Source organism: Buteo buteo, chromosome 26, assembly GCF_964188355.1.
Source record: "Buteo buteo chromosome 26, bButBut1.hap1.1, whole genome shotgun sequence".
Classification (NCBI taxonomy): Eukaryota; Metazoa; Chordata; class Aves; order Accipitriformes; family Accipitridae; genus Buteo; species Buteo buteo.
Window position 1 is genome coordinate 2,048,295 of NC_134196.1, and position 1,153,433 is coordinate 3,201,727.

General features: G+C 39.7%; 12 protein-coding genes, 1 long non-coding RNA gene and 4 other non-coding genes across 60 annotated transcripts; 6 read left to right on the forward strand and 11 right to left on the reverse strand.

The window, feature by feature from the left end:
- Positions 1-10,017: 10,017 nt before the first annotated feature.
- On the reverse strand, positions 10,018-29,213 carry GAS2L3 (growth arrest specific 2 like 3). Of its 10 annotated transcripts, none has more exons than XM_075057953.1 (11): positions 29,166-29,213; positions 26,465-26,614; positions 25,578-25,706; positions 24,237-24,284; positions 23,078-23,246; positions 22,548-22,666; positions 21,026-21,167; positions 17,499-17,562; positions 16,659-16,797; positions 15,283-15,390; positions 10,018-14,572 (listed from the first exon to the last, which is right to left on the reverse strand). In XM_075057953.1, exons 4-11 carry the CDS (start codon positions 24,264-24,266, stop codon positions 13,184-13,186), a joined length of 2,160 nt encoding a protein of 719 aa, XP_074914054.1. In that variant the 5' UTR covers positions 24,267-24,284; positions 25,578-25,706; positions 26,465-26,614; positions 29,166-29,213; the 3' UTR covers positions 10,018-13,183. The 10 variants fall into 10 exon arrangements, with proteins under 10 accessions (XP_074914054.1, XP_074914057.1, XP_074914049.1 ...); XM_075057956.1 differs by having other exon boundaries at positions 26,465-26,508; positions 29,166-29,197; XM_075057948.1 differs by having other exon boundaries at positions 26,393-26,508; positions 29,166-29,197.
- A 678-nt stretch (positions 29,214-29,891) lies between these two features.
- Positions 29,892-63,605, reverse strand: NR1H4 (nuclear receptor subfamily 1 group H member 4). Of its 3 annotated transcripts, none has more exons than XM_075057862.1 (9): positions 63,471-63,605; positions 54,195-54,557; positions 48,568-48,708; positions 44,776-44,909; positions 44,152-44,250; positions 42,958-43,057; positions 41,283-41,429; positions 31,967-32,080; positions 29,892-30,648 (listed from the first exon to the last, which is right to left on the reverse strand). In XM_075057862.1, exons 1-9 carry the CDS (start codon positions 63,553-63,555, stop codon positions 30,410-30,412), a joined length of 1,422 nt encoding a protein of 473 aa, XP_074913963.1. In that variant the 5' UTR covers positions 63,556-63,605; the 3' UTR covers positions 29,892-30,409. The 3 variants fall into 3 exon arrangements, with proteins under 3 accessions (XP_074913963.1, XP_074913962.1, XP_074913964.1); XM_075057861.1 differs by having other exon boundaries at positions 48,556-48,708; XM_075057863.1 differs by lacking the exon at positions 48,568-48,708.
- Positions 63,606-86,472: 22,867 nt separating this feature from the next.
- On the reverse strand, positions 86,473-109,763 carry SLC17A8 (solute carrier family 17 member 8). Of its 2 annotated transcripts, XM_075057795.1 has the most exons (12): positions 109,040-109,763; positions 101,818-102,070; positions 100,496-100,614; positions 97,801-97,915; positions 97,243-97,330; positions 94,388-94,474; positions 93,434-93,573; positions 91,712-91,861; positions 89,973-90,105; positions 89,232-89,342; positions 87,753-87,880; positions 86,473-87,131 (listed from the first exon to the last, which is right to left on the reverse strand). In XM_075057795.1, exons 1-12 carry the CDS (start codon positions 109,180-109,182, stop codon positions 86,793-86,795), a joined length of 1,806 nt encoding a protein of 601 aa, XP_074913896.1. In that variant the 5' UTR covers positions 109,183-109,763; the 3' UTR covers positions 86,473-86,792. The 2 variants fall into 2 exon arrangements, with proteins under 2 accessions (XP_074913896.1, XP_074913897.1); XM_075057796.1 differs by lacking the exon at positions 91,712-91,861.
- A 9,763-nt stretch (positions 109,764-119,526) lies between these two features.
- Positions 119,527-158,320, reverse strand: SCYL2 (SCY1 like pseudokinase 2). 4 transcript variants are annotated; one of them, XM_075058186.1, is made up of 19 exons: positions 158,129-158,305; positions 157,525-157,631; positions 154,337-154,535; positions 146,770-146,927; positions 142,791-142,935; positions 142,048-142,197; positions 141,227-141,448; positions 140,234-140,350; positions 137,902-138,027; positions 136,257-136,433; positions 132,401-132,523; positions 130,998-131,111; positions 130,388-130,520; positions 129,165-129,283; positions 128,418-128,518; positions 127,592-127,658; positions 127,375-127,464; positions 126,147-126,266; positions 119,527-125,559 (listed from the first exon to the last, which is right to left on the reverse strand). In XM_075058186.1, the coding sequence occupies exons 3-19, from the start codon at positions 154,511-154,513 to the stop codon at positions 124,909-124,911; spliced, it is 2,790 nt and encodes a 929-aa protein (XP_074914287.1). In that variant the 5' UTR covers positions 154,514-154,535; positions 157,525-157,631; positions 158,129-158,305; the 3' UTR covers positions 119,527-124,908. The 4 variants fall into 4 exon arrangements, with proteins under 4 accessions (XP_074914287.1, XP_074914288.1, XP_074914285.1 ...); XM_075058187.1 differs by lacking the exon at positions 157,525-157,631 and having other exon boundaries at positions 158,232-158,320; XM_075058184.1 differs by lacking the exon at positions 157,525-157,631.
- A 53-nt stretch (positions 158,321-158,373) lies between these two features.
- On the forward strand, positions 158,374-171,519 carry DEPDC4 (DEP domain containing 4). Its single transcript, XM_075057921.1, has 9 exons — positions 158,374-158,482; positions 159,274-159,700; positions 160,245-160,396; positions 160,938-161,124; positions 163,447-163,673; positions 165,437-165,579; positions 165,799-165,924; positions 167,355-167,433; positions 169,860-171,519. The coding sequence occupies exons 1-9, from the start codon at positions 158,404-158,406 to the stop codon at positions 170,075-170,077; spliced, it is 1,638 nt and encodes a 545-aa protein (XP_074914022.1). The 5' UTR covers positions 158,374-158,403; the 3' UTR covers positions 170,078-171,519.
- A 147-nt stretch (positions 171,520-171,666) lies between these two features.
- ACTR6 (actin related protein 6) lies at positions 171,667-180,902 on the reverse strand. The gene is made up of 11 exons (XM_075057922.1): positions 180,693-180,902; positions 180,103-180,220; positions 178,282-178,350; positions 176,797-176,920; positions 175,856-175,991; positions 175,709-175,765; positions 174,926-175,024; positions 174,664-174,742; positions 173,750-173,921; positions 172,702-172,840; positions 171,667-171,975 (listed from the first exon to the last, which is right to left on the reverse strand). Exons 1-11 carry the CDS (start codon positions 180,758-180,760, stop codon positions 171,846-171,848), a joined length of 1,191 nt encoding a protein of 396 aa, XP_074914023.1. The 5' UTR covers positions 180,761-180,902; the 3' UTR covers positions 171,667-171,845.
- An 8,085-nt stretch (positions 180,903-188,987) lies between these two features.
- On the forward strand, positions 188,988-250,538 carry BLTP3B (bridge-like lipid transfer protein family member 3B). Of its 3 annotated transcripts, XM_075057876.1 has the most exons (21): positions 188,988-189,189; positions 206,537-206,699; positions 207,790-207,828; positions 210,909-211,000; positions 212,536-212,725; positions 215,060-215,200; positions 215,771-215,941; positions 217,294-217,474; positions 218,855-218,938; positions 224,851-225,033; positions 225,136-225,254; positions 227,094-227,235; positions 228,012-228,205; positions 230,183-231,672; positions 232,088-232,263; positions 233,690-233,826; positions 235,426-235,576; positions 241,636-241,892; positions 244,060-244,168; positions 246,264-246,433; positions 247,168-250,538. In XM_075057876.1, exons 1-21 carry the CDS (start codon positions 189,146-189,148, stop codon positions 247,291-247,293), a joined length of 4,359 nt encoding a protein of 1,452 aa, XP_074913977.1. In that variant the 5' UTR covers positions 188,988-189,145; the 3' UTR covers positions 247,294-250,538. The 3 variants fall into 3 exon arrangements, 2 of the variants coding, with proteins under 2 accessions (XP_074913977.1, XP_074913978.1); XR_012654449.1 differs by lacking the exons at positions 233,690-233,826; positions 244,060-244,168; positions 246,264-246,433; positions 247,168-250,538 and having other exon boundaries at positions 241,636-241,846; XM_075057877.1 differs by lacking the exons at positions 188,988-189,189; positions 206,537-206,699; positions 207,790-207,828; positions 212,536-212,725 and having other exon boundaries at positions 210,908-211,000.
- A 14,869-nt stretch (positions 250,539-265,407) lies between these two features.
- On the forward strand, positions 265,408-688,132 carry ANKS1B (ankyrin repeat and sterile alpha motif domain containing 1B). 4 transcript variants are annotated; one of them, XM_075058028.1, is made up of 26 exons: positions 265,408-265,612; positions 311,185-311,265; positions 315,459-315,615; positions 325,400-325,696; positions 333,479-333,554; positions 335,652-335,753; positions 344,202-344,312; positions 347,344-347,519; positions 368,352-368,492; positions 389,350-389,515; positions 416,575-416,711; positions 427,015-427,195; positions 468,779-469,362; positions 471,038-471,110; positions 495,124-495,230; positions 521,396-521,494; positions 532,737-532,889; positions 636,620-636,727; positions 642,012-642,191; positions 653,908-653,982; positions 659,315-659,443; positions 663,461-663,532; positions 673,458-673,544; positions 678,136-678,273; positions 684,794-684,961; positions 686,136-688,132. In XM_075058028.1, the coding sequence occupies exons 1-26, from the start codon at positions 265,479-265,481 to the stop codon at positions 686,244-686,246; spliced, it is 3,843 nt and encodes a 1,280-aa protein (XP_074914129.1). In that variant the 5' UTR covers positions 265,408-265,478; the 3' UTR covers positions 686,247-688,132. The 4 variants fall into 4 exon arrangements, with proteins under 4 accessions (XP_074914129.1, XP_074914131.1, XP_074914132.1 ...); XM_075058030.1 differs by having other exon boundaries at positions 653,911-653,982; XM_075058031.1 differs by lacking the exons at positions 265,408-265,612; positions 311,185-311,265; positions 315,459-315,615; ... (10 more) ...; positions 471,038-471,110; positions 653,908-653,982 and having other exon boundaries at positions 495,030-495,230.
- APAF1 (apoptotic peptidase activating factor 1) lies at positions 678,231-738,649 on the reverse strand. Of its 15 annotated transcripts, XM_075058027.1 has the most exons (36): positions 738,153-738,452; positions 737,864-737,971; positions 736,771-736,912; positions 736,307-736,496; positions 734,837-735,034; positions 733,782-733,965; positions 729,763-729,875; positions 729,058-729,189; positions 728,415-728,653; positions 727,690-727,857; positions 726,717-726,848; positions 723,225-723,338; positions 722,465-722,643; positions 720,440-720,566; positions 718,200-718,325; positions 717,438-717,569; positions 715,395-715,520; positions 714,156-714,317; positions 713,753-713,881; positions 712,855-712,980; positions 711,904-712,023; positions 709,278-709,403; positions 708,788-708,913; positions 706,990-707,109; positions 706,614-706,739; positions 705,732-705,857; positions 705,144-705,290; positions 701,863-701,954; positions 698,360-698,506; positions 691,664-691,763; positions 691,140-691,213; positions 685,052-685,325; positions 684,142-684,431; positions 681,325-682,095; positions 680,346-680,743; positions 678,231-680,167 (listed from the first exon to the last, which is right to left on the reverse strand). In XM_075058027.1, exons 3-30 carry the CDS (start codon positions 736,906-736,908, stop codon positions 691,700-691,702), a joined length of 3,909 nt encoding a protein of 1,302 aa, XP_074914128.1. In that variant the 5' UTR covers positions 736,909-736,912; positions 737,864-737,971; positions 738,153-738,452; the 3' UTR covers positions 678,231-680,167; positions 680,346-680,743; positions 681,325-682,095; positions 684,142-684,431; positions 685,052-685,325; positions 691,140-691,213; positions 691,664-691,699. The 15 variants fall into 15 exon arrangements, with proteins under 15 accessions (XP_074914128.1, XP_074914119.1, XP_074914121.1 ...); XM_075058018.1 differs by lacking the exons at positions 691,664-691,763; positions 698,360-698,506; positions 738,153-738,452 and adding an exon at positions 738,484-738,649; XM_075058020.1 differs by lacking the exons at positions 678,231-680,167; positions 680,346-680,743; positions 681,325-682,095; ... (3 more) ...; positions 691,664-691,763; positions 738,153-738,452 and adding exons at positions 699,859-700,122; positions 738,484-738,649 and having other exon boundaries at positions 698,426-698,506.
- A 27-nt stretch (positions 738,650-738,676) lies between these two features.
- Positions 738,677-747,165, forward strand: IKBIP (IKBKB interacting protein). Of its 2 annotated transcripts, none has more exons than XM_075058044.1 (4): positions 738,677-738,815; positions 740,226-740,454; positions 741,426-741,543; positions 746,106-747,165. In XM_075058044.1, exons 2-4 carry the CDS (start codon positions 740,261-740,263, stop codon positions 746,859-746,861), a joined length of 1,068 nt encoding a protein of 355 aa, XP_074914145.1. In that variant the 5' UTR covers positions 738,677-738,815; positions 740,226-740,260; the 3' UTR covers positions 746,862-747,165. The 2 variants fall into 2 exon arrangements, with proteins under 2 accessions (XP_074914145.1, XP_074914146.1); XM_075058045.1 differs by lacking the exon at positions 746,106-747,165 and adding an exon at positions 742,483-743,467.
- A 5,822-nt stretch (positions 747,166-752,987) lies between these two features.
- Positions 752,988-762,676, reverse strand: SLC25A3 (solute carrier family 25 member 3). 2 transcript variants are annotated; one of them, XM_075058043.1, is made up of 8 exons: positions 762,542-762,676; positions 762,222-762,375; positions 758,132-758,253; positions 755,309-755,488; positions 755,010-755,191; positions 754,104-754,276; positions 753,437-753,547; positions 752,988-753,322 (listed from the first exon to the last, which is right to left on the reverse strand). In XM_075058043.1, the coding sequence occupies exons 2-8, from the start codon at positions 762,367-762,369 to the stop codon at positions 753,162-753,164; spliced, it is 1,077 nt and encodes a 358-aa protein (XP_074914144.1). In that variant the 5' UTR covers positions 762,370-762,375; positions 762,542-762,676; the 3' UTR covers positions 752,988-753,161. The 2 variants fall into 2 exon arrangements, with proteins under 2 accessions (XP_074914144.1, XP_074914143.1); XM_075058042.1 differs by lacking the exon at positions 758,132-758,253 and adding an exon at positions 758,418-758,539.
- LOC142045097 (small nucleolar RNA SNORA53) lies at positions 754,592-754,831 on the reverse strand. Its single transcript, XR_012654530.1, has one exon. It is a non-coding gene; the product is annotated as a small nucleolar RNA SNORA53 (small nucleolar RNA).
- A 5,174-nt stretch (positions 762,677-767,850) lies between the features above and the next one.
- Positions 767,851-791,447, reverse strand: TMPO (thymopoietin). 8 transcript variants are annotated; one of them, XM_075058033.1, is made up of 11 exons: positions 790,956-791,445; positions 781,647-781,773; positions 779,833-779,991; positions 778,177-778,277; positions 773,221-773,340; positions 773,021-773,116; positions 772,347-772,457; positions 771,345-771,434; positions 771,197-771,262; positions 770,943-771,037; positions 767,851-769,689 (listed from the first exon to the last, which is right to left on the reverse strand). In XM_075058033.1, exons 1-11 carry the CDS (start codon positions 791,196-791,198, stop codon positions 769,398-769,400), a joined length of 1,500 nt encoding a protein of 499 aa, XP_074914134.1. In that variant the 5' UTR covers positions 791,199-791,445; the 3' UTR covers positions 767,851-769,397. The 8 variants fall into 8 exon arrangements, with proteins under 8 accessions (XP_074914134.1, XP_074914136.1, XP_074914135.1 ...); XM_075058035.1 differs by lacking the exon at positions 773,221-773,340 and having other exon boundaries at positions 790,956-791,447; XM_075058034.1 differs by lacking the exon at positions 771,197-771,262 and having other exon boundaries at positions 790,956-791,444.
- Positions 790,811-799,353, forward strand: LOC142044984 (uncharacterized). The gene is made up of 3 exons (XR_012654474.1): positions 790,811-790,825; positions 797,532-797,684; positions 799,297-799,353. It is a non-coding gene; the product is annotated as an uncharacterized LOC142044984 (long non-coding RNA).
- Positions 799,354-799,439: 86 nt separating this feature from the next.
- TRNAW-CCA (transfer RNA tryptophan (anticodon CCA)) lies at positions 799,440-799,511 on the reverse strand. The gene has a single exon. It is a non-coding gene; the product is annotated as a tRNA-Trp (tRNA).
- A 423-nt stretch (positions 799,512-799,934) lies between these two features.
- TRNAD-GUC (transfer RNA aspartic acid (anticodon GUC)) lies at positions 799,935-800,006 on the forward strand. The gene has a single exon. It is a non-coding gene; the product is annotated as a tRNA-Asp (tRNA).
- A 142-nt stretch (positions 800,007-800,148) lies between these two features.
- On the reverse strand, positions 800,149-800,220 carry TRNAD-GUC (transfer RNA aspartic acid (anticodon GUC)). Its single transcript has one exon. It is a non-coding gene; the product is annotated as a tRNA-Asp (tRNA).
- Positions 800,221-1,153,433: the final 353,213 nt, after the last annotated feature.

Below are 1,153,433 nucleotides of genomic sequence, written 5' to 3' on the forward strand. Positions count from 1 at the left end.
AAGCCCTCCCTGAGGGACGGTGGGAGAGGATAAACGGACACAGCCGCCTCACGCGGGGACACGAGGCCGCCGCGGGGCGGGCCGAACGCGCCTGCGCAAAAGATTGTACGTTAAAGAGGAGCGTATAGACGGGGAGAAAGCCCCCGCCCGTAGTACGTACTACAACGAAACGGAGTCCGAGAGACTCGGGTGACAAGTCCCACCGCTACGTTACCACCCGAGGGGCTCTCCCGCCTTGCCGGCCCCTGTTCATGGCGGGAGGCAGAGCGCCCAGCCGACGACCTGGGCCTGGTCTGTAGTCAGCGCAGGGCCCAGCCAGCTCCTCTCCTCCCCGCAGGCCACGGGAGAGGGACTGCGGCCGCCGAGTCCCACACTCTGCCGCTTTCCTCCAAAAGCTTAAGCCCAGCTGTGGGTGCCCAGCTTGCTGGAAAACCCTGAAACCCCTTCACAGACCATCTGTCTCCCTGAACCTCTCTGACAGAGTAACCTTCTGGAAGGCCTCAGAGTGCCGGGGAGGACCTGCCATGGCTGGACCGGGCAAGGCAGGACTCCCCTTGTCTCCTGAGGTAAAACTGCCCCAGTAACAGCTCTGGCTTTGTCCCGGGAGGTTAATTAAAAGCTCTGCAATGCAGGGAGGGAGGGCCGAGCAGGAGGACGGCCATGCCTGGGAGCAGAGCTTGCCTTGCTGCCCGCTCAGCTTGCTTCAAACCTGAACCTAAATACTTCCTGGGGTACCTACTCTGGAAAACGTTCTCTATGTTCTCTGACCCTTCTAAGCAGTTAAAGGAGTTTAGACACCTCATTTCCAAATTTAGCTTCCTTCCTCAAAATAATTTGTTCTGAATAAACCTTTGCACTTCTTTCCACTGGAAGGATACATTTTGGAATAGGTGACATATAGGTAGCAGGGCAACAACAGTCACAATAACAGACCAACAGTACTGGGCTTTAAATAAAAAAATCCTCAGAAGTCCATATCAGCACTTTTTAGTCTTGCATATTTCTGGTACGTATATAGATATATTTAGCCAAATGGGATGACAATAATTACTTTCAAGAAATTCTGTTCCAGCTAAGCATATTTGACATTTGCACACAGCATAAAACTGAAAGTGCATACGTGGGACTTTTTCAGTTTGGGTTAAGCAGAAAAGCAGCTTTTAGCCTTAAACGATCTATATATGCCCCAGTTCAAGCTTTTAGGCTTAACATCTCCTTGCCCAGCTTTCAAATACTGGTGTTAACTGGGGGACTGTTTAACACCTAACCAGATACAAAGAACAACTTGGCTATGTTTTGTTAACAGGGATTTGAAATGGCTAATATCTTTTCCATCTTGGCAATCACTCTATCCTTTCCCCTTTATGGAACAGGAAACGTCCTTTAGGTGCCTCTCATTTGGATCCATGCTCAGGGGAAAGCCAGATTTCCCATGGTCATTATTAATTGCTTCACATCTAGACTGGACAAGAACTAAAATTTATGCAAACTTTTGGTAAAAAAATAAATGCAACAATTTACATTTGCTCTACTAAATATCTAAATATCGTTTATGCATATATTTAAGAAACAAACAGAAAAGTATTATTATTATTATTATTGCATACCCTGGCCACATTGCACCTGCTGACACACAAGTAATTTCCTATGGTTCTCATCAGACTACACCCGCAGATCCAAGGAGAGAGTTTGGGGTTCCATCACAGAAGAGACACAGAGCAGACCGTATGGCATACGGCAGAAGGGCATATTCTCATTGCCTCACTTCAGTTAGCAGAGTTAGATGGCTGGTCTCCATAAGTTTCTCTAATAAATGGAGAGAGCAAGGACCAACTCAAGAGTAATTTGTAGCAAGATCGAAACTGTGGTCTGTGAATCATTCTTGATAAGAGCTTTTCTCTGTCTCCATTAAGTACAGATACAGCACAAAGGAAATAGCTACCTAATTTAGCTGGATACATTAGTTTCCTGAAGATGGGAAGTGTAAACAATGACCCCAAGTATCAATTTTGTGATTCAGCCTCCTTCCAATTTTTGCTGGATTCAAGAAGCACTGAAGAGCTTATTACAGAGAGATGATTCCACAAGTGCATTTCCCAGTTCTGTGCAACAGAGCAGCACAAGCCTCCACTATCACAGCTTGTCCTTCTCTGCACAGGGAATGCACCAAGATCAGAACAGAGTACAAATCATAAGCAGATGATGGAGATCACATTGGCCATCTATACAGCTCAAGGCAAAATATGATATCAAGAACAAGGTGTTGTTTCCACAGGTCTCACTGCAGAGCAGTGGGCAGAACACCCAGCAGAGCCAGAACAGCCAAAGGGTTCCAAAACTGCAAAATAGTTCCTTGTCTTCTTACCTAAAGATTTTGAAACTGCTTCCTGTGAAAGCAGAGTGTAAATAGTAGTTTTGGAAACATCTAAAAGAAAACAACACAAAAAGCTTTTGCTCTGCTTACACACAGAAGGATCTATGTCAGTAACAAAAGCCCAATCAGCTCAGACTGTTTATCTGTCAGATGACTTCAACTTGATTGAGAGCCCTTGGTGAGTCTTTTCATGTTTGTGCAATAGAGTAGACTGTTATGGATGTCCACTATATCAGTGGTGGGACTGACATGATAGATTTTTTTGATAGTCTGTTTAGCTACACAAGATGCAGTAGGAGCACTGCATATCACTGCTATAGACATACCATAGTGACTGGGGAAAGTTTGAGCATACTGCATGGGAGAAAGATTTAATTTACAACAACAATTTATATCTACACTAGGGACTGCAACTTCATTAAAAATCCTCACTGCAGAAAAAGCCCAGGAGAACAATCGTTACAAACATCTTCCCTGAAAATGCTTAATGCACAGCCTAATGGAGTGTTATTACTGACTTGCACCTGTTGAATTTAACGGCAAGCCTAAGTTTTCACTACATTTTATTGCACAGGCATCACTCCTAGGAAAAAAGATGAAAGGAGGAGCTGAGTCGCTTGGCAGATTCCTCATTAAGGTACATTTTTGCAACCTCTTGAGCATGAGTTTAGCTTTATGCGCAAAAGGATCCCATTGGCCTGAGCACAGCTGGAGAATTCCTGCTGTACAGGAATAAAGCATGCAGGTAAAAAGCCTGAGCCTTGTCTCCAAAGAACCTATCAAACCACCACTACATATCCCGCTCCTGTTAAAACACTGCATTGACCTAGCATCAAGAGACATCATTACATCTCAGGTTTGTCTTACACTTTATGAATTGCAGAAATCTCTGAAAACTCAGGCAGTGTAACAGCACATGCCCTTGAATTTTCATTAGTCTGTCTCTGCAGAATCGGATTTTACAGAGGGCAGTACTTGTTCAGCTGAAACCAAATGCTTTATTGTCACAATACTGCTTAATTTGTTTTTGCAGAGATTGCAATATTTTCCAAAACTCAGATTTCCACTTTGTTTTCAAAAATTCTTTTGTGTTTACCTGTGTGTCAAGTGAAAGGCAAGCTAAGCCAAATGCTACCTTAATTCATTACCTGCTAGAACATTTGGTGATGAGTATTTCCAAAGAAGAGTCTTCCCAGAGAATTAAAAAGCTGAGAACAGGCACAAGCTCACCTGCAAACTCCGTGCCTTTGCTTTACAGAGATCTTAGTCATCCAGCACCACAAAGGCAACATCCCTCTAATCCAACCCATTGGCAGTCACCAGGTTGTTCTTGGTCAAAATTTCTCTAGTTTATTATTTTTGCTTTTTGAGAGTTGCTATAGAGATACAGCTTTTTAATTGCAACTGTGGTTCTAGGGGCGAAGAGGGAGAAGGCAAGGTCTGAACAATGTTGTTACAGAAACTTCGACATAGCATTTTGAAACCATGGGTGTGAATCTGTGACTGATTAATATAATTGCCTTATTGGGGAAGGGGAGGGAGGAAAGCAGTAAAAGACCTAAAAGAATTTTACATGCTTTTTAGCTTTATAAATCACTCTAAAACCCAGTTCTTGGAGAACAAATTATGCAATGCCCTTTTTCACAGGCACAGTTAAGAGCAATATTCTCTTGCTAATTACAGTTCTCCAGGTACCCATTTCCCTTAGAATGTTCACAAGAAGTTTGATGACTAAGTGGTAATCACTGGCTAAGAAGATAAATAATCCAAAAAAGGTAAATAATTAAACATCAGCTCTATTTTGTATGCAGTTACTCTTCCTTAATTATTTTCTTTCTTTCACCTTTGGCACAGGGACTGTACTGTCCCCTTATAGTCCAAGCCCAACTAAAGAACTCAAACCCTGTCTGAATCTAGCTGAATCTTTCACAAACACAGGCACCTACTTTTGCTTGATTAGAAGAGGAACACTTGTGGCAGTAACATATGGAGTAGAATAGCTCAGTTAGAAGGGATCTACAACATTTAGTCCAACAATATTTACAGTGTGATCCAGAGCTTGTGGAACACCAAGAGATACTTCAGGTTTCATTCTACAGAGCAACATACAAAACCATATTAAAAAAACCAAATAACATTGAGCACTCAAACATTATAAGTTTAGGAAATAACAAAACTAAATTGGTCAGAATTGCTTGTAGCTCCTGAATGCAGATCTCTCACGTGCATTTTAGATGTGATGAGCTGTAACTTCCTGAAGACTGGTTCCACTTCCATGGGATTGATAGATGGGGATGAACACACTTAGATAATACAGGAAAGCTGGACGATTCTCTCACCTCTTGTTTTAGGCAACCAACTTCAGCCTCTAGGAACAAGATTTAGATGTTCTTTTCTTTCTTTCTTTCTCTCCCTGCATCATACCAGACAAATAAATTAAGCTCACCCTTTCACAAGGAGCCATTACCCTTTCTCATTATACAAGTGTCTGACTTAAGCCCATTAGTCAAATTTGCAATGCTGCTAAACACTCCCAGCTGCAAGTAAAGTCACCTGAAGTTTTAAGTTATTCAGTCCTGTATCACACTAACTACTTTGAACCCTGAAGTGCAAGACAAATCGAGTTAATTAACTCAGCTGAGTGGATGCTTTAATCTCAGTGACTTTCAGCCTTGATTTTCCTTCTGTTTAGGGAGATAAGCCTGTTTGACTTTACACCTCAAGAAACACTCGGGTGCTGTTGATGAGCTCCTGGAAGGACTCATATGACAATGAATCACTATCTTCAATACAGGGAGAAAATTCAGCAAGGGGCCACATGCTGAAGTACAGGGAGAATCCCAAATGCTGAAGAGTTGCTCGTGCAGTCAGAGCTGTTTCTTCTGCATCCTGATTGAAACAGCATCCTGATGAACAAAGAGAGCATAACTTAAAATGAAAGCGTGTGTCAAAATGCATGCTTGCATGCATGCAAGTGAAACAGTTGTACTGACTGAATTATGACATTTTCTAAACTGCTATTGTTTGACTTCACAGTCCTTACGTTACTTTTACATTCCAATGTTAATGGACTGTGACTTAAGGACCCAAGTCTTAGAGGAAAATAGTGGGGTTTAAAGCAGGAAATCACAACCCCCTTTTTTTCTTTACACAGTCAAAACCAGGCATAATCTAGCATAGATGTTCCTATGACCATTTTCATATAGATCACTGGATACCAAAAATGCTTCTTCATGTATGTAATTGTAAATAATTTGACATAGCTGAATATCCTATTATAGCTGAGGATGTATTAAAATCCAGATAATACAACTCTGTGTTCACAAAAATCTCCCAAATCTAAAGTAATGTATAGGAGCCTAATTCCAGGACTATAGACCCAAAGAATATCTATTTAGTTTGATTTTTAAATAAACTCATTCTGCTGCTCTTTTCTTTGGATGCAGCAATAAATATCTTCAAGGTACTGCAAGGGTCAATGCTGCAGTGTGTACACAATAAAAGTAATTTATTATGGTCTTGTTTCACAGGTGTCTATAGAATAGTATACTCAGCAAAAAAAAAAAAAAAAAAAGCTGTGAAGAAGCATACTGTTCATCAAAATGACACACCATGGTAATTATTTATGTTCTTCTGGGAATATAGGTTCCAGTACAAGGAACTCTCTGTTACAGCAGCCTCACTTCAGAAAAGTAAAAAATAATAATACTTATATAAAAGATCAGCAAATTACAAGATTCTAAACCTGAATTTCAACAATTACTTTTATTTTGAAATGCAAGAGAGGTAAAGCATATGCTTTCACACTATAAATACACATGTAACTGATCTTAATATAGTTCTTATGAGGTGCCATGTCTGAGTACTTTGACAAACACTAATGCATGCTACTTTTCCTGTGTGAATATCCAAACATAGCCCTTTTTTGAGGAAACATGCAAGTTTGGCTTTGTTTTGTAGGACTTCGGCTTTGCATAATACTTTGTGACTCAGCACTACAGGCCAATTTAGTATCTAAGTTCTATGTTGCAATCCGACCTCCTAAAAACTCTTAGCACAACTAATCTGTCAATATTTTCTGCCTAGCTACATTCCTCAGACAAATGGCCAGCTGCTCCTGTCCTGTAAGGTTTTTCTTCCATCTGGAATGCAATACTTTGCACAAAGTGCCGTAACAGCATTGTTTCAGACAGCATCACTTCCCCTCCCCAACTAGAAAGCCATCCACTGCTGCCATTCACGCTGGTCACACACCTGAAAGTTCATTTCTGAGTTTATAGGGTTTTCTGGCTAGCGAGATCTGTATTGTGAGCAGATCTCACCTCTCAAATATTTTAATGTTTTTCTTTTTCTTAAGATGTCTGAAACGTATAAATGCATTGAGCTTATTTACATTTCACACAATTTATTTTTCAAAACTTTTAGTAAGGAAGTGATCTTCAATCTTGGCTCTTAAAAAAAGAAAATAATGAGAAGGAGGTTTTCAAAAATGTATTTGCATGAAATGAAAGGGTCTTACAAAATTAAACGTCTCTTGCATTATTTATTGCATGCCACGTCTGGATTTTGCTAGTTAAAGGTTTAATTTGAATCAAAGAGAAAGGTTTTGCCTGTGCATTTTAGAAGTTAAAGGTCTTACATTGCCAGAGTAGCCTCTATTAAATGCATAGACACCAGATGGCCCCATAGCACTCCCTGATCTAACAAAGAGATTCCTGTTTCCCTGTAGGGAAATTGAGGAGAAGCTGTATAGCATGATATTCGAAGCTATGGCTGCTTGAAGTTTTAGAAGGAAAACTGCCTTGAATTGTATCAGATTTCTATACGTGTGTGTGTGTGTATATTATATACACAAAATTGCTGAGCCGTAACTGAAGTTCTTTGAATTGCTTACATATTTCACTGTGTACTTCACCAGTCCAAACTCAGTAGTTTTCCGAATGTTACTAGGTGTACAGTGCTCATGTTTTGGAGTTGCCCCTGAGTCAGATACTGGCATAGAAAGGAAAATGAAGTTTTGAGGAGTCACAGAGCAGCCCAGCTCTGCAGGGCCCTTGTATCAGCCCCATGCAAACAAAGCTTTCAGGGGCCTATGTGTATGTCTAAGAGGGTTACAGTTTTCAGTGACTTTCCTGCTGTTACTTGAGCTTTTTGTTGTCTGTCCTAGGTGAGGTACATTTTAGCCATCTTCCTCTGGGGTCCAAAGGCCTTTACCTTTTCCCGATTCCATTCTGAACAGAATTTGCCTACAGGATGGTCCAGCTGGCTTTGTCTATTGTAAGTAAAACACCCATTAGTAGCACAGCCAGATTTCACTATGTGAAATACGTAGGGCTTTGGGAAAAAACCAGAGAGATTGATCTGTAGCTTCACATGAACTCTTTTTGCATGCTTCAGTATGGCTCTGGAATATGTCCTCAGGGTACTTGATCCAGTTCATACATTTGTAACAGGTGATAAACCATTGGCTACCAATGGACTTTGACAGCAATGGCATCAAAGAAAGCAATTCTGCTGGTTCAAATTGGAGAACTACCCAAGCTGAAAGAACTAGACTGAGGTGACTAGATGGGAAACTTTAGCACAAGTATGCTTAGACTCCCTCAAGTTTTAGTACAGTAAAAATCACTGCTAGCTACACTTTGATCAACATGAAGAACAGGATCTAATCCAGCTTGTCATTCCAGGGGCAAATATTAACAGAGTATTGCAAGGATTTCTCCTTGTACCAAAGGGAATCTGTTCTAACTGAAGCATACCATAAGCTTTATTTACCTAACTCACACTATCATGAAGTAGTGACAAGCAGTATCACTCTATGCAGCACTTCTCCAGCTTAAACGCTAGCAAGTGTCCTTCCTTACTTCTCTTCAGAACAGAGATTTAAGGGCTGCAGTTAGATGTTCAAAACCGATAGGGCATACAGGATCCAGACTTGTTTAGACAGAGGGATCATGATGAGAACAAGAGGGAGAAAAGAAAGGTGTTCTGTTGACTAAGCAGCTGAACTTTTGTTGAGTACATACAGTAAATTGTCACAATACAATAAATGGTGCTTTTCTGACAGCCAGACTTACAGTATCTTAATGAGGAATAGAGCATTTTGGTGACTACTGTAGGAAATCTGTTAAGTACAAGACAATGTAACAGCCAAACAATTACTAGAAAAGTATGGATAACTTTGTGAGGAGCATGACAGTTGCACTGAGCAATCTACTTCTAGCAAAGGAAATGGAAATGTGGTTACAGGACATTTTGTTGGGGAGTTGCACACAGTCAGCATGAAGTAGAGAGCAGAAAAGCCTGACTTCCCCAGATTAGGAACTCCACGTGGGAGTAGGAGCCAGAGCCCTAAGTTAAAATGCACCAGAGAGGATATTCTGATTTTGATGCACCTATAGAGTTAGTGAGGAACTAGCATTTCCCATTGCCTAGCTGTCAGCAGGACCACAACATGAAATTACACTCTTCAATGGAGTTGGAGAAGCAAGAGCTTAAGGCTTCAGGAATGCTTCTCCACTGAGTTAGAAGAATGGCTTTGGACTGTGGATATTGAACCCTTTTTTCAAAAAAAGCTAATACCAATCCTGTATATCTACCTGTAAAAAGTGTGAATGATCCCATCTTTTCTGTTAAGGTCTAAAGGCTAGAAAGCTAACCCAGGAAGGAAGAGACATCACTTTACCCACATTCAGAATAAAACATGCGATTTCACCAGAACGTGCAATACTTACCAACAGTGAAGGCAGTTTTGGAGTAGGAGGAAAAAAACATCTTCCATATCTCCCTTTAAAGCTTTGCTGGTGGACAGTAAGTGATTTAAGATGCCCTGGAACAAGGAGGCATGACGTTGTAGTTCGATGGTTAGGATACTTATCTGAGAGAGTCTTGGCCTGCCTTTGTGTTTTATTGGCCAGCTGCAACACCACTATCTCTTAAAAGCAAGCTGTAACTTAACATCTCTGCAGAGCTTGGTCCTGTAGGACCGAGTATGGTAGATGCCGTAAGAACGCACTTTCTAGGCAAAGCTGAAGTGGAAGGGTAAGTATATCTACATGATTAGGCACCAGCATCAGACTGGCAGGAACTGAATCCACTCTGGAATAGGCAGAGAACTGCAGGTATCAAAACTTTTTTTTTTAATCAAATAGGGACACCCCCCCCCCCCAACCTTAATTAGGTGACTCCAGTGAGAAGAGCCAATTGTCCTCTCAATAAAGCCAATTAAGTTTCTGTTATTGATGGTAACAGATGCAGAGGGAGGTCTGAAGTTTGTTGACAAAATACAAGCATGGAAAATATTGCCACACAAGTGCTTTATATTTCAAGTACATCTGCAAAGAATAAAACTCTCAGAGGTATATCTGAAACTACTCAGGCACATTGTCAGCTAGGAAAGAGTAGGAACTCCCTTCTACTCAATTAGTCATACTGAAACCAGGATCAGAGTGAAGAGGTCTTGAGCTCCAAACAAAGCAATGGATTAGAAGCAGCTATTTATGTCTTTATAATAGCCTGAGATGGAAGCTGCTATTTATGTGGTGGTGCAGCAAAAACAAAAGCATTCTGATAAACATCCTCTTTCCCTCCCCGCAAAAAAACCCAACAAACCAACCAGTAGAAAAAAAAGTGTGCATGTAAAAAAGGTGCAGTATATGTTTATTTAAAATAAGTACTCATACAGAAGGAAATCGATAACACATGGGAATTCAGTCAGATTCTTGCTCCAAGTTATCTTTCCCTCACAAAAAGTAATACAAGCTGAAGATTAGTCTTGCTATTTGGCAATGTAAACGTTGCAAAAAAGAGTAGGTATTTCCATTAGGAGGTACTTTGTTACATCTTATTCTTGGCTCACCTCATGTTACATGACACCCATAGTTAGAATATGACCATGAAGTTGGAGACTGCAATATTCACAGAAGTTGGACCATGCTCAAATACACTATTTTTGTAATAAAACCAAACCAAGCCTACCCATGTGTAACAGGTGAACCATCTTTAGATTAGCTGTTAAGGTTTCAACTGTAAAAGCTTGCACTTTTTATTTCATTTTGAACCATAAAATTCAGTCCATTACGTGAGATAATGGGTCACAAAGATGAAGCAATCTGCTTCATTTTCTCTGAAGTTACAGTTCAAAAAGGTAGATATCAAGATAGCTTTACACTGAGATCCAAGAGTCTCAGTGTTTAAATTACTACTAAAAACTGTGTAAACGGTTCAAAAGGTGTTGTGCACTGACCCCTGCCAGCAGCCAAGCACCCACACAGCTGCTCACTCGCTCTCTCCCCTCCTTCCCCAGCAAGACAAGGGAGAGAAGAGGAACAGCAAAGGCAAGAAAACTCACAGGTTGAGATAAAGACAGTTTAATAAGTGAAGGAAAGAGGAAAAAACCCAAACCACCAAGTGATACAAAGGCAATCACTCACTATCTCCCACAGCCCAACCAGGCTGCAAACGACGGCCACCTTGGAAGCCAACCCCTCACACCTTCTGCCTCTGCCCCGTTTGTGCTGCGGAGGGTGACTCGATACGATACGGAATAGCCCTTCGGCCGGTTCGGGCTGGCTGTCCCAGCTTCATCCCTCCCAATTTCTTGCCCACCCCCAGCCTACTCGCTGTGGGGCAGAGCAGGAAAAAGAGAAAGCCTTGACCCTGTGCAAGGACTTTCCAGCAACAGCTAAAACATCGGTGTGTTATCAACACTGTTTTCGTCACAAATCTAAAACACAGCACCATATGGGCTGCTATGAAGAAAGTTAACTCCATCTCAGTCAGACCCAGTACAGAAAGAAACCCCAAGAATTCAGCTATTAATCTGCATGAGATATATCACATTGTAGCTCATTATTTGGAAGCCTGAAATCAAAAGCAAGTCATGTACTGTAAAATGCTTTCAGCATATGAAACTGTGTGCCAAATTTATCAAACCTGAAAGCAGTCCACTACAGTCAATACTATTCTTAACACTTCCAGTAGTGGCTTTGACCAGTGTATGTATAAAACAAGTAAGACTAAGGCCCTCCCCAGACATACAACTTTGTATTGGAGCTTGTGGGACTTGTGTCCATGTTATTAAAACTGATCTGTTTTCCTCCTACAGTTTGCATATTGGTATTTACTGTTTACTCCCAGCAGGTTGTAAGCAGTATTGTACAGTAGATATGCATAAATAGAATCATAAATTAAAAAAAAAAGCTAACAAGGTGCTCAGAAAGGCAGCTCAATGACTTTGCCACTGCACACGAGAACTCAGTTTATGATGCTTGCTTACTCTAGTTCCAGGGGAAAAAAAAATATTAAATATATAACATTGGAAGCTGCAGTTTCCATGCATCTCTCTCTTCTCCTGCCCATAAGTAAACATCCTGGGAATGGAGAGCAGAAGTGATGGTCTGTGGAAGTCAGCAGTGTCTCTTCACAGACCTCAAGAGTGTGAAACTCCTCAGTGTTTGTAGAAACTGTTCATTAAATCCAAAGTAACCCAAACAACAGTACTCCCAAAGACGGTAGTTTTTATTAATCTACCATGAAACTCACTTCTGTTAAGGGTAAAGGTGTTGAGCAGCACGAATGTTTAACCCACTGAAAGCCTTCAGGAGCTGAGAACATAAACAGTGCATAGCCTTTAAACATCTGAAAGTGCCAGAAAGCAAACGCAGTCCCTCGTTACCCCTTTGGGAAACTATTCCTCACCTCCAGAAAGTAGGTAAGTAAGATGGTCTCCATAAATAAAACAAAAAAAGGCCACTGCAGACTAAGACTGCCCACAAAAATTAACCCGTAGCACTGAAAGAAGTATTTAGCAATTTTTACATGCAAAGGCCACTCCTGCCGAGCAGGACAGCCTGCCAGCGCAGGTCAGTGCTCGCAGCTCCGCGTTGCCGGAGCTGGGGCTGCTTTGGGGCTCCAGCCCTGGGAAAGCACCTTCCCAGCAGCTCAGGAGCTCCCCTCCGTGCAGCAAGAGCTTTCTAGGAAAAACTGGGCTCACTTACAGTCAGATGTGAGCACGAACTAAGCCAGGTTATCTGCCCAGGGATTTAAAAGTAGCATTGCTCACCGAAGGGATCTGTCATGAGCTTGAGAAGGCTAAGGCACGAGAGCGAGCGAGCGACGCCAGGATTTTCCATGTCCAACACCACAGACCAAGGAGACTCCACTTCCCAGTGAGCTGAAGCCACATTAAGGCACATGGGGGGCACAGTGAACACTGATAACGGCAGCTGTTGAATCTAAACATGACTAGAGATCTCTTTCTAATACATGCAGGTGACCCAAGTTTGGGTTCTGGGACACAGATGAACTAAAAAAAACCAAACACAACCCCACAGTTTTGTTTGAGGTATTAGAAATTTTACAGCTTGTGCACAGCTCTATCGCTTGCCACGGGCCTCGATGCAGATGTGCCAGAACCACCAGAATCGCTCAGGCTCTGCCCTGGGTAGGTGTTTCTTGGGCAGGCTTCAATCCCTTGAAAATAAACCGCAGCAAAAGCAGCAGCCCTCGCTCCCCTTTCCTCGCTCACACCTTCCCCCCAGCAGGTCAGGCTAGCAGCAAACAGGCATAGTCTCTATTCCACAGTGCTACACAGCAAGCAAGCTCACTTCTAAATATATCCAAATAGAAGTTTCTAAACTGCAAAATAAATACAGTTCTTACTGTAAGTTATGCAGCAAAATGTAGGTTATACCTAATATTTCACGGTAAATGTAGTGTTATTTAACTTTTTTCCTTATCCTCAGTGTAGCAGATACAAGAGGCCCATTCAAACAAAATTAAGACTTCCACAGAAAGTAACAAATAAGTTTACTTTCTGGGTTTTTTACTCCCCGTCATAACGAAGTAGTGATCATCTTGCCTGCTCTTCATAGGAGGACCTTTCGACACGGCAGGCGTTCCTTTGTTACACGCCGTTGCCGATTTTCCCTCAGGGAGAGGCTTCTTGGCCGCTGGGGCCAAGCTTTCATTTGCCGGCAAGTTTTTGGTCGAAGGCTGACCTTTTGTGGAAGGCTGCGCTGGCTTTTTGGTCACTGCCGCTTTGGCTGAAGTTTGAGGAAGCCGTACAACAGATAAGGGAGTGCGTTCGGGGGGTTTGGATGAAGTGGGTCCAACCTGAGGGGGTTTACTGACATTTGGCTGCTTATTGACAACCGATGATACGGTTTTGCTTGTGGATACCAGCGTAGGTGGCGACTTCGATGCTTTGCTAACTGCAAGGGAAGGTGCAGAAGCTGAGTGTTTTAGGACTGAAGCACTTTTCAGGTTCCTTGCCAGGTCAGAAGCTGTTTGTGGAGCTTTTGGAGGATGCCGAGACCCAGCTCCCGAGGTCTGAATAGCGTTTTCAGAAAGAGGTTTTGCAAGGAGCTGCTGAGAATGTGCAAACTTGGCAACAGCACGCAGGTTTGTACCGGGCGGCCGAGCAGCCCTCGGAGCAACGGAATTCGCTTTGGTTTTAGGGACAGATACAGCTTTACAGTTAGCAGGGACACGCTTCTGCTTCGAAGCCATCGTTTCAGCTGTCCCAGGCAAGTCAGACGGCTGTTTTTTAGAGGACGAGAGGGCAGGATGCAGCGCTGGCGCCGGGGAGCCCTGAGGCAGGGCGAATTTCACCTTGGGAGCATCGGGGGACCGAATACGTTTGCGCAACGTTTCGGAGTGAACAAGAGCCGTTCTCGCTCCTGCGGGCGAAGATCTTTTGTTTACAGGCTGCGAAGGAGCAGAAGCTGGCGAGTTGTGTGCAGGAGACTCCAGTTTCTTGGCGGTACCAGTTAACGGTTTGAAAGGAGATTGCACGCCCGCCGCTGAAGACCCTTGTAATTTGGATCTGACCGTCAACAACTTGGCTGTGGAGGACGGAGGCACTGGCGCTTTTGGTGATGTCAGGGCAGGGGACTGAGGACGTTTAGATAAAGCCTTCTTGGCACTGGCCCCCAGAGCTGAAACAGGAGTAGGGGGTTTCGATGGCTGCTTTTGAAACATATTGACGGCTGACATGGGATTCATAACAGGAGGCTCCTGAACTCTAGCTGACGAGCTGGGGACGCTGTCACTGGTGATCCCTTTCTGAAACGCCAGGATTTTTTGTTCCAGAGTTGCAAACTGAAGCACTCGGCACGGATCATATTTAAGCAGAAAACCCTGGAGAGTGTCCCAGCCTCCACCAACACGTACCATCACGTGCTTGCCATGTAGCATCTGAGAATGGAGGAAGAGGGGGTGGGAGCAGGAGAAGAACAAGAGAAATTTCTGGTTTGTTTTATGCAGCATTACATCTTCATCTGACATTAACATCTATTGAAAGTGACTAAAAATAGGACCTCCTTTCGCTTAAAAAAAAAAAAGAGAAATTACGTGATAAATAGCATTTATACTTCCCAATTCTTTTAATAGATAGTTTCCCCTGCAGAGACAGTCATTACGTGTCAGGAAGTAATGAAAGCATACATACAGAAGACATTTTTACCATTCTGTCAACATCTTTATTTACTATACAGAGTTTTGGACACAGGTTTTGTTCAAATTATGGATGTCCTTGTAACACAAACTCTTATGCCTGCTGAAGAGAGTGCTCAACTATCATGCAAATTATAAACCCCAAGTGTCCAGATTTTGAACAAGCAACGTTCTCAGGATACTCTAGGATCATCCTTATTTATATTGCAACTCGTTACTGAAATTTTGGAAACGCCACAGGAAAGCGTTAACTTAGTTTGGTGTGGTTGTAGAATCAATGGTTGTAAGTTCTAAGTAGCTACACCTACTTTGAATAGGGGATTGGGTGACATGGTGCCCCAATATAAATCATTCTGTCATTCTAAAACCATACCATAAAAATGAGGTATTCTACTTAAAAGCCTTTCTCTCCCCATTATGAATATAAATTGGAATTCTGAGAAACTACTTACTCTTATGAACAGTATTTTATCTCCCAGCCTGTAACGTCCCTCTGATAAGTATTCAATTGAAAATCGATGGGAACAACTGCAGGGAGGATCTTCTGCTATATGTTTAACCTAGTTATTAAAATTGAAAGCATTTCTTAGTATTTTGACAGAGGCATGTATTTAACAGTTTATTGAGATATTTAGTACAAGAACAGATACTGATATATTCATCCCATAATCTAAGGAAAAACTAGAATTCTATTCCCTCCCAAGAAAATATCAGCTACATAGGGCTTCAAAATGTAGGATAAAAGATTAAAAGAGAGAACAAACAGTATATACAAATATTTTGATTTGTTCTAATCCAATTTTCATGATTTCTTCATTTTTAAATTATTTCTACTTTCGTTTTTAAGCTTTGTCCATAACACTATGCACAGTAGCATCAATTCCAACCACAACCGTGTAAAGACACTGTTATGGTCTCCAGAAATTGAAACAAGTGCCTGGGTCTCTCCTGTGACCAAATCCATTGCCACACCTGACCCAGGGCTACTTTAGCATTCTCCTTAACCTTTTGTAAGGCTTTTAAGTTAACCTTCTATGTGACACCCAAGAAGGAAACCACTGAAAAAAGGAGAAAGGTAGTCCCCAAATAAGTCCAGGGTTAGAGAAGGTGTGCATCTTACAGACACTTAGAAATTTAACAAATTGGAAAGTCAAAACTATTGTCAAGCAGGGAAAATAGTGAGAGTTTTCAGAGAGGGTGAGGATGTGGTGGCTGACGTTCCCAAAGAAGTAGTAGTTTCACATTACAACACAGAGGACCTTTAAAATACATGAATTTTAAGGTCTCACCATGCATTTTTGAGCAAAATAGGAAAGTTGTTCATCATCCCTTTTGGATCAATTCACAAGATGTACAAACCATTTCCTTTTCTGCATACATATTCATTTCCAAGTGGTACAGCTACAGAGGTTTTATTTAAAGTCTTTTCCAAAAGAGTTTCATCAAAGCTTACTTTAACATTTGATGAAGTTTTATGAAAACATCAAATCAAAGAGAAGCATATGTTACAGTCGTAGAATATTGACACACCAGAAAAACTGAATGAGAGTATTTCTTAGACTCAAAGAAGAAATGAAGGGCCAGGGGGGTAGTCAAGGCAAGTTATATGCACTGAAGCATTAACTCCAAAACATATAGGACAGCGTTTTGCTTACATTTTCAGAAAAAAACAGTTGTTCAAAAGAGGTGCATACCCTTCTGTTTTCTATTTAAGGAGGCTCACAAACATTAAATGAAAACCAGCCTATGCTTACTGAGCCAGATCATACAAGTACTAAACTTAAGAGTTTGATGTAGAGCCCACATCACCATAAAAAGTAGTACTTACTGCCTCATCTAGCTCCCCATGGTGACAACATGACTTTGCTGTGCTAATAGGTGATGGTGGTCCAGAGGTCATCAGCAGTGTTTCTTCTAGCTCAATTTCCTTCTCTAGTTTTACTAGTACAGGAGGTTCAACTCCATACCTCAAATACAAAAGTAGAGAGTTTAATTGCTAATTTCCTAAAGAAAACAAGAAGAAACAGATGATGATAAACATGCAAAATTCTGAGCGGCTTGACTGACAGGGAACAGCACTAAATCAGTTGTAGGAATAACTGCCTTGATAATCCAAAGAGAAGGAGCAGCTCTGAGTTTCTAGTAGAAACCCTCCCTAAGGTGGTCTTAGAACTACCATTCTCTAGTACATTACTGCCTTCTCAGCAGTAAAAATATTGTCAAAACTACACAATTTAGGTCACATCCAATTTAGATAAGCTATCTTAAAGCTTCCTGCTCTGCACTAGAAATAAATTAAAAGTCTAAATTCAGAGAATGATAGATACCTGCTAAAAAGCTTAAAAAATAAAGACCTTAAAACTGTATTTAATGTTCAGTGAGTTCTTCCAAGATGCACACATACCTATAAGCTGAATGTAGCATTTAAACATACAGCTATAAAAAGCAGTGTGGATCAGCACCTCTCCATGAAAAGAGTCTGATAAATATTTGAAAAAATACTCCTATTGTACAATGGTCCTAGAAAAGCTACTCATTACTTTCTGTGTGGAATTAACATCTACTGTGTTGCACTTAATGACTGCAGATTGTCTTAACTTTGTCTTAGTTTTTACTTAACAGAATGTGTTCTTCAACTTCTTGTTAGGAGCATGTGCGGATCACATACCTGGATACAATGCGCCCAATTTCCAACAGACAAAGATAGACTTGTCTTGGATCCTTGTGCAACACTAAATGGGAAGAGAATAAGAGGGAATTACAGCTCATACTCTACTGTGGGGAGGCCTGTGCAATTAGGTACAGAGACAAGGAAGAGAGGACTATAACTTTGCCATCATTCTACCCAGAGGCAAGCTACATTATCATGAATAAAACTCTATATGCTTTCCAAATCTAATTTTCCATTCCATAAAGTGTTTAAACCCATCCTGGCACTCCTGAAATCATACTCTTCTCTATCTCTTAAGAGAAATACACATTATTTGGTTTTATGCTGTTCCTTCTCGATATGAACCGGAAAGAAAGAGATCTGAGAGTTTTCCCGTCCCTATCTCCAAATACATTATTGCAGTCTTAAAGATGAAAAGCATTTAACAACTGCAAATAGGAGAATATACTCCATCTGTTCATGCTCGTGCATGCAGACACAGATAGGCACACACACTCTGCAGGTGAAAAACCGTAGGAAAAAACGCTGCAAGGGAACTAGGTGACAAGTGGATTGCTATGCAGCCAGTCAGCACAAGTGGTTTACACCCTTGGCTGCCAAAGAATAATCCGGGTGATTGTTACCATTTCAGCAAGCAACAGATCTTTTTTCTTCTCACTGTAAAAGTTCCGGGTGCCAGCAGGGTCCATCCATATGGCAGATTCACCCAGTTCCACGAGACGACACCACTTCGCCAGTGGCAGCTGCCCTACCCCATGCTATACCTCTCCCTCTCAGCCCCCCCTCCTGCCCCATCCACCCAGAGCTTTTCTGCAGAACTGGCTATCTTTGTGAGGCCGTATCTGAGAAGGATCGTCAAAACCCCTGACCGAAAGGAGGTGGTGAGAATGACGTTGGTTTAAGAGACAAACACTCTGATAGCCAAACAGCGTGAAGATGACTGTCACAAGTCTTCTGGGTTTGCTTGACAACTTTGAAATGAAAACATTCAATTATTTCTACTGCCGCAATGAAGAATGGAAGAGGCAGAAGGAAAACAATGTCTGTTTTGGCTTCTTGAAACTTCCATCTTTAGGTGTGCAAGGAAAAGGAAAAAGAAACAAGGCCATGAACAGAGAAAGAAAATAGTGTAAAATCTCACGCATAAGCAACTACTTCCTCCTCTGTCCCCACACAAGCCTCAAAATTGAAATGCTTTCAACACGTTCTAAGAACAGTTGTATGAAAGTTTTAGAAAACAAGCCATACCTGTGCTTTCTTAGCCAACTAGGAATACTGCCTAATAACTCAGAAACCGAAGGCTGGGAGAAAGGTCATTCATCTCCCCTCAACCCACACACAAGACACTGTTCTTTCCCCCACCACCATCAAGTATAAGAAATAGGAAAAGCTGTAGATAGAATTTTCATATGATGTAACATTTATATGAACAAGTCTGGCTTTCTTCACACCCTGCAGTAACAACATTCAGTAGAAACTGGAAATTCACTCTGAAGAGAAACCTAATGAGCCAGCTCTATGTTTAGAGATGAAATCTAACATCCTTCTGATGTTCAATTTGATATTTAAAACGACTTTGCTTTAAATAAGACTGAAGTGTTTCCTAAAGTATAAGCTGAGTATGAAGTCAGATGTTCTTGTTTACATCATCTACTCCAGTTTGTAAGTCTATTTTTTAAAAGATCTGATTATGAAGGGTAAATCTAGAATAGAAAGTCGACACAGCCATAATCTAAAAGGTACTAGACGTCATTTAATCCCTTTTTTGTGCGTGTGTTTGTCACCTGTAACAGAAGGGGTATAATTTGCCTGAATCCAGAAGAGAAAAATCCAAATATACCCCTAGCAGAGACCAAGACATTTGTTTTGGCTTGATGTCAAAGGGCATCCCATGATGGCTACTCTCCCTTTCTGCTGTCTCAGGAGCCACTTTATTTCCTTCACAGCCATCCACACTTTTCAGGTGTTGCTATATGTATCTGATAGGGAAAAGACAATTGTCGAATTGTCTTTCCCTTATTTCATTCATAAAGAATGGCTTGAAAGTTTGATGGAGAACATCAGTGGAAAGAATGTTTCATCAAGGAGGCTGCAAGTCTGCTCATTTCAACTGCCAAAAAGGCTCACAGAAGATATTTATGCCATAAAGCAAGCTTGTGTCAAGAGTTACAATCAGACTTCAAAACACTTCTTTGGCTACGAGCAAAAGCCACAGCATTAGGAAATCCTGTCTGCTTATCTCAGGGAAGCTAAACAGGTTCTAGTTACCCATCCACTCACAGGAACAAAGATGTTTAAGCAATGCAATTCATACAAGTTGAACTGAAAAAAATACTAAAACTAATTTTCTTATAGCTCAGTTCTCTTACTTATCTGTATTTCATGGCACTGAAAAAAGATACACTCACTAGTTTAATCAGAATGAGACAGATGCAAATAAGGATGTTTTCTCAATTATTTTAAAAGATGACTTATCCAGTAGAGAAAGCATGGGCAGTCCAACTAGCAGGAAGAAGAGCTTGAAAGTAAAGCAGTTAATGAAAACAGTGCCTCCCATGTAAATAGCATTAAATGGCACAAAGACTTCAAGAAAATCTAGTAGATATTGCGATGAATTCATTTGATTATGGAAAACAAAGGTACTTCGCAATTTTTTTGCTATTCTGCTGACAGGCAGATATTTTGCCTTTTTTTTTTAAAAAAAAACCAAAACAAAACAGTATTTGGCTTGCCACAGAAAGGTTTGCATTAATTATTTTTTACTGACATAATAGCTGGTAGAAGAGCATTTCATTATTTACCACGCGATGAAAGCACAATTCCTCTTAATTAGCCATCAAAAAAATTTTATTCCATCTGGAAGTATCAGTCTAGAAGCTGTTTGTTATGAAGGACAGACTGTGCACTGGGGCAGGCATACACACAGTTGGCAATATTTATTTTTATAACTATCTTATTAAATGGGAAAACACAAATGGTTTAGAGTCATGTCAAGTAGGTCCTGAAGTAAATGTTAATTACCAACAGACTGTTGCCACTTCAGGCACAACGCCCTGATGTAGTGACCAAATTTAGCAGTCATGAATGCATTATTCTGAGGGCTTTCTGCAACAAGAATGAGCTCTAATACCAAATAAAGGATCTTATTGTGAGTTGACTCCATGGCCCTGTGGTCTTCCCGCACAGGGAAAGCAAAACCACGCTTTTCTCCTCTGTTTCTCAGCAGGCCTTTTTACTGAAGGAAAAACTTGTGAGTTTGCTGCCCAGCTGTCACTCCCCTCTTCATCCCGCATGGCAACTTTTAGAAGTTTGGAAAAGCATCACGCAAGGTAGAGAAGTCACTGAACTGATTTGTCAAGGCTTTTACTTGAACGCTGCCTTAAAATAAATAAAAGCATTAATAGCTTGGAAGAGACAGGCATAGTCGTGACAAAGGTTTCAAAAGACTAAACACGAGAGATCTCCCTGACCGGGTAGTTAGCCACATACAGATCAAAGCAAAGCTTACAAAAAGCTAGATTTACCTAAACCTTCAGATTCAAAGAGGTAAGTCTCATCAACTCCAATGGCCCTACACCAGTTAAGAAAGTTGGCTGTATTATCTCTGGCAAAAAAAGATCCTGATGGAGCATCCTTCTTACACGGAACTTTTCTCATAGGAAAATTCTGGCAAGGGAAGAAAACAAAAAGTACATTGTGCACATCAACATTGCCAACAGATTTCAAAGCATATTTGCAAAGGAAAATAAACTGTGAATTCAGAGCACAGAAACAGTGGTTAGTAACTATTTTGTGTCACTGAGTGAATAATCCTTAGCTCTGTGGCCTCTCCCAAAGCTGCTATGGACAGTTGCTTCCCCATTTCCCCATATGCTGGGCTAAAAGTCTTAGTGGTGGTTTCAGAGGTCTACACAGTTATTCCTCGCTCCCAAGCTCTGTTCACAGCAGTAGAATAAGCGCAGAGAGAGAACCTCAAATCAACTAAATTGTACTTGGCTGCCAGATTTCAACATTTTAGAGCCCATTCTAGAAAGCAGAGGGAATCAAAAGGAAGCAAAAGGCAGTTTCCTTTAAAACAATTCAGTACTTTCTTTGTTTTTAAACTGGTATCTTCAAAACTAAACAAACAGTCCAAAGGTACACAAGTTGGGCATCTTGTCCTCCTTAAAAAAACCCCTAAGGATCTGCAGCATTTATATAAATACCATTTGGCATCCTAACACTGCTGTCTTGTCCCACCCTCAGTTAATAATAATTCTAATATTAGTTATTGTATTACTTACCAGTAAATATCCATTATTTAAAACTACTGGTTTACTAGATAAAACAGTAGAAGGTAAACACACACACACAAAAAAAAAGGTCTGGATATGGTGAAACAGTTCCTCCTGCCCCCAAGGGAAGCACTACCAATTAAGGCACATTAGCTGGTGATCTACTATTTGACAAATCCAAGTGTTGCTGTAGCTGTACTGGGTACCTGCGCATTGAACACATGCTACCTGCACCAGCCTTACATGGTTTTATACTCCAAAGTGACACATCACTATTTTTCATTGTACAAACACAGATTGCAAGTTGCTTGAGATTCATGTTTCAGCTCAGCCTTGGTTCCTAAAACACTGAAGCCCATCTCCAGGTACATCTCAATATGGGTATTTTCATGGCTAACCTATATACTAGAGTTTAGCCACCAGTTGCTGGAACAAAACATTCCACCAAGTGCCCAAGGATGTCTTGTCCAACCCACACTGACATTATCAGGGGAATAAACTCCAGACTTGGACTAGATCTTCCTCTGGCAAGACTTCTACTGAAATCAAACTAAAAAACTAGTAAGGACATTAGGATTTGACTAACAAAGTGCATAAGTCATTTGTTGCGAAAGGACAGTTTATCCACCTATAACGCCAGACTTGTTAATCCGTCTCTGGATACACAGCACACGGAATGCCGCTTCGGGAAGCCTCACTCACCTGCCTTCCTTTTACTACTACTTACCATTAAAGACTTTATATATGTATTAAAAATCACAATATGACTCACCCTTAAGTTATTTGAGCTACAACATTTTTTAATTGTGTTTTGAAGAACACCAACCAATTGGCAGAGTAATACCCCATTATCGAGTTCTTCTAGCAGTTGTTCTGCTTTGATTTCTATTCCTAAAAAAAGAAGGTCAGTATTAGAGTTACTCCACAGCAGGTAAAGAAGTTTCATGTGAACTTAGAGGCAACTCAATCAGCATTCTATTCATCACGTAATTTACTACAGTGTTAAAGACTGAAAATTAGTAGAAATATAAGTAAATAAAATCAAATATCCCCTTAATTAGATTTTAATTAGACTAACAAGATTCAGAAATATAAATTAGACCGATTAATCATCCCACCTCTAAGAGGTGGCAGCTAATAAAAACCTGAAACCAAAGCACGCATTTTAATGCGATTCTCCTAGTCATTCAGGCTCAAATACACCAGATCTTAATAGTATTATAGATATTCAGTGTCAGTACTGACTGGAATATTGGAAAGCGCCTTGAAATTTATTAGGCAGTGATCTATTTTTAACCTCACCCAGCAAGCCAGACAGCCAGATGGACAGATCTTCTTGCATCGGCACCAGAGTTGCTTCATGCCGCACAGATATCCACTGGTCGTACAGGCACACGTCCGCCAAACCCGGCCCGTGCCTGGGCGTCAGGGGACTCCGGGGACTTACGGGAAGGTCGTCTCCAAACCACACCTGCAGAAGATTCCAGAACGCCGAAGAGGGCGAGCTCTAATATTTGCAGTCAGATGACGAAAACCTGCCGTGCTGAACTGTGCTAAAGATCTATTATTCAAAGGGTAAGTGTTTGTTCCTCTTCAGATACACCAAACCAACACAACGGTCATCACCAACGGGGCAGCTCTCGGTAGTAACTCCCGTATCAGAAGTACTACTACTTTCGTTTTCCTGACTTCTTTGGATTTAAAACTACCTATTTTCCTGAATATTAAATACAGAAAAAAATGCATTAAATGTGTGGGGTTTTCTTCCTCAGCACGTTTTAAGTAACAAAATCTGCAGTTTATCATATAAATTACTACAGACTACTGATTTCTCTGATCAAACATTTCACAAGCATTTTGTGTTTAAATCATTAAAATGATGCTGTTAAAAGGGGAAACATATTCCCATGCAACAACATAACACACTTCATGAACATGAATCCTTAGCATTTCTCTTAAGGATTGCTTATTTTGAAACTGAGAGGTACCGTTACATTTCAAGAAAAGGACCACACTGAAATTTCATTTACAAAATCCCCAAAGAGAATGAGTCCCTCTGGTATTCTTAACTACTTGCTTTCAGATCAGGAAGTATGTCTGCTTGTAAAGTACATTTATTTATATTTAAGTGATTAACTAGAACATAGGGGTTTTAAAAACACCTTTTAATCATCAAGCAAGTTTTTAAATAATCTCAGCCTTTGACTTCAAAACCTTCTTAGGTAATAGTGCTTAGAAAGAGAAAGGATAACCTGCCTGGTCTAACACTGGGTTATCTATCTTGTCACATTGCTCCATTTGTAAAATGAGAAAACTATTACTTTTTTTTTTTTTTTTAACTAGAGGGGGATTTTAACTCTGGGGATTCTAGCATATCATCTGCTTCAGGGTAGATTTTTGTATTAAAAAAAAAAAAAAAAAAAGTATTACAGAGCAATCAAACATTACCAAAGGCATTTACCTGAACTGCATTCTGCATGGTCACCTGCATTTACATTAGTTTCTCCCCCTGGGGAAAGAGAAGAGAATTATTAATACCATCCCTCCTGCTTTCATGAAAATCCCAAGAAAAACCCACCAGTGCTGTTCTGGAAAAATAAGAACAAGTTGAATTGGGAATGGAGGGGGAAAGAGGGAAGTACCGTAGCAGCTCAGGTTTTGATCCAGTATTCAGTCAACTTCAGTTCTCTGCCCTTAAGTAAAGCAGCAGTTATTACAGCACAAAGTAGCAACTAACTTCGTATGCATAAATAATACTCAAAGGTTTGCATGATTTTAAGGAGCTGCAAGGCATTTACTTTGCCAAAGAGAAATATATATACTTCAAAACATTCTTGGATTTAACAATGTTGGCATTCACCCTTTCCTTCTAAGCTATCACAAGTGTATCTTGTACATGCATGCATACAGACATATGCATCCTGAGTTTACATTAAATACTTTGAGGATTATGAAAATCTTAAAGCAAGGAAATAATTTTGAAGAATGAGATTTCTTCTTGCATAGATACATGACAGAAATCAATGTTTTTATTAATTTCTGTTGGGATTTTGACTTGCCAGGCAGCTAGCACACACCTATGGCTTCAAGAGAATGCTGCAAACTATTCCAGCAATATGGTTATCAGGACAATTCCCTGGCAAAACAATCCTTAAGGAAAGTTTTAGTGGAAACCTGGTCAACCCTTTCTCTCCTGAAGCCAACACAGTATTTTCCTGCAATGCTTTCAATTATGGGAAAAACCAGCACAAACTCTACACGCGGCTGGGCATCACTACGTCTCTCCATGCAGGCTCCAGGTCTAGAGATGCGCAGTTATTACCAGGTTAGCTGCGTACACGTACCAGAAGGAATTTTCTTAGCATAAGTCTCCACAGTGATAGTGGAGGGCATTACAACCTAAAATGTATCTATCTGTGTCTTAAAGCCAATCAAAAACAACTTTCTTGCTCCGTTACTTAATAACTGCAATAAAACTTCATCTGATTAAGCTGGAAACCAGATTGCAGACATTGTCAGACAGTTTTAACTCATCTGTTTTCCTTTAAAAATAAATAACTTCCCTCTCCTGTCCCAGATGTTTAAGCTTTATACGTAGATGGCATTCTTCTCTCCTCCTCCATCTGTTGCACAACCTGGCCTTCCTACACAAAAGGCCAAACAGCCCATCACAGAAGACCCAGTTCTCATAAAAATTCTCCCCCTTCCTCTTACCCAGAAAGCAGAACGGTGCCGTTTCCTCCCCATTTTTCCCTCCCACACTACATAGGGCCACACATGTCAGGCATTTCAACCAACTTACCTCTATGACCAGCAAATAAGCAACCAGTTTGTTTTTGGGCTGAAGCCACTTCCTTGTACCAGGACTGCTAGCACTTCTCAAACGTTACCAGAGACACTCCAAGTGATATCTTTCCCCCTCCTTTTATTTCTAGGGGAAAAAAAAAAAAAAGAAAGAGGAGGCATCGTCTCCTTGATGTCATTTTTCCTTCTATGAATGAACAAGGGAAGGGCAGTGTATATACCAAGCATTACTAATGAGTATGTTATGCTTCCCACAGCTTTGTCCAGGGGAATACATTTTCCTTTAGCATAAGAAAGCTATTGTCTCAAGAGAGTTGCAGTAAGAGGCTTCATTGATTAAAAAAAAATAAATAAAACAGCAGAACAGCCAGTAGAGAAGTTGGTCTCATTAAAATAAGGAGCTCCATATAGGCTAACAAGAGCTCTAGCATACTAACTGCCAAGGGAAAACAAAAGGCAGCCTAATTCACAGGGAGGACTCAAAACACGAACAAAGCAAAATATTCACACAACAGCTATCACAAGAATGCTCAGCATCTGCAGTTTTGTGGCATGCCTAACAAAAACTAGTCTTAAAAAAAAGGAAAAATAAAAATAAAAAAAAATTGGGGAAAATTGTGGCATTTGAACTTGAAGGGCCTGCTCTTCTAAAACAAGTTATTTTGTAAGCTCATATGCCAAAGAGCTCTCTAGAAAGTCAAACAGCTTCGCTCACTGCCAGGGCATCTAAATAACACTTAACAAAAACCCCTCTGACGATACAGACTACCCTGCATGAGTTTTGAGTTGAGAAATTAATATAGTAACAATTACCCATTTTCAGATCCCAAACAGTCCAGCTTTGAGATCGCAGGGAATACAGATTAATGTAGCCTTATCACTTACAGGGAGAGGCGCGGGATGAAGTCTGGCACCTTCAAGTCGTCAGCCTGCAAAGGTGCAGAAGGTGCTGTGGTGAGGCAGATACGGCAGTACCAGGTAGAGTCATAACCAAATCTGACTTCTAAAACCAGCTGGGTTCCCTGCATCAAAAAGCTGTACATAATGAAGCAAGTATTTGATACTGAATTCAGGCAGCTCCAGCTAGAACCGAATCAGTTTCTACACCTGCCAGTTTTATCAACTCACCTTCATTCAACAGGTATTTGGTGTTCAGGGATCAGTCGTGAAAGAAAAGACCCCGGAATGAAAATGGACAGTATCGTGTCCCGTGCACAGCCTCAGGCCATGCCATTCCCATCTCCAGGCCAGCTGATATCCCCAAGGTCCCTGGGAGGGCTCTCTACCCGCTTCTACCCCCTAAAACAGGGGAAGCACCAGAAAGCAGACACCGATTTACTGCCAGACGGGCGGTCAGCCTCAAATGATGTATTGGGGAAGGCAGGAGCTGCCTTCGGCTGGCCAACTGTCCAACCTCCCATAAAGGACCAGAGCTATGGATCAATGTCAGGAAAGAGGCGAGAAAAACGTACCTATCTACCGACACGTGGTGTAGGGACAAGCATGTCTCAGGAAAGGGGGTGCAGACACATCCCACACCTCACCCGCACAGGACAGCCTCGCGAGACCATAGTCTGCCTCTGCTCTCCGGAGAGATGCCCGCCACCGTGCCCCCAGGCATCTGAGAAACAGCAAAGTCAGCAAATACTAAAGCACTTTACGCAAATACTTCAGGGTGCCAAGCACACGCTCTTAGATGCTACACGAGATAGCCTGCTTACTATCAGTTGTATTGGGGTTTACAGATCATTCACTGGGGCCCAACCAGCAAGACACGCTACACTAATTACAAGCCGTACTGTAGCACGAGATGAACCGAGTCCAAGACCCATTTTACTTGACTGCACAGTTTACAAAGCAACAAACAAACAAACAAGATCCACAACTCCACAGATACCTAAAACATAGATGAAGTGGCCATTAACCTGGCTTAAGTAGAACCTAAAGGGATTCACAGACTCATTAAAAAGCCTTGGGTTCACAGACTCATTAAAGAAACCTTGGGTAGAAACACTTTTACATCTTCACCCTGTATTTAAGATATATAACACATCATCTTCTATTCCATCAACACCCAAAGGCAGTCACAACAGACTAACCCAGAACAGCTGGAAACTGTAGATTAGTCTTGACAGTACCTACCGAGACCGACGGTTTTGAGCACTCCGAAATGAAAGAAGCTGTCAAGTCAGTATCTGTTGAAACCTACCACAGTATAGCCAAGATTTTTTTTGGTACACATATCCTAACACGCAGAAGAGAAGAGGTAGGCACAAGAAGAGACATCCACAGGGCGCTGCTGTCTCCGTCACTACAGCAATTACAGAGCCCTTTTGTTGCATTACTGAGTCAGCAGGTGCTCTGCTTCCCTGGGGAGGCCTCAGAGGCACAAAAGAGAAAGAACCAGACTGGTCAGTCCAAGGTGATGGGCTTCAAGGTGGCAACCAACTCCTTACATCAAGGCTCGCCGACCGCTCTCCTCGGGGACTGCCTTTCTGCACCTCTCGCGAGCCCGCGAGCCCCTTCCAAAGGGCGGCAAAGGTTCCCCTGTCGGGCAGAAAAACCCACCCGAAATCAGGGAGGAGCACTCCATCCCAAGAGCTGGCATCTCCGCAGGAGACGTGCCGACAGCTCCTTTACCACAGGAGCATCCAGTCTGGGGAGAGGCCGGTTAACACCGCACGCGTTAGCCCGGCGGCTCGCTCACGTTCACAAACTCTGCCCTCCCGTTGCCACCCCACGCTTCTTCCAGCAACGCCGCGCTGAGGGGAGCATCGCTCGGCGCTCAGGCAGCAGGCCGGCCACAGGCGGGAGGAGTTTGTTATGACTTGAATATAAACCCCTGTCCTATTGTGAAAGATCCACCCAGTGCATTTAGAATTACGAATGCACGGGCCAGCTATGCCTTACAGGTCCTAAAGGTATACATGTACTTTTTCCCATGTCTTGATCTGATACTATGCCAAAGGTGACACACAGCATCCCTGGAATACAGCCAGCTTTCGGGCAAAGAAAGGAGCCAGACGTTTTTTCGGCTTACTGAGCAATACGAACGAGTATTTTAGCCGAGAGCACTAGGGCAAATCTCCTACAAAAACAGCACCGCATCCTCAAACGCTTGCGTGAGGCACAGGAGAGACTGGTTTGAAGGCTGTTATGCAAAAAACCCTTCCCCTCTCCCTTCCCCAGGGGGAGTTTCCCGGCACTTCGCTTCCAACACCCGTACCAGAGAGGCTAAACCGCGCCGGGTGGGAGCTGCCGCCCCCCGAAACGGGCACCCAGCCGGTCCCAGGAACGCGCTTAAACCCCAGACCGGCCTTTATCCCCGCGACCTGCGAGGCTCAAACCCGTTTTACAGCGCTCGCCCCTACAGACGAGCGTAACCGACCGAACGCCGCGACTCCGCACCGACCCTTACAGCCGCGCCCGCGCTTCTCCACGGCTCGGGCGCCCCTCATCTTCCCCGCGGGCCGGCTCCCGGCCCGGGTCCGGGGTACCAGCACACCGCCCCCGGTGCGGGGGAAGCCCCGCGGCACTCACTCACCGCGCCCCGCCGCACTCACCGCGCCCCGCCGTACTCACTCACCGCCCGCCGCCGCTGCGCGCCGCGCTCCACCCGGCGCCGAGCACCAGGGCGCCCCCACTCGCCCCGCGCCGGCCGCTCCGTTCGAAAGGACCAATCAGCGCCCGAGGGGCGGGGCCGCCCCCTCCGTCCTCTCTTCCCGCCGCGATCGCCCGGGTTGTGTGGAGAGGAGCCGCCCGCCCGGGCTTCCCTCAGGGATGTTCCCCCTCAGTGGGACACTGAGCGCTTTGGAAAGCCGTTCTGCTTCCCTGGGGCGGTGGGAGCAGGGTGCTGGGAGGACGGGGAAGCGGCTGTCGCACCGAGGGGGCTCAGGGGCCGAAGAGAGGCCTTTTAGCAGCAGGGCCAAGAGCCATGTCTGCGCCCGATGCCTTTCCCCGGCTGGGCCGCTGTTGGGAGGTGAAGCACCCGGGGCACAGCGGTGTCCCGGTCCTGTCTGGTTTCACCTTGCTGGGAGCGGACCCCGGGCAGAAGGAAAGCACCCAGCCTGCCCTGCAGCCCCTCGTGGCGTCAGGGAGCCCACCCCAGCCCACCCCGGACAGACCGCCTTGCCTGTCTCGGGGACGGTGGCGGTGGTCTCCGAGAGCCGCCGAGCACCGGCGAGGTCGTAAAGCGAAATGACCCGGGATACGCTTCCACAGAGTGTAGATACTGTATAGTTTTTACTTCGAAATAATAACGCAAATGAAGTTACATGTCTGTATCACGAGAAGTGGTCATGTGTGCGTGTGGCTGTTCTCCATTACGTAATTTTTCGCCTTCTGAAGAAACATCTTGCTCTTACGTGAACGCGTTTCACAGTTGAACAGAAAATGACTGTGGTGGCGTGACCATCTCAGCTGGTTTATTACCGTAAATATCTGGAATATATTCCTTCATGGAGGCCAAGCAGGAAAATGCTGCAGTGAAAAAATACAAATGGAAACCTGCATTTCCCCATTTCTTCAAGAGGAACTGTAGCTGCAATCAGCTTTGTTGCAGCAGGAATTAACAGGGTTCCTCTGAGGAGCGGGTGGACTCTTTCTGATCAGAGAACATAAATACAGAGAAAGTTATACTCGTGTGAAGATCTGATAGCTATACAATATTCTGTGTATAGTGAACAAAATGACTTTTATGAACCCATGGCATGTTCCTATAAAAATGCAGTAAAGAAAATTTAATGTACTGTGGGATATTTTTCTATGAAAATAAATGCTATGTGGTCCTTTAAAAAGATATTTCTCCTAAAATAAAATAAAACGTATCCATCACTGCACATCCCAGATCTCACAGAGAAGAGGTGTGAATTTGTGATCATTCACTCTCCATGACATCAGCATCTCTGCGTGATGATGGTTAAATGTCCGTAATTCTGTAAGGCGGCCCAGAAGACATGCAAAGTGTTGAGGGTTATCTGGGTGGTGAAGTTTGCAGATTTTTTGTAGAATATCCAGCAGGGGTTCTTGAAGCCTTTCCACGGACTCTCTGTCCTTTATGTATTGTCGATCTGGTTATGGTTTTAAAAGAAAAGTAGTAATTAGCAATATACAAAGTAAATATTTACACTGATAAATTATTATAAAAATATTCAAATATTTACACTGGGCACTGATGTTCACACCTACCAAGAATATTTATTTTCAGATTAAGAGGGAATAAAAATGCTTAACATTGTGGTTTTGGTTTGGGGTTTTCATGTAAGCTTCCCACTTCTAGCTAGGGAAAACTTTCAACTTTTTAAAAAACTGAAGAGTTTTAACTTGAAAATGTTTCTCTGGGTTTGTATCGTCATGTTGCAGTGCAGTTCTGCACCTGAGTACATCCTGCGATGCATTGCAACAACTGAGCAGCATGGCACGAGTACCTGGAGGTGTACTATGACTGGGGAATTTGGCCAGTAGAGAAGAGCGTACATGCAGGTCACCAGGGAGAAATCAAACATCTTCACCCTCAGATGAAATTTCTTTGCTAGAAAATACTTGTCTTTTTACTCTGTTCATATGGAAGTATGTGTTTGGGTGTTTGGAGAGGGAGGAAAAGAGGAGGATGGGGTTTTTTGTCACTGAAATTTTTGGTGTAAAAAAATTTCCTGAGCCACACTGTTTCAAAGAGCAATGGAATTGCTTCACCTTCCATTAAACCTGATTTGGAAACCTCAGTGTCTGTCTTTTGTCCTGAAGCATCAGGCTTCTCCCATTCCTATGATAGTCTGTTTGTTTGAGGTGCCATACAATTTCTCTGTATTTTGTTAGGTAGAGCTGGTTAGTTTTGTGTTGTTAAAGAATTAGTTTTTACAGCAAAGCTGAGCTCTCAGGGCTGAGACGCTATTGTGCCGATCCTTCTGAAAGGGCAGTTTCCAACACTTCATAGTTGAGAGAGCAACTTGCTGCTTACTGTCCTTCTGCTCTTGGCAGCTGGTGTTTGTTCAATAAAGGCTGAAAACTTTCATTCCCATTCTCTATTCTAAGTTAGCAGTGTTCCTCTAAAAAATGTGACATTCCACAAAAGTCTGTAGTGATGTGCATGTAACCACATCTGGGATTTTCTGAAGAAGCCTGTCATGCTGAGCAGTGAAGACACACCAGTAGTTTTTTTAAGCAGGGTATTTAGGCATTTTTTTTCCTTGTATGCAAAACCAGACAGCGTAGCAGGACATTTGGAGTTTGGATTTGTGTGCTTGTTTTCTGGTTTAACAACTGAATATACTGAATAAGCATATATGCACACTTACTCTTTGTAGAATGTAAGTTTTTACAAGTCTTTGGTCACACTCCTCACACTTTCTTTCCAAAACCACTAATATTGAATTCTGGATTAGAAGTTACCTGGAGACAGGATAACTATGGCTGTGAGCAGCGCATATTCTTCCTGTGTCATCTTCAGCTCTCCAATGCTTTTATAAAAATTAAACATGGGAGTTATGAATTCATCTGAGATACCTGTGAGAGAAAAAAAAGTTACAATATTTTTTAATTATTGAAATAAACTGGTTTGTTGCCACAGAGCAGTTATTTAGGATTTGAAGCCTTGACTGTCGTGGTGGGAGAAGTGTACTACACAAATCAGGCCTGATCCAAGATAATTAGTTACAAAAGTGCAAGCACATCCTTGTTTTCCAGATCAGAGTAGAAACAGGCAAGTGCTGGCAATTTCTTTTCACACGGTTTCAAAGTCTTTCTTTCAAGCAATTCCTTTTTCTCTACAGGTTTGTCTGTCTAGCCCTTCAGGACAAGTCTCATACGTGTTTTTCTCACTGTCTGCTGATATTCTAGCTGTCTCCTGTTTCCAGGATGCAGTCTGCGAAACAGTCCCCATGTTCCCAATCTTTACATTAGTTATATGGAAACCTCTCAGGATGTGTGGTTTAATTCTAGCCCTACTCTACTCTACAGCCAGCTGCCTTGGGCAGTTACTTCCCTTGTCTCCATAAAGAGACTTAATTGCTCCCTTTGTGTAGCCTGAAACTTTAGCTAGGTCTAGGCCTACCTGTAGTCCAAGATCAACTTGCTTGCAACTACTACTACCTTAAAGCACAAACTAGTGTATTATAAAGTACAGAGCCATAAACAATTAAAATCCACCCCAATTTTAGGATGGGATCATGCGATTCTCTCGCCATCAGCAAAACCCTTTGGGGTTACCGAACTGGGGCACGCCGATGGGGCTTCCTCTTACTGACTTTGTCATCAGGTCACAATGTTCTTACTTAGCCTTAAATTACAGATGTACTCCATTCTGCTTTTTGGTGTAAAAGAGAAGTAGGTCCTGTGACATCAAATTTATTTTTTTTTTTTTATTTTTTTTTTCACATGGTGTGTGAGTCACTCAGAGCAGCCACTAGACTGTTGACAACGGCTGCTCGCAGCTCTGAAGCGGTGGCATCGACGAGGTGTAGACATCCTAAGTAATGGCTCTGCAGCAAGAGCCTCTTGGACTTCCTTGGCCGAAAGGATGGAAATCTCTGTTCCCACAGAGGAGGGCCATAGGATTTCTTGTCATTTTCCTCTTAATTTTGAGCTGTTCTGGGAGAAGCCTTTATAACCGCATGAAATAATGCGGTTTTGGGTGTTGTATACGAGACAAAACTGAAGTCCAGGACTGGTGAGGTTTGGAGTGCCTCCAATAGGGGAAATTCAAAATGAAACTCAGCAGGTGGAACTCACAGAAAGGAAACATGAAGTCACTTAACTACAGAACAGTCACATTTTGCTGTGACAGTGAGAACTTACTTCAATCAGTGGAATAGTTTTGTGTCCCAACAGTGAAAGTATGGTCTTGCAGGGTGTGGTTTATTTTGTGGCTGAATGATGTGTTTAAACATGTGACACGAGCAAGCTATGTTCACTTCAGATTACAAACCACAAATCTGGTTTTTGTAACAAGTTCAATAAATACTATTGAGAAGAGTCTGTGTCAAGTAAGCAGATATATATGATGTGGGTCAGCCTCTCCTGTGAAAGTTAGTAACACAGCTGGAGCTTTATACAGAGCAAACAATAGTCATAGCATCTAATGTTCTGTGAGGTTTATGTCGTTAGTCATGAGTGTTAACTATTTAAAATTTTGAACACTTGTTATTGCTAACTGTTGGGGAACCGCCTGTCTCTCTTGTGCAGTTTTAAGTGCCAAAGTTCCTTACAATATGACGCACGTAAGGAACACATACATATGACACACCAAAGCCTTAAAGTTCACGTGAATCTGGAAACAGGGAAAAAAAAGTCTAGCTGAGTCCTAAAGCAGAGCAAACGAATTCCTTTCGCGGAAGTGAATAGCTCAGCAATGACATGAGAGAAGTCCAAGACAAGCTGGATATTTTTAGAAGTCTCTGTGCAAGGTATCACGCCGCTGGGCACGATCGTCTTGGCAGCAGATAAGAAATGGGAGGAAGTGGGCTGTGACTAAGAGTCCCATCATTTGTTTCTCATATTCATAATTTGATTTTTTTTTTCTCTTTTTTTGGGAGGTCAGGTTAGTTTTCAGCTGGATGAATTCATTGATTTGCTGACCACAAAGCTCCTCGAGTCCTACTGTCAATACAGCAGAAGTGGGATGAAAATGATGCTGGTGAACAGGGTGTGAAATAACTAATTCAGGTCCTCACTGGTCCAGGCACTGTATAAGTGTGCAGTAAAACAATCCTTGCCCCAGAAAGCTTATAATCTAACATTAAGAAACTAAAGCATGGGTGGGTGAAAATGAGTATGGATGTGGAAGCAAATGAAATTACGGCAGAGAGCTTCTCTGCATTACTGTACTTCCAAACAGAGAAATCAAACAGAAGAGGTGAATGGGAGTAAAAAGGGATGTTTCAGCAATGCAACTGATTTACTGCTTTCACTAAAGAGAACAGAACTTTGAAATCTTTAAAAATATCTATGTCACAAGACAGTTATGAATGAAACCATGCAAAATGAGCAATTTTGAGAATAGTATAATGGAATTTTTTGATTGGGTACTAGTTTTGCCCTCACTCCATCTGTGCTGGAGTTTCCCTGTTATTTCATCATCCTGTACGCACGTTACACAAACCGCTTTTCCATCACAAGAGGGGGCTGTTTTCTAATGTGATTGAAAACGCTTCAGTTTGGATTTAATAAGCTCCACCAGAAAGCAAAAAAGCAGGAAACAGATGTTTATAGTTCTGTGGTTTTTTTTCTTATCTACTATACAAGATGTTGTCACTTCAATTCAGGTTATCAGAAAAAGAATTAAAGACGATTTGGTGCTCGTAACTGGAAAGGCTAGAGGAGAAACGAATTATGTGACTTTTCAAATGTCGTTGTTACAAATCGCACTCCAAAAGTGAAAAAAATCAAATCGATAAAGTTATATTTCTGGCCTCACTGAGAACAGAAAAGTTAGCTCCATCTAACCCTTGTTATTTGGATCAGACAAGAGCCCTGCACTCTACCGTGTCAGACAGCAGAGCTTCCCGGTCCGTGTTGATGGTGCTTCCTCCGTAACTTTTTTTCAAGAAGGTTTCAAAAGCTTTGTTTCATGCAGCATTATGGCAACAAGAACATGCCCCTCCTTCACGTTGCATTGTGCGTCATTCTGAATTACACAGATTTCTACCTAACCACCAGCCCAACTCTTACCATCTGCAGAAGATACTGCAATTAATTTGATTGATTTCGCGATGTTAACGCATGACTGGCTGTCAACCCCAGCATAGTCAATGGGAAACACTAGCTTTACTGAGTACGGCCTTGCGGCATTAGCCTGGAGCAGATTTAAACCCATGAGCATTATTCATTCAGCACCCCTTCTTGCACAATTTCACTCCTATCTGTAGCTTAAGACAGATCATTGTTTTAGACCTTGCCTTTTTTAGGGTTTTGTTCCTATGGTTTCTCTCTGAAGGTAAGATGACTGCTGCTTTCATAAGGTTTGCAGTGTCAGGCCATAAATAATCATCCAGTTAACGTAATCCTGGAATAGATGTTTTTACTGTGAAATCAAGTCAGTATTGCTAGCTTTTTGAGACTATTCTCTCTTCTCTTTTGGCTGAATAGATTAATCTATTGCAAGAAGAAAGCTTGAGAGTAAGTACTAATTAACCATAACTGGCACTGTGTGATTAATATGGATAAAGAGATCTTTTTTTCTTGATAAACACAGAGGTGCCAGTGGATATGAAACCAGGGGTATATTAGTAGCTGTTTTATGAAAATAAAATATATAAATTACTTGCAAAATTACATCTTATCTTTCACAGTGTTTCATTTACTAGAACTGCTTTCCACACTGCTTGTGAGCTCTCTCTTCTAAGCTATTTAAATGCACCCGTGGCCATTTAAACACTGACCAAATTCACCAAAAAGGGGAAAATCTAGTCAGTAGAGAAGATACACCAGATCATGTGCACGTGACATCTCCTCTGTCATCATCTTGTAGGGATTAAATGGGCAACTTAAATGAGAGGTTAGCACATGCCAGGGAGAACTCACGATCAGGGTAGCAAAAACCCATCTTCTCAAAAGCAATCAACAGGATCACTGTGAAGCCATCATTGCAAGTGAGCAAAGGAACCTTAGTTAAAAAAAAAAATCAAACAACAAAAACCAAACAACAAACAAGCCAAACCTGCAAGGAGGATGCGAATGACATTGCCACATAGCATCCCTTGGCAGTGGCCTGAGTGCCTGCAGTCAGGAGAGGAGTGCGGTCTGGTACACAGCAGCAGCATCTGCACTGCCTTGAGCTAGTCTTCACAGGTCGAGTCTAAATAAGTTTTTGGCCTGGAGAAGCACACTTATGCAGAAGAAAAGAGATTGGGTCCCCTGACATCTGTTCTTGTTTTCATGGGTATAAATTAACTCTGTAGATACGATTTAAACACTTCTAGCAACTTCATTTGTTGTTTAGGAACATGGCACTGGCTAACTCGGTGTGGTAGATTGTGCAGGACCGTATATGAACAGAAAAGGTCTTTCCTATACTCTGCAATTTAAAGTGGTCCTAATTTCTAAATGTTTTGGCCAGTGTGCCATTTTTGGGTAAGTGTCTCCTTCCACATGGATGCACATGACCATTGGGAGGGTTCGACATTTTGGACTTGGCAGTGAAGATCATTTCATTTGGTTTCTCTGCACGAACCCCAGCACAATGGGGTTTTGAAGTGCCACCATTACGCAGTACTAATAATCAAATAATAAAAGCCAAAGGCAACGGAAGTGATTAGGTATCCATTATCCTGCTGCCAAATTTTGCCTTTGGTTGCAGGAGTCCCTCGTCCAAATCAGTGGGAACTTTGTATCCCACATTCAAGGGCAAAAGGTGGCCTCTTGCCAATGCTTTGAAATTGTGGCTATTTCTTTTTTTTTCCCTTGGATCCCACTGTACTTCAGCACCTGTAACCCATCCAGGAAGACAACAGTACATTTCACAATGTCAGGTGTCCTGCTGCCAAGTGAAAATTTGGGTCTGGATTCTTCCATTTCTGTCCAGATCAGATACTATCTTATTCCCCAATACTGCAATTTGTAGAACTGCCCTGCAGAATAAAATGATGACATAAAAATCTGTGTCTCTTTCTGACCGCAGAAAGCCGGTGTCCTTAGGAAAACAAGCTATAAATGCTCACTGAGAAAACATTCAGTATCTCAGCACTGGTTTTGAAAAATATTGTACTGCTCAATAATGGGGAGAATTTGCTTTCAAAACAACAGAAAGAAACTAAGCATTAAATTACTAGGATGTCAGCCTCTCACAGAATGAGTTAGTCAGTCAGTCACAACGTGGTGTATGCGTAGTGACGCATCAAATAGGATGAGTAAGTCGCACAAGCTCTCATTAACATTAAATAAAATATCTGTATTCTCATTAAGTCTCAATATTAGAGTGAGTAGGAGAGGATTTCAGTCTCAGGAGCAGCTAATGAAAGAATTTCCATAGCACCTTATGGCGAAAGACCATCAGGACACAAAGAAAGACAGTCACTGAGATGCACCAGGACTTGAGCAATATGCTCAAGCAAAGAAATAATACACCTCATCAGCATGAGAATAAAAATGAAAGCTGCTAATGCTCAAAGGTCATCACCACCAGATCTCTGGCTTCTTTATCAGAAAAAAAAAATAAATCCGTTCCATACAATCAGACTGGGGAAGGCATAAATATTAATAGATGAGAGCAGCTTCAAAGTGGACATGGTGGCAGGTGACAGAAGTCTGGACAGCTTGTGACTTTTAGGCAGGATCCCCACCGCCCTCCCTGATTTTATGGATACAGACGTCAAGGCTTGACAATAGGACTTACGTGACATTCAGACATTTGTCTGCACATAAAAATATGTGGACAGAAGTTCTGACTAACAGCAATAATTTATGGCCAATGGCCTGACAGTGTTTAGGACCTCACTGGGAGCCATGAATAATCCTGATGCTGCTTCTTCATTCATTACCTATAAATTTCATTTCTAAACTCTCACTCAACTATCACTGCATTTCCTCTGCTGCTCTCTATTGTCTTTGCAGGGTGTTTCAGTTAGTCTTTTTTGTCAGTGAGGTGTATGTAAAAAAAAAAAAAAAAAGTCCCTATCTCCAAATTTATGTGTTATTCTCTTGGGTTTTCTTCTTTGACTTGGGTTTAAACTCTTCTGGCCAGTCTTATCTCTTGGACCAGTCTATAATGGCCAGCTGCCACTTTTAGTAGCATTTGTCCTTACTGGTTAAGGCTGGAAGAGACTGCTTAAGTTTCTACCTTAATATCACATCTGGTACAGGCTACTATTCAACTTAGAGCCCTGGTGTTGAGTCCTATGATGTGCAGGTGTGTGAACTGCATATGTAATATTTTTGAAAGCTGTATGCGTAAGCAATGATAACAGAAGAATTTGGTTGCCTTTCTTTCATTTTGTTTAAACTCAGGATACCTGAAAACGACCAGGATTTAAACCACAAAAATAAGCTGTTTCAGTATCAGATATTTTTAAACAACTGGAAATTATTCAATTTGCCTAAATGTGTCATTCTGGAATTTATCCTAAACTAAGACAAAATATGCAGAAAAATTGCACCAATGCGGGCTCTTAAAGTCAAAACAAAAAAAAAACTCTGATAGCTTGTGTGACTATGAATAGGATTCCTATGAAAATTCAGTGAACACTAAGAAATGCACTTGGGAAGCATAAGAGAGTCAGACCTACCTAGTAAAAATCCTTCCTCTTATAAACCAATTTGTTTGTATTTTTGGTGCAAAGGAAGTGATGCCACTAAGTGACAGGCAGTTGCCAGTACTGAAAACATAGGCAGAGGGGCATTTAAAAAACACATTTAAGCCTTTTCGTGAAAGAGACATTGTCAGGTTGACAGATAAGCTCTAGCATGCACCAATGTCAGCCCAAAAGGAGAGACACTGGAAATTTTGAGTCACTTCTAGGTCTGTGCAGTAGCACTAACAGTTAAATAGCATCCGTAGCAGCAGTTAAGTTAACACTGCTACAAATGCAAAGGTTTAGAAGCCACTTTTGTTGTTTGCTCTCACAGCCCCTTTAAGTGCAGCCAAGGAAAATGTTTTTAAGTAGGCTTGAATTTGCACAGAGTAGAGAAATAAAATACATAGAAAAGGGTATTTTGTTCTGTATTCTGGCTATTAATAGAAGGAAAGAATGCAGCCAACAGCAAGTAAGCTGGATAATATATTATTCGCCTGTAATATAGGGAGGGAGAAATTCTAGCAGCAGTACTTCCTCTTATGTCCCCAACTTGATCCTAGCTTGAGGGAAGATGTTTTAGAGAGCCTTTTCCAAGAGCAATAAGACATATATATGTATATATACACACTAAAAAAGTTACTGCGTTTCATTTCTTTCTTGGGAACTCTTCAGCCCAGGTTTTGTTCTGATCCAGAACTCATTTTTAATTTACCTTGGGGGTTTTCCCCACACCCAGAAAAGAAGAACTGCAGGAAATCTTCCTTTGGAATAAATAATACCACATTTGAAATCGTTACTTGTCTTGAAATTTTCTTCTACACAAAATGCTATTTTTTTAACCTGCTTCATGACAGGTAAATAATATTACTGCAGGATAAAATGTCATATTCCAGCTAGTCATGTTACAATATGAAATGCTATTTTTAAGTCTAGTACAAACTTGCAAAAAATAATATTGCACCTCATCTGGACTCAATCCTTGCAGAGAATTAATGGGCTATTTTAAAATTATCAGTAGGGAAAAAATTATTGGTATGACATAATGGCTTATGTAATGTTCTGGATCAAAGTATTTCCTGCTTCTATTTTTTATGAACAGGTGACACCTCAGACAAGAAAGTTGATACTCACTCCATAGATCAGAGGAGAGAAGCTTTCAGTAATCATGTATTCATATGGATTCATTTCTCTAAGACCTATTTTTATCAAAAAATTTGGTTATAATCCAATAGAAAAATCTCTTAATGAAGACATTTGGATCCATGACAACTCATTACAGTTTCCAGGAAATATCTCTGGCCTTCTTGGCATACTTCTCTGCCTGCAGAACCTGGACCAGAAGCCATTCATATCACTCTGGAAGTCACCATTTCCAGTCCATCAAACAATAGCCTCTTATAATAAATCAAAATGGAAGAAATACAAAAAACTACAAAATATAAGCCCAGAAATGAGTGTGCTAAGCCAAACTAACTATATACTTTCAGCAAGTGAGTTATTCTCTAGTTTCCTAACTCCTTTTCAGGGTTTCAAATATATAAGTATTGGCCTAATTTTGCATACAGCAGTAGTACCTTCAAGTTACTGATTTTAAGAGTTTCAGAACTGAGTTCAAGCCCATTTCTATGACTAGTATTGAGGTTAAATGGCCTCCTGTCTTTTCTCCTTCTGACCATTAAAAAGGAAGCCAGAAGCCAGAATCCATAGACAGACTCTCTGATTCAGAATTGTTGTTACATTTGAATTTTGAATGATAGGGAGCTGAGGGTTGGATAAAGTTTGCTGGTCAATACAAAAAAAGGCAAAACATTCAGTATTGCATCAGTGGAGCACAAAGAACACATAACAATGCAAAACATGACTTTGCTTGCTTTAAGGAACAAACAATATCCAGCTCTCTTTGGCTTTTTGTAATTATTAAGACTTATGTCCAGAACCAGTAGAATAGATCATAGCCACTGAGCCTTTGATGGACCTTAAGAAGCAGAAAACATACTGAGAACATGCTGTGTTTACAGTTCTTCTATGCACCTTGTGCAGTGTGATTCAATTTTACCAAACTGACCCTATGAATAGGTGGTTCCCTTCAGTCATCTCCAGTAATATCCTAAAATCTTTTTTTCTTTCCTTCTTGTAGTGATTGCATTTGAAGGCATAAATATTGGTATTTTATGTGAATAGTTTGAAATGGTGATATTTCTTTTTCAACATTCTTTCATGCTTATCATTGGAGACTTGCACTGGGTTTATTTGATATAGGGTTATTCATAGTACTTGCAGTGTTTTTATAAATAAACCTTTACCTTATGACCTTTAGACTCAAGGCCGAGTTAGATTTGTTCTAGTTAATATAAAGAACAATATTCAGATAAACCTGTTTCAGTGCTAATAAACAATTTTACTAGCTTTCCAAGGGCAAACTACTGACACAGAAGTGCAATGGTGTGGTTTGCTGTTTCCTCGTTAAACAAGATACTTACCACTATTGCGAATTCTTTCTTCTAGAAGGACAGTATGTCCTGTAGGAAGTTTCCTACTGAAGATCTCCGCTGAACGGAGGAACATGGCTTCTACTGCTGAGCCCTTCAGCAAAGCAATCTGGTCTTCGTGATCAAGGGTTTGGAAGCCTGGGGAGACATGAGATGTAGGTGAGGCAGCAACAGAAAAGTCCCTGCTACTTTCATGTCCTGAAGTTCTTGCACATGAGGTGTTACCCATGTGTGTAACCTTGGTGTTGATGTCAGTAGGGTTGCCAAGTGCTGCGGAAACTGAAATCCAGATTCCAGAAAACGACACAGATTTGGACCTCGCCGAATTTTATGAGAATTAGACTTGTGTTTCAGTGTTCATGCTACTTTAAGAGGAACACGATAAGCAAAATCTAGTAGCATAGTGTAACCAACGGTGGGGGGTTTTCTCTAGCCTGATGCTGCTCCCCAATATCTTCTGCCGTGTTTCCACCAGAGCTCTCTGTATGACTCTCCCACTGCCATGCTGCTTTCAGCCCTTTCCATGCTCTGATGGCAAAAATCAGCATTTGAAGCATCGAATTTTAAATATTTCATCTTGCCTTTGGACTAATATACTATTTTATATAGAGGCTTCCAGCTGTGTTTTAAATATGCATTTCTCTTTCTGGAGGGGAAAGGCTCTAAAACCCACTGAAGAAACAAGGAGAAATTTGGTAACTTGTGTGACTACACAGCTGCTCCTCTAAAGAAGAACGGGGAGCTGAAGATCCTGGGAAACTCTCTTCATATTTGCCAAAGCAGGTACCCACCTTATACCCACCCCCTGATTCTGTGAGGAAGCATGGAAGAAGATAGAGAATGAAACAAAAAGGTGACAAATCCTGCCAGATGTGCTCTAAGTCAACACTGAAGATAGTAGATTATTCAGTTACAAAGCTTCTCCCTTCTTCATTTCCTGCGAGCCAGTATCCCAGTTAGCATAAAAAAATATAGTTACAGCTGCAGTGCTAGGCTTTGAAGCAAGCCTGTAACACACAGAGGAAATGTCAATATGATGGGAGAACCAGGAAAATAATGTTTTCATGCAGCTAAGTGTTACAGTGCACCTTCTTTAATTACAAGGAACCTGTACCATGCCCAGTGTTCACTCTTGAGGTAATATCAACTTGGGAGTTAAAAAAATACTAACGATAAACTCAGGTTTTCAGTGCTTGTCCATAACACGCCATGCAAGGGACCATGCGTGCCACCAACTAGGGAAAGTTCTTGTTTAGGACTCACAATTCAGGGGATGCCAGGACCTAGAGGCTTTGCTAGAAAGGCAGCAAAGTGAGTGAAGCAGAGTCTGGCAAGCGTTAGTGGTAATTTAGAGGCAGACGGTTTGGCATTGCAGTGATATATGAAAATAAAATCTCCCTAGAGACACAAGCCATTCTCTGAGCATTCCGTTTGTCAACAGGTAAAGAGTGCCGTATCTCAGAGTGGCAGAGTTGGATTTATTCAACCTACTATTCCTCCGAGCACAAAGCTCCTTTTCTTTAGACAGTATCTGAAGAATGCATATGTGTCAGAGGAGGAAGCATTTTTATATAGTCTTCAAAATATACACAACAATCACCAAATGGCACCTGAAAGGCATGTAAACTTTGCAATAACAAAATCTGCCCCAACGCAGTGGATATACCTGGTAGTTTTTTAGTGAATTCCACAAGAACCTGCACATGACTGGTAGCCATTTCTGTTAAAATCAGAAAATTTCCTTCAGCACTGAATTCCTCGTGTAACTGTTGAAAATCAAACCAAACAAAATCTGTTAATATTCGTTGTCACTTCACATTTAAGAGCATAAAATACAAGAATCATTAGGCTGGATCAGGCAAGAGGTCCATCTAACACTGTAATTTGTCTCCAATGATTGTCAAAACCAGGTATTTTGGGAGGCAAATCTAAAAAGTAAAAGAAGTAGCCATCATCCTTTCCTCTGAAACATGTCTCACTTTCAGTGTCATCTCTAGGAAGCGATGATTTAGGCACTGCCTGAGCTAGAAGTTCTGTGTGTACCATAATATTTAACCAAAAGCCTTGTTATACATGAATTTGTCTATTTTTTTTTCTAATATATTTTTGGTTTTGACCCCCTCGACCTCCCATGGAAATAAGTTGCACGAGTTAGTTATGGGTTATTCAGCTCTCACCCTGCAAGTGTCTTCCTTTTAGTTTTCAAAGTTGATGCCTTAGGAAATCATTTTCTACAGTGATTTTGGGTTGGTTTAGTTTGTTTTTTTTTAAGATTGAACATGACAGTTTTGTAAAAAAAATAAATCTCTCTTAAGCTCTTTTTTCCTCTTCTCCCTCTTTCCCAACGTTTTTCCACTCTACCATGAAAACTGGGAGCTCTTAAAGGGAAAATGGAATTTCTAGAAGGTAGAGAGGAAAAGGGAAGAAGAGGGGATGAAACAAAAATCCAAACCTGGAAAATGCTGGGAATTTGGGTTAAAAAAAATGAAATATTTTTAAGCTTCCAGGCTGGTGTCTTTATAGAAAGGAAGCTTGCAAGTTGAACTCAAATCACTGCCTGTACTGACAATGCAAATAACAAAGCTCCCATCAGCAAAGGTTAGATTTGAGCATAAAAGTGTATTTCCAGAGTTGAAAGCTTTTTCTTAACATTTAAGTTTGATAAACAAAGATGTGGTCTAACTGTGGACTGAATGGGAGAGATTCTGCCACACTTGCAGCATGTTTTAACTGTAAGCTTTTACCCATAGTTTGCTCTACCACTTACTACACCTGCTTAGGCTGAGTACAAGTATTTTCTGCTGTGTAATCCTCAGCTTCATTACCTGCACCTCAAAAATGACTTAATCAATGTACTTACTAGTTTTTTTGACACCTCCTGTGGTATTTGTTGTTTGCTGTATGAATCCATGATGTAATCAAGAAGGTTCTGCTGTTCTGGGGCAAATTCTACTTTCTCCTATACTGGCAAAAAAAAAAAAGCCCATCATGAAATGCGATCATAAAAATGATCTAGCATCTCTTGCTTTAGGCACAAGCTATACATCTATTTCTCATACTTGGAGACAAGCAGACAAGAGGTTTGCTTGTCACTGAGATTTCTGTAGAAGTGTACAGAAGAGAGATGTATAATGCTTCCAAACTGCATGAGTTTGTGTGGGTTATTATTAGAAATAAGGAAATGTTTAACAAATAACTAGGTACGGTCAAACTTAATACCACACCTCATTGTATATGATATATACCTGACATATGTATCGCAGAAAAAATACTTTATGGATTTTATAGATGCTTTATTGAGTTTTGACTAAAAATATCAGAGCTACTTCTATACTCCAAGTATTTCCTTGACTTGGTGGGCGTTGGAGTTTTAATTAATACAGACAGCTCCAGAGAGTTTGCAAGTGCTCTATATTCACTGTACTAGCCACATTTAGCTCAAACATCACCACTACTGTACGAACTACTACAAGAATTTTCTTACCCTATATATTTTAGTTGTAGACGTCACTTGTTTCATGTCATGGCCTTCGTTATCTTCATTGACTGTCTGATCTGGGGGCTGTTTCACATTTTTCCGTAGCCTTTTTGACTTGCATTGTATTTCTGTTAACAGACCTAGAACACATAATACAACGGATGGCAATTGGATTTATATATATGCCTCAGGCACTGAATAGGTACATAAACATGCCCATGAATGCCCTTTACACTAACAAACCCACTTACCCGTGCAGATCGTTTCCTGAACGTGTCGTTATCTTTGGATGCGACTCTAACGAGACACACTAAGTACACCCTCACGAGCAGTCTAGCCCAACGGGAGCCCATCCACAGAGCAAAGCCGCTGGTCCTGGTGACCCGGCACCCACACAGCGCGTGTCAGGGGTCCTGCTTTGGACCACCTCGAATCTGGTCTTACAGACAGAAAACCCGTTAGTGGTGGGAGCGCGCTGAAGCCTGTCTTTGGTTCCATTTCATCCAAAAGAAAACCCCTTCACCTGCTCCAAGACGCGAACCAAAGCGCGATAAATGGGAACAACTGGAGGACTGTCATCAAACGTGTGCTCCTCCTCATCCCATCCAAAACAGGAATCAAGGTGCCGCTGTTCTTGCACAAAGGGCACTGGATGTTTTCAATAATCTTTAAGCGATATTATGGCTGTAGTGCAAAATCTTCGCACAGAGAGCCCGCTCAGAAGAGAGGACGCCAGGGCTTTAGCCATTGCAGTGTCACTATAGAGAGACACCAACAGCCGAAAATGGAGGTTCAGAAGTAACTCAGGCTGGCAAATGTACCTTTAAAATGTATTTATTTAAAATGTTACCGGGTTGGTCTTTCTATTTGGTATTTCATTGTATTAGAGGACTGAATAAAGCCCTGGGTTTACTACAGAGTTTCACTTGCCCTCATGAAATGATTTTTGCATTTGTGGGGATTTTTTTTGTTCTAGACTACATTTCAGTGCCTTGAACCAGGGAGCTTCCTTGTGTGGATGTCATAAAAACTAGCAATCTGCTTGTGCTAACAAAAGAAAGGGACAATAGGTACTCTACACAACCTGTGGAACACAGCCAGAAAGCACAAATGAAAAAGTAAACAGCTAAGTATTCATCTAAAAATAAATCTATCAGCACAGGTTTTCTTTCTTTCTTTCTTTGGTTTTTTGGTGGGTTTTTTTTGAGCTTCTCTCAAGTATCCTTCCCATTCTTCACTGTCAAAAACGCAGAGCAGGAAAAGAGGCTCATTCAGTGAGTATATGATGGTGGAGGAAGATACCATGAAAACAGTGAATTTTGTTGTGAATGTTTTTAATTTCCTGTTTAAGCACTATATAAAATAACCTACCTGAACCGCTGAGAGAAGAGGAAATTTACATGATTAAAATAAGACCTGCAAATAATACCTTGAAAGGGAGGAATAGGAACGATGGAGATAATAATTGGTATCGAGCCATGTAATTTGTGCTGCAGCACAGCATCATAGATTTCTTTTTCTAAATTATTCAGTGCCTCCTTTGGTGGTGTTAATGGGCTTGTGCTGTTTTCTACCAGCTGAGGATCTGGTCTACTACCTTCCTTCCTAGGGGAAATTTGGTTTACATTTGCCTTAGGCAGTAAGAGAGATTTTTCTCATGCTTCCTGCTACTGAGTAGTACCTTGATATCCTATTCTGGCTCCATTTAAGTTAGCTGGAAAACTCATGTGAGAGACAGGACTTTACTTTTTACCTCAGCGATAGCTAGGTTTCAATGGGTATTAAATGGTTATCACCTTCCAGGAAGAGTGGCAGAACCTGGGTCTTCCCTAGGTAGATATTTCACCCAAGAAACTTGCAGTTTATATCAAAATGACGGCAAATAACTGAAATTGATGGTTAGTAATTTTGATCTGTCTGTGGTTTGTGTATAAAGGGCAGGAGTAGGACTGTTGAGTAGCCGTGCCATAAATATTTATAAGACTTTACCTCCTTGTTCAGAGGGGAGAAAAGAATCCAAGGAGCTTGCAATTACAATCCTACAAAATGAGTAAGTGAAACAAAGTTCAAGGTACCCTTTTATTTCCTAGTCTTTTTTTTCTTTTTTTTCTCCCCCAAATAAATGCTCTATACTACTAGAAGCTTCATGTTTTACTGTCCTGGATTGCCTTGAACTAAAAGCAATTATACAGCACACTCCTGCTTAAAAGCCATTAAATACTACCTTGCCAAACATCCTCATTGCAGTGCATTAGAGCATGCTTATGGTTAAGTCATGAGCAACACAAGACGCCCAGTGTTTCCATTGCAGAGAGAGAGTCAGATGGCAGTCGCACTCGCTGGCTTTTATTTCACATATGCCAGTTTGTGAAAACGATAGGCCAGTTTAAAAGTTTCATGTGTGCCCAGCCAGTATTATTTACGCTGACCTGGGTTGGGTTTTTTTTTTGGTGATGGGTGGGTTTCTTTTGTTGTACTGAGTCACTCGGGCTATTTTGAACCCTCAAAATTTTGGAACAATGGATGTGGGATCAGCACCACAGGGGAGTTCTTTTCCTCCGACACTCAGGGACACATTGAGTGCTGTCATCGCAGTGGTGGTGTCTGCTCATATATTCACATATTGCACGAGAATATGTCGTATCTCAGGATCTTTGTAGCCTGTTCAATTTGCAGAATGAAAGATTAATTACATTATGCTGGCAATGCATTCCAAATATTGATGGAGCTTATTGTTTCTCACAAAACCAACAGTTAATATAGCATCCTCTGATCAGATTGAGGGATAGAAGTATATTAAAAATTCCAAGTAGATTAATTTCCTGTATGAACCTAAATTGGTTTCACACATACGGGTATGCTAAAATGGTTGGAGCCATCAAGAAAAATAAATTGTAGCCCTGTTCATGGAAGGCAGAAGAGCAGATGTTTACAGAGTTTTTTCAGGAGCAAGCTTGCAAAAATAATAGATTGGCCAACATTTGACTCAAAATGGAGTTTTAAACATGTTTAAAATTGCACTCTAATATCCCTGTTGTTCTAAGTTATCCGATGTGAAGCTCAATAAAGTTTATAAGCTCTCAGTCTGAATAGAATATTCTCTTTAATATGAAACATTATTAAAGTCCATCAGTTTCATTTCTGGAGATGGTTCTACCTATGTGCCTATACGCAAGGCAGGAAAATCTGTAGTGCCACAGGGAGAGTTATTGAGACTATAAAAAAGGGCAAGCCCTTAGCAGGCTTTGCCTGATTGCTGCGTGAGGTCTGGGAACATACACTTGGCAAGTCTGCCGAAACTCCCTGCTAGTGGCAGTCCTTTTCTTTGCTTGAAAATGGCATTGTCTGAAGGCCAAAATTTGGCCTTGGCTAGCACGAGCTTGACAAGGAGAGACCCAGAAAGAGCAGCAAAGGGAAGCGCCAGGACTTTCCTGCTCTGGCTTCCCCAGCACTGCAAACTCCTCGCTCCTGGGGACTCTCCTGGAGACTCCCTTCCCCTGACTGCTTTTCCTTCCCCCTCAAGCCGACTACAGGCTGTCACCTAGTGCAGGACAGCCCTTCCTTCACCGCTTGCTCAGCTCTTACACCCTTGTGTCCCTGACCACTAACTAAATCCCATTGCTTAGCAGTACATTTGTCTTTTTCAACAGGATTTGATGCACAGGCATGACATCATCTTCAAAGCACCTTCTACCTGCCAGATGACATGTTTTATAGCTTTACTATTAAAACCAGCCTAATTAAATACAGTATTTGACGCGCACTCTGACTACGTGATGCAAATACCTGTATACATACATTCAGCCAACATGCCCATTTGCTTGCATTTCCTTAGACGGCACTCCTGGCACTTTCTCCTCATGTACATGTCCATCTCGCAGTTGCCTCCATTTTTACACTTGTATACTGCGTTCTTTGTGATGCTTCTTCTGAAGAACCCTGCACAACACAGCAGTGGCATAGGTAAAAGAAAACACTCAAAGCAGCAAAGTAATCAAGTTGAAGAGCACCTGGGTTTTCTGAATGACACACGTTCTGCTGCACCGTGAGTTTCCTTCAGTGCCTGGATGACTATATTCTTGATATTTGTATTGAAAACAGTATCAAGGTCATATAATTTAACAAATTAACATGATAAATCACAGGCCCAAACATTAAATATTAGCCCAAAGTAAGGTCCTGGAAGTATGAATGTTGGGAAAATCCAGAGCCAAACCTGAAACCTGCCAGGAGCAGGTTGAGCACCAGCACTAGGGCTGTAGGGTGATACCATACAAATAGCCAGTGAAAAAAATACGAGGCTTTTAAGTCTCTTGAGGTGCAGGATGTGCAGACAGAGGGTTGAGTAACTCACCACAGCTCCTGGGAGCCGTGGAAGCTCCACATACTGCTCTGCTTGCCCATCCCCAGGTTTAATACGGAAGCTGCCCCGTATCTGCCTATTGTACATGTGGCCTCTTCCCCCGTTTACAAGATACTCCAGACTCATTTGCTAAATATTATCCACCTGATGAGTTAAGCAGTCACCTCGTTTCACCTGCACAGGCAGTTCTACTGGTATCCTCACTGGATTCACTCCCAAATTGCACAGTGGTAACTGCAAACAGCAACTGATCCAAGAAATTGGGGGGACCTTTCCTCAGCCTGTCCAAATCTCCTGTTAGGCTGCTGCCTGCACACCGCGGGGAGCGGCACTGTGGGCGAAGCGTGGGGTGCCCAAGGTATTAAATGTAATTGAATAAAGGAGTCATCACAGAACAACAGAGTCTTTGCTGCCAACGATGACATGAACGTTTCCTGAATTTTTAGCGTGACTCACTGTGTCATCGTAATCTTTTTAGATTGTCCTTCCTATGGCACAGGCTATTTAGCATCAGCTACAGGGGGAACCAGGTCTCCTCCCCATCTGAGGGCGGGTTTCTGAAATAGACTCCTGGGATCTTCTGCTGGCACATCGCTGATTTATAGTGTACTTCAAACTAGAGCTCTGCGTAAATTTACATTAACCAGAGCTATTCACAAAGCTTTTGCTTTCTTATCGCCACTGGCTGGCACAATAAAACCACCATCATTTTCCAACCTGGCACTTTGATGCACTAAGACAGGCACCAGATAAGACCCAGTCTCCCATACTCAAATTGTAGGGTAAATTCAGATGTGAATCTGAATTTTTGTCCATTGCAGAATTTGTCTGTGTGTTTTCAGAATGCGTCCAGCACTGTCCCGCTGAATGTAGGAGAGATAACAGAAGACGTGATGATTTTGCCATTGTGAGATGACAATTTCCAAACTTTGGCCCATGTTTTTGTGGTTGCATAATCTCTTCCAAGCACCAATGTATAGCTACCAGTAAAACAATTCCACTATCTGGTCACAAAAAATCTGACATTTCTCTGAATCTGCTGTAACTCCTTCTTGAAATCTCTTCCATGCTGTCTGTTTTATTGGCTGCTTTTCAGACAAATACAGTTGACTGGCATCAGTCTCTTTTGAAATGCAGATTGCTTAGAACCTCCAGCAGCCCCAGGCATTATTTTTATTCATCATTCCCGTGGTGTTTAATACATTACCATTTACTGGGAAAGGAAGGGAGAAAAAGGCCTGGATTTAAGCTGTAGGTTTTCAGTGTTGGTTAAAGGCAACTGTATCTGCTTTACATAATTTATGAATTTTATTTGTTAAATTTAAATCCTGTAATTTATGACACATTAATTATTAGTAAATGTTGAAAAGCTCTGCACAAATATTTATGACATTGTAAGTCCAATTGATGACTTTATTGCTCACCCTACCCACAAGGTGTGCATTTGCTTTTTCATGGAAGAGGAAGGAAAAAGAACTTTAGTAAGTGAATTTTTTAAAGTATGTAAGAATGTGAAAGAAGAATGAAAAATACAGATGCAAAAGCTAGGAACCAACAAGATTCAAGCAGTTAAATATTTTCCCTTGAAAATAAAGTTTTTGAAAAAGTGAAATGATGTGAAGTGAAAAGTGAAATAATTTTTTGGCAAAAAGTAGTTTTAACCTTACTCTTGCTTCAGTTTTATCATAAAGTGATTATTGAATCACTGTTGTCTTGAACAGACTTCTTAATAATTAATTTTGAAATTAGCTTTTTGATATGAACAGAATTTCTAGATATATTATTGACTGATAATTCAAAATTAACTTAAACTGCCTGAAATGTTTTATGTGTGACCTTCTATACCAGAAAGAGTTTTACAAAAATTCAGAGGTAAATCAGAAATGGCAGCTGTTAAACTAATGAAGGGGTAGCCCCCAAAGTTGAAGGTTTTTCTGGCACAGTCTAACTTTTACCTGATCTTGCCAAATTACAAAAGGCTCATGTTGGCTGGAAATGTTGAATTTGCTTTATTCTCTTAGCTAGTCACGAATATGATTAATTATGGCTAGAGCTGCTCTGATGTTACTGATGCTGATTTTCCTTACGGAAATTATGACAGTTGAAGGAGGACAGCTGTTAAAAGTGTAGATGAAAGCTTTGTAAATATCTCTGTTCGCCATCCTGATGGCCAACTGCTTTGGGTTTCTCAATTTAAAAGTTTTTGAAGATCACAGTTGCTAACAAAGCACCTGCTCCGCTCTCTCGGACTACCAGGACGTGTCCGGCGTTCCTTCCCCCCATGCCCACGTGGTGGGTGTTAGCGCGAGGAGAAGACTGAAGTGGGACCCTGCTTGGCAGGAGGTCTTCTCAGTCTGGCGTGAGAGCCACCAAGCGTTATATCAGAGTGGTTTGAAGATTGCAAAAACTCATAGCGGCAGCCTTTCACAACTAGCTTTTCTCTCAGCTGAGCTTACTCTGTGGCTGTATTGAACAAGCGCGATACTATGGCACACTTATTCTGTAACATCTGAAAAAGGCTTAAAACCCAGTATCGCTGCGCAGGCTGAGGCTATACCAAAAAGTCTTCCATGTCTGCCTGCAGAGGTTGTCTCAGAAATGCCCTCGACAGCAGCAGGCTTTAAAGCACAGTATATTGCTCCCTATACTGTAACAGTGCCTGAACTGCCTCATTCTTTATGAACCACAACAGCGATGCTATTATTGTTAACCAAGGCAGCATTTTCTAAAGTGATATATTAGAGGTGAGAGAAACCTCAAGGAAGCCTTTTCTGTTTTTGTATAGTACCACAGGAAAATGCTGTATGAAAGCAAATGTTCTGTTTAATCTGCTTTTGCATAATATGTAAAATATTAATGAAATAGTTCATACTTATTTGTTAATGGATGGTAATCTGTTAAAAAATATATATAGAAGTGTATACTCCTGCCCATATCTTTAGATTAATATTATCATGAGGGACGATAAATAAGATCTTACTATTGTTCCTTCTGCCCAAGGAAGAAAAACAAAAAGAATGGAGCTTGTTGCTGAATGCATTATCCAAGAAAGAAATGAAAACAATTTTAACATATTCATCACAGAGGATTGAATCCCATAAAAATATGTGCAAAGCCTCCCCCTTTGAATAAGAATGTCCACAGCATCAATGGAGCAGGGGTGCTGCAAGGTGAGCACTAGTCCTGCAGAAAGGGATCTGCGTATTATTTTGGACACACATTGAGTATGAATTAGCAGTTTTGTTGCCGAAAAGAAGGGCTAAGCTCACACTTGGATGTGAGACACGTGAGGTAGTTCTTCTACTGCACTAAGAGTAGAACTGAAGTACCGAGCCCAATTCTGGTCTCCATACATCGAGGGTAATGTATACCCATGTGAAAAATTCCATAGATGCACAAGAATGATCAGAGGTGTAGAAAACATAGTATTCCCTTCACCTTGTCAAATGGAATTACTATCCTCAGCACATCTTTTTACTGAATCAGCTGGTACTTTAATCACCTCTAAAGTTTATTGTAGAAGCAGAATGCATTATCTTTAAATAATTCAACTTTTACTATGTTTGATCAAGGGTACTATTCTTTGTAATTGATGTTGCAGTCATGAAGCCAAGCGAAAACAGAAAATAAATTATCCCAGTAAAGCAGTAAAATTATGGTTACACAGAGTGATTCAAACTGAATCAGTAGAGAGATGAACTCATATTTCCTTTCACTACGGGTTTTAGTCTGAGTACATACCTGGTGGTTTTAACCTTTCTCCTAAGAACATTCCATAGTTTGTAATTGTAAGTCTCTGAAAAATTGCTAAGACATTTAATAATGAAGTTAATAAACAGTAGGAATAGCTTACTAACAGAGTAAGAGTATCATTACTTGGAATCTTCACATTAAAATTGAGTTTAATCTGGTTTATGATGACAGCATTCATATGAGTTAATTCATATTTTTTGGCTTTGAGACTATTCACACGGACAGCAGAAAGAAATGAATCTCCTATTTATTGGAATTCTTGAGGTAAACTATATGACCCTTGACTGTATCCATGTTTTAGAGTGGTTGGCCAGTGGGGTCTGTTGTGCCCTCAGAAATAAATTTGTAATAGATAAAGCAAAACCCCCCAATTAGTTCAAAGTCCACTCTCAGTGACAGTGAGCTCCACATTAAGATATTTTAGTGCTCCAGTAATGTCCATGCTTTAGCCTTTATCCATAGAACAGAAATGATAATGAAATACTTATTCACAGAGTAGAATGAAAAACTGGGGCATTATTTTTCTTTCTATAATGTACCTCAGCCCTCTCACAGAGTAATCGTCTTTAGGTATAATTGCTATTCTATCTGTATAACCTTTTGCCCCTCTCTGCTAAAATATCTGGCAATCGTGTTTCCAGTAATGGTAATGATTTTTGGTATGCCATTTATCATGACACCAACTTGTGAATACTGTTCTCCTAAGCAGCAAGATATTTATCCTAAAGATACCGCCTGTTTCCTGAAGAAGCTCCCTCCGTAGGGATAGGGGCTATCCCTTGAAGAAAATCTCGAATTAGCAATCCTTTCATTTCACAAACCCGAAGACACCCACCATATTCTTTGGGAACTGAGGGAAAGAGATACTCTGGGAACAGGCTGCAGGTGGGCGCTGATGGCTTTCAGTTCCTTTCAACGCACACTGCAGGAGGCATTTGGGCTGGGTTTGCAGCTGATTTCTAGGGCAGCCTAGCACTGAACTCCCAGTGGGTTTGGTTCCTTCCACAGCCTCCAAGACAGCAGAGCCAGGCTGCCAGGTCCCCCCACGGAAGCTATTCTTCAGTTACCAAGAGCTAATGATGGCTCAAGAGCCGTGGGTTGGCCAGTGGTGCTCTATGGTCACAGGACAATGGTGGAAGATGCTGCCAATCTGCCTTGGGGAAAATACAGAATAGCGTACACCGGATCCAAACGTAAATCTCTAAAATGCTTAATGACTCGGATAAAAGTAACAAGACATTAAAAAAAAATATTCAGAAACTGCTGTGCTTATTAGCTGAATGGTATTCTGTAATTGATGTCATCCTACCTTTGCATCCTTCACAAGTAAGAGCATTGTAGTGGTAGCCAGAGGCTTTGTCACCGCAGACCACACAGAGCTCTTCTCCTTTCACCCTCCCCGTGGAGTGACCCAGTCTAGGCTTTTTGGCTGCAGGCATATCCATGATCTCCGTCTCCCTGGTGAACAAGGTCTCTGAGGGTATTCTCCTGAGCTCGTACATCCCGGGGGAATACCATTCCTCATGCTGCGGAGGGTAAAAGCCGAGGTTGGAGTAATAAGGTGGTGATGAAATCTGAGGCTGAACTTGGGGAAATGGCACGCCGTTGTACTGTGCGTAAGGTGACACATCGGCCTCTTGCACTGGAGAACTCATTGGCTCTGAAAGGACACCTGAAAAATCATAATGCAAACCCAATTTCTATTACTACCGTGAAACTGCATTTATCAGAGAAGTTTCCACTTCCAGACATCCATTTCAAAAACAAGGCATAATCATAAAGACTGCATTATCTGGGCTCAGATTTGCTGTGGCCCCGGTTCTACACAAATACGTTGCAAGATATTTTAAAAGTAACTTAGCCGTTCTCAGCCACTCCTTTATTATTGGTGGAAATGTCTGGCACTGGTACTTAAGTTAAAAAATCTTGGAAGTTACCATGCAGCTAATTGTATAAATGTTCAAGAATGAGCAATCCACACCACAGAGAAGCTAGCAACCTGAATTAGGTCTCACAGCAGGATAAAAGAAATCCGAACAAAAGCCAAAAACCCTATGGCGTTGGTGAAAGCTAGAAGAAGACTCAAACATCATGTTAATTTCTATTTAATTCTGAATGAATACATCATGACAGGGAACAACTGCACTGGATGACAAGAGTGAGGCTTAATTAGAAAGCCAAGAACCTGAAATAAACCTTCCACTAGAGCCTGAAAGGGGAAAGTGAGGTTACCACGAAGGAACAGGGAAGATACTCCTAATGTAAGTGGTGAAACGCGACCTTCTCGCCATGCCACGTCCAGTGGCTCCCAGCCTGGCCCCAGCCCCGCCGCTCCGCGCAGTTGTGCGGTTCTGATGGGAAGCATCTCCGTAATCCAGCACCGTTCCCCTCTGAGCCAACGACAAACTGGCAGTGGTGCAAGGAATGGCAACCTTTCCTGTTGGGATCGACACAGTATCTGGAGACTACCTTAACTTTGCCCATTAAATAACAGGTTCAAAAATGCAAACAACTTAAGTCTCCTGTTTTGCTGTACTACAAGGACACCACCACCTAGCAGTCCCTGGATGGTGTAATTAAAATCAAGCCCATGTCAAACAGCTGAAAACAGTAATTTAAAAGTTATTTGCAAACTACTTCCTATCTTGTGTTAGAGAAAGCCACATCTTGCCGTTTCATGAACACAATTCCTTCATTCGCTCCAAGAAGAGAATCTGAGAAAAATAGTGCATATTTCCAGGAAGATGCTGAGTCCCATTTTATTGGAGACAATAGTAGTACAAAGAAATCATAGACTACTGTTTATTGGTGACCATTACTTAACAGCGCTTTAGAAGCATTCCAAAAACATTTTTGCTGACATCAGATCGGTTCCCTGGCAAGTGTCCTTCACTTCTGAGGAATCAGAAACAATGAAGAAGTGCTAACAGTTGCGAAGAGGGAACACCTGTAATGACAACAATAATTCAAATCTGTGACAAGGAAGGATTCTTCCTTCTCCTTTCTCTCACTTCAGTTAGTGCCAGAAAATAACCTTTTTCGTTTCAGCTACTTTTTCACTTTCAAGGTCTCATGCTCTTGCTCTGCAGCCTTCTGCCCTTCCTACTTTACCGTGCTGCAGAAGCCATGCAAGTGGTTTGCATTTTGTGATCGCTGTATTGTCCACAGCACACCTTTGCCGATAGCAAATGTTGAGGTCCCACTTCAAGAGTAAGCAGCAAGATGTATGTCTGGAAAAATGTGACACAAAACCAAATGAGAATAATGGTGTCATTTATTATTAACAATAAGTTTAATTATGGTTGCATTTAGTTGCTCCAGAAGAGGCCAGAGCCCTGAGAACTACACTAGCAGAAGCAGAATAGCAGAAGGCACTCCCCAAACCCAAGTTTATGCCCTTTAAATAAACAATGTAGACATACAGAGACCCGAGACAAAATACAGGCACCTGGGGACTCTACGGAAGAGCCTGGAGGTGAATTTACAGCTTCATTCATCAAATGCAAACTGTCACTGGTCCCTGCCAGCTGCAGCGGTGACAAAACACGTAAAGGGTGAGGACAGCAAGGGTTTGATGCTGACCTTTATTGTTCGGCATAGGTTTAATGAGCGGGTGGTCTTTCTTTAATTACATTTACCGTTTGTGGAGACTGCTACTCATAAAGACTGGTCAAGGTACTACAGGTACAAAAACTGGTGTTAACTGTGAGACACACAATCATTATACAAATCATTCGGTCTCTCTTTGGAAAGGAATCTGTTCACCATGGAAACCTAAGTTGTCGTTTGCTAGTTAGTAATTACTTGGTTGATTGAGTTTTCTAAAAGATAGTGGGACAATCCCAAAATGAAAAGGAAGAGGCTAGTGATTTTTAACTTTATGCCATCCACAGGGAATGCCACAAAAGCTCTATGCCAGCCTCCTGCACTGCTTGGGCCTCTGAAAGAGCAAGAAGAGAAGGCAACACTCCTTCAACAGTAAAAAAAATAATCTCAGGGCTTGTTAAAAAACTGCTCTGTCCCACGCCACATTTGAAAACCACACTGATTTTTGGAATTCTGCTTTGCAAAGTACATATGAGTCTAGACCAAAGAGTTTCTTATCGGAAAAGAAAACTAATCTTATCTTCCCAACCGGAATGTACATATGCCTTCCTCCAGGTATATATTAGTGGAAGTCTGAGATGGGCTGGTCTGATGCCACTGTAAAGCATGAGCCAGCCCACTGGAGTCACTGGAGTGGCAGTAGTATAAACAGTGAAAGTGAAATCAGAAATAAGCTCCCTGGAATACAGCGATGTTTTACGTTTGTGTGGTCTTCACTATTTTGAAACCATTTATCCGTTTTTCCTTTCAGAAGCATATCTTTTACATTTTTAAAGAGAGACTGCTTAAGCACACACAAATGTGATGTTACTTATAGCTGTACATCTTTTAGACTGTGTTTTGCAAATAAATATTTTCAAGTGAAAAACGTTTTACAGAAATCTGGAAAGCTTACTAATATCAAAGTGAAACCTTCACATAGATGTGGTCATCATTTTACAAATATTTTTCCACAATAGCACTTGCAACTGAAACTCATCGGAGAGTTGTGCTTTTGTTCCTTTAAATTTTACACAGAATATTTTACATGAGACTTGAAAAATTATTTGATGTAGGCTTAACCACTTGTACAAATGAAAGGGAATATTCCTTGTAAGAACTAAAGAGAGCCTTTTCAGTTTGCAGAATTATATCGATGTTATATGCAGACTGAAGGTGGTTTTATCCATAATATTACAGAAATTACAAGATCACATTTTAATGTAAAAGTTATTGTTCCACTAATATAAAGCTAATTGGAGAGAAAAAAATTCTAAGAACATTGAAAATATGAACCTCTGACTCTCCATAGGGTATTCATGAAGGAACTTAAAGAAATAAGAACAAGATTCAGGATTACACTAATTTGGAAACCATAGCATAACCATTAATGAAATCCTGATTTAATTCCAAACAAATTATTTGCTGCAGATCTTTAAAGATCGCTTGGTTTAAACAACCTTCTAGCATCCTACAGTTTCAAGGAAGAATGCAAGAATAGATGGCAAACACGTCCAAGTGAGAACATGACAATATCCTACCTTAGGCTGTCTTCAGTCTGACCATTTCTTGAAGAAAAATACTCTCCTTGAGGTGCCCAGTCCTCCTTTCCCTCTCTTTCTTTTTTTTCCCCCCTAAAGACTATGTATAAATAAAACTTCTTAATTCTGCTTTGTCTGTATCCTGTTGCCTTCTTTACTGTGAGAACTTTCTTTAAGATTAGCAAAGGAGTGACACAGGCCAGAGGTTACATAGTTTACTGATTAACTTCATTACAGAGAAACTTGTTTGTAAATGTCTGAAACAATAGCAATGTCCGTTCCCGGCGTGGATTTACCTGGATAAAATTTGGTTACCGTTTAAGGGGATGCCTCCAAGTAGCCTAGCCATTGTAATTTGTACCTGTTGTGGTTTATTTACAACAAAATTTTTATCAGTAAATATGTAGTAGTGTCAGGTGATTCTGTGCAATAGATTAACCACTTCAATATCAGAAGCAGCTCGTTTTAGCTGACTGGATTTATGCACAGAAATCTATTCTCAAAAAAAGGCCAACGTGCCCCGAGGCCAAACGCCAAGGATCACTTCTCATCCACCTAGCTTAGGGGTAACTCCAACTCCCTCCGGGGTGGGCAGGGTGCATCTGCACTGCGCGGTCTTTGCTGCTGACCTCGCTCTCCTGGGCCCCCGTAGCTGTTAGTGTTTCATATATGTCATTTCAGTTCAAAGCCTCTGTAACGTTGCGAGGGCTGTGTTGGATGCCACCACAGCACTACTGGGACAGCTTGAAGTCAAGATCGTGTGGCGCGCCTTGGTTTGATGGCAGCTGAAGTACGAAGGTACAAACCCCACCGAGACAGGGTCAGAGGAGAGTGTGGGGTAAAAGGACCCAAACCTACTGCAGTCTTGGCCATGCTGCCTTTTGGGAAGCAGTCCCTGGAGTAAGCCCATGTCTTAAAGACACCTACTAAAGCAATCCAAAAGAGCCCCAGAGCAAGGTAAGAGTAGAGTAGCGTCAAGTTGGACAGTCAAGGATGCTGTGCCCCTGTCAGTCTTCAGCCTCTTTCCTTTAGCACTGTGGATGAGCCCACTAAGACCCATCACATCGTGACCAGAAGTAGGTCTGAGGATCACGCCTGGAAGTAAATAGGCAGAGAATCAAGCCCCAGACTGCAAGATTCCCCTTATTTCACAAAACGGTCTCCTTTCCAGGCCAAGATCCACAAATGGCTCACACGTGCACAACAGAAAGCATCGCACAAATGCATTTTGGGTTTGCCTCGCTCGGCCGTGCAACCTTCACCCTCAGAGCCCCGTTCACCTGCATTCCTTCTCGTTAATTTTTTTTTCTCAGATTGCTACTCTGTTTGGTTTGGTGCTCTTCATAATTATTATACATACATGATACTCTGTTTTGTGTTGGTTTGTTTCCTTGTGATTTGGGGGTCTGTTACGGGGCTAATTATCTTCTCTGCAGGGATGAAGCCAGATGTTGCATCATCTGCCAGGTGGTGCTAAAGGTAAGTAGTTATTTAACATATCTTATGATCTTGAAGCTGTTTAATCAGTTTCGACACTTGATCCTACTATCTTTTTTATTTTAAAAAAGCATAACCAGAACAAATATAAATTTAAAGGGAGTCAGCCTTTTAAGCTCGTCTTAGGCACAACAATTAGGCCTACGACAATTTTCAATGGCATTTTGTTGTTTTTACATTGTCAAATATTTAAGACAAGTTTAGATGTATTGCTTTCTTTTCCCTCTTGTTACGTGTCATTTTTTGTTTAATCTTCCTTGTTTGTTTCAATACAGCTTTTAAAAGCACTCATTCAGCCCCAAAACTTCTATCTCAGCTAGGGATATGGACAATGAGGGTGGCGTTTCTTGTCTTGTTATATTTTGAAGTCACATTACAAGACGACATTATCAGGCCATCAAAAAATACTTAAAATAGGTCTTTTTTCATTTTAAGCATATAATAGTACTGACTTATTTTTCCAGGATCTTAGAAATAATTCCATCTCTGATAGCTGAAGTTTCACACTTAGTATCTTGCATATTAATAACTCCTGTATAAGGTGCTCTCACAGAAAATAGAATGGGACTATTACTTTAAAGGCCTGCTTCTTACTTATATAAACGACAGTTTGAGTCAACTGCTGTATATATTTCAGATGCCATACAAATATATAAGTTTACCCTCCACATTTAAAATATGAAGGAGATATTTTTGGTGTCTGAAAATTAGTTCAGTCCCTTGTAAAAAAGGGCAAGTGATAACCACTGGAAAAAATAAGATAATGGAGATATAGGTATTTAACACATGTATTGGCCCTAATATGAAAAACTTTCAAAGGCAATTGGAAGATGTTGTCAAATACCTTTTTGCAACAGTCTTCCTGTCCCAGCAGAACTGCCAAGCCTTGGAGGAAGGCTTGTCAGCTTCAGCTAACGCGCCTCAGCATCTTCTAGGTCACAGCCTGTGTCCAGTCAATTTGGAGCGAAGCGGAGGAGCTCAGAGCAGTCTATGTCTATCAAGGTATAAATTCATGGCTCTAAAGTGAACTACAAAGCTCCCAAAGGTTTTAAAGGAGACCAGGGTTTCAGTCCTAAATTACAGGGGTTCAAAAAAGCGGATCGGTAGGTGTGTCACTCTCTTAGTTCAGTATATGAAACTGGACCAGCCTTCACAGAGCCGGCCCCGTTCAATTCAATGGGGCTTGTGAAATAAAAACAGGGTTTGACTGAGGAAGAGCAGCATCTCAACAGGATAGGTCCCATCGAGACGCATGCACCCCCGGGATTTCTTGTCATCCAGAGTCCCATCCCCTCACTGGGAAAACCAGAGCTGCAAGGAAGAAAAAGTTGATCTCGCAGGCAGATGCTATAGAGGATGTATCATTTTATTTTGGCCACTTCTTCAAAAAGATATTTTCCATAAAGAGATCTAGGATGTTTCTAAATCTCCTCAGTAGTGAGGCAGAAAAATAGAAGCAGTTTTCCAAGAAGGCAGGATGGAAGGGAAGGACCCTCACTTCTGCTGGGTTAAAGATCCTTCTTCGTTTGCATTTTGAGCCCCCTTTTCCAGGGACTCATAGCTACAGAAGTGAAAAACTACAGTTAAAACACACTAACTCCAAAGACATAAAGAGATACTTCATCTTAGACATACACTGTTAAAATAGCAACATAAAATTTCCAACTACTGAAAGGTAGAAAACCTTTTTTTTTTTTTTCCTTTAAGCTCTTCTGAAACCTGCTGCAACTAGGAATCTTGAGGGTGAGTACATTAGAAGAGTCCTGGAATTACCATGGTGATGAGTCTCACAGCACAAGCAACTCACTACTGACAACATTTCTTTTGAGAAACCTGGAGCTAATGTTTGGGGATGCACTTAGATTTGGTTTTGAAGGTCTAAGAACACTCTCCCTGTAGACTGAGTGAAGCATAAAGAAAAGATAATATATTTCCAGGGCTTTTTAGAGAATGCGAGTATGCATCTTTGAAAAAGGAGACTTTTGGATAAAGGCTGATGTTTGTAAGCCAGCAGTTTCTCACTTTTATTACATCAGAGCTGTAATATGAGAGAAGTCCTGGGAGAAATGTGTATTCTAAGGCTCATTTAAAAGAAAAGCTTGCTTCCTGTTTCTTTGGGTTCAAAAGTCTCTACCTACCAAAACTGAATGTCAAAAAAAATGCAAATAGTTTACAAATATAAAATTGAGAGGCAAAATAATTTCTTATAAGCATTTTGAAGAGATGGAATCATGTTTTCACAATGAGTAATTTTCTCTGTGGACTCAGTTGCATGTTATTTCTGATGGGTTTTTTCCAGCTATAAAAGCAAAAGACACTAAATTCGTAAAGAATTCACTTCTGAGACTTGAGTGACATCCCACAAAACCGAACCAAGTGGCCGTACAAAACAGAAGTCAGCTTAAGTGAAACACAGCAGGAGTGCTAAGTCTCTTTCCTAATGGGACCCCTGATTCAACCCCTTAATACATTATTTCTTTCTGTTACAGAAGTGTCAGTTTGAATTAAATCTCCATTGTGCTAAGCTCTGAATACCTATAATGGGAGACACAATCTCTCTTCTGAAGATCTCACGATTTCTGAGTAAGATTTCAGTGTGGAGGGACAGTATTTTACATTAACATGCTTCCTTGTATTTTGAAGCTACCTGATCGTTACTCTTTAAAAATAATGAAATAATTAGTGAAAAAGTAGACATCAGGGGGGAAATCTTCTTGACAAAAATCTGAAGTAGTTCAGTTATGTGGGACTTTTAAAGGGATGACTGGATGTAAAATTTGGCACCCTAGATTTGAACATCATTCTCCTCTTTGTATATCATGGCCTGACACTGGAATTAACAGGTAGCAAGGAAGTGGTTTCGCTATTTACACATACTTTTTTAAACAACTGCAAAAACATTTCTCCCACCAAAACCCAACATATTTAGGGAAAAAACCAATAATACACAGTAATGCAATGTGGTTTGGTTATCATTAGTGATAGTGCCTTAGTTTAGCTGTACGGAGCCAGAACACTGGAAGTGGTCTGATCTGGGGAGATGTTCCTGACTTCTAAGGGCTCTGCAGCAGGGATGGCTCCACACGTCAGAGTTCCTCCATGCCCAAGCCACTATTCTTGTTTCAGATAGATGAAACTGAAATGTTCTCAATTTTTCCAGCGCTCAAAAAGACAGAATTCTGCTCTTATTTGGACTGGAAACTTCTGAAGTGTTGCAGCTTTCTGTGGGGGTCTGTATTGTGTGGGAGGCTCTGAATGTATCATGTTACTCAATGAAGGTCCCCCTCTGCTGCCAAAAAAAAGGCTAAAAAATGTATTATTCTCGCTCTTTTTTTTTTCCTTAGCAGTGCATATAACAGAAGACAGCTTCCCCATGCTTATAAAATATTGACAAAGAATTCTTCATTCATTAACAAACACATGCTTAGCCTTAAAAAATTCAGTGGAACTGGAGCAAGGAGAATTTTCCAGCCTGCATTACAAATTTTTTTGTGCATTGAAGTTAATAGCATAAGTTTTTAATCGTCTCAATAAGACAATGGTTTTAATTTAGGTGAAATTACTTTCATAAATTTGCATAACATGGCAACGCAAATACATTGCAGTATAACTTTATTACAAATTAACTGAAAATATACCTGCTCAGCTTGATTTAAAAGACTCACATGAAGAAAACATCCAGCCTACATGCAAAGGTCTGTCTTTGTGGAATGGTTTCAGGTATTAGAATAGTGTTATAAAAACAACTACAAGCTCTGCTATGAGCAGTGACGAGAGCAATAGTGTGCAGGATTACATTAACACCACAGACCCGTTATTTGTCTTTTCTTCCATAGGTAGTGAAGATTCAAGAAGGTTGGCACGTGTCAACCACACATCTGTGACTTGATATTTCAGTGCGTTTTCTTCTAGGTTTCTGAGTAAAGGATAGCTTGCTATTTTAACCTAATTTGGTGACTTACCAAACAAATGAGGACCTTCAGCAAGAGAAAATCCATCAGCAGCAGCTAGCTGGTGATGTCCTATTAAATTCATTTCAGATCCCATTTTTTCTTTGGTTCAGGAAGAATACGGCAATTAAGAAATAGGTTGAAAGGAGACCCTGAAAGATATAAAGCAAAAATAATATTTAAAACAAGATAACTATTTTTTGTGTACCTATTATAAGGCAGGATTCAGGAGGTTGTTTCAATATTTACTGTGACAAACACCGGCTTGAAGTTACAATCCCTAATTCAGCCTTTAAATAAAAGGCTGCATCTAGTTTGTTTGTTTTTTCCTTGCTGTGGTGTATTTTATTTGCCATCCTTCTGTTGTTCATTTAAAACTAATGGCAGTTTATGCTCAACCTTATTCAAATATTCACAGACTGAAGCACTGGCCTGACCCGCTGAGGGCACGCTGCTCAGCCCCCCTTCCAGGGAATACCAGTTGTTTGCATTACTTTTTCATCAGCCTTTCATCATCGCACGGTTTTCGCTTACTGAAAAAGTGTAAGTTGATGGTTAGGTCAGAAGAACCAAGCCAGGAGACTTGAGTTTAATTTCCAGTGACTGGCTCTTTATCTTGCCTTCAGTAATTACCGTCTGAGCAAGATCAACGGTGGCAAAAACAGAAAGCAGAGCCTTGGTCTAATAACCGGGCTCGCCCACCCGCTTCCTTTGCGGTCCCAAGCCGCCGTATAACTCCCGCTTGGGAAGGTTGGTGGATGCTTGTGCCCGCTCACCAGCCTGCTTTCCTAGCAGGTCCGATGGAGAACCTTTCATCTCCTGGGGCTGACAGTGGCACCCTACCCAGGTCGTCGTCTTCCCGCTCCGACCGCCGGGCTATTAAATAAGAGGGAAGAGACCTGCCGTTGCCTCCTACAGCGAGAGCGGTGCTTTGCCCAGGAGGAAGGTGGGCAAGAGGGTCCCTCGCCCAGGTTGGGCTCATGTGGGTGGGATGGGGCAACGCAGGATTGCATTTGAGGCAAGACCGTCAGCAACAGAACGTACAGCTCCAACAAGGAGACGTCTCAAGGGTTTATGCAGACACCAAGGGGATTCTGCATCAAGTTGACAGGAATCTTGTTTTTCTTTGTTTTAGACTCTTGATTCTTTATTCGGTTTTATTCCCGTGGGACTGTCCCTGGGACTGCGTTTCCACTCACGGAAGGGATTTGAGAGTTATAGCCCAGCCTGCTTCCCAGTGAGGGCTCAGCCTGTTTCTCGAGCAGAAGTGAAGTCATCTGACAAAAACGTGAAGGCGGCCCGAGGCCCCAGTGCTGCGCAGACTGGGAAGTAGCTTGTGAGAGTGGCAAGCACACTGTGTAATTATATTCAGATTTGTCCGTAAGGATTCATTAACTTCTTTCCTAACATAAACAAAGGCCCTCTAATTAGACAGATGCATTTTTAAATGTCCACCCACAGATAATTTAAACAGTTTACTCAGAAATGTCAAAAGCTACTTGTATCGCAGACCAGAGAGGGTTCTTGTGGCGAATAACATGTAAACACACAGTCTCGAATCTAGCGCAGAAACACAGTTTTGCAACAGCAAAAAAACCTCCCCGGTATCTTGGGATGGGGGTTGACAACCAGCCCAGCCACCCCAGTAGGCACACGTCTACTTCCAACCACGATATGGCCTCGCCACCACGTTTGCTGGGGAAGGTTTCTGCTGGACTGGAGAGATGGGGCTGCTCACGTGGCTGCAAAGGTCCTACAGTTCCTGACAGCCAGTTTTCTCATGAACTGCCCATGAGAGACCCTTGGGAGGGGGTTCCTCTTACAGCCCGTTTCAAGGGTTCTGCGATGGCAGAAGACAGCAGCACAGCCAAGACCCTAACAGTGGTCGGTAAGAGAAACATCAAAATGGGACATCTTCAGAGGGCTCCTGAAGGTTTCTCTGGATTTTCTTGCTGAAGACCAGAGGAGAGTGGCCATCTCCAGCCTCTCCTCATGTCCCAGCCCTTCGATAGCTTTCTTACAGCTCACAGGCCTGCAACCCTTGCAGTTCCTTGCAGGATTAGCTCTCCTTGCAGCCAGACTTGAATATTGTGTTCTGTCACTACTACGGCTTCTCACGTTTCCTCCTCAGACCCTATATAAGGAGCTAACACTGCAACAGCTAACATCTTGGCGTTGGGATTCTGATTTTCTATACTTTCATACAGAGACTAGAACTTATCTGCTTAGGTAATGTTGGATGTTATATCAAAATACTTTAAGGACAGTCCCAAGATGACAGCCATTTTACAGTATTTTGTTAGACGGTCAGTATACGGTCAGACTTTCAATGCATAGCTTATTAGCTTGTAAGGTATATATCCTGCATCTGTCTAGTCTGTGCTGCAAATAAAGGACAAAGCAAGCAAGCTGTATTTTTAAATGCTAATATAGTGTCTGTGTTTTTATGGTCTCTTTGAAATGTCTACAAACTTCTTTCTTGTTTCTTTGAGGCTATTCCATTTTTTAACACGTCATTAGATAATGTCACTCTTTAACCTCAAGACAGACTTCTCAGAATCTATTATTCTTTACATACACACAAACCCACCCTTGGTGCTATTAATACTGCCTTGTTTATAGTAGAAACTTGAGGATATATTTGTCATGACCATCCAGTATGCTAGGACATTACAGGTTTTGTAACTCTACCCCTCCTGCCACATTAATTTTGATCTAGCTAGATTCAGTTTGAGTCAAATGTTCATTACAATTTTACAGTCCCTACCTTTTTTAATACTTCATTTTCTTTAATATATTCAGCTGATGTAGACCATTTACTGGATTTCATGGAAGAAATTAATCCTGTCTTCTGGGGATTTCTGCAAGGCACAAGACATGATCACCATTAAAAAGGCTGGAAATATATTTTCCGGTACATGTAGCTTTGCTACTGTAAATTTGCCTGAACTCCAAACTCTTCATTAAATACTGGCAGACATGTTGCTTTGGTTTGTCCCTGAATCCAGCCTGTTGTGAGCCATCTATCCTATATTAGATTTATCCAATTAATTTCACCGGTATTTAAAAGCAGCAGCTACTGATTTCCAGCTTTCAGACCTACACCAGGTACACACTACAGAGCATTCAAGCACCACTTATTCCACACCTTGTTCCGTTCTGAGAAATAGTATAGGTCACCCTAGGTCGGTATCGCAGGGCATCACAGAGGTGGATTCCACGTTCAACGAGCCGGTTCCAGACCGCGCGCCCCGTCACGTTCAACGAGCCGGTTCCAGATCGCGCGCCCCGTCACGTTCAACGAGCAGGTTCCAGGTCGCGCGCCCCGTCACGTTCAACGAGCAGGTTCCAGATCGCGCGCCCCATCACATTCAACGAGCCGGTTCCAGATCGCGCGCCCCGTCACGTTCAACGAGCCGGTTCCAGATCGCGCGCCCCGTCACGTTCAATGAGCCGGTTCCAGATCGCGCGCCTCGTCATCAGCCTCTTCTCAGCCCAACCCTCCTGGGCTGGTGCTGCAGTCAAACAACTGTGGTCCCAACCGGCTGCAGCTCCCGTGGAGCAGGAGCATCGCTCCAGCTGGTGGGATATTCGCAGCCAGCAGACATACAGAGGCACCCAAATTGCTAGCAACATGGCCGGGTGACAAAGGGTGCCACGTGCAGCACCGATGCACAGAACCTGTTGGCAAAAGTATACCTGCCAAAGATAGAGGGTCTGACGCGTTTTTTTGGCTGGTGACAAAGTTATGTCATCTCAGCTTCCAGAACACGTTCACCTACGTGACCTGGGATCAGAAAGCACTCTCAAATCAGATTTCTTTAGCCACCAAAACCACATAACAGTGGAAAGCTTCTTGATACTCACAGGCATCTTTGGCATGACTAAACATTCATAGGTATTTCTACCTCATGAAGTGTATCTTTTAGCTACTGCTATCAAGATGAATCTAGACTGCCTTTGCCTACTTGACCGATACTCCATCCTGAGATGTAACAAAAAAAGAATGCATCAGATGATGGGTAAAAGCTGAAATAAAGGCAATAGGTGCACAGGAACTCAATATTGCTCCCCAAAGTAAGAGCCCCTCAAGAGAAATTAAGAGGCATGGGATAAGTTACAAAGCTTTTTTTTTTTCCCCCCAAATAATTATTTTAGTTAACTTGTTAATAAAGCTATTTACTCCAGCACCTTTTGAGATTATTTTCATAGGCCAAAAATATACAGCAAAGAAAAACAGAGATCAGTATGTAAAGTAAAATATATGCCCAATTGCTTGAGATTATTTTCATGAATTGCATATTAAGAGCTCTGAATTACATAAAATTTTATCACATGCATCCTTTAGCATACTTCAGAACAGTCAATCAATGCATGTTTATGTATTCTACATGTAACTGAGAAAACCGAAATGTATGTTTTTACATACGTGGTTTGTTCTTTCACCATATGTATCTGCATGCATGTTTATTCAGCTTTCTTTCAGGATATTTGTTCATGGGAGTGTAGAAATATTTATGTATACACATATGCATGTGGGTGTAGGTTTCAGATTTATTGTGGACTCTTATCAGGGGACTACCTCTGACCTACTATGGTCAATAGCAAAACTTCCCCTGGCTTCTGTGTAAGCAAAGCCAAGCCTCTTAATGAAATAATTAAAGTTAAAATTAGCTGGGCTCACTGAAAGACAAAAGCATCATAGCCCCATACTTTCAGGTAAAGTAAAAATATGTTTGATCATCAGGAAATCTCCATGATAGTCTAATTACGTTTTACCTTTGGAAGAAGAATGATTGAATCTATTTAAATTACTCAGTAAAGGAAGATATATCAAAGCACTGGCAAAATTTTTCACGAATATTAGTGAGGTACATTTCCCTCCTGTGCCGTAATATTGTCCTATTCTTTACACATCTGGCTGCCAATTGCTCAAAGAGAAATTTCAGTAACATCATTAATTTATGGCCCGATCCAAACACTGTTAACTTCAATAGGAAAATTCCCATCTAGTTCACAGGCTTTTGATCTGGCCTCCTAGCCTTTTTGTAGAATATTTAATGCAGTGCCTCGCTTATTTGAGAGGCTTTTTTATTTGCTTGTTTGTTTGTTTCAAAGCATATCAAAGAGACATGAAAGCATTAGGAAGATTTGTGCTCCTTGTTCCTAGCCTTTTGCTGCCAGATCATTTTGGCATGCGTGGCACCACGGGCAGCTACACAGCAACTGATGCAAAATATAAGCAACAACATGAGCAAGTCTGAGAACCAGAGGCAGGACTGGTGTTACTGTGTTGGTCTGAAATTTAACGTTTAGATTTTTTAATATGACGTTTAAAATCAGAGCAGCACAGAGACATAGGACACAGCAAAAAAAAAAAAAAAAAGATATTCTTACAGCTTAATCCTGAAGCAAAAATAAATATCTTTAGGTCAGTCACAACTAGAACTGAAAACTCTACCAGACATCTCAGTGACAATTCTGTAAGTAGGCAAGTAACTTCAAAGAGTGGGGCCAGCTTGTGACTGTCCCTGGGGTGACCTGCTGAACACCATTTCTCTGCATCTTCCTTTCCCCAGCTCCTTTTTCACTTCTCACCGGATAAAAAAGCAAACCCTCCTTTCTTAACGTGTTTTTGGACTCCTGTCTAGCCTAGTGGGGTCCCAATCTAGTTTGGGATCTCTAGATTCTCTGTAATACAAGCAATAGCAGTAAAAATAACAAAAGCCAAATGTGTCCCACCATGATTTTAGTTTTCTGAAGACAAATGGCTAGCAGGAATTCTCAGAATAAACGGATGTTTTAAAAACTGGCAGTGGATTCAAATAGTAATCACTGGAAATGTGAAACCCCCTTTTGCTTGTGCTAGTTATGTGAAATAAGTGCTAAAGTCCTGGACTTCGGAAGATGCACCTGGAATCTGTACCCAAAACTGTCAAACAAAGAAATTGCATAAAACAAATAGAACTATTCCCTTTCTGGACTGTTGTCTGTTCTCCCATTAATCACATTTAAAACATTTTCTCTTCCTAAAAGGAAAAGAAATTAACAAACCAGTACAATTTTAAAGCTGATGCACATAATTAACTAGATAGTGTTAATGCAGGAAAGACTCAGTATCAAAGTTATGCTTTCTTTTCCAGTGACACACAGACACAGAAGGCAGCTTTCTAAAGACAAATTCCAACACCGTCATTATTTTTCATGACCTTAACATTTTTCCCAAGGGGAATTCCTGCTGTTGCGCCAGTTTTGTACATGAAATGACTTCTTCTATTTTTCTTCAATAAAATACTAGCTTTAAAAATCTTTTTTTTTTCTGGTCAAAAATCCATTAACATCCACTAAATAATTCAGGTGAGAAAATTGCTTTTATACTATACAACAGCAAGAGCTATCAGTTTAAGGAATTATTACTTACTGTTCTTTTCTGGAAGACTGCAGATGGCAGGATGTAAGACAGTTCTGCGCTCAGTTCAGTATCCTAACGATTCTTACACAGGAACATTTTTGTTTTGGTTTTTTTTTTTTTTTTTGGTTTAGCAGAAGCCTGTAGTGATAACACAATGAATCAAAGCTTGGGCTCATTGTCTCAGTGCCCTAATGGACAAGGATTACTCATTAACAATTCTTTCTTTGCGAAACTCTCCAAACACAGGCTGTATTAAAACATTGTGTATCCCGGCTTGTCCATCATCAGAGACTCGAGATGCTCATTATTACTCTGGCTGGGTGCAGGGGGGAGTTGGCTCAAAGAGTGGGGCGATAGTACCTTGCTGCTGATTATAACACTTTTCTTGCACGTGCACATTTTTATGACACTTGCAGCCTCCTTGTCTTTGCCACCCAAGGAGCCCAGGTGTCATTCCAGCACATATACTTGATTTCTAAGTATTTCTGTTACTCTTTACACTTTTTAGGGGAACTGAGCATCACACTGAGTACTGAAGAAGCAGAAAGAGCTATAAATTAAAGGATCTGGGGACATTAAAGTTCAGTTCCCAGATCTGCCACACTCTCTAACAAACTGCATCATTTTGATTTGGGCTCGTCCCGTAAAGCTTTAGGCATGAAACCGAGACCCATAGCTTTAAACCTAGTAGTCTGACGCAACTTTTGTGCACAAGGGGAAGAAATTGGTACCTGTAGGTGGTGAATCACAACCCGGGTGGGCTGCACTTCATCTGAAAACGCTGATCTCTTGCCACTGACAAAAAGGGGACCTCGAACTGCTACGTCCCCACTTACCCAGCAGAGGAATTTAAAGTGGAATGAATCCAGGCTGTTCTGTTTCAACATCCCACCTACACAGCAGGGTAATAATGCCCTGTTTTGCATTGCTAAACACATCCAGTGGGGGGGAGTTGATCTGGCAGTGGTATTGAGGCAGATTTCAGCTGGAAGAAACAGCCGGCAGCATCCCTCATGATAAATGAGTTCATGTCTGCTCCATGGTATATGCTCTCCATCCTTCTCTACATATTTGCACTGTCTGATAAAGAGTGAATACACAGCGACACAAGCTGTCCCTCCTACTCCAGAAGAGAGAGGCACTGGGCAGCAAACACAGTCTTCTCTAGGAGAAAGGTGACAGTTGCTGGCCCTGACACTATCAAGAGTAAAATTCCCTTGCTTTCCCCCAGCTTCAGAGAAAAAAAAAAAATTTAAAAGGTATATTAATCCTTAAGCTTATATCAAGGAAACTGAAACTCTCTATCCTTCTCTTTTAAATGTAATAACAAAGGGTCTTTCTCATCTGTTGTCTCCCTTGCAAATACACCTGGTAGGCAGCCAAACACACGTGGTGTGACAGGTTTCTGAAGAGATCAATGGGAGAATGATGCCATAAGGCTGTCACTGGACACTAGCACTCCCAAGGGGGTACTGCTCTCAGGGATTTATGCCTACAGTTCGTTCCAGCAGGCACTGGCCATGTAATAAGTACATTTAAGTCTCTCAGTCTTCATTTCTGACTTCCTGAAAGCCCTCACTCCTGTAAAACAGAAATCTCATCGTTTACAAATTCACGTTTAGCAAAATTGACAAAGCACTTTCAAATAAGAGAATTATTTTCAAAACAACCCTGCCCACAGGAGACAGGCGGTCTCCACAACTCCAAACATGCCACCATCCCGTCTTTACATTCCAGTAAACGTCCACTCCAGTGGTGCCTAGGAAACACATGCCAAAACCCCTCTGTCTTTGGTCTTCCTGAGGCCAGTGATGGGATTTGTCCCTTACCAGCTGAAGCAGCAGAGGCTGAGACAAGAAGTCCAACAAATGTCATATTATGCCTCATGAAGCTTTCCGTGTCTCAGCTAGTTCTGAAGACTTTAAATCTCTTTTTCAGCTTTCAGCCTCCTGCAGCATTGGTCCTAGAGAGCTGGTGGCACAGAGCAATTGCTATTTAGAAGTCCCTGGAGACCAACTTTCAATAGAGGTTCTTCCCCAAAAAGCATTTTCCTCTGTGTGGATGCTGTTTGTCAGACAGTGAAGAGCTCACCACAAAGGAAACCAAATTTAATGGCCCTATTCACTAACAAATTTGTTGCGTTAAAATCTTTTTCCTTTCCTTACAATAATAAAGAGGCAAGTGGTGAAGTGGTGCTTTGTCCACTAATCAATACTTTCAAGACATTATTGGAAAAAGCAAAGAAAGAATCCACATGATCAAAAGAGGAGATGTTGCCTGTGGCAACGACATCTGGCATTACTAGTTCAAGCCAGGTGTTCATATTTTATCGTGGCTGATGTGCAAATGAAAATTGAACAGAAAGGAATTAGAGCAAATCAAATATATCTCCTTTAGTGTTACAAGAGACTAGCTACACAGCATCAAGGGAGAGAAGAGGAAGGGAAAAGATTCAAATCCAGTTACTTACAAATAGAATATCTTTTTACGATAGCATTGCATGCTATAGCTTTTAAAATTTCAGAAAATTTATTGACTTCCTAAAACTTCTCTAGACAATACTAACATTAATCCTGTAACCCCACACTCCAGGAAAGAATTGGAGGTTTTGTCATAGCTCCTGTTTGCTGCTCCTCCTCCTGCTACTCTGCCTTTTCTGCACTGAAATAACTGCCATCCCATGCTCGCACTGACGAGGTAGCTCCATGGCCTCAGCCACAGAAAGGCAAGACAATTCCTGGCAACAAAGTAGTTTGTCATCAGAATTGTGGATGGGAGAATCTAGCACGGGGGGGGGGGGGGGGAAGGAAGAAAAGGTAGAAGGTAGGTTGGGCATTCATCTTCAACATTTCCTTCTCTTCACACCCCTATGAATGCATCGCCACACATTAAGAAAATATGAAAATAATGTACCCACAAATGACAAGTACGAGAGACCTTGAGTCTGTGCTTGTTCGACAGGTCAGGAGACACGTGTCCTGACTGAAATCTGCTCGTGCTCAGGAACCTCTTTCCCCCGTGCTGACAGCTCCCAGCACGAGTGGTACTGCAGACACCTGAGGGCTCATCTGAACCAAACCATGCCTCAGCACAAACCATCAGTTACGGCTCGGAAAGCGTTTCCAACTTGGTTATAAACAGTTGCCACTAAACAGCAGGGTCACCTGCAGCTTTTCTTTCATCCCTGCAGCACCCCGTATTTATGACTGCTTTACAAAGGGCACACATCATCTACACCGCTTTGCGTCGTGGTCTGTCCCTCGCACCGGCCATTTCTTCCTCTTAGGCACTCTCAGAAATATCGCTGTTTACCGCTCTAATGAATAAAGGAAGCCTTTCATTTCTTGAAGGATGGCCAAAATTCTCACCAGCTTACAGTAAATTTTATCATAGGAAGGTAATTAAGCAATCTTAATAGATAAAGCTGCTTCTGTACAGGCTAAAATAGGAAAGGAATGGGGTGCAAAGTTTCAGGGAGTTAACTCTAGTAGCTGTTCACCTTCTTTTTTTTCCTCCTGCATTTCAAAAGTGGAGGAATAACTCCACTTTTAAGATTAGTTTAGCTTATTGAGTAAGTCTTTCATTAATTAGAGCCTCTTCATTATAAGTTGCTCTCCAATCATTCAGTTTCTGAACAGGGCAAAATTTGTTCAACAAACCTGTGTTGTGCCTGATAAAATCCAATATTCTGTCTTTATCACTTATTTAAAGCGGACTCTCATGAAGGGTAAAATGACTATGGAACAGTCTGCCCTAAGAGGGGGAATTCCCCCCTGATGGCAGGCAGTTAATAGTCAGCCAACATGCCCTCGCAAGAGCATATAGGTTATTAAGAAGTTACCGTCTTACAGCTGCCTGGATGCAAGAGCAGAGCTGAGTATATATGGAACCAGCTACAGTATCAGATACTCCACTTCAGCATGGGGAACTTGGTCTACCTCCCTCTAGCTGACTTCAACTGAAATTCAGAATGTGTTTTTTCTATGAGTAAATTCTGGTTATTCCACGTTAGATTCTCTCTCATTATTTTAAATTTTAATTAAGGTACTGATATTACATGGTTCCCCCTGCCCCGCCTCCCGCTAGGGTTACAAGTTTAAAAAACTCCTAGAGGAATCACAGCTTTAAGTTTAACATGTTAGCACAGTATTAGCTGATAAGAAGTTCTCTTAGAGGCCTCAGAGTAAATACATCCTTTATTCTTTCAATTTTTTCCTCTTGACATTTTGATGTTATACAGTATGATAGTGATTGAGTTCAATAAGGGTTAGCCTTCATTTATGTAAATATTTGGAGAGATAAAAATATTATGAAATGTTGATTTATTCCAGTAAATGAATGCACTGTCTTTTCATTAATAAGCAGTTCTTTTAAACTAAATGTCAAAGGTGATGAGTGAAGTATTATTAATAAATACTGGGAAATTTTTAGATGGGCTTTTGAATTGCTAGAATATTCACACTAAGTAAATTAATTCTGCAAAATTTAAACGTCTACTTGTTTCTCATACTGTGTCTATTGTCAAGGAGAAAGAAAGGTGTTTAAAAGGACTAGCTCAGTAACTAACAAGAAACCATTTCTTTCAGGATGGGAGAGGAAATGTAGTCCAGGCATCATGTGAAAGGACAGCGTAAGCTGTTGGAGGTGCAGGAGGAGCCTCTGTTAAAGCTGTTTGGCAAGGCAGAGTCACTGTTAGCCTTTTAAACCCTCCGTTCTATACTTTATTGCTCTAGAGGAGGGTCTCCCGTGTTCTGAAGCACTGCAGGCAGATGACTCCTCTCATTGCTTGTTGAGAGGGAGGGCTGCAGAGCAGGCATCGTACCCCAGACAAATACCCGGAGCAAAGCTCAGGGGAACGGCCCCATCCTGCCCAGAGAAGTCCACGACCACCCGGGGAACGTCACACACTCAGCAGCTGATGGAAAGCTCATTACACTCACCTATACATCCAGGAGGAGGGGCAACGTCAGATTTGGCTATGAGAAATCACGCAGGACTCCGTGTGGAAGAAGCCGCCTTCTTCCTCCAGCGAGGAGGACACTTGTACATCAGGGAGGAGCAGGACCACTCCCTGCGGATAAGCCAGGAGCTGAGGATAGCCCCACTAGCAGGGAATAGTCCCGCAGTACCCCAACTGGTAGCACCAGCCACGGGGACGGGAGGTGCTGAGTCAAGACCAGGAGCCATCGAGGGATGAGGCGAGAGCCGCAGGAGGAGGTAGGGTCAGATGCAGGACTGGAGACACGCTACCCGCAGCATCAGCCTGAGGTCCAGCCGGGAGGCAGAGCAGAAGCAGGACTGGAGAAAACCCAGGCTACAGCTTACACCTGCAGCCCACCTGGGAAAAATCCACCGGTGAGCCAGGACGTAAGGAGTCAGCACCAAACACACCTCCAGCTTATCACAGGCTGGGACTAGGGGCCCAGGTTTGAGCTTAAATAGCATCCTGAGCCCGCGGCGAGGTGTGTGGGAGGCCCCATGTGGGGCTGGTCAGGGGTGTTAAAGCCTGTTGGTGTCCTCAGGACCCTGATGTAGAGCAGCTTTCACAGTTTTTGTTGGCTCTTCCTTGTTCCCTACTGGAATTTGGATATATTGTGAATATGGTTATGGTCGCTTGTGGCAGGCAAGCGGAGCAGCAGCAGGACTAAACCCTTAATGGCCACATTGCACTGGAAAAAGTGAGATATTAAAAAGTCAACGTCACAAGTTCAGCTGAAGAGTGCTCGTGACTCCACCCAGCTAAGGCAAAATGAAAGGGGATGGAAATTAGATAGCATTGGGTCCTGGACATAGCTGAGATATCGCCAAACTCTGAAAAGTGAGAAAGTACATCATTTTATCTTTCAATTGCCTCTACCTTAATTCCAACAAAGTCAGCCATGTCTGTGTTGGTGGAGCCCTTCCCACCTCATTGCGGAAGATGTTGGTGGGGTGACTGGTGAAACTGGTGCGCAGCTCCTGGGCACATTACAGCAAAGGGCTCTGAAACAGCCACAGCTCTCCTAGGACAGTGGTCTCCTTAGCCATGGAGGTGCAAAAAAAGCATGAGGTGCTTATTGCCATAATTAACAGTAACAAGCAAATGAGCAGGCCAAAGAAAAGTGTGGTGGTTGAAGTTAAAGGGATGTTAAACAATAGATCTTGGGAGAATTAAAGGATTTAGTTTATTTTCCTTTCTTTCCTAATCTTCAGTTTACATCATTGCATTCTGAAAACAAATTACTTCCCTTTTTGGAAGAGAGAAATTAAATGCAGTGTAAAGTTTATTAAATTTAAACAACACAAATCAGGAAATGGAGAGGTTACTTATCTCGTAGCAGTATTAACCTGGGCTCAATCATAAGAAAAGCTTCATTTATCAAAACCTAATCTGATACCCTTTTTGTCCAAAATTGGGTCATATCCCAAAATATGAATAATTTGCATTGGCAGATCCCTTATTTATCTCAAATCTCACTTGGCAGATACATTTCATGTTCCCATCTCATCCCACAACAGGAAACCTATAATAAAACCAGGTTATCTAGAGAATAGATAGAGTAGATTACATGCATGGGAAATTTTTCTAGTTCTGTTTCTTGCCTTTGGTGACAAACCTTCACAAGGAAGGGAGTCTTACAAATTAATGAATTTTAGGCTTTAACTGTTTCTTTAAATAGGTGTGTAGGATGAGACAATTTATGTGAAAAAGGGCAAAAATCAGTTCAAAGCATAGCAGTTCACCTACTCAGCAGCATAACCATCGTTCCTCCCTCTGCACTGGCTCTTCACAAATCTGGAGCCAGCTTAGAGGTTTCTGTCCTTTCCCTCAAGGTTTCCTCAGAATTGTGTCGAGCTGTGGGGAACTGTGGCTATAACTCTCTGAATTTACAAGCCTTCCCTCAAAACAGATATTTGCCATGAGCAATGGGGTTGCCCATCCAGAGGTTGTGCCATGCTCATACAGGAGACAGCCCTTTCTCAGCTGCTAACCCATGGTGGGATAAATCCTCAAGAGCCTATAGGAACAGTCCCTATGTTTCACCAGCCCATTTTAGCTATATTTCTATTTCTTGGACATAGAAACTGATTACCGTAATGGCAAATGCAGAAAGGAAGGCGTTACTGTTACAGAAATAATGGCTAGGAAGTTCTTGGGAGCAAGGACTGGACCAAGCAGCCATCCCTGGTGTTAACTCTCTTGTCTGGGAGGAACCAGCAGAGAAATGAGCTCCAGGAGGAATAAAGAGCGCTCCTACCAAGCTCTTTGATGTACAGAACTACTTAACAAAAACATCCCCAGCCCACAGGACCCAGCTGCCATGTAGCACGGAGAATGAAGTTCCAGCTTCTGATCTCTTAAATTGGAGAGAAAAATAAAAACAAGACAGCATCAGTGATCGATAACTAGGGAGATGCTGTTCTAGTCTTAGCTGCAGCAAACTTATACGTGAAATTTTTTTTGGCTGAATCATATGTGGGTGCCCAGGTGTAAGTGCTGCTATTGCTACTCGAAGGAAACAGAATCTGTACATGCGTTTAACAAAGAAATTAGTATCACGGACAACTGAGGGGCAAAAATCATGCCTTATTTTTTTTCCAGTAGTCTTTTCCCTGTAATACCTGCTGATGTTAAACACAGAAGTAGAAGCTGACAGGAGCACCAAAGGTACCAAATACTGGAGTAATAGTATGATTATTAAATACAACTGATGCTGTTCTAACGTTATGAAACTGATGACTTCCAACATGTAAAGCATGCTGCCAGAAAGCCATCCTCATGTAAACACAACAAAAGAGATTCCTTCCTGTATGCATGGAAATTACCCAGATACTAGCAGATGATTATGTATTTCAGATTATGTCTCGTAAACATACATCCTGCCAAATAAAAGATTGATAGAAGGGGGAAAAAAATGCATGTAGCAGCACCAATTTTTAAAAACAGAAAATATCTTTCTCCTGGATATGTGATATCAACCTGGAAATTTACAAAAACCCTGGAACTGCATTCTCTTTTCTCGACATCCAATTCATTCCAGAGAGGGCCAAGGAAGGGTATACCTAGCTCTTACTGCTTTCAATGTAGTCCAAGAAAGACAACACAAAATTAGAAAATGTGAGGGTCCTGCTATTTTCCCAGTGATGGAACTGCTATACAAGTAGGTGATGAACTATGCGAGACCTTAATGTCACTGCTACAGCACGATACCCTCTATTTTAAAAAATGTTTTCTCTGAAGAAACATCAGTTCTTAAATCTTTTAGGAAAATTTGACAAAGCATAACCCAGTTGTGTTGTAAAGTTGATCTAAAAATTAAACTTCCCAAACATAGGCCTCTCCTCTGACATTAAAGATTATACAAAAATAAATTGCCTGAGAAAGATGATAGTTAACAAATAGAGACTGTAAATAAGCTGTAGAACAGAAAAATCTTAGTACTTCAACTTACAACTCAGAGAACTGTATTTTTTCTGCTTCATACTTTCTAAAGCTCTTTTAAAACTAGCATAGTTGATACTCATTTTATCGGTTTAATCATTGACTTGTTGCTTAACCTGTCTTGTTACTTAGGTCTTTAAAAGTCAACAGATAATAATATGAAATAAATAAAACCTTTGTCACTCATTCCTACATCAAGTTTTACGTAACTCGCCTAAGTATGAATTGCAACAGAAACCTTTGAACAGCATGCCAGTAAAATGGACTGTATTGCAAAGAAGCTGATAAAGTCTTGTTTGGAATATTGTCAATTTATTCCAGGAATTTAACTGTAATTAACCAGACACTTTAGGCTTCTTGAATGTAATAAATCTCTGTTCTGTAAATATACTGCTCCTCATTTCTTCAAGTGGAAAAGCTTGATCTATGATGGCCTGGATACAGTCCTTCTCTTTTTTGAGACTACCAGTAAAAGTGGGCAGAGATATGATGATTTCTGTAACAGAAATGCCAGCCAGCAGGTGCTAAAATGAAATGAGACCTTGACTGCCTTTACGCCTAGTCTTGGATTACTTCAAGGCAATAACCAAAGTGCAAAAAAGCAGTTTTCCTGTACTTACCTTTGATCCCTCCACTTAATGTCCCAATTTAACAGTATTTTAGCAATCTACTTCCTAGTCCAAAGCTTTAGAAATTAATGACAAATTTGGAGTGCCTCCATTCATTGCTTTCTGAAAAATTAGCTGCTCCCTAACGCAGCATGGGCGGGAGGAAATAAAGGGAATTGTGTGCAATTGCAGGGCTCTGATCTCATAGGGATCATGGAGTCATGGTGGGAGAGCTCACACTACTGGAGTGCTGCCTTGGATGGATACAGGCTCTTGAGGAAGGACAGACCGGGTCAGCAAGGAGGTGGAATTGCCGTGTACATGAGAGCAGCAAGCGTGCATGGACCTCTGCCTTGGGATGGGGTTTGAGCCAGCTGAGAGTTTACAGGTCAGGATTAGACAACAGGACAGTGAAGTTTAAGATCTGAAGAGGCAAAAACAAGGCAAAAAGCAGGATCATAACACTGCACCAGGAGAGCATCCTTTGGCCTGTTGAGGACTTGCTTGGAAGAATCACATGGAATATGGCTCTGGAGAGGAGAGACGTCCAGAAGAGCTGGTTAGCATTCAGAAGTCACCTCCTCCAAGCTAAAGATTAGTCCATCCTGAAGAGCAGGAAATCAAGCAAAGGCATCAGGAGGCCCTCATGGATGAACAAGGAGCTCCTAACTAAAATCAAATGTAGAAAAGAAGCATACAAGTGGTGGAAGCAGTGCCACGTGACCCAGGAGGAGTACAGAGCACGCAAAGCGTGCGGAGATGGTGTTAACAAAACCAAAGCCCACCTGACATTGCATCTGGTGAGAAATGTGAAGGGCAACGAGAGGCTTCTACAGGTGTAGCAGCAGCAAAAGGAAAACGAGGGAAAATTTTGGCTGCATTTCGGAAAATTCTAGCTCCCTGAAGAAAATGTAGCATCACTAAATAAATTAAAATGTTAAGCGTACTAACATGTTGGGGAGCACACCACATGAGGAAACTCAAACTCTGCACAAGGTTGGCAGAATTTAGTCGCTCATCCTTAGCTATTTCATAGTTTCTTGGGGGAGGCACTAATGAAAACATTACTGAAGGAAACGCTATGCTCTCTAGAAGGATTTGTACCAACAGTGCCTGATGAGGAAATCTGCATGTGTGGTGTGTTGGGCTGGATGGTTTGCTGACCTTCAGCTGTTGCAGTAATTTGATGGCTCAAGGAAACATCCTGTGATTTTTTTTTCAAACTAACATGTGCCTGTGTCCTCTAAAACCAATCCCAACCATTGACACAAACCAGAGCACAACCTGTTAGCAAACTTCTCCTACGTGCCTTTTTGAAGAGGCAGATTCTTTTGTTAAACTTTGGGGAAGACTTTCCCAATAATTGGCACGACTCGGCACCGTATCTTCTCCGAAAGACATAAAATTGCCCAACAACAACTGCTGGATAATCCTCCCGCCTGAGCCGTGGCATGAGGGAGCCAGCAGGTTGGTGGGCTTTGGGCCAAAGGTACAGCTCAGGGGCTGAAGGTGGGATGGGCTGGGAGCACTACGGTTTAGTGGGCATGGATGATGGTTGGACTTGATGATCCTGAAGGTCTTTTCCAACCTAAATGGCTCTATGATTCACTGCGGAGAACGGGCTCTGGATACAGCTTAGGAGACAGAAGGAATTAGCGGTGGGATGATCCTTGTCATAAGTGTAACAGCAGAGGGGGTCAATCAGCAAGGGGCATTTTGAGCTGCTCACAGCTCTCCATGAAATTGGAATAGAGGCGATCGCTTGGAAATAGTAAGAATGTGGATGAGGGATGCAGGAAACTACTCAGAAACGCCAGCCGCTTCTCATGCTCTGACAGTCCCCGTCACCAGCGCAGCCCACAAGGGTAGGGGACAGGGATCCTGACTGCCGTTTCCCTCCCGGCTTTGTCAGCGACTTTTCCCTCCAGCTCTGATCCAAGGGTGACGTTTCCCCTTTGTGCTCCGGCAGAGCGGAGGCCGCGGCCTTCACCTTTGGCCAGCCAGCGTAACGCCTCAGCCACCCGCCGCGGCGGGCAGGAACCTCGGCACAAAACACCCTCCTTTCTAGCAAAAAAAAAAAAAAAAAAAAAATCAAAATAGGGAATTTGCTAAAAAGCAAACCCTTGGTATTATTAACTCTGTGTTGCCCTGGGGTCTCGTGTGCCATTCCATGAGCTAGCAAGGGTCGGGAGAGACCACAAGTGAAAAAGAGAAAACAGAGAGTAAAGATAAGGGTCCTGTGCAACTGCAGCTCTTTTCTGCGCTATGCCCAAAGCGTTGTAATGGGTGAACCTGCAGCTGATGGGAAATGGGAAGTGAACAGCGCAGGACAGAAAATATTGTATTCCCTTGCTGAGGGAAAACTTACCTGGGGTTATTCCCAGCTGCCCCATATGGCAGCGATGCTCCACAGGAGCGACATCGCACCCCTTCAGGCCGACTGTCCTTCACTTGTTATTGGCCTTCACGTTAACGTCTTTCACGTCTAAGTTCAAGTTTCCCGTTAGTACCGTGGTTTTCCCTTGCCCACCACGAATCAGCAGGGACCCGTAAGCCCCTTCCACCCCCCCCCAGATTTCTACCGGCACAAACTCCAGAACTGATCTCTGTCAGGTAATAGGTTGGTCTCTCAGGTCACGCAGACATCTTTCCTTTGCTTATACAAGCAGATGGGATCAAAGTCCCTTCTCTAAACCGAGAGAAAGTCCCATTGCCCTTATCTTAATTATAGCATCAGCAAGTTTCCCTGACTAATCCCCTCGCTGTTCATTACGGCTGTGCCCAGCAAAGAGAAAGCGCCTGGCGTGGTGCTGCTGGTGATGACTGCAGCTCCTGGAGCAGAGCTGTCTTTATTGCCTACCTTAAATATTTCCTGGTTTACAAAAGTTGTTGTCTTCCTGAGGTTGGTGCTCCAAAGATTCATGAGATGCTTCTGGGCAACCACAACTCTGAGCCAACGGAGATTTATTTTTCATGAGTTCCGGTGTTTTCCTAACACATATTTAACAAAACAGCCATGACCTGCTCGAAGGAGCTCTGAATTTGTTGTGCAGGTAGAACTAAGCCTAAAACAAGGAGCAAAGTAGATGCCAAAAGTTTGTACGGCCAGAGTCTAAGCACTGACTTTATTGAGCAGATAAATGCGGTTATACATAAACAAATGTAGTCTGTCAGCTGCTGCAGATATCCAATACACTAATTAAATGAAGGGGGGAACAAGTTAGATGCGTCAAGCTTTTATTATGATCAAGACTTAAAATGGTATGCACTCGGGGAAAAATGTGTTGGCTCTTATAATGTTATCTTAAAGATAATTCAGCACGAAGAAGTACAATCTTACTACATTTCTTGCATAAATTTCTTTACTTATATAATTTTGCATATGGAAGAGCTGTAAAATGATAAGCAGTATAAACACTAAAACCAAAAAAGGTTGCGATAAAAAAGGGACTATTTTTCCTGTCACAGCTAAACATTGTTATCAAATGGAAGTTAAGAAATAACTGATATCAGTATGGGAGTAATTAAAAGCATTTTTACAAAGAAGCCTGCCAGACTGTCTTCTGCATATACATATAGAGCTGCAGGAGTGTTAGCAGTGTTGCCTCACTAGTAGTGTTATCTAGTCCAACATAAGCATTTGGATGACATAAGAATGAGGAGTTTTTAATCTCTCCATTTATTTATTCCTGATTTCATGGGAGTTAAGCTTTGAAATGAGGCCTGAGTGAACTTGCTGAACCCTGGGATGATGCAGAACATCATCTGCATCCTGTAGGTTTTTAACTCAAAAATCTAGAGAATTCCAAGTTCTTTTTCCAGGATTTGGAAGCTGATTTCTTATCCATCCTCAGCCCTCTGTCTGCATTGGCTCTTAGCTGCAACTTGCTTTCTCTTTTTCTCTTTTCCCCTTTCTCTTAACCACAAGAAATACTCATTCTTAAAATATGAATAATTAAATAGCACTCTCAAATTAAGGTCTTTAATGGAAAATGGGAAGAAAAATAAGATAATAAATCTGGGGTTTACACAATTTTCCTTAAAATAATGACTGAACTTATAGATCTCTGTAACTATCTGACAACAGGAGTCAATTGGAAACAGTCATGTGAAGCCATGATACATTTTGCGTGACCTTGAATTAATTTTTGCCTTGCTACTTTCAAATTAATTATGTTACACACATGAGACTCCTCCTGGCACTTTGTTAACATCTGGATGCCCTTGTTATATTTTTTACCCAAAAGTCTGTATATTCTTTTGGACTAAGTGATTATTTCCCTGCATAAGTTTCTACTCAGGTGAATTTTCATTGTTTCTGTCATTAGTTTTTCCTTTCTCACTGCAGGGAACATTTTGTTTAACGCTTACATAACTATAAAAGGAGTATTGCTTACCATTAAACTTTTGCTAGTAGTGCGTAGAAAACATCAGGTGTCAAGGAAATAAAAGCTGCAAATTGCTTTGTTAAGAAAGATCAGTGGATAACAACACCGAACAACATATACCTAGGACTTACTGTCCTACTTTTTCTCTCCTCAGACTTAAATTAATATTCTGTGGCCTATCTATTCTACCATTTCACATTATGGAGAGCTGACTCTTCCTCTTTTCCAATATAAACCAAATTTTGTTTCCTTCTACAATCAGAAAGCCATTTTCAAATCAGAATCTGAGTGTATGAGCACTGTCTTGTATGTGAAAATATGCAAAAAAATATTTTGGACACAGGGACAGAAAAATATGCAACTAATGCAATAAATGAACTTTAATCAAGCTAATATTTCTTCTTCTTAGAAAATATAATTTGAGTTATTTGCATCCACTAGCATTAGAGCCATGACTTATTTGGAGTCAGGTTGGGATATGCCAGCTCTTTCCCTGATTGTTTAAATGTTCCAAATTCTAACGTATTTTAAGAAGGCAGTTTTAGCAGAAACACCCTCGGTGATTGCGCTTTCTCAGATCCCACAAGAAGAGGCTGTCAGAGCAGGCTGCAGATAGAGACATCCAGCAAAACTGGAGTTGCAAAGCCTGTTTGATCCCAGTAAGTTGGCTTTATTCTTGGTCATACAGTATTGTGGAAGACACTGTGTAGATCAAAGAGTTGATTAAGTAACAAAGATTTCCAGGAAAGAAAACTAACTTCCAACCAGTGCTGATGTTTACACTTCATGCAATGCACCTGAACAGTTTAAACAGATGAAAAGGAAAGGGAGAAAGGCAGCCCAAACATCTGAACGCAATTGCCTGGAAAAGCTTCATGGTCTGTACAGAACTTTAACTGCTCAGAGATGATATTCTGCCTCTGGAAAGTGCTTATTTAAATGCAAAAGCTTGTCCAAATGTTTTTAAACCATTTCTTTCAGGGCATTAAATAATGCTCAAACCTCCATTGAAGTCAAATTTCCACTGAACTAAATCAGTGCAGTCTCTATGCAGCTTCAAAATGGTCCTGCTAAACTGAGCTCCTCACTGGATCACTTGTGCCAGCTGTGGCACGTATCTATAACAGTAAGAAATAGCAGCTACATTCACCAGAAAGGCAACTGAACTCTCGTGTGCCAGCTGGCCATTTCCCAAACTTTTGGGATGTTTGTAGTTCTTTGTCGTAACAACAGCATTCACTCCTTTTGTGTTCCTCTTAGCGAGACAGGAAAGTTACCCTTTATCATTACTGGAAAAATGATGATGCTTCTCAAAAAACATTACTGTTTCTGGAATAGTCCACTGTCTGGTCTTCTCTTTCCTCTCTACCAGACTATACTTACACAGGTTCTTATATTAAATCCTTTTATGATATGATTTTCCCTATTAAGAGTTCCTGTAGCAACTACATGCATGCTATGTGATTGGAGAGGGAGGAAGAAGCTGTTTGATTTGCACATATGCAAAGAAGTGGCCCTCTCTCTTTCATTAAGGTGTGGTGGATGTTGCAAAATAGTTTGACCGCAGCTGGTCCAGCTTTTGTGACAAACTGGTGAGAACATTTGACTCAAGCTCCTGCCACTTAAATCCCCAAATGTTGACTATAACCTGCAAGAAAGATCTTTTCTTATACCTGTTCTAAATGTCAGTAGTGATTTAAGCAACTGTAGTCTAAACTAAGTTTAGAATTTTGAAAAAAAATATTCTTTTCTGGCAAACAGAATAAAGCTGTAAGATATTTTTTTTTCAGTGCCTTATTAATAAACTGCATTGTGTCAAGGTAGGATTGAGCTGTACTAACAATACCCCTATCATTAAATTATCTGCTGATATCAATTTAAAAGTCTTCACTGTACTCCAATTAGGCATGCATCCATTCACCTCACTTTGCTTCTTATCCATACATACTTGTAGATTGGATTTTGCTGGGTGGAAAAGGAACCAGAGACATGAAAAGAGAATCAGCTAACTTCCTGGTCTCCCTGTTTAATTACGTTTGTAGGGAAGATAAATCATCCATGGATTCAAATGAATGTACGAGTGTAATTCCACTCATGGTGTTCAATTGCACTTTAACAAAATAGCAAAAAGCATGTTAGAAATGTTCAAATCTCGTGTGCATCACAGTGGCTATATATGGTACATGAGAACAACAACACTGAAGCATCACAAAGCACATTGTAGGCTAGACAGGATAGCTTGCACTTGAATTTAATGAGGCAGTAATCATCATGAAAGACAAATTAAATCACAGCTTACTGAAATTCTCCATTCTGAAAAGAGTATTAATGCCACAATGAGTCTCTGAGTTGCAGCTAGCTGCTTGAGATGATACAGCATGCACCACTGATTGATTCTAAAAATGGTAGAAAAGGGCTAAAGCCACTTTATACTGTCAAACATATACCAATGACAAAAGAAAATTACTTTCAGACGTAGATACTCTCTTAACTCTCAAATGGTACAGGACTTCATTTGTAGCAACAGCAAGACTGAGGCGTTGAAAAGTTACAGATCCAGAACTAAAGACTTTACTCGTGTAAGTAAGCTCATTCACCTAAATGAGGACTGTTGGGGTTGAGGCCAGGAACTCTATCAGTATAATACTAGAAAAATATATTTAAATTACTTCACAATAATGAATTGAGTGAGAAACCTAATCCCACCAGGACTAAGATTTCCTTTCATAAGGATTAATAATATTGCATCACTAACGATGATTTTGTATTCAAAATTATTTCATGCCAGCACAAAATCTTCGGAGGGGGAGAAATCTTACAAGTATCCATTTTATTGCCTTATCCAGACTTGGTGGGCTATGCATATAAAGCTGAGTGTCAATCCATTTGAAGGAACTGTTGAAGCAACACTGTGCCATCTCTGCTACGTGTTGCTCTTCTTGTAGCTGAGTGACCGTTAGTAACTAATTACAGCCTACTGCCATAAAACTGCTTTTCTTTCAGTATGAGCTTGCAGTCTGACACGGGTTAAGCAGCTCAAATGCCAACCTACAGGAATCCTAAAAGGGTAAATCAGGGCCACTCAGGGCAGACTTTCATGCCACTGGAGCCCTAGTAATTACACATATCACTGTGGTTTCACCATCTGGATTGATCTTGTCCCTCCTCTGTTCAGGAGAGAAGATGAGGGCACTCCTTGCTCCTACAGTCGCAGGTTTGCACCAGGCAGGAGCCCTGCCAGGGCTCGTCATCTCCTAACGAGGGCAGGAGCTCCTCTGGGGAGATACAATGGCTGAGCAAGGGTTTAGTATCACTTCTCCCAGTCCCAGTGTTGTTAGCCCTCTTCCTTGCTATTGGAAGGGAACTACCACCCCTTGTATCTAGCCGCCTGGCCAGATGTTACACGATTGAATAAGAAAATAAATATGGATACCAGATGATTTGGGCAGCTAGGCAGAAGGGGGGATGGGAGTAGCTGCTGTACGAAACTTACAATTTCAAGTATTATGACAAATCTTGAAAATTTCCATTTTCATAACAGTAAGAAGTCTGTTCTTCCATGTCTTGAGTTCCTTGCTTTTGCTTTCTCCATTCCCTTCTCTGTACTTCACTGTTTTGACTGGTAGCACCGTACATTTTCTTTGGACTTACAAAAGTTTCATTGTTCATCTCTGTTTCTTCAGCTAGTTCATCCTGATCAATTATGCCACATTTCTCTTCATTGAGGTTTTCAGGGTCAGCCCATTCCTGCTTCTCCCCAGAAGCAAAGATAGCGTAGAATATCACTCCACTGTAATGCACCAGGGCTGCGATCAGAAAGACATTTTGCCATTCTTCCCGGGTCTGAAAGAACGGTGCAGGTCTCATTAAGTTTGCAGTGAAAAGAAATATTGCTCTCTTAATTAGACCATAAATTAGCACATATTGAACAATGACTGTGATCACTGTTTGATTCCTGATGTTACAGATAGAACAATTTATGAGTCATTGTGAAGATTTTTTTTTTTTTCATAACAGCTAAGAAGAGAAAACATGGGATTTTTTTTTTTTCCTCACAGTGAAGTTTCTCTCTTGGATGTGAAATGTTCATGGAGTTGGAAATGCAGGGATTTCTCTAACAACTAATTTAATTTTATTGTAGATCAGTGATTGGTTAGGAACCCTACCAAGGATGCATTGTAGAGGACTTTTCCAAGTCCTATAAGCATTACCCAGTAGTATGGACATATTACAGAAACCCAGCCTCAGGTTGTATAAAATAATATCTCCCTACACAGATAATTAGTTTATAATAGCTGAGAATCTGGCCCCTGTGATATTGTAAAAGTGAACGTTTAAAACAAACAACAACAGAAAACAGCTGCAGAGATCGATAATGAAATGGAGTTCCCGGGAAGCTTCGAAATGTCTTAACTTTTGTTGCATTACCTAATCCTTTTCCTAGAAAACATGGAGAAAAGTTACCTTATGTTTCGTCATTGCACCCACGATGAGCGGGCACACCATGCCCGACAGCGTCCCCACGCCGTTGGAGATCCCCATCAGGATGCTGGCGTAACGCGGGGCTATGTCCAAGTGATTCACATTGAATCCTACAGCAAATGAGAGGCAACGGTCAACATACGGCTTTGTGCTACCGGGCCAACGGGGCTTTCACCAGCCATTCTGGCTGAAGAAGCCTGAAAAAGGTAGGAAACCCCATTACCAAATATATGAGAAAGAAGGGTAGTATTTTCTTGGTGATAAAGATCGAAGATATGTTGCAATGGTTTATTCTTTTTCAAAACCTCTTTTTTCCCCACCTATGGGGATCATGTTGTATAGAAAATACAGTTTGATTTGGCCTCGTTTAAAGTATCTATGCTTCCCATCTTGTCAGACTGAAACAATGCACTCAGCAAACATTTTTTATTGAGGGATGAATGCCTCACGTTTGTCAAATGTCTGATATATTTTTATTTAGGTAGCAGTGGTTTTTAATAGTCATTTTCCAGTACTTTAAATAGCAGTTTAACAACATGATAAAAAACCAGAACATAAACCAGTAGGAAAAATAATTACCCTTACTGTAGCATATCTTCTGGGTACATATTTTATTAAGACATAAAAACAAATAGTAAAAATCAGCTCAGATAATTATCTTGCTTTAGGTAATGAAAATTAGTCATCTAAGCTACGGATGATGACAAGAAAGGATGATGAATTCCAAGTCCCTGGGATTAAATACAGTAAAAGTTGAGTACTGGGAAAATCCTGCAATAAAAATTGATTGATAGAAATGGCCTGCTATGCAAACACCTCGTAACTGAGCAGCAAAACTACTTCCCGTCTGCATAATCCTGAAACAACTGAAAACCAGCAGTTACTTTACTGGTCAATTTTGCTCAACAGATCCATCTTCTTGGCAGTCTGCTAGCTGATGGCCTTCCATCTTCATAACAAAAGGGGGTTTTTTTAATAATGATGGTACTGGTGGAGCTACAAAAATCAGTGTGAGGTTGGTGAGACCCATGGAAGTGTTAGAAACGGCTGTTCTGGAGCAGGGTTGTTATAGGACACAACAGGGAGAGGACTGACCTAAAAATCAGAAGCTGACAACTGGGAGCGGGTTTGCAACTGATAGCCTTTGAGAAACTATTTGTTCCAGAGTAAGTCTCTCTCTCCTTTTAGGAAAGAAGGAAAGGTGGCTGCCACTGTGAAAGTATATTAGGAAATAACAGCACAAAGCTGATGTAAGCTGGAATCAATAGAGCAGGTTCTTTCACAGCTTCATGTCCTATGTGCAACACGTTTCACAGATACTGAAGAAAATCATTTCTGATATGGGAAGAAGTAGGGAATACGAGCAATGAGAATAATAGAAGCGATGACAGTAACAACAGTGAGGATAATAACATCACTTTTATCACTAATAGTAAAACCAATAATAAGATTAATTCTTACCTGAAATTGCAAAGCCACTGAAGCCTACTGCTAACACCAGAAAGGAAATAGCCACACCTTTCGTATGAGAATAACCAACCACCAAAAGCAAGGTTGCTTCCATCCCAAAGCCTTCAAAGGAAACACAGGGGAATAAATTACATTTAAATTACTACTGGTCATAGAGATACTAATAAGGTCTAGCCAGAATAGCAACTTAAAATGAGACAAAATTCTTTCGTATTTTACAGTTATTCTTGAGCATACTTGGCAGCTTTGTTGATTCACAGAAATATTTGAATATTTATTGTTTGAGAATGTACTTTTTTCTCCTCATTGCTGTGTAAATGACCCAAGCAGTTGGTGAAGTTAACTCACTGAGCAGTACAGGGAAACAAGGAGAAAGTGACTCTGTGCAAAGCGCTGAAAAATTCACAAATGTGATAGGGAAAGGAGAAAAAGCACCACAGTATGTGGTTAGCTTTGTCTGTATGAAATTGCAGGATGAGGCCTGTTTCATCAGTTCTGGGCCAGTTCTTATTACCATATTATTATGTATACCATGAGGACATCTAACATGAGGTTATGTATTCCATGAGGACATCTCACACCAGCTCTCCTTTAAATGTTTCAGATTAACCAGCTGCAGATGCAATCTAGAGTAATTTGTCTCTTGTTACAATTAAACATGGACCAAACTATGGTATCTGCATCAGCTGCAGCACACAACTGAAATACCGTATTTTCAGAATCCAATAGTACCTCCACAATTCATGACCTTCCTTACAGTGGTAGTGGTTAAAATCTTCCTGCTCCGTAGGAAGTCGGCTAGCTGCCCTCCAATGGGTACGATGATTGTCATGACCATGTGAGGAACTGCCGACAAAAGGCCGACCTGCAATTAGACAAATGAGCGCTAACTGCTCGTGTCTTCCCTCAAGATTTAGGGGGAAGAGAACAGGAACCATACCTTGTCTTCAACTCTTCCCACTCCCCACCCCCCGCCATCGGACATCATTTTATCCTGAATCCTCGTGTGGGAGGATTTCAGAGCTTTCCTCCAACAGAACCTGCAACAAAGCCCTGGGTGACCATAGGATGGAGACTCCACAACCTCTCTTGTCAACCTGTGCCCGTGCTCAGTCACCCTCAGAGTAAAAAAGTGTTTCAGATGGGACCTCCTGTGTTTCAGAACGTGCCCGTTGCCTCTGGTCCTGTCACTGGGCACTACTGAGAAGAGCCCAGCTCTGTCTTCTTTGCACCCTCCCTTCAGGTATTTGTATACGTTGTTGAGATCTGCCCGGAGCCTTCTCTTCTCCAGGCTGAACAGTCCCAGCCCTCAGACTTTCCTCATAGGAACTGGAGAGGCTCTAGTTCTTTAATCATCTTTGAGGACCTTCATTGGACTTTCTCCACTATGTCCATTTCTCTCTGGTACTAGGGAGCCCAGAACTGGATACAGTACTCCAGGTATGGCCTCGTCACTGCTGTGTAGAGGGGAAAGATCACCTTCCTCTACCTGCTGGCAATATTTTGCCTAACGCAGCGCAGGATACCATTCGCCTGCTTTACCGCAAGGGCGCATTGCCGGCTCGTGTTCAACCTGGTGTCCACCAGGACCCCCAGGTCCTTTTCTGCAAAGCTACTTTCCAGCTGGGTGGCCTTCCAGCATGCAGCGGTGCATGGGCTTGCTCCATTCCTCAAGTTCAATTCCTCAAGTTACATTGACACTGAGTCAGTTTTACATTCGTTTTTTACTAGTGAGGTGCACAGAGGTGCAACTCTAGCATTTATGAAAGGCAATTCAGAATAAACCGACCTATTTTGTCTTAATACCCCTGTTCCTCAACTCCGTGCTGCGCTTGGCCATTCAGAGCGTCATTGCTACCACGACAGCATTCCAGAACCTGGGCATGCTGGTGCTCCCAGACCACACAGATAATGATGTTGCTCGTTATCAGTTTGCAGGATTACACTTGCTTGAAAATAATTTACCATATAGCAAGTAGCCCTTCTAAAGGAATGTTGGGAAAACTGTTCTGGAACAAATATTCTGGAGTCCTTATTCATCCTCTGAAGAGGGAGTGTAACAATACTGGCTTTAATGAAATGGCAGTGGCAGGGAATATCAATCCATAAAGAATTTGACCCCTCATTGTCAATCAAATAAAAAAAAAAAAAAAAAGGATAAAAATTACCTGGCAAGTAATGCTAAACTGCCAGCACTAAACAAAATGTGCATTTCTATTTACTTACCTTGTGTTTTTCGTGATATATGTTTTTTTTAATCAGCTCTTTCCCAAAACAACTTTTCAGTTCTTTCCTTTTGCTAATAATTTGATGCAGGCAAGCTTTTATTTCTAGCAGATCACCAGAAGTATGTTATCCCAACTACTGTGAATAATCTACTGTGATGACTCCAGAGAGATCTGGGGATCTTCAAGCACTCTGGATCTCCTAGGGTAAGGTCTGAAGGTCACTGCTTCATCTCAGACATTTACCTTGCTTATTGCAAACCCAAAGACTTCTTCAAAGTAAGCAGGCTGACTTATAAGGAGCAAATAGAAGGTCCAGCTTCTGCAGAAGTTTGCCACAATGATTGCATAAACTGGCATTGAAGTAAAGAATCTCTTCCAGGGAGTACTAAATTTCTAGGAAAAAAATATTGAAGATATTTTTGAGTAGGCAGAAGGCAGGATAAAGAGCCCAGTATCTTTTAGTATCAGAACTATCCAGTACATTACATCCAATTTACACTGCAAGTCACTTAAAATGCAAGTGACAGATATCTCCTGGATTAGTGGCAAAAGACAAGTAAAGAAACTTTCTTAGAATAGTTAGGATTTTTAGGATGACTACTGTACTCTTATTGCTCTACTTGCTGAAATTACACAAGGTCTTCTGGAATCCTGCTACTGGGATAATAAGATCAATAACAGAATCAAAGAAAACTAGAGAAAACCGTGTGTAACTCCCCACTTTTTGGCATGATGCAGTTTGAGACATTCCACTGAAAGGATTGTGACGAAAGGATTATCCAAGCTAAGGAATATGTGGTAGCGCAGCACCAGGTATCTACCTGCTTCAACCCAATTCATTTCATTCAGCAAAAAAAGTCTGGGGCAGAGGATTTAATTTCTATAATTTGCTTTTGGCATTTCCAGTGTCTATTTATGCCTCAATACTCCATACAGCAGGAACAAAAACCAATTCAGAGCCCTATTCACTTATAATAGAATTCAAATCAGAAGCTGAAATATGTAACTATGGCAATATACATTGACATTCTCCTTTCTTTTTTTAAATGGTAGTTGCGTTCTATGGGCAACCGTACGCCTGTGGTCGTGTGTGAACACGTGGTGGTGGTGGCAGTGTCCTCTGCAGTAAAACCACTGTACAGCAAGGGGAAAACCGTCATCTGGAACGTGTGTGTGTGTCTCCAGCCACGACCTGAGTGACTTCAGCCAAACTTCAGGAGTATGCCCCAAAGGAGAGTCTGGTACTTTATACTCTCAGCAAGGGTATTACACAAAATGCGTAGAGAAAAGAGTTCGGAGTTATTTTGCTCCAGAATGTTTTAGAGTAAAATCCAAGAAGGAACACTTTATCAAGAAACAGCTTTGTTTTTCACCACTAGCAAAAATGAGTTATCTGAGGAAATGGAGAGAAGTTTGGTGGGAAAATAGGTTTTAGCTTTGAGTTTCCAGGATCTTCCAGGATCCTCTCAGAGAGAGGAGAGAAGTCCTAGAACAGTGAGCTGAGCTGCTGTGAGAGTGAGCAGGGCAGAAACCCTGTCCTTAAGCTTTCAGAATTCCAATCATCCTTAATAAGAGCTCAAAAGGCAGCTGGATAATTTAACATCTGCAGCCAGCTTCTTATTTAGCCATTTCCGTTAATATTTTTTAGAACAAACATGACAGTAACTCAAGAGCAGGAGATCAGGGCGCGGTGTTTCCCCTCTCTGCCCACTCCTTTCCCTCCCCAGCTTAGGGAGGATCTATAAGCCAAGAGCTGAAACAGCACTATGTGTTTTCCTCGCAGCTGAACTCATCCTGTCCAGCTGCGTGAGCCTGGTCCTGTAATTTTCATAAAAGGAAAAGCCCCCAAACATCAACAGCAAATAGTTCTGCTGCTCTTAAGTGGCTAATAGTATCCATCCAGTCATAGGCTCATCTTGTGCAAAGTGCTCACAAATCATAACCAGAAAAGCCTTTTTTACTTACACTTGCACTAGCTAGGCTGGCTCCTTCTCCGATACTTGTTTCTATATATATCTTTTCTTCGTTGGTTATTGTTGGATGTGCAGCAGGGCTCTCATAGGCATGAAGCAGCCAGAACATGTACCAAACAATCCCAAACATTCCTGCAGAGGCAGGAAAAGCAAATCTCGGTTTTAAAAGCCAGTAAAGCCACACTTCAGTATCTTCAGGCCTTGAAGTTTGTTTCAAGAGCCAGTTAAACCAAATCTGTGCAGAAAATATGCCCAGGGAAGTAAGAAAATAGGATAACTAACTCGGTGTGTGTTGTATGCCTGCTTGCAAAGCACTCGAGCATGTTGTCACTTGTATGACAAGATACTCACGGGGCAGTGAAAAGGCAGAAGCAGTTTTATGTGTTTCCAGAGAAAACAGAGAATACCCATCGTAACTGGGTTGCTGATGTGCGAGGCCGGGTTTGAGACAGCCCCGTCGTGTGCCAGCGGGGGAAGCGCGAGGCATCCCAGCACAGCCACTGGGTCGTACCCCTGCGACGAGACCGCTTTGCGGCGCATTTACCGGGGGTGGGCAGCGTGGGGCAGGGGTCTCAGGGCAGAAGGTTTCGGAGGCGCTCAGCTCCCCGTCAGCAGCACATGCTGCAGCATTCGCTGTCAGCGTGCCCTCCGGGACACGCATCGCGTGAGCGTTCGTGTACAGAGCAACCTTTGCAACTGCATCCAGCCCTGGCACTGGGAGACCATGGGCGGTAGCCTGGTCGTTATAATTTTAAAACATTTTACAACAGATGATTGCAAAATAAAAGCTTTCAGAAGCTGCAATAAGTAGGGAATGCATTGGAATACCCATTTGCAACATCTTCATTCCCCCAAACAACTTTGATCCATACTGGTTATACAAGTTTAACAAAACCGCTGGCAGTACCAGTCTAGTCACAGAGATCCTTTACGTTAAGCAACTCACCATAAATATAGAAGACTGATGACCATCCTATATACTGTACCAGCACACCTGCCAGTGGCATGGCCACCACCGCACCTGCATAAGACCCTGAGGAGAAAAGAGGATTAAGAAAACACGTCAGCTACGATAGGCGAGCCCAGCTTCCAGTGCAGATGATCCAGGCAGGTGCTCATGGGGGCAGAACTGGAGGGACACCTCTGGCTGATGGGCACCATGATTTCTTGTGAACGTGGGCAATGGGATGGCAACTGTAAAATTTGGCTTGGGGTGGTGGGAAGGACTGGCCCTCACTGGTCTCATTTTGCAGCTAGAAGGGCTGAGCCCTGTAGCTAAATGGGATTGGCAAAGCTGGAACTGATGGTAAACCACCGCGCAGGCTGTACGCACTGAAGTGGGGAATCCCTCCTAACCCTGTGGGTTGTGAGGTGAGCTCCAGAGAAGCTAATGGCCCAACTTTCAGAAGCCTTCTTGGTGTCCAGAAATCCTGATGGTTGCAGATATGCTGGGAGGGTCTTGTTGTGGCTCTCGCCCCGTGATCCCACAAGTGCTGGTAGCAAAGAGGGTGTTCAGACCAACCCTGAGTCTGTTTAATCATGTTTAGTTCGTATCAGCAGCATGAGCAAACAGCCAGAAAAAAATAGGTGAAAGTTGACAGGGAAAAAAAGGATAAGAAAGTGGTCTGTGCCAAGGTTACTGATTAGGAAATATATAATACTGGTGAAATATATTTCCAAGTGACTTGTAGAAAGAGATGAGCATTTAAGTGCTTGGAAAAGAATTTCCATGAAGGCCCTACAGAGAATTCGTGCGATCTGGACATTTGGGTTCAGTGCAAGACGGTGCCAGTGGCTTCAAATGCAAGAAGTGTTGCTTTGAATTATTCTAGGAAATGACATACTTTTGTAGTTTTGAGAGTATAATATACTTTGTTAACGAACATTTGGTAATGCTCCACTCATTAGCAAATACTTCTCTGCAATGGTTCACGGTGACTGTTCTCCCTCATCTCTCTGTAATTCATTTTTCCTACAGCAATAGCAAAGCCCCAGGCAAGAATACAGTCAGAGAAACCAGGAACCTTGTTAACATGGGGTTTCCTAATTTTGCCACTGTTCCTGTGCACCTTTCAAATGCAAGAATCAGCAATTTGTAGCCACTAAAATAGGTGCTGCGTTGCAAGATGGATCTTTCTCTACCTGGTGCTAGGATTTCAAGGAGAGAGCATTGAGGGTGGAGGGGCTTCTCTTTCGGCCTGTTCTACAGAAAATGGAAACACCTAAATCACTAAATCCTGGAGTCATCTGTAGTAAAAATAAAATTCCCATGATATGAAAAGCTGCTTTTTTTCTCTTATTTCACTCCTCCTTTTACCCTTTTTCTCATATTTTAGAGTTGTATTTTCCCTAGACTTTCAGTTCCACTGCTGATGAACAGACTTTTTTCTTCTCTGACTTGTACATTTTCTATGAATATTCTCTCTTACAAGCATTCATCTTCAGCTGGCTTTACCCCACCACCTGCATTTATTTTCATTGTGTTCTCTTCCACCTTTCCCAATTACTTACTTTTCAAAGCCCTATTATTTCTGATTTTTCTCCAGTATTATTAGAATCCACTCACCATTCCAATTTCCCTGTTACAAATGGGAAGGGACACCCCAAATACAGATGATGAGGGTGTCTTAGAGGGAAAGTGAAGTAACAAGAAGTGCCGTTTCCTTCACTGCCAACACAGCACATTTGAAATTACAGCAGAACTATTCCTGCCCTGTACTCTTCATATCTGGACTTTTTAGGTAAAAAGACAGAGGGACTACGTTTGAATTATGCCTTACCATCCTGACATTTAACCACCTACCCAAATCCAGCCTGGAGCTGGTAAGGAGATACTAACATTCACCATTTTCCCTGGAATTAGCAGCTAACTGAAGATTGCAGGGTCACCAAAAGAAGATGAAGACTTTAGGTAGGAGAGGGTATGAGGAGGACACAGCTCCGACTAGACCTGGGAAAAGGCCAGACAGGTCTGACACTCACAGTAGTCTTTTCTGGCAAGAAACTGTGGTATCACAGAGTGACCTGTGGCAAAACCTGCTACCTGGAAGATGGAATTAGAAGACTTTTTTTTTTCTTCTTTTCATTAGCGTGTCTGTAAGCAAAAAGAGGGTATCTTCCTTGAAGCACAAGATGTAAAACCTCAGTATTTTTCCTGCTTCATAACAAGGTTTAAGGCTCTTGCCAGAGGCTAGAAACATTCCAAAAGCAATGAGAAAGTTTGATTTCTCCCATCTTTCCACTGGGTTCCTGTCCCCAAAGTCTTCTGAAATTTCCCCAAGCCAGCTGTCAGCACTGGAAGGGGAACCAGAGAAGAGAGCAAAGTACAAGCCTGCTCCTAACTCAAACCAGTGGGGCAGAACAGCCAGTGGCAGCAAGTTACATCACCTCCGCTGCACTGTATTGAGCAGCCAGCCTGAAGTATTCAAGTCCTTTTAAGATAATTTTTTTAAGTGCGTGCTTGCTTAGAAGGGTCAATTCAATACGTATAACAAATGGAATCCCTAAGGATGTAGCAAATGGAAAAAAAAAAAAAGGTGTGATTTCTCTCACGTGACACCTCTAGACCCATTTCAGTTTACTCTGAGAGCCATTCTGAGGGTTGGCTTTCAACAATAAAATGGTGACCTATTAAACAAAAAGACTCTCAGGTTCCTGAGCTCGGAGTACAAGCCCAGTGGGTATGTGGGCAGGCACAGCAAAGGGCAGAGGCTTTGCATTTCTCTTTTAAATCACGAAACGAATAAAATACACCTAATAGGAATATGTACTTACATAAACTGTATAAGCCCATGAACTTACCGCAGAACGATGTGGTGGCCAACCTGCTTCTCTCCAGCGGAGGAGCCCACTTACTCCACATCCCATGGCAGGCTGGGTAGGTGACACCCTGGCAGACATGTCACACATCATATGAATTACTTTCACGGCATTCCTGCTCCGAGCAGTTGCTGATACTGTCTAACCTGTCTAGCTGTTTGTCACCGCGGAATGATGTAGGAAGGGTTAGGTAAGCTGGGAAGAGCTCTGTTGTTTGGGTATGAAGATGTCAAACTAATTTGGATAATCACTTCAATGGTAACGTGTTCTGGGGTAAAAATGCTGTTTGGTACATGCAGAGGATGGCAAAAGTAAACCAAAATAGATCGAACTGCAACACCAGAAACCTAAACTTTTTACTTTTCAAGTAAACCTTAAAATATAAACTGGTATGATTAATAAATTGTCACCCTAAATATGAGTAACAAGTAAAAATGTAGATTGATCAGAAACCTTGACCAAAAGATCTCATGATTTTTTAGAGCCAAACCTCTAAGAACAAATGATGTATGAAAGGACCAAAATGGTGAGTGCTCCTACCTCCACCAGACCTTGCAGAATCCTTACAAACATCACACAGCCGTAATGCACTCTGGCAGCAGAAGGGATAAACATGTTCAGTGTAGATGTTAGAAAGATAGCTGCTCCAAATACCCTATGGAAAAAAGTAACATGAAAGGGAATATAATTTTTGTCTACTTTTCAGAAGTGATGCTGTTCTTGGGTACAGTCGCAGAGACAGTGTCAGGTGCCACAATCTCACCAACACAAATACTTGTAAAGTCCTCTTATTGCCAAAAGGGGATAAATTCCTATATGGTCAATACATTTTCTTCTCTGAATGGAAAACAAGTTTTTTACATACTTAAACAAAGGTGCTGGATTTTTCTTTGTATCAGCGGAATAGATACAGGTGTTGGTACTGGAGGCTAAGCTGTTTGTATGAGTCCTGACCTGAGAGAAGCAGTCCTATTCTGGGAAGTACTTAAATTCTGTTCTGTCAGTAGGGTTTAACTTCAGTCAGTTACAGTCTGGTTTAAATGCCTCTCTGAACATGTTGGTTAGTCCCACTTGCTGCTGCTATCATGTATAACAGGGCTGCTTAAGGTCAACTCCTTTCCAACATCACTTCTCTAAATAACAGCTACACGTGTCCTTTGTGACTATAACATAGAAGGGGCATTTCTACAAGACAACTTCTGTGAAAAACATGATATAAACATTTTGTTACCCTGCTTGGGAAGAGCGCTTGCTGCAGGTGGGCACAAGTCAGTCAAAGCTCTAAATGCACCTGGGGCCCAGCACCTTTGGGAAATCATTCGCAGCCTCCCAGATGTCAGCACCCATCAGAGAAACAGGCAGCAGAAACCTCGGTGTGGGGGTAAGGGATCCAAGCAGCATCCCTGAAGGTCCAGGCTGCTCAGAGGCGCTGGGGCAGCACTCAAACCGCGTCTGCCCCACTCACCGCAGTCTGCCGGAGCTTTTCACCGCGTGGACACGGGTTTTCCTATGTTTAACCGAAAAGTGGCGCGCACCTACTGCCCTGTGTCAGTAATAAACAACGGTGACGCTAGAGATGAATCTACCCAAGCTGAAATTGAGTGGGTAAACAAGGAATAAAGGAAAAACATGGAGTTAGCCAGACCTGTGAATCCTATTACTGCAAACAGAAATTCTCTTTGAGCTCAGCTTTTGGGATATTGCTGTTCCTCAGCAAATTCTACTCCTAAACCCAGTTAGGGTAGTCTAACCTACAGTGTGATGTTGTAATATAGCATTAGATTGAGTCTGAAACTCTCCTGGGGACAGAAATACAGCTTTCTGTGCACTTGCACAACACATACCTAAGGAAATATTCTGCTGACAGAATACATTGAGTTACAGTGTAAATGGAGTTGATTTTACTGTTGCAAGAAAATTAAGGAAACAAAAGCCAAACTAATAATATGCTGAATTATTCAGCCAACAGCGTGCACATCTGTGTTTTGAGGCCCTTCTGCTGCAAAAGCTGGTGGCAAGACTAGAAAGGCTGGGGAAATAATTAAGCTTAGCTAATTTGTTTGGCTTATTCAGGAGATGGAAAAATACTCTGCTTAGGCACTTTTCTGTGGTAAAGAAATGAATAATTGAGGATGTTAGTAGTGTTGAAGAATCAGTGTAAATTGAACTCTGAGTAACTTTTGGTTACAGAGGGGAGCTGGGACTGAACTTCTGGGCAATACTATGGGATGACTCTGTCCTGGAGTCATTTCTGTCAGGGCATATGGGTGGGAAGAACGCCCAGGAAGCCTTGTAACCCCTAGAGCTCTTTGCAGAATGCAGAGAGCAAAGTACTTTGATTTGGGGCAAAACACTATGTAACCGGTCTTAAAGACCTTTTCCAATTCTGAAAGCATTTGTAGATAAGTCATGTCTTGTTTGCAGAGAATGAAATGAGTACCAACCATCTCTTTTATCTGAAGATCCCAAGCGCCCTTAACATGCACATCTCATGATCTCATTCACAACCAGCTGTCTTCAGACAATCTGCCTCTCTCTTTTGGAACATGTCCAAAACCAAAGTTAGCTTTGGCAAAATTAACTAGTTTTCTTACTCTCATTTCCAAAAGCAGTTGAATTTAAAAAAATTCACAAACACAATGAGCATAGAAGAAATCTGTACAGATGTTCAGAGTTCACCAAACAGAAATCATGAGGCTCTATTAGAAATTCTAGGCAATCCTAATGACAGTCAGTACTGTATGCAGCCATTGCGAGGATATCTGTGTGCATGAGGATGGATTTGCGTCTTCAGAACATAAACAGTTCTGTAATTCCTACGTGCCCAGCTTCAGACCATAGGGAATTTTTAAAGGAGGAAGGTAAAATTTTGTTGGAAAATTCTTGTTTGGTGTTAAGTTGAGCTAAAAAGCACTAAGGCAACTTCTGAAAGACAAATGCTGCAATTATTGTCTGAAGCATTAGGTGTGATTTTTCCTAACACTCTCCAGAAAGCATTATTGTTTAAAGAAATGTGTAAATATTTGAGGTAAACAAGCTAAATTGGAAGAATCAGCAATAGACCCATAATGGAAATCTGGTCCCATTTTTGGTTATAGGCATAAATACTGCACGTTCACTTTCAGATGTGTGTTCCTGAAACACATTAATTCACTGTTTCAGTAGTCATCATTTAAACAGTGTAAAACAGTCATCAGGCTGTAAAGCTTAATTTTTTTGATTATTGTTTTCTTACCTGTTAGCAGCCAATTTGTTTGAGATGAACCCTCCTGGAATTTGTGTCACGATGTAACCCCAGAAAAAAGAGCCATGAATGAGTCCCACCGTCTCTGGATCCCAGTTGAATTGGGCTTTCTGTAAAGGAAACAGAAAAAAAAATGCTGTAAGACAAAGCATACTCATTGTAAGATAACCGCTGTTTGGAAGTCATACAGAAGTCACCCCATCCTCCAAATCAAAGCAACCTCTTTACGCTGGCTGGTGTTGCTGAGCTTGAACACCCCCCCCAGTTAAGGCAAAAGGATATCAGATTCCCACGTGAGATTACTGCTTTTGCTCTTGGCTTTCGGTCAGGTGGATAGGAGGGAGAAAGGTTTCAGCCAGAAGGCAGCTAATGCTGGACCTTCATCTTTGCCACTTGTCACTGCCTCCCCTCGGGCTGCTTAGTCCTGAAACCTTTGTTTCCAAGCCTGCTCAGCGTTATAACAAGGACGCGATGCCTTTCAATGGACATATCCATTTCCCCAAGATTGCTTGGTTTCCCTAAGGTTGGTTAGGTCCTTTGGGTTGATCAGGTTCCCGGTCAGGCTTATCCATGGTATCCACACAAATTAGGTAACACTAGCTAACTGACTAGTTTATCTTTTATTAAAAGTGATGCCAGTTGTAGGGCTGGATTTGGATACAGAAGGACTGGGGAAACTAAGGTATGCATTGAACCTGCAGTTCCCTGCGTGCTTTGTTAAAGGTTTGTAGGCATCTGCTGCAAACCACAGGCCATCTACTGCAAATTTGAAAATAGCTTGGCACCTACCTCTGAATACCTCTAGACAGCAATCCACATTGTCAATAATGTGTAAAAACCTGTTGCCTTATTGCCAGTGACTACTTCAAGGTCTTGAAAGTCATCTACTGATCTGAATAGAGCGAGTGCAGCGCTACATACAGCAATTAATAATTCCTTCTGTAGCAGCATCAGAGCGCACTTCCCTGAGAGATAGTAAATAGTAAAAGCTTCTGCCACTGCAAAAAAAATCAGTCTATAACCGAAAGATCAGTGACCTGATAGACATGCCAGCCAATTCAGTTCTCATTTCTGCTGCTTACATTCTCTATGACCTTGCAAATCATCAGATCTTACAGATTTTCAACGTGACTTTGTCACCTAAATAGGAATAAAGCACCTACACGTCTGTGTGAATGGAGACTCACATGTCTCCCTCCCTCAGTTTTTGATCTAAGTATACGCATTATTTTTTGATCTGCGTATACGCATTACTTTTTGATGATTTTGCAACGAGGTCTGCTCGGAACAGTGAAAGGAGGACGTTTTCTCACCTGCAGCTCTGGTTTGCCATTAACATAAACCGTGTTATTGTTCACCATTTCCACGATGGCAACACCCAGGTTGCACCTAATTCCGAAGGAGATGCAGAAGCCCAGGCCGCTCATTATGGCGATGATGTAGCGCTTGGGCAGCCCGCAGCAGTAGCAGTCGCAGGGTGCCAGCTTGCGGGGGCTTGCCAGCACGGGCCGCCCCTCCGCCGTCAGCTCGATGTGATCCTCCTCGACGTTGGTGCCATCGATTTTCCTAAACGGAAAGAGAAAATGAAAACGCCTCATCGTCTCAGTAAAATTTGCTGAAATGTAGATGGGCGGGTACGTGCTCCAGTCGGCTGCTAAATCATCTTCTCGCAAGGCGGTTGTCTCTTGGTGGTGTGATGAGTTAATGCGGGGCAGGCTTTGAAAGGTTAACATAGATGACACTTTATCGTGAACGACCTCTGAAGTTTGTAAATCCGAGCTACCTAGCCGGACAACTAGCTGGAAGAACGTTCACAGGCTATTCATGAGCATAATTATGTGAGCTAAATTGAGCTCTGTTGTGATAAATTCTGCTGGTTGTTAGGAAAATATACATACGAGGAAATTAATCGTAATTTCTAATTAGATCCACTAAGCAAAGCTGGCAGTGGGTTTCAAGAAAAGGGCAAATACAGCACAAAGCATGGTTTTGCTCAAAGCGAACCCCTGAAACTCCTATTGTCAAACGTGTTGCCCTTTCTGTAAAACACTTAATGCGAAATGAGGTCTGAAGGAAGACGGCGACTTTCCGCGCTGTAGATTCACCATTCCTCAGCAGCGGAGGCTGAAAGGGCTTTGCCTGGGATCAAACGTGGTGTGGCAATGGGAGCGCGGTTGGGAGGAACTGGGAGGGAAGGTGCCAGGGATGGAGGCTCTCCCAAATACTCGGGATGGGAGCAAATGGTACCCAGCCATTTCAGCCTGCGAGAGGTTGCCCATCAGCTACCAACTAACACGGGAGAGCAGCAGCTCCTCCAGCTTTGCGTACTCAGCCTTTCCTTTTCTCACAAGCACCCTGGCTGAGAGATTCACATTAAACAAAATGGCACTTCTATGTAATCTGGAACTGCGTGATAGTGCAATTAAAAATTAATCTGGTCTCCCAATCTGATTGGAGCTATTAACGTCCCCATGGACGCTGCAGGACCAAGGGATGTCTCTGGTAGGAAAGGGGAGGCGAGAAATAACTGAACACGCACCTCTGGACTGGAGCTAAATACGTCCTTTCCTAACATGAACTTCCCATGCATTTGTTTTAAATGCAGAATACAGGGTTTCTGACATGCTGAGATTTAAGTACATGCTTAGCTGTGAATACATAACTAGCTCGCTGAACACTACCCACGAGCTTAAAGTTAATTGTTTACTAAGGGAGACCTCAATCAGCAGCTCCATTAGGAAGCCGTTCAGTTTTGGCATTGCTCTGAAGCAGCGAGCTCAGGATCCAGCTCCTTTTGTGCCTGCCATGGAGTTACTCTCAGTACTGCGAAAATATGAACAGTTACTTGATCTAAAGGAAGCCCAGCTTGCCATGTAAGATGATGAAATGACTTTGTTCACTCTTTTCTGATAAGGACTAACTTATTTCCTTCTTTCACACATCTGGCTGAGTGTATTTGAAATCTAATGCACTTTGGTTTTCTGTACAAAAATCGGCTATAAAGAAATGTTGACAGAACATACATGGATGGGCCACACCTGGCTGATCTACACAGTAGCTGGTTGGGACTTTGGGGAGAACAGTGTTGGTTTAATCACAGCTTTCTCCAGTTGCTCTAAATCTAACATATTACCCATAATCTAACAGATAGCACTCTATACTAAAGGTTTTGCAAATACAGGTGGTAAGTATGGCTTCCTGGGGTGCTTCCAGTGGACTTAAATATATCTTTCCACTATGAAGTTTCACCTAAAAATCTCAGCACTTCTAGGCCTTAGAGCTACAGGCTAACTGGTGCGTCATTTACTATATTATTCCTTTTACATTGCCATTACTTCAGCCTTAGTCTTAGCAAAAAGAAAAAAAGTATGTGACAGTCCATCAGCTCATATTTCCAAAAAACACTAGAGTCAGAGTGTTTTGGGCCAGAAGGGAACTCCCGGGATTATTTGATTTAATCCCTTGCTCAAATCAGTGCTAACTGCAAAGTTAGATCATTAGCCCATTGTCAGGCTGGAGGGAAGACTTTGCATTAAAGCAAGGTAAAACAGGAAATGTGATATTTCTGTGGTCTTATTGAAGGTGATTGAGATCTTATGATTCACTGGCAGGGAAACAGCATTTGTTAGTGAAATGAGAGTACAGAGAATAATGCAGTCAGGCACTTTAAAAAGAAGACACCGTACATTCCATGCTCTGTGTGCTAATATAGGTAGGTGTAAACGGAATAAAATATCAAAAATAAAGACCTCAGGAAGTGAAAAGACAATTGACTAATTATTTTTTAGGACTGTTGTCATCTCAAAAGAGTTATTAACAAACCAAAAGAGGTAATTTAATTGTCTTCCTCTAACATAATCTAAGATATTGATTGAATTAAATCAAAGCACAATTTCTCAAATTTTTATACCTTTACCAGGCTCTCTATTTATAATAGAGACATTAGGCTTTAATTGGTGCATTACTTTGGGCAGCTGGCAAAGATTAGACACATCATGCAACGCCAAAACATCTGTTCTGATCTGGACATTTTCAGCTGGCTGTCAATTCAGATAGGCATGAAAACATCCGTCTGCTCCAAATTCACTGTTCAAAGTGGTGAGCCAGGACTAGCGCTGTGGGCCAACGTTGCCTCTGCAGAGAAATTAATTGTTTTGCTATTGTACTCACCCCCCCACTAATAAAAGCAAGTTGAGGACTGATCCATGACCCCAAACCCACACAGTATATTTCATACCCCCAAAGCTTAATGTTAACCCCTCTTTAGCAGATTTGTCTTGCAGAAAACTGTTTTGCAATAGCAGTCCAAAAATGGGGCCGGGATGAAGCATTAGCAGTGCAGACATTGACAGAGCCAGTGTCTGACCTAGCTTTTTGGCTTTATTTTATTGACCAGGTACATAATGAAGATATGGCAACTCCATGAAAGATGAGAAATATATCTTCCAATTGATCTATATATTTTGGTAGCGCCACTAAAAATTTTCACTTGTTGTACACCAATGATTTAGAAGAAAACTGCTTCGGAGCCAGTGCTCTCCTCTAATTATCTGACTAACCCAGGAGAGCATTTTGCAGCACAGGAAATGTTCAGTCCTTACATCGATCTGTTTCCTTTTTTTCAGCAAGCATACAACACTTGGCAAGTAAGAAGAGCTAAGCTATTTGAGGATATCTGCATCCATGTTCTGTGCCCAAATATCATAATATCTGTATGCAAAATTTCTGTTCTTTGTTGAATGACTAGTCTGGCATATACAGAATTTTGGAAGAACGAAAGAAATTTCCAAAGTTCCTACCACTAATAAATAAAATCCCTAGAACACATATACATTCAACAATCTGTACTTATGGGATTTTAGCGTAGGAAACAGTTATTTCTTGAAATGATAAAGTAGGTGGGCTAGAATCACACCATTTCATTTGATTTGATTAAAAACACATAGATTTTACAATAACAGGCAAATGTTAATACTTGCCACATGTTAGAGCACATCCTTGAACGACTTTTACCAGATAATTACAGTCTTTCACAGGCAGCTGCAGCACAATCATACGCAGCGTTCAAACCTCACACCTACAAATCCAGCATCAGTCATCACACGCAACAATTACTGACGACCCTGCCGTAACTTCGGAAACCTACACAATGACTATGGAAAAATCAGATGCAATCTTCTAGAATCTCATTAACTCTCTAGGGATTTGCCCAGGTGATAATTTTCCCTACCAAACCCTGCCACTGGTGCATCAGTACAAAATCCCAGTACGGGCAGGCAATACCCTCTTAAGTCGCCCAGTGCGTGGGACCTCTCTGCCTGTTTTTTGCGTGGCGTTTGCGTGAAACCCGTGGCGTGTCTCAGACGTATGTGTGATGGGACTGTGTCTCACAGGGCTGCGCTCCCGGGCGGCCTCGCAGGTTCTCCTCGGCACAGCGCCGGTGCACGGGAGGGGACGGGATGCCCCGTGGGTGCTGGAGCACTAACACGGTTGTACCTGAGTCTGGACACCCCATGTTGCGTTCAGAGCACTGCCGGGTCTGCGGGACACTAAACTCTCCGGATTTGTGTGCAAAAGAAAAAATTGAGAGGGCCAAGTCTGTGATCCAGCAGAGGAGCCCTGTCCAATGCAAGGGTGCATCACCCAGATTGAAGTTGCAGCTTTTAGCAGTTTAGGCTGGCTAATTCATCAGGGGACATCAGACTACATACAGCAGCTGTGTGACATGGCCCTTATGACTTTTCACATTAACAGTGACGTTTTTGAATTGTGAACCCACTTAGTCACTTCCCACTTCATCATTAAGCTCACAGTTGCCATTAGCTGGCCCCAAACTCCTGAAATCCTCAGAGCAGGCAGAGCCTGAGATTCTTCTTCAGTTCATGAATTTTTCTTTGACTGCACTAAGTTCACAAATTTTTCTTTGACTGCACTAACTTCACAGAAGCCCCCAAGTGTTTGTGCCTGCGGAAAAGCTTTCTTTTCTGGGAAACTTCTAAGGCTTGCAGAGCACCAGCTCTAATATCCATTCACCCACTTCTTGAATCCTCTAAATTTATTTTTTTTTTTTGGCTGCCTCACTGTATTTAATTAATCAAGAGCAAACCCCATTTTGCATTAAAAAAATATTTTTGTACAAAACGTCTAAAACATTTCCTAAAACGTCTTCTAAGTCCTCCCAAATGAAACCGCTGGCAACAGCCTAAAGGACGGACGCCTCTCGGGTCTCACCACTTCAGTCCCTTGCCTCCCTTCCAGGATCCAGCTCCTGTGGGCAGACTCTTGTTTTGTAGCACCCACAAAATAATTTGAGGTTGCTACACACCTGCGAGGAGGCAGTAAGTTGCTTTCTGCAGCTAAAACTCCTTGTGCTTTAGCACCTGAACTTGTCTGCGGCCGATGGCTCTGGAGCAGCCGGCGTTGCCGGACACTGACTTCTGGATGTGCTCTGCTGTTTGTGAGACAGGGAAAATGTGGTAGGAAGGCAAAGACTCGCCATATTTACCAAAGCTAAAGGGTATTTTTCAACCCACTTTGCTAGTTTGGATCCCACATCAACACACAGCAGTCAGTGAAATCACACTTGGCGACCTAATCTAAATGCACATTAATATAATTAATCACCTATCAAATGCTAGGAGAGAAACCAAATTCTTTGCTGATTTACACCATATTAAGGCCAATTGGATTGGATGAAGAGCAAAGTCGAGGTTGCAGCTGGTATATATACTTATATACCATCACGTAAAAAAGGAAGCGTACGCTCCCATTTGTAGGCTAAACTGTAAAGAATGAAGTTCAAGTTAAAAATATGCATGTTTCATTCCTTACAGACACCTTCAAATATGACTGCATATTTCCTAAGAGACTGCCCAGCTTGCAGCAATTCTTACTTCGATCTGATTGCAGACGTAGTAAAAGAACTTTTATTGTTTGGATTATTTCCTCCACTGGCTAGTATATCTAAGAAAGGCACTGGTATACGTATGTTTAAAACAGAAAATAATTAAGTCCAGCAAACTTTCTTGTATCTCAACTCAGATTCGGTCTGGTTTGATTCAGTAGCAATGTTGCTGAAGTTGGATGCCAATACTATCAATCAGCTGTGTAGGAACCAGCATGACATCCTTGATACACAGCTACAAGAGAAGAGTAATCTGGATAATTTAAAGTTTGCATACCTTTTCCACACAGCAAACCCAATGTACTGCTGCATCACATACTCACTAATTACAAACCCTACGTGTATTTGGCCAAATTGGCCAGCAGAGCCCACAGCAAAGAGAATTTATGATTGAATAAATGACTTAACGTGATGTTTTAAAAGTAAAATGGAATCCCTGGAATTACTGTAGTGTATCATAAAGGTAAAAAAAAGCAAAATGTCTGACTTCAACTATAACACTGTAAATGAAGAAAAGTTAAGTTGAAACTGTGTGGAACACACACTCTGTTCACATGGTACAGAAATAGTGTAACTGGCAATCTACCAATTCATATTAGCAACTTCTTTAAAAGTGTACATGCTTATTTTCCTGTATATACATGCTGTAGTATAATCCATGTAAATTATTATACATTTTCTTGTGATCAAAGGCATGTTCAGATGTGCCAAGTACTACAGCTCAAAACCAGCATTCCCCAAAGAAGGTAAAGGGATGGATATGAAAGCAAATACAATTCAATCACTAAAAATACATTCAGTTAAAATGTTGGCCTGATCCGTACAAAGATTTTAAACACTTCACATCAAGCATGCAAGAAATGCCACTGAACCCTCTGGCTCTCATCTACTGATTAGACAAATAAATGTTGTCAGTGGCCATTACTAATAGAAATAATCTTCCATTTAAATGAGAACTCTCCTTCCCTTTATGAAACGGGTCATTTGTTACATCGTCTTTTCATGTCTCAAAGAATAAAAATCTTTCAGTTTGTTGTTTTGTAAACTGTCAATTAAGATAAAAATCTTTAACCTTTTTTTCTCTTTTTGCTAGCGAACAGCTGCTTCTCCCTGTTCTAATTTGTTGGTCTCAGTAAACACACACATACACATCTCTACTGAATACATTTTTTCTTACTGATTCGGAGCAAGATTTTCAAAAAAGCCCCTGTAATTTAGGAACATTAAGTCTAATTTCAAGAGTGGCATCATTTGAGAGTGTTAATTCCCATTAAATCACCAGTTTTTCTCATGGAAGCTAAACCACAGAATTATTCACACTTAATTATTTAAGAGTTTTTTAATTAAAACACTTTTTCATGCTCTTTGGAATATTAGAACACTATTTTATAACTTGTTTTCACCTTTTTTTTGTCTAATATAAATATTCTATCATCTATAGTCACTTGCTGATGTAACAGTGCTCCTTTTACACCTTCTGTCTTACAGCAAGGGGTGTCTCACTATCTGAACTCAGATAATAGTTTCGCAACTCTAAATTCTGTTTTGTGTTTATACATTTTTCTATACTTTGTTTCTCTTTAATAAATGGAACCAATGGACCTGTCTGGGAATTTCCTGTTGGATTTTACCTTCTCAGTTTCCCCAGCGAGTCACTAACGGTGTTCTTCACCTCTTCCTTCCCCGGGTTAAAAAATCTTTCCTTCAGCGAACCGAACCCTTTGAAAGGCATTTTGTCTTTCTTCTTCAGGAAATCCCTTGTGTTAACAAGCATTCACTTCTGCTGGCATAGCTCCCGATGCCAGACTGGGGAGCCTGCGCCGGTCCCCTCGGTGACCTCCGCAATAACAACCAGTTGCTCAAGAAAGGCGCATGGAAGACAAAATAAAAAAAATTAAAAAAAAAAAAATCAAAGCAGATCTTCCAAAGCCAGAAAGTCAGTGGAGAACAGCTCTGGAGCGAGCCCCCCCGGGAAGCGCTCAGGCATTTGGCGATGCACTTGCAGCAGCTCCGCCGAGCATCCGCGCCGGGTCGGGGACCCCACCGGGGCAGCTGGTGCCGGGCTGGGGGGGCTGCGGCGGGTCGGGGTCCCCGGGCAGGACACGGCTGCTTCTTCCAGCGACCAACCTCAGGCTGGCTGGCTGGGGCTCATCCTCGGAGCCTTCCTCCCTCCCTCCCTCCCTCCCTCCCTCCCAGATCCCGTGCGAGGTGGTGCTATAGTAACGGACACAATACCTGTCCTCAAGCCACTCCATTAATAAGACCTCCTCTATGGCAAGGGCAAGAAGTTTATTAAACATTTACGAGTCTTTTCTGCAGGGAGGGAATTATTGCAAGCTACAGTTCCCATTCACTAAGTACCCCCCCCCCCCATGAGCCCCCCTACCCCAGTGAACCTGCTGGTTTGAACCCAGAGCCGCCTTCCCCAGCCTGGTCATTTATTATTGATGGTCCCGGGCCCCGACAGACACAGAGGTGCATTGGTGCGATGCCGTTTGAATAAGCAATGAAAGACCGGCTATAAATTAAATGCATCGGATTTTTGAAACAGAAAGTGGCTGAAAGAGGTGAACCAGTCCAACTCGTGATGACAACACACTTTTCCTGGCTTGGCGGAAAGTATTTAATGAAAACACTCGTGGAAATGCAGCCTGCCAGTACTCTCGTCAAGCCTGCGCGTTGGCTGGAGTCAAATGAAGAAATTCTGCTTTTGGCAAGGCCTCAGTTACTGGGTTTGGGTTGTGGAGGACGAGGAAATAAAAAAAAAAAAAAAAGCAGCCCCATTTCATATTAGTTTTGGGCTCCTGTCAGCCCTTCCCTGTTCCCTGGGCAGAGGGGAAGGCAGAAACCTTCCAGTTTGTTAGAAAAATGGAGAGCTTTGCGTTTCCCACGTTCCCTTTGCTCTCCCAAGGGCAGTTAAATCTCAGTGCCTGTCAGAGCACCACCAGCACCAGCACCACCAGCATCACCAGCACCAGCACCACCAGCAGAAGAACTGGTTTTCCCTGGAAAGTCCCAGCTGCGAGGTGCTGTGCGGAGGGCAGGAGGGACCCTCGAACCCCGGCTCCCGCTCTGCCCCCAGCCCCCCTCCTGCCCTACGCTTGTCCTTACCCTCCCAGGCACGGGGGTCACGTTTTTCCCCCCTCAATTGTGTTCAGAGCGTGGTCTGCCCAGACTCTGCTGAGAGAGAGAAGGGGAAAGGAACACAAGAAAGCAATTCCTCCAGAGAAACAAAGCAGATGGGAGTCGATTTCCCTTACAGACCCCTCATTTGGGTGTTTGAACGGAGCGAGGAGGATTGAGGGGGATGTAAATCTGGGCCAAAGCAGGGCAAGGGCTAGCCCTCCCTCCATCCCTCCCCTGGCTCCTTGCATGGGCCAGCAGTCTCTGGGTTTTAGATGCCTCCGTAATGCACATACCAAATGTCTGGATTGTCCCAGCTCCGCTACAAGGAAGAGAATATTGGAGAAAACGCTTCTTCACAGTTAGGTGAGGCAGGCAAGCAGCCTGCACCAAAATCCTTTATTCCCGGTATAAAGAGGAGAGAAGGAGGGAGAGAAGGAGGGAGAGAAGGAGGGAGAGAAGGAGGGAGAGAAGGAGGGAGAGAAGGAGGGAGAGAAGGAGGGAGAGAAGGAGGGAGAGAAGGAGGGAGAGAAGGAGGGAGAGAAGGAGGGAGAGAAGGAGGGAGAGAAGGAGGGAGAGAAGGAGGGAGAGAAGGAGGGAGAGAAGGAGGGAGAGAAGGAGGGAGAGAAGGAGGGAGAGAAGGAGGGAGAGAAGGAGGGAGAGAAGGAGGGAGAGAAGGAGGGAGAGAAGGAGGGAGAGGGACAGGAGGGGAATATTTGGGAGCTGAGGAAGTTTTGCTTGGCTGGAGTCTCTTTTGTTGCAGAACTGGTTACAGGTTCTTTCTCATCTTTGAATAATTCACATGCTGTAGAGCGCTGTTGGAAAACTCCAGGCTCAACCCAGCTCCCCCCCCGGTTTGTTCCAGCAGACAGTTCTCCCACAGCGAGCCGTAAGTGCGGGGCCGGCCAGCTCCCAGCACTACGGACCCGTATACCTGTAGCAGGGCTTCTCTGGGTGTATTTCTGTCTAGTTGGGTTGACCAGCGACTGCTCTCACTGCCGACCCAAAGACCGCCCGGTAAACCCTCCCTGCAGCACGCCTTGCTGCCCTGGGAGCAGCTTTTAGGGATGTATACACGTAGAAGTATACAAGGAAATTGTCTTCCATTTAAACAAATGCGTATTTGCTAGCATTTGGGATAGTTTCCTGAATGCTCTTAAGGCAGCTGAACGCTTGAAACCATGTAAGAACCCAGGTCCAAACTGGAAATGGTGCGAATCCCAGTGCAAGGAATTCACCTTGGAAGGCTGGGGCTCCGGCTGGGAAGTGGTGTTCAAACCCCCAACCTCCCAGCAGCTCTGGAACCCAGGTTTTTAGTTTGCCCTTCTTTCTGGACTTCTGCTCCTGCTTCAGTTAAAGAGAGCACAGAGCAGGCACAAGAAAGAAGCTATGCTTCAAATTTAGTGCTTTTTTTCACTTATGCACACGTTCTCTAATGGCATTTAGCACGGAAGCCTTAAGTCTGTCCTTCGTGCATTTGGGAAAGCTTCAAGGGGCTCAGAGGGACGTCCTGGCTGGCACGTTCCCCTCACGGATGGAGGGGCTCACATGAGCACTATTGCCCACCTCCCCACTAGCAGAACTGCACATTTCTCACAGCAGGCTTCACCTCTCCCTCCTCTTTACGCTTTGCCATCCTTCCACTGCCCGCAGTTCTGCAGCGCCGCAGCGGTGGCCCCTTTTGAAATTCACTGACCCGCTCCCTAAGCCTTAAAGAAAAGGGTTTACTCACTCTTGCTTCTCTGCAGGGAGGCTGCTCGACAGGAGTAGTAAAACGCCTGGACTCCAAAACGCTGCTGCAGAGAGTGTCACCGCAGCTTCGCAGCGCCCGGCTCCTGCTGGGGCACCATCCACTGGGACACCTCCCAGTTCCCAGCAAGGATGGGCTGGATGAGGCCACGGCAATCCCGATGCGACTAATCCCAGTACGTGGTTTGGAGCATCAGCTGAAGAAATCTCTTTTCCTTAACAAGACCTCACATGATAGCCCTTACGGACCCTGCTCTCATTGTTCCTACTTTTTCCTTTCCTGTTTTAACCCCATGCCTTAATTTTCTTTTGCAAAAATTAAATTACCCCCATTGTGATTCTCCTTGTCTCAGACCTTCTTAAAACACGTTGTATTATATCATATCATTGTAAGTCTGCTGCTTGCAAGCTGGAATCTAAGTCCAAGACACAGCATGATTAGGCCTGCGCTTGCAAAGAAACATTTTGCAAAATTAAAACTACTTCTGGCTCATTCAACTTATAGTTACCACTGAAACTACAGACTCATATCCCCCAAAGACCTCTAGTAAGGCTGTATTAAAACTGTATTTTAGAGCCAATATGGACCTAAAACCAGCCTTCGAGATCTACAGCATCTGATGTCAAAGATGAAAGGGGTGACCTGGGACCCCATGTTATAGAAGGGTTTGGGTTAAATGATCAAAATGGTCCTTCAGGGTTTGAAATCTATGGCTTTACATCTGCACTTTGCCTCCATAAATGAAGATGGATTCAAAGACTTCAGGATTCTGATCTCTATTTTACTATATATGAGAACTGAGTCCTTTCCTGCCATGTCTAAATGCTGTGTTGAGTCAGCCCAAATCAATTTTTCAGATGCTATGTTTGTTTCCCTGATGTCTGTGGCAAAACCGGCATTAATTTCAAATGGTTAAAAAATTCATCTTTAGTTTCTAGTTTCTGCTTCCTGATCAGGTAGCTGATAGGAAAGCAATTTGATCACAGCTGGACAAGAAATAAAAACAGAGGCTCCTGGGATGCTAACAACAAGTAAAACAATAATGGAAATAGGAGTTCTTATTTATAGTTTTCCTTACTGGAAACTGCTAATTAAATGGTAATTAATTACACCTTACACAGTAAGTAAGAGGGCTTTTTAAAGCACTTCTGTGTGGAAAGCTATTATGTGAAGTACATCTGTTTCCCCTCAAAAGGGCAGAGCTTCCGTATCATTGCACTAACTACTGCAGGTATATTTAATGCCAGAAAACTTTTTTTTATTTTCTACTTCATACAAGTAAATACCACTGTGTAAAATGTAGTTTCCCAAGTCTGGTATTTTTGTGGCTAACTTTGCAAACACTCTTCACTGCTGTCCCAAAAGTGAATAGGTCTAAATGCTAAAAAAGGGTGACAGTGCACCTACCAGACCAAAAAAAAAAAAAAAAAAAAAAAAAGCTGGTGTATTGTATATGATTATTTCTGTGCATACAGAAATACTCTGCTATTTAAAAACAGGTCCTTTTTACTTTCACAAAGCAGTATAAGGAAAGCCTTGTAGCTGGCTAAGAACATGTCTGTAACCGTTGAGGTTTATTTGAGAGTTGCTTGGGTTATAGTGACACCTTATGGCAGTTTTATTGTATTGTACAGATCGTTTTGGAAGATCTCTTGCAGCCTTTTACAGCCTGTCATTATCAGCAAGGAACTGCTTTGACGTGTTTAGAAATCTTTTTGTTACAAGTTACTCAACAGGTCATTCCATCTCTTCAAATTTTTCTGGTTTCCCTTCTGCCCTTACTAGGAAAACAGATTTTAAAGGGGAATAGTTTTTGGTACTGTCTTCTCTCCATTTTTAACAGATAATCTATGCCAGTATGTGCATACATGCTATTCAAAACTATCTGTGGTGATACCCAATTTGTGAGAACAGTCTCTCACTGGATTGATTCACCAAATTATACCATTATGCCAGTTCCTTGCGTTCCTCTAGTGCCAGATCGGAACTCTTTAAAAGAAAACATCATGATAGAAGTTAATGAAAAAATTCTTTCCTTTCAAATACTGTTGAAAGACCTGTGGAATACGTAAGTAAATACCCAAACCAGCTACTATGTGAAGATCAGAATTTAGAAAACCTGCCTTCCTGGGGCTCTCCCTTACATGAATTTTCTAGTTGGCCCCTCTAATGAGCCAATGGTTCCCATAAAACTTACATGAATTCCTTACCGTTAGTATTTTAATCACACTCTCATCAAACAAGGGTTGAGAGTGGGCAATAGGTTCAAAGTTGGAAAGGGCTGAGTGGGAACGAGGGAGAAGGATGACTGAGCACTCACATTCATCTTAAAAACAGAGCTGAAAATCCACATATGCTACAGTTTCCTTGGGAGGGGGAGTTGTGTTTATGCTGAACTGCAGGTAACGCTTATTTATATTAGAATAAAATAAGTTCCAGAATACCTTTCATGTAGCCCCTTCTCACTGAAAAACATTGATTATGGCATAGAGAGAGACACAGCTTAAACTGGTAAGTCAACTTTTTGTTTCATTGAGCAAAATAAGTCTGTTTAATATTTTAAAACCGGACAACCTGTATCAGTGACTAAGTATGTCACCTCTTACAATCTATAAATTAGAAAATTCAAAAAACACATTTCTGCCAGACTTTTACAGATACTCATATTGCTAAGCTAGCGAAAATCACTGGCTAAGCACCTAGCACCAGTTGCATGTTTTTTTGAAACTGTAGAAAGGATATCAGATCTATTTCCATTTTAAAGCATTAGTTTTTCAAAGTTAAGAAACTGAGCAACACTACAGAAGCAAAATCTGCTTGTCCCTTACAATGCACGCATAAAAAAGAACTGAAGAAAAATGCAATTCATCAGCTGTGGCATCCTGAAGGACACGGTGACCAGTAATGCACAGTTCAGGACAGTGCTTGTAGTTACTAATATTTTTGTTCAAATAAATGTGTTTTAAAACACACAGGTTTAATAAAGTTCCTTTTTTTTTAATTAATCTAACCTCTGTGTAGTTTTCTATATTGAATATTTTACCTACCTTTCACCAGAAAACGGCTGCTACAGCAAAACAGGTGGGGAGAAAAAAAAAAAAAAAAAAAAAAAAAAAAGAGTAATTTATTCAACTTTCTAATCATAGTCATTCAATCTAACCAAGTAGTCATTTCCAACAAAACCAAACACACAGGAATGAAACGTTCCCGTAAGTGTGTTATGGCTAAATTAAACCTGAGCCCAAGCAGCCACCGTCAGGCGCAGTTAAGCTCTCTGATGAGGCAGCAGCAGCCAGCACCCTCCGCACAGGCAATTTCGGAATTTGAACCGATGGGGTGGGCGGGGGGCCCCATCTCAAAGAAAACAAGTCCATGCCTACGGGGCCGGCACTGCACGCTCTGTCATTTGGGCAGATGACAGTTTCCACTCTCCTTTCTTCTTTTTTTTTTTTTTTTTTTCCCCCCAGCTCTTCCCTGGAATCTACCTCTCTGCTCTGAACGGTTGCTGTATCACTCCGGGATCTGGATTCGGTGATCCTCTGGATCACTCCCTTACCTGCAGCTGCTTTTACCGTTTCTCCCTCGCTCTCACGCTGCCCGTAGAATGGGTAGCGAAGGAGACACGTCCCCGCTCATCAGCCGCCTCTATCGCCCAGGCCGGCCGCCGGCCAGAGCTGGACCGTCGAGCGGAGATGCAGAGCCGCACGTTAGGGTCCCTCCTGCAGCCCCTGATGGCAAAGCAACCATCTCCAGCTGAAGAGCAACAGGCACAAAGTTCAGGCTGCCACTGTCTTAAATTCAGCTTTCTCTGACCAAGTATCACCAGGAAAAAAAAAAAAAAAAAAAAAAAAATCTGTCAGAGCCCTCTGATTTTTGTTGCCCTTCTACAATTTTACACAGCCACGCGCTGCCTGTGGGCATTGACGTAGCAAAGAAAAGGGAAGCGAGAGGAGCTGCAAGAGATGGGCTGCGCCAGAAAGGGTCTGGGAAAGTAGCAGGCAGAGTCCTAAGAAAAATTCTGATGGAAGAAGTGCAGTACATGGGACTGAGCTCAGTTAAGCTGGCAATTACGCGCAAAGAGACCTCCGCTTATTTAGTTTCTCCAATGTGCAGAAAATCAAGGCTTTGTACTACCTATGTCATGAAAAGAATAAGGAAACACCTCCTACCCAGCAGCCAGTTAATGATCTAATAAGCTTAACTAATAGTTATAGAGCTTGTTTAATCAAAGAGCTTCGACTGTACGGTTCTGGTTTGCAAAATGTGGCAGTGAGTGTAATGCAAAGGTGGTATTTCACAGCAAATCTCTCTTGTAATGGTTGTCAATCAGTAAGAATCAAGCAATGAATTCTTTAGGAAACATAAAGCATATACGCACAAACTACAAAAAACTCAACTAATTTTAAAGAGTTTCCTGCTTGCCAAAAAATAAAACTGGATTAATCAATAATTTAATCCTGCATAGGATAACAATGAAAATACATTAGTACTTTATATTGAAAACATTCAGGCTGCAGAAATGGCATTTAGTATCTCTCAAGTCAGAAATCTGCACCAAAACCTACTTCTCTTGCTAGTTTTATATAACAGATCAAGGCTTTGAGCATAGCTGGCATCAAAATTTGATGTAGTGTGTTCCAAATATTAAAATTATATTTTTAATTTTTTTAAACAGATTTTTTCTATCCTGTAACCCAGTAAAGCCAGGGTTTGTAGTATGCTTTTTGGGGAAAGGCTACATTGAAAGTTCCTGGTTAACAACAAAAGTATGAAAATGACATTTTAGTGTAATTTTATTTTTCCTGATTCTCCTGCTCTGATTTTGTAAGATACAACAATTGTAAGATACAACTATTTTTAGAAATTATTTTTTTAAATAAATAAATCTATCTAGTGCCATGATAGGATAGATTCTTTAGACAAAATTTATTGCTCTAGTTACAGATGTATCTGATGACTTCATTAGCATTTTTCCTTCTTTGAAGTCACTTTTGTGACATCAGCTAAGCACTTACACCTTTGGTGTCATAGGTAAGCTATTATTTTATCAGCACAGCAGGGGCAGGAATCTCTCTTCTAGTTTTTGGTTTCTCTTTTCTAATTTTTTTGAGTTCTCTTCTCTAGTATTTGATTTTTCTGTTTGGAAAATAAGCCAGTTATCCTTCCTTGTGGTATCTGGTTCTTAAGTCACCTGCAGGAAAGGAAGCTCTTCAAAGTTTTGTTTTTGTTTACTCTTACAAACCATAGCCTTAAGCTAGAATTAAGGAGCCACTGAGACAGACATGAACAAATGCTGCTTGTGTAGTAACTTCATGCCCCAACACCAAACCCCTCTGTTTTCAGGTCAAAGATAATAAGGTTTTCATTGATGTAGTTTCAAATGGAACTTCCTCTTTGATTATCCTTGATTTGAATCGCTAATTACTGCAGAACAGTGTAAAACCTAGCCTTTTGAATGTTGTGTAAAAGGTGATACATTTTAAGAAATTCCATTAAAAAAGGCCAAATAATGATTAAGACGCAAGCAAAAAGCTTGACAAAAAAAATTTAAAAATTGCTAAGTAGATATAGGCAGGCCATTAAATCTCTATTATTTCTAAGTTCCAAATTGCTCCACATCCACAACTGCCTTAATTTGCAGTAAGAAACTGCTCTAGAGCCGTAATAACATTGTTCATAGGCAGGTGTCCTACAAAGGAAAAAAGGAAAGATTTTTTTTTTTAAAGTTTATAGTTTAACTCTAAAATTTATGCCTAGAATACTTAGTAAATTATTTTAGAGCTTGAATAACTAGTATTTATTTAGCTGCTCTGGGGTTTGTGCATGGGTAGGAGTTAGTGTCTGAATTCCTGGTTTGTAAGTTCGTCACAACAGATTGGAACCCACCCTGCCACCCTAAGAGCCAGTTTTCCAATCTACCGAGCAACTGCAGTGGTCCCCAGCTGGTGACACGAGCGCAGGGAGCCTCCGAGATGCAGGACAAGCGCATTTGTGTCCGGCAACAAGAAGAGAACATCGAATGAACCTTTTTTGCATAACTCCTCACAAACGGCTCATTTCCTACACCCACAGAGCCGCATTCCTCACAGCTGCAAACTTGATAGGGAAACAGAGCTCTACACTGATATCAAAAGGATTAACCCAAAGCTCTGGTGCATGACATACCTAAAGAGGGGACTAGAGATATTTAAGTGACGAAGCAGAGACCATTAGCTGCCAATATCAAAGTATTCCAGGCAAAGAACAACCAACTGCAAAGATCTCCAGTCTTAGGTTATCTAATTCATGAGTTTATGACACTGGCAATTTTAAGCCACAACAAACCAATCCAGAACATCTGGATTTCAGCACTTGAGACTTTCCTGCTTAGGAAACAGGTAACAGTTACAGATCCTACCAACGTCCAGAAACGGAGGGGACAAAGAGAACATTGCCGCGGCGAAGGACATGCAAGTCAGATCAGGACTGGGACCTGCGGAGCAATTTAAGGCAGGCATTTTCTCGGCAGGGTGCCATCAAGTATGTCTCCACCATACTGAAAGCTCCTCTCTTATCTTCTGCTGCTGCTGGCTGAAAGCTGGCATGTTACAAGGCTGTATTCCCTTGCTGGACACAGCTGTGGGAGGAACGGGGATGCTGTCATCCTCAGCAAACGAAAATGAAGAGGGCATCGGAGCCACCTGATGTTACCCTTCCACTTCCACCTAATCCATCTCTTTCCTCCTTTACTCTCTCCTCCCATACCATGTCCAGCCAACAATGATGCTTCTAAGCAGATCAGACCTCAGATGTCTCATACTTGACCAATTTATACCAGACAAAAAGCTGAGAACTAGCTTCCTTCAGAGTGCTGGCAAACTCCAAGCCTGACAAAGCAGTGTATCTTGAAACCCAGGTTTAGCGAAAGGGCTGGTTTCTGGGTAAACAAGCAGTGAAAATATAAACTGAGATCGCTATGGGGCATCAGAACCCCAGATTCTGACGCGGGCTTAGTGTGCTTTCAGGAAAAGTAAATGCTAATTTTAGAGACATCTACTGCGTCAGTTTTTCCCCAGGACTTTTATTCTTTGCATGAAGGCAGTATGTGATCACATTTTACAAATGTCTGGACAGCAACCACTCTAAGAAATGAGCTCAAAATTACGTGGGATAAAATGCATTTCAAACAAAATATACAGTGATAAAGTTTTCTACATAAGTTGATTTTACGGAAATTTTAAATAAAAATATCTTCCAACATGAAAATACGAAAAGTTCATTTATTTCTATAGGCAACCTCATTCAGAGTACAAAGTGATATGAATTTCTCAAAACTGTCACTGTACCTTTTACATATTTTTTAAGTAACTGATCTAAAAGCTGATAGAAGAATAAATTTGGTTTTGAAGAGCTGTCCAATAAACCGGATATACACTAATGCCATGCTATGACAGTTCTATTTATGAATCACAGCTGACACTACAGTAACATCACTTTATAAATCTCATGAGAATTTTAATATTTTACAATCAAAACATAAAACTGCCACTAGTACAGAGACTGTACGATTAGACAAATAAACAAGTATTAAATATTTTGCACAAGGCCTGAGTTCACTATAACACATTTTGATTTACAACTTCATCTCAGAAATCTGTACAGCAGTTAGAACTGTTTCAGAGAACTTAAAGACAATACAACTTCAGGGGCTTATTTGTTCTGTTGATACAAATGTGAGGCCTAGAAGGCAAAGGGATTTGGTGTATGAATCCAAGGTTTTACTGCCTTGTGTAATCTCCTTGTAAAGCAGTCAAAACCTAATGGAAAGTAAGGTACAAGGCAGAACCTCACTTGAAAATCAGCTAACTCATCTGAAGTTCTCCAGACAGGTTTCCCTCACAGCTATTTCAGAGTAATAGTTCACAATGAGTATATAAAATGCAGCATATCTCTTAACAAAGAACAAAAAAGGGTCACATATACAACAGGGTATTTTTTCTGTACTCCCCCTCCCCATATTTCTTTCATTGGAAATGGCACAAATAAGAGCTATCCCACCCACGCCCAATAAAAAACTCCTAATCAATAAACAAAGTTCACTCTAAAGTCCAAAAACTTCATCTGCAATGAGAGATCCAGTGTTCATAGACTTGTTTTAAAAACTTTCCTTTTCTGCTCAAGTCACGTCGATGTAGGCAGACTAAGCATGTAAATTGATAATAGACAACAAAAGTATCATATAATTGTTAGCCTGTATGGAAGCCTTGTGGAATTTGACTCAAATCTAACTTCTCATTTATTCATTGCTCTTTTGGTGCAATTGAACTGAAAAATCTAAAATCCCGTAATCTATACACACACTTACTTATCTATCTACAGACATAGATAACATTATAACAGGGGATATAATACAAAAGTTAACACATATTTTTCTTACTTTAAAAGGCCATTGGGGTATTTGTTAAAGTTCCACATAAATGTGAATCAGGTGCTGCTAAAAGACAAAACTTAACAGAAAAGGAAAGTTTTAAATAATAAGGCTTGAAATGTTGTGCACCTATACATCCAAAAATTCAGCCTTTTACTTGGGGTACTCAGCATCTGTGCAGACCTGTAAGGCCACAACGTCTCCACAACATTTCTAATTCACATCACCATTGAGAGAGGAAGACATAGTATCTTCCTTAAAACAAACTAGGGCATTCTACCCATGTTCCCAGTAAAATTTCTCTACCCATCTCCCAAATAATTGGTGGGCTCCTTTAGCTTTCGGAAGACTCCTCTGGTACTGCTGTCCTCCTGCATGAGCAGGTTCCACAGGCTGTTCTGTGCCTTATTCGCACCACTTGTGTGATGAAAAGGAACAGAAAATCTGCTCCCTCCTCCCTCCTTGAAATGACACTTGTGCCATTTCACTCCCTGTTTCTCTCCTCTTGAGAGAGGCAGACCTAGGGGCTCCCAATCTAATCTGTAAGTCAGTAGTTTCAAGGTTCCTCTCCATCAGACCCAGCAGAGAAGGTTTTTCAAGCCTCTCTAATACATTCCTTCTATCTAGCAAGATTAGTCTCTTTTCCAAGACTGAGTCTGCAGAGAATGCTTCCGAGACTTTCATACTTAAAACCAAATGGAACCAATAGTCCTAACATGGAAAACATCGCTGTCTTGGTGCAGTCACGTTCATTTAGCAAACACCAGAGCAGCCAAAGCACAACTGATGCTTATACTTAAGATGCAGCTAATTCCACTTCTCTTCTTTTCTCCTTCTGTAGCAAACATAATATAGATAAACCAATTAAAGAATAGGAACTTACTCCCTTCTCTTTACCTCTCCTTTACAAATGAATGTGAAGTAAACCAGGTGGGCCGGGCAGTTCAGCCCAGACCCTGCTCTCATTTCCACAGCAGAATGAAGATCTGCTCGCAGCGGGTGAGCACAGAAGGTGCACAGGGTGGAGGCTGTAAAGCGGTGATATGACCTGCCAGGCTTCCACATTTTTTCCTTTAAATTAGGTTGACTGCAAAGGGCAGAAATTTTGTGTAATTTATAGATTGTTCAAGGCATTGTAAAAAGAACTTAGGTTACTTTTTCAGTAACAGAATTTGCAATTTCTTAATCAGACACCAATTTCAAACCTGCGTTCTCCATTTTGTTTTGCATTAGGGCTAGATGGTCCCTCTGCTTCAGGCCAAGCTAGATATAACGCCGCTCTCCATCCAAGTCCAGAAACAGAAGGTCCCTGGAATGCCCATATTTTGTAACATTGTCCCTTCCTCTCACTCTTTCGCAAACAACAACTTGGATGTGAAGTACCCCTGTTGTTCCCAAACGATGCTATTCACTCTGGCCACAACATGAGTCTTCCAGCCTCTTGCAGGGCCTCACAATGATGACTTTTCAGTGGAGAGATAGCTGGACAAGGCTTCCTAAAGAAAAACTGTTGTAGCAGGAGCCAAGTGGCACATGGCCTTAGGGTGACTTAGCTCTTGCAACTCCTCTTTCCTTTAAGTTAAGAAGAAATAATTAGGGAACTTCACACACAGCCAGTTTCCTGACACACTAAGCAGGAAGCATCTACAAGGAAGAAGGATTTGACCCTCTCATTTTAACTGAAGTTATTTCTTCTTTTTTATTTTTAAATAACTAGAAAATTTTGTTATAACTTTCATCAGCACCCTTTTCAGTTTTCTTTGTTGTTATTCTTCTACTCTCGTCATTCTGAAAATTGCAGCAAACGAGAAATCAAAATTATGTTCTCAAATATAAGTAGAAAAAGAAATCATATTACTTAAGCCAGATAAAGATCTTACTCCATCACATTACCACCGCATAGAAAAGCCTCTCTTAATTTGAACTTGCAGGATTTTTTTGACTGTTCTTACAAATGAGATAATATTCTCACAGATAGCCCATGCCAAAAGCACATACCCCAACCCCCGCAGTTTAGAATGTCTACCATATAAAATCTGATCTATTTTTTTTCATTTAGTTTTCCCTCCAATAGGTTAAATTAATATCCAGTTCTGAGAAGCCCCCAGTCCAGGGGGATCAGGGACTGAAACCCCAGATCAGGACACTGACATTTAAGACTGCCTTTACCATGGATGTATTAATTTAATACATTGTAGAGTCCTAAGAGATGTTATTTTTTATATTTCCAAATAATTTAGAGGAATACAGATTCAAGTAATTCTTTAAAGGCTTGCCTTAAGTTACCCTAACAAAATGTAGCTTTCAAAAGTTGACACAAAAGAAGACATTAGTGTGATTGAGAGTATAGAGTACTAGTAACTGCAAATGAACTTAAACAGTTTAACAGTTCTAGTATTGTCTTAAGTTTACACAGATATCTTAACATAACCTACAATGTTTGCCATGAATATTAACAGCACATAAGCATCACAATGTGTTAGGTATTCTAAACCACAATTTCACTGGTCCCAGGTATTTTAAAATAATAGGACTAAGGCAGCAGCTATAATACATAAACAATTCTTTAAGAAATATGCTTAATGCTATTACCGCTTAGAACCGTGGAAATATAACAAAATACAAGTCACATTTACAGCATAAGGCCTTTTGGTTTCTTAAGCAGCAAATGAAAGAACAATTTCTTCAGTGAAAGGCTTTGAAAAATAAAGCATGTAGGCTTTCCATAAAAAAGGTAACTAGTTCTTTCCTTCTCAAAATAGCCAGCTATAGTCTTCAAAATAGTATGTAAGAAAGCTCTTGAAATTCCTAGGAAAGAAAAAGTTAAAACCCAACAGTAGTATCTGACAGAGCAGATTCTATCATGGGCAAGCTGAACATACACCTTCTGGGAAATAGTAGAAACCACTGTTTGGTTTTCTGGAGAGCTTTATTAAATTTGGAGTAATACAATAAAAAGGATCTGAAATACCTGTGTATTTACCATATAGTCTAGAGCTTACAAATCTGTAATTGAGAACTTGTTTCATATTAATCTATCCTTCATAAGGATGTAAGTTAAAACAAAACTAAAATTAAATAGTTTATTCTAGTCAAGGCAATTTACGGCAGTCTGCTTTTTCACACAACCATGTCCAACTTGCATGAGGCAATCCTTTTCCATCTTCTCAATGGAGCCAAAAACTATGAAGTAATTCAAGATATTTCTGTGTAACTAAACAGTGTATGTTTATTTACACTGAACTGCTTAGTTACACAGTTGGGGCAGTCAACATCTGAATTTTACAGAGAACATTCTTTTTAGGAGGTTCCATAACTACTCACAGTCTTTTTTCACACCAGTTAGAAGCAGTATCAAATTAGCCAAAACACTGGAATATATAATAGATGTGATCAAATCACCACAAGTATTTTAAAATCCTGCTTAAGTGGTATGTTGCTTTTGCTGTGGGGCTGGTAACAAGGATCTGGCATTACAAAACAGGTTGTAAACCAGCATGACCATTGGAGCAGTGTTCTTACTCTGTCCCAAACTTGCACCAAATTTTAAAACAACTTCTTATGCCTCCTGAATCTTCTTGTAGTTTACTACCACCTTAATCACCTTGTAAGAGAAGAGATACAAAATACTTTCTCTTCTTAGCCTCTTACACAGTTACTGGCTAAAGATCTTTCTATATAACATGGCTAACAAAACTTCTTGAGGCAGCTTAAGAATTTACTTTTTGCAAATTGTCATATGACAAAAGGACAGTTTGTGCCACATTCATGCAACACAAATCATCAGTAAGAATTTAGCAGACACTGAAAGGACTGGCCTGCAGGATTGCGTTCACTGGTGTTATTACCCCCTAAGGATTTTTGTTCAATTTAAGAAACAAAATTTTGTAGGAAATTTCATAGAAGTTGATTGAGTACACTTCCGAATAATTTTGAAATACTTAGCTGCTTCTTTTTTGATTGAGCATATGCATCCTACCTTCAGTGCTCTGATGTTCGGTAAAGAGACAGGAAATCTTTAGCATGTAAGATGACTTTGCACTTACGCAATTCCACTGCAGTACCAGGTGAATGCAAAATCAAGTCTTTTTTCCAGTGCAGAAGTCTTTACTCTGCTGGGCTGAAAGTTTCCTCAAGTCATGCTTTTACTAATCAAAAAAAGATGTTAATCAGCTTACCCATGATCCAAATTTCATCGATCTTTGAAAGAAGAAAACATTTTACCCAAAAAGATCTTTTAAGTCATTACTAGCTGAGCTGCTGTTTGTCATTGTGTTCGCTGGTTGTGCAAAGTTCTGAGGAGCAAAGAAAGGATTACCCTGTATACCAAAGCCAGGCTGTCCTATCATGTTCATCTGAGGTCCCAAGACTGAACTGCTCGCACTTGGGGACCCTTGTGGGGGTACAAACTGATTAACCCACTGGCTTGATTTCTGTTGAGCCAACTGTTTCATACTAACTTTGGGTTTTTGAGGACCAAAAAGATTATCTAAAGCAGACATATCTGGGGGTCTGTTTTGTTGCGTCAGTGGAGACATCGCAGATGCAGCATTCATAGGACTGTAATTTGGCATATTGGCAGTTGGTACAATGTTCATCTTGGTTGTTCCTGTTGCACTTGGACCACTGAAGAAATTCTGAGTGGTGGGACCAGCTCCCATACTGAATCCAGCAGTCTGAAAACCCATAGTCGGATTTAGTCCGTTTGTTATATTTCTCTTTGTGTTGTCAATAGGTGATGAAAATCCCATTCCAACACCCATAGAAGGGACAGAAGAGAAGCTGTTCGAAGATGCAACTTTAGCTTTGTTGATAGAATGGCTAGTCAAAGATGACATATTATCTATCAAGGTATCTGTCAAGTCTTTTGTCTGCAAAATACATAAAATGCAGTTAAACGCTTTTCCTGTACAAACATGAGCAGTCTTTATCATTGCTCCTGCAGAAGTGGCATTCATTTTTCAGAAATTAGAATTTAATGCATGGAATTGGGCATGAAATGTAATTATACACAAAAGCAATTAGGTCATTTTCATTCTTTGCTACTTAGAACTTATCATTATGCAGCTTTAATTTGACAGCTAAGAATACACTAAGTACTACTGTGACATTTGCTTACATGCCCCATTCGTATCCTCAAGCCCTTTATATATTTAGTTAATAAACTCTTCAGAGCAAAACCCTTTTTTAATATGTGCTTTTTCCTTATCTAGAACAATGGCCTTCCAATAATAATTATTCCTTTGGAAACTCCTGCAATTTAAAAAGTGGGAAATATTGCTAATGATGCAAATGGAAGGCAGATTAAAATTTCTTTTAGTTTTTCTCAGCTGTGCCATTGCACTACTAGTGAAAATAAAGGTGATTCACAGGAGAAAAACATGCTAAATGCATAGACTTGAAAGGAAAAAGCACCACAGCTCTAACGGAAACACTGCCGTAGTTTGTTCTTTCTCACCTGCTTCACTGGAGGTGTTATTGCAGTTGCTTGTGGCTTGAGAGGTTGCTGGCTTTTCAGTTTCTGTGCCTGTTCTTGTTCTTTAGCTAACTTTTGCTTCTCTTCAAGTGTAAGTGATGCCTTTAAAAGGGAAAGTACTGACACTAAGTTGCACAGAATGGGTATTCTTACATTGATTTCACAAATAGCACTGCCATTTCAATAATATGTGGTAGAACAATACATATTATTTCACAAAAGGGAAAGTGGATAAGCACAAAATTATAAGATTTATCATATTGCTAAAAAGTACTTAAAGCAAATAAATACAATATTAAGTAGCATAATGAGAAATTTGAGCAGATGTCAAATAAAGAGGCATCACAACAAAACTATTTTAGCTTTGTCTTCTTAATGTTGGGCATAAGAAAAAGTGTTCTTCACAGTTTTTGTTTTTATATGGTTACCAACTGGCACTTGATACAGAACTGCAACTGACCATGGAGTTGGAAAGGGAACTTTATTCTAAGATTGCTTAAGAGGCTTTTCAGGATTTTAACTCTACTTTTGTTAACGATGAAGAATAAAATCATAAAATCATTCCCCCTTAGTCTAAAATTAGTGAGAGGGTTCAGATAATTAGAAATGGAAATGATAAAATGTATAGATTCTGGGAAGCCATTTACATAACTAATAGTATGAAAAGAATTTTACAGTAGTTTATACTTAAGTTTAATATTCTCTGTCATGTCATGCTTTTTCTTTGCTTTTTGTATTCATCCCCGTATTGACTGTTCATTTTCACTTAACTGAATTGTAAGGTAAATGTTAGTCTCTGCTACTACATGAAATTCTGCATCTTAGTGTCTTCTCTGTTTGTGATTTTATCATAAAAGTTGCCTATTTTGATTTTCCTATCTAAATCCACTGCTGAAGTTTCAGTTTCATTGAAATCTATAATTAAGGAGAAAGAAAATGACCAAAAATTTATAATCCTAATGCTGCCTACTTTGTGCAAAGCTATTTTCAAGCAAAGGCTTTCATAGAAATTCAAGGATATGATTTGAACATTTTCCAGTGGACCTTCACATGTGACTATGTATGGTGCTGTGCTACACAAAAGCAGTTAGTTTTTCTTTTAAAGCTTTAAATATGGTAAATATTTACACATACTCTTTTTACGCAACAGTATCAGCCTTGTATTAAACAGACAGATGTAACAGGATTCCAAAAACAAAGTAAAACACACCTTTTTCTGTTTTGATGACATCTCATTCTCTTTAGTATCAGATGTACTAGTTAGAAGGTCAGTTCCACTAGTATTAAACACCTTGTCAATCTGTTTAAGTTCAAAGAAACAAAACTTAGTTATTTGAAATGTTATAATTTAATGCAACATAAATATTGACTAAGTAATTTTAAATTTCAAATTTCTATATGTAACGCAATAAAATATTGTTGCTTACCTGATTACTTGTACTACTAGATCGTGCCTCTTCAGACACACTCATTTGGTTAGCAATATCCAAAGATCTATATAATGCAGAGTATACATTTTACAAAAAGGTAACTTTGCAGTCACATCCACAACACTAACTCAGCAATGCAGATTATTCTTCTGCATTTAAATAATACCAAAAAATTGCATTATGAGAGCACTGCCATTTTTACAGAACGCCTGCAGGAGACTGGAAAATGTTAATATTCTAAATAGTAAAGATTTCCTAATGATCATTTCACACAGTCTTAGTTCCTCCTTCTGAACGGGGTGACACAGACTTTGGGTAGCCCAAGATAATCTGACTCAGAAATCTCACCTCGTATCAGACTCCATAAAATAGCTCTAAATATCTTCAAGTATCACTGCCTTCTAAAAGGCTGCAATGTTTACGTTTCTCCAGTATGGTGAATGTTCCCAATAACTACAGAAAAGCAACTTAACATACAGAAGCAAGACATAAACTGTACTAGTGGAGCTCAGTATGAACTTTTACATTTAATGAATTAATTAAAAATTATTGACTCAAAATAATAAACTGTGACTGAACTGTATAAAAGTAAAGGATTTTATTCTATAAAACCATTGACATCACAATATTATTATCATTCTAGGACTAATAAATCTCAGCTGACAACTGTGCTTATCTGAGGTAATTCTCAACTACTGAAGTAAGAATTACCTAGATTTTTTATTGCTATGGCTAGAGTTTTCTCTCATTTGCTAAAAAATTAACTGAAATTTATCTCTGCTCACTTGTTCCTTCCCTAATACACATGTAAAGAAACACTTACTTCTGTTGCTCTTGCATGACATGAAGTTGCTCCAGTTTTGTTTTATGTTCTGCCTCCAATCTATTAAGCATATCTTTTATAACACAAATAAAAGAATTGAACTGTAAAAGAAATATACAAGAAGTCTGGATTTTGCTGTGATGGAATTCAGACATGTATAACTTAAAAGGCAATATCTCATCAAACTTACAATACACAGTCTCAGATAAACCGCACATTTTAAAATGATTTATATTCCACCTTCATATCCTCCATTAGATACCCAACTACAAGCAGAGTGTATACTCAAAACAGTGAAAAGTATGTATTGCAAAAAAAACCCCAAACAGTGGGGCAACCCAGACAAAAAACCCACAGATTAATATTACCAGATTAATTTTCAAAAAAATTCCTATGATTGCACTCCTATATTATCTGCAACATTTACAAACAAGAGCAAGGGAAGAAACATTAAGTTGCACTTTAGCTTTTAATCTGCATTGTAATTATGTTAGTGGCTAACTGCTTTTGCAGGATATTTGGAAGGTGATAGTATTAATTTTGAAATTTTATACTAGATAAGTTAAATCCACTGAAAAATAACAAGCTCTACACACACAAATACAGTAATACTGGCAGGTTTTTTGGTTTTGTTTGTTTGCTTTTACAACAGACAGAAACATACGGTAGCGTATGAATTTTTCTCTGTTTAAATCTATTTTCTGCCAATTTATCAAGTAAAAGCATGCAACATAGTCATGTTCCTACCTGATTGAGATTAAGATTGTTCTCAATACTAAGAGGAATCAGATGGGGCAATACTTTTCCTGCAAGCTGTTCTTTGGTAATTCCCAACTTCTTATGAGTAAATGTACATTTGTAAATACCTGACATAAAACATCAAAATAGCAAAAATTGTTTAGTAAACAGTGTGAACAAAGTAGCCCAAGTATATAAAATTGATTTCAGCCCATCATTTCCAAACTAGGGTTCACTTATCCACTGTATCCACATAGAATTCAGGAGTAATACAACTGAAGTAAAAGATATACCGTCCCTCATTCTCAGACAGCAAATACAAGTCAAAGCTGCAAGGATTAAGGGAAACGGGCACCTTTAAATTTGTACTGATAGATGCCCTCTTGCTGATTTTGAGCAAATCAAAATAATGCTACCATCACGTATTATTACAGTGTTTAATGGGGGCTGCTGCCAGTACAGCTCAGCTTGTTGTTACAAATGGTCTTCTGTCTACTACTTTGTTGTCAGTAAGAGAAATGGCCACCGTCTTCCAGACATGGCCACGTAGTGACACCTCTTGGTAGTGACTCTGGTCATCTGGTCTCCTTGAGCCCATTCCAGTTGTTAAAATCACACATCCTGAGTTAGGCAAGCACCAGAGCGGCACAAGGAAAGCACAACTGGGAGTGAGGCTCCCCCTTCCAGAAGTAACAAGCCATTAGGGTTTGTCAACTATTTTGTGAAACCTCACCCAGACCATGCTCTATTTCAGTGCAAAGGCAGCCATGTTTGCTTACATGTCCAACAAAATGAGTCTACCAAAACCTGCAGTGAAGAGCAGCAGATTTGTGTACAATCATTTATAGTATCTGACATGCAAGAGTGGTAAGAGAAGGCAATAGTAACATCTTAAAACCTCCAGCAGCATCTGAAAGAAGACAGACCACACACTCTTTTGAGGAAAACAGCCTCTCTGGCTGCATGGACCATACAGTCCATGAAAGCGTCACAGCCCAAGAACTGCAATGAGTACTCAGAACTGCATTGGGCCTTGAAGACTACCAATATATGTACTAGTGTTCGGAAGTACACGCAATACATAAGGTAACTGAATAGGGGCATACTTACAGGAAGGTTTTAGCAGTCATTTTAGCGATACCCTATGTAGACATTATCAATGATAATATAGAAAGCTTTCATATTTACAACATCAAAGCACAGAAGAGGAGAAAGTTGAAAGTATTAATTACCTAAAATTCCCATTAGCACTGCAGGTTCCTTGGATGGAATTTGTTGTAGGAAGGGCAAAATATCATCAAGCACAAACCATTTATCCAAGTACTCCAAAATCTTGCCTAAGCACACTAGTGAGTTTACCCGGACCTGTGAAGTATGATAAGAATTAAACAAACTCTTTACTATATTTTTGCCTAAGGAAAAAAAAACCCTTACAGAACTCATACTTAGAAGAAAACAGGCGCTACTGAAACTACAACCTTCATACCTGAAAATTCAAGACAAGTTAAAAAACCTCTTTTGTGTCATAAAAGAAAAATACACATAGTTACACACTGCTCACAAAGCCTTGGCTTTTCTGCATGACAAACACTGTTAACACATATTATTGTGGAATACACTTCAAGAATTTTTACAGTATTATTAACACAATAAGTTGTTAACAACTTTAAAAATTGTTAAACACTGCTTTTGTATTTGTAAAAAGTAAAAAAAAAAAATTTTCAAAAAGAAAACAGCACATTGATGGGCTTTAATTTAAAGACACAACAGCAGAAAAGCCAAAATAATTAAAGGTAACAACATTTTCTGAGGAGTGACAGATAAAATTATTAGGATACTTACAGCAAGAGAGGAAGTTTGCAAACATGCATTTTTAATTCTTGGAATTAATGAATTTTTCATTGATGGGTAATCTATCAAATTGGCAAACGTAGGAATTATATTTAGGCAAAGCTCCTATAAAAAAAATTCTGCATAAGTTTAAAAAGAAACATGCAAGTTTATTATAAAATTAGTACTAATATTACTCAAGATCAATATTAGTTTAAAATGTCTTCTTAAGCTTTTCTTTTAAGGAAATATTTAAGGAAATATCATGTTCATCTAAGCTGACCTTAATCTATCAGACTCACTTAAAAATAGCCAGAATAATAAAGCATCACGATATGTATGCAGAACATTGGAAAATAGTTTTCAAAAAAAGAGTATTCATAAATTTATAGTAAAATATTTGGATTACAAGAATATCTTACATTTTCACAACACACCTTTAAATAAAAACCTGCTTTTATTACATTGAACTTTAACATTTTCCTACATAAGTCAAGCAAATTTGAATGAGTACTATCAACAACACTGCAGCATCATAATGATAGGCTGGAAGATAAAGGAGCATATCTAGATTAAATATACTTAAGCAATAGAGAAAAAAAAATACCCAATTTCAGACCAATCTCAAAAAAATAAGAGACAGCAATATTAAGTATATGCTGCAAAGAAATACCTGAGTAACCAAACTACTAATGCAGAAAAAGAGACTCACGCCAGGTATTTAGAAACAAAACCCTTTCTCTATAATATTGCAAAGGCTTTGCAAAGGTAAAAGTCACATCTGATTATCCAAATCCTTCTTTAAGAAATATTTTGTTTGTGTACCTCCCCCTCCCACTCTTGAATGCCTTTGGGTAACTGGAAGTTAATTCCAGTAGAAGAATGTTTTAAAAAAAAAAACAAAGAAGAACCTTAGAAAGGTAGAGAAAGCATAAAGAGAAAAATTAAAATATGGATACATAAAAATGTCACCAGAAGGTATATTAATATGATTTTACAGCAAATCAGGTCTTCCAAGGTCAGCACGCGTGTTCTTACCAGTAGAACCTCAGAATAAGACACCTCTCATTGACTGGTAAGAGCATGCATGCCTGCATACTTGCTGCTGCACAGGCAATGTAGTATAAATGCACATCCTACTTTTTTCTATCGCGGCTAGTAGGAATTTAGGATAAGAGCAGTAGAACAACAGTCAAGTGGTTACTCCCTGGAAAATAAGGGAACTAAATTTCATTTTACTAAAACAAGTTTTCTTTAATAAAACATTACTCTCTTTCAAAATTCAGGATTATTGCTCAGCTTTAGCTTTTTTTTTTTTTTCAAGTAAACAAAAACATGCATATACAAAAAGCTGGCACACCAGCTTAAAGAAAAGAGAAAAAAATTGTTTTAAATAAAGGCTGCAGTTACTATACCTGGATCTGAATTGAAGGTGCTTCCAAGGCTCTATAAACCATTGGTAGAACACTGTTCTTTATTTCATCTGGTGGAGTTTTGGTTAGAAGCAAGTCCATTTTTTGCAGGAAGATCAACAAGATCTATTAAAAGAAAGACAATTCAGAAGCCAAAAGTTTTAACTCCAGAAACACATACTTAAAATTTAAAGTGTGTTGTATCATATCACAAAAACTTCAGAAGTTTTCTTGTAACTCAGTAAATGTGATCACTTACCATGTTGCTTGCCTGAAGGCATGGAAGACAAAAAACACTTTGACATATTATTGCATTTTAAAAACAGCAAATACAAATCAAACAAAATATGCATATTCTAGACTAATCCTTCTGGAATAAGATATCATAACGGCTACGGAAGGAGTTCTTGTTTCTATTTACAACATGGTCTTTTGTTAAAATCCACCCACAGAAAATCTTTATACACACATCACTATTGAAAAAGCTAAACTTTCAAAAAACTATGGCTCAAATGCCGTCCCCTCAAAGCATTTGATCACAACTTCACATATAAAAGCGGTATTCCACCTGTATCTAGAACCAAAATAGAGACACAATGAAAAGAATGTTACAGCTACTATATGGACACAAAATACCTTTATTCTATTTCACAGGGAAATTGTGTATCATAAAATGACAAATCCTAAACAAAAAAATTCACATCACGTTAACCTAAAAAGCAACACTAGAATAGCATATTTACATATTGGATTCACCTTGCTTAGGCTTAGCCATCTAAAAGTTAGCTGCTATTCTAAGTTACTCATCCAGGCTCAGCCTCCAATACAGACCGTGATGTAACTCTTAAGACTCATGTCTCATCTCAGATAAGTGAGACAATGTGCTACAGGTGACTTTGACTATCCATTGCTATCTAGACTCCTTTTAGAAAATAGGTTAGTCTAGGTGGATAAATCATGGTGAATGGTACCACAGTAATAATAAAAAGCCAAGTATTTAATAGGAGGAAAAGATTTCATGCTTCTATGTCAAATAAACAGAAGCATCAAAGTGTAGAAATAAAAGTGTACTAAGACCACATTACAAGTTTCCCCCTTTCATTTGCTTTCCTTTACAGGGAAGAAAAAGAAATTCTTTTAAACTGCAGCTAATGTGTGTTTCCTAATTGTATATTTATAATTACCTAAACTGTACACATACACACACATACTCACTCAATCATTCCATGAACATTAATTCTGATGCAATATCCCCAAATTTGGGAGAATAGGGTGAGATGGACCAGACCAGTTGTAAAGTTAAGATTTTACAATCATTCTTGAATAAAGAATTTTTATTTTGTCCTAAACTTGGCTCTTTCAAAGCTACATGCGCTCATAACACTGTTCTTCTCTCATGTAGCAACGCTGTAATACTGTGACATGACATTTTCTATGTGAGTTAAATGTATAGTTTTGGAGGATAGTCTGATTGTTACTGTAAATTTGAAAAGGACATGAATGAAACCTGTTATTTAACAATTAGAAAAGCTCCTTTAAAATAAGAACCAGACATTTGAACATGTAACAGACTACTTTTAAGTTAAACATTGTACTATATAGTTATTTAGATTTCACAGAAGCAGTTCAGCTGTTTTCCACGGGTTGTCAATGCTTTTCAACTAAGATAACATAAAGCTGAATCGCTTTTGATATCTCTCTCTACCATCTTTAACTAGAAAGTGGTTCATGCTGTTCCAATGAATCCCTTTTATTTTTAGCTTTCTAAGGTCATATTTGATACTTTCTATCTATCTAAGTAGAAACTAAGATTTTAACAGTCACAGATTCACACACACCAGCTAATAAGCAAGCAGCAGCAGTTGCACTTTAAACAGTAACACTAAAGATGTGCTTCATTCATTAATACAGAGCCCGGTACTTGTCAGGGTACGCTTTGGTGTACTGAATTAGAATATGAATTCACAGCACATCATATGCTAATTCTCTATAGATTCCCCTAGATATAAATTAAGGGTTTGTCTACACTGGGAAGCTATGTCATAGTAAGCTAGGATGTTAATTTACAGCACACCCGTTACTCCACGCTAACTCCAAGAGTATGAAGTGAATGACTGGTTTAAATAAATATTCCATTTTCATATTATAAATTCCCTCACACAAAGACACTATGAACACTGGATAATAATTTCTTCACACTGAATTACAGCAGCTTCCCTATGATACATTCATTTCCTAACTCAAGTAGCCTATGAAAGCCAAGCAACAGACCCCTCATACAAATCTAAAACATCTTGAGAGAGTGTTTGGAAGAAACACTGGCACCTTCCCCGTCCGCCCCTCTCCATGAGTTACAAACACTCAGGAACTGAACATTTTTGCCTTGCACAAAGACAGTCAGATCTAGAATTCTGTCCTCTGGCAGCCTGAACCTTTTTTTTTTTTTTTTTTCCTAAATTGCTGGTATATTAACTTTGAAAACCTGTCCAAGATTAAACTTTGCCAAACTAAAAAGACCACAGAAATAATGGTAGAAAAAGCCATCTAGTACTTAGTGTGCATTAAAAACGTCAACATAAGAATTTAATATACAGTATCTAGAAAGCTAGAGAAAAACTTTGCAAAGCTTGCTCTTTATGAGCTGACCCCAAGTCTGTATTTTGCTTCCCTCATTTCTCAGGAAATAAAACAGCTTTTGTGCCCATTATGCTCCAGATATAACTTTGAGACAAACTTTTTGCTGTGAGGATTGTCTCACAAATCTGATGTTAAAGGTAGCAAAACACAATGTTACCTTTTAGGATGAAACGGCACAAATAAGATGTTCACTGGCTTTTGGTTGGTTAGATGCTTAATTTTTTCAAAACAACAACAAAGCTAACATAAAGCCTCAGTGTACCAAAAGTAAACAGCATTAAGTAATTCTAATTTTCTGAGGTATTCTCAATTACACAACTGTCCCCCTTCCCAGTATAATGAGAGTTCTCTGATCCGGTTTTCTGAAACCCAGAAATAAAAGATCTTCTTGTTCACTCCTATGTTTATCTTGCCCCTTAAGTGCTCTGCAGAGAAATAATAGCATCCTGCAGTAAAACAAGGTGAGCTAGTAGGAATGTGTAGCTGCCTTTTATCTGTGGAGGCACAATGCCTAACTTAGTGACAGAATTCTCAGGAATCATCATGCACATGGTGTTGACAAAAGGATGCAAATGTTTTGCTCCTTTACAATAATGAGAATGTCTTACTACTTTTATGCATGTAAACAACAGAAAAAAGCATATTTTACTTACACAATACATTTGTCAAAATGAAACTAATTCAGAAATTTGCGCACAGCCCTCCAATAAATACTATTTTATTATTATCAATAAACAACACTTTTAAGAAGTGTCAAAGTTATAACTTTTCCACCCCATGATCCCAGTGCCAGCAATCTGGATACAAGAAAAAAGAAAAAAATCATAGGTTCAGCTACTGATAGAGTATATGCAAACATTGTACTGTACAACCCTGCTCAGTTAGGCTAGGTAAGTGATAAAATGCTTACAAATATACCTTCTACAACCAACCAAAAATAACAGTTGAGTGGTAAATTAAATGTTTCCTTTTTTGCTAATCTAATCTCATCTATAAATGCAAATATACCCTCAGAAAACCCATCTAAAAAAGCAGGGGTAGAAGCCTTGTGAATTTCCTGGAAAAAATCTATTTTGTATGAATGAAGACTGACTGCCTGGACAACTATAGAGCAGGCTGGGCAATCAGTGTGAAGCTGGAAAAGGGAAATAGAACAATTAGTCATTTTTCAGGGGAAAAAACACCAAAGAGAAAAATTGTAATCTGAACAATATTAACATACCTGGATTGGTTCTTGCTGCTTAAAAACAGGACCAAGATCAGGCAGAATGAGCCTGATATATTCTTCTTTGGTGCATTCCTCAGCAATTAGGAGAACATTAGGCAAGACAAAGGGTACCATATCAGGATTCACAAATTCAGAAGTCAGGCAAGGCAAAATTCGCTGAATTATAACACGCTAAAAGAAAAAAAGCAAGAATGCATCCGATTGTACTGCATTGCAGTAAGTTACTATCATGCCGGCTAAACAGCTTTTGTATTAACCTAATTATTTACAAAAAAGCAGACAGACAATTTTGAACTTTGAACTCTTATTTTCACAGTACACTCTAGCTAATTTACACTGTGCTACTTTGCTTACTTTTCTCTGTTTGCGCTCAAAACATAACTGGAGACTGTAACAACTGCAAAGGTCAACAAAAAGCAACTAACTGTACAGAAAATAGGACTTTCAGCCACATACATGAATTACGAAAACCTTATTCTATATGCTTTCTTAAAAAAGACCCTTAAAAAAGACCCTATCACCCCCAGAAAATAATCAGTTTTTCTATTCCCCATCACTCACTTAACAAACACATAATCCTACTATACCTCCCTGTAAAACTCCAGGTACATTCCCTAAATGGGATTCTGCTAAGAAATAAGTATTTACACTGTGGATGTCTACTGTAGAGTTAGACATCCTTAAATGCTTTTGAAGTCAATAAAGAGAAATACACAGTTCAAGGGCATAGTCCCTTCCCTCACAAAATATACTTTCAAAAAAAAAAAAAAAAAAAAATGCCCTAAAGGTGATTAGGTCTGTCAGTGGCTGTCTAAAGTTAGGTGAAATACATCCCCTCTATTTCCAAATTCAAAGGATCAACGATTTCTGATCAAAGGAAAAAATTACTAAATTAAAAAGAAAAGAGTATTAAACATGAAGTCTGAATTTTGCACTGTGTAGTTCAAAACAGAATTAAAAATAAAGAAATTTAACACAATGGTTGAGAAGCTCAGCTATTCTATTATGTATTAAACTAATACTATTTTTCTATCGCATATGCATTATGCCTTATATAAATTAAAGAATACCACAAAAGGAAAAGGAGTCAGTCTAGACATAGTGTCTAACTCTACACAGAAGAAATCTGTAATGACAGACATTTGCCTTTGAGGCTTCTGGGCGCTGCTAGCACAAGAAAGCACTTAGTCTGTTCAGGGAAGGAAGCTTTGCATCATTCAACATTAAAGTACTGCCTGGCTATGAAAAAACTTGAAGCAATCTTATTGGGAGAAAAGGTGGCAAGATGACTTCAAAGAGCTAGGATAAAAACTGGAAACAAAGGGAAAGCCTTGTAAGTGGAGGGAAGACACCTCCCTTTCAAAGCAGGATGAACTACAAGAGGACATGCAAATGATGGTGCCTTACACGTACTGATAGCACAATTTGACATGTTCCATTTAAAGAATTATTGATAGCTGAGGAGTATTTCCACACCAATTATTTTCTAATCTTCCCTTCTTTCCTACTACTCCATTCTGACAGTCTCATGGCAGTCTACTATGGTACAGTCCTACACAAAATCCAGCATTCCAAGATTTAGAATGTTAACAGATGTTCACATATTTTTAAACTATTTCAAGACATCATACAGACATACCTTAGGTAGTTTTGGCAGAACCTTTGGTAGCCCTTTAAAAAACTGTGATTTCTGAAGGTTATCCCTTTGAAATAATGAATCAAAATACTGAAGCGTCATTGCTCCTACATCATCGAAGAATGGTATCTAAAAATAAGATTAAAAGCTTGTGATCTGGAGGGAGACAACATTAACACTGTTACAAAGATCCCCAAATATAATCATCTGTTCACCTTTTCAATGCACTATAGTAAACCTTTACAATGATGTGCCTGCAACTAACAATTAGAAAGTTAATTATTAAGATGGAATTTTCCTAGCATTCTAAAGAAACGCAAGCATGTTATATGCATCTAGTTAACTTACTGTATGTGAAATAATTTTTTGTCTACAAAAAATGGAATGAAAAGTAAAAACCTTGATTAAAAGTTCTGCTAGGAATAATTATGCTACTTAGTATTACAACAAAGGATTACCTACTATGCCATCCAGATCTGCAAACTTACAATGAATCAACAAGCATTTATATGCAATAAATGTGTAATTATATAAATTTCTCTGCAATGTTCAGACACACTTGTAAATCCTGTCCACTATAATTTCTCACATGATCTCCCATGTTTGCATTACTTCAGCAAAGAGGGCGCAGGCTGTCTTTAAGTATTGTCTAACAATGCATATGCACAGAGCAGACTTATAAAGATGGCACCAGTAAAATACCAGGGGAGTTCATCTATAGCCGTGGTGTATCATATTAATACTGATAGAGATGCTTCATCGTAAATGAAAGATTGATAAAAATGCATGATGATAACAAGATTGTTTATATAAAAATCCGTCCCCAAATATTCAGCCTTCAGTTAGCAGATGAACAAACAGAGTAGAAGAGTGTCTATCCCAGACCTACACAGACTGGAATGAAAAGTTCTGCATTCAAAAATTTGCACAGGTAAGATTCTGCCTTCCTGCTAGCTCTCAGTTTTAGGGAGGGATATATCAAACCTCATGGGCTCACAACAGTTAAAGACAAAGCATGGCCTCTCAGTCTATTTGGACACTTGTTTTCAGTTCAGAAATTTGTGCAAAAAAGGCTATAAAAACATTTAAAGAAGCTCTGCTGTAAGGCAGAAAGAGAAGCCAGTAAGAGTAGGGCAATAAAGAAAAAAAGAATCAGAAAAGCGGATTGGAGTAGGGCAATACAGAACAGAAGCATCTATTGGCAGAGAATTCAAGCTAGTCTGCACTGTAAACTTATATTCTGTCTTCTAGATCACACACCGAAATGTATGTGATCATGGAATTCTACACAGGTTAACACAAACTAGTTAAAACTAGCAAGGTAAACTTGCCCATGTCAAGCTTAATTTTAGCTCATGTCATGCTGGCCATAACAAACCGCTTTTAAAACTGAAGCTTTAATATCTTTACCCTACAATTCAGTCTGCAGTGCAGACATGGTAAAAGAGAGTTAACATCTTTATAAAACCATACTGCTTAATACAACCATTTACAGATCTGTTTGTTGTAGTCCTTCAGACAAATGAGCTGATACCCGAGTAATATTTGCCAATTTCCTCACTACCCATCTTTCAGCACATATGTTGGCAGAACCATTACCTGTTCCCCCTCCCTTCTCCACTCACTATTTCTTCCAACTGTTAAGACACTGATTTTTCTCTCTGCATACAATCTTTTTACATGACAGGAAAAGAAGAAAATTGTTTAGCTAAGCAAATCTATAAGCAGGAACCTGAAAGGCTATGAGATATGAGAAAATAGGCCATAAGACAAAGGAAGGATCATGCTTTTAAGTTCTACTTTCGGATGGGAAAGCGGAGGAAGAGTTTGTCAAATTAAAACTTAAATTATCCTACTTGCAATTAATTTTTGCTTTATTATGGCAAGTAAGCTCCAAATACATTTTAAGCTATTCTTCCACATACTTAAGAATACACCAAAAATCATAAGCCAAAAGTTAATCCTTACATTTACTGCCCTTTATCATTTTATGGCTTTAAAATCCTTCCAGTACAGTTTTAAAAAGACTGAATTCTATAAAAGCAATAGCATAGAAAATAATTCCAACTGTATTGGAAAGCAATAAAATAGCATTGCATTGAATGACTATTCTAAATTCTGTCTCAGCACCCACTTCTTCCATATTAATAAAGGTCAGCATAAGGACAACTTTTGGCATCAACTAACATCATTATTTCCAAAATAGTTTAAAAATATTTAACATTTCAACTAAAATGATTAACAAGGAAAACACTTTAAAATGGCTCTATTGTTTCTACAAATCAAGCACTATTTTCCCTCTTTGCTACGGCTACTGTATTTTCCATGAACTGACCTTAGTCATTTGATCTGCGTCTGGTCTGACTGCTGGAGCTACATTTAAGAGTAGCTTTACATGTTCACGCACCTCCTCTGGTATATTCTGAAGAGTACTGGAGCTTAAACGGCTCAGCTGTGTAAGTAATTTAAGCACATGCACCATGAAGTCAGAAAATCCTGCATATAACTATTTCCAATATACAACAGGACTATACTTTGTCCTCTTGATGGTTTCTCTACCCACACCTTTGATATCCCTCCCTTCTCCCCTTTTATAACCCATTTGCTGTTTCTGATCCCTCAGTCTTCTTTCCATCTCCCAACAGCCTACCTGCTTCAAGTCGCATTCCCCTATTTCTAACTTCTCATTATGTTCAGGTTATCAGAGAACACAAACCCAGTATTTTTAAACAGGTACACGTTATTATCTGAGGTGGTGTCTACACACATCAAAACACAGTAGACACAACTAAGGCAATGGACACCCAAAGAAGTTATGACAAAGGAAACTTGCATAGGAACATATGTTATGTCAGCTGATCCAAGCAACTGCCTTCTGTTAATATGCATAGTCCACAAAAATGTGAAATAGCTGATAGCTGAGTAGATACTAATTGCAATGTCAAGTGATCAAATCACTCTAAACTCAGCCATCTTCAGTGGTCCTACATAGGTCATTCACCGCCTTGTGTTTCACATCGTCCACCCCAACAGGTGGAGTACTTATTCCACAAGATCAGCATTCAACAGGTTTACAGCAAAATCAGGTGAAAAACGAAATCTGTAGTTTATGAAGTTGGTTCATGTAACCTTCTCTACACATATTTTTATTTCCTGTATTTTCATAGGATTCTTTTTTCTTGTTATAAAGATAGCATGCAAGGTGAGATACCATTATCAGATTGTGTTGGAGCACTGGTATTGTGTTCTAATTATTTACATCTATTTTAAAACAGTAACTTTTCAAATATGAAAATCAATGAGTAATAGTCACAAATAGAACAAATACCTGATCCAGCTGTCTACTAAAGCTTTTATAAATATCCTGCTTGTTGACCTCAAAAATTGGTTTCCCTTTATTGAACACTGCATACATAACAGCACCTAGAGAGTACATATCACTGGCTGTCTCACAGCTCACGGAGAGAATATATTCTGGTGCCAGATACTCAGGATTTGGAAGACACAGGGATGGTAAGTTTGGATCCCATTCCTTACACGGGAACTTTGGCTATAAGAGAATTAAAAGAAAGTACATTTATTAGGGATTTTTAAAGAACATTTTAAATAAGAAACTCAAGCAGCAAAAAATAATTAATCCACTCAAATTCAATTATGAATGAAACAGAAACAGGGTAAGGCAAAACTGTTAAGAATCTGTGTCTGCAGCATAGAGTGATTAGCTGAAGTCTGAATATTAGAGTCAGGAAGTGTAATGTAAAATCAAAGTACTGCTGTAAGAGGGAAACTAGCTATGATGGGAATTCATTTTAGGAGGTAGCAGCTAGGCACTGAGTGGATGCAACAGACTAAATTAGGTAGCTTTGCATGTCATCCAACATGCAGGTGAGCGGAAGTGGCACAGGCTTCAGACTCTGTCTGAAACCATCACTAGTCTATTTTGACTCCACTGAGCTGACTCAGGCTCTTTTTCTGTGATGACCAAAGGCAGCACTTCAATCCAGACCTGTGCCATATGTTCAAACTTCCTGCCAACAAAATATAGAGGTGAATATTAAATAAATGACTCCGTACTGAAATGCAAGGTCACGAAACTGGTTTCAGACAAAGATCTGAATTTGAAGTTTAATGACGATAAAGATCTATTACCTCCTGTTCAGATGGATTTGTTGACTGAATACAAAAATCAAACCCCATAATTTTCCATGCTCCACTCTTATTTAAAATTATATTTTCAGGAGTAATATTTCCATGGACCATTTTCACACTGCTATGCAAAAATGACAAGCCTTCAGAAACCTGTTAATAAAGATTATTATTTCAGGTTAAATATTTCCCCAAATATTCTATAAGACATTTACAAAAATTCCGTTCCTGTGGTCACGGTTAAATTGTTATGTTAACTAAGAAACAATTTTTCACTATTTTAGGCTATGTCTTAAAAATTATGTATGAAGGAAACTAAACACAGATAAGTAATCAGCAGATGGGATTACTAATGCCGATTAACTACCACAGCATAAGGACATATGCTTTTCAAAGTTGATCAACATATTCACGAAATAGAATCTGGGAGCTGCTGTTCCTCCACAGAAGGTAAAGAAAAGATTCACATATGGGAGAAACAGCTGTAGTGTAGACATTCATATGAAAAATAAAAATTCATTTGATCTCGTATTTTCCATGTCAGAATAAGCAAAACCAGTAGCAACTTAGACCCTCCCGTGTTCATCCTCTCTTATACTTACAGTGATCAGGGCACTATCATCTCTCACTTCCCAATTATTTGATTTACTATATAGGCAGACAAAACTTTGGCAGTTTACAAACTTTATAAAACAATCATTAATACTAAAAGCACATGAAAATTATAAGGACAACCTGTGTCATACCTGAAGCAAACCATATTTGGTCTCTACATCATAAAGTTTGTATTCTTTGATGTCAGATGGTAAAGGAGAAGGTAGGTTGTCCCAGCTGCCAAGAACATTAGCTAAACTTGCACAGACTGGTTCTGTACAAAATGCCAAACAATCCCTGTAGAGGAAATACATAAAAACATTTCTTGTACATAAATGTAATAAATCTCTTGACTGTGAATAAAGAACCATACAAACATCATATTGTCATTACCAGAGCACTTGGTGCTACCTAAAACCATGTTGTATTTCAGCTTTTGAATTCTTATAAGTAATATAATACTAAAGAGAAATATATAAATATCTGAAGTATTCAAAAATATTAGAATGAAGTTATTTTATTCTCTAACATTCACATACATCACTAATGATGCACACAATGCTTCACAAAAAGTTTTAACAAAACAATGCTTTTCTTGTCCTGATCCAGGAAAACCAAACAAATAATTCTTACTATTATTAAAAATCGTAAAATCAGGCTTTTAGCTGTGCCTAAACCTGACACATCCCTGACTGAAGCAATACTTAATCTGGTCAGACAATAATCAGAAACAAAATTAATAAAATGTAAGGTAGCACCTGAACATTCTTTTACTTTGCAAATGAATAAATAGAAGAGATGCAAACAGAAATACGCTTGTTGTATGAACTGCAGTTTGCACGTGAAGTGACTGGTTTTTTAAATTATTTTATCTATTGTTTTCTTCATGAAAAACTACAGGTCTTGTTTATGCATTTTTGTGTCAAGAGTGTTTGAAAAGCACAGATGAAGCAAACTTATGCACATGAAGTGGACTGGTTGTAACACTGTGCTTCAAAATTTCAAATTTCAAAGTCCTGAAAACAATGTATGTCTCAGTTTCACAAACTTCATGTAACACAGAGTTATTTGTTAAATCCTTCATACTGGTCTGCACAGGCTGGAGGCCCTGGACAGTCATTGCACCTCACTTCTTAATTGTTTTAAAGTTTTTTTGGAGAAACCATTACATGGATGGTATAGCATACATAGCTGGTTTAAGGATGAGTAATTAATGAGAACACTAAATACTGCATCAGTATGAACACAGAAAACTGAGACTGAGTAACAGTAATAAAGACATATTTTTGAATATAAAGTTCTAGGCAAGAAAAAAGAAGCCTAACTTTCTGTTCATCCCATAAAAACATCACAGAAGACACAATGCCTCAGCATGAATCTATCACATAGTTTTTATGTATCTCAATAATTAACAAGCTTGCTCTTTGAAGTAAAGTAAGGCTGTTGAAACACTCAAACCTCTTATTACTCATCTAGATTTTATTTTTACTTTAGTTTTATCCACTGCCTTTCTGAAGGAAAAACAACTGAAAATTAAAATATATTGAAACGCAAGTCCCAACCTGACAGAACTTCCTTGCTACCATTCTGTTAACACCGTCCCTTTTGTGTTTCTATTAACACAACTAGGGCTATAAAACTCATTTCTGTAGTAATCACAAGGAAGAATCAGAGCACAGAAAGACAAAGTCCTACATTTTCAATCTGACTTCAACTTCACCATAGAGCTTATACATTTAGTTACTGTTAAGGCAGAGATGACAAAAAATACCTAGGGAACACTTATTCAGTGGTTTTCATAACATGAACTCTCTGATTGCTGTTTTTTTGAGGGATGGCTTTTTATTTTTTACTTTAGGAGCTAATTAAAATAAGGACCCAAACCAGAGTAACGGAAGGATGGGGCAAATTTAATTAAAGCAACTGAGTATTGCAGAAGCTGAACAGTTCCCTGAATAATATCAAAATGAAATTCAGAGTAACATAATAAAAAGAAAACAAGTTAAAAATAAAAGTGATGGCCAAAAACGCATACGCTTCGGGAAAAACAGCAACAGATGGAATGTCTAGTAAACTAAGTATCTGGGACTCTTCACACTACTACTATTTTTAAAGGGTAGTAAGGACATTATGAGTGAACTTATAATTTGTTTTTTTCATCCTTTTCCCCAATAACTAGTTAAATATAGAATAATATTGCTTATCTGTGCTGTTACAGGAATTCAAGACCAGTTGTAAGTAAATATATTTATATTAACTATTTAGTATAAATAGTTATTCATTATACAAATGTATGTAAAAATGTATACATCATAATATATAGAATATATATATATTTATATTAAATATAATTATATTGAATACCAATAATTTGGAGTAGAAACATTCTATTAATAGTGGAAAAGCTACCTACACACTAGGGTCTGAAAGGTATGGCCTTTTTTTCTGTGTCTACTTCACCTGTGCAGGTACACCAAGTACCCCTTGGACCCACAAAGGAGGAATAAAGGGTGACTTGCAAGCACTTCAACACAACTGTATGTTACTTTGAAGACACAAAAAGGTACAGTCGAGCCAGAAGGAGCCCATGACAGATTTCTTGAAGAATAACTATTCTGGAAAGACCTGCAATTCTAAAGAAATCTTACAGCATGCTTGCACAAGGTGACACACACAAATATTCTAAGCAAACTTTTCTTTTATGAACCCCCTCCAAAAACCGTTATCAGTTTCTGGCACAGCAAGCAACTGGACAGGTTTTGTGCTACTAGTGTTTCTACCAGCAGCTGCGTGTGCTGAGGATGGAAAGAAGAACAACTGGAGCAAAGCATAGGGCATTACTAAAAACTCACAAACGAGAACTCTGACAGAACTACACTGTTTATTTCACTCAAAAGGCTTAAATTCTTCACAAGAACACCAAAGCTTTCTTAACACTCCAAGGAATGAATCTTAGCCTTTTCTTCTGAAGTGCAGAGTTCAGGGAAAAAATAATTACAGATGCAGTTGCTGAGTCAATCAAAATACTGTGACAATTTTAGGAAGAAGCCTGGGGTATACTCAGGGATTCACTTGCACACGGTATGACTGAGATGACCCTAGGCCATTTAGCATGTAATTGTTTATTTACTGTTGTAGACTACTGAGAGCTGTCTTCAATTACCTAATTGATCTTCCTTAAGGCTCTTCTGAGGGGCATACTGAACCATAGGGGCAATGACAGCTTTGAAGCCTTGTTAATGTGAAATGTGTTTAGTGCTGGAGAAAAGATGTATATGAATATGCAAGCGTCATTTAATCCAAGAAATCTTTCCCAAAGAAGGCATCGCAAAGATGAAGAAGCATTCCTACAGTATTCTCAGCTCCTAGAAGCCAGTACAGTTCGAAAAATGCAGGTTAACAGACACAATCAAAAATGCAGACTTTTGAAAAGTAATGTACGTGAACCTTTATTAGGCTACCATTTAGAAAAACTACTTTGGAAAAAAACTTTTCCAAAAAAAGCTTTCTATTTTAACATGAAACCTTCATTTTGTTTGTTAGATTTTAGTGTGCACTTATCAGTACAGTTGAACGATAAATCTGGACGACTAACCCATTATTGTGCCTAGTGACCAACCTTACATAAATCAAATAAGCGCTACAAAAACACACTGAATTTTGTCTCCCTTGATTGACATTTGAGGACCTTTTAAACATGTACGTGGCCACAACACATACAATTTACCAAAAATCTCCAGTCTCACATGCACTAAAGTACATACTTCTCATAAATGGAACAAATGTGTCAACAACCTTTTCAAAGAAAACAATTTTTAAGAGCATTCTTTAAAAGTGAAATTAATTGAACTACCAAATTTTCACACTGTAAGGGTCATGTTTAGCCTTATAACTGCAACTGCACTAAAATCACGCAATAGATTATTAATTAGATTCACACCAGAAATGGATCCTATGGCTTGGGGGGGAAAAAAAAATCTGAGGGTAGGCTGAATACATGAGTATTCTCACATAGGTAAATACAGTAAACTTGAATCTCATCAGATGTATGTGTTGAATGTTCCAGGTATTTTACATCCAATAACAAAACAATGATTAAGAAAGTCTGTTCTCAACTGTACTACAGCTTACCTGGATTCTTCCAATGGATGTTGCACAGTAAGTAGTCGAGGGTGTCGAAGCCTGGTTAGCTGCTGAACACCTCGTTTTAAAGAATCAATAATCTGATCCTTTTCAAATTTTTGATATTTGTCTATTAGCTTCTTATCAAAGACAAAAACAGCCACTTCCTAGAAGTAAGCAACAAAATTCACTCAATATATAACAAAGCCAAAAGCCAAGCCTATACACAATTACATACACACATTTTTTGAATCAACAGTACAATCCCACCAATGCAATAAGTATTTCAAAGTATATTTATACATACATATTGTCCTTAACTTGTCCCAGTCATAATCACCCAGGTTACTATATATAACCTCGGAATATACATTTTAAGAGTCAAGGTACTACTGCTCCTTATGTTACAAACAGTAATATGTAAACTATAACCACTATCTACACAGTGGCAAAGCAGATCCAAATTAATTTTAGCATTAAATATATCAAGTAGTGCTTTATTAAACCAGGCCCTGTCTCAGTGTTCTGCTCCAAACCAGTATGATCTAAATTAAACTAGACATTCATGAAAGATAATTTATAGCTAATAATCAATTAATCTGATCAGACCATTCATATGATAAAACATTTAAGAATTTTTTAATGCTTAAACATGTGTAAAAAGAAGTCCCAGAAATGCAGTAAATGTTAAAAACACAGAAAATAGTTCTTCCAACCAACTTCTGCAAATGGAGTGGGAGAAAATTAAGAAATTTATATGAAACTTTGAAATTACAGAGGTGGATGTGAAGTAAAAAATTAGATTACATCACCGTCTTGGAAGCCATTAAAAAGAAATAAATCAATTGAAGAAAAAAGGAATTAAAAAACTTACAATGAAACAGAGACTTTCTTATACTCCTACAACAGCATTACAAAAAGGTTAGAAACCAGTACAAAATAATATGAAAATGCAGCTTTCAGTCCCCAAAGGAAGTCTATGCTCTTGTATTGCATAGTTTATAACCATTATTCTAATTAAAATCTCACAGGAACAGTTACATTATTAATTTTTTAAAAAAAAGACTTCTAGAAATAGGCTATATAAAAAAAGATATTCAGTCCAATACACAAAAAATTGGGTTATATTTTTTAGCTGGTACCTGTTTCATTAAGCCGTTAGCAGGTTAACGTCTATAACTAACTCAACTCAGTACACTTTTCCTGCTTCTATCCATACCAGCTCCCTGCTCCAGCTCTCAAGTCTAACAGATCAAACATTAACATTGACACAAGGCAGGGAGGAACCAATGACAGGGGATGGAAGATATACACTATACCCACTATTTAAAAAATACACATTTTTCCTGTATGAAGTGTGAACTTATTGAGCAGTATGTGACCAATAACAAAATTTCAAATTAATACAGCAGTTCTGAAAGCAATTCTCTTTAATGACAAGTCAAAAGAATCAGAAAGTGAATATTTAAATCAGATAGTGTAGGACATCAGCTATGGTTTGAATATTTTATGATAGCTATAAATAAGTTCTATTGGTGCTTGCTGCAATCCTGCATCATTTGTTTGAAGTTTGACAGAACTTTTACATATCCAAAATTAGCTCACATATAACTATGTATATGAAATTGTAGTATTCTAAGTATGAAAATGATTGCTATCACATTGATTTTGTAGCCTTAGTTACTGTGGAGTATCAAGAATCAAAGTAATTTGAGCTGTGTGACAACTTGCTTCCAATACCTTCATTTTCACGTAACACATCTCGTACAAGAAGAAAGCATACAGCCATCTCTGCTCATGGACATAAAAATGTTATATGTGTTCAGATATTAATAATTCAAAATACGGCATTCTGAAATTCAATTCCTTAATCAACACTGATTTTTATATGCAGAATGCAATATCAACAGTTTAATATCTTAACCCCCATAAGTCACCAGACATTATTGTACAGAAGAATTATGAGATAGCTGAGTCATGGGCCACAGAACACAGTTTCAATGCACAAAAATTACTGAAACCATACAGTATGCTTGGAAACTTTTAAAAGTGTTCATGGTTTTATGCTGTGTGAACCAAATAACCCTGTCAAATTTTTACTATGAATACATTATTTCTCTTATTCCTTTTCTGTATTACAAGAACTGATATCCAACCCCCAAAAAGAGGGCTAATGACTGTAGCTGATAGGGATTCTATTTCCTGTAACTACTCTGATGGAAACTTACTGAGACGAAAACCTGCAAAGGTTTACATAGTTACTACTTCTTTCCCCAGAAAGCTCTAGGGGAGCTTCCACTTTGTTTTTTTCATTTCATAGGTTTGAAGGAAGAGTAGCTTCCTCCTGCAGGCTACTTGTTACTTAATTCTGCAGTTGTGTCGTAATGCAACTTCATGATATAAAAATAAATTTAACATAAAAAGACTAAAATATATTTTAAAACCCCGACTGCTCTCCACAAAGAAAGTGAGAAAGCAGAGACAAAACAAGCCTTATCTTTAACGACACAAATTTTCATTCATTCTGTGATAGGAAGTATACACACCCAGCTTGACAAGCTCTCGTCCCAGCACAGTAAACTGGTCATGCCTCTACCTGGGTTAGGAAGCATGGACAAGTACGTAGGGGACTAGACTGGCCACTCAAGAGATCTAAGTTTAAAATCTCAGTTCTGTTCACAAACATAAGATAGTCTACCCCTTCTACCTCACCTCCCACATGTTTAAGCCAAGCGCTTTACTTCAAAGTGGGGTTAGGTAAAGCTCAGTGATGACACTGAGACAGCTGTATGTTATGATGTGTACCATGTAAGTGTTTGCCAGGATGAAGACCTTCAAGAAAACACCTGTTGTTAATGCCAAGAATTCAGAACTTTTAACACGAATCACTGAAAAGATCAGTGTTTCAGTTCTACAATGCCTTTGCCAAGGAATTAAACTTCACCTGTGCAAAGAGGAGTAAGCATTGTCCACAACATGCAAGACACAGGACATGGTTTAACTGGGCTATAACAATATTAACTCATCTAGAACACTTTTAGACACTGAACAGAAAAGTGTAAATCAGTTCTCTTTGATTGTGCTTGTGTATTTCAGGAGAATCCTGTTGACCATTGTCCCAAAGACCTGGTATTCACTAATATACCCCTTCATAAAGGTTTTTTATCCTTGTAGTTTTAATCACCAAATGCCCCAATTTCCTTTTCCCAGCTTCTTTGGGCAGTTTTCCTTTGTGCTGGGTCTGGCTGAGATGGAGTTAACTTTCTTTATAGCAGCCCATATGGTGCTGTGTTTTAGATTTGTGATTAAAACGGTGTTGATAACACACCGATGTTTTAGCTGTTGCTGAACAGTCCTTGCACAGGGTCAAGGCTTTCTCTTTTTCCTGCTCTGCCCCACTTTGAGTAGGCTGGGGTTAGGCAGGAGATTGGGATGGGACATGGCCGGGAGAGCCAACCCAAACTGGCCAAAGGGCTATTCCGTATCGTATAACATCATGCTCAGTGGTGAAAACTAGGGCAGAGGAAGAAGAAGGGGGGTTTTGGCTTCCAAGGTGGCTGTTGTTTGGAGACTAGCTTGAGCACCAGTCTGCCTGTGGGATGTGGTGGGCAATTTCCTTTGCTTTGCTTGTTTTTTTCCCACCTTCCTTCACCTATTAAAGTGTCCAGATCTTGACCTATAAGTTTTATTGCTTTTCTTCTTCCTATTTTTCTGCCCCCATCCTGCTGGCAGTGGGGAAGTGAGTGAGTAGCTGAGTGGGTGCTTGGCTGCTGGTCGGGGTCAACCCACCACATCCTCCAAGTCCATTTGCAATCCCGCATTCCTTATGAAACACACACCAGTTTGAAACACACACTGACACTTTAAAATACGTGTCCTTATTTACCCACGTAAACACCTTATAAACCAAAGAGAATGCACAAATTCTGCTCCCATCTTAGCCAATGCAACTGCTAAAAAAAAAAAAGGGGGGGGGGGGGGGGAAGCGGGGAAGAGAGAGAGAGAGAAACAATTCTCCCTAACCAGAAAAAGGCAACCAAGGCATGTCATGCTTTCTCTCCTGCCCCTAAGAGGAAGGCAAGAATTCAGAAACACATCGGGTTCGTGTGTCAAAAAAGATGCAAACAAAACTAGAAAGTATTTCTAAACTGAAGACTCTAAAAGCTGTGGAAATGTAATGAGAATGGAATAGCAATACTGCTTCCTAGTCATCTCATTGCATACTGAGAAAACATGTTAAAAATACCTGTAAAACATTCAAGCACTATAGTGTGGAATGCTACAGAAACTCAAATCCTTCTATTTTGGATAGGGTGGAGTAATAGTGCCAGAGACTAAGCACAGAACAACAAGGAACAAAAAAACCAGCACAAAATATTTAATAACCATCTATCCTGTGAACTGAATGATGTAGTGCTCTCATGGAAAAAAATTAAATGTGATCACATTAAAGACTAAGTTATGAACGTAAAAGCAAAGGAAATTTTAAGGTAGCAGTCACAGTGATTTTAGAAACTTTATGTTTGTTTTCCTTTTCACGCATTTTTTTTAATGAATAATCAAATGTAACTCAATATGCAAACACACAATGTTTTACCAAAGCCTCCCACTGGGCAAAGCAAAATAGTCTCCGAACTAAAATACTGGAAAGCATTCCAGTGTTACTCTGGTCTTTTGCCAGAAAAAGATTTTCCTCCAGCTTTTGGGGGGTTTATTTTCAGAAGCTTGCCAATGTTTTTTTTATAACCCTACTTTCTCATCAGTTTGTTTCAGTCATAAGGTATACAACTATTTCAATTTTAAAATTAATTAGCCTTTAAAGTTTGAATAGTAGGAAGCTTTCATTTCAAAGCTACTGTATGCGCAGCCAAAACAACAGAAAGCTGACTTACCTACCATTAATATATTTAGTGCTACCACAATAACAGCTAAATATAACTACAGTAGTCTTGAAGAGCAAACCATTATCTCCTTAGTTCTGCTAGTTTTTACAACTGAGCTGCCAACAAGAACATTAAGTGACCTTATCCTATCTATTTCTTTACAATCGCACTTTCTAAGTGGAAAAAAGGACAAGTGCCATATTATGCCAGAAAAAAATATAAGTGCAGAAAGACTAAGTTAACAAATCCATGATGAGCAGAAATACATACTGTAAAATTAGCAATGTTACTTCACGTATACACATATAAACAGAAACTGATAAATCTTTCAAACAAACAGCTGCAAATCAGCTATCAAGTAACACCAGACAAACATATGCACACAGGTAAGTAATTTCCTTGCATTCTGTTACATTGTTATTCAGTCACCTACAAAGTAGGCAAAAAAAGACAAGGCACATTAAAAAAAAAAACCCAAAATGTAATCATTCAGACATCCAGGAAAACCAGCAAGGCAGGAACCAGGCGGAACTCTGAAAAGAAGAATAAAATCATACATATCTACTGTTACCAGAGGTGGAATATTTGTAACTGTCCACTGACTTAAAATAGGAACCAAATTAATCTGTATTTGAAATCTTAACTTCAGCTGACCAACTTCTGTAAGACTGCTAACTTCCATTTGTCCTGAGAACAAAGATTTCTGATCAGTTCTACTGCTGTAATGCTAAGCCTCCAAATTTAGCTATTTTATCTGGCTACAATGACTTAAATTATTACTTGTGGCATTGTAAAGTGACAACACCACGGACAATTAAGCGCTTACATCCTGCTTGTCTGATTACAATACACATTTACTGTAATAAAGCTGAGTGCTTGTAGCTTCAAATTAGATATACACACTTGCAATACAGCAAATATGTGCATCACTTCACAAAAATGACTGCTACTGCTTGGAAAATGGCAGCCAGCCACTTCCATATTGCCCAGCTAACATTCAAAAGGTACATGCAAAAGACATCAAAAATGTTAAAGAACAGATATATTGCAATACAACACAACATAAACTGTTTGTATTGCTGCGTAGTTTTATTTTGCAATGGCAAACTGAATGTTGACATGATGTTACCTAACTGGTAATATTAATAATGGATGGTAATTGCATGTCAAATCACCAGCCATCTGAAATTCCCTGCAGTACAACTGCTGCTGTATTTTTAATGATTAATGATAGCATACAAATGTACAGATGTTACATCAGGGTTTAGAGAGATACTGTAGGATCACATGTGGTAACACCTGAACAAATACTCTGCAAAATCTGTGGTTAGAACACCCATTCAAAGCTTGAAAAACATGATCGACAGGAAACAAATTACATACACTCTGTCAATTAGGCAGTGAAAGAAACTTGCTACAACTCTCCAGACCTTAAAGCTACACCTGCTATGGGTCAAATGCTTACTGGGCACAGAGATTGTATAAAACCTATCAAAACTACCATACTTTCAATGTTATCACTTCTTTGTATAGTTGCATAAGACCAAAAAAAAACCCAGTTGGTACATTGGGTAAATTCAGGAAATACTAGATGTATATAGAATTCTGCAACAGCTAGACAGATGCTTGAGAATATGGCAAAAGAACCTGCTTAACATTTTTCAGATCCTGTCACAATCAGATCACACATTCTCCACAGATTCTTTATTCTGCATAGTACATTTCTTCTCTATTTGCTACAGTTTATTTTCCTACCATCTAACAGATTGTATATACGCTTTCCAAAGTTATTCCTTTGCATCCATCTCTTTTTGGTACATCTGTAGCAAGCTGATTCATTTTGTAAGTGACTTCATATCACTTCAGCATCAAGTTCAACTGAAGGCCATAACTTAGTAACACTTCTATTTACTCGTTGAATATTCTATTTCCTCTCCAGGACTGAAAAAAGACTTTTCACATTTCTCCAGTACAATAAAATAATTTTCTATAATAACAGTTCTTAAACTCTGTTTCTGGCAAACCTTCTTCCAAAGTCACAATCCCACTTGCATTTACACATGTGACTTCAAGTGAGTCAGAAGTTTATAAACTAGCGCTCTAAACCTACTACTTTAAGGAAGCTAGAAGGGAACAATATCTGAAAGCAGCACAGGGAAGGCACAACTCACTTCCTCCACAACCTCCTCCTCTATCCCATGCCTTCCTGTTACTGATTCTCATGACTTAACATTTCTAACCCCTCAATTTCTGCACGGCAGCTATAGTCTCTTTTGTGAGAAAAAATGATGGCATACTTCACGATTATCTTAAACTGTAAAAAGCCAGTAGTGCTGCCAAAAAAGCTGCAAGGTAAAACAAATTAGGGAACCAAACCATGTTAAAACAAACTATTTCCTTCTTGTCAGATCACTTTTAACTCAGATTAATTCTTGATCTTGGTCTTGAATTGTATGCTATGAATGCAGAACTACTTCTTTCTCCAGCAGTGAAGGCTTAAAGCAATTATCACCTGTGTGGCTGAGAACATTATATTTAAATAATGTTGAGTACTTAATTTCATTTTACTCACAGTACTTCCCTTAGCATTAGTCTGCCCAGTTTGATTTTGTTTTTAAATGTCACTTAGCAACTGCTATCTATCAGTCTGTTATCTAATGCTTATAAACGTAGGTTTTTACTTGACAACCCACCTGTTTTGTTGATTTTTTAGTTCCATTAAATATCTTCCAAGCAAGACCATTACCACCACTGGCGATATGTCGGCCAACATCAAATTCCCTGGTAACAGGATTTCCCATGACTGCGCTGGTGACATCAGCCGTTACCTTTGTAACGGTACTCTTCAATTTATTCAGCATGGACTCCATTGTCTCAACTGTGCACCAGTGTCTACAAAGACAAGAAAAAAAACAGCTTCACAGTCCTCTCACAATTTCTGTTAACACAGACACATGTTGAAAACTATAACATCTAACCAAGGATCCAATAGCATACAGGAGTAACCAACAGAAAGAATATTGAAATATAACTTCCAGGGCTTTGCAGTTACACATATTCACACTGCACAAATGTATCTGCATGCCTTGGGATTATATGTCATTGCTTCCACTCCTCCTCAAAAACTTCTGAATCTCTTGATCATTCTTCATTAGATCTAACAAAGCAATTAAGGACTGAGAAAATCGTTTCTTGAAAACAGGTAATTGAATAATGCAAAGAATCTATAAATTGCTCCCATGAAGGGAAAGGTTCACACCTTGTGTATCAGTATCAATTAATAAAGAGAACCAAATCTGAAGGAAACCAGGCTCCTTTTATTCTATTGCTCACGGAACTACACATTTTCTGAAGGGAAGGATTGCTTAAGATCCCACACCAGCAAAAGAATAGATGTGTATTATATACAGAAGACAAGTAAAAATGTGTTCTTTCCTACACTATGCTTGTCAAAATACAAGCTCAAATTTCAGTATTTTACGCATCAGATTGCTGACTGATGCCCTTCAGTACTCTTCCATTGTGAAATGCAGAAATACACTAATGCTGTGGCTCCATAGATATTTCTCCAATTTCCATGTCAGCTGAGTGACACAACTTTGTGCTACTAAATGAAGAACCAGACTAGAAGTTTTAAGAAAATACATTATAAAAACGAAAGGTATCCAGCTGCACAGATCTCAACCTTGCAAATACTTAACTTTAAAATCAGAAATAGTAGTTATGGCCTCAATGGGACTACTCAGGAACAGAACCAGATATGACTGCAAGCATGTTCAGGGTGGAGCTGGTCTTAATTATAGGGACTGTGAGTTTAGATATGAGAAGCTGAGTCTGAATACAGTGAGATAATCTTAAGAATAATTATGTCCTTGCTTGGTATGTACTAAGTGTTTTGTTGAGCTGGAAATAAATTACAGAAACATAGAATTCCTTTATTAAGTAATTTTATTACAGTATGTGACATTTTGTTACAATATATTAATTTTACTTTATGAACTGTGCTGTGGAAAAATGCATGCAATTCCTAACTTTGCAGCCCAAGACCAAACAGCTAGCAGACATTGGCTAATAGCCCTGTATAAAGGAACTTTTCATTAACCTGATAAATAGGTAGAAACAAGGATCATGGAGTATTCTAAATAGGAACTATAGGTATTTCCAGCTCTCAGAGATTTTATTCTGCAGCTATTCCATGGGGCAAACTCTATATGCTAAAGGACTATAAAATCAATTCTAACAAGTTTAGGATAACCACAAATCTAATTTATTTGGTTTTAAATCCTGTGCTTTTTGCATTGTTTCACTCACTCCCAGCCAGCAAACCTTCTCTAGTATCAATGCAATACAATCCCGTGTTAAGAGCTCCCAAAACTAAAGAGACGCTTTGCAAAATTAATTACAGAGATATTATGAAGAAAAATGCACATGCATGCATGTTCAAATTCCTTTGTATAAATCTGAAACGGAGCTTCTCTATACAGGTGATAGAAAAATGGTGCAATATTGATCAAACCAGAAGTGCCCTCTGCTGTGGGTGACAGACTAACTGCAGTGAGAAGCCTGGAAAAGCCACTAGGTGAGAATGTTAACAGCATTCCAGTGTCTGAAGGGTTAGGATTTAAAAATCAAGCCTGGCAGGCCCTGTCCAACCTGTTCCTCTCCAGCCTGACAGTATGCAAAATACTGTTTAATTTAGCTACTGAGTAAGGAGTACTGAGAAACTTCTCAATAAGCAGCTTGGGTTTTACATTTATGTTCATCTAACACTGCAAATTTGTAGAAATCCTCATGTCAACATTTGGACTATAATCTAAAATAGTTTACTTTTGCTTTATAAAAACAATTGCTGTCACCAACTTTAGTAAAAACTCAATGTATGTCAACAGGAACGATGTACCTAGAAAATCCATGCCAAAAAAAAAAAAAAAAATCTATTTTGAGTAGTATCTATAACACCACAAATCATGATGATTTAACCATATCTGAAATATACAACTTTGGTTCTCAACTGTATGAAAACTGTTTTGTTCAGTTCTTTTAAGACTGAACTACTATTTATAGAAAAATTAACAACCATGGGACAATAAAGTCAGTTATTCACCCACAATGAAACTTTCATTTCAAGTTGAAAGGTAATAAACGAGAAAAGTACAAGACCTTAAGAGTAACAGTGTTCAGACAAGCAACACAGGACATGCAGTAAATATATGTTTCAGAACTTTGATTTCTTCCTGTTTGAATTTCATGGGCAATATTAATGCTACTGATACTAAGTCCATGAAACCTGGAACTAATCCTAAAAAGAAATCCGGATGCAAAATGTGTTGTTTTCATGAATTCCCCTCACAATCGACAGCGGTCTTTATGCTGATATACATCAGCAACAACATGTTTGCACAATGATGACCCAATCACTTGGCAAGGTAGTAAGCAACAGCCAACACAGCAATAAAAAACGAGGCAAAACGTTTGAAATGTTGAGATAAAGGTAAATTCAAAACAAAGACTCCTCACCACTCCTCAGTTCTCACTCACGCAAGACAACTGCATGATCTAAAAGTATTAATTTATCCTTGATCTAATCCATAGCTTCATCTGACGTATGGATATGGGTGCACGCCGCACAGCAGCGCGTCATACGCTCTGCCGGTATTTTGACCTGTAACAAGCTGGGATTCCCCTTTGGGAACCAAAGCAGCAGGCAAGCGCATGGGTACTTCATGCCACCCAACCCAAACTTCCATCCTATCCCTCTGACCCAAACAATGATGAATTCGTAGAAGAAACAGGTGCTAGAACAACTGACTCTCACCAAACAAAAGGGGAAAAAACCCCAAAACCCCAAGCGACCCCAAAACGTTTCTCAGGCACAACCAACCTTTTGCACTTTTGTTACAAAACCAAACGGGAGGATCGAAGGCAACGCTGTGCTGTCACCTGAGCGAGTCACCTTCCACCGCTTTCATTCGTCGTTTCGGCACCCAGCTGCAACCGAAACCCCACCAAAACCTCACAGAACGAGGTCCCTGCGCGGGGATCCGTGGGTCACCCGCCGCCAGGCGAAGCCTAACCTATACGCTGCACGACCCCTGCCTTGTCTCTTGCGGGCCAGCCCTCCCGGACAAAGTATTTACTGTTATTTCCAGCCACCGCTCCGCCGAGAACCCCCCCCTCCACCTCCTTCCCGCTGCCCCCCAGGGCCCGGTAACCGTCCTCGCCGCTGGCCGGGGCAACCCGGCGGTCAGCCGGCCCGGGTCGGCCGCGGTCAGAGGTGACCGGCGGCGAGCGGCCTTCACCGGCAGCCGATCCGTCATCCGCCGGCCTCAGGCGGCTCGGCGGTCCACCCCTCACGCCACGATCGCGCTTCCAACCCCCTCAGCGCCGGGCTATCCCGGTTCGCCTCCCCGGCCCCTGCGGTGCCACTAGGCCACGGGCAACCGGGCTCCTGCCCCGGGGCGGGACACGACACAGGCCTCTTTTACCTCAGCCAGCGGAAACCTGCCGGCGCGGCGCCCGCCCGCCCGCCCGCCCTTCGCCCCTGAGGGGCCCCGGCGGGCAGCCCGTCACGCCGGCTCCGTCCCTCACCGCCGGCTCCGGCCCTCGCTCCGGCCCCGTCCCGCTGGCGGCTACTCCATAGCGACGGCGAGAGGCGGAGGGGGCCGGCGGGGGGCGCCTCACTTCCGCCCCGGCGGGGCGGCGGCCGGGGGAGGCGGCGGAGGGCGGGAAGTGATGCGCCTTCCTCCCGGCGGCCGCCGCCATGGCGGGTTATTTGACTCCGCGCTTCAGGAGGCTCCGGAGTCAGAGCGAGCTGGGGTCGCGGCGGGGGAGGCGGCGAGGTGAGTCGTCCCCGTCTCTCCGCCACCGCGCGTTGTTTTATTTTTATTTTTTTTTTTTTCTGTAGGGTCTGTGGTGGCGGCTCCGCGGGGGAGCGGAGCAGGGTGTGAGGGGCCGCCGGCGGGAAGGCGCCAGCCGTGCTGAGGGGAGACGGAGCCGCCTGCGGGGGGGACGTTGTGGTGAAGGGGTGGGGGGGGGGGGGGGGGGGGGGGGGAGGACACACACGGCTGCCGGGGCTGGGCCTCGGTGTTCGGTGGCGGGGCGGGCGGGTCTCGTCTGCGGCAAGTGTCGGTTTGTGGCTGAGCTGAGGGTGATGTGTGGAGGAGGACCCGGGGGACAAGGAGGGACGTGTCTCCTAGGTGAGGCTGAGCGAGCTGGGACTGCTGAGGTGGGAGAAGAGAAGGCTCAGGGGGGTCTTATCACTGGGGGGGGGGTTGGAGCAGGTGGACCCCGGAGGTCCCTGCGAGCCTCGGCCGTTCTGTGGTTCTGTAATGAATTAATGTGGATGTGAGCGTACGTGCGGTATGTGTGGTAATAACAGTAACAAAAAACCCTTCCTCGCCTGTTTTTAGTGTCTTTGTTCCCTTCTGTTGACTCTGCCCTAGTGGGTGCGAGTCAGCTTGCAAGGAGGACTGATTCATGATGCATTATCTTTGTCCTTGTAAAATTAAGGCGATTTCTGGAGAGGTTTTCAATAAATACATACAGAAACAATATTTCACAGAGTAAAGCATTTTTAAAAATGTTAAAGCTTTATAAACATCCGTAAAACTTTCATATAAATATTTTGCAGATTGTGATGGTCCTTTTCAAGCAACTCAGCTGTGGAATAGTATTATTCATGCTCTTCACAGTCAGGTGGAAATCAAAAGGCGTAGACAGCATCTGAAAACATATAAAAACTGTTTCACCGGCTCAAATGCTGTTGATGTGGTACTGAGCCATCTTATGCAAAGCATGTACCTAAGCTGCAATGATATTTCTCGGCTGAAGGGAGTCCGTGTATGCCAAGTGCTGATGGATCACAAGGTGTTTGAGCCAGTTGGAGCAAAGCTTTACTTGTTCAAGAATGAGAAAGAAACAGAGTTTGAAGACACAAACACTAGTCTCTACAAATTTGTAAATAGCAGTCTTACTCCTTTTCTTCCAAGAAAGAATGAAGACAATGAGAGCTTGTCTCCTGAGCAAATCTGCAAACAGAAGACAAAAAGACGTTCCAAGTGGGTTACTCTGAACTATTTTGATTTCTTTTTCTTCTTCTTTTTTTTCTTTTTTTTTAAGTTAAGGTGGGTTAACTGCAGATGAAGTTATGTCTGTCTAGTCCAGGTATTGGGCGTTTTTGAAACTATGTGCCAGTTTTGAGAAACGTTATGCCTAAATAGCAAGTGCTATCTAATATTTCTTGGTAATGTTAAACTGCTTTGATCTTCCCTTTGTTATTTAGAATAGAGTCTGGTGCAGTAGCGTAAGCTTAGGAATCATTTTGTTTTGCAACCAATTGTGATGCAATCTGAGAATTAACGTGAATGAACTACTAGCTGAAAGCTGGTAAAAGAAATGGAACCAAAAAACAGTATTTGGAATCAATATCCTTGCCTTTTCCACAAAGCAGATGCGGATAACTGGTTTTCTAGCAGCAGGATAGACCTCAGATACAAAGAAGCCTTAAAGTCCCGATTTAACAGCAGTTTGGGAAGTGACAGAGATAAATGTATTCTGATTGTATTTCTTATACGACTAACTTATTATTTTCCCCCTGAGCAGAACGAAGTGTGAAACAACACGTTCAAACCCCTTAGCATTAGAAGCAGCTGATAAAAAGAGGGTAGAGGAGCTCCTTCGATCAATAAATGTTCATGCATCTTTACCTCCAAAGATCATGGTTAATGAACCGACTCATCTGCTTTCAAAAAGAGGTGAGGATTGAATTTTTCTTTTTAAAACTTGATTGTTCTTCACTGTATCTACTTGGAGTGAGTACCTTGTTTCTGTTAAACACTGCCCCTCAGAGTCCTAAAATTAACATGTCACTAATGACAAAATAGCAAAATGAGTGCTAAATGGGTAAATGCTCATAGTAAGTAAACTGAAGGAAACAAAACAGGATTTAAGTTTTTGCAGGATGGTGCTATTCTATTTATGCAAATACCACTTTGGAAGGAGATATGTTTTAAGATTAAGTACTTCTGTATTATATGGTTCCTTTGCTCTTCACTTGTCTTTGCTTGTATGTATTACTAATTGGAGTAGGTTATTACTAATTCTAATATGATGGAGAGAGATGTTCTCTTTAAAGCCTTCTTTCCTAGCATTCCTATTTTGATCCCTTCTTCCCCTGCTGTTACCTTGTTTTCTTTGAACTCTTAAAACATTCTTGAGTGAGTAAAAACAAAGGTTAGTGTTTTATGTAAGATCTTATTTCTGAGGGTGGTTTTTTTTGTTTGTTTATTATATCAGTAATAGAAGATGTCTGGAAACAGCAAACTCTGCTACGATTGCTGCAGTTGATTGATGTTCCACTTCTAGAAGATATCTTGGTGTCTTCAGTGAAGACAAAACTAGACTGTTTTGGCAAAGAAGAAGACCTGATTATCTCAAATACTTTCCTGGACAGAGAGGTTACATGTAGCTTAAACTTGCCTGAGTAAGTTACACATCTATGAAATGTATTTGTTAGTAAACACTTTATTTTACTCTTGACCAAACATTTGTGTTAAGTGAACAAAATAGACATCATTATACTTGAGAATGGGGGTGGCGTTAATGTGCTTTCCTTTGTTGGCTTCTTCTCAGAAGTGGTAAGGGAATTCACAAAAAAATATACATGTTTGGGACTGGACATTTGAGGATTTTAAGTATACATTAAAAACTTTAACCTCAGGTGTCAAAACCACTCCTAGTTTCTAGACTACACACTTCACTCTTAGGTCTCTACAACAGATGCTAGAACTTGAAAAAATTTATTCTGAGACTTTGTTTGTTTGTTACAGTCCTGGTGGTGGTGCTGTGAAGATAGAAAGTCAATAAGGCATCTATTGTTAATAACAGAAAAGGAGAAGCTACGCTGTAGCGCTGAAGAATGCTTATATCATGAGAATATAAAAATGAAAGTGGCTGTATGTTGTCAGTGCTCTTTTCTTTAAATGTTCTCTTATTTTTGTAGTGTTCCTGTTGATTGCGCTTTGGCTGATCTCTATCTTGACATGTACTTTTAATGAATATGTCAAGGCATGTCTCCTCCTCTGTGTATGTCATAGTAATGCTTATTTCTGTCAAATCAATACCGTTTTTACCTGTTTGTGAGATTTGAGGTCAATCTGTCTGCCTAAAGAGATGCTCTTACAGTTTTTATGTATTCTTGCTTTAGGGAGAAAATATTAATATTTTTACATATGTTTAGAGTTTTACATAAGATAGTGAAACTCCTGGTTCCAAAGTAGGTTTATTGCTGGATAGCATCTGAACTCCATGGGTTTTTCCTCCCAAAATGGCTTAATGAACACTGTTTCTTTTGAGCTGTATACTCCTGCTTGATTCTTGGGTGATTGGTGGGTTTATGTCTCTTAAAATATCTTATATATGGGTCTTACTCTATTATTCTGTGTTAATTGTCTCTAACATTTGCATCTTTGCTAATATATCAGATGAGCGTTTAGAAAATTAAACGCTTGCTTCATTACTTTATTCTACAATTAAGTGGGGGGCTGGAGTAATGTCTTTGTCGACAGTATATTACTTAGGTCTGGCTTTATAGCATGCTTGAGAAATGGGAAAATTTCAGGTATGAAGAACAGCCACCAGTATTACAAGAATTTGGAGGATTAATTGCCCCCAATATGAAGGTGGGGGACTAAGCATAATTTATATCTCAAATTTTATGTCTTCAGTTTTCAAATAGTGTCATGTTACGCTTGAAATAATCAAATACTTGCTCTCCATGCAGGCAATTAAAAACTGTAATCAAATCCTGCTTGGTGTGATTGCACTGCTTAAGGGATCATAACTAAAGGAAGGTCATGATCCTGTTTCTACTTTACTGTATTACCCCATTTACACATCTAAGACTTATACAATCCTTGTTGGTTGCAGCAGTTCTAACAAAAGTTCATGTTTATCTAGCTGTCCAGCAGCAAGTTCAAAATCTTTTTCTGCTCTCCATGATTAAAATAACATTCTATGGATCCTAAATAATAACTGCATCTCCTCATACGTTATTGATTCAGTTCAAATTATTTTATATCCAGAGCGTCAAATAAAAGTAATTTTCCCTCTGCCCCTGACATTTCTATAATTTTAGATGTCTTCTGTACAAAATGGTTGAGTTAGTGACTTTTTCCTCTGACCTTCCAGCCTCTTTGAACAGTGAGTTCTCTACCTGAATTTTAGGTTCTCCTTGCATTTTCTCTCCCTAGTTGAGTCATACAGGCAACAAATGCTTAAGAAAACTCATGTGTTTGTAGTAGGTCATGTAATAAACTGCTTCCACAGTATTCTGGGATTTAAACTATTTTTATTGTTCTCTGTTTTCAAACTAATTGTCTTGTGTCTTTTCTGTAAAGATCCGGTCCCTTGCTTTTTCACCCTGGTTAGCCCTGGTGGGTTTTCATTGTGTGTGTTGGAGTAATAGTGGGGTGGCGTTTGGTTTTAAATACTAGTTGAATCAGGCAAGTGTCCTGGGGTCAGTGACAGTCTGGCATGATTGCAGCTTGTTTTGATCTGGGCATACCTCAGGTGTATTATCTGTAGCATAGAAAAATCATGGAAGTCGCTTCTTTTGAGCGGGTCCTTGAACTGCTATAGTGAAATAAGTTACATAAACTGCTTAATAAGCAACAAGTTTAATGCTGTGGTTCAAATATGTGACTATACCTGCATGGTTATTTCTATGTAATTTTCTTTAAAGGATTAAATAAGAATAGGCAGAGCATTTTAAAGTAAACACTAAAGCTAACTTTTCCTTCTACAGGCTTGACAAATGGCTCTATGCTGCAATTGAGTGCTTGGAGTATTTCCCAGACCAGTTCATAGTGATGGTTAGTCAGCAGTTACCTCAAAGCCCTAACAAACCCAGCAGTCTGAATACATACAAGAAGATTCTTTTTGACATTATAATAAAGTATTATAGTCAAAAGAAGGACTCCCTTCTTGCCACTCAGGATCTCGATATTCATTCAGGAATTATAGAACTTATAGGTAAGAGCAACCTGGAATAAAAAATACAAGTGAAAACTGTATAAAGGATGTAACTTACTAAACATTAATTGACTGAATTATAACACCATTTGCAATGCTATTGCAGATGCACTTTAATTTATAGGTTGGAGGGAAATGCTCGAGGTTGCTAGTCAGAACCTTTGCTCAGGGCATGTACAAATTTCAAAGTTAGATTAAGTTGCTTAGGGCCGGGTCCAGCTGAATTTTGAAAATATTGAATATATTAGTCTGTGTTCATGGGTCCTCAGCTGGATTCTAGTTCATACTAGATCGCTCTTAGGAGATTATGCTTAACTATTCTACAACCATTTTTCCCTCTCGGTGCTGTGGAGTAGATTATGGTCATCAGTGCCTAACAACTTGGATTCTAATAAGTTTCCAGCAGAATCCAGTGCAGCTCACCTTACTTTGATAAAGTGCTGTTGTTCTGGCCCTAGTGGAAGAGAGGGCTCAAACTAGCTATGAATATTTACATATTTAAAACATTTTGAAAATTAATTTGAGAAATGCTGCAGTTAGCTGAAGTATGACTTAATTTTGTTATCAATGTATATATGGCTATAACTATTTTCCTCAGTTGTTAAACAGTTTGATTTAAGATGGCTGATAATACAGATCTGTTGTGAAGACAAATGTTGCTGTGCTTGTTGCTTTAAAGTAAACAAATCTAGAGTACTTATGTTACAGATGAATGCAGTTGGTCAAACTAGTCCATGTGGTTTATTGAACCTTTCTATATTGAAACTTTTTCTCCCCCCCCAGTCTTTTAAAGTAACTCAGTAAAGCTTTAATCATAGATCAGAGGAACTCTTAAACTTTTCTCTAAAAATTATTTAACTTCCTGTCTTCATAGCTACACTTTTACTTGTCCTTTGACAATTCTTTTTCCTGCTTTTTTGTCTGTACTTCTTTTGGAAAAGGGTCACTTACTTGCTCTTTTGGTGTTCTTATTAATCAAAGATGGTTTCAAATGGCTTGTGGTACACCCCTGAAAGTCCTTGATTATTTCTTGTAAAATATAACCTCTGTCCCAGTAATAGGGCAGAGGCCAGCAAATCATACGTAGATTCTATTCCTGTATCTGCCCTCATCTTGCTCTTGCCTTAAAGTTACTTGGCTTTTTGATAGTTCCTCACTTTCAAAGTGAAGATAACTAGAATTATAATCTAAAGGGGTTTTTATAGGAGGTTATTTCCAACTTATCACATTTCCTTGAGAAACTTAAAACCTAGTGGCTTAAAAAGGGGAGGAGGGGGATGATGATGATGACATGGACAGGTCACCAACCAACACAAAAACCCCAAACGAACAAAAAAAAAACAAAACAAAAAACCCCAAACAAAACCTCAAAGCAATGAGAAAGTTAGAATTGTTCAGCTTATTAATTACTTTGAGATGAATCCTGGAATATAATACAAAGATGTGTAAACACAAACAGTGCAAACACTGAAGTGATGTTTGCACTGTTTGTGTTTACACATTGTACACAGAACATAGTAATTTCCTGTATATATTGTCCAAGTATGTCTGTTCCCTGACTAGCTATGGGACAAAGGTTTTAAGCTTATACCGATTAAATGCTGTATTGAGTCTTGTCAAAAGGTTTTAGAAGTCACTGAGATAACCTGCTTTGTTTGGAGGGAAACCCCCCCAAAAATGGGATTAATACTGGAATTTAAATATGTGTTCTTGACTCTGAAAATGAACAGTTGCACTGCATGCACTGTTTTACTCCATTGCAGAAAAAGGAAATACAGATCAAGCTCTAGAGGCATCACAACTTTATTTAAAATTATTAGCACCAAATATCCGAGAAGAACTACACAGACTCCTGGCATTCATAGCAATTGCATCTGAATCTGAGGGCTACAAATTACAAAAACAGGTAAGTATCTGTTTTGTTTAGTGTAGGAAATAGCACTTTCATATACTAAGACTGACTGGGTTTTTTTCTAGTTAGAAGTATTGTTTACTGCCTTCCAATGTGATTTGTTTTAAAACAAATATCAAGATGTTCTTCCCACTGATAGCATCCTGTTATACTTAGTATTTGCTGACACATTGCAAGTAAATCTAATGCCAGATCTGGGCTGTTCTTTTCCAGTTTGATAACAGATCTGTGATCATCAAGACTTGCACAAAGTTCATCTTGCAAAATAAGACATTGTCAAAACCACAGGCAGAACTGCTGACTCAGTTTCTGATGGACAATCACTCTGAGCTCTTCAAGGTAGCATTTTCCTTACCTCATTGGCTTTGTCATTTTAAATGTTAAATGCCATGAAGTGCCTTTTTGGAGATGAGAGGTCTGAGGAGCAGAGCTTAATATTCCACCTGTTACAGTTTAATGGTACAGTCAAGTAGGGTGAGAATCTATTTCAGACTATGGAGGACAGCTTTTTGAGAGCTTTGCAATCCTTTACCTATAATATCCATTCCCTTTATTTGCATCATTTGTGCTAAGAAAATACTTGAAGTATTAAATTTTTACAGAGGCCTTTTGGCACATTGTTTCTGTTGGCTGTCTGCTAAATTTTTAGGCTTCTTTGTCCTTCTCCTTTAGAAATCAGCTGACATACTCTGAGTGATATATTAGATGGCATGCTCTGGTGCCCCAGCATACAGCTTTGACAACTCTGAAGAGTTCCTTTTGGTACTTTGAAACGTTAACTTCTAAATTAAAGAAAATAAATGGACCACAAAATGAAATGGCCTTTCTGTTTAACTTGATCAGTTATGTAAACATTCAGATATATTTTACAGTCTCCTTTATTTACGTTCCATCATATTGTCACACATGTGAGATGCAACCTTCCAGACCTGGTATTGACTTTCTGAATTCAACCAGTGCATTATAGTTGTGATGCTTTGCTACTGTTTCCCTCAACTATAAAATTCTTCATTAAAACACTAAACTAGATGAAGATGAACTAGTTATCTCAGCTGTTGTAAGACAGCTGTAAAATGCTCTGGACACTTATTGTCCAGTTACAAATAAGCATCACAGAAACAATGATTTGGTTTCAGTAAAGTACTACTTTTAGTTCTTGTATAACACATTAATTTCCACTTCTGACCTCAACTGAAGAGAGATGGGAGATTTTTATTTTTTTAATTAGCTCCAGTGAGGTAGTGTGGTTACTGTGAGTTTTGTATGTGTTAATATACACCCAAAACCAAATACTTTTTTTTTGGTTATTAAGAGTTCTGACATGAGGGTTAGGCCTTTGATTCATGACTGGAGATGGAGCCAGATCTGACAAATCAAGTGCTTGCTGCCTCATAGCAGTGACAGCAGAGTGGATGGTGGCTCACTCTTTCACAACTGCAGTTGAGAGCCTTTTGTATTATATATGCTGAAATCAGTTCAAGGTCTACACTACAGTTTTTGCTGTAGTTCAGTGGAAAACAACATCTAGAACATCTTGCCTCCTATTTCTTTGGCCAGAAATATCAGGAATAAATATCAGTATATGTGTGTTAGTGCAATTTTTTGAGACGTTTTGCATGGGTACCTAAATAAATGTAGGCATAGATTCTTCTGCAGGTAATTATGTGATTTTTTTTTTTTTTTTAAATTGATCATATAAAAGCTTTAGTTTCTCAAAATACAGAAGTATTGTTTTTGTAACTTTTTTCTTTGTCTGATTGTATTTTCAGACTCCTTTAACTCTTCTGGAACTAACTAGTAGAAGACTTCAGAGTTTGCTAGAAGGACAAGATCCAGATATTGATTCAGGTAGATGATGTGATACACATTTTTATGTAAACCTTTCTGTAAAAATCAATTTATCATCAGTTGACTATAACTTTGCGTAGACTATGTACTTTTCCTTTATTAAAAGTGAAGCATTAAAGCAACAAGTGGCTAATTCACCAAATAATTAAATTATCTGTTATAAGCAGAAAAGTGACCTCTGAATATTAAAGAACAAAGCGTCTATTATTGTCTAGTTTGAACACATTACAAATTTTTTTTTACTACAGAATTACTTCTGAAGTTAATGCAAAATGTGCCTCCTGAAGTGACTTGCTTATAATTTGGCTTGTGAATTTGATGTGATTTTTTTTGTATTTAGGAACAGCATTCTTATATTTTTGCCACAAGACACCTAAAAATTCTCATAGAACTCAGTAGTTTGAGGTTCTAATAGATGTCTTGAACACAGACCTTGATTGTTTAGTGTTTTGAAGAACTCTCTTCCTTTTCTGGGTAAGCATGAAGTTTATTAAGAGCTTAAGACTTACAGAAGGGTAGTGTAGCCTAAAAGGAAGGCATTTGACACTTGGTGTGTACGTGGGATTAGTGTTTTCCAGCTCATTTCTTTTACTAGCTAACATTCCATCTGGCCTTGCTGCCAAAAATGGCTTTCAGCACTGTGATTAAAAGGATTGGCTTAAATAATTTAATTTCTCTCTGACTCTTTAGTTCCTTCCTTTAGACTTCTGTATTGCCAGTACATTATGTGCTTAAACATTGAAGAGAAGCAATAAGGGAATTGAATAATACTGTAAGTTATTGTGCTGTTCAATACTATATTTAATAGATCAGCTCTCTGAGAAGTAGTTTTGGTACAGAATCTTTTACCATCTGTATTGGGTTCCGGAACGTGTCCAAATTGCTTCCAGCTCGGTGTTCTGAGTATTGCATATTGTGTAGCCAAAGAATACAGAGATGAGCAACGGAGGAAGGAGTTGCCTGTCTACAGTATTCTTGGAGCCAGTGTGATTGCCCTCAGCACACTGAACAGAAAACTGAAGTACCTCATACTATACTCTCCCTACTAAGTTTTGGAGTTTCAATCTGTAAATGCATATAGATTCCATCTACGTGTTGAAATAGGTAGTTTGATCTGATTGTAAGCTCTCCAGCATTGCATATTCCTGTTTTCCTGTGCGCCTCATATTCTGGTGTCATTTTCCCTTTTCTCATGGAGGAGACAGGACGAAAATGTTTCCTTAGAGCTACAGAGCATTCTTAGCTGGTGAACTTCTGAAGTTCAGATGGGAGCAGGAGGGAAGGCTGCGAGACCCCAGAAAAGGGGTCTGTCTTTTGCAGGAAGGTAATCATTAGGTCTGCTGGAAGTAAACATTCCTAAAAACACTGAGGGAACTCTGGGGTTGGTTTTAATCTAGCAAGCTACTTGAAACCACTGGACTAAAGGATCCACCCTGAAGTTTTAAGAGTTAATCTCCTTGCCAGAAGTTGTTAAGCTTTCCCTTTCAGAAGAGCTATGTTTTCTTGATCTGACTCTACTAAACCATAAAAAGTATTTCACATTTGGTATTTGACAGACTCATTGTAAAAGAAGGAAGGACAGGTCCACATGAAAAATCTGTCTGCTTGGGTTATTACCACTCTCTATGTGAAGCCTTAAGAAAATGGTGTTTGTACAGAAGGAATAGTAAGAATTTTTTCCCCTTTAGGCAATTGACATTTGTTCAACCAACTTGCTCACTAACATGTATGTGGAGTAGCTGAATGCCAGTCTCCTCTGGCCAGAAGTCACCGTCTAATGATGGGGCTTGTATCCTTGCAGGGCAATACTCTACTGCGTAGGTTCACAACACTTTTACATCTAAGTAGTGCTTAAGTTGTGTATCTCTCGGGCACCAGCTCTTGCTCTGCTCTCACCCTGAACTGCTGCCTGTTCCATCATCTCTGCTTCTGGTGACCAAACCATGCTGGGCTGTCTAGTCACCTAGAAGTTCCTGAATTTTATTTCTGAATTCGGAGGCAACTGTTTCTTTGAAGTATTTATTCACTTGCATTACATACCGGGCCTTGCTACGGATCTGATTCACTTACAGGGAATCACTGGATCATGACAACTGCAAGGTGCCATTCTTGTCATGTAGCATTCTTTGTTATGGCTTCTGTTGGCAAGAACTGTGTTGGCTCTTCGTCTTGCAGGCCTTGTGTTTGCAATACAAAATCATCTGTGATATTGCAATTGTAACACTGCTTTTTGGGGTGGGGGGGGTTTGCAGTTAATGTTTAGATGTTCATCCATGCTCAGTGGAGGGCTATCCATTTCACATTGTAGAGAACTGCAATTGCATCTGAACTGGAATATCAATATACCTATGTTTCTGATCATATTTTTTAATCGGGCTCTTTTATGATGCATTGAACTTAAACTGAATCTCTGATTTCTTACAAAGGCTTCACCTTCTGTCAGCGCGTGACAACTAAAGAATATGAAGATCAAAAACAACAAACAAATCAGTATCTTCTTGCATTGGTTCAAGAGATGGACAATGACCCCACAATTTCTTTGAAGCAGAAGAAGAAATTAATTAAAGAATTCCGAAAATACCATTCTCTCATCTATTGTAGTGGTTGTAAAACTACATGTGAATTTTGTACTCTAAATGTTTAGACATCAATACAGCCTTTTTTTTTTTCTGTAAAAAGGAGGGGATGCATATAAAAATTGCTCATTATATAAATAATTTTCTTCTTATGTCCTTACATATTCAGTAACAGAACACTACAACTATCAAAATTACTATGATGCTCAAAAGCATTAATTCTAATTAATGACTCTTTTAAGCAAAATGTACTTAATTACTTCTAAATTATAATAATGGCACACTGCTTGTGCTGCTTTGAGTTCAAGGTTTGGCACTTTTTTCCTTCTGTCCCATGACCCCATGGCTTTCTAGCTGACCTAAGTCTACATACAGAGCCATGCTTGGGCTGATAATCCATAAGGTTTTTAATCTTTTCTATCTGTAGTTCATAATCAAACTGTAATCTGATCTTAAACTGTAGATTGACTCCTGTGAGTGTTGTAAAAGTGTACAAAGTGTGCCAAAAATGTTAGGAGCTGGTCAGTGGGTTTTGAATCTGTGGCAGGCAAGATTCATTAGGCAGGGGAGCTGTGTGTGCTTGCAGTCAGTAATTATAGCCTGTTACTCCTTCCCCACTCTGGCAGAATAAGCTGCTGCTAATCTGGTAGTTATGCAAAAGTAAGTAAAAAATTTACATTTTGAGAGAACTTGAGGAGTAATAATATTGGCTTAGGTCTCTTGGTGTAAGCAATTTATTTTAACATGAGGATACTTTGATAGTGTCCAGTTATTTTTCATCAATACTTCGATAGCATTTCTGGATTCATAGGGCAAAGCTAGAAATCATGTTGTCCTGTTTTGACACATTGATGGTTAACTGTAACTTGACAAGGAAATGCTGATGCAAATCATTAAATAAATATGCAGTATGTTATAGGGGTTAAATTACTTCTTCCATCCTCATGACAGACATTTGGTCATGTATTGGACACAGAAATAGAACTGAGATTGGAAGGGACCTCTGGTCTAGTCACACCACCCAGCTCAAAGTGGAGTCAATTAGAGCAGGCTGCTCAGGGGCTTTTCTGGTTGAGTTTAGAATATCTCCAAGGATGGAGATGCCACAACCTCTCAGGTGAGTCTGGTCCACAGTTTAACCACCCTGACATTATTTAAAACCAAAACAAAAACACCAAAAAAGCCACCCACCTTACTTTTAAGTAGTACTTCTTGCATTTCAGTTTGTGCCCATTGCCTCCTGTCCTTTCACTGGGCACCACTGAGAGGTGTCTGGCTCAGTCTTCTTTATTCCCTGCCCTGAGCCTTTTCTTCTCAAGACTGAACAATCGCAGCTCTCTGCCTCTTCCTTGTATGACAGATGCTCCAATTCCTTATCATTTTCATGGCCCCTTTGCTAGACTAGCTCCACTATGACTATGATTTTTTTATTGCGAATATGCTTCTTTTAATGTCCATTCAATTGCACACACAAGTTAGAAAAATATTTTTGGGGAAAAAAAAAAAGAAATCTTGATTCCTTCTCACTGTGTATTAGTGTCACACCAGTACAAGCATTCAGTATTTTTATTGCCTCATACATTGAGGGTTTCTGCAATAAGAATACAATGAAGCTATCAGCAAAAGATAAGAACATAATGAAATGACAATGAAAAAATTATTTCATAGTATTAGGCTTGTAGAACTTTATTTTTAAACTCTGAAAATGATTTTTTCCCAACCCACTTAAATACAGGAAAGCTAAAACACAATCCTAACTGACAAAAAACAGGTTGTAGTTCAAAGACTTCCAGTCTGAGTAAAACAATGGAATAACAATGTATCCAGCTATACTACCTATATATCAAATTTCTCTTCACAGATATTGTGTCCATGTTCTTCATAATCTTCTCTAGTTACTACCATGTCTTCAAAATCATCGTTTTCAGAAATGAGCTTCCCACCTTCCCAAGAATAAGTAATAGGGCTGAAAAATGAACAAAGGTATTGTTACTCATCTGTAAGTTCATTTCAAATAGAAGTATGCAGTGATGATTTCCAAGACTTTTACTTAGCCATACCTATTTAAAAATATATTTTTGATTGCTAAATCAAACCACCCAGCTCCAGACAAGTTATGAGACAAAGTCTGAAATTTTAGCAGGGCTAACTGACTTTGCTTTTTATAAAAAGCAAGTGCCTCTTTGGGGGCATGTGTGAAGGGGTCAGGACGTGGAGATGTCTTTGTATTTGCTTTGCACAGGAATGATTCTTTAGTAATATTTTTAAATACTCTTCAATAATACTTTAAAAAAAGTGAAGACTTTTCTGTACTTTCAAGACATACTTGTTTTGTCTCAACTGTACATGCTCTGCAAAGATGTTACCCCTTCCAAATCCCTGAAGTGGCTACATGAATAATGACATGGCAGCATTCAGATCCTGAAATTCTTCTAAGTAAAAGCCTAATCTCTAACCTTGCATACTTATGTAGCCACTTAATGATAATACAGTCTTATTTATCTGTTCACAATAAAAAGACTGATCCTGAAAACACTTCACTGATTTAAAACCTTCTTGTACAGTTTTGGTTCACTTAGTATTTAAATTAACCCCTTTACTCAATCTACCTTTTTAATCAGCAAAAGAAATCCTACTTTACAGTTTGTTCTGCCAGAAGGACAGAGCTTGTCCTGTACAGTTTAGAACTTACTTTTCAGGAAGAACAACAGAAACATCATAATCAGTTGGAGTAAGACATCGAACTTCAGAATAAACCCGATCTCTGAAGCCTGGAAAAAGGGTATTTCCCCCCGTCAGAACTATGTTCTTGAAGAAATGAGGCTGCATTTCTGTAAAAAAAAAAAAAAAAAAAGCAAATCTGTAGAAACAGACTGAATGTATATTTAAAGGTTTTTTCGCAATTTTGTTATGAACTGGAACAGAAGAAAGAAATACACATAGAAGAATTTTATGATCATCTAATGATCACATCAGTTAAATTGTTTTATTGAGAAATACAAAAAAGTGATTAATCATCCTCTGTTCTTCATGATATTTAGAATTTGGCTTTGATAACTACTGTTTTCTTATATTGTCTATTAAATGTCATGTCTGCCAACACAATTCCCCTCTCAAAAGGGATTTTAAATGATACATTCTTTTAAAGAGTACAAAACAATAGCCTCAATGCCACCATACTTATGTGGTATGACAAAACCTATGAAAGTCTTCTTTGTAATAATAACATTCTTTATACCTATATCATCTGTATTACTTCTGACAAGCACAGCAGTCAGAAAGGTCTTATACTTTGATGCTTAAATTACTGAGTTTCATCAGTTTCATTTTTCTCCTCAGTTTCATTTTTCTCTTCTTCAGTGAAGAAAGGTATTTTAAAACACAGCTAAAACTAATTTCAAGTATATTGCATCATCAGTGTCAAAGGCAGGTCACATTAGGAAAGGATGTTAAGAATTAAGTCTACAGCAATTAACCGAAATGAGTAGAAACCAATCAATGAATCACCCCAAAACTATGTTTGCCTAACAGAGAATCTTGTAGCCAGACAGTTCTAGAGTATGTGACACACACAGGAAGACAGAACAGTTCACAACAACTTAGTAACTGGCATATTGATGGTACCAGCTTCTTAAGACACTTTGGATGCTTAAAACAAACAAACAAAAACCCAAAGCAAACCAAAACAGAACAACACACCCCCCCCCCCACGCACTTTTCAAAATACTTTTAGGTTATACCTTCAGGTAAATTCTGAATGGAATAAACAATGGCTTCAGGAATTCCCATCTCTTGAATACCAATATCTGAAGGATGGAAGAGTATTTCTGGAACTGCAAATCTTTCATTTGTTAGACGAAGTATTTGTTCACCAGTCTTGTATTTTCCACTTAACACCATCTCTTCCCTTGGCTAAATTAAAGACATGAATAGTAGCCACTGCTTAAGAAAAGAAACTACATCCTAGAGTATTCAGCTGATCTTTTTCACATACTGGTAGGCAGTATAGTCTACGTTAAGTCATATTATCAACAAATCTTTTAAGAATAATACATACTCTTGTATTAAATCTGAAGTGACTTTGCTCTTATCAACTGCAGTTTTGCCTAAAGCAAAATAAAACAGGTATGCAAGAGAGTGGCCTTAAAATACTGGGACTGCTTTCAAAACTATGGCCAACTCAGTAAATGAGATAAAATTGTTAACTTGTCTTTGTTGGTATGAAGACTTTTCAGGCTCTTCTATAACATGACTTTGAACCTCCTACCTACTAGAAGTAGGAATTTTACCTAAATATGTACTAGGGTATTTAAATGACATTCAGAGAGACTTACAAAAAAGTATCAAAGCAGAGAAAACATTCTCCAACTTAACTTTAAAAAAACCCCCAACAATAATGATATGAGTAGGTTGTATGACAAAGCACAAGCATAGAAAGCTACAAGTATTAAATAATAAAACATAAAATGCTATGCTGGAAAAACAGTATTTAATTTTCATCTCAACTTCCCAAGGAAAACTTTACCAATTAATGCACAGCACTGAAAAAAGTTACCATACAGCATTAGAAAAAAGAAAGTCTTTTTAACCTGTCTACTAGACTTGTGCAGGGGAAGTCCAAACAAATATACTTCAAAAACCATACTATCATTACCTTACAAAATCCCTTTTTGATTGTGCTGAAGTCAGGCAAAACATAATCTACCATTACAGTATTTTCCTCTCCTTTCAATCTGAAAGAGAAGAATGTAAAATATAACGTAATAAAAAACAAGTTCTAAATCCCAACTGGTTTATAGTGACAAGACTTTGACTTAACTGCAAAATTTTCTGATTAAGAATATAGCATTATTTGTATATACAAATAGATTATTCAGAAGTACCAACTTTTAAATTTAGTATGATTGTATACGTACTTGGCAATGTCCATGTCCTTGTAAAAGTCTTGAGAAACGTAACACACATCTTCTTTCACTTGATTAATTACATGTGTTTCATCCATAACATGTAGCTGCCTGTGAAGAACAAAAACCAAAACCACAGAAGTTTGAGAATAAAGTCTTAGCGTTACCTGTCCAGTTTTCCACTGGAGATGAACAACCATAGTTTTCAAATGACAGAAAGCTACTGTCTCAATATCTAAAACTTGTATTCAATGTACAAAAGCATTCCTGGCCTACTGGAGTTTAGTATTTTCCTATTTCACAGTTCAATACAAACATCTACCTGCATTTGCCCAATGTCTTCATAAGAAGTATAGCCATAATCCTGCAATTAGCTCTACTAGCAAAGACCTTTACCTAGATAAAGTTCCAACCTAAAGCATCCTAATGAAAAGTTGATCCTATTGAATTTTATTTGTGGTATTGATAGAATCAGTTTGCAAATTGAACGATGATCTGCTGAGACATCTCAGAAAATATGTAAGGACTTGTATAATTGTGAACACACAGGTAACCTCAGCAACTTCAAAAGCGCTGGCACTTTAAAAACTAACAGCCTAATTCTTCAAAGAGCTTAAGCTCATCTTAACTCACCTTGAGCTGAAGCTCAAGACTGTATCTAGCAGATTATAACAGACAAAAATTCCCTTCTTTAAACAGCATTTAATCTAAAATTCACAGAACCAGTAAGAATATCGCCACAAACTTCTAGCTCATTTCATACCAGGTCTGAAGACGATGATCAACGTGCTTTACCTGTAAGAGATTATCTCCTTCAGATGGTTGGTTAAGAGTTTTCCTCCAACGTTAATCCTAAAGAAAAGGAGTAACACAAGGAATTCTGTCATTATTAACTTCAGGCATAGCAAACAATTCTTCTAGGAAATACACACTGCAGTTTACCTGATGATTGCCTCTTTCTTCTTTTTACTTCTACAGTAAGGTACAATGTGTGTAAAAGAGTATCCACTATCCACGATGATACAACATAACTCAGATGGATTATCCCGGAAATACCTGTGCGCACTAAGAGCTCCAGCTGAAATACAGAAAATTTCATCCAACTTTTATATGAACATACATTTTTAGAATTTACATTGATAAGAAAGTGTACTTTCTTCCTATTTTAAATGCCTTTGACAGACTTCTAAGACCTCAATACATAATACTACAGCCAACACATGAATTAATTTTGACAGTAGATAAAATGAAGTATTGTATATGCCCCCATTTATTCTTTTTCAATAATTCCAGTCCATGTTCATTTTCCTCTCGTGAAGTCCAAGCAGACTGATCACACCACAAGTTATCAAATCTATCTAAAGGAGTATCCTATGTCCAGCTATCTTGCGGAAGGGTTGTGATGTTATTTACACATTCCCTGTAAGATACATTTCTTTATCGTAACGCTGCATTTTATTTGCTAATACAAAACAACACCAAACAAAAAACCAATCCCACCCCCAAAAAAGGAAAGCTATCAAAGACTTCATGCAAATTTTTGGTAGACTTTGTCAAATGCTATCCTGCTTCAAAATCCATCCGTTATCTCTGTCATCCTGACTCTCCTCAAATGTCCTTTAATTATATACCATGACACTCTTAAGAAAGTAGTGTAAGAGTACAGCTGGAATTTCTAAAAATTAAAAAGTTTAATCCAGTTAGAGTACATATAGGAACATATCACTCAAGAGCCAGGAAGGAAATGAAGTAATTTCTTCACTATCTTTACATATACAGGTGTGTGCATATGCATGTGTGTGCGTGCATGCAAATTCATTTATTTATTTATAAAGTTAACCTTCAAAAATAGATAAATGCAAACTAGAAGGAGACAGACTCACCATTTACTCTAAGAACTGCTTGAAATTGATATTCTTCAAATAGAATTTCATTCATGGATTCTTGTATTGAACTGAAGTTAAAATAAGGTTCGGTAATAATAATATTGGTATCTACAAAATCCACCTATGAAAAATACATTAAGACTGTCATTACACAAAACTTAGAAATTAATATTCCATTACCATATTTTGCAGCAGCTGAAGATGGTGTAAATTTGAAGACATGATTACCACTTGCCATATCTGTTTATAGAAGCCAAGCTTAGAAAGTTTTAGGTTTGTTTAAACACTTCATCAGTAGTGATACAACTTTATCAAATAAATGAGTAAAAACGTAATAGAAGGGAATACCTTCATACATATTCTGCTCCTGTTGCCATCCTTACAAATCGTAATCCAACATTTTAAAGAGACAGCCATAAAGGAACACTACAATACTAATGTAAGATACTTTACACTAATCCTGTCAACTACAGAAAGGTAAGTCTCTTCAACAGCTCAGCACTTGCATCACAAAATTACTTATCTAATAACCAAAGATGAAGTCCTGCACAAAGTAGAATCAATAGTAAAACTCCCAAGTGAGACCAGCAAAAGATCCTGGGCTTTCTGCATTTACCGGTATCTCAAACTCCTTTAGAGAGGACTTCAGAGGGTTACTGCAATCATAACTGGATACGGCCCTAAACGTATTACCAGCTGTATCTCTCGGTAGTCTTCACTCATGAAAAACAATTAAAAACAAATTCTCCTTGAAACCATGACTACATTGAACCTAGTTCCAAAACTAAAATGAAAGCTAAGTATCAAAAGCCAGCACTGTATATTTTTATGTATGCAGACTAAGATATTTTGAGGCATTACTTTCATTCTCAGTACCACTCTGCCTCCTAGGTGTTACAAAACCCCAAAAACTTTCAGAGTATATAACATTTTTTTAAAAGAAAAAATAAAAGGGAAGCCTTACTACACTTCTTGTGCTAAATCCAGTTCGTGTGATAAGTAAGAAAAAATGAGTATCAGATATTTATATTCTATACATTCAACTTACCCATAGGTAGAAAATGGTTAGCCAAAGATCGTTACTTAAAGTGTAAGTCTTTTGGCCTACTGACCTAGCTCATCACTCTCTTTTACATCAACAGTTTCTTGATCTCTAAACCACACTGTATCTGTCTATTATTATTTTTACTAACTTGAACTCTTAATTGTATTGATGTGAATTTCTTAACGTATGTGAACTGAACTCAGTATGAATACACACAAGACTAAAAAGTTTAAAGGTTTTTTAAATTCCTACACCAGACCTCAAAGTAAAAATTTTCTTCAGTTTGCAAAAAAATAAATCCCTGTGATCCTAATTGAAGGCACTTTCGAAAAGAACAGCAATCTCACCCGTTCTATTTAATATTTGATGTACTTATGTTGATTCCATTAGTCAGTAGTTAACCTACACAAAACCTGTAATTAAAAAAAGGCTCTTACTTGATACATTTCTTTTCCAAAAAGATAATCCCACACCTGTCTCTGGACATCCCAGTTCACCAAGTAACCCTGTAGGAATTTAGAAAAAAAAATTTACACTATTTAGAAAATAAAATAATACTTACAAAAAATAAAATTACTAGAAATCAAAAAATGTCAAGTGATTGATAGACTGGTAAAATAAAGACATTTGAGAGTAAAAATGTGTAAATTTACATTTCTATGCTAAGGAGTAAATGTTACATAGGATAGTTACAAGTGTTTCCCATTGATAATTTAATTGCTACACTACGAAAACAATGTAAATCGTGTTTCCTATATACATTATTCTCTTTGACAGAAACCTGTCAGTCCGACCTCGGTGCTGGGGAAGGTTACGGAGCAGATCACCTTGAGCGCCATCATACAGCAACTACAGGACAACCAGGTGATCAGGCCCAGTCAGCGTGGGTTTGTGAAAGTGTGACTAACCTGACCTCCTTCTGTGACAAGGTGACCCACTTAGTGGATGAGGGGAAGGCTCTGGATGTTGTTTACGTGGACTTTAGTAAAGCCTTTGACACCGTTTCCCACAGCATTCTCCTGCAGAAACTGCCTGCTCATGGCTTGGAGGGGCATACTCTTCGCTGGGCAAAAAACTGGCTAGATGGCCGAGCCCAGAGCAGTGGTGAAGGGAGTTAAATCCAGCTGGTCACAAGTGGTGTTCCCCAGGGCTCAGTACTGCGGCCAGTTCTGTTTAATATCTTTATCAATGATCTCGACAAGGGGATCGAGTGCACCCTCAGTAAGTTTGCAGATGACACCAAGCTGGGAGGGAGGGTTGATCTGCTGGAGGGTAGGAAGTCTCTGCAGAGGGGTCTGGACAGGCTGGATCGATGGGCCAAGGAAAACTGTATGACGTTCAACAAGGCTGAGTGCCGGGTCCTGCACTTGGGTCACAACAACCCCGTGCAGCGCTACAGGCTTGGGGAAGAGTGGCTGGAAAGCTGCCCAGTGGAAAAAGACCTGGGTGTGCTGGTTGACAGCTGGTTGAATATGACCAGCAGTGTGCCCAGGTGGCCAAGGCGGCCAACGGCATCCTGGCCTCTATGGGAAATGGCGTTGCCGTCAGGACAAGGGATGTGATTGTGCGTTTGGACTTGGCACTGCTGGGGCCGCACCTCCAAGCCTGTGGTCAGTTTTGGGCCCCTCACTCACTACAAGGCCAACCTTGAAGTGCTGGAGCGCATTCAAAGAAGAGCAACGAAGCTGCTGAAGGGTCTAGAGAACAGGCCCCGTGAGGAGCGGCTGAGGGAACTGGGGCTGTTTAGCCTGGAGGAGAGGAGGCTTTTGGGAGGAGACCTTATCGCTCTCTGCAACTGCCTGAAAGGAGGTTGTAGCAGGGGGGTGTCGGGCTCTCTTCCCGAGTAGCAAGCGACGGGACAAGGGGAAAGGGCCTGAAGTTGCACCAGGGGAGGTTTAGATTGGGTATTAGGAGAAATGTCTTCACTGGAAGGGGTATCAAGCCCTGGAACAGGCTGCCCAGGGAAGCGGTTGAGTCACCATCCCTGGAGGTATTTCGAAGACGTGTAGACGTGGCGCTCAGGGACACGGTTTAGCGGAATGTGGCAGCGTTAGGTTAACGGCTGGACATGATGATCTTAAAGGTCTTTTCCAACTAAACGACCCTATGATTCTATGATTGTTAAACGTCACACTGCTGAATTTGATTCTTGTATAATACTACATATAACCCTGCAGTCAGGACATATTGTATGAAAACTATTCCTTAAAACAATTTACATTTGGCTTATCAGATTAAACGCAGGATATTTTACTTACTTTCTGGAAAGGGAGAATATAAAAAAGACCGGAGGGATCTTTAATCTCATCCAGTTGATTTGCCGTAAAGGTTTTCAAGCGCGCAGTCTTGGATCTGAACTGACAGTTGGGAATAACGCTGGAAAAGAGGGGGAAGTTTCCTGTTCATCACGGCACGAGCCACGCTCGTTGTCTTTACGCCGCTTTCATGAGCAGTACATTTTTCGCTGCCGTGTTTCGGTTGTAATCCATTCACGGGAGCCGACCACGAGTGAAATCATCTCTAATTTCGCACACGCTGTCCCGGCCACGCCGGCCGCCTCGCCGCGGGGGGCGGGGCCACGCCGCGGGGGGCGGGGTCAGGCCGCGGGGGGCGGGGTCAAGAAAGCGGGGGCGGAGCCAGGCCGGGCCTGTCCGCGGCGTGCGCAGGCGCGCTGGCGGCCCGCTGCGCCGGTGAAGCGGGCTGAGGGAGAGGGATGTCGGGCTCCCGTAGGCCCGGGCGGCGGCGGGGAGCGGAGGGGCCGGTGCGGCGAGCGGGATGCCGGAGGAGCGATGAGATCAGGGGCCGCCCGCCCGTCCCGCCCTGCCCCGCCCCCTTCCCGGGTCCTCACCTGACGCTCGCGTGGCTGTAGCCGATCTTGGCGTTGTAGGCGCCGTTATCCAGCACCAGCGTCGCCATGTTCCCCGCGGCGCCGCGGCCGCCGCCGTCCCAGTATTGATCCGCCACCGCCGTGGATCTCTATGGTTACCATAGAGCGGAGGGGCCGCGCGCGCGCCGCGCTGCCTGATGGGACGCAGGCGTCGCGGCGGGGACCGCTTCCGGCAGCGCGCCCGCCGCTCACGTGGTGCCGTGACGCTTGGCGACGCTATTGGTCGGGCGTGACCCGGAAGTTCCCGCCAAGGAGAACCGCGGGCGACCGTGACGGTTCAGTGGGGCGGCGGCGGGGCCCGTCACGGGTGTCTGTGGCGGTTCAGTGGGGCAGCGGGTCCCGGTCACGGGTGTCCGTGGCGGTTCAGTGGGGCGGCGGCTGTCGTTCCGCAACCCGGCGCGTCGGGGAGAAAGGCGGTGGGTGGAAATCGCCCCGCGCGAGAACGCGGTGGGGCAACGGGGGCCTTTTCTGTGAGAGCGATGACGAAAAGCCGGTCGAAGGAACTCTCCAAGTCTCGTTTTGGAGTTTTCGAAAGCAGGGGTTCTTTGTTGCAGCGCTGGATGCACGGGGGATAATTCCACCTAGTGTGCATGCCACGGCTTTAGCACAAACAGGTTATTTAGAATAACTATTTGCATATTAATCAGATTAGTATACATATACATAAAAATAATTGCAACTGATTATCTCAGTACTGCCTACATCCGATCATGTGCAATGAAGGATGCCTTTGAGTCGAAGGGATGCTTTTGCGACCACCGACCCATTGAAGTTCTTGCTGGCTGTCCTTGAAGTCTTTGTTCTTCTCCTTGTTCTTTGATCTTGAAGCTTAACGCAGCTTCAATCACACGTGGTCAGTTTCAGCATTGTTCTCATCCAGCGTACAGGAACATCTTGTCATAAGAGCAAAGAACTGCAAAACTTACGAGTAACTACCTCTACTGGTTAATTGCTTGGCTATACTTTTGTCTATTGTTTCAATCATAGTGTTAGTATAAGATTTCTAATAATTATTTACCAAATCTCACTTTTACAGTCACCTAGCAGCAAACCAGTTTTCATGGCTGGTAGAAAATATTAAAACTATCAACATATTTAGACACACCATACAGAATGTATGTAAATATGCTATCAAGAGAGTGGCGCGAAACAAAAAGGGAGAAGGCGGTACGCTCCATCATCGTTATTTTACTGCTGCTCTAAGCGCCCTGTAATTAATGCTCTTACTGTAAACAGCATAAACCCCAGTGCTCTTGGTATTTGCTGTCACTGACCAGCTTTTGTTTTACCGCAGTCCGTGTCAATTACCATGCGGCTTCCTAGAGTCGCAGAACCGTAGAACGGCCCAGGCTGGAAGGGACCTCAGAAGATGATGTGGTCCAACCTTCCGTGGGACAGGGCACCGGGAGGAGGTGATCTACCACCCTGTCCAACCCCGTCTTGAGAACCTCGGCAACGGGGACTCCCCCACATCCCTGGGGAGGTTGTTCCAGTGATTGATTGTTCTCACTGTAAAAAAAGTTCCTTGCATCAAGAGGAAACCTCTCCTGCTGCAATTTATACCTGTTGCCTCTTCTCCTTGTGAAGAGAGAGCCTCCATCCTCTTTGTAGCCACTCTTTAGGGACTGCAATACTGTGATGAGATCCCCCCCTGAGCCTTCTCTTCTCCAGGGACAAGAGACCTAACTCCCTCCGTCTTTCCTCACAGGGCAGCTTCTCCAGCCCTTTGATCACCTGCCTGGCCTTCACTGGCCACCTTCATTTGGACCCTCTCCAGTCTGTCCACATCTTTTCTGAATTGTGGGGACCAGAACCAGACACAGTACTCCAGGTGTGGCCTGACAGGCTGTCGCAGATCACGATTTAGGAGTGGTTTAGATCACTTAAAGAATCACCATCAAAGGTATTCTCAAAAGTGATTTTAGCATGAATTATTAAAAGCGCCACTTAACAGAGTTCAATGGCAAGATTCACTCTGTTACTTACTACATGGAAGAAATATACAAAGGAAAGTCGAGGTAGAATGGATTTAGAATGATTTACACAGAGACCGGAGGTGCAAAGAGGTAAGGGAGACCCTCCCGTTGAGTCACGAGGTTCAGAGTGGACCCCCTTGCTTTCTGAACTCCTCAGAGAGGAGTGTAGGTGCAGCTGGATCCAGACTTAGTCCCAGGCTTGGTCAGCGGTTTATGGCTAATGGAATTATATGTGCACAATCGATCCTTTATGTCACTTAGGATTTCAAAGGTTAGTGTGCTGTTCATCTCTTATCTTCCATCCAGGCGTCCGGAGTTATTTTGCTCCAAAGCTCAAACCGTAGGTTTCCCAAAACAGTCTCAGGCATTGAATCTCATAAAAATAAATAATTTAATAGAGTGGTACAGCAGCAGGATCAGCTCGAGCTGGGTGCCTCCAGGGAGGGACTGACCAGAACAAAGAAATCCCTGGGCAATTATACCCTTACAGACTATTCACCTGCCCTTCATGCACTCTTCACACTCTTCACGTGCCTTCCACGCACCCTTTGGTCCAGTAGTGATTCTGGTCTGAGATCTTCTGACCCGTTGTTGGATTCCTTCACTGTCTCCAGACAGGCTGTTACTTTGTTGAGTTGCAGCTGCTGTTGATGGCTGTAGCCCTGAAACCTCCTTATTTTGTGATTTATGCTGGCTCTGGAGGCCCCTGTATTGACTAAGTAGGTACACATTCAGTACAAGTTCAGCAAATCTAGCTACTCATGCTAAGTGAAGCTAAGCGAACCGCATACTAAATCACACAACATTATAACTCTAAATGATTCATTCTATTTTAAAACTTACTTATTTAAGCTAAACGACTAATATCTCTTAACATTGAGAAGCGTCCCTGCTCAAGGGGAGAGTTGCCTGGTGTGCAGTCCAGTTGCCATCCAGGGAGAACTCAAATTGGGCTCATTCAACAATGTGTCCTTGGTAGAAGATCTCCTTGCTTTGAGGAGCAACGTTCAGAGGTGTCCCGATTCGAGGGGAGATCGCTGCCATGCAGCCACGCTGCTTAGCAGGGAGAGCTCAAAGCAGGCTCGCTTAGGCTGTCGTATTTATGGGACAAAGTGGTTGGCTCATAGTCAAATTGCATACAATGGGAGAGGTATGCACGAGACTCCTTGTACCTGCAACTTTCTTTGTTCTCACTGCATCGCTCTGCTCCTTTGTGGGTTTCCTAGAGGAGTTCTTGGCTCAGTCCTTTACCTCCTTTGGAGCCTGTACCAAACTGCTGCTGGTTTGGTTAAGGGCGGGTGGAGTACCTCCGTCACACAAGCGCTGAGCAGAGTGGGATGATCATGTCTCTGTCTCTGCTAGTAGTGCCCCTGCAGATGCAGCCCAGGATCTGATCTGCCTCGGTTGCTGCGGCAGCACGCTGCTGACTCCTCTTCAGCTTGGACCGCCAGGACCCCCAGGTCCCTTTCGGCAGGCTGCTCCCCTGCCACACAGATCCTAGCTGCACTGGCCTCTTCGCTCATGTCATCTCAGGTGCAGGATCTTGCACTTGTCTTTATGATGAGTTTTGCTTTATTACATGTTTTTCTTACCATCACCAGTAGCTTTGTTGTTATCCAATAAAACAGAAAGTGCATTACAGTTTTGTATCTGTATGTAATTGGCTTTCTCGGAAATCTCAGAACTTAAAAATAACTGCTACTCTGTATGATGACTCTTTACCCTAACAAACATCAAATGTCTTTCCATGAGCCAGGGTGTTCAGCAGAACGCATGGCAATCTGATTTTAGACCAATCCTCTTTATGTGCTTGTCAGTATCTTAAGGACAGCATCCTTAATCCCCACTGTAGCAGATACATTCTTTGGTTCTTGAGGAGAGGTCACAGGAATTATCAAAAGCCTGTTTTTCCGGTTCAGGAGTTTCTGGATTTTAAAGAACACTAAAGTGTTGGTTGTTCTCCTTCTCTGCCCACCAACAGGTATAGTAGTAGTAAATTTTGGTTTTGTAACTAAACCCCAAAATACACAAAACTTAGAGTTGTGACAAATGCTTTAGGTATTCAGTGTTACAGACAAACATAAAATATTACTCTTAAAATCACATAATTTTTACTTTATCCTTTTATTAATAAAGTTTTTAGAATAATAATTTAGACACAAAAGATTGTTATAGCTATTGCTAAATTTTGCCTTGTGAAAATGAAGGTGAAAGCCAGAATTTAATGAATCACTTTTTCTCTTCTAGATACTAGCTCCAGCTCTATGAGGCTTCATCTGTTATCATTCAATGACTTGTATTGAATTCAGAGTTACTTTTGGTTTGGTTTTTTTTTTTTTTTAGGACCTATAGGACAAGTCCCAGGCTTTTAACAGTTCACTTAGATTTATGTGTAGTGGTTGATACACATAAATATTTAAAATCTCTGGGAGCTAAAGTTGGTATATTTACTGTCATTGCTAACTGAGGGCAACTCACATATTTATTGAGTTTGTTTACATATTCACCGATGTATTGCAATGACTCTTCTGATAATGCTTTCTGTTGTTGTTGATATGAGTACCTAACAAAGACAAAGTCACTAATATAGCAAGGACAAATAAATAGGACTTTCAAATGTCCACATGGTAGTAAACCTCATACATTGACCCTTAAAATAGCTTAGAATTGATATTTTGTGATGCTCTTTAACATTGAGCAATGGTCTGCCAGACTACTTAAGCCTTGCACATCTGCATTTGAAGGCAGACCATCATCTTTTGCATTATGCATATGAAGCCATGCTGAATTTCTCATTCTGCATTTATGAAACAAACTCGCTGAAATGAAATCAGAACTTCTTAGGTCACATTTGCTACTGCTTTATTTAATGTGGAAAACAACAAATATTTTTTGTTAATTCTGTGACCTTCACGTTTCTGAAGTCGCTTGGGCTCTAGTTGTTTTTGGTTTTCTTACCTTTCAACTCTGCAGGAATGTGCAGCCTCAGAATGATTGAATGGTGTCAACTACAGAGTTTGCAGGTTCTTTAAAGCTTCCAAAGAAAGTTACCCTTGAGGAAGAAGTTACTGCATTCTTTGACCCTGACACAGGGGGGCATTATCCTCAACTTAGCATCCATAAACTGAACTCCACACACCTTTCTTTATATAGGTGATGGTGAAGGCCAGGCTGGCGGATGAGATGACTGCCTGATGGGAAACTCTGTACATCCTTGGGTTCTTGGGTCTTCTATTGAGTTGGAAGAGTTCACAGATAGGCCCTAGAAATTACCTCTGGTAAATATAAGCCAAAATTCTTCTTTGAGATCGTTTTAGTATCCTGGATACACTCGCAAGTGAGGTTCTTTCTTGCTGGCATGAGTGCCAGCTGCTCCGTAAGGGAGGGAAGCCAGGAGCTGAGGGGGATACTGTGTCCAGCAGGGCAGGACCTTGCCAGCCAGGGCCTGTCCCACCAGCCCCAGCCGGGGAGCGAGGCAGGCAGGGGTGGGAGGGCAGCCCAGAGCCCAGGTCAGCAGGCAAGTGTGTGATAATGAAGCAGGTCTGAGGTCAAGCCCATAAGTCAATCCTCAAGTCAGGATCAGGATCAGGTCTGGTGAGGTGAACAAGGGCCAGGCATAGCCCAGGGATCACCAGGCAGGTCCATGGTGACCAGGCAGGTCTGAAGTCAGCATGGAAAGTTGGTGGGTCAGGGTCCAGATCAGCAGGACCCATGGCAATACATAGGGTGATCCGCCACTGCAGCCACCCCTTTTCTTCTCCTGTGACACAGTTTCTCCTCACTGAGTGGGGAGTTGTTTTGGTAAATCAAGAGCAAAGAGCCTTGGTTGCTAAATGAAGAATTCCTACATAGCAATGTTTGCAAGTGAAAAGTAGTCAGGAAGGCTAAGCTACTCTTCCTCTTTGAGGTTATCATATTAAGGTGACAGCTATTGACACAAAGTCCTTCATAAATGGTTGCCTTTCCCTGTTCAGAGCAGGAGTTAGACTTTGGGACTTTGTGTCAAGGACCATTTTCACACAGGAGTGGTTTAATTATCATGAACATGCTAGCAGAAATTCATCTGCTGGCAAACATGCAACTGTGATTTGGAGAATCAGTCCAAAGTCTTAATAAACACAGTCAGGGGATATCCTGATACTAATTTGCATCAGGCTCTAAAAAGAAGTGTCACATACTCTGCTGGAACCAAGGGATAAGCTGGGCTCCTTATCACATGCCCTTCTAGTTCCCTGGGGTGGGGGATTGATCTGTGCTATTTTCCTCCATTCCTCCATTCAGTGTGCTCCAGGAGATGGGGGAGAACATGAGGTCACGATTCAGATCAACCCTGCCAGACAGGAATATTTCTGGTTTCCAGTTCTCACGTCAGTGAAGAGCCTCTGGACTTTTCCTTTTCTGCCAGGGCCATGCTTGCAGGACGCTTGAATGGGAACACACAGCATGGGTCCTGCTTTCCTTGCCCCTCCTATTTTCTTTCTTGATGAGAAGCTGATCCATCATGATGATGAGCATTGTTTCTCCAAGATACTGGCAGAATGTTTTCTAGTTAAGAAAATTGAACTTAAAACAGGAATAGAAGAGTTAGCTTCGTACACAGCTCATTCCCACTTTATAAATCCTTTTAAAGAATATAATGAGGTCAGTATTACACAACTGACTGATTTTTAAATGCCTGCAAAAATCAATTGAAAACGTTCATCTCCTGACCTATTTTTTCTGTTACTGCTTCATATTTCTGACTTAAAGATCCTTGGGGTTTTGGTTCATAGCATGTAAATTATTTATGTTATGTATATGAGAAGCAAAGAAAATAGTATCTGATATCTTTCCTTTGCAGCCCTAGACTATATTATAGAGGCAGCAAGCCATCCTTCATATAGAGGTCACATCTGAAAAGCTTGTTAGTTTTACAATTGTTATTTTATTTTTTTCTTTTTTTCCAGTTAATACTGCTCTTTAGGGTACTTTGTTACCCACCACTGAAATTCTTCAAGATACCTTTTCTGAATGAGGGACCCCCAGAGAAGAGGGTTACTGGATGAACAAAACTAATACAAGACATTTATTTTTTTACTGACTTGGAAATTTTGCTACAGTATGAGAAGCTATTATCTCAAAATTAAAATAACTTGTAGGCTTTATAGTTGCCACAGATACCCAGTGAAATGTAAGCACCTGGGGAACAACCTGATTTTACAAGTCTGTGGGTTTGAGTAATTGCTGAGGAATTTGGGTTAAGGGAAACATTATATATGTGTATATACATACGAATTTATTGCCATATGATTATAAGTTTCTGTCAGTAAGCTTTTCTTCCTTTTACCTGGCCTCGTTCCTTTGGTGCGGTGCTGTAGGAGCCGTAGCCATCCTGGCTTTCTGCTGGGCCAAGATCAGGCATGCGGCTTTTCGGGCAGGGCTTGCTGCCTGAGCAACTTTTCCACCTTCCTCTGGAAGAATAGATGGCAGGGTCGAATTTGTTGCTTCTGGGGTTGTTTGCTTGCTCGGTGTGTCATTTCAGAATGATTTTGGGGGTCCCAGATGGGAACAAATTTGAGGAATGCTTTTTGTAGCTGGAAATGAATATTGCTTATAAAACAGAGGTATAAAAAGGGTAAACGTCTCACTTGGCTAGTCAAGGTGAGTGTATTATGAAAGAGCTAGAGTAAAGGAGTTTATCTGAAAAACTTTAAATACCGCTTCTGTGAACGAGCTCTGCAGATCACTTGGGAAGAGCATGACGCGCAGGTATTAACGCACGCAGGTAACTAAGCATTTTATCAAGAGGAATTCTTGCTAGATGCTAGAACCTGGTTTTTGTTGTTGTTGTTGCTATTCTTGTTGTTACACAGAAGCCCTTTTAGTGGGCACTTTGTAACAGATTTCCAACAAACAATAACAACCGGTGTCGGTCACTCAGGGTGCGGGCTGGGCGCCATGGGGGTGAGTCCGGGCCCCCGGGGGACCCGCTCCACCGGCGGGGACGCAGAGAGACGCCTTTAGAGTTCTGGAGACGGGAAAGCTGAAGAGGGAGGAAAAGAAGCAGCCGGCGGGGGAGAGCGGGGAAAAGGCGGACGGGGCTGAGGCGCTGACCAGGCGGACCCCGGCTGCGGCGGGCTGCGGGTACCCTGCGAGCAAGCGAGGGTCGGCAGAGCCCCTTCCCCTTCTCCGCCTTCGCCTGCCCGGGGCTGCCGCTCCCCGACGCGGGGCGGTGGCTCCGGGTCCGTCCGTCCCTCCCCGTTACCGCCTCCGCCACCGCCTCCCCCGTCACTAGGCGATGCTGCAGCCAAGATGGCGGCGGGCGCTGAGTGAGAGGAGAGCGGAGGCAGCGGTTCCCGCTCCCGGCGGTCTCCCCGCTTCGGGAAGGGGAAGGCGGAGGGATGAGGCGAGTCCCCGGTGCCGGCTGGTCGTCGTGAGGGGCGCGGGCCGGCGGACGCCATGGCGGGGATTATCAAGAAGCAGATCCTGAAGCATCTCTCCAGGTCGGTGCGGCGCCGTGCCCCGGGTAGGCTGAGGCGGGGGGCGGCGGCGGCGGCACCTCCCGTTCCCGCGTCTCCGGGCGGAGAGCGGCCGCCGGGGCCTGGAGCGGGGCGGGGGGACCGGGCTTCGTTCAGCCCGCCGAGGGTGGAGCTGGAGCCGCCTCCTCGGGGCGACTCCTGGGGGCGGCCGGTTGCTTGTGCGGGGCTGTCCGGCGGTGACAGCCGCATCCACGGCCCCTAGCCCGCCCCCCCGCCCTCGCTCGGTGCCCCAAGGCCCCCGCCTGAGGCGAGGAGGGGGCTCGGCCTGCCTTGGCGCAGGAGTGACTCACCGCCGGGCTCCGGTCGCCTCCCCGCCGGGCAGACGGTGCCCGCCCCCGCAGCACCGAGCCGAGCCGGGCGGGGGCTGCCGTGGCAGCGGGCCCGAGCCCCCCACCCGGGAGTGGGAGCTGAGGGGGCCCGCGGGGCTTCCGCCCCTCCCCGCCCCAGAGCAGCCCGTGGCGGCGAGAAGGCGTGTGAGGGGGGAGCGTGGTAAGGAACGGGGGGAAAACCCCCAAATCTCGTCGTAATTCAAAGGCGGCGGGGCGGGGGGTGTTCACAGACGCCGTCCCGGCTGGTACGCTGGGTGGGGGTGCGGGGGGCTCGGGGTGTGGCGTGGCGGGTCCTGTCGCGACATCTGAGCTCTCGCAGGCGCAGGTGAGGGCTCCTGACAAAGGAGACGCGTTCCGGTGCACGGCAAAGGGGTGAAGTAAGTTCGAGGTTTTCGGGGTGCCTGGAATCCTATCTGACGTGCCTTGTGGGTTAGAACAGAAAAAAAAACCAAAGGAAAAAAAAACAAAAAAACAACCCAAAACCCTCTACGGTAAAATCTTGTAGCTGTCAATGTCACCTGCTGGAAAAACTACAGGAAGTACACAACCCGATTGATACGATTTTGAAAAGCCACTTTACGTTTCTCCCGTTTTCTAAAGAGAGACAAAAACCTCTTAGGTACTTGATGTGTCATGATACCGCAGCGTTGTTATTCTTTGGAGTTTACTTTTATAAATTAAAAAATACAGCCTGAAATGTTGGTCCCTTATTTGCTTATTTTTGTCAAAATGTTTTATTCTATTTTTGTGTGGTATTTCTGACAGGTGTTTATTTTCATCAGCGCTAATAAATAGAGAAAATCAAACCAAATTAAATGACAGATTGTCATTGGACTAACCTGTTGATGATGCACAAGGAAAACACAATTCTCATCCCAAACCTTTGATATCTATCCTCTAAAGACGATGTATGAAGCAGTAGTAGAATAATTTTTCTCCCTCGCCCTACTCCTGAGTTTTGTGGCTGGGAATGCTGGTAAAGAAATCTTGTTTCCACATGAAAATAACTGAGCCCTGTGTGAATGGAAATGCAATACGAAGATGTCATCAGCCTTGAGTCAAATGATTGTGACAAGTTTCATCATTTTTAAAAAGCTTATGGAATACGTCTAACAATCTGAGGTTTGCAAGCTGAAGTTGAGGCTTATGATCTACACTGTGTCGACATTAAAAGAGTGTGTTCGCTACCTAAAATATAGATAGTAGTGTTATTAGCCCCTTATTATGGGTGTTCTTAATCACATGATCAGATAATATCTTTTCTCCCTGCAGAACTGGTGCTTCAGTGGTTCCAGAAGTTGGTTACACAAGAAAACAGAATTCAAATGACATGAACACCTGTAAATCTGGTGGCTTTTTAAATTTGAGGAACTTGGTTTTCCAACAGAAATCATAATGTTGTTCTTTATTTCAGGTTTTTCTTTAATACGTTTTATAAGAACATGATTAAGGTAGGCTTCACACGCGGTTTTATTTCAATGTGGAGCCACATACATAAGAATTTCCTGTAATAAAGAGGGTGCCAAAGGAGACTTTCACTTTGTACTGTATTACTATATTGGTTCCTGTTCTGCAATTTTCATAGTTCCTCAAAACTGACACCTATCTGCCATCTTCAGCAAAGCAGGTATTAGTGACAGGATTAAAATGTACTGGAAGAAGTCCATATATAATAAAGGAAGAGTGGAAAGAATTATCCTGTTACCTCAATTTGCTTTCATTTTTGATGATTGTATTTATGTTTGAAGAATGCCAAGTCTAGTATGTACTTCAAAAAACAGAAGATATGAACTTGTACCTTCATTTATAGAGAAGTACTTTCCTTTTTTGCCACAAATCACAGAATTGCAGAATGGTTGAAGTTGGAAGGGATCTCTGGAGGTCAGCTTGCCCCCCAAATCATCATTGATTTAGCAATATTTGCCGTGAAGATTGCTGCAATATCTGTTACTGATCTGTTAGTGATTTTCAGCTGTCTTACTATCTAGATGCTCTATATGCAAATGTAAAAGCATTGTGTCATTCAGCAGCATAGTTTCCATTTAGCAGTTTACAGTGTTTTTAGATGAACTGATATGGACACTGGTGTTGTGAAGGAGCCTGTTAGCTAGGGAAAGTTTTTATGTAGGTATGAGTCTTTAAAGTCTGAGATCAAGAAGAAGAGGAAGATCCAAACTGCATTTTGGAACAGTTTTGGTATCTTAAATGACATTTTACCTTTGTAAAAGTTTTTTCTTATTGCTGTGTTACAGCTTAAGAACAGTGAAGGCAGTAGAGCTAATTTACTCAGCTTGTAACAAACCTGTATCTTATGTCAGGATTTGGTGATGAGATTTAGCTTTCTCATAGTCTTTTAAAAACTTTTTAAATGTAAGCTGTGTCCTCTGTCTTCAACATGTGTTGCTCTTCTCCAAGGCTGTGGAAGAAAATGAGGAGGGAAGGGGGTGGGAACACAATACTTCTTTTTGTTGTTGTTCTTCAGATTATGTTGTGCTTGGCGTAGGATATGAAACTAATGCTATCTGCTAGAGCTGAAGAGATGAGTTTGTCATTCGGAGGCTTTAATTTTTGTCAGCTCCATATTGTGTTAGATGTGGGGGTTTTGTGAATGTGGATGGTGGAGTGTCTTTATTTCATAATACACGTGCCCTAAAGTGAACCAAGTATCTGGATCATGGCATTATCCTTTACAAAGGTAGGAATGAGACACTGTGCGTAGGACTCTTCTGTGTAGTGTTGGGATCCTTTACTCTTACTGTGAAGGTTTTCCCCAGTGAACTAAAACTTGTGTTGAATCTTCATCTGTGCTGTTACATGCTTTCACAGGTGAGAGATTTCTTGTTGAACAGCACCTTTTATTGCAGCATTTTCCATGCACTGCTCTGCTATGATAAGAGCAGATACCCTTCAGTGTTCCTTTTTTTTCCTTAGTTAGACTTTGTACGCAAGTGTGTAAAAAGATGGTGTTAAAGATTTCAAGTAGGACTCTAGATTGCACTATGCAAGTTCAGAATAGTGTTCCTGTTGTACTATCTGTGGCTATAAGGGGATCATATCCACCACAGGGGTTTGAATCTTGAGTTGTTTGTATCCAAGATATTGACAGAGATTGGGTATTACTGACACAGACTTGTATAAGGGTTTTTCAGGTGTTTTTTGGCTTTTAGTATCATTGTCTGAAATTCCCGTTCTAGTTAATGAGTGGTCTGAGTCTTCTGTGTAAGTATCTGCAATATCCATGTCTTTCTGTAAAAAACAGTTTTGTTTATCAGAATATGTCTAAGCAGCATGAAGGAAAGCTTACAAACTTTGCCTCTATGTTGAGTTAAACAGCTCCACTGAGTATAACATTCTTCATCTCAATTAGATATTAACTCTTAAGTTTACCAATGATAACACCTACTTCAACTTAAAAAAATACATTCTTTGTTTGAACCTTATTTGCTATTTTCACAAAGAAAACAGTAAGAGGTTTAAAAGTGTTTGGTATGGCAGAAACCCCAATTGTTTTCGGTTTATGTAGTGTTCTTCATGAACTTAGACCCTTGCTTTTGCTCACCTGAGGCACTAGATGTGAAAATACTAACGTTTCAATAGAAGAAAATTGCAATAAATTTCATGACAATTTTTTTCACCTCATAGCTGGGAAAATCATTCTAAAACGCATATGAAGATTGATTTTACAAAGAACAGCATACTAATTGTATGGCTATCAGGAATCAGCTGGTCCTGCTATAAACACTGATATCCTACGTCATCTGGTACAACTTCACTGATATATGTGCTACCTAAATATTTGACCTGCATATCACCCTGCTTTTATAGCAGCAAGACATTCCTGTTTGGTGAGGGATGTTGCCATCTCAAGAGATCTGAGGTGACTCCTTTTAGAATCTACCAATGTAACATCTTTATTTGGCCAGAATGGGCTCATTCCTTCCTGTAACTAGATGATCAAAATTGTTTGGATGAACTTTGAAACTTCTGCTAGTAGCAAAAGAAGTAGAATTTTTGCTTATTGTCAGTTTTGTGTATTCCACTTCTATGTCACTTTAGTTTTGTGGAAGCTACCTGATTCTTTTAGCCAGCCATAGAACACAAAGTGTGTCCTTTTCCTAGACTAAGTTTAAAACAGCTTCTCTCTTTGCTTTGTACTGAAGATTTTAGAGTGTATTCTATGCGACTGACTTTATTGGCTTGTGTAGTATGCGGGGAAAATTGCAAAACACAGTGTAGACAGACATAACAATCTACATTGTTCTGAATGAATCTATGTTGAATCTGAATGCTTACAGAAAGTGTTAGCATGTCTATCTTAAACAAATGCTGCACGTAGTGAAAGAACGAGTCTGAGAAAGGAGAGGTAGTAAAGGAGAGGTGCTTGAGACAGCAGAAGAGAATGAGGAGAAGGAGCAATTTAAAGTTTCATTATAATCCTGTATTTCTTAAATTCCCTTATGTTTGACATTCAATACTTTCTGTATTTACGTAGAGACTTAATGCCAACAGTTTTGTCTGTGTGAATGTGTTGGCAGTGTTCTGATGAGCATAAAGGAGTCAATAAATGCTTTTTTCAACAAAAATAAAAACACTTTCACTTTCTTCTATTTTGTTAGTAGCTTCATGCGTGGTATTGCATTTTAAGCTTCTGTAACAGAACATCTTCCAAAAGGCCAAACTGAAATTGCTGTGGTGCTTTATGAAATTATAAAGGTATTTTGGCAATAAACCAGCAATAATGTATTTGCTGGTAGAATTCTTAGTCATTACTTTTATTAAGAGTTAATATTAAATCTTGTGTTACATCTCAGAAAGATCTCTTAAGATTTCCTTAGCATTTGGGTTAATAAAATAAACTCACAGAATTTGACTTATAGTTTTCAGCTTGCTTTACATTATGTTGCTAAAGTGTTATAAACCTGGATGCTGATTCTGCAGACATTTTATTGGTACAATTAAAGTTCTGCTGAAGCTTTGTTGAAGTCAGACAACTCTTATGTATACATAATAAAAATTAATGCATTTGCAGAATCAATAGGAATTAATGAGCAGCATTTTACTTGTATAGTATGTGATCGTTTTCTTTAAATGATTCTCAGAATAGTTTTACTGGGAAATAAGTTTCAGGATAAAAATGATGCTGAAGATTGCTTTGTGTTCAAGTAGGTGACATGCTAGTGTGAAGCATTCTCAGGAAAAAGGGTATTTAAATAAAGCCTGTGAGGAATAAAATTGTATCTTACGTTCAAATAATTATGAAGTATGTAAGAATCAGAACAAAGCCCACAGTTACATTTTTTTTAAATTTGGTATTTATCCTGCTGAAGCCTTAGCGTGGGGTTTTTTTTTTTACATCAAAGGGTTATAAAAGTATGTACTAAATAATCTTCGGAGGGAGAGGTGCTTGTTAAAGTGTATTTTGCTTTACTTTCTGCTTTCTTTTACAAGCAGATTGGGCAAAGGAGATCAGATAATTTCTGATAAAACATTAATGGAATTATGAAGGCTTACATGAAGTGATTTGTTTCACAGATTTTTTGCGAATCATAAGGGTAATTGCTACCAAGTAATTACACAACATACCTAGGTTTTGGCTGCTTGCAGGGAAACCCAGGTTTCTCAATCCGGTAGTTCCCGCAGAAGTTCTTACATACACCTTTGTGGAGCTGGTGCTAACCAGGGTTCAGATCTCTTCATTGTCTCCTCTTTTCATGGGAAGAAACAGGAGAGGAAAAGTAAAAAAAGAGCTGCAACTCAGGCTGTGGCATTTAGTACTTCCAGGCTCCCCTCTGGATGTACGAGCCTTGCTGTGTGAAGAATGCCCCCAGCCCAGGTTTTGTGGTAGCTCTGCCATGCAGCTACCATATAGCTTGAGAACACCAGAGCTTTTATTCTCTTGGAGAAGTTGGCTGCTTCTGTTATCTGACTGCCAAAGAAGCAGCCTTGGGATCCAGCTACCCAGGAATCTGGAATTTACGTGGTTGCTTACTCCTGGAACAATTCTCGGGTTTTAGTTGCTCCCCTTGCTGGGGATCTGGAGGTCTGCCAAAAAAAAAAATCACTTGTAACTAAGTATCTGTAATTCACTTTAGTGGTGAATTTCCTCAACATTGTTCAAATATCCCAACAAACTGCCTGCTAAGGGCACTGTCCAAATGCTTGGATTGTATTGTACCGAAAAGGGTAAAAGTGTAGGAATTATATTTAGGCTGAGGCATCTTTTTAAAGTGAAGACAGTTAACAGAAAATTTCTTTCTTTAAATTACTGCATGGTTTGCCAAATTAAAGATTCTCATTTTCAATTTTTGAGAAGCTTAATGTACTAAAATTTCATAGCATGCAAAATCAGAATGTCAAGTGTGTGCAGGTCTTTGTAGTACTGCCTCAAATACAAAAACAAATGCAAGAAGTCCTGTTCCCTTACCTCTGTAGAGTCATGTTTCTTTAGTGTGAATTTTGAATAAGTGAAGTTGAGACACCATGAATAGGGACAAATAATGTGGGCTGAGAAATCACAGGCTAGGCAAACCAAAACTGAAAAATTGTCTCCCATTTCAAAATAAAATAAAAACCTCTTATGCTGTGTCTCCAGGCTATCTTCCTTCTCACATTCCAAATATACTTACTGAGTATCTCTGAAACCACTTGGCTATATTATATAGACCTTCTCTGCAAGATTAAAATTTTCTCCATAAGCTATTCATTTGAACACAGCTGCAGTATTGTCGTATCAGACAGCAAGGGATGTTCTTATGGGAATCTAGCATTTTACAGAGATCCGTTTCCTTTTTAATTCTATAATGTCATGATGTGTAACAAACTGTTGTAACTGCAGTTATCTTTAGCTAAAATTCTCTTACGTTATTGTATCACTCCTTTTTCCCTTTGAACTTGATCCCTTGTGTGTCCCCTGTGTCCCGTTCCCTGCAGCGATCCCAGCTGGCTCTGGTGGAGATTGGTTTGCTGTGAATATCCTTACCACCAAAATGAGTACCAGGAGCTTCTCAGAAGCCGTGGCAACTGACCACTTGCTTTCACCAGGAATAGGGGCCTTTTGTCTGAATACCTTGCCCTCAGGTAACTTCCCCTCTCCCACCTTTGTAGAGTAAATGTAAGAGGTGGTATGTGTTTATATAAACTTGGGAGTGAAATGAGCTCTATAAAATATTAATTCCGTTTTCTTTCCTGTTTGGTTTTGTAACTTACAATTCTGCAAAAAATAATTGTTTGCTGTGCAGCTATGTGTATTGGGTTTGGGTTTTTTTGGGTTTTTTTGTTTTGTTTTTTTTTAAGTCCTAAACAAAATTTGCAAAACTGGTTTGTGACGCAGATCAGCAATCCCATTATAAACATACCTTTATGTATGTTTTCTAGATGTAGTCTTCTAGGTGTTTCTCAATATCTTTAGGCTGTTTGACATTTGCTGTTTATCATTTACACCTACTTAATTCCTTTTTGTAACTTGGTGTTTATTACCTCTGTATTGATAGATATTTGAAGGATCAGTCAGCTTTTTACCTAGTTTACAGAAGAGAATAGCTGATCCTTTTTTCTTAATTAAAATAGTCCTTTTAGTTAACGTCTTACTGAAAAATCTTATTTTGTTCTGAGATCTGATCGGTTAGCGTTAAAAAGATATCTGCTAATATCACATAAATAAATGATGTGGTTTCCAAAAGGCAGATGTTGTCATACTTTTACATGGCACTGTTATTTCTTGATTTTAAATTTATAAAATTATTTTGCATCAAGTGGCTTTTCTTTGCATTAGATGCAGAATGTTGTATTTTGAGTGAAATTTAATAGTTACCAAGTATAAGCAAGTTCTCAAAATGTGAGGTGTTATTTTTGCTGCTTGCAACGTGGAAGTTGTGTATACCTTGCTACATATGGTTTAGTACATGAGGATTTTATGTTATCTTGTACTCAATGTATGCATTAAGGTCTGTCATGTATAAGATTGTCATGTTTGAAACAAGTTTTTGGGGTTTGATAATACTGACCGTTTCTATGCTTGCATGAGTGGTGTGTGAAAAGACTCATGGAATAGAAAAGCCAGTATCGGTCTGTGTGAGGATTTACCACAAAGGAAAGAGAAATTGCTTGAGCAATATTTTACTTGCAAGATGATTATAATTCATGCAGTGTAAGCTCCTCATTTATGCACAGTGCTTGGCTATGTCTGAGCAGATCTGCTGCATGACACATAATTAGATAATAGCCATTGATGACAGCAGCTGTTTCAGTTCTGCCTGTACCCAAAAAGCAACCAATACAGTTTTTCCAAATAGAAAGAAAATAATTTCCTGTATGTATTATTACAGAATTAACTGGGGGAAGCTTTATGTACTGTCAAGAGAGTTGGTGGGAATGTCAGTATTTGAGAAGGTATGGAATGGGTCTCAGAGTGAATGGATGAGTGTACTAAGCTGTCTTTAGGAAGTCAGCTGGGGTAGTCGTCCACGCTGAAGTCCTTCTGTGTCATGATGAAATGGAAGCAATTATTTGGAAAGCATCAGCAAAGCAGATGTACCATTCGGCACTTCGCCTCCTAGGATGGGAGAGATAAGGGGGGTGGTGTGACACCGCACCAGACGTGTTACACAAGTACAGGTTGGTTGTTGAGTCAGGGTCCTAATTAGTGCCTGGAAAGGAAGATCTGTCTTCAGACTTTGATAAGTCAAAAGGCCTGATGAGTGTTAGGTGGCTCAGGTCCTGTAGAGTAGCCTGAAAAGTCCCACCTGAAACTGTAGGGTTGTAGGTAGTGTTTTGGACTTGACTAGTGTGCTATAAGTTGTGGCCAGCTGTGAGCAGTAGGTCCAGGCTGGGTGTGCAAACTGGAACGTCCTGTCCTGCTCCAGAGGGTTGGCCTGGGAGCACCTTGGCAAGACGCTGAACAGCAGATCGTGCAGACCCTCTCCATGCTGGACATCCAGTAGGCCATGCAGCGTTCTCCATCTTGCACTCAGCCACCAAATGCACACCTGACCTGATTCTACAGAAGCTCAAGGTGTGATTAAATAGAGCATGCAGGCATTCGTGTGGGGTGGCCACATTACCCACGGGTAGAGGGGTGATACCCTTCTCCTGTACAAATTGATGTTGGAGGGTGTAAGAAGGTGCCAGTCAGGTATCATAGGTACTGAGGGGTGTGCTTGTAAAGTATTGCTGTTTAGGAGTCCCTTGTGATTCCCTATAGCTTGCAGAATGAGGGAATGGTAGCCCTTGCAGTTCATCTACTGATAGGGGCTTCTTGGGAGGAAACTGCATGGTATTTGGGAATCTATGCAGGACACAACATTGCTGATATAGATGACTTCTGGATAAAGGCTGGAAGATAGTCTCTCAGACCACCAAAGTTCTGTCCGCTGTAGATTTGCCTACAGGTTACCCGCTGTCTACTGACAGTAGTGGTGAGATTTTACAGTGCTATGGCAATACTGTCTTCCTGGTGCAGACTGTGAGAGTGCCATTGTTTGCGGGACTGTTTTTGTTCAGAAATATTAAACTTTATCCTCACAAGTGTTTATTTTCAACCTAATGTACTGTGAATATTCTTAAGTAAAGAACTTAAGTGTTTATGTGTCAGAGTGCATCTGGTTAATCTTACTATGTTGTAGGCATAAAAGGTATTACCTCTCCCTACAAACCCTACCACAAGTATCTTAATTTTTTTTTTTTTTTTTAATTCTTTGAAGCTTCTAATTTTGGTACTGTATTCTAATCTGATGTTTTCTTGGGCATTAAAATGTTCTGCAATCAGTGTTTCCTTTTACTGGCTTTAAATGTGTTCTCTTTTAGTTTCATGTGTGTTTTTGTTCTTATGTTAAGATAAATGAGCATCTAATTAACTTTTTGTGTAGTGTTCATTACTTTGTCATTAATGTTTTTGTTTATCCTCTTTGTTTCTTAATTAGTTTTAATATTTTCAGAAATGGATGCATTGTCCAAGATGAGGGCATGCCATCATATTTTGTGGTGATATTTAGTACTACCTACCATTCATTTTTTGTACATAGAAGTACTTTAACCTTCATGTATCCCAGACAGTTTTTCACCCTCTCTTATCTTCTAGCTTTATTTCCTAAAAACATACCTTTCACTTAGAACCCAGTAGTTTCCATGAATTGTATCTTCAAATGTTCAGTATTTTGCATCATCAATGAGTCGGCTGTTGCTGCAAAGCCATTTGCTGATGTCTTGGGTTCCTCGGAGGGTCAGTTTTCTGTGGACTTGATGAATGTGACTTTAATGTTATCTGTCAACTTTTACACATTTTAACTCAGCCTGCAGAGCTAAAAGTCATTTACTCCACATCTTACATAAACCATGCTTAATGGTTTCTTTCTGGGTGAAATACTACTTCAATACACTGCATTAAAATTAAAATGTCCCTAGGACAGCCAGGATTCACTCAAAGGTTTCTGTTACTTCATAGTTCACCAAGTTTTTCTAGGGCATTACTAAATATAATCAGTGCCTTTGGGTTTCTACGTATCCTTTGGACATAATAGATATTGCCGCTCTTGCAGTCTTCTGACCAATTCCTACTAACCTTAAGCCTTTACTGTATAGTTAATTTTTGTAGCAGCTTTTGTGATGCTTTTTGGTTGATGTTTTTTAAAATACCAAGAGAAGATTTCAGTTGCTTGATCCTAATCTTGTTTCATAGGTCTGAAGGATTAAAATAGACATCTTTTACAGAAGTTTGGGGTTTGTATTTGTTGGGTTTTTTTTTCCCCTGGTCTATCACATCCACGCAAAATTTTCATTAGTGCCTTACCGTTTCAATACAGGTCAATCACTTGTTGCATCTGTAAAGTCTGTCTTTGGTCTGTGAGCCGTTCACTTAACGGCAGCTAAATCTTTAATCCTGTATGACTGTAGTCTGTCTCACCTTTTCTCTCTTGTCATACCTGGATCAAGAAGGGAATGCTACTAAGAACTCTTCTGAATGTCATTGTGCTTAATGTTTCTGGTATGTAGAGTTGTTTTTTAATCTAGGGAGTCTGTCTTTTTCTCACCTAGGACTTGCTGCCATCTAAATAGATAGAAGCATCTTGGTACTTTGGACTTAACTAATGATGTGCTGCCTTGGGGAAAAGTATAGCAATGCTCCTGAACTCAGTATTTGCAGGTGATGTTTTGCTTCTGAGACACTGATACTTCTGGCTACAGGAAAGAAAATACGAGAGAGGAAATTGTTATGTTGCCTGCAGCATGCTATTTGCTGTGACTTTCTTTTTTTTTCTTATTTAAAGTTGAGAGGGATTTAGATTTTTTTATTATTTTTATTTTTAAGATCAAAACTGCTGTTGAAGATCAGCTTTGATTTGTGGTGTTACACCGGATGAGAGGAAGTCACTTATAACAGTACACACTCTGGTGATCCCAATGCTTTGTTTCTGTGGCAGATTTGACAAAGAGTTAGTTCTGTTCCTCTTCTATTTAAATACAATAGAAGTGGTACAGTGAGCAGAACGATAGTAGACTTCCTTCTCTCTGTTACCTAGAGCTGTGAGAAGCCGATACCTTCTCAGAAACTCAACTGATAAAAAACTGTTTTTCTTGCTTCAGAAATACAGAGTTCCTTTGTGATCTGATAACATGGTTCAGCCAGGAACAGGAAAAATACCCAGTTATCTTTCTGTTCCATTTTTGCTGTATTGATGCAGTTGCCAGTGCTTGGTAGGTCATGCTTCCCTTTTTCAGAGCTGGTTGTTTTGAACCGTACATCTTTTTAAGGAGTTCTGGTCCATAATAAGGAGATAAGCAAAACATGTGGCACATATTATGATTTAATAGTCTGTCATGATTAAAGCATACATGCAGGATCAAATCACTGAAGGAAGTTTATTTAAAATCAAGGGAGGCATATGGTAGAGCCAGGTGGAAGAGATTGTATATAGAGTAGATGTGCAAAACAGCTGAGAATCCTGTGTCCATATGCAATCCAGACTTCTGTTATTTCTCTGTTAAATCCAGAGGTTGGAGTTTCTGTTGATGAACTTGACAAGGCATCTGGTATTCTTTCCAAACTTTTGAGGAGCACTACTCTAAGCTTCATATGTGGTCTGTGGCCTTCATTATATAAACCATATACCATAAACCATGTGTTCTCAAGAGAAGTGTTTTCCCCTGTCTTCTCTACTGGGTTTTGGTTGTTTTTTGTTTCTAGTTTTAATTCTTGGCCATCTTCTCTGCAAGCATAGTGGAGTGCTCCATTCAGAGATCCAAGCCTGCATTGTTACAAACAAAACTTTAGAAAATAAATATTTCGGGCAAGGTAAAAAATTAATCTTCTGTGTAGATTTTTAGTTGGTTTAGAGAGAAAAGAATGAAAAGAACAGAACTGTTGTGTTCCTGACAAAATACAATGATTGTAACTTAATACTCTACATACAGTTCTTACTACTGTGCTGTTATTGTGCAGTCTTATGCTTTTCACTAAACTCTTAATCTGTTCTCTGTAAATTAAAGTTGAACTGTCTGTCTAACTGCATGGTAGTACTTAGTGTGTGTGTATGTATATATGTACCCAAGGGAGCTATGTCAGGCTGCTTGTGGTATCGATAACTTCGTATTTCTGGATTCTTGCATTTAAAGTGTAAAATATTTTATAGCATTAATCTACCTCATAGAATTGAGTATAAGCATGAATTTCAATTCAGTTTTATCAGATATAGTAATTCAAACCTCAAATCGTATGTTTTGAGGAAGGAAAGGTAGTTTGTGAAATTGAAGCTAAATCTGTGAAAAGAGTTTTGCTAAGAATATCTTGTGGTGTTGGCAAACCAAGTATGTATTACCTCAATAACAGTGATGTCTTACTGACACAGCAAAACAGTGTAATGTAAAGCTTTGGTGAACTCAACCATGCCCTTTACTTACATTCCTCTTGCCCTTCCCTTTTACTTTTCTCTCTTCTGTTTTATTCACTTCTTGTACTGAGTAGTGGGTATTAGCACTCGGTCTGTTCCCTAGAAAAGGAACATCAGTCAGGAGTTCATGGGATGTTGTGCAGGGAAAGGGCCCTGTTGTCAAGGCCTCTGCTCCCAGTTTGACCCAGTTTTTAAGGATTAACTCATTCTAAGGAATGAACACCAGGGTGAAAAACAAATGGCAGGAAGGGGGGGAGCTGTTTGCTTGTGCCAAGTAAAAGAGAAGAATGTGTGCATATAATGAAGTTGGTGACGTTAGTTCTGAGTAGTTATATGAAAAGCTCATAGAGAATTTTTAAATGGTTTTCCCTGATGAAAGGTTTTTAATCATGAAACATTATGACACAATCAAAGATCTATAATTACTACATATTCAGAATTTCATGATTCTACCCTAACTTTATGGGAAGTACCTCTCTGCTTTACATAAAAATGGTATTATAAATATGATAGCCTAATAAGTTCTCAAAGTTCAAGCAATTAAACATTCTAGGTTACAGTACTAAGAGACACAGTAGTTCTTTAGATGTAGAGATAACTTGCCAACCTCCAAAGCCGTTCTGCCTCCTCCTTAGCTTTTGCCTGGCAATAAATATTAGAAAATGTCTCCAACACCAGAATATTTAGAATAATATTAACATTGAATTTAATAATAAAATTAAAAGTTAATAGTATTAAAATATTAAATTGCAGATTTTATGTGGGTAGCAGTTTTGTCAGTCGTGACTAGACCAAATCACAGCAAGTTCAGTAGAACTTGCACTAGACACACATCAATGTGTCTGTGGGACGTCTTCTCCCCCAGTCTCTGTTGACTGAATGCAAAGCACACCAGAAAGAAAAGTCAAAGCACTCTGGCTCAGTGGGGCATGTCCTGGTTTGATGTACCATGGCATTCTAGAACAATACCGTTTGGACAACTGTGGTTGCCCTAAGGCTTTTTTTTAATTTTTAATTCAAAATGCTGTTCTTTTTGTCATTTGGCTCTTCTTTTAATTTTATGCGTGAAGATCTGAATTCTTAGTTAGAATTTACAACGGGTGTGATCACATTGTGTTTTGCAGGGCTAGCTGCCCAAATAGGCCAACTTCTAATTTTTTATTTTTTAAGTTAGAGGCTACCATATAAAACTAAAAGCTTTTGCTGTTATATTAAGTAGTATGAAATGGTTCTAAGGTGCTGAAAATATCCAACAGACAAACAAAAGTGTATTCTATGGAACAATTGAGTTTAGAAGGAGCAGGGAACTGGCACAGAAACGTAAAGTGTTGGCATCCTCGGTGGAAAATCAGCTCTGGACAAAGCAGATGGGGTTGTTGTATATTATGAAGTTGCTATGGGTTTTGGGGAAACACTACAGTCCCTCAGCATCCACTCATCAGTCACATTCCAGCCTGGAAGTGGAATGAAGAGATGTGCTGCTACAGGTGCCTCCACCTGAAATACCTTCTCACAGCTCACCTGTTAAGAGTTTTTTTCTGTGACTTGAAATGAAGGGTGTAGTCTCACAGGTGGAGATCCTCTTACGTCAGCCTGTGCTGAATGAAGCAGCACTCAGAGCATTTTTCCTTTCGCTGACTGCAGGAGAGGTAACAAATTCAAAGCAACACTCTCAGAAAATTACAAAAAAAAGTAGAAAAGGGGGAGAGGGGAAATGATGCTCCTTGTTGAAATTGATTTCCCTGTCTTTCTGCTCCTTGTTGGGAGGGACTGGCTCCTGTTTTGTCTGAAGGATGTCAGAGGTAACTCAAGATCGGCTTTGCGGTCTCCATTCTCCTCCAATATACCAAAATGGTATTTTGGTATCTTTCTCACTATGAAGTTTGGAAACCCATTCCTGTAGATCCTCTGGCTTTCACTGTGATGTGTCTGCAGTTGAGATCAAGATGACTGTTAGATCTGCATCCAAGTTGAGTGGCATTTCTGGTGTGGCATAGCAATGGGGGATTTCTTCCACAGAGGATGAGTCTCAGGAGACTTTGTGTATGTGTGTAATGGGAGAATACTTTGGCATTCGCTGTATAAATGTGACTTTAAAATAATACCAATTTGTGATTCTTTTGTTGACCCTCATCTAGAAAGTCAAGAGTGAAGAGTTACAATGATGTGACTGAAAACATTAAATGGTTGCTTTTTTTTCTTCTAGGAATTTGAATTAGCTGAGTCAGATGACACTTGGCAATATGATTTCTGAGACAGGAGGCTTTATATTTTGCAGTTACTGATGGGATGTTTTACTGAGGCAGGTTACTCAGCTCTTCTCATTACGCTTTCTTGTTAAAAGGAACAAGGAAGGGTGACCAGAAAAATAATTTTAAGTCCTTTATTCCCCTCATAATGTTTCTAAATGGAGCATTTGGAAGCACATTAGTTGTCAAGGAAAATATATTTGCTAATAGCCTTATCTTAATCTATTTTTAGTACTGAAATTATTAAAATATTCACGAATCAAAGCTCATTCCTTCCAGATAACTTATGCCTTGTAAGCAATACAGAAACAATTGCAACACTTCTCTCATAAGAAACTTGTCTAGTATTATTTGCAAATAGATCCTGAATAATTTCAGGTATAGTTAAAAAAAATAAACAACTGAACTTTTAATTCTGAGCAAGCTTCTTCCCCTGTGCACCTCCACCCCCAGATATCTTGATCTTTGAGAGTTCCTCTTGGTGATTAAACTGACAAGTGATGAAGCTCTGTAAGTTTTTGATGTCTGGCTGAATGTTTCATAGGAGTGGTAAAATGGACGCTTGCATTTTGTCAGGCTAGGTAAATGCATTTCCAAAGCTTACCATCACAAGAATGCACTAAAGCTGTCAGACTGAGAAAATGCCTGCCGTGTTTCAAGCCACACTTGGAAACTGTTAAGAGGAAAAGCTTGCCAGCCTTCTGCACCTTCTTCCACCATCTCCCCCTGCGTATCTGACTTCATAAGGACCTCATAGTTCGGTTAGAAATTGGTCTCTAATGGGAAGGAAATGTTGGAGTTGCACCTCCTGGGGTGTTGCTTCGGGGCGATGTTCCATCCTTGTGGGCAGACAAACCCCTTTGCTCTCTGCCTGCAGAACATCAGCGTGGGGAGATTTTGGTGGGAAAAGTCACAAAGCGTAATGCAAACAGTAGTATTTTCTACTACCTAATCTTGTAAAATTAGACCCCATTCATGAGCAGAAACAATTTTCCATGGCAGAGTGGAAGTGTGGTTAAGTATAGCCTGTTCTTCAGCTTGTGGTAGATATAATGCTACAGCTGTTGATTTGAGGGTGGAGTACCTATGATTTTTCTATCACAAGGATGTGAACCATTTGACACAGTCACGTGGATTGTTCTGTGGTATCAGCAAATCATAGCGCCTTTGAAGTATAATGAAATTTATTGCACGTGTACTCTTTTAAATAGTTACATTTTTTTTTAGCCCTTGTATATCAGATTGACCTTTCATCCAATATTTTATATACACCATGCTGCTATGTGTATGCATGTATATTTCTAGTTTATGTTATTAAATTCTATGATTAAACCTAATGAATAATGTAAACAAAACTCTTCAAGATTTTAACTTTAAATATATATAGAAAGGTACTATTTGTAAGGAGTAGGTTTTTGTTACTCCTCCTGAGTGAATTCTAAGCCACTCCTGCTTGCTCCAAGAATGACAGTATCAGTTGTAGAGGTTTTGGATTTTTTTTTCTCCTTTTGAAAAACTAAAGAAGAGTGAAATGGATTCACTTTTACCTTATATAATTTAAAATAAATTGTTAAATAGTTTGAATCAAGGATTTGTTATTCTGGATGATAGACAAATTAGAAGATACCTCATAATGTCTTTAATTTTGTTTATGTATTTGTAAATGGAGTTAATGAGATGCAAAAATTTAGAGGGACTAAGCAATTCCATGGTACCATTTCTTTTCAGGGTGAAATTGTACCTAAGATGATTTCCTTGCCTCCAGACCATTGCTTTAAGTTAAATTGTCAGCTATATGTGGGACAGCTGATTGCTTTATATGCATTTACTTAAGGTGCATGTTTGGTTTTAGGTTCACCAAAAATTTGTCACCTGACAAGATCAACCTGAGCACATTAAAGGGCGAAGGTCAGCTGACCAATTTAGAGCTGGATCAAGAGGTGCTTCAGAACATGCTGGATCTTCCAACATGGCTTGCTATAAACAAAGTCTTTTGCAATAAAGCATCCATTAGGGTGAGTATTTTATTGTGCTGCAATGGTAATTAGCCACATCTTTCTTTTTTTCCTTCTGCTTCTGTAAACTTTCAAGCAACTTTGTATTAATAGAAAATTGTGATGTGTACTTGATAAAATTTTAGAGAAAAACAAAGATGTTACCAGCAATAATTTCTTACTAATTTTTGTTTCTCATGTGATGATGTGAAATACATATGGAAATGTTGAAAATACGAAGTGATTTTTTTGAATTTTTTTTTTCTCTCTGAGTAGAATTTATTCCTGCATGTTCTGAAATAGGGGTAGAGGTAAAAGCTTGTATTTGCCCATGGCAATTAGTCTACTATAATTATTTATTTTTCTATTTTTATGTGTTATTTCTTCTCTTTACCCTTCTCTTTCTGTTGCTTTCCCTCTTGTTCCTTTCCTGTTTTGAAAAATATCTTTCTGAGGTATTCTGGTCTCTGTGGGTAATGTGGAAACACTCTAAATCTAGTAGACGTTGCTTTTTTGGTCCTTGTGGCTGCTAAGAATTGAAGCAATGTTTATCGTGTCTCCTAGGTTATACTAATATGAGAGTAAGAAATGAAGTTATGGCTTGTTTTTGACAGAAGTTATGATCTGGTCAGATTTTGGCACCTCTTCAGTCTTTTGGGGTTTTTGTTTTGTTTTCCTTAATGGGAGATTGTCCTGATTTTTCTGAATGCAGTGAACTTGATGCTTTGTTGCAGGCATCAAATTACTTGTAGGCCAACAGAGCAAATGTGGATTTCCTTTCCTTTTAAAGGAAAGAATGTGGAAGACAGTGTTGATTTTCCTGATGCTTGACAACTCAGTCTTAGAGACAGATGCTATTTTATTCCTCTGTTTTCTGTTCAGTGATAAGTAGATTAGATTTTGAAGTTCTGTTTTTAACACCTAAAATAAATTCGTGTGTGCATAAATTTACAATATTTTTCAGATAAACTTGATATTTTGAAAGAAGTATTATTCTGAGTTCAGGAGTTACAAATATAATTTGTATATATAAAACGCATTCTAAACAAATGCTTTATTTAATTTTATTTTTGATATTTACTTTGCTTTAGAATAATGTTTTCCCTTGCAGATACCATGGACAAAATTGAAAACACATCCCATCTCTTTGGTGAGTTTTGAGATCAACTCCTAAATATACTCTGTGTAGCAGAATTTATCTCAAATATTTATATAGTTCTCTTGACCTGACTCTAGAAATAACCAAAACATTAATGGGCCTTTATTAAGTGTCCTCTGGGTAGCAGCAGATCAAGACAAAATGCCTTAATGTTTTCTTTGGTAGGTTTGTTTTCTTAACCTATGGCTTTGGGCATCATCACTATAATGTTTGATTGTTAGCTATTTTCTGTCAAGTTCTTCAGTCTTTGCATCTTAATTTAGGTTTACCTGAAGGGTGGTTATTTGTCTAACTAACCTTTTTACAGGTTCCTGCCTGTCTTTTGGAGCTATCTTTTCTAAGGATTTTTTCTATTCTACATCTGTACTCCACCCAATGGTCTCAATTATGGCAGGTTTGATACGTGTAACAGTTCAGGGTTTCTGTAACAGCCTAGGATTCAGCCTGGATATAAATAGGATGTAAAATGTGTAGATAGGACTTAGCGACAATTAGAAATAATGCTAATTCTTGCATTTGTTCTATTTTGTTCATTTTTAAGTATACTAAGAAATGTGGTGGCACCAGAAGCGATCTGCTTGATGATGGCTAAACTTTTCTTAATTGTGTTTATTTAGGAATGAATATTCCTTTAACTGTCATGCTTCCCAGTCTTGCACTGAATTCCTGAATATGCTTGTAATGCCTTAGTTCTGAATCAGACTTGGGAAAGACATGTTGTTTTAAATACTTGATGCATTTGCTAGTGACCCAGTTGCAATGTACTAATGTCTGTACCGCTTCTTCCTGACACACAGAGCTTAAAGCGTGGTAATGCTGAGGTGAGATGATTCAACCTCTTGACTGTAAGATGCAACTGCCAAATTAGGAAATCGGCTTAAGCCGTGCTATTCTTAAAGATTACATACTTTGACCCATGGTAGCAAGGCCTGATTGTTTATTTTGCTCCTATTGAACTTATCTTAGCCTCAGAGATTGCTAATATGACTTTCAAAGTCACCTTTTTTACATAAAGCTTTCCTTGAACAAGTGCACTAAACTGATAACAAAAATTCACTCTTCAATAGTACACTGTACAACAGCCTTTCTGACTTCTAAAGCAAGGTGAATTCAATGGCCTAAATGTCCAACTTCAGCCCTTTATTACATCACTGAACTTCCGCTATTCTGTTGGGGATATTTTTGCTACTGAGAGTTTGATTAAATTGGAATAGCATCCTCTGTCTGCATAGCTTAGGAGGTAACTAGAACCCACTGGTCTAGCGAAAGGTACTTTCACTGAGCTGAGTTGCCCTTTGTGAAAATCTGTCTGTTAACATAGTGGCCAATACTAAGTTATCTTTGCTCATAATCAGTTTTTGTTTCTATATGATAAACAATATAATTTTGAGGAGTGCTTTGGGGACCTAAGGAGGCTGTGCAGCAGTTTTTCCTCTATCAAAGTACAGTAGTTGCCAGTGAGAAAAGAATAGACAGGTATCTACCTCCAGGTGTTCTTCATTAACTCCTATTTATATTATGCTAACTCCTGAAATCACTGCACTACTGTTCTTTGCACTAGTCATGTAGTGAAGGAGATTGTTCTGAAGCTCTTAATTTAAGAAACCTTAGAAGAGTGGTCAAACATCTAAAAATGTTAGGATAAACAGAGAAATCCCGGCTTCACCCCAACCCCCACTATCCTCAAACTAAGGGATTGTTATTCATTAAGACAGCTGAGAAGATAATTTAAAACTGTCCAAATTTACTGTTAACAGCTAACGCTTCCCTTCAAGCATCAAAATATAGTGAAGTATAAATAAATCTGGACTGGAGAGTTTATGAATTTCTAGGTAGTAGTCAGGGCATTTAATGAATAAGAGTAGCACAGAAAAAAGTTGCGGAGCAAGTGGATTATGAAGACAGGTGCAATTAACACAATATGATAGTAAAGTCCAGTAGGTAGAGCAGGTTGAATCATGAAAAATCTAAAACTGAGGAAAAAGCTTTCTAGTGTGCTTTGTCTGACCTAAGAGAGGGTAAATGGAGGAATTCAGAAGGGGTGGTATAAAGTCAGAACTAGACAGTGAAGTCGTATTAGCTGTTGTGTTTTGATGAGCTTCCAATGGGACATGGTTTCAGACCTATAAGCCTTAAATTAAGAGCCTTCCCAGGTTGTATGATAAATTTAGGTCACAAGCATTGTAATGTAAGTTAGGAGATGCTTGGATTTATTCAGTTGCTGGAAATAAGGTTTTGCATTTGGTGTGTTCCCATTCTGTTCACCCCCCTGTTAGTATGCATTATTTATATCTATGTGTTATAGTTCTACTATTTAAATATAGCCTTCAGTTAAAATAGGATTTAGGTGTCTCATTCCCTTAATTCCCAGCTTCTTTTGTAAGGGTCCCACCTCATGTACAAAGAATACAGTAATAGCATACAATTTTACTATAATATGTTGTGTTGCAAATTATGCTAGAATATATCTTTTTAGAAATTACTTGTTTTACTACTTCTACTGAAGATGCATATACACAGAATGTATACACACTCATATGTGTACGTATTACATATATTCAGATTTTGTTTTAAAGATGCAGCACAAAACTTCATCTACTATCACGAATTTTAGTAGATGAGTTTCAAATATTTTCCATTAAAATTTTCTGAACTTACTGAACCATTTAGAAAACTCAGGAGGTATTAAGTATTTCACTGAAAGAACAATTGTATAGGAAGGAAACCGAGATGAGCCCACGTTAAATCCTGCCCTTTTCAAAATGGAGTTTTTGAAAATGTGTGTGATGGATAAATAATACTCAGGGATCAAGAATTATGTTATCCAATATTTGACTGGGAAGGTCAGTTAGAATTCACAAAACTTAAAAATTTATATGAACAAATTAAAAAATAGGTAATTTTGGTACATTACAAAGGTTTATGGGAAAATTGACATGGTAAGAACTGTTCTGTGTATATTTCAGAAAAAGTTCTCAAGTGATATTTTTGTTTATTTTTTCTTCATATGTTATATATTTACTTCGTTACCTCTTAGGTCTCCAATTTTTTGTTTTGTTTTGTTTTTCAAGTCCTTGGATAAAGTTGTAATGGAAATGAGCACATGTGAAGAGCCACGTGCCCCTAATGGACCCTCTCCTATAGCAACTGCATCTGGACAGAGGTCAGTTATGATACTTACATGCAATTAATTCAAAAAAGTTTAAATTACTGATTTTGAATTAATATCAAACAGTTAGATCCTGGGCAAATTTTCAGAAGTATGTAGTGTTGCAGCTTGCTATTTCTTTCTCTCCAAAATTTTATTACTTGTAGGTGGAGTTACATATGTATAGCGATAATGGAACTATGCAGACCCAAGCCTGGAGAGAACATCTGAACTATGCATGGAGCTTCCTAGGCAAAGTTCATATGGGTGCAACTACTGCATCAAAAATTTACCAAGTTTAATTGATGTTAAGTTTTTTGAAAATTAAAGACATTTTGCATACAACCTATTTGGAAAATATATATAATATTGGGGTGCGTTTTTTAAAAACTTTATTTTTCCTTTGTTTGGCCTAAAAAACATTATTAAGGGCTATTTGTTAGTGTGGTGTTTTAAAGTTCTATTTCCTTTATTGTATCAGCCAAATCTTACTGAAAGATTTCATGCACAGTATATAGCCCAAAAGTCAAGTAATTTGGTGGGACAATATAGTGTTGCATCAGTGATTTCCATCCCCTCACTCCCCCAGTCATTTCCTTTTTATGGACCCAAAGCATTTTTCAGTGGGCTTAGGGACCCATATACAGAGAAACAAATTTGGTGATACAATTGCTTTTCTTATTTTAACTTCTGCCTAATATGTAGAAGCAGTCCATGGGCCTCTATGTCTCCTAGGGTACAGCTTGAAAATCATTGCCATAGAGATTCTGTGTAGGATGGAAGTTATAAAAAGGAAAAGGAATGACAAACCACATAAAATCTACTTTTCAAAGAAGCAGAAAAAAAAAAGGCAAAAAATTTTAGATGTTAAAAGAAGATTTAAAATACAATTTTCCATTCATTAATCTAAAACATTCAGAATGCATAAGATTTTTATTAAAAAAATTATTGCAACTGCTTTATCTTTTTTAATACTAGAATGCATTTGATGTAGAAATGTAACCACGATTTAGGATGCCTCTCTTTTATAGAATGAAACAAAGCAAATACTTTATACTGTTTTGTATACAGGAAAGACACTTGTTTTAATGGGTGGAATAATTTAGCTTATAGAGATAAATACTAACCAGATTGAAGTTGCCGAATAATTGATTTGACATGAGTTACTCCTTATATATACGTAAAGAAGAGTAAGATTTCTATGTAATGCTGTAGACTGTCATTCTTATGTATGTATAATATATAATTTTTTTTTAATACATTTATATCTATGTATAAAATATTTATCTGGAAAAATTGCATTCATTGTTATACTTCATGGAGATTGATCTTGGTCCAAAATATGTTCTTTAATGACTATTTTGAGATTAGGATCATAGGATGGAAATTCTTGTAAACTAGATCAAGTATATTTAACAAAAATTCATAACTGGAGAATACATCAGGAACTTATTTTATGGCTTGTTTCATGTTGTATTTCAACAGTTTAAATTTATTTTTGTGCCCTTTCATTAGGTGTGTATTTAATATGTTGGCATTTCACTTTTTAGTGAATATGGCTTTGCTGAAAAAGTGGTAGAAGGCATTTCGGTTTCTGTGAACTCCATTGTAATAAGGATTGGTGCAAAAGCCTTTAATGCTTCATTTGAACTTTCCCAGCTGAGAATATATAGTGTAAATGCAAACTGGGAACATGCTGACCTCAGATTTACCAGAATACAAGAAGCTCAGCGTGGAGAGGTAAATACTATCTTTTGCTAACTTTTTTCCCTTGTGTTTGTAGTAAAGGAGGAGGAAGTTGAATTGCAACCTTATACAGTCTAGGAAACATGCTGTTACTGGCTATGGAGACATTCTGTGCCCAGTAATTTCAGCTGTCCTCTAGAAACACAAGGATGTAAAAGTGGTAGATGTGAGTCAGATCAAATGTCACGTATCTAGCAGTGGCCAAAATGGATGCTTAGGGAAGAGCAGAGACCAGGGCAAACATATGTACCATTCCCTTCTTATGTTCTCCAAGCTTGTGATCATTTTAAAATGAAAACTGGACCAGACTTGAAGAGTACTGAAAAAAACCAGGAATGGTATATTAAGTGTGGAAGGATAAGGCATTGTGCTGGGTTTTTTTATTATTTTTAAAGCTTTAACTGGTTATTTATTTGCTTGTGAGGGTTTGCCTAATAAGGATTTTTTTTTTCTTTAAGCAATTTTAACTGAATTTTAATCAAGTTCCTATGCAAGAATTAAATATTTTTCTTGGAATAACTAAATCATACATATACAAAAAAGTAATAGCAGTAAAGTGCATACTTTTCTACTGTCTGGGAGAACTTAACATGGAAGTCCTAGATTGGTGTATACCATTCTTTTGCTTTCTGCCATGTAACCAAAGTAAAACGCATACTGAGTGCAAGGTTGATTCTAAATGCTGTATGTTGTATTGAGAAAGACTTATTTTAGCATGCACCTGGCCTTGGATAAATAGGTGTGTCAAATTTTGCCCATGTTTGCCCATTTAAAGATGATTATTCCAGAACAACGAGTTTACTGAGAGTTAAGGAGTCAGGTAATTGCTTTTTATGTAGTGAAAGAAATGCCAAGAGAATGTTAGGTAAAAATACCCCAAAAATAACAAGTTGAAAACTATTTTTCTGACAGTTTGTCTTTCCTGGAGCTTATCTGTATGCTAATGCTCATGAGTTAATGAAATCTAACGAGGAAGAAGTTTGACTAGATGGAATTTTGTATTGCCGTGTTTTTTGATTTTGTGCTTTTTAGGAAGAATTTTATTCTGAATAATCGTCCCATACACAACAGAACTCTCCCTGGGGAGTGTTCCTTTTACTGCAATGAATTCTGGAAATACAAATTTCTAGAAACTATAGTGAATGATTTGTTAGTGGTAAATTGCATGAAAAGTTGAAAAAATAGAAACAACGCTGTACTATAAAGATAACTTGTGCAAAACTACACTTTAAGGGAGCAAGCTTTTAGCTTTGCACTGTAGCTACACTCTTAACATAAAAAGTAATCTCCTTAGAATTTTTTTAGAAGCTTCCATTCATCCTGCATCTTCTGGATGAGGAAGGTAGGTACTCTGCTTTTCTGCAAATAGTGTTTTACAGGCTGCTTTGCACTGTGCCTTTCCATCTTGCTGTATTATTGTGCATACCTCCTTCCCAAACACATTGGGTCTGTTTTACTTAAGTCTCTGCTTACATTTGCAGGACATAGGCTGTGCAGTTTTCAAATTGACAAAAGGAGAATGACAGCTGAAAAATAACACACACACACACACACCAAACAAACTCTTCCCTCTTCCACTTTCCCAATGGCTGAACTTTATTTCTTCAGAGTAATGTAGGAAGGAGTTTTAGGGAAACTAATATAACCATTTTTTCCTCTTGATGTCCTGTTCGTTTGATGTTCTCCATGATGTTGCTGCTGGACAATCACTCATTTTTCCCATATTCGATTTTCAATATCCAGCTGTACTTGCTGCTCTTCTATCATCATTCTAACATTTCCTTGCTGTGTCTTCTAGATATCCATGTAACGGATTCAAAGCTTCTGGGGTCTATATGGCATACAACGTGCTCAATGTGTAACTTTCTCTTTTAATTGAAATAAAACACTCCAAACACCTACCATCCTGTAGCTTTGCTTCCCTCCCTGCTCTTTTCCTACATACTAGGATTTAGCATTTTGAAACTAAACTACACAATCTTCTTTTTTTCCTCTAACAAAAGCTACCTAGAACGCAATGATTGTGACCTTTATTTTCTTCTGAATATTTTAAATGCTGCTTGTTACCTCTGTGTGCTTGGAACTAGCTTAACATTTCTGTGATGTTCTAGAGGTAGAGAGGAAGATCAGGGTTTTACTTCCTGAGACCTGTAAGTGGAATAACAAGTGACTTGTATTTGTTCGGTTCGTATGGCTCTGCGTGAAGGATACATATAAGTGTGTGTGTGTATATATGTGCAGATATATACATATATGTGCATGTGCTTAGGCGCAAGTAAACTGTCATATTGCATAAAGGTGCTTTTCTCTTTTTCTCTCTCTTTAAAGGTTTTGACTTTTAAAGAAATCAACTGGCAGATGATCAGAATAGAAGCAGATGCAATCCAGAGCTCTAAGCATGAAATCATGAGTGCTCCAGTTCGACTGATTACTAACCAATCAAAAATTAGGGTCACGCTTAAAAGAAGGGTAAACTTGAAAAGTTTGAAATCTTTTATTATTTTTATGAATTCATTTTTAACTCATGCTCTTAACGCATATGTGCTCATAGTAAAGGTTTTAAATTTAGGCCATATATAATGTAGAATTCCCTGAATTAAGTTTTTAATAACATATAATTGGTAAGACTGTAGAGTTTACAAGAAATATTGCAGGCAGAATTTGAAGATGAAGACATTGCACAGGTCCTACTAATGAAATTGTTTGATCTGCAGAGCTTTGTTTATGATGATGCATGTTGTCTTACCTCTCTAGATTCGGGCAGTATTTACATTATTTGCATTTAGAGAAATGCATCAGTTTAATATCCAATGCATGCCAAACATAAAAAGGGAGGCATAAATATACTATATCTTAGGTACTTTTTAGTTAATGAGGGGATTACAATTTAAAATAAAAGATATTTTTGTTATTTATATGGAAGAAATTTGCTTTTTGGGAGGTGTGGTTTTGCATTCAACTTTTTTTTTCTTATAGTCGGTATAAGAAGTGTAAGTATTTAATGAATCCATTTGACTTGTTTAAATTTTTATTCTACAGTTAAAGGATTGTAATGTAGTGGCATCAAAACTGGTTCTGATTCTGGATGATTTGCTATGGGTTTTGACTGATTCACAGTTGAAAGCTATGGTGCAGTATGCCAAGTCTCTTAGTGAAGCCATAGAGAAATCAACAGAACAGAGAAAAAGCTTGGCTTCTGAAACAGCACAGGTATGATAATTGATTGTCTCACTATTATCATTATCAGGTGTTCTAAAATACAACACAATGTGGTTTGTTGTGTTAATTTATTTTGGAGAATGTTCAGTTACTCATTTTCATTCAGCCGTATATCTTAAATTACATTGAGAATGAATCACAGTAGTACAAGATAGACTTTATTTTACAAGATTTTGTGTATTGATGTTAATTGCAGGAAAGAAAAAAGTTGTATTTATCCATGTACAGAGTATTTAGATTTCTGTATTTACTTAACAGTTGATTAACTGTTTAGTGAATTTGCTCTCCAAATATTTTCTGGTTATGAATAAAAAAAATTATAATTAAGACATATTAAAGTAGCCTTAATGTGTGGATAGATATGCTTACTACAGTGATTTAAAGTGCTTGTCCAGTTTGTTTTCATGCTACTAGAAAATTAGCTTTTAGTAAGAGCTTTCCATCATGCAGCTCTCTTGTTGGAATATATAGTGGAAATAATAGTTGGAATATATAGTTGGAAATAATTCTGCTTTTAACATATTTCTGCTGGCATAGATGTGATATTGATGCTGCATGTAAGATAGTCTTACGTAAATCTTGGTGGTCTTTCAGCACATACAGTAGACTAGACCAGCTGGGCTTCTGCGAGTGTTGGGGGTAGGGACCTCCTCTTGTCTGTAAAGCAGCAGCAGAAATACACTGATAAAAGATAGTCCTATAAAAATAAAACATAATTTATTACTAAGGCTGATTGAGTAAAGTCATTTGTATAGAATCTCTTACAGTAAAGATAGTGTACTGTAATGGAGAGTTCAGTTCCTGCGGTGGTGCTGATGACTTATGGCATGATTCAGTGGTTTAGCTACAGCAATCTAATGGCCAGCTGTTAATGAGCAGGAAGGTCGGGATTCTCAAATTCCCTGTACTTGCATCTTGCTAATTCCCTGGTACTGGCACCAGCTCATGTTTGACCCTATTGTGAAGTAGTTTGGGGAACTAAACTAGCAGAAATAAGCCCAACAAAAAATTGATAGTTTTCTGCTGGTTTAGCTCCCTGAACAGCTTGCAACAAAAGTTAGAAAAATACCAGTGCTGCAAGTGACAGGGCTGTAAAGAAGTGTGGGGGAAGAGGAGGAGAATGGGGGATGCACTGGTACTGCCTCTTTGTGACACCTATGCATTAGCTCAACTTAGCTTTATTCTAAAACAGCACACTTAAATCTCAATAACGATCCAAGGTGAGCGCATGTGATGCAGATTTTTCCTTATTTCAAAGGCCTGTTTTGAGTAAGTAAACGAATATTTCTCGTTGAAAGGAAGGGTGAACTTTATAAATTGACATGACTAAATATTTTTTTCAGAGCTCTGCCCCTGCACCCAGCTCTCAGCAGGTGAAAGCACACCAGACAACAGCAGCACCTGATCAAAATGATGCAATAGTAAAATTATTTAATGATTTTGATGTTAAGGAAACCTCTCATCACTTAGTAATTTCTCATTTGGACCTACATATATGTGATGATATCCATGCTAAAGAAAAAGGTAACTTTCAAAAAAAAAAAGAAAAAGTAACATGCTTGTGAACCATAATCACTTTTAGAAGACATTTGGGGGAATATGATAATGTTAATCAAGAGTCTGTCTTTATTTTAAAGGAGTATTCAGAATTGTCTTCAGTGTCTGCAGACACATTTAAAATTGGCTAGATGCCTCTATTAGGACAACATTTCATTATTAAATGTAATTATTTTAGAATAAATGCAATAAAAACTGCTAAGAGTGCTAGTAGCTTCAGTGCTTTTCCTGTCTTCTAGAAACTGATACTGTCCGGTCTGATTGTTACTGCTGTTTTTTTCTTTTATATTATAAGATAACTGGGTTATGAAGAATGCAGTGGCAGCAATACTGTGGCTTGAAAGGGTCACTGTAAAATCTGCTTCTGTATTACTTTTATAAAATGCAGACTAATAAAAGAGTAGTCCTCTTTTTGTTAGTAATTTAGAGAATTTGGTATGCTCTGCAGCACGTGGAAGGAATGGAACAAGTGTTCTGTGGCTTTATAATTTTGTGTGTAATACTTGTACTTTGGGGCTTGGGGTTTTTTTTAAATGAAAGGCTATTGCATATAGCCATATTTAGAATCAGAAAAAAAGAAGACAAATGACACTTCCTTCACACCTTTTAAAAGTGATCAGAAGAGAATGACATATCAGTGTATATCCAAGGAGCTGGCTAGTCACTGAAAAATTTAGAGGCATACAAGGTCTGCTGAAGAAAAGAGTATGGAAAACTTAGGTTCTAGTGAATATATTTCCTTGATTGGGGAAGAATATTGCAGAGCAGCAGAGCATAAGGCTCACTGGCTAGAGACGTATTTCCTTACATGTGGTGTATCTACTGCAGTTGGGATTTATCATTCTTAGCAAGATCTCTTTATTGGTCCTTTATTTTTGGCCATGAAGTTTAAATTTAGCAGTGGAAAAAGCAGAAGAGAAGACTCTGAGAAGACCTCTTCACTGCGATAATATTTGTCAAATAAAATTTAAAAAATTGTATTTACAATAGTCTTGAAAGTAAATGTTGACTTCGAATGACTGATCATAATCATATATTCAGTGTGAAAAGTTTTCTTTCAGAAAAACTGCAGCAATATGTGTTCAAAGAGTTGTCTACTTTTTAATAGTATTTAAAACAATATGCAATTTGTTAGTAGCAACTGAGTACAGAACACAGGAGTTCTAAAAGCTGATCTTTAGAAACCAGTGAAGACTATCTGAATTAAAATTTTGAGGGAAGATAATGAGGCTGTAAGGAGAGCCAGGAAAGGGGAGGAAGAAGTAGCTGTTTAAAGGAATGCAGCAACATAAGAACTAACATTCTAAATACAATGTCTGCAGAACTGAGCGTAGTTTTATTTTACAGACTCAAATAGGCGTGTTACAGGAGGGGCAATGCAGCTTTCCTTCAGCTATTTAACAGTGGACTATTATCCATTTCACAAAGCAGGTATGAAAATGAGCGTTTTGTGAATTACTTGTGAATTAACTATCTTGCTTGAATACTAAAAAAATTGTGTGTGTATATGTATACAGGTTGGATAATAACGTTCTAAGCATTTGAAATGCACACCTTTTTATTTCCTTCTATATGCAAAAAACCCCAACAAAAGCAACAACCTGGGAACCAATTAATTTCTGTGAATGAGCTATTTTAGGCCAAACACTTTTCCTTTTCACTGTTCTGTTTGGTCAACAAAACGGTGTTTACACATTTCTGACATGAAAAGAATTGTGTGTTGACAGAGGAAGGCAGTATGGCAGATTGAGAATTCACTAATTGGATATTTGCAAGAGTCAATCTGCTAGATTTTTTTTTTCCATATAGAAGTCTATTTTATGTCCATTTCCAAGCAATGTTTTGGTTTTTATTTTGCTAAACAAGAATCCCAGTGTGTAGAGGTTCAACTGTATAGCCTTTTGTTAAGGAATTGTTATTAAACAGATATTAGAAATTTCCAAAGAAGCATTTCTTACAAATAATTTCTAGTAAATAGGTTTTATAGAAACGTAAAAAATTTAGAAGACACAAAATATGTTTGGTGTTGAATTTGAGATCAAAGGCAATCCAGTACAGTGGAGGGGCTTTTAGTTGGTGGGGAGGGTTGGTTGTGTTTTGTTTTGCTTTTTACTAACACAGACCACTCATTTTGGAGTGATTATTCATGTACATTAAAGATTGAATTAGCCATAGCTTGCCTCATGTCCTTGTTGTCACTCATGGTTGCAGGTGGAATCCTGTAATGTCAATCTATTTCATTCATAAGTAGCAAGTATAGTTTTTGCACCTTAAAAAATGTAATTTAGCATAGGTCAAATAAACATGCACAGCCACAGAAAAGAATATGGTTAAGAAAAACAATATTCTTTCCTTGCTATAGATTGTCCTAATATGGTTTGAAATTTGTGATATTGGTTTCCTGTCCTATGAAAGTGGGACCTTAAGTTACAGAGGTTTAACACATGCCTGTCTTGTGACCCAGCTATGTTTTTCATTTACTGTCATTTCTGGTTTCTACTATGTCAAAGTGAGGGTCTCACCTATCTATGGTTTCTGTGAGCTGTCCTCAGAGAAAATGTAGAGAACCAGGGAAATAAATAGTTTCTTTTGGAAGGTTTCTTAGCTAGGTTGAACCATGCACTGTAGGCTCTTGGATGGGCATGTTAGAAGCTCACTGAGAATGTTTTTAGGTAATGGTTACATGTGACATAACTCCCACTACATGAAACCAGAGATGGAAAAGATCAGCTGCAGAGCAAAGGTGGTGCCTCTAAAGGTAGTGTTCTCCTGCAGTCTTAAATGGTTTTCTGTACAAGTAGGCTTAAGTAACAGAAATCTAGGTATCATTGATAAGCTATGACAAAAAACTGCCAAAGGTGGTGGTGTTTGATCCAGTAGGGTGGATGTGTGGAGGGGAAGGCAACATGCCAGAAAGTTTCTTTTTCCATTTTAAGAGGTCATCCTTTTTTTTTTTTTTTTTTTTTTTTTTCCTTTTTAAGAGGTCACTGTTTTAGAAGAGTGTGGCAATTCTATAGGCAAACTGTCGTCACAGAGAGGAGAGTCCCTTTACTCAAAGGAGCACATATTAATCTTGAAAGTTCAAAGGGAGTTCTCTAGCCTTGTAGGTATCATGCCTCTATATACTGCTCTTATCAGGCTATCACCTGATATGCAGAGCATTCCTATCCTGAAGTCGAGGCTCTGCAATATTGCATACTGAAGGACAACACCAGATTAATGCCCTGTAATAGTAGGGAAGGAGGAGATAGCTGTATTCTTCTGTGACTGTTACCAGATTGTTTTCTGGTTTTGTGCCTCTCTGGCCTACGGAATATCTAGAAATAGCTCTTTTGGTATCATCTTCTTGGAAATTACGATTAAACCTTCAGGAAAAAGCCCTCAACAGTTAATTATTTTGCAGATTGGGTTCTTGGGGGGTGGTGGGGTGGTGGTGTTTGGTTTTGTAACAGACCCTACGTAGAAAGACTCTGAAGGGTGTCTGAGGCATATTTGCTGTAGGGTAAATTTCTAACTCATGGAAAATCAAGCCTTCCAACAACAGTCTTTCATAGTACTTAAGAAAAATGAAGCAGGTTGTATGTCCATTGACTGTGATAACCCTAACATAAGCCAGACTTATTGGATATTGTAAACCTGTCTGTACAGCAATCCATCGCTTTACTAGTCCTCCCAGACCTGCCCTCACAGAATCTTTTATCCAGACCCATTATCTTTGCAGCTGATGTGTTGCTGGATGATGATCAGAGAAAGCTGCTGCTTTGCCATCATGTAGGACATTTTGCAGCACAGGAAATTCTTGATCAAGCTGATATATTGAGACAATATGAGAAATTGGAAAGCATTTTCTTCCTGGACAACCAGCAATAAATTCAGATGGTAGGAACGTCAGTGCCAGCTCCACTAAAATATTGTTTTCTTGTTACAATCTGGCCTGCTCTTCACTTTTCACAGATAAATGTGGCAATGGCGTCTCCATTTATAGAACTGTAGAATAGTTGGGGATGGAAGGCACCTCTGGAGATTGTCTAGTCCAACCTCTCCGGTTAAAGTGGTGTCAATTAAAGTTAGCTTCCCAGGATTGTGTCCAGTTAGTTTTGAATAGCTCTAAGGGTGGAGATTTGTGTTTATTGTCTCTTGTCCTGTCACTGGGCACCACTGAGAAAGAATCTGGCTCCCTTATCTTTACTCCCCCCATCAGTCATTTATACACATTGATAAGATCCCTCTGAGCCTTCTCTTCTCCAGGCTAAATGATCCCAGCTATCTCAGCCGTTCCTTGAAAGGTGTTCCAGCCCCTTAAGTATCTTTGTGACTATTTTCTGGACTCACTCCAGCGAGTCCATGGCTGCTTTGTACTGGGGAGCCCAGAACTGGACCCAGCACTCACCTGGGTTAAGTAAAGGGCATGGATCACCTCCTTTGACCAGTTGGCAATGCTTTTCCTAAGCTGTCCAAGATGCTGTTGGCTTTCTTTGCATCAAGGACACGTAGCTAGTTCATATTGAACTCTGCCGTCTCAGGTTTGGGTGTCTTTCTGCAAAGCTGCTTTCAACGGTGTTGAAAGCCTTGCTAAAGTTGAGATAAACAGCATCCACTGCTCTGTCCTCATCTATCAAGCCAGCCATCTCATAGTAGAAGGCTGTAAAATTCATCAGGCATGATTTCTCCATCATAAATCCATGCATGTGTACTCCCAATCACCTTCCTGTCCTTAATGTGTTTTGAAACGGTTTCCAGGATTATTTGCTCTGTTGCTCTCTGTTACCTTCCTCCATTACCTTCTTTGAGGTGAGGCTGACTGGCCTGTTGTTCTTTTCATCCTCCTTCTTGAAGATAGGAAGGACATTTGCTTTCTTCCAGTCATCAGGAGTCTTTCCTCATCACTATTCAATTGACAACCTTTCAAAGATAATTCAGAGTGGCCTCCCCATGACATTGGCCAGCTCTCTCAGCACTTGTTTGCATCTCATTAGGATCCCATGGACTGGTGCATGTCTCATCAGTGTAAATGTTTCCTAAGGTAATGCTCTTCTGCTGAGGAGAAGGTTTCCTTGCTCCACACTTTCCCAAGAGTCTCAAGGACCTGGGAATTCTGAAGGCAAGTGTTACCAGTGAAGACTGAGGCAAAGAGGGCATTGAGTTCCTCAGCCTTCTCCATGTTATTCGTTACCAGGTCCCATGTTCCATTCTGCAGCAAGACCAAGCTTCCCCCCTTTTTGCTGGTGATACACCTGTAGAAACCTTTCTTGTTGTCCTTAATGCTCCTCATTAGATTCAACTCCAGATACGCTTTGGCATTCCTAACACCATCCTCCATATTATTTTTGGGTAACCTGATGCTGTTTCCACATCTTGTACCCTTCCTTTTTATCTTTGAATTTAGTCAGGAGTTCCTGGTTCATCCACACAGGCCTCCTTCCATATTTGCTAGATTTCCTGCTTTTCAGGGTGGACTGTTCTTTGGCTTGGAGGTGATTCTTGAACATCAACCAGCTCTCCTGGGCCCCTCTTCTGGCCAGGGTTATATCCCACGAGATGCTTTCAAGCAGGCCAAAGGCTGCTCTCCTGAAGTCCTGGGTTGTCATTCAGCTTTTTGCCTTGTTCCTTCACCTCGGAATCCTGAACTCCACCATGTCATGGTCACTGCAGCCAAGGCTGCCCCTGACCTTCTCATCCCTGAACAGTTCTTCCTTTTTTGTAAGAATTGGGTCCAGCAGAGCATGTGCTCTCTTTGGCTCCTTGATTACTTGTGTTAAGAGGTGGTCATTGATGCACTTTCAGAAGTGGCATGGATTGCTTGTGTCTTGCTGTGTTGTCCCTCCAGTAAATACTGGGGTGGCTAAAGTTCCTAATGAGGACCAGGGTCTGTGAACATGATACTTCTTTCAGTTGTCTGAAGAGGGCCTCATCGTCTTCCTAGTCAGACAGTCTGTAGCAGACATCCACCACAACATCATCCGTGTTGGTCTGCCCTCTAATCCTGACCTGTAAGGGCTCAGCTGGCTGATCATCCATCCCAAGGCAGAGCTCCGTGTGTTCCCACTGATCTCACTGAAGGGGTGACTCGCCCGCCTCACCTTCTTGGCCTGTGCTTCCCAAAGAGCCTGTGTCCATCCTTTGCAGCATTTCAGTGTGTGTGCTATCTCACTGTGTCTCTGTGATCCCAATGAGATCACAGCCCTGCAACTGCATGCAGATCTCCAATTCCTTCTTCTCCCACAGGTTGCCTGTGCTGCGTGTGTTAGTGTACGAGCACTTCAGAGAGGCTCCTGCCCATACTGGCGTCCCAGGAGGGGTATGAGAGCTTTCCCTATAATGCTGCTTATGTGCATATGCTTGGGGTGACCCCACTTCAGCCGTGTTTTGTAGAATCCTAGCTTCATGGACTTGAGTTTAATGTATCTTTGCCCTCTTGCTCGCTTTCTGTTTTCTGCCCTGTTCCTTTCTCTTCTTCCTTAGCTAGAAAGATATGAATAACCATCAAAAGACTGTGAGGCAGGGGAAAAATGCTGTCTCTTGTGGTAGGCCCCTCCTTTAAAGTTTCTTCCATCTTTGCATTTAGACTTGAAATCACAATTTTTTCCCAAACGTTTTCCTATTTTAATAGCAACCATATCTAGTCATCCCCAGAGTAAGTATTCAAAACCTCAGTAAGTCCTAAATAAAGGAAGTTTTCGCATGCTGGTATTTGGAGAGTGAGGTACCACTTACTAGAAGTTATTTGTATTGCATCCTTGCATTCTTTCAGAGGTTTAAATGCTTGACCAACAGAAACATGTTAGGAATAAAAGAATTTCCTCTGGGCTTGATTTTTAAGCCTGCGTGTGCTGCAGCACTGATTGAACTTACCTTCTTGTTTGTGTGCCATAAAGGTGCTAGAGAGCCAAGACAAAAAGAACATATTTCTGGAAAGGGACCAGGAACTTCTTAGGACACAGTTCTGGCAGGAAAGATAAGCATGAGAACATTGCTCTGTTACTTGCTCTCTTTTTTTTTTTTTTTTTTCCAGTGAAACTTTTTTTTGCATCTTCTCATGTGTGACATTAACATGTTATCAGATTTCTCTGAACTGGAAATATTCAGTGATGTTTTCAGCATTAGTTAGTGGTGTTTAAAGGCAGGTGGCAATATTACATTGTTTTCTGATTTTGTGAAGCAGTGAGACTTGTTTTTATGTAATATATAACTTCTGTTTTAACGTCTGTTATAACTTCTGTTCTATAATTACAGCATACAATGAGATTATATTTTGAAGAATTAGGAAGTAGTGGAAACTTGTTATCTGGTTAGAAGCAAACTTCCAAATGAGTTAGTATCTCCCCTGTTCTTCTTATTTGCAGGAGACAGCTGCAATCACTGGATGCATTATAGTGATGCCACTAAAACCAGGAGTGGATGGGCCAAAGAACTATTAAATGAATTCAAAAGCAATGTTGAATTGCTTAAGCAGGCTGTGAAGGACCAGGTCTTAGATTCTCCTCCCAAATCACCACCTGCTGTATGTCCTCAGAACCTACAAACAGGTACTTTGTTTGCATCACTAATGCTCTAATTCCATGAAATGTTAAAACTATTCTAAAAAAGACTGTTCTTTTCAATGATTTCATCACTATTCTTTCCTACAGGCAAGGAACAGATACCGAAAGGAACATCTAGGGCTTCCTCTGTATCTTCCCAACAACCAAAGGGCAAACTGATGTCTAGTCCTATTGTGGTTAGACTTGCAGATTTCAATATATATCAGGTACATTTCTTCAAGTTAGTAAAACTGGGGCTTCTTCGCCCTTGACTGTTACATAACTATGGTTTTTAAGGGACAATTCCGAAGCCCATTGAAATCAATAGAAGTCTTTCCATTCATTATTGGATTAGACCTTTATGGGCCTGCTTCTGCTTTGTTAAAATTGGTGGATATTTTCTTAATGACTTTGTATTAGATGATACCCTATCATAACTATGTTTTTGATCCAAGTTCTACTGTTCCCCAAATCCTGACATTTGGAATTTCATCTTTTCATTGTACTGTGTTAGGTACCCAATATTTTAATATGTGGTTTTGTATTTCATGCTTTTCTTATTATCTTTTTCAGACTACGTGGATTTGGGTTTTTTTTAAACATGTTAAATTATGAGTTTTTAAAAATTTTTCTCCAGCCCCTCCCTCCATCAGTGATATTTTGAGTAGACACCTTAATCATTTCCCCCCCACCCCCCATTTGTTTGAGTTACTGGTTGTGGTCCAGATTCACTCTTTGGTGCAGATAGGAGGCAACTGGGATAGAGGAGGAGTATATCTCTAAGGCAGAATGGTAGTGATACAGGAGGATCTACTACTAAATTTTAGGTCCTAACAAAAATGCTTAGTGTGTGCCCTTAGTCATTGTGACTTCTACTTGCTCTTGTTCCAGTTTTCAGTGCTTTTTTGCTATATTGCTTCTGGTAGAGTGGGAGGTTGCAGCTTGCTGCCAGAAGCCTTCATCTGGGTTTGAAGTGGTTTTGTAATATCATTTTGTACTGTCAGTGTTTTCATTTGCCTTCTACTCTTCAGATGCTTGTCTCCTCCTCCTCCCTACACAAATACATTTTCAATTTTTTTAATTGTCGTCATTTCTATACCATCTACAAAAAGCTCTTTTTCCAAATAGATCTGTTATTACTTGAATTTTTGTCTGTGTTAATACAGAGATGTTTGCAGCTTGAAAACAGCTACGTAGAGTGAAGCAGGCTTATAAAGGTTATATATTCGTTATTTCCCGTGAAACTAACACAAGTAGACATCATCATATATTCAATATTAATATGTTGGCTGATTTCAAACTAGTAGTCTGACCTACTAAGTGTTGGATGAAAGACCTTTGTTTTGACAATGTACTTTTTAAACTAGGGCACATTCCAAGAAATTTAAGGTCAAATATATATCAAAAGGTCATCTCTTCTTGTTTCATATTTTACATTGGAAGCAATCAGAAATGGAGGATTACTGTACTATAGTGTCTTGATTCTCCTGTGAAGTAGACCTTCGGGCATAGCCAAGCATACATACCTCTGCCAGGTGCATGCTGAACACCTTGCTTAGCAGTGTACAGTCGAGAGTTGGCCCATGTACTGGAATCTGTCCTTACGACAGTACAAGGACTTCCTAACAGTTGTGTAATAAACTTATCTAGCTTATCTATCCCTTATCATCAAGATATGGAATCCTTTTGGACAGACGGTATGCAAATATACCACGTCCTAGCTTAATTGCTTATACAGTACCTGTAGTGTTTGCAATAAGGATACCAGATCACTCTAGGCTTCTACTGAATGCCTTTGAAAGTGACCTGCTGCCTCCTGCCTGGCATGAAGGAAGGGGATCTGGTATTGTTAATACTATGTAGTTTTCTTGTGAAACTGTTCTATGCGGATTGCTTCTACTACAAGGCAACTAAGTTTCTCATTGTTAGCACTTTGTGTAGCTGGGGATCTACATCTGAGAGCAGTGGAATGTTACCCTACTAGGAGCAGTGCCTTGCAACTACAAATGCTTAATGATTCAGAAAAATGTAGTGTATTAATGAAATGAATCTTTTATCTTTTACAGGTCTCAACAGCAGACCAATGTCGTTCTTCCCCTAAAGCTCTGATCTCTTGCAATAAAAAGTCACTTTATCTTCCACCAGAAATGCCAGCTATTCATATTGAATTCACTGAATATTACTACCCAGATGGAAAGGACTTTCCTAGTAAGGCTTTTTTTTGGTACCAAACCATAAATTTTGTGTGTTACTTTCACCTTTATGAAGCTTAATACTGATTTCAGGTTGACAATTGGAAATAGGTAATGGCTTTCTAAAATAGAAAGAACACAACACTGCTCCATTTCCACAGTGCTTGCTTCTGGCAAACTTCTATAAATACTGTTTTTTATAAATATGGTTTTTAAGTCTGAAAACACTCACAGCATTTTTAATGACATAAATTATTCGTTCTCCAACATACATGTATTGTTTCTACAGTTCCACTGTCTGGCTACATAAAAGAACTCAATGGCTACATAAAAGAACTCAAAACTATTGCCGTAGTATCTAAGATGCAACAAAGATCTGCTGGAGTTATTTTTATTAATGTGTTACGGGGCTGGCCCTGTTTTATATACAGAAATGTCTGTGGATTTCTTGGGGATAGGACTTGAGGACAGCAAATCTCATTGGTCCTGCCCTCCCTCTGTAATGAGGACAGTCTCCCCCTCTCCTCAGACTTCGTTCTATTCTAATATTAGCTTTTACATTCAAAAATTCAGTTACTTGCTTGAAGTGAGAGAAAGAAGCATCACTTTAGGTATCCCCTAACAATTTATTCTTCCTTGGGACCAAAGGAGTGGGTTTCCATTCTTTCTCTGATGTAAAATACCGGTGAAAATGTAAGTCTGTACTCATTAAAAAAAATAATAAAAAAAAAAATCAACCAACCCCTAAAAATTTTACTTACTCTCATGATTTTGTTTTATTTTCTCTTTTAGTTCCATGTCCAAATTTGTATGGCCAGCTGAATGCTTTACAGTTCACCCTGGATGAGAGAAGTATTCTTTGGCTAAATCAGTTTGTGCTGGATTTGAAACAGAGTCTTATTCAGTTCATGGCCATGTACAAGTTAAATGATAATTCAAAATCAGATGAACATGTTGATGTTAGAGTTGATGGACTAATGTTAAAGGTACGCTGTCATTGAGGAGGGGTTTTGTGGTTCCTTGGAGGAAAATACTTTTACTCTGAATAGCTGTGAGCAAAGCAGCTTAAGGAATGGACAAATAAATGAACAAACAGCCCACACAATAAGCAATGCTGCTCTGGAAAGCTATGTAGAATATGATGGTTTGAAGACAGACATCTGTCTACCATGCTACTTCGTCTATGTCCTAGGGGTATTTTGGTGTTGTATTGAAGACCTATATGGGAGTATTAACAAATTATTTCACTGTGTTCAATGAAGCTGACATAGCAGAAGAAAAAAATTGAGCACTAAAGTAAAAATGACTAGCAAAAAATTCCTATTTGCACTCTGTATTAATGCAAGGGCCCTCCCTTGTTACTCTGGTTGTAGTATATCAAAACTTTCGTCTTGTTAGTGAATGCCTGGAGTAAAGAAAGCAGTTCAACCGAAGGTTTATTTCCTTCTCCAAAACCCATTCTCACCGTTTTCTGTTTCACGCTGGCCCTTGGCTGTAGTTCAGGTATAGAAGTTCTCAATATGTTTATTCCAGAGGCGTGATGCTTGTTAATGCAGCTGAACGTCAGATTTTTGCTTCCCTTGTCTCCTCCTTTGGAGGAGAAGGATTATTGAGCAGACAATTTCTGGCCCCTCCGATTTGCATTGGGCATTGGTTTCCAAGGTACAGAGGTGAACAAAACAATGAGTCTTTTTGATGGTGCCCACAGGAGAGGTTTCAAGGATTCTAAAAAGGTAACTTGTGGAGACATGGTTATCTTCCTAAGGTTCTTGGTGCATATTTAATGAAACTTTAAAAGGACATGGTTTGTACTGAATGAAAACAATTATTGAGAGCTAACAACCAGGCAACTATAAATACAGACTGATCTAATAGTGAGTTACTACATGTGAATAGCTCACTAAACTAAGAGAAGATAAAAGTATTCTCAAATCCCTCAGACCTTCATTCATATTAATTATTTCATCCCTGTATTAACTGCATTATTTTTATTCTAGAAAATTATGACTCTCTTATTATTGGTGTGCTTGATATTTACATATCATATAGTTAATTATGAAATAGTTACATATTTGATTATTTTGCTCTGAGTCCTTTTATTTATGTGAAGAAACTTCATCACTCCCATCTTTTAGGTGTCTTTAGGATGACTTTTTTTTACTCTGATCTTTCTAGATTCAGCATGGAGATGTTGTGACAGAAGGTAGCATCACTGATACTAGCAAAACTAGTGTGGCCAAGGTCCATGTCAGCACCATCCATTACAGGATTTGGCATAAAAATATATATTTCCTTTAAAACTTGCACTAAAGATATGCAAGTTAAATTAAATCCAGTATGCTGAACTATTTTGTTGGGTTTTGGGAGTTGGAGTATTTTTTTATTATGAAAAAAAATTATTATGATTATCAGATAATGATCACAAAATACCTATTCTGTCTTCTGCAACGTTAAGAATATTAGCTGTGTTAGCACGTTTAATTGTTTCTTTGTATCTTAACATAGAAATAAAATACTGTAGTACTCTGTAGTGAAAAACCCTATTTGACAAATCAGATTGAAAGCCAGAGAATTACAATTTGGAGTTCAAAGTTGTAAATACTTGGCACAGTTGAAGAAACTTTCTGCCAAGCTGTTTCTGAGTTGAAGAAATGAGACACTTCAGCCTAATATAGCTGACCTAAATCTAAATCCTTCACATAAGAAAAGCCTGAGACCTTTACATTCTTGTACAAACACTGAATTTTAGATGCCACAGCATTATTCTTAAAAATGAAAGGAAACATAAGTGATAATCTGTGAGCCTGACTTATCCCTGTTCTGTGTTGGTGTACTTGAGTTCTCATAAAACTATGATTATGTTCCTTTATTTTAGCTGTCATGGCTATTATTTTGTTTCTTTAATTGTATACCTTCTTAATGTACACATTTCTAACTAGACAAAATATATTTCTTTCTTGCAGTTCATCATCCCATCTGAAAACAAACCTGAAATTCATAAAGATCAACCTCGTGCACTTTCCATTCAAAGTTCAGAGATGATTGCTACAAATACAAGATACTCACCAAACTGCAGACACTCTGATCTAGAAGCTTTGTTTCAGAACTTCAAAGACTGTGAATTTTTCAGTCGAACTTTCACCACTTTTCCTAAGTCCCAGAAGAATTTTAATCTTTTGCATCCAATCTTCCAGAGACATGCTCATGAACAAGATACTAAAATGCATGATGTTTATAAAGGTTATATCATCCCAAAATTGAATAAATATGCATTAAAGACATCTGCAGCTACTGATGTTTGGGCCTTGCATTTTTCCCAGTTTTGGATAGATTATGAAGGAACGAAAAGTGGGAAAGGCCGACCAATAAGCTTTGTGGACTCATTCCCACTTTCACTTTGGATTTGCCAGCCAGTAAGATTTGCAAAGTCACAAAAAGAGCTTTTATCGCATAATCAGACAGCTTTGAACATTCCAAAAAGTGAATCTAGTGATCTTGCTAATAGACTGCAACGTAAAAAACTTCTAAAGGAATATTACAGCAGTGAGACAGAGCCCTTGACCAATGGCATTCAAATGTCAGACACTTCAGGAGCGTTTTCTGAAAGCTCTTCCTCTGATGCAGATGTACATGTTCTTGTCCATGTTCAGAAACACGTGAGCGTGCAGATCAATCATTACCAGTATCTTTTTTTGCTGTTTCTCCACGAATCTCTTGTATTGCTCCTAGAAAATTTAAGGAATGATGTAGAAGCAGTGACAGGAAAACCTGCAAAGCAAACTGATGTCTGCATTGGGATCCTACTGAAAAGTGCAGAACTAGCCTTACTACTCCATCCAGTGACTCAGGGAAACCCTTGTAAGTCTCCAGAAGGAAGTCCCATGGCATCAGAACTCTCCCCTTTGGGAAATGGGGAAGCTCTTACTTCAGAGAGTAAATTAGTTGGCAATAAGATAGTGCAAGCTGGTATTACTAATTTTGATTACGTAAATGACTGCAAGCCTCTGAATGCTGAACTTAATAAAGGAATTTTAATAGATCCTCTTTTGTTTAAATCAGACAGTAATACGGATTTTCAGAAAGGAATGTCATTTTCAGATGATGCGTCAGATAAAGGTTTGGGAGATACGAGTGAAGGAGGAAGCAGTGGACTTTTTAGTAGAAGTGATTCAGAGGAGGTCTGTGGACCTCTAAGTGAGAAAAGTAGCTTGCATCCTAGAGATTCAACGTCCATTTTAAATAAGAGAGAAGATTCTACAGAATTTTTCATTGATAAAGAGGATGACAAAAACATATTCTCAAATAAGTTAAATGAACAGGAAGGCACAACTGAAGGATGTCCTAACCAAGTCACTGACTTGGAAACAGAAACTGCCTTAGAATCTGAAGAGCTTGAAATCAACAAAGAGAAGGTGACTTCAGTTAGAATGTTTGCATCCCAGTCTTCATCAAGGTACAGAAGATTCAGTCAATTTTCCTTCTATTTGAAAATATTTATCAATCTTGGCCACATACTTTTTGTAATGGTCAATGGAAGTGAACATCTCGTAGATGAAAGTTTTAAAAGTATGTAAAGATATAAGATATGCAGTATCCAGCATTCAATCAAAGCTAAAGTGAGCTGTTAATTGATTTAAACTATTTACTTTCAGTTTAAATGTTAATACATATTGAGAGAAATATTGACACAAATATCTACAGGAATGCATGTTGTTTCTATGCTTATATCTTTTTCTTGCCAAAGGATTATTGAATAATCAGATTTTTTCTTTTGTATCTTGCCTGGTTTAGAGGAATTTTTTAAAGTAACTTCTATCTAATTCCTTTAATTTGAATAATAATTTCCTGATATCTTTATATTTTAAAAGTGCAAAGCCTAAGGAACGCTGCCCGTCCAACCTCCCTGCATTCTCTGTTTCTTACAAGAATATGAAGAGAAGTCCATCACAAGTCTCTCTGGATACCATTTCTATTGATAGTATGATGCTAGAGGATCATTTGATAGAGAGTGATGGAAGTGACAGCCAAAGCTTTCTAGAGAAAGGTAAGTAGGTTTAACAAAATATTTTTAAGCAATACATAAAAATGCTGTTTGTTACTAAAATAATACTCAAAAGGATTGTAGCACAGCAAATCCTGGATACTTTACAGCACTATTTCTGTTTGCTTCTCCAGTCAGTAATGTCAAATATATTCACAGCATATCATGTGCTTTCAGGGAAAGCAATAAGGTATGCTACTTACGTAGTGCTACTTAATTAAACACTAAGTAATTTTCCTCTTGAGGAGAGTAAAAGCATTGCAGTACTATGTTGCAACTCTGAATTAAGCAGAACTGTTCCCTGCTTTGCTTGAAAGCTGTTGCTTTGGCTGTAAGTGTTTACAGGTTTGTACCCTGAATCAGTGTTATGCTTGAAGTGGTAAAGAAGCTTTAATTTTACAAGTAGATGAAAAAGAAATGGATTTTTGTTAATACTCACCATGCTCGTTACCAGGCAGATAGATTTGGTAGTCTCCTTGCAGCTTGTTCCTTACAGAGCAGTACCTAGCTATCGACTGTCTAACAGCAGGTATTTGCCCAATTTTTGCTCATCTGTGCATGAGCGTTTACTCCAGATCTGAGGGAGAAATTCAGGCATATGGTAATTATGTCTATATAGTCTGTAGTATTGCGGGCTTATGCAATTGTAATGATCTAGTAGCTTTCTGGCAAAACTGATTAAATAATTTTCTAATGTCAGGAAATACGATAAGACTTTATTGGTACCTCTTTTCTGATAAATTCTACTTTGAATAAAAAATGACAATATTTTTTTCTGTAGGATTTCTTTTCAGTCTAGAACAATGAGAAGAATGCTTTACTTGCAAACTTGTTATATATTTGCATTGTAGTATTCCTGCATGTGCTTGTGTGGGAGCATGCCATAAAATATACTTTCCATTTTAAATAACCTTTATATGTGTTTTTAGCTTGTTAAACAATATTTAACTGCAGGTTAAGTCTGCATGCTTCCTAGTTGTCAAGGTAACATTACCATGATCACTCTAATGAAAATATATATAGCTTATTTCTCTAAACATAAAACCGCAAGCATTTGCTCTAAAGGCACTGTGTAGTGTTTTAGATACATGGCTTGGAATCTTTAACCTTTTTTTCTGCTGGATCAGTTTTATATTTGATTTGAAAGACTAAAAAAGGCCCTTCACAATTTTTTAAACAATGCATGTAGAGTGCCATTTTGGTTCTATATCCTGTCTTACTTGCATAGCATCTAGAACTTTGAACTCTCTGTTCGAGGAATGGATTTGGCAGTTCAATCATAAATATTTGTTTAATAAGTCGTTCAACTCATCTTAAAAAATGAGTTAATGTATGCATACAGTAACAGACACTGACTTTATTCTTAATGCAGGAGTGATTCAGGTTATGCTATGCTAACTTTGCGTTTTTTCTGATGTATATATGGAAGGTATTACAGCCACAAACTATCAAAGCCCATCAGAAAATGCCCATGAAGGAGGCACAGTGATTGAAAATTGTGATGGGTCATCTCCAGATGCCATGAGCGCTGCTTCAGAGAATGCCCATGAGACTAGTGAAGAAATGGTAATATTGAATTCCATTAGAATACATGCTTCAGTAAATTAAACCTTAAAATAGAGCTAAAATTCATGCTTCTAGAGGTGATTTTTCAAGTAGTTTGGGGAACTTTTGTTAGTGTATTATGTAAGCCTATAAATCTAGTGCATTTGTATTAAGTACAAATGAAGATTATAATCCAAGTTACACTGAGCATTCTCTGTCCTTGTTATCTCCTCTATAGCCACTGTTGATAAATGACAGTAGCTGCTTAAAAATGTCAGAAAATATTTCTGCTTTAGTACATAGCAATATTTTGTAATATCATCATGTGCTTTTATGCTCTGTTGAATGTGATATTTAAAATGAGCTTTTTAACATCATCAAGTATATCTAAAAGAAAGCACCATAACTCTGACATCTCTTATATGGAGATGTTTCCTTAGCACTGGTAGCATTCTGTAGTATTTGCAAATAGGAGTGTAACAGCAGCCCTACTGGGTCAGATCAGAGATGCCTCTTGTCCAGGGTTATGTCAGTATTTAGAGAATGCCCAGCATTTAGAGAAGGTTAGAAGAATAGTGCGTGTAGAGAGAGATTCCCTCCCTGAGACATTATGCAGGGTCCAACTTTTTCCATCTGCCTATCTACTTTTACCTTGCTGATCCTTGCCCTAATTAGTGCTTCTTAAATTATATTATTCTGTCAGTTAAAGTCATGAACTGGAAACCTAAGAGTATATGGGCCCAAAGAAAGACAGTGAATTTACTGAAATCCGTTGTGTGCTTGCTGACGTATTTTCCTTTTTAGTAATGTTAGTCATGTAATCCTACCTTTGCTTTAAACTATTTGTGGATCACCTTCATTTGAAAAAAAAAAAAAAAAAAAAAAAAAGAGAGAGAGAGAAAAGCAGCTCACTTCAATGATTGGTTCCTTTTAAATAAATTTTCAATCATCTGTGCATATAGGTAATATGGAGAAACCAGAATTCATTCAGATTGTTATGCAAATGCATGTTAGCATATGTTTTTCTACTTGTAGACTATAACTAAAAAGTCATTAGGAAAATGAGCTCAAAATAGTAGTAATGATGGACATATACCTTCTGATACCAAAGCTGACTTTTGAAACTGGCTGCTACTTTTTTTTGAAACATACAGCAATCCAATAAATAGAGAAAAAGGGCTGACTACTATGCAGATAGCCAAAGTTTAGTAGCCTATCCTGGTTCTTTAACCTGGTCTGATTCAGCACCGCAAATGCTTGGTTGTGCTTATGATATGCATGAAGTTGAATGCAGCCTTAGAAAATTTCAGGTGTCACGTAGGTCACGTGCTTCCTTGTCCGAGTGGGGAAAGTCTGTCTCACTTTCATGGCTTTTTCTGTCCAATTCTGAATTGGTATTAGTGGGTTATAAATACAAATGTCTGTCTTTGGACAGACAATTGAGCAACCCATTGTCAAGCCAATGGGTACAAAAAGAAAAGAAGAAGAAATGAGAAAACTTTGTGTTTTTCTGTGAGCAAGGGTTAAGGATACAAAGATTCTTTTCCTTTTGTGGGAGAAAAGGTTTTGACAGAACTTAAAAAACAAACTCATATTGTTTTATCTTGATTTTATTGACAGATGTCTGTTGTGGTTTTCCAAATATTTGGCGTTAATGGTGAAATTGACATCAGAGGTGAAGACACAGAAATATGCCTACAGGTCAACCAAGTGATACCAAATCAGTTGGGAAATATCAGTGTTCGACACTATCTTTGCAACAGAACTGTTGGTAAGAACTAACAATTAGATCTCAGTGTTGTGAAATTGGAGTTGGAAACATTTGTTCTAAGTAAATAAGAACACTGTATTAGCTGTAAAGCACAAAACCAGTTTTATGTTAGTACAATAGCATCCTTTTCATGCTGGTTTAGAATATCTACTCTGATTTCTTTCCTAATTGCTGTACATTAAAAGGGAAAGAAATAAAAATGGAACTATTTCTGATAGTGTGAGTAAAAAAATGTGTTGCATTGAATTCTGGTCATTAGTTTGCTTTTTTCAAATCAAATAAGTTGCATTACATTATTTTGTTATTTTATGAAGATGGAACTCCCTTACTGCTCTAACGATACTTTGCTTAAATGTACCTTGGTTTGAAGGGATCTTTCTTTTCTTCAAGATGTATTTCTCTAGATTAAATTAACACCCACAGTTTAAACAGATTTATAATCTGTGGTATAAGAAAAGGTAAAAATTGACTCCGTGTCAGGAAAGATGAGCTCCAAGGATAGCCTTTTTTTTTTTTTTTTTTTAAAAAGCTTGATAGTAACACAGGGTGTATTTTCATGCCAGATATTTGCATAACTAGATCAACCAGTGTATTGTCAGAGCTGTTCTGGGGCCTGAGTACATATACATTCTCTGCCAGAAAACCTAGTTCACATACTGTGAGGTTTTTTTCTTGGCATGATGTATTGGCGTGCCACTTCACGTCACAGTTTGCTTTGCTCCCCTCTGCCAGCCTTCCACACAGATTGCTGGATGCCAGCTCTGTTGCGCTGTAGGGGTTTTGGGGCAGATCCCTGATGCACCTGCTTCCTGCTTCTGGTTCATCTGCTTTCCCAGGAAAAAGCTATAGCAGCTGTTGGCTCCCATTTATTTCCAGCCTTCCAGCAGCATGGATTTTCTTCAGGAAGTTGTGCGTGGTGGTACAGCCTCTGATGCCCTAGCTAAAGAATCCATTTGCTGATAAGCTGAGCGGTTGCCAGCAGCTGCTGCCTGAGCAGCTGTTGCATGGTGCTGCAGTTGCATTCAGGCATCTGAAGGCAAGAGGGAGGTCCAGCAGGGAAGACTCATGGCTGACCTTCAGTTCATACAGCAGGCAAACTGATTTCTGGTTATCTGTCATATCCTCTGTAAAAACAAGAGGGAGTAAGTAGTAAGAACATGCCACCTTCCTGCTCTCATGTGGATCTAAAACTAGAACCTGCTTCCTCTGGTTCAGCTGATTACGAGAGGCTTATGCATTGGCTGATTATTTTATGGACAAAAGGTTATAATGTGATTGGAATCTCCAAGTACTTCCACTTCATATCTCTTCCTTTCTCTTTCTGGTGGCTATCTGGATGGGTGAATTTTGGTGGGCCAGCAACACTTGCTTTTTTTTTTTCTTTTTTTTTTTTTTTTTACATAGCTGGTCACTCCTGTAATGTGCACCTTCTCTCCACTGATCTGTTTTTTTTCTCTTCACTGTAGGGCTGTGCTTTCTGTACTGAGTCAGGAATCTTCTGCAGCCACTGCTGCTCCCCATCTCCCACATTTATTCTAATAGAAGAACTAAGGGAGAAAGCAGGTTTAAAAAACAAAACAGAAAAAAAAGAATTCCAGAGGATCAAAGTTGGAAAGAAGTGTGAGAATTAGATCTAAAGGAACAATTGAAATGAGTTAATGGTAACAAAATACAACTACAAGAACAAGTGAGCAAAAGCGTAAGAAAATATCCCAATAAAAGCAACCCCCCCTGCCCAAGACCTTTAATAAAACTTTCTCTAGTGCTGAATTAACAATTGTAACCAGTAAACTGAGGAACCATGCAAAGCAATGAATAATCAAATCAAGTCATAATTACAGTCTACAATGGTGTTCTTGGTAAAAATAACTATTTAAAACCTACTAATACTGTTAATGGAGTAGGTGTAGAAAGGGAAGAGTGTGCCTATTAGCTGGAATAAGTTTGAGGGCAATGTGGCAGCTGTGCACTTCCCTGCAGGGCTGGCTGCAGGACCATGCCTTTATCGGATCTTGTCTGGCAGCAATAACAAAAGAAGGGGGGATGGAACATGGCAGAGGTACTCTGGGAAGAGCGGTGCTTTTACTGAGACCTCGTCGTGCTTGGAGGAGAAGGGAGCAGCAGTTCATAGCAGCTTCTGAATTGTTTAATGCAATTTTTACTCCATCCTCTGACTGTCCCCCTTCCAGATATCTGCCAGATAAACAAGATTGACTTCACGGCTGAGACTGAATGTGTGGTCTTTCTTCTGCCACTTTTCTACATTTTAGTGGATTCTTCTGGCAATTACGCAGGCACTGTTTTCTGGTCTGGAAGTACTTAGGGCACATATTGCTTACTTCTTTCTCTGTATTTGTGGGAATAATATAGATCCTTGAGGGAAACAAAGTTTCCCAAACCAATTGCAGAGACTCATTGGACAGAGTGGTCATTGTTCTCCCATCTGGAGAGTTGCCCTTCCTCTCAAGGACTGTTGGTAGCTTAGCCAATCTCTTCTTTCTGGACTAGAGCCACAAAAGTTACCTCATACTTGCACTGTGCTCTTTTTTTGGGGGGGGTGGTGGAAATGTGAGATCTAGCACTTCTTAAACTTTGGAAGGATTGAAGGATTGAGTCATGGCTGTTGTGGAAATTTCTATTCACAGAGCTAGCAAAGGGAGAGGTTCTGGTTCACAGCAGAGGCTGAAGATTCTCATGTTCATTTGGTCTTTGTCAACCTAGATCGATTGATATGTTCATCTACCGTGACTCTAGTGCCAATAGATATGTGCGTATGCCCTGACTCTACTGCTGTGCTAGGTCATCCGTGAGAACTGGGCACCATACAGAAAGGGGAACCCAATTAATCTACAGATAGGAAAGCAAATTAATTACTCTGCCAGGCTGCTGTAGCTCCAGGCAGTGTCTGTTGCATGCTGTGCTGAAACTAGAAATTACAAATTTCAGACCTGTACTACATTCAGGCTGTGACAGTATTACTTAATAAAGTTACTGCCTCTTGCTATATGTCTGTCTGACTGCACTTGGTCTGCGACAGTTGACTAGCCTGCATGTTTTCTGGGATGAATATAGAAAGTTAGTTATCCTTCTTCTCACCCCTCCTCTTACCCCATTTTTTTTTTTTAATAGACAAGTACAAACCAGACACTGATACAGTTCCTCCTCACTGCTCAAAACCTTCTTCCCAGTACTCTCCTGGAGCCATTTTCCTGGAGACAGCATCTTTCATTATAGTTGGTATCCATGAGCTTTGCATGCATCTGTTTTCCTTAGTTGGGCTCCCTCTCAGAGGAAGCACATTGTCCAGGAACATAGTAGGTGTTTAACTTTTCTAGGCACCATAGCAGCATCCCCACTAGGGATGTGGTCTACTTCTCCAGTTGTTAGAAACCTGGACCAAAGCCAGTTTTGCCTCAATGTCCTTTGTCGTCTTGTAGGTTCTCATTAGGCCCTTTATAAGCTGCTGCTGCTGCTGAAGGTTGCAGAGGCATCTCAGAGCGATCTGGTCTGTAGTTTTGAAAAATAATACATCACGTATTGCTTAAGAGGAGCTGAAAGGTAACATTCCCCTGCTACTACTTCCCAAGAGCAAACAGGAATTCCTCCTAGGTCCAGTGGAGAACTTGCTGTGACTGGTAACCAGTCATCACTGGGGCTTGGCTCTGGGTCTGCCTCTGGCCAGTGACTCGGCTAAGTGCATCTGCAACTTTGCAACCACAGAAAATCTTTATCTATCCATAAAGAAAGCTTATGCTCTATGATCCTACCTTGAAAAGACTTTGAGGATCTAGAGATACTGATCATGGGGACAAGAACTGGGGAGAATGCAAAAGGGATTGTTGCAAAGACCTGTGGGAGGCTGCTGTAACTTCAGCGTGGACACGTTGCCTCATCTGCGTAACTTTTATTCACTCAAAGCTAACCTCCTAACTTTTTGAACGAGTCTGACCCAGCATAGTGTCAGTGAGAGTTAGTGAATTGTCATCTGGTTTATACAGTTTTGATCTGTGCTTCATCTGGTTTGGCATATCAAGAACCTGAATCCTTAAATGCTAGTGCTGTGAACAGTTGTTATAGCATTGCAGTAGCAATTAACAATATACTAACGATACCTTTTAAAAATACATTCACATGCTGCAAATATCTTTAACAGGATACCTGAGTATAACTATAGAGACTTGATATATCAAAAAGCTCGTGTCTCGCAAACGTAATGTGATTAGCCGTGACGCCTTGGAATTTTAACCAAGTGCCTTGTAAACCAGCTGTGTAATTCAGAAGGAACACTAACTCTGTGAAGTATGGTTTTCCTTTATATGAAGGCATCCAGGATAAGCTTTACTGAAGAGAAGCAATGTAACTTGCAGCCCACCAGCATACTGTGTTTTTCTTTTGCAGTACAAGTCAGATTATTCAGAGTAGGTTCTGTCTGAAATGGAGGGGTAAAGTACACTGTATTAGTGAGAGTACGCGTTATTACTTAGCATTAGATAGTACACAGCAAAGAAGCCACCACAGAAGAAACCTGCACTTCATAGGATCACAGGATAATTGAGGGTAGAGGAGTGGAGGCGATGTCAAGATGTCTGTAGTCCAATCCTGTTCTCAAAGCAGGGTCAGCTCTTGGATCAGGCCAGGTTGCTCAGGGCTTTATCCCATCAGCTCTTGGAAGGAACCTCCGAGGGCAGAGACTGCACAACCTCTTTAGGAAGCCTGCACCACTGCTTAATTTTCCTCATTCCTTACATTCAGTTTGAACCTCTCTCATTGCAATTTGAGCTGTTGTCTCTCCGCCTTCTGATGAGCCCCACTGTGAAGAGCCTGACTCTGTCTTTGTCTTTGTAACCTTTGGAAGGCTGCTAGCAGATTGCCCGTGTGCCTTCTCTTCAGCTTTCTGGTAATTGCTCGTACATGCACAAGCAGAAATCAAGAAGGGGAGATTACAATAAACTGTGTGTCAGTAGTATGGGAAGAGAAGAAAGAATAGTATTAAAGAAACAAAAATAGAAAAAGGAAGTCTTACTTCATCTTTAAATTTAACTATATCCACTTCTTTTTTCCAATTTCTAAGCTTGTAAACATTGGATTTTCCTGAGGGAACCAGAGTTTAAACCAAGAAGCATTTTTTTGTTTGTTTTAATTCTCAAATTTGTTTAAAAGTTAGATGCTCTACTAATATAAATTGACATAATTCAGTTCATTTTACTTGAGTTACTTTGATTTCAGCTATTTTTCAAGTTTCAATGCTTCTTAATATAATTACTAGGAATACGCTTTTTGTCATACAGATAATTTCTGTGGGTCAGCCATCATAGTGACCAAATGACTTGAGAATCCCATGCAATAATTATTTCTGGTGGTGAACCCTCTTTTTTGTACAACAAATGGATACTGGCCACCTCCTGCCCGCCCCCCCCCCCCGCCCCCCAATCTGGTTACCTTAAATTTTTTTCTTTTTTTTTTCCCTTTTTTCTCTTTTTCCACCTCTCCCTACTGGTTAAAGATACTGAAACCAACAAGAAACTGCTAGGGGTTTTTTTAAGGTTCAAATCTACTGCCACCCAAACAATGGAGGCACCCTGTGCTCATGTTTTCCATCTTACTGCATTGCCGTTCATGTTCCTGTGTGTTAGCAAGTAAGTTCCTGCATCAGGAAATTCTGCCTTTCCAACAGAATACCTGCTGTCCTGAGAGTGAACTGACTTAAATGTTCTTCTGAAATAAAAACTGAAGAAGTTAGTGGGAAAGTATGCAAAATAATTGTTTTTCCATCGACAAGACATTGAGGGAACAAATTCTTTGTGCATGGTGATACTGCCATATTGTTCTTTTCCAGTGAGATGCTAGTCCTTGTATGTACCGTTTATTTTTCTTTAGTACCTTGAAGTGATATACTTAGAAATTTGCTCTGAAGTTCTGTATTTGCAATGCTATAATTTGTGGATAATACTTCAAAAGTACTTTTGGAAAATCAGTTGTCCAATAGAACTAATTGCATTGTAATTGCTTTTTTGCACATTGCAAAGTTTTAATGCAAATTCGTTTTCCTTTTGCAACAGGTTCTGACTGTAAATCTGTGGCTGGACCAGTTAATTCATCGCCTGAGATTAGTTTGAGATGGGAAAGTGGGCCTAGTGCTGTCATACATTCTCTGCTGGCTGTAAAAAATGGTTTTCTTCAGTGTCATGTAGAGAACTTCAGTGCTGAATTTCTAACATCTTCCCTCACAAACATTCAGCATTTTCTAGAAGACGAAACTGTTGCGGAAGTGATGCCTATGAAGATAAAAGTTTCTAATGCAAGGATTAACCTAAAAGTATGTTAACAATGAGCTATTTGGCTGCTCTAAAGAAATTGTGTTCTTGTTTCTTTGATGATGAACTACTAATCTGGATACAGTTAACTTCAAAGAACCTGCTATCATACTGTGGAAGGTCTTTAGATAACACTAAACCAATTTAAAAATCCATAGATTTGGTTAGCTCTGTGGTATGCCTACAAGGGAATTCTCTGCATGATGAAGCTATTTATATGAATTAATATTTTATACTTTTTTTCTCCTCTCCCAGTCTCTTTTGTAGAGTGAAAGTGTCTGGGAGTTTTATAGGCAAGGTATGCCAAGTTCCTAGAGGCACAATGTGGGTTTTTCTGGTTCGGCTTTTTTGCTTAGCATAGTAATGGTTTTCTAATTACAAAACACAAATTTTAGAGGTTAATTTTCTCTCCTACTTAGAGGATAGTTCTTGCAATGAAAGTTCAGTACAAAAGAAGGAAAAAGGTTATGGGAATTCCAGTTCAAACCACTTGGATTCTGTTTCTTAGGACCCAGATTTCACGTTCTGCCCTACCTTGGAAACAGATACTAAGTAATGCAAGCTTTTCGCACCACCATAGCTTAAAATAGTAACATTAAGAGGACACTCCTGCTTAAGTCTCCTAGGGGATTTTCTTTCAGACATTTAAAGGAGATGGTGAGTTTTGTGCTGCACAAACATTGAATATAAAGATAAGGACGCTTTTTTTGGGGGGGTGGGAGGGATGGGCAGGGACACAACAAAAAAAACAAACATGAAGATAAGATAATTATAGCATTGCTTTGGAAATTAATAATCACCCATATAAACTTCGAACAAAGTGAGGACTGGAGCAGCAGCTCCAGTTCTGGATCTGGGGCTAAGGCCTTGATTCTGCTAAGATCATTCTTGACTGGAAGGGCAACTGTTATCTCTACGGTGTCCTACTGGGGTGCATCACTATTCCCTTGCTCCATGATGCAGCTTTTCCACCCCCTGAGGATCCTTAGGCACTCCTTTGGGGCCCTTTCTACTACAGGAGTAGCACAGGCACTTTCTGTAAGAGCTGTGGATCTGTTCCTTGGGTTTCAGTGTTTCTCAAACATGAATGCCCAAATGCAAAGAGGAAAGTCTTAACATACAGTCATTTAAATTTAAAAACAGGATTGTGCTGGTTTATTGGCAAGAAGGCGGACTTCAGCAAAATGTTCTTGAGGAAGCAGCTGTTTGAGGTGGGAAATACACGTTAATAAACCAGCGATAAGAGTCTGCTTGGCAGTGAAAGCACTGAAGTGCTCACTCAGCAGCGCACACGAGTCACAGTGAAGTTACTCATGATGGTTGACAAACTGCAAATTTGACATACAGATGATTCATTTCTATAGAGTTGTTGGGTAATAAAGAGCAAAAGTATATGGTTTAAATTTATGCTGCATTGCCTATTCAATGCAGTATATTCTTTTGTTTTTTCTGCATGAGACTTGATGCAGTGTGTTTCATGGGGAGGAAGAATTTAAGAAAGGTTATTTTATTTTTTGCATTTTCTACTGCAGTCTCATTGCTGTTTCGAGAAGCTTTGGCACTTATATCTCAACAGCTTTCTTGCTATGTGCTTAATGCTGATGTGTATAGTTTCTGATGATACTGGCTGCGTTATTCTGCTTGACAGGGATAATGAACTATAAAGACTTCCTGGGGACACCCCAAAAGAAGTAATTTGTGAAGTTTCTCTTCTGTTGAGTACAGTAATATAACTGAACTGCAGCTGGTGTCATCCCAAACTCAATTCTAAAAAGGCAAAATCTGTTCAAGGATGATAGCTGTACCCATTCAATCTTTAAATAGTTCAAGGGAAAATCAGATACTATGTAGTACAGGCTTCTTATCTCTGACTCTGGGAGCTCCTGAGCTAAAGAATGTCTTGAGTTGGGATATAATCTTATTGAGATGTCTGTAAAAATACTTTGAAGTATTGAGTTCAGCAGACTTACTCCAGAGATAAATTTGGGCCTTTAATATGATCTCTGGGAAAAAAAATGGAGCTAAATTTTAGTGGAGATCCCATTAGAAAATGCTACTCTGAAATGTTCCCTTTTGAGTTTCATTAAATCCACCCATGTTTAATTGAACATCTTAATTGGCTACTTTGATTTCCTGGTAAACTCATTTTTCAATACTTGTATTTTTTAGGATGACAGTCCACGTGAAAATCTCAAGGCATCTGAGCTGGTACCCATAAAACTACACATTGACATACTCTGGATAGAAAGAAATGATGATGGCTCTTTTCTTATTAGAGGTTTGTATGTTCCTGCACCTCGATATCTCGATATCAGTACGTTTAGAGCTGGAACTTTACTGTTGTCTTTCACAGATATGTCAAAAAATCATAAAGTAATCTAGGTTGGAAGAAGCCTCTAGAGCTCATCTGGTCCTACTCCTTGCCTAAAGCGGGGGCAGATTAGATCAAGTTGCTCAATGCCCTGTCCAGTCAAGTTTTGAGCATCAAAAAGCCGATACCACAACCTGCCCCAAATAATCTGTCCCGGTGTTTGATCACCCTTACGGTTCATTTTTTTGGTAATGTCTAATTGGAATTTCCTTTGTCGCAGCTTGTGTCTACTGCCTCCTGTCCTGTCACCTCAAGACAGAGGCGCTTGAGCGCTTGCCAAGCACCTCAGGGAAGTTTGGTCCATCTTCTCTATACCTTTCTTATAGGTAGGCAAAGGCGGCATTAAGATTCCCCCGTAGCGTTCTTATCTTCAGATTTGATGAGTGCATCTCTCCGAGCCCCTCATTTGTACATCAGGTGCTCCTGGCCACGATTATCTTGGTTGACCTCTTCTGTTGGTATTTGTCTCACGCTAGGGAATCCAAAACTGGATCTAGTATTCCAGCTGTGGTCCCACTGGTGCTGAGTATAGGAGAAGAATAACTTCCCTCATCTTTCTAGCTATACCTTTGCTAGTACAGCCTGTATGTGCCTGGTCTTTGCTGTCAGAGCTCGCTGCTGACTCACGATAAATCTTCCCATTGACCGAGGCCTACAGGTCATTTCATGCAATGTTGCTTTCTGTCCAGTTGGTCCCCAGCGTGTAGTGGAGCAAGAGGTTATTCACTCCCACCTGCAGGACTTCACGCTGGCTTCAGCTGAACTTCCTGAGGCTCCCGTCAGCCTGTTTCTCCAGCCTGTCCAGGTTCCCCCGAAAAACAGCCTTGCCCCTCAGTGTCAGTCACCCTTCAGTTCGGTATTGTTCACCAAATTGCAGAGGGTGCACCCCGCCTTTCATCCGGGTCCTGGATATATTAATCCAACAGTATGCAATGTATTGTATGACTTGAGGAAGAGGAGGCTGCAGGGTGATCTTAATGGCCCTTTCACCTACCTCATGGAAAGGTACGGCAAAGGTGGACCAGACTTCTCCGAGGTATGCTGTGGCATGATTTGCTTGTATTTTAGTTTCTCCACCTTATCTAATACATTGTTTGAGTGTTTAAAGATGTTCAATGCATTTTGGTCATCTTTTTATACTAAACGTTGCAAGAAACAGTAATGTAGTGAGAAAATATGGAGTTTTAAGGTTCCTTTTAGCTCTCATTTTTTCCCCTTTTTGCTGAAGTGCTTTGATCCCTGTTCTTGTCATGGACTGCTCAGGTACAGTGACTTCAAAAGCACAGGTCAAATGCTGCCTGCGCTGCAGTGATTGATGTATCTGCAGTGCTACGTTTTTGAGTCCTTACTGGTGTGTGTAGTGGGAGGAGGGGGTAATGAACAGAAAACTCTTGTTTAGAAGGAAATGTTTAAAAAAGAAAAGAAACCAACCCAGAGTATTTTTTTAGGCTACTAAGAACCATGACCCTCATTTTTTCTCTTGGTGTACAGCAGTATATTTTAATAGATACTGCAGTACACTTCAGTTATAACTGCTAGAAGATTTCTTTAATGCCAAGTCATTTAAATTATTTTCTAATTTAAAAACTTGCTTGATCCTGCAGGTTTATCTCACTGTGTCTTCAAATGTAACTGCAGTCTTCAGATCTGATTTGGAGCTGGAGATAGTGTATTAATAGCAATATTAATAGTTCTCAAACTTGTAATTATTCAGAGTGTGTATGCTGCGGTGATGATACTGTGATCATTTTCTTCAAGCTGGAAGCTACATATTGCTTCTTCTCATGCCTCCTTTCCTTTCTCTCTTCCTCAAAAAGGATATATGACTTTTAATTATTTTTTTATTCTTATATTTGATTTTGGGAAGTAAATATAAATGTACTTAATATTACAAGTATATTTGTTTAGGTGGTTTTACTTTTGTGCTGATGAGAATCAAAGTTTATAAAACAAAAAAAGACAAAACCCCCTACCTTCTACCCTATATATTTCTGTGATATAGACAATCAAAGAGTAAATGATGTGTCAAAGATGAAGAATTCAAGTAGTGCATTGCAGCAAGCAAGTGGACCTGTTGGACATAAAACACAGGACCAAGCCACACAGACTACTTGTGAAATTCCCAGACCTCCTAAATCAAGCAGGGATTCAGCTGACTTCCTTAAAAATGAGGTATTAAGGATTCCTTTTGACTTCCCCCCCTCCCCCCGCCCCCCAAAAAATTGTTACAATCAGTAATCATCATAATTGTTAGATTATCTGGGGGTGGGCTTGGGGGTTACTTCTGGTTAGAAATCTGTTTGAGATGGAAAATATGAATTATGGATATTATAGTATGGTTCAGCACTTAAGCATGCAAAATACATTTAATACTGCTTTCTAAATAGGGTAATAATACACTGCAGACTAATTCTTCTCCTTTACGTCAGAGGGAGTTTTATGAGGGAGCAAGTCCCTTCTTCTCCCCTTCTCCCTCATCCCTGTACCACACAACTGCCAAAGACAAAGGACTAGACTGTTAAGTCAGACCCTTACTAATCTGTTAATCATACCTGGATTTTGAATTGATGATGACAGAACCCGCACATCGATTTGGCTCTTTTCTTCACTGGGTAAGAATCCATTCCTAGAGCTCAGAACCTGGTGTCGTTTCTACTCCGCTCCAGAGTGGAAATGACGTAGCTAAAACATTGGGGTTTGGGTGTCTCGCCTTTTGAGCTAACTGCATCAACTCTCTCCATGTTCCACACACATTGACGGGGAATCGGTCGCAATTGACTCAGCCCCAACAAACCCACACCCAGCAACGAATGTGAGCGTATGGTATTTTAAAAGTTACTGTAATGGAAAGAGCGGTCAGTACGCAGGAATACTAATAACGCTCTTTTCTAACCCGATCGTTTCAGCTTATTGAAGAAAACGAATGTCTCAAACAGGAACTAGCCAAAGCCAAAATGGCTCTTGCTGAGGTGCAAATGGAAAAAGACGCTCTGCTTCATCGTATAAAGAAGATGAGTGTTGATCATCAGTAGGACGGTGTTCTGGTGGAAGGCGTCATCAACAGAACTTCAGGTGATGGTGGCATCTAAAATACTGTTTGTAAATCGCTGGAAGACATGGTTATTTTTTTTTTCGCAGACAAATTTTTCTCATTATGAACAAAATGTTTGTGAACTAGTTACTATTCTGAAATGATCATTAAACATTGTAACTTTTTTCAGCCCATTTTAAATGGAAATGACTTTGGAAAAATCAGTTTATACTGTACTTTTATTAATTTACTGAAGAAAAAAAAATTCCTATCATCTACTTTTAATATTATCAAAGGAGATGTTATTTTTAAAATGTTTTCTGAAAAGTGGATGGCTCAGCAATGAAAGAAGGTGCCTAGGTGCATAATGGAGTAAAATGTACCACGCCTCATTAATGAACTGTACCTCTGTTTGTTAAGGTTATGTTGTTTTATTATTACCAGAAGGTATCTATACAGGAGGTTATATTTGCACTATGATGATATGGGCTAGATCCTCGAGAATAGTATAGCTACTGAAAATTAAAATACCAGCCCTAAACTGGCCCTAAATTCAGTGTAATTTGCCCGGAGAGGATTGTAAGAATAATCCTCTGGTGCTATAGAGTTCCATATACCCTTTCCATATGCACTCCTAAAATACCGCAGTAAATGCTGGAGAATTTAAGTAAGAGGGCATACAACTGGGCTCTCCTTGTGCACGAAGGACCAGGGTATCTGTACAGCTGATGTAATTTACGCATTCACACTTTTTTTTCCTCTCTCTGTGAAGAGGATATAGCCCTGCAGTAGGATCCAGCCCTTTGAGAAAGGTGAGCTTTGAGCAATTTTGCATGCGTGTCTGATTTCTGCACAACTCATCAGACATGCCCAAGGATTTGGTCCGATGTATTTAAATATGTAATGTCAATGCTTGTGAGGGAGGGGGGGAAATCCTGCAGGGATTCATTAATTGTATATTGCTTTTTTTGATAAAAAAGCTGTAGAAAATCATTTAATTACCCAATGAAATTGTGAGATTACATGAAATGTAATTATACAGTTTAAATCATGGGTGATTTGTACAAATTGAACAATAATTTTCAGCTAAAAACTGGTACAGATGAATAAATAAAAAAAGCACAACATTGTAAAATAGAGAATATAAGTGTGTGCTTCTAAACAATTGAGGAAACAACATACAAAACCATACATGCCTGTAAGAGATTGGTTTTGCCAGAAGTAAAAATGACTGAATAATTTAACTAGTGACCTTGAATCTGACAACTGAAAATCTTTTAATTGCTACCACAATTGTTTCTGCTCCATGGGATATTTGAGGGAAGTTTTGTTTGTAGATATGCAGACAAATCTCAAAGTATTTAGTATCTTGTGGTTTGACTTTGCATATTCAGGCTGTCAAACTAGTTTTAATTAAAATGGTTTTCATTAAAACTTTTTGGAGGACACATAATTTACACTGCTGAAAATAGTTTTTGAAAGTATGTAGATGTTAATCAAGAACTCTGTGGAAGAACTGGTTCAGGCACTATTTTAAAGCCTGCTTTATGACACCCTACTTGAAACTCCCTTTAATGCCCATGGAAATTTTTATCTTATTATTCTGAATAAGATGAAAAAATACACGCATAACTGTTTCTAATAGAGAAACTAAATATTTATATTTCAAAATGTATTCAAGACAACACAGTATTAAATATGAGTAGTCCGATTTCAAACAAATACCATGTCAGATTCAGGGGAGGAGTTCTCAACTGGTTTAATTCTGATCGGTACTATTAAAGTCAGTAATTCTTACTTGGTTTTTCCCTGCCAAGAGCTAGTTAGAATTATTCTGAAGAAAGGAATGTATAGAGTGCTTAGTAGCATGTTGCTGGAATAATACATTGAGAATTGTCTAATTTTTAAAAAGAAATAAACAGCAATATCAAATGCCTGTCCTTATTACTGCACAAGCTACTACCTGCTTCTTTTGACAAAACCCAAACCCAACCCAAAACAGCTGCCCAAACCGGCTCTTCTCAGTACAGATGTTGAAATTCAGGGTATCACTTTCTTGCACTTCATTACAACCGAATATATTTCTACTTCGTGGCAGTTTTGCAGTAATGGGCATCATCTGCGGACAGTTCAGAAGAGACGGGTGTGCTTGGTTGTGGACTTGATGTTACCGAGAGTGATAGTACTGTGTCACTCTGAAATGAGTTTTGCTTTTGAAAAAATGCAGAGGGAGAGTTAGTTTATTAATGCTTGAAAGTATAAAGTTAAACTAAGCCTTAATAGGTTATACTAAAAATAGCAATTAAAGGCCTCAGATTAAATGAAGCAGCTTAATTCATTCTCCGGGCTCTGCTAGTTTTCATGACAACCTTAATTCCTAGATATGAAATATGTACCGTCGGTAGAACCTCTTGAACGAATCACCACTTTTATTCTGCAAAGAACTAAATGGAACAGAGTTTGGTGAACTTCAATGTATACAGAAAACTGACTCCCGAAGTCTTGCAGGCAAACTGTTAAGAAGTTTTATTTTACATTTGCTGTGGAAATTTAAACTGGTCTGCAGGTTAGCTTAACACTCATTCAGCTTGTTTAGAAATACTGCTTTAATGTCTAATAAAGCTTGCAAGTTAGCTTGAGGCTGTGCCCTTTCCTGGGCTAGGTCATTGAATCGTTCTGGCATGCTCTGTTCCAGTTCTCACAGTAACTCCGACATTGGTAAGCACCAATTTCAAATCAAAATGACGTGGCCTTACAGAATTACTTGTAAAAAGCCTGTTGGAGAGGCAGCTCCGTAGAGGTGATGCCTGTTCTCCGATGTCCCTGCTCCAACTTCATGACAGTAGGTATTCCAGTCCCTGGATTAAACCCACTGTGGCTGTTGGCACGGGGGACCGCAGCACTGCCTGGGAGGGAATGTTTTGGGGTTTGTTTTTTTTTTTTTTTTCTTTTTCTTTTTTTTCCCCCTGCCTAAGTCCTTTATTTCCTGGTCCCATCAATCGTGTCTGTTTGTACACTGTCTCCCCTAGGAACTGACTTGGAGTCTTAAACTGGGATCATAAGTGATCTCTAAAGGATAATTGCTAGCTACAGAACAATTCCCAAGTCTGACATGATAATGGTTACCTTTATTCATAATAAATTCATAATAAATGTAAGAGGAATGTGATAATAAAGGTAAAGACTTTATCAAGCATCTACAATTCCAACAGTACAAAATGTGCGAATGTATTGCAGAAGCAAACTCCTTGCAGTGACCAGATTTCAGGTAAGTAACAGTGGAGAAAATGGTTTCCATATAAAAAATGTGCCTGTATTGGTCTAGTTCTTAAACCAGTCACCACAAAATGCTTGAAGTAGTTTTTCAGCTCACTGTTGCTATCTGCAAATTTTAGAGCATACGTCAGATTCCAATTCAGCTGTTGATATAAATCAATGTCTTTTTATCTATTGTAGGAACAGAAAATGACCTCGTTAATAGGTTAAGTAGCAATGAAGTTGTGGGTAGTTGCTGTGAAATCCACTCATTCATCCCTCCCAGTAGGGAAATGAGTTTTTTTGACAGTCCTGCAACACAACTTTTTTTTTTTTTTTTTTTTTTTTCCTTCCAACCCATGCCACTTCACTTTCACTGGCTATCTTTTGACTAGCCGCCCCGTTTCCTTGCCTCCGTGCAGACATCTGTCACTGACCCTCGCAGCAGGCGTTGTAGTGCCGAAGTGCATCTATAACGTACCGAGGCAAACACGCGGCTTCGAATGGGGCAGGCAGTCGGCACTCAGCTGCGCTCGAGTTAGTTGTGTGGCACTGTACCGCCTCATCTCGTGTTACTTATTAACGACATGGAATCTGAAAGCATGAGCAGCACAAAGAGCATGTTAATCAGTATGAAGGGATGCAAAAAATGTAGAGTGAAACACGAGGTATAGTGGTCTTGTGCTGGAGGAAAAAAGCTATGTTTCTCAATCAAATTAAGAAAAAGCATAAATCTTAATAGTAAATAGAAGCTGCGTAGTTATAGTTCTATGTATTTTTTAGCATTCTTACATAAATCTTTAAAACCTCACATTTCTAAAATGATTTTGTCTTTGAAATTAGACATTTTATCTTTGAATTGTCTGGTTACTAATTAAAATCTGCTTATTGGCTATTGTGTATTTGGGATATAAAAAATCAGAACAATTTTAGTTATGAAAGGTATTTTTGGAACACTTCAAAATTAATATTAAAAAATATTTTTGCAACTTCCAGCTTCTCATATATGGAATGTCTTTGCAAGTTTGTCACACTACTAGCTAGCTGAAACACGTTGCAGGAAATGAATCTTCAAAAATCAGCTGAACTCTTGATGGCCTGTGTTCTCTCCCAGAATCAGGGGAAACTTCTGCATCCCCAAAAGATCAATCTCTCATGTTGCCAGCTACTGAAATGGGTAAATATTAATTTTGTTTAAAGATCATTTTGGTTTTGTCTGTCACTGCCCAAGCCATACCTAACCAGTTACACTGAAGTATCTGTATTTTGTTATTTCTTCGCTATCTCCTCCTGCCTTTCTTTTTATTGCCATCACTTAATTTACTATAAGCAGAAGTGGAGTATATGTATTTCCTAAAGATTTCCCCCTATAATCTCAGTATTAAATCTTAGGTTGCCCCAGAATTTCTGAGAGCATCGTGTTGGAAGTAAAAATAAGATGCATCACAACTAGGTAAGAAACCATTGCAAATGCTGGTCGCTTTATAAGGTGTGTGAGATAAGGACTAATGCTGTGTCTTCTGTGAGAGTGAGCTGGTAGTGTGTGGAGCGTAATGCATGAACTGGCTAGTGCAGTTCTTCTAGGTTAGAGTGTGTTTGAAACCACCATGATTTGATTTGAGTTAGATAATTGGTAAGTATTTTAAACATTTGAGACACATGAACAAATGAGCACTTCAGAAGTGGTAGTCTGAGCCAGTAAGTGCTGAATAAAGAAGCTGCCTCTAAACAACTGATCTGTGGAACAAACGTGGACGTCTTCACATTGTCTGCAAACCTCAATACACCATTACCGTGGAAGGTGCAACTGTCAAATACTTTTATCCCAGTGTAATTGTGTTGTTCTAGTAACTGTTGAGGTTTTTTGAGCACTGGAAAACACTTTTGCAATGTGAATTATCATATTGAGGTCCCTGATGGATAATGTTTTACTAATAAGAAAAGCAGTGCTTAACCAGTTCTCAGAATTACGAATTTTTCAGTCATCCTCCTTTTAAACAGGAGGAAGACATGGTGAGCAGCACTCCTCTCCCCTAGCCAGCACTAGATGGCACTCCGAGAAGTCACTTGGGGCTTCATTGCCTCCTGGGGACCAGCAGTTCTTGTTTCTTGACTCACGAGAGGTCTCGTCAAACTAGAAAATGTCAGGATACAATTTGGGGGTTTTATAAACGTTTGGTGATGAGTTTCATAACATGATTTTAAATCGGGCTTTTTTTCACTTTTCATTTAGAAAGCTTATCTTTGTTACTACTGCCTTCTTTATGGCATACTAATTTTTTCCTCTTTAAATGCATCATATGAACTGCCTGAACATTGTTAGAAGAAAGACTTTCTTCCCCCTTTTATGTTTAAATAGATTCTAAAACCATATTTTTGTACATATTGTCCCTTTTATAGCAAAACATTTATCATATTTGTTGCGCTTCATCATTATCTGTTAAAATAAAAAGTTTAGGAAATTTTTCTGGTTTTCCTATCATTGCATAGATGAACAACTCCACTTTGATATCATCAATTTATTTGTTCAATTTCTTTGCTAACTAGAAAAAACTCTGATTTCATTCTACTCATTTTTAATAAAAGCAGCATATATAGAGGTTTCCTGTTTGTTTGCGAATGACCAAATGTAATCCTTTACAAATGCTTACCTTACCCACCTTCACCAGATGATAATTGAATAAGACAGTCTATATTAACACTATAGTGTGTGGTAAGTGATCTGGAGTCATTCCTTTTTATATCCTGTTTGGTTATTCAGAAACTTACAGGCAGAATGACTAAGCAGAGAGAAAAGCAATCTATATAAAATATACTGTAGGAATGGGGTCGCTTTATTTTTGTCAAAGAGTTAGAGAAAATAGCATAGAAAGCAGATGTCTTTTCATTCCTCTGAAATCTTAATGTGGTTTGTTCCTTCGACTTATTTTTAAATTTTATTTCTAATAAGAGTCTGCAACTCAGGATAGGTACAACGGAGAGTTTTTTAAGGTGTCATCCTGCAATGCCACATACTAGAACATGTTGCAGAATTTGACAATATACTGGACACCAACACAATCACAGCCACTTACCTGAACTGAATTTGGTGTAGAAATGAGGCTTCTCTGGTCAAACCTGGCAGGAAGAGTCCTGAAAAATCATTTTCATCTAAAACATAGGATTCACTATTTCTGCAATATTCACCAAAAAAATATCAGTTTACAGCCTTCTTGAGTACTTAAAAATGTTTATACAACAGCTTTCTTAAAAATTACAAAAAAAAAAAAAGTCATCTCCAGCATTTCATTTCCTATCCAGGAATAATGTCAGAAACACGGAAAGTTGCAGACAGTCATTGAGAAATTCTTCAAAGCAGTATCAAAGCTATTTGCTTTAACTGGATCCTAAATCCTTCCAAATCACTAACAGCCGGCGACATGTAACTCATGGAAAACTGCAAGTTAAGTTTCCAACTGATACTCATCTGAAGATATAGCTGAGAGTGAGGTTCTTAAACCTTTCTTTGCAATTATCAGAAGCATTTTCAGCTTATGCAACAGGAAAGTATGCCTTCAAAGTCATAACGTTAAGAAGATTTAAAAAGACTCCTTGAAATGGGACTTGACAAAATATTTCAACAGGCAGAGACAACGTAGAGTTAATCTCTTGCCTTTCCATTATGCAAAACATGTCCCTTATTTAGCTACTGTAAGTCACTGCTGTCAGGAAGGAGGGAAAAGGGAGAATATTTGAAATAAGTGTAGGGAAAACAATACACTACAACAAATTCTGGGCACCTTATTCACAAAAACTTGTTCCTATCTGGCTGAATAGCTGTCATCCTTAATGTTACTGTGCCTGCCCTAAAATCTACAGCTGCTGGAGTCAAAAGCAAGATTTTTACCTAGCAGGGATTAGTGATTTATAGGCAGGGACAGATTTTTTTTTTCTCTTCTCCATCTGGTGAGAGAAACTTGTACCTGGAGCAACACCATACTGTATGTAGTAGCTGGCTACTAACTGACAAAAGCTGCCATTAGGGTATCGCTGCCATAACCTCCCAATTCACTGATGTCCCTTCACTTTAAGGGCACTTGGAAACTTCTTACGCCAATCAGGAGAACCTACATAAAATAAGATTTATGAATAACAGGAGACTTAGTTATATCAGATACCGTGAGATCTCGCCCACACCGGAGATCCATCGGAAACAGGCCTGCCAGAAGAACCGGAGACTGAAGCACTGGAGGTGAAGATAACTGAAGCTGCACACAAAAAAGGATGAGGCAGAGCTGTAACTCAAACGTGCCGTGAGCATGATGTACGTTTTCACTACAGCCATCCCAGCAGGGTCATCTTCCCTGCGAGAAATATGGAGTGATATTAAAGAAGAGAAAGAAGTAGAAAGGAGGGACAAAGAGAATTTTTATGAAAGGAAGTTTAAAAATTCTGGCAAGAGAGAAATGCACAATAAATGAAGACATGCAGAATGCTAAATGAGGTGGTATGAGTGTTTAGATACCACAAAGACATGTATATACAATGTACGTCAGATCAGGTACATTACAAAGTGTACTAAAAGATTCAAAATAACTGGAAAAGATGACTTGATGTAAAAACAATCCTACCTGAAACAAAAGAAATTGACTTGGCTTCTACAGCAGATCTGAATTGTTGCTTCCTTGCTAAAATGGCAGTGGTGGGGAAACAGACCCCGTCATAAAAAGGTATTAGGCTAATGCAGGGTAGTGTCTTCACGGGGTTATCGCTTAGACAAGCAATAGTTTGATGAAACGCTAACATAAAAATAAAACTGAGCAGTTCCAGATTTTGCTGTTTCGATTTTAAAAATGTTTTATGGTATCTTCACCATAAAAAGGAATGATGTGATAAAATAGTGGTGTCACAGAAGCTCATTAATTTGCCATTACTAAACCTATTTTCAAGAAACGACAGTGCTTGGCAGGTTCAGAGGTGTGAAAGGAGAAACAAATGTAAGAAAAAATTCATCACAGCAGTTACCAGATTTACGTGACTTAAGAATTTTCCTACTTGAATTATTCATCCTACTTAAGTTATTCACCTTGCTTTAATACAGTTTCATACGCTTTTCTTACACTGCATCTCTTTATTAGAGGGGGATCTTTTTAGCTGCAATTTGTGTTTACTTAATTATTTGATTAAAGATTACTTTGCATTAATTATTGCATATTTTTCTCGGATGATGCCAGCCTATTTGCATATCCGTAGCAGAGTATGTCTCTCTATCCTCTTAATAGAATATGGAAATAGAACATCTATCATGAATAGCAGTACCAGTTTTCTTCCTATGAAAAAGAATCCAAAGATTAATTCCTAAATGTGTTTTGCTGAATCAGCTCCCATTAGAAGAGTGTCATGGATATGCCGGTAATTCCTGGATATTCCTGTAATCCTCTCTGCTACCTTTGCTACTGATGCTCTGGTGTAGGTCAATATGCTATTGTATCTTTAAACATTTATCTTGCATTTAATATTTTTTGTGTATGTTTCTGCCTCTGAGCCCTCAGCTTTAACTTACCTACTGAATGAAAATTAGTAGGGCTTTTTGCCCAGGGTCGATAGTCACCTTTGGTTCAGATAAATAATGAGCGGAAATCAAATGAATTGGCTGGTTTAGCCATAGACTTTACCAATTAATATTTTTGACCAAAATCTATTGTATTGTCTGAAGGCCAAAAATGAGAGAGTTGTCACATTAGCAAACAAATTACTCATGCTAATATTTTCCTCTGTAATCCAGTTACACAAGAGATAAATGAGATTTAGAAATTCACTGCATAACCACATCCTCTCATGCAAAAAGCAATAACTTCCCTCCCTAGGCAGTACAGGACTGGCTTTCAAATTTTAATAAACACTCTAGAATGTTGTTTTGTGGGGCTTGGAGAAGTAATTAAGAACGAAGAACCTTTTTACTGTTGGGCTAACTAAGTAAAATATGTCAGGGGCCCTAATTTTGTGCTGGGAGCAAAGTATCAGCTTCACAAAACCACTCTCTGACAAATTTGGTATTAATTGTTCCTCTTGGCAGATAGCAGAAGCACCCTTAACATCAGAATCACTGTGTGGTTGTACCTGTCCTGTACAAAACCATAGCAAGCAATACCCTGTGTATTTAAATTTACATATGAAGACTATATTAAACTACACTCTTAACACAAGGCAGTATCCTGAGTCAAGATAGATTAGTGAGATGATAAGCAAAGCTTACATACCTATTGCTTGTGCTGTTACTGTCAGTGTGCACGCATAGGTAGCAGTCTCCACGCAAAGGTGATTTATCAGAATAAGACCATGCGCAACCAAGTGTAATAGAAAGCAACGCTAAGCCTATTCTAAATTAAAATGTTTGAATGAAAATATACATTAATGTGTTTTAAGCTTGTCCCCTGACAACTTCGTTGTATTTCCTTAGTTCTTGTTTAGGAAAAAATAATGGATAATGGGTTTATATTTACCTTTTCCATACCACTTATGATTTTGTATGCTTCTATTATATCTCCGTATGGTTATCATTTCTTTAAAGCTGAAGTGGCTTAGTGTATTTAGGCTACATGAAGGCTGTACTATACGTCTGATTATGCTTCTTCTCCTTTACTGTATCTTGCCTAGTTCTGATGTAATCTTTTTGAGACAGGGCAAACACAATGGTTTTATACATTGACATAATGATGCTTATTTCCTTTCCTAATAATTCCCAATTTTTTTTTGTCATTTTGATTACCATATAGCATTAAATGGACATTTTCATAGAGATATCCCCAATACCTTGAGATTACAGAGATGTAACAGCAGGTTTTGGAATTGTAAAAGGGGAATCCAAAATCCCCTTCCTATGTTGCAACAGAAAAATTATTATTTTCTTTTATCAATGTTGAATTCCACCTCCTATTTTACTGTTTACTAGAACAATGCCATGATGTACTCTTTCATCCTCAGTTTTAGTTCAAGCTATTCTGAAACCTATTGTTTCGTTAGCAAACTTTGTTACTTCACTTCATGCTCTCTTCAGAGACTCTTTATGTGTTTGCTGGGCAGTGCAGGTCCTAGGAGAGATCTCTACAGCTGTCCTGAAAACCTCTCACCGTTGTGAAAACTGGCCATTCCTCCATTTTACTTTCCCCCTTTTAAGCAATTGTCCATTCACAAGAGAATCGTCCCTCGTACTTGATAACAGTTTAGTTTCTTTAGAAGTATTCAGTAAGGACCTTGTCAAAAGCTTTTTGGAAAGCTAAATACAATCTATTGATTGAACTGCCATTTTCCGTATGCTCTTTGACTCCTTCAAGGAACTCCGATAGATACATGAGACGTGACTTGCTTCTCCAGAAGCTGTACTGAATCTTCACTCTTACATGTAGCCAGATGTCTACCAATTTGCCAGGCACGGGAACCAGACTCAGTAGTTCTCCAAATCCCCCTTCAAGCCCATTAAATTTATTACCATCACATTTGCTACCTCCCACTCATCTAGTACCAAGGCCAATTGAAACAGTAGCTTGCGCCTCACCATTTTCATTTCATGAGTGTTAGATTTCAGGTTCCTTCAGACTCTTTCAGGAATTTAATCTGGCCCAGGCAAGTTGGTTTTATTTATTGATTTGTTTCAAAAAAACTTTTTTTATGGGACTGTAATTTCAGTTAACCCCTTGGACTTGACCTGTAAAGAAAGGCCCTGGTAGTTGAAATGAGCACCACTTTTTCATCACAACTAGTTATCTTCACTCAAAAAGAACTGGCCAGACCCAAGAATCCAATGCAAAGTTAGCTGCATCATTTGTGTTAAGAGTAACAATCAAAATTAGAAATTGCAAAGATTGGTCAATTACAGCTAGTGAGAGAATCAGTGGAAGATTGTCCTTCACTGTGTATTTGGCAGCCCTATATCCACTTGGTTTTTGAGGGAAAAAAACCAGCACAGTTTCCATTTGCTTCCATGTTAATTCCCACTGCAACATTAATCATATATTTCTGTCATGTATTTCTCCTTTCAAATGTCTTCCTATTATTCCCAGTTGTATCAGCCTCTTACCGCCCAGCTCTCAGTCTGAGATTGATACCTTTTAAATACATATAGACAGTTCTGAGCCTTCCCAGATCATTACCTAAATATATTCCATTTTCTTCTGTGTGCAGGATTCATTTCCAGTAATCACCCTCTTCTTTGGACCCAAGGTCTGAAGCTATGTGTTGCAGAGCAGCACAGCTGGAATTTCAAATACATTTTGCCTTATTGGTCATCACAGTGTGTGTCCACAAGCATAAACATACCTGAAGGATGTCTGATGTGCAAGTGCTTGCTCAACCATTTCTGTTAATCCTGAGGAGCGATTTACCACTATATATTTCTATATAATAGTTGCTATTAGTACAGTCACAAACAGAGTGGAAGCTGTTGGCAGAACACCTCTAGCTATGCTGTTGCCTTTCAGCGCGGCAGTTCCCCTGTGGTGGCATTCCTGTGTGCTACTGTTCAAGAGCAGAAGGGTAACGTTTGTGCACAATTTTAACAGCGGTCTGTACCTTCAGTTGCGGTCCCTCATCACCAGCATGTTTCAGCTGAGACTTCCCTATGATCCTTCTTTCAGGCAGTCAAAACCTGATGTGTAGGCAATGTTGTACATATCTTAAAGGGAAAATAAGAAGCGGAAAATATTTTAAAGTCTGAAAGAGGTTGCGATGTATCAAAGGTGGAAACAAGTTATTTTTATTGCAACAAGCTGTGCACTGAGCAGTACAGGCAAAACTGGAATACTGTATTGTATCTGTCAGCACACACTGGACTGGGGCTTCTAATCAGCATGCTGCTCTTACCAACGGGTATTCACATTTGATTCTGCATTTCTCTCTAATGCATGAAAAACAGGCTTAGGCATATTTTGATGGCAAACTGATGTAAACCTATGACAGAGCAGAAGGATTGGATGAATAATTATACTGCTAATCCCACCTGCTGTCACGCAAGAAATACATGTAAAGAAATGTATAGATATACCAGTTAATCTCGTCATCTGCCATCAAAGCAAAACCGCAATTGCACTGGAAATGGCACAGCAGACAGATTTGACTTACTGTCAGTACGATCCCATCACTGTTTTCTGGAGGCTCAGCTCTCCAGCGCAGACACAACCTGCAGCCCCTATGTACTGGAGACTTCGGAGCAGTGGGACATTACAGCCCTCTGGGGAGTGCAGCACACTTCCCATGGTACGTTCGGGTGACTCTGTAGGTCAGTGTCTGGGTGACAGAATAATGGTTTAATTTCTTGCTCTCTTCAGCGTGTTGGGAGCCCCATGAGAATGATCTAGTGGGGTCAGTCAGTGCAAACGCTGAGACAGCGTCGTGCAACATTACTAAGGGACCATTTCCTTGTATGTTCTTCTCCATTACAAATTTATACCGTGACAACATGCCTGAAAGCAAGTACATGTTTACAGAAAGTGTCATCTAGTCAGAATTGTATAGTCAGAGATAGGATTGTTGTGAATAAGTCACTGTTGTGGTTTAACCCCAGCCAGCAACTCAGCACCACGCAGCCGCTCACTCACTTCCCCCCTGCCCCCCAGTGGGATGGGGGAGGAGAATCGGGGGAAAAAAAGAAGTAAAACTCGTGGGTTGAGATAAAGACAGTTTAATAGGACAGAAAGAAGAAAGTAATAACGATTATAATGATGGTAATAATAATTAAAAATGGCAATAATAACAATAAAAGGATTGGAATATACAAAACAAGTGATGCACAGTGCAATTGCTCACCACTCAACGACTGATGCCCAGTTAGTTCCGAAGCTGCAATTCACCCCCCCAGGCCAACTCCCCCCAGTTTATATGCTGGGCATGACATCACATGGCATGGAATATCCCTTTGGCCAGTTTGGGTCAGCTGTCCTGGCTGTGTCCCCTCCCAAATTCTTGTGCCCCTCCAGCCTTCTTGCTGGCTGGGCATCAGAAGCTGAAAAACCCTTGACTTGGTCTAAACACAACTCAGCGACAACTGAAAACATCAGTGTGTTATCGACATTCTTCTCATACTAAACCCAAACCACAGCACTATACCAGCTACTAGGAAGAAAATCCACTCTATCCCAGCCAAAACCAGGACAGGCATCAAAAATGGCTTTTTCCTTACGTGTTACTTCAGCTTCTACTTAATCTGGTGAGTCCAGGCATTCACACACTCTTTTGAAACCATAGTGCTCTTTGTGTTTTTATATTCCTCATGAGTTAGGCTTAGTACCTTCAGTTTCTATAATTTTCTTTTACAGTGGAGAGGGAGGTAAGGCCTTTTGCATATTTCAGTGGCAAGAGCTAAACTAAGCAGCATGTGAGTATACCGGTGTGTCCCAGTTATCTCAACCGAGGGCCTGTCCGCTGTGCCCATCTACCTTCTGAGCCCATCCCTGAGGAAGGCCGTCAGAGGAAGGCTGATGTGCATCTGGGTTTCACCCTGGCAGGGAACCAGGACACGATGGGCATTCCCGCCTGGCCTCAAGAGCTCAGACGTGCTCCCAGGACCTCCGCTTCGGACTCAGCCTCTGAGCCTGAGGCTTAGGTATCTCCTAGATGAGCAGCGCAAACACAAAGCTAGTCATGGTTGTTTGAAGTTCACTGTGTCTTTTTTACACTATGTATATACTGTAAAGAGCAAAAGACAGTATCAAGCCCAAAAAACTCTTGCCACCTAGGTGCATAAGAAACAGCACTTTCTCTTGGGCACTTCACAGCCTTTGTCCCTGACTTGCTATGCGTGTACAGAAATAAGAATAATAATTAGGCCTATTTAATGCTGATTTATTTTCTACTGCCAAACCAATCTGATGGTTTATTCCAGCTTTTTGAGCTCTCTCAGAATATCCCTCAGAATTTGTAATAGGGATCTTAGACCTTCCTTATATCTTTACATGGGAGAATTGATAACAGACAGTCCTGAAATATGATATTAATATGTTTGCTGTTCTACACAACTATTTTTAATATCACACAGATTTGGTTTTTTCCAATACTTGCAACTCAGTTTTTCATATCCCTTCCATGTTCCTGCTTGAAAACAGAGAGGGGAAAGTCACAAAATGTTAGAAAGCACCCATTTAATTTGCCTTTAAGTATGGGAGGCTGCAGGAGGAGGAAATTAAGAAGTTGTCACCCTGAAATGAGAAAAAAGCCAAGTGACAGTTGCATTGTAAAAACATTAAGGAAAGTCCCTGCTTATTACAGTCAATCCCAGTCCTTTCAAATGACAAACCAGTTAAAGAATTTCTAGGTAGGCTAACTGCTTTCTCTGGTATTTTAGAAAATGGAAGAAAACAGAAGGTAAGGCATATGTTGTGTTAAGAGAAATTTTGAGATTGAAGGTGTGATGGCACTTAAGACACTGACAGCTGCAGTGGTCATAACTTAAAATGTCTTCGCAAATACTAAAATCATAGAATCAAAATTCTGCGGTGGTATGGAACAGCACTGCTCAAAAAGCATACCATGTTTTGAAAGATCTTGGCTGTTTTACAAATTATTTTTCTCATCTGTAACGGCTGCAAATTATAAAGCTATGTTTCTACTTTCTATGTCTAGTTAACATATTCATCGTGCATATAATTTTTAACACTCCACAGTGCTGTCCTGATATTACCAGCAACAAAGAACATTAGATATTTAAAAACACAAAGGAGTCCACCTAATCTAATAAGTTTGACCATTTACATTCAGCTTGGTCTCGGTACATTTTTTTTCTTACCACAGTCCACTATTGATTTCATCTCTGGAAAGAGACCAACCAATATTCTGAATTCTTCGCTTCAGCGGCCCTTAGAATTTATCCATGTTTAACCCTTCCATTAAATAATGCTGCTTAAATTCCTTTTTACTTTTCAAATTGGTAGAAGAACTGTTTTCTGCTCTATTTGCTAATGAAACTAAATCCTCTGTTTGGCCTTCACAGTTTTGTTGGGCATTAGGCTGATGGGTTTACTGGGGTATGTTTTGAGCCTTGCTATATTCATAAAATCTTCCTGAATTTGCTGGCTACTGTATGCATCTGCTCCATTGGTATTTCTATCCCGATTCTCCATACTGTTCTTCAACAGCTTTCTGGATGAGCTTTTCAATTAGAGCACAGTCTTGAGATTTTATTTTCCCAAGAAGAATTATGTAACGTTTATACTGAGTCATATTTGCCATCTGCTGATCCAACCACATAAACAATACAAATTCTTAAAAACCTGAGTTTTCTTTAGTATCTGCTTCTAATTTGATTTTTCACAAATGCGCAGGTTTATGCACATACCCCTGCCTTGCAGTTAGCTCTTCACAGAATACTGGCACCTCTTCAGAGGCTCTCTGCAAACTTGAAGAAATCTACTCATGCAAAGGATACATGTGAGAAGGTATTTATCAGGCAATGCATGTGATCACATACAAAAATCAAACGCAAGGCAGAAATAAAGGGAAATTATGTCTGCCTTAACAGAGGACATCAAGAAGCCTCAGAATGCAGGGCTATTCTTAGTTTATGGCTAACTTCTTTGGAACTAGCTAATGCTCAAGTGGCTGGTAACAAGGTACGTAAGTTTCTACTCCAGCTTTAAATTACTGTTTTCCACTGTGACTCTGCTGTGACTAAGGACTTTTAAACTGTAAATCCTAATTCGTGTGATTATACATTTATTTATTTAAACTATAATGAAACACTTGTGATCACAGAATCAGACCTTAAAATTGCTATTTGTATCAGACTCTTTCAACCAGAAAGGCCGTAGTATAGAGTCTCTCCACCTAATGATTTTATGCCAGTGCTCAATTCTGTGTCCTGTTGACAACATTGGAGAAGACATCATTTCACATCCTGAAAGTGCCAAACTATGCAAATTACATTTTTAAGCTAAAAAATAGATACTGTTTTGTTGCTGTGGAACATTAAGTCTCCAGGATGATAATTTTTTTTCCTTGGTAAGAGAAAATCTGACCCCAGAAAGAAATTTCTATTGGTTTTTAAGAGATTAAAATTAGCTAAGAAAAACATGAAAACACCTGTAAAACTGTTACTGACAGGGTCTAAACCCAATCATTTGTGGAATCAAGGATCTTCCCATTGACTTGAGCGTACCATAGGTCCGGAGTAATTAACGCTCTCGCTGAAAACATAACATTAAAATCCTGCCTACCACAATGTTATTTTGCCATTGCTGTGCTTTACATCTTGTGGGCAGTTTATGGGAGAGTGCCGCTGATGTGAGTGGGGGAACGGTAAGGGGTCTTAACTTATTTGCCTGTTGTACCTATGGTTCTACCTACAGAAATTACTAAACTAAAACAGGAACGTGGGGCTGTCATTTGGCTTTTCACGTATCCACGGTACCAAATGGTGCATTAAACCAGGATGTGCCTATGAGTTGGCCAGCACCGATGATTTTCAGCACAGCCTGTAAGAAGCTGAAAGCAATAAGGAGCGATTAATTTTGGTGCCCGGAAAAGTCATATGATTCAGAAGGTTACACATTTGAAACCCGTACCAGAACCAAGAGTACCAGAAGGGATGACCGGATCTGACGCCAAGTATGTTCAGTTTCACCTCTCGTCCCTTGAAACACTAAAAAGCCACGATCCTGGCATCTGATGGGTGTCAGCAGTCCCGCCTGCCTGATCCACCGAGCCGGCACCTCGGTTTTGCTCCTGATCTCCGCGGGGCCCGGATTTTCCTTTTTGGCTCCGCCAGCTTTTTTGCCCAAGGAACCAGGCTCCCGTCTCCGCTGCAGCGTGCGTGTCCACCAACCCCCCCCCCCCCCCCGCGGCCCCGGGTGGGCGCCAACCCCTCTTCGGGGGCTCTCCTCACACACACGCGGAACGCCACGGTCCCCTCAACCCCACCCGCGGCTCGGCGCCGCGGTGCGTGGAATATGTGTGTGTGTGGGATATGTGTGCGTGTGCCCCTCAGCACCGCCCTCCGACTGCCCGCGCCCCTCAGGAGCCCGCCCTCCGCTCCTCTCACCCCCCCCCCCCCCCACCTCGACGGGGCAGAGCGGGCCACCCAGCGGCGGGAAGACCCCCCCCATAGCCCCGGCACCCACGTCCCTCCCTTCCCGTTCCGCAGCGCGGGGAGGAACCAACCGCCCGTCCCTCCGTCCCCCCCGCCCCGTTCCCGGCGCACCTGCAGCAGCCGGCCCCGCTGCCGCTCCCGCCGCCCGGACTGAGGGGGCGATGCACCTGACGGGGCGAGAGGCGGGAACGGCGCGTGCCCCCCGCCGCGCGCGCGCGCGCGCGCGCCCGCACACTTTGCCCGCCCGCCCGCGGCACCGCAGTGGAGCGCGAGGCGCTGCCGTTAGCGAAGGGCGGGAAAGGCGGGGCGGGGCGGGGCGGTGGAGCCCGGCAGCCAGTGAGAGAGCGCCAACCGCGTCGCCCCAGCAACGGGCCTGGCAAGTCAGGGCTGAGTCTCCGCCCCTCGCCCCTCCCTTCGTCTGTCTGTCTGTCTGTCAGTCAGTCGGTCCGTCTGTCCGTGAGGGTCGTCCTCCCCCTCCCTCCCTCCCTCCCTCCCTCAGCCCGACCGGGCTCGGGGGCCGAGGCTGCCCGCTCCGTCCTCCGGGCCGGCGCTCGGGGTGTGTGCGCGGGAGCGTGTGTGAGTGTGTGTGGAGGTTCTTTATTGGCCTCGTTCGCGTCGTGTGTGTCGTGTCCCCCCCCGCCTTCTCCTCCACACTCCACCCAGAAATGATCCAGTGAAACTAGGAGGAGGTGATTCTCCTCCTCCCTCCTGCTGCTGCTCCTGCTGGTCTGGCAGGGACTGCAGGAATCTGGCTGTGCTCCGCTCGGAGGCAGGGGCTGGGGTGGGGGGGGAGGGCGTTCTGTGAGGAGAGGGGGCCGCCGGGCTGCAGCTCTGCCGGTGCGCGGCGGGGTGCGTGGGGGGCTGCTCGGTGGCTGACCATGGGGAAGGACCAGGAACTGCTGGAGGCTGCTCGCACTGGGAATGTGGCTCTGGTGGAGAAACTCCTCTCTGGGAGGAAAGGAGGGATCCTGGGCAGTGGATCTGGAGCTATTCCCTTATCCAGCTTACTGAGGTAGGGACCATCGTTCCCCGTCAGACCTGGCGATGTTAACCTCCTCTCCCCTATCATCATCATCATCATCGCCCCTCTCATCTTCCTTTCCCTTCCCGCATCCTTCATAGTAACAATAAATCGTTCACTCTCTCGCCAAGTACAAGTGTGCCCGTGTTTAAAGTCACAGGCAGTCATTTTATTAATATAGCGATACTGAATTTCTTGCCTTCAATGCGTCAGTAAGGTACTCGTTCCTTCTGTTACTAGCTGTGGTGCAGAACTTAATGTTTTTATTGCTGGGCTAATATGCACAATATACTAATTGTTCGCCCTTTGATATTTCACCTTCAAATCACTGCTTTTAATCACAGGTGGAAGCGTTAATCACAGTCAAGGCATTGTATTGTGGAATTTTGTGTAAAAAGCCGTAGCTTCACCCCATACCCTCACCCATAGTTGCTACCCTCACTTGCAGAAGAAATTAGGCATGCCATAGTAATGAGCCTACAAAACAAAGAAAGGGGATCTTTTTTTATGAGAGATCATCAAGGAAGAGGAGGTGTAAAACTTACGGAGCAGGTTAGGTAAGAGCAGCGTTACTTTCAAGGTACCTGGATTTAGTGGAGTGAAACCGGGTTACTGGCCATGTTGGGTGAAAGGACTTAACTTTAGTCATTAGTCATATCTCGGGCAATCTACAGCATGGCTTTGATGTTAAGTTTCATCGTGCTCTTAAGTAAGAGCATCATCACAAGCATTTATGACATTTGACAGTATTCGAACAAGAGAAGGTCTGCAGCACACAGTCAGTCCAGTGCTACTGTTCAACACTACACTAGGCATAGCAAAAGGAGACTGACTGAAACACTGTTGACCTAGAAATTTAATAAACTGGGGTTTTGTTTTGGTTGGTTGGTTTGGGTTTTTTTGTTTGTTTGTTTGTTTTTCCTGGAAAGAAGGAAAAGGCTTAGAGAAATGGAAATTGCTTAAATAAAAATATATTTGTGATTCTATTGCCAGTACCTCCTTGTCAATATATTATTTCAGTGTTCCCTATCAGAGAAAATTTAGTGTAACTGTCCAAATTACACCTGTTTAAGCTCTATCATAAGGTCTTGTTATTGTGAAGCTGGTTTTGGTGCTGTAAACAACAACAGTTCAGATATTCATAGTTTGCCAAAGTTCTGTGGTGCCCCAGTTCAATTAGTTATTGCACTATTGTTTAATTACCAGCCCATTGACCAAAATCAAAACACACTGTGCGATTGCTTTCTGTGCTGTACTTGAATAGGCTGCTTAGCAAGGACTACGCCAGATAATTGGTTGAATTTAAAATATGAGTTGTCTTAAAATGTGATACCCATTTTTTGTAAGTACAGGAGTAAGTTCACTTCAGTGCAATGACTAGCCATTTATAATCCAGTTCTACTGCATGATTTGTGTAGTGACTTTCTGCAGGGCTAGTGCCTGTGCTATATTCTTGCACTGTTACTTTCATGTTGTATATCATAAGTTCTGTATATCCAGAGGGAGTGTATTTGCTTGTGTTTTTCTTTTTTATTGTACAGCAGTGTTTTACTTTGTGTATAGAGAACATGTTGACCATGTGTTTTGTATATACAGGTGGATCATGACAGTCATTGTTTTTTACTCAGAATTTAAGTATTTTAGGTTGCAAACTCAACTGTAGTCTTATTTTTTTTCTGGAGGTGCACTTAGCTTAAAGAGAAGTAAAGCAAAGTAAAACATGCACTGTTTTATTTATGATATTTCTTGCTAATGTTATAAAGAATGGCTATGGCTTCTGTAAATGTAGCTTAAAAGTAAAAATTTAGCATACAGCTGCTAAAATATTTCTAATTTTAAAGAAGTAATTTGAAAACATTTAAAAACAATTCAGTTATGGATTGATGCATAAACATTCACAATCTAACACACTATTGAACATAATGATTTTTAGAGGGAATCTCAATAATTGCATTGACTTCACCAGGAATGGTCAAAGTAGAAGCTACTATGCATTACAGAAAGTGTTTCTAAGAAAGAATTATATGTGCTAGGTATTTTAAATAGCTTTTTTTGGAGAAATTGTATGTTCTAACTGATGCCAGTAGTTATAGATTAAGTTCAGAATGACATGCAAGATTAAGGTTGGATCTATCTTGGTACAGAACACATAGAAACAGAAGGAGGTACTGAAAGGAAATCATACTAACACCTTGATCCTGTTTAGGAAATCAACACTTACTGAAAATAGCAAAGTTGTACAAGAGCCATAATTGTACAGTACAAAAGTTTAAATCTGAGGTGGGCGTGATCTGAAGATTTTTTTCAACAGAAAACCAACTGAAGTAGCGTACTAGTAGAGCTATACTAGTATTTTTTGGATACAGTTTATTAGACTAAAAACTGCTTTTGAAAGTTATAATTAACAGAAATCAACAGAAAAAAATATAGGGACATATTTTTCTTCTTTTTATAGAATCTTTAGGAGACATTGTGTTTGACGGTAACTCCTGGTGTTTCATTTATCATAATCATTGCTCAGTTCCTAAAATGGTGCCCCAGAACCGTACCTGTCCTTTTCTGGTGAGAAAGGTCCATGTTGCCATTCCTTTTCCTTTTGGCAATGCTCTTCCTTAGCATTTAGTTGGAAAAGTCCAAGTCTTTCAGCATAGAATGGACTAATACTATGCCTGATATGTTGGTCTAAGTAGCAGTATGCTATCCCTTTGGATTTCTTCTAAGTGCTGGAGACAACTCAGTTCATGCGGCTGAACTCTCTGTGGCTTGATGCCTTTTTTTGTGGAAATTTTCTTTGCAGTAATTATGTACCTTGTGAATGGAATTTAATATTCATGAATTGACAAATGTGCATCGATTGTTATCTGAAACAAGGAACAAACTATCTGAGCACTGATCTCCTATTTACATTTTTGTAACAATTTTTTTCTGACTCGGTGTATTTTATGGCACTTGGGGGAGAAATAGGGCAAGGCTATATATGGTTGTTTTATAGCTGAACCTATTCATTGATGTTAATTGCAGAGTAAATTATCTAATTTTTAAAGGGCTGACTTCTAACTTATAAGTCATTATATTAAATTATGACAACAGTTCAGGAAGACAACAGTGTTCCAGAAGGCTATTTAAGTACGCATATAAATATGTGAATGAATTCCTATGAGGATTTAAACACATGCTTAAAGGAGAGCATGTGGGAAGTGCATAAAAATGATATATGCTTAATTAAGAGGTCATATGCACCCAGATATCTGTAATAGATTCTATGTAAGACCTCCTGCCCAAATTGATTCATCTAAAGCAATGACAACAGATCAGTGATGTTTGGGTGGACCGTATAACTTGTTCCAGTTCAGGAGGAGCATTCGAAGGCTCTGGGTCAGTCTGTGAGCTCCTACCTCAACTTCCATACTTTGCTCTGGAATATAAAGATTGTGGCTGAATATACTGACGGTGAATTCCTCAGATGCAAAAGTTAGCATAAGGCATTGCAACATACTAGAGCGAGTATAATCCTCAGTAAACACCCGGCATGGAGTAATTTAGTTGCTTCAACCTAGGTGTTTAGTGGCGTTTTATATGCCCATTAGTTTCTGAAGCACCTGCATGGGCTGATTAACGAAGAACCATGACCTGTGGAGATATATCTAAATTCCAGGTGGGATACACTAGGACATCTAAAGCTGTGTTACATGTGCATGTAGGCTACAGTCTCCAACCCAAAAAATTAGTGCAGGGCTGGGATCTGTTCTTTTACTATGAAACAAGGATGTTTTGAGACACCTCATAAAACATTCAGAGTTTAGAAGACCGAAGTGCAAAGAAAGTTTCTTTTCTCTGTTTCATATATTAAAAAAAAGGTGGTTTTTAGGTGTGTAGTAGATTGCAAAGAGAATTTTCACAGATTTTTAAATTATTTCACTGACTTTTGTGTTATTCCAGTATAAACTTTAAAACTTGAGAGTGAAATCCCACAGTCCCTCTAACAGAATGTGTCAATTTCTGCATCCCAAATCCCTAAATGTACATTGAATGATTTAACACATAAAAAGAGTAATGTGCTTCTAACAAACCTAGTGTTTTTAATTTACTTAATTTGATTATCTGAATATACGTAACATGTTTTTATTGACCAACCAGTTTTTTGTTGTTGGACAGAGACAGACTTTGTTTCTTTCAAAGTGTTTTAGGAAAAATAGCTTTGAAGGTTTTTGTGTATCTCAGAGACCTTATATAATTTTGCCATGTGCAGTCATGTACATTCCTTTTTGTGTTATAACCTAAAGAAAAATGGGTAGTTCTTTATTAAATGCTAATTTTTAGTCTTTTTAAACTTTCCGTGTTAAAAGAGCTTTGGATTTTTAACAGGGCTATGGGATAGGATATGAATTAACGTGAACTGGCAGAGAGTTAGTGTGAGTTGGCCCTTTCTTGCTCTTTGTTGGCTCCTGCCATTACACAGCATGGGAGGGCGGAGCAGCCTGCATGGAGCTGGTTTTTTCCCCTTCTACACTTGGCAGACTGTGGCAGGGAATGGCTCCATTCTTTGCTTGTCCTTACTTAGCGCAGCTACACCATGTATAGGCCTGGCCCAAGATATTTTTCCTCTAAAGTATAAGAAACCCAGCAAGCAGATTGTCAGTCTGCGAGTTGCAATCTGTTTCCTCATCTGTTTCTCAGAGCAGTGTCTTGCTCGCAGCAAAGCCACAGTTTAGCCTGATGGCCTCAGCGCATGCTGAGAACCACACAAATCTACTTCTATCCTTGTGCAGTGCCCTGTGATTCATTCAGCTTCCTGCGCAAAATCAGATCACACTTGGATATGGCTTGTAGACCAGAAAGTATTTAAAATACGGAAATACTTTATGAAGCTTTAGTTAAAATTTTAACAAAGTTGTTTTCACGTTATAATTTAAATAACAAATGGATCACCTTATCAACAAAAATAAAGGCACTAGTTCTGGTTTTCATTACAAATAGCGTTGTTTAAAGTAAGAGAAACTTTCTTAGGTTGATTTTATAAAGAGATTGTATTATATGAGGCTTGCAGTAGCAGGGTTCTGAGCTTACATACTTCTGAGGTCACTTGTTTCTGTGTTAGAAGGTATTTATTTCAGACAACCAGCACAGGTAATAAAATGGCAAGTATTTGTTACATATAGGTCAATAGGGCATCCAATTAGTCTATGCTTGTTTCTAATTTTAGTTACATTCCTTTTAATTAATAGATGGAGGGGTTTATACTGATGTCCCAAGCAGAGACAAGCATTCCCAGATTCCCCAATTACCTTCTTTATCCTGTTAGAGTAGGAAACTTAAAAGTCTTTTGGGGACATATTTTTTTCCTTTTGTCTTTCAGTATGAAATGCAAATTAATGATCACTGCAACACTTAGTTCGTGCTGTTTGGTATTAGTGATAGTTGATTGCTGCCTTGATTCTGCATGTCTGCCCTTCAAATGTAAGAGCTTCTCTTAAAACTTAACCTTCATTTTGTTATTTTCTACCTTTCTTAGACTTATTTTTATTCTTATTTCTGATAAGTGCTTTCAATCGAAGTGTAGACAAAATTTTATCTATGGAATTCCTTAGATTTCTTCACAAGTTTGAAACATTTACCATATGTAAAGGTAGCAATGTGGACAGTATCCAGGACATCTGGTAGAAATCTCATTGTTAAGGGCAAGACAGTTCCCAAAGTTTGTGCAATAAATCCTCCCTAGGAACTCAGTGTGATCCGGGATTCACAGCTCTGTAGCTAATCTCCATGGATAAACTTCTCACTTCTCCTTACTCCGGATCTTGTTTTCTGAGTATTGTTCAAGTGTACATGCTATTAATTTTCTAAAATGTTAGACCAAATGTAAAAAATGACCAGCAAGAACTGTAGATCTAGTAGTATATTCTACCGAGGTCATACTGTCTGCCCATAGATAGGATCAAGATATGGGATTTAGCAGTGCTGGGAGGACTGATGGAGCTTATAATGGAGTCAGGAAAAATAATAAGAGAAATTTTACAAACATGTTAAGGAGAAGGTAAGGAAAATGCCCAGAAAGCTGAAATGTCTGTAACTTAAAAGAATTCTTTCAGAATTCTAGAATTCTTAGCTACTAGATAGCTAGTGTCTAACTCTGCAGAGGACCATATAAATGCATTTTGATCACCATCTTGTTTTCCCGCTTGTCTGACATTGATGATTTTAGTAGTTTGGTAATTCAATAGAATTAATGCTGCTTTATACATTTTTAAAATTGATACATGACATTGCTGCTTTTAAGTGGTAGTGTTATAGCAGAACTAAGAGGGGCAATAAATGAAATAAAATGAAGAATGATGTAATCTGAAAGGTCTGCTATCTTGTGACTTGTCAAGGTTGGAAATGTTATGATGAGCAAATACAGATGCTTTTAAGACAAGCATTTTCACAGTCACTGCACTAGTGATGAAGAAGAACATAACCATGTTTCTAAAAATCTACAGGTAAATTCTGTATTTGCCTCAGTTTCAGTTTGTATGGGTATTCATGGATGAACTATTAAGGAACTGCTTATGGCTCTAGGCCATTTTTTAATTGCCCTGACACAGGCACTAGTTGAAGCATCCTATAAACTGCTTTAATTTATGTTACTGGTATATAATCCCTAAGGGACAATACAGTGTAGAGTGCAGTTACACTCCCTTTCCTTCATCCTGCTTGCCTGGGGAGGTGACATATACAAGAGTTCCACAGCTGGAATTCCCTTTTTGCCATGGAATTTTTCTGCTGGACACTTCCAATCAGAGTACAGATCCTAATCCTTTTTATTACTTCCAGGTAAAATATTTTGACAACTTTTAATGTTAAATGTGTAAGGCATAATAAGCAGTGTTAATTCCTGCCTACTAATATGACATTTTCATGTACATGGATCCTTTTGGGAAGTAGGGAATACAATTTGTTTGAACTTTATAGCCTTTATGGGAAGACTTTTATTACTTTTTAATTACTTTTTCCTGGTGACAGAATTTTCAGTATGTTCACTTTGCATTTAAGAAGTGATACAACAACTCTTCTGTACCTAATTTAACATCTATGAATTTCTAATAACTTACATGTATCTAATATAAGAAAGGTTCTGTGAGATTTAATTCCATCAGGTTGTGCTTTTATTAAAATCATTTTACACTGTTTCCCATTTATTGCACATACGTTTTCTAAAGAAAGAAAAATGCTAAAAATGACATCTTGAGTGTAATTTGGTTCCAATTTAAAACACCCAGTGGTAGCTATTTTTTGATAGGTGTTGATGTCTGTGCTAGGTGTCTAAGTTCCCATTATAGCCAGTGGAGATCTAGCCAATACAGTTAGGGAGCATAGGTTAAGACAAAATCCAGGTAGAATTTCTCTCCTTTTGTATTTTATAGCTGATTTGAATGAATTCGGAAGTAGTTGGCGTTAGGTACTATTACTATTAGGTACTCTATTGATTATCTGGTCAAGAGACAGAATCCTGAATGGTTGAATTTAGACATGCATGAAAAATACATAAAATGCATGATGTTGTATCACATGAGGTTTGTTACCAATATGCCAAGTGTGCAAGAATGAAGTTAGAAAAACCTTAGCTGGAGTTGAAACTAGTGAGGGATGGGAAGGGCAAAAGTAAGTATGTTGGCAGCAAAAGAAACTGTGGACCCACTGCTCAGTGGGGCAGGAGACCTAGTGACAGAGCACATGGAAAAGGCAAGACACTCATTGCCTTTTCTGCTTTGTTTTTTTTGGTGGTAAAGTTTGACTTCCCAGGTTCCTGAGCCTACTAGTAAAATTTGTGTGGCAATGAAACATTACCCACAGTAGAGGAAGATCAGGGGAACACTTAAATTCAAGGGACCAATGTGACTGCGAGGCCACTGTTATCTTTGGAAGATCATGTCAAACATGGGAAGTTTCTGATGACTGGAAAAGGAAAATGTCATGCCCATCTTCAGAAATGGCAAGAGGAATGTTCTGGGGTCATCAGGCCCATCAGTCTAACCGAAGTCCTAGGGAAAGTTACAGGGCATAACCTCATGGAGGTAATTTCTAGGCACACAAAGGACAAGAATGTGATTGAGAACAGCCAGCATGGATTTACCAAGCTCAAATCATGCCTGACCAACCTTAATTGCTTTCTACAATGAGATAACTGCCTCTGTGGACAAGGGGAGAACTGTGAATGCTGTTCAACTTTACTTTAGAGCAGTCTCTTTCAGTCAAAATAGTGAGCTATGGTCTGAGAGGATGATGAGATCAGTGGAAACTTGGCTGGACTGCACGGCTCTGAGGGTTGTAATCAACAGTAAAAACTCCAACTGTTGGTGTCTACTAGAGGGTTTCCTCAGGATTCAAAGGCCAGTATTGATTGCAATATGTCAAGTATAGCAGGTTTCTAGGTGCTACCAAACTGGGGAGAAACAGTTAATAAGAAGAATTGGTATTAGGAGGGACCTGGACAGGGTTGAGAAATGGGCTGCTTGGAGCTGCTTGATATTCAACCGAAGCCCTTGTGAAGTCCTGCAGCTGGGACTGAATAACCTCTTGCACCGCTACAGGCTTCTATGTCAGGTTGGACAATTTTTTGTGGTTTTCTTCTTATTTTTGTCATATTAGTCATTACAAAAACATCAGTATCACATTTATTCTTTGAGTTTACACATTAGTAATTTCTTTCTCCTGTAAGAATGGTGTGATTGGTGTGTGGATTTTTTCCTAACCCTTCATAGCCCAGACAAGTGCTGGAATAGGTTAAGTTATAAAGTATTCATGTTGTCACAGTGTGAGAAGTGTCCAGGAAATAGATGCCTTTTAGAGAAGGTAAAAAAAAAAAAAAAAAAAAAAAAGCTTTATAAGTTAGAATTTGGAATATCTTCTGGAATAGGTATTTTCCCTCTGCATATTGACAGAATTTCAAACTTTTGTGATGTAACTTTCTAGGGTGTTTGTTACTGGTAGTTCTGAGAGTTAACTGTGAGTTTAATGTCTTCCATGTTTACTTGCTGACTTGTCAGGGTCATTGTTTTCTATTTATTGATGTTTTCTATTTATAGATACACTAGATATGAGTAGTGAATCTGTGTGTCTAGGTTATTTTTGCAGATTAAAGCCCCCAACATATTAATATTAGCAGTTTGACCCCAGAATCTCAATTAAGTCATTGATAAGGTTTCCTAAAAAATGTAATTTACACTTATTTTTAGTTTTCAATTTTCTCGAGTAATTATTTATCCACTTCCATATCCTCCTTGTCATCTGTATAGCTAATTTGTCAGATTATGCTCGTAAGTAATTTGCAATCACTCTGCTTCCTGTTTTGTGCACATTTATTGCAGAGCAGTATCTTGCATAACCAAGTGGTCTAATGATCTGCCAGGGATCTTCTCACGTAATGTGCACAAGTAACGTTTCAGAGAACCAAATATACCAAATGTAGAAATAAAGCATATGGTATATAGTATATGTATGTGTTACAAATCTGTTGTTTGCCTGTCACAATAGTTAAATCTATCCCTCTATTTTTACTTTCATGTAGACTATGTAAGTCTTGATTTCAGAAGGATAGGAATCATGACATAAGCAGAAAATGAAGCGTCTAAAAGAATGGAATAGGCATGTGTTCTGGGTGAGGAGATGTGGCTAGAAGACAGATGAAGGGAGAGAGACCTGAATAGGAGTATTTGGAGTGTTTCGGCAAGCAGGCTGTATATAAAAATCTGAAACGGCTCGAGTACTAGAAATGGTTAGTAAAGGAAATGGGTATAAGAATTGAGACTGGGAGTAAGAAATGAGACCGGATGGCCATGGAGGTTAGCACTAGTGAGGAGTGGAAGAAGCAAGTTTAGGAGACAAGATAAAAAGAACGGGGTGAAAGGAGTTACATTCAGCAGAATAAAGAGAAAATGTATATCCACTGAAACACAGTTTTCATTCAAAGCCTGACATTTTCATATTTCCTTGTTATAACAAATATTTGTGAAATGCATTTGCAAACTGTCTTATTTTCTTTTAGTGCTAAAATAGGCAGTGGCTAATAAAGTGCCATCAGTCGTTCCATTAGTTTCAGTGGAAGAGGTTGTTGTGATGGATATAGAGATCCTAAATCATCTGGTAAAGTTTTGTCAAGATGACACCACATGGTGGAAATTTCAGGAGTTCTAGTTTGCTTTTTTGTTAGTGGTAAAAATAAGGTTGCTGGTGCAGTTTTTATTTAGCTGCCTGAATGTAGACATTGTATTTTTTTTTAATGACACAGTCCTGTAGTCTTTTCTTTCACAAGGTTCTTACCTCAGTTGCAGCCCAGGATAGACAGTGCTCATTGAATAAGCAGTTATTAAATATTTTTTATCCTTACTATTCAATGTTTAGCCCCAAGCCTTATTTACTGCACACAATTCAAACTATTCTCCAGAAAAAGAATGATTAATTTTTCTCCTGGGGTTTTGCGGGTTGTTTGTCACTATGGTATCAGACTGCTTCACAACATTAATGAGTTTACTGTCACAGTACTACCATGACTGAGTAGGGGTGTTAATATCTGCAGTTCACAAATGCTAACTGAAGCACAGTTATGTTATGGTGAGAAGTATCCACTGACTTGGTGTTTCTAACTGGTGACTACAAGGAGCTCACTTTTCACAGTATTAATATAGATAGTGTAAAAACAAAGGAATGGCTCTTCTTGCTCAGAATGAAGGTCCATCTAGCCAAGTACTCTTCTCCAGTAGTGACTGGGAGTTAAGAGGCTGGTCTTAGAAGAATATAGTAGCAAAGCAAGCATATAGTAAGTAATATTTCCTCCAGTGTACTCTCGCAGCTTCCAACAATTTACAGCAGCTTTCTGAAGCAGATGTATTGTCTTTGTATTTAATAGCTCCAGTGGATTTTTCTTCCATGCATTTGTTCAATTGGTCTTTGAAGCAATGCAAATTTTTAGCATTCATAGCATCTCACAGCAAGGGTTTCACATCTTAATGAAGTATTATGTGAAGAACATTCTCTATAAATTAAGTAGCATTTTATATGTTGAAATGTATCAAGATCTTTTCAGATGTTCAGAGGTTTGTTTCTGGAGTGCAGACACGGATAGAATCCAGTTCTGTGGTGCAGCATTAGACTGCTGTTCCTGTTCTTGTTTAATTGATTTAGTAAGTACCAACGCACCTTTTAATACCTTTGATTTTTCAAAAAGAAGAGAGTTCTTATTCAGTCATCCCCATTATAGGGGATAGGCCTTCAACTGTTCCAAGATCAGCGTTCATTGCCCAGGGAAAAATAATGTGGAATCGTGTAATTATTAAGGCTAATACATATGTGTAAGCAGGATGACTTAGCACCAGCACTTCAATCCTTGCCTTTGCAACCTCAATACTTTAATACACTTTTCTGTATATATTTATATATATATTTCCACAGAAAAAAAAATATTTTTCAACAGAAAAATATATTTCTTTTGAGAATATAGATATAGACTACCTGTGTGGTGGTGAACAGAACATAATGAATTTGCAGATGCCTCTATTAATTTACAAAAAATACAACTCCTCATGTGTATCTAATATCCTTATAAAAAAATGATGTGGAATTAGAGGTGCTGGAGGATATTTTTTTTTCTTTTTTCTTTTTTTCTTTTTGGCAAGTAATGACATACATTTGAACAAGATTCCCATTATACTACCTGAAGCAGCAAAGGTGAGGCAAGGAAAATCAAACTTTAATTGTTGAAAGTAATTTGTGAAGATGGAAATGAAACAGCTGCATGTAGGGGAAGGATGTTACTTTCCTTTCTTCTTTTGTGGGAAACAGTTATTGCAGAAAGAGCACGGTCACTCCCCAGTGATGAAATGTTTCCTCCTATATATCATGCCCTAGAAAGATAGTTTGAGGCACAAATGGGATATGTATCATTTCCCCATTTAAATTGACAAATTAGAGTTAATGAATTACTTCAGGAGTAAGCTTTACAGTAGATGAAGCCAGTCCTGGTCACTGTTACCATGTTGGTACTGCTCATCCAAAAAAGAGAGATACTTCATTCAGGCTCCGTGTCTCTGTCATTCAGGCAAGAATAGATGAAGGAAAGGTAAAATGAAAAGTTCATTAGACACTTGCAGGCCCAAGAATTTTGACATAATGCCAGTGTTTGAAGGCACACCCATCCCATGTGATCTGAAGAAGAATGTCATTGATTTGGAGCTGCCTATAACCATCTAAAAATGTTAGTACTTGATTGTGACATTATTGTGATAACTGGTTTTGTGCACTTCTTGAATTATGGTGAAGATTATCAGAAATGCAACCAAGAAAGAGGATTTGGATCCAGATGCAGATTTTGCAGAAAATCCTGGAGCAACAATGGGACATACTCAGTATGATGCCACTGTCTGATTTCTTCTAAATCCCAAGAAACTGATCTTGGGGAGCAGGTTCAGGCTTGGGCATCAGCTGGGTTTAGAGGTGGACTATTGAGAAAGAGGGAGTGGAATCATGAGAAATGCAGCGAGATCCAGAACCTCACAGGTTAGGGTTCCTTTACTCACCACTCATTATGATCTAGATCACATATGTCTATTATTTTAAAAAATACACTGCTTGAAAGGCAAATTTACTTTGAAGAGATGGAAGCATGTACTTAAAAAGCACACACCTTAATGTTTTCTTCAGTTCAAGGACTGAAGTGGCAAATGTTTCATAGGGTTAAAGTTGCAGATGTTTGGTCAAGTGATCTGTATGTGTATTTTACACCTGCTTCTACATCTAACAAGCCACTGCTTAATGAGTTGCCCCAGGGGATAGTAGTTTATTTTGGGATATTTGCTTCTCCACTCCAAGTGTGCAGAGTGCCAAAATCTTCATATTAAGATGGAAGTATGTTGCACTAGATTTGAAAATACTGCAATCTTTTGTTCTTTTTTTAAAAAATATATTTAAATATATTTTTAAAATAAAGATAATAGTTGAAAACAAGTAAATTTTTTGCTGAAAGATCTGGGAATTTATATAATTAAAGGGCTCTCAGCTTCAAAACAAAAAATTGTTAGATTTCAGAAATAGTTCTAAAGCCTTAACTTGTGAAAAAAAGACTCAGCCATGCTGAAATAAGAATGTTTTCTTTTCATCTTGTATTTTCCCTTTTTGAATGTGTCTCCTACAATCAGAAGAAGAATCTTTGACTTCTATTGCTCACTGACTCAAACTAGACCAGTGACTTCTTCAGTTAGTGTTTAGGAATAAGTTTTATTTGGTTGAATTTTTTAGTACTGTTTCTCAGAAAATACTAGATATTCATCTCATAGCTAAACAAAATTGAGCCCGTTTGTGATGTGACTATTTTAACAATGGTAGATACTCAAACTCTTAATTTTTCTGTTTGTGAGGATTGTATAATGGAAAAATGGGCTTTTTGTTGTCAGTTTTCAAAACGTACTTGGAGTTGACTTTAATCATATGGTCTCTTCACTCTTTTGATCAAGCCTGAGGGTGTACAAGAACTCCGAGACCTAGACCCTCAGCAGCAGTTATGACAAGGTATCCTTGCCACAGAAATAATTTAAGTGCTCCAAATCTGTGTAAGAGTTATATAGGTATAAATGTCGGAAAAGGATTAACAGCAACAGAAATCTTGTGATGTGTTTCCAATGCATAAATAGTTTTTGCCACAACACAAACTGTTGCAACAGTTGCTTCTCCTCCTCTTGCTTTAAAGCTCATCTGGTTGTAACAGGGCACAGACTCAGGAAATAAGTTTTGAGAAAAGCAAGTGCGGTTGCTAAGAAATGTCTGCTTTTTAAACAGCCAAGGGAGCATCCTCTCTGTTAGACTACCTACTTCAGTGGACAACCTCCAGGGAATGAATCAGCTAATTATGATATTGGTAAGAGACAAACAGAGCTTTCTTTCCCTTCCTTCAGTAACTACATATTGTTTTCATAGAATTTTTTCTCATCATTATCCCTCCGTTTCCCAGTATAACTGTTTTTCTCCCCTTCCTTTCTCTCACTGTGACACCAGCTTGAAAAGGGGGAAAAAGTTAGGAAGTGAAGAATCCTGAAGTTCCTTATGCCAACCTTGAAAAAGAGGAGCTTGCTGCAGATACTCACCCCAAGGCCAGGGAGTCCAGTATGAAAAAATTGAAGATCTAAGTTAATGCTTTTGGAGAATGCAGAAGGCACTAGATTTAACAATACCATGGAAAAATTGAACATAATCAGGGCAGAATTCATTGGGAAGCTTGAAAGAACAGACACAATGCTGGGCAAAAGTGATAAGATCAGGGATACAGGATTGACTTGAGAAGTGGGGCGTGATAACTTCCTGGGCAGAGAGGTAGAGATCCACTTTTAGAACCTTCCTCAAAGACTGATGAAAGCTAAGAAGTGGCAAATAAATTTATTTAGAGAGTGACAAGAAGATACACGAGTGGTTGGATGTCATCTGGTCTTTGCCCAACAGACCTGTAGCACATGTGAATGAATCTGCCTAGCTACTTGGGAAAATGCCAAAACCACCAGCTCTGAAAAAAGGCAGAAGGAAGGAGCTGAGTCCCTTTGTGGTATTTCTGTTTAAATGTATTCTTGGGTTTAAAAAAAACTCAGGAGAGAATGAGACAGCAGGCCTCAGGATTACTCTTTAAAGGATGGAGCCAGAGTGTCTAGACCTCTTTGGAAGGAAGTATATTACTTTGGCTAGTCTTCAATTCATAGTAGCTAATTAACAAAATCTCCTTTGAAAATATGACTTTCTTAAATGACACAAGATGTCACCATTTCTGGATAAGTTCCCAATAAACTCTAAAGAGGAATTAAGAACAATTATTCCAGAAGGTGAGCTCATAGTACACATCTTTGTCCAAGTTTCACTTTACTTGCGAGATGCTGTGGCATTGTCAGTAGTTTCAGCAACCGTCATGCAGCATGCATTGCTACAGTCTTCTGGGATTCTTGGAAAAGCCCAGAATACAGCTGAGATCTTCCTGAGAAGAATGAACCTCTTGGTAAAACTGTCAATTCATTATATTCCTGAAAAGTATCTTTAGTTATTTTGGGGTCTTTGGGGGTTTCCTTTCTCAGCTCCATAGAAAGCAATGTGTATACAAGATTCATTTCAGACTATTGCACTACCACACTTACTGGGCATCAGATGAGCCTCCTACAAAGCATATGAAACTCTGTAAAGGATTGCTTTATTTTCACTGTAACTAAAAGGCAGATGCTACCTTTCAAAGCAGTTGGATTGACACTCATATAGGGAGTTGTCAGGAACTATTTTAAATGAGTGCTGATTTATCAGAGCAGCAAAGGGGGCTGTCCTGTCTCAGTGCATTCTTTTAATCATATGCAATTTTAGTCACACGGCCTCACATTTGGATCATCACAGGCAGATGCACTATAGTTTTAATGACAAATCTCTTTCCCTTTGCAACTCTATTAGGGCACATTATTGCACATCTAAGCATACAGAACTTGACAATAATATGAATGATAAAAATATTTGGTTTTCATTTAAAGTTGGTATTTAAAATGCTCTTGGTTAATTTATGAAGAATTATTTTCTTTCTAAAAGTGTTTTCAGTTTAGTTTTGATGGGTGTCATGTGAAGAGTTTTTAGCTAGATTTGAAAGTGCTGAAAAAAACTGTAAACAAACACATTGGACTAAGATTAGTGATTTGTGACCCACCTTAAAAATTATCAGAAAAGGAAATAATGGCCTGACTTTATCTTCTCATTTGAAATGTAATCTGTCTCTTAATTCGTTATTGTGTGGCTGTGCTGAAGTTGGCCGTATGTGATAGAGTATCTGATTTTTTCCATCATATTGAAGTGATTGATTTTTGAACAGATTTTTTGGTCAGTAAGCATATGATCTGAGTAGCAATTACTGTACCCAAAAAGAGTTTTGCCATGCATCCCTTAAAACTGATTTTCAGGCTTAAGCTGTGATCATTTATCTTTAGCATAACAGCTGAAGACTTGCACACCTAAACATTAATTCACATTCCAAGTGAACAAAATGTCTTTTGGCTAACAGCAATGTATTCTGTAACTAGACAGTATCATATAAATGATACTGTGTAACGAGTGTTACTTCTCCCATTTGTGCTAAATATTACACATCTCAAATTCTGTTAGTTTTGATGATTAGATTCTCTTCTCCATTTGAAACACTATCAAGTTGTGTTTATGTGTTTCACTGTTAATCAATAGTGAGCTAGACTATCAATTTCTCAATAGGTCAGTATTTTCCACTGCAGCTTAAAAACTTAAATGTAAATAATTGTTCACTTTATCATCATATTCTTTTCTGTTGAGGAATGTTACTTAAATGCTAATGAGACAGGGCTTGGTAATAAAAGAAAGTAATGCCAGTAGGAGAAAACATACTGAACAAATTTTGCAGATAGATTTGAGTGATGTCTTGCCTATGGAGGAAACCTTGAAAATTCTGGAGATGAGCGCAGTCACAGATAGGTAGATATGTGTCCATTTTATAGATCTATACTTCAGTGAAAAGAGCAAGTTCCTTTCCCTAGAGACACACATTCCTCAAATGATATGAGGACATTGAAGGTACATATCCTTTTCCCCCCACCCCCATCTTTTTTCAAGAAAGCAGAGGTGTTTGTCTGTATGTCTGTAGGTGTGCATGAATGTGTGACATAGCCATGAAGGGCAGGTAGTCCTACTGAAACAGGTAGTAACATTAAAGTGGATAAAGATTATTCTTTTTTAAGCCAGCTTTAATGAAGAAATACCAGCTTTTTCCCTTGAACAGTGCTAGTTTTTATGATACTTGTAGTGATCCAAGTCTCTCAGCATAGAAATTACTTGGAGTGTAAGAGAATCCAAACCAGTAGTTAAGCTGATAACCATATCACTCACCTCTGATGTGGAGACGCAGGTTCAAGTCTCCAGTCTGTCATTATCCCAAGAGAGTTTTCTAACCGCTAGTTTACCCAACACACACTTTTTCCCTGGTCCAAAGATTATATATAGTTACATAAACATATTGAAATAGTTTAAAAAAATTAAAAACAAAACTTACAAACATTATTGGTCAGGACACTTTCTTGGAAAAGAGAACAATGGTAAAGGGGGACTTTAATCTTCCCGTCATAATCCAGCAGTCTTGAGTTTCACATTCTAGTCTTTCCTGTTTAAAAAAGTAGAAACAACAACAACAAAAAAACCCAACCCACTTCAGAATGATTTTTAGTTTAAGTTTCACATAGAGAAGTGGATTATCAAAAACTCAGAAAGTGGAAGTCAAACACTTTACTGGATTCTAAAGGCAATATGTTGCCAAGTAAGGGAGTGTTCTGCTTGTACTATATAGAATCCTTTCTAAAGTACACTTCTCAAGTCCATTACTTTGATGACATTTTTGAATAAGAAATGTGTTAGTGCTTCCATGGTAGCATCAGAAATGTTAGCACTGTTTGAAGTGGACTTGCACTTTTCTCTGTGGTGTGGACTTCAAAGAAGTACTGAACCTCTCAAAGTATTATGACTGTATTTTTATAGACTTAGCAAGAACTACACAATTATGCATGTATCACTCATACATTTGATTTGTTTAGGCACTGAACAAGATTTAAAACTGTTCCCTTTTCAGATGGGTATCATCAGTCTGTTCTTGTCCGTGGTGAAGTTTTATATTTGTACAATGAATTTCATCTGCTGAAGTATTGGGACCGGTGCTGTTTAACATCTTTGTTGGCTACACGGACAGAGGGATTGAGCGCATCCTCAGCAAGTTTGCCGACAACACCAAGCTGTGTGGTGCGGTCGACACGCTGGAGGGAAGGGATGCCATCCAGAGGGAACTAGATGATCTTTAAGGTCCCTTCCAACCCAAATCATTCTATGATTCTATGATTATTATTTTGCCGAAAGTGTTGCTGACATTTGCTCAGTTACCATGGGATTCAGTTTAGGAAAATGTGTTCTAGCAGAGTTTCTAACAAATGTTTCTGCTCACTCAGTGGAAGTTCAACTATTCTGCTTTGTCCAACTGCCTTCTTAGCATTAGCTTTTACTCCAAATATCTTGTGAGTCTTTGTGTCCTTTCACAGCTCTTAGTCTTACCCTGGAGGCTGATGCTTCCAGTCTTTTTACTCAGCTATTTTAATTCTTTCAACTCCCTCTCTCCAAATTTCTGGTCTTGGCTGTACTAGTTCGGTCCTCTTTTCTGTCTTCTTATTTAATTTTATTTTAATTTCCTGTGAATTTCCCTTCATATGCTCACTCACATTTCCTGACCTCAGAAATCCCATATTTTCTCCTATGACTCTAGATCTCCTTTCTTAGAACTGTTTAGTCTGAGGTAGATGTCTGACATGAAATTCCAACTCAAATAAAGCAGTTGTAGTCATAAGGAAAGTAAAATGTGATTTAACACTGGGAAGTGTAGGTAATGCTTAAGAATAGGCAGTGTTGCTAGGGCACTTGCTAAATTTACCATCCATAAAAAAGAGAAAGAGCATCCCTGAATCTGTTTTTTACTGATGGGCAGTAACTTTTTAGCATGGTTGGTACAGGAGACCATGATTTATTTAACTCTGCATGGTAGGATGAACAGATTCTTAGAATACATTAATATGGAATAATACACTCAAGGAACTTAGTGTTTATAAAAGACCATCTGATTATTATAGTAGAGTGAAATACTGTAGTCAAGTAGTATGGAAATGGTTTGAGAAATCCTAAAATAATATTAAGATTTAAGACTTTTCAAAAAATGATGCACGAGAGTGCATGAAAATTTGTGAATTAAAAATGTACTGGTTAAAAGGGTAAGAAAGAACATTTATTTATGTGTGTGTGTATATATATATCTATTATATAAAAGGAAAAATTAAATCCCTCAGTAAATGAATTTAAATTTAATTGGCTTAAATATTTACTCTGGAGAGTAAATGGGAGAATTCCTTTGTGCCATTAAAAACACTATTTTGCTAACATCCAGCATATATGCATGTTACAGGCAATTTGTCTTACACTAGTACTGCTGTACTGGTAACATTCCAAATGGAGAACTAGCTTCAGAATGCCAGTACATTGAACACTTTTACAAATCAGTCTTGAGTATGAAAGATACATTTTCAAAGTATTTAACTAACAAGTAATGGGAGGAGACCTTTTAAAGTTTCTCAAAAAAAAGAGCAACTTTCAGAATGCATGATACTTAAGTACTTTTTTGTTACATAGGCTGGATGTTTTATTTTATTCAGGATATGAGCTTGAAAGTGTTCTCCACATCTGAGAATTCTTTTTTAAAGAAATTCGTGAAGAACTGAAATCATCCCACAGTATGGTTTTCAAAAAGGAAAAATATGATAATAAATATTGCTTTCTATAAGTCTAATATAACATTTTACTATCATTTTACTTTGAATATGAAGGAAAAAATCATTAATTATCTAGAACCTGGGCAGAAAGCATTAATGATTCATGAATCATAATTCATGAAAAACTCACTTCCATTTTAAAATAGAATTATAAAATTAGATAATGAAAGGAGGACAGAATATGCAACATTTTTATTTTAAATATATAATTGGATTTAAGTAAACCAAATGATACTGTGATTCTTAAAACCTTAATTATGAAAAAAAATATTGCATTAGCTTGGATATGAATGTTGTAATGGATTAAAGTTTTACTAGATAGGAGACTTTAAAAATAGAGACTATAAACAATAGCTTATTCTACCAAATTTTAAGGTTAGTAACTAGAGGGTTACTCTAACAGTAAATAAAAGAGGAAGATGCATTTAAATGTGGCTGACTCCCAAGGTAACCTCAAGAAAGTCTGGTATGAAAGCTGTCATGTTCGTCCAACCTGTTTCTTTCCTTTGTTCAGTGTCTTGAAATAAGTTATCACTTGGGGACATGCTGAAGCTTGATTCTGCTGAATATTTTCATTTTGGAGGAAGAAACCAAAATGACATTAGTCAAATTGCAGATGCTGAAAAACTGGAAATGATTACAAAATACTTTATAGGACAGAATTAGACTAGTAAAACCTTGATAATCTGCGGGAATGGGTTGAGCTCAATAAAACAGTTTGATAATTAAAGAATATTTGTAAGAATACAAATAAAATTAGAAAGACAGAGTATATAAAGAATACTGAGTATGCAGAAGTTGGTATCAGATACTTTAGATAACTACTCTGTACAGATACTTCTGTTTACACTGTCACAAGAATTGAGAGATCTCAGGAAAGCTCAGGGTACTTAAATTCTCTAGCAACATATAGTAAGAATACTTCTAATCCCAAACAGTTTACAGTACAAAAACATAGGCAAACAAAAGTCATAGAAAAAACCCCAACATTTTATACTGTATTTTTCTCAAGGCTACAAAAGGAGGGTGTGCCAGAATTGTGATTTCTTTTCACATATTTTAGTATGGGCAAGTGGTTCTTGTATTTTTGAGTCTGTGTAGAGTTCCTCAGATGTCTGCATTTTGGTATTCAGTTCCTTTCAACTTTAGCTTTTCTAATTTCACGTCTTTCCCAACTGCCCTGTAGGAGTTGTTGCATCTTGGTATTTGTTTTCCTCTTCTTTGATGTCTGTAATAAAAATAGTGTCACTTATACAGTTGGTGCCTGGGACATATCCTGGTGCCTAGTTCATTTTGTGTTGAAACACCCAGAGGAATTCATATCTGGCAGTACCTGCAGGTAGTTGGGCAAAATCTGTTATTTAGCCGTGTAGCTGGTCTAGCACAATAAACCAGGATCTATTCTTGACATCTCAAGTAATGAACATTTTTTTACTTAAATGGTGTATTAAGACTAGCATATTATCACTTGCGGTAAGTTGTGACATCTTTTCAATAATTTTTTAAATAATTTGAGGTTAAAGCAGATCCTCAGATTGGTGAAAATTTTCTCATAATAGTAGACAGCTGATCTAATCCGTGCTACTTTCACTTGACGAAGTTATGCCCTGCATCTACAGGTTAGCCATTTCATTTTCAGAAGCTGTATCAAATGTAATCATAAGCTGACTTTCACTGTAGTGAAAGTTAGTGACTATAGGCAGTACCCAACATGTTTATTTATAACTTACAGTTGACAACCAGGTGCCCATGTTTTGGAAAAGATCCTTATGTTTTTACTGGATCTGTGACAACTGTCCTCTCTGTCCTTCCACTTGAAGATGTGATTTGCAATGAAGTTACAAAGCCACCTTCAGCTGGTGGTGTTTGAGCCTGAATCTGAGAATCAGAATGATTCTATGAAATTCAGGAGATACAAGTTTCACTTTCAGTACATTGCCAAGTCTACTGATGACAAGAGGGTCTTAAGCAAATCTTCAGAGTATTGCACTGACATTCTGAGAAGAGTATTGTATTTAAACAGTTGGAATGGGCACATCATGTGTTAGTTTTGTATGACATTATTCCATTGCAGGTATATTAGATTATTTCCTATTCAGGTATTTATGAATATGGTTAGTGAAGTACATTACTGAAAATTCCTGGAAAGCATAATAGACAGTGAATTACAAATGACAAGGAGTAATGTCAGTGAAACATCATGCAGTTGACTGATAGCAGATTAATCAAATACATTAAGATTTAATTTAAACAGACCTAGCATTACCCATCCCCAAAAAATCTTCCATGCATGTAGTTTGCCTTTTAAAGTGATTTTGTGGCAGTTGTGGTCAAAGTAAAACAAAGCTCTCATTCTTTGTCAGGCTTAAAATTGAACAAAAATCAGAAGACAGTTTGAAATTGTCATTGATTTCTTATTAATAGATAGATCAACTATTCAAATATTTTTGTTTAGGAATACATCTTAATATGATTTGAGTAGTTCCTATAAGGATAATAGTTATTGTTAATGTTTGTCTTCTAGTTTTTGTCATGAATATAGTATCATACCAAGTTATTATCAAATTATTCTCTATTTATCTTGACCTTTTGCCCCCAAATCACATTTTTGATGGCAGTTCAACTGAACTTCAATTTTGGTCAGTTTTAAAGACGAAAATGTAAGACTGTCCATTAGTTTATGAGCACAGAATTAAAAATGTATTAGTTGATGGGCAATTGCAGAATTCATGATAAACCAAGAAAGCAAGAATTTAGTTAAATCTGAACAAATTTCATACTTCTGTAGGCATGCAAAGTCATAGAATTAAGTATATGCATAATGGAAAATGGAAGCTTCTATCAAAATTGATTTATCGTGGGGACAAATAAAGTAGGAGGAAGGGAGTAAAGGTGGAAAGTATGAAAGTACTGAAATGTCTTCGTTAAAACTGTGGATGCTCTTCAGGAACAAGCATACAGTATGAGATTGTAAAAGCAGGGAGAGTGTGTTCAGTGAGAGTGAAAGAGCGTGTATGTGTGTGGCTAAGTGGATATCTTACTTGGCAGTGGTTTACCCTGTCTTTTGCAAATCATTTTAATTTAGAAAGATAACATTTTCTCAAGACTATTAAATTTAGAACGGAATAGTAGGGACAGCTGGCTTCAGGATAATTGGTAAATTTGAACTCTGACAGACCAGGCTGACAGCAATGAGAATATCTGCTGCTTTAACCCTTTAATCCTATAAGACAGGTGTCTTAGCCCTTAGAATTCTAAGTTAATACAATTCCCATACCTTTTCCCAGCTTTCTCTCATATGCTCTCACAGCATAATCTTATTCTTCTCTGAATCTTCTTTCCTTCTGAGAGATGCCTACTGCTCTTTTCCCAGATAAAATCTACACAACTACATGAAGTTCACCTGCATTTGCTTTTTCTCCTCACTTGGCAAGCAACCACCTAATGCTGAAGTATTCTGGATCCTTTGACTGTTCTCCTCTCTTCCCTTCTGAGCTGGCTCTGAGGGATGTGCATCCTTTCCTGCAAGGAGGGCCATCAGTAGCAGAACCTGGAATTAATTGTAATTTGGGTCTGGAAACATTTCAGATCATATGGAGTGTAGGATAATTATTTTATCCTTTCTGATATGTAGTAATCTATCAGCCTTAAATCCAAGAAATGTGTCAATCATGAAAGTACGGTGCATTTCAGGAATAACTTCTCACAGCTACTACAGACAAAATTGAGATGTTCTAATTTTCCTTTAGTGTTACTCCATAGATTTTGCTTTTTTTTTAAATAGATATCTTACCACAAACTGTGTATTTGTTATTTTTATTTAACTGATTTTCATGAAACTACCTGTCATTAAAAACACAAGCCATTTGCAGCATCTTCTGCAAGATACTAGCCTATATTCAGAGATTCCATGTAGGCTTTCTCATAGAGACTAGTCATAGTTACTGAGAGAAAATCCTTGCTCTTTATCCTTGAAATGTTCTGTTGCAAAGCCAGTGTCAACTGATATATTATTCTTGTGATTGTTTCTGTGTTTTATCTAGAATTTCCCAAAGGTAAAACATAGAGCCTTTCACTAGATAAGGGACTGGAGGCTAGGATATTTCCCAGGTGAATGCTCTAATCTCCCTTTTTAAAGATTTGCCACCATCACTGAGCACCTTGGAAAGAAAGAAGTCAGCTTTTCTCAATTCTTTGGGAAGATGGTTGCTTATAAGCATGAAAGACCCTCTGAACTATCGGTGTTAAATGGAGGACATTTTTCTTTAGTCTTGAGATGCCTCATCCTTGAAATAAGAGGGGTTTTCAGAAACACGCATGTCTTCAGTGTTTCCTCTTGACTAGTTTTAAAGGAACTGCATATTGTGTATTCTCATTTTAGATGATTCTCTGCTGAAGTGTTAGCTGAGATGCCTAATTCTGGCAATGCAAAATATGTGTGGGTAACATATGTATTTAACTCAGGGTTCATCCTGGGGAGGCAGATATCTAAAATATATGTGTTACCTATCTCATATGTACTGTCCTTTTCACAATTCTAGGCCTTAGGAAAAGCAAAACAGCACTTTAAAATGAATGAAAAAGAATTTCAGGTCATGGGAACCTGAATACAAAGCACAGAACATAGAAGCCTTTCAGCTTCAGCCAGATAATTTTTGCTTACAATTTGGTATGCCTTTCTTTTTAGAAGAGACTTAGGAAAATAAAAGGGCTTTCCAATAGTGAATTGAAGGACAGTATCTAGGCTTCAGTCTGTCAATAAGGAAGTAAGATCAAGATTTGAAAACCAATCATTATGGTCATGGACTTCTATTAAACCATGTATAGAATTAAGAATGTTAAATGATTATTCCTTTCTTGAATCATCTTCAGTTGTTTTAATATCTTCAGCCCCATCAGGGTATCTGTATTTTCTTCAGGAGGCCGTGTCCAAGTACATGAAGGACAAGAGGGTAAATGAAGGAATCAGCATGGATTTACCAAGACTAAATTGTACTTGGCTAACCTGACTGCCATCTGTGATGAGAACATGAGTCAGCAGTGTGCCCTCACAGCAGAGAAGGCCAACAGTATACATGGCCAGCAAGTTGAGGGAAGTATGTATTCACCTCTATTCAGAGAGGTGTACAGTTTTGGACTCCACAATAGAAGACACGAACAAACTGGAGAGAATCCAGCAGAGAGAGACATGAAGAGCTTTAGGAGGCTGGAGCACTCACATACAAAAAGTTGAAAAAGCTGTTTGTTCTATCTGAAGAAGACTGAACAGGTTCTCATTAAAGTGTCCTCAACTGCTTCATTTGGTGCTCAGAAGAGCCAGACTCATATCAGGTGTGCACAGCAAAGGGAAGAGGGGGACAGATACAAACTGCAACAAGGAAAATTTTGATGAGGTATTAGTGATAAAAATCACAGTGAGGGTAATCAAGCACTGGAAAAGATTGGCGAGAGAGATGGTGAAATCTCCATGACTGAAGATATTTAAAACTTGACTGCATGATATCCCAAGCAAACTGATCTAACCTCAAAATTAGCTCCAACTTTGAAGTTTTCCCATCTCAAAGAAAGTGGTTGAATCAGATGATCGCAAAGGTCCATTTCATATATTCTATGAGTCTTCACAGTTACATTCTGTGCGTGTTATTTCCAAAATGTGCTTTCTGACCATAAGCATTGTGTCTTTTCTGGCTACAGTATCTACAGCTGCCAAGATCTTTTGGTGCTCATGCTCATGCATAGGATTCATCATGATCAATCATGTCCACTACTTGCTACTGTTACTTAGCTTCTTAAGCAGTGAGACTCTTGGACAAGAGTGCTGTTCTCTGTAACTATCTTCTGATAGTCTTTTTCTCATCGACTAATTTAAGGTGCTTTAATTTAGGAACTTTCCTCATCTGTTACTTTCTTCATTAAGAGTTGATAGAGATGATTGCATGTTCCCTTTGTTTTCTGCTGCAAAGTCTGTCATTGTTAAAGGTGGCATTGTCTACAAATAATTTCATAGTGGAACAGTTCTGGTACCTAGAAGTTCCTTCAGCCTCTGAAAATTAGAGAGTTATCTTTTAGTGGGGCTGAGCTTCTGTTCTCCCAGTCAGCCTATTACCTACATTGTCAGAGACACTCTGAAAAGATGAAATTGTTGAAATTGGCTTACTATCTGGACCACAGATATTTAGATTTTCAGGAGAAAAGAAATAAGCACATTTGCAAGTTTGCTTGGATATTGTAAGTTATTGTGGTCTTCCTTTTGGTACAAGTCATTTGACCAATTCTTGACCAGTCTCGTAATTCTTATCCTAGCGATTAATGGGAGGACTTTATGGCAGTACTGAATGCAGTTCAATGTATCATCTCCCACATTTCTCTCTAGGACAGCCAAAAGCAGCCTAGATGTTACTAATGCATCATGTGTCCTAGCTCCAAGTTTCAGAGAGTGTATGTAGGATGGGACATGTGGTACACCTGCCTTACATGTGTTAGAAGGGAAAAAACCTCCCTGGTTTCAAACGACTGGGTGTATTTAGTCCATCATTACAATGTGAGAGTTAATCTTGATGTAATCTGCTTACTGGTGTCTAGCTTTATTTTTTAGATTAGGTTCAGTGTAGTTGAAGATGAGAATTTGAATTCTCTGGATCTGAAGAACAAAGATTACAGATGCATTTTCTATTATGTGTACTTTTATGGCTGACATCAAGAGGTGGACCTCTTAGTAAAAAAACGATAAATACCTCTTCATGTAAAATTAATTTACAGAATCACAGAACAGTTGATGTTGGAAGGCACCTCTGGAGATCATCTGCAGAGGTCAGCTAGAACAGGTTTCCCAGGGCCGTGTCCAGTCAGGTTTTGAGTATTTCCAGGGATGGACACTTCACAACGTCTTGGGGCATCCCACTCAAGTGTTCAACCACCCTTACAGTAAAAAGTGTTTTCTTATTTTCAGATGAAATTTCATGTGTTGAAGTTTGTGCCTATAGCCAGTTGTCCTGCCACTGGGCACCATTTAGAAGAGTCTGGCTTTGTCTTCTTTACATCCATCAATACTTATCAATAAGGTCCTCCCCAAGCCTTCTCCAGCCTAAACAGTCCCAGCAGTCTCGGCCTCTACTCTTATGAAAGATACTCCAGTCCCTTAGTTTTGGAAGTTAAACAAATCATTTTTTTCTCTCAGTAACAATTGGGAAGTAACTATGCTGATGGTCTGGACTTAAATTTGTAAAATCTTTTTATTTTGTTTTCTTTTATCCTGGAAATGTAGCTTTATTTAAATAAACTTTATCCCTTCACATAAAAAGAATTAGCAGGAAAAAAAAATCACTGTTTTATTTATGTATTACACAGCTATAACTTACCTCATTTTATGTTTTCACCTTAACTACAAGAAAAAAGAAATAGCAATAGAACCAATCAAAATAGAACCAAATGCTGTTGGAAGCACTGATATGTGGGGAATTGCTGTTCTTGTATTGCCTGAATTATTGACAAAGCAACTTCGCTCATTCAACTTCAAAATATTTTATGCATAATTTATGTTTAATAGGATAGTACCAAATGTTGTAGTAAAAAATAATTTTATATTGCTGTCTTTACAATGCTGAAATATTGATGATGATTTGTATAGTAACTATGTTGACTTTTGTATAATATCTTATTCATTCAAAGCTTAGACTGAGTTCAGTATAGTAAGACTTTAAGTGGGCACCTTTATAAAAATAAAATCCACATATTGTCTTTTGGATAATATGAAACTTTTTTCCTCAGATATGTTACCAATTTGTGTTCTGCTTCATGTAGCTCAATGTCTAAGTATGAAAATGATTTCCAAAGCAGGGAAATGGCCTTGGGAAGAAGTGAATAATCATACAATATGCATATACTTCTTATTTACAAAACTCTTCACAGTATGTAGCATTGAGAAGATTATTTTATCCTGTGTTTGTAGATGGCTTTCTTTGCTTATAGCAATAACTATATTTAAAATCATTTTCATTTAAAATAAGGCTACATTATACAGTGTGCCAAGAGATATGTAATTTCTAACTGCGGATTGTATGTATATAGATTATTGTTCTTTTATATTTCATTTGAGATCCATGGGTTGGGGTCTAAGTTTAGAACTGTACACTTCTTTTAATTCACATCACTAGAAAGTGTAAACAAAGAATAACAAAAGAATATGACTTTCATATTATAACTAGCTTTAGTTATTATTATTTGTAATCTTGTGGTTGACCAGTACTCTGTGTAGCTGAGTAGGACCTTCCCTTCTTTTGTTTCATTATTCTTCTCTTATTAGCATCCTTTTTCATTCTTTTTTTCTCTTTACACAGGCAACACCCAATCCTGTCTATGAGGGCTTGACTTCTACTCTATTGTCTCATCCATTAAGCACTTGAAAATATTACTCGTCCTAAATTTTGCTCCATGCTTGACTTCTGCACACATATGTCCATGCAGCTGAAATCAGAAGTCTTTGACCAGCAGTCTGTAATTCATTACATCCACCATGTACAGCAAACATGTCTTCATGTTCTTTTAATCCTTGTAATTGCAGGACTGAACTAGTAGGAGCTCAGTTCAAATAATTTGAATTTCTGATTTCTTTCTTCCTTTTTCTTGTGTTGTATTTAGTTTATTTCTAATACACAGTATTAATTGCATTTAGTTTTTTATAGGTGGTTTAGCTTGTACCCATTATGTACTTTTTAGGGCTTCATCAGAAGAGAAGGCAGAACTGTAAAAGTTTCAGCCCTTTCTCTCTGCTAGATCACTTTCATTGGAACCAAGTAGTGATACCACTTTTGTGAACTCTTCACAGTCTGGGAAGAAGAAATCAGGAGTCTTTAGGAACATATTTCCAATGTGCATGGTGGTCAGGACAGTGATGTCATCGTCTCTTATCAGATACTCTGAGTTGTTCAGCATGTAGAGGATACTGGAGAAAAACTGTAAGAATCCTGGGTTTACCATAGTCATTCTTAATGCCAAGGCCGAGAGTGTTGTCACAGCACTCATCTGAGTCCAAAAAAAAGAGGTATGAATACTTCCAGTTTCTAGTTATTGATGCCAGAAATGTTAACATTGGAGGTTGTCAGGGAATTATAATATTAAATGGATGTTCCCCTAGGTTATATGAATGATAGCTTGTCTCATTAATTACAAAGCTCACAATCTAAAGAGTTGTGCTGTATCAAGGAGAGCTCATATGTCTGTAATGTTGCTCTTTAGTAAACGGGGTCAGGGTTCTGTCTCACCTTTCCAGGAAAATACTGTTCTGTATTGTTCTGTGCTACAGACTTTGCTGGCAGTTTGGTTGCACAAGGAAGCACACTGCAGAATAAGATTCCTTTGTGTTTCTGTGCACAGCCAAGCTACCAACAATATTTGAAGGACAAAATACTGCTATATGCCTAATATATTAAGAGACTGCCATACGGTTTTTTTCAGAAACAGGGAGAAATGATGTAATTCACTAAGATTTCATCAAAGTTATGTTTAAAATAGGGGGACTCTACTTTTGTTGCATATATTTGTACTGGACACCACTGGCATTGGTTAAAACATCCATTTAAGTGTCTCCTCCCAGTCCCATTATTGTACAGAACCGTTCCCATTTTCTTTCAGCTTTGGGTGTCAGTGGCCAAGAAATCAGCTGTTTTGCTGCATAGTTCAAATGGTAAAATACAATGCTATTTTATGTTTATATCAACAGGATTGGTTTGTATCTCTCGGTTTGTAAGATCCTTTTTTCTGTAGTGTGATTTATCTGTGGGAAATATCTTTTATTTAAAATTGATTGTGACCAATTCCACTATACAATCCTGCAGTTTGGACTCCTCGTGACTCCAAGTGTCCTCAGTGGCAGTTTCCCATTCTCGGGTGGACTGAAGTGCCTTTTTATCCTCACTATGATGGTTAGGTGTGGAAAGGTAGCTCTCTTGAACAGGTATTAAGTTTTAATTTGCATTTCCTCTACTCTATTGAGTAGAGTTGACTAGAGTTGCTATGCAAAAATCTTGTAAAAGTTCATAAAAATTACATTCCTCATAATTTCTAAAAATGAGGCAGCTTCCAACAGCTCTTCAAATTTCTGTCAGGTTGTGCTAGACTACTTGGTGTCATTTAATGACCTCTCCTGTCAGAATCCGCAGACATTATAAACTTGATTTTTGTTTGCTTGTGGCACTGAAAAGCACTTTAAGACTATTTAGACCATAATTTTGCCTGTAATATTTAAATTTTCTATAACGGCAGCACATCCTATTCAGTGGCTCTAAACGGATGCTCTTTTGTTCCAAATTCCTGCCCATTTCTCTTTCCTTCCCTGGAGATGCCACTAAGCCTTGCAGGAAAGACTCTCTGGTATTCATGGTAGACTCATCTCTATACAAATATCCTGTTCAAAGTATATGCCAAATATTTCTTTACCAAATCAAAAGATACAGGAGCTTGCACATGGCACTGCCACAATGTGATACATAAACAAGGGGATAGGAAATTCTTTCTTCTGTATTGGGAGCCGATTAATCTTTCAGATTGGTATATCCGGTGTAAGATTGGAATTCCTAGAAGCTCTGAATACACTATCAGACAAGTTGACCTATTTTAGGCCTGAGGCCTGTGAACTGTGAGTAGGTGATTTAGAACAACGTTCTGAAATTTAATCTTATGACCTGAGCCTTCCAGAAGCTGATCTTTTTTGTCTCAGAGATCAGTAGAAAGTGTCCCCTGCCCTGCTTCAACTGTAGTCAGGCCTTGGAATCTCTATTATTGATTCCTTCTCTGATTAAATTCCCTGATTTATACTTTCCTTTCATTTCCATTTTTTCAGGGATTCTCAGAGAAAGTATGACGGGCTGGCACCATGGAAGTGCCTAATCCCAGGACATCCTTGTCCTGGTTTCAGCTGGGATAGAGTTAATTGTCTTCCTAGTAGCTGGTACAGTGCTATGTTTTGGGTTTAGTATGAGAAGAATGTTGATAACACACTGATGTTTTCAGTTGTTGCTAAGTAGTGTGTAGTCTAAAGTCAAGGATTTTTCAGCCTCTCATGCCCAGCTAGAGAGAAAGATGGATGGGCACAAGGAGTTGGGAGGGGACACAGCCAGGACAGCTGACCCAAACTGGCCAAAGGGCTATTCCATGCCATATGATGTTATGCCCAGTATATAAACTGGGGGGAGGAGGGCGCGTGGGGGAATCGCCGCTCGGGGACTAACTGGGTGTCAGTCGGCGGGTGGTGAGCAATTGCACTGCGCATCATTTGCATATTCCAATCCTTTTATCATTACTGCTGTCATTTTATTAGTGTTATCATTATCATTATTAGTTTCTTCTTTTCTGTTCTATTAAACTGTTCTTATCTCAACCCGCAAGTTTTACCTCTTTTCCCAATTTTCTCCCCCATCCCACTGGGTGTGGGGGGAGTGAATGAGCGGCTGTGTGGTGCTTAGTTGCTGGCTGGGGTTAAACCATGACATCCTTCATCATGGGTGTGGATATCCAACTCTAACTTTCATCCTTGACCTGTTCACACAAGACACAGACTTGTTCTTCCTTCTGGAAAGACCATCTAATTAATTACAGGAGATACTATCTCTGATAAGTAGGCCAAATTTCCAATGTTTAAGTAGGTCCCTCTCAGCTAAAAAGGCTTCTTTCTCTTTGATTTGTGATGATTGGAAAATCAGAAGTGAGAAATCTGTTAGTTTAGTAAGAGCTTTGACTGTCCTTAATTTCAGCTCATTTTGTACTGGTGGAAGTAATTCTTTTTTCCCACCCAGTCACTTCTGGGTTCCTCCTGTACAATTTGGATGGGAGTTTTTTCCAAGAGCTCCTGTTCCTCTATAGAACTGAAATTCGGGTATATTTCATTTGAGAATTTTTCAGGTCTATGCCTGTCTTGTCTTTCTGAACCATTTTCTAAAGACTGCTTTTTTTGGTAAGTATTCTTTCTGCTAAGAAGTTGAGGAGATTCATGCCGCTGTAGCCATTAACAATCTTTTCCTGGAATAAGGTCACTCTGAGTCCATTGTGGATTCCTTTCTTAGCTTGATACCAGAATAAGACTCCTAGACTGCCTTGCCAGTAAACTGAGTAATTATGGATGCACTGCTAGGAATTTCCTTCAATATGAGCGTGCATGTGAGGGAGAAAAGAAGAAGTTAACTTACCAGCAACAGTATATTGTTTGGTATATTCACGTATACAACTTTCCTTCCCCTTCCCCTCTGTCACACAGTCAGGCAAAAGGCTGAAAAAGGAGGTCGAGTCAGTTTAACACTCCTCCTTTCTGTGCCCTCTGCTCGGAGGATCAAAGTCATAAAGCACAAACGTGAACTGTGGACAGATGCTCATCAGATCTCTCTGGACCAAAACTCAGACAGTATTGCTATTGCTCTTGTATCCTCTAAGCTGATAAATGCTGTTGTTGGGAGACAGGCTTCTGCCAAACCTGTCACAGGAATGTGAGACCACATCTAACTTTAACGTGCCAGGGAATGTTTCTGGTACTGGAACGTGCCATGTGGCATTCTCCCAAGGAGTGAGCTACCCGGCACAGCTGAAGAATTAGTATGGGCCTAGGGCCTGATAGACAATCTGGATGCAACTATCCTGTTTGGAAGGTTTGAGTAGTGTAGGTGTGGAGCATTCTATGCCAGTGTGACCTCAGTGCCAGAAAATGGTTCCAAACATGTTTAATTTACTATTGCTGATGCAGCCTGAGTTCCTAGATGGTTCCGACTGGGAGTGACAAGGGAACTGACGTGGCATTCAGGCTCTGGCAGAATGGAGAGACCTAACCTACATACAATGTGTGATGTAACTTCTGGGAGCTAAGCAGAGCAACAGTATATAAACATTCTAGATCCCAGATGATTGCCCACTGCCATTTTGTAAATCAAATTGTGCAATGAGGACTAAAACAATTGTACCTCTGTTACACGGAAGACAAGCACACAAAACTCCACTACCTAAACATGATTGTCTGGAAAATTTGTTATGGATTTTAGATTGTTCAGAGTGAACTGGGGGATATATAAAAGCCTAAAGGAAAAACAGTTTCTGTTTGCAAACTTAAAGAGACAATCCAGTATCAGTTTACCTTTCGGTGAAGATTTTTGTAACCACGGTGGCTACAAAACTGAAGTTGTAAAATTCATCTTGCCATTTAAAAAAGCTTCCAAAGCCATTCTGAAAAGATTTCATGCCCTGGATTTGTTACTAAATGTTTGTCTCCTACGTGGCAGAACTATATGATCAACTAGGTTAAAAGTTGTATTTCACTGCAATGAGAACCTATTCCTTCATTGGATGTTGAACTGTTAAAATTTTCTGTTTTATAAACAAGTCAGAAGTTTTGTTTCTATTTGCTGTAGATGTGGTATAGTTTTAAAGTTTCTGCAGCCATAAACTGCATCCTGGTATTCTGTTTCTGTGCCCAAGGAGAAATCAACCTTTCAGCTTTGTTTGATTACTCTTTTATTGAAAATGCTTACAGGTTGTCTGTGCATTCAGACTACTCTGAACTGGCATGATCAAAGTCTGTATGGAATTATTTTGGTTGTGGCTGGCAATTCCTTATGCTAGTAACGTACCCCCAATTAATTCAGTGTCTCGGTTACCAATATTAAAGGAATACTGCTGTGGTACAATCTTTTTTTTGAATCTAAGTGCATTATCAATGCAGGTATTTCATATAAATCTGGGATGAGCTCTTATGCCTTTTAGGATGCCAGGTTCCTTCAGATCACTTTGCACTCTTTTCAGTTGGCTTCTTGAAAATCCAGAAGAGATGGATATTCTAGTAACTAGGTGGTTTTTAAACATTTACCTTTTACTATAACATCCCCCTCATTGAGAAAGAAATGTTCCTGGAATTGCACTAACTTAAGCTATGATGTCCGACACACCTATATGAGGTTCTTTGCCTGGATAGTGGGACCAAGGGAGACCAGCCATGAACCAGCAACTAGTCAGGCCTTACGTGAGCAGGGCAATTTAAAGAATGAATCTCTTTTTCTGTAGTTCTTGCTGGGTGCTGGGTATCTAGCTACTCAGGAAAGCTGACCTAAACAAAGTCTTTGTTCAATTTAATATTTTCCTGGGTGAAGTCTCAGCCACTTTTTAAATTTAATTCCACTAGAAGGATATTTTTTTTTTTTCTGATGTGACTCCACGTATGATAAGTATTTTTTTGGACAGGCTTCAACACTTGGAGGAAAACATCCCTCTTCTTGCTACTCGAAATCAGATTGTGCACCCTCTGGTGAAATGATTATTTCTTCATTTAACAGAATAATTATACTGTCAAGATTGAACTAACAATCAAATCTACTTGTTGAAAGTGCCCTTAAAATGAGATGTAGAAAAAAATCTTTCTTTCCAAGATTAAAGATCATCAAAATTTAAAGGGAATTCAGTATAAGGTAATTTCAACAGGGGCCTGTTTTTCAGGGGGGGTTGGGTCTGGATTCTTTCAACAGTTACTATTAAGTAGCTTCTAGAAAACCTAGCCCGTATATATGTCACAGGCCTTCCAACTCCATCATTTTCTAAAAATCTACACCTTTCTAGAGATTTCGCAAACAAGGATCCCTTCCTCTCTGCAAACAATCTAAATTTAATGACCTTTAATGTAAAACAACAAAATAAATATGATTTATACATATAATAAAGGAAAACAAGATGGAATCTGCCATCTCACAAGTACATTTCATAACCTTTTTTGGTGTATCACTTCCCCTTTTTGTGCTGTAGGCCAGTCTATCCTTACATGTTACGTTTAGTTTAGATATTTAGGGATTGTTCTTTTATTGCTTATATAAAGAGCTAGGAACATTATTTGCATTAAACACAGCTGAACAAATCATAGTAATGGTTTCATGAGTCCTGTGTGTACTGTGGAGCTAATAGTAGATTATAGGGAGAGAGAGTTGGGATGAATCATTTTGCATGGTGTCTTATTGTTATTGGAACTGGGATCTCTTCTCCAATGTTTCTCAAAATCTATGGTATTGGGAGGAATACTTGCACCCAAAGTTGGGTTCTTCAGATATTTCTTACCAAAGAGGCAGTTCAGAAAGAACATTAAATTATTCCTGTAATGGCTGAGTCTTATAATATATTTTACATAAAAGTTTCTGCCAAAACAGATTTTGTGGAGTATCCTATCAGTTCTATTTTAAGGAGCAGAAAGATAACAAGATTATTCAGTTAATATTCTTGAAATATTTTTCCCCAAATTTAGCATTTTTATTTTAAGATTGCTGAAAAGTTCATGATCCATGGGGCTGCAACTGAACAGAGCACTTGCAATACTTACAGAGTAGATGGCTACTTAATTTTCTAGAAAACATACCCCAGTAGAACTATTTGAGATACAAAGAATGTTTAGTTTCTTTGTTAGTATTTCATTGTTTTTGTAGAATTAAGAAACATAGTGTTCACGTTAGATGTATCTATAAATAAGTGGGGGGTTTTGTTCTTTTTAAGCTGTTTAAAGCTCTACATCAGCCAGATATTCCTTTATAGTAGAAGCTTCAGTGTCATTTAAACCTCTTAGTCTTGGGTTTCATTTCTACATTTGATAAGGCTTTTAAATAGAATAGAAACAATAACTTCTAATGGATTTGAATAGGGAATTCTAACATAAATAGACTGCAGATTTAGTGAATATTTTTTACTGTAATTACATTTTGCCTTCTAAACTATGTGTCGTAAATGATTTTGTTCAATAAAAGGCATCATGCTGGAAGAATTTATTTTTTCTGAGTGATCCAAGTGATGAGTAGTCCATCTTACCAAATATTTTGTTGGTGATGTGATGGAAATGACCTTTGTAATTATTTCAGTAATGGAGTTCATGAAATTTTAAGTGGTGATATTCTTGTTACATACCCAAAAGCTTTGGAAGACCTTTGTAATATGTAAAGTTATGAAACTTTAGTCTCTAGTTAATGTTATTTGTCTTTGTGAAAGTAATTTTGTGCTGATAAAGTAATTCCAGTCATGATCATAGTAGTGCTTTGGATGCTCCTGAGGTAATTCTGACCTCTGTTGGCAAAGCACAGCAAATGAAATGTGTGCTCAGTAGAACAATTCTGTTTTGATATTGTTTATTTCGGACATGGCATGTTGCTGAGAGGAGAAATTAAGGCATTAATACTATGTTTGTATTGTTGGAAAGCTTTTTTGCCCTACCATTCTGATTAGTTTGAGCATAGAATAGAGGATTTATGCTCAAACTGTTCTTAGTTAATAACATTTCCTGGTTTAGTAATTTTTGTACCAGAGAACAGAGTTTCATCCAGTATCTTTCTTATCCAGATTTTCTATACTATGCCAACAACGTTTAAACTTGTCACATTATAATAGCTGTATGTGTTAAAGATTGGATGTTGCAAAGATTCCATTTTAGGTTATGCAGTATGTCTGATATAGCCACCATTCTGTAATACAATGTTTAAGCCTCTGAGAAAATGTGATGAGTGGATTGGTTTTTCTCAGTTGTACTTATTGCAATATCTAATTTCACACTAATCAACTTATTTAATGTGTTAATCCAGTTAAGAGAAGTAAAGAAAGAAATATTGAATTGATGTAATCTAACAGGTGCTAATTTTTTTCTGTGCAGTAACTATCATTTCTATCATACATTTGTCATATCTATCTTTATCTTTCAAATGCCTTTCCTAGGTTGTGTTCTTATTAACAATGTTAATATAATGCTGATAGAGAGAATGAGTGTTAGCACTTCAATGGAGACAGGTAACATGCAGATACTCTATGCTAGGCATTCTAGTAAAGACATTAAGTGCACCTCTGTTTTGAAACTATGTTACTCCAGAGAACAGACTCAAATTGTTTAATATTTTATGTTACGGATAAGAAGGGGTTTTAGTACTATTTTGAATACATTTTGATCAAGGTTACTTTCAATTACCTTATATCTTGCTGAAATGTGCTGTTGCAGGCTTCTAATATTCTCTGCCTTGCTCATTGTCTGCTTAGGGCTACAGAGTCTGAGTAATTGAGGAAGTATTCTACCAGAAAGTACAAATGTTGTGTATATGTTGTATGTATGTTATAGGTTGTTGATAGACTTAAGAGCCCCAATATCACACATTCCGTATTTTGCAAGTTAGTTGCTGGAGCTGCACTCTTCCACTGTTCTGAGTTTAGGTTAAGTTTATGGCAGGTTGTCCAAAAGAGTTGGATATTGTTGCTGCTGTTATGAGAGGAAGATACAGAAGCTTTGGACTGAGAATATGGGAGATCATGTGGATAGTTGATGTAATACCATGTAGATGCAGACATAAGATGTGAGACTCTTACATCTGTCACGTTCTCATATGTCAAGATCACTAGTGATTGATTAATTGATGCAGGGATTAAGACTTTACTATAGGTTGATTTCTGAATCTCCTTTTCAAATCTCAGCATAAATTGAGAATGAGGTGTGGAATGGCCTTCAAGAACCAAGAGGAAATGGAATCATGTTTTTTTTTCTGGTGTCTATTTTACTGGTGTCTAGTAGAATTACTCTACTTTTGAGGAAACACAGATTAGGAAGGACAAGGTATTAAAGCCAGCTGAATTGTGGAATCTATAGATAGCAAATTCTGTTCTGTGTGTCCTATAACAAAGAGTCTCATCTCAGGTTGGTTTCTAGGATGAACAATCTTTAATTCTGGAATGAGGTCATAGTTCTAAGAGCATCCATATTTCAAAAAATTGTGATATATATTGTGACTCTTCCCAGTGCTGCTTCCAGTGCCAGAACTTCAGGAATTTTTATTCCACTTAAACAAGTTCAGTAAGTGTTCCAGGATGGATAATTAATCATTTAGAGGCTTTAAAATCTCCTTTTATAATAAATATTGACTTTGCATGTCTGTGATAAGAATGTGTTTAAAATTGCAAAACTATGCATTTATGATGGATGGAATACAATGTTGGCCCTCCAAAAATGTATTCTGGGAAAAACCCTCTATAACTTTTCTTACTAAAGATTCAAGGTCAGTTGAATTAGAAAAAAGAACAGCTAAAGGAATATCTCTCCTAACAAAATATGTCATCATATCTGTATTCTTGTCTCTAAATTGGAGAGACATGGATTTGATGGATGGACCACTTGGTGGATGAGGAACTGGCACTCAAAGAGTTGCGGTCAACAGCTCAGTGTCCAAATGGAGAGCAGTGACGAGTGGCATTCCTCAGGGGTTGGTATTGGGACTGGTGCTGTTCACCGTCTTTGTAGCTGACATGGACAGTGGGATTGAGCGCACCCTCCGCAAGTTTGCCGACAACACCAAGCTGTGTGGTGCAGTCGACACGCTGGAGGGAAGGGATGCCATCCAGAGGGACCTGGACTTGAGAGTCCAGGCTTGAGAAGTGGGCCTGTGCGAACCTCCTGAAGTTCAACAAGGCCAAGTGCAAGGGATTGGGGCAATCCCAAGCACAAATACAGGCTGGGTGATGAGTGGGTTGAGAGCAGCCCTGAGGAGAAGGACTTGGGGGTATTAGTGGATGAAAAACTGAGTATGACCCAGCAATGCACGCTTGCAGCCCAGAAAGCCAATTGCATTCTGGGCTGCATCACAAGAAGCATGACCAGCAGGTCGAGGGAGGTGATTCTGCTGTTCTACTCCACTCTGGTGAGACCCCCCCTGCAGTACTGCCTTCAGCTCTGGGGCTCCCAACATAAGAAAGACATGTGCCTGCCTGAGCAGGTCTGGAGGAGGGCCACCAAGAGGATCAGGGGGCTGGAGCACCTCTCCTGTGAGGACAGGCTGAGAGAGTTGGGGTTGTTCAACCTGGAGAAGAGAAGGCTGTGGGGAGACCTTACAGCTGCCTTACAGTACCTAAAGGGGGCCTACAGGAAAGATGGGAGTGACTCTTTATCAGGGGGTGTAGTGATAGGACGAGGGGTAAAGATTTTAAACTGAAAGAAGTTAGATTTAGATTAGATATAAGAAGAAATTCTTTACTGTGAGGGTGGTGAGACAGTGGAACAGGTTGCCCAGAGAAGTTGTGGCTGCCCCATCCCTGGCGGTGTTCAAGGCCAGGTTGATGGGGCTTTGAGCAACCTGGTCTAGTGGAAGGTGTCCCTGCCCATGGCAGGGGGTGGAACGAGATGATCTTTATGGTCCATTCCAACCCAAACCATTCTATGATTCTATGATTCTTGAGAGAAAGAGAAATAGGGCTTTGCTTCAGTTTGTTTCTGATATGAGAAGTACTAGAGTATTTTTTTAACTTAGTGCAATCTAATTTTTACAAAAGAAGTCGCAGTGGTCTATCTGAGAATTTGTTCTCTTCTTCCAATCAAAATACTGATGGTATATACTATACTTCAGTGTTCATAGGTATATTCATGTAAGTGTATCTTACAATCACGAGATATGCAAGGGCTTTCAAAACCCTTCAGAAGATCCACTTCCATTGATGTACTTGCAGAAAATTAGTTATTGTTTATATAATCTCACCAAATAGCAGTTGTCTGGGACAAGATGAAAGAACCCAGCATTTATTTATAAAGGGAATTCAATATAGGTATGTACATATGTATGTATGTATAATATGTATATATGTATTATATGTGCACTGAAAAAAGATACAGTCAAGTATGTCTGATTCTTTGTCTTTTTCTGTTGTATGGCCTAATATTACCTAACACAGTGGAGCCCTGTTCCTTGCTGATCTTAATCAATCTATAGACCTTATACAAAGCATGTAGGTCTGATTCATAACAAATGTGTAGAACCCATCTACCTCATATAGGTAGGGAGCCCAAACTCATGATGAAGGGCGTGGAATTGCCCTCCATAGGAACAGTTAATCTGATGCACTGATCTTCAGCATTAGCCATATGGCATCCCTGCAGACTGCTCACATCACGTAAGATCATACATGGAGATATCATCGACAACATGGTTCACATTGCTTAAACATGAATGATTTTACTTATTAAAGATACTGCCTGCTGATCTGGTTTTGGACATAATTTAGTTAGTAGCTGTTCTCACAGGGTTCTTGTGCAGGATGATACCAAATGAGAGTTAACATTTTTTCCTGTTGGGATGACTGGATTCTCAAGGACAGAACTCTGGAGTGGATCCAAGGATCTGTCTGACTCATCACTGACAAGCTGGAGTTCCTAAGGTTCACTATGAACTAAGCAAAACCCCAGCTTGTCCCTATAGACAACTGGAATACAGAGGAACCATGCTGTCATAACTGATGAAAGCTTTTTCTCTTTTAGCTGCTCCAGGCAAATTGGTCTTGACTGTAATGATAAGGCAAAGCTAACTGATATTAGTCAGGAACATATTGCTCTCTGAATATAGCCACAATATTATACAGTATACCCAGCCAATGTACTTCGAGATGAGTAGTCTGCAAAGAATGATGAAACCAAGCTGGTTAGATAAAGGTCAAATGCAAAGTGACCTTATATGTGACAGATTCTTTTAATAAAGCATGACTAATTTATTGCTTATTCCTTTGCGTGACATCATCAAGAAGTCAAAGTGTTTCTCCTTTATGTTTTTGCATATTACCTGATTTTTTAATAACATTTAAACTGATATAACTATTAACTCTATCAGAATAAAATGACATAGCTTCAAATGATTCCAACTTCAAGGAAATGGAGGTCTAGTTCAGTTAAACTAGTTCATGTGACTTTTGTTCAGGTTTAGTTTATTTAGTTTTTACCACACAAAGTACTTAACTGGAGAGACTGAGTGCTTGTCAACATGTTTTTCTAGGTAGATTATTTCCCAAACTGAATGTATCTAAATTTGCATATACTTACACATGCGCAGACTGTCTAATCTGCAGACTCCTAGAACATACCTCCCAGTGGCCTAAATCTGTCATACAAGACCACTTATTTCTCTAGTATTTTTAATATAGATGTTCAAAGTTGGCTAAAAAACCAAAATACTTTTTCTGGCTTCTGCAAAAGTCTACTGCTCGTCTTTTGGTCTGCAAAATTTAACCTTCACCCTGCTCTTATGTGACAGCCAGCTTCTTGCATCGTCTCAACCTGAAAGACACGCAGACACACAACTGGCTCCTGGATTACTTCGCTTACTTGCTGACTAGTCCAGCTTATCTTCAGTAGCAATCACACACTGTCTTGTACACCTGCACTCTACAGTTGCAGGCTCTATGGACACATGGGCCCTCTGACCCATGGTCCCACTCCAGTTTCTGGTATCCAGACCCTCATTTGCTCCAGTTTCTGGCAACACAGACACATGGGCTCACTAGCCTGTCATCTGACCCAGTTGCTGGCAGTCAGACCCTCATATACATACATGCACACAGAATAGAGTCCCTCACCCAGGAAAATAGAAATGGAATTTAATAAGATTGTGTGAAGGACATGGCACATGTAAATTTACTTTCCTTGAAGTATTGAAAGTGTATCTCAAATTCAGCGAAGTAGTGCAAATAATAGGTAAAACCATACATACAAAAGACATAAATTCTTTTTACAGGATAATATATCTTATGTAACACTGGATTCCATCAGAGGAATCTGTAGAAATAAAAAAATACCATATTTACTAAAATGAAACACTTCTATATTTGATAAGTAACATTATTAATTTTCATAGGTTAGAGCAACGTTGTTGTCAATTATATGATTTATTTGTACATCAAATAGAGAATGGGAGCTATTTTGCTGCTGTTCGCTATAAGTAACATCATTATTTTGTGTCTGAATAACCGATGATACATCTTATTGTGTAAAAGTTTGCATTTTCAAAAATGATCTGTAAAATTGTCCATGTATTTTGTATAAGCTCAGTTTACATGACTGAAAATGTGTATGAATATAGGCAGAGCACTAATGAATATAGGAGCCTGGCTATGTGCTCTAATAACTTTAGGCAATGTGTTTTTGTCAGACTAACAACAATAGACAGAAATTTTGGAAGATTTTGGCTCAGAACAACACAAATTCCTGTAATACATATTTATTCTATGGAACAATAAGGAAACTAGATTTATATGAGCTGGTTGGTGTTTGCCACCAACATCAATGGAAACAGGATAAAGTTTAGGATTGCCCACTATTAAAACTGATGTGGCAAGATGAGATTCACTACTTCTGTAGTCATGAAGAGCCAGGGGGTCTCTAGGAAGAGCTTCCAAAAATATTGAAAACCTGAGAAAGAAGGTGGGGAGAGGAAGGGGGGGCTGAGGACTAGGCATATACTAAGCCTGTCTCAGACCTCAACAGGGTTTTGACCCTCAAATATGCAGGCATGACCACCATGCTGTATCCATCTCCGCTGGAGGAACTGATTCCATCCAGACAGTGTCACCCTCTTCCTTGCCACTTCATTTCAGAGAAGAAATAAATTCCAAAGAGAGTTACCAGTCAGTTATCAGATAAGGTTTAAGTGAAACCAATGGACAGATCAACACTGATGTCATCAGGCAGCTTTTTATGGCTTTTAATGACTCTTATCATTGTTTTGCTAAAATATTTTCCTTTCACCTCAGGAAAACTACCATATAAAGACATAAATATTAGTGCATGGATAATTAAATAATAATGAAATAATATAATGAAAGTATATGTACAGAGGGGAACTATGATGGAAACAGATGTAAAGTTGTGATGGAAATTCTGTGCATGTATGCATGGTTCTTGTCCTGTTGATAGGGAGTGCGCCTGTGTGATGAAGATTAACTGAATTAACTTCTGATTTCCTTGCTTTTGTGTTCATATGTGTGTAACAACAGCCACTTCACAATTATTTTTTTCCATATATAGAAAAGCATAGCAAAATAACAAATCAATCAACTAGCCATTTTTTCTTTAGTCTGTCATTTTCATATCACTTTTGAAATGCTGCTCTTTATATGTAATTATCTTCAGCTCATAAAAAAGAAAAAAAGTTAATTTTCTTACCAAGTAAAGAGTATTTCCCATTAATATTTGACATCAGTTCAAAAGGTCAATATTCTTTGTCCACAGTGAAAGCAAACTGTAATAAGGTCTTTCTGCTTTTGGCAATCAGTTTCTTTGTGCCTCACTTTGGCAAGTTATAATGGAAGAAACTAGTTGATGATCATGTTTTAATTCAGGATGTTAATTCATCATTGACTGAAAACCACTTTTTTTCACAAAAAGTATGTTCAATTACTTTCTTAAAATTCATTAAGTCATAGAAAGGTTTTCTTAATTTACTGATGTACATAGGAAAAAAAATTCCTAACTTACTAATGCATGTAAAATTAAGAAGCTTGATTATTGACTACGTCAAAAAATTAGGAGAAACATTTTTGAGAAAATTCAATATTAACAGTAATTTAAAGAGCTGCTAATCTTCTGTCAACAAATATCTTTTTCTGGTGGTTGAATGGTAATTTGTTTTGTTCCAGGTTCTCAGTGTTGCTTTCACAGTAACTGTTCAAGTGTTTTAATACACAGATAAATCAATATGATAATTCCTCATATATTGTATATGTTTGTGATGCCAAAGAAAGGCTCTTTAGGCTTTCTCTCTTTCTCCACCCCACTTTTCTTTGAAGTCAGCTGCTTTTTACGGCGTTAATACACCACTAGACTTTTGCCTTGCTCTATTGTGATTACAAGAGAAAAGCTTTAGGTGAACTATTCACCACAGCTGGGAGTTTTAGGGTGTAAGAATTTCTAGTCACAGACTGCCCAATTTGAATTTGATTGTCAGTTATTAAAGCATAAATATCCAGTGTATATAGTGAACCTGCAGTTCATTTTGTAGGAAATAGTGTTGCAATACTGTAGCAATGCAAGACCTCCTAGGAGGGGATTTCTGCACTGGCCCAAGGGAAAAGAGATGCCTGCAGCCAAGCCCTGCTCGTGTCTGCTGTGTTCTTTTGTTTGCTAGCTGAGTTCTGATTTTGAGCGTGTCTTTCTATACCGTTTGGGAGCTGACAGCGATTAGTCTGTGCATCCTGTCTCATCTCTCTGAGTCAGCAGGATTTACTCACACTCCTTTGTCCTTTGTCTCCCAACGTGAGTGTCCTGAGGAGCTTCACATAGATGCATTTATACACTCATTAATAAAGTTTCAGTTTGTAGGAAAAAAATATCCATGTAGTTTCAGTTGAAAAGTATTTCACAAGACCAGAGTCAGGAAGTACAACAATGCATTAAAGAGTGCCTAGATTAAAGGAGAAAATTAGGGGAGAAAAGAACTAGGTTTTGGTTGGGTTTCTGTGATGTTTTTTTTTTTTAATTTTTTTAAAGGCCTAATGCATCATGAATAATAGATGAACTCATGGATCCCTTGCTTTTTGAAAAAACAACCAACAGGCAAATCCTAACAACTGTAAGCCAAAGCAAGCAAAACCAAGTAAATTAATATTCCGGTCACTTATGTGCTTAGTTTAATATTTAAAAAACGACTTTCTATACCACTTTTCCTTTTTCTGCTTCATTCTCCTATAAGCTGATGCAAATCAAAGGAAGAAAGTAGAATCCAATAAATAAGAAAATAACTAACAAAGTATTGTGCAAAAGTATAAAAGAGATTATAGAATGTCGATAGATGAGGACTTCTTTCCTTCCAATAGATAAAGACATCCTATCTGCCATGTAAATAACATCTGACAATTATGGAGGAGCTATCGTTTCAAGGACTCAATTTTTACTACTTCATGAAGTTAAAATAATTTCTTTTAATTGGAAAGATTAGAGTGCCTTTCCTAGCTGGAAGTTGCCTTCTGTGGAAAAGAACATCTGTAGACTTCTGAGCAGATTAAAAAAAAAAATACTTCATTTTTTGCTTCTTTGCACCCAAGAAAATATTTCAGTCCTGTTCTTCCAAGAAATTAAATTGCAGGGAGAGGTGAGGTACCCAGCACTATGTAGAATTATACTCGCTGCAGAACACAATGTATCAGAGAAATAATTCTGTATGCATGCAGTATTACTTATGGGAAAACTACTGCTTAAATTTATGAGCTAATTAATCATTCAAACACACACAATGAAAAAGACACCAGTCTACAATGTCAGTATTCCATAGGTAATAAAATACAGATTCAGTAGTAAAGAATTCTTAAAAAGCGTATGTTAAGCATGACATGTCATTTTATTGATGTAGATCATGAAAAATGTGAGTATGAAAAATTCTTTTTACCTATTAGCTTCAGATTATTTTCTTTAAACTGCAGCACTTGATTCCAAGGTATGAAGTGAAAGGAAAATATGGCTTGCCAATGACTGTTTAACACTGTATTAGAAGCCAAAGAAAACAAACTGTAATTCAGGACTCATAATCTTGTTGTAATACTAATGGTTGAAAACTGTGTTACGGAATAAAAAAAATTGTTTCCACAAATGATACAGTCAGCTTCAAATGTAGTCAGTTAGAAGAAAAACCTGCTGGTACTCAATGTGCCTCTGGTATCCCATTTCCAGGGTTTGAGTTTGTTGTTGTTTTGGGTTTTTTTTGCGGGGGGCAGGGGGGGCAGTGAGAAGTGGTAGATTAGCAGTCTCATTTTTCTACTTTGAAACAAAAAATCTACTTTACTGTTTTGTGAAGAGTCCATAATAGATTGTGAAACTGGTTACACAGGATGTATAATGAAGCTAACTGTAAAATAAGGGCTGTAAAACACAGAAAGATAACAAAAAAGAAACACTGTTTATTAAACTTTTGTTTTATATATAAGTAATTTATTTTAAAATATAGTTGGTTAAAATGGGAGCTAAAATATCAGGCCAAGTAAAAAGAATAAATTTTCTGTCCCTTTAAAGGATATGATTGGTTCTTACTAATCTTATGTTTGTATGAATCTAGACTAACTGACCTAAACTCCATGAATATATACCTGTGAAAAAAGTAGTGCAAAATCAGATTATATCCTCAGTGTAATTACCAGAGTAATACTGGGAGAACAGATCTAATTGAAATGACAGAATAGTTATTAGTCTTTGAGACTACCCTACGTAAAGTTCATGACTGCCATAAAGATGAATGTGTAAAATTATTTTTATAAATAAATTATATTGATATCAACATGACATTTGCTATTTTAAGTTCTTTTCAGGATAAATTGTCTCTTAAGGTTTAATCATATGTGTTGCAGAGATCTTCAGATTATTTATACATCAGATTTCTGACATTGCTGTACTTGCCAAGCCAAAAAATTAACTTTACAATTGTGCTTTATTTGCAGCATCTGGCGAGGACCAAATATAAACTGCACAGACAGTTCAGGTTATACTGCTTTACATCATGCAGCTTTAAATGGACACAAGTAAGTGCCTCACATTTAGTTTTTATGTAGAATGGTATTTAACTGCATAACTTAAAAATATGTAGCATAGCACTGAGATTTTCACAGAAAATTGACAAACCCTGACTTACTAAAATAATCTTATTTCCCATGGGATATATTAATATAAGAATTTTCTATACTGTCATTGATATCAGCATGTAGTAAAGACAAATGGGAAATGCAGTTTAGAAGCTATTGATTCTGTACTGGTTCTTCTAAATTCTTCCTCAATTTTGAGTAAATTTATGGTTGTTACTGCTAATGGTGTCTCTAGTGCTTTTTAGCTGGTGGGAAATTGCAACAGAAAATTTTGTAGTATACTTGTGTGTGTACGTACACACGTATAGTGCGTTGAATGTTTAAGGAAGCAATACTGTGAAACAAAAGAACAGTATAGATTAATCATTATCAAAGTAAAAGTAGCACAATAAGAATATTTAGTAATTATGCACTTGAAGGCGGAAAAAAATGGCTATTACCTTGTATGGGACCTTGTAGCTTTTCCCTCCCTGCCATCCATCCAAGTTACCACATGCATGTCTCACCAAGCTTGGGGAAAGCCTGCAAAATCCCCACGGAGGGGTACTGACTGCCCAGGCATACCAGTGCGGGCGAGCGCTTTAAGGCATTGACCTGTCAGTGAAAAAATGTGGAAACTTGCTACATATTTTGTTATTACACCTGGTAATTTGTTCTGTGTTACCTCTGTTATTACATGTTGTCCCTTGCTACATGTTACCTCCATTGTATTATGCTGCCAACTGCATGGTGTTATTAAGGCAGAACAAGAAAGAAAGATTTTAATGAGGTCTCTAAAGTTCTAGTGGGATGGACCCCACTGTAACCGAGGTAAGAGCTGCCCCACTTCATGCAGTCCAGCTATCCTGTTCATAAACTGACCATGTTAACACTGACTGGATTTTCACTAAAGAAAACATTGACGTAAGGCTTTGGGTTATTCTGCTGTGGGAGATAAGAAACTGATCAAAACCCAACTGAATTTAAGAGTGATTTGCACTGGCTTTAATGTGATTTTGGACTGTCCATAAGATAACATATGAATCCATAATAATTATATGTTTTGTTTACTCATTTCACAATTTTTGTATTCGTTCTTGGAAAAATTAAAACTTTAGGATGTATCTTTGATTGTATTCTAGAAACCTGCATATTTTCTTTAGACAAGATTAATCCCTTGGTGAATATAGGATATTCAATTTCTGAATAAATAAATGAAGTTAAAATACTGTTAAACTAGATATTGTGCATTTTCCAAAATTTCAGTTCTGTAGCAGGATTCAGAATCATCCATTAATATATTTTACCTCCATGGAATTAGGTCTAAGCACTTAATATGGTCTATTAAACTCAGCCTTTTTTAAAAAGGGAGAAAATCACATTTCTCTTGTTTATAGTTTATGGATTGTTTCCTTTGCCATTGCATATTTTTGATTGACAAAAGCCTAAGCCTTAGCTTGCAAAGATTGCTGGTTTTAAATAGACGAAAACTGGTTTTAGTATGTTTAATACTGACTATAAACCAATAGTTACCCAGCAAAGTAAAAATGTTGCTGTATCAACCCTGAATCTATCAATCAGAGATGTCAAGTGAATCCTAGCAATATAAACTAAAAAATCCCAAAACATACAAAAGCCAGAGAGTGTTTTCAGACACAGTGTTGGCCAAACTTCTGCTGAAGCCAGAGAGAACTTCAAGATGTGAACTTATGTACAGAAGCCATATAACTGCAGCTTTTGAAAAGGTCGTAGTGGCCACTGGCTGCTCTGACACCTTACCCTCACACAGCAGGGTAAGTAGCAGTTACTGACATCACATTTATAGCTTGTTATATTAAAGTAATGAAATACATCATGAGGTATTTCATGATAAATCATGATGGTTCAGGACCTGCTATCCAAGCCCCCATACTGATCCTGCTGCAACAGTAGCACTGTCAGCAAAGGAATTGGACAGACACCTGGTGTTTGTAACTTCATTAGTCACCACAAATAACAAATAAATACCTTTACACTCTGTTTCAGATTTAAAACTTGATATTCAAAATCAATATTGGGTACAGTCTTTTGATGCAGGAGCCTTCCCACTGAGGAGAAGTTCTTGTCCTTTGAAAACTTTTGGGGGTTTAATTTTTCACACTTTACATTAGGATGAACTTGAGAGATTTCAAAGGTTTTCAGGAAAAGTGAGAACATAAGACTTAATGACCCAACCAATAATTTGTGGCTGGGATACTTGTTGGACACCAGTGTTCAAGTCTCTGCTTGATCATTGTATGTACGTGATGAATTCCCTTCTCCTTGGTTATTTTGGGATAGTTCTCTTTACTTTTGAAACTATTCTGCTTTATATAAGTAATTAAATTATATCTGGGGCAGGCACTTGAATCTCACTCTCCCTAAGTAATTTTACTTAGCCCGGTAATGTTACTGGGCTAAGGACTCAGTCTTCTCCTCTCTGAAATTTATTTCTACAAAATGAAACAGTTCTGACAGCACGCTAAAAAAGACTCACCCTAGAGAAGTGAGATGGGTCAGGGCATTCTTGAAGGATGAAGGAGACCTAGGTTCTATTTTGTAGCTTGGATCTTGCAACAGATTCTTCCCAATAGTTGCTGTATATCATTATCTATAGATTTTAGTTGTGGAGGGGTTTTTGCTGGTTTTCTCCCACTTAGTTCTATTTCTGTTTCCTTTGATTTGTGTTCCTTTCAAACTACTCCGTATCTCTAGCCTTCATTAGACCATCTACTGCAAGACCAACTATTAATTACATGAGAAGTCTCTCAAACCTTATCTGTACTAAAAAGTTTCTCTTGGATGTCACTTTTCTGGAACTTTCTGTGTAGCAAAAGTCTTCCTGTAGTGGAGCTGCTCTTTCTTGGTTGTTTTCATGTTATTTGACCTTGGCAGGAGTAAGCAAAGCCCAGCTTAAAGTCTCCCTCAAAGCTTAGATGTGGTATCTCTATGATTTCTTTTGAAGACAACTTGGAGTTTCTTTTGACCTGGATATATTCACTCTTACTTGCCACGTTTTTCTCTCAATAGGCAATTAAATAAGGTTCCATCAAGGTTGGGAGAAGAATTGCCTCGGGATTTACCTTCTGTCTTAATTTGTAGTCAAGGGCTTCATTTTTAGTCATAATGTAAGCTGCATTGAGCTCCCTCTCCCCACCTCCCCCACCCAAGTTTTTGAGCCAAATCAGTAAGAGCCAGTGTTTCCATATTCAGCAAAAATATGTGTAGAACTGCCCACACTGGATCATAGATACTATTAACTTAATAACTAATGAGGCCTGACTGTGTCAAACTATGAGATTACAAATGGAGAGATAAGGCAGAATTTATTTACTTTCTGACATACTTGATAACATGATCATACCACACAGCTGATTTTTGCATTTAACTTTTGAAGTTAAGTACAGGAGACTGCTTAAAAATCAGGGATGCAATATACCAGCTTATACTAATCTTTCATTTAATGTATGATAAGCCACACTGAAAATACTGAAAGGAATATAATAAGAATTAAAATAATAAAAGTCACTTTTTTTCTCACTGCTTTCAGGCAGCTGGATGTGGGAAATGAAAAGAGAAGCAGTTATTCCATAGAAGATAGTATATATCTAACTAGATCATGATTAAATTGGTTCCTCCATCTTTGAGATAATGCCTTAAACAAGAAGAAAAACTGTGACTTAAGCCTTACTGCAGGAACCGTGTCCATAAAGCTACCCTCTTGTTTTCCTGCCTCCAGAACCCAGCAATGATGGGGACAGGAGTACTTCTCTGCCTTTAGTGCCTGGAAGGTTTGTCTTGAGGGACATGCACATGGCCTGGACTGGCAAATTCTAAAAATGATTCCGTGGCCAGGTGATGCTGTTGCAAGAAACAGACTCAGAGAACTGATGATAATATTGTTGATGGGTATTCATAAGAAGTAAGAACCATTAAAATTAATAACATTTTGGCTATGTTTTACTATCTGTTTCATTCTTAGAAATGATTGGTCTTCATTTTTGTAGCTGTTTCACTTGAAATACAGGGGTTTTTTTCTGTTATTCAGGGTAAAAAATTTGGTAATATGTATGTTCATGAAAAACTTAATAAAATAAGCTTCCTGTCAATTTTTAGATCTACTTCCTGTTTTCCAGGGATATAGTTCTCAAATTACTTCAGTATGAAGCATCAACTAATGTGGCAGATAATAAAGGTTATTTTCCTATTCACTTGGCTGCTTGGAGAGGAGATGTAGACATTGTGAAGATTCTCATCCATCATGGGCCATCACACTCCAGAGTGAATGAACAGGTGAAGTGATAAAAAATATTTGTATACATCATCAGAAAAGAGCAGCACATATTCTTTAGGTCTGGCAAATTTATAGCCAAGTTAAAAAAAAAAATCTATTTTCCATTGTTTCAGTAATTTCTTCTCCAAGACTGATAAAATCTTCCAATATAAGCATACCAGATATCTTTCTTCTGGATGGGCACTGACCTAAAGGATATTAGATTTAAAAAGTATGAAAAAAACCTTCTGCTTATTTCTGGAAAATCATATGAAGACATACTCTAACTATGCATCTTATATATATTGATGTAAATTTGCATAAACTGTGTCTTTTTTACTTTATTAGATATTAAATTCCTGAAAAACTTTGAGATAAAATTAATATTCTTGGTATATTTTGAGTGTATTGTAAATGAACTGATATGCAGAGATAAATGACAAACCAGATGGACTGCATGTATGCGTGTGCAGCAGAAAGGACATGTAAATACTAGGGAAAAATTATGAGAGTAAGGGCAGGATAAGTATGTTGCATTCTGTTTTCAAACATATGGCACACCTTCTGTTTTCATTCTGTATATTCTTATATGGCCGATTCGTAGGGTTAGTATTTAGAAATAGAAGTTGATTAAAATCTGACACCATCTATAGTGAGCTGAACTGCTTGAGGACTGGAAGTAGGCTGTGAAATATGAGTAGTAACCATAAGCTGTTGAATTTGCCAGGGTAATCAGGAAATTATTGGAATGTAAAGGTGGGACTCAGCTCCAGATTCAGACCTAAATTTTAGTATATGCACCGTTTTATTCCACAGAGGTCTAGTCAGTGTAATCGCAGGAGCCAACAGGGTTATTCAGGATTCATTTGCCCAAAACCAGAAATCCAGTATGTTCTAAGGCCCCGCAGTAAGTGAGACATCTGCACGGCCCTGAAGGTTTGACAGAGGATGCTTAGAATTTCCGTGTCCTTGTGGAGTGGGTGAGGGACTCCAGGTAGGGTACCCTACAGCATCGCAATGGCAAAGCACGGTCTAACAAATGAACTGCACTCTCAGTGTCTACATTAGTGTGGCCAGAAGGCAAACTGTGAGAAAATAAGAAATGTTAGACCTAAATTGCAAACACTTAATCAGTGTGAGATGCCATTGCTTGAGTAATCTATTTGATATTTAAGGTTATACACTTAGCCATTGGAATCCATACAATAACTATGATATGAATATCAAATATTAGTGCATGGAATATAGGAAAATAAAGTAATAAAATACTCCCATGTGACAGTCTTCTGGGAAATCCTATAATACTCTTGACTAATCCAAGAAAAAAACCACAAAACCCAAAATTAGTCATTCTGTGGTTTGAGTTGCAGATTAGGAGTTTCTCCGCGTTTCTCATTGTCATCAGCTGTTGCATATGGGAAGAAACCAGTTGAACTGTGGGATAAACTTTTGTCAAGGGGAAGGGGTTTTTTTCAGTTTTATTTCTGCTACAAAATAAAAAAATCAACTTTCTGATTGCATGTTATCCATTTGCTTGAAGAGATTCCTTATACTTACTGACAGAAAACTGGAAGCTATGCAGGAACTTCAGAGAGAGAGGGATAGTGAAAGATGTATTTCAGTAAGATCAGAAAGAGAAATGTAAATTCGAACCTACTTCTCCCCAATCCCACATATACATCCAAACTTCTAGAATATTCTGGAGCTTGATTAGGTGTGCTGTCCAGTCTCTCTGGTTTGATCACTGGAGCAAGTGAGCAGGGATACATCTGATTCTATACCCCACTGACTCAAAAAAGGTCTTGTCATCAGATCTCCTGCTGTTTATGGATTTTGCCCCAAAACTTTATAATGGAAAATGTGTGAGCAGTCCTCACAAGAAATGTTGGACCTTAAGTCTCTTAAAGGAATCTTGATCATATTAAACTTCGAAATTAAGCGTACACAGTCCTTCTGACCTTGTAAATGCCCTGGTGTTCCACTCTAGACAACGGCCACCTTTAGTATGTGGACCGCTTTCCTGGCACCGACTTTCCCCCTGCTACTTAGCACTCTACTCAGGAGAATATTATTCATGTCATGCAATGAGGGAAATGCCATGTTGATATAAAGCCATCTCCACCCACATATCCTCAAATAACTCCAGAGTGGCATCCTCACCCTAATACCTGTTGTACATTCTTATGAGTCTGTAGGCTTCTGAGGCTTTTGCTTATTTGCTGAAAGGCTCTGTAGGGCAGGTGGCTCCTCAGAGCTCTCAGTTTCTCTCAGATCTGTGGAGCTGAAGCTACAGCTTATAAGAAATCCTGGGCTATTTTTCTTCCTTGTTTTTTCTTCTGGGAGTTGGGGAGAAGGATAGCCATTTTTCACTTTTTCACCACTGCAAGTAATATACTCAAGTAAGACTTTTTTTCCTGTTTTTTTTTGGTAAGGATCACATTAAGAATGTATGTGCTTTCAGTTTAAGAAAATAATTTTGCTCATTATTTAAAAGTTGTTGCAACTAATTTTTCATATATCTTTGCTTTTCATCTATTTTATTAAAATTCTATGTAAAAGAAATGATTCTGAAAACTTAAGTGAAAATAATGAACACCACAACAAAGAAGTAAATGAGAAGCTCACAGTGCATAAATGTATATTACATGAATTAATGGATTTAATATGGTATACTGTAAATTAATTGAACTGCATTCTACACATTTAAAATGCAGTTAACTAACATCATAAGATCATATCCAGCCATATCCAGCATCTAAAGCTCTGAATGCCCCCTACTGTTCCTATTACATAAAATTGAAAAAAACAGTGAAGAGGCAAACAGTTAAATGACAATTATTTTATGGGGGTGGTGGAATGTAGACTGGCAACTCTACACACAGAACATGGTTACAGCATAATAATTATGTTAATACAGGAGTCTTAGTTGACATGCATGATGTATGTTTTAAATAACAAAATATGGTGAAATTACAAAATGTGTTTAAAATTCATTGATGAAGACTTGAAAATATGTAAATTATGAACTGAATGAAGATCAAGTCGGTAGTATGAAATCAAGATTTGTTAGTAATACCAAATATAATATAAAGCTGTGCTGTTAACAGTCAAACTACTTACACGTTTGTTTATGTAAAGGCATCTGGGTGGCGCAAACATTTATTATGGCAACTCTCATCATAAAATTACATAATTGATAAGAAATCCTAATCTATGAAAAAATAAATAATAACTAACAGCCACATATAGGTCAATATGTAGTGTTTCGTATTAATGCAGGAAATCACATGCAAGAAAGGTGAATGGCATGAGGAATACCAGTTCAAAATACATTTTTTATATATATATACAGAATATGTGTAGTGAAAAATTTAGAGGAAAAAATGTGAACACTTCTGAAATTTCTCAGTGATGTTCTCTGTTTTGTGATTCTGCCTGCTTTTCTTTATGCATATAGCACATCTTTTTCCTTACATTTATGTATTTAATATACTGTAGAATTTGCCTGTGCATCAAATTCTAATTGTCATGAAAACCACTCACATTTCCTTAATGCTGTTTGACACTTCTTCTGAAATGTGAAGGAAAAGAGTTCAGCATGCATTCATAATATGTAAATACATATTGTAAAAACATCTAACATTTACTGACTTCCCCAAATCGTCAAAATGAAGCACAGACTTTATATGCTTCTCTCAGTGACATCTCAGGGAGTTCCAGAAGTTCAACTGAGTTCCAAAGTAGCCTGCAAAACCAATAATTTTCAAGTTCTGCATTTAATGTTCACCCCATCCCCTTAAATTAGAGACTATGTGGATGAATTTCAGAATTTCCCTTGCAACTCTTATTATAGTCTTTTTAGAAGAAAAAAATATGCAGAAGAAATCTTTTTTATTTGAGCTGATTGCAGCAATAAATTTGAAGAAAACATTTATTCAAAGTAGTTAAACAAATTACAGAATTACTTTTTAATTTTGTTTCCATATAAGTAAAGGTGAATTTCAATGGGAAGTCAGTAGATTTGATTTTGATTCACACTAGGTAATTTGCAGCAGAATTTTTCCCAATACCTTTTACAAAAAATGTCTTTTTTGAAAAAATATCACTATCTAAATCCAAGTATTCTCTAAATTATGGGACAATGACATCTTTATTTGTCATCATATTGTTCTTGTATGGTAAAGATATTCATTAGAACATGTTCATGGAATCATAAAATCATAGAATCATAAAATGGTGGGTCAGAAGGGGCCTCCAGGCTGAACAACCCCAACTTTCTCAGCCTGTCCTCGTAGCAGAAGTGTTCCAGTCCTCTGACCATTTTCATGGCCCTCCTCTGGAATCGCTCCAACAGGTCCATGACTGTCTTGTGCTGGTGACCCCAGAGCTGGATGCATTACTGCAGGTGGGGTCTCACCAGAGTGGAGTAGAGCGGCAGAATCACCTCCCTCGACCTGCTGGTCACGATTCTTGTGATGCAGCACAGAATACAATTGGCTTTCTGCGCTGCAAGCGTGCATTGCTGGGTCATACTTGGTTTTTCATCCACTAATACCCCCAAGTCCTTCTCCTCAGGGCTGCTCTCAACCAACTCATCGCCCAGCCTGTATTTGTGCTTGGGATTGCCCCAAGCCATGTGCAGGACCTTGCACTTGGCCTTGTTGAACTTCAGGAGGTTCTCACAGGCCCACCTCTCAAGCCTGGACTCTCAAGTCCAGGTCCCTCTGGATGGCATCCCTTCCCTCCAGCGTGTCGACCGCACCACACAGCTTGGTGTTGTCGGCAAACTTGCTGAGGGTGCGCTCAGTCCCTCTGTCCGTGTCATTGATGATCATATTAAATAGTATTGGTCCCAGTACAGACCCTAGGGGGACACCACTCATTACTGGAATGTTCATTAGGCAGTAGAATACAGAGGCTTAAACTGCACTGAGAAGATAAAAATAGAAATGGAGCAGGGTAGCATGAATAGATGAAGTAAGACCATCCTGAGATCATTCCTTTCTCTGTCTTGGATATATTGTTTATTTTTTTGTCTATTTAATTCTTTAATTATTAAAGCCTTATTTTTGTATCTTTTTTTCCTCTCTAGTTAACTATTCTTGAGTATATTGAGTATATAGATAGACTTTTTCAAACTCTCCCATTGCTCCATCCTTCTTTAACGTAAATTATTCTTTCATAAGTGAGGCAATAGCACAAAGCTTTTCATAAAAAAAGTCTTGTTCAGTAACTTGACATTGGGATTACATGACAAAGAAATGGCTCAGTGATTTAGCAAGTCTCCCTTTTCACGTTTATCATCAAAATGCTTAGATAATAAAGGAGTTGAGCATTCTTTGGAAAGGTCTGTAAAATCACTACTTGAGAGTTGTTATTGCTTATACAGCATTTGCATGGACTTTAGGAGCTTTAAAATTTCCTTGGCAAAAATAAAGAAGTACACAACTATGCAGTAAAAGTCCTAAATATACCCACTGTTTAACAGTGGCTTCACAAGGACCTATATAATATTCATGAGAGCCATTCATTCCCTTGGTATCTCCTGTACCTCTATCAGACTGCCAAGCTACAATAATTGTTTCTATAACGTATTTGGTAATCTGTCCTCTAATGAATAGACCTTAAGATACGTTCTACATTTTGCAGTGGCACGCATTCTTAGTAGCTAAATGATGTCGTACAGCCTGCAATACTGAGCAGATGCAATGCTGTGCAGGCAGAATTCAGTTCGCAGCAACAGAAGTCTGAGTTCTGGCTGTGTGTGGAAGAGAACAGATTCAGGGAAAGGCTAGGAAATGTCAGGACCATGCCCATGAAGAGATCCATGTAACAAAGAAGAAGAAAACTACAAAAAGTTTAAAGCTGAATCATAAGATGCCTTCCTTATTTCTGAAAGAGGTCCACTGGGCCATATGAACAACTACTTGGTTAAAATATTATTAATTATGAATACTGGGGACTTCTGTTTTATACTAATTTTTGCATAATATTGGTCTTACATTTTTTGTCTTACTTGGTTCTGATTTCTAGATCTTTCTTTTTCTTGACTCATTCAGTCTTGGGGTCTATTTTGTAGTTACTAACATGTAATGAAGTATCTGAAATTTTTAAAAGCATTCTAGTCTTTTTCTTCAGCACTAGATGCATTATTTAGCCCTTGGATATCAGATTTGGAGATCTAGTTACATAATGGTAACTTGCACGCAGACATTTGTATTTTCATAGCAGGTTCACTGCTCACTGCAATGAATGTTAGCACATAAACTTTCTGTACTCCAGAAACAACTGTTTACATTTGGGACTGAAAACGTAGGCAATAGTACTAAATCATTACTCATTTATTCAAGAATATTTTTTCATGTCTTTCAAATATTTCTTCAAAATAATAGGCTATTTTAGAGATATGAGGACAAACAGTACCTTAAAATCAACAGAGTTACACCCGGGTCAGCTTTGTCCACACAAAAGACAAGTCAGAAGTAACAGCATTTTGGGGAGCTAGGAAATCACATAACTTCAACTCTTAAAATATCATCATATGTTGGGGGGGCGGTGGTTATTCTTACTGTATGTTTTCTATAAATAAATGCCTTAAGGAGGAAGTTCACAACACTGAGCTATCCATGTCCATCTTGCCGTGAGGGGTAAGAGGAAGATAATTTTCTTCCAGTCCAGAAAATACACTATCATAGCCTCCTCCATCTTAGGGGTCTCCCTGGGAATGCTGAACCAACTGTGTCTATCTGGTAGGCATTCCCTCCTTTCCTAAATTTGAAGATGGCAGACTCTGTCAAAACCTACTTAAAAACTATCCTCTCTCCTCAGTAAAACCTCTTGCTTCCAAGGTGATTTAATTTATGTAAGTAGTACTAAATTGTCAAGGCAGATAAATTTAGAGGGCAGTTAAACAAGTTTTAATTCTGTCTCTGAAAGTGAAAAATCATTCTGTCTTTTATACCCGAATTGAGTTGATTAATTTACATTTTAAAGAGGGAAGGATGTTGTATTATTAAGTTTTAATTAGGCAATACCTCTCAGCTCTAATAACACAATATATACAATGCCTGTTATGACTGCATATGTGTAGGTAATTTAATTATCATGTTTGTCCAGGTTGTATTCTTCTATTTTATTTCAGTGATACCTAGTTCTTTTAAATTTTGAATCAGTTTAATTTGTCATTAACCAAAATGTAGCTTTAATTTGGCAAATGGAAACAAACAAACCATACAAAAATGTTCAACAATGTTCATTTGAAAATAATAACATTTTTTTCAGATTTACAGATGCTTTTATGCACCATGCTGTTTTAAAATATACTTTTCTGTAAATATGCCCTTGCATGAAAATTCAGCTGGGTATTCTTTATTTAGACGGAGCAAATTTCGGTTTGCTGTGCAGCAGCAGCAGTGATTTGGACTGGTTGGTCTTTGTGTGTCTACATGTGGCTGAAATTTTGGCTAGTCACTACATTTTGAGAAAAAGGCCATAGCCAATTTAATTTTTATGTCTGAAAATTTAATCAGAATACTTTTAAACTCCAATATTAGAATGTTGTCACAAGATTACAGATACTTTATATAATATCCAGAAATGCTTGAAAAAATTCAAACATAAGCAGTTACTGGATAGATAGATATATCTGTTTGACAATTGTATAGTAAATGTGTATTTTGCTATTTACCTCACAGAATGTTGATATAGTTATACATCTAATTTCTTTGTGTAACTATTTCCCATGGATATGTAAATACAGCAACTGTAGGCACAAATTACCATAATTGGCCATTTTATGTGCAATTATCTGATTTTCATACTTAATTGTGGTAATTGTACACAAAATTAGACTGCAGTTGCCTGTTCATCTATGCAGTTCTGTCCACAAAATATTGAAAATCTAAAAATAAATTCTAATAAACTATGCTTGTGATTTGTGGGTATACCACTGTACATAAAAAAATTGCTTTGCCCAGTCCTGTATGAAGGATACATAAGAAGTCACGAGAGCACAAAAAGCATATCACAGGTAGTTGATAGATCATTGTAGCCATGTAGTATTGTGATAGTACATATTTTAACCTGAACTTACTGTCTGTGTAATAGAGAAAGACCATGTGGTGGTCTGAATAATGCACAATTATTCAAATACTTATTAGTCGTCAAGCCATGTCTGCCAATGGAAACTTCTCACTTTCTACCTGGCTCTTCTCCAGCTTCGGTCTTGCAGTTTAGCAGGAAACACATTCCAGTCTCTGGAATCTTGTGTGGTGTTGCAGACACCTGAAGAGTTTATCTGCAGCATTAATTCATCTGAATGTATTGATCTGTTTCTTCTGTCACCCAGGTCCATCTGAGTTGTTTTAAATTACCACATAAGATGAACATGACAGCAATGTTGTTAAAACCACAAACCCAAGAATTAAGTTCTTGATTATAGAATTAGAAACACTGTTACCAAAAAGAACAAAAAGGTTTCCTCCCTTTCCACCTTTCTAGACAGTACTGTGCAACATGGATTTTCTTATCTTGGCTAGCTTTTGACTAAGAGGCCAAAGCCTCATTTCTCTGAATCTCTCACCCTTTCTGTCCTTCAAAAGACAAATCTTTTTTTCTATTTTCAGTTCTCTGTCCCCAGAACTTTCTTCACTTGTTTCCTTGAGAAATACAACCTATGGATTCAGATTTATCTCTTCTCCTTTCTTTAGAATTATGTTTCTATCCTTCTCTAGTATCTTTTCTGAATTTACATTAATTTTTTAGTTCTTTATATGACATATTAGCTTATTGGCTTTCTACTTTTACAACATTTTCAAAACTGGCACAACATTTTATAAATCATATATCAGAAGAGGCATTCAATGTACATACTTCTGAAATTTATAGTGTCTAGCCTATTTTAAGGCTTCATAGAGACTAGATAAGGTATATTAATAATATAGATGGCATATAGAATTCAGAGAGCTCTATAAATTATTTCCTTCCTCTCTGCCTGAAGTTGTTTGTTTGGGTTTGCAAGTATACAGGCAGAACTGGAAGAAAACAATTAAAGAAGGTACTGCTTATTCTCAATATTTATTTATTATTAAGATTATTAAATAGTGTTTGGGGAAAGACTTGGGGGGCATTGCTTTATAAAGCAAAAACTTATTCAATCACAGCATAAAAATACTCATATGCCTTAAAATGCACACATACATCTCCCTGGAGCCCTGAGAAGACTAGCTGCTTACGTGATATGCTAAGTCTTTTTAATATCTACAGTTGCTATTTTACCTTCTTGCAAGGTTGGATTGTTGTTTTGAAAGTAACTTTTACAGTGTTATATGAAACTAGCCTCGTGTCTGATATATTTTCATTACAGTTTTTCTCTGTAAGTTCACCACCCTAATAACAGACTGCTATGATTTAATGCCAGTTCAACTGAGAAGAGAGACTTATGATAAGTGTCAGTGTATTTCTGAGAGAAGGACTCATGATTTCAGGAAGAGTTGAATCAAGGATGGTTACAGATTTTGGCATATCATGAGCAACAAGGTTTTGGGGGGCATGGTGTTAAAAATGGATTGGGAACAATGTGGACACACAGGAACCTGATCTGCTTGAGAGCCACAAAGCTGAAGTATTGATATATTATTAGTAAAATTTTAGTGGAGTCATTCTGAAGCGTTTAACATACATTACCATACATTATATTGCAAACCCTGCCTGTTTAGTGATCTCATGGAGACAATTTATAGAAGCTGAGCAGTTCTGTTGTGTGATTAAACATGAATTTCTGAAGCTTTTGTTTTGTTTCAACAGAACAATGAAAATGAAACAGCACTGCATTGTGCAGCTCAGTATGGTCATTCAGAAGTAGTTGCTGTTCTGTTAGAAGAGCTAACAGACCCTACAATAAGGAACAACAAACTAGAAACACCTCTGGATCTGGCAGCACTTTATGGACGTCTGCGTGTTGTAAAAATGATCATCAAAGCATATCCAAACCTGATGAACTGTAATACAAGAAAACACACTCCTTTGCATCTTGCTGCACGTAATGGCCACAAAGCGGTTGTCCAGGTGCTTCTGGAGGCTGGAATGGATGTCAGCTGCCAAGTTAGTGTGTAATTTCTTCCTTCCCTTCTTCCTTTCCTCCTTTCCTCCTTTCCTCCTTTCTTTCCTTACTTTCCTTTATCACAAGAATATGATTAAAATGAAATAACTTGTTACATTTTTTCTTTTAAAATACACTTGCATTTACTTTGTTAGAAGTGCTGCAAGGTGATACATAATACAGATTTATTTTTTATGACCCAAATGATGTGTTCAAAGGGATAACTCAAGAAAGATAGGTGTCTTCAAAGCTGAGTGTATATTTTAATGTTGCCTTGAGACATGTAGGTACACAAATCATATCAACTGTTCATGTAGGTGTATATATGTATTTTTTTTACAACATTGGCTTTAATGATACTAAGATGACTTGCTAAAGCTATGGCCCTTAATGGTCATAGCAATCTGAAACAATGCTTCACTGAGAACTCATTTTGCCAGGGTTATCCCATTCTAAACCCAAGGTTACTAAGTAATAATAATTTTGATTTTCTGTTTTTCTAAATACTTGTTGTATAAATCTAAAAGAAAATTCTATAGCAATACACTCTTGCAGCTACTGACTCCAACCTGTTAGCTGTTTAGTGCATCTAGTTCTATGCACAGTACTTTATAATGGTGTAAAAGGGGTAACTAAACAAAAGAGACGTAGATGGGAACAGATACAAGGTGCAGCAGCAGTAAATTTTATGTCCAATTCTTTGTAGTGGAAAGTGTCTGAGCCTTTTAACTACAGAGGCCCTGATTCTGTTATGTGTGAAGTCTCGCCTCAATCTTATGATTTCTCTTGATTTGATTGACAGCACTGTATTTGAGTGTAAAGTGTATTTTGTCTTCAGATTTAAAGTAGCCTTCTTGCTGTCTGGGTGTATATAATATGCTTTGAATTAAGGTTGTTTCAGCTTTATATCTATTTTCAGATAAACCCACCAAACAAACATAATTACATCTGTTTTAGAGTCACATCCAGGCATTCTTTACCAATAGGTGACTTAATAAATCTTGTGAACTTTGCCTAAATTTTGACTGAGTTTTATAACCATTTTAAGCTTTAGGTGCATTTTATCAAACACCTTTGTACAGATAATTCCCTTTTATTTAGGATTCCATGCACTTTTGTTATTTCTGGATTCTTCCATCAAGGTAATGTTTTTCAACTTTTGAGGAAAAGAATGTGAAGTGGGAAAGAAATGATAGATTTAAAAATAACAACAAAGCAAAACAGAAAATATTAATATAATTTAAGATTAAAAATGGATATTCTCAAATGCCTTCAAAATGAAAATATGGTAAAACTGTTTTGCTACTTTCATTAGCACTAGTATCTTTTGAGTTAGCATTGTTACTTGCTTCAAACTATTTCAAACTGAAACACTTTTTTTTCTGCAGTTTGCCTACTTGTATATTTGCCTACCGTTATGGTTCCAATTTAATTTGGTTTTGGTTTTCTTTACTAGAAAGAGATACACTTGCAAAGGTTAATACAAGCAGCTTTTTTGTTTCAGGTCTCTTTTACTATTACTACATCTTCAGTGATTTAGAAAAGTTTAATGCTAAAGCAACATATAACAGAACCCTTGAATAGATGTTTCTGAATGTATAATTTCTCTTAAATCTCTAGCAAATGAATGAGGAAAAAGTCAGAAAGAAACTGATGCCTGAATTGATGCTTAAGAAATAGAATAATTGAAGAAAAATAGCCTCTGTCATGGCAACTTACAAACCGAGGGTTACATGAGGGTTGAATATTACACAATACTTCTATGAAATGTGTTCTTCCTCTTATATAATCTAGATAATTATAGCACTACTGTGAATTCTCCTAAGCCATTTCTATCTATAGTTATACCAAAAGTTTTTTGCTGGTCTTTAAAAAATATAGTGGCTGCAAATTTTGTACAATCTTTTTTTAAGAAATGAGAGATTCTTTTAGAAATGTTGTTCCGTTTGCCATCTACACTAAAATTTTAGGATTTTTTTCTTTTTTTTAAATTCTAATTTGTTTTAAGTAGTTTATATTATTTTTCTGAGTTATTCTTAGGCACATGGTTTATTTTATTTTATTTTATTTTATTTTATTTTATTTTATTTTTTGCACTGGGCAATCTTGTTTCTTCTATGTTTGTCCTACTTGCCGTAAGGAAATATCATTTATTTATTTTCTCACCGGTATACATATTCTCCATCAATATGTTCCATTTCATTCAGCATCTTAGCATATTGACAAGTTGGCTCTGCACATGTTGTTAACTTATTACTTCTATAACCTCTGAAAAAGTCTTTGTTGATGATTACTGGCAGCTTATTAAACTGAGCAGAGCATACAATATAAGCCTGTTACTTAAAACTGAACTCAGCTCTTTTAATATTAATTAAATTGTTCTGCATCACTGATTGGGAAAGAACAATATACAAAGTATGGTAAATAAAATTGTACATATTCATACACGTTAAATAAATTCAGTTTATCAGCAGTAAAGACCTCTCAGAATGTTGAGAGACAATTATAGAAGTAGCCTATCTGCTATCACTCTGTAATTGTAAGTATTTGTTTGTTTAAATGGGAAGTTTACTTTAGCCATGTTATCTTTCTATTCTGTACTCCCTGAGCACTTTTAATCATAGCAAATATTTGGACTAATAATAGACAGCATTTAATTTTTGACTGAATTAATCACACATTTTATTCATTTCCCAGGTCTATCCAATATCCTTCAATCTGAAATTATTTAGAAGTGGGCAATACAAATCTGCTTCATCTCTTTATGCTTTGAAGGTTTCATTTAAATTGAAACATATGAAAAATACACAGGTTTTGGGTGAGTGATAGATTTTGGGCCCTCAGTAAATAAGATACTGCACAGTTCAGTGTGTTTCATGTAATCAGTAACTTTATAATTGTAAATACCTTAAAAACTTGGCCCCTTCTGCTTATCCAACTTCCATCTATCCTTATTTGCCTTCCCTGTCTGTTCCAGTAATGATGGCAATTTCCATTGCTTATCACTGTAGTTCTTCTGCAAAGAGCTATGCCCCTTCCTTTTTGCTGTCACTATGTATGGAGGATATTCCGTGAATCAATTTGCAAAGCTACCATTCCGTCCTTCAGATTATGTCTGAAATCCATATCAAAACTATAGTCAACTGCCTATGAATAAGGACTAGCCAAGTGACTTAATTACAAGCTCTTGCATATTTACATGGTTAAAAAAGTCTCTAATTAATGAAACCCTTGATGCTTTTATGTGAGCCTGCAAATTGTACACCAAGTTGATTTGTGCATCCTGGTGTTCCTACTGACAATGTCCTTCTATCCTTGCTTGCTTTGTGTGTCCAGCTGTGACATTGTACCTGCATTTAGCTGTAAGCTACTTGGGGCAGGGGCTCGTTTATTATATACTTAGCACAATTTGTGCTATAGTTCTGTATATTTCATATACAGAAAACTTATGCCAGGGAACCAGTATATAATCCGTTGATGCAAACTCAAGCAGACTTTAGATCACTATGTTCATGAAAAAGTACCAGCATTTTTTGCATTAAATATCACTGTGGAAGAATTTCCAAATATAATGGTAGTCTTCACTTTGCCAGGAAAACATCATCCAAGGCAATGAAAGCTTCAGGAAGTAAAGCAGTGAATATTGTCTATAAATTTTAAGTTTGCTTGCTGTACTATAGACAACAAAGGTATATTAGTGCATAGGTACACTGTTATAAGTGAAAAAGATCTACCTAAAAACTCTAGCACATCTTAAATAATATATAGAAATTATTTGCAACTACATTTTTTAATCCTTCCAATTTGTGTAACATGCTCTATTGCACCAGAAAAAAAAAAACAAAACCACCCCACAACATTATTTCTGTCTTCAAGTAGTAGGCCACATGTACATCTACAAAGAGATACGTATCTACCCAGCCAGTCCTCCAAGTTTTTCCTGGCCCTGCTGATCCAGAGGCTCAGTATTTTCCCTCTGTTAAAATAGAGTTTGGTAACTGAACTCTCTGGTAACAAGGACATTTCTGCCTTCTGGACAGTTTTTGGGTCGAGGGATCTGATTCACTTGTTAGTTATTCACTATTACCGTGAAATCCTGCCTAGGGCTTTTAAGATTTACATCAGCATTCATCTTCGTGACATCTCATGCAGGATTACACATCTGCGTTTTACAAGTGTGCTTTCAATCTCCATATTCCCAGACTGATTTTAGTTCAGTTTCATGGTAATATTTCCCCTCTTGCTCAGAAAATCACCTATATAGTGGGCAGATCATTCCACAGATCATATGGTGTGCCTTTCAAATTCCTCTTTTGAACAGACTATTTGTAATATATATCTCATTTCTGGGATATGGCATTCATTAGCATTGTCTGATAGCTTGGAGTTGTAAAGCAAAGACTGCCCCAGAATTCAGGGCAGTGCAGAGTGCCTGTAAAGCATTTCAGGATCATGTTCAGATATGACAGGAAATATCGTGGTAGAATAGACAAAGCAGCAAGAAAGTATAAAATGAAAAAACTGGCATTTGGCTTTGGATTCCTCTCCCAACACTATGAATTACCTATGTAGGTGGCTTAAGTTAGTCTACTCCCTTTATACATAGCTGAGCTTTTGGTTCATTGTTACAGAAGTATCTTCTGACTCTCAAGTTGCCCCCAAATAGATTTGTTTGCCTCAGACATCTACAGGAAATGTCCTCTTCTCATGTTAGTTTTCATTCCATTTCTTATGAGATATATGCTTTCATCAAGGAAAATATTACTTGCCTTTCCTCCAGTGGGGAATTTTGATCAATAGAAAGGACGTCTGCCAGTTCTGACAATTACCATATCAGGATCTTTTTCACCCATTAACTGAGGAGGCTGAAGATAGATCCTCTTCTTTGTCCTCAAAGCTGTTGATTCAGCATGCTGGAACATTAATCTTTCTCAGTCTCAGATCATGCCACAGCAATGGATTCTAGATAGCTGTTGTCACTAAAGTATGTCCATTCCTTATTAATATTAGTACAGAATGATCTCCACAGTTTTAGTCAAGGTGCAGCTGCTTCCCATCTCTGCAGTTTATCCTCATTAGGACTAAATTTTAGTGCTCAGGTCTCCTCTAACATTTGAACCTCTGTGGATTTCTTTGTTGGTGTATACATCACTCATTATTGTCCCTGGCAGAATCACAGAAGGTGCTGAGGTTGGAAGGGAACTCTGGACGTCATCTGGTCCAACCCCCCTGTTCAAGCGGGGTCACCTAGAACAGATTACCCAGGACCGTGTCTGGACAGCCTTTGAATTTCTCCAAGGATTGAGACTCTACAACCTTCCTGGGCAACCTGCACCAGGGCTCAGTCACCTACACAGCAAAAAATGTTTCCTTATGTTCAAACAGAACCTCCTGTGTTTCAGGTTTTCCCCATTACCTCTTCTGTCACTGGACACCACTGAGCCTCACTCAGTCTTCTTTACACCCTCCTTTCAGCTATTTGTACACATTGATGAGATCCCCCATGAGCCTTCTCTTGTCTAGGCTAAACAGTCTCAGCCTTTCCTCAGGAGAGATGCTCCACTCTCTTAATCATCTTAGGGACTCTCTCCAGTAGCTCTGGATCTCTCTTGTACTGGGGAGCCCAGAACTGGGCAGTGTACTGCAGGTCTGGCCTCACCAGTGGTGAACCAAAGGGAAAGTCACCTCCCTCGACCTGCTGGCAACACTCCTCCTCGTGCAGCCCAGGACATCGTTAGCTTTTCTGCTGCAAGGACACGTTGCTGGCGTATGTTCAGATATGACAGTATATGTTCAACTGTAATGACTATGTTCAAGTATGAGAGAGACATTCCTCTTTTCTCAAAACAGTGAGTGATCATCTGTGATTGAGTCCCTGTTTTGGTGTTCTTCTCTAGCAGGTTACTTTGCCAGACTTCTCCCCATTGTGGCTTTTGAATTTCACCACCTGTCTTTCCAAAGTCAAATATTTTGGGAGTCAAAGCTGGACTTCACAGGGAACTCTATGATAATAGTACCAGGTTGACTCAATAGTCTTGAGGTTTATTCCTGTCAGTAAGTGACCAATCCAAAGGAAATGCCATATCCACTCAAATACCAAAGAGGACAATAGGCTGCATCAAAGCCTTTTTCAAGATTGCTGATGTCAAGCCTTTTTCAGTAATCAGAACTATAGCTATCAGTGACTTTTCTGAGAACTGTTTTCATTCCCAGAAATTTCTGAGCTGCACCTTAAGCTCTGCACGTACCTTTGCGGTTGCACTACGTCCTTGCAGAGTTGTCCAGTGTTAAAGTCAATTGCAGTTACTGGAAAACTCTTGTAGATATTGTTTGAGTAAAGGATTCTGAAACTATCTCTAAGTAAATCTGAATATGTAGTCTTCTTGTTCAGAATAAGTCTATGAATGTTCATCTGGATTGCTTCTGAAAATAGAAAGATTAGAAATTGTTTTGAGATATGTTTTTCATATGTATATTCTCTTACTGACTTCCTTCTCCTCTCCGTTATACTGTTAGTATACCTGATGTGCTGGATGTAAATGACATTGGGCATGCTCTACTTTATACATCCATGTACTAAGTGTGAAGAAAGATGAAAAGTGAGTGTTCCTGTTATGGGCATAACAAAGAGTTTTTAGGCTCAACTGGTAGGACGTATATACACTCACTGTGTTCTCACATCCCATCTCAGGATCTCTGATTACTTCTAAATATTCTGTCATTGCATCGCTGTAACACTGGTGCATTCTGATATGAGTAGTAAATAATGAATCACTATTTTATTTCAAAGTTAATTGTTTTGTGTTTCTTTAAAGTCTTTCCACCATAGCAAGCATGACAATGGTGCATTTGGATAAAATATAGAAAAAAAAATTCAAGCAGTAAAACCTTTAACATGTGCCCACAAATAAAACCCACTCAAAATCTTATTTACTATCAAAAATGGAGATGAGCCAGAGATTCAGTGAGATCCAGTAGTGCTTTAGCTAGTGCTAATGCTATTGTATGGAAAGGCATTCTGTTCAGATTTTTCAGTAACAGTCAGCAGTATAAAATACTAAGAAAAGTAGCTTGTTAAGAGAGGTAGTTTGGTTTTCAGTACTGTAAATTTTGTTTAAGCAAAAGGCCATTCACAAAGAATTTTGTGTCACAGAAATCTGCAAAATCAGGTTCACAGACATGTAAGGTAGAATTTAAACGATCTAAACATAGGCATCTAATGCTGTTGGAGGTGCCTTAGGGTATCCAAGACATCTGTATGGGGCAGATATGATGCAGATCAAATGTGACCATCAACTGGAACATCAGCTGGAGGCCAGGTGGGATATCCTAGGGCATCTCTCACCATGCAACTGAATCGACCTTCTAGGGTGTGATAGAGTTTCAGATTAAAACACCAAAGTGTAGATGTCCACAAGTAAACTTGCTGACTCCGCTGAAAAGCTATGTTCCACTGACGGTATTGGCTAGATTTTCACTGCCTATAATAGAGTTTAGAAATTTTACACAAATGCAGGCTTGTTAATTGGGAGTTGTATTACACCCCTACTATATTTTCTTACATAGTTATTAATTTTCATCGTAGAACTGACAGCATTTTTGTTGTTATCTTGAATAATTAAAAAAAAAATTATGGTAGTATTTGTTCTTGCTCATTCAATGTTTTTTATGTGTAGATAAGACAGAGGGGAAAAAATAAATACTTTTCTAAATGTATTCTTTTCAAAAGGATTTATTGGTATTTTAATTTGCATTTTAAATGGCACAATATTTTTTTTTTCTAGACGGAAAAAGGGAGTGCACTACATGAAGCGGCCCTATTTGGAAAAGTGGAGGTAGTACGCATTTTACTTGAAACAGGTAAATCTGATTTACAGGAAACACTGAACAAATATACTTAATATTCCTAATCTGGTGTATGCCTCCTCAAGTTTTGATTATACAAATTACTGTTATCTTTCTCAGCCTTTGCAAATCAAATCACGTATACCTCTCCTTTAAAATAGTGTTCTTTTAGAATAAGAAATTACTATACACAGAGAACAAAAGGGGTGTTTTCACTAAGACTCAGAAATTCCATATATGACTCAGTGTATGCCACTGTATTCTGAAAATAAATGTATTCGGAGGACAAAATGGCTATATAAAATTTTGCTATTCACTCTGAAAGACAGCCAAGAATATTCTTTGATCTAGAGGCCAGAAGACTCATGTTCACATTTATTTCCTTCACTTAGCTATTCCTAACAAACATACCACCCTGCTTGCTCCTTCATTTCCTGGATAAACTTCGAGTGCCTGTGAAGAAAGGGGAAGGCACTGTGTCTCCAAGAATTGCATTTGCCCTGAAAGGACAAGAGAACAGGGATATAGATAGAGTCCCTACAAACCTGTCTACTACATAAAAGTTTCAGAATTGTTGCAGGTAAATTACTCATCTAAACAACTGTCTTCTCACATAAATGAGAAGACCAATGAAAATGAAAATACTAGAAATTATTTCTCTGAGATACGTGAACTTCCATTACACTGAGGGATTTCATTGATCTTTATTATCAGTGCTTGTGGGGTTATATATTGCAAAAGAAAGTATGTCTTACTCACAGCTCCTCGTCTGAATCTCAGCTAGTGCATACCTGACCTAACATCTGTTTTCAGGAAAAAAGGTCTGTCCAAGATGCTTTCCTGTTTGGATGAATAAGAAGGAGGAAGAAAGGGATCTTCACCTGCCCTGAAAAAGACAGGGCCTTTTTATATTAATTCACCTGACAGAGGAAGGACTGGAGAACATCACACAAAGATAGGAAGCCCTTAGACCACAGATGAAGAATACCTCTTACAGACAGTACACATTACAGCCTCTGCCAGCATACAATTGTACGACAGTGGAGCAGAATCTTCACTGTGAAATCCTTCAACCCAAATGCTCTGCACTGCTGCAACACTCCCCACCTTCTGCCTTTTTTATCTAACAATCCCCTTTTCCCTAGTTCTGCTTTAAAAAAGACTCAGAAGATGTTATAAGTAGCTACCGCAAAGGGAAGATGTAAGTTGGTGTGTCTGGCCTCTGAAAATCAGCTGCCACTGCTTCCAGAATGTCCTTATAAATCCTGCTTCCTCTGAGTTCCTCTATTCAGTGTCCCGAGAAGAATCTCATTCTGTTTATTAGGACCTTTCATGCCTTTACTTTTTATGAAAGTACATCTAAACTAAAACCAACTTCAGTCTTCTAGCATAAGGCAAACATTTCCAGTATAGCCCCTACAAGACAAAGGTGGAGAGTCATGTACAACAGGTTCTCTGAGACCTATCCAGGATAAGCCTCAAATGTATTTATGGTTATGTTCACGGTTCAAGCCAAACAGTTACTTTGTCAACAGTCTGAGCAGTCTGTGAGGAAATGCTCTGGCTGTTCACAGAGCCCTTATGCTACATATGGGTATTTCGGTCTACTCAGAGCATGAATTTCAAACATGTTGACATGAAGCACAAAACTTCTAAGGTTAATAACTTTTTCAGTATTGCTCCCAGAACACATACTGGTACTGTGGACTAGAAAATCCCCAATGAATCAGAGCAGTTTGGGGAGAATTAGAATCCAGGAATGTACGAGAAACATTCAGAGAATTTCTTGATTTTATAAAATATTATTTTCAGGATGCCTGTTTCTTAGGAACAGTCTGTTAAAATAATCCCAAGTTTGGTTTAAGAAGCTTACTTTATATCCCCATGAGTTACAGAAACATAAAACCAATCCATGTCAGCATGTGAATTTTAGGCTACTCAAGCTTTAAACAGAAATGGATGCTGTACTTCAGCTAGAACACAGCTGTTAATCTGCTACAGCTGTAAAACCGCTTGCATTCAATTTGCTAGATAATTGAGTCTGATATACCACATTTATAATCCGAAGTACTTGGGGTTAAAAATTCCACCACAGATCATTTTCTTTTTCAGGAATTGATACCAACATAAAGGACAGTTTGGGTAGAACCGTTTTAGATATTCTTAAAGAGCATCCATCTCAGCAGTCACTCCAAATTGCGGCTCTACTTCAGGGTAAGTCGTATTCAGTTATACATTTGTTAGAGACAAATCAGAATAGCATGGAGGAATATTAAGATACATAGTAATTTCTACTCTTTAAATATTTCAATATATAAAAGAGTAGTCTTTCAAATTAAAAAGACAAAATTCTTGTTTGCTAGATACACAAAAATAAGTGGTTGAATATCTGAGTTTCAGACTAAACCCTTTCTTCTTTTCGGACAATAGCCATTAGCATGGTGTGTCACTTATAGTTACTCTTTGTACATTCTTCATTATGAAATAACATATTGTAATATTTCACTGCAGTTCCATTAAATTGTGATGGTAAACTACAGTTGAAATGCTTGATTTGTTCATAAATAACAACTATGACTGAAAGATGATGACAGATTTTTCAAACATTTCATTGCATTTTTCTCATTTTCCTTAAATTTAAAAAAAAATTAAACCAGGCAGTAATTCTTGTCATTATAGCAGAAATAATATAATTTTGTTGTACATATGTTTGTTCTCATTCCTCATCTTACTTTCATGGTGTAAGACTGATGGAACTCCATTGTTTACTTCAATTTTTTACTCTAGAAGATGGTAGTAAAGTGATGAAAAATTAGCTAGTATGTAACTCAGTGTTAAATATCATTCCTTCTCTTCTATGGAATTTGTTCCCTGCATTTTCAGATTAATTTTTCATTAACTGTGTTTGACAGAGGAGTTCCCTGCGGGTACCATTGCTGCATCTCCACCTGTGTTGATTATTCCCATCTTTAAATAAGGCATTTTAATCAGTTTGGTGTTGGTTCTACATATGAATTAGCTCATGCTTCAGTCTCCCGCATAACTCTATGTCATAAGAACATTTCCTAGAGAAAATGAGGTCATGTGGCCACATTGTGTCCTTTAGGTTTTCTTTCTGAATAACTTCCAAACTTGTTAGCCAGCTTCAGTAAAGTTTTCCAGTGAGATGATGGACTGAAGATACAAAGCTCCTGTAAGTATAAGAAAAATTTTGCAGGCTGGAGGAGAGGTGTTCTCTTAAGTAGCAGATTCGTGTTACAGCTGAACTGAATTAACAGCTTGCCTTGAGGTCTCCCTCTCTCCCTCCTTCCTATTTTCTTTTTCCCTTTCTCCCATTCCCCCCCTTCTTCCTCCCCTACTTCCAGCTACACAGTTCTCTTCCATATTCCCTGCTTACAGGAGACTGCAAAGTGATCTGATTCAGTTTGCGAACCAGTAATATATAAAATATGTAATTTATTGTATTACTTATATTTAATAGTATGTAACAATAATAAAAATAAGATTATAATTATATAAATATACATTTGCTTGTTTTAATGAACTTGCCTCCTATGTGATTCAGGTCCCAGAGTTAGCTCTATCCCAGGTAACTGGCAGAAATGTGCATCAAAAAGTGGGGAGGAAGATATGGGTGAGGGGAGTCGGACTTCCCCCTATCAGCAGAAGGGAGTTCCTAATTTGACTCAGACTGTATAGTGAAACCTCGACCTTTATGTCCTCACTGAGCTGCAGCGTGAACATACCACTATGCAGAGGAAAAGAGGATTAATATCATACTTAAACTTCTTCAGTGGCAGGAAAAGGGTCAGTCAGAGCTTCCACTTTGTTAGACACCCAAATCAATCATCCTTCAGATATTAATCTAAGATTCATTGTAATGTCCATTCACCAACTAAACTAATTTTCATTTTAGTATCTCTGTATTGTTTAATTTTTCTCCTTGGTGTGATAACCTTGCAGTCTGAACCCCATTGATGAACAAATTTTCTTCAAAGTACCCTTGCTCTATGAAAAATAGAGCACCCAAGCCCCTCTCAAGGGTTTGTCATGTTGATGGATCAGTACTTGCCCTTAGTTTTTACCACAAAAAGGAAATATATCAATTTCAAGGCTTTTTGGTGCTTCAACATGCAATCTTTTTCACATGTGTGCCTTGAAAATATAAAGATGACTGCTTAGTAGTTTCAGCTCATATTAGTATGATGAAACTGTGCTTGTAATGAGCAGCTGTTTAATTTTGCTCTGTCTGCCTTATAGTTAGAAGTGATGGGCAAGGACAAAAAATGTTTACAGAAATGTCATTCTGAGTCTTAAGAAAACCTGAGAAGTCCCTTCAGAGCTCCCTTGCGAAACCCACTGAGATTCTTCTTCATCAGCAGAGGGTTCACTGAAGTTTTAACCATCAAAGATAAAGTTTGAATTGTGAGCTGAAGTTGAAAAATAAAATCAGGAGTGACAGGATTCAGTACTAGCACTGCTGATGATACAGTAGACCTACTCTCTTCTAAAAAGCCAGCTGAGTATACTCTTCACTGAAATGTGAGCATTTATCCTGTTGTAGCTGAAAAATCAGTGAAGCACTGGGATTTTGGGAAACCTGAATGTACTGTAATTGAGTTTGACTTCAGTGGGTAATGAATTCCATGCAAAGAAAGGGCAATTGCTGGGAGAGAGTCAGTGGCTTCCAAATACATTCCTGGTAAAGCTGCTATCTTCAAATGGTTGTCTAGAGGAGCTTACATGTCTCCTTCATGTAGACTTACAGGAAAAAGAAAGTACATTAATGGTGTCAGACAATTACCAACCACATTTTCTAAGTTTCTTCCTAATTTTTTTCTTTATGCAGACACAATGGCATTGAATTGATTCTTTCACCTTGTTGCCAGGGTAGAGTAAGATTTTATTACCTAGCATTCTCATTAATTTTTACCATTTCCCCCTTGCATTGTTATGAGTGTTTTTGCGCAGTTTATAGTACTAACATAGCATAATATTTGTCCCTGCCAGAAGTCATTAGCTTTCGAAATAGAAAACAAAGACTGAAGGATATATTTAAATAGACTGGCAGAACTAGACAAGGAAATAACGTGACCGGTATTACTGGTGGGCTTGATAGGTAGTGTTCTGTCCTATATGCAGAGGGGTAATGGAGTTGTAAGAAAAGTTTTGAAAGAAAATTACTTGGATTTGAGGATATTTATGAGAAACTTCTTTGAAGGAGAAGAAAGTAATTTCTGTCTTTAGAAGCAGTTCATGGAGGCAGTAATACTAAATGTGTTCAGCTGATACCAAAACCTACAGGATGAGTAGCCTTCTGTGAATGAGGCCTCCAGATTTTAAGAATTGTGGATAGAAGTTTCTGTTGGTTTTCTCCCTGTTTTTAAGAATATTTACAAAACTACTTTTACAGATTATAGGTTAAGAAGAAACAAAACTTTTTGCAGTGAGGATTTAGAAGTAATCCTAGTGTTTTTGTGATTTTTACATCTTTTCTCCCTATCCTGAGAAAATAGTAATTGAAGTTTCTGCAAAAATATTATTTTTGTGTGTTTGCAAAGTCTGCCATCTTTTTGGAGATTTTGGCACGTTATCTGATAGAAGTAAAATAAATAACAAGATCACTTTAAAGAGCAACCTGAAAAAGGCTGAGTAAGCTATACACCCCTGAATATTTTTAATGCCTGTTAATTAGAGATGGAATTATTAGAAAAGACAGTTCTAGTTTTAATTCTTTTTCTTTCATATATGTCCCATCATTTTCTGTGTATTGCTCAGGTCTGAGTTGCATTGTTCTCAATTAAAAATACTTATTACAGTTTAGATTCTCATTGTGGTAATGGAGAAATAGCTGTTTAGGCATTATATACTCAAAAAGCGGAAAATGAGAATACTGTGCCAAGTAAGGCCAGTCTACGGGGTGCATTTCATGGATGTAGTGAAACAACGGCATTCAGTGCTGAAGCAGTTAACAGTATTGGCACTTAGGGCTTTATAATTAGGCATTGAAGATAAAAGGGATGTTGCCAAGGCTAGTAGGCCTAAAATTAAACCGACCAGCTGTGTTTTAGTTTTAGCACATGTGAACGTGACGCAGGTGCATGCTATACCATCTTTCAACTCTTTCTCCACAGCCCACTATGCTCTCTGTTAGAATCTTGCTCTTTTACTATTTCTGGAAGCAGAATTCTTGTTATTATGAAAAAAAAGGAGTTAGTAGATAAACAGATGAAAAATGACACGAGCCCCAGGAAGGCACAATAAGCTCTGCTGCATAGACAGTATGGAGGGAGATGTAGTGGAAAGCTGTTTCCTCTCTCTTCTGCTGAAGCTGCTTAACAACCTAACATTGTTTGTACATGTTACCGAATTATTCATAAATGGAAAATGCATAAGCAGCTGCAGAACCAGGACTCCTTTCTCCTCCCCTCTACTTAAATAGCTTTGGTGTTATTAGCACTGGCTTGCTTGCTTGTATTCTCATTCTCTCTCCCTCTCTTTCTTTGGACAAGTAGATATTCCATTCCCTTGAGTGCAGGAGGCCAGCCCCACTGGAAAGACGGAATCGGTTTCCAGTCAAGGATTTAATTACAGCTGTGCGGGATGAAAAGAATTGGGATCTCAATCCCCCTTTGTTGTTTTGTTTTTGTTGTTTGTTTTTTTTTCTAGGGACTTCTCAGCTCTTTTTATAGGCTGTAGTGCAAAAGCTGTAGAGTATTAACTATGTTTATGAATTAATTTAACTGCTGTTGTTTTGGGGACTGAAAGTTTAGCTGCGCCCTTACCTATCTCAGGTTCATAGCAGTACTCGAGTGCTGGTTTCCATTTATCTTCCCTAAACACGTGCACAAAAGTCTTCTTATGTGCCTATAACTTAAACATTTACTGATTTCAGGTTTCTCTGGGATTGAGTTAAACCTGAGTCATCCAGATTTGTCCTCCAAAATTTAGGATACTGAAGTCAGCCCAGCCTCCATCTCAGCTCGTTTGTCACCTTAGCACACCTGATGGTAGCAGCTGCCAGTCGTTTTTGGTAACTGCTGCTGCTATAAAGAGGAATTGGGTTACCAAGTCTCAGGTGGGCTATTTGTCAGGGGAGCAAATGAGCTGGTTTGGGTGGAGCTTTTTTGGGAGCTCTTAGGCTGGGGTAGGACTCAGTAGCTGTAAGCTGCAGGATCCTCAGCCAGGGTCTGGGAGGGCAGAGGGTGCTCTGGATGTGGGTGCCCTTTGGGAAGATACGGAGGGAAGGAAAAGAAGAAGGATGCCCCTGCAGGGACATTGGCAGTGGAGGGGAGTGGTTTCTAAACCAGTTTTATTCCTCCCATCTAGTTACTTGGAGAGCCTTCTGGTTGAAAAGGTGAGTGTTCAGATTTATTCTAACCAAATTTGGCTTTTTTAGAGTTTAAAAAGCCTTTTTGGTCTCTTTAGGGGAAGTCACTCTAGGGAGGAACTCTATGAGAATCCACCTCATGGTATGGCCAAAGTAGGCCTCAAAAACAAAGGCAAAGGAGCTGGTATTTCATTTAAAAAAAAAAGTTGTTTGGGCTTGTCTTTTTTTCCATTAAAAGGAAAAGTAAAAAGTTCTCTGAGGCTAATGTAGCCATTACTCTAAAAGCCAAGGCTTATAAATAAAGCAAAAATCTTGACCCTCTCACTTTGCTGAGGAATTAGGAGCTAGAGGAGCTGAAGTTAAAGCAAGCTGTGCTCTGCAGCCTGAGCTTTTACTGTTCCTGGAAGTTCAACAGCAGCTCCAGCTGAGCTGGGCTGTGTTCTCTTCATGGCTGACCTTCCCAGCTCTGGCCGTTCTGCTGGGAGGCAGCCGTGCTGCCCCACTTATGTGCAAATGCTTTCCCTTCTGCTCAGCTTTGGCCTAACTGGTGTCACAGAAGCTGCAAAAGCTGCAGTTCCAACTGCTCAAACTCTCCAGTGCTTGTTACCTTCTGGGGTTCGTGTTCCTCACTGCTCTTATTTCTGCTGTTGTGTGACCACTTTCATGCTATCACTTGTTGTGTGTTGTTTAGATTGAGTGGGGCTATGGTAAAATCAGGTAACTGTAGGAAAGAATGCTATTAAGCTGGCAAAGTTTTTGAGATTCCCAGTATTAATCCTTTACTGAACTGTAATGTGCTATTTGAGTCAAAGTAAAACACTCCATTCTTCCCGAAGCAGTACGGTGAGGCAACATCTCCGAAGCATGTATTAACCTATGCTTCCTTCACCCCCTCCATGCTAGTCATGCTGGCTGGCTGTGAAACATGGACCAGGGTGACAGTAAGCTGGTGAAGGAAGTGTTATGAATCTGGTTGTGTCCCAAATAGCCTTTATTCTCCCCAATTGTGAGAATGATAGGCTTTTCTCTAAACTCTGTGGGACCACAGCTGGGGAAACTGTGCTGGTCATTAAGTGGTATAATTGACTATGCTTGGCTTTGTTCTGAATTATCTTTCTTTTTTTGAGGAAATGGATAGAATCCAGAGCAGTCTCTCAAGTACACTGTAGGCAGAGCAGGTGATGGTGTCAGTGACATCTTTTTCAATAAGTTTGGGCAGGCTTTGAAGGTGAATTTCTAGCTGGCTGCAGGTGGATAGAATTTGGTTGTTGATGAAAGCATCCAGGGCTTGTGTGTACTTTGCCTTTGGCTCCAGACACAGATCACCTGTTTTGCATCTGTTTCTTTGATAATATTGTGTGTTAGTATGCATTTATCTAGTCTATAAGCCTCTCACAACTGAGCCCATGTCTTTGTCTTGTACGTATATGATAGAATTTTCAATAGTATAAAACCAAGTTAAGGGTAGAAGTCCCACAGAAGTCTAAGTTTTAAGGGTTGCATCCTGCTGGCTCTTTCTGAACCTCTACACCATACCTTGTGCTGAGCCTTTTGTAGAGGTTTTCTGGAAGGAACTCTGCAGTTTTTAAGTATTTGAGACTTAGGTTGAACTTGGGATTTCCTCCTCAGAACTAGCCTTTAGCAGGTAAGTGCATTGGTCTGAAAGTGGGGCCTGGCAAAGAATAAAAATGGAGTGTTATTTTAAAACCACAGTCTTACATGATACTGGACAGCAAAGTCAGTCCTTCGCAATCCCCCCTGCATTTCCTTTCCTAATAATATCTGTATTGATCTAATAATTTTAACACTCCAACCTGGTAGAATTTCATTTTAGGTTTGCTTTTGGATGGTTGCACAATTATCAAGCAAATATTTTCAGGCATGAATTGCTTTTTTCCTTTTATTTTTCTTTGGGTCTAGCTTCCTTTTTGTTTCTCCTCCATCTTGCACATTAACTTGACAAATAATATAGCTGACAGAGCTGGAAAACATACCAGAGAATTTTGTCACGCTGCTGGTTTTCTCATGGCCTCTTACAGCTCTTCTTTGCTTTCAGTGCTACACGCACAAAATAGAAATGCCCACTTTCATATGAAGAAATGTATGACAGGTTATCCAGGGGACCATTGCCAACTATCAAACTTAATATATGACACTTTCAAATCATACATTCTTTAAAAAAAACCCCAACAACCTGCAAAGCATTCTGAAACTGCATGCTGTTCTCTGCCATTTCCATTTTAATTTTCTCAGATGTCTATTTTATCACAGATTGTATTTGGGGTTTGGGATTTGTCATTTAATCAGGAATAACAGCAAGCTAACCAAGTGCATTGTAGACTGTAGAAATTAAATCAGAGAGATTTCAGTTCCCAGAAACTCTTCAGTCTTTCAGTTTGATATTGATGAGAGCAGTTATTTTAGTTTGCTTTTATGTGTCTTGTAACATGTGCTGTTGTGGTTACTATGTGGTATCAGAAAGAACTTGTTTCAGCAACCTCAGAAAATCAAGAAAATGCAGATGCAGAATAACTGCCTGAACTGAGAAGCAGTCACTCTGCTGGAAAAAAAGCACCACTATTGCATAAATTAATTTCTAATTTATTATTTAAATATTTGTCCTACAATAACATTCATTAAGGTTTTGGTGTCCCATTGAGCTAGCCTGTGTACAAAAGCATGTGAAAATAATGTATATAGTTACACAAAAATAATAGTAATGAAACTGAAGTTTAGCACATTCAGCATTCCATGTTTTTCTGTTTTTATAAACATCAGCATGAAGGTGGGACAAGGGAAATTTTAAGGAGGAAAAGCACAAACATTTTAGAACTCTGCTTTTTAGACTGCTGGTTTTAACTAAATTTTTGAGTTTGCATTCTTTTTTCTCATGCACTTGCCCTGTGCTGCAAGCAGAATATTTGGTTTTCTTATCAGTATCAGTATATCTACTTATTTTGAATATTCTGAATATCTTGTCCAAGAACTCTTCACAAATTTAGAACAAAAGAGTCTTTCAATGGTAATAATATAATGGAACAGTTACACAGATACTTCAAGGGGACAGGAAAAACACAGAGATAGTCACAACCCATTACTCCTACAATGAGATTTCTGTAACAGTTTCAGCAGATTAAAGAATTAGCCATTTTAGTGTTTTATAATACTTCCAATAAATGATTGCCTTGCAGCAGTGTTTATGAATAATTACAAGGTTGCAATATGAAAAATTGGAAAGGCTTTAATGAAAAATGAAGTAGCAAATATACTTTTGATTGGAATAAACCCCCTTAATTCAGGAGATTAAGTGTATGTGTATCTTTAAATTGCAGAATATATGGAAACGGGAAATGCAAGTGTTTCAGAGGAACGCCCACTGGAATGTGCAGAACATCAGTCTTGCATTTTGTCCCCAGAAGTTCCTCCGTCTCCAAAGGCTAAAAGTAAATACATGTACTCTGTGAATACAGAAGCTGTATTGAACTTCTCTTTAATATTAAAATTACATTGCTGACACATTCATACAAACATACAAAATGAAAAAGAGATATTAAGGAAGTTATTGATACTGAGAAGCTTTTTTCCGTCATGAATTACCTATCTTGACTACATATACTGTAATCCATGTCATATAGGAAAGCAAAGAACTGTATCCTCAGAGAAGTCACTGATGGATTATGATGTATTACACTATGTGATCTTAAGTCTTTTTAATTTATCTGACCTTACACACTTCATAATGAAGTAAACCAAGATAATAGATGTGTCAAAATACTCTGCAGGCATTGTTCACATTCAAGTTAAAGATTGTTTCCTTTATCTTTCCCAGTGAGTACCTCTTCCAACTGTGTTACATTTGGATGCCTCTTTCAAAGACCATGTGTGTACTGCTCTTCCATTCATCTTGTAACATATCTTTCATACACTGTGACTATCGCTGTTGTGTGCATGCACTTTCATCTTACGGTCTGAGTCACCCTTTATGCACCACAGCCACTCGCGTAGGGCGCTTCCTGAGTGGGATGTCGTCCTGCTCTTCCATGAAAGTCATCCTTCTGTAGAACCAAACCTGACTTCTACCTTCTGTAATCATCCACAGTAAATGTAATTGACTGCTGGCAAATAACTAAGCCTCCTATTTTGGTTTTGTTGGGGGGTGTGTGTGTGTTGTGTTCAGGTTTTTTTAAAACATGTTTACAGGGAGAATTTTTATTCATGAGAAAACCAAGTTTAATGCTGCATGCCAGATTATGATCTTCATGGTGATAGTAAAGGAATGCTCTAGTTCCATTCATGGTTCCCGTTGGGGTACTTAACAGACATATGGTGTAAAAAGATAAGTAGTTCCTTTGAGATTAGTAGAATCATGAAGTCAACTACCCTATGCAATAGAAATACCCGTCTTGAAATTAAGTAGTAAATATTTTTAAAATATGTTTTACTTCTTAACGATAAGGGCATGATCTCATGTTTCTTGTTTCTGCTTTCAAGGTATAAATACTGTAAAACATGCTAGCTGGCTTTTGCTTGTCTACTGTGTAATCTGATTCTAAAGGAAAGAAATTGTACTTGATTGTGCTTCCCATCCATCTGTCTGCCATTCTCTCACAATCTAATTTCAAATAATTTAAACCAAATTTGGAAGAGGGATAGCAGTATCAATTACCTTTCTGTGACTTTCAGGAAAATAAGTACCTAGATAGAGGAGAGACCTTAATTAGTACCTGAACTGAAAGAGATAGGCAAAATTTGTCTTTCATTTATTTGTTCTGGCAGCAGTCAGGCAGCCAGTTAGCATACACTTACAGGCTGGTCAGCACCCTTGCAGTTCCAGTTTTGTCACACAATTCATTCTTGCCCAGTAAGAAATATTGCAGGCTGTATGTGGGAGAACATGGGACTGGGGACATGAACATAATTGTCTAGGAAGCAATAGTCCTGTTTCTTTCCAGGGCACTGCATCATGATTTTAGAATAGGTCTTAATTTTTAGGTAATTTGCTTCCAATTTTTACTTATCATAATATGGAATAATTTCAAATTTCCAATTAAAAAGCAGAATATAAACCTGATCATATCTTTGTTTAATTTTACAAGTTTTATGCAAAGTTACCATTGACTAAGAGTAACAAGAATTTTGAGTGCAACACTTTTGTTACTTGGATATTAAAAGGCAATTAGATGCTTTTAATTAACAGCTTTTGTTCCTGTCTCTGAAAATTTCAGTCATAACTGGCCATAGTTGTAATTTAAAAAATATTTTAAAATATTTATGTTTACCTAGCATAACAAATGAAGACTATGAAGAAAAATGACACAAGAGCTCTAGACCAAGCAGATAGAATCTTATCTGGGGCTGCTTTAGTTACATGAACGTACATATGTGCATTGTACGTATGCTGAGCTTAATATGCTCCCTCTGGTTTTCCTTTTCAGCGTTTTATTCCCAAAGATGGAGAAAAAATGGAATTATCTTTCTATTTTATCAAGTCTAAGGACTGTAGTTTCCAACAGTATGACTCTTGTAAACCTAGTCAAGAGGAGGGCTTTCTTATTTGCCCTTAGAAAAACTAGGCTTTCACTCATTTTCATTGCCCTTAATGAAGGTAGCTGTGTAACACACGTGATAGATTATCAGAACCTAATGCAGTTGTTTGTAACCAGCAGCTTTTTACTTTATGGAGGTCTTGCTGCTGGCAGTGGGCTATTTGCAGAAAAGCTAGCACTCGATGAGATTCTAATCCTTATTACCACCAGTATTTCTAATAGTGGCCCTCAGTTAGTATAGAGGTATAAAGCCCATTTTCTTACTATTCTGGTAGATTTTTTTAACTAAAGATGTCTGATAAATTAAGGAGAAAACACGAAACACAATGCAGAATGGACTAAACATGGGTTTCTGATAGACTGCTGTAGTGAGGTGTGTTTTAAACTTGTGGGTTTTGCGGAGTAGATCCTTCCACCATTCCATTTAATCCCAGGAAAGTGAGCAAGAATTATAAAACATGGCTACAATTCCGTTCCAACCTACTTATGGTTTATGGAACCGATCTAGTGTATTAATTGATTACAGCAGCAAACATGAACCCAGTGTAGAGTATGGGATGCTGATTTTGTATGTTTGTAGAAACTTTCCTTTCTTGGATTAATTTGACATTCTTGGATAGTTGCTATTTCTAGCCAATTTTCAAGATTAGTAAACAGAGAAGGGGTAAGTATATATTGTAATTAATCCTAATTAAATGCAAGGTATAGGGGAATGCAGAAGTGTGTAGATTATCTCCAGTGATTCCCATTCTGGAATGAGATGCCATTATTTTTGAGGGGAGAACTGTGCATGAAGATCACTGTTTAGATGATAAGGCATGGAATATAACAGATACTCAATAAAATTTAAAGAATGTGCATTTCCTTTTTAGGCATAAATTACCCCTGGTATTCTAATTATTGACTAATGGTGTGTCTGTTTTTAAAGGTGAAGCTGTGACTGGAGAATTATCAAAGCTCTTAGATGAAATCAAATTGTGCCAAGAAAAGGAATACTCTTTTGAAGATCTGTCTCATACAATATCAGACCATTATCTGGACAATTTTAGTAAAGTATCAGAGGAAGAACTTATGACCAGTGGAAGCCAAACCAAGCTTAATGTAGTAAGTAAGATGGGATACAAAGACAATATATTCAGTTATATCTGCTTTACTTATGGCACATTCAAGAAAGAAATAGTACAAGAGTGAGAATAGTACAAGTCTAACATTATAATAGAAAAAAATGAGATAACATGTGGTCCTTACAGATTTAGAATTTAATGTTCCCATTATTTTACAAAGATACTGCTTACCACATCTCAGAATGGCTTTTTATGGTACCGCTAATAGGACCAAAAGTTCAGGTTAGTTGTTCTTTTGAGTGTGGGGAGTGCAAGGAAGGGGTTTTTGAGAAATCAGTTGAAATCAGTATGCTTAGTACTATACTGAAGTCTAAATGCTTGCAGAATGTCATCAGAAGCGTCCCCCAAAAAGAAGCTAAGCATCTTCAGTTATGATTCTTATTATTACAACATAGCTTTCCCAGTAGTCTGAGTTTCTCATACTGAAAATTGTTGTGGTTGTGATACTTCAGTGATTTCCAGCAACAGTTGAAAATAGGACTTCATTACTACTAATCCTGTGAATAAAGTGCTCTAGGATTCATTTTTTCTTTACAGTGTAACAAGGCTTTTTTTTTTATTGAATTCTCTTCCTCAATAAGTAAAGTAAATGGGATTGCCCAAGGAATAAAGCACAGAACAGAGGGAAAATGCTAAGTGCTAAATTTCAATTAATGTAGTTCATAAGTTAAGAAAAATTATGCTCTCATATGTGGGGAAAACCATGGCAAGTTAAGGACTTTTATGTTCTAGAGGATTTATTACAATATATGTAGGCAGAATGAGATTTACAAAGATGGCTAGCTGCCTTGAAATGCACTAGATCCTTTTGTAAAGCCCATCTAGATGTTTGAATGATTAGATACATAACCCGTGTTGAGTCAGTCTGAACAAGATAGCGATCCCATTTAAGCGTTTTTATACATATTGCTAGTGTCTCTCTCTATTTAGGTGCTAACTGCTATGTAAATCTGCTCAGCTGCTGTTTTGCAGAAAATGTAATCCATATAATTCTATCTACTCAGACTGAAACTTTTACAGACCTAAATGAAATACAATGGCAATAGGAAGTATTCAGACACTAAATCTGTAATCTACGTGCAGCAGGCAAATACAAAGGTAAATTAGGCAATATGGTTTTTGAGATTTCATCTATTTATATATTGAACTAGATGTGAAAACAGATCTTCAAAAACAGGGACTGTTTAAAGCATGTTGCGGTGCTCTCCTACTAGTGCACCCAGCTATTCTTTCAAAGAAAACTACAATCAGGATGATGGGTATACACTCCCAACACAAAGTCAGGATGGAGGGCGGAGCGTGTTTTCCCCTAGAGTAAACCCAACTATGCAGGCCTATATGGAGAGGAATCTTTGCTGTGATGTGGGATTTTCCTGTTTGATCTAAAACATCCATTTTGGGTTTTTTTTTTAAGGTATTTTAAGGTCACTCAGTCTGTTCAGTTGCTACCTGGCTGCCTTGCATCAAAAAAAGGAAGTTGTTCCCAGTTTTGACATGCTGTCTTTTAGTTTTGGGGAAGTGCTGCTTTCCCTTGGTGTATAGACTCCCTGTACAGTGCACGGGTGACACGAAAACGCGCACGTGCTGTAAGGAGACATCAAAGAGTAATTAGGAAGAAGCACTAAAATGAAGAGTTCTGTTGAGCTCTGAAAATGGGTGCAATGGTGAATGCTGCCAAACTACTCTGGGGGCAGGACCAGCGAGCATGGTGATAGAAGTGTGACAGTAGGGTGATGACTGAAGAAACTTAAATGAATATTTATGTACAAGAACATGGAGAGACAGTGAGATGTGGAGACATATATAGATATGGAGAGTCAGAAATAGATTCCTTGGGTATGTATTAAAGAAGAGAAAAATTCCTGCAGCTTCTTCTGAAGCCCTGGGAAGCTTCCATAAAAGTCTCAGTAGGGTAAGCAGGGTCTTCTCTTGTCTGCGTTCATTCAGCTCACATTCATTGCTGCTGCACGTGCCAAGACCCTCTGGAAGCTGGGGCAGCACGGTGTGTGGTGACACTGGAGCACGGGCTCTTTGTCCCTGCAGGACCCAGTGTTGTCTCTTTCTGTTACCAGCTCTGGCACAGGGCTGGAACTGTGCCTGGTGTGCCTCTACAAGCAAGCACTTCAGGTTCAAATCAGCAGTTTTTCCCCTAATTTTCACTGCTGACTGTGCCAGCGTCAGCTCTGAGGAGGTGTAGGAGTCAGGTCCCTGTTGGTAATGTGTCAGGTGATGCCATTTCCCTGACAAATGTTGGTTCCAGAGACAATGTCTGGTGCAGGCTTTTCAACTTCTCCTGTAGTCCAGTGATCCGAACAGGTTCCAAAACCCCAAGTCATGACACTTTGTGACCCTTAGAGAGGTTCTGCAAAGGAACTGGCTGCTAGGAGACATCTGCATTTTTTGCATCATGCTATTGTTCAGAGAAATAGGACACCAAGACATGGGAATTTCTGTTTGGAATAGTAGCTCGTGGGTCAAAAACTTAGTAAGTTGGAGCAAGGAGTGTCAGGAGCCACCTCCTGAGGATAGCATGGGCATATGAAAAAGAAAGCATCAGGAAGCAGAGTGTATTTCAAAGCTTTTTTTTCTTTAAAACAAAACAACAACAACAAAAAAGAAACCCAACTTTTTTTGAAGCTTTTTTGAAGAGGTCCAAATCACCTGTGGTACTGCTCTGGCTAAATAAGGTTTTGGTTGATTCAGGACTGCAGAGGGGAGTGTCTGTCTGTCTAGGATCCACAGCCTGGAATTCTCTCCTGGATTTAAGTGCCAGCCACTTTTATTTGAAAGAGCAGGGCTCACTGTGTAGTGTAAGGGTAGTGGGGTTGCCTGATTTTTTTAATGCAGTAACTTGACAGTAAAAGGCTTTATCTGGGAAGTGGAAGAGTGGTGTTCAGTTCTCTCTGTGGCATAAGGGTGGGTTTTAACATCACTTTTGTAGTCTTCCACGTGAAAGGACTGAGCATCAGCCTGTTGGTCCCCCCCAGTATTCTTTCTGGATTTTACAACCGCTGGAAAAATACCAGTGCAATTCTGAGAGCAGGGCTAAGTTAATGTGAAGACTACATTATAAAGAATAAACTAAAGAAAGTCAAGTTAAAGCTACACTGGAAACTTTACAATTTCAGTGCTTGACTTTTGCAACTCAAGCTGTTTCAATGTACTTCTGATGTGCTGTCATGTAAAATATTAATTCCGTGTTTCCTAGTCTATCTTCAGCAGTCATTAAAACGTGTATTATGAGATCAGACAACAATCCCCTGTTCATTGGCTTCACAATTAAAGGCCAAATTGAACATAGTTTTGCAGCTGGAAATGTGGGTTATTATGCTACTTCAGAGAGAGCTCCAAAAAGGCATTTATACACATAGGCATCATTTTAGTTGGAATTGCCCATTTTTCTCAAAGGCTTGTACATGGGGTGGGGTTGATGGTGGATTCATAGATTTTCTTTTTTTTTTAACTCCTGGTTCCTGTCTGCCTCTTTTTCCCATTTTTTTGTCATTGTGACTTGAATACGCTCTCTAGTTCCCCTCTACGCAAAGACATGGAAAGCCCTGAGAGCTGCTGCACAGGCAAGCTAGGAAAGCTTTATACCTGTGGATTGTTCAGTCCTGACATAGTAGTTTTTCTGTGTTTGCTAAATACAAAACTTTCACTCCAAATAACTGGGATTTGATTGTTCAGCAGGTCAGAAAACGAGCTGTGCTTTGAAACATGTTCCTGAAATCATGAGGTGGAAAAAGATGTAGGAAAATCCTTGATTGTATCACAGTTTAGTTAACTTAGGTGTGTCCTTTTAAAAAATCAAGCTGTTTTAAGTATGATTGCTAGCAAAATCAGCTTTTGACAAAAACTTAGAGTAGTTTTGTGTTGTTTTTTTTTTAAAAACAGTATAATTTAAAAAATATTTATTTTCCAATAGATGGCAGTCTGGCTCAGTAATTTCAAGAACAAAAGCAGCCATCTTATATAAGAGTTTTCTAACTTTTTTCATTGCTATGTTAAAATCATGCATTTTTAACACGGTAGATAGTACAAACTGCTTTAAAACAAGCACCTGTAATTCTTATAAGAGGAAAATTTATTGAACATTGTGGCATACATTTAAACTAAACCCTAAAATATTAGGGCTAAATTTAGAGGTGTATTATAACACACAGGTTACACATCAAGTTTGTATTCAAACAATCTGTGTGAATCCAAGAGCAAACAAGAAAATTTAAATAGGTACGACTTGCAAAGCAGGGATCCAGAAAAATTGTGTCAGGAAACTGAACAGAAGAATGTCAAAGTGTGTATTGTGGGGAATCTTCCTGAGCTCCTGCAAGTAAATTGTTTTAACTCGGATTCCTCTGTCCTTGGAGTGCTAACTAATGTCGTTAGTGGTTTCTTGTCAGGTTTGAGGTTCATGTGAGAACAAATTATTCTAAATATAATATAAGAACCAGAAATATGCTGTATTTATTGCAATGCATTTGCTCATTGTGTTTCTTAATTTTAAAAAATTCAGAAAAGACAAATATGGGCATTTTGTCCATGTAAGCAAAAATTTTTGTGGATACCGGAGAATATGTTACTTATTTGCTTTGGACAGCCTGGGACTGCAAAACAAAAACTAGGGTATTAAGAACTTCTACGCTTCCATATGTGTGTGTATGAGTGTATATCTATATTTGCAAGATGTACATATTGGATACAATACTTCTCAATCTTTTCCTTTCATAAACTTGTTATTTTCTTTTAATGATTTTTTTGTAAAATTAACTCTTAAAAAAGGTTTGTCTCATTCTGTGTTCAGAGTGAATTTGAAAAGTGTTTTTGTTTAGTAACAATAACTATTCTCCATATTTTTGGCAAAGTCATGAGAATTTTTGAACTAAAACTAATTTTAAAATAATAAAGAATCTGCCATATACACTTAATAAAACTGAAGCTCTAAATTGAAGTGTTTTCTTCAGATCAGTCCCTTTAATCTTGTGTACTAGGTGGTTGCTTGCAATGTTTGCTTTTACATTTATGCTATTGTGTTCACAAGCATAATACATAGACTACAGTATTGATTTGCACTTGCAAGTGCAATATCTTGCTGTCTTTGGATATGTGACATGAGTTTAAAGACATAGTTCCAGAAAGTGCTTCTGGGCTTTTAACAGCAGACTATATGTTAAAGGATTTTACTTAATTACCTGGAATAAATACTGAGAATCTTAACTTATAATGTGCCCCTATTTTTTTTTTGCTTACAGAATAAAACTGAAGATAGTAAAACTATGTAGGATTAGAATGACTGCACTACAGAGGGATTTCACAGAAGTGGCAGCAGTATATCTGATTAAATTTAATGTGGTTATGTAATAGATAATAAAGGCTGGCAGCAGTAATTTAAATTTGAACATGAAGAAAGGTTCTGTGTAGTCTCAGGAAAAAGATTTGGATTTCATCACAGGCATATAAATGTCAACTTCTGCTTAATTCTGTCATCCAGAAAGGAAAGTTGATACTTAAGTACATTGAGAGAACAAAAAAACCCCCAAAACAAACAACAAACCAAATCCAAAACCAAACCACAAACCCCCTTAAAATGTCTTATTAACATTGTTGAAAACAGCGATAGTATGTATTCAAAGAGAAGATTCACTTTTTACTCTCATGTCAGAATATTAAGAAGGTGAGGGTATATAAAAGCAGTAAAACTATGATCATGTTTGGCTTATACATAAGGGGAGACTTGAAAGCATAGAATTGTGTGTTTTCAAAAGATGGCTAAGAATGAATATATTAGAGGTGAATAAAATTTATGCATGGTCCTTTAGAAGTCAGTTCTGATTAATTTTTTTCTCTAAGGCAAAGAACAATTATTTTTGATAAAAAGCACACATATAGAAATTTTTTTTTATTTTACAAAGTAATAACCACTGGAAATTGTTGAAGAATTTTGAGGTAAACAATTTAGTAACATTATTCAATAATACCGTTGTTTGGTTTTAGTTTGTGGGGTTTTTTAACATAACATTTAAACAAATAATGGCTGGGCTGAAATATTATAATGGCTAAGAGTGACCGACTATGCTGGAGTAAAATGATTACTATCCTGGATCAAACGTGGTAGCCTTTAACAATATCACACACTTGCATATAGGCATTATTGACAGAGTGAGGCAAAATTTCACATGACGATGATGAGCAAGCCAGAAGTATATACAATGGCTGGCTAATGAGGATACATTAAAAACACATTCAGGAACAATTTTGGTTATTTATTCATTAGGGAGTAGTAAGACAATCAAGGCCTGATTGTTTGGGTCTCTATGGAGAGAAGCAGATAAATTTTAAATTATTTAATAGAGTAACATTTATTGAATTTGATAATACAGCTTTGCTGTATTTTACAGGTATTTATGATGTATTTAAAAAAAAAGAGTTGTACTGAGAGTCAGTGTTTGGAATATTGCTGCTTTACAAAGTTCCTCTTTATAATTGTGATAATTTATGTATTGCCAAATTTTGACATTGCAAGGATTTTCTATTAAGTTGCTCTTTAACTTTTATACGTAGTTCAGTTATGAATCTTATTTTGCAAACATATACTGACTCTTATTTCTGTGGGAAGTAAAAACATGAAAGCCATCTCTCCCAGGATATGTAAACCTTACTTTTTAAGATTCCCTTGTTGCAAAGGTCTACCCACTCTCTGAAGATAAGATTATATAACTTTAAAAATTGTTTTTAAAAGCTACCACCCAACTAAAACCCATCTGTTAGTCCCAGTTTCTAATGCACACGGTGGTATTTCCCACTGAGAAGAGCTGTTGTTGCTGTTGGTTTTTTTTCATTAGATATTTCTAATGTGACATCCAGTACCAAGGATCCACTTGGTCAATATAGAATTCTATGCTTGCTATAAGCTACTTCACAAAATGATTTCTAATTTCTATTTAAACATGAGCTAGTTATTGCAAAGAAGCAGGGGGAAATGTACCAACTTCATACAAATTTTTATCCCTTCTGTTAGGTAGCTTACCTAGCCAAGGGAAGTTCAGATGTTTTTAATGTATCCTTCCCTAGCCTATGTTCTAGAGCTATTAAAATAGGTTATTTTTTTCTATCCATAGGTTATGCTATGCTTCAGTGCAGTTTTGTAAAGATTTCTGTGTTAAAGGGATCCTAACAGCAGCCATTTGGAACTCTACACAGAATAATTTGCCCGGTGGCATGCTTCATAGCCAACTAAATTAGCCTGCAGCTCTCTGCTGCTGCGATTTCTGGTAGAAGCATTGCTAGACAATCCTCCAGCGTGCTGCATAGACCTACCCTGTGAGACAGTCAGCACTTATTTAGGAATATAAAATCCCCAAATATGACAACACTTACTATGATTTAAACTACATAGAGTAAGGTATAACTAGGGGAAGGTGCTGGCCAAGCTGCCAGTTCATCTAATCTGCATTAAAAAGTACTTACTCCTTTTACACCAGAGTGATTTTCTGGAATATTTAACTAGTATGTGCAATTATGTATGTGTATGGCAAATTCCTTGACTATCGGATACTTGCAGGAAAATAGCTTACAGACAAATGAATCTCTCTGCTGTTATGTGTTTAGCTTGCACTGGTGAATCCTAAATGTATCTAATCCTTTTGCTCCAATCTGTCACGTTGTTTACTGCAATGACCCTATATTACTATGTTTTGCAGAACATGTGCTGTATGTACAGGCATTTTCTTCTATTTGCTGACTATATGCTGCCATTTATTCTTATATAGCAAAATCTGACAGAGTAGAAAAGAAAAAATAGTTTGTGCACACCCTCCGTAACTTGCAATACTTCAGACTTGTTCTTTCTTAAAGCTTTCCTTTTCCTGACTAAGTAATCCTAGCATTTTCAAGTTTATTTTTTATGTAAAACTTGCCATGCTACCAACCGCTTCACTTGCCCTGCTGTGGACTCTTTCATCTTAGCTAAATCTCTTTTACATAAGGATCTCGGATATGGGTGTAGCATTTTTTCCATATAAAGTAATTATAATATAAGCTTTTCAGATCAAAGAGCTTGTTTGTCTTTATAGCTATAAAGCTGTATGTAAATTTGGGGTGCCCTGGAAATGATTAGTAGTGTTTTATCTAGTCAAGAATCCTATTGGATAGCTATGTTTTATTAAATTAACCACAGTAGATTTTTGCTTTTTTTCCCAAGGACCATTTTAGTTCAGAGACTGTCATATGTTGTAGTACTGAGCACATATGTAATTTGAAGACCAACCTCTGTTTCATTATACTTAGATGAGTACCAAAGAAATCTACTAATCTCAACAGGATTAGCCAGGATCTGAGGACTCTCAGAACTGATCTTGAGATCATCTTCCCAATAATGAAGTATATTTGCTTTAATTAAATCTTTTTTGTGCATTATTCAGTGCTTCAGAAAACCTTCTTTTTCATTCCTATTTGTGCCTTTTTTTTTTTAATGTCCCTGAGCTGCCTGTGCCATTGTTGACACCGTTGCCAGGCTTGCGTAGCAGAACACTTGTCTCTTCCATTTCTTCCATACCCTCAGTGTCCATCATCCTGTGAGTGTGCAATAGTGTACAACACAATGTCCATTTTTAACTACTGTCTCCAACTTCATTTGGTATCTTCTGAGAGCATTTCAGTCACTTCTGAAGAACAGAAAAAAAAGATAATACCGTGAGATTTCCACCCAGACAGGTGATTTTGCAGTATTAACCTCAACTCTGTCACATTATTACAAAACCAAATCATCAGGAAGACTGATGACTTTTGCTATTACCAGGATATAGATCACCAGAGATGTTTCCTTGAAGCCCTGACCTTCCCTAGAGGTCTGCCAAAAATTTGTCATGGACTCCCGCCCTCCATTTTCCTTGGGTTTCTTCTCTCCTCAGACTTTTCTCCAGTGTTCCAGCTAGAATCAAGTTTTCAACTTCTCCCTCACAAGAGAACAAAAAGTTCTTTTCATCATGATCTTCCTTGGTTCTCTTAGAATTCATTTTCTCCCTGTTTGATCAGAATATTGCCAGCATGGGTGCTGAAATACCAAAGGTGGGGTCCAGCTGCCTTAATGTTAAATATCTCATGTGACTGTGGATGCCTAAAGTGCTTTTTGTGTGGGGCTAACATGGGTGCAGTCATTCCTTCACAAGCAGTGATTAAGGGTCAACAGCTGCTCTGTAGTATCTAAAATGACGCTGGATGCCTATGCTTGGCAGCTCAACTCCACCATAAGCCCTCAAGTCAGGTGCATAAACGTAGGCATCGAAGGCTGTTCTGGGCAGCAGCCGAGACATCTACGTGGGGCTGGCCGATGTGACAAAGGACTTGGAAAGTCATGGTGTTCTGGAGCGGCAGGTAGAGGCTAGGCAGGGTGCCCAAAGGCAGGCACTTCAGTGTAGAGGCAACTTAATCAAGATCCAAATGTCCCTCTGGTAGATTGGCAGTGTTAACACTAAGGATTGAGAAATGTTTGTGAAACTTTAATACTCGTTTGGTTTATCGCATTTGAGGAATAGAGTATGTAACAATGTATGAGATCTGTAAGGAATATGAAGGACTTCTCCAACATTTAAGTATGATTGGATTTTAATTTCTGAAAACATACTTTTGCTCTCTTGAAAAATTAGTTTTGATCATTTGTAAAAAGCCGGAGCTTGAATATGTGGGAGACTTATTTTTCACAGTCATAGTAGATGTTTACCCTAGGGAAAGATAACTAAGTTAATACGGAAAGAAGGAGAAAGAGTGCTTTAAAATATACTCTTTCTATCCTGCAATCTTAAAAAAGGAATACATCATTCTAGGACTTTTTAGCTTTTGATGTTTCTGCATGTCACAGAGGTATGTATTTCTGTAATATTTCTACAACTCTGTCACTCTTGTCAGCAGGTACCAATGCAGGTTTGATTGTGTTTTTTAATACACAGTGACCTTAGAATAAATGAGTATTCTACCTACACAACAGGATACAAACTGGGGGGGGGGGGCGGCGGGCGGGAGGGAATCTTAAACATCTTTTGTATGTACTTAAAGTCAATACTGATTTCGTGTCTACTCTATTAGTATAAGAATAAAGTCATTAAGCTTGGAACTGACAGTGAAGCCTGATGATCACCATCTGATAGGAAATGCATGAGAAGAGAGAACCATATGGGTATGTCTCTCAGTTGTTTTCTGTAGTGAGGGGAACAGCATCGTTTTATTCCTATGGTGTAAACAGAAGATGGAGCCTACTAATCCATCAGAGCTATGTGAACCCCTACACGATCCATTAAGGGGTAGAGATAAGTGTAAATGTATGGTGTCACTATATAGTATTCTGTGATTCTTTTGAAGTTGAATAAGTAGGTACTCTCTTAGCAGCAACTGTCCCAGTTTCCCTTTGCTGCTTCTTAGTAAGAGGTATACAAGTAATGCTAATGGTAAATATTCTGCCATAGTTCACAGGGCAAAATGACCACCCATGATAAGTTAATAAAAAAGAACGCTTTCTTTAAAAATTGTTTAGTAGCTAAAATTAGAACATTGGGCAACTTGTTTCGACTACTTGCTTAATTTCATTTTTATTCTATCCTAATGTCAACAAGCACATTTATTTTATAACTGGCATATAAAAAAGATTAAGTATTTTTGTCCTTGAATCTTGAAGTAGTTGACCACTCATGGCAGAGTTTCACTGTTGGCAGTTCTGCTGGCAGACTTTTTCAGTCCCTGTGAATAAGCTCAGCAAGTAGAAAATAAATAGCAGAAAAATATATTGGACCAGATTCTTACACCTCTATAAAATATAAGGTCAGGAGTAATTCAGAGTTAAGGGGCAACTGCCTAACATTTACTATGCATTAGAAATGTTTGCCCATGGAATTAACACAGATCAATAGTGCTCTATAACTGCACCCCTTAGCTTTTCTGCAACCCTTGGCTGAGTTCAGTGGTGTAAGTTTTTAAGTTGACATAAGAAGCAGAAACCAGGCTTACTTGACCATGCATGCATCTGGTTTTACACCAGTTTCTTTGCTTTTCCAGAGGGATGTAAGAGTTGAATGAATTATACCATTTTTGATCATCTATTTTCTTTTCTCTTGGCATCTGTCCTTCCTAAACTTATTATAAGTTTCAGTTTAGTGCCATGAGGGAAAATCTCAGAAGAGGCTCTTCAATTTTATTTGCTTGAGTAGTTATTTGAGATTGAGCAGTTTCTATTAATACTACTGCTATTATTTCTGTTGATATTGGTGCTCTGCCTAATATCTCTGCAATATGAACTGTTCACAGCCTGCAAAAAAGCAGCCTCAGCACTGCCTGTCAATCTTGACAAAAATAATATTAAAATGTAAAAATGTTTGGTTCCTATGCTTGTCTGTCTTTTAATTATTAATAGTGGATTCCTTATGGGTATTGGAATATTGACTACCTCACCCCTGTCTCTGTCCAAAGTGCTGTTTCCTTTAAGGAATCTCAATGATTTTAACAGGTCGCTTATTTAGCTGTAGGTACTTCATAAGAAATAGTGTTACACAGGAGTTATAGCTGAAGGCATGTTGCTGACTTGTTTATCTGTATTTTACAGGACCTTTAAGACACTATATGATGACTGGCTGAAGAAAGAATTTAAGTATTAGCTCTTCAGCTACCTAGGAGTATGTCTGGAAAACAACATAAAGGTGTGCTTGTATTGCGGTAGATCTATACATCTATATATGTTGAATCTACCCCAGCCAAAAAGAACAGTACAGATGAGGAGACCAACCACTGTCCTAAATCTTCTGGTAGTACTGGTTATTGAGATGACTGCAGCTAAGTCACTGTTTTAATTATGTAAGACAGGAAAAAGCAGCAGCTTGCAGTATGTGAGCTTCACCCTGGCAGTTTTTCCTACCAGCCATAGCAAAACCTTTGCCTTCCTAGTGAAGATGATTTTGAATTCTACTTCCACCTGCCATGTAAACCAGGCTGAATTGAGGGCTGTTGTCCAGTTGATAGTATTCCGCATCTCTCACAGGGCGGTGTGTGTGCGTGTGATCCTTTTTTCTATTGGCTCTAGAAGAGTCTGAGCGCTTGCATGTTTTTGAGATCAAAAGGTAGATTACAGTCTGACTGATCTTTTCCAGTTAGGCCTTCAACGTCTATAGCCTGTCAAGATGTTTCAACTGTCAGCATTCTACTGCGTTGTTTTTATATTATATTTAGCACTTAGGCAAACTACTAGCAATTTTTTACTGATGGATCTGTGGGTAATCTAGTACAAATGTTCTTCAAGGCCTTTTTGATTATCCACTCTTAACTAGCATTCATCTTCAGATGACTAATTCGGTGCTGTATATAGCGCCTCATTAGATTGGCTTTGTCTATTCAGGTATGATTTCTCTTATGTCCTTCATTAAGCCAACAGCAACTTAATGGAATCATAACTGTATTTTCAGTAATACACTTCTACTGAGAATATGTATGCTAAATAAAAAACAGTGCACTGGAGGAGTAATAAAGTGGTGACTTCTGCCTACTCACTTACCACCTGATTTTTCTCCCCTTCTTTAATTTCTGTTCCTTCTGCTCTATTTCATGACAAATAATGTATTTTCTATAAGTTTCATCATTCTGCCACCCACTTATCCACCCTCTCTTTCACAACTTTAAAAAAGAAAAATACATGTTATACAGCTGATTTGCTTTGCAATTACATTGCACTGAGTTTTTCAAATTTTATATGATAACATTCAGATAGTATAGGGATGTTAAATACAGAGATGCCTCTCTAGTTATTCTGCAAGCAGTATTTTCTTTGTGACATTTAAAGCCAAAAAATGCTGGTCTTTACTGTGAATTATATTTTTTTTTCTTTTATGCAAAGGTAAATATGCTTAAGCTTTTAATTCTATTTAATATTTCTAAAAATATTAACACTTGATTTTGCTTTTCTGCAAGCTCCTATACCCTTCATTATCAGTCTCTTCTTTTTCAACTGGTACATGAGTTTTTCACAGTGAGTCACATTTAGGAATGAGTCATGTGCATTTTGATTCAGGGAGACACATAAGCCTGTCATTAACATGAGAAATCCCATTAACTTAACTGGAACTATTCATGTGCTTAAACTTCAAGACTCAAAGTTACCAAAATCCTGCATTTTTGCACAGCCTACATTTGTGTATACCCTTCCTGCAAACTTGAACCAACTTAGTTCAAATCTACTGTGCCTGTGGGATGGAAAGGCATCCCTAGAAATACATTTCTGTAGCATAGAGTGTCCTTGCAGTCTACATGGCTTGCTGGGTTGAATTCTGTCTTGGGGCTTTATGCTTCAATGTGCTAAGTTTTTTTTTCCTTGGTCAAGCAAAGCACTGACAGTGCTTTGTTAGTAAGGCCTTGAAATTGATACTAAGTGTGCAAATAGTCTGATTTATGAGTATCAGGTGCGTGCTCAAAGTTAGATGAGTGCTTAAAACACAGGTTTGCTTTATTTTACCTAATGTTAAGAGGGAGAAATTAATTTGGAAGGCAACTCAATCCTGTCCCAAACACAGGTATTGGGGTGGAGTAAATAAGTTGTGGAAGTGCCCATACTTCCATGCATTAATGACAACTAGTTTAATCCATAGATTAAACAAATAGCTCATATTAAATGCCTAGCTTTCAAAGAGTTCAAACTAGTTTAAAAGAATGATGTTGTAAGTGCTTTTTGGAATCAGGGCAGTGCATATTGCAGCTTCAAACAGCTAATACTTCATCCTGTTAATTTTACACTGAAAAGCAAATGCTGTGTATGCTTCCCAAGATACTTCATGAAAATTCTGTAGGCTCCATCTACTACATCATCCTTAACAAATACCTTCTTATTATGGTTAAATTATAATTACTAAAAGCACTTAGTGTTCCATTCTTTGCAATTTTTTGATTTATTGAATTCTTGAATTTTCTGTCATTTGAAAATCTTCACCCACATGGCAAAATTAAACAGGAGTTAGAAAAGAGTTGAAGGTTCTTACTGAAATACATTGATATGTCTTTAGCTTTGCACTTAACGTATACTTATAAAATATCAGATCACTAAATATGAGTGTCCTAATAGTGGCTTTTATATATAGCTGAAATTATCTTCATATGAAGATTACAGCACTCAGTTCAAAAGTTTTTGTTTAGTGAAAAATCAATTGGCCAACATCAACCTTTTTATTAATAAATGACAGTCTGTTGATGGGCCATTTTTTCTTTTATGGTTATTTTTTAGCAAATGAAAAGCTATCTTAAGTCTTAAAAAATATTGATTCCTTTATTGATGGAAGAAAAGGTATTTTTTTTAGCTTATGCCTGGTATTTTCTGATTAATACCTTGTTAGGTTTTTAAATCCTAGAACTTTTGTCGTATCATATGTATATATGCACCCTTTTTAAAGAGTAGTGCAGAGATTCATCATCATCTTCATTATCATTATTTATGTTACATGTAAGGATGAATTAAAAAATTGAAATGTTTGAATATTCTGCTTTGAATACACATTCAGATGTACTCATTCATTTTATAACCTCATTTTTACTTACAATTTTGACCTTATTTAGTGTGCATTGTACTTGCCATCTAGTTCCGGGGTATATTTACTGCATACTGTCAGTTCCTGCTCTGAAGACAGAATGATTAATTCCTGGGGTGCTCACCATCATAGGTGTCAATAGCACTTGCCCACTGAGGGGCAGTAACTACACGTTCATGTACTTTTCATCACGTATGTGAATTAATCATATTTGCCTAAAGTTAATACATTTTACTGTTGTTATATATAGTCAATTACTGTGACTCTGCTAACTTCAAGTTACAGGAATTTCTTCCCGGGTTCAAACATTACTGGTCTTGAGTTCAAAGCGTGTGACTGCTTCAGACAAGGGTGTTGTTTTGTTTTTTTTTTACAGAGCCCCAGTCAGAAAATACTATCACACGCAGCTTGGCTGATGTGCAGCGGTGTAGAGGTCAAGATTCTCCCTGTCTGGGACTGCTAGAGCTTGGATTTTGAGAGCACTTAGTCTCACATGCCACCAAAAAAGGTCACACGGTATCTCATGCTGCTTCCTGATGTAGCCCGGCACTTTGGCAAACTTGCCTTCACAATTTCAATATAGCCGGCAAATAAGGAACACAAACTTAGTGACCATCTCGGAGAAGTTTACATGACATGCCCAGCATCCCGCTGGGATTATGGTAGAGGCAGGTACAGAATATGCTTCTCCAACATTCAGCTGCTTTAGGTACAAGGCCATCCTTGTTCTCCTGGTATTCCCTTGCTGAATACAGGAGGTGCAATCAAACTTGAACCAGACTCGTCACAAATGAAATGATGAAAGAAATGTAAACGAGGAACACATTTGTGAAAGAATGGCTGCGGGTGTGCAGCGTAAGGTGAAGGGCAAGATAATGAGGATGGGAAAGGGAAAACCACCAAGCAGGGAGAAGGCTGCCTTGGGATATACAGGAAAGGTGTGGCCAGGCCACCAAAACATTTCGCTGTCTTTGTCTGTAAGACGTAGCGTGTGTCTTCGCACTGAGGCTGCTCCTTGTCAGGACCCTTACTGAATCCCCAAAGGGTACATTTGGTTAACGTAGGGATCCTGCTGGGGAAAAATAGCGACTGATGGTGTTATGTTTCTTGCCCAAATGCTGCTTTTTCTCTTCTGCATCCGTCGGGCATCTTCCCCAGGGAGCAGCCTGGGCAGCAGCAGGGGGAGTGCTGAGAGCGCAGGAACCCGTCCCGGCTCCGCCGTCCTTGCCTTGCCTGCCACAGCTGCTGGCAGCAGCTCATCCCGAGTTATAGAGGCTATTCAGGAGCAGTTTCCCTCTCTGTTAGATTTTAGTGTAATGTAAAATGAAAATATTAGACAATAGAACTGTATTTTTTCTTTCTTCTATTTCACGAGATAATTACATATCCTTTGGGCCAGGCAAAGGAGGGGTAAAGGCACGCCTCTGTAATCCAGCTGTTAGGATCATATGAAATATTTGCATGGTCCTATGTCTGACTATTTATTTGGAAGAAACCTCCTACTGACTTCATTGTTCCAGACTGAGTGGTAGCATTTAGCTTATCAAATGTCTGGTTGCTTTTTACCTTCCATAAGCAGAAGGGGATTGCCTTCTGGATTTTGTCTTTGCTGCTCCATTTCAAAAAGCTTATTTTCTTAGTATGTCATATGCTGCAAGATAAATGAAAAGTTAACGTTAGTGTCCAGAAGTACGATACAATAGCAAACAGTAAAAGTCCTATCATTTTACGTATTTACCAGTTTTGCTGGTGCTGTCTTGCTCTAAGTGGGTACTGTCTGAAAGGGTATTTGTAATATTTCTGCAATGGGATGATAGCTCTGAAGAATCAGAGATACAAAAAGTAAAGAAAGATTTTGATGTTTGGTTTTAGATTCCACTGGACTACTACAGGAAAGTCTTCTCTGTATCCTGAAATGAGGGAATTAAATTGCATTTTGCCTAGCAATGGCTGCTTACCAATGCCAAGGTTGAAAGCAGACCAGTGTTTAATGAAAACCTGAGACAAAGAGGGTATAAAAGGAAATAAGAAGCTTTGTATGACTTACTGTATTCATAGAGAAAACCTGTCTAGATAATGAGGTCATATGGTAGTCAGAAAATCATTGACATCTGTCAAAAGGAAAGTGAAAACTTTATGTATGTTTTATACATGGTGTAATGAGCTGTGAACTTGGTAGCTTTAAGTAATAGTTAAGATTAAAGGTGCTCTCTTTCCTGTTGACTTTTAAGAGTGGAACAGACTTTCTCTGTGCTTTTTTTTTTGTCTGTACTCATCATTCTGTCTGTTGCTAAATATTGGCTTGTTCTCTTAGACCAGGAGAGAGATGTCAAGTTACTGTGATAGCCAATCTGATGTACCTACATATTCTGGGAGAACAAATAGCCTGTTTATAAAGTATCCTTTGGTCTAAAGTATCCTGCTGGGCAAATTTTGCCTTTTGTGTAGAAGGAGATATGAAGAGGAAGACTTCCATACCTAAATTTTCAAAGACATAATCTAAATGCTCATTAGGTATGAAAATCAGAGGTAATGTGTCAGGCCCAGTAGTCAGAGGAAAACTTGCCACTAATTGTAATGGTCCATTGTCCTTAAGCTAGATCTTACTACTCCCTTACTGCTATATTATTATTCTCTCTTTTTTATACATAGAGAAATTATATTGTTAGTCTCTTACTGCTGTAAGCAATTTTTAATGCTTAATTCAGTGTTCCAGTAAAACCCAGAACTTTTATTAAATCTTTTATTCTCTATCAATGTCTTGTGGTTTCCCCACCACTTTTTCCTTTTTTACGTATCATATCTAATATCTTTTAAGGTTTTCTGTGAGGATATGTGATGCTTATACTCATGTCTCTTCTCTCTTAGGCAAAGTTGGCCTTTTTCAAGCTTAGTGTTACAGTTTATATTGACTTCACCATTTCACAATGTCAAATTCAATTAATTGAGCAACTGTGATCTAGGTGGCATTTTCTAAATACGTTTACTTTTTGTTTTTTTGAGTCAAAACAGGCATGAATAAAAGGTTCTCGATTGTGTCTATTTTTCTTTAGGTGACAGAAATCTCTTCCTCTCTCTTTCTTTTTTCTGAGAAGTGGGCATAAATAACTTTGGTTTCACTAAAACTCTCCCTACAGGGCTATTTCAAGGCTTCCCAGCAGCACACACAGAATTAGATTTTCACGTCCAAAGGATCTCTAAGGAGGCAAAATTAAATCATACAACAGAACAGAAAAATGGGGGAGTTCTGGGAAAGGAGTGAAGGCTGGGAGAGAATAGCAGGAACCTGGGTGGTCTGGGTTGGCAGTTTTATTGGCTTGTGTGACAATCTGAGGTCCCTGGGTTCACTGTAGATCTTTCTGTATCTCACCAATCTCCTCCAGGTGTATTCCTTTCCCCAGGGTATGCAAACCCAGTCTTCCCCATTTGGGGCACTTCTGACTCTCCTTTCTCTCATGCAGCTATTAACTCCTTCCCTCCTCTTTGTAAACACAGCTCTCCCTCCCTGCAGCAACTCCCACTTATCCCTTTGTGCCTGTTGGCTGGGGAGAACTGGTCTTCTGGCAGCAGGGATGGGTGAGAAAGGTGATAGCAGTAACTGTTTCTGACCCTTCGTATACGTTTCTCCTAATGCTTCCTTCTCAGTGCTTTATCAGCAGCAGAAATCTGGGCAAGAAGACAGGAATCAGTCATTTGGTATAAAAAGAGGCAACCCTACTCTGCAGTAGTCAGTAAATTAGCCTGTGTTGTGTTACTCAATCCTGGATTGTCTAGTTGCATAAGAATACTAGTCGATTTATTCCAATAGTGTGTCTAATGAACTCTGACATTGGTCCTTTTTTGAATGATCAGGAGATCTGACTATATAGTATTTCCTGTTTCTTTTCATTCATTTTGACATTAATTTAAATTCCTGTGATCCCCACTCTATCATAGGCTATTTTTATAAAAATAAAAACATAATGGAAATAATACAACTCTCTCTCATTCTGCTTGTCTATTTTTTCTTTTGGTATGATTTTTTTCTACTCTGTTCCTGTAATGGCTAAATACTCATATGTTCTCCTTTGAATGATTGAAATGTATTGAATTTCATTATTCATCTTCCTCTAGTTGTGTTGAAAAATTCTCTTCAACATTATGTGTGTGTATTTTTTAACTTTAGAAGGTACATTGACATTTTTCTGTGACTCTTGTCTTCGTTCACTTACATTGGCTTGTAAAGTCACAGCTAATGTGTGTCACCTGCTTTCCTGTACCCAGCACTGCTGCAGTTCTTTGCTTTTTGCTCCAGGGGGCAAGAAGCACTTTATTCTCTGGTACAACAATTCAGAGATATAAAATACAAACGTAGGGCAACCGCCATGGAAGATGGCGTCATAAATAGAAGGGAAAGACCTGTAGTCTGTTTCGTTTGTCTATGCAAATGCATAGCAATAATAGTCTTTCACGACCCACACTCTGCAGAGTTAACCCAATCCTTTTAATAATCTGTGTAAGAATATTGGTCGCTATAGCAACACATTCTGTGGTACCACTTGACTGTCAAAATAACCTCATGAAATACCATGCTAAGAATGTTTTAGGATTTGATTTTAAAATAAAAAGTAAATAAATCCACCTAACTTTAGAAGATATGGCTAGATTCAGGAAATCTGCAACAAGGGAACAACCATTTTCTAACCAAGGGGAATCAGACTAGTGGTGATGGATATACTGTTTATCTCATCTTTGGTGAGTGAGCTGAAATAGAATTTAGAAAATTTTTTTCTGATGAAATTAATTCTATACCAACCACATCTGTGCATAAGAAGTTAGCACAAAAGTCAAAGATTAAATGATCCTCAGACGTTACACAATTTGAGTTAGTGCCTGTCTGTGCGGTGTCTTTGCTTCTCTTACAGTTTCCATCAGCTTGTGTTCATCTTCAGAACTGCTGCTGTTTCTCTGCTTCTTCCCCCCCTACTTTTCCTTCACCTCTGCATTCCCCTTCTTGCAGCAGACTCCACGCATTTCTTTATTGGCTAAAATAATCTGCAGTTAAGTGGGGTTTTGGTTTTGATTTTTTTTTTTCCATATGGGCCTCATAGCAGTGCTTTAGAGCTAATGTTACCACCAGATTAACAGATGTGGTCAGCTATTGTCTTAAACAGCATTATGTTGATCAAGCAAAAATCCAGCCACTACTGAAAGATTAAGACAAACAAGCATTCCTAAAGACAGCATTTAGTATCTGAATATCAGGTAGGCTGCACAAACAAATGCCAAGCAGGCTAGAACAGCTATTGTGTATTCCAATTTAAATATGGACAAAGAAGATGTGAGTAAAATTTACATTTTGTTGTTGTTGTCAATTTTTTTTTAACATGATGATATTTTAAACATCATTCATTACTGGCTTAACTTTCCTCCTCCTTCTCCTGAAATCAATAAAAGTGCCGCTGCATTTCATCCAGTTGTGGTGGCCTATCCTACGTAGCAAAATAACATAAATGAGAACTGTCCGCTCTTCCTGTTTCTGGCTGTCATAGAAAATTAGGATACTGGTTTAAGTGAAAATCAGCATTATTCCCTTATCACTGAGTCCAATATGGAAGCCTTAATGCTCATGACTGAGTGACTTTTCCCAGTACCTTTCATCCCTTCTAGCCAATGAAACAAAATAAGACAGGTCATTTTAAAATAAAATTTTTGCCTACAAAATAAGCTAACACATTTATTATTGGTAGATATAAAATAAAAATTGAAACATCATATTTTGATTGAATTGATCTTTTTTTTCTGCAAAACGTTGGACTGATCCAGGCAAATGTAATACAGCTGTACTTTTCTGAACACAACAGATAACTACTGAAGCAAGATCCCCTTAGCTTATATTATTTCCTTCTTGGGGATAGTATATTTTTTTTTAATGTTAGTTTTTATTCACTGTGGGATATCCTAAGCTTAATGATGTTAAAGCAAATTTTAAAGTAAAATAAAGTAGAAATTGCCAATTACTTGATAATAGAGAAAATAAATGCATATTTTTAATATGTATTATTATGTTCATGCATATTTAAAGTATGATTGCAGATGGGTTAATATGCACCTTCCTTAGAAAGTGTGATTTTCGTAGAGCAGAATGACAGTTGAGTTAGTTACTTTGTATTAAAATAGCAGTTTATCTTTTTGGAATTTATAAATGGGAATTTTAAATTCTTTAAGTAAAACGTTTCTTTCAACATATCACTGTGTTTAATTTGAAAGTACTATTTCTTTATGTACAGAGGCCTTCTTCAACATGTTTATCACCAAGAGAGGAAGAAGATGATGATGCAGGTGAAAATACTTGTGGTCCTTCAGGTTTATGGGAGGCATTGACACCTTGTAATGGATGCAGGAACCTTGGATTTCCCATGCTTGCACAGGTATATATTTACCTTTTCATCATAACACTTATTAACTATAGAAGAGCTGCTTAATCTCTTCTCTGCCTTACCTCTTACAGTCATTTTTAGTCTTGCCTTATTCCCTTCAAAATTGTTACCTTCTGTCTTCATTTTAATGTCAAAATCAGGTTTTAGAATCAAACGATGAGGTTTGGTCATCCTGCTGTAATACTCTTCCAGATAAGTTTAATGTTGAGATTGTTTAGTATCTATTACCCCCATTTTAGATTTTGTGTTGCATAGCTTTCTCTTCTGATTCCATCTGGAAAGAAATTTTGAAGTCACATAGTTTCCTTTGGGATAAGTACTCTATTTTTGACCAGCTTCTAATTAATATAATGACATCTCAGCTACTGTCTTTATAGAATTAATTGAGGACATCATGCATAACTCAACTGATGTAAGAATGTAGCCTGAGACTTCTCTTTGAAGATTATGTAAGTTAAAAGACAAGTCCCCAGATGTTTTCTAATGCTCATGATAATACAGAGGAGAATAAATAAAAATGGGTAATACACTTGGGCCTAAGTCCCAACAATTCTCAGAGCAGGCCAGTCTGCACTATCCACCAAGGCATGCCGACAGCTGTGTCCCGAACAAGTGATATTGTATTGCTACAGAACAGGATGATGCTTATTGCTGCTTCTGGGTCTCCCTTGTTCTCTCCCCCCCCACTATGGTTTAGCACTCTAATTTCTGTAATATTTTTCCTGCGCTTTTCTTGTAGCATTGAATGGAGGCCTGCCGAATTTCTATTTAGAAAAGTCTGGTTTTTTCAGTTGCATCCTTACTTGGCACTGCATTTAAATAGCTTTGTCAGATTCTTGTGTACCAGATTGGAATTACATATCCTGTCTTACCACACTTTATACACTGTTGCTTTCATACCGTGACTGTAGGTTTTATTCCCTTTAGTCCCGCGGGACTTGCACCTGTTTGAAGTCAATGCTAAAGCTTCCACTGCAGTCAATGGAAACAGGATATGGCAACTCATGTGCTTGAATAACAATGAGCACTGTCCTGTCTTTTTATAAGGAGCTTTTATATTCCTTTCCCCTTTCAGTAGCTGTTTTCTACTTCATACTATCTATCATTTTAGACATTTGGCAAGGTGCAGAGCTGTTGGAATTATCCTGCTTTACAATAGGAGTGCCATAGTTACTAATTCCTCATTTCTAAGAATTTGTTTCAAAAAATATTTCTTAAATGGAACTTTTCTTATTTAAATGTGTATCACCTATGGTTTAACTATTGGTAAACTTTCCTATGATGAACATATATGCCATTTTGGAGTCATTTCCTAATTTTAAAAAACAGTTTTGTTTTCCTTGTTTCTTTTTAATGTAAGGTATATGTAAAGTTAGTTATAAAACTGAGGAATGCATATGAAAAATAGAATAAAGTTAGCTTTGTTGGTTGGTCTCTTTCCTTTTTATAAAGAGAGACTCATTTCAAGAATGATGTAAGTTTTAAGACAGTGACTCCTCAATTAGTTTTATTCATAGTACTTAAATTTTAAACTCAACCTTACAAATCTCATCTTTCTTGCTCTGAGAACTAATAAGATTTTTAGTTATGGGTACAAAAAAGAGTATAGTCATTCTATGTTCATTCATGAAATGACAGATCGCTTTTCAAGATTGTTTCTCTCCATAAAAATTGACGACAGTTTTGGGTTTTTCTTGATTTTTTTCTGTTTATGGAAGAAAGGAAAGAAACTAAGTAGTGAAAAATCTCGGAATTACAAACCAGTAAATTCAGTTTATAAAGCATTGCCATCACTGTATGCAATCTTTCAAGCTGTTAGCTAATCTGTTGGATCTTTCACATTTACTTCAGAATGCAGCAGAGAACATCTTGTTCTAAGGGATCGAGAACACAAAGTGTTTATTTCAATTTTTAGATTAAGTCCAATATCTTGAATTGGTCTAACAAATCATGATAGATATAATCTGCAACAGCATGTTTTAGGTAAAAGTACAAAAATGTGTTTCTGATACTCGTGTCAGTTCACTAACATATCAGAAAATGCAGACTTCATCATGAAGAAACAGTGAGATAAGGGTATTTGACACCATGTCTTAAAATCCATACGCTACCAAAGATACCAAAACAGGGAAAAGGGTCTATCAATTACTCTTGAACACAAATGACAAGTTCATTTTTCCTGTTCTTTTGTGGCTTAAAAATAGATTTTACAGTAATATAAATATACTGTGTTTACACATCAAAGGAGAACAAACATAAAGATTGATTTTTGGTTTATATACACAGTCAGAGGTACAATGGTAAAATGCAAGTGAATTTTAGGTGAAATTACAACAGTGTCCATCTGTGACCTAATGAGCTAACGGTTTCCAATATGCCAAAGAAAAGGGCACTTATCTCCTTGACAAACTTGATTTCTTTATTGCAGTTATGGAAAAAGGCTTGGCTGGAGGTACTTCTGACATGCAGTATGTCACTTCTGTCTGTACTGTGCTGGGACGTGTCATTTTAGAAAGGGTTGTTATAGAAAGTTCTGTGTAAATTGTTCTGCAGATATCTTTTAAAACCTCACATAGCAGTAATACCTGTATTCTCAGAATAAACAGCTCTCTTTTACAGTCTCACAATTGGTAAAGTCCTGGAAGAGCTTGATGGAAAATCTTTGTGTCTGGTAAAAACTTCAGGGTTTTTAGAAAGTGCCCAATTCTACATCAGAATGGAGCTAATAACCAGCTTCATCCACCCCTAAAATACAAAAAAAGCCAGAGAGCAAGGATACCGAGCTGGATTTTGGGAGACTGAAATTTTAAATGCTGCTGCTTATTTTAGCAGAGAGTGAATTCCATTTCACATTAGTTTATGATTTATGGTTAATGTGGGGTTATTCTTTTTTTCTGAAATTAGTCTTTCTTGGGGACAGAAACTAGAAACTCTATCCTTGGTAAAACTGATGCACATTTTTGTAAAAAATGTTGACTTCCACAAATGAGTTAGTTATATCTGAAAAAACCTTTCCTGGGAAATTCCAGGTTCTATATTTTCTGGCTGTCAGTCAGTACAATAAAAAAAACTTTTTTCCACCTGTATAACTGAATAACTATCTTCTACAGATTCCAGAATTCCTAATAATCTTAAATACCAGCAAGGTAAAAACAGTTTTGAAAACTTCCAAAGATGTAAAACCCCAAAAGTGCTTCTACAGCACTCTTAAATTCTAGCATTGCAGGCTTTATTGGAAACAGTTTACTCTGCAATGACATGTCTGTTAAACTGAGAGAACGTTTTTATACATGATGTGATAGTACTAGACCCTCTTCCATGGATCTCCAGTTCTTGTAAGATCTTCCTACAGTAACTACCAAGATTTTTAATGCTTTAATGGTTGCATTTCTGGCTGTCATAAAAATATGATACTAATGGACAGTCTTCCTGTCCAAGAACTGGAATAAAACAATATGATATTTCTTATATAGCATTCTCTCAGAGTAGCGACAAAAATAGGAGTTCTGTGACAAAGTATAACATTTAGCTGGAGAGATCTCACTATGCTGTAGGTAAGTACTGGAAAGAAAACTGAGATATGATCCTTAAACAATATTTTTGAGCAATGCCAGCTAATTATAAAAAAAGCTGGAAGCATTGTAGTGTCATTATTATTGACCATCTTAAATGAGGAAGCTTTAGTCAAGAGACTCATAATTCAGCTAAATACAGAGTCGGAAAGTTTAGTGGTAGAAATAGCATAATCAGCTTAATATGGACGTGGTTAGTTATAGTTGTTATGATGTCCAAAGAAACACAGGCTGCCAGGACAGAATTCTGCGGATAATTGGGCTGACACTACGGCTTCGTTTGTGCTCTTCTTGAGGAATGATCACGGCACAGATAATGAGAGCAGTGAAGATGTAAGAACAGAGGCTTCAGCACAGCGCCTGACCTCGATGACATACCTGCTGAGGCTGCTAGCCGTGGAGCCGGGCTGTAAGGCTGTACCACCACCTTGTCTGCAGTTCGTAGGCTGCAGTGACAGCTGCCGTGTAACTGTAGAGAGACAGCCACAGCCTCGCTAGCAGGCAGACCTTCAGTTATTGAATACATGTGCCACAGGTCCTATTTTTCAACCTGTGTCACTCCTGTGGTTGTACTGGGAGACTGACACCTCCTGAAACCCAGCCTTCAACTGATTTTTCTTCCCAGTCTGAGTTTCAACAAAGTACAGGAACAATACTGGTAACAGGAGGGGCTGAGCTATGAAGAGTGCTGTGCATGTTAGTCTGCTCCTGGCTCTCACTCCTGCCTTATGGAGAAGACAGAACCTTAACTCCTGCTATCTCATTCTATTTAAATGTGAAATAGGCATTAAGCAGCTTGGGTCTGGAGATGAAGGTACTGGAATACTTCAGCCATTTGTCCCATAAAGTCTCCTTGTGGCAGAAACTTAGAAGATTGAACAAGGGATAGCTCCTCTCTCTCCTGGTTTGCCTAAACACACATTTTGGTAAAGTAGTAGGAAGCAATTTGAACAAAGACCAAGTTTGGGGAAGGCATTTGTTTCCTTTATCAATTGGTTAAGGGCTACAAGGTAAGGAAGGGGTAAGGAATGTGGTAAGTGTAGAGCACTCTTGTGTGCCAGTAATAGAATTGTTTCTTGGGTCTTAATCTTCTATTCTGCAGTGTAGGTTAATTTACTATTCAGCTCCTAATATATTTATTTTGCAAAGTTTATCAGTACCCCCACACATACATACTCACACTTTCTTTGGAATGAAGCAGCATACTCCAAATGTATGAAACTCTGTAGTTTTCATTCCATATTCTTTTTCATGGATAGTGTGCTTTAAATATTTCTCTGCTAAGGGGCAAACAGGGCCTGATGTACGGGATAAATACAGGGCTGTCTGCTATGTCAGAGATGGGTGGTGCAGAGTCCTGTGCGATCATAGCAATATTATCAGTTTAAAGCAAGCAGTCTGCGCACCTTAATCTTGACAGCCATGCCAGCATGTTTTCCTAATTGTGATATAAAGTAATTGTGAGATAAGGTAGGTTTAGGTATGTCCCATTTAGGAAGTTGCTGGATCAGCTTGACTGCACCGTCTCTTAAAGTAAGTGTTGTATGTATAATTTAAAAATCCTGACAGTTATTTCCTATGTTTGACATGATGGCCAGCCAGGAACACCACATTTGTCTAACTATTACAAAATGAAAGTAATATCTGTAAAGAGAACAGTGCAGTTGCTATGGAAAAATTGAACTTCAATTTAAAAGCCATAAGTATAAATCATGTTGCCAGTTGCCAGGAAGCATGGCTCTTTACAAAAATATAGACAGATATAGAAAGTTTACTTAAATATTTAAAGCAGCACTACGTTTCTAGCTTAATGTCAGATTTTCATCTCTTTAGAAGCAATGAACTGCTGGGAGACCTTTGTGTTTACTTGTAAGGCTGATCTATGTTCTGCTTATACAATTCCAGGATTCCTAGAGGTAGGAAGTCTGGCAGCTTTGTCACAGGTTCTCCTATGGAAGAGAAATTTTCCCCAAAAAATGTCTGTTATTAGAGGGAGGGAAGAGAAAGTGGACTCCTGACTACATTTTTAGGAGATAAACTGTATACAATACTGTTTCTTTATCAGTATAGGCTGTGATAGGAATATTTAGTTTGGAGTTTGATGCATCAGTTAATAGGGTTATGTATTTCATATCCAGCTTTTCCAGAAGTTCATCATGTCTGTCTGTACCTCGTTTTATGTAATTTTAAAAAGTAATTTTTAATGGGGAGTAATTTTGTTTTGTGTTTTACTTGTATAGTAGAAGTGGGTTGAGGTTACTCTATAGAAAACCTGACATTGAAAATTATTGTGTTGCAATAATGTTTAAAATTGCAAAGACGGTTCTGGATACCTGAGAGATGAATGAGGAAATTAAGTAAGGAGCTAACTCAGGTTTCACGTAGAGATCAAGTCTATTCCTAAAAAATCTCTGTACTGGTACTCTCTGGAGAGAGACAGCATGACTCTATTGTCTCCTTCTGGAGAATTTTAATATCGGGAAATTTATTAGACATTGTTTATTTTCATTTTAACATATTCCAGTTTGAACTCCTCCTATTTTCAGTTGCCTCTAAAAATTTTCTTAGATTTTAAGCTCAGTGCAAGTGTTATAGTAATTTTTTGAACTGTTGAGGTGCTGAGGAGGGAGTATAAAAGAGGGAGTATTTCTTCTTTGCTTTTTAATAAAAACAGAGAAAAACAAAGAGCTTGTACTTCCACTGAATGCACTGAAAGGTAATTTCAAATTAGACTGGTAAAGAAACAGATTTGGCTAATATTACTTGGTGCTGATGTTCACCAAAAATAGAAATAGAAAGACTTGTGGCATTATCTAATGTATATGTTACAGGGGAGGAAATCTGTTATCTTGTTTGGTGACGTGCTAATTTGATAGGTGATGATACAGACGTGGTAGAGACAGAATTCTTTTCCAGGGAGGACCACCATTGGCCAGGAAAACTTTGGCATGCAGTATACCTGGAACACGAATAGCCAGAGTAAAATTGTTATAGAACCTGTGATATTTTCCTATGGTTTCTAACCTTCAGTGAAAAATATGATTAGTTTTTTTTCTCTTCTTAATTTAGTGGATTAAAGGATGAGTTTACTTAAATGGGGTTGACATGGAGAGCTATATTACCCATAAAAAAAATATTTCTGTTAAGCTCTGGATTTGCATTGTTGTCTTTTCTGCAGTAAGCTGAAGTTTTATTGGTAATTTCAGGAGCACACCACCCCCACACAGAAGCAGCTACTGAAAAGTGCCATATGTATTCTGCCTCGAAAGAATCAGCAGGTGATGATTATACCCTGCTGAAAAGTGATGGGAAATAAGTATATTGAAAAAAATTGTGGCTTATTTTAGTGCTAGGCTACATTTTCTGATTGTGTTTTAAGGAATGAAGCTGTGTTTTGTTCTTGCATATAGTATGTAGCTTCTTAATTTCCAATGTAAATTTCCAGTTGCCCATGACTTCAGATGTCTTGTGGCAAATGCATTTGTACTGTACTAGTTGTACACCACTACACAGGTATCTAATATAACCAGAGATGTTGTAATCTGTTTATCTTTGGGTATTTTCAGAATTGGCTGGACAAGGGCCAGAGCAACCTAATGGTTAAGGTAGCTCTGCTTTGACTGAAAGTTTGGATGAGATGACTTCCAGAGATCTCTTTTGTATAATCATGAACACCTATATTCTATAATTCTCTGTAAAATTCTAGATAAGTGACCTCAGATGAGCTAATTTCTTTAAAATTTTAGGACTGACTCCATTTTCTTCAGTTTGTAACTTGCTGTTTGTGAAAGCATGGCTGTCCCTGTCCTGCCCTGTGTAAATCTGGGCACTGCTGGTCTGTGTTGTCTCTTGGTGTGATTGTGAAACAGCGAAACTAAGTGGGATGAGATAGAGAAAGAAGAGAGGTGTTAAACAATACTGGAATTGTTGATACATGTCAGAAATCAGATGAAGTATTGATGACCATGCTGGTTTTCAAGAGGGACTTTAATTACTATTTAAGATATTCAAATTAATGTAGAAATTAATGTTGAATTGAACACTGTCACATTCCTAACTGAAATATGGCACAGTGATCAACTGGAGAGATCTTAGATAGTATAAGTGTGTTACATTTTGTTATTTTCTGGTTTGCAATTCAGTGGTAACCAGAAGACACAATTTCAGGGAATGTTTTTGCTTCCAGTAGTGCCTGACAAATTATGGGAAAATGGGGGGGGGGGGGAATCAGTTTGAATTGCACAGCAAATGACTAGCAATAATGCATAGCAAATAGTTTTATACATGAAAGAAGTTCAACTTTGTATTAAAAACTTCATGTTTGAACTTCAGCTGCTTCATATCAGAAGTATTAAAGCAGTGTGTTAAAACTTGAAAATTTATGTAGAAGTTCCTGGTTATTCTGACCAAATTGGGTTCACTGTTAGTATTACATTTTTTTGGGGAAAAAAGCCATCATGAATACTTTGTATTTGTTGTTTCTATGATAGTAACAGGGGGAAAAGAGTTCATAGACAAAAGGCTGGTATTTGAGGTATCTGGAGTTAAGACATCAGTTGAGTGGTGATACCTAGGCACTGTGATTACTACATGGATTTACTACATGGGTTAGCTATTAAGTCATGCTGTGGTAAGGTTACAGTTCTATGAAGGGCTGTTTGAAGACACTTGACGTTTTGGGACTTTTTTTGAGCCTAGCAACTTTTTTTTCTGTTTTGGTTTTGGGGTTTTTGTTTTGTTTTGTTTTGATGGTGGTACAAATATATTTGAGAATAACCGACAAGCTAATACTGGAAACTGTGAGGGATTCATTTATTTATTTTTCCTTTGGTTTAGTAGTAGGGAAATTCATGGCTTTATTGAATAAGTCCCTGGAGAAGTTTGTAAAATTGATAGAACCTGATTTCCTTCTGAAGTAAACACCCCACTGACAACTGGGCATTTAAAAAAGAACAACTTTGTAGCCTGTAACTGTGAATTCTCTCTTACTGTACAAAAGAAATTGCCTGCCTTGAGTTTAATGTCATGTCTGGCTGTTGTATTTCACTGAAAACTTTTATTACCAGTATCCATTATACTGAGTCTGAAAATGAGATAAACCCTCCTTCAAAAAATTACTTAAGCCTACTTAAGCATAATCGTTAATGTGGTTAATCCCGTTTGGGCTTCCATACATACAGAACTTTATCGGGAGACACTTATGTGTTCACAAAAATCCAAACGCAGTCTAAGGCTAAGAGTTTTTTAAAATCCAAACCTGATTGTTATGATTTTTCCACTATTAATAATTCATAATTAAGATGAACTCATGAATTGGAAGTCAAAATGAAACTGAATTTAAGGAGAGTCCCTATTTGAGATATCAAAGGGAAATATGTAAGACTACATTGTTGCTTGTGTTCATGATAAGGTATTTTGGATTTGTTTGATAGAAAATGTGGTCTGCCAATTCTAGTCAAATAAGTCTTTCCACTTTAAGGTCTCTCAGAAAGGCAATTCAGCTAGGAAATGAGGAACATCGTGTTTTATGTTATTCTACCTAGAATGATATTAATCATTTGTATTGCTGTAGATTGCAAACACTCTATTCACTTTCCAGAAGCAATAAGCAGCCTTGATCCATAAAATCTCACTATCATACATAGAAATAACAGTGATACTACTAATAATATAGGGAATAGTGGTGTTACTTTGGAAAAAGAGGGAGATAGCATTTAAAAAAAAACATTTTATAAATGTCTCTCTGTGTAACCATAACATATTGCATTTTGCAGCATTTTTCAACATAAAGGATATAAGTGTGAAGAAATTGAGGTAAATTAATAAATTGACAGTATCAAGTTGACTGAATTATTTTTGGAGGTGTTATACTTTTATAGCATCCTAATTTTTTATTTACAACATTCTATACTATGAAAAAAGAGAGGAAATAAAATCTGTAGGCAATGTTAAGTCATGTTTAATTCTACCTAATTTTTAATTTAGCAAAATTGAGTCCATAACTCTTAGGCAGTGTTTTAGCCTACCTAATTGTCTAGGTACTTACAACCCACTAGCTTCGACCCTGATCAGCCTTTATGTTTAGCAGATACTTAAGTTCTATATACATGTAAAGATTTTTGAGTAAACTGTTGTAATCTGTTTGTATGTGGATAGGTGCCTAAATTCTGCCTTATTCAGATTGGTTTTGTAGAGTTACTGGTTTTGCACTGTGATGAATAAATATTGACAGCAGAAAAGTTCATTCAGAAACCCATCTGGGTGCTTGTGCTCCCTACATCAATGAGAAAGCGTGGACATCTCTGAAGATGTTCAATTGATTGCTCTTTTATGTTGAACAAGAAGCCACTGGAAGCCAACCAGCGTGAGACACAAAGTAGAGGGATGTGTTTAACTACATCCCTAGCTTTTGAGTCGAATTTGTGCACAAATTAAACACCAGGGCACTTACAGAGGGTACACAGCTGACAAAGCAGGCAGCCCTCCCTCACTCCTTTCTGCCCACTTCCAAAGTGGACAGCCTGAGTGCATCTTTTTTTTTGTCTTTTGAATGTAATAATGTTCTATTGTAAAGTGCACAAACAATGTTTGTGCTGCTTCTTAAGGACAGCTATCTTAACATCTTTCTCCTAAGGACAATTATTTCTCATCAGGACTGTATGACCAAAGAAGAACTGCAGGCACTCCACAGTTTGGACTGGAAGTGGCTAGAATCTCATTATTGACCCAGAATGAAAGATCTACTGGCAAGCGTTCCCTGTTGTCTGGCTTTAGGTGGTTCCACATGCCACGCAGGCTCTGAGTAGCAGATCGCTTTTCCTGACCAACTGTTTCCTCATTGCAAAATTATGAACGGATCTTGAGTTTGCAGGTTACTTAAGTGTATGTTAACTTTAAGCATTTACATGGCTATTTTGAAGTTGAGTTACTCGTTTGTTGAAATATAAGAAATTACTTGAATCAGAACCTAGAGCAACAGCATTAGTAGGCAAAGAGTTTTGTGTAATTTTTACCTTGTTTGTGTGAAACACTGACATAGTAGTTTGCATATGAAGGAAGGTCATGCAGCATTAATAGAGAATACCTGTAGTGAAAGTATTATGTACAGCTAGTGTGAGTGCAAATCTGGGGCAAGATTCCTTAATTCTGGCCAAATAGGTGTATGATTTTGTGGTAGCTGTTCTGAAACTGGAATCTTGCAATGAACCTATAGAAAGTTTTCTAAGTTCAAATTTCATTGACAACGTGACATTGGTTACCTTATAATCCTTATCCACTTCATTTTATATAATCTCCACATTCTCAGCTTCCATTGTGCAATAAGTAAGGCTGAGTATTTGCAATAAATAAGTAGTTTATCATACCATGGAAATCATTATAGTAACAATTAAAGCAGTAGAGCTTTGACATAAAACAGTGGGATTCCTTATTTAAAGAGCCATAAGGAAGTAACATGTTCATTAGCTGAATGTTTCTGCTTCAGTCATGAGTAGTGAATTAGGTAACTATATTCATGTATTGTCCTTATCTTTCAGTCTTAGCTAATTGAGTTCAAAATGGCCAAGTCAGTCCTCATAAAATTGCCAAGTATGTAGGTAGCATGATAAGATAGCACTGGATGATGGAACTTTTTGTATCCATAAAGCTAAATATCCATGTTCTGAATGTTAGTGGGGTTTGGCACGTTTTTGGCCAGGAAACAGCAGAGTTCATAGGGTTCCATTCAGAACTATGGTTCTGAACTGTGGTTTGAAATAGAAAATTACCGGGTTCTTTAAGAACATAGGAGATACGGATAACATTGTATTAACATTTGTCTACTACTACTGTGCATATTTCTCCTGTTGTAATGGAATAATTTATTTTATAGTTTTTAAATACTGATTCTAACTTACAGTATGAATTTACTTTCCCTCTGATTGTCTCTTACCGTTAGGTTCAGTTTTCATACTGCTGAAATACCATGCTTACCGTAGACAAAGGTTATTTGGTCCTATTTAATCAGAAAGTACTAACTTTTACAAACTTTGCTTGTATCCTGGGACCTTTAAAGAACTATTTCAAGATGTTGTTGTTCTGTTGATTTTGTATCTCATTTTCTCTTCAGTTGTGTACCAGATAAAGGTATGATTCACAACAAAGTTGTTCATTTTTGATAATGTGACTTTCAGTAACTTTAATATTTGGAAAAAACATTTTGTTGTTCTTTCTGTTTTACTGTGGGAGTGTGTGTAGGAGGGGTTTCTTTTAAGAGAGTTGTGGCTTACACTATTGCAATAATAACTTTTATACCAAACAATTAAATTTTTATTTCTTCAGTGTCAGACTGGAAAACTTTTAAACATGAGAGATTCCCTTTCCTGAAATAGCAAACATTTATTTGTAGTTTCTATTAAATCCATTGGGTGTGGCATCAAGTAATTGGTTTCTATTGTGCAAATTCATGAAAGTATTTACATTACTTCAGAACAAGATGCATGGGCAGATACAGCATATTTTCTAAAATGCACAGATTATTTGTAACAGATAATGGATTAACACACTTTGTTGGTAAAGCTTTCTTTTCAAAGAAAATGTCCTCTATAATGTCTCACTTTAGTGATGTTATCTGCCCTCCAATCAAGTCAGTTTACAGTTCTAGGGATCTTTTCTGTTTTTTGTTAATAGTGAAAATTGCTGTTCACACAGATGATGTGTTTTGCTTCCAGACCTACTTAGGTGTGTTCAATTCCTCTCTTGCCTCCATAGCAACCTATATATTTTTCATTTACTGGCACAGTAATTGATAGGAATGAAGCTATAAAATGGGAGAAAATGTCAGCCTGTCTGCTTAACATAGTGTGATAACTTTTTTTCTGCATTTGCTGTCTAGTAAATACTGACTCCACTTCAGGGTTTTTCAGTATCTAACATTTTCTATGATTTTGATCCTTATAATGTGAGGGATTGTTTTTACTTCATGTTCACTGCTTCTATTGGAAACCTAAGTCTGGTAGGCTCTACTAGAGTAGGAGACAAAACTTAAGAGCCGGACCAAGCCTATGGGTCTTTCGCCTGGGAGAAGCAGCATGAATGGTTCACTGCCTTGTGATCCAAAGGCAGAACTAGAAATTCTCATTCACTCTTTCTGTTCATATTTGACACCTACTCTCAGGCACGTTCGAAAACGTTAACCCAAAGTGGAAAATATTTCTTTATTGGCTTAGGGGAAAGTGATTTAACGGTGACTTTAAAAAAAGTCAGCTATCAGTCACATACTATTGGGATCACTGTAAGTCAAGAGATCTACCACTCCTATAAAACTGTTGTGATCCTTTTCTTACAAATAAGAAAACCCTCTTTTTTTTTTTTTTTATTTTTTTTTTTTTTTTAGTGAAGAGGTCTGATTATGTAACAAACTGATATTGTGTGAAATGTCCCTTCAGAACCACCTTCAAACCTTTGGGCTGTTACCAAATGAAGTCCAGAGCCTCACAAAGTAGACGGGTTTATCAGTCTCTGGTAAAGTAGAAAGCAGTTTCTTTCTTCTGACTACAGTAGGTACTAGAAGAGCCTTCCTCCTGTTGTTCTGTGTGTTTTGAACTTTGAAGCTGATGCCCTTGAAACTGTGACACTCTTCTGAGCCTCTTCATTCACTCTCCGAGACACCTTCTGGCCCAAACTTCTCATTTTCCAATGAATTATTTTATCTCTTACTAGAGAAAGTGTTGTATGAAAATAAATGTTTTTATGGGCCCTCCTTCATATATGACGTTCTGGCTATGAAATATCATCTGAATACTTTGACAAAGATTAATTAGTGGTTTTAATATCATACTTAGTAATGCATAACATTCTATTCTTAATTTTTTCATCCCGATTTATTTAATTTACCAAAATTCGCGCCATCTATTCAGCTAACTGCTTGTGTATGTGTGTTTAAAACCTAGGCATTAGAGCATAAGCAACTTGCATAGAAGTATTGTTTCCATGGAGCTGAGATTTCAGCTCATTTTATCTTTTTAATATAATAGCCTTTATTTTAAATAGGTATTTTCCTATAGCTTGATATGCAAACAAGACATGGGTTTTTTTGTTTAATGTTGTGGATGAAAACAGTGAAATAATGGGAGGATATTTAACCTGGAAATTACTTTCTAGTTTGTAATTGCATTTTGTTCATCTAAACTAAGAATCATTTATTAAACCAGTTGTTGTATTATGCTATGTTGTCACACACAACCGTTAGCATTTGCATAAAACAGATTATGTAGACTTGCAGTATATTCTTTGTCACAGTGACTTATTTATTAGAGGAAGCATCTGCTCTTTTTCATGGCCTGAGTGCTGTAGGCATGGGAAAGTATGTAACATGACTACAACAATCTAACTTCATCTGAAATTCTGAATATCAGCCAGATAGAATTATGAAAACTCTGCATAAAATATAGTGATATTGTTCTGCTGCTGAGGTTTACACTGCATTAATTATGCCCACAATTTACCCGTATTTTCAGACATTTATAGTTTAGGCTACGTTAGTGAGTTTTGTATTGTAAAGCTTTGTAGGAACCTTCAGCTTTCGGGGATTGACATCTGTAGAGTTTTCATATGAAATTTTAGATTCTAAACAAGATATGTGAAAATATGCATTTGAAAAGGAGAGGATAAATCTACATTTGTAGATTTATGCTATATAAGATATGCTATGTATTTGTGCTATGTAAGTAATGCCCACTTTTCCTCAAACACAAAGTTTGAAAAAGCAGATCTAACTTTTTGGAAGGGTTTCTGAAAAATTATGCATAATCTTTACATTTCTAACAATATAAAGATACAGGACAACAAATTAGCATGTTTTTTAAAATGAACATTTTTCTCACCTCTGTGGAAGGCTTACTGAAACTTATTCAAAAAGGCTGTTTCAGGTGCTGGAGGGAAAGAACTATTTCAGATAACTCTGGACATGTATTATTCCTACAACAGCAAACTCACTGTTTTAGATGCCTGGTGAAAGAGAAAAAGAAAATACCCTTTTAAAATCTATATTATAAATATTTTGTGCAGACCAGAGTAGATCCTCCAGTGTCATTACCCTTGAATGAGATTATTGGGGATTTTCCAGATTCTGTAATATATCATGAAGTGAACCTTATTATGTGTTCTATGACAAATTACATATTCAAGTGTTTCTAGCTGTCATAACAGTGAACATTTATCATAGTTTGACTCATGAAAAATTATTCTAATTACATGATACTATAAAAATTACTTTGGTTAAATTATTAGTAATAGATAAAAGTGTTTTTACTAGCCATAAAATTATAGTAATATTCTTGATTTCTTTCAATGAGAGGTGGTCAAAATAAATATTTAACTACCTAATTGTGTTTTGGGGTTATGATGACATAGGAAATACTTTCAATTGTTTTTGCTCAGTACATTATTGTGACAAAGTCACACAACACCCTTCAGATTTGGGCATTCTCCCCACCACTTTGCTGCATGTCAAAAAAACTATCCTAATTCTCTTCAGTGACTGGTCAGGATTTGTTCTTGCTTGAATTCTTGATTCCTCTCAGCAGCCTTTGGTTACTTATCATGAATATTTCAGTGTGAAGTGTCCCAATCCAACAATGTTATATATCAGTCTGTTTACAAACATCAGGAAGTATGTTTGATGCAAACACGTTCAGACTAGATAGAAGGAAGAAATTTTTTTATGATGAGAGTGGTGGAGCACTGGCACAGGTTACCAAGAAGTGGTCAATGCCCCGTCCTGGGAAACATTCAAGATCGGGTTGGACGGGGCTCTGAGCAACCTGGTCTAGTGGAAGGTGTCCCTGCTCATTGCAGGGGGGTTGGACTAAATGACCTTTAAATGTCCCTTCCAACCCAAACTACTCTAGAATTCTATGACATAAATGGCATAAATGCAGTAGTCATTGCTCACTCTCATGGTAATCATTAGCTTTGGGTTGACGGAGCATTTAGGATCAATAACTCTCCAAAGTTTTATTGATAGAAGTATCATAGTAATCTCTTGAAGAACAACTAGGCAGAATTTATCCCACTATGATGAAAGAAGAGTCACTTGGATTCTTCATGCTGGTCCTCTGGCATGCAGCAAGCCAAGGGAAAAGATACAATACTCTGGTGGGCCTCAAGGGCTATGTCAGAATTGAATAGTAATCCTTCATTGTCTATATAAATGAAAAAGAAATTTTCTGAAGAAGGCAGATAAATTGCATTCTTCCTTTCTACATTTATGAGAATATTTGTCCTTTAAAGTTTATTATTCAGAAGAAAGGAAACCCTGGATATCTTTCACTTCTTGTTCTTATATGTTTGCAGATAATCAATAATTATAGCCATAAAGTTTTCTTTGAAGTCTGAATTATCTGAAAATATAATTTAAGACCATTGAAACTGCCCCCTAATCATTCTCTTCCTAAACCAGTGTCCTTAATTTATGTTTTCAAGTATAAATATGCATAGGGGCATTCTTGCTCACCATACTTCCTAAAAAAAGTGCCTTAGGGCTAAAATAACTATTTCTTCTAATCTTTGTGATTCTTATTAGGTGTCTTACATAAATTGTGAGGACAGTTAGTGTTTAATGACAAGGAAGTAATATATCAAAAAAGAGACTTAAGCAAATCCAGACCTAGTAAGTTTTCAAATAACAGGATACAGTGTGGCCTTCAACTGTGAGTAGCCTAGACTCCAGGAGGTTCATAAATTTAGAATTTATAAGTTATAAATAAGTTAGTAATTGCCTGGTGAGACACAACATACCTACATGAATTATCACGGTGATGAATGAGATGTAACAGTACATCTTTAAAGAACAGTTTTTCTGCTGTTGCTCCTCTGGCAGTTATGTCTGACTCTGATGTGTTGTCCCATGTTCCAGGGAAGTAATAAAACTTCAACTGACCTGATTTCTGTAGGAAAGGAGATGGATGATAGGAAAAACTTTCAGTTAAATACAGATTCTCTCTTGTCAGAATGTCAGTTCAGATTAGATGCCTACTGAGCCTCTATCATTTTATTCTTAGGTCATACAAACACAAATTTGTATATGCTGCTTATGTCTGAGTCCTTGAGCATACATCATTCAGATTGATTCTTAAAAGGAATGCAAGAGTATCTAGAAGGCAGAAGCAAGAGTAGTGAGAAGCTTGGCAGAAACGTAGAAGAAAAGGCATAACTCAATATCACGCAGTTTTTGAAGATTTACTCGTGTTATGGAATATTGTTTCACGCTTGTATATAACCATTTGCAATCGCCATATAGATGCTTTTAGAAGCAAATTCATTCCCACTGATCAACAACCACATCCTCCCCGCCCCCCTTTATATTTTCTAGCCCTGTTTAGGTTTCGGATTATATAGGGATAGGTATTATACCACCGAGCATATGCTCAGAAGAGACCCAGCTGGCTGGAGGCCTCTGAGTTAAGGGACTTCTTTCTACAAGGCAAAAATCTAATTTGTATTTTATTGGTACAGGCAACTGTTCTTTAATGCTTTCCCAGTGACTCACCTGCTCTCGGTCTTCTCTTTTTCTGTCACTTCTATTGTGTATGTATTTTTATCTTTTCCACAAACATACTTATTTTAATGTACCGGCAGCCCAGGACATTACTGTTATGAAGTTGTAATTTCAAATAAGAACCAATTCTGACTTAATAGTGGTGGCCAGTTATGTGCGTCATCTTCAACTTCTTGGAATAGTTTACAGAAATTCAAGATTGAATCACCTCTAATTTAAAAAAAAAAAAAAACTTGGATTATTTTGATTTTGGGACTAAAGATTATTCAACTATAATGGAAGAGTATTTCTAGAAGGTTTTATTATGCAGATGAAAATATCTAGGACATGTAGGATTACTGTAGAATTACTGCTCTTTGCAGTGGGTGAGGTGAGACAACAGAACTGATATTATTGAGAAGAATGCTGAAGAGCTTTTAATCTTAGGAAAAAAACAGAATCGCATTGCTTGATGCCTGATATTAACATAATTTTGTCATCTGTGAACATCTAACTTAAATTAGTTTAGAGCTTAAAAATTTCTAGAATATGCTCAGTACCTGCAAAATAGAGAACATATTGCAGCAACCAGAAGACTTCGCATTGCTTGAGAAGTTTGGGTTTTTTTGCTACCTGTGCAGTTTTTAATTGAAGCTTATCATCTTCACTTAATCAGTTGATAGAATTCCAGACTTTTTAAAGTATTAGCAATTCTTTTTTGACTCTAGCTTATTTAAGTTCTGCTTGGCATACTATTATCATATTTGCTTTATTAGGGAGAGATTTGGGAAGAATTTACTTGTCAGTAATTTACATTCCAACCATTTTCTCAGTAACCCCATCATTTTTATTCATTCTTCTCTGACATTTATATTCTCGCAATCTTAATTACAGAATGTTGAATAACATTTAGCAGATCAAATTGGAAGTTAAGAGCAATTAGGAAAGGAGTAGAGTACAAAAGAGGGAAGATCACTATGTCGGTGTGACTACTTGGTGAGCCCTCACCTTGAATGCCATGTGAAAATCTGATCCTTGTCACATCACTGAGGACTGAGAGGGTGAGGGGTGACAGGGATGGTCAAAAGCCTGAAACAGCTGGGTGAGTAGATCAGAATTTCTCATTCCCTAAAGGAGAGGACAAGAGAAGTGTGACAGAGGTCTGTGAAATCACAAGGAGAGGATAAGAAAAGAACAACCATTCGTTGCCTTCTGAAGTACAAGAATTGGGGATTTCAAGCTTGGTGAGATAGCTAAAAACAAACGGGGCGCATGCAAGCTGTAAAGTGACGTGTGCTGTAAAGGCAACTTGAGAAGGTAATTTTAGAAAGTTTGATTGGTGGACATGCAAAACAAAGTCAGCACCTTTTGATTCTGAAGTGTGGGACCCTCAGAGGGTTGTAGGAGAAGTCCTGCTACGTGCTTGTTCTGGTCTTGTGCTGGTTTCACAGTTCTCTAAGCCAGCACTGTTGGCTGCCTTTGTAGACAGAATATTGGGTGACATAGACATAAAGTAGGATCTGATGTCTATTCTTATGTTTTATATATCAATTTTTAATTTTTTTTTTAATGTAGCTGAATTCAGGAGCTGAGCAGGGTTTCACTTTGGTGTTTGGTGACAATCTTAAGGCCGTGGTATTTCTTTATGGGCTTCTCTAGGCAGATTTACTATTACTAGGGGTTTGGCATTCTGACTTACTCTTATAGAAACTTGCATCTACAAGGATTAAACTGAAGTCTGCTGTTTTAGTCATTGCTTTGGTAAACAAATTTTTGCCTCTGACTTTTTACAGCAGACTTAATTGACAAGGTAGAAATTCCTTTTTTTCAAGGTGGGAAGGAATCCTCCTCTTGTTCTGCAGTTGCAGTTCAGCTGCTTTGATGCCTCCGTATTACACAGCGCAGTCTAGGGAGAAATATTTTCTATATGTATTGTGATAAAAAGGCAGGAATGTAATACAGAGTTAACAGTGCTGTTATTTATAAACTACAAGGTTTTTAAAGTTTTCTCTGATTTAAACCTAAGGTTTCAACTCATGCACATTTATTCTAGTGATAAAACTGTATTTGTAAACTTCTTGATTTCAGTTGTACTCTTACTAATAGCCATGCTGCTTTTTTTTTTTTGAGGATGTGGGCTACAGAAATAATTTTCTATTGACTTCATTTATGGAATGAGATCACTTAAGTTTAAAAAGTTGTATTTGGAGCTGCAGTAAGCCCACTTACAAACTTTTCAAATTCCTTGTTACATCTTTAGAGTCTGCTAGCTGAAACTAGTTACTGTTATTACATACCAGTAAGATTGCTAATGCAGAGAGCTTATACTCTGACTGACAGGAAAGGGTAAAAGAGGTAAAGACACAATCACATTGCTCTTAGGCATGTTTTTTGAACACTGGCTCCCAATCTTGTATTGTTTGCTAGTACATACTCATTTTTTATTACAAATTCTTGTTAGTATTCTGTTTATTTTGTATATTTTTTTTCCCTGTTCACTGTTTCCAGTATTCATTTTCAAGTTCTTTATTCAGTGGTGGTTTAACCTAGGATTTAAAATTTGGTTCTACTGAAGTTATCAAGTAGAATTTTGAAGTGGAGCTCCTGTTGCTGCCATCTCAAGCCTATCCTTTGAGAGGCCTTGAGTTATGACCAGATTGTGAACTCATAAAAAGTCAGGTCACAAAACAATGAGCAGGAAAAACTGCAAAAAGTTCGGTAGTATAACGATCCACTAACAGTCTAAATCATTTACCTAAAAAAGGGACTGTTATCTACAGCCATAGTTTACCTTGGGTAATATGAGGAGTTCTTGTTGAAGAAATTGTTATTCCACACCCTGTTCTAGTCATCACATTCTGCAATCATTTTCTGAGTAGTACTATGATAATATCGAACTGTCAGGGTGCTTTCTGGCCTTTTGCGTTTTATTACATCATATTTGATTTGTGTGGTGCTTGACTTCCCATATGTCCAATGTAAGAAAGATGTGGAAATATGTCTTTGCCCATGCAATTGCTTTCTGCTGGGATTAAAAAACATAAATCACAAATCTAGAAACTCTGGTGAAACTGTATAGTATCTTCTTATTCGTGTTCTAAAGCAGAGACAGTCTGCTTGATTGGACAGTTTAATGTACCAGCAAAACTTCTGACTAATTCCCTTTTTCCCCTCCCTCAACATTTGTTAATGATGGGGATTCACTATATATATGTATCACTGTTAAAGGATCTTGTGCCATTATTGCTGTTCACTCAAATATAGAGCAGTAATTAATCTTCATTCTCAACCTGGGATTCTGCCACCAAAATGTAGATGGCCTATCTTTAGCTTTCTTATATAATATAAACATATTGTAAAACCATCCCCAGAGAGAAAGTAATTGCAGTGGTTAATGTAATTGTCACTTGCATGAAATATAATTAAAAAATTGAATAAGAGACATCCCCTGAATTAGAATCTAGCAAAGCAGGTGTGGCAAGACCATTTATGTTGGAGCTTTTGCTAAATACATAGTTTGATGAATAAAGACGTATCTGTAACTAAACAAGAACTGTATTGCAGAAAATTTTAAAGAAACAAGTGCTCTCTTCTAGCATGCAAGTAATTCTTCCAGTCTGTTACAGTTTGGATTTCAGCAGAATGTGGTATTTAATTTGCTGAATTTTAAACCCTGCTAGCCAGAGTTATTGAACCTGGATCTTTTCCCGTGTCATCTGAGAAACATCTCTCTTACCTACTTAAATTTTTTGCATTTCAGGAATCTTATTCAAAGAAGAGAGGTTATGCATTGGAAGCAATACCCTCTGTACCTCTGGATGCAGTTTCTTCAGAAAATGACAGCAGTCTTTGTGATTCGATAGACATAGCAGTGACCAAAAAACCTTGTTCCCTAGAGATAGCAAGAGTTCCTTCCTCGAGACCAGGTAAATCGCCAAATAATCCTTCACATAGTCTTTGGTGTAAGTGTAATGTTACAGAAGGTATAGAATTATATGTAGAAGGTATAGGTTTATATTTTTAAGAATACGCTACTCTCTTTACTTATCACAGCATAATTATAGTCTTCTATAGCTACTATAAGAGTTTAATATCAGAATAAAGATTAACAGCAAGATGGTATAGAAGGGAAAACAAAGCAGAGGCTTAAATAACTTCCTAGATAAATACAAGATTGCAAAAAGCCAAATTAGATATCCGATTTCTATAAGCCCAGCCTTTTGCAGCAATCTATTTACTAACCTGTTTCTGGGTTTTTTTAATGAAATGCTTAGCAACAACATTTTACAACTAATTCAAAATTTAAAGTACTCTGTATTTTCATGTTACATAAAGGAAGATCTGCTCCAGTTTTGAAAATGAAACAGTGAATGAGAATTGATAGAAATATTAAATGACTATTTGGCAGACTGCTGTTTGTATTATACAGATTTGAACAGCAATGAGTTACAATAGTTAAAAAACAATAGAATTATGCTGAGTCAGATGAATGATATCTGTAAGGACTGTTTGCTCTCCAAAATTATATGCTCTCTTCCATTACCCTTGTTTGAACTCTTCATTAGTCACCACCTGGTACAGGAACTTCGGAATATAATCATTTCATGTTAAGTAATTGGACTGAGAGTCTGCTTTGACAAATGGCAGTTCTCAGCAGCACAGACTTATTTGAAGTAGGCAATTGACTTTTCGACCTGTGCTATCTTGATTATGAATCATGATTTGGGAAATATACAAGATTGACAAGATGATTGTTGACTAACATCGTGTTATCTATCTAGTCAGTGTAAGGGGAAGCACCTTCTTGATTTCACAGCTGAACTAGTATTGGAAGAGTGCCAGAGCTGTATCAGGCAGAGTATATAAGGGCCAGATATCCAGATACAGCTTTGGAATCTGCAAGGTGAGGTGGAGTGGATCATAATTCCCACCTCTTCATAAAATTTGGGCTAAAGAAGACTTGAGGGAACCTGCATTATGAACTGTGATCTAAGAGGTGGCACAAAATAGGATAGCATCTTTATAGCATAGTTGCACAGAGGTGACCAGAATCTGACTGGAACATCAGCATGACTACTTGTGTAACTGAAGGTTTATTTTGTTGATGGCTTTTTGGCTCTGATAATCTAAAAAATTAGCAGACTGTGCAGGACAATATTACGGGTTGTCATTCAGTAAAGCAAGAAAATGCCAAATTATCCTTGTTTTTCAGATTTCTACTTGATTAATCACCATAAACATACTTATTGCATTGGGAAGATTGCCATACCCCTACCCCATAAATTGGCCAACGGAGTTCATTATCTGCCTCCGTAGCAATAGGGCTCAACTACAAAGCTTTCCAGTGTAATTAGTATTAAAATACCAGGCTTTGGAAGTGTGCTGTCTGCTGAACATAGGCATTTTTCTTAGGCATAGTAAGTCCATTAAGATCACTATGAAAAACAGATCCTAAAAAGAACATTTTTAGGTCTTAATCTGGAAATATGCTTTGTGTACGGTTAGATATGGTGCGTATCAGAGGCTCAGAGAATAACCAAGGAAGCTGTAGGACATTCATGAGGGCACCCATCATCTTTGTAATAATAAGGTCAATGCGTTCACAACACAAATGTGCTATAATTCCTTCTGTCTTAGTTTTCCATATACCACTATGATCTTTTCCTCGGCATTTGATTGGGAAGAACATTTGGCTCTATAAATAAGCAGATTCCAAAATGTGATTTTATTTTAAGCTATAAATGTAGTAGTTATCTAACTGGCCTGCCTTGTAAGCCATATCTGTAATCACGTTGGCTGTTATACTACAAATGGCCCAAATGAAATGAACCATGTCGCTCACAGTTACAAGGTACTTAACACTATGCATAATTGTATGTGCATGTCAGCCTGCCACTTCAGTTCATACAGATTTATTGCTTGAATGAGTTATGTATGATTACAGAGATCATTCATTTAAAACATATCTAATTTGCGTGCCGTTTTTGCTGAATTTCCCTGTTTTTCTATCACTGAGACACGCTGACTTTGGGAATACTGTTTCAGATTGCTGTACTATGTCATGTGTAGAGATCATTTCAGAGCACAAGGCAGCACTTTGAACATAAAATTGCATCTGTCAGTCTCCCTTCCCTAGGTGGTAGGACACTCTGATCAGCTCTCCCCACTGTCTGGGGCATTACTACCTCTTGGCAGTAGGAGTGAGACTGACTGCACACAGTGATTGAAAATTCCCCTTTCCTATATTGAGAGGAAAGGTCATTCTGGCTGGCCTTTCAAGCTGTAGAGCTGCATGTTCTAACTATTATCTGCCCTGCCAGTAAACTCCTAACAGGTTGGGAGCAGTCACCTTGTCAGTCACCATTCTCTGATCTACTGGGGAAAAAACCAGACTGCTCTGTAGTTCTCCCAGAATAAGATTCAGGAAATTAAAAATAATATGAACTGGTAGGCAATAGCAGAGGATGAGAACTCCATGCACCAAATGGTAAAGGACTGTTAGGTATAAGGGAGAAAAACTGAACAGAAAGGAAATAAAAGTAGTCATAAAGTTTGTTACTTCCACTTCTGAAATCCTATGTTGTGTGAGTGTTATGTCTGTTTGCAAGAAATTAGGTTTATATGGGAAGAACAACAGTTACGTTATTGGTTTATGCTGGCAGTTAAAATAATTGCCTCTAATTAGGACTAATCTAAGAGTAAAAAAGACTGCATGTGTGTCTGAGTTCAAGTTCATCTGTTCTTTGTTTCTGCGGTAGATTGATAGGACAAGGTTGGCAGAGTGTGTTAGCATCTCTGTCTCAGTATCTCTGTTTTTAAACTAACAGTTAAGACTTGATTCTGAAATACTGCACTGAGACAAATTTTTCTGGTAAGTAAAAGATAAATATGGATTTAAAATTTCATAAATCAATCTCATAAAATTAATTTCATAAATGAATTGATTTATGAATCAGTCTTACTAATCTTTCTGTTGGGCTGTTCCAGAACAGTATCCTCATTCCTTAAATGAGACATTTCTACTAGTCATTTTAATTTTCAGACTGCCCTTCCGTTAAAAAAAGAAATCACATGATATATTTAACCTTGAAAAATAACCATAAAATTTTATTAGTTCATAACGCATGCATTAGTATTGCCCTTTTGATCTTAAGGATATAACTAAATTTTGTGAACTGTAGCAACAAATCATCTTGGAAAAGGTGTAAACTTTTAATAAATGGCTAAAGCTCAAGGCACTGGATAATTCTAATGCTAAAGTAGGCATTGTTAAGTATCTTCAAGAAGATAGTGTGTTCCCTGGTTTTGGATGGGTTAGAGTTAATTTTCTTCCTAGTAGCTGGTAAAATGTGTTTTGGGTTCAGTCTGAGAAAAATGTTGATAACACACTGATGTTTTCAGTTGTTGCTGAGTAGTGTTTAGACCAAGTCAAGGATTTTTCAGCTTCTGATGCCCAGCCAGCAAGAAGGCTGCAGGGGCACAAGGAGTTGGGAACGGACACAGCCAGGACAGCTGACCCAAACTGGCCAAAGGGGTATTCCATACCATGTGGTGTCATGTCCAGTATATAAATTGGGAGGAGATGTCTGGGAGGGGTGGATAGCTGCTCGGGAACTAACTGGGCGTCGGTTGGCGAGTGGTGAGCAACTGCATTGTGCATCACTTGTCTTTCTTGGGTTATATTTCACTCTCTTTTTATTATCTTCCTTTTCATTACAATTATTAATAATTTTTTTATTTCAACTATCAAACTGTTCTTATGTCAAGGCATGAGTTTTACTTGTTTTCGATTCTCCTCCCCATCCCACTGCGGGCTGGAGGAGGACTGAGTGAGAGGCTGTGCGGTGCTTAGTGGGTGGCAGCAGTTAAACCACAACAGTGTGTTTCTGATCAGTTTTCTAGTGTCTAGAATACTGGTAACAGAACTTTAGGTGCAGTACCATACTGCATTTGAGCCTGTGATGTTGAAGACCCTTATAGGCTTAACTTCCATCCTTGGTAGCTTGGCCATTTCGTACCATACTTCATAATGTCATACACTTTATTTAGCAGAAATATTGAATGAAACCTGAGCTATGTTACAGAAGAAATGTTAATAAATATATTATTTTAATTGTGTGTCCATAGCCAATAGAGAGATCATATCTCTTTCAGTCTGCCCCTCTATTTTCTACTGCAGAAACTCCCTAGGAGTGAGACCAGGTGGCAGTCTACATGCTAAATTTTTAATAGTGAATGATGACCAGTACTACTTAAAATATTTTTAGGTCTCATTGAGTGTCATTAGGAATTATAGAGGACTTTTCAAACTCTGTTTATCGTGAATAACTTAGTGGGGGAAAAAAAAAATCCTCCTTTGGGAAAGTTGATCTGTCCATGCAGATTAACAAAGGTTTTAATACAGAATCTCAATAACAGGAAGAGACACTGCTGTTCCTAAACTGCATGAAAATCATCCTTGGATAAGGGATTTCTAGATCAAGGAGCTATTTTTTGCAGTTATGTTACTTTACTGTGGCTGCAGGTCGAGGAGACCTGAGTGAGCCATCTTCAACTCTGGAAACAGCTCAGCTATAGCAATGCAGAGCTCAGGGTGGGCTGCAAAATCCACCTGAGGAATAAGGTAAATACTTAGGGCCCTCACTTATGCTGAGCTCTCAGCCACCACACAGTCAGCAACTCCCAAGTCGGCAATTTTAAAGACGGCTAGCTCTGGTACAATTACTCTACATGGGTACATCTAAGAAATGGCTTCTGTCAAGGGGATAAAAATGTCCTCAGATCTGTGATGTGTTGCCGCTAGCCTGTAGCAGGCAAACACAAGGCAAGGAGTTGAAACATAAAGAAAGAGATATCTTGGCAGCTATTCTGGTCATCTACCCAGCTAAATGTACTTTGGAGAAATCTTGCTGTTGTCAGTCATGATGTTTTTTTATTTAGAAAAATTATTTAATTTGTATTTAAATGCCAGTAACTTGTAAGGAGGACCATGCAAGATAATAAATCTGTAATTAATGATACCTTTTTCTTATAGCCTCATAATCACAGCAGGGAAACTAACAAAAAAAGCTTGTCACTGAATTATTGCAACATGTCAAACTGTCCCAAAGCTGGCCTATCTACTGCAATGTTAGGGGATTTTTGCTTTCTCAGCCTGGCATCCCTCTCCTGTCATAACAGTGAAAAGGAACCTGAAAATTTGTAGCCAGTGTGTCAGCTCACCTCTGCTTGCATTCTTGTGTCTACTGTATAACACTCTGTCAGCAGTCTCATATAGATATCTAGGAGACAATTCTTTAGAAACCTGAACTGAAAAATAGCTTAGCTGTGTTAACATTTTTATCAAAATTAAAATATGAAACTTCTACATAGTTCCCAAAATCATTAAATACTTGGCTTGGTGAATAATGTGCTATTTGTCAGGTCATCAGTTTCTGACTGACTTCAGTAACAAATACTTGCAGCATCTGTCCTGAATATTTGGACATTTCAGTTCTTCGGATCGAGACTAAGATAGCAAGTGCATCTTTTCTTGTTTAATGAATTTACGCCTTCCCTTCTGTGCTATTTCCTAGCTATAAGCAAACCTGTGCAAAGTGGCCACAAAAAGGAGCCATAAACACTGCCAGATATACAAAATTGCCTGGATGAATAGAATTCAAGAGTAGCCTTAGACACCCATGCTTCATCATTTCGAAACTATAATTGATCTGAAGGATCATGCACTAACCTTTCCAAAGTCCACTCTGCCAAATTGCTTCAAGCAGAAGGACTGCTAGTAGAGCTGTATTTCGTTTAAGCATGCTTTTCAAACCAGAGATAGCAGGATATAGTGCACTTAAACACATGACCCACAGTCTAACTCCTCGGGATTAACTACTTCCAGTGATCAAGAAAGATCATCTTGGCTGTGTAGAGAGAAGAACATAATAAAGGAGGGAGTCTTTTATCAAGCAGAGTGACTGCAATATATAACAGTTGGTCTAGAACCATCTGAAAATAGCTAGAGTCTATGAAATTAGGCTGATTTGACACCAACGTTTCTGCAGCAACTGATTGTCCGTGAAAGCTTTTGGTGGTGTGGTGCATCTTCGAGATCGTTACTACCTCCCTGCTAAGAGTGCTGAATTTCCCAATTACTAAGTCTCAGGCCTGATGCGTCAGGGAGCAGCAAGGGCCAGCTGCTCCCTCAGGGACGGGGAGGCAGGAACGAAGGGGACTACTATGGCTGACAGGGCAGGGGTCTCACTAGTCAAGGCCCTATCTCACCACCCAAGAGCAGGGCAGACCTAGAGATCATGGCCAGGTTCAGCCAAGAGCCCAGATCATCAAGCAAGTTTGTGCTGATCAGGTAGATCTAAAGTCAAGCTAGAAAGTCAATACGCAGCTCAGGATGAGGTCCAGCGATGGCCAGGAGGGTTCATGATGACAAGACCAGGTCCAAGGTCAAGCTGGGAAGTCAGCCCATGAGTTGGGGTCTGGATGCACAGGGCATGAGCATAAGCACAAGACAGGCTGTCCTTCGGCATGGCTCGGCCAGGAACTGAACGCCCCAGGCTGAGCCAAAATGGTGTCTCCAGGAAGGGGGACGTGAACGGAGGACCTCAGAAGGCTGGTCAGGGCCAGCAAAACTTATTAGTGCCTCAGGGCCTGACTTGATGTGTGAATGATAATCAATGTCCCTTCTTCTTCCATCTATTACTCAAGGAGAAAATATCTCCAAAGTATAGTTCATCTGTATGTTGAGTGAGAAGTGAAGAGCCACTCAGAGCTTGTCAATAAGGACCACAAAGCATAGGTGTGGATCGTACTGGGAGCCACGCATCGGTTTAGTGGAGTAGGTAACTCACAAAAGAGGCTTGTGTTTCCATAACAACCTGATAGCTGAAGTCTTTCTTAGGCAGCAAGTGGTTTCTCTTCTAAGTAATTTTTGGCCTTAGAGAAATGCTCGCATTATTAAGTAAAGCTTCCCAGTTCTCAGGGTGTTTTATACAGTCTAATCCCCCTTTACCTTTAGCACAGAAAAAGATTCATAGGCCATGAGAAGAACAATTAAAACAGTCTCACAGTGCCCTGATGTGATGAGGATACTCCCCTTAAAAGGAGAAAAGCTAGATTCTAGCCTTTGTGTAGTTCCTTTAATAAACCTCTCAAGATACATCTTAAAAACAGGTGGGGTTTTGTGCCTGTTACTCTGAGTAGAAGCCTGTTTCAGAACCACTGATTTCTGTGCTAATGATTAAGCAGCTTCTCATTTCCAACCTCAGTGTATTCATGGCCAACTGAAGTCAAGACTGAGGAACCCTAAACATACTGTCTTTGGCTCAGTCAGAGCTCTCTAGCAACTCTTCAAGAAGCAGTTTTGGGCAGCCCCTGAATGATTCTGAAAATCTCTTATTGCCCTCACGCATGTCTATATTTACTGCCTTGTCATGGTGGCTCGAGGACTCCAAAGGGTGGTAAAGCGTTGCATAGAGGTCTTCCAAAGGTGTGTACTCTGTATCGCAGTATGTTCAAGTTATTTTGTCTTAGTTCTGTACGTATGCATCCATGTGACGTACTGGCCTCTATAGAAATCTGGATGATACTATCTACATTCTGTGCCCTAATAACCTTCTCTTTTTCTGTATAAGAAGAGGAGAGCGAAGTTATGAGGATTATAAGACGACCTGAAGTAGTTGAACTGAAAAATAGATGTATTTTTTCAATTCAATGTTATATTTAGTCCAGCTGAAAATATTTTTTTTGTTTTGCTGTTTAACTGCTTTTTAGTGAAATTTACTTTAAAGTGAAAATTGGAAATTGCCAAACAGTTTTCAGCTGCGTTTTTCAGTCAATAACTTATTCATCATGAAATATAATGCCCAGCCTTAATTGTAAGACCTATGCATACTTTTTTCTCTGCTCTGCTCTTCTTTGTCTTCCTTTAACCTGTGTTTGAGCCATGTGGAGAGAATTTGGCTGTGGTACAGAATTTCTCCGTTTACTTGTTTTAACAGGTTAATTTATAAAGATATAAGGATCACAGAGCTTCAAGATACAAATCTTTGCCAGAACATAGTGTATTAGAAACCAAACTAACCTTCTCCTGACTGAGTTTCAGTGATGACACATTTCATATTTGTCATTCCTACTGCCACGGGACAGAGAGCACACTTCTTATCAGAAGCAATTTTGTCTAATGCACTAGCATATGTTTGCAGTTCAGATTTTTTAATTTCACTTGGCATTTTAATAAAGGTTAAGGGAGTGCTGATGGAAGAATAAAATATACAATAGCTCTCCTATCATGCATTTTGTTGGTTTTTTTCTTTAGTACAGCTAGTACTTGTTTTAAGCACCCTTCAAAAAAGTAAAAGATTTCTGAAAATGCCTGGAGACTGCTTGCTGATATAGTTGTTCCTATAATATAAATTATAAATTTATAATTTATTTTCTATTTTTAAGTCTTTTCTGGCATTTTATAGTCCTTTTTATTTTCTTTAAGTACAAATCCCCAAAATATGGGCAGCTCGGGAGTTCTGTTTTAGCATAATGACATTTTCATACCCATTTTCTGTATTTCTGATATTATTATCATAGTTCTTGGAGTACAATTAGGATGCTTTTTATCAGCTTTTTTAGTACTATAGCACTTAAAGGACCACTGTTCATTTGTGTTTCTGGTCCTGTGTTGATTACTATTTTGTTGACAGTGTTATTAACCTCCCGATTTTGACCAGTAGGTGTTCGAGTGATCTCAGAGGCTGGCATATATTCCTAACCTCATGGATGTTACGACATGTTTTGCCATTGATTTCAGCTGGGTTAGATTTTCACTGTATATATCTTCTTCTGAAAGAAAAGCCTTTATTAAAATTAGGAATTAGTCAATTAAGTATTGATATAAGATAAGGAAAAATGTGTGTCTTGTAGCATAAGATGAAAAATGAGGTACTGTCTGTGAGAATATTTCCCTTTTCTTCTGATTTTGTCTAAAATCAGGAGAGGATACCTCTTAAGGTGTTAAAATGCTGTTGTAGTTGGAAGTGGCTGTAGATGGGTCAGTGCAGTGTGCATCTCTAATTTCTGCCCAGTTAGCTACCTCCCTAAAATCACGTTCTGACAGCATGTGAAAGCTATGACCCATTTTAATTATCTTTGGGTAGGTTTCAGGAGGTGCGTGAGACCACCATAGAAAGAATTTTCAGGTTAAGTTTCATTCCTAGGTAGTTCCGCTAAGATCGGTCTCTGATATCACTTAAAAAACAGATCCAGGTGATCCATATACACTTTATGTATACAGGTCCTGTTCCTTATTCTTTCTTGGTATGGCTGTAGCCTGCTGTCAGTAGAGTTATACCAACAGTGCATATACCGCCTATCTAATGTTTAAAGAAGAAAACGTATCCACTCTTTATTGTTTCAATTTTTTGTGCGATGGGAGAATCAGCTTTCTTGATAGAAATTACAAAGGAAGATGAAAAATAAAATTTAACTCCTGTGGTGCAAAATAAGCACCATTTCCATTAGTGTGTGACTCAAATTATAAATGTATTAACAGAAAAATGAATAAATGAGAGAAGATGAATGATAAAAGATTTCAGTAATAGTTCATCCACCGTCTGCTTCCACTCTAAGCAGTCCTGGGCAACGTGATATAAAGCCATAGGTTCCCCTAACACAGCTGTTGCCTTAGTTATTCTATATTTTAAACAGAGCAATTTTGTATTTGGACAAACTTCTGTTGTCATAAAATTCTAGTATTAAACAATAACTAGAAAATGGAAATCCTCTGGTTTGCTATCACTTGAGTGGCAGACTCTAACCGCAAAGCACTATGTTAAAAATTGACTCTTTGCTGTGTTGGGAATAAAAAAAAGTCCTGCTTTTTTTGTTTCATTTCCCTTCTTGACAAAAGCAGAATTTATCCAGCAAAGGAAAAACCTAATTTCCGTATCACAAACTGAGAAGCAGGCAGTGGAAGCATTCTATGATCGGTGTTTCTAGTGTCGTACTTTCTTGACTGATTCTTGCCCATTTAACTGGCAGTTTTCAGAATCCCAATGAAGAGCATTAAGAGGAATGAGGTTTATACAGGCTTTTTGACTCCTCCTACCCTCAATGATATTTGTAGGGTAAATATGGATAAAACTGTTACTTTTTTTTTTTTTTCTTCATTTGGGTAGTCTGGAAAGAGCGAGTGATATATACAGTGGATATTTCTCATGCACATACATCTGGAACCATTCATTATTAACTTTTTAAAATTACCTCAGTTGCAAACATAGACCATTTTAATAAATTTTAATAACCCAAATGTGTTATAAAAGTGAATGTCAAATTAACTCTATTTACTTGTATTAAACAAACTTATAATTTCATTTAAAAAAAACAGGTTAACTAATAAGGTCCAGTTTCTGAGGCAATACTGATTTGCATGACTTATGCGCCTTTTATTTATTATTAATGGTGATTCATATCAGCTATTCATTGTTCCTGATGTCAGGCTGAAAGCCTATAACTACTAAAGTTACTCCATTAGCTTCCTTTTAGTCTTCTCAAATCTTATCAATATTCCAAGCGCTATTAAGAAACAGCACCATTTGTTGAGATAACTTCTTGCCAGATCTTTTTAAACTCTTGGATACAAATTAGATAGATCTGTCGATTAAAAATTTCTAGCTTTAGTAACTCTCATTTAACATTCCCTTTGGATATTTTCATGTGAGCATAATTTCATATGCGTTTCTGTTTATTTAGGCAAAATATTTTATATCTCTCATTTTATAATATTACTTCTCCTGTCACATTTCTAAAGTGCCATAATTTGGTTTGTTCCATTGTCCATTTCCCCCATTCATTTATGTCCTTGATGCAGCAGAGGTCTTGCGGAGAAACAGCATTATAATTAAAGACTTCTTCAGAATGTACATGCACAGGAGGCTGAATTGAGGTTGCACAAGCCACGTCAATTCTTACATATCGAAGCTCTAATGTACTTTCCTTTACAACCTTATCATCCCTCTAAGAGGTTTTTAGTATATAATTAAGATAATTGCTCCCCATCTTATGCTCCTCTGGATAACATCTCTGGTAACATCCTTAACAATGGAATGTTATTCTTAAAACTACTCTGTCATTTCTGAAGTTAAAGCACATGGGAATGACTGATACCACATGACCAGTTCGTTATCAAAATACATGCAGGTCTCCACCCACCCAGTATGTTCTAGTGAACAAGTTTATGTTGTTAAAGTAATACTACTTTCTAAAGGACTAGCTTACATTTTCTCTGCAAAGTGAGAGGAAAAGGCTGCTGCTTGACATATGTTAAACATTTTCTGATGTTTCATTGCTTTTTACTATTATTCATTAAAGTACAGTTGAAAAAAATTAGCTTTCATGGGAGTTTTGGGCAATTTTTGCAAATAAGTGCTCATCAAAGTGCACACATTCTGACCAACACTGTTTAATCCATCCCGGTGTGATTACCAGCTAGAATGATCTCATTATACACTTGACTGCATGCTGTCAGACAAAACCCCTTTTTCAAATCAAGACAATAAATCAAAGGAACATAATTATTTTGAGGTATTTTGCATTTTAAAGCTCATATGCAAATATTTTTTAGCAGGATTTGAGTTTTTCTTTGTTAAATGACTATTAATTGTAGTATCCTTTGCAAGTACTTTTGAGTCAGGAGTGAAATATACACAGACCATATACAACATATTCCATTCCAGTAAGTAATCCATGCTTCAACATACTGCTGAGATTGTTGTATAACTGAGCAGATGTAAGTGATAGTACCTTTTATAAGTGGCAATAATTTAATAAATATGAGATGTAAGATTGCTATAAAACCCATCAAATTGCTGATATTACCGGTAACAGTAAAACTTCATCTTACCATTAATTTGTTTACATTTGATATGCATCTGATATATTCTAGAGGAATATAAGCTTGTGTAATGGGTGTAGCACTGCATGGAGCTCTTCAGTAGGCATTTAGCTAATATTATATGCCTCCTGGTGCACCTGTGAATTTTCTCCAAAGCTCTTCAGGTTGAATCTTACTCCATATTAGAAGTTGGAAGGAACTAATTGCCTTGAGTTCATACTTTTTATTCTGTAATACTCAAGACTTTGCATATTGTCCTATTTTGTATTCAGATGAAACTGAGTCCTAAAATTTGAGAGATCCATTGCTGAAGAGTTAGTGTTTCACTTGACTTATGTCTATAATGCAATAAAGTTCAAGTACTATAAAGAAAGCTAAACTGGTTTTCAGAAACACTGGAAATGCAATATACATATGTCTTGAATCACACAAAGAACTGTCTTTTGTGGAAGATTAATTTCTCCCCTGATTGGTCTCTCAATTTCAGGTGATAAAGCTGCTCAACTCTGAATGATTAATCATTAGACACTGCAATACACATATCTTAGGATCATCTAAACATTCTGAGCTGTTGTAGAAAGTTAGGACGTTAACAGTGTTCCTGATCTCTCCTGCTCCTTGTATAGTTTTCCAGGCTTTTTTGATATTTTGTATTAAAGGTTGCAAGTTTAATACAGTTTATTAGGGAGTGTTTTGTGACTTGCTGTAGATGGTGAACAGGTGTGTAGTCTACAGGTGCCTTGTAGCAGAGTTATTATTATGCGATTGCCTTTGATTTAAGTATCAGATTCGATGACTTGAGCAATCCCTTCTATTTCTATGTCCCATATCAGGGCACTTACCTGGGATGTGGAGGATCAAGCTGGGAACCCTAAGTACTAGGCTATAATATGAGTGACTATATCCGTATCGCAGGACATGAGAATTCTATTCAGTGCTGGGCCTACGTTTCACATCCAGTCTCCATCCCAGCTCCCTGTCAGACCAAGAGATATGAACTCAGCCCCTGCCCTGCTCTGTCAGAATAGGGCTGAGCTCCAGCCAGACTCACGAACTGAATGATCAAAAGATCAGCTTGGTAGGATACCTGCCCCGCAGTCTTTGTCTTTTTTTTTTTCCAGTTAGTCTTTCTTGCAAATGCACACCAGGACTTCCATCCTGCTCTGAGAATTATTTCTGATGAAAATATCCTGAAAATGATACATTTCCCCAAGAAAATCAGTTTGGATTAATCAGTTTTTATATGGTGAAAAAAAAAAAAATTGTCCAAAGTTTCATGACCAGCTATACGCTGCATTCACGCGTCAGTTTGGTGGTTCTAACGGACCCATACTGAGGTCTCTGGATCACGGCTCTGCCTGCTTCACGTCATTCCTTCTCTGTAGGGATCATCTGCTGCCACGCGGCTACTTTGCTTTTCCAAACCTTGTAGTGAAGAGTCACTGGCTTTGTTACGAATGCAATTAGTAACCTTGGTCCCTTTTTTACAGTCCTAGTAGTCTTAGCATAGGAATAACTCCCCCCTCTAGTCACCACCAAACAAACTGAAAAAGTTTTGCCGGTCCTTCTGGCTGACAGTCTTTGGGAGAATTTTTTTTTTTTTTTTTTTTGTGACTGACTGCGTCAAAATTGGCCTATGATTTTAGCTTATATCATACAATCAACTGAATATGCAAGCTAATAATTTTATTTTAGCACTGACCTGAATCATATCTGAAATACTCTCTTTTAGGATAAAAAAGTCATACCCTATTTCTACTGTCTTTACTTCTCCAGTAAGAAACAACTTGTGTTGTAATTTTGTGAAAAGTTTAAGTTATTTTATTTAATATTTCAGTACCTTTAATTGTGTTCTACCGGGAACTCACTTTTTCATGAGAATATGATATGCCTTATGAGTTTTTTAAATAAACTTTTCTACTAACTTTACTAAATTTGGAAGGCAGAAATCTTGGCAGAGCTTGCTAAATTTTGTTAAAATCAAAATATTTGTGAAAATATTAAGCAATTACTAGAATAAACCATTTTTGTACATAATGAACAGATTTATTTGTTTTGTTCAGTGTCAGAGATGATTAAAAAGTAGAAAAACATTGATTGCTAGTGAAGGTAATCAGTGTTGCATTCTGTAAAAAAAAAATATTCCTCCTGTTCTATTTTAAGTTAAATAAAAAACACTCGTTTACTTCCATTTTCTCTGCTTCTGTCTCCCTTTCTGCATCTGCTAGTCCTGATGGCAGTATGTAGCTTCCTGCCAAAAAGTTTCCTTCTATTACTTCACAGAGATTTCATCTTTGTTCTTTTTATACCATTTTCATCTTTGTGCCACATCAAAAGGAAATTTGAAGTGTAGAAGAGATGTAGGATTTTGCTGTATTATCAAAATAGGGTGGGAATAGGTTTGTATTGCTAATCCACAAATGTATAGATGCAACGTACCTTTACTAGCAGCTAATGATAGAATAATCTTCTTCTGCAAAGTAGCATATCAAACTAGTCTTTTCCTTTTTTTCTGATACGCCTTCAAATACTGCAGATTTGGAAGAACCCATATGAAAGAGTATTTTCAAACTCAGTTGCTTTATTGCTTTCAGAAAGCAGGAATAGTCTTCAGAAGGACCATTTCATATTTTTTTCTCCAGGGCAGGGTGTATTATTCTTTCTATAATACAATATATCATTGTATGTGGTAGTATCAGTTCTGGATGAGGATATTAAAAACAGCTGTTAGTAAAAATATTCTTTCAAGTCTAGCTCCACTGTTCACTCCATGTCCTTTTTCTTTCAGATAACATTCCCGCCCTGCTGGAAGATACTTAAATAATATAGCACAATTAAAACCAGTTTCTTACTAGTAGTGTTGGGATTGAAACTAAATTTTTCTCCAAGAGCGTTTCCATTATTTTGACATCTATTTCTGTCTTACATTATGATGAAAATATATCAAAACTTTCTATGAATATTGTGTAAGTAAAATTTGCAAAAAATGCTTTTTTTCTGATCAATTATATAAGTGTATTTCAGAGTTTTTCTCATCCAACCTGTAGTAACTTCAACAAGGACTTGCCATTGATAAATTTAACAAAAGTATTAAATGCCTTGTGAAGCCATTGCAAACAAAAAGCAATGCATTTTATAAATTGCTTGTCCAACTGCTAGATATCAGCCTGATAAATGCAACGTGGAATGAATTTGTAACTCATATTCTAACAGAATAATGACATTTGCAATAGGAAGTTGTTAGTGGTTACGAGCTCTGGCAGTAAGAGTGACAAGAATTCTGTGAATCCTCCCTTTTGTTTTGGCTAAAAACTTACCTGTATTCCAGTGTAATTTAATAGTAATTCTTTGTTGTAGTTTAAGACTTAAAGTTAAGGACTGTTGAATAGTTTTTAGCCATATATTTCTCCATAAAACTTGGCAAAAAAAAGCACATACTTAATTATGATCCCTCTCTTGGTATTAGTGGTTGGATGGGATCAGCTACTTCATTTCTGCCCCACTGCATTGGAATATTCCTTCTTGTCTGAATATCCTCATTTGGCTCTATGTCAAACAAACGCGCCAAGGCTGCATGGTCTAGAAATTGTGATTTATTCATTTGCTATCAATAGCAAATACGAATAGCATGTCTCTTCAATATATGTAACGTTTTGTGCTATCTTTATTGTTCCTTTATATAGTTAGCTGCTCAAAAATTCCAGGGCTCTATCCAAACTCCATACCTGTGGTCTCTGTAAGAAATGTAGTAGGTTGCATTAGTGGGAATACTTAATAGGAAGAATTTTAAGAAATCTGCAAAGCTAGCTTGTGGATCTTAGAGAACCTAAAACCAAAAAAAAGAAGAGAAAACCACTGAGACAAACTGCACAATGTGACAGTAACTAAATTAAATATGCTGAAATGTATAGAAGATTCTAAACACTCAGAGCAGAAATTATGTAAATCCTGCTTTGTCAGTGAGAAGGTAAGCTTAATAATGTGTAAAAATATAATACTGTTGTAACCTATAATTTCATCTAAATTGCAGCAACTAGAAAATAAGTTAATGCAGGTATATTAGTAAAAAGGGTAAAATCTGAGCAATTTTCAGAAGAAAATGCTAAGTATAAATAAAAATACATAAAAGTAACATATGGCAAAATTGTTTTGGCATGTTAATTATAAAAAAAGATAATTGGGAGATAAAAAAAGCAATCAAGTGTTTCAATTTTTTTAGTTACTAAAAACTCTAATACTGTCGTGCCACAAATTAGCTGTTAATGGTTGGAAACTGGATTGGGTTATTTCAAAATTATCCACAGTATTTCCTTTATCTTTCTCAAATCGTTGGACATTGTCAGGGCAACATATTGGACTGGGTAGCTGGTCCACTCTGGTGCAGATGTTTCCATATTGCTTTCAAAATGAACAGCAAAGATTTTTAAGTTTCCCTGAATTTTGACTGTGTATTAGTAGTCCACACTATCTGTTGGACAAATTCTTTGTGCTTAATGAGTGTACTGTTACACGGGACACAACTTACATTTCAGGTTTGGAACAAAATACTTTTTTCCTTGTAAATATATATATTAAAAACAAAAATGTAAATTTTCAGAGCGAGAGCTGAGCTCTCTGAAGTTGCTCAAAAATTTGGATACTTTAAATAAGAATAACTGGATATTGAAACATCTTAAACATCATTTCTAGGTCTCTGGCTTTAAGATACTTTGATTAGCTTTTTGACTTCAGTGTTCTGATAAAGAGCTTTATTAACTAATTGATACTTCAGAAGAACTGAAGGTCATGAAAGTATAGCTTTGTTCATAAATTGCATTTCATCGCAACTAAAGATAGATGCGTATTGGAAGGTTTATCTTCAAGACTGCTTAAATTATTTTATTAACTGAGTCTGATCCCTGGGGTATATGGCTCCCATCAGTATTATTTAAATGATTTGAGAGCACTTACTGTCATCACCTTTTGCAGTTTACATTCTGAGATAATTTGAAATGTAGCCTAATTCACAAATCATCTATTGTATTTGCAAAAGAAGTATACTTTCCCTGCACAGCACAGTTTGGTTATTCTCATTGGATTATAGGAGAAGCCTTGTGAAATACCAAGACGTGCATATGATAGCATTCAGTGGCCTCTAACTGATGAGTTAAACTTAAAAGTAAGCACAGACATCCGCAATGTGTATCATTCTTTTTCAGAGGATGTTTGTTTTTTACGAGACTACTAGGCATTCCAGTTTTTAGTGAATGACTGAAATAAACAAAAATATTTTGGCACCTGTAACTACACCCTATGCTTTTCATTGAACTTCCAGAAACATGACTACATGCTGAGACAAAGCAAATGTCAAAATCTATGAAATATCTGTCATAGGCAAGTGCAGTCATTTCACTACAAACGTTTTAAACACGGAAAAGCCAACAAAAAAACCCATTTCACAAAAAAATAAGTATGTGGCAACATGTAGCATTGTTTTTGAATGCTCAATTAGACATCAACAGCTTGCAGAGGCAGTCTCAAAAGGTTACTCAGGAAATGGTGGAAATCACCCATCATCTCTCATTAGTACTTAATGAGAGATGTTTTTCCAGACAGTTGCCTGGTATTACAAGGGTTATGCAAGCTTGAAGCAGTTCCAAAGTCTATTTGTGCAGGTGGGTGATTAGAGGAAATAAAAAGTTGCTAATAGTCATACCCAACTCTCCTGGATGATGCAGAAACAACGAAGCAGACCCCCTGCTGCCACTGGAATGCACTTCACTGGTAATTAATTCCAAACACAATCCTGAAATAGCTGCCACATCCAAGACTGGGCCAGTTATAGCTTCAAGTGCTTTCAACAAGACAGTTGCAGATATATATTTACAATCCTACTCAGAACAATGGTTATTCAGGTTTAAGTGTGTGGGAAACAAAACAAATTCAAAAGAGCAAATTCAAACAGTTTAGTCCAACCGTTCTCTCGATGCATCCAGTGTAGCTACCTACTGATTCTGTTATTCAGTATTCCATCTGCTCTTTTGAAATGTCTCTTGTAATGTTCGTTCCTTGAAATCCTGAAATACATGATTGTCCTTATCTGTAGTTCCTAGATTTATGCCATGTTGAATAGTCATGTAGAGGAGAAGATTTGCTTTGGGGATTTAGTCAAATTAGGAAAATTGCCTAGTCCCTCTATTGGGGCTACTATAAAACATGCACATTTTTGTTACTTGCCTGACAAAATAGGAGATTTTTCTAATTTTTTTCTGGATTTCTGTATGAACTGCAGCCTGGCTTAATTTACTGTATATAATTGCTGTGAATCTTTGCAATGGGCCCACCCCGTACAGGAGACATCACATTTTTATCACACATGCTACCCAAGAAATCTTATACAGGGCAGCTCTGTATCAAATCAGGGCAATTTCTACTGTTTTGCGAGCTGCTCTGCTCAGTTTTGGATCTTTCTTAGTTTCTTCTTACTTGTTGACTTGGGCTCCTGCCTTGTAAATGTACTGCTGGTGGAATCCAGCAGCCTAGATTGACCCACAATGAATGAACTGAGCTTAAGTAGTGCTGGCTCCATACAAAATGTTCGGATATTTTGTTTTAAGGCTTGCACTGAAATCTGTCTATGGATATGTTTTAGTGTAATGAGGCGATTCTCCTTGCTCTGCCTTAGAAAGGGTTAACTGTGTTTTAATGAGCCCTCTGTAAGCTTCAGGAAGATCACTGTGCCCAAATTCTCTTTATTATAAGGAACAGGATTCAGGCGATTCTTCATGTGGGTCTGGGTCTCTCTCTCACTTTTAGATAAAGCTCAGAAATGGTAGGAAATATTTCCTGAGCCATAATCTGGGCAAGTTTCTTGGTCTTCTCCTCAGCAGGAGGATATCAGCATATCCCTGATAAAACTTCCATATCTTTGATTATCCCCAAAACCAGGACACCCCAGAATCAGAAAATACTGGTTTATCTATCACTCCAGTGTGGTTATAAGCGGCAAGTCTTCTTTCATTCCAGTTATGAAGCTTTTTGAAGGACTAGATAATCATTTGCCCATTATTGAAGAGCATCTTATGGTACCATCAATGATGGGACCTACATTAATTAACACATTCCTTTCCTAGCCAGTCAATGAAAGTAGCTCTTCTGGTGGCTGTGAGCTCTGTGAGGACATGTATGTAAATTCAGACACTGGTGGCTGATCCTCCAGAAATAGTACTATTTCCATATGATCTCCTTTTGTACTCTTCCAAGATTTCTATTGTGGTTATGATTGATTTCTGTCTGAGACAGATGATTAGCATTGCCATGTTCTTTCCAGAGTTTTGTGCCCCCATATAACACATTTGATGTTAAGAGGACATATAACAAGTACAGATGAAGGCACTCCAATATTTTTTTTCTAAAGACAGATCCAAAACCATTGAAATTGCCAGACTGGATAAGTGGATAAGTGTTTCTGTAGTAGTTTTCTAATAGTCTAGCAAATTGAGTCTGCTATAACTGATCAAACTTAGGTCTGTCTTGATACCACACTAAAAAGCATTTTGATCCCAGACAACACCAAGCCATCTGGAGCTTTATTCGCATTCTGGCGTTATCCTGATGCTGGGGTGTCCAAAAAAGATGCAGGGTTTTGGCCTACCGTCAAGTAGTTTGAAACATTGCATGAAATCTTCCATGCTGAGCAGAGCGTGAGGAATAAAAGCAAGTTATTTACTAGTAATAGAGTGCCTTTGAAGTTGTTGTCTATATGTGTATGCAGGTGTATCTATATATATTTATGCATATGTATACATGTGCACATTCATTTTCCACCCTTCTTTTTCTTTCTTCTGGAGTTGCAGTGTACGAATCTATCCAGGTCCTGAGGTTATAGTATAAAGCTCTACCAGGTCATAATGATTAGGCTTTGTGCTTGAAGCATTTTGTTCATGTCTGGTTTTATATTTTCAGAGGTTTTAGAATTTAGTAAATGTATTTATACACACCATTAGATGTGTAGCATATAATCCAGTTTTAGATTATTACTGGTTATACCTCTGAAGTTAAATACATGTTTCTTCTGTTCTTATAGCAAATTGTAAATCTGAGCAGATAGTATTTAAATGACTCCACAAATAATTGGAATGTGGAAATAAAATAGGCTGAGTATACATTTATATTTTGGTTCAGAGCACTGGATGTGAATTTGAAATAAATCATTGTTCCCAGTTACTCTTCATTATTTCAGTCATAGGCTGTTTTGGAGCACATAAAACAGATTCCGTCTTGATCTGAAGCTCCATTTTAGGTGGGCACCAAAAGTATAGGGTCCTTCTGGAAGCTGTGAGGTACATGTATGGTGGGGGTGTCTGGTAGAATAAATAAGATGCTATGTAGTGCTAAAAATTCAAACCCACGTATATTCTAAATGGAGTGTCATGAGGATCAACTGCTTTGATCTGCTCATCCAGTCATTACACTAAATTGTAGAAATAACTGATGTAGTAGCTAATACAGGCATAACTAGATTTTGAAAGGGATGCTAGCATGTTTCTGTAATGAAAGTGGAAAACTACAGATTAACTGTGTGTTCCATTGTGCAGATTTATTTCTGAGGTGAAATCTAATTATATTTCTGGAATATGGGCTGACTTTTGGCTTTTGATATTTTGCTTGCTGAGATGTGGTAGGAAGTGTTCTGCTTGGTATACTTGGTATCTTCCCAACAGTTAATGTTGTGGCATTATATACATATAGTGCCTTTTCTTTGAGTACGTTATGAGAAAAAATACCTATTAGAAAAGTTCCAGTGAGCAGTTTGTCCTCACAGTACACGGATAGCGGGATGAAAATTTTGATGAAACACTTGTTGAACTGTGGTGATGTGGTCTGTTACTACCCATAAGGGCATGTTTCTCTATGCAGTGTACCATATAAAGGGGGACAATCATCCACTAACTGACTCCTGCTGTCACACAGCACAGTAAAAGGCAAAGTTCCCAGTACGTGATTTTTTATAGTTTCAGTTAAACAGTTAACATTTTTATGTTTTTGTCTGACATCTCAGTGAAGATAGCAGTAAAAGAACACTATAGTTTGCTCTTACAATATACTAAAAGATGACAATATTCACTTTCATTTTGCTCTCTCCAGACTCAAATCTGAGTGATCCTTAAAAGCGTAAAGCAGTCACCATATCCATGAATAGGAGCTCCTTGCACTCCCCTCGTTGGTTGACCTCCTGTTATTCTGTACACTTCAGAAAAAAGTTACTATAATTTTTTCCATGAGGGTAGAAATAAATGAAGTATCATTTTTACAAAGATCTTTTGGAAACAATGGTTACAGTTTCTAAGACTGTGAGTTGGAATTCAGCCCTCAAGATTTTAGACCTGGATTCAGTTGCCCATACATAGCTGACTATTGACATCTGAAATGCTTTTGGGTGCTCCAAGCTGATGCTTTAGAAGGGCAGTGAAATTCCATAGTTCCTGCAAGCCTCTTGCAGATGCCCTGAATTTCCTTGGACCACTGAGATGGCGTTAGTTAACATGGCTTTGGCAGCTGAATCTTGTCCTATTTGTCTACAACAGAAGTGTCTGAGCTACCTGTCTAGACATCGTTTGAAGCTAATGCATATCTTAGTATAATCAATGAAGTTTAGGACTTGTTCCTCTGACCTAATGCTTCTTCAGGATAATGTAGCTAAATATAGACTATATTCTAAATTGTAATTAATACTGTTTTAATGGGTTTCCATTGAGTTATAGAGGAGTTTAGCATGCTCACTGAAAGGTAGCTGTATTTAGAGAAATCCCACCTTGCAAGTCTGAAGATGAGTTCCTGAAATTGCTCAAGACTGAGAACAGATGAATGCCATTTCTTTGGATAGCAATTTAGTTACTAGCATATGAATACAGAAGTTTAACTTCAGGCCCTAAAATTTGGTTCTAAAAATCAGTCTTATTAGATAGACATATATAACACATTACATAATGTCATTTTCATTTTATTCAGAAATCCTTTTTGTACTGAAAGACTGTATTGTGCACGAATCACTGAGTACTATAGTGTCGGTAATTGTAGACCCAACTTTTCTTCCTGTGAAAGGATTGGTTTTGATGTTAATTCTTTTATAATATTTTTTGTGTGAGACAGGTTAGTATACTTTCATAGTTAAACATTTTTATGAACAAGATAACTATACTTATATTAATTAGGCTTCAATAATATTGAACTGGGTAATAGATAAAAGTGAACACTGTGCAAAAAGCATCTCTTTTTTTTGCAATAGTGTTATATATTATAAATGGTTTTAGTGTAACTGAAATTCAAGTCACCTACCTACAATCAAAGGGTGTAGCTCTAATTTAAATAATGCTAGTGTGGCTTGAGAGTAAAAATTTTTCAAATGGTGGTAGGAACAAACTGACCTTCAACTTCCAAGCAATGATGTCACCATTTGTAATTACAGTCTTTTGATGCCTAAGAAGACTAATATGCACAGACAAGTTGTATGAAGCACTAGTGTGGCCATTGCTGTAAATACTGAGTCTGCTTCTACTGTAAATATTTCAAAAATTGGGAGAAGTAGCAAATAGATTTTTAAGAGGCATTACGATTTGGAAATTAAGATTAAGATGTGGAAACCTGTCTAATCCTGCAAGAAATTTAATAATCACCATCTTTTTTCATATGTCCATGAGAAGGTTAGTGGTAAACATGATCATGATGGCATTGTAACACTTTCTGTCCTTTAAAACCTTGTATGCTGAGCCAATCAATCAACTAACAAAGCAAAATAGTAAGATTTGCCAGGATGTAAATCAGCATAGCTATTTTTATAGTCCACATTAGATGAGTCTAGTTAATCCAAAACCTGAGTTTAACCTTTTAAAAAACTATTTTGGCTATTCTGGGCATAGAAAACATAACATAGTATCTTTTCTTTATCCTATTCTATTCTATTTCCTTTACCCTGAAACAAAGGAAATGGAGGATGGAAAGTCCTCAGTAACCATTTTTAAAAATCAGAATAAGCTCCAATTATGTAATCCTTGTGACAGTTTCTCATGCAAGTTGGAGGCAGGAAGGAATATTGTTAGAGCATGCTGCAGTTCAGTAATTTTTAGCTGCCAGATGATCCCTGGAGCCTGGTGTTATCTGACTTCTACAGAAACGTCTCAGCTTATTGCAACTTGAGCCAGGAACTAGAAGAGAATGACGGCCATAAATACTTCCCTGTTGGCCCCATCTATAGCACCAATCAGAAACTCAGCATGAGACCTAATCTTTCCTAGGTAAATTTGGTAGGTTCTCAAGTTTCCAAGTTCTTTTTGCCATGAAATGTTCCACTGAAACTTACAATATTACTATGACAGTGACCTAAAGGGGGAAAAAAATATGTTTGCTTTAGTTTTGTTACCAGAGAAAGAGAAAAGGAAATGAAAACACAATTACTGTATCATTTAATTACAAAAGAAAATATATTCAAATCTATTCTTAATGAAACTATGAGTACCGTATACATAAACAGAGAAGTCGCCCAAATTGGTTGCAGGAACTAATTTGATGGCGATATTCTCTCTCTGATGGAGCAGACCCAGGTAGTAAATCATTATTGGTTGCCTAATGGGAAGATCCTACTGTGAAAATAAACAGCTGTCCGCAATAAAGAAATTGTTTACAAGAAACCATTACATGTCAGACACTTTATTCCCTTGAGAAAGGAGTGAAGGCATGAAATACTGAGCAGTTGGATTTTTTCTGGGATGTTTATTTCAAAGAAAAATATTTGAATTTTTTTTTATTGCAAAGCTTTATTTTTAGATTTGAAAAGCATGATCCTTTTTTGTATTACCACTTTATTTTGCTTGAAAGGAGACTGCAACTGCTCCTTTTTGAGATTGCTGCATATTATGTATGTTCCTGAATTGCTTATAGTTGTATGCACACATTGTAGCTGGAGGAGTTCTCAGCTCTATCTAGTGGAGCATACGCCAGCCCTGCCTCCCCTCAGGAATATCTTCCAATAAAATTTCATTCCAAGAACATCACTCCCAGTAAGTTCGATGCTTCTCAGGTGGGACTGTAGGGGCAAAACCTAGTCTTCAGGGACCTGTCATTGAACAGGGTTGACAAGAAGTCTTTCCTGTGGAAAGACCAAAATCTTGCTCATATAACTTGACCGCTCTGTTACCCTCTTCTTCTGCATATTTAAAGTGTGGGTAAACTAAGCCGAGGTGAATATCGACAAGGCCCATGAAACAGAATGCAACGGTGGGCAGAAAACTCTATTTGTCACCATCAGCACCAACCCGTATTTGTCACCATCTGTCCTCTGAGTGCTGCATCTTTGAGATACTCCTGCATCTGCAAGACTCCCTGATTCCACTTGCAAGGCTTTCATGTGCTCAACAGCTGAAGGGCAGCTGTGCTGAAGCACAGCCGCACAGGCTCCGCAGCAACAGAAATACGGGGACGGCTGAAGTACCGGGGGGTTGTGTTCTTTATAGGTTTAGCGGTTTGTTGGGGGGGGGGGGGTGTCTTTATAGTTTTATCTCTTTGTCGGTCAATCGTTCTGTTTGTCTCTCACACCAGTAAGTAAATAAGCGCACTGAGTACGCTTAGCTAGGCTCGTGTGGAACATTTCTCACTCCAGAAGTTATTTCTTAGCTTCGTAGATGGTGCCTATATTGCCGCGTGTCTCAGCAGCAGTGTATAGCCCCCTTGTCTGGTACCTCCACAAACACAGTGCAAGGCTCTATCAAAGCAAGTCTCTGTTTCCTCAGTCAAGGAGGTTCGCTGATAATTATCTATTGATGAGTCTGTCCATAGAGTGAAAGAAGACGATATTTCATATTCTGGAGCAAAAGAGGACGAGACTTTCAGCTCAATTAAGATGCTCCTAACACTCATTTAACCTTCATCCTCACTAGGAGGTTTCCAAAGAGTATGGCAAGGCCTTGGTGGGGTGTTTGGTCAAATCCCTGTCCCTCCTTCGATGAGCTAGGCTGTCAAATCACAGGGTGCTCATTCACATGCTGCATGTGAACAGTTTTACAGTTAGATACCAGGTCAGACTGGAAAGCATAATAGAGATAAAAGGCTTTCTGGAATGTCATCCAAGTTGTTCCGTGTCAGGGATGTTATTATGAAGATTCACTTTAAGTTCCTTTCTAAGGCTGTGTAAAAGTTTGTTTGATTCATCATATTAACACATATGTATTACTTTCTGAATTAAATTAATTCAGATCCAAGATTTCTGCACACACTTGTGATGCGATGATTCAGGAAGAACCCTTCTATGTGTACAGAATGCATACGTAAAGGACCGGCAGTTTTGACGACATACTTTTCAAAAAAGTTGGAATTGTCTGTTTCTGTGACAAGGAGGGTTCACTTTGTCAGACATCAGGTAACATCTGAGGTTATCTACAGGATGTCTGCCAAGCTGCCACCTGAACGTTTGTTCACACGTTCATTAAGCGTAACAGTATTGCTGAAACATTCCAGCTTGGTATTTGCTTTAGAAGAACAGTTTGTTGGTCTGTATTTGACTAGAAACTTTCAGACCTCATCCAGATATGTAGTGTTTCTGCAGGAGTATTTCTTAGAATCATCTATGCTATGAAAGTATCTCTAAATTGGAAAGGCCATAAAGTTTACATTCTTGCAACTATTCCTCTTTATCCTATGTTAGCTATGCTAATGGAACTGGGTATTTCCTTCCCTTTGATACCTCTGTTACACTTCCAAGAATTCTTTCAGGTCAGTAGGACTGGGAGGGAGAATCTTCTGTCCTTGCTTTCACAGAGGCATTTGTGACTTGTGCAGATGCATGAGCTCATGTGTGTTCCTGCAGAAGTTGGTTAGGCAAAGATCCTCCAGCTTACAGCACTGGAGCTACTTTTGTTCATTTGGAGTTTGGGTTTTTCTGGAGTGGATTTGCCCACAGAGTGAAAGCACGTGTTGGAGATCCACCTCAATTACAAATAAATAGGCTTTCTTCTGTGAACTCTGCAGGCTGTCAGTTGAGACGTGAGATTTGAATGTAATCGCTGTCTTAATGCAGAGCTGGAGGTGTTATTAGCACATTTAGGAACATGGAGCACATGTCTTTGTGACCCACAAAGAAAGGTACTCTATAAATTCACAGATACCTTAAAGACCATTATAACCATGCACAGGCAATGGCATTTTCCCCAGAATATGAACTAAAGTATTTCTTTAAAAATACAGTTTTAAAGGCATGAAGTAATATGGAGCTTTTGGCCTCCTGCTACGTCATTCTGGTGCTTGGTTACCATCACAGCTGGGAAGCTATGCCTTATTTCATGGTCCTCTCTATCCCCTGACCTGATTTTCACTAACTTTACATTGTTCAAGCAGCATTAAGAACATTTAAAGAAGGTAAGAATGATATTTTAAGTCCCTTTGATGGTCCTTCACAGTGCCATAAAATGGTAACAGCATCACAAATATGTCCGAACAGCAGTTTCCTATGTACCTGCAGGTATGTAGACGTTTTTAAGCCAGCTGTAGGTTATCTAGCTGGGATGCTGCTAGAAAGGTAGCTACTGCAGTGCAGAGCTCTATGGGGGATGCAAATTTCATCTGAGAAGCTGGGTGTATTTTTGTGTAATTAATCTTTGTTGATCAGTTGCTCACCGTGTCCACGGAAGTTGTCACTGGCAGCTATTAGCATGCTCTACATCAAGTATGGGTTTATGTAACTTCTTGAACAGGGTTGTGTGTGTTAGGATTTTCCAGGATGAGATATGAGTTACCTTACAAAGCTCCCTTTCAAGTCACCCCCTTATAGTGATAGTACTTGGATTCACAATCGGTAATTCAGGGTAACAAAAGTAAAAGATTTGTGTTTGGTTTGCGCCTCATTTTATTTAGGTATTAAGAGAGTGCTATATCCTGCCTTAGCACAGAATGAATGTTTGAGCTGACAAAATAAGTGTAGGTATGCAATATATTCCTTACCAAATACATTTGAATTATAATAGGTTTTGTAAGTTGAAATAGTGTTCTGAGTAGCTTTCTGTTTTCAAAATAATTTTTTATTTTAAAATGTATGAAGTATTTGTAAGTTCACATAAATGCTATTTTTATTCACAGATAATGCACCTCAGGTAGCAATTACCGCACCGGGATCTGGTAACCATAGAAACAGCTCTACAGGCCCAACACCTGACTGCTCTCCTCCATCACCAGACACTGCACTCAAAAATATAGTGAAAGTTATACGTCCTCAGGTAGGTGATCACCATAAGCATCCTCTTATTAGTTGTATTTTTCATTTTAAAAGCAGGCTATGATGCATGTATTCTAATGTATGTTATCACTATACACGTATGAATAAGTCAAAGATAGATAAACAGAACACAAAATATTTTTTGTACTTAGGAAGCAATCTTGATAGCAGGAGAAGACAGAATATTTTATGAATGACCCCAACAATGTACAGAGAGACATCAGTATGTTTTTCTTACAGCATTAATGATGAATGAAGTCTTTACGCAATATTTTGTATTTTTATGCACTATTAGTTTTCTTCCAAGCTTATGTTCTGTTTTTATCAGTAATAATTCCCTGTTACTTTTAGAGGTTTTCTTTCCTCTTTCTGTATCTCCATTTACATGGTCCCATAATGTTTCATACCTTCTTTAGTTTACCTTCTCGTATAGCATTTCTTCCCAACTTTCATCCTTCCTAACTATATGTATTTCTAATAGTGTTTGGTAAACAAGATGCTTAATGCGTGGAGAACTTGAGTGCCCCTTGTAATTCTTTAAGGAGTACAGCCTTTTAAAATAAAAGCTTTAAAAAAATAAATCTTTGAACTTGATTCAGTAGTATAGAGGTAATCTGCATAGAGGAGTTTAGTTTTAGAATCACAGGATTATAGATAACATAGGTCAGAAGAAACCTCGGGATTATCTAGTTCCCCACTTAAAAAGGCGTGACATTAGGTGTGTCAAAGCTAGGTGTGACAACTACACTCCGAATTGACTAATTGTGAAACTTTTTTTGGTGTGAACCAAAAGAACATCTATTCCTCTCCTACCAGTCATTGGGTTCAAATGCAGCCATCTGTTCTTTATTGCTCAGCTGATCTCTGCAACTGAGCTACTTTGATGCTGGTGGATGCGGGCTTTGTATCACCAGTATGTTGCTGGCATTTGTTTTACTTGAGAAGTAAGCTGATGGATACATGATATTTGGGAAGAATTATATAGGACAGATTGTTTTATTGCTGCACAAGTGAGCGTGTTACAGTGATGAGGTGGATCTTCCTTTTGGTACTCACTGGAGCACACAGTTCAGAAGGTCTTGCAGAATTAAAGGTAATTACTAGGTGCACCTGCCATTTCTCTGTAGGAGCCATTGGTTTCCTATGGCTGACACTGTCAATGCACAATAATTCTAATGACTGGCTGATGCAGGCTATCCCTTTTTGACACTACAGTAGTTTGGGTTCCACATCCTGGTTTAAATCTAGATCAGAGGGGGTCTAAAATCACAGCTTCTTCTCCTTTTCTCTTTTTATAGTTGTTTCTCATTTTGCTTGTTCCTGTAGTCTCTCTGTCCCTCCCACCCTACATCAGTATAATACTGAAATGCCTCCTTCCCTCTAAGCTGTTTTTTATAGTAGGCGGCAAGGAAACAGAAAGGTATTGGAATATTGTTGGAACAAGCTGTCGTGTGATAGCTTATTGAAAATAGCATTTTAAAAGCTGTTTCCATCATGATTTTGCCAACAGATGGACCCAGAACACTGAATGGTGATGTTCTCCTGCTAGTTAGCTCTGAATGGATTCAGCAGATTCCGGGGAGCTATTTTCAAATTTAAATCATACCATTCACTGACTCCCAGTATTCTCATCATTCTGCAGAACAAAAGCTAGCTGTGTGATATATATGGTCAGAACTTTACCACATTTGCTAAAATGTCTCTCATGTGGACCTACATGTGGCATAGTTCCCATGCAGAAAACGACAACAGAAAGGCACGTGTAGGCTAGTGCTTAATGTATGTTGTAAATCTATGCTATGCATGAGAAGTTGGATACACTATAGCATTGAGGTCCCATTATGCTTCTCCTTTCTCCATGTGTTTTATGCACATTCCTTCAGTATTCTTCCTTTTCTTTGTTTTTGTTGCTTACCTAATCACCTCTCCACAAGATCTCAACCCGGGAATTTAGACAAAGAAGTTGTAGATATTTGCAACGTGGTGTTTGCAAACCATTAGTGTTAATTCTGCCTGCATATTTAATTCCTTTATTCCATGCCTGCTGCATTCAATTACATGGCAAGCTCTTTGAAGGTTAACACAATGGGATTCTATTCTTGACTGACCTCTCACCACTCATGTAAAACTAATGAACAGTGTTACACAATGCGTGCAAAATAATTAATGTTCTGTTGTCTGCCAGAGCCTCTTTGCACTTTCCTAGCAAAGCAAACAGATTTTAAACAGATCTAAAACAGGGATCGTATAAATTTCCAAAACAGCTGTCACTCCTTTCCCCTCTTCATATGTCTTGTGCATCCAGCACAGGAAGGTGCCAGGGAAAGGCAGAATGGGAAACTCTTCAGCAGCCAGTTTTGCACTAGGCAGGCTTTGGTAGCTTGGATGAAACTGCCAGGGAAGTCTGGCCTTTCAACTCCCATTGTTATTTTCATTTATAGCCTTACTTATCTTTCCTGGAGGGTTGTGCATATAGCAGTTTACCCGCAGTGAGGAGAAACACTGTGTTTCTGCGTAAGCAGCAGCAGAGGGGACCAAAGATTCCTTCCTCCCGCCAGTCTGGGGAGGGCAGGAGGTGGCAGAGAGTGGAAAAAGAGAAACCTGGAGAGCCGAGTTTGAAGGCGGAGGTGGGGGACATTCCGCCTCCTGCTTTCTTTGGCCTTTTCTTTCTAAGACCGCCTGCCATCTCACATGATGGCAGCGCATCTGCACGCTTCAGCACACGACAGACTTTGAAGACATTTGTATGAATGTGAGGTTTAGTGCAGCACCGTGGGCTCTCCTCTCCCCTATTCCAGATGCTCACACGTACCAAAAACAGCTCGGGGGGGGGGGGGGGGGGGGGGGGGGGATGGATGACCCTGTCGGCTCCCCCTGCTGCGGGGGGTCCCCGAAGAGGAGGGAGGCTGTGATGCTGCACGGCCAGCCCATGGGGTGAAAGGACCACGGCTGGGAAGTGTGAGACAGGAACAATCCCATACACAAAGTGTGAATCCTGAGGGGTCTGGGTCATGGACAGTCAAGGGATTCCTCGGAGTGCACTCAAAACTTGTTTTGTCTTTTTCCTTCTAGTTGTCTCTTAACCTGACCATAATTATTCCCCTTCTTATATTAAAAACATGCCATCACAAACCTGGCTGGGAATTTCTATTTTCCCCCAACCTTCCACTTATTTTTCTGGAAATTTATCCTTTCTTCAGTTAATCATGATGAATTTTGAGGAGAGAAACCTGCAGTTTGTTGTGACCCTACCACTCAACCCTTATGAGATTCCATTGCTCCCTAAAATCCATCTAAAACTCTTTGGATATGCCTCAACTATTCAATTCAGTGTACCATTACTAAAGCTGAAGCCTATTTTAACTGAAATGGTGTCTCTCCCTGGCACGGTGCAGCACTCTGGAGAGATACTCCGATCTCAGCAGCAGTATTAAGTTCAGTGCCCCATTGCCACCCACCTCTAGTGCTTCCAGTCCTGAAGCTAGCACACTTAACAGCAATTCAGGGATCTGTGTGCTCTTTCATCCATGTACCTTAGCTACGGCTTGTACCTGTGATCTCACATTTTGCAAATATGTGTCTCGTTTTCAAATTTTCACAGGGTTACTCTCTGAAAAAGGGGGTTTGTTGAAAAGTTACATATATGCAGATGATAAACAGAATTTAGTTCAGAGTTTGAATCACTTGATATTTTTTTCCAGATATTTTCTGTCCAGACAAGCCTTAGTAAGATTTTAACTCATGAGTTACTAATTAACGAAGATATTGAGGTGCTGCAGCATGTCCAGAGAAGGACAATGAAGCTGTTGAAGGGTCTAGAGAACAGGCCCTGTGAGGAGCGGCTGAGGGAACTGGGGCTGTTTAGCCTGGAGGAAAGGAGGCTTTTGGGAGGAGACCTTGTCGCTCTCTGCAACTGCCTGAAAGGAGGTTGTAGTGAGGTGGGTGCTGGTCTCTTCTATCAAGTAACTAGCGATAGGATGAGAGGAAATGGCCTCAAGTTGCACCAGGGGAGGTTTAGGTTGGATATTAGAAAAAAAATCTTACTGAAAGGCTTGTCAGACATTGGAACAGGCTGCCCAGGGAAGTGGTGGTGTCACCATCCTTGGAGGTGTTCAAAAAATGCGTAGACGTGGCACTTCAGGATATGGTTTAGTAAGCATGGTGGTGTTGGGTTTACGGTTGGACACCATGATTTTAAAGGTCTTTTCCAACCTACATGATTCTATGATTAAGGTTAAAGACACATGCCTCTGTGAAGTATACTAACAGCACATGGGAGTAAAAATGAGATGTGGCTGGAGACCAAGTATGTTAGTGAGTTAACTGAAGGTCTCTGAGAGTTTAAGCTCTCTTTCAAGTTTTAACTTAGTTACGTTAGTACATATGGTAAAATATAACTTACCTTATCAGACCGGAATTTTAGAAAGTAATAGTAAAATTGAGCTTGTTCTACCACACTTCCCGTAGCTGTCAGTCTGGATGAAGCCTCAACAAAATTGGACTGCATGTGATGCTTCACCTATTTTTTGTACTAGCCTCTCAATTTAATAAGACTCTCCTTACATATTTATTTGTTCAGCTCCATTTGAACAAGTAAACTTTATACATAGAGGGAGAAAGAGCACCTTTTTTCCTAAGGCTGTTTCTTTTGCCAGTGCTATTCACTTGTGGGTCATTGGCCAATTCTCATAAAATTGCATTCTGACTTCTCGCCTTTTAAATTCTTTACTAAAAGTAATCCAGAATTTGCATATTCTTTTTTTGTCTAAGATAGGTTTCAATGGCTAACTGTAGGTACAGCTTTTGATGTCTAAATGTGGATTATTTAAAAGTGACTTGGATTTTATCTATCATGAATTAGTATTGTCCCCATTTTATGTGAATAACCTAACTCCCTAAGAGTGTTATTTCAATGATATAAAGAGGGCTTCTGGTAGAAAGACAAAGGAACAGAGAATTTAAGTGTTTCTGACAATGAAATTTCATTATCTCGTTCTTGCTGGCTTTATTGCTAAGATCTGTAATAATCTATTCATTATAATATGTTTTTTTTTTCCTCATGCTGTCTTTACATTAGACATAATTTTTTCTATTTATCTTTTTTAACCTCTTTAAGCAAAGTTACAATTCCATCTATGGTTCATTGTTCCTCTGGCTAAGACATCTAGCAATATAATAGAAGGTAATAGTTTAAACGTTAGAGGAAGAAAGGAATTGTCTCATTTTTCTGCAAGTGGTAGTGGAATCCTGCAGGACATCTGTAGCCTCTGACAGACCTGTCCCACTTGTTTGGGCTACCCAGTGTGCCTTGACTAATGTATAACTATTTTGTGCATGCCCAGTGAGCCTGGTGTGCCTATGTAGATGTACTTAGGCATAGGGAAAGACAGGGACCGTGAGGTTCCACCTCCTCTAGCAGCCTGGACACGAATGGACAGACCAACCATAGGAGATACGTGCTCCAGAGCCTCTCTAGTTGACCTAAATAGTGATAGTAATTTACACTCAAGGAAATTATATCTCATCCTTTTTGCAGTTAGGTGCAGGAATTACTCTGAGTAAAAACAAACAAAAAAAATCATGCTAGAGGCAACTCTGGAAAATCACAGTTCCAGAAACTAAATTTTCAGAACTAATTGTTCCATGAACAGAATTTTCAAGTGGATTAGTGTCACTATTTCCCCACGGTGAAATAACCTGGTTTCCTCCCCTATGTCAACACCCTACTGCAGTACACTTAGTTCTTCCCAAATGAAACGCATCCTTCGTTGCAGAGTACTTCCAGGCTGGAGAAATATTTTGATGTTAAATTGAGAAAGGAATTTTGCCCTACTCTCTCTACTAAATGTGGTGAGGAATATTTGAACGATCCCTTGCATGCTCATAGTGTTACGTGCAAGTCATGGTAGCATTACAGAATTTGCATGCAACTTCCATTCATGGGAGCATTAAGTCCTTGTCTTTTTAATAGAAAGGCAATTCCGTATGTGTATTTTGATGCCTTTCCTGTTTTGCAGTGTTCAGAGTGGTATCTTTCATTGATATATGTTCACTACTGACTTAACAGGAAAATGTTCTGCTTATTAGACCTGATTTGAAAGTTATTTAAATCTTCTTATTGCAAGATCTTTAAAGATTTTTATTGATATATTATTGCTTTTGCACTGATGATAAGGTTTCTCGGCCTGATGTGGTATGCTGGTTTAGGATAGTCTAGGGTTTTCTAGGTTGGATTATGACAATTGAAATAATAGTAACGAAGAAACATTTTAAAGTAAACAAAATCGGTCATTAAAGAGATTTACATATAACAAGTAAATTAAATACACAAAGGTAACGAATAAAGAAAATCTGCCTAAGGACGTATCTGCATGTGGTTTTGTAGCTTGCATACTGGGGTGGAGTTAAGCCGTAAGTATGCTACAATTTCACAGGGGTTATCTAACTGTGTGCACGCCTTCTGAGTAGTATGACAGACATGTATTGACTGACAAAGCTGGCTTTGGTGCAAAGAATGAAGGAAGCATCGTCTCTTTGGGACAGACTTTTGTGTTTGTACAATCTCCACAGCTATAAAACCTTGACCCCTGACTACGTTTCCTGGACGTTATGGTATCCCATATAGTAAATAATCTTAGAGTTATTTAGGACCTATCTCGAAAGATCTTGGTAAATGTAATTTAGAAGTGGCTTTGGCAGATACAATCCGGGAAGCCAAGGTACAAGACTCCAGTAAGTGACTTGATAATTGCTGGCTACATATTCTGCCAGTGAGTCTGGAATTTAACTCCAGATTCTAACAGATGAAGTAAGGTATACAGAGTGTGTCTACATGTGAGGTGGGATTCATTCTGGGACAAAACCACCTATGTTTTTGTCTCTGTATATAAGAATCTCTGTCTGATTTGGATGTCAAATCTCCCATCATGCTCAGGAGAGATGTAGGATTCGGTGCAGGTGCCTAAAAAGAGCCCTCTAATGTCACCTGAGGTGCCATAAAGGTATCTTTGACATGCACATGGAGGCTGTCAGGTATGATATAGGACATACCTGGGGAGACCTGCGTGCTTCTGGATGGCAGCTGGAGGCCAGGTGGGATGTCCCAGGGAATCTCCAGCGATGGTGGGCACCTGTGGTAAGGCAAGTGAACCAATTCCAAGGTGACTGGGGTGAGGCAAGTTGTTCTCTGGACTCTGTTGATTGTATTGACTAGACATCAACTGGCTGTAATGGGAGCTTAGATACCTAGTGTAGATGTAAATAGCTATGCTGTAAATTTAGTTATCTAAATCTGGAACTGAATTTAATCCTAACTGTAGAAAAAACCATTTTTTTACAGTTTTTTTGCAAATTGTACTTTAGAGAGACACAGAGGGATGCAGTCAACACAAACTGGTTTACTGCATCTCTCTTAGCATATATTAATGAACGATTAGCATACTTTAACAACATAACATTTTACAGGAGCCAGCAAAGGTGCAAAAGGCTCCTCTTGCTAGCTGCAAAAGCTCAGATGCTAGATTCCTGTGTAATTATGTAGAAAAATTATTGGCACATACTGACAGACAGACCTTGTTAACTCCAAACAATATAGCGGATGTGTTATGCTGTAGAGCACTAGAGGCTGCGTGAGGTTCTGTACAGAATCCTTAGATTGGAAAGACATATTTGACTGAGATATGTTTGTCTGAATTAATAATAATAATGTCAAAGCCCCAAGTAATATAGGAGGTATTTTGTATCACTCAGGTCAGCAGATGGTTGCATGTTAGCACGAACAAACAGAAAACATGTTTCTAACTTCCATAATCATCTTTGAAAATCCCTCTAGGCTTATTTTATATTATTAACCCGTGTCTCCAGAGCAAATCATAGCTATTTATTGACAAACACATTTTCCGAATATGTGAGCATTTGCAAATGAAACTGATCTTTAAAAACACTTCAGAACAGTTTGGGGTTTTTTTTTGGTTTGTTTCCCCCCTCTCTCTGCCTCTACCAAGACCTTGCAGGTGGTTTTGTGAAACTTTTAAGAGATGATACAGTAGCTACGGTGTAGTGAAAGAGCTGAGCATCCGTAAGTTAGTAAAAGGCCATATGATGCATCAGATGCTGCAATTCTGGCTCCCAGAAAGGGGCACACGGTTGAAGCAGTGGCTGGAGACCTGACCGGACAAAGGCCAGAGCAGTTTTTGAAGATGCTTAGGAAGATGGAGCTGGACCATCCCAGCTGCCTTTTTAGGTAGGTACTGTCTCAGTTCAGGAATAATCAGAGATCCCACACATCATGTTACTTGAAATGTCACCTTTTCAAGTCAGAAGCTGAATTCCTGGAAAACCACAAAGACACCATTGTTTGGGAAAAGGCCAGGAACGTGTTTCTAAATGACCAGAGATCTTTTTCAGTTTTAGAAATAATTAGGTCATTGATGAATTTGTTGTCTACAGAAGTTTAGGTTTAATTAGTACACATGAATATTTTTGGTCTGATCAGAGACTTACTTTGGCTCAGGTCCCAAACAATGACTTTTACCCAGACTGTTTGATGTTGGAGTCTGTCCCTGTTCATTGAACTCTTCCATGAAATTACTAGCCCTAGGAATCAGCCTTTCAAAGCAGACGCTGTTTTTAATTATTAAAGAAAGTAAATCCCCTCAATAGACCATAGATGATTTCCAGATGAATGCCCAAATTTACCCTTTGCAATTTTTCTCAGTTTTAACAGGACACAGTTAATTCACATGGTGCCCAACACAACTTTAACAATCAACATTATGCAAACCTAAGTGTATTCAAGTTTTTGCCTGTCATTCTGCTAAAAAGAGTGAATTTTTGCTGAAACCAGTCTAGTTCTGTATTTGTAACACAAACATTGCAGGGCTCATAACCTAAAAATGAAATAGTCCACAAACAAAACTGAAGTTACTCCGCTGGGATAGATTGTATTTTAACACATAGTTCCAAGTTAGGGATGGTGAATAGCTTCATGGTCTGAGGAAGGTGTTATTGCTCCCAGGGCAATAATTTGGCCTTGACTCTAATAAGTAGCAAATTCCTGACCTTTACAAATATTCTGACCTGTTAAGCCTGACATGCTAAACCAAGAAGAGTTAAAGCACCCTTTACTCTCTTTCTCTATTTACTTTTCCCAGCTTTAGTTATCTAAGGTAGCAGCTCCTGAGATGTTTTTCACTGTTGTGAAATAAATATACAGACAGCTATACACCTGAATGCAGGGCCTCCTCTATTTTGGAGGAGGCGTTTAATGTTTCAGGTCACTGGTCTTGAAGCAGCAAGGAGCATTGTGGCGTTGGGATATTTTGAGTACGGAGCCAGATGAGTGCTGCAGCAGACTGTTTAGCACGACAATGCAAACCATCAGTGGTCTGTGGCTTATAGTCCATGACATGGAGCACTAAGGTTATGTCTATGTTGATAAGTAGTGCAGTGCAATGGGAACAGATGCATGTAGTGAAAAAGTCGTTTCTGCCTTGACGATCACACTATATAGATTTCATGGTTTTTATTTGGGCTAGCTTTAGCGTGGTCCCATGGTCAAAAGGCCATAAGGAGTTGGAGCACGTTTTGTACAATCCTGTAATGTACCTTATGGTGTAGATCCACCCAAAAGGAATGAGTTTCTCGTGCTCTGAAGCTGCTCTGCAATCCAAAGCACAGCCATGAAGTGGAGTCAATGAAGAGTTTCACTTCAAAAGTAAATGTTTGGTACAAACCAGTATCAAGTTTTTCACTATTCCTTGAAAACTCATGAAGATAGTTTGATTTTCATGTATGTTTTTTTAAGCTGACAGTTTTCCCCTAAGCTTTTAGACATTTCAGTCTTTGAATATTTAAAGCAGCCCTTCATAAATTGAATAAACAGCAGAGGGTTGCTTTCGAGTGATGAGTGCTTGGTATTATTTTGTAAATTTCATTATACAGGCATCAGCGGTCTAATTGTTTTGCAAGATGTACCCAGCAATGCAGCTGGTGAAGAGCACCCTTTCTTATCAAAAGATGATTGCAATTATTATATGCAAGGCTGTAAAGCCCTATTTTATTTTGAATTAAATTGATTAGAATGAAGACATGCATTTTTTCTAATGAAGATTAATCCAAATTTTGGAAGGAAATTATCTCTACACACCACAGCTTGTCATATGAAATGATTTTTACCAGTACAACCTTTGAGCCAAATAAAAACAGTAAAAAGAGAGAAACCGTAGGTAAATTTATTAAATGTCAAGTAATGAAAACAATACAAAAAGTCTGTATTTTTCACTCCAAACTTATTTTTCTTGTAGCCCAAGCAGCGCACTTCAATAGTATCTTCTCTGGAATTTCACCGAATGAAACACAGCCACAATTATTTTGACATCAACTCAACCATTGGCTGTACAAGTTTTGTTTCTACTCCTGCAATCAGTCCAGCTAATTATTCCTTTGGATCTCTGGAATACAGTGTTGAAGAGAGAGAACTTCCAGGTATAGAAAAAAAAAGCTTACTTTGCCTATCAACAAAGCTTTATAAAACTATAGGTCTGTGGGTTTAAGCTGGAATTGCTGTTGTCTTTGGTAGTGAAATACATTTATCATAAATACACAAAATCATTCCTGATTTTTTTTTCTGCTGCTCAACAAAAGATTCTTATATTTCATGACCAATATTATTAAAATATACTTTTTCGTGAATGTTCTATTTTGAATAAACCAAACTTTGTTTTACAGAAATGCCTAGAATTTAGGTATTGTAGTTTTTGAAATTATGATGATTCAGGTACACTTCTACTTTCATCATTGTGTGGTCAGTGTACTCTACTGATTTTTTAAATGGAAAAATGTAATTAGAAATTATTATGTAACCATCAGTAAAGATGAGGATGGGGAGATTTCTAAGTAACCTGACATGGTTTCTGCAGTAGTAATGGGACTCATTAAAGCAAAACTTTAGAGTGATAGTGTGTTTGTAACTGTGAAGCTTTTATCTGTATATAGAGGTTTACATAATGAAAATGCTTTAAGAAAGATTAAAATATTTTCTTCTTCATAGATCAAAACTTCAGGACCAAGAAACTGTCAGTAAACCATGCATTTAGTTACTTCTGTCCTTTCAAATTTCATATGCGAGTTGCTTTATCTAGGCTAAACTTGTAGCAGAATAGTATAGTATTTGGGAAAGCTGATACATTGAAACAAATGTCTTTGATAGCTATTTTATGTGAGCTGCAGATGGATTTGTTTCTTTTAAATGGATACTGTATTTAAGGTATAAATAGAAGTAGATTACTATAAAAAATAATGCAAATGTTGAAATTCAGTAGAAACTTATCAATTGGCTTCTGTAGCTGAGGTCTTCATATGAGATGAATCCACTATATTTTGGGTTGGTAGGGTTTGAAAATTCTGAAAACTGTTGCTTTTAAATGATAAAAAAATAATTAGTTTAATAGTTAGATCAAAGCAAAACTATATTGTTAAAGAACTGTCATGAAATAAGTTAAGAGTGAGAAATCTTATCTGTTATAATGAAGGAAGTTAAAATTATCAGAAATTATTCATATTGTTTTTCTTGGACTGGCTGTGTCATTATCTTTGAAACTAAAACCATGTGCTTATATTCATGGATATAGCAAATCTTTTCAAGCCTAACTGAAATAATTAATTTGAATGGTATCTTTTATTCCTAGGTCTGGGGTCATTTGATTCTTTAGCCTTTTGGGTGGTTTTTGTTGTTCTTGTTTCTTCTATTGTAAATTCTCTTCAGTGATTACAATTTTATTCCGGGTACTTTAATGATACTGAATATGTCTTGATGTTTATAAGCAAAAATAAGAAAACGGAAAGAACATTCACTGGAGCTAGATAAGGAACTTCTCCAGATTTCTGCTGTTGCACAGTTCTGGTTAAGTTCTTCATAATATGTGGGTTTCCTTTACTTTTATCTTCTTTGGTTAAATTTACAATGGACTGCACTCAGTAACTTTTAATCATTGCATTTCATTTAGTCTGAAATTGGAACTATAATCTCATGCTTATTAGAACTGTACATTTCTAATTTGTGGATGATTTGATTTATGGATTGAGTGGAAGCTGAATTTCCTCTTGTCTCTGCCTAGAAAGCTAAGAAAAAATAACAAAGGCAAAATGACTGGTTCTGAAGTTCTGGGCGTCTTCTACAGGTTTTTCAAGAGTACAGTTTACCATAAGTAATTCATTAATTTATCATCAGTAAATGAAATAATTATAGTAAAAGTGCAACACCCCCCCCCATGGTTTCTGTCCTAGAATTATTTAAGTAATATATAGGATCACAGATTAGACACAATCTTCGTCTGAATGAAAAAAACGACATTTTATTTTATTCATTAAGATCCTTTCAACTCCTTAATGATAGATGATACACTGTAATTCTACAAGAGACAGGGAGTACTAATGTGTAAAGAGAACAGCAAAATCCAGAAAGAACAGATCAGAATTGTCTCTCTTGGAAGTCTCTGAGGCTTCTGTCTTACCTATATTGTTAAAAGCAGAACCTTGAATACAAATGGTCAGCAAGGAGTAGCGGAAGCAGTGTTCTGCTACGGCTTTTTCTCTACTTTAGCTAGCTGTTGTTTCACTGAAAAGTTCCTTGTTCCTTTTCCAGATCTATAGTGACAATTACAATTCGTTGTATGTCCTGATTATAATCCTCTGAATTGCCAACTTGTTCTGAAAGTTCATGGAAGATCTATACCTTAAAAGAATGTTTAGTTCAATAATAATTGAGGATTTGTGCGCATTTCACTGTTTCCTTCTACCTTATATTCTTGGGCATTTATGTGTCTTTTTTTTAAAAAAGCATCATCAGCAAAAAGCAACAAATTACTTTATCATGCTTATTGACGTCAAGGGTCTTCTGGCTGACCAGAAAGAAACAGTAGACAGAAGGAACCCATTTTCATAGTAACTGCAGCTAGTAGTTTTCTGTTGCCTTCTTTGAAACAATCAAAATGCTTTTTAAAGGATTTCTAAATCAGGAACTGCCATCTAAATAAGGCATTAGTATTTCCCTACTCAATTTCAGTGCTTTTATGTTTTCGTCAGGAAACTTGCAATGATTCATTATCATTCAGATCAGAGTGGAAGATGAATACGACAAAATAATTCCAATTCTAAAATCTTCATCATTTTACCTCTACGTCAATAGTCTGCTACCAAAGAAGAATCAATCTCTTGTAACTTTTGGTGGATTAGAGAAAATTCCTTTTTGTATTTGGGGATCGCAGTTTTTACTCTTGGTGTTTGCTAATTCCCTACATCCCCTGATTTGAAACAGGGATCCTGATTTTCAAGAAGTGTATTTCTATCAAGTAGAAAACCACTGAACTCTACCACAGCACTATATTATCTGACTGACAGCATATGACAACATTTTCTGATTAATTAGCTGGAGAACAGTCCACATGTAATGGTAAGTATGTACTTCAGCTTTGGGATCAGATGGCCTTGTACTATAAACAAAACCATGTACGTTGCCTGCATGGATGGCAGAAGATACCTTAACATCAGGTTGCCTGCAACTAAAATGTAAGGATAAAGATTCTGTTATTTGTTTTGAACTTTAACCGGTAGAAGAACTTACAACAAGTTGATGGAAACTCTTCTCTCACTCCAGTACACATAGGGCAGACTGTGAACGCAGCTTTGGTGCAGCCTATTTTCACAGCTTTATTTGCAGCAAGAACGTTGAATTCACAGAAGTGTTCTCGAATTCAGAGTGAATGATCATACTTCTATAGCATGGCATTTCACCTCACATTGGAGGTCAAACTTTCTATACTAACAGTAAGTCCACTCCATTTCACGAGGAAGTCATTACTGTATGTAACTCTGTCATGGCAAGATGCTAGTCATTTTCTTGATCATCTGAATACTTGTTTAGTAGGGGCTTTGCATGATGACCCAAATGAAAAATGAAAGACCTGATAATCACGCAGTGGTTTCGTTTGTGAGATGTTCCTTGTATAACTTTGACCATAAACGAAGACCGCTGGGTGTGCAAGACCATTCACTCCAGGAGAGGGCACTCTGGGCTTTCAGGGAGATGCCTCTCTAATATCATAGCTCTGTACCTTGTTATAGACATCCCTGAAGTTCTTTTGAAACTGTAAATCTTAAAGATTGAAGGCGGCAAAATTGTGGCCATCTTGGTAACGTCAGCTTGGCACAATCAACACTTGCAGCTGAAATTGTCACTCTGGATTATTTTATTTTTCATTTCTGCTTGATCAGTCAGAATAATTGATCTTTCTCTAACCGATATTATAACTTCATTATGTCTTCTCGTACTGAGTATAATTGGGCTGTGAAATTAAAAAGACAGTTCTGCAGATATGCTTGTTCTGTTTCAGATCAGAAAATAGATCTGTACTCAGATGCATGTATGCAGCAAGAATGTCAGCAGTTGTCTGTAGGTAATATCATGGCAATAGTCCATGAAAATCTTTAAATTTTCAAAAAATTCCATGTACCGTTCGTTGTAAAAGAGCATACAGTTTTTCTCTCATCTTGTTGTGGTACCTAAAGGTATTTACTGAGTTTATCTATTAGTTACAAAATCTGTCTCCACTGTAGGACCTTAATGTAGCTCCTACTCTTTTTACATGTCTTGTTTTCTGACTATGAGTAATGTTATTTCATTCATCTAAGAAGGCCATGTTGTTCCTTAGAACAACCCAGAATGTATAATTCAAGAACTTAGTCTTTAATATGTGGACTATAATTTTTTCTCTTCTACACTGAAAAAGTAATATTTGAGTCACACCTTAGGTTTCTGAAGCATCTTCCGATCTTTCTTTAAAGTAAGTATCTGATCAACTTGTTTTGTCTCACAAGCCCAATTTTTCTGAAGCACAAAGCAGCCCTACACTTAAAGATAAGCTTGCACTTTTATCTTTCTCTTTTGAGAGAATCAAGACATTCAGCATATTACTGTGGCTGTTAGAAAGTATTAGAAATTGTTTCAGAGGTCTGGTCTAAAATTCCTGGCTATGTTGCATTCCTAGACACAGTCAGAATTTATTCTGCTGCAGAAATGTTCCTTTACATGACATTAGCAAAGCTGCTATTTGAAGTAGGTCACGTATTTGTCAACATTACTTTCGTATTCAAATACCTCATTTATTAAGATCTGATATGAAAAGATCAAACTGTGATGTCTATGTAGACTCTTTAAGCCTTGTTTCTTCAATTATAAATTTTTGGAATTACTAGAAGTGAAATGCAAAATGAAAGGTATACAAACAAAAAAGAAAATACCTTTTACTGCTGGAGGGTATTTTTAGGTGTGCTGTATGCCAGTTCATGGTACACTTTCTGTTAACAATACCTTACTAATTACCAAAAGAACACATAGTTTTCCAGTGACAGAGAAAGGGCAAAATATTGGCATGTAATGAAATAAGCATAATCAACAAATGCTGGTAAATAAAGCATTCCCATCTCCTGTATATGGACATCTGCACCTCCAGTGAGGGAACATCTGAAAAAAATGGGATTACAAGCCTGTACCAACATATCATTGATTGGGAACTCTTTTCCAGATGAAATGCCTGAAAAGGTCAAATTGAAGCCCTTTTTTCCCTGGTTTTTAATTTTCTTCATCATCTTCTTGATTACAGTACAACAAAATGTGCCAAGGCATTCTTCAAAGCAGGTTAATTTCGGCCTTTTCTTCTGTGAAGATTACCTCTTTTTTGCCTTTGGTTTATAGCCAAGTTCAACTGAGTGCAATTAGTAAGACATAGTAGAGCTATTCCAGGAAGTGCTACTGGGGATCATACTCGGTACTGTCTCAAACAATTTCTTTTTTGTTCTAATTAAGTTGTCCAGCAGATGTAGCATGTAAGGTCTCCTTATGTTGCCCTTCCTTTTGCTGCTTCTAATTCCAGTCTTTGCACAGTTGGCCAAGGCAAAGATACAGTCTGTCCCACAGGAACAGACTGTAGGGTAGGGTTAATTAATATTATGAACTCCTCTTTGTTAATTATTACTGTCTTTACACCTTCCAGCTTCAAAACAACCTATTTCATGAAGCTCATTGTAATTGTATCTCACTGTTACAAATATGTCAACATGCAGGATATAACGTACAAGGATCTGATAGCAGAAAGCTCAAGTGAGGCGATGCTTGAAAAGCTGTAGATGAAACTGAGTTCTGTCATTCCGTTCAAAAACAATATATCTTTTTGCAAGAAACTGATCTTCTGTACTAGTGCTCTCATGAAACGTTAGATACAATAAGCCCCTAAATCCCATGCCACCTGAACTTAAAAATAATCTTGTTGGAGATATATTTTTCCAACTTAAACTTCATGATAGTGTTACCTAGCTCTTCAGTAATGCCTGTACAGTGTTATCTTTCAGTCTTTTCACAGGCTTAAATGAATTATCTGGACTAAAACCACTTAGAAGGTGTTAATGTGAACCTGCTCTCCAACCATACTGTCTCACATGTCACTAACTATGTGGATATTCCAATTGCGAAATCCATAGTAAATTACCATGAAAATAAAAAAAAATTGAAGCAGGCATATTGGAGGACTAAAACTGCAGATGGGTCTCTAAGCCCTGTTGTCAGATACAGCATTGGATATGTTAATAAACCAAGAAATGACATGAACAGCTAATCTCTTTTCAAATTAAATTCTGAATCATCTGACCACATGTGGATAGGCATGTGTTGAGCAATGTGCTTGCCTATCTTTTATTCAGATGGCTATTCTTCAGAGGATTTGCTCTTTCCCCCCACATTATTTGCTTACTATGAATAAAGCCAATTAGCAATTGTTGACAATACGGGGGGGGGGGGGGGGGAATCCCATGTAATATGTAAAATGCACTTACTAATTTTGAAAGCCTAAATTCTTAAGCCTTAATCTGGCAAGCAGAGAGGTAAGAAATAGAGCAATGCTATGATGATGCTGGAGATGAGAATTACTTAGAGACTGTCCTAAAATTGGGGAAGATTTCCCTCAGGATCCTTAGGAACACTACACGTTACACTACAATCTGCTTCAGGTATTAGCTATTTCTTTGACTCTTTTTTTGCCCCTAAAGTAAGCATAAAGTAATGTATGCATGTTTGTGTACATGTCTATTTGTGCTATTAAAATCTACTACACTTCATTTAGTTGCACGTCCTCTTCTGTGGGAGATGACAGACGTAACAGTGGTTCATCATATCAAAAAATGTTTTCCTGAAGGAACATCAGATTTTAAAGAGCTTCTTTGGAGGAACAGGTTATGAATGCAATTGTTAGAAGCAATACAATTACAATTTTAATTGGATGTATCTGATGTGAATTTTTCCAGTTATAATAACTATCCTGACATTTAAGGTCAAGAGAAAAAGTATTTTCTGTAATGTTTCATTTACAATTCTTAGCCGTTTCTAGGAGCACAATAACTATAGGCAATACTCCTATTTATCTGATTGTCATCTTAGTCAACTTTGTGCTTTGCTGTTTTGGGTTTTTTTGCTGGAAGCAAAATAACTCCTTAACTTGTAGTGGAACCATTTGCAGAGACAGATCATTCTAGTCTTTACGCTATCAGCATGCCTTATATTTTTCCCTTATCTTTCCTTTGCACATTTTGTAAATAAGATTGACCAAGCTCTGGAGGGATGCTCATGAAAACTTCATCAGTCAGAAGAATTGCCATTGCAAGATGAGGGCTAGGAGAAAACAGCACTAGGATGTCTCAGTCTTCAGTTCCTCACTGTACTGTTTGTGGTACAATTTTCTTTCACTCTGTGGATGTATTTAAACTGTTTGTAGCATTATTTAGAGTATTCTATCTTACATTTCAATCTATTATTCTTTTCTTGTTATCATGTCCTCTTATTCATATTTAATAGCTTTTCTGCTTCTTCTCCTTAGCAGAATGTTTGTATCTTTTAGAAGCTTTCTGCTCACCTGCTGTATTTTTGAGCCCTATGTGAGATGATTAGAACTGAAGGAAATGGCAAAAAAGTGCCTGTTTTTTTAAAGAACTTTTAGTCTCCAAGCATACTTAGTGAGCTCCAGTTAAAAAAAAAAATTAAACAAAAATCTCTCTGTATTGCATACCAACCAGTAACGAAGAACTTTTGTTTTCTTTTCTCCTAAGACCATTCTGAAACAAAAGACAATTTTCATTTCTCTTTCTTACTTTCTGTGCATGTAACTCAACTCATCTTTTTCTATTTGCTGTTCCTTGTTATCCAATTGTAATGCTACTAGTATTTGCTGTAATAAATCTCTCTTTTTATGTTGTGCTCTGTAGAAAAAAATGGTTTATATGGGTGGGAAAACAAATCTTCTATAACTTTGGTGAATATCCAACAACTAGGGCAGTCAGTCTCACTCATTAGCTAATTAACTAGGTATTTTATTACCAGCTTTAGTTGAACAATGTAAAAGAAACACATACCAGAATACATTGCAGTTGGTAGTATTCTTGCGGAAAATGGAAGTTTGATGTTATTTAGTGAAAGGAGAAAAGTGAACCCAGATCTCCCCCATTCTGGAATAGCCACCATCATTTTGTCTAAAATGGGGATGACAACCATGAGTTTTTTGATTCTAGCCTCAAAAACCGTTTTTTAGCAGGAACTAGTCAATAAATCTGAAACACTTTCATGAATGACTGAATAAATCTTACTATAAACCAAGATGAAATATTTACATCTGTTTTTTCCTATGTTAGTGAATAACTTCTATACAGTAGCTAGTTTGATAGTTTTTAATTAGATAAGAATTCAAAAAGATACTGGCAAGTTTGAAAATATTTTAAAATATTCCTTGCTCTCAGGAGCATTTCTACGCTTTGGTAGAAATAAATAATTGCATAAATTCAGGATGTAATAAATAATATAAATTGAAACTGTCAAAGGTTTCTTTGAAAATCTATAGAAACACTATATATCATACCTAATTTTGGACTTGGTCATACAAGTTCTGTATATGAGTGTTCATTTTGTATTTCTAGTTGTAATGTAACTCTAACTGTAAAGTTGTATACATTGAAAGGAGTGGGGGTTTTCCATTTTTAATTGTTACATAGTGAGAGATACTATCTTCTCAGAGGTATGCAGAGGATTCACTGAGAGTTTGGACTTATTTAGATGAAGAAGATAGGGGCAGATGGCCAAGTCTAGGGAAGATACAAAGCTGTACTCTGAAAATATGTCAGAACTGTCAGAGACCCAAATGAATAAATTCTCATGAGTTTAACAAAACATAAGGACAGAAAATAAAAAGCATTAGAAAGGCTGGCCTGAGTAAGAGTATAGTTTTATCTAACCTGTATCATCTTTGACAATGACAAAATATGAATGTCTTTGGGAATTACATAATTGCAAAAAAAAAAAAAAAAAGCATACCAACACTTCTTCAGAATGTCGTTACAGCCTTCAACTATTTGCAGCCCAAGGTCCTCCTGGATGTTTCCCGTGTATTACATAACCTTAGCAGATTTTTGTTCTGTGGATTTATCTGTTCTTCATCGAACCCTTGTAAAATTTTTGCACCCACAAGATATTATTGCAAGGAGTTCCATACTTAACTAAATATCTAATCCCCATGAGGGGGTTGCACCTTTTGTTTCCCATCATTTACAAATTCAGAAGGTTGAAAAGTGGGTCCATTGTTTACGTTCTAGAGCTTTCATTTGTGTGACTTGCACGCAGCCGATTGTGACACCAGCTGATGCCAATTTTCTGCATTTCAGCCACACTGTTCATAGAACTCAGATTCTTAATTCCTGATACATAGAATAATTTTCTTTTGGATCATGGCTTTTTTTTTTTCTAGTTATGGATGTTTTTCTTATATCAAGAGAAGCCCTTTGTTAAATCATTTGAAAGAAAAGTCTTATTCCCACTTTTTTTGATGCTTTGTAGAGCTCATTAGTGGCTATTTACTGTTTGTACATTTACAAGAATGAATGTATTGAAGACTTACTCTGTAGTGGCATTATGTATGTATGTTATTTCTTAGTATTCAAGTCATGCTGAAGTACCCTGTTAAGAAAGGACTCTGGGTTGATCTTGTACAGCTCACAAGGAATAATATTACTCATCTCCTAAGGATTTTTTTTTTTTTAAGAATTGATGTCTCCAGATATACCTCATAGGAATGTTAGGATTCTCGATAATCCTCCCTCTCCAGAATCCATATTGGCAACAGTAGAGGCAACACACATCTTGTGTCATCAGATGTTGTGGTTTAACCAGGACATCAGAAAAAATCAAATGTAGACTTCTACATAGTCTTACCAAGGAGTTTGAGTCACACTTCTGATGATCAATAATTTGTAATGCTATCTACAGTCTCTTTTTTAACGTAGCGGGTAGCTTGTAGCTTTGATAATAAGACCTGTGCTTCTGGTATCAGTCAGGTTTTAAGTGGCGTAGAGAAGTATGTCCTTGCACAATAATTTGCAAAATGCTTACTTGTCAAGAAAGAATATCCATGCAAAACCTCAAGCTGTATGTGAAAATCCAAGCACATCCAAAAAGTAAGTTCCTCGTAGCATTTTTAGTACCACTTTGTTTAAAATCTAGTTTAGTTGAATTTAAACTTATTTGAATTCTCTGGGGCCCACTATGCTTGCTTTTTTAAATTTAAATTTAAGTTTTTCTTCAAATATAATGCTCCCTTAGCAGCTTTTAATTTATTAAGCTATCAAGGTGTCAGACATATATATATATATTCATGCTTGAGAGCTGTCTTGTTATGCTTAGCTTGCATGAACTATAATCAGGAGAAAGTTAGATGTAGGTTAATTCAGTTTTAATGTTCACTGGATTCCATAGAATACTATAAACCAATACTATAATTCAATAATAATTCAATATTTCAATAGAAGTAATTCAATATTAATTGAGTAAAAGTTAATTTACTTTTATGTTACTAGTTTTGGTGTTTCCTGTAGCAGGAGAGTGGCTTTGTTGTTGGGGATTTTTGTTTCTGATAAATGGGTTTAAACTAAGAAAAAGCTACATTTACATATGCAACAGTCCTCTAAGAGGCAGTTTAATATTGTTATTACTGAGGCAAAAGGAAAAAAACAGGTATCCTTCAAATAAATCCTGTATATCATACACTTGCTGGATTTTAAAGTATTGTCTTAGAATGTTTAGTGGCACCTTAAAAATCGGGGAAGAACAAATCATGTGTATTTTCTACAAAAAAAAGTCAACAACAGTATAGTGCTCGCATTGAAGCCCATCTTCCCATTTAATTTCAGCCAGAAGGAATACAGATTATGGACTCTGAGATTGCTCCAGGATGTGAACCAAAACACAATAAATGGGAGCTGTCAGGAGGTTTCCCATTCAAACTAAAACACTAACGTAGATGCACCTGTAAGCCTTCAGTATAAACCAGCTCCTATTAATCACAAAAGAATCAGAAGAATGAAAACAGTGAGAAAGGAGACATTCTGAATATTTCAGCTATAGCAAAAGTTCCAATTGGCCCTTTTACCATGTCAGATATCAGAAAGCCTGACTATGAGATACAGGTTTTGTAAAACCAAGTTTATTGTTTTGCTTTTCTTAGATAAATTCCAGGAAAGCTGATTGTTAAACCCATAAATATTCAGTTCTTTGAATAATTTTCTGTTTATTCAAGCAACTAGAATAACCCCACCTGCTTGCTAGCTCACTTGCATCTCTCTGAAAAAGTGAGATGATACTTGTAATTGCCCCCCTCTCCCTCCTCCTGTGGAAGGTATCCTATGCCATCTTCATAGGCAAGGGATAAGTGACACCAAAACAGAAATAAATCAGGTAAAACCATAAAAAAGAAAAATACTGCTAAAAATACAGGTTCAGAGAACAGGGAAGACTGTTTTTTCCTGTATTACCAGGCATTTTTCACAAAGGTAAAAACATACAGTATTCCTCTTGAGCAACACGAACTGCATGGACTATACTACCCCAAGCTTTTTTGTAGCCTAGGAGGTAGTTTAATATTATGACCACAGAATAATAAATATTCATCCAATTTTTTTTTTCATATTGTAAAATGCTATGGTCTGTCCATCTTTGCTTTCCCTTTCTGAGTGACGTACTCCCCTTCAGAGCTTACCATAGTCTGATAATTCCTATAGGCAACCCCCCCCCGATGATGTCATTGAAAGTCAGTGGAACTGACAGCCCATATCTTCCTACATGCTGTGTCTACATGTTGTCAGGGCAAGTTCTCCTTGGACAGTATATCACGTACTTGGAAGTACTCAGAGAATTTAGGCAGGCAGCTACATTTTGGTGGTTTAACAGGCAGCTGGTCCTCACCTGATCTGTTGTATCTTCATGCTTTTACTCTACAGCAAATGTTGAATTTGTCTACTTCACAGTGGAACAGATACTGAGTATACTGTTCCTTACCATCCGCATAGGAATGCTAAGAGTATACGCATGGCCAGTTACTATAAGACCATTGATGCTCAAGTGACGTGTTGCCCGTTATCATGTATCTATACTTCAAAAAAGATGAAGAAATGGAAATATCACTAATCTCAATTAAAGATAAGGTGAGCAGCACTGAAGTACTAAGTGTCTTGCTTAATTTTGAATAAAAATTTTGGAACAGACCTTTTTCAAGTTCCAATCAAGTGTCATAATCAGACTTATGAATATTTCAGGAAATAATCAGGCATGATTATTTCAGGATTTCAGAAAATTCTCAGCTGATATATTCTTTCTCTCAGGAACATTCTTCCACAGTATAGCAGCAATTGAAACGTCACCTATAGCAACAGTAGCCATGGGGAAGTATTTTTTCTCCAGCAGTGAAAGCAAACCATTCTCACAAAATGTAGTACATACAATAATATCAAAGCAAAAATATCTCATGAAGGTGCTTACCTGGAATCATAGTGAAGAATATGCTTTTATTGCATATTTTAGTTTTTTAGATGACATCTCTCTGAGTTTAATGTCATGTATTTTGGTCTAGGCTACTCTGCCTTTTATTACTCCATGGATGATATTGAGTTGCTTTAAATACTTATATCAGCTACCTAAATAATCAGCACAATTACTTTAGAAAGTATCATAGAGTTGTTTCCTTTCTTCACCTTTGGGGATTTAAATAACCACATGTTATTATGTCTTGAACTTCTCTTTATAATTAGATACTATGTTGTGTTTTCCTTATGGGACCTTCATTTCTTTTTATGGGAGCTATATGCACTCTTCTTAGGACTTACAAACCAAGCTTGGTTATTGGATATGCACTTTCCTTCCATTCTGTTCTTTTGCGTCACAACCAGTAAGACCACTCATGGTACTAAACGCCATAGTCATGTACTGATACCGAACTACAATAATTTCAACCGAAGGAAAACCCACCCATCAGTCTGTGTATAATTAAGTTCTGCCTCAACACCACAGACAACAGATCTTGCACGATTAGCATCCTATCTGTAAGCAAATTAACCTTAAAGAATTAATTACTAAGTATTGTCATTGAAATAGCATTAGGAAATAAATACGCAAAGTAGTAAAAGGACCTTAAATGTATTTCACACCTATTAGTCATTTTAGTCCTGAATCTGATAACCCAAGGATAACAACACTGGTGATACAGGGAAAAAAACCCGTATTTTTATGTTTCTGAGCAAATAATTTTTCATCTAATAGAAATGTATTTCTTGGCATTCATTATACCCCTCATTTATTCCCTGGAAACTTGAGAGGTAAGCTTGAAATAAACTAAAGATACGGCATTAGGTCCAGCGGTTCTCTTAAGTAAATGTCAATGATATGATTATACTAATATCTGATGAAAAATTTCAAAGTATTTTTTATTCTGACTTAGGAATACTGACGCCTGTCAAAACTGTGTGAGAAAGAGAACAAGAAAAATGAGATAGGTCAAAAAGAGAAGAGAGAAGAGAAAGCGAAAGCAAATAGTCAGCAGCTTGGTGGTTAGGATACTTATTTACGCTATAAAATCCTTCTTTCAAGTACATGGGCTGAGCAGGGATTTAAACCTTAGTTTTCCACATCACCAATGGATACCTCAAACTCCTGGTCTCGTTCGTTTATACATTCTCTAGTTTCATCCATACATTCTTTTCTGGATCTGAGAAATCTTATGTCAGGAAAGCATTATGGAAACCAACAACTACATCTCATGAATCTTGTGTTAGATGAATCACCATTTTCCACCAAAAAGAGCACAAAATTATGTGAAGAAGTCCTAAATCATCCTTTCCCGTAAAATCAAATAAAGGCAGTTACATAACCTTACAAGGCAGACAAAATAAATTGCCACTGTTTTTTTAATGGATATAGCAAATTGTGCTGCATGCTACCACCACTCGTTCATTCATAACCTGAAAAATAAAATAGCTTTGTATAAAGGAGTTTTAATTACATGCTGTAGTTACATATTCTGTATTATTCTTTGAAGTCACTGCATAGACCCAAATGTGCAAATATATTTTGCAAAATAAAATATTTGGTAAGATATCTATGGTTATGACTATCTTCAGAAGATGTCATAGAATATTTGATACTGACAATATATGCAATTCAGTAAGAAATGTGTTTAGAATGCTGAGTACCAGTTAAAATTCTATAGAGGCCTGATCCAAAGCTTATTGGTATTAGTGGAAATATTCAGACTGAGTTTAGCAGATTTCAGATAGAATCAGACTCCAACACATTAAAAATTACTAGTGTGGAAGAGCTTTTTCTTTCTAAAAACACTGGAGGCAAATACATTAGTTCAAAACCAGTGGGATATCATTCTGAACTAAATCCATAATTCTAAAGTGGAACATGTGCATGATAGGTCTGAACAGTGATTTAAAACAGATTTGAATTGGACTGGCACACTTAACTGACAAGACTTGGGATTATTCTGTGCTCTAAAAAAGCGTTTAAATCTGCATGTTTCCTGTTTTTCTAAGGCTAGAGATCAATTTGGGACATTTTAGCACAGTTCATCACTTATTTCTGTTTCAGATTCTAAAAATTGCTTTGAAGTATATGCCAGAAGCAAAATTATTTCTGCCCATAGATGAAATAACTCATCCTCTGTGGCTTCCTCAGATGTAGAGTCAATCTCTGCTCAGGAAAAATATCATTTTTAAAAATAGAATAATATGAAACTCCTAATTTTAAGTTTAGCACTTAATGTTCAGAAAACATTATGGGGTAAATTGTGGCACATAGTCGCAAGCTCTTCTGCCGGAGGCACATCAGAGATGATCTGTCTCAGTTGGGCACAGTCTGCTCTGGGAAATAGGAGGAGGAGGAGGCCACGGCACGTTATGCCAGTGAAGAAGTTTACCTGAATCCTGCTGGATAGGTGTTTATTAGAAAAGCATGGGGTTGTTAGAAAAATTTGTTCCATTTCCAGTATTTTTGACCTTTTCTTAAGAGTGCAAGTTCGTGCAATATAATTTGAGCCTGTTACCTCCTTGCCTGGTATTCTCAGATATTTAATGTAAAACGTGCCAAAAGAAAAGACGGTTGGTTTATCTCTTCCATCCCCAGCACGAAAAGAGTTCAGGGAGAGTTGCTGTCTGCTGTTCTCGAACAGCTGCCTTGCTAGCTGGTGTAAGGTGTTATGGCAGGCTTTCACACATACACAGAAGATCCGGAGCAGTACACAGTCTGGCCCTGTGTAGATTCAGAGCAGTCTATAAATAGAAAATGTAGAATTATGTTGTATTTGAAAGAGACATGTAGTTCAGACCATTACAGCTATAGTGACATTACTACTGTCTGGTTTTCAGGACATTTTCCTAGCAATTTTTTTGCATAACGCTGAATTCAGAAATATTATGAGATCGTTACATCATCATCCTTATTGCTGAGGCAATGAGGGTCAATTATATCTTCCTATGTTAGTACAGATTATAAGGAGATTTCAAATAAAGTGAAGGCAGGGCATGTTATCACTAAGGATAGGATCTCTGGATCACGCTGGAGACGGTTCTAGAGCTGTCCAGGATACCAAAAGGGTTTCACCAGTGACTAAACTGGATTTTTGAAGCCATTCATTTTGCCACCCTTCTATTCACAGCCTTCCCAGATTTAGTGCAACTCCCACAATGCCTTCCTGGCTTGAGGTTGGGAGGACACCTTTTCTTTTAACGACCCACCATTGGAGCTTTTGTCTGTGTAAAACATTAGTGAATTTGCTTGATGATATAAAATGTACAGTTGAGAATAAATATATTAAATGTGGAAATTAATCTGACATTCTTTTCTGAGAGTCCAGATTTCTGGGTGGAGTAAACTGGATGTATTGCTAAATGCTTTCGAATACCATGTATGAGGAAGCGTAATAGGACAGAAGATGCTTATCCAAAATTTGAAAGGTGTTTGCATTGTTTAATGGCATGTGGCGTAATGTTTGGGAAATGAAAGTGTATAGAATATTCTCTTATGGGATTATATTTTGGTGACTTTGAACTTCTGTCTGGACCCAGAAGTGCACAGTAAATGTGAAGGCTTTTTTGAAAAGTGTGGTTAACAATACAAATGTACCTTTCCAATAAGGTATTTACTAAAGCTGTTTGAAGCTCAAAGCCTGAATAAGCAAAACAGATGCAAAAGTTGTCCCAATTACGGTTCAAGTGTGATTCTGCATATTTTTTTTATAATTAGATAGCATATTGGAATTATAGAATTGTGATAAAGAAAGATCTGGTGAAAACTGTGCTGCCCTGATATTTTGCAAAGAGTTACTGAAAATAAGTTAAGTGTGAAGCATTTCCCAGATGGTAAAAATTCACTCCAAGGAATTCAAATTGATACTCAAAATGTTGCTGTGTTCATGAAGCTCCTTTTGCATCTTTAAAAAGAAAATTGCAATGTATTCTAATCACTGCCAATTGTACTGTAATTTGTTAAAGGGAAGGTTAAATGAACACAAAAATTGCAGGTTGAATTTTGATCTCTCCCTGTGTTAAAAACTTGTAGTATAATATCCTAATCTTTCAAGTTTTGACCTATTTTTGCTATATTATCATGAAACTGAGCTTTCTTCAGGGAAATATCAGTAAAACATCATGCCCTTACAAAACAACTGTCAGTGTTAATTTAGTTACAGAGACATTTCCTTCAGTGTAAGTAAGATTTCTTCTAATCGCTTGATGTAAGTATTGGTTTCTAAAAAATAATTTTAATCAAAGGATTCATTATTGTGTTTGAAATATCCAAGTCAGTTTAGGATAACAATCTAATAACCCTTCTTCAAATTCTTTAACATTGCAATAGTCTTAACGGTTTAAATTGTTTTGCTGTCTAAAGTACCCAATTGAGGCTTACCAATTTTTTTTTTTTAATTTTGCATAACATTTTGTTATCTAGCATTTGGTATGTGCTTTATGCAAAGTGAGTCAATGCAAGTAATACTTACTTGATTAAAGAACAGAAACACACAGATTTAATTTGGTATTATCAGCATAATAATCAGAACTAATTCATATAATAAATGGCACATTCTTTGTCAAATGTGACTAACGCTGAAAAAACAAAATTAAGCACCTCCATAATTGAAATGTCTATAAACTCAATGCAGAGAAAGATTTTTCTGAGTTAAGCAAGTACTTGTTCATGCTTCTGCATAGACATGCCCTGTTTCCCCAGGATTTCCAACACAGAACTTCAATGTTTTATGAAAAACAAACAAGAGCAAAAAGACTTCAGCTGTGACTGATCTTAATTCTCTCCTTGCTCATGCATCATTCAGAAGCTGATCACAGTTTCACCCATATAGGTCACAGTAGTTTGTCTATCTAAAATGCTAAGCTAAGCAAGGGAAGTATATTCTTTAATTTCCATGGCAGAAGGATATGTGATGCTGCCCATAGTCTGCTGAATAGTTTCCATTGTGTTCTTCAGAGGTAGCTGCCTGTTAGTGGTAGTTAAAATGTGTTTCATGATATTTGGATCAAAGCAGTTGTACAAATGACTGTGCTTCTAATTATTAGTTTAGTTTGGTGCATTTTGCAAGGAGAATTATTGCATACCTTTCTGTGTTCAGATAGTACAGCATTGTGAAAGCAAGTAATGTAAGCCTTTCAGTTTGTGATATTGAGAAATGAAGGTGCTGTTTAAAGAAGAAGATTGTTCTGGGTTTGTTTTGTTGAAGCTGACAGTAAAATACTAGAGGAAAACTTGAAAAATGGAGACATGAATCCAATTCATTTTATAAAGCAGCCAAAGATGAGGTTCTCACAGCAACCATATTTTAAAATAGAAAAAAAATATACAGAAGTATTAATTTTCATTTCTCTTAAAAGCTGAATTATGGAGCTAGACTTCTTGAGCATTTATATCAAATAAAGAGGGCAAGAAAGGCATATATCCAACAGTAGAGGAATGTGTCTGACTGTAAGCTAACCTGTGACACACCAGTAAACTAATAATTGTTTTATCTTTAAAGAGACATAAGCTCCTGTCTACATTAAGCATAAAATGAGAAATGCAGACACTATAGTAGGAGACACATTTATTTTCAGATTTCTTATTAGTGGAAATCATATATAAAAAAATCAAGTATATATTTTTAGCATGTAGCTGAGAAACTGGGTTAAATGCCGATTCTTAGAATTTTACATTTAAACTAAGCTATGTAATGTAGAGCTGTTAGGAGCTTCAGTATCTACTTTATTGTTTGCCTCACTGCTATGATTTAGATTATTCTTCTGTGTTTGATGTTTTGAAAATTACTTATTCTAGGACATAGTTGCTGGGAATTAATCACTGTTTTCCTAACATCTTTACCACTGATCTTCTGGTCTTTAGATGGAGCCCCTCCCTTTCTAAAACACAAGGAGTGACCATGCATCTGCTGTTTTTCTAATTCAATTGAATATGCTAAATACTGAGCTCTTAGCTGTGGACCCGTGTCAACTCTTCAATTGCTTGTATTGTCCTTCTAGCTTACCACACCCGGACTGCATTTCCTTCTGTGTCAAATGATGTTCATTTGTTCAAATGAAATTCAGAGTAGCTAGGAATACAGCTTTAAGATGCAGCTATAGAATTAGAGCTAGCTTTATTGTAAATACAACTTTTAAAATACTATGGGGGAAGTAATATGAATGCTACAATTAATATTCTTTTTTTCCATTACTAAAGCATATTTAAATAGTGCAAGTATAGATTACTGCAATTTTTTTTGGTGAGACATCACCACAAACACATCAGCAAAATGAAAGGTGGTACCACAATTCTGCTATGACTACCCTGATTTACTAGTGTTTAGATTGCAGTGATTTTATAAAGCCTATGCTTTGCTGTTCAGGACATCAGCTGGGTAATTCAGCTCAAGAAGAGCTTCTCCATTATGTCATACTGACATAAAACTTCCTGTGAAATTAATAACAGAGTGGCTTCCATAAATCTTGCATATGTTATCGCAGAAATTAATCCAAAATATTTTAATGCTTGCTTATTATGAAGATGTTGCTAAATATCAATGAGTATTTTTGTCTGAACAGTGAATTTAAAATTCAGCTTCCTTAATGATTTGATGCATTTTGGAAAGAATGTAAGTTGTTGATATCCGTTCTTTTCCAATTTTGTTGGCATAAAATGTGGATCAAAACCAGACAGTGTTTTCTGATCTTATGTAAAAACGTACTACTGCATAAACTGGATACTGATTCTGAATTAAGTGGATTCCCATTCAGTGGGATTACTTTTTCCGTGTTTTGTTTCATCGCAGTGGAGCTGGGTTGCCTAAGCAACCAGTAAAATACCAGGACTGGGAGGTGGCTGATGCTTTCTTCCTCTCTCCTCGCCCGAAGGCAGTCCGTGCTGCGCAGAGCTCCCAGTCTCGAGTGCCCATGTAAGGGAAGCATTGCCCACCGCACTTTACAAAGCGTAAAGTGAATAAAATCCCCTGGACTAGACAAAACCTGTGCTGTTTCATGTTGAGGGGTCTCCTAGGAAATACGGAGCTGGAGCTGTTGCATTGGGTGAGGTCAGAGAACCAAGGGTGTGCATCTGAGGACGTGAAGCTTCGTTAGCTCCGTTCTCATCAGGGAGAAAAATGAGAAGTGGCGTGACTTGGTGGGAGACACAAGCAGAATACGCATAACGTAGAGATGTGCAGACAATCACAAACTCTTGTTAGAGCTTCATGTTCTCTGCATACAGATCAAGTCTTGCCCCAAAGATGTGTAGCTCCGTGAAGCAGCGTTCCTGGGCAGGATATTTTGGGGAGTCTTGGTGGTTGTTTCCACATTTTGGCTATTGTTCGATAAAGAAGCACTTAACTGCTCCTCCTCTTGGATTAAACAGAAAGTGGATGGTAGGCCCAATACTTCAACAAAATGTATCGGTCTGATTTATTTTGCTGCAGATTGAAAATATCCAATTGTTTGAAGTAAGTCTCCTACCTCTGTTTAATCTACAGCAAAATTTTGTTGGTAGATTATGTTGAAAGAGATGGAAGATCGGAAATAACCATGTTATGTTCTTGTTTTTAAATGTATTAATTAGATTAAGTACTCTTCAGATCAGATGCTGTAATATGAAAAACAGAGAAATGATATATTAAAAAGAATTGGGAGGGTTTGAGTTTATACAGTGAGAAAAGTTGAAATTCTTAGACGAACATTGCCTTTCCTGGCTGCACTTGATATCTCACATTCATTTTTGAAGCAACTTTTGTCATGTAATTTTATTTTTTTATTTTTTATGAATATTTTCCACAGGGCTGTAATAGCAGCTCTTATTTACTTCATTCTCAGTAAAAATTGAGGCAATAAGAAGGTATTTTAAGAAGATGGTTATATACAGTGAAAGGAAAAATGAAAACTTTTATTCCTTTTTTTATTCCTTTAAGGGGTGAAGAAAATAAAACATGAATTTAGCATAAATTAATGGAGCATAACTTTCCTGCAGATGCAGATAAGGAACTCTCATGCTTTTAGCTGACTTGTGTGAGTGCACAGTTCTGGTACCTGGAGGGAGAGATGATGGGTTTGGGGGTTCCCTGTTTTCCTTTCCTCATCTTCCATCAGCTATGAACCACAATGGTCTGTACTGTAACAGAGAGCGTTTTGCAGTCGCCAAAACGTTAAAATACTGTGACAGGGGATTTCTACAAGTTTTTCTTCCATAGCCAGGCTGGGTGGGAGTATGAAAAAGCCATGTCTCTGTTCAACGTGTCTCTGCTACGAAAGGACTGTGTACAAAGGCAATTTATTATTTTAAACCAGCCCTTTTGCTGAAGTACCTGATGGGTTTGCTTTTTGCTTGTATAAACTGTCTCTTTTTTATGGGGGGCGGGGTGGGAGGTGGAGTGTCTTCTAAAACACTTACAGCTAAACTGAAAACCCAGACCTGTGGCTATTTTCGTATCAGGAGAAGACAGTCTTTAGGGAGACCAACCCATGTTACAGTTCCATGTACGGGTGGCATTGCTGACACATACATAAGTTGAAATTAGCTGGCCAGCTCGAATGAAAGAAGTTATCCATAGACATAATTAGGTATAAACCTGGTCTTTTTCTAGAAAAAATGTCAAAATACATAGCTTTTTCTTGAAAAAATAAAATGTTTTTCCACAATTGAAGGTTTTTGAAATACTACTAATTAACATGAGAAGAGTCCAGCCTATTTAAGAGGTAATTGCTAGGATATAGAATTGACAGCAAAATTAGTGCTCTTAGTTTTTTATCATATTATTAGCCTCTTCTACATACAGACTGAACAAATCTGTTTTATGCTTCTGATTGCTAATGAGAAATATTAATACACTTTCTGCAGGGGAAAACACTGACTAATCACTTGCAGACCACATTGAAAAAAAAAGATCTATACTCAAAAATAAATACCAAACAAAATTGGATTTATGGCTTTATTTAGTTTTCAATGTTTGAAAGCTTAATAAATGGCATTTAAACCATGTGCAGGTATGCATTCCCTTTCTGAACAGTTTCATTATACGGTTGCTTTTTAAAGACTTGTGTGTCTTTACAATGTGACATAAATAAATGTAATAAATAAACAGAAGGCTTTGCATCCTGTTAAACTCTACATGTTAGTAGTGTGAACAGAATAGAAAAATGTACCTTAATATAATACTAGACTTCCAAAATAAAGACTTAGAATACTACATATTTGTTGCTAAAAAATGCCAGAGACTTCTGGCAGTTATAATTGTGTATTGCTAGGAAAAAATGAGTTGCTTCTAAAAATACTTTGACAATCTATTTTATTTACTAGCTATTTATTAAAGACACAAATTTTAAATGTAATAAAAAGTATTAGCACTAAAACATAAAAAAAACCTAAGGCAAGTGGTCATGTTGAGAAATACAGTCCTGAAATTTGTTCTGAGGCAGCATCATATTTTCATTTACTTCAGTAGGCTTTGCATAAGGCTTCACATGCCAAAGTTAATGGCAGTTTATCACCATTTTATGTTTTCTCAGAAGCAGAATTATCAAAAAATCATTATTTTGTAGTCATTCATGCTATCTGTGAGGAATGTGACACTCTCGAAATAATGAACATTATATTGAAAAGTGGCAGATGTTAACACCATAAGGATTAGTCAGGAGCTATTGTAACAGCTTCATGGATGTTATGTATATCAGAGGATCCTCTGGGTATTTCCAAATCCCCAAAGAATTCTGTGGGGATGAAAGAGCCAAGGACATCTGAAGTATTCTTGATCTCCCTGCCAATTCACTGCAGCATAAGCTCTGGTTTTTGTACTATATGTCTTAACTTGTTTTGAGGAGCTGTTTTGGGATCTGTTGTTCATGGCACATCTGCAGATGGCCTTTGAACTCTTCAGTACTGATGTTCTGCAGCACCAGTGCCTGTTCTTATGAAGGACTAGATGCGGTATGCTGTCCTGGGTTCCTCTGTGTACCCTTTAATGATAGTATTCCTCCATCAGTGTCACATTCTCCTCTTAGAACTGAAGTTAATGGATGGTAGTTAATACAAATGACCTGTTTTGGCACAGCGCAAGCATCTTCTCTATGAAGTTCTAGCCACTATTGGAATAAGAAAAAAAATGAGTCCAGGAAACCCCATAGACAAAGACCTGGAAATAAAAAGCAATCACTCTGACTGAGTTAATATAATTGTCCTTTTTCCCTGAATTGAAAGACAAACAGATGGTGCTCAGTAAAGAAAGGGCTTGTAAGATAGCTTGATAATCTTTAACACTAATGATAGTAGTAGTAGTATAACAATATCAATGGATAAGGAACTGGCTGGATGGTCATACTCAAAGAGTTGCGGTCAACGGCTCGATGTCTGAGTGGAGAGCAGTGAGGAGTGGCGTTCCTCAGAGGTCGGTATTGGGACCGGCGCTGTTTAGTATGTTTGTCAGTGATGTGGACAATGGGATTGAGCGCATCCTCAGCAAGTTTGCCAACAACACCAAGCTGTGTGGTGCGGTCGACACGCTGGAGGGGAGGGATGCCATCCAGAGGGACCCTGACAGCTTGAGAGGTGGGCCTGGGTGAACCTCCTGAAGTTCAACAAGGCCAAGTGCAAGGTCCTGCACATGGCTTGGGGCAATCCCAAGCACAAATACAGGCTGGGCGATGAGCGGGTTGAGAGCAGCCCTGAGGAGAAGGACTTGGGGATATTAGTGGATGAAAAACTGAGTATGACCCAGAAATGTGCGCTTGCACCCCAGAAAGCCAATTGCATTCTGGGCTGCATCACAAGAAGCGTGACCAGCAGGTTGAGGGAGGTGACTCTGCCACTCTACTCCGCTCTGGTGAGACCCCCCCTGCAGTACTGCCTTCAGCTCTGGGGCCCTCAACATAAGAAAGACATGGACCTGTTGGAGCAGGTCTGGAGGAGGGCCACCAAGATGATCAGGGGGCTGGAGCACCTCTCCTGTGAGGACAGGCTGAGAGAGTTGGGGTTGTTCAGCCTGGAGAAGAGAAGGCTCCGGGGAGACCTGCTAGCAGCCTTCCAGTACCTAAAGGGGACCTACAGGAAAGATGGGGAATTGAACTTGGCAATCATGACAACATTGCAGACTCCTGATACAATTTTTCTCCATACTTTTCTATGTGTGTCTGCTGCAAACACAATAAATGAACTTTAAAATGAACGCTAGCTCCAATTCCAATAAAACATGGCTTTCAAGGACCCTATACAGCCTGTTTGTCTTAAACAGAACAAAACAGTAGATTGTCTGACATACTAGTCTTATCAGTTGTAAGAATGCTAGGTACGATCTGCCTCTGATTTAAATTTGTTGTATCATACTGTGTGAAAAGTCATGTCTTGCAAAATAATATTTAATCATTTAAATCTTTTAAATTCATTCCATTTGAGTTAAACCATAATCATGAAACTTCACATTTTCTTTTGAAGTATTATATATGCCTAGAAGTAACACATCATTATTATAGCCAAAGGGGTTTATAAAACATTTTCTAATTTTTCAGTTTACTATATATATAATGACACTTTGTATACTCTATAGTTAAATTTGTTTTCTCATATATTCAGTTCCTTTCATGTTAAAAAAGATTCCTGCAAATATTAGCAGAGAAGTATAAAAGCACGGTATAAGCATTTTTAAAGGACTTCTGAAAAATTCAGGATTTATGGTGAAGTCTGATAAGCATCTTAAAAGATGCTGATAATACTTAGCTCTTATATAGTGCTGTTTTCATTAGCAGGTCTTAAAGCCCTTTAGAAGGATTGGTATTATCGCAGCCAAGGAAATTCAGGCAAACTAATACTAAACTGATTTTCCAAAGTCACCTGGTAAACTACTGAAAAGGTCAGGAGTACCTCCTGAGTCACAATATAGCAGTTTTACTTCAGACTACAGTGTTTTCTTCCGCATTCTGATTTGCTTTCATTATGCAGTCTTCCATTAAGAGAAATAGGTTGCTTTTAATAATTTGTAACATGGGTTTTGTGGTTTTTTAAATTAAAAAATATGAAGGGTGGTATTTTTAAAGGTATCTGAGCAAGGTAGGCAAATTGAGGCAAAAACTAACTCCCTTAGTCTTTCTTGGCAGCCCCAGTATTTTAATTAAATTGCAGAGAATATTTCTACAAAACTGGCACTTGTGCCATCTTTGAACTCCCTCTAGCTTGAGAACTGGTATTAAAATACAGTGTAGCATAGGCTAATTTGCTCTGGGATTTGGAGCCAGTTTCACAGCCTCTTCTATGCACTGCAATGGTATTGCAGGATTTCTGTAACTATGTAGAGGTTTTTTAAGCTATCTTTGTCTGTACAGTGCACTGTAGTTATTGTTATGAATGCAATGTGGTCACATCTCGTGTCCCGTTAAGTAGTTTTGGTTTTATTCCCTTCTGCTGACTTTTCATATCACCTGTTCTTTTCTTCCTCTTACCATGATTCAGCTGCAATGTTAAATATTAATGAGAGAACTTGATGCAAACAAAGGTATTCCTTTTAAGTTACAATAGAGTGATTTTTATGGATTTTCTGTAGGCGTGCAGATATGCAGCCATTAAACAACACAGTGTTGAAGTATATATGTCTGCAGATTTTATTTCTAGTGTACACTTGTATTAATACTTAGAGCAGAGGGACATTTTACAGAATTTCAGTACATATTCTTATTTTCATCAAATTAGTTTCCATCTCTTACACTTCTTCCATCATCTAGAGAGCCTTTCAGACAAGAGGCAAATTTGCCATTGACCTTGGTAATGAAAACATTGTCTATGTTTCATAAACAAGGTCTGTGTATCTTCTTTTGTATCTAGAAGGAGTTGTGTAAAACCTTATTTTCCCTTAGTGGAAGGGGAATTACTACTTCAGGTAGTTCAGATTTTTTCACTGGATACCACAATTTATATTTGGAGGGGGCATCTCTTAACAGAATACTCTCAGTGAACAGCTGGTACACAGTAACATTTTATATCATTACAGCTGTCTTCAAAGTGATTTTATGACTCAGCCTTCGTTTGATACCAAGACTAGAAGCTTAAATTATGTTCAATTTTTCTCCCTTCATACTTCAAAAAGTTTTCTTCAGAAATAAATGACCTATATCTTAATCTCTTGATTTACATAATTCTTGACAGTGTGTAAAATTCTAATAAATAATTGCTCTCTTCCAAGAAAAAAATGAGTCCTCTCCAGTGGCATATGTAAAAATCAAGTTTCTTTCTAAACATGTAAAATCTTTATTCAGGTGTTGATTTGGTAGGTTTTGAATGTTCGACTGTGAAAAAAAAATCAGCGGAACTACCTTTTTATTCCAACACAAAATGGCTTCATATTGGTGAATGTAGTTGTATCATTTTTATTATTCAGCTAGTCTGTGTCACGTGTGCAAAAATACCTTCCAAGAAAGCACCTTTGCATTCCCAAATTCTCAAACAAAAGCAGTTGCTACCTTGAAAACTACTCTTAAATTAGCATAGTGGAAATTTGACGTGATGGCAGATTTATGAGAGGAACGTTTACAATCTACTTACTGACAGATTTGCAGTATTCCCACTGAAATTGTAGGAAGGGAATTTTTTCTTGAGAAGATAGAAAGCTTCAAGCTGGAGACAGGATTATTAGAAGCAACTGCTTGGAGGCCGCTGTAGAGAGTGGTGCCCTTTATGCCAGATGTGTTGTTGGAGTGGGCTATGAGAGAAGATGAACTACATCTAAAAAAATGATTGTTGGTGTCTCTAAGATCGCAGCTGTCAATTAAATGCTCTTGATACTTTTGCGAGTGCTACAGAAAAGGCTCTACACGATATCCTTGTGTTAGTATTTAGTCGCGTAGAGGGTGTGCAAAGGCTGAGAGCTACATCTAGCACTCAGTTATGGCTGGTGCTTTCAAATCAATCATAGTGTTTATACATTAAATTAAGAAAGAAGTCTGCCTAGTTCACCAGTTTATTTTGAGAATATGTGGGAGCCTAATTGTATTAACAGTCTTTGAAGTTGTAGAGGAAGCAGAACAATAACAATCTCAGGCATAACGCTTCCAAACTTTTCTTGTGCTCTGTCACAAACATTGGACTTGCATATTGTCAGTGTTTCTGTTTTCTGAAGAATGCAGCAGAGAGGGTGCGCAATTTCATAGTTCATCAAATAACCTTTTTGTCAAAAGGCTGAAAGGCATTGTGAAAAAGCTAAAATTCATCCTTAGATTTTGTAATACTCTTTAGAGTGATAGAACCCAAAGACTCCTTTACCTGATTAAACTATTTTCCTTTTTCCCTGCACCCCTCTCTGATTCTTTGGTGTAACCTCCATGAATGCGTTTGTGGTCTCATGAGGATGTAGGATGAACCTTTACATTTTTAGGTTAGAGTTCCCTCTGTAAAGTTAGCATAAGGAAAAGTAGAGTCTGTAAGCGTATGTGTGATAATCTTCTGATTTACAATGTTTGTGATGCCAAAAATAAGTATGTAGTAATGGGGATGTGTGTTTGGGATTTTTTTTGTCTAGCATAGGCCACCTCCTCACAAGAAAGGCATGGGTTCATGAAGCAGGTCAAAAATGCCTTTGGTATTCTGTTCCTTCATTTTGACCCCTTTTATCTTCTTTTCAGACTGTTGCTTGGTTGAGCTTTGCCTCCTTTGCCCTTAGTTTTTCAGATATTATTGGAATTCTTGAAGATTTTTCTTCAAGGGCCCAAAGTGGTGACTTCTCCTTGTGTTAGTCCAGAGATCAGGTACGAGCTTTGTATTTGTTTCCAGCTGTACTGGAAGCTTGGCTTCCAGCTTTTTACTACTTGAGCTTTGTACTGTTTCTTGGGGTTTGGGATGTTGTTTCTTTGTTTGTTTTCCTGTGGTTCTGGAGACTTAAAATGACTGAAGGAGAAGAAAGTACTTGGGACTGAAGATTTTGAGCTGAGGCCATCAATACAGTGATCTTTGAGTCAAAACATAGGCCATATGTAAGATTGCACGGCAAAGGAATAAGTGTATAAGGACTGAGAAGGTGACTCTGATGACTGAAAAAATTCTGCTTTGTGGCTGAAGGTTATCTTGGCTTAACAATCGCCTTTACAACCTGGTTTACAACTCAGAACAGCATGGCTGGGCTTCCCACGTGGCATAGCTGAATGGTTTGCTGAGTGAATATGGAAAATGTTAAGAAAACTCACTGTTGACACAGCTAAACATCTGAGAAAGATGAAGCTTTAATACAAAAAGGACATCTGTCATGTAATTATGATTAGCAAAGAAAAACTACCTGTCATAGAATAACTACAAAGTATTTGGGGTTATTCTATTATTTTTAATTGAGTCAGTATATAATTTTTCAAAGGTACTTCAGCTACTGTAAACTTGTCATTGTTTTTTTCCTAAGTTTTCGCATGATTGTCATGACTGTAATACTGACAACATTATTATGACTTAGTCCAGAAATTGTCTATGACAAATCTATGGGTCTAATTAGAGCAGCAAAATCAAAAGTAATACCAAAATAATGTCATTGTTATTTATGTAAGAAAAGTTGCATTTAAACATGATTGACCTCAGGCAAGGTATGCAGTAAAACTCCATGCAATTCACTTCATCTATAGAGAGACAGCAAACAGCAGTGTCCAGTCAAGTATTTGAAAACCTCTGCTTGCACCTGGGCAGTAATTTGGATTTGCAGCAGCTATGATAATATGGGAGAGGAACATGGCAGAAATGAAAGACAGAGACATCTACTTTCAGTATCTTGATCAAACGAGCTTCCTGACAGGAGATACAGATGTAGCAAAAAGACTGAAAGCACTTGCTGAGCAGTGCAGTTCTGGCAACATGCAATAGTTCCCTGGAATTAGAGTTCAGATTTCCCCTCAGCTTCTGCTTCTGTTCTCCCACTCTCCTTTTCTAATTCACTATTCTTGAATATTTTCCATTTCTCAGGTGTTTTAGCTCTTCTTTAAAGTGCTGTCTTTTTTTCTTTTTTTTTTCTCCAAAATCTTCAAGCAGCTTTTCTGTATATTCCATTTAGAATGCAGTGTGAAATAGAAATAAGTGCGATCATAGGGGCTTTGCCTTTTACAAATACTTCAGTAAACATTAAATTGTGAAAGAATGATCCTGTGATTAAAACTGAAAACTGATTTTCATATTTAGTGGCCTTGGAGTGGGGGCACAAGCTGATCTGTACAATGCCTAAGAACTAGGTTCATCTTCTTTTTTAACTCCTATGCGTCTACTATTGGATATGCATTTTGTTCAGGGAGATAAACCTCCTTATTCTATGCTCTTAAATGCAGGACAGGTACAAATGGCACTTTCTGACCTTAAGTTTATGAATTTGAGTTACCAACTGCTGTGTGTATATTCTTTTTAAAGCTATTGTACCATATGTATCAGCTTCAGGAGAATACAGGCTAGCATTGCCTTGAACTCTAGTCCACTTTAGCCAGCTGAGAGCCTTGGTCTGATGCCTATCTTTAAAATTCATAGACTCACAGAATTATAGAATGGTTTGGGTTGGAAAGGACCTTAGGGATCATCTAGTTCCACCCCCCTGCCATGGGCAGGGACACCTTCCACTAGACCAGGTTGCTCAAAGCCCCATCAACCTGGTCTTGAATGTTTCCCGGGACGGGGCATCCACAGCCTCTCTGGGCAACCTGGGCCAGTGTCCCACCACCCTCATTGTAAAAAATTCCTTCCTTATATCTAGTCTGAATCTATATTCTTTTAGTTTAAAACCACTACCAGTTGTCCTATTGTAACATGCCCTACTAAAAAGTCTGTCCCTATCTTTCCTGTAGGCCCCCTTTAGGTACTGGCAGGCTGCTGTGAGGTCTCCCCGGAGCCTTCTCTTCTCCAGGCTGAACAACCCCAACTCTGTCAGCCTGTCCTCAGAGCAGAGGTGCTCCAGCCCCCTGATCACCTTCGTGGCCCTCCTCTGGACCTGCTCCAACAGGTCCATGTCCTTCTTACCTTGGGGTCCCCAGAGCTGAAGGCAGTACTGCAGGGGGGGGTCTCACCAGAGCCGAGCAGAGGGGCAGAATCCCCTCCCCACTGTACACCCCTCGCATCTTGGCGGATAGCGATACTTCCACACCCACATTGAAGATGGAATATCTTTACTTGCTCTGACTCAGACTCTCTAACTGTCAAGATAACTTAAGGAGAACTCATACCACAAAAAGGCTTTCGGTTCTTACTTTTCAACAGGAATTCTTGGAGAGTTAGCCATGTAGGGAAAAAATCATATTGCTCCGCAACTCTTCACCTGAGAATTGTGAAGTAAAGTTGTACAAGTGTGATGGTCTTTCTTTTTTAATAGTCTTTATCAATGAATCGACTTAACTGGCAAAAAGTATCAGACCTTGGAAATGACTGATTTATGCTGAATCTTTGCCTTTCATGTGGTAAAAACGTTGCTGTGTTGGCTTTAGTATAAAGTATGGTTTAACTGAAGTAGAAGATGCCAATTTTAAGAAGCAGGCAGTTACTTTGACTCAGACTTCTCTCAATGGTGATTACTGCATGTCTTGGGCTGCTATAACATGATAAAGCCAATTAAAGTTCAGATTGATTAGAGGTATTTTGATGGCACTTGCAAATTACAGACTTTTAGTCTTTATATTGACAGTCAGACTGCAAGGTTAGGTGAACTTAAATCAAGTTTCACTTAAAATTTACTTTTAAACTTCACTGATCAATTGTCCTATCTGTGGAGTTAATTTTGGTTTGGAAATACATGGCATATTTCCTCAGATGTTTGTAGCTTACTTTTTTTTTTTAAGTTTGTACCAGTTATAACAAATATCCACAGAGAAGACTGAAAGAAAGGAAGCTGCTTTCAAATAAAAAAAGCCTGTATGCCTCTTTTCTCTCCACAGATTCATTCTTTGTTTACGAGTGCTGTAGCTATCCCAATTACTTTAAATTTTGGCTCACCCTTTATTCTCTGCGCAGAGAAAATTTTAATAGCTTAATGCCTTGTTTTCCATCTAACGATGGAAAGATCAGAAGACTCAATGACCTGTTATCGGGGCTAGGAGGAGGCCAGTTTCCATGTCTCAGTTGGTGGTTCACTCCTTGTTCATTGAAGAACTCCTGTCATTCTCCTTGGAAATACCTAATGCCTGTCACTTATTCCCACCACCCTCATCAGCCTTCGTTCATTTAAGTTGGTGCAGATAGGCAGAATAATTAAATAACATAAGCTGAAGTGCTACTACTACTATAATTTTCAAGGTAACCTATTTCCAGGCATGATCATCGCGACTTTTTTTGACTGTGCTTCTTTACATTAGGTGCTTATATGAAAATGCTTTCAAGACACAAGTATTGGCTAAATACTTGGCACTTCATCTTGTATCTTCGTGAGATTTTTGAAAACTAATTAAAAAAAAAATCATAACATCACTTTGCACATTAAAATAAGTCCTTTTTAGGACCAATTTGAAAATCTCATCAGAAGTTTCTGGGTTTGGAATCTTTGGTCTTCAGGATGGTTCCTTTCTTTTCCTCTTATTCTTTTCTCTCCTTCTCCCTGTCTTTTTTCTTTCCTATTATTACAAAAGGAGAGCAATAAGGTGTGTGCCCACTTTTAATCAGAAAAGTGATTAAAATGCTTTCATTGTAATTTCTCATTATTTTAACAATAAAAGCTTTTAAAAGAAATAAAAAGAAAAAAGAAAACAGCTGCCAGGTTTTGTTCTGGTATCTGTTACAGTGCTGCCTGATATATTGAGCTGCTAGTGATGCTTATTTGCCCTTTTAAAGAGAGGAAGAAGTGACTTGTGTAAATTTCTCAGGAGACTGTGATCATTTGATTTCCAGTTTATTCCAAATGAAGAATATGCTAATTAAAACAATCATAATATTGTTTCTGCAATTATTTGTTAATTAGGATTGACTTAATGAACTACTTCTGCACACTCAGTTCTCCTGAGTGTGTTTGGTACGTTAGACAACTTGCTAGAGCAGAACTTCATCAAAGAAAACACTGGAAGAATCAATGTTATTTCAAAGCAAGTTGACCCTGAACCTCCACCGACCTGTGTAACAGCAACAGTGGGCTTCAGGCAATGCAAGGAATTGTCTTTTTCAGCAACATAATGTATACCAATGTTAATTTTTCTACAGCTGTCAATTTAGTTGAAATATACAGTTGTTTTACAATCCCTTTGAATCATGAAATACTGGAACAATTAAATTCTGCTACATGACTTCTCGGCAGAAGTAAAAATAGCAAAACAGTCATAATGGAGCATTGCTAGCACATGAAAGACAGGAATCAATTATTTCATGACTTTGAAGGTTTATTAAGAAAGAATTTGTATGCCACAACTTGCCTTAAAATCAACAGTGAGAGCCAAAGCATGTAACGTGCAATGGACCAAGAAGGGGACTTTTGTTGAAGAGTTCTTGAATGGTCAAGAGCAGCCGGCCTGAAGTTTAGTAGGTACAAGACAATGGTTTGGGCAGCAATTGTTAGCTGGGCAGGCAGGGGCCACGTTTTAGCAATACTCTGCAGGAAGATGTGTTGAGGCTTAAACACAGTACAAATGTGTTAATCTATGGAAGTAAGAGACAGCTTAGCACCCAAGTTACAGACCGACGCGCGTGAGAAAACAGGAGGCCTGTTCTTTCCTACTGTGTTTGTATGTCTGACTGATGGACTTAGCCACGCTGTCAGTTTTAATAACTGCTGTTTTCTTTGGGGGTAAGAGAGGGAAGAAAGGAGTGTGTGCGGGGAAGCTGAGTCCAAGAGCTCAGACCTTTTTTCTGTATTGACTGAAAACAAGTATTCCAGAAGGGACAGTTTGAAGCAGGCCACTCTCACCAAAATTAATATACACCTGACTCACTGTGAGTGAGTCCCTTTCCAAAACAGAAACAACGGAAAGAGATATCCTAAAAGCTCAAAGGAGAAATGTGAAGGTTTTGACTCTGCCATCCAATACTGAGGAAGTGTTTGAAATCATTGTCTGGGAGATACTTCTATTATGAAAAATACTGAGGTTTGGAAATTTGTTGTTATGTGAAAGGAAAAAGCAACACTTCTAAGTTTTTGGTGAGAACAGCTGAGAGAAATGTAGCACGTTCTTTCACCTTACACCCACAAACCTTCCAGTCAGGAACCACACCGTAAATGGGAAGAACCATCTAATTCCTGACCTGTTTGGATATCTCCTGTGGACCTGCCACTAGAGGAAGGTCCTAGTGATCCACTGGATTAGGAATAAAATGATGGGTCCAAGGAGGTCCAAAGATTGTGATTTATCCAATGAAAAAAAAATTGCCATCTTTGTCATTTCCATTCTCAGCTCCCCTGATCTTTGAGGGAGACAGCTGAGTTTACCAAATTGTTTCAAATGTAAGTCTTCTAACTGTTGGTTCATTCTACAAAGATTTTGAAGGGATTCTTCTGCAGAAGAATAAAAAAATTAGGTGATGGTGATCCCCTAATTATTTCTCTGCATTCGTACAAGTGTCCACTTCATAGTAGCCTGTCTGAATAGCAGTCACAGCTGTACAAAGCTTTTTGGAAATCTGTACTACTTTGTCAACTCTCCTCTATCCCTGCCCTCTTAGATATACAGTCCCTCTTTAAATATGCTATCACTTTAAACTGTTACATATTACAGTTCATAAATCTGGATTATTCCATGAAATTTTTGAGCTTTCCTAGTTGCAAGCTTGATAAAAGACTCTGATTTTTAGTGATTAATTTCAAAACAGTTACATCTAAGTAGTTATATAAAATTTCAGTAAATGTTCCACAGAGTTGAAAAACTTTGCAGTTCTGGACGTAATCTTCCATGACTGCATATATCTACATCTGGACTGTGATTCTACAGCCATAGGTATTTTCTAGACATTTTAAATATTTATGCGCTTTCTATCCTTACAGCTTTGTTTCTACTACCTAAGAAGAAATTTTGCAAAAATTAAATGAGGTCATTGGGGGGGGACACGACACACGACACGCGCTTTATTTTACTTTATTTCTTATGAAAGCACTGATTCCATTCTTGCTGGCTTTCAAACATAATTATAAGGTGAAACAGAGCATAGCTGAGCTTGTATGTGGAATGAGGAGAGGAGAGGCAAGCTACTTTGTATCACATCTTAAATATCTTAAAAATACTGCTCAGATCAGAAATATGTTCTTTACCAAGGTTAGGAAAGACAGAAATGTATGATCAGTGCAAATGCCAGAACATATATTTTGTATACTTTCTGCTTTTGTCTCATGCTTGGGGGAACTGAATCGTTACTTAGACAAATCCTTCCTTCCAAACAGAAGTGTTGAAATTGTTGAGCAACATCTCCTTTTAGAAACAGCATTCTAAAAATCATCCATTATTTTTCTAGTCTCTTTTGCCTTGACAATTAGTAAGTTTTGTTCCCAGTTGGTGGAGGACTTTGTCATTCCTTCTTTGCATTTGATATGTGAAATATCAGGAGTGGAACAATTAACGAAGTTTCATTAGAGTCTTCAACAAAAGGGTATGGTTTCAGGAGCTCATCTGTCACATTCATATTGCTTTGTGCTGATTTTGGTTATTAAGTGTCACCAAATTTTCCTCTTATATTACTCTTCCCTGCTGTACTACATTGTCAAATTAACATGTACTCTCTGAGCACAGCCACAACCCACTCAACTGCTAGCTTTCTCCTGCAAGAAGAGATTACCACAGAATTTCTCAATGCAATTATATGTGATCTTTCTGCAAAATTACATTTTGCATCAGTTTCCATTCATTTCTCAGAATTTCTTATGAAAGATTGCTTGAGTGTTACAAAGGAATACTGGCTTTTTTAAATTTTTTGCTGCATGGTAGAGTTGAAATATTCTAGTAGAATTTTAGCTTGAACATGGGTGTTGAATTAGTCCAGTGTTTCACCTGAGGCATGTTGAACATTATTTTATCTGCCTGAAATTTTTAGTCCATAAACATGTTAACATGTTAGTTCTCTGAAGGATTCTTATTCTGACGAATAGGTACAAGGCAGATTCTTGTGCTGTAAAATGTGATGGTTCATGGGAGGCTGTCTGTCATTAAGATGTCTAGGAAGCATGCCTTATATAGTCATAGAGAAAGAAATTCTCATGGAAACGACATTATGGAGGTGGCAGCTGCAGCTCTATGTTTTTGTCTGTGTTGAAATTTGCAGTTAAAGATTAACCCTGTATGTGATCTACATAAAAATTACATTTATGTCCCCCTCAAATACTCTACAAGTATCAAAACAAATTTCTGAAAATGTACAGGAGGGTCCATACATCTCTATAAAAGTTAAAATTAACTCTATTTGCACCAGATTACACTGCTATTGCTGAAATTTTGGGCAAGACCTATATTTGGATATTACAATGTGGTTAGGGTTAACAGTAATTACCAACTAATATCCTTCCTCACTGAAAGCTTTATTTTCTTCATTAGAGGCTGGCAAGCAATGTTCAGAAAGCTCCATACAGAACTGTCTTTCCCCCAAAATCTTTCTCATCTATTGCAGATCCTGATGGGTCATTGTGAAACAGATGTGTAGAATGTGGAGAGTGAAACCACCAAGGCGGCAGCGATAGTGAGGCAGTAAAATCCTTCAGTACCCAGCCAAGTGCAGCCTGGGATGTTAAGTGATGGAGTTGGGAGTTGTGAAGCTCCTAAGAGCAAACGCATAATCCGCAGAGACTTTTACTGTGATTTCCAAGGGGCTGTACGGCTTTTTGAAGCTGGTAATGTTGGAACCTGGGCACGGAGCCTGGAGACTGCCAACACCAGCCTTGCAAACCACCTCCTGGTGGCTCCTTTAGATTTAGGAGGAAGCAGAAGGAGACACAGCAGTCTGGCTGGACACTGTTGCTCCTTTTCTGTTGTTGCTGGTGGCAGTAGAAGTGCACATTCTTCATTAATTGCTTAGTAATTGTGTTGTTATATCTCCCACGCAGGTCCGTGGTACCTTGCTATAACATTTACTAGAGGCAGAAAACATTGCGCTGCCTCATCAAAGATGTCCGCAGCCAACATACTGCCATCAAAGAGCTGGAGCTTGGTCAGAGCACCATGTTGTTTTCTGTGTGAAATAACGCCTTCCTGAATATTGCTACTTCAGTTTTTATACACTATGATTTTTCTGTCTTATACCTTTTCTTGCTGATCATCCCATTTTATATCACTTTGGGAATACAACCAGTATCATCACTACTGGAGGTATTCTAGTGTGTCCAAAGCAATCTTTATCATGCAAATAAGATGATTTCTTTGCTTAGCACCCTTCTATGAGAGGGTACTCTCCAAATATCACTCAGCTGTGACTGTTAATCAGCCAACTGAGTGTGTGGAAAAGGGAGTTGAGAATACATTTTGGGGAAGATGTTACACATGTGCAGAGTGTGCTGCTAAAAACATCTTTCTGGATCAAGTGATAACAGAACTTGAATAGATTAATAGTGCAGGTGTCACGATACAGTTGTTACCATAGCTATAGAACAAATTTCTAGTGGATTTTTTATTTTACATTAGAAAGTTGTGCCATGGCAACAGCAATGCCTGTTAAAGATGTAACTCTGTCATTATAATTTATCTATTACAGCTCTTTTCATTACTATTATTAACAACTGTTATTCTCCTGAATGTGCTTTAGTTTTGAACATGGAATCTCTTGAGATACAAATGTGAATAAGCTGATTTCCAACTTTACATGAATGCAAAATTCACAGTATTTAGTATGCTCCTGGTTTTCTTCATGTGCTCTGCAGTCTTGGAATCAGATTCAGAAAATAGATATGTGAGTTTAATGAAGCATCTGTAAATTATAACTCTCAAATACTGAAAGTGAGAAATTGTATTCCACAGAGTTCTATATATGTACCACAAGCAAAGGTGCTGGGGTGCACCAGTGTGTAAATAAATAGCTGATTGAATTGCAACCCACTGCCTAAATGCCAGTTTGCTTGTATATAAACTGGTGATAATAGCAATATGTATCTGTGGCTTCGAGATTATGGCAGAATTGAATTTATTTGTAGTTCCAAATGTAAATGTTTTCCATGCAACACAGATCTGACAGTATCACGGTGATTTTCAGGAGTGATCCACTCAGATGGGTAAGCTCTACATGTACTTGTAATAATACTAAAGATCTGTAAAAATGTCATCTGTTTATGTTCTGGTATTTAGAATACTATTTACAAGTGAAAACTTAAGGTGGTAAGACAAGCAGTATCTGGTGAGGAAGCAAGATCTCTTTCTGTTGACTTTTTCTTAAGATTACAAAAATTAATGTTCTTGCAAAAAGAAGAAAAAATACTTTATCTTAAACAGAAAACTTCTCTCCATTGGGATTCAATCCAAGAGCTTGAACTTCTCCACCTATTCGCTCTCCCTGCTATCCCCATGCTCTTTGTTACAGTTTGTTCTCAGACTTACTCAAAAGCCCATGAGAAAGCAGAACTGGTATCATTAACTTACTGTTCACTGAGCATAGACCTATGTAGTGTAATTGCATATCATATCTTTTCTTAGTGCCAGTTAAGTTGGTTGAAACAAAAATAAAGCATCTAATGAAAAGGTTCAAAAGCATATGATAAAGTTAGGGGATAGGATGCAATAGGAATGGAGAGCCTGAATTTCTCAGATATATCAGTAGATTTTAGATTAATTCTGACAACACAGGACATTGATTATCAGTATAGACAACTTAATGAAAGGATTTTTTTCAATGCACAGCAGTATTCAAAGAAGAATAATTTTGATATGTTTAAAACCAGACAGAAAATAATACATAAAATATCACATTTTGTGCATCACTAATAAGCCTCAGAAGAAATATTGATTTCAGTATCAGTTGTCTTAAAATTTATAGCAGAAATATGCAACAATAAAAAGACACCAATCTCAGGTATGGGTAATTATTAAAAGCTAAGGAAGGATTTTTTTTTTTCTTTTCTTTTTTTTTAAGTAAAGTTGCCTATTTTAGCAAGGATACAGAAGAAGTATTATATTATCCTGTTTAGAGTTTTTCATACTTTAAGTTCTTGAGACTGAGATCTTGGATGTTCACCTGAGCAATGAAGACATGTAGTTGCAGTTTTAGATATGGTGCAGTTTGAAGAGGTTATGTAATATCTTATGCTTCAGGTCTTAGGTCAACAATACTGACTTGGAATAAGAAAGAAAAGCAAACTCTGGCAAATTATTTTATGACTATCTATTGCATGGATTATTTTTTTCCTTCTGTGATTTCTTTAGAACAATACAGTGAGTGGTAGGCTACTATACTGTTCAGAGCAGTGGTATAGTCCGTCTCTGTACTCATTATTATCTGAACGTAAAAGTATTAAGCATTAACTGCATTAGGAAACTGGAATAATAATACAAATCTGTATTAAAAGAGCATTAGACTTAACAGTTATCAATTCAAAAGTCAAAAAATTCAGAATTATAATTGGATCATGGAAGTGGTGTTTGGAAGAGAGGTCTGGAGGTCATCTAGTCCATATTCCTGTTTGGAGCAGGACTGTCATTAGCAGAGCAGACCTGACTTTTCCTAGCCAGGTCTTAAAACCTCCAAGGATGGAGATGCCACCTCTCTGGATAACCTGTTGTAGGGCTGCAGTGCAGCATGCACTTGCTTCTTGCTGCTTGCAGTGGTGCTTGCTTCTTAACCTTTATCACGACCACATACTTTTTCTTTCCTGACAACCCCAGTCTTCTTCATTGCCCAATATACATGTGGTTCTCGTTGCTCAAAATCATGGGGTGAAGAAGGCATAGCTATGAGTTCTGTGCTTCCTTTGTCATATAATTAACAAAGATCTTGGTTAAAGGAAAAGGTATCAAAGAAAAGAGCTGACAGCTGAGGCAGCTGAAAACCGCACAGACAATGCTCTATCTCTGCCAGAGCTTTTGTTGTGCTGATCAAGACAGACCAATCTTTATCCAAGTAGTCATTAACAGAGTTCCATGTTTTTTCGAGTGCTGAATTTGAGACGTTAGAGGTCTGACCTATAGAACTACTGAAGTCAATAACAAATGTGCTTTGAAAATATTCTGTGTTATACAATATTAAGTACTCTGAACAAAGCAAATCTTAAAGAATTTCAAATTGGATGCCCCAAATTTTTGGACATTTTCAGCATTATCTACTTGTGCCTTATCTCCCATTTATCAAATTAGGATGTTATCACATTACAGCCTCACCCTAGATATGTGTGTTCATATTTGTGAACCCCTTAGATAATGGGCATCATAAAAAATCTGAGGAGCTGCTGAATAACTTGATATTCAAAGAAGAATTTGAATGCTGTGCAGTAAATAGGTAATAGGACCACTTTTTCTGAACAAGGAGAATACAAAATGTTGAAGAGCTTCTCTTTCACTAAGCAAACTTTATTCTGAACACTAAGTGAAACAGGCAGTGTTTTTTTTAAAAATAGTAGATGATCATATAAAAAGTGAAATACAGTGCTGCTAACACATAAGAAGACCAAAGGTTGCACAGGCAACCTTTGTTTTCATCTTTCCTGGCTTCCTTAAAGTGTTTGTGTAGGTATTTTAAAGAAGACAGTTACACCCACAGTAGAATATATATACTTATATATGCACAATACAATAACTGTACTGAAAGATCAAGCTGAAAATGTTCATACAATATACTTGGAGTCTCTGAATACATTGCAAACTGCTGCCACTTCAACTAACAATAATCAAAAGTAATGTTTCGATATGTTGTCACTGCATTGCTGCGAGAAAGTGAGACACACACACACACACACTTTCTAGTGGTCACTACAACTATTTAGTGACCACAGAGGAATGGGGGTTCTCAGAAACAACGTCTTTTGTTTACAGTAGTAAACTGAACAAATCAGGGCATGAGACAACACTGGTGCTTGGCAGTCTGTACTGTTAAACGGGTGTGTGGGTTTTGGCAAGGTCTGGCCAGTACTGAATGGTACCCACCCAGGCAGCACCCAGACACAGCACAAGTTTTAGCTGAGGCCAGAGACCGTTCCCGGGAATTGTTTGGATGGGCCAGCTCTGTCTTGAGAAGCAGGAGAGTTTAGCTTAAAGGATGTGAGCCTAGTAATTCCCTTAGATCCCAACAGTTGTTGGCTGGTTTTATTTAGTAGTGTAGATGTAGCAAAGACATTAGTGAAGATAAAGTAGATATTAGTGAAATCCTTGCAATCCAGGTGTCTAAGCTTTTCTTTTTCCTGATTTATTCTTCTTTCTTACTTTGTCCTGACAAAAACATTTCTCTCTTAAATGAGTTCAATAGATAGCTCTAAAACACATCTCTGGAACAGCAGAATAGGATTCAGTTCGTGATTAAGACATCTAAATGTAGGTATCTGAACACAAACTGGATGCTGTCTCCCCTTGCAGTCATTGGCAGTCTAGTCAATACAGCCAGCGGAGTGCAGGGAGTGATTCACCTGACCAGCCACAACATCCAGTGACTGGGATCCACTGACTTTATCAGTCTGACCTCTGACTATGGTGGGAGTTTACATACTTCTTAGATATGTAAAATGAGATGTCCTAATCTGGTGTGGAATCCCAGCTACTGAGTTTTTCATGCAAGAGAAAAACACCAGAGTCAATCATTGTTTGCATCATTTATTTTTCATTTTAAATTCACCTTCAAATTTGCAGACATACAGTTAATTCAGCAGCTTTCAGAAATCAAAGAAAGTGAGAATGTCCTGTGTCCTCCTCTTCCCCGGCTTTTTTCCCCCAAATGCACTTTTCTGGTGTTATTGATTCCTTAAGCTCTGTCACATCCCACATTCAACCTTTTGCCATAACACCCCACATCTTTTTAGTTGCAAAATGTCTTAAGTGTATATTCTAGTCAGTTGTTTCCCAAAGAAGAAAAGTAGATTTTCTAGGTTGCACTCCTAATCTTGATTAGAATTTTATCGTGATACTTTAACAAATAAGAAAAACATGTAATTTTACATTTTTAAGCTGCTGACTAGTAAAAAAGCTGATGATGTTTTGAAGTACACACCAAAATCCTTCTTCTATCATTCATATTATCAAATACTGCCTCCTTTTAGAAGTGATATTTTGAGATTTGTGGGGTTTTTTACAAGCAGATATTTTAGCAAATAGGAGGAAACTGCTTGGTTTCTTTGCAAATTATGACGCGATGCTATGTTTGATTCCTTCTGGTAGCTAGTGCTGTATGTACAGTCCTACAGTTAGAGTCTGCATATGAACATACAATTTCTAGCAGGAATGAGATGAATGTAATTATCTTTAATGAAGTAGTTATAGAGATGTGACTGTTAGTGGAAACAGTTATTCTGAGTAGAATATGCTAACTTAATGCTGTGTGGATAGAGTTCTGCTACATACACCACCACTTTAAATGAGGCAGCACAGGTAGAAAAAGTATCTTTTTTTTTTTTTCCTCCTAGTCCTTACAGCCACAGACATAAAAAGAGCTATAAATTTTTAATAATCCACTCTGAACTGTGCCAAAAAGTGCATTTTTTTCTGTAGATTCGTTTTGTGTGTGTGTGTTAAATTGCATATAAAACTTGTTTCAAAAAGTCTTGATTTCCTATTCATTTTTTTCAGTGGTTACTCTGAATCTATTCTCAAAAGTTCCCAGAAATAAAAACAATACTCAGATCTAGTCTTTAGAGACTGTCAGTAAAAAAGCATCATAGTGTAAATTCACTATTATTATAATGACTATAAAAAGAAAAGTTACTAACAATACTCCTGGCAATACTGGTTCTTCATGTGTTTTACTACCTACAAACTAACTAGCTAATTCATCATAGTAAACTGTGTAATTTGTACACATTTCAACTCAATAACAAATTAAGAGACACCATCAAGTTGATGGAATAGCAATGACCTATTTTATTTTATAGATTTGTTTTTTCCTGGAATTTATGTGTAGCACTGAGTGTTTTCGGCTGTTTTTCAACCAGTCAGGATAAAATAGTCAAGTTTAGGGACAGAATTGTTTTTTAAGAGACTAATAAATCAATTCATGGCATAAGTGTCTTTTGTTTCTGTACAGAAGAAAGAACCAAGCAGCATACCAAAGTCATTTTGCGGAGAGTAAGGGTTTTGCTGTTTGTGGTATTTTATCGCCCTGGTTTTTTACAAGGTACTCTCTCATTTCAGAGTGTCTTTGCCAGGGAGAAACGTCCACCGAAAGTGAGCTTCCTGAAGGACACCCCGCTGAACAGTTTGCAGGTTTACTTCATGGATCATCACCTGTGTGTGACCCACCTGAAAATCCACTCCAGCTGTACAGCAAAGCGAACCGGTGCGGTGGTCCGCTGGAGAAAAGCGTTTTGAGCAAGGGCACAGCACAGCAGATACAGCTACGGAAAGAAAGCAACGCTGATCCTCCTGTTAAGAAAAAAAAACCACCAGTTGTAAACAGAACCATATTTCATACTAAAACTAAACCAGTCGAAAATCATACGCTGGTTGGCACATCGGCAAGGATAAGTGAACAGTGGGTTATTACCGCTGGGGGATTTGTGGAGCGAGCCTGCACGCTTGGGAGAATACGGTCATTACCAAAGACGTTGCTTGAAATGCACTTGTGCAAAAATGTTTCGAAATCTGATTCTAATCTTATCACCCATCCACCAAATGACAAAAAAGCAAGAAGCAACTGGAGTGAACCCACACCAAACCAACAGTGCTCCAAAGGGAATTCAGAGAGAACACCTTCCTTTACATCAGAATGGGAAGAAGTAAGTTTTGTTCATTTTTAAGTACAAGCGAACATATGGTGTTGTGAAAAATGCTGTTATTGTTTTCAGTTTCAGACATAAAATAAAAAGTGAATCTTCCACACTGCAAATCCTCAGAGAATATGTCATAGTGTAATGCATGGTAGTTTGACAGCTGGCACAAAATGCCATGCATTTCTGTTCAAAATGCTGCACACTTAATGAAGTCTATTGTTTCCATAGTGAATGAAGTTAACCAGAAGTAATTCTACAATTTGTTGTGACATTGAAATTATCTTCTACTAAAGCCCTAGCTACTGACACTAATAAAATTGGTAAAATTGTAGTAGCTATGCCCATTATTTACATATTTGCTAATTATTTCCCACTATGGCGATGCCTGCCAGCAAGAGATAAAAGGGCAGGAATGGAGAGTCTAAGATTTGTAGGTTGATTATGCATTCTACAAACCCTCCCTATCTAACATATATTCTCTAACTGGTATGTAGCCTGTGTACAGAATGCTCGGCATATACCTGACTAGTGTGTGAAGTGGGAATGCACTTATAGCTACAATGTATTTGGGACTATTAAAAGAAATGTCCACACTGAGTTTGTAGTACACTTGCTTGCTCATACAAGAGACTTTATTTTAGTTTTAGAACTAGATTTAAAATAATTTTTAGACACCTTATTTTTAATTTTTTTTTCTCCTCTGCTAAATTTCAAGAACGTAAATGATTCTTCATAGACACAAAAGTTCCCATCTTACTGAGGTAAATTAAGAGTGGGAAATGTTTAGATCTTTACTGCTATTACAGAGAAGCAAGAATTTCCCTTTAAAACAACTGCTATGGGGAAATGTATATATCACCAGAGTGCTACTTTATTTCAGAAAGAGCCCAGAGCTTGTTTGTGTGATTGGTTATTTTTGTAGGAAATGGTTTCCAGCTTATCTAAATGTTGGGTTTGATAGGGCATCCTAAGGTAGTTGTTGTTGTAAAGGAGTTACTTTCTCAGTGGAAAGATGCTTAAGATCAGGTTTTAATCTCAATAACTTGGATATATTGTTATGAAATATTGATACCAGTCAGGTCCAAGTTTGCCTTTTTAGGGGGACATCAAGGTTTGATCTTAAGAGTAAGAAAAATGTAGTTTATTTAAAAAAAAAAGTTATGAATTTTAAATCTGCAGATGCTGACGTAATTCCCAGATTTTCTTCTGTCACCAGTGACTAATACATAGTTTTTAAAAAGGAGACAGTTTTCCTAATAGTCCTAATATTAAGCTCAGTAAAACCTGGTTTTCTGTGTTTGCATCCTTAGACAACACCAGCCTTTTGATTCACTTTTTGTTTTGTCCTGTTCTTATGGCAAATAAAATAGGTATAATAGTGTTGACATAGCTTAAATGGACCTCTAGTGGTTATACCTAGATGACCAGAGTTGTCAGTATGAAAGGAACTGTACTGTAGAAAAAGAAATACTAGTCTCAAGCTTTAGCTTTTATTAGCATAGAAATGTTGCAAAATAAAAATCAGTGGAGAAATTAATTGTCTACCTTTTGATTTCTGCACTTTGCAGTTTTGATTGTTGTTTTCCTAATGAGAGTAATAATGCCATAAATTTATGCATGCAAAACTAAAATAAACAAAGATGGGGCCCATCAATTGTTTTCACTGTTCTCTCTTTTGTAGATTGATAAAATCATGAGTTCAATAGATGCTGGAATTAATACTGGACTGGGGGAGATGAATGATCACACTACAAGTAAGGAAAAACAACTATTGTTTAATTTTGACTTAAATGTCTATAGGGAAACTGTGGATAAGATATTTCTAACTAACCCACTGTGTTGAAATAATTTGTAGGTATTTGAATAACCATGAACAGAATCAATGTTGTTTACTGTTAGAGATGCATTAGGCCCAGTATCCTGGAGCTGTTACTTTAAATAGCATATTGGAGTCATTAATGTTGTTTTGAAATCTTACCAGAAAAAATATTCCATTAATGTCTTTGTACTGAAGCCTTTCTACTAGGGGGATATTTTTCAATCTTTTTTAGCTGAGTTTTTGTTTGGAATGATGGGACCCTGAGTATATTCAATAGCTACTGACACCTTTTAAAGCATTATATTATCTAATGCTGCTTTGAGCAAATATTTGGCACAAGGCTGAAAATGTTGCTGACAGCCAGTGACTGGTGTTAGCAATGATGGGAAAATTTGCAAACCTCCCCTACCATGGTGAATTCTAAGAACTCTAAGTCATGACTAGCCTCTTGGTTTGTCAGCATAAACCTGTGCAACTGTGCTAGTAAGAATTTTGGAAGTATTTTGCTATGTCTTCTTCCTAACACGTGGAAGGAAAACTGAGTTGTATGTCCAAATAATTTGGTCTTGGGGCAAAGCTATGTCAACTCACCTGCACTGATACATCCCTGCTAGCAATTGCATGCAGTTACTTGGGTTTATGTATTGGGCAGGAGACTATGTACCTTATCGCTTAAAATTTAAAAAGAAAAGTATTTTAACAACCGTCCATTTCACAGAGCATTGTACCTGTACAGGACAAAACTGTGTCTTACCAATTAGAGTTGACACAGCTATTTTAACAGTAGCTGGACAGTGAGAAGAGAATCTAGGAAAAAGAGAAAATAACTGCTGTGAATACAAATATAATTGCAGATCAAAAAAGCAGATTCCGATTATTTTTTTCTATAGGAGTAAGGGGCAATATTATGGAAAGTGCTAGGCATGTTGTCCTGGCAGGCTACTTTTTTTCTTTCTGAAACTTGCAGTGTTGAAAAGGAGAATTACTCATAGAGAAGCTCTAGGTTAGGAGATAGTTAATAATCTCTGAAGATATTGTAAGTAATTCAGGATTTGCTGCTTCCTATTTTTTGTCATGGTAGTTGTACTGGGTCTGGCTGAGATGGAGTTAATTTTCCCCACAGCAGCCCTCCTAGTGCCGTGCTCTGTAGTGGTAGCTAGAAAGGTGTTGGTAACACACCAGCGTTTTGGCTACTCGCGCAGCATCAAGGCTGCCTCTCCAACATTCCCCCTCACCAGCAGGCTGGGGGTGGGCAAGATTTTGGGAGGGGACACAGCCGGGACAGCTGACCCAAGCTGACCAAAGGGATAATCCAGACCATAGGACATCTGCTCAGCAATAAAAGCTAAGGGAAAGGAGGGGGGGGGGGGGGGCATTTGTTATTATGACATTTGTCTCCTGGAGCAACCACTGTGTACACTGGAGCCCTACTTCCCGGGAAGTGGCTGCACATCACCTGCTGATGGGAAGTAGAGAGTAAATATTTTGTTTTCCTTTGGTTCCACACGTGGCCTTTGCTTTTGCTTTATTAAACTGCCTTTATCTTGACCCACGAGGGGGTTTCTTTTTCCCCCATCTCATTTTCTCCGCTCCCCATCCTGCTGAGGAAGGGAGTGATAGAGCGGCTTGGTGGGCATCTGCTGTCCAGCCAGGGTCAACCCCCCAGAGTCCTTTTTGGTGCCCAATGGAGGGCTCCAGGAATTTGAGATAAGGAGAGTAATTGGGAGAGGTAACAGGCAAAACATGGACTGAACAATGTTAGAGATTGGGATGATTGTGGGGAATTTCGATTGTTGTAATTGTGGTGAAGGGACGAGGGGTGGATTGTGTGTAAACTGTCCACTTTCATTCGGTGCTGGAATGACATTTTGATTTTGGTGTGGGAATCTTTTTTTCTGGTGATGTGAGTGAAGTTTGTGAAGATTGTGTGACGAATGTGGATTTTAATGACAATTCTTAAATATGTGATTCACAGAGGGGAGGAGTGGAATGTATTGGGTTTGCATGGCAAGGTTTTGGTATCGGGAGGGGCACAGGGGTGGCTTCTGTGAGAAGCTGCTAGAAGATTCCCCTGTGTCTGATAGAGCCAATGCCAGCTGGCTACAAGTCGGACCCGCCGCTGACCAAGGCCAAGCCCATCAGCGGTGGTGGTAGTGCTTCTGGAGAGCATGGTTAAGAAGGGGGAATAGCTGCTGTGGAACAGAAACTGCAGCCAGGAGAGAAGAATGAGAACATTCTGCAGCCCCCCAGGTCAGTGAAGAAGGAGGGGAGGAGATGCTCCAGGTGCCAGAGCAGAGATTCCCCTGCAGCCCGCGGGGAAGACCACGGTGAGGCAGGCTGTCCCCCTGCAGCCCAGGGAGGTCCACGGGGGAGCAGATGCCCTGTGGCCCCGTGGAGAGAGGAGCCCACGCTGGAGCAGGTTTTCTGGCAGGACTTGTGACCCCGTGGGGGACCCGCGCTGGAGCAGGCTGTGCCTGAAGGACTGCAGCCCGTGGGAAGGACTCACACGGGAGCAGCTTGGGAAGAACTGCAGCCCATGGGAAGGACTCACGAGAATTCAGGAGTGATGTTAAGCCGGGGAAGGAGGGAGGGGTGGGGGGAAGGTGTTTTAAGGTTTGGGTTTATTTCTCCTTCTTCTACTCTGATTTAATTGGTAGTAAATTAAACTAATTTGCCCAGGTCAAGTCTGTTTTGCCCGTGACAGTAACTGGTGAGTGATCTCTCCCTGTCCTTATCTCGACTCATGGGCCTTTCATTATATTTTCTCTCCCCTGTCCAGCTGAGGGGGGAGCGATAGAGCAGCTTCGGTGGGCACCTGAATCCAGGCAGAGCCAACCCACCGCAGTAGTACACAGGCACCAAATGCAACATAAGGCATCCATTAAGGCGCACAGCCAGTAAGAGCTATGAAAAGGAGACAAAAGCAAGTGTCCATGTGCAAATTTGCATAACTTAGTGATGTATAAGCACTACTCTTTCCCTTCCTGTGACTGATCACTGCTTTGCTTTTTCTACTTTTTTCTTTTAAGATCAGAAAATATCTCAAACTCTTGTCATCAGCCATTTTGTGGCTTCTGCATGCATTATTTTTCTTGGCATTCAAATGTGGCATTTGGTTCTTCAGCTCTTTCAGTTGGCAGGAGATCCACTCTTTTCTTCACTTCTTCTTTTCCCAGAGGGGACTCTGAGTCCCAACTTTTTTTCTATTCGTTGTGCAGCTTCCTGCAAACCAACACTTTTATGTCAATTCTTAATGGTCTTTAGCTAGTTTAGAACGATAATCTGATTTTGCTCTTAATGAAGAAATCAAGCTCTGTACTGTTAATCAAAATACAACTACTTTTCTTTAAATTAAGTCAGTTTTGCTGTACATACAGACTGGACTAAAGACGTTTCTTTCTGCTATAGAGCTGGTGTATATGCAGGTTCACATGTATGTTTTCCACTTTTCATTCCTTTATGCCTTTTCCAGGTTCAGTCACAGATCAGGCAGCAAAGGGAACTATTACAATATCAAATGCATTAAATGCATTAGACCAAACATGTTATATTTCAAGTATATTCTTATTGTTTTATTAACAAAATAATAGCGTTATCAAGCAGAAAATAAGGAGACTTTATTTCTCACCATTAGACTGGAGTAACCAATCAAGTGGAGACTTGTTGCAGTGATATTTATATACTTAACAACAGGTTAAGATTTTAGCTTGTGTTAATTACCACTTATTAACTACCACAAGGCAATACACAAGTTTTTCTCTACTGATAATACAACCTAAGAGATTTTTTGATAGGTCTTTGGCCCCAGTGAAGGGGTTGCCTTGAAGTTTTCTGCAGCAAATCAACTTTTTGTGTGTGTGCTTCTTCTATTTAAGCTCCTATAGTTTATTGGCAAGAAGCGTCTCAGGTGCCTCGGCGTTCCTCAGAGGTGCCTCGCGTATCCCCTCTCTATGTGTTTTACTTAGGGTTTTATCTGTCCAAGCGTTGGAGTACTGAGGACCTAAATTCCATCCCAGAACTTCTCGTTCACATTCTCTCTTCCCCTTCCTGGCTCTGTGCCAAGCATAACACAGCCAAATGTAAAGATCTGGCTTTTGCTTAGGAATAAAAATTAAGTAGTATGGTATCAAGTAATATCATTTTGAAATACTTTGTCAGTTTATATATAAATATGAGTTTTGTTAGTTTTAATTGAATATATGTGTAAAAAAGATTATCCAGTACAGATTAAAAATAATGTATTTAATGTTCAGAGTGTACAAGTCAAAGAGACTTCTCTTAGGGTTGAACTGAAAAAATCTAGATTATTGAGCAGTATATTCAGGAAACTTCACTTTTCTTGCCTAATAACTTTTTAGCAAACAGTCAAATTTCTGCTAATACTGAAGACCAAATGTAGCTTGATATGGAATCCTTCATTTCAGTATTTACTTAGTCTTGTACTTCATATAATACTTCTGTGTTTTTATGAACTGTTAGTAAAAACAAAAATATTTTAAATTCAAGCATGAATATTCTTAATCTACCAGGCATGAAGAGCTTTTTATACTACATAGTATCTCATGCTCAGTGAAAAATATTTGAGAGGAAATATATCATATGCTGATAATTCAATAGCTATATTTAAAATTAGACAATGATGACATCTTGTGATGAAATCCTTGAATGGATTTACAGGAACTTTGGCCTATATTTTCCTACTGGTGAAATCTGGAAAGACTTCTTTTAGATCTCCAGGGGAATCTCTTAAAAAGCAATTAGAGGAGCAGTGAAAGGAGAGAATCAACACCGGCTGAGTATGGTTGTGAGGACTTCATCCGCAGCATACATTCAGAAACAAAAAAATTAAAGCAGAGCTTTGAGTTTGGTAGCAGTACAGGTACTGGAGGAGTAAACTTGAAACTACAGAGAGGAAGATGGCTGCCAATGTTCTCTGAGGGCATGTAGCATTCAACATCTGAATAGCTTATTGCTGAAATCCAAAGCAGGAGTGCTGACCAGGGAGCAAGTAAGAACTAATCTCAATGATAAAAAAAAAAAAACAAACAAACCACCAAAAAACCCCAACAACAACAAAAAAAACCCACAAAAACCCCAAATCAAACAAAAAAAAAGCCAAAACAACACCACCACCACCACCCCCCTCCACACTAGCCCACAGAGTACAAAACCTCTGTTACCAAGAGGAAATAAAAGATGGTGCTGGCCAGTGACCTTCTGCTCAAGGTGATGTGGAGACTTCTGCACCACTTAGCTGGTGTGTTTCTTCACAAGATTCCAAATTTGCCAGGTTGCAAAGGATTCTACCGATCACTGGTGTGTGATAAAGAATACTAATGATACTGCCAAGAATGATCCTAAGCAAATCAAAAGCTCTTATAAGGCTCTGTGGCAGTGGATAAAGAGGTTGAAGATTCAAGAGACATTATTTTCTCTCCTCTCACGTCCAAGTCAAGCATCAGTCAGATACACCCTAAATATAACTACATGGCTTCTATTCTGAGAGAAGAGAACTTTAAGTTAAGAACCATGTGGCAAGGACAAAAATCTTCATCTTAAATAATGCAAATTGGACGTAGGTCTAACCTCTGAGAAAGACAGGATTATTTAAAACAGAATTAAAGAAGTGACTAGACAAAGAGTCATGGGTCAGTTTGCCAGGTATCTTAACTGTTTGTATGCTAATGGTAGAAGAAAGAGGAGTAGAGAAGAATTAACAGAAGAATTAATGAGGAATAGACAAGAATTAATTGAAGATTATGACAAAATTGGCATTGTAGAGAATTTATCATATATATTACGCCAGTAGTCCAGTCATACAGAGGACATAACTTCTTCAGGAAGAAGGGAAGAAGGGAGGAAATGTTGGCTTGTATTTCAAATATATAATGGTTGCTTTGAGTTCAGATCTCGAAAATAGGATTAGTTAGAGCTGTTAAACATCTGTTGGTGTCCAGGAAAGCAGAAAAGAACATGGTTGTTCTTGGTATGTATCCAAAGTCATTGGACTTGATAGTAATGGGAGATTTTAGTTACCACAGCACTTGTTGGGAAAGAAATTACAGTGACAGACTGCCCAGGAAAAAAAGTCTCAAGAAGGTAGATGTCAATAAATTCAGAGAATTTATTTTAAAAACTCTTTAGGGTGCAAGTTAAAGAGAAATCTGTGGGTTCTTGTTGCTGTTTAGGCCCAGCTGGCAACTAAGCACCACCCCCGGTGGGATGGGGAGGAGAACTGGAAGAAAAAGGTAAAAACTCATGGGTTGAGACAAGGACAGTTTAATAGGACAACACAAGGAGAATAATATTAATAACAGTAATACTAATGAAAGAATATGTAAAGCGAGTGAGGCATGATGCAATTGCTCACCACCCGGAACCCGATGCTCAGCCTGTTCCCAAGCTGCGATGCCTCCTCCTTCTCCGACCGGCTCCCCCAGTCTGTGTACTGAGCGTGAGGTCGTGTGGTGTATGGAATATCCCCTTGACCAGTTTGGTCAGCTGTCCTGGCTGTGTCCCCTCCCAGCTTCTTGTGAAAATTAACTCTATCAGCTGAAGCCAGGACAGTTCTTCAACAAAACACTACTAAAGGCCATAGTGCAAGCTTCACCAATGTGAAGAAAAGAAACTGTAAAAGACCAGCTTGACTAAATTGTCATCTTTTCTTTCGCCTTAGACATAATGAGGAGAATTTCTCTATTTATGAAGCATGGTAGAATAACACATGCATGTAGAGACAAGTCAGAAGTGCCAAAGCACTCAGTGAGATGCAACTAGCAAGAGAAATGAAGATTTAATATAAAATAATTATATTAGTACATTAATAGGGAGAAGAAGAACAATGAAATCTTTGGCAACTAAGAGAGGTACTGCAGGAAAGGAAAAGCTGCTCACAGTAGGTGCAGAGAAGGCAAAAACCGTACAATGACTTTCTATCACACGTGTTTACTGAAAAGGTCATTGGTGAGCATGTGACGTGCCCAGCTAATCCTAGGGTGAGAACCTCAATTGTAGATAAGGAAAGAACAGGTTATATAGGTTAGGTATCTTAAAATTGATTTAATGAACTTCATTTTGTGTTATATACCTGTCTGAAAAACTTAGATCTGTTAGTGGGTTTCTGTGAGAATTCTTGCAGAATGGATGAGGTACCAGCAGACTAAAAGAGAATGATGTAAAACTTATCTTTAAAAGGGGAAAGTAAGGAGAATGTGGGGAATTATTTTCAGTTCATGGAAAAGTCACTGGACAGATAAACTACTTAAAGTAGCTAGGAAATAGCAAAGAAGTAAGTAAGAGACAACATGGATTTGCCAAGAGCAAACCTATCAAAGCAATCTAATTCCCTGCTGGGAGCAGATAGCAGAATTTGTAGGTAAGGAAGGAGCAGTAGATGGCCAGTATTTGGACTTCAGTTAAGGTTTTGACATTGTCTCATATTTTTCTTGTAAGCAAGTTAAGGAAACGTGGGCTTGATGAAAATAATGGTAGGTCAGACAGATGAATCTTATTCTTAATGTCTAAATTCAGACTTCTGCAGTGTAGGCTGCATTGAGTACGTCTGAGCCACTAATACTGAGTTAGATAAGCCAGCACTTCTTCGGTATTGTTCATCATATCTAAATGTCTGAAGCATGGGAAATGGCACTACAAGTATCTATAAAGAGAGCCTAGAGGATCTCCTCAGACGTAGCTGTCTAAAACTAGCTGAAATGAATCTCATCCTCTTCTCCCCAGGACAAAATTATAAAGACAATGTAGTGAAGCATCCAAATAAATTATTAGGGAGATTATAACCTCTGTTACCTTCAGCAGAGTCTTAAAGACTTCTGGATATTTGCCAGAATTAAAAAAAAAATAATTAAAAAATGGTTGGGGTATAACTGACCTTGGCTGACCTTGTGTCCCTTGAGGGGACACATTTGAACGGATTAGGTCACTGTTTTCAGTCCCTCAGTCTATTTTGTAATGATTCTGTGACCACTGTGATAACATGATTTAGATGGAACCTGTCTACAAGGTAAAGCAAAAAGAAGAAACACTTCAATTTCATATTTTCTTTGCCTCATTATAAACAATTTTTTCTACAATAAAAAGCCTTTCAAGGCATGCATAGCAGTATTTCTGTGTTAGTTGGAGTTCAGTAGCTGTTCGGAGGTGTGTGATTCAGAGTTTATTTACATTTGCAAGTCACTTGAAAGGGAATAATCAAGAAATTATCTACTTCAGAGAATTTTTTTTTTTTAACATGGGTAATGGATATCATATCATCATGATTAAAGCAAGAATTGTTTCAAGTTAGAGCAATGAAAATAATGACAAGGAAAATAATTGTTGAAGGTCATTCTGTATCAAAATAAACTACAGTCAGTTTAGGATTCTGCTGGGCTTTTGAGAGAACCACTTCTGTCAAATATGTTCTAGCACATGGAGGGTGATTTATGATTTTATAATTCTGCTCATCGTGAATCCTTTTGTTTGGATGCTATCCATAAAAGCACTATCCAGTTGCTGTGTGCACACAAGTGCACTGTGGTCAGGATTTCTCCGGTCAGCTGAGCATGTACCTACCCCCGAATGCCCTCATTGTTCCACCTAGAGGCATACAGGGTACAATTTACTGAATTATCTTCTGTTTCTTGATCTACAATTTTGGCTTTGAACATAATATACTGGCAAGCCTTTTTCTTACAGCTGAAATAAGCAAATTTCGTAGTACATTTAGCAAGTTTAGTTTTTACAAAGTTTATTTGTTGCCCTTTTGTGAACAGTGCTTTTCCTTATGCTTGGAGGTAATCCTAGCATCACATTCAGCATCTATATCTAAGCATCAATATCAAGGCTCCAAACTTTGCTCACTGAGGCTACCTGAGTGAGCGCCTTTCAAAGATTAATACTGCTTGTTACTGGAAGAGGCGTATGCAACAGAATTATACCAGACTAAAAAAATCACTTTGAACAGAGCTAGCAAATTTTCTAAAATATTTACTTTAGCAGTACGTATTATCACATCTACAACTTCAGAGAAACCCATGAGTTGGCTCTTCTAGAGCCACTTTAAAACCAGAAGGACTCTGGGACACTGACAGATATGCCTGAGTTCACTGCACGTGAACCATATCTCATTTGAAAGTAGCAGAGCTGCAGAGGGTTGTGCTCTGTTCAGAAGAAACCCTGCAACTACAGTTTGCATCAAGTTCTTCCGCAAGAAAGACTTTATTGCTTCTGGGTGTGCCCACTACAGATGCATGTTTCTAGTTCATGTAGTACATATTTAATGCCAGGGAATGATAGTAGTCATTGAACACTGTATTAGAGTGCATTTTGTAGTGTATTTTTTCTGATCTTTCATATCAGGATGAAAGTTGTAGGCAGTCATCATACAAAAGTTATTTTCTTTGTTTATTTCGCCTTCTCTACTGATATGACCAAGGCTATTGTCATCAATGACTCCTCCTTCACAGTGTGGGGAATATTGCAAGAAATTTTACTCTTCAGATTTGTGAGAGACGTGATTTTGAGCACAAAGGTTGGGCAAGTAAAGCAGACTAGGAAAAGATGGAATCAGGTGGGGCCACAGCCAGAAAAGCTGAACGAGAGGAGGGAGAGTTCCCGTTATGCCCTGTACAGCTGCAACACGTAATGGAAATTGCGCAGAACTTTGCCAGAAGCTACACGCTCAGTTTCTTCTCTTTCTTCCATCTGCTCCACTGCCACTACTCAGACATGAAGCCTTCATCTTCCCTAGTATGATTCTGCCTATAAAAGCTAAAATTTCACTCAGAAGTCAAACTTTCTTTCAGCAGATGAAACCTTGTTAGGCTGGTCCTTTTCTGTTTGCTGCCATATGGTTGCAGTTTTGGCGAAGTGGTCTTCCTCCAAAGCTGTTAATATCCTCCCTCCTCCAAGGGCAGAAAACAGATATAAGTACTTAATTAAGGCAGAATTTTAATTAGATATGTGTAGGCATGTTGGCATAAGGCAGTTTTCACAGTGGTAAGTTATATACTTGAAAGTATATACCTTAATTGTAATTTACTGTCTGTTTTGCAGCAGTTACTTCCCCTTTTAAATCTCTGTGTGGTTAAACTAAGCACTTTGATAAAGTGGATTTAATTCATAGATTTTAATAAAATGAGCCATGCACCCTCTCGCAAAGTGGGAGACATCTTAAGCTTACAGTTTCGAACCCACAACTCTAATTTTGCAGTAGCCAACCACAACAACCAGACTGTAAAATAAGGATAACATCACTTCCCTCCCAACTTCCACCTTCCCTTTGAAGCTGATAGGCTGTGCAAAAAGACCAAAATAATCTGTCGCATCATAAAGACGAAAAAAAAAAGAAAAGGCAGAGGGAACCTGACTCTAGCTGATAGAAGAGGGACATGATGAGAGGAGACAGCTCCAGCAGCTGGTCTCTGCTCCCAGTGCTGTTTGATGCCTCCTCAATTGGAAATGCATATGCAGTTTGAAATTTTTAAACTGCAAGTCTATGAACTCTTTACCATCAATTATAGGACTGCACTGTAGGGAACAGAGCCACGCATTTGGGGATGATTCTGCGCTTCCTTGTATATTATTAACAACTGCAAAGCGAATGTGGAATTTTAAGTTGCAATGGCAGAACTGCTGGGGGGAATTCGTGCAGCTAAAGTCAATATGAAATGTTACAGAAGGCTAAGGTGATTCTTGTTTCAGGCAAACCTGTTTAGTCACTCGCGTTCTCTTACGAATGTCACTCAGTCTCACACTCAATATTCAAAAGCATCAAGGTGTGCACGTGTGTGTGTCCAGGTTGCCTGTCCATGGTCACTTGTGTGTGCCATGGAAGGCTGGCCTCATTGCATCTGTTGGGTTCCTTTTGATTAGCAATAGCAAACTGGGTTTTGGATAAATCTTTAGGAGTCAACAGTTGCTGTGGTACGGTCCTTTTGATCCAAAATTTTGTTTACTTCAGTGGTGCTCATTGGTTTTGCTTCTTTTTCTCGGATATTTTAAGGCTAGAGTCTGTCTTCCTTTTGGAATAACACGAAGATGAACATCACGTGCAATGTGCTGTAATGTTGTTGCTGTCCTCCTATGTAGCATAGGGTCTTCTGCTGATAAATCATCTGTGCTGCTGTTTTATCAGAGCACACTCCTTGTCTTGACAGTAATACACTCCTTAGTGTTTTACTACTGTCAGCTGTGTCCTTGGTTGTCAATACAGACCACACCTGTAACCCTTCGTAGTACTGTTTCTTCTGGTGCTTTCCCACATTCATTTCAATTAATGCATTATTCATACCAACCTTCATACTTCTTTTACAAATCTCTGCATTTCAAAGTATTTGAATGGTGATTTAAGGGTATGTAATAGACTAGATTATAAAGTATTGGAGAACAGAAGCCTTATAGCTGTAAAATATATAGAAGAAATATTTGGGGCATTTATTTACTGAGGACATGATAGTCATAATGCATTGCATGCCGCTGAACTTACCCAAAGATCACATAAATTCTACAGATGAAATAACAAATAATTGGATTAATGTTTTGTTGACTTCTACATTGTAAAAACCTAAACAAGAGATAAAGATGCATCTGTTTTAATGATCCATTGAATCCCCAGACAAACTTTACAGAAGACTGGGCAAACTGCAGGATAATTGTAGAGCTTTTAGCTATGTTTTATAATAAATGCAATGGGAGTTAGATGCAAAAAGCTGCAAGCGTTTCTTTTATTTTCTGTTATTGATGTATTCCTATTATATTGGCAGTTTTACCCTGTAGTCTCATAAACGTAATATTCAGCTATATGCTCTTCATACACCAATTAATCAGAGCTGGTTTTGAAACAGCCTACTACAAATGAAGACACAGGCTAAACTGAAAATACAGTAAAAATGTAAGTCATCAGACCATATTTATGCATGTAGTCTCTAACTCTGATGCTTTTTTTTTTTACATTTCCACTCTCTCTATAAGTGCCTATCAACATATACCTTTTATCTCTGTCCATGCTTTTTGTGCTCAATGTCAGGCTTCTTTTTCCAAAACTGTTTGCAAAGCAATTCAATCGTTATAGTCACAGACTTGAATAAATGATTTCTGGCATATGTCTTCTAGAAGGAATAGTGAAGATTGACAGCAAACAGAGAAACTTAAGAAAATGGAACTGTAATATCATAAATATTGACATTTGTCAGTGAGTAAATGTATAGCTTAATTCTTCTCAATTTTGTTTGTAGTCTGCTTGTGACCATCGGATCTTGTCATGCTAAATTTAGATACTCTGCAATAGGACTGCTTGAGCAAAGGAATCTTCTACAAACTCTCTTTTAATTGGAGGATTAATACATAATTTTGACTGACTTAAGATACTGAGACTTTTCAGAGGGTTTTTCCCCACATCAGATGTAATGTTTTAGTGAAATAGCATAGGAGATTCAGACCCCGTTCCAGTACTGATGTTTTCTCCTTTAGAAAAAGTTCAAACCTTTGCAGTCTGATCAGCTGTACTGTTATTTCTGAGTAACCAAACTGTATTTTTTTTTCACAGAATTAATGCAAAATATGTATTCTTCCTTGGAGAGCATATAGTAAAACGTTTGTCAGACCTAAAGATACTTGTTTTCTATTTTGTAGACTTAATCTGAGAAAGAGTAGTAATGTAAACCAAATCCCTATCATCTCTTCTCTCATTTTGTTTTTAACCTAATATCTGATCCTTACATTCCACTGTTAAATATGGTTAGAATAGAAGTCTATCTGACCACAGACATGAACAATTTATGTGCAGTTTGAATATACTACTCAAATCTCTGAAAATTCAAATAGTGTACTTGCCACTGTTCTTAGAGCCTTGTTTGAGTATTTTTAAAATATTCTCAAATTAAATAATTTTGAGTTATATTAAATAATATTGAATTATAAAGAAGATATGCATGTTAATAAGTACATTACATACATAAGGCATGAGGTAGAGCTATACCATATTCATATACACGCATAATATTTGTTTTGAGACACAGTGCAAAATGGTATGAATACACAGACCGCAAAACTCAGAAAATCAGATTTTCATTTACTTCCAAGGGCATGAAGCTCAGAAATACTGACAACTAATAGTAAAATGGAGAGTGAAGTAGTATGATGCATAAGCATGTTTGGGGACAATGCTAAGAAGAACCTTATACATTACAGAAAATCAAATTAAGTGAATAAAAGATATTCTCACTTTAAAAGTTTGGATATACCTGTCTATGGCCTAGCCCTACAAAATTGCACTGATACAAAAAAACCCAGTAATTGGCTGTGAAAGTTGCTTCAAAACAACATTACTCGCATTACCTCCTGAATTCTATTGGTAGTAAATGGGTCCCTAATTCTTAAGTGGATTTGAAAACATCTCTGGGGATGATAATGCTGCCATCTCCTCTTCCTGGTCAATTGTCCCCTCGGTTAGACCCGTCCCTGAAGTCACTGAGCTGTACATACTGTATCTTTTTGCACCATGGGGTTGAATATTGCTGAGCTATGCCCATCTAGATAAGAGATAAAAGGATCAACAAAGGTAGATTGCAGACTTCAGAACGTGAAAAAAAATAGATTAAAACATTTGTCAAAGTTATTTCCTGTGGGACTGAGGTCTTACCTGTTTCTCCACTGAACCACGACAGTCCAGGGGAGTACTAATAATCTATGTCATCTCCACGAGGACAGTTTGGTTGGATTTCACAAAGTTAATGCCAGAGTGTTTGTTGAGGTGCCTAAAAAGTGAGAAGCTAACGGTGCCCTCATTCCATAATGCTCTCATAGTCATCCTACTGTAATTCCAGAGGTTAAGTGATATTTTTTTTCAAGCCGTGATAAATGACATGAAAAGAATGATTGGATTGCTTGAGAGTTTTATAAGTCACTTCCTTAGGTTCAGCTTTTTCCTTGCAGTTTAATCCGAACCTTGCAACTATGTAATCATTTACACCCATGTATATTAATATTTAATTCAGTTGATGTCATTAAATTGAACAGCATTTATTCCTTAAAGCAGAATTAAGTTCAATACCAGGTTAACAATGTATGCAGAATAGGAATTAGCACCTCAGTGAAGTTAAAAGTATCTGATCAAAAATGAGTCTTTCACAACCTGTGGCCAGGAAATACTTTAAAGAGAACAGAATATTCCTAACTTCTAAAACAGACTGTATGAAAACCTTAAAGTGATTACTGAGGGCAAATCTCTTTGTTCAGTATCTTTGGTGGTTTTTTGCGTGAGATGATAGGGGTAATACTCTTACAAATATGTTAGGGATTAGAGATGTTGTGGCCAGTGAGACTGTGATGAAGTTTATCTTTCATAAATTATATAGAGATCTAAGTCTACTAAAACTGAATTAATAACAGTTTTTTGAAAGTTCACTTGATTCACTCATGTTTCCTTCTTAATCTAGTAGTCTTTAGATTTAAATAGATATGAATCCTTGGGAACTCACATTTCTAGTAGTCACAAGAACATCACATGCTAGTTAAAAATCTTTGGCTTATTATAGAATTTACAGCACGCAAAATTGTTTCTACTTTTAGTTCCACCTACAGAAAATGAAGTAATTTAGAATATTGAACTAACTAAAGTGTATTCATTTGCTTTCTAACCCAGACTGTTAACCTGGGTTCATGATCATAACGCTAGAATCAGTATTTTCTTCTTTAATTGCCCTATAATCAGGAAGATATTGTATTTGAATGCCGTCAAATCCTTCAAAAATTTTTTGCTATTTACTACTTACCACCCCTACTTCATAACCCATGATACAAGGAACTTCCCAAAACCGCTTTTCTATTTTTACCCAATACTGCCTTTAGCTCTTTATTTTAGATTATTGCTTTATTACAAATCTGAGATGGCTGAGGTTAAATTATTGATTGCTAATATGAATTTTCAATTAAATGCTAATAATAGCATTTAGTGTAAAGTTGTGAATTGTTGTGGTATCTATTTCTAAAGTATATTTATTATTCATGACTTCATGTGTGAGTTTAGATAAATATTTTTTATGAACTCTGCAATTTGACTGTTTTTCTATTTATGGGATGTGATGGACCATCTCAGTTACTTATTGCTACTTCTGTTTTCTGGTAGGCTATTTGAAATGTTTTATAGAGCGTAATTCCAAAGAATAAATTATCTTGTCAGCACACAAATGCCCCTATTTGTGTATGAATATGGCATTCATATAGGCACCAGCCATTCTTCTCAAATTTATGCAAGCAAAAATCCATGTTCATGAAAGTTTTCAAACAGCGAATAGCAAGGAATGTAGCTAAACAGCTCTAGACCAGGATTTAGGAGAATAACTCTTGGTGTTGGTTTGGTTTATTGAACCAGCTCTAGTTTTGATCTTGTTTGTGGTATAGGAAATAATCGTTAACATGTTACAAAACGTTAGCAAAACCAGTCTGACGAGTACATCTTCAGGTAACCCGTACCTGTAGGACCACTTGAGCTCTTGCTGCGATCCATTAGCCTTGACAAAGGAAGAATGGAAGGAATGACGCCCGGAGTACGGTTTATTAAACTTGTCTGGAGAGCTGCATTTCTATCACCCCGATTTCTAAACCAAAAAGCCATACCGGACCAAGTACGATGCCACGAGAGGCATTTGCGCTGCCTGTAGGCACCAATACCGATTCCTGGAACGGGATCCTGGGCTCCGTCTGTGGGTAGGGGAGGCCAGTTGAGAGTTCTTGCTCCGGAGGTGGGAGAGTGAGAGTTGAGCAGTCGGCGCGCGGGAGCTCTCGCAGACAGGACGATCCACGTTTATGTAAACCTCATCCATATGCAAACGGTCCAGTGAGTTGCCAGAGCTGTGCCAGCATGCCACCCACTCAAGTAACGTCTTTATTATTCATTGAAAGATGCCGCAGTTTTCTTTTGGTGTTGCAGAGCCTGTGTTAGCAGGGGATAAATATTACAGGAGGTGGTTATAGAGTTTTTATGTAATAAAGCTGAAATGGAGCCCTGGGCAGGGTGGGTAAAAGGCCTGGGGAGGTGCTGAGCATGGACAGCATGGCCCATGGGTGCCCTCAGAGCTCTGACACCTCTGGGGTTTATTCATTATTATCATTTTGTCTTATCAGTGAAATGGGGTGAGTGGTATCTGATTTATATATTATTATTTTCTGAGGTTTTGAATGTTTTAGGAAAGAAGCAGGTGAGAGGTAGTTCAGCGTTATTTTTTTAGTAAAAAGCTTCAAGTTACCTTTGCTCCCATTTAAACCCACTTTTTCCAGTATGGATTTAGAGTATCATCTTTACAATTAGCTGCTGGTTAACATTGAAGAGCTAATGCAAGTAGCAGATATTGCCCTGTATCTAATCTATAAAAGTGCTGATGTTAAGATAGGATTACCTCAAATACCTAAATCCAACCTAGTGTCAACTCTAGACAAATCTCAGGGGGTAATTTAATCTTAGATAAGTAATTTAATTTTAAAATGAACATTTTTTCCTGTTTTAAAAGTCTTGTAAGGGGAAGTGGGAGAAAAAAAATAAGTAAAAGGGAAAAGGCAGATGTGAAACAAAACAACAGATTGTTGTAGCTGCAGATGAAGGATGACAAAAGAGCAAGTGATCCTAAATTACAAGGAGAATAAGTAGAAATGAGATAATCAGGGAGTGTAGAAAAGGAATTATAAAATGGAGCTAGAAAGAACAGGAAGGAGAGAAGGGAATTCACCTGATCAGCTGTTCAAAGGAGGAGTTCACTCTAAAATCTGGTGCACTGGAGGCAGGGGAGCCTCTGAGCCCAACTAGGCAAAAGAAAACAGAAGACAAAGTGCCGCACTGTCTCAGGTTGAATCTGATTTGTAAAATAACGCCAGGAGAAATCCTTAACCTTCCATCATGTGTACTTTCAAGATTCCTAATTTCAAAGATAAGATAGTTTACTGCCGTGTCAGTACAGGCATCTCATTTCCACAGCTCTTCACAGGACCTTGCAGCAGTTACCAAATCTATGAAATTACGGTTACCATTTTTTAATGGCTGTATTTAACTTCTTGAGAAAGGTCTGTGCAGTCAGTGTTCCTTCAAACCTTTTTTGAACAGTTTCTTCAAATTTTTCTCTGTTACCCAGTTCTGCTTGTTTGCTAGTCCAGTGTTGCTTAGCACAGAGCTGTACAAAGATTTGCTCAAAATTGAAATTACGTAAATTTGTTTTTATGATGCCAGGAATTATAGCATAAAGGGTTGGGCTTGCATAGTATTTTTAGTAAGACTGTGAGTATACATGTATATATATACACACTTAGTATACTAGTTTTTAACAGTAGTCTAAAATCTTTACTGAATTAAATAAAATATTTTGATTGGTCATGGTCTCATGTAAATTTTCAAGGTTTTTTTTTCTTGAAAGACGAAAACAGTGAAAATGATTACTCATAGGTGGTGAATGTAGTGTTACTATTACCCTGTAAAAGTTCCTGAGGCAAGCACAAAAATTGCTCTAAGAAACTAACCCCCTTTTTCAGAAAATGTTATTAACTTTCATTGAAGCCAGAATAAGGATGTACACATTTACCCTTTGGATGTGAATATGATTCCTGAAAAAATGCCAGGCAGCTGAAAGCTCTTTGCCCTACCAAAGGAATTTGTGTTAGATAGAATTATTTCATAGTGTAGAGGGGATCCACTGAGATTTGGATTCATATCACCTGCTCAACACTGCCTCCAGCAGTAGAAGCTCCTCCAGTGCTCATGAAGAGAGGAAAAAAAGCTGCTGAATTCTAATTGAATCTTAACTATATCTTTCCTAAGTGCAATACAAGGTTACAGTAACCTATTACCCTTGTGGTGCATCCAAAATGCAGAGAGACATTCCCTCCTTTTCCCATGGAACAGAGTTACAGAGGGAGGGTGGAAGATGAATCCAGCTCTCCCTGCAAACCTTTTTCTCCCAGCGTATTCCATCAACCACCAAACAGGCAGAAAAATCCATGAAGGACTATTAAGCGTAGACACCATTTCCCTTTCAGGAAAGCATTTTGCTGCAAATTGCTGGAAACTGGGAAAACGCTAGGAAAGGATCACTGCGTGTCCATCTTATTCTTATGCTCTTCTGTAGGCATCTAATAGTAGATGAAGGTAGATGAAGCTGTGGTATGATCCAATGCAGCTGATCCTGTGGTCTTACAGTGAAACATTTGTCTGTTCTTAACTAATTCTTGCAATTCAGTAGGTTGCATCTTGTATTTCCGTTCTGTAGGACAAGGATATAAATCTGACACTAAGTCCTGGCTATTGCAATGCTATATAATAGAGTTTGATTTTCCTGTTGTCTTTAGAAAGAAATTATCCCCTAAATTTATTCATTTAAAATATAAAATCAGAAAGACTAACTGTATCTCATGCAATCTTGCCGTATGGTGATATGTTACCATATACCATATATATATTGCTCAGCACCATAGTCATGGCAGTCTTGAATAGAACAAGGTGCCCTGAGTCCTAGTCTAGTGGCCATACTCTAGAAAACAGCTCTTTTAATTTTCCAGTAAGATCTGTCCCTCATTCACTGTACAGAATGGGTTCTGAAGCAGGCTAAATCAAAGTTGCCAAAGCAATCAACTGAACATGAAAAATACCCTAACTTTGAAGTGTCTGTAATAAATATATGTTTGATGATGGAGTGGAGTGCTTCGACCGAGCTATTCCTGGGTAAATAATACATCACCAGTCAGAAACACAAACTCGTAGAAAGGCCAGTGGGGTTCACAAAGTACAGTTCACTGTTGACAAATCATCCGTCAAGTAAAATGAATTATCTTTACTGACTTTGTAGTTAGAGTTATTATAAGTACAGTTATTGTACTTACATAGTGGTAATGTAGAGTTATAATAAATATTGGTATAAAATTCAGAAAAGGACTGTGAGGATGATTTTCCTAGTCAATGAGGGTTGTTCCATTAGCTTGCATTAGCTGTGGTCTGAGAATTATTTTTGCGCGTTATGAGCCACACATAAGCAATGGAATGTAACCTTTAGATTATAGTTACTAGATAGTGTTATTTAAATTCAAGCTGTTTCTATTGATTTTGTTTTGTTTCTGTATATGCCATGAAAAATGTCTCGAAAAGTACTTTCAGGAAAATACTCAGCATCACCAGTCACGATCATCTAAAGTGGCATCATCATCCAAATAGCTAGGCTGTTGACAGAAGTTAGATTTTATGTAAGGCATCCAGGTTTTTCAGAGTTTTATGGAAAAAATAATTTAAAATCTAAGCATTTTGAGTAGCCTAACTGAAATGCATAAGATAAAGCAGAACCTTGCATACACTTCTTGGAACCTACTGTACTTCTCCCATAATAAACTTTCTTTAATTATATTGGTCTGCTGGATGTTAGGCATAGTTTTTCTTGTACAACATCCTGTTCCTAGCTATTCTTATCTCCTCTCCAGGAATACGTGTTGTTAGATTAGTTTATTCACTAGAACACCCTGTCACACTAACTCTGCTGGAGCACAAGTTCTGTCGCACTGTCAAGAGATAACTTTTTTATCTGGCTGAAATCATAAATACAAAAAGGAAAATGATATCCCATTTATATCCCATTTAGTGCTGGATAAGGCTGAAAGCTTTAATTAAAAAAAAAAAAAAAGGTTACAGTACTTACTCTAGCACCAATTTCTTCTCCAGCTCTGCTAAACTGGCTGCCAACTTAAACAATTCATCCTGTCATATTTTGGTATAGTCTCCACCCAGAAATTTCTTGGTCAGTAGCTCCTAAAATTCTCCAGTTTTTGATTGCTTAACACCAAAAGTGTTTACCAATGTTTGACAGGTATTGACCTACCTAAGAAAAAGGTTTATAATAATCTATTCATGATGACTGGGGAGTACCTTCTCTACAAATAATCACTACATTTCTTTCTTTTCCTCAGTCAAAAAATAAAGAAAGAAAAATCAAGAAAGAAAAATCCACATTGTCAACAGTAGAGACAATAAAATAGAGGACACCTTAAATTCCTTTGCATTTAGAGCAAATCTGCCTTACAACATGTTTGAAACCATGTGCTCTTTGATATCACAGATTCAGTCAATTCCAAGGCCCATAATAAAGATATTCTGAGTCTCATTGGGAATGAGACGTCTTGTAGAAATTATCGTATAGCATACCAGATGGCATCTTTCTTGCAGACATCACTTCAATGTGCTTCTTCTATTGCCTTGGAGAAGAAAGAACCAAGTATTGCTATCCCTGTAAGAGACTTATGCGTCAGTTTTCCCATGCAGGAATAGGTACATCTTTTTTGATTGTGGTATCACAGAAGGATTTTCATGGGATTTATGTTCTTTGAAATCGTAGGAAGACACAGTAGTATGTAAATGTGTTGCAGGTGAGACCATCTCATACAGTCTGCCTGGCGTTTTTCAGTATCAGGACCAGCTTTAGGCACAGACAAAGCAGGCACTGCCTGCAGCGGCACACTGGTGGGGCTGGCACTGAATCACAGACTCGCAAAATGAAGAGAGAGCCTTCTAGTTTCAAAGCAGTAACACCTGCTCCAGGTTCCACTTGCACTGGCTCAGAAAAACTGTCCAAGCAGCCCCCCCAAGATAAGTCTCTTGGGCTGCCAAAGAACAGGGAGATCTAAAGAGCTGCACGTTCCCGTAACGAAAGACTTGACCCTAATCCCCGCGTTCCTGCCTCTGCTCTGTGCCTGCCTTTGCCTTTGCCTTAGTACTATCTTTGGCAGAAGAGAGAGGGAAAAAGTCTTGCAGATAACGGGATACTTTAGCAACGAGGCGATAGTCAGGGATGAGGACAAGGCGGCAAGCTGGCTGTGTTTCTGCTTATTTTCTTTCCCCTTGCTGAGCAACCTTATGTTGTGTTGATGGGTCCAGACCTGTAGTTATACCAGCAGAGGACAGAGTTGGAGGAGAGTGCGCAGTGGGACCAGCAGTGCTATACTCATCCAGTACTGGGGCCGTGGAGAGAGTTAGACACAGTACCAACAGCTACATGAGGAAATGTGTCTGGGGAGCCACTCAAAAGCTGAATTTTGCCTACACTGTTGCTAGGCGTTGAGCCAAGCACTTCTCATCGCTGGCAGCATAACTTCCATGCTGTTTATAGTAAGGTAAGGAAGAAGCAGTTCGACCATGAAACTGGTACATTGATTATTGGCTGTGCCTTATTGTGGGCAGAATATTTTTGTTGGTGGGGGACGCAGGATGCAGAGACATTTGTGTCTGTGCATGTATGGGAAATACAGGAGCCAATCATGCACAATCCTTTCAAAGAGCGGGATTATGCTTCACTAGGTCTCTTTCCAATATCAATTTTTCTGCTTATGGGGGAAAGGGGAAGACAAAGTCAGGAATGCTTTCCAAAGAAATTCATGACTTCTCAGTCAACTAAGAAAAATTCAGCAAGGATTTAATTCTCAGCTTGTTTAAGATAATTTTCTTCTCAGTTTGTTCTCTGAAGAGCTTGCCCAGCCTTTCAATTTTGCTCACCCAAGGGAAGTCCAGTATATTTCAGCTCAACATAGCCTACCCTTCTCCTTACAGCCTTGCTACTAACTGGGCACAACCCTGAAGGGATTATACTCCATCTATGTACAAAGATATTGATTCACAGTAGAAAAAACTCTGCAAAATAAGGAAGATTTACAGACAGGTGTGAACAAATGCATTTGTATTTCCATGAGACCTAGATTCCCAACAATTTGGTATATCTACTTTCTCTGAGAAAAAAAATGCATTATCCATTAATCTGTTTGAAGTACATTAAGCTATTTGTGCACAGTGTACTCTTACCAAAAATATGTTCTATATTGCATATATTCACGTGCTATTGTTATTAAATACTTGAGAAAACTCCTAAAAGTTTCTTCAGCAATTACAGATTTACCAGTGCCTGATAAGCCTTCAGTACTTTTTTGAGACACCTAATGAACCTTTCATACTTCAGGTAGTAATGTATCAAATCAGTAAGAAGACCTGGAGTAATACAAGATCTCCTTACAAACCTGTCTTAGGCAGCTTTCCAACCTTATGAAAGATCTTCTATGGCTCAACTAAAATTATTCTACAAAATCATTATGGCTTCAGTTTGCATGAGTTGTTCCACAAATCCAAGCAGCAATATCAGAGTGAAAGGTCATCCTGTTTTAGTCCAAGGACTAGTCAGGTTGGAGTTGAAACTCTTATAATATTCTTGATTTTAAATGTCCAGCTAAGTTTAGCCTGTTCTGCGACTGCTCAGGGAGCCTCTGCACATCACTTGCAGAGACTTTGTGTTATAACGTGTTGGTCAGACTGTAGGTTTGGATTTCTATGAAACAGTTTTCTGCCATAGTATCATCAATCCCAGATGATGCCCTTGACAGATATCTGTAATTTCCTTATGCCTGCAATTAAATTCCTCCTTAGAGACGGTCATTGCTTGGGATTCACAATGGACAAGAAAAACAAAGAAAAGTAATTAATGTGTTCAATAAATGAAGTTCTACTGGACAGGATTCTTCTTACAATTGTACCCTGAATATACCATTTTCTGCCTTTTTTTACTAAGTCCTTTGATCCTGTTATGAAAAGTAAAAGTTTAGTAAACATTCCTCTCAGAACAAAGGTGTTAAATATTTCCTTCCATCTTGAGAGAAACTGTCTCAAAAATGGAACATGGATGGAAAATACATCGTGAGGTATTTGGTTTCTTGTGCAGAAAATGAACTTTGCTTTCATTTTAAATTCATCATCTTTTATTAATTTTTTTCCAGTTACAGTTGATAAAACATGCATCCTCTCTAGAAATAATGCAAATCTTACATGTCTGCCTGCTATCATTCACATTTTTGTAAGAAAAGGACATAAACTTGAAATTTTACTTAGTAAAAATATTCTTTTAATTATTCATTTGAAATGGTGACCTTTTCAAGTTGAATTATTATATGTTGGCATGAAGGTTTTCTTGTGTCTTATAATATTTTACGGTTGAAGAAATCATGCAGATAATCTAATTACTTTGACTAAAATTGTTGTGCCGTTTATGTCTTTTGCTGTACTACAGGAGAGAAACTGTGAAACGTATTCATTATCGATTCATTAAAGGCTTTTGCTATTATATAAGCAGAGATGCAGACCACTACCTATCTTGTTTTAAAAGGGGAAAGGGGAAGGCACAGCAAACCACACCATAGGCTACGGTTTATGTATTGCATTTCTTAATGTCTTGTGAAACGTAAAAATCTACAACAAACAGATATGTAAAGCGTAACCGGTATGAAGATTCTATTCAGATTTAAGTGCTCTAGGTTGCTTTTGAATCTTGCTATTTTCTGCATTTGTTTTGACTGCTCTCATCATTCAAGATTGACGCTTGGATGGGTGTGTAGGAGGAGGCAGCAGCAGCAGGCTTACAGCTTGCAGACAAAAAAAAAATCTGCCTTATCTGATGGCTATTATTGAAAATGCGAGGTGTAGCCTAGGCTGGGTAATGAAGGGGAGCGAGCGAGGGGGAGCAAGAAGCATGGAGCTGCATACTGATGAGTGTAGGAGTACTTGATAAAAAGAATTCTTGCTGCTGGCAGTGCATTGCTCATTGTGGAGTATTCCAACAATCACATATAACGGAGAACAGCTTAGCTGACAGCTTGATATGCTTGCTTTTTTTTTTTTCCCTACTGTATGACGTACTGGTCTGTAGTAAAGATTAATAACTAAGAAATGTAGAGCTAGGATCAGATCTTATGCTATATACTGCCCTGTAAACTATGTTTTACTTCTGACTTTTCTGCTTGCTGAAAACATTAATCTGTCAAGCTGGCGGGCTCCTTTGATACCAACTTTCCCAGGAACACGATGTGGCAATGCCACCTCTCAGCCCAGGACTACCGCTATTATCCAGTGGATGGTTATTCGTTGCTTAAACGCCTCCCTCTTCACCCTCCTACAGGACCCCGATGCCCTGTCCAGACAGTGGGACAATGGTTGGAAAATATTGGGCTACCTCAGTATGAAAACCACTTGCTGGCTAATGGATTTGACAATGTGCAATTTATGGTAAGAAATCTTCCGTGCATAGCTCTGTATATACACTGTAGCTGCCTTTTTTGTCTGTCTCTTCTGTGCTCATAAAAACCTTAGAGCTATTCTGCATTGCACTAAGAAAATCTGTTTAGTGTTTCACTTTTCTATGTCTAGCTAAATTAATATATAAGCTGTCCTTGTGTAAACTTCCAAGCTGTACACATTACAAAATATTCTAGCCAGAAATATGGTAAAAGAAAAACTGAATATTAAGGTTCTTTCTCCCCCTCATCAATCTTGAGATTAAAAAAGAAAAATGCACAGTTCTTTTAATCCATCGCAGGATTTTCACAGTATGTAAAAGCTGTAAAAACCCCTATCTGCAATACATCACATTATTACTTTTCTTTAAACATTAACATCATTGTAATAATAATTAAATAACATGCAATGCTATTTTTGCATTGAGAGGTATTTTAATAACAGAAAATTATTTAATGAAGTGTGGTCTCTATGCAAGTGCTTCTGGATGTCTCAGTTAAATGTTTTTGCATCTTAGATAATCAGGCTATGGGATTCACTTGTTGAAACTTATGCCCTGTGTGGAAAAGTAATGCATTCCTTCGAATAGTTCCATTTTCATGTTTTAACTCTAGGCATTTATCAGGAACATATGAATGCAATAAAATTTTATGTACTTCAGGATTTACAGTATTGCCATGTGGTGTAAAGTAACAGAGACCTGTCACGCACAAACTTTCCATTGAAATGAATATTGACAGTAAAGGGAGAAGCTTACTTGGAAGGTTCTTACATAATCACTTTTTTACCTGCTTCGGTATTCCCATCACTCGAACCTCTTGCAAAAATCCTACTACATTTCTTATAAAGTATCAGAGCTTAAAATATTATTAATCAGCCCTTTTTAAAGATATTTTTAGTAACCATGAATATCTTGGAACAGTTCTAACTTTTCATAACTTACACCTGGCATATAAGAAACAGAAGTGAAACAGCATGAAGATTATGGCTATAAAAGCATCATGAGTTGTGTTTTTCCTGTTTAACTTCTTTTGCCAACATCATTATAAGCCTTTGGGTTACTGATTAGAAAATTAAGGCACAGTTCTCTGCCATTTCCACACTATAATAGTGTAGAGGTTTCTTCCTGCTTGTACATGGCTGCCATGTGATCTTTTGCTTATATCAGTAAAAATCATGAGAATCTTTACCTTTAAATATTCTTGAAAACAAAGCTGCAAGGGTGTGCTGTCAGCCTAGCAATGTAAAAAAAAAAATCCAAAATACCTTTCAAGCTACAGTTTCCCAAAATGTAACTACATATTCTTCTATATGTTGTAGTCTTAGTTACATAAGTAGACGATCATTTAGTATTAAAGAGATTACAGAAGGAAATTGTTCACAAGAGGCTGTAGGTGGCATAACAAATGCCGAGGGATGCACCTACCACAGGTAACTGATGAGCTCCAGACGAGCCAAAAAAACTACCCCGGAGGGTTTTCCAGTCGTCCCCTGGCTCTGGAGGGGCCTGAACCACACTCAGGGGGAATTTATAAGACTTTCATTTCCTACATCTCTTATTAGTATACTTACGTAAACATACAAATTATATACGAGATTCTCTTATTCAATATGCAAATCAAAGTTTTCAGGTATCAGGCAGATTAACTTATGCCTGCATACTTGTGTGTTAGCTAATGTTTTAATGTAATTTCATTTTAATTTAAGCCTTCTCTGAAGTGGTTTGTTTTTAAATATATATTGTAGGTAAAATACATAATTACTCGTAATGTTAGTTGGGGTAGTATGCATATGTGAATGGAAGATTAGACTCTTAAATCCAGTGATTAAGCAAAAAGCTGGAAAATTGCCTCATAATAAAAAAAAAAAATTTCAGTAATTTAATAATTCCTAATTTATTGATTTCACACTGTTCATCATGCTGCTACAGATTTCAGTTTTTGTTTGTACCAGAAAGTGAATAGTTCCCATATCTTATTGGAAACAAGAATGATCAGAAAACACAAATTTCTTTTTATATTATTGTTTTGAATATATCAGCATTATGTAAGGACAGGCTCTCCTGAAAATTTAAATGAGTGTTTTTAAAAATATTTTCCATTCTAGCCAAAATGTTAAAGAGAAAATTAAACTTGGAAAGTATATAGGAAAATGAAAGAAAGACCTGCTATGCTAAGACAAAAATTCAGATTACTCCAAACTTAAATGTGTTGTAGTCTTCCTTAATATGAAAGAACTGCTTTACCTTTATTAAAGTGGTTTACATATTAAGCTATGTTTTATAATCTTACTAAATTAAGTGTTTCAGGTAGGTTAGCTAGTTTACATTGAAGAACCCCAATACTTCAATGCAGTAAAAAGTCAATTAGACATATTTCTTTTTCATTCTCTATCATATTCCTGCTTTTGTTTTTCTGGAAGCACATTCTGACCTGCATTTATTCATTCTGTTGCCTAAGCAACAACCATCACACTCCTATTAAGTATGATTTAGTAGTACAGGTCTTACTGGATGTTCAGAACAGGAGAGGGAATATCACAATGTTATAATTAATGTCCATGGAATAACATGCATCGGAGTACAAATATATCCTATTTATACTACTCTCAACAGCAAAATTCTATTAATTAAATTAGCATTCTAATAAAAAGGTGTTTTTCAGGTAAAAGATTTCATGGTTAATCATTCATTAGATCATATAAATTAACTCATTGTGTTTAGTCCCCCTTGGGCATTAGGAAAGTTATTCACTAGACCGGGCTCAGAATTAGGAAGATTTGTTTATGTTACCTGAAGTGTGTGGACTTTATCGTAAGAAACAGCCGGTTTCCTATTAACTTTACAGTATGACTATTCTTCCATAGTTCATCAATATATATGTTTTTAAAATATGTTGAAACATAGTATTAAAAAATTATTTGTGTTTTCATGAACTACTTTATTTCTACTTACAGCGTACTTGCACACATAGCAAGTGCAATTCCTACCTACTATTAGAGTCATGCAGGAATGATACTCGCATGATACTTAGCAGGCCCAAGGCAGATTCAGTCCCAAGACTTGGTTCATATGTGCTAGTAGGAGTAGAATCATACTTGAATATGTGTGTGTGTATATATGCAATCATTATTAACTTTGGTAATTTGTTGTGTAATGGGCTGCACTCTCCTTCAGATGTAAAAATTTGTAGTGACTGTGCAGAGATGCTCTATATTTGAAGATGCAGATGATACTGCAGTTTCATAATGTGAAGGCTATTTTGAGGTTAAACTAATTCTAAAGTGCAAGAAAACAATTAGATCAGTCATAAATTGCAGTATATGAACTAGATATAAACAATAAGGAAACCTAATGAATCAGTCAACATCTTTTTGATGCATAGGTCCCATGGATATCCCTGGGACAAGCTATAATCTTTATGCAGACTTGCAGGCCTACATAACTTAGTATGCTGAGGAAAAAAAGTTAAATTGCAGAGAAACAGATGAAAATATACAAATGTGAGGTCACTAGATCCTTGCATGCAGCTTTCTACAACTCTGGAGCTTCATCAAAGACTCCATTCTGGATTCACGCAGGAAAAAACGTTTCAATCAAATCACTGCCCAGTGGGGACTAGTTCTGGTTAAGGACTGCATATGACTCTCTGTTTATAGGTTGTTCTAATAGTTTAAGATATTCTGAAATTTTATCATTTGCTTAATATTGCAATTTGATGAAGATAATATATCTTAAAAAGGTTTGTAAAACACTTCATGAGAGAAACAGGGACCAGGCAAACAAAATGAGTTAACAGAAAAATATGAAGCATTTTGTTATATTTTTTGACATTCTAAAATATTGTCCACTGGTAACAGTTAATAACTTGAATTGGCATTAGACGCTAGACTTTCATTGCTGCTGTGAACTTACAGACATGAACCTCTACCCCCTCAAGTACTTAAATGGCTTGCATTCTCTGAGGATCTAAGTATTGCCTAAGTATTTTTTTAAATTCTCCCTTTTTCACTGTTGGGAAACTGAGGCATAGAGTGACCGCAGGCTGGGATTTAAAATTCCTTATACATTTGAGATAAGAGGCACTAGTTCTTAAAATAGCTACTAACATAATGTTTAACAGATCAATTCAGTTGCTTAAACATAGGTATCTAGTACCAACTGAGATACTGTAGGGGATCCAGGAGATCCAGACAGGGCTGACCGGTATTACTGAGGGCAAGAGACAGCCAGGTCCTTCATGCTTAGCAGCTGGAGTCCAGGTGGGATACCACCGAGCATCTCAGATGGCTCTGGAGTCATCTGCGATGACTTATGATGCTTATGCAGCTGAAATGAATCTTAAATGTTGTAGGTCTAGGAGCTTGTCTAGGAACTGAATATAGCTGCCTGGAGTTTCCACCTAGTATCTTAGCTGCATATGCATTTCTTTTCCTTCTGATAATTTTCTGCATTTGTATTCATCCGGTGAACTTACCTGCAGAAGTATTTACCTGGTTTCACAGTGCTAGGCATGGACTACCTTCTCAATTCTCCTCAGCTGCCTAAATCCTTTTGGATTTAGTTTTGAGTTAAGTTTTGACTTTTCTTTTTCCCTTCCTCTCTCTCTTTCTTTTTTTCTTTTCTTTCATTTTTGTACTAGGTCTGGAGGTTTATTAGTCAGCTGAAGTTTATCTGGAGACTACCCTCTCTCAGGTGTCATTCCTGGGATTTGCTGTCCTGGAATACCCAGTAATTCTTCTTGCCTTTAACCTCTCTGGAGGATCTTAAACTCTGTATTGAGTATAAAGGACAGAAGCAATTTCATTTCTTTAGAGTGAAATGCACCTGAAAGAGTGCATTGGCTCCAAGTCCTGCACTTGTAGAGACCACCACAGCTTTTATCCAAAAATACCTGGTGCAGAGATTGATGATTTGGGCATTAGATGAAAGCTTGAAAGAGTGAGTCAGTCTGCCAACACCTTTCTTAAATTAGCCGTGCTACAGATGATGAAAAAGAGGCCAATGTTTGACAAGGGTTCTAGTCTGTAGTGACTTTAGTGACTTTCAGAAGCCAACTCCTAATGTGCTCAGGAGAGCAGATCAACCTTTGCAACATCCAGCCTCTGAGCTCTCCAGGCCCATAATGGCTATGCAGGGGCTCATCAGGGCACTCATGCGTCATCTGAAGCGTAAGAAGATTTAGAGAGCATTGTCTGTGCGTAGTTTACCCAGAAATGAAGAACTGTTTAAGGCAACCTTAAAACTGGCAGTCGGTGATATGCAGCAAGCCACGTTTTTAGCAGAGTAGAAGGAATACGAATCCCACTGATGCTGGAATAAGCTGTGGTTTAAGATTTTCTGTACATCTAGTAAAATCTGAGAATATATGCCTGGAGCCACGAGTTTCAATCCCCTCATCTGGACCTCACTTGCAAACCCCAGGACTCGCTTTTAGTTTTACAGCAGATCTACAGAACTTGACACTAAAACTGTGGAGCTCCTCTCCGTGCCAGTGTGGCCTTGGCTACTTCCCTGAGCGAAGTGGCTCTTTGTCACCCTGCTCTCTTCGGAGTCCTCCTCTCCTTCACCTCGGTAACTCTTTGCAACTGTGGCTCCTGAGGCAGGCCAACTCTTCCCTTAGTCCAACCTGTTAGCCAAAAACAGAGTGGGGCAGAGAAAAAGTTCAAATATAGACATCTACGTGTGTACCGGTCAGTAGATGTTTAGGACTCAGTTCAGTTGCCCACGTACTGGAACCACTTGAGAAGTCTGAGACATCTGCGTAGGCCTGGAATATATGGTACAGAATTGATGGAAAACCCATACCTGTCTGGAGCTTCAGTTGGTTTCCGGGCAATGTACATTTGCAGCACCTCAAATGACTCTAAATTTGTATCTGTGGGCAACTAGGTGAAGCACCTAATCAGCCATTAAAGCCAATGGAGCATAGAATGCAATTTAGCTGACTGGCTGACTAACTATTAGGGTATTTATTTTAGGATAAATTAAAGTAGATTCATCTGGTCAGCTGAATCACTGTCTAGGCTGTATTGATTTTTTTCACTAGGTCTCCTTAAGCTATCATGTAGACACAAAAATTTTGATGGCTCAAGCTGGGCTAGAATCCATCCAGGGTTCACTGAAAAGGAAACACAAAGTGTTTTTTTAAAGCTTTTTCTCCTCCCTCAGAACATCCATCCCTGAGGCTTCAAGATCTTTTTCATCCTAGTAGAGATTCTTACCGTAAAACCTGCAAATTGGAGCTCAGGTGGGTGCCAGAGAGGAAGATTGTGCCTGTCATCCTGCAACAGCAGCAGGTCTAACAAATAATCCCATTCCACATGCTCCAGTTAATGCTTCTGTCATGGTATTCCTCAAGCTGGTTGAGAGACAGAAGGGCTTATTAATTGTACTCCTCAATATCGCATGTGTAAATAAGCAGTCTCTTTCTGCGTTGAGGTCTCAGACCCTTCTTCATCATCCCGTGTGAGTGCATGCAGATCTGGAGAGGCCGTGCTCATTCCCCTGTGGAAAGGGCTTTTAGAGGAATCTGTTTCATGTCTATATATCTATATATGTAATGCGTGTGTGTGAAAAACGCAGGCACTGCTGGCTGGTGACTGATCCTGCACTTGACAAAGGGCTTTAGGAAAATTTTGGCAGTAACAATTGCTCAACAGAGGAAAGAAAAATGAGACAATTTTTGTGTCTTTCATTTGAACAATTGATTCATAAGGAACCCATCTCCAAGCAGATTGTTGACTTCATTAAGACATCCTGGGTATGGTGGATTCCTTGAGGGTCAGAGGGAGTATGTTTTCATCCAAACCTGTCTCAACAGTTGTATCTTGAAGGTTTAATCAGGGATGGGTCCGTCCGCCCGTCTGCTAGGTTCTGCTCAGTTAACCTTTAGGTGAGGGTTTCTCCGTTGTGGAATATTTGGCCATCCCTATTTAAATGTTGTTCCGCACAAGGTTGTACACACAAGGCACAGGCAGGAGCGCAGGCTGTACACTGGGCAGACAGGCCAGGTGGCAGTGCGTGCGGTGGAGCGTCCTTCCACTCACCTCTGCCATTCAGGTGGGTGACACCTGGTGTACGTGTCCCTCTTTGGGAAGCTCACTTGGCAGCAGCCTGAGAGAAAAGAGCCTGTCCAATGTATATATCAATGTATTGGGCTCTTACCCTCACAAAGAACAGAGGGCCAAATCCAGACGTTGAAAGCTATTGCATGTCCAGTCACCATTAAAAATAAAACTCTTTCATGGTACCTGTCTGTAAGCACGGTACTTGAGGACTGGAAGTAGTCCCATCTGTTCTAATAATATGTTAAATGTTAATGTTCTGCTTGAGCTAAAAGCCTGCCTAGTGCAGAGACTGGTCTTCATCTTGGTGTACAAACACCGATGAACTGTATTCTGAGACTAGATGCGTGAGGAATTGTCTATTGCCCCTGAATACAAGTTTACTAGAAACTAGTTGCAAAAAAACTCATCTGAAAGTTAGGTTGATAAAGCAGATGAATATTCTAATAATTGGAATAAAGCATGACATTTTAATAACTTATAAAATAAGAGATGTAATGCCGATACAGTGTTATTGCTATGTATTTATTCAAGACCGAAACCTTCCAGCTGATTTTGTTACCAAAAAGAACAATTCTAAAACTTCAAGAATTAGAAATGTTTGTGTATAGAATGATGCATATAATGCTATTCATCATAACTAATGAAAGATTTGGAAAACAAGGCAATATGTAAAGGTCATTAAAAGTAACAGAAAGTCTAAAGGTTGAGAGGTGGAAAGTCTAAGAGTTTTTACTCTTCAGAGTGAAAAATTGAAGATTCAAAGGACCACCAGTTTATAATTGCATTTACATTGTAGGTAAAAAATGGAAAGCTGTGCAATGGAAGGCAATGGTAGACTTAAAACCTGTGGCCTGTCTGTAATAGAAAGTTACAGCTTATTCTTTGTTATTTCATATAGGAATACTTCTTAATAAAATTTTTAAAAAAATAGATTAAAAGGAATTTTTAAAGGAAGACAGTATACAGTTGTGTATATTACTGGTTTAGAACAACATTGTCCAACAAGAAACAATTAAATGGAATCTGGACCAGTAGGTAAACTAATCTCAAACAATGACAGACTTCCCTAAGTTAAAGATGTTTGAAGGACACAGCAGTACAGAGGAGCTTGATTACAGATAATTACATTGTGGGATTCTGAAGGAGTTAACAGGTAAAGATTAATGGGTACTAACAGATAACTGCAAATAAACATAAGATTCTTGGACATGTTATCCTTTATGAAGGAAGGCTGGATGATGTAAGAAAAGCTCAGGTAGTTGTATGAACAAGTATTAATGCAGATGAAAAAAATAGAAATAATCTAAAATAAAGAAATGAGAGAATACATCATGAAAGTATAGATAAATAGCCAAAATACAAAAAGGAAAAAATTAGGAGAGAAAATGACATTTCATTAACTATGTGAGTAGAATACATTCAGAAAAGGCTTTATCAATATGCTATAGCTAAAAGGAATATTAAGAAAGTTATGACCATTGCTAGAAGTCAGATAAAACTCATTTTAGTTTTAGCATAAAGAAAAAAGTATGAGAATTAGTGAAATACAGTGTTAATGAAGAGAACTGAGATATTAGAGAGGGAGAGAATGAGACGGCAAGCTATCATTCTGCAAGTAGGTAAAAGAGTACTTTGTTAATTAAAATCTCTGAATCATCTAGGTTAGGTGATGTTTGACGAAGAGTCTTAAGCTGAAGAGGAAATACTAGATCCTTTACCAATCATCTTTGAGAACTCCTGGAGAATGAGTGAATTATTAGAGGACAAAGGGAATACAAATGTAGTACCAATATGTATTTTAGATCACAGGATTCATCCTCAGTATAGATTTCCAGACTTCTGACCTCTTTGTGTTCAACCTTTCACCATACAACTAATGCCTTATTCAAGAAGGATGGTGATGTTGTTAGCAACAGAGAGTTACTGTCATCAGTACTGAGTCTGGTGGGGAGAAAATGGGGAAGTGAATGGAATATTGCAGTGGGATGTAATAGGAAGAGAATAAAGCTCAATGTAGTACCTGTGCAGTTGGGAGGTGAATGAAGTATTTAAGGGAAACCAGTAAAGAAGCAGATGTATTGTGCAACACATTGTGCCTCTTATAATGTAGATGAGAAGCTTTCCTTCCATCAAAAATAATTAAAATTTTGACATGGGAGGCAAGCTTAATTTTGCTAGTAAAACTACAGATACCTTTTAACAGCTGTTCTAGAATGATGTACCAGAATTGCCATGCAAGCAAGCCAGTCCTGGTACAGAGTTTGCCTGACTGCTTCTAAACATCCTGGGCACCTAAATTTTCTCTCCTTCAGTTTAGAGATCTCTGTTTTCCCACACGTTAGTGAAAATGTTTCCTTCTCCCACATACCGTGCCCACATATTTTTTATGGTACCAACACCTCAGCATCAGTTTTAACCTTCGTAATGACAAAAAGCGATGAAACCCTTGAAGCCCCTATCAACATGTTGTCCATTCTGCCGGCCCATCACAATGTGCTGTTCATTCTGCCTGTTCACACACGCACTCGCGCGCACACGTGCACACACACGTACACATGTTACACATAAAGGTAATTCCATGTGCTCAGAAATAAAGAACTGGAGAGTTACAGTAGCTGTGCAGCCTCAGTTCATCCCTCACATTCATCTGCCTTATGATAGTCTTCAATCACAGGTTTCCTACTAATTTTTTCCCTCAAAATTCCTTCCTCATTCAATGTACTGAGATTTGAATACGTACAAGCACACGTTTCAAAGAACTAGCAGTTAAAAATAAAACTTGTTTTTATTTTTCTAATGTTGCATTTCTTAATGATTTTACAACCTTAGCCCAATCATTGTTTAAAATAATGAGACCCTCAAACTGCCGTTCCTTCTCATTCAGCAGTGATTTACACTTGTCTAGTATTGTTCATCTGGAACATCAGAATTGTGTTATCACTCTAAAGTACTTATACATCCAAACATGCTTCTCATTTGCATTTGTGTTTTAGAAACTGGGTTATAAAGAGTTAGAGAAGATAAAAGGTTAACATTTCAGATTATAACTTTAAACAATTAAAAACGAATATATTCAGTTAGAGACACTTTTGTTGTGATTTTTCAGAAGCTGAGCACTGTGCATCAGCGGTCACCTCCAAACACTTTGCCCAAGTGTTTTACATGGGTCTAAGCACAAGTTCAGTTCTAAGAAAGTTTGAAGTTCTTGACTTTAATGGGAAAAAAGATATATTCTTCAACTGCTGAAAGCAAGGTAAAGGCCCAGTGCAGACAAAGCAAACTGCCTTAACTATGATTTTATTCCACATAAGCATAATTGATTGAATTAACAACAAGCTTTTATTCATCGTAAATACAAGGTCACACAATGAAATTCACACCTGATCTCTGGTCTTGTTCTTAGTTCACGCCTGACTGAAATATATTTTCAGGAAAACAAGTAATACAAATGCTACTTTACTCCCCATATAATTTACTTCTGTAGACTTTAAAACACTACATTAAACATTTCAAACATTTTATTCACTATGGAACCTATTATATTCTGTATCTTTTGCTGTCCCTCATTAAGCTCCAATTACTGTGCATAGGGGATAAAATCTCCATGCAAAAATACACTGTATTTGTTTTAGACTGGCTAGTACTGATGAAACTGAGGGTTTATATACTTGTACATAAGCCCATGGCTTATCTGAAACCTCACGTTTCAGACATTTATTAGTATTAACTTATGCAGTATTTTGTTGAATTATTGGAAACTGACTGATTTAATAACATTACTGATGGGAACAACAATGGGTTATATTTGCAAGATGTACCATACCTGCTCTAGATTTGTGTTGAAAGTCTTTGACTGGATAATAATTCCTTGAACATTTTTTGATCCAAAGACTAGATCTAGATGGAAGTTTTGAAATATAAAAGCCACAGTATTTGCTCAGGTGGCAGATGTGGAGGGATAAGGTTACTGTGGATACAAGTGCTAACAGTCAGTTTAAATATTAAAAACTGGAATACCACGAATAAAAGTATGCTGGATAAACACCTATCAAATGACCTTTCTGATACAAATCCCGAACAGCCTTTTCTCTGAGTGCCTAGTTAGCAGCCATGAATTGGTAAGAGTGGCCCTCTGTGCACAGTCCCCCTTTGCAATTAGGAAGACGGGGGAAAATATCTGCATCTCACTCACTGGAATCTTATAGCTCATACTAAAAACAAATATATATGCAGCTGGTTACAGCTCTTAAAATCTCTGAAATGATTGATAGCTTCTATTCTTCAGTAGCCACACTATCTAACAGCTTTTTCTCTGCTTCAGGTATGTTCTCTCTGAACAGCTCCCCTTTTAATAACATAGAAAGCCCACTTCTTGAAGTAAGTTTAAGAAATAATAGTTCTTAGCTGCTATGCTGCATTAGGATAAAAGATTGCACAATACTGAATTGATTTTTAGCCTTGATCCATTTTTAAATATAGTATGAATATTATAGTTCTGTTAGCTTCTCTGAACTCCCTAGGCATCCCTCTTGTTGCCAGTAAGGAATTATAAATTGACAATGCAAGTTATTTTATTTCATTTTCCATCTCCCCTGGAATTTGGAAATGTGTCTATTCTGTCCATGAACTTTTCATTTCCTGACGTTCTGGTTTTTTAAGTACTTGTTTTATTGCCTGTAGAAATAGTAGATCTTCACTTTCTGCCCAGAAAAATAACTTTATGCAGCAAGAGTGGAATATTATACCAAAGAACCCAGATACAGACACATCTTTGGTTCCTTGTAATATCAGGCAATATCGTCAGCAAATTCTGCTGTCCCTGCTTGTATGGTTTGATTTGTCTCTGTCTCTTAACTCTGCTATGTATATAATAGCATCTTGCTTCATATATGTATTTGTTTAAAATGCATGCTGATTTCCTTCCTTCTTGAACAATAAGAAATGAAGACTCAGGGGAAAAGAGAATAAAGGACACACTTGCTAGCACATGCAGAAGCAGCCTGGTCCATGGAGAATGCATAGGACAATGTGTCTAAGGGTCTTTTCTGCAGTCAGCCTTTCATTTGGATTATGAGTTTGGGGAAGATGCTTCTCTATTCCTTTAATTATCTGGCTAGGAAATTATGAAACATTGCTGGCCCACGTACAAGAAATCAAGAGAGGATCCTGGGCTAGAAATATCTGTATATTAAGAGCTACCTTGTGGCCAATTATCTGCTTGTGCCTGTCCCTTGATAATACAGGTTTCTAAGTACCTGTAGTTGGAAAGCACAGTCTCTCAGCAGGGAGTCAGAGGTAACCAGATTGCCTGAGCAATCTTATTGAGTATCTTCAGTTAAGTTCTGAATAAATTCAGTGGCAAGGATTGGACTCAAGCTAAAAACAGTGCAGAAAAAAAAACAACAAGTATTTAATACTTATTAATATTTTTATGCCCCAAGCAAAATGAGTCCAGAACATTTTTTGTGCATAAGCTAGCTATGTGTAATTTATCATTACTTTAGTCTTCAAGGCGTGCATTTTATTACCTCTATAAGCCAAACTCATGGCAGAAACTGTTTCTCAGCATTCCTCTTGTCTCTCCTGGAGCGACCTGGGTACCACTTTTCCTTTCTCTATTTCTGAGATTCTCTGTGTCTGACCCTCTCCCCCAAATGCATTTGTCTTTCTGAGCTCTCCTCCTGCCTCACCATCCCTGCAAGCCGGACTTTTCTTGTGCTCCCCATGTCCTCCTTTGCTCCATTTCCTCTTTCCTCAGTCAAAATTACTGCGTGTCTTTTTTGTCTCCAAATCAAAGGAAGGAAGGAGGGAGGGAGGAAGAGGAAAATAGTGGAGGAATAAAAGAAAACAGAGAGGGAGACAGAGGATATCTGCTTCACATCTAAGTTCTTTTACTGACTTAAAATATTTTAGGGAGTCCTGAAACAAAAGCAGAGGGATGTTTAACTGGATGGTTTTCACAGAGATGTTCTTGTCACTCTTTGGGAGACAGCTCTGGCCCAACAGAGCTGGTGCCAAGCGAGAGCGAGTTTGCTTGGCTGGGCTTAAGCTGACTCCCCGTGGAAAGTTGGCCGTGCTCTCCAGCATGCTTTGTAGTATCATATTATTCAGATTTTTCCATTTTCCAAGGTGTCTCAGGCTTCCAATTTACCTGGACAGCTAGCTACAAATTGTGACAAGCTTTTCTGATAAAACTGTTGCACTGAAAGCCCTTTGATACACATGTGCAAGGGAAGGAGCAGAATTTGGATTTGCTGAAGTGTGAGTGCTCACAGCTAAAACGGAATTTGACTACAGTTGTCCTCTGAATACATATGTAGATAGATACTAAGTGATCATTGAGATGGAAGAAAACAATCCCTGCATTTAGACACTGAGAACTAATCGATTTTTTAATTTCTTTTTTTTTTTTTAATTCTGGCCATAATTAGTCCTACTTTAATTCTTTATCTGTATAATGGGTATAAAAATGCTACCTTGCCTTGAAGGAGTCTTATAAAATATATTCATTCCTGGGTTTGGAGCTGTCTAATATTATTTCAATGAATGTCTAAAAAAAGTCTGAAGAAAGTGAGTCATTCTTACTGGTGAGGTCTTCAATGGAAAACTATATATAAGACAGGGACCCACACAGAGAATGATAAAGGCTAAAAAAAGAAATATCAGCGATCTTGTTTTGTAAGTACCACCCATCCCCCTGCACTGAATTCATGGTTTATTCAGAAATATAATTATACTGTGTGTATGATGCCATGTAGAATATGTATCCTGGGGTGAAGGGTGGTTAGCCAGTGTTGAACAGTCTTCATTCTGGTATTTTGTAGCTTTGTGACTTTGCAACATTCCTTTAATGTGTAGTGGGAATCAGCGGCTCTTACTTTGTCTGTTCTATTCATTGCAGTAACTTTTCCTTTTAAGAAGGTGCACTGAAATCTAGAAATTTCATCAAGTGAAGTTACAGCCTCCCACAACCTTGTGTCACTAGATCAGGACCATACAGTTTTATTATCCAATTTGTTGGTAGTGCTGGTCTGGTTTGGACCTGATGTTAGAGGCAGAAGGGACCAGTGAGACTCACAAGTGTTCACCAGGACCATTAGGAGCATTTTTTTATTGCAAACAAAAGTTAAATTTGAAAAAGCTTGCTCAGAAAGAAATCTGCAAAGCTTCAGTAAAAGAACTGCTTGAATTTGGATAGAGGGAGGCCCCAAAGACTCCCTAAATGTTAGTTGTCGAATGCAGTATTCCTGTATAGGAAAGGGGTTGGTGGAAATGCTCATCACAGTAGCATCAGCAGAAGGGTGCCAGACGAGGTGGACCGACTTGCACGAAGGTTTCCTTGTGACTGAGGGAAATGAAGTACTGGAGTGCCAGCTTGCTGGACTCTGACAGTAGATATCCCAACATGAGTACTTGGAAAATCAGCTACGCAGCAACATTGCAGAACCCCTCCAGAGTGTTTTGGGACTGGATCAGTCTGCCTACAGGTAAGACTACCCTAAGAACGTATCAAGCTGTCTTCTCGTTAATTTTGAACACGCTAATTCAGATTTTTAAGAAAATGCAGTATGTCTATGGGAAGAATAATCAGCCCCTCAGACAAAAAACAGAACAAGTTTACCTTTATGTAGAAGATTCTTGAAACCAAATACTATTTGCTAGGCAGGAGGGATAGTTCAAAGAGCTGTATCAAGATGCTCGGACTGTCTGTATGAGACCAATATGTGACCTAAGTTTCACAGCTGGTACTTGCTTTGGCTGTAGATAGGTTTCACAGTTCAATTTCAGAGAACAGACTTCTTCAAATGCATGGGCTTTTTTCTTATATTCACTGGTAATAAAAGATTATGCCTGCTATTATATATGCAAGTAATTTGTGGATTGGTATAAAAACGTCACTTTGTGTATTTGTAACTTCTAACTACTCAGTGATGGGTAGAAAATACAGAACTATGGTAGTCTAACTACTGCTTTTGTGTTGTATCTGAGATACACAATACAAGAATATTTGCAAAAGAGTGAAAAATGTGTAAATAAAGCAGAGAATGTGAATGGAAAGAAAGATCACAGTATTAGAACTATATCTGAATATAATATGTGGATTGGGAATAAGTTGCACAAGGAGAAGAAGCAGATATGAAGGGAGGAATTGAACAGAAAGTAGACAGTTTACTACCTGGCTCACACAGCCAGAAATCTGATTTTGCATTTGTTTGTTTATTTATTGAATGTGTTTGTTTATTTTTTACATTTCAGAATTATAAATGTTATTGTTCAATGGCAAGATACTTAAAAATTGTGGGCAAACTATTTTGATGCCTGTGGTAATAAATATTTTATATGAGATCCAGTCAATAGCTACCCAGGGTCTTTTAATAGGTTCTGGATGACAGTTACTGTGTTATTGGTGACATAGCTAGACCATGCTCCATGAAATGCTACTGTTTAATATTAAAAATATGTTGTCGTGTGTTGGCAAAGAAATCCTAAGAAATGTAGTGATCAATGAATCACTCCAGAGTGCACTTCTTACATATCAGTGGCTACCCAGTTGTTTTCCAAAATGGAACCTTTAATTTTTAGGTAAAGTTAGCATAAAGGGAATGTCTTTCCCTCATTCGTTGGACTCATTGTCCAGTTATACCTTGTTCAAGTGTTTTAGGAATCAGTAAAGGACAGAGCGTGAAATATCCCCTTTATGCATAGAAGGGATGCCATCCAGTGGGACCTGGACAGCCTTGAGAGGTGGGCCCATGTGAATCTCATGAAGATCAACAAGGCCAACCCTGCACGTGGGTCAGGGCAATCCCCAATATCAGTACAGACTGCGGAGGGACTGATTAAGAGCAGCCCTGCACAGAAGGACTTGAGGATACTGATGGATGAAAAACGGGGTATGACCCAGCAATGTGCGCTTGCAGCCCAGAAACCCAACCATATCCTGGGCTGCATCACAAGAAGCGTGACCGGCAGGTCGAGGGAGGTGATTCTCCCCCTCTATTCGGCTCTGGTGAGACCCCCCCCTGCAGTACTGCCTTCAGCTCTGGGGACCCCAAGGTAAGAAGGACATGGACCTGTTGGAGCAGGTCCAGAGGAGGGCCACGAAGGTGATCAGGGGGCTGGAGCACCTCTGCTCTGAGGACAGGCTGACAGAGTTGGGGTTGTTCAGCCTGGAGAAGAGAAGGCTCCGGGGAGACCTCACAGCAGCCTGCCAGTACCTAAAGGGGGCTTATAGGAAAGACAGAAAGACTTTTTACTAAAGCCTGTAGTGGCAGGACAAGGGGAATGGTTTTAAACTGGAAGAGGGTAGATTCACATTGGACATAAGAAAGAAGTTTTTTTACGATGAGGATGGTGGGACACTGGAACAGGTTGCCCAGAGAAGCTGTGGATGCCCCGTCCCTGGAGACATTCAAGGTCAGGTTGGACGGGGCTTTGAGAAACATGAAAGATGTCCCTGCCTATAGCAGGAGGGTTGGACTAGGTGATCTTTGAAGATCCCTTCTGACCCAAACCATTCTGTGATTCTGATTCTATGATTCCAAGTATCCTTTCTTCCATGCACATGACAAGTTTGGGTCTGTCATCATAACACGGTTTTGAAGGGACTGCTCTTATTTTGATTCATGTGGAATATATCATACCAAAGTTAATTTGTAAGAAGGCTAGTCCAGGGCTTCTGCCATCTCTGCAACACATAAAAAGAAATAAGCTTTGCAGTGCAGGGATGACTTGTTGCAATCTAGAAAAGGGACGGTAAATCAGCTTCCTCCAAATGCTGAGGAGCAGCTGAGTCTTACGTATCTGTCAAAATCTACGGTCGATTTGTATTTAGCAAAATCAGGTCTTCTGCCTGCTATGTATCCAGTACTTGGTCTCTAGTGTAGTTAAATGCCCATATGCTTAACTTTAAATTAGCCCAAAGATGGGAGTGAGAAAAAAATTATATAAGACAAGTTACTTATGTATTTTGCTTTTCTGGGCAGTTTTGGCCACTAGCAGAGACACTGAACCAATGAGTTAGAGACCTTTGATCTCACTTAGTGTGGTCACACCAATGATTCTTGAGAACCACAGCCTCCATTCAGGTTCTCTGGCGTGTTTCTGAGGAGCAGGGTCTGCTCGGTGCTGAACACAGGCTTCGCCGTGCAAACCAGCCCTTCCTGAAGTCGCGACACGTGAAGCGAAACGCATCCTAAAAGGGTGCTGCGGGTCCACGCGTGACACGTGGGATGACCGGTGGAACGATAATTGAATCCTCCTTTATGAGAATAGGGAAACGCGTCTCCCACGTTATTACCGGGGAACAATAGCACCGTGTGGGGACATAAAGCGCCTGGGATGGCGTCGCAGCGATCTGCTGGTTGCCGTGGCGACGGGAGTGGGCCCGCAAATCCAGCCGCCCGGCTGCTGAATTGGAAGGGATAAGAAAAACACAGCCCACTTCCCATGCGAAACGAATTACAAGAACGAGCAAAGGAAGAAAAGAAAACTGTCAGCCCTTCATCAAATGTTCTCTTATTTTTAGAAAGGGCTTGAAGAAAATGGAGGCCATCTCCGCTTACCTCTTGGGCTTCAGGGGCCTGGCTAGTAATATCGTGGAAATAAATCACAACGGTTTGTATAAGAAATATCACACGTAACAGAAATCTCATCTGTGTGCCGTGGGAGACGACAATACCTTATTCAATCCGGCTATTCGTTGTGCCTGCTTTAGCAAACAAAATCTGTAGGAATACGTTAAAATGGGTCTCGACATAACGACTGTATTGAGCAGGCAAGCCTGACTGCGTATTTTCCCCACACCCTTTTAATTTTCACCTAGAGAAAGTTAGTGTATTCCAGTTCCTTATTAGCTTACAAGCTCCCTTACCTTTTACCCTTGCTTCACCACTGCAGATCAAAAGCAGCACGGTGGAACGTGAAATGCATTTAAACGTAGCAAATCAGTGATGCTTAGGAAACACCATTCATTTTCCAGTATTTCTCATTTTGGGGAGCTGCTTCATATCTCATTATATTTAGTAATACCGAACAAACCAGCAAGTTCAGTTGACCTAAAAGCCTCCAGTTACTAGCAGGTAGGTCCTGAAAATGGTTTGGGCACCTGAAAGTTAGGCAGTGCCTTCATTTTGCAGCGCACAGAGTGGACTCCAAACAGCCAGGTGAGGCCTCCGAGACAATATTAAAAATGCATTTAGCCCCAGCAATCGCCGCAGCGAGCATCGCCACGCTTGACTCTACTGTTCCTGTCTCTGGGAGCGGGATCCCTGCAACTGAATTAGGCCCACAAGACCCTGTGTAACTTAATAGGAAGAGAAAAGCAATTAAGAAAGGGGGTTGCAATGCTACGCAGAGGAAGCAAGTAAGATACTCCAAAGCAGGAGTTATATCGGAAAGTTTTGCCTGCCTTTGCAGCCCTGCGTTAGACACTGTTTGGAGGCTGGATTTCCCCTGCTCCTCCCTGGATCTTGACACCCAAGTCGTCCCTTTGAATGGGGACAGCTGGCTCACTGTTTTCTTTCAAACAGCAGTATGCACCAGAAGCATGAGTCTGTAGCTCAGAAGTTAGGATACTTGGTTGAAAGAAATAGAAAGCCCTGAATTTTTAGCTTTTTCTCTGCTTTTTATATTTGGCAGTCACTGGATGTAAACCAGAAACATTTCTAGCAACAGCACAAGAAGATTGATTTACCACAGCCAGCTGTCACTGGTTTAAAGGATAATATTCCTTTCTGGCTTACTGACTAAACTTCACAGCAATTTAGTTTCAGCAGGACCAGTGAACGATTCCTCCTCAGTCCCGGAGTCAGCTGTTGCATAGCTTGCTCTCTTTTTAGGAAAGTCAAAGAATGCTTCAAGAAAGTCTTTTCAGAAAGACACGTGAATCTGATCTCCAGCCTTCTGCACGAATCCTCTAACGGCTGGGCTGTGCGCTAAGAGAGAGAAAGCCATTCTGCCTCCTCCTGTCACTTTTTTAAGAAAGAGCAGCTGCCAGTTCGCACCGTGCTCCTGTGTTTCTGCCTTGGGCGTGCTCTGAGACTTCCTACCAGATCAAGCTCTGATGGCATCTAAGAGGAGGTCTTACTTTTTTAGACTCACTCGAAGGTCTGACGTGGTTTCCCAGCTGCTCTGTCTGCTCAAACACCGGCCGGCCCAAAGGAAAACCGCCGACGTGAGCGGGGTTCCGCTGCAGGCAGGAGAGGAACAAGGGCTTCCAAGACCTCGGTTGTAACTTTAGGGCGTAAGCGTGTCAAGGCTTAAGTATTTTCTTGAGCGTGTGTTTTCCTTGCTGCAATTTCACAGACCCTTTCTGTGAATAACCTATTTTTAAGACGTGGATCCTGCCCAGAATTTTACGGTCAAAGTCTTTGACTCTGCATTTTGTCCTCTCCGGCCTGATTTGGGTGGCTCACATTTTAAACAACGTGACTGGGGTTGATAAAAATGTGAGGAAAGAAATACTTCTGTGAGACATTTTGAGAGGTGAACAGAGTTTTTACATTTATTACAAAAACACCAGTGTTAGCTCCAAGGTTAAACAGAACTCCATGTTACATGCAGAGCAGGTATTCAGCATTTTTGTTATGTCTGAAAATATCGTGTTTGCCCCCTTCTGCACTCCCCAAACTTACACACTTATTGGAGAAATGAATATTTTTCCGAGAATTTAGAAGTCTGTTAATTAGCTCACAGTAATATTGATTTTAAATTGGGTCCTTTGAGAAATTTAGCATCTAAGCTAACTAGCATTTATCTCAAGTAATCTGAATAATGGTACAATATAGACTCTCTGGAATTTTCATTACTCAAATGAAGTGAAATTATCTTCACAATATACATTCAAGACATTAAGATGTAATTTAGGTAAGTATTAATAATTATTTTATTGAATTGTTATGATTAAATAGGCAGAGTTGGGTCAACAGCGTTAGTAATTAAGTGGGCCAAGTGCGACATCAGAGGTAATTTTTTCAATTGCCACCTTATCTGTGCAGCTAATTTGCATGTGACAATTGTGTTGGTTGTAATGAATCAGTGCTACAAGGAAGAGGGGATTAAAATAGCAGAAATTCTTCCTACAAGGATCCTTGTCCCAGCTATCAGTATAGTTTAATTATCACTGTACTTTAATTAACTATTACTGTTGTGTGAAAGGTCTGTGACTGTATGCTCATTTGAATATCAATAGTTGAAAAGCTTTTGATGGCAGTGGTTACTTGAGCTTCACTTCTGGAAGAGCTGAATGTGAACCAGAGAGAGATCTTTAAAACTTAGATAGAGTGGGGTTCGGGTCTGTTGGGCCTCCTTTTTAAACTGACCCTACTTAACATCACCTTCTATCTTTATGCATAGTTTGCAAATTAGGGCTCTGAACTGCTATTGCCCCACTCTTAGCTATGAGTGAAATGGCCTTTTTTAGTCAACATTTCAATAGCAGTTTATAATTACTTCCTGACGAAATGACAGTAACATAGAAAACTTTCTTCCAGTTTTCTCTTTGGTTCTGTGGAGTTTTTAATCACTAAGGAAGTCATAAATGTAAAGACTGACAATAGAGCAAGGTGAGGATTGAGAATGAGTATCAGTATCAGTAGTTTAAAAGCAAAATAATTTTGGAAAAACGTTATCAAATTATTATTTTGCAACATGCTTGGTCCTTTCTTCCTAACATATTTTATAATCAATCTCTTTCCCCCAAGGCAAAATTTCATGCTGCTGCAGGGGATTTTTCTAACATAGTCTTGTCAGGTTTGTAGGTGAAATAACAATTTCTGCAGTATCTCCAGGAGTCTGATAAATCGTTCTGACCTGAAAGTACAAGTTAGGCGTTTCACTCAATAATCAGACTTACAGATCTTGTTTTCTTGTTAACAGCGGCAATACTAGTGAGAGGCAACCTTTTCACTCATACTGAAGCTTGCTAAATTCTGGTCGTTTGCCAGTTCTTGTTTGGAAATGAAACATGTGACACATTGCCTGAAATTTCTGCACTAATAAGAGGCAGTGTTCATTATTGAGAGCTACATTTCTCTAGTCATTTCTTGCAAGTCTCTAAGAAATAAAATCTTTTAACTTGTGGAAAAGCTGTGTTGTGGTGAAAATTTATAAACCTTCTGGCATATGATTTAGACAATGAAAAAGAAAAGTCCTGGTTATTCAATGTGTCCTTAACCACACTATGAGATGTCTCTAATTTGTTCCCAGACAGAGGATAGTTTAGATATCAGCTATTTCAAGGGGATGCACTTTGGAAGGATATTAGGATTAGGTGGGTGAGAAGCAAAGCCATTCAGGCTGAGGAGGGGGCAGTTTTAAGTGAGCTGTTGAGGATGAGCTTCTTAACAGTCCTTGTTCCCATTCGTACCAGATGCCTGCTCCCTTCCTTCCCAGTTCTGCACTTGGGGTGGAAGGGGTAAGAAAGAATAGAGCTCCTTGGTGCTGCTGGTCTCAGTTTTCGATCTCTGACCTCAGACTCCAAGCATGTATAATGGAAGAACATTCCCAGCGGCTCCTGCCCTGCTCCCACCTCTCTTATCTGAGTGGCAGGAATGATGGTGCTCTCAGACACTCCAGCTAAGCGTACCGCCTCTCATCTTCTCTTTTTTCCTTTCTGCACCAGGTCATATTTCCAGCAGCCTTGTAAGCCCACGTGTGAGACCTGTTGCCCCAACTCCATTCAGATCCCCCCGGCTGTGCTCCTGCAGTGTCAAGTCTCGGTCAGCCAGGGCGAGATTCGGTGCAATACGCATCGGTAGAGATTTTGGCAAGGCCCTTTGAACGCCCACCAGGCCTTATCTGTGGTATGCATACACCAGGTGACAGAACCAAACATTGGAATTTTTCACCATAGGTCTCCAGCACAGAAAATATACGAAGGAAGATTAAAAACATAGGTACAAAAAGAGGGCAATGAGAAACATACAGTCATGCCTGCCATCCTAATATGTTCTTCCAATCACCGTATTTTATTATATTCAGGGACAAATCTTCAAAGTGCTTTTGCTCCTTCAGGATGTAGAATTGGTCTTTTTTTTTAAGAATCTTGAAAGTTGTTCTGTTTTGACAGTAAATGAAGTTGTCTACAAGTTCATGAATCTTATGCTTTGATTGGATTTTAGATGTTCTTTGAACTGTTTAATGTATTAAAATTAGGCTATTTGTAGTAGAGAGAGTAATTTTTTTGCTATAACTCTGACATATTCCAGATTAAATTGTTTTCTAAAGATTCCGTGTACATATATCTGTACTTCCGTACATTTGGAATCTGGTATAAAGGTCTAATCCAACATTTGGAGGAAAGACTGTATTAACTTCAGGTAGAGAGTGCCAGAGGTGATTTTGTGTGGAACAACCCAAATAAATGCCAGTAAAATCTTTATCTCATACTGTACCATTATGTATTTTGTTCTGAACTTATTTATAGGAATTATCTCAGATTTTGGCAAAATTTCTGGGTTTTTTAAATTGTGTTGTTTTTCATATGCCTCCAGTCTCCCACATGCAGAGTCGTTTTTCCTTCCTCCTTGAGCCCAACTGTTCTGTGAAACTACTGCCTTCTTACTCAGGAGATTGGCTTCCTGTATGTGCTTACAGGGAAAAAGATGATATTCCTGAGAGTTGTGCAGAACCACAAATCCTGGGGGGGGTGGGTCAGCCACACTTTTTTCCTAAGTGGAGCTTCAGAAGCAGGATCTTTCTAATTCATAAGTAAGACTATCTCTTATGTATTAAGAAGACGGGAATTTCAACAGCGTAAGCTGAAGTGAATGAGATCTGAATCTGTCCTAGTATAAGCAATTTTGATTTATTCCTATTGCTTTAATTCCAAGGAGTAAGTTTTCCTTCCAACTAAGTTTTCCTATAGACTTAAGAAACTACAATATCACAAAGCCTCTTATGTTTTTATTATATAATAAAAGCATAATAACCCCAGTAGAGATTGCTGTCCCATATTTCCTGTTATAAGAACCTGTTTTGTATATAAGCATATCAAAGTTAAATCTTTGCACTCGAATTCTCTAGGTGTCTACTAGAATAATCTTTTTGGTGAATGTTTCAGCTAATATAGCTCAGCTCTTTTTAAGGCTGAAATAATGTGAAAAGGCACTCTTGCATTCATATTCATTTTAATTACATTTACCACGTCATCTCTGTAAAGTTAATTGAGGTTAAATTTGGCCCAGCTTATAATAAGTGTGTGCATGGCAGCTAAGAGCAGGGGGAGAATTTCTCCTCTTGCCTCTGATCTGCTGCAGAAAGAAGTTAGGTTTTCCTCACTCTCGACACAGGAGCCTGTGGAAGGCGACTGGAGGAGTGCAAGAAGAGTAACCAGGTAAAAAAAGAATCAGGGACTGGGATTAAAGGGAGAATGGGAGCAGACACCAGGGAGACAGGAATATGGGGAACACTTTCTGTCTCTTCACAGGTATGCCTGCAAAGCAGACAGCAGCTTCCTATTACTATCAGTTTTACTCCTCTATGTTAAGCAATAGTGGCTCATGCTGACTATCTAAAGTTTCCTGGTTTGCTCTTGTGGAAAGATGAAGAGCTGGTTTAGCTCCATGGCAGGAGACAATGAAGTCTGTTTTACAGGAGAGATGAGTCTCTGCTACTGTCGGCACTGATGGTAACACACAGCAAAAGCTCCAAAACCTGAGCACGTTGAAAGACCAGCTTGTTGCCTTCTTAGACTGGGGACAAGGAGGCAACATGAATTCCAGGCTTTCCTCAGTTTTAAATATTTGATTTTGTAACCTTGACATACTTTAAAAAATGTATAATACCAGCTGCAAAGAAACAAAATATATGAACTAATATAGAAGGAAAAACCAGTAGTAAAGAATTAATGAAATAATGCTTTCTCTGCTATGCAGCAACTATGTTCAAATAGACAGGATTTTTCCTGTACCTAGTTGATTTGGGTTTTAAACATTGCAATATTTGAAGCTGGATGCCAAGGTGACTGACACCAGTAAACAGTGTGTAGTAGCTCAGTGATGAGTACACCATGATTGTGCAACATTATCCAGCAATGAAAGGTGAAATCTGAAAAACAGTGAAAGGAAGTGAAAGCTGTAAAAAAAAATAGCTGCATTTATTAAAATGAATGAAAATGTATAGCCTTTGTTTTGGACTGGATCCTCAGTTGGCTCAGTTCCCTTAAATCCATTCATTCTAGCTATTTCCAGCAGCTGGAGAATCCAGCCCAAAATGGAAGGTTTTTTCCCCCAGTTCTTCCCATAAGTTTACAGCCTCCTTTAGGTTATTTAAAGGAGAAAGGAAGAAAGGGGAAATTAGATGCTGTATTTGTTTACCAGGAAGCTGAAGGGGGTATTAACCCACCTCATCACTATCACTGTTTGCACAGGCTGTGCTGCGTGCACCCTTACACCGTGTGATCCACTGAAACCGGAACGATTGCACAGCTCCTCCCTTTGGAGCAGGTCTCTGCCTGCCTCTGTTCGGAACGCTGCACACAAAAACGTTCAGGATATGATTTGCAGACTTGTAGCCCTAAATCATACCACTTACTATGAAATATAATTTCAAATGTAATAGCTTTGCAAAGTTTCCATGATTGCCTTAAAAAGACATCCCCTAGATTTTGCAGGATACTCTGCAGAGTAGCACTTGAGAGTCCTCAAGAGTACATCTGTAAACTAATCAGTCCATCTGAAAAGAGTGAAGATTTAGCAGCTGAGCAGGGTGAAGTATTGCATATTCCAGTGTGCTCTTTGAAAGAAAGCTATGTTGCTGGGGGACAGGAGCTTTGATACTCAGAAAGAATTCATATCCATTATTAAGCCCTGATTCAGCAAAGTATTTAAGCATGTTCTGTTGTGCGCCTATTAGCTTTTCATTTGGCTGCTGCTTAAAAGCTCTACTGAGTCAGAAGCAGCAAGGCAAATGGAAAGGGGGAGATGAAGTTTTCACGGATTTGCTCACATAAAGCCTATTTCATGATGATGTTAAATGAGTATGAATAATAAGGATTCTTGCTTCTAACAAATTAGTGTCATGAGACTCCAACGGGGTAAGAGTTCAAGACAGGATCTGGTTTTTGCAGGTTTTGTTTGCAACTGTAACAGTTAGAAGCTTTTTAAAAATAAAATAAATTTCAAAAAAGCCGAGGTTTTGTCTGAAACAAGGTGGTCTAAAAAAGGAATACAAGCTTGCCAGCCTACTTTGAACCATCTTGATTTGATCCCTGACTGCAATTCCCTTTCTGAGCTACTGTTGTGCCTCCGGTGATTCCAAATAGTCGCTGCCAGCTAATCGAGTACCTTAACCTTCAGATGCTGAACTTACTCTCTAGGTTGCGTCAGACTCCTTCAACTTAGGAGACGTGTTATCCTGTTTGTGTACCTATATGTCTTCTCCTTCTGCTAGCAGCTCCTAAGAATAGAGGCTTGAATTGTGGAGGCTTATTTTATGGACTTTTGGGGGCAATTGTTTTGTGTATTGTTTGAACAGATGGTCTTCTTCAGCTATTTGCATGTTAGGAATTATTTGACCTGCCCATGAGCAGGGAGATAAGAACAGCGACAGGTAAAGTTAGGATTGCACTGGTACAGTTAAATTTAGGGGGATGGGGACTGTATGGGGATATGAAACTCCCTTTCTTCACCATTTTACTAACAATAATTTTATCCTCAACCGCTCTGCTCATCTTATTCTGTGTTAAGTATTTTCCAGTCTGGAGAAAAATGAACATCATGTATAGCTGGGTGAGGTAGGAGGGGAATTGAAAAATGATGAGTTTCTGAACATTTCTGTAGTCATGTCTTTGGTTCCAGTCAAATGAAGGAAGGTTGACATCTGGTATTTAGCTTGAGTGAGAGCTACAATTTCTCCACTGGCAATGCTGCCAGCAGTATAGTAGTTGTCCATGAGTTCAATCACCTTCCACCATGTTTTGTCATCATGAAAATGAATGCAATCATCAGTAATTGATGATTCTTGTCAGGTACTATAAGTGAAGCAAAGTGTTCTTCTTTAGGTGCAACAGAAGGTCTTGTTTCAGGCTACTAAAGGCATCTGCTATTTTGTCATTTTTATTCCACCTTTTTTTTTTTCATTTTTAGGGAAGCAATGTAATGGAGGACCAGGATCTCTTGGAAATAGGAATCCTTAACTCTGGACACAGACAGAGAATACTCCAAGCAATCCAGCTTCTCCCAAAGGTACAGTTTCTGTTATTATCCAAGCAGGGGAACTAACACCTACAGCTTTCACATTATTTAAAACACTTCTTTGAATGGAGATAAACATAACTCTATTGTTTTTGTAGACATGTTTTTTGCATATGCAAATGTGGCATAAAATAATGTCATTGCATTGGACTCTGTATAGATGTAATTGAGAAACAAAGCAAAGGAGAGCAAAATCTCTAATTTGAAGTGATGGCTGTTTAGAAGGTATTTTGATTATTTTTGGCTTTTCAATCTGTTTATAGATTGTCATTACATCTGTGTAAATAAGGCTGTCGATGAATCCCAGATGCCTGTCTTTACATAGCAGTTGGCCTGGAAATACTTTGCCCCTTATATAAGCATTCTTAAAAGCCTTGGATGAAACACTGCTTTCCTAATACCTGCCTTTCATGTAAGATACAGAGACTTCCTGCAGGCTTCATATTTGATTTGCTGCTCTGTACATGAATCTTGCTTCTCAGCTGCAGAGTGAATAGCTTGCAGTCATTTCTCCAATCATTTTTGGTGCTAGCTGATTTAAACTATGGATTTTAAAATCAGTGATAGAAAGGGATTTTTCTTATATTTTGCGTACCAGAATATATCAGTGGAGGCTTCAACTAGCATTCCAAACAAAAGAGATAGTGGGCCTAGCGTGAAAACCTACTATTTGATTTTGGAAAGCTGTATAAGGAGGATGAATGAGGAGAAGTAGACACCAGTAAGGCTCAGAAGGCTGCTACATGTGAAGCAGATACTTAGTGCAAGGTATCAGGGCAGGAATAAAACCTAGGGAAAATTGCATGGAGTGTACTGGGACCAGCATGTGTAGAATAATTGAGGTAAATAGAGATTAGTCTGCTTGCAGTTTGATAATGTTGGAGAATGAGAAGAGTTATTAAAGGACTACTCAGTCTAGAGCATGAGGCTGACATTGCTGGAAGAGGCTTTTTCATGCATCAAAACTTACGGGACGGATCACTTGTAAAAGTGAACAAGGGTTTCTTATGTACGGGGAAAATCAGAAGTTGTGAACAATTTCTGTATCTGGATGTGTCAGTCAATCCATATATCCTACAATATTAGTCTGTGCACTGAAACACCAAAGATTATTAAAAACAATAATGTTCCACATACCATATTAGACAAGTGAGATAAATGATACTTTAAATAAAGATATATAAAAGTAGCAGGTGGTGAATTACAATAGATATTTAAGGTTTAACTATGAATTTATTAATTTTTCAGCAATGCTATTATTCAAACAAAATTTTGTAATCTTAATCCCTTCTCTTAGCTGATGAAATATTTTTTGGTTTTCATACTTCTTAGATCAGCTTTCTTGTCTTTTTAATTAAGTTTTTCAAAATTAATGAATGGATTGTTAATATATCATCATTTTAGTGCTACCTGCACTCAGTAACTGGTGCTTATGAAAACATTGCTAATAATGTCTGCTTCTGGAGAGTATACTAATGCTGAGAACAGATTCTGTCAAAAAACTCCAACTTGAGGTCTTTTTAAAATGTGCTTGATGTGAGAAAGGAGGACAGAATCAAGATCTAGAGATACTCTTGAAACCAGTTGAGAACAAGATGGTTATGCAGTTACTTGGAAGAATCAACATCTTCTGAACCAAAGATAATCAAGTAACACAGCACGGCTTTAAGCACAGGCTGAACAACAGTGAGGTAGTCTTTAGCAGCTTCCCTGTTGAGCTAGAAAAAACAGTCCTCAGGGACCACGTTTTTAACCTGTCTTTGATGCAAGACTGTTACACCAAAACAAAGGCAGTTGAAAGCTGAAGCTGTGCATCACATTTCTTCACTTAAATGACTCAGCAACGCAAGAGAGCTTACATAGTAGAAATACCTAATTTCCTATTCAAAACCAAGTTCTTTTCAAGGCACAGCTGTCAGAATAGTTATGGGGCCCCAAAATTGGGATCATGGTAAGTTTTATCTAATGTAACCCCACCCTTGCTGTATTCACAACAGCTTGCTGAAGATCTAAAAAACTTTCACATCCTGCAAGGAACCGTGAAACATTTCTGTACATTTATTTGTTTGTTGATAAGTTTCAGCTCTGTCATCATACATTCAAAATAGGGCATACTGTCTAAATATTTTAAGATCTCAAACCATAATTGGAGTCTCGCTAATTTGAATCTCATTAGATAAAAATTCTTTTAGTTTGTTTGTTTTGAACATGTACCTCTTTTCTGTTCCTCGTTTAATTTAAAATTTGATGACTCCTTCTGTTTTAGTACTTAATAGCATTGCTGATTATGTTATTTTTAGTTTCACTATTAATATTTCCTGTCTTGTGATACTTTTTAACTCAGATTTTGAGATGGAAGTTAAGTGCTTTAAAAAACATCTATGGAACAGCACTTCCTTAGAGCCATATACTCAGGCAGTATTGAATAAGCTTAGAGGGCAAAAATCAAGCAACAAATCTATTGTCAAGCTTTTGCCCCTTGTATAAGTATAAATACTCTTTTTTTAAAGCTCTTTTTGTTATTCTCATCAATATTCATCTCTGCAGCCGGAAAATGCAACAGGCATTTAGTGGCTGAAAAGAAACACTGTCTGGTTTCACTCATAATTGCTGGCTTCCTGAAGAATGAATATCTAGATTTCAAACACCAATAGCCTGTTTAGGAACCACTTTCTAGAGCTTGAAGTTGTTTTAAATGGGAAAAAACCCCACATATCTCTCCAAATATAGATGAATTAATCATTGCAGTTTCTTATGCAGTCTTTAACCAGTATAAAAACATATGTTTACCCAGATTTCTCAAAATATTTTTTCCCTAATGATTCTGAATTTGAGGAGAACATTTCCAAAGAGGGTAAACTGGTATGTTTGTAAGAGATAGGTAGAGTTGAAATCTTTCGGTTAGGTTTCTGCTTTTCAAAATACCCTTTATTTTTGTTGGATTAGAGCTAGTAGCCCAAATTCTCATCTTGCACTGATGTAATTTAAGTTATTCAAGTTTCACATTAATATTAACTAAAGCACTTTATGGCTTATTATTATTAGATAAGGTTAAGACACTCCAGTAGAAATATCATTTGTAAAGTTAATTCTTGAAATGGGAATATTTTATACATGACACCAGTCTTAGAGCAACTTTCGTAGCAGAGTTTGATATTGCATTTAATATTTTTTTGTGTGAAAAGAATGAAATCAATAAATGTTTGGAGAAGGATTTTATATGTTTTATTAAAAGGCAGTTCAGACATGTCAAGAGGTAGACACAATGTCTAAAAAGATACTGAAGTTGCAAGTAGCAGGACTTGAGAAAAAAAATTAATACTGAGAAAAGAATTGTGTGCAGGATATTCTTAATTGACTAAGAAAATAGTAGTAGGCATGACATAAAATTTTAGCCACACTTAAGTGACTAAGGAGCATTGTCAAGTTATTTCAGCATCCAAAACCTATGTGCAAGTGACTTCTCAATGAATTCCTCAAAACTAAAATGTTTTTGAAAATAAGAATTATCCTAGCTTATCTGAGAACTTAGATAAGAAAAAGGATTGGTTTTGTGTGGGATGCTCCTTCTCCCAGCGCATAATGGGAACATGTTCTCTCATTTGACAGATGGAAAAAAGATGTTAGCTGAAAGCAGCTTTCTCCTGGCTTCAGAGCTATTCGTAAAGTATGCAGCTTGTTCCTTCCTGCACAGAGAGGTCTCAGCACAAAGCAAGTTTGGGGATCTCATAGCAGTGGTGTGCAGGCAGCCAAGCCTCTTTCCTGGGTGCTTTGCAGAACCAGACAAGAAGTAGGATATGCGCAGGCTATGAGCACACGCTCTCTGTGAGCAGTGTTATATGAGCAGTAAAGCTGTGCTTCCAAAAAGTGCTGGATCTATTACTCATATGTAACACTCTTTTGTGCAAGCACAGTAAGTCTGGCATTTAGGAAAACAGAACTACCGTGCATATGCACATTAGCTATGCTGTGTATGTAAGGGAGAAAGACCACATCATCTGTTTGCTATTGCTATGTTGCTATTGGCTTAGACATCCCAGATCTTAGCAAGCTGATTTGAATCTGGTGTTTAATTCTCTCCCATTTAGCACAGCTAAAAGGTAGATCACTCCAACTTCCATTCCTAAAGACAGTGTCCAAATTAGGAGATGCTGCAAATTGGTATCATAACATTTATGACCCTTTCTGGCTGTGACTGCTTGGTTCTGCTCTTCTGGAAGTGAAGATGAAAAACAGGTTTCAAAGGAAGTGCTTTCTACCGTGCTGTTTTTCCTCCTTCTAATGCCTCTGGGAATTACTTTCCTGGTTTGGAAGGAGGCCACTCAGCTGCTCGTTACACTGCTTATAAGACCTTTAGCCATAAGGACAGAAAAAAGTGTTAAAATCCAGCATAACACATGAATTTTTTAACTCTGAAACACAATTGTGTAGTCTACATTATTTAAGTAATGCAGCACAATAGGAAGGGATCAGTAAAACAAGGCAGTTAGATACATCCATGCTATAGGTCAGGGTGTTTACTTCAGACTGGCCCCATAGACCAAATATCCCCTCCATGGATGTGCTTCAAAACTGTGTGATGAAGGCAGTCTCACAAACATTTTCCTTCCTAACTGAGCCTATCAGTGAGCCACTCTAGACATGGCACGCTGCCATTTATCTGTATCATGTAGATAACAGTAGCATGTCACTGGTCCTGCCACCATTGCCCATACACTAAGTCTTATTTCCCTTCCTGCTTCTTTTATACTTTCTTATTTGTGGTTGACTCCACAGTGCCTACTGACTGCTCTGAGAATAGTCAGCAGGCAAAGAAATATGCTATGTGAGAGGAAGCGCTATTCTCTTTTTATGGCAACTAGACTAGGATGACAGCCTGAATGAGCTGACTTCGACTTTCTGCACATCTTTTTTTCTGAGAAAGAAGACATGGACAATTTCTTTCTGGGAGTCTTTGCTGGTGTGGCTGTTCTGCCCCAGACCTTCTCCCTTCATGTATTCGTTCATGACCTCCATAAGGGCCACTGATGGGATCCACATTCCCATCTGCAACCTGTCCGCAGGCAGCTATAAGCTACAAAGACTGCCACTCAGTTGTCCCACACCTTTACTCACTGAGGCATATTTATGAACATATTTTCAAGTCATCAAAAGGACTTCTGATATCCATACAGTCCGTAATTCCAGCGCAGGATTCAGACGGAGCACTAGCATCTTCTCTACAAGCAGCAATAGTATTGCAGCATCTGGATACTGCCTGCCTCATGGGAAATGCTATGCACCCTCTGCATCACCACGTCGTGACACCATACATACCCAGAAATGGAGCAAGTACCCAGTTTAACTGTAATTCTGTCCCATGCTGTGTAAAAGGAGACTATGGCTTTCGCCACCTGCCTGCAAGATAGCAGGCTGCATGACAGACTGGACACAGACATTTCCAGCGTTTCCCAAACTATAGGTCTGAGCTGTGTTCTGCGTAGCCCCTGCGAGGACACAGTTAAGTCTTTTAAACTTTTTAACAGGCTGAAATAGCAAAGACCAGTTTCTTAACACCCGTAAGCACAGCCCTCTGTTCTCTTTGAATCTTCTCAGAGCGTCAAGGATGGTGCTTGTCCTCAGGTCGCTGCACCTTCTCAGATGAAGGGAAGACCAACCAGGAGTGACTGGAGTAAGACAAGCAAAACGTGATTAACACTGCATGTCTTTTGCAGTGTTTCAGGTGTAATGGGAAGATTGCAAAGAAGTGGATCTCTGTTTCCTTGTGCCACTGAATTTCTATCCCCACTCCCACCTCCACACAAAGGGAGCGGAGATGTTTTTATGGCCCCTGAGGCTTCCCCGCTTCACCCATTCACTCGCAATGGCACCGGGCTGATAGATATGTTTATTCTGCCTACTGGTGTGTGGCTGCTAACTGCTGTCTCCAGTGCCATCTGGAAACTCTGCAGGCCATTTCACTATAAAAACATTCCCTTTGGAGCTGCTAGGAGATGGTCGGTGAGGTGGGAGGACTGAAAGGCTAACATGGCCTGTGTGAGTGACTGCCGAGACTCGGGGAGGGAGGAGGAGTGAGACGCGAAGACCGCTACTCCACAAATCCCAGATTTAGGTCTTCTTAAGATTACATTATATGCAATGGAGATGCCCTGAACTGTTGCATACATCATCCTCAGTAACACTGAATGAGACCTGTTCCTCCCTTGTCCCAGACATTGTGTCTGATGAAGAACTAGGAGGTCTTTTCAGTCTTCTGGATGTGGATATGTTTAAATTTTTCCAGAAAAAATATGTGTGTGCATCTGTTTTACTTTAAATTCAGAAGACAGATTCCAACTGCAAAAACCATAGAAAGGTTGCCTCTTGCAATGCTGGCGATCTTAGGTAGGAAACTCTGAACTCAGTTTGTGGTCTTCTGGATTTGCCACTGGGGCAGGATCCTGAATCAGGCAGCGCTGTGAAGTGAACGTGCCTGTACTCTCTTTTTATAGTAAGCTCCACAAGAAGACAGGAGGCTTTTGATTAGCGGAAAGAAAAGTCAAACATTAATAGAACACAAGCTTGAATAGGCAACTTTTTAAATATGTGACAAGGTAGACAGACTAGAAAACCAAAAGGTTTATACACAGCCCTTCCTCACCCACTGTGTCTTTGCAGGCAGGTCCCTATTTTCACTCCGTGCCTTTCTCAACAGCAGCAAAGGCAAAGTCTTCTCAGGTTCTTGGGGACTTGTGCCTGTCCCCCAGCTCCACGTGCTGCCCGGGGCCAGCCAAGCCCTGGGGTCTTCAGGAGCGTCACTCTCCTGAGCCTTTTCTTTCATCGCTCCAGAGGAGGAATGCTTTCCTCTTCCAACAACATAAGTCCAACCGATCACGTTTGTAAAGTACATAATGTACAACAGACAAGTCACGAAGACAGGAAAAAAAGACCCAATACCCCCCGCCCCATTACAGTCATCCAGAAGTACTCAGATTGGTAGTTGATAGTTTCATACAAGTTCCCAAAAGTGCTGCTTAAATCTCTCAGGCCAGCAGTTTAAAAGAAAGCATTATGTGCTTGCTAAAAAGATCTTTCTTGCGAACCAACACAAGTGTGAATTCACTGTAATCACAGCCATCATTTAAAAAGCTGTGAAAGTCAAGTCATCTCTTTCTCCTTATATAGCAGATAAAAAGCTTGATTTTAATACACACAGTGTTGAGATCTGTCTGAGAAGATCAGGGAAAACTGGTAATAGTCCATGTTACTGAATTCACCTTGATGCTTCTGGTGCATATGGGATTATTTCGATTATTTCATGTTTATTTGGCTACTCTTCGGAGGAAAAACTCAAGTACTTTCTATCCTAATGTAAAATACTATATAGATATAGCAGTGATGCACCTGTAAAAAGACTGACGTACAGTCTCTTGTAAAGGATTTCTCAACCCATTAGGATGCTACTTGATATTACTATTTTATTACGAGAAACAGCTTTTTCTGGTTTCTGCTTTCTATTCATTTCAAAGGAAGCGATACTAGTGATAGATCAATAGGACCTGGGAGAGAAATCTATGGTTTGTGTCTTCTTCCATGCTTCATTTATATCATATTTTCTTAAGCATTTCTTTTTCTCTAAATTATGGGCTTCATTCCTGGCCTTTTCCATAGTCAGCATGCTAAAATCCTCTGCAGTGAAACAGCTAACGTTGATATTGTTCTTTAAAGATAACAACCGAATGAACTAGTAGCAGTGTCTGCGGAAGAACAACACTGCCCCTATTTATGAGCAGTTACTATTTGAAAGGCTGTCATGACCTGAAGCTTAGAGATTTTATACTGCTCTGAGTCAAACAGTATGCCAATAGCTGCTTAGATGTTTGACGCCACCGGTGCATGTGTTGTAGCTGGTGTGAAATGATTGAAATATTATACATGGAAATACAATCAGTAGGTAGGAGGGTTTTTTCTTTCAAAAAAAAAAAAAAATCAATCAGCAAATAGCATCAGCAAGGAAATCTACAGGGTGTAAATGATCTGTGAGAGGTTAAGATCATGGTGCAGTATAGAAAAAAAAATACTAACAGTCCAAGAGCCATGACCTATTAACAAGGACTGGGATAAGATGCAACTAAACTGGAACTCCAATAAAGTAAAGGGGCAGCACTTCCAGACAGATATTTCAAAGTATTTTTTTTTAATTTAAAAACTCCATAACATTTTATATGAAAAGCAGATACTATTAATGATACTGTCACATCTAGATAACCGATCTGTCTGTCAATAGATATTTGAAAGAAAACCAGCCAGCTATGAATGACAGTTAATAAGCTAGTTGATGTTATTAACTGACAGAACAAAACTTTCCATACAAGAGGACGGATACTGAAGTTTCATTAATTTTCTTATATTAGACACATTTTAGAAAATGTTTTAGATAAGAGAGCGGTTCTTGGTTCACGACAAAACAAAATACTGCATTCGTGCTGAAACTGCCAGCAAATATTCCAGTTGTGAGATTAATTTTCTGCAATAGGAGCAGGCAGAGAGCACCGGCACAAGGCGAGTGGGGCAGGGACGGCGGCAGTGACCGCCAACAGCCACGTCCCAGGGCAAATCCACGGGGAAGAGGATGGGACAAGGTCGCTTCGGGAGGGCGAGTCGGTGGGGGGGGATCAGCAAGGTGCACGGCCGGGAACGGGCATACCTGTGGCATAGCTGGGGGTATTTTCAGATAGGCTAGAGTGACCCGATGGCGATTTTGTCTATTGGCACCAAATCCAAAGGGTGAAATTGTTGCATACGCTTCAGTTGTTCTCAGCCTCTTGCTTATTGGATTGTTCGCCTGTGTTTGCTTGCCTGCAGCCCCTTGCAACGCACCGTAGTAGAGCAATATCTATTTTAACAACGCTGTTGATGGAGATCTCCAATGGGAACTGAGAATTCAGAAACTTGCCATGCTGTGTTTGCTTTTCATAGAGGCTGATGAGTTACCAGAATTACCGACCAGACTGCATAAGTTTTCTCAATCAGCAGGTCAAAAAAAAAAAAATCATGTTAAAATCAGGATTTATTAAACATAAAGATCAAATAGTAATAAACAAAAGAAATAATTTGCATAATGTGCCCCATCTGGATACATTGAAAATTGTTTCAAAGGTGCTTTGCTTTTCTTTGTTAGCGAAAGGAAACAAAAATACCTTATATCTTTCAAAAGTCATGTGTTCCCTGTGGGCCCTGTACATCTTCTTCATGTCTTCTCTGTATTAGGTTTTTCTCCTTCAGTTTATTGGGTCCTTTCTTTTCAAGTGTCAGTTGTTTAAGCATACCTCCTTTCAATTTAGCTCTTGAACTAAGCTTCCCAGGAGTCAGAGCTCCCTGGGTCCGCCAATGTTTTTGCCATCTGCTGGACAGACTACTGTCAATCTAAGATTTGAAATAAGTCTGAATGACAATGTAAGAAGAATTTGCCATGCTTTTGACATCTAAGAATCTCATTCTAAATTAGGATGAAACTAAATTCCAAAATGTCAAGTTCAACAACAAAACTGGACTTTCTCTTTCTAACATGACTCCTTTGTTACAGAAGTGACCTGAAAGGCTATGATTCCCATTGTTAATTATGTGATTTCTCTTGTCTCTCTTTTATGATTTAAGATAATGATTTCACTACACCATTTAAATATTTCCATTAATATTTTATATCCAACATCTGCAGCAAAAGACCAAAGCGTAAACTCTCATATCCACGATGCAGTGTGCCTGCATCACTCCTCTCTGATACTGCAGGAAACCAAGATCAAGATCATGACATGCTGGCTTTCTGCATTTGAACAGACAGATCAACGAACACTACTGCGGCTTTCAAATGGAGACTTTAATTTTTTTCTCTGCTTTGAATTCAAGTTGTATTTTAAATAAACTGTGAGAAATAAATTGGTTCAGGCAAGATATTAAGATCAGTATTCTCTCCTTTTAAATTACTTTGTCACTCACTTCAAACTTAAGCTCAAAGCATTATGTTTCTGTCACACTTCCCTTGTTTCTCAGAAAGTAGGAATATACATAAGCAGGCAGAAATGGGAGACTGGCTTTCACCATGTGCAGTGTCACCCTTGCACAGTCGGGAGATCCCATGCAAACCACGAGGTGTCTAAACCTCTAAAGCTTCTTAACAGTTTGCCAGTTCAGTGTATTATCAAGTTAGCAATAGTTACACTGCTATAGAAAGATGACATGCGTATAACGTTGTTGAAAATTGAGGCTATTGCATAATTTTTTCTACTTTGTTCTACTTCTGCCACTTTTGCAAATTACTTTAAAATTCACAAAACCAGCATGGCATAACAACCTGCACAGGTAGAGGCTTTACACTTTTTTATCTTTAATGGCTAGCTTGAAAATCTTCACTTGTGTCAGTGAGAGACAATTGTGAAAGAGAAATTGCAGCTCTTTACTTCTTAGTAACTTAACAAAATTCAGAAAAAATAAGATGCCAGTGGTATTTCTTAGTTAGTTATGAAAACAAGATATGTGATTATGCTTTCTGTGCCTGTGTTGCTATATAAACGCAAGCGGTGCCCTTCTGCGTACATCATTCAGTCAATTCCATTCCAATAATATTTGGTTCGATTGTCCAATCTCAAGCAACTTTACAGACAGAGAGCAAGCTAAAATATATAAAATTCCCAGGAGTACCATGAAAAATGTGACCAGGTAGAGGAAAAAGACTTTTTTAAACCTCCCCTGGGGGTGGAAAAATACAGTGCGGATTCAACCGTTATAAAATATCCAATAACCTAGTAGGAGAAATAAATTAGGAATAATATAACTAGGGCAATATATTTCATTTGCAGTGTGATACCGGAAGATCCATTCCTCAGCCTCATTTCTTCCCCTTCTATGAAATCTTAGGTGCAAATCTGACATTTTTGTGCAGTCAGGATGGTAATAATGTCTCTTTCACCCTTTTGCCTTCCCTCACTTACGGATTCTCTGATGTCTAGTAAGAATTGAACTCCAGCTACAGTCTTAGTATACTCTGGCTTAAAAGGCAAGCAGCCATAAGAAAAAGATCCACTAAGATTTATTAGTGCTTTTGCTCACAAAATTGTTTCATGTTCTACTAATCATTAAAAGAATGTTCATCAGAGAATAAGATAACTCTGACACGAATAAAATAATACACATAACTGCTGTTCTGAAAGATGCTTAATAAATATCATCAGTAATTCTTATTCATTCTGTTTTTCAGATGAAGCAGATCGGTCACGATGGCTACAACCCCACCTCTGTAGCTGAATGGCTGGATTCCATTGAACTGGGTGACTATACCAAATCCTTTCTAATTAATGGCTATACATCGATGGACCTTGTGAAAAAAATCTGGGAGATTGAATTAATTAATGTAAGTTGATCAGTTTATAGCAGTAGTTCCTCCTAAATATGTTCTAGTACTTGTCCTTACATATCAAAGAGAAAGCACAAAAGCAAATTGCACTACAAATACTGTCATCAAGTACTGTTACTGATTACAGCTTTCATGCCTATACCTGGGTTGACTGTACCCTTTGCTTCCATTCGCTTTGCCATTGTCTTTAGTATGGTATTCAATCAGCAGGATTGTGTCTGCCTTCAGGATGCTGAATGACATTTAAAAATATATTTCGGTAGTTCATAGCTACAAAACATAAGTCTTTTTGCTTTTAAAGTGCCTAGCAACAGTATTTATTGTAAAGTTTACTTTTTCCACATGCTCTGGCTAAATTAAACATAAAATAAGGAAACCTTAACTATAGTTAATAAGTTATGCTAGAGGAACAAAATATTTTATTTAATTATCACTTTTACTTGAAACTTTATTTACATGAGTCAGTTAAATTAGATGCCCACATATGGTTACCATAAGCTTTAATGTGGACTGCACTGCAGAGTAATTTGGAGTGAGATGAAGTTTGTACTGTTACAGCGAAGACATCGACAGCACAGCTTTGCCAATGGAATTTTCATGTGTCTGAAATGGTGATGTTTCCTTTTACAAAAGGTAGATGATTATAGCTTTGGATCTGCTTTGGCATTTGAAACCAACTGTATTGTCAGTTTATCTGAACTTTAGGGCAATCCCTACATGGAGAAAAGCCCAACATCATATTTTATTGGCTCTTTGCAGACAAAAGGCTGTGCTCTTCCTTCCAATATGGGAGGTACTGCATCTCTGCCTCTAATTGCTGTTGCATTACAGTTAATGTTAACTAGCGTAAAAATGTCAAGGAAGAGTAAGGACCAAACTCTGCCTTACATGTTATGTCTGTTGCATTCAATGTATGTTGTAAGTGTATAATTGAAGTCAGGATATGATTGATACTACTATGGGTGTCTGCTGCTAAGCTATTTATAACTGCGGTTCTTTTTTCTATAAGGGGCTGGAATTTTAATAAGAACTGGGGCCCCTTTGCTCCAGAAGCTAATATAGATTAACAGCCAGCACTGAGTTGAAAGGAGTGGAAGACTCCACTCACATTGTCTCCTGTAACTTAATTTTGCATCCCAAACATTTTGCCATAATCAATTTGGAAACAAATTACCCTTTAGCTCCCCCAAGTGGATCATTAAAACCTCATTAAAGGCTTGTGGTTTAATTTCAAACTTGCTTAAACTGATGAAAAGAGAAGTACCTGCACTGGAGTTAACAGGAATACACTTCTGTAATATTAGTATAAACCAGACCAGTGTATATCCCTCTAATTTTAAAGCTTAACATCATGTTCTTTTTGAAGGCCTGTACTTCTTGGGAAAACACTCCCTTTTGCCACGAGTTGCAAGAAGAAGCTGTTAGACAGTTGTTTAAGTATTTGTATAGATATAGGTACCTATACAGATAAATATTTCTCCCAGCTGATATAATATTGGATTATGTTACTCAAGACCATAGTAAATAAAACAGAATTTCTGTTTTAGTTCAGTCAGTATATATTTGATTCCCACCAATCAATAGCAGCTAACTGTAATGATATAATGTTCACTGAGAAAATCTGTAGCTTAGAAAAGTATTTACTGTTATTTTTCTGTTTCAATTGAGGGGAATCTTTCAGAAATGGACACGAAATTGGTTTGAAGCATTGTACAGTCTGGCAGAAGATACTTACCTCTGACCAGCAGGCCTGCTGTCTGAAATCAATTTCAGAGGTCTCACTTCCCATTCAGGCAATGGCAAACAAAAGCTTATTACAGGAAGTTTTTCATAAAGGAATGCATAAAGGTCAAAGACACTAACTCTGGGATAGGACTCCTGACCTGAGTAGGTCAGAATCCAGGCACTTGAAAAATAAGAGAAAAAACAGACTCAATGTCCTGAAAAGAACTCAGAGTACCCTTGGTTTGGTGGCTCTTGCTGCTTCAGTTGTAGATGGAGCTAGAAGTTTCATTTCCACTTACGCTATATATGCAATAAAAGTGTATCGAGGGCTACAGATATGGTAACTTTTTCATTTTAGTCATCACTTTAAACAGTTGCAGCCACTGAATTTGACATAAAAGCCATTCCTGTTTTGGTGCAAGGAACCCCTTAGTCCATATTTGGTGCTTTTTTCCATTAAGCCAATGTGAGATCATCCACGGCTTCTGGAGGTGTAGAAACAGATTAAGGTAGAGATAATATCTTCTATTAGGTAAACTAGTCTAGCGGAAAGAATGGAGGAGAGAAGGGGTCGTTTAATTTTTCACAAGCCCTTCTTTACATCTTAAAAAGTGAAAACTCTTTATTATCTTCTTTCTACATTTTTTGTGTTCATCAACTCACATGCCTGTGGATGAGGTTCATGAAGTTTTAGATTTTTTTTTTCTGAGATCTAAACTACTAATAAGGCCATCCCTTATCATAATGCTTCTCAATATACTATTGTGAGTTTTACTTATCACATGCCTCTGATCTTCCATGTGTGATGCTGACCAAGATACTTTTCTTCTACTTCAGGACATAAATCTATTCAATTAAGTTATTAAAGCATACAGTTCATTTTTTGAAAGACAGAAAGAAGAAAGCATATTTTGAAAGTCTCCCTGCAGCTGAATGAAGCTAGCCTCCCTAAATTCCCTTTATAAACTATAAAGGATGGTGAAAGAAAGGGTCATCCAGAGGATGATTCAGGGTGGATAAATTATGGTTAATTATCTGAATTGCTTCCTAGGGGAGTTTGCCTCTCCCTGCTGACATACAGAGATGCTAAGAAGATTAGCTTTAGTACAAGTGTTGATCTGCTGGAGGGTAGGAAGGCTCTGCAGAGGGGTCTGGACAGGCTGGATCGATGGGCCAAGGAAAACTGTATGACGTTCAACAAGGCTGAGTGCCGGGTCCTGCACTTGGGTCACAACAACCCCACGCAGCGCTACAGGCTTGGGGAAGAGGGGCTGGAAAGCTGCCCGGCAGAGAAAGACCTGGGGGTGCTGGTCGACAGCCGGCTGAATATGACCAGCAGTGTGCCCAGGTGGCCAAGGCGGCCAACGGCATCCTGGCCTGTATCAGAAATAGTGTGGCCGGCAGGAGCAGGGAGGTGATTGTTGCCCTGTACTCAGCACTGGTGAGGCCGCACCTCGAGTCCTGTGTTCGGTTTTGGGCCCCTCGCTACAGGAAAGACATGGAGGTGCTGGAGCGTGTCCAGAGGAGGGCAACCGAGTTGGTGAGGGGCCTGGAGCACAAGTCTGATGAGGAGCGGCTGAGGGAACTGGGGCTGTTTAGTCTGGAGAAAGGAGGTTGTAGTGAGGTGGGTGCTGGTCTCTTCTATCAAGTAACTAGTGATAGGACGAGAGAAAATATCCTCAAGTTGTGCCAGGTGAGGTTTAGATTGGGTATTAGGAAAAACATCTTCACTGGAAGGGTTATGAAGCCCTGGAACAGGCTGCCCAGGGAAGCGGTTGAGTCACCATCCCTGGAGGTATTTAGAAGACGTGTAGACGTGGCGCTCGGGGACACGGTTTAGTGACACTTGGCAGTGTTAGATTTACAGGGAGACTCAATGATCTTAAAGGCCTTTTCCAACCTAAACAACTCTATGATTAAAGTTAACCTTTGTGAGTTACCCCTTACTCCCACAGGACGCTGGAATGATCAGAGCTTTGAATCTTCTTACCTTTCTAAAAAGAACAGTTCTTACTCTATTTCCAACAGTGTTTTGCCATCCTTGGAAGTTACCATCTAGGCAAGGACATTTTAAAAAAAACCTGCTAGAAGAATGCCAAGCACATGAGAGAGGGAGCAGGTCTGAGACGTTGGCAAAGGCCATCTTCCCTCAGTTTCTCTGGTCCTCCAGCTACCTCATTGGCATTAAGAAACAAATTTAGTATGCAGCTTCCTGCATTTTATTGCAAATTATTCCAGCAAAGTAATGTCTGCTCTAACTTACATGCTAGTTTCTTTCAGACTTTTAGGTATACATATATAGTATATGGGTGTCTTCAAGCACAATCAAGCAGCAATTACTTAAAGCATTTGAATCAGAAGGGTAATTTTAAAAGTTATTAATTTGTGTTTCTTGCGAGCTCCCACCAGCATCCTCAGTCTTTTTTCCACAAGCCAGACTTTGAAATTTAGATTCTGTTTCACTAACTCATTTGTCATTTAGATCAAGAATTTTCCCAGATCCATTTGCTTCATTACTTTCTCAGGTATGTGCTTCCTGGGAAGCATTGTTCCAATTTCCTCATCCCGGGATTGTAAGTGTTCAGAATGCCTTCTCCCAGCATGGGCTTTCCCAAAACTTCTGGTTTTGTCTGCCAGGTTTCTTGGCTCATTAGAGAGGTCGGATTCAGTACCCAGATTCAGGTATCATTTATTTGATGCTGTAGCCACATGGAACTTTTCTGAAATATATATAACCTGCTGAAAAAAAGTCCACTATGTTCTGAAATCCCCTAGCCCATCTAAAGTGTGCACCTGTGCTTTAAAGGATAAATGCTCTTCTACATGACTAATCATATTATTCTTGTCTGTTATTCTAGATTACTTACGTAACCCTCCCCCTCGGGGAGTCACTCTCTTCAGGGAACTTTTACCAAAGACATCTTCAGGCAAGATATAAACAGCTTAAAAGCATAAAGCAAGTTATTTATCATCTAACACACAAAATATATTGTAGGACTAATGAACTAGGCATTAAATCAACCCCCACCAAATGAGTCACTAAGTCTAATGGGCAAGTAGTCATCACTCAGGTAGGGGAGGGCTGGCCTCTGTTGCTCCCTGGAACAGGCTGATCTGTGATGTTGCTGAGTTGCTGTCTTCTGATTTCCCTTTTTTCCCTTGGCATTTTATACCTTTTCATACGAGTGGTGTTATCCTTGAATCCTTGAGGTGCCAGTTTCCCCTGTCTCAACAATTTTACTTATGCCTGCAAGTTTACCTTTCTTACCTCGCATGCTTCTAGCCCGTGCGCTCTCTCACAGCTCCTTCTCACACCTTAGCAATTTTGTCAGAAGAAAACCGAGAACGGTTGCACAGCTGTGCTGTGCTGAAAGTAGGCCTTGAATCACAGATAGCTGAACTCCTGGGAGGAGGGTTACATGGAAGTGGCCTGGTTTACATTTCTTCTCAATTAGTTCATCTTGCACTGTGAGCTTCTATTTTTGTACATCCATCTTTCACATGGGTGATTCGGCCTTTGTCTTCTGTAAAATTAATGTTTACCAAATGAGTTTTTAAACTCAATTATTGTCCAGATTTTGAGGTTTTGGGGAGGTGTTCTTGATAGTCTGTCACAAATTGCATTCCTGGTTTACATCGGGATATAATGATTGCTGTTCAGGATCAGATCAAAGATACTAGAGAGAGAAAATAGCTACCAATGGACTGCCTTCCATTAGTTCCATTGCTAAATGCTTTGGACCTTCCGCAACATCGCTGAGAAGTTCCACCATTTAATTTAGTTAGGTACTGTGTGAAAAAGTGATTCTTTAGTTTTATTTAAAGCTGCTACATGATCATTTCACTGCAGCCCACTAGCTTTTATACTGTAGGAATGAAAGAGCATGAAAATGGCCGTACTGAAACAGATCAAAGGCTCTACCTAACCCACTGTGCTGTCTATAAAAATGGCCATGAACAGACGGCCAGGGAGGGCTACATGGGTAGGACAAGCATATTATGAATAATCTGCGTAGCCTTCTTCTAATCATTAATAATTTTCATCTCAGGGACTTCTGGAATTGGTTCAGTTCTTCCTAACTGGTCCTCATCTTTTTTACCTTGAATGAGTTGTTATCATCATCAAGTTTTGTGATCTTACTGCTAGTCTTCTTTGCTGTGGAATTTATAAATATATTGAACAGCAGAGGTCCATTCACAGCTCTCTTCAGGAATTCACTAGGAATCTTCTTCTACTCTGAAAACTGCATTTTCTCCTGCAGTTTCCTGGTTTAACCAGCTATTTATCCATGAAAGAACCTCTTCTTATGGCTTATTGCCATGACTGGTTTTGTTTTTTGTTTTTTTTTTTCTTAAAAACCATTTAAGAGTGGCTTCATCAAAAGACTTTAGAAGTCCAGGCAAACAAGCAGATCAAACAGATCATCAACCTTCTCTACATGTTTTTTGACTGTTTCAAAGAACACCAATAGGCTTTTGAAGTATGCGGTGCCTTTACATGCACTCACTTTAACTCTTCCTGGTTGTATTTATCTATGTGTCCAGTACTTGTATGCACTATTAAATTCCTACTAATTCACCTGGGACAGGCTTAGAGGCCAGTATTTCCATGAATCTTCCATGAAACTCTTTTCAAAAATTAGCATCAATTTTGTCACTCTCCAGTCCTCAGATAACAAGAAGGGAAAAGTTACACATCCTTGCTGGCAATTCAGCAAGTTCACCCTTGAATTCCTTATGCATTTATCTTTTCTGTGCTGTGGTTCATTTTACACAGTTCTATCATTTCTCCTTTCAGGCATCCATTCACAAACCAAAGAGTCTTAGTCCATTTAGCCATTTCATACTTCCAGAAATCCTTGTTCTGTATCTTTCTAGTCCTTCTCTGTACAGCTCCAATATGCAGAATGCCAGCTCTACATGTCTAATTTCAAAGTCAGAATTGCTTTATACAAATTTAGCTTGAGCCTATAGCTCTAAGTAATAGAAACCACTGTATTGAACTTAGTTCTCGAAGCTCTCATGAGGCCTTACCTGACTAACGCACTTACAATGTCAGCGCAACTTATAGTCTCTGCTTAAAGAACTTAAAAATGGGCCACATAATGCATTCAGATTCCTTGACTGGGTTAGTGTCTCATTTAGCATCCTCCCCATCTACTCCAGCAAAGCCGATAGCAACCCCACAGCTCGATTGGGTAATACACACCAAACGGATAGATTTTGTACTGTGCTCACTTGGCAGCTTCATTTCCCGTGCTCCATAGCATCAAATGATGCCTTTTTCTTAGGGGGGCTGTCCTTCAGATTCTGCTTGCCATCTTACCCTGTGACGACTCTTCTCTTGTTAGTACCTAAGTTCCCAAGCGTGCCACTCTGCAGAGGCAGCTTTTGAAGAGGAATGAAACATTACATCTCAAGAACACATTCTCAGACATTGTGACTGCAGATCTACAATTCCTGTTCCTTTTCTGCTCTACCTTAGAGCCCTGTGGCTGATTTCAGATCACTGAAAAGAATTAAGAGTGTTTGGACCAAAGTCCTTTCTGATCTCTCAGAGACACTGCTGACTGATAAAAATGCCCATAGCTCTTCCTGTAGTGGCTTTCGAAGTGGCTCCAACAATTTTGATAATCAGAAGAGCTTTCAAGACCGTGAGTCTGCATTAGCAATAGGCTGTGGGATCTCAAGTTATTAGGTATTTTGTTATTAAAAATAACTTCGGTAGTTTTTGAGTTTGGAAAATTCCCTGAATGACTTTTTCTTTGTTCACTATTTCCAAACATTCAGGAGCATATTACTGGTGTACTTGATTAATAAAGTACTTGAAGTTAATTTATGTGAACCAATACTTTTAAAACAGCTATGCGCACACACACTTATATGTGTGTATGTATGTAACTATATATAAATGTATATAATTGAAAGCAATGAACTCTCCAGCAAGCCAGATGATGGACTATTACATTTCAAATGCAAATGCCACTTCTGTGGAGACAACCACGTTGATGTACTGGTGCAAAACCAGAAGTCTTGTATTTCAAAGTTTCTAGGTAGCATAAAATGCTTGAAAATGTCTCTGACATCCTGCAAAAACAAATGTGTCTGTTGTACTGAGGAACAGATATTTCTAGCCTTTGAAAGTTTTATGGGAATCTTTCAAATTCTCTGCCAGGCAGACTGAACACTGGGTCTTCTCACTCATTAGTGTAAAATAGTAGTCTATGTATAAGATGCATTAAGACATTTAAGAAAATCTTTTCTACTACATTTGTGGTGGTTTTATATTAAGTAACTACAATTTTGAAATGGTTAATGCACAACCTTGATTGGTTTGAGGAAATATGAAGGAAACTTTCAATATCCTTTCAAATTCTTTGGCTCATCTGTTTGCAAAACTATCCTGATTACTATAAATAATAGGACCAAATATTAAGCATTTTTTTTACAACAGGCTAATTGCTTATATGTTTCAAATCAAATACTCTGAAGATGGGTCTAGAACTAAATAGCTTTCATCATGATGCATTATTTCTTCATAAGGTAAGACATATATATGGATTTGCTCAGTTGCTCCTACATTAGTAGAACAATGCTGCAGTTGTAAATACAAAGGATAACTCTCTGAATTACTCTATTTCCCTTTGAAATGGAATCAGTAGGTTCATTGCATTGCAAAAAGTTATGAGATTTTGTACAAATACCAATTTTTTTTCCATACACAATAGTTGTGTAGAATTTTTTTAATCCAGGGCACTCACAGAGGTCTCAAAATGGTTTTAATAATGCACGTCTTTGTTTCTTTTGCAAGAATGAAATACTTACCAATTGCAATCATATAGTAAGTTTGTTCCATTGGATCTTGCATTTGAAAATGATTCTTTCTGCAGTCAGATTCTTTCTGCAGTCAGATTCTTTCTGCTTTGAATACTGGCAGCAGCTCCATCAGTCACTCAGTTCCTAAATGATTGTGGATGTTACTGGTCATTTAGAAACTGTTGTTATGTGGTAGTATTGCAGTGGCTGTTTCTAGAAATCTTGTTGGAAGTTCTTTATCCTCAACAAATCCATGTGCCAGTATTGTAACTTCATAACATGTTTAACTCTTATGTACAGTTTTTGCATGTAACATTTTGCATAGGTAGCGATCTTGTAGCCTTTGAGGGATTTGATGTGCAAACTTCCATCTGTTCCTCATGGTAATGCAAAATACTTTTTAAAGACGTCATCCTCTTTCCTGTATACTGTTACTTGCAAAAGATCAGGAGACAACATAAACCATGGAAATTTCTTCAAACCATCCACTGTTTACCTCTTCCCACTCCCACCTTGTATCACGGCAGTGCTCAGACTCAGGAGAAGTGGGAGGAAAAACACTTCTTTTAGTTCAAATACAGTGCTTTATTCAGTTTACAGTACAACATGGTAAAGAAAGAAAGAGAAAACATTTGCACTGTGAACATTTTCATGGCATTTATTTTTTGGTAGTATAATGATTCTTTTGCAATCCATCTGGTGTCGTTTTGCACTGGGGGTTATTTAAATAGAAGACATTATATAAGTACTTTGAAATAATTTCCCTAATTCTGTATTTATAGTTCCTGATATTGTGGCAATAATAAAAAAATTATGTTTTCTGAGTAAAAAATGATAGTAAAATAACCATGTTTGATCAGTAAATCTAACCATTGAAATTTGCAGATTTCTTTTAATAAGTTTGCCATTTCCTGCATTTATTTTTAAATGTAAGGATTTTAGTCATATCAAAATGGTATAATTTTTAAACAATCACTTTTACCTCTTTTCTGAGGTAAATCTTTACTCTTTTATTAGGACTCTTAAAACCAGAGGATTTTTTCCTCTTTTTCTCTTTTTTCTTTCCCTCTGCCCCACGCTCTCTTCAAAACAAATTATAATCAGGTGGTGATTGGCAGCAATTTTTAGCACTAATAATCAAAGCTGAGCAATTTTAGCACCTATTGTGTTCCACCTGCAGGATCATTTTCTTGTCCTGTAACACACTAGGTAGCACAAATGATTGATTTATAATGCAAGATAATTTTTTTATTAAAGCAACCTACTCTTCTTAGTGCCAGAGAGGGTACTGTCTCTGAAGTACCCTAACAAAATCTGTCTCCATTCAGGCAGCAAATAAATTGCCTTATCATCTGATTTTCTGTCTAAAATCTTAGTGTTCTATAAGAAGGTTTATATTTCAAGTTTCAGAATGTGATCTCCTTTCCAGGGAGCACAGCAGAAGCAGCCCAACCCAAGACTTCTTATTCCCTTTAAAAAAAGCGAGAAAATAACCTCTCCTCCTAGCCCACAAGTTCTCTACAAAAACAGATAAAATAAATAGTCACTAAATATTTTGTTGTCCTAGGCAACAACTTGTTCTGCCTTCAGTAGCTTAGAAGAGCCCTGGATAAAGAGTTATATTTTACCAGCTTAACATTTTCAGTGTTGGTGAGCCAGGGAGAAAACTCCATTTCTATTTTAAAATAATGTGCTTTTTCAGATCCTTTAATCTGATAGTAATTTAGAAATTTTAGACACATCCTATTTTGAATTTGGCCTCCCAAATGTGCAGTCTTAGGGTAGCATCCTTCATTACAGTAATAACTGTAGACTGCAGTAAAAGGTAGTTCCTCTAAAATAATTTCAGTATGAGTATTTAAATTTTCTTTTCTAGACAATATTTGTGCTAGTTTTGCTGGAATAAATTGCTTGTTTCGAATGTTTGCATTTGCTGCCCCCAAAACCTACCTCTCATAGTTCTAGTTTATGGCATTTTAAAACAGATTATGTTGATTGAAGGTCAATTTAAAATACTTGAAGTTCACGGTAGATAAAAGCAAACAAGAACACAGTAATGTTAATGTTGTAAAGCAATAATACTTCTGCCTTTACTTTGAAGAAATTTGCAGTGATAAAAACGAAGTATGCGCTGTTTGCAAAGAAATAAAGCTGCAGGATTTATTACATAATGTTTTCAAGGACTGCAGTACTATTTTGATGCTTTTAAAAGACTACTCTGTTTTTTCAACTCACTCTCCCGTTCAGCAGTGTGCAAAAGAGAAATAATTCCTCCTTAAAATGTTTTAATTTTTTTTTTCTGCTTCTTCATTGCTTTATAGGATATTGTGAGGAGTTGATATTTCCAATAAAAATTCCTAAGAGTCTATCAGATCTTGACTACCATCATTTGTCTTCTGTTCACGACAGGTTTTAATAGTTAAAGAGGACTGAATGACAGTCATTTTAGCTATAAGGATGTTGAAGATCAGAAACATTTTAGAAATATTTTCCCTGTACAGCAGATTTTGTTAACATTCCAAGGTGTAGGTGCAAATGCAGTGCTGTGCCATATAGACCTATCAGAGTGATCAATGTGCCAGAAATAGGACAGCAGCATTATCCTGGGTCTTCTGCCTGATTCTCCCTTCTCACGTTGTTCAGAGCTAGCCTGGATATCCCTGCAATCCACTGCATTTGTATCATACAGACGCAGTCCTGGGTTTAAAAAAAAGAGTGAAAAGTATTATACTGAGATTATTAATAGAAGTAAGGTCAGAATTTTTCAACACAGTAAAGATGAGGGGAAGGGATGTGTTCACTTAGCTATAAAAGGTTCTATTGCAGCCTACAGCCAACTGGGCTTGAGTCCTTAAAGTCATCTTCCAGGATTTTGTCCTTCATTGTTTTTAACTTTGAAAGGAATAAGATTTCAGTCACTTTCCATAAAGGGCAATTCAACATTCTAATAGCTGGTGGTGCCAAGAAACGTTTCATATTTGGTCTGTATTCTTTCAAAATTACATACCTTTATCTCCAGTTATCAATTTTCTACAGATGTAAATAACATATTGGCAGCCCCAATGTTTACACCCTTGAAATAGTTATTGGCAGGTATTTGTGACCCCTTTCATAATGATCAAGTCATTGCAAGGTTAAGTACATTTAACTCCCAATTTATATTCCTACCTCAGTTTGTACTTACTCATTGCTTATTCTAAAGAATGTTCTTCAGATCATGTAGAGATCTTAAAAATGCAGTATTCATCCAAAAGTAGTATGTGGTATGGATTTGAATTCACTGCCATAATTTGAAAAAGAATTTTAGAAAATGCAGTTAAACATGTTTCTCTCTACAGTGATATTCAAAATGGTATTCAGATAATGAATTACAATATAGCTGTTGCAAATCTGTTGCTCTGTTAATAGAAAATCAGAGATCCTTCTAGTTTTATGGGGTTCAAAACAGAAAGTCAGTTCTAAAATCTTTTACAGGGTTTTTCCTGTGTTTTTTCATCCATGAATTAAGGACCTGATTCAGATGCAGGAATGACAGAAGCTAGTGGAAAAAATATAGATAGACCTTACTTATACTTGTGTTCAGGTGTTGAGAGCTGGATCAGAACCTGTGTGACTCAGAGTTACGTTACATGAACACACTCATCAGGAAAGGACATACATCAGTTCTCCAAATAGCAATTTTTTATCATTCTGGAGGAGTCAGCCCAAGCTCCCGGCCATCCTGATTTTCTCAGGGTCTAGACTCCATGCTACCATTTTAAGCAACAAATTCAATAATAATAATAATAATACTGGGCACTTGCAGATGAGCTGCTAATGACTGTCTGGCAGTCTATCATCAAACAGATTTTCTCATCGTCCTCTCTTCCATGTGCATGATCTACTTGAAGATGGAAAACGCAGTCATAATATCTTCCTTTAAAACACTTATCCCTCCAGTATGCCACAAAGAAATGCATATGCACTCGCATGCACACATGAAGCAAAAGAACAAAAATTACGCAGAGCTAAGTATTTTAGACATTTGTGTTCCCACACGCAATATGGTTCTACTGTGTTTGCAGTGAACGTAACCAAACACAAGGTAGTTTGTGCTTCCTGGCTGGTGAGTTAAATTTATGTAAGATTTATATAAGCAATAGATAAGCGTCAGAGCCGTAGCGAAGGAGGATGGATGGCTAAACACTGGGCTAGTTCATAAATGTACATTATTAAAGAGCAGTGATAGATCTACGCTGCTTCTTTTGTTGAAGCTGAGCAACAATTTGCAAGCAGAAATAATTTTTCTTGCCTGCTTTTAATAGCAAAGTGTACAGTAGCACTAGCACATGACATCCACCAAAAAAGTTCATTATCTTGGGTTATCTGCTCTGATCTGTGAACATTTTTTTTTGTTAATTTGTGGCTCCCTGGGAAGCAGAAGCATAAGATGTGACTTAATGTAAGAGGAAAAAAAAAATGACAGAAGTTTAATAAGCCTCTAAGCATATGGAGTGGTTGGCTTTGGAAATTCTCTAGAACTGAAGCGTGGGAAAGAGGAAACTGAGAACTGAAGAGAGTTAGTAGTAAATGAGGGAGTTCTATGCAAGGATGAGATGTCAGGAGTGGGAAACAACTGCCATTAGATGCTAATGGGCTTGGCGAGAAAGGTTAGCAATACGTACTGAAGTAATCTACATAGAGTATGTAAGTATCATATAAAACAGAAAAAGATTAAGTTAAAGTCCTTACTTTTTGTCTATCTAAAATGTAAATAAATGACTACACAGCTATATAGAGAGTTTCAAACATTCAAAATTATTTTCACAATTAGATTTTCTGTTTTCCTTTAGTCTTCAATTTAGCTTGCTGGCTCTTTGCAGCAGGGAATCATTTTCAGGGATTGACAGAGGGCTCCTAGAACACTCTCTAAAATATGATCTACAATTATAGTTTCTCCCTGTATTTTTACTACTGTTATTAATAAGCAATTACAGGATATTGAAATGATGATTTACAGAAAATGTGAAAGATGACCACATGTCTTATAGAAGAAATAAAACATTGGGTAGTGTTTCAGGTAAGATTTGTGTCAAGAATACCTCGACATGAGAAAGAGTTTAAAAAAGATTCTTTGAAGATGTTTCATTTAAGCTAAGGTTCTGGGCAAAACATTTTCCTGGCGATTTTGATATAACGTACTTCAGCTTTTCAGCATAAGATTTCTAATGGTCTCTGGAATTCAGATAAGGAAGAGAAGCAAACTGGCTGCTATCGTGTCTGCATTTCCCCAGGGATTTAACACAGATTATTCCAATGTGTCAAGGATAAAACCCCCTCACTGTTTTGCAGGAAGTGCTGTTAAGCAAAATGGCTGAGATTTTGTGTTTATTGCTGACAATTTGTTATATTTCCATAAGCAACAGCATTTTAGCATTCCTCTTGGTTTTCTTCTCCTAAGTATTTTTTTCTGTACAAGTATGCAATGAGCTACTCTATTTTTCTTCTGAGAATCAAAGAAGATATTGCTTATATAATTCAGTACAGACCCATTAATAGGGCAGTGAAGAATTTTATTTGGTCCTGAAACTCACTTATTTGGTTTGACTGTGCATGTAGCAATTATCAAGACAGTAAATATACTCAGAGGGTCTGAAATATAAATCTTGTTATGGGAAAATGTCAAGGTAAGTTTAAATGAATAAGACAGCCAGAAATGTGTTTACTGATACTGCAGAAATCTGTCATCAGAATCACAACAGACATAACTCTGAGTATCTGAATCTTGTACTCAGATTCAATCTTTGTCACGTCCTACTGATGTCTTGAAAGTGGCAAAATTATTTAAAAAAAAAACTTTCCCAGTTATCTGTCAAAGTGAGTGTAGGATGATGCGGTAAAGGAGATATCTGTATAAGAAATCATTTTAGTGAATTGTGAGAGAGATGAGTGTTACTGACAATACCCATGGTCAATTTTTACGTGCAACTAGAAAAATAGTAATAAGAATGTAGCATGCTTTATATATTTCAGAAGCTAGCTGACACTTGGCTTTGAAAAATACCATGTGGAATCAATTCTTTTTATTGGTCATTTTGTTTTCTGCTTGATCCTTTTTATCTCAAGGGCAGTTTCCATGAAAATGTTTTGGAGCTCTGTTTACTCTCACTGTGAGTTTCCTACCTGAGTTCCTAATCCTGTTTAGCTGACATGCTGAAAATAAGTTGTCATGCTATATAAAGAACAAACACTGGTCGGTGCGATGTCCGTTCTGGGATGTATCTGGTGAGTTTGTACCTTCGGTGCTTCCACCAAAGCAGTCTTGCAGGCAGCTGAAATCTTGGCTTGGCGGTACATACGTCGTTGTGCATGTGTCTGGAAAGTTCTGGAGTTCTTCTGTATCTCCTCATAAAGCTTATTGATAGTTCAGTAACTCAGCGTGCTTATTCAGTGCGTTGTTTGCCATGAGGCTCTTGAGAATGTTTTAAACGTGTGGACTGATGTGACTGTTGCAGTACGGTACCATGAGGTATTTAAATCATATGTAAATTTGTATACATAGTAATATAAAAAAAGAAGTATTACACAATCATTTAATAGGGTGATATAATTTAATATATATTTATCCAATCTGCTTCTTGTGCTATGTTTAAGTTGCTCATGTCCTCCCTCCCCTGGCTTTTATTTTCTAAGACTTTTCCTTTGCCAGCCTTCATATGGTATTACAGCACGAGCAATAAAAACCGAGACCAATGATATTCTCGCTGTGGTTTGACCCAACCAGTCTCTCTCTTCTCACGGATAAACAGAAGGAACCTCAGTTACATTGTTCAGTATTTTAGAGTGCATCAGCTAACCAGCCATTCCCAAAATGCTTCAAGTTTCTGAAAAGGGTTTTAAAGCACATCTTTACTAAATTATGCAAAAAAAAAAAAAGGGCAATGTTGGGCAAAATTCATAACTGTGTCTTTCATCTGTGCATTATATTAATTACTCATTTTACATATTTCACTCATTAAGTGGGTGGAAGTGTAGCAAGATGTCGCATTGTTGGAAAATTCTATGCTTTTCACATACATGTGTTAATTTTTAAGTTCCTTGCAATGATTGGTGCTACAGTATTCAGTCATGGATATACTGGAAACTTTCCAGATTATTTTATTTCTGCTAAAACAAATTGGCTTAAGAAACAGACACTGTTTTTCATAACAGTATCACAGTTCTGAAAAGAAAATTTTAAAATTTATTTAAAATATACTGTTTTTTAAAAATTATATTTAAAAATCTAAAGTATACAAAATTGTAATCTTGAAAATATATTTCATGTAGCTAGGTGATCCCTTGAAATTTCAGACAACTGGGAAGAAGTCATTAGTGTTTTCTTTGACCTGTGTTGAAAATGCTAGGTCATATTCTACTTTAGCAAAAGAGGCACCTACGAAGGGATAAAATTTCCGTTGCTGGCTATATCAGTGAAATTCATATTTACAACTCAGATGTAGTCCTAGAAGATACATGTCTAGTTTCTTGCTATAATCATTGAAGATGTGCAGTCATTTCTTTGATATGATTCATCTCACCCTTAAGCAAATGCTTAAATTTAAATGAGTCATGCCTTAAAGGTGCCTGTTTCTCTCTGCTAAATTAAAGGGACCCTTATGTGAGTACTGGGGTCTCTACTGTGCATATTTACATTCCGTAAGATGAATATCACTCTAAATCTGGACATGGCCTCATACGCAAGAAAATACAACAGAAATTATTGACTAAAAATGTGATATCCAGGAAAAATAATAAGCTATTATCAGAAAATAAAATAGTGCCAGTATCAAAACTTCTGAGATGAAACCTGTTTCCCGTGGAAGCCTGTTTCTCAGTTGTGGAAACATACTGGAAAGTCTTGGTATGTTCTGAGAAAGTTATTGTAGCACTCCATTGTATACCAACACATTTTATCCTTAACAACCACTGGATGTACCAGACTGCTGAGTACTGCCTACTCCTTGGGAACGTCGTGTATCATACCTCTGGGGTTTTTTCAGTCCTGCAGCTATATACCTCATTTACTTCTATGGCATTTGTATCACAAAACAGAACAACTTTCACCATATCTTTCGAAACCCACACTCTTAGTTATGTATGGAAAGAGTAGCCAAAGTAAATAATCTCACTTTTCTGACATGCCATTTTTGTGGAAAAAGTGTAGAATAATCCCATATAAAACAGATTTTCAGATTCTTTTTTTAAAATCCTGTTCTATCCAGGACCTGTGTTTCTTATTCAGGCAAGGTAAGTCCCGTTCAAATAGCGCAGACCTTGATTTTCTAAGGGCTGAGTTCTTTATAGCTATGCCTACAGTTTTGAACCTGTAGGCACTTCCTAAGAATAAGTTTTATATAAAATGATACTTTGTAAACTTAATTGCAAGATAATAAAAATTAATTCTGTGTTTGGCAGTTAAACCAAGCACTTGCTGAAAGTAATAGCTCTGTATGTCTCCCAGGTTCAACTAATATATCTGCTTTACATTTGAGACCTAGAAAACTTTCACCAACATTTTTCTAGTGGTCTCTTAGAAAATGTGTACATATATGGCAAAGGAAAGAAATTTGATTATACTTTCCTGCTCACTGAAGGCAGAGGAGCCATACATGTAGAATCATCAACTCCTGCTCATATCCCTGAGATTAGTTTAGAATACAAAAATGTGTATGAGTTATAAAAAGACATGTTATCAAAATATATTTTAAATTGCCCTTGATATTTCTGTGCTTCATTTTTGTATGGTTTTGCCCACATCAACAAAAAGGTACTAAGATGTGCTTCTGGGAACTGAAACACAAAGCTCACCAGACAGTTGACAAAGCCAATTTAGAAGATATCAGTAAAAGAGTTTAACACTGTTACCAATACTGCTATGGACTACAGAAGGGACATGACAGAGCTTTACGAGTTTGAAGTGTAAAACCAGCAAGGTGTCAGAGTGATGTATTCAATTTTTTAAAAAATAAGATTACATTAAAAAGACACTTTTAAATTAATTAAAAGAAAAAAATTGTTTATGACATGAAATGTTAGAAACCTGTCTCTCCGAATGAGCAGTGTAAACATCAGCCTTTGATACATTTAAAGTGGGTGAAAATCAGTGTACAACAGAGTAATAGCCCTGCATGACAAGAAGGTGGGTTGGAAACCTCGTAGGAGTCTCCTCAGCCCTAACTTCCATCATTCAGTGGTGATACCACATAGTAACTTTCCCACAAAGCAGCATGTATTGCTATACTGCTTACAAGATGGCATGTTAGAGCCATTGTAATAAATGAAAATTCCACTAGGTGGTTCTGGTGTTCTTCTAACCAGGATCGAGACTGTCAGCGCACAGCGATTCTCTGGTCTTTTTTGCTGTATGGTTTCCTAACTATTCTGAGTATGTCAGAATCCAACCATGTACTTATATTCTGAATGGTGGTATTAATAATATATTTCTTGTTTAAGGATAAAATACCTTTGGTCAAATAAGACCAAGGTGTGAGATGTTAATATTGTGAAATTCCTTTGGTAGGTAGGTAGTATTTATCAGTTCAACTGCTAGAGCTGTGTTTTACTTCAGCCTTCAAAATTACCTTCTTGAACTGTAATCACAATGGACTTGTAATTAGGGTTTTTTTTATGTGAGGTAACATCAATCCTGTAGAATTTTAAATGAGCGTGTTTATTGCACGTAAAACATTGCCATCAGCTGAGGTGGTATGTGACAACAGAACAGGAACAACTGTGCAATCACAGGAACTTTCTTTTTGTATGGGCCATTGCTTAAGGTAGGATATTGATTTAAACATATCTCTGCATCTAGAGCTCTGCTATGGCGCAGCGCAGCCACTCTTGCATTTTTATTAAAATCAGCTTATACTTATCACCTTTTCCCTTTGCAATTCCTCTGTTTCACAAATGCCAACTACTTTTTCTCTCAGATGGCCTGAGATAAGCAACTTCAGATAGGCAGCTTGCATATTCTTAGCTTGTATTCATCTTTAAAGGCTGCTGTTGCTATTTTAGACCTGAAGAAAGCCCTTTGTGCCCAAACGCCTGTATCTCCCAAATGTGTCAATCTGGTCTAGTAAAAGGTGTTATTCATTACTACAAATCTTGCCCTTTTGAGTAGGCTTAGAGTGTGTTGCTGGTTCTGCAAAAGGGTTTTTTTTTAATTTAAAAAAAGAGTATGAAAAGTTTTTCTGTCTTTTTTGGCATTTCTGATGTTACACAGTTGGTTATTTTTGCTACCATGGCACACGTCATTAATGCTAGGTAACTACTGCAAATATTTCCACAAACAGACTACAGAACTTAGTTTGCTTCAGCTGTGTTTGCATTTTCCTAATATGCTAATTAATGAGGTTCGTAGGAGTGTTCATGGGAGAAATTTACAGAATATTACGGAGAATATTACAGAGAATACAACAGAACCGGTATGATAAATTCCAAGTCTGCACACCGGAAAACCAGTTCTGATAACTAATGGTTTTTAAACTACTTGAGTATACGTGCTTTTATATCTTTTTCTGGTGGACATGTAGGCTCGTATGCAGCAAATATAAGCCTATTGACAGTAACCCTGCTGTGCAAGTAGAAATCCTTGACAGACCCACAGAGCTCCACAATGCAACACAAACTCCCATCACGCCAGAAGTGAGAGCTCATATCATGTACTACAGACAATTACAATTCATCTGCCATTAGTTTTCCAATTTAAATATTGAGTACTCACAAATGAGACTTTCAAAAAGCCCCTGGATCAAATTTCACAAGAAGTAGGAAGCAAAAAGCAAGCACAGTTCATAAATTCTTCCATTTTTTCTGCCCTTTCTCGTTCTTGAACCAACCTTTTGGAAGAGCTTGTCCATTTTACAAACAGTTTGTATAACAGAATCACTGCTAATTTGTGCTTGGGGCCATGGTTTTCTGAGCTCGTGTTTGTGCTGGTTTGTACTAGGGTTTAATGGTATTCCTGTAAGTAACATAATCATCATCTCTAGAACTTGTGGATGCTTTCTACAGGTGATGTTTTTATTTCTTTAACCCACTGTTAAGAAAGCTTGTAAAATCAGGCTGTGCATTTGCTATTAAATATAAAGTTGCAGAACATCTACTCATCAGCTCCATTCATCTGATGCCACGCTGCACAACCTATGCAGGGAATTTAAACTGGATTGGTACCTCACTTTACCAGAATAACCTTCTTCTTTTCATGATAGGGGTAGAATGGAGACCTACTTCAGTCATTGAACAGGACTAGAACTAGAGGTATTTCCCTGTACACAAGGATCTCAAACGATTGCAACAGCAAAGACATCCAGAAAACATACATCAAGAAGAGTAAACCAGTCTGAAAAGTGTTATGACATTTAAAAATGCTCTGATTTGGCTGGCAGACAAAGAAAGCTTCATCTTTCTATACAAAGGGAGAAGGCACCTTAGGAAAATGCTTATCAGAAAAAGTGTACACTTTTTCTAAAACTCATACTCACTCTTTCATCTTGCCATAGCCAACCATCCATATCAGAAGTATTGTAAAGGTGCGATGTAAATGCTTTCTAAGCTCTAGAAAGCTCACCTAAAAATGCCACATAAATAGAAGATCAAACGTGCAATGGGTTGTGATATACCCTTGTGACCTCTGTTATTCTAGAAAGACGTAAGACCACTTAGAACTGGATATTACAACACAGAAATTTGTATATGGAGAGAAATTAATTCTCTTTGTACCCAAACATTTAGTGTAATGTAATTAAGCACTCAGTAGCCAGTTCTGAGTGCAGGAATGCATGGATTTGCAACATTTATTTCTGCCAGAGTTTTGTTAGTGAAGTTGGAACAGACGTGCCTTTGAAATACAAAAAAACTACTCAGTCTTTATGACTAAAACCCAGAAGCTCCTGAGTTAACAACTAGTGGAAGTTTACTTCTCAAATATTTTGACTACTGTGGCTTGACATATCCAGGGACTATCATTGTAACCAATACTAAGGCATTTGTGGGTGTGAAGAACTAGCAAGGAGCATTCTCTTTTTTTTTCTTTTTTTTTTTTCTAAGCAGTACAGTACGTGAAGCAACACTGTGCTTCAGTTCTGCCCACAAGCCCTACCTTAAACAAAGGAATAGAACATACTTCTAGAATGCCATTATTCATGATCCACAAAATGTATGTGTTATCTGAAAACAAAATAACTTTCTGACAACATTTGGACATTTCAATCTTGTCTTACTCCTTGACATAAAGAACACAGAGGTGAGTCATGTTGGCATGAACAACTATTTCATATGGTTCATAATCGGTAGTACCAGAATTGACCTCAAACTCAGAAGCCTGAAAGTATATTTCTTTTCTCTTGGTATTTCAAAAGAATATTTCTATTAGATCTTAAACAGTGTTTGTCATTGTGCACTTTATTTCTAAAGTAACCTCTCATGGTATGTTGTTTCTCAGGAGAACACATAAAATGGCACAGATCAGCCTGGCAGATTTTAAATTTTCTTGGTTGTTCTTGACCCACCAAGACACCTTGGCACACCACTAGAGCCAGAAAACTTTGAAGAATGGTTTTGATTAGAATTCTGATTTCACCCGTGTTTTGCAAAGCCATTATTGCATGCATTTCCATCAGGACCACCCAGGATATTACCTCTTAAATTCCATGTAAGCTTCTGTTACTCCTGATGGATTTGTACCAGCTGCAATAATAAGCAAGTAACTGACTGAGCCTCTCTGGCTTATGGTACCTTACCAAATTGGTTGTGACTTTAGGACGATGAATTCCCCAGCTATGTCTGTATTAGTAAATTAAACAGTGTTCAGAAAGTGTCTCCGGGCACTAGAGCACACATTCAGAAGGACCCAGGTACCCTTTTGGCGTATACCACCTAGCATTCTCCCCAGCAATTCCCAGGCACAGATCTGGAGCTGGGATCTTTTAGAGGCCATTCCCAGCAGCCGTGCTGTCCCTCGGCCTTGCAGAGTCAGCGTTTACTAACACAGGTGCAGACCATTCCATACAATTTTGCCTTGATGCCCAGGAATGTTCTCAGGCATATTTAATTTATTACTGTGGCTACAGATCCACACTTCAGACTCAGAGTGGATCTCAACCCTGACACTGTTATGAACTTACATGGACAGTGTCAACCTGAAAATTATATTTTTCAACTATCTTTTTTTAGAATATTGCCCTTTTTTAGTTTATTTGACTGTAATTTTTTGTTTTCATGCTATATCATTTTTTAACAGTTTCCTAAATGTTTTTAGGCCACCATAGAGAAGCCATAAAATTGCTAACATAAAGTAGGTATTTAAAAACAATTAAGTACCAGTAATTTATTAGGAAGGGTCAAAATGATACCAAACAGCTACACTTCTCCTCTTTACAGTCCTCTCAAGCCTATTTCTTTTTAGAATATTTTTTAAGAAGAGCTGCTTGAAAAAAATGAAGATTCTTTTTTGCTGCTTCCTCTCTTTTTCCACTCGTTGTGTTGCATCCTAGTATTTCAGAAAAGGCAGGAGCATTTGTGCCCTCAGCATGATTTTTATATACCTGCATTAAACCACCTTAAAAATCTCCTGTGCTATCTGCAATGACAAACATGTATATTTAACTCCCAGTCCTTTTTGTCTCAGTTATAACAAAACTCATCTTGATTACTGTCTTGCTATAACAACAGTTTATATGAAATTCTAACGACTTGGATCTCAACGGGGATTTTTAATTAGTGCCAAAAGTATTCCATTTCTGTCTTTCTCGCAATACTGTCGTACAAGCAGCAGATGAGAGGTTTAAATTTTAATGTGTACTCCAGCATACCCCTTTGATTTGTGTTGTAAATACTATTTGGCAGCCTGCTCTTATTACTGTGTTTTACTTTATTACTATACATAACTTTAAAAAAATTACTTTAAAAGCTGATACAAAGTACAGGTGAGAATAATCTAGGTATTTGCTGTGATACATCTTCTATTATCATCTTGTTTCTTTCCAACATTTTTTCTCTGTTTGTCGACAATTTCACATTCTACAATACCGAGGTTTTTGGATTGCTTTCTAACTTTGACATCAACTGTAAATTAAAGCCCGCTACTTCTTCCTTTGCTCACTCTGTAGACATTACTACATTAATATTGTAAACTCCTCAGAGCAGGGATCACCTTGTTGTCTGCGCGGTGCTTCACACAGTCACCTCCTGACCCACGATCAGTATTTCTGTGCACTCTAGCAGAAGAAAAATTAGCTGTATCCCTCCTTTATAATGGGTGATTTTAATTTTATTTCCATTCGATCAGGTAAAAAGCAAGCGAACCGGACTCTCCCTGCTGTTCTGCATCAACAGGGCGGCTCTGCTTATCTGCACTGCAGTGCGAAGGCGTGATTTCAGAGGTCTCGTACATCCTGGCTGATCCTTTACAACTGAATTGTTCAATCCCAGGTTTTATCCAGGGGAATACCTGTTGAAATCCGCGGTATCAGGGGCACGGCGCTGTCAGTAGCCGCGCTACCCGGGTATCGGCACGGCTGGGGTGATGTGTCCGGGTAGCTGTTAAATTGATGTTTGTGTACATCTCAACCCAGGACTTGATTCCTTTGGGAATCTTCCACCCATCCTGTGGTACGGCGGGAACGTCCCAGGGGACCCCAATGCCGTGTCGGACGGTCCCCGCAGGGGGGGTGCTGGGGGTGCAGACAACCCTCTCGTGCGGCCGCCGCAATTTTCCCTACTTCGGGCAGCGCCTGAGCCAGAAGTGACTCAACTTTTCTGTACGATGCAAACGGAAGCCTCGAGCGCTGTCGTTTCGAATCGTAGCATTTCAAAGCCGAACCGAGGCGAGGCGTAATGCACGCCACAGAGATCCACGGTGTGGTTTGTGAAGTCACTTGGCAGAAGATCTAAAGCAATGTTTTACCATCAGTGGTGAAAAGGAAAGAACGGATTTTGAGGGTGGACGGAGGAACAAGATTTAGCAAGAGGCGTCAGGGTCCCACAGGGCCAGGGGCTCCAGCAGGACCCCGAGCATCGGGAACCTCCCTGGGGATGGGGATGGGCTGAGGCTGGACTGGGACGTCGTCCCATGGGTGGGTGTCAGGGTCAGGCGCGGTGGGGGGACGGGGGTCAGAGGTGCCCCAAAATGCTCGCCAGGGCCTCCTCGCAGCCCTGTCTGGGGTCTCACGTGGGCACCGCAGGGGACATGCTCTGGGTCCTTACCAGAATCCTCCGGAACGCGATAACCTCGCTGCTTATACAGTTTACGACATATCGGTAATTTTTTATTGGCCATTCCAGGTGGTTTAGATCTTGCGACAAGTTCATGGAGTTGGAGGCAGTGCTCCACTTGCTTATATCCTTTCTGATAAAATCTGGGTATAGCACAGATTACTGTACTGGGGATCACTGGTGTGTAGATGTAGCAGGTTACCTTTTTCTGTTGAGAAACTCTTTAGGGTGTAAGTAATGATACAGGAATATTTTAAGTGTTTCTACTCAAGAGTCATTTCTAGGTTATCTGACTTTTATTTATCTTTTCTTTGTGTGTGACAGTCTAGCTCTTTTAATTGAGCTGCATGGTGATTTTGTTCTTGTTTGTTCTGTCTGCATTTCTGCAAATTAATTTCAAACTTAGTCATAGGTTTCTAGGTAATAAGTTGATCAGACTATGCTTGCTGGTAGAAAGCTGACACTTTCCACAAAACATCACATCCTTACCATTTACTTCTTTTTCAGTTTAAAGGATGAGAAGATAAGCTATGTTAGATGAACTTCTGTGTTTATTATTAACAAAGAAAGATATTTGTTAGTTATTGTAATATTTAAGTTCATGAAAGTGTAGATAGATGATTTGGTGGTTTTACTCTTTGACATAAGTGTATTAGTTTACTATCCTCACTACATTGTAGGCACTCTCCAAGGTCAGTGGAGGGAAATAGGTACCTCCCATGACTAATTATCCTATGCTAAACTGTTGGTTTATTTTGGGATGGTGCTTTTGACCTCTACTGTTCAAAGGCTACCGCACGATGGGGAATAAAAATTGCGCTAAGAAAATATCCAGATTCTGTGTTACTGAGCTCTGTCCCAAAGAAAAATTACCTCGTTATCCCTGGATAGTGATCACTTCTGCAGTGGTTGGGGATGAGAGCAATGTTTGCATCATAGCAGTGACTAAGTGTTGAGTAATATGCCAGAAAACCTCTGAGCTTTGTGAGTCACCAAACCTGAGTGGTGTGGAGATCCTCTGGGCTCACTTGGAGGGGAGGGCAGGAAGCATTTCAGAACGTTTCTGATCATTCCTATAATCATCTTGAAGTGACCAAACAGCTTTTTGTAATCAAGTTTCTACTACATCAAACACATCATATATGTTGAGCAAAGAAATGTTTTTACTCACTAACAGAAGCAAGCAACAGCCAGAGGAGTCAGAATCTGTATGCTTTCTGAGGTCAAGTTTTCCAAGGATTTTGGTTTGGGGGGTAATTCAGAGGGCAGGAAGTTTCTTCTAAAAAGATTTGAAAACAACTTATTTCTGAAGCAGAATACTTCTGCTCAGGAAAGAGTCATGTACGCTACAGTTGTGGAGATATATCTGAACTTGAAAATTGATACATATTCCAAAAAATTTAGTACTGTTTGATATTTCTGCAACTTTCATGCTGACAGTATATAACAGGTTTGTGGAAATCCTCTGGTCAACACTTCTTACTATCGAGTCGTATTTACAGCTTGGAAGCTTGAATTTTCTTCCTTCCTTCCTATTTTCAGCTGCCTTAAGAACACTGAGAGACTGGGAGAGCATACGAGCTTTTTAAGGAAAGCAGTTAAGTCCTGTGTATGATGCAACAGCGTATAGGTATTAGAAAGCCGTCAAGGCCATTCTCGGCTGATGGACTTAGCTAGGGCAAGGCAGGTACTGGTAAGGTCAGAGATTATTTAAAGGAAGATTTTTGAGAGGGCTGGTGTTACGGAGGCTGAGTTAGATTGCCAACTAAACATGGTTAGGGACTGTTTGTGGGCTCTGAAATTAAGTGGCATGAGCTGACTGGTATCTGTTCAGCAAAAATATTCTTACCCCCCCAAAACCAGGTGATCGTGTCTTAACTAGCTAGCGAGCATGGTCCCTGGAGCAGGCTGTCCTGTGAACTATACCTCAGAGAGTGCTAATTGGCCATCCCAGGGAGAAGGCTATCAGTTAATTAACGTGGATGATCAGCAGTGTGGTGCCTGGGCTCACTCCCTGGCTCCGTTCCACTGAGCAGTTTAGCCATGAACAGAGGAATCCTTTCTGGAGTGAGCAGCTTTTCTCTGCAGGCTTCAGGCTCGCTAATGGGCACTGCTGATTGATCCAAAGGCAAGTTGTGATTAAGTCTCGTTCGGTGGGTTGTTGGTCTGCTTCTCTTGCTTTGCTGTATAACACAAATTGATGGGAGCCCCTCTGCTGGAGCATTGGCAGAACTTGGTGCCTGAGATGGCATAAGTGCCAGCTTATACCTCATTCTCTTTCGTGCGATCTTACTGCATTTTTGTTACAAGATAAAGACAACTTCTGAGCAACCTAGCCAAGTAATCTGGTTCTGTGTGTACAGAAAAAAATGACCTGGCACACAGTCACAGGTCTTATTCTACAGGAAGAAAAAAAAATTAAATATTTGAATACTTATACAGCAGCTTATCAAATCCAGATCTCTGATCTTTTTCTCTTGAGTGCAATGGGTGAATTAGATTTGCAGCAGTCTGTATTTGTTTTTATGAGAACTATAATTCTTTCTTTCCCTGCTGCACAAAAAAGACTATTTTCCCAGAAGAGCTTAGAGAAAAATACCAGGAAAATATGAAGCTGTAGTCCCAGACTTTAGCTTTTGTTCAGACTCTGCCCCAGCTCGCTCTCCTGTGCCATAGTAGGAGTTCCAGGATGGCATGACTCTTCTTGCGTCTGGATGGTTTACAGCAACAGGTCCTTCCTGAGCCAGGAGGAGGCAAATGCTTACCTCTTGGGGCTTAATGAATTCATTCTAATTACTTACTTGGGTTCTGCAACCTGTATTATCAGTATTTGTAGGTGAGATTGTTTCCTTTTGACCAAAAGGCCTATTTACATGTCAGTAATGACTATATAAGCTGGTTTTACTAAAATCCTCAACCAACCAGAAGATGCAGTGGCTCTCGCATCTTGGAGGAACATTAAGAAACACTCGCAACTTCTCATTTTGATTATTCTAAGCATTCCTCAGGTATCACTCAGAAGTTGGTCACAGCAACAAGGAGTCGTGGGACCAAATACTAAGCCCTGTCTTTCTCAGTTTGGGAAACAAATGAATATCTGTGGTAGGGTGATAGATCTGCTTCTTCCTAAATGATTTGGAATAGATTGTGAAGTTTTTTGCATTTGCAGAGCCTACCATGTTATTGAGCAGCACCAAAGAACAATCTGCTGTATAATGAGGGGAGGGCAGGTATTACAGAAAGCATTCAAAAAGGTGATCAAGAAAAAGAGCACACCTGTTCTGGAAGGGAAAGCACCTCTCTGGACCTGCAGGAGAGCTTACTATAAGAAGTGAAACAGAGAGCTGTCGAAAAAAATGAAGCCACCAGACAAGGTATTTTGCTTTTTAATGTCACAGCTCTTATGGGTGTGTGTTTTTTGTGGGAATGGATGCCATGTTTTATAACTTCAGCAGACAGCATCCAGGACATGGTATAGTTTTTTGCTAATGTGTCTACCAACCACCCGCACAAGTCAATCACAATATCCTTTATAGACTATTTCTTATTTTTACATTTCACTTTAAGAAGCTGCTGGGTTTTTAATATGCACTTCTGATGTAAGAAGTATGCTGGCCCCCAAAGTGAAAGTCGAATCTCATTGTTACTGTAAAAGATACATGCCTTGCAGAATGTCAGTATTGCAGAGAAGAAATGGAAACATTAAATCCATTTAATAGAAAGTAACTGTCCAACTTAGTTACTTGTTGCCTATCTACAACTTAAGGTTAATGAGTTGACCAACATGTGTAGATGATGGCACTGGAACAGCTGCCTATCCAGTTTTCAGTCTGTAATTGCTTAGTCGGCTGCTTCACATTATCCAGATTTTTTCGCTGTGCTGGTTTAGTAAGTTTGACTTTTGTTTGCTGAATTTACTAATACTGAAAGCTAAAGCTTGCAAGGCCAAGAGGTCTTCCACATCTTCTGTAACTGATGCTAACCAGTGCAAACAGGACCTTCTGGATTAGGACTGAGCGTGCAGGTTTGCAGTAGCTACTGCTGTACTCTGATTTGATCCTCTAATAGAGGGGATTTATCAATGCTAAGGTTGAGGTCCTAGAGGATCTGAATTAGTGTTGCTTCACTGCCAACTTACCTCTCACATATCGCATATCTAAAACTTGATGAGAAATGGAGTACATAATATCACTACTAACCCCCTCGTACCTTTCATTTTTTTTCAAGATGTTGCAGTTGAGAGTGAGAAGACATTACATATGGTCATACAACAACAGAAAGAGGCCAGAGGAGAGGTCAGCTGCATAGCAACTGAAGTTTTGGAAGAAAAGAAGACTGAGGGACCATGCCTTCCTCCTTTTACGCAAGGAATCATGAAGATAGCCTGAATAGCAAAAGCCCAGGAGAATAAGGAAGGGGAAGAGAGTAAGCAAGAATAGGATGTGAACCCCTTTGACTTTCCATAATGATTGCATGCTCAGCATATCGAAACAGTACTGGGAAAAAAAGGGGGATCAATAACAACAAAAAGAAATACTGCAGAAAAAAAGTAAGATAGAAAGAGAAAATAATCTCCTAGGGTTGTTTTTTTTGAAGAATGAAGACACTTAGCAAAATACTTAGCCAATTTTCTTGTATTGTCAATGTCCCTGGTCAAGTGCATTGTATATCAAATCTGAATTAGCAGAGAAGCAGAACACTCTGTCCCCTGTAAAAGTGGTAGGGGAAAAAGAAAAAAAAGCAAAGGTGGAAAAAGATTTTCTTTAAAACCAAAGTTATCCAACAAAATATGCCAAAATAACATGCGAAACAGTCGTTTCTTCTGCAACATGTGATATTCCATGTGTATCCTGGTTCTGCTTTTTGAAACTAAAAAGCTCTGAGAACCTTCTGGAGGAATCTGTACCCTCCAGAAGGCAAAGTCTTCCAAGCTTCTGTAACACTTCCTTATTGGCTTCTCTCATTAGAAACAAAAATACAAGCAACAAACTTCTTTCTTTCCTGCTGTCATACAAACATAGGTGTCTGTATTTTAAGACATTCAAGCTGCTGTAATATATCTAGATTTTTGCTCTTCAGAGAACGGTATCCATGTTTGTCTCCACACTGTGCTTTTCTGCCAACATGCCAGTCTGAAGTGGCAGACGCCTGCCTGTTTACCATGTATCCAGCATAGTGTGGCTGGCCTTTCTTCAGGGAATAAAAGTAAGTCTTTCAAGATATCCTGAACTTTCTATTCTTGGTAACCTCATTCACCTATGACTATAAGAAAGGTAAGCAGAGACTCGCTCTTTTTGTCTGAGTTATGTCAGCACTGTAACAAAACATGAAGAGGGAATCACAGTTTTGCTGCTAGTGAGCAACGACTAGTTTTTCTCTGAAACCCATCTTTATTTCCATAGACTGCTTGCCCTTCATATTATCCTTCTGCCTTCTCTTGGAGAAGTCAGGGTGAATGAGGACAAGTAACCTATTGGCAAATTTTCATGTTATTGTTTATGTCCTTTGGTGAATCATGAGGCTGAATTACAGGAGAGCCCTGAATTATAGAAATAATCCATTTTCACATTTTGCAACAATTAACATCCATTTTAATAATTTAGTCCATTAATAAGTGCTGTCTTTGCAGTGCATTGCACTGCCCTCTCTGTCTCTCTCTCTTTACCTTTTACTCCAAAAAGGTTCCACCTGTATGAGATCCCTGGTATCATCTCTCCTCTCCTTCCCCCATTACTGTGTCTCTCAGGTCATCCTTTGAGTCATCTACTTGAATTATGAATGTGAATTTAAAAATTGCAAGCACTGAAGTAAAGATTACTCGGATAAATTGTTTTTAATGATGACTAATCCAGTTGTTCCACCTTGCAACTGTATGTAATTGTGGTTTGTAGACTTGAGGGAGAGCGGTCTCCTCACAGTTTCTTGGGTAGAGAGAGAAAACATTCAAAAGCCCTACTGTGGGCCATTATTCCCAAAGTTGAAACTGAGGTCCTGGCTCTCGCAACAACTTTCCTCCTTCCTCCGGAGCACATCCTAAATAGATTTCTTTGGGGGGAATTCACAGCTCCTTCTCAAAGCACTGTCACGTTAGCCATTTGTTATCGATTAGGTGCGGAAATATTAGCACATCTCCAATTTAAAGGCTGCTTTTCTCGGGTTTCTTTCTGTCTCTAGTGACTACCCAGCAACAGGAGACAGTTTTAGTGGAGGTTAAGTGATCCATGCCCAGACCACTTCACTGATTGTAGGTTTAAAGCCGTTGGGTTGATGGAGCGTATCTGCTTGGGCTTACATTAAGATTTAAGGCTTCATGCTAAATTAACAGTTTTAAAGGTTACAAGTAACTATTCTGCACGTTATCAAATTCAGCATATTAAGTTTTGGTGCTTCATGATCTGTTTGCACAGAAGCCTGTTTATCCAAATATATAGTGCCTATTGATTATATGCAAATAATCAATCACTTTGTCTTTTCTTCTTTACAAGAAATTGCCAGAAAGCTGAAGCAAAAACATTCTTACAATAAACTCATTGGCATAAAGTTAATTTTCTTCTGTTTGTACTGTAAGTCATGCAGCATGCTTTCAGCAGTTGTAACAGTGCTGAGCTCTTTCAAAAAAGATTTTAATAAAAATGGAAGACTATGTAAAAATGACTGATCGTATTCTGTCATACCTAAAAATAAATGTAAATAATGTAATCGTGAGGAAAGGTGTGAATGCTGGCTACTATGAATGATACTATTCCTGCTTTAAAGTATTTTTACTCTTGCTTCACAAGCTTAGTATCTGATATTGGTGATGACTAGAAGTTTCAAATAATTCATGGTGAATAATGGATTTAATTAGTTTTAGCTCTGTTTCTGCATGTGATTTTGTCATGAACATCTTATAATTTTCTCAAATGTATTCATGAGATAATTTCTCTGAGTAAGTTTTAGTGTATATATTGTTCACAAGTGCAAATATTTGAAATTCAACATCTAAGATGTTTTAAAGAGCTTTGCTTGGATGTATGAGTCACATAGTATTTTTCTGTTCCAGGACTGGTTAAAAGAAACTTATACATTTTTATGACTAGTCACATTCACAAGTTCAAAATTTGCTGTGTTCTTATTCTCTAATATTCATTTTAAAAGGTCCTTCTCTGTGAACTCTTCTGCTCTTTGACTCCTTTGCCTGAATCGGCACACAAAATTATACTCAAAATGAGTCCAAACACAGCCACAGTAGAGTCAGCATTTTTCCAAGTAAATATTTCTGGAAATTCTACTCAGGTAGATATATCTCTCATCAACCGGCCATTTCAAATGTGCTTTGACATACTTGGTTTGAAGTGACTTTATGACTGGAGTATTTAGATCTTGAAAACTGGGGGGAGGAGGGAGGGTAGAAGAGGTCATTTGCAATTCTTAGGTATTTTGTGCTGTGGTTAAGGAAAGGTATTTAGTGTTCCTTAGTGTCTGAGTTCATATAATCAACACTGAATACTAGCCCAAAATGTCTGGATGCAACTGTATACTCATTTTTGCATTCACAGTTTGCCTACTCTGATACTGCTAAAGGAACTAGCCCTTGAACTAACATTTGATTCTACAGTAGGGTTAAGAGGTGTATACGTTTCCCTTACTCTAAGTTCTATAACTAAATTAAAAGTGTATTTCTGACATATGAGTAATTACATGTAGTGATTAAAAATTAAAGCTCTGACCTACTAATACCCCAAGGCAGCTGTTCTGTTTTGCTGATACATCATGCTGAATTAAGCCGGTCACTTTTGGCCTGCTTACCTAATTCACATACTCCCCAGTGGAATGAAATACTTTATTACTTTTTGGTTGACCTGCCCTTTACCTCTAATAATTTGTGGAAGAGATAGAAACAAACAAAATCTATTGATTACATACTCCACAGTTGTGTAGTGGTTAGTATAATCTAAAAAGAAAGTTATGCGTGAGAATAGGCTCATCAGTATAGACTCATACCCCTGATGTCATTGGGGTCACATCCAGAATGGCATTTAATATCATGTACTTTAACCATGAGTAATTACATTTATAAAAAAGACTTCAGTGGGACTAATTCAAAATTCAGAATATGCTTAAATTCTTTGTAGACTTGTAATGTATAAGAATTGCAAATACTCTATTATTTCCGCTATGGCTCTTCCTGCTCTGTTGTAACTAAAAACAAGCATATGCTAGTTTAACCAGAAGAAATGACATATATTTTACAGCAAGCTTTAAGTGTTCCATGGAGTTCCTTCAACCCTTTCCAATATTCTGTAAGTTTGCTACATCAGAAACGTTTATTCATACATCTTAATTGCCCATGATCTTAAAGACTCTTTTCAAGTAGCATTTCTAGGGCTGCGGTTATCAGCAAGACAAATAGTAAAGTGGGGTCTTAAATAATACCAGTCAGGTTTATTGAAGTTGGTATATTTTAACCTCCATTTTCATTCACTTCTGTAGTCTCAGGTAGAAATTAACACTGTGTTTCCAAACCATATAGCAAATACTGCTTTCAGTTATATATTCTCATTTCAAAGTAGCTATTAACTTTCTGAAGAGTTATTCTGGAACTACAGAAAGGTAACTGAGGGCAGAGTATGGCCAGAGTTGCCACAAACCACTATCCCTCTCCTATCTGTGTATCTTAATTGCCTGGGTTTTATTTCGAGTAGTTAGCAGATGCTCCTTCTGGCAACCTTACACAAAACTATGAAGCTGTTCCCAGTAAATAAATTACTGTCTTGAATACCCAATAGACACAATTAAATGCATGTTATTTTTCCAGAGCTATTCCACCACTTAAAACAGGTAATGCTCTGACAACAAACACTATCTTTGGAACAAGATGAACTTTTGTATTTTGCCCTTTGTAGAGATGTGCTTAAAAAATCAGCAACGCTATCTAGCAACCAAAAAGAGTAATTATAGCTTTCTCCTTCTCTAACTATGTAAATTCATTTAAGAAAATAAACACAAGGCTACCCCTTATGTTTTATGATGGCTTGTTCTTCTGCCTTTTTTTCACGCAGAGGGACAACCATACCTTACATAGGATCCCAGCAGGAAAAACCCTAGAAATTCCTGGAAGCCCTGCCACCTGTTGGAGCATAGCAGAATGGGAGCTCCCACATATGTAGGAGGTTTTGGTCCATCACCTCTTCTACACTTTCTGTAAAGAACAGAAGATAACACACAGCCCTCCATTTGAATTTTGGGTAAGCCCCTTTAACATAATTCTTATACAAGGATGTCGCTGGCTTACCTGAGGCCCTCTGAGATCACCAGTTTGTGATCATCATTATTTTATTACATTAAGTAAAAATGAAGTAGTGAAGATGGCGCAAACTAACTGGCACCAAGTGAACGCAGGTTTTGCAATTTTTTTTCATGTATGAGCTTCATATCCTCAGACAGTAGCTAAAGATCATTGTTATTTATCAGTGTACAAATTTGGTAGCACAAAAGGAATGTAAAGGTTATTTCCTCAGCGAATGGCTTTGCAGAGATAGTATCCCACTGACAATCCTTTAACGAACAGAGCAGCTTTATCCAATATTCCTGGCCTTCCACAAAAATACCCTGTGCCTCCTTTTTTTCCCCTTCTTTAAAAACAAAGGTGGAGCGGATAGAAGAGGCGGAATGAAAGGACATACAAGTATTTCCTGTGCAGTCCCTTTCACTGTACTACTTCAAACAGTTTATCATAGATATCACGATAACCACTCTCTTTTTCAGTCTATTTAAAGAGAGAGATAAGGCATATTTGTTATGAAGGAGCATACAGATTAAAAATAATCTTCTGGCAAACAGCATGGTGAAATAAGAGCAGAAAGGTCACGTTAGCATCTGGGTGGATTGTGACAAGGAAGAAATGGAGATGAATGACTCGTCTTAGATTAAAGATTCTCAAATCTGTCTTACAGTAGAGTAATCATCGTTGCAAAGGTGATTAAAATAGCACACTTAGTCATGTTTTATCCACTAATCTGGAGATAGAACATTATTATACAGCACTTATTCACGTATGTAGTGCATGAAGGCAGAATTTTAAAATGGTACGTCCCATTCGGCTTGTGAGTCAAGCGAAGATTATGGAACACCCATTTAATTGCCTCTGTAATGCCACAGCTGCAGTATGTGTATCTCTGCATTCAAATACCAGAAGCTACTTTCCTAGCTATTTTAGCTCATTTTACCTTCATTCTCTTCACTTCCCTGCTAAATCAGCTGCCCAAGGCCTACAGTGAAAAATGACTTTCTGCAATCTTCCAGAGCAAGGTGCCTCCTGCACCCAGCTGGCCTGCAGTAAATCAGAAACCTCCAGCATTTCTTCTCGAGAGGCAAAAAGCTTCCATACTCTGGCTGAAGAAAACGTTACTGACATTCTTAACAGACACCAATCTGCTCATGAAATCTTCCTAAATTATTTTCATCAAATTTTACTTAGCAGTTATGCTATCTAATCTATCCAACCATCTCTTATGATTCATGGAACTAATTCCTCTGATTCTTAAACAGATGCATGATCTGAAAATTCCTACATGCAGCCTGCATGCTGGAAACTTTAGACTACCGCACTGTTGCATTAGTTGTGGTTTTATCTTTTTTTCACATCAGTTTTAGAAAAAGATTCTTCATTCGTGATAGTTCCTGGCCTGCTTGTTCTCCTTGTAAAGGCAAGGTGACCCTGAATATCCTGCAGCCTCTGGGAAATTTAAGAAAATAGTTAAGTATTAAAAGAGATCTTGTCCAAATGTCTCCAAGGTGAATAAACTATCCCACACGCACCTTTTTTATCCACTTTATGGTCATATTTTATTGTGCACATGGAGACTGATTAATGAAGACAAGATATTCATTTAATGGAAAATATTACCACCATAAGTAACTTATTTAGAACCTGAGGATGAGATTGTAAAACATAGCGAGAGTATCTTATCTTTCATACTTTAAATTAGTGAACTGAGAATGATCTCAAAAAAGAATTGACATTATTATTGCAAAAATATCTATAAAAATAAAAGATTTAGATAGAAGAATATGTGCATTTCCCTAAGTTCAGTACTTCTGTTTCTTGATTAATCAAGGTAATAATTAAACCTGGAACATGATCTTAAAGGGAGCTGCAGTCCCTGACGTAGATGGCTTTGTGAAGCCTTAACCTCGAGGGTATTTACAAGAGACAGTGGCAGCTTCCCTAGCAAGAAGCAATATAGCTGCACTATTGCACTCTGCTTGCTTTGATTTGTTCTGCCAAGGAGCTGTGTATGTTGGACCAGGCACATCCCCGCTCCGGTGTGACTATGATGCTGCTAATTACCCATCTACTGTGTGCTGAATTGTGCTGCACAGCCGTAACTGAAAAGTTTTCTTCTCAGATAAAAATGTGAAGATAAGCAATTATAAAAGATTTTCATCTTTCATACATTATTCTGAGTGATATTACCTGTTCCTCATTCTAGTCTCCTTTTTTCTTCACATAGAGGAAACTCTGGTGTAGTGCCTGGGAAAATGATTTGTCAGGTGTCGTCATTCTCGAATCCCCTGTGATACCCAGAAGATTTTTTGAGATTATCTTGCATAATTTCACTAATAAGGGACAGCTGCCTACAGAACACAGCTAAAAAAAATTAGCCGTAAGTTTATATTTTTTTTAATACATTTCAAGAAGTTTTTTCATTGCTCCAGTTTGGACTATAGATATTGATTAATTACAAATTCAAATAATTTATAGGACAGACTCAGATAGTCATGTCCTTTTGACCAAAGAAATAAAACGATTACTGATACTTGCTAGCCCAGAGATGTCAGCCCACTGTAAGGAGCTACGCCAAACTGCTTTCCTCAACTGATAACATCCAGGGGAAATAGGCAAGATCTTTTTCTCTCTTCTTCCTCCTCTTCATCTGTGAAATGTATTCAACTCAAAGAAGAGACTGGCCTCTTCCCAGGGGATCCAGAACTTCATATCCCTAGAAGCTAATATTCTCTGTTCTGCAGCAGTATCATGATTATTATTCAAGAGTCAAGATACTGTCTGTTCTGCCAGAGAAAAGAAGGCTTTTGCCAGATCTTAATCATGAACCATATAACCTAATAGTCTATGTTTAGAAACTTCTCTTCCAGATGGCACACATTTCCTTTTCTCATCTTAGGATTTCTGCTACTCAGTTGGACTGTTTATGTTATTCCTTCCTGTTTTTCCCTCCATTTCTCTTCAAATAAGGCTCAGAATTAGTCAATACAGTTACTGTAAAACTACAAAATCATTCTCAAAGTAAAAGTCTCTCATTTGCAATAGGTAGTCTGCCTCAGGGTAAAAATCGGTATTTTTAGATACTGTAGTGCCACTTTTTCCCAGATGACTCCAAAAATATATCTGAAATTATTTTATAAGTACTCTGAATGTTCTGTCGTTTCCTTTTATTTGAGGTGGCAGTAATTTTGATGGATTCACATTGCAAGGTTACATTTTAGACTTCCTTGCACTGATAAAAAACAGTAAAGTTTTTAAAATGAGAAGTTTGAAAGGCATTGTTCCTTAGGGACTGGACTGGCAAGAAAAGAAATCATAAATCACTATTGCCTAATTGTAGGGGCATACAAGAAAAGAAAAAAAGTTCAGTAAAACTCTAAGCTTACTAGAAAATGTTCATTAGAAAGGAAGGAGAGAGCATTTTTTGTTTGTTTTCATGGGAGAAATCATACCATTCTCTTTCTTTCAGGGGCGTAGAATTTCACCAGGAAAAAAATAATCAAGAAGTAGTGAAATGAGTATAAATACTGCCAGGTATACAGTGGGGCCCATGTGTTTTTTCTCTTGGGCGTGATAACCCACCTCAGACTTTTAAAGGCGCACTTGATCGCACGGTAGCAATGCTGTGATGCTGATGAGCGCCTTTCTTTATTGCCATCTCTTTGCCAAAGGGAAAGTGCTGTTGTACAGGAGCAGAACCCAAATAGCTTTACTTTTGCTGTCACTTGAGAAGCTGTAGGAAGAACGGCGGTACACTGAACATCTGAGAAATAAAAGTGTAAAGTAAAAATGGACATAAAGTTAAGCAAAAAAAGATTTCAAGAGGGAGAGGAGAAGTGGCAGTAGGAATCACCATGAAGTCCAACAAAACATCCGTAGTAAAACCTCCACCTATTCCACTGCTTAGGCCTTGGCACTGCATCTACTTATAAAAGAGTGTCGCTTAATGTTAGGGTGTTACTCCTGTTTCCATTCCCTTTTTAATGCTTAGGACTTGTAGCAAGATACTCCGATACGATATATAATTGTGGCAAATGGCTCATGGAGCACAGCACAGCAGATAAGCGTTAGTATCTTAGAAGAGCATCATGGGATTAGTAACGAACTATATAACTTGATGCTGTCTTGATAAAGATGGTAACAAAAGTGAATCATGGTAGCCTTAAGTTATCCCAGTTCTATTAAATCTTTGGCCAGAGTCACCAAGGCTTCAGGGGCCATAGGTGGGATTTTTCTTGCTCTCTCCCTCTCCTCCTGTCCAGCCAGTTGGGTCTCGGTGGACTGAGGTCACGGAGGAATTGGACCATATGGTGAAGGCCAAAGTTCATGATGTTTGTATGCTGTCCCATTAGTCTCCTCCTAGACTCCTTCCCTGGGATATGGGCTCCCAACTGTTTTTCACTCCCTCTCTCCTGGGGCGTTACACCACCAGCTCACAGCTATTATCAGCTTCAGTGCTTGGGAGGGAGAGGGAGGAACGCTGCAGGCTGTGGGGAACCATGTGTTTCAGGCATTTTACATCCCCTCTGTAGGGTAACTATGGAGGTGGCATCTCCCCAGCTTTCAGGAAAAAAAATGTACTAAGAGGTCCAGGGAGCAAAAGCAGATGAACAGTGTTGGGAGTCCTGTACAGAACCGAGAACAAGACTCACATTGCGGTGACCACGATGCTACGGTAGTATCAGTGCCTAAAGTATTGCATCCTTTTAAAATCTCAGTGTTGTTGGTTGTGTAGTATGGTAATATATGGTGATATTATGTCTACGCTGATGAGGGTATTGGTTTTTTGAGTAGCAAGAAAGAGTGAACTCCTTTCAGGTCATACATACACATCCACATTTTCTTGCAGCTAGATAAGCTGAGGAATTAGGAACATCATGTGGAGCCTGTTCTTTCTTTTTGGATCTGAAATCCTTCAAAGCTGACACAAGCTGTTAATACTGAGTTGTTAATAGTGCCATTTGATGACTCTGGAGTGGACTACGTGAAATGTATTTCATGGCTGCCATTCTAGCTTCTATATTTGTCACAAATTGTCAGTGTTGCTGGTTAAAGACTATGTGTACTCAAAGGCAAAATTATTCGCATGTCTGTGGAGCTGATGCTTCCAAAAATGGTTTGAAGAGTGCTGGCAGGGCTGTGGGGAAGTTTGCAATGGGAACTGATATACTTGTCTGGTGGGGGACTGTGAACTTGAAAGAATGAGCAAAATGACCAAAAAAAGGTTTGAAGAAATACATAGACAGTTGGAAGCAGTTAAAAGAGAAAAGCTGAGTTAAGTGTGAACATGAACAGAAAAAGAAAATATAATAATAAACTGAAGAATAATTACTATAGGGAAAATCAGAAAGAACAATTCACAGGATAATGAATAATGAATAGGATCAAAAGGGAGAAAATATGAAAATTACTATATAATTAATTGCTATTACACCCCTGAAAGAAGATTATTTTTATTTTTATGTTTTTTTCTCTAAGCTTGTTACTGACAGATACTGTATACCTAGATAGCTGGATCATTTGTTTTGCATTTTTATGGTATCTGGCACAATACATTTCAAGTATATTGTATCTATTAAAGGTAGTTTTTTCACTTTCCTCTTACTGACGACCAAAAATAATTTTAAAAAAGGTATCTTTTCTGGCCACAAAAGCCTGTTTGCATATTTTCTAAGCTATTGATAAGGTCATAGTGATAAAGTGATAGCTGGTGATAAGATCCTAGTATGGGACATTACTTTTTCCATTAGTAAAGGTAGATCAAGTTTCGTATTATAAAAAAAATTTTCACATGTACAGAAACTCACACTTAAAATCAGCAATAGTTTATTTAGGGGATGTCCAGCAAGATTACTTTTTTTTTTTTTCCCCAAATGAACTAATTTTACCAAGTTGCAACTTTTGCAGGCATTTCTCCTCTTCTCATTAGAAATTATGCTGTTAGGAAGCTGGTATCTCTTGAAGAGTGCCTTTAAGAACAATTACATAATATTCTGGACAGATATTGACACATTAAGGGATTTTTTCCTTAGTGAATATTGAAATATCTACTGAATGAAATTCCTGAAATGACAATCAAACTCCACTGATTCCTTCGTTCTTTTCCGCCTAGCTAGCAATATTTTCAAATTATTTCAAAACAGATTTCGAAATATTATTTAAAAATGATGTTAAACACCAGGTGGGAACATTGGTGATCAACAGGGAACAATTCATATGAATAGGTTGCTCTGGACAGATTAGCAATTGTGATGACTGGTGCCTTTGGAAAGCATGGAAAATCACTAGAACTTTCATGCATCGAGAAGAGAATGGAGGTGAGACCAGTTATTCCTTCTGCAGGATATTTTTCTGAAGTGGCTTCAGCTGGTGGGACAAGGCTATTTTTTGGACACTTCAGAACATAGAAGGCTGAACACAGAACATAAGCCTGGCAACCTAGGTGAAGCTGTAATAGGAGTGCTTTTTGTGTCTTCTTAGGTGTGAAAAGCCTTTAGCCACTGCCCTCTGGAAACCTGCTTCTTTTCCAGTTGCATCAGCCTATAGTCAGCCATTTTAATGTTGGTAAGTCAACCACTGAAGGTGTTTTAATAAGAGCAGGTACTCTGATAAGTCAAAATATGTCTGCACTGGCCATAAAACTTGGGTTAAAAAAAGGTGAATTATAGTTTTTAGTCCCTAAATTATACAGTCGTACATAGCTAGTATTTGCCCTCTCCCCACTGGGCAAAAGACACAGCAAGTTCCAGCTGATTAGGTATGATTGATCCATTAACGTTAATAAATATCTGAAAAGGACCATTGTACCATGACATTTTGAAATTTCACCCTGCTCCACACAATGAAAAAGGAAACTCTTGCCTGACATAGGTGTTAACGGTGCTATCATTCCAGACCTTATTCTAAAAGACCCACCTGTTCTCATGCTGCCCTATTTCACAAAAATAATTGCTATTTGGATACTGAAAGACGTTACTTATATCCAAATTACAGGGTGATATTCATTTCATATGGTAGATGTTTGTAGTGTTTGCACATCAGAAGGATGTTTACGCAGAGGTGGTGGATGGGGACCAGGTATACAGAGTTTTGCAGAACGCTCTCAATGGGCTGCAAAGCTCTTTCTTCAGATGGCCTCTTGGACTTTGGGGTCGTGACCAAGTAAACACTGTGCTTTATTTGGAAAGCAGATTTTATGCTGTGAATGGTTAATGTTCTGTATGAAATTATTCCACACTAAGGTATCTACTTTGATTTTGTTAGTAAAATACATTATTAGGGAGATATGAAACTTAATGGCATTCTTCAGTTAAATGCAATTCTAGGGTAATAAAACTAAAGCTTTGATGTATAACATAGTAGGCTGGAAAACTAAAGTAACATAGAAATAGTCAATGTGCAGGACGAATGCATACTTGTACAACTGTGGACCACAACAATTTGTAGCAGGGACCATAGGGGACATGCTCATGTCGTGATTCTTAACATGGAGAGCGTCTGTCTGTCCCGTGCAACTAGAAGAATGAAAAAGTTTTCAGTGGTCTGTGTTCTCAGTAGGCTTCAGGGCAGGGGTAGATAGGCCAATACACTTAGGCATTGTCAATCACTGTTCTTCACTGAGCTCACCTCTTCTGCATCATATCCAGCCTCCGCTCCGGAATACACCTTTTTCTGTCCAGTCTTCCTTTTCTTGACTATTTCTGGCATTTTTCTAGTTCCTCTCTCTCGTTCTTCTCTTCTAATATAAGTCGTTTTTTCTGCTATTGTTCAGCTGCTGACTTGGAGGCACAGCTGGGTTTTGTTAAAGCAACACAATTCTCCTCCTTCATTCCCTTTCTCATCCCTGAGAGATGTAGCAAGGTATTAACTACTGATACCAGTTTTTTCCCCTCATGTTGTGCTGTGATTGGTGCTAAAAAAAGAAATATTTTTTATTCCCTTTCTGTAGTGTATTTTCCAGGAAGAAGAGTAGGATTTTAAAGGGTTTTTTTTCTTCTAGTATGTTTTCCCTACAATACAGTCTAACAATAGCCTTTCAATCACTACCAGACATCTTCCTAAACAGAGGCAAAGGATTCAAAAGTAGTAAGACTAGTAACTTCATTTTAACCCATCCAAGACAGGCTGTCCTTACATTGAAGATAGTACCTGCCAGCACACCTCCAGAATTAAAGTATGCTCTTAATTAAAAAAGCAAAAATTGGAAAGATGCACTGCGTTTGTACTGTTTGAATGTCCTCTGCACAATAATGACCATGGGATGCACCATTAGAAAATTACTCTATTAGTTCCTACGAATCCTTTCCAGCTCTTCCTTTATAGTTCCTCAGTGTCCTGAGAACAAGGATTTAGCAAATGGCCTAAAACCTGAGAGTGACCAATGAGCGTTAAACAACATTTTCCTGCTTTTTGTAGGCAAGGATAATGACATAGAGGATCAAGTCAGCAGGGAACAACACATATACATGAATAGGCTTAAAGAGATCTAGTTCAATGAGATATATTTAACCTTTTCTTCAGCCCCAGACTGGCAAAGATAAGCTGCCATTAGCTGATTCTTCTGAACTGGGGAAAAAATACAAGACACTGGAGAAATGCCCTTTCCTTTTAAACAACACATGATTAAGATATAACTTATAGCATTACTAATTGATTTTCTGTGAACAAGATAAAAGATACGTGAAGTTTCTTCATTTCTCCAGCAGTGTTCTGCCAGTGATACCAGATGCAGTTCATAAACAGGACAAGAACATTTATCACCCAGGCTCTCTTATTATACAGGAGATAAAGTATTTAAATGGTCCTTGAAAAACCTTTCTCTTTGAGATGTGGAATGATTAATTCCAGGAAGGTATCATGGAACTAAATGTTTAAACTAGACCCTGACCGGCACCTTGATCCCATGTGAGTGCCAGTACAATGCATTTTTGCATATTTACTCTATTCAAAGGGTCTAGACAAATTTCTGTCTTCTGTCAGAATGTCACTGAGCAGCTGCAGCACATTAAATCCCTGCAGACAATAAATTTGCTTTTGCACATGATATAGTTTAAAAATGTATGAAAGGTCTTGTTAATTTGTGCTACCAGTAAAAGATGAAGTTCTGTTATGGGAACTTAATTTGGCAAGGATATAGCCTGGAACCATTTGGAAATATGGTGGATTATTTTTTTATTTCATATACCTACTTTTCAACAGCTTTTGTAAGACCCATGACATCTGCAAGGTTAGAGGACTTTGCTAGCTATGGTGGCAGATGCTCTTTTTCAAAAAGTTAACCTTCCCTAGAATCCTTTTGATAAGGCAGGATCAGACTATCATATTAGTCTTATCTATTTATCTTTCTAAGACCACCTACTCATAAAGGAGACGATAAATACACATTTCAGGTTAATCAACAGTTAATTTGCAATAGGAATAAGAGAAGTTTCTAAAACAACCTGGACCTGTATTTCTTATGATTATGTTTTATCTCCTATTTTTATGACAACTGTAGAAAGACATTATTTCTCGGTCATTATATAGGTGGATTAGTCAGGATATAGAAAAGAGATATAGGGCAGTATCGCTTCTTCCTTCCCTGAGAATTTGGATTAAATTGATGACAGCAGCAGTGGACATATAGTTAGCATGTGTCTGGCATATTCCTGTTCTTGAAGGATCTCTATTCATACTATACAAACCAGTATTAATTAGATCTGGCTTCTAGGTCAGCGGCTTAGTTTGGCAGAACAGTATTTCAATACCCGTTCAACAATGATTGAAATATACTGGGACTGGCGGTGTATGGAGAGAACACCTGAAGAAGGAATGGATGTGACATATTCATGTACTTTCAGGTTCCACTCGCCTTATCTTTTTTGGGTGGGAGGGAAAGGGATTCTGGCCAGAATGTCAATCAGGTCAAAAGAGGTCCACAAGTTGGCAGAGAAAAAAAGAGCTGACACATTGGAAATACCATGGCCTTCCCTTAGTGGCCTGGCTTTCAAGATAGACGTGAATTCGGGGCAGGGGGGCTAACGGGGCACAGGAGGCTGTTAAAAGGGAGCCTGGACAGAGTACGAAACTTTGGCCTCTCTCTTAACTCTGATTTAACACTGCAGGGGCAACCTCCATTTTCACAAGATGGTGATGAGGTAGGGGAAAGTCTACCTACGCAGCATGCAGCCAAGCCTCTAGATCTCTTTGCTTGAACTTTTCTTTTATAACCCCAGCTCCAAAGCAAAGTGAAGTAGTAATATCTGCAGCAATTATTTAGTTATCGTGGTGTATATATCCTGGCACAAATGTAAATGTTATTTACAAGTGAATGTTTGTTGAAAAAACATTTATAATCCTTGCTAGAATAATATCTTACAGCACTTATACGGTTTTTAAAAGAAAGCCTAAAATAATTTAACCTCAAGTGTGCGGTTTAATTTCATTTTATTATCTTATTATGTCTGAAAGTTCAGGACAGCACCAAATTTGTGACCTTTTGTTAATTTTCTACTGGTATATTTCCTGGACGTCTTTTCTTTTGTTTTAATATACGGCCATGGTAAGTTCAAGGGCACTAATATTTATTTCTGAAGGTGTTACATAGCCAAGTGGAAAAATGAGGATCAGAAGCAGCCATCAGATAGGAAATAGTCAAGCAAATCAGAAAAGGAGGGAGAAGTAGTAAATTTTGATTTACAGATAACGGATTAAAATACGTAGTGGGGAAAAGAATGTCACCATTTTTACTGCTCTGTTTTCTTGCTTGAGTAATATTCTGAATGTGCTATAGCTTGAGAAAAAAGTCTAAGCAGCTGGAGGACGTAAGGGCATTGGAGTCTTGGATATACGTCTTCTGTCCTGTTGTTACTTACAAACCATGGAGGTAGCACAGAAGTTTTCAAATCCTATTCAACAAGCACTAATGGGACACTGCATTATTTTAAAGCACTTTGTACCTACTGGTTTAGAGACTTTGTGCAGTATTGTTACTTGGCGTGCTCATAGGCTACCTGATGTTGGGACTCTCACTGGGTAGATAACAGGCTGAAGACAGCTGAAAGCAGATATTTCTTTTGGCTGGACTCTCTGAGGGCTTACGTGGTCTCAGAGAAATGTTTGATGTATCGCAGCTCAGACCCAAAATATTCAGCACACATCACGCTTCTGTGGTGGCTGCCAGGTAAAAATCTGGTCCAGCTCCTCGTGCAGTGTGAATGGAAATATACTGGTGCCCTGAGAAAGGCTATTTTTTCTTTGGTGCTTGGTAATTTGCCCTGAGCACTTTGACAAGGAACTTGCCCCTTGGAAACAGGATTTCTGTGTTTGCTCCGTTACCTGTAATGTGCTGGGACATACATGAAGCAGAGTTAAAGACGTGCCTCTTCCCAAAGGCGTGAAACACCCGGGTCTTGTGTCATGGCTGTTCAGAAGCACAGGACTTCTGCATGCAGCTGATTCACCGTCCAAGACCTTGTCATGAGCTGGAATTACCAACTGCCGAGTTTTGAACATGTCTACATCTAAATAAATGGGGTGACAGGGATCATAGAATGGAAGAGAACACATAGTTCTCTAGGCAGAGAAGACCAGATGTAGAGCAGTGCGGTTTGTGTTAATAGTGGCGAGGACTGCTTGAAGACATAATTGAAATAGTTATAACAACCTAACTCAGGATGAAATAGACCCACGTAGGGACAATTTTTACAAAATCTTCAATGTATAGAGAAGAGCTGCATTTTGATAGAAAAGACTCCATTTGCCGAAAGGCTTACTTTTAACTTTTCAGAAAAAAAAACCCTCTATGAATTTCACATAATCAAATATATACATTTAATTGTTGTGCATAACAGACTTTCAGTTTTTGTTAAGACTTCACAATTCAGTATAATCGTTCAGGAGAAGCCAGCAAAAGCACTTCCAGAAAAATTCAAAAGCATCTCTTAAATCTGGAGGAACTGGCTATCTCAGAGTGTCAGCCAGTAACAAAATACCATCAATTCAAAACATAATCCAAATAGAAAATAATATTTCACTTCAGAGCACTTGAAAATAGTTCCTCCTTCCTCACACTGGACGTACTATCTTATTAGCAGAAAACTGTTAACTGTACAGTTCTTTATTCCAGTAGTTAATCAAATTATAGGAAAATTTTCAGCAATAAGTATCACTGTTGTGTTTTTTCATAATTCAATATGGGCATCATCCAAAGCCCATGGCAACAGGAAGGAAAAGTAATGGTATCCTCCTGAAATCCATCAGCTCATTATGGAATTGGTCTCCCTGGAGATGACATCTGAACCCCTTTCTACTGAGTTTTCTATTGCAAGCAAGAAGTGAGGGTGATAATAAATATAGCTGTTAAAGAAATTGGTCTGCTTTATCAAATGCAAGTTTGTTTACTTTTAATTAGAAAAGCTTTTCTGAAGAAAAAAGGTCAGTTTATTCTTTGTACATCATCCATCTTTTTGTAAATTAGTCTCTTGTTAGCGTGCTCTGTCTAGTTTCTTAACTAACTCTTGTCATGCTAGCAGCTGAATGTTTCTTTTCGAAGACATTCCTTATTGCTGAAATTTCTGCAAGAAGGCATGGTAGTGTATATTTTATTATGAAAGGCTGCTATGCCTGGACCTTGAGCTAACAGTTGAAACTATTGAAGTCCTTTCCGATGACCTTCTGCCCAGTGTGTGCCCTGGAACTCTCTTTGGAATTAGAAAAAAACCCACTGAAATATTACTGTTATTCTAAATCCATAAAAAACACAGTTCTTCTTAAAAATCAGTATTAAGAAGAAAAAAAAAATCTGATTATGAACTGAACTAACAGTCAAATAAAGAAGAATTCTTCTGCCTGCTTTAATAACTTTTTCTTTTCTTCTTATTTTTTAGGTTATTGTTTTCCTGCTTCAGGACAGTCCTCCCCTCCCCTTAATGTGCCAGAACTGCAGGGCTTAGTCATCTCTTCCCCTTCCTCTCCTCCCCCAGTGACAGAACTTTTCATTTATGCTTTCGTTCTTTGAAAAAGCTAAAGCAACATTTGTGTTGTCCTCATGATTTATCCGTAATCCCCTGAAGTTCAAGGAAAACTTGAGCAGAGTATTTTTCAGAATATATGGGTAATAAAATGTGCCTCAGAAGAGCTTCTCAAGTTCCCAATTTAAAATTCTTGCTTCGCTCTTTCTGCTGTTGTGGACAAGACCCTAAATAACTTTTTAATGTTGATCACTGACTCCTGATCTAGGAAAACAGGATTCTCTCGAGAACCCATTAACACCATGTAGTTACCCGAAAGAATTACTGCTGGGCAATACAGACACTTCCTCACCTGTAGGGATTAAGCACTCGGCACCTGCAGACCCATTCATGCTTAAATTGAGAAACCTGGCCATGAGGTTGATGCTAAATCTTCTTCATGATAAGGCAAGGAAAGTAATTATCAGTGGGCTATGGGAGCAACTGTCAACCTTTTTTTTTTTTTTTTAATGGCATGTGCATGGTTTCGGATAAAAGCAAATAGTAGCTTGGAGATTTTCATTTGTTCAAAAATGTTACCAAACTAAAGCCATTGATCTTATATTTCAGAAGGCTGCTGCTCAATTTAAGGTATTTTAGAGGAGCCTTGCTCTTGGGATGTCCAGTCCAGGTATGAACAAGTGTCATTAAAACATAATGAATCAGACCTCACTGACCATCCTTTTTAAGAGCAGTAACTTGATTAAACTAAGATTATTAGAATTTGGTCCAAAAGGGAGGAATTCAGGGTCACTGCCTTCTCCACGGACGTCGATGGAGGGGGACTAGATCTTGTGTTCTAGTCTGGTGGGAGGTGGATTCCCTAGGCATTTAAATCACTATTTTCCCACAAAATATTGCTGTTTTCCTTTGACAGTTATGTAAGAATAAACATTTCCTATAGTAAAGAGAGTGAATGTGGCAGAAATTCAAAACCCAGCTACAACAAAAAACAAACGATCAAAACCAGATTGATTTCAACTAAGTATGCCACGTATCGCTGTCGGCAGCGCAGATGTACTCTGTAGGGATGATCACCCGTACTTCACGCTGTCGGAGTGCTTGCCTGGGAACTCTTTAATGATTTCAGTTCTGCAAAGTGCGAAGCAATTTCCCAAGTACCTGTGGCTCCCATGGGCTCGCTTTGGGTCACCACACTCAGAGGCATAAACCCAGAGAGAGATACTGCACCCCTGCTGAAACCAGGACTGTAAAAGACAGAGAATAAGAAAAAGTGACTGCTAAATAGAGTGTGGAGAGGAACTGATAATGCTTTCTGCTGTAGGAAATTATCTGGCTTACTTGGAATGTTTTATATTTAGTAGGTGTCCTGGTGTTTTGACTGCTTCCCTTTTATGGGATGTATTTGGGTTGTAAAGGGCATTGCTTACTCCCTATGCATTTGGAAGCATAAATGCCAGGTGTTTCTGATTAAATGTAGGTTATCATTGATTAATGCGTTCACTGAAGGATCAAATAGTAACACTTTACATATAGTAGTTTACAAAATACAGTCATTGTGGCATGCTAGTGGACGCAACAGAAATAACTTCTAGCGTCTTTAAATTTGTGTTTCACAGAACTTGTAAATTTGTGCCACTGGATGCACTGATTTTTTTTTCAGCTTGATTTTTAAGGTATTTATGGTCATTGGCTAACTTAGTATTTCTTAACAGCTCTTCTTTTCCAGAACTTGAATTTTATTTCACAAAACCTAAAAGCTGTATGGAAAAACAAATATGTGAAATAGAAGCAAAACAATGCAGCAAGTCTACCTACATTTGCAGAGGGTATTTAAAAGAAGTTCTTAATTTTAAGGTTTGAGAGTTATGAATAGCAGTTTGCCTCAGCATTTAACTCCGTCAAATGAGGAAAAAGGGAAGTGAAGGAGTACAATGTGAAGGTTACAAATCTTATCCTGAACAGCAGCTCATTGTCGGTATGGGAGTTTGGACTTAGGAATTGCTACTGCTTTTCACTGTCACTCAAAAGGAATGAAGTAAAGTCCAGCAAACCATCTGAGCCTTACTGGGGAAAGGGTAGAGCAGTGCTAATTGGCAGAGGACAGAGAACACCCACCCATGGACATAGTTTAAGAGTACTTTCTGCTGAAAGTTATCACATTACTTTGTTTCCCCGTGGACAGAGACTGGAAGAGTCAAGCTATTTTCCCCAAATATCTTTACTGCCATGAAAGTATTTTGAATTACACACACTGGTAGAATTATCACAGTAAATTTGATACACATTACTGAAATGAGGAAAAAAAAAATAGAGAGAGTTATCTATTCAGATAGGAGCATTTGGCCTTTAATAATTTATTCTGACATATCCAGGACTTGGCTAAAGGTCACCGGCAAAGGCAAATCCCTTGGATTTGTGGGGTTTGTCGTGTTGAATGCGGGGAGTTTTCATTCTGTAACAGACCTGGTCACGGTCCCTGCTTAGATCCAAACACCCCGCCTGCCGTTTGGGCTTGAGTCCTTGAGGCATCCCTGCCTTAATGCCTCAGGCCAAGTAATATATTCAGCAGAATTTTCACAAGATGAAGCGTGCTGATTAGAAATGTGCTGTGGCCATTCTCAGAGTGATTTATAGTGAAAGAATAGCATCTTAAATGAGTTACATTAATTTCTGGTAATTATCATGCAATAACAATTCAATGCAGCAAATATTTTGTCATTTGACTAGGGTAGTTGTTATTGCATATTACAGTTTGCTTGAGATGTTGTATAACTTACTGATAGGCAAACCTTCACAAGTTCATATAGAAATTATAATATAATAAACATAAATGTATTGTATAATGCTCACATCTAATTGCAAATATTACAAGGAACAGCAATTTGAGAATAATATGATTGCTAATTGTCAGATAAGATTTTTACATGAAGTTACAAAGAAGATTACTTTTCTCAACTCTATTTTTTGCTATTTTGAAAAGTCTTTCAAAGTTACCTTCTCCCTTTCTTGGTTACGGTGAGCTGAGTTTCTCTTTCAGTGGTAACGTCACTGAAAGCCTTTGAAGTAAATGTATCAGTGCCTGACCCCAAATCATTTCCTTATTAAAAGACACTATATAAATACCCCAGAATGAATTGGCCTGGTGGCATCCATGTTTACCGAACTAATTTATATCCAGCTTAAACAAGTTCCAGTGTCCGAGGGAGTCAGTGGGAAGGTACCTGGGTAACTCAGGGCAGGACTTGGCTTATATAAATTCATCATTCAAATAGAGACATTTTTTCTAAGTGCCAGCTGTGAACACTGAAGCTAGAGTTTCTTTTTTAACATATAATTAACACCAAAATATCCGCAGGTCTTATTTGCTTTGACTGCCGTGCCGCCCTGTCTCTTTCATAGGATCACAAGTAATTTAAGTTGGAGGGGACCTCTGGGAGCCATCTGGGCCAAACGCCTGCTCAAAGCAGAGCCAGGTTAGATCAGCTCAGGGCCTCATCCAGTCAAGTAGAAATAACTCCAAGGATGGAGATTCAACAGCTTCTCTGGGTGACCATTCCAGTATTTCTCTACTCTCACCGAGTAACTGCTCATACAGCTTTACTAACAGCTCCCAAGAGTGGACACTGTCCACCTCCCTCCTCCTCAGTTATGTTGGTTGAGAGGTCCAGAAGGAAACAGGACCAGAAAATTATGTCTTCCAATACTAAAGTCCTCAGATACAACTGGGAATATATGTTAGAACCTGAGGTTTTACGTGTCACTGCACCATTTATATTCAATGGTATACTCCTTTTACCATAAAACAACCTCTTCACATTAAAAGAGACTACTTCCTTCATAAAGAAAGACCAAAAACCCCTTTTTTGATCCAGCGTACAGTTTCACAAATATATCAGACTTTTGCCTAAGCATTTAAAAACCAGCGCATTACCATGCTATCCATGCAGTAGTGTGAAGAGATGTAATCTAATTTAAAAGCTTAAGTCGAGCAGTTTGTGTGCTTGGGTAGTAAAACTCTTCTCAGCAACGTCTCCTGCAGCTCTGCTCTCTGGTCAGAAATTTACAGGTATCTGCTGGAGGATATTGTTTCTGCTCAACTTTCTTCAGTTAGTTTTGGGCTACCACAGAAATCTGTGCTCACGGGTGGTTTGTGTAGCTGTCTGTCTATCTGACCCCACTATAGCAGCAACATAAACAATACAGCAAATGTGGTATTGGAAGCAGTTCTGCTCCAATGACAACTTTTTTTTTTTCCCTGCAATCTTTCCAATGACTTGAGCAAAGGCTCAGGGAAAATGTTGTGCTTTTATTTCTCCTAGTACCTTAACAAGAAAGGAATTAAGTTTTCAGTCAAGATTTATTCTGCAAAAACCCAGGATGCTTTCTCGTACAATTGCCTCACAAGTCTAGATTGTGACTTTTTTGGTAAATACTTCCAGCACTTTGTCTTTCTGTGTCATCTTCAATTTGGGGGAAATCCCAAGTGTTTTCTTCAATATGACGGACAGGTGAATACCATTCCTTCCCTTCTGTAGTGAGCATAGGGAGGGAAGCGACTTAGATTATGCAAAGTGTCTGGCAGAAGTATAAAAACTTCTCAGAAAGAAGTTACAAGACTTGTCAAAAGTGGCTGCTCCACTTGGTGTTGTCAAACAACAGCCTCTGCTGTAAGTAGCAGCACGATTCCTCCCTGTTCTGGCAGGAAATAAGCTGGGAGTAGTAATTAAGCACCACAAAGTAGCAAATTGCTGGGTCTGCACTTCCTTCCTCGTTTGCTTTTCCTCAACTGTCCACTACATGTCAAAAATAACTGTCACTTTTGGACTACTCTATTAAACTGCATTATTATTATTATTATTATTATTATTATCATCATCATCATCATCCGAGCTAGCTAATTTGTGCCAATTCTCTTTTTTGCCTTCTTTTTCAGAACACTAAACCCACCCCATTTCACAATGACAGAAATTTTCTGCTTTGCCCTCCGTGCAGCCAGAGTTTACCCTGGGCAAAGAGAATCTCTCTTTGCTCACAAGCAAAAGGTTTGTGGGGAAGAGGAAGGAAAACAGAGAAGAGGAAATGGGAATAGAGCAGGGAAGGGGACACGTAAATGAATATGGGACTTTGAGAACGGCCATGACATGGTTCAGCCATCTGTGTTCAGGAAATCCTCAACAGATAGCGTGCAACATGATTTTATTTAAATGTCTGCTTTTCCTACTGCAGAGATGAGTATCAGGAATTGATATGATCCTAGTATGTATAGCATACTCATTAGGGATTATTGTCTACTTCTTTCTTCCTGCTCCACATCTAACATTCCTATTTGCATTGGAAGCAGCTGGCTGTGTTCACTTTGCAGTCTCTCTTCTGCCATAGTTCTTTTGTAATTTCTTCAGTGGTAATTCTCAGTGGCTCTAGTGGTTGGCTAGGTGCTAGGTTTTGTCTTTTTTCCTTACATTGTTGTATTTATTGGTCAATCTGATAAAACAGTGGTTTCACTCAGCTTTATAAATGCTTTATTTAAACCAAACTGAGAATTTTATTAGACTCTAGGGTGGCCACTGTCTTACTTTGAACCATCTTTATAGAAACGGGGTGCAAAAATAATATCAAGCTTTATTATGAGAACAACATTGACAGGGAAATAACAAAAACTACAGTGGAGCAAATAAACCTTGGGCTTGAGAGACTAAGTACAAAAAATATAAAGCATTAAATAGATCTGGTTCGACTAAGGGAACAGATTTTAGGAATATTTGCGTAACTTTTTCATACATGAGCAGTAACATAATAGTCTGCAAATGACTGAAATACCAAAGAAGAAGAAGAATTTTATTCACAAAAGAATAAATGGCTGCAAAAGCATAAGATTAGTAACAGAAAAAAAAAACCTTAGAGTACAGTATCAGTGAGGTAAAACATCATTGAGATACAGTGTATAAGACTATTGTGGAAGTAGTCGAAACTTTCTCATTTGGGACCTTTTAATCTAGACTGGACAAAACCTAGAAAATATAGGGAATAGGCTTGTATTTGCAGAGAGTTAATGGGACATTAATAAAGATTTTCTCCAGCTCTAACTTCTATGAATGAATTTAATGCAGGAAACCTCAAAACTTTGATGTCAAAGACAGAAAATGACAAAAGAGATTATGCTTCAAATGGTCAGATATGGACACTGATCATAAAAAAAAATTAAAAAGTTGATGCTGGATGGAAACTTCAAGCCATTGATGCAGTATCTCATAGTGGTTAGGAGAGTAAATGAATGACAGGGATGTGTCAGCAGAGCACAAGAGCGATAACCAGAAGAAACCACTACACAGAGATTCAGTAAGACAATCCTAAAGTACTTTGCTTGACCAGTGGCACTAACTATAGACAGAAATTAGGCTTGTAAAGGTGAGCAAGCCCTTACCTATGAGGACTTTATTGTTATGCTGATGTTCCTTAGAAAAAAAAAATTAATAAGATTCCCCATTATAAGATTTTTATACTAAAAATGTAAGCATGTTCAATTCCGGTTCACAAAATTTGTCTCTTAAATGTCTTAATTTGAAATTCTAGTCTCTATTTGGGACACTCATTTATGGACCTCAAATGTCTGCTGCTTGGGTTTCCATGACCATCACCTTTTTAGGGTTCCTACCATGAAATTTAGGACAGTATCTTGGATGCAGAAGCATCCTGGATGCCAGGCTTCCTCACTGTTAACAAACTCCTTTTCACATTTCCAATTTATACCACCAAATCTTGAGATGCTGTTCCAAAGGAGATGTTACTGTAACTCTTGCTCATATTTACCATGATTGCTCTTTTGTCCCAGACCCCCTTTTTAGTCCTTTATTTTGTAATAGAATTCATCTTGCTTATTTCAGACATTAAAAGGGTGTGTTTTATTGTAATTTTTACTGTATTCTATCATGTTTTTAATAACATCCAGAAACTCTGCATTTATCAGGGGAGTTCTCATTTGGCAGTTAAATTATTTTTATCATAAAGTGGATATTATCAGACTCTTTGAGAGGAAGCATGAGACTGAAATAATGGGACAAAGATCAAAGCCAGCAGCTACACAGTGTTTCTTGAGAGGAATCCCTGACTGGAAAAAAGAAGCTGGCTGACGGCATTTTTTTCTACAACTAATGAAAATTTCCCAAGAGGTTAAACCTTCTAATAGTTTGGAATATGTAATAAAAACTCATTTCAGACTAATACAGAGTTCCCAGCAATATTTCATACAGATTCAGTTTGCCCTTTACTGCTGGTACTTTTTCACCACTTCAAGCTTCTGTCCTGCAACCACGCACAGAATCAGTCCTGTTTATGTCAGTGCTTATTCCCAGAAAATCTGTAAAGTAGGGTCTCGTTGCTGCTGATTTTTTTCTAATCTTTTTAATGTAGATGCTCTGATCTTTTTAGCAGTATTTTTGTGTATTATCAGTACTGAAATTGAATCTCAAACCCTTTGATTAACATGATAGAATAACTGCCTGTGAGTGTCCGTATTCCTTTACTAAAATGCTTCTAGATAAATGTAATAATTAAAATCCTAGTAAATTAGTAGAACTGGTAAAATATTAGTACATTTTCACCAAACTTCATGATATCTCATTAGGAAGTTTAGTGAATTCTGACTTGTAATTAAGATCAAGTGTTTCATTCAGTTATCTGGAATATGCTTACTTCATATGTATTTTAACATTACTGCAGATGTGGGGGTTTTTTTTAATTGAAATAGCTTTTTTATAAAAGTTTTAAGTGCAGATCAGAGAATGCAAGATGCATAAAATAAATGTGGAGAATAGGCAGAAAAAGACAGAAAAAAAAATTGATAATGATCAGAGTGTGATGCATCAAATGAAAAAAGTGTGAGAATTACACAATTTAGGTAATTTATTGAGTAAAGTGAAGCAAATTATCCAAAATAAGAGTCAGTCAGCAAAATTTATCTGTTTTCTGGGAAACTTTTAAAAAGTATTTCTCCCCTTACAACTGCAAGTAATTAGGTATAATGTTTATGTAATATGGCCTGCGGTTTGTATACTAATTTGATATTTACTCACAAGGAAGAGCACCATTCATTAAACCCCCAGAAGCACTGTGTGCAGTGTTATGGGTTTTCCTTACAGGAGATCCATCACAATAAAGAGGACTGCAATTATTAAGATCTGACATCTACACAATCCAAATGATAAATTTAAAAGCTGTTTAACTATGATTCCCACAGACTGCAACCTGCAATAATCTCTACAAATATAAAGCAGTTCAACATTTTCATCCTGTACGGTCAGTTCTGAATGCATGTGGCTTTTCAGAAATTTTGAGAGGCCTATCAGGAAGGTAAATATTACCCGGAAAACATGTGATACATTTCTCAGTTTCTTATTTTTGTCAAAGTGCAGCGAGGGACAGCTGCTCCATAAGGGAGGGGACCCGAGGGGGAGAAATATAATATCAAAAAACAAGAAAATTTTTGTTCTGCACTGTGAAATCTCCTTACTCATGCTGCAGCAGGGTGTAGGCTGTCAGCTTGGACAGTCTTAGCACCCGTTTCCCTGATGCTCAGAAGAAAAGATCCTGTAAAAAACTGAGGCAAGGATATTGAAAAAGTCTGTTGTGTATGAAGTTGGCATTAGTTGTTTTTTAATGACTTTGACACTCGTGGTTTTGGGGGGCGGGTTGTGTCATTAAATCAATGCTCCACAGCCTTAAGAAATACGCGACTGTGGCCTCAGACCGAGTCACCATTTCCAGGACGAGCCGTGGTCAGATACCTACAAGCCAAGTGACATTTTCAGCACAGAGAGGCAAAAGCGTTGCGCAGCTGACGGGACTGTAAGGAGATGATGCTCGGCCAACGCTCGTTTAGCTGGGCTGGGGAGTTCCTTGTCATTTAACACACCCAAAATGTCTTACAGTAGTATTTAAGCTGTCTTATTAATCCAGTCTTTCCATCGGGATCAGGAACTCCTTTTTCAGGGAAACGTCTCACTGGAAGTTCATTCTCAGTGGATGATTTTCTCCCTTTCTTCTCTCAAAACTGGCTTTCATTGGAGAACCATAGCAGCAATTAGTTAACTGATCTGAAGCCTTTTTTCCTCAGCAGTCCTGCCTGGAGAATAAGAACAGTAAATATTTCTGGTGATTGCCTTCATTTACCCAAACCTGATAAACCAAAGTATTTCCATGAAAATGCATCATCCAATTTCTCCCTCTAACTGAATTATTATCTTCCTGGAAAGGCAATCTTCTGCTTCACGAAGACCACCCCGGCCCCAGCCTGGACTTCTTGCTCTTGGCAACTCTTTGCTCAGATCTTGGAGTCAGGCAATGTTATTAGCCTTTGCTAATAACTGTCATTGCATAAGACCTAATCTGAAGTATCCCTTACTGACCACACATTTTTCATTAAGATAGAATCTTACCCTGATGCTGTCATCCTTTTTGTCTTTTTTTTTTTTTTTTACCCAATACATTAGATAAGCGCGTAACTGTAACGACACTTGTAGCATCCCTGAAATCCACAAGGCTACGTTATTTGGTTACAGGTTTGGGGGGGGTTCGCATGTTTGGCAATAGGCCTAGCTAGAGAAGTCTGCCACTAGACAGGTAACGAAGGATACGGGGAAAGGTGGAAAAGGAACTTAATTTTTGTCCTGGAAAATGAAAAATACAGAGCAGCAAATCACTTTTTCAAGTTTGAAAGTTTACTGGGCTTCCGTTCTGCTAAAAGAGGTAAGGAAATGTACTTTTATATCTCTAAAATATCAGCAAAAGTTTTTCATATGAGAACGGTAATGCTGGAAACCAGCTATTACAGTTAGGTCTGAGCATATCGGTGGCAGAAGCTAGATAAGTTTTCACCCAGTAATATATATGTTATTTCATTCCACTAATCACTATTTCAGCTGCTGCTAACGTAGGGGAGAGAAAATGTAGAGATGTTGATTATCCACTGTTGATTATGCAACAGCAGATAGCAAAAAATAATTACAGATAACACAACAATTTTTATTTTTATAAAATGGTATACAAAAATAGTAAAGCTGAATCAATTTCTACATAAATCCCAAGAGAGCAGTAACTTCTAAATAAGAGTTTAAAAGAAAAGAAATAGTTTTGCAGGAACAAGTTTTCTTCACCTGAATTGTCTACCAAAACCAGATTGAGCATCTCTACTGAGCTATTAGCATATTTTTCCTTCTATTTTTATCCAGGAAGCCTCCGCTCCTCTCTAGGCTCAGACTTAAGAAAAGTGCTTCGCTTTTGACTAATCTTATAGTTGTGGTAGGTTGCTCAGTGGCACGGCCCACTTGCTTTAATCACTCTACTACACTCCAGATTGGTAAAGAGTAATTTTATTCTGTCCTGTAATTCCATTATTCTTTATTTGCTAAGATCTGTACTGGTGTGCATGTGGCAAAAATGCAAGGTACTATGAAAAAGAAAGAGAAAAAATTGGTTCCAAATTTGAAAGTAATACAAATATCATTAAGATTTTCTATTTGAACTCAATGTATTTATTTAAGATTGTCTTTTGTTAGGTTATTTTAGCAGAAGTAAATATATTGTTAAAATTGATTTCATGTTATAATTGGCTTTAGTGATTTGGCCTCTAAAAGATGTCACTTATTTGATAAGACATGGTGCTTTACTTGAGTAAATACCAGTTGATATAGCCATTATTTAAATGCTGCAAAAGGTTATACACATTATATTTATTTATCAACAACAAAACTGCCTGTATCAATGGTAAACAGAAGCAGCTTGATTTCATGCTCCAGATTGGAAAACAACTTCAAAATGCTGATTATCCCAGAGCTACCTTCTCTGACACCCTGAAAGCTCTTGTTTCATTATCACCACCTGCCATTGCTATTATAGATCGTAGGTAAAGATGAAAATTGTAACCAGTGAAATCTTCCCATATTCTAATGAAAAAATAACTATCAAAATCATGCACTACTGAAGGAAAAAAAAAAAGACAAAAAAAAAGTGCAAGGTTTCTTTCTGGCAGGTCCAGATTCACCTGAGTGCAACAAAGCCAGTATCTATTCAGGAACAGGCTCAACCTTACTGGTATTTTGCCCCATTTTGCCTGAAACAGCACGAAAGCAACAGAACGGCTTGAGCAAACCTTTTACAAAAAGGAACTCAAACCCCTTTGATTGCTGTAGGTGAGGCTGTATTGGACCACAAAAATGTGGGCAGATTTCAGGCTGTCGCACGAAAAATCTTTCAAACTAAGCTGCCCTGGAAGATGGATTACCAGAGTTACGTTTTTCTGTGCTTATACTTGGAGTTTGAGGTTTGTTATGCACTCGTGTCATTAATCTAGATACTGGTACCATTAAAAACTGGCATAAAACAGGTGAATCAAGCTAAGTCACACAGCCAGCTAAACTCCTTTCTATTTTCTTTCTAACTGTGGGGAGGATACTTTATCATCTGGCAGAATTTTGACAGCAAAAATCTGAATTGACCTGGCTGCCTTGCTTATTATGCCTCCTTCCAGGCAGGCAAAGCCATCTTCTAAAAACTCCACCCTCCGATATGTCCATTTGCCCCATCACAAATGAATGGATAGAGAATTATATCCTGTATTCATCTTCTGAGAGATTTTTGTCTTTGAGACCCTTTCTACATTCCTACTGCCATGCACACCGTGGAGTGCTGATGTAATGCTGGAACCATATTCATAAGAACTATCAGACCTTCCGATTTAATTAACAGCTAATTAACAGCCCTTCTGGCCTTTGTAGTTAATACTGTGCCTAATACAAGAAATAATTTGGGTAGGTAATTATGAATGCTATTTAAAAATAATGAGTTGAAGCATCTACAAGATTTTACCTTGACAAAAATGTGATCGCTAAAATTGTCACTGACTAATACATATTTGGGAGGAATAGGCAGCATTTAAAAGGAAAAAAAAAGTGTATTCCCATTGTCCAAAAAAGCTCATTAGAAATGAGAAAGAGATTTGTAAGGGCTCCAAAGAAAAGAATATGAAATGGAAGAGGGAAAAAAAGTAATTTCTTAGAAATCTTTTTTAATGGATGAAAAGACGCAACATCCAGTGTCAGTTGCCAGGGACTGGGCTTTGCAGCATGCTGGGGGTGATTGTCTCACTGCAATGCATATTATGAGATTGGGGACTAAGTAGTTACTGTCATGCACAATTCAATGTTATAGCAGTTTTTATTTAATTTACACAGCCTTGCAAAAGTTGTAATTTACAAACCCGTATTCTTTCATAATGTGGCTTTTCAGTCTGCTTTTCATTCACTTATGCCCGTAAGTCACCTTTTTCTGTTCATATTATGAGGTTACACTAACGTCTTTAATGTAACAGGATTTGAAGCAAAACATTTATGAAAATGAATGGTTTGCATACATAGTGGTAAATGTCTAAAGTACCCAGAGGGTAGTTAAAACACAGTCTAATTGTGTACAGTACAGAGGTGTAAATCGGTCTTACATTTTTGGTGCCTTTTACCAAAAGCCATAGGTTGTTGTAGCTGCAGAGTTGCTTGGGCTTGAGATGACCTCTAGAGGTCACCTGATACTTTCTCTCATAAAGCACAGGGTTTATTTAATTATTTCTAAATCACCCCAAGAAATGAAAGACTGCTTGAACGGTTTTTCACTTTAAGCTAGCGACAGCACACTGCGTTTTGTATACGAACTTGTATTTGTTCAGATATTATACAGTCTTTCCTAATGTGTAACCTAAATTTTCCCTTCTACATGTTAAATGAGTTCCTCGGTCTTCTTTGATTAATCCAAAAAATGGCCTACTTTATGACATGCCTTTAATTATTTGTAGACAGTTCCTGTTATGTCATTTTCCTCCGGATGGCACTTGCTTAACTCTATAATCCCACGTAGATCTTGTTTCCCAAACATCTCCGTTCAGCTACAGTCTACCCAGCTTCCTTGGCCAGAGCGCATCCTTTTAAATACCGCATCCTTAGACAATTCTCTGATCTTTAATCATTGTCGAGTACTGCATAGCCATCTTGCGCAGTATTTGGTTTGTGGTTTTCCAGCGTGCAGGAAAAAAAACATCCGAGCCTAAAGGGAACCCTACAAACAAGGAGGAGGAAAAGGCCAATTTAAGGGGAAATTTAAGAGTGATGTTGAGAGGGGAAGGAGCCGGGAGAGTCTGGAAATTCTCTCTCCTGGTTTACACGTGTCAGTCAGGTGTGCCCACAGAACATGATGTTGTGCTGATGAGCCCAGGAGGAGGGGGTGCGTTATCGCCCTTCTACAACGCAAGCGTTCCCACGAGCGGAGACAGGTTCCTTAGATCAGCCCCTTTGCCATAAATTGTCTTATGGTCTGACGTTCCAGTATCTTAATACAGAAAAACAACACGTTTCTCTCCTTCGCAGCAGTGTGGAATATTAACGTAGGATCAATTTATGTTTGATCCTGGGGAGAGAATTAAAGGTCATTGTACCTTTGCTTTGCATTTGTTATGTAGCAATCCCATCTGGCCCTTGAAGATAGGCATTTTCTGAATCATTCAAGTGGGTTTGTATTTTTACAACATATGTTTTGTCTTTGATTACTTCCTAAAATTTGAATAGATCTTTTTCTTAAAATGATAAAGATTTTTCATCCAGTGAATACTCTATAACTTTCAAATTTCCTTTATTCATTCTTCTTCTTATTCAAGAAACTGAAGTCACAAAATGTTGAATGCAGAAAATATTCTGAAAAAGTTTAATTTGGACATAGCCAGATTTTTTTTTTAATTTTCAGTCTAAATAAAATAGTAGCACTGTAGTTTAAAAGCCTACTGCATTCATTTACATGTGGGATCACTCTTCATAGACATACTTCGTAACAGTCCGTAGCCTAGTGCCTCCTCCTTTTCACCATGGTACTTGTTCAGAAGGAATTTCGTACTGTAGTGGAAGACAGACCTTGAGGGACTCTGCCTTTCTGGGAAAAAGTAGAAATCTTAATTATAGATCCCGTGTGAGAAAGTCACTGATTTGGAAAGTTAGCCAATGTTTTTTTGACTTGGGGAAAAAAAAAAGTTATTCAAATGGAATATTTCATTTTGTTTTACCTATTCAAAACACACCATTCCAGGAAGAAATGCTTCAATTAGATTTTCCAAATAAAAATTCAGTATTTTTAATGGCATATGTTAATTATGAAGAAACTACATCTATCAGTAAATTAGGATAACTAAATAGGCTACCTAGTAATGATACTGTGTATCTTTTGATTCTCTTCTGACTTTTTTCCGATCATTTTACTTTATAATCCATCTATCAATCTGTTAATAATATATTGACAAATTTTACACTGCAGAGTCTCAGAAATAGACCATTTGTATCTAATATTTGAAGAGTGCCAATACATTATGGCCACTGTTACAATACAGTAATTATCTGCAGCATGGCCTTTGACACCAATACTTATATTCAGTATTTAGGGTTTTTTTAAAACATGCATATGCATCTTACGGTGCCATTAAATACACATTTGAAGCCATATATTTAGTGTTGATATACATTCTGCATGCATACACATGCATTTCTAAAGTCAAGGGAAGTTTCTTTTCTCTTCAAAGCTGATCATCTCATGGTATTTTTGGACTAACTATACTGTCCAGCTCAAAATTAATTTTCTCAACTAGCCTTCTCTCTCTAACTCTCTGTGAACCATTCATTCCTTCCTCTGTGGCTTACAAGTTTTAAAGATAGTACTGTTACAGGAAAAATAATAGAACAAAACAACTTTTAAGATGTTATGCTTTCTTTTTCCACACGAAGACCACCAACCGGCCGAGCCAGGTGTCTCTTTCCTTCAGTTCAATACCCATTATTGCTTCCCTTCTCGCAATAAAAACACACACACTAACGTTCACATACATTCGCTTCATGGGTCCCTGTTTAGTTGTCTGATTACTAGGAAGCAAATATTCTGTTCTACAGTTCTGAGGTAATATTCCGCTTTATACATTTCTTAGTCAGGATTAACAGCAGATTTTCACTCTTTTCCATTGCTTCGCTTTCTGATCACACATTAGATTATATCTGTTCGCTCATCTCTTTATTTTCATCCCTAGTTAGTCAGAGGTAGAATAACCATTGTGGTCACAAGAATAAAATGGATCTATGTACTTTTCCTAAATGTCTTTGTTTCTTTTAAAGATTTCAAGAATCATTAACCTCCTTGAAACCAGATTATACTTCATACTCATATGGATATTCCATGAGAAAAATTAAAGATGCTTCAAACTAGATTCTATATGGTCTTTTAGAAACTATTTTTGTATCTTTTTTACATCAATTTGGGTTGCAATGCCTCTTCACTTCTGGGGTCGTTTTAGTGAAATAAAACCGAAAAGCCTCAAACCTGTACTATCTCAGGAACTCCCTTGTGCTGTCTTGGGCTCTCAGAGAAACTGTCTTTACAAATATTTCATGTATATAACCACCACCGCCAGCAGTAATTGCCCGGTTCATTTCTTGACACCGTATTCAGCGGCGGGTTAAGGTGGTTTGTAGTTACTCCATTCCTTTGGCACTCAGGTCCTAGTTAGTTCTTAGCAAGCAAGAACCAGATGGGTGAGCCTGCATGAACAAGACATCCCTATTTGCCCAATCAGGTGATCTTCAGATATTAAATTTCTTGTTTGATTGATGTTTAATTGTTTTTATAGATCCATGAGATAGTCCTGGGGGAAAAAAAAAAAAAAAAAAAGAGCACAATCTGTGTCTGCTGGTGAGAATTCCTCCCCAAACCCCACCAGAGCACCAGCCCCTGCAGAGACTCCAGTGGTTCCAGAAGACAGCTCCAGATACCTCTTTGGGTGTGGGTCCCACAATAACTGCATGCCCACACAACTTTATTTGGACTTGCTGTTTCCAGAGAGATGGTATAGCCCAAATTTATCAGCTTCTTTGGACTTTTCTCCAACACTGGACAATTTTAAGAATAAAAATCAAAATTAATTCTGAATTATTCTGAAACATAGGCACTTGAGCTTCTGAGATTGGAGTTAAAAGAAATGTATAAAGACAACTCTGGTTGAGGAAAATAGCTAGATTTCCTTCTAGTTCTTAACTTTTCTTCTCTAGAATATTTAAGCTATCGGAAGTGTTTGTCCGATACAGCAAGATCCCATCCTCTGAGTGCTGACCCCCTGAGAATTATGTACGTATATTTTACCAAGTGCATAGTCTTCATTGCGTGCTTAACTTTAAGGACCGTGCATAGCACACAATTCCAATAACAGACTTCTGTGACTCTTGTTTGCAGCTCTCCCTCTCCCCTGCATCCCTTCCCCCTGTATACTCACCCTGAGCCAGCTATAGGGTCATTTTGGCAAGCATAATTTACTAGGAAAAATTCCTAATACCTTTTTTGTTTGTCTACTGGATTCACAACATGATTTTGCTTGCTCAGTAAACATACCTAAACAATTATTTTACCCCGCTATCGGCATATTATAATGTTTATGTGTATTTATAACAACCTATGATATGGAGTCAATCTGTTCGGTCCCTATTCGGGCAATTCAAAATGAATGTATTTGGCTCTGAGAAAGGATTATAAAAGCAGTCCTGTTAAGTATTTTAAATCATTTTATCTTGCTTTTTATTAAAGATCACTTCCCTACTTGCAAACAAGAATTAATTTTATCTTGCTCTGACTTTCTAGATCCCTTGATAGAGTATCAACCAGTAAGGGTATGGATATCAGCAAAGCCATTCAAATTAGCAAATACTTATCTGTAACAAAGAGTCAAGTTATTATAATACAGAACTTTTCAGCACTGTTGAAAGAAAAAAAAAATTAGCACAAACTTTTGGAGAAGTTATTCGAACAATCAGGATATAATATTTTTAAATTTTACTGAAAAGAAGCTGCTTCAGCTTATTTTCAGAAATAAACTTTATTGGTAAAGGACAATAATGTTCTATGACTAAAAATTCCCAGCATGAAGCTAATTGTTTATTAACAATGAAGTTTAAGTAGAAAACAAATTTCCTCCCTTTGTTCTGACAGATATCATTTTCCCTGAAAATATGCGTGACATTGTTTGTCAGTAGGACAAGTAACTGTTCGGGGCCATTTTGTTAAAAATCTAGGTCTATTTTGACTTGTTCATCAAAGAACAGTGTGGTGATACTTGTGGTTTGAGCCTGGGAAATCTGGGATGTAATTAACTCTATGGATGTGATAACTGGTTTCTTTATTTAAAATGGTCTTTTATGCTCTAGATTAAGATGCTCCTTTTCCAGAAATGATCTAACTCCCCAATTTCTGAAATGTCAGTTGTGTGAGACATTTCTGTTCCTTTCACCTGGAGGCGACTCAGGTCTGGAGTCTGTGGTCATGAATGTTTCTGCCTACAAGCGGTTTCCACAATGATGACAAATGCCCCAAAGTACCTGATTTTAAGGTACATATAGGTACAAATACAAGTATAGGAAACCAGATCCAGTTCTAGCCATCCTTTAGGAATGGACACCTCCTCATCATACTACCCCACTGGTCAGATATTTTTTTGATTCAGACAAATATGATAACGGTAGTCTTTTCCTGAAATCCTCATCTGAAATTCCTGAACACATCCTTGTCGAACCACTGCTGCTCAGCCTAAGCCACTGCCACGTTAGGAGAATCCCATGATGTCAACTTTTAGGAGTTATGAGTTTCCTTCTAGCATCATGTCAGCTAAGAGAACCAGGTCCACAAATCAACCGCAATGGATGAAGCTTGCTGAAATGTGTAACGGCACCCCCAAAATTCTGAAGCCACTCACAAGAACAATCTGACAGGATTGTCCCATGGCTGTACAAGAGAAAGCAAGCTGCCCAATTGCTTACAAGAAGAATCATGGCCACCAGAGCAGCTCCTCATAGTGATCTGCAGACCAACAGATAAATGAAATATTGGACCAAGCTTTGATCGCTGTGCTCAGCACATCAGCATACTTCGCTGATCAGTTCAATGAAAAACACAGGGAATTTTTAAGAAAAGAAAATTCTATTTCTGATCTAATCAGATCCACCCATACCGTCACTGATTGAGTTTGGCCTCAACGTACACATCTAAGATTTTGGAGCTTTGAAAAATACTTGCTCAAACTCATTAAATGGATCCCTGTCCCTTCTAACTAGATCCCCATTACTAAAATAAGTTGTTAATCTGCCTTCTGGAAAAGACAACTCACCACGCTTCTTGAAACACACAGTGGCCCGCACAGCCCTCGAACCAGTCCCCACTTCTCCCCCCCCATTTCTGCCCAACCCGTGACCTCCACGAGAACATTAACTGAAGAAATGGCCCATTCACAACTATGAAGGAGGCAAAATTTTTCTCTTTATAGTAACAGATCTCCCCGACAGAACAGACGGTGAAGCATCCCACCGCACATTCCTGCTCTGACAGAGGTGAACGGTCCAGCGCTTCGTTTAGTTTTATCTTTCCCGATCTGGTCCTGTCAGGGTAGGCAACCTCGTCTTCAATTCTGAAACGAGAGGCATCAGGTACCTGACATCATCAGGTACAACTGTCTGGGCTGATGATGTCATGCAGGTGCAGACGTGTCACACTTGCCGCTGACGCAGCCCTGACTGCTACAGGCGGTCAGACCTTGGAGAAAGACCTACTGGCTGGAAAGGCATCCAGGCGAGGTGAAGGCGAGATGGCCGGACTGGGAGCTGTGCCTTGTGCTGAAATCACGCAGATCTCCCCCGTCAGAATAGTACAACAGCCTGCGTTCACGTTTGAGCTCCTCACCGAGCTTCTGAATTTCTAAAAAAATGCCCTTTCTTTCACTACCTCGCTAGAAACCTTCATCCTTCCCCAGGACTTGCTGGCTGTTAACATGCTTGCTTTCTTCATGCAGAGCTGCTATAGTCTGCAATATGTTACAATCAGTGGAAGTAATGAAGTTTATGGCAGGTATAGAAAACGGCCGGCACTTCTACCGTGCTCTGCCGTCATCACATCGGGCTCACGCTGACATGCTTAACTTGTTTCTCCTCCAGCTTAGCAAGTCCATTAAAGTATTGCTCCTAACTCAGAAAGCTGTTAATGGATCACATCCCACCTATACTAAAGATCTGATTTCAATTTATAGATGCAGATCACAAAATCCAGGACAAAGTCAGTTGGAACTGTGCAGAAAGTCTTGTTAGCTGGAGGGATAGAGATCCGAGGTATTGGAAAAGTTTAGACAAATCCATAAACATCATTCGACATTTTAAGGAAATGCTGCCAAAACGCCTGCTTTGAAAAGACCTGTTCATGTCAGAACAAAAATGACACTGACAATTCAGACTTAATATTTTATACTGCATCAACATGTTTTGAAAAGATGAAAAAGAAATGTTTTGAAATGGTCATTTTCATATTTACAGTCTAAACCTTTGGAATTGTATTCAGGAAACGTTGTGAGGTGTTTATGTTTTCTCCTGATTCAGGATGAAATGAAACTTTTGTGTTCCGTTCCGTCCTTCTCCGTATGGGCTACATCAAATCTATGTAAACACCAGACTGCATCTATAAGATTTTATTGAAAAAAATGGAGCTATGCGAAGAAGCAGAGAGTATTCAGTTAAAATCAAAATAACTTTCCAACCCTCATCCCAAGACGTGCTTTTGAATTAATGCTTGGGGTTCCCCGACATTGATTTGGCAGGGCTAATTAACTAAAATCAGTTATGGTACAGAAAACTCTATCTCTAGGAGTTTGCATTGCTACTTTAAGCATTCCTTTCAGCTCTTAAATAATCAAGAGTTGCTCTTAGTGGTTCATAGCAAAGCTTACTCTGCGTTCCCTCACACACGTACTCGTGCATTCGAAGTTGGCACCGCGTTGAGTTGAGTCACTCCAGTTGACCCATTACACGTCGCCGAGCTCGCGGGCTGTGCACATGCCACAGCAGTGCTTTTTGGAGAGAAAGGGTGTTGATCAACACTGTTAATAACCAAAAGAACCATTTATGAACACGATCGTTCACTTCTTGAAAGATTTCCTTTTGAAAAAATGCAGCTTAGCACTCGTTTAAGACCTAATTGATGCTCTGAGGGACACAGAGCCCCAAATAGGATTTATTTAGGTGCTCAAAGCCGTCTACGCCTCCAAGTTCTAGATAAGCGCATGCGGTTGGACATGCCAAACAAAAGGGCTCATGAATTAGGTTTCTACATTTAGTCAATGTGAGGTCGCTGAGAAATTCAGACTGTGGACTTGTACGTGTGCTTGGAAAGTTTGCCGTGCTGGCATACCGGGTCTGCAGCTTCTACATCATTCGTCCGCGTTCTTCGTCTTTGCAGAGGCTGAAACCGACTGTGAATTTTCAGCACCATGAATCGGCTGTCTCAAACCGTGCCCGCAGAGCGACGCTTAATTTTTTTCCTTCGCTTTTTTTTTTTATTAAGCCTTTTATTCCACGGAAAAGCCGCTTCTCCTGGAGACTTGGTAGCTCCAAAGGCAAGCTCAAGGGCCCGGGGCCGGCGTCTGGGACAAGTCTGCTGGGAGCGGGCCAGCGGAACGCAGCCCCGCGTTACAAACCCCGTACTCCCCACCGCTTCACCTGCTGGAACGGAGTCCAATTTTTTGACTCGGTTAAAATGTTTCTTCCAGCCTCCGCTGGCTGAGCCTGTCAGATAATGTGCTCAGCCATCAAATGTGTAACTTCCTCGGGGAAGCGGAGTCAGAGATAAGAGCCGCCACGGGGGACTGAAAGTGCAACTCTGTCCTCTGACATTTTGTAAAGTTAAATTACAGGGGCGTTATCTTTTGTATTTTATTTCCCTTATTAGCCGGCGCGGGTGCCGCTTAATGGGATGCAGGCGCTGAAGTAAGCAGTCCCGTGGGATGCTTATTTGCTCGTATTAACGCAGGAATTCGAGCTCTGCCGAGATTTATTTAGACACTGTTGTCGAAAAAAAAAACCCCAAAAAAACCCCAAACCCCAAAAAAGCGGTTTTGCCGAGGGAACAAGCGAAGGTATTCGCCAGCCGCCGGCGGGGACTGACTTCCACCGGGACCCCGAGACCCTCCGCACCGCGGACCCCCCCACCGCCGCCGCGGCCCCGGGGCAGCGTTTTTCCCCCTCCGGTGGCGTTTTAGCCGGTCCCCCTGCGCGGGTGGGCGCGGAGGAGCGGTAGGGGCCTATATCCATAGTAACGGCGGGGGCAGGAGGTGGCGCGGCGGCTCCGCTCCGCTCCGCTCCGCAGCGACCCGCGCAAACGCCGCGGTGAGCGCGCCCCCGCCCCCTTTTACCACAGACCGCCGCGAGCCGCGCGGCCCGGGAGCGCGCGAGGCGCGCGAGGCGCGCGCGCCCCCGCGGAAGGCGGGGAGTTGTGAGGAGAAGTCGGGGGGGGGGGGGGGAGAGAGAGAGAGAGAAGCGCCCGGCGGCGGAGGCTGGACGGGGAGGGCGGCGGGGGGGGGGCTCCGGTGTGCGCGGCTCGGCGGCGTTCTCCCTCCCTGACTGACTGACTGACTCACCGCGGGGAAGATGCTCAGCGCGGAGGGGTAGCGGCTGCGGAGCAGACGTCGGCCTTCCTTCCCCCCCCCCCCTTCCCCCTTCCACCCCTTTCCCTCCCCGCCCCCGCCGGGCTCGGCAGCTCAGCCCGCCGCCGCCGCCGCTCCTAGGTGAGACCGGAGGGCTGGGAGAACGCGGTGAAGGGGAGGGGGGGTGTGTGTGTGTGGGGGGGGGGGAAAGCCGGGCACCACCCCCGCCCCGCCGTACAGCCCGGAGCGGGGGACACGGCGCGGGGTCTGTCGTCGTCCCCCCCCGCCGCCACGGTGAAGGGAAAAGCCGGCGGCGGACCCCGGGAGGCGGGCGGGAGCCGGCGGCGCCTGCGGTTACCGCTTTCGCAGGATTATGTCAGCCCTTGCCTCGCCGGTGCCCCCTCCGCCGGCGTTGGGGCGGGCGGCGGTTCTTCCCCCCCCCCCTCCCCGCCGTTCCTCCTCCGTCTCCCGGCGGCGCTGCGGGGCGCCGCGTTCCCGGGGCGGGCGGGGGTCGGCGGTGGGCAGCGGAGCGGGCGGAGTTGTTTCAGCGGAGCCGGTGCTCTCGGTTGGTGAGTTTTGAGCGGGCCGGTGTGGTGTGGTGGTGTGTGTGTGTGGGGGGGGGAGCCACGGTGTGCTCCGTCCCCGCGTTACCGAGTAATGGTTAATCCCGGGGGTGGGAGGAGGTGGGCATCCCACTCCCCCCCGGGGTGCTGCACCCCGGGGGGGAGAGGTAGGACAGAGGGTAGAGCCGGTAGCTGCTGATTTCGGGGTGGGGAGGGGGTATCGGGGGGGGGGGGGGTGTTGTGTCAGTGTTGGCATTTGCCGACGTGGGTTTTCTTCGGTCTTTGTAAGTTGGCCGCGGTGTGCCCTGGTCTGAAACTTGGCGAGCGAGGGAGGTCTCGGCTTCCAGGCACCGCCGTTTGTCCTTTCGGTGGTTTAAGGAAGGTGCGTTGAGCGAAGTGCTACGGTTGTTTAGGAGAGAAAAAGAAAAAAAAAAGGGGGGGGGGGATGAAAAGCAGAAGTGTGTAGAGATCAGAATGATGGTTTATGCTTCGGTTGTCTCAGAAGAGGCTCACCTTCAAAAAACACATCTTAACAAACAGTTATTTTACCTTGTGGCAAGAAGGCAGTGTTGGTATTGGGTGAGAAGAAAATGATACCCGAGAATTTCATTTGGAACTCAATTTGCTGCACACGTGCAGTAACGGTTTTCCTGAGGATTTTTAGCATGTGGACCGATGCATGTTGCCATATGCCTTGCAAAATTCCTTCTGCTTCGTGAGCAGTGGCAATGCATGCCCACACGCACGAAATCAAGGTGTGCTCCATACTGTTCTCAACAGCAACGGCATCAGTGAGGAAAACTAGAGTGTCCGTCTGTGGCAGGATTAGTGATAGAACGTATCGTAATGGCTTCTTAAAGAACATTTTAACTTACTCCATTAATGAGACACAAACTAGTGTTGAAGTAGACCCTGACGTGATGGATAGTAACTTCTCATTTGAATGCGCACGAGGAACCAATTTGTGTCATCTTCTGTATATGCCAAAACATAAAATATAATAATCTGCTAAAAAAAAACCTCAGTGGAAGGTTGTCGCGTGATAATGGGGACATTTTCTCCTGAATAAATATGAATACAAATTGTAAGCATTCATGTAAAGTGGATTCTTGTTTGCCAAGTACAAAACCTTGATCCTACGGTGTGTAATTACCATAACGAGCTAAAACTCCATTCTGATGGCATCCTAAAAATTTCAGTGATACTCTGAAAAGAATGGAGACTAAGGTATTTTAGCTGATGAATTTTGGTCTGATGACACTTGTTCACTATGAGATCTGTTCTTTTTGATATGTGTATATAACTCATACAAGCCGTGGTTGTGCGGTCGCTCACAGACCCTCTTAACCTTCCACACCTGAGAAGTTCCATTTCAAGAATTTGTGCAAATGGTTGACAGATGAGAATTGGAAGAACTCGCTGATGTATTCAAAATAACCTCTGCTTTCTGTAATGCTGGTGAGCTCCTTTCTATTTATTTTTTTTTTCCAGAGAAAGGAGATATGATAGTCAGGAAGAGATAAATTAATCCAGTAAGAAGGCAAATTAAAATATACTATACATATTCATTCTACTTGGAAGGCATTTAAATGCAGTACCCCAAAATTAATTCAGAAAGCTGAGGGCCTGATGCTTTTTCTCTTAGCATTTTTCTCTGGGGGGGAATGACACCTCTAACTGGAAGTGGGCACAGGGAGTTAAAAAGGGAGGGGAGAAGATGTGAAAATTAGGAACAGAGCTGTCAATGAAGCTGCCATCAAAGAAGGCTGCACTGAACTAAGAAACTAAAGCAGATCGGCTCTAGGTAAGAGTTTTGCTAATGAGGAACTTGAGGAGGGAGCTGTGACCCAGCTCAGTAGTGATTTGACTTACATTCCAAGAAGTAAGACATTTCAATGTTGGAGGAATCAGAATTCCATGTGGCAAATGCTCATTTTAATTTATTTCCATCAATCGGGAGGGTGCAGATTTTGCTTTGTTTTAACATTGAACAGCTTGCGTTTTGGTAAGGATCTTTGTATTTATTTGTTAAATGTTAGTGATAGGCATAATGTATAATATTCTTCACAAATAGTAGACTTCCACCTTGCTTTCAGCAGACTGAGAATCTGCCAAGCCTTGGACTTGAGCTGTCTTGGCTCTTGGTCCTGAGAGACCTGCTCTGCATGCAGACTGGAAGTTACAGCAGAGATGAGAGTGAATGGTATCGTTCTGGGTCCAATCTTACTCATTTGCCAAATACCAAGCATGACTGTATTACATTTATAAGACTGGACTTTTTTCCTGATGATCCTATTATCACAATCCTTTGCTTACTAAACATTGAAAATTTATATTAGTCTTCCAAGTCAACAATCGTCTTGATGAACTGGCCAGTTTTTACTCTGAGAGGTATGATTTGGGATTGTTTTCACATTTGGGAACATGTTGTTTTATACTAGTTCACATTTTCAATGTTGTCTTCACAGTTATATGAGCTACAAGCTTATTTTTAAGAAATCACAGTCAAATTTTGGAGAATAACACCTTCAGAAAATTGTACCAGCCTGGCACTCTTCACAATCCAATGTAATTTTTCCCTTTGTGTAGGCAATAACAGAGGGCTGCTTGTACTTGATCTCTTAGCCCATGTGCCAACTATGCCAGCTTGTCTACAAGACAGTAGTCTTGGTTCCAAGTATCAAGGGGTTATGCTTTAGATAAACCTGGCTTTGACAAGGTAATCAAGCTAAGGAAAGCATTTCATTGTCATAGTTTGATTGCTGTCTCTATCCATAGTCTTTCTGTATTTTTTTGCCTTTGAGAAGAAAAGTATCAAAATCTGATAATTTCAGTAGAGTCTTTGAGCATGTTAAATTGAGTATTTTGAGCATTGAGAGTCAAAGGCGCAGGTCTTCTCATACCTTATTCTTAACAATTTAGCTCTATATGTTATCAGTCTGCTCCCTTGTTTGAATTCCTCTCAGCGATCCTCTTTATGGATTACATATAAAGACAATGGGGCATTTTTGGGGAGAGTTTCAGTGGTCATGTTGCTTTTGACATGGAATTATATACTTCTCAGTAGTCTGGGAGAAGAAGAGGAGATACCTGGTGTTTGGGTTTTTTTTCCTGCCTTCTGTTTACAGACTCTGGAGCAATAGAATTTTTTTAAAGGTCCTTCAGTCAACTGGGAAACATTTCTTCCTCTCTCCAAAGATTTTTCATTTAAAAAAACCCTCAAATTTGGGCTGGATTCACTCTCACAAGCTTGAGCATAGCGTTAAAGAAAGGAAAGGATCTTGTTGACATTGTCCCCCCTCCAATGAATTTTTCTGAAGTATCTTGCAACATTGCAAATGGCATTTGTGCCCAACTTCATGTTAGCTGCGGATAATGATCATTATGCCTAGCGTAAGGGAGCGATGATACTGGTGTTGAACAAGCCTTAACCAAAGGAAAATCATCAGAGAGATAGCCTTTCTTCCTTGGTAAAAGAATAGTGATTCTGGGTTGAGAAGTGCTGGCAGGCCTCCTGGAGACTCTCTCTGTCCTTGGATCACAGGGTGAAACAGGCTCTGATTGTCATGGAAATGTTCAAGCACAAAGGAGAAGATCCAGGACCATCTCTGGTCTTCCTCCATTCCTTACTGCCTTCAACCTCCTACTAGTGGGATACTTCTAACACAGCTGACTGAGGAACATATTAAGAGAGTTTTGCAATACCTTTCTTAAAAGACAGATAATATTTCCATAGTCCTTGCTTGGCGCATTTCTGTGGGGTTGGACAGGATCTTTGTGATATGTCTAGAGAAATCACAAGAACATACAGGCTGCTGTGTTATCAGTATAATGATGATACCTGGCATTTGTCTCTCTTTCGTTAGGACTTGTATCCCAATATATCTCTGCACCAAGAACTGAGATTGGGTTAAAGTCAAATGGCTGAAATGCAGCTTGATCAAGAGAAGAGGTAGCGAGCAGGGACAGTGTATTTGAGGATCTTCTAAAGTCTCTGGCTGTTCTATCACTTGAGGGCACTTGCTCGACATTATAGAGTGGTCTTCAACACTGGGACATGCTCACTCTGTGGATGGTTAAGATTTGTACTTTTTTTTTCCCCTTGCAGATATTCATATCTTGACTTGTTTCCAAGACTTGCATGATCCCTCGCTAAACAACCAAAAAGAAGGGCAGTTTTCCTTCGGGAAAACCAATTGGAAATTCCAGCTGGTCCAGAACAAAGTAATTGCAACCATCCTGTTTTTGCTAAACCTATCACCCATGCTATATGCTTATCAGCAGTGCCCGACATTAGTGTCTGGTGGGGAAAAAAGGCCTTAGGAAGCTTGAGATGGAAGTTCTTTCTCCCAGGACTTTGCCTTTGGAGTGTGCTCTTACTGGAAATGTGGAACTGGGATGTGTTAAGGAAGGATATATCTCTTTGCTTATGTTTTTCCAGCTTTTTGATGCAGGAAATCCAAGGTGATTTGTATGAGGTTTGTTACATGTAATTAGTTTGTTCTTCTTCTTCATGTTGTCCCTGGTTCCTGCAGTCAGCAAGCATCCAAAGAGATTTTTCTGTTATTTAGAATATTTTAAGTTCTGATGCTGTAGAAAGGGTAAATTTAATAGTAGCTGCAGTAATAGCAGATGAAGTCAGCAGGGAGTTTTGCCTGTTTGACAGCAGATTTTTAGCCTGTTTTTTAATTTCTGAAGAACTTTTTTCCAGAAAGCGCTTCTCTACAGTGGAGAATAAACATTTAGTTTTTCAGTACATTTAAACATAGTGAGACACGAAGGTGATAAACACTTGTTTTGCTTGTCCAGCTGTGGATGATCATCTTCATTTAGTTGACTGGTCCTCCAGACTGCAGAGTGGAGTCAGACCTTCGATGCTCCTGGGTATTAGCATGTATGCCGCCTTGGCTGGTCCTGTATACTTTGAAGTAAAGCTTTTGCAAAGATGTCATTGAGAATATATGTCTCATTTACCAAGGGTATACTGAAGATAATGTCTTTCTTCTTCGTGTATCTCTGTTCAGTGAAGAACACTATTACGCTTACCTTTTGGTGAATGATGGTAAAAGCCACTGGTAAATTGGTAAGCCACAAAAATGGTTGGATGTAATTATTTCAAATACAGGAAAATGCAAAGTCAATTCCAGTGTTCATGCAGATTTATTATAGAATACTGAAATGTGTATGTATAGGTGTGTGTATATACATGTATAATAGGAGTAACTTTAATTATAAAAGTTTTAATTGCCATAATGCATGATCATCTGACTGTTTTTAGGCTTCATCTTACCCCCTTGAAATTGGTATTAAGGCGCTTGTAATTTTAAATTGCTTAATAAAAAGTGCTTGTAGAAATAATCTAGCAACTTCTTACTGCTTTATAAAGTCTTAGATAATGTCACTTATTGCATAAATAAATATGCTGGGTAGGTGTCAGTTTGCAAATAGTTAAAACACTTAAAATTTAAGATAACTGAAAACTGTCTAATTATCTCCTTCAGGATCCCGTAACCAAAGAGCTGTTATACCATTGTGATGCTTTGTTAATGCTTTTATTTTCCAGGTATATTTTCAGAGGTAATTCTAACATGTAGGAAAAGTGTTACTTTGTTAATAGTGCAGTCACCTGGAAAGCTCATTATCAATGAGTACCCAATTGGTTTGTGAACACCTGCATTATTATTATATGATAAAAATACACAGACTTCAACTTTCTGTACTAATATTTATAAACCACCACAGAGGTAAGTGGATATTGGAGTGAACTCTCACACAGAAAAATACTTCAGCAAAATCTAAGGGAAGTATTGTATGACTCATTTGTATTTTTACTGAAGCCATTACAAAACTGAATGCAAGTTATTATTTTTCTTTAAAACCTGAATGTGGTGGTGTTCCTGCTCTTAGCACTAGCAAGACAAGAATTCAAGGATTTTCACAGACCTTTGTGAGTACTTCTTAATCTTCATCCAGGTTATGCCCAGCTCAGGTGTTTACAGGAGGCATATTATAAACAGACTTCCAAACCTCATCTTCATTTAAAACCTCACAGTACAAGTATTAAGTTTAATAGGTGCTCACAGGATTAAAAACCTGTTGCACTAACCTTTTCCTAGGGGTTTCACCACTACTTATTAATTTAGTTAATTGACTGTCCATGTGATTTTTATGTACTTGTGCAAAATGGCAATAAATCTTTTAATATTGTCTGAATCCTGCAAAGTTGCACTTCTTTAAGCATGAAAGTATGGGAAAAGCACTAAAAATTGTAACTATCATTTTCTGCTTGGATTCTGTTGATATTGAAAGAACCTTTATCATGTGTGTGAGACATTAACAGGCCCTTTGCCTTAGCACAAGATAATAACTTTGGGGTCGTCATGTGGTGCTGTGACTTGAGCGCTTCCAAACTGGTGTCTGCACCCAACCATCTCAGCACACTGCCAAAGAGCTCCATACTTGGCCTGTAAATACTTTGTGTGTGTGTTAGTCATGATCACAGCACCGTAATAACAAGTATTTATTTAGTGCCACCCGCATCGTGTTCATTTCATAAGCATCCACCAGCCAGCGCAGGACAATCTTTGGCATTGACCTGGATCAAATAGTCCCTTCCCACCTCTAGTGCTTGGCTGTGCCCTTTCCTGCTCCCTCTCTAAGGCTTGCTGTCACCATTTTTGTTCTTTACAGAGTTGCGTGGGACTAAAGCGGTAGCTTTGCCTTGATGATACGAGGAAGGAAGCATAGGGCAGGAGAAGAAAGCATCACATACCCTGACGAGTTGCACTCAGAGATTTTGAACAAGGTTCTCAGCTGGTGTAAATTGTCATAGCACCATTGATTTCAGTGACTGCACAGACCGAAGATCATGTCTCCTGTACTTTGTCAGGACTAATCTTCCTGGGTGCTAGGAAGAAGGACAAGCACTAGAGTACATTCAGTTGTAACTGCAGTGAAGCAATGTTTGGGCAGCTCCTGACATAGCTCTCTGAAGGTAGTAAGCACCCCCCTATTGCTGTCGCTGTCATGAGATCCCCAACACTGATAGAAGCCCCATGGACTCTTGCTAAAGATGCCATCTTTTAATATGATTTTATTTACTTCTTGATTCATTTGCATTGACCAGTTGATTGGCTAAAACTTCAGACGAAATGAAATGTTGAAGAGGAAAGCTTGAGGCCAATATTTTCCATCTTTGTGGCCTAAAAGTTAGGCTCTAAACTTTATAATTCACTATGTGGTTTTCAAAAGGAAAGGTGCCTTTAGAGGAAGCATTAGTATAGTTGATATTCTCTGGAAATGCCTAGTTGTGGAAATAGGAAACTGACGTTAGGGAGTCCTAATCTGGAAAGCTTGGCTGTAGAGTGTTAAGTTTCACTTTGAACTCTATTTCGTTAGAGGTGCCATGTTCTACTATATAAACAAGCAAGTGACCTTCCTAGGTCAAAAATTTTGTTGAAGTCCTTTGGTCTTGATATTTAAGGATAGTACTGCAGGACTATGCTTCTGTAATAAGAGTATTGGTAATGTTCATTAAAAAAATAAATGCAATTTAAAACATAAGCTGAAGAGCAAGTCATATCCCCCAAAATAGCAATTTTTCCTGTTTAAATAGTTGATTGCGTTCAGATTCTATTTTCTTTGTTGCTATGTATACCAAAGTCCACTCCAGTCAACAGAAAGTTGGGAAGCTTCTTTACTTTTCAACAGACAGTTTCCTAATTATTTTCACAAGTAAAGAAAAGCTACCACATGCTTCTGCTGACTCTTGGTGTGGTGCAGCATTGTGCATGTGCGGTACCGGAGGACTTGGTAATGCCTTGTAGCAGTGGGACCACACCAGCTGAGGACAGTAACTTGGGTCAGACTGGGAAGTGATTCCCCAGCTTGCTTGCTCTTTGGTGTTCGAGGTTGGTAGTCTATGCTGGGACCTTTGCAAGAGAAGAATCCCTTTTTAGCTACAGAGCATAGCGTAGAATTGGTTTTGCGAAAATGTCTTTCGTGCCTTATGATATAAGAACTTGGACTTTTTGTAAGAAAATTTCTTTTGCAAAAGCAGTTCAGAACAGAAGTACTGTAAAAGAAACAATCTGAATTAGCAGCAGTGAATAAATAGAAAACAGCAGCCGTCTTTCCATGTTGTTCTTGCATTGACATGCACCCTATTTTGAGTTATGTAACTTAAGTAATAGAATTGTTATTTGACCTCCATAATCGCATTATATCACTGGAGGTACAAATACTCATGTAAAATAAAATTTCTTTTCTAACCAATCTTCACTTTTAGTTATCTGTATATGATGATGATTTTATACTTTAATGCAAAACTGTTGATTCATGGAAGTAAGCCTGTGTTCGTGCATTATACAGAAGCTATATCTGGTATTGTTGCTATTGCTAGGGGCTGATGTGTCACATTTATAAAAATCTTATTTTTAGAATATCTTATTTCAGCCACCACAACCTGTTCTGGTTAAAAGCCTGTTATGTTGATCCTAATGCAGCGATGACATAACTAAGAGGGTGAGGGAGCTAGTTAAAAACTAGTAACGTCCCTGAAGTATTACTTTAATTTATTAGGACTGTAGGAGATCCTTACGAGTCAGGTGCTCCTAAAGAGGTGGTAATAGCAGGAAAACAGTTGATTCAAACATGTAAATTAAGTGGAATTTAGCACTTTTGGTTTATCTTACATTTTTCTGCCACTTGCCTCCCCCTTGGTTCTTGAGCCTGAAGTTTATACTTCATTATTCACATCTACCATTTCCAAAACCCAAATCCTAGCTTTTTGCCCTGGTGCCTTTGTGCTTCTCCATGGGTGAAGGAGAGGTGGAACTGCCCTACTGGAGTGTGTGTGGAGAATCCTCTTGACTGATGGTCTCCATGGTGGATCTCGCCATCCAGCTTACCATCATTCCTCCGGTTCCTGCCCTCCCACCTCAACACAGGGTCCCACTGGAGGACGAGATGATGGTCTGGATCTCCCTGCCCATGGGAGGGAGTAGGTGGTCGAAGCTTAGCTCAGCCTTGAGGTATCCCCACGTTCTACCCCGTCAAACTGAGGATTAGGGGATCATAGTGTAACGTCAGGTCACTCTTTGTCACACATTGCTGCAGTGAGCAGAGGGAGGGTCGAGTCCAGCAATATGAAAATTGACGTAACTGCATTCAGTCTAAAGGTTTTCATGTTGCGATGTTCACCTGTAAAGCAGTTGGAGTTTGGCTCCAACTTTAATGGTGGGTGTGTGTGTGTAATCAAATTTGAAGGTATTTACATAATTACTGAATTATCAGAAGTATTAAGAGAGCTGTCATGCATTATTACGCTATAAAACCTGATACCTTTTGTAGACTATGACACACGGAGTGTTTTTGTTTATACTTTTGACATACTACAAAAGATTGTGTGATGCATTCAGAAATTACATTGACACTATAGCAATATCTGTCTCCCTTCTCTGCATGGTAGTTCCTCAAAAAGAAGAATGTCAGTCATGGTTTTCTATAATCTGAAAAGGGGTAAAAGTTGAGGTAGTTCATCATAAATGAAAAATTTTGATACAGTTTTTTCTGTTTCTTGAAGCTCTGACAAAGTGGACTCCCTCCTAATTCTACAGTACATTTTCAGGCTGTGAAACTTGGAAGTCAGGGATAGTAAACTTGTTAAATTGTCGACAGGAGTAGTTGAAAACAGGCAATTTTAATGTTGTCTGTTTGTATTCTGGAAAAGATAGTGATGGCAGAAGGGAATAGAAACTTCAGGTCTGCAGGAGAGATTCTAGATACTGTAGTAATTGGACTGTAATCGAGGTTTAAATGATTACAGTTTTTATTTGTCTTCTGGTATCTTCTTCCACAGACAAGAATCCAGTAGGCATATTCTAATTTAGATTTCGGAAGGGCTGCTTTGAGACGTCGTATTGCCTGTTAGTGGTGGGGTGGAGTTGTTTTACCCTTTGGGATACAAAACTTACTGACCTGTATTTGTGAGGATTCTGCAAAGATAATTATTTTCTATTATACTCCAGGTGCGGGCTGGGGAAGTTGTCATGTCATCCAAGGACTCTGAATGGAGCTTTAGTCCTCCCTCCCTAATGTATCTGGCAGATATTTTTATACCTATGTATGTTTATCTTGGATACGTAAGATACTTCTACATAACAGGGAGTATGCATATTAGAGCAAGGGGCATGTTAGTTTTATCAGAGTGCATCCCTTCTGTGTCCTGACATCAACTTGAAAATGCAATATTCCTATTATTTAGCTGAACGTCCACAAATTTCTGGAACTGGTGTATTTTGTATTGCGTACGTGCTGCCCATAGCATTGCAGTGCTTAGTCAATGAGAACATTCTGGTAGATGCCACTTGGTGGAAAAACTTGCCCAAATGGCACAGAGCACGAGTGGTTGAAGATACGTAGCAAACGTGGCCTATTGCTAGCCCTGTGTTGCCACAAAAGGCATTGCAAAGTCATATTTGTTTTTTCAGCAGTAGGGAATGAGAGAGCAGGGTCTCCGAGATGTGTGCTCAACTAAAGCAAATGCTCCTTTATGAAATGACTCCAGTTGCTCTTATTCCCAGCTTTCTATAGAAGATTAGAAAAGATTATGCTAGTCTGCTACAAATAGCCCCAGTATCGGTCAATGAGTTTTGATTTTCTTAGAGTAGTGATTCAAATACTTCTGCTCACTGTAGTGAATCATCCGTCTGAGGCAAGGATGTTTTCTACCAACCAAACCAAGGCCCTGTCAGTGATAGGGTTGATTGCTCCTCCAAAGTATAACAAATCCCACTGGAAAGCAAGAATACTTCCACCAGGAGCACTTGGTCCATGATGAAAGTGGAAATGGTTTTCTGGATGAAGTAGATAAGAAATTGAGTGATGCTCGTTTCAATCTTATCCTAAACTACTGACCTCCTCTTAAGTAGTCGTGAGTTTCTGTCAGCTCAGTAAGAGCCCAGGACTTTCGTCTGTCTGTTTAGGATAATACTATGTGTGTGATTATTCGACAGTTAAGAAGTTTTTGAGGGATTTATTCCCTGTGTTTTCTCTGCTGCCTGAACTGTACCTATCCTAGGAGTTGATTGCAGTATTTATCAAAGCTATGGAGCCCCTATTTGAGCCATCTGTAGGTAGTGGTTGTGCCATCTGTCACTAAAGACTGTGTTCCAGAGGGAGAGACAATATGCACAGACTTCGTCATGCAAAGCCTGTAGGGTATGGTCTCTGATGTTTGCTTTATCCTTGTGAGATGTATAAGTTGTAGTGTTTCACTAACTTCTAAAATTGTTATTGGAAGAGGCTTCTGAATGCCATGGTAGCTGATACTTCATCCTTGCCCATCCATATGCATCATGCATTTTACTGAACTCCACTGATTCATCTGGGAGGTGAACTATGGTACCTAGTTGTTAAAGGCTGCAAGAATGTTAAACAAATGGGCAAAACCAAGCTGCAAAAGATTTTAAAGTAGTAATGGTAAGAGCCATGCAAAATGAGGTGCCTTTGGGTGCAAGCATATCATTTTCTGAATATTTTTGCTATGAATTATCAAGGATTATAGCAGCAGCAGATGTTTGAGGCAGCATGATATAGATTGTGTATACTTTCCTGTTATGATTAACTGAGCCAATATCCTTGTATGCTAAGAGATACCTGACTTCAGAAAGTTTCAAGAGGACATTAATAGCATGTTTCAGGAGTACTTTCACTACAGATGTTGCTATTGGGAGCAGCATTCAAAATCTTTGCATGGTGTTTAGTGATCATCTAATTTGTGATTAGCAGTGGTGGTTTGTGATGAACCACTAAATTTGAGGTGAAATTTGCACTGTCTTCAGATGTATTTCATATTGGAACTGGGGGCAGCGGGATGACCTAGACAATGTTGAATGTTAGAGCAGTTACCTACTGATGAAACTGTGGGACTTCAGGACAGCAATTTTCATGACTTTGTATTCTCTCTGTTGCACAAGCTTATTGGCAGTCCTTGTCGCAGTGAAGGGTATGTTATCATACTGTGCAGTCATGGGGCCGTGAATGCTTCTGCTGCCTTTTGCAACTCAGAGTAAAGTGTAGAGCAGGCACGTGCTGGTAACGAGGGGGTTCAGAGGCTGCTGCTGAATTTGTGTGTTGCCCGGGACAGTAGCTCGTCTGTGCAAGTAGGACTCCTGAGGTACCCTTGTTCGGTTTTGACCCATGCAGTGTTGGCTATCTGTCACAAACAAACATGAAGTATAAAGGAACAAAGTGGTGGGTTTTGTAGTACATATGGGTTTTGGTTTTTTTTATGCAAGGCAAAGAATAATTTGTACAAATGACAGTACCCTAAAAAGAGACATTGCATCAGTAAAAGGTGATACTGTGCCTTGCTATGTTAAACGGGAAAGGAACTGATTTAGCATAAGCAAACGGACTTCAGAAAAGCCCTGTGATAGCTATTCCTATTCTAATACAGATCAGATGTAGCATTAAGAGCCTGTCATGACTTATACGTGTAATGTCTGTGTACTTATATATGCATTAATAAAATATTCCAAGAAATGCATAGCAAGAACATTGTCAGTAAGAGGTAATGCATGTTTAATCTAGACCTAGCTTCTGAAGATACTCATGAAACGTGGAGGATCAAACATTTTATTTAAATATTGAATTTCAGGGCATTTGAGTGGATTATTCTTTGTTCTTTATGGATGTTCTCTCAACGTGAAACCAAGGGGATATATAAATATATATATTTCCTTTTTTTTTTTTTTTTTGCAGTGTAGCAGGGACTTGCTCAGTTGCTAGGTAACAAGGTATTGCTTTATTTGCAGGAGCAGTAGCTGAGTTGATAGTAGAGGCAGTGATTTATCTGAAATGTATTAATATATACTGTAGCAGTAATAATGATTATTGAAAATGCTTATTTTTATGTGCCTCATGCCATGGAAAAAAAAATATAATCAGTTCATTAGAATATTTCCTTCCGCTGTGTGTAGAAAACCTGCTTAATTACTAAAAATGTCCAGTTATTTAGTGAAGCGGCAGAATCTGTATTGTTTATTTAATGTCTTAAAATGAGTTATTTCAAAAACAAAGCAAGAAGTAAAGTGTTAACGAAAAAAGGGGAGTTATAAGGAGTAGTTATTTCCTGAAATTGTCCATTCATACTTTTTTTGGGCCTTTCACAGACAGGCTCGCTTTTCCAGCAGCAATACATTTTCCTCCAGGGATCAAGACCAAACCTGTCAGTCACCGGGGCAGAAGTTGCCTTTTTCCTGGTGGCAGGCTGCCATCTCAGTTCTGCCTCCAAGAAGACCCAGCAGGTGATCTGCAGGCCACTCCACCATCTCCTTTCTCACACGGGTCTGGAAATTCAGAATGGCCAGAGCTGCCTTCAGGGCAAATGCTAATGCCACCTGCATCCAGGGCTGGCCCAGTGACTGGCTGGTGCTAGGTGCTGTATGCAGGACCAAAAATGTCACTGCCGTTCATCTTGTTCGGTTTTGCTGTTATTTGGGAGAGGGAAGCATATACGATCCTAGTGGATTGCCCATCGTCTTGATGCTCCTCTTAGGTTCTTGATCGTCTTGATGTTCCTCTTAGCCAGGCAACACCTTCCTTCACCCCTGTTAGGTGAGATGTATTAACCAGGTCTCGCTGCTGTTCATGGATCCAGGAAGACTACGTCTGAGTGCATGGAGTAGGATTTCTGTGGTCACACTGAAGAAGAACAGTTGTTCTTTCAGCATGATGGAAGCCATATTGACTTAGAAGAAAGTTGTCTTTGGCATTTGCCAAATTAGTGAATGTAGTACGGCTGAGCATTTTTTTAGTACGATTCAAGTCACCCTTGCCTAAATTTTTGACACCTTTCCTCCTTGCAAGGACAGAAGTTTAAGAATACATCACATGTATAATTCTGCTATTTTTAGAGCAAACATTGACCTTCCCCCCCCCCATCAGTCAATTTTTAGCAGTTGCAAATCATTTTAACCCTCAAGCTCACCTGTTGGACTCTGAACTTGGTTCTCAGACTTTCACACGTTGCTCCAGAAAGCTACAGTTCAGCTCCACTCAGGAGTTATTCCTTATACTGATTTTCTCATCCTGGTGGATTTACCTTTCAAAAGGCTATTATCTATAGTCCTGATCACTTGGTTTGTTTTTTTTACAAAGCAAGATCCTGCTTTATTTAAGCAGAATTAAAGTGGTGTTTATGTGTCTGTGATGGAGAGCAAGATTAGTCTACAAGTGACAGTTGATGGGCAGGCAAAACCAGCGTAGTATAGATGGCAAAGTTGGTCTCGATGTGCCTCACCTGTGCTAACAAACATTTGCAGCAGTGGGTAACATACTGTGTTGCTGCTTGAAAACCTATTTGTAGCTTTTATATTCTATCATACATGACATTATCCCTTAGACCTCTAATGACTTCTAACACAGTCATTCACATAATTAGTTCGTAATTAAATAGCTGCAGGCTTGGACAGTATCTTAAGAACTAAAGTATTCCTGATCCTTTGACTTTCATTTCAGCAAAAGAAATTAGTAGATTGAATAAAAAGAGGGAAAATGGCACTCTTGACAGTATCTGGCTTCCTGAAAAGTTGCAGAAAAGAAAGAAGAGCCAAAGTACAAGAGGGTTAAAAAGCATAAAAGTTAGAAAACTATTTCTATATCTATAAATTTAGAAGATTAAAAGAAATAAAAGGAAAACAGAAAGGACAGATGAGAGAAAATAGGTGCAGCAATAGAAAAAGAGCAGCAATTATGCTTCAGCATGAGTCAAAAGGACGCACGAGGATGGTACTCTTCTGTGAATCATCAAAAGGAAGGTATTTGGAGCCATTGCAGGATGAGGCATTCAGAATATACAACTATATTGTCTTGAAGTTAGAGGAAATAATTTTTGTATTTTTTCCTGTACTATCAAGTGAAAGCTGTGCATTAAGGAAACTTTTGCATCCAGGGTTGGTCACCACCTGTCTGCTCATCCTCGCCTTCACTTTCAGAAGTTTCAGCTCTTATGACAACTGCTGCAACGCCTAGTTGCAGCTCGTTGGCGCTCGGTGTGCGGTAGTGGGAGCATCTAAAGAGTCTTTGGATCATTATCGTCACACAGAGGCATGCTAACCTGGACTGTAAGACTCCCTTAACTCCTCAGATTTAGTGAGCTTTGTGTAATTCACTTCCCTGCTATTTAAATTCCCCAGTCTTAATAATCAGACTCTTGTAGAGGACAACATTTGTCTCCTTGATGTTTTCATTATTTGAACAGTCAGGTTTATGACTTGGTTCTTCCCTGAATAGAAGGTTATCTGTGTGGCTATTTTGACAAAAATGCTTTCCTTAGTGGATAAATCATCAAAGAACTGGATTGTTTCTAATTTCAAAATGCTTTTAATGTGATTATATGAGCATGTTATAAGCTTAGAAATCAATCTGTTGCTTGCTTGTCCTAAGCAGCAGACCTCTTTTTCCAATCTCAGTCGAAAGAGTCCTGCATAGAAATTGTGGATGTGCATGCTCAGGTGAGAGAAATCACTGAAGACACTTGCTTAATTAATCACTGTTCTGACATGAGTGTGGAATGACATTCACTTTACATGAACATCATGTCATTTACGTAGACACGAATGCACAGCATAGGTTTGTTTCGCCGAGTTGTGTTTATCACTGCTGAAGGACAGAATTGAGTCTAAATTTGGGGTGCTTTAACTTTTCTGTTTGTAGCAAAAGAGTACTAAGAGTATCACGCTCCTTTTATTTTGAGGTGAACGATGATTAACTGTGGTTATGTTGTAGTTACATAAGAAACAAGATCTGACGTTCTTACTCTGACCTATAATTATTATTAGAAGGCATGTATTTTAGAATTTTTGGTCACCAATTTACTCCGCTGAAGTTTTCTTTTGGGGAATACTTTTTAACCTAAAGAAGTATGGTTTTGGCATTATGCTGTCAGTCTTTTGAACTTTCAAACCGATTGGGCATTTGAGCTGGACGAATGGTTTATTTCAGAGGTATTAAGTTCCCACAACTGTCATGAAAATGAGTAGAGGGAACCCTTTTAATATCCTCGTTGTGGCAAGGATATTGTGACTTGCAGTGCTGGGGTGGGAAAAACTCCAGGTAAGGAGTAGTAGAGCCATGGTGGAAAGCTGAAATTACTGCGAGGATTGGGGAAGCTGGAAATAATACAGAGGAGAAAGAGGTACAGAGAAAGGCGGAGTTCTGGTCTGGGTCAAGGGAAGGATTGTGGAGACATAAGTGAAAATCCATAGGAAAGTGTACTGTTACTTACGCTCCTGGTGGTACTTGTCAATCACCAGATGCCTCTTTAAAATAAGTCACTGTGTGTTGAGTGGCATATTGGCTTAAGTAAAAGTACTCGCTCAGTTGGGAGTAGCAACTCGTTCCACTCTCCTCACTGTGCCAAGTGCCCTCTGGTAGTGCAGCGTGACTGATCCAGGCAAGGAGCACCAAGCACTCCTGTCTGCTGCCCAGGGGAAAAGCCTATGCCACAGGGTAGCTGGATTTAGCAAAACATGAGCGTTTGTGGCAAAGGGTTCGTCGGTGTACGTGTTGGGTAGGGAAAGCAAAGGCAGATAAACACACTTTCCACCCAGGATGGAAGGTGGTGGTGTGTCATGATAGATGGCTACGTTAAAAATTAATTTTTGCTTTCTCTCTCCTTTTAATTAGATATTTTACTGTTTTACAAGGATTAATATTTGCTAACCCTTGATTGGGCAAAGAGTACATATTTTTATAAGTTTTTTTCCTTCATAACTGTGATCAGTAAATGCAATGTCACTTATGTAATCATAATCATTTTTCACTTAAACTAGCAGTCCGTGAGAAAGGGTGTTGTGATTTTCATAAATACCATCACTAGTTTATGAGAAAAAAGAGCATTATAAGAAAACAGTGTGGTACATCTGATTTTAGACTTGCAGAGAGTGAAGACTGTGAACCACTTCTTAGAGTGCCTGCCCAGACTGCACACAGGGTGGATGTATTTTTATGGCTCTTATTTCACCCATTCAGATTGTGTGGATACAGCAAGTAAGGCCAGGATGATTTTTGTGAATATAGCATGGCATTAGGATTTAGGAGAAGTGGTTTTCATTCCTATTAGTATGCCAAGTTTCATCTGCAGCCTTAAGTTTATCAGCTAATCCACGTGTTCTTCAGGTTTTCATTTGTTAAAAAGAAGGTAGGAGAGAGAAATCAAGTTAGTGGGGTTTTTTTTCTCCTCTGCACTGATAGAAGCATACACTTAAATTGTTCACAGACTCAAGAGCCACACTATCAGAAGTACAGAATGAAGTGACCACATTGCAACAGGGAAGGTTGACTCTATATAAAATTAAAGTCAATGCATTAAAAAATAGGTTTATAATCTGGTGTTTATACTAGGGTAAGACTCACTAGAGTACAATAAAGCTTGATCATATGCAATGCAGTATAGTGGATTAAATTTCATAATTGCTAATAATAAGTAATCCTTCTGTCTCCAGGGTATATAGAAGGTTGAAAGGCAGCCAAACCACTGCATTTTCATTGTCAGTCTCCTTGGCAGTTCTCTGTGGAAGCATGCTGATGGGCGGGAGGGAGGTTAGGAAGAGCCTGTGGGTATGTATGTCATTGCTGTCAGGTTCATAAATTACACGGGTCCACTGAAAAGTAGGTGCACAGCAGCACGTGTTGCATATCCTCCTGTGAGACTCCAGCGTGGCATTCTTCTGGCTCAGGGGATTCAGTTATTCACTGCTCTCTCCCTCTCTTAATTTCATTTGTGAGCTCATTTCACAGGAGTCTATTCTACTCCTAATGCTTCTGCGTAATTTTCCTGAATGCTGGAAGTATATAAAAGCAATCAGAAGAGAATAGACCCCTGAGCTTGGACTGTGTTTTCACTGCGCTAAATTCCTGCTTTACCATTCATAAGCTCTCACTCTACAAAACCTGTGCTGCTGCTCTAAGATAAAATGTGTAGGTTTGGATTTCATTTTTCTAAGAAGCTGGATAATAGGCATAGAAGTGATGCATACAGCAGCATATCAGGATGGTTCTGTGTTATATTGCTGTATTTGAAAGTAAAGCTAAAAGAGCAAGTCTTTTACTCTTCTTCACATTTCTTTAATCATTTTTCAGCATGCTGTGAAATAAAACATACTGTGTCATGTAATTTTCTTCTTGAATCACATTGCTCACCCTATTCTTACTTATCTAGTGAAGCAGGAGGCCATGTCTGAGCACGTGTACTTTGCTCCCTGCTCTCTCCAGTTCCAAACTCATTTGATGTTCAGTTTACAGCCCTTTTTCATTTCATCTTGCTAGGCTGTATCTTCTCTCGTACTTTGCCATAGAGTGATAGAAGTCTTGGGTGCCTGAGATGCAAGGGCAAGTCTTACCAAATTGGATGCATCCAGTTCCCTTCATTCTACCATGGGCATCGCTCTTCTTGAGACCTGGGCTGCTTTAGTTCCTTGTAGGCTTCTGCTGCAGTAAACCACAGGTGTTAACAAAGCAGGCTAGAAAAGGTAAGAGTTGACAGTATAGGATCCAGAGCAGCTATTAGTAAGAGCTGCTATCATCTGCATCTTAATACCAGTAAGTCACTAACGTTGTGACTGGGAAGAGCTGATGTGTGGCTCTTGCTTACTGCTGACACCAACAGCTGGGAGAGGTTCCTCTAGGGTCAAGAGGAAGGAGAGACATGTCAAAACTGCAGGTTGTTACCAGCTTGTCTTGGATCTGCCTCAGTTTTACATGCTATATCAGTGGGTTGGGAAGAGATGATTAGCACTAACAACAGTGTCCTTTACACCTGAGTTTCAACAGCCCTTTACGGAGCACAGCCAGCTAGAAATACTGCCATACAACTTCTCTCGTTCGCTTTTGCATGTGGTTTTTGTTTTAGTAGTTTGATTACACTTGGGTTGTGTCCAAGCTTTTCTTTGCATCCCTGAGAGATTATTAATTCCTTTTACCTGAGTGTAACTTAGAACCTTTCATAACCCAGCGCTGTGAAAAGCTGAAGATTTATTGAAGGGTAACAAAGTGCCGTGTTCGTTTTGTCTTGGGGACCACAAGGTAAAAATTGTCAAGTTTGGAAATAAATGGTTTCTCCTAACTACGCTATGCATGTTGCCTGCAAGTCTAATTCGGTGCCTGAAAGGCTGTCTTTCTCGCTTTTACATGGTAATAAGGATTCTGCAGGCAGTATTTACAGTAGGGCTGCTCCAGCTTGCGCAGGCTCTACCTGTGTGTAGAATTTGGAAGTTCAGTTGTCCTTAATTAGGGATTATACAGATGATGAAAAGCTAGTCAACCTCAGGGCTTCAGATATCATAGGAAAATTAAGATTGGGGGGTGGGGCGGGGTACCCCCCCCCCCCCCCCCAATACAGTAATTCAGATCTTTCTATGCAGTCATGGGACTTGTGCGTTTGTCTTCCTAACAAAAGCTGAGATTCAGAAGTTTGTGGTTTGGGGAGGAAGACAGACTTTGGTGAGACTCATGATGAAATCACAAGAGTGAGAGACAATATAAACAGAATCTGCTTACTCTCACCATAAATGTGCCATCTCTGAAATGGAAATAAAAAGTAATCCTGTTTTTTTTTTCCTAGCCGTGAGTATAAGCAGCTATGAGATTGAATATATTTGTAGGGTAGGTCTGCTGAATAAGAAAATACTATTTTTACACAGTCAGCTTTCATTCTAGCATTTCATTTTAACTGTACCCATCCTTTTCAGTTCTGCAATGCAGTGTAATCCCCGTTTTATCGGAATACAGCATGTCCAAGTGAGACACTGGCTTCATTGCAGTCAATGGTATTTTGCCATTGACATCAAGACAACCAGGTTCTCATCCTTGTTACCAAAAAGTGGTGTTTGAAAGAGACTCTTTCACTGGCATTAGATCATTGCAGACAGGTAATTTATAAATTTTTGGAAAATATTTTAGATACTATCAAAGTCCTAATGTATGTATGCTTGATTAAGTTATTAAACAGTGTTAAGCTGATATTCAGTGTCCATTCAGAAATTAAAGCAAAGCAAAGGTTCCTTTGGGAGCAAGGCCCCTTGGACCAAGAACGTCAGCGTAAATCTAGATGAAAAGTAAAGTGTTAGCTAGGAACTAAACATGAGCAATTTGAACAGGGAATGTAGGTTGTGCAGCCCCAGGTGTCTGGCCCCCTGGTCCTTCTGGCAAGCTGAGAAGGATTCTCAGTGGGTTCTGCTGCCCTGGACAAGTACATAGGTCCACAGGCAAGAGCATTTTTATTCTGCTTGGAGGATTTTGTTGTTAATATTTAAGTTAATGAAATGTCTGACCTATTGAATTATTTTCCTAACCATTTATCCAACTTTAAAATGCATGAAAAATTCAATACCACTAACATAGCAAAAATGATATAAATGTTGGGTGTTCACTGAGCGCATAATAATCTGCAGCGTATAGATAACTTTTCAGTTTGCTGCACAGAGATTTAGCTGTGCAACTTTGAGCTAAGTTAAAATAATGATGTACATTCTCCTATTTAATTTTAGATCCTGTTTTTCAGTATATGGGTCAGCTCCTTAACTCAGTCCTGCATTAGTCTTGTTGTACAAAGCAGGTTTAGAACTATGGTCAGGTCTTCCATGTTTTCATTTCTTTAAAATACTGAATTGTAAATGAGATGGTTGTATCTAGAATATAGATGTGTCCAACGGCAGTTACTGTCTTCTTGCAGTCAGCACAACAAAAGTTATGTTTACCCTCTGAAACAAACTATTTTACTAGTGACTCTTCTGCTGCTAAATCTCTGCGGTTTTTTAGCTTCTCAGGAATTAGAGAGTTTAAAGAGAAAAGATGGTCGCTTTCTTCTCATCTTAGTCTCAGTTGTAAAGTTTAACAGGTTTTGCTATCTCATTTGCCCATGTACCTTCTCTGCCATTGTGAGGAAAATTTTAGCACGCTAGCTTGTGTCTGCATTTTCGCTTGTAGGAGGGAAGCTAAGCTGCCTTGATTTGGAACTTGAAATAGACTGTGTGAGACCATCCGAGTGAATAATTCTTCAGCTGTGCACCCTAGAAATACGAGGCTCAGCTCCCAGTTTGCTCTGACGTGGAGCAGTTTGATGCTAATCAAATCCAGGCCTTGGTGGTCACTGTTTCTCAGGCATGTTGTGGCTAGCCGTGGTGTGAGGGGTCCCTTGCACAGTTTCTTTCCTGCTTTCTATTCGTGTGTGGGTGTACAAAGATGGTAGCACACATCACGCATTTTTACATAAAGCTGTGTGTATTTCTTTAAACCCCACGTACACACTTCCGTGTACTTGCACACCCAGGATTTGGAATCAACTCAATGAATCATGCCAATTCAAGTTTCATTATACTCTCCATTTTAAGCCTTAAAACTACACCTTTACAAGGAGAGAAATCTGGGAGACTCGTCAACACAGGTCACTGGAAGGTACTGCTGAGGGATACCAGCCCAGTTGTTGTCCATAGAGCGCTCTGTATTTAGGGGGTTTGTACTATTCATATATGGAAATTCCTCTTGGCCTTAATTTATATTTGATACAGGCCTTGTTAATGCACATTTTCTTATTGCACACGCAGAATAAATATGTGCTTGAAGTTACAAGAATGAGTGACTGCCCTTGCACAAATAGAAGCATATATACATACATACATATATATATATATATATTCTGGGTATACATCGCCTGACCTTTAATCTTAACAGGTGGTATGAAGTGGTGAGCTGCTAGGTAAATATTGCCCTTTTCCCTTCCCTGATGTGTGGAAGAAAAATTTGGCTAGTCTAGGCTTTTGGCTTTTTAGTGTCTATTGAAAAATAATTCCATGTAGATCTTAGGGTAGACGCTCTTCATTGTGCTTGTCAATTGTTTCACAGCTTTACACATATTTTAAATGAGATAGCTGGACTATGCTGCTTTAGCATTTAAATGAAGCCAAATTAGTATTCTGTCAGCAAGCAGAAGGGGTTTTTATACTAGAAAGGTGTAGGAGGGAGATGGATAATGACGGATGAAACTTGCTGATACAAACACATGCCATGTTTTCTTAAAAATATAAAATTCTGAACCACCGAAGCTTGTAAATTGCTAAAGCTGACCCTAGATGATTTTAACATATATGCCAATTCCTGGGGGCTTACAAAATTTATTAGCAAAATAACACAATGGTAACATACAGAAGTAAAATTTGATATTTTCCAAATATTACTTGCATCGTGACACTGTAATCATTTTTGGTTGAGACAGTAAGAAAATGTATCCTAGTGAACAGATTTAACAAGATTTTAGATAGCTAAAAATTAGATGCACAATTTAAAAAAAAGAATCCCATAGCAGGAGCCCATGTTCACAAAATCACTTCTTCAAAACATTATTGAATAGCCATTCTGCAAAATGCTTGCTATTGGTAAAACATTGTTTTCTCTATATGTTTTATCTCAATAAATAATTAAACAGTCATACTATGCCTGGTAGTATACTAAGTCGTCCTAGGTCACAGCTGATGAGGGGAGCTCATTGCAGTGCTCCTAGCAGCACCGCTTGTACAGAAGACTCACTGTACAGACTACGAAAGAATAGAAACGTATGTGGGTGTTTGTTCTCTCCATTTCAACGGTATCCTAGAGGTGCAAAATAAGGACAGAGATTGCTGAAGGATGAGGCGGTCTCTTTCTGCAAGCTTGGGTGGTTATCCCATAAATGACATCTATAATAGACATTAAACATACATTAAAAATGTTTATTACATGGTTATTTTGCTGCTTATGGAGGAGAGCAGATGCCATTAAATCAAATCTGATATTATTAATCCAGCAGCTTCCTTTCCATTTCTCCCCGGGCTTTTTACCTTGCTTGTTGGTCAGCAGTTTTCGCTCATCCTTTTGTTGTTGTTTCTCCCTGTCACCTCTGTAGTGGTCGGCTGGATGAGGTGGGAATATGGTTGCAAATGCAGATTAAATTGCTGAGCTGAGTGGAGGGCGATAAAGAAATAAAGGGGACCTGGAGCAAAGGTGCAATGGGAAAAGGAGTTTGGGGTCTGTTGAGCTGAAAAGAAGATGTGAAAAGAGAGAGGGAGGTTTGATGGATGAAAGGGAAGGAAGTTGAATTTGCAAAGAAGAAAACAGGAAAGTTATCCGAACAGCCAGAACAAACAAATAAAATCATGTAGTCTGGTTTTTCACAAGTGCCTTGTGATGTCACCTACTGGTATGCTTCAAATAGTTACCTTTTAATTTTATTCTAACATGTAAATCCTTCTATTAGCTATTTCTCACCTGATTACTATAATGACCCATTTTCTGGTCTTCCAATTCTTCTCCTGTGTTATTCATCTTCTTAAAATTTCTGGCACTCATTTTCTCCCTCTTAGGTTCCAAATTCCCATTTTACCTTGTTTCAGGAGCTTGCGTTGGTTGTATCTGCAGTTAAGAAGTAGATTAATAAAACTTAACATTTGCATTTTAAGTTCTCAACAGATATAATTCCTTCTACAGTTAGTTGTAGCTCATGGTGTCTCTCGCCATCTTTTGGTTGATGATTTGCACGCCGTGTTTTGTCATTTATTTGCCTTCCCCTTTGCTCCCTGACCACAGATGCAGAGGAATTCCTGGCCTGCGCGACGCCTTAGTTCACGTTGGTCTGTAACACAAATTTAGATGGTAATATTATATGGTTGTAGCTCTCTCGGAAGGTGTTCAGTGCCGCCCACGCGTCCCGGCGATGAAGCACGCAGCGACACGTTCAGCGTGCCCCCGAGCAGCGCTGGTTTGCAGTGGGACGGTGATGGGGAAATGCGCCCGTTAAAGCATCCTACTGTTCTTCAGACTCCTCTGTCCCACGGCATCCCAGCATGCTGGTTGTGAACTGGGGATTCTGTGTCCATCCCCAGCAGGCTCTGCCAGTGAAGAGCTGTTTCCTGGAAACACATTTCGAAATTTCAGGGGGCGAGTGGGCACACCATGCCCTGCTCCCACTGTTTTCCAAACTGAATTATGGATTTTTACCTCCTGGGCAGCTCTGAATTGCCAGTACCTCTAGTGTTTTCTTGTAAAAAGTTTTGTTAGCTTTATGTTATTGTTCCAAGTCTTCAAGCGCGAAGAATCTGGAGAATTTTTCCTGGTCCATCTGTGCTGCGCTTCCATGGGAAAACCTGGCTGCACTGCTCTTGTGCTGGTTCTGTCCTCTGGGCTCAGGGCTGGGGAGTGCACCCGAGTCCTGGGGGCTTGGAGGGAACATCGGCACTTGGTAAATTCCTTGTAATAGGTATTAATTCACAAAAGATCAGCTGTACCTGTCTTGGACCAAATTAGGGTGAAACACGGAATGAGTTCCTGAAAATTAAGAAATTGCCTGCAGCTGAGTAAGCCCGTTGTATGTGATGCAGAAACATAACATTTCAAAAGCATATTTTAACCTTTTCCTTCAGTATTTTTCATTCCTACTGCTAAGTAACACAGTCATTTACTTTCAGTTCTGTGCAGAAATTTGGTTTGCTTACGCTGTTGAGTATCTGTGAGAAATCTGTTGATAAGAAAATATGAACACAAATCATGAATGGAAAATATTTTATGATTCAAAGCTTCATATTACAGCAGAAACAAGTAAGTTGAAATGTCAGGGTTCTTAAAATAAGAAAAGCCTTACATTTTTCTGGATCACAAATACGGGGACAATTAAAAAAACCCACATAAATGAGATGTGTACTTGAAGAGTAGAGTTTCTAAAACTACATTTAATTAACAGTGACTAAATTTAGGCTTACTTATTCTTTTGAAAAACCCCAAATGTTAGTTAATTCTTTAGTACAACTCAGAAATACATGTTAAGTCTAAGTCAGTCATTGAAGATATCCCAAGTGGCTACGTATTAGAACATAGCAAATATGTGACTTATGTTATCATCTAATTGTCTGTAATAAGAGGGTTTTTTCTCTTTGCTTGTTATTCATATAAATCTACTCTTCTGATTCATTATTAATCATAGTTCATGTGGTGATTTGGTGTAAAATGTTCATGACAGGATTTCTTATGTTATAGTGAGTTAATGTGATCTGTACTGTAGTGCACATCTGTGACAAGATAATGTAGAAACTTACTTGGCTTCACAATAATACCGCTGGCTATTATACCTAATACTGTAAATTGATAGCTATAAATATTCATATAAACTAGTCTTTTTTCTGCTTTAACATTTCAAGCTCTATCAAAATTAAAGGTCTGCAAACTTGTCCCAAACGAAGGTGGATTTTCATGGTATTATTTCTGATCTGAAGGGTGATTATTTAACATTGTAGTAACATTTGTAAAATAGGATTAAAAGAGAGTATAATCTTCATAATGCATAAATGGGCTGAATCAGTTATGTAAGGTTTAATTGAAGAAATGTGAAAGTGATTTATTTTGGAAGTACAGATCACATGAGAGAATATAACGAGCTCTGAGTATGTTACTGAACAGCAGTAGTGGGGGAATAATCTGGGCAGGAGGAGTAGAGCTACTGGGTATTTGATTGAACATTAGTGAACAGCATATCACAAAAAAAGGACAGTGATATATGAATGTATGTTGTGCATACTAACAAGAGGGGTGTGTATAAAAACTTGGAGATTTCTATCCCCTGGTGTGGTTCCCTCTATGTTTCAGCTGGGATAATGTGCTTATATGTTGGATTCCTTATGTCCAGTTAAAACAAATTTAGGAGGGAGAGTTATTCTTGGTACAAGAGTTTTGTGAAATTGCGTGTGTGTTATGATACATGACTTGCAAAAGAAAGGTGAACTAGGTTTTTTTCTGGTTTATAGTTTTTATTTTTAAAGTAAAATTTTTATGTGTTTATATTGTGTTTTAGATGAGGGGAAGAGGGATTGCTGGCTTTTTTCTGCTTGTGTTGTATGTTAGAAATCATGGCTGTGTCTCACCCGGTAACCAGATAGCTGGTGTATTGAGCATGTTCCTTCCAGTGGGAACAAGATTGAGGGCAAACATAACTTTCTGCCAACATGTAAGTGGATGTTATAAAGGAGATAATGATGAATTATTTTCATAAATCAGTGAGGACAGAACAAGAGCTAGAGAAGAGACAATTTAGGTTAAATATTAACGAAAACATAATTCAAGAATCAGAATGGTTAATCATTGGGTTAAGGATATTTTGCGAAATTACCGTATTTAGGATTATTAAAAGGCATGACTAGACATTGGGGAGATTCTTGACAACATTAAGAGTGGTTTGGGAATCATTATAGACATGATTTGGGGCCTCTGACTTCTTGCAACGTGGGGCTGCTGTCCTGCACTTGGCTGCATCCACAGGTCTGCTAAGTCATTTTGGTTTCGTGCGGGTCCAAAAATCCCCTCACGGAACACTCTCTGCAAAATAACGACTGCTGGTGTTACTACTGCTGATGGGAAAAGCGGGGAATGATCTCCTTGGCACTGTCTTTCCTTCTCTCAACTTTATTGCATAGGTTGGATGGGCCTAAGGTAAAGAACCAGAAGAGCAAAGCCTGAGCCGTGAAGATTAGGTTTATCCTCTTTTTGACACTCCCTTTGAAGAGAACTTTCCTTTTTCAGGAACTTTTGATAAGGCTGAAGAAAAAAGAGAGAAAGACCAGAAGTGAAGAAAACATGCTACACTACCCTGTATGAGGAGTCCTGTGCAGCCCTTCTCACTGAGAAAATTCAAATAGAATTTATAGCAAGAAAGCCTTTCCCATGATAACCCATTCACTGGTGGGTTTTGCCAGAATGCTTCATTAATAATGTATCTGCCCAAACTGTGGAATTCAAAAGGATACACACATCTGTATTCTTTTTAATTTATAAACTAAGAAGTTTGAGATGACCAGAGTTTTGCTGGTTTTCAGTGTTAATATGAAGCTCAGTTTATCTTTTTTTTAAAACTGTATTACAAAATCAGCCTCCTGTTTGGAGAGCTCTTCAGTACAGCTTGCCCACTTGCTTTGTTCTAATTTGGTTATGTACAAAAATGTTTCTTCCTTAAGCCAGACTAATGTTGAATGTTTAATGAAGGAATCTGCATAAGAAGATGGGTATGATCTGAACGGCCTTGCGGTTTCAATTTATCTCAGATCGTGCAGACAATAATCTTTTATGTTGGAATTTGTCGTGTTGCTCGGAGCCACAAGGGAAGAACTTACTTGAGCTATTGACGGATGAATATTTTTGCCACTTTGTTTGTATCCTTTTGTAACCCCACTTTTTGATGGTGTTCCTTCCTGCTCTTACCTCAAGGCATGAAAGAAAAAGATATTTTGAGAAATGATTTGCTGTCCCCTTGCTGCCCCTGGCAGAGTTAATCCAGCAGTCCTGCTGTGCTCATAGAGCCTGTTCTCTCCCACCCACGGTGCTTCCTCCTCACAGATTAAGAGTCAAAGTACAGCATGATGCCAGCTCTGGCTATGATGTATGATTCTGCTCTGCCATGGTGGCCGTTGCCTTTTTTTAAGATAGTAGTAGTGTTGCTACAGTTATGATAGCATAAAGGATATAAACGAAGCAAGGATATAAGGGAGAACTGATAGCTTTTTTTAAAGCTGTATCATCTAGTTGGAAAATGGACAAGGTTTGGGGTTCAGAATCCGACAAGCAGCGTCGCAATCCAAACCAAATGTAGGTTAGACAAAATTGGTCTTAATTTATTTTAATTATGCTAATCAGTTAGACTGCCTTAAAGAAAACAGTAGATTATGACAGCTGCAGTTGAGATGAATTGGTAGCTTTTACCTATGTAGTAGCTTCTTCCATTTGGTGTTAAAGGATGAGATTGGTTGATAAAGGTGGAGGGAGGTGTGAAACCCGGGGAGAGGGGCTGGTACAATTTATTTCAAGCCATGATTTTCTTCCAGAACCTGTAGTAATTGTTTTAATGAGTTTAATTACATAATGAGCAAGGATTGCAAACCAGGATAGTGTAAGACAATTGGGAAGATAAGTTGGTGGAGGATTTTTTATTTTTATGCTAAGGTTGTATGTCATGTCATAACCTATCCTGAGGTTATCATTCATTCAAAGTTTATTCTTTTGGGGAGTGTCCTTGCTGAAAGAAAAGCGATGAAATTGGTCAGCTGGCTGTTGCTGCAGAGCAGATGGAGCAATAATTGAGGACCCTCTTTCCATCATGTTGTGTATGTAGGTACCTATTTCCTGTAAAGTCATGAAATTAAGATCTTGACAGAGGTGACATCCCTGGGCAGCATAACACATGGTACCCAAAAGAGAGTCGATGGTGCCTATATTAGCACATCACAAAATGAGTGTTATTACATCCAGTGTGCCGAATGCTGTCAAAGGAAGCAGTGGGGCCAAGGCTGAGCAGCCACTCTGCAGTAGGGTGAGTCCACTGATTACTGATAAGATGGAAACAGTTATGAGAAACAAAAACATTCTTCATGAAATGACTACCCTGTCTCTGACAGGTTTGTTCCAGTCCTCAGGGGGAAGATGGCAGACACCTGACAGACAAGCTAGAAGACTAAATTTAGTAACTGCTGAATACTAAAAAGCATAGGCTCATAGACTGTGGTTTCTGTTAAAACTTTGGCATTAGGGTTCTTTGCAAATTTGTTTTTATTTTTTTGTGTGTGTGCTAGCTGATCTCTTCTTTTGGGTGGTCCAGTTTGAGAGAAGCTGAGATCTCCCTGTGGTGGATGTATCTCACGTTTGGCTTGCACCTCTGTAAGCAGAAGCAGCTGCTGAAGAGGAGATTTCCACCCCTTCCTCTTCCCCCATCCTCGGTCATACTTTCTGCCCGTTTATTTGTACCAGTGTTAGCTCTTCTGTGGTCAAGTAAAGAAGCAGATGAGGAGCTGGCCATGCAAAGAACGGCTCCCACCCAGCTCCCAGGTCCCTTTGTAAGGCAGATGGGATCAAAAGCTTTTCGCATTTTTATCTTTACAATTCTTTTACAGCTCTTCCCTTAAAAAATTGGATAAATATTAATGCTAGCAGCAGGACAAGAACGCATGGTCAAGTTTGTAACTCTGGGCTATTTAATACTTTGGGGGATAAGTGCGTTCTGGACCGCTGTGTGCGGAGTTCTGTGCGAACCGCTCCGTAGCACAGCCTGGATGCAAGCCGGAGGTAGCCTTGGTGCATCAGCTTGGCTTGAACTAGGTGTTTAAGGGTGGAACCCATGCTTTTACTGTGAGTGTTTTACAATACAGCAGAATAATTGTATTAAACTGAAAATGCTGTAATACAATAATAATTAGATCTTCACACATACAGCTGGTAGCTTGCAAGTATACCGTGAAACTGAATGTGTGCTAAATATCATCTCTTAACAGCATTTGTTCTGGTGTGTGGTCCAGGTGCTCCTGTCCAGCGTTTGGCTTTTCTTTCTCTATGTTGAAGACATTCTTTCTGTAGTTGTTGTGTATCTACAAGATGACGATTAAAATTCCAAAATGCATAGAAGAACCTCCATTAAATTGTACTGTTAGAAGGAGATACTTAACAACATCTTAGTTTTTTTTCATTATTTTTACTACCATTTTTATGAGAGTATATAATTGCAAGACATAGAAATAAACAATCAATTTTCAATTCTAAGATATTAATATCTGTGTAATTAACTGATTGTATTCTCATATTACAGAGCTTACCTTTTAATGACTGCATTAGTTATAACTGTGAGCTAAAGTAATCTGCATTTTTATTCCAAGCAGCGAATAGCTGTTTGCTGCTTCTGGTATTATGAAGACATTCATTACTGTATGTTATTAGAAACCTTGAGTGTGTTAAAAAAAAATAAATAAAAAAGCTATTTATTTAGTAGACAAATGTGTCCCATTCTTTAAAGGGACTTGAATGTGTATTTTTTCCTCTTGCTTGGAATTAAGTCCGTGATGAAATTGAATCAAGATCAGAAAAAGGATCAGTTCTAGAGCTTTTAAAATTTTCTACGGAGATTTGTATTTTATCTCCTGTTTCTTGTTACACTAGCTATATTTCATGCTTGTGTACAGATTAATGTGCTTTGCTGATAATTGCGTATTAAAAATAGATAAATAAATGATTAGCTCATTATGAAATGTGTTGTAGTACCAGTAACTTTAATTATAATTTATCTGCTATGTAAGTGATCTTGCAAAATATTGTGGGATAACATATTGGTATTGCAGTTGCTCTCTCATAGTGCTAGATGAGTAACACTGAAGACCTCAAGGAGGTTGGCTGACGATAATACCCTTGGTCTCTGTGACCACACGTTTTCCAAATCCAATCTGAACCAGTGACTGGACATTAGCTCAGCACAGAGGTGGAAATGCAAGTCATCAGCGGAGGGAACAGTCTGAGATGTCTGTCCTCTAGGATTCAGTTTAGGAATGTATTCCAGCTTTCAAACTGTCCAATACTTTTTTCCACTTACTGCCTGTGAAAACAGAAGGCTTGTTTTCGCTTTATGTACAGACCTGCTTAGTGCTTGGTATTTTTCACATAAATAATATTTGCAGCCTTGTCTCTTGGAGTAGGTAATCATTATCGTAATAATCTTTGTGTTTGTCTGTATGTATAATAGACTTTTAGGACTTCTGATTTATGGGGGTTTGAGCCTCATGTAATAAAAATGCACATATGTAATGTTTGTCCTTACATCTGAAGCTTACAGAATCATTAAACTGTGATTTAACTTTATTTTTGAAGGCCATGGATTTAACTTCTTTTTTATTAAAAAATTGTTTTTAAAAAGCAGTTCAGCAGGTAGCCCAAGACACATCCTCAGGAGGTAAAGTGGCCATGTCTCAGTATTGGCCAGGTCTTGTTTCATTGTATTTTCCTGATTTTTATTAATGAAAAATTAAATTAATATTTTCCCACTGAAATACTAAGGGTTATCGATTACAAGCCCAAAATTACTATTACTTTTTTTTATCTCTAGTGGAGCCAAAAGTACTAGCACCTAGAATTTTCAGTCAGCCAATTCCTGAACTAATGAGAATTCAGAGAACAGTTTAATGACAAAAATGGCTTGTCTGGCGAAGTCAGGACAAAAATTCCAGCAGCCTCGGTAGTACCACAGACTGTCCTGAGAACTTCTGCAAAAAATAATAAATCTCGCCCGCCTGAATCTGACTGGGATGACAACAGCTGAACAGCATGGTAACACCCCGCTCTGGCAGCAAGCAATGGGCAGCACTGCAGCTCAGAGGAGTGTAACAACCTGGGGTCCAAAATTACCTTTATTTAGAGAATATTTCATGTCATTATGATACGAAATCATAAGTCTCTTACCAGCCTCTTCAGAGGCGTGATAAACAATTGCTTCCAGTGCAGTCGTGGAAACCAGAGATGCCTTGCACCAGGTCTCTGGTCTGCAGGGTCATTTGGAGCCGCTTGGTTCTCACCTGCCTGCGCTTTGCTGGGCGGTCAGGGCTCTATAGGAAAATCCCTGCGCTGTTAAAAAATGGCAAGGGTTTGTGATAATTTAGGGTTGGAAGGAATCGGCGGTTGCAGTCAGGATGAGAAAGAGCATAAAGTATCCCGATGTGCAAAACGCAGCAGAAGTTTAATATGGTTGGGACTGGGTTTGGCTGTGTCTGGTATTGGTAAGCCAACGGGCATTCAATATCGCAGCTGACTCAGGCATATTTATCTTTCAAAATATGCCCATTATTACACCATGTAATCTTGGTCAGCATGGGCAGTATGGGGTGGGTTTTTTTGCTTTTTTGTTTATTTGGTTGGTTTGGGGTTTTTTTGCTTTAACTGTTTATCACTGACAGCAGTTCTGTGAATAGGATTTGTAAAATTTTGAACAGTTGTCCATGCTGGGAATTTAGATAGCAGGTGTATTTAATGCTTTTTCAAATTTTCAGTTAAACCAGTCATGGTGATCAGGTGAGCTGTACTGGTTAGTCTGGGCCCCCTTCCTGGGTATTCTGGGCACTGCCGTGATTTCGGATTAGCCCTGTGGGGCAGCACTTGTGGTAATACTCAGTGTATCCTTCACCCTCAATTCCAGATAGCCTGGAGTTTATTCCAATATAACCAGCAGAAAACTGGTTAATAAAATCGAATTTAGCTAGTGTCTTGGGCTGTTTACTTGCAGACATAGGAAGATCACACCTGGTTGGCTTGTATTTACCATTTTTCTTCTTAAATTCTGACGTGTCTGATGCTGCTACCAGAGAATCACTAGTACTATTCTGATCACTCTCTAGTTTTCCACTTTGTAGCTAGTTCCTAGTGTCTGATTGCTGATACATGTTTAGTCCAAACTGCTTGCGCTATTATGGTACTAATTTTAGTGCATACAGGAACTTTCCAGATTATTCCAAGAGAAAGGGAATTGATGTCTTTAATTTCAGTAATCTTTATAATACTATTTAAAAAAACCAACAACAAGTAGGATAATTATAAAATACAGTATTGGATCATATTATTCAATCAGAAGAAAAGATCAGGCAGAGGAACATTGCAAAAATAATGCTCAGTTTTAAATGGAATTACTTGTTAATTCCAGCATCCGCACATGCACAGTCATCAGGGAGTTACTGGGCTACATGGGTTTGTTTTTTAAAACATCTGTCAGCTAAGTCAGAAATCTAAACGCAAAGTGTTACATTGGTTACATTTGTGGATTTCTTACATTTCCTAGTGGAATTTCATTTTGTATGCTAATCATTGGAGAATATGGAGGTAAAAATAGGATTAAGTTTGTGTGATGTGTAATTTCTTTGGACAAATTACTTGCCCCATTCATTCTCCTTTAATCGTACTACAGCATCAAATATAAGCAAATATATGAGATGGAGCTGTATTATTTTTGTCTCAGGTATCCTGCTGTCAGTGTGGAAAGAGGCATGTCATATACATGCTTTTTTTTTTTTGTCACAGTAACAAATTAACAGGCTGTGGAGGACCTCAAGCTACTCTGAACAGTTTCATGACATGTTGTAGCTGATTCCTGTAGCCACACTGCAAAGCTCATTTCACTGTCGTGGATTAAGTAGGCTACAGTCCAGCTGACAAAATGCTTCACTGCATAGCACTTACGTGCATTGTATTGACTGTCCCTATAGCTCAGTGTTACTGTGTTCACCGTTACCTGGTATATAGAAAATATTCATGGAGAACTAACTTGTAGGCTAAAGAAGTGCAAGACTTTTAAGGGTTACCTGATACACAACTTTAAGATGTTTCTAAGATACTGCTTTAGGCAACTTTGTCATTGCACACCGTTGACCTATATTTATGATATTTGACATTTTTGATAAATACTGTCAAGGATAATCCATCACAGACCAAGGTTTCAGGGTGTTTGTTAAACTCTCCTAACTCAAATACAGAAATGTTTCAGAAAACAACATTTTATATTTGTAAGTTGAGTAACAGGTTTTCCAAGTAAGAAAATTACTATGGAGTCCATTTCCAGAAGAATACAGCCATCTTCAGGTAATAGGGTACATGGTCCAGGTGAGCCTGGGCTCCAGCTGCCTGTTGCCTGAGGACCATATGTTTCTGTAGGTTGCATCTTTAAATCCCTACCACTTCAGATTTGGGGTGACCACAATTGTAATGGAAAAACAAAATGTGGAATAAGCTTAGCAGTCCTTACAGTGTTTAAAGATCTGTATTTCTTTCAAATTGAGCACAGTTTTTGAAATAATAATAACCATTTAGACCCATCTGCTGATCTCTTATGTGCGAAGTCCCTCAAGACTTGTGTCCTTTTCTCTGTTGTTCAACAGCTCTGTGAAGTCAAAGAGAATTGCTGTGTGTGGTTTGATATAGCTAAGAAGGCACTCAGAGCTCTGAGGACCTCGAAACAACCCAAGGACTGTAGCTTGACTTAAAAATCTCTGGGTAAATGCTCTTGGTGACGGGGCAGCATTATGAAAGAAGCAAGTTCACTGAAGTGCATTACCTGAGTAATGCTTAAAGCAGCTGTAGTTCACTCACGTGTTTCGTATAGTTAAATACGGAGATAAACTGCGCACCCTTCTGTTTAACATTCAATGTAGACTGAATACATAACTAAGTCTCCTGCATGCCTCTGGCACATGCTGCGCTATCTCAGCTTCACTCGTGCTTCTCCAGATTTAGACTCACAGGAGAGCACGTCGCAGGCTTGTGGGACTCTGCAGCTTGGGTCTGCTCTTGAGCTGCAGGGTCTGCACCATCCCTGTAATCTCCCTCTCAGAGGAAGGCCTCCATCTGTTTCATGTCATAGCCCATCGCTTTGTAGATGTGGGCAAACAAGATGTTCCTGATGTTCGACAATATCAGATAGCGCAGAGACATCCAAGAGAGGAAGTGTGGACGAATTCACGCGCCCATGGGTAGGCAGGAGTTCACCCACCAGAATAATGACGGCATGTTGCTGTACCGTATCCTGAGATAGCGGATCTAAGAGATGGCGTAGGGGAGTTGCTGGTGTTTGGGTTTTGTTTGCTTGTTCTCATGAATGGTAGCTCTTAGTGGTACTGCTTAAACCGAGGTAATTTTTCAATTAAGAGGTAGCATTTTCAGGGTTTTTTGGGGACTATTACTTTTTCTAGGTTGAGTGAGAAATTCCTCTCAACTGAAGGCTGTTGACACACAGTGGTCCTAAATATAGTGGGAAGTACTGTCTTCTGAGAGGGAATGGAGGCAGCTCTGGTGTATGAAGCCTTATATACAGTCTGGAAGAGTTACATGAGGACACTGCTGTTTGCAGAGCAGAGGCTTGCTTCTACGATTAGAGCTGCTTTACACTCTGAAGCCATTGTAGTCATTAAAGAATAGCATCGAAATAAGATTATTTTTCCATTGATGCTTAAGTTTCCAACTTGCTGCTCCTGCCCTCTCTGTTATCCTGTGGTTCTCTATGTGGCAGGGACACAGAAAGATACAAGTGGGGAGTGGTCGCAGTAAATTTGGAACACCTTTTTGGCAGCGTTCTTGGAATTTGGACAGATGCAAGGTATTTGAACCTATCCACTGATGGTCACATTTGTGCGCAACAGAGATTTTTTTTCACTGCATCTGATAGTAGTAGTAGACCTCCAGGACAAAGTTTGTCCATCCTGTGTTTCTTATGCAAGGATGATTCTACACGATAATGCAAACTGTGTGTGTCGTTTGGAGATTACCAGTGAAAGGCATGGTGAATAGGTCTACAAGTGATAACATTAATTCATTGTGTGGTTCCTTTTTTTTCCTTCTTGCCCTCTCTAAGCATTCAGTGGCTGTTCCTCACTCTCTTCCTCATCCATCCCATGAATCCCTTTAATCCTCATCACTTGCTGTTTCCCTGCACCTCTACATTTCCTTCTCCAGTCTCTTCCTCCCCTTCCCTTGTTTTTGCTCCCAGTCTGCTGCCTTCTCTTCCTATTTCATTTTCCTTTCCTTTTTATTAATTTTTGAGCCTACTTTTTTTTTCCAGTTTTCCACATCTGTACCTGCTTTGGTTTATTCCTTCATTTTACAGGGTTTTTCCTCTGTTTGATCTCACCTCTCATTTTCTCTGCTGATTGTTTGCCTTGCACTGCTCTCTGTCTGCTTAGCCTGCGTAGTGGACTAACTTGTTAAAAGGTTTAAAGAGAAAATGGCTTCACTCTGAATGTCTCTTCATTTAATGATTGCAATGTGTTCTCTTTAATGAGGTACTTTTGTCATTATTTCAGGTCTTAAAAATCAGCTTGATTGGCCACCGGAAGCGCGTTCTGGCATCTTTGGGAGACAGGCTTCACGAAGACCCTCCTCAGAAACCACCTCGGTCAATAACCCTCAGGGTGAGTCCCCATGAAAATTTGTTTGTATTTTTCAAAAAGTCAGCAAGCATTTTGTAACATTCACATGAAATCAGTGGCTGCTTTCAGTGGGGTTCTAGATGCCTTAGGGTGACCTACTCAGTCGTGCCTCCCTGTATGGCCAGCAGATATAAATGGACGTTTTTGCAGGGTGATTTATCTGATCTGTTTCAGATGTCTACCTCAGGATGAGATTAGTGTCTTAGAAGTACCAGCTTATCTTCTTTGCTCAAGGAACTAGCTCAGGACCAGGTGTGTACAAGCTGCACAACCACATTTGCCCACAGGAATCCCAGCCCAGCCAATCGATACTGCTGATGGAGAGTTACCATTTTCCTTTCATGTTTTCAAATGCTTGCACTTACTTTTCAGAGATATGCTTTATGCTTTCTTTAAAGAGAGACTGTTGAAATTGTTGAGCTACAAATGCCATTAAGATGTTTCTGTGTATCAAAAGTTCCCTCTTGTCTTTAATTTTAATTGTGTTCCCTCTTTCAGAAACCTTGTTGCAATGTCCCTGGGGTTTTTCCGCACTTGACCAGTTTTAATCTCCTCTCGTTACAGCACCTTCACTTGGTTTCTCCTATCCAATGCCTTTGCTTCCTTGCTGTCTGTTACCCTTACCGAGTTGTGGTCTGATGATCCGTTCCTACTGTGTTCTCTCCAAGGGAGCTCATATCAACACTTTGTATTTTGATATTTTAGGTCACACTTTTTGCATTTGATTGGATCTGATTATTTTCAAGGGGCTGCATTTCTGACTGGAATAGCATTTGGGACTAAATTTCCAAATGTCAGAGAGTGTCCATGCTCCCCAGTTAAATTTCCTGGTGTAAAGAGAAATAGAGAAAGACAGAATGAGGGCTCATTTTTACATACACTTACAATTTCTGTGACCAGTCTGTTTTCACCACGCTTATTCTCAGATGCCACATATAGACATTTTAGACACACACCCCCACCCCAAATTCAACCTAACACTATGTTGAAAAAGGTCTCGCAAGGCTACAACGTCCTGATCTAAGGCACGTTGCACAAACGTGTGGGTATTTTTCTTGTATTTTATTTTTTATGTATTATGTGAATGATTCCTGATGCATGGCAGGTGTTAAAATACTCCCAGGAAAGAGGAATCATTTGAAAGTCGCACATTTTTGCTCAATACTTTCAATGCTCTGGACTGAGGAATTAGTTCCTCTTCAGCAGGTGGGAAAGTTTCCACAGCCCATGTTATTGGTTAGGACTATATATTCTCAGTCAATAGTGAAGAGAAAACTGGATGTCCTCCATCTGCAGTCAAAATGATAAAAAGTAGTCTGCTGCTCCACAGCTAGAGCTACTGATACGGGCAAGTGCTAAATGTCATTCATCACCTCGTGGTGTTGGAGTCTTCACACAGAATCCTAAAGAGGAGGACATCAGTTTGGATTAAGGTTTTCTTTCCCGTCAACTGCTACTGTGCCATTTCACATGAAATGAGGACATAGTATTTAGTCTGTAGTTTGCAATAATTTTTAGCTTGAAAATTGGTTTAAATAAACTGCCTGCTGCTACTAGCAGATTGATTTATATAGAATCAGAGAATGGTTTGGGTTGGAAGGGACCTTAAAGATCATCTAGTTCCAAGCGCCCTGCCATGGACAGGGACACCTTCCACTAGACCAGGTTGCTCTGGATCAGTAGAGAAGATAGTTTGTTGTTTAAAGAGTCTACTTTTAAGGTCCTGAGGTCAGCCTAAGCATGGCTAACACTCGATCTTTTTCTACTCTTTTTGTATTAGCTTTTAAAATATTTCAAAGGAAAGAATGGTTAAATATTGAGGAAAAGCAGCAAACATTAAAAGTATCCACAAAATACGTTATTCCCACAATAACTGTGTACTAAGGAAAAGTTATTTTGATTTCAAACTCAAAAGTTAGAAAATGCTGGATCTCGGGCTACCTATGCAATCTTGCATTCCTTCCTTGAGTGCATTATAATCTTTGATTACAGGACCAGTTTCCATGTTATTCATGGAACCCCATCCTTACCTGCTCAGCACTGGAGGCTGGAATTTGAACTGAAGGAATAAAAATTTAGGCTGAAAATTTGGATTTTAACACAAGAATTAATTCACTAGAGAGAATTCCTGGGTTTAGGAACGGGTTAGACAAACACCTGCAGGGCATGGGGTGCACCTAGGCAGCCTGGGGAAGATCTCGTAAGCTCCCTTCCAGCCCCGACCTGTGTGGTTCCAGCTTTATGTGACCGGCAGGACTGAGAAGTGGGGATGAAGCAGATTTTAATAGTGAAATATATGATCAGGCGTCCCTGCAGGGCATGTATCCATGCATTCACAACAAGGTGGAAACATGATAGGAATATCTGGTGACTAAGAGTAGCACGGTACTGAGGACATGACAGCACCTGCACAGGCATCCGTGCTTGGTCTGCAGATCTCTTATGGAGATGAGAAAGTGGGTATGGAGTGAGGAAGAGGAATGAAGGAAGAATGGGAGAGAGACTTGTGATTAGAGGAATAGCTGTAGCTATGAAAATACAGATTTACACCTGCTTTTGCCACAAAGCCCTGGGATAATGCTTGGTAAGTTATTTAGGTAATTGCCTCATAAACAGTCACTAATTGTATGTTACTGGCATTCTGCATATTTGACTGGAGTCTGGAGTCTGATTTATACAAGTGCTGAGCACACAGTGCTGCAAATTAGATCAATAGAAGTGGAGTTTTGAATACAAGCACTTGGAAAATCAGGCAATAGATATTGTAATTGGACATCCAAAGTGACTGATATTTTTTTAACCTTTGTCTGTGTGTCTCAGGTCCCCCACACTAAAGTGGTGATTATAAAATGCCAGAAGTCACAGGGTGTTGTGAAAATAAATTGATTGACATTTGTAAAGCACTTAGGAGCATCATGAAAATGACAATATTAGTCATCCTATCTTCAGAGCAGGAATTGAATAGAGTTTAGGGAAGGGGTTTGGGGCCATGAAACGAGGTGAGAATAAAATACTGACTACACGATAACTAATGATAACACAGTGCTGAGTATATGACAACATGCTGCACAGTAGAGGATCCATCTGTGCTGTGAAGGACGACTTTGAGAAAATAGCATAAAATCATACAATTACATACTGTTCCATAATGCAGTAGCACCGTAATTCTTTTATTCGTTGACTTTGTAATTCTTGCCTGTATTGCCTTGCCAGCAATCTTCCAGTAATAGATCTTTGAGTGAATTTCCTCTTTATATGCAGTTTGATAAAATATGAAGAGCTCGATGAGTGCTGGAATCTGTATGTCCATTGCACGGTCATCTGTCGCTTTGATGCGCTGATGGCCTTATCAGTCTGCTAACAATGGGTGAACTGGGATTCGGATCAGAGAGAGGTTGCTGGAGGGGCAGGTACCGGTAATTAGAAAGGATCTCGTTTGGTGCCTCTCTAGTCAGGTTATTTTCAAGGCAGAGGCACCTGCAGCATCTAGTCAGAATTGGGCCCGTGGAAGAATCGGAGGGAGGCTTTAGACATTATGCCTCACCAAACCTTCTGAGTGTGTGCAGATTACAGCTTTTCAGAAGCTTTTAACTGGGCCAAATGTAGGTGGATTTTTGTGAAGGAGGGAAAAAGACTATTCCTAAGAGGAAAACACTCCTTTCTTTGCCCTGGGAAATGTCAAGTGCTTGTCTCAGATCATAGGAAAGCTAGAGAACTAAAAACCAAAAAAAACCCCCAGTTAATTAAAAGTTGCTAAACAGCTGTGTATCCCTGGTTTTAGTCAACCAACCTGGAAAATATTAATCCGTTATTGTGATTGCAAGGAATAAAGTCACGTAGACTCCTACGTTTCAAGTACTAGCATCAGATGTTGCTAACGTTTGAACACATACAGAGAATTGCAACTTTCCTTTCCATTTGGAAGAGATTACAGCTCTCTGATTTCTTACACCAGACCTTGTTTCTTAACAGCATGGAGTAAAGTACCTTGATGCTTTTCAGCATTAGGTTCGCTTCAATGTAATCATGCATGAAATATCCACTTTAATTCTTTCTTTAAATAAAAAGGCAGGGGTTTTTACCCTCCATGTACACTGGAGCAGGTCTTTGCTTCCTCTAATATCTTCAGGTCCCTTTTTCTTGTTCAGCATTGAAATAGAGTATTACAGCAATAGGTAATTTAGACAAGGTCAGCACTGTGCAACCACACTCCCGGGTTTGTTCTGCCTCCAAAGAACTTACTGTCAGAGAAATCTCTAGTGTCAGATAAATTGAGCCCAGTAAGCTACATCATGAGAGAGGAACACGTTTCTCTACCCACTTGCTGTGACAGTGGTTTGCAGCCCACACTGGGGCGGTACGGCTGGCCAGTATGCTGTAGCTCTGCTCCTGCTGATTGCCATCGCCAAGAGAGTGTCGGATGGTGGAGCTGGGCACCAGTGTTTGCAACTGGTGTTTGAACAAGTGATGTGATGTGCATGAGAATAGGTGTTTCCAAACATACATACGGTGGCTGGCTGTGAGCGGTGTGGTGGCAGATCCCGGTAAAATGTATGATCAGGAGGACTTGTTTAGATGCTTATTAGATAGAGTTCATGTGTCAATTCGCTGTGGTATTTGCACACTGACTGATACAAGGTCACAGTTCAGCACAGATTACAAGAAAAGCCTGATAAAATATTTGTACTCTGATGCTTTCGTGCAGTCTAGGAATTGCTGTTTAGCTTGTTTCTGATATCCAGTACTTCAAGTTAAACGGATGTTCTGCAAGACCTATAAAAACTGCAAACAAAGTGTCTATATTTTGTAAACGTTCGTGCATTCCTTTTTTCCAGCAAGAGATGTTGCTAGAGTTCAAATCACTTTCAAATCACTTTCACAGCACAGAGTGGCTGCTCAGAAGCGGTGAGAATGTATTTCATCTTACAAATAGCTAGCCCTAAATCATGGCTTTATTTGGGCCTTGACAAGAAGTAACTCACTGTTTTATCTCTCTAGCAGTCCTAGAAGGGAGCATATATTACACAAGGAGGTTTCGGAGAGGGAATTTGCTACTAGTTCATGTAAATAGTGAATTATTTTTCCTTCCACATGGGCTCTGCGCCTTAGGTAGCGAATCTCAAAAGTTCATCTACAGCAACCTCTACTTCAGGAATTGTTCCTTAATTTTTTTAGTATGAATAATTCAAATACACTTTTAAATGTGTGGTTTGAAGTCAGCAATACGCTGTTCTTGTTACGCTGCATTTTTCTCCTCTCTGTCCAGGAACCCAGCGGTAACCACACTCCTCCTCAGTTGTCTCCATCACTTAGCCAAAGCACTTTTACTACTGGTGGCTCCCTGGACGTTCCCCACATTATCATGCAGGGCGATGCGAGGAGAAGAAGAAATGAAAACTATTTTGATGACATTCCCCGGTCAAAGCTGGAGAGGCAGATGGCACAGGTAGGGTTAAAACGATGCCATTAAAAGGCTGTTCCTTGCTGCAATTTGTTACAGAACTAATCCTAACCATAGCTGTGGGTCATATATGAAGGCTGAATTGTAAACTACAAAGATTGACAGTTTTTCCAAGCTCTATGTTCCAGTTCTCTCTATTTCAACTAGTGTAAGTTGGTGTGCAGTTTCTCCTGAGAGGTAGAGTTTTGGGAGTGTTTAGGTGCCTGGAGGCTGAGATGAAGGTGCCTCCTGCGCACCAGAGTATGCAGTCTCCCAACGGCACTGACTCTGACTCTCATTGCTGTAAGAAGGTTCAGATTCCTCAATTTCTGAGCAATATAGATAAAAATAAGCTGACATCAGTTCACTGCCAGCAGCTCAGAGGACTTGGGGGCTGGTGATTGCTGCATTTATTAATGGAGAGGGTCAGCATTCTGCTAAATTCTGTGATCTGGGGATATATCTTGAGTGTTTAAAAAAAAAAAAAGATTGAACTGCACAACAACTCATTTGAGCATCGCAACAGTGCTAGACTCAACTGGATGTTAAATCAAATTGTTCATGAAAGAAAGCCTAAAGTAGCCTCCCTCTCTAAATGTTTTCACCTAACCACAGTAAAAGTACTGATAATTTTAAATCAAGCATACGTTGACCAGAGTGATGTCTTGTACCATTCTAAAGGGCAGTAAAGTTAAGCTTGGGTAGCCTGTTGGCAAAAATGCTTTAGGATGAACTCAGGTGGTTTTTGGTGGTATGTACAATGAAAGACAGCCAGGTCTTTGCAACACATGTTGGAAATAGGGCTTTGATTTGCTGTCAGAAGCAGATGGGCAGCCAGTGCGGTTCCTGGAGCGACTCACCCCACGAAGGAGCAGGTTGCTGCATGCTGCTCTGCGTGAGGCTTCCCAGCCGTTCTCTGCCTGCCACAGCCCAAAGTAGAGCCTCTATCCAAAATTCAGCCTCAAAATGGAAACAGCTATGCAAATAACTGTGTTATGGTTAACATAATGAACAAAAGGCTGCAATCTCTCAGCTAATTGCATGAACAAGAAGTAATTAAGTAAACAAGCAAAACAAGGTGCTGCCGTTACCTGGTCACACAGAAACAAATTGAATTCCATTTGTTCAGAGGACATTTCTGCAGAAGTGAAATTGCATTTAGTTGGGTGGGGCTGTTTCCTTGCCTTTTTTTATTCTCCTGATTCTCTGCTGTATAATGTTATTGTACAGAATTAAGGGCAAAGTTGCCTAGTGAATGAGCTTGTTTTCAAACCAAAGTGCTGGGCTTTTGTGGCAAGAACAAGATTGAGCTGAAGTCCAGCAAGGAAAAGCCCAGTCCTGAACATGAAAATATTTCTTTGAGGGTCGTGAAATTTAGGTGTTTGAGCATGAAATACACACTTGCTCATGGCTGAGTAGGCTGCTTCATCTACTTAGTTCAGTTTATCACTTGGTTCACAAATCCCTATTCTCACTTCCTCTTTTAGTCACTAACATTGAAGAAAAAAAAAAAACCAAAACCAACACAACCCCAAAAAGCATACTAGCTGTCTCCTTTTCACTCTTTTCTTTTCCTGTTTGAAGTTCTGGTATTCCCAAGAGGTATGACACACTCTCATATATGGCACCTGGAGATTTTCTTTGGGCTGTTAAAAATGGCTTTTCCAGAAGGACTGTGGTGTGTTGCATATCCAAAGAGAAAACTGAGCAGTACTTACTTACACCACTCCAAACCACTTTAAAACCAATAAAGTGCTGGGATTTTTTTTTTTTTTTTTTTTTTTTTTTGTGGGAGTGTGTACCCACTGAATGAATGACTTTAGTGCCTTCTCTCTAACTTTAACTGTGGAATATAGCAGTCATCCTTTGGGACTCCAAAGAGGAAAATGGATTCAGATGAAATCCATAAAACAGTGTTTTGTGTTAGTCCCTGAACTCCAATCTGTTTGGAGTCTTTCTCAGCTGTGCCCCCAAATTCTGTGCTCCTAATGTATGTAAAATTCCCTTTGACTTTAATGGGAAAGTCAATGACTCCCTCTGGTGATCATTCTCACTAAATTGGACTCACCCCATTAAGAGGCTAATCAGGGATTTCTTCAACCAGTCTAGCCCAAAAATAGATTTTTAAATTTATTTTTTGCAATATGGTCTTTGCTAAAATGAACTATATTTCCTTCAATCTTTTCCCCCAAAGCCCCTTTGAAATTAAAGGTAAAATAATTGTTTCTGGAAGATAAAGGAGGTCTAACTGATTCTTAACATGAGCCTTCTGCTCCGTGGTTGTTTGGTTTTTTTTACCTAGCAGCTTCCTCCTTGCAGTTTGCAGGTTCCTTTGGCTTATCTCAGATCAACAACAACTTCTGAGCTGATACCAGTCCAGCTTTCCAGCTAGAATACTTCTCGAAAGCAGAATGATCTAGAGGGATTACTGGAATTGCTTTGAGGATATTCTTTGTTTTAACCCTTTCTTTGCTAGGCTGCTTGCATGCCGCTCTATGAATCTGCATGTTTACTGGATGCTATAGTAGACAGATGTGCATAAAGACATCTTTGAAGCTGTGATTTTTTAAAATGGTTTTAGGTATGTTCTTGACGAGGAGATTAAAAGGTATTTTTTTTTATAGCCTTGAAGAGAGAGGCCAGCACAGTATTGAGAGCTTATTCGTGGTATTGCTTTCATGAACTTGATTTTATTTCAGAAATGTTAGGATCTAAGACTATTTTTAGTCTCAATTTAAAATCTAAAATCTGAAGATATTTTGAGAAAATGGTGAGCTCTGATGTTTTCATCTTTACTATGGCCTGTCTTTTCACTGAACTTTTACATGGGAGTCATCAAGCATGTTGATCTTTGCATCAGATATCAACCAGTGTTTGTTAAAAGTGAGCACATCAGCTTAAATTTGTTTGCCTTTGATCTGCTAAATGGGTTTAAACAGTTCTCTAAACCATAATCAAACCTGCTTGTAAGTAATACAACGCTTTGTTTCCTGGAGAAAGCACTGATTTAAATTTACTTAATGTGGGTGGTTTTGTCTCAAGGCCAGCATGTACCTTCATTCACAGTTCCCTAGCAGACTGTTTGTGACCTGAGAGGGGAAAATCCTGATATAAACAATGAGTCTAACCAATTTGGATTCCCCACTGGAATAGGTTTGGTCATCCAACTCTCCAGTTGTTTGTCCAACTTTGAAAGTCTTTGACGTCTGGTTGGATAAATCACAACTGCCAAAAAGGTAATACAGAAGGTTTCGAGATAGTTTGTTTTCCAATTAAAAAGGAAAAAAAAAAATCCAGAAAGGGCTGAGTAGTCTGAATCATCTTTGTGGATGTTGAATTCTGAGCCTACAAACTGTATATTAATATGACCAAATTAATGTAGTTTAAAATAGCTGAAGCTGTTCTTAAGATTGCCTAAACCTTTAAAATAGAATTGAAATCATACAAGCAAAGCCTAAGGACTTTGGAACCAAAATCAATAGGAGGAGTCCTGTTGGAGGGATTGGGCTCTTCATTCATCCTTGAAATCATGGGGCAGGGTTGCAAATATATATTTGCAGGGAAGAGCTTTGGAGGTTAGAAGGATGCATAGCTAAGTTCATTAAAATACACCAGTTAAAATGTCAGGTCTTTAGGATTTGCAATTCTCCAGGCAGCAGAGAAGCTTTAGGTACTATCTGCAAGCATATCCCAGGCTGCCAGCCCCGAGGCTGTTGCTATTTATTGCTCCAGCCGATGACATACTGTGTTTTTAGCCACCGTGGTCCGTAAGACCTGTCGCCGCGGTGGTCAGCGTGCTGCATTCTGCCCCGAACCGAAAAGCATCCACGCCGTTCCTTGCAGAAGCCCAGCTGGGTCAGGCATCGTGCTGCACCCTGAGATGGGAGAGGTCTCTCCTTTCGGGAGGCGGTGCGTGGATGCCTCTTCAGGGCTCCGGGGAAAGCTCCGGGCTGTGTCTGCCTCTGGGAGAAAAAACTGGTCGTGAGTCAGAGTAAGCTTGCTGGTAGGATAAAGCTAGTTGTGGCCCGTATGGGGGGCACTCCAGTGGGCTGTGATGGAAGGAAGAGAATCCTTTAAGATCTCAGAGGGTTGGAAAAATTATTCACAAAGGCTGGCAGGAGAGGTTCTTTCCCAGAGATACTGAACCCAGACTTAATTTGGAAAGCCTTTTGGTGTTCTTTGGTCCCATGGTCTGAGGGCTCTTACTATTTTCTTTTATTATTTTTTTTTTTTTCTAAAATGCAAGTTAAATGTAAGGTCATTGTAATGACTGGGTAGTAGGTTTGAAGTAAAGCTACCCTGATTGTTGGGATTCTGCCTTATAATGTTATTTTGCGAGATATAATAATTCATTGCAGGATTAGGATTGATGTGCAGGAGACGGTCATTTAAATGGAGTTAGTACCAGAGATCCTTTATCTACAACAGGGGAAAAGTGTAATAAAAACAAGAGACAGAATCGTGAAGGCAGGTTTATATGAATATTGTGAAATAATTTTGCTGCTTTCTGAAATAATACCTTCAACTCAATAATACCTTCCAAATACTTCACAGATACTAATGCGTTCATATTTCCAGTGCAGTGTGGGGCTATGTGGTTTAAAATCATGTTTTTCTGTTGTACAGCTAAGAAAACTGGGGTACAGGGGTGTTGCAGGTTGGCTAAGATGACACTGAAAATTTGAAGGAGCCAAAAATAAAACTCTTGCCTCATAAGACCTTCAGTTTTTTTAACTTTTAACCACAGTATGACTTTTTTTATTTGCTTGTTTCCTGTTTGTTTTCCTGTCTCCTTCTCTGCTTTGGAAGGATTTAAAGATTACGGTGAATGAAGGAAAATATGCCCGGGAGAATACTGGTGTGTAAAATGAGATAATCTAAGAAGCAATGAAGAATGGGTTTTATCAATGGTTGAAATTGCTGGTGAAATAGCAGAATTCTTTACTAGTAGATTTAAGAAGCAATAAATACAGAAATACGGTTGTCTAGATTATTTCATTCTGTTGTTATTTCTAAGGTTTCTTCCATTTTTTATAAGCATAAAATAGTATATGTTGTGGGGATGAACAGACAGCCATTTTAAAGACAAGTATGTAAAACCCAAACAAAATGCTCTAAGGTTCATATTTTTAGGTGCTTTTTATTTTTAATATGGAAGGATGACTGAACTATGAAGACCTTCAATTTAACATCAGAAGAAAAATGCTTAACTGAATCTATTTTTATTGCCTGGTATAGGTGTTACTGACAGTTGCCTTTTTAATTCAGACAGATATGAATGCCATAGAGGGCTCTATCTTGAACTGTAAATTTCAGCAAAGTTTCATCTGTAAATCCCTTGACTATTGTGTATTTAATGGAAAAGTAAACTGTTAAAGACATTGTGAAAAATCTAAGTAATTTCTGCCTGAATAGAAAGATACAATTTTTTCAAGAATGTTACAGAAGCTAGCATTTTAGAAATAAAGTCGTGGGATGTGGATCATACCTACATGCTGCTTCAGCATATGGAATTAAGGAAGCCGCTTCTATATTTGGTATTAATGATCCAAACTAAAGCCATAAATACTACACCAAGAAGGGGACAGATGTTCTTTCAAGATGGGGACAGATGTTCTTTATTAATTTACTGTTTTTCACACTCAGTCTTGTGAGCTAGAAGCTCAACCTTGGAAAGACTGTATGAAAAATGGAGGAGGATTGTATGAAAAATGGAGAAGACGAGGTAGTTTCTACTGTCAAATAAACTATTGTTACTGAAAACTTGAATATTTCAGAGTCAGAGCTGCATTTTAATATCTAACACTTACATTTTTGAGCTGCTGGAAAAAAGTTGTACTTAGAGTTTGGGGTGCTCTTCTGAAAGCGCCTGCTTTTTTTTGTTGTTGGTTTGTTGTTGTTTTTCACTAAAATGTAGATACCGTTACCTAATGTTCAGGGACCACAGCCTCATAATCTTTATTGGTGGTATTTGTCCAGAAGCTTGTGTCCTCCGTGCGAGGCTAAAAGGCTCCGGCAGCACCAGCAGAAGGGCTGTTGTCCGTCGGAAGAGGCTTGCCTGCTCAGCCCTGATGGCGGGGCCGGAGTGGTGGCTGTAAAGCTGGACCTTCCAGGAGCCAGGCAGGGCAGGGGTAGCCTTGGGAAATCCTTAGGAAGACCCTCAGTGGGTCCTTCCCAGAAGGAATCCAAATCCTGGGTTGCTGGATGGAAGTCAAATGAAAACTGCCTGCCTATCAAAGAAGATCGCCGTCGCGTGACGGAGGGTGCCAGCCGGTTGAGAGGGAGGCGCGGCTGCGTTATTAGTCTTTTCAGGAAAAAACGTGCAAGGTGTATGGCCCTGCGTGAAGCCGGAGGTGGAGGTGTGCGAGACCTACAGCACCGACCCTGGCGCGGGAGGAGGGTTTGCTTCTCGCCCTGCCGCGGGGCTGGAGGGGACAGTCTGTGGTGCTGGGCCGGTTGTCTCCCTTCGCAGGGTGTGCAGGCTGTTGCACGCACCTTCTTGTGAAACCTCGCTGCGGGCACTGACCCGGAGTGTGTGCTCACACCTCTCACCCGCTGCCTGCCTGCAAGAACGCCGTTCTAAAACGGCTGGTGATTTTCCAGAAATCTTCATGTGAAGTGTTTTCAGGAGAAGCAAAAGAAATACAGCAATGCAAAACATATAGACTTATTCCAACAAGAAGTGTTATTGCTAGTTTCTGCTTCTCTAAAAGAAATACTGATTTCAGATTTCACTCTCCGTCTCTGAAGATCTCGTTTTCGAAGGAGGATCTGTGATTATTCCTGCCGGTAAGACAGGCTCTCCCCAGAGCTTTGGGAACATTCAGGGAAGCAGCATCTACTGAGACAGCACAACTGCTCTCCCACGGCCCTGAGCGACGATTACAAAAGGGGCCAGACAGCCCCATTCATCCAATTTTCATTTGTTTCTTTCAGCTGTTGCACCTTTAAAGATTGTTCGCCATGCCAAGAGTGATCTTTCTGGGATGTGATCCAAAATTCTCCTCATTTCTGGAGCTAGACTGAATTATAGTTAGCGAGTCACTGCTAGAATAACGCGCATCAGAGGGAGCGGGGTTTGACGCTGTTTCTCTCCTTCCCCCGGCGCCTCGCTGGGGCTGCAGTGCCAGGAGACGAGAGCCATATCCCGAGGCTCAGCCCTGCAGCGAGGCCCAGAGGAGCCAAGAGAACGTTCCTCCCCATGAGGAGAGGCAAGCAGGGGCACAGGTTGTTCACAGAGGCTGTCCGGTCTCTGTCCTTGGAGATTTTCAAGACCTGACTGGATGAAGCCCTGAGCAACCTGGTCCCATCTCACAGCTGCTCCTGCTTTGAGCTGGGGTTGGAATGGAAATCTTCCTGAGCTCCCTTGCAGCCTGAATTATCCTGTAATTTATTTGCTTATTCTTCTGCAAGACTGATGTATTTAATTTGAGTACACTAAAACTTCCAGATCTTTTTTGTGTCCTCTCCCCACCTGCCTGTTAAATCGCTCTGCTAATTTATTTGCTATTTTATTTGTGTATTTAATCTTACGTTCCCAAGGAATACTCTTATTTTACTGAATTTCATCGGACTGATTTCTGTATTTCATCAAATCCGTTTTCAGTTCTTACCCCATTCTGGGAAGTCCCTTACTTCTGGATCCTCCCCAGAGAGCCTGAGCGCTCCTCCAAGCCACGGCATGGAGCAGATCATTGCAGATTGCCTCGGCATCTTCCAGTCCAGTTGTGCTTAAATACCAATAATTATTCTCTAAAAGAGCATTTCAACTTCTTGTGCGACCTCTGCATTTTGACTCAGGCTAGTTTGTGTATGGGGCATGTGTCCTGTATGTTGCCACATCAGGAGTCACGCAGTCAGTGTCCGAGTCCTGCTGTGCTGCTTCTCCCTGCTGCTGGTTCAGTCAGCCAGTTTTCCAACAGAGGAAGGAAATTTGATCTGAGATGATTGATACCAAACAACCTCATTATAAACATCTTGACTTTTTCTTGGCCCATAGAAGCTGTCTCAGGTAACCCATGGCAGGCAATATTATGCTTTTTCTTTGTTATTCTCAGTAATATAGATATAGATAGATGCACATACGTGCATATATTCCTAAGCTGAGCCTCACCTCCCTCCGTCCCTCTCACACCGTTAACCAGCCACCTGTACCCCGGGTAGCAGACGGCAGGAGCCGTGCAGAGCCGGCCGGTCCCTTTCCCCATTCCTTCGCCCCTCCTGCCCGTCAGAGGTGTGTCCCACGGTGACTGGGCAGGGAAATCTTTTATACATGCGACATCTATAGGTATCACAAAAATAGTATTGTGATAGCAGAGTCTTGTCGCAATATTACTTATAAGCATTTATCTTTTGGGAAGAATAAGATAAGCACATGTTTGATACTAATCAGGCAATAGCTGATGCTATTTTGTTGCTGCTCTTTAGCCTATTACTTAAGAAAATGTTCTTTGTTAAACTCTTTTTCACAGAACCTCTGTGTCAGTGGTGTTAAGTGCCCAAGTGTATTTGTGTTTATTATGGTGGAGGTGCATGCACAGATTCAATTCCTTTCCTTCTTTTTGAGGCCATATGTATTGGGAGCTGAAAATTACAAGTGTTTGAAGCCTAATCCCGATTCTCCCGCATACTGCCTATTTTCTGGCCTCAGATACTCACTTAACCTTTTTCCTTTCCTTGGTTCCTTCCTCTCCAGTGCAAGCATATGCAACTTTAAGTACTTCTCCTGGGGATTTCATAATTCATTAAAAAATTTCAGCACTTTGAAGACATAAAATATGTAGATAGTAAATGCTAAATATTTTTACAGTGGTGCAAGGAAAAGGTTGGTTTCTGAATTTGAATTCATTACCTTCTGTGAAATTAATGTTCCTTCTGTACTGCATTTCAGTACCTTAGTCATTCAAACATTAATGAGTGCAGAACTGAGTAATGAGTTTTGCACTGCTGCCCTTCTGCCTGGGCATTCATACAGTCATGGGAAATTCTTGGTCTCTGCTGGTCCGCTTGATGTATTACTGATTTAATAAATTCAGTCACCTGTATTTAAAGATGATTTAGCTTAAGCCTAGGTCCCCCAAACCTTTAATTCTGGAGGTAGGTCTGTGTGATGGGGTCAGTTCACTTGAACGGTCCTTGGAGCAGAGACCTGGACCCAGAACTTGTTTCTTGCAGGTGAGCACTCCAGACATCTGCTTTTATGCCCTCTTCTTTCTCGAAAGAATTAGAAATAATAATAAGGGCTTCCTTTGTTTATAGAAAGGGTTGCAGACAGCCTATCTTCTGCTGCTTTAACCTGTGAAAGAGGAAGGTGAAATACATAGGTGTGTCAGAAGGGCATCACATTGAGAGCTTCTAACTCCTGGGGGGAGGGTGCTAACCCCCATGTTTGTGTTTGGGAGGAGATGAGCTGGGGAGGGAGGGGCAGGGTGGGTACCATCAGCATGGATGAGAAAGGATTGATTTCCTGCCCTTTTTTTAAATGGAGCAACTTAAAGCTTGCATACACGCTTACTGCAGTGTCGCGATTGTCGTGATACGTGTTCCTGAGTTAGCGCCAAAGCAGCTGATAGATGTATCTGCTGTATTTCTGCGTTTACACGCTGCAGCACGGTAGGGCCGCTATCGCAGCATCGCTGTGTCAGTGCAGCAGCTCTGCCGGCATTGCCCCGCGTGCCTCTGCTGCGTGGGGACAGGCACCGGCTCCTGGCTGATCCGGCCGAGGCACCGCACCACTCCCTAAGGGCAAGTCCTCGGGAAGGGCAGGATTTAAGGATGCACCTTTGTCTCCAGAATAGCAAGATGGTGAGAACCGGCTGTACGACATGATGGCATCACGGCAACCCTGTGCCAGCGCTGCGAGTGCCAGGGAGAAATAAGATGCCTGCTAGCATACGGTACCATGCTGCTTTACCTTCCTCCTTTCAGGACCTCAGTGTGCGTGTGTCCAAATAGCCCTGCAGTATGTTTTCTTGATTACCAGATGCTTGGGGATGCTGCACCTGGCACGGAAATGCCTTCTCTTTTACTCTTCTCTTGCGAAGCAGAGGCACAACCTCCTGCCATGGATTCCCATTCAGGAATACCTCCAGGCAAAAAAAACGTAGGCATCATGGTGATGGGCATGGCTGGAGCATCCAGAAGTCAGTTTGCTTGACACATGGAAAAAAAGGTCATTAGTGCCAACCAGTGAAATGTCCTAATTCTAATGTCCAGCAGAAGTAGCTGGAGTAGTGTTTGCTACTGGCCTTGCACTGAGAGTGTGTGTCCATCACACGGAGGAGGACAGTTCTGTAGCAGGTTGCAGAGGATGAGGTAGAAGATGGTGAACCAAAGTTGAAGTTTTTATTGGCTAATGCTATCAAAATGTAGAGCCCTGCACATCACGAAGGAGAAGCAAATATCTTGGAAAACAAGATGAGGGAGAAGAAATTAACCAGATACAGGGAAGTTTAAGAATTACTGAAGCTGGGGGAAGGGATGTGTGCGCATGCATTTCAAATCATGAAGGAAATAAGAGACAATTAACAACATTAGGCAGCCAGCAGCCTGTCTGGCAGTGCTCGATAGTCAGTCCAGAGGATGCCAGCCTGCCCTGACAGTAACCAGAAGCGATAACCTAGTCTGTCACCTGCCAGGCAGCCAGGTTTCAGGCTACAAAAGGTAAGAGCAAGAGCCATATTTCTAAGAAGATTTGCACTACTTTGGATTGTTTTGAGCATTGGTGCTGCTGCTGACGAGAACCAGCAATGCACATTCCTGCTGTTCTTAAAATACTGATACATTAATTGCTATCTATTCTGGATGCTGCAGTTGCATTTTTGATGTGTGTTTATTGCCTTTTGTTGCTGCCTGCCGAAGATACTGTGGGCAGATCCTGCGTCTGATGCTTTGTTTTAGTTGCCTGGCTACTGTAAAATGTTATCTTAGCTTTTGCTGAGGTGTCACAGATGCTTTCTTGATGAGTGTCCAAACAAGGAAATATGTAAAAGATGCTGGTGAATGCTATGCTTGCCTGGTTCTGTTGCTTTTGCTAGAGATGCTACAGTATGCTTACTTTGCTTTGCTACTACAGACTATCTGTACAATAACATAGAAGGTAGACTGAATCCTTTCCTTGAGACAGCAGGGTCATGGTCAATACCAAAGGTAATATTATCTGTATCTTTGTGTGCAAAGGAACTGTTGTTGGAAGGCGATGGTGGGCAACTGCTTCACTTAATTGCAATGCATTCTTTCCTGGTAATTGTTACAAAGAAAATGTATTTTTCCTGTTGGCTGTGTTGCCAGATTTTTTCCCTTCCTCTCTCCCTGTGGAAGTCTCCAACAGAGAGAGAGATTCAAATCTCAGAACTTAATTGGGATGTTGACTTCAAACTTCTTCCCTGCCAAAAACTGAAAGTAACCAATATTTCTTGTGCTTTCTGCATTTGCTGTTTATAAGCCTGCATAACTTTATGTCTTTACATCACCAGCACTTCTGACTAAACTGTTTTCTTGTACTCACAGTTTGAAACCTCGTCTAAAGTCTCTGAATAAGCTATGTTTCCTTCCAGTCAGTCCAAAAATATTTTGCCACCAAATAAATAAAAAATTACTTTTAACAGCTGTTTTACTTCCTTCTTTAATGATATTGCAAGCCTTTTCTTAATTATTCTTGCCTTTTGGCAGTTGCGGTGCATTAATATTTACAAGATGAGATGTAGTTTTCTGTTTATATTAGCAGTCCTCTGTCTGTGAGATCTGGACCAACCAGAATGCAGGATATCCTTTCTCATCGATTCATCAGGTTCATAATGTAAGATACAGTGATAAATGGCTATGTTGTCACTCTATGGATGTACAGTCTGTTGCCGTGGTGTTATCTACGGGTGTCATGTCGCTGAAATGACAAACAAAAGTCCGTAACTTGTCCGCCCTCTTTGGGGACCATGTGTGCGCGCATTGGTGTATCGTGCCGTGTGGTTAGCATCTGTTGGCTGTATGGTGTACATACAGGACGGGGGGGATTGCCAGCAGCAGTCTCGCTGCGGGGGGGAGCTTTGACTTCTGTTCCTGATGTTTTTGTTTGCTCACTTTTCCAAAGCGAGAAACCGTGTGAACACCTCAGTTTGCACAGTTTCACCCCCACAATGTGTTGTGCTGCCCTTTCTGTGTTAATCTGTAGGCTTTCCCTAGTGGAGGAGCACGCCGTGTTTGCAGAGGCACTTTTGGGGAATTAGAGGTAACGCTGACGGTGCTCTGAATTTTCATCACTTCTGGGACAGAGGCACACGTGCTGTGCCCATGAGAGCAAACATGGTCATCCATATTGCAGCGTGGTATGGATGACAGCCAGTCGTTCAGGTTTCACTAAGCCTAGTATTTTAGAGGAGCTGTAGATTTCTCCTAATTTCTGTCATACAACTGCCTCCTCAGAGCATTTCTGCCAGAGAGGGCCATTTTGGCTACCGAGCTTTAGAAGCTTTTAAATGTAAATACGCCACGAACCTGTTTCCATTATTTCAAACGCCAGATATAAGGAGCTAAAAAAATTTCTCTCGCTTTAGGAATTAAAACGTAAGCAAATAATGAGGATTTGGCTGGTCCACCAAAAATTCTTACAGGGAGAAAATCATTAATTTTTCAGCCAGAAGCGTTCTATCTATGTGTGCTCAAATTTATTGTTGTCATGGTGACTAATGCATGTTACCGTAACTAGGCATGAGGCTTTAACAGGTGAAAAGTTGTAACACATGGTCCTTGTTAAAAATTACTACATTTAAGCCACTCAAAACCAGTCCCTCCCCGTCCCCCCCCCCCCACTATAGCATGAAGGGCTTTTAACTTGACATTTTTATAAAAAGATGAGGCAGGTGTTAGATTTTATAGAAGTTGTATTGAGATTACTTCTTACCTGTGACTGCTTCTGCATCCAGGTGCCTTTAATGTGAGTCAGATACAGTTCTCAGAGAATAGGATGAGATGATAGAAAAATGTGCAATGATTGTAAAAAATTACCTAATAGCGGTAATCTGCTTCTGTAGCTCATTTGACATCAAGCATCTGACCCTTTCTAGAGCACTGAGAAGTACACATCTGCCCATTTTCAGGGTTATGAAGTGCTGCAAGAGCATGAGATACTGGTCTTTAAGGCTATGACCTTTATGGTTAAAAATTGTCACTGTAAAAGGATTGAATCTTTACCACTCTGGCACCTGACTTGAGATGGTTTTGTGATTGTAAATTCTTTATCTGCAAAATGTGGAGCAAAAAAAATCTTCTTTCTCAAGGTGACTGAGGCCAGAGAGAGGAAAGGCATTGGTTAAAGGCATGGGGAGGTTAGAATACTAAAACACAGGCAGTACAGCGAAAACCATGTGATAAATTGCACAGCTGTCTGATGAGCTGTAAAGTTAGATGAGGAATAAATTATCTCTTGCCTTTCTACTTCATCAGAGAGATAAAAATCTCCATACGTATATTGTGTCATAAAAAATACATAAGCTTAAATGTTTGATTATTTCTTATAATTGCAAATTAAATATTCAAACCAGAAAATCCTTATCCTATCATATCTATTTTAAAAATGAAATCAAACATCATAGTTGGTCCTTCACGGCAATTTGCGAACATTTCTATACTACTTGGAAGTGGTTTAGGTGCTTATGAAGGTCCTGAATCTCAATACATCACCCATGAGTTGTTCCACACTAATTCTTCAGATTTATAACAACTAGTAATTCATATTTTTCTATCCCAGACTTGAGACTTGTCATGTCAAGTCTTCTCTAGGTCAAAGATGTTCCTACTTTGTATTTTACCTGAAGTTAATTGCCATCATCACATCCTAAATCTCAGAATTTCAGTATCTGACTAGAGTCAGTCAGCTGAAGAGCGCCTTTTCTTCCTGTAGAGGTTTTAGGCCCAGATTTATGAAAGTATTTAGCTGTCTAAATCTTGTTTAAAAGCCTTTTTTCCCTTTAAAAAAAAGAAAGGAAAGGAAATTGCATGTGGAATATGTAATAGAAATTACACTTCTAAACATCTTCATGGATCTGGGCTTTGGAGACTACCCTGGTGCAACTCAGTCTAAATAGGTAATGAATACTAGCGATAGTATGGTTTAAAAATCTAAGGAGTTTGGTAAGAAACAAAAGGAAAGGAGACCAGAAGCCACTTCTGCTGAATATTAAAAAAACACTTACAATACAGTTACAAAAGAAAATTTTATGACTATGTATGTCTTCTTCATTCATCATAATAATTTATACCTTATGATGTTTCATTTTATGCAGCTTTTCTTAGTAGCTGCTCCCTCTACAAGACACACTGAAATACATGAAAGGTCTTCAGGTGCAGTGGTCTGTCAGGAACAGCAGAAATCCTGTATCTCTGCATTCCCTTAACCTCAGCCGTATTGCATGCTTATATCATCCTAGAGACATGTACAGCAATCTGGTCAATTCTGGTTTGTCTAATTTAAAAGGAGTAGGTACTAGGATGATTGTATGTATTTATAGAGCAATTAATGGATACAGACGAATGGTCTCCACACAGTCCCTGTCTAAGGGTCTAGCTTTATTAGCCTGGTTGAAGATTATTTCTCATTTCCTCGTGATTATTGCTTCCTAGCTCCTTTATAAAACTGAACCAGTATGAGCTGTAATCACTGTTCCTCTTGTTAACTGCCCTTCATTTGCAGACAGAAACAATGTGATTCTCCATTTTTTTTAATCTTTCATGCAAAAGGGAGTCAAACTGTAAAATGATGTGCTCATTTTATTCCTTATGTACCCTGCTTAATTCGTCAGTACTGTCCATTTTCTGCATGCGAGGAAAGTCACCTGCAGACCAGCGCAGCAAAAGGGTTTGGAGCACTACCCAGGGTCACTTACTCCATAAAAATTCATGGCCATCCCCATGCTTTCTCAGTGGAAAGACCAGTGGTCAAAAGGTGTACTTTTATAGCTTCTCTGTCATGGATTTACTCCTGTTCCATCATAGTAACCTTTTGCTAAATGGATAGGATGTACCTCCCGAGATCTGCTTCCTTACACAGAACATGCAGGAGTGTATCTTTATTAGGGAAAAAAAAAAAAAAAAAAGGACTATTTCAGGTGGTCTGTTAGCTATGGCCTTGAACAGCTCATAAGAGACAGTTGAGCACACTTTGAGAATTTGTGATGGGTGCAATCCATCTTCTCTTGTAGTTACATACAAACTCCATTAATAAGGATGTGGATCCTTACCCCTTGTAATATGATTGAAACCTTATTTTTATAAGGAGAACTCCTTCCTAGAGAAATCAAATTCCCACTTCAGATTAAATATGATAGAAGGTTTTTATACGTTAGTGGTCAGAAGGATTCATTTCTGTGGATACAGAATGCCAAAAATTGGAGCAATTGCTCCTGCTGCTTTCCTTTCAAAATTTGAGGTTGCAGTCATATCCATAGCATATAGGCAACTTAACTAGGCAAAACAGAAATTACAGTACTGTATAATTTGTAGATGTGCTAATAGTGCCAAGATGAACTAGGTTCGACTTGTTTTATGATGTTCACTTGCTTGAAGTTACCATATCGGCAGCGTAATGTTGATGTTTCCAGATTTATCTCTTGCTTTTCATTGCGGAGTTGTGCAAATGTGTGTCATTTCATTATTTTGTGACACATGAAAATGATGTACTTGTTTTGTTTACTCTGTCCTGATTTAATTAGTAGGATGTGATAGTTTGCCAGACTTTTGAATGTCTTTGATAAGAATTTTTTCATGTGTTTTTGATGCTTAACTTCTTTTTGCTTTAAAAGTCTTAACTTCTAGCCATATTCTGTGTGAAATGCTGGTGACAATTCCTTGCCGGCTTCCACACGTATTTGAAACAGTATGACATGCATGGAAAATACACAGATAAGTGCAGGTAAAGAAAGAAGTAGGGTAATCCAAACTGAAATAATCATATAGGTGAGTGTAAAATAGTTTGAGAGAGAGCAAGCAGGGGAGGAAGGAGACTCAGGAAGGAGAAATCTGATCCCCAAAAGATGGAGTGGGCAAGAGAGGGGAAGTCAGAGACAGATCAGACCGGACAGGGTAGGGGAGAAGTGGGGCAAGAGGGCTTGGGAAGAGGAGAAGGATCCATCCATGGGTCTTTTTCAGTTAGAGTGAGCTGACGCTGGTTTGGCAGCGACCCTGGTGTTGAGGACATGGGCAGTGTGGGCACATGTGAACCAAAAGTAAGAGAGATCACAGTTAAAAAAACAAATAACCTCAAATAATGATTTTTTTTTGCATGGGCCTGCAAGGTGGAAGGAGCCCCCAAAGGCCCAGAGCTCAGTCAAGGTCCAGTAAAGCCATGTCCGAAAATACACAATGGCAGGTGAGACCCAGACCAGCACTGCCATGCTGGGGGTGTTCCTGTACCGATGCCTGCATTGGCTCTTTTTGGAAGAGAGAAGAGTGTCCTGCAAAGGGATTTGGCAGCAAACTGCCATCCTACGCATGTTCTCTGAGGGCTTTGAGGAAAGAGGGGAGATGACAGCTCAGGAAGGCGATCACCGATATCAGTGAGACTGATGGATGTGGAAGGGCAATGTTTGTAACTCTGCAACAAGACATCAAGAGAGGGTGATCAAAGTAAATACTCATGAAGAGATTAAAGAATGCCTCATATGTTTGAAGAATGTATAAGTCTTCAGATCAAAGCAAAGTCCCAGTTATTTAGCCGTTTAGGAAAGTTAGTTAGCGATTATATGTGCTGGATAATGGAAGACTTATTAACTGTGTAGAAGAGCTTGTAAAACACGCAGTGGAATTTGTGAATGGCATTTTTGTGCATCTCATGATTTTTTTTCAAGTGCTCTCATCCTTATATATGTATTGTAAACAGTTATTTTTAAGGAACATTTCCGGTGCTTAATGATTTTATTCTCAAAGCAAATAGATTTAATTAAAGTCTCATTAAACACTACAGTAGATGACTTTGGATTATAAATTAAATCATGAAGAATGTTGTAGGAGTTGTATTCACTTATTTTAGTAACATGGCTCTAAGTGTAGAAAATAAATTATTGTTAATTGAGCACAGTGGAGGGCTACGTTATAGCAAATTTGCCTGCAACTTCTCTTACATCTCGAACTGTGATTTTCAGACAGGAGACTGGGGAGAGCCTTCAATTACCTTGCGACCTCCAAATGAAGCCACAGCATCAACGCCTGTGCAATATTGGCAGCATCATCCAGAGAAACTCATCTTCCAGTCATGTGATTATAAAGCATTTGTAAGTGTTGATAAATTATTGGTTTGATTTGGGGTAGATATATTAATCTTAGATTTTGATAGACTGTTGTTTTTTTTTTAATTTATAATATTTTTTCAGTCACTTTTAATGAGACATGCCACTTCCTCTGAAATACTGTAATTGTAATAAATGAGAAACAAGGATGCACAGTACTTTTTGCTATGAATTTTGTGATATATTGCAGTCCATGTAGCAACAGTGTTAGAGAAATGACATTATGAATAAGTGGCTAAGTGCTGTAGAAGTGACAGTGAGAGCAAACAGCCCTACTTCTCATCTGTCACAAATCCCTGTCTAGTACTTATGGAAAAATAATAAAACATAAAATGGGATCCTCATGCCTACCTTAATGCTGTGTGCACAGTAGCTAAAGTAAGTATTGCCTTGCCTGAATTTTGTACAGCTGGTTTGGGGGAAGGGAGCTGAGGAAGATGGAGATCAGGGTCCTGAAGCAGTGTTTTCCATCCATGGGACAAGGGCACATTCAGACCTCTCCCAAACTGATGACTACTCCAAGTACCAGTAGCCGTCAGTTCCTTCAGGGCAGGGAGTGTTTATTTTTACCTCCCAATAGCTGTAACTGATTCCTACTTCCCATCCCTGGAGAAATGGAGCTTCCCTCTACAGCTAAAGACAATTAGTGTTCTTTGACTGTTATAAATGCTTGTGAAGGAGAGGAAGGTCTCCTGAAGTACAGAAAGTCATATTGGAAGACTTTGGGTTTTAAATGAAAAATACTTTTCTGAAGCCTTAAGTTCCCCATCAACAGGTCGGGGTGGCTGGTGCTTCTGGGGAGCTGAAGGGGTGCCTCAGCCCACCTGTTTAAACTCTGACTTCTCCCCTTCTGACTTTGCTGGAAAACACTGTTAAAGTTGCTGAAGGTGCTTCCCAGAGCACCGTGTCCTCTTCCGAGGTGGCCACCGAATGAAACAAGGCTGACTTATTTTACAAAGGGAAGGGTCTCAGTAGTTGTAGTGCCTTTAGCATGATAGCTGGGGGTTAACCACTTGTCCAGGGCATGGGGTTTAGATCCTCTTCACCTGAAGGAGCTTGACTCCTCAGTCCTTTGTAGGATAATGCTCTGTTCACCAAACACTGGAGCATTTTGGGGGAGAGTTGGGGGCTGCTGGATCTGATTTAAAGCATATCTGGAAAGGTAGGAATTAGAGACCAAGGAGTGTGGCTCCCACTGAGGAAGGGCAGAAGGGGTGTCACAGGCCTTGAGCAAGTCTGTACCTTCCATCAGACCTTCGCGGGGTAGAAACTGCCATGAATGCAGTGATTGTCCTTGGACAGGAACTCGAACCTCTGCCTTCCTCAGCAAGTCACAGTCAAGGTCCAGCTCTCCTGCTCTCGGTCTTGCTTCTCTCCTATGCAGCACCTCAAATAGAAAAGGAAGCTCAGTGACTTCTACTTCTTTAAATATTTTTCATAGTTTTCAGTGAAGTGAACAGTTTTATCTCAAGACTGCCTCTTATCTCATTACTTGATCCAGTAGTAAATTCGTAATCAGATGTAATCTTTGTAGTAGATTGGAAGGCATGTGGATCATTAAAGAAATGAAGTTGGGATGACTAGGAATATCCAAGTTCCTGGTGATTAAGGAATTACCAAATCACAATATCCAAGTTATTGTTGATTAATTAAGGATTGTGCATCACTGCACTGTCTTGGCTCCCTGAGCTGTAATGAACTCAGCCTTATGGAGTAAAACCCTGGCTTGGAAGTTATAACAAGGGCAGCTTTCATTGTATGTCACATCACTCAGTTGAACTGTTGGATGTCCTCTGTGTTGCTCTGCATGCTCTGGGTGTTTGAGAAGGAACATTTCCAAAAGTACAGCAAGTCAAAGGAAAGAAAAACCCTCCTAGAATTTCAGATTTTTCTGACAACTAAATTGGACAGTACTTTTGTGATTTGTTTGTCTATTCCACAGTCCACCATGGGAAGCGTTTCTGACTGCCTGCAGCTGAGGCTTTTTGCTGTTGTGCAGATGGGACAGGAGCTGCCTGTCTCTTCTCTTTCTTCCTCTTGTTCTGCCGTGAGCTCAAAAGCACTGCTTTTTTTCCCTGGTGCCTGACCAACTGGCAGCTTTCAAGGAAATAACAATTTGTTGTACCATAGTCTATAAAAAAATAATAAAATTAAAAAATTGAAGAAATTTATTGCATCCTTCCCAGAGAAGGCTAAGGATGCCAAAAGTGTCAGACAGCAGGATCCGGAGAAAGATACAATTCAACTGAATATGCTTTTATTTAATTTTCTAATTTCAGAGCTTGCTTTAAATTTGTTGTTCTTCTGCAAGGGCAATCTCAAGCCGTCCCATCAAATTAGTGCCCAGAGCCCTATTCATGTCAGCATCGAGCCCCCAGCTGGACTCGCAGCTGCTTGGTTTATGAATCTTTCACATCTGCAGGCCCCCAGGAATGCCCTTCATTCGTTCCTTTCTGCTTGTGCTTATCTGGTAGTGTTGGTGTTGCTCACCCTTCCATTTATAATGCCCTGTAAAGTGTTTCTCACTAATCACCATGTTGGCTACTGTCTACGTTGAAATATTTATGCATTTTCTTGCAGGTCAGAGACTCCTGCGGTACACAGTGTGAACTGAAGGCTTTAAAGGAAATATCTCCGTTTAGGTCAGGAGACCAGAGAGCTGAACCAGTACACTTTCTGTTCAGTTCCAGCTTGCGTTTAGCTGTAAATTAAGTTATTTTTGATAGGTTCTTGTTTAAGATGAAGCTGGTTCACTGTCTGGTTGGCTCAGCTTGGGCTGTTTTCAAGGGGAGTCAGTGTGGTAGAACAAAAGGGCTCGGGCAGCGGTGGTGGGCTGCAGCATCCCCGGGGAAGAGGCTCCTGTTCTCACCAGCGGCACGACTTCTCTTCAACTCCTGTGCTGCTCTCTTAGGGCTGAAGCCTTAAGAGAAGCCGTGGCATTGCGCTGCAGTGAGAATGCAAAGAGAGACAGCTCTCTGCCTGGGGAGGAGAAGAGGAGGGGTGGCTTGCTGTCCTCTTTTCCCAGTTAAGCCAGACTTGCATGTGACACCATACAGAAATACAGAAACATCCCGTTTGCAGAGAGCTCTACGAACCTGTGCACATCCACAAATGCACACGCCTGTAGCGTCTCTAGGAGAAACACAGAGCGCGGCTCTCGCACAGCCCTGTTAGCAGTAACGAGGCTGCTCGCCGCCTGCTCTCGGGGTACGCGAGGGCTCAAACTCCACGTGCCAGAAAACATAGTGAGGAAGAGTCCGGTAGGGAAGGGGATGTGTCAGTGAGGCACTTGCTGCCTTGTGTATCCTCGGAGATGAGCAGGCTCCTCCGAGAGCATGGCGGCTTTCAGCGAGCCGAGCCAGGACCCGGCACCAGCTCCCTGCTGCTTCTTCTCACCCAGCCCTCCTTCAGATCAGTAAAGGCTTCAAAATAATCGTTCAGGGTCAGCCTTTTCTTAGGAAGAAATAATGGTTTGAACCAGTTTTCAGTTCAGATTTATTTCCTCTGTTTGCTGACATCGGGCTCTGCTATTTGCACATAAATTAGTTACAGATTGTGTACACAGAGGTTAACATCGCTGCTGGCCTTCACGTCCACGTGATTGCACACATAGCAATATGAGTTGGGCAGATGGCAGCTAAAAAAAGCAGATTCCCCATTTTTTAATCAAATGGCTTTTTTAAAATGGAATCTGTAGTATTTGCTTGTCATTTGAGTGACTGAGGTGATAAGCTAGAAGACTTTCAGATAGCATTTCAAAGGGCTCTGTCCGATTCCATACACTTGTTGCTGTGCATTCCTGTTTCAGAGGTTGATTAACACACTAGTTTAAGTAAGTGATTTATCAGAGAACTGCAGAGTAAAAAAAAAAAACACTCTAAAGCAATATATTAAGTTGACTGCTACCACTATGGGTGTTTTAGGCATTTTCGGTGCATTTCTGCAGATGTTTGTCTGTTCTGGAATTTTAGTTAAATTAAGTTTAATGGTTTTTTATTTTAGTATTTAGGTTCTATGCTGGTAAAAGAGTTAAGAGGCACAGAGTCAACACAGGATGCATGTGCAAAGATGAGGGTAAGTTAGTAAACCTACTCCTTTCTCTAGCATGATAATATTAAATGATATCAGCTTGTGATTACCTGTACTGTGCCTTTTTGCTTTTGTAATGTTCTGCTACCCATTTGTTTTCCATTTCTCTTGCATTTATATTGGTGTTCAGTAGGAATTCTGTTCTGTATTCAAGTAATTCTAAAATTTAAAGGTAGATTTTTATTTTACATGTTATATCTAAGAGAAAAACAAATTATGCATTTTCTCTTGAATCTTTGAGTATGTTTCAAAGTACTTTCGCCACACTTTAAATGTGCCCATATCACATTGCTTTTATAAACAGAATTTATAGCTCATATGTGATTGTCTAGATATTGAATTTACTATGTGAAAGCACGTACTAGTATATATATTGACATGTTACCAAAGCCATTGTTTTTATGTATGGTCTAATCCTACAGTCACATAATCCTACGGATGCTTTTACTCACACAAGTATTCCCATTAATTTTGAGTTATTTACATGCATACTGATTGAGGGACAAAAAGGGATCTAATTCAGTGTCACCTGATGGTCGAAAAGCGGTTAGGTTTCCTTCAAACTGATAAGAATATGTTTTCCTGTGGCCCTTTGGCCTGATAATGGTCTGTAGAAAATTACAATGAGGCTCAGTCTATCTCCAAGAAACATACTGCTGCTGGAAACTCAAAACAAGCCACAGGCCAGCTACAACATTTATTTCCAAAATAAGAACGTACCTGTTCATAGAGATGGTGAACATATCATATGTAGCATGATTAATTAATGAAGAATGTAATTGTTTGGTAATCTACTAAACGTGTAATCTAATCTACTTAGATGAATGAGTGAAATCCTTTCTTCTGTGGATCATAAGTCTTTTATGGAAGATGCCTCTGAGCACTAGACGTAGCATTCGGATCAATTAGAAAGCTGGAAGATGTCTAAAATTCATGCAATCAGACAACTATTTCCTGTTGGTTACATACCTGCAGCACACAGACTTTTGTACAAGCTGTTTTAGCTAAGGGCTGGCAGTAATTCATGCTTACTAGATTGCCTGAAGATCTGTGGCTTTTCAGCTAATTACATGCTAATCATTCCTTACCTGGGCTTAAACTCCTCTAAAAAAAATCCAACAACTTGACACAGAGGGATTTACAGTTACATACATGTGTTCTGGGGAATTAATTCAGGCTGCAAGCATACCATCCAGTTTTCAAACTGTCAGACTTAGCAGTTCAATTTTTTAGGCATATGCCTGTGCAGATCTTAGGGCAGAATTTGACACCATAGTAGCATATGACAACTTCAGTAAGGTATTTGACTGAACTAGAAAGCTTAACATCAAAAAAGTCATGCTAAATAATTTATAGCCATGGTAAGATTTTTTTTTTAAAGTAGTACATGTGGCAAATTTAAGTCATATACCTGAAAAATTAAGTGTTTGAAAACAAATTTAATTTAAAATACAGTTTTTCTATAAAAATAATGGTGTTGCACTAGTAGTCTATAGTGCCATACAGGGCACTTATATAGTACAGTGATGGAGTTTATATAAATTTATTTTTTACATTCCCTTTTGAAACCACTGTGCTGTGAGAACATTTATTTTCTGGTTTGAGAGTTTTTTATTGCAAAGAGGTTTGAGTAAAACATTTTTTAATCAGGATTTCATCTATTCCTTCGCTGTAGACCTTTTAATCATATTCCTATTCAAGTCAGAAGCAAAAAAACATTGACTTAATGGGAACAGATTATTATTTTAGCATGAGCTTCCCAGTGAGAAAAATGTATCTTTTTCCAAAACTTTCTCCCTCTGGTTGTGTTCTGAAAGTTGGTGTCTATGACTTGGGAGTCCAGGTCGTCCTAAGCCATCCTGAAGTTCTCATGTGCTGTTCATTATTGTATTTAAGTACTACTGGGTTGTCACTGAAAATGTGGCTTCTTTTATAGTTACATTTTACTTTAAATGTACTGGAAGGGACATTTCACTTATAAAAAATAAGTGAAAACCTAGATATATTATTTGCTTCTCAGGTACTGAATTCTGTCCAGTCTCTTTAAGAGTCAGTAAGATTTTTACATAGGGTTGGACTAACATGATAGAGCAACATTTTTAATTTTAGTATTTATTTTCTTTTCCATTTATATATTTCAAATCTGTCACATTCTATAATCTGAAACACGTTGGGGGGGAGTGCATCACATACAACCTTGTACCATGTTGAGGTCCTTCCGCACAGGTTTTTAATCTTTCTGGAGTCAGCCGCACAATAGTTTTTAAGGAGAATGTATGAAAATTAGGTAGCTAATTTTTCTGTCAATGTGGCTTTAGCTTCTCCATCTTTAACCTAATGCTGCTCAAAAAAAGTGTTGATATTCACTGGATGCCTTCCAGTCTGCAGAGGCACAAGGACAAAAGAAGCCTATCAGTAAAAAAAGTGTCTCAATCTTCCTTAATCATTCACAGATCCAGAGAAACAACCAAAATGACCTGTTCACTGACTGCAGATCCCTCCCTGTTAGCTGGAGATGCCTCCTGTACTTTCAGTTATTGCAATTGATGGGTTTGGTTCTCAAGGGACGTATCATGCTGATATCCCTCACATAACTCTGCAGAGGCGCTTACAGCAGCCTCCTTTCCTTAAGAGTGAAGGGAGATCCTAAATCTTCTATAATGTAAAAAAAAAAACCAACAACCAAACCCCAAAACCCCAAACCAACAAAAAAACAACTGGGAACCTCTGTCTTAATAACTCTTCTTGGCTCTCCACCGTACTTCTCAGCATTGTGCAGCAGTGTGCTCCAGCAGGGCATATGATGGATTTGTTTGGGGAAAATCATGCAGATGCAATAGATTGAGCTCAGCATGGGGGTCAAGGTTATACATGCTTTTTTTTCCCACCCAAATTGCAGACTCTTGCAGTCATCCAAAATTATGGATATTTGGCAAGAACTGTGCCTATTAAAGGGATTATACTTTCTTTTTCCATTCACATATTTGCACTCCCAAGGATGGATTTATATTTTATAGTTTCCTATTTGTTTCCAGCTATTTTCTCTCACAAACTCCCTCTGCAGTCGACAGCCCTGTCTCCTTATCTCCTCTTCCCACCTGCTGTAAACTGACCTTTGCTACTTGGAGATTAAATCTTGCTGTCCTGGCCAGAATAGATTTATTAATTATGTTTGAGAGATGCCTTCAAGAACTTAAGAGCTTTCATCCTTCTCAGCATGGAATAGGAAATATTACAAGTTCTGTTTTCAATCAGATTACTGCCTTCTCTTCAAATCACCATAGGAACATGAAGCGAGAATAAAATGTGTTTACATCAAAATAAAGAAAAGGAATAAAGTTTAATTTGAGCTAGGAGGAGACTTGTTGTCTACAGTAGACCCCATCTGGAATTTACACATCTGGATTCCCTGACCAGATAGGAAGAGGACAGTTTTATACTTACTGGCATGAGCACAGCAGCAAGGTAGTATCTGCAAGGTTTCCTTGCAGTATTGTTAAATCACTAATGTTGCATACACCAGTTGCACAGTCTGAACCAACCAGATACTTACTGCAGCAGTAGGGAACTTCGATTTTGTTCTTGAATCCTGCCACCTTCCTGAATATTACATGTCTTTCTTTCTTAAATGTTTTCTTGCTGGAGAAGGGGTTCTTACATTTCATGTCGAAGTTCTGGGGAGCCAGCAACATAATTCTATTCACAAAGCAGGTGTTTAAAAATATCTTGCTGACTTAAGACCAAAATGTCAAAGTTGGAATTGTTACAAAATCTGCTTCTCCTGTCTCTGGAGAGGAAGACGAAGATGGAGCAGAGTTGACTCTCTGAAAACAGGCAGGGTCTGGGGCTTTCCTTCCTCATTTCTTCTTAGATAAAGAAGGAGGAGCTGGATATAGATAGCAGTCTCCTTGTTTCTGCTAATCCCTTTCTACTTTTCAGTCTTGATTTCTCCCCCCCGAAGTGGAAATGTCCTCCATAGTGAAACTAGGCAGGCAAATATCATGTCAGGATCAAATACTGTATATGAGAATTTAGATCATTTTGTCTCTGCTTTTTTAGGGCTTGCAGCTTTGTCTCTCTTGTGTGGCTACTGCTTTGGGAGGGCCTTCAGTGGAACAGGCACATGTGTATTACTCAAAAGGAAAAAAGAAGTGGTGGGAAGTCTTAAAGATGTTATGCACATCCACATCATGCCATCCCATGGGATAGGATCCATTTGATTCAGCATCCATGGCATCAAATCTTCCTTCAGAGGATTGTATGTCCTTGAACTCTGTGGCTGAGAGGAGTCCGAGCTGCGGGAGGGATGCACTGCCCTTTCAGCGTACAGATACTGCAAAAGCAAAAAACTTCTCATTCTCAAGCAGATGAGTTGCAGGTGCATTCCCAGTGCCATGTTCATATTAATGATGTAGCTTGGAGGCATCCACTAATTGTAGAGAAGTAAACAGTCTTGTACCACAGGGATTACAGATGCTATCTTATTCCAAGAGGTATTAAATTACATCAGTGATGCATTTTTAAGCCTTTTGAACTGAGAAAAGTTAGTAAATCTTTGTTACAAGGCAGAGTGTGGTTTCAAAATTGGCTTCAAAACTAACTGGGCAAAAGTGAACTTTGACTTTTTATTTCAGTTTCATCTCATGCATGATATTGTCAAAGTGATTCACTCAAAAGGAAGTTTCATGAGGCTTCATAAGTAACAGGCTTATGGGTAGGACAGTAGGTGGTTCCAATACATATTTTGAAATGTGCATTTTGATGCCATTTGGAATTAATAGTTGCTACCAGTATGGGAAAATGTTCAGATTCTTAGTGAAGTGGATTTCCGTACAGAATCGAATAGTAAAATTGCCAGCTACAGTCTTCGGATAGCTATTAAAAACAGTATAAGACAGAATTAGCAGATTCATTTGCAAAAGTAAAAAGCCAAGATGAAATCTTAAGACTTTACGGGCTTTTAAACTTGTACTCTAAATTTATGTATGGAATTGTTAGTGACTTGGCATAGTTGAATAATGTCTTTTTACTGTGTATTTGCAAGATCGAGTATAATTACATATGCAGAAAAACCTACAAACGAACATGGTTTCATTTTGGCTGCTGTGTGAAAGCTGAGTAATCCAGTTATAAACATATATATAAGTACATGAAAGTGGTCAACGTGACAAAGTAGAAGTACCAGTGTATCCTGTTTCCTCTTGGCAGGAAATAAATAGATGAGATGAAAGCATTGTGAGTGTGGGCTGGATTACACCTTGTGCTACAGTATATCAAGTGAATGCGTGAGCATCTTACTCGGACACCGTTCTACGTGTGCTCCTGAATTTCTCATTCAGCTGCTTTGTGTGTATGTGTGCACAGAGATACCATGTTTTGTACACCACGGGAGTATTCAAAAGTGTTGGATTAGTGCTCTCAGTTCTGCGCAGAACAAGGTATTGCAGTACAATCGTGTCTTGAAAGGATTAAAGGCCCTTTAGGTTATATGTTTTATAGTTGCCTGTATGGCCTTTTTAAAAATAAACAGCTAGTTTATATTGCTTTATTCCTAGAACAAAGTCTTCTGCCTCTTAAGCCATGGTTAATTATCTTGATTTGTCAGGTACACTGCTGGGTGGATCTCAAACTCTTTGGAGTTTAGTTTATATTCTAAATAAATGTCTAGCAGTTCTGCACAGCATTTAACTCAAAATCAAAATACAGGTGGAGATGCTTTACCCACTTAAGACAATTTGTAGTGCTATACTACAGAAATCTGTTTAGAGTCTGCTTGTCAGTATGGTAGGTTTTTTTAGTGAGACTAAAGAAAATTCATGAACAAGATCAGAAGGAAGCTTGTTTTCTCGCTCTCTCCCTCTGGCACCATTGCTCTTGCACCCCTTGATGACCAGTTTCAAAAGGAGGAATTGGGACCAGTCCTCTCCAAGGCTATTCAGGGTTTTGGCACTGTCCTGCGTAATGGCAGCAGTGGGTTCAGATGCAAACTCAGAAGGGTTGTAAATCCAGACCTTCATTGTAAGAGCAAGCACTGTAGTAACTAGGCAATTTTGCAGAAGAGGCCTTCTATCTCCTTCCACTGGACGGATCTCTGTTCTGGGTGCTGAGGGGATGAAGCAGCTTCATTGCAGCAGCTGCATCAAAATACAGGAGAGGCTGCTATTCCTGATACTCTTTATTCTGAAGAAAAAGAGGCTCTATGTGAAAAAATGTCACATCAGATTTAGGATGGTGATGTTTTCTTCCATCTTCCTGTGCCTGCAGTCAAGCCTGCTTTATGGTTCTTGAGTTACACGTGGCCTGCCTCCACGTAGTCACCTACCTGTCCCATAGGAACCATTTCCGAAGTGGGACCAAAGCTCAGTCTCTGGCACGCAGACTGCAGCACTGAGACTCCTCGCTGCAGGAGCAGTGCACCTGCGGAGACGGGGCACGCACATCTGTCCTTACGGAGACGACCAGCTGATCGGAGACAGGCGGTGGCAATGAGCCTAGAAGGTGCTTGCTGTTCATCCAGATGATTCTCCTAAAGAAGCGTATTAAAACAAAGAGCCAAAGTTGCAGTCACCAGCCATTGGAGTTTGTAGGGACTATGACCAGTTCCAGGCTAGTGAGCACTTGCCCAAAGACAGGGTCCTGTCACTATGATTGCTTCTACATGAGCTAAAATCTAATCCTGCTACCATGGTATGAACATGCCTTGGAGCATTAGACCATATGTCAACATGCACATGACATCCAATGCCAGCCTTCAGCTGTGGCTCCTCTAACTTTGGCTCAGGTCCATCTGCTTCCCATAGAGGCACCAGATGGACAAGAATATTTTGCCATCTCATCGTGTCCTCACAGAGCTGATACGGTGGCTAGAACCTGAAAAGCCCAAGGAAAGGGAATAGTAACTCCTGCATCCCACCTTCTTCGTGGATTCTGGGCAGAGATACCCACTTGGCCTGCACAGAGGTGTGAAATGTCTGACCATGAAAGCTGTGGGGCTTCTTCTCAACATCCTAGAATTTAGAGCCAAAGCAGTTACAGTGCCTGAGCGAATGATATTCATACTGTAGCTCTGAAAACTCACATTACACATCCTGGCAGCCACCTCCTCCATTAAAAAGAAAGGAACAACAAGCGTATAGTATGAGCTCTCCATGACAACTCAGAACTGTGGAAGTCTGGAGGGTGCTTGGAAATAGTAATTACATGGTGGACTTCAGTTATTCTATCACTGAGAGTTGAGCGGGGGGGAATAGTGCTGTGTGTTTTTCATGATAATACTGTCATAATAATGAAGGATGTTACACCACTCCCCAACTCTTGCAATGAGGGTACAAGTGCAGAATAGTTTCCCAAAATCCTGTTTCTACACTGGACTATGGTCTACCAGAACACCTTTGCACAAATCCTGGGGTTTGTATGGTTTGCAAGCTGATAAGGGACATCTGCTGCTCCTTACCAGCTGAGACAGTTTGGCTTAATAAATTACAAGTGTCCATCAGTCTCTGATTCATTTCCTAATTTGCCAGCTATAATTTAATAGTATCTTGATGAGCTATTTCACTCAGATACAGTCTTCTGGCAGTTCACGACCTTGATTAAATACTAAAGATCAGGTCTGCTCTAGACAAACCCAGGTGAATGTGGAACAGATAAGGAAGATAATTAAATTACAAACTACTGGTCTAGATGAAAGAGGACTCCCAGACTGTTAGTACAGTGTGGCCTTGCCAACAGGAAGCTTAACATCTATGGCAAATGGAAGATAGTGCAAATTACACCAAAAAGCTAAAATAAATGAACTTAGTAGCTGTGTTTGTATAGCGTGTTGGAGGAGAAGAGGAATTTTGCTGCTAAGGAGGTGAGGAAGGAGATAATTACAATGATCAAAATGGGAGACAAAGAGCTCCTGAGTGTGGCTGTTGGGATAGAAAGAAAGGACAAAAGTTGGATGATTGCTGGGTTGACAGATGATTAAAGTGGTGGTGTCATATTTGTGAATATTTTGTCTGTTTATGAGCATATTCGGGGTATTTTGCTTGTTATTCTGATAGATGTAGGTACTGCAGCTTCCGTACAGTCACTGTTGTGCTTTCTGTGTGTTGAAATTGAATTTTATGAAAAGGGTCATTTGAGATCTGTTATAGACACATACAGACACACACAGGTATGTACTTGCTCTGCTTTTTGGCAGGGATACCATTTCTTTCTGCACTCAGTTCAGAAACATGCAAATCAGATTAGTGTCTTCCTTCAGATTTTGTTAGATTCTTCAGGATGTTTTACCATTTAAGCTTTTATTTTTTAAAAGTGCCTAGCCTTCTGGATGAAAGAAGCTTTCTTGAGGATAAATTGACACTTGATTGTCATCTTGAGTCTCTTGTCATTTGATACTGAGAGATGCAACAGTCTTCTCTATTACACGGATGGGTGGGGCTCTCCTTGAAACTTTAATTAGAGGTTTTAGCCTTCATGGCACAGACAGGAATTGCAGAACATAGCTGGATCTGTAGCTTTGAATTTTATGCTGGCAAAAATGGAGCATCATTTGATTCTGGAAGGAACAAGATCTGATAAGGGGACTTGATTACAGGGTTTTTTTCTTTTAAGCTTTTGTTTGTTTTGCTCTCTAGTGTTAGCATCACCTGTTTTTGACATGTTTTTTTCAGATACAGTCTGTTTTCAAGCTTATATCAATGCTGTTTTGTTTTTCTTGAAGAATACAAAACCACCGCTGCTACTTTCGTTCAGCTGCTCTAAAGATCTTTCTAGGCGCCAACTCTAGACCTTTCAATATCTTTACACTCTCATTCTGTGTGCTGATGTTTCTTCATGTTTAGCTGTAACTGAACTTACTCTTGCCCTTCAAGAAAATGTTCGACTGGTCTCTGTGATTGTTTGCAGATACTCCCATGAGTGAGTGTTCTCTGAACGTTATCATCTAATTTATTTCTCTACAGTAGCTTTGTATAGAATAGTCTAGTCTGTTATTGCCTTCCACCTTAAAAGAATTCAAATCATCTATAAACTATTATGCCATATTTGGGTTTTTGTTTGGTTGGTTTTGGGGCTGTTTTAGTAAATTTAATCTGTAAACTAATTAACAGGTTTTTCTGCAGAGAACTTAAACCTATCCCAAATATTTGTCTAATCTGTTCAGGAGGAAATATCTTTGCTGTGTGCGTCACATTGAAGGCACACAGAAGTAGACTAGCATAAAAGAAAAAATAGCCTTATAGGAAGACATGAACTGTAAGTAGGAGAACCTGGCACGGAGGGAATGCAGAATAAGCCTCCGTGCTAATTCACGTATAAGCAGCTTCCAGTAGCAGCTGCACTCGAGGAAGTGCAGACGGTCAGACGTGACAAGATACGGCGTTGGACTGACAGATTGACTGGCAGGCCTGGAGGGCCACAGGGCTACCTCGTGCCACAAATACAACTGCAAGGAGGCGAGAGTGAAACGTTTCTAAGTAACAACTAATTGCAGCAAAGAAACAGTGCTATGAGAAGTACCTCGCTGTTGGTTTTTACAGCTGGGAAGGGCAGAAAGAGGGGAGGAGAGGCAGCGATGAATGACGTGTATCAGATAGATGTCTTAAACACGCATGTTTTGGGAAACCCCTGATTGCATGTCTGGTCTTTTTAAGCCCAGCAAACTTACTTCATTCTATTCCCATTGTGCTAGGAAAAAGGAGAATTTTTACTATCCTTGCAACAAACTGTAAGGCTCTCTTTAGTTTTGTAAAACTGCAAGGCAGCTTTTTCAAAAGCCCAGAGCATAGCCAGCTCAAGAAAAAGTCAAATATTTGGATAAGTACCTTTTGTTTAACTTACGTATTTTGTCAGAAGAGAAGAAAGAGCACTGTTCTTGCAATGCAACACAACTCTAACAACATCTTCATTTTGATTTCAGAAGTCTACAGAACAGATGAAGAAAGTACCAACCATTGTCCTGTCTGTCTCTTACAAGGGAGTCAAATTTATTGATGCAACAAATAAGGTATGTGCAATTGTTCATTATTAGCCTGTATTTCTTACAAATAGGAATACCTCTGAGGCTGGCTCTGTAAGAGCACCAGGCCAGAGAGGGGACAGTTGCACTTTGTGTTTTCCTCTCTTTTTTCTCTTCTCTCCAAAATGGGTGTAATCTCATTGTCATTCTCCAGAAACTCAGTCTGGAGGACAAGTGAAGCAGCTTTAATGGCTCATTTAATGGCCCATGGAACATTGTGTCCAACCTTCTTCCATTAAAAGGCAAGCTTATCACAAAAGGCATTTGGCAGGAAGCCTCTGTGGAATCCTTTACCATGTTCTTCCCTGTACAGTTCCTTAAATATGCAGGAAAAAAAATATATTTTTGTTCATTAATATAATTTGGGGGAAAAAAAAGATGTCTTAATGAAGAATAAAGATGCAAGGTTTTATCGAGGGCCAGGCATTGTAAGAATAAGAAACATGAGCCGTGAATGTCCTTTTCAAATGTCAGAGCCTCTCTGAGGGCTGTTTTCCTGGTACTAGCCATTTGACTCCCTGAACTGCAGCAGCTTCGTAACAGTTGTTATTCCATATTTTTTCATCTTCCTGTGTGGCAATGCCCCTGTGCTTTTTCTTACATTTTAAAATATATCCAACATCTTTTACAAAAAAAGGCAGAAATTGAGAGATCAGAGAACTCAGTGATGGATAGAGCAATGGGTTATTGCTTAGCCAAAGTAAAAGGTACAGGCTCTGTAAGCAGGAGTAAAGCAATGCATGAATTTCTCCAGGTGTCTAAAATGGCAAGAAAATGCAATCCATACTGATGGTTGCGTATGAATAGAAAAGAAATTATCTTTTCTGTTACATGACTAAAACTCAGTAAGCAATACAAAAAATGGCTGACACCCCAGCTACCCGACCAGGTTAATAATGTATATAACGGCTTTGTGTTGTTGAACATTCAGACCACACGATACATCTAGCCCAGTACCTGTCAAACTTGCCAGATCGATCAGTTGTTAAAGGTGTTTAACTAGAACTGGCGTTTAGGTGAAGGAGCGAAAGCAGATTTGTGAACTTCTGCTAGAGTTTGGAAGCCATATCTAGGGTTAGAAGATGGCATGAAAGAAAAACAGAGGTGAAATTACTGTTAGGTAAAGTCTGGCAAATTTGCCAGAGCAGAGAGGCCAGGGATTCCTGTCAGCTCCTTTTTCTTCCATTGATTCAAAATTGAGCTTCTACAACCCTCATTTCCTTTATGTTCTCTGATGTGCAGGGCATAAATCAGGACATTGTAACGCTATTAACTCTAACTTGGATAAGGCTGTTTTCAGCTCTTAAATCTCCTCCGTAGTGTAAAGGATGTAACTGCAATGTCCTTAGGTTTACAAAAAAAATCAGGAGAACAAAAGGAGCTTCCAGTATCTCTTTGCACAGTACATATAACTTTCTGTAGGACGGAAACTTGGAAGAAGTTTGGCAAATTGCATTAGGTGGCTCTAGACCAGTCCCACTGAAATCTTGTGCCTAGTAGCGCAATAGATGTATTTGATGGAGGTAAATAATGCCACGGTCCTGTGTTTTTTCTCAAGTGGTAGATTGCTTTCTCTCCAGTTCAAAATCTGCACTGCCTTTCCCTTCTGTAAAAACCAGGTAATAGCCTGCAACTCTCCCAGGAGCGTTGTTGTCATCCTGGTCCACAGTGTGCTGTACCCAATTCCTTCAAGACCCAAAACAGATTAGCACGAAGGTGAGATCCTATTCAGACTTGTACTGCTTCCATACGAGCTTATAGTTGATAGCGCTGGGCACCACTTAGCAATAAATGCATACTTTTTAATGACAAAAATAGCTAGCAGTTATGTGCTTGAAAACTCAGCTCTCATGGCTGTTCATCCTTTTCCTTTATGCCACCAAGCTAAGAATTTGTATTCCGAGTCGTAGCAGGCAAAGCTTCAGGTGACAAAGGGGCCCTGACCTCATTCCACGACAGCTATTTCAGTGGCGCCTTGAAGCTTGGCATGACACCACTTTGACATGACACCATTTCTTTGCGAGTGAGGCCAGAAAGAAATTGCTGCTTAGGAAAAAAGCAGGCTTGCAGAATTTTCTCGTGGGTCACAGCTAACCCTAACTTCTGGGTGGTTTCTGCCAGGAGGGGGATTGTCTGACAGGAGGTAGGCAAGCAAAAGGAAGGCTGCTTAGCAAAAACCTGATCTCTCCAAGGTATTTCCTTGGCAGAACCAGAGCCGACTTTCAGCCTCCCTGCTTTTTGAGAAGCGCCGGAGGTTTCTCTTGCCAAACGGAGTGACAGTTTTTAGAATGACGACTGTACAGTGTCGGTCAAAGCCTGAGGAGCGTACCCAGAGCAGCGAGCTGGTTCACAGCCTTGTCATTTCCACAGAATAAGACCGTGGGTCTACCAGAGTAGTGACCCCAGGAAACAGTAAACGCGTGCACTGAAAGCATGTTTAATTTTGAAAAGCAATCACAGAGGATATCCTATAGAAGCTAGGGAAAAAGCTCAATTTCACTACTGATTTTCATCCAGAAGATTTATTTTTGGTATAGCTTACTTTATTCGAAACAAACATGATATGGATACGTATCCAAACTTCACTTGGTTTAAAGTTAAAACATTAAAATAATCTTTGACTAAAATGAGTTTTGACTAAAGAGCAAAGCCCTGTGTCAACCCAAGGTCACCTCAGAAAAGTTTCAGCATAGCAGAGCTCTCTTCACATAGCCTGCGTAACTTAGCTCATTACTTTGTGGCTCATGATTTGGCATAAATATTTTACATGATTTTAAGACCTTCCAAGCTTTAATTCTTTCTGCCTTCTAAACTGCAATGTTGCCAATACAACATCAATGACAGTGTATTACAAGTATATCTGTGGCTATCTAAATAAATCCCTGGGTTTCGTATAATTGTAATTCTCATCAAAATCTTTATTGAGGGTAAAAGTTATCAATTTGAGAAAAAAGCAAATAAAATGCTTAAAGTAACATAAAAAGCCAGTGATTGTTAAGCAGAGCTTATACATGTCATTATAAATTGGCATATATTGAAACATAAGTACTGGTTTTGTCATTTTTATGAATAATGCATTAAAGAGAAATAATCAAGTATGTTGCAACAATTTAAGATTAAGAGGATTATTTCATTTCTTCAGTAATGGTTTCCTTATCTCATTTTTTTCCATAATTTGAAATTTGGAATGCTTTTTATTAAGATTTTTCCTAAGCCATTTCTTCAATTAGATATATTAATGTGTCTTTTTGAAAACTTGACACCTACATGCAAGGGGGAAGGTTGCCACTTAGCAAATGAAAGAAGATATGGCAAAGCACCTTCAGTGACTTAGTTGCATATATTTCCTGTTCCTTAAGAAAAAAAAAAAAAAGATGGGGAGGAGAGGAGGTGGGAAGGAAAAGAGAGGGGTGAGGGAAAACCACAGATGCTGAGAGATTGTTTTAACTTGGACAGCAGCAAACAGTGGCTCTGCGGGGACCGGGACACTACGGACGTCCCATGTTCTGTGGTGCAATAGCGACGTCATGCTGCAGCAGGCTTGTTCACTTTGGGGTTTTGTGGAAAAGCCAGAGCTACAGCCAGCAGGGCCATAATTCCGAAAAGCGTATAAACTAACAGCTAAGTAAATTCATATTCAATAAATCCTCCTTCTGTTTCAGTAAATCATTGGAAATGCGTGTGTTGCTGAAACAAGGCCTAATCATAAGCCGCTCTGCAGTATCTTCTTCTCTGGCTTCATGGTTCCTTTGGCCTGAACACAATAATTACATATCAGCAATTTATGTAATGAATATTCATAGTTTTCTCCAAAGCTTTAAGACAGCTTTTTTTTTATTTCATCAGACAGCCATGCCCCACCTTTATCTCAATAGTATGCTATAGCTTACATTGGCTGTTGCAAGTAGTGTTGCTCGGTGCATGAATGGTTTAATTTTTCTACATCTCTCTTACAGGATGCTGTTGTCAGTAAATGGAGAAAAGTTGCCAGATCCTCCTGTAGTTATCTTTTTACTAAGCAGAAGCCTTTCAAGAGCTCAGGGTTTCAGTTATAAGTGATGTTTGGTGGTTTGTTTTTTCCTCTTGAAAAAGTATAGCTGAAATTTGTCAAACAAGTGCAAAAACCTGGATATTGAGCCTGTTGGGTTTCACTAGATCCTGTCCATCAGTAGACTGAACCAGTGTCATGTAGTGATCATTATACAGAAAACCAGCAGCATCGTAAGATGCTTGTGTAGTGTTTTGAAACTGTATTTACAGCTGTATGCCAGGAAAGGTGTCCCTTTGTCATAGGACACTGAATAAACTGAATAAACTATACAGAACTCAAGCAGACTCATAGGGAAAACGCTAGAATGTAATTGTTTCCTACCAGATTATTAGCAGGTTTAGGCATCATTGGAGAGGGTCAAAATTCCAATGACCTCTGTAATATCACACGTGGGGTGTGTTGACTCTCATCTTGCTAAGAAACTTCTGAAATACTTCAGCACAGCAAAATGCAAATCTAACCCCACCCCTTTTATGGCTCTTTTACATTTAATTCCTAAATTGATTGAAAATATTTTTTTTTAAACAGAATATTATTGCTGAACATGAAATCCGTAACATTTCCTGCGCTGCACAAGACCCTGAAGACCTTTCTACATTTGCGTACATCACTAAAGACTTGAAGACTAATCACCACTACTGCCATGTATTCACTGCGTTTGATGTGGTCAGTTTACAGAATATCCTTCATTTAATGGTTCTTTGTAACAGTAATACATCTTTAATTCTGTTAAAACATTTTCAGGGTATATGGTAATTAATGGAAGGTATCATTTATTTACCACATGAAAAGACTAATCTGCTATGGGATAGTAAAAGGACATTTCTGGAGAAGAGCGAAGATTTTCTCTGAAATTATCTCATTTCCCATCTGAAATAACTCACCTCAGTAATCTCCATTTATGCTTCTCAGATGGTGATGCAAGGACTACTAGTGTTTCAAAAAATCATGGACGCATGTCAATTAATCAGTCATGCTGTTTTCAGCTAAATTTGGTGAAATGAGTAGTGGCTCTAATTTTTAGGACTGAGAGGGCTTACTGTCCAAAACTTCCAGGAGTACTTACCCTTTGAGTTAAGCTCAAGAGGAATTTGAGGGGCTATTAAAACTTTAAAATCCTTCAAGAAAAAATTATTTTAATATGGTATAATGTGTATGAATTCTTGAAACATGCTTACATGAATCTAAGTTTAAAAAAAAATAGAGCTGTCTGAATTGAGGCGTTTTGTTTGGGACTGGGGAAAGAGTCACTGCAGAGCGATAGCATGTAGGAGAGTTAAAATAACAAGATGTACAGGAAGGTAGGTTAGGAGGAATTTTAGCGTTTTGGTTCAGTGCTTCTGTTGTTGAAATTCTCTGCTGACATTTTCGTGTCCACAGGGAGTAGAAAAAACTTCAAAATTGTGTTAAAAATAGACTATGGTCAACAAGATGTTACATTATATAGATTTTAGCGATGAGTGAATCAACTGAAATTAGACTGATTGAGTGAGGTTATTATTTCTCCTGATCCATTTAAATACTTCTTAATGGTTTCAAAGTACTGCAGTTCCATTTATAGATTTAATAATCAAGCACAAACGTAGACCCAGGTAGAGCAGATGAAATTCATTTTCTCCTTGCTTGGCAAGGAAAGAATAGCAATCCAGGAGTAACTGCAACATTTTGCTCACTTCCCATACCTTAGGAAGAGCATTTAATACCCCAAGCACTTTAAATGGCTATTTTAAGCAATACAGAAATTTTAATGTCTAACTGTCTTAACTTAGTTTTCTCCTGCAACATAATCGGGGGGGGTGGGGGGGTTGTGTTACCTACTCAAATATTCTCTTTTTGTGTTGTTTTATTTCTCAGGATCTAGCATTTTTGATGCAAGTACAAGCTCCATAAAAAATAGCTAGGTATTCAGAATGCAAGCATATAGTAAATTAAATTTTCTATTTAAAGTCTAAGACGTATATTAGCCTGACCTTCCAGTTTGCTAGCAGAAACAATCCTACCCATTTGTCAATGGATAGAATTCCAATCACATCAAGAAAAATAAGGTTTGAAATGGTAGAAATCCACATTAAGGTGTAAAAAAGATGCATCTTAAATCGTATCTATTATGGTAATACAATACCTGCAATGGTATGAAGAAATTTCACTCTTTTAAGTCCTTCAGTTCCTCAGGAACTGTGGGCAAGAACAATTTTTTTGCAGATAGGAAAGCATTTTAGTGTAGTGACGTCAGCTACCAGCATTGATACTGATACTATTTAGGAGTGACTGTACATGTAACTTGTCTACTCAGAGTTAAAATTCTACAAACAAAATTGCAAAAACATCAGACTTGATTAAAGAATATTGAAGGGGACCAGGTTTGGGGGAAGAAGAGGATTTATTGCTCAATATTTGAAATCTACTTCACTCTCATTCACTTATAAACCAGCCCTAAAACTACCAGTGGAGGATTCCTCTGGAGAAACAAACCGTAACAGTTCCTATACCGAATTCCGGTTCACATGTGGGAGACATCCAAAGTAATTTCTATCAGATATTCCTTCATTGCCCAATGCACCTATGAATAGAAGACAACCAGCATAAGTTGGAACAATTTCCGCTCTGGCTTGTGCCAAGGATTAGACTGGTGCTCTGCATAACACAAAGACTTTTTTCTTCTTTTCTGTATTCTTTTGTCGTTCGTTGCATAGACTTAAGCTGGATAAGAATTGGAAACTGCTAGTATACATACTTACCAGAGAAGAAAAAGCATGCATTCAGGTTTCAAAGTTCTGTTCATTGCCTTCTTCCAGGGGATTAGGGGACTTTTTCTCTGTCCATATGATCATCCAGGTACAGTCAGCGCGGCATCCCCATGTCTCCAGAACAGCAAACGTCTTTTCTTCGCAGTACCCTGAGACAGCGTGCCCAGGCAGCCCCCTCTCTGGGGCATATGAGGTGGAATATGTGAAACATTTCAGTTGCTCCTGGCAGACTTCTTGAGGTGGAGCACACTTTGGTACAAGGAGCTTTCAGCTCATGAGCAAACGAACCGCTCCTCTCTCATCTACATCGATGGCTTTTACAACGGCATGAAGGCCCACGTTGAAGGCCTGTTTCCATCCTCCCATTGCATACAAGATCTCTTTCTGTGCTGTATTAAAAGAGAGAGATGGATTCAGAAGAGTTTGCCATCCACAATTGCTTTAAATCCCAAATGAGAAAGGATCAAGAATTTAAGTTGCCAGAGTGCCTGATCACGAAAATCTCATGCGGCCCAGGAGCCCACAGCCATGGCAAGCAAATGCCAACCATGTTGGTCTCATCACACCAGCTTTGGCGAGCTGAGCTTTCTTCCCCTCAAATGCACAAAGGCTGACACAGTGGAAAGTGCAGACAAATACCCTTTCTAGATCCACCCAAAAGTAAAAGATCTGTGGTCTGGAAGGATAAAGCATATGTGTACTTAACACTGTTAATGTATAGGTATGTCAGCTCTGCATCACTCATAACTCCTGCTACTAGTAAGTAACCTTCCCTTCTTGTCAGGCTTTTGTAGTAGAATTCCTCTACATTTGGCCTTGAAGACCCTAGTATGACTAAACAGTAGGCAACTGATTTCATCCCAAGGGATGCATATTTTGAACTGGGTTGGGATTTTTCAGGTTTTTCAAGTAAAGATTCCATATACTCTGTTCTGCTCGATTTTGCCAACTGCCATTTTAAGTTCAGTACCTTGAACACAGGGTGTCCTAATTGACATTCCTACACATCCGATGTGATGGGTAGCTCACACTAATCATCTGCGGAGCTCCAAAGGAAACTTCTTCAGTAAATTCAATCTTCAAAAAAGATCACATTTGTCATTGATCTTAAAGAAGAAAAAAAAAAAATCATCACTGAAAAGCAAAAACCCATAAAATCCCCATTACATCAAAAGCGCTAGCCCCAAAAGGCAAAACGTTAGTTTTTCCAAAAATTCCTTTGCAAGTGACATTTTAAGTTTTTATAGCTCATAAGACAGAGATCTTACTCTCTCTCTCAAAATATTCTCAAAGCCTCAACATAGCTTTATAGAAGCATTACAATGCAATGAAGAAGCAGTGCCTGCTGCAACTTAACACAGTAAAAAAGCCAGTTAAAATGTAAGAAAACAATTAGCCGTTGTAATAGGTTGGCTGAGTTAAAGCAGCTGAAGAATCCTGACTCAGGCTTGCGCTGGGGCATTGAATTGTAACATTACATGGCAAACAAGGCAATTGAATTCAATTTCTCATCTCCCAGAAATTGTTGCTTAAAAGGCGTTAGCTTACTCACGTTCCTTCTGTGCTGTGCCAAGCAAGGAGCAGGACTGTAGCAGCTGCAGAAGCACCGCAGTCCTAAAATTTTTTCCACCTTTCTAAGGAGCTTGATGGGATGCTGTAAGGGTCAATGTCTTCTACAGCGAGCACAGGGTCTACAACTTTCGTGCTAAGCGTCTTTTGGAGGGGCAGACCTGTTTCCTTCCTTTTATGCCACATGTAAAAAATTCAAATAGTCTCCTCAGTCTCTCAGAAGAAATTGCACAATGGATTTTGTGGTTTTGGTTTTCCACCCCATCCCCAAGAAAATCCTTCTCTTACCTCTCCGGTATAGCCCCTGCAAGAATCCATACCAACTCTAATCCTCATAATCCTCTCCTAGTACTACAGGTGAAAAATTCTTCAAACCAAACTTACTTACTGCTGTTTTTTTCAAAATACAATTTTTCAGATAACTTTTTTAAATTTTACAAGGTACAATTTTAAAGCCCTCCTTGCCTCCATCTGCAGACTTCTCTCCATCAAGGCTCTACCACAGTACACAATGTATGAAACTTATGTACATGTTATGGTTCAGTTTACATTTTGAATATTGAACAGAAAGGTGAATGTTCTGTTTTATTTGCTATATTTCAAATATTTATTAACCATAGAAACAGTTACATGTTTCCCATGGCTTTCAGGCTCCAGGCAGGCCTATTTTTTCATTTTACAGACTACAAAAGAAAACAAATCATAGTGACTTCTGACAAGATGCAGGACCCAGACTAGATTTATGGCTCAGCATGGCAAACTTTCTGCTTGTCTCCGCTCTTATCTCACAGCTTTTTCAGGCCTGTCTCTGTGACCCTTTTGTACGCCACACTGGATGGTGCGTTTTTTCAGTCCCACTAGTATTATAGTCTGCTTTTTCTCCAAGCCATTTCTACACCCTGTCCTGTTGATGTATTCCTTAGCAATAATAATATCCACTGTAGACAACCCCATGATGATATAGTACACTATCTTACTGTTACGACAGCTGATTAAGATGTCTTTAGAATAATATTCTTGTCCTACTTATAGGCGTACTCCATTTCAAATAATATTATTCTGTACATTTTTAACAGTTATACTCTCTGTTGGTCTTAATTCCATAGCCAGCGTTCTGCTAAAAGGCAGGGCACTTTATAATAGTTGCTTTAGTCTTTCATTTATTACTCCACTGGCAAACTGCATCCTCAGTGTTTCTCAGTCCTGGCCAGTTCCCTTAAGTTAAAGGGGAGACAAGTGGGAGACTACTGCTATCAAATCAGGCAGACATTTTTATTTGGGAAGCGATGAAACTTTGGCTAGCTTGCTGTTGTGACTGCAGTGGTAACAGCTGAGAGCATATCCCAGTGGAGGAATATAATTGTTTTCTGTCTGACCTAACAAAGACCAGACCTGGCACCTTTATAAGAAGCTCTTCTAATGAGCTAAAAATGCTGAATTTAGCCTATACTATCTCAGTATACATGTGTGATAACAAAGGGATGGAATTTCTTCATGACTACAGTAAAGTTACAGTGTAGGGCATGAAATAAAACGCTTATCCTTTTAACTGTGCTTTAACGATGGAAGGGCAGAAAGTGTCCTTCCAAGTGTCCTACATTGCTTTCTGGCTTATTGCAAACTCAAAATTAGACTTGACTAGCTAAAGAGATATCATCTCATTTAAAATTACATCAGAAACGTGGGAATTTTAAGGGAACACCTAGTTTCAAAGCAATGCAGGGTTGCTTCCAACTATGGGCTACAGAGATTGAGGAAGCAGAGGGTAACTTGCGAATTACAGCAAAGATTTATGAATTATTCTGAGGAGACTGTAGGACATAAGGAGGCAAGCCTGCAGGCTTGCATTTGCTCTGCAGGGCTTCAAAACATTATTGCAAGTTAGTAGCCTAGAAATAGGCTCTAGTAGGAACCTAGAAATAAATACACCAAAACAAACCCACAAACCTGAAGAAAAACTGCCATCAAAATTCACTTGCAGTTTAGACAGGGTCAAGTTTGAAACTCAGAGCTGCTTTTTCAGAGATGTAAACTGTACTGAAAAAATATTTATACCAACCTCCTGGTTCCTCATTCATGCTTTAAAAACCTTTCAACAGGTTTTTTTCCACATATGTAATGAGAACTTAAAGTATTCTACCTGTACCACCAAACTGGTCTTAGTCTTAAGAGCCTGACTTCTTTGGAGATACACGCTAACCCCCCTGCCCCTACTTACAAGAGTCTTCTGACGTGCCGGTTTAAGCTCAAACATTTCTACTTCTAGAAAACAAAAGCACGAGGCTTCCCCAGCACTGGAAACGTGCATCTGAAGCGGAACGCTGACTTTATAGGTGCCCTGCATCTGTGAAGCAGAGCGTGCGCTCGCGACATTTGATTTTTGTCCTTTTGGAAGCGTCGCACCAACGCTGCATCTGCTTCCCGGGCCGTTCGGTGGGAGCACGGAGCATCCCGAGGCACGCGCGTCAGGCTGCCAGCTCTGGAGGAGGACGGGTCAGCAGAGGAGTTCTGAAATAGAGCCAGGCTGAACGTCAGAGCGGTGCAGTAGTGCAAGATGGGTGGGAGCTGGGGGGGTTAACGTACTTGTTCTAAAAAGAGACGACACACACTCACCCACTCCTGGTTTCATGTTTAGTGAGACAATGTTTTTCAAGGTTTTTAGAAGTAATGACTTTCAGTATTAGATTGGTTTTCATCAATGAGAAATCAAATGACAGATGTAAATATTGCAGAGGCTTACGAAGTTATTACCAGGGTGATTTTAATTATTTACATTAGAAATCACTTCTGTAGCCAGTACTACCCCACTTCATGTATCTGACAGTACTTCAACCTCACTCCAATTTTAACTGTTTTTGTTTTTTTTCCAGAATTTAGCTTATGAAATCATTCTTACACTAGGACAAGCATTTGAGGTGGCCTATCAGCTTGCACTACAAGCACGAAAAGGGGGCCATTCTTCAACCCTCCCAGAAAGCTTTGAAAACAAACCCTCCAAACCTATTCCCAAACCACGTGTTAGTATTCGGAAGTCAGTGGTAAGTAGAAGGTAGTCGTGCATGCAGAAAAATGAAATTCAGCTATACAGTTAAGAGTTGATACACTAGAAGCCGTATAAATAAATATACCTCTTGAGTCAGAAACGCTCCGTGTCTCAGTCGTGCCACCTCTGCTCATCAGCCGGTATAAGTTGTGTCTCTGCAGCATGGGCAGCCGTTTCGAACAACTGCTCATTTCAGGTTCCTCCAGTTTAAGAAGTTGCTTGGCTAGTGTTGTGCATATATTTTTTATAGTAATTGCAGAGCTTTAATTGATTCGGTCTAAATCCAGTTTTTAAGTGCTGAGGATCACAGCCAATGCAGACCTCTAAAACTCTGCGGATCCATGGACTTTCCTGATCTCCTGTTGAGAAATAAAATCCCCACCAAACTTCTTTGGTACACAATCAATACATGTGTATCCCAATCAAATTACAAATCCAAATCAATTTACAATTGTCTTGTCATACCAAGCAACTTCTTTTCTTACCTCCCTTTTTTTTTTTTTCTGACCCTCAACAGACCCTCCTGTTTTAAAACTGGGATTCAATATTTTCTTTGGAATCCCAAACGCCTGAGAATCCAAGCTCATTGGAACTTACATATTGTCTTTAAAGTGCCCTCCTGAAGTGCATAGGTGACAGAGAAATACTCTTTTATGGTAGAGGTTTTAAAAAAAATTATGAAAACTATTTTAAAACAAGTGATCTGGGAGGGAAAGGGGAAAAATGACTGCACACTGTATCATATTCACTGGCTATAAAGTGAGAGCCATGCTCTGTGATATTTAATTCTTGGATGAGAGGAAGGGGAAAAAAATGTATGACTGTACACTTTGTCATCCATTGCCACAGAATCTTCCTCCATAAAATTTTAAGCAAGAACATTTCCTGATGCCATCGTCTGTCTCGGTAGCAAAAGGACTTCGTAGGATCAAGGATGGCTTTAACGAACTATGATGCCCTATAGCTTGGGGGTGGACACAGCTCTGATCTAAACCGCAAAAAGAGGGCAACCGTGGGTACGTGGGAGCGTAGACCGCCGCACTCGCTGCTGTAGGACGTTGTCGATACAGGATGTGTTCTGTGTTCTATTCGTTTAAAGAAAAAACTTCTGCTAGCGATGCTGTGCCCAGAGATGGTAACCCGTCTGTATGTTTGCGTTTGTCTTAAAGCAGATAGATCCCTCTGAACAAAAGACTCTGGCGAACCTACCATGGATTGTTGAACCTGGACAAGAAGCCAAAAGAGGCATTAATACCAAGTATGAAACTACCATTTTCTGATACAAAACTGTCCCCCTGTTCCTTGTTGTGCCTTGCACGCCAAGCAGTCACAGCACAGCCTTTCCTTTATGGCAACGTTTCAATCCAGCAGAGAGGAAGACTGCACTGTATATGAGTGGCCTTGTAACTAACAAAAAAGGCTGACGGTCATTTCTGGTGATGTTCTTCTTCCTGCAGCACTGACAGAAGAATGACACTATACGAAGACTTTTCAAATTACAGTCCACAAGAGGAGTGAGAAACCTTATTTTTCACGCAGTTCTCCCTTGTGACTCTGCCACAGTGCTTTCTTTGATTTCTTATTTTAGAATTCTACTTTTTAAGAAAAACAAAAGGTCTCTAAACTAACACTAATGCTGCCTCTGAGTAGAATATTTGATTGGTTTTTTATTTAAATCTTGGCAGTTTTTAATTGAAGTAGAACCAGAATTAATAAATAGAGTATTTGTGAAACCACTGAATTCATTAATAATTACTGTGTTGAATAAAGAACTCATTAAAGTGACAAGAAATTAGGCACCCTGATTTCTGTGTGCGCTGGTTTTATATGTAATCATTGGTGTCCTTTGATCCTCTACAGAAATAGGAACCTCTTGCATTGTAACAAAGGATCAGAGTTTTATGAATGGTTAGAAAAAGTTATTAATAATGCACAGAAAACATTTATTAGATATTTTTATGGAAGAGAAGTACTATAGGAAAACATATGAATATTTATGGAAGGAAGCCAGATTAATTATGACAAATAGTGTTTATTTTAAAGTTAAGTAAACCACTGCTATTGCAGCATTATGGAAATTATGAGAGTTGTAGCATCAGTGCACTGGATGTTCCATGTGATCAGTCTGGAATGAAGTGAAATGGTCATTCTACTACACCTACATACAGTTTATGCAGTTCAACATTGCTATAGCCATGAATTCTAATAGTATTTTTAAAAAATAATCTCAGTGGTTCTAAAAAAAGTCAAAACCATGGATTTTGCTATCAAGATTTCTGTCACAGAAAGCTTGTTTGGAAGAGTGTTGATAAAATTCTACTGCAAAACATTTTCTAAATAAAAATAATGAGAAAAAGAAAAAAATTCCAAAGTAATAAAAATGTTTTCATGGAACAAAATAGTTAAGCATTTGCTTAAGATTTGATTAAATAAGATTTACTTACATTTTCTTTGAAGTGTTTTAATTTTTTTAATGTCTGTGGAGTATTTGTATAATACCATGATGTATATTTATGTAGAACTGAAATTATAACAGTACAAATATCACTATAGGAGAAAAATGACATTTTAACGTATATTGTTCTATCCAGTCAAATTGTGAATCATTTTGAAGTTCATTATAGAGATATTGATAAATTGTGTGGTTGTCTTAATGTTTTTTTTAATTATTATTTCATATCCAGCTGAGGTTTTCAGTTAGAATCATCAGTTGGTAAATTCCAAAAAAAATGGATAATTGAACTTGGTTTAAACCTGATAATTGTATATGATTCAGTTAAACCTAATCATAGCGCTGAGTGATGACATACTTTTAATACAGTATTCAATTTACTTGAACAAAATAGTTCCTTGTACATATTTTTGCCTATTCACTGTTGATATGTACGTAGTCAACTGACAGTAAAAAAATAACACTAAAAATATGGTACCAAAAGGAAAATTGTATAGGAGAACAGTAAATAGTAGCCTCACTGCAACAAATACTTATGTAAATATGCTTGGGCTTCCAGTTATAAATTTTGTAATTTTGTCATTTATTTATATCCTATAAAAGCACACAAAATAAAATGAAGTTGTACAGTCCCAGTGCTTTGTGCATCCTTTTATCACTGCTAAAGGAAATACGGGGCCTGATCCAAAGGATATGGAAATCAGTGAAGGGTCCTCCCCTCTCCTTTCCCCGAGTTCTCTGGGCTTTGGATCTTGTCCCACACAAACCCAGGCACTGCTGTGGAGACAGTTTTGGTTTTAAATACAGATTTTGTTTACAGATGGTGAATACTTCAAAGTCCTTAATTAACTGGTTCTTCAGGGCACTACCGATCTGCTGACTTCCCGTATTTAATCGCACCCTGTAAAGACTCGCACAGGGAGTTACGGTAAAACACGTTCACTTCAGGCACCAAAAGTACAAAGTGGCCAGATTTTCAGGCTATAAAACTGGGGCACCTCTTCTGTAGCTCAGTGACCCCTAAAATTAAAGGGTGAGACAGGAGCCACAGCACAACTCAAAGCAGATGTAAGGGAAAGGAGTGAAACAACGGGAAGAACGGGCAACTTGCAGGAAGAATTTGATCTAGGTTCATCAAAGAGATGTCAAGCAGGTAAGGCAGCATGGTAAGCAGCTGAACTTGTTTGGCAGAGATAATTGGGGCAAAAGAGACTGAGGATGGCTAGCAAGACTGATGAAAGAGGAGACAGGTGGGGCAGGTGAAAAGTTTTGGGACACGATGGGGCAGTGAACAATTGGAGACTCCACAGCAGACATAAATTGAATGTGGAAGGAGAAATAAGAATTAACAGGCATAAGGCACTTCTGTATTTGCAGAAGCCTGGGATTTTGGAGGGAAACGTTTCCCTCACTAGCTGATACTCGTGTAAGCCAGTTGGAGAGAAGTCCGTGGGGTCCCCCCCGCCATGGGACAGCGGTTCAGCATTCCTTTCGTCAGATCCAAAGAGACTTCTACAAACCTGCACTAACCCAAAGCAGTTACCACTTGATCTTTAGTCCTTTTTGGTCAAGGTGACTTTCCATTCAAGTTCCTAGTATGCTGGAAGTGTATAGGCAATAGGGGACAATGGTCAGTCTTAAAAGTGAAGGTAGGGAAAAACCCAGACACCTCCAAAAGATCAGAAAGTGAGGAAAATTGCTATTCTTGACCTCTACTCAAAGTAAGAGGGAAGCAGGGGCAGTCAAGGAGAGTATGTGAAGAAATAGGAGCATTTGGATGTTACAAAACCAGGAGTTAGTTGCAACAACTGTGGGAGGATGGATAACGGGCAAAAGAAGAGAGATGATATGGGAGTAGATTGCATTTGACATGAGAAGATAAGGAAATTGGAATCCAAGTGAGGTAAGTGTGGGTGACAAAGGATTTTGAGAATTATTTGGGTAGTGAGCTCTCTAATAATGCAAGGTAAAAAAAGCTGCTGCTGGGAGAAGGCTTAAAGACTGGAGAAACTCCTGAGGAAAACAACGGGGAAATTCTGTGTGGTGGAGGTAGAGAGTTTCCTAAAGCAGACGTTGCATTTCAGACTGGACATGGTGACTCCTCCAACCTGGCCTGGTGTTTATTAAAAGCCAGAGGAGCTACTGCCCGCAGCTGGCAGGAGGAGACACTCAGCATGTCTGGTTCTGGTATTGTGCCAGGAAGTTTATGAGAGGCTGCTTCTCCAGCAGAACCTCAGATGTTCCATATGCCCTGCAGCTTGAAGCCAACATCTCAGCATCAAAAACTGGCATGGCCATGAAGTGGTGACCGTTGGGAAGAGAATTAGCAGGTCACAAAGGAGGTTGTGTCAGTCCTTTGGAAAAGAAAGCAGCATGCTAGACAACTAATAAACTTTCACATCCCACTGTGAAATAGTTCGTAGCTTCCATTCTAGATCAAACCAGGCAGTTTGTGCCACGTGCAGAACTCTTATTTAATTTTGCCCTAGATTCTTTCAATTGTGTGCTGTTCAGCTGTCCCACTTCACTGGAGGATGATAGGTCTAGGATGTCATCAAGACAACAGTCTAGAAATAGTAACTTCAACTGTCTCCAAACTACCAGCCCAAAGAGCAGTTGACTCTACGGAGGAACAGTGTAGCAGTGATGAGCGTGTAAGTGAAAGACCTGGGATAAGGATTAAAGACAATATTTAGGTGTGGGCACTTAGATAAGAGGGGTATCTGTTATCTCATGTAAAAAGACCAGCTGAAGAGAGTGGGAGAAAAAAGGACTCTTGCTGGAAGTATTGATGGGATTTTCAGCTCACTGGAAAGCACAGGGGGATAACACTTAAGCTGCTGCTGAAAAGCTCTGTTAACTATTCAGAGCTCTATAACTTCTTTAGATGAACCAACTTCTTTGCTGAACTAGCACACTGACCATACTGCTATCGAGTCCACCCTTGAATACACTGGTTCTAGTTAACTTTCACACCTGTGAGCTGATAACCCAGGCTAGTCTGAGGCTGACCACAAGCCCAGCTAACAGACAAATGTACAAGACTCACTTGCAGCCAGAGTTCACACTAGGACGTAGATTTTGTGGAACTGGTGGATGATTTCCTTCCTACTGACTAGACAGTCACGCTCATCCTCGTTACGATTCTGAACGCAACCAGCCCAAACACCGCTGTCCTACTGAAGAGGCAGAAAAGGGAAATCAGGGAAATGGCCTACGGTCCTTGCCTTTCAGGAAGGGTATGCTCCAAATGCCGGAATGGGAAACAGCATCTCCCTGCCTGGCTCCCACTCTTACACGATACCGCAAGGAAATTCCTCTTCAGTCCTACCTAACATTTTACATGCATTTGGTAGTGCCACATCCTTCACCTTTCCGCTGTGGTGGTCAGGTACCTAGATATCTGTGAGAATGTGGGTCTCGGTAAAGTGGTAACAACAAGGGGGACAAAAATGCTATCGTTATGTAAATGAAACAAAATTCTCTCCCTCCCTCTTGCCACCAAGAGCTTGGAAAAGAAAACTACTTTTTCTATCAATCAAGAAAGCTGAATTCAAAACCCTTTGCAATCACATAAGAAAAAGTGAAGCTTAGACAGAAACTGAGGGCCTTAGACTACTTCTTCACACACAGAAAATGTACACAGATTTAACATCATAAACTCACTTAATTGTAAGACACATGTCTTTTTGTCATTTTTTTTAAACATGGCAATTCCTACCTTCAAGTTGTTAGAAGAACTGCTCAAATTCTCCAGGTCCTTATCGAAAGCTGAATTTATTCCAATATTAAATCCTTTTAAAAAACAAAAGGAAAAATTCATACACAATGTTAAGGATGGTCAATGCTTGAGAGAACATGTCCAAATTTGAAGGCAGTATATTTGTTGTCATCTTTTCTAAACATGTAATAGAAAATCCAGAAAGTCGGAGACAAAGGAAATGGAAATACGCTCCAGTATAGAGAATACCCAAAGAGCATTAACTTTATCCTATAGTGACACCATGAGGAAAAAAGAAATAGACTACACAAATTTAAAAAATGCTTTAGATGCAGTGTGGTCTTCGTTCATCTGCTTGTGATTATTGGATAATGATAATTGATAGGTTGCCAAATCAAGGGCTTGGGCGTGTCCTAAGCAAAAATATCTTATGTATATAATTGAGGCTAGCACTACTTATTTCTTGAGTTTATGTAGCAAAGAAGATTTATATTTTTTTTGTTAAGTTAGCCTTATGTACTTACATTGTTATATACTGTCTGGAAGGTATCAGTGACGGATCAGATAAACAATTCTGCATTGGAGTTGAGTGAATCTACTGAAACCTCCAAGTATCTGGGAACGCTGTGCACGAGTGGAGGTTAATATGAAAAGATGTTAGGTCATTCACCACGGCCATTTCTCTGTCACAGCCATTACATTTCACTCAGTTATATTTTGTACAGCTTCAAGAATTACCTACGCCAAATACCTCAAACCTAGAAAATTAAACCGATTGCTACAAGAAGTAAAAAAAAGAAACTACTGAAGTGCCATCATTAACCCCAGCCCCTGACATGGCAGGAAAGCCCTTAGTGAGAAGTACCCAAGTCATTCCAGCTGGTGATAACGCATAGCCTGCACCCTATACTACAGAAAAAAGAGGGGGAAAGCTATCCCTGCCAATCTGACTTTGGGGAAATCTGTTTCCCAACCGGCAGTCTAGTCATTAAATGATGCAGTCTGCATGGAAACTGCACTAGGAAAACAAAAAGATGAGTGAATACCTGTCGCACCTGAAGGCACAGCTCACCTGTGTTCCAAATTGCACTTTAGGAAGTGGCCAATCTCAAAGGAAGGTGAAAAGATGTACTGTATAATTTGGCCTTTACAAGACTGAAGTTTTTTCTGATCCACAGATGACCAACAAAAACCCGGAATCTTGGTATTTCATTACAATCACTCTCCTAGCACAGACTATGCAGACCTGAGACAAGGAACTTTATCAGAGGGTCTCTTAAGTTCCTTTCTGTATCTATTTTTAGGTGAGACATGCAGAGCAAGGGAATAGAGATCTTAGCTTTATAATAATCCATAACATTTGAAGGATATGAACAGTTGGGAGCATTTAAGTAGAGACTGAGTATTTTTGAGATGTTTGTTTAGACTCAGTTTTGTGTAGAGAAGTAGAAATTAAGAATTCCCTTGCTTTACATGATTTTCCAAGGTTGGTTTTTTTTCTTCCAACCAATAGAACTTGTTATTCTTTTGTCAGCAAGGCTGAAATGTCCTGCCTCTCTCCCACACCTCACTAACAGGTGACTTCTCAGCCATCTCTCCAATTCAACAAAACAAATTCAACTCAAACTTTACACTGCAAGACTTTTGCCCAGCCCATGGATCACTTTTTGTGGTCCTCTTCTAAATTTCGGTTAAATCCATTTTGTCCCTGAAATACAAATACTGGAGCTATAGGCACTACTCCAGCTGATGTCTTATTAATGAAGCACATAGATCACTTCCTCACTCCTTCACAACAGACCCTCTTTATGTGCCCACAAGCCCTGTTTACGTACCACTGCAGACACTTTGGAGTTTGTGTGGATGACACCATCCACTTGCGATTCCACACCACCATTTTCAAGGCAGTGTCACTGGCATTCTTCAGTCTACTACATACGACAAAGCTATACTTTGTCCATAAGGTAACAAAAACATGCTGTTAGATGTTGAAAGCAGACACACATCATATTGTGATAGCTACTTAATCTTGCAATTCAGTCTTTAGCCAATTTATATCATCTGCAGCGTTATCATCAAAGGTTTTATAGATCATGGACAAATGATCAAACAAATCCCTATCAGTTGCTCCTATACTTTACTTTGTAATTTGTAAATTACACTCTAAAGTATCATAAACATCTAATATATTTATCTGTGTTTCACTGCAGCTTCTACACCTCTTTTTAAGGGATGTCACATAAGATAGCATCTCATTCAGCGGGTTTTGTGGTGGTTTTTTTTTTTTTTTCCTCTCACATCTGCAGAACTGTGACTCCTTGGACGACTTTCAATGATTCCCAGCTTTAACACATCCTACATTACATCTCTGTTCCCAGCTATGCCAAAAATTGTTTTCCTGGAATGATTCCAAACCTGTAACTCCCTGGTCAAGGTGATACCCTGTTATACACAGATTATGCAAGCAGAGTACAATCAGTGACACCTGGAAAACTGCTAATTTTTACACTTTGAATTTGATTTCATCATTTGATTTCATAATAAAGATTTCATAAAGGTTTGCTTTTCAAGAACGTCTCCGCTGATCCAAAGCCAAGTGTGTGGGTGTTTTTCATCTCGCTGTAGTTGATTTAACTTGTAAAAAGGAGACTTAACTTCCTCTCTATATTTTCTTTCAATTACATAAACATTCCTGTGAGCAAGTCAGTAAGAACTTATGACAGATTTAGAGCTGCCTGGTGATAATTTATGAGTACTTTATGTTGGCCTGATTACCAAAATGTTTGTTATATGGCTTCACTTGTTTAATGCAGCAAGAATCTGTCGGGAAAAACAACTCTGAAAAGGAAGGATAGATTAAGGTACCCAGTTTTCAATCTTTACTCGGTTCTTAAGGAAAAATGCCAGAATTAGTTGAATATCCTCTTCAAAATAGCCTCTAAAACTGGCTTAGAGGAAGAAAAAGCAAGTCCAAGAATCTGCAAGAGCAAAACTTGTATTTCAAATGGAAAGCAAAAAGCACTTAACTGTTAAAAAAAGTACTGCTTCTGTCAGCCACTGCACAAACACCACCGTCACAGTTACACCTTTAACGTGCCACTGCTACTGGATTATCTGTGCTACTGATCTCTGACTGCAGTCACTTAAATTTTGCCTTTGCTTCCACTGGGGAAGAATTTTTGCAGTCCTCCCATTCGGACCAAGTCAGTCCTTGGGTTACGATACCCAATTCAGCTGTTCTCGCTTTGAAGTTTTGACTGTGTTTAGGAACTTCCAATATTTCCCTTCAAGGACTCTCAACAGCCATGAATAGACAGTCACCTTAGAAATAGCAAAAAATATCTCGGTGTGGTCATTTCAATACGGAAAACCACTTTGTTAGAACTCAGAAGTTGCACAAAACGCATTCAAACCAGAAGACACCCAAGCTCAAAGCCCCTCACTACTTGTCATAATTATCAATTCCAATTTAGATATCCAAACTTTGCTTTTGTGAGAAAGAAGAATATATCAAAGTTAAGACCTCTTGTATTTGCTGCTAACTGCTCAGAGTATTTACTGTGATCAAATTCTCATTTTCCAGATAGGTTCCTGCTTAACAAAACAAGCACATGGACAGATACATAGTATTATCCTAAAATGATTTCTAACCCACGACAGAACTCAAATAAGGAGCAAAATAAGTAATGGAGGTACAAGCTGCATGAGCTGGAGGCACTGTGGTTTAATTTTTGAAAAGCAGAAAATGTAATGTGTATGCAAACTAATACTAAAAAAATATAGGAAGGATTATCATTTTCAGAGAAGGTGATCTTAATTTCCTAGATTCATTTTAGCAAAAAAAAGCAGTATGATGCATAATACACTTAGCTAACAGCTTGTTAAAGATCATTCTTTTTTTTCCACTAATACATGCTGAAGAAACCAGAAAGATCCAGAACATAAACTGAGAAAATGCTCCATTCCACAAAGCCATTTTGTGATAAAAGAGAGTGAAGTACAATATTGTTGCAGCAAGTCTTCCCCTAACATTACCAATACTGGAACCCTGAACAGTGGAACCCCCCCTTGAAAGCAGGTTGACAACAGGAACTGAGGACTAAATATGAGATGTAACGAGGGGTAAAGCAGCTTGAGAAACTGCAAAGTGTGAAGAGCTCTACAGCTAGTAGAGGCTTAAGAGGAAAAACAGACCATAACTTCAAGGAATAGACTTTTTTTCCATGTCTAACATAACCAAAAGTTTAACCCTTTGAACAAAGATATTTCTGGAAAAAGGAGATAAAACAATCAAATTGGTAGGCTTTTAGCTTATTGACATCTACTGTGTTTAATATATTTTTAACCAAATTTAAATACTCTAGATATGCTATGGAGAAAATTCCAGGTCATACGTAGTTCAGTTGAACTGTACCTGTCTCTGACAGGTATTCACTGCTACCATCTTGCAGTGAAAAACTATTCTTCCACAGATTCAGTTTGGCCACTTACCGTTCTTCTTGAATGAACGTGTACCCAGAAGATGTACCTCAAACCCAGTGCTCCAGATTATGAAAAACCAGCTGCTGAGTCAGAACAGCAATTTAATAGCTGATACTGTAGAACGAAAAAAAATTACTATCTGCTCTATAATTTTTAGAGTGGACAAAACCACAACTGTTTGGCTTTGAGAAACTGAGAGTGCAACATCTGCAAGATGTTCAAAATATTTCTTTAAATGCTTTGAAATTTCAGATGCACTCAGATGACCTCTTTTTATGCTATTGTTAAATATATACTCAAATAGAGGTAAAATTTAACCAACATTTAATATGTTCAAACTCTTTAAACTGTTCCTCCTCACATTTCTCAGTTCTGAAGTTTAAGTCACATATTGATAAGACCCCTTCCACACAACTTCTTCAGTCTCCTTTCTACAGGTGGAAGTATAAAAAGCATAATTGCTATCCTGTACTGAATATGTGTACAGCACATTGTAAGAAATCACGCAAATACATTGAGAAATCTAGGAGCTACCAACTTGCATAAGTGTATCTTACATTACTGTCTAGGTGCTGAGTGCTTAACCATCAAGACATGACTATCAGCTTCGGGTTGGATTCTTTAAAGCAAAATGTTTGATCCGTATTTAGAGACAGATTTTCACTGACCTATGCCTATGTCTGTTCATTCATCTATTCTCTATCAAAATATTCCCCCCCCCAAGAAAACATAAAAAACCACAAACCCACACCACAAACCAAGAAGTGTTAAAAAGACAAAACCAAGCATTTCCAAATCTCACATTGAAAATACAACATTCCTCTCATGCATTATTGCAATGCTGTTAAACCAAAAGTATATTTTCTGCTAAGGAGCTTATAAACAACAACCAATACTGATCATAGTTCTAAAAGATGAATTTAAGTGGTTCTAACTGGGAAGCACAGAAAGAAATGTCTCTGTCATTGTTTCTCTGGGACCAGAAAACTTGCTCTCAGGACATGACAAGACTAAGATTTCTCAGCACTGGAATACAAGTTTGAACCAGCAGGCTACAAAGTCTTAATGCACATAAAGCTGAACATTGACTCTAGTGAGGAAGAGGAGTATGGACAGTTATTACTATCTTTGGAGAATATTACAGACAAATAATGTGATTTTTAGAACTACAGGAAAACTCTGCTCTCATTTGCTAGAGAATACTTGTTATCTAAAGAAATGAAATTTGCTATAGAGAACAAATATATAGAGAATAATTAAAAGAGCCTATTGCTTTAGAAACACAAGTAATGCAAAATACCTTTTTTTAAGTTATTTTAAATATTAAGCACACTTTGTGTGCATTTATGCAATAGAAATAACATGAGATTTATCTAAACAGCATCGTATTTACTTTTACACAGCTGGATTGGGTAAATTTGTCTTTGCCTCATTTTGAGTAATTTTAAACATCATGTTTTTCAAAGTTCACCTGAGTTCATATGTTATTAGAGAAACTGGACAAAGCTGGAAAAAAAAAAAAAGAGAGACACAAATAAACTGAAAGAAGTAAATAGAAGAAGTGAAAAATACCACACACATAAACACACAGTCTAATAGTGGCATCCTGTGTAAGTACTAAGATGATCCCTCTTGAGTACAGAACAAGAATACTCTCTAGCCTGAAGGACTTGAATCTAACCGTTCTCGGAGCACATGTTATACCTACAACGTATGGTTTGTTAAATGGAAACAAGCACAGGAAGCTAATTTGTTCTGTTAACAGTCAGGCCCCAAGAGAGAAACTGCCTACTGAAACACTTAGAAGATATTTTAGCTTTCTCATCCTGAATAAACACACACATGCCACTTAGAGTTCAACTAGCCCAACTATCACACAGTTGCACTATGTCCCATGAGCGTGACTGTAGGAGATGATATAGAAAGTGCTGAAGTTGTCAATAACACAACCAGACTGAAAATCTTACTCCTTTATACTCACTGGATCTTTTAGGATGCACCCTAACAGCCCAGCTTAGGCATCTGTTAAACCCAGTTGCAAGGTTTCTCATAAAAAGCCCCCGTAGAAGAAAGGTGCGCAGTAAGTTAATATGGAAAAAACCCCCTCCAAACCCAAGAAAACCCAACACACCTCCTCCAAACCCACAGCTCTCCCCCCCGCCCCCCAAAACCAAACCCACTCCAACATGCAAAGACGTGGATAGCAGCACACTGCACAACAGCTTTGGAAGTGCTGAAAAATAGAGGTCAACCTACTGCAGAGTTCAGGCCACAAACAAGCCTAGTCTCAGCTTAACATCTTCTTGCATATCAGCACAGCCAGTGATTGTGTCCCACCGTTCCTAGCTTGAAAGAGCAAAGTGAATTGAGCACAAAAATCACACAGAAAATGTTCTAGCTATCTGGCACACTGCCTGTTCTCTATTTGGCCTCTGCTCTTCTTGAAATCACAACAGAAATAAGGTGGCCAGAGCTCTTGGGCCTCATCATCACCATCTATGAGCGCAAATAAATTTGTGTCTTCATAGCAGACAGAAGGAGGAGGAAAGCAAAATGCGGACAAACACACCAGAGTGTCCTATCAGAGGGAAACACCAGAAATCATCTCCCAGCTCCAAGGCTGCCTTCTGTGCCCCTCCGGCACTGCCATGGCATCTGTACTTGCTATGAAGGAGAAAGGGCAACCAAACAGTTTGGTGTGGGGGGGTCATGTTCTACTGGCAAGTGCAAGAACATACCTGAATTCTCTCTGACCTACTGGTATTCTGGATTTACTGGCTTCTTGAAGATGGGGCAGAGGGGCCTCCCTGCAATGTTCTGTCCCAGGAGGGCAGAAGAAACCACCCGAGTCAGACTGCTTTCTCAGCCTGGCTTTCCCCTGAAACCTGCAAAAAGCATCAGCTTCTGTAAAACACCTCAGCAGCGCAGACAAGGACACAGATAACCAGATACAACCTGGGGAAATGGGTCCCTTACAGAGACTTCACTAAATAAAAAATTGGGGATGAAAAAAAAAAAAAATCAGCAATTTACACAGCATTCTGTAATAGGGAGTTTAACTGCATCATTTTCTAGGGGAGGGAGAATAATTTTGGGGTGGAGGGTGTTCCTCTACTGGCAACAGGTTACGAGTTCCAGCTCTACCCACACACTCCAGCACTACAAGAGATCTATAAACCTTTACATGGAAAAGCCTCAGGCAATAATGGCACAGTTCCATTTCAAACAGCTATGTAAGATGAGAGGGGGAAAGGGACACTATAGTTAAAGGAATGGTACAGTTCAAGGCAATATAAAGCAACCTCTTGAGCAGCTGTATTGCATGTGAGTACAATTCCTTGTTAATAAAGGAAAGAGAAAAAAGATTTTTGAAGGAGCTGTAGGTCTAATCGCCAAAGTGAAGACACTCAAAACTTATGAATGATGCCTATCAGTTTCTGTATAAGAAGTGTACCTAAAAATTGTTTACACAAAAGCATATTATAATTTCAGTTAAAGTACTAGATAAAAATTGGCAATGCTCATTAGTTAAATCTGAATGCAGACTGATTCAATTTGATCTGAATTACAAGAGATCATGGAAGCACTAATGTTCAATCTACATAAAAATTGCTTCTGGCCAAACTTTCTCTTGTTTCCTTTAAAATACATCTAACATCAAAGAGAACAACTAAATCTAATGACACAGCAGGACTTTATTTTTTATTACAGTAAACTGCCTTAACCTTCTTAAATATTCTAAACTGAAGAAGTTGCTGTCTCGGTTGGCCCCTATTTTAACAATTTCTCATTTAAAACTTGTCATCCTCTTCCTGCAAATCGTATCTGTTCTTCAGCTCTTCAGACTTTCTCATTGCTATTTCTCTTCTTCCACCTCAGCTACAAAGACTTACAGCCCACTCCATACATTTGCACATGAACGCAACCATCCTGACTCTATTAACACTACCTTCTATGAAGCACAGCTTCCTCAGTTCCAGGAACCAGTATAATGCTGCCGTGTTGTCATTCTTGCAGAAGAATTCAAGAATGCACTATTTATCTCACACTTCAAGCTTCTGTGCTACTTGCTTCCTACTCGCTTCAAAATTGAAATCATCTATGAACTCCACTCATACACCATTCACTTTCTTCGTTAAACCATGATTGGTTTTTCCTATCATCAGAGTTTCATTAGCATTGCCACAAAAGACAACTTTCTGTCCTGGCTCCTCACGTGAAACGTTTATCCTGTTACCTTTTTACCTCGTTGGGTCTCTGAGTTCAGCCCGACGCGGTCCTGTGCAATAAGGACAGCACAGCCTACGCAATCAAGGGACGCTGGCTAAGTGGAGCTTCCTGCTCCTTGAATCTTCAGCTATTCGGGGAGGGGACTGATGAGATCTGTGCAAACTAGACAGTAGAAGCAAATCTGTCCCGAACGTTGCAGGATGTGTTCCAAGACTTCAGTTTCCCTTTGTCCACTTTTTCCTCTGTCCTCGTATTTAATACTGTTGCTTACCTGCCAAAGTATTTTTTGATGTAGGTTGTAAAGCATCATTATGTTTAGATTGAAAATAAAACCACAATAAAAGAGGCATCGCTCCCCCTCCCTCCTACCCTATTAAAAACAAACAAACAAAAACCCCAAACAACACTTAGGAATTCAAATTAATTTACAACTTGGCCAATATTGCCTGGATTATCTTTATTGAATTCTGTAAATACTTAGAATACAAAACATCATGTTTTTTCTATTGAACTTCTTCTCTTTAAATTTCTGCCAGCAGTACTTTAATTATACTGACCCGTATTCAGTAGCACCTTAGAAATGCTGGAATTTTAAGTTAAAAAAGAGGAAAAACTGGTGATTGTCAAAGCCAGGAAAATACTAAGAATGTATATTAAATCTTCTGAAATGCACACAAAAAAATAATAAAAGTGAGAATTTCATTGTTCAGTACCAGTTGAGACACTTTCTAATGTACTTTTTCCAATCAAGTACTTAGATAGTGTTCTACTGCCAACTACAAAAATATGAAAATCATATTAATGCTTGTGCAGTTGCTCATAGCAGTTGAGAGACAATTTACTAAACAAGGTTACTAGGCACCTAAGAAAAATTGTTATCTAATTATTCACAAAAGATATGTAAAGTATAATTAGTACAAAATGTCAACATTTCTACCCTATATTGACTCTATAAATAGACTGTAAAAAAAAAAACCAAAAAAACACAAACAAAAAAACCCCAAACAAAACCCCAGAAAATCACATAAGGAAATCACATATTACCAGGCAAGAGATCCCTGTGCATAGAATCCCATGTAAACAAAGCTGACAACAGTAAAATGTCTCCATAGTATGAACTGAATGCTAATTCTGAAAGGCAAAATAACTAAAATTCACACCTCCTTATATTTTTCAATATATACCTTTTAAACCATTTCCATTCTCAGTTTAGCTGGTTAGCTGTATTCACCCTTTGACTGGAAATGTGGCACAATCTCTTCCATTTAAATTGTAATATCCTTTCAGATTTTGCCTTGAGAACACAAGACTCAGGGTGTTCCCCTTAATAGGAATAGCTCATATGTGTTACAATGCACTTCATCTCCACAAGGTTAGAAGCATGAAGGTTCTTACCGCAAGTGGGAAGCACTGCTGCTGTAAACTGAACAGCTACTTGATTTGTTTTGAACATCAAGCACCAAGATAGCTAGTTTCATTTTTCAAATGAAGGATGTCCCTGATTCTTTCCATTCTGTACTAAATGAAAACCCTTACATCACAGTAAAAAAAAAAATTTTTTTTGCATCTTACACAGTTGTGTTCATGGCTAGAGAGCATATAGCCATCAGCCTTAGCACAAAATACAATTTCAAAGTATTAGATTCCTAGTATTTTTTCACTATTAATATTAATGTCAACTAATTTGAATAATCTTAATATAAATTTCCTTACAAAATTGGAAGCAACATACTTAAGATGCAAATAAGACTTAAGAATTATAATAATTCTTATTAAAAACCAGATTAAATGCAAGTTCATTTGAAAAAACATGCATAAATGTACATTAATATACCTGAAAACATCATGAATACAACAATGAAATATAATTCACAGCTTAGTGAGTGTCAGAATCATTTAGCAGAATTTTGTCTCCAGCTTAAAAAAAATGAATTATCTTTGCAGTTTTCAGCACATTAATCACAACATCTGTAATACATAAAGAATACCAAGATTATCAACAGTCACATACACTTTGAAATTAGGGGACACATGTATTGACTTGAGGTTTGTTCCGTTCGTGTAGAAGGTTTGTAAGGATTCTCCAGTAGTTGCATTCCACCACTATAAAAAAAAACAAAACAAAAAACAAAAAAACCAAAAACAAACCAACACACTTTTGGTTAGTTGAAGAAAGCTTAGAATAAATTTTATAAACAGGCTTCGCATGGCAAGCCCAATTGACTGCTTTCCCCAAAGAGGTAGAATGAAAAATAAAAATACAAGCAATCTTAAGTAGTAAATGTTTACTAGAGTGTAAGTTACTAGGGGTATAAGACTTTCAGATAAAAAGAAACTTCAAAAAGACTGAAGCTGTTCAATTTCAGGAAAGCACACGAAATAATAAATTCAGGTACTGCCCTTTATCCCATCACAAAATGCAATCAATAGATGTAAACTGTAACATGTCCAAAATATAAAAGATTATGTATTTTTATATAACAAAACAAATACGTGAGACATTGCCAGACAATATAATTGAAACTATAGCTGGATTAAAAAAAAAAAACCAACAAAAAAACCAGCAACTTAGCTGGACTTACAAGAGGATCAATCATGTACACATTTCAAACCATCTGCAGTTTTGTTAGCAGGACAGAGTTTTTTTCAGTGAGATTAAATTTTTTTTTTTCTAGAATATAAACGAAGCACTAATAACAATGCTACAGAGAAACCTTCAACCATCCATGAACGTAGACTGAAATTTCACATTTCTCAGGAAAACTGTAGACCAATGCAAAAGTGAACCAAACGCAATCCAGCACAAAGCTGTTACTTGATTGTTCCAATAAGAAGTCTACCTTCCATTCTTGCAACATTTGAGTGCAGTAGCAAAATACCAAAACAGATTACCTTCAGCTTTGATCATCTATAAAAGCAGGTGGTGGTACTACTACTTTTTAGCTTACTCATCCCATGAAATATGTAACATTATGGTTGTGTGCACAATACAGATTTGCAACTACACAGCTATAATGTTCTGATTAAGAACACCTTTCCTAAAGTGTCTGTTATTTGATGGAGACCCAGAAAAAAAAAACCCAAATAAACCGAAAACCAGATCTTAATTAGCTCTTGAACCTTTGTTGGTGGGTAAGTGATCAGGTGCTGGGCCAGTGGGTACCACTCACACAGCAAGTTCAACAGTACATAGCTGGATGCACCTCATCTATGAATAAGATGACTCATTTGTTTAAAGGTATCTTCTGTGTAATTCTACAATCCAACCCAGTCCAGTTCTTAGAGGTCCAAACTTCTCAAATGTTTTAGACTTTCACTGACTAGTATCTCCCTACAAAAAAGATGCGTGTGTGTCTATGTGTTTTCATGCATATCATACACATCCATCTGTAGATCTTGAAAGAAAAGTAGAAAAACAGTACTTTGAGAAGACATGGTGATTGAATCTGGTCCCAATGACTGGAAAAAGGCAAATGCATACCCATTTTCACGAAGGGCAAAGAAGATGCTGGGAATTGCAGGGCAGTAATCTTCACTCCAGTGTCTGGGATTATTATGGAACAAGATTTCTGGAAGCCATTTCAAGTCACATGCAGGACAAGAAGCGATCATGAACAACTAGCACAGATTTACCAAAGGTAAATCATGCTGAACCACCCAACTGACTTCTATTGACAATAATGGTGGCTCTGCAAATAGCATGGCAAGAGCAGTGGATGTGATTAACCTTGACTTTAGCCAAGCTTTCAACGTGGTCTCCCATGGTCTCCCTAATAGTCAAACTGGAGAGATAAAGACTGATGGGTGGAATACAACATAGGTGACAAGCTGGGCGGACTGCTAGATTTGAAGAGTAGTAGTCAGCAGTTCAGCCACTGTTGTTGAGCCCCAGTCTAGTACAAGAAGGACACTAACAAACTGGAGTAAATCCAGCACATGGTCACTGAGATGGCTGGACACCTAGAACAGATGTCGTAGAACAGAGACAGAGCACTGAATTTGTTTAGCCTGAGGAGGTGGCTAACTGCTGTCCTCAACTACCAAAAAGAGGGTTACAGATGACCGAGTCAGACTCTCCTCTCAGGGCCCAGAGGCACCCTTGCTGGAGTGGGGGACAAAACTTGACGGGGCAAGGCCCTAAGCAACTTCACCTAACTCTACAAACTACTTCTAGCAAGGGGCTGGACTAGATGAGTTCCAGAAGTCCCTAACATCCTAGAGTCATAGAATGGTTTAAGAAACATCACACCACCATACTGTGTAACCACAAGACAAAATGGGAAGGAAGCCAGAAACAGGACGCATGTCTTGTTCTTTAATATGAAGTGAACGTCAGAAGATGTTTTCAATGCTAAATTAGAAAATTCAATGGTCTCTGTTAAATGGTTACTAACTGACTTCAAAGAATTAGTCTGGTAGCATGTCCAACAGCTAAACACTGACCAACAATCAACTAACCTCCAGCACTCTGTGAGATGAGAATTCCACAACCTGTCGTTTCATATACACACACAGTTTCTACTAACAGGTATTAGCTATCGCATGAGGAAAAAAAACCAAACAAAAACCTCATGAGAAATTTGCAATTATGAAGAACCAATTCACAGACTGAAAAACAGATCACAATTACAAAGAGTCAATTCACAGACTGAAAGACAGATCACCTCTTCCCCTTCCCAAAAAATGTATGCTCAGTAGATGTCTGAACCAATGAAAGACTGATGAAAAGACTGATTTTCTCAGTTTCGACATGCCCTCTTTCAAAGATTACTTATAGAATGTCTTTCAAGGCAGAAAATTATCACTTGCAATTCCTTCTGAGTTTCTATTTATTAAAAAATTTAAAACTCAGGATCTTAAAAAAAAAAAAAAAAACCAAAAAAAAACCAAAAAGCCTGACACAGAGCATTTTTCTGCTCATTATAAAGAACACAATTGCTGCTGAAATCGAGCGGTTATTAAGGCAGACAAAAATTACCGGGATCTTTACTATTAAAGATGTTAATGAAAGATGTTGATAATAAAAATCTGAAACTAATAAAAATGGAATATATGGAGTCTGAAAACAAACTCCAAGTCTGCAGTCTGAATTCTTAAGAGACCTTTTCAGGGGGCTTTCAGATTTGAGAAGAAAAGTGAAAAGTGCTAGACAGTCATGAAAATGAAGCAGCTTTGTGTTACGTAAAATGTTTCAGGTTTGTTTCTTTGAATTATTCTGCACTTTCCTTTAGAATTATGAGGGCATTGCATTTAATTAGGTATGTTAGGATATTTTAGTACTTCATGGCTTACCTTAAGAAAGCCTCCAGATGACACAAGCATTTTACTGTCAGGAGAAAATGAGAGGTCTGTTACCCAACCACCATGTGCTGGTTCTCCTTCGTCTACAGTAACTGGGGAGCAGAAATGAAGTAATGCGCCTGTTAAAATGTCCCAGATCTAAAAGAGAGGGAAGATTATGTATATAAATAAACTGAATGGGGAAAAAAAATCTCAAGTAAGGAAAGCCGAAACATATTTTTCTATATTAGAGGAAAAAACCTTGTAAATAAGCATTCTACTTGAACTGTCAGTATAATACAAAAAATGAATTCTCCTCTTAGAACTGTATCATATATGGAAGATTTAGTCACACATGCAGTTCACTGTAGAATTCTTAGTAAATCATGTGAATTGGTTCCTCAGCATTCATGGAACATAAATCCATCAATATGGTTACAAACTACTGTCTCATGTGGCAAACTTTGCTTTTTTCAACTCTCCGATGTTCAACACAATGCTAACAAATTAGTCATGCAGAACACAAGCTATGAGAACTCTTCTGTCTGTGAACTGACTACCGATTGAATAATAAAATAAACAGTAAAGTTAAAGCAGTACCCTTATTTCTCCTTTGTCATCTCCAGTGGCCAATAATTTGTTGTTAGGAGAGAAAGCACAGCACCGCACACAGGCTTCATGACTTTTCAGCTCATGAAGAACAGACGAACTTTCAAAGCTCCATATCTAAACAGAAAACATTAAAGATGAGTGAAAAAGATAAAGAGTGAAAAAGTTCAAAACCAATTATTACTTCTTTCTAAAAAGGCATTAGTATTCAAACGTACATAAGACTTTTTGTATATATGCATATACATGTGTGCATTTATGTATGTATTATACTGTAGTCTGTTTTTATTACCTGAATCACGTAAGAATGCATTTGCTACAAATTACTGAAACAACTGCGAGTATATTTTTTTCCTTGGAATATACTCTATCGAAACTGATTTACAAGAAAGTTTAAATCTGTTCATAGAAAAAGGATTCATCAACCAATTTAAAGCTGTATTTTAAAAATCTAATGGGACAGCCCCAGAATATTAAACGGTTCACTTGCTTCTGAACAGGAATACCAGAACCTATGGACAGCACTTTCACTGGAAGTTTCAGAAATTTTTCTTAAGTTTCCAGATTAAGAATGTTAGGCTATTAAGAAATCAATACAGAAAACTAAACAAAGTGTTCTGCACAAACTTGTGCATTAAACGTGCATTTTATTTGTACAGAAGTCACCAGGACAGCCTCAAGTTATGTCCAAGATCAATTGTGAATGACTGTATGACAGCTTTAGAAATATATTCACGGATACAGGAAATTTAATACTAGAAATTCAACAGGATAACTTAAATAATTGCAAGTTCCCTCAGAATAAAAAAAATATAGCCTACATTTTAGGACAAATAAGGCATCATTTTTATCTTTGTACAGAAAGCAACCAACCTTTGCAGTTTTGTCAGCAGAAGTAGATGAAAATTTACTACCGTCAGGTGAAACAGCACAGGAAAGAACAGCACCTCCATGGCAAGCAAAATCTTTTTCTGTGTTTCCAGTAGTGATATTCCAAACCTACCAAATACACAGGAAAAACAGTTTACTTCTGTAACACTACAAAAAGGTTAAAACACCTGCATCTTACACAAGAATATATTAAGAGATAAAACTCGGCTACCTAGTTATAATATGGCCAACATTTTGTTATACTTACTGGTATAGTTAAAATACAAGAAGAGTATAAATGTTACTAGAAATAGAAAATGCAAAATCGTGTTTTAAAAGTCAGCTTACACTTTAGGATCAACGACAGCCTTTTATTTACCTTAACAGTTCCATCAAATGACCAAGAAAGAAGTTTTGAATTTTCCAGAAGTCTAAAATCCTTGATTGCTTCCTTGTGCCCTCTCAGAAATACACATTCACTCAACTGCCAGTTCCATACCTGATCGTAAAGATGGAATACTTTTTAAAAAAAAACATTTTAATGGCAAACATAAGTTACAAATGAACTAACTGTTTAATTTTTAAGTCACAGGAATCGTAAAAAGTTCTTATAGAGATGGCAACTACTTAAAAGCTTAGATATATTGAAGATATCCATTGTAGAGATGCTGAAGATTGAGGATGCCACAGTATTTAATAGTCAACCTACGAGAGAGCTCCCTATAATACACACATAATCCGATTTTCAAAGTGAATTTGATGCTTAAAATTCACTGGTAATTTAAAAAGAAAAAGCAAAACAATAATTTTCTAGGCACCCCAGAAGTTTTGTATTCTAAACCTTTGATTATTGCAACAAATAAACTTCCGTCACCTGGCAGACCTCATATTTTCCATACTTAAATTAACTTTCTTTTTTATTTTTAAAGCATATTTGTAATGAAATGCCGTTTTGCTTTGCATTTCTATATCAAAATGACACTTCTATTTTTAATTCAACTCTTGACTGACAACTGCAGAAGTGTAATTTTATTTTACAGAAGTTATTAAGCATCAATTTAATTTAAATGACAATGATTTAATAGTTTTCAAATTAATAGGTTTTCTGCATCAAAGAAAGGACAGAAAGCAGAGTTGTTCAGATGACAGTTCTGGAGGTTTAACTGAGGCACTGTCCACTAGAGCAAGCCAAGGACCCAGAAGAAAAGCTACCCACATTAGACCTGAAAGAAGGATCCAAAAGCCGATAAACTGGTGAGCTGTCTGTACTGCTTAATTGACCAGTGACGGCGCTCAAGCGAGCTTCAGATCAAAACAAACACCGAAGTGGGATGCTGCATAGGTTACATGTATATCAGCAAGTAGGGAGAACACTGATGTCAGAACAGATTTGGTGAGCAAAACAGCGCTGAGAACCAGCACTCATTCGTGTTTTGGAGGTTTTACTTCAAACCAGCTCAAGTTTGGTTGTGTGGGCTGAATGCTCATTAGTAGCTGGAGCAAGTGCTCTACTTTAGGAATCCCATCAGCATGCCTGCAACTGCTCTGCCATGCAAACTAAAGCACAGTAAGCATAAATGACCAGGACATTCACTTCAAAAGTGCATCCCTGAGCTGAGCTAAAATACTCATATAGACACACCAGCATGCTTCTCCAGAGCAAATCTACCTTGCTGAGAGGCAGAGCTTATTAATTTGAGACCACATTAGTGCAGCCATTCTATTTCTAGCTTGTATCTGTATTCAGCACTATACTGGACTAGGTGGACACACTAGCCCTCTCAGAGACAGGTCTCTACCTCCTTCCTTCAGACACTATAAGCAAGCCCACTGACAGACCTACCACATATAGCCAGTTCTGGGTCGCGTCCCAAACCCTTCACTTACGTAATCAGAACTGTTGAGTTATCTGGTTTGAAAATTAATGTTCCTTTCACCCATCTTAAAGGAGTTGTTGCCTTTCTACCATCAACAGCATTAAAAATGGAAGTTGTGTAATATTGGTTATCATATAAGGTAAAAATAGAGGCTACAGTTTCTACAGTCCCTTGCCCCAAGATAGAGCAATACAAAATACAGTAGTCATTTACTGAGTTTACATTATCTATAGTGTAAGAGATCTTTTTAAATAAATTATAAATAAATTACAAGATAATATTTTAAAATATCTTCCAAACCTGTATAACTGAATCATGAGCACTTGAAATGAGAGTCTGGCAATCAGAGGTAAATCGACAATGCTGCACGGATGTTCTGTAGGCCTCCTGGGACTTCAGAACTTTCCCATCTGACAACTGTAATACCTTTACAATGAAGAATACAATAATTATATTTATTTCACATACTTGAGGAAAAGGAAGAAAAGAACATGCAAATTCTTTTTTAAACAACATGAGATTGTACATACATGATTCTCAGTCAATGGACTGGAACAACCAAAAGTTCATATTAGCTTAGTCCTCGCTAAAATGAGATTCAGAGCTATGTTATTAGCACTACCTTTAAATTATTGTCATTTAGGCATCACTCGCAAATGTAAACACTTTAAAGTACTATGTTGAAGAATATTATTGTACAAAGTCATTCAAATTGCACTTCTTTAAAAGGAAAAAGCACCGAGAAGGGTGTTTTCCTGCTACTTTTAAAATCAAATTCAGGATTTAATACCTTTATTGTTCCACTCTCCTGTCCAAAAGCTGCAAATTTAAGATCTTCACTTAAGCAACAGCAGGAAATGGGGGATTCTGGAGCTGCTGTCTGCATAATAACACTGTCTGTATTTCCATTTATAAGCTGCAAGATAAGAAGTTAATTAAGTTATTACAATATTTTAAAATTTAAACTTAAATAGATTACAATACAGAGCTAAGAATGCTAAAGGAACAGTGTACCAGTTTCAGACTTTGAATTATAAGGATCAGTTACTTCATAAACCAATTGCTTTTAAGGTCAGTGTAACTATCTTCATAGAATGCTCTCTGAACAGAACAAGCTTGCAGCAGGAAACTCATCTCAGTATTAGAAGGCTTTCTAAAGTTTGTCTGACTACATCTAACTCAAGATGTGACTCCCAAATTTCAAAAGCCATATAGTGAGCTCCACGCTCAAATTTACCTTGCCAGCCAGATTTACAGCTCAGGCCAAATAGAGCATAAAATAGTTCAAGTGCATCCTCTAAGCATGACTTTAAACTTACTAGCACACACAATACACCAAATCTCAACTCAGTATCGCCCTCAAATCAATTCCCCAGGGGAAGGGGAAAAAAAAAAAAAAAAAAAAATCTTTAGAATACAATGATTTACAAAGTTTAACATAGAAAGCTACCAGTGTGAAGTGTTTAAAAATGAACATACTGCACATCAAAAGGTGACTAGGACCCCAATTCTGAGAGATTACAGACTACAAAGGGTAAAACATCACGGTTGCAAGAAAAACTACTTCTAGAGATGTGATAGCAGAGATATACTGTTAAATTACAGTACAGATGTTTAACTGCAATTTGTCTTCTGAGTCAATTTCTCTTCTTGTGTAAGGGTGAAAAATCTATTCTCCTTCTACAATGGAGATTTCTGTCATGACTGCACCTCTACAAGATGTCAGAAAATTGTATTTAGGGCAGAAAATCTAAGCACCATTTTTCTCTAGGAAATGGTTAAAGTAAAGTTACAAGAGAAATATAATAATCATAAATAAATAGATCAGGTCTACTAATTCAAATGAGAGCCAAACTACACCATTACATAGTAGTCGCTACAGATTTTACAATTCAGGAAGATTAAAAAGTAGCGATTATCCTGAACTGCTCCCCACATAAACAGGTATAACTCCATTCGTTGTGGTTTCTCCCATTTCTTCACTGCAACAGGTGCAGCTTCTCTTTTCTTGCACATTATTTGCTCACGTAAATTTTAGTTTCAACATTAACTGCTTTCTGTTGGCTCAAAGTCTGAAATCTTTTTATTGCCAAGGCCCCATTGGAGACATTTTAGCTATTTCCACATCTATATTCCCCACTATTCAAATATCACCATCATCCCACTTAAGGTTTTTTTAATAGGATTTTTAAGTAAAGTAAGAAATGGCTAACTTGTTGACAGGACAGACAAAAGAAGGAGGACAGAAAATAATCAGGAAGAGTGAAACAGGAAGTACAGAGCAAACAAGAAGAAAAGTTTCTGCAAAGAAAGCTCTTGTTCTAGTAGCAGCCTAGGAAAAGCTGAGCATCTCTAGGACTAGAAATAAAGGCAATGGTCATGCTGATTAGCCAGGATTACATAGCTTACATGTTTGCCTTTGGCCAAATTAGGAGAAAGGACATGACCCTACACAAAAAGATTACCTGCACAGTGTCCCTCAGTGCAGGGCAGCAGAATCAAGCCAACACTCACCTACCTATACACCCAGCAATAAGAATTCACTGGTTTCACAGTCCACAACAAAGGTTCATTCCTATTCAGATGCTGCTTTAGGCTAAACACCTGAAATAGCTCTCTCATGGATGAAGATATGGCATTACCTATTTTGTGGGTTAACACACAATCGGTTTGTGTAAGCAGTATTTTGCAACAAATATGAAAGTGCTTCCATGTTTGAACAGTTACAGTCAAGTAGAAGCATAATCTAAATGAACTGTATTGCTTTCACTTCAAAGAAAGTCCTATCAACTGACTCTATTTGATTTATTAGAGAATCATGATTAAAAAAGATGTGCATGCATTTGCTATCATGGAATGGAAAAATATATTTTGGATGTTGGTGTACTTACTACTTGGTGGGGGGGTCCATAGCAATAAAAGTGTATCCAGTATTAATATTTTCTTTAGGACATAAAAGACCCCATGCTCTCCTAAGGCTACAGGCAGACCTGGGCTCGCACCTTGCACTCCCCCAATTTGAGATGATTGCTTCAGCTATTACGCAGTAGTTCTGATGCACTACATACACGTGCTGTGGAACACCTGGTCTATACCTGCTGCACACATTACACATTGCTGCGCACATCTAAGCTGCCTGGAGGGCCCACAGCCTCCCAGTCATGAAAAGTTTTGTTCCTCTGCATCCAGCTTCAGTTTCAACATCAGTATGGAAATTCCCCCTCAAACTTCATTTTTTCCTTACTAAACTAGGCAGAGTTTCTAGGCATAAAAATGTTATCATACATACAGTCTTCTGCTACAGATTCAACTGCTGAAAGCCATGAACAAGCAGTTCTTTCAGTGCTTCCTCCATTTCCTACTGAGATGTGTAGATAACATTCAAATGTATTAACATACTGAGAAACACAGCTTACTTGCAAATGCTTCTGATTGTAAATTGCTAAAATCATCACTTCACCATTGTGAAATACAACATCTAGTTCACTTTTTAGCACAGCATCAGAAGACTTGCACACTTTCTTTGTTTCCCAAATCTGTTGAAGAACACAGTATTTCATTAGTTTTATAAGGACAAGATATAAAACTTGCTGAGTAAGAGTACCTGTAAACCAAAGTCTTACAAACTTGCAAGTAACACTGACTTTTTAAATTGGTGAAAATTATGCTTCTGCTATTTTTATTTACTAGGAAACATTGTGCAATTACTACAGTGATTCCAAGCTGACTAGTAGACTCCCCGTGTTTAGAGTCATAGCTATAAAGTCCACAATTTTCTAATCCAAAGAAGAATGTTGAAATCCAATTACAAAAAAAACACCAAGTACAGATTTCTATTCTTCAGTTGCTTTCAAAATTTCAAGAATGTAAGTGTTAACTTGTGAAAAAAGGAAAGGTTACTTTGGTAAACTATAGTTCTACTTTCACAGGTTTTAATGAGGCATTACAATTACAGAAATCTATCCTAAATATAGACATGCAAATAAATCTAACAATGAAAGTAATATCATGTCTGCTAGGATCCTCAAAAAACTTCACAATTCCCGATTCAGATAAAATCTAAAGCAAAACAGAAGGTTACAATTACTCTTGAACAGCCACCAGACTTAAAAAAATCATATAGATACACAGTAGATTTAGATGAACAGTAAAAAAGCTCACTCATTTCACTGTGTATCTAAATAATCTTGTGACAAATATTCAAATTTTTATTGGTTATAAACATACCTAAAGACTAAATACATAATATAAACAGATTATGTATATATTGTATATGATGTATAATTTCATAATGAACAATTTCTTAAATGAATAAATATATATATATATAAATTCACATTTTTCAAAAAAGAAAGATGTCATCTTACACGTATTGTCTGGTCATCGGATGATGTCAGAAATAAAGATCCATCTGGCGAAAATGTCACACAGTGAACCCAGCTCATGTGTCCCCTGCAATATGCCACTTTTGATAAAGATTTAATATTCCATAACTACAATAAAAATATGAAAAAAGAACTCAAGTGATTTAGATTGCATTTACAGGGAAAACAGTGCAAAACAAGAAGCAGCATACTTAATTACTGTTTCTTCTATGATTTTCTTACTTCTCATTCTGAAATCAGACGTAACAAGAACTGTGCCTGCTTATCACATTTCGATGGTCAGGGAAATTGAATCAGCAGCCTCTTTGACTGCTGGAATTTTGTAAGACAAGAGGAAAAAAAAAAAAAAAAAGAATATAAACCAAAAAAAATCACTCACAGTTTAAAGAAATCCAAGTTCAACTTGACCACGTAGATTGCAAAACCAAAAAACCCCAAACAACAAAAAAGCCAACCCCAAAACTGATACTTGTACAGGCTTACTCTAGCCATGCCAGTCCCAAAGTTACTCTAGCTGTTTCATTCCTTTTTAGTGAGTTGCCACATTCTGTGGCAGCATAGGAGAGAGGGTTTGGTTTGTTTTAAGCAATACTCCTGAGAGTGACAACAATAACTTTAAATGAATTTAGTAACTAGTCTTTTTATATAAACATGAGTTCTGTTGTCCAAAATGAACATGTAACTTTAAAATGTTATTTCCCAATTGATATTTTACATTTCAGAAGTGAATGAAAATTAAAAAAGAATGAAGAACATTGAAAGCCTGCTAAAGTAGCTACATTTGTTTTACCTCTGCATGCAAGAAACTATTAAGACAAATGTGACGTTTTATATTACAAGCAGTCTTTCCTAGTATACTGTAAGACAGACACTCACTTACCTCAACTGAACAGTGAGACAAAGCAACTGCTACTAACTCATCACCAGGACAAAAGTCACAGTATTGGATTGTACTGTGATGACTTATGATGACTTGCGATAGTAAACCACATGTTTTAACATCAAAAAGCTGTGAACACATAATTACAATAGTCAGCACCCAGTCTGAATGACTTCACTATAGACAAATAACTTATATGCTCAACAGCGTACATTCTTGAATTTAGAAGGTATTTCTCTCAGTCAACAAGTTTGTTGCCCACATATTTTTACTTTACACACACTTGAAACCATGCACCTTATATCTGTAACATCTTAATGGGCTGGAATTTTATCTTTAATCACAATTTCTACCTACATTGCAATATAGTGCCTCCAGAAAATTATTAAAGTAAGGTACTTACCAAAAGCTTATTTTTGGCTACCACCAAAATCATGTCACCATTTCTGGACCAAGAGCAACATTTTACTAAAACCTCCACATCATCTGGTTGTTCATCTGCATTTTTGAAGAAATCTTTTATCTCGATACTTTTCAGTTCATTTCCTGAGCGCGCTGCCCAAAGCTGCAATAAAAAGTAAAGGAAATACACAAAACCTTTTTTTACTGATGTGGATACGGAATACAACAGGGAAGAGCTAACTCCCAATCACTTCTAGGAAAGAAGAGGGGCAGAGGTAATAGCATTAAAATATTCAGAAGCTCAGATTGCTTAAGGGGGGGGGGGGGGGGGGGGGATCAAAGAAAAAAAAAAACAAAAAACGAACAAACAGAAAACCACACAAAAAATATGATTACACCACAGCAGAACCCTCTCCCTGGGATATTCCCTCATATCATTCAAGCTACAATGCTGTCTCAACTTCTAGTTAACAGAAGAATAGAAACAAAAATAATACCTGCTTTGCAATGCTATTAAAAGTCCACTCACCATGAGAAATCTGGTATACATCTAGCTATGCATTTTAAATTCATTGAGGGACCTGTCAAAAAACTACTGAATATTTCTGTTCCCTCCACTACAATTTTCCTTCTGAATGACAACAGCTACAGCAACCCTTCTTTCCTTATTTAGCCACTCTATAGAAAGACAACAGTGTTTTAAAAATTGCAGTTCTGAAATAGCATAGTTCTGTTGCAACCAAAGGCAATAAAAATAATACTTAGATTGAGGGAAAACACATTATTAACCTTCAATTCACTTCTAGTGCATACATGAAAAACAGCACATAGAAATCGCTTTTAATTTTTATGTCTACTGATGATTCATTTTCAGAGATGACAGAACTTTCAACTTAAAAACTTAAACTACCTTTTTTTTTTTTTTAAAGTTTCACCTCCCCCCTCTAGTTTTCTTAACAAAGTACATTAGGAGGGGAAAAAAAATGGTGAAAAGTAAAGGATTCAAAATGAGGCTAGCTAGGATTTATTTACAACTACAGGCACCCAAGTTTTCTTTCCTGGTACTGACAAGCCATTTCAAAATCTTGCATTAAAAATAAGACCAATAATCTATTGTTTCAGGATTTAATTCATTAAAGCTGATCATGCAGACACAAAGTTTTCTCATACCTATTTTGCATTTTATAAAAAAAAAATCCATTATCAAAACAAACAGTTGCTTTAAAAATACACTGTGTACCTTTACTGTTCCATCTGTTGAGCAGCTAGCAACGTATTCATCATTTGGTGAAAATCTACAGTGATTGACAGAATTTTCATGACCAATCATCGTATTTCTACAATACTTTTTGTTCAAATCCCAAAGCTGCATAAGAAATAAACATATAAATATCATCATATTCATGAATTACTGAATGACAGATTGTTCATCCTGTTTTCAAAATCATGCACTGGCAACCAAAACGACAATTTTTTTTCCTTAGTTTTACCCACATACTCATGGACTCGATGCTATGGCCTGGGCTACCCCACAATTTACCTCCATCTGCTAACGTGCATGAAAACTATTAATATCAGAATTACACAGAAGTAGTTAAGTTTTCCGTACAGTGTAGATAAGGCCCTTAAACAGCACAAAGTTACTGAAAGTTTCCTCAGACTGAGGAAGAAGCTTCCTCTTGCCTCTCTCTTTCAACTTTAAAGTTCAGAATTACGTAGCTTAAACATACTAACAAAAATGAAATTTCTTAGGTTAGTCTTGGACAGTCTGAATATCATCCTTGCCACATCCATACTAACAAAGTTAAAAGAACATTCCATATGTTTTTTTGTTTAGGGATCCTCCTCCCCACCCCTCTCGCACACACTGTTTTCCAAGTCTATAGTCCACACTTCCTTTTTCCATTTCCAAATTTCTTCCCTTTCTCCTAGATTTAAAAAAAAAATAAAATAAAAATCATGCATTTCAGTGTTCAACTGAGAGCTCAAAACAAGAACAGTCACTTTGTACAGTGTTCTCTGAAAAAAAAATGAGGCCCTTTTGATTAAGGTGCATACTTCTGTTATTCACTCATGAAAGTGTCAAACACTGTCTAAAATCTTAACCACATCTACAGTATAAAAATGGTCATTTTAAACAACCCCTTCTAAATCTACCTGTTCCAAGGTATCAGCCTCAGACAGCAAATGCATCTCCTGAGACATCTAGGAGGTCAGCACGAAAGCCTATTCTTTCTACCTTGACATCAGATCCTAACTGTATTTTACCTCCAATTTACACAAACACAAGCTCTTGGAAGAGCTCTTCAGATTAGACTTCACATTACCATTACAACACCTCACATCCTGCTAGCTATAGCTGGAAGTGACAGTTGCCCCCCCCCCCCCGCACTAACAACCTCACTCCTTGATGTCTACTGCCAACAGTTCTCTTGCACTGGAACTGGGCAGTTCAGCCTCTACAGGGAACTAAACGAGCAGGAAACCAATCCCACCAAACAGAGGTTTTTACAGAGTTGAGTCCTTGAACCATACCACTGCAGAACAAGATTGGCACATGCACCTCAACAAAGGCAAGGATACACAGCCAGGGCATCTTCAGTGCAGGTTAACTATGTGATTTGCTTAGTGCTACTGTGAAATTGCACTCTTATTTGCCACAGTCTGGGTCTTACTTTTCTTCTGATTTCCCCCTTCCCTCAGACGCAGACTTCAGTTGTCTGGTTTCTGCTCTTTCTGTGTATACATACTGCCTCCTAATCTGAACAATGCCAGCTGGTTAACCTGACAAACCTCTTGCTTTGATTACTGTTATTTTGTTGGCCTCTACCTTCATTTCTTTACTATTCCAAATCAATTTAATCAAAAAATGTACCTGCTACACTTCTATAATGCTTTTTTTTTTTTAATCTTTCAGCATCATTTTTTTACATTATTAATGTTTTCAATCCTAAATTTCTGCCTTCATTTTTCTTATGCTGTTTTTAATCAGGTATTTCCCTCCCATACTCTCCCATTCCCATCCCACCCTCTAGAAGTCTTGCCAAAGCCCTCACCTTCATGCTGTACCAATACAGGGCTTACTGATTCTCCTTTACTGAGCATAAACACTCCTGCCTTGTTGAAAACCAACTACATAGCTGTAGTCAGTACCCTGTTGCCATCTCTCTTCTACCAGGCTCATAAAACCCCCTTAATTTATAGCATTTAGATATATTTATACATCAGTAATCATCCTGTTATGATAAGCAGCATGAGAATAACATCAACGTTTTCCACTTACTTTGATGTAAGTGTCATTCGAGCAGGTGGCTAAAAGATACTGACCACTTCTGTTATTGAACTGGCAGCAATTGACCTGCTCTGAGTGTTCTTCATACACACATTTACACTGGCCTGTTCTTGAATTCCAGATCTAGACAGAATTGAAAGATGAAAAATACTTTTAAATATATTTAAAGTACTTCATATTAAAAAAAATAAATCTGTAAACTATGCTGAAATACAGATAAAGGCCTAAAACATTCTTAATAAGACCTCAAAAATGTTTTGAGGATAAAGGGAAAGCATATATATTTATGATAGAAACAAGAAGTTGTGAGATGAAAGGTAATAATTCAGATTGGAATCTGATAAATACTGGCATTTCACCAAGTTTTTGTACAATACTGAGGAATTAAACATTCCAAATAATTCACGTCTAACAGAAAAAAAACCATGAAAAAAGGAATTATGGACACATTCAACTCAAGTTATCTATAGGATTGGACTCACACATTATTTTCTACTTAAAAAGAATCATCTGATAATACAAGTAAAATAAGTGGTAATTCTGTAAGCGTGATGTTAACATTAAGCATCTTTTATGTCATGTAACAAGTGGGACTTCTCTGTTTGTCTGTTTGTTCAGTAGTGAATTATCCACAAAAGATTTAAAACAGTTAAAAAACCCCTTAGTCTTAAGAATCTGCTCCGCCTGAGTTGGTTAAAACTGAAATTGGAATTATTAATTTGAAAAAAAATTTTCTGCTTTCCATTTCCTTACCTTCACTTTTTTATCAGCTGAACAAGTTGCTACAAATTCACCATCAGCAGAGAAAGCACAACATAGTATTTCATCATCATGGGCACTTATCTCCAGGAGTCTCTCTCCACTTTCTGCTTTAAACACCTAAAACAATAAACAATAAAATCTTACATGTCACATACAATTTCAAAACACAAATATAAGCTTGATTTCTCTCAAACAGCTCTCTTTCTATAAGCTTTTCATAAAATTGGTTTACTTTTGAAAGCATTTATAATTTCAGGGAAATTAAATATTTTTATAAATATTATGTTAATTTAATTTGAGCTTCAATTTTGTAAGGATGGTAGAAATTGTTAGGGAGAGAAACGGTGAAAACTGATTTTAAAAAATATTTTTGTATGTAATTTGTGTTTCATTAATGACTTTTTCTATCCTCACTCTTTAAGCCTAAATCCATGTCCTTTCTCAGTATTTTTTAATAGTGACTGCAAAACGTTGTATCTATTAACAAAATCTAAACTGTTCTTAAAGCTACAAATTCCAGGTTTTATATTTTTACATATATATATATATATATATGATATCCTTCTGTGGAAAGTAAGAATTTCAGCAGCAATTGATGATTTGGGGACCAAACAAGAAAATGGAAGTAGTGAAAAGTCATAGAGGATGACACAAGTCTCAGTCTTGAGCTAGTCATAAGCAATAAAAAGACAGTTGGGGAAAAGTGTCGCATTAATTAATTTCCAAAAATTCTGGGATTTAACTTTACAATGGGGGCAGTGGGGGGGAGGAAATAATCAGGTCTCCCTTTCCTCCTTAGGTTACATATTCTTAATTATTCAAACAAATCACACAGTGTTCTTTACAGCAGCATTCAGGATACTAAAGTTGTGAAATCCCCGGTTTTCCCTTTACTTTTTCATTGAATGGCAACATCAATGACAATGAAATGGTTGGTATTTGTCCAAATAAGAACATAAGTACTGAAGTAACAGGAAATCTACATTTACAGTAAATTCTGCAGAATACTTGTTCTTAATTTAGCAATCATTCTTTTTTTATTTTGCAGAAACAGCAGAAGTAGCCTTGAAAACCGAAAAGCTTAGGCCACTATTAGATAAAACACGAGTAAGTTCAAAGTTAACAATGAAAAAAGGATTATTACTAATTTTTCTATTACATCTTCAACAAAAGTTTAGTTTAAATGCAATCGCAATCCACAGATTTTACTTTTTTGAGTAAAAAACGAAGAGAAAAAAAAGCAATCTGCAGTCTCAATAATGAGGCCATTAAGTACAGAAGCCCAGCACAGCAACTTCAGCACAGCATTAAATGAGTACATCCACCAGGCATCTCCTCAAGTGGATGCCATGATCATAATATTGTAGAAGCCAGCAAATAAAAATAAAAACACAGTAACAACACATTAAGTAGCCAAATGAACAGCAACTAAGCACCACTAATATTATTACTTTAGTACTCAACTTATCAAGCATCCAAAACAATACCAAAGGCTTGCAGAAAAGTTGTTCTTTTCCCTTACCTTTGGCTGTCTGGAATATGGATACTTTACCAGGTTACTGGCTGGCTGATTGCTAGTTTTCTTGAGAGCTGGCTGGCTCCCCTGCAGGCAGACTGCTGGCAAATTTGTATTAGTCACTTTTCTTTCTCTCCCCTAATCTCTCCCCTAATCCACTTCCTAAGCACTTTGGGCCTGTTTCCAGTCTAATACTGTCCTCAGCTTCAGGGGTTCATTTTTCTCCCCAGATTTATTTCTTCTGCATAAGACAATTTACTAATTAAGCACCAAAGTAGCATAAGGTCCATTACCATCCCATAGAAATAGTAAAGCTGTAACTAAAACGTCTTACTGTTTCTCAGCTCTGTAGAAGGTCTACTCTGACTGGAAATAACATTTTTGTAAGCAAGTATTAAATATGCTGGGGTGCATTACTTAAGCTGTGAGCTCTTCCGTATCATTAAAAGGTGTCTCACATTCAGGTATTACAGTGGTGAGGGTATAAACCCTGAAATCACACCGTCTAGCTTTCAAACTAGAAGATGATACTTACTATTCAAAACACGCAAATTGATGTTTATGTAATAATACATCCTTTTCAATCATTTGTTTGCAATATGTTCTAAACCCCTAATATCTCCACATAACAGCGAAAGAAAAGTGACAGGACTGTTAACAAATGTTATCAAAATGGTACACAGCATCTCTTTTCACTCATGTATAGGCATCTTACCTGAAGTGTTTTGTCAGCTCCACATGATGCTATTCTTTGTCTATCCTTAGAAAAGCAGGCATGGTAAACTGCATCTCTATGTGGACGAACAACCAGACGGTAGAGGTTTTTCAAGGATTTTTTATTTCTACAGGGTAAGACAGTTGATTTTAGATGAGTAGGATTTCCTAGTGCCTTTTTATTATTCAAAATCGTCTCTAAAAAAGATAACACTTTTTCACACATCTTGAGCAGCAAGCTTTATAACAAACAAACCAACCAACCCACTGTACCTTACCTCTCAGCCTTCATGCTGAAGTAATAAGGGAAACACAAATTCCAACATTCACTCAGAGTTTTTATTGCCCTCCAATAGTTACAGCTTAGAGATCAAGAAAGATAATACATGCACAAGAAATTCACATGCTACTTCATGGGCAAAGCTGTTACAGTGCAAGACACAGCCTTCCTAATGACATTTTTATGATCTGGTATGTGCTGTTTCCAAATAAAAATTTATTCCTGAGAATTTGTTCTCCTGCAGCTCCTTTTCAAGCTTATTCAAAACCATTTGAAAATTGGCTTAGATCTTAGTAAATTTACTCTATTTTCACAGCAATGACTCAACTCTTATCACTACATATTTAAATAACATCTATGACTATCACTGCATTTCAATCAGAGATTATGTATAGAATCTAACACACCTTAGATGACTCTTGCCTTACTTTAACAAAAACTTAGAATTAGTAGCAATCAAAATCATCCTGTTTAGCCAGATCTTAATACAGAAAGCTGTCACTGTAATAAGATGATTTTCGCTGATGAATAGATTATTACAAGATTATTTTTTTTCTAGAGTCGAAATGAATCAATGTATTTCAAGTTTTTATCATTACCAGTTTCAATCATTAGACTTAGCATTTAAATAATGGGTAAAATATCTCAAACAAAGTAGCTGTGCTGTACAATGAAAGCAATTTTTCACTGCAAAATACTGACTCAGCTAAGCTGACTTTTTTTTTTTAAGAGTATTTTAATAAAGCTAAAATTGCTGGTCAAGAGAGCAGTGGATTCACTTACATATCCTACAAACCATTTTTAGAACCTTGCCCTAGGACGGCAGACAAAAACATCTGTCTGTGTTCTGTTGATTTCAGTCATGTTCTTCAGCATAAGCCTCCCACATCCAAGGCAAAAGCCCTGAACTACCTGGAGATTAACTCTTCTGAATTGTTTCAACTTCCAAGCATTTCTGTTAGCTATGCAAAATGAAATAACCAAATATTCAAAGAAAAGACCTGAATTCAAGCATGCCTGGATCAACCTGCCTGGTTATTACCATAATCACCTGACACAGAGTCATTCTGTTTTGTAACTACCAAGTACTGCAGATACCAGAACAGAAACATCAAACAGAAGAATCTAACAGACAGTTACATGGTCAGATGATTACTGGACTGTGCTGGGAAAATGTTTAGATAAGTATACTTTTTCCTTAAACAACTTCCAAAAATATGAAAACAGCAAAGAATTATTTAAATAGGAGATATTTCAAGATTGCGTAGAGATTACAAAGCCTTTCAGTATTTTCCATCTCGCTGCTTTCAAAAAGTTTGCAAGTTAACACAAATGCTCTCCTTTTTAAAGTGTACATTTTACTAGAAAACCTAAAACCATACTGTAACATACCCAATACCTGCACTATGACTCTAACTTTAAAAAAAAAAAGTATTTAGAGAAGTTTCAGCGTATCTTATTTTCATCTTTGTACAGTTATTTAAAAGGAACAATCATTGAGTTCAGAAATAAATATATTCCTCTATTAATTTCTATGTAATTATTACTTATCTGTGGCCTTATATATCCTGAGTTTTCCTCCTCCCACAAATTTGTGAAAATTACTTCACTTTCTCTCCCCAGAAAAAACCACAGCAGATCTTAAAAAGGTCCTTATATTAGCCATACATTGTATTTAGTTGTACATTAAATTATTTCTTTGGATCAAGGGATCAGCATATCAGCAGATGGACTGCAGCTACTTACATCCATTCCAAATAAAATGTTCCTGTTTCTCTTTGCGCATATAGCTTGGCTTGTTGATACACCTCTGATGTCTCTGGTTGGCAAAGACCCAGCTGTATAATGTCAGGAAACGGTTGCCGTCCAAGAAGGTGCCCATTTAAAGACAGAAATTCCTGGAAGTTCTCACGCACTGTGCTATCCTATGTACAGAGCAGATAATATTTGGTAACATAGAAAGTGGATTTATTTCCTAAGTGCCCTTTGCTTTTTAAATTTTCTATACAGCTAATATTCTTACAAAAGCACTTAGTTCTATTTTTCTGTTTAGTTCTATCAGCAAGTACATATGAGACTGAAATATTTCATTATCCTATTCAGGAAAGCATATTATCCTTATTTTTCAAGTAAAGGATATTGGCAACAGTGATTTACTCAATAAGCAGTCAATGTGAAATATCAGAAAGACTATTCCGAATGGCCAACAAAATTCTACAAAGCAGAGTACCATATCTACCAACCATTACATACTGTTGTTAACCCTAGTTATTGAGTTCCATGGTCAGTTACTTGGGCACACACTGAAGTTACAACTTAAACTGAAAAGTAAGTTTTCTTCACTTTTCTCTTCTTCAAGATAAAGTTTAACTTAGTATTGTTTTTATGTTTCAGGTTTTTAAGCTTTCTATGTATCTCCCATATACACATACATCCAACAAAATGCAATTATAAAGTAGAAAAATATATTTCAAACAGACTGATAATTTACCTTTTAGTACCATACCTTTTGATCCAGGATTGAACTATATTCTACGTATTCATGAATCAGATGAGCAGGCCCTACCAATTCTGTTTTAGCTTTAATCCAGTCTAAAGAAAACATAAGATCACGGAGTTCCTACAAGAAATACAAATCTAAGTTCAGAGCATAAAAAGCGGAAAAAGAAAAGCAAAGGAAATACATTAGGTATTTAATACGACTCTGTACAATTGAGTCTAGTTAAAAATTTAGGCAATTTCCTGTTTTAAAATTCTGGGTATAGAAGGCTAAGCTTGTTATTTTAATGCAAAGGACTGCTTTTTGATACAGCTAGTCAGAGAAGGGATTGAGGTACAAAGCAAATCTTGACTTCTGTAGCACACAAGACCTGGTTTAAGATACAATTCTGAAAAAGCTTCTTCTAGTCCAGTCTAGCAAAGATCACTCTGCTAATAGTGATCTGTTGTTCTTCCTAACAGATGCTGAATTTGAATGAGAGCAAAACGATCTGTTGTAATTGCATTTAACTTAAAAATGAGAAAGCTACTTAAAAGGTAATCAGAAATTATAGAATAATTTCAGTTAGAAGGCACCTACAATGATCATCTAGTTCAACTGCCTGACCAATTCAGGGCTGACCAAAAGCTAAAGGAAATTATTAAGGGCATTGTCCAAATGCCTCTTAAACACTGACAGACTTGGGGCATCGACCACCTCTCTAGGAAGCCTGTTCCAGTGTTTGAATACCCTCTCGGTAAAGAAATGCTTCCTCACATCCAGTCTAAACCTCCCCTGGCACAGCTTTGCACCATTCACATGTGTCCCATTACTGGACACCAAGGAACAGAGCTCAGCACCTCCCTCTCCAGGTCCCCTCCTCAGAAAGCTGCAGAGAGCGATGAGGTCGCCCCTCAGCCTCCTTTTCTCCAAACTGGACAAACCCAGTGTCCTCATCTGCTCCTCCTAGGACATGCCTTCCAGTTCTGCCACCAGTTTTGTTGCTCTCCTCTGGACACATTCAAGATCCTTTTTAAATTGTGGGGCCCAGAACTGCACACAGTACTCGAGGTGAGGCTGCACCAACGCTGAATACAGCAGGATAATCACCTTCTGACCGGCTGGTCACGCTGTGTTTGATGCGCCCCAGGATGGGTCCTGGCTGCCAGGGCACACTGCTGGCTCATACTGACCCTGCTGTCGACCAGCACCTCTAGATCCCTTTCTGCAGGGCTGCTCTCCAGCCACTCCTCCCCCAGTTTATAGTTGTGTGCGGCATTACTCCATCCTAGGTGCAGAATCTGGCATTTGGACTTGTTAAATTTCATCCCATTAATCGCTGCCCAGCACTCCAAACTATCTAGATCCCTCTGCAAGGCCTCTTGTCCCTCAAGAGAGTCAACAGCACCTCCAGTTTGGTATCATCAGCAAACTTGCTAATGGGGCATTCAACTCCTGCATCCAGATCATTGATAACTATATTGAGCAGGACTGGCCCTAAAATTGAACCCTGAGGAACACCGCTGGTGATGAGTCGCCAGCCAGATGCAGCCCCAATCGCTAAAACCCTTTGAGCCCTGCCCTTCAGCCAGTTCTTCACCCAGCACACCAGGTACCTGTTCAGCTCACAGTTGGACAACTTGTCCAGAAGGACAGTGTGAGGGACAGCATCAAAAGCCTTACTAAAATCCAGAAAATCTACATTCACTGCCTTCCCTTCATCCACTAGGCAGGTGACTTTATCATAGAAGGATATCAAATCAGTTTAACAGGACTTTCCCTTTGTGAACCCATGTTGACTGTGCCTGATGATTGTATTATTCTTTAAATGCCTTTCAACAGCATGCAGTATAATCTCCATAATTTTTCCACGAAGTGAGATTAGACTAACAGCTCTGTAGTTTCCTGGGTCTTCCCTCACGCCCTTTTTGTGGATTGGAATAACATTGGCTAGCTTCCAGTCAGCAGAGACCTCCCAAGAACTTTGCTAGACTATCGAGAGGGGTCCTGCTGTAACATCCAATGGCTCCTTCCATACTCTGGGATGATCCCATCAGGCCCCATGGACTTGTGAAGATCCAGCTGATAAAGCCAGTCCCTTACAATTTCGGCATCCACAAATGGGAAGTCACTGTTCCCATGCTCGTGGTCCTCCGACTGAGGGGACCAGGCAGACCAAGGTCTGTCAGTATTATTAAATACTGAGGCAAAAAAAGCATTGAATGCTTCCACTTTTTCTTTATCCCTGTTAGGCAGATGACTATCTCCAACAATTATTGGTCCAATGTTTTCTTTAGACCTCCTCTTGTTACTAACATACTTAAAAAAGCCCTTGTTAAAAAAAACATACTTGCTGGGATCGGAAAAACTGCTTAGAGACAACACTGCACAGGCTCAAAATATGTTCCAATTTAAAATCAGTAAATACCACAAGGATTAAAAGCTTATTGTGGTTAAACAAAGAAAAAGAACACCTCCCATCTTTATTAGCCTTCCAACAAATAGAAGCCATGTCTAAATATTGAGAAACAAGTAATATAAACAGTGTAAACTCTGGGAAGCATACAGTCATAATGAGACAGGCTAAAGAACTCTGAGAAGCTAATTCTACAAAATAAATAAAAACATTTTTCCAACACATTGAAATTAGAGAGACTGAGATAATGAAATAAGTATGATCCAAAAAATCTAGATTTGTAGCTCACATTAATTATGAAGGTTCCTATAAAACATAACTACACAAAGTGTATTTTATGTGATGAATCAGATGAACCATCTCAAAAGAGGTTCAGCTGAAAAGGTTTGAGTACATGTGAAATAAAGCAATTAGCCACCAGGACCAAATGCTATTCAAAGCAAGAATTCTAAAAGATATTCAAGTGAAACTACTGAAATACTGATCTTCCTGCATGACTTGCATCTTATATTAGCTCAGTACCTAAAGAACAGTAGGTGGCAAAAATGACAGCAATTTTTCAGATGTGCCAAGGCAATCCTGGGAACAAGAGATTTGCCCATCTAACTGTTGCTGGATTTTTTGTGGCTGTTGAAATCTGGCAATATGGAGATGAACTTTTACACAAAAATCAGTATGACATAAGAGGAAAAAACAAACAAGACTTCTGTAGAAAAAAAGTAAATTATCTAATCAAATTCACTGAAGAAATCAATCTTTTTGTATTATACAATAAAGCGAGCCTGTGTTTTCAAAAAGGTTTAGAGAAGATTTTTTATCAAAGCTTCTTAAAAAGGAAAAGAAAAACACAAGCTATTATGATAAAAAATAAGAAATCTTCTTGAGAACTGGTTGAAAAGACAAGACACAAAGGGTAGAAATAAAGTAGTTTTCATAACAGACAGTGATTATCAGTGGAGTCCCTAAAGAACTCTATGTTGAGTGTTTACCCATCTGCACAAAAGCCTGGGAGAAGAGAGGTTCAAGTGGGAAAAAGCCTGGGGGGAAAGGCAGGGGTAAGGGTGGGTCAAGAAGGGAAACAGAGGACACTTGTCAGAACTCACCTTCTGCATGTTGGCACCAGCCATGTGATACGCTAGAAAGTTATACCAGTACATGCAATCCTCTTGAGATGGAACAGGAGTATTAAGTTTGTAATATTTCTTGTACTGATTTACTATGTTTTTATGTAGCTCCTGCAATGTGAATCAAAACACACTTTCAGTTAATACTATACCAAAGTATGGGTTGTTTTCAGCATGGAGGAATTAGAATTATTATTAATATTACATTGTATATAGTATTGAGGAATAATATTATTATTTCTCAATTGTAATACATCAACAAATGAAATAAGAAAAGCTTACCTTCCAAAACTGTACATTTAACCTAATTTATTGCTTAAGACTTCTCCAGAACATTCTCTGGATATTAAAAAACAGAAAAGCAAGCTGTTAACCTTCCTTCTTCAGCTGAGAACAGCTATCAAATCACTCTGCACATTAAATGTTGGTAGCCAATAAAAAAAGACTCTTACATAAGTGGATCTAAAGCAAGCCTAAAAACTTGTCTTTTCTTCATATCTACTCTTTCTGCCCTGTCCTTCAGAACTGATGAATTTATTGGGCCTGACTTACAGGTCCTCTCCCTGCAAGTATTGCCTTAAATTGAAAAAAAGGAGTAAAAAGCACTTCTCTGTATTAAAAAAGAAACTTCCTATTCTGGTAGGGTCTTGATGCCTTTGGAACCATCAGTGGAACATTCCATCTCCTGCTGGAAATGTCTTTGACAGAGAAATAATGTATATAGATTCTTCTCTCAGTTCAGTTTCTTAGCTCCAAATGGAACCATCATGAAATCACTCCACAGTTTCAAGTTGAAAATAAATGTTTTTAATTAGTCAGCATTAAGTTTAACTGCATTGTGGACCTATTCTATGAAGCTACTCTGGATACTGTTTAAGAAAGGAACATTTTCTGAAGAGCGCCCAGCTTTGGAGAACAAAGTTAAAAGGAAGTAGATTAGTCAATACCCTACCTGAAGCTGGTTGCGATTCTTCTCTGTAAGAAAGTCAAGTTGAAGATCATGTAAATAATAATGGAATGATTTCCCATTACGATCACAGAACAATAGCGATTTGTTAACAAATTCCTGTAGTATATCTTCAACTTCTTCAGTTTCCATATCCCAAAGAATACAGAGAACCTAAAAAAAACACATTAAGACAGAAAAGAGTCAGAACTAAGGGGTAATATGACTTGTGTGAATATCATAAAAGGCTACCAATTAACTGACAAAAAAACACATGCTAACAAATATAGACACATTACAAACGGTAATAAATTCAGTAAGTTACCAATTCTTCCATACCAGACTACAGGACAGATAATACAAGTTATCCCATCTTTTGTCTATTTGTGCTGATTTATTGTGATCGTATCTTTTTCTTAAACGGGACAAATTTCACATAACAGTTTTAGAGCCTTCAAAGAGCTCAATTACTATATAATTAAAAAGTTATATATGGAATGCACATTAAACTTAAACATTATGAATACATTTATTCAGTTACAATTTTTTAGTTTCATTACTGATAATAAAAGTCATGACACAATAATGGACCTGACCTACCCAATCTGGCAATTACTGTTAAGTTACATACAGTGCTAGTTATACGCAACAATTATAAATTTTATGAATTCTTTAAAGTTATTGTTTGTATCTCACTAAAAACGATGAAATCTCTGCATTGCTGTTATTACCTTAGTAGGTACTTTAACATCTTTTGGGAGGATGGAGAGGTCTTTGTAGTAGTCTTTATAATTGTCATTCAGTTGCTCAACACTTATGGACATCGCTTCATCAAGGGCTTCATAATCATAAGAAGATGATTTTCTTATTCTTTTAAACTGCTTATTCTGCAGCTGTTTGAGATAGTATTCCCAACGACTGGGGAAGTCTCGTAATAATGCACCTATCAAGGATATCACAAGAGGAGAACCTGAAAGAAAAGATTAATTTAAACTTAGAGGTTTTCAAGGAACACAATCCAATAATTCAGTCAAGTGGTTGACTAAATCAGGTAATTTTCCCAATACATTGATTAAATTCTTGAGGTGTGGAGAACAGACAAACAAAACATGTCATCCATGTAGACATCTGCAAACTCACCAAATTTAAGTGGAATAGTGGGGCAGGGGGAAGATATGCTGAAGAAAACTACTTGAAAACCAATATGAGACACTTCTATTTAGTTTAAAAAAACAAAAAGCCTTTAACAAGCACTTGTGTTTTACTTAAGGCGTACAGTATTAAAGAATGTTCCTTCCTCTATTTGTAAGTCAAAACCTAGATAAAAAAAAGACATTCAGTGGTAAATGGTATGTTAAAGAGCAGCAAGTATACCTTTGCATTCTCTTACAAGGCAGTTAGCTTGTTCTGGCAGTTCTGATATTTTCATATTCACAAACAGGGATAAAATCTCCAGCCCTTTCTCATGTGCTAGTCCACTTTCCACATGAACCTCATACTTATTGCCTAGACACAGAAACATAGAAAAAATTTAAAAGAATGTAAAAAAACCTAAGGAAATGGAGACTATTTTCCAAGCAAAATCTAGAGCAAAGGACCTGGCTCATGATTTTTTGCATAGTATTTTATATGCTTAGTACTAAGAAAAGTATAAATTCTACTTATCAGAATCAAGTTTGCATTAGAGAGACAAAAAAATTAAGACTATAATCTAATAGTTGCAAATGCATTATGGGCATGTCATAGCAGTGACTGCTTAATAGCGTAGAGATAATCAGTCTAACAGCAGCGGTAATAGCGTAGAGATAATCAGTCTAACAGCAACGGTGTGACAGAGGTTAATTTACCCTGTTGAGAGTCATTGCACTCTTTAATGTAGACATATAACCTTCAGGATAACATATATAACATTTATTTCACAAAGAGCATAAAATCTCACAGAGCAGAATTCTAAAACTTTGCCACTTGTGCACAAGTTGATAGACATAGATTGTATCAGATTCTTTTGAAAGTTCCAAGAACAAATTGCATACATATACACACACAATCTGTGGTGCAGGAGAAGAAATTGCTCCTTACCAGCTACAGCATCTGTTACGCTCCTGTCCCTGCTGGTGATAAGAACCTGACATTGATTATCAAATGCTTTTAATACCCAGGAATCCCAAATGTCATCCAGGATCAAAAGAGATCTAGTGCAAGAAGAAATATTGCAGATTTCAGATCAACTGGTAGTGCTAAAATACAGTTTTGCATTTTAATAATGAAAGAACATTTTAAGAATTTACAATGTATCACTGCATAATTTTTTATATTAATATGTAAAATTAATATGTAAAATCTTAAGAGGGCACTAAACACTGTGCAAGAAAGTTGAATGCAAATCTCTAAAAAAAAAAGTTTTTACCTTTTATTGCTTTATAGCTACAATTGAAGTGTAAACAATAAAGTTTTGAGAAATATTTCCATTAGTAGATATCAGGAAATCCAGAAATATTTACTCTGTTTTTCAAGTCATGTGGTATCATAAATGAACAAAAAAGTTGTATACAACTAGGTAACAACTCTGCTTGACACAGGCTAGTGATAAGCTTTGTGGGAAAAACCACGTCAGTATCCTTTTAACTGGAGAGTTTTCAGTTTTCTTCTTGTACCTTCAGAAAGCTATATGAGACTAATCCTCTTGTGAAGGAAGTGCCTTGGATGATGAGGCTCTTTTTACATAAACAACATTTTATAGTGACTGCATATTCAAATCCTGTGGCTAGTGATGTTTGTAGGTTACTACATGCAATCCCACCATAATGTTTGTAGACTTCCCTGTACCTGCCTGTATCTGACAAAGAAGTTAGTGAAAACTGTTTTTAAAAGGTTGGTTCCAAGTGAGCAAGAAGTTAAAAAGATTGGCTAGCAAGTAGATTTATGAAAAAAAATACCAGTTATTTGCATTCTGTGTGTTTTGTGGTGGAAAGAAAGTTATTGAAACCAAATTCTACAAACTGTTTACATTTACTGCCTTGTTTGGGTTTTTTTGTGTGGGTTTTGTTTGGTTTTTTTAAAGGGATGGAATTTTCAGCTACACGAATCACTGGTTAAATTGTCCAATTGCCACTGAAGCGTATGAAGACTTCCGCATTTTTCTTCAGCTAAATGACACTTATGCAATCAATGCTTATAAATAAAGATTTTATCCTTCAATAAACAAGCACATACACATTATAGCCCATTTTCAAAGTTACATAAAAGTCTTGGATACCCATACCTCATTTTTATACAATTTCTCTACTAAAACTCTTTTGATAAATCAGAGGGTTTACAAGAATACTATCACAGCCATAAATGACTAATTCTGTGGTACTTTCACACTTGAAAATATGCTGGGCAGCATGAATTACAGCCTGATTTTATGTTTTTAATTAATCTGAGAACTTAAAAGTCCTCCCAATCTTTTGGTACCAGTGACTTTCTTCTCTAACCATACCAACAAACCTTAAATCCTAATTAGGATTATAAAAAAAAAATTTAAAAAAACAAAACCAAGAAACAAAACCCCAAAACACCATGATAACAATCACAGGGCTTTTAATATTGAAACTTCTTTCTTTAAAGAATATCATAGCTTCAATTTCTTCAACCACAATCCAACAAAATAAATAATGCCGTGTTGCTCAGAAAGTTTTCCTTTGACTAATACTTTAATCCCAAGAAATGTACTGGATTCACAATTTGAAATCTTTGACTAACACTTGATTCCCAAGACATATACTGGGCTGACTATTTGAAACCAGAAATAGCTGAAGTGACTTTTTGTCATCAAAGAGAATTCCAGTGCAGAGCAAGCTCCTCCACAAGCTGCAGAACTAGTAAAGCTTGGTTTCCAATACACCTGCACCCTATGAACCTCACTCCCCAGTACCTTCCCCCCTACCTCCTCCCATGCCCACTATGATCTCCCAGATAAACCATCATCAGCAAGGCTTTCAGTTTGTTCTTACAACATTCTCACATATCTCTAACTGCGCAGGATGCAGCACAGGCTGTAGCCTGTTCCCAGCTCGTGTGTCCAAGCTAGCCAGTTAGCAAGACAACAAAATATGTTTCCCTTCAATTAATTCTGTATACCCCTTTTCACCACTGAAGGCACCTACTTGGATTTCTCTTCTTTATGCAACTGTCAATTTTCATAAACTTACAGAATTTTCCAAGATACAAAGTTCCTACCTTTAGAGCCAACTCTGGCAATATGCTCCAAGTGTTTAGGATAGAGAAGGAGAAGGGAAAGGGTAAACAGGACTAAGATGAACAGTGTGATCACATTAACACGGTTTCTAAATGGTGAAATGCAGTCAGACTAGAAAAGTTTTATAATCAATTCTTGTCCCTTTTCCTTGAGGTGCAGTCATCCTCTGCAATACTCCTATCTAACATCTGTTACTTTATCTTGAAACAGATTAATGAACATTGCCAGGTCAACCACATCCTACATGAGATACCTGACAGTCTATAAGGAAGACGCTGCCACAGCTGGCATTGATATGCCCTTAAATAAAACCAAGTGCCTAGTTGTTTCCAAAGCTGGCATTTTCTCTTTTCCCCTTAGTTTCCTCAGCATAAAGGTGCTCCTTTGACAAAACACAGTAAGTACCTCTTAAATGAGTCACTTTGTGCACTACAAACAATATAGCACAGCATAGTATATCGACCATGTTAGGCTGTCATGTCACTTGGCTGTACAGTAGCTGCCAACTTCTGGAAAAGTCCATGATGCCATAGGGATACCTCGTACAAGAAAGTAACACAGAGTTCTCCCTTCTACTCAGAAGAGACTTGTGATGTTGTGCATCAATTAAACATCCAAATTCTTCTGTATTGAAGAGTTTTGTTTTGTTTGTTAAGAAACAAAAAATAACAGGAATTGTGTCAATGGAGACAACGACTTAACATACTTCAGGGAAACTTGCACTTTCAGTTGAAAGTGTCTTGTTTGCACTTTTCATATAAGACTTCCACAAAAAATGAAAGATTTCTCGTGGAGGATCTGGCAGTGTTTTTCAAATTTTTTCTTTGGAAGAAAGATTATTTTTTTCCTGTACAAAAATGGCAATATTCTTCTAGTCTATGTCATCTATAAAGATCACAAGGTCGGAGTATTATTCTTGGGATATCTCACTCAGGTGCAGTCTTGTTTAGTTTAGTACAGATTTTCCCAGAGAGTAATGAAATCCTCAACAAATAGATTTTGCTATTACCCACAGATGAAAAACAAAAAGTGCAGTGACTGAGACGCTGCTTGATTAAATCAAGTCACTCTTCCTGAAGTTTGAAAGCAACTGGTTTCTTGGCGATAATTGATCATATGAAAACCTGCTTTCACTTTGGTAACTCTAGACCAAACACTTTAAAAAGCCATCAGCTGTTCCAGAAAGGAAAAATTTTCTGGAGTGATACACACCCTTTTACTGCTGTATGATCCTCACACATCAGTGAAGCACTCTATATACACAATGAAAACACTGAAAGTTAGAGCAATTCTTATTTCCAACTGTTTGTTCCCAACTTTCATTATTCAACGACTAATAATTTTTTAAGCAAATGTGACTCCTGCACAGCTGGTTAACATATTTTGTTAGCAGAAGCCTTATTAGCCTACTAAATATGTTCATACCCAGGACAAGCCTACAATGTATCCCTTAAGTTACTCCATTAAAAAAAAATAAATCTCTAAACAGGAACAGTTATACTACATATATTATACATCTGCCTCTAGCATCTGTTTACCTTTCAGCTTTTGTACACTTATTGGACATACTTATTCTTTTATCATATCAAAGGTAGTAATTTAGAAAATTTTAACAGGAACCTCTACACAAGAATTAAAATTCTAGAAGTATTGTTAGCTTCACCTTGAATAACTCTTCCTAATTATCTACAGTAAAACAGAAAAAGTGGAAGAGTTAGGAAGTTGGTTTAAAAAGAAAAAAAAAAAACCACAAACACACCAGAGACATGTAACCACAACACAGACACCTTAGACAACTAGACCAAAGTTACTCTGCAAAGTTTTCCATTAAATAAGTGTTTCATTTTACTGACATCACCTGGGATATTTGCGTAGCATCAGCAAACGAAGACGATCTTTAGCCTCTTCAATGTTGAGTGGTGGCCTTTGTGAAAGAGTAGAGTCATGTTCTAATCTACTACAGAGATTCTGAAGTTTTATTAGGAGCCCTGCTTTGTCCTGTTTTCCAACAGAGATCCAGTGAACTCCTCCTGGAAAGTAATCTAACAAGAAAAGCAATATTAATCATGCTATACATTTAAAAGTGTAAATATTTAATAGCAGCTTACAATAGCAATCAATAACTCAATTTCAATTAAAATATAAAACTGTAAAGTCTATTGCAAGCCAGCCTTGCAACTCTACCACTAACACAGAAGGATGGTTCTACAAGACCACTACTTCTTATTTTTAAAGGAACAGGCTCTATAGGGCAAGTTCCTACAAAGAATTCACACTGCAACTGATGCTGTCATCCCTCCTCTCTACATGCCTTCCTGCCTGTCCCTTAACAATCCCTTCTGCATCCACCTTCCTGCTAGTCTGACTTAGCATTTACTTTTTTACCCCTGTACTACTGCAGGAGTTCAGAGTTTGGGATGTGAAAATTATCCCAAAACAGTGAACAAGACGGCATCTAGAAGAGTCAGGTGTAGCAGAGGATGCCGTAGTCTCTATCCCTACATCATGTTTTCTACAGTCTGAGTCCCACTTTCTCCTCCAAGTGTCCTATGTAAGGAAAAACAAAAGAAAAAAAAAAAAACATTAAATGTTTTAACTTATGATCTGCTTTAAACTAATGTGATACTAGTGTAATTAAGGATGCATCTACTTTCATAAACCAAAGCATATTCCAAGGTGAAAAGCTATTCAGAATCTTTTCCCATAAATGAATAAAATACTTAGTGGTCCTAGAGCACTAAAGGGTTCTGAAAGCTGTAAGTTGCAAGCAAACATTTCAGAAGCACCTAAGGAATTCAGAAACCTAAATCCTAAATTACTTTCAAGATGACATAAGATACTTTGCCATATATGTCCAATATGCATATACCTGTAGTAATTTTGATAAAAATATAGATGTTTTTCTAAACGTACCTTCCAAGAGCTGATGATCCCTTAAAGCTTCTGCTGTTAAAACAGTCTTCCCACAACCTGCCATTCCATAAACTGTGACCCAGCCTGGATCACTTCCCAGGCAGCACAGTTTCTCTTTAATAGCATCTACCAGTTTTGGCCGAGTGACAAACACAACTGGTCTCTGTGGTACACCTCCTTCGCAGAGAACTGTCTTAACTAAGGTTAAAAACAAGAAACATGAAAATAAAAAGTGACTTCTAAATGTGATGCCTCTTCAAAGCAAACAATTCTCTACACCAGATAACTAGTGGGCTCCCCTCCCACCTCATGTCCCATACAAATGCTCTAATAACTACTGGACTCACAACACCAAATAGTGAAAAAATACTGCTTTTTAGAAATAAATTACTTAACAAGTAACTAGCCTCCCACCTACAATAGTGTTCCAGTTAATGGAATACCTATGAGGCAAGCTAGTTACAACAATCCCTAGAAGTGAAAAATAATTAACAGCTCCAGTAGAAACAGTGGCAAAGACAGGAGCTCAACATTACTATACCCACTATCAAGTCACTTTCTCAGCCAGAAGTTACCGCCCCATGGATGCAGCAGAAAAGAAAGCACGCTGTGTAAGGCTTTTACTTTGCAGTTAACAGCACAGCATTTTGGTCCAAGAAAGACTCCCTTTGATTCAAGCTAAGATAGCACAACTTGCAATAGAGCAAGTAAAGCATAGCAGGAAAGGAAACATGCGCTTTATCCGTCCACTGCTGGCCACAAAGTGGCCATATGCAGTGCCATATAATACTAATAAGCTTTGGGAAATCTTACTCAGGTAATCAAAATTCCACATGCCTACAACACTTCTTAAAATGTAGAGTGCCAGTACATATGGCAGTTAGTCATATGCAGTTAGAAGGTTCTTCCCATTAAAAACTACCAATTTATTTCATGTCAATCAAGATGATACTGATGACAACATAGGTAAAAGTTAGGAATTTATGTACGGTAACTAAAAGATCTGGTGGAGAGAATTAAGCAACAAAAGAACAAGATCAACTATTGGAATGTAGGCTGAGAGATTACAGATTACTCTTCAAGATAAATGTCAGAATTTTGGAGGCTACTACTTTTTATGTTAGATTCAACTTCTTTAATATATACAAATAAAAGTCTTTCTTTCACATACAACAAAAATGTTACAATTCAGAGAAAACTGTGAGAGCTTCAGGTTTCCCATCTTTTAAAATAAACATTACTTAATATAAACATTTTCAAGGTAACCTACAAAAGTCACAATTGTTGTAACTCTCCTGCCATATTAATTACGTGAAATACAAAGATACTGACTACTACACTACCAAAACAAGTGAATGCACCAAATACTCCTTTTTCATTGGAACAGGTATTATAGCCACTTAGAAAGGAATAAAAAAAAGGCAACTTGTCTTTACTTTCAAGCACAGGGATTGCTGTAGTTGCACTGACCGTATGAAGTCATTCCATCCATTGAACTCTTTCCGCTACCAGAGGAGATGGCAGGGATGCCATCCTGAAGAAGCGCTGCAAGATCTCTGTACCCTTCGTGAAGTAGTGCATTATAAAAGGATCTATATGAATTATTATCTTTTTTAAGAATAATGTTTATTAGCATAGCTGCTCGCTCCTTCTGTGTATTCTAGAAAAAACATTAAGAGATGTTATACAGAACTGAGAGACCTTAGAAACCACCTAATCTATCACTCTGTCAATTATAAACTGTTTATAGTTAGCCTTCAACTTGACCAAGCCCTTAACTCAACCTTATAAAGTGCAATAAAAACTGCATGCTAGGCATACGCTTAAGAATTTGCTGAATCCAGGAATGAGATAGACTGAAATGACTATTATTAAAAAGGATGATAAAATATATGAGGTGACTAGGAAGATAAATAAGTGAGAGACAACTCTACCTGTTGTTTCACTTTCTCCTCCTCCTGTAACGTTAGTACTTCATCAGAAATCATACGATCCATAATGTAAGATGTCTTGATGTCTTTTTCCAATGCTTGGCGATTCATAAGTAAATAATTTCTACTCTTGACGTCCATATTTCTTCAATGTGAAAAGGGGGGGGGGGGGGGGAAGAGTCAAGTCAGAACCAGAACATTACTTCCAAGTACAATTTTGGTTTTAAAGTCAGAAAAAGGAGCAGAGCAGTTGCATTAATGGAAAATACAGTGAATCTTCAGGCAAGCTCATACTACAAACTGCAGAAAGCTAAACTATTCAGTTGGTTTTTTACTTTCTGTTGTGATAAAGAGACTTTCATACCACTGTTCTATGAGCTTAATTATACTGTTTATGACTCACTAGTCTAGCTTGGCTGGACAGTACAGTAGCATCAAGAAAACACTGGGGAAATCAAATATTCCTTTTCAACAGAGTAAAAAAAAAGGCATATATATAGTTAAGTTGTAATAGTTCATGAGCTACTGTGAATACGAGTAGTATTCTTGAAGTATTGTTTAGATGCCATATGCTATTATGTTTAATAAAAACATCCAGCTGAGCACCATTATACTTAATCTGACTACAGTATTTCTCTGATTGCTCCACCTGGAGGCATATAAAGCAGGTAGAAAAAGAATTTCAATCTTTAACAATTAATTAGACTCATAGTAAAACTTCTGTGCTCATGTGAATGGAAGTTTTCATTAAAAAAGCAGATATTATACTGATAATTCTGAAAAAAATGGAAGGAAAAAAAAAGAGTATTTTTCCACATTCCTCTGAACTTATGTTTATGAACACTTGCAGAACTAAAGGATCACAGTCTGTGCAAGCTTCTCATATACTAGGAACTTGCTAAACGTCTCTACGAAAAGGTCTCCTCCCCCTCAAATTTTTTAAATCCTTGGATCATGTGGCTGGGACAACAGGATGAGAAACAGGACTGGTCTCACAGCTGACAGCACTGGGCAGAACTACAACAGAAAATAAAACCGAAGGCGACTGCAAGCTCCTCCAAGGTGCAGCCACGCAGCTGCCTGCAGAAAAGCTCACCTTTTCCTTCAGTCCCTCCTTCAGGAGCAGGGTAGATGCAGAACAGCTGCCTCTGGATAACCCGATGGACTGTTTCTGCCGCCGTACTGACAGAATTTCCTATTTTCGCTGAAAATTATGCGGTTAGAAAGTCTTGCGCCCTACCTTTACCCCACCACACCGCTTCGGGAAGGGGACGTGAAAGCTCCCCAGTCGAAAAACGCCAGGTTATACAAAAATAATAATCAGTCCACAGGTGAAGCAAATACCAAAAGAAAGCACCCCACAACCACACAAAACAAAGGGTTACCTCACACCCAGGCAACGCCTCACCGGAGCCGCCGTTACCAGCCGCAGGGCGAACGAAACAGAAACCGGAGCGCTCAAAACCGCCGCCCGCCTCACAGCCCCAGCCCCGCCGGGCCGGTGGGGGGGGGGTCTCTCCCCGGCCACCTCCCCTGAGGCCGGGGCGGGGGGACAAGCCACCTCCACAGCGGACGGCTGCGGAGCCGTGAGCTGGAGTCAGCCTCGGGGCGGGCCGCGGTGAAACCGAAACCTTCCAGGCAACAGCCCGTCCCGCCTTTACCGCCCTCTCCCCCCCCACCGCCGCTCACCGGGCGGGCAACAAGTTCCCGCCTCACCCTGAGAGGAAAGCCGTTACCCCGCACCAGGAGCGGGGGGAACAACCCGCACCGCGAACGCTTCCTCCTTCCGGGCCCGGCGGGTGGGATGAAGGGCCGAGCCGGCCCAGCCCGCTTCCCTCCCCGGCAATAACCCGGCCCCCTTCACGGAACAAAGCCCCGTTCACCCCGCGCCGGCGCAGAGCCGCGGAGACTCGGCCGAGCGGGAGCCAGTCTGCGGCGGGGGAGAGGGCGGCCGGGCGCGCCTGACGTGGCTCCCGCCGCGGTCTGAGGGAACGGTGGGGGACGGCGGCCCGCCCGCCCTCGGCTGAGGCGGGAGGAAGGCGTCGAGGGTACGGAGAGGGGGGTGCGCGGCCGCTGAGGGAAAGGCGACCCGAAGAGCTGAGGGAGGAAGGGTGTCGTTGGGGCTGGACGGCGTGTCCGCGGGCTCCTGGGCTGGGGGGGGGCTTCTCCCTGAGGGGGCAGCCGGTGGCTTTTAGTGGCCCGGAGGGGGGGGGGGGCGGCGGGGAGGGTCGCTGTGAGGAGAGGGGCTCGTCCGCCTCAGCCCCGCGCTCCGAAGTTGTCCTGTAAAGCCGAGTTGTTGTCCCTGCGCCCGACCGTTTCCCTAACTACCGTTCGGATCTCTTCATTTTAACTTCGTCATGCGTGTTTTCAACCCCAAAGGTGTTTTAAAACATACAAAGTAGCTTTTTTGCTGGGTTTTGGGGGAGCCAGAGGTGGTTTTTCCCTACATACCTCAAACTCAGAGCACGCTTCCCAGTACTGCGACTCAAAACATCTCTCAAGCTTCACGCTCTTGTGACAGATTCGGATTTTAAACAAAACAACGCCCTTTACGCATGTATGAGACTATGTAAGTATCTCTAAATATTTATATATTGACATGTGGCTAAGCGGCAATACTGCAGAATGATCCGGAAAGAAGCACAACATTTTTGTCTCAACTTGAGCTAAACCAAACCCACCAAGGATCTAGTCTATTTTGAGCAGCGTGGTGGAAGATTTTAGGCTTAAAAATTCCACTCTGCGCTTCCACTTGGTTGGTTAGAATGTGAGCTTTTGCGTTCTTCGAAACTGGAGATTCATGTTGCCTGAATCTATGCGGACCTCAACTTTAGCAAAGAGGAAATTATGGCTTTTATCTGGATGCATATTTCATTAATATTCTGTATTTTTCTATTAATGGCTATTAACTGGTGTCCGTGGTTTTACAGATGACATGAAATCATTGCAACAGAACTATTTCTAAATTAAAGCTTGATTCGCAATCTCTTTTTTTAAAAATGAGAAGATTCATTTTCCCCTTTAATGTGGAGGAGGTAACTTTTTTCTAGATCTACAAGTAAGACAGGAGGACAGTGGAACTGCTGATGAAAGTGTGACAGTAATCAACTATAAAAAGAAGTACCATGCTTTCAGTCCTTGTGACTTTAAACATATCTTCAAGATGGCTTATTGCACAACAGATGAAATATTTCTGGAAAGGTGAAATTAGGTAAAGTTTCAAAAGTCAGTTCAGTTTGAGAAAACATGAAAGCAGTGCTCTGTGGTACAGAAAACAAATTTTCACAAAGTCTTATGAAAGTATTATGAGACTTTACATAAGTTCACATAACTAGAAAACATAGTAAGTGCTGAAGGAAACATTTTTGGGGGTGTATTTGTGTAACTAAAGGGCAAGACATTATATTTGAAGATACTTAAAAGTAACTAGTCCTTTTTGGTTTTGGTTTTTTTCCTAGCTCTCTCTTTTGCTTCTGCTTTTTAAAACCACAAAATGTCTGAAGTTAAGCAAAGGAAAAAAGGTATTTTTTCATCCAAGACCAATGACAGCTCACAAAAGGTTGAGAAGCACAGTAATTGTGGGAAGCTGGCAAGTCCCAGGACCAGCAATAATCGGAGTTCCTTTTGGATGGATTCACGGACAAGCTTGAGCATAATTTCCCTTGCTTTTTGCCTGGTGCTGACCTGGTAGGTAACCCTCTAAAGTGGATTTTAATATTTTCATTTGTATTCCATACTGTATTCAGCCACAGGCAATATGATTAGTTACATTTGAATATAGTGTTTGGGTTCAGTGACTGTAGAAACTTTTTAAATCTAGAACAATCAAGGAGAGAATAGCAATATTCACAAGCGTGGGAACATTGGTATGCAGTGAGGGATTATAGAAGCTTGGTCTGTTGTATCACGTTGAAAGTTTAAAAGGTGCGTTCCTCACGAATTGTAAATACCTGCTTTGGAGACTACATCTAACTGTGAAGAGCAACTTAATCTCACAGTAAGTACAACAAGGCTCATTTGGCTGGTAATAAATAATTCAACAGTAGAACTGAAGTAGAGTTTTCTGTAAATAACTTGCTCAGCAGCATGGTAAATTGTTCATCAGTGGAGCCTTCAAGTAAAGGTCAAATATCTTTGTAAAAGATGTTTTAGAATATCTTGGCAGCATCAGAAACTGAGCTTCATGCAGAAATGAGATGATGAAATTCTCAGAACTCTAGTGCAAGAAATTAGTCCAGATTCTTACAATCTAGACATCAATCTGAAAATTAAGGTAAAATTTGTTCTTAATTAACATCACCCAGATTTTATTATCTAAATCTTTGAGAAACAGAATGACAGAGTCGAATAAAATTAGTGATGCTTCTGTTTACTGTTTTGTGTATATCTGTTTAAGTCTGTTTTGTATTTATCTATCATCTATCTATAGCTAGCATTTCAGCTTTTATTGCCTAACTTAATCTGTATGGAATATTGCAGATCTTTTGAAACTTCTTATTGCTATTCAATATATTAATAAATATCAATTTATGAAAGCACAAGTGTTTTAAATAAACTATTTTTCTAGATAAACAGATTGCTGTGAATCAGGTCCTGGAACACTTAATATATGCTAATTATCTAGTTGTGTTTACTGTTTATTTACTTGCAATTTGCAGGTTCCTATTTCAGCAGTCAGGTCAATTTGCTGATATGGAAAAAAAGTACAATTTCTTACAGCAAGAAGCTGAAAAATTCCTGGATGTGGAAAATAAAGTTAACTTAATTTCTGAAAAGGTAATCATCAACATCTTAATTGGATAATCTCTGGTGAACATTTGCTGTTGTTTTCCTTTGTTGTCATTTAGTTAAATTTAATTGACTGTTTTAAAATACATTTTCATAATGTGTTGTACTGCCTCTGAATAGGCCTTTGGGGAATATTTCATGTGACTAAACATGTCAATCCACACCATTGTTCAAGTATGTGAATATAGTGGTTGTATCTCAGTATTATTTTTTAGACACTAAACTATTTTTAAAAAAGTACATTTGTGCACATACTTCATTCTACCAGTACTGTTCTGTGTATAATTCTAATATACATTGATTTGAAGAAAATTTACAGGCATTTTTATGTAGTAGACCTGTTCTAATAATATGAAGACATAATGAAGTGACAGTAATATTTTTTCATTGCTATTTTATTTTCTTATCTGCGTGTGACATTATCAAGTAGAAAACTTGGGCTGGCTGCTGAATTATCCCTTCTGTCTTACAGATGGTGATGGGGGTACAGCATGGCTTAGGCAGTGGTGTAGTTTTAGCACCGATCTCATAATGATGTCACTTATACATGATGTAATTTGGATATTTATATACTACAGTTCAGATTGCAAGATGTTGCATGGGATTTACATAGTGTGATACATTTTACAAAAAAACAAACAAACAAAACCCCAACAAACCACCATGGAAAATGAGGGATTGACAGTAAAGAAAATGGCATGTATTCTATAGAAATTCAACAACAAACATACCCTTTTCTGTGACTTCTTCATGCTAGGTTAATCAACAATATTTTAAAGATGAAATGTGAAAACAAATCATATAGGAGCTTTGTAACAAGTGAAGTGGCTTCTAAGGGACTTTATTCTCTGTTAAATAAAAGCAAATGGTTTTCTAGTCTTACTTTCGTTAAGCAGACATGGACATTGTTTTGTGTTATAAATGCAGCTTGAGTCTTCTGAAAGTATCCTACGAGAAGCTGCCTCATCCATCTCTGTGATGACTGAGTTTGAACAGGAAATACCTTCTCTTCATAACATCATAAATGATATTCAGAACAATGAACAGACTCTCTCTATAAAGATGCAGAATATTATTGAGAAGTTCCAAAATGTTACAAAGTCCTGGAGAAGAAGCTTGGATGAAATGAACACAAACACTGGTGGCTTAAAATCTGAAGCAAAGTTCGTACATGCAGAAGTTACTTCCCAAATTAATGAAGTTGAACAAAGAATTAAATCCCTTTCAGAAAGAGTAAAAGATTTGGAAGACAGTACAGCCAGAAATATTAAAACATTAAAAAGGCAAGAAGATGATGAATTCTCTAGAGTTGAACAAAAGTTGAACTTGCATGCAAAGACAGTTGAAAAACTAGAAGAAGAACAGAATAGTCTGGTAGCCAAGGACACAGACCTGAATCAGAAACTTGCAAACTATGAACCTAAAATTGAGGAGTGCAAGACCCGTTTGCCAACAATTGAAAATGCTATTCACTCTATTCTTAGATTATCAAGTGAATTGCTAAGTATGGAGAAAAAGATAGAGGACTTGACAACACAGCTATATACTGTGGAAAAGGATATGTTGAAAACTGTTTCTGATACAATGGCAATGCAAAAGGTTCTTGAAGGCATATAGTACAATGACAGCATATTGAAAGTGCAAAATGAAGTAGTGGTTTTAAAAGAAGTACTGCATGACATAAAAGTACCTTCAAAAGCAAAAGAAATCACTTTAGAAAGCTATAACTTTGAAATTGACCAGAATGGGGATAGCTAAATTTGGACTTGGGGCTTTCACTGATGAAAGAGCACTTTAATTTATTATACATAATGTGACTCCAACGTATGTTAAGGATAGCTGAAATATTCTCATTAATTTAAATAGACATTGGATCAGACTGAAAGGCAAACTTATAATAAAGATGTTAGAGAGCAAGAAGTACTGTGTTGAAGGAGGAGAGTACTTTCTTAAATTAAGGATTATTTTCAGCTTATTTATTAAAAGTTCATTTTTTTATTAAAAAGGATTTTGAAGCAAATTATTTAGATTTAAGAAAAAAAAAAGTCAAAACCAGAGACATGAGATGACAATTTATATTTAGTTTTCACTACTTATTTTTTTTATATTGTTACTCATTGTATTATATTCCATGGACTTGTAACACAATGAAGTTCTTATCTCTAGGCAGATATACATGTACCTCACTTTTAACGTATTATATACCATAATGTTTTTGTGCTTGCGGTACAGCCTTCTCCATGTCAGAGGTAGTACTGGGACCTACATATTTTATTATGTGCAAGAAAGCACCAAGTACATTTTTAACAGCTGAAGCTGAGATACAACAACTTTACAGAAAACACTAGTAAAGTACCCCTTACTGAGAACCTTCTCTTGTACTGGTATTTATAAGCAGGGGCTTACATAGCAGCTGGTGTTATCTTTTATTTCTTTGACCCCATGTAAATAGCCCCCTTAGACCTCATTTCCAGCCTTCTCAAACTTCCTAAAATCATGGGCGTAGTTTTGTTCTGCCTTTGAAATCACTGGACTACGTATAGACTGAAGTTCTTATTAACAGATATTTCTGCTAGATTATTTTTCTATCATTTAATTTGCAAGTTTGGTGCGATCAGTCACTGTATTAGTCTGGGGTTTGGTGGGGGTTTTTTTGGTTTTGTTTGTTTTGGTGCTGTTAGAAACAAGTTTTAACCTTTTCTTCTATAGAATGTTCTCTGCTAGGCATTACATGACAGGTCTGGTATTGCTTTGCATTTCAAAGGGAAAAAAAAAACTTTACAGTGTCATGGACATTGTTTCCAAAAGTTTGGTGAACCAAGAGCTGCAAAAGCAATTAATGACAGCCATGGAGTTATGTACTTGAGGGCAGGGAATATCTAATTTATCCTGAGATCTAATAGATCTGCTTACACAGGATGTAGTCCTACCTATTAGGCCTGATCGCTGTTCATTGAAATTTGGATCTCGGGACCACCATAAATTTGTGTCTACAGACTTAACGTCTTGATAATTTCTTATTTCTGAACTCAGGAAAGCAGATTGCTTAGTAGGCAGTATGAACCCACAACATTTATGACTTAATCATGCTTAAGTTAAATTATCCTGGTTTTGTACATTCACTTACCTAGAACTCTGCTGAAGTCTTCACTAAACAGTTAATGCTGCCCAGTCAAGAGACTTTTAAACCAGCATTTCTCAATGTTATAAAGTCTATCAGTTTCATATGTTTATTACTTATGTATAGATTTCTATCTGTTTAGTAATATTCAATAAAAATATGATGTAATGGATTGTCCTGGTACATAATCTATTTCAAAATAAATTGCTCTTCCAGAAAGGGTACAGAATAAATACTCCAGTGTTCCATTAAGAAATACTATTCTGTACCAAAGTGATTTTTAAATACCTTTCAGAAGTGTGTTCCAGGGTGTTTCTACTTCATATATTTTTGGGGAAGGGTGGCTAAATTACCGGTGGTATGCTCCCCAATTTAATGTCTTTCATCAACCTCAACCCTATTGAAAGCCAAATGTACATGAAATCAAACAGGAAATTCTCATCCTTAGAAGGCATTAACCAGGAAACCACCACAACTCCCCACAACCTAAATTTTGGTATTTTGTTTTTAAGCAAAGAGTTCTGTGCTAGCGAGGACTGACCAACGCTACCAAAAAGTTAAAAATACTTGTTTCTTTGGTGATATTTTTACTACTAGTGTCAAGAAAAGGAGTAGTATGAAACTAATTATAGCCTCTTAGAATGTGTTTTACCTGCCCATTTGTTGTTTTTTTTTCCTCTCCACGTTCTACACTGACTTACTGGGGATTGAACAGGATAGCATCACTCAGGTATTTTCCTTTCTTCCTCTCAAATTTGAAAACCAAGAACCAATTGTTAAAAAAACAGAAAAAGTGAACTAGCAAATTCTGCCAAAAATCCAACAGTAGCTTGAGTGCTCCCTCAGTAATGCAGCTTTTATGGAGGTAGGCTGTTTAAATAGCCACCAAAATACTTCACAGGAAAAACATTAAACAAAAGGGAAGCATGCCTAATTCCTTTGGCTTTTTCTTTTGTGAACAACATGTTCAAAATGCATATTATGATTACCAAAATAAAACGGTCCATGATTTTTGGATAAAAGAATTTTAAAGTAGGCATCTTTCTAAAACATTTCTGAATATCTTTCTACATGTGTGTTTCTTGCTCACACAAATTATAGGCTTAATACAAAAATTTCTGTAAATCAGAAGAAGATTGCATTTGATGACTTGTGTTTTCAGAGGTCATGCTAGAAAGTTGTATAGCACCTTCCTGTAATTTTTGTTGTAATAGAAAAAGTAGTAACACTGGAATTTGTTACATATACTGAAAAGAAAAAAAAGTACGTTTTTGTGTGTGTTGCAATATAAGTTTATTTCCTAAAGACAGGATTTGCACTCAATTTTAATATCAGAATAGTGAGATATTTCATTAGACTATAGCTTTAGTTTTGATGCGAGTTGTTAAGCTAGAAATCTTGTCAAATATTTTTCTTTGTATCCCTGTAGTGTGAAAAGATGTGGAACTTAATGGACCATCTGGAAGACCTTCAAATAATTTCTCACATTAAACATCTGCAGGAAGATATTTATACAATGAAAACACAGTCTAGCAGCATAATTAAAAAACAAGAAGAATTGCAGAAGAATTTAACAACTCTTTCTCATGCACTGTCAAGTGCTGAACAGAATGCAGCTTCTGTAGCAAAAAACATAACTTTGATGATTGTGACAGTAAAAACTGACATAAGGCGCATTTCAGGCCTAGTCTCAGATATGACTGCGTTGACAGATTCTTTGCAAACACTAGAAGATAAAGTAGAAAAAGGTGAAAAGAAGACAGTAAAAAATATAGGTGACCTGCTTACCAGTAGTATTGACCGAAGTACAAAACTACAGAGCTTGGCATCCAGTAACGCAAGGAAAATTGAGGAAATTAAGACAGCATTATCTGAGTTAAGGAGTGATTTTAACAAGCATTCGGATAGACTTTTGAATCTTGAAGGTGACAGAGCAAAAGTTCTGAAGACGGTAACATTTGCAAATGATTTAAAACCCAAGATGTACAAGCTTAAAAAGGATTTTGCCATCTTGGAGCCATTAATAAATGACCTAACACTGAGAATAGGAAGATTAGTGGAGGATGTATTACGACGGGAGAAGGAAATTGCTTTACTGAATGAGAAATTGGCCAATCTAACAAGAGTTCAAGCTGAGATCAAAGATATGAAAGATGAAATGACCAAGATTTCAGACATGAATTGATTGCTGTGAAATGCCACTGCCTAAAGAACAGTAGTGTTTGAGGAGTGGTAACTCCATCAGGTGTAGTACTGAGAAGAAAGACAGTATTTAAAGGCTTCATTTAGAAGCACACGAAAACTTAACTAGAGATGTGTCCTCTTCCTTTGAAAAGGACAGAAAAAAAGTCACACTGATTTCAAGGGACAAACTATAAAGTGAACAAAAACCACGTCTCTGTGCATGTATTTGTCTTTCTGAAGGATGACAGGTGCTATATTTAATAAATTGCTTGTTTTGTACAATAAAACAGCGTTAAAGCATAAAATGTTGTTCTTGCCTTTAGTTTGCTTTCATGAAGAAAGCAGGACCTAAGACTGACAGAGCTTCAGCTTTCTCTTCCTGCTCCAAAGGAAGGAATAAAATTGTGGTTTCCAGATGGAGTTAAACGAGTTAGTCAAACTGCAGTAGCGATTTAATATTTATCTCGATATATTCACTCTATTTTTGTAAACTGTAGCACTTTCCCTTTTCTTTTAAATAAACAATATTTAAAGAGGCAAATGCAGTGAAGCAAGCGATGCCCAGAAATATTGCTGATGCCTTGCAAACAGTGTGTCACACACTTAGATGGAATAATTTGTTTTTGTGTGAGGCTTTGTAATTGTAAATCATAATTACTGTACAGCATTGTTAACTCTAAAACACAGAACTCTATTTGGGGACAGTGCTTTGAAAGACCTACTAACCCCCCGACGGCTTTCTCCCAGTGTCACGGTATCTGTTCAGGAATCCTAACAGTGTTACTCATTCATTGTTTCTCAGCCTGTAAAATACTACAGGGAGCAGCAGAATTCACGAAGAGAAGCTGCTCGGGTCCCAAAAGGTTAGACTGATAAGAGCCACTGGCAGTATTTCTGTGGTGAAGAGCAAGAGTTTAAGAGATCTGAGACATTGGAAAATGCGGTAGGCTGAAGTAACAAGATAATGGAAATGGGTTTAGCAGAGGAAAGGGGGAAAAGTGCGTTAAATAGGAATAAAACTTACCATAAAAAGCAATTAGGAGAGATACAGCAATTCAGAAAATCTCTATAAATGAAATTACATCAAGAAGTATAAGCATACAGTAAGGCCTTTATAACTTTTCAGTTGTTTAGTTGGTCATACCTGAACACCTCGCAGCTACCAGACTCTTGATTGTACGGAAGAGAGAACCATTCCTCTGCCTCACTGTTCTCCTCCTCATTCAGCATTCCATCTCTTTTCATGTTGCTGGTCCTCCGTACCGTCCTTGCTTCGTTGCCCTCAGTCAACCTCAAATGCTTTGTTTCATCAAGTTTTCCTGCTTCTGGTATAGGTCCATTCCTACCTCCCAAATTTCTTTCACCCCTTTCCAGTCCACCTGACAGACCACAAGGATAAACCTGTCAAAAGACAAGTTTTCCTAGAAAGCACCCACAGATACTATTTACCAACCAGCGTCACTTTGCTCTTTCACGTAATTCTTAAGCAAGCCCCTGGAAATAACCAAGTGGCATTTGAAGGAGACAGAAAATTAAAGAACATCCAGAATGATCAGCCATGCTAAAGCATGCGTTGTGTATCAAACCTGAAAAATATATATATATATATATATATACATACACACACATACAAACACCATAAGGGTTTGGGGTTTACATAGTAATTATATCTCATTTGTAAATTAAAGCCTGATATTCACGGAATCCACCAACCCTGGGGTTTTTGTGTGTGTGTGTACAAGCTCACGTTAGTCCTGTTAAGGAAAGCACTTGGCACAACAGACATGGCTACTAGAAGAACATCGATACAGCGGTGTGAGGAATCTATCCTGTGTGTCTTTCACTATGGCCCAGTTAACAGTTACCAGTGGATTAACTGCATCACGGGCTATAGTAATTTTATTTATTCTGTTTTCAACTTCATGAATAAATCATTTGTGGTCAGTAGCCAGTAAAAATCTGGGGAGGCAGAACTGGAGAACCAGAAGAGCTCTACGTGAGTGAAAAGAAATGGAAAACATGCTCCAGCTGCGCAGTTAATCAGAGAAGTCTTAACAGCAAAGAAGTCTTTCTGGATGAAAAGAGCACACTCTCTCTTTGGAACAGTAACAGAAAATAAGCCAGGGTAAACAACTGTCGGTTTCACTTTCAACCCCCAAATGAATAACCTCCAAATCTTACAACACATCTACCAGTGAAAAGCCAAGTATACAGTCCTGTTCAAGGTCTCCGTGGGAAGTTAAGTATGCAAAAAATCTTACAGAACCATTAATTTCACTTTATCTATAGATGTATGCAGACCACCCACCCTTCCTTCCCAGGAAGTGCAGGTCCAAAGCATTATGATCCTTTCAGAAACTTTGTTGCTACAAGCAAGAGAGAAAAAGTTTAAGTCACAGAGGTAAAGTTTACTGGAAAAAAAAATATCTGGATCTAAAGTTTACGCACCCACTGTATTGTCCTCAGAAGTAAGGCGAGTCGTCAGTGATTCCCGCATAACCTGCACAGGTATTACAAATCTTCGTTTGCCCTTCAAGCACACACCTCCACTGTACTAAAAAATTAAATGAAAGTTTGAGAATAGCTTTGTAATTACACCAGTCTAAGGTCAGAGGCAAAGCTCTTTCTGCAGTGGAAAAGATGAGGCAGAGGGTGAGGTATTTTTTCATAAATTTAAAGCAGACTACTAACTTCACCCCCTTGGTCCAGTACTGTCAGTGTCGGGGAAGGTATCAGCTCAGTAAAACTACAACCCCTTACTTAGTTCATTTCTAGGGGCACTCAACAATGCTCTCCGCAATTTTATTCAGTGATTGAGAGATTCGGGTAATAATGAAAATCACAGCTATGTTACTTAAAACATATCATCCCATGCAGCCCAACCTGCAGTGATCCTCAGGACATCTTTGCTTTTAACTTAGTATGCAGGTACAGAACTGGCTAATTATATTCTAGCTAGCAACTCACAGGGGAAAAACAAACAAATGAACCAGCAACAGCATTAAGTGATTAATGCTGAAAAGTGACATGAGCAAAGTAATCCCAACACATTAAAATCTACTTTTAGACCCCAGAACATCAGCTCAGGGAAGAAGTTTCTGCGAGTGATATCCTCCTCCCACATCACTCAGAGTTACAGAAATCGTATTCTGTAACAAGGCCACGTAGCTACTAAGCTCAGCTATCCAAAGTACTCATATTTGCTATAAAAAAGCAGGATGTTTATTGTTTTCACTGTGAACTACATCATTTCTATGTAGAAATGTAAATTAATTACAACTATTTGCATTATTACAGCCTATTTTAAAATGATATGCAACAAACATTTCAGCAAGTATCAGCACATTTGATATGTAGTACAACCTGATACACAGGGTGTGAATGGAGTTGTTATTCCAAATTTATATAGACAGTATGCTTTAAACCAGAAAGCAGATCTCAGCTCCAGTAATAGCAAGAAAGGAAGTTCTCTCCTTCATAAAACAATACACACAAGCAGCATATACATAATCCATGTTTTACAAAGCACTTTGGGGTTTAGTGACTGGTCTGGAGTTAGGACCTAAGTTCAAAACGGCGTGCTCCTTTTCGGTACAGGACTTTCCTTGCAATAAAAGCACAAGTCCATCAAAAGCACCACTGCCCCCCTGCCCCGCCTTCTCGACTTCTGGAAAACGTACTATACATTATGCTATAAAGCATTTATAAGTGACAAAATTGACCTTTTAAATGCATTTTAATACTACAGTTTTCCCACTGAAGTTTATTTAAAATATCAGCGGGTGACCCTTTAAGCAATGGCATTCTATACATTAAACCCCTTCGTCTCAAGCATCCAAACAAGCCTATGGCTGAATATCAATGAAGTCAGCAGCTGCAAGGCAATTCTCTCCCCCTCTCGAGTTTTCCACTGAAACACAACACGAGAAGTAGCACTAAGTATATCTTCCCTTTCTCAGTTACAGAAGAAAAGGGGAACAGCTAGCTGCCCTTGTAGTCTTATCTCAGATATACCATGATAAAATTATCTGAGCATCTTTAAAAAGGTAAGTTTCAGGTCTGCCCGTAAGCAATGAGAAAATAGATTTAAGACTCTCTTATTAGTGCACAGTTACAACGGCTGCACAGAGGTGACCCAATTCTAGAGAAAAACTGCAGGATTTTGCTCCACACATAGAACGACAAGAAACAGTCTTGAGAAATTTAGCTTATCATCGGATTACTTGACAATCAGACTACCTCCCTGCACAAGCCAAGTTTGTCTCACTCTTCTGCCAGCCTTAAAATTTGCTTCATTTTTCCAGTATTAGAAGGAACTTGAGATATTTTCCAGCAAAGTCTAATGAGTTAAAACACGCCTTTGAAGAAACGACTATATTCAGTACACAAGAGTGATACTGTTTTTCTAACAAGTTGAACCACATAAAAAAGTTAACTTCAAAAGCTGATTTAACCTCAGTGGTCTTGAAACAAGATGAAGTCATAGTTAATGCTGTTCTCCAAGGAAGCTCTTAGGAGCATTTAATGATTTGTTAAATAATTTCAAAGCTTCCTACTCACAATAGGGCAACAAGATGTATGCACTTATATCATGAAATATATTTAATTCAACACCAAACTACTTCTACAAATGTTTCATTTAGACTTACAGAATTTGACTTTGCTGTATAATGCAGTTAGATACCAACCACTCTAAGAACACGTTCACTGTCATGGTAACAGGGAAATAGAGCAGTTTTAGATTTTACTCATTTTGAAAGGCAGCAATTCAAAATAAGGCTCAGTTTGCTTGTTTAGCATAACCATCCAAAACCTTGGAAGTTGGAAGGTTTTCCCAGGGGGTGAGAAGCTTGTAAAAAATTGTAGCAGGAACATCAGACTCCAGTAAGATGCAGCAGTCAGTATAGTTATGCTACTCCAACGACGCCTGCTTTAATTGTTCTTTTAACTCCAAGGGACACAGGGAAAGAGGAAGGAGCCGTACAACATACGTGAATGCCAAGCTAAATTCAATATCATCAGCTCACATGCTGAAAGGCAGCATATCCAAACAGTTTTGCACAAAAGACACTTAAGCTCCAGCTCTACTAAGTAAGCAAAGTAGTACTGGATACGGTGAACCTTTTATATACCATTAGGCATTTTCTGGATTTTCTCAATGCAATTAGCAACTGTGGATTCCTGAACAGGCAAAACACAGGAAGGCAGCACAGTCGTCTTTCTGTAAAAGACTGGAAAAACAAATTCATCACCTTAACAAAACATTGTGCGAGTGTCTCCTCTTGCAGGCCTAGGAGCCTAGATTTCTTCACATCAAGTAAGGTCCAAAAAAAAAATTGGTATGGCTTCTTGCACTGCAGAAGTGCAGGGTTCAACCAAAACTCAGCACTACAGTTAATCTAATTTAGAAAAAAAAAAAAAAACAAAAACAAAACACAAACAATCCCCCCAAAAAATCAAACTACAGGAGTACCAAGCGTAGGGAATAGCTGGCAAGTTTGTCAAACTCTACAATAAGAGGCAAGCCATTTTTATTTTACTGTAAGGCTGTAGTAAGCTTTTAGTGGTCACACATATTTGAGAATCTTATTGACATCAGCTTTTCTTTTGTTAAGGTAGCAACTACTGTTTAATTCCACAGTACAACCAAAAGGACTGAGTTCTTTGGTGTGGTTCAAAACCAACAAAAGCAGAAATTAGTCAAGTAGGCATAAGTTAGTTATGTTGGGATGACCACCCCAAAGCAGAAACAGGACTACTATGTATATGGTTCCTTTGGACAACCTCTGTATTATGAGCAGGATGCCCTATCAGACTGCAGTCTCATCTCAGCCATTCGGGAGTTCAGCCCTCCTACTGTAACAGCTTATTATAGGCAAATAAAACAGTGGACTCAAAGTGCATAGAACCGCAGTTAGTTGCTGTGGTTCTGCAAGGATAGGTTCTTGGCACTTCTCTGGAAACAGGGAAAGCCTATTTTTATTATGATTGTTTCACAATTCCCTAGTTCCTAAAGTGGAGAACAGGTTAATTTATATATATTTTTTTGGGTGGGGGGAAGAATATTTGAGGTATTTGCTGCTATGAAATGAAGCTTACATACGCAGTAGTAAACAGACACTAAGCGCTCTGTTTCTCATTTATTTCAGGCAATGACAGTGATAGAATTTAAACCCTCATGTGGGATGAGGGCACAGCCAATAACGACATCATATAGAGTTTGTTTTCTACATAGTGAAATATATAAAAGTTTCATGAAACTCATTACTGGGACAGCCAGCATAGTCAGTCCATGAGTTGTCTATTCAGTTAGACCAAGCTTCTTCTTCAGAGATTCTGGCATTTCAGGTGGAGGTGGACGAGGAAGTCTGAAATAAACCTTCACAGAATCGTAGATGAACCACTGTAGTGCAGTCAGGGTACCAATCATAATGATACGAGCAAACAGACCTTTCCATACACCTGTAGAGCAAAACATAAAGCATGAGTAGCGTTAAGCAGCCAGGAAAAAAAAAATCCTCCCCAAAACACCACAAACACTTGATCCAAAATACATGAAAGTAAGGATGTATATACCTTTGAATCCAAGCCTCATAAGAACCTGTGAGGCAGAACTGCCCTTTTCTTTGTTCAACACAGACACCACGGAGTCAGCAGGATGGGAAACAATTGCACAGAACACACCGGCTGAAAGAATAATTTGACATTAGTTCTGTGGTGTTTTAGCTGTACCATTACTATGTACACTACATACACCCAACTGAAACCACACCTTCTCATAAACTGCTAATAAATTGCACAGAAGTTATGGCAAGCCTCCTGGTCTCCTAAAAGGACAGCACGTACATGAATACTAGAGAACACCTCGGTTCTGCTCTTGCAGCACATCTTCTGCTAAAACAAAACTCCTTCCGAATCTTTGCATATTGAAAATGCCCCTTCCATCCAGATTTCTCTCCCCTTCCCCACCCTAGCAAAGATGCAAGTTTTTTTCCACTTAAATCATCTGCAGTTTCTAAACTTGGATATTAACATGGGTAATACATAGGAACAATTAAAGAGCATTGTCCTACTACAGACCCATTTTCCACTGACAGATTGAATATAGTTTTTTCCCCTGAACATTTTAAAGTTACAAGTAATTCTCCCATTCTAGTTACATCTATTTGATATTCTGAAAAGGGATAAGTTTCTAAAGTTGTGGTAGTCCTTTAATGAAGTCTAGGACTTAAAGAATCCTTACCAATATAGCCTGCAATAAATGTGACTACCAGCTGTTCTGCTTTTGTACATTCACTTCGTGGCTTGGGAACGACGTACTTGTAGAGAGCTTCAACAGTACGTTCAAAGCAAGCAAATTTCATCATTGTGTATGGAATCTGTCTCATCCATAGTGGAGCAACACCTTTATAGAAACTTAACCAGAGAAGAGACAAACTCAGTTTCATTTTCTGCAGTATTTAAAGTACATTTCTGACTTGAAAAAAATTAGTTAGCTTATTGTTACTATCGAGAATACAACTTCTAAACACTGACACTGTAAGGCTTAAGTGTCTCAATACCTATGGAGCAGAAATTTAAGTTTTATTAGTTCCCAAGTGCTAACTTGGGAACAGCAACACAAATTAGAATCTACCTGACCCCTAAACTGCACAGCTCTTTTTGTAGTCACTTTTCAGATTACAACGCATTGCAGTAATGCAGTACTGATACTACAAGTGCAGTAAGGCTCATGTCTGCATACCAGCCAAGTCCCGATAGTGATAAATGACTTGTACTTTTACAGCCACTTCTATCAGAACAGAAAGCTAACATGCAGTTATATTACTCTTACATGCCAATGACTCAAGCATCTTTGACTGTACAACCAAAAAGTTGCTGAGTATCTCTGACTGGAACTGCTAGAAACTGAAGTTATCCAGCAGAACTCAGCACAAAGATACTCACAAAGATGGATCTAAGGAGCATGTGGAATTAACAGCCAGTTTAGCACAGATCCCCTGAAGCATGTTCAGTTGTTATCTTAAAATACGAAGACCAAAAAGTACTATAAGCTAAAGCCACAATTAGTTTTAGCAACAGTTTTTTATTAGGAAAAAATACTCAACATCAAGAACCTGAATAAAAATTAAAATCAAGAGATACTTACGCCCAGATGCCTTCTTCTCCAAACATTTTAGGTACAGCCTGCCGCAGAGTGTTAGCATATCCAGGCTGTGTCTGAATACGAACTTTAGCAGCCTCCATTGGAGCCAGAGCAATGTCAGCAAAAAACTCCGCACTGGCAGATGCAGCTAAATATAGCGAAGTACGCCACAAATATGCATTTTCCTGAAGTGAATTTAAACACACATTTTTATTAACGAATTGTGCTTTTGCGATTACTCTACATTACTAATACCATTATGTTGCAGATATGTAGCCTCATATAAATGACTTAAGGCTTACCTCTCCCAGCATGTTGCCATATAGGATTTTGAAAACTTCATAGAAACCAAATTTACAAAGCCCCTGCATGGAATATCCAATAAAGGTTGGAGCCCATCCCTTAGCCAAGCCACGAACACCATCTTCTTTGACTGTCACTGAAAATCCGTTGAAGATGCTCTTGTATTTTTGTGGATCAACCTAAATGAAATAGGCAGTTAAGTGCTTGATATAGCTTACTATTTCCCTTCTCACACCCCCATCCGAAATATAAAATTCTTAAATTCCTCATACAGCTGGCTGCCTAAGGTTCCCTGGACAGACCATGTACTCACCACAAAGTTACACTAATGTAACCATAATGGTTACTTGCTAGTCTCAAACCCTAACTTATTTTAACAGCCAGTATGTTCCTCAATACTCAGAAACCACCGAACTGTCTGAATTTTGCTTACATTTATTCTCCAAATCAACAATATGACTTTCTGTATCAAAAGGATTTACTGAAATCACTATTCTAACACTGTCAGTAGTATATTGGTATAATTATGTTTAGATCAGTGTCTTTAAAAATTTAGCAGCTTCTGTCAGCAATTTCATCCACTCTACACATCACACCTATGTACCCTCAAGTGTCACCACAAACCAAGCCTGATGATTCACCCGAGTCTTAATCAGAAAAGGTTATTTGTCCACTGTTAGTTTGATCCCTCCACAAAGTCAAAGACAGATGGAGCAAAGCAGATCAAAGAGTACTCAAGAACTTCTACACTTGTACTTTGACTTCACAGTAAAAGCTACATATAAATTATTTTCTGCACACAAAACTTTGAGTGAGATTACATTATAAACTTATCAGAAATTAAAAAAAAGACCAAACTGAATAATTTTGTTTCATGTGAAAGGAAAGAAACCATTTAACACAAATTATTAAACAGGTAATTCTGACAAATTTTAAGTCACATCACACTGTTACTTTTCATATTTGACGTCATCCAACATTTCCTCAGAGGGCAAGAAGGAAGATACCAAATGAGAAGTCAACCAAAGCTTTCAGAAAGAGCTATGGGACATGCATGCCAACCTGCAGTGACTGACATTCTGTCTTGCAGTCCAGCAACAACCTAGTTGGGAACTAGTTCACCTAAACATGTCAATTTTAAAAGATTCAGAATTTCAGAAAACTGGATATTTAATTGGTCACTGTAAAGTGAGACTCTGTTCGTGTCAGAACCATGCTTACTTATCAGCTACATAAAAGGTGACCTCTTTTTAAAAAGACATGAGAGGGCAGGCAACAGGTTTCTTCCTGGAGAATCTAGGAAGGATTAGCAACATGCTCTGTACTGGATCTGTAAAGAGATAAATACTGACAGGTTTTACAAGGTCACACCTGGAATCCACATGGAACACTCCTCTTGCACCTTCCTTTAAGTGTTGGAGAAGGAGGGGCAAGTATCATCACCCTTAGCACGTAAGAAGCCCAGGACTGGTAGCCCAAGCCGAGCATACCTACCAAGCAGCTGAAGCCTGGGAAGTATGAGGCCTTGCTCCCCAGTTCTACATGAAGCATTGTATAGTTCTCAGGCCTTCTGCCCATTAACCCAATTTGCAGTCAGATTAACAACTGTTTGAGATGCTACATCCTCTTTACCCTTGATCAACCTCCTTCTCAGAAAACTCAACCTTAGGCATAGGTAGTCAAGGTACTGATCTTGGATTTTGAAGAACAATTAGAAGAATGCACTTAAGCTGCATTTTCAGAAATAAAACACATGCTCAGCTACAGCTATTCCTTATGAGTAGGAATAGGGAATTCTTACACAGTTAGCCTTGTCTCAATGCAAATTTTGTAGAAAGCAGCACGTTACCCTCATTTGATGCACCCCATGTTTGTCCAATGTGTTACAGAATTACTAGTTTGAGACCAGAACTGCACGTGCTCTCAAGTATGTGAAAAAGCCTCTCTTGTAAAGAATGCTAAATAAAGGCCTTCCAGAAGAACATAATTTTTAAGAATATCACATGCAGTACTCCTAGTGTGACTAGTAGGTCTAACTAATTCATAGTTCCCTCCTCATTTCAGTTCTATCATTACAGAATTGCCACCTTTATAACCAATGTCAGCCTATGTCATTAACTACTATATTTCCAGAAATTTAGAAGTGTGCTTTAATTTGCTTCTTTCTTGAGGCACAGATTTGCTTTATTAAATTCATTAGTATGTTTTTGTCCATGGCTGTTCACTAGATGATTTTAATGCGGAAGCTGGTATCGCAAATTAAGTGCAATATGATGACACTCAGTTCAATCAAGAATCACTTCAAGGAAATTAGCCCCAAGCTCTGATGGCCTTACCAATACCATATCAAGTTTTACCTGTTCTATTCAAACTGGCATCATTAGGAAGTATTCAGTCCATAAGCCATGCACTGATATCCACAATGTTAATGGATCAAATTATACATGCATGCTGCTCCAGGCTAAAAATAGTAGACCTTCAAAACACCAAAGATATTATTTCCTTTCTCCAAAAGCACACGAATAGTGCTAGATAGCCTACCAGCCAGCAAAAAGTAATATTGTGGTGGGTGCCTTTTAGCAAATATAGTCAGTTAAATGTGCCTTACATGTAGTCAAAAATAATTAATCCAGATTATCCTAAATGCCCCTGCTTCTCTTGAAAGTGCTGTTTTGTTAGTCTCACAGCAGTAGACTTGATAAAGCAGCATTGAAGTTTACTCACTTCCTGTCATCCAGAAAAAACTGCATCCCTACTGTAAACTCTTAATATGCTGGCTACACAGAGAAAAAAGTTTAAGAGATGTTTAAAATAATACAAACCTGCATACGACATTTCACTAAATCCAGAGGTACAACAGCAGTGTGTGTCAGGCCACAACTTAGGACCCCACCAACGCCACAGAGAGCATAAAACTTGAGCGAGCCATATTCACAACTGTACTCTGCAGCAAAAAATAAAGACACACCATGCTTTTACATAAACTTCATGCACTGTTGGACAATTATGTCCAGGGGATAGTTTATGCCTCCAATTCATTAGTAGATTAAATATACCACACTAAACATGCTTTGTCAATGTCACCACATACCAACATGCAGAACAAACCTGCATTCTGCATTTAACCAGGTCTAGAGGAACCAGTGCTGTATGTGTTGTTCCACAGCTAATAATCCCACCAAGGCCACAAAGCATAAAGAATCTGCCCGAGCCATATGCACAGCTGTATTCTAGTTAATTGAAAAAAAATTACATATATATGGTCAATCATAAATGGAAACAAAGATCAGAAAAGAAACAAAATTGACTCAGTGCTACCTTCTCAAAAGTATTAAACTGAAATAATCTCCCATGCTGTATTATTCAACTGTAGGGTTATACTCAAAAGTAATTCCTGTGCTTTAAATTAACACTTTTAGACTGACAAGATTTGATTCTAAGCCTTCCAAACTGAGTTTGTTCCTTTAAAAAAGCAATGGAATAAACAGTTAAGTTTTAGCTCACAGCATACTTAAACCATAGAAATTAATCCCAGAAGCTGCTAGTAGAAATTACGACTCAAAGTTGCAATGTCCAACATTCTCTTGTATCAAGGAATTAAACAAGAATAGTGTTTCTCTATTATTCTGGAGATAAAGCTGCTTTGGTGAAATATTCTGTGATAGTTCAACTTCTGTATAGTCTCTACTTAAATAAAGATCTATGAGATCAGCACTGGATTTTTCTTTATGCAGATATATTTTTCAGATTCTCTATAGAGATTTTTTTTTTAATTTTCTTTCAAATACAGAGCCTCAGATTTTACAGCTTCTGTTTAATGAAATTGCAGAATATTATTAAATTAATCATCACATTCAATGCTCATAAATAAGGTTCAGTACAGAATCTTTCAGATCACATTTAATCAAGGGATACTTCATTTGCAGTATTCCATACAGTACTGTGTATAAAGCCCTCCAGTCTTAAAAGAACTAGTTATTAATTTTCACAAATTCCAATAGAGCAAAGTTACTCAGGCTGAAAAACAAGAATCATTTTCCCTCTTCCATTTTTGAAGAAGCTACAGAGGGTATGATTATCTGCAACCAGAAAACACTCAAGTTTGCAATTAACAGTATGAAATAAGCATAAGGTAGCAACACAGTTCTACTACTATGCTTAGCATTTTAAATATATAAGCAAAACTAATACACTGAAAAAGCACTATTTCGACACTATGTAGAAAATATTCCCCAGACTAAAAAGGGATAATCTAGGTTCTTTTGCTATTAAATCTAGTGGTGTTACTTCAATATAATGGAATAGACATTAAAGTGGCACACCAACTTAATAAGAACTATCTCCAGAGAAACACTAATGAAAATCAAAAGACAGCAAAACCCCATCTTATTCAGAGCTTCTTTGCCCCTTTTTGCTTCTGAAATAAATTCCTTTATGAACATCAACAAAAATTTACAATTACGTTCAACAGCATCAGCAGAGCATCAGTTAACACTAGCAGGCTTATACTGCTCTTAACTTTGCTATTATAAGGGAACTTCTTCCGTGAAATGTTCCAGGGTTTACATTATATTTTACATTCATATTTCTCACCTTACTCTTCAAAATTAATCACCAAGACAATAAAAATGTCATTTTTTCTTTATTCTAAAATTACAAATACCAAATCACAGATACCATATTAAGCCCAAAGCAAGAAATCAGTTAACAGTCAGAATAATGCATAACCTACAAAAAATTTTTTTAATTGAGCTACTGCTCAAGACTGCAAATATGCTGGTCCGGGACTTACACATACCTCTAGAATAGCTTGGTTATACTAGCAGATTTGCAGACAGCAGTAATACTCTGTTTACAACTTGTCAGAATAACTGGTTAAACAAACACAAACAAGGCTTTCCATGCAGGTGTAATCAGAGAACAGACTCTGGGTCCATATTATGGGGCAGCTCTGCCTAGCTGTATCTTTGGCCTGCAGCACAACAGTACTGCAGTAGTTACCATGCTGCCCAGATACCAGAAGTGTTTGTTCGCACTCCCTTTTTCACAAAAATTTACTGTTAGAAGTCATATTCTTCAACTGACAGAGACAGACATTTGTAGAAGCCACAAAAAAAGTACAGTTTTATGTATTTGCTGAAAAGTAGTTTTATGTATCTGCCTTATTACAATGCTATTCAGACTGACTTGTCACCTAGGTGTCAAAACAGTAATTAAGAAAAGCAAGCCAGTACCAATTAGGCTTGAGGTCTTTACAGGTACCTAAGTTCATAGTGGTATAGCAGTATTAGGAAAAAAAAGCCATAGTAGATCCCAGACTTTCTATTTCAGAAGTAGACTCAAATTTCCTAGAAACTGTTACCTGAAAAGAGAACTGGCTAAACACCTAGTACAGAAGGCAAGAAAGTTATTCTAATGTATCTAGACACTGACTTAAACAAACACCCTGAAGCTACTCAAACATAAACATATAGCACAAAACCATGTCTATTCTATTAAGACAGCTACATTGTAACCATTTCATTTCTCTGCTTCTGATCTGACACGTTAACAAAGGACAATTTCCAAGAGCTGACCACAAAACACTTTGTCTCCAAGCTGTGTTATGGTTGATGCCCTGAGCTGAACTCAAAAGGTCTTGTGGTTTGTACTGACTTTGTGTGACCTTGCATAAGCTCAGATATCTTCTGCAAGGTGTTACTCTCCCAACACAAAGGCCAGAGAACCAACTGGTACGTGAAATAATGAACACAGCTGAAAAGACTAAGAAACTCTAGTCACCTCTGACTGTATCTGCCTAAACACAGGATGAAGATTAAGCATAATGCTTTTAAGAAATAAGTGCACCTACTGAATATATTTAGCATACCAAAGAGTGATTTAGGGCTTTAGTTAGCTAGCAACAAGATTACTACACTGATAACCAGAAGTACTTTCTTGAAAACTTAATAAAAGCTAACACTGAGTTCTGTCTCTCTTTCACATATTACATGAATTCTCATGCAAGAGCACTAACATACTTCAATAATCGTCATACTTCAGAAGAGGTATCTTGCTGAAAGTACTTCTTACTACATTTTTTTAAAATAAATGTAAAGATGCTTTTAAGTTCTTAACAGCTTAAGAGAATTAGAATTTTTACATCTACCTCTGCTATTAAAAGTATCACCAAGGTCTGACCTTTGGAAGTCACAAAAGTGATCAAGAAACATACAGGAAGCCCCTGCACTTAAATCTAAAATGCATCACTGTATCTTAGACACCGCGAGCTATCTGGTGTACGTCCCACAACTACAAAGGAGGGAAGAAAAAAAGAAAAAGAAAAAAAAAATCACAACACCCAAAAAGAAACTAGAACAGCTGCAGGCACCTCTAACGTGTCTGGATGTTCAGATGTCCAGCTGCGACTAAACAAGGGAATAAAAACATAAGGAGAAAAGGGAAAAAAAAGGCTGGGAGAGATGGTCTTTCAAATCCATCCAGACTGACACGCTGCTCCCCTCCACGGGAGGAAGAACTACGGGCCTACAGCCTCCGTCCGCGAGGCTGCAGGCCCAGCAGAGCCAGAAAAAGCTCTCTCTTACCCCCCAGACTGCCTCCACCGGAGGGGTGTCTCTGCAATTACTCCGAATTAGAGCCCTCCCGCCTCCTTGCCCGGTCCCACCGGATCCCGGCCGCCACCCAGCGCACACCGCCCGGGGAGCGGAAGAAGCTGCCAGCGCCTCCCCCGCCCGTGCCCTTCCTCGTCCTCCAAACGGGCGCTCAAGGCCCAGCGCCGGCTCCTCGCCGGCCCGGCCGAGCCCCCCTCAGCGCTGACCCTCCCTCCGCCATCCCGACGGCCACAGGCGCCTCCGCCGCGACCCCCCGCCTCCTCCCCACAAACCCCCCTCCACACCGCCTCCCCCCTCTCACCTTCGGCGGGGGATGCGGCCGCCAGGCCCCGCCGAGCGGTCGGCGCCTCCGCTGGCTCCGCGCGTTTCCTCACGCCATCCTGGACCAGCTGGAAATGCGGCGCGTAGAAGGGATTGAGCCGGGCGAGCGGCGCGATGGACGAGAACATGGCGACCTGAGGCGGGCGAGAAGAGCAGAGCGGCGTTGGCAAGGGGAGGCCCGCCACGGGCCCCGCCGCGACGGTCCCGCAACCCGCCGGGCGGCCCGTCGCCCCGGGGCGAAGCAGCGGGTACCGGCGGTCGGTCGATCGGTCGGTCGCCCCCTCGCCGCCCGCGACTCACCTCCTAAGATGGCGGCAGCGCGCGGACCGCTGCTCGGCGCTAGAGGCTGCGCGGGCGGCCGGCTCCGTCACTTTGTCCTTCGCCGACGCAAGGGGCGGGGCCAGGGCCCCCCCAAAAAGCTGCGGGGCGATTGGCGGAGGCGCGCTGTCAGCCGGCAACGCCGCGCATGCGCAGCACGGGCCTTCCCCCTTCCCGCCCTCACGCCTGCGCAGCGCGTCCCTCGCCTCCGCCCTGAGGGAGGGCGCTCAGCCCCTGTCACACCGGCGGCCGCCCGGCTGGCAAAGCCTCCGGGACCGGGACCGGGACCGGGACCGGGACCGGGACCGGGACCGGGACCGGGACCGGGACCGCTGCCTGCGTCCCACGGCTGCCCGTGCCCTTTCGGCTGTGCGCCGCAGCTGCGAAAGGCCTGAGAAACGCGGTCTGCCGGCAGGGAGACGTTTCTTCTTGGGCACCCGCCCCGCGTCAAAGCCCCTGAGAGAACTCCTGCGCCTTCCTTCCCGCAGGCTTCAGGGAGCTGGGCTACAGCCTGGGGCGATGTCAAAAACCCGACACACTCCCAAACTCCTGCTCGACCTCGCCCCACCATGCTCTCCAGCACTTTTGCCTCACACCCCGGTTTTAAGAGGAGTTTGAAGAAGTCCTCTGCGTCGCCCCACGTTCCAGTTTGCGTCTAGGAATGCTTTGTAATCACAGCCTGGTAAATGCAAGACTGCTCTCAGAGCAGAAGGTTCACCCCTCCCGCAGCGCGGTTCCAGACAAAGCAAGGTCAGGAGGCAGGCCGCCGAAGCTGCCTTTCACCCCTGGAGGACAAGCTGGCAAGGCAGCGTGACAAGGCCTATGCTACAACGGCTGCAGCTGCTTATGGAAGAATTGCCAGCTACTAGTTTGTTAAAAGTAGAGTGTTATTTAGCACAGCACGCATGCTTGGCCTTAACTACCTTAAACTATGCCTTTTCTAACAGAGCGGGATATCCACTCCATTTAGTGGATTTACATAAGTACAGAACTGGCACAGCACAGTTCAGCTCCCCAGTTACTGAAGAGATAAGAACCCCACGTTTTCACCATCTTTATCACCATCCCATCTGCTACAGTGCTTTATAACAAGGTAAGCACAGAGGACAGCAAAGCAGGAGGCACACACGGAGTACCCCAGCTATTGCTTCTGGGCACGGAGTCATAATGTGACTGATAGCACACCTGCACGGCTGCACTGAAGACAGACCCCTTCATCAGCTCAGCGGCTCCCATCGAACTTCCCTGCCACGCCAACCTTAGGACTTGGCTCTACTTGCTGTATTTCACAACCGAGTTGATCCTGGCAGACTGTCATACACAGGCAAAAATGACATGTGCCTAATAGCACTGTCACAGAAGTCTAGGTTGGCTAAGTCCCTCTTGAGTAAACTAGACTCCAGCTGCCAAGTAGGAAAAGGTCAGCTGAAACTTGCATTCTTTAAATACTTTCATTTACCAACCAGCTAAGAGCCTGAAGCACTGTTCACTTCACTGCCGCTGGCAGCAACAAAGACAGGCCAGAATTGTTCATTTTGCCATTACTTGTTCTGCTCTACCCACTTGCATCTAAACAATGGTTGGTGGCACTTCTATTTAAAAGCCAAACACCGATACTTTTTTTTCATTAACTAGTAACTTCTAAGCATGACTGAGACTTGGGCTTTTATCTTGAAATTACATACAAATAATGGCAATTCTTGCAGACTTTTCTGATTTTTAACATATAGAAAACCTCTGCTCCTTCCAATTATGAAGGATGAACATGTGACTATATTTATTTATATACATCTGGCGGCAATCTGTGTGCACAACTAGTACTGACACTTGGAGTTACAGTCTGTGGAAAAATCAGTTTCTTTGGTTTTAGCTGACAATTAACTTCTAACAGCTGTGCTATTAACAAGTACTATTAAACAGCAGAGCCTGACATATCCCGGTGAAAATACAGGGATAACATATGTTCTTGCTGAACGCGTATCATTTTACATAGAAAATCTCTTCAACTTTTCCCAGATGTGAAAGAATAAAATAGCAGTAGCCTGTAATTTGAACCATCTAGATTAATCTGATTCCTGACACACTCTGAGGGTAGTAACAGATGAAGACTTGAAAGACATTACCTTTTGGTGTCCACCTGTCAGATTCACAGTAAAAAGAGCTATTGTAAATTCAATCCATCTTTTTAATCAGTAGCTTTTCAAATTTGGGAAGTTTAGGAAAATGTCAGTTTGGCAACTCCAAAGTTTTATGTAATTACATCTCTCCTTCCGTTATTAACGCCCACCACACACACCCTCCATTCCCCCCACCCCAAGCAGCATACAATCAAGAAATTGTAGACTAGGTCCTGTCTTGCAATAACTTTTCAGTTCTAAGACTTTGGTGAAGCCTGTAAGTAAAATCAAAGCTCTATAAGCTTGTTCTCCAGGTGACTTATTGTTTTCAGAAATATACAATGAGATAGTGAAACAACCATCCACACCTTCGATAATCAGGTTAGCACAAGTAGCATCTGCTCCTGTTGTAAGCATGTATTTTACATACTCATTCACTGTATCAACACCAGAACTACTAGACCGTGATTCTAGAGAATCAGTAACAGATCAAGTCAAGCTGTAAGTAGGTTTCACAGCCCAAGGGAAGCCTTAACACCGCAGCATCTCCTTCAACAGGATCCCAGCTAGCTAGGTTGAATGACAGCCGTCACATCCTCTGAACACAGGAAGCAGCGAAAGCTCTCCTATTCTTATTAGTCACTGCTGTAAGTGTCCTCACCCGATAATCTTTTTAAAGCTAAATTCTCCCCAGACATTACATGTGTTTCCTCCATAAAACACGACATTTTTTCCCCTAAATAACAAATAAAGGCAGCAACACAGATGCAATTTTTAACCACAAACTACCAATACCGACAAAAAATTTCAAAGTGAGGTGGGACAAAAAAATCTGAGGAATCGTTCTTTTTGATATCAATATATACATAGTACTTAGAAGTGTATATGCCACCTTTGGACTATTTTGCAAGTTGAATTAACTTGTAGACCCTATGCTGTATGAACACATGCATGCATGTATACACTTGTCGTAGCTTGCTGTTGCACTGATGCAAAGCAGCCTGGTATACTCCCTAAGGAAAAAGAAAAGCAAAAGTCATAGGAAAGTTTTAGACAAAGGTAGGTAGACTTACCAAACATACAGTAAAAGCTATATTAACAGACAACAACGGGTATGCTGAAACTCCCAAGTTTGTAAGCACAAAATTTAAAATTACACATCACAATCCACCCCGTGTCTATTTTGATCAGTCAGATGAAGTTCTTAAAATTTTTTAAAAATCTGTTCAGCCCAATATGCAACTTCAGCCATATCAAAGCAAGCCAAATATACCACACACAAGACAGGCCACACAGTTTTACAAGCTTCATTTGCAATTATGCATTTTTCGCCGCTGACCAGTCTCCTTTTGGAGCTCTGTTATTTAAAGGCATTCTTTTTGTACTCAGCTTTTCTAGTTTAACTCTGCACAAACTTGTTAATGCCTTTTTTTTTTTTTTGAAGATATTTTGTCCACAGAACCATGTGAGAAGGTAATTAGCAGGAATTGAGGACTTTAATACCATGAAGATTTTTTAAGTTGTGCCACAAGAAACAAACTAAAACACACATAGATCAAGCCTAGGAAGGACATGAAAGCATTCTGCAGGGCAGTACTGAGCATACTGCTAGCAAGTAAACTTGGAGAAGAAAAAGTTCTTTCACACTGTTTCCTACTTAAATACAAAGCAAGGTTTCAAAACACACACAGAATTTAAATTTAAGATCCTCCTTGAGAGCTTGTCTCAGACACTAGGTAAGCTCTCACAGCCTCACCATGGATCAGGTGCCATAAAATTAAGTCTCAACACTGCAAGTGATACCCTCTAGTGACTCACAGCCCAGTGCCAGACTCCTGAGACTGGGTGCATGATAAAAGATTAGCACAAAATTTAAAGGGAAAAGCTCAAGCTCTGTGGTAGAAAGCTCTCATTCAGACAGGCAAATCAAGATCTGCCATGTTTTCAAGCACAGCATTCTAAGCAGTATGACCAATCATGAGAACAAAACCAATCAAAACCAAAAAAACATTGTCGTGCCTAATTAACTTACACAGGCCTTTTTCCAGACTTCTTGTAGCCCTTGCCTTAAAAGGGACTTAAGCAGTATTTACTATGTCAGAACTAAACTAATTTTTGCAACTGGAATTCAGATACTAATACCAAGTCCATAAAATTGCTCTATCTTGTGATTGGTTCTGGAAGTTTAACCTGGCTCTGTCTAGAAGCCAAGATAAACTAATGGAACAAAAGTGAGATTATTTACAAAAAAAAAAAAAAAAAAAGGAACGCCAGTTCCTGTTGCTTCAGCACTTTGATACAAAGACTATAGTATACTTCAGTGTAACTTATACAGCAGTACTTAGAAGGCTTTAAGCACATGCAACTGTTCAGCTAGTAGCACTATTACTACATGTGTTACTCTTAACTAACGTGAATAGCTTTAGGAATGCTGGTAAATCCATATTTGGGGCTGGGGGAGGAAGGAAGAGAGGGAATAAAGAAGGAAGAGACTACTCTCAGGGCTATCTCACACCATTAAATGCCTCAAGTACAAGAAGCTCATTCATTTATTGAAGACGCATTGTCTTCCAACTGCAACTGAGCTACACGTAGGTTACTTTGAGGACTTACATAGAAAAGTCTTTACCTTCTGTGAAGTAACACTGAAGTTGAGAGGATTCTCCAAAACAGTGCATAAATGAAAGAATGACGACATTTAATTGCATTGCAGTTCAGTTTGGAGTTTGTTTGTTTGGTTTGGGTTTTTTTTGATGCTAACAGTATCCCTGAAGGAGGTCAACTGAAAGTATTTCATGTAACTAGAAGAGAAAGATATATTTCGTGTTAAAACATATAGCAAAGCGGGGTGAAAAATAATTCAAAGTGAAAAGGAAGTTCCTTAAGCACTGAAAAGCAAATGAAGACTAACTTCTCCTCCCATCCAAATTAAAGGCCTAACATAGGCTAAAGGAATATGGTTTTAAACTATTGTTATAGTGCAACTATGATGAATATCCCTCCCACCAATTGTTGACATGAACTGCTCTGGTTTTACTATCAGATTTTTTTTGTTTGGTTGGTTTTTTTTAAACATGGAAGACTTAGCAGCACAAAATGACACCACTGATACATCAGTTGTCTTGCTTTTGCTGCTTTTCAGCAATGCATTTATTTTGATAAGGAAAATCCACACACATTAAAATCATTTTTATTTTTCTGCATTGTGACACCAAAAGTGAATGTCTTATGTTACAGTTTTCTATAGGATGGACACAAGTTTAGCTATTTGGATTACTCAAAAAAGCAGATTAAAAGGAAAAAAAAACATTAATCTTAACAGAAAAAAAGACCTATTGCTTTGCTACAAATTACCATTTTTGTCCCAAAGTTCACGGAAAATAAAGCTTCCCCATAACTATAGTCTACACAATAATTGTACCTAGAGTAAAAAGATATTGACTATTAGCTAATGTTCTCAGCTTTTTATAAGTAGCACTTTAAGAATAAGTAGTATGATTTATTGCGATCTTGTACCAAGCAGTAAGACTGAACATCTGTATGCTGCAGATTTAAGCACACCAAAATGTATACATTCACTTTAAAAATTGCTGCTTATCACTCTTCATTGGTAGTAGTGAAGTCAGCTGCCTGCTCAACTAAGTTACACAATATAGAGTGTTTCAGCATGCTTCCACTGAGAAAAATATTCAACTGCATGAAAGTAGTAAATCTCACCTTAGAAGATGAAACTGTAGCAGAAAATGCAGCAATGCCCTCTTCATACAAGAATAAAACTTCATATGGAATTTTCACGTTTTGAGAATACTTCTCTACATGAACATTCAAAGATAATCACATAAAGCTGTGTTGGAAAGACCTCGCTTTTTTAAAAAAGAAAAAAGACCACTGCTAAAGTCAGAATTTAGACTACTTCAGATAACAACCTTGACCCAAAAAAGTATTTTAGTAGCAAATTATATTGATGCAATTTTAATCTTCCACACATATTACTAATAAATAAGTTCCTCTAAGACATCCCTTGCCAATTAGATTCGTATCCTGCTCCTACAACACTAAGCACTAAAATGAAGGGATACATTTAAATGATGTTACACTTAAACGGAGTTACTAATATGATACTAAGACTCTTACAGAAATGCGAACAGGTTTACAGTTACATTTACTAAAAAGTTACAGTAAATCTACAGAAAAGGTTGTCCTTGTACTCTCCCAACATCCTAAAAGGGATCAAATTCAGTTACATTGTTACTGGAAAAAATCCATACAAAAATGCATTTCCCTTTATCACCTGTGTTAAAATCCTCCTCCACAATAATCTTATAGAGACAAAAGTACAACTTCTTTTCTGTACAAAGGAAAAGCTTTAAAAACACAGCTTCACATTTTACTACATTTTTGCCCTTCTCAGCTTCCAAGTTCTTGCAAAAACAAATATAGTTTCTCAAAAATGAATTTAAAAGATGTCCACATTAAAAAAATAAAGCCTACAAAAAGTTCAAAGATCTAAAAAAATGTTACTCCTATGGCAAAGTGATCTCCTACTAGTCCAAAGTCCAGAAAGTTACCGATGTCCATTTAATATTATCTTTCTTCATTTATCCAATTTATCAGGATCCAATCACATTATTTGTAAGAAGTCCTTGAGCCGATGAGAGGGCAGAAGAGATCTCTACAATTAAAAACAGGAGATCAATAGGGTGTGCCTTTCAGAAACATACTCATTTGGCACCACCTGGAGAGCCAATATTAAGATATTTAGAGAAAGGATTTCCTTGATTAGTTTCCATAGACTGATAAACCAAAAACAAGAAGACTGAAACAACAACAAAGAGAAGAACTTTTATCCACAGGGGAATGGAGCGTTCTTTTTTTGTTGGTGGCTTCTCCGACTTGATGTCAGTTGAGGTACCATATTTTGGAGCATACTTAGAGTAACTTTCCTCCATTCTGAAGTCACTGGGCTCTATAGGCCGGCTAGCAGCTCCTTTGATTGGTCGACGGCAGCTAGCACTGTTAATACAAAAAAAAAATTAAAATATTGCATATTTAAAAGAGCAATCTAAGGTATACAGGAAAGTTTTAGTATAATTAAAGAACTAAAAATTATTTCTAGTAAATGCAGTACCTCAAATATCTGTCTCAAACTCTAACATGTCTATCATTACTATTTTTAAAGTTAATAATTCAGTGTTCAAACAAACACCCCTTAAAAAAAAAAACCTCACATGCCACTTCACCCTATTCACATAATCAGTGGATCATAACTGGCAATAAGACTCTAGGAATTCTCTCTGCTTGCATCTTTAATGATCACTTAGGCAGCCCCACTGGGATTTCTAAACCTAATATTGTCCCTGGCCATTAGAATATCTACTGATGGCTAAGCTGATACACAGAGCCAGAGACAAAGCAGTAAGGGTTAAGAAACCCACATACATTGAAAAATCCTTATATACAAGGAGCAAACATGCATGATTTTTATTCAAAAAGTGGTATAGATTTAACTATGCTGATAAGACCTCAAAACAAGAGAACAGATACACCACAGTAGTAGTAACTGGTACCATATATTCTCCTTATGGTAAGACTTTATGCAACTGCAGTTTAAATTGAAGCTATAATTAACATGTTGGAAACACAGGAGTTGATTTCACATCTTAATATAAGGAAACTTCTTCTATTCTCTGAACAGGACAAAGTTTTGTGAATTGCTTAATTATCCGGAGGGTTGTTTCAATTTTTGTTTAAATACAAAGTTGCAAAGAAAAGTGTAATAGCCTTTCCTAGGTGCCATCCTTATTCATGCTAAGAGTAATCTTTGACTACAACAGGACTGCTACTTAAAGGAAAAAAATAGGGTATCTGAAAATTCTTTTTGGCTCTCAAAAAGAAAGCTCAAATATATGCTGGGAGACCTTTTCTTAATTTAACAGCAGGCCTAAAGCAGTTGCATCTAGCCAAAAATTTAAATATTGTGAGCCATTACCACAGAGAAGCCCTTTACATTTAACGTCCAGAAGTTCCAGTAATAATTCCTAATATACTACTACCCTGTTCTCCCACCCCAAATTTAAATAAAGAGGCTATTTTGGCTAACAAAACTATGTATATAGAACAGAAGAGCTAGGTGGTCATCTCGACTGCCATTGAGCCAGAGTGCAAAACTGTTACTCAGAAATCTACCAATATAAACAAAGGATACTTCTCAGCTTAAACAGGTTTACAAGAACCAAGAAACAAACCCCCATAAACCTTAGAAATACCTAATTCCTGTAGGTGTTGAGACTTCATAAGGGAACATTTCCTTAAGAATATCCCTTTCTACTCTTCGTTCTTCTGTATGAGTTCTCTCCTCCACCTAGGAAACCAAAACCAGTTATAGACCTAACAAACCGCAAAACAGAAAGCTCCTGCATAGCTATCTCAGTGACCATAACCATGTGCAATTTTAAGAATGAACAAGTCACCCAGTGACATTCAAGAAGTTTACTTCTTGGGTTTTAGAAGTTAGTTTAACCTTTGTTAGTGGCAGCTGTCTGGTCACTTTTGGCGTCTTAAAGCATTCAGTGCTCTCCTCAGTTTCCTTTAAGATAAAGAATACGTTGTATAAATACAATACACCTGCCAGCCAATGATGTAGATGATCAAAAAAACTTAACCATCACCTCTATCATGGCTGTGTTGAGCAGATCACAGGATTGGTTGTGGCCAACATCATTAAAAAAGCACTGATGTGGGCAATCTGTCTCTTCTTGCTGTAATAAACAATGCCACAGTACAGTAAAATACTAACTGAAAAAAAACTTCAGCAGTTTGAAACAGAACATCAAGTTTTCCCACAACCTTCTATTTGACAACTAAGTCTACATTCCAGCCACATTATAAATAAGTAAAGCAGCACATTTCATAGTCTCAGACCCTTTGGTAAAATAGGCTTCACGGTTGTTAATACAAGTTTTATCTACAGTAACTACACGTAGCAATGAACTCCATTTAAATTCAGCCAAGCATTATCTTGTAATGTAAAATTCTACAATATTACAGTACTACATGAATATAATTACATATACTTGCAAGTGCTTTAGACAGTTCTCCAAGAGGTATATAATTTCAGCAGCTTGAATAGGTTAACATTAAAGAATAATTTTCTTTCTTGATAATCAACAGGAATCTATGGATGCTTTTTAAATTCAGGCTTTTGGTCTATAGTAATCCTATTATTTGATTCCCTAAATTAAGGCACATTGTGTTTTTTCAGGACAGGCTAATTTACAAGATCAAAAGGTAGAAAACCCAATTCTATCATTAAGCTATTCAAAGAATTTAAAAGGAAAAAAAAAACAACAAATTTTGTTCAGAAAAATAGCAGCACAAGGAAAAATAACACACCAAAACATATTTGGCTTAGGAAACAAAGAAAGAGGAAAAAAAAAAAGAAAAAAGCAGGATTTACACACACACACACCCCCCCATCCCAAATCTTAAAGGGGAAGATAAAAATATGTTTATATTCTCTCTTTTATGCCATGTGACAACACTAGTTTATTTTGGCTAGTGCCACCTGGGTAACGATCTCCTCTACCCCTTCTGTACTAAGCAGTAAGCACATACACACAAGATCTTGTTCACAGAGTAAGCAAGAGCAATCTAAGCTTTAATTTATTTACTTCAGCTGTCATCAATGGTTGCTTTGGTGTTCTTCTGGGCATGTCTGAGAGTTCACTGATTGACAGTGTAGGAGCTGCATGCTTGAAATTTCCAGGCACCCTATTGACAACCTGCCGAGATTCAAAATTGTTCAAACTCAGAATCAGCCACAAAAAAACAAAATAAAAGGGGGAAGGTGGCAGAACCAAACAACAAAACCTTTACGTGCATTGAACATATGCATGTTAGGAGTTAACTCAAGAAAGTTGTGTAACAGATACTCTGAAATAAGCACAGGAAACACATTGCTTATCATTCCAAGTAGTTTCTTTTAAGCCATTTAGAAACATAAGAGCTATTTAGTTCACACGAAAAGCCAAACTTAAAAGCAGATATTCTGCATGTACTTAAATAAATTAAGAAAAGATCTAAGCTTTTAAAGTGGTTCTTTTCAGCCCTCCCCCCAAAAAGACATTAGATGGGACCTAGGTGTCTACCTAGTCCCATTTCAAACTGAACAGCATTAGGTGTCAATACAGATACTAAATATGTGGTTTCAGAGACTACTGAATAGTCTTACTTTCCTTAAAACAGTCTTTTATCTGTTCAAAACAGAATGATTCTGTCAGTAAAGATATATTACAGAAAAATACCACTTGCATGATTTATTAAACAATTTACTAAGCATATTTACTAGGGTCTCGTTGCTTGCAGTCAATATAGTTTCAGCTATGGGAGTACTCTCTGATATTACAGCATCATCTATAGGCAACTGTGCTGTAGCTTCCACCTGTTTGTTTAAAACAAACAAAAGAAAACAATTGAATAAAATAGCCACTGGGACCCTAACAGCGAGAAAAAAAAGCTTGTCTATTGTAAAAAGCCTCTCATCACCCTTTTCCTTGGTGTTCTTCTTGACACTCTTGTAGACTCCCTAGAAAATGCCTGCAGAGGTCCACTTTTTGAAGATCCACTTGTCCAGACAGTCTCAGTAACTCCATCTTGAGAATAGGTCTATTCAAGCATCAAACACATGATCAAATGCATGAAAGCCAGCTCTCAACATTGGATACCCACAACCAAAAGCCAGAATAGCATGCATACACCAGAAGCAGTGTGTCTACAATCAAAAATAAAAGTGGATCCCAATACATTCAATAATTAATAGCTAGCTAGATTAATAGTGTTGACCACAATACTTACGTTAGAGCACATTATTATTCAAATACAGAACTGACTAGATAATGCACAACAGGAAAAACTGGTAATTTGCTCACTGCAATAGAGTGAAGTAACTAATGCTACAAATAGTTACATCAAGTCATGGACAGCAGATATGCTATCTTCCAGGCCTATTACCTTACCTGCCTACACAAAAAAATTAATCTATGAGCATAAGCAGAAAGCATCACCTTGTTCTCTACCCAGACAGGGGTCTATTCTCTCAAGCAGAGATGGGAACGGTTTAGGCACAGTCACCTACATTTCAACAGGAACTAATCTCCAGCCACAGGGGGGATATGTTTTTTAATATTAGAAGTTTCCACATACAGAGATGAAACTCACACAGTTTTCACACAACAGTAGGTTTAAACAACCAAGCCTGACACAGATCTTTACAAATCTGAGTAACAACATGAAGTGCCAAACTTTTATAGCCATTAATAAACACAGACCCTTCCCCATGCCTTATTGCAAGTTTTATGCTCAAAGAAAAAATCCTCCTCAAAACTAATTCCAAACATAGACCTGGAGGGAAAGGGAGATGAGGGTCTGCTTCTTCTAGATTATATACAAGATTTTCCTTTTTTATTTGGTTAAGTTTAAAAATAAAAATTATTAGTTTGTTAATACTGAAATTATGTATTACCAAGTTTTTGGAAGTTACACTTGGTGCTGATGGAAGTTACAGAGACTGGTGCAACTGTCAGTTACAGGTCTAACAGCAGACATAACTTCACTGGAACAGTAGTAGCCCCAAAACAATGTGTTAAGAGAGCAGGCTGGAAAGCATTTATTTATCAAGAGGGGAAAAAAACGTCTAACAATGCCCTTATCCATTCCCCACTTGTATCTTCAAAGTTACTCCAGTGAAACTATAAGCAGAGCAGCTTTATGACTCTTAAGCCTGTATTACAGCTGCTACATATCCAGCAGAGGGAGCACAAGCGTTTTGCTTTACTCCAAAGTCACTGAAATACTTTGAAAGCCAAATGATGTGTATTTATGCACAGACCTCAAGTCCAAACAGATTCAGATGTTTCGTATAGAGTTGTAGATTTCAACCTAAGTCTCCAATACTCAATATAAACAGACTTCTGATGAAAGATCTCCCAACCCCTCTTTATATATTCACCAGACACTGGCTTCCCTTCCCTATTAAGAAAAGCTTAACCTGCAACCTTCACTCATGGCTCCCCATCTCACCCCTATACACTTTCTATTTGAGAGGTGTTCTTCCTTAGAAGCTTAGAGAAAAACACTAATTTCAGAGTGGTTCCACTCAAGAAAGCAGTAAGGCAATTCCCTCATCCTACTAATAGAAAGCTCCCCTGCCCCAGGCTGTTTGACTAGGAACTAGTTTTCTTCTAATGAAGAGTTAGAAGTACTTCAGTAAGTAACCACCTCTCTCCCTAGTTCTTCAGATGCTTGTCAGTCATGTGTTTTAAGTACCAAGTTTCAAGTTTTTTTCTTGCATGAAAAGTCCAGGAAAAAAAACAGCAGAAGACCCAGCAGAGCATATTCAACAGACAAAATTAAAAAAAAAAAAGAAAAAAAAGAAAAAAAGAAAAAAAAAAGAAAAATTGTTGTCTACAGTTACAGTCATCCTCAATGTCAATTGAGCATGCCTTGTCTGCTTATCCCACAAATATCTGAACTAATTAAACCCTATCAGAATGTAAGGCTCATTTTAGGTACACCAACACCCTGCATATAACCAGAGAAAGCAACAATGGTGTGGTACACAAGTACCATTCAGAATGTGCTTTTAACTGTCATATTAATCATGAGCAGTGAAGCTATGGATTATGAGTTTACCTCAGCTATTACCTACCAAGTTTTTTATTGGGTGTATGCCACTTGAAATTTGTATGCCAGCAGCTGCAACACTGCATGTTTTATTTTTAAGAAGCCCAGCTATACAGGTAGTCAAAAAAATGCAGGGAGGAGTAGGGGAACACAGCACATGCAGAATGTCACTACACAAAGTCTCAATGAGAGAGAGCAGTTCTACACTGCTAGGAGACCTTAACATTTACTTTGTTTAGCCTGCCTCTTTCTGTTCAGCACCATTTACTGTGAGGCCTTAGGCCCAGCTTTGAACTCTAATTCTATATTCACCTACCCGATTGGAGGGGGGCATTCGAATTAGGGTTTTCTTCCAACTTTTCCAGCTCACTATGATGAGGCAGTTAAGCACAAACAGCGGAGCTGAAAGTCATCTAGCCCTCCACTGCTAACTGACTGATAAGACCCATAAGCCTGCTCAACCTCCCCACCCAATTTCTTTTGTGCCAACCTGCTTCAAGACTATCTATTCGCACTCTTAAGAGAACAGCAACATCCATCCATGCCAGATGACAGACAATATTTTCAGCTGTGTACATCTGGACTAAGACTAGTGCTGCACAGGACCTAGAAGTGACTAATAAGTCTGCTCGCACCACTCTACCAACCAGTTCAGCCCCACCACTCTTCAGAGCCTCATAATCTTTGAGCCAATGCCACACACTGCACAACAGCCCCATATAATTCTGCAGAATAAGTATGGTCACTTGACACAGTAGCTGCAAACTTAAGATCCAATTTCACAGAAAGAGGGAAAGAAAAAAAAAAACCCACATCTTCCCACCTTCCACTTTTGTTCTCAGCAAAATATATGATATATTTGCTAGCCAAAAACATTGAGTTGTTCTTGGCTTCAAGCGGCTGTAATTTTTTGTCAGTGGGGTGTTTTGGGGGGGTTTGGGTCTTGGTTTTTTTTTTTGGTTTGGGGTTTTTTGTTTGTTTGTTTTAAATACAGCAGTCAGCAGTTGAAAGGTAAAAGGTTTAACAAGCTAGAGAGCAAGTTACTAAAGAATTTGGTATCCTTTTGAAATTAGATCATTTTTTGATTAAGTGATATTGCTTTGATTAACTACTGGTAATTAAAATATGCAGGTAACAACATATTGCATCTATACTGCACATATAAAAGATTTCAAGACGAAACATGGAAAGGACCTAATGTTATTACAGTGAAATTAGATGACCAAAAATTGAGTAAGCGCTCATCACTTGAAATGCCACAAAAATACATCACTGTATCTCTTCCCTTTTATTCTGTAAGTGGGTTCCTGAAAACTAGGAAGCTTTGTTTGTTGATAGCTGAATTAAATACCTCTGTTACACTGAGGCTGGCAAGGATTTCTGGGTGCACAGCAATTTAGAAAAAAGTAAACCTTAAATACAAGAACCTCAAGATTCAGATGCCCATTATAAAGACCATTGAGCAGGAGTTGTCCAAATAAATTAAGGAATATTTTGTGTGTTGAACTAAGTGTGTGTTTTGATTTGTAGAAGTGAAATCTGTTCAGCTTGTACCATAAAAATCCAATTAAAAATAAGCAGAACTAGCTACAGATCTCCATAACTGTGTTGTATTACCCAAGCTCACATAGCAGCATGTTACCTGCTTTAAGACATCCATAGCAAAAGCATGTTTATACATACATACACACTATCTAAATAGGAAGTATCTGGCATTTAGTGTAAGTAGTGAGAAAAGTAATTGATCTGCTAAAATACATCAAGCTATTAACAGGACGGATTTCAAGTCACTGAACGTTTTCTATACAAGTCCTTGACTGTAGCACAACTCCATTAGTTATTGCTCAGATGAATAACACTGTAAAGATCCTAAGTAACCTAAGCTGTGGAACAGGGTATTTAGTGACACTGTCACATCACAAGGACAGATGAGCCACCAACTACTGAATCCAGTATTCAGCCAGCAGTCTGAAAACGTGAGGTGCTTCTGTAAAATCCCTCTTTCACCAAGACAATAGAACTAATATTGTTTATAAGTAAAGGACAAGTGATACATACAGCAAGATTTAAACTTCTTATTTATTTATTTTTCCTCTTAGGAGAAGCTTTCCAACACATTAATGTCTACTCTAGTACTGCTGCTACAAGCAAAGTTGAGGAAAAAAATATTATATAGATAGCTAGTCCATGTGTGTACACACATAAACACACTTCTATATATATAAATATAGGTGTAAACAGAAGTACATTACTACATGCATTATATTTAAACCACAGCCATTAAACAGATGTATTCAAAACACATACATGTATCTATAGATATCAAGCCAGATAGATAGGAATAGGATGTATGTATACATATTTAAAACCATTTCTAAAAAAACAAACACAAAAAACAAAAACCCCAACCTTTTTCCAATTTTTTTTTTGAGAAACTGCTTCTTTTATGAATCAAGTTGTTTACAAACATCCAACACGATGACATCAACCCATCTGACTTAAAAACCTGTCAAGTTTCCAGAACTAAACTTGTTAAAGTTGCCTATTATTTTTCTCTAAGAGGTGCTGCAGCAGCTGGCAAGTCAGACAAACAGCTTTTAGGAGACCATAACTTTGAATGTTATCAGACAGGCTAAAACCAGCAGCTATAGTTAATTCACAACATTTTCATGCTGTATTAGAACAGGCTTTCTGAAAGAACTTTTAAAAAACAGCATAGCCCACTTAGTCAAATGTGATTATGTTAAAAGTAGTAAGGTGTTTAGTGAACACATCACCTGCAGTTAGCAGCTGTTCCAGATGCCACTAAATTAAACATACCTGGTTGTGTTCAACAACTCTTTTTTGTTTGAGTGCTACTGGAGTCTTCGTCCTGGCTTTCAATGGTTCTCTCTTCTCAAGCCTCAGCTCAGTCTTCGGATCTGTAACCAGTTTTAATAGAACTAGTTTCTATAATACATACTGGTAGTTGTACTAGTTTAAATCAATTGTATTTTAATAAAAATTCATTTTAAGAGGCAACATAACTCTGTTATGAGTTACCATTTCCTTAAAAAGTTGTGAGTTACAGGTAAGTTTCTCCATTGAATGTAGAAGAACAAAGACTTTTGAAGAATAACCTTAAAAACTATTTTAAACCACTGACCCAAGTACTTCAGTTTTGTCCTAAAAATCTTACATTTCAGTTATGCTTTGACCAATCCAGCAGTTCCACTTAGAAACTGGTATCAAGTTGCAACTATTTTAACCAAAGTACCATTATACTATTGATTGTAGTAAGGGTATTGAAGCATTTCAACATTGTTTAGGCTGTTAGTTTTGTTTCCTTTAAAATAGGCCCTTTTATATAAACTCCTTTTTGATGCCAAAGGGTGAGTGGTTAGCAGTCATCTTACCAGTAAGAGAATGTATTATTTCCACCCCCTTTCTAAAATTCTAATAGCATTACACCAACATATTTAGAGTTTATTTATAGAAACCTTTTTTTTTTTTTTTTTTTTTTGGGGCAGAGGGAAGTGTCTGTTTGGTTTAGGTCCCATCCCCACCCCCGTGTTTGGACAGTTTGGTAATTAGATGAAGCATATGTAAGAATAAGGAGATAGTTGTCAGTTGTGATTGGGCTCTTAGCTGCCCTAAAAATAAATAAATAAATAAATCTCTAACATCGCTTTCCCCCAAAAAGTGCAAGAGATTAAAGTTCAAACACAAGCCCAAGCATATAAGGGAGATCCATTGAGTCCCTAGTTGTATTTCAACCCTTTCTGTCCTAACTCCATGGAAGTTCCTGTAAAAACAAACAAAAAAACCACTCCCAAAACCAAGCCACAGAAAATAAGCATCTTCTAACATTCCAGTCAAGACACTCTTTAAAGCCTACACTGTTTTTACTTTTGCTAAGATGTATGATGGTGTGTTTTAGGTTCCACTTCCCCCACCCCTGTACTTTTTTGATATAAAATTGATATTAAAACCGCAAAACCCACACCCAAGACCAATCAATCAAGCCACCCCAAACTAAGTCCATAAGGAACAAAGCATAAAAGGGATTGAGTCATATATGAGAGACATTAAACAAAAAAAAGTACAGAATTTTAGTAAATAAACATTCATACGCTATCCCACAGCAAATAACTACTGTGAGCACCGTAAGACAAAATTGCACTTGCACTTAAAGATGAAGTACAAAGAACACTGGAACACTTAATATGCAGGTCTCCTACCTATCAGATTTACAGGCTCCAATCTGGGGAAAATGGACAAAAGGGAACAGTTTGGTAGCAAAAAATTCCCTTCCCAGAACAGGCACCTGGATCACTGTGGTAGTACTGCATGATCAAGTACATGACTTGCATGGTCTAGAGCAGTATCTTAAAGCCTCACCTAACAGGAAGATTATGCCCTCTAGGTTTTTCTTCTACTGCAGGTATTACTGATGTATAATTTGAATAGTTCACAGGCAAGTTCCTCAAGTCTTACCTTCTTCATTGTCACTGTACTGGTCAGAATCATTATTTCCATTCTGTCTGGTGTTCTCAGCAGTTGAAGAAATCACTGGGAGAGGTACAGGTGCCTTCAGTTCTGGATCTTGCTCCATCAGTTTCAACAGTTTTTTCTCATAAAGTTTCCTAGTAGTAGCTGTAACAAGGAAGGATACATGCTAAAGATACAGTTTTCATCTTTCCTGAGTTGACTGCTAGAAATCGGCTGTTATATATCCCTTGGGAATCTCTGAAAGCATGTTTTTTATTTTTAATCCATCTGTATGGCCCAAAGCATACACCTCTAGGTATATAACTCTACCTCGAAGGCTTCTTTTTGGTTTAAGAGAATTCTTAAGATAAACTTAGACCTCTTAGCACACTGAAAGTTACAAGCATTTACCTATAAAAAGGGAACTTACCTGCTTCTTAGGTGCTTTGTTTCATATGGGGCAATATACAAGTTGTTGTGCCCTCCCAGAAAATTTAGGGAGATTGATATTGCAAGAGCGACAGCTTCCACGCATATTCCACTATTATCCTCTTAATCCCTTTACCCTGGAATTAGCACTCTTTCCCCCTTAGTTTAACCTTTACCCTGTTGGCAAATTCAGTCCAATAAGGATCAGAGGTGGTGCAAGTAAGCAGCAACAACGGAACTTCTGTTTGGTGCACCTAGCCCTCAGGTTGGCTCGCTTGATCTAGGAAGACAGCTGTTTAAAACTAAATTGTATGAAGGCTAGCACATACTTCCATGTCAGGACTGTGCTGGCAAAAAATCTGTAGAGGTTAACTGGTGCCTGAGCCGTTAGCTGCAGAAAAGTCTAACCTTAGAAGATTTCAGATAAGAGGAAGCCACCCTTAAAAAGAAGTGGCAGACTCTCACAAGAAACAGAATCCAGAACTAAGGCTTTTACTTAGACCAAATTTGAACATCTTTTCAGTGGACTACATAGGTACTTGAATTTTTCAGAAGATTTGAGCACTATCCAAGAGGAATAGGTTAATAGGTTGAATGAGAAGGCATACAGAAACAGCTAGCAGAAAATATTATGCATGACTTTGAATACACATGGGATTCCAGGCTCCATCACTGACACTTCCATCCACCCAGGATTTCAAGGACATTCCACAAAAGGCTCAGCACACTACAGGCAACCATTTCTTTTTTTGAAGAGTTGTGAAATCAAAGTCCTTTGCCATTGGCTTAGTGTGCAATTTGAAAGGCAAGGAGCTTTGATCCCACTTCACAGATGAGTGCCCAAGGCAGAAGATTAAGCTGAGGTCAAGACTTCTCCTGAGATAAGTTAGCATGCAGGATAGAACGCTAGGTTCAAGGAGCCAGAAAAAATATTAGTAAAGGAAAACATTATTGCGCAATGCAGTGAGTAGGAAATGCTCTAGGGAAGGGGAAGTTCTCTGTTCTCATTCTGCTCTCAATGCTATGAGGTTATTATGTAAGAAGTGTTTTCTATTTAAGCAGGCCCCAGATCTCAACCTCTGTATCAGAAGACCTAACTACCCCAGCACTGAACTTTAACTAACGGATACACAGCTTCAGAGCAGAAGTTCAATATCTCCAGCTGGCCTAGAACACAAGAGGAACAAACTGTGGACTTGCCTACACTGCAGTGGTTCAAGTCTTCCCACTGTAAATAGTTCAATGAAAGCATATTAAGTGGGAAGTAGGATTGCAAGAGTATTGGTACTAAACTTAGTAAGTAACTGTATCAGAGAAGCTTAGCACTCAGAACCGAGGCTTAGTGAGAAATATGTTGAACAGATGAATATTTGCTAGTTCAGTTGACCTACCTACAATTGGGCCAGGGTTTAGTCCATACTTCACAAGTTGCTCTTGAAGATCTTCATTACTCATCTCTGTTATATCTAGGTCATCCTTCTCCTCTGGCCTGGGTTTGTCAGTTTTCTTTGTGGCCTTCTGTGAGTGTGCAAGGGAGAAACAAGAGACAGTGTTGCCAATTAATACAGAACACATCTTTTTTTTTCTTCTAAGGTAACAGGAATATATTAGAATCCTGAACATATAAAACCAGGAATAGTAATTATATTCTCCACCATCACCACCACTAAAGCCTACGTGAAACACCTCAAACATTTACACCTACTAAACAAACATGCACAAGTTTCCTACTTACATAAGGAAATACCCATTACAAGCCTCCTTTATAGTTAAAAAAAAAAAAATAATTCTTACTCACTATTCTGATCCTGTGTTTTAATTTGAAGTTCAAGTATACAACAGGAGAGGATTTCTTTCCTATGACCGGAGAGGTAAGCTTCTAGCTGTTTCACCATCACTATACTAAGCTACAAATATTTATGTTCCATTGGCATTTCTTCACATTTTTCTTCTACCTAGTAGGTCAACGCTTCTTCCTCTAATGACATGGAACAAGTTCTGCAGTATCTACACCCTCTCAACCAAGTTCCCAAAATCCCCATTCCCACTTATCCTGGTGTTCTCTGTAAGATTACAGGATGTTACAAAGCGAGTGCAGGAAAGGCAAAACCAGAAACACCCTCAAATTTTCAAGATCCTGCCTGTCTGCTTAGGCCTCTGCTACTGTAGCTCTAACAAATCCTAAACCCAACTCTGGCAACACTACTCGAACAGTTGGCAACACACCACCACCACATACAGATGGTTATCAAAATAATCTGCCAAGATGCTACTCCTAAATTAGCAGTTTCCGCTATATCCAAACAGAGTGATCATAACATTTGTTCAACTTGGGAAGCCTTTGTTACTACAATAGACATTTCAAGCTCCAAGATCTGCAAGAGAGTAAGGAGGTAAGACAGAAAAAAATATGCTTAGGATCTGCTTGCTCTCAACTAAGAAAGATCTTGATAGTGCTTTGAAGTAAGTCATATCTGTATCTCAAAATTGTAGGATATAAACAGATACAACTTCTACACTTCACATGTTTCTCAACTTGGTTGCCCAGAGGGCCTATCTGGGTTTTCTGGTACTTACCAAAGACTAAAATTCCAAATACAAATATGTTATAACACTCACTCACAGTTAACAGGGTTTATTTTTCTTGTTGTATTTAGTAAAATAGTACTAAAAGGCTATAAGATGACTGGTAAGAGTCAACATTATCTACCTAGCCATTAATGTCAGTTAATACTGGTCTGCATGCAAGCTTGGTCTTGCCTCAAGTGTCTTAATATTTTAAAGCTAAACAGGGACTGCATGAGGATTTCCCAAATATAACCGACTCCCCAATTAAATTATTTTCCTCTAACTCTTGGATTGTGAAAATCCCAGCATGATGAACTTAAAATCAGCTGCTGAAAAGCAATAGAATCTCCAAGAGCTCATGCTATTTCTTATTTCTAAGATATAGACTCCAAGCATTCTGAAGAAAGGACAGGATCACTAAAGTGGCAGATTTCACTAATGACAGATTTAGAACTCACTTTATCAGTAATTCTATTCCTTTATCACATAAAAATCCAATTCGTTTTTGAAGCAACTGAGCCTACTTATCTAGTACACAAAAAAGAACCAATCTGCAGCTATAGGAGACTTGTATTTACTTTTGAATGTGTTGCTCATAACACTATTTCAAGTTGGGTATCATATTAACAAAAAATTTGTATTCAGTGCATTTTTTTCTGGACTACTGAACTGTCCAAACAGTGGAAAAGAGTTCCAAAACACATGCTGGGTTTTCTTGTTGGGATCTGTTTAGACTGTTGACAGCTCCGGTGTTTGCACACATCACCAAGCAGATGCCAAGATGCTACTTCCATATTTCAGAAGAAAACTACCACCATGGCGCAGGAAATCAACATTCCAACGGCACTTTAGAGAAACTGGAAACCTAATTTAATGTATCTCTGCCTTTGTATCACTTAGAGGCCACAGAAGACACTATAAGAGCATACACCAGAAGAACTACTCAGCACCCTACTAGACATTTTACAGAAATCTTAACTACCAGAAATCTAACTGCAACTGATGTGTAATACCATCCTCTAACACAAGTAAACTTACATATCTCATAGGATCTTTGGTACATTTTTTCTTCCAAGTACTATTTCACTTTTTCCTGCAGTATTACCATACATTGAGACCATCAGAATAGTCAGTTTCAGCAGAGAAAAAGAGCAGGGAGAGGATGAAAAGTTGAAGGTAATCTGTGTTCTTCAATAATATGGCCAGATGCATTGATTACCTTGTGTTCTGTGAGGTCTTCAACCTTTACCTTTGAGTAACTACTCTCCTTAAAGCAGAAGCAAATTATGTCACTTGTACAAGTAGAAAGCTGCCATTTAACCACTCACTGGACTGTAAGATCCATACCTAGAAGCATCAGACAGTAAAGAAGAATTTCTTCCGTACCTTGGCTGTGGTACAACAGCATTAACCTCAGCAACAACATTAGCTTTAATTACCACTACTATTATAGTATAAAGCACCAATATACTTTCTATGCATCGTCACAACTTATCCATGGGACTAGCCTGTGAGACAGATCAAAAGAGCTAGCTCTAAAATTTATCATTGCAAATTAAAACAAAACAAACAAAAAACCCACACCCACATTTCCCTGGTCCGGTGGCCACTAGTAAAGTTAAAGTTGTCTTACTGTGGTACAGAGGTGAAGTGCTTAAAATGAAATTGTGGCAAACACCAGGATTTGCTGAAGTAAGGTGGTGCAGCTGACTACTTTGCATGTAATGAAAATATTCTTGCAACACTATACCCAGACCAATAGATCCTTATCTGAAGATTTTCTCATTCCATCCAGAGGTGGCAGCATTAAAAAAATATTTCTAGTCATTGCCATTTTCTAGAAAACAGAAGATGGAAGAGGATCTGGATACTTCACTTGAGACAGATTTGTTCACACCAAAGAGGTGGCAATTTGGTAGTGGTATCTGTCAGGCTCAGTTTCAGATTAACTAGGACCCAACCCTTCAAACTAGTACTGAAGTGAATTATAAGCATGGGTCTCCCACATAGCATTCTCGCTCTAGGGCCACAGGAAAACAAGAGCATAAGAGAAGTTCGTCTTCTCAGAGTGTCATCTCTCAACAGCAAAAAGCTTTCACCTTCTTTCACTAATGAGAGGAGCAGCAAATGCAAGTGATGAGAATTCAGACCTGGAAGCTATCCCTTACCTCATCTTTGGCATTCCTGCTGAATAGAAGTCCATCAGCTACAGACCAATTTATCAGACAATCTTTATGGGTACCTTTACTAGCTCTAGCACTACTCCACCAAAGACAACCATATGTAACATCTTGAAGAAGCCATTAAATAATATAACAGACAACTATGGCACATCACCAAAAGAAGCATTTTAAAATCCCAAGTTAAATGGCACCTACATTAGGACATTCAAGGTCTTTAATCCCAAACAGGTGCAGCTTCATCACTACAAGCAGAAAGGCTCAGGGCTTCTTTACTATTTCTCTGAATGAGGTTAAGACAGGCTAAGAAAGCCCAAACCACACCAACAGTCTGGTCTTTAATTTTCCAGTTTGTACAGTGTCCTCTCTGGTAACAAATAACTGTATTTCTCTTAGGGGAGGGGGAGATAAGGAACTGCACATGCCAAGTCTAAATAATAGACTTATACTGTGAAATACAGAGGTCTCTAGTCCCCTTGCACTTTTTATTTTATCATACACAAACATTTCCTGCAGTAGAATTATTTTTTTTTAAACCAAGTCCTACTGAACTTTTTAACCTCAAACACCTCGAGACAATATTTACCAAAAGCTACAGGACAGACAAAATAAACAATGGAAAGGAAATTATGCAGCAGTAATTCAGAGATACTGATACATGCAACTTTAAGAATTCTTTACCTTTTAACCTTAGTTAAAAAGGTGCCAGACTTAGAATTTCCAAGCCTATGTATGGTAACAGTCCTAAATCATAAGACTGGGGAGTACTCAACCCTTCCACCCCCTCCAACCCCCAGACACTAAATTCCGTGCTACTCAGTTAAGGCAATGTACCCACTCTGAAAACAGATGAATGCTGCATAATGAAGAGTTGTTTCCAGAGAACCTAAGTGAAAGAGTAAAAATTCACAACAAAAAACAAATCAAGAAACCAAACTAACAGATGGTCTCATGGCTCAATCAGCTGAATGCTGACCTGGAGATCTGGCTTGTGTATGTGTCCCTGCTGAACAATTGACATGCACTGCTAGACAAAAATTACTTCAATGGGATTATTTTATTTAACTATAACCACCATTATTACACCAGCACTCTTAACAAGCATATCTCCCTAGTTCATGAGTCTAGAACTGCAGAAAGTCTGAAGGTGCAGAACAGCATGGCAGGACTTCTCACTGCAGTGGGAATTAGTCACCTCACCCCTACTGTCCACAGCTGTCACCCAGACAGCAGATGAGTGCTATTTAAAAGGCCACAAAGGTGTTAATCTGTATTCTGGGTCACACTGGTACAGCACATCATAATTAAGAGACACAGCCACATAGGAAACACTGAACAGATTCTCTTCCTTCACCGGGCTGCATATATGCTTCACATTCTCTCACATATTGGAGTGTACAGTTTTACCTTCCATACTCCTAACCTTCATAAACTACCAGTTTTACTATTACCTTCCCTTTTCCAATAGGGAAGGGCTTGAAACCTTACAGTTACCTCAGCTACAGATATTATCACTACCACACCATTCTGACCACAAAGAGCTGAAGCTAGCTCTTCATTTACTTGGCTACTTGATTAAAACAAAAAAACTTCTTTACCTGATAGGTCTCTTCTATAACCTTTCAAACAGGCCTTTCAGGTCCAGATGCTCTCATTATACCTTCATTAACAGATGTGAGGAGGAGACATCTGACCAATCTTTTTCAAATCATCACTTTAAAGGTCAAAACCATCACTCAGTGTGTTTTAGAACAGATTCTTCCAGAACATGAAATGCACCAATAAGCTAAGTCATAAAACCCTACACATTCTGAGCTCTGAAAAGCTCCTGTTTGGCAACAGTGTCAAGATGATATTTTTGGTATGTGCTTTAAAACAATGCTCCTAAAGAGGCAAAAAATGCTATTTCATAGTTATTTTTCCTTTGAGCTATCTGTCCTGATATTCAGCCCATAACTAACCAGGACCAGGAGCATCCAGATGCAGATGGTTCCCCCTGCAGCAAAAAGGTGTCTCACATACCAGCCACTGTCCTCATGTACCACTATGCTAAATAAGCTTAGAAAAAAAAAAGTTGCTCAAAAACATTAGCAGAGCTGGAGAAGCTGGCTCCTCCAGACAATATTATCAGACTGAGGCCCAAACAAGCATGATTTTAAAAGTTTTTCCTCTCCTGCTAAGAGTATATAGCCAAAGTGAGCTCTGGAAGTGAGTGCTGGAAGAGCGATGGATTTAAAAGACATAATTTGTAGTAGAATTAAAACTATGGGGTTTTGTCTCATCGCTGCACAGCTTATATCAATGGAAGACATGCACCTCAATGCATTATCAAACTCCCAGAACTTCGGCAAAAAAGAGCACTAAAATGACAGTGTAGGCAGTTTAAAATTACTAATGACTACAGCAACGTCAAAACATTAACTGTCAGTATCAAGGGACCTGGTTTAGCTTTCCTGCCTGTTCAATGACTGCAACACGGATATTCAGAATACTCCTTTGAACTTGTTTCTCATATCCATTTTGAGAAACACACTGCTCTCCCCTGCTTCGGCATCCACAAGCCAGCTGACAGATCAAGTGAGGCACCGATTCGAACATAACAGGAGCACTCCCTCAAGTCGAGCCCCCCTAGCCCCTCCACACGGGCACACACACCGCAGGCTCGGGGAGAGGGGGTGTCGGTCGTACCCCTCTGCTCTTCCCACAGGGACGGGGGAAGGCTCCGCCACCACTCGGTCACTGCAGGGATTTACAAGTCAGGACCGCCCGTTATTCGGGCCAACGGGGTATCCCGGCCACGATACGTTTTCCACAGTAAAAGCCGTATTAAACAATACATTTTGTGCACCCTCGACAGCCTACGCCCATAAAGTAAGGACAGACTGCTTTTTGGCTGTGATCCCAATCCTTTCACGGGACTCGAGTAACCCAGAGGATTGCTCACTCGTGCAAGGCACTTGGACTTCAGCAGGCAGGCACACAAAAGGTTAAGCACTCGCAACTGTTGCGCCAGTATTACTATTGAATAAACACAAACTCAAGAAGAAAGAGGTGACATCTCTCACCTGTGTTGCTCTTCTCTATTCCAAAGTACCCGTTTCTTTCCTCCAAGAGTGATTCTCCCCCTTTTCTACCTCTCCCTCTATGCATCTGGCATTCATTCACCTACCCCAAGAGCGAGAGGGAGTCTTCACTCCCAAATCAGTTTGGTTTTTTGATTGATTGTTGTTGCTGGGCTTTGGGAGCTTTTTTGGTTTGGAGTTTTTGGGGGTTTTTGTTTGTTTGGGGTTTTTTTGTTTGTTTGGGTTTTTTGTTTGTTTTTTTTTTTAGATCCAAAGAAATACCAAAAAATAAGGAATAGCAGAAAGCACAGTGGGACAGAACCCTCCAAAAAGCAAACCTATGTAAACCCTCTTCCAAATCTTTTTACAAGTTAATACTAGCCTTGACTGAGTCATCTGGATTGAAGACTTTTGCAACTTTCAAGTTAAGCAGTATTCAAATTTTTAGAGTGATGCAGGAAATACAGAAAAATAGAGCACTCCAAATAGCTTTGTAATACAGTCAAGTATTTTGATGTTCTAGAAACATATTAAGTAGTTGATTGTCTAAAAGTTTGAAATAGCAAGTTTACAACACCCCCTGCAATGTATATAAACCAATACTACAATTTCCAAGACCTATAATAGACATTAAAATGGAACTAATAAAGCATGGCAATTTTGTTACTCAGATCTTAACCCAATAACAGAAGAGCCATGTTATTATACCAGTACATGTTATAAAGTACTTTTGTTTCCTTACGCACCCAGCGCAAATTGTTTTCTGGTCCTTTTAAATATACCCATAAAAGCAATACCCAAGATAAAACAATGAAGGTACACAGAGGAGTAAAAGACAGAGGTTGCTGAATCCACCTTTGTTTCTGGAGCCTACTAAGTGACTTACAGGAAATATGGGATTCCTTTATTTTATTCCTCCTTCCTGTAATGCCTTGCAGTCTCAGCTTCCTCCCTTTGCCCCTTATTTCAAGTTTCTTCTCTTTCAGAGGTCTGACTGCTTTCCCTCCTGTCCTCTCTTAATCTTATCAAGATATTTCACTTTGTTTCCACACCAGAATCCCACTCCCCTGGATGTCAGACTTCCTTCACTCTGCCTCTCCCTTCCAGCTGTTTTGGGGACAAGTCATTTTGGAGACCTGTATGTTACTCTTTTGGAAGGAGAGCTGACCAGAGAAGCACCCTTATGCCAGAAGGCATGAACAGGGACAACAGCTACCCGAGCCACAAGCAGTTGCAGTACTACCTAAGCTGCACTAAGCAGACAACAAGCATACATCAACAAAGATTTTTTTTTGGGGGAGGGGGGGCAGGGAGCACGATGGACCCAAATCCAAGCAGGTGTCACTAGAATATTTGCTTCAGTTTTGGAAGTTATGATGATATAGTGCTCTGGTATTAATACACAAGACTAGCAGAAATAGGAGAGCCTTCCAAACATTGTTAACAGAAGTGTAGGAGTACCACCCATTCTGTAAACATCAAGAGAGTCACCCATAATTGTTTAAGCTTAAGCACTGTGGAAGGGAAAGGAAAAATCAGATCTAGGAGCTTTAGCTGTCATGAGACTTTCCTTCTCCCACAAGCGGGAAACACGTCAGATTCAAGCTCATCCTATTTTACTCAAAAGCACCTTACGAATGTTACTGGCAGACCACAGAGAAGTGTCTAGTTCACTGTAAAGTTTCTCCAGTGAATGCCAGTGAAGTATTTGAATTAGACAGATGTTAAAGAAAGGTAAATAATTTGGTTAGAAATCTCCTCCTCTTTTAGATGCATTTTCAGTTTCTTAATTCAAGAACTGTTTGTTGGGGTTTTTTAAAGGTTAAAATATGAAAGACCTTCAAAGGAGTCTCCTTCTCTGCGCTCTCCTTTACAAACGAGCTTTGAAAGATAGTATTTCAGATACAATTAAATGCTTGTAATATCACACACATTACAACTCCGGTAGCTGGCAATCATTACATGAGCCTTTACGGGAGACCAGACAGCTTAGAACTATGACTTAAAAGACTGCTTTCTCCACACGTGCAAATTTACAGACCACTTATTAAAAAATTAAAAAGGAAATCACATTTTCCCGAAGGCAAAAACTCCAAACGCCATCAGCTCCCCCCCTCTTTCCTTACGTGATAAAAGAAAGTCTGTCTAAGCAAGCAACAGCGGAGCAACTGAACATGCAGCAGAGGCACTCTGCGATAAAACATATGCTTAAAGGTACGAGAGAGACAGCTACATTAAGCAGACCCTCTTCGCACTGAACAGTCCACTTTGTTAAACAAAACAAACAAGCTGCTCCTTCACAGCTTCGTCCCTTCATCTGGAGGTATTTACAGAGAGCAGCGTTGCTTCAATACAACCGGGACAGCTGATGGGAGTCGCCTTTCCAAAGTAAGTTGCAGCCTCGTACGGAGCTTCTCTCGCTTTACTCCTCCGACACCCGAGCACCTCACTTAACGAGACCGACCGCCAAATTAAAGTCACGGCTTCCCAATTTACGGTAGGGGGGTGCTGCCTCACGCTCCACTCGCGATCGCGCTGCCCCTCCCCGGCTGAGAAGCTCCCCAGGCGGGAATCGAAGCCGGCGGCCGCCCAGCACCGACCTCCGCGGTTCCCAGCTCGCCTCCTCCCGGTGCGGGGCGGCCGCCTGGCAACGCGCCCACCCCCGGCCCCTCCACCTCAGGCGATGGGGACCGATCGCGCCCTCGGGCCGAGCCGAGCCGGGCCTCAAGTTAAGGCGAGAGGGAGCCGGAGCCGCGGCCGGTAGGCGGGAGGGCTGGGGGGGGGGGGGCGGACGGACCCGTTCGGGCGGGAAAACGGGCCCGAGGCCGCCGGGAAGCTGAGGGAGCGCGGGCGGGGGGGGGGGGGGTGTCCCGGAGCGGCGGTTACTCACCCTCCCGGCGGCGGCTCCGCGGTTCCTGGCGCCGAGAGGGGTGGGCTCCCGTTCCTCGTCGCTGGAGAAGTCGGGCTGGGCGGCGGCGGCGGGCGGGTTGCGGGCGGTGAGGTGCTGCAGGTAGAGCTGCACGTAGACGTCCTTGCGCTGCTCGCCGCCCGGCAGGCTCACATTGTTAGCGATCAGCTCGCTCTTCAGCTTCTCCTTGGTCAGCACCGACGGATCCGACAGGAACTCGGGCATCGCCGCCGAGCCTCCCGGGAGAGGCACCGACAAAGCGCGGGGAGAAGGGGCGGGGGCGGAGGAGGGGAAGAAGAAGGACTCGCCTGCCCCGCGCCGCGCCAGGGACCCAGCTCCACAGCGGGCGGGCGCGCACACCGAGCGCTTCTCCCAGCCAGCAATAAACCGCGCCCCGATTGGCAGAGAGGAGAACGAAGCGGCTTCGTTATTGGCTGCCGGGCGGCAAAAGGGGAGAAGGCGCGCGGGACCCACCCGCGTTAGTGCTTTGCGCGAGGGAGAGTAACGCAGTTTTAAATTCGGCTCAGGCGGGAGAGGCGCGGGGGGCGGTGCCCGCGCGCGGAGGCGGGGGGGGGGGGGGCGGTTGGGGCGCGCGCGCCGCCTCAGGCGGCAGCGGCGGGAAGACGCGGGGCGCGCGCTGCCTCAGGCGGCGGCGGCGGCTCTGAGGAGAACCGCGCTTCTTCCTTCCCCTCAGCGCTACCGCCGGCTTCTCCGCGGGGTCTCCCCGCCGTCCTTCTCCGGCGACCGGCTGTTTTCCCCCTGCCGGGAGAAGGGGCGGGGAACTGGAGGGCGGCGGTTCAAGGCCCGGCGTCGAGCCTGTGGTGAGGAGCGGGGAGGGGGGGGGCGGTTAAGGAGATCCCTGTAACCTGCTGCGATCCCTGTGACCTGCTGTGACACCTGCCACCGGGTCCGTCCCCGCCGCTGCTCCTCAGGCACGCCGTGAGCTCACCACCTGCTTTAGCTTCAGTTCGTTGAAGCGGCTGCCGGGCAAAGAAGACTTGCAGGAGTTTTCTCTCAGGGGAACCGAGCTGCTGCGATCGCCAGCCGAGCGCGGAACTTCACGTGATACGTTAGCTGTCGGGCTTCGGGAGAAATCCAACCGGGAAATCGGCAGCTAATCTGTTAGCGTAACTGCTGCCGTTGTGGTGACTTATGTATTAAAAACAAACAACAAAAAAATCGGATCGCTTCGATAGTAGTGCAAAATTTGAAAGGTGCATAGTCCTATTGAGCTCACTTCAGAAATTTCACGTTGTGTTCCTGCTGAGGAAGCAGGACTGAGGTTAAGACTGCACCGCCTGTAAACAAGCGACTTAAATCTTCATGTGCTCACACGCGGCGTGCTGGGAACATAACGCTGCTATAAATTTTCCTGTATTTTATGATGGGAACAGTTTAATACTTAGATCTGACTATATATCCTATGCTTTTGAGTGCTCTGTTACAGTATCAGAGATAAGAATTGAAATGTGAATATTTTAATTTGCCCATCAATCATGGATATGACACAGGATTGTTAGTGTTTGCACCCACTCCTCTTTATATTCCAAAAAGAGGTTTAAATTGCAGTTGAGGAAGGGTATTTCCTCTCTTTGGGTTTGCTCCATCACAAAATATGGTGGCTCTCATTCCTGTTTACCTAGCCATTACCACAATATCAGCTAGATAAAGGTACTGAGGGTTATTTTTGTGGAAGGTGATTTTGAGGCAAATCAAGGACCCACCTAGGAGAAGCCCTATGCTTCCAACTGAGGAATTGGTGTAGTGTAACAAAGTAATTAATACAAGGGAGAAGCTTAGCTTGGGGAATTTACCTTGCAGTGCAAGTAGTGATACAAGGTGGCTATCATCTGCAGTTCATTATACTTTAGATCCCAAAGTATTTGGTTCTTGGTGTTGTATATACTTTACCTTTTCAGTTTGTTAGATGAGGCTGAACAGTGGGTAGAAATGTCTTCCATTGATCGCATATGCATACAAAGCAAATATTCATATACCAATGTGGATTGACTACTATCACTTACTTTTAAGCCCGAATAGAACAAATTAGATGGTTTTATTTATTCTTCAGCATATCTTACCCAAAGTTTTTCCCACAACATGGGTATCACATGACAAGTGTTTTGAAAATGCTTAAAGGAATTGAATTCCTCTCCAAATTTGACACTAATAATTTAAAGTATAGATAGTATGTTTCACTTTGAAAAGCCTCTAGGTGCCCTGGGTGCCTTTCCCCCACCTTTAAGAAGTTACATCTTATCCAGATATGAAACCAGTTGCAGACTGACACAGAATGCTTCAGAAAGGCAGCAGCAGAGAGATTCTTCAGCTATTGTACTGATGTGAAAAATAACCTCAATTCCTATCAAGTCTAACATGTTTTAAAGCAGTGTAAGGGGGAACTGGGTCTGGGAAATTTTAACCAAAGTTAACAGTGGAAATACAATCTAAAAAGTTGGTGCAGACACCATCTAACATCCCCACAGACAATAATGGTGCTATACACCAGGCCTGAAGCTTGTTTTCTGATGCTGCTGCTTAGAGGAGTGCAGCTGCCATTTGCAACTCATTATACTGTTCAGAATATGCAATACAGTTGGCGCTCACTTTTCTTGTGAGTGACCCTTGGGAGCGGAAGGAATGAAACCTTTTAGGCTTGAAGTCAGTTTACACCTTTCAATCTAAGTACATGGGTGGTTAAGTCTGGTTTTAATGAATTAAGTGTAGCATGAAAATGCAACATCAATATGGTATGAAGTAGTAAATCACTACAGTTACACTCCCAGTTCAGCTTTGGTCATAACAAATGGATGGGGTAACTGGCTTTACGTTGGATCTGTATTTTTTGTCTTTTTGTTGTCGGGCAAAACTGGCATAGAAGCATAAAGATAGCAGACACTCGGCATCATAAGATTGGCTACTTGTTCAAAGTCCAATACAGTGCTTGTGGAGCCAGAGCCACAGATTAACATTACTTACATTTCATATTTACAGTCCATTTATGTTTTGAAAGTTATTTCCCTAACTATAGAAATATGTATTATCTTTCATGAATGATTTTCTCTGTTACATTGTTACACTGATATAACTCCCTAGTGTGGACACTGGTCTCTTTTATTGGCTTACCTTTAGCTGTTTCCAAGGTGACAAAAGCTAAAAAAGCATTGTATAACAGTTCAGTGTCACTCTATTTCAGAGCAGTAGACTTCTCTGGCAAGCCAAGTCCATAAAAAAATCCTTGGCAGAAAACTGTCCTTTATTCCCTGGTTCTACACTTTTCATTGTCGTTCCTTGGGAACAACAGGCGTTCTCCAGACAAGGTGAAGACAGGGCAAGTAATATGAGAGAGTGCCAAAATGTGCACATACATAATGATTAACACTGGAACCTGCAACTGTCACCACAATCAGACCTTAATACAGCTGAGGATCTGCACCTTTGTTGTTTGTTTTGTTTGAAGGAAAGAAAGCTTGCATTTTGTGTAGCGTAAGGCATCAGTCAGAGAGGATAAGGGAATGAGTTCATTATGAACAAGGTCAAAAGATCAAATGTTTTTACATAGAAAAAAAAAACCCAAACCCCCCAAAATATGAGGTGGTCCATATGCCTATTAAACAGTTTGTGTCTTAAAGGTTGGAGTACAAAGCTGTTGTTTTGCCTTGCCTTCCGTCAAGCATTCCAGCACTTAAACGTTTATCCCTAACAGCAAGTTCTGGTTTTCAAAGACCAGAATACCTGCCTCTACCTGAGAAATGGGTAGTCACATTTTACCCCTTGTCAGTATAAATGGTGACAGAAGGAAAGTTTAGGAAAAAAGTGCAAATGGTGTGAGACTATGGCCATTTTCAGTGGTTGAAAAACTGCTGTAAGCTTGCCTAAAAATGTGAAATATGCTGAAAGCAGAAGCGAGAAATCCTTCCTTTTTAGGACCCTCCCAAATGTCTGGAATTTGTTAGCTTTCCTGAGCGTGAGAAAGAGATTTTTCAGTCATACAGTCGTCTTTGACATGAAAGCGCTGAATGCCTTCTAAACTATCTCAGATTTCTAGCTTTGAGTTTCCCCAAGTTTATGATTCCTAACCTCTAATGTCATCCATAAAAATGAGACAGGTAGTTTATGTTGTGCTACACTGAAAAAATGAATTTTCTGCATCTGTGTGCTCAAAAAAGTATCCTAAATTCAGTGGAGGGTTTGGATCACATTTAATCTGTAATGAAGTATAGATGTGTAATTTGCATTCACATGTGACATTTGCCTCATAATACATAATAACATTGTGAAGGCTATAAATCCATTCATGGCAAAGGCATATAAGGAAGTGTTACAGACATGCTCTTGTCTTAGACTGAGCTGATATGGAAATCTTCTTAGCTAAAGGAAATGTAAAAAAAATTATATGAAACATTAATTCATTCTTGGTGCACAGAGAGTTTCACAATGAAAATAATACTCCCTCTGAGAAAGGCAATAGAAACTTGAAAGGATTACTATAAATAAAATAAGCAGTTGCCTAACCGTTATGGCACAGTGTAACTATAGTTTCTAGAATCACTCATTCCTTCTCCACGTTCTTGATTAGTTTAGAAAAATTAGGTGGCTTTTTAGTAACTCTAGCTTTCTTACCAGAAGCGTCTCTTTTTAAGCATAATCCAAGTAGAAATGGCAAAGCAATAAGAAAAAAGCATGCCTTATTATAACGGAGCATATCGCTTCTAGCGCAGTTCTCTTATAGAAAGAGTTCCATCTCCTGCTGAATTTGACAGTGGACGTAGTTTTACTGGGGGACCGGCCAGGCGACTGCACTCTCACTGGCACCCGCTGGGGAATGCTGCTGTGTCTGTGTCGCCGGTAAACGTGGTAGACGAGAGGGGTGGTTGCCCTCGTTGTGAATACAGGGGTGCCCAGTGCTGTGGGTGGTCTGTACGACTGTCCCCAGGCAGGGAAAGAAATGTGTACAACTGCGTGGTGTAACTGTTTTAAAACGTCTTACCGCTGACATTGTGAGAGACAAAGGCCTGTACCAACAAGGATTGAAAACAGAAGTATCAGCTCCTGCTTAAGTACACTGACAGAAATGAAATGAAAAGGACAGTTCACAGGGTAGTTTCCCACACCGAATCATTTCCAAACAAGAAGTATTTGGATATCTAATTTTATCATATATGGACAGAGATAGTGCAGAAGCTATATTTACCATATATAGGCTATTACATCAGCTCCATGATTTTTAAACCTTATGTGGACTTAAGTTATTGCCCCTATTTAGCTAGTAACAATTTCATAAGAAAAAACCATCTGTGTTAAGAGATCAGTCAGGTTACAAATGAAGTATTTAAAAGTTAGACAGGGACAAAAGCACAGAAGCACGCATACTGTAGAAACACTGGTGAGGGACAAATACCCACCAGCATACTTGAGTGCCTTGGAATTAATGGAGTCAACTCGACAAAACAGCTGCGGTGAGATTAAAGGGAATTATTATCCCCAGTTGTCCTGGTTTCAGCTGGGATAGAGTTAATTTTCTTCCTAGTAGCTGGTATAGTGTTGTGTCTTGGGTTCAGTATGAGAAGAATGTTGATAACACACTGATGTTTTCAGTTGTTGCTGAGTAGTGTTTATACCAAGTCAAGGATTTGTCAGCTTCTCATGCCCAGCCAGCAAGAAGGCTGGAGGGGCACAAGGAGTTGGGAGGGGACACAGCCAGGGCAGCTGACCAAACTGGCCAAAGGGGTATTGCATACCATGTGACGTCATGCCCAGTATATAAACTGGGGGGAGTTGGCCTCGGGGGGGTGAATCGCTGCTTTGGAACTAACTGGGCATCGGTCGTCGAGTGGTGAGCAATTGCATTGTGCATCACTTGTCTTGTATATTCCAATCCTTTTATTATTGTCATTTTTTTATTGTTATTGTTACCATTATTACTTTCTTCCTGTCTGTCCTATGAAACTCTTTTTATCTCAACCCATGAGTTTCACTTTTTTCCCCAGATTCTCTCCCCCATCCCACTGGGTGGGGCGGGAGTGAGTGAGCGGCTGCGTGGGGCTGAGTTGCTGGCTGGGGTTAAACCACGACACCATTTTACCAATAGGAAATTGGTAGAGAGGGAGAGCTTGCATGTAGCTAAGGTGCATTTAATTCTTTCATTCAGTTTTGAAACATCACTAAATTACTTTGATTTAGGGATCATAGGCTCTCCCTCCAAAGAACAGCTAACAAAAAATTGAACCGAACCAGTGGTAGTTGCGGTTGCTGTTGAACAGGATGATCCTGCTCTCTATCCTGTCCCAGGCCATGCACTCCTGACGCTCTCCTTGTGTTGGATCTAGTAGTTGCGCCACCAGATCCGCACGCTGAGCCAGCAGCTGCTGCTGCACAATTGCAAGACGTGATCCAAGTGGAACGGGGGAAACACGCAGGCGGGGATGGACAGGGCAGAGCGAGGGCGACTGTTTTGTGACAGTCTGCACTCACCTTATGTTAGGTGTATCAGTGTGAAGTGAAACCACACCCTGAAAACTTCCACTCCTACTAATAGATCTTCTGTATTGTGATTAGACGAACCCCTTACTGCAAGCCAGAGATATCGTCTCGCAACAACGCGGAATGCCTAGAGCAGCGCACCTGCTTTGGCAGCGGTACAGGAATGCAAGCAGATTGCCACCACTTCTTCCATGCAGCTCTCTGATGGATAATCAAGCCGAGTCTGAGGTATTTTGTGGGACCAGGGAAACAGCTAACAGATTACGCATCCAACAAAAAATGCATCCATCTAACAGATTATGCACTAAAAAAAAAAAAAAAGGACTAACCACATAAATGCAAGTCCTGTCAGCAGAGCACGTGAGGCAGTCCTCCTCTTCTATTCGGACCTGGTAAAATCTGAGTCAGCTGAAATACTGTGACCAGTTCTGGGCACTTAAAAATGCACCTTAATTGGAAAGACTCCAGAGGCAAGCGATACAAATAATCAGAGGCCCAGCAAACATGGTCTATTACTCTAGAACAGCTATGGAGAGGCATAACGAATTTCAAAAACATAAGGAGTACCTATAAAAAGGAAGGGAATAAACTGTTCTCCAGTGCAATAGCACGAGGGCTGGATTTAAGTTACACCAAAAGAGACATCAGGGTTAAACTGCACATAGTCACTTCGTAACAGTAAGGATAGCAAAGCACTGGAACAGAAGACTTAAGGAAGATATTTCTGTATTTGAAAGGTTTTAAGGGTATTTATCTTAAAAAAAACCCCCACATTATTTGATGACTTTGCTGAGTCTGGTTTCTAATACTTCTGTATTCTCTTCATTTTCTGCCATGGTTTACAACAGTAATAATCAATTCTTACAAACTTAGAATTGTATCTCTGGCAAGCTTCTCTCTGTCCCTTGAATTCAGGCCCTTGGCAAACTATTCTGTTTCCCTCCTAATTAAATTTCATTAAGTGTCAAACATTCCAGTCCCTCCAAATCACTAAAGTATTACTTCTAGGACTCGGTCTCTCATATCTAGATCAAATCTAAATACTTTCTGTGCTTTTCTGGCACCTCAGTGTGCAGAAACATCTACTCTGAGAAAACCGTCTGTTCCACAGCCTAAACCTATCACCCTCTGAAGCGCTTCTCCTCTCCGCCCCCATCAGGTTTGTGTTTGCATCCGTCCGAGCTCTTGGCTGGTCCGGACCACTTGTGTCCCTGCCTTGACTTCCACTCCTTCACATGTGAACTTCTGTGCTGAAAACAGCGTGTCCCTGCCATTCTGGGGGTCTCTGTCCCATTTAAAATTTAAAGTTACCTTCCTATACATCTTTCTGACTTTTTCTCATCGTTTCCACACAGTGGGCTGTCTTTGTAGAACTTAAAGTAGATCTTTGACACGTCCTTGCCTTTTGTCTTTAAGCGTGATATTAGAAGCTCCCATATGCACACATGCCATAAACAAAGACATGCCTATTTTACCCAAGGGCATCTCTACGGTGACACTGGTACCGAGGTACTCCAGTGACACTGGTACACCAGTATTCCCATGCCATTGCTCCCATCTAGCTCTGCGCACCCTTCTTTCCCACCCTCGGGTCCCAGGCCTCCCGCCTCCAGTGCCAACAGTGGGGAAGGAAAGCAGTGTCCTCGTTTCCTTTCCCCTCGAGGCACTGTTTCACCGCGGTACTTCCCTCAAACTGGTGCTCTTGAAATCTGAAAGCCAGATGCTCTCCAAACACCTCTTTCTCATGTTTCTCTCCACAGGCTGCCTCATCGGTGACCGTCCTTGTTTTATACTTCTTGTTCAGACCGTCCTTGTTTTATACTTCCGTTTTCCCTCTCAGGTTCAAGCAAAAAAGAGGAGACCCTAAGCTTCAGAGGAAAAAAAAAAAAAAGAAAAATTAACGTCCCTCTGTGACGAAGCCGGTAGAGGTAAGGAAAACAAAAGGGAAAGGAAAAGAACAAAGGAAAAAAAACAAAAACCAAGTGACCCCGACGTGATTCGAACACGCAGCCTTCTGATCTGGAGTCAGACGCGCTACCGTTGCGCCACGAGGTCCTGCTGGGCAGCCGCACGCAGAGTGTTAGAACTCGCCCGCCACGGGCCGCCGCCCCCCACCCCGGGGGGGACGGGGACGGGGGCGACGAGGACCCTTCTCACCCGGTGAGGAAACCGCGCCGACTGACACCGACCCCGCGCCCCGCCCTCCTCCGCCGCTGCTTCGTTGCCCGCCTTCCCGCGCCAGTACGTTCTCTCTCCCCACCCACACACACCGCCCCGCCACCGGCCCCTGGCACCGAGGCCCCCCCTCACCCGCCGTGGTGCCGAGCTCGCCTCCCGCGACACGATCGCCCTCCGCAGGCCCGTGGGTCCCTGTTCCCGCTGTCCGGAGGCGCCGATCCTGCCCGAACCCCTCCGGTCCCGCCGGGGCGCTGCCTTGCGGATAAAGCCCGCCCCGCGACAACTAATGCTACCGGCAGCTCCTCGTTAGTATAGTGGTGAGTATCCCCGCCTGTCACGCGGGAGACCGGGGTTCGATTCCCCGACGGGGAGGCCACGCACAACGTTTTTATCCTGCGGGATAGGGCGCGGCGCCTCGCGGTTATTTTGGTCCCCGGCGGGAGCGGGGGGGATGCAGACGGTCGGGTGTGGGTCTGCTGGCGCCGAGGAAACGATAAAAGAAGCGAGCGCACGTCTCCCCGTCGGGGAATCGAACCCCGGTCTCCCGCGTGACAGGCGGGGATACTCACCACTATACTAACGAGGAACCCGCGGCGCGCCCCCGGAGCGCGTCCCCGCAGCCGCTCCGCGGGGAAGTGGCGGCGGCCGCGCAGCCCACCCTCCTTCCCTCCTCATCCCTCCCTCCTTCCCTCCTTTTTAACCGGGCTCGGGGGGGGCTGCGGCTGGGCAGGAGGGGTCGGGCGAGCCGAGTGCGCGATGTGCGAAAGGCGAAGCGGCGGCTGGTGTCCTTCCTTAGCTTGTCCGGCACGGGGAGGCGCTGGGAGGAGGAAGGATTTCCTAGGCGTAGCTCGTGTTTGCGTGGATTCTTTCGGGCCTGGCGTGGGGAGGGAGAGGCGTTGTGCCCCTCCGCACACACACACACGCGTGGGTTTTGTCTTCTTGCTCCTCCCAGCCGTCGGGGAGCTGCGGGCGTGGGTCGCCGAGGAGGGCGGCGCAAGGAGCTGCCCGACGGGAGGCGGCGAGGAGCAGAGCGGCGGCTCGGGTGTCTTCGCGTTTGGGTTTTTGCATCTCGTTCACGCAGACAAGTTTCTTTTGACGGGAACCCGAGAAGCCCTGGAGTCAGCAGTCCTTGGGGTGAAGGGGCTGGAGCACCTGCTTCTTACCTACCTAAAATGGGAACGAGAGAAATGGAAACCAATTACTTGGGGACTGGAGAGTAAAAGGCAGAAGGACACGTACTGACCGTATGGTTTGATACTGACTCGGTCAGCAGTAACATGGTTGTAAGTTTCGTATCACAGTGACATTAGACTGGAGACTATTTAATTTGCTAGCTTGTTAGATGAAGAATTAACACCGTATAATAAACAAGTGATTGGAACAACCGGTCTTCTCTTTTGATGGTCTCTGCTACTGCTAATATTTCTTCGGATAAAAGGTCCCCAGCTTAGCTTTTTCAGACAAGCATAGCTAAAGAACAAACAGCAATCTATACCTAGACATCTAAATATAAGTGACCCGTAAATGAAGCATTTCTAAAAATTGCTCTACTCGTTTAAGCATTTGAATAGAAGCATATGTTTCTCAGGGGATGCAACAGATTCAACTTTTGTCCTGACAAGTGAAAAATAACAACTAAAGTCTCATAATAATTTCATTACTTCAGAGGCAGTATAATGAGATGAACTGGTAGGGCGGTGATCAGGTCATAGGCTTTAAACCTCCAAGAGCCGGATCAAAACCAGTATTGCTAGGCTGATCCAACCTTGCTGGGCAGGTTCAAATTTTATTCAAAAGATGTTGATGGGTTAACTTTAAGCCTGGAGGCTTCCTGGTGGATCAAACATTGCCTGTTTGCATTTTGTGGGACCACTCACCCTTGGCTAGTTTCGACCTTTTCGCTAGTCCCTTCTCAGTTCCTTCTGTTCCTTGATCCCTGCGGCCAGGTAGCTGAGATGTGACCACTGGTGTAAGCGGTGGTGCTTGCTGCAGTCACACCTCCCTTAGCTGCTGCTTTTTACCTCAGAGCTGATTTTGCCTCAGGTTCCTGCACAGACCTTTCCTTGGGCTGTCTTCTCTTCAAAGAGGACTTCTGCTGTCTCCATAACATCCCTTGCAAATTTTTGGCATTGCTAAGCACTTTCAGAATTTTCAGGCTCACAACAAGTTGTGTAGACATTTTGTTGTGTTCTCCACTTAGTGCACGAGGGCAAAAGCAGACCTGGCTGGGAGTTTTGGACCTGCTGGAGATATGGAGAAAGCCTACAGTGTGACAGCCTCTTGGAAGCACCATTTTCGATAGCTCAGCACATTGCTAAGGGTGTTCTTATCAGAAAGCAGCTAGTTTAGTAATGAGAGTCCTTGGTCATGCCTCAGCTCACTGCTCTGCTTCTGCACGCCCATTCCCATTTTGGGACAGCTACTTCTGACTGCATCAGCCATCTTGTACGTTCTCCACACCTTCTTCCAACCAGGGCAACCCTGAACCAAAAGTGCCAGTCAATATGCCAGCTCGTGTTCTTGTACAACCTCCTCCCATTCCCCATTTGGCAGGGAGAGCAAATGTACCTACTAAAAATACCTACTCTGACCTGAACTGGTGATGGCAATTCTTAAACAACCCTAAAGAAGGGTTAACCAACTGTCCTCCTATGGCGAAAACAACGACCACCTTTGGTTTCTCAGTGAAGCCTATACACACTTCTGAAGCCAGACTTTCAGAGACATCCTTGTGTACCCCAACCAAGAAGATGACTTATCCAAAGCTGTCTAAGCAGGGGAGCAAGAAGAGATATTGAGGTATGAGTCAGCACAGCAAAAGTGCTGTTTTGAAGTGGATGGACTATTAGAAGGCTGCAATGACTCGCAGTTACAGAGCAAATGCATTCCTTGTTGATTTGTCATGGAGACATGTAAGCGCAAAGCAGAACAGGTACTAGAAACTAGTATCAATGTTCCAAAGTCTGTGAAGCACCTGCCTTCTCCTCAGGATTTGCATACAGCTATTCCACGTGTCCAGTCCTAAGAGTCTTGTTCCACGCTTTCCTCATCATTGCACCAGCTTTGTGTTCAGCAGCTAGCTACTAGAGCCTGCTGCCTGGAGCAACAGCCATCTGCAAGAGGCCCTTTATGACCATAAGCAGGAGCAGGGCTGGGATCTAGCGCACCGTTGTAACTGGAAGCTAGTTACCTCCCCCTTCAGTTTGCTTAGCTGAAGCTCAGCTTGCAAGTTGTCCAGTTGAGTTTTGAATATCATCACAGATGGGACACTCCACAACCTCTTTGCCACAACAGGTTGTCCACCCTCACTGTGAAGAATTTCCCCCCCCCCCTTACATCTACTTGGAATTTGCCATGTTGCAACTTGATCAGTTGCCTTTTGTCATTTTTGCTGTGCACCTCCAAGAACAGTCTGGCTCCATCTTCTCTATTCCCTCCCACTGGGTAGCTGAGGACAACAGTTAGATCATCCTGTAGCCTTCTCTTCTTCAGGCTGAACAAACCCAGCGCTCTCCTTGTTTGTCACATGCTCCAGCTCCCTATTCTTTTGGTGACCCTCCACTGGACTCATTCCAGTTTGTCGATATCTTTTTTGTATCACAGTGCCCCAGACTGAGCACGGTACTCCGCAGGCAGTCTCACAAGCGCCAGATGGAGCTGGGGGTAGTAATCACTTCCCTTGATCTGCTGGCTGTGCTGGTGCTAACGCAGCCCAGTATATGATTAGCTTTCATTGCTATGAGAGCAGTTGCGCACTCAAGTCCATCCTTGTTGTTCACTGGGACCCCCAGGACCTTTTCTGCAAAGCTGCTCTTTACCCAGTTAGCTCCTGGCTGTTGTATGTGTTTATTATATCCAAGTTGCAGGACTTCACATGTGCCCTCATTGAATTGGAAGATATTTGTGTTGGCTCATTTCTCCAGCTTTCTAGAGTCCCACTCACTGAATGACAGCCCTGCCCTTGAGTGTATCAGTTGCTCCCCTCAATTTGATGTCATCCATCTGTGTCACCACTTATTTGCCTTGACAAAGAACATATGTTGTTATTGGCATGTTGAGGCTCAGCACAGCTGATATCATCCTTGGCAGTGTGATCTGGGATGGATCCATGCTATGTCAGCTGCTCGTACTTCTCCTGCCACACAGAACTACCCCTGCTTCTAGCACTGTGGTTGCCCAGGTGCGATGCTGAGACTGTGGGTCTCCTTTTGCAGAGCTGAGACGCGAACTGTGAGATGCAGCAGTGCTGCCTTGGAGGCACTGTCTGGTCCCCCAGGCAGAAGGCTGGGCTGCACAAAATATCCTCACAGTGCAGCTACGCTGGCATCCCAGAGTCCATAAGCGGTAGATCTGACACAGTGCGAGGCAGGAGACCAGCAACACGCTCATGAGTAACACTGGTACAAAGTCAAGGTAGGATCTCTAATTTGAAGTAGCCACTTAAAATTTGGCTGTGTAACAGTGTCTTGAACTAGATCAAGCCTCTTACACCAGGGCATCTCTCAGTGCTTGTTAAATCATGCTCTGATAATGATGCCTTCTATTAAATATGTTAAGCTTTCATTTTCAGATAAACAACTGCACTGCTGACCATATTTTATACAAATAGGAAGCTATTTGATATTGTGATTACTTTCGATTTTCTTGAGGTGGTAGCTTTTGGTTAGCTTAAAATATATTCATACTTTAAAATATATCTGCTTCATATTAGTCAAGGTGAGTACTGAGTGACACTGGCTCGGTGTCACCTCCAAAGCATTACAGCCTTCTGGAGAGCTGCCCTGACACAGAAGAGTTATTTTTTGGATTTTTGAAACCAGAGCCCATGAATGAAGGTAGGAAAAGCAAACTGATTGTCACTGGGTTTATATTTGTTGTACAAAGGTCTATAATCCCATTAGAAAAATGTTAGGGGTCCAAACTGAGAAAAATTAAAAAAAAAATACAGAAGTGTTTTTGCCTCTTCTGCAGTTTATAGAGTGATCCAGAAAGCGTCAGCAGGAATGTGCTAAGTGTAGGACAAAATGTTGTTAGGGCAGCTCCTTGCACCAGCAGTTCCCTCCTAACTGTAGTTGCCACAGTAATCCGGGCGGCCTGAAAGAAATGAGGACAGCCTTCAGAATCAGTGGTAGGTGACAGGTAAGTTTTGTGAGCAGTAAGTCAGGCCCTCATCTCCTTGCCAGACTGTAAAACGGCACAAATCATTTCAGCCCAATGACTGTCATTTTATATGCAGTGGAGGGGGAGGGGGGGGAAGAGCCTTCTATAGCTGCAGAAATTAATGCTTCTAAATCAACATAAAAACACAAACCCTAGATGAGAAGCAAAGCCCTTCACTGGTGTGGTTTTTAGGATGCCCCAGTCCAGAAGAGCTGCTGCAAATTGAATGCATTTGACTCTGATTACTCTTCATAGCTACTTTGTGTGCTCTTATTGCTGCCCATTCACGCATATCCGATGCTCCGTCTGCTCTTTGTGTTCTATTTTCCATTTAGTTTTTGTCTGTACCCTCACCCTATGAAGTTTGCGACACAGGATTTAATGAGCTTTTCAGTAAGAATGTATGAGTTATCAAACGGCATATGAAGTTACAGGACTTCTTTCTGTGTAGTTTTTGGCCTTACACAATTTCTGTCCAGTGTAATGGATTTGTTGTGTGGTCTGTATGACTTAGCAATCTCTTTCTGGGCTAATGTATTTTGATCAAGCTAAAATGAAGTTTTGGAAGTTATTAGAAAAATCAATTTACATCACTTAAGGGAATGAGCCGTCAGACATCCCGTGTAAAATCAACAGCTGAAGAGATGAAGAAGTTCAAGGTAAAGGGGACTATGACATTGTATGCCAGTGCCTGGTGGATTAGTGGGAGGAGGGACTTGAGGGGCTTTCCCCTATTAGCATGCCTAGTATAGTTTATACTGTATTAATGCAGCCATGCAGCTGGGCAGCTTCCTCTCTGTGTTGCATCATGTGAACCATCTAATAAATGGAGCCTTTTAAAAACTAGTTGGAGGAATCTCAGGGCTTGAAAATTTATGTCCTAAGAATTGTGTAATAAAATAGACAAGAAGTGCCCATGCAGAACCGCATTTTCTCTTCAGGTAAAAAGCACTCTGAAAGAAAAGTTGAATAGTTGAATCTAGCCATTTCTATTCCTGTAGCATGGTTTAAATTCAGTGGATACTCCCAATAAGAATAAACTCCTTCTCAGAGGCAATCTGCATTCTGATCACCTTTCCCCTCAAAAGGGATTGCCAAGCAAACGTCGTGAAGAGATACCATAAAACCCTGGAAAATTCAAACTAGGAAAAGTGGAGGCTGGCTGGTTTTAATGAATAATTTCAACTTTAGAATAGCAAAACCTGAGAGATGTTCTGCTTATAAATCAGAGGATAGAACTCAGTAATTAGAAGGAAGAAGATTGATCAAGTTTGTATGCAGAATACACTTCTTTTGGTGTATGAGATGTATTGTTTCAGAGTAATCTCAGAAGAGTGGTTGTGCAGCAAAGCCTTTAGAGACATATCAGGACACTCCAAAACCTGAATAGATTGCGTACTAATGTAAGTATTCCTGTGTAATGCAGTTCTGGATACTAGAATATGCCTACCATATGACTGCAAGAATAGTCCTAACTTTCTAGCTGTGATGAAAGTCTACAGTTTCACCATCGGTCTGACTTGGTCTGAAATAGGGTATTGTAGGGGTCGGCGTTCGGAAGATCTCGCGATGTCACGGAAAGTTAGAGGGTTAGTCGCAGCCTTGTGATGTACCTGTAATCCCACCTCCCCTTGTTAGTATAAAAGGAATTAACTGCGCAATAAAAGGCGGAAGCTGGCGCTCACACTGCGTGTGTTATCTGTCTCTTTCCCTGGTCCGGGCCGACCAGTGATCTAAGTGTGGCACCTTGATATGTAGCAAATGCTACAGGGTATTTCTTAGAATCTTGAAATTGTCAATAATTTGCTTCAAAATAAACAAATCATGTAGTGCCTAAGAAGGAAAATTCTAGAGACAAATGTAAAAAAAAATCAAATACTGTCATATACAGCTATAATATAACTATCAGGTCTGACTCTCGCATCGTATTGGTTCTAGGAGTGAACAACTGTCTTTCAAAAAAAAGGAATCTTGAACCTAATAAAGCAAAATGAAGCATAGAGACAGGAAAAACATGGGATAGCAAAACTGATAGAAAGTAATACAGGAAAAAGCACCAAAACAAAGATGTCCTGAGATAAAGGCATTATACAAAGAAATTAATTATACTGTAAAGAGCATGGGGAGATATTTAAAGATATTGGCTTTGCAAAATGATAAATGAGGGAATATGCAATGAATTTAACTTTATCTTAGAAAGCTGATCATTACAAACTTCTTTTATGCATTCCAATGCTCACTCAATATAGATGTCATGGACAAGTGCAGGCCACGTAATTATGATGGGGAAACTGGACATCGAAACCAGAGATGAGCACAGGGAGGAAGTGCTATTAAAACCAAAACCTCTGTGCTTGCTTACAGTATGAAATTAGAAATACACAAAAGATCCTACAGAAGACTTGAAAAAAAAATTGTATGCTCCCACATCAGAGCACACTAATGCCCCAGACCTTGAATAGCGCTTGCTGTTCTCTAATTTTGACAGATTGTACTGCTGGAGTACTGAAAAAACTCCAGTGGGTAAAAAAAAAGTCAGTGTGCTGAGCCAAGAATGAATAGGAGTCAGTTTAGTTTTTATCTAGTAGTTAACACAAGGAAAACTGACCTCACCTTGAAAACACTATCAGAATGTGTCATGGAAGTATAAATGAAAATTTATGTATGTTTTGCTGCTTTTGTGAAGGTTTTGAGAAGTTTCAGCATGACAGACAGCTATGCATCACTGAAAAATGTATTGATGACTCACAAAATCCAGAGTTTAGAAAACACTGTAGCTGAGAGAGAAAGCAGCATTGTGAGCAGATACTGAAACATCATAGTGCATCATCAAGGTATATTTTGTCTGTGAAAGCATTTGGTATTAAGTAGAAGGCATAACAAATGACAGTTTGGAATCATCTAAATGGCATCTGAGTTAATGGAGCTTATATGAACAATATAATGTCTGTTAGCAATCTTCCTCTAAGAATTCGATTAGAGAAGACCTTCAGAGCTTGATGAATGTTTTGAAAAAAAATTATGATAAATGTTAAAAAAACCAAAAGTGCTAAGAATAGTCTCAGCAAAAGACAAAGTTGACAACTCATTTATTTTAACAGCCAAGCACTAGATCAAAGCTACTAGCACTCTAGCAATTAGTTGTAGTGCTGGCTTCACTGTGGGTTCCTGATCATCCAGTTGCCACCATTTACTACTTCATTGTGTTTTGCATGGGGAACAAAAGAGTAGCTCCCTTTCCAGGTAAAACTACAACTTGATGGGGTAATAGTTTCCTCCCTTCTCCTTTCCTTAGGGTACAAGGGCCACATGGCATGGAAACCACATTCTTTTCCTTACTCAGGGGTGTACTCCAATGATTGCATTAATCCATGTGCATAGAGAAGCCTTGAGAAACCCCAGGTGATCCTCAAGACTAACAAAACCCAGTAAGGCTTAATTCTCATTTCAATAGTTGTTTTTTATCCTTGCCATGTCTTGTACTATGACTCCTACTGCTGGCTTCTCCACTCTGCAGTCTTTTTGTCTTCCTTTTCACTATTCTTCCACCCCTCCTCCCCTTTTTTTTGTTTTACTCTTTCTTCTTAAGAAAAAACAGGATGCCCCACGTCTTGTCCAAGTCATGGGAGTGCAAAAAAGTGACCTGAAGGCTGGAGGAAACTGCTGGTCCTGTTCAGCCATGCCAGGAGAAGATCCTGGGATTAGCTGCTTTTGCTTCTGACACAGTTTTCAGTGAGTGGATAAGCACTAGAAGGGAAGTGGACAGATTTTTAGATTTAGCAGATGGAAGAAGGAAGATGGTATAAAATTAAACATTAATAAGCCCTTACAGAAATTAATTGCCATTTCCAATGTTATGCATGATAGAGAAAAGCAAATGTTCACATTCACCAGCAATTGTTCAAGATGTGATAGATGGTTAACCATCTCGCTCAACAGTAAACCCCTGACACTTAAAAAAAGATGCAGAAATGAATCAAATTTGAAACAAGAGATGAATATTTAGTCAGTTGAATAGCCAAAACCACAGATGAGGAACTGTTAAGAATGATGTGCTTAGAGCACAGCTGCTTGAAGTAAGAGCTTACCACTACTATATATCTGCAATACATTGCCTGACAATCACCAAATTGCTCTTAATTCTAGTAAAATCAAAGAAAAGCAACAAGAGAAAAAAATCTCAGATGCATTGCTAGGTAGAGTCAGATTCCGAGAACACAGGACATTTTACACCTTTCTCACAGCTGATAGGATGGGAGATGGTGATCTGCAATCACTGGTTTGGAGATGTCAGTTTAAAGAGATGAGAAAAAGACTGAGGAATTGGCGTGGGGCCAAATGTGAAGGGAAACATTGTCAAGGTGACAATAAACAAGTAAAATAAGGGGTTATTAAAGTGGAGTGCAGAGGAAAATAATGCATCTATTCCTGGGGGAAAAAAAAATATAAGCAAGGGTTCTTTTCATTTACATTAGTGTTCCTAATTATGTGTGGTTGGACTGTCTAGATTTTTACTTCAAAAGGCACAAACACTGTGCTTCAGAACAATAATCTTTATTTCTTTGCTGTCTGCTATTTTGCAGGGTAATGATCTTTCCCTAAGTTTTTTTTTTTGCAAAAGAACTAGAATTTCAAGTTTGCAATTGCATTGGCTCCCTCTGGTGGCATTCTGAAATGCTCTCCTTTATAGTCCAGTAAGATTACTGATTCAAAATCAGTTTGATAGCAGAAATTTGAGATTACTACTTTATGTAATTGTTATATTAAAAATAGGAGAAACAAATAATCATATCTCTTAAATCCAATTCAGCTTACACAAAATCAGCTTATAAAATGAAATTCTAGAATTCTGGGTCAAAATAGCTGGAGAAAAACATCAGTCATTTCCTCTCCCTCACATGCTCTTAACTGAATTAATGGATAGCATTTTGCTAGTATGTGTTTGGAAAGGAGAGGAGTTACAACAATGTCTTAACTATGGGACTGGTCTGTATCATTTGGCAGCAATAATCAGTCTGTTACAGAAAGTTTTAATAAGAGAATTTCCATTTTGAAATTAAGGCGCTTGGCAGCTGTTGCCACTTTCATCCCGAGAGTTCTTGCCAGAGCTGAACCAGATGTGCAGTTGATGCCTGTTTTTGTCCATTTGTTATTAATAATGAATATAGAAAAGAGAGGAAAGAAAGGATAAAGAGGAACAGGAAATGGGGAAGTAGTTAGATCATTTCCCCTGTTTATGCGTGTGCAAAGGACCCACATTGTGGGAGTTTTGCAAAAGATGAAATGAACCCTTTCACCTAGAGTTGGGTAACACTGCAGTTGCCCATTCTCAGTGTAGCAAGACTGACTGAGAGGAAGAAAATGATTAAAGTTGCATCATCACTGCATCCCAGTCCCCTATCTCTGCAGCGTAAGTCCTCATTACCAAACATGGTAATTTTCCCAAATGAATGAATGCTCCTGCTCCTTCTTTTACTTAATAATAACTGACAGTTGAAGGACTGTTGCCTGGAACCAGAGAGAGAGTATTTTTTGGTCAATTTGATTCTGCCCTGAACATTCTCGGGTTGATACACTGATATACTTTTAATTACAGCACTTTAGAAACTGTGAAAAGAGGAAAACAGGAAAAAGTCAAGTTTTGTTGCAGATTAACTACTCATATTGGAAGAAATTGTGTAGGCTTTTCTGTTTAAATAGATGAGGGGGCCACAATGTTTTCTGTCATAGTTTAAGGAAAGTAAAAAGGAAAATGCTAAAGATATTTTTTAGAACCATTGTTTCCTAAATGGCATTAAGACTAAGCTTTTTGAAATTACTTCAGTGCTAAATACCAACAATATTTTGCAGTTCTGACAAAATTCAGGTGAAGATATCAAATTTTTTCCCAGTCTGACATGGGCAAAATCCTGATCCTACAAACTTATCTGCTTAAGCAAAAGAATTTAAAAAAACATATTAGATAAGTTTTTAATGAACTTATTGGTCTACTGAGCCTGAAATTTGAGCTTTTCAGAATTATTTCAGGCAGGTTATTTCAGGTTTTTAAAAAAAAAACACAACCAACAATACTATGAGTAAAAGCTGTACATCTGTGAATAGTATATATATATATTTGTCTACCACAGAATGAAGAATTTTCTATGATTCACTTACTAGTATATTTAAGCATAATAGCTTGGCATTCTTAAGGCCTATTTACATAGTTCTGCATACCTGCAAGTTCTTGGAACATTTCTTTAACCTGTAAGACACACACCATCAGATAAGCAATATATTGTGTGTGTCAGCATGTTATTCTAAAACATTTAATACAAACTTTGGTATTACTAAATCTTGTTTCTTCACATGAGGAAGTCCTGTATTATTCAGCAAGTCCTTTACCTGACATTTCCACAATGTGTGTTTGTTTTATGTCTACAAAACCCACTAATTTTGGACAATGCCTTTTTGTTTTTAAAATCAATTAAATCCATAATAAGTTACCAATTTTTAAATAAAGCTAGCTCCTGAGCCAAGAAAGAATGTAAGAAATTTCAGCCATGTTTAAAAGGCAAAAATGACTGAAACTTATGTTAAGAATGGAAAGTCATTCATAACTCTGCATTGTATCAGTAAAAGCTGAGCATGACTATTTATAGCGAAGCACTGTCAAGAGCAATATGTGTTGATGAGAGAACCTGACTTTTAGTACATTCCTAGATTAGGTGCATGTTAATGAGGCCTGTACAGTGCCAGAAAAGGCATGAAGAGTGAAGATAATATTTAGAAGCTGGAAAACATGTTTAAATTGCTTAGATACACAAAAGTGTAAAGTCAGAGGCAAAAAGAACTAAAGTAGGTAAAATTTTCACTTTCTAGCTATTTGTAAAGCTGCTCATCTTCCTATAGAGACTTAAAAATGTAGACTCATAATGCTTTAAAAATTTACTTCTAACAAATAATTGTATTAGTATTTTGAATAGTAGTTAATTACTACCAATAAATAACCCTCCCCTGTTAAATAAATAATGATTAATACATGTATATTTTCCTGAAAGCATTTTTTTAAACAAAGGAGAGAAAGCAAACACTTTGCAGAGGGGCTCCATTCCAATACAATGCTGAAACCAAGCTTTTTAGCTTTACTTCTGTCTTAATCTGGGTTATATTAAGGATAATTTCAGTATAATTGGCAAGCACCAAGGCATTCAACTCTTAGGGGTGTGTCAATCCTTAAACCTGGGTACGGAATCACTTTTACAGTGCCCATCATCTGGTACAATTCCCTAGAAGATTTCAAAGTTGTTGGGATGCAGTTTTGTGAGACTATTTAGATCAGCCTGGGAGTCTGACCAAAAGATGTATATTTGGGGCAGAAGATATATCAGAAGAGAGCTCAATGGATTAATCAATCAATCTTCTGGTCATCACTTTTATTCAGAAACAAATCCCTAGTATGCACGGGAGAGAGTTCCTAAAGTCTGACTGTCCTTGTAGAATAACATTGTATTTTCACAGGATGAAAGATTAAAACAGCAAAAAGGTATAGTTTTTTCAGGTAAATGAATTATGGATATCCTATTGCAACAGGCATTCTTATCGTATGCTACCTCCTGTAAATGCGGAGTGTAGCCATCTGTTTTCCTTATATTTGGAAGTGAAAGAACAACTGTATTAAAAAATGGGCACTACAGGGGCAATTAATAATATCCCTATTCTCTTAACTAGAGATATGCCTGTGTGTAAAGTTGAGATCTAAATCTGAGTTTGCCTACAATTTAGGGAGGGACAGAAGAGCATTGCAGTTCTGCAGACCGGATGCAGAACTTCAGCTGAGATATTTGGGAGAAGGATGTTGTGAATAGATACATATCTCAGATTCGAATACCTTTGTTTTTCAGGATGCATTCAGAATTTGGGTGTTGCCTTGTGCTAGTTCCATGTTTAAACTTCCTCTTGTGGTAAAACAATTACCTAGTTTGATATTTTGGTGGGTGAAATAAAGAGAATTCATGGCTTTTGAAAAGACAAGGTAGTAAAAGCTATGTTTATAGAGTGGAAAATATGCACAGAACTCATGGAAAGAGGATATGAAATTTGGAAGGTTGCGACTCCAGTTTCTGCAGCTCATAAACCACAACATTTCCTTCATGTGTTTAAATGATACAGCCAAGAGACAGTCATTGTGCAGTGTGCTTTCTCCCCTTGCCAGGTCACCTTCTGAAAGGGAAAACAGCATGAAGTTACACATCAAAACCGGCAGTTTCATGGCTAGTCTTCAAGGGTTGGATACGGTGCACAGAAAGGATGGGGATGGGTGATGGTATCAGGGCAGTCCAATAACAGCTGGTGTGCCATGCACGTGGTCAAAAGTTTACTGGTCAGAGATCGCAGCAGCTTGGCAAGCTCTGGTGCCTACATTGATTCTCTCACTCTTCATGCACATAACGGTGATCCCCAAATTGCAATCACTTATCTCCTAGCTCCTAACTGCAACACTTAATGAGAATACTGTGAACACTCCCTCCCTGTATAGTCAGTTGTACTGGTTTCTGCTGGGATAGAGTTAATTTTATTCATAGTAGCTAGTATGGGGCTTGGATTTGTGCTGGAAACAGTGTTGATAATGCAGAGATGTTTTAGTTACTGCTGAGCACTGCTTAGACAGAGCCAAGGACTTTTCTGCTTCTCCCCCCACCCCAGCAGCGAGCAGGCTGGGGGGGCACAAGGAGTCGGGGGGGGACACAGCCAGGACAGCCGACCCCGACTGACCCGAGGGATATTCCAGACCATAGGACATCATGGTCAGCATATAAAGCTGGGGGAAGAAGGAGGAAGGGGGTGGATGTTCGGAGTGTACCAGCGGATTCAGACATGTTTTAAGAATTTCACCATTCCCCTGAGTGAGTGGTGTGGCTGAATCAGGATTTCAATATTCACCCGTGTGTCTGGGGAGAACAGAAGGTACGTATAGATCTTTACCAGCATGGAATACATTTCCTCCATAGTGGTACTAGTTAACAAGCTATGAGGAGGAAGGATTATTCCCCAGCTCTTTCTCAAATCCTTCCAAGTAACTCCTTCCAAAACTTTAAAGAGTCCTTCAACACTTACATTCAGAAGATCTAAGGGTTCTAATTATAACCAGTTCTTCACTGCTGACCTGGATGATGAGGAGGAGAAAATGAGATCTCAGTGTGTTCCTTCTGTTTTTTTATTCACCTGCAGTGAGTGTCAGAGAGATAACTGGCTTCTGTTGATTGCATAGGGCACCACTGTCTCAGGATACTAGGAAAAAGTTATATGAACAGCTGATTTGTGAACCGATTTGTTCTAAATTTGATGCTCATTTCTAGATTAAATCCTCAGAACACAGATCTGCATGTACAAACTCTCTGGAGTTACTACATTTATGTCAAGAATCAAACCTGTGTATTGCTGGTGCTCAGGAAAAATTACACAGTGGCTGGAGAGGAACAAAACCACAACAGGATAAAAGTGCGTAATAACAGGAAAATGAAGACATAAAAAGGAATTGGTTGGTTTTGAGGTTAGGGGAATGGGGCTCTATAGCTAAACTCAGCTGGCCTGGAGGAAGAGAAAAATAAGATAAATAAAAATATGTAGGAAAGAAGCATTGCCAATTAAGTTTTAATATGACTTGGGCAAGAAAGTAGCAATGTTTAATAAGAATCTGATTAAACTTGAATGTATTAAGTGGCAGGGGCAAAGATACATAACGGGGGGTGTTTCTTAAATAGCTAGCACATATATTTGCTGTTCTCAACAACGTATTTTCTCAAAGGAGAATTTCAAAATATGATACTGGAATTCCAATAGTCCTCCCATTTCCTGGACCAGATTTTCTTCCCTTTTTTGAATCTCTGCATGCTTTACAGCTTCAAAAATGTTGCAGAGGGATAGTTAAATTGTTCAGTAGTTACACTTGTAGACAGTAGTTAGGAGAGATTTGCAAGCTGGGAGAAACAGAAACAAATTTCTGAATAAAGAAAGAAAAAAATAGCAAGAGAGATCCAAGTATGCTTCAGGGCAAACTGTTCTTTATGACTGCAGCAGGTGCAGCAAGTGATGTAGCTTTGCTGTGCAACGAGGATTAGGTGGCTACAGTGCACAGTCCCAAAGAACCTTGGCATATAAGTGTCACCTAAGCAGCACACACTGCCTTGCCATAGCTTACAGGGATTGTGACAAACTTGAGGATAATGGGGGTCAGAGAGGCTCATCAAATTCCCTTCAGATTTTTCTAAAGAAATAATGTCACCAAAGTGAATACTCCAGCCTTTAGACCAGTGCAGCTTCTGTGAGTAGGCTGAACTACAGGATGCTTTGGGACAGAAAATTCTTCCTTCTGTCCTTTGCCTAGTCTTCAGCTGGGAAATTGCTCATTAGTGAGTACTAACACTGGCTTAAGCACCCAAACTTCTCATAATTCATATCCTCTGGCTAGAATGTCCAAATGTGATTTTTGAGCCTTCAACAGCTCATGAGCTATTGATGTGAACTCACTCTGCTGCTCCTCTGTCATGTGGTGAGTTACAGGGTAGCACTGGCAATGAGTCTGGGCCGTGATCTGAACCCTCAGCCACTGGGCCAATGTGGTGGGACACACAGTCCTGGGCCACAGAAGGATTCAGCTGTCCATCCAACACAGCCTCAACTGGGAGAAGGAGGTGGTGGGACCTTGTGGATCTACTGTAACCACCTGTCTGTGGACCAGTGCTGGATGTCCCTTCTCTTCAGCTGTTATGGGGGTTGGTCTTTGCAATATGGAGATTTTGGCACGCTGCTTGTAGGCTCTGAAAGATTATGCACATTGAATAATGTATATAATAGATGTTGCATTTGATTAAGAAAACTGCATATGATATTGCCAAATTCAATTTCAATTGCATTTATTTTGAAATTAAAAACAATTTAAAATGTTGGATGATTAGGATGCACTTTGTAGAGTAGGCTTTTGCATATTATCCAAACAGAAAATGCCAGCACTTGGACATGTAGCCAGTTAGCTGCACAACTCCCAGTTATGGGATCAGAGCAGTTCACAGAAATATTTCAGAGTTTATAAATCTACATTCCAACCACTGCCCTAGTAGGACTCACTCTATGTTCACAATCATAGGACCATATATGCCTAACCTACACTTTCTGAGCTGATATGATGCCAGTGCAGTTTCACATACTCTCAGCATAGGTGTCCGTTGGAGCCAAGGGCTGCAGTGGCTTTGACTGTGTTCCCTGTTCTGTGCAGGGTTTCATGAAACTGGGGGGAATCAGGATCAGATATTCAGCTGCTCTTGATGCATTTTCCCCACCTTACATTCATGATGTTAAGAATATAATCCACATGGTGAGCAGGTGGCATGAACTTTAAACCTTCCAGGTGTCCTTTTAACCGTTTCTAAGACAAATAGCTTGTCACTGTTTCCCATGAAAACTGCTCAAAGAAGGCATACAAAGAAACCATTTTAGTTGAAAGAGGAAGGGAAGACAGCTATGAATTTTAGAGTTCACTTTTAGGGGTCAAAATACTATGATAAAAGCATTTAGAATGTAATTTGTGAAGTGAACCCAAGCCAAAGAGCATTCTTTGGGAAGCAAGACAAAACATTGCTCTAGCTTATTACTCAGGACAGACTGCTAAATGTTTTTAGTGTGACTGTTACAGATCCTTTGTCATTAGCAGACACAGGTGCAGAGTACGAACACCTTGACCTGGGAGATAATTAACAGGAACAGAAAACAAGATGACCAAAAGCTGGTCCTTCTCTGCTGTATTGTATCATCCCTTCTGGGAGGCATAGGATGCAGTAATATCAACAAGTATTAAGCTAGGGCTTAATCTCAAGCCTCAGGTTCTGCCAGCTTCTGCATTGCTCTATAAATCATCCTTTCTTCTTAGCAGAGCTTGGTTGGGTATTAAGGATGTGATTATATCTAAGCTTCAAAGTCAGCGCTCACTGATACAATTAACTAATCCACATCTCTCAAAGCTGAAGCTAGTTGTTTATTTTTAGGTAGAGCTATTTTTCATCTGAAAGCACTGATTTATCAAAACTGAAGTGTTTCGTGGGAAGATGTTTTAGCAAAAATTGAATAGAGCTGTCTGCTGAGGAGGCATGTGTGAGAACCTGCCAGTTTGACAAAGCAAGGGGCAATGGCAAGTTAAGAGCACGCAGCCCTGGAGCCAGATGTGTGGCTCTTTGCAGGCTCAGCTTCTCTGTTCTCAGTTTTTAAATATCTCACCTCAGGGCTGCCAGGAGCCAGCAATGGGGAACTCCTCAGTGTTCAGCCCTGAGCTGGCCAGCCACCCCAAACATTGGCATAGGAAGGCCTGGGGAACATGGGGGAACTGTGTGGAAAGGTAAAAACACAAAGAGATCTGGACTTTTGAAAACTGTGATTTCAGAATTTCTTTGCTGTGACAACTTCAGTTTTTAGTCTGAAAGAGAAGAGGCTTTTCTACATTCTCTCAGCAGAAAAATTCCTGTCTCTAGATAATAATATCTGCAAATGTATGTATACAGCATTAGCTTCCCATTTCCGAAGCTGTCTCCACAGGGCTTCTTAAAGCCTACCTGTTTCAAACATGGAAATACAGGTTCTGAGACACACAGCAGCAGTCACGAAGGGAAAATGCTAAGACAGCAGCGTGGTATGAACTAGCCAAATAGAAATCCCACATTGCAGTTACACCGCTTTGTGAAAGGAGTCTAAGAATACATGCATTAGTAGATGCCATTTTCAGGAATTTTGGGGTACATACACACCCCTGTCCCACTGTCTCCAGCTCTGGGTTGCTACATTTAAGACTTGCAGTTTCACCTCATTGTATTTGCCTTTGGACAAAGCACAAACAGAGCATCTGCCCTGTTCCCCTGAACAGTGACTTTAAAGATCTAGGGTCAGAAGCTGTGAAATAACTACTCTCAATTCCCTGAACAAGCTTGCTATTGAACTGACTTCTTTGTTCTTACCCAGGGAGAGCAGTCATCTCTCTAATTTGCTTGGCAGCCAAACCACAACCTCCTACTATTCAACATATTCTGAAACTATGAAGCATTGGTTTGAATAGTGTTTTGTAGTGAGGGGTTATATAAAAGAAGAGAGACACTGACAAAGGCAACCTAAGTACTTGTCTACATAATTACACTAGTATAATTATACTGCTAAGGTAATACTTGTATTACTCACCCAGGATAAGTGTCTGGGGTTTTTTTCCCTGCAGCACTATATCTCTTTTAAAGCATTATGATGATCTAAGTCTTGGCTAGATTACAGTATTGGGTTTGCTAGGACTTGAAACTTTCAGTGTTTAGGTACCCTGATCAGTAAAGAATGAAAATTTGATTGATATGGATGGATTGGATTGATATGAAGAGGATGGATTAGTGCCTCCTCTCAGACTTGTCCTCCTGTCTCTAGAAGCACTTTCCATAGTGTTCAGCCCAGTCTGCTGTCTTGGTGTCTACATTCAAGATGCTTCAGGACCTGGCCCCAGTTTATTTAAAACATCCTATAAAGTGCCAGGAGGAAGACTGCAGTGGGCAACCTCAGGAGAGGAGCAACAAGTATCAAAAGGGGGCTGCTCACTTTCCTGAGGCTGCTGGCCGTTGATTTACTCTAACCTCATATTGCTTTCCCAGTCATCACACAGTCATACTGGAAAGCCTGCCATGATTATCAGTCATTCCTTGAATGGAAAGTAACGAACAAATTTTCATTCTTGATTGGCCAAAATATGCTGGTTTGTACAGTGGCAAATTGGGAAGGAAAGTGCATGTGAAGAATTGTAGTTCTCAGTACATGCTCCTGGCTTCTGATAATCTGAAGCTTATGCATGTTTTAAGACAAGAGTTTGTATGGTGTTGGTGTTTAAAATGAGCAGTAGTCCTACCTTTTTATGAATGTAGAAGTCTGTTTGGAGAAGCAAAAGGGTATACATGGGTTCTTCACTTTTGGTCTAGGTTTTGCTTCTTTTATAGGAACCAAGATTTCCATAGTCTGTGTCAGGCCATGAGGTTCTTCTCTCAACCAGCATTTTGGAAAGCACTTATTCAGGAAGTATCTTATGGTCCTTAAAGCTTATTTATATATGGAATTTAATACTGGCATAGTAGGAGCTAGAATGAACCCCTTTAAAGTTCAAAGGTGAATTTTAGATTTTATAACTTCCCTTTCTATCTTTCTAGTAATTAAATGATTCATTTTCGTATTGTCCATAATACTCTTACATCTGTGTAAGTGTTGTTACTACTGGGCTTTTACAGCTGAAATATTGTCAGTTGTATTCAAATTTGTGTTTAGATTTGGGATAATGAAGCTACGTTTCTGCATTTTACTCAATAGTGAAAGATATTTGACTCCCAAATTATAAAACAGCTGGGCATATTTTACTATTTTAGTATCACCTATATTCCCTTTTCTATCCTTGAATGCAAATAAGTTTTTTAAAGAAAGCCGATGCTGTGAATGTCAGGTAACGACACCATGAACTTTGCACTGCAGCTAAATCTAATGTGGCTGCATTTCCATAGCTGTGGGAGAATCATCTAAAAAGGTTAGGCAGAACTACATTTTTTTTTTTGGTTTGAACACATACAATTGAACAGTTCGCAGTCAGTGGATGTCATCCATTTGGGGCTTGGACTCATGGACTATATCCAAAAATAACTGACGTACTTTCCTCCACCTACTTGTACCAGCCTGAGGAGAGAGAAAAGACGGGTTGCTGAGTACAGAAGCCAAGCAGTGTTAACTTAAAACTGGAATTAAAAAACAGATGGTGGCCTACGTTGACGCTGACCTTCAGCACGCTCTCATTACTCTTCTTCTCACCCTTACGCGGTGCTTGAGATCTGACCCCACATACAGAACAGTTGCGTTTCTTTGTTTCGTGCTGTCCCCCCCGCCTGTCACATGTTGTCTCTGGTTTTAATTAACATTTTGCCAAAATGTTAGTACTGCAGACACACTATTTGCTCTCTATCTGTTAATTATTTTTAGCATAAAGTCTTTCTTTTGTCCGATTCGATGTTCAAATCCACGCAGCGCTGTTTAAATGAGCGACAGCACCTGAGGTACTCGGGTGAAGCCTTCAGACCCGGCCTGCAGCCCGCCAGCTAAAGGCTGCCCGTCTTTTCCCAGATTTTCCCACAGGGGGGAAAAAAAATAATAAAAAAAATCTTCACAAATATGAAAGCGAAGAGTTAATCTAGCTCTCAGACCGTTTTGCGAGCTCCCCGCCTCAGCGCCGGAGCCCCCCTCAGGCGTTTTGGCGCGCGTTGGGGTAGGGAGGACATCTTGTGGTCAGTCAGGAGAACTCGCCCTCTCTCAGCAGCTTGGCAGCCCTCGGCGTCCTGGGGTCCCGCCTGGCAACTTCGAGCCCTCTCCATAATGTTCCTAGCCGCGTTTGGCAGAGAGAGGAGCAGCCTCCCGCGATCTGGAGCTGGTGTCCGTTCGGTGAAGCGAGGGCGGTGGGGAAGCGAGCTGGGAATCCATGTTCCCAGCCCAGATTGGGGAGCTGTGGGCACCTAGGGCTTCTGAAAAAGCGCGTTTCTGCCATCGGTGTTCATTGACGGGGATTTAGTCTCTCCTGTGAGAGAATATATATACCTTTATGTACATCTGGGAGCCGCAGCGCTCAGCCTGAACAGCGTTGCTCTGTGTGTGGGGCGTTTTGTGTCAGCAGGCAGGCAGACAGTCCTGCAGCTCGCATCAGGACGCAGGAATAAAAACCTGCCTTGAAAAAGTAACCGAGGCACGGGAGTGGGACAAAGCCTCCGGAGCTGGATGCCGTTAGCATTCACTAATCACAACCTGATCAGGGGGACGATGACTGTGAACCGAGAGCGGGGCCTGCAGCGCGGTCACGCAGGCACCCCAGGCTGGCCTTGCAGGGCACCGAGGCAAACGGGACCAGGCTGAAAGGGGACCAGGCCAAAAGGGGACCAAGCCGAACGGGCCCATCCGTGTGCTGTATTATCCAAACTGGGGGCAGGATGGATGCACTGAAAGCAGAGCCGTCCGGTGGCCTAGTTGAGGAGGGCTGAGGAGCAAATCCCTTGTTGCTACTCACGTCAGACACGCCGAAGATGTGCTGCGTGGACATTGCACAGGGACCGGCACGGTACACTCATACTATGGGAAATCGCTAAGATTTCTACTCACAGCTTTCCTTTTGGACCATGTGCAACGGTGTGCCGCCAATTCTGTCTACCCAGAGACATGGAAATCCCAAACAGATACAGCAAATCCTCAAAATCCACTGGGTAAACATGTCCAGAGGGAAAAGGAGAATCTGGGGAAACGCAGGTGTCTGTCAGTTTTAATAAGGGTTGCAGAAGGATGGAGGAAAAGGGCAAAATGAAGGGACAGCGGTGAAAAGCATACTGGGCTTTTCTGGGAACAGGTAGTAGAAACCCCTGCTCTGTGCTTTAAAAAGTATTAGCTAAACCTGCACTTGACTGTCTGTATGCTTTCTCCCCATTGTTTATAACCCCTTTTGGGTCAAGCAGTATCTGCATTGTGTTTGCACAAAGTCTACCACAGTGAGGCTGATTTTTATCGACTTTATGTATTTCTAAAAATAGATTAAGAATGATCAGCTGCCACATCTTGACACTAGTGTAGAAACTTGAGATCAGCCATGTGAAGGACATGCTGACTGAACTTGGTAAAGTCTGTTTTTTATGAATCTGACAAAAACAAACATGAAAAAAAATGTAAAGCCTTGAGTTTTATCACAATTTAATTCCATATAGGAGGTAAGCAGATGCACCCTTGACTTTTAATCACTGCAATCAAACATTTATTTTAATATATCAGCTCACTAAAATAGAGATAAATCTGTTGGGATGATGCTACATTAGGTCATTTGTTGTCCACAGGTATTTTGTTTAAAATTCTATCCCACAATCCTGTTTTATGTTCTTTGCTGCAAATTCCAAGACTGGGCAGACATCCACTGTACTGTGCACACCTTTTATTTCAGTGAGTGCTACCATCTAACCGTTTCCTTGCACTCCCCTGTGCCACCGCCTCTATTAACATCATGTAAACACCTGACCATCTAATTTTCATATTCTTATGTGATACCTAATGCAATGAGGTCCCAAGGCTACAGGCACTACCACAGCAGGGCAGAAGTAATTACAGTAACACCAGTAATATACTTAGTGGCCATGAATTTTGCTGACATGATGTGCACTTAGCAGCATGTCCAGCTCCTGCTGCATTGTGCAGCTGAGAATTGTGGACAGAAATCAGAAACCAGTCTTCTGATGGAGATTCCTGCTGCCTAAGAGACTACCTTGAAATCTTCATCCTTGCAGCTTAAAATAACTTGAACATTTCTTTAGAATTCTGTACAGATGTAGCTCAGCTGCTGAAGAAGTAGGAGCTGTTATTAATCTGTCTGGAAAAATAGGCACCGTAATACCAATGAAAAGAAAATTTCTGCCAAGCCTACTTCTATCTAGGATTCAGTTTCAGTAAATAGAACTAGCTTAAGGGAGGCAAACAAGATTTGCCTCTGATACTGGTATGCATACATGAACATGGGCAATTTTGTTTTATGGCTGCATTTTCTTCTATTTCCTTTTTCAGTTTTTTTTATATTATACCCATTTTCTACTGTTGGAACTCCTCGTATGACAATGAAATGCAATATTTTCTTGGTTTGTCTTTGATCTTTGAATATTAAGCTTTGAGTTGGGTTTTTAAAATTAGAAAATTTTTGCTTATTTTGCAGGTGGAAAGACTATCCCACTAACAAGCCCTTTGGCCTTATTTCAGTTCTAGTCCTCTATGTTTATCATTCAGTAGGCTCCTCAAAACCACATGTGTTTTTCTCCATGACAAGAAACAATTTAAATTCCAGGACTGCTTTTAGTTTCTTCTTCCGGTGTCTGTATTTTAAACCATTTTGTTTCAGTCTGCACAGTTTGCATCTAGAGCAGGTATACATTTCTCTCCTCAGAGTGAGATGTTGTATATTTCATTATGAGACAAAATAAGAGTAATCCGCAGGTAATCTTTTGCCAAAGCAAGAAGGGCAACCATAGGAGCTAGAAAAGAAAATGTGAAACCAAACTGCAATGAAACAAAAATTCTTCTAGTTGCAGAGAACAGTAGCTTCTCTGAGAGTCTGTTATTGCCCAACTTATTAACACACAGAGCATATCTATCAATATCCGCATATTAACACGTATCTAATCACATTTGGAGCAGAAAATAGACTTATTTTGCAGAGTCATGGCCCAAATGTATCTTTAGGTATATCTTATATTCCATTAGGTTCGGGAATGGCTTTCTTTGCATCTTGCACATTTAAACTAAAAGTAACACATGAAATTTGGTAGTTCTGTCTCAAGTACCGTATAACAGATTCTGTGTATTTTGTAATATATTTGGCCTATGAATCAAAACCAGACAGCATTCAAATGCCTACAGTGTACAATTGTATGTAGTTCGAGTCTATGTGCTTTCACAGGAAAAATGGTGTTTCATACTAAACTGCTAATCCCCTACAGGTAGGGAAATAACTACACTGATTTAGCTCCCCATTAATCTGACTTCCATTATAGCCATCCTGTAGCTTTTTCCACGCCTTTCCACCATAACAGGACAAGAGTCTAAAGCATGAAGTGATCTCAGTGCCATGGCAGACGTAGCTGTTGCGGTTATTTCAGAAGCATTGCCTGGGGCTGTCTGCCTTGCCCATCTGACATGGGAGCTGCTGTAGCCGTTGCATTAGTGGACACAGCATAGCTCAGGATATGGTCTGTTATGGCTTCCCAGCTGACGTGGTTCATAGCCTAATACATCAGTTTGCACAGTTTTGGTTAAAAGATAGGAATAGCTATACCAGAGTCTGAAGTGCAATGGCTGAGAGCCATCACACAGCTGCTTCTGTTGCCTCACCTCTGGGCAAGAATCTCCCAGAAAGTGATGGGGCAGAGATCTGTCAGAATGCACCTCCCCATATATTGCAAATCAGAGCCCTTTGGCATATTTGAACCTGCACAATGATTTTCCAGAAAATGTTTGCCACTGCTGCTGGTCCCAGAGTACTGCCTGCATGGGTACTGATGGCTGGAGTGGACCACTGACCAGGCTCTTCTCATCCGTTGGTCGTGTTAATGATGTGTCATCAAAACTGAGACTGTTTTGTAACAAGCCACTGTACTTTAATACATTTGTTTTATTTCTCTGTATAAAAAAAATGGTTTTTGAAATCAAAGCTTGCAGCCTATTCCTCCATAATGTAAATGAATCACTTTGGTATTCCTTTTCAGATGAATCCAGCAGTTGTGATAATGACATTTTTGAAAGTGGCTGCTGCCTAATGCTGTGTAATTATTTTTAATAATGATTGACCCATAAAATAAAATTCATACCATTCTTGATACACATTCTAACTAGAAGCAGCGATAGTGTGTGTGCAGAGCATGCATATCAAGAAGAGTCTGAGTCCTTGTTTCATGGGGTGTATCAAGCCCCTGGCTGGTGCAAAAGTAGGTGTTCTACTTTGGCTGCAGTGGAATTTCAGCTGCTATCAGCTGCAGAGAATTCAGTCTATGATCCAAACAAGGGTCAGACTCCAAAGCATGCTATATAAAATTAAAAGTAGAACAATATTATGTGTGGATACTTTACTGTCTATCCTAGGCAGTGAATGAAAGGAAGTCGTGAGGAACAGAGATAGTGTTGGAAATCCCCTGCTTATACCAGGGATGTTCTCTGTGGTAAAGTAAAATGCAGTTCTGGATAGTTTTTCACTTGTAGGGCCTTAGGCCAGTGTAACACAGTCCAAAAAGACTAAATTGTGGCACATTTTATAGATGAAAGGAAACATATACATAACTTTATTTATAAATTTTCTTCATAAAATGAATACTCTACTCACTTGGTCAAACACACTTGGCTCAAGTACTTATGTACAGGACATGCTTGAAGGTAGCTATTATTAAAGACAATCAAGGAGGTTAGGATGAGTCAGAAGAGGAAAAAGTGTCTCTCTAGTGTTGAGTGAGCATAGTTCAAATGCAATAAGTACCTAAGTAAGCAGTATCTTTTTTTGCTATGGGGTGGAGAAAGAGAACATTCCATTCAGCACCGTGAAATATTCATGTCATCTGCTATGACATGGTAGCCCTGCAGGTATTTTATTAAGCAGCATCACTTGGCCACTGGGACAGTAATCTAGGCTGATTCCTGCCTATTACTGTAATATTATTCAACTTGTGTCTTCTCACAAAGTCCAAGAGTATCTTTTCTCTGTTGTTGCTCTTGATGGAAGCTCCATTCTTCTAGAATCCAAAGATCTGAGTACAGGCATTGGTATTATTTTTAATTTATGCATCTGCTGGTTTATGCCTATTTAAAAGGCATTGTATATTAACTATTCAGTATCTACAGGTCTTAACAACAGTCATATTTTAAAAGCAACCCGTTCTACTCATGAGTACAATAAAGCGTGCTTTCAAGAGCTGATAGGTGCATCGAGTTACAAAGACTTTCCTGGACTATGACAGTCTTTTGCATTAGCATGTGAACTGCTTTCAGAAGGCTGCTGGTTAAAAGGGATCGGTTCAGCTGTGACCTACTGAGCATGCATGGGATCCAGCCCTTTGCAGGCAGATGCTAATATCTTAAAGACCAAAGCACTTGAGGGACATTACCAGTAGAAGAAGGGGTTTGTGGTTTTTTTTCTTTTTTTTTTGGTGTTAGAGGTACAATGAAAGGAAACTAATACAGTGAGAGAAAGTGTTGCGCCTCTAACATTACTGCTATTTCTCCTCTTCATGCTTCTGGGGGGGGCCTTCCTTAATGAAGGACCCTAATCCTGGAGAGCTCCACTCCAGCCTTGGTCGTACTTTGCTGGGACATTTGCTGACCAGCAGAATCTCTACAGGTAAAAACACTGCCTGCAACTGCAATTGGTGGCTTTGTACTAACTGGAGAACCAGCCCGAGTGGAGAAACTCGGAATCTAAAGTCAATAAAGTGCAGTTTAGTAGACGTAAATGCAGAAGATGATAATAAGGCAAAATTGAGCACAAAATGGCCAATGCCTGACAAGATAGCAGAGCTGCAGAACAGGGTCTGGGGCTTATACTGGATCACAAACTGAAAAAAAAAAATTAGTCAGTGAGATACTGTTGCATAGAAAATCAATCTCCCTCTGGGATGTATTAGCAAGAGTGTCACTGAACTGAGCAGAATTTACTCTTTGCAGTGCTGGTGTGACATCATTTGGAGAGGTCAAAGCACCACACATTAAAAGGAAGACATTCCCAAAAAGAGCAATGAGAATAGTCAGAGGTGTTTAAAAAACATCTGTGAGAAATGAAAGAGGAAAGGATTTGTTGCTTTCAGAAAAGAGGTAACTGATTGGGGAGAGGTAATGCTGATAACCTTTCAACCCTGTATAATTTAAAAGATTATTATAAAGAGTGATCAATCGTTCTCTCTGCTCATCAGCACAGACCAAGGAAAATAGCAGCTGAAGTTTCAGCAAACACTACTTTGGCTAAATATTAGGAAAATAATCCTGCTATAAAGGTGTTAATGTTCTGGAACAGGCTATCAAGGGATGTTATGTCTTCCACCAAAATTTTTCAGTGTAGACTATATAAATTCATGCCCCTTCATAACAGGAGGCTGTACTGAATGTCCTCAGATCCTTTCCAAGCCTACAGTAGGAATGCCAGTAAGAACTACAGGGTTACCTCCGTGACAAAAGCCTCTTCAAACTGTGAAACTGCATCAGTGCATGGTGTTACCAGCTCCTCATCTTGATATGGGCCACTGCACTGTGTGCAGGAATACCTTCATGTTATGAAGTTTTAATATCCTTGGTGGTTTTGAAGGTTTTTCAAACTACCAGGTCAGTTGCCATGATAAGCACAACCTACAAAGAGCTGCTTGCGTGACACCCCATTTCTCCCTGAGATGCGGCAATACTCCCCTGTATCCTTCCATAGGATCAGGACACGGACTTGCGGGATCTGGAACAAACCTGTGAAAATTGGGATTGCCAGTGAATGGAACCATTGTTTTGCCAGTTTCTCTGCTGCCTGACTCCTTTTTGAAAGCCGACATCTATTTTCCTACCTCCTGGGCTGTGTCTGAAGTAAATAGAGATGAGCTGAAGGACTTAATGCTGGCAGCCTGGAAGGCAAATAATTCTGTGCCTGGGACTGTAACCAGGCAGCTAGTCAATATCAACTTTAGTAAATCAGTAACACTCACTGCTCTCAGCAAAAATGACTTCTTTCGTCCAAAAGAGCACATTCTTGGAAATCTACACTCAAAAACCCACTTAGGAACTTTCCAGACAATTAATTTACATCTCTCTGGCTTTTAACTTCCTCACCCCGCAACTGGTTACAAAATTTGGGCTGCTCAAAAGACTGCTGTAGCAATTGCAGCAGGAAAACTCAACCCTGCAAAATCTGTACATAGGTTGTTTTGAATTAATACACTTTTTTTTTTTTTTGAGTTGGGGACAGAAGAATATGCAGTACTGTTTTGATGGGACATAACATATATGGGAATAATTTGTATGTAATGACAAACAGGCTCTCAAATCTGTTATTACTCCTGTTTCTCTGGCAGGCATAAAAGCATGCGGGGTGCTGTACAAGCGAGGAAGAGGTTCAGATGCATGTTCTAAATGGTGTGTCAGAAATGGCAGGAAAGTCTTGGTGCTGCAGGGGCTCTGTGCAGGTGAAAGATGACTTTTTAAAAGTCGTTGTCCACACTTCTGCTGTCACCTTGGGATCCCAGGGCAAGTAAACTCTATAATCTTTGACTGACTCTTTAAAAGATATCACTAGAAACTGAAACACACTATTTCATGCAAGAAAGGTTTCCTACATTTTGGATTTAGAGAGTCTGATTGCTGAAATGCTGCTTTCATACAGCCTTCTCTTCTAAAAATTGGTTTTCCCAAAATGATCCCAAACTTTCTGAAATAACCTGACAAATCCTAATTCCTGTAGAACTTTTTTTCTTTTTCTCATTTTTGTTGTTATCATTGGTAAACATACCTCTGGGCTGGTATTAAGTGGCAAACTTTTGACATACTTCTAATAACTTTAACACCTGCCTTTTTTTCATAGCAGAGTAAATCCCGCTGAAAAAATATTTATAGTGATCATCATTTCAGATGCCTTTACAATAAATCCAGAGGACTTAAGAAAAAGCGTTGATCTTTTCTGTGGGCCTCCATAACTGCAGCGAGTCTGACTGCAGTAAGTCACAGCTCCCAAAGGGGCTTTGATTATATAGATTCAAATGCAGAGAGAGCAAAGATAAGCCCAAGAGCTAAAAAGCACTGAATGCTGCCTTAAAATTAACAATCACAAAAGCTGTATCTATTTAGAGCTTTGATTTGACTAAGTCTCTCAAAGCACCGATCAATCATAGGCAAGGTAATGAAGCCAATCACCATAATGTCCAAGTGAGGATGGTTATCCCAGTCTCATTGTTCCCTGCATTAGTCTAGAGATATGGTAGGATCAAGCTCTCTTGTTAGACTCTCAGCCATTCCTCCCTTTGTGTCTACAAATGACAGACAAGGGACAGAAACAGATATGTCTTGCAGTCCACAACAGCATATCAATATCCCAATCTGCATAGCACACAACCAGGGTCACCTTGCAGATGGATTAGTGTGCCAGCTCCCTGTTGCAGCTAGGTAATACAATGAGTTACATAAAAGTTAATTAGCAAAGCAAAGAAAGCAGAAAGCCTAGAAAGGCTCTGATGATTTGTTTAAATACTATAATCCTCTGATGTTCTGCAGATTTACAGCAAGACTCATGGATTCCTCTTCTTTATGGCAGAATGTAGGGGATGGGCTACTGCTTGGTGAATTTGACTCTTTAGATGCGTAGCTGAATAATCTATAAGGTATACTTATAAGATAGGGTAATGCTTCATGGTTCAGTCCCAGACCTGCAAGTTATCTAGTGTCCTGTTGATTTATTCCATGAAGATACCATTTAACAGGACTGTCAGACTGCTCCTGAGTTTGGCTAGCCAGGACAGGTCTCCAAAAGGAAAAACTTGAAACAGTTTGGGAGTACAGGCCTATTTCAAACTTTTAATTTCCTTGTTTTTCTTGCCCTGAGTATTGCAATCCTATAGTTCTTTTTATTTTTAACGAAATAAGCTACATTTTTGTACTAATCCTTTTATCTTTAGTAATAAGTGTGACCTTTAACTTAGCTGCTGTATACAGTCCAGCCTGATACCACAGACAGAGCAAGTACTTACCCGCCCGCAAAGGTCTTGTGTCCTTTGGGATGTGTACCATCCAGTCCAAATGCTGCAACTCTGTAGAGCTGAGGAACATGTTTTAATCTTATGCTACAAGGACTGCTTTGCAGCTTGATGAGATAATGCCTGTACTTGTGGGCATCAGTTTCCCTTAATGGGGATCAGGACTTCTATTGTCATGGGATTCCAGACATAGCAATGTGATGACTGTGTAGGATGAGAAAACAGATCTATATAACCTGGTGGAAATCAGATGAATGTGGTGATAAGAAGAAAGTAGAACCAGGTGGTTTATGGACCTGGGAGAGGAGCAGAGTTTCTTAATTTCCACCCAATGTGGGCCATGACTCAAAGGAGCTGAGTCACAGTAATAACTAATACAGCTATTCTCAATCTCATTTCCTATGGATTAGCACTTCCATTGCAAAGACGTGACTACTGCTGGTGATGCTTTTATTAACAACCAGCAGTGTTCTCCACAGAAATTAAGCCCTCGGTTGAATTTCTGCAGCTGTGCCTCTAACTCCCTCTGGCCATCTGAAAAATCTCAGGGTAGCTCCACAGAGGGACAGAGGATTTATCAGAGACAAAGACCAAATGTGGTCCCTCCAGATCAGTGCTGACTGTGGGTGACAAGCTGGCAGAAGTCACTATCTGCCCAAGCTCTAGATGTCCCTTTGGTAAAGCAGAGGAGTTAGTTCCCAGGGGCAGCATGTGGAGCTCTCAAAAGTTTCAATCCCCTGTAAGAGGGAAAAATCAGTGGTGGAGCTTTCAGGAAGGAGGAAACTCCAGGGGACCGATGGCACAGGACTGGCAGGATGGGATAAAGGGGAGTGAGCAATGACATTCAACTGGAAAAAATGATGTTTCATCATGATTTCAGGATCTGAGCTGTATGGCCTTCGGCTGGCCACTTCACCCCTTTGGGCTTTCACCTCTCAGTTGCAGACTCCTTTTCTGAGGGATACACCATAGATGCAGAAGTGATTTTTTTTTTCTGAGACCTAAATGTCAATACAATGCATTGCTATAAGAAACGAATGTTTACTTAAAAAGCGCACAACTTGAAAAAAACTGTAGACCCTCGGTATTTGAACTTTCTGTCTAGCATTGTGGTGCTAATGCAGAGACCACTGTGGTTTCATAAAAGAGGAGGAATGCCATAATCCATAACGTTTTTCTCTTCCACAAACGTTTTTGTGGTAGTGTTGGAAATTGTACAAGCAGCCACTGGATGGCAATGTTTCACACACAATTTCAGTCTCAACGGTTTAATAAAACTTGGAGTGCAGGTGCTCATCTGATTAAAACTTTCATCCAAATCCTAGTCTAACACTTATTTCAATTCCATGTTTATATCGCTGACAAAAATTGAACTGACAGTTGTATTATGGAGAGGCTACTGGCTCTGCATAGCTAAGGTCAAAACTTGTTTTCCATTATAAACTCAATCTTGGCCTCACCTCTGAAATCTGCAGTAAAGACCATTCCTCTTTCACATATTGGGCCCACAATGAGTAACAAAGAGACATGTTTTGTTCACATTTCAGATAAGTTAGGCAAGTTATCCATTTGGTTCAGGTCTATGGACACGCAGGTGTTAAAATGTGTTTTAACTTGTTTTGCCACACTTTGCAGTGTCTCCTCTGTGAAACTTCCTACGAAATTCAAGACCCCAAGGACATCATGTGCTGGGGCTGAAAGGCTCACTGGGTAGAATGGGAAGTGAAGTTCCTCCAGCTGAATTCACCCTTCTTTCCTTATATTTGCCTGCAGTGGAAATTCACCTAACATTTCTGAACATTTTCAGAAAATGAAAACCTAGTGACAAGTAACACGGTGACAGGTGCAGGTATTCTCAGGAAGCAATTTTTTGCACTCATCTGTCAGTATTCATGCTGGGAGCACTCACACCTGGATTCAGTTAGGAAACAAGCATAGCACAAATTGGGTGACTTGGCTGGCAAATTACAGCTGACCAACATGGCTCAAAAAGAAAACGCTGAATGCTTAGAGAACTAAGATGGCATATCAATCCACTTTTTTTTCACCCTCTCTTTTAAAAAGAAAAATGTAACACTTTGGGAGACAAAATGAAATAAGAAAGTTGAAGAATTCTCATCATTAGAAATGCAAAAATAATTTCTGATATTATTTACTTTGCTTCACTTACCATGTTACAAAAGCCTCCTTTCTCTCTATACACCAGCTCTTGTTATCTATTGCTGACCAGCACATACCTGACAGGTATGCCATATGCCAGGCAAGAAAACAGAAAATCACTGTTCAAAGGAAATTATTCACAAATCTTTGCTTCTTGTTTCAGTGCAGGTTTCAGCAGTAATTGTGGGAATCATGTTTACAGTACATTCATTCCTGTCTGGGCCAATTTAATATGGTGTTTACTCATTCTGAGGAGACCAACTCCTTTGGAGGAAGATTGTCTCTTGAGATATTTCTTGATGCTGCGATCATCAAGGAATGGATACACTTTCTACTCTGCCACTGGTTTTGAGCAACAAGCTTTTCATACCTGCCCTCAGAGAATTCGGAATTGCTCTATATGGGAAAAATCCAATCTCATTCCTATATTGGCACAGCCTTTGAATCCTCTGCTTTACTTCTAAAGATCATAGAGAATGCTCCTAGCAGATTTTGTGTAACAGATAAAAAGGTACACAGAGAGGAGGACTGAAAGCCTGGTATTGCTGTGGAAGAGAGCTAAGGTTAGAACTACATCTGAAGATCATTTCCACTTTCAAGCGTTCTCAGTTTAGTCTTACAATGTGTTCCCTAACTTTGTAATGGCTCTCTTAGAGAATTAAAGTGCTCTTACATTTTACTTCTCTGATACTGGCAGGCACTCTCATGCTGTACACAAGCTTGTGTCTGGGAAGTACAACACTTCTTTTTCTTTGCTGCTGTGTAGAGCTAAATTCAGAAGGTGAATCTGTATTTGATCAAGCCATTTCAAACTTGGCACTTCCACCTTTTTTGATCATGAACAATGATATGGCGCAAAAGTACATAAACTGTTGTGACACAAAACTGAGGTACGGCCAGGCAGTAAGGCGGAAAATAAATTAGACTTACATTGCCTAGACCTTGCTGAGAAAATGATGTAACCTAGTCCTAGCAGTAGCATAGTGATACCATTTGCGTCACTGAAATTCATTAATAAGGTCACCATTTCTCTAAGGAACTATTGCTTCAGGTGTTAGTAAGCTGAGTGTGAATATTTGTTTTGACAGGACTTTCATCAGTTTGCATATATTTAAGTCAATTATTTAAAAAGGGAAATCTTTTAAAAATAATTCTAAGTGTTCATGCAATTAAAGCAGATTGTTGAAACCCTGAAAACTTTACCCAAATATGTTTTACAGGGTATATCATAAAAGAGTTTTTGTAAACAAGCATCTGTTGTTGGCCTAGGAGCTCAGGTTCTTGGCTGATGCAGTCGGTCAGTCATACAGAAAGGATAAGTCTCAACAGCACTCAACAACCGTTTGCATAACCTACTCAAAATACCCAGGGCTTGACTTTTTTAAGTGTATGATTTTATTGAAATGAGTGAGTTCAAGCCATAGGTCTAATATACAGCTGCAGCTGTGCATGCAGGTCTGGCCCCAGGAATTCACATTACACATTCTGTATATGTGGAAGAGGCAAACAGTGATCACCTATTAACATTTTAGTCTAAATGCCCTGCCCAAAATCAGATAAGACCTCTTTGGCAGGGACAAGGGCATACTCTGTGCTACTGAAATAACAAAAGATTTAAGTAACTTTTTTTCTTTTTCAAAAACATCAAAGTTTGCCTCTCTGGATATCTTATTTTGGGACCTTAAATCAGGACAGACTGCATATTGACACATGTGGGTACAAATCACAACAAGAGTTGTCCAGGTGTTTCCCTTCAAGTATTGAATAGTTCCTGAATTAACTATGCATATGCTTGAAGCTAATCGTACAGATGTAAGTCTTCAGCATCAAGCTTATATGTCAACACTGGAGTTCTTTCAGTACGTTGTGGTGGGCTCAGATTAGGCAGACTTCCAAAATATGGTACCTTCAATTTTACATTTTAGCAAACCTCTTACTGAAGTCATCAGGGCTTTTCCTGAATAAAGAGTGCAAGATTTTCTCTACTATTTGTGGTAAGGCAAACAAATGAGTAATTTTCTCCTGTCATCAAGAAATAAATTTCTAAAATACCCTCCCTGCAGAAGCACATAAACAGCTTTCAGCAAGAAAATGAAATTAAGGAAACACAGAGAACAATGAAGAACAATACTTCCACAAGTAAAACATGGGAGTGACTTTAGGACAGAAAGAAGGAGGGCACTTAAAATAACATATCTGGAAAACAGTTCTATTCACTTACAAGAAGCTTCTGGATATGAGCACTGTATTTCCTATGGAATTACAAAAATTAAAACAACTTTGGGAAATTAATGTCCCAGTATAAGTATTCAGAGGCAGTAGTCAGAGTTCCTTAGAAGGAAACCTTCTGTAGTACATCATCGCCAAACACAGAAGTGGTCCAGAGACACTGTGAAACAGTATGTAAAATGAGACTGGAATTTTTCAGTGTGGTAACATTTATTGTGCTATGAAGTTGACTAGATGTGAGGGAGATAGACGGATTTGAAAATGCAGTGAAATAATCATATAAATTGTCATTATTAACATTTTTGCCAATTTTGATGACATCAAAGTGAATTGAGAGATTGCTTTTATTTCCTATTGAATATGACAATATCCTGATACTTTCTCCACATCAGATTTGTAATTTTGTGTTCACTGATGTGTGTTTAGGGATAATAGTTGTCAAATCCAAGGGCTCATCAAATAACGGGAAAAGGAGAAGGAAGAACAAGACTGCATGGGAGGACACATGAGATCTAGGATACTGTTTAGTGCTGTGTGCTTGTAGAGCTGGGTGGACAGAAGGACTGCCGGGATGGAGACTCAAATATTCCAGGACTTGACAGCTACTCCATGCCTGAGGCTTTGAGCAAAGCTTCAAGAAATGTGATAATCAGGGAATGATTGACCTTTTAGACAAATGTCTTCCTTTGCTTCATGAGCTGCTGGCTTGTCAGCTCTGCACAAAGATTGAGATTAGAAGACAGTTATCCTCTTTAATGCAGGACCGGTGTTTGCCCTCCAGGCCGCTTTAGGAAAATGGTGCTTCTTTCTTCAAAGCGTGACACCTCTGGGTGTCAGGGATGTCGACGCCTGTGTCTTCTAAAAGACCTTTTAATGGAAGACCCGACTGAAGGGAACTGTCACTAGCAAATGCCAGACCAGCCCCCTTGCTTTGAGGCTGAGCAAGGGCTGGGAAGTGTCAGCAGGACTCTAGACCTATGGTCCTCCAAAGCTGGGCGGCAGTGGCTTGTCCTCTGGCCCCCTGGCCTGTCCCACACCTTCATCCCATGCCTGATGCCACCCACCACAAGGCACTCTGTCCCATCCGCCACTCAGTGTCAAGTGTTTCTGCAGCTTTTCTTCTCTTTGACCAGAAAGGGAGGTTGTGAGCAATGAGTGCATGTCAGAAATACATGTCCTTTCCCTGCCTTGTGACAGCTGGGAGAGGAACAAGACCACCTCGCAAGGAGAGGGGGAGGACAAAAATCCTTATGAACAGAGGAGCAAAAGAGGTGAAATGTGAAACCTTGTGCCCACTGTGGTCAAAAGCAAATTTCCCAGGAAATCCCATGAGGCCAGTCCTGCACCAAGAGCGGGAGGCAGAGAGCTGGAAGCTTGAAAGTGTTCACAAGGAAGCTGGCTTTTTGTTTTCTTAGTTGCACTGCAAATTAAATGTGGGAAACATTAAGTATTTTATGCCTTGGCAGAAGCTTGTTTTTCCCCATGGGAAAGAAAAAAAGGGAAGGATTCCTCAGAAAACCTTTAAAATGGAGAGGATGTTTTAGGGATTTGTAAGCCAAAGACCAAATGTCTTGAAGGCTGAAAGGGAATATTTTTGGACTTGGTTATTTTGTCAGCAGCAACTGTGTGTTTAACTAGAAAAAAAAAGCCTTCACAGCTGTTTTATGCACCTTCATTTCCTAGCAAAATGTTTTCATCCATTTACTTTCATGTCCTTGCAACAGTCTCCATTAAACTCTGCTTTATTTTGCTGTTTCCTGCTTTCATTATTTTAGTCCACATGCAATTTTGCAAAATGGACCTACAGAAATGTTTTTTTGGCAGAGAACTTCTGTCAGGTTTATAAAGAGAAGGTGGCTCAAGCAGTTTCTCTCTAAAGTGTCAGAGAATCAAATGCTAAATGATTGTGTCCCCTCTCTCATTGCTCTTTCCTGCTTATACCTGCCATTTTGGATTCACATCCAGTTTTCAGAATAGACAAGATCTCTGGTTGCTATCTTATTTTGCTATAGTATATCTCCAGCAGTGGCATAATCTCTAGCTGTGATACCACTTAGCAGTTCATAATTTTTAAAACAATCCCTTAAATTTTAATCGAATAAATGGCTTCTCTTAAACACCCGGTGGAATTGTACTGTTTCTTAGCTCTGTTTGACAACATCTTGAAAAAACCTTTGGCTGTAAATCTGTAAAACAAGCCCAATATCCACCTTAATTCCAGACTCAACATAAGAAAGAGAAGACTGTATACCTGTTTTACTGATATATGAGAGAGACTTGAAGAAGGTAACCATTGCAGAGATTGATTCTGCAGCCTCAGCAACTTTGAAAGTAAGTAGGACGTTTAAAATCACCAGCTTCAGCATTTTCAGAATCTAAAAAAATGTTGTGAAAGTGAAAAACATCTTTCAGTCTGGAGCCACAGGGAACATCATCTGTTGCATTATGACTTATGAAGTCTCTATGATGAGAGGATGATAAGAGAAGAAACAACAAGCAAAAAGGTTCATGTATTTAGGAAGGCTTTATTTTGGATCTGAGGAACTATTTCTCGTATGAAAGAAAGGAAAATTACTATACCATGTCCAAGAAATGTATTTGTTATAATATGCCTAGTTATTTTTGTAACAGAATAGTCAGTATTTTTTTTTCTTAAACCAAAGAGGATACGCTCTTTGGAGAACCTAATATTAGACATACTCAGTGTACACAATCACAGCCTGGTTTTGGATGCTTAAGTGGCAACAGAATTTGAACTGATGCCCTGGGAGAGCCAGAGGATAGCGGTCCAGTGGCTCCTGAAAGCTCCGTCAGCAGGAATCTTGATCTTTTGATTCTATTTTTCTTTTCTGTGAGGTGCCATATGCCTGTCGTGCTGCATAAACAAACAAAATGCCTTCACTGATCAGGACAGTGAGAGGTAAAAATGCATGTTGATAACATTGAAATGCTAGAATAAGTTTTCTTTTGCATTACCAGCATTAGCCTGTGTGAGGAGTGGTCTCAGGCAAAGCATCGAGAGGCAGAAGCTTCTATTGATTAGTCCTACTCTGTGTAAGGAATTTGCATCTTGGTTCTTGATAGCAGTTCAATCTTTTTGTACAAAATTATGCTGATGATGGATTTGCCAATAGGTCTGTTGAAGCCACTGGGGATTGCCCAGATAACTCTCTAGGGCAGCTCTGGTAATTGTACTAGTGGAGTTATGGAATTGTTAGGGAAATATCATTTAAAAATACCATTGAAAAAATGAGATTATTCTAGGCAGGAAAAAGACAATCTTGTTCAGCAAGTCCAGATGTCTACTACATCTTGCTTTTACTTTTCCTATATTTCTGAGTTTTTCATTCAAACTACACTGTTTATTGCCACCATTACTTGCTTAATTTGTATGCTGGAAACTGAGAAGGGGGATCAGTGGGTGTCTTATTGCCCCCCTAAAATGTTGCCTTTATATCAGCTTGTCTGGAGTTTGGTGGGTCTGCGGAAGGTTGATCATCGCACATTTGCACTTCTTGTTAGCAGTTCTGTAAGAGCCTCACAGGAGAGAGAAATGGGTTTAAGGTATTTCTCATGAGAAAATTAACAGATCACTGTGACTATAGTCACAGCTAAGGCGCTCCAAAGACAGTTCACTCCTCCGACCAGCATGTGGTCCATGCTGGCCTTGCAGGACAACCCTTTGATGCCTGTAATTAATAGCTCTCTCTTCCAGCAAAAGGTTGGAGCAACATTCACCCACCAACACTGGAGAGAGGATAGGTGAAAACTACTTATACACAGCACCTTTTCCTTTCAGCAACTTTTTTTTTTTTTCATTTAAAGCTACCAACTGAACTACAGCCATACACTCTGGAGCCTGTTGGATTGCTTTGCCAAGGGACAGTCTTGTTTGCATAATGGGACCAGCTGGTCATGGCAGGTTATGTGATGCCGGCAGCTGCCTCTTTTCAAACAGCTTTAGTGGCTCCTAGCCCCTGCCAATTGCAAGGTTGAGACACAGGGTCCTTTGGGAGCTCAGTCTTTATTAAGCAACATGGAGAAACCCTGTTGTTTTAAAAATTTGAAGCAAATTAGAAGAGTGATTGACTACTTCATGGCTAGCTCTACCAGCATTTCTGTTAATCCAAGGATCAGTGAACAAAAGGGAGTGAGTGGGGTCTACTTTTCATATGTTTTTAATAGTTAAGAATTTCCTCCCAAAATCTTTTCTGCGTTCGACTAGCTCATAAAGAGGTGTCGCAAACATTTACTATGTTCCAGCCTGGTGTTAATTATGTAAGTCGCATGCATTGTTTCTGTTCTCTGATTGAGTGACTTAGGCAATCAACCATGTCAATGAAAATTATAACAAACTTAAATGTGGTTTTTTTTGTTTGTTTTCTGAATATCTCAGAATTCAAAGGTGAAAATCAATGTTTTGAACATCAGTGGAAGTGAAGCTTGACTGCATGAATATTTACTGACAGCAAAGATGTCAGACTGGCAAATCATATGAATCAAATTTGGGTTTGCTTGTTATTATTGTTAATAATAACTGGTTGTATGCCAGTATTACTTAATATTCTTTCAGTGTTCAAAATATAGTGAAAGCATACAACTAAGTGATAGTCTGAACTTCAAAGAAATTACAATATAAGCATAAAACACAGGGGGTTTACTGGCTTTGGAACAAATGTTTGCAGAATTTCCCTCTTTTCTCCCTGTCTGCTGTCTCTTTCACACAAAAATACACTCTTTTTCCAATTGTAAGAACCACTATGAAAAAATTGATTTAATGTTACTACTATATATTCCCCAAGATAGGGCTGCATAAAGCTTTTAGTTTCTCTAACTTCTACAAGTGCTTTGTTTTAGACAGAAGAGAGGAATCAAATCACACTGATTACATTTCTGTGATGTCAAAAAGTTTGGTTATATTTCTGATACACTTCTATAATTCATTCTCCAGAGGGATCTGCTGCAAAAAAAGTCCTCTCTCTTAGAGCCAGCATGGAAATCTATCACCTCTAATAGTGGGTTTAGTACTTTATATAGGTAAGAAGGTTGGGTAAATATCCCTAAAACTTTTCTATCTATATTAACAACCTTGCTATTCAACTCTTTAGACTCTGTTTAAAACCTTCCAGCCAGAATAATCATTCAAAACTGAAACTTCAGTCACTGAACTTTCTGGCAAGATTACTCATTGAAAGCTCATATTGTAAGTCAATGTTCATAAACTGAATAATAAATTCATAAGTAAAAAAAATACTGGATTTTAAAAAAGTGAGCTTTTAAAGTAGAAATACTAGTCTAAAAGTTTTAATATGTAATCAGGGCATAAAAAAATGCCAGGAAAACTATATGCTCAATCCAAAGAGTTGGAACATGATATTTCAAACAGTGAATCCCTTCTACAGATTACTTTAGCATAAACTGCAGACGGAATTATTTTTGAGGAAGTATTCAATATAGTGTTTGAAATAATGCATACATTCAAGAAATCCATAGTCAGATAATAACAAGGGAAAAAAATGTCTGTATCTTCTCCAATTGCAAGAATAGTTTGGCACTCAGAGGCAGGATCAACCTCAGAATTACCAGCAAAGTCAAAGAAAGCTTCAAGAGGCTTTGCTAGCATTGGCTAGCAAAAAGCAGACTCCTGCATAACCTGATGTGGTTGCAGTATCCTCCATTTAAGCCAGAGTTGTTTCCATCCATGCAAGGATCCGTTTAAAGTCTTTTTTTTCTTTTTTTTTTTCTTTTTTTAACCTAGTAGTTGAAGACTCTCATAACAGAGGCATGCACTAACTGCCATGTTAGAAAAGAGTGAAGTTCATAACCCCTAGCAAGATTACAGTAATGAACCGTTACGAAATCAGAGTGAGAAGAGACAGACGATACAGAGCCTGGTCAAAAGCCAAAGGAAATCAATGGCAGATCATCTGCAAGCTTCAGTGGGGTGGGATTGAAACCAGGGCATCTAATCTCAAGTCTGATCCTCACTTTGTCTCTAAATTTGGGCAAGTTATTTCTACTCTATAGCCTTCATTTCTTTCTGGAATGGTTGTGAGGCTTCAGTTAGTGTTTCAGAAGAGTGTCAAAACCTTAAATGAAAATATGAACAATTCCAGAAATATGAACCAATACCAACAACACAAAGATACGGGCTTTTTATCTTAACTGAAAGCAAGTAGCAGCAAGATTATGATAGGTATAAAGTGTACCATAAGTGCACTTAGACTTCTGACTTACAGATTCAATTAGAAAGAGAGATATTGCAGGAGTATAGATGAAATATGTAAGAGTACTGAAGAAAAGCAATAAAACATCCAAACTGCCCAAATGCCTGCCATATGAAAACTTTGCCCCACACACACAGAAAACCCACAGGTACTGAATATATTGGCAAAACAAAGGGGGAAGCATATTTCAAAGCAAGTAGGTGCTTGCAAAAATAAAACCATTCAGGGAATCTCAATGAATAATAATATGACTACTTATCACTTACATAATGAAGGAAACATTTTTGCCAAGGGCTCAGTACTAATGCAACTTAGCAAAATTGTGACTGAAGAAAAAGGAGCATCGTCAACATGCATATCAAAAGGTTATTGGATTTCATATTAGGAAATTAAAAACTTCCCTTTATGAGTCTGAGTCATCCATATTTCTGGCTCGACAAGAGTGCTCTACTAATAGCTAATTAATCCTTCCGGTTGTTCAAATATATATATATACACACACATATATATATAAAAATAACTGCACCTTCTTGCAAAATTTTAGCCTTAACATTTTTGCAGATGAGGAATCATTTTCTTAGATGGACTAAGCCAAAAGGACATTTTCATTGAATTGGAGGATTCTTAAAACTGTGTTTTACAATCCTACTAATATTGGGCAAAACATTGCTCTGCACTTAGAGAAAACTCTGTGTTAACCAGTACTGATCTCATATCCTGAAATGACAGTTTTCTTTAAGTTTTTCTGTGTTCCTGAACCATCTCTTTTCAGGCATGTTTTTAGGTGCTCTCACTGTCTTTTGTTAGCTACACACAAAATATTTTGGGGCCAGTAAGTGCATTTTCACAAGTGTATTTTTGCCAAGTATTTCCATGCAGGCAAAAGTACATGTTCTTTTGTCCACTAACTGCAGTACTGTAAAAATTCAAAGCTATTTTTATACAGATCAATTCTCGCTATATATTAATAATTGATATTTAAACATTTAATTAAGATTTTAATTTAAAAAATACATTTTTCGTATATTAAAAAAAGGTATAATGTGAGATAGGTCTATGAAGCTAGACCGATGTGAACTAAAGCCACTGTGGTACTTTACTAACATTCTCTAACAGCTACATAATGAAAAGTATGTATGCTGATAACATTTAATTCTCTGTATGTTAATGAACTCCTGAAAAATGCAACTGATTTATTTGAATTTCACATGAAGAGAGACTGGTTTATCCATGATAACGTTGTATAACCCAAAAGGATCCCACCTGACAGCTGTTGAATAGCATACGTAAAAGATGGGATGCGGGAGCAGTCAAGTCCATTATAACCTATATTGATGCCCCCCTTTGGCAATTTTACTATAGAAATCAAGACTTAGTGTGCCTAAAAATAATTACCTTCTCCTCACTAGAGATAGTCCTTCTGTACTGGGATAATGCTATGTGGACAATGGCTATGGGACTGCTTTTGTCATGCTCCTCATGCAATCTGTATTTGACTGACAAACAAAGAATTTCAAGGGCAAAAGTTCAGGTTTTTACAAGTTCTAGTTGTAAACCCACAAGGTAAAATCCTCTTCTCATACGTGTCAAGATACTCTGTTCTCCCTCCTGTATGAGCCATCTCAGAAGGTGGGTAGCAGAGAATAATGACTACGAGAGCAGGGATGTGGCTTTGAGATGAGACTTTTGCTGTGAGAACACTCAGTTCATTTAAACAGAAAAGGACTCATTATCCTGCCATCTGTGACAAAACTTTAAAGGCTAATTTCATTTCAGTCCTTTTGTCTGCCTGTGGAAAACTAACCGTTCTAATTCCTGTTTGCTCTCACTTGCCTGAACAGGGTAATTTTGGGCTCTCCGTTTCCTGATTTTAACAACAATTAGACCTTTGGGCATTGCTGAAGCGGCTTGGATCTTTACAGCTAAACCTTCATACTTGAAGGGCTGTGGAAGCCTGCAAAAATAAAAACTATCCAGCATCTTCCCCCATGTGGGGGATTGCTTAGCTTACTGCTGTTACAACACTCCCTGCCCTGAGGCACGTGTTCTAGATCTGCTTTTTCTCCTTCTGAAGGGACAGGGTGTGAGAGGGAGTTTGTCAGGAAAATGTAGGACTCAAAAGCCCAGTATGGGATCAGAAGTCACCTGCGGGCACACGCAGCCTGGGCTCTTTGCCTCCCTTGTGCTCTATAAACCTTCTCCAACACTCTATAACAAACTTCAGTAGCAAGAGCAGGAGCCTCAGAAGCTACTCTTTGTCCCAGGAAGGGAGCAGGTGCATCAGCGCTGCCTTGTGTTTTTCCAAAAACAAAGGGTTTGTCGGGTGAGAATGTCTCAATGGTCCTGAAAGAGGTCTGTCTGCAGTGGTACCAAAGGAAGTAAAAAATAAAATGCCATGTTTTATCTCCGCACCACTTTGTCTCGCCCTGATTTCAGACTGACCCATTCTCCCCATCTTTTCAAGTGCTGAAATATTTCGGTAATCCCACGTGGCTCCCAACAGACACAACAACTGCACCTCTTTGCAGGCAGACTCGGGACGGAGGAACCAAAGACGGTGAACGGAGCTCTCGCTGGGGAGAGGTGCAGGCATTGGAGCTGATGTCATGTTCTTGCTGGGACATGGGAGCGAGATCAGGTACAAGTTATGCTAGCTTAGACTCTCTCTGGCCTCAAGTCGTGTTCACTAGGGTCATATTTTCGGAAACACTTAGCGCCTGTCACTGGGACCTGTTTTTTAGATGTGCTTCCAGTTGAGCACTGAAATAAGCAGGTAGACTTCAAAAAAGCTCAAACTCTTGGGCTGAATTCTTCTGAAATGCTGGCTGCATTTGTGGGTGGTGAGTATTTGCAGATCTTGCTCTGAGAGCTTTTGAAAAACGACTTCGACTTTTGCTGTAGAATAAGAATTACAGCTGAGTTTCATTTTTGCACATCTAAGGAACAGTACAGGCAGGTACTGCTTGAAATCTTTCCTTTCTCATCCTATCGATGTCTTGACTCAAAAGTAATATGAAAGTTGGTCTACCTGTGGCTTATTTCATCCATTAAAGCAAGCCAGATCTAAGATGGTCTGCTCAGATAGGATCTGAGCCGTTAGCTCAAAGCCTCTTGGGAACTTTGTGCCATTTTTATTCTGTTCTGTAAACACATGCATGAGAAAGCTCCTGGAGGAGTAACTTGTTAGCTACACATGAATTGTCATTTTGGTCTTGTCTGGGTCAATAAAAAATTTCTGAGAGATCCGCTAATAAGCTGCAAAACCTGTTAGTTGAAGATAGTAATTCTGGAGTGTCCCCTCTGGGTACTCTTCTGGTTCCTGGAAAGAAGGGAATCATTCACACAGGAAGATATTAACAAAAATGGGAGACCACTAAATGCACCTGTCAGTGTTCAGCAACAGCTAAAATTAATTCACAAATCCAAACAATCTGCAGAAAACTGAACACAATTATATAAGAAATTAAGTTATACAGTTGCCATGACCTTTAATCAATCATTCCAGCTGTTAATGTTAATTTTGTGATCTGAAAATCATAGTTCTATTTGCATTTTAATGGCTGTTAAATGAGAGTCATCAGGAAGAAATAGTGGCAGCTTGGCCTTTTGATACCAAGTTCTTCCTTCCTAATGTGATTTGGAAGATTTGGAATTCCTGTTCAGAAGGGGGTTTGTTTCAAACTGCAGGAGGCATAGGGAGCCAATTTTGCAGAGGGAAAACAGGCAATTCAAAGCAAAATCCCCTTTTAATCCAACTGTAGCCACGAACAGATCATAAAAAAAAACAGGTAAAAAAGCTATAACGGCAACTTCATTACCCTCATACTAACAAAAACTCTAGAGTCTTTTAAAATCCTTTTCACAGATATGTGCTATTTTAGTATTTTTTCCATCAGCAGGGTCTTTGTACTTAACTAACAGAAATTTTCGTCAAATGGAAAATGAAATAAACCCCAGTAAATGCAATAAACTCACTAAATAACCAGAAATTTTAGGTTTAGTTCAATTAGTTTATTTTGTATTTACCTGGCCAAAGTGTTGCATACAGGACTGTCTTATAACATAAATACTACTCATAGGCTTATTTTGCAGATAATGACAGTGGTATTGCATTAGATCAAAACTCTATATAAATCAGATTCCCACTCTGGAATAACTGTGAACTTGTTGATTGCTTTATTTTTTAATAAGATCTAAATGTCTGTCAGCCTCCTGTGCTAGTATTTTCCATTTTAACATTAATACATTTTCTTATTAATAGAAAGACCTTCATTGTCACATGACAATTTATTTGTATGCAAAACGCACAAATCTGATTAAAATGTGATGTTCTGCTTAAATCTTCATCTAAATCTCCTAGGAGACAGTCCCCAGGTGAATCTTCTTTGGTTAAAAAAGGAGGTCTTGGAACTACATGTTCAGAAAGGAAAGCACTGAGCTGCAGACAGATTTCAGCAATTGGAAAGCAAAGTCAGTATTAACAGTGAAAGAAGAAAATGGTTTAGCTCCATCCAAAGTCCTTTTTATTTAAAAGAGGTAAACTGTAAGAGGAAGAAAGTTTCAGCAGATGTTTCATAAAGGATTGAATAGCAATAGGAAAGAGGAACATTGATAAATGCCCTGCCTTTTATCACACAAGTAGGACTTCTGTCCATCAAGGCAGTCTAATTTGAATGCATTGAACAGCACACCCTCTTCTTTCCCCAAGCAGAGAACCTATGCATTTTCTGCTTCTACATTACCTCTACAAATAAAACGTGTACAGGTGGTATGCATGCTAATGGGGCTGATCTCTGAAGTCAGAGCACCGACTGATGCAGGAAATTGTCGCGGGGCAGAAGGACTCCCATCGTACTGTGACGAGCGCTGCCCTGGGTTCTTACACAGACATACTGTTGCCCTTCAAGCTTCCTATTTTAAAAGCTCACCAGGAAACAAGGCAGCTTCTCCTAGCTTTGGCTGAAATGCAAATCAAAAGCAACAGTTTCAGGTTGCCAATATTTTGTTTTTGCTGGACTTCAGGAAATTTGCTGCCTTAGAAAACCAAGGATTTTTCTCTCTGGCCAGTAATGTTCCAATCCGTAGTACGGCTTTGTACAAAGTCAGTGCAGTCGTGTGTGCGTGCATGTGTGCATGTGTGTAAATGTAAGTAAGCAGCAGTATGCTGTGCATAAATGGTGATAGAGATCCTTAGTCTGAAATTCTGGCTCCACAGAAGTCACTGAGAGCTTTGCCACCAGTTTTGGTGGAACCAGGCAGTCGCCCTGCAGTCTGAAGTCCTGTAGTCCAGACTAAGAGTGGGTGAAGTGCAGAGGTCTGAGGGCTTCTCCACACTGGACAGACTTAAGAATGCTTGGTGTGAAATGTCTTGCCATTGCAGGTCTTGTCATATTTAAATAGGAATAGACAAATCTCCAAAGCTTTGGAAGTTGATTTGGCCGGGTGTTCAGAAGGTCTAAGGCTAATTCTAATTCTCTTCTCTGGACCTCTTCAGTTAAGACATCAGTCCACGGATCTCCTGAGTACAAGCTCTCTCACAGCATTCCTAGTAAATCCAGTTCCAATCAGGTTAGAAATAAGAACCCCCTCCCCACCCTCCAGGTACTTTAGGATTTCTGTGCACATCAATTTAATGGATATTAAACATTCTTCAAGAAGAATGGCATGTGGAAATGATTCATATACATTTTTTGCTAAAGAATCAGGCTTCTCCTTTTTTACCCAACCATACACATCTGTCCTGAATTTTCATTGCTGGATTAAAGGCATTGAAGAAATCCCAACAGAGTGCTATCTTAACTTACTATTTTCCACCTGTTGATAATCCTTGGCATTTAAAATGTCACTATTTTATTTTTGAGATAGAACTTTCTCAGGAAACCCTCTGTGTGGTGTTTATCATGCAATACATATCATGCTCCTCAACAAAATTCAGGAATCGAGCCAGCAGATTAGCTCCAGGAGAACAGACAAATCTCAAAGGTATCTTTATAGCTATATTGCAGGTCAGAAGCTCAATGCAAATGGGACCCATTTTGTTGCTCACAAATTGCTGAATTGCAGGAAATGTCTACATTAATATCCTAAACAAATATATTCTTCCTGTTATTCTTGATCATATCTTATTTGTATTGCCTTTTAAAAATCTAGATAATTTAGCGTAAAACTGAAATGGTTTTAACAAATCAGACCCTGGGGTACCGTAGGGTTGTTTTGTTTTTTTTTCAGGTAGTCAGAGCTTGAATTCACTTTTGTTCTCCAATTTCAGCATTTTTTCTGCACCCATCAGAATTGCTACCTGCCCCTTTCAGACATATTAAAGTTTAGGAAAACCAGATATTTTTCAAGATTTTTTTTATCCTGACTTAAGACATTTATAACACTTGATAGTTTTGGTTTGGTTTTTTTTTTGTGATGATCTAGCTTGGGGACTAATGTATGATGCTGGCTGAAAAATCTTTATGCAAAAGTAAGCCCATTTTCAATTTCCTTTCTAAAAGCGTGCACTATCAGAAGCAATGATAGATGGTGCACAGTCTGGGTGTCATGTACCTTCCTCCTCTTCATGAATATGCTCTTTTTTATTTCAGAGAACTCCAACCAACCTTGTTCCGTCTGATCGGAGATGTTTTTTAGAAGCCTTACATCATTAAAATGCACTGATAGGACTTGTGAAAAGGAGTTTCATTTCTGTCCAGTTCCCCAGATTGTTGGCAGTAGTGCTAAAATACACACAAAGGCCATCTGGCCCACAGAAGATAGTTTCCATACGAATAGATTCATGCCAAAAGATTTATGTGTACAAAGATAAGTAACAAGATTGTTGAGACTGAAGGAGAAGACACTTCTTGGTGAAATACTGACTACTGGAGGCTTTATTGTGACAGCAGAACTGAGTTTCCTCATCTCCCCTTTGGGAAGACAGGCTGGTTGTAGTTTTGATTCCTTGGTGTTGCCCTAAAGGGAAAAGAGGAGAGATTTGGGGATGGGCGTCTTCCTGGTCAGGCAGGAACTGGAGAATGGCAATGGGAGAGATGAACAGAGCTTCCCGCTTGCAGTCTTGCAGTGAAGAGGGGAATCATGGTCAAACGCTGAGGGCAGCACTGCTGAGACAGCTGACCCTACATCCAGAAGTGAGAAACGAGAACTGGCCTTTTGGCTGATGGGCAGCTGCCTCCAAAACTGGTATGGGAAAGCTCTGTTGCAGAATCCATGCACGACTCATTAGCTCTTAACTTGTCACCCTCCTCACTTTGCCCAAGAAGTGCTCTTGGAATCCCAGCAGTGATTATTTAAAAAGTTAGTAAACTCATCCATTATGGTAACTATGAAAAATGGGTAAATGGTAGATGTTTAACCTGCACCATGCTTCCAGACCCCCAAGTGGAGGTAACCATTTCCTTAGCCACTTGGTGGAAGAGTTTATCACATCTTGTTCAAGTGGTAGGTTTGGAATGGCTCTCGGTGTCCTGGTTGAATGACTTTCCAGATGATAGGACTTCTCATTTGCCTCAGGAATGAGTCTTTGAAGATGGGTTTGGAGTGCTAGGCTTTGCAGACTTAATGGTAATAGAAAAAACTGGAAAACAGTGTAATAAAGTGAAGAAACAACAAAGTAAATGAGAGTCAAATAAGTGAAATAAATCTCTGAAGAGAAATGATGTCTCAGCAGAGAACCAAATTTAATGGAGAAAAGAAATTTATCGGGAATTTAAACAGAATCTGCAGGAAGGAAGGTTAAAGTGAACTAATCAATAAACGTTTAGAAAGTTGCCATTTCCCCAAGTCTCCTAACACTCACAAAGTCCTAATCCCAGCTTCTTAAGCTGTACAGCAGAGCTGAGGTTGCAGGACAAGATAGTATATCTGGTCTTGTGCTGGCAGACTTAAAGTTCCCTCTATTTTCTTCATCCCTGGGACCTACAAGTAGGCTAAGCTGATTTAGCAGAGCTGAACTTCTGACAGAATAGCCCCAGAGGCTATAAAACAAGCTTGGACTTAGCATTGTTATTCAGAAAACTGCATTTAATAATTTAGGACACAGATGATTTCAGCTAGAGATATGTTTTAAATAGCTTTCATTGTTTTAGTTTTAGACTAATGGATAGCAGCGTATCACAAAATCGTAATAAATATAACTCTGCATTACATGAAGCACTATTAATAAGTTGCTTCTAGTGACAATGTTATTGCTCCTTATATGTGAGAACATACTGCAGGTGTCACAGGTAATTTCTGAAGAAAATGTTCAGAATATTTACTGATAAGCCTGATAGGATTATTGTTTTGGATGGGAAAAATCAGAAATAGTCTCTCTTCTGAATCTTATATGACTGATCATAAGGTGGTTAACAGAAATTCTCCATCACCGCAGATATATTTACAGTGTGGTGCAGTTTTATCAGCATAAGAATAAGTAAAATCCATTTTAAACTAGGCTAACATACAACAGTGTGTATGTGAGTATTCCTGCTTTGGAAACTTTTGCAGTATGATTACTCTCCTGGTACACAATCTGGAACATAAATTGACAGCATTAGGAGGAGCTTTTCATTCATTGGCATAATGGTTCAACGTGTTATGGAAATAACTTAGATTCATTTATATTCAAGGGCTTTGGAAGGACTTTTATGTAGAATGGTGCTCAAATGCAAATTTCCAACATATCCAAATTCACTTGACATATTTTTCTCTTAAAATGAATTATCAAACACTAGGATAATATTATGGGGAAAAATGCATGCTTTAACCAGCAGCAGTCATCTTATTGTGGACTGGTATTCACATACATCCTATTACCATGAAAATGTCAGATATTTTTGTATTTATTTTGCATATACCCAAGGATATGTGTGTGTTTTGTTGTATAGTTATTATTTAAAGCTTTAGTCCTGCAGCAGGGCAGTAACAAACAGCTCCGCACTTAAGTCTGAGAGTAGCCTGTTAACAGCTAACTTCTGAAAGTGATCTGAAATCCAAATGCTTACGTGGACCATCCTGAGAGCTGCTGCATCTCATGAAGATGTGGGGCAGAATTCGGCATCCAAAGCAGAAGTCATAAGAGGTTGCTTTGCTGGAAGATGAATAGGTGCTAATTACCATGTCCTCTGAAGTGTCTTTATTATGGCCATTATCTGATACCAAGAAAGGGAGAGTGACCAGCTACAAAGTCAGTCAGATCAACAGCTCCAGACTGTTGTCAGATGCAAAAATAAAGCATAATGTTGAGTCCCTGTTTGACCCCTATGCGTCACCTCCATAGGGAAGCAGTGGAGCCCAGGAGTCCCAGCTCTCAGACGCTTGATACAAAGCCGTGCTTTCAGCCATTCAGAAATCTTAGGAGACATTAACTGCTGAAGTCCTCTCAGCTCTTCCAAGTCAGAGACCACAGAAAACAACAGCTGAATAAATAAAAGTGCCTGTAGAGAAGGATAGGGCCTTCATTTGCTTCACTGGGAAGCTTTCGAGAAGTATCAACACCTGCACCAAATGAAGATATCTTCTTTTCATAATAACAAGCTTCTGGTCACCCAGAATGTCAGAAACTAAAGCTGTCATAGGATAGAAAACAATTCAATGGTAGGCTGTAGGATTTACTACACCAGCAATTGTAGTGTGTTCATCCGTCATGGCCTTAAATCCACAGTCTGGATTATCCAAATTGGCCTCTTTGCTCATTTCTCTTGGAGATTTCTGAGGGGTTACTAGATATCATTGCTTGTGCACATTCACAGAAGACTCCAGTGTTTCCGTGAAGCCAATTAAAGGCAAATGGATCTCTATTTAAAGATGTGAAAAATGTAAATGTGAAGTTGGGGAGCTGCTTCAGTCAAATGACCACAGAGAAGAGAGGAGGGAAACATAATAAGGCTCTGAAAATCCCACTGTGGAAGAGCTGATTTACAGCCGGGACAGGGAAAATGAATGAATTCTGAATTTCTCTCTCCTGCATGCTGAAATATTTCCAATGCGAGTCTAAAATAAACCTTTAAACTAAACTTTACAATACCACTGAATAGTTCAAGGAAGTTTCTGTGAATATAATAGACTGTATTGAGGATCCAAAGTGTCAAATTCAATCTGAGAGTCTGTGCTGCCACCACTGCAGCTCAAAGAGTAATATCCCTCAGGCACTAGCTGTATCTTGGTCATGCCCTAACTATAGAGTACCAGCTACTAAAAGCCAGTATATAGGTGGCCAAGGAAACAGACATGGGTATCACTTTGAAGAATTGCCTTTTTGAGGGCACAATAGCCTACCCAGGAAGCTCCAAAACACTATTTTGGGGGGATCTCAGAAGGACTCAGATTCCTGGGAAGCCAAATAGACCCTGTTTACCCCAGCAGCACAGAGGCTGTGTATAGAGACACCGAGTTGTCACCTGCCATGTTTATTCTTGCTCTGCTTGTGCTGCTCAGGCTAAATGTCACTCACCCTTCGGGATCTGCCAACTGGAAGATTTAATTGCCATAGGTTCAACGCGCCTCTGCTGAGGAGGCAGCCTTTCTGCTCTCTTTTGTGCAGGGAGCAGCGGAGGTGGCAAGGAGGGGAGGAAAGGAAAGCCCTTTTCTCCCCAAAGGGGGCTGGTGGACTGACTCCCATGGTCTTCCCCACAGGTCTGTCCCACCATCTTTCCCTTTTTATGATTAGTCCCCGATCACTCTCTACCCAGCTGCCTTGAGGCTCCCTACAAGCTCCCCCATTGCCTGCTTATGCAGGATGTACGGCATTCCACACTTTCCACAGTTTCTCAGGGGACCCTTCTAACCACAAGCGGTTCATAGTTGAATGTATATTTGCAAATTGATAATTTTGCATCACGTTGCAAGAGACTGCTTAGCCCTGGGCAGTGCTGTATTAGGAACGGCATTAATTCCCCCATGGGCTCCCGAGCAGAAACTACAAAGACTGGAAGTGGAGCAGAGAGCTGGTGTCAGCAGCCTCGGAGGGAGCTGCTGACAGCCCGGAGCGGCAGAGCAGGACTCGAGGTCCTGGGGCACGATGGACGAGCTGCTGCAGCCGACGGAGAGACATTCCCTTTCTTCCCGTGCGCTGCCTAACAAAAGGAAGAGTCTGAACTCTGGGAGCGGAGCCTCTCCCGAGGATACGAATAACTACACTGCACTCTTACAGCTTTACTCTCAGCGGAGTAGCCCAGCATACCGTGTGTGCCATACAGAACATTCAGCCTCAGCAGGAAAGCACAGCTATTAGCTTTACCCTGCATGGACAAACTTTGCTGTCAGGTAACCTCCCAAAACCTGCAAGCGGGGACATGGGCAACTCTCCCCTGCCAGCTAGAAAGCTGCTCTCCCATGGCAGCTATCATCCCTCAGGGCTGCGGTGCTACTTTCCCCTTGGACAAGAAAATATAGCAAGAAAGGAGAAAGGGATAGTCTAATCAGGGAAGCAACTAGGAGGGCGTGAAAGATGAAGGGTACTAGGAAGGAAAATGTAGTTCAGTCTCAGGAAGTCACGTTTGTATTGAACAGTGCTGGAGCTGGCTGGCAAGGGAAGAAATTGAATAGTTCATGCGTTAGTACTACCTGGATAGTTATTGTGCAAAAGGATTTGGAAATTCTCGTTGATGAGAGGAGGTCTGATGTAACTGTCATTGCAGAGCGTTAACAGGGTGATTCATGTGAGTGAAATCTTCAAATCTCAGGGTGTAGTTCTTGTAGGTAGGACTGAGGGGGAGGGATGGCACCCTGCACTACCCCCTTTAAAGTGATCAGTAGCTGGAGGAGTGTGAAAACATGCAAACGATAAACTCCAGCAGGGATGTTGGGGGAGTGAGGGGGAATGAAGAGATGATGTCTGCTACAAAACACTGAATCAAACCAGAAAGTAGGATGAATTACTCCTAAAGCATCTGTCTGCACTGTAGAGTGAAAATTGCATTATTATAGGGAAATTAAGTTTGGAAAATCTCATGCAGCTGGTAGTAAAACATTACAAGTTTCAGAGATTTAAATCTTTTTTTTTGTCCTTTTTTTTTCTCTCCACAAAAGGAGATTGCACTTGACAGCTATCTATTTGGAGACTCATTCTAACAGATAATAATAGATTAATTCTAAGACTACAAGTTGTTGATTGCCTAAGGCTTATAGGGTCTGGTTACATTCATTATGAACAAACAAAGGACAGTCCTAACTAGTAATATTTATATTTGGAGCTTCACAGAACTGAACTTCTCCTCATTAAGGAATATTAAGAGAATTTGACCAGAGGGTAGATACAAGGCAGAAGAAAATGCCTGAAAATCAGGACCTGTTTAAGAAGTTTGCTAGATGGGCAAAAAGGCATGGTCTAGAGTCAAGAACAAGGACAACTTTGGCAGAAAGCTCAGGATGGTTGAGAGTGGAAGCCCATGCCAACGGGTTTCTTAAGCACAAAGGGCTATAAAGGAGCAGTGAACTGTTGCATGGAGACAACCACAGCATATGGCTTCCAGCACAGCACATGGACGTCCTTGGATATTGGCAGTTTTTCTACAGCCCATCAGGCCTTTCGGAGGGATCTGCTGCAGAAGTTTATCCTCTAGGAGGATGACCCTGGCTGAATGACAAGAGTAACCCATGCAGCAGTGGTGTAGGGCTGGCTTAAAAAAGTTAACTGTTGCCTTCAGCCTGATGTCCAAATTCTGACACTGGGAAAAACAAGTATGTTCTCTCGTGTCCCTTGAGAAACTACACTTTCCCCTTTGCGAACGACGAGCCTGTGTTTGAAACAAAAACGATTTTAACAGGAGGAGGAAGGAACATTAATTTAGGGAAAAAACCCAACAGCAGCAGCAAATCAATGGTTCAGCTGTACAAATAACATGTGAAACATCTGCCTACACAGTAACCTCCAGCCGTCTTTCATCTCCCTCTTCTCAGCTGCCTGATTGACCAACAAATGACTGCCCTTTCACAGGCTGCTTTCCCCCCGCACTTGGTTTTTTTCATGCCCCACACTCAGTCTAGCATCATTAGCTGACAAAGTCCAGCATCTGGATTCAGGCAGGCTCATGTCCAGCTCTGAGGAGAAACGGTATTGTGTTTCTGTGACAGGGCTTCTATGCCATTTGTCCTTGAATAATGATTTTCCAGGTGATTGTCACTACCGAAGCTACCCTCTGCCAGTCTGGTCCAGTCCTGCACACCAACTGCTGCCTGTAGCAATGAGGATTGCAGTACTCTGCACAGAGGGTAAAAAAGGGGGAGATACTATGGTTCTGCAAGGCTGTTCTGCAGCTTCACAGCCTTCATCAGCCCTAACCCCGTTTCCATCCCAGCTCCAGAGGTGGGATGAGCTGCTCAGGACTTAATATGATCAGGTTACTAGGTTGCATGATGGGACCACATTTTGCCAAAACCATCTCCACTCTTTGTAAAGATACTGTTTATTTGAAATTACCTTCTAGTCTGGCAAACATGGAAACCAGCTTAGTTATTAAATCACCTTTGGAATCAAGTTTATGATGGCCATATAAGGCTTTCATTCAGAAAACCTAGCACAGGAACCTAGCACATCCATGGTTTTCTCCCTCCGAAGTTGGGGAGGTGTACAGGGAAGAGACTTAGGTGTGATCTCTGTGGGATTTAGGGATTGGCGTTTTGAAAATACTGTTTTGCAAGGTGTTTTGCTTCGCATCAGCTTGCGCTTGCATCAGTTTCACTCACGTCATTACTGCCAAGTTGGACTAAAACTTCACAAACATGCATGTCCACTGGGATTTCAGCTTTGTCCAGACCAGAGCCAGAATTCTCTTCCCCTCCCAGTTTCGGTTTGATCAGGCATTTAAGATACAGGGAATCTTCACATCTGACTCTCTGCCCTCTTGGGTGAAAACTGCTAGGTCTGGTTTATATGAAATTCTTTTGTGAATAATTCCCTTTATAAATACTCCCTTCTTAAAGACTTAAAGAGGAAATTGTTTGTCTCCATATAGGTTTTTTTTTGAGACTTATTAAATCCAGAATTCTGAAAGCTTATGAGTGTGTAGAATGATGTGAATAAGTTCGGGGTTTTTTTTTTAATAGAGGTGAAAAATTCAGCAAATTCCATTAGCATGCATTTGTTTTGGATGTGCTTGCTCCCTTTTTTTTCCTTGTTTGAATACTCTATGATATATATTAGCTGGCAAGAGTGATAGGTGAAACAAGTGACATTTTTGATGATTACAAGAGAATTCTCATCAAAAGTAATTTTGGAATTAAAAAGCATTAGAGTTGGCATTGGAAAACTCTTACTATAAGAATGTAATCTAATCAGGGAACAGAACACTATCATCTGATATGCACTATCAATCAATATTAACCAATACAGCTCAACAAAGAATGTTGAATGCTGCTGTAAATTTCTCTTGAACAAACTATAAATCAAGAATATATGCTTAAATTATATGACAAAGAAATTCTAGCAGTGAATTACACTGAGGTGAAAAACTTTTATATTGTTTGCCAACAATTCACAAAACAAAAGCTAAAGTCATGTAGTCATTGTGAAAAATAAACCCCGTTCTAATTTTTTTGTAAATAGTTTTGCAATTGCAATTACATTTTCTGAAACACAGTATCCATTTTTGTAGATAAGTAATTTTGATTCAATGAGATTCAAGCTAAAAGCCCTCTGTTCTTTCAAAAATGATTGCTTTGTGCATGGTAATGTTGCAGAGCTCAGATAACTGCCTTGTTGAATGCATATTGCATGAATATTAATCTAACAATACATACTGATGGTCATATGGGTCTACAAATTATCACCTTCTCATATAGACAGGAAAAATGAAATATAAAAATGTTGTCCAGTATTTACTGAAGTTGGGAAAACTGTGAAAATGGACATAACATTGACAAGGTTTCAAAACGCTATCAGAAGTACTTCTGGTGCCAAAAGGCGTGCTTGGGGATCACAGCCTTGTTCCCAGTCACCTTGTAGCATCCTCAACATCTGTGTTAGACTCCCTGTACAGCACATGCACAGAAGCACTTGCCTCGAGATGGAGCCCAGGGAGCTGCTCTGCTGTGAGGAGATGAAGATAGGCAACAGCAAACACTAACAAATCGTCCACATGTCTATAGCCTGTTCGTCCCTTGGACTTGAGCGTTCAGGAAGGCTCTTCCTTTCTGGAGATAGGTTGTTGAGTGTCCCTTGGTTGTGAAAGCCACGTTCAAGCTTCTGAATAGCAGGGTGCTCTGGGTAGCTTGCTCCCAAGCTCTTCTTGGGTACTGACTACCAAATACTTCATGACTAACTGGGACCTCAGACCACATCTTTTCTGCTTTCAAAGGAGAGCTGAAGCACACAAAGAGACCATCAAGTGCTGCCTTTCCCTCTTCCATTTCCAACAAGTATTTGATTATTCTGTACAGAGCAGAACTTGCCCAGAGCGGAGTTGGTCCAAACCCAGCCTGGGAGACAGTCCAAGCTGCCTGTGGTCAGGGCAGCCTCGGGGCTGTCAGGCAGAGCAATGGGTTAATCCCTTCCAGGTAGAAAAAGCCCCCCGGGGAACCTCCGCTGTGGCAAGTCCTGCAGAAAAGCACAGCCCTTAGTTTGGGGGTCCCAGCCGTGCCCCTGTCTGAGACGGAGCTGAGCCACTCACCGGGGCTGGGGGAGAGGCTTCTCGGGGATGAGGCAGAGTCTGATACTGGACTAGAAAAAGGTGATTTTCAAACCATAAAAGCTACAGCCTTCAGGTGCTTCTGGAGTAAAGGGAACGGGGCTTATGAAGACCTGAGTTTTAGAAGCAGCATTTCAATGCCTGTGTGGATCTAGCCCTCTGCTTTCTGGAAAATAAAAGGATTTTTTTGTTCAAATGCAAGGGTAACTTAATGGAAAGATGACCTTGATCTTACAACTAGAAACAAAGGGAAGAAGAAAAGGTTTGATAATTAGGAGTCCTATTTAAACCTGGGCCACTCCCACTCAGGGCAGATGTTCCTAGACCTCAGGCAGGATGAGAAAAGTGCATAGAGAACAGCCTAAACTCTTCTTACGGCCACTGAGTAGGTGAAAAGGTTTAACAAAGGGAGCCAGTCTGAGTACGTTAAATTCCTTGTGCAGTCAAGGCGTCCTAGTTTTATTCTCACAAAAAAAGTCTATGTATCAGTCAGAGACAACTTGTCCTCCCCCACTGCACTTTGGCTGAACTAAATTGCTTTAGGGTATATAGCTCTGCTGCAGGTACGGGTGTTTGCCATTAATAAATACACTAATAAATACATGAAGCTCTAAGGTTTCCTTAGCTAAATGAAAAACTTTTCACAGAAAAAAGTTTCTTCAGAGGTTTTTGTCTTCATGACACTAAACCAGAGCCTATGTAAAAGTGTTTCAAAACCAGAACCAATAATTTAAAAGTGTTTTTGAGATACCATGTTGCATGTTTTTCCTGCACAAGTGCTTTAATGGGCATACTAATAGTGATGGGAGAGGCCTTTAATATTTTACACAATAAAAATTCATATTACAATTCATGGAAATTTTGGCCTGAGCAGTCTGAGGAAAAAAAAAAAAACAAACAGAAGAAATTCTAGCTTATATTGAGAAAGAAATAGGGTATCTCTTCCTCTGTGTTGTGTGCCCCTCATATGAGGGTATCTCCTCCTCTGGGGGTTCCTCATCAGGGCTCTGCACAGGGGCTGGCAAGAAAAGGGAATTCCCTCCGGGTTGCTGCTACGTGGCGGCTCTCCCTCCTGGTCTGGCACGGGAAATCCTCTTCACTGCTTCCAGGACTGGCCCACGGTCTCTCTGCTTGAAGGAAAAGACAAAGTGGGAGCTGATCTGAGGTTATCTGAGTCACAACATAACCCCATGGCTATTCCACATACCTGAGTTAGGACTTCAGTGCCCTCAGAGGTCTACAGAGCCTACAGGCTTCAGGGAATTTGGATATATCCAAAATTGCATAAATTATTTAAAATATAAATAGAGCAGCTAAAATACAGCAGATACAATGGAATCACAGGTATCTGGCTGGGCCAATCTGTTTTTATGCACACACACATGGCAAATGCAGAGTTTTTAAACATGGTTAAAATAAGTGTTTTCAATGGATTTTTAACAAGATTTGTACAAGAAGACATTTGCTGTTAAGACAACACAGGAAAGCTCTGTTGCTAGACACTGCCCCTGGCTTAACGAAGATATTATGACAGTTTCAATTCTGAAGCAAAATTCTACCAATTCTAAAAAAGCTTTTAAAAAAAAAAGGAGTGAAAGCCCTAACAGTGAGCAGCTGTTAGGTCCTGAGACAAGGGCTCTGACACTGGCGACGTTTTACCTTTGCAACTGAAAATGACGTCAACAAGCGCCACAGGTGTGTTGGTGTGCCCATCCTTTTCTCCTTGGCCTTCCCCACACCTACTAAAAGAAGGAGCAGTGAAGTTTCCAAGAGCCCGGCAGTGTCCACCACAACGTCCAAGTGAACCCAGACAGTGCTGCTTATTTTAGGCACGGCAGCTTTCCATGTGGGAGTCATCTCTGCAGTCATTCACGGCTCTCCTCTCGTTAGACACGTTCATCAGGATGGGAGAGTATCCTGCACAACTGCTGGTGGATTTGCCTTAAACTTGTTAAACGTACAAGTCTCCCGTGTGATTATTCAGATGAGCAATCAGGTGATTCATTTCATTTCCTCTTTTAAGCACCTAGATACGGAGCAGAGCATCCAGACTATTGCTGATATTTGTATCTGCAGCTGCTTGTAATAGGCTCACTCATTACTGCTTGTGCAGTGCCATTAGTGGGTAGACTGTATTACTGACACAAAGACACGCTTGCCCTGAGGAGCCTACAGTCAAAAGCAGACACCAGGACAGTGAAGGCTACAAATATTCAAAAAACGCAGGAATGAGAGAATGAGGGCTGTAACACTGAAAGATTATGAGATATGCTTGTTATGTTCACCTCTTGCTAGCACCTTGTTTTTTCAGTCTATGCTGACACGTAACCTGAACGATCTTGCGAAAGAATCATGTTCTGAATTCATATAGCTTCTTGTGATAAGCTGTTGATGTGCGAGTGGTATTTTTAAGACGCAGAGGAGACCTGTCAGAGAAACGGGAGCCCGATTGCACTGCAGACAGAATATTCTAATCAGCAAGCAGCTTATCAGCACACATTTATGGGCAGCAAATGCTTCACAAATCCTGGGGAACGCCAGCTGAAAATCCCCATCATTACTGACATAACTTTCTCGATAAGCCTCCTCAACAATATGAGCTATTGTTTATACCGAGAAGCATTGCTGAGGTTCACTGGAAAGGTGTGCGAAGCTTCTTCCCCCAAACAAATGAAGCACCAGATTCATGGGTGAGAAGCAGACCTGCTGGCATTCACAGCTCTTATTCTATTCAATGGTCACAGTAAATGACACCCTTTCATTTTCCCTTCCTGCACTTCATAGTACAAAAGAAAAACTTAAACCTAAACCAGCTATTTTTATTTTTGATTAGATCTTTCTTTCCCCTCTCCAGATGGTACATGCAGGGGCATGACATTAACCCGAAACAAAAATGAGCAACCAGAAGCGAGTGTGCCATTAGCTCAGCTCAGTGTCTGATGTGTTTATTTTCAGTGGATCTGTGAAGCAGGCTGACAAGCAGAATCTTTTGCTTCACATATCACTTACAGAGCTCCAGTGAGCAGGCACCATATGAAACAGCCAGTGAAAAGAGCTTCAGCAAGGCATGGCCACGTTTTTTTTTCTTTTTAGGCAGATACAGTCGATCAAAACCTCGATCGATGAAAGAGCCTCATCAGAGACAAAATTAAGATAATTGCATCGTAACTACAAATTGTCATAAGAGACATTTTATGACACAGTTTAGCTGAATTAGGTACTATTGACCTCAGAGTGGTTTATCAAGGCAGGAGAAATAAATTAAAAGAGATACAAGTTGAATGCAAATGGTAAGCTGCGTTTTCCAACCTCTTTTCAACTTCTTCGAGATCAGGTGGGATGCTTTGATTTACAGTCACCAAAATGAAAAGTTCAGACTTTCAAGTTACTGTCATGTATGAGCACAGCAGAGCCAGAAGGTTCACAAAGTGACACTATGTGGCTTTGTCTAAGCCAGTGGGCCAGGGCAGGGCATGGGTCTACGCGTTGGCCTGGGATCATCCATACTGGAAGTTGCACAGCAAGGTCCCTGACGTGGTTTTGGCTTGTGCCGGTTAGCATCCCTCCCAGGTTTCGGACACAGCTTGAGGGTTAGCACAGGCTAAGGACCTGCCCGACTGCAGGCCAGATGTGGCCCCTGTTTTGAAAAGGCATTTAGCCATATGGATGATGGCGATGCTGGGCCAGTGGACCTCAGGACCAGAGAACGATCCCTATTCACTAATATGGATGCGCCTTGCGATATCAGAGAGAGAAGAGGCAACAAACAGTCTTCTGGGCCAAAACCAACATTCCGGTAAACAGCATCGGTAACTGGACTTTCTGGCTGTTTCGTGGTGGCTATATTAGGCTGCTCCACTCTGGTAAAGCATCTCAGCAGGAATGGCTAATTTGGAAATATTGGCTTCCTTTGAACTAGTTCCTGAACTGGACATGCAAAAGGCTGCGACGTACAGAGGGATGCACGCTCGTCAGATGCGAGCTGGCTTGTACCCGGAGGTGATGTAGGTATGCCATGGTGCTGCACCTCACGGGAACAACCTTCACCGGCAAATACCGACAGCATCCCTGTGTGGAAGTTTTGGCTCAGGTCTCTGCTGTCTGGGGGAAAGGACCATGTGGTGCAGTGCCCCACCATCACGTCCTTTCCCAGTATCAGCTGGGAGGTGGCTGAAGAGCACTGGGGTGAGAGGGGGCTGACCAGAGGGTTTAGCTGCTATTGAAGCACAAGTAATAGATAACCGGAGTCACCAACAATGAAAATTAACTGAGCATCAGTCAACGTGCAAATCCAACTCACCTTGAGAAACAGTGCCTCAAACGCAGGCAAAACTGAGATGTCCTCTGCCACCTATAACTTCATTAAACCAGTGAGGTTTTCCATGGAATGTACTTGGCAAACACACCACAAACCCTTACTGCGTTCTCTGCTGCTTTCAAAAAGTGGCACCTCTTGGGACCTGGAATCTGCTGACACAGATGTTATAAAAGACTTTTTGTAGGATTGATGGCAAATAAAATATTCTGCTGCTTATTGCAAGCTTTTTGACGGCATAATTATGGGTATCCTTGCTCCAGGCTTCCTGACTGATTCTCACCTGACAGACAGCCTCACAGATTTTATGCATTCAGCGAATGCATTGGCACTCTCCCCCATATTTCAGCATAAATCCAGGAACGGAACAGGCATCAGGTGACTGTCTATTTTGAATCTGTTGTACAGCTTTTAACATTCCTGTCTTTTCTGTGTTGTTACAGAAAGTCTCGCTCTTACCTCTCAGCTTTCTGAAAAAGAAATAAAGGGCTGTGTCACAAACATCAGAAACAGAAGACGAGAACCATGGCTGAACCAGAGTGCTGTATGTGTACATTAGTGTGAACAATTCAACATTATGTTTTTATTAAAGATAGCTTAAAAGGGAGTGGAGAGAAACTAGAAAACCAGAGCCTTCTCTTCGCAGGTGTTGAGCACCTGAAACTTCCATTAGCTTTCTAAAGGCCTCCATTTCTTTTAGGTTCAAGGAGCTCTGGGAACAAAAAGCACTTAAGAGAAACAAACTGCTTTTTAAATGGCAGTGGCCAATGACAGACAATAACAATTTGAAGGACAAGGAGGGCTTTTCTGTGAAAAGACAAGAGCACCTCTGAAAAAAACAGGACAACCTGATTTTTATGTGCTTATTTTAGCAGAATGCTCCAGAGCAGACCTATTAAAACTCTCCACTAAATCTTATTTCCATGGAGGAGTGATATCATTTGTGATCATGGACACCACCTTTAGCTTTGACCTGAAGCACACTAAGCTACTTTTGCCTTATCCTTTGTAACTTTAATTGTGCAGTAAAGTATTCTTAGCCTCCTCACGTGGCACTATGCTAGCAGTCAGCTTTCTACTGTACATATCTCTTCTTTTATCACACCTTCAACACATCTTTATCTTTCTACAGCTATTGCATCTGGATACCGCTCTCATTTGTCGGAACATCTAGCCTAGCTTTCAAAAATCCCTCTCTTTTCAAAATAAGCTTTATACCTTGTCTAATCATCACTTCCCACAGGTTCCTTTTGGAGCAACAAATTTTGGTGCTAATGTGCAAAGTGCAACGCTCAGCTTCCCGTTACACCAGTGCAACCTGTTGAGATCCGAGGAAGTTGTACTGGTGTAACAAAGGGGAGTTCAGCTCATTATAGTTGGAGTCCCAAATCCCTCCTTGCTATTTCTCTGAAGTGTGTATCCTCAGACATCTTTCTTGCTCCCACACACCATAGAGCCCCAGGGAGCGATCCCTTAGCGTGGGTGCTGCTTAAAGTCAGCAGCTGAGAATGCAATGAAGAGTAGAGTCTTTTCTTCTTCTGATCTTGTCCTTAATACAACTCATACCTCTGGCTTTGTAGATACTTTCTCCTGGGTAATGTAAAAGCCTGATAACTGAGTCTGTAGTCCTGAGACCTTCTAGCAGAAGGTTTCAAAAATACTGCCGCTACACCAATGTTACTTTTAATGTAATTGGCATATAAAAGACAAAATATTGTTATTTTGCATCCTAAGCCTGCACAGAGCAGGGCGAGATCCCCTTAAATCACACCAAAATTTGTAATATTACTGTAAAGGGGGTGGAAACATCCAGCTTAATTTTGACCTTTCAGAAACCAATGGATAAACTAAAGAACTGCCTGAATACGTGGCCTGGAGGTGACAAGTAACATGTAATTCACAGTTCCCCATTTATTTCTTTCCACTGTACCATATGGTACTTGGTAATGTAGCTGACAACTCTCTTCCCATAAAGAACATTATTTAGAAGAGGTGCTGTCTAAGCATGTTTCAGAAAGCCCTGAACTCATGCCTCTCTACGGCTGTGCAAGAAGCCTTTACCCATGCTATTCCACCTAGGTTTGTGCAAATGAGGGCAATAACAATCCCTCACCTTCATCACGAGGGAACATATTACTCTGTGAGGATGAAAAGGGATAAACTATTATCCCTTTGAGGTTTCTTCTGTTATCCTTCATCTTCCACATTCTAATTTTTCTTCACTTTCCTAATTGTTAGAAAAGCTCTCTGTTTCATGAAGAAGGGAAAGGCACAGGTACACTAGGAGGTTATTTAAAAGAATTAAAGTGTTCCACTTGGCATAGTGCTACCATAATTTTAATTTCTTATTCAGGACTTGGGCATAACAGTTCAGAGCTCTTGATACACAGGGTTGAAACCTGCTTAATCACAGTGATCTCTGTGCATTGCACTCCCTGTGAGACCTCTGCTTTGCCAGGATCATGTTCCTGACTCTGAACTGCAAAATGAAACCCACGTTCCTGCATTTTAAAAAACAGTGCAATACCCCCATGGCAATAGCATTGCCATACAATAAGTAAAAGGTGGGGTGAAAGGATAATATCTCTGCTCCAAGGCTCCAATATTTCTTTCATCAGATGCAGTGCCTCAAACACATCATCCTATGTAAGCATGTTAGGCTGAGGAGGACAACTGAGCATTGACTAAGGAACGTGGTGGACTTCACAGTGAATGAAGGAAGGACCAAAAGAACAGAATAAAATTTAGTCACAGAGGACTAAGGTGCTTTACCAGGCTGTGGTTACCACCAGTATGGTACTGAATAGGTAGGTCGTAGAGCAAACAATAGCAATTTTGCCAGCTTTCACTGCCTGATAGAATGCAATGAGGAATGACCACAAACTGTCCTTTGAGAAGTGATACTGCTTCTTAAGACCAGCAGTGCATGGTTTTTTAGGGCATGTCTACAATGCAATACCTGGCAAGAAGTGCCACCAGAGGGGCTGTCAGAAGCACGGTCCCTAGCAGAGGGAGCACCCAGATCCTGGGGTCAGAAACCCCAAAACTAGTTACATCATTGTCTCCATGGGAGTCCCAAGCCTGGAAAGACTCTGCTGCACAGGACCCCCAGTGTGACGTCCCAGTGCTGCTGGCTACCAGGCCCAGGGCATCTCTTGGGTGGAGAGTCAGAATTAAAAGGCAAAACAAATATCTGTGTGTACAGCCTACCAGAAACAGTGGCACTTCTCAAAACCGATGAGACAAGGAGGCAGCAGGGAAAAAAAGTGTAAATGAAGTTCATTTTGGAGGGAAGCAGCAATGGCCAGAACACAGTGGCTAGCCCTGAACTCTTTCTTCAAAAGCGGAAAGACCTGCTGAAGAGCAAAATCACGAATGTTCAATCCTGTTAAGTGAGCTCACAGTAGGAGTAATTTTTAAAATGAAAAGCATGCCCACTGTTCAGAGATACAAGCGGGAGAATGGCGGGGGAATCTACAAAAGGAGAGAGGTGATGAAGAGAGACAGCAGGAAATCAAACTCCACTCAGAACAGCAACCTGCAAAGTTCCAGCACAGTCCAGCCTGCAAAATAACAAATAAACTCTCCCCAAGATGAATAAACCACTAAATGCACTGGTAGAAAAAGAATGAGTTGTACCTACAGGTACCTCATGGCCCTTTTAAATGGTAACAGTTAGAAGTCTGGATGTGAATACAACCCTCCTTTTCTTTCTCTGATTCACATTATACATGCTTTTGTAATAGCAACATATGGAATAAGGAGTTTGGCAGCTTGGAAAAGTCATTATATTTCAAATGACCTACATCACTAATAGAGTGTTTTCATTTTCTTCTGATATATTAATCCTTCGCTGGAGGGGGTGTCAATTACAGACCCAAATAACTGTAAATCAGATACCCTCACATTACATTATACTTAGGTATAGTAAGTGAAGCCAGAAAATAGTGTAAACTCTACCTTAATCAGAAGACATCTGCTTAAGAAAATATTCTTGATTTGTAGGTGTTCTCACTGCCCACTTATATTACTCAGGTGTAAAAATTGCTCCATTGCTTTAGCACAGAATATTAGCTTTCTGATAAGGAATCTTGCAATGAGTCATCTGTATTTTACCTTTGAAATATCTGTGAGATTCATGTTAGGAATATCAAGAATTGTTTCAGTCCAATAAAGTAAGCAGATTTTAGCTTTTTTTTTTCAACTTTATTGCCTTCACCAAGTTCAGAGGTAGCTACTGTACTCTTTTTCAAAGTTTGTGATGGTCTAAACTCATTAGAGATAGGAGTTTTGACTGGTCAGGCATGGTACATGGCCATAAGGACTCAATTAGGAATTTAAAGTCACTGGTCAAAACAAGAAAGATGGGTTGATTTCATTAGTATTGACAGGCGGGTCTTTGAGAATTTCACCACAGGAAGAACTCATTTAGACAATAAATCCTCACTGGTGTTTACAAGGTAATCTTTAATTTCTGTCCAGAAGAAAAAGGAAGGTTTTCTTCTTTTTCCAATAATGAAGGTGGATTTAGGGCTTAATGCAAACATAGTTGGATTATAGGATGGTCAGCAGTTTCACTGGGAAACTTTGGACAAACCTACCTCGGCAGTAATTTTCAGTAAGTACACCACTGCTGTAAGTACGCCACTTCTACTTCAACTGCTAGATATTTCAGTACTGGAGACAACATCAGGACTGCAAGGCAGGTATGTGCTTGCTACAGGTATTTGTGAATTCTTCCTGACCAAAAGGCTTGGCTTGATTTAGCAGTAGAAAACTGCATTTAACTTACTGCCTCCAATTAAGCTGTGCAAATTGCTTAGTAATCCTAAATCATTAAGATGTTCAAAATAACGACTTTGAATTTTTATTTTGGGTCATTTTCATTAATACCATTTCACTTACGGCCAGTTAGAGAATTCCTGCATGGAAAAAATTGTGTTGGAATGGTATTTTCCCAGTTGCCCCAGGTGTGGTACTTCAGGTCGGTGTGTCTGTATTTGTCCTCTTCCACAAATACGCTGTGGGCAGCAGACCGAGGATGTCCCCGTGTTTGGGGTGGTCACTAATGAGATACTTAGCTGCACATTAATCAGGATTCTGCGGAGTTGAGAGAAGTGGGGTCAAGTCAAGAATAAATCCTTCCTCTGCAACTTGTGAAAACCAGCAAAGCCACTGTGGCAGTGACTGTGAACAGCAAACGCTTTACTGATTTTTAGTCAGTGGAGCTACATATTTCAGGACCCCTGCAGGCACACTTGGACTCTTCCTGCAAACTGTCCTGTTGGGGATTTCTTGGCTGGGCAAAGGTATGTGAGCAATCCAGCCGCTATGTGGGAACAAAGCATAAGTTTACAAAATACTGTGTCCTTGTGTGCTGGGAAAAAAGAAGATAAGAAGAGCCTGGCCTGACAAGCAACACCTGGATGCTGAAGAAGGAGATAAGTAACTGCATCCACTGTGACCTTGGCAAGGTTTCATAGACAACTTTGAGAAAGTTCCCATGAGAAAATTGCAGAACCTACATAGCTGCAAACCACAAGTAGGTGTGTTTTAGTAATGAATAAACATTAGCAATGTACCAATAATATTAGGACTAGTAGGCATGATTATCGTAAACTGTATAAATATGAGCTATCCGTGCAAGTAAAGTGAAGTATGCTTTATCACTCATATTGGGTCGGCTGCATTTCTTCCTCTGCACGCGGGTTCCAGAATCCTGAAGATTTCTCGACACTTTTCCCCGACACTGTCCCCCTTCGTATTACTGCTGCCTTAGCTACAATAGCTGGCAATTTTCTGATGCAGATGGCTAATCTGCCACTGCTGCCCTGCAGCAAAACCCAGAGAGGAGTTGAATTTCTCCCAAGACTGATTTTCCAAGTAGCTAAAACAAGCACCCCAATTTGGGGAATTTTTAGGAGGGCTGCAAACACAATCTATTGAGATGGTTTCAGCTGCCAGGATGAACTGTCTCTACAGCTGAAAGTGATTGTCCTGGTGGTCTTCAGTGTACTGAAATTAAAGAGGTGCTGAACTTCGAAATTACTGGCATAAGCAACTGTGCACCCAAGGATATTCATGACAGTTGCACCAATTTACTGTGTGATCAAGATTTTGAGATTGCTATGATTATCACGTTGGTAAGTATATGCCCAGGCACGTAATATGTCTGGCTTTGGAAGTAGGCTGAACATGCAAATGAGCACTCTTGTTAATTCCTTACTTTGTTTAAAGCACTGGAGATCACTAGCTGTACTGTTCACTTTAATAGGTCGAGTAGTGCCCTCTACTCCTTCTTTCTTTCTCTCTTTTTTTCCTTCTGTCTCTCCGTCCTTCCTTCCTTCCTTCCTGATAGGAATAAATTGTAGGCAATGTTTTTTTCCAGAATGAGGTGAAAGCCAAATCAGGGAAGTAAGTGTGCATACATACCTGTATTTGTACACACCACAAGACATATACATATATCATGTTCAAAAATACACCTTGAAGGGGTATGATTGTTTACAAAATCAAGCCCTCAAAACTTAGGAAATGCCAGAATCAAGTTTGCTTGTGCACATTTAATTGAGTTCTGTTCTGTTTTTGTATTATGAGGAGCGCTCGATCGTACAGCTACATGTTTTTTACCCACAGGTGCCTGGGATGGATTAGGATCACTTGCTGGGCAGCTTTTCAATATTCTGTTTTATCTTCATAGTTCAGCACATGGCCCCATGTCTCGGGTATTGCACTCTATTCAGTCTGTGTTCTGGATACATAATTATTAATTTCATCCGCAGCTTTTTGGTGACAGTCACTGCTATTGTTTTCAAGTGGCTCGTGAATAGCGGTGAATTCTGTTTTCCCTCTCTGAGATGAGGGGACATTGTTATCTTCATTTTTCAGGTGGAACGAAAAGACGCGGCAAGATTAAAGTCCAGAGGTTCCACTAATTTCAGCCACCAAAAATCTTTGCTAATTACCCTTGTGGAAAGCTGATAGCGTTAGCAATAGCCTTTATGTGGTCCAGTGCTAACAAAGCCTCGCCAGCAGCCGTCACAGCTATTTGCTGATGGGGGGGAGCTGGACCTCCAGCACTTCCCAAACTCTTTGAGGCAAATGTACCGTAGACAGACACAGATTTGCCTGCTCATCCCCTCCACAGCAAATGATCCATGGGCGGCCAGCTCCCCCATCCCCATCCTCGCCTCCAGCTGAAGAGTGCTCTTTCGTCCCCGTGCCACCACCAGCGAGCCAAGCTGGGGCTCTGCTGCCAGCCCCGGTGACTGTCCCCAGCCTTGGGCAGCAGCTGCCGGGCGATGTCGGGGCACCCCAGTGGGGACCGTGCCCAGAAAACACAGACTCTTTGAGGACTTGAACTGCTTTCCTGTGCTAAGTGTGCTCCGACTGTGATCTTAAGAAGGCGTGTAACACGGGCAAATTTGGGTTGATTTGCAAAGGAGTAGCAAATGACCTGTTAACCTTTCAAGAAGATGAGGCCAGGGCATATTTTTCCTTAAAATTGTTCTTAGAAAAATAAAAGAACAGTCTGGAGTTGGATATTTCCCTAAGTATATAGCCTGCAGGAAAATCTGCCTAGAATACTTCAGCCCAACAGGTTAAAGTCTAGCAAAATTGTTAGCAGATGAAGCAGGGAAATCCTGGATGACTTTACTATTGAGTAGCTCTTGTAGTGGCCTTGCTGCTAATAAGGCAGCATATACATGCACGTATGCACCCACACACAGACTACGTGTGCATACACAAGCACAATAATTAGCAGGACGCTGGATGCCCTCTCATTTATTTTACTTGTTCTTTTCTGTAGAGCTTAATCTTGCAGACAGTTCTCTTTAATCCTGAGCGGATGGAAACGGCAGGAGTTTGTATAAAATTGGTGTAAGTTTCGGCCACTAAGGGCAGAACCTATCAGAAGGCAATGCTGAATAAATCCAGAGGAATACCACGGCATTAATTGTGCACCGTGCTGAGCATACCTACTGCGGCAGAAGGTGACTCCCACCCCATGATGGATGGGATCCTGAACGAACTAGGACCTCCTCATGTTTCACCAATGCAGAATTGCTTAAAACTTCACGTCGTGGCCTAATTCAAATTAATTGAATTTAAATGGTAAACACAGAATCACACAAACAACTGAAGTACAAAGCAAAGAAACCCACTGCAGTCATTCCTCTATTGGAAATGTGGTAACACCTTCAGAGGAAAAACCGTGTGACATGGAGGGAAAAAAAATCAATTGCCTATAGAAAAAAAAAGGTGTTAGGTCTTTTAAAAATGTGACCTGCTGGATGTTTGGTACATTAATTATAACTTTATACATAATCTAAGTGGGGGTAATGCATGTATCAGTAAGGGCTCAAATTTACAAGGAGTGTGAAACGATAATTTAATTCTCCTGAGATATGTTGTCAATGTCAGTCCCATGCTTTTTATACATGTGTAAAATTCAGTGGAAACCATCTTAACTGTTTTCCTTCTTATTAAACAGTCTTCCAAAATCTATAATTCAGTGAGACATTAAGCGGTTGGCATTTGTTGCTATACAATCCCGTTCCACAAGCCCCACTGTGAATTCAGCGGGGCATTCGGAACTAGCCAGCCTTTGTTATCAGTAACTCTACATGAAAGAACTTGAATTTTCCTGCTAATGAAACAAACCGAAGAATAATAAAGTTGTTCAGTATTTTAAAACCTTAGTTCGGATTGCAGCTCTGAGATTTCAATGCAGAGAACTGTTGAGATGCTCTCAAATCCAAGAGTCTCTCACTGCTAAGTGCCTGTATGCTTTTATCTGCTGCAGATCAACATATATGAGTTATAGCAACATTTAGACATTGGTAGGATCACATCACTAAATTCTGAGAGGGGATCTCAAATGTTCGATGAGCTGTATGTATATTAGGGAATTACAAGTTAAAAAGGCAGGCTAGATCCTTGGGTCCAAAGATGGTGAGCAATACAGGCTGCAAACGCAAGGTAGAAAGATCAGATCCTGCCACAACGGCTCTGCTTATCTTCCTAGCGTGATCACTGCTTTTTAGGAGGCTTTTGCAGAATGATAACAGTTTTTGCCCCTCAAGCAGTTTATTGACGGATAAACCTGTCAGCGGGTTACAGGCACTGACCTCAAAAACCTCTTTGGACTTAGAGCGCACCGAGGTCCTGACAGCAACGTTACGGCCCTCCGCGATTTTGCGCGGTGTTTGCTACCGTGTCCCGTGCGTGAGCCCAGCTGGGCTCGAGGAGCCGGGTTTTGTTCAGCGAAGCGGCTGGCGTTGCTCCTGAGATGCCCAAAGCGTGATGGAAGCAAGTTTCTCGGGGGTGAAGCGTCCGGGCTGGATGGGGTGGAATGGGGCTGCAGTGCTCAGGAGCTGCCGGCACAGCGGGGATTACGCTGGGGAGTCACCGGGGCACCCCGGGCAAGTCCCTCTGGCTTCTGCAAAGCTCAAAATGGGGACGATGAGATTTAAACTGTGGCCTCTGGCTTGTGCTTCACTCTGTCCTGTTCTTCTGAGGCCATCCCTGTACTGTCGCTGCGCCCAAGGCAGGTCTCTCCATCCCCTTTTTTTCTTTTTGGTTACTTGCCTTGAAGAACCGGGTATTTACCCTCTGCTATGACATGTAACACCTGGCTCGTTTCTCAGATTATCATTAAGCAAAGGGGCACAACATAGTTTTTGGAAAACCACAGCCCTACCCTGCTTCCTTGGATTTCATTGTCCATCTGCCTCCATCCTGCTCCACAGAAGAAGGGAATTAACTGGATTTATCAGCATTGTGGGAGTAACACGCGATGTCACATTAAGCTGGAGAAATTCTTTCAAGTGGGAGGAATTTCAATTTAGCAGATAAAATACCATTTTGGGGAAGCAAGTGCTCTGAGTTTGGACTCTTGTCAGTGGAGGAGAGCCTGTATCCCACAATCAGTAATATAAGGGTGAGTTTGCACCGCCGAAACCAGGACGAGTTTCGCTGCTTATCTACAGATGGGCAGCCCAGAGACTTTTGCTTTTCTGCACTTGTACTTTTCAGCTTTTTTTGACTAGATGAATTATTGCCAGAAAAATATTGCTGAAATCATTGTCAAGAACTGACTGCAAATATCTGCCTTTTACAGGAAGATGCTCCATCTCCCTGCCTTCTGCACCCACAAATAGGAGATACCTCATCTGCTCTTCTTGTTGAAGGCCATCACATCAGAGCTAGGAGCACAGTTTTGCAGGGGGAGGGAAGGACCAGTCAGCAAAGTTATAGAAGCTGTTGCATGGGATTTGTTTTGCCCAGCACAACATTGTGCCAGCAGAAGGTTTCCAGGCTGTGCAAAAATATGCAACACATTAATGATCCTGACTTTTAATGAATTTTAAAATGAATTTGTGCTGGTGCAATCAGTTTTGTTAACTGCTGAGCAACGGTATTTGTGTTCACAATGAGTTGTGGAAGTACAATGGCAGGCACGCAGATAGAAGCTGAATTTAAACCAGCACGTTCCAATTAAATACATGGCTGATAACTACACAACTGGAGACCTGTAACAATGGTATTGTCAGGAAAGATCAGACGGGTGTTTGAAGACACTGCGCGAAGGCAACTTGAGGGTTGAAATTCTGCACTCTGTGATGTCTGTGAGGAGAGCTGGATCTTTTCACTGCAAAAACCTAGACTGGGGGGGGTGACTGGGAAGCAAGGGAAAAGGCCATGGACTTCTGACAGTAGAGGGTTGCAAGGACTCTAAATATGTCAGGACAGCAAGGTCTCAGGGCCTTGGGTTTGTCCCTTGGTCTAGAAAAAGAGGGTTTACTCCCATTATAGAATACTGTGGAGCGTCAGCCCCTGTGTGCAATAATTGCAACTTTAAACTATCCTGTTAGGATAAGATTTCTTAGGAAGCAAGTTGTTAAGTGTATGGATTGCTCCAGCTGAGGACAAAGAAAAGCAGTGCATTTTAGGAGACGTTCCTAAGTATTAGGTCACAGGAAGATGGAATCCATTTCCTCAGAAAACAACTCGGGATCACCATGGCATTATTTGAATTACCTTCTTTTTCTTTTTTTTTTTTTTTTTTTTTACTTTGGGACATGCAAGGATGAGGAGTAGTTGCCTATTTTCAGACTTCTTCAGGGAAGAAGACCAGATTCTTCTTACCCTTTGAAATTGCCCTGTTGTATGACGATTTCTGAGATAAAAACCATGGAGTAAATTTTTCATTTGCCAAAACTCTTTTGCCTATCTCTTTTTGTAGATCATTTGGCAATGCACAGATAAGATGCGTGCAATACATCCCACCAGTCTGCCTGTCCTGGTGTAGGCTAACCTGCAATTGTCCATCAGGACACCCATCTCTGTGGTGTCCTTCAGGACAGTGCAGCAGCTCTGAATAACCTTCAGCCGTGCTATTGTTGTTGTTGTGTGTTGGAGAAGAGTTCCTGAGCTTCCTGAATTTGTGGATAGGTGGGACAAGTGAAGTATCTTTTTCTGCGAATTGTAGGTCCCCCACAAACATCCTCCTTTCCTTCAAGCTGTGCAGGGGGATGGATGAGGACGCCTGAGTCACTTCCCAAGTCACTTCCCGAGTCAATTCCCACATTTCTGCCATTGCAGAAGGGGACTTGGAAAACGCTTTGTGAGTCCCTGCTGTTGAAAGCCAGTCTTGACTTCCCTGGGTTGCTGAGTTTGAAGAGCTTGTGGTAGGTCATTCCCATCAGAATGATCTTATTTCCTAGCCAGTGAGGCAGAAGGAGTTTCCAAAGCTTATTTTAAATCTAGGGTAAAAAATGGGGAGACACCTGTAGAGATGGAGGGAGAGTGAGGACCTCCCAGTGCCGGGATGAGAGACCGTGAAGGGGTCTTGTCCTCTGTTATCCTTTGAAACGGAGATTATCAGTGCTACAGATGGACAGCTGTTCTTCTGGGCAGCTTCACTATTCCCATTTTATTACCTCTCTGTGGAGAAGGCTGCCTAGCCCTGACACAGTTGCTGGACTGACTGCACTTGTCTGACTTGCTAATTTTGCCAAGGACTACAGGGAGATTGATGAGGAAGAGTTAAGTCACCAGGCTGATGATACAAACTGGATGGCATGGAAATGATGTGGCCAGAAGAGAAGAGAAGAGAACAGAACAGAACCAAACAGAACCGAACAGAATATATTTTTAAAACAGAATATATTTTTGATAGCTGCTTCACCATCCTATTCCCTGGCCTCCTGATCCTGAGGCCAACTCCTCTGCTGTGGCAGAAAGAGCAAGAGAGGTTAACTGTGGAATTAACCACTCCTCATACAGCCAGCACAGTTTCTGCACCAGAGAGACATAAACAGCAAAATGAGCGATTTTCAAGAAAAAGTGCTAGTGTGGATTCCTGGCAGCGTGGGGGAAATAAAGGGATTTTAGTCCCCTTAGACTTTGGGCTACAGTTAAGTGGCTTTGGGGGGCACTTAGTCCGTACAAAAAGAAAGACTTGACACACAGAGAGGCAGCTCAGGAAGTATTATTTAAATGTCAGGATTACATGACTACTAAAGAGTGAATTTGTTCTTTAAAAAAACCCACCATGATTTTAAGTGCATCCCATGTCTCAGGTGGTTAGCCGAAGGGCCCTCTTCTTACAAAGCTTGTGAAAGCGTTGTGGAGACTTATTTGTCAAATAAATGCACAACCGACAATGTATCGCAATAGCCAGACTTCCGCAGCGCCTCAAGGTCCTCCCGGAGGATCCTGCTGCAGGGCAGAGGGGAGGTGGCCAGGGAGAAGTCACTCATTCTTGCAAAATCTTCTGTGGTTTAGAAATTTTGGTGCTGAAGAAAAAATGGACCAAGGCAGAACTAAACTCTATTCTACATGCGCAAGGCTATGAAAGTCAGCTCTGTAGTCGCTTTGCATTGCCTGTCCTTCCCCCCCACCTCTTTGTCATTCAGAGTATGCTCATAGGAACCTTCAAGAGAAGCTGCCAACAACATTATCAACATCAAGGGAGACAGACAAACCAATGACACAGGATGTAAGTGAAAGGATACCACTGAGAAAAGCTACACAGATGGTTTTATAGATTAAAAAAACTGGCATTTCTAAAGCTCAGCATTGTTAAAAACAGAGACAGATAGAGGGGGAGAGGGTGAGAGAGCGGAGTAACTTACTTATTCAATCCTTCTGGTTTGATATTTCTGTAGGCCCCATCTGTACATCACAAGAATGGGTTTGTGCTTTTGGTTGCAGTCCCAGCTTGTTCTTCTTGGTGTTTATAGACTATCCCAGATGTCAAGTTCTTCTTTGCAAAGCAAGTTGATAGCTCCTCGCAGCAAGAATTGTTCTGTTCTGGGACTGTGCCGAGGCATTTTGCATTTATAAAGTGATTTACAGTCCAGAGAAGTCCTGTGAGGAATGACTTTGCTGTTCCCAGGGCAGAGGAGCACTAGATCTCTCTCTTGGCCTGCCTGCCTTTTAACTAGAACAAGTTCTTAGTTATAGCCGTTGTTCATTCATTCCCTCTTTGCCTAAAATTAAATCACTTATTCTAGTAGTTCCCAAACCCTTGTCTCCTGTACCACATCAAACAGTGCTTTCTAGGGTGCTTTCCACTGAAGGCTTCAGGAAGGGAATGTGTTCTGAGAAATTTTGGTAGTGCTATATTTGAACAAAAGTTCTGCAAAGACAAACTGACTTTGCCCCTTTCACAAGATTTCTGGCATTACCAGCACTGAGATTCCAACAAGCGGATAAAAATGGTAAGAGGGACTCCACGAGCCTTCTGGAGTGTTTGCCCAAAGTTGCAAGGTTCCAGGAATTCTGACTTCTGAACAAACTACGCCCAAAGAGCCACCTCCTTCCTGCTAAGTGATGGATGTTAAACGGGTGCTACCCCTGGGCACCCAGTCCACACCTCCCTCCTCCCGGCTCTCCTGCAGGTCCTGCACCCAAACATCCCCCAGCTTCGCCGCGCACACCTAGACTCTTGCCTACAGTCCCAGCCAACAAGAAGGCAATAAAGACCTCCAGAAATATTTTCTTCTTTCCCAGTCCCCTGGCTTGTTTGGCTTTTGCTGAAGTTTCACTTTTCTGTCTATACGACGCATTGCTGGCACGCAAGAGGGGCTATTCCAGGCAGCCGCTCATGGCACTCCGTTTCATAACCCAAGCCAAAGTAACGTTGCATCTCTGTCAGGGTCTCTGCTTAAATGTTTGAGATCGTGGGAAGTGTTTGATGCAAAAAACACTTCTAAGTGAACAAATGTTATTTTCCTTCTGAGGACTAGAATGAAATGAGCTTCTGAGAAGTAAACAGACAGACAGAAATGTATAGACAGACAAATGGGCGGGTGATAAAATTGGTCCTTTACTCTCATCTGTTTCTAACATATTTCAAAATAGCAGTTTTGGAAGATGGCACTTCCTTTTACAGTACTTTTTCAGAAATAATAAGTGTAGTTTGCTAGAATTTTGGTCTAACTACTTAAGCACCACATTACCTTTTAGCAAAGGTTTGCTTCCCATCATTAAGTAATTCACTCAAGGTAACAAGTGAAATAAAGCCAGTGGGATATAGTAGTCTCAGACGTAAGCCTTATTTTACAATAAAGAACAGTCTGGTTAGGCTTTCTCCAGAGGGTATTTTTTTGTGTTTTCTTGCTTTGTTACAGCTTGCAGAAAGCAGAGATTACAATATGTATCTGCTGATCAATATTAAACTAGTAGAGTAAAATGTCAAGGAGAAAAAAAATTGAAATCATACTACATTTCAACACCAACAGAGAAAATCCCAGCATTGTAAATGGTAGCAATAAAACTAGCAATTGTTATTTAGTTTTAAGTAATGAACCAAATAAAAAATACAGAACTTGCTACATTGCCTCCCAAATGGAGCTTATTACACTGCTGCTTGAATGTTTGTACAATCTTTAATTTAAACATTTTCTCTTCAGGTCTTAATAATAGGCATGGGTAGTTGCAATTCACTCCCTCTTCAAAGGCAAAAAATGAAAGAGGAAAACAAAATGCTGTAACAACTCACATGTGAACAGAAGTGGCTCATTCAGCCAGAGGAGGTTGGTAGGGTTGAAAGTCAGAGAATTTCACCCCACGATTTATCTTTCAGCCAGGTAAGGGCAGGATTAGCATGTGGGCTCTCCAAAGCTGCTCCCCCAGTGAGAAGGAAGAGCCATTCATCACTGTTTACTGGGCCTTTGTTCTGCTGCAAACCCTCGCAGAGAAGAAATATAAAGAGTAATTTGTGTTTCTCAAAAGGAGACCAACACGCAATCTCACAGATGCTTCAAGGATTTTTTTTTTATTATTATATTTTTAATATATAAGCAACCGAGGAAAGTGTTTAGAGGTGAATGTTAATATATTCCACTCCTTGTGGCCCACAGGATTCTCAATTCTCAGTTCAGTTTTTTCATTATGCATCCTTTGTTTCTGGAATTACTGTGATAGTTTACTGGTTTGAAGGATTTTAGAGTTGCAGTCATAAATAGGAGCAAATCTTAACCTTGAAACTTGAATGACAAAATAATCCTATTTGAAACAACTCCTCAGTGGCACATGGAGGAGAAAGAAAGAAATTAATTCCTTTTTTTTGCTGTACATGACTACCTCGAGCTCAAGCTGCTGTTTAAAATGGATCATCTGATAAAATACCAAATTTTAAAATGCCTGGATCTGATTTATTTTTTTTTGAATGGGCAGAGGTGGGCTGGGGTATTTATTCCTGGCCTTGGGACCTGTGGATGCATGACCCCCTGTTTCCCCCCTCCCTTTGGGGCACCGGTGCTTACAGCTCCACATGCAGGCAGAAATAATTTTGAAAAGCTTGGGTTCAGGGTAAATAAGGAAGTTTTCCTCTCGGGCTACATTTGATTTCTTGAAATATTTTTGCTCTTTGGTTTCTGGTCCCTTTACAGCCTGGGACTTGGCTCAGCCGCAGCTACGAGGGCTTTTCTCTGAGTCCATCCGTGCTCTTGTCAGTGCTGGGTCGCCGGGAGATCTCAGCTGCTTCCCTCTGTGCCCCACAGCACGGCTCTCCGTGGGATACGTGAAGCTAGACTCTACGAGCTTTTTACAAACTATGGGAGCAACATTTAATAGGTCGCAGCGTACAGAAGGACAGCTTGGAGAGCCTCGTGCAGCATTTGGTGTTAATTTCTATGGAACCTATGACCTTTATCCTTCCGTATAGGAAAATCTTCCTATTGATAGCCACGTAGGTACTAAAAATAGAAAAAATTAAGAATGTCCTTAGCACAGTAAAGTAAATCAGACAGTAAAATACAATGCCATGAAAGATGTTCCAGATAATCAGGCCCTGACTGTCTGCACCTCAGCAGCGTGCAGAGAAGCCAAGACCTGCTCGTCCTTCTGCGGAGCAGCTGAGGACGCCTTGCACAAACCCGATGCCTTTTGGGCTGAGATCCCCCCATACCCTCCCCAGCATTTACGTGTGCGTTCAGCGGTCCTCTGGAGCATACTGGGACAATCCCCGTGCTTCAGACTAGTCCTATCGACCTTCATTAGCTCGGGGACCTCTGATATCCTTTTCCAGGTGTGCAGGAACCTTCAGGACTTCCAAAGACTTCCCCCTGATCTCTGACAGCTGATGGAAGAAACCAGGAGCACGTGCAATGACAGCTGGAAAATGCATCCTGAAATGATCTCCAGAAGAATTTGGGCTTGGCTTGCTTTTGTGAGGAAACTGATAGAAAATATGTGTTTAGTAATGGGATATTATGGCAAGGACTGTGTTAGAGGTCTAGAACATATATATAGTACCTGAGGTAAGAGAATTTTGCTGAAATGCTATCAGTACTTGCACCTACATAATGCTTTTCATCCTCTAGGATCTGTTTCAGATAGACTCATACAACCACTGTAAAACATATTGACATGACACCTTTTTTCCAGATTAATCTAGGCAACAGCTGGGAACACAATATTCATTTCTGTCTTCCTTATTCATTGCATTGAGAATTTTTAACACATTCAAACTCTTGGTCAACCACTAATCTGTAAGCCACAAGAGGCTGGTCATAAGAATTAGGATAGGAAATTATTTTCCAAATTATGCTACAGACTTTTTCCTCAATCAAAGTTAAGTTAAAGGAGAAAAGCAATTAGAAAGATATTATTTAAGCCTGAGTGTATACAAGGCAAAGAGACAGTTCTTGCTGCCAGCAACAAGGCTCTTGGGATCTATCAAATATCCAATGTTGAAGATAGACTCTTTAAAATCTAGGACCAATTAAATATCCAGGCAGACTACAATTTAAAAGAAACTAGAATTTTCAATTATGTATAAAAGGTTACCTATAGTTAAGAGGACATAATTCATTGCTACTTACCCTGAGGGATGGAAATGTTGCAGAAACAAGGCCAGGTGTGTATGGCAGGCAGAGAAAAGTGAATCCTAAACCTAACTTCTTACCTGGTGAAGTTCAGAGGTATTATGTGATTGTAGGTAGTCAGAAGAGAGGGTTGCAATAAAACTCAACCTCAAGTGCTTACTGTTCTGAGAGAGAAACTAGCTTAGGGAAAAAATAAAACACACACACATGTACATACATATATATATACACAAAACACAGGAAGCTTTAAGGATAATCCAGCATCAACATTGATGGGGAAGACTTGCAGCCACATCAAGTAACCAGGAGTGCATGGGACACGACTGGAGGTACTAAACCAGGCTGCAGTCTTCATCATTTTCCTGGTAATTCATTGCTTCTTTTTAATTGAGGACTATTGCATACGTGCATACACCTGGGGACGAGTGCAGTGTTTTTCTGGTCACCCAGGCCAACACCAGTACATAAGCCAGGGAATTTCAGGCAGTACTTTCTACATCTTAGGATCCTTCATCCTTGCTTTAGAGCAGGGGATACCCCTGAGACCTCCAGCAAACGACGTAGGCACTCAGCTATGCAATGATTTCAGGAGATACTAGCACCTTCCCCCAAAGGGAAACAAAGCTAACCTAGCTTATTAGTAACTACATAGGCAAAAAAAAAAAAAAAAAAAAAAGAAGTGAGGAGAGTTTCAGTATAGCTGATAAAATTGAAGAGTCTTCTATCTTTTGGGAAGTGTTTTTGAGTCTGGCTCAGATTAACTGTGATCAAAATACATATTTACCCTCAGAAGGCGAGAGAATGTCTTTGTCTCAGGCCTTTGCTCGATGATGAAGGTCAGGTTTTTGCACCTACAGACCTGACCTGAGGCTGCAGAAGTGCTCAAACAGGAGAAGGAGGAAAGCAAGGAGGAATCATCTGCAGGTAAAAGGCAAGCCTCTAGACACAGGTTAAAGCTTTTTTGCTTTCAGCTGCTGTCTCTCCTCTCATGTTGTCCGGTCTAGCATGTAGCTGACAGCCGGAGACACCCTGCAAAATGAGGCATAACAAAGCCAGGAGACAGAGGGGAATCGCTTCCCTCTACGTGGGTGGCTTATGCCCGGTGCTGGGGAGGAGAAGAAGGCACGGGCGTGCGGTCTGAGGGCTCTGTCCCTTGCCAGGAGAAAGAAGAAGAGCCTGAAGGTGGGAGCCTGGAGAAAAAAGCCCAATATTTAAAGCGGCCGAAGAATAGGAAAGGAGATTATGTATGGTGAAGGAAGGGACCCCCTGTTTGGGCCAGGAGAAAGGCAGAAATGTTATCCTGAATGAAGGATTTCCTTGGAAGGAAAAAGCAGAAGATAAGACCAAAAGGAAAGAGACCAAGAAAGGGTTGCTCAGTTAGGGAGGGAAAAACAGTCGTAGTGGGAGAAATGATGTAGTTTGCACCATAACAGCAAGCACTAAATACAGGAGGTGAACGAAACTACAGCTAATGCCAAGCAATATTAATTTACCCCACCAGGTATTAGTGAATATTAATATTATGTCGTTAGCAAGCTTTCAGTACCACCGGCAGTATGTTATGCCTTTTCCGGGGTGAAATAAAAGAACTCAGTTTCTAGCCCTACTAATTTTATATCTTTTATGAGCAACACATTCACTTTTAAAAATACAGCATGTAAAAGTAGTAATTTACAGCTAAAGCAACTATTTTCTGGTGGTCTCATTAAGCCTATTTTATGCACCTGTCTTCTATTCACTCTTTTGAAATTGTAGACCACAAATAAGTGTACTGGGAGTGAGTAATCAGCCGTAATTATTGTTTCTTTGTAATATTTTGGGATGTTGAGAAGATGTCTTACATGAGGGTGTCCTTTGTGAGGAAGGAAATATTCATAGTGATGCTGAAGCTTATGACTTGAACCTGCACATCGACAGCAGCCTGCAGTAAGGAGAGCAAGAAAGAATTAAAGGGGGGGTGCTTGTCGACAGCAGGTTTCACCAAAGACAACTCCCAATATGGTTTAATCACTGCTAGGTTTTAAATAATTTCCATGAAATATTTGCATTTTTTATGTCTGCTAAAGGCTTTGATAGTTACAAGCTCTTTGATTTCCTAAATTTGCTATAATGGTGTGTATGTTTAAATACATCTGTATATATAATGATCTTTAAAGTTGCTGATCCTCTGTGTAATGAATTACACTTTTCACTGTTGTAAATAGGACTGATGCGGGATTAATAAACCAAGCCGAAGAGTATTGATACATGGAACTGATGTAAAGCAGGTTAGAGGAGAAGCTAATTAACATGCTTGAGTGATTTACAGTTTAATCCCAAACAAAACATTGGAAACCAAACTTGTGAGCATTGAAACAGTGAATCCCAGTTGAAGTATTAAAAGCGATGTTTCAAATTCTGCCATGGCTTGTCCCCTCAACACTCCTTAATATTACACTAGGTATGATTTTGCAGGCTAAATATAAGCATTGGTATTTATTTTAAAATTGGATTTAATGTGAAATCTGTTCTTCACAAGGATTTTTTTAAGAAATGAGTGGATTTCTTCATCAATTTGCAAATCTAAACTATTCAATTCAAACAGTAACTGCAACGGTGTGAAAAGCTATTTACAGGTCTGCAGCCATCTCTGGTTTCATCAATTTGTTTTTCAGTCTTTGTTGTTATTTCTTGTTTCTTATGGATCTCCTGGGACAGCTTCTTGCTTGAGGAGAGAATGTCAATAGCTCATTCATCCTCCAGGATGTTTCCTCGCAACAATGAGAATACTCCCCAAATTTAATCTCGTTCTTTCGCCTCTTTTCTGTAAAATCAAGGAAAATAAAAAAAAAAGTTATTTCAAGAAACATGAACATCATCTGAATAAGGCTGCTGTGTAATAGCAGCCTGGTTTTGCTTGGTTTGTATAAAGGGATATTAAAACAGATTATAACTTTCAAAAATCCATTAGTGAAATTCCAGACCATTTTAGGCACTTAGTTCAGAGTAGTGTAGATGCTAGACAAAGTTCATCTGAGAAGAGCTTTTTGCTTTGTTTTGTTTTTTAATTCACCAACATATTCATCAAAATTGCAATCAAACCTTGTGTACCTGTAGGTTAGTCTGCTGGAATATTTATTTAAGAACTAGTTTCTATTTTCCTGGGGCCATAAGATATTTCTTAGCCCATGCAATACAAAGATGCACCGTGACGTTCATAGTATTTAAAAACATAGTTTTAAAAACAAAGGTAGGGAAGTATGAGCATGAATGCAGACAAGTATTTGTATTCTAGATAGGTTCTAGAGAGAAATAAACTTGAATTAGGTGAAGGGCTTAAGTTTTCTAAGATATAATATATGGAAAAAGCATCTGTTCGTTATCTCTTTACTTGCAATTTATAAGAGAAGATAATTTCTTTTGTTTGGGCCATTTCTACCAGGGGAAATTAACTACGATAGCTATTCTGGATTAATTCTCCACACAGATGCTGAGTTAATATCAAACAGAGAAAGGGCATTCTTGTTGCAGAATTAGAGTGTATACATAATGGAAATAGTCTTGCAAACTTGTTCCACATTCTGTTCATGCCTGAATTTAATCCAGATTCATTTCCTTACAGGCAACCTGGGGAAAAAAAACCCCATTCTTTTTGGTTTTAGGAAGAGGACTTCATAGTAGTTCCTCTAAATCTGGGTCTGAACTGTGAGAAAAGGAGAATTACCTCTGTACTGATTTAAACCTATTTCCTTGTATTTACTACTTCAGTTCCTATCTGGTTATACTTCTGGAGTTATTGAGCATCAGGATGCTTGGAGCTGCATACAACAGACATAAGCTCTAAAAAAAGAAAAAGGTGAAAAAAATAAAATTATGTTCCCTCAAACAGATCTATAACAAAAATTAGTATTCAAATTATAGCTGAAGTTTGGTGTGATAGTAATGCACAGCAGCTGAGACTGTGACTTCCCTCCCCACATCTGTACATATCTGTAAAATCTCTGAAATTGCTGAACCTTTTATCTTCTGAGACTCTGACAGATTCTTTCTCTCTTTGTTAATATAAACGACTACTTGGTAGGGGGACCAGATTCTCATATTAGTTACATGATTATTGTCTAGCATATTGTAGCTTAACCCAACTTTTCCTCCCCCTCTCCCCTCAAACAAAAAGCCTCTAAAAACCTATGGGAAATCAGGTGAAAAACTGTATTAGAGAAAATCAGTTCATATATATACAGACCAACAACCTTTTGACCTTCCTTGCCAGAATACACACGATAAGGGTAATTGCCAGCACTGTTATTTGTTCTCATTTTATTAAGTCTGTTTTTACAATAGGTGTTAGAGATAAGTACTCTGATGGCTATTTCTCCAGATGTCTGGTTTAAATGTACCATAAAACACACTAGATGGTGTATCCATTAACACCATATAGTGACGAGAATAGCAGATTAACATTAAACACTGTGTTAGAGGGAAAAATGTTTCTAGATTGCATTTGCTTGAGTTAGTCACAGCAACTGGAAATAATTAAAACTGAAACAATTAAAAAAAGATTTCCTTCTAGACATGTTTTACTTTTTTTTTCTTTTCTTCCCTTTTTTTTTTTTTAACTCCAGGATGCTTTCAGAGTCAGAATAGTCAGGTTTGGCGCTTCTGGTGCTGTGCAACGGAGCGAATACGTTTGTGCTTCTAGAGCTGGGAAGGAATCACAGATATTCTGTCTCTGTACCCTCCCTGATCCCTCATTATGCACAGACACTCTCTGTCTTTGCATGTTGGGTTATTTTGTACACAAGGTAGATGCACAGCACCACGATGGGTGCACACAGTTGTTAAAAACCCAAGAGTTCTTCTGTGTTTTCAGTATTGCTGCTCCAAATTTCGCCTTTCAAAATCTCTTATGTATCCCAAACCTAACTGTTGGACCTACACCGCAGAGAAACAACTCAGCCTTTTAGCCCCTGGCAAGAGCCAATAGCCTTTAATTCTAAGAACCCATGATGCTTTTTATGAAGCGCACTTTTATATGTTCTTCCAAACATTATCTCTCCTCTTTCCCCACCCCAAAAAAACAATGAACGTTTTATACTTTCCGAGTGCATCACTTTGTTGCCATCACTTCCATCCTGGTTATGCCTTTCAGCTTTGGTGTTCTGCTCTGCCTTTTTCTGTAACTCCTAAACAATAGTCTCCAGCTACTTATTCCTTTTTTTTTTTTCTTTTTACTCCTTTCTTGGGTAACTTCTCCTTTCTATCTCTTCCATCAAGTATTTTGCAACAACAACAGTATCTGATTAGTCCCTGTGATTTCCTTTCCTAGTAACTTGTATAGAGAAAACATACTTTGACAGATACTTCAGGCAGATAATGAGGATTTTGGAGATGGGTGGTCATGTGGTGCTTGAAATCCCTGCTGTAATGAATAACAGCCTTTCCCCAACTGGATGTGTTCCATTTCACTTTGTTTAAATGTCTGTCTCAGCTTCACAGACTATAGAGTAGGATTGAGTTCCTTTGAAAGATTTTCATTTAGCACCGTGTTCCCAAACTATCAAAGCAAAAATGTATCAGAAGGGGGGGGAGAGGGGGGAAGCAAACAGTTAACAATTTTATTTCAAAAGCCTTAAAACACTTTGGTTGCTTAGCTTAGCAAGAAACAACATTTGAATGGAGCCTAATGAACTAATTTCGACAGTCCTGTGCTTGTCAAACGTTGTGGGTTTTTTCCCTTTAAATTGGTACAACGCATTGCTTTTATTTCTAAGCAGTGAGCAGAAATAAGTGAAACATTTTAATTGAAAACTGAGCTCGTATATTCAGCATAAGAAAAAGAAAAAGACAGGGAGGAGAAAACATTTCCTTTGCATCAGCAGATGATGAAAAGTTTTCTCCTCTTGGGTGAGAACATGACTTGATTTTCATTCCTCAGTGTCAGTGTATTACATCCACTCACAATGCTCCAGAAATTATTTTTTTTCCTCAACTTTGGATGCTTACCTTCTTTTTAAACCTCAGGGCGTGGGATGGCAGCACACCACCTGCCACGCAGGAGGCTGGACCCTGCATTTACACCACTCGATGAAGTGGGAGCTCCTGGCATGAGAAGGGTAATTATATTGGTTGAAACACAGCCCTCTGACACTGGACTGACGACTGCCCGGCTGTGGCTGTAGGAGATGGCCTTCTGCAGTGTCCCGTCAAGTGGGAGCAGGAGCAGGCATTGATTTACTGAAAGGAAAGGCTCCAAGAGATTAACGTCCTGGTATCTACGTGAAGAAATTTCGTAAAAAGATCTTGTCTTCTGAATTGAGAGATGTTTCCAGCCATATCGTACTGCTTCTCGCTAGGGATGAAAACCCACGAGGCTGATGCCCAAGTCAGCCAACACCATTTTGCAGCCACGCTCTTCAGCAGGCCTCTTGAACTTTATGGCGGTGACCTTTTTTTTCTGTCTTCTTATGCCTCGTCCCAAACCTGGGTTGGGGATATTGGCTGAGGCTAATTTTCTGTGCAGAGCAGCCATTTGTTATCACCTTGAAAAGCTTCCCGGCAGACAGGAATTTGGAGAGATGATCCGAATCTGATACCGTTTCCTTCTTTCTTGACAGCTCATCAGCCTACCCCATAATGTTTATAAGAGATTTTCAACACAGTGAAAAGCTATGGCATAAGTTTTTTTTAAATGGATTTCACTGCGGTGATGAGAAGGGCTTATTTTCACTTGTAATAGCCCAGGCGTCTCCTGAAACTCCAGTGTTTTCTTGTTGGCTCAGATGTTAGGGTAGGTACTGTTGGTGTCCTTTCCTCCTGAGCAACTGTCTTGGACTCAGCTAACCTTTTCAGCAAAATTAGCTCATTAAAAACCAGAATTATCACAGTCGACACTTGGCTCTGAGACTTGGGGAAAGCAAGCAGGGGTTGTTATCAGCTGACTCTTAAAATCAGTGTCATGAAGTTGTTAATTCCCGTGCTTATGTACTTGAGATTCCCTCAATGCGTGGTGACCGTTTGTGCCACGGACATGTGCCAAGAGACCAGAGGAGCCACAGAGGGCATGAGAGGAGCTTGAACACCCCAGGGCCCATGGGTTCATGATAAAAAAACCCGTGACTTAATGAAGATGCACCCAGGTGAAGAGGAACAGGAGGAAGGGAAAAGAAAGAGAGAATGAAGGAATAGTTATAGTAAGACAAAAGGGAGTGGATGAAATTATCATGCAACAAAGCGGGAACTGGAGACATAAAACCAGAGTAGAGAATGGATGGGGAAAGATGGAAATCCTTCCATCCTCTGCTGTGACTGCCAAGAACACCGCTGTGTCTGCAGTGGCAGGGAAAGCTGCAGTTACACATCCAAACTCTGTCATAGGCACTGGAGAAGGAAGACCATTTCTCCCCCTAATTATCCATTTAATATGGAAGGAAAATTAGTGCAGGATTTTGGAGGATGATACTGTTTTGTTCAACAAATTTTCTTTAAAATGGTTTTTTGAAGTGGTGCAAATTTCACCTGGTCATGGGAATATAAAGATATGGCCTGAAAAGTTAGGTATTTGATGCACTGAAAAATTAGTGGAGCAAATTGCTTCATGCAGAGTGGTGAATGTAATGCACTCCATTTATAGCAGTTATGTTTATAGTAGATATGTCTTCAGAATAATAAAACAGGTTTATTAGATAAAGTTACACACCATCCATTTTTTGCTGGCGATAAAAGTTGTTAAGGATTTCCTCCTCTTTTTTAGTATCTCTTTGTCACTAGTACTTCTCGCAAAATTCTTGCTGCTGTGCAAATGCAATTAAGATAAGCATTTTGAAACAGGTATGTTCCATCTTCTGGATAGAAAACAGTAGCAGGGTCCAACATTGGTGAATAAATATAGAAAACAAGCCAGCGTTTGAATTTCCTAACACGTAACTGAATAAATCTTTTCCATGTAAACCAATTCGGTAGACGAAAGATTTCATGGTGTCACTGGACGTGGCAGTGATATCTACCCCTTTCCTCTCTGTCTTGAAGTCTCAACATCTGGCAGGTTTACCTTGACTTTCAGCAATAAGCTGCTTTCAAATAAATATCACTTTCCCCGGGTACAAATGGATGTTCAGCAAACACAGACACAAAGTCAAAACCCAAACGCATGAACAAACAGTAGCTGTATGTTTCAGAAATGCTGTGAGTGAATTTTAGAAGTATATGACAAAGTACGGGTTTTGTCCTGGTTTAATAGTATTGAAAGCTTATAACAGGAACCGGGAAAGTTTTGAAGCACTGCCTCTAGACACAACTTTTTATTGAAGCAACATAGTGCTGCTCAACAAGAAATTCATCTATTGAACTCCTCTCCTATTAGTTCCCCAGACCAGTGAGGAGCAGCTGGACCTAACGTGGGCCTTTCACATGCTGGAGAATATACCTGCTTTCACCCAGCCAGGGAGCGAGCATTAATACTCTGCGGCAGCCGGGAAAACACGCGTGTGCTACCAATTAGGAAACCTTTCAAAGCGTGGCTTTGCAGCCCATCTGTGATCTGCAGACCTCAGCTTGGGAACCATTATTCTCTACTAATGGCACCTGGGGAGCAGGAGGGATGGAAAACTGTGGGGTTTGAGGGAGCAGAGTCTATTAAATGCTATGGCAACAGGTAGCAAAACAGCGTTCTCCCTTTCTCCCTGACTAATTAGTAGCTGTTAGCATCTGGAGTTGACTGTCTGTTGGTGGATGTAATTTGCTGCACTCCATCCTGCGATGGTGCGAGGAAACTGAAGGACAATGCAAGGAGCAGTCAAGCCAAGAGGCAAAAGAAATACTAGGGATGAGCTCATGTATGCTTATTTTGCAATACCGTCTTTAAAATAAAATCATGCTCCTGAAGGCCTGGGAGTAATGTGCCTAACAGATGTATTTTCTACCCTGTCTGAATTGTTTTGCTTATATTCTTTGCATTCCTTTGGCAGAAAATAGTCCAATACTGATCTTTTCACTTGTTTGAAATTTCCAGAAAATGAAATTGCCAATTGAAACGAAAACTCCCATGGTAGGTCCGAGGAAAATCTTTCTCCTTAACTATTGGTGATCCGACTCCATTGGAAAGGAGAGGTTTCCAGGTAAGCTCTGGTCTGGTGCCATGCTGGTGGAGAGCCAGGGAAGGAGCCAGAGGCATGGGGTTGCCCCTGTCCGTAGGGAGAAGTAGGTTCACTGCAGTCCTGCCCCAAAGAGTCAATAGTGGAGTCGTCCTTCTTACCAAAGCTGAATGTTTTGAGATCACCGTCTTTCTATTAGATAGGATTATTATTAAATAAATTTAGCCTATGGGGTTTGATGTTGTTTGGAGAGAGAAGAGGAAATGTGTCTGAAGATGTAGTGTATATGCAGAAGAATAAAAAGTCTAAAAAGAATTTCAGACTTAAATATTGCATATACTCGGTATGTTTGAAGGCAGGAGTAAAATTAGACTACTCTGTTCAATTGCATTGATATTCTATGCTTGATTGTATTAATCTCTTTCATTCAGTGGTTGATTACTAGCAAGCTCAACAGAGTTTCCTCACTGACTGGCTGGAGAGGAAAAAGGAGCTGACACCAAGAGATGTCAAAGGAAGACCTGTCAGCTGAAACTGTGCCCAGGACGAAATGCAATGGTTCAGGGATTCTATACAAAATTAAATGGGGTGGTTGCTATTCATGAGTTAAGTACCAGGGTTTGCCAGGTACCATCCTGACATGCTACAAAAAGAGCAATAATTGTTGTAAAGGGCTGGTGGTTCAAAGCACATTCAACCTTCTGCCCACTTCAGTAGCCCAGAGACTGCAGTACGAGTTAGTGACGTCCCTTTGTAAGACTTTACACAAGCCTGTGCATTTTATATGATCCTAATCTGCACAAATTTACTCATGGATCTGTTTCTGTCATTGTAAGAAGTTCCAGTCACACATATACACATTTGCAGAGTGTAGGCTGTTATCCTGGCTTCTCATGATATATGCCAAAGTGCAACCCTCCAAGTTACATCAGCTCTTTGTCATCAGCAGATGGACAATTTCTGGTGATTTAATAAGCACAGTTCTGATTACTCATGTACTTATGTTTTCTTTTGCTGCTTTATGTGGGTTTTGAATTTGGATGAACAATGCAGCAGCTCTGCAGGAAATCAGATATTATGAGAAACTGTAAGAAAATTGGAATTTTTTCTAAACCCAGAAGTTGCAGATTATTTATTAGGTAAAAAATATGACTTAAAAGAAGTAGGGCATTTCCATTTTTAACCATGCCTAAATAGAAGCTCCAAGGTTCAAATATCATAAGCTTTGCAGAAATGGATTTTAATTTCCCCCTGTGTTTTTAATTTGTGTGCCAGCTTGACCTTGAAGGCCTGCCAAAGAGATAAAACTATCTTCTGAAAATGCAGAAGAAATTATAAAAGCTATGGGAGCTAGGTGATGATGGGCATTTGAAAATCCCACTAGATACCCATCTGCATTTTTAGGCACCTAAAATAAAATCTATCTTCAAATCTGCAAAGCAATCAGTTGCTCATTGGGCCTCTGTGATGGCAGATTTAAAGATCTGCAGGTGCACTAATAAGAAATCAGCAGGATCTGAAGCAACATGAATAGCTGTGTTCTACAAAAGAACTGAACCTGTAGACTGGGACGGGCTGCAGGAATGACTCAAAGAAAAAGTCTCTGGTGAAGCTTGAGGAGCAGAAGCTCCATAGGGACCATCACAAAATATTTGATTAGGGGTGGTTTTGATGCTCTTCTGTTGTATTTACACATATTGACGCTCAGAAGTGGTTTTTCAGATATTTTTAAATTTTTCACTCCTATTACTTAATTTGTAGGATTTTTGCTGTGCAAAATCAAGTCTTAAATATAGTGGCATGAGTATTATTTTAGGTGTGAAACTAGAATATGTTTTAAACATCTTCAGAAGCCACTGAGACTCAAAGTGTAAAACTTATGTGTAAACATAAGGGAAAGTAAACTGAGAGGGCAGATAAAATGGGTCTCAGCAGACTTTTCAGAACCAATCTGCCTAAGTAAGAGACATCAGCATAGCTGTCTCTTCCACATCAATTTTTTGAAGTTTTATAGAAGATATTTTTCAACTTAGGATGTCTTCACTGGAAAATATTCTTCTGGAGAGAATCACTCTTGGCTTCTTGGTTGATGGGCAGTTCCATACTCACATTTTTATAGAAAGAGTGTTTCTTTTAGTAGAGATAATAGTATATTGATCAAAGTAAATTGAAAAGAAAAAGAAAGTTCTTAATATAAAATTTTTCTTGCTTGATGCCTGTGTTTCTCAGATTTAGAAGCCAAGAGAAAGATTTCTTCTGAACACAAGTCCCCTCTGACATTTTATCTCTTGCCTCTAGCCCTACTGAGCTGATTTTTACTTTCTTACTTTTGCATGCCAATCAACTGAAACTACAATAAAGTAGTTTAACGTTCTCTTATTAATCTAGTAGTTGGTCCTACTACTTATTTGTCCTGGAGGGCAAAGGGACCCAGGACAGCTGGTTGATCGCCAAGACGACCTTCTCAGAGCAGAGGAACAGCCGCTCTGATGTGCAGGGAGTCAAGCAAATGAGGGAGGCAGCCAGCGTGGATGAGCAGGAACCTCCTGGTTGAACTCAAGTGCAGCAGATAAGGGCATGGAAGGAAGAAGTGGGAACAACTACCCAGGAGTAATATGGAGACATTGCCTGAGCCTGCAGGGGTGGAGTTAAAGAAGTTTAACTGGAGATGAAACCAGCAAGGGATGTGAAGAGCAACAAGACATATATTGGTAGCAAAAAAAAGGCAAAGGCAACTGCGGGCCCGGAAACCTAGTGGCAGAAGACTTGGTAAAGACTGAGGTGCTAAATTCTTTTTTTGCCTCATTTTTTATTGGAAAGATTTGCCCTCCCAAGTTCCTGAGCTTACTAGCAGAGTCTTTGTGAACAAAACACTACTCACAGTAGAAGGAGATTGAGTCAGGGATGACTTCAGCCAACTGGACACACGAGTCCATGCGGCCAGATGGGATGCAGGCAAAGATGCCAGGTGGTCTGTCTGACGTCATTGCAAGGCCTCCATCACCCTCAAAAGACTTTGATCAGAAGAGGTTCTTAATGAATGGAAAAAAGCCAATAAGTCACACGTGTCTTCAAGAAGGGCAAGGAGGATCCATGTAAATAGAGGCCATGCAGCCTCACCTCAGTCCCCAGGAAGATTATGAAGCAAATTGTCCTGGAAGGATTGTGTCATTTCTGAGCACGGGCAAGATGAGAAGGTGACTGAGAACAGCATGGATTGACCAAGGGAGAACTGCTTAACCAGCTTAATTTTCTATGAAGACATGAACAGATCTGTGGATGAGCTGAAAGCAGTGGAGGTTGTTTACATTGTCTCCCATAGCATCCTTACAGCCAACCTGGTGAAACACAGATGGGATAAGTGCACAATACAGTGAATAAGAATTTGACTGGACTGCTGGGCTTAGACAGTTGTCATCAACAGTATAAAGTCCAACCGGTGGTCTTTTACTGGTGGAGTCCCACAGAGATTGATACCTGTGCCAAGACTGTTTACCGTCTTCATTAACAACCTGCTCACTAGGATGGAGTGCACCCTCAGCAAGTCTATAGATGACACTAAATGGGCAGCAGGAGGGTGGTGGATATGCTGGAGAGCAGGGCTGCCACTCACAGACCTGGACAGGCTGGAGAAATGGGCTGAGGTGAACCTCAAGACATTTAAAATAACTGAACAAGAACTTTAGCTAATCTGAGTTAGACCTGCTTTGAGTAACTAATTGGAATAGATGACCTCAAGAAATCTCCCAATCTAAATTATGTTGCGATTCTGTGATTTTTATTATTCCTGCCATTCAAGTGGCTCAATGAGAGGAGACACAAATGAAGGAGCGGATTGGAGTAGCTATTCACATCCATTCCACTATGTTCTTTGAGTCAGAGGAAGAAGAGGATTGTAGAGAGAAGTAATACATTTTATTAGATCAACTGATATAGCTGGAAGAGAAAAACAGGTATATCTTTTATTAGGTTTGAAAGAGAAGCGGTGTTCTTCAAAGCTGAAAACAAGTAGAGAAAAATTGCTCTAGGTTTTATGTTTATATTTGGCAGTGAAAAAAGGTAGTAGGTACTTTCAGAGCAATGAAGAATGCTAGACTAGAATAGAGAAGCTTCTGTAGCATAGAAGGAGCATCTCAACACCAAGACCAGCTTATGCATTTTACCCTTAGCCCCCCAAACTTTGCCTTCAATAACAAATACTTTCTTCAGACATGTTCACAGCTGGAAGACCATGCTCCCACAATATGCTGTAGGAGTCACCAAGAAAAAGAGATTCTAAATAACTACAAACAAACCTAAGAAAGCTTCATCATCTAGACTGAAAACCTAGAATCCCTATCGATTTCCACCACAGCATTAACCGCTTTCTGTACAAACACTAATTTCCTGGTCACAAGCAGGAACATAAAGAATAGACAGAATACATCCAGAGCCAAGACCAGTGCACCCACCTCTACAGCCATTTAATCACCAATCAGTCATTTAAAACAAAACAAAAAGGTTGGGGTATACACTCAGATTCTGAAACACCGGTGTATTAGCTTTGAGGAACTCCTTACAACATCTACCCAACACTCCCCAGAGCTACCAAAAAAGGATCATCGCGTGTGAGGCAACTCTGAAAATAGACCCCATATTTAACCAAACCACCACACTACCATATACAAAGTCACTTCATTTAAAAAGTCACATCAGTTGTATGCAGCTGCCGGGGTAACACCCCAGCCTTGAAAATACTACTGAATTTTCATCCACACTTGAAGAAAGTTGGAATTTATTTCCTTCCTTGGAAAATAAATTGGCAGCACATTGCCTCCCACCCCTACCCCCACCCCCTCCAGTCTCACTAAGTTCACTGCCCAAAGCAAGTTTTCTGGAGATCAACATGCACTGCTTGTTCAGTCCATTGTTCAGGAAGACTGGGAATTTTGGCAGGAGGCCCACTTGGCTAAGTAAGGAGCTTCTTAATGAACTAAAATGCAAAGCACATAAGAAGTGGAAACAAGGGCAGACAACAAAGGAAAAAGTATAAAAGTATTGCTCAGACATGTTGGGACAAAACCAGAAAGACCAAAGCCCAGTTGGAGCTAAAACTGGAAAGGAACATAAAAGCTAACAAGATGCGATTGTACAAGCATGACAGAAGTGAAAAGAAACTCAGAGAAAATGTATGTCCATTTCTGAATGGGAGAAAACCTAGTGATGGACACTATGGAAAAGGCTGAAGTACTCAATGACTTTTTGTCTCAGGGAAAACCTGCTCCCAGATCTCTGCACACATCGGTGCTATTTGGGGAGGACAGCCAACAATGTATTGAAACCCATAGGGCTGGATGGGACTCCTCAGCAGGTGGTGAAAGATATGGCTGATGTGCTTGTGAGGCTGATACTGTCCAATATCTTCATGAACAAGATGGATGGTGAGACAGAATGAGCCCTCAAAAAGCTGTGGAAGGTTTGGTGGTGTGCACCGTGACAGTCTTGAGCACGGGGCTTAGAGCCAATGGAGAGAGCTCAAAGGAGCTGGGTCTGTTTAGTCTGCTCAAGAGGATCCATAAGGGGAGAATCTAAGAGCAGCCTACAACAGCTTGAAGGGGAGTTACAAAGTCAACAGATCCACAGTTTTCTAGTAGACAGCAGATGGTATAAAAACGTGCAATGGCCACAAATCACAGCTTTGAAAGTTCAGAATGGACATCAGGAATGACTTATTCACTAGGAGCATAGGGCAACAGTGGAACAGGCTTCCCAGGGACGTGGTGAATCTCTGTCTTTGCAAGTTTTCAATACTTGCTTGGCTAGACAAAGCCACAAAGTCTGATTTAGTGTTTGCCATAGACCTGCTTAAGCAGGACTCTGGACTGAGCGAGCACTCTTCCGATAAAAATTTCAATGGCTCTGTGAACCATACGGCGTCTGAGCGACACACGTGAGACTTGCCAACGCATCTCCATGACCACCACGGTAAATGCACCGCTACAGAAGCATCAAAACCTCTGGCTCCTGCACAAGCACATCCCAGCACACGCTATGCACTGGCCAGTGAGACAGATACCCATGCGGTTTCCATGGCAGTAAAATCACAATAACCACACACTGGAAAAAACTCACAGAGATCATCAGTAAAGGACAGAAGCTCCCAGTTAGCAGAAGGACTCTTTTCACAAAATAGCCACTCTACCTGCAACTGCTCAGGCCAAACCCTCCAGGGAGATGTACAAACCCCCTTCAGAAGAGGAGCGGGGGAACTAAAATGCACACCCCTGCTGGACACTAAAAATTACAGACTAAATAGAGAGACTGGCTTTATAGCACATTGTAATTCCCTCCCCAAGCCCCTCCATCTTTCACAGACAATGAATTACCTGTCTTTTTCTCTTTTTGCCCAATAGGAGCTAATGACCTTATCAACTTTATCCTTGCTTACACCACTCTTTTGCTCCACAGGTACCAACCACTTTCTTGCCCAGATAGTCTAACTATTTAACGTAATCAAGTTAAACTCAGACCAACTGTTCAGTTGCCTTTAACACTGAAGATGCTGCTTTTATTTCAGCCTTGAAAAATGGCTTTTGTAGCTGGAAGGCTGTCTGGTTTTTTCCAACAATCTGCTGGGTCTAATAAAAGATATTATCTCCCCCTCCAAACCTTGCCACATTTCTATCCATGGATTATCATGCTATAATAACAATGCCACATTTCTGAATTACATAATTTCAAAGAACCATGTTTTCAAAGAAAAATGCATGATCCTCTCTTCCACTGCCACCCATGTGGAGTGCATGCCCAGACTCTGCCTGTAAACTGAATTTTCTAGTGGAGCCAGATGATATGACAAAAGTTTAATTTACTTTAATTTGGAATGCTGCAGGTCTTAATCCTGATATAGGTCAAAACTTACTTCTTACAGTCTGCTGAAGGCTGATCTAAGTCAGACATTGAAAGTTATCTGTTCGTCTTTATGAACTGCATCAATCTCAGACTCGTCAGTACAAACACAAACAAGACTATGTTGTAGCAGACTTCTGTGCTCCTGGAAATTGCAGAGCTGAGCAATTTATAATAGTCAGATGGTCTGTCAAGCCTGTATTCTTTAGGGGTAGTGATCTTGGTTGACAAGGAATCTTTTCAAACATTTAATTTCTAATTTTTTACTGATGTTAAATCAGCCCATTAGCTAGTTGCTGAAAATACAAGGGAACTTCTGAGGCCAAAAAGGAATCACAGTCCTCTCTTGATGGACTGTATCCCATGTCATAGACATGTCATTCCAATGTAAGACTTATTTAAGATGAAGGCTTGTGTAAAATTCAAATATTGCATTAAAGAATTGCAGCAAGCAATAGTTAAAGTACACTAAATTCTGTAACTTTTGTAATTGTTTATAAACCAATTATACTCTTGCTGGAAGCTAGCACCAAGATTGGAACTATTCCGGATTTTCACTTTCAAGAGTTTCACTACAGGTCAGAGTTCACTATAAGCTGCTGCACTGTATAATGAACTAAGCCAGAGGGGTTGGCTTAGTAGTATAAGTATCAGCTTTGAAATATCCAGACACCCTGGAAACAAAGGTTTAAATCCCAGCAGGGTTCACTCAACCCTTCTACTTTTTGAGATAGATAAATGGTGTGCAGTGTGCTAGACTATCTATGGACCTCTCTGATAAGGTGAGCCCTGAAAAAGAGACATGTGATCTACTCTCCGCACACATTAAAGGGTTTATTGCCTTTTTCTTAAGGGTAAGTTTGTTTCAAATTCTTGGCCAACATTTTTCAGCTCCAAGAGTTGTGCAGTTCAAGCCGTATTGCTTGTCTGAGTGCCTACTGCCTCCTGTTTTAGAGACAGAAATGCTCCAGTGAGACTGCCTGCACTTCAGCCTGATCCAAAAGCCCACCAAACTTAAGGTTGTTCTCGTAACCTTTACATTGATTTTTTTTTTGGCGCAGCACCTTCCAAAAAACCCTAGGCGTCTCCCCCACCAAACCCAAATATTATTAATGACAATCCCTGTAGTACAGTATATCAGAAGCACAAATGCATGTGTAATACCATATATTTATGTCCTCTTAGATATGCATCTGTGCACACACCTAATACGAAAATGAAATCAAACAAATGTGACTCAGACCTTCTAGCTACCTCAGCCCACTTGTCCCAGTTGTGCAGCATATTAGCATTCATCTCACAGTGATTTGCCTACAGAAATTTTTGCAAGATGAAAGTTTGATGCATAAGAAGAATCTCAGGACAGAGCGGTTCCCTTAGCAACCTTGCAGCCGTCTCCAGCAGCCCTGACCCAGCTACAAAGCCCTTCACGAGCCGACGAGACACACTTAATGACAGCTGGCTGAAATTTGGGAGTACTGATAAACTGCCTTCTTATCTGAAAATCACCTTTGAGGAATATTATCTTTATTGACTCGCTTTAAAAAAAAAATCCCACAAACTGCTGCAACAAATTAGTACATAATAATAAGCAGCAATACCAATTTATTAGCGTGCCCTCCCTCTCCACCAGTAAAGCACCTGGGGCACTGAATAACAGAGTAAAAATAAACACGGCGTAATTAATTAACACTGATTACACTCCCTCCCCTCTGGACCATCTGAAATGTAGCTGTTTAGTCCTGTCTGGCTCACCCATGCCTCTCCCCACGCCACCTCCATCGGGAATTCCCTCGTCACGTCCCCCAGCTCTCCGCTGCCTCTGCAAGCTCTGGCCTTGCCTCGTGTCTCGGGGTCAGCGTATAACTTTGTCCTTTCTCTGGTTTTGCCAGTTATGTCCCTGCCTTCCATCCCATGCCCCCATTTTGTGAAAAAAGGCCAGTTTTGTCTTTTGTTGGAGAGGGCAGTAAATTACGGGGACGAGTGTATTGTGGTAGTGAGGAAATATTTAGAGAATAACGTGCAAATGTTGCTATGATTTCCTCGGTCTTTCTATCTATCTGCAATGCTAAAACCAAGGATTATTGAAAGTTTGGCTTTTAATGATATATTCACACAGTATCTCTGGGTCAACCCTGAGCCTCCTGGTTGACTACCGTGTTGTCCAAGTTAAGAAAATCAAACATCTCCACGGAGAGATTGCCGGCATTGGCCTCTCTGCTCAGTTATAACGTGTTGCCTTCTAGCCAGGTTTCAACCCTAGTTTTGTAAATCTTTGCCACTTCACACTAAAGCTGACTCATGGACAAAGACAACGTTGAGCTGGTAGGGATGGCAACAGAAAAATTTTGGTGCGTTTGTGTGTGTGCACGTTGAACACAAGGGAGGTTCAAGAGAGATCTGTCACAGAGCACAAGAAAAGGCATTCTCTATAGGTTACTCATCATCAAGATAATACTAAACAAGATGAGATTGTTAAATTGTTGTATGTCAGGGGAAAAAAAAAAGGCCTTTAGTATCTTAACTTTCTCCAATGTGCTCCTTTTCATGCTCAGCCCCTGTCACCACATGTCGATCTCTGCAAGGATTAACCAGCAAAATCCCCACTGAAGACTACTGTGCCAGTGCACAAACTCATGAGAACTCGGTAACACCCTCCAGCCTCCTAGAAAAGAAAATGTATGGAAGTTTTCTTATATAATAGTTATGACATGCTGTAAACTGTTACATGTTGCAACAAGTTTGAATGAAGCCTGTCATTACCTCCATTGCATTATTCATATTACTATTAAGACAGAACAGTGATGAAAAAACCTTAGCAAGATTTATAAACTTTTGATGGGGTTGGACCCCCTCCCTCCCTGCTCCAGTCTCCAAGGTAGAAGTTACCTGTGTAAACAGAAAATCTGCATGTCAGAGGAAGATGCTCCCTCTCACAGCTTGTGATAGGCAGGGAATTATAAAAGCTGTGGCTGAAAAATGCGCACTGTGTACCCGTGCAAGACTGTGGCCGGAGACGTGACAGCGCGTGTGACAGCAGCTTCAGCGTTCGTTCATGCTGGGGTGAGCATGAATCTTCTTTCCACAGATCTGCATTTTGAAGGGATTGTTTGTGGGGAAGATGAGGTGTTTTAGGAGAAATGTGCTCAGCCTAAACCACCACTCATTCTAAGCCTCAATTCTGCATCTGTAGAATATGCAGAAATAGACATAAGTAGGCTTAGATCAAATGCTGAAAAACAGGTAAAATATGCTTCCACATCTCATGTTATTTAAAGTGGTTTTCCTCAGCTCACTCGCCAGTCTCCAAAGCTAAAAGATATCCCTTATTCTGAGTAGATACACACACACAGTTTATCATTTTAAATCATCCTTTCACCTTGAGATCAGCTGGAGCAAAGTTCAGGCGCAGGCAGAGCACGTAGCTACCTCGGACGGCTGACTGCCGGCGGCTGCAAAATTATCATCGGCACTGGCTGCCGCAGTTTTGGCTCTTTTCCCTGCTTTTGCCTGTCCTTTCTGCTGGAAGGGACGGGGACCGCCTGCCCGAGCCACCCAAGCTACGGTCAGAGCGGACACCTCTGTCTCCCTGCACAGCTGGATCCACCACTGCACAGCTGGAGCCACCACTGCCCAGGGGTTGGGCTCCAGCTGTGGTGCCATGTGGGGGGAATTTCTCCGGGGTGGAAAGAGAGGGATGGGCTCGTCGCACCACCGATCTCTATGTCTTTACGTTCACCCCCTTCCCCACGCCATTTGTGCAGGGGCACAGATTCACGGGGAGAAGGGAGGAGGAGGGAGCAGACCTGTACTGTCACCCAGCACCACCGAAAGTCTTCCGTAGCATCCCCAAACCTCTCCCCCAAACTTTCCAGCCCCCGACACCACTCAGCCCTCTTCCTTCTCTCCCTTCTCCCCAGCCATTTCCCATTCCCGGTCCCTGATATCTCTCTCCTCCATCCGACACAAGCCTGTCATGCCTCTACCTGTGCGCTTGACATAAACATTCTCGACCTCTGAGCAAAGTACTCCTATTTTTTCCCCATCCCTGACGTCCTAGCCCTGCCCGTGTGCTGGCACGGCTGCTGCCAGCCCAAGCTCTCGCTGCGAGGCCACGGGGAACAAACCGGAGCCGTCAGACACGCACCGGCCCCACGGCACCGCGACGGCAACCGAGCCAAGATGACAAAAGCTCCGGCCGTGAAAGCCGCCGCGACCAAGAATTTACAGTCTCAGCAGACAGGACGAGCGGAGGCTTGTGAGGAGGGGAACAGGAGAGCAGAGAGAAGAAATATGACAGCCCAACACAGAGGACATCAGTAACGTCTTCAGAGCTAGATGGGCTGAGACGGACCTGCATCTCAAAAAGAAGAAGGTATGGCTGGGGGACCATCACTCACAGAAAGCAGGGTTACCAAGATTTTATGATCGACCGTGCGATCCTCAAAAAGGTTGAATTTAACCCTCTAAACACCTAGCTCAAGTGAAAAATAATTTAGGGAATTACAGTCTGAATAAAACATTAAGACACATTAAATATCTGCAGTGGTCCCCTCTGAGTTTATAAGCCGTGACTATTGAAAATTTTAGACTCTCATAACAAAGACAGAGGGATTGACTTCAGGGATGTGTCGACTCTGAAGTAGACCAAAATAATTACAGAATAGTGGTGAAGCATATAGGATAGGAGAAAGGACATTCTTGCTAGTACACTGCTCTAAATTCAGTGTGATTGAAAAGATTTTAGAAAGATATCGGTAATTTTTCATGGAATGGAAATTGAAAGAAAGAAATGCATCTGCCGCAGATATCTCAGTTTTGTGTTGTTTTGCTGATTAGAAACAGCCCAATTTGTTTTACGCTATCATTTGTTACTGTACCGCAAGGTTCCAATAAACACTTTAATAAACATCCCAGCCCAAGAACTCATCATCCCTGGTTATGTTTCCATAAAAATTTATGACAGTATCATTCTGCCAGGGCTTCTGACTGAAGAAATTAACTTAGATGGTAATTTATGATTTTTTTTGGAGGGGAGGGAGAGATATTTGTAGAACAGTTGGATGCAGCTGGCTAATCACATGAGCCCTGCAAGTCCGTAGTGGCAGACATTTAGACTTTTTTTTGGACATTTTGTGCCTCCCGCCTCCCACAGTGGCCTGGTGCAAACAGGGATGAGCAGTGGAGTGGTTCCAAGCCTGAGCCTGAGCTCCAGCTCGAGCCTGTGGATGGGACACTGGCTCTACCTCGACATCGCCCTGCTGGCCCCAAGTACCGGTACTGGGGCTGGTGAGTGACTCTTTCTAGACACTGGAAGCTGAATTCCAGTCCAGGCCCCCTGCCTGTTGCTTTAGATGTATCTCAAACCTGCCTGATCTTTATGGTTGAAACAGTGGTCAGAAAACCCTTGAATTGACTTTACCCCACAACCCAATTCTGTTCTTTCCTCCCAGTTCATAGCTTCAGCTAATAGTTCTGCGCCAAGTCATACTGAAACAATGAGATTATTTTCACATATTTCTTAACAATACTTGATGCTATCCAATACTTAAAAATAAGCTTTGTACAAAGACCTTCACAGAATACAGGACTAAAGGAGTAGCTCTGCCGAGGGGAGTGGAGGCTGGACCTGCCCACGGCTCTGGGCTTGGTGGGAACCAACAGCACCAAGGGAGCAATTCGTGAGGAGGGGCACGAAAACATCAAGCAAGAAAGAAAACAAGGTCTTTCTGTTAGCCCTGGAGAGGAGATCAGAGACAACAAGAGCCCAATAGTGTCCCCAGCTCCTGGTGGCATCTGCGCGGCAGGTGAGATTGGGAACCTGCACGAGCGCTCAGCACCGTGCAGCACTCGTCCCTGGGAGCTGCTGCTCGGAGCCTCCCTTTTTTAACTTCTATTTTTCTCCAATTTTAGCTGCAGCAGGCAAAAGTAAAATAGGAGGACGGGATTTGATGCACACAGAGATAGTTCAGTTTATTGGTAGCAACAATCTGCCAAATTCCCAATATTAATTGGCCACGTTTGTCTCCTCAGTGGAAAAGAGACCTTATCAGGAATGTGATTTATATAAAAGATAGCTGGTTTTATACCTCTTTATACAAAGCAGGCACTCTTGGCTTAAATCAGCATTAATGCATTTAAACAATAAGTTGTTAACTCATAAAACAGTAAGTCAGCTTCCAGCACAAGCCAAAATCAGTCACTGTCAGGTTCTGCTCACTTGGTAGGAGTCTCCAGGCAAATTCGCTCACATCTGTGCCTTAAAAATAGATTTATCTCAATGCGTGGGGGATTTAGCTCAGATTCTCATCGCAAAGCGGTCCATTTCCAGGCCATTTTTATAGCAAAGTCATAGACACACACAGGTGTGGGTTTTTTATTTGTTTATTGGCTTGCCTTTTTTGTTTTTTAAAGGAAATGTCACTGTTTTATTTTTCATGAGTATTGCACCACGGAGACCAAAAGTATATGGGCTTCACCACTGTGCCTTCATTTTGTAAGTTCTCCTATGGCTCAGTATATGACTGTTCTTTACTACATTGGCTTATGCAGCTTTTTCCTTTTCAATTTTCTTAGCATTACTTCCTACTGTACAGCTGAAGACTAAAAATAAAGGATAAAATGACAATAAAGGCTCCCAGGGAAAAACAAAAGGGAGAAAACATGAAAAGGACTTGAGAAGAAAAGGGCACAAAAGCACAAAGTACAAAGGAGCCTAGAGTTGAAAAGATTATAGAATTAAGGGGAAAAACGTGCTAATGTAATCGTAAAAAAAAGAGAAATAATTCAAATGAAAAGCCATCAAAAGGAAGATAAAAAGGAGGAACATTTAAAAAAAGGGGGGAGGTATTTTTAGACAGCCTGTTTAACCTGAGGGGACAGCCCTCAGGAAAGCCAGATGTAGTTTACTGAAATTATTCTCCTAATAAAATGAGTAACAGAACAGAGAGCACCATAACAACACTTTTAATGGAGTACAGAAAACCGTGTTTTCCCTCTCCTTTCATAACACCTTTGTTTCGGGTAGCTCATGAGCACAACTTTCAGAACGGGTGCTGGCATTCCCAGCTCGTTAATTCTCTGCCGAAATAATGCCCGCGCGGCTCGTCCTTATTTTTCTGTGATAAACATAACAACCTCAGTTTTCCCTACCTATAAAATGGGGATATTATTTCCAGACCTGTCTCACCCTGGAGGAGAGGAGGTGGATTAAGGGCCAAGGGGGAGTTGTCCCCAAATTCTCCACATCTGGATTGAGCAATGGGGACGCAGCCCTGCACGGCAGGACCAGTGTCCCCAGCGCCGCCTGCCCATTGCCCTTTCCTCAGGCTCATCCCAACAGGTAGCTTTAATTATTTATGTGGTGCTCTTAGCAGGGTTAAAATCAAATGGCCATTCTGAGGGCAGAAGGGGAGAGTCAGTTCAGCTCGGTAAAACACAGTCATTAATTTTCTACACGATAATCTTTCATTACAGTGCTATATTTAAAGCTAAGAAGTCTTTTTTTCCCCTCATGTTCGAAGCCCTTATTTACAGCAATGTCTACGTTTCCTGAAATACTACATTTCCGGCTGGGAATTGTTATGTTTCTTCTAATTTCAGAAATAAGCTATTCTGAAAGATTAGAAAAAGAAGCATTACACTTGTCTTTAAATGGTATCAATAAAAAAAAACCAAGAGTGAGTATTCTCATTAGTAAAGACAGTCTTCATTTCCCATTTTGTCTCACTGAGGCCCCAGTATAATGCAGTTGAAAAGGCAGTTAGATAAATTAACAAAAGAAACATCCATCAAGGACTATTAATCACAAAGGTGCAAACTCAGTTTTTGGCTTAGGAAGCCACTAAGCTAAGTCACTAAAACTACGGGAAACTGAAATATCACTTGGTTCTCACCTTGATTTAATCTTGTTTTAGATCAAACAGAGCTGGTCTAGATGCACTATTGCATGCAGCTTGGCATTTTAATGTCATAAAACCAGAGCACAAAGAACCAAAAATACCTTTTTAAAGTATTTGTCACGGGGATTTCATTGGCATGTATTGCATCAGAAGAGCCAGATTGTCCCTGTTAGACACACTGTTAAGGGCAGAGAGTATGACGCCTGCGTTTCACACTGCAACACACAGCTCTGTCTAGGTTAGAGAAAAAAAAAAAAGGGCAATGAAGAAACTTCTCATTAGGTCTGCACACGTGCAGGGAAAGGCCTTGACAAGTGAGTTGGAAGGCCACGGAAATATTCAGAAGTGGTGAGTGCAGTTCCCAGACAGGCTGGGTAGTTGTTTCTGATGTTCATTAACACTTTCTCATCATGGGTTACACACAGCCAAATCCTATCAGTGGCTGACTTAATCATTGCTGGGATGGGGATAAGGGAGGGGGACAAGGCTGAAATCAGGGGAGCCTAGACAGCAGGGAAATTCAAGGTAAAAAACAGACCACTGCCAAGCTGTATTTGACATTTCCCACATGCCTGGCCTGTTAGAATGGGTCTGCGCAGTCAGGAGCAGGTATAAAACCTCATTTCTGCCCACAGTCTGATGTGGAAGGTGGGTCGTCTCTGTGATGGACCCAAGCTAATAAGCCCTGGGAGTGCCACTGTCCTCTGCTAGGGACGGCCCCAAATGCCTGGCCTTGTCTTGGTTCCCTTCTCACTGCTCCTACCGAAGAAAACAGCACTCAGACTGGCATTTAGTAAGCCCAGAGGGATCTCCCAGCCGTAGAAATTCCTCCGTCTGTAGCTGTCTTTTTATTAATTTTTTTCACACTTATATTCATAGCACATATGTTGAGGAAATGGAAGCGATAAGAAAGCAGGGCTAGCATAGGTAGAGCACTGATCAATCCTCCACTGGCAAAACAGCCTTCATCACCATTTCGTTTGTGCACAGAGCTTCCCTGGTTTATCACGTTTTGGCTCAGCTCACCAGGAAGAAAACGCTCCGTCATGTGCGGTGCTACGTAACGGCGGCGTGCAGTCAAACCCGAGCAGTAATGAAGACGAATTGCACGACCACACTCTGCATAGCTCGTGAGCTGATGCATGTTCGAGTAACGCCGCTTATCAAACCCACTGGAGAAAATGAGGGGCGGTTTGGGGAATGCTCAGGAATAGAAGAACAGTCTGCTAGAGAAACTCATTGCGGATCGCAGATGGATCTGGGTGAGCTATCTGGCAGTAAGTAAATGGGATCGAATGGGACACAGAAGGCAATTTCTCCCAGAAAGGGGTGTCTTTGGGGAGCAGAGCAGTAAAATGTCACGGAGTGGATGCAATCAGAAGGTGTTGGCCGGTTTACCAGTTCAGGTCCCCAAGCCTGGGACTCCACCTGGGCATGTGAGTCTATTAACGTAGGTCTGCGGCTCCCTCAGTTAAAAAACATAGTCCTGTCTACTGGCATTAGTATAATGAATCCGTGGAAATGAAAACACAGGAAGCATTTCCCAAATGGTCATGCATATGGTTATGCTTGACTTCAAAGCTGAGTGCATTACTATGACCTCTCTCCCCCCACGCTCCCTTTTCCCAAGGGAAGAAATTTGTGTCTCCGATACTTTTGCACCTTCCTTTGAAAACATCTTAATGTTAACTCCATTCTTCTTTAACAACATATTTTCCTTTATATAAGAAGTCTGAAAGCAAACTCCCACGTGAAGGATGGTGTCAATATTCCCCTCCACAACCTCCTTGTCTTTAAACAGTAAAATTGTTGACACATGGCTCAGAATATGAATATTTGATCAAAATGAACCTTCAGTGATTCCAGAAATTTCATGTCCCCAAGCGTCTTTTTGGCAGATGGCCAGTAATCATCTACATTTTTTTCCATTTGGATCCACCTTGTTTCAGGTTTAATGCCCTTAGAATAGAACAACCATTATGGAAATTAGTTAGCAGCTGCTGTACATCAATGTTTAGAAAATTAATATTACCCACATTACACAGCACAGAAGCTGAATTTTAATGAAGCATGGAAACTATAAGCAAATTGACCTTTCACCTCATCAGAGAAATAGTCAAACACAACTTTGTCGGAGAAAACTTACAATTTGCACCAGAATTCTCTGGACACGATAACAGAAATACACTATTTTCATTGTAATAAAAGGAACTAAGTGCTTAGCAGATTAAAGACTACAATAGCATCTAAACTATTACGTGTTCTTACTGCTAAGCTTTAGAAATATTTTCTCTTAGTCGTATGACAGTGGAAATTACAATGCTTTATAATAATGGATCCAACATATGAAGAGAAATGATGAGATATATGCTGGGAAGAAAACTGATCTAAGCAGCCAGCTGAGGTTTCCCCTGGCTTAGGAGCCGTTACCAGCCTGTACCAAGAAGGCAGCAGCACCGATCCCTTGCTGGTTTTTTGGTTGCTGGCTTCTTTGTTTTGCTGTTTTTCATCACCGTTTTCTTCTCCTTTTTATTGAACTATCCCAAATGTTCAGTTCTGACCTCTTTAATTTAAATCATGTATCTTCTGTTATATTCTAAGACAGTTATAACTAAATCACAGGAAAAACAGAAGGGGTGAATTTATTATACTCAAGCAATGTATCATAGACATTTTAATTTCAGCTAGAAACATTTGGTTAATGTATTTTTCTCTCCTTTTTAAAAAAAAATAATTTGAAAAACCCACTTAGGAAAACTTGCAGGGTACCTTTCTGCAGGGACTTTTGAAAATAATTTTTTAGCCTTATTAAAACACCCTCCTAGTGTGTTTCTGTGTATGTGCTTGTGCGGTGTTGTGCATTTTGTAAACATGCGTCAAGACTGCCAGTATAAATTTACCTTGAGGGTATATTCATTGTATAAATGGCAGCTAGTACAAGAAAGTCTTCCGATGGAAAATTATGCACAGTTTCTAGCAGAACTATTTACTGGCATTCAAAGTTAGAGGAACAGGTCTGAAAGCTGTAGTGGCCACATTTAGTTTTTATTCACATGTAGGTGGCAATAAAAAAGCTCTGAAACTCCCAAAAGTTACTAAACATAAAAAAACCCCAAACCTCACCAGGAGAACATTACAAGACTCAAATAACTGTAAAATAAACTGACTCACCTGGCTGCAGGAGGAATCCTGCTCCATGCATAGGGATTAAAACTAACAGAACTTTGGAGGAAGGAGAAAGTCTGCTTATCATTTCCTTCAGACACAATGTTGATTAGAAGACTGCAACAGAACCATAAAGTGCTATAAAGTTACTTAAAGGTCATCGCATGTTGTAATAAACTGTAACCTAATTTATTTTTTTTAATGCTGGCATGAATCTGCTGAAACTAGAAAAGCAGGTAACTTTTTCAATTAATGTCAAAATGCTCCATTTTATTTTATAGGTTGTTTTACCCATTCTAAGTTAAAATGATGCTTTATTATGGCATCACTTTATGAGCCCAAAGAGACATTTTGACATTTAGCATAATCTTCCAGAAAGTCAAAAGAGAAATGGTTACAAAAGATGTACTGAATAAAACACCTGAAACAAAATGTAGGAAAGATTACGTTATAAATAGGAGTGGTGATTAAAGTATTGTTTTTTCCCACTTCAGAGGTGGGGGCTCTCTTTCCCCCCACCTTCTTAATACTCTTCAGCACTATCTTTGAAATAAAAGGCAAGCATCTTGCAAGAGAGACCTTTTAAAAGCAATAAAAATCCTTCTCCAGCCTTCATTTTTTGTCTCGTTATTTTACCTGTAACCATTTGATGACAGTTTAGCGCAGGGGTATTATGGATTTAAACTGCAATTTATGGGCAGTCTCTGCTCCTTACCGGGGCACCGCGGGTGAAGAGATGAGACATAAAGGCTTGAACAGCCTCACTTAAAGAGCTTCTTTCTCCCACCGCTTTTCCGCCGTCCCGCGCCCCCGTCGCACTCCAGCACCCCACAACGCGGCGGCGGGAGGATGCTGGCGGACCCTCGCCCCCCGCCAGCCTTCGTCCCCCCCTCGCTCCCCCACGCCGTGCGGCTCTAATTCACCGCGGATGGAGGGAGAAGGTCTCCTCCGCTTCGTCTCCCCTGATGAGGTGGCCGTCCCGTGCCCCGGCCCCCTCCCTGGCTACCGGCCGTGGCTGCCAGGGCGCCGGGCATGCATCCCGCGCTTCTTCTCTAAAGCCAAGGGATGTTTAAATATATCCCATAAGGGTTATTGAAACCTGATGATGTAGGGATTGGCACAGAGTCAGCCCTTCCTAAATAAAAAGGTTTAATTTGCTTTCGAGACACCCCTTGTGTCCCCAGAGCAGGCCTGGTTTCTTCTCTGTCTCTTCGGAAGGGCATTTCCCAATTTTCCGTCCCCACCAGAGACCCGAGAGGTGGGAAGCGACTCTGGGAAGACGCTTTCTCCTGCAGGCAGAGGTTGGAGGAGCAGGTGAAAGGCAGCGGCAGTGGCCTGCCAAGATCCCCAGGAACCAGGGCTGAGCCCAGTAAGACCTCCCTTCTCCTTGGGTCTCCATCCCTCCTCACCATCAAGGAGAAGGGAGGTTATACGTCATTCAGTATGAGTCGCTGAAAGCTGACGTGGCATCTGGGGTTCCTCCGTTTTAACAGCAGCTGGTTCCAGGGACCTGGTAGCAGCTCACGGCTGCCTAAGAGCAAACATTGACTCTTGGCTGCCAAAGGACGTGAAGCGTTTTAAAGCACGGGATGTTTGTGTGGAGGCAGCAATCCCGAAGGGTGAGGGGAGAGGAGTAAGGAAAGACCAGCGCCGTTCCTGTCCGAGGGACCACGAACGTCTTCTCAGGGCCAGAGACGCCCTCTGCCGTGTCTGGGAATGGGAAGAGGGGGAAACGGGACCAACAAGACCTACAGTCCGCGTGGTGAGAGGCCAAGGCCAAGCACCCAGAAATGCCACGGGCAGAGGGTCGGCGCCGAGCTCGCACCTGGGACAACGTCAGGGTTTTCTTGCACGAGGACGGAGCGAGTGGAGGGAGTACCATCACACTCCTGCATGTCCCTTGGAGATCTGGGCCTTGAAATCAAGTCAGGCGGGCAGGGGAAAAAGTTTCAACCAGCCTTGGCACCACAGGAGGGTATTTGGCCGCTGGGCGACCGGAGGAGGATGAGGTGGATCATCATGCTCTCCCCCTGCCAACTGCGTTTTATTCGGGGTTTGGCATGGTGAGAGCGCCCGGGCCCTGCACGCTTGTCAAGCTGCTGGCAGCAATTTTCTTTGGGATTTTAAACACTGCCAAATGATAGAGAGTGCAGCGAAACCTTCATTTTGGACAAAGAAACTTCCAGTTGAAGTGAATTACCTGTGGCTTTCTTATAAACCTTGGGTATTTTCTGCTCTGGTGGTGCTTACTGGAAGGGCATGAAAATAGACTGCTGGACAAAAGGAAAAAACGAAAAAAAGAGAAAAAAAGAGAAAAGAGAAAAAAAGAGGAAGGCGTGGGTGTTGCACAGGAAAAGGTGAACGTTAGAAGAGAGGGCATTTAATCTGAAGTATGGGGCTAGAATCCCTGTTGATCTAACAAGCCTCACAAGCTGCTTTCTCCCTGTGTGTTAAATCACCAGACCCCTGCCCCAGTACACCTCGTAACACGCTGCCAGCCGGTTTTCATCCTGAACGATACGCTTGCAAAACCTCTACTAGGCCTCACAAGCAAGGAGTTGCTGGCATTTGCAGACGTGTTGGATTTAACTTGTATCTCACAGGCCTGTTCTTAACGTCCTCGTTAGGACTGCAGCTGCAATTTTGAAAGATTATACCAACTCCAAATGACTGCAACTTTCTGCTTGCCCCCTGGAAGAGGACAGCAGTCACTCTGTTTGAGGTCAGTCAGGAGACGGGGGTTTTCTGCTCTTCTGTGTTAATCAGAAGGCAGAATCTGAAGTGCCAATTTTGTAAAGAACTCCATGTCCAGTTTTCCTCCAGCCCTGATGCTGAACTGTCTGATCAATACTAAATCTAATTTATAATGATGGCCCCTGTGAAGCTTGCAAATGTTATGTCAACATATCTTAATAGCTTTGGCTTCCTGAGTAGCCTTGTTAGCCGCAACCTTGTCTGCTTCTGCTACTCTCTTAACTACTTCCACCTACAGAGCCCCATCTGTAACGATGTTGACCACTTCTCCCATCCTTCTTGCTTTTTTCTACCAGCGGAGGCTTCCGCGCTCTCGGTTCCTGTCGTGCGAGAGCTCTCCGACACGCACATGGAAGAAAAAAGAGAAGAGGGAAGAAAACAAAATTAATTCCCCTGCCGATTCTCCCCCTCCCTGCAACTGATGAACCAAAGAAGGAAATAATTGCTACTCTCTTTTAATAACGGCACGTTTACAGAAATTTCCATAAAGATAATTCAGAAAGGAATGCATGGATTTCTTCTCTGTGGGGTGTCCAAAACGGTTTGCATTGTTCTGTAATGTAATGTTATTAGTGCTCCATCTAATTTATATTTGCATTTCCCTGTCTCCAGGGCAAATTTTTACAACTCACTTGCAAAGTACTAAATGAAGGAGTGCTGCAGTGCTAAAGAACTACATTTTCTAGCAAGCTTTCAAGCCACCCATTAATTGCCAAGGGGCCAAACCTGAAAGGTGTTGAAGGACTCCAAATTGACGCTGAGTTGTCTCCATCCTCATGCGGAGCAGAGAGCACGCAGCATTGCAGGCGGTCAGGAGAAGTGGTTGTTCACTACAGTCGTAGCATGGAAACTGGAGATGTACGCGCTCCGTGCGCGTAGCCTGTATTTGCTGTAAATGGGAAGGGTTGTCTCCCTACTTGCCATGGGAAGGGAGGTTGAAAGTGGAACGGAGGCAGATGAATGATGAGTGACAGCTGGAAAATCACCCTCTTTTTGAGGTGTCTCATTGCCAGAGTATGTGCCACATCCACGTGTGTGGCAGGATAGGTTAGGCAAACCAGCTTGCACTAATTGGATACTTGCAAACGCTTAAAGAGCCCCAATTATGAGCGGGTTTCTCCTGCCAGTTACTGTGTAGGCACAGAGTCTCTATCCCAGTGGAACAATACAAGTGAAGATAGGAAACAATATTAGTGTTATTAATGAATTATTCTGAAGTAGCTGTAAAAATCTCCTTTACGTGCACTGGGAAACTGATGCAAAGAGATGTAAATGACTTGCTCAAAAGTCAGATGAGAAATGAGTGGCAGTGGGGAGGAGGAGAACACAGATCCCCTAAGCCTCAGTCACATTCTTCACACTCAAACCATTTCTCGCCTTTCAGATATCATCAGTATAAAAAAGTATAAATATCTGTACATAAAAAACCCTACATAAATTAAACACCACCAGTGGATTCGTAATTCAGAGAATGAGTGTATGGTATTTCAAGAATTTGCCCAGCACCTCAGGTCAATCTAATTTGGGTATAGCAACACAAGCTGCAGACATGCCTGAATAGTCACCGAGGGACAATGGTTACTCTTTTCTTCCAGAAAAGAGCTCAGGCTTCACAGCCCATGGAAAAAATTGTATTAAAAATCACCAGGTCTGGGAGAGAAAGAAACATAATGTGATCTTTCTGTTCTAAATACCTGATCAGAAGACAAGAACAGAAAAAAGCAGCATCTTCCTAACCTCTCTGGGCAGCAGAAAGTCGTGATGATTTCTGTGCCTGTGATGCCAAGGTGGCTGCTTTGTTTTCTAATGAGAGAATATTATAGTCCAATTAAAACAGGATAAACTTATTCCACCTGCTTTTTAATGTCAATAACTCTAGGCTGCAGTTATGGCAAACTCTACCCACACAATGGGGAAGCTGCACCTGCTTAAACATCAGGTCTTAATTTGGCCAAAAATCTTTATGGATGCACCTCAGATTTTGTTTTTACAAGACGAATCTGCATGCTTCACTGGGTGCTAACCTTTCAGATATACTTGTAAAGCAGAAAAGTGTAATATTTCAAGTCTTACCCATGTGTCTTATTTAGCAACTCAAGCCTTATGTTCCAACATTTTGAAAATCTCTTAATTAATTCAAGGTAAGGAGTCAGAATCATGTAAGTTTTTTTCTCAGCAGGGATTCAAAGAATCCTTCCACCTGTTCAAAACAGAGGATGAGCCAAAATTTTGTGTTGGAGTGACAATTATCTCTGTCAGAGAAACAAAGGTGTCCCCCCCCGGCCTTTTGTTTGGCCCATCCTTTCCATTCTGGAGTGAGGGTGTGATCCACAGAACCAGTCTTCTGCGCCTCAGCAAATCCAGCAAGTATCATTTGCAAACGTTATGCCAAGTTAAAAACAGCAACAAGAACAGAACCTAATTTCCACTTCAGCAGCTTGAAGGTTAGGTCGGAGGAGAAGCGATGCAGACACTTGTGTTTAGGAATATTGTATGAGCTCTAACACGTAATGAAAGTTGTATTTTAAAAATGAGGTAAATGCTGGTCAACAGAATGTCCGGCTACAGAACTGTTTGGGCTCCTAAAGTAAGGAATGTGGCTTTCACACTGGAAAAGAACGACATCGACCTTGGGGCTGGCTCTCCCTCTCCCTTTGTTCGCTCCTCCATAGATCCATCTCTCTCTGTTCCTCCGGCTTTGGTAGTCAGCAAACAATTTTCTCTTTGGCAGGAGGGTTTCTGCATGGCAGTGATAAACATCTCCCCGCTCACATCCGTGAGAGTCTTCATAAGGAAGAAAAACCTTATACACTGTCCTCACAAAGCCTGTTTCTATATACTGGGATCCTAAGGGCAGTGGTAGTGGACGGAGACTATAAACATCCTCTAACATTTAGGAACAAGTACCTGTGATAAGAATTTAATAACTAGGCCATGTTTTCAAGAGAAAGACCAGAAACTCACAGTAAAACATGGAACCTGACCTTCAGCTCAACATTTACAGTTTCTACAAGCTGGGCACCTGCAGGCTTTGGATACAACTTTCGGGAGACCCAAAGTCTGGCTCTGCACGAAGGGTGCCTAAATGAACCCCCGAGGATCACGCACATCGCAGGACGGAGCATCACATGTGCTTTTTCTGAATCTCCTCCCCAGAGGAACATGTGTGCGTCCATGTTCTTTGAGGACTTTCCTTTCCCAAATATTTGGGTGAGGTACAGTCCTGCATTTCTGCCCAGAGAAAACCCTCGCCAAGGTCTATGGATTTTGCTGGGCTAATCAAACAGCCACCGCACAAAGGCTTTTTTTGCCAGTTGAGTCATGCACAGTGGATGCCCGTGCTCTTCGTCTGCCTCAGTGCTGTATCTGCTGGATTAGTTTGGACCGCAGTGAGTGGTACCTTGAGCTGATGCTGCACTCAGAGGGATAAAAATCCCCCGACGCGATGCTTTCAGCAGCATCGGAACAAGCAGCTGGTGCCTGGCACTGCTTCAGCGGCTGACCACGGCCACGGACATCTGGGAAGTTTTAGCTGGGTCAGAGCAGTATTTGTTCAAGGCAATCGGCCTTAAAAGTGCCCGAACCTTCCCACAGGTTAGAAAGGGTGAGCAAACATTTGGAAACGAACCCCCTACAGATCCTAGTCTAGACAAAGCCAGTGAGAGGGAAGGGGAGTTTAAGTCGGATCTGGAGGATTTGGCAAGCAGCCAAGCTACTTCTTCCCTATTTGTAGCAAACTCTGTTAAAAATAGGATAAGGTTCAGAAGGCTCAGATCTGCCCTTCAAAAAAAAAAAAATCCAGATAATTGAAGAGTTTCTCTTACTGACATGTTTCTATTTCTGTTGTCAAAAGGAAAGAAAAACTAATAATGTTGGGGTTTAATAACAGAATATCCCCGACATACAGAAGGACCTTTGATTTTGACTGGGAGTATACAAGGTAGGCTGCTGTTACCTGTGCTTAGTAAATAGTGCACAGTAAAATCATAACTGAAGGGCCGAGGTACAGGTCAGATACAACGCAAATAAAAAAAGAGGAGAGCTATGGCATCTTTCATTTCTCTTTCACCCTGCAGGGATTTAAGAACAGTAATAAGTAAATAGGTTTACAGTTGTCCACAGGTAAGGGGTTTTTGATCACCAATATGGCTATATTTTACAGATCTGGTATGTTTAGGACCAGTTTTTTTTTAATGAGAAGAACTGGTCCAAATTTCAGCCTTAGTATCTCAACAGAAGTTCAAGATTACCTTCAAAATCATCGACAAGAATGGAAGTGGTAAAATATTCATTATGGGATCTGATTTGCTGCCTGGAATCCTTATTATTGGTGGCAGTCAAAACCCCCAAAAAAGTACCCATCTTAAAATGGCAGCTCAGTGTTATAAATAACCATTCCCTGTGAGACTTTTGAGAGATATGCATTCAGTTTACTGAAAAAACCATATTTTTCTTTCTGTCACCAGAGTAGAAGCAATATAGCTACATATGAACATACTGCTTTCTGTCTCAAACACTTCCCTGGAGAGTTTCCAGTTAAGTTCTTATTCTACAGTTTTTATAGTCAGCGATGATACATGAAGTACAGAAATAACACAGTTTAACTTGAAGTTACCAGGCTGAATCTCCACTTCTGATCAAAGAATCTTGAATTGACTTTAAAACCAAGTGAATTTCATATGGAATTTATGGTGCAGAAATATGTAGGGAATGTTTGGATGTCATTTTTATACGGATACTTCTTATGGTAACAGAAGCTGCTATAAATTGAATTATGGAATATGAAAGTCCTTAAGGTTTATGGTAGAGTTTGTGACTGCTGAAATGAAGACAAAGAACTTGAGATAACAGGTGTGTCAGCAGCACAGAGGCTAAATATGATCCTTTTTGATGTGAAATTCAAATATAATATTTTCTGCAAATATTTGAATTCCATTGTAGATGAGTAAATACTGGGTTTGTATTAAGTCATACTGAAAAAAAGATACTTGCCTCTTTGATGTTGAATAGATTACATTGCACTATAAAGTTTTAGTACTGTTATTTCTTTTGCCACTAATATTTGTAGCAATTCATAGATATTACACTGACGAAATCCTTGGGCTTCAAAATACGTTCCGTGCCCTGATCCCACAGAATCTGTTTATGCATTTCACTCTCCTGAGTTTGTTCATTAGAGCAGGAATTACTTATAGGAGCAGAGCCTGCTTTTTTTGGTCCTAAAACATGCTACTCTACTCTAATTAGGTTCTTTGAAGCTAGCAGGTTCTGTAAATAATTCAAACATATCTGATTCATGAACACGCATCCAAACGCCCTGTAGAAGTCATCTCGTACAAACCAGAAATTGGGATACCAGTTCCTAGATTTCTGCCTCTTCTGAAGCACTGGGGTTGCAACAGGGAACTTTTTGGGGCCAAAAAGCATCCCGGTGGCCCAGGCACCTCCGTACCGCTGTCAGGCAGGGTGCAGCCTCGGCCGCAGCAGCAATACAGCAACCCAATATTAGTACGGTTCAAACAGTCTTTCAGTTTTAACGCAGACTTCATGCCTGTATCTAATCATCACTGAAGGGAAAAGGACGCATTTGTCAAGCAAGAAGTTTAGCTGAGGTTTTGCAAAAGGCCATGGGATGTGCGGTGGGGATAAAGGAGAGGAACGAACCTCGGATGCTTGCAGAGGTGAGGTCAAGGCGAACATCTGCTGAATGCTAACCATGGCGATGGGTATTGCATTTAGTTACCACAGGAACAGGTGCTTTTGAAATAAAATGGAGAGATGTTTAGTGGTGGTGAACACAGTGCTTTTGAAAGACACAATGGAAACTGAGTTTTTTTTTCCCCCCCACAGAACAAATGCACCAAAGGTACCAACCGAACCCAGCAAAGGCAGCAGCCAGGCCAACCCAGCGGTGTGCTGCCAGCTGCCCTGGAGCAGCTTCGAAGGCATGAAAGTTGCTCATTTCTGCGGCCCATCTAATCTTTGACTTTTCTACTGAAAGGCACTAATACAGATTGTGGTAGTGGGGGTTTTTTTGCAAACCAATATTTTTCTAGTAGCTGGTATGGTGCTGTGGTTTGGGTTCAGTCTCAGAAGAATGTTGATAACACACTGATGTTTTCAGTTGTTGCTGAGTAGTGTTTAGACTAAGTCAAGGGTTTTTCAGCTTCTGATGCCCAGCCAGCAAGAAGGCTGCAGGGGCACAAGAATTTAGGAGGGGACACAGCCAGGACAGCTGGCCCAAACTGGCCAAAGGGATATTCCCTACCATGGGATGTCATGCCCAGTATGTAAACTGGGGGGAGTTGGCTTGGGGGGGGTGAATCGCAGCTTCGGAACTAACTGGGCATTGGTCATCGAGTGGTGAGCAATTGCATTGTGCATCACTTGTTTTGTATATTCCAATCCTTTTATTAGTATTGACATTTTATTACTGTTATTATCATTACTAGTTTCTTCCTTTCTGTTCTATTAAACTGTTCTTATCTCAACCCATAAGTTTTATTTTTTTCCTTCTGATTGTCTCCCCCATCCCACTGAGTGGGGGGGAGTGAGTGAGCGGCTGCGTGGGGCTGAGTTGCTGGCTGGGTTAAACCAGAACAATAATGGAAAGAGAAATGTGATAGCTTAGGATACCTTATGAAAATGTTTTAAAAGCTGGATGGAAGTACTTGCATTAAACGTACAACTCCATTTTTAATTCCCTTGACACATTTTCATTATTTAGACATTTCTAAGCCTTTACCTCAGAAATATTTTGTGGTCTTGTCTTCTGAAACCACGCTTATCCACCACAGTGCTGATGCTGATACCTTTTAGCTGGTGGGGATCTCAACAGTAGTAGATGTGTGTGAGTGTGTGCATACGCTTTACACAAATAAAGTTTAAGGGAGTAAGATTGTACAAAACAACAGTAGCATTTTTCATTAGAAAGATAACCCTCACAAAACAAAAATATTTAGTGGTAGATTTTAGAAAACAGACAAAATGTTCCTTTATATCCAGTAAAGACCCTTCTAAATTTCTTCTTTGACCTCTTTTCAAGCTCCAGCCAAGTTGCCACATGCCCATGTCTATGAGCTTGTGGGCAGCCAAGAAAATCCCCAATAAGAGCTACTTACCACACCAATGCACAAGAGCTCTGCAATGCATTTATTGAACTTGTTTTCCCACACAAAGCCAATCTACTTTGTTCAGCTTCACTGTAAAAAGGACAGCTGAAGCACTCGGTTATACAAGAAATCCTTACCACTTACCTCATCGACAAAATCACGGGACAGATGGGGGTTTGGGACCTTCTAATTATATCCTAGAAGCCTCCTTTCACTCAGCCCAAGCTGCATGCACATGCCCACATCTATGGCCTCGGGGATAGCCGGGAAATTTGCCACCGTGCACGTTCTTCCACTTCTGCTGTGTTGTGAGCTGGGTGCTGGCGTGGGCACCAGCCATGCACACCACAGGGTGGGGATAAGAAGGATTTTACAAAGGGTTATGAAGTTATTGTGGGGATGGATCCCATGATCTCAAAGGTAAGAGCTGCCCCTGCTCCACTACCAGAAAGATACCGGTTTGCACAACTAGTAAAGTCATCCTCAGAAAGAAAAAGTTGCAGTAGAGTTAAGCAGTCTTAACATAATGTCTTAGAAACTCTGAAGTTATCTGTTTGAAATCAGCTATGTTTTAGGAGTCAATGAAATATAACATCCTTTTAAAATGAAGTTGACCTATAACTGCAGTGTAACACTTTGCCATTTTCTCCTAAATAAATAAAACCCAAGTACATAATGTTGTAAAATACTGGGATTTCAGAGTCTGCTAAATTATTAAAACCAGCTAAACAGACAATAAAAAGCAATACATGAATGATCTACACTTTAAATGCTGAAACATAGCCATGCTGTACTTCATGCAATTAGTTTTGCTGCAACACGCATCCTGTGCAGAACTTAAGAGATCCACTTTAACAGTGAACTTTCCAAGTACGTACTTTACAAAAGGCCATCTCATTACGCAGCCAATTAAAACGATTTGTTTGTTCATGATGGAATCTAATGTAGAGATTTGTTTTCTTCCAACAGATACCTTCTGCTAAGAAGCCAAATTGGCACAACTTTATAATTGCACTAGTTCCACTGGGAGCTACAAAGAAGTTTGTGAAGCTGATAATTCTTTAGTGCAAATGAACTAACAATAAAGACAAGCCACTTATAAAATTTTCCACTGTGAAAATTCAGAAACATCGTAGCATCCAAAGAAAATGTAGAAGATTAAAAACCCCAGGATTGTATTCTATTACCATCTTTATTATATTACTTATGTTATAATATTTATTGTATTATTATATTACCATATATATTATATTATCAGCTTTATAGTTGATGCATTGATGAAGTCTTTCTCATGAGGCTTTTAAGACCAACAACCCCATATTGCAAAACATTGTTCTTTCCTAAGCAAGATACCAAAGATGCCATAAAAGTTGTCACAGTGACAAAGTTTTGGCCTCTGTTGCCCAAATAAACCCATTAACAGTAAAAGCCAACCTGGGCATAAAATTCAGTAACTCATATGAACATGTTTTAAAATTGCAAGAAAAACCTACAGAGCCTTATAGCCTTTGCTTGTAATGAATGTGAATAGGAATTTGCTATGAGGCATGCAGAGCAATATGCACCCCACACAGCGTAGCCTGTTCATCAAAACTGCAGTGTGTACAAACCCACAGGCTAAAGCACAAGACATAGAGGGAACAGGAGGAATGGGGATGGAGTTCTTAAAAAATACAGATAAAACTGAACCCTAATGAATGTGGGCACAGTTTCTGAGGAAAAAAACAAGGGTTTCTGTAGCTCACAGTGGAGATGACTTTGGCATGGAAGCTTAAATGACATCATTGCTGCAATAGAGGCACTCATGGAGCACTCAGGTATTTTTTGGCTCTGATGTTTGTTTTTCCTTTTTGATTTGGGGGGAGGGGAAGCAGCAGAATAAGGACCATCAATATGATCAGAGACAGACCCGATCTCCCAAAGCTGGTGGAGAGATTGATGGTCCTTATTTGCAGACCACATCATCACAGAGGTAATCCTGAGGAAGCCAGACACGAGAGACTTGTGGCCATCCTTCTGGGCACGGGCCACTCTGCAGCAGTGGCAGCAAACTACTTTATGGGTGCCACGACTCTCACGCAGCTCTCAAGGGGATGAAAAAAGATGGGTGCTGTTGGCAGTGACCCCTAATGGTACTGGGAAGTCGTATTTATGGGTGACCAGAACCACATGCTGTTCTCCCTGGGACAGTTAACATTTTAGGAGAGACAAAAAATAAATACTAGCACTGAAGAGAGAGAGGAAGCCATGCTCCCTTTCATCCCTTCTCCTTACCCCTGGTAATGCAGCCCAAAAGTGAGGGAGGCGAAGGAGGTCTCCGAGGGCTCTGGGGAAGGGCTGCTGCACGCCGGGAAGCTAAGCAGACGTCCAAGGGTGAGACACAAATGATCCAGTGGTCCAGACCTGAGGGTTTTGTCCACGCTGCCGTATTAAGCAGAGAGTTACGTTCCCCTTTCTTGGAGACAAAAGTTCGTTTTATATCCTTTGCCTCAGAAGATTAAAATTAGGAGCTAAAATGTGGTGCATGCTCAGATACTTCCAAAGGTAGGGATTTCCCTCAGGGCATCTAAATTGCCTGGAGCAGACCTCCTTTCATGGCTTCAAGTGTGTGGAACTAGCATCCCCCTTACCTTGTGGCTTTATCGTCTTTCAAGTCAGTGCAAAGTAGCAGTCAAGTACCACCAAGCCAGAAGCGTGTATCATTGCATTTTGCCTTGGTAACTCTCCAAGGCGCAGAAGAAAAGATGTTTTGTTGCAGTGTTTGAGCTATTTTCCTTTGGACTATAAATGCCAGTTTGAAACATCATTATTATTCTTATTGTGGATAAAATTAGAATTTAAACTTGTAAAATATATGGCAGCGGCTGATGATATAATAAAATGAAGTTTTGGAGCTGATGAATAGTTTATGCTGTGGATGCTCAAACAAGATAAAGAATGGAGTTAATGCTGAAAAAAATGAGCTGGATACATCTCATTAAGGGCTTACTGCTGTATTTGCATTTTTGTTTAATACTCAAATCCTGAAGCACTGCAAATGAGCTGTAACTTTGCAGTCTTTAAAAAATAAATAAAGATTAGATAAATGCAGATGTTATGCAAATAGTCGATCAGCAGCAGGCTACTGAGCAGCCATTAAGTACTGGGAAGTTACACAGGTGATCATGAAAGACCTTTCCAGTAAGACTAAATGCCACCGTGATGTGTAAGTTCCTTCTGATTCTTCCCTTGAATTTGTCATACAGTCTATATGAGGTAATCTGAAGTTATGCCTTGTTAGCTGGGGAAAGATGATGTATTTGTAGGTGGGGACATACATGTTGAATTGCAATCATGTAAAGAAGAGACAAATAGCATAATTGCACAATGCCTGAATTATTGCAAGGGAAAAGAAATAACCTTTTCTATTATTTCTAGTTCTTCTTCATTATCAAGTAACATATGAGTATCTCCCGCATTGAGGATCATACTCAGATCTTCTGAAAATGACTCATCCTAGATCAGATGAGACAGTTGCTCATTTATACCCTAGATTACAAAAGCATTTTAAAAATCATTCTTTCACTATCCATTTATTTGTCTGCCCCACACTTTCTTATTGGTTGTTCGTTATGAAAGAGATTTATAGTTTAAAACTCCATCTTATTTATCCCCTTCCTTTTAATGAGTAACTATAAAATAAGCATCATTTTCCTAATGTGCATTTTGAGTGTCAGAAATAGGCAATTTAAATGTGAAGCTTCAAAACACTATTAATGTTGCAATTTAGTGACAAAATATCTCTCGGTTTTCAGTGCCTCTTGCCACATTTCTTCATTTCAGTGATTTATTGTATTATTTCTCTGTCTGTAATAGTTAGTGCCCTAAGTAGCCGGTTTATTTTTGTATTTTTCCACAAATTAATACATTTCAGTAATGGCTGGCTCTACCTTTGTTTGACAGTCAGCCGAGAGGAACGTGCTGTAAGACCCCCGTTGTGCCAGACCCTTCTTGACACCTTTTTGAGATCGTCTCTCCATTCACCAACTGCGTACGACTCCTGAATACTAACTTGGGAAAACTCAGCCTGCCAGAAATGGCTCCGCTTTTGCCAGAGAGCACCAACCACTGCTTTCTCCTCCTGATGACAAGGGGAAAAAGCTGTCCCAATGCCCAACATAAAAACCAAAGTAATGATAGAGATGAGAGGGTTTCTTGATGATTAGCTCAGCTTCATCTGCTCGAAAGCCTTTAGAGTGGATGAACTCCGTCTTGAGAAAAGCACCGTTGTTTGGTGAGTTTACCAGACTCTCCTCTCCAACATGCTACGAGCACAAGTAACTTTTTAGCACCCAGCGTGTGGAATGCACAGCTTCAGGGTGCTGGATTACATGCCTCCCTGCATGATGCACAATGTAAATTATCCAGCATCCTGCTGCTATTTGAAGATATCAAAAGCCTGTTTCAATTTTAAATATGGATTCAAAATCCAGAGACTATACCACCACGTCTGCGTTAGATATACACTTGGGCTGAAAATGTTTTCAGAGAGCTTTATATAAATGGGTCATTCCTGCAAATATACTGTGGTGCTCTGAAAGCTGCGATGGGACAAATTGTGCATGACAAAGACCTCCCACGGTCTTCTCCTCTTCTCCTCCCAAACTTCAAAGCCTGTAAAAACAGTATAGGTACCCTCATCATACACATACTGCGGTTAATGCAGGGGTGGCTTAGCATCAGTATTGCCACTTAGGGCTGAGGAAATAAACCCTAGAGATGTGAGGTACCTACCCTAGGGTCGTGCAGCAGATCTATAAAAAATTTCCTTGCTCTGTGCCCTAATCAATTATTCCTAAATGACTGACACAAATGCATTCCAGCGATGATGTCTACACAGACAGTTAAATCAAGTTAACAGCAACATTTGCCACTGGACAAATACCTGTTATCACAAGGTGGGTTCTGACTACAGGACTCCCGTGCCCCCGCAGATCACAAGCTCCTTTTTGGTGAGATTTTGAAATCCTTACAGAAATTCAGCGCTCCAGTTCTGGGGATAAGCGTAGGGAAAGCATAGCCCCCTCCTCTGCCTGAATATTCAAAGAGCCTGGAAGGTTATTTCTGGAAGAGGACAAAGCTGTTAGCTTGCCAATGTAAATGAAAATGATGGCCTTCTTGTGGAACTCCATGATTTATTGTGATCAACAGCTCATTTTGGTGCCACAATAGCAAAACACTTGAAATTTCCTTACAGCTTAGTGTTTCTTTTCCTTCGTGGAAGGATAATGTCCCACTGACCCAGCAGAGGATGTGATGGACATGTGTCTCATGGGCCATGGGGGATGTCGTCACTGAATTAAGTTCCTCCAAGGAAAATGAGTGCTGAGGCACCCAGAAAAAACAGGTACTATTATATTTCTAAAACCTGCCCAGGTTTGTCTCATTGTTCAAACTAGTATTTTAATCGTGTTTGTATCTTTATTTCTACTTAGATGTATGTCTGTGCAGTATTTAGCAGTGGAACACACATTTTTTTCCCTCCAAACTGCATTTCTGCAAGAAGGAAGCCCATTCCATTAGCAGGAGCATCCCCAAAGCCAAACCCCTCTGAGGTTCAGTGGAGACTGGAAGATTGCTAGCGTAGCTCCTAGACTATGGACTGGACAACCCCTGGAGCGGGCTTTGTGTGAATCCCCCAAAACTTCAAGTTCCTGTGCAAAACTTGGGGCACCCAGGATTTGGAACACCCTTGCCCGGTGGTCGCTGTGCAGGTGACCGATATTATAAGACCGCATGTGTCTGAAGTTCTGCCATTATGAGCCCAGGTTGTATCCCCCCGCTATTCGGTCTTACCCCGTGTTTTAGCAGGAGAGGACTTAAGTTTGCACAGAGCCTGAAACAATAGCTTCAGAGACATATATTCTCCACCTGCAATAAGATAAAAAATACTGAAATTTTCTAAGAGAAGTATGAAACGTCATTTTACTGAATGAGTTCACCTGAAAGAACGCATCAACCAGAAAATTGTTCTCTACATGCACCTGAATGCTCTTTGATTGCTGCAGTCAGTCACAGACCATCACATTAGTCTTTGAAAGAAGAAACTGCAGACTAACTGCAGAGGCTTGAGGACATTAGGCCAGCGGGGCTTGGAGGCGCTCGGAAAGTTTCTCTCCCCACTCCTACAGTGCGGCACTGCTGAGCGTTTTGCAGTCCAGCTGACCACAGAGGAGACCGTCAACTATTTTTCCAAGTGCTAATCATGACACTTTTGTGGAGAATAAAAGAGGGACATAATAGGAACGAGGAGTGCCCTGGAACAAGAGGATGAAGCCGGCCGGTCCGGGAGCACCGGTTCAGGCACGTACGTAAGGTCTGTGAGCCCAGGCTGGTCCTTCAGCACAGCAGCACGATCTCTTCTTGATACTCATCTGAAACAGTCATTTATCTTGTACTTATTTTAATTATTGGGTAAATTGGTCATTTTCTTATTCTGACATGTTAATTTTCTTTGAAGAGACAGATTTATTAAAGGAAAAGCTACCCGAATCTTCATCTTGTACCAGTGCCCCTCAAGATGGGAGAAGTCTTTTTCCCTTTGAGTGAAGTTTGCACAATGTTGTGAAAAGTTAAAGGTCTGAATAACTCACTCAATCTATTGTATCCAAAAGGCACATGGGCTGTATGAAAAACATTTCACATTTTTACCATATTTTCCAGTAGAAAAATAAATGTGGAATGATGTAGTTCAGGTTTATTAAGTCTACTTGACCCTTATGTCATATACTGACATTTTAATTTTACTGCCTGACATTTAACAAATCCTTAGTAGTCCTGAAAAAGTTAATGATTAAAAAAAAAAAACCCTCTCTGCATAATTAAATATATGCAAATAAAATAAAATAATTAGCAGCACCTTTTGTTTTATCATATAAAATTGTTCACTATGGTGATTTTTAATTGCATATTCAGCATATATTTATCCACAGCCTTTTGACTAATAGCTTGCCCTATTTATTTAAGTAGTGGCTGTTTCTTTAAATAGCAAAATTTATAAAAGTGTTAGGCAACAAGAAGGAGAGACTGCTATAATAATAATTTATAATATTCCTAACATTTGTCAGACTTCTCCCTCCTTCACACGACTGACCTGGGGAGCCACTATTACTGGAACGAAAGTGCCACGATGCCGTCGCATATTTCCTACAATAGGATCATGTCCCTCACAGCTATTTGCAAGAAGTCCTACAGGAACAATTATGAAATACTCTCATTCATTTGGCACAATAGCATATGGAAATTTCCTGCAACACTAATTACTATGGTTGCAATTTTTAGCCAAAAATGTCAGTGTCTAGGATTTAATTAGTCTGCAGCAGGATTTTAAAACTGACCTTCTAGTTTAGTTAATTAATTTGCCAGTTCTTTTCTTTTTTTTCCTTTTTTTTTTTCTTTCAGAGAACCCTGTCACATCAGTTTTTAGGAGATTTTAATTAAAAGAAATCACTACTTCCAATGCTAGCAGAATATCTAAAAGCAGTTGTTAAATATTTTTAGCAAACAAAAGCAGTGAGGTCAAGTTCCTATTGCTTCAGAGTGCCCCCCTAGCCATTGCCTACAAGTGCTAAGATTGCCACCCATGAATTTGTAAAAGGCAGTTTGCAAAATGTAAAAGTGTAATGAAGTTTTTCCCCAATTAACTACTCATCCCTATGCTTGCGTCAGCACTCTCTGCGGATAGTGGTTCCTTTACGGGAATTTTTTTACAGTATTAATTAGAGATCTGTTTCAATCAAAATACTAGAATCCAACACGCTGAAAGTCTTGGGAAGTTTGAATTGTCTCAATGTCTCCAATGAGTGTCTGAGGCCGATTTCTCATTCAAACCAGAAATCTTGATATAAATTCAGTTTCAGAGTTATAAAGACAGAACTGTGAGATTTTTTTTTTTTGGTTCAGTTTTATCTTGACATGAGCCAAAATATGCCTTTTATTCTATCTTCTTCCTCTGTGACAGTTACTCTGCTGAGAAGTTACACATTACTCTTTCCTGCGGAGAAAATTAAAAACAAGCTATCTAGCAGTCCCAGCTCAGCGGCACATTCCAGCTACTGAACTGTGTCATACTGTTTTAAAAGAAGAACTATAGTCCATCTCCTGAAATGGAAGCAGCTGTGACTTTTTAGGTGCAAAGGAATCAATAAAAGGATGAAAAGTACATGGACATGCCTGAGACTGCTCTTGACACACGCACCTGGACACAATTACGAGCTATAGTGCACTATAATGGTAGGGGTTTTACAGCTAAGATTTAATCACCAGGAGCATGAGTGTTGCCGGCTAACCCGTGCAAATGAACGTCATGCTTGTGAATACCGGTGTACTATGCATGCAAAACGCAAAATTTTGGCTGGAGCCATTCATTTGCTTCTAAAAAACAGAGTCTCCTAAATATCTTAATAAAACAATGCAGCTTCCAGTAATTCCCCTTGCCATTTTGCAGCGCTGACACACCTAGGAGGAAAGAAGACTAGGTCTGTGATAAACATTGAGAAGTAATTATATTTCTTCCCCGTCAGTGGTGTTGCCCTGGAAGGACCATGTCCCCACTGTCAGCCCTTTCTGCTCTGCTGGATTAGAGAGACAGGCTCTTCTGACTCCCCTTGACTGGTTTTGTATCCAGTCTCAGCTTTGGTGTGTTCTTATTTCTTTTTCCATACTTCTACACTGCCTTTCAGAGACATTTTATTTGGGCACTATGGCAATACTTGTGGTGGATGTCTAGTCGTAGGTCCAGCCTTTCCCCTGTATCCTGGATGAGACAAAGGACTTAAAGCGCAAGTAGAAGAATGGCATCATTGTGATAAAGTCACCATCTTCCAAAAAACCCCCAGTGATACATAATCCCAGAGCTATCACCTAGGATAGCTCATCAAGCCACTAGGATGAGCAACAGCTGTATCCGTGTATGTCTGCAGCTCAGCCTGCCGGTATCTGTCAACTTTCCATTGCAGGGAAATTCTTTCCTTGCAATGACAAAATGCAGCTACGCCTTAGAAGCAGAAGAAATGAGACCCCATTCTTTAAAGGAGACCAGGTTGTTGGAGAGGTGATGAATGGAGAGGAAAAAGCAGAGGTAGAAAAGAAGCCAGATTTGAAAGAGGGGAGAAAATAAAATAGCAGAGAAAATAATTTCAGGGAATATGCCCATTTAAAGCTCAGAAAAAAGAATCACAGCTTCACAACACCTTCTCCACTGTTAATGTTGCTGGTGTGACCCAGCAATGTGCACTCGCAGCCCAGAAAGCCAATCATGCCCTGGGCTGCATAAAAAGCAGCGTGGCCAGTAGGTCAGGGAGGTGATTCTCTCCCCTTACCCCGCTCTGGTGAGACCCCCCTGCAGTACTGCCTTCAGCTCTGGGGTCACCAGCGCGAGAAAGACATGGACCTGTTGGAGTGGTCCAGAGGAGGGCCACAAAAATCATCAGAGGGCTGGAGAACCTCTCCAATAAAGAAAGGCGGAGAGATTTGGGGTTGTTCAGCCTGGAGAAGAGAAGGCTCTGGGGAGATCTTATTGCTGCCTTTCAATATATATAGGGGGCTTATAGAAAACATGGAGGACTTTTGATTGGGACCTGTAGTGACAGGACAAGGGGCAATGATTTTAAACTGAAAGAGAGTAGATTTAGATTGGATATAAGGAAGATATTTTTTACGGTGAGGGTGGTGAGACACTGGAGCAGGTTGCCCAGAGAAGTTGTGGATGCTCCATCCCTGGGAGTGTCCAAGGCCAGGTTGGATGGGGCTTGATCTGGTGAAAGATGTCCCTGCTCATGGCAGGGGGGATGGAACTAGATGATCCTCGAAGGTCCCTTCCAACCCAAACCATTCTATAATTCTGTGATCTCCCAGTGAGGAAGTCCGACAGCGAGCTGAGCGCCTGCTAGCCTCAGTGTGTTTGCTGGTGAGCTATGAATACGGTGGCAACTCACTTTTTTTGTACAAAATCTCTCTTGAATATCATGTAATCTCAAAAATGCAGGAACCTGCATCAGGTGTTCCTTAATTTCCAGGAATCTGCTTTTGATGTTGCCCCATTATTCATTCATCAAAAGGGGCCCTCTGGACCTTTACAAACTGCACACCCTGCTTTCATTTCTTGGCAGCGAGCTTGCCTGAAGACACAAATTCTCTTCAGTTATATTTTTTCTCATGTTGCTGGTCTCCTCCTGCATCATTGCATGATGCTAAGCTCCACTGCGAGGACTTGCAAAAATGAGATGAACTCTCTCTCCTGTTTTAACCTATTTTGAACACTGACCACATCCTCTTGACAGAGTCGGAGAGGTTTTGTTTCACAGGTGACTGGGAGAGGCTGTGTGGTTCCAGTATTTGTTGACTCTTCGTCCTCATCAGGGGAGGGAATTTCATAGCTCACACCTTGAGCGGAATATTTCACAAGCAGCATCACTGAGTTGAAACCAAAGAATTTCTCTCCTTTTAAACCAAGAATCACAGGGAAGTTACCACCTTTCAGTTGCATGGTAACTGTTGACCATTTAACAGTTCAAAGCAAGTTCTGAATAACATCAAATATAGACTTTGCTTATTATTATAAGCGAAATGAATGGGTGACTATTTCTGTCTCAGAAACCAGAGAGCAGACTAGCAGTAATCACTTGTGAAATGAAATTAAGCTTACAGGCAGCTAGACTGAACACCTCATTTCTACGCTACCATTAGCAATTTTGACTTTGCATTGTACGATGTATGTTCCAAGGGCAGAATTTCATTAACCTGAACTTATTTTGGGCTCATCAAGTTAAAAATCAAGCAAGCAAAAGAAAGAAGAGTCAGTGCATCTTTCATAATATTTCTACTGTTAGAAGCTCCAAGGATTTCAAGAATTGCCTGAAATCATTAGCTGATTTTCTCATTACCTTCACAGTCTGGAAGGGAAGTTCCCTCTCTACCAGCTTTGACTGTCTACAACTTTATCACAAAGGACCCAGCAGACTCCCTGTACCCATAGTTGCATTAATTTTCATGTTCCTTCAATAGCTTGAGGTACTTGTTCTGCCTTCAATAAAATCACCCCTTACCAATCAATAAAAAAAGCAGAGAATATGAATCTTTCAAAATCGATAATACGTACAATAATTACACAAGTATGCTAGTGACAGCCAGAGTGTCAAAGCAAATCCGAAGACCCATGATCTCAAAACCTCCAGAAACTAGCAGAAAATGATGCAGTTTTATTCACTTGTACTTTTGTAGGAGCCAGTGTCAACATTAGATGATGAGTGGGTGTATTAACTAACTCCTCAGCCTATTCCCTCAGCTTTCACAAAACAGGCTCCACTTAAACACAAGGATTTTCAGTTTGATCAAAAACTTTCTCCTGCTGGCTGCCCATTGAAATGGCAGAGTTCAGCCAAGGTGGCAAAGAATAAAGAAGCCTATGGGAGCACTAACCCCTCACTAACCATTTCTGTGGTACAAAGAGGATTCACGAGGCAGCCTTATAGAAGGAATAATCACGAGGCTAGTTAGATATGATTGCAATAATGCAAGCTGAAAGCAGCTTGGGAAGTCCACATTCAGCAAGGAGCTATTCCCTTGGGTGAAGGGCTGGGGTACTGCTCTTTTTCACAACGTTTTTTCCTTCATATTATGAAGTTAGCTGGTGGGTGCTCTAGGGAATGCACTGCTTCCTAAATAATACATCGATGTCATGTGTTTTTAAGAAGCCTGCAGTCTTCAAATTCCAAGATATCAAATAATTTCCATGTAACTGTACAACCTTTTCAAATACAGAGGCTTTTCTGAGTCTGAGATATTTACAGGCTACGACTGGATTTCTTAAAGTCTTTCTTAGTACTCATTCTGAGCTCCACACTCGCATGCGTTTGCTTTCCTATAAGGAAAGTCCTGAGTTTGGCAGTAGGAAACGATGAGAGATAAGGGTGGCTGGCACAAAAGCGTGTCTTTTCACATTTGCCCACACAGCAGCAGCAGTGCTCGTTCGAGTCTAACCTCAGTTTCTGGTGTTCTTACTTTCTGTTGGGTTGGTGTACAAAACTGAAAGACCAGGTACACAACCTTGACCTTCCTTGCTTTTGGCCATTTCCTAAGTGCAGCATAATGCAGTAGACACCGTCAGCGACCCAGTCCTCCCCGGGCTGGTGAAGCATAACTGAAAATGGACCTCTAAACTGCTCTGCAATTTCATCCCCTCAAGTATGCTCAGGTCCAGGAATATAAAAAGCACCTTACAAACAACTTCTTCCACCCACCAACCCTCTCCTTTTTTTTTTTTTTCTTTTTCTTGGGAATACAAATTACTACTTACATCTTTACAGAGTCACAAAAATACATGGATTACCTTAGCTATTTCAAACTGAACATGCTACCCAGAAAGTATGCTGAAAAATCCCTTCTGGGGAAGATGTAAGAAGATTTACATAAACAGCAGCCACAGCCTGGTCATTCATGTATGTTGTTGCCCAAAAATGTTGTGGAACAGAGGCAAGGCGAGAAATGGAATAAGAGGAGATTTTAAAAATAAAAAAAAATAAAAAATTAAAATTTAAAAGTACACCTACATTGATGTTTCAAAGCACCACTTCAGGGCTCAGGTTTATCAGCAGGAAACTGGGTACACCGATATCAAACAGCAGCTCTGGCCTGTCAGTCAAGAGTTCAGCCAAATCTTGTTTATGATAGTGTGCAGTTCTTAGAAATCCTTTGGTGATAAAGTGAGCTTGGACGTAGCCTGCATTTCCTGCGTCCTTGGCCTCCAAGTAGAGCAATAAACTTGTGTGAAAGGAAACTTTCCAGAGTTATAAACATCTGCCCTTTGATCATATTTCTAGACAATCAAACCTGGGAAGCTGTAAGCTGGATCAGACAACAGGACTAAAGATGGATGTAATCAAAACACAAGAGAAAGGGAATCAATTTGAAAAAGTAAATGATTAAAGGAAATAAAAATTTAACATGACGACTACTTTATCTTTTTAATTCATCCATGGCTTTCTCTGGTATTTTCAGTGCTCTTAGGTGTTGCTTCCTACATTACCAAAGCCTCTGTTTGCATCTTCCCCATTTTTCCCTCTCATTTTATGTTTTCCAGGTATTTTTAAGGGCTCTACCAGCCTTTACAGCCAGGAAAGACTGGAAAAGGTACACTAGAGAAGCCAGGGATATAAGCCTGTTATCAGCAGGAGGGAAGGTTTTTCTGAAAGACTAAAAAACCCAAATAAAACCTAACTTTTCCTCAGGGTTGGCCGTTTGCAGTTGCCTTATTATCTCAGGGCCTTATTCTCCTACTTGGGTTATTTTGTGCAGTGGCCTGCACCAGGAAAAAAGCCAGGCAAGCGGAGATGAGTGTCCGCAGGGCTCTTTTGACATAAACACGTTTCTCTCCCTGCAGCGTTGGGGCTCCGCTGTGAAAAGTTCCCTTATTCATTCCCACAGTAGGATTCAGGACCAGAGAGTTTGCCTTGTTATAAGTTCTCAGTTTCATGCAACCACAGTTCTTAGGAAATATATATATACACACATACATGTATGTGTGTATATATATATATATATTTAAGTTCAGATTTGATGTATTTAATTTCTTCTTCTTCAGAGCTATGGAAAGAATAAACTTGAGTTTAAAGATGCAGGCAAGTGAACCCTGAACATGAAATATATTAAGGGAATTCAAATTTTTGAGTACAATTCCCAGTCAAAACAATGCCAGAGACCTTTTTTAGAAAAAAGAAAACAAAGAAGCACGCAAAACTTTATATGGCTTGGTTTGGTTTTCCAGCTCACAGTAGCAGTGTACTGCCATATTACCATGTAGACAGAGACTGGCAGATTTGAGGACTGGATAAATAAGATTTGCAATTAAGTCCTCGCTGAAAAAAATGCCAAAATTCACCAGCAGGACTCTTTGCAAAGAATTTAATCTTTTTTTTTTTTTTTTTTTTTAACCAGTTCTAATAAATGAGGTGACAGATGGCCCCAGATTCAATACAAGGTTGCACTGGCTCAGAGGGCTCTGCTTGTTCACAGGTAGCAGCTGAACCCCAGGACTAGGCTGCACCCTGGGAGGTGCCTTTTGTTTTAATGGGTAATGCTTCCTATTTTTGTGTCGTGCCCCAACCCCTTTTTTTTTTTTGGTCAAATCCACACAATGGCTTGAAAACGATTCCTCGCTAGGTTTCCTTTTTGTACCATTGGCAATCGTTTTGTCCTCCTCCAGTTCTTATGGGAAAAGGCTTGCATAGCTTTTCCATAATGACCTCCTTATCTGTGCAGCCAGCAGCAACATTGGCAGTGCCGGAAATTGGGTTTGCTAATTAAGCTAGCGCTCCCTCTGTTGGCTGGATGTCAGCGCCCCGAAAGAAGGACTTGCACAGCCAAGGATTGCATTGATTTTTTGGGAAAGAAAAAAAAAAAAAAAAAGAAAAGCTCTAGTAGAGTTAGAGCCCAAATGATATCCCAAAGTACAGTGTTACAGTTGTCTTGCAAATGAAAATTAGGTCCTGAATAAGCACCTTCACTCAGTGCAGCCTGGGAACATTACAAAACAATGAGTAGTATAATTTTGAACTATTCGCAAAATACGATTTTCTCCTTTTTGAATGTGCATGCAAAACTGCTTTCCCTCTCTACATTCATGTCAGTCAGAAATAATTTATAGAGTTTGAAGTTTACCTGGCAAAGAAGAGAAATAATTCAGACCTTTCACGTCCTGATGCTGTTGAATACTGAATAAAGGCTGAGAACTGAATTTGTTCTATGTCACTTCGGGCCGTGCCCAAATTCAGCTCAGGAAGGTTTCAGAGACAAAACTCAGCACCTGTATTCTAGCTGGAGTACCATCTTCCAAGCAGCTCCACAACTGCAAAATAATGTGGATGAATACATGCAAATAAGGTTAAAACAGGAAAAAGTGCATCTTGTTCAAATTGTTTAAGAACAGCTTGCACTTCAAAGCTGCATAGCACTTTGTGAAAACTTATATACAGCCCAGTTTGCTCAGGTTTGAGGGTTATACTCTCTCAGTGGCTTCCCCCTCACTTGCTGAAGAAGAATGAAGAACTTTCCACCAAGGAACTAAATTACACATCTGGAAACTGATGGAATATTTTGGGTCCTTGTGTTTATCTCTCTCACATTGATGGAAGGTGAGTCAAAAGAGTGTAATGAAGTTTTGCCCTCCTTCCTCTATTATGACACAGTGACAGAGAGCCTCATTATTACTCTGTTCTGTTTACGAGGATGGGACTAGGCTTTTGAAAAACTGTGATTAACCAGGCTTTCCACAGAATGCTGAATATCTTCACTAAATCACAAATCTGATGTTTCAGAACTAATGCTGTTCTCCAATTCAAGAAAGCCATATGTATCAACTTTTTAATTAATTACTTACCTGGTGCTCTGTTGCGAGATAAATACATTTGGGATTGTACTATTAGCAAACAACATTATCTTGTATGCAGCCCATTGGGTTGTCACCACCGTGTGCATTAGAGGAGAGTGTCTCTGCTTGTTTGGCGCAATGGAGTTTAGGACAATTTGAACTTCATGAACTGAAGGGGATGCAAGACAAACTAAACAAAAATCCCAAGACATATGTGCTTCGACTAAGCTCAGGAATTCCTTTAATCCTACCTCTTTGTAGGACACTGCCACCTGCAGAGGCGTTCCTTGGCAGGGTTCTGGCACTGGCTGCTTTCCTGAGCCTCTGACCTGCCAACAGGGAGTTGTCACACCTCATCTGATCTTGCTGGACATGAGCTACATTCCCAACTAAATCCATTCCTGAAGCTTGTTCACCTAGCTAGTTCACTGAAAAGATGTCCTTCCTCTTTAGAGACTCTTAAATTTTTTTCCTTGCTCCGTATTTTATCTATTTCTCTCCTATTAAAGCTATTTATCATCTCAGTTTCAATCTCAGACTGTTTTATGCTCGCTCCCCTTGTACAAAGCATTTTCTTTATTTGCTGCTGAAGCCATACATTCTGCCAGCCCCTACCCCTCCCCACCACCTTCTTCAGTGTCAATCTTTCTCTCCATTTCCCATTTGTGTTAGCTCAAATCTCGCTGAAATAATTTCTTGCATTTCAGGTACCACAGGGAAGATCAATACCAATTAGGAGAGTGTATTGTAATAGAGATGTATTAAAATTTTTCATTCTTATAGACCAATTTTATTCCTACTGAAGGGTAAAATAAGGCAACAATTTAGTGACAATTCCCTTTTCCTGAACAGGGCTGTATATCAAGTTAGCTAAGAGCTTAGCAGGGCATGCTGCGTTTGCCTACAGCGAAAGTCTTATTCCTTCTTATCAAAACACTTGCTCTTAGTTACTTTTGGATATAGAATAGTGCATTAAACAGACCTTGGTTCTGACCTAAATATAGGAAATAGCTAATACATGACTTACAGCCCTGAAAACCATTGAGAAATTATTTTAATGAATACATATAAGGGCTTTTTGTTATCTTTATTGGAAAAATGGTATAATCATAGTGCTGTTTTCTCCCTTCTAGGCAAATGCAGAAGTCCTGTTCACTTCCATGGGGTGCAAATCCTCGGCACAGGGTTTGGCTCATTGTGCTGGTGATACAGGCAGGCAAGATACATAGTTAGTAAACTTAGTAAGCTTTTAAGCTTGGATATGATTTCAGAAAAGCGTTGAACTCTGCATCAAAATGTTCAATCAGCTCTTCATGGAAAGATGTTCTGTTTTCGTTAGGGAAGGCTTCTGTGGAGATTACATCAAAACCCAACAGGGAGACCGAGGAGTCTCTGTATGTCGTCCACCACCAGGAGGGGCCATAGCTGCAACCAAGAGCATGTCCTTGACTTGTACCACACCCCTGTCTTCCTCCATCAAACCCCAAAATGACTTAATTTTTTTTTTTTTCACGTCGTTGCCAAACCCCCAAACCCAATGAATTTGCCTGTTCTCCCTCCACAAACTCTCTTTAATGGATAGCTTAAAGCACCCCACGCCATCCCTCAGCTATTAAATGCACCTCAGAAAGCAGAATAGAGTCATAGCACAAAATAAGGACAGGCTATGCTGTTTACTGCAGATGAAGGCGGGGGGGCTGGGCTGGGGGGGTGAGCTTTTCACAGCCTGGTATTAAAAGGTAACTGCATCTCTGCCGCTGTCAGGAAGAGCTATTCTCTAAAGCAAACGCATGCCTGACAGTGTTTATTCTAACAGTTTGAGTTTAAAATAATGACCTCGGACTTTAGTTAAGAATTTAACAAACAGCAAATTAAGATTTGCATTCTCGGAGAAATTACTGGAACACATCTAATCTCTGGTCTGCCAATCAGGCAGAAGGAAAACATTGCAGGAATAAATTGCTGTCTCTGGTCCTCCTGCCTGCCTCCGCACAGGCAAACCCGCTGCCCCGCAGAACGTGCTTTGCTCAGGTTTGTCCTCCGAGATGGGCGTTATTCCCCCCTCCAAAGGCCATTCTTTTGTAACACGCAGGAACCTGGTGAGTTTAGGGGACGCTCCGCACACGCAACTTTTCCTCAGTGTTTGCACTAGCCCTGCAACCCTCTTTCCCTCTGCTTGTACGCGGGAGCTGACTCCTTTCTCTGGAACTTTGCTTAGGGACCTTTGCCATCACCAGTGCCCCCAGAGCGGATACTTAGTCCCTGGTTTACTAATAATTCTCAGGCTCCCTCTTGAAAATCAGTACTTCTCCCTTGCTTTTGTTTAATTTGCTTCTTTTATTTTGTTTAAACAGCCTAGGCAGTAATTCTGTCAACTCACTGTCTCTTTCCTCTCCCTTTGCTCGGTGCAACTTTTTTTTTCTCACCTTCTCCCCGCTGCCACAGTAGCGACGTGTTGCCCATCTCACGTCATCCAAATGTGTCCATGTCACAGATCTCGAACTCCGTTCTACAAAAAACTGCTGCTAAACTTCAACCGAAAACGTGCAGTGGGTAAGGAAAGAGCCCGAACTGCAGCGTCAGAAGGCTTGAAAGCCTCATCGCATTTTTGTTCCAGCTCATAAAGCTACTGCCCTGGGAGGGGGTGGGATGGGGGGCAGAAGCGGATGAAGCCTAAGCCTTAGAAAAGTGCAGCGTGACTGGTGCTAGACCAGCCCATCTGGTGGTTCAGCTTCTTTATGGCTCGCTGTGAGCGAATCGCACGCTCCGTTCACGCATGAAAAAAAAAAAAAGCAGAAGACAAGAGGGTTGCCGCTGCGATCTGAAACGCGATGCTGGCTGATGCCACCGTCAGTCGCCCCAACCTACGGGGCAAGAGGCAGAGAGCAGTGAGAGAGGGGCGGCAAAACCTCAACGGGGGTGAGAGCCCCACGTCCTTTTCTTCACCCACAAGTTCCCCAGTCGCCAGCGTTTGTTGGACAACCACCCTTTCCCTGAAAATGACTATTATGGGCTGGGGAGAATTTACAAATAAAACGAGTGGAAATGTCAATTCCTGCTCCGAGTGCGCTTGGCAAATCCCTGTCTTCCGATCCCTTGTCCTCCGCTCGGGCTCCCTTTTGCCCCGACAGAGGCAGGACCCACGCCGTGACTGCCGAGCTCTCAGGGCCACTGACAGCCTCTTCGCTGCTTAACCCAAGATTCTACCAGTGTTCAAGCCTTGCAGGCTCTGTGATTTGCCATTTAATTCTCCACAACTATGCAATAATCAGAAAGTCCACCAGGCTTTGCAGAGGCTTCTAACCCCGCTGCTCTGATACATGAAGGCTGCACAAGAAATAAAGAAATAGGTGCAAAACAGTCAAACTCCTACCTGCTTTTCCCCGATTCAGTTTCCTTACCAATCTGAAGTGTCAGACTCTTTTAAAGCATTCCGGAGGCATCTTCTCCTCCATCCTTGGGGCTCCCTCTGCCTCCTTCTCTTCTTGGGCTGAAAAATAAACCTGTCCCTCCCGGCTTCCCATCGGGCTCCTTCATCCCTCGGAAGGCTCGTTCAAATCCCCCACCTTGTTATGAGGCTATAAGTGGAGTGACTTTTTTAAGCTGGCTCTGACCAAGAATGCTTCACGTCAACAGAAAATTATCGAAGTGTAACCTTTCTCCATAGTCAATCCCCTTCTTTTTCTCCGAAATGTTCCCAAGCTGAAGATGAAAACACACTGGAGAAAGTAAACAAGGCCCTGACTCAAAATGCAAGTTGCGTGATGGGTACAGGCTATAGATATAATTATACTATCAAGTTTGGGAGCACTTCTGATGGAGAAATAAACCAGAAAGTATTAGAACAGTAACAGAATAAGTGAGTATAGAGCATTTTGTTTAAAAAAAATTAAATAGAATAAAATCATAATATAAACCAAAGCCAAATAATATTAGTTATGTTTCAGGATTTTCAATAGTAAACATTTATTAAAAATTTCCCAGCTATTCATTTTAGTGAATTCTGTTGTTTATCAGGACTGGTTTGAACTTCTTTTAAGATGTCCTTATTTCTTGAAAAAACCCCTTAATTTCTTGGCAAGAACTTTTTTGCTGTTAGAAATGTCTGACACTCATGGTCTTATTCAGTGAGTAATAGAACTAAAATAATTGTGATAGGGCCAAAGATACGGTCTTGTTTGCATATCTCAATTTTCTGATAAATGCATATGCTGTTTTCCAAGAGCTCTGATGTAAGGAGTGGAAATAGCAACACTCCCAAAATGTTAGACTTAACACTTCTGAAACCATCATTTCAGAAACAACAGTTCTGGATTTTATGCATAACTTTCAAACTCCGTTCATTCATCGGTGACCTCCAGGAGTCTGTGTTTTCAAACCGTGGAGTGACAGTAAGATATAGTGGGAAGTAAATATCATTCAAGGAGTGGTGGGTATAACATGTTACGGAGTCTGAAAGAATTTGAGAGCAAGAGAGGGAGAGAGAGCGAGGATCCTTGCCTAGGCTCCATGGAAAGTTTTGCACTGAGTGTGTGAAGGACCAAGGGGCCCTTCGGGATCTGCATTGGAGGGGAAAAAAGCATCAGCAGCTGCCCGGTATCTGTCTGATGAATCAGCCAGGGCAGCACATAGGAAGAATGTCATCTTCATCACGTAAGGAAGGATTTGTGTGGGATAAGGCCACTGAGAAAAGGGGCAGAAGAAAAACACGCAGCTAAATCTCATACGGTCTATATAAACTCTATCGTGATAGGCAGGGATAAACAAGTATATTCAAACCTCCTGTAAATCACCTGTTAAGGATTCCGTGGAGATGGGTCTGTTTCCATTATACAGTTCCCTCCCGGAGGTGTTCTGTGTGATGTACACAAAGACTTCGCAAGTGCAATGGTGAGGTACAAATCAGGAGAAAGAAAGGGGTTTCTGAGCTGAATCTTGTCTCCCCTTTCCATCCTTTGCGCAATTTGAATGAACTTTCTAAGGGGGGATTGCGATCAACAGAAAAGTGGTGCGGTCTCTTCCCTCCTGCCTTTCTAAAATAACGTATTAGATGATGGGGCATTAAAAAGATTAAGGCTCTGAAACTTTTCTACATGTAAATACTCTCCAAGATCTAGAATCCAAGAAAGGACTGAAACATGTTTTTCTTTTCTTATTTTGTGCCTGCCAAGTGAGTTCTTTCATTAATAGATCAAGCATAAATAGCCCACGCAGTTGGCTCTGGTAATTTTCAAAATATGATATACATAAATTTAACTTTATAATCTCATGATAAGTATGACTGTATGAAGAAATAATAAATGATACACCCTGTAATGCATCTTCAGATGCTGCTGGAATATTTTATTGCTGTAGCAAGTTTCATACCATCTATCACGTGAGGAGTAAGGGGAAGATGTTTTCTGTTCTCCTTCTGTGCCCTACAGAGGAGCCAAACCATTTGCAACAGTCCTTTTGCAGGTAGCTCAACTCATTTTCTCTGCCTGCATCAGGGATTTAACACTTTGGGCTGATTTCAGCCTGGAGAAGGTAGGGACAATTGCCAGGGACCAAATGTTGTTGGTTTCACGTGTCTATGACTTCTCAGAACCACCTGAGATAGAAGAGTATGAGATGTTATATCTAAAATTGAAAAAGTGTGACTTCAGGGGGTTCATTTTTTAAAAAAACAGAGGTTGGAAAGGAAACGAGGGGGAAAATTGGCAGGGTAGGGACAGAGGAGCAATAGCTGTAGAGGCAGGATGTAGGAGATGAAAAGTTGCAGAGAATTCAGCCGATCTCCGCCCAAGTTTTCCACATTTCATGACTTTTTTTGTTCATTAGCAGAACTGAAAGCCCAAACCCCAGGTGTGTACATCCTTAGGATTGCTCTGCTCCACGGATACCGCTGTGACTACAGCCTCCAGAGACATGCTTGAACCCATATTAAATGAGTTAGCTTGGGTAATGCTGTTTAACTGGGACAGCACAAGCAGCACAGTCAACAAATTGGCACAGACAACTAAGCATTTGCACAGATTTTCAGGCAGGATTTGCAGCTTGGGCAAAGCCCCTGCAAAGCCTTGTGTTGCCATGAGTGCCCTTCCAGTAGCTTCAAGCAACTTCAAGAGAGCATCAGCGGGGCCAGCCCAGGCAGTCCGCCCTTAGGCTCAGCCCAGACACCAGCGCAGTGACACTTGCCTGACTCTTCAGCGTACAGTCGCACAGGTCCGTAATGCAAAATGTAATGCTCCAGACCTCTTGTCCTCATCCGCCATGGCCGGTGAGTTAGAATTTTTCCATCCCTTACCAAAATTAACAGCCTGCAGTGATATCTGGCTTAGACTTTCTGCAGTCTTCAGAGTTCCGACAGCCGAAGTCAGAGGATTCTTGAGCGATGGGCAGGGAGGAGGCAGAGACTTCTCCTAATGAGATAAATGAAAGAAAAGATGCTGATTTGTTGAACAACTGTTATGATGGAAAGCCTCACATGGTGGACTGCTTCCCTACTGTGTTCTTATCTACATAAAATGGCATAAACAACCCCAGATCTACTTGCTACCTGTATGATATTATACTAACTATATTTTTGTATATTCATACATATATATATGCATACAAACACAGAGATAGATAAATAGATAGATAGATAGACAGACAGATAAATGCGTGTCTTTCTCCTTAAAGTAGTTAGAAGCAAGTAGTGGGCAGATGAAGCAGCTGGTTCTTGATTAATCCAGGAAACATGTGATATTTACAGGAATAGAAAATACTACACAAAATGTGCCAGAATCCTGACCTTTGTCAAATGTGTAATATCTTCTGGGTCTTACGGTATACCTGGATGGAAGAAGAGTGGTGAGGAAAGCCTTCTGTCATCTTTGACTCGCTGACATACTTTTGTTTGCTCGTCCCCAGCAAGAACTGCTGTCCACCCATTTGCCTGCCTTGGGAGGGAGCACGGATTCTTACTCTACCTGGAGCTGAACATGACTATCTCAGATGGGTTCAGTCAAAGAGCCCAGTAATTCAACCACCCGTATGATCTACAAAGGGCCAAGCGAATAGATCTCATCTTTCTTTATGAAATTCCCCAATTACGCATTCCTTCAAACCAAGTTTAAAGGCCAAGTCCTGCTTAATGAAAAAACTTCCAAAATCAGGACTGTTCCATCTAAGGAACACATCCACTAAGTTTTTCATCGATCACTAGAATTGTGCCACTGAAAAGCCAAAGATTTACAGTAATGTAAATTGAGGACACAAGACTGTCTGGCCAAGCACTGGCTGTAGGACCTGCTTCTGAAAGAAATCAGACTGAGCTGTACTGCATTTAAAATTAACCCTTTTAATACAGTCTTTCCTCAGGGACAGTATTGGTAAATAAAGAAATCAATGCCCATGTATGAGGAGGAAGACAAAGGAGAGAGGAAAAGAGTGAAAGAGAGATTCACACAAGTGGTAATTCTTCTTTCTTTTTTTTTTCCTAGCATCAGGAAATAACAGGGTTGTGTCATCATGGGAAAAGCTACCCGCCTCACAGTATGTATCTTGAGGCAGGATTTGTTCCTTTTTATTGCTACACGTCCCCTCCATTTCTCCACTCCTAGTACAGTTAAGCTTTCTGCTTCATGTTGAGCCCATCCTTATTTTGCCACCTCAGAGCCATTTTGTAACATATGGTCTATTAGGTGTAGACGTGCAACCACTTACATAACTTAAGGCTTGCTGGAGTACAAAGACCTAAGTACACAACAGATGCACAAACACGCAGACGAACGTGCTGTGGATACAAAATGATGATGATACTGCTCAGAATCAGATTTATTCTGCTTCTCCTGTGGAGTACACCTGTCTTCTGCTGGCGATACACGCAGCTCCAGCCAGCAAGGCTTCCTCATCCAAAACCAAGCTCAGATCGTCCTTCCCTCGTTAGCGCACCGTGACTCCCCCTCCCACGCCTTGTTTGCACGGGGCATCTATGTGTTCATCAAAACATTTCATTAGTGTATTCAAGACATACCCCCAGTAGACTTGAATGCGATATGCACCGATGCAAACAAATAAACCTAGATGAGCAAACACAAGTATACCTTGTGGGTTCGCAACAGGTTTTAAACAAATTCCCATAAAGGAGATTAAAAGTCATAACAGCTTTAGCTGTAAGAAAGTGAGTCTTGTTTGTTACTTCCTTCTGGCAGTCCACCCTCCCCTTTAAAGAGTGTTGTGTTACTCATGCCATGAAGGGATCTTCACCAAAGGACCCTCAGCTGTGGTTTTCTGCCAGGTGGAGGTATTCCAGAGGTCACATATTAGCTCCTGGCTCCTGCTCCTTTGCTCTGTTTGGGTAAAACAAAGGCAATGGAGCTACTCACATCCAGCTGGGAATTATTTGAGGAGGCTCCATGTGGGATAATTCTGCTAGGAATGACTTTATGCCGTCTGCTTTTTCCTCCGATGCAGGTATTTGGGCATCTTCAAGGTAGTCTGAGTGCAGAGCTTGGTATGTTGGGCTCCAGCGGTCTGGAGGGGGATCTGGAGGGGACTGTAATTTATAGAAAGACTCAGACCAGTACAGAAATGAAAATATGCCATGAAGCAGATTGTCCAGGCAAGTAGTTGCAAAGCTCTTCTGATTCTTTATTATAAAAGAGAACTTGTTTCATGGACTGGGAAACCAAGGGAGCTTCCACTCCTTCATGCAGCACTACAGCTTCAGGTTCCCTCGCGTGTCCCCCCCAGCCCTCCCACCCCAGTACCCCAGCACACACTGGTCCTGCTCCCGCACCACTCCTGACTCTTCCTCACTGGGGTCACACCTGGTGTGTTGAGGATGCTTTTTCATCTCCAGGACTGCAATAGCTCTGTCAAAACTGGTTCACAAGTTGTCAGGGAGCGGGGGCGGACAGACACTGCAAACGCAAGAGCACGATTTCCTTGGGACTTCTTACCTGCATGAAATCAGGAACCTTTTTCGTTGTCTGCAGTAACCACGCAGATAGCGTGTGACAGAAAGCAGGCTCTGAGGCAGTCTTGGGTCTCTGACTAGCAGATCTTTCCTATTTAGCATCTTCAATGGCTTTGCCGCCAACAGTTTAATCACCTTAGAAAGTCATGGATCCCTCTGACAGTAAAGGATACTACCTAGAATTACCTCAGCTGCTTCTTCCTGTGGCTATATTGTCAGACATTATCAGCAAATATTTGCTTGTTATAGACTGTCATTGGGGGAAAAAACATGCCAGTCTTCTTGCCTTCCAGGTAACTAATGCTTTGTTGTTTATCCAGCGAAGACCGTCTTCCTTGAATTGTTCTTTCTGTGTATATTGTTGATCCAGACAAGCTGACAAGTGACAAGCTGCACCCACAAGCAGAAGTAATTCTGAGTATATAAAAGAGCGAAACCTTTGTACTCAAAATGGCATGAGTTTGTTTTCTCATTGTCCCCACCTGTTTCTTCCCAACATCCCTCTTGTGGTTTATACAGAGGGTAGGGTAGTATGAACATTTCTGACAATGAAAAGCCTTATTGTTCCTAAAAGGAAAGAAACTCTGCTGTATTTGTTAAAAAATGAGGGATTTTGGAGCAGGAAAATTACATGCATTTCAATCACTGTTTCCGGAGTTCAGTATAAAATGATAAAAAGATTCTATCTAATGCTTTAGGCTTCTAGTGCAATTTCACTTTGAAAATATTAAGAAATATAGTTTTGAGAAAACATCAGACTTGAAAACACCCACATTTCTCCTCTTTTATTTCCTTGCTCTTTTGTATTGTACTACAGAAAAGCTGAAGCCTTTATTTTATTTGGTTAAGGGTAAAGAGAAAGGTAGGAGTTCCAATTAAAATGCAGACACTACCTGCCATCTTTCATGCCTCCCTTTTGAAAAGCACAGAGGGAACATAGGCTGAGACTGCCATGCAAAGGCATAATACAATGTTAAACATATATTACTAGAAAACAAGGTGTTAAGTACAGTAATGTGTGTAATGACTGGTTTAAGCATAATTGTGAACGATAATAATAATAAAACATACAAGAAGTACCAGGTCCTAATTAATGGCCCATTCTTTTGGTAAAAGTGCAGCTGCTTTATACCTTAGGTGTATATAATTAAGTGTATCATAAAGTATGGTTACATTTGTCTAATAATCAAGCACTGTAATGGAGCCTCCATGGCTAGGTGCTATTTTCCTTTTCCTGTTCAAATCTAGATTTTTTTAAAGCTGCAGATTAACTAGGCTTACTCTTAAACAACAGAAACTTCTTTTAAATTCAGGCATATGAGACATAAACAAGGGAGAATCTGAAGTGTTTCTAACAACCAGTATTAACATGAATCATGCAGAAAAGTGCCTGAGTCTATTACACACTCTTCCCCTAAACACTGACTGCATGTTAGAAAAGCATCTTCAACTGCATTTTAACCTCAAAGTCATTTGCTGAAAGGCAAATTATTTTGTTTTAGTCCTTAACAACCAAGAACTAAAAATTTATTTGGAACTGTGTTGTGCTGGCTTAAATACTGATGATGTTTTGTCAAAAACACAAAAATGCACGTTGTGCCTCTCTCCCATATAGGCTTGCCTTTCTCATGCTGTAATTCGCTGCAACATATAAGCCTTTATTCCTTTTCCTATACAGGGAGTCATGTAACTCGGAGTGTTTTCCTGTTGTGACTGAGAAGATGAGGAATTATAAAAGACTAACACTACAATTTAACGCTTCAGAGAAACAGTGTATATCATTACTCCTCTGTAGCCAAGCACACTAATTAATATTTATTGCACCTGTCAAACCAGTAGCCATGGTCAATCCATTGCTGCAGCAGTTCAATGGGAGGCTGGGCACCATATTTCTCCTTGGCAGGCATGTTTAGGTCATCAACAAAGACAAAAGCCCTTTTCCCCAGTGGAGCACTGTAAACCCTCTTCTTTCTCCTGCAAAATTAAACCATTAATTTTATTCATGTTAATTTTCATCTTACTTTGAAAAAGCAGAAAAAAAGAGAGAGAGAGGAAGAGAAGAAAAGAAGAGAAGAAAGAAGGGAAATCACACACTTTCAGGGGAGCCTGCCTGACATTATTATTAGAACCAGTTCTTTTGGAATCCATGACCTTTTATTTTTATCAGATGTGCCGTAAAGGTCACAGAAACATGGGGAGGACATAGTTATAAATCCACATGGAGTTTAATCAAAGGTGGCACGTTGTTCTGAAGTAAACAAGCTAATAAAACTATTCCAGTTTAAAGAAAAAAAAAAAAGGAAAAGAAAAAAATCTTTGTTAAAGACTGTCAACAAAACTCTGATGAACGTGAATGTATCAATGGAATTAATTAGGCAAGAGGGATTATAATAAGTGAATTTCGGTGTTGCACCTACAGTAGGCACTTTGGCACCCTGAGTGAAAGGCTTTTATTTCCAGCCCTGTGCCTCGTTCCAAAGCATGTCACGGTGTGCAGTGTGCTGCTGGGGAGCCGCATTCACTCCAGCTAATTACAAGACAATGAGAACTTGAACTAATGGCAACTACAGAGCAGATTGCTTCAGTTCTGCCATTCTGTATCCTGATTACACCACGAACACTTGTGACACTGTGAAATAACAACGTAAATGGAAGAGAGCTGAGATATGACACCCTGCGGTTCGGCATGTAGTACGACAACAAATTTTAATTACAGGCCTTGCAAGAATTTCCCCCTTTCTTTCCCCCCTCAAAAAAAAAAGTACCTGGTTGGGCTGTCAGCAAAAGGATACTGTGCTCCAGTGTGGATCCTAGGTAAGCTAAGGCGTCAAAAATAAGACATTGGTTCTACTTCTACTCAAGCTGGATTTGTTGTGCTGGGTCCCTGGGGAACGTCTAACATACCGAAGAGACAGGAGGGCTGGGCAGTGCGAGAACAGGAGGCAGTGTTGAAATACCAGCTACTGAGAGTAAAAGTGGTGAAACAAGCTGAAAACCTACTGGCTGGAGAAAGAGTAAAGCTGTTGCTTCTTTTGGAGAAGACGTTAATCATCTTAGCGAAGCCCAGTCCTGCAGGAGACCTTGCGAGCACTGAATCAGATGCCAAGGCTTATAGAATATGTTATAGAATGGTCAGTGATGTTATAGATGCATATGAACGGCACCACGCTTCTCCCTGCAAAAGACCGTGGTCTGGGTTTTCAGTAGATGTGCAATACTCAGAGAAATAGATAAATGCTTTGAAAATCTTTCTGGCTGTCTAAATAACTCTTTGAAATAAGAACTGGCTGTCAAACCTACTAAGGTACATTTGAAAATCACCCTAGCAGTTACATGACTCAACAGATGTCTAAATACCTTAGGAAATACAACCCTTTATGGTTAGATATCTAAGGACAGATGTATACATATTTTGTCTCTTACACTAAAGCTTGTTACTCAGATGGGTCTAGATCCACAAGGAAGATTTAGGTCATGTCGCACATGCCTTTTAGGCGCTCTGCCTTCTTGAGGAAACCACAGCTGGACACTTGAGGTTTCTCCAACCCGTGGGGCGAAAGAAGAACAAGGTTCAGAGCTCCCACCCGCCAACGCCTCCATCCAAGGACGTTACCCACCAGGAGACCGCAAGTATCGGAGCAGGCGAAATCCCCCTTTTCAAGGAGAGCTGGGCAGCCCCCTGCTCTCGTTTCTCGTCAGCCCAAAGAAGAGCTCGTTGCTTGGTACAAGAAATGGAAATTGTGCCAACCCCGGGAAGATGCCCTGGGTAGGGCAGGTCCCCTGAGCGATGGGATCGATCCCTGCCCGGGTGGAAGGGTGCCCTGAGCCCCCGTCCTCGGCTCCCCCCCGAGGAGACAGAGGCAGAGCAGGGGAGGTGGGCTGCAAACGCCGGGGGGGGCTGAAACGAGCGCTAAGTGCCGGCGTCCGTCTTGTGAGTCTAACCTATATTTCCTGGCTCTTTAATTCCTCCACAGGGTTTATTACGCGAGGCCGATGAAATGTATCAAGAACTACACTGTGGGCTGACTGTGGAAAGAAGCCATTTTCCCTGTGCAAATAATTATAGAACTAATTCTCGGGTCTTTTGTCAGCTGTCGTGCCTCTCCCTTAAATGCTGTCGGATGGTTGTAGTGCCATAAAACAGGTTCAAAATAATACTTGAAATTAATACAGCTTGATTTAGATGACCATTTATTTTATGGCCCTAGTTAAAATGTCAGGGAGATTTAACAGAAGATAAACTTTGTATTTGGCCCTTTATGCTAGAAGAACTCTAGCAGCTCAATGCCTTGTCTTGAGGGCCTAGCGTTAACAGTTTTTTTCCTTTTCCCTGACAAATGAGCTGTTAGCTAGCCATCAGTTAATTACTGACAGATAGAGGTGATATATCAGATAATATTTTGTATCAGACAATCACAGGAATTAGATGCAGAAAAGGCCTCTTATGTCATTCATGTCCTTACCAATATGGAGCTGGTTTGTATTCTATATTTCTGTACAGTTCATTTTACATGACCTGAGAAATGCTGCTTTTATTGTTTTTCCCGGAGTCTATTCATTAACAGGAGGGGTTTTTTTCTAATATGCAGCTTAAATGTTCATTACCTTATTATGCTTCACAATGAACTGAATTCAGTGCTTCCAACATATAGTCATAATTTTTACCTATCAGTCAGCTGGAAGTGTACTCTGCTGTATGAAAACGTCAGAATTATCATACAACTACTGCCTGATAAAACATTACTCAAATCCTGTAATGTTTTCAAATCTTGAGCTATTAATAATTTAACATAATTAATTCAAAACACTTCACTCAATGTGAACCAGAGAGAGACGATGGGGAAATGATGCATATTCCATCTTTCAAGGGTGGAATTAAATATGGAAAACAAGGAAAAGATAAAGAGCTGCCAACACTTACTTGGAGTGTAATTCACCTGTTTTGAACTTGCTATAAATTTCATGTTTCTAAGACTTTCAACTAACTTCACAGGCATAAATAAAAAAACCCTTTCCCCTATCACAAGCGAACAATTTAACATGGTTAGAGCTGTTTGTCAGGCATAAGAAGAAAAGAAACAAATTAACAAATGGGGGAGATTTTCCTACAAAGGGAAGTAACAATTAAGCAAACAAACAGTCTTGTAGAAAATCCTTCAAAATGCAATACACAGAGATTCCTTCCTCTTTTTATTAATGCTTATCAGCAAAGAGTATTGGATCACTAATGCTTCTGCTTGATTAAACCTCCTTTAAAAGCAGCTTGTTGTTGCTCTTTTCATGATGGGGTTGCTTTTTAAATTTTACTTACTTAAATCAAGGCTGGACCCAACCTTTTTTTTCCTGGTTGGAAATTCTTGCTGTTAGAAAGAACTGCAGGTGCTAAATTATGGCACAATACATCGCAGCTGCAGAAGTGCACCTGGAAAAAATTAGGCTAGTAATGAAAATTTCACCTGAAAAGTGCCAAATTGGAAGTCTCAGAGATTGAATGCTTCCATTAAGCCACCACTCAGGAACAAACCAAGTAATAAATATTGAAACTTTCTCTCTTCTTTACTTTGACCATGAGGACTTATTTCAGATGTGTTTTGCTCTATATTTGGGGAAAGAAGGGAAGAACAGAGAGAGAGCATGTTCATCTCTCATCTCCATTAAATCCCTAGCCAACCTCTGCTGCCAATAGAGGTACCAATTAGTGCTAATTGTAGTAGACACTAATAGTGTAGACACCTGTCACTATCTATTGAGCTGGGACCATCAGTAAATTCACAAAGGCCACCAAAAAAGCATCTGGAATAATAATGATCATCATTTTGATACCGACCCAGTCTGAAATTAAACTGTTGATTCTGAGGTAAAAAGCTGAGCAATGCTTTTCGAAGGTACAACAATCTAATAAAAGTAATGCACATATATATATATATAGGGTTTTATTACAGAAACACACAAAAATTATACAGGACTGGTTACCATAGCAACAGTGCTTCCTGCGCTGCATGGACCAACAATCCTCACTATTTTGGAGCATTACAATGGATTCATGCTTTATAAAAAGAAGCTGAGTGGTGAGACCTAAATGTCCCCCCCGGCAGCAGCAGGACCTGCGGGGGGACGGTGCTGGACCCCAGCGGGTCCCGATCCCCCGCGCAGCTGACACGCGCCTCGCTCCTACCCACATGGGCAACGTTCGGGTTCCACTATTTCGTGTGTGATAATGCCACCACTTCATATGGAATATGTCACAACACAGCGAGAGGTAGCCACCTTTCATTTCGACGAAAAGCGTGGAGAGTCTGTCAACTTCGACACAACCAGGGCAGTTCGAGGGCTGAGCTTGAGCGTGTCTCCAGGCCACCTCCCGAATTTGTGATGTAAGTCATTCCGTTAAGTGCTCCCTTCCCTCAAAGAGGTTGCCTGAAAGACAAAAACCCCCTATGGCGTGAATCACGCTAAATCAGCCATCCAGACCCAGGACGTGTTGCTTGGCTTGGGAACGGGAACCGGCACCTGTTGGTCTTGGGGGAGCTTGTCTTTCCCACAGTTATTCTGCAAGCGCTCCAGGCACGCTCTGCAAGCACTGCTAGAGCGATAACAAGCCCATAAAACACTGAATGGTAGAGATTACATGTAAGCACGATAGAGAAAAATTAAATCCATTAAAAATCCCTGCCAGGCTGCGATTAGCTATTATTATTTTTTAATTCATTGTAATATACACTGTGCATAAGAGAAAAGCTAACAAACATAAATGAGAGGAAAAAGTTAACAAACACATTAATTTCCATTTTAACTTAGGCCTCTTGCCTGGAATAAACGGAAGCGGTAACTCACACAGATGAGTAAGATCTGTTCTGAAACCTTCCGGATGAGGGAGCCCTGCAGAAATACCAACAAGCTGCCATTTGTGAGGGGGTTCTCTCTGGCAGTGAAGGGAACTGCCTGCAGTACTCAAAGCGGGCCATTTTTCCTCCACGCAGAACAGCTGGACAGCTGTGGATTCTCAGGCAGTTTCCCTGCATCAAAGGAAAAGGGGGACTGGGAGTCTGGAGGGCTCCCGAGAGCTGTTTTCTGCTTGAAGCCGAGCAAAACAAATCCACGGGAATACGTTTAGATAAGCGAAGCCTTTTCCCAAAGACAGACGTGTTCCATTTTCCGTTCACAAAGTACCTTTCTAGATTTCTGCACGCTGGGAAATCTGCCACGAAGCTTCTCTCTATATTCTAATCGCTCGTAAAGCTGCATCTCTGGGCCAGCATCAGCTCCGGCAGCGCCCAATGGGCCCAGCGATGCTCGTAAGGACGGTCCCGTCTCTTCATCTCTCTCCTGGAGGAAGCACAGGAGATGTTGGCATTAATCACTAACTCTCCGGGGAGAACTCGGATCTGGAGTTCCCTTCGTTCACCAGAGGGCTGTGCAGACAAGCATGGAAAAGTGCTAGTTCGCTTCTTGCCTTTCAGTGCAGCACTTCACATTCCCCAAGCAGGCGTGAAGTGATGTGCTTAACAGTGCAACCTGCCTATCTGCCCTGATGGAAAATATGGCTGCAAGCAGCTGAGTTTCCACTCAGGGGCTTGAGTGTACACCCTGAAAAGACCCTGTTTGTGAGAGAAGTTACTTGGCAAAGATCTCCCTCTTTTTTTCAAGAATTAATTAAATGTGGTCACCAAGGAATGGTGAAGCAGCTCAGGCAAAAAAAAAAAACCCCTTCAAAACAGAAGCTGTAATCAAACTACAAAAATCACTCAACCCACATGTGCTCCAGCAGGTGGGTAAATGCAATCTGCTCCGAGAGAGAGTCAGCACAAGAAGAGCTTCAAAGAAGAAGACGAAGTTTCTTCTCCAGCCCCTGAAGAGCATCTTTCCCCATCTCGTGTTCCAGGCCAGAGTATTTTGACTGACACAGAAGAGGGTACGCTGCCGCCCTCGCCTCCCCCTCACTGCCCTTCAGCAGAGGGTTTGGACAAGTTACGAACCAGACACAGGCAAAGGAGTACAGGTTGTCCCTCCTCCCCCACCAGTCGAAAGAAGGGCAGTCCAACCTTTGTCATCAGGGGATGAAAGAAATCTCATTTCTGAGAGCACGCGGGGCACTAACTGTTAGTCCCCTTATTTATTTGACTGCTTAATTCAGTACGTGACTTCAGGCATGTAGTCAGACGCCTGGTGTTCATTTTCAGTCAGTTGACAAAATGCCTGGAAGTTTGAGTCATTTGATCAAATACTCTACTGAAATAATCACCGACTGAATCACTCTGACAGATCCAGGATGGGTTCTCCTTCAGCTGATTTCTTTATAGACCAGAAAGTTGCCTCGTGCTGTATGTACCTTAAGCGCCTCTTTGATCAGGCAGTTTGGCAGCGTTTGTTAGGCTGAACGTACACCCTGCATCTCTGTCACAGCCTCCTGCCGCCTCCGCTCTGCCCAAAAACCACGTATAGGGCTGACTCCCTCCTCCGAGGCCACCACCCCCCTCCTCCCTCGTCTCAGCCCACGACTGTCCAGATGGACCTGGATACGTTTGGCTTCCTTCGTCTTACTCCCGTATTCCGTGCCCCCAGGGGAACCCTGCACCCTGCCCAGGCTCCCTTTGATCCTCACCCATGAACATCTGCACTGGAGATGTTTTTGGGGGGGGATTTCCATGATGCCACGACCACCCGCAGCCTTCTCTTAATAGCTAGGTGGCATTTTCCAAATTGCTACCTGCGTTTCCACACATCTAACCTTCACAGCACCCACCTCGAGATGACAGCCACCTCTACCGCGTGGACCAAGTTGGGTACTGTGTCATTCCGTCATTGACTTTTACTACACTAGATTGTGTTGATTCGTACATAAAATGCAAAATGCTTTGTGCTGGGGCTTCCAATTTAGTGGCAGATGTTTAGCAATTAAAAAGTTAATAAAATACAAACAATGACCTTTCCTACAAGAATAGTTAAACTGTTCTTTGCTTTTACAAGTCTCTGTGATCAACTGGAAACCTTAAAATGAAGCTCTGCAACATCTGTACTACAGTTCGATTTCATTCCCAGGAACTGCTTGAAGATGCATACATTAAAGATTCACTCACTCTGAGTAAATCTTTCTGAAATGTTCGCTATCTGCTTCAGTTGAGGGGCCCAAAGTAACTCCTGGAAACTATGCTACAAGTTGTACCGCTATGATCCTGGCCTGTAATAAATAACCCCAAGTGATCCTGGCCAGGCATAATCAGGGAAGAAACCTCATCTAGTCCATAAAACTATCTAAGCTGGGTAGCTGGTGTTTCTCATTCAAAAAAAAGTACATTTCTCTCATACAGCTTTGGAACACCACATTTCAGGTTCTTCAACAGCTTTTGGCTCAGAAGCAGATATAAAAAGAGCACGAAAGGCACTTTTTTCAAAATATTTAACAGTTTTTCCAGACATCTATTACATTTTTCAGAAGCTGCATGTTCTCACTCATTTCATAGCTAGTCCACTGCAATCCATCACCCAAACAGATAGACTTTTCAAATAATTTTTATGAACTGGAAAATCAAAATGCGAGTAATCAAAAATTGGCAATTTTTGACCATCTCTGTGTTGAACTAGCACTTTCCTAGAGTCTGCTCTGCTCTTGCTTTATATAAATTGAAAACAGTCCCGTTCTGAGGATTTTCCTCATTTGAGAGAAAATTCCTATTTTAGTGTGGGCTAAACCAGTGCAGCTGCCCACTTCAGAGAGCAAAAGCTTATGGTGACCTTGCCAGGATTGGGACTGATCATTTTTGGATGTCTAGTTACTCCAAATCTTCTGCCTAGACTACCTTAACATTCTCTTTGATGACAGAAGTTTGAAAACACAGCTTAAAGAAAAGCATAAATATAAAACAAAAATACATTGAACAAGTGGTTTGACCTTGAATATCCAGAGATTAAAATGATTGTGACTTGTAAGGCCCTCGGCAAATACCCTCATGGCATTTTCTAGTCCTTTGTACTGCTGGTAGGATATATTTCTTCATTCACTACTGTCTGTCAGTTTTCATAATAGCATTTATCAAACTCCAGTGTGCATAAAAATGTATTCTTTATGTAGTTGGACTATTTATGTTACAGCTGAGTCAAAATCTTAGTTGTTTGCTTTTATTACTTACTGCAATTATTACAGTAAGTTTTAACACCAAAATTATCATCTATAATGTTCTTACTGACTCATGCCCACACTGAGCACTCTCAGCACTTTCTCTTCACTTTTATTTCTTTCTTTATTTTTGCATTAATTGATGCAGGATGTTGCCCACAGGTCTCATTTCTGCTGCTTGCAAATACAAAGTTCGAAGTTTTGTCTAGGCTGGCTGGCAAGCAACCCTCTCCATATTGAAAGGTGCAGAATACAGTATGAGCTGCCTTTTATCATGCCAATTAATGTTTGACTTGTTTGTCTGCCATGTGATGAATTAAAAATGCATGATTTAGATGCTGGAGAGCTAACCGTTTTCTAGATATAATCCCCTGGATGCTGCCATTCTTCCAGTTGATCTTTTTGCCCTCCGTGTGTTGGCGAGTACCATATATAGCCTACTGCTCAGATCTTTCCCTAACAGATGGCTCTCTTTACTAGTTGGGACCCAATCTGGTGATTCCCTTTAATATGCTTTAGACTGAAGAATACCCAGGGACAAGCAGCTGATTCATTCTCCTAAAGCAAAAACAGCTAAGAAGATAAAGTTAAGTAGACATGCTTTCCGGACTGTGTGCCGTTCTATAGACCCCATAAATCAGAATATATTTCAACATCAATTAAAGTGTAGTTTCCCTGGTAATAAACATTACGTGGAGAAACAAATCAGCTTTCATTTATTCTGTCAGAAATGGAAGGAGAGCATTTCATATTATTTTGTGGATAATCTCTGTGGAGTAAACTAAGCACAATTACATATTTGATTTTAATTAAAACTCTGGGTACCTTTCGAGTTTCGTTAGGAAGATGTCCTGGGTATGATTAGCTGAGGCCTGCGCTGAGAAGTTAATTTGACATACAACATATTTTTCATGAGGTAACTGTCGCAGGAAGTTGTTTGTAATAGCTATCTTTCCCAGGCCTGTGGGGGCAACAAAAAGTAATGGCTTATCCTGAAGCAGCAACTTCTCCGGTATGCAGTACATCTGCATAACAGTCCCAGTGGTGCTCACAGTAATGTCATTAAGCTGGGAGAATAAAAGAAAGAACCAAAAGATGCAGATAAAGGTGTTTCATTACCCACTGTACACAGAACAACAATAGAACTCAGTCATAAAATAGTTTCGGGTCACAATAAAAGCACAAACTACAGAAAATACCTAGGAATGACAAAGGAGTTACAGTTTATGAGCAGCGGGCTGGGTGGAATTGCCAAGTTGGAGACTTAAGCACAAAAGAGCACTAAGAAATCCTGTTTGGTATTGAGGGAGGGAGGCTATTATACCCAAAGCTGGTAATGAGAATGCAGTGTCGTTAACTGTTTTCTTTTACAATATTTGACACCAGGATGGCTTAATGCTATGTTGTTTTCTCTTCAAGCTACAGTTTTCCTTTGCAGGAGTGTGAGAGCAGAATTCTAATGCAAGTATACACTGGGAAAAAGGGCCTCGCTGCTCTGCTTTGTCTTTTCCAATCTCTTACACTTTAACTGGAAGGTCATTTCATTTATTACACACAGAAAAGGGCAGGAGCCGGGCTTAAAGCTTGGTGTGTACTCGTATATCAAACTGGCACTTATTTTGTTCTCCCTTATCTGGGTTAGCCTCCTGCCCTCATCGCTGCTAGAGGTGCACGTGTCTGGCTGGAGCGAGGGCGAAACGACCTCGTTGCACCCACTCCTCCCTCGCACCCTTCCAAAGGGGTTCCCCTAACTTCGGGTACCGGCGGCAGAATTGCTCTGCCGATCCGCGGGGCGTTTTCTGACCTCAGCGGCTATTCCCCGGCGTGAGAAAGCTGCAAGGAACGTGTGCTTCATGCAGCAGGTTCACAAAGCAATTTCATCTATTCACAGCTGGCTTATTAAGGGAATCTAGCAAATGGCAGTGTCATTGAAGCATTATGTTTCCTGCCCTTTTCCTTTTGAACATAGCTTTGAAAATGTAACCAATATAAGCTGATAGAAACCAATTGCTGGGGTTGATAGCTTGTCGCTTATGTTTCCTGAAAACCAGGAGCTATTCGCAGTCCCCTCTACTGGGGTCCAGAGGACTGAAGAAAGCAAGCTGTCACGTAATGCTGTATTTTTCATAGGAACTCTCGCTTTGGTTGATGTCGAACCACTCGGGCCTCCTCCCTTGTTTGTCCTGGATTAGCACCGACAACGCGTTTGCACCACACCGGCTATGTTGTGCGCAGCAACATTTTGCTGGGCAGCACGCAGGCGCACAGGTAAAGCTAACCCACCTCCTGCAAGAGCCTGGGCTACGAACCGACGAGGCAGATACAAGCTGGGAGGGGAATTCAGAGAGGTGGTGTGATGTCCCAAGGTCAAAATCGCAATTCTGGGGTAAAAAAGTTAACAGAGTCCCTGGCTGCCTGTGACTTATTCCAGGGTCCCTGCCAGCGGGACGCTGTGGTGGACGGCAGAGGTGGATAAGACGCACGATCCTCTAGCGAGGATGTCTGTAACGTTTGCAGAGAGCCATGGCCAAATACACAAAATACATCGGTGCATAGGGATCTAGCAACATCCTTTTTATTTTAATGAGAAGCCTTTGAAGCCTTTTAAAGCTGCAGATTGAAGAGGAAGCAGTTGGCCAATGCTCCCGCAGCAGAATATGGCCTCTCCTCTGGGATTCCCACCCGTTTTTGTAAAAAAAAAGAATTAGTTCTGTTTGGAGTGTGTCCTGAAGTACCGTCTCTCTAACCGTCCCCCTCCCTGACCAAAGCTGGCCCTGGGCCTGGCTGTACGTTACCGATGGGCTGGAATTAGACGTCCTTGCAGATGGGCAAACGTTTTCAGTATTGCCTCACATTTGTAATTGCACAAACCACCGAACAGGGGCCCTTGTCGTGCCCTTTAGATGCCGAGCTTGAGGCTGCCATAGAAAAGGGGAAAGAGAAGAATCAGGGAAGAACAGAAAACTCCAAAGACTATTTAATTACCACAGACATTTTGTGGCTGCAGAGATGTGCACTGTATATACCTGAGTGTATACAATTAAGCTGTGAATTAGCCACAGTTTGACCTGTACAATATTGGTAGCTGTCCTTACGGATTGGTTTCACTCTAGCCCAAATTCTCCGCCTAAAAGGTTAAATATATAATACTCCATACTGTCAATAATCCATTTTTCCTGCTTTCAGCAGTAGGAAGAAGGTGAACATACAGCTAATTAAAATACATTTGTTGAAAAGGTCATGCAGTAAGCTGCAGTTCAGCTGAATAGAAGGATTACGATCCTATTCACCCAATCTGGTGACAAACATACTGAAAATGGAGCCTGAGATACAATTAATCTGTTTTGCTGTCACAGAATGGGAAATGGCTCAAACTTAACGCTATTCAGGTTCTGAAAAAAATCCCAATCCTTAGTGTTCCCAACATGCTCTGGTACAGTGGTAATAGGCTATGCCCATGCTTTTCACAAGGGATTTGAGGAGTCAGCTGCTCCGATTCTATTCAAATGCAGTTTGAGCATCTCATTCACGTTCCTGTAAAAATACCAGTTTACTTTACAGGAATAATTTGTACAGTGCAGTCACATATTAGTGACTACTACCTCCTGGCAAATAACTAAGCAATTAAAATCTACGCTCAGTTTGAAACCACTGATCATCTCCTTTTTCCTGGGAGAAAACTTACAACAAACAAAGTTGTGTGTGCCTACATCTAAATGTTCCTCTGTGGAGTCTGATCTCAGTTCAGGAGTCTGATATTTGACTTTATCAAAGACGGGAACTGTTTTATGTTTAGATTTCACCAGCCGCCAGAGGAATCTAAAGGTACCTCCTCTGCATGAATGCATAAAAATAGAAGTTGTGAACATTGCATTTTTCATGCTATTCACTGTTCTGAGTCAGACACCTCCATGATGCCATAGGCCTGAGAAGATTTTTACGCCAAGGATAGTTGAACATTAAAGAGAAAAAGATTACATTCATCAGCCTCTCACATTATCCAGAAGAGGTTTGAAAAGCCACATACTTGTGCTCCTTGTGATCATTATTTACCCCGGGGCTCTCTGTTGAAGTGCCAGCTCCCCATCCTAGTCAAATTCGAACACCAGGGCTCCTGCAGGAGCTAAAGGAGCTCAGCAGCTCGCAGAGCCTCGGCGTGCGTGACCTACGAGGGGATGCGGTAGGACTGTGTGACCCATGCATTCCTGAGGAGTCAGCAGCGTACCAGGGAACAAGATGCACTGTTATCATTTGTGCTAGAGCAAAGACTTCTCCCTGCGTGGGAATGCAGAACACCAGCAGAAACAATAAAGGAGTCAGAACATGGTACCTACTTGATTATATTCAGAGGTAAAAATGCAAATAGGCAGACAGCAGATAGTCACAGATACTGGGCTTGCCGAAAATGAAAGGCAGCCCAAAGCAAAATCTATTTATAGCTCTTCAGGCTGAATTACAGGAGGTTTAAATTCATTATACAACTACAAAGACTGGCAGAATATGGAGTTTCAGAACGCCCAAAATAATTAATGAAAAGACAGATGGTCAATGACCAAGATGAAAAGTTAGGTTCAAAATAAAACAGACTAAAAGCCAGATCCCACAGCGCTGAACTCTTATCTGCCTTCTCCTGTTGAGATTCCAGATCCCTCATGCAACCTAAAAGGTTGCTGGCGTAGGTGATCCTGTATGTCATTGTCACGCAGGGCAACACCATGCAAAATTTTGCCCAGCTATCTCCAGAATTGAAGCAGTCTTGAGAAAGAGGGCAGACTGGCATGAGCTACAGGGCTTCTGCACTGCAGTGGGTAAACAGCAGATCCAGATCCAACAGGGCACAGTAGAGTTTCGGATGGCCATGGGGTGCCCTCTGCAATAACTACACCCTGACTGCATGACGCACAGCACCGTTCCCCAACTGGGGGTGTATCCAGCCTGGTCTCCAGTGGCACCACAAAGCCATGCGTCACACAGGCGTTCTCATATGCAACACGGGCTCAGAAATAACCCGCATGCTGGGCGGGAAGCTGCCTAGAGCTAATTGACATATGCAGCTAATGACAACGATAAGTCTTAAGTCCTGTCCCTCAGGCAGAAGTCACCACCAGAACTCTCCCTTGAAGATTGACATCTGTACTCTTTCTTTCTTCCCAAGGCCTGAGCAGGATCTCAGTTCTTGATGTCAATTCTACTGCCGAGGTAATTCTTATTACTTATTATTCTTCTTACCTCTTATTATTCTTCTTCTACTCCTCACACAAAGACAAAAGCAGGAAGCTGTAGGCTGGCTTGGGAAAGGATGCTAAGCAGCCCCTATGTTGAAAGTGTGCCACTACATAAAAATAATGCAAGGTAGGTACAGGAACTAGGAAGAAGGGGCTGATGAGAGATATTTGAAGAGCAAACTTGAAGATTTTATAAACCCCATAGCTTAAGGAAAGGATGCTCACCTGTGAGAAGAGAGGCCTGGGTTCCAGCACTGCTTAATCCAATAACCTCAGAACAAGGACCAAAATGTAGTGCTAGTCATCCCAAGTGAGTCTCAGAACCAGTACGGTCTCCTACACCTCTGAATTTATTCAGTGCACACTGGCACAGGCTCCGAGGCACCTCTGTCCTTGCCCCAGAGCAGCCCTGGGACCGAAGGTTAAAGGATTTAGGGGGGCACTTCGGGCAAAGCAGAACTGAGCAGTGATGGGTGGACCACTCGGCAGATGAGCCCAGTAACCACAAGGGAAGGTTCTACGTGAAGGGAAAGAGGAGGAAGGTGCTCCCAGAGCACCAGGGACCTCGATCTGGCTGCCCATGGCCTCCGAAGCTGGTCAGACTGGTGCGCAGATGAATCTTCAGGGGGAAAGTCTGCTCTGGGTTTGACCTCAGGTTGGGGATGGGCTGCTCAGCTCTTTCAAAGCAGGGGGATGTTGACAGGGATCACACAGAGTCTTTAGGCATTTTCAGAGCCAAATGCATAAAATAATTAACTATAATAATAGAGTAAAAGGAGAAACTCCGTGAGCAATGCATCCAAAAGCTGGTCTCTTTCTGGGATTATCTACTCTCTGACAGAATATGAGTTCTGACTGGAGATTTCGGAGACCACAGCTGGGATTTGTTATTTCCTCCTTCTCTCCCTCATAGCGTCTTCAGTGTCTAATAAGGATTAAGCTCGTGCTGCAGGCTTTCTCATAGTGGGCACCCTAATTAAAGTCTTATTCCTCTACACAGCTGTTTATTTTCATCAAACGTCTGGAATTTAATATACTTAAGACTGTCATTCTACTTTCAAATCTGGTTGAAACTAAATAATGAGTTCCAAATGTACTTGAAGAGAATCTGTAGGTAAAACAAATGTATACTGGATGATGACATCAGTCTTACTTCCTTAAGAAACTAGGCAGAAATCCACAGTACCTGTGAACCTTAGGTACTTCCAGAGGTAGATCGCAGTGAAGGGGAGTTTTCAAAGGTATCTTTTGGAATCAGATGCTCAAGTTTAAGTCCCACCAGAAGATCTATTTCTGGGAGATTTTTCTTCATTAAAACCAAACCAAAACAAAAGTAACAAGCACTCCAGAGGAAAGGACTCTTTTGTTTTCTCACCGTGTTGAATAGAAATCCTCTTCTTTCAACCCACATGACCCTGCATAATGTTAGCTGTACTAATTGTAAACAGAAGTCACACTGTCAAAATAAAAGGGAGATGAATTAGCAACAATAGAGTTCATTAAAGCTTGTTAATCTTTAAGAGGATGGGTGCGATGTAATTGGAAGAAAGGCTAAAAGCCATGTGGATAAAATATTTCAAGCGAATACGTTTCACTTCAAATGACAAAATATAATTAAAAGTGAGTAGTTAAATCAACTGTCAAAAGCACAGTTACAGCTGTCTTTTTTTTTTTTTTTTCCTTTAAATTTTTGATACAGTGATGTTCTTTTGCCAGCTTTCCCAACCTGTCTGACCTACTGTGCTCTGCTCTGGTTTTAGCTGCAGGCTCCACCAGGCTGGTTCTCACTGCTCCGAGGGAGACTGTACCATTCATGTATTTCCCTGTCTTTTCCTCCTTTGTATCCCACCCCACATACTTAGCTATCAGGTCATCCTCATAACAACATCTGCTGCAGCTTTCCTTTTTCTCACTGACCCCTACTTTCCTTCTGTAGTAAAGCTGATACTCATTCTGACAGCCAACCACAAAATCTGCTGTTTGCAAGTGGCTGTCTCCGGTCTGTAAGCCAGACATCCAAGGACCTGCAGTCTTCTGCTTCAGTCCCTGAGAGATCCCTCTACATCAGATGGCTCAGCCTCCTCTCCCAGACTCTTTCTGTTTTCACTCTCTGCCCCATAGCCCTCGTCTCCTTCTCTGCAACTTCGCAGTCAGGGTGTTTTATCAACTATCGGTTCTTATTCCCCTTCCTATTGGAGATGCCTGAACTTCTGCTAAGGGCGCTTTTTGTGGTTTGAATACCTTCTCTCTTCCACTGGGCACAGTAGCCTTGTGGTTACGGTTCAGGTCCCCTCAGCCAGCGCAGTGCTCCGTTCCCTGGACAACCTCTGCTATCGCTGCAGTGCCAGGCTCGGCTATCAGCCCGTACGGAAGGAAACCTGGGAAGCGTAAGCTTAACGCCGCAACACCTGCACCCCCAGCGTACACCAGCCAAGAGGATTTTGCTTGTCTCCCTTTGCATTATTGCATGCTATCTCATCTCTCGGTTTAATGCTGCTTCTTCTGGTACTGCCTATCTCAGCTAGACAGTCAGCTCCTTGAATCGTAAGCTTTTATGTATAAGCTATCTAAACAGCACACATACACTCAAGGTGTCTCTTCCTCCAAACGTCAGCACGTATATTACTCTCACAGTCAAAATAGGTGCTTTCCAGGGAGGAGAGGCAGGATTAAATAGCAGCATATGGTGATTTTCCCACCATATCATTACTTCTAAGTGCTCACAGTTGTAATTCTGAGGTCTGGTTTTTAACCGGCGACTGGGTGCTTACACACGCACCCGCGTTTCTCTGAGTATACACGCAGAAAACACGTTTTTCCAACAGCTCCAGGTGACTGTTGCCATAACCCTGAGGGCATCCCCGGCACCAACACTCCCTGCCTGGACCCCCGGGGCTCCCCCCACCCTGCCCAGGTCCCAGGACCCCATTTCGCCCCCCCGGGACCATCAGTCCCTGCCCCAGCGATGCCGGCCTCCAGCTCCCCACGGCCCCAACCTGCCCGGCCATGGGACAGGTCCTGGGTCTCCCGTGGAGAGTCCTCGGCCCCCGACAGGGTCTGGCATTTTCTGCAAGCTTTCACGTAGAAAACACCGGGAATGGTTGGATCTGTGCCGCCAGTGCTGCGCCTGGGTCAACCTCCACGCCTGTGCCGACACTGAAATTACCAGAATCCGTCAGATTTTCACATCATTTACAGAATTTTGGTACTTGCATTTGTGGAGGGCTTTTTGTAGTGGACTGGTGCAAAAAAAAAAAGTCCCACCCTACATTTTTGGCATCTCATATTTGCCTTGCTGCCAGGCTCACCACGCTGCCTCCTGGTCAAGGCTGCACCAGCCTGATGCTCCTGAAATGTCAGATTCTCCCCTCCTCACACCAATATCACGCGACACCTCCCACGTTCGGCTAGATACTGATTTCCTTGACTGTAAATAGTAATCACCTGATAAGCAATGTATTGTGAAACTGCTATTCTATTACAAACCTCTGTTCCCACAGCTGTCAGCGAATGAGTTTTCTGTCATTTTTTACAGGAGTCACCTATTACAAAGCACCTCCAGGTCTGCAGGCAGCAGTTGAAGTGTGCCCCATTGACCGGCAGCAGTAAAAAGATTGTCTCTGCAAATAAACTAAATGTCAACCGCCCTACTAGCATCCAGTTTCTGGGAGAGGCACAAGCCTAATTTTTCACCCTACCAAGTGAACGAGCTTTTTATTCTCCTCTCGGCTCGGCGTAACCAGCTCCCACCTAAGCACCAGGAGCTACCTGAGCACCTCAGGTCCTCAGGGCTCCGGAGCTGAGCATCCACCCATCCCTTTTCCATGGCAGCGGCATCGCTTCATCTCCTCTGCTCAAAGAACCTGCTTGTGGTGGACTTCAGGCTCAGCCCACGCTGGCACGGTTCACGCGTAGAGGAAGGACCACGTCAGCACTTGTGAGCTGGATGTTGTGGTAGACCCTCCATAAAGATGTACCTCCAGACTCTGCCGGGAGATCCAGTGCTGGAAATGAATGGTGGAGATCGCAGATCCCCTAAGAACGGTCTTAGCTCCTGCCTGAACTAGCTCAACATCTTCCGAGCAAAAAGATGACATTTGTTAAAATCTTACCAGCCCATAGGACACCCCAGAACAACCTTAGTGCCTCGAAAGCGCTCTGAAGAGCTGGGACCGGCAATGCACTGCTATGGTACCTGCTGGCTGCTGTCACCCAGTATGGGCGCAGCTGGGGGCACAGCTGGCTGTGAAGTTAGCTGGGATGGGGAAAGGAGAGAGAATCCTGAAAAAGGCAAAAGGAAAAAGACTACGGAATTTACAATGAATATTTCGGTCATGGGTTTGTATGCTTGTATCCTGTTGCAGCCTCCTCTAACTTATTAGTAATAACTCCTCAGTAACAACTCCTGACTTTAGGAAGAGGGACTTGTCTGATTATGTGCATATAAGATGTCTAGCACCCTGTGCCTGCTATATAAATAATTCATAATGTTCCTAATGACATGACAATACTATTCACAATTTTCACAATTGTCATTTTCATCCTAGCCAAACAGGCAGCTAGAAGCTTCATCCATACTAAATGAAAAACACCATAACAAAGAAAAGTATAAACAGAAGCCAAAAGAAGCAAAAGTTTCCTTCTTTCTAACGTATCTGAATCTCTGACCCATGAGCCATAAGCACTTCTGTTTCAGGCTCAGATTTAGAGTGTGAAGTGAGTGGGACCAAAACTCTGCCTAAATGTGAAGACTTCAGGGCTCCCCAAAAGTTGCCTGTTCAGTTTACAGGGGAGAAACAGTGCACCAGCCCAGGTAAAACCTTTAGTTCAGTGATATTTATACTGTCAGCTTAGGCCATCTTCCAGATGAGGTATGTATAATAGTAGTAACAAAGATTATTCCTGCAGGTTAATTACATAACTACAAGTGTATACGGTTGTTTAAATAACACTGCTGTGAACACAGATTTGCTTGCCCACTCTCACTATATTTTAATATGCTTTCTTGCAGCATGAATTATGATTAATGAATTTCTAGGTGAATGGATTACAATATTGTGATTAAATGTAATAATACATTAAAATGTCTCTGCTGGCATCTCTGTATTAGAAAGGAATTAGGGCGATTCTTTAGTCTTTGCTTATGTGAGGGTTTCTAAAACATATTTTAGCAACTGCACATGTGATAGTTTTGGAAAATTGGAAGGAGTTTCTTCCAAATAAAACTTATCATTAAAACATGTAAATAATTAATAGGGAAGAAACTATACCATGTTTTTAGATCTTCTGAACTGTAACTTTTGGCATAGGTACATTCCATCTTTGGGGACTCAATACAGAATTTTTTCATTTGCTTTCTTTTAAGTCATACCTTGGAGTATTAAAACAAACCCACTTTATAACAGCAGTTCAATGAAGTGCTCGAATACTACGTGTCTCCACTACTGTCATATACTTAAAGTTTTGTATAGGCTTATTTTTCTCATGAGAGCGGGGAGTTTATGATCATTTCTAGCACACTGAGAAAATACCTCATGTAAAAAGGCTCATCATTAAGTCTGGCAAGAAATCTAACTTAACTCAGTCACAATTAAAAATGAACTATTGACTATAAATAATACATAATGAATTAAATTCTTTCAAATACTTAATATTTTTATAAAGAAAGGAGTTTAATTTTGTCTGAAGCCTTGAACTTTTCATTGCACCACTATTTTAATGAAAAGATTATCATTCACCCTATTTTCTGATTAGAAGTATGCAAGAGAAACATACACATCCTGATTTTTTAATGTTTTTTCTTTCTCCCTGATCATAAGAACATGAATGGCGTTTTCCTTTTGGCTTTTTGTTTTGTTTGTGTTTTACTTTCACGCACATAAGCCACATAAAACCAAAAGCCCAAATAACTATTCCAGCCCAAGGATACAGATTGAAGACTAACAAAGAAATTATTCTGGTTTCAAAAGATTTATACTTCAAAGGATGATGTGCTATGCTGCAAGTACAGCTGATGGAGTACATTCTGCTTAAATATTGCATTCTAGTCTTAAAAGTCAAAAAGGTGCAACCCCTCTGCAAGATATTGATGAAAAACTCCACTAAATTGTTTGTGCCACCTTCAATTCCCTGAACAGTGGCCCTTTAATATTTTTTCTAATAGGAATCACAGATCCAGGCTGCAGCATACTAATGAGTCTAAGCCTACCAATTACATTTTGCTCTCCATTTCAGATTAAATGACTGTCTGTCTACGCACCCATGCAGCCCACCCCCTCCCCACACCACAGTGTCCTGGTTTTCAAAAATAGAAATAATAACAACAATAATGTACTGTATCTTTCCAGTTAGCTACAACTCTATATGCTTTGTTAGGCTAATGATAAAGAAAATGCCTGAATCTCAACGTTATGGTAGCTGCTTCATGAGGATAATCAACTTGCTATGCATCCCTGATGCTTTGCACAGCAGAATAGAGAGATAGGCTTTAAGGAGTCAGAAACAACAAAGTGCGTACAGAAAAGAAAAATAACCCCCAGATGAAACAGCAGAAGAGAGTTGATGGGTAAAACCAGTAGAACCGCTTGGAATTTTCCACTTCATTCTTTTCCTCTGGAAAAGACTTTTTTCCCATAAAGTGCCCTTTCTATTATTTTCCTTCTGAAGAAGGTCCTTTCCAGCTTTCTGGCATCCCTTTTCTCCCCAGCCTTGGTCCAGAAGATAACTGGGATAGCTGCTGTCTGTATTTCGTTCACCCTAGCTGCAGAAGAGCAGTGGTTTGGGGCGCTCACCTTCCAGAAACACGTGGGAAGGTTGCTCCCAGTCTCACCGCCTGCCTGCCAGATGCAGGTGGACACCCGACCATGCAGAAACATTACACCTCCTGTGAGCTCACCCCCTGCACATCTGCAAAGGCAAGGAGGTTGAACCAGACCCATGCCTCTCATGATCTGCCCTCCACTTCGGTATGTCTGGCGCCCATCTTGGCCATCAACACTGTACTTGGTATTTCATTCGTTGCGCCAAAACCATAGCTACACCAACTCGGGACTTCTGCAATGGTAACACAGGCTTTACTGTCAATAGAAAAATGCCCCCCAGCTCAAGTCTTAGCCTCTTGGGTTTCACAACAGATGGGGAAGTAAGAGAAGGAAAGTGAGGCTGCAACTGTAGGCTTCTTTTACGAGAGCCAGAGGTTGTGTTTAGGTAGAGTAGCTGTAGGAAATGTTTGACAGAGACTTGTAGGAGATGATTATAATATTCCAGAACTTGAAATTCACCTGCATCCAGGAGTACCATGAGCAAGGTTTAGGGCAGGATTGCAAATAGACAGGTAGCATAAGATCAGAGGCAAGCTAAGGGCTCTCGGCACCTTGTCTTCACACGCACCACTGCCTTCACATACATTCAGTCCCTGATCTGTAGGAAACGGAAAGCAGGCTTCCAAGGGATATTTCTCACAGGTCTTGCCCATAGGTAGTAGCCTGATTCACTCCCTCCATACTGGGAGGATGTTTTTGCCAGGGAAATGAGTACTTGGTCCTATGAACCTGTAGCAGCCTGCCTGGCTCTGGAATTTTAGAAGTTTGGGGGGCTTGGGTGCACCCATCTTCACAGAGGAGAGGGTCACTGCTGCCCTCGGAAGCCTCCCAACACTCACCTTACGTGTGGTAGCAGGAAACTAGTTTTAGGTTGATGGCTTCACCGTTGCCCTGTGGGTAGTTGTGGTCTGCATTGACATTTTGCTGATGGAGACACTGCAGCTGGGGCTGGGGGAACACAGTGAGCAAAGAAATATCCCCATTGCTTGGTGAGACCCCTATGTATTGCTGTGGATAGCAGGAGGACAGGGCTGGGGCTGTTCTGGAAACTTCTTGCCTCTAAGTGCCATGGCCTTGCATTGCCCTTGTCTCAGCTGCAAACCCCTGTTCATTGTTATTTAATGAATTTCTCTTGAGCATAATATGCATTTCCCTTCCTTCTTTTTTCCTCTGTCTCACCACAGGTGGACTCCTGCCTCATGCCAAACTCTTTTGCACTGCTTTCAAAGCAAGAAGAAACCCACCTCTCTCCAACCTGATAGTTCATGCATGAAGAGCGGAAAAATGGGATACCAGCAACCAGTTGGCACGATGCCTGAAGAGTGTTGCGGCAGCCCTCAAAGTGGCTGAAATTAATGAAGGAGGATGGCTGACCTATTACCGTAGAGCCATTCCTGGATTGCTTAATGATCATGAGGAAAGGTAATAAACTTGCTGCCTAAACCACGTATCTCCCACCTTGTCCTGAGCCTCTGAAACATTGAAAGACTGGATGGGAAGGATAATTCTGTTTCTCAGCTCCCTTCCAAGGCTGGTAATATGTTCCCAAACTCCTTGATGGCTGTTGTACAAATGTGCTGGCTGGGCAGAAAGGGCCAGGTACCCAATTTCGTCCCCATCTAATTGTCATATGGCCAGTCCATGTAGAAGATCCTGGGCCATCTTCTAGCATAGATTTGCATGACAACTCTGATTACCTTCTCTGCACAGACTCTGGAATGAGAGCAGAACTCACCCAACTGACACACAGGAGGGTGCATGATTACCCTACTGAAATTAGTGGCAAAACTCCACATGTGGGAGCCATAGGTAAGTTTTAGAGATATCACTCTTAGGTTACAAGTCACTAAATGAGTCCCCTGGTTTTGAATCAAGCACATACACTGTAAGAGAACTACGTGAGTTAACCTACACTGGGGTTGTTAATTTTGCCTGGTAGGCACAACTGAAAAAAAATCTTACCACAAAACATAAAAATCACAGGTATTCTGTCTGTCCCTTCGGAGTTCAACCACATAAACTGCTGAACTGGCACAGCTACAGGAGGGAGCAGAAAGACCTCACAGGGGAGGGAAAGGGATGGAGACTTCGTGGTTTGCATTGGGAGTTTTCTAGGGCAGATTGGCGGCTGCTGGAGGAAGACTGTTCCATCAGGGAAGCCCACTTTTGACAGTTCTCCCTCCACTCTGTTCATCCTTCCCTCCCTCCCGGGTGCCAAATGTCAAATCAGGCATTTTGACACCGATGGAGAGGCAGGATCAGGAGACCTTCAAAAGAATGAGCAAAAGAAGAAGGTATTATTGTTTTTGAAAGTGGTCCTTGGCAGGCAGGTGCCCACCTAACAGCCCTAAATTTGACTTGACCTTGTTGAAAAAAAGACTTCTCAGGGGCAGCTCTGCTTTGATTACAAGGGCAAAGAGACATCATGGCCAGTTGCAGTTTGTCTTTGACTTCAGTGTGATTAGGATTTCACCCAGTGAGTCTATTTAATTGACATTTACCTTATTCAGATACTTTTTAAATTTCATTCCCTTCAAATCTACTACTGTCAACTTCCACTCAGGAATACAGCACGGGCTGCAGCCTTAAACATGGTTAACTCTACTGCAGAAACAATTTTACTCTCAGGTAAAATCTTACTCAACTGCGTCAATAACCTATCTGGAAGAAGAGTCATTTGCCAAGAAAGGTTAATTGACAGAGGGCCTGACTTGTGCAGAAAGGTAAGAAACCTAAATATGACTAGGTTGGCCAAGCACCAAGTACGAGTGGGAGGATACACGAACCATCCAGAAGGACCAGAAACACCTGAACGCTAAGGATGGAAAAGGGTTGATTAAAGTGGTATCGCAGATAAAAGCAGGAGCAGTAGTAGGATCATCTTTTCAGAAATGATACATTCACAGCTAAATATAAAACCAAGCTTTGATAATGAAACTTGCTATACAGGGGAACAGTTTTTCACAGTAAGCCATTAAGCCCTTTCTCCTGAGACCTTAAACCTAGACTCCAAAAGTACCTTATAAGGCAGGGACAAAGCTGCCACAGCCTCCAGTATGGAAAAGATGACCCTATATATCTTTTTCTTCCATAATTTCTATAATTCTATGAGCTTTCATATTTTGAAAACAGAATTAATTTCTGTTCATCGAATGCTGCCACTGCCTGTTGCCTTGTGAAAGTAGAAACCTCTCCCCAAAAGTTTCAGCGGCCCTTTATTGCAGTCTTTCGTCACTGTCACATCATCGTCTTCAGGCTATCTGCACCAGAAAAAAAAATGTTTAGGAGCTAAGATTAATAACAGGTTTATTGGAAGGGGTGAAAATGCAATAGGATGCATGATTTTTAGCCTCTAGCTGTTAATGCAGCATCTTACATATGTTGTCACTCTTTGCCTGTGGAAAACAGGAATGCTGTTTCCGCTGATACTGGAAACGCAGCACGTTTGCAACACTCTGCTCTGAGAAGACAAGTAATTGTTGACCAGTTGCTATTAATAAACAAAGAAACCCTGACTTGGAGTGTAGCAGTGCTTTCTGAGAAGGACATTTTTTCCAGTTTATCTAACCTACCGTATTTTTTCTTAGCACTCCTGAAATGCAGTCTGTCATTTTTAAAATTAATTAAGGTTGAAATGGAGTAGAACAGTAAAAGAAACAGTGGGAATGGAAAGGAATTCTTGGTTAAAACAGGAATGACTGAAGCTAGATGTTCTAAAAAAGCTTGCTGTGGAAGCAAACTGCTCTGTCTGTAGCAAGTGACTTACTTTCCCTTAGCACTTACTATGAACTACACTGTCAGAGAGAAATCAGAATTTCAACAGGACTCAGTAGGGCCAGAGAAGCGACACAAAGAGAGCTGGACAAACAACTGTGAATAAATTCTCTGAGTATTTTCTCCTACTCCCTCTTCCTCCCCAGTGACAACAAATCTTCATCCTACCTATTTACTCATTCTTATGTATTGCGTGCTAAGTAGTTAGTCCAAACTTCACAGGGTGAAATTTGTTCCATTGGGAAATAATTGCTCAGTTGGGGGTGAGGAAGGGGAATGTTTTATTACACGTCTTGGAAAAGGAGATGTGTTCGGATCATTAAGCCATTCTTTTCTCTCTGGATAAAATCAGATCAGAGGGCACTGGAGACATGACAGCAATGGGAGCAAAGATAGATGGACATATACGCAGATAAGATGGATAGACAGATATGACAGATGCTGATAACAGGGTTTTAATATATGGGTAGAAGAAATGACAAAACCTACAATCTTCCTCTGGCCAGATGTGGAAACCGTTTTCTGGAATGTTACATTTGGTGTTAAGGATTCTGTAACAGCATTAAAGTGATCTGATGTATATGATTTATAATAACTATAAAGAAGCTACCAGCCTGTAAATGGAAAAATGGAAAGGCTCTGAGGAGCAGAAAATCATGGGACAACAGAAATAATTTGAAAAATAGTATCCTCAAGTAATATAGACACTTTCTCACAGGTATCTCCAGAGAAGAAACTTCTTACTGAAATACACAGCAATCTTGTATCTAGTCCCTGTAACTGATTACATCATCTGCTATATTTAGAATACCTCCAGTGTAACCATGGAAACTGCTTTTGCTTAAACTCACATTATTCCATTCAACATTAGTTGACACTATAGAAATACTTTCGGAAGCTCACAAAACAATTAATGTATCGCTGTTATTATAAGCCTGTATATATAGCAACGTGGTTTTTGTCTTTTCTTGAAGTATGCATTATGCATACCTGGAGATGTCAGATTTCTGACAAAGACTACAAAGAGCCAGATGCATGGCAATGGAGTGAGCATACAAGACTACAGGAGAATTCAGAGTACATCCTCTATACTTTGCTTTTCGCCCAGCTGCCTAAGGAAAGGGCTCGTGCCGTCACACTGCATGCACATGTCTGTGTGTCTGTCTTTCCCATGCAACTTTTGAACCCAGTTTCAACCAAATTTGACAAAGACAAAGAGAGGAGGTTTTGAATCTCCCACAAGGTTTGCAAAGATAAACAGCTATGCAGAAGGAATCCAGTGATCCAACTGAAAGGCTAATAAGGGCAATCCTTATTAGACCTAGGAGAACCTACAAAAAAGATGCTGCGTGATTTCTGCAAGTCATGGAACTACTTATAATACCGATAATAATATTAGAAACCCAATAAACACTATACCTATAGATTGCATCACAAAAGTGCAAAAATACTTTCTTTTGTTTCTCTCTAAAAATGCAGCATTGCAGAAATCATTAAGAAATCCCAAACAAGTATCAGAACTTCAAACAAATACCAGAAAACCTGGAGAGAAATTCAGAAAAACACTTAGAAGCGAAGTCTCAGACTCAGCCTTCCAAACTGAAGGCAAGGAGCTACAATCATTTCACTATGAAATTGCTTTAAATTTCTGCAAGGGATTATCTGAGATTAAAAGGTAAAGTTAGTACTAGGAAACAAAGTACTATGAGGTAAGTACAGATGCCCAGTTTTCACAGCGCAGAAATGTTACCGTGAGGTCCCAGATGCATCTGTGCTCCTCAGCATATTTAGAACTGAGCTGTAAATGGGAATGAGGTGACCACATTTGCAGTCCACAGTTGATTGTGAATAATTGCAGAAGGATCTAGTGATACTATGTGGCTGAGTGATAAAATAGCAAATGATATTCCATGGTAATAAATATGAAGCAGAGTATGTGTGTGGAAAATAACCCAAACTATAAATGTACAGGGATGAGCTCTAACTTAGCAATTATTACTCAGAAGTGTAGGCACCTCAGCACAATGATGGGTAAAAAAGGCAAATCAGACATTCAGAGTTATTGGAAAAGTTATCAGAGCAAAACAGAAAAGACCTTATGTCACTTACGAATTCAGGGCGCGCACACATTTTTATGACTGTGTGCGATTTTAGTCACCTCAGAAGCAATGTGAGAGAACTGACTAACACGGGGAGGAAGAAGAAAACAGAGAGCCAGGCTATGGCATCCTTTCAAGAAGAGAAGAATAGATGAGAATCCCTCAGCCTGGAAGAGAGTCGGCTGAGGGGTGGTAAGATTAAAGCTTACAGAGACGTGAATTGTATGGAGAAGATGAAGGGGGAGTGATCTCCTTCACACTGGGGAGAGGATGAAACAGAAAGAAGGGAAATGGCCTTGACCCCAACTTCCACTTCATGTGAGAGTCCTACCAGTGGCACGTCCTTTACAACCGTCCCGAGTCCCGTGTCCTCCCTCCGAGTGGTGCTAGCCAAGAACGCACCGCCGCAGAAAGAGACGGCAGGAAAACAGAGGAATCATTACGGAAGCAGGGAAGGGAGGTTTCTAGTAACTGCATCTCTAAACGAGCAAAACACTCACCAAAGACATTGGTTTTAATCCATTAGAACTTCATGGGTAGCATGCTGTCACCAGCGATATCCCAGTTCTGCAGCAGCATCATGGCAAGACCTGCTGGATACTTCAAATGAGTGACACAACACCTGCTTTGAAAAGACTGCAATTTTTCAGCATTTCCACCCTTTTTCTCATTGACGGCAGCCAAAACTTGCTGTTGGCTTTACCTACAATTACCAATAATTACAATTACTGGACCAGACCAGTAGAATAAAACAGATAGTGCTGAAGATCCGACATCTTCAGTACCTGGTGTGGGGAAGTGAAGGTGCTCCAGTCAAGTACGATGGTCTGAAGGCAGCAGACCTCCTGCTGCCCTCCCTCTGCTCCCAGGGGGGCAGCCAGCCCTCCCAGCCCTGCTCCAGACCTGTCCTGGCACCTCTCTTTGTGCGGCCAGGTTGTAAAACAGGTTGCCGAAATGATCCAAATTAAAAATAACCAAGCAGAAAAAAAATCTATGCAAAATATTGCTCTGCTGCAAATGACGGCCAACAGCTTGCCAGCTGCTGGGTGGGTTTTGTCCACTTGACTTCTGCAGGAAAGCGGCCAAATGGATTTTCAGCGTGGTGGCTGAGCAAAGGAGGACAAAACAAAATGATAGTGCCAGTCAGCTGCTCCAGCAGCAGAATGTCCCCAAATTGACCAAAAAGAGACACCTAAAAGCCAGTCCTGCAGTGCTGAGTGTTGGGGTCCCATGGATCAGGGAGTGAGTCCTTTCTGCAGAGAAGAACTCTGCAAACCCTTGACGGTGGCAGATCACCAGTTACATTCCGCAAAAGTTTCCATATTGAACACACAAAATCCATAAGTATTTGACGTTGAAAGAAAATTATCACTCACACGTAGCAGATCGATTTTCAGACAAAACGATTCTGTCAACTTTTATGTTTTTAGCAAACTTTTCCCAAGGCACCAATCCCTATTCAATCTTGCGAGTCTCAAAGGTGCTGGCTTGAAAAGCATAACCTCCCAAAATATTTTGTGACTGTTTCATGGTATGTCCACTTGTACCATTGGAACTCTTTAACAGAAAAACCAGATTGTTACCAACATCCAGAAACTAATTAGGAGGGAAAAGTACCATTTCAAACTGCAAATATTCCTTTTTATACTCCCAGAGCATTACAAATTGAATGACAACTTGATTTTCAACCCCCACCCCCTTCTGCAATGTTAAAAATGTGACTGGAAAATAATATATCACCAACCTGAAACCTTGTTTTACAAATACAAGTTTTAGCCTAAGGCAATAGTTTCAAACAGTCAAGTGGGAAATCCTGAAAATAGGGGCTGGAATGTCCTCTTGGAGTGGAGAAGCACCCTGAACTAATGCATTGTTTGCATGTTGATGTTATGTAGCATCTTATTCCTTCTAATGGGGCAGAGATTATTTCCCATCTACATTAATTTGCTAAGCAAAGTCATTAGACACCTCCAAGTCATTTGCATCTCACTTTAATCCTTCAGTGTAACGTAGACAGTTCCATAGTCCCACATAATATGAACCAGCTGAATGGATTCCAATTTATCAAGAAACTATAAATTGCAAAATATCAAGCTGTAATGGCAGTAACAAACCCAGTGATCACTGTCCCATACATTTTAGATTGTTATTTAAGGCCTCCTGGGAGATCAATGCTGTATAACCTATTTCTCAGGATTCCTGTCAGCTATATGAACTCTTTGCAACTGCTTTGACTAATATATTATGACTTGTTTATGATACTGAAGAATAAGTGATGGGATCATCATGGTCACAATGGAATGGGAAATGATGTGGAAATTGTCTGGAAAAGGTATCATTTTTTCCCCCCCTCTCTCTGTATGCATATACTGAAGGACTAGCCTATCACACAGGCATCCCACTTGGGTCCCTCAGACACTGTGTTTGAATCTAGATGTTCCCTCTTTGTGAAAAATACAGTATCTGGGATACTAATTGACCCCTAAGCAATAATCACAGAATTCAAACTCCAGATTTGACTTAAAAATTAAATTTAGAAGCTACCAAGAAGACCTCTCAGCAAAACTTTAAATCTGTGGATGGCTTCACAGAGTATGTGGCTGCCAGGCAAGCAATACCCTGCTTGACAGCAGTTGAGGTAACAGCTCGTTTTGACCTCCACTGTGTCTCTGCCTGCTCCCGCTGGTCCGTATGGCTCCCAGGAACCGGGAGACTGAATCCCTCCAGCAGAGATTTCCTGCTCCAGCTGCTGCGGATGAGATGGCTCCGACAGGTTCTTTTGGGGAAGAAACACACCAAGTTCCCACTGAGCAGGAAATTTGTAATGACACCACCGTTACTTTTCCGCTTCCTCAACCAGCGCTACTCAACGAATAAGCCAAGCCTCATCAGCAAGGCACTGGAAAGAGCAAGAAAAGGCAAAGTTGGTCGCCCTCTCTCCTTCTTTGGGAGCAGCTTCTGATGAGGAGGCTTGGAAAGCAGTTGTGGCTAAAAACGTCAGGGAGGGCAGCTCTGGGACCACCGCCGGCAAAATTTCATCCCCCTTCTTTCTGATCCTTCTCGAAGCCGAGCTCCCTCACTCCGTGTCCCTCTCCTATAGCATACGTGTTCGTATCCTCATGTGCAACCCGCAGCGTTGTCAGCATCCCGGGACCACGTCTTTCGTTCGGACAGCAAAGGGAATCGCGTCCCTCGGGAGGCTGCTGTATGCCAGCTGCTTTCAACATTATATCACGGATTTCCTGAAAGGCTTATGCTATCAGTACAATTACTCCCATTTTACAGAGGACATAACTGCAGCTGAGAGCTTACTGGTGTCTCAGAGATTTCTCATATGAATTATATTTTTAGCTTGGGAATACATTTAAGTATATACATAAGTCCATTTACATTGCTGTCAAGGACTACACTATTAAAGACTTATTTTAAAGCCCACTTTAAATCCTGTTGATTAAAGTCCATGCCTGTATGGCTTTCTGAGCAAGAAAACTTCACCAAATTGGACTCTAGTGTATAACATGGATGACTAAAAAATAAAATGCTGTTCACTATAGGCACCCAACAGAGCAAAGAAATATATCAAGGGCTTTCATATTTGGTGCCAGGCACGATCAGATTCATTTTAGGTCTGCCCTCTGAGCAGAGAAAGTACCAGCAGACTGAAACTGTAACTTATAAAATAAGAGAAATAAACACAACGGTCTCATCTGATAATGAGAATGCAATGTGTTTTCTGTTGCCTTCCTTTCCCACCTTGACAAAGTCGTCTATTTGTTTTCCACAAAGCAGTAAGGAATAATAAAACCATTTGTCTAACAATGGAAAGTTTCATTTCCCATTGTTTGCAATGCCTTAGCATATCCTGCATCATTCCTACAAGGTAGTGAGTTTTGTGATCAATATGGTCCTAACTGTGCTTCTGTGACAAGGTGCTTTAAAAGATTATGCTCTACCGTCATTTCCCATGCAACCCGTCAGCTCCCTCTTTCTTCCCTCCCTGCGCAATGATTTGCAGGACGCAGTCAGAATGAGATATTTGTAAAGCCATCACCTTGCTTCATGCGCACAGATATACAGATCTCTCGCAGCAAAATATTGTACAGTGCAATGAAATAAAAGCCATAATGAGAGGAGTTAAATTGTAGGATGTGTTGCAGTTGTTAAATAGAAACTATTAAAGCCTTTCTCTTTTCTGTCACAAGACATGGTATGTATCTTCACAGTATTGTAATTCAAATAACTATTGAATTAGAGTAGCTTCGAGTTCGCATTCTTAATCTAGTTATCTGTGTCACACTTTATAATGCTACATTAAAGGACAGTGTTGCTTTGACCTAATGGAGAGACACTAGTTTCTTGAACCTTTGCCCAACATCACGATTATATCTTGCTCACAGCACTTCGTCATAGACATATGCACGCCCAGATGTGCAAACACACATTGCCTAACTCAAGCTGTCAACAGAAGTGCCCTGTCTGCCGATAAAACATGACCTTTTGAGGGTGAAATCTTGCAACTATTTAATGGCATGCAGTCATGCACATTAATTTTAAGAAGTTGGGGGCTTGGCTACAGGGGGAGCTGCAAGGAGCAAAGCAGTCACAAACTGAGATTTGGCAAAGCCATGAGGATTAATAGTCAGAGGCTTAAAACAAAGCTGTCTGCAGTGCTCGAAGGTGGGGAGACCCTCAGCTTCATGGCCCAGTTAAACCAGAGCATTGCCGGCAGCACAATTTCTGCTGCCATTTGGACTTGGTACTGACTCAACCTGGACCTACCAAATGCCCATCGCCGTTTTCTGCAGCACGGAGATGTTTTTTCTATACACTTACGCAGCACAGGCTAACAGTGCTCAGTGTACCTGAGCCAGCTCTGGCTGGGCTGGCTCGAGCACAAGAAACAACCTAGATGAACTGTAAGTTGTTCCTCTCCTGCCTTGCTAAGAAGCATGTGGTATTGATATAGGCTTCCCACCTAAGCAATGATTTACTTTCTCCTTGCTTAGCATATCAATTCAGACAGGATCAAAGTACTAGCTGACACGGCTGAAAACTAATCAGCTTATAATTTGCACAGGGTACCATGCTAGTATTGTACATCATTAATAAATATGACAAAAATCAGACAACTCTGCTTGCTGATCATTCATATTACATAGGAAATTGACTGAGAATGTCATTAAAAAAAAAATCTGTATTCGCTCAGAATCGGGAGCACTTTTTCTCATTTTTCTTTTCAGGAGTTGTCCAAATCTTTAAAAATATAGCAGAACAGTTGCTTTGATTTCGTAAAATGTCAGCTATCCCTAAGTGGCTTTTTTCTGGATTATGAAAAGTATTGACAGGCTTCCTCATTTGCAACTCTAGGAAAGTTCCACAAATCTTTTTTTTTTTTTTTTGCATGATTTTAAGTCAATAAGTATCAGGCTATGTGCAGAGGAAATGGGATGAAAAGTGAAGCAGCTGAAGAGTCATCAAGTGAATTGCTTCTTTTCAAAGATCTACTAAATTAGAACAAAATTTTTGAGACACTGGAAATCACTCAAAAAATCTTTGAAACAGCTCCACATCCCTCCAACAATAAAAAACATTTTGTAAAAGGCAATCTGAAGAGCTCATCTTTCTCCTCCAACTGTAGGTACGAGTGGCTTTGAAATATTTTAGCGGGGGGCAAAAGGCGCTTCTAGCAATCCCACGAGTTTTCTGGTGAAAACAGTCGGTAAATTAAAACCAACAGAAAATTGAGGATGTTGTCAAAGCGCAACCCAAGGGGGTGACCAGGATGCTGGGTTTCTGCAACGGCTGCGTGGTGCCGCTCGCCTTCTACCTTCGTGCTGCCATCCCACCGCGGTGGTCGCCCACGGGCTGATCTCAGGAGGAACCTCTCCTGCTTTTCATTAAGGCTTTTTCCCCTTTGTGTGCTAGCAAGTCCTCTGCCAGACTATTCGTTTCCTCTGCAAAATCATTTTCCCTTCGGCTGCTGGCCAGGTCTGTGGTACCCAGAGCTTTGTAGGGCATCGCTCCTGGCCGACTCGGTGGCATCACTGGCAGCCACCGTCTGACACGTTCAGCAGTTTCACTGCAGATGCAGGGATGTGCTTCATAGACAAACTGAAATTTGGGGCTTTCGATGACCATGTCTGGCTAGTCTTTCTCATTAAATTAGCAAGTATCAGCAAGGGGAAAATAACTTGGAGAAATTACAGGGTATTTAAAGGCTAATATCACACCTATAATTTTTTAAAATGTTTTGGCTTAAGAAGATCAATTAACAAAAAGAATAGACTAAAATAATCTCTAAGTGAAAGCATCATGGAAAGGACTGAATGCTTAATAATTTCAGGCCATGACCAATAATAATTGAGAATAATGCTTGTCTCAGGCATAATAATACTAAAGGATTGCAACACCATTTTAGCTGGAAAAAGTGGAAGAAAAAAAAAGAAGAGTTTGGTCTGCTTAGATATTTAGGATGCAGTCTTTGACTTTGTTAAGAGAAAGTTGAAGAAGGAATGAATTATTCACATAAATGTTGCCGTAGTAACAAGCCAGCAAATAAAATAATGAAAGCAGTTCCTTGTTTTTAAGGGGGAAACTACAAATTTTGACCTATTGGCTCTGGAGGTTCAACACTTCGTACACTCTGAGGCAACTCTAACTTATGCCTACGCATGCAACATACCAGATCTGCATGATCCTGAATCCCCCCATACGATCATTTTTAGCATTCAGAGGAGTGCAGGAGCAATTGCCTCAGTGAGCCTCATGCTGCATGAGATGAGCATCACCCAGAACCTAGTCCTGCAATGAGTGGAGATGGTTTTTCTTCTTTTCTTTTTCTAAAAATCTAGACAGCGAGATGCCAAAAGGGTGATCCCTGGGACAAGGGTCTCTGCTCCAGACGCCCATCCAGGAGCGCTGTGGGTTGAGGCATTGGGCAATGCCCACAAAACCTCGTCTGCTGCGGGGAACGCATCGCTGGGACCCGAGTCATTCAACCCCCAGAGCAACTGTGGTGCTCAGGACACTCACCTGGGACTGGGGACCCCAATATTTCGGAGAGGACAGGTGTAAATCAGAGCATTGGGAAGCTGCCCGGTGGTCTCGGATGTTCCTGCTGGCTTTCAGAGCCCTCCTTGACCGCCTTTGCGGGGGGATGAGCATGCACGCAACCGCTCCTCGCAGCCGTGGGTGCCCACACTCACACAAAAACATTTGCTACTCTATGTTTAGTGTTTAAAATGGGGTTATTGTTCAGCTGGAGAACGGCGATACAGCTGGTGACCAGGGCACCGCAGGGAGCGCTTGCCGGTCAGCGCGGACAACCTGTGGTGTGAGACTTGTTTTCCTGAAAGTTGTTGTAGTTTTAATCATATGTGCTTTGGCTTATTTTGCAAGTCTATTTCTATTCAGCTTTTTCTCATGTCATTAAAAATCAGCACAGCAACAGTATTTGGCTCTGTAAATAAACCTGGGGCTAGGCTAGGAGCAATACCAGTTTATACCGCCAGAGAACCTGGCATATATTCTTTCATATTCTCTCCTTTTTTTTTTTTTTCCCTCATGCTTTTTTTCTGAAAATATTTTTTTTATTTTAAGCAACAAATACCAGAGAAGACAGAGTGCAATGTGGTATCTTTGTAGCACATTACTTAATGTCCCAGGTGTAATCAATTGAGACAATCTCTAGCAGTGGAGAGTTTAAATAAGGGTCAGACTGATGTCAGGAAAAACTTAACTTCTTCTGCTTTCTAAAAAGTTTTTAAAATATATATATATTGTTTGCCAGAAGATTTAATATGGATAGGTGCTTTCAAACACAGCATCAGTATATGCTCTGTGTCTGGTGTTTTTCCCATCTTTATCATCTAAGCTTGGTCTTGCAGACTACCTTACATCAGATCATTTCAAAGCAACATCTGTTGGTTTCAAGGTTAAGCTTGCTGTTACAATAAAGTACTGCTAAAATGTTAGCTCTCCATAGAAATACCTTGGCTAAGGTCCACTTTATGCACAAATTTTTGCCTTGGAATACTGCATGGAAACTAGAAGAAAAGATGAGCTAAATTACAAGGGTATTAGTATAGAGCGATCACTTTTGTTTACGATAGCTTCAGCCTGAGAACACTGAAAGACCCTGGCTTTACACTGTTTTTGAGCTTGTGTTCATGTAACAGGGGGCTCATCCTAGCACTCACACCTCCCCAAAGTGCCAATAGACCACTCCGCTGGAGTGACTGCGTCTCGTCAGGCAATGCACAGGATGGAGGGGGCTGGATGAAGCGGGGCCATAGCCGTGACTTGTAGGGGGTCCCCATCAGCGTCGCATGGCTGGAAACCACCAGTGAGTTTGAGCAACTCCAAGCGGACCCCAAAACTGGTGCTGATGGATTGTCACAGACCCATTCCAGGGGCAAAGCCTCGGCTGGGGCAGGGCCGACAGAGCAGACAAGTAAACAAATGTGTTTTTGTTGCATTTTTGGCAGTTATTTTCATTCCACTGAGTTTAATAAACTCATATTAGACAGACTCCTAGCAATTTTCATCTTACCGGTTTACCTTGCTTCTTATGCATAAAACTGCCTTTTACTCCACCTAAGCTACTCATGAGATCAACTTGTGGAGGTAGCAATGTTTGTGAAGTCGGCGACGACCTAGGCTTTGCCACTGCTACATTTGATTTTTTGTGTCGATAGCCTGAAACCTCAATCTCTGAGTGGGGCAGATTAATGCTTGTACCAGACAGCTCCACCAGGATCACGGGTTTCAAAAATTCTCCTTAGCAAATAGAAGTTTCATTAGAGGTTAGAAATATAAATTGGTGAGGTGACAGATTCTATGATATGATGGAAGCTCAATTATAAGTGGATAACATAATATAACAAGTGCAGATGAAATCCTATTAAGGTCTGAAAATCCAATATCTCATCTTCCTGACTTTTAATTGATCTTTACACATATTGTCATTGCAGTCAAATATTTGAAATGATTCCTGTACACATAAACAAATGTAAGCACATTAACTCTGTTAATAATTTTAACAAGTAATTTGTATTTCCCATTAGACTGTCTTACAATTTGCTTTACTGTAATTAAAGATATCATCAGTGATAAGGCTTAATGTGTTATTTAAAGTCTGCCTGTTTATAAGATTTGCTTTTATCATTAACTGCAGGTTGATAAGATCCACACGTACCCTCATTAAGAAATTAGATTTTATGTCTAAAGCAAATAGGATGTTCAGGTAGGGAAGGCCTGCTGATTTTTTCATACATCCTAAATACAGACCTTTCTTCCTAAGGTTGATCTGTGGTGAGCCAAGCCAGTTCATTACACCACGGCCTTCAGTCTGCTTTACCAGGAAAAGCTACGCTTTTGCCGAACAGCATATCCTTCACTTGCCATAACATTGCAGGTCTCCCTGGTGTCCAGAGTACTGATGGGCAAAAGAAGTTCTTCACGTGAAGATAGTTATGAAAACTTGCGGTGGAGCAAAGTCACAGGTCGCTTTGCTTTTGGGTGGGATGAAAAGCCCTACAGAATGGAAATCTTTTTGCGTGGGTTTCTCAAAACCCAGACAGCGGAGGCTTTCAGAGACCTGGCTAGAGAAACGAATGGGATACATGCAATATGGGACACCGATTAAATCCTTTGCAAATCCTTTGCTGCTTACGCCCTTCCAAATCAGATACAAACCACCCCTCCTTTATTCTTGACTAATGGGAATCAACAGATTACCTGCCTCTGCCCCTGCTCTGTCTTGTGCCGTTGTTAAGTCCCTCTTAGCAGCAGCGCACTGAGCCGACTTTTGAGATGATTTCTTTTACCTTACTTGCCAAGAAGAGAAAAAGAATTAATGTGTATGTTTCCAGCTTGAGTTTTGAACCATTTGCTTGTGGTACAAATGTGACTTTTGGGAGCCTTTCTTTAGGTATACCCAACACCGCCACTTTGTAAACAAAAACAACTTCTGACACCAGCTATGACTAATCCATTGCTTTAGTTCAGTAAGTAGAACATACGTTCAATTCATAATCAAACTGTTGAAATTACCCTGCAAGGCTGGAAAATTGACAAGTGGTTTAGCTTTTTTTTTTTTTTTAAGGTTATAAGACTTTTAGACAGAGGTAAATAATGTCCTAGTAAATAAATTGGCAGAGTAGGTGGAGGTGAAAGTAATTTTCCTTAGTTTATTTTTCACCTGTGGTTTGTTTGGAGGGTTTTTTTGTCCTCAATTTTATTTTAAGGAATGAAACACTTATTCCCCAGCCTCAGCACCTGCTGCTTTACTGTTCTTATTTTTGTGTAGAGAGGAGATGATTTGGACCTTAATTAAAATTAGAACCACTTCTTACCAAGGAATGATATTAAACATTTTGCTAGCAAGAACTAACATGCAGTAAAAACTTTCTCTTGCTATTATTTTGATGACACTTTCAAGATTCCTCCAGGAGATGAAAAAAAGACTACAAAGACATCACTGGCAAGTAATAGATTGATGGTCTTCCGTTCCACATGGCATTCAGAACAGCAAAATCATTTGCAACCTCCTTCCCTGAGATCTCAGCTACCCTTCCTCTGTAGCTTACATTTTCCAAATTGTCGAGAGCAGAACCGATTCAAGTATAACATTAACGGAGAACTGTTTAACTATTTATGCTGCTATAATTTTGTATTGATTTTATGTAAACTTTTAACCAAACACAGATTGCACTGCTTAAAGAAGACTTTTGGGAGTCCCTAATAAATTGCCTTTCCGATCTTTAATGGAGCATTAGTAATTATCGGATACAATGTGATTTAAAGTCATTTAGAAGCCACAGAACAGTAACTTGATACAGTACATTTCTGTCTCACTAACAAGTTGTGTTCTATGCAGTTTATATCTGACAAAAAATACTAGAAAAAATACTGACAATAATTTATCTTGATTGTAAATTTCTATGTGATCATCATGATATCATATGCTATATAGTATTTTCATCATTAACTACTGTAGTGATTTAAGCATTTTTACAGGAAAAAGAAATAGCACAAGTAGGGTCAGATGCACAACAGAAGGCTGCAGGACAAACTTGTACCTATTTTCAACAAAATCTTAGCCAAGGCAAAATAACCAGGTGCAGAGAAGGTAAGAAAATGAATGGATAAAAACACACTCCTGCTTGCAGTAGTCAAAATTAAAATAGTTTGCCCATGGCAAGATCAAAACAGAAAGACGTCTGATTATTCCAGAGTGAAGACAGAAATTCTGGTGGTGACCAGATCTCTAGAATTTCCCTTCAGCTGTGGGATAAAAGCCAAGGAAACCCAATGAACATACGTCACGGGGTAACCAGGACCATTGGGTAACCAGAAACTGCTCTTACACAGCAACTGGACACTAATGCATTGGCGTGGGACACATGAATGGCCTGACAAGTCTTCTGTATCTTATCTGTTTTGTTTCCAGCCCTGACAGCACCTCTGATACTTGTCTTAGATACAAAAGGCTTCAGTGATTTTTCCATAGCCCTCCTATGGGTCGCCTGGCACAGCTGGTTTAAGGAGGCTGACTGTGCGGTGGATCAAGGATGTGCTGGGGAGAGAATTCACTTCTCTGTGCTGCTATTGCTTTTTCTTTTGCTGCCGACAATCCCCATGCTTTCAGCGGTCTGTACCTTAGGCAATGACTTTTTATTAGGTGCACTGTAGCCACGGGCAGAGACCCCATCACCTCAGAGCTGCCTACAGGTCTAAGAGAGCGTTTCCTACGCGTTGTCCCCAGCGTGCTAAGGATGCTACAGCTTTCAGCTCATCCCTCTGTCCCCGTCACAGCTCGCGACATCCACAGCCTGCTCGCAGCGCTCACTGGCCCCATCCATCATTGCTCCCTTCTTCACTGCTCATCCCCGCGTGGCCCTGACCCCCCACCCGTGTCCCACTCGGATCCCCCACATCCCAGCTTCCCACGCCTGCCTCTTGTGCGCCCAGCTCCTGCCTGTATGCGTTTCTCCATCCAGCACCCGAATCGCCTCTTCAGTCTCCTTTCCCCGTTAGCCGCTTCCACTTTGTCTATCTGGCTGTTACTGCCACTCAATTCTCTTTCATATTTCCACTCTATCCGCGGCAAGCGCTGCCCAGCTCTGCAATAAATTTCAGCTAACCCATTTCCTCTTCCTTCCATCAATCTACCCTGATGCCTTTTATCAGTTTCCTCCCTAGGGAATTACTTGCCCTTTACTTGGCCCCTATAACACTGTTGGAGTAACTGTATTGCTATCAAGTCTACCCATCTATCTTCAGCATTTATGGTGCTCAGGTCATTACAGAGCATAGGCACCGCTACCTTTGCCAAGATCACCAATTACCATTGGAGCCACCTCCTTACAACTCAACCCATTAATTAGTCATTCTTACTAGCAACCTCATCCCTTTCTCACTACCTCATAGATACATTTCAATACCTTTACCAATCCATAAACAAAGGAACAAGCCTGCAGGACTCGTATTTGTAGGTCTTTTCTGTCAGGCGCAGCTAAACAGGCTGCCCTGAGTAACAACGCTCCCCACCTGCTTTGCAAATTGCGAGATTCCCAGGCCTGGTGATCATCCCATAAAAATCTGTCCATTGACTCGAATGGTCAACAAATAGGGTCTGCTGCCTTATTTCTTTGTTTGTTAGAGCAGACAAGAGCAACATGATTAAGCAAACGTTCTTAAGATTTAGGAGAGGATTTTTTTTTTAACTGCTCATTTCATGGTGTACCATAACTCATGGAGGTCATGGGCCTGACTCTAGAAAGCAGAGAGCCCACAAATATTCCATACAGCACTCACTGGTGGAAAGAAACGCAAATGTTCACAACCAGCAAGCAGCTAGCTTACCTCATCCATTACCTCAATCGGCGTATTCCCATGTGTGCAGGAACCTTCTTAGGTAGATCTAAAACGAGACAGTGATTGATTATGGAAGGAACTGTTATATAACTTAGACATTATCTCGGTTTCCACAACCCTAATCACAAAGTTCCAAATGCATTCAAGTGACAAACCAATTTAAAAACAATTTGACTCCCAAGACAATCACAACGGGGAAAGACTTTAAACTGAGCAGGTATTACAATGCAATTAGCACAATTAACCCTTTGTCACAGCAGCAAATCAAGAGCTTCCACCTCTTAGCATTTCTTTAAAATGTCTGTGATTGGAAAATTGACTTCCAGCAGGGAGGAGTTAACACTATGGCAATCTCTTCCTTACAGATTTTTAACAGTCACCAGGTGGCAAAATCTATTTATACACCATATGTTTGTAATAGGATCTCAATTTGTAAGATACAACATTAAATTTCTTGAATGAATATACTGAACAGAATAGCCTGACAACTGGAGCCGCAATAACATGATGAAACATATTAAAATCAGTGTTAATATAATAATCAGCTGTGTTTTGTTCCATACGACAATTTATGTTAACAGTTAAGCTAAACCCCATCTGTTTCTTCAAAAGCTGAATGTAATAAAAGAAGAAAGGTCACGATCATGAACTTCTGCCTCCAAGTCACACTGCGTGTATTTAATAATGAATGTATAGCTCACTGGTTTTCTATATGAGGTGTGCCAAACGAAAAGGCAAGCTTTTTCCGCACATAAAAAGTAGCGGTTTTGGAGAGAATCTCGCTCCCTATCTCCTAACTTGTTGAAGAGCCTTGGGGAGGTGCACAGATGGCAGCAGAATGGTCAACGGCAACGTAAAAAGCAGACCTAAATTTTTTCCTACGCCGAAGATCCTGTCATCTCCGGGTACACCCGATTCTGCGGCGTTGACAAGACAAATGGTATATTCCACACATCTAACAGGTGTGCTGTGCTACCCTTCTGCTTGTACTGAAATGCGCTGACAGTACAGCAATGGAGAACATTTGTCTTTATCTTTATAACAACTGACAAGATGCATGATTACCGCTGTAAGGGTATCAAGGATGAAAAAAAAGAAGGCCCTGTCCATGAGCCTAGTTATTAGTCACATGCTGAAATGCTGACCAGGTCTAGGAGACTAGAAATTATTTGTAAAATTGCCTTCAAAGAACATTATCTCCCACCCCGCTTCCAATAAGCAGATCAAACAGATCTCACCTGCACCAGCTTTTCATATTCTTTTGTGAGAATTTCTGGCAGTTTTGTAACTTAGCCAAGTTCAAACTATTAATGGCCACCTGAAATTCATCACATCTGTGGCTTTATTTCTTCAACCTTTGAAAAAAAATCTCATTATTATTGTGATGGACTTTTATGAACGCAAACATCTCAAGAGTTGCTGCCTGTGAATTTGCCCGCTGTGTGCAAAATATATGTATGTACTGTGTTTGTTTTTGAAGACAAACCTCGGCTGGGATACCTTTGAGAGAAATATAATTATCAAGCCTCATATTCAGACAGAGGAGCCTCACCTGGGCATCTACCTTACATCTCTCACTGCAGTAAGATAAGTAGAGAAAGGGGCTAGGTTGTCAGTTTTGTCACCCAGGTGAGAAACAGCCTATGGAACACTTGTTATGTCAGCCCTTTAAATAGTCCAGCATTCCTGAACCGCCCTCCCTAAAGTGGACGGATCCCCCAACTTGCTGCCTGGCAGTTAACCCGGCGTGTAACCTTTGTAATTTCTATGAATACATTGATCTGCGAATATAATCCTGCCGCTGATGAACAGATGCGGCGCCCTCTGCAACGTGCAACAAATCCACGGTGTGGGTTCCCCGTTTGGAGCCAGGAGCTGAAATACAGAAGGGTAAAAGTTTCTGTAACCTGGGAGACCCCTGGGAGCTGCACAAAGAAAGAGGATTAGGAGCATAGCTTATTCCGACCAATTATAGTTTAAGCTTCATGAATTGCCTACCAGGGCACGGTAAAGACAAACGTGGGTTTTCCCCTACCTAGGAAAGCGTAGTTTTAGCTAAACCTTTTTCCACCCGCGAGGAAATTACGCGCACAGCGCAGCTAGCTAGTACACAGGCAGGAGATCCTTCTGTTCCTTCAAGGATGTGGATTATGAAAAGATCAAAGGTCTCTTGCAAGATGTCCCCTGAGACCCCCCAAGAGGGGGCTGTGTTCCTCGGGGGGGACGGGCAGCACGAACCAGCTCAGCCCCCCTGACTGCACAGCACCCAACTGGATGTAGGGGCACCAGCAGCCGCTGTTCAAGGCAGAGCGCAGACGTGACATTTGAGTCTCCAGCACGGTGGATGTCGTCTTCAAGAAGTTTTCCCCCAGAAGATGTTAGCAAAAGGGACAGCTGGAAAAAAAGAAAAAAAAATAAAAATCTTTCTGTCTGAAAAAGCTCTAAGTCCCAGCACCGCTCAGAGCCGCGCTCCTGTGATTTCTCTAACCTCCCTACAAGCCTTGTTTTTCTGTCGCCTATCCTCTCTGTAAGCTTCTTGGCCAGGTATTTTGTCCTTATACCTGCCTGCAAAAGCTATCAATAAATTGTTTAACCAGGCAAACATGCAACTAATAAATAATAAGCAATTTGGAAAGTAGGTCTTCAGACAAGTGGTAAAGAGTCATTTCTATCACGGGCAGATATTACCTCAGGAGAGCTGTTGTGGCCTCCTTCCATATGCACAGTCCTGCCCTGTTCTGTTTTATTTATGATAAAGTAAAACAAAAATGAATTTAGAGGGAAATGATATCACTTCTGTGCCATTAAAATTGAGATATAAACCACAGAAGCCAAGATATGCGAAGACACAACTGTCATTTTTCCTGACACCATGCATTCTGACATAGTGTCACACTTAACTTTGAATTTCCTGGCTTTGGTGGGTTCTTGTTCTAACCCCAAGACATCATTTAAATGCAGTTTGTCGTTTCTGAATATAACTGTAACTCTTATATTATCAATAATAATAGGGTACCTTCTGCTCCTCAGGGGCAAACTCTCAAACAAATGGCTTGTGAATCAATAAATACATTAGTGTGCTGCAGCTGAATTTATTTATTCATGAGATGCTTATCTCTTGGTAAATTCCTTAGGAAAAATCCTTAATCCTACCATACTGAATTGACTATTTATCAGTTTTAAATTGGACCTTATTAATTTTTTTTTCCATGCTGGAAAACGTCTCTCATGCAATATATCTTCGTAAGGAATTAAATTTCTTTCTGTCTCCCTTTTCTCTCCCAGGAACTAAACCCAGTGGTTAAGAATGGGAAATAACAGATGGCAACAAGCTCCCATACACAAATCTGCTGCATCTGAGTGTCCTGTAAGCTCTCTTTGCAATCCACTCGCAGAAGCCTGTATGCCACGGCATAAGCACAGTCACATTTGGCTTCTCACTCATCGGTGACAGGCTGAGCTGTTTCTCCCTTTGTTTTATTGCCGGCTCATTGGCAGCTGCTGTAAGTAGAGATCAGCTCCATCACAACCGAGCACAATTATATTTATAGGGTATGGAGGTACTTACAAACCCTTAAGCATAAAATTGAATTCGATGCTAAGGTTGTGAATCAGGTTTTACCTACTGACTGTGGCAGGAGATGTCTTCTCAAGATCTAGGAACTAAGAAAACAATGTTCTGCTGTGGGCTCATTTGAATAATCTCACCACTCATTAAACACAGCTGCAAGGCAAGGAATAACAGAGTTCAAAGGCAAACCAGGGGAATATACTAGGAACAAAATTATTGTCAGAGCCTTTAGGTGTGTTTCCCCAATATTCCTTAACATAATGCCATTAATTACAATAGGAACAATTTTGTCATTTGCAAACACTTTTGAAAAGGTTAGAAGAATACTCTGCACTGATAGCCTAAATGCCTATTTTTAGAAAAGCTGTTGCTAGAGAATTTCGAAATGTTACACGTTTTGATTAAGGACCAAAAGAGGGGTTAGGTTTGGGTGTTTGTGGCCTATTTCATCTTACGTGATTGGTGAGTTGTAGAGCCCAGACAGCATGTTCTTTTCTAAAAATGGCTGTTGAAGTGATTTAAAATACGTTGCCTAATCCTAATATTTTCAAGAGGCTACAGACTGCAAGCAAAAAAAAAAGCACTCAGAGATTCACAGAAGGTTATGTTTTGCTTGTGTTTTGACATATTATTATCATTGAGCTACTTCTCTGGCTACATGGCATCCACTGGCTCATCAGAAATGCACCGTTCTCCGCCTTTTTGGCAAACATTCCCTGATACACCTGTTAGGACAGGCAGCGAGCACAGCACTGGGGCAGCCTCTCTCGATTCAGTTCATGTAATCGGAGAGTGCCAAAATGCTTCGGGGCTACCAAAGTGTTGACGTCTCCAGTGCAATTTTCATCACTCTCTTTGCTAAATAAAATAAGCTTTCCAATATGGCTCAGGAGATTGGAGTAGTGTCTTTTTTCTTCTCTGCGAATCAGAACTGCTGCCATTCTTTAATATTTATCAACCCGAATCCAGAGGGAAATATTCAGCCTCTCATTTTCCAGAATACGTGTTTTTCCTCACCCAAAAAAGCTGCTGGATTCTATGAGGCAAAGAAATTCAAATGCGTTTGATTTGGGAAAAGGGGGATATTATGAGTGCTTGGAGGACTATGTGGCAAGTGGCCATTTTTCAGATCTGCTATTGTAATCAGAAGCAGAGTGACTGGAAGGTATTTTCCATGAAATACCTCTCTGGAGCTAAATCCAGGGACTGGGGCACTGTTTGTGAAAACACTGTCATTTTTAAAGGAAATGTACTTGTTTACATATCATAAAAAGTTTAATAGATACTTCTCCTTTAGGGAGAAGTGCAGACAGCTAGAGCTGAAGAAAGTTGTTTTTACGAATCCTTCAAGTGAGAAGGAGCCCTGAAAACGAAAAGGCTGTAACTGCTACTTATGGAGCCTGGCACTTCAAACTTTTGTAAAACTTGTGTAGGACACGCTTCGCACGGGGGAGATACAAGTACTCCCCGTTAGACCTTGGCTTACACAGCATTTACGCACCTGCTTATCTTTCAGCCCGTGAGTAGTAACGCCGACTCCCAAAGGACGTGTTTGCAGATGAGCATGGTCTTCAGCCTGGGCAGAGAAGAGGACCTGGCACGGTGGCAGCGTGCCGTGCCGTGCCGTGCCGTGCCGTGCCGTGCCCCAGGCTCCCCTCCTTCTTCAGACCAGAGAGCAAAGGGCCCTGCCAGGCACGGGGGTTATTCTGCAGAGGAGATCAGCGGCCACACAAATGCAGTTTGATCATGTTCGCTGTTGATCTAAGTCTTGGTTTGGTCCTGCAGATGCTTTGCTTAACCCTGCAAAGTCGTTCACAGGCAAGTTCGCAGGAGAAAGTCCTTTATTAGCGACGAGCCAGCGCCAGCTGCTTTTAGCCTTTCTGTGTGGGAACAAATGTCATGAAAAAGAAGGAAAGAGAATACTTTTTTTTTTTTCATGGGGAATTAAAAGCACTAAAAGCCATGGGCCTATCTCACTGCACAATTTAATTAGACTATTTTTCAGTGGTTTGTTTAGTTCTCTTATTTATATTTAATGTGGCTGCAAACAGCAAGCAAGGAGTTTGGTTCACCAGCATAATGATGCATTATGCTAGCGACTAAACTCCTGAGACTTTGTGATCCTGGCATTTCTGGTCAGGTCAGCTCCTATTATTCAGTTTCTGGAGTCACATGCGAAGAATATTAGCATTTGTTCTTCCAGCGCGGGGAGGAAGAGCGTACCACCAGCGCGCCGGTGGATGCTGTTGCTAGGCAGGAGCCAGAGTCCTGCGGTGGGGTCACGCTTGCTCCCCCCCCCCCCCGGTATCTGGTGTCATCGCAAATTACTGCAGATGGATTGAAGCAAGCAGACCCATATTCTCTGGAAGGACGGAGCATAAAGAGCGGCTGGAAGAAACGCGGTGTTAAGAGAAAAATTGCTGCCGTTAGTTGGCGACGCTTGTCCCTAGCTCGTTCTGCCGGGAGGACGGACGGACAGCACAAAAGGACAGACGGAGCCGGTTGTGTCGACAGCCCTGACCAGCTCCATACCCCCTTTGGCCACGGGGAGAAAGTATTGAAACCGAAACACGCACCCAAGGATTCAGGTTTCCAATAAAAGAGAACTGCAGGTGGTGGGATTTGGAAATCTTTGCCCTCATCATCCCTCATCCCTGTTAACCCAGTCTGCTGCCCTCGAGTTCCTCTGAGCTCCGAGATCTCTTCAGACACCGTGCTCTGGGGTAATAGTTTCCACTTTCCGAGACAGAGAAAGCAGAGTTGCCTGGGGCATCTGCCAATAATACAGGAACGTGACAAGGGGAATTTACATTTTGGTTTTCTGGGCCTTTCTTTTTAGCAACTTTTTTTTTTTTTTTAACTCAAGCTCTGATAATCTAGTGGATGAGGTAGTGATTGATTTCATTTTCTCAAGTTGGTTATATTTTGCAATTTCTAGAGCACATTTCTGTGAGTATATATAACAAATGTTGGATTTCATTTAACAGGAATGGATATCTTTAGCAAACTTTTTGAGGATGTATAACAAAAAGGCAGGCTGACAATGCCATGGCACCTTTGTCGGGGTTCTAGGAAGTGAAAAGACCTATTGAGAGGTCTCAAGTATTAACTCACACTTCTAACTAATATAAGAAATACAATTGGAATAGGATAATAAGAAAAAATTACTAACCACTTCTTATGCAGTAAAGTTTCAAAATATGTGTCCCAGAAAAGAAATAACTCTCAGGGACAATTAATATTCCAATCAAGTCTTACACGCTATTCCAGTTATATCATACAGCATTGGAATAATGGATTAGACTCTGAAGGAATGAGGGGAATAAAATCAGATAATCTAAACCAGCTCAACATACACAGGGCTTTACATCCAAACCCAGTGCTGACATACCATATATACTTAGCTGGAAAGAAGGCAAGTAACTGAAGTCTACTGATGGTCTTGTGCTTGGAGAATTTTTTGCCTTCTCTATGTATCTGAAAAAGGACTCTACTGGCTTTGAAATGAATACATAAAAATAGAACAGTGGAAAAATCCATGGAAGAAACTCAGGCTGAACCTGGACACTATTTTAAGCACTGGGAGGCAAAAGTCTCTGCATGGAAAATGGGCAAAAATTCTCAAGAAAGCTGATGAATATCTTGCTGGTGCTTAAGAGCAGACTATGTAAAACTGTCAGATGGAGTCAATGCAATACTTTCATAAAATTAGCGTGACATATTTTAAAAACTAATAAAACTACCAAAAAATGCAAAGCTTATAACATGTTCTGGGGTTAGCATACATGTTGCAAGCAACTGGTAAATGCTGGCCTAAGGTGTGCCTGGTGCGGGTTACAGCCAGGGAGGCTGTACCCTGTGTTGGGACTTATTCCCTGACTATCTCCCTATGAAGGTGAAATCTTGAATACCCAGCCTTACCCCATTAGCAAAGAAGGGAAAAGTGAAAATCATTGACTGTGTGGGACTTCACCTTGGGATTAGGCAGGCCAGTCAAACCTAGGAAACTACACAACAGATCTACTGGATCTGAACACGCCGGGATCACACATACAGAACTTCACTGGACTTGGCTTTGCTTGTCTGGAGAGGATCATCCAGCAGAAAAGGAAGCAGATTAATTCAGACCCTATGGGTGTTTTAATATGAAAATGAAGAGAAAATTCTCAAGAAGTGCTCAGAAATTTCTTAGGACGCTGCCTAAGAGTCTGAAGAGCCACCACAATTATTCATCCCTTTCTGTCTGTATCCAGAGTGTCCAAAAAAAGCTGTTATTGAAACACGACCTTGACTTCTGCGTATACAATCAGTTCCAAGTTCAGGCCAAAAGACGGCCATTTCACAGAGCTCCTTGGTCCATGAGATCATATATGAATGTACATGATAACAATAACAGTTGTAAAGACAATGAAAAATTCCAAGCACTGGAAGTGCAGACAGACAGACTGACTGTACGTGGCATACAGCATTTACATAAAAGGATTGCTTCACTTCATGGCTTTACAGTGGCTACGGAGCAACCCTAAGGAACTTTTTAGCAGCATCAGTGGTGCTGAGTGATTTGTTAAGATGGTTTGTGTTGGAAATGATGGAAGTCTGAAATGATGGAGGTCTAGAGATGCAGTCTGCAGTAAACCAGGCTGGACTGCAGCCAGGACACTCAGCTAAGTAATGCTACTGGAAGCTCATGAAAAGCAATCTTGAGATCTTTAAGGGCTGCAGAGGAGCAAGCTGACTGCTTTGCAACTCATCTGAAAAACAGCTCATCATCACAGTGGAGACATTCAGTCTTGGAGTTAAGGCACTGTTGGGCAGCTGGGAGGTCTGGGTTTAATTCCCCACCCTGCCACATGTTTCCCGTGCAACCGTGGGGAATTAAGTCCATTTCTCCATGACTCTGCGTCCCCCATGACACACCTGGCAGCGATGAGCCTCTACATCCTCCAGCCTTTGCCTACTCCGTCAAACAAACAGAAAATGGGATGTGACGAGATGTGTTTGGACACATCCATCCCGATGTGGCCCTACCCTTGGTGGGGGCTGTTGCTGCTCTGGGAAACCACCTTCTGAGGGGCTGGGGTGATGTGGTGGGACCGAGCACCATGACCCGTGGTGTGGGAGCGCCCATGGTAAAAAGTGACGGGTACCCCAGGGGAAGCCAGGGGTGACCTTGACAAGGAAAGCCCCGATGGAGGCTGGAGCTCCGCACTGATGTCTATTCCTGCAGGGACCTCCCCATGTCAGGCACACCTCGGTAGAAGACCTGGGCTCCACAGCCGTTCCCGAGGCTCAAAAGCAGGAGAGATGCCTCAGCACTATAACGCAAACGGGTGAGGAAGAAATACCACCATGAAAGAGTGTGTAGCCGAGGCCAAAAGTAAGTGACACCTGATGCGCCTGGTCTGGGAGCACGGGCAAGAGCAACAGTAGCCAGATGTTGGGAGAAGGGCTTGTGAAGAACGAGTCAGAAATACTGAGGGACTTGCTGCTAAACATATTAATCTGGAATTAAATAATGTTACGTATTTCAAAGGAGGCATAATAAAATCCCCAGATACATTACTATAAATCGTCTAATTTTAACCCCCTAAAATATTCATATTTCTAAAGCAGTCTGATATTTAAGTCTAGAGATAGGGCATTCAAAGATTTAATTTAATTAGCTATAGAATTATAGGCATTTAGTCTAAATGAAGAAAGACAGCTGTAGTTATTGCCGCAGAATAACATCTAAGACTTTAAGCTCATTCAGACTAAAATTACCTAATCACAAACTGCCAGCAAGCTTTTGAAATAGGTACTACTATATGATCTGAGATATGGAAGAAACTACTTCAGAATTAATCATATTAAATAATAAACTCGGCAGATTAAGGAAAAGAAAATAAATAAGCAGGCACTGTTAGGAAACTGAAAACACAAAAGACAGTGGACCAGAAGGACCAAGAAACTGTTCTACACAAATTCTTTATCAGTGGAAATGCAGCCAACCAAACTGTTACATAAACCTGAATTGGCATGCTAAGATGATACAGACAGAGAAGCATAGCTATCCAAGTTCTAATAATTAATATCATTAACATAAAGGAAAACTGATGGGGTTAATTCTAACAACCGTTTGAAATCTTTGAATAACGAAACTCTCGAACGACAAGCATCTACAGAAACATATTTGCAAGGTCAAATAGTAATAGTTGTTATAGTAATATAATGAATTGAATGAATGGTTATTTCTCTGTTACAATAAGAATGTCTGACAGATATATCAATACTTCTCTCAATTTATATGAGCAGATGAAATATTTAAGCTAGATATTGAACATGCAAATTTGTACCTTTTCATTCATGGAAAAGGGTCATTCTGAAAGAAAATTAGACAGTCTATGCAAAAAAAAGGCAAGCTAGAGGAACCAAGAAAACAGTTCAAAACCAAGCCTCACAGTTTTGAAAACAAACATATTAAATAATGGAAAGTGCGTGTGTTCAGACAGCGTTATGTGACAAGTTGCCAGATTGGAGCCCTCGAGGGCATGAAGAAGTGTCTTGGGATCCTGCTGCTGCTTCTGTGTCCAGGTGTATGGAGCTGAGCTGAGTGGAGTCAGTCTTTAAAAGCTCTATTAAAATTTCTCTACTAGTTTTCCCTGTCCTGCTTGGAATTCTGCATTTTGGTGAGCACTCAAAGCAAAGCAAGGCACAACATCAGAAAAATGGCAAAATTTGGGTACCAAGTGGAACAGGAGAACAAATGGAGGGACTCTGGAGCAAGAGCTATTTCAGAAAACTGGACTTGGAGAGAAGAGCTGACTCTGTGGGACAGCAATGGATAAATGATCTGTGGGCCAGAAAGTGGTAGATATATCTCCTTATACATTTTATAGAGAAAGGCAGGGATACCTGTGCTGTCTAGTGGAAAGCTCACTGAAGCCACTGGCTGTGTGTCTAGATTCCCTCTCAAGTCAATGGAGTGAATAAGCACTCCAGGGGTAACTTCATTTCATCCTGATGTAGGTGACTGGAAATAGGTCAGATTATTCACACTTTAAAAACTGCTTATTTCAGTCATGTGGATAAAAGAGATCTGGCTGATAGTCTACACGGATTTCCAAAAGATATTCAGCAAGGTCCTTCTACAAAGGCTCCTAAAGTAACTAAACAGGCATGGGATAAAAAGGAAGGTCATTGCATGAATAAATAATTGATTAAACAATTGGAAGAAAGGGTAAGAGTAAATGGCCAATTTTCACAGTGGAGGGAGGTCACCAATGGAGTCCCACAGGGACTGTGCTGGGACTCACGCTGTTTAACATATTCTTAAATGCTGTGAAACAGAGGGTGGGCGGTGAGGTGACAAACTTTACTGAGAATACTGGGTTATTCAGGGTAGGAAAGTTGAAGACCAACAGTGGAAAACTGTATAAGGACCTCTTAAAGCTGAATGACTGGACATCAGAACTCAATGTAGAGAAATGCACAACGAGGAAAATGAGGAAGAACTTCTGATATATAACTGTGTAATTTTATCTGATATTACCATTCAGGACCAAGATCCTAGGCTTCTAATGGATAAGTAGAAAATTCCTTGAAAATGTCAGCAAGGTGTGGAGTTCTGGTTAAAAAAAAATAAAAAGCCAACCTAAAGAATTATCAGGAAAAGAACACAGAACAGAACAGAAAACAGCATTATGCTTTGAAAAGGCAGTGACTGAGGGAGGCATATAATAGAAGATTATGAAATTGTGAAGGGCAGGGAGAGAACAGCCAGGAAAGAACTATTTGCCATCTATTCCTGTACAAGAACAAGAAAGCATCTATTGGTACTCGGAGGTGGTAGGTTCACAAAAAAAAAAAAAAAAAGCAAGCAAGCTGTTCTTCAGACAGCTTATACTTCAGCTGCAGAACTTTTTGCTTCAGATTGTTGCGGATTTACATAGAAGTTTACACAGATTTGAAAAGCAACCAGTCCAATGTCCCTGCCCATGGCAGGGCGGTTGGAACTAGATGATCTTTAAAGTCCTTTCCAACCCAAGCCAGTCTATGATTCTGTGATTCAATTAAGAGAAGAAGAATTGTGCGAGGGTAATTAAATGCAAAATAAATAAATAAAAAAAGAATCCCCCCCCCCCCCGTATGTTAGTTTAGGAAGCCACTGACCTGCAACTTGTAGGACACTTGGAGAATATTTCAGTATTTTCATAGATGGCCAACAGCTTTTCAAACTCATTCTTCAGCATCTGCTGTCAGCCATTGCCGGGGGTAAGATACTGGACTGGATAGACCTTTGCTCAACCCAGTCTGGATGCTCTTATATTATTTAATGTGACTACAGGGACATTCTTGACAAAGCTTTGTCTTTTGTGCCACAGTGATTTCCATGCTCAGTGCTAGAGTTATGAAAGTATTTCTCAAATGCGAAATAGAAAACTGAGTCATTTCAAAGAAGGACAAAATGCAGAACAGAACAAAACGAAACAAAAAGCCAAAGAAAAGTATTTGGAAGAAGAAGCACACACGCTGCTGTAATGGTTACTAGATCTGCAAAACATGCGAGTTGAAAAACAGAGAGAAACTGAGAGTGACAATGCAATGAGTCCTTTAAAAGAAATAATAAGCTCAGACTGGGCTGCACAGAAACTAGTTCCCTTGACTACCGGAGACTTTTGGAATGGAAAAAACCCAGAGGTGACTGAGAGAATGAGCAAGTGCAGAAAGAGGGGAAAACAGAGACTCCAATTAAAATGCACCAAGAGAGTCTGGAAAAGATTCATGAGGACACCTCAGATGGCGTTATGCAAAAGACTGGGCAACAAGCAGACTTTATTGGGCCAACATGAACGCAGAGACAGTAAAAATGGTCAGAAATCATTGCCACTGTGCAAAGTACCAGAGACAGAAGCACCGGGAGGCTATGACAATTTGTGATGCACCCAGCCGAGCTTGGCAGCAACTGGCAATTGATGCATTTGAACATGGAGGAAACCACCGCCCGCTGATAATTGATTATTACAGTTGTTCTTTTGAAACTAACAGAAGTAAGCAACACATTAGCCAGCACTCTAGTGAATCACACCGAGGTAATAGTCACCAAACACTGTATTTGCAATGAGCTCATTTGAGATAATGGGTCACCATACACGTTGGAGGAATTTTGAAGATTCGCAAAGTACTGGGGCTTCAAATGCGGCTGGTAGTTCTTACTACTGATCATTTAATGGGCTGGCCAACACTTACAAATAGCCAAACAGATCCTAATGCAGACAAGACCTTCCTTTAGGTTTACTGACAGGCCCTTATGGAATCAGATGCTTTGCTGGCTGAGATGCTAATAAGCTGAAAACTCTGCTCCTAAGTCCCATGGCATGTCCCTTCTACAGCCCAGAGCTGCAGATAACAGCCAAATAGGACAGAAGGGAGCAGAGGGGGAAAGGAGGCAGCAAGCCCAGCACGAGAATTCAAGAAACTGCAAACACAGTTCTAGGTAACTCGGTGATTAATGACGTGGCTGGTGGCTTCCCCGTGTGGAAACAGTACTTGTGGAACAACTCACTTTATCTGCAATACAGGTAGAAAATGGAGAGAACCAAGATTAACCTCAGATGTTAGAGGACAGCTCTGTCCGTGCAACTACTCTTCTCCCCGGATAAAAATCTGATTCATGAAACAGCATCTGAGAAAACCACCAGCTACAATCCCACCGTGACTTTAATGCATTTACTCTGCAGAAGGGACATGACTCAGGACTGAGCATCAAGTGATACTTGAACTATACGATGCCACTCAAAAAGTTCCAGCCCAAAGACCTGACGTCCTAATGCTGTGATTACACAGAAACATTGGTAAGAGCATCTCCAGTTTTATGTCGCTTTCGTGCACCGTTAGGTAACTGGTACAACATCATTTACAGAAAGGCTCTTAAAATTACTCCAGGAGATTGTTTCCCACTCACTCGCTCTGCATGGGTGCTGAGTTCAGATGCTGAGAGCAAAAGTGGTTTTGAAAAGCCCAAATACAAAAAGCCTGTTTAAGTTTACATGTGTGGAGCGTCATTCAAGTGAGCAGTCCAAATAAGACAAAATAAAGGTCAAATAAATAAAAATGAACAGTTACATCCAAACCAGAAATTCTCACCTGTGCTATGGAAGGGTTGGGGAAGATTTGTATGGCTGAGCTGGATCTTGTTCATCTCATAGGGTGAGAGGAAACATCTGTGACACTGCAGCCTCATAGAGATATTGCCTCAACGAAGAATTAAGATAAATTAAGGGCATTTTGAATGCTACAAAGCAATGCTTTCAGGTAGGAAGATGATTACCATAGTCAGTATAATGGTTTACTGGAAGAATAAGTCCCTTCTAGCGCAGGAGCAGGTTCCTCTCCATGCCCACAACACCGTCTCTGGGAGCAATCTGGCTGACGAACCACCAGGTATGTGAGCTGAATGGCTCTTTTGATCCCCCTGTCTCAGCTAAATCTCCACTGAACACAGTGGGAGCTTAGACATGCAGAGCAGATGAAAAGACACATGTAGCCAGCTAAATTTAGGAGCCTTAAACTGAATGTCATGCAGTAGGACTATTTCTCTTCTCCCTTGTGGCTGCCCTTAAGCTCTTGCCCTTATGCACCCTAGTTAAAAATGAGCAAAATTGTAATTCATGTAAATGAGCAGAAGTTAACTCTTCTTCTTGTTTCTTTGTTTGTACGGTCTATCTCCAGCCCCTTTGCCTCTATCTGACTGGAAAACCTAGGGATAGTTTCTTTTTTTATGCTTGTCAGGGTCTAGCATAATGGGATCCAGGAACCAACTGGCTTTTCGGACTGTATCACAATGAAAGTTTGTATTACGGATCCTAAGCTACTGGTTACATATTAGATCCTATACAATGTCAGTACAGCAGAACGTGGCTCTTCACGATGTCTGTACTTAGAATTGCAGTGTGACACCTTCGACTGGCAGATGTCAGACTGGAGAATAGGAAGCCGAGCTATATATATATGTATGTATATACAAACACACACATATATATATGTAAATGAAGTAATTGTGACTGTGCTTATCAAATTTCTGTTCTTCTTAATTACAAAGTAATCACCCGTATTTTGCATAAACAGCTGCAATCATTAATTTTTTTGAAAACAGGATGGTCAATTAATTTTAATTAACTGTACTAAGTTTTCCTGTTGTTATTTTCTTTTCCTAATAACCTCTTGTTCTCCCAGCTTTCTTTAGCCCTCAGGATTTTCTTTAGCTTCCTATTCAAATATTGATGAAACTTAACCCTGGTTAGTTTTCACATCTGACAAGATCATAACTTGATGTGTACTGTTATCCATTAAAAATCACTTAAGGCAATTGCTGTTACCACTGTAACATGATAAACCTGACAATAGACTGTTAGTTCAAAAGAACCCAGTAATTTCATTTATTTCCCGTTCCTCAGAACATCTGCAGTGACGTGAAAGAAATGTCAAGTTAAAAATAACAATTCATGGGTCATGGTATCAAATGTGGTTTCATTACATTACGTCTGTGAGCAGACGAAAGGTGCTCTGGCGTTCAGACTTTAGGGGAGCTGCTAAGTGAAGAAAAGCTTAATCTATTCTCATTCTAAGATTATCAATTATTCAAATACCTACAGAGAGTCTTCATTTCCCCCACGTTCCTCAAATGAGAACGCAAGATGCTCAGCACCATGCGGGGCAGGCAAATGCTGGTGGGCTCTGCTCGCACTCTGAGCTGCAGGGTCTGCATCAGCCCAGAGCGGGACGCTGGGAGCCCGTGGCTAGCAGGGTGCTTAGGGTGGCTAGCCAGCTGCTGCGGGAGCCGGGACACGGTCTCGGTGTCAGCATCGCGCCAGCGCATCCCTGCATTTTGTACGGGAACGGCGTTGCACCCCGCAGACAAAGCTTGACGTCTGCCTGCGCTCTCCCATGACGGCGTGCCTTAGCCGTGGGAGAACTGCCTCCAGGTCCCTTCGGAACACCTTACTCCCTGTGCTGAGAGTCAATTATTGCAGAGCAGCTACCTTATCACTTAGATAAATTAATATATGTATACAAGCTGAAAGAGCTGGCCATCTGACAAAAAACGGGTCCGGGTAACACCTTCCCCCTTGTAGGCATTCACGGCAGTTGCGTTGCGGTATCTAGGGCTGGCAGGACCTGGTAAGCTCGTGTTCTGCTCTGAGACACCTGCGTTAAGAAAGAAAGTGAAGTTTTATCCTTATTTCAGAACTACATTGCTTTCAACTAGCAAACCTTCAGGGCTGGCCTTACTTTTAGGGAATAAAAATCGCTCAGTCCTAAGTGAGACAGACAAAGCTGAAATCTAGCAGAAGAACCGATATTTCAAGACATCCCTTGCTTTAAGCTATCTGCAAGAAAAATGAAGCTTAAATACAAGAGTGATACAGGCACTTTAGAAATCCCTGTGCAAAAAGGGACAGACACTCAGAGATATGGACGGTTATAGGTGCCCATTTCAGAATGTATCCACCTAATGTCACTGCCCTGCATTTGGGAAGAATGGACCTCATATATAAGAATGACACAGGTAATAAAAATTTAAAACATTCGCAAGCAGAGAAAATCTATAGATGGAGAAGCATTTCACCAGGGTTATTTTTTTTTTTCCTGAAAGCATCATGTCTGCAGCTAGTGGTTGAGTGCATGCACAAATTAAGTTTACGGATTTCATAAAGCAATTCATTCTGCTTGAATGTAATAGTGGTAATTTTTCATGTAAGTCAGCAAAATACAATCCATAAAGGAAAAATACTGCCATTATTTTAAACTCTATTGTTCTTATTCAATCCAAATGTGAACTGAAGCTAAATAATTTACTGTGTAAATTTCATTTTTAATTTTATGCTATTCCAAAAGAAAAGAGAGTGAATGAGAGAGAAGCTTCAAAGCTTTAAATCCTTGTATCCTAATGTCTCAACAGTAAAATAATCTAAGGAGCGTGCTTCAGCAAAAATGATTGCTGGGATCTATAATAGGATTGTTATAACTCAATAGTGTTTTATAAATTTTTTATTCACTCCGAGTTTTTGACAGCTTGCCAAGTTCCAGTTTTTATCTGATCATCTTTGCATTAATAATACATTACAATAAGTTTCTCTGAAAAGTGGCCACTTTTTTCTCACTGAATATTTTACTTTTGCCAGCAAAATATTGACTTGGGTTTATAATCAATTCCTGTTTGGCTTGATCAAGCTTAGCATGAAACTAAAATATTTGCTGCTAGACAGCTGCCAATACAAATGTCATCATTGTTCTACTCTAATGAATTCCATCAGTTGCTAAATGATCTGCCTCGCAGGTTGCAATATGTAGCGGACTGAAGCCCAGAGCTTCAAAGACACCAGGATGTGAGTAGTTGTACTTACATGAGACTCCTGTTCCTCTGCTTCAGAAGCCCTTCCTCCCAGCAACAGCATCCTTGCCATACAGTCAGCCCTGAGTCACCTGTGGCTTGCTCACTGGCTAGATTCAATCAAGGCAAAAATATTGAATAAAAGAAAAAATGTCAAAAATTGTTTCAGTCACCTTCCCCCACCTTCTCAGACATGAATGAAAATTGATTTTCAAGCCCAAAAAACCCCAACCACTAGAAAAGGGACCTACTTCTCAAGAAATATTTCAGAATTTTTTTTTTTCAGCTAGGTGCAATTCATGTATCCTTATCGTCCTACATAATTATAATATTTATATACAGATTAATTATTCTTGATTGGTATCAGGAAACAAAATAGTCTGAGAAATACTACTGTTTAACCTAACTCAGTTAATGTACTTCCTGAAGGCTTAATACTAATTACCTCTTCCTTCGCGTTAGCGTGCCGTCTAGAAAGCCCCATCAGGTTCCGGCACGTCAACCCCAGTCCCTGAGTTTCCCCTCCGGGGAACGGAGCCAGAAGTTTTGCAATTTTCTCCTTCTGCCTTCGAAGTTGACAGCACAGCGCTCAGAAAAGTCCGAGATCGGCACCGAGCCAAAGGTCTGCGCTGTCGGCAAGAGATTACTTTGTCACATCGCCCGACCGGCGAAGACGAGCGTGGACACCACTGGAAACTCCACGATGCTGACGGGCAGCGTGCGCTCCTGGAACAGGGGAAACCTTGCCGCATCCCCAGCTGCTCCCATTTTTAATAAGGGTAGTGTGACTGACCTTTCTCAAGCCCCAAGGTGAGGACTGCAGAGAGTGAGAATCTGCCTGGAGAATATAAACGTTGGAGTCTGGCCTAAACGAAGCTGTGGTGAGGTCCATCTGCCTGAAAGGGAAAACGAGCGTGCAGAAGTGGCAGAGGCACCGAACGAATGCCAAACACCCTACCTGATCCTCGCAGTGCCGTCTTTCCTGCCATAGATCTCACTTTGACAAGGTTAAATGCTCTGATGCTCTGGCACCTTGTGTGCACCTGCAAGAGATATCAAGTGTTGTTCAGTTCGTGCCCAACTTAAATATCCAGAAAAAAGTGAGGAAAACGAAAACCAAGCATGTGCCGGCACCGCAAACCAACAGATTTTGTATGTCAAGGGGTGCTTTAGAATTTCATAAAGTCACTCTGGATGTCCAGCCATTCTTTATAATTAATTATTACCTTCAGGGTGTGCCCTTAAAAAAGAAAAATAACATAAAAATATGAGTTTGCATTTAAACACAATTACACATTATATTTATTGCTTAATAGAGTAAGTTTCTCCTCTCCCACAGGCAACAGGCAATTGCTCTGAGAAATACAATGTATATGAGCCACTAAACTATGCAGGCCCCTTAAAGCACTGCATCCATCTATAGTGTCCCAGTAGCAACGACCCTACAAATTGTAATGTAACAATATGCCCTTTATGAAAGTCATCTTCCTAGATCTGGTCATTACACAGGTACTTTCAGAAATACGTTTCATCCTTCCAAAACTTTAAATCCCTTTCAGAAAAGCATGTGAAATTTTGTCTCTGAAAACTGTATGGCTTATCTATGGCAGTCCTGTGGCACATAAGAGAACAGTGCCCCAAGTCTCAGCCTTAGTGATCTCAGAGAATAAACTCCCTTTATATAGTTTCATCTCACTTAGGGCAAACAAGGAAGACAAGAATGTGAGCTTGTGGCAGCTGCTATCTCCTGCCTGGAAGTGGCTGTCAATCAGCTTGAAAGGAAAGGAGGACGCATCCCTCTCATAGCAAGACACAACGAACTGAATATAGTGGGAGCCCACTAAATCAAGATGGTAAAAAGCATCATTTGGAATTAAAATTGGAAACAGTTGGGCACTGACCTTCGTCAACATCTGAGATTAATCAATACCTCTATGACGAATCAATTAATGGTTGATAGCTGGTATATCTATTATGAAAGTCAAACAACAGAAACAAAATTCAACTGAAATAAATAAGCCTGCACATATACCTCAGTGAAAAAAATTGCTCTGGAATGCTGCAAAACCAGCGCTCATTATTTTTAATGTATGCTTTCCATTTGCTAGAGATGGGCTTCCCAGTCCTCAGGTTGGGTAAAGGTGGCAGATGGATGATGCTGCAGACAACGCTGAGCACATGTGAATGACACATGGGACTGAGTTAAAAATTACCTTTTGTCTCACCAAACAATAAAAAGATGACAGTTTCAGATTCACTCACATCACTGTCTCTTTGCAAATCCACAACAGCAACTCCATCACTGATACAGTGTATAACGCTCCCCATTCCAGCACATGCAAGCATAACCTACATGGCAGCAAAGGAAGTCTGGAAGCAAGAAATGCCATCCTGATTTCCCTTCTGACAGTATAATTTGTATTTTTCAGATTTGAAAGAGTCAGTGAATTCACTGAGAAAATGGATGGGAAAGAAAAAATTCAAACTCTCTCTCACTGTTTTGCGCATACAAAATGAGAGATATCTACCCAATGCAATCAAGCACATGGAAAATAATTTTATCGTTTATACAATGAAAGTAAGTGAGTGAGCTCATTTAACCCTGGCTTTCCAAACTCCGATTTGTTATACTTTCTTCCAATAGGAAGGATCATTTGGTTTTGGTTTTACTTTCCATTGAAACATCAAAAGATACAGCTGCTCGGTGTCCCCTTTGTCTGTGAGCTCTTACCATGACTTGAGCTGAGCCAGAAGGTTGGTACTTTGCATTTTGTTGCACAGATGTATCCTTTTGGTTTCACCACAGTGAAGAAAAATGCCCAGAACTACCACCAGGCTGCAAAAATGCATCAAATATTAGCTGGAAATATATAAGCAGGAGTCACTAATTAGAACAACAACACTGGTAATCACTTCATCGCTTTGCCAAAGGAGAAAGACGTTTTCTGTTTTAAGGGTTGTTTTTATTTCCCCCTGTTGAAACAATCATTCTTCCATTAACGTACGCTGGTCATGACATTGTTGGTTTGTTTATGTGATTTCCTAACGCTACGGATGGCTGTGAGGCTTTGTCCAAGCATCTTGACACCTCATTTTCTCTGACAGCAATCATTCCTATCATAAATGCCAGTGGAGAATGTTACAATGGAAGAAAGTGAAATTCGGTGCTTTCATAACCACACGTCATTGTCACAGTGATTGAAGGTCAAGCATCAGGAGTACACAAGGGTTTGTGTGGCTGCAGCAACAATAGCTGTGAGTGGCTGATGCCCAGGAAATCACCTTTTATTGTTTCCTTTTGTGTTACACAGATCCTTGTGTTTTACTGTAAGCTGACTTGACCTGTGGTGAGGTACACGCCATCTGAAAATCGATATCATGGTCTTTTCCCCTTTCTCTGTACCACAGGTCAAACAAAAGGAAGGTGCATTTTCTTCTCTTTTTTCTTTGAGAGTTCATCTGAAGTGATCCAGGGGGGTTTCAAAGAAACTCAAAAGGAAGCTGGTTCCATTAAGAGGAAAAGCGTTCAGAAACATGATGAGTTTTTAATCTATTAGATGTAGAGCCGACTCACACAATTGAGGAGGCGACCAAAACCCAGGTACTTATCATAAGAATATCACAAGTCCTCCTCTTTGGCCTGAGGCAACACGGGCATTTCATTACATCAGTGCATCTCACGGCGTTTTGTTTGTACCAACACTGCCATATCTCGAGATGATCCCTACTTGGCTGTAAATCACACCTCCTCCAGCTTCTGACTCAGACAGCAACCCCTGAGCACACAAGAGCAACAGACAGAAACCGAAGTGGGTTTGAGCCACATAAATTTGTATTTTTAGTTGCAGATATTGGACAAAGGCTCAGTTTGTTTTCTAATTGAGCCAAACCAGTTTGTTCTCTCCTAGTGCCAAGCCACTCACATGTAGGTCCTTGGATTTCCATGTTCATAGTGTCTTGGGGGAAGAGAAGCATGTTAAATGTGTGGTCCCTACTTTTGGTCAGAGGAGCTGGGAAGCAGATGATTCTCGAAAAAGCTGCAGAGGCTGTGTCCTTTTCTCCTCTGTATTTCTTGCTCAGCTTCTTTGTTCTCATAGTTTCCTGCCACTGGCACCAGCATTTCCACTTTAAATGGCGCTTTAACATAGATATTCCCCTATGTCTGCCATTCTTCCTTGGACTAACATTTGCATGGCAGATGGTGCAAATGGCCCAGCAAATATTTACTGGATCAGTGTTAGAAAAGAAAAGCAAAGCAAAACAAAACAAAAACACCCCAGCTGCCAGACTGATGACTTTCTGGCATCATATTGTGTGCCACCAGTCACCAGGATGGGGAAAACACCACAGGAAGATAATTGATGTTGAACTTGCTGGATTTTTCAGAGTATCTTTTGAATCTTGTTGCTTGGAGCATCCCCAGAGGGGAGGTACTAGGACAGGAACTTTTCCCCTTCCTTCTCAGAGTCTGCCTTTTTCTCATTGCTCAGGTGAAAAAGAAGTACTATGACAGATTAATGTATTCCCCTTTCAAATAAAAAACAGCCATACCTGGTATCAGAATTGTATTAATCACTCAATCAAACAGATTGAGTCCTTGCAAATGGAGTCTGCTGAAACTCTCGTGGCAAAGTCTGGGATAAATATATTAACGATTTAAACAGTGATAGAAGCAGAGGGAGGTGATCAATGTTTAGAATAACCTGTTGCTGTTGGAAGCACTTACTTGCTAAGGCTTATCAGAGGAAGAGCAGAGCAGTGAAGTACCTGCTCAGTGAAGTTGCCTTTTTATTTCCAGGTTCCTGTCAATCACTATTCCTCTGTTTTGCCATTTCCTTGGCAGTTGAACTAACTGGGTGTGAACATCTTTGATGGTGAAGGACAATGAAATGCCAGGAAGTCTAATGGAGCAAAAGCCCTTTTCTCTACCACAGTGATATGCTATATTATATCTAATGGTGCAGAATCAGTGCAAATTATATTACTATCCAAACTGAGGTTATTTTCTAACCAGGTTACATACCCCATAATTTAAAAACCAGTCTGTTAAGATTCCAAGGGGAAAAAAAAAGGAAAAGAGGAAAAACAAAAGCCAAAAAAAATCTGGGCCGCCATTCTGAAAAGTCATTCAGCAGATGGTCAAAGAAAGATTTGTATGGAATGGGACACAAGAGAAGAAAATGGAGCATATCTGAAATTCTTATTCCAACTGGAAGTCTGAACCACCTGAAAATCAAATTACACATATTCTACAGATTATTTGTAATTGTAATTACAGACTAAGAAATTTTTAATAAGGTCTTTGAATATACATTTTTTTTTAAGAACACATTTTCCTTTTCCCATCGGTCCCTTGGGAAAGACTCAATTTCTCTTTAAGCCTGAGATCAGGAAAGATAGAAAGAGAATGTACACACAACAAATAGAAGGCAAGAGAAGAAAGAAAATTCAGTCTCTTGTGATTGTGTTTTGCCCATTTATCTTGCACTGTAAACTGTGAACTAAATGAGAATATGCCATGAACCGGAAAAGGGAAAAACAACACAGTCCTGATTAATCTAGTTCACCCAAAGTTCTCTCCTTGATCTCATGGCATTTCAGAAGACAGTGTTCATTAGTTGCCAAAGCTAAAAAAATGTTACTGTATCCTCAGTGCCAAAAGAGAAGAGGAGAGGTCCTCCACCGGCAAACGAAAGTAACTACAAAACCTTTGCACAAAGGCCACGGAGGGTAGGGCTGTTTGGGGGTCTTCTCTCCAGGAATGCTTTTATGACTTTCAAACAAATTTTGATTTCCAAAAGTCATATGCCCTCACCCAAAACCTAGGAACATCTGAATTCACATCTGAACTCTGAGATACTCAAAATTGCAGCATCAGATATGGGCATTCAAAAAAATGAAAAAGTTTAGCTACAGACACTGGTCCGTAATGTAATGAGTCCTCGTCTCCTACTAGGTAGATTCATATAGTCCAGAAAAAGAATATATTCTTCCACAGAGAATGATGTTCAGAAAACCATCAATAAGAATGGTCTATTTAAAGGCATAGATTCACAGACTGGCATGATGAATGCAGAGAAGATGGATCAACGTATTCAAAGTGCCTGAAGGCTCTGACCAGCCAAAAGGGGGAAAAAAGAAAAAAAAAAAAAAAAGGAAAAATGGCAAAAAGCAGTTGGCTTTGAACCTCATGCCTGTCTACCTACTTATTAAAAAGCTGGTCACCTGGTTCTGGAGGCTCAGACGTTCTCATCTTGCATGCCAGCAATTCTCCAGCTAATCTCAACTTGGCTGAGTTTTCTGCTGAACTTCAGCAAACATATTCAGCTAAAAAATTGTATAAGTTGCCCAACTGGCCTGCACTGATTTCTATAAAAGAATATTAAAAAAATACATCAGTGCTTAAGTAATTTGTCAATGTTTTAATCTTCTTCCAGCTGCACACCAAAGAGATTCTTTCTGCTATAATTTCGACCATTTCCTCTCAGCGATTCCTAAACAGAGGCTAATCTCTCTGACGCACCTGCAAACCGCCACCTTCTTAAGTCAAAAAATCCACCAAAGGATATTGGATATTGAATTTCACTGGCCCAGGGTAGAATATTACCAGGTCTTTATTTTAACTTACTGCTTTTATGCGGTAAAAAGAAGAGGTTAAGCAAGGAAAGGGAAGATCCAATTTTTCTGCCCAGTTTCCTTTTCTTTTTAGACAAAGGTGGTTTAAAACGACACGTGTTACTAGAAACAGGCATACTCCAGAAGGCTTTAGAGTGTAATAGGCAGGCAAAGAGTCCAGGCTTTAAAAAAATATAATTCATGAGGTTTAGATTTTGTAAAGAAATCTGTCGATTCTCTCATTAAGGAAGCAGCCACGACTCCCTTACCTGGAGGGACTTGGCAAAACTGCGCTGAAGCCCGGGGAAGGGTCAGTTGAGGAAGGGGCTCAGCCCTGTTTCCATATACACCCTGTTTCTCTGTACGCAGGACTTTCTATACGTACCCCTATATGTGGAAGTCTGCATGTCACCTACATCTCGCGCACGTGTACGTAAACTCCCGCCTATAGAAATACTACAGGCAAGGTGAGGCACAGCTTCTGCGACCCAGAGGGTCACTCTTGGGTCTTGGGGGGACAGCGCTGTGTTTTCGCAGAGCTTATTGCTCTGTCAAAGGGACCGATGTTTTTTTTCTGTGGGGGGTTGCTACCTTAAATTGTGCTGGTTTTTGAAATTTTCAGCCACAACATTCAGCAAATGAGGTGCAGGGAGAAGCCCATCTTGAAAAAAAAAAGGTTTCTTTTGAAAGGGGGGAGGAAAAAGCAAATGAAATGAATGTTAAAACCAAGGAGAAGTAGAAATGTTGCAGGTCCCTACCTACAAAAGGCAGCTGACCCTGCTCTTCCTAGGGTATTGTAAAGATTCATTAAAGTTTGTAACATGTTCAGATAGAGTGAGAAGAACCAGTCGAGTAGGAAATGAATAATTCTGTCTTTAGAACCATGCCTGAGCAGTGTGCAGTAAATAAGGCCTGGGGCCAAACGCCAAGCAATGAGGATAAAAGAACATATTGAAGATCTGCTCATTAAGTGAGCACCATCCATCCTGTGCCCTGCTGAAGCAGGTGTCCTGGGGACAAGTAATAGTATGCAACCTTGTAATTAAAACTGTATGATAATACATATTCACCAGGAGGCAAAATTAAGGATGCCCTGAGAAATTCAGTCTGACATTGCCTAACTTTTCAATGCTGGACTTTGCAACTTTTATGTTCCTTTTGCCATATGTGTGTGTGTGTATATATATATATATAATTTTCTTTTTTTTACTGTTTTTTTGTATTTGAATAGGTGGAGACATATGGTAAGAGATAGCAGAATATAGTCTTTCTAACCACATATCCAAACAAGAATAAGAATAACTTCAAGCCAATAGACTGAAACTAAAGCCACTGCATGTGCCTGAAGAGCCCGGAGCAGTGCTGAAAGGAGAGGAGTAGGACTGAAAATCTGCAAGCAAGGTCAAGAAAGTCTGAGGGCCAGGGATCATCGGTCTGTGGCCTGCACATAACAGGCACTGATGCACATCAGGGTTGGATGTTGGTACATACCTTGTCTTGCCTCACTGTCAATCTGGTTATATTTCATTACAAACTTTAGCTGGCAAATCTTCTATTGAATAAAGTCTATATGCTTTGACTACGTCCTACTCATTCCACACTTTTCTTTCTATCTTGTTCTTTCTTTCTTTTAATCACATCCATACTTCACTTATCCCAAAGAAATTTTAAATCATTTTCCATGTTTATTCTCTGTCTTTAAGGTATTGCATCACTTTTTCTCATTTTCTGCCCTGGGGTGATCTTGCTTGTTATCAGCACTATTTCTCCTTGATTTATTGATAGTGTCTTTATACCTATGCATATCTAGCAGTATGAAAATGATTGAAAATGACTGTAAAAATATATTTATATTAACACATGCATGCATATGTGCATATGCACACACATCTTTGACACATACATAAACTGGATATTAAAAGAATGTTAATGTCACACAGACAAGGTCATAGCAGTAAACAACTCCATAAAGTTAAATTCCTCCTCTTTCCGTGTATTGCCCTTCCAGTGGAGCTACTTTTTGCTTTTTATGAAATGGAATTTTATTCCTTTGTTGACCTCCAGATGTTCTGGCTGAGCAGAGGATGCCCCAGTACCTCTGCAACTATTTACTTTGTCATGAGCTTCTGCTCATGGGATTTCTCTGGGTGCTCAACTTAAAATGCAAATACTTTTTTTTTTTGGTCAGCAGTATCAAACTGGGACCTTTCTGTATTTCAAGAAGAGGGATCTGTTGTTTGTAACTTGCTCAGAGAAAATGGCTGCCTAGCAACTTTCCAGCTGGGCACAAAGTCTAATTTATCCTGAAGTGGCCCCAACCCACCTTGGTCTTTCTTCTGACCCTACTTTTCTCAGCTCAAGCCCCAGCTAAGGAAGCCCTGGTTTCCAGTCCAAGTTTCTAGACTGACACATCATTCTTTAGTAATATATTTTTATATACACCACATATTTTATAGATTACCTCTTTCAGAAATCTTTTGAATCATTGCTTTTTAAATACACTGTTTTCCCACTTACTTATTTATAAAGCAAGAGATATTTTAATACTCCAAATGTTATTTTATAGGCCTTGAGGGAACAGAAAGCTTATAGAAGTTACCAGAATGATTTTTTGAATATAATAATTCAATAAATTTAACTTCTAATATCGAATTGTAGTGTTCATTCAACCCCTTTGAAAGTCTCCCCTTTCCTAAGAAAACATTGCTTGAGGTTAAATCTCAAGAGCTTTTGACTTTCAGCCTCTAAAACAGTTACAGTCTCTAACAAAATATTGCACATGCTGAGGCTTAGGGCTAGCACAGCGTGAAGTTAAAATCATATGAGTCGGAAGAAAGAAGGAAGGAAACAGCATTGTGCTTTTTTTCCTCCAGACAAGTATTTGTGAACTAAGGAAGATGAGTTTCCGACAAATTTGTGTCTTCTGCTTGGAGGCTCATGGTGTGCTGCAAGGACGTCTCACTTACTTACACAGATCTGCTGAAGTCTAGCACAGGACTAGCCTTCCCTCCAGCACAAGTCACTCCAGAAATCTTGGTCCCCTCCTGCTCCTTCTTGGTCCCCTTTTTCTGCTCCTCCTGCATAAAACTTGAATGATTTTAAGATTATTTTTTTTTCCCCTGTCTGTAGTATGGAACACAGAAGCTTTTCATGGTCAGTGGGGCAAGCGTGCCATGCACCAGGGCAACACCTGGGCTTGGAGGTCAAACCTGTATGGAGGGAGGAAACGTGAATTCCTGTTCTTGTGCGAGGATCACAGGTCAGGCTGTACTGCACGTGGGCAGGAAGGTGTGAATCTGTCTGTGAATGCGTTCTCTGATCGGTGCCTCTATGGCAGATCTGATTGACATCGACCGACCGGTTCACAAGTCATTAGACCCAGAAACATGCAGACAGCATCACAGAAACCTTGTTTTGGGAGGAAAGCAGGGTCAAGTTACCATTAGCCTAGAGAATCTTTGGGATGCAGTTAAAATGCTGGGAAGGAGATGGTTTAATGATCCAGACATAAATCACATAGTCAATGCCTGTCCCAGTCTTCTTCAGCTATTGGTCATAGCAGCATCACCAAGAGCTTTTAAGACTGAAGGCAAGAAAAGCTGAAAGAAACCACTATGAAATTGCAGCACTACCTTCCCCGAAGTCCAGGCGCAGTCAGAAATTTCTCCTGGTTGTGGATCTTCAGGTTAGCTCGGGCAGCTTGAAACGAAAAGAAATGCAAAAATGAAGCATGCCCAGCAGTTACCCCTGGAAACGCCACCACCAGTCGAGTGGCCAAATGCAGAAACCTCACCTGAGATCCGTGCTCCCTCGCAGCCGACGGCCCCATGCCTCCAACCAGCGGCTCAGGGCCGGGCAGCGGTGCTGGCTGGTGCCGAGACATTTGGGTGATTTAAATATCTTAGAGCCAGGTAACTGAAAGAAAAAGAAAAGGTGCAGTGAGATGATAGAGAGAGGCTGTTAGTTACCAGGGGACATTGCTCTCTGGTCTGTCTGACATGGGAAATTACGGTCCCAGAATTCTGGACTTCCCACAGCCTGACACCAAGGAGAACAATAACAACAACAACAATAATAATAATAACCACCACCACCAACAACAACAACAATAATAATAATACCCAGCACCCTTGTTTATGCTTAATATGAACAGACAGCACAAACTACAAAACATTGCTGCATTTACCCAGAGAAGGGAACTCTAAGCTGAAGAGGTAACGAGTGAGCGAAGGTCACCCTGGCTGTGCAGGTCCTCAGACGTACCGGTGCTCTGGAGGTACCTACATCTACATCACTGGTCTGCCACGTCCAGCGAAATCGAGAGGAGTTTAGCCATTTTTTGTTCACAGTGCAATAAAATGGTAATCGTGTCACTTCTTTTCAAGATGAGAGGAGTGAAAGGACAGAGGGAGGATTATGAAAGAGCAGTTCAGAAAGTTCAGTCACTTGTTCCCACTTATTTCTTCTTCTTCATGTGAAACCTTTCCAAGAAGGGTCCTTTGGGGAAAAATATCTTTGTGCTTTATAGTACCAAATTCCACTTAGAGCACATTGAGGTTCCAGTGTAACACAGCTTCTACATACCTGCTTAATGATGAGCATTTATTTAAATCGCATCCTTAGTCAGCAAAGGATTCAAATCCCTTATGAGCCTCAAGGACTCGCAATTACTTTTCAGACTGGAGAATAATACATCAGTGTAGGAAAAAGAGACCTTGAAAAACAGCACTGTGACAAATGGAATCAGAACCGAGCCTGAAAGGTGCATTTTTAAATATCAATAATAAGAAGAAGTTATGCATAGTATATGAGAAAAACTGTCTCGGCACTGAATACTTAGTTATTGTTATTCTTCTAACATGTTAATAACACCCTTGTCATCTGGACAAGACATCCTACAGCTCTATATTGATATTTTAGCTCTAGGCAACTGGGCCATATGGAACAGAAGTCTAAAGCGCGTTGTGGGTGCTTTAGGCCAAATTGTCCCCATCAGGATGTTCATCTACATAGCCAGAAAAGAGCTTCACAAATGTGGACTTGGCATTTGCCCCATGGTAATGAAAATTCACAGTTTGGTGTCAGCAAATGCAGCAAGTGCGGAACACGTCCTACAGACTTTATTAGCATTCTGAAGGTTTATCATTTCACTGTGTTCAAGGCAAAAAGACAGAAGAAGTATCACAGACAATTCTCCCTGACAGTCCATCCTGTTCCAGGGCATGAAGTGAAGGTATTTGTTCAGCATCATGACATTTTAGTTTAGGTATTGGGCACCTCATGGAAGCCTGTTATATATATATATTTATACGTACGTACAGCTGTGGACTTTGTAGCAAAAGAAGATAAAAAGCAGAGCAACATCCAAATTGGATCTTAGCTTTCTGAGTATTTTAAAGAATAGTTTATGCATTGAAAGAAAAGTGAATATTGGAAATAAACAAATAAACTACCAAAATGGCATAAAGATAGTCACTAGCTGATGAACAGTTACTTTGCCTCTCAGTTAATTTGCCTTTCTTACATGAGAAATAAGTTAGCTTATAAATCAATTTCTGCTCTGAAAAAAAAAGAAAGACTTAAATCATAAGTCCTATACCAATGGAAAAAGTTAATAGAAATTTTAATGAAAGTACAAACTACGTAGGGTTTGAACTCAATATCCTTGAAATATAAGGCATCTATCCCCCAGGCTAAACAGCTTTTGGTACCATCTACAAACAAGATGCATGATTTTCACAGGCTCTCCTGAAGAGCAGAGTTATTATCATACATTAGATTTTGCTTCTTGATTAAAAAATCATATTAATTAAATGCAATTAAATTAAATTAAATTAAGAGTTGAAGATGCAGCAATCCATTTATTATTATTTTCTCACAGTGTGGGCCACATTCTAATAGAGTGATCACCCTCCCTCCCAGCCTCCCAGTCACGACTACACAGCATCCCTGGAGCACTTGCCGTAGCTGTGTGTGCAGAATAGACGTTGTTATGGAAGTAGTTACAGATTTTAGTTCTCTTTAGCAACACTTTTCTCGCGTGAAGAAAACTGGTTGTGTGGCCTCCTCTTCACCTTTGGGGCCATGTCTTCCTCTGAATTGTTTTTCCTTTGTCTTGCTGTCTCCGAATTGTCTTTCCTCTGTCTCGTTGTGCCATGGCTCCTTGCATCGTACTGGTCTACTTCACTGTACCCACTCTAGAATTCCTGGAAACCTTCTTGCGAAGGACAGGCGTCTCTGCTGATAGCTACTCTCACTGTGTCTGTGTTGCACAACCATCGAGACCGTACATCTCAATGATCCTCGAGAAGACAGAAGTGGAGGAGAAGGGAACAGATTCCTCAAAGTAAGAACAAATGAATTTTTTTTCGGTCTTGAGGGCAGGATCAGTCATCCAAAAGGCACTTTTTCTTGCATGTACAGACTCCTGAGCAAACTCTAATCAAGTCACTTAGAGACTAGAGGTCTAGGATACGTCCATTTGGTTAGAGGGGAGAAGCTCCCGCGCTGGCAGGGTCAGTTGACCAGGAGGAAACTGCAGCAGGCAGTGGGCAGTCTGCTCCTGCACGAGCTACGTGTCAGGTCCTTCTGCTGCATGAAACACACGGGCTGCCCCGCTGAAAAAAAACTGTTGGGTGCCCTCAACCACGACAGGAGAAAAGGTAAGCCACTTCACCCAGCGGTGGCTGATGAACTGATAGCAGGTGAGGGGTCTGGGGCAGAAAAGACGACCTGCACCAAACAAACCATTTCTTGCCAGAAAAGTCTCAGAGCAGTCCCACTCGCAAACCTGTGGCCTCATTAAAATGAACATGTTCTCCATGAATTTTTATCTTCCTGAAAATAGGAGGAAAAAAAAAAATCACTATTATTCGCAGTTCTTTGTGAGCGGGCAATCCTCATGTGGGAGAACTATTGAGAGCCTGAGCAGCTGCCCCTACAACACTAAAACCAGGGTCTTCATTGAGGAACACACAGACATGCCGCAAAATTACACCAGAGCGTTTTTTAACGCGCATATAATAGAATGTGGAATTATTTTCTGCTGTTGTGCTCTCCTTCCCTCCACTGAGCTGGCACTGCCATCCCCCCTTTTTCTGAAACGCCTGCTACTCTCAGGAGCATTCAGCCCCCCCTCCACGCTCCCACCATCTGCGAGAAACTTCTTCCTATATCAGCTGTCTCACCCATTTTCTATCTCACTTCAATTCACTGCTGGCAACATTTTCTCTCCCTTGCCCTCCTTAATTCCTTCTCCTTTCTCTCAGCAATATCATTTTATATGTTAATATTGTTATTTAGTGTTGTCTCAGGTTCCTGGATCCAGGTTATGCCGAAGTAGCTTGTTGCATTGCATTTGCCGCAGTATCTTTATACATTATGTTTTTATCTCGTATGGCAGATTTGTTTCAAGGACATTATGAAAACGAGTCTGTTCATGATTATATACTGCTGATTCAAGACACAATTTTGTTTTCCTTTTGGAAAATCATGTTGGCTAAATGTCTTTCTTTTTGATATCTCTGGACAGCTTCTGCATTGTGCTCCCTTATGACAGTTTGTTTCAGAAACAGACTAAACTATACTGCAAAATAATCTCTTTATACTATCCAATTCACAGCAAATACTAACAGGGACTGTACTGAAAGGAAGATGCAGTCTGTAAATAGAGTGAGTCCATAACAGTTTTTCTTCCAATATTTATATAGTCAGAAACATGGGCTTAGAATTTACTCTCCCCCACCCCCAGCCAAATCCTGTTCAGATCTTCAGCTCGCTTAACTGCGCGATTACTCAGGGACACACCAGCTTGTAAAGTCAGAGCAGGGACCATCCAGCAAGGCGAGGCCATTGCTTTACAGGCAGAGAGAGATGCACATGCACGCTTACGGCCACCCAGTCCGCTTCAGTCCTGCACCACCAAGACGGTCTGAACCAAGGTGAACAGCACTTCGTCACAACCAGTTCCTCCGCCTTTTGCAGTTCACTTATCCCTATTGAACACTGCTGGTTAAGACTGGCCTTTTACTCATTATCACATCTTAAAATAGGTTTAAGGGTTTATCTGTAAGGTTTATTTGTAACCTACATTCGCACAGGAAGGGGAAAAAAAAAAAAAAGCTTGCCAGGTGTCCATTAGTTTTCAAAGAAAACCCTAACCAAACTAATCTCCTGAGTCTGAGAAATCAAATTGTAAGCCTTTCAGGAAAATTGCACTATAAAATAGGCCACGCATGAAAATATAATTAAAGTGGTTAGTAGTTTTCACTACAGGAACCCTGTTCTGCTCTCTGAAACACCAGCCATTGCTCCATTCATGTGAAATTGGATCAAATCTGCCATACAACTGCTTCATAGTGATAGTTCTTGGGCATACGAAAACATGCTCTAGTCTATGTTCATCCATCACACCTTTTCCTTCTTGCTGTTCAAGAATCCAGCAAGTACTTTCAAAGCAGAGGTTTATGTACCCTAGAGGGCTTTCCACCAACATAAAACCATACCAAACTAGCACTTGTTCATAGACCTTTCAAAGACAAAAAAAATAATCACATTTATTTATGGAGATAAAATGCTTAACCAAGAGATCATTCGGTTTTCCATGACAGCAGTTGCTATGCATAGTCTAAATTACCCCCCTAAAAAGACAAGATTTATATTAAGTCCTAAAAAAAGTCTGTTTGTTTGTTTGTTTTCTAACAGAGGATGGCAGAAGGACTGGCACTACACCCCTAAAGTTATAACATGCAATATATAAAATTGATTCAATGTATAAAAAAATATACAAAGGTAGCAGATCCACTAAGGAATACTTCACAACTTTCCTAAATAAAGAGAGTGGGATATTGGGGAAGCAAGGAGAGGAGGGTAGATTTAAAGGAAAGGTGGTTTTTTTTCCACAGATACCTGTTTTCATTTCTAAAGCTTTTGCCCTGGAGGTCCATTTATCAGCTTGCTTAAACAGGGCGTATACATAGTTCAGAACAATGGCTGTTTAAAGATGTGAAAGGCTATGTATGATTCCACTGGAATGCTTTCACATTATTTTCTTAAACCAAAGAATTCTGCATTCACATTTTAAAGTATTAAATAGAAAGATGTCCTGGTTTGTATTATCTAACCAATGAACCAGGGAACCAGCTGCAGATTCATTTTCTCTGTGATTTCCCTGATGGATACATTCAGGATGCCGTGGTCAGGAGCTGGTAAAACAACCCCTGGGAAGAGGTCAGAAATGATGCTATCAGAGAACAGAATGCTGTGGGACAGACACAGAAAATTAAAAAAAAAAACAAAACAGATAAGGAATGTGCGGCCAGGGCCACCACTAATGTAATCATTTTAGCTTCTCTTATTTAAATCTCCTTTAATCCTTCATCTACAATTAATAAGATTTGCTATTTAAAAAAAGTTCAGAGGGTTCCACGTTTATTGCTGAAACATAAAAGTAAAATTCTGGCCTTTCATCATCTAAAATACATATAAAACTTTGTGAATCAAAAGTCTCTTTCAAACATCTCTGAGGGTGACAAGTTAAAAAACTGGCAAAAATGAACAGTTTATTGTTGAAATCCCACCACAGAGTAGTGAAGATATAAGCTAAGATGATACTCGGTGGTATACTGAGCTGGCATCAAAGAGAGTGAGCGTTCCACCTGTTTTGGAAAATAATTTTTCATTTAAAATAAAAGGAAACCCATTAAAGGTGCAAAGATTATCTTTCTGTTACCTAATAGTGACAGACTAGGTAAATGGATGGACAGAAGCAGTATGTACAGGGAAACGACCCCAAATTAATGTCAAACATGGACTCTCTTAATAGCAGTGAATAACAGTATAAAAAAGGAACTGTGCATACATAAATTCTGTGTTCTTTTAGACCCGGATGAGATATTTGCACATGCAACTTGAGCACACAAAAAAAGCTATTTTCACAGCCCTGGATTGCTAAACAAAGTCCTGTTCGACATCCAGAGCTAAGCCTGGTGTCGTGTGGCAGGGAGGCGAGAGCCTGCGTGCCTTCCCTGTGTTAGCCGAACACAGACCCGCGCAGGTCCCAGCCGAAAACCATCGCGTCCCCTCTTTGTCTTCCAGCCTGGCTGTCGGGTGGGACAAGCCCTGCTCAGATATCTCCGGCAACCTTTGAATGTCTTGTTGTGAAGTAAGAGTTTCTGGAGGGGATACATAAAAAAAAAAGAAATCCAGCCCAAAGACCTTAACAGCAACAATAGATGTAAAGAAGACCCTTTCTTGATTCTGTTTCAGAAGTAGAAAAGAACCTGTGCATCTAAAAGTTTGTCCCTTTTTCCACCCTTAAATGACATTTCTTCTAAACTTGTTGCCATCAGAATGACCTACAGAGTGAGCAGTGCTGCTGCCTGGAGAGATTTAGGACATGGCATTGTTATAACATGAGAGGAGACATCATTACTCTTCGTCATTTCTATTGTTCTTATTTTATAGAGAGAGATAGATGTATGCACCCAGGAAAATAAATTAATCTACTCTGGATCAGTTGACTCAGCCAAGCACTTCCCCATCTCTCTTCAGCAGCGTGTTTGAAATTGAACCAATAGTTTCTGCGTTTTGGAGAGGTTTTCTCCTGTAGCTTTGAAAGCAGATGACACCCTACCTGGATCCAAACAACCTCTTTGGTCTCTAATCCTTAGTTTCCAGCCTCATCTTCCCGAGGTGCAGCATCAGCACGAGGTCGAGGTCGGGAATGGGAGGGCAGGCTCACTCCTGCTGGCAACCGCTCGCGCAGAGAGGGACCCCGGCAGGGGTGTCCCCTGAGACCGTTAAACAAGCTAAGGATATTTTAGTGATGATAGTGCAGCTACGGAAGATGGCCGGCACCAGCAAGATACCTGAATAGGCATATCTCTTGTTTCTACCACTGCAGTCCAGAAGTAGATGCTGTGTATCTCTTTCTTTTAAACGATGTACCCTTACATGCAAGGACAAAGAGCAAAACACAGTGTATGTGCGCATTGTATGTTGGATATACATGCCGAAGACTCTCAACCGCGAATTGTTTCTGGTTGTTCGGTTGAATGACATTTAAATAGACCTGATTTGAGCAGTAAGCTTTCTGAGATGTCCTAATTTGATCTCCCCTCTTGAGCTGGCAGAGCTAGAGTGGGTTTCACAAACAGGTAGTTTGAAAGAACGCTACTATTTCAGATAAAGTATGTAAAAAGTCCATTACTCACATTTCTAAGATTGCCAATGCCGTATTACTTCAACACATAAAAATCTCTAAAATCCAAATTTCAAATGGCAAAAACCATCTGGTTTGTCAGAGTGCCTTTAGTCCTATCAGAGATTAGGTTACTATTATGCCCAAAAGAAACAGTTGAAAAGTACTCTGTGATCAAATCGCATAGATACCTTGAACTGCTCACTGTGACATTTAAAACACTTGGGTTGCTGCAAGGCAGTATAAACACACGGAAGGGAGGTTTCATGCCATAAAAAAAAGAAATTTATTACACAATAATTCAGATCAACAAGAAGAATGGCAACTTCCAGAAGAAAAGCCTGTCAATCCCCCCCCATACACATACAGATGTGCATCCAAAGGAAAATAACAGTCCATAGCTTCCATTAAAATATATATTTTATAACTCTACATGGCTGTAATGATGCTGTGAGATTTTTCAAAGAATAAAAAGGCCTTTCCAAATGCATTTCAGGGAGTAAAGGCTACTAGCAAATTCCCTGCCAAAACAACTTAAATTACCATGCCACTTTTCCATGCGTGTTCAAAAGCAAAATGGAGATGAATATGAAACACCAAGTCTAAGATCTATTTTTCAAAGTGTTGAAGCCAACACATGAAAGCGAAATATTTCTTAGTCTCCCTAACTATAGATCCACCGCATTAATGCAAGACAACGACTAAAAGCTATACCAAAGCATTTAAAGGCTAAAAAACAAGCAATCAGGTTTTCTCAAGGAGGGCATAATAAATTAGCTGTAGAAGAAACAAAAGTGTTCAGAATTCTAAGGCAACTAAAAAACTGCCTGTTAGACACTGAGGAATACCTAAGTGTGAAATTTCAAAACCTGAAATATCTCATTTACTTCTATTTTTAAAATGCCTGTTCCTCTTAGGAACATGAAATAAGGTACATACACAATAACCTGAAAAACCTCAAGAAGATGCAGAGACAGATGGAAATGTAAACAAGTTTGAAGGATCCCTGCCAAAAGTCTGCTCTAATCCACTGTCCAATCATTAAAGAATAAACACCACACAAACCCCTTTGTTTAGAATGAATTACAACCTGGAATTACTTGGCAAATACACAATGCAGAACGTCATGGAACTAAAGAAATAGAATCTAGCATAGAGGGACATATTTGCAAGTCATCTCCTTCTGTGCAAGATCACAAAAAGGTAAAAAAATATGTCTTTAGGACTGTTGGCTAAAGCTATAGAAAACAAACTTTTCACTTTTTGCTCCCCGGCCCTGGCAGCAGCAGGTTGGAGGCACTGCGAGCTGCAGGATCCATGGGAAATTGGACTGGCTCACAAAAGTTGCCTCGGAGCTGCCCTGGGGACTTGACTTTCTGTCCAAGCAGGCAGTGAGCCTCGGGGGAGGCTAACACACCCTGGGGCAGGCAGCCTGCAGGGCAGCCGGCACCCCAAAAGGGACCCGAGGAGCAGCTCGTTGTGGCTGGGCGTACAGGAGACACGAGGTTGCCATCCTCGTACCTGCATCTCAAATGTGGCGTCTTCATAAGGTACGTAATAACGAGACTAAATTTAATTCTTCCCCAGATCTATCCCCCTGGTAGTTTAGTTGGCCAATTTCCCCGCTGTGATTTACATCTCTCTCGCAGTAAAATACCTCTTGTTTTAGGAAGAGAAAACATCCTTAGCAATTTCCTCTTCGCTCCTCTCTCTTGTGACAGCATGCTTCTTAAATTAAGGGTTATCATCGGAGAAGGTGCCCAGCACGGAGATCGTACTTCGTAAAAAGAAGCTGTAGATGTCTACAGTGCAGAGAACTTGTCTTGTGAAGAGGCCATCAGTATTCGGTTCCTCTCTAACTCGTTTTGTGCTCCCAGCGGTCCCCTTCATTTAGTGGCATCAGCAACACCTACCAGGAGCTGTCTGGCCAGACAGGAAAATGGACACATTGCTTTTAATTACATGAGTCATTAGCTAATGAAATTAAGTTTGATCGGCAAAGAAATTCTATTTCTCTTATAGATTAGACCGACTAGAGTCGCACAGGTAAAATCCTTTCACTTTCAAATTCCCAATACCCGCAACAGTATCCCAGACACTCCCCATTCACATACTGTAGCAACTATGAAAGAACGATTTTTTTGCTGGCAATAGGCACAGAAAAGGACAAGACGTCCCTCTCATCGACGCCAGCATAGATTGGAAGCAATTCTATTAAGGTCAATGTGGACCTGTCAGACACTGCAAATCCATATTTCCCAGGGAGAGAAGAAAGCAGGAGCTGGGGGCAGGAATTCAGCAGGACAGTAGTAGGCAATTGTATTAGGAAAACACGGCATGGTACACTATAAAGCTTTGATTACATTTATATATACATACACATAGAAAATAGATATCTGAGCAAGAAAATAGATTCTCTTATACATCTGTTGGGGAGGTCTATTAAGGATGCATTAGTGTAGACCCGTTTTCCTTGTCTAGATTCATCTTGGTTGGTTTCCCCTTTTGCCAAGGAAATTCACCTCCAAATTAGGCAAATATTAGGGTCTTCTTTCTGTAATTAGCTATGCTTACACACACTTTGTTTGATAGATGTGGCTAAGCCCAGCTGAAATGGGTCCTTCCCACCTTTATTTACCAAATACATATATAACCCCGGTTTTAGCCCATTGGCAGGAAAGATCCAAATACAAAGGGGTCTCTGGAGGGTATGGGTGTGAAAGAGGATGATTAGGGAAGAAGCTAGCAAAGCTCTTCAGAGACCCGATCTTAAATTCCCGAAGTCTAGTCATTTTCCATGCAGGAAATAGGCTGAGACATTTAAAATGTCCTCCTCCCCACACACATATTCCCAAAAGAGCTGCTGGAGTGGCGGATGACACAAAGAGGGGGCATTCGGACGCCTTGCACAGCCCAGCCGTGGGGCAAGGCAAAGCCCCATCGGATGTTCGGTCCTGCTCCGTGCCCTCACACCTCTCGTCAGCCTCCTTCCCACGGCCCCTTTCCTGCCTCTTGGAAAGTTTTGCCCTTTCCATTGCTATTTCTGTGGAAGCAAAACTTTTACAGAGTTTGGGGATTGTTTTGCATGACGTCTTTGCACATCATAATTGGGAAGCGTGTCAAATCACTTGTTAGCTTTAGTAATTGAAACACGCCGGCTGGCACCCGCGAGGTGTGGAGTGCCCCAGCTGGGACTGACGCCAGCCTGGGAGCTGGAAGGAGAAGCTGGGAAGAGCCGGGAGAGCAGGTAAGGAGGGCGGCTGGAAGCGGAGAGAAAAGCTCAACGGGGGGGACGGAGAACCTGGCGCGAGGAGCCCGTCGTGCCTGGCAGGGTACGAAACACGGCGCAGAGCCGAGCGCCGCTGCCCCCCTCCCCAGCTGCAAAGACATAATTGTACTCATTAGTGTCGCTGCGGAGTAGCGATGAATGAACTTTGAACAGTTTGGAGGTTGTTTCACTATATGGTCCAGGTGATTAGCTGAGCCCCTTGGGCCTGCAGGACCGACCTGAAATCTCATGTAAACAAGCTGAAGTGTGAGATGGTGAACATTTTTACTCCCCCTTCCCAGACGGTGCAGAGCGGTTTGAAACGGCAATGACGATTTGAAAAATTCATAGAATGGAACTTTTCAAACCCGAGAAAGACTTTGCTTCATTTTCACTTGCAGATGAGAGCTTGTAACGTTTCTTATTTCATCAGACACGTCGGGCACCCCCACACACAGGTAAGCGCAGTATTTGCTAAGACTTACAGGCACTCATTTGGGGTGGCAATATTACAGCACTTGGTATACGTGTCCATGTATCAAGGAAAATTGATTTGCAGCATTTCTCTCTATGTGTTCAGCTGATCCAATCTAATATCTATCACCCCTCTCTCACAGCCCCAGACACCAAATCTCATGGGCATTAATAAAAATATTAAGATGAGAAGAGCGTCTTATTTGTTATCCGAGAAACAATCCTGAGTTCTTAAGGCTTTCATTCTGCTTGAATTAGTCGTTGACAGTGACCTTGCTTTTATATATATTTTTCTGGGTAAAATTGGTGACCAAGGAATCTGTAGCACACTTAGGTTTTCACCCAAATCACTACTACCCAGGCTTGTCTGCCCAGCTGCACGCACTTTACCTGAATCCTCAACACCTCCCTACTCCACCGGCTGCTGAATTCCCCCAGGTTGCTCTCTGCTGAATTGCACTGCTGAGTGCAACCTGCGAACGTTAGCGTCTTACCTAGACGTCTGGCTGTCAGCCCTGTGCACGCAGATGCTTCCACCGTTCTTTAAACCTTCCCAAATTGCGTGACCCTGGCACTGAAATGTGCTGGAGTCTGCAGTGGCTCCGGGTTTATGCATGTGGGGAATTACTTCCACCACCCAGCGGGGCAGGGGCTGCGCAAAATTACCCGGATTCTTAAGGGGTCGCAGATTTCACAGGCACCAGCGTGCTAAAACGGGCGATGCTCCTTCATTCCCTTGGCAAGCCTCATCAGTAAAATCTTGGGAGACAGTAGTTTCCCGGCTTTTAATTGCTACATTCCCGGGACTAACGAGGAATGGACGCAGCGCTCCCACCCGCCGCAACTGGGTGCGCTGCTGGTAGTTCTGAAACATATAATCAGTTAGGTCCGTCTTTTACAGCCTCTATCATCGCCACAGGGAACTTTCCCAGCCCTTCCCAAACCCCATCCCCAGGGCTGGGATGGGAAGGAGCCCCAGCAGGGCAGTCTCCGCTGGTATCCCGAGGAGAGCTCTTGCTCGCCATCGCACTGCCGTGATGGGGACAAGGCTCGACCGAGACAAATTCCCCTGACTTTGGGCAGAAATCACGCGGTTAAGCGTAGAAATCCTGGGTGCGGAGAGAAACTCCTCACCTGCAAAGCCGGAGAGCTTCTCCGACGGGTGAATTTGATTTTTAAGTTAAGACCAGAAGCGCGTTCCCCCGTTGGGGAGGTGACTTGGTGAATCCCATTAACTGCTCATCTCTCCCAGCTATCTGCAGGTACTGTCAATACACCTTCCACCGCCTCTCCTGGGATAGCTGAGACACTTGGCAATTAATTTGCGGGATCTCAAGCAGAAAATTATCTCTCTGTAGAATGAGCAAACCTTGACTGGTCTCCATTTTAAGACAGATAGTACAGAAATGGCTGCTATTCCCATGAAATCCTGGGCGTGCATCCCCCTCTCCCACTTATCCCCTCTTACTCCTTCTGGGATTTATACAGGTGATAAAGGACAGTGCTGTTGCATGGAAAAATCCCAGCCTGAGCATGGCCAGAACATGCCCAAAACTGAGCAGCAGCACTTACGGAGCCATCTGACTATCACTGCCTGCATCTGCGTGAAAATGCTGGAGCCAGCCGGCTCGTTGGAGCAGGCTCAAATAGCTAGGGATACAGAAAATGTTTTCTTCTTAATTTTCACCATGGAAAACAGCACCTTTAACACATAAGACTCAGGAGCGGCACATTGCAGACGAGAGACAGAATTTCTATTTTCTACATGCAGAGAAAGCATTGAAGTGAAAGTGTTTTATTGATTATTTTGATTGTGGATCTGGAGAATAGGATCTATTCCAAGTGACATCTGCCATTTAAAACTTTAGCAACATGATAATTAAATAAAAGTCAGTTAACTTTTAATTTATTTCCATCAATTTATTTTCCAGAACCACTAAACTGTGCTCCAGACTAGGTAGTGCCCTCCTTAGAATTTAAAGTACATCATATTAAGGTTCTTCATAGGTACTTGGAATTTCCTTGCAAAATTGAAATCTGTTGCTATGAATACTCATGTTCAATACAAGTAACTATGCCTCTTACCATGCAAACCAAGAGGAAAAATGAATTCTAACTGAAAGAAAGGGTTTTCATGGAACAGCTTCACAGGGGTATCAAAAATGGTAACAAAACGGTGACATAAAAATTAAATCAATGTACACAAACTGAAATGTTAAATGCTATACTTTCTATTTAATATTTTATCTAAAATAAAAATCCTAGCTTTCTGTGAATGCTGCAATCTGCTTTCAGTTATTATAAATCTGATAACACCTATTCTAAGAGGAATTTTCTTTGTCTGTGGGGTGGGAACTTTGTAAATTGATCAGGTACGTGAATAATAAAGAAGAACCAGATCAGTGCAAAACCGCTGCTCCCGACTCTTTTTCCCCACCTCCAGCTGAGATAGTTCACAGCAGCTCAGCAGCTTCAAGATTTACATTCTTAACGAAATTGTGAACATTTCTTTAAAGTTCCCACAAAAGTGGTTTATTCATAATCAGGGCATGAGCAGTAAATTTCTTTTCTCTCACTCAACATCAATTACTTAACATTAATTAATGTTAATTATTTTACCAAAGGAGCTTTATTCTCCCAAGTTCCCACTCAATTAAAACCTCACTCATACTTTGAACAAACAGACCCTAAAAATAAACCAGAACAAATCCCAAAACACCTGGAAGTGCTCTCCTGTCTGGGAATGTCCTGGCAAAATCTGTCTGCGTATCCATTAGAGATATCGATATTGCCTCCAACAGCAGGCTTCCTGAGTAGCTCTCTGGATTAAATAGGTTTACCGCCCAGCCTCTCTCTGCCATTATCCTATGAGTCAGAGAAACAAAGCACGGTGTTTGTCTGCCCTAATTCGAGGAGCTAAAGTTAGATGTCACCCCAGGCTCATCCGCTGACTAACCCTCTGGAAACATCCTTGTCTCTACCTCTCCTGCCACGGCAGCGCGAAGTCATCGGCTCAAACTCAGACGTCTTAATATTAGATCAGAGCCCGATGAAACGTAGCCCAGCCTAAGAGTGATTTACCTAAAGTGCAGTACTGGGAAAAAGATCTCATCTTTCAAGCCCAGCTAGCTACTAGACTATTCTTTCTCTTCCCCAGTTCAAAATGGAGCAACAGCCATCGTTTCATATAGAACTTATACAATTTACCTTTTTTAATGCTCTAGCCTTGCTGTCTGGTTAACTAGACAATGATTTCCTTACATGGAAAAGTTACAGAAAAACCACCTGATTTATATACTGTTTGGGAGGAGTTTGGGGTTGGGTTTTTTTCAGTATCATCACTTAAAATGTTTCTAATACAGAATTTACACTATCTTTCAAAATTAGATAAGATTTTATTATCAATTACATATAAGTGGGTGTTCATAATTCTATTATTGCCATAGAATTATTTGGGGTGAATCTCAGGGGGGTTCAGTGCATCCCATTTTTATATACAAATCGCAAGAGATTACCAGAGAGTTTAACGAATCGCATACTTGATGCATGAGCGTAAAGTGTCCCACATGTTTATGAGGTGAAGCAAAAGGCAGCTACAAAGTACAAATGGTAACAAGGACATAAACAGAATCAACATAAGTAACCTGTCAGGAGGTATGCTGTAAAATTTGGTTAACCACTAGGTAAAAAAAGCCATTAATCTTTTATAACCTGTTTATAAGTAGAGCTTCCTTGCCAAGTCTCACCTTAAAAATCTATAAGGATTTAAAGAAGCATCAGGTCAAAAAGATCCTCTATCTACTTTAACTGAGAATGTTGTGCTTGATGTCCCCAGCCCCAAAGATACATCTTTCCCAGTCTGTCCCAACTAAAACCAACCAGCAGCCACGCGTTTGTACATAGAATTGACCATAGATACCAAAAAGGCTGTATTTAACCCAGAAGTCATGTACAACTTAGGTTACAACCAAGGAATAAATGCTCAGCAAAGAGATTCCTTAACTAGACACAGTTTATTATGCATACGCTCGAGGTTAGGGAGACCTGCAATTAACAAAAATCTTTTGGGTAATGCCCTGCCTCTTCCACAAACCCTGTAGGTGTTTGCTTTTCCCCCTGGATAGAGCAACCCCTCTCCACTTTCCAGTCTGCAGGTCGATGTAGTTGTTGGCCACTCACGGGCAACTTTTTAATAGTTGTTGTAAAGATGGCTGTGTACATGCTGGTTTTAGAAGGCTTCATAAATACAGTACAGCTACCACTATAATGGACAACCCCTTTCCATCTCCATCTTCATTTTCATCTCTCACTTTCAGACTGCAAAACAAACCAAAACCATCAGCTCTATTAAAAACCATAAAAATTACTCAAGTTTGGCAAATTGCTACTCTTGTAAGGATTACACCTTCAGAACATAGGTGCTAAAATCTTACTGCATAAAGTTCACAAATTTTTTTCAAAACTGTAACAAGAGAGTGAAATTGCTCCTGCTTTATCATTTACAACATAAGGTGGATGTGAACTGGGGGTTTCATGTCTGGAAGATGCTTGATTGATTTTAGAATAGAATCTTCAATGTTTTATACAGGTTTTTTTCATACACCAGTTGAAGTAAAAAGTCAACTCTGACTGTACAATTGCCTACTAAGAAGAAAAAGAACACAGAGGGGTTTTGCAGCCATTTATTTCTAGTCCTTATGAGTCTCCTGGTATGTCATTATAAACTGAGGTGAACATGAACTAGAGATATTAATGGCTTTGTTCTCATTTTCCTGTCTTAAAAAAGATAAGACAAAATGAACCAAATTCAAACTTGGTGTGAGCCTCATGAATTTACATCCAAACTGATGGTAAAAATAAATAAAATGAAATGCTTCTACTTTGATGAGCTACACTGTTCATCTTGGATAGAACTGTCTTCTATATTCTCCTGGACATTATTTTTTGTAAATTCCTGTGTGAGGCTGTTTGTTAAACATTTTCCATCAGTAACTGTTAAGGTAAGAAAACATAACATTTTATCTGATATGTGAGTGAGAACACACTGTAAACAAGATATAGACTTTAAAAATCATCCTTGGAGAGTTTCCAAATCCAGCAATGAAACACCAAGTCCTTTATTTCCTTAGTTTAGAAGCCCATTTAGAATATATCATTTTTCATTTCCAGCAACAAATAGCCTCCTAAAATAATTTTGATTTAAAGGGTCATATTGCCAACCATAATGGGCCATACTGAGTATATCTGATAAAGTCTCCACTGAGATATGATTTCTGATATGCAGAGATCATAGCTTGTTTAAATATAGTGGAAATCCCAGTTTGGGGTTTGGCTCATGCAAGAGGCACTTTTTTTTTTTTTTCCAGTGACTTGCTAGGATGGTTCTCCTGCCAGAAAACCTTGTGTACATTTCCCAGAGAAAAACACCAAGAAACGTACTCTCGATTGTCCAAAACCAAGTGAGGGAACAACACTAATAAACCAAAAGAAACCATGAGGGCAAAGTAACCTTGTACGAATGGCTGGGCTGTAAGAAACCACGATATTGCACGCACGTATCCTGCTCAGCATCCACAGGACCGGCGAGTGGGTTCCCACCCGCCCCCAGCGGCACCGACAGACAAAAGCTCTCAAGCGAATGAGACCAAATTACAACAGTTTTAATAACTTACCGCCTCTCGGTTGAGTGACCGAACCCCAACTTTGATTTGATAGAGCCTTCCCCAATGACGAGCCAAAACGTAACGGCTGAAACTTCTTCCTAACCGCGTTAACCTCAGTCTGTTTTATCGAGATTTGGACTAACCCACTTTACCTCCCAGTTGAGCCAGGCTCACCCTGCTCACGGGGGCAATTAAGGCAGCTCCTCTGCTGCGTGGTAACACATTGCACTGCCAGTACTTAACCTCTGACGATCGCGTGCCAGTCTCGTCTCCAGCCAAAGCTTAATTCTTCTCTGTGATAGATTGTTTTTACTCTATATGGTCTTAAATCATCCTGACAAAACATGCCTGCTTTTTGTTTTTAAACAACGCATCGTACTAGGTTTTTAACAATAATACTACTGCATAGCATGAATAGGAAATCAAACATATTGTTAATATATATTTATCTATATAATTTCATTATCTACTATGTATTTATATTCTTTATCAGTATATATTATAGGTCTCATAGGCTTACCCTCCAGCCACGTGTTCAGCACCACATTTCATACCTGCTATTTATGTTTTATTCCCTCTCCGCTCTTCTCTCCAAGGGGAGAGCAGGGAGCGCTCAGTTTTGTCAGGGCCTTCGGTTTGGTTCTGGTTTTGAACAGACGTGTTGCTCCACACTCACAGCAAGGGCCGAGAGGTCCAAGAGATACTTCTTGCCCTGGAGCAGCAGGCGAGGAGATGGTCCGTGCTCCTGCGAGAGGGCATTCGCTCCCCCTTTCCCAGCCTGCTACCCCAGAAACCCACTGCCCTCCACATAGAGGAATTTTGTAAGCTAAATCTATGAATTCCCACGTAAAAAGGAAGCTGGTTTGCAATGCAAAACCACAGCATGAACATTCAAGGAATTTTTCTATTATAAAGAATTAGTTGATGTGTCATGATTGAATGTGCTAACACACTTGAAACTGAAATAGTTTCACTGAGCTGCTCTCTCGGTAATGGTCAGAAAAAGCGTTTCGGCAGCGGGACAGGAGAAAGTCGGGTCTCACTCCACCAGTTCCTCCCAAGAACAAGCAGACAATAGGGAATGTGATTATAAAATAGATGCCTCCAAGTAAAATGCCCTCTGCCACCAGCACGATGAGTTAATTTTGGCAAGCTGTCATGTCTGAATGTTTTGCTGGGAACCAGCACTTCCTATGTCTGGAAATTAACTTTCAGATTTCCAGTGAGGACGGCAACAGACTTCACTCTTGTCACCCATGGGTTGCAAAGACAGATCTTGTGACAAGAACTAAAAATCTGGAACTCATTTAAAAAGTATATCTCATGTAAGACTAGCCATTGGAATACATCCAATTTATAATTACAAGACTGGAAAACTTTAAATGAGGTCAAACTTTAGCTCCAAATTAAAATGAAAGCGTTCAAGGGCTTAATGCATGCCAGCAAGACACGCCACATTGCATCTGCTTTCACACTGGCTAGTTGAAGGTTAAATTGATATTAAAAGTAAGACTGTTAAATAAGTGGATTTCTTTTTAATCAAGAGTTGGTGTTTTCTTTGCTCATCACTTTGTGCTAGAGGGCCATGAAACTATCTCAGCAAAACTGTCAGTGCTTGCAGTCTCCATAGCCTACTCCCCAGTGAAGCTGAACTACTTATTTAGCCGTAAAAATGTTTCACTAGTTGGAGTTTCTAAAATTACACACGGAAACAAGAAAAAGGTTTGACAAATCTCTCTTGAATATAACGGCAAACCTCAAGAAAATTAACTTTAAAAAATTTGTTTACCAGAGACAATTTAGCTGAGATGAAATATTTGCTTTTCCACAAGGTTTTGCTTTTCCACAATTTAACAGCAAGGTTGACTGCTAAAAAGGAAAGCTGGCGAGTTGCCACAAGCCACGTAATGAAATAGTGGCTTTCTTTACAGTAGATGCTAGAACTTTGCTGACTCCCAAATTTTCAACCAGCAGATCGTCCTGACATCCTACTGGGGACTGGTAGGATCCCAGTAGGAGCCATACTGGGTCCTTTTCTTCTTCCAACCTAGAGAGTGGCAGTGGCATGTGGAGACAAGTGGTGATGTGCCCTGCTCTCTGTACTAGCTTCTGGACACAGCTCTAAAATGAGCTAGTAAGAAATAAAATAAAATAAAATAAAATAAAATAAAATAAAATAAAATAAAATAAAATAAAATAAAATGGTCAGGAAAAGCAACCCAGTTAATGGGAAAATAATTTCTGTTTGGGTTATGCATGAAATCTGCAGGCTCTGGAGTGAAACAAAGCCTTCCTTAAGCCTAAAGAGCAAGCAGCTTACATTTTTGTTGTTTCTTTTAAAATTCCCATTTTATGACAGTAAGACTAGCGAACTCTACCGTGAACCCACCTCTCAAAGACATTTCATCAAAGTAACAAGGTTACCTACTGGAAATCTAGCATCAAAGATATGGTGCTGTCATACAGGGCAGGGGCAAGAAGTACAGAGAATTCATTGTTTCCAACTTAACTGCAGATAGCAAAGAGGAAGTTCAGTGGTTATTTTTATAGGGTTTTTTCGTGTGTGTGTGTGTGTGTGAAGGCAATTACACCAGGAAATAAAAAAACCCAAAACACAACCCAAAACCAAACCAAAAAAACCCCAAACCACAACCCCCCTCACCCCTAAAATATACCCTGCAAAGTTATCACTACACCTGTTCAAATATATCTGGATCTTTTCCCTTCACATATTTTGAGACCTGAAATAGTCTGCAAATATTACACATCGTGTTTGGATAGTACAGCAGAGAATTGCTTGAATTAATTAATGCAAACTTATTTTCCACTTTGTCCAGGGATGCAAAAAACAAATGTAAGTAACAGATGGGCAAAATAATAAATATTCCATTTTATTTTGACTTTTAATCACTTTCCCCATGTTGTATTAAAAAGAACATAGATAAATAGACCCTTTTTAATATGAGCATGCTAAATATAACCTATTCCTTAAAACTGTAATAGGCAAAAATAAATGACTTATTTGAGATGGAGCTGTTAGCTTATTGAAGCTGGGGTAGCAGATAGAATATTTACTCCAAAGTTTGGGATTCTGTTTTGTTGATTTTTACATCACAAACTATCTTGGTTAGGAATGTGGTTTAAAAAAAAAATGAAAAAAAAACCACCAGAGAGGAAGAAACCATTTAAAAAAAGGGAAATGGGCAACTACGTGGTTGGGGTATCTCTGCGGGTATACCTCTGCACAAAAATCCAAGTCCAAACACTTCTTTTACTTTGTCTCTGGGGTCATGATGTTCTGGGGGCTTTTTGCTTGAACACCAGACCAGCGTTTCAAAGCTGCGCTGCCTTTCGCTCGGAGGCAAGGCACCGCGGTGGGCAAACCCCACCGTGACTCTGTCCCCGTCACCTCGCTCTTCGAGACCTGCACCCCCCTCTCTATAAAAGACAGTGCAATACCTGTTCATCATCTCTTACCTTCGGGGTTTGGTGGTTTTTTTTTTTTTTCCCCCTGTTTTTCTTTTTGAGTGGTAGTTTATTCAACATGGTGCTTGCGAGCCTTTGATGGCGGGAGGCAGGAAATCATCGCACAAGGAGTGTAACTCCCGGCAATCTGAACTCTGCTTTTAACACAAAGCAACATTAGCTTTATCAAAAGATATATTGTTTCTACCTGCAGTTTAGAACCTTTTTGTTTTCCTTTTGCCAAGCCGTTCCTTATGTTTCTTTCATCAACTGCCTTTCAAGAGAGGAAAGAATATAGCTTTCTTCCTTCAGAAACAGACTGCCCGGACAAATCCCCCTTGCCCTAGAAATCCTTATTTAGGGTCAAATTTCTTTCTCGGATACTTGATTAGGGACTTGCAGAAAAATCAATGGGAGCTGCTTTCAGGCCTTTAAAGTCTGGCCCTGCTGAAGATAAGGAAATATAAAATTCCAACAGAAGAATACGCCTTTTCAGAAGAAAGCCTTTCAAACATTCAAGTTAACTAGAAGCTTGGTTTTCCATTCACTTTGAAAGAAACAGGGCAGTACACTTAAGTATAGCAACCTAACTCTTCTTTTAAACAAATAAACAAATAAGGAAACAAACATCCTCTTGAGCCCTTAGTTTGAAAAAACCCAACCCCTCTCTCAACAGTAGCTGCATGAGGAAATGAAATATGGAATGTATTTTCTTTGGGGAAAATATTGCAACCTTTCACCAGGATGAAATACACACACAGATGTGGGGTCATCAATTTGGGAAATTTATATTCTCGAAATAAATACCAGCATAGTCAAATACACTGTTGAAATGCAAGCAAGTCTTTTGCATGTTATAAACACATCGGTCCCATTACCCAAGTGCGACCTTCACATACATTTAATGACAAATAATCAAAAGCTTTGAAAAATTAGTGTGCAGTTAGATCTAAAATGGCCAGGGTAATAACAATTCTGCTACAATATCATCTCTGGGCCACTCAGAATATCTACTCCTGGCACATAAAATAAACTCGCAAAAATAAAGCAAGGGAAGAATAGATATTAAAGTGGATTTCAGTATAAATTTGGCAATATGTCCATAAAGAAAATACCACTCTGACGTGTGAATTGTTCATTTAAGGATAAGACCATTGTCCTAAACAAAACAACTGTCCAATAAAGATTCAATGTTTTATAGTACTGTAGTCACAAGGGAAAAATGAATGTAAAAGCACATATATTCCATACATTTTGAAATCTGCACAGATCCGAGCCCCAGTCAAGTAAACCAATTTGAGCAGTTCTTTTCATTAGTCACATGCCAACATGCACTGCTAAATTAGCAAGAGAGCATATAACATTTTCAAAATTAATGGCTAGGCTTTCTTCAACTGCTGTAAGGTCAGGATTTCAAGTTGCTTTACTACATATACGTTAAGCATTTTTCCCAAGACTAGTACTGCAGAGCTAGTGCAGAGCTTTGGAGGAATGAGCTAAATTCTCTTCTGCATTGCTAGCAAAGGTGCTGGCAAGCACTCCCAGAGCACCCTCTTTGCACTGCATAAAATTTTAAGTAGCAGAAAAAAGTCCAGATCCATCTGAAAATGTTAGATCTTAAGACACTTCATGTTCAGTCTTCTAAACTGAACACATTTGATCTAAAAGAGAGTGAGAGGTACATTGCATGAGAATTTTAAGGGGGGTATAGTAAAGGATTATTTTTAAGCATAATTATTTTTTAGGGATAACATAAATATTTTCATATTTTGGTTTTTTTGAAAAAAAAGTCTATATATAGCTGACATTTCATCCCCATAGTCAAGAATATCAAGACAACCCGCAAGGAAAAATGGAATTTCAGTATTTAAACTAATTATCCTGGGTCTTCTTTGAAGCTTTCAAAGAAAGAGTATTGAAAATGTTAGAAACAGGACAAATGAATTAAAAAAGTTTGCTTATGGAAATAAGTAAACAGCAGAACCTACCCAGGATAGTTTCAGTGGTTACAAACCAACTGAATTTATGAAGTGACATTTGGAAAATGAATAGAAAAAGTCAGCTATTCCCTTCATTTGTAAGGAAAAATGATCATGGCATGCTATTCTCAAGGCTGCTCTGTGAACACATGCACATTAAAAAAAAAAAAAAAAAAAAAAAGAACAATAGTAAAGTGATACCTTGCACCAGAGAAGGTCATATAACAGCAGTGAAAATTGAACAGCCTCACAAGCTACCATAAAATAAACAAGTATTGTAAAATTCACAGAAACAGACAACCATCATTGATATACAGAGATACACACCAGAAGATGTTTGACTGATGGGAAAAGCACATTTTTGAAAGAATTCACGCACAAAATTTACAGGACCAGCGCTGGGCAGTGTATGGGCTTGGTGCAAGATTCCCTTAGCACTCTGCCTGCTCAGTTCAATGCCTTCAATTAGCCACATCCTGTACTTGGAGGGTGTCACATCTTTTCAGGATGGCAGAAAAACTGGGGATGGAACTGAAATCTATTTTACTGATATTTTAAATGCACAAAGATCAATGTGGCAGAGTGGGTTGCAGGTGAGGGAACTGGTTATAGATCAGGAAATCACACTTGAGAGCAGGATGGATCTTCCCTTACCTCTGTCTCAGTGAAGGAAAAAAATACGAGCTGTCTCACTCTTGTTGATTTTGGTCTGGAAGACACAGGCTGGAAGTAAGCACCTCCCAGTAAACAGCATTTGTGTTTCTAAAAATTAATGTTTCTAAAAGCGAGAGATGATCTTGTAATACAAAAGTCTTTGCAGGCAACACAGGTCTCTACTGTAGACCTCAGCGTGGCAGTTTGAATCGCAGCCCTGGGAGCGGACTGTCACCTCGGGGGAACTGAGAAGGGAGGTTGCATCAGGCAGAATCTGTCCTTTTCCTTTGGAGGACTCTCAGATTTCAAATTAACATTTCTATCATTGTCCCAGCATAGAGCACGTGGCTATGAAGATAGTATTAAATCTGAACCTGAGTGCATGTTTCAGCTTCTACAAGACAATACAGAAATAAGGAACCCAAACTGGACTTTAATGGGTGGCAGAGAATGGGCAGGTGAGGTTAGGAAGCTGGGAAGAGAAGGGCACTGCTGGACACGGGGATACAAAAATTGGCAATGAGGGAAAGTACATGCTGGGGTTCGAATCAAGCAGGTGTAGGGAGACAAAAAGAAGAGATTTATTTCCTGTTTTACCTGATGTGAATTGGGACTAAAGCCCTCCTTTAAGATAATTCCACCAATTTCTCTTATTTATAAATGCCAATAACAAAGCAGATATTGGATACCTTGAGACCAACCACTAGCTCGATGATGGGCTGAAGAAATTATCACATCGATGGATACCACCTCCTTCAATAATACTTCATGACGTGACCATCTTTGCACTAGCTCAGCCAAAGTGTGTGTGAAACAGCTTTCACACCCATCCTTCATTTCTGCTGGGTCTCTGGAGAAAAACCAGATTTATCCAGGTGTGCTGCCTTCATGGGGATCGCACGGCCCGATGCAATGCCTCCTCCTCCCTCACGTCCAAGCTGGGTGCCTGGGTGGGTGGCACCCTATGGAAGCTCCAGAAGGAGAATGACAAAGAAATACTATTGATACATGCTGTAAGACTGTATTGCTTATTTCTCCACAGCTCCCTCGTAGCTACTGTTTCCACACTTGGAATTGTGTTACTTATTCAGGCACTGTAAAAAAAAAAAAAAAAAAAAGACAGAACATGAAGGAACAAATTAAAGAAAAAAAAAGGAAAAATAGCTGAGGCTAGTAATCCAAACACTTTATTATGAATAACAAATATTGTTGGGGTCAGAAAGCAAAAGGTTGGATTTCTTTCTCTTAGAATATTTATTACAGAAATTAAATCACTGTTTTTATCTCCAGTTTGGGGAATGCACTTGCAGAAAAGATGAGTTCACTTCTTTTGCTATCTACCAGCATGATAATGTCCTATTTCATTTTCCTGTTAGAGTATTACTTTTCTTGTGATTATAGCTGTGTCACAGTGTACTTTCTTTAAGCACGCAGAAGCAGCATAATATCTTTCTATGAAATGAGAGAAACTCTGAAGTTATTTGAATTGTGTGATCCATTATAATGTAATATCTGGCCTGATGCAGTGGCATATTAGCTAGCTTCGTCTACAGTCTGAAATTCTTGTACATACTTACCCCTGTGACACAGTTTCAGGCCCAGTAACACACCAGTGGTGAACTTATTTAGATCTCAGTACTCAGAATTCTAAGGGAATATTTTATTTCCCATTTCTGCCATTTATTCTTTCTTACAATGTGTCATTAAGATAATTTTCAAGCGTGTGACTTTAAAAATATTTAGAAATTTCAAAAACCCCACTATGTATTCTGGATGTTCTTGTGCAAATACTCATACAAAATTAAGAGTGAGAGTATTAGAGCTTTTGAAGATCAATTAAAGACGAAGAGGCAAAATTTTGGATCTACTCACTTCAATGGCAAAATTCCCAGTGGAATTCCCAATGGTTCTCCCTACAGGACATTTACAGTCTCTGTGTTTTTATCTCGCCTGTTTCGACACTTACAAAGGGATGAATAACTTTGTGAATTTCTAGATCGAAGGGTGGATGACAGCAGCTTAGCCGAGCTTGTGCAGATGAGACCGATGTCACGGTATTGGACTGAGGGAAGAAACCAGACATGTAGAGATGGTATTTTTTTGCAGTTGAAGTCTACCGACTAGAAGCTGCGTTAGATCTGAGCTCTTTTTTGGACATGAAAAAGCCTCAGAAACCCCAAAGCTGACTCACAGCTCTGATGTTAGCGCTCCGACACAGACCCAACTGTCTTACTGCCAGGCAATTACGGCGATAATGAGCGGTGGCTGGGAACGATCGTGGGGACTGACCAGCAACCTAAACCAGGAGATACCTACTGGCCTCTGATGGATTTCCAGGCACTGATCTAAATATGCGATAAAAGCCTTCAAATGATATCAGACCATTCAAATGTCTGGGTGGCCTCTACCAAAGTTATTCTGTACCAGCTCACTCTGTCTATGGCAGCCTCCGGGTGCCAGGGGCTGAGAAATTCCTTAATCAGGTATATTGCCTTTTAGTTAGATAAAATCCTTTGCCATTTGTATGGCACTTCTTTCTTTGGAAATAAATTTCTTCAGCAGTTTGAGGACCAGAAATTCCACATAGGTAATATTTAGATCTAGTAGTTTATTTTCCAGTTTGAAGACATCTAGAATTCAAACTATGTCTCAGAATTAAAACAAACAAAAAATAAGGATAAAAAGACAAGTAAAATCAACACTGGAAATGTGTAATCCTCCAGTTGCATCTCATCAAGCATATATCATTATATCCAGTGTATGATAATACATTCATATAGCATAATATAATATATCATAATGGATCAAAAAAGTGTTAAAAAAACCACATTTAGAACTGCACATGTATGCAGTTTAACCCTAACCTTAACTGCACCCTAGCCCTAAGTTAATGTAAGAATCCAGGTTCTAGGTGACCTTACATTAAAAGAATGAAAAAAAGACTATCCCTCTGCAAGCATGAATCCTGATCAAAAATGAAGCTATATGGGATGAGCTACAATAATTTCAACTGCCAGCAACAAACCTTTTACAGAAAAGGAACTTAGCTTTTAGAAATAAAAACAAGAAGTATACTTCTGGTTGTTGATTAGTGGCATGCAGAAATTACAGCGAATGGTAAGTATCCCAGTCATCCATTCTAATTAAAATTTAAATTGAAAACCAGGTTCTAATGAAGAGGAGCTTAGTGCTGGTCTTGAGGGATCTCCTGTCAGTGGGCAGAGGAAAAAAGTGCACAAAGGCAAAAGAGATTTCACTCAGGCATTTGCTTGGTGTATGCTGCACTCTAATATAAAAAGGCGTGCACGCTGCCTTTTTATTGAAAAAGAACCAATGCAGGCACAGTTGCTCTTCATGGTACTGCAATCTAGGGAGAAAATCTAACAGAGGAGCAAACTGCGATAAGGAAGAAATGACCCTATAGTTTTGTCCACCCCGGCAAAGTTGTTCTACTATTGTTCCTTTTGGATTGTTCGGCAGCTCCACTCCACCAGCCCACCCAAATTGCTGACGTTAAACATAGCGGGGGGTGAGTCCAGCCGTATCGTCCTACACCTGCACCTGCTCAGACCCCGTGTCTGAAGGGTCAACGTTTGCTGAACAGCTACAAAGAGCATTGAAGGGAAGCACAAAGCAAGCTCCTCAACACACTTTTGGTTTGAAAACACCAGCACATTTGTTTTTAAACTTTAAAATGATGTTTTAATATGCTACTAAATGTAATAAAAGCAAAAACCCATCACACCCTTCAGCTAATAAATTGCCCAATGCATTGGAAAATTCCCTATGCATCAAATGATAACCTGTTAAATGAATGAAAATGCTAAAGCCATAGCATCTTCCAGAAATAGCTATGTATTTCTAATGGGCTAATGCAAGATAATGGAAAATACAGCAAGCATATTGTATTTTTAAAGCCTGTTTCGGTGTTACCTTAGAAGCAGAAATTTAAATGAACTGTTATAACCTAATTCAATGTCAATACCTTCTACCAAGGGTTGTCAGTAGCTGTGATTTTAAAAGAAAGAAAAAAAAAATCAGAAAAATGTAGGATCTATAGAAGATCAACCAGATCACCTCAGTTTATGCAAGAAAATAAGTTATGCAGTATTTCCCTGTGTGGACATTTAATTATGCTTTGTGCAAGTGTAATAAATTACCTTCTTGAAACCCAGAGCTCTCATTTGTTGCAGATCCCTCTTTGCAGGATTTCTTTTTGGTTTCTGTTGCTCCTCCCCCCCCATCCCCAACAAGGTAATAAATGCAGTATTAAAGCAGTCTCTCTCCCTGACTGTGAGCTTTCTGTAGATGAAAGTTAACTCCTGTCTTTCAAAACACTGTGAGTGGCAGGTTGCATACCAGTGCGGAAGAGAAATCTCGCCGCTAATCTATCACGAACAAAATACAATGTCTCCCCACAAACCTCCTCTGTCACTGTGCTCAGAAGGTTGCAACAGCAATATTTCTCTGGCTATTATTTACAGTAGAGAATGCAGAAACCATAAAAAAATCACAAGGAAGGATTTGGCATAGACAACCAGTTGAGTTTGATTAAAATGTACTAAAATTGTATTTTTTTTTCATTTAAGAGTAAGCTTCAGTCAATGTTGTTTAATGTCAGTACTGTTAATGAAGTTGTCAAGCTTGTCACTTCCACTGAATACCAACTTTGCTAAGAAACTGGAACTACAATTACCTCCAGCTCTATACGATTAAATTCATCAAAGCACACCAAGGGTCCAGATTGTGCCAGACCTTTGAAGAATTTCCCCATGGCTTTGTAGTCTCGTCCATCAGAACAGTTCAACACAAAGCACTGCCAAAAGAAAAGAGCTTAAAAAGATCATTTTTTTGTTATTTAAAATGTATAGGATTTGGCAACATTTACTTTTACTGCCTATAATTCGGCCTCCCCTACCGCCATTCCCCAGCCCCGGAATTTCCCCTTATTTATCCAATCTGAGTCTGTAATATAAAAGCAGCTCATGCGGTTCTTAACTAACTCGAACTTTCACAGTAGCATGTGAAATGCATTTACACACAATTTTAAAAATAAATCTCTAACAGCAGGAAGACAAAGTTAAAAGAGTAGCAGCAGCAGTTTCATGTCCACCCAACTCCTGCACTTGAACACACTTCTCAGCGTCCATCAATAAAAAAATCAATTCTTTTAAAGAAAACACATAACTTTCAGGAAAAAAAAAAAAAAGAAAAAAAAGAAGATGAAAAACCCCTCCAAAACTAGTGAGCAAGTAAGGGAGGAATGCTTCTTGGTTGAACAAGTCAATGGGAGAAAAGAGGTTCCCGGATTCCTCCTCTCTCTGCTGACACAAGGAAACCCCACCAGGGTGAGGCGACTGCTCTCACCATGGGGCACTTGGGTGAGAACCAACCTCCTCCTCCATCCCCATGTCCTCCTCTCCCACCAGGCTGCCTGAGAAGGACTAAGCATCCCAAGAAGAGCCCAATTCCAGCTGAGCAGCCCCGGGGTAGGTACCTCTTTGGGCACAGCCTGGGTTGGGCACTTCTCCTTGGCAGCCCCTGGGGACACACCAGCAATAGAGCAACCCAGGTGTTCCCTGAATTTTTCAAGTCATTGGTTTTGGTCCATGTTCTTTATATCATCCTGGAAAGGAATACGCACCATGTCCTGAAGACCGAGCAGAAGACATCACTGCCCACAGATGTGGTTTTGTGGAAGTTAAAATACCTACAGAAACAAAGACATAAAACATGAAAACTCTAAAAATAAACATGCTGATTTATGCTGTGCTGGACGCATACTTGTTGCGCTGCTGCAGCTGGGTTGAAGAGTGCAGAGGGTGAAAAGGTGAATGCTGTACCACTGGTGTCAAAGCTCATTTGACAACACACAGTGTAGTCCAGAGTAAAGCACAGCGCTTGCTTGGGGTGCATACACTGTCCAGAAAAAAATTCTCAAATATATCCACAGAAAAGAGACATCACAAGGAAAGTAAAGTTCTGCATCTACATTGCAAGCTCAGGACCATGTCGTGATTTCCAGACAGCGGCTCACAAGCTCTTCCACAAGTAACCACTGCTATTGCTTTGGCGAACGGGTAACGCAGATGGACATCCAGTGCAGCTGCAGAGAAGTTATTTCCTCCTGGCTTCCCACTTGCTGCGCTTCCCTCCCTGGACTCTGCTTATAAAGAAAACACATCTAAAACTCTCAGGTTTATACTTCAAGACAAATGAAGTAGAAAGACTTTGACAGATCGATCACCTGCGGGGCCATCAGGCTCCGGCTCATACAGAGGCAGAAAGCACCAAGTAGGGTCTCACCTGCCACTCTCAGGAACCTCAGCTCCCAAGTATATCGATATACAGGAGATGCAGGAACAGCCCAAATGGGTCACACCAGTAGCCCCTCTAATCCACCAGAGGTCAATCTTTGCACATGAGCCAGTAAAGCCTACATGAGCTGTCTCTGGGATGGAAAGGGAGAGGTGACAAAGCAAGCAAGCCACCATGGATACCTATTAACAGGAGTTATCTGGTCAACCCATAAAATGTTGGGAGGATGGACCTATTGGAAATAGGGTCAGAGACGAGACAAGGAATAGAAGAATGGATCAAATTTAGTCCGCATACCAACACACAAGTACATGGAAAAAATAAGAGAAGACAACTCTTCATACATGATCAAAATTATTGCTTACTTGGCCCAAGAGGCTCAAGCCAATCACATTCTCAGAACTAGTATATGAGGTGATATGAAACTCGCTCAAGAAGTACAGGTAGAGGAAAAAGGAAGGATCTGATATTTCAAATATTAAGGACATATTTATTTGGTCTGATATCACAGAATGCAGAGAGCTTTGGAGCAGCTGGAGAGCTCTTAAGTAACGATTAAAAGGAAACAGGCGTGGTGGGGAATTGTCCTGGTTTTGGCTGGGATAGAGTTAATTTTCTTCCTAGTAGCTGGTACAGTTCTGTGTCTTGATTTAGTGTGATAATAATGTTGATAACACACTGATGTTTTAGTTGTTGTTAAGTAGCGCTTATCCTAAGTTAAAGATTTTTTGGTTTGCCATGCTCTGCCAGCAAGCAGGGAGGGAGCACAGCCAGGACAACTGTCCCAAACCAGCCAAGGGATATTCCATAGCACAGAACGTCACCCTCAGTATATGAACTGGGGGAGCTGGCCGGGAGGTGGGGATCGCTGCTCGAGCATCCGTCAGCAGGTGGTGAGCAATTGCATTGTGCATCACCTGTCTTTTCTTGGATTCTATTTCTCTCTCTTTTTGTTATGGCTCTTCTCATTACAATTATTGTTATCTTTTATTATTACTATTATTGTATTTTTTTTATTTTAGTCATTAAACTGTTCTTATTTCAACCCAATAGTTGTTTTTTTTTTTTGTTTGTTTGTTTTTTCTGATACTCCTCCTCAACCCACTGGGAGCGGGGAGTAATGAACGAGCGGCTATGTGGTGCTTAGTTGCTGGATGGGGTTAAACCGTGTCAGGAATCTATTAAAGTTCACCAAAACAGGATGATCTGGTGGAAGAGGCTTTTATAAGCAATAAGCAGAAGCATTTAAATGAAAGGACTTGGTGGTGCTCAAGCATTTCAGCTACATAGGCAACTAATGGAAACTAGATATACCAGGACACAGAATCCCATTCTTCTTCAGATACTCTGGCAACATCTACTAGATACAGATGGCAGAGGAAGCTCCAGAAACAAAGTATTTCTATATTTGATTCTAACTAATCGCATAAGGAATTTGAAAACCTGAATATAGAAAACAGGTCAAGTGAGCATCATTATGGAGAAAGAACACAAAACAGAAACCAATGGGTTTCAAGAGGTTGATAATCTCAAAAAATTGACTGGTCAGCTTTCCAGGAACTAAGCTGAAAGGGAAAAATAGGCAAGGAGAAATGGCAGTTCCTCGACATGACTGTACGAAGGACAGAAGTGCAAACTCTAAGACAGAGAAACTAACAGAGAGTTCAGTAAACAGTAATCTTTTCACTTACCAGGAATACTTGAAGACATACAGGAGGCAAAATTGTGTCAGCTTACGGGCAGGCTTACAGAAATAACAAAAGATGGTAGAGATGGACTTGCAAAAGCATGAAACGAGATACAACTATGAAGTGACATGGTGCATAACTAGAAATCATTCAAGAATATGTTGGAACACCAATTGCAAAGGAAAAATTACCAACAGGTAGTGATGAGAAGATGAAAGCTTACTACTTTTTTGCATCTGTCTTTACTAGAGAGGCCAGCCACAATATGGTAGCCAGCAATACCAATGACAGTGGGGTAATACCTCAGGTTAATGCAGGCAAATAAGAGGTTAAAAAGTAATTAGCTCAATTATTGTATTTAAAGATCTGGCTGAAGCAATGGCAGAATCATTACCCACCACCTTTGAGGATTCATGGGTGACTAGTGAGATATTAGAAAACTGGGAAGGGCCCACAGAAAGCTGATATTTATACAGAAGGAGCCAGAGAATTACCAGCCCAATTTCAAATCCCCTAAAAAGCACTGGAACAATTAAACAAAGGCCTTTTCATAAGCCCTGAAAAGAAAACAAGATAAGCAACAGTCTGAGTTGATTTGTCAGGAACAATCACATCAAAAAAATCTAATTTCTTCCTGTGACAGGAGAATGACTAGTTGGTATGGAAGCTATAGTAGATGTCACACACCTCTCTTCAGTAAGGCTTTTGACACCATCTCAGGAAAAAGCTAGGGAAAAATGTTCTGGGGGAATTTATTTCAGGCTGGGTATAACTGCTGGAAAAACAATAGTTTAAATGTAGCTACCGGTGGTTGATTATCGGAGGACTCTATCAAGCAGGGCTCTGCAGTGCATTGCACCTGAGTCTGCTGTTCTCTGGAATTTCCATTAGCCACCTGCATTACAGAACAGAGCGTAAAACTTAAAAAGCGTACCACCTTACTAATGTGAATAACCAAAGCCCTGTTGTTTCACAAATGCTGTCATGAGAGGTCAAGAAGCATAGAGAGATGCTCACCAAATAGTCATCCAGCACTGAAGAATCTCCAGCTAAAATGCTGTGCTGAGTTTTGAAGAAAATGTACAAAACTGTACACCGCTGGAGAACATCCGGAAAGAGAAATGGGAATGTTCTACAGTGGATAATTTCACGAGACTGAAAGAGACAATAACAAGCATTAAAAAAAAAGGCCTCTTTTACAAAAAACACAATCTATTTTTCATGACAGTGGCGGATGAGCAGCCTGTGGAAAGCCCATGCTTTGGTCTTAAAGGTAGACAAATGTGCATGGGGACACATGACTTTGTCGATCCAGCTCTGTCGAAGAAAGGGAGACTGGGATGATCTTGAACTCTTTTCTCAGTCTGTCTTTTCACATGATTCTAAAATCAGAAAAAGGTGCAAGGCATACGAGCTGATCTCTGACACGAGAAGTTTATACCTTGCATTGTCGGTTTAAAGGCAGCAGGCATAGTGCAGTGCCACGGAGACAAACTCAAACTCTCTATAAACGCAGTAATCCCAAGTGCCTGGAGTCACAGAGAGTGCAATTCTGGGTGAGATCTCTGCCCCAACTCTTGCTAAATTCAGTCATATCTGCACAGCACTCCTTTCTGCAGTGGAGACATGTACCTGGCAATTAGTTCATGCCTGATGACTTCAGTTTTTATAATCCCAATTAATAAGAACTGTGTAAAAAGAGCATCCTATCTGGATATAAGATGGAGGTTTTCATTGCCCATGCAAATGTTCAGCTCTTGTTTCAGCTCCCAGGATCTGGAAGCATCTTTAGTGACTGGATATACTGGTTAAAATAGTTTGTGTTTTGTTTTTTTTTTTAAGTTCATTGTTTTTCAGCTTTACTTTGTCTTTTCACATATATTTTTAAGCGAAAGGGGACACAGGAGTAAACTACCTCTTCTGGGCAATGCCCCTTCCAAACATAACAGTCATGATACTTTTCGGCCTCTTGTCATATCAAAATCATAGAATCACAGAACAGCCCAGGTTGGAAGGACCTTGAAAGATCATCTGGTCAACCCAAAATCTCACTCTGTCTTAAATTGCCAGAAATTTGTCTTTTGAAGCCCCTCCCTCTCGTTGTTAATATCAGAGTTGCTTGAGCTGAACAACAGCATGGAGTTGGAGGGAGAAGGGAGTCTTTTCAAAGCATGGCACTGTTGTTGTTTTCAGTGTTATTCTATATCTAGATCATTAGATAACCAGTTTGGCTGGGTTGCTTCTTAATTGACTGCTCCACATTTGCATATTAAGCAGAGGTTTACAATGACCTGTCCATACTGATATCCTGGACTTTTTCCTTGGTGGTTACAGCTAATTTCAAAGCAGCAATGTGCATGAATACCTCAGATTATTCTCCCTGAAGTCCATTAGCCTGTCTTCATCAGCAGAGTTTTCATTTGCTGCTGTGATGCCTGGTGCTTTTGTTTTGGTCTGCCCAAATGTCATGCTTTGCTCCATCAGGGCAGAGGGCTGGAGGACAGTGGGGAATTGTTCTGGGTTTGTGTGGTGGGGTTTTGATGGCAGGGGAGGGGCTGCAGGGGAGGCTCCTGTGAGAATCTGCCAGAAGCTTCCCCGGCTCCAGGTCGGACCCGCTGATGGCCCAGGCCGAGACGGCGGTAACACCTCTCCCAGACCTACCTGGTAACACCAAGACGGCCGGGACTCCGTGGGAAAGCCCGCGCTGGAGCAGTCTGTGCCTGAAGGACTGCAGCCCGTGGAAGGGACCCGCGCTGGAGCAGTTCGGGAAGGACTGTGTCCCATGCGAGGGACCCTACACTGGAGCAGGGGACAACGGAAGGAGCAGCAGAGACAACGTGTGATGAACTGACCCCAGCCCCCATTGCCCGTCCTCCTGCACCACTGGGGGAGGAGGGAGAGAAAATCGGGAGCAAAGTCAAGCCCGGGAAGAAGGGAGGGGTGGGTAAAGGTGTTTTGAGGTTTGCTTTTACTTCCTATTATCTTTGTTTTGATTTGATTAATAACAAGTTAAACTGATTTTGTTTCTTCCCCAAGTTGAGCCTGTCTTTTGCCCGTGACCATAAGTGGGGAGTGATCCCTCCCTGTCCTTGTCTCGGCCCACAAGTGTTTCTTTATATTTTTGCCTCCCCATCCCACCACGGGGGGAAGGAGTGAGCAACCAGCTTCGTGATGCTTTGTTGCCAGCTGGGCTGAAACCACGACAGGAATGGCAGAGGCACACAAATCTCCCGAGAGTGGAGACTGAACACCAATGTCTTAACTCTGAGGAAAGGCCAGCACATCACCATCACTACTCTAGAAGTAGACCTGGGTTTGCTCTCCTCTGTGGGTGGGACACACGTGCCTACTCTGGTAAAGTCACTTCCAAATACCTACAATACCAAGTGAGAGAGCTAGCCCAGCGTGTGTTACCAGCTGTTCTGAGCTTTTCGTATCTCTTAACTATCATTTCTTTGCATTGCATTTTCCCTTTTGTTCATTCCCCTGCTTCCTTCTGTAACTCTGTGAGAGCAGAGGTGTCAGCGATCCATTTTGTCATTTTTTCTTCTAGGTCTCAATTATTCTTTCTAGCATTTCCTTCTCTGTCAGCATGTCCTCTTGCTCCTAACCTTTTGTTTTCTTCCTTCTCCTATCTGCCAAAGACTGATTTAAATAAATCCATGGGAAAGTAATGCGAATGGGACTTTTACCTGCAAAACTAAAAGCAAGTGACTTGCTCCACTGGCACTGCATTTCTGTACCATACGTGCTGCAGAAAGCTACGTTCACATGGTCAGAAAGTGCATGTATCTGGAGACAAGGAGGAAAGCTGACTAGAGCTTTTTGTCCCTCGCAGCAGCAGCAGCCCCAGCCATACCAGTGGCAGGGGCTCAAATGACTGCTTGGAGATGTCTCAGCCAACAGAAGTATTTAATCCTGAGCGTCACGACACATGAAACGGGAAATCCCACGTTTCAGTCTCTTAGACTTTCTAATGAAATATCTTTCTCTCCAATATTTATATGACTGCATTTTCTGAACCAGCAATGTCTCTCTCAAATTGCTCTCAGTGTATGTTTTGTCTCTCTCCCTCTCTCTCTCATGCTTTTCTCCCCATATTGTGAACACTTCTCTGGCTTCTTAGCTTTTCCCTTCACCTAAAGCCTCTAGTCTCTTTTCAACTCGGGAAGATTGAAGAGTTGTGCCATTTTGCACTGCTCGACAATTGACATCCTCTGAGATGTTAACACTTTGCTGCTGTTGAGCAAGGAGTGCTGAACAGTTGAAGTACATCTGCCAGGAACTGGAAGAGCAAGTTGCTGAGCACAGGCATTCCTGTTCTTCAGTTATACTTTTTGGCTTTTCCTTTCGACCACCGATCTGTGACTCTCACTTCTCCATGAAGCAGAGGCTGGAAGCAACAGCAGAGCATCACAGACAAGTCGGGAAGCTCCTTTCCTGGAGAATCCAGCGCTGGCCTGAATGGGTAAACAAGGACCTATAACAGGGATTTCAGTAGGTGGCTGGGGACACTGCACTGGTAGTTAGCCCGATAGCATTTTGTTTAACCAATAGAAATAAATATGCTCTTAAAGTTAAGCACACACTGATGAGTCAAAATTAGCTAGAAATTAGAAACCAGCCATGGGATGTTTTGCTATTACATATATGTCTATGTTGGGACCTGTTTCTTTTCATTTGCATGTGTTTATGTACTTAAGAGATAATCATAAGCAAATCCTCCCTCTCCTAGATATTTATTTTCTTAATGAAAATATATTGTAATTTGTTGCTTTAGAAGCACTGGACTTCTCTCTGTTGGATAGAGGAATTATAGATAAATTTCCTTGTGTCCTTACTTCTGTATTTCCTTCTGCTTTTGTTTTAAGATTTAAGAAGAAGATGAAAAACTATCAACAAAAGATACCTAAGTGCCATCCAAATGCATTATTAGAAGAGGAAGCAAAGCTCCCAGTCACTTTACTATATGTTCCCAGCAAATACTAATAACTGTTTGTATGCATAATAAAAATACGTATGTATAAAACATTGTATATAGAGCGATACAGCAATGAAAAATATCCCTCTGGGACTTATACCGTTATTGTCTCAATGAAATTCAGATCCTCTTTCCTCCGCTAATTTAGCAGCACACAAACCCTGAATCCTTCCAGTCCCACACTGTGCCTCAGAAACGCCTGTGTACACAGACTGCGTTTCTTTAATCAGTGTAAATTCACCCTGCAATTTTCTCTCCCCATTGCTACCCCCTTGAGCAACAGCTTAATAAATAAATAAATAAAATCCGTTTAGCTGCTCCCCGAGTTGAGTGCAGCCAGACATCCTCTCTAGGTCTTTAGGTAGATGAGCAACCGTGCTGACTCCAGTGACTCACACACTTGTAATTATGTGCACACAGGGAATCTACATCCTTAATTTGTTTTTTGCCTCCTGTGGTGTTTAAATCATGAAGCTTTTTTTTTTTTTTAAACCTGCTTGTTGTTCTAGTTGGGTCTTAGCAAGTTTCTCTTTTCTCCATTTTAGCTGGCTTTTCAGGTGCTCCAACAAAGTATAAGGCTCCCACCAGAGTCCTCAAAGAAGAAAGATTTCCAGGGTGAGTATACTATATTAATAAATGAAACCCAACCTCTTAAAAATTACGCTGTCAGAAAAACCCATTAGGCTGTAAAAGAGTTGAAGTAAACATTAGATTTTAATATCTACTGCTGCTTAGATTTTTCTGAACTGAAAATCTCCAGTGAGCACTTAAAACTTCATTACTACGCTGAAAGGTTGTGAAAGGCTATTTAAAGGTTTTCAATTTTGCTGAAGTCTAGAGGTTATTACAGCTTGAAAGAATACAAACCCTAATATTACATGGAATGAAAGGAATCAAATTTATGTTCTCATCTCCCCTGTAGTTTAATCCAGTTCTATTAGATTCAATGGAGAAAATTAGGGCAGGTTGAAACTTTTTAGAGGGCTGATGAAAAATAATATTTGGTCATTGTAAAAAACATTTCTGTCTATTACTCACACTCTAAAGGATATTCCTATCTCTCAGTCCCACAGTCACAACTTATAGTGTTATCAGCCTCCTGCTCAGAAACCCATGGGCTATGACCTGTGTCAGACTCATACCAAAATGTCCAGAATTACACAAGAAAAATGAGGATATCTGACTCCATCTCAGAACTGAGGTTATCTATAACTTGATATGCAGGCTTTCTTTATAAATATTTTAAGCTCTTTTCCTCTTTTACTTAATTTGGGAAGGAATATTGGGTGACTCAAATGTTATGGGCTATCTATCATCATAGGAGACAGCTATAATGGAAGTTGACCAAACACTGCAGTGCAAATTATGATAAAGAAGAACTTTTATACTCATCTACTAAGCAGTCCATCAGACTCCAGGTTTGGTCAGTCCCAAGTGCTAAATGAAGAAAAGCACGTGCCTGGTGCGCAGCTGTAGCTGTGTGAAGAGCTGTTCATCTCTAAACCTACTGGGACTGGAGAGCTTGGCAGCCCATTTCTTTTCATTCGGATGCTCTAGCCATCTCAAGCTTTTGCAACTGAATAAGGTAGGGACCCAACTACAGAGATTTCCCTCAAATCATATTATCTTACCATAAAGTAGTAAAAAATACTTTGAGCTTTGCTTAGTACTACCCACACTCAATGTCTCTGTGCCGGCATTTCTACCTTGAGCCAACATACTGCCATTTATTTTAAAACATGCCTGGTGCTAATTGCTTAAATACTTGTACATGACTATAGCTGTGTTGACCTAAATCCTGGAAGGTAAAAAAAAAAAAAAAAAAAAAAAAAGAAGAAGAAAGAAGATAGCCAAACAGTACTCTGCATTTAAAGAAACACCTTTAACAAATCTGTGCATTAAAAGAATCCCCTTATTAGAGACAGTGTCCCTGTAAGAGGAAATAAAATTACTAGACTACTTTTTAATGGCTTAAGCGTAACACCCTCTTTGACGTAGCAGTCATGGTGCAACTGAGAAGGGGAGAACAAATAAAAGTCCTGGTGACTTTTCTGCCTTCCTTTGCTTGCTGCTTTGGGACACAGCAGGAAGCAGATCAGCCCATGAGGCAGTTACACGACATGCTGGTTATCTCACTCCTCGAAGGACCCCTCTTGGGTGTACGACACGCCAGACCATTGCTGCTCCTCCACCGAGCTCTCAGGAAGACCGGTCCAGAAATCAAGCACTACCCACCAACAGCACCATCCTCAAGTGAGCTTCACATCCCCATATTACACCTCTTACACAATGTTCCTCACTCTCTTAGAGATGTTCAGTTCCAGACTTGGGCCTAATTTAAAAAGGGGGTAGAGAGGTACTAGAAGTTTTCACAGCCCTAACCCTAACAAATCGGTACCTTTGACTTCTCCCCTCACTCCTCCATTGCATCATCTATTAGCCCTTTAACACCTTCAGAAATCACACGATTCTTAATGCAACGCGTGCATGAACCGTCAAGTAAACACAAAGTGTTTCATGGACTTAGAGGACAGAGTAGCTGGAAGGGATCTCCAGAGGTCTTCGGGTCCAGCGAAGGAAGGTTGCTCAAGATCTCCTCAACTTGAGTTCTGAATCTCTGGCAGGGAGGTACCACCGACTCCGCAGGCCTTTGGGTATAAAATAGCATTTCTCTATATTTTTATATAGGAGTAGCTCCAGCTATAAAGACACAGAAAGACATACTACATTTCCAACAATTATTTCCCGTCTTGAAACCCAGAAGGCATTCGAATAGGCAGAATGCTACTATCAACTGTGCTCAATGAGGTATAGTGGTTTTAAGATGCAAATTGCTCTTCAACTTCAAATCTTAATTTCATTCACTTGGGAGAATCACAACTTGCACTTAATATGTGGACAGAAACTTACTGGCATTTTTCTGAGAGCTCTGGCTGTTACAAAAATCACTTATTCAACACATCATTTCAAAATATTCATCAACATTTCAGAACTGATATATCTTCTACATCATTCGAATACATCTTCAGATTTTTATTAAGTAAGTAGGATTTCTTCCCTTTGTTGGAAGGAGAGTTAATCTTCATATTTTTGCCATATAATAAGTGCCAGAGCACAGATCCTGCTCTTTCCTTTATGTTTGTTTAGAGACTAGATATAAAAAGGCATTAATTTCCTAAATATTGGCATGTGTGCAGTTTTCACCATTCCTGTAAAGGTCAGTGAGTATGTTGTCAGTGGAGGAGAAGCAAATAAGTGCTCCTTTGCCCAGGAAGGCAGGTGTTATTCGAATCATTCTTGCTAGGCAATTTTCATCTTCCTTTGAGTTTATTACTTGTGTCAGCATCAGCGACAATCAATCAAGCACAAGTTGCCTGTCCGCATGGACACTTCTGTTGTCTCATAACGTGGGAAGCTAATGAGGAGGAGGAAATGACACCGCATGGGTGATACAGGTAAGCGTGTTCCCTCGGGGAGCGTGTGAGGACAGTGTTTGTCCCAGCTCCCACCTCTTCCAGTGCAAGAGACACGGTTTATGGGTTGCCTTGGGGCCATGGACTTCTCTGCCCAGCAGCTTCTCAGCTGTGGAGTCCAGCTGAAGTTAGTGAAAATAAAGATTTTTCAGAGAATCTAGCTTAGAAACAGCACCTTGGGATCACCCAGGAATACAGATTTTCTATTAGCATATATAAAGTGCATGCCCTATACTACCACAGAAGGATCACATTAATTTTCAGTCCTCAAAAGAACTCAGGTCTTTAGGGATTCCACAGCTTTGCTCAGCTGGATCTGAGTCTAACCCAGCACCGCACCATTGACACTGGCTACCTAACCAGCAAGTGTTTCTTCAGCCTGACAGTTTCAGGTCTCTGTTCTTCTCCTTAGACCCCTAAGTGAGCAAGTAACAAGTTATAAGCTCGACGACTTCTGAGCCCTTGGTCCTCCGAAGTAACTGTCTCTTGTAGGGATGCAATGGCTGGCAAAACCCAACCCTGAATCCAGTGGGGCTCAGCAATGTTCAAGAAAAAGCAGATGAGTATAACATATACAGATGCAACACAGCAAACTGAGAAAGATGTAGAAGTTTTTAGGGATTTTTTCTAATGCTTCCAGCAGGCTTTCTTTTACTTCTCTTAAAAAAAAAAAAAGAAAAAGAAAAAAGAAAGCAGTATCTCTGCTGACACCCTGTAATAAACACAAAATTTGCAAGTAAGGAACTTTGCATTTTATGTTCATACCTCCTGATTAAACTGAGTTGAAAGATACACAGTTTCAGGCTGTCTTCCCTTTTGCTTATGGTGTTTCCAGAATATGGTCCCAAAATACACATTTCAGAATTGACAGGGGCTGAACGGCTAATAAATGCAAAATGCATCTCAGCTTTAACCATGGACTGCACCAGATACCTCCCCACCTTCCTCAGAGAAAAGTGGTACACTTCTGTAATACTTCAAATATTTCTTCCAAGAGTTATATAAAATGGGATGCTAATACGCACACAGAGAAAGGGAAATGCAGTCAGCATTACCGGGCTAACTCCATAATACAAAAATTCATTCACATCATCTTCGTACCCTTTACGGTGGAATCAGCAGTTTCCTAACCCATCCAAATGCTTTGGGAAGGGAGCTGTTTCTCCCGCCAGTGCTCAAATAGCGCTTTTAGTAAACGCAGCGAGAGGTCTGAGAATGCATCGAGGAGGAGACCAGCTCTGCTCTTGGTCCGGAGCACACGTTTCGTGAACTCGGGGTACGTATTCGCCGCGCGATGCTGTCGCGCAGGTTCCAGGGGGTGACTTTGAGGGGCGCAGCTTTAAGGGGTTAAACATATAATGATGATATACTGAAGCTTCTAATGCTAATGTTTAAATGGAAGCTAGTTGATTAATGAGGTCTTTCGTTTGCAGTCACTACAAAAATAATTTTTTTTTATCTTACTTGCACATTCTACAGTACTTTCAAAGACACCGGCTGCTCATTATGAATAATCACACAGCGTTGATGAAAGAAGAGTACACTGAAAATGACAAAATCCCCAAGTTATTAATGTGCAAATATTCAATGTAAAGTGAAAATTATTTACAAAAAACACTCTGAATTGTTGTAATGTCATTTGTATAATTTCATGGGGGGCGGGGGGGGGGAGAAGAATGCGACCTTACTTTTTATCATTTTTCTAATATTTGCTATGCCCAGAATTAATTTCCAAGCAAAACGTAAGTCTTCTTTTTAGACAGCTGCTGCTTTGAGACTTAAAAAAAATGTAAAGAAAACAATTTGCTTTAAGAGAGTAGGAATATAAACACCGTACAATTAGCTGTTAATGACATTGTAAATCTGTTTCTTAAGAAACATATTTAACTCCTGATTTTAGACCAAATCATAAGATTTACACTAAAATCTATGCTCTCAATTTCTGTTCTGACATTCAAAGGTGTCCTTTTTCTCTGGAAACATGTTGATACAGAATAACCTGTTTTGTGAGCTTCTGTGTTTCAGGTATTAAAATACTAACAAAGAGAAAGAAAGCATGGGAATATGATAACATCAAATTTAACAAATTCAAGGAAAGATCCTTTCCAAACGATGAACATTTAACCTATAGAAGACTTGAAAAATAAAAAGCATCTTGGAGGCAAGGAATAGGCTTCAAGGTGGGAGTCAGCCTCCAGCTGTTGGAAGAGGGCAGGGAACTTTTTAGGGTGGAATATACCGCGCCTGCTTCGGAAGGAATCCCTACCCTTTCCATTGAAGTGGTTGGTAACAATTAGCCATATGAAATTAGGTGTTTAAATGTAGACACCTGAATTTAGACTGCTTACATTCCATCTATAGTATATCTAAGGTATCCACTACGTCAGCACACGATCCTCTAAATTATCTCCCATTGGAGGTGCCCTTTTCTCAGAGACAAATAGAGAGACGAGGACATTGAACGTGACGCGCTGTGATGTGTCACCTGGAGGTATGCTGAACAAAACAAGGAGCTGGCCTGGGTATGTCATGGTTGAAGTAATGCAAGTTGCAGCCTTGAAAGGGGAAAAAAAAAAAATTTTTTAAAAAAATGAAGCCCTATAATGATTTTCTTAATTTTCCTGTCATGAAGCTGTTTGCTGGCATTTGTTTGCTTATCTGGCAGTCAGATTTAATATTTGACGGTATTACTTGACACGCCTAGGTCTAGATCTCAGAGATTTCTAGGAGATTTTTTTTTATTTCCCAGATACAAGAAGTACACATACCTTATCCCGATGCAGATCTCCACCTTTCCACCATGTTCCTCAGTCATACCAAAAGAAAAGAGAGGTAGGAAGGGCTGTGACTTGAAAATCATTTTAGCCTCTATAGGCTTTTGAAGGCCTTTGAAATATGTTCTGAGTTTCATGTAACACCATTTCTTCAAAGCAATGAAAAGCTTAAATTAGTGTTGCTTGAGAACATTTCAAGACTGATTTTTCTGTAAATTAATTTCTTGTGCTATTTTCGCCGCTTTTGGCTTGCAGTAATTTAATGGGAGTCTGTAATCTTCTATCAGTTATCGTGCCACCCTATAATGTTGCTTTACACTTGAATAGAGTCCCCGAGTATGCTTCCAACCTATTGACGGGACACATTCTGGGTGCTGCTGGTCCCAAACTTCATGTTTTGGTGTCTGAGAAGCACAGAAATAATTAAAATAGGTCAATGTCAACTTTAAAAATTCTATTTTTCTCCTTATGTGCACTGAGGATAACTTACCCTCATGGACTCATTTTAAGTCCTATAGTCTATGGATAGTTGTTTCATGTCTCAGCAGAGATTGCTTTGGAAATATGGAGATTCCTTAGATAGGCGTATATGAAATATCCTAAGAAAGAAAAAAATAAATCCTGATTGTGCAGACCAGTTTCACAAAAAATTGTTTCTGGCTGTAATTTTTATTTGCCGTTTACAGCAATTTACAATGGGCTTTTGCCACAAATCCTAGGCAGAATCTATTAATCTTTCTGCCATGAAGTGAAACAATGCTTCACTCCTGTTGTGTGACCCTGGTGCTGTAATATTTTTCTAATTAAGATCACTATAAAATTCATTTTTCCTCTACTTCCTCCTCCACATCCCACTCCCAATTTTCTCTCAGAATAAGAAGGCTACCGTTTCTGTCTACTACCAACATAAATCAATTCACAGCAAATAGCCTAGTGTGATATCTATTAACTTGTCACCAGGGATAAAATTTATTTAAAAGTTAAGAAGTGTTTTGCAATATAAAATGCTACCCAGTGCAGCAGTAAATAGTATATGCTTCCTTAATAAAGCACTTCTTCAGGCACCATTTTTAGAAATACAACCTACCGGTACTGGAAGACTGACTGAAATTCACATACCATGAACATCGTTAGTAATTAGTGCCTCAAGAGTAACACTTACTTTTCTGGACAGCTTGCCTTGTATTATGTCAACAAGATTTTCCATTGGTTTACTGTCCTTTTGTTTTTTCTTGTTTTCCCAAACACGCTAGTAGATCACGTCTTTTGGACAGGGACCTAAGAAAAATGCAAAGCAGATGGATAGTCCCAATAATTTTCTGATAAAAATCATGGCATGGAACTCAGCTAATTCCATTTTTCTTTTCTGTAGGTTTTATGGTAATTTGATTTTAGTTGCACAGATATGAATGCCTTTGTTAATCAACACTGGCATGTCCAAAACAGTGTAAGAAGTCTTCTCGTATTTTCTAAGCAGATTTGAAAACCTCTTTTTGGAGGAAACCACCTCACTTGAGAAGTTATAAGATAAAGCAGGGTAAAACATGCACTACAGCATTTGTTTGCCTAATCACATCACTTGTGTTTTGCTGTTTTCCTCTGTTTATTAATATCTAATGAAAAAGAAGAAAGAGAAAAAGACAGAGAAATCATGTAAAAAAGAAAACAAATGACAATAAACCAGTACTTCAGCAGACTACATGCAGAAAGGAAGAAAAGAATTCATCTCCAAAGACTTACAAGAATCTTTTTAAAGATAACAAGCATAAAGGAAATAGTTGGTATTGCATGTTAAAGTTCTCTTTAAAATCCCATTCATTTGTAAAGGAGAAAACATCGCTGTATTTTTCCAGTTCCTTGTACCACCCTGTGTTAACTTCTCCTCAGAGATATGTTGGATAGGTCATTTAGCAATTTTGCATAAATTGGAATGTTTCAGATTTCCCTTATCTAAGTATGATTCATTTAGCCACTAAAATTGCTATTGAAACCCATTTTGCATCATTAGCTGGTATTACTAAATCGTTCAGCATGCTCAGAAAACACAACCATGGGAAAACATATGTTCATGTGAAGCACTTTTGATAAGCTGTTATAAAGAGAGTTCCAGTACATAAACCCATAACTTCTGCCTATAAAATGAAATGTGCAACAAGTAGGCCAAGTCTTGATTATCTCTCTGATATTAAAGCCGCAATTTTGGTTTATTTTGCTACGTGGCGATTATGCCATCTGTGAACGACCCCTTTAAACTCCTCTGCGGTCTGGACAAGGTCAGAAAGAGCCATTTTTATGGTTTGCTTTCATTTAAGATTTAGTCTTTGGTTGAGACGATCCCAGTTCATGATTTCTGCCCTGGCCTAGGACTAAGGAGCTCTCGGGTTTTCCTCACAACCCTCCGGCCTGACCTCTGCCCAGCAGCCGAAATGCAGCTCTGGGACAAGGGGATGCTCCCTGCGGCACTGGGGGGACCAGACCAAGACCCTGCCTGCAACGCCGGAGAATTTCCCAGTTAACAGAGCGTGTGGTGGATACATCTCTTCCTTGCTCGTAGTAGTCAAGCAAGGCAAGAACCATCTCTTTCTTATTCATCATAGTCAAGCAAGGCAAGAACCACCATAAAACATTTTTACAAGCAACCAGTTGCCACGGGGTTATCATTTTTCTTTGAAAATCCGCAGCAGTCATATTGATTCTTTGCTGGGAAAAGATACAGGAGAACCAAAGCTATGTGTATATGCTCCTTTGACTGCATGATCAAAACTCTTTAAAATACAATAAGGGCTCCCTTCCAGAAATCCAGTTAGTGAATTGGCATGATTTCTACCTTGCGGGTTTTTGCATGTTAAATCAAAAGACACAGCATTTCTATGACACCACCTGGATGGAAGCTCTGCTCTGGCATTTGGTGGCAGGTTTGCTCTGGCCAGTCACTGCCCCATCCAGCCGTCCTTTCCAATGGCTTGCTCCTGGCCGTGAATCATTGCGTCCCTGCCGCTGCACTGGTGTCCAAATGGTCAGGTAGGCTGCAGAAACTTGATCCAGCTGAAAAATACCCTCTGGAAGAAAATAAAAAAAAAAAAAAAAAAAAAAAAAGTGTTTAATTCCCAGCCTGCTTCACTGCCTGCCTGGAAAAAAAAAAAAAGGCTGTGCCAGCATGGGACTGCAGGATGAGGAGGGAAACACGAAACAGGGCAAGAGCCAGCAGCGGGGGCAGCTGCTACTCACGCCGGTGTGGCCACCGAAAAGCTGTTCAGCACACCGTGCCCACGGCACCACGCCTGTCACCTATTTGATTTTCATCGTCCTCCCTCTAATTGAAGTTCTGCCTCCTTGGATTTCTCAGCAAGCAATTCCTCAGTGTGTAAAGGCTTAAGCTCCACTTACCACTAATGCCCCTATTGCTCCGTGCAGAGGGAGAAGCGCCAGCACCCGCGCAGGCAAGTCAGCAGAAACAGCCGTCCTTCCGCTTGGTCAACGGCATCAATGAGGTCATAACTGCCGGCAAACATTTCTTCACTGACTCGATCTATCAGCAAAACAAACCTCTCACGAAACCCAGTTAAATATAGCAAACCCACTGTTTGCCTTCCTCCTTGAGAGATATCACAAGGACATTTGGAAATTAATCTGAATGATCATTAAGCATCTTTCTGACACAGGGTAAAGATCAATCTCGCCAGCAGGTAGCACACCCAGGTTGTCAATGAGGTGCCCTTACAGAGGTAACAGAAGGGAGGTGTCGAAGTCTCCGGGGATGAAGTGCTTCCCAAAGCCCTTTCGACTGCGTTACGTGGGGGCTCCATGGCAGAGGGGAGTTTGCACGGCTCGGTTCCTTCGGTGGCGACAGATAGGATCCTTCCAGCTACATTTTGCAAGGCAAGTTGCACGCACTCAGCAGCGCTCCAGCAGGCAGCCGACCATCAGTTTAGAAATATTAGCAGCACAGCGAGCTCATTTGAAATAGCCGTAAGCAGCGAGAAAATGCTCAGGAACACCAGGGTCTGCTCTACCCAACTCCAAGCACACTGGGGAGGGAAAGGGAGCTGCAAGTGGGATACCTCGGGCCAGGAGCAAGTTGCTGCTAAACATTTTTGAGGGTTAAGATGACCCTTCCTGCGCCTCTCCGGTCCCCGCAGCACCAAGGCGAGACAGAGACAGAGCTGATGAAGAGCCCAGCACCGTTTTACCTAATCTGTGAGTCATCAAAACAATCCTGTCCCCTGACTTCTGGTGAGGATAACTCCTAGAGAAAGCCGACGATGATACGCACACCGTGTTTGCTGGAGGCTCTCACCTCCCAGTACGGGCATGCAAAAAGATGAGAGCTTTTAAAAAAATATTGAAATGCCACCACTGTACGAACCTCCACAAAGCAAACTGGGAAGATTTTCCCCTTTTTAATGGCACAGCAAACCCACTTGGTACAGCTGCTTAGGTGCTATTTTCGTATCCTATCGCTCAAAACCACTGCGTCTCACTGCAGAGAGGGGTGTTGGGGGATAGGATGAAAGAGAAACAGTGATGCTGTGTCTGAGGAGTAATTTTAAAAGCTCCATGAATTCAGTGTAGCTCCACAGATGAAGGGAGTGCTGCTAGCTGACAGGATACTCTCTGCCATTAATTAAAGCCTGTTTACTTAGGGATCATATCTTGATGCAAAGGAAGAGAATTATTTTTAGAGAGATTTCACCTTTATTGCCATTGAATGAAATTAACGTTAGCTGAATGGCTCACTTGGAAACATAAAAAAGCAAAAGCATCTTAGAGTGCCAATTACAAGCATAAGGTCTGGAATGGCTCTCACCAGCAAGCAGCAGCTACCGGTCCTTGTGCAACGACTCCGCAATGCCCTCTCTCTCCTTCCCGCTGTCGAATTTGCTGGCTTGTGATTCTTCAGAACAGCTCGTTTTACTGCAGGCAGAAGCAAGCACCATTAACCGACTGTCCAAGCTGACCAAAAGCTATCCACGTTCATGGCAGCATGGCTACAACCCCAAACCTGCCCCTTTGAGTCAAATCATCATACAATATTTATTCTGAGCTGTTTGCCTGATTTTCGAGTGTATGTTTTGATGAGCTGGAGAGGCACCTTTCCCTGATGAAACCAGTCAGTTCAGGGACAGCTTTGATCTTTGCACGTCTTCCGCCCAGCAAAAGGATTTTGCAAACAGCAACCTTGAAGGAATCTGGCTTTCAGCCACGACCAGGAAAATGTAAATATTACATGTCCGTTGAGAATTTTATAGAGAATTTGAGGGGGAAGACTCTTTTCATAGAAAGCAAATTTGGGAGAACTGAAATTTTTCTGTCATGTTTCAATTTCCAGCGTACAAAATGAAAATGAAACAGATTGGCTTAGGTTGGATTGATCCATGCAGAACTAATTTAGTTTGCTAAATACAATTAAAATATCTTGTCTCAGGACAGTTCAACATTAATCTTTCCTTGAGCTGCCACAGCGCTTCACAGGAGCTACAGTTTATTCTCTCCTGAGAGACAGGTACCTGACAGACAGCATGCCTCATGGTCTACACAGTTTTCAATCGAGGCTGGGCAAAATAAAGCCATTGATTCAATGAATTTCATTTTGATGTATTACCTTTGGTTAATCTGAAAATGCAGTGAAAGTTTGGATGAGAATTTAGGAATCCACCTGCCTGGAAAGCTAAATATTTTTTCGGACCAGGGTCTGCAAAGTGTGGCAGTAGATCCTACTTGGCCCTCCAGGCAGGTGGTGGAACCTCCTGTCTCTTTGGGAATTAATAACTTCTGTGGGTAGGTTTGGAGAACCAGGACAGTGATGCATAAACAGATTCCTCAAGGTGGACCGGGAAAACAAGCTCAAGGTACATCACCCAGACTTTTACATTGCGACGCTTCTGTGCAGAAATCATCCCCCGTGATTGCCAAAGGTGTGATTTTATTGCTCTAAAAGCTCTCTGAATTGTGCCATTCAAGAATAAAGGCAGCAGCTCTCCTCTCCAAACATCTTTGTACGGCTGGATACCTTGTCATTGAATACTTTCTTTCAGGTTTTGGTTTTTTTTTTTTCCTTTCCAGCACAGTTTCAAAATTGATCCCTTTTCTTTCAATAGGCTCAGGATTTTGAAGCTTTCGGCTGTAGATGTAACAACCAGTTTTCACCACTAAAAATGCAAGGGTGGAACAGTACACACTTAGAAGTAGAGTTTCAACATTTTACTTTCACAGAAAGGCTATTTCTTTCTAGGGCACTAATGAGGAGAAGCCTGTATAGGGGGAAAAAAAAATAAATAAAAATCGACATACACAGGTAGCAAAGAAACTGCAGAAGAGTTTCACCCTTCAGCGAAAGCATATTAATGCCAGCCCATTGTTACTCCAGGCTGAGCGGAGCCAGGTTGCTCTGATGGCTCCCACCGGAGCGCTCTCTCCGGGGGGGACCAGGAGGGCAATTCGCACGGGGGAGTCAGCTGCCGCTGGGCTCTGGGAGCTGAAAACTTCCATTTGATCTTCTATCATGGGGCTTTAAAAGCACTTAGTGGAGTTTTTTGGTTTGGGGGGGTTTTTGTTTGTTTGTTTTGGGGTTTTGGGGCGGGGGGGGCTTACAATTTTATAAAAATCTTCTCTGGTTAAATGGTAGTTTCATTATTCCAGCGATAACTTTGAATCTACACATGCATGCACACACGCACACTCCAGCACACTATTCACAAGATAAGAAGCTTAGAGATAAACGATTGCCTTCTTTTCACTTCAGCTATACCACAAGCAAAGACAAATAGGTAATGCGACAAATCCCCGAGCAGCGAAGGACACTGATTTACACCAGCTGGGAACCGAGAGTGGAGTACTCACTTTCTCTTTTCTTGAGGGAGAAGATTTCTTCTTTCTTTCCTAGGATTTTTCCTGTAGGTATGTGGATCATTAGAAATGAACTAATTATACAGAATGTTTTAAAGATATTTTATTTAACTAGTGACGCTCTTTCAGTTGAATCAATACCATATGACAGGCCATACATTACTCTAGATGGAATTAGGTGTTCAGCATGAATCAAGAAATGGCATTTCCCTTGCCTAACACATCTACTTACTAGCATCTCACTGCAGGTGTTCTAACTTCCACAATGTAGTAACCTCCTAAATTTTGTTGAGGGGCTCTATACCAGAATCCAGGTAAAGATTAGTTAATATTTTACTTATAAGTTTGTGCCCCAGTTTCAAATATATGCCCTTAAGTCTCACGAAAAGTCAGTCATAAGCTTGTAAGTGCTCATTGTATTGAAAAGTAGATTTAGTTGTATCTGAATAACTTATCTACTACCCAAAGCAAAATGAATGTTAGCAGTGAAATATTGTTAACATTATCGTCATATTATTTTTAAAGCTTTTTCTGGTCACAGCTTCTTGTTCTGTGTAAGTGAAGCTTCATCTGCACTTATTGATTCAAAGTGTTATTTAAAAAGAACTCATTAATAAATATATTTTCCTGTTGTTCTCACTTATTCACTGCAATCACAACACAGAATTAATTTTATCAACAACAAAATTCAGAAATAGAGCAAAGAATAATGACAAAGTTAAAAGAGATCACTTTAAGGGGTACAAACTTCAAATCATGATTACCCATTGATGACTGCAAAGGTATTCTATATTTTAAGTACTAATATTTGTGGGCTCCTATTGGTGGCAAAAGTACCGTGCTATAAATAGTGCCGTTCCAAAGGAGCATATTGGCAGACAGCACAGTGGGCATGGTTCCGATTTCTCTTGTGTAAATACTGCAGTTTATCCTGCTGTGATTGACATCTGTGCGCTGATATTCTCTACTTCTAAATTTATTTCACCCTTTTCACTGCGTTAGCCTTTACTTCAAGCCTGCTTTCCTTTGCCTTCTAATTATTTTTAATAATACGTAAGCTGGGGAAATGGGAGCTCTTGCTCTCCCTGTACCGAGAGTTGGCAGAACCCCCCCCGCCCAGGGCAGGGATGCCAGCAGGCAGGAGATGTTACGCCAAGGGGAAGAGGACTGGATCTGTCTTGATTTAACGCATCACCTCAGAACCCATCCAGTACGAAAGGAGTCAGCCTAGCAGGATTAACTTGTTTGAAATATTACCTCTCCATCGAGAGACACGTGCGTCTCGCATCCAGGCCAAGTTTTCCCCTTGTGCTGAGGAAGCGGAGAGGACGAGCGCCTGAGAACGATGGGATTTTTCTCTGATTCTGAATGGTTTAAAAGCTGTGGATGTTCAAAGCACAAGCGCCCGGTCCTGGTCCCCACCGCTCACAACCCCTTTTAGATTCTCAAATGTGGCCCTTGAAATCACACAGGTTAAGGAAAAAAAAAATCTTACGTTTGACAGGAAATTTAAAACATCTTCCCTGAGCTGTCAAGGCAAGCTCGAATGAGCTGGAGAGGAGAGATGGTGCCATGTTGTGCAGGCTGCCCTCCCTACTTCAGGGGAAAGAGAAGGGAGTAAACCTGGCTGCTCCGTGGCTGCCTGGGTTAAGCTGAAATATTAGAATTTTGTTTCAATTTTTTTGCTGAGACTGCAACTAAGAGAACAAAACATATCAGAAGAAAGGGACTTGGGAATGGAAAAAATGTGAGAGAAGGTGTCTGAAACCTGCATTCACACCTCTGTTCTAAATCAATCTGTGCACGAGCAGCATTCTGGCTTTCTTTCCATTATCCAATATTCCCTGAACCAAAGGGAAAGTCTGAACACAAATATTATTGACTAGCATGTGGGACACCCCATCCTAATCTCTGACTGAACCAGGCAGGCTATCTGTCTTTTTAAACACAAAGATATCACCCTTGCTGAAGGAAACCCCTGGCCTACTGGAAGCTCAGGGAATACGAGCTATCTGCTCAGGATTTCCTTGCTTCTCTACCTGCCATTGCTGCAGACAGACTATTGGATTTGGGGTTTTATTGATCTCACCCATTGCATCCTTTTCTGTGTTCTTAGAGGGTAAGGGTTGGGCCACAAGCTCCATCCCGGACCTGAAAAATTATCTCTTAAAAAAAAAAATTAATTGGTAAATCTTGCCTAGTAATGCAGAAAAAAAATCCTATTTCATCAAATCCATGTTCTACAATTTAAAAAGTACTTTATGTAAAGACTCATGACCAGATCTAATGTCTACATTCTTGTCATCTGGGGAACTCAGCGGTATCTTCAAGAGGGGCTGGACTGGATTTTCCTCAACCCCTCTGAATTCTTACTTGAAAATAACACCCTTTTTTCACAGTCAGGACAGCCTAGGAGAAGGGAAACTAAGGAAAAGCTAAGACTACGGGGTTTTCTGCCTGAATTACACCTTCTGTAAGATCACCAAAGGCAACCACACTAGCAATAAGTGACCCCAACAGCGCCAGAAATGGCACCTGGGAAGTGGTGGCCATGCCAGGGTACCCACCATGTACCCCTCGCCCGTTGAAGAGCTCCTCAGGCTCCAGGACTTTCCAGGGTGGTCTTTCTTGTCCCTACACCGCTCCAACACGACAAGCTGAAAGCAGAGCACATAGACACGGCTAACTGTTGCCCAAAGTGTTTATGAAATATTTCATTGGGATCTTGTGATAAACTTAAAAAATGTTCAGACTGATACACAGCAACACTTTTTTCCCAGTATTTTCATAACTATGGAAAGTAGGCATGATCAGATTGAACATCTGCTTGGCCCACCCAGCGCTCACTCCATCCTGCCTCAGCCGCTCAGAGGGCGCCAGGCGAGGGGCAGAACCCGCACCGGGGAAACTCTTGTAGGTGCCGAACCACATCGCATTTCTGATATATAAGACTACCATTACTTTTATACACACGTTTTGTACGCTGCTGAAGTAAAACAGCTGGAAACCCAATCTATTAAGTAAGGTTACCAGGTAAAACATTTGTATTTCATCTCTATAGAAGCAATAGGAAGTGAATGATCTACAGTGTGAAGCATTTTACTTCTGTTGCATGCAAGAAAACAAAAAGTCTAGTGCTGTGAAGGATCATAATCATAGAATGGTTTGGGTTGGAAGGGACATTAAAGGTGGGCAGGGACACCTTCCACTAGACCAGGTTGCTCCAAGCCCCATCCAACCCGGCCTTGAACACTGCCAGGGATGGGACAGCCACAACTTCTCTGGGCAACCTCTTCCAGTGCCTCACCACCCTCAGAGTGAAGAGCTTCGTCCTTACATCTAACCTAAATCTACCCTCTTTCGGTTTAAAGCCATCACCCCTTGTCCTATCACTACATGCCCTTGTAAAAAAAATCCCTCTCTGGCTTTTTTGTAGGCCCCCCTTTAGGTACTGGCAGGCAGTAATGGGCTTAGGAAGAGAGAACAGCCCTCCACTATGGTCCTCCGTCACCAGAGAAAGATGACTGACACACACAGCTAGTGCATTTTATCGTAAAGTAGCATCTTCAGATGCCAAACTTATTTACTGAACTTACAGTTCTATGTTATCTCTTACAAGCAATGCAAAAAAAGTAATATACTTCCTATAGATTAATCCTTGTAATTCTACACTGCTTACTTGCAGAGATAACTCTCACTCACTTTGTCTTCTCATTATCTAAACAGACATGCCTTTCCTTAAGTCATCAACAGAGGTCATCACACAAATGCCCTTGTGGAATATTCATTAATCAAACAACTAATTTGAAATGGATCTTCAAAGCATTATTCATTCCCCATCATTCTTCATACATCAATTTAAATGCTTTATGTGTATAATGATTAGGTTGATGTTTAATTAATTGTGAAAATGTGAATTAAAGCTAAATTACAAGACAAATTATTCCACGGCACACAAAAAGCTTAATTCTCTACTGTTAAGTTTCGAAATCTCAGCAAGTTTCCATAAACACCTTTGTCAGCTTTGTACTGTGAGATTAGAGCAGATTAGTTGGCTACACTGTTTAATAAAGGTTATAGTCTCAATGCCACTAATTTACTTCCTCCAATGGCAGAATAAACAAAAGTTAATGCAAATACACATCACCTACTTGTAATTAAGAATAAATAGGATATTTATTATTTGAGAGGCAACTCAGAGGGCCCAAGACAGAGGGAGATACACTGGAGAAGTTCTACTTCAGCTTGAGAGTTTATCTAATCCCATAAAGCCCTTAGATCTAATAATTAATTTCTCAGAGATCACCAAAGATAATCCACCACCTGTAGAGCATGAAGCAGGTGATACACTGTGTGACATACACGTCTCAGACATAGCAAAAGTCAGTTGGGTTTATGACAGAGTAGCCTCCAAATTACAGCACGTTAGTTACATCTGTCCTATTTACAAACCAGTGGCTCTACGGTTCAACTGGATAAACCATTATTTATGTTCCTTCCTACAGGTTTTCACACATTGTTGCTCTTGCAGAATGGATATTGCTTCTAAATGCCAGGAGGGCATTTCATAAATGGATGGCTGATCTCAATACACCGCAGCCCAAAGCACTTTAGTATGCCTTCTGCTGAAATACATAAAGTAACGATACACTAGGCTGATTTACAAAAAGAACTTCCCAAATTCACACATGAAAAATAGTCAAATTTTTGTATGTAACAAGAATTAGAACAAATTAAAAATTTCTATTTCAGTATAGCTGAAAAACCTATGTATATACGCGTATATATACAGTCAAAGAATCTATATATAGCCAAAGAGGTGCATAGCATGGTGCATGATTAAAAAATAATTATGGTAGGTAGGGATCACAATTAATTTTTATTAGAAAAGTAAATATAACTTCCAAACGTTTGTTTTCAGCTGGCTATTTAATGGAGGTAGGACAAAAAAGGGCCCTCTGATTAAAAATTTTTCTTCTGCTCACAAAATGAATATGACAAAAGCTGTGCAAAAGGCATCATATTGAATTCAAACAAAAAGCAGGACAGGGAATGCATTTTTCCAGGACAGGGTGACAGCAATTGGTCCCAGCGTGGCAAGGCAGTGAGCACGAGCATTTGTTAGCGCTGAGTCTTACCTGCACAGAGTCCACCTCTGCTCCAGCACCAAGAGCTAAACCCACATCCTTCAGGCCTATCCGTACGCAGTACTGCACCAAAAAAAGAACTAAGGTTTCATCACATACGTGTTTAAATGTGTTTTATAATAAGGCTACGTTATTGAATGGACAAGGCCTGAAGGATAAGCAGCAAGATTTGAACAGAGCTACTCAGAGTGAGGTTTGGTTTTTTTTCTTCTCAAAAGTCTTCATGAGCCAGTCTGAGGCACCTCCTTGTTTGTATGGCTCAATAACGAGAAATGCTGAACCTCTGCAGCTCTCACTGACTCAGAATCAGATGCACATCCAGTAATAGACCAATTCTCTGAGATTTACTTTCTGTAAGCAACCAAGGAAAAACACCGACTTTTACAAAACACTGCTATTTCAGCAGCAAATCCTTGAGTGCACAGACCTGGGCCACCAGAGTAAGATGAATATTAAGGAAGCTGACTATTAGTCAAGATGAAATTTCAGATCAAATTAATGTCAAAACACAATGCAGAAAAAGCAAAATAGTCAAGCGGCATTTCATTAATTTTCCTGTTTGGGGAAAGTTCAGTAGAGGTTTTCAGATGAACCAAGAGTTTTCAATTTGCTCTGCTGTCTTGAATAATAAGTACCTTTTTCCCCCTCCTTTTATTTTTTCCTTTGGTTTTGGGTTGGGTTGGTTTTTTTTTCTCCCCCTCCAGCTGGGATAATAGCTTTATGGTCTACAAGTCACACATGCTAAGAAGCAGCAATGTCCAAATTCCACTTCAGCACATCACAGCCCTTAGCAACTGATAAAGCAACATTAATAAACCTGGTCTCATCCACGTCAAAGCAGATATCATTCAGAAGACGTAAAATACAGCAAAAGGGATTGAAGTACATGTCTAGTTTTCAGTGATTTATTTATGAAATTCCTAGGGGACACAGCCACACAAAGGTCTCAAAGCTGTGGTCTGTGGTAAATAGTATGTCATAATATATTTAACAAATGATAATTCAAACCACAGAAAACTATACAGGGAAAGGTTCAGAAAATGTTTCCTAGCTGGGAAGTTACCAAACACTTGGTTTTAACAGTTTTACTATAGCTTAGGGGTAAAGTCACTGCTGACTACAAATAAATAATTGCCCCTCTCTGTAGTAGCAGAGGTTTTTTGCTATCATTAAGATTGTTCAAATCCTAGAAAAATTATAGGTCAATATGTAGAAGTTTCCATGAAAACATCCCTGTGGATCATCAGACACTAATGAAGGAACAGTTTCATATATGGCAGTAAGCTTTCAGGGGTTATTCAGAACCAATAACTATAACAATAAAATATGAGCAAAAGAAAATTGATTTAGCATCAGAGAAAACCTCAGGTGGTATATCATCCCAGCTCTCAGAGTTAATCACTGAAAAATAAAGAGCAATACTGTACAGAATTCTGTATTTGATTCTATAGCGCCAAGCGTCTGTCTGCAACTGTAAATGCACCATACAACCGTGATACTGTGCTGCTTCTGGAAAGGTCATTTCCTCATCTGGTATAGCTGCTAGAATCAGCATTTACAAGGAGTCAGCCAGAATTTTCCAGCCCACTATTCCATAGCATTACTGCCCTTTTTTAATGCCATAAGCAATTGTATCCTTCCCTTGATGCTCAGATATGCCAACTACTACATGGGAAATAGTTATCAAACCTCCTGGACACCTCTCATAGTACATCCCTCTTGTCCTGCTGCATATCACAACTGATTTACTCCTTACCACGCTGCTGCCAGCCTGCAGCCCGTTTCCCAGGAGTTCACCTACATCGCCTTTCCGTGTCCCATGCTACATTTTATAGGGTATGTACTTACTGGATATATGTTTTCACTGCTGGCTGCTTTTACTAAGAGAACCCTGCAGAGGATCCACTAGGTTTCCATTTTTACAAACACCTGAAAAATGTTAAACATTGGGAAAATTTTACAGGAATTTAGTTGGCATATTCTACTATGCTAGCAAAAGCTTTAGGCTGGAAAGTTGATCGTGCTGTGCCTGCTGTCAGTCCAAGTGCTCAGAGAGGAATGATGTGTGTGAAGAAACCCTAAGCTATGGACTTGTGTCAGAGGAAACCTCTGTGAGTCTGCCTGTGGTTATTGCAAAAGCTGTGTCCCAAAGTCCATTAGGGTTCTGCTCAAGTTCGCTCTCTTAAATAGCTGGGTTCTGACTTTCCTTGTTGCTCCTTTCTTCCCTCTATTATTTCCACTAACTGTTTCTGTTAAAAAACCAAACCAAAACACCAGACAACAAATACAAGAGCCACACAGTCTCATTAAGCCTGGATACAAAGTTCATCATACGCAATGATGAGGAATGTGCAGAAATGTCATTCTTTCCATGCAAGCAAGATGCTTCAAAATCCCAGCCATATCTCTGCCTGTCTCCCAGGAGATCATCCTATAACTTTTCATATTCACATTAATTAATTCAGGGCTTGTTTGTTTTGTCCTGGAGGGGTTTTTTTTATTTTTTCTTTTTTTAAGAAAAGGCTACTGGATGGTAACAATGAAAAGGGCAAAAGTCACGTAGATACAGTCTTCTGAAAGGTCAAGCCATTAAGAATTTGCTTATATCTTTCATTGTGTCTGCACTTTTGCTACTGATACCCAAAAGCTGACTCCCAAAGCTGAGCAGGAGAGTCAGCTCCCCGGTCCCAGCTGACACCACATCAGCCTCCATTCGTCTGCGCTGTGTAACTTGGCTCCACTCAAGGTTCTCATTGAAATTACCTCCAGTGTTTAACCACCACAGCCCTTCCACTCTGTGTAAACAATTCAAAATATCAGAAGCCATTAATACCCCCTTTGAAACATTGCATCCTTGGAATCCTTGACTACTGTGACAGAGTGAAGAAAAATGTACATTTAACAACATATTATCAAAAACCTCACGATGACTACAGTGAGGTAGAGGGTATGCTTGCCACCAATCCTCCAGCCATTTTGATTGTCTGCTTTAAGACTTTTCCTTATTCTTTTAATTGATTTAAGAGTAAAATGTTTGAGAACCTCTATATTCCTGCTACATACAGATTATTGTTGAGTAAAGACAACCATCTTCAAAGGAAAATAAAGGAACTGTTTATTCTCGTTTGCACCTTGAAAAATACCTGCTCAATCAAGAGAAAAATCAGGAACAAGCGATGGTAAAATAAAACTCTTTTAGAGTTTTCCAGCAAGGAAAATAGCCTGTTCAGTTAGCTTTTACTGTTCAGTTTTTTTAGAAGTGGTCTTGCCCACAGACTTCTATTTTCTCCTGGATCTCCAGGAAGATAATTCCAGCTGATGACTTGTGGAGCTTCCAATTCCTACCTTTTATTCTTTAGCAGGCAGTAGAGAGAAACATCTTTACCAGCTTAAAGCCTCAGTTCCTTTACTAGCACTATTACTTGTCTTCAAAATACATTTTCCATCACCCATCCAACATCATTTCCCAGCGTTGGTGCAATTCAATAGCAAAGCCTGTGGTTTAGCAGTGCATTTCATGTTCCTTGCGTTTAAAATATATGCTACCAAAACCTACTCTCTCTCAACAATAACCCCATGGAAAATGTGCAATTAGTCAAAGTAATTATTTGCAAGGACCTTCATTCCATAAAACAGTGGAAAGTGGTTTTTTCTTCTTCTCTCTCTCCCTCTGTTTCTAAGCTAAATAAATTTCAGAAGCAAGAGACACCTGAAACAGACCTCTGTATTTTACTTAATTACAATTAGCAAATTGTCCTGAAATCACTGGATTTAATTTGACCCGCTCATTTTATAAAAGGTGATGGGGATATTTTTGATAGCATCATGATGGTGATTTTGGAGTACTTACAATACCTTACCCAAGCTAGCAGGAACATTGCTTTGGTAACCCCACATAACCCAACCCCTGCTGTTTTTCCTCCCAGAATACCCTTTTCTGATTTTAACTTGGATTTCTGCTACTCTGAAAACAGCATGAGACACAAATCTTTTCCAGGTTAATCACGCAGCCTCCGAGGTCTCTCGTTTTCCTTTGGCGAGATGAAATGTGAAGGTCTCTGGATCTTAAGGACATCTCAGGACAGTCCCAGGCGTGCTGACTTTCAGATCTGCCAGCACAGCACGGAGCCAGCGGTGTCTCCAGGCTGTGGACTGGTCCAGCCTCAATGATTCTGACTGCAAACCAGCGGTGCTGCGGACACCAGCTACAGGTCACTGGCGGCTGCTCCGTAGAAATGCCTAACCCCTCTGTAAGAGGTTATAGAAACTTTGGAAAATAAGGATTCCTGCGGTTCTGTGATGAATTGTGAGGAATGACGATGGTCCTTGAGCCAATAGCATCCCCCTCGGTTGCATTTACGAGCGTTGCACTTGTCACACACCTGGACCGGTCACCTCGGAGCACGGCATCAACGTTACCATCGCACTTTCTTTACCAGTCTCAGCTGACCGGGGTGTCTCAGCCGAGCACTAGGCTCACCCTGAAAGCAGCAGATATCACCCACCCCGTGAGCCCCTGCCAGGGACCGGTCTTTCCACCCTAACTGGTTAATGCAGCTTCCCAGCAGCGTGAGGCAACCTGACAGTCATTTGGGGATAAAAGGATAAAGCCCTGACATGTGTGCGGTCTTAAATCCACCAGGGTCAAAACTGGGTGACAAAACACCAGATTCACCCACAGAAAATGCTTTTATCAGCACAAGTTATTTTGTTTTTAGTTCCCGTAGGGTAATAAACTGTACTGGCAGGAGGCACTGCGATGCTGGTCTAATGCTTGGAGTTACAACTTTAGGAGGCAAAAAGCTCAGACAGAGTTACAGCAATTAAAAAAACTGCAGTCAGGTGGAAGCCTAGACCAATGTAAGCAATACACACATACAAAAGCTGATGACGTTTTGCTTTTGTGGATCTCAGGCCAGCTGGGAATGCACAAGGGAGGATGCCTGGTGCCAGCACCCTTAAACCGAGTCACAGCCCTCCTGGCCACCTCCCAACCTAATCACACGCCCGCATTTCAGCATCATCAGCACAGCTGCTTCTGCTCCACACGGCAAACCGGCCTGGGGGTTAATTGGTTGAAAAATTAACCCAGAAAGTGAAGAGGAAGAGAGAGTTGTGGGGTCTTTTGCCTCAACTCGCAGAGCTGTCACATGTAAGCAGTTGAGCTGGCACTGCTGGACAGGAGGACGCTCCCTTTGAGGGGCATTATCCCATTTTGTTAGCAAAGGTTTCGCGCCGTGAATTCACAAGCTGTCGCAATATATAGATGCGTTGCTAGTCTCTCTGGCCAGACACAGACCTACTTCCATTTCCACACTAAGTGCCCCCCTGCCCCGCTCAAAGCAGAGCACATATTTCAAGTTCTTCAGCCCTGTAGAAACAGGATTTCACCCCCACATCCCATCTCACTGCTCTCTACCTGTTTCAGAAAGGGGACAGAACCGGTATATCCCTTTTTACACATTTTCCCTTTAGTTGTCTAGGTACAGCCTCAAGTACCTGGATGCATATCACAAAGCTCTTAGAATATCAGTCAGCAAAACCCATACGTAGTTTCAGGCAATATTTGCCTTTCTTCTACTCCTCTGTTGCAGTCTAACCACAGTTTCACGTGTCAAAAATCACTTCTACTACAGGAACACGAGACACCAGTAGTATCCTTGATTCCTCCTGCTCTCTTCCTACCTGCTACATAGGTAAATGAAAGATGGACTGTCTTATCTTGCTGGGGTGCCTTCCATCATTTTTAGTGCACTTCTCCCTCAGAGCAGGGTTTGGCTGAAAAGCGCCCTTTGCAGAGCGCAGACGCCACCTTCAAATTGCTAACTATGGGAACATGGGTATCTAGGGTCAGAATTGACCCGGACAGGATTTAGAAACCATTCAAACAATGACAAACTGCAACAACAAAACCGTAAGACTTTGGGAATTGGTGATTCTTACCTCTTTTAGAGGCTCTGTTAAGAACTTTAACAACCACCGTGTCTGAATCTCAGCCTCGGTCACCACATCCATCAAGTCAGTGTTGCATCCTGCTGCTCTGGACTACAGCCGTTATCTCAACTATTGGCTAATAATTCAAACAGAATCATCTTGGAATTCCTCTATACATCACACTATTGTTCTAGTTTTGATCTCATTTGCCTGATCAGTGATTAAAGCAATAAACCTCTGAAATTCAGAGGAATATGAGAAAATACTTAATAAGTAGGGGCAAAATCCCACTTGAACAGTGCTGGCTATACCTGCTGGGAGGAAGTCTCTAACTTCTGCAGTTAAATTCTGGAGAAAAAAAAATTAAAAGGTCTTAGGATTATCTGTCCTGTCTCTCCTCAGCAGACAGCTAACAGTCATCTATATAAATTAAGTGGTACTGGTTATGTTGCCAGCTCTCATGCTTAGGACTAAGGCATATTTTTGCCTGCTAGTTAAAAGATTGAAGAGTTAAATAAACCAAAGGACAGCAGGCCACCCAAGTGTAATAGCATTAATGGAAAGATAACCCAAGTCTCACCACCCCTTGGGTACCAGAATTTTTATAGTTTAAAGTACAGTTCTCTTATACCTTCCATTAACTTCAGTGAGAATTGCAGAGTCTTAAAACTTCCCATTTTAGAGACTGGAGTCAGAAGCTATCAGCAGCACTGAAAATTTCTCCTCATATATGAAAGGCACAGGCAAAATGTGGTATTTTTCAGCAGGCAACAGGTTCAGATGTTACTTACCAACTACAGATGATGTCTCCTTGCAACATAGTCCACCGATATCTTCGCTCCTCAGACACCTCCTCTGTAGGCTGAAGAATCTCTGAACCTAGAGAGCAAATTCTTGCTGGATTCAGAAAAGTGCTTTTATTGGGAGTATTTCAGGATTTTAAAAGCAGCAGATGCTGCAGACTTCCAATGATAAGGAAGTTTGTGGTGATCACGAGTAAAGTTGGGAGCCACGGGGAGAACTTAAGGGCTCCCATCTTTTTTTCCCTGCAGTTATGAGATAAGGATTAAGTTTTTCCCCTTTGTGGAGTGAGTCAGTATCTGTTCTGAAACACTTGGTGAAGTACTCTGTTAACCTTGCTGCTCCTTGCCATAAATTTTGGCCCACTGATAAGGATGAGTAATACTACAAAAAAAAATCCAGAATGATTCCTTTTTTCTCCCACTGTGGCTTGAAAGAGCTATCGTACTGCAGGTCTTTTTTATTGAATCTTAAGGCATTTAAGGAAAGATTTAGGTGTCACTCTTTGAAAAGAATATTGGACTGTGAAGAGCATGCAATTATGAGGTACATAGCCAGATGTTGACTCAAGTGTTTGTTTTGATATTTGTGTAGGATATGACCTGGCTGATTCCTGTCTACTTCTGAGTAAAAGCTACCGAATGAATGTGCAGTACAACTAAAATAACAAAAACAGCCAAACCAAACCAACAAAAAAATGCTTTATAATTTGAGTAGTCACTGAAAAGACTGGATAAAACCTGAGGATGGAGCTTTTTCTTTCATCCACTGTTTTCTTTTACCGTGATGAAGATGTACTACATCTAAGCATTCAACACAGACTCATTATTTCAGTTAAGTAATAAGCTGGCACGCTCAAGGAATGTTTCATCGGTATCTTTGGTTTTCCCATTGGAAGCGATATCGAATACTAAAAATGAAAGTCCAGGAAAAAAAAGTGCATCATTACCGTAAACCAGGCCGTACCATACAGTGGGCAGAGCACATCTTTCTTCTGTCTCTGGTTTCTGTAGCTCTGCACCAGAAGCAGCGGAGAGCCCAGCACGGCTCCTCCTGCCACTCGAGAGCCCCCACCATCACAGCCAGCACTGAAGTTTGACATGGATATGAAGCAAAACAAACTCACCAATGAAGTTAGTGAGCTGGACAACAGGAAAAAGTGTAAAAGCACTGAAAAAAAAGACCACGATGAAAAAAGGTAAAAAAAATATTTTTTTTTGGGGGGGGGGGGATGTCAGCCAGTTTTTTGGTGGTCCATAGGATACTCACATTCACAAAAAATGTCTCAGTAAATGTTTCTTTTCTTCCCAGACTTCTTTCCCTTTCTTGTTAACAGAAAAGCCCACAATGCTCTGAATAAACACTAAGACAAACAATATAGTAACATTAACACATTTTTCTGAACCTGAAGAAACCTCGAGTCGCATCTTCAGATACCTGAGTGCCAGGTTATTTGGATTCAGAATTTGGTCTAAAACTACGGATCAAGGAGAAGATGTCAAAACCCAGACAAACTGAAATGCCACGTTAACCTCCCCAAAAGGAGTGTTTCTGTCCAGGGTGCAGCCAACCTCCCTCAGAGGCAGGAGCAGAGCATGAGAGCGAGTTCAAGGCATGTTTTGGGGAAGAGGTGAACGCCAAACCTTGCGTGGTTTGCACACTGCTAACTCCTGCCCTCCTGGAAAATCCTCCCAAAACACACACACTGTGCAGTAAGATGGGGAAAATTCCGGCACAGAAAGTAAGAGGGCTGAGGAGGAAGGTGAGTAGTATTCGGTCAACAGCTGCTGCTTGGGGAGGGAGGGAAGGAAATCTAGAAATATGGAAATTTTTTTAATTCTTAATAGGACAACTGTCCAACAGGACTTGAACCCAGAAGCTGGGAAATGTGACAGACTCCCTTGCCTCCCAGCACAGCCTCATGCTAAGAGCAGCTGCTGGAGGGATGCTTGGAGCATCCCACCAAGGCAGTGCCACGCGGCCGGGGACTAGCACACCATCAGTAAGGAAATAACTTTGGGCCGTATTACCCTTAAATGAAAAGGGACGCTGCTCCTGCTGTTGGCAGCAGAGGACCTGAGCAACCACAATTTTAATTGTGCTTACCGTGCTGCGACTTAAAGAGACAGATTTCCAATCTGTCTTTGCTGACCCCGAGGCCCTCCTTATTTCAGGTTCGCTTTCATGCGTGTACCTTAGGTCAGACGGATACAGAAGTCTCTCCCTCTCTGTGACCTAACTGCTCACACAATTTAATTTGTGGATTTGTGCTGGCAGAATAAGAGGTCAGCTCCTGAAAACCCAGCCTTAACATGTCCTGCTGACAGCTTCTCAGATATTGCCTATCTGCTACCCATATCACAGCGGCTGTATTCTCTCCTCATAACAGTAACAAACCTCCTTTCATTCTCCAACCTGTCATCTTTTCGCCCTGTGAATTTCCAATAATGTCCTAAAATACCAGCAGAGACTGAAAGAAAGAGCTGAGAAAATACTGCAACCGATGTTATGGTCCTGCATAATCCCCTAGACCATGGCATATATTCACATAAATCGATAATAAGAGTAAAGCCCTGGAACAAAACAGTACAGGTTTTCCCTTGTTATTTGTTTGGGTTTCTCTTTGTCACTCCGTGTATGTTAATATAAAAGACTGTAAGCAGTGGTACACAACCAGTGCATTACTCTCAGTTAATGCATGCCTATGAGGCATTCCAGCTGCTCCTTCAACCTGAGCTGTTTTGTAATGCATGTGAACCTTGTTTGAGCTGGCATGATATAGTATCTGGAAGAGCAATTTAATGCAATCTCTCATCTATTTCACTGATTGCAACCATTTAGTGCAATCTTAAAGAAAGATGATTAGAACTCACTGGTTCTTAATGTTTAATTTATTTACATTCATGTCTGCTAGAGAGCCATTTCATTCATCTCCTAAACGATAGCATAAAATCATTGAAAAATGATGTGCAATAAACATTATTATTATACTGCTGTCCTCACTAGCAGATAACAACTGCTGTCATTCGTAACACTGATTGACCTATATGGCACGGCTCTTTAAATTCTAGCCATAATAAAACACATTACAGGCATAACAGTTCTGTATTGATGCCTGGCACAATAACAGGTTTTTAGTTAAAATAAAATTCAAGCAAGACTGGCATTTCTGTGCAGGTAGGTTGAAGCACAGCTACTCTTCGAAAGAAAAAGACCCAACACATAAATGTCATATTAGCTGAAAAGAAAGGGTGAATTTTTGGAACCATGACTGCATCCTAATTGGCACTTCTGGTGTTGTTGCCTGGTGCAGAGGCATTCATATTAAGCTGAACAAATGCCACATTTGCATTTCCGATAAGTGCTAGCATTTTTCACATTTCTCATGCCTCTCTTGTTTAAATAAGCATACCTGAAAAGTTACCTAAATTAGCATGCCAAGATAGCTTACTATCTCATTCTCGTTGGCAGAATTGTGGAATTTTGATAATAATAACCTTGATTCAAGGTAAAGAACCCTGCCAACAGCATTTGGGGAAATAAAAATAAGAGCAACATGAAAAGTTGAAGCGGCTGCAGTGGATGTCTTCTAACAAAGCAGCAGACAAGAGCCTGTGCCAACAAACATGAAATATTTAACAAAGTTTCTAGTAAATTAATGCATTCATAAGTGTAAAACTTTTTAACATAATACAGATATTTTGTGATTGCAGTGTTGTGAAATGCTGTTTCTTTTATTTGGCAAAAAGCAATATTTGTCATATTATTACTTCTTGCAAAGGTACTGTACTATTATGAAAGAAGGTATACATTTTTCTTGATGGAATCAAGGTACTGAATAATTGAAAGTTACTCTTCATTCCAGCTGTGCAGCAGGGCTTCTAAGTTTCCAGTAAAAAAAAACCCCTGGAAGTAAAACTAAGTTACTCCTGCATAATGGATGGATACATACATAACTATATAATAAATACAGGTATAATGCTTTAACTCACACCCTCCCCAACCACAACACTGATTAGACCTATCAAAGTGTTCTTCTAACAAGGAACCTGGAATCAAAATGCAGCTCTCATTCAGGAAATGACTGTGCGAAACAGGCGCTTCCCGCTTATACAAAATTAAAAGCATCTTACTTTTCTTGAAATTCCAACACTGGAAGAGACAGACAGACGGAGGGATGGATGGACTTTGTTCTCTCCACATCACTCCACATTGCCATCCAAATTGCTTGCCAGGTTCTAGCCTGTCCCACATGGACAAACCCTGGCTGGTCAGAGAGGTTGCCCCGGTGTCACCACCCTTTGCCTGCCAAACTGATATTACTCAGGAAAACTGACCCTAACTCCAAATTTAGGCTGAACTTCCACAGCTGAAAGGTAAAGGAACAACCCATCTCATTTGACGCAGACTGGAAATACTGCACACAAAATTAGTCAAGTGCAAAGAAAAAAAAAAAAGCCAGAACCCACTTTAAGTTCCTTTTCAGAGAACAAGCTAATGCTAGTAAAATAAGGATACTTGGGAATTCACAAAGGACTAACTATATGAGGGTAAGTAGTTCCCACTACTATTTTTCACTACTGCTGTATTAATTATTTTATCTTTATGCTTGCTGATATTATTTCCGTATGTACCTGCACACATACACACACTTTTATGGCAGAAGGGGGTGAGGGAAGAGTTTGGAGAGGAAGCTGGTGAGCCTGCAGACCGTGACGGCGGTGCCATGGGAGCATGGCCACAGGGGTGTCTCAGCACCAGTCTCAGCACCAGTCTCAGCACTGCAGAGCGACGGCTTTTGGGGGGGGTACGGACCCTGCGACTGCCTCAACGGCCGCTCCCGTGCAGGAAGGGGAATGATCTTATAAAGCTGCATTCTCTGCTCTTCCATAAACAAAACCATAAATGCCATTTCCATGGCAGAACTCTTGAACAATCAGCCTCTCTAAATGGAAACATAGCTACTTATACAAGTTTCATACAACTCAAACCCAAACAATCTACTTGTAAACAGCAGAGTTTCAGTCCAGTCTCAATGATGTACAAATGGTATTGCCTTTTCCTTGTAGCTTCTGTGTTTCTCTTACCAAATTTCATGGCTGCTTCTTAAAACGCTGAGTCTTCCCTGCTCTAAATAGCCCTTCTTGGGATTGCTGGAGCCGGAGGTTCCGACCAAAGGCTGTTCAGGACATGGTCCAGCCCCTTCCCTTTCCTAACCACTGAAGCAAAACTCTTTGGGTATCAGCAGGGGACGGTGGCACCTTTCAAATTTCATGCCCACATCAGCTGAAACAAGAACAAACCAGGAAATATTTTTCTGATGTTGTCCCAATGTACCTAACTGCTATACGTTAGCCTGAGGTGGCTGGGGTGGTAGGGCATCAGCTCTGGGGGTAGCTTTGGGTTTTAGTTCTCTGGGGATTCTTTAAAACCCAGCAAAACTTGCTTGAAGTGCCCAGGCATAAAATGACCCGCTTTGTTAAGCGCAGTAGAACCACCCCATCACTGTGCGAGGAGCCTTTGCTTTCTATTGGAAGTAAAGGTTCACCTATTTCTAGTGAATTTTGAACAACTTCCATTGTCTTGGCAAGAGATTAAGAGTCCCTTCCCCACTTTTCTCCATTTTGCCAGCAGGAAGGAGAAGAACAGCAACCCCAGCTGTGCTGTCCCTCCAGCATGGTGTACACATGGTCAGCAAGAACAGCTTGCAACAGCTGGAAAGAAGTCCTGTCCTGGAGAAATGAAGCTGTGCTAGACACTGTAAAATTAGGAGTAGAAAATGTTTGGTGTGGAAAAAAAAAATAAATCCATTTCCCTGGCTTCCAATAACCACTACCATTGTTGCCTGCATCCAGCTAGACTAAAACATCCTGACAGCTCCAGCTCTGCTTGTTCAAGCTTCATCATTCTAGCACAGGGCAGCAGAATGGATTCAAAAGCTCTGGGACCAGCACTGTACAGATCAGCAAGAATTTCCATTAATGCTGCATGATCGCTACTACCCTGAGTACTACCCTGATCGCTACAACTGTGAAGGGGGCTTTCTGATAAAAACAGGTTTTGGTGTCAGGTTAAAAAAAAACAACAAATCAATACAACAGGTTCAAAATATGTCCAGTGTCCACCAGAAACATGGGAGCAGGGGAGGCAGCCATTAGTCCACCAAGTCGCTCTGAACTGGCAAACTCCAAACCAGGGATGTGCAACCGTACCAGCCAAGCACGGACCCTCTCTGCCTGCGGTCTCACACAAGCAGCACTCATCCCTTTAGCTGCTCTTCCACCCTTCCTCACTACTTAGGCTATGGGCACAAGAACACATTAACTTTTGGCCAGCTATCTCGATTTTTAAAAGCTGTAAGTGACAACACAACTCTTAAAAGCACTGCAGGCTTACCTGAAGAGCAGCAAAACCACCAGCGGATGAATCAGGGCAAATCATGTCACAATTCCAATCACTCGCACAGTGTAATTTGCTCCAGGTTTATGACTTTGGTGTCAGCTCCTTGCTCAGGGGCGCCTAGTCTTACAAAGTCTGAGCTAGTCACACAGCAAGATTTAATGCCGATAACTGTATCTCCCAAATCCTTGTTATGTATGTGCTGTGGGTAGCACAGGACGGAGCAGGCAAAAGGCAGCAACTACTCTCTTAAGCTCCTTTTGAAGCTTCTGGTATTTCATGGCTATCCGAGTGCCAATTAGGACTCTGATTTAAAGTTTCAGCAGTCCCCAAGGACAATAGCAGCCACAGCAGAAAAGTAAATACTTGATTTTTCCTTTGCCTTACACTGATCAAGGAAACAAAGACACCTATGCATTTTCCCATTTCTCTCCGACTATTATTTGCAACCAAAACATAACTTCTAGCCAAAAGAGTAGAGAGAGTCAGGCAGAATGGTGAATTGGGCCCAGTGTGGTTTTGTTCCTAGGGAACAAACAAAATTATGATGTTGTGCCAACCAGAACAAGGCTGCAAGAGCCAACCTGTGTGGGCAATTCCTTTTATCTGATCACCTCTTACACTGTACACACAAGCAGACCAGTCCCTTTTACTAATTTGGCCTATTTATACTCCACGCTTCTTTAGAAATTATTGAGAAAAGCAGGCAAATCATGGGCCTGAAAATCTACATGGTTCTGTTTTGTACAAAGCATTGTGACCTTTTTCTGCTCTCCAATAACTACAAAGCATCTTGCTTTTAAAAGTTCAAACTCTTCACATTGTTAATCCTGGATGACGACGAGCGCACACCATACATTTGAAAGATATTGGTTGGAAAATAAGAATGATATTAACATTCAAACTGATTAACCTTTGCAGGGATGTCATCTTATACTGGCAGAAGATGGGCTGGATATCAACAGCACTATTTCAGGTGTCCGATTGAAGCGCTCTGATTCACCAGCCCTGCAGGCATCCATCTCCTCCCCCTGGCTCAGGGGCAAAGCTGGGCTCTTCCAGCGCTTTCCTTTAACACGCTTTAAGGCACGATGCACACCTTCAGACCACCACCATCCCAGCAACGGTGCCAAGGATGGAAGACCAGGGTAGTGGAAAACCTTTTCCAATCTGCCTAGGCACTCATGGTACGAAGTCAGCCAGCTCAGCTTAAAGGCAACTGTGTCAGCCTCACTTCTCTAGCAAGCAAGGGAAGGACCAACCTGCTTGAATCTATTCCCCAGCCAGGCACAGAGTCCAGCTGGCAGCAGCGAAGCCTTCCTTAGGCAGAACTAGAGAGTAAAAATGGTTCAAGTTTGCTAGGGAAGGTATTTGTAAAGCCCCTAAGATTTCCAAAATTCACCAGAAAAAGTAATAAAAGTATTGTCGTATCTGCCATTCAGTTTGGGTACCAGAATTTGTGTTGTTATGACTTTTGATTAAAAAGATTTTTTTTTTTAAAGAAAAAGCTCTTAAATTACTTCTTTTAGAGGCAACTACATCTCCTTTCTTTTTAAATCAGTAGCCAAGAGTGTAAAATGAAGAATAAGAAGTCTCAAGTGCCTGAGAACGGCAATGAAAGCTGGTATCAATAGTAGTAGGAAACGATATATTTTTCCTCATTTCCTTTTCTGACTCCATGTGCAAGATGGGGCTCACGCTGCAGTATGGGGCGGTATGAACCGAAAGAGCAAATGGCAAGAACGAACACATCTTGGAAAGAGAAATACAAATTAGTGAATGGAAGCTGCCCTGCAGAAAAAGTGTAAACTGCACCAATTTTATTGCTATTGTATGTCCTGAAAAGGGGACAATGCAGCCTGGGTAGGTGAGGAATGATAGGGTACATTAATTCAGATTGAAAAACAATCTACTTCACATAGATTTCACAAACAAAAGACAACCTCTGCTTATTTAAATCCAAAAATGTTTTGCATCTAGGTTTGTGCTGCTTAGGTTATCCTCCATAAAGAGACAAAAGATATCATTCTTTTCATTACCTAGAAAGTAGCATTCAAGGAAATAAAGCCTTGGCTAATAGCTATGCCTTAAAAAAAAAGGTAATATGCGGGAGAAAGCTGGCTAGACTTAAAGAGTATTCAGCTGCTTCTCCAACCTATGCAGCAATTGCCTTCTCAGGCTATAAATTGTGAGAATGGGAACAATTGGAATCTGAAAGTGCTTTTACGATTACCACTTACTGTTTGTGGAGCTGGTATGTTTTCAGAGGTATCACCATTACATGGCAAACTGATTAAAAAGATGAAACATAAGAGTTTTATTTATAAGTAATACTAAATAATCTCTGGCTCCTTTTTATTGCACATAAAAGCTAGATTAGAATTTAGAAGTTCTATTGTTAAAGCTGCTGTTATTAGCCAGACCAAAATACTAAAAGAATGTTAACCAAATCATGTATAAGGCACTAAAAGTGCATAGAGTTCAGATCCTGTCTCTATTTAAATGAGTAAGCACTTTGCCCCTGACTTCTGCAGGAAGGGCTGAACCTGGCAACTGTGTAGGCAGCGACTCATCCAGCATAGGTCTTTTTTTTTTTTTATAGCTCCACTGAATCTCCACCCCATCATCCTGCCTTCAGCCCTCTAATGGGCTCCAGCAACTTGGCAAAAAGGTTAGAGGACGAGGAGGGCATCGTCTCCTCACTGCGCTAAACACCAGCGCGAGGTAGGGAAAGCCCAAGGAACACCATTCCCAATGCACGGCGTTATCAGCAGGTACCTCCTCCTGATCCACTGTTGGGTACCAGACAACCAAATCCCCTACAGAACCACAACCAGCACTACACACCAGCTGCTAAATATACCAACTTATTTTCCTTTGATAATTCCTGGGCTACTTCCGTATTGTTAATTCTTCTCTAATCTCAAGCATGGTAACTGTCTCCTGCTGGATAAGCATGCCAGTGTATTTGCACATCTTTAATAATTTAGGCACCATCTGACTGACCATATTCTAAAAAGATCATTTTCTGTGATGGCCATCCGTGCTTCTTTCATTTTCTGCAGTTGCAAGAGATTTACTCTTGGGCTACCCTTTCTTTTCTTGTACCTCTTTTTCCTAAATTCTTACTCTTATTTTCACCCCTTGCCTGCTTTCGATCTCATATAATCTCCCCTGATAAATATAAGAATATCCACAGATGCCAGTGCAGTGCCCTTCCATCTAATAGCAACTTAAAGGGCCTGAGGGCCAATACGCATATAAGTAAACTGCACAATGCTGTACCTAGACACCCTGTGATCTGGTGCCCTCTTGCCCCCAAAGAAAGAGAGAATAAGAAGAAAAATAATAGCGTATTTACTTCACTGAATTTCAATACCTCCAAAGAGCTTCCAGTCTTTCATTAGGCCATTTTTGACAGTGAAAATAAAATGGCTACTATTCCAAAACAGGTGGTGGAAGTTGCCACACTCTTCGCATTCATCAATATCATCATGAACTGAAACTTTCTTATTGCAGTGATTTCTTTTCCTTAAAGGAAGGGGCTGCTTTCAGCGTACTCTGAGCCAGGACATCAAATTTCTTCTCCCTTCCTCCACCAAGGCTGCAAAGCCCCATCCAAACCCCTCGCTGAAACGTTACCAGCCCACACTAAGGCCACCGTTCCGTGTGTGCTGCTAAAACGACGACCAGACCTCTGGTAACCGAAGTATCTTTCGGCACCGTGTCCTGCTTAATAGCCAGCACTAAATAGCATAAAACTGGGGCCCGTGATGTGCTCCTGACCCCTCCGCTTGTAGCATTCAGTGTGGAAACAGGTCGAATTCAGCTCCGTTTCCTCCCCACGACTGCAACTATGGTACTGAACACGCACCCAGCACCGCTGCGAACTGCAGGACGGCTGCAGCTTTGCGCTAGAGACAAGGCTGGACAGAAACCACTCGCTGCTCCCCCCCTGCCCAGCACTAGCAGTTGCCAACACAGACACGTGGCTTCTAGTCCAAAATCATCCACTGCTCTTCTGAAAGCATCTCTGAAAGCAAGAGCGCTGCGAGTAAATTCCTGCCTTTTATGCATCGTGTACAAATGCAGCGTATTGTTACTATTCCCCTGCACATGTTTCGATACAGAAAAACGCAGCGCGAGAAAAGGGATGTACAAGTCCTCCCTTTCATACCTGTAAGCCAACAGACTTCAGCCGCAGCTTTCTGACCCAGTCAGAGCAGCAGTCACAGCCCGTCCCCCCCTCCCTGCCATGCAGAACGAGCCTAGTGCTCTCCAGAACGACAGTACCTGTGCAATTCCCAAGGCACCAAGGATTTGTCTTCCTCCTTTGTCACTGCTGGGCTGGAAGGAGACATTTCTTGCTTTCAATGGGTGGGAGACAAAACCTCCTCGTTTCTTAGACCTGTATTAATACATTTTAGAATGTCTCTTCATTGGGCAGGACTTCTGGGGTTACGGATCAGCAAGGTTGCAAAAATATTTTGATCTTCTCTGCCAAACTTCTTTCTGGAATGAAAGCTACACAGAAGACTTTTTATAATCTGTAGTGACATCCTGGATATTTTTTATTTATATAGTTATATATACGAAACTATTGATATGTCTACATAGCAACGGATACAGCTCACATATTTCTAACAAATGAGACTGTGTTAGTAGCTGTATGCTATGAATTGCCTGGAGATACTACCACAGAACCGTACGTTTTATCATGCAAGTTGAAAACTAAATTGTTTTGTTCCCTTGCTGACTGCAATACACACAAGGAACTCTGTAAACTCCAAATTACAGCTGCCGAACTTTTGCACATTCCCTAGTCAATTCAACAAAAATAAAATGGATTCCCAAAATCATTATAATCTGAAGCAACCTGGAAAATATGTGGGTGGAACTGGTGGAAAGATGGAGGAAGGAAGAAAAATGCACCAGGACACATATAACAAAATCACATCTTCCTTGAAGTTTACTGCTTACATGCCTATTGAAGGAGAGGGATGCAGCAGCTGAGAGAAATGATATAGTGTAAATCTGAAATCAGTTATGCTTGGTATGCTACATAACGCCAAGGTTTCAAATCTACATTAATGGCCCCCACATATCAGGTTTGATGCTAGCTGTTCGGAAGCCACAGAATCACTAGAGTCCCAAATATCAAAACACAGTCAGTCAAAACTGCAAATCACAATTGCAAAGCTGCCTTAAGGAATTAAGATGAAAGGCTCAGGAGCTCAGCAAATTTGCCAGACTATACAGCCAAAAAGCCTCCTTCCAGTCAAAAGGGAAGAGTCTCCACTGTCCGCATCTGTGCGTCGTGGTTTAAGCCCACCCGGCAGCAAAGCACCACGCAGCCGCTCGCTCGCTCCTCCCCACGTGGAATGGGGAGGAGAAAATATAACGAAAAGCTCGTGGGTCGAGACAAGGACAGGGAGGGATCACTCACCACTTACGGTCAGGGGCAAAACTCAGGCTCAACTTGGGGAAAAACCAAAATCAATGTAATTTACTACCAATCAAATCAAAACAAGGATAATAGGAAGTAAAAGCAAATCTCAAAACACCTTTACCCACCCCTCCCTTCTTCCCAGGCTTGACTTTGCTCCCCATTTTCTCTCCCTCTTCCCCCAGGGGTGCAGGAGGACAGGGAATGGGGGTTGGGGTCTGTTCCTCACACCTTGTCTCTGCCGCTCCTTCCTCCTCAGGGGGAGGACTCCACACTCCTCCCCTGCTCCAGCACGGGGTCCATCCCACAGGAGACAGTCCTCCACAAACTTCTCCAACATGGGTCTTTCCCACGGGCTGCAGTTCTTCCCGAACTGCTCCAGCGCGGGTCCCTTCCGCGGGCTGCAGTCCTTCAGGCACAGCCTGCTCCAGCGCGGGCTTTCCCATGGAGTCCTGGCCATCTTGGGGGGCATCTGTTCCCCCGCTCCCCTCCATGGGCTGGGGGGGGACAGTCTGCCATCTCACCGTGGGCTGCGGGGGCATCAACCTCCTCCAGCAACCCTGCTGCCCTTCTTGTTCACTGACCTGGTATCTGCAGAGGGGTTTCACATTCCCATCTCTTCCCCCACTGCAGGTTCCCCTCTTAAATCTGCTCTCCTACAGGTGTTACCACTGTCACTGATGGGCTCGGCCTTGGGCCGGAGGAGGTTCCCACTTGGAGCCAGGGAAGCTTCTAGAAGCTTCTCACAGGAGCCAGGCCTGCAGACCGTCCCCTGCCATCAAAACCCCACCACACAAACCCAAAACACTGTGAAAGGGAAGGCATTCCACCACCCTTTGTAACAGCTGTCCAAAAGCCATGTAAAATGGGAACAATACGGAGAAGTTAAGGGTCAGTATCACCAGTTAGCATATTTTCTTTACATTCTGTGATGGAGGGCAAGTTCTTTTTTTGGCTGGCTGAAAATATGAAGGAAACTTTTTAAAGAAACCATGGGCATATCAGCTCCAAGCATTCAAAAATCACACACAAATGCATGACCTTCAGGAGTCATAAATTCAGCTTAAACATCTGAGATGAAGACTTATTCTCAGTGAAGTAGATGGCAGATTTGATTTCAACAGAGTATGGATTCCACTCTGTCAGATTTCCTAAAAAGCTTCAGGTTGATTTTATTTGCAGGTCAGGTTTTTAAGCCTGCAAGGTGCTTTCAAGTTACATTTTCAATTTTTTCCCCTGCAGAAGAGCTAAAAAAAAAAAACCAACTTAGATTTTGGAAGAACTGAGATTCTCATTAGAAAGAAAAATAGAGGCACAGACCTGGAACTTTAAAATATGCCACATTTGAGACACAGAAGGAGGCAACACTTCTGCAGTTCAGGGCTGTCAAAATCCACCTAGTTAATAAACTTTAGCAGGAAGGAAGGGACAAGCATTGTCAACTCTGCTGAAACCTGTTTTGTTTTGTTTTTTAAATAATGGGTTCTAAATTTACCCAGTAAAATAAAAAGCTTAAGTTTAATTTTAAGAAAAGTCATTTGGGGGTTTGGTAGAGGAGCCCCCCTCCTGACCTGGTATGCACCAGGGTCTGGAGTTTAAAAAAATCAGTAACAAATTCTACTGTCCATCTTACCAAGACAGGATTTCACATGGGGATAAATTCTCTTCTACCCAGGCAGGTCATTTTTGCCAGCAACCTTTCTGAATAAAAGTTGTGCAGGGCTAAAAATAATAAAACCACAACCTGTTACACTTATCAGTGAACAGATACAGTGACAAGGAGCACAATTTGTATAGAGCAGTCAAATTCAGAGAACAGAGGAGTGCAATGGGCTCTAATCTATTTTTGTTGGGAATGTAAGCTCTATGCACAAACACACAAATTTAGGTCATTACAACTTACCGAAATGGAGTTTTTGTAGGCCATTAAGAACGAAACTGACAGCTTGTCTTCCAAAAGCTCTGGAAAGACAAAGCAAACCCTTAACAAAAAAGAAAGAAGGAAAACACTTTAATCGGTCCACCCAAAACATTACCTGACATCACACTTTCGAGTGGCCCACAGGACTGCGTGAGGAAACACGAGTCCTCCAATATGTGCTCACGTTGGCTGAGATGCACTAGTAACTTGTAACCACGCTGAATCACTTCTCTTCCCTGTTTCTCAATTTCTGCTTTCCTATCTCACAATAAATCTGATTAAATTGTGCTTGCTTAGCGAAGGGCAAAGGAAAGAGGAGATGGAACTGGCTAGGATTGAAAAGAAAAGCAAGGAAATGAAAAAGGCAAGAAACAGAGTTGGGTTATTTTTTTAAAACCTTCTGTTCCCTATGTCACTTAACACTGTGCAACTTAAAACAGAAAGGGGTTTGGAAAAGCTCAGAACAAATACTGTAAAGCAAAGGAAAAAAACAGCTCCAGAGAAAACATTTTTCTAAGCTCTGTCCCCAGATTACATTGTAATAACATAAGCAGAGGCAGGGGTTGATTTTTAAGTTACCTGTTAGACTCCAATCTAATCAGCCGTGTAACTAGCTTAAAAATTTGGAAGCTTTTCTCCGCTTTGAAGAGTTACAGAGTTAGACATCAGTTCTTCATACCGCTGTATAAGCCTTTATGTCATGACCAGTGAAAAGGGTTCTTCTGAATACGCTTCAGACACAGGCATGGAAACCAAATACAGAAAGTAGGAGGTTTTTTGTTTTAATCCCCTGAACAAGAAATCACGGGCTGAGAGGGGAGGTGAAACTCAGTTTTCAAACCCTACATTCGTTCAGGGTGCAGTGTTACTGTCAATTGTGTTGATGGCTGCCCTGTAAAGGAATTTGTGAAGGATTTTCTAAAAAAAAAAAAAAAAACCTAATAAAGAAAAATCCACGCCACTTGATCGGGTTCAACGCCGCACTTTTTAGCTGACTACTCCATATGATCTTTTGTCTGTCTCCACTCCTCCCCGTCTGTTCAGATGGAACAGTGCCCACTCGCAAATTGGACAGTCCCTGTTGCAGAGATGCCAGATGCAGAATGAATACTTGAACAACAGGAAAAAAAAAAAGTAGCTTACAGACACTTCTGACTGCCAGCGAGACACAGCTGCATTGCAGAAAGAACATTGAAAAAAAAATCAAAAAACCTACACCAAAACCCCAAGAAACAACGGTTGCTAACTTTCCAAAAGATGTAGCTGAATTACAGTTGCAAAGTAGACAATTGCCTCCTCGGTCGTGCGTGTGAGTGCATTGGCAGGCCAGCAGGTACTGGCAGCAGAAAGTTATTAAGAGTTAAGATTTGCAAAATGGATTAATCAAAGAAAAGAAAACTTTTAAGTGGGTCAGCTCAGAGGGTGCAGTATTTTCAACGTGCACCGCAATGCCAGAGGAAGCCCTGGCCGGCGACGGTTTATCCCCGCTAACATTTTTCACACTTCTGCTCATAAGGTAGTGATAGGCTGCAAACAACACTAGGTCTGAAAAGTAACATTTCCTACATTTTTGCCGCACTACAGCCCCAGGAAATGTCGCTTGCCTGCACGTTTATTTCATCAAATATTGAGATTGACGTTTTACTCAAATCTATCCCGTTTTTTTGTCAATAATTGCAAAGCAGTATAATTCTATTGTACAGTAGGGAAATGAGGGAGAACAACAGGGACATGAGGGGAAAATCCAGGCACTGAAAAGTGCACCCAGCAAAGCTCCAGACACAGTGATGCTCCCTCCTACCACCATCCAGGAGTCTGCACCTGTAAAAAATACTTTTATTTTCAGATTTCTTCCAGTCCCTGTGGAATTGGGTTCAGGGAAACACAAAAAGCAGCCAGTCAGATATATAACCAGGGTCAAATCTTGTCAGAAGTTCAGGGAAAGATGTCTAGAAGAGGAGAACAGCTTTTGCTGATGGCTGAAAAGGTGGCGACGATCCACTGAACCGCTGCTTTGCCAGGACGAGAGGTGAACCTGGAGGCCCCATTTGACTGGTTTATGACCACAGCGTAACTTCATATAAATAGCTGAGATAGATACTGCTTAAATTCTAGGCGAGGTGGTAAAACTTTTCGGTTCAATCTTCCAAGGGCACATTCCCAACCGATTTCGGTGGCCTGCCGAAAAGCCCGGCAGCGGGCATTGCTTTGCCCCCGACCGCAGCTTCAACTGTATGCCCTTTTGCCTTAAACTCCTATGAAAACGACTGGATAGGGAATACATTTTTAAACAGCGAACAATTATTAAATGCTAAATTTCCACCAGTATAAGTCATTTAGTATTAATAACTTCACTTCATAATTAACTTTGCATAACAATAGTAGCCAGATACCCTTATACTGTGATAAGCAACAGGCTCCTCTGCCCTGGAGACAATACAATCAAGACTGACAAAAGAGAAAATAAGGATAATGTACGGCAAGATTAAGTGAATGTCCAAGGTCGCACAGACCGTGAGCGAAAGAGGCTGGAGCTGAACCCAAAGATGGGGGGTTACGCCGGCAGCTGCTGCTGTTTTAATGTTCCCAGAGCAGACAGCCCTAAGGCGGCACAGCGAAGGAAGGTGTGTTACGGATCTAACTTCCACCTGAGGATTAATTATCCCCGACGTCAACCGAACTGAGCAGCAGGGCAGGGTCTGACCCATCTGCAGTTTAGAAGGTCCTTCGTCTGTCACAGCTCTGCAGTGAACGCTGAAAGAGTTAACAGACACCTTCGGTGACAGCGTTTAACGGGATGTTTTAGACTGACTCTGTTATGAATGCTACCGAGACAACGTAAAAGTGGATGAATGCCGCAGCAATATTAACATGGAGCGACGTTAATGTTTGTTAACCTAAAAAGGTTTGCGGCGCATGAAGGAATAAAAACAGCTGGGTGTCCTGCAAAATCTTTTTCCCTGCCAAAGCCTTGTCTCAATTGACTGTTTGCCACCATCAGTGTCACCTACACCACTGTTTCTGGTTTTGTCCCTGAATGTCTAAGCATTTTAAATATCCGGTGAGATAACGACACTTCTTTATTTACGTGGTGACAAAGAAGAGACAGGAAGGGGTGGCACTGCTTATCTGCTTTTTTACTGTTGAAGTATTAGCAGGTTATCAGTATCTCTAAACGCTATAGCAATTTGATTTTGAAATTGGTTTCATTGCTGCCCTTTTCACCTCATTTCTCAGAAGATTTGGAGTCACACTCTCCATTGATTCTCTTCCTCCGGCCCTAGGGAGATTGAAGAGATACTTAGGTTCAGATGTAATGTTCACTAAAAACTCAAGAAAATCTGCGCACGCTTTCTCCATCAAGGCTTTGTTTTGATCAGTCTCTCAGCCTATTTATCAGCTACTCAACAAGTCACATTCATAAATGTGGTAGTGATTTTCAGCATATTTGTGGAACTATCCAAGGGCTGGTTATTAACATATGTTCAACAATCATCTGCTACCGAAACTCAATCATAAATGCAAATAGAACTAGTAGACAACAAATTCCCCCATGCTGTAAGAAATTGTACATTGTTTTTTCTTTCATTCACTGAGTCTTTGATACATGGATACATCCAACTTTGAGCACCATATTTTAGATCTGAATAAAACTAATGATTTTCGGTGTTGCCTTCCCTATTTGATCATGCAGAGAAGAAGGTATTTAGTTGAAAAAAATTATCTTTAGAATGCAAAGATGCCAAGGTGCATACTCTGCACTGCTGCGCTTGGGAGGAGGGCTGGGCCTGTTCCTGCAGTTCTTCAAGTAGTTATGCCTGAACAAGAACACTTTAAAATTGATCCTCCCAGTGTTGGTAAGTCAGTCAACAATTTGGGCTAAAAAATCTGGGTTACCTATAGTACAAATGACAATAAAACCATGCCCTTCTTTTGAAGCAGTTTCTGATCATGTCCCCCGTTTTGGGAAGGACTTTCAGCAGTTTTCTCTGCTTGTGAGGGAGGTAATGGCTTGTAGAAAATGAGTTGGTTTTTCTGCATACCACAGGAAAAACATTAATTCTGGTGAGCCCTATGTCCTTATATTGAAGTCTCCTATTTCTTTTTTTCCAGCAACTCGTAGGTAAAGGAATCTCTGTGTTCCTGCACCAGAAACATCTATGGAATGCATCTATTTTATTTCACCTTCAGCACTTATCTATACAAATCATGTCTTCACCTGTCACTGTATTTCCACCATTGAAACAAAGGTTTTATTCAAAGCGGATATCCTAAGAAAGAAGCTTCTGCCATCAACCTCTTCATTTAACCACTGTCTTCTGATACCTACCTTCAGATAGACTGCTACAAGTTACAGCCAACACTATGCCAATATTATTTTATATCACATCATTATGAATCACCATAAAACAAAAAACCATTCCTCTTCAGGCCAGAGGGGCATTAAGGACACAGCACACATTGACAGTAACTTCACTGCACTGACATATTCTTTTTCCTTGGTACCAGATTATATTTAAATCTAAATCATCCACATAAATAAATGAACAAAAAAAAAAAAAAAACAAAAAAAAAGGAAAAAAAAAGAAAAAAAAAAGACCAGGGAAGAATCTGATTCTTTGCATATTAGAAACCCTGCTACTTTTATCACCAGGTCAGCCAGGAGCAAACTGATGCTTTTCAACTCGAATTGCCTGATCTGAGCTGAGTTCCCATTTTTAATGAGACATTTACTAAACTTCTGCATATATACAGAAAGCTAATTTACTTCTTGAGAGATCCGTCATGTTACCATCTCAATCTAATTAGAGTAAATTGTCTTTAAAACAATATTGATTTTAGATTAAAGCTTTCCATTGTATTACCAGTAGGCAGTGTTTCCCTTGTTTAACCTTCGTGACAGGTAATGTCAAATTCAACAAAAAACTATTTATTAGAGAACATTGTCAAAGCAATTTTGACTCTTAAAAAAGTTAGTTAGTTAATTGTGCTAATTGCTTTATCAAATAAATATAATAATTCTGTTGTAAAGGGAAAAGTTGCATTTCCATGTTTTTTCCACTCATAATGTTTCAGAAACATTAGAAAATTAGAACATTAGATAAGTTTTCTTTGGTTTTTACTGTACCTCCAGATTATGGCTTGACTCCCACGCTCTGTATCAAAATGAAACATGTTAATGTTCACTTTTCACTGTTACATTTCATCATTGTTCTCAAAGGCAGGTAGACACCAGCATTTACCCATCTGGTGTAGTGTCCAGTTGAGAATCTGTTTTCTTTTTTCCTAAAAAGTATGTTTGCCAAAAGAAATGAGTTCTTCTGAAACAGGCTAAACCAGAACCCCTTCCAGAAAAGGAACCCTTCATTCAGCCAGAGCACATGAAATTTGGAAAGGCGAAGTTTGGCACATTTATGAACAGAAACTCAAGTGCCTCTTCCTCAGTTGTTTGAAGCAATGGGAGAAGTTGCTTCAGTGCACCAGGAGAAGGGCCATGGAGCTATTCCCACTTCCATCTTCAAAAGTACAGCAGACAAGCGCAAATGGGAAACCGAAGGCTGGCACTAGGCTGAGACCATTTATTCACAGCAGATGTCTGCCAAAGGATTGCAGGTGGTCAGCAGAGATACTTGCCCGTGATTGTAAATAAGCCTTGATTTGAAGCAACAGAGAAAAAAACCCCACAAAAGTATACTGGCCCCCTTGCAGATTCTGTAGCCAGCAACCCAGACTGTGAATGCACATTAAAAGATGATGGTGTCATGACTGAGTGGTATGTCATCTTCCACTAGCCCCAAGACAAGGAGGTCGAAGATGCCATGAAAAGCCCCACAGGGGAGCATCCACAAGTGTGGAGAAAATGAGATATTTGGAAAAAGGGCCAGCAGTAAAGAGGGAGTAATATTTGGCTTGACTCTAACCTAAACGTTTTAGCTTTACTAGAGAAACCAAGACAAAGAGAAGCAGATTTCAGAAGTATGTTTGCAAGATGCCCGATCTTGAAGCTGTTTTGTGCATTCAAGACATGTCTACACCTCCAGCTACACTCATCATAGTAGACTGTAATAGCTGCACTCCTGCAGGTAATGAGTAAATTCCAGTTATTTTGGTAATGTTGTTTTCAGTTCATCATGGTTACAATCCATATATTCTTGCCATAGCCTGTATGAATGATGGACAACGTTGACAATTTTACATTTACTATCATTTTGGGTGTTGTTTTCTTGGTAATATAGGAACTTACTGTAATAAAAGCAGTCAGCGTGTATTGGATGTTTTTATTCAGTACAGTTTAGTGGGGTTCTGATTCCCCAGAGAGGATCTGGAAAGCTATACCTGGCTCCAATAAACTCACACAGATTACCTCTTCTTGCTGAGACCCTAAATTTTTCATGCATTAAAAAAAAAAAAAAAGTTTTGAAGAGACTGTTTTTATATTTTGCCGTGCCTGGTCTATGTGCCACGCAAAAAACATTTCATGTGACTAGGCCACACGCTGCCACAGTGCAAACAAGTGCATGACGACATTACTGCGATCAGTGCTCAGGGCTGAGGTGGAGAATTGCATTGCTGGCACAGCAACGCTGCACCTGGGGGCAGGGACAAGAGCGATCATCTTCAAAGTCCTTCCAGTAAACCGGTGTCTGACTATTCTAGTCCTCATTCTGAATGGTCTCATCTCCTCCTCCACGCACACTTAAGGGCTTCACTGAGATAAGGCAATTTTGAAGGCCATTTATCCTCTGAAGTTTGCTTTCTCAACCATAAAACAATAAAAAAAAATAAAAAATCCAGAGGGGCATTCCTCTCAAAGAGATTCTTGGCAGAAAGCAACATTTGATTATGGCCCTGCTATTTAATTAGGATGGCTTAACATTATTTTATCTTTTAAGAAAAAAATTCCTGTAAAGCCCAAACACACTGATCCATGTTACTAAAATTATATTATGCTACAAATAGAAAGGAATAGAAGATCCTCTAAAGGCAGAACCCTTGCCTGGACCTTGAAGTCTATCTGCGTGTTTACCATCAATAGCAGTTACATTTTGAATGACTGGCTGAGCCACCCAAGTTCCCTACTCTTGCAATACTAAGCAATGACTAAGATTTAAAAATCTAGCCCTTAGATGGTAAAACTATCACAGGCTGTAACTTCTCCCATGCCCGGTATATTCTGCAGGGTTTACATAACTTGTTGCCAGCCATTGATTATCAGCAACGAGCCTAATTAATTCCTATGAGTCTTTGCTAAATGCTAGCTGAGTCATCACACAAAAATCCAGGAAAACTAAATAAACTGCCTGGATCCTCAGTGAGCTCTGCTTCTGCTTGTCGTTTCCAAATGATAACCAGGCAGGCTTAAGCAGGCGATTCTTTCTGGACGGTAGAAGGAAAACGCCATCTGCAACGTGTTCAAACCAACTCCTGTCCGGAGCTGGGAGTACACTGGGACCACAGACTACTGCAACTCTAATTATCTCACTCTTCTGCTGATCACCGTGTAGGCTGGGTGAGGAGACATCGCTGCACCAGACACCAGCCTGCGACGGCGCCGCTGGGTGCTCACGTCTATCGCTTGTTCTGGTGAAGCTAAAGGGGTTTGGCTTTGGGCTGGATTCCCATCCCCACAGGCTGGAGAAGAGCTGGTGGCCCACTGGGCTTCTGTCCTTCCAGCTCCCTCTGCGAGAAACCACCCGTTGGCCCTAAAAATAAAATGCACATGTGTGGGAAATGAGCTGGCCACTGGACTTGGATCGGGATATCCATGGAAAGAGACACCAAGAAACACAAATTCCACAAATAAAATGAAACCTTGCACTTGGCCTTGTTGAACCTCGTGAGGTTCGCACAGACCCACCTCTCAAGCCTGCCCAGGTCCCCCTGGATGGCATCTCTTCCCTCCAGCGTGTCGACCGCACCGCACAGCTTGGATTATGGGCCGATTGCCAGCTCCCAGTGCTCCCAGTATAGGCACTGCCGGCTTTATGCCCATGTTGAGACCTCCTATAAAGGCAGAATTCTTCTCAGGGAACGTCCAGCCAGTTTAATCACACAGCATACGGTAATCAATCTAAAGGAGTGGAGTAATGAATTTAACGTAAAAAGGTAAATCTGTGCAACCTTGTCATTTTTCATTGCAGGTAGCCTCTGTTGCAACCCTCAATCTTGTGCATTAACCTCTGTGTGTAAAATAGCCAGATCTCCAAGGAAAACGGTCCGTCCTGTAGAAAGATTTTAACAGCTGAGACACAAAAGAAAATAATGGTACCGGGCAACTCATGTCTCTCTAAATGTTTTTCTTTCAAGTTGGATCTGCTAGCAAAGCTCCCTTTTAAGTTTGAGGAGCAAATGCTGATTGCACCATGGAGACAGTTTCTACAAGTTACCACAAGGTAGTGAGGAAGAAGACAAAAGTCTGTGATATTCAGGGAACACCTCCCTCTGCTAAGCAGAGAAAGCTGAAAGATCAAACACTGGCTCAGTGGGCAGTTGTTACTGGGTTTGCCTTTTAGTTCAGTTCAATAAATTGACTTGCTCACTTGTTACTAAAGCAGATTATTGTTAATGGGCTTCTTGGTCAACAGCACCTCTTGATAACATTTTAATTAAAATGAATATGTGTCTCATTTACTTTTGGGGATCTAATACGTGACATTCCCGAACACTGACAGTGTCACATGCCATTTTCTTCAATTAATCGGTATATAATCATTCCCAAACGGCTGGGAAGAGCCCAACTTTTTCCTCCATGCCACATTTACCACTTTGATACCCACTCCACCGGTCGCACCCAGTACAAAAGTCACGCTTTACCTCTGAGAGGGGAACACCGTGTTGAACTTGAAGGTCAGGCTGCTGTTGCCAGCACCCATCCCTGTCTCAGCACCAGCACCTTCTCTACCGGCTACGCCAGGCAGCTGCGTGCCTCTGCACCACGGGACATATTCCCCGCTCCTGGCTCATCCCTGGAGGAGGCTGGTGGCCCCAGCTCAGACTCAAGGCATTTCTGGCCAAACTGGGCAGCGCCGCACACGGTCACAGCCGGTTGTGTGCCTGCAGGTTGGGAACTCCATCACCACGCCGCGCGGGATCGACGCGGACGCATGAGGAAGAAAAGAAATAGGAATACTAATGCAAAGCAAACACAGCCGGGCTCGCGAATCTTTTCTGTCCTCAGAGGTCTAACGGGGGCTCTGCCGGGGCCGTCACTGCGAGGCGTTCGTACGTGGACCCGAACGCACTCAACTCACGCTGCTGCGTTTAGGAACCGGAGCGACATCCTCCCTCTTCTGCATTCAGGAAACTAAAGCACAGGGACTAGTTCAAAGACACACAAAAAGACTCGCTGGGCAAAAGCAGAAAAAAGGACATGAGCCTCCCGTGTTTCAGGCTACCACATGAATCAGTGCATCAAGTTTCCCCCTGGCATTAATGATAAGTAGTCAGAATCACTGTTTTAGATCTCATACCATGCATCCTTCTTGTAAATATACATCTAATTCCTATCAATGATAGATTGTCCCCTCTGGCCCTATCTGCAGAATGGGGGCTATTCTTTCCCTTTTGTACCAGTCACGCTATGCTAAGAAATAATGATTAAAAAAACATGGAGATCATCCTGCTTCTTTAGTCCTGGCATCCCGCTATCATTATAAATATTTTCCTACACTGTTGCCGTTACATGGGTTCTGTAATGAACTATTTGTTCATCAGGGAGCTAGCTTGTAAGCTGTAAAGATCAGAGCTTTATTTCAAAGGGATGGAAAACATTATAGCATTTCATCTTACATGCATTTGTCGTGGTTTAACCCCAGCCGGCAACTAAGCCCCACGCAGCCGCTCACTCACTCCCCTCCCTGGTGGGATGGGGGAGAGAATTGGAAGAGTAAAAAATGAAAAAACTCATGGGTTGAGATAAAGACAGTTTAACAGGTAAAGCAAAAGCCACACATACAAGCAAAGCAAGCTAAGGAATTCATTCACCACATCCCATCAGCCATCCCCAGGAAAGCAGGGCTCCGTCACACCTAATGGTGACTTGGGAAGACAAACGCCATCACTCTGAAAGTCCCCCCTTTCCTTCTTCTTCCCCCAGTTTTGTATGCTGAGCATGACATCATACAGTCTGGAATATCCCTTTGGTCAGCTGGGGTCAGCTCTGTCCCCCCCCCAACTCCTTGTGCCCCCCCAGCCTGCTCGCTGCTGGGGTGGGGGGAGAAGCAGAAAAGCCCTTGGCTCTGGGTGAGCAGTGCTCAGCAGTAACTAAAACATCTCTGCATTATCAACACGGTTTCCAGCACAAATCCAAAACATAGCCCCATACCAGCTACTGTGAAGAAAATTAACCCTATCCCAGCCAAAACCAGCACAGCATTTAGGTGAATTTATAACTCATGAAAGAAGTTACAGGAGCTTACTGACAGGCACTGAGGCACCAAAGTGGTGCAGCAGAATTTAGACATTTTAGGCATCTCCAGAAAGAGGTGTAGACTCCATTCTGCAACACACGTATCCAACAATCAGAGAAGTTACTCTGTTTTCAGTGCCAATAAACTCTCCTCTGCTGCAACCCTCTATTTGTGCAGGTGATTTTTTTAATTTTTTTTTTTTCTGTTGTGGACACCTGTCCACTTGGAAACCTCTAAGCCACAAAACAGCTGTCAGACAGTAGCAACTTTTGGTTACTCTGAACCAGGGCTGGATTCAACCCAACAACGACTGAGAGGTGAGAGATTTGGTATCATCTTATCAATTTTCTGAGCCATCTGGTTCCAAATGTGCAATTTAACAGTGAAACATTACCATGAAGAATCTAACGGCATTTATGAAGTTTAAGACTAGAATTATCCTCTGAATGATATATACAATCCTATCAGCCTCAGCATATTATGAGTTTAAAATATAGCTACCATTCACGGTGAAGCAAAGATAGCTGTATACCATTAAATCTAATGCAATATAAAACGCTGCTCATATGGAAGTGAAATCTCATCCAAATACTTGATCTGATGTCAAAGTAACACATGTAAATCAAGGTAAAGATATCAACACAAGATAAGGAATTTAGTAAGAACATCTGTACAAATCTCCATCGGAGTGCTTCACTTTTCGCACACGAGGTAGAAGACACCTTCTCGTGTATTGCACTATCTGTGTGCCACGGACTGCAGCAGTACGTGACAGCCTCCAAAAACTGAAGGAAAGAACTTCATAGGTTGTTTCCATCAGTCACTGCTCCAACTGTTGAGTGTCACACAAATTTCAGCTTAGTCAGAGCAACTCCTGCTAGGATACCCCTTTCAGCCTTCCTTCTTCCGTCCCTCCTTATGCCCATTTTCCAGATGGAAAAATGAAGCCCGGGCACCTACCGAGACCTCCTGAAGATCACACAAAAAGTCTCTAGCAGAGGACTAAGCGGACAGACTTCCTCCAGCTCCAGGTTTGCATCCTTGCTGGATGACTTCTCATTCTCCTTCTATAATGCACACGTTATTTTTACGACACATACTTCCTAATGAGTTTGGAAGCTTGGACTTCAGACTGGGTGGGCAGTCCTTGCAGTCATTCGGAAGCTCTATTAAAGTTAATACACATCTAGGAAAGGGAGGGCTACGCTCCAGATTAGGCTACTGAAATAGTACGTTAATATTATTTAAGATTTTATTTGAACTTTTAGTAAAATATTCATTCATATCCTGATCCTAATATAAAATTCTTTATTATGTAGTGGTACTGCTTTTCAGACTCTCGCAGTTTTAAAGTAGGCCAAATGTTAGGTTTAAATACCCTGAAAATGTCTTTCTAGAAGATTATAATCAGTCAAATGTAAAATTGAGCTTGAAAGGTAACACATCTGTACGGATCAGTGCAATTCTGAAGACTAAATTATGTCTAATTAACTAGGCTGAGATAGTAGCTTTTTCCTCACCTCATATCTCACTTCATTGTTAAAAGTCATAATCTATACATTAACTACCTCTCCACCTGACATGTGGGGGAGCGCTGCTTGCAGCAGGCTCCAAAACCGGACCTAAGCTATCAGGCTGCGCAGTTCCTCGCAGCTACAAAATATGTCAAATGCTGCTCTCTGTTGTATCACATCCCTGACGTTGGCTTTCAAGGAAGGATTCAGCCTGAAAACACCTTTGAAGTGGAACAGAAACTTTGAAGGCAGCATCAGAACAAAATCACATCCCACTCTTCACATCTGTCCGTGCACTTGGCAGATGCCGCACACCAATAATTTAAATTAAGGCATTTTTCATTCTCAGGCATCGTGATAATTCCAGGGCATTTCCTCCATCATATTTGTAACCTATTCATTATACCATTTTACCGCATAATGAAGACAAATGCCAACAGTTTAGCAACAGATTTGGATAATGACAAGATGTACAGTAACATAGAGTAATGTGACCAGGCCTGCAAGTTCTAATTGAATATTTTTCTGATCCCGCTTCCATTAATCTTTCCTCCCGTTTCATTTTTCTAGCCATTTCACGTGTCGCCTGCCCCCTTTCCCCTTTCCTCCTCGAACCACTTGCTGAAAGCATTTTCGAGAAATAGATTCTGCCTCCATTGTGGAGTCAGGCTTTCTCCTTATCAATATACACGGCTCACTTGGCGATGAACCACTGAGCTTCTGATGGAGGGAACAGCGCGCATCCCAGGCATGGTACTTAATTGGTATGCTGGCCCATGCAAAGCTATCTGATTGCATTCAGTAACTGGCAGGGACAGAAAGCATTTCCAAGGGAAATAATATCTGGCTGTGAATGTGGAATATGTGTGTAAGAACTGAACAGTAAACACCAGCCTTAATTTTAATATCTCACATTATGCAAAACTTAAAAAAGATGAGTGCTCTGATATTCAAGCAGACCCCTGCGGGATAGGAATGTTATCATAAGAATATTATAGAAACCAATGTAAAATATCCAGCTGCTCTGAGAGTTTTAGGGCATCAAACATTTTTGAATCACCATTTTCCTTCCACAAATGAAAGTATTTACCTATTAACAGCAGCAAAACTGTATTATTTCACTGGGCTATACGACCCCAAGCAGCATTGCCTTTCAGTTTAGGCTTTGATAGGTTAGCACTTAATGTCCCAAACAGCCCTTAAAACCTCCAAGGTGAAAATGTAAAACCATAATCCAGCCCTAAATGGTCATTTAAAAAATGATCATCCCAAAGCTCAGGAGTGCTTTTATCTGTTTATGAGGCATTCCAGTTAAAACAGTTACACTAGGAATGTGGGGAGGATGATACCTATTTAATTTTATGGTGTTTTTCTCTCTCACCAATGATAAAAGGTGGCCGGGACTGCAGCAAGAGCCAAATCCTATTTGCCTTATTCACACAACTAGTCACACTGACTACAGAGGGACTGTTTGTGGAAGGGATTTGGCCTGAACTCTTACTGTGTCAATTATCTTTCTTTATAAGCAGGTTTTTCTGTTCGTCCTACGCTCTAGCCAAACTGTTACTCATATGCTTCCAGATGAAATGTGTGACAGACGACAGCAAATATGTGAAAGCAGCAAAAAAGAAAACATCAATTCAGATCAGTGTGTTCAGATTAAAAACAAAAAAAACCCCAAACCTTGACAAAACAAAACATCTTGCAATTTTAGGGAATTGGTCAGGGAAGATTTACGCAGAACTGGCCAGACAATGCCTGTATTGTTCGTCCCTTAGGATTTACATCTGCTTCCCCAGAAATGAGAAGGCAGGAAAGAATCTGTGATATTCAGAGACAATTCGTGTGCAAATCTTGACCTTCATAAAGATGTCCAAATGTTTGCAAGTTCTTTTTTTTTTTTTTTTTTTTTTTTTTTTTAAGTAACATGTGACATAAAGAGAATTAAGTGCCTATCTGGCTGGGCAGTCATTTAAGCTGGGGCGAGGAGTAAGCACAACCTGCCAGCACTCTACAGCTCCTTGTTTGAACCCTGCCTGACGCGCAGCCCGATGAGCTCACGCTGAGAGCTTTTCACACCTCAGAGATAAATCTCAGCAGTCTTGGTCCGTTCCTGGGTCAGACACCTCCAGAAGCACACCGGGAGTGTGGTCACTGCCCTGGTTTTGCTGGAACCGCTGCTGCTGTCGAGAAGGACCTTTGCCATTTCAGACATGCATCCCCACGTACTCAGCCTGATTCCAGCTTCGCTTGCTGACTTCTTTCAGGGTTGCTTCTGGAAAAATAATTTAAAAAAAATCAGTTCTCCGATGCTCTCCCTTCAGGGTTCTCTGCTTCAGGGTGAGGAAGAGGAGCTGGCTTTTCCTGGCCAACTTCCCAGGCTCCTCTTGAACTCTCCGCTTTTGAGGGATGGGGAGAGGGTTGTTCTGTAAACTATTTTTATTTTTTTTTTTTCTGCGGGTGGCAGAATAAACCTCAGCAACTTGGGCAGACCAGCTCCTTACAGAGCCTGAGCCCTGTGAGAGGAGGGGATCTTTTTCATTACCTTTCTCTGGGATATGCCTCGGCGAAGAGGAGGAAAAATCTCTCAGTAAGAGCCCAGACCTTCATCCTGAGAGACTGAAGAGCGTGACTTGACACCGCATCCTTTCTGAGGGCTTGGAAGAAATGCAAAGAAGGCTCAGGAAACTAGCAGACCTAGTGAACTGCCAAATTTGCTCTGCTTATAATCAGAAGTCTTGATACCCCCCAAAAGAAAAAAGTTCTAGACAGAAAACCCCACTTTATTATTTCCAGTGCATAAATATAATACTGTAAACACCTGTAACTACTGACTCTTCCAGAAAAGATGTGGATTGTGTATTTATTTGGGACCAAGTCCCAATCATCCTCAGACCCTGCAGATCCCTTCCTTCTTGCAGAACAATAATGGGGAAAGGAGCAAAACTTAAATGATATTTTAGCACTGGAGATAATAGCAGCAAATTCCCAGCAATGGCATAAATCTTCAGTTTCCCATATTTAATCATTTAGTTTTCTTCAACGCTGCGCATTAATAGACATAAGGGACAAAAGTTTCGATAAACAGCTCTGCACCCTTTGTGCCTTATTCTGGGTGTGAGTGTACGCTGCGGCAATTTGAGATGTCAAGTCTAGCTGTCAAGGCAAAAAAGAACAGAGATAAATGGTCACCCTGTTGCACAGCCGTGCTTACTGCAAACTAAGCACAAACACGGTATTTAGAGCCCTAACATTTGAATAGGTTACAATACACCTCCGAATGAAAGAAAGTTTCCGTAATTAAAGGGTAAAGAAGTTGACAGAATTTCTTAGCCTACTTGTAGAACACTTTTCTAAAAGACAAAATTTGAGGGAGACTGTATTTGCCTCGGCAAGGTATGCTGCACGGTGAACAGTACGTTTTGCCAATTTGATCGCCAGTAGTAAATTGGGTGAACTTTTGAATTTCAATGCATGAGTCTCCTCATGCGTCAAGATGAGATAATTCTGCGACTTGGATGATTACTTCTGAAGGCAAAAGGCCAAAGTTTTCTCCTTGAACTTTACATATTAATTGATCAAGTCAATGCATTTTACATAGTTTAAGGTACTTCCCTGCTTTGCCTAGCCACATCAAGGGAATACAGTGGTAAAAAGCCATTTTCTTTCTACTTGCAGAACATATTAGCATTTGAGAGAGAAACATCTATAAAAGACCTTATAAAAGTCTTCAGAAAATCCATTAATCCCAGGCATTTTGTCCATAGTTCCTTGCAGTGCTATCAGAGTGTCTAGGTTATTGACCTATAATCCATTAATAGGATTTTTAAGAGTTCTGTTATGGTTACTCTTCAGGAGATGAGTGAACAGATGGATAGGATGGTCACCCCCTTGCTATAACCTTTGCCTAACAAAGCTGATTAATTCAGTCTTTCTAGTTGATAAGGCATCAAGTGTGGCTTTGTCTACAGATAATTAACTAAGATACAAGGCAGAGGAGTCAGAGGAGGTGAACGGCAAAGTGAACTCTCCAGGCTAAACCCAGCGGACTGGGGACTAGAAGCAGAGGTGAGGTAAACGATGCTGGAAAGTACACGTCAGTAACCACTGTTGGGTTAGCACAAGCATTCGTGAGCAGAGGCAAGATAAAAAACAGCAAACGAGCAGGCGGCGAGCAATGCCAGGCACCACGAGCGCTGGCCGGAGCTCTGTCAGGGTACCGTCCCTGCAGCCCGGCATCACCCACCGCTCATGGCACGTACCTCCCCAAAATCTCCAAGCCACCCGAAGGCGGCCCGCCTGCATCAGGCAGCACCGAACACGTTGCAGAGAGGCCGAGTGAACGGTGCCGTACGAGGTTCCCTCCCTTCCCGTTTGCTGTTGTTGGGCTGTTTGGAGCGTTTCGGCGGGCCCGCGCCGGACCGGAGGCGGGCAGCCGTCTGCCTTGCCTCGTTAGATGTGAGCGGTAGGGGTTGCAGCCATCTACCACACTTCAGACATTCAGAAGCTCCTAGACACATAATTGACTCTTAGCTCCTTTCAACCCCAAAGCAAGCTAACTAGAGTCAACAACGACGAAGAAAGGAAGAATTCAGGGCTGGTAAATAACCTGAAGTAGAACAGCTGCGATGGGAAAGGAAGCGGCCAAGTGAATTAAGCCTCCCATGTTCCTTGCTTAGCCTTGCCTTTCTCTCCCTGACCTACAGCTGAATACAGCCTTTCACCACCGCTCCTCACGGCTTCCAGCTGCGCGGCTCCCAGCCTGCCAGGAGCCTCTTAACTCCCCTCTGGTCAGTAGTAGGGAATTTGCACCACCGAGGCAGGTACACCACAGGGCTGCCCCTTTACCTGCTCCTCTAAAGCCACGTCTGCCTGCTTCGGCATCCTCCCAGCTCACCTCGGAGGCCGTGCCAGCACACGCCGCTGACCGCGTGCTCGTAAAGCGCTTATCCTAATCAAGAACCTCAGGAGGGAGCCTTTCGGCAAGGGGGTTGACACAGCAGTAGGTGAGCTGGTTCGCTGCCTCACCTTGCAGTGAGGAGCAGAAGGAACAGGCAATCCCCGCCTCGTCGGAAAACTGGAGGACAAACTTTTTCATGTCTTCAGTTTCAGGCTAACGCTTTTAAGTGTTGCTCCTTACAAGTAGCTGTGCACAGGTTTTTCATTCTGTTTCTGAATGAAAAAAAAAATATAAAAAAAATCACTGTGCCAGAACCCCAGCTTGTTTTTAAGAACACACTTATCAGCACTGAAACGGCAGGCTGTGCAAAAGCTTTGGACCACAAACCATGGAGATTTTCATGCATAAACCCCAAATCCTGATTTACAAACTGCTGATCCAGCTGTGAAATAGTACTATAGCTACCCAAACATTTGCTTTGGGATTGCAGAATTTTGCCTCAGGCAGCTCCCAGCACTACCTCAGTATTGCTAAGACAGGGCAGCTCTAACCCGATCTCACGCCCGTGCCTCGTCAGAGGGCACAAATACGCAGCCCCCTTCTCACAGGCTAATTGCCAAATTGAAGGCTCTTCTGGGGTGGTACCACGCTGAAGCTGGCTCACTGAAAACGATGAATTATGGTTCAGTTTCTGTCCTGAGATCTATTTAATGTATTTTATTCTCTTCCTATTTAAGCCCACAGTAGAGACCAAAACCCAAGCAGATGCTCTGAGCCACTGGTCAAACTGACGCACGACCCCTTCCACGAGGAGCTATGACTGACCCTCTGTAATAACTTGCATCTTTTAGACCATTTTCTTAGAAGCTAGAAGATTCAACTTTAGTGCCATGCAGGCAGAGAAGAAACTGAACTCAGGTCTACCTTGTCCTAGATGAGCAGTTTGAACACCTAAGTGCCGTAGAAAAAAGTGGTAGTGACACCGGTACAATGTTCTACAGTCAGTTATAGATAGGAATGGAATCCTATCTTAGCCACATTTTAAAATTCTATATAGCTACCTACAAACTTATATTCAGGACAGTACGTAGACCAAATTTCAGGACAGAGAATTTCAAGGAACATGCACAGTTAAGCCGTTTTGACCAGTCAGTTATGAATGTTTAATGCATTCCTGTCTAGCAAGGGTGTGCTTGCTCTCCTTACTCAAATGAGCAGTGCCACCAAAGAGGCTGTTCATGGGAGCACACCAGCATGATTTAGCCCCGTCTGATTTCTAAAACTCATAGCAATCATGATACGAGCTTGAAAATCAGGGCTGACTTCGTTATTTATTAGCACAATTATGCCTGCAACCCGTCGTAGACTGAACACAATTTTGGTAGTAATTTTCAAATCATTAGCACACTGTTTTAGTAACATCTTATCTCAGCTATTAGACAGGCTGTCCTTAAATTGAAGTCATTAGCAAACACTCCATTACTGTATTGTTTTGCAGTATGCATTTAGTATATTGGATTATTTTGTAAAGTAAATAGCCTCTGCATATGAAACAAATCAACATATATCTACAAAACATAATTATAAGGCTTAACTAATCTACTACATTTTGCATTATATAAAAAATACTTTCAACTTTTATATGAAGTAGCTTCTAAATAATAGAATTTATTGTACATGATTAATTATGGCAATGATGGCCATCTATCTGTGCTAAAATATGACAGTTTAATCTTCTAAATCACATCGGGAATGAAACAATTCTGAATCTGAGATATCCCTTTATGGGTTCTAAGTACAGCTCATAAATTACTGTGGCGTTTAAATCTCATCTATATTTCTGCAGCAGAGGGGCAAACCAATACTATGTTCATGTCTGTAGTCTTGTTCAGTAAAATTCTTGTATGTTAAAATATTTTTAAGGTATTTTCACAAGAACAATGCCATATGGCTAACTTCCTCCGGAAAAACAGCTTCAATTTTCAGATATTTCCTAGGGTAGGTCATTTTTATTTGGGGGGATTTTTTACAGAAAGCCAACACAGTTATTTCATCACACTCGCTTCTTGTCCCTCTCAGAAGGTTCAGTCCCTGCACCACGGCTGGGAACTCCCCAGTCACTTCAAATTTTTCCCCTCTTGAAACGACAAAATCCCCAAACATGCTAGTATCTCTCTCTACCTCTTCCCCAACCTAACAGATTGAGAAAGTACGAGGGATTTTTCGGTGAAGGCTGGTGAGGAGCACAGTGTCCGACTGCTGGGGTTATTCTGTTCAGGAGTTACCGGAGTACCTTCACGGAGGAAGTTACCAAAACGAAACCACATTGTCGCCAGCAAGTTGGGGAAGAGAATGATTCATATATACGTGGGAAGAGCTTTCTTTCCTCCTCCCCAAGCTCTGCCACACAACACGTACACCAGCCCTGTATCGCAGCACTGCCCAAGGGCAGGACTGAGAGCAAGAGGCCACCTTTCCTCTGACTCCCGTTTGGCACTATGTTCAAAAATACCTTCGCCTTTCTTCTTTGTGATCGGCGTGTTGGTTTGTAATGCATCCCCAAACAACGACCACGGGTCTTGAGGCAAGATGCTGTGCTGCACCTGGGATGGATGCTGATACAGATTAAGCCACCAGAGTACCATCCTAAACCAGGCATCTTGGGGCCACCAAGCTCAGGGGAAACCTGTCCCTGTGCCAGGACATGCTCTCTAAAGTAGTGCCCACAGTAGAGCCAATTTGCTGATCAGCTGGGAACCAGGGAATTATGCAGAGAAGACGGTTGCTCGGCGAGCACAAAAGAAATAAGCATGGAAATTTGGTGCCTTCCTTTGGAAAGAATAGTTAGTTCCAACCCGCCACACTAAACCTAGGTTCTACCTCCAGTTTTATCAAAATAGTGCTGAATAACGTCTGGATTAATTTAATCCGATAGCGCAAAGCGGAGCAGCATCACAATGTGGATGAGACGCAAAGAAGCACCATCAGACCGTGGGACAGCGGTAATAGAGACCTGGGATTTCTCAGCAACTTGGAGGCAAAAGAGGAGCAAAGAGATGAGAAGCTGCATCCCTGCCTGTGTATTTCTTCTGCTTTTCTGCTCTGCAAGGTTGGTGGTAAGGGAGCGAGTTCAGCACAGGTGGAGTTTGCCACGGTGTCCACGCTGCTGTCCTCATTTGCAAATCTTTGCCCCTGCACTGCTCCTGGGTGAGACTGGTTTAAAGACACGGCTGGACAAGGTTGTGTAGCTATGGCAAACCTACTTTGCCGTCATTATACTTCTCCTAGGACCTAACTGTCGTGTTCACCAAAACAGCCACACTATCCCATGGCAGCAGGGGGACCAGAGGGGGAAGGTCTTAGAAAAAGAAACAGCAACTGAAGTTCCAGCATGAAGAGCAAAAATGATGGACAAGTTCAACGATAACATTTACAGAAGGTGTTAACCTACTGAGCCACTGGCTTTTTTCTCTACTCCAACTATGAAAATATAAGACCAGTGGGAAAAATAACATTCACTGCACAAATATTTGGATATAGAAGAGACCAAAAAAAATAGTTTGTCATAGCAGAAATTCTTATCAGGATGATGCAAAGGAAGTGCTCTGTAAGAGCTTGTTTTATAGCTCTTGGAGCCCTAAGAGCACTACTGTGTCTCATGCAATGCAGACAAGGAATGATTCTGCAGCTGCCTATCAGAAGAACAACTTCCTATCGTTTTGATCCCTTTTCAAAATATTTTAATGCACATGTCACGCTCAGTAAGATGCTTGGCTGAAAGTTGTGGTTGGATATAAATTTTCACAATATGAATCAAATTAAGTTTCTGTGTACTAAAATCTGAAATGGTCCTCAGATGTCATACGTCTATTTCCAGTTTTCTTCTCCAAGGTCAGAAGAACTAATAGCTTTGCGGGTAAATTGGCCAACAAGCAACTCCTCTCCTGAGTTTTCACTAAAAACTCTTTTTCTGTTTAGCAGACTGCCTGAAAGTAATTTGCTAAACACTAGAGAAAAAGATACTTTTTTTTCCAAAAATGTTTTTTAAAGAAATCTAATTTTGCTTCCTGAGAGGCTTTCAATGAGAATAACATTTTCCAAAACAAAACTCTCTGTAGAGTTTTCATTTGGCTGTGTACTTTTACTGCTTTCTGCAATCTTTTCCAAGTTGTCCCTGATTTGAAAGCAACAGTAAGGGAAGAGGCGACTGTAAAAAACAGGAGAAACAAAGTGAGGCCTTGAGGTGAAAAATGGCTGAAAGAAGCTTTTATTTATTTTTTTTAATCCAGCCTGTATTGCTATTGTCTAAGAGATTAATGGGATAATAGCATAGTTCAGTAATGCAATATACTATTATGCTAGGTGCCCAAACACATAATCCTATATTGCTGCAAATATGGCTGTCCTCCTAGAAAATGTCGCTTATTTTGCATTCCAAGTTACTTTTAAGATTTTTTTTTCTCTGTACTTGTATACATCAGCTCTTGAATTAGTTTCACCTTTCATGTTGTAATCTGCTGTGGCATAAGTTCATGGCAATCCTTATTCCTTATTTATTCCTTATTTCAATGCCCTGTACCCAATTCCCCCTGCTGAGGGCATCCTCATGAACTCTCCACAGCAGCAGGGGAAAACAGCAAGTGAGCCACAGGGAAACAGCCTAGGAGCAGGTTATCCTCTGGACAACCTGCCCCTATGTTGGCAGCTCTCAGCATATTCCCACGAGCAAGATCTTGTACTGAGAGAAACACATTAGAAACGGTATTTTACTTCTTTCTTCATTCAGTTTTGGGCAGATCCTTTCTCAAACCAACTGAAAGTGGATGGATCTGATTCAGGAATTCACGTTCTGCCAATTAATACCACATTTCTACCCTCTTTTAGTTGCTGTAGGCAATGGATTTGCGGAATCCCTGTAAGCAAGATTTGGAAACCTGTCACAATTTCCATCCCTTTGGGTATTTCCCACTTTTCCGTAGCTGTTCCCAACTGGCATCAGTCTGAGAGATCAATATTGTTATTTCACATGCCATAATGTCTGAACTTTTATGCTTGGCTAGAGAGGCTCCCTTGATTTATTGCCCTGAAGATAAAGTATCAGCTATTAAAGTTTTTCCTAGCTTAATGAGATATACATCTCTTCAGTGTATTAGCTGCAGTAATATCATGATAAATATCCACATGCCTGAGATAATCCTGAATGAACCATCACATACAAACTTACTAAGCTTTTCTAATAACATAAGTACAGTATTCATTCTCAGTTTAGCACATTTTGAATGCCACTGAATGGCGATCTAGGTATTTACTGAATAAATTCCATGTTATATATTCCTCATGCTGCTGCTTCATGGGACGTCATTTTTCTTGCTGCACCTTTTGGAACATCTTGCAATGTTACTATCTATCTCCTCTGTGCTATCTGGAATCTCCTCATCTTTGCTACACTATGCTGAATATTGGTTATAATTGTGTAAAGAGCAAAATACACATATTAGACTTTTTAGAAGTTATAAAATACACATTGCTTTTCAGAATTGTGTATTTTTATCCAGAGGAGCTGGAATTTCCACGAAAGTGAATCCTGAGACCAGACAATCCCATGCTGTGATAATTTGATAAGGGAAAAGGCAGGTTTTCTCAGGTGGGGTGAATGCCTGTGGACATCAGTGTCTTCTGGCCAGCTACATGATAGGCCTAACTATAGTGAATGCGAAGAAGAATTGGTGCGTAAAAGAAAGAAGATGCCTACTCAACTCAAATGCACCTATTCTCCTATCAAATTTAAGGTCAGGTGGGGATATAGGGTAACCTAAACTATTAAAACAACTAAGAGCTACCTATAACTTGGTCTAAAGAGAGATCAGTGGGATTTGCAGATATGACAGGACTGAGGTGGCAATCTCATCAGCTGATCTCCGTGTGTGCCTTACCGCAGTTTCAACATCTGTTACTAGGAAATCATTGCACTTTTCCCTTCCTCTGCCTCCATTCAAACTTACTTACACAGTTCATACGCGTGGAATATGACATGGCAGGACACACCACTGTTGACAAATAACTCCTCAGGAGAATTGTCTGAAACACAGGTTGCACAGATGATGGATAGAAACCATCACCGTTTTGGCATTATTCAGTGTCACATTTACATGGAATAGAACCACACCTGAGAGTATTAATTCGCACTTGATTCAAGTCTTATCTCTCCCTGACCAGTAACAACTCACCAGCAAGCCCCAAGTGAGGTCTTGATGGTGTTTGCTGCGCAGAAAAGATTTGGGAGTCCTGAGGTGACATGGGGCTCCCAGCTGCCTGGCATGAAGCTGGTACTCAACTACCACATCAAAACAAGGACCGTAACAGCTCCAGCACGCCCAGGCTCCCCAGAGATGACAAACCTAACTGTGCCATCTCTAGCAAGCCATCAGGAATGAGTCAGGTTTTCAGGAAATTCTGCCTTTCATTAATAAGAGATTTGTAAAAAAAAAACCCACCCAAAAACCAAACCACTGAAAAAAACCCCAAAGAAACCAAAAAGCAAAAAAAGCACCAAACCTCTTCATTCCAACAGATTGGTGTTTTTGTCAGACAGCAAAAGTTCCAATGTCACAGGGGACAATATTCCCACACCTAGCCCGGGATCAGATGCATGACAGCACTCTCAGTGAACAAGTGCTGCTGTATTCTGCATTTGCAAAAGACATCACTGAGGTATCAACGGAAAAGATGCTATCAGAGACTAAAGCAGTGCTACATATTAACACTATTGACCTGCAAAATTGAGAGATCCGTTATCTTGGGTGGGTAGCTATGGCCAGGAGAAGTGGAAGAACAGCAACTTACAGGAACTGTCACAGGGGAAGATAGGATCAAATGACACGGGGTACTTTCATACCAGGATTACTATGTCCTGATAAGTGCTCTAGAAAGACACTTGGCATCTACCTCGATTCCAGGTAGAGGCTCATTGTCAAGAGAACTGAAGTGGCCTCAACACTACCAGAAAAAAAAACCAAAAACAAACAAAAACCAAACCTGAAAAAAAAAACCACCATGGAAGTCGTTTTGGGGGTTTTATTTTTAAATCTTTAAATGCCAATATTGCATGTTGGCTTGACGTTCGAATCTCTCTGCAGGTGCTGTTCTAAAAAAGCAGTGTCCCTGGAGAATTAATAACATACGATCACTAAAATAACTTTTTGCACGTCCCTTGAGTATCTGTAATTAACATGTTAAGCCGCACTTAAAGAGAGTAAAGTATCATTATACACATAATAAATCATTTCAAATTACTGAATTATTTGTCTGTACAATTACCCAGGTAATTATCTAAACTTTACTAATAAAAGGTTTCATTAACTACCACTTACTCTGGATAGAACTAACCCATCGAGCTTTCACACTCAAATACATCCACAATGCACAATACAACACAAAGGCTACAGCCGTTTTAAAATAAAACCTGAATTATATGCTGAGCTCGGTTCATTCTGGGGCCGTATTTTTGTTACATAGGGTGAATTTCTACACTGAGCTAACTAGACACTGCAACGTAAAGCATAAGAAAGGAACTGAGATTTTTCCCAAAGTGTAACCAGCCAAGGTGAATCTCAGGCCTAAGGTACAGGGTTGTAATTGAAGAAAATTGACCTGTGGCGCATTGAAGCAAGATTTCATACCGGCGTGGCTATATTGGTTTACAATCAGAGCCTTTCTTCAGCAGCTTTACAGCCTACTGTAAGCTGTTTGCATGGTGGTAGATGGCGTTATGCTAACAGAGAGACGAGAGACTAAAGTGGGAACTAAAACTGACAACGAGGTGGCATTACCCGAAGGGCTGGGGCCGGTGCTTAAGCGAGGGATTTCTAAACAGCACAGGCGGTTGGTCCTACACATGCCACTGCTCGGAGGGCAATGAAACCTGAGGGTCTTGCTCTTTCTAGAGCTGAGGCACATCAGAGGCAGATATGTGACCCAAAAGGGATGACTTCAGCGCTAGAGCCAGGGCTTAAACAGTCTTACACTAAATACAACTGCTGTATGATCTCATTATGGGTAAGATGTAAAACCTTTGCGGGTTTTGGTTTCTTTCATTTTAAATCAAGTCAGTAATGACTTTGTCACAGCTAGAACCTGCTGCATATGCAGGATTCATGCATGCACTTGATACTCCGCTGTGGCCCCAGGTTCGGCCCCATTATCCAGCTGCCACATGTCCGCTGAGCTGCAGTGACAAGTGCAAGCACTTGCACAATTAAGTGCAAAATCGTATTTCCTCCCATTTGCAGCAGATTAAAAGCATGCACGCAGACGGCTAGAACGCTACCAACATCCCCTCTGGAGCTACCTCAGCCATAATTCAAGCACACGTCTAAAACCTCAACCATTAGAGCACGCGAAGAGATACGCAATGTTTTATCCACAAACTCCCTTGCCATTTATAAGTTGCGCAAGCACATTTTTTCCCCCGCAAACCTCACTTCTGTTTACATGGCTTGCCAGGAATTAGGCACAGAAATACCTTTGTGTTTCTGGCCCTCCTACCAATTCCTAAACCTCGTGCAGTAACTCTTTCCTTCTGAGATGTTCCAACCTCAGCTGCGCAACTGGTAAATGTACTCTAGACATCCTAAACCCTTCTGATTTCTCAAAACACCCCATCCCAGAGGTGATACTGGTGGTGTTCCTATTCTCTTATCCAGCTGATGAGTTACTCAGACGCTCAAGACTTTGCCTAAGGGCTCTTGAACTCACATCAGGTATCTGCGGTGGGATATCTGGAGTGGGAATTCCTCAGTCTTTCCAACTGAAGTTGTTCCACTTCAGATGAAGCACTACCTGTCTTTTTAGCTGTGGAGAGGGCCAGGATCTGAGTGTCGGTTTCCACTGGGTTTGTTAGGCAGGCTGGGACATACGATTAATGCGTGACTGAAGACTTTGTCAAAATGCATGTAAAAGATTGCATCTCCCTTCTTTTGAGATTTGTAGGTTCTTATATTCCTAAACACAGAATTGGGCACCTTTGCTTTCTTCTTTGATTTTGTGTATGTTATTTCCTAAGTTTTTAAACCACAAATTCCATCATATGAACCAAACCTAGTTCATTAATAGTGACGGAAAGGTTTTATTCAGTGCATAGATGCTTGCCTCAAACTAGTACGGCAATGCTGAAAACTTTGTTTCTAAGTAAGTGGATTGTGGTTCTGGGGTTTTGGTTCAGGTTTGGTTTTGGGTTTTTTTTGTAATCTGCCTGAAGAAGACTCCAGGTATAGAAAATTTCAGCACTCTGGGTACCCTCATGAGCTGTTTTTCCATAGAGGGGACTATGCTGTTATGTTGAAAGCAGGATTGTTTTGTCCGGCTACTGCTCGTTAATGATATTAAGTGCAGTTAGGCAATGCATTTGCTCACTGGTGTCAAGCTGATGATGGCAAATGTCCTCCAACCTACCTGGCTATCTCTGAACCGTCCCCCCAGGCTGCTGCATGACGTTGTCTGCTTCCACCCAGGGCAGCAGAAAACTGAACGTTGTCACAAACTGAACAAAAACACCCACCATTTTGCTCAGCTTCCCGCGCTCCAGAAAAATGCCAGTGGTGTAAGGGTTAAGAGCCTCTCCAATAGCAAACTAGTCATGCTGAATTCTTCAGTCACACTGTTGTGAGGTATATAAGTGTTTTTCAAGATTACATATCTCCATAGGTTATACTGTCATTATAAGGAACTGCATTTACACAGTGGGGGAATTTAAGTTGGAAATGTGACACTGCTAGTAAAAACATGAACTGGAACAAAAATTACCCAGGAAAGAAGCACCTTAAACCTTTCATTTCAAAGAATCTGTGCTAAGCCTGAAGAGAGCAAATAATGAGCAATGAAAGGAGTCTTTGTTATGCTGTGATTTCAAAGCTCTGCCAAAATGTCAAATAATCCATTTAATCAATCAGAAAATTAAAGAATGTGGTAAATTCCCAAGGTAGTTTGAGGTTTTAGCTGTGCCAAGTAATTCAGCTACTGCATAAAGCTTATGTCACAATAACAATTACTTAATAAGTCATTTTTGTCTAACTGTGTTGATGTAAAAATACAATTTAGTTTTCAAATTATTTGCAGCTGTGCTCTTATTGGGATACAGCATGCAATACCTCAGGAGATGTTTACATTTGTTGCTTCAAGTACTGCTTTAATTTAATTTTTATCACACTATATCCTTCAAAAAGTTCCTATTATCTCAACACACTAAGAAATTAATTTCTTAAAATGGGTGTTCATGAGATCATGTGAGAAAGGGAAGACACTATCTGTGGATACACATACAAGACTCATTACATGCCTCTGACACCAACAGGAAAACTGCTATCATTTCAAATACAGATTCTTTATGATGTTTACATTTCAAATTTGGTGATTTATTTCAGGACAGAGTTTAACACTCTTGAGAATCCTGCATTATCATGACTTAGATTCTGGAAATGTAAAACAGGCTACACTGAACTTTGTTACATTTTAGACTATTTATTTTCTATCCCTCTCAAAGGACAAATTTGACAGACTGGTTACAAACATAGATTTTTGCTGCTAACAAGCCGAATAAAATTACAAATCCATTTTGTTAATGTGAAATTAAATAGAAATGTTTTATTAAAGTAAAAAGTCCAATGAGTATTTAGATGCAATATGTTAGTTCAGAAAACTTGAGAATACTAATTATGTCTGCCAAAATTATTCACTACTGTTCAATAAAAATGATGAAGTTCAGCTTAAATTTAATAAGCCTTAATTTTAAATCAAACTATTTTAGTTTTGGTTTTATTATCTACACATTTGCATATGGATTTCCAGGAATTTCTTCTGAACTCTACTTTGTGTCAGCGGCAAGAGACGCATCCTATGTCTACCTGTAACAACACGGACGATATCTGTTTTTCTGCCTTATCTTTTAAAAATAGAAATGCTGACACGAAAGAATCATAAACTCTATCAAAGATATACCTACACTTCAGTTTTTAAAGTGAAAAAAGCATTCAGCCCAGCAAACAAAGCATGACCTGCGCTCCTGACAGCAGGTGGTGCGTGTCTTTGTGATCCTGGAGCCCATTAGCGTGATCTCCGTCAGCGGCCGGATGAATAGGGACCTTCCTTTCAGAAGCCACAGCGAGTTTCACAAAAGCTTCTGTGCAGAGGAGGGCTGGAATGAATCCAGAGTCGTGCAGCTTTCACTAACCCACTGATCCTTTCTTTGGGCTCCCCATCTCTGCTGCCTACCTACCTCTCCCCGTCCCCCCGCGTCGTTTCCTGGGCGAGTCTCATTTCCCATGGACAAAGACGACAATGAAGACAGTAAAAGTATCCTACAGAAATGTATTGAAATGGGCTGTAGGTGCAGAGCTCCTCGGCGTCACTAGGACTTGCGCTCACAGAAAATTCTGTGGAAAATTCAAGAACTTTGGCCAAAGAGTAAGCGCCAAATTTGTATCGACTCCGAGTACTGCTAGTCTCCGGATTTTATCAGATCAGGGCATCTCCTCACACCTCCCCTTCCAACGTCATTCAGATGCCCAAGTGCTTCCAGGGCTGAAGAACCAAGGAGACACCTGCCTCGTTGTATTTTCTTGTGAGGGTAGGAAAAACTAACCTAGACAGCAGGAAGCATAAGAGAAATAACAATAAAAATCCTATTTGTCCCAAATAAGCTTACGAGATGATAACTATTTTTTTCCTGTAATGATTCTTGGAGTTTCCCTGCTTGCTAAGGTTCCAAAAGTAACCAAGTAAACTCATTCAACATGCCATTTCAGGTTGACCTATTCTATTGAAAACTTGGGTCCAGCCAAAGCGTTTGATTTCAAAGTTGAAAAAAAAAAAATAAAAAATCCATCAAAAAGTTCAGCCGCCCAAGCAAATAATTAGGAACAAGGACCCCAAGTTCTACCCAGAAATATGAGTCATGACATAATGAGAGAAAAGGTTGTACAGATATGCAATATCTTTAAGTAAATCATCAGATTGAGGTGGAAAAATGGGCACAATTCTGGTCACATGTGCCTTATTCCATGGAAAGAAAACACTAGTTTTATTTCAACAACGACTGTTGAAGAGTAGAAAGCCAGAAACAAATGCCCCCTGTGTTGACAAGGTAGAGAGAAATATCAAAACTCATGTAACGTTTGCCAGATGGTCAAGTTCTGGGTGATAGTTTGTAATTAAAAAGAGTGTATGGGAGAGGAATGGAGAGTAATACACTGAGTATAATATTTTCTAAGAAATCAAGAAAAACAAAGACAATTAGAATACATATAAAATATTGTAAAGGCTAGTAAAGTGTCAGGTTGACAAGGCACCTTTCAAACTAACCCTAGGAATTCAAATAAGACTGAAAAATTTGATCAGAACAACTTATGTCTCTCTCTCTCTCTCTGTATAGATCCTTCCACCCTTAACCCCACAAACTGAAACAGCACCTCAACTTCTTGTCTCACAACGTCCTACCTCTTTTTCCAAAACCCAGCATGGGGTTGTGGATGAACAATCAACTGACGCTCACATCAGCAAGACAATGATAGTGCTAGGAGAACAGGTAGGTGCCAGTCTCCAGAAAGAGCCCTTCCAATTTTATATTTATACAACTGTTGCAAAACCTCTCTTCTTCCTCCAGTGGCGTGGCCCTCCCAACAGTTTACAAAACCTTTCTTACATCCAGATTGAATTGCTGTGATTTATTCTCCGTGATGCTACCCTTGAAGACTGCTTTAAAGCACCAGCTCCAGCAGAAAACAACTGCCCTTGATTTTACATTCCCGGCCTCAGAAAACACATTACGCTTGTTTTCAGAGATTTGCACCCTTTCACGGGTGACACTCAAGCTGTTTGCATTGTCCTAGAAAGACTTACGAAATCCTGCTTGGATCTGAGATTGCCGAGAGGTTGCTTCTCCTGAAAACTGGTAGGTACACTACCTAAGGCAATATTTTAAAGGCCTAAGTAGCATATTGTCTTGCTCTTAACTCAGGCTGTTAATAAATAAAGAACGCGTACAGTATGGACATTTGCAAAATGTTAAAGCGGTAACTCTAACATTTCATCTCTGTGATGAGATCTTGCTTTTTTTCTGACAAGTGACTACATTTTAACATACACACACTTTTTACTCAAATTGACACTGACAAGAAAAATACTCTCTTCACCATCACAGCAAGGTGTCACTTAAAACCTGATTGTCGAGTTCTTGTAACGCATAATTCAAAGAGGTACTTCTGATGTCATGTTGCAGGATTCATGAGAAAGCATATTCCTTGCTCAGAAAAAAAAGGAAATAAATGGATCAACTCCACCCTGGAGGCAGAGGGAAAGCAAAATAAATAGGGTAGAAATAATAAAATTTTTCAGGAAAGAATAGACTAAAGAAGCTATCTACAACATCTACGGATGAACTACTACTACAAAGAAAGAAATAATCCCAAACCGACACTCTCGCCTCCAATAACAAAAGAAAAACAGGTAAGAAACCCCAAAATGTGTTTAAGGTGTGACCGCTCCAGGACAGGTCATTGCTCGCTAACTCCTGGTCGAACACTCACGGCACTTGGGGTTGCTCATGAAGGGAAGTCAGTGGGGTTACGTCAGCAGACACGCCACGAAGAAAGGGATCAGAGCACTGCTAGGCCATTCCAGCGCCTCGTTTACGGGGATGTATTTACCTCTGGTGTTATTTCAGAGGATTGTAACGTTCCTGGCATTTCTCTCCGTGGATTTGAGTGCACCCCTTTGCAACTTCTATTTGGAAAACCAGATCGAGGCAGTTTCCAAAAGCCACGCTTAAGTTTTTACCCTTATCCCCCATTTCATTAGGCAAATGGGACAAATAAAGTTGGCAAGAGGAAAACTCCTACAGGTATGCTGACGGGCCTTGTTCCGGCAGATGTGAACCGGTCCTGCCCAGGCTCCAAGGAAAAAGCTTTGCCCTCAGCAGACACAAAGCAGTGTAGCTGCGTTAGCCTGACACAAAGCCAAATCTTCTGTTTTCAGCACCTCACCCTAGAAACACAGGCAGAGTAAGCCCAGGTCAGTGTCCAAAAGGTCCGGTAGGCACTCTGTATAATCTAGAAGCGGGGTGATTAAATTTTTCTTCACCGGCCAAATCTCCTTCAGATCATAGAAAGCATGTATATTATTCCCCGAGTGAACATATCACACCGGTTTGTACTATTAGGTGTCCCCCACAAAAAATGCAGGTATGACAGTGGCCCCAGTGACAAAACCTGCCTTTTGAAACTCAATTCTGAGTTCCCTCCTTTAATCCCTACTATTAGCCAAGGTGGAGGCAATCATTTGCACAGTGAACTTCAGGCTGTGCTAATAAAGCAAAGTGCCTTAACCTATTTATACCAGGTTACCTGAGGGTTTAAAAACAGCATCAACGTATTCAGAAAATATGTACATTGCATTTTCAGAGTGGTTTTTGCTAAAATGCACAGTATTCGTTAGCTTCCTTTGATCACTGCAGAACCAGAACTACTACAGGAGAATGAGCTGGATTCTCCTCAACTGTTAACAATGAAAAAGTTATTTCACAAGTTCCAGTCACACCTGTGTAAATTTGTTGAAAACAAAGGCATTGCAAAGGAAGTAATCTAGCAAGATTAATGGGTTGGTACTGCTTAAACTGAGGAGTTAATTTTTGGTCAGTAAAATCCTTCCAAACTGGTGCTGATGTACAGGAATAGAGCTCCGCTTTCCTTTAAGATCCCATGTTCAACCATTTGGGTTGGCACCTAAAAGTAGTACTTCAACTTGGAGAACACTTGACTCTGGAAGTAATTTGGAGACAAAATACAGTACTGAAAATACACTGTTCAGGTGGGACTGCAGGCTACTTTTCAAAGTATAGTCTGCAGTAAAGATGAATTGCACATTATTTAAGACTGACAACAATATAGTTTAACTGCAATTCATCATTAAACTGGGAGAAATGGAGAAAAAGAGTACAGGAGCCTATGTGAAACTATTTTAAGTACTTTGTCCCAGATGTCTGAAAAGTAATCACCAAAGTATATACTGAAAACACGAAGACAATTTTTATCTTAGCCAAATACAAAGTTGAAAAATAAGCCCGGTTTATTCTCTTGGCAGTACACCCTGGATACTCTTGGAAGCAATTTTGTGAAAACATAAGGAAGAAAATACTTTGCCTTTTAATAGAAGTCTGAAGGTAACTTGTTTTACAGGTTTTTATAAATTTTTCTTCACAGGGCAGCATTGGACCAAACTGCTATCTACCATCTTTGTAAGCCCAAGTAAGACTGAAATAATTGCCACACAGCAGATGTGAATTTAATCAAGGTTAAAGTCTCTGTGTGCTATTTGATTTAAACCAGACATTTGAATTTATAATAAAATGGGAAATATACCTCCTGCTTAATTATTGCTGGGGCTTTTCACCAGAAGATGTCCTTAGTTACAATAACGAGGAAGTACTTTTTAGCAGACAAAAAATTCACACCTGAGAGAAATAATAAAGGAGTCAAAGTACCAAAAATCAATCATGTTTTATTAACATATGCTTCAGAGAAAGAATACAGAAGGAAAATCATGAATAGTTGCATCAGAATAAATAACATTCCCCAAAATATTCCCAAAGGAAACTGGTACCCAAGAGCGAAGCAGACGGAGCAGTAAGGCAGTATGTGGAATGGCAGCACTGTAAGGAAATTGTCAGAAATTGTTTTCAGCCCCCAACACTGTCAGCCTTTATCTCAGTTCCAGAGAGAGAAAAGATCACGCGCTTTCAGAGAGACACGTAAGCAGGGAAAAGAATTCTGTTTTAATCCCCAGATCATCTCTCCGATTTGCTCTCGCACATGGAAATAAAGAACCTGGACCACTCGCTAACAGGGTAGACCTTGCTTTGATTCCTCCTTAATTTTCAAGCATTTAGAAATTCATTGGCTTTTCTTTGTATTCATTTTGGCATGTGTTTATTAGCTATATTAAATTCTTAGCTTAGCGTTTCATATACAGTGTTATCTTTGGCAGAAAATGAAAGATGTATGAACAATTTAAACACTGAACACTGATGTAAAGATGGATCGGCTCGTTACAAACTGATTTCCTCTCATCAAACTACGTGGGTGAAGGATGAAGAAACAAAATGCAAAAACATGGTAGTCAACGTGGTGACATACTAAATCATCTTCCAATCATTCTCAATAACACTACAACTACAGCATGCTATCCTGATGGCCCCATCTGAGTTGATGATTTTTCACAATGTATTTCATGGCTTCCATCCCTACATGAGACTTTATTACTATCACATAGGAATAAAAAGCCATAAAACACTAGAGTGAATTTATCTTGATCAGATGCAATACTTATTTTCTTCACATGATTTCACCACCATTCCAAAACTAACCAATGATTTCATGCTACATTACTGAACATTTTAAACTACATTTCAATGACAAGGAAGACACTGAAATGGTTACATCAAAAATTAACAGAGCTTTAGCCTTTAAACACATTCCTACCTACGAGAATCAAGAAACAATCACAAGACACAACCATTTAATTCACTGATAAAAGACAGGACACCACAGAAAAATATCACTTCCACAAACATCTTTCAACACATAAGGAAAGACAAGAGACACAAAAGAAACTGGTATAGATTAAAGCTATGAAAGCACCACTACCAGCATCTTTTAAAAACTATTTCCACAGTAGCTTCCTGGCATGCATTAAAAAAATAATTCAGACTCCATCACTAAGACATCTTTAAGACTTCTGAGCTTAATTGGAGAAACAAAGCAAAATTCCCTGCTTATGGCACTGAAACAGCTACTACCACAGAGCTGCTCGCTCCTAATATGACTCACTCGTCCCTAGGACTTCTACCTTCTTGGCTACGATAAATTTACTGTAGCTCCAAAGTCCATATTTCTCCCAATGAAAGACCAAATGAGACAAATTATAGTATACCCTTATTTTCTAAGCCAGACTATGATACTGAGGTCCTGGTCTGAAAACAGTTATTTATTAACGTAATTACTTTTCATCTTCTTATTACTACTAATTGGCCAAGTTGAAACACAAGTCTCCAGGGTCATTGAAAAGTCAATACAATAATTTAACTGCCATTAGAAAATAATTTTGCTTGTACCCTTGCAAGCAAACTAAGCTGCATCAGAACTGTCTTGTTAAGCTAAAAGTCTCTGCTTTACCAAAAATATTTTACATTTTCCTGGCCATGTAACCCCACTGGCATGGCACCAATATTAATTCTGATCTACTGTTGACACTGGAACTAAAAATTAACTCAGGTTTGATTTATATACTGCTATCCTTTCTTGCCTACCAAATCCTATTTCTTGCATAATATAATGTTGATAGCATAGAAAAGAGCAAGAAATCATTAAATGAAAGGAAGTGCATAAATAAATTCAATTATCATGCATAAAACATGCAAATGATTTAAAGACTGCATATGAAACTCTAGTTTATATTCATTAATCTCAGGTTGCACTTTTGAGGGAGAAAGAGACACTAATCGGGTCCAGATTAATGCACTCCCAAACCTTCCAATTTGTTTCCAGGTGAGGGTTAAATGAGATGTATTAAAATAAACACAGCTGCTCACCTTCCCCAACCCAGTTTCATTTGTGGGAGAAGGTGAAAACTAAAAAGTATAAAGTATATTGTAGGCTTGGTGTACTGAAAATTTGGGCTTTTCCTGTGCTTCTCAGGACTGCCACTTACCCACTGCACCTCCATTTTTTAAATTTTTTTTTTATTTTTTTGGCTAGGAAGATAACTTTGTGCTGGAAACTGTTGTCCAAAACCCCAGCTAGTGACTTGACATGGAGAACAGGGTGTTTGGGCTTGCCTAAATCCTGCCCTGTTTTCCTCCCACCCCTACCCTGAACGATGCCGCAGATGGACCACTTCAAATTGCGCATCCGAAACCGGCACGTTGCTGCCACGCCGATCCGTTAGGTGGGAAACAGGGATCGATGAGCGGACTCAAGCGTTCGCCTTCGCTCACCCGGCCAGCAGAAACACGGTACGTAATGGGGGCAAACCCCTTCGACCCACCAACCGGCTCCGCGTTTTGCCGCCCGGGGATTCCCCCCAGCCTCTGCCGAATGAGCTGGGTATAAAAACAGGGGTCCCCCGGCTCCCCCTTCCCTCTCCCGATGGAGGTGGGTGTCCTCGCCCTTGCATGGGGGGGTCCCGGGGATAAACCACGGAGAAGCAGCCCAGCACCCGCAACAGCAGAGGACGGGGAATCGGCGTTCCCGGGGGTTGATCCTGCCTCAGGAGAAAGGGAAGCACGTGGGAAGGAAAATGCGCATTTTGGTCCAGAAACAAAAAATAAATAAAAAAAAGAAGGGAAGGGCCCGTTCCCGTCCGCTGGCAGAGGAAGGTTAAATAAAGCAAACAAAAAAAGGTCACCAAACTAATTTTGTACCGAAACCAATGAATTTGGATGAGAGGCCCAAAGGGGAAAGGTTAGGGTGTTATCAGTGACATAATTTCTCTTCCCTTTTGTTAAAATAATTGGAAATTAAACCCCTCCAACACAGTGGGACAGACTTTCTGCAGGGTGGGAAGCATTCAAAATCTTACATTTCTCTGATTTTTTTTAAATGTTATCCTCCTGAACTACAGACATTACACCATGAAAGCACAAGAACACATACATGTAGACTCAAACATATATTCACACATATGGTTTCAGACACAGACCCACTTCTGCTGACAGCCTGACTCTGAGAGCTTTTTATTAGAATTAATTTCTGCATGTTTGCAGATGCTAAATTAGTTGCAATAAATAACAACAATAAGGCTGAAATCTGTCAACATCTTGACAAATATTCAGAGAGCCATTTAGTTAGGAAATATGCTTATGATCTTCATTGCTCCTAAAAGAGAAAATGATTATACAGTAACTAAACCCTAAGTAAGAGCTAAAGATATTCACCTCATGAAGCCATTTCTCAACTAGCCCCTTGGCACTTGCTGGAATTATTCGCAGCACGAGCTCTACTTTTTCATTTTCTGCTGACTCCATGTGGGTAATTTCTTTCTCGTGATTAAAAGTGAGCTTGGCAATTCCTTCAAAGCATTTCCTTAGGTGTGGTTGGACGTGGAGTGGATCCTTTGTCTCAGAAAGGATTCCTGAGAGATCATTGCTGCATCGGGAGAAAAAACCTGAAAAACGATAAAAAATGAACTTTAGAGGTATTTATACAAACATATTTTACACCAACACCAACAGCAGACAGATGAAATGGACTGTTTACCTTGGAAAGAATAGTCTTTTCTTCGCCAAATAATCATTCAAGGCCTTCCTGAATGTCATCCAAAAGCGATTCTGCCTCCTTCAACTTATCCAGCATCTGGGGCTGCGAGATAACCCTCGTGGCATTGGTCTCCTTCACTGACTCCTTCGTTATTAGCCTCCTGGTGGGTGAGATAGAATACAGTGAATGTAATAACCATACTTCACACAACAGGCTCTCTCTCTCTCTTTTAAATTGAAAATCCCCTTATTACAAAACAAGGGGTGTTCTTTTTCTTCTACCTTTAAGTAGGACTGCCACATTCATTGCTTTTTACAAAAACGCAGCTGCTTTTTAAGCTACAGATAAATAGAATCTGCTAGGCGGTAATTCTGCTCAGTCTGAATGCATTATTTTCTAAGTCACTTTGGCGAGGGACTTTTTATTATAAACTGGAATGAACAAGGGAAGTCCTTTTCTCAACTAATTATGACTACACTTTGTTCTATACTATTAACTTACAATGCTAGACTGATCAGCTTTTTTTTTTTCTTTTTTTTTGGCTTCAGCGAGTTCAATAAATTAACATGCTTTTTCTGGGAAATTAGAGAGCTAATTATTAAGACCTTATAGACTAATGATGAAAACATAAATAACACAGAACAATAAAGAATGATGTATCAATAACATTCGCACAATCCCTTTGATGTGCACAATGTAATTTCCCATTTTAACACCACTGACGCATGGATGGGAGTTACTTTGACTCCATCTACAGAATTTCCTTCTCATAAAGATTTGTTAAACTGGATATTTTCTAAGAACCGAGGAAAAAGAGCAAAGCCAAAAGACCATTTTTCATATACCTATCCCTGGCACCCATTTTGTTTTCCTATTGTTGGACTTTCAATTTATAAAAATCAGGAATGAGAGAAGAGAAGGCAAAGCTATAAAGACACTAAACCAGACAAACATCAGGACTTCTATTGTTACTTCTCCCACTACAAGACATAGTGTAGTATGTCTGAGTTGAAAAATAGTTGTGTTTATTTTTTTTACTCAGCTACTTTCAAGAATGGCTTAGTTTGCAAAGCAGAGTTTGATATTGTCCAGTAATACCAAAAACCAGAATATAGTTCTGAGGTTTCTGGACCTTCAGTGATCCAGACTGCTTGGCTTTGACAAAGGAAAAGATACTCAACTACATTCCAAGCGGACAACACCACATTTACCTCAACTGTTGTTCATACCTCGTAACTACTGGTACACAAAGACTCCAATAATGAAATGTAAACATTTAGATATCACCACATAGTTCCTTTTATGCAACATATACTATGATGAACTGAATTTAAATAAATAAATAAATAAGAAAAATCCTTTCTCTTTATTAATTCAAATTCACTTTCAATACTTATGAGCTGAAAACCATCGCTATAGTAGAAAGACCTGTTGACAGAACTGCTTCTGTCCAGCATTCAAGATTACAGATTAGAATCCTGAAAACAAGAACTTGCTCAGTGAAAGAAAACTCACACTGCCACCATCTTAATATTCTACTTGCATTCAAAATAATCCCATCCCTATGTGTTTCTGCCTGAAATATTATGAGGGATAGTTATTATACATTTTTCAAGCACCTACTGTAAGAAGATACATATGTACAGCCAACAGTGTCATTGCTGTGAGATGCTAAAACTTGCTCCTTCCACAAGGCATTTCTCAGTCCTCTGACACACTTGGCAAACTATGGACCCTTTTGGGTTGCTGGTCTCCATATCTGGAGGCCAACCTGGATGGTGGAGTGCCAGGAGAAGCCTAATTCATGTAGAATTAAGAACAGCAAAACTGTTCTACTAAGAAATAACTCTACATGTATCAGTGGAGCTTCCAAGATGTGAGAGTAAATGAACACACCCACACAGACTTTCATTACCTACACTTTATTTTAGTACCAAGCTGTGTGTTTGTGTACACTCAAAATATGTCCTTTCATATTATCTCTGAAACAAGGACACTGTCTAGCGTACTGCCAATTTAGGTATGTTATCTTTTGTACTAAAGTAATCAAGGAATTTTGAAATGCTTATTCCTGCTTGCTTAAAAACATATCTAGATCTCTCCATTTAGCAACACTTCTTTTCATGATGTGACAGTAAGGATGCTAAAGAAATAACCGTGAGTGAGAGAAGGCTTGCCAATGTGGTGTACTGTTTTCCCTAAATTCATTTCAGAATTAAAGCCACTCTCAAAAATTTTGTGGCCAACTTCCAGGCATATGACCTGGCCTTCAGGTTATTGAGTATCCCACTTCCAGCATTGCTAATATCAATGATGCACAATACAATTTGATTAAAAATGAACCTATTTTATTTCAGCTGCATCAATTAAAGACAATGAAATAGTCAGATTGCACCCTGTGCTCATCCTCTGCCGAGTACTGACTGACAGCTTTTCACAGAAGCCAAGGTTGTGGTGCAAAATGATTAAGTGACTTGACAAACATTACAGCCCTAGTAGAGGCCCATTTACATACAGGGACAAGATCTATAAACTCCCAGTTCTGTACTTGATCCACCTGACTATGTTTCCCTACACTTCAGAAGGGAGAATCAAAATGAAGATGAATTAAGGAAAAAGAAAAAAAAAACCAACCCACCACATATCTTTACCAAACCTCTTTGTAGCTACTGCTTTGCCTTGTAACTATATACAAGTTAGCTACCTACATCTGCCAGTATATTTCTTGCACGACTAAAAGCAAGTGTTTTACAGGTGCTTTTTGACATGCATGCACTTTCAATATTCTGCAGGTCATTCAATAGCACATCAGCTATAACTAAACACAGACTTAATACTCTGGGGAAGCGACAGCATCAAGGGGCAATTTTTACAACTTTCCCTTGCCTGAAATGAAACGAATCTCTAGGTCCTAACCATATGGGGAGTAAGTTAACAGCCAAGAGCTTACCATTTCTCATCGACAGCCCTCCTCGTGCTGTCCTGGAGTTACTCGTGACCCAGAAATTGAAATCACTGCTCCATAATACCCTGCGTAAGTCACAAAAATGAAACCAGATATCCAAATGAGTTGAAAAGAAAAGCGTTTTCTCTCAGGTATAAAAATATTTGACATCAAAATCCTCTAATAAATATTTTGCTAAAAATGTTCTTTACCTGTTTCCAGTTTTAATTCATGGAGTACAATGAGAAACAAGCCATGCACAAATGCTTGTTTGCCTTTCTCACTTGAATGATTCACTATACATACTGGGAGGCTGTGTATCTGCTGTTTCCGAGCTCACATCATAAAAACTAAACAGAAATCAATTTAAGACAATGAACTTCAAACTTCATTTCCCCCCTCGGTATTCTAAAGTGGCACAGCTAAGTTGGAAAAGTTTTAAATAATGAAAGTCACTGAAGCCTAAATCACATACAATGGTGAAAGCTGAGATGTGAGATGGAGATGAAATCTAAAAGCTAATTAAATTCAACAAGAGCCTCTCAAAGGCAACATACCAGCTTAGCCTCCCATGCTAATATTTCGTTTTGAAGGGTGCAGTAAATGGAGGGCCTTTCATGGCTGCAGATTTCACAATGTGATCCACCAGCTAAACCTGAGAGGGGAGGGAAAAAAAAAAAAAAGATTAGATGCATGGATTACTGTACTGAATAGATGCCAAGGCCAAGATAAAAAGAATAGATAAGTTAGGGCTTCTGAGGAGCTAAATTTGAAGCCAACCAGCAAAACGGATTGAACCTTATTACCTCTAGTCACTGAGAAATTCCCTAGACAGTTGGATGTAATTTGAAAAGGTCAGAAAAAAATTTCCTTCACAGTATTATTGCTTCATGGTTTAAGGGTGTACGTTTGTGAGATGCCAGCTCTAATCATTTTTATTGACTTGCTCCAGAGAGACAGACAGATGCACAGGAAGGCAAGACAGATGGAAAAGACATATCCTACCTTTGTTTCCAGTTCTAAAAAATACCACAGTATTAGGTATGTTTTAATGTTAATAATTTCAGTTTATCCTTTGCCATCTCTGAGAAGAATGTGCCTTGTTTCTCTAAGTCAGCCACAAAAGGGGGAAAAAAAACCCCTGTGCATATCATTGGAAACTTGCTACAATTTTTCATATTTGATCTGAGCGTTCATTGAATTCCATGTGAATCTGAAACATATAACTGAAATTCAGTAAGTGTAATAGGATTTTCTAGACAATTTTAGGTATGCTCAGTTGATTTTTCTTTTCACCTAAAAGGGAGCAGTTCTCACTGAACAGATTATAAGAATGACCTTCAACATACTGACAGTACAAGCTTTGTTATCAATGTGGTTGTGCTGGAAAAAAAACCAACAAAAATAAAACAAAACAAAACAAAAAAAACCCAAACAAAACCAAACCAAAACAAACCCCCAAAACAAACAAACAAAAAACCAAACCCACCCTGGTTAAAAGCATTTAATTCTTTGACTTAGCATACACAGATGCTTGTAATCAAATATGAACATTTGCTAACATTACATTTACAGTCCATTTTTTTGTCAGGCAATTAAAATCAAAGGAGATTTAACAACACAAAAGCAGAATTAGCCACCCCAACCCCTGGAAAAGTTTAATTAACATTAGATTTTCTTTTGTTCAGAAGACATTTGTCTTCCATTCATAATACAAACATTGGTATTCACTGTATCCTGGCTCTGAATGCACTGCAGAGGCAATTTTAATGGCCATTAAAGTACAGCTCTGCGAGTTCCTCTACTGTATTATGTTTATGGAGCCCGCCTGAAAGCTGACTAAAACTGTTTCCACTTGGATAAGAAAGCCATTTCCATATGGTCATGTTCCCTCCCCTCAAGCCCCGTACATTCAGAGAGTAACAAGAAATTGCAGCAGAAGAGTTGCATATATATTCACTCCTCCAGAACTTTATAGCTCTGAGAGGAAATCACAAAGGCTTAGCTGTAGCAAGGAACAAAAAGCAGGGGGAATTGTTCCGCTAATGGAAGCTGTTCCTTTCAATTGAAACGGGACTCTTCCCCAATAGAAGAGATACATGGACCATTTAAACTCAACGCTTTCTTCAACAATTTAGGAAGCTTTCGAAAGGAGACATGCGCACCTGCATATATAGAAAGGGGGCTGGGGAGAGGCAATCACATACTAGATTTATAACAATTGATTTAGACTCTACTATTTTTTTTTTAATTAGACTCCCACCGTCAGCTCCAGGATGATGCTGAAACAGAATACAAATTTAGGTTTTTTAAGATCACAGATGTGTAACTACAGAGGAACCCTCCAGTTTCTGTGGCAACATGACAACATTGTGATTTTTATTCCTCTAACTTTTTTCCAACAGAAGGAGTGATAGAGAAATTGAGCTCTGTCATCCCCCTGATCTAAGCTCAAAGATGAACTTGTGCATCCTATGAATCTTTTTGCCAAAAAAACCCTTATTCAACATGAAAATAGGGAATGTTCAAGACACAAACATTTAATGTCAGAGACTCAATTTTCCAAAGACTACTCCTCCAACATATTTTGATGCCATTTACAACACAGTAATGTGATGTCACCTCATTCCATCTTTGCAAGACCCTCACTTCTTTTGTTTCCTTTTTTTTTTTTCCTGTCTCCTCAAGAGCAGCATGTGTTAACAGACAAGAAACTTAAATCCTGATTCATCATACCAGTTCTAGAAGGGAAGGATAGCAAGAGTGACAGCACTTCTGTTGCACTATTAGTAGAATCCACCATCTGGAGGGCCCCAGTAACACCAGTAAGGACATGTTGGCTTGGCTTTAGATTCAACAGCTCTAGTTCCCATGGGAAAAGGGATTCTGCCTTTTGGTGGTTTTGTTCTCCCCTTGCTGGTCACTTCTTAACAGTGGCACGGGACATTTCATCTCGTTTCTTGGAAGTGATGCTGTGTGATCTTGCATATTGTCCCCTCTCTCCAATCAGCCAGGATTCAAAGACCATTTAAAGAATGGAGAGAGTGTCTTCAAGATTTCCAGTATGACCACTCTATCTGAGCCAACAAACATGTGGGAGAAACTGGGACTTTGATAAGACAACCAGCTCATGATACTCTATCCAGAGAGAGCCGAGCTGATCCCATCTAACCCTCACGCATTGGCGGTAACACTCTCCCCCTTTTTATAAAACCGTTTGCCTCCCATCTGTGGCTTTTATTTGCCATGCTGACGGTAAAATTACACAAAATTGAAATTATTGCTAACTCTCATGGTAACAATAAGGTTAGTTAACCACTGAAACAGATTGCTCAGAAAGGTGAGAAATTTTCAGTTACTTCTAATCAGGGTCTATTTTTAAACAATATTCTCGCAGTTCAACCGCAAGTTGTTTGGTTAGGTGCAGAAATCACACTTCTCTCCTCTCCAGCCTTTAAATCTATAGGGTTGTGACCCAAGTGGAATGCCAGTTGGTGTAACAGGATTGTACCACAGCAGTGATCTGGTAGGGTTTCCTTCTTTTTGTCTTTCTGTGTCTGACCAGGAGACTGCGACTTTTATACATATTAAATTTGAAAATAAAGACCTCACAGTTCTGTGTCCAAACAACGACAGAAATTGTAGCTGCCTTTGTCTTGTGAACATTGGATTACTGAAACCTGTTCAGCACATGATTTTAACTGTAGCCAACCAAAAAAGGGGAATCCACGCAATAAATTGTGTTTTCTATTGGAAGCACACACCCCTTCGAGCTACAAGACAGGTATTCCCTGTCTGCCTTTCATCAGCTGACTTGAACGCATCGTCTCCTTCGTTTCAGATGCAAAGCCCCTCCTCCCCGCACATCTGATATCAAAGTGAAATGCCGTTTGTCCGCCCTGACCAACAGCCAGACGCCTCACAGGACTCGAGGGAGGGCTGGATTCTCCTTTCTGTTTTATCAGGTCTGGAGGTTGCCCTTGCACTCTTCCATTTTGTCCTGATCAGCAGAGATGCCCAAGCTGTACCCCTCTTCTTAAAAGAGCAACAAACAAACAAACCCACAGCAAAAAGCTGGTTACAGAGCACGTCCCAGACACAATCCTAGTTTTAAATGAGCATCGGTGTCGTTTCAACCTGCAGCAGGCCATGCTGCTCACCTATATAGTGCACGCAAAAGAATTAGGTAACTATTTTACAGATAAGGAGGAAAGGCTTGAAAGATGGATGAGTCTCATCACTAAGATTAACTCCAATGAGCAGAGTTAGCTGGTAGCTACCAGTTTTATTACTTTCAAGTACTCCAGCAGATCTTCTCCTTTCTGAATGGACTAGCTACTAGAAAAGGTTGATGACTTCTCTTCCTTTTTTTTAAGCTCAATATAGAAGGGCTCTCAAAGAAAGCGTAGAAAACATTCCAGCTTCTTACATCAGATTGGGGCAGCTAAGCCTGTTTTGCATTCTTCAGAATATGTCTGAATATCAATGATCTTAAAGGTCTTTTCCAACCTAAATGATTCTATGATTCTGTGTCAGTTAAACATAAACTAACCATGTGCTCTGTCTTAAAAGCCACTCTGTGATGTGCACAATCTGACCCCATCATTTGTTGCTATACAGAAGAATTAAAGCACTCTCAAAAAATGCTGTAGTACACTTACTCGATGAAAAGTTTATGTCTTAAATACCAACTCATTCGTAAAATAAATTAGACCTTAAAGACATAAGGAAAAAACCACCCAACTTGTGGATTTACTATGCATAAAAGTCCATCTTGCCAAATTCCATCACATGAACGCTGTATCAGCTCCCAGCTTTAATATCATTAAAATTAACTTCCAACAAATTAGGTTTGGGAACAATGAAATGCAATTAAAATACTGTATGCACTGCAGCAGAAACAGATAAAATTTTATGCATGTTTAGTGGGAGAAAAGAAATATAAAATCTTTTTTTGTTATTAAATTCACTAATGAAAGGATTGCTAAAAATATATATAGGTACAGGAAGAATTTATAACTGATTTTTTCTCTCAGCATTTTAACTAGCAATTCAATGTCGGTTGATCACATGGAGAATGCAAACCTGAATATTTGCATCATCAACAGCTGCTAACACATGAATTCTTCTGTCTCTCTGAGATGAAAAGTGAATAAAAAGTGAATATATCCTTCCAATCAGCAATCATTTTAAAAGCATTCTCTGCAATGCAGTCCTTAATGATTTGGGCATTACACTTCAAACTTTAAGCCTTTCATCTATTCTTCAAGAGTAATATTTATATCAACAGCCAAAAAGAATCTTTCTTCAGTGTATTGTTGAATCCTCTCCAAGTTGTACACACTATAAATAATTACTTAACAAAATTGAATCTTGATTTTTGTACATTTGTTTTTTGTTATTAGAACTGATTTTGGAACCCAGAACATATGGGCGAGTAAACTGTTTGGCTGCCCTGCACAAGTATAATGGAGGTGCAGCCAAGGTTCTCCTCATGCTGGTCGTCATCGCATCAAGCAATGTAAAGTTTATATAATGCAACACAGGCACCACAGGTTTCTTTTTCAAATTGTGTATAGCTAAAAGGTGCGTATCTTTTTTAGGCCTCAGACTTCACTCTGAGAGAAGTTCACTCTCTGTGGGTTCTACTCCAAAAATTTAACTTTAAATACATTTAAACCTAGTAGCCATGGCAAGAAACCCTCTTTTTAAGGCCAGGCTTTCTTTAATGTCTACTGTTAACTTAGTAGTTTGATTTCTTTAACATTTCTTTAACACAAGATTCAGTGAAATGCTTTTGGCTTTCTGAGCTGACAGAGCACCGACCCCTCTCCAGCCACATCAAAGCCAGACAGCAGTAACGTGCACTTTCTTTTTGTGGATTCCATTTTTTGTACAGCGAAACCAACCTTCAGTTATGTAATATGTGCATATAAATATGTATACATCTAGAAATATGTAATGTTTATATTACAAATAAGGCCCAGAGTGAACGGTCAGGACCAAGGAGTTACTGTGCTCTGTACAAGCAAGACTGGATACGTCTGTTGCCCTGAGGAGCCTTCCATTAAGTTAAAAACTATGGTGGTTTGATTATTTTTTTAGCTTTTTTTAGCCACAATAGTCTTGTGACATTTCGTTATTTGTTCACTTACAGTACATTTGTCATTGACAAACAAGCACAACAGTTAAAACAGTACTGTTGATATTTATGCCTCTCCTCCATGACATGCTATTTGTATGAATGCATTATTATTTTTTTCATTATTTGTATCACGGTAGTGCCTGGAGCCCCCAGCTGAGAGCACCACGGACTAGAACCCACTTTGCTCTCTCAGAGGCCTTACAGCTGATCCAGACATAAGAGAAGTTGGAAAAGAAAGAGAAACAAAGTGACTTGCCTAAAACCTGCCTTTTATCCATCCCTCCCTCCACACATGCATGGCCACACTTTTTTTTTAAAGAGGTGAAAGAGAGCTTACAGAGAAATATATTGTACAAGTAAGGAATCAAAGTTTGTACTACAATGAGTAAACAGGGAAAGAATTAAGATTGTGCATAACATTTTACAACACACTGACATTGTTGAAGGCAGCCTCAAGTTGTGTAGGTCCAAAAGGAAAAGGACAATCATGGCAAAAACATTTTAAAATTATACAGTCTAACTGAAAAAAAAGGCTAGGTAATGATAATATCAAGATTTTATTTTACACATCTAAGGGCTCATGTGCTTGGAAGGAAATATTTTGTTCCATTGGGAATCTGGCTGAGCCTTATTCCTTCTTTCCAAAAGTACAATGTCCATGCTCATACCCGGAGAGAAAATTAACATTAAAATAGCCTCCGTTTTAAACATGGTCTGATATTACTCTGGAGACTAATAAGCATACAGAAAAATTGCATCTAAGAGAAAAAGAAATTTTTTTTGCAGGATATTTGCAAAAAGACACTGGTAGTTGTTGGAAAATGCTCCAAATTTTGGAACAATGGTCACCCAAAGTGGAATTCGCAAGAAGAAGAAGAGAGAAGGTGAGAGTTTTTATAAATTTCCTGCATGATCTTTGCAGCCATTTTGATGGGCTATGCATTGGCACATGTATACACGTATGAGCATACCAAATACAGGTAGAAACACACTCCCTATACTATGCAAAGCACAACTTTCAAAAATCACGTATCTTATAGTAGATATTCACCCAAATTAAATGCCCTATGTTTATGGCAACATAAAAATGCCACACACAGATTGTTCCATAACTACCACACAGGCGCCAGTCAGCGCATATATCACACTTTGGAAAGAATCAAACTAAATGCAAATATGCATACTGCTTATTCTACTGCTCGGTTTGCACAGCTGACAATTGACACCTGAAATAGTTCATTAATAGACACTCTAGCATAAGAAAACTTACTGTCTTATGTTGAGGCTTTATTCATTTCATGACAGCTCTGTCTGAAATAGGAACCGGTCCGAAGTATGTGTATCATAGGTTCACACACATGCACGCTCACACAAACACATACACACTATTTGCTAGAACAGAGGGTTGCAGCAGCATTGATTTAATCATCAATGGCCAGTGTAGATGGAGGAAACACAGTAATAAATGAGGGACTATTGGAAGAGATGTAGTAAGAGCAGAGATATGGAAGGACTCAAAGAAGGCAAGAACTTTCGATTTAATATGATTGACAAAGATGCTAATAGAGTTGACTAAAAAAGGAATTTATTTACATAGAGCTTGAGTCTTCCCTTCTGAGCATTCCTCCTGCATAGACATGGACAACCACATGAAAAGCAGAGTATCTCTAATCTGATAGAGAACATGGTACTGACTCAGTCTATTTTTACTTCTCTTACTATCTTATGTAGTTTTATATAGTTGAAAGTAATTTTAGATTTAAAGCAGAATGTATTGTAATTCATGTAGAGAAATATAACAGGAACGATACAGTCTGTATTCAAGAACAGAGAAAATTTTAGGAAATTTAATTAAAAAGTAGATGCAGTGAAGACCACTGAAGAGAGAAAGAAGAAATTTTTGGTTATCAGTCTTGATTTGATGGAGGTTTGGAGATAACACACAGTTATTGCACTTCCCTTACATACTGGTGGCTTGTAATATGGACATGAAGTAAATTAATGGATGAAAAACAGTAGGCTGAAGCTGAAGCTGAGCAGAAGAGAGATGACAGGGTCTAGCAAAGAAAAGCATGTGGAGAAGTTCACATACAAAGCGAGTGTGATTAAAAACATTACACGGAAATAGTTGATTAAGTAGGAGTTTGCAAGTCTTTTTGAAATGCATGCTGACACAAGACACCTGGAAAAAATTATTCACCATTGGTGATAGTACTTTTAGGTGTCTACAGTAGCCTACTAGGTTAACACACTTTGGTTTTGCCTGTCAAAGGTAAAAGATGTCTTTTTCAGGTGCATAGCATCACTCATATGCTATTAGAAAGAAACAGCAACTGTAATAAAGAAAGACCAGCCAAAAACTCATGGCCAGGCTAAAGATCTTAAAGTAGAAGGGAAATATGATCAACAGGAGAAATCAAAATTACCTAAATTGTGTACCAAGCCTAAGGAGAACGGAACAGAGAGGAAAGAGGATCAGGGTAAATGATGAGGTAAGATATAGTCATGGTACAGCAACAGAAGTCAGAGTGAAAGTACAAATAGCAACTGGACTATAAGAGAAAAGGAGCCTGGAGAAGGGGGACACACAGAGCCTGGAAGAGACTAGAGGACTTCACTTCTGACAGGGTCCTGAAGGATGACTTTTTAAATAGGGACCCTCCACACCAGCAAATAATTGGAGCTAGAACGTGGATATGAAGAGAAAGAACATGTTATATATGCTCCTCTTTTTTTTTATGAGTGTTAATTGCATAATTAACTTCAAAAATAGAAAACATTTAGTTGATTTAAATCATATAGATTCATTGGAGAATAAACATATTCACTTAGTTTAGCAACAAGAAATTGTGCAATAGATGTGGACTAAAACTGACTTAAAAAAAATTTCAAGTCAGTAACTGAACCGTAAGTGCTTTCCTGTAAGTGAACTGCAAAGTGTTCCTGTAAACTTATAACAAAGAGACTATTTCAGAACACAAGCAGACCAGACCTCGAAAATCCAACATATTAAATTAGGATAGATATGAAAAATGCCAAATATTATTTGTAAAAGCAGAAGATGCTTTTCAACTTGCAGTCTATGAAGAGATTTCCCAATACAGCAGTAACATGTTCCTTGCTTTGGCAAGTCAAAGAGGTAGCCCACAGAGCCAATACTGACACATTAATTGCTTTGAAGACCAGAAACATTGCACTGAGTTCACAACAGCAGGAACCTTGAATCCAGTGGAAATATCAGAACAGAGGGGATGAATACGTATAGTCACTCAACTCATTCACAGAGCAGTAACGAACACAACACAGTGCCTCATCTTTCCTTCCAAGTCAACGCTGCATGACAAGAATTACAATAACGCAGGCTGCATGCGGCGAAAGAAAAGACCATAAGCATTTAAGGAGGAGATGAAGAGACACTTTCTGCATTAGCAACGGGTTGGTCCTTCTGCTGTAGAAGAATAAAGTGAAATTCAATATGAATGGTTGAGTAAGGAACAAGACAGATGAGTTGAAAACAAGGATACACACAAGCAGTGCTAGCAACGATTTCTATTCTTCGATGGGCTTCCCCCTAACCAGAGCTGTAAAGTCACTACATGGTGTGGGGCTGTAAGCCCTGCAAAGGTGGTGCTGAGTGAGAAGAAGCTAGAATCTCCTTTTCTTCCTCCGTGGTTCACATCTGCAGTTTGTGCTGGGTACATTTCATCAGAACCAAACCTCCTGTATACTTAGGGTGGTTTTATTATGGTGCTTACATCCATAGTTTTCACATGTCTTCTGCTTTAAAGCACTTCAGTTCCAACAGACCAAAACGGATCTGTTTTCCATAGGTATTTGATGACCACCCACTTTTATTGCTGAAGATTCTTTTTGAGAAATAATAACAAAACAGGGAATTTGACATGACGCTTTTTTTTTTTCCTGCTTGATTTTTTGTGTCCTTCTTATTTGAGGGTTGACTCAAATAAAAACACTGGCTCATAAAACACTGGCTAATTTTGGAATTAAGAGTGCAAAGCCTAAAGACAGAGATAATACAATCTTACTAACGTTACTGGATCTCTTTACTAAGCAATCTTGTGCATAAATCCTAGAACGCATAGTTCGGACACAGCAGGCGACAGCTTTTGGGTGTCAGAAGGTACCAAACACACCTCCAGTGTGTTGGATGGAAACAAGAACCCATTGTAATGCTAAGCCAACTTTTGCAGCTGTATCATGTAGATGGCCTGAGTAGCAGCTGATCAACCAACTGAATTAAAGGTTACGGAGAGGTAGAAGTATCAGTTCTCTTCTGCATGTTCTCACAAATTGTTCATCCGCTATTGCTGCCACCAAGATTCTGTCCTGAACTCCTATTCTGAAGGCTAAAAGCAAATACCGCAGACTCCTTTCTCACTGATTTTGCTCTCGAATGATGGTTGAGTAAAGGTCAAAGTTTGGAGAGATTTTCTGCATCAAGTGCTGGCTTTCTTAAGACCTTTATGTGGAAGTTGCTACCTTATTTTCTTTGAAAAAAAGGCCTTGGTAGCTTCTTTTAAACAATGGGTTAATCTGTTCTTCCTTTCATCTACCAGTCTGAAGATCATCACCTGCCCGGAAGACCTTGTCTCCAGATCATTTATTCCAGTAGTTCACTAGTGAAAGCAATCATTGGATGCAATTTTTCAAGCTCCATCTTAAAACTGGTTTGGATTTGTGTGTCTGCCTCTTTCCCTTCCTGTGCTCCATAAAGGGATGCTTCTCCTTCTCATTTACTCTTATACCTTGCATAAGGAAGTCAAGCTCTATTGAGGGTGGTGGAGTACTTGTCATTAAATGGTCTGGTATAACATTTTATGACTCAGAACTCCTGAAAAATATGATTTATTTGGGATAAAAGCTCTTTACTAGGTCAGATGTCTGGACTGAAGAGACAGTTCATTATAGAGGATCACTCGTTATTTTGCAACTGTAATAGGAATGAAGCGATTCTTTTATCACAGTCGTCCAAACCTGACTCACACCACTACTGTTCTCCTCTTTAGCCTGAGTTAATTGCCAGCTGAACAATGTGGGTATCTGTGGCTGATTTATTTAGGAATATGTTCCATCTGTAAAGCCCACACCAATGAAGTAAAAGAGGGCATGACTAAAGGATTCAGGTATAATGCTTAGGAGCTTAGATAATTACTTGCAGAAAATATGATCAGCTCTACATGTCAACTTGCACAAAAACAGAACTATTGAACCTTTTGAAAAGGAGTATTGTGTTCCCAAAACTAAGTAACCAGGCCAAATTCTATTCACCATATTCACCATAACTGTGGAATAACAGAGTCAAAAGGGTTCTCCCATTGCAACACAAGAGAAGAGATTCTGACCAGTTTAGGTCAAAATATCTGACACTTTTTATGACTATAACCATAGCTACCTACATTGAATTAGGACCATACCAGATTTCTTGAGAACATTTATGCAAGAACTGTCCAAATATGAAAATGAGAACATTACAACTGTATCTATTATTTTGGTACAAATAGTTAGGCATGGTACTTATAATCCTTGCTTTGCATTTTGACAAGACATTGTGGGAAAATCTTCTGATGGAATTACTGAGTTTCACATGGGAGCTGACCTCTGAATATTTAAGCTCTGAAGCAAAAGTAAGAATAAATGGGTTGAAGACTGGGCATATGTGGTACAGCTGCTGATCTATATTAAGAACACTTAAGTCAATGTATATGCTCTAGATATTCTTTTATACCACTTTCAAACTTATTTACAGTTTTGCATGGACCAGAACTATTAAGAGGGATTAACCGCATTATCTAAATACCTAAATCTATACTGTTCTACATAAAATTGAGAAAATCATTTGTATTTGTATTTCACAACGCAGCTTAATGTAATTAAAAGCCTTCCCACAACAATTTGGAACACGAAGCCCAATCCTCCTCTTATGTAAAAAACGGACATATTTTTGTTATTGTTGCAAAGGAAAAATCTCTGTTGTTGCAAAAGATTTCTCTGTTACTGAGACCTGTTTAACCTTTCTGTTATTTGGTTTTATTACACTTACTATCTAGCTTTATTAAATTTGCAAAATAGTTTGTTTATCTTCATTCTGGGAAAGTAGGTGGCTATAATTTGCAAATATGTCGGTCAAAAATAGACCAGTTAGATGTTCTTGGCTGGCACATTGTCAACGCACACAATGAGTTCCTCCCTCCCTCCCTCTCTCTCTCTCACACACTTCTTTCTCTCTCACATACACACACTCAAAAATGTCTCCAGTAGAGTCAAATATTCACATTAATACTGGAAGCGATGGAGAAGAACCCCGGCCGACATCCCATCTGTTCCCATGAATTAAATTTAGAAATCATATGTAATATAGACATTTCTGTCTGAATATCATAAAGCCCTGACACATTCAGGCTTTCATTAAAAAGCTCTGAGATGTGACTTGAATAACAATCTGTCTTAGCTAATTAGTATTTTCAGTTTAGCATATTCACTTTCAGACGTATTGCTGTTTGCACATGGTAATTTAGGTAAACAGAGCCCATCCACAGCTGCATCAATTAACACTGCTAATCAAAACTGAATTCAGGTAATTAGGCACATTTATGCAAAAAGTGTGTAATTTGTGGGGAAAGCTAGATTCTTCAGTAATATTTCAATAAGTAGGAGTCTCTTTTTGCAAATAAGACAAGGAAATAATGGTAAATCAGCTTTAACGTATACATGATGCATACTCAGTGACAAATATCTAAATTAAATCTCACTAATTGGTCTGTATTTTCAGAAATTGGACTATATTTTTTCATATAAATGTTTTCCTCAGTGTTTCTACATAGAAAAGTGGATTCATTTCTGACTAAAGGTTTAGTGATTATTCAAAGAGGACTTTAAAAGTTAATGTTTCCTCAAGCAGTTTTTGAACTGTTGAACATAGTGGGCCAACTTGTTCTCATTTCCAGTCAGGCACTTTTTGATGGAAATGCCCTCACTTCATTTTCAATTTAATTTCTTCAAAGAAGGCATATTTTAGTTTACTTTAAAGAAAAGCTTCTAGAAATTTCTCCCACCACCCAATTCAAGAATGTAAAGTAGTAAATACTTCGAAAACATTCTGCCTTGACTTACAAAGTTTTACCTGAAGAGCTACAGGTTTCACATCTTTTCCTTCCCTTCCCCTCACCCCCAAACCAGAATTCAAAACCCTCCAAAACTACAAAAAAAATCCATTAAATCAGTGTAAGAAACTGTATATTCATAACAGAATTTTCATTTCTATTGAAACGGAAAGAAGAAATGTTCATTGTAATATTATACTCCAAGAGTTTTCATATGCAGCTATTCAAGTTATTCAAATTCAGTTCTCTGTTATGCACTCTTTCAGAAAACTACACAAGTCTGATGATGGACAAAAAAATGCAATTATCAACTTGCAGCTAATCTTCCATAAATTGTAAGACTGACAAAAAAAAAAGCCTAGGCAATTACTGTTTTTTAACTGAAGCCTAAAATTAATCTACCATTTTTGTCTACTTCCAGCTTCCCAAAACAAATAAGACAAAATAATTTTACTTCTAAAGTAGTATAATACATTAACTCAGACTAATCAGCATGTATCTTCTGTCCTGATTTCAGGGTAACTTTTGGGGAGGGATATACAATACATTTTCATCATGTGTAGTTCTGCAACATGGAATATGTAGCTTTTGCTAAAAACTTCAGTGTAAAGAAAAAAAATCTTTACAACTTTAAGGTCTAACCCTATATAGCTACTGAAATTGCAGTGTGTTTTGCAATCATATATAGTATAGTGCATGTATCACTATTCAGGAAGTTTTCCTTATATAGAAAAGTGTGATTTATTTTATTATGAAAAAATCTATTTAAAATGTTTACCATACTGCACTTAAAAGGGTATTAAACCTCCAGTTTTCCTTTAGCTATTGGCAGAGTAGAATATTGAGAGAATATTGACAGAGAGTTCAGAATAAAAATAAAGCTTGTGGGAGGAATAAAATTTTGAAGGATTTTTTCTATTCAAATAATCACAATGACTACTGCTAACGTAGTGAATTGTTAGAATGCTGAACAAGATCATTTCTAAACAATTATCAGACCAACTTTAAAGTATATGCAGTTCCCTCTGCCGTCTTCGCTGGGGGCAATGGGAAACAGCATTATAACTTCACCTTTTTTTCCATTTTTCTGTTGCGAGAGAGAAACACCCACCTATGTGTCATACCACACGCTAAGCAGCTCTCCGATCTCTCACGTGGCTTATTAACATTGACATACAGTGAATATCACCAAAACAATCATACGGAACATGTCTCTGAAAGAACTTGCCCTGCTTGGTAAATGTGTTTTTTCTGAAAGAGCAAACCAGAAGGTGTAATGACTAACAGTGTTAATTTTGAATGTTATACTCTGTAGGAAGCGAGTACAGTGACAACATCCTAGCCTCCCCCCGCCACCACCCACCTTGTTAGTACTTTTTGTCTAAAGTCGACAGATATGGTAAGTATTCCAACAGACTTTCCAGAAATATTTTACTACACCACACTGCCTCTTCTGCCTGACTACATTGGTAAATATAAACAGACACATTTAGGGGCATCTCTTCACTGAACACATAGAGAGCGTACGTTATTACTTCATCATGAATTGTCCTGATGCGCCACCCATTGAAAACTTTCTATCATGCTAGAGTATCATTATTTCTTGAAATTTGGAATTTTTTTTTTTGGTGTTGAGGTTTAATAAATGTATGGCAGTATTAGCTGATAACAGACAAGTGCATAATGGATATCTCAAAAAAGAAAGTGTTATATGAAGTTTGGCTGGTACAATAGAAATTTCTCACATATGCAGCCCCACTCTTTATCCTCTCCTGCATTGCTCTGAAACATGCAAAGGAATGGAGATATCTAGCTACTGAAATTTAAAAAAAAAAAAGTTGGGTGCTACATACCTACTATTGTTAACTAAAACATGATGGATACGTATGACTAAAGAGATCCTATAAATACTGTTTTCCTCAATTTAAAGAAAAGTTTCATCCTACTCCAAGCACTCAAAAGCATTCCATGAGGATTATAAGCAAAACAATAAATATTTAAAGTTCATAATTTTTTGTCTACAGAGCATACATGTCGTTATTCATAACAACTTGAAATGTTTTGTGTCCCTGGTATTCATAGGGTTAAATCAAGACCATGCAATAATTTTAGTTTGAGGAAAGCAGAAGCAAGAGCCCAAAGCCAACAATTAGTGCTCTACACCTTACAGGAGGAAAAAAAGCTCAATAATTTACAAATGCTGAAGGAAGTGCTAGTTCCATAATTAAAAATCAGGCAGAGATCCTTTTGGCAAATGGATCTCTTTGTTAAACATCCTACTAATCCGAGCCTGAAGGTATAATTCAGTACCCTGGAGGATCCCCTCTATACTTTTGCCAGCTGTTCCATTTAGGTCACTCCACCACAAGTTTAGCTTTTATCTATTCCTCACTTTCTTCGCTGGGTCCCAGAAGCAGCAGCCCATCTCTCTGAAGGCTGTTTAAAGTGTAAATGAAAAGACGAGACAGAAGTGAGCTGCTACCTCAGGGTCCTTAATTTCTGAACTGCAATTCCTTGGACTTCCCTACCTTGACAGATGCAATATGAAGCCTTCCTTGATGAAAAGTGAGGAGGAAAACTGAATATGGAATGCAGGCAGCACGTTCATTATCATTTTAATGCTTTGCAGCTGCACGAAAGAACAGGACGTTTTCCTAGGCAAAAAGTCCACTCAAGGCCAAACATTTGCAGTAGCCCGTCTGCCCTTCAGCCCAATTCCCAGCACTACTGCTGCTGGCATGCAAGAAAAAGCCTCCAAAGAGCCATTTTATCTCTTCTCAGGTGGTCAGACAGAGGTGGACTCAGGGAGGGGGGGGGGGGGGGAAGAGGAAAATAAAAAGGAAAAAAAGGAAAAAAAGGAAAAAAAAAAAAAAGGTGGCAGTTTGATCCAGTAGACTGTGTGTCAGGGACCTGGATGCAGACCCGACCCACTTGCGTCTCCCCCCTGGACCGGTGGGTGAAGGAAGGAGCCAGTGAAGCTTCAAGGGCTTGTTTATGCAAACTGAACCAACCTCAAGTAACTAAACTGCTCCTAGTGTACCTCTATGTTGGTGCAAGGCTTTCAACAAATAACATCGTTTCTTACCAAAAGCAACAAAAAGATGCAAATTTAAAATGGATCCAACTGTATTGGGTCTAGTCAGTGCAAAGTTAAGCCCTCAGAGAGTCACCAGAGTCTTCTAAACTGTACTTTTAGACAGTACACTGTTTTATAGCAACACACAGATCTCTTCCTCTGGGAAAATTAAGTGTAATTCATTACAAAACAAACCACTGCCCTGACATTCATTTGTCTGTTAAAAAAAATAAAGAGCAAGGCAGATACTCTGGGAGGAATTTCTGAGTGTTCAACTTTTAATGAAAGATTCATAAAAAATTCAGCAAGCGTATCGCTGAGGTCTTTCCAATCTAATATTAATTAATAAAGTTTGCACACACAGATACCAACTGTAACGTGAAAGAGAATTATAAAAACCTATCGGAAATTAACTTCCTCGGTTTTCGAAGGCTGTTCAGCCACGTAGCCAGAGCGACTCCGATGACCGCCCGCGTGACTTTACCCACGCAAGTAACCCCGTGGGCTTTAGTCAACGGCTAGGATCGTGTCCTGATCCTCCCCATCCAGCGTGACGTACCGGCTCCAACCCCAGCAGCCCCTCGTGCACACGGAGGAGGAAGGACTGGGATCGCGGCGTTTAAGCAGCGCGGTGATTCGCGCGCCCGCACGTCGCCCGCTCTGGAGGAAGCGCGGTTCTGCACGCTCGTTAACCTGACTCTGAAGGGTCGGGGAGAAGGAGGAACCAACACCAAGAACACCACGCTGGGCCGCCTCGCTTCTAAATCTCCAACCGTTCGCACAGGTGAGCGACCCAGCTCTAGGTCCGGTCTACGCGAGCGGATAAAGCACCTCCACGGTGATTTTTTTTTTTTCCACCGCTTACCTCGCCGACGCGCTTCCCCGCGTTCCTGCCGATGTTCCCGCACGTGGGGGTTCGGTGCAGGCGGCTGCTCCCCAGTTCGGCGACGAGCGGAGCAAAGGCAGTTCTACCGGAGCCCGGTCGAGCGCCGTCTGCAATCACATCTCACTGAGTGCAAAGGGAAAATTAAAACATTTTTTTTTTTTTTCTCTCTTACACTTGAATGACACAGCATACTGTTCTGTGTTTGCATTTAAATTGGACAGAATAATTTACCACTGGCTTTTAATTTCAGAAGGGTTAATCACCTCAGCAAAGGTCAATCAAACTTTAATCTCCAATAAAATTGCAGTAGCTTCAGTCACCTGCAGGACATTTATTATATTCTTATTTCCATGCGAAAGAATGCATCGCTAATCTTCTAACTCTTTACATTAGCACATTTGCCATTAACATTTTACTAAAATTATTAATTCCTCCGAAACTATTACAAGAGCTCATTTCTACACATCTCGGAAGATAATCCTGTTAAAAACCAGCCACGTCTACTGTGACATTGCTTTAGTTGTCTGCTCTAATCCTCACAACCGTTTGATACTCCAACCGAGTTCTAACAATGCACAAAGTCTCAATTACACAAAATATTACAGGGTTTAGTTTAGAACAACAATATAGTGGTTTAGTAACTTAATCTTCCCTATTGTCTGCAATCACAATACTAATCTATTTTGCCACTGTTCACAGCATTTTCTATTCAAAACAAAATATAGATTTTTAATTTTGCTTAGCAGCTCTTGAAAAGCAGCAGATTTACCGGGATAAGTTAAAACCTAGAATCCGTTACTGACGATAGGAATAATCACGATGATAGAAATATTTTTCTGGCCTGGAAAAAAGTATTTCCACACAAAACAGAAGACTCTTTTGAGGCATAGCCCATTAACACATAAAGAAATAAAGAAAAAAATATTTTAGTTGGCACTTCCAATTTGTTCTACTAATTTAAAATAATTTATCTGCTACTAAATTGACCGAGAACTGCAAAATCTCTCTGAAAAATTCAAGTCAGGATTAGTTTTAAATTACCACTGCAATATCATCAGCTCAAAACTAGAAAATTATTTAACTCTAAACAGAAAATTGTAAAATAGAAAAGAGCGCATCCGCAAAATATGTTGGTTTTAAATAAACATCAGCTACGTTAACTATACAGCAATACATTCCTTCAAAAGTCTACTGTAACAATTCCATCTGAATGCTCAGAACTAGTTTACCTGTAAAGAAACAGAGAAGAAGAGCAACAGAAAACTCAGGGAGAGCTCATTACGGAACTGAAACACAATGCAAACAATTCATTTCCCAAATTTTAGAAACTGGTACCAAAAAGTCAGCATTACTTGGGCAGAAACATACTAAAACCACCAAAATAAATGGCTCTCCCTTATTCTCCTACCATGGCCATATTAGCTCCTGTGAGAAAGAGAAGGAGCCGTCATATGCTCTCTCATGTCTATTTAAAATGGATTTTTTAGCCATAATAACATTTTGACATACCGTAATGTAAATAAACTGTTCTTTCCCATCCCAATATTTCCTTCTCTGTCTCTCTGTCTCTCTCTGTCTCCGTCTCTCTCCTCTTTTTGTTTTAATATATGGCACACAGACAGACACACGCCCCCGTCACTGTCAATATGCACACTCATTAGCAATATGTCAGGCTGGCATTTTCAACACATACTCCAGAGCATAACTGAACTACCACGCAGCGCACACACACACACGTAAAAACGCAATTGCAGAGAAGAGCTCGGCAGAATCATTTTTAACTTGGAAAACTAGGTAAACGTACAAAAGGAGCAAGTGAGATTCTTAGGTAATATTTTACCAAGGTGCTGCGAAGTGGCTCTCCAGCTAACGGCACCGACGCTGCTCTCGTTTCACACACACAAACACACACACACAAATATGCATGTACAAAAGCGAATATTTTAGCAAGATATTTTAACGCTGAATTACAAACGCAAGAACATGGGGGTTTCCCTGGGTTGTTTTGGTTTGTTGGTTTTTTTTCTTTTTAAATCACATTCTAACTCGAAGTAATGAATGAAAAGAAATATTACAAAACATATACCCGAACTGAACTACGAGTTCCTAGAATACAGACTGTCAACAGCATTTGTAGTTCCTCCAGCTGAGAAAATTATCTACGGAAACAACCGCATCCGTATTTTGTGCAAAAAGCATCTGGCAAGACAGCGAAGACCACTTAGAAAGGGTGAGTAGCACTGAACTACAGTTTTGATTATTCACCTTTTGATGCATTGATAAAACATATTCTAGATTGCTATTGCAACTGCTTTAAAATACAACAGAATAGCTTCACGCGGCACCCTGAAATGAAAGGTACCATCAAAGGACCATCTACTTCATTTTTCAAAAGAACAAACAGGGGAGAAATGTATGGGGAAAGAAACATACCTTCAGTTATCCCAGCGACCGACTTCCCAGCACATCTACATAGTCCTGCGGCTCCACCAGTACAAAAGTCGACACTGCAGCGCTTGTGATCTCTGTGACAATGGCATCACACTGCCGGCAATTTTTTCGATTAAACTTCTCAGACATGGTAGCAACTTTGTTAATTATGATATTAGCCAGCTGGCGGGTACAATCAATCATCCACTGTAAGAAAGCCAGACAAAGAGACATCTAATCATTGCAACCAGAGCAGATAAATTTTGTTCCTTTCTTATACGTGTCACAGATTCTATCCCTCCTGACCCTCTACACAGCCATCGACTGTCAAATTTAGATTCAGCAAGCTCCCAGCTTTTCTTTATCCCTGCCTTAGATCTGAAACTCCTGGTTATCAGGAAGACAAGCGTCACCAGCTGTCTCAGAACAGGAAGGCAATCAGGTGAATAGTACTTATTATCTCTCATTGCCTTCTCAGGAGCGAGAAGATTGATTTTGGACCAACAACACGTCCAGATCTCAGGCACAGCTACTACGGCGTCAGGTCCAGAATGTGGTGCATACGTAAAGCTGACCTCAACCTTTATGAATACTGCATGCCAAAAGTTGGAGGGTTGCTTCTTTTTTTGTTGTTTTTTTTTTTTTTTTCCTGGAGTTTTTTGTTTGGTTTTTGGTTTTGTCTTTTTCTCTCAGCTAACTCTGAAAGTATTTTTTTTTTCTTCACAGCTGCACTGGATATTCCCTTATTCCACGCCTCCTTCCCCCCACCTCAAAAAACCCAGGCAAGCCGACTGCACCGTTACTCAGGGGACTGTGTTTCACAGTTGGATAGTCTTAATTGGGCCCACAGAAGCAGTTAGCTACCATTAAAGGCTTCTCTGTATACATCTTCCTCTCAACTAGTCTGATCGTCTATAAATCCCCACTAGTGAAGCCTACGCTTTGAGAAGGTTAAACATGCAAATACATTATAAGCCCAAAATATAAAAGCATCCTAACAAAATTTGAGCTGATAGTACTTTCGGCATCGTTCTGGGAAATAATAATATGTTTGGGCTTTTCGTTTACGGCAGCATTGGACAATCGTGCGCTCTTGCTGTAAACCTTTTTTTACAAACCAAATATGCTGCAAAGTAATGGAAGGTAGCTCATATAAAGTAGAAACAAAGGTTACAATAGAATAAAAGCCATCACAATAACACATTCTGGTACAAAAAAACCAAACAACTTGGTACATTTCAAAATGCCTGCCGACAATTCCATTTAACTAATTAGAGCGGAGTACATTAGTCAATTAATACAAATTTATAAGGACATGCAAAAATTTTTATGACCACTTTTGGATTCATGGTACACTGGCTGCCCTGGCACTTGGGCCAAAGACTGCTTTTCCAAAACCATATCTTTTCAGACAACATGATCTTATGTTTATTTCACCTTAATTTAAGGCTAGTTTAATATTAAAGGTGATATCCAGCAATACTATCTCAACCTCAAACAAGAAGATGCTCTGGACTTTGCAGCATAAAATTACCCCTGGTTTTAGTAAATCCTTTGAAAACAATAAATTTTTCTTCAAAGTTTTTACGCACAATTCAGACAAAACTTTCACACTTTCTTGAAATCCAAAAAGAAAATAGCGACAGTTAGAAAACAGCAGCTCGTGGGAGTGACAGTTATACCCTGACCTCACTTCCTTGAAATTACAGCGTTGCCAGAACCTGCTTTGCCTTTCAGAAGTCAAATTTTTCTTTTATGTAACTATCTCATTTGCAGAGTCTACGAGGCCAAATACAGGAATCGTTATGGTGTTCATTATCAGTCAAAACACAACTAATTGCTTTCTGATATTTGTTGGAAAGGATGAGAGCAGGAAAATAAATTACATCCTCAAATGTAATGTCATCACACCAGTCATTCTGGATGACTGATGAAGCGTTCACCCAGCTTCTCAGGCAGATATTGAAGACTGCGCCCGTTCCGCGCGGCGACCTGTACCCGAATTGTTAACAAGTTGAGATCTGGCTCGAGTACCTCCACACCACATTGTCACCAATGCAATGGCAGACACGCTGTTAGAAAGGTCAGTCCCAGCCCAACTAAACTGACTAATTCGCTTTATTAAAATATCTACCGCCGAGAGGATTTTACTCTGAAGGAAGCTTTTCGTGCATTATTCCTTCTCATTTCTATGGCTGTACTAGAATCAGATCTTGCTTTCTTTAAACAGCCTTTAAATATGAAGAAGTAGTCTTGATCCCAGCACAGAGCTGTAAGGCAAGAGGAAATAACTGCACGTAGCAAATGAATGAGGGACCTGGGAAGGACACAAAATTTGGAGGCTGCCGTAACAACTGATTGATTTTTCTGGAAGGTGAGCCAAACGCCTCAGATACATAAAGCTGTCCATAGCAGTATCTGCAGTCAGCCACCAGCACAGCCCTGACCAGGTTTCTAAGCTGTCGGAACGGATCTGAGCCAGCAGAACTAGAAAACGACCAGGATGGTCTCTGACAGGTCCAGATTGAAAGTTATTTAAGAGTAGCGTGAAAGAAGGATCGAACTTGGTACCCCAGCAGCACTTACGTTTGTCCAATTTCAATAAATACATCAGGTTTTTTGCTCACTCATACTTTTTCATTACTTCAGAGTTCACTGTGGAAAAATATGGAATTAAACTCACCTACCCTCAGCTATTATAAACAAGGCAACTAGGCTGGTCATCTATGCTCTCCTCTATCACCACTAGACTGAAGGAGACCATGACAGGGATCTGCTGAGCGTGAATTATTATTATACCCATTTCCATATTTAGACATTGGTGGAACGACTCGTCCACTGGATGTCCTGGTCTCTCCACTAGCTGTCACAAAGACTACAAAACTGGTTTGAATTCAGTTTTAGTTCTGCTTGGAGAAGGAGGCTGGAGTAGTTGACCTCCTTAGGTCTCTTCCAACCTGAATTATTCTATTAATCTATGAACTGGCTAAGGCACAAGCAACATAAAAAGCTAAAGTTATGAGATGATCCAAATTACATGAATTACATGTGTAATTCTTTCAGGAGGTCATGGTGGCTTCTCTGGGTAGTTTGGCCCTCACCTTCCTAAAACCTTTTGAAAAAGCAGCCATTTTTTGCCTATTTATTTTTCCCTCCATTGAGACAAAAAGATGAGAATTACCAAATCATCTATACAACAAGAGGTTCAGAGAAAAGGAAACATATCGAAGGGAATACACAAAGAAAGTACACCAAGACCTCCGTGGAAGCATCTAGACAACGTAACTGGTATAGGAGGAGAAAAGGAAAGTGAGTGGTAAAGGATAAGTAAACTCCTGAACAGGTAAAAGAAAAGTTTCCGTAGCAGGGTGGGAGGCACAGTAAAGGATAGGCCATGGTTAACCTAAAGCGTGTCCAGTTTAAAAAAACACAAGCCATAACAATAATAATAGTGGTCCAGGCTCAAAGGAGAGGTTTATTCTGGTAAAGACAAGATTACTCCGGGATTTCCACAATATTTGCTGCATTCTCAGAACACATAAAATTGCCACCAAAAAAAACCCCCAAACAACCTAGAAGGAACTATGGAAAAGAGTAGGATCCATGACCTAAAGCGAAAAAAAGGAAAGAATATTCTAAAACATTTTGATCAATAGTCACAATAGTATTTCACAACCCCAGACTGCCATAAACCCATTTAGTTTTAGTTATGTATACCTATTCATAAGCTTAACCTTAAAAATGCCTGTCTAATAAACCTTCATTTGTACTCCCGTAAATCCTGTAAATCTTCCATTCAGTACCTCATTACAAAAAATTAAGTGAAATTAAGCGATAATATATGTAAATTATACATTTAAAATAATGGGCAACGTAATGAAAGGAATACTCTTCACATTGTAATCCAGTGGGCTTTTAAATTAACTTTTAATGTTCAGCGGCTGCCAATTAATAAGGAGCCTACACATTTGACTGTGCTACAACACACAAACGAGGAGAAGGAAAGGAGCGACACGAGGGCACGAAGCCAACGCAGGACAGCGCACAGATGCCCGTCGGCAGGTTTAGGGGAACGAACGCACGTGGCAGAGCCCGGGTCTGAGAAGAACATCCCTCAGCGGTGAACCTCCTCCTGAAATCAGGAGCTTCGAAGGCTCGGTGGCACACTGACCCTCTCGCTCCAAGAGAGAGCATATATAGCTACAGACAGGTTGCTTATGGTATAGCTTCTCATTTTGGCACATCATACGTGTCAAGAATAGTAACTTTTTTTTTTAATTTTTATTTTTAGCAGTGGAAATCAAGAGCTAGCCTGCATCATAAACTGCACATCTATTCCACCGAAAAGAATGAAACCATACAGTTTCGCAGTGCAGAACAACATCTGCAAAGGTCACACGTTGCTTCTGGAGGGGGAAGCGCCACGAGGCAGATGCGAAGAGGCCACATGTTGCATCAATCCTTAGCGCAGAATGAACAGAGGTGAAATATTAATGCGTTGCAAGAAAAACAATCTTGCTTACATTCTAGCAACTGACCAAGAAAGAAAAAGGGGAAACAGACCATTTCTCCACGTGCATCATGACAAATAGATCCAGTTTTACCCTGCTATAATATTGTCAGTGCCCGTGAACTAAGGGACTGTTGTTCTATTCTGCTGTGACCAGCTGCAGGCAAGCCTGAACACTGCGAATTATTTTTTCCTCGCCTTTCCCTTTTTCTCGCACCAATGTTCTGTTACCCACACTAGTAGTGAGACGTACCTCTTTTTAAACTGATCAGTAAGAATATATACACGGGCTCAGATAGCAGCATCCTCCCTTCCACAATGTCCAGCAGCAGGTGTCCAGGAAAAAACATAAGGGCAAGCATGGAGCGATTTTTTCCTGGTATACGCTCCCAACTTCTGCCCACCCATGGCATGGAAGTTTACTTAGTATATGAAATGTCAGGATGGCTTAACGCAACACATTAGACAAGATTTCAATACAGTTCTCCTGTGTCGCAGAATGACAAAAATCAGAGTGCACAGTTAAATAATGTGACAACATATCTGTAAAACAGGAATGCTCACATGAATGAGAAACTACGATTGAGCTGAAATCTGCAAAAATAATTATATCTTAATTTAACAAACATAAAATCCCCAAAAAGCAGGTCATTCATTCACATTCAGACTACTAACAATTCTGGATTAGAGAGTTTTGTTTGCATCATTCTGTAAAGGTGAGACAATAACAAAACTTGCATTGTCTTAATGGAAAGATATTTTTCATGTATAAAGCACCTTCTCAGAGAGCCCCTCACTAGGTCAAGTGAGACAGCTGAGCACCACGGCTGCAGGAGCCGGCAATAGCTCTTCCCTGAAGGCAGGGTTTGTACCATTTTACAAGAAACTCGTGTGCAGAATTTCATTCCCGATTTTGTGGTTAAAAAGCCTTTTCTAAAGCCTGAAGGCTTCTCCTTTGCAAAAGTTCTCACTTGCAGTAAACCTGAACTGGGGTGGCAGACAGACAGACAGGCAGACACACAGAATGAAACAACAACTGAATTAAACAAATGCTTATTCTGGAGACAATGACCACAAAGTATGTTGGAGAAAACATACTGCCATGTTACAGCAACATAAGCTCTTCAGATTATATGGTACTTATTTTTAATGTGTCATTTATATTTTTTCCCCAAAATAAAAAATGCACTTACAGCTGAAGTAGCCTCCTAAAAGAATCCATTTTGTCTGAATAAAATTGAAGCATGTAAACTAGTAATAATGTGGCAGAAACAAACTGTGGTACATGACCCATTAGAAAGGTTGTATCTGCAAAGATCCAATCAAAGTGACATGAGGTAAAACACCTAACTGACAGGAAATTAAAAAAATAATAAAAACCCAGCAACCCAAAACACTAACATTGTCTGTTTGTAATTCATTTTTAAATACAAAAGTAAAAGAGTTAATGTAGTTACATTTTGGGTCTGGATTCTCCAAAGGTAGGTCTCAAATTGTGAAACTGCCCAACATGGGCAGTCAGGATTTTAATAATTTTCTAGATTGACTTAATGAGCTTCTTTCAATACAATTAGCTAATTTTCTGACAGATAATACTTTACACCTGATTAATTTCAGAGCAGTTAAAAGGCGATAGCTCCAAAGGCAAATTAAAAGAGAACAAGAAGGTGACATCACTAATCTTTTTTTTTTTTTTCCCCCAAATTCTAAATTTCTTTCTTATATACTGTAAAACTGGACTTTACATCAATGGCTGTTACCTATCATTTTCAGTATTGGCGGACAGCAAGCTCTTTTAGAGTCTTATGTCAAGCAGTACCTAAAAGAAGAAGGCCTATCAGTAAGAGAAGCATAGTTTTGGTTTTGAGGGAGTTTTTGTTTGGTTGGGGGATGAGGGGGGGAGATACTTATTATGCCATGCAAAAATTACCAAATATTATCTTTTTTGCAGCAGCAGCAGCAGCAGATGTAATTGTATCATATCAAATCAAGGTCCTTTTACGCTTTCATTAGAGAAATTATTGTTAGGAACAGTGGTATCTACCCATGCCACATTGAAATCAAGCCTAACATAAGTCGTTTTGTGAGGCCAATTTCAAAAATGCACGTTGCGAAGTCTTGCAATAAGTGACTGTCTTGTATGTCACTGAAGTTTTCAAAGCTGCCAAAAGGACACGGATGCTCAAAGCCTCCAGATGTTCAAGTCCATTCTGCATGGTGCTGCATTCCTTTTAAATAACGCCTAACAAGTTCAAAAAGAAAAATGTTGCTGTTCCCCCAAAATGAGTGTTTTATGCTTTTTTTCACTTTATAAAGATGGTATTTGCATGAAGATATTAAAAGATTCCTATGTAATGTGACTGAATGGGTCATATATAGTTGGCCAAAGCAGCATCCCTGAAGGATCCATCTCCAGCTCCAAATGGAGGGTTCCCCATCACATAACATCCAACTGCCCCAGGTTCCCCACGCCAAACAGGGAGGTGGAAGTTCTGCACAAGGAGCCCTCTCCTGAGAAAGAAGAAAAAAACCCACACAAACTTCAATGCCCAGATGTTGCCTATTCCCAAAGGTTTTCTAAGACAAAAATATGACCAGTATATGGAGCAAAATAGGAAATAGCTCTGATTATGCCGTGTATGTAAGATGCTGAACTGCAGTGAAATATATCAAACCTCTTCTGAGCAAAGACTCCTTAAGATTTTAGCTGTTGCAGACAAAAAGCTCTCTGCTGACTTGAAAATGCTCTTGCCATTCTAGCATTAATAATCACTAGAAAAATTAAATTGCTACTCTCACGTAAAACTGAACGCTGATTTAAATCTTTTTGAGAAGGGAATTTAAACTCTATTGTGTAAGTGCAGGAATCAAATATACCATTATAAAATGCTCTGTTGATAGTGCTAGTTTCAACTAAAAAGTATAATCAAAATTGTCCCTTCGCTGGTCTCATTTGAAGAAGAGTAATCCCTTGGTGGTTGTCATACTTAAATTTAGGGGGGGAAAAAAAAGAAAACACAAAACCTAACTGTAACTCACCATTTAACTGAGCTAGAACATGGAACTTTGAATGTCTTTAAATCAAAACCTCCTGGAGCAGAATAAACGCACAGTTAAGGAAAAGTAATACTGCTTAATAGAACCTAAGGAGCGGCTTAATTTTGAACAGGAATTTAGAAGGGATGAACTTAAATATACGCTCACATGTTGGGCTGTTGAGGTGCTGTACCTCAAGGAAGTATTGCAGTACACCAGTTCTGCAGAACACTGCGCAACGCGCAAAGTTCTGGTGTCGATACCTGGTAGCAGGCTACTCCAAACAGAGATACTGTCACATCCTATGATTCTTTCCCCTATTTATCACAAATACCTGGTGCAGTAATCTGCAAGTTTGTAAAGAATCCCATGAACCCCATTTAAGGATTCTGATCAAGGCTCTAAAACGCCAAGTGCCAACCCTAAACAAATGTGGCTCTCTGGGTCTTTGCCGGTGTTTTTAAATGCCCAAACCAACTTCATTATCGTCATGTTAAGGTTGTGCAATCAAGTTCATAGCATATAAAAAGGCATGCCAAAAAGAACAAAGTAAAATTGATGGATTCAAGTGAAAAAAAATAAAATAAATAAAATAAAGCGCTAGCTAGGAGTGAGGAAGATCATGCCTTAAGATGAAAGATGAAACAGATGCAATACACAGCAAAGATCAAAGAGCTCCATCAATTCATTCGGAGAGTCAAAATCCAGCTGAGCATGGGAGCCCTGTCCGCATAATAAGAAAGGTTGACTAAAACATAAGGATTAAACAGATGAGCTGTCTCCAGTGAATGTACGGCACGGGAAGCCCTGCTGAGCCACTTGTAAAGACACTTTGGAATTGTACACCTGCTACTCCATGGTGAAACCTACAGGAAGCCAGCCTGGAAGGGGAAAGAAATCCACTAATGGACTAAATAGCTATCTTTAAGAGAAAAAAGAAAAGAGTCGATACAAGATAAACGGCAGCTAACAGATTTGCTCTTTCCCCTCCATTTAGTTTATTTACCAAATATTTCCATCAAAAATGACTATAAAGAAATTGTTACCACCATCCTCTCATTCCCTTGAAATAAAAGAAAAAAAGCTTAGCATGTACTTAAACTATGAACACACCCGTCCATATGTGGCAGGGTCAGCCTAGGTTTCCCAATGAAAATATCTGTCACAATATAACTGGTTTGGAATCTCTTTTTATACTCCAGCACTTACGCTGAACGGCCAAAGCTCTTGTAACTTCAGCGCTGCAGGATTAAGTAAGTCGGCCGGTCACTAAAATTGATATTATTCCTAATACTGATGGCATTTTAGATAACGTTATATATAAATCTTCACTTTTCTTCTCTAGTCATTAGAGATGGAGGTGTTTCAACAATCGAAAATTACAGGTAACGATTAGTTTCTTTCTCTTATCATCATTGGTAATGAGAAACAAATCTAGAAAAAAGCTGTTCATAACAGGTAAGAAACACCATTCAATTGAATTAATCAATTCAATTAATTCTCGTATTGAAGTAAAATCCCTATGGTGTGCATTTAGCCATAACCACAACCCTCACATAAGGAAAAAAATGTAGCGCTAGCTACTCAAAGGAGCTGAACTGCAGAGGTTTCTAAAACCTCTGAAAGGATCAGTGTTATACGCTACACCTTGCAAGGAACGGATAAAGAAAACCCTCACGTCAGAAGATGGTGACCCATAACTTAAAACAACTGGGGAACAAAGCCAATTGAACGTATACATGCTTGCAAGTTTCTTAAGGCTTTGCTTTCTGCTAGATGTTCAGTTAATGTCAACTGCCTGCTACAGGTGGCTCTTTATTTATTTTTTAAATGAATGTTACTAACCTGCTTGTCCCACGAATGTTATTTACAATCACATCTTTTATTCTTGTTTTAGTTGACAGGACAATCTCTTCAAGGATCTGGGCAGAGCTGATATATTTGATTTTCAGGTTATCTACTGCCTGCAGATACAAGCACTTTGATTGTTTACAATGCAGGAGTAATTGGTAACCGTTAAATAACTCCAGAGACTGATTTAAGAGTCCTTCACCTACTGCATGAAAGTAGGGCTTCATCCCACAGCCCCTAATCTGGCTAAATACTTAAAGATTTCACTACAAAACCAGGATATTAAAAAAATAGCAAATGCAATGATAATTTAAATCGTCAATCATATGCAAGCATTATATTAAGTTTTAACGATTTAAAATGAATTTATATTTCAAAGTGGAAATTAAAATAAGAAACAAGCGTTTTCAAATCTCTCATTACATTTCCAAAATTAGTTGCAAATATGAATTTATATAGCACAGTTTTAAGCAGAATTTCTACAGTGTTTCTTTCAGCACACCAAGCCAAAATGAGAACAATAAAACAAAATTCAGCAAGTATTCCTATGAGGAATTTTATGTGTTGTTTCATTGGTAATACATTACTTCCCAATTGCATATGTTCAAGCTGTGGATAATATTTAAAATAACTTTTTGAAACACTTGCCTAGCCTTGAGCAGTCAAACAGAATTACTTTGCTATAAACAAATCAGGCTAATTTTCTGTTGCAGCAAAAAGTCACAGAGCACATTTTAACTTTTATTTTCCGACGCCATTTTATGGCCACTGAACTTTACTGCTTCACAAAATGGTGCAGAAGCACGATGCTGTTACGAACGCACCGATTGCTGACGCAACTCCTCTGAACTTAGCATTCCGTACCAGAAAACAGTAACAAAATACATCATCGAAGACATTATACAATTCCAGACAGCAGCGTCATGGACACAGGCTAAATCCGACGCTCCAGCACGCTGCAGAAGGCCACCTGGTTGGTACGGCGGCAGTTGGCCGTGCCCACCTTCACCGCGGAGCCCACCTTCACCGTGGTTTATTGGCCGTGCCCACCTTCACCATGGTTTATTGGCCATGCCCACCTTCACTGCGGAGCCCAACTTCACCGTGGTTTATTGGCCGTGCCCACCTTCACCGTGGTTTATTGGCTGTGCCCACCTTCAGTGCGGTTTATTGGCCATGCCCACCTTCACCATGGTTTATTGGCCATGCCCACCTTCACTGCGGAGCCCAACTTCACCATGGTTTATTGGCCGTGCCCACCTTCACCGTGGTTTATTGGCTGTGCCCACCTTCACTGCGGTTTATTGGCCGTGCCCACCTTCACCATGGTTTAAGGAGCGAGGTCGTCGAGGTGTCCCTGGTCTTTCTCTCCTGCTGCAGCTCCTTCGGGGAGTGCTGCACCCAGACTTCGCTTCTACAGAAAACGAAATTTGGGTCCGAAAGGGCTGAACGGAGGCGGCGGTGGCCCGCCAAGCGCAGTTCCACCCGCTCGTGGACCAAAGGAGACGCTAGTGACAAACGCGCACGCTCCTCCAGCTCCAGGCAAGTCTAACTGCAGCCTCTCAATCCCGCTTGGACAGGGTTCTCTTTTCAAGAAGAGGAAAACTCGTGGAAAACTAAGATTGCTCCTAAATCTTTAACGATGCCAATTGCCTGACCTCTTGGGGCATAAACATGCTTGTTAGCGCACTGTAAATCAGTCAAGAGGAAGCCCAACAATTTACAATTTACAGCCAACGGTGAATGACACCAGGACTCCTGCAAATCCCAGGTGCATATCCTGCAAAAAGCACATAAGATATGCAAGCAGAGACTGAGCCAGCTGCTTTTCTGAGCAACCTGGTGGATATACTATTACTAAAATTTTACTGCCCATGGGAAAATCACAATACCTTCAGACCAAATCACAACCATTTTCATAGAGACGTTCCAAAGACATTTCTCTTGAGAGAGAGCTGCCACCTTGAAAAATTTCAACCTGTTCCCCCAGCTGTTTGGGTAGTACAGCTGTCATTTAAAAGGTCACAGCCATTCTTTTGTATAACGAAGGCATTATTTTACTTTCTCTTCCTTTAAATACTGCTGGACAGTTTTAGATACACTCCTGAAATAACTTTTGCACTAAAAGTATACAGTAGAAAATTTTAGAGCGGTATGTGAAGAGTTTGGAAGCTCATGACGAGTCACATGCAGAAATTGGCTCTACTGTTATCCTAACCATTAAGCTCTATGCAAGTTCCACAGTGGAATGTGTGTACTTGTTTATTTGTTTCGCTTTTTCTTTGAATACTACATCCTCAGTTCTCACTATCTGTTGTTCTACATTTTTTTCCATTTATGTATATAGATTCAGCAGAAGGGAAACAATACATTATTTTGTTCTTTCAAGTAAAAAAAACACCACAAAATTTCCTTTATAGTTCACCTGCCATTTTAAGAAAAAAAAAATCATCTGAACATACTTGTAAGTATGCTAAACAAAAACAAAACAAATGCCCTCACACCTCATTCTGAAACATTTCTTCTTTGTGTTTGGCCTCAAACCAGACTTGGTTTTGGCTCGATGCTAAATAAGAACTGTGATTATTTACAACTTTTTTTAGGGAGGCAGGACTAAAATTTTCCAAGTCATACTTACACGTCACATGTGCAAGAGACACACAACTAATTAATTTTGCATGCTACTCTGGCTTGCCTCTGTAAACTTAGTTTGCTGGATTTCATTTCCTAGACTAAAAATATTGATCTTCATATTTCTTGATGGAGAAGATCAGAGAATAAACTAAATGCAAAATACAGACCCATTTCAGGGACTGTAGGTATCAGTGTAATCTTTTTTCTTCGCTGTCCTACCTTCCAGTTTGTTTGAAAGTCTTACATCCATCGTACTCTAACCTTAGTTTCTCAACTATACATCAATCAGGAAAATATATTTTCTAAAGTAAAAAAAGTATTCACATTGATACAAGGTTATTGAATGAGAAAGATGAGTTTTACAGTCATGTCACACACACAAAACCCTGCCTGTATGAAAGTGTCCATAAACAGGTTTGGTTTTGTTTAAAGATAAGACAATATATAAAAACACACACAAATTGTAAATGCTTTTATACCCAGAATGAATTCTGTTGTTGTAATTTGCTTTGATACATCATGAATAATCTAAGTCCTTGTCAAATTCAAATATTCAGTCTCACCTTGAAACCTCACTGTCTATCTGTCTAGCTGCATTTCAAGAGTGGATAAGGTGTGAGAACAAGGGTAAAGGAGTTTGACCTACAGTTTGTACCTCCAGCAAAGGAGATAACAACATGAGATGCAAATGAAAATGAACAAGAAAAAAAAAAAAAACTAAAAAAATTTATTTCCTTTTAGGTTTAAAATAAATGCCCCCCGAAAACCTGACAGTATTTCCTCCATCTTTCAGGCTCAACTTCCACTGATCCAGATAGCACTGCAATATTCACTCGTACATGATCACACATACCTAAATCCATGGAAAAAATTATCTTAAAGTCTTAAAGAGTTCAGAGTCTGAGCTCTTCAAAATGGATTACTAGCATTTCTCCAAGTAATTTCAGACACCAGATGTTATAAATACATTTAAACTTGCCTCACTTCAGCAGTGATCATGCATTTACTGTAGTTTTCATTATATCAAAAATGCTTCAACTTCACCAGCAACAGATGAATTCATTAATTTCTTTATTAATTCAAACGATTTTTTTTCAATTTTTTATAAGCCCCAAGGTTCTCTCAGCAATATCGGCTCCTTCTCTGTTCCATAAAATCGTAATCAATCTCTATTATTGTCATGAAAATGGTATTTGTCACTTTGCTGAGAAAAAAAAAATCAATACGTCTTGCAGGGCAGAACAGGCATTTAATGCAGTGAATTGATGCCTGTTAGAGAAATTTAGCTTGCCAGCATTTTGGGACAAGCTAATAGAAAACCAGAAAATTCACTGAAGGTTGACAGATGAATATACAGACATGCCACAAAAATTAATATTTGGGCATTTTGTATAGCCTGTCATTTCATATGCTGGAGAGAAAATAGATTTAGACAAGCAAATCCCTAAGGAAATCCATTTGGTTTTTAAAAGGCAAAAGCCAAAAGCATGTAAAAAAATAAATTCTTCACTGCATTATTTTAATGTATATATATGTTTCTGAAAAATAAGTATTCTGAAACAATCT

Excerpts from the sequence above, each read along its gene's own strand:
- GAS2L3 (XM_075057953.1), bottom strand. The coding sequence starts at position 24,266 with ATGCAGGTGACCATGCAGAATGCAGTTCAG. Across the intron at positions 23,247-24,236 it reads CCATGCAGAATGCAGTTCAG|GTGTGGTTTGGAGACGACCT; the intron begins GTAAATGCCTTT and ends AATCTTCTGCAG. Across the intron at positions 16,798-17,498 it reads ATTGGGCGCATTGTATCCAG|GTATGGAGTTGAACCTCCTG; the intron begins GTATGTGATCCG and ends TTTGTATTTGAG.
- NR1H4 (XM_075057861.1), bottom strand. The coding sequence starts at position 63,555 with ATGGGATCTGAAATGAATTTAATAGGACATCACCAGCTAGCTGCTGCT. Across the intron at positions 54,558-63,470 it reads TGAAGGTCCTCATTTGTTTG|GTGTCCTTTCAGAGCCAATG; the intron begins GTAAGTCACCAA and ends ATGATTTTTCAG. Across the intron at positions 44,251-44,775 it reads CTACAACTAAAATATATAGG|GAGAAAGTAGAATTTGCCCC; the intron begins GTAAGAAAATTC and ends TTGCCAGTATAG.
- SLC17A8 (XM_075057795.1), bottom strand. The coding sequence starts at position 109,182 with ATGCTTGTTAACACAAGGGATTTCCTGAAGAAGAAAGACAAAATGCCT. Across the intron at positions 90,106-91,711 it reads TTGGGTTTGCAATAAGCAAG|GTCGGCCTTTTGTCGGCAGT; the intron begins GTAAATGTCTGA and ends GTCTAATTGCAG. Across the intron at positions 87,132-87,752 it reads GTGCAATGACGAAACATAAG|ACCCGGGAAGAATGGCAAAA; the intron begins GTAACTTTTCTC and ends CCGTTCTTTCAG.
- SCYL2 (XM_075058187.1), bottom strand. The coding sequence starts at position 154,513 with ATGGAGTCCATGCTGAATAAATTGAAGAGTACCGTTACAAAGGTAACG. Across the intron at positions 146,928-154,336 it reads CTAAAAAATCAACAAAACAG|GAAGTGGCTGTTTTTGTCTT; the intron begins GTGGGTTGTCAA and ends GCTTACTTCTAG. Across the intron at positions 128,519-129,164 it reads ACAATCTTAATCTCAATCAG|TTCAATTCTTTTATTTGTGT; the intron begins GTAGGAACATGA and ends TTTCTTTTACAG.
- DEPDC4 (XM_075057921.1), top strand. The coding sequence starts at position 158,404 with ATGGCGGGTTATTTGACTCCGCGCTTCAGGAGGCTCCGGAGTCAGAGC. Across the intron at positions 158,483-159,273 it reads GCGGCGGGGGAGGCGGCGAG|ATTGTGATGGTCCTTTTCAA; the intron begins GTGAGTCGTCCC and ends AATATTTTGCAG. Across the intron at positions 159,701-160,244 it reads AAGACAAAAAGACGTTCCAA|AACGAAGTGTGAAACAACAC; the intron begins GTGGGTTACTCT and ends CCCCCTGAGCAG.
- ACTR6 (XM_075057922.1), bottom strand. The coding sequence starts at position 180,760 with ATGGCGACGCTGGTGCTGGATAACGGCGCCTACAACGCCAAGATCGGC. Across the intron at positions 176,921-178,281 it reads TTGGAAAAGAAATGTATCAA|GTGGATTTTGTAGATACCAA; the intron begins GTAAGAGCCTTT and ends TATTTTTCATAG. Across the intron at positions 175,992-176,796 it reads AGCAGTTCTTAGAGTAAATG|CTGGAGCTCTTAGTGCGCAC; the intron begins GTGAGTCTGTCT and ends TCTGTATTTCAG.
- BLTP3B (XM_075057876.1), top strand. The coding sequence starts at position 189,146 with ATGGCGGGGATTATCAAGAAGCAGATCCTGAAGCATCTCTCCAG. Across the intron at positions 227,236-228,011 it reads AGATGGAAAGGACTTTCCTA|TTCCATGTCCAAATTTGTAT; the intron begins GTAAGGCTTTTT and ends TTTCTCTTTTAG. Across the intron at positions 246,434-247,167 it reads CTGACTTCCTTAAAAATGAG|CTTATTGAAGAAAACGAATG; the intron begins GTATTAAGGATT and ends CGATCGTTTCAG.
- ANKS1B (XM_075058028.1), top strand. The coding sequence starts at position 265,479 with ATGGGGAAGGACCAGGAACTGCTGGAGGCTGCTCGCACTGGGAATGTG. Across the intron at positions 265,613-311,184 it reads CCCTTATCCAGCTTACTGAG|CATCTGGCGAGGACCAAATA; the intron begins GTAGGGACCATC and ends CTTTATTTGCAG. Across the intron at positions 427,196-468,778 it reads TGAAGAGAGAGAACTTCCAG|AGTGTCTTTGCCAGGGAGAA; the intron begins GTATAGAAAAAA and ends CTCTCATTTCAG.
- APAF1 (XM_075058027.1), bottom strand. The coding sequence starts at position 736,908 with ATGGACGTCAAGAGTAGAAATTATTTACTTATGAATCGCCAAGCATTG. Across the intron at positions 712,981-713,752 it reads TGTCTCACTGTTCAGTTGAG|TTATGGAATATTAAATCTTT; the intron begins GTAAGTGAGTGT and ends TTTTTATTGTAG. Across the intron at positions 709,404-711,903 it reads ACAATCAGAAGCATTTGCAA|CTTATAAATGGAAATACAGA; the intron begins GTAAGCTGTGTT and ends CTTATCTTGCAG.
- IKBIP (XM_075058044.1), top strand. The coding sequence starts at position 740,261 with ATGTCTGAAGTTAAGCAAAGGAAAAAAGGTATTTTTTCATCCAAGACC. Across the intron at positions 740,455-741,425 it reads TTTTGCCTGGTGCTGACCTG|GTTCCTATTTCAGCAGTCAG; the intron begins GTAGGTAACCCT and ends TGCAATTTGCAG. Across the intron at positions 741,544-746,105 it reads TTAACTTAATTTCTGAAAAG|TGTGAAAAGATGTGGAACTT; the intron begins GTAATCATCAAC and ends GTATCCCTGTAG.
- SLC25A3 (XM_075058043.1), bottom strand. The coding sequence starts at position 762,369 with ATGTTCTCGTCCATCGCGCCGCTCGCCCGGCTCAATCCCTTCTACGCG. Across the intron at positions 753,548-754,103 it reads ATTTATTGCAGGCTATATTG|CCGGTGTGTTCTGTGCAATT; the intron begins GTAAGGATTCTT and ends TTATTCTTTCAG. Across the intron at positions 753,323-753,436 it reads TATGAGGCTTGGATTCAAAG|GTGTATGGAAAGGTCTGTTT; the intron begins GTATATACATCC and ends TTTGCTCTACAG.
- TMPO (XM_075058033.1), bottom strand. The coding sequence starts at position 791,198 with ATGCCCGAGTTCCTGTCGGATCCGTCGGTGCTGACCAAGGAGAAGCTG. Across the intron at positions 779,992-781,646 it reads AAACCCTGGCCCAATTGTAG|CTACTACTAGGAAACTTTAT; the intron begins GTAGGTCAACTG and ends TCCTTGTTACAG. Across the intron at positions 771,263-771,344 it reads TCAACACAGCCATGATAGAG|GAAACTGAGGAGAGCACTGA; the intron begins GTGATGGTTAAG and ends TTTATCTTAAAG.